The 1,153,433-nt window shown below is 35.9% G+C and overlaps 1 protein-coding gene across 2 annotated transcripts; it reads right to left on the reverse strand.

Moving 5' to 3' along the window:
- Nucleotides 1-69,230: 69,230 nt before the first annotated feature.
- DPP10 (dipeptidyl peptidase like 10) lies at nt 69,231-757,025 on the reverse strand. Of its 2 annotated transcripts, none has more exons than XM_007964753.3 (26): nt 756,801-757,025; nt 607,714-607,828; nt 577,478-577,573; nt 426,450-426,544; nt 399,933-400,007; nt 219,162-219,214; nt 218,980-219,061; nt 181,265-181,385; nt 168,932-169,086; nt 162,307-162,404; nt 155,207-155,330; nt 145,917-145,955; nt 140,310-140,417; nt 131,083-131,174; nt 130,552-130,599; nt 127,381-127,502; nt 125,958-126,005; nt 117,394-117,492; nt 117,217-117,286; nt 100,417-100,611; nt 99,681-99,735; nt 78,818-78,917; nt 78,509-78,567; nt 78,328-78,400; nt 74,163-74,236; nt 69,231-72,777 (listed from the first exon to the last, which is right to left on the reverse strand). In XM_007964753.3, exons 1-26 carry the CDS (start codon nt 756,870-756,872, stop codon nt 72,643-72,645), a joined length of 2,403 nt encoding a protein of 800 aa, XP_007962944.3. In that variant the 5' UTR covers nt 756,873-757,025; the 3' UTR covers nt 69,231-72,642. The 2 variants fall into 2 exon arrangements, with proteins under 2 accessions (XP_007962944.3, XP_007962946.1); XM_007964755.3 differs by lacking the exon at nt 756,801-757,025 and adding an exon at nt 756,562-756,679.
- Between the last annotated feature and the right edge of the window lie 396,408 nt (nt 757,026-1,153,433).

A 1,153,433-nucleotide genomic window follows, 5' to 3' on the forward strand; every position in this document is an offset into this window, starting at 1 on the left:
ACAGGCATGAGACACTGCACCCGGCAATATAGGTACACGCCACCACGCCTGGCTAATTTTTTTTGTATTTTTAGTAGAGATGGGGTTTCACCATGTTGGCCAGGCTGGTCTCAAACTCCTGACCTCAGGTGATCCACCTACCTTGGCCTCCCAAATTGCTGGGATTACAGGCGTGAGTCACCACGCCTGGCCTCATCTATTTTTATATTGCAAGTTATTACCGCCCAATTACAGAAGTAGATGCCTTTGACTTTATGTTAACAAAGTATAATTAGTTAATTAATTAGTTAAAATTGATTAAAATAGCATAGAAATATTTTCAGGCTATAGCTATATTTTGAAAACCACCTTTAGCACAGCTGCCTGACAAACTTTCTCTGATAGAAAATTCTATACTATGCTGTTTATACTATGGCTATTGAGCCCTAAAATGTGCCTAGTGCAACTAAGGAACCAAGTTATTATTTTATTTAAGTTTAATTAATGTAATTCAAATAGCCATATGTAGCTATTGGTTTCTATCTAATGGATATCACAGACTTAGAGTAATTATCTCAACCAAAGAGTGGCTATATGTAGCACACACTTACAACTAATAGTATCAAGATTTAAGAGGAAAAAAAGAGTTAAAAAAATCAAGAAACCTTTTTAAAATCTCTTCACTTTTCTCAAACAAATTTCCAAAATTTTAATCATTGCAAAAGCAGCAGGGAGAAATCTATCGTTATCCACAAAACAGTGAGACATTGTTCATTTCCATGGTACACTGAGAACCCCAGAATTTTTCTCCTCTTACGTGATATTTTTGTGGCCATGCCTGTACGTAACATAAAACGTTTCTGCTTTGTCACACACTTCATTAGAAAAATTCTTGGCTGGGCACGGTGGCTCAAGCCTGTAATCCCAGCACTTTGAGAGGCTGAAGCAGGCAGATCAAGAGGTCAAGAGATCCTGGCCAATATGGTGAAACCCCATGTCTACTAAAAATACAAAAATTAGCTGGGCCCCTGCTACTTAGGAGGCTGAGGCAGGAGAATTGCTTGAACCCGGGAGGCGGAGGTTGCAGTGAGCTGAGATCACGCCACTGCACTTCAGCCTGGTGATACAGCAAGAATCCGTCTCAAAAAAAAAAGAAAAGAAAAGAAAAGAAAAGAAAATTCCGCATTTTGGTTGACTACTAAGGAATCTGATAAGCTCATCTGCTCAAGGGTAGTAATAGTTTCTGTAGTTTAAGAGAATGCTCCTCCAAACCTATTTACATAGCTTGGAACTTCCAGAAATCTTATCTTGTAAAAACAATGAATTTCAAATAGCCTTCTGCCAAGGAAAATGTCTTTACGAAGGGTCAGTCATTCACAATGCTATAATAAACCATATATCAAGAAAGGCTCCGAGGATTGGAAGAAAACAAAGAATACCAGAAGCAAAATTATATGTGCTTGCTAATATCCAACATTCAATGAGGCTTGCTACTCTCTGACTTCTGTTGAAAAAGAGGGATGTGGTGGAATAACCACAAGATTAAGCCTAGCATGGATATTGATGACCAAACAGTCACTCATCTCTGCTTCTCAAGTATGGTTTTCTAGTGTGTGTTTTGATTCTCCGTGATGTTTGCACCCCATTAAGCTCTCATTTTGGTCTTCTACTTAACAAGATTAATTTAATGGATCATATCTTACACTTAATAAAATCGTTTTTATTAAAATATGATTTACTATCTGACTTTTTGTCTGCCACTTGCTAGGATGGAAATGGAGCTTTAAGCTGTCCATCACACTTATGAGAAAAATACTTCAAAGAAATTGTGTGGGCTGTTGGAATTTGGCATTTTGGGCATGAACATAAAGAAACCTCTTAATCCAACCAGGCTTTCTTTGAAAGCTTGTGTAATATAATTTGATGAGATCATTAAATCTCCTTTTAGTTGTCCTCACCACATCTATCTACTTGTAGAATATTAACCTTTTATCTGAGGTGAGAGCAGATTTACCAAATACAGTCTACCAAACATAGCCTATCTCTACAGAGATACCAAATATAACCTAACTTCAGGAACAAAAGGACAAAGAAATCCAGAAGCTATTTCTATAAAGGTAGTTATTCATTTGTGCAAGTTAATTGAGAAATTAAAATGAGAAGCGACGATACTGTCAAGATTTTAACCCACTTTCACAACAGTGTTTCTATTTCTGCACATGGTACCGTTTTACGCCTGAGAGATTAGAGAAGACAGAGTATACTGTAATGCCCTTGAAATATTTTGACTACATCTTGAATTTCAGATATCTTTAATGACTTGATTGGATGATTCTTAAAAAGCACTGATTTTATTCCCTTCATAAATTAAAAGAAAATCACATTAAGTAGAGAGTGAGGCAAGAAGAGAAGGAAGTGGTTTGACTTTTTAAAAGCAGTTTGGAAAGAGAAATGGGTGTCTGCTGACATCGAAGCAGCAGCTAGGACTTCATTCACTACTTCTAATTATACTCCCTATGCCAAAATCAGACAAGCTCAGACATTATAATGAACCGAGATTTAAAACATTAGGGGGGAAAAAACTAGTTGAACTCATAATTAAAGCCAAGACTTGTTGTTTGAAACTGGAAATCTCCCACTATGAATTTTAAAATTTGCAATATAAGCAAACTGAGTTTTATTGATTATTGCAGCAATAGGAAACACTGCACAGATAATTCCGGAAAGGTTTCATTTGAGAGTAAATTAGCAGGTTTTTTATTTGTTTGTTTGCTGTCGATGGTTTGGGCTTCGAGTGCCTAGGGCAGAATTACAGAACTACAATGTGACTTTGAGTTGCTTCAATTATTAAGGTGAGAATCGGTAATAGAGAAGTTCTGAGTAAAGAAGAAAACATGATGCAATAGCATAACCACAAAACATTCTGCAATAGCAATCCCATAGTTGATGGATTTATGGTACCGGTTCTCAGTCTTTCCTAACTGATGAGAAGAGTTGTTCAGCCACTAAAGCAGCCATGTTCAGATGTATACCAGTGTTGTGATTTCTAGATAACATTATCATCTCAGAAAAAATAGTTTGGGATTGGACCATGGACTTATCTTCCTATTCCTTTTACAGAGTGATGAGTTCATTTCATTTGAGTTGAGCGATGGATCATTTGACACGAGAGCAGCTGCAGAACAGGACTGAGACTGTAGAGAATACATGCATGAGACTGGCAACACATAGTGACTAGTATAAAATGACATGGAGCCTTCTTAAAATACTTAGTGTCATAACCTGAATTACTAAACCCAGGTAAAGAAGAATCCATTTGCATCTGCCTTAGAGAGCCAGGTGACTGTCTCCTTAAGTCTAAAGATGGGTTGTTTTACATGGACACTGATAGTTACTCAAGTGTATTGTTCAGCTCAGACTTCCATAACAAAATGTCACAGATCGGGTGGCATAAGGAACAAAAATTTATTTCCTCACAGTTCTGGGGACTAGTTCAAGATCGATAATGCTAGCAGGGTTGATTTCTGGTGCAGCCTCTGTGATTTGTAGATGTCTCTCTTAGTGCTATGTCCTCATATGACTTTCCTCTGGGCATGGGTTGAGAGAAAAAAAAAATCCCTGATGTCTATTCCTCTTCCTATAAGGACACTAATCTCATCAGATTAGGGCCCCATCATTATGACTTTATTTAACCTTAATCACTTCCTTAAAGACTCTATCCCCATATATAGTCATATTGAGGTTCAGGTACTTGAGCTATTTCCTATGTAAATATAATTTTTTTTGTCTTTGACCAAGTGACCAACTCTAATGAGGGCAATCAAATCTACCATCTGGGCTATGTTAAGTTCCTTTAGTGAAGATCTTCTAAGGGTGAACTGAGATCTATTATAGTAGAACCAGTCTGATAATTTCCCAAATTTCTCTATGCCCACGTAGCTACTTCATAATATTGTCTATAAGTACTAAAAATTTATCTCTAAAATATCCAATTGGTACAGCATTTTTTGTCTGCAAGTCTAATTAATCTTTAGTTGGGAACTTAACATGTATAACCTTCCACAAATATTTTTCCATATCATGTGCTTTTTTTAAGTTTCTATTCTGTTAATGATACCTCAGGAATAGCTACATTATTTCAGGTATTTTAATTACTTTTTATTTTTTGCTGAACCAGACTTTAGAAATAGAAGGACCTCTCTACATGGTATTAATTGATATTGGTCAAATAAATTGAGATTATGCATTCCTAGGACTGTTGAAATTTATCAGTATATTTATGACTATCCCATAGAGATTCAGATAAATTTTAACAACTGCCTTTAACACAGACCAGGATAGTATCTTCTGCCTACTAGGGCTAATGTCTTTGTTCGACAGCCCAATTTTTAAGAAAATGTCAATTTGAGGCCCAGTATGTGCCTCTGTTGCTATAATACCAGCAGTGTGAGAGGCTGAGGCAGGTGGACTGCTAGAGCCTGGGAGTTTGAGACAAACCTGGGCAACACAGTGAGACTCTCATTTCTACAACAAAACAAAACAAAACAAAACAAAACTAAAATTAGCCATGTGTGGTAGTACACACCTGTGGTCCTAGCAACCCAGGAGGCTGAAGCAGGATGATCGCCTGAGCCCAGGAGGTCGACACCGCAGTGAGCTGTGATCCCTGCCACTGCATTAAAGCCTAGGTGACAGAGTGAGACCCAGAAAAGAAGAAGAGAAGAGAAGAGAAGAGAAGAGAAGAGAAGAGAAGAGAAGAGAAGAGAAAAAGGAAAAGGAAAAGAAAAAGGCAGGGAAAGGGGAAGGGGAAGGGAGGGGGAAGGGGAAGGGAGGGAGGGAGGAAGGAAGGAAAGAAGGAAGGAAGGAAGGAAGGAGAGAGAGAGAGAGAGAGAAAGAAAGAAAGAAAAAGAAAGAAAGAAAGAAAGAAAGAAAGAAAGAAAGAAAGAAAGAAAGAAAGAAAGAAAGAAAGAAAGAAACAAAGAAAGAAAGAAAAGAGAGAAAGAGAGAAAGAGAGAAAGAAAGAAAGAAAGAAAGAAAGAAAGAAAGAAAGAAAGAAAGAAAGAAAGGAAAGAAAGAAAGAAAGAAAGAAAGAAAGAAAGAAAGAAAGAAAGAAAGAAAGAAAGAAAGAAAGAAAAGAAAGAAAGAAAGAAAGAAAGAAGGAAAGAAAAGGAAAGAAAGAGGGAAAGAAGGAAAAGCAAGTGGTTATTTTCAGACATAATCAGAGGGAGAAGACAACTGATGGTTGGAAAAAGAAATTTGGGAGAAAAAGAGTAAAATTTTATAGTGTGGTAGCACAAAAAGCAAGAAAGTATACTGTGGGATAAAGAAAATGTTAAAAGAAAGAAGAATTTGGCAAATTAATAAATGAGACAGTCTTTAGAGTGTTATGTTTTTTTTTAATTAGCCATGGCCAAAGACTCCATTGTTATAGGTATTTTGGAATCAGAAGTCTATTTAGAATCTTCACATACCCTTTTAAAAATGCTTAGCACTTAATACGGATGTTTCTCCTCCAGTTACTTCTAAGATAAATATTTTTACCTATACTGAAAATTTTCAAAGGGGCCAGTATAATTGCAAATATTATTGATATAATTGTGACATATGGTAAGATATTTAAATAATTTCTGCTATATTAAGAATACATATCTGGAACAGGTATCTAGCCTGGTAGAGACATGACTTAGGCCAAAATTTTTTAAAGCCCCTAAAATTGTACAACTTTCTGTTGAATGTATTCCTTCTGCACTTTACTAGGCCTGACCCCTGGCTAGAGGGTTTGATACCTGTAGCCCACGTTCTAACTATCCATGAGTCTGAGAAGACAGATTTTTGGGCAATTTTGCTTCCCAAATCAACTCTTAGGAATGCAAAGGCAGGATACAATCAACAGAACTCACATAAGTTTTTTGGATAGTGACCTAGAGCAAAGTTTATCCACTAAAAGACATAAACGTGATAGAAACTCAAACTTGTTAGGACTTACAGATTATTCTAGTTGTAGATTTATTGAGAATCTCACTCGATTAATCATTCTAGAGGTTTTTTTGTTTTTTTCATTTTTAGGAAAACATTTTTGACAAAACAGAACAAGACAAACGTGAGATTAGGTGAAAAATGGAATGTCACCAAGAATTTTTAAACAGATAATTCTAATGAGAAAATGTATTCTGAAAGTTAAACTCTAGTTTTTCAGGGACAAAATAAAACTAATGGTTTAAGAATTTTAATGTATTTGAGACTCAGTCTCACCTTGGGTCAGGATCGTCAAGCACAAGAGATTAAATGGCCTCAAGAGATATTCTTAGAAGCTGTCTGTTTAAATGGTCCTAGCCTGTGTCATGAATATTCACTGCTGACTCTCCATGCTTCTCCACATTATAAAAATCCCCTTTCTCAAGTGAAGTATCCCATTATATTACAATCACACTGAATTTAACTTGATTTCTATAGCAATGAAAAGCACCACACAAGTAATTCTGAAATGGTATCATGTTAAGGGAAATGAGTATACAATTTTTCTTCCTTATGGGTTCCTCAAAATTTCTTCAAGTATTGCTTGATTTCTTAAGATGAGATTGTTTCCAAGTAAGGAAAGGTTCCAAGAGAAGGTTTCAGGGAAGCCACAGGAATTCTGTGGTTGTAATTGCAGAGCTAATGATCACACTTGTTCAGTCTTGCACCACTGGTGAGGATGTCTGCTTTGGAACCCAACACAAACATACTAAATAAATAAGGTATACTGAGAGCTGGCCAAATTAAAAACAGTTACCAAAACTTAAAAGGAGAGAAGTAAATTAATGAAGGGATGAAATTGGAGAGAAAGAAGGAGAAAATATAAGAGAAGAGGAAAGAAGGAGAAAAGAAAAATAATGGAAAGAAATTTTTTAAATCCTACTGAAATGATAATCAACATAAAAACAGTAGCAGAGTACTATTTAAAACATAAGATAAAAACACCAGAAGTTCAGAAACACTGAGGAATTCAAGCTGCAAAGAAATCTAGAGGAGAGACTATTAACTTCTAAACATACATGGCTTTTCTCAACATTCATTGCTTTGAAGAATTCTGCATGCACTCTGACTGCCACCCTTAACTTTTTTTCTTACTAAATCCATAATCAATAGAAAAGTAAAGAAAATTGGAAGAAGGTGGAAAAATTAAAGAAGTATATGTAAAAAATAAAATGAAACTATCCTTAGGGAAAAAAAATATGCCTTGGAGAAAAGGAAGAGGAGGATTAGAATATCTTGGAAAGGGTGGGAGTAGGCTGGTGGCTGTTGTTAGAATTTAAAGGTTTTGTTTGTTTTTTTATTTATAAATGAACATATTATCAGATTTTTTGCATTTTTCCTAAAATGAGTTTATTTGCTTTGTAATTAACTTTTTTGAAAATGAAAGTAATCAAACAGAAGTACTTTAAAATCTCTAGGATTATTGGGCTAGGAAAAAAAATAAAAGACAGGAGAGAGATGACACCTGCTTTGGCCAAAATGTACTGGGTACTTTGCTTAACTATATATATATATATACACACACACACACACACACACACACACACACACTATTTAATTTTTATAAGACTACTAAGTATTTACACATTTTTGTGTACATTACATGCAGAAAAGTGCGTCTTTTTTTTTTCTTTTCTTTTTTATTATACTTTAAGTTCTGGGGTACGTGTGCACAACGTGCAGGTTTGTTACATATGTATACTTGTGCCAATGTTGGTGTGCTGCACCCATCAACTCATCAGCACCCATCAACTCGTCATTTACATCAGGTATAACTCCCAATGCAATCCCTCCCCCCTCCCCCGTCCCCATGATAGGCCCCGGTGTGTGATGTTCCCCTACCAGAGTCCAAGTGATCTCATTGTTCAATTCCCACCTATGAGTGAGAACATGCGATATTTGGTTTTAAGTGTTCACAAAGTGATCATATCTATTTGACTATCACCTGGCTCAAAGAACAAAATATAATCAGCATCCTAGGCCTCATTTCAATTTTCTATCTTTGACTTATAACAATAAACACATATTAGTTGATTTCACGATGAGGAATCTGAGATTTAAAGATAATATGGCCAGGCGTGGTGGCTCAAGCCTGTAATCACAGCACTTTGGGAGGCCAAGGTGGGTGGATCACGAGGTCAGTAGTTCAAGACCACCCTGGCCAACATGGTGAAACCCCGTCTCTCCAAAATAAAATAAAATAAAATAAAATAAAATAAAATAAAATAAAATATACAAACAATTAGCCAGGCACTGTGACAAGCATCTGTAATCCCAGCTACTTGGGAGGCTGAGGCAGGAGAATCGCTTGAACCTGGGAGATGGAGGTTGCAGTAAGCCAAGATTGCACCACTGCCCTCCAGCCTGGGTGACAGAGTAAGACTCATTCTCAGAAAAAAAAAAGAAAGAAAAAAAAAAAGATAATACAAGACCACATCATTATTATGCAAGATATTAAAATAATGATATTCAGATCATATTTTATATTCTTCTATGATCTGGCCAATGACTACCTTCTGTCCAATTTTATTTGCTCAAAAATCCTTACTGTTTTACAACAAACGTAGGCAAGCTCTTGCCTAGAGTCTTTCTAATTGAGTTTATTTCTACCCAGATTATATTGAGATATTTGTGTGGCTTACTTTTCTCACACAGGTCTTTGAGCAATTGCTGTCTCCTCAGAGACCACTGTTTATAAAACTGTTGCTCTTGGCCTATCTTGTAAAACTGATTTTTCTTTCTTTACATTACTCATCACTTCCTATATTATATTATATACTTTCATGTTCATCTGCTTATTATCTGCTGCCTCACTAGAATGTAAAGTGTAGGTAGTTCATCAGTCTTGTTATTGGTCTAGCAATACATAGAATATTGTCTGATGCAGAGCAGGTGGCTCAGTAAGTATTGGTTAATTGAATTATTAAGAAGAACAGTGGCAGTCACAAATCAAATCAAAGTCAAGGCAAGTAAGAGAAAATAATGAGAAATTGCTTATAAAATTTTGTCTCTCTCTAATCAATTAGCTGAATTCAAGAATGGGTCCTAATAGTCACTTTCTTTTTTTTTTTTTCTTGAGACAGAGTTTTGCGTTCCACTCTTGTTGCCGAGGCTGGAGTGCAATGGCATGATCTCGGCTCACCACAACCTCTGCCTCCTGGGTCCAAGTGATTCTCCTCCCTCAGCCTCCTGAGTAGCTGGGATAACAGGCATGCACCACCACACCCAGCTAATTTTGTATTTTTAGTAGAGACAGAGTTTCTCCATGTTGGTCAGGCTGGTCTCGAACTCCCAACCTCAGGTGATCTGCCCACCTCGGCCTCCCAAAGTGTTGGGATTACAGGCATAAGTCACCATGCCCAGCGATAGTCATTTTAAAAATTTCAACTTAATATGATATCAAAGCTAAAATGGCAACAAAAAAGTATGCATAAGCTACCTCAGAAGAAAGCAAACATAATAGCATTCTTTGTTTGAAAGAATATAAGTACCCACAAAGTTGTTCTTACCTTACATTAATATAAAAATGGCAGAAATCAAGAGAAGTGTAAAGGAAGTCTTCTAGAAATAACAAAGTAAAACAAGGAAACTTGTAAGCCTGGAAAGATATAACTTCGGTTAATATTATATGTCACAATGCTTTGTCCTGTTGGAAAGCAATCATCACATGAAGGGGAAAATTATGAAGATATACACAACTGCATATATGCTATTGGAAAATCTAATTTAAACTTTCACTTCAGTGAGGTAGATTGAGTTCAGAGTCAGCAAAAAATCTCCGCCCTCATTGGCCTCTCAAGGCACTGCACCCTGACATCTATCTAGTTCAGATATCCTCATTGTGGAAGGTTATGACCAGCAGTGGTAATATCACACACAGATGGCAATGGTGAAGGAGGTCAGTGCCTTCAGAAAATCAATGTATTGAGAGCAGACAAGAAAAGGTGGAGAAGTGAGGAAAGAGACTAACGTTGACTTTTGTATTTCTCTCCTTCTTTAGGTTCTTTTATTTACGTTTGCCCTCAGGGTACATTTTTAGCTCCATTTTGGGGAAAAGTTTACTTGAGGGGTATCACCTGACTTTCCAAGAATGACCAGTAATTGAGAAGAAAAGAAAAATTTCCAGTGCCAGTGTCAGATATTATCTTGCACCTTTCCCTGAAGCAACGTCTTTAACCTGGAATTCCAAAAACAAATGCCTCAATTTGTTTCTGTGTTAGTATTATTAGCAGACTATTTTTTTTCAAGTTTCAGATTAGCAGAGAAATTGTGCAGAACTGCAGATTTTCACTGTGCCCCTCATACATTATTTTTCCTATTATTAAAATCGGACACTTGAGTGGTACATTTGTAAATAATAACAGACTGATATTTACACATTACAATTAATTAAAATATATAGTTCATTCAGATTTTCTTAGCTTTTACCTAATTTCCTTTTTCTGTTCCAGGATCCCATCCAGGATATCACATTGCACTTGGTAATCATGTCGCCTTAGGCTCCTCAGCACTGTGACAGCTTCTCATAGTTTGTTATTGATGGCTCTCACAGTTTTGAAGAATACTTGCAAGGTATACTGTAGATGTCCTGCTAATACAGTTTGTGTGACATATTTCTCAGGATTACACTGGAGTGATGTGTTTTAGAAGGGAGGCTACAGAGATAAAGTGTTATTTACATCCTATAATATCAAGGGTACATACTATCAATATGGATTATGAGTACTGATGTTGACCTGGATCATATGGCTGAAGTAGTACTTGCCAGATTTCTCCACTGTAAAGTTACTCTTTTATTTCTTTTCTATGCTGTATTCTGAAATGCACAGGCCACACCTAACAGATGAGGAGGTATGCTTCCTTTCTTCTAGGCTACAGTATGTATATAATTAATTTAAAATATTTCTGCATCAGAGATTTGTTCCTTCACCATTTATAATTCGGTGATTGACACCATAATCCTTTGTCTATATTCAGTAACAATTACTGCATACTTTTTTTTTTATACTTTAAGTTCTAGGGCACATGTGCACAACGTGCAGGTTTGTTACATATGTATACATGTGCCATGTAGGTGTGCTGTACCCATTAACTCGTCATTTACATTAGGTAAATCTCCTAATGCTATCCCTCCCCACTCCCCCCTCCCCACAATAGGACCGGGTGTGTGATGCTCCCCTTCCTGTGTCCAAGTGATCTCATTGTTCAATTCCCACCTATGAGTGAGAACATGCGGTATTTGGTTTTCTGTTCTTGCGATAGTTTGCTGAGAATGATGGTTTCCAGCTGCATCCATGTCCCTACAAAGGATACAAACTCATCATTTTTTATGGTTGCATAGTATTCCATGGTGTGTATGTGCCACATTTTCTTCATCCAGTCTGTCACAGATGGACATTTGGGTTGATTTCAAGTCTTTGCTATTGTGAATAGTGCCACAATAAACATACGTGTGCATGTGTCTTTATAGCAGCATGATTTATAATCCTTTGGGTATATCCCCAGTAATGGAATGGCTAGGTTGAATGGTATTTCTAGTTCTAGATCCTTGAGGAATCACTACACTGTTTTCCACAATGGTTGAATTACTTTAAAGTCCCACCAACAGCGTGCAGAAGCTCTTTAGTTTAATTAGATCCCATTTGTCAATTTTGGCTTTTGTTGCCATTGCTTTTGGTGTTTTAGACATGAAGTCCTTGCCCATGCCTATGTCCTGAATGGTAATCCCTAGGTTTTCTTCTAGGGTTTTTATGGTTTTAGGTCTAATGTTTAAGTCTCTAATCCATCTTGAATTAATTTTCGTATAAGGAGTAAGGAAAGGATCCAGTTTCAGCTTTCTACTTATGGCTAGCCAATTTTCCCAGCACCATTTATTAAATAGGGAATCCTTTCCCCATTTCTTGTTTCTCTCAGGTTTGTCAAAGATCAGATGGCTGTAGATGTGTGGTGTTATTTCTGAGGGCTCTGTTCTGTTCCATTGGTCTATATCTCTGTTTTGGTACCAGTATCATGCTGTTTTAGTTACTGTAGCCTTGTAGTAGAGTTTGAAGTCAGGTAGCATGATGCCTCCAGCTTTGTTCTTTTGACTTAGGATTGTCTTGGCAATGTGGGCTCTTTTTTGGTTCCATATGAACTTTAAAGAAGTTTTTTCCAATTCTGTGAAGAAACTCATTGGTAGCTTTATGGGGATGGCATTGAATCTATAAATTACCTTGGTCAGTATGGCCATTTTCACGATATTGATTCTTCCTATCCATGAGCATGGTATATTCTTCCATTTGTTTGTATCCTCTTTTATTTCGCTGAGCAGTGGTTTGTAGTTCTCCTTGAAGAGATACTTTACATCCCTTGTAAGTTGGATTCCTAGGTATTTTATTCTGTTTGAAGCTATTGTAAATGGGAGTTCATTCATGATTTGGCTCTCTGTTTGTCTGTTACTGCTGTAGAAGAATGTTTGTGAGTTTTGCACATTAATTTTGTATCCTGAGACTTTGCTGAAGTTGCTTATCAGCTTAAGGAGATTTTGGGCTGAGACAATAGTGTTTTCTAAATATAAAATCATGTCATCTGCAAACAGGGACAATTTGACTTCTTCTTTTCCTAACTGAATACCTTTTATTTCTTTCTCTTGCCTGACTGTCCTAGCCAGAACTTCCAACACTATGTTGAATAGGAGTGGTGAGAGAGGGTATCCCTGTCTTGTGCCAGTTTTCAAAGGGAATGCTTCCAGTTTTTGCCCATTCAGTATGATATTGGATGTGGGTTTGTCATAAATAGCTCTTATTATTTTGAGATACGTTCCATCAATACGGAATTTATTGAGAGATTTTAGCATGAAGGGCTGTTACTGTATACTTTTAAATTGATTGAAGTTTAACAAGAATAAATAAATATATAGCTGAACTCAAAAAATAAATAAATAAATGAAAGAGAGAGAGAGAGAAAGCCCAGTTTCCAGAACTAAAAAGATGAAAGAAAAAAATGTCCTTTAACATATAAAGGAAGTTCCCTTCCATTTCTAGTTTTCTGGGTGTTTTTATCATGGAGAGGTGTTGAATTTTGGCAGCTGTCTCTTGTTAATTGAGATGATTGTATTTTGTTCATTTATGTTTTTTCCCCTCCTTCATTCTATTAATGTAGAGTATTACATTGATGTTCTTATATTGACTAATCCTTGAATCTTGGAATAAATCCCACTAGGTCACTGTGTATAATCCTTTTACTATACTGTCGGATCCAGGTTGACAGTATTTCATTCAGGGTTTTTGTATCTACATTCATAAAGAATATTGTCCAGTAATTTTCTTGTGATGTCTTATCTGGCTTTAATATCAGGCTACTGTTAGGCTAATAGTAGTGAGTTGGAAAGTTTTCCTTCCTTTTCTGTAATTTTAAGCTTTTCAGAAGGATTGCTGTTCCTTTTTTATTAAATGTTCGGAATGATTGATAAAATGTACCAGTGAAGCTATCTGAAATATTTTTCTGTTGAGAGGCTTTTAATTACTAATTCAACCTATTTGCTTATCATAGATCTGTTGTGATTTTCTAATTCCTCTTGGGTGAAGTTAAGTAATTTATATGTCTAGAAATGTGCCCATTTCATTTAGGTTATATAATTTGTTAGCATACAATTTTTATAGTAGTGTCATAATTTTTATAACTTTAAGGTCAATAATATTTCCACTTTCTTTCTTTCTTTTTTTTTTTTTTTTTTTTTTTTTTTGAGACAGAGCTCGGTCGCCCAGGCTGGAGTGCGGTGGCGCGATCTCGGCTCACTGCAAGCTCCGCCTCCCGGGTTTACGCCATTCTCCTGCCTCAGCCTCCCGAGTAGCTGGGACTACAGGCGCCCACCACTTCGCCTGGCTAATTTTCTTGTGTTTTTTTCTTTTTTAGTAGAGATGGGGTTTCACCGTGTTAGCCAGGATGGTCTCGATCTCCTGACCTCGTGATCTCCACTTTCATTTGATTTATTTGTGTCTTCTTTTTTCTTTTTAACCCTAGCTAAAAGTTTATTAATTTTATTAATCTTTTAAAATGATCAAATTTTGGTTTTGTTGATTCTCCCTGCTATTTTTCTATATTCTATTTAATTTATCTTTGTTGTATTGTTTATTATTTCCTTTCTTCTGCTACCTTTTGGCTTGTTTATGCCTCCTTCTCTAATTCTTCAGAATGTAGAGCTAGGCTATGGCTTTTAGATCTGATTTCTTTTTCAATACAGGCATTTATAGCTATAAATTTTTTTTCTGTGCACTTTCTTAGCTGCATTCCTTAAATTGTGGTATGTTGTTATCATTTTTATTCATTTTGAAAAATTGGCTTATTTAATATGTGATTACCTCTTTGACCTTTTTTTGTTTTTCTGTTTAAGAGTTTGTTGTTTAATTAACATGTGTTTGTGAATTTTCTGGTTTTCTTTCCGATATTGATTTGCAGTTTCACTTCCATGTGCTCATAAAAGATACTTTGTGAGGATTCCTGGGCAAGATGGCTGAATAGAAACAGCTCCAGTCTACAGCTCCTAGCAAGATCAATGCAGAAGGTGGGTGATTTCTGCATTTCCAACTGAGGTACCCTGCTCATCTCATTGGGACCGGTTAGACAGTGGGTGCAGCCCACGGAGGGTGAGTCAGAGCAGGGTGGGGTGTCACCTCACCCTGGAAGTGCAAGGGGTTGGGGAACTCCCTCCCCTAGCCAAGGGAAGCTGTGAGGGACCGTGCCATTCCAGCCCAGATATGACACTTTTGCCATGGTCTTCACAACCCGCAGACCAGGAGATTCCCTTGGGTGTCTATACCACCAGGGCCCTGGTTTTAAGCACAAAAATGGGCAGCTGTTTGGGCAGACACTGAGCTAGCTGCAGGAGTTTTTTTTAATATCCCAGTGGTACCTGGAACACCAGTGAGACAGAACCTTTTATTGCCTTGGAAAGGGGTCTGAAACCAGGGAGCCAAGTGGTCTATCTCAGCAGATTCCACCCCCACGGAGCCATTCAAGCTAAGATCCATTGGCTTGAAATTCTTGCTGTCAGCACATCAGTATGAAGTTGACCTGCAATGCTCAAGCTTAGTGGAGGGAGGGGGGGTCCACCATTACTGAGGTTTGAGTAGGTGGTTTTCCCCTCACAGTGCAAACAAAGCTGCCAGAGGTTCAAACTGGGTGGAGCCCACCACTGTAGCCTGGCAAAGGCACTGTAGCCAGACCGCCTCTGTAGAGGGAATCTCTGTGCAGGGAATCTCTGACAGAAAGGCAGTGGACTCAGTCAGGGGCTTACAGATCAAACTTCCATCTCCCTGGGACAAAGCACTTGGGGGAAGGGATGGCAGTGGGTGCAGCTTCAGCAGACTTAAACATGCCTGCCTGCCTGCTCTGAAGAGAGCAGCAGATCTCCCAGCACAGTGCTCAAACTCTGCTAACGGACAGACTGCCTCCTCAAGTGGGTCCCTGACCCCAGTGCCTCTTGACTAGGAGACACCTCCCAGCAGGGGTAGACAGACACCTCATACAGGAGAGCTCCAACTGGCATCTGGCAGGCACCCCTCTGGGATGAGGCTTCCAGAGGAATGAACAAGCAGTAATATTTCCTGTTCTGCAGCCTCCACTGGTGATACACAGACAAACACTGCCTGGAGTGGACCTCTAGCAAACTCCAGCATACCTGCAGAGAGGCCTGTTAGAACAAAAACTAACAAACAGAAAGGAATAGCATCAACATCAACAAAAAGGACATCCACACATAAACCACATCCAAAAGTCACCAACATCAAAGAACAAAGGTAGATAAATCCACGAAGATGAGGAAACACCAGTGCAAAAAGGCTGAAAATGCCAAAAGCCAGAACACCTCTTCTTCTCCAAAGGATCACAACTCCTCACCAGCAAGGAAACAAAACTGGATGGAGAATGAGTTTGACAAATTGACAGAAGTAGGCTTCAGAAGGTTGGTAATAATAAACTCCTCCAAGCTAAGGGAGCATGTTCTAACCCAATGAAAGGAAGTTAAGAATCATGAAAAAATTGCTAACTAGAATAACCAGTTTAGAGAAGAACATAAATGACCTGATGGAGCTGGAAAACACAGCACGAGAATTTTGTGAAGCATACACAAGTAACAATAGCTGAATCGATCCAGTGGAAGAAAGGATATCAGAGATTGAAAATCAACTTGATGAAATAAAGCATGAAGACAAGATTAGAGAAAAAAGAATGAAAAGGAACCAACAAAGCCTCCAAGAAATTTGGGGCTACGTGAAAAGACCAAACCTACATTTGATTGGTATACCTGAAAGTGATGGGAAGAATGGAACCAAGTTGGAAAACACTCTTCAGGATATTATCCAGAACTTCTCCAACCTAACAAGACAGGACAACATTCAAATTCAGGAAATACAGAGAATACCAGAAAGATACTCCTTGAGAAGAGCAACCCCAAGAAACATAATCATCAGATTCACGAAGGTTGAAATGAAGGAACAAACGTTAAGGGGATCCAGAGAAAAAGGTTGGGTTACCCACAAAGGGAAGCCAATCAGACTAACAAAAGATCTCTTTGCAGAAACCTTACAAGACAGAAGAGAGTGGAGCCCAATGTTCGACATTCTTAAAAAAAAAGAATTTTCAAACCAGAATTTCATACCCAGCCAAATTGAGCTTTATTAGCAAGGGAGAAATAAAATCCTTTACAGACAAGCAAATACTGAGAGATTTTGTCACCATCAGACCTGCGTTATAAGGGCTGTCGAAGGAAGCACTAAATATGGAAAGGAAAAACTGGTACCAGCCATTGCAAAAACATACCAAATTGTAAAGATCATTGACAGTATGAAGAAACTGCCTCAGCTAATGGCCAAAATACCAGCTAGCATCATAATGACAGGATCAAATTCACACATAACAATATTAACCTTAAATGTAATGGACTAAATGCCCCAATTAAAAGACATAGACTGGCAAATTAGAGAGAGACTCAAGACCCATTGGTGTGCTGTATTCAGGAGATCCATCTGATATGCATAGACATACATAGGCTCAAAATAAAGGGATGGAGGAATATTTACCAAGCAAATGGAAAGCAAAAAGCAAAAAAAAAAAAAAAAAAAAAAAAAAAAAAAGCAGAGGTTGTAATCCTAGTCTCTGATAAAACAGACTTTAAACCAACAAAGATCAAAAAAGACAAAGAAAGGCATTACATAATGGTAAACAGGTCAACATGACAAGAAGCGTTAACTATCCTAAATATATATGCACCCAATACAGGAGCACCCAAATTCATAAAGCAAGTTCTTAGAGACCTACAAAGAGACTTAGACTTCCACACAATAATAGTGGAAAACTTTAACACCCCACTGTCAATATTAGATCAACAAGACAGAAAATTAACAAGGATATTCAGGACTTGAACTCAGCTCAGGACCACGCAGACCTAACAGACATCTATGTAACTCTCCACCCCAAATCGACAGAATATACATTCTTCTCAGCCACACGTCGCACTTATTCTAAAATTAACCACATAATTGGAAGTAAAACACACCTCAGCAAATGCCAAAGAATGGAAATAATAACAAACAGTCTCTCAGACCACAGTGCAATCAAATTAGAACTCAGGATTCAGAAACTCACCAGAACCAGAACCATACAAGTATATGAAAACTGAACAACCTGCTCCTGAATGACTACTGGGAAAATAGCAAAATGAAGGCAGAGATAAAGATGTTATTTGAAACCAATGAGAACAAAGACACAACATACCAGAATCTCTGGAACACAGCTAAAACAGTGTTTAGAGGGAAATTTATGGCACTAAAATCCCCACGGGAGAAAGTGCAAAAGACCTAACATCAACACCCGAACATCACAATTTAAAAAATTACAGAAGCTAGAGCAAACATTCAAAAACTAGCAGAAGAAAAGAAATAACTAAGATCAGAGCACAACTGAAAGAGATAGAGACACAAAAAAACCTTCAAAAATTAATGAATCCAGGAGCTGGTTTTTGAAAAGATTAATAAAATAGATAAACCGCTAGCCAGACTAGTAAAGAAGAGAGAAGAATCAAATAGACACAATAAAAAATGATAAAGGGAATATCACCACTGACTCACAGAAATACAAACTACCATCAGAGAATGCTATAAACACCTCTACGCAAATAAACTAGAAAATCTAGAAGACATGGATAAATTCCTGGACACATACACCCTCCCAAGACTAAACCAGAAAGAAGTGGAATCCCTGAATAGATCAATAACAAGTTCTGAAATTGAGATAACGATTAATAGCCTACCAACAAAAAAAGCCCAGGACCAGAGGGATTCACAGCCGAATTCTACCAGAGGTACAAAAAGGAGCTAGTACCATTCCTTCTGAAACTATTCCAAAGAATAGAAAAAGAGAGAATCCTCCCTAACTCATTTTATGAGGATAGCATCATCCTGATACCAAAACCTGGCAGTGACATAACAAAAAAAGAAAATTTTAGGCCAATATCCCTGATGAGCATCAATGTGAAAATCCTCACTAAAATACTGGCAACCTGAATCCTGTAGTGCACAAAACCTTATCCACCATGATCAAGTCAGTTTCATCCCTGGGATGCAAGGCTGGTTCAACATATGCAAATCAATAAATGTAATTCATTACATAAACAGAACCAATGATAAAAAACACATGATTATCTCAATAGAGGCAGAAAAGGCCTCCCAAAAATCCAACACCCCTTCATGCTAAATTCTATCAGTAAACTCAGTATTGAGGAAACATATCTCAAAATAATAAGAGCTATTTATGACAAACCCACAGCCAATATCATACTGAATGGGCAAAAGCTGGAAGCATTCCCTTTGACAAACGGCACAAGACAAGAATACCCTCACTCACCTCTCCTATTTAACATATAGTATTGGAAGTTCTGGCCAGGGCAATCAGGCAAGAGAAAGTAATAAAGGTATACACATAGGAAGAGAGGAAGTCAAATTGTCTCTGCTTGCAGATAACATAATTATATATTTAGAAAATACCATCATCTCAGTCCAAAATCTCCTTAAGTTGAGAAGCAACTTCAGCAAAGTCTCAGGATACAAAACCAATGTGCAAAAATCACAAACATTCCTATACACCAATAATAGAAAAACAGAGAGTCAATTCATAAGTGAACTCCCATTCACAATTGCTAAAAAGAGAACAAAATACCTAGGAATACAACTTACAAGGGATGTGAAGGATCTCTTCAAGGAGACCTACAAATCACTGCTCAAGGAAATAAGAGGGCACAAACAAATGGAAAAACATTCCATGCTTGTGGATAGGAAGAATAAATATTGTGAAAATGGCCATATGGCCCAAAGTAATTTATAGATTCAATGCTATCCCCATCAAGCTACCACTGACTTTCTTCACAGAGTTAGAAAAACTACTTTAAATTTCATATGAAACAAAAAAAGAGGCCATATAACAACAAAAAAAAAAATCCCTAAGCAAAAAAAAAAATAAAAATAAAAGGCTGGAGGCATCATGCTTTCTGACTTCAAACTATACCACAAGGTTACAGCAACCAAAACAGCATGGTACTGGTGCCAAAAAGATAAATAGACCAACGGAACAGAACAGAGGTCTCAGAAAAAAACACAACACATCTGCAACCATCTGATCTTTGACAAACCTGACAAAAGCAATGGAGAAAAGATTCCCTACTTAATAAACGGGTTGGGAAAACCAGCTAGCCAATGCAGAAAACTGAAATTCCTTATACCTTATAGGAAAATTAACTCAAAATGGATTCAATACTTAAATGTAAGACCTAAAACCCTAGAAGAAAACCTAGGTAATACCATTCAGGACACAGGCACAGACAAAGATTTCATGACTAAAACACCAAAAGCAATGGCAACAAAAGCCAAAACAGACAAATGGGATCTAATTAAACTAAAGAGCTTCTGTACAGCAAAAGAAACTATCATCAGTGTGAAAAGGCAACCTACAGAATGGGAGAAATTTTTTGCAATCTACCTGTCTGTCAAAGGGCTAATATCCAGAATCTACAAGGAACGTACACAAATTTACATGAAAAAAAAAAAACAAACAAACAACCTCATCAAAAAGTGGGCAAAGGATATGAACAGACACTTCTCAAAAAAAAGACATTTATGCAGCCAACAAACATATGAAAAAAAGCTCATAATCACTGGTAATTAGAGAAATGCAAATCAAAACCACAATGAGATACCGTCTCACACCAGTTAGAATAGCAATCATTAAAAAGTCAGGAAACAGCAGATGCTGGAGAAGATGTGGAGAAATAGGAATACTTTTACACTGTTGGTGGGGGTGTAAATTAGTTCAACCATTGTGGAAGACAGTATGGCAATTCCTCAAGGATCTAGAATCAGAAATACCATTTGATCCAGCAATCCCATTACTGGGTATATACCCAAAGGATTACAAATCATGCTACTATAAAAACACATGCACATGTATGTTTATTGCAGCACTATTTACAATAGCAAAGACTTGGAATCAACCTAAATGCTCATCAATAATAGACTGGATGAAGAAAATGTGGCACATATACACCATGGAATACTATGCAGCCAAAAAAAAGGATGAGTTCATGTCCTTTGCAGGGACATGGATGAAGCTGGAAATCATCATTCTCAGCAAACTAACAAAGGAACATAAAACCCAACACTGCATGTTCTCACTCATAAGTGGGAGTTGAACTATGAGAACACATGGACACAGGGACGGGAACATCACATACCGGGCTTGTCAGGGGGTCGGGGGCGGGGAGTGATAGCATTAGGAAAAATAACTAATGTAGATGATGTGTTGATGGGTGCAGACAACCACCATGGCACGTGCTTACTCATGTAACAAACCTGCACAGTGTGCACATGTATCCCAGAACTTAAAATATAATTTAAAAAATTTAAAAAAATAAGCAAAAAATATACTTTGTATGATTTTAATATTTTTAAATGTATTCAGAATTGTTTTGTGGTCTAAGATATCATCTATAATGAAGAGTGTTCATATGCACTTGAGAAGAGTGCATATTCTGCTGTTGGAAAAGATTTTAAGTTGAAGATTAATGTTTGATACAATTTTGATAAGGAGGGAAAGTGAGGTGGGAAAGGAGTTTTTGCTGCCCATATAATAAATAGGAGAGATAATATGAACAAAGATGTGGACACAAGAAATAGGAACATAGATAATGGGACATAAGTAAACTGCTTTGACTAGAAATTGAGACAACAAATAGGTGAGCAAGAGAAAATATACCTGTAAATGAAGGGTAAAGCAGTTTGAGAATTGACTGGAATTGTCATATAGAAATTTAGATAATTTTCTGCACTCAGTACTGAATTGTGAGCAGTAGCAAAAGCAGTATTTTAAGAAAATTACTCTGAACAGTAATTTTCAAAAAATTTTACATGAAGGCAAATACACAAGTAAAGGCGATTGCAATATTCCTGAAATGAGAGTATTTCACTCCAACAAAATTGTGGTATTTTTGATATCTTATTGCAGAGTTAATGAAAAATATTAAGAAAAAAATATTGAGAATTTATTTCCAAGCAAGGAAAAACAAGTCTTATGGACTGAGCCCTAGCAGGGTGAGAGGAAAGGAGAAGGCAAATACAAACTCTAGTTCACTACATTATAACAGCTGGAGATTAGTAGCTTTGGAAACAAAACAATTCAACTTAATTCATGTGATGTATAAAGTGAATGTGGTAAGGCCAGTTCTGCTTTCTAGTTCCAGGCCACTTCCACGAGAATGTAGACACAGAATAAATCTGAGTCTCTCGAATTTTAAGTACACTGAACTATTCAGAAATTAGCTAAGTTAGTTGGAATTAAATCTCTCAGGTATGCTGCTTAAAACACATCAAAAAACCATTCTCATTAAAAGATAAATATTCTATGCTATGCTCCAATTAGAAATTAATTATAAATAAATTAGTACTTGAGTGTTTCTTTTCTTCTGGATGATTGGCTTATTATAAAATGCATTGCCAAATATTCAAAGAATGCTACTCTTCCCTGATGAGTAACCTGAGTCATTTCTGCCTTCTCTATCCCAGATGATCTTGGATAGAGTCTTTCCTTAGAGAGTTTCATGAGCATGGCATTTAACCCTGTGATTAAAACCATTAAAAATAATTTGAGCTTTCTTGCTTAATTAATTTTATTACATATTATTATTGTAAATGTCACTACCTTCACTTTAAATAAGTTAAGAATTTAGAGGAAATTATGGATTATATCTTAGACTACAAAATATTTAAAACAAAGCCAGTAAATGAGAGAGGGAGGAAGGGAATAAAGGAAAGAAGCAAGGGAGGGAGAGAGGGAGACAGGGAGGGAAAGAAAAAAGGAAGGAAGGAAGGAAGGAAGGAAGGAAGGAAGGAAGGAAGGAAGGAAGGAAGGAAGGAAGGAAGGAAACAAGCAAGGAAGGATCAGGAGGGAGGGAGGGAAAGAAGGAGGGGAAAAAAAAGAAGGAAGGAAGAAAGAGAAGTAGAAATAATTTTTAACTCTCTTTTGACATAGGGTTGTCTCTTTCCTATTTTTATTAGAATGGGTTCTTACTTTAAAAAATGACAATTTTTTTGTAAGGATAGAATCCAATGTGGAACCTGAGTATAGGCCAAAATCTATTTCTATTGACATGGAAGTGGTTTTCTTCAGTTTAAAGTTGATTAGAGTTTAAGTAAACAATTTATTTAGGTATCCAGAAAAAACAAACCAACCCCCCCTCAAAAAAAAAGAAAAAAAAAAAAAGAAAAACTTTACTAAGCCAAGAAGAGCAGTAGGTACAAGTAAAGAATTATTAGAGAAAAATACATAATTAATCAGAATGGTTGGGGAAAGAAAGCCAGTTGTCCCGAGGTATTAAACCTCTTTACTTGAATGTTTAAATATTTCTTAGGTAGTTTGAACTGAAATGTCTCTATAATCTATTATTTAAGAATGGTGTGTGTGTGTGTGTGTGTAGTGTAATTTTAGAAAAATAGGACTTCGCCTTATTCAATTTCTATTTTTTTCTTTTGAAGATAACAGGGCTAGAACAAAGAACTGCCTATTGTTATATGTCCTTTAGAGCAAAAAGATGTTATGCTGCACCCAGATGTCCTATTTCTCTAGTCTTTTAAAATCTGTAATCTTTTTTCCGTCTTTCTCTTTTTCTTGATTTCCAGGAAATAATTTCTCACATTTTCAAAAATTATAGACCAATAATTTTCTAGAATGTTCTTTAGTGTGAATTTGTCCAATATCATAGGCTTCATTCTATCTTTCCTCCTTTCCGTATTTGCACCTCACTTCTCCAGCAAATGAGAAACCTGGCTCCATTATCCATTGTTAATCAGATATGTTTAATCTGGCTCGATCTCCTTCACTGCAGTCAATCTTTGGAATGTATTCTTACTCTGCTTTGAAGTCCGCCTTGGGTGGGTCCCAGCTGCCACAGCTACCTCGTTCTGACATTCTTCTTGCTTGGGCTTTGGCCACCATCAGGTGCCCTATTTGAGCTACCTAATGTCTTTTTTAAACCTTTTGTAATAAACATTCTTTTTTTTTATTTAAAATAGATTGAAATTTACAACAAATTTTGCATATAGTAGACACAGTCTTCATATACCCCATACCAAGTTTCCTCTATTACTATTACCATACATTAGTATAGAATATTTATAATAATTAATGAACCAGTATTGATACACGATTATGATCTAAAGTTCAGACATTATTTAGATTCCCATGGTCTTCAGTTAATGTCCTTTTTTGTTGTTTTTGTTCTAGAACCCTACCTTGGACACCATCTTTAAAATATTTAGTCATCAATCGTGTCTTCATAGGTTCCTCTTGGTTATGATGGTTTCCCAGACGTCTCTTCTTCATAATGTAATGTACAGTTTTAAGGAATATTGATCTGATCAGAGATTGGGTTGACTGTTCCTCAATTGGGATATATCTGATGTATTTTTCCTGATTATACAGGAGTTACCGCTTTTGAGAAGGAAGGCCAGAGAAACAAAGTACCATTATCATCGTATCATATCAAAGGGTACACACTCAACCTACCTTACCACTGTGGATGTGAACTTTGATCACCCATCAGGAATAGAGCTTTCCAGGTTGCTCCACTGTAAAATTCCTTTCTTTCCCCTATCCATATTATAGTCTTTGGAAATAATTTATTATGTGCATTCCACACTTAAAGAGTAGGGGTTATAATACATCTCCTTGCAGGTAGAATATTTACCTAAATTACCTAATGGTTTTTTGACTGAAAAGGAAAGAAGGAACAAAGAAATCAGGAAGGAAAAGCTTTTCTTTAACTATTAACAACTGACAAACGTGCGACCTAGAAACAACATCATTCAGTCTAGTAAAATGCTATATAGAGATGCCTTTATAGTGAAAATCACACTAATTAACATATGAAATGTCCTTGCAATAATTTCTCAACTACTAAAGGAAATAAGGTACATACTCAGATGTCTAAAATATAAGGTATGGGCCGGGTGCGGTGGCTCACACCTGTAATCCCAGTACTTTGGGAGGCCAAGGTGGGCGTATCACCTGAAGTCAGGAGTTTGAGACCAGTCTGGCCAACATGGTAAAATGCCATCTCTACTAAAAATACAAAAATTAGCCGGGAGTGCTTGTGTGTGCCTGTAAACCCAGCTACTCGGGAGGCTGAGGCAGGAGAATCACTTGAACTCGGAAGGCGGAGATTGTAGTGAGTTTCAATGAGCCAAGATTGTGTCACTGCACTCTAGCCTGGGCGGCAGAGTAAGACTTCATCTCAAAAATAAAATAAAATATACAGTAAGACTTGTTAAATAATATAAAAGTGATTCGGATCCAATATTCTGTATGTTAACAAGTTTATTTCCCTGGCAAATATGAAAGTTTGTAAGTCATTGCCTAGTGCTACATTATTAAGGAAAAATGATATTAAATTTAGATCTGATATTACCCCTAACCTGTAATCTTTATGCAGTTGGAAAAAAATTCATAGAAAGGGGATCACTGACCTGGCCAAATACTGATGTTTATTACCAAAAGGAGAGGGTTTTGTTGTTGGTGGTGGTGTTTTTTGTTTGTTTATTTGTTTGTTTTTGAGATAGAGTCTTACTCTGTTGCCCAGGCTGGAGTACAATGGTGCAATCTTGGCTCACTGAAACCTCCAACTCCCTGGTTCAAGCGATTCTCCTGCCTCAACCTCTCAAGTAGCTGGGATTACGGGCACCTGCCACCGCACCTAGCTAATTTTTTGTATTTAGTAGAGATGGGGTTTCATCATCTTGGTCAGGCTGGTCTTGAACTCCTGACTTCAGGTGATCTGCCCACCTCAGCCTCCCAAAGTGCTGGGATTACAGGCGTGAGAACTTTGTTGTTGATCCACAATGATGGCAAAGAGATCTATACGTGGAACCGAGATGCACATAGGGGCTCATTATACATCTCTGAGCAGTATTTCTGATGGAAAAAACAGTGGCTTCTCAATAAAAACAATACTTATCAAGAACCTGAATCATTAGGTACAGAGTGTATTGTTAAAACTTTGGATTTTTGCTGCTTTAGCAGTTGAGAAACATTAAATATTTAGAGTTCCATTCTAGTATAATGGTAGAGTGGAAACCGGATTTCAAAATATTTAGAGAGAATAGATATCAAAACATTTTGAAAGTGAGTTTAAAGAGTACATTCTAAATATATAATAGGAATGGGATAAAAGAGTTGAAGGTTTAAACATTTGGCCTCAAGAAGCTGGGTCATGGGAATTAGCAGGCATGGGACTTCAATTCACATTCCTCCTGACACCTAATTCAGCTATTCACCTCTTCCGTATTTCCCCAAAGAAAATACTGGCAGAGTTTTTCTCCCTCATAGGCTGAACAAATAATTTGAGAATACTACTAGAGCTCCAAAGGTCAAAGTAACTGCATACCTCCCACCCCAAAGAATATGCTGGCTTTCTCTGACAAACAAAAGGCAAATTTTAAAAAGAAAAACAGGCAAAAATCAGGAAGTCTTCCGTGTTTTGAGGTGGAACAAGATGGCAAAAATAATAAACTCATGAAAAAATTAATATCCATTAGTTCATACTAATATAAGTAAACAACTGAATAGATGGATGGATGGGTGAGTGGATGGATGGATGGATGGATGGATGAATGGATGGATAGATAGATAGATAGATAGATAGATAGATAGATAGATAGATAGATAGATAGACAGACAGACACAAATCTGTGCAGATAAATTCCAAATAATTCTGATAGATGCTTTGCCTTTAAGTAGGTGGAACATACCTTCCCATTCATTAAGTGTGGATTGTGCATAGTAACTTGCTTACAAAGAGTACAATATTGTATGTAAAGGGGAAGGGAAGAGTAACTTTACAATGGAGAAACCTGACAAATACCACCTCAGTCAGGTTATCAAGGTTAACATCAATAGCAAGTCATACTGATGTACTCTTGATGTAAAGACAGTGACACTTTTTTACCTCTGATCTTCCTCCCCAAACCCATAAACCCAGTCTAGTCATGGGCAAAAGCATCAGACAGACACAAATTGAGAAGCATTTTCCAAAACAGCCTGGGGGCACTTTAAAAAATTGTCAAGGTTATCAGACACAAGAAAAGTTTGAGATATTGTAACAATCAAGAGGGGCCTACAGAGACTTAACAACTAGATGGAATGTGATATACTACTGGGTGGAATCAAGGAACAGGAAAGGAACATTAGGTAAAGTCTAAGGGAACCTAAATACAATATGAATTTTAGTTAATTATATATAAATACTGTTTCATTTACTGTTTCAGTTGTAACATACTAATGTGAGATGTTGATTATACTCTCTATACTTCAGAACTTTTCTGGCCACTTAAAAATATTCTAAAATTTCAGTTTTTTAAAAAAGTATCAGAGAAGCAGCAGCAGATGATATTGAGGAAAAGACAAGTTAGTAAGTTACATTAGTCAGAAAACTGAAAGTACACAAGAAAGAGTGTCTTCAAACTGCACGGTTTGCATGAGGTTCAAAGTGTATATGACATGGAAGAATAAAATAAATGGCAAAGGGCATCAATGTCATAGCAATAGAGTAACTGGACACTGAAAGGATAGCACACAGATAGTGTAGATCTCTGCAACGTTCATATAAATATGGACAAATAACAGAAAGGAACAGAGGAAAAATGTAGAAGTGAGACAATGACCTAGCCATTCCTGATGAGCATAAGACCTGTTATCCTTAATGAAAAAGAAATGCTGCTCAAAATTCCACTCACACTGCCTTCTAGTTCCGGTAATAAGTTGTTGATATTTAATAATAGACCTTCATAAGAGCGCTCATCAGACCAGTAGAACATAAGTTCTTCAAGGACTGATACTGTATTCTTTGAAATATAGCATCTAGCATCTATTATTATGTGAGTGTTTATTATTAAATGAATGAATGAATCCTTACACATTTATTACACCTACTTTCTTCTCTTTCTGTACCAATCTTGCCCCAGTGTGTGTAGGTGCTAGATCACTTCATCATTTAGGTATCATTCAAGTATCTTCTTAGAGAGGTGTTTTCTGATCTCTGCATAAAACACATTGTCTATTATCTACAGCTGTCTCTGTCTCTATCCCTTTAACCTTCTGTATTTTCTCTTTAACACACATCGTATCTGACATTTTTCATTTGTATATTTCTTTGTTTATTGCCTACTAAGATGCAAGCTCCTTGAGGGCACAGACTGTACGTCTAGTTCACTGCTAAATTCTTAGCATTTAGAAGACCAGTGAGCATACACAAGTCACTCAATAAAAATGTGTTAGATAATTAATGAATCCACAACACTTTAGTAATATTTCCAATTACTTATCAGGATAGTGTATGTAGTATTAAATTTGACTTCAGGCAGACTCTGTTACCAAATTAACACTGGACAAAAGCCTGGTCAGAGGAAGGTTGTCCAGATTGTCTCTCCACCCTCACTTCTTCATACATGAATAAGAGGACATGGGGATATACGATTATTGTCCTGAATAGAAGCAGTTACAGTGCTACCATAATTGCAAATTATTTTGTATAATTTGTTATATATAATGACAGACATTTTATTTCAACACCTACTGAAATTAAGTCTTGACCAATGTAGGGTCTTCTCTTCCAATTAATTGTAATCAGATCAAAATAACCTCCTATCAGCTCTGTCCATTCCTTTATTCATGAACTCTCTCTTCTTTTACATCTGAATCTATTCATTTAACAATGATATTCATGTCCCTATTATGAACAAGTAATCTTCTTTCTGGATTTGTAATGATGCAGAAAGGTACTATTCTGCTTCAAAGAATTCGAATATGGAAACATTTGATTTGTTTTGTTTCACAGAATAACATTCAGAAATATCAACAATAGACTTGATAATCGAGAATGATAATGTTTGAAAGAGTGAAAAATAACATTTTTCAGAAAGTTAAGGAAGTAAGTAAATTTAAAGATATAAAAATTCTCCATATTGTAAAAGAGAGACATACTACAATCAACTTAAGTTTTTATGCAGTAAAGAAAGACTTACTGTAAGTAAGGAAGTAAACGTCCAGTGTTATTCTATAAATTTGTTTGGATACAACAAGATATAATCAACAAGTGCTAAAATAAAATATTTGACAATAGCTTCATAAAAGTTGCTGCATCTAACCAGAATCTCTAACTATCCCTTGAATTTTTTTCTCTTACTTATCTACACACCCTTCCTTTGTGGGTATCATCTGTGTCACGGCTTTAAATATCTTTTATTTACTGACACCATTCAAATGATTGTGTCTCATTCCCTCAATTCCAGACTCAAATCTTGAACTACTCATCTGACATCTCCACACAGATACAGAATATTCAATCTTCAATATATTGAATATTTCAAACTTAACATGGTCAGAAAGAAACTGCTAATTCCTCTTGCATCCAGCATATGTGTAGCTTCTCACTTAGCCCGTCTCAGCGAATGACAACCCCTCCTTACATTTGTCCAGACCAAAAACCTTGGAATAACCCTTAATAACCCTCTTTTTGTCACACTTTGTATTCAGTAAGTCAGCACATGCTAGTGGCTCTGTCTACAAAATGTATCCAGAATCAAGCAACTTCCCAATACCTCCACTAGGATGCTTCTGATCCAAGGTGCCATCATCTCACTCCTTTGTCACTTTAGTTGTTTCCTAACTGGTCTTCCTGTCTGTTATCTTGGCATCTTTTAGTCTGTTCTTCTCAATGCAGCAGCCAGAGTTGTCTTGTTAAAATATGTCAGATCATGTCATAGCTTTGCTCAATATTCTTCAGTGACTTCTACCTCTCTGATGTCAAAAGACAAATCCTTCAATTAACCAGGACCCAGCTGATCACCTTTCTGATCCCCACTCCCATCACCTTCCTCTAGCCATGCTGACTTTGTTACTTCTTAAACCCATCAACATGTTTTCTTTTCACATCTGTGAATTTGCTGTTCCTTCTGCCTGGAATGATCTTCCCCTCAGATACATGGTTGACTATCTCATATCTCGTCCAGATTTTCTACTCAAATGTTATCTTCAGTTAAATTATAATTCCTCCCACCCAAATCTCCTTTCCAACATGGCAGCACATATCACTATGTAGCATATCAAATATTTAGCATATCTATATTTATTACCTGGCTTCTTTTACCAACCTTTGTGAAGGTATAAATTTGTGTCTATTTTGTTCACTAATTGCTCCTCAGCATCTAGAACTCTGACATACGATAAATGCTCAAAATATGTTTTATAAATTGAATTATTAAAATGATTAAAAGTTTATTAAAAACAGTTCTAGACAAAACTTTCAAAAAATAAGAGTAAACAAAAAACTTGCAAGTATTGCAACTATCAGGGGCCATTTGTTTCATATAATTGCCTCAATTTTCCACACCAGCTTCCATGAAGATTAGTAAAATATTGATAATTTATTTTTTCTTACTGTTACTGATTTGTAAAGCCCACAGATTATCTTTGTTGATCTTCAAACCATTAAACTACAAAAACTTGCCAAGGCAAAAAGGAATAAAGTAATACTTCTGTTATGGAACTGAAAACGTTTGAATAAGAGGCTCCTAGACAAAAGAAAAACAATTAGCAGTAGGAATAGTGTGTTCATACCAAGGCGCCTCAGTAAAGAATACATGCTGTATTACTCTTCTCAGGCTGCCATATCAAGATACCATCAACTGCCTGACCTAAACACAAATTTATTTTCTTAAATTTCTGGAGGCTGAATGTCCTAGACCAAGGTGCCGTCAGCATTTATTTCTAGTGAGGTCTCTCTTTCTGGTTTGTACACAGCCACCTTCTTGCTGTGTCCTCTCATGCCCTTTCCTTTGTGTGCATAGAGAAAGAAAAACATCTAGTCTAGGTCGGGTGCAGTAACTTACGCCTGTAACCCCAGCATTTTGGGAGGCTGAGGTGGGTGGATCATTTGAGGCCAGGAGTTCGAGACCAGCCTGGCCATCATAGTGAAACCCCGTCTCTACTAAAAATTCAAAAATTAGTTGGGCATGGTGGTATGTGCCTGTAATTCTAGCTACTTGGGAGGCTGAGGAACAGGAATCACTTGAGCCCAGGAAGTGGAGGTTGCAGTGAGCTGAGATTGCGTTGTTGCAGTGAGCTGAGATCATGCCATTGTACTCCAGCCTACATGACAAAGGGAAACTCTGTCTCAAAAAGAAAGAAAGAAAAGAAAAATACCTAGTATAGTGTCCTCTACGTATAAGGGCACCAGTTGTATAGGATTAGGAACCCACCTGTAGGACCTCATTTAACCTAACTGGTTTCCTAAAAAGCCCTATCTCCAAATAGCCACGTTAGGGGTGAGACTTTAATATCTGACTTTTGGGGGATAATTTGCACATATCCACTTTTTGTATGAGTCAGGATGTTTCAAGCTGCAAGACACTTTACCTCAGTAAATGGAGATTTATCGTAAGATATATTTCAGGACGTAGGGTTCCACTATTGCTTCTCTATTTTCTGATAATGGCCTCTCTCTGTGTCTCATATTCAAAAGTCAGGAGCAGGGCTAAGATTGGCTTCATTAGTCACAACAGAGATGTGCCCTGTTACCGCGGGCCTGTTGTGCAGAGCTATTTTACAAGACCATTTTTTCGTATGAATTATTCACCTCTAAATGTTCACCTTTCTGCCTTGAACTGTTCTCTGGACAAAGGGCTACGATAATTTTATGGGGATTATGCACTAAAATATTATCCCAAATGAGAAGATTTCCTTTCTTGATTATCCTTCCAAACAATTTCTATAGCAAGCAAATTCTAGCTGATTCCTTTCTAGGTCACTATGAATATAATTTATCTACTATAGTTATATCTAGTTATTAAAAGGGATCAAAAGTCTCTTAGTCACACGACAATGATCACATACCTTCTAACACTTAACAGGCACCACTGAGTCCACTGTGAGACTGCAATGCTTACCACATACTCTATTTGCACCTCTAAATTTTCAACCACCCTATACAGCAATGACATTTGGCCCTAGGGCTGTGCTGGAAAGTAAATGTAAGCACATTTACTTACATATTTTTACTGACTCAAGTCAGTAAAAATAATCCTATAGGCAAACAAGCATTGTCCTCTAGTCTCTCCTTCTCTTTTATGACGACCAAATAGACCAATTGTTTTGTAAAATGGTGGAGGCACAAGGTGATAGAACATAGCATAAGCAAGAAAAAGTTTCCCTTGCCAGTCATCAGTGCCATGCACAGACTTGTTTATAAAACCTCTGATATACTGGTATTGTTTGTAATTACAGCATAGCCTTTCTGTCTGGATTAATTATTAATAAGAAGCAGAAGGAAAAAGGAGGAGGAGGAGGAGAAGCAGAAGAGGAGGTGAAGAAGAGAAGGAAGAAGGAGAAGGAAGACAAAGGAGGACAAACTACAGAAACAAACAAAAGAAAAAAGCTTAAAATGTATGCCCTTAGCTTAATTGTTAGGCTTAGTAATTGAGAATAATGGTGAAAAAACTAATACAAAACCCTGAAAAGGCAGTGATCCAAGGAATAAACTGACAAAATATTAGGTAATACTGTCGCCTGTGGAAAATTGGAAGGCAAGTCATAGATTAATGAACCTTTAGCTATGGACAAATAGCTTTGCAAAGAACATTAGTAGTGGGCTTTATTTGTTTTCAGCTGCACCAGGGAGGCACTGCAGGAAAGAGCTGAACTCACAGAAGGATTGTCAATTTTCTGACCAGAAATGAAGTGGACTAGAGAAATCTCAGAAATTAGTGAAGTTGCACTATCAGAAATGCCACCTGTTTTTTAAATTTTACTTTAAGTTCTGGGATACATGTGCAGAACATGTAGGTTTGTTACATAGGCATACATGTGCCATGGTGCTTTGCTGCACCCATCAACTCGTCATCTATGTTTTAAGCCCTGCATGCATTAGGTATTTGTCCCAATGGTAACTTTCAACGGCAAAGAGGTAGAAACTAGAATGAGAATGACTTTGAGTAACAAATATTTAGCAAAATCTTCCAATTTATTAAATTGCCTCAAAGCAAAGTTCATACTAAGGAGTGACACCCAGTCAATTTTTTCAGTTTAAAAAATTATTAGAGGAAAAGTTTATGATAGCGATGCAGCTCTTTTAACTCTTCTGGTTATATAACCTCAAGGTGCCTACCATTAATTCCACTAAGTGAGTGAAAAAGGCGAGGGGAGGGAGAAGAAGGAGAAAGTGGAAAATAAAGAGCCAAACATTATATTCATCATGAGAAATATAACTGTAATGAAATAGTAGGTTGGCCAGGTGCAGTGGCTCATGCCTGTAATCCCAGCCCTTTGGAAGGCCAAGGTGGGCAGATCGCTTGAATTCAGGAGTTCAAGACGAGCCTGGGCAACATGTGAAACTCCAGCTCTACAAAATATACAAACATTAGCTGGGTACGGTGGCACACACCTGTAGTCCCAACTACTCGGGAGCCTGAGGCTGGGGGGTGGCTTGAGCCCGGAAAGTTGAGGCTTCAGTGAGCCATGATCCAGCCTGGGTGACAGAGGGAGACCCTATCTAAAACAGGAACAACAACAATAACAAAACCTGTAGGCGTAGTTACTGGTACATGATACAGATACAACAGAATACAAACAAATCACAGTAACCAGGTTTTAGAGTCTGGATTAAAAGAGACTGTAACTAAACAAACATTGAGGCCCCAGGCTTTTTTGGCAGAGAGAAAGCTACACAACATGTAAGAAGAGTTTATTTCCCAAACTCAATGTCAGTTACGATAAAGAGAGAAAATAGAGAAAGAAGAATTTCAGAAAGGAAAAAACTGTAGACAGTGAAGTCACTCTCAGGGTGAGGGTCTGATGAGCCGTTTCTCTCTCCAGGGTCGGGGCAGACATGACATCTGCCCAGTGTACTTTCAGAATCTGTATGTACTTTTTTTCTCTCTAGTTAGATATATTCATTGTAGCTACCTCAATCCTATTACTGTTACACATTAGATTTGGTGCGATAACTTCCTTTTTTTTTTTTTTTTTAAAGGTTAATTCACCTTGAGACCAAGAGAAAACAACGGTAATGACAATGTAGGGATTCTCCATACCTCACCTATGTATTCCAAACTTAGAGCAAGATAAGCAGAAACATCTGGGCTATATCCCTTGGGGAAGGGTTGAATGTGTTCTATGAAAAGACAGTCAGGGGAGAGTTGGTGGACAGAATGGCAATAAAACAGAAAACAGAAACAATGATGTTCCCCTTTTATTTCATTTGGCATTTTTCTGCCGCCTTGCAATTTGGCAAAGCCATGTGATAGTTATACCCAACAGACTGTCAAGAAACATGACTTGAGCTAGCTACTAATTGAATTAATAAAAGTCCCTACATGGTTTTTATTTCTTAGTACAGCCTGAGTGAACAATACACCATTGCTATATTTAAGGCCTTTGGGATTTTGTGGTTAATCTTTTGTAGTTTTTCTCTCTTATTAGCATTTATTGGCTTAGACAGGACTATCAGAAAAGTGGTATTTTTTTGAGACAAAGTCTTGCCAGACTGGAGTGTAGTGGCACAATCTTGGCTCACTACAACCTCTGCCTCCCTGGTTCAAGCGATTCTCCTACTTCAGCCTCCAAAGTAGCTGGGACTACAGTTAAGCACCACCACGCCCAGCTAATTTTTGTATTTTTAGTAGAGACAAGGTTTCACCATGTTGGCCAGGATAGCCTCGATCTCCTGACCTCGTGATCCGCTTGCCTCAGCCTCTCAAAGTGCTGGGATTACAGGCATGAGCCACCGCGCCTGGTCCGATATTTTAACTTCTAACAGCTTCTCCTAAATGCATGGCAGTGCACATTTTGTTTTGTATTGTTTTTGCATCCTGCCTGGGACTTTAAGGCAGGTGTGAATCAACCAGATGCATGTGATAGGTACAATTCCACTCTTTCCTCCCATAGCTGGTAGTCTATTAATTCTCCAGTGTTGAGAAGTGTGGGTCACCACTGGGACTAATTTGCATTAGTTAACCCAAGAAGATATTAAAGCTATAGAGAGCTGTTCACATTAACACGTTGAACAGTCTGTCATTTCCCCATGCATTTCCACCAAGCAAGCAACCAATCATCTCAATGTAATATTTACCTATTTGCTAAGCTTTTACATCAGGAATCGTTAATTCCTTTTTTTCTCTTTTTTTTTTTTTTTTTTTTTTTTTTTTTTTTTTTTGAGACAGAGTCTCGCTCTGCTGCCCAGGCTGGAGTGCAGTGGCCGGATCTCAGCTCACTGCAAGCTCCGCCTCCCGGGTTTACGCCATTCTCCTGCCTCAGCCTCCCAAGTAGCTGGGACTACAGGCGTCCGCCGCGTCGCCCGGCTAGTTTTTTGTATTTTTTTTTTTTTTTTTTTTTTAAGTAGAGACGGGGTTTCACCCTGTTAGCCAGGATGATCTCGATCTCCTGACCTCGTGATCCGCCCGTCTCAGCCTCCCAAAGTGCTGGGATTACAGGCTTGAGCCACCGCGCCCAGCCCGGAATCGTTAATTCCTAATCGTTATATTTACCTAATTGTTTAATGGCTTGCTTTAAAAGTTTATATAAAATTCTTGCTAAATTTTTTTGTTAATCTGATTTATTGACATTGTTCCCAGACTCATAGGGCATTCTGATTTGCTCTAGTTGTAGTGATATATTAAGAGCTGATGGGATTCTCCGACTTCTCATACACTTTCAAGTCTTCCTGAGTAATCTCATTCAAATTTCTAAGTGCCTGACCCTCACTATTAGAGACCTTGACCATGATCTTGACCAGGAAATTTTATCACCTTTAGATTTCAGTGTTTTTCGTTGTTTTAATTGTGCTGTGCATGTCTTAAGTGTTAGTTTAAAGCTAGCTTAGAGCACCAGTTACAAGAAGAAAATATAAAATAATTTTATATAACACAAGTATTTTTCTTCCTTTTTTTGTATTTTTCCTTATGTAGTAATTTAGAGGTGTGAGAAGCAAACTTTTATTTCTACTGTGCCTACATTACTTAACACATTGAAAGAACTCCAAAACTGTAGTCAAAACTTTGCTTTGTCAGGGACATCTTTTATGTAAGAGATCATCAGCTTCCCAGACAAATCGTGGGCTACCACTTGCTCTCCCCTCCACATTTGCACGATTGCTATTTCCACAACCTCCAAGCTTTTCTAAAGATCTGTTACTCGAAAACCACCTGAAATAGCTACTTTTGATGATTTTTTTTCAAGCTACAAAGAACACGGACGTGTTTTCGTTGCCTCAGTTAAAGATGGTTTAAGAAACACAGAAGACAAAGGGCAAACACTTTCAAAAGTTGTGTAACAAAGGTTCTTAAATTAGAGACTCTCAGTTTACAAGACTATCCTAGCAGTTCTCTTTCCCAAGGATGCAATGGCTAAACTATGTTTCTGTCTCTCTTTTAATGTCACACATACTGATATAATACATGCACACCACATACACACACATATACACACAAGCATACACACATCATTCTCCCACTCAATATTCTTATTTCATTGCCTCTCCAGTGGACTTGCTTGGATTCTGTTGTCAATATTCCTGACTCCCTTTCACAGTAAAACTCCCTAAGCAGTCCTAATTGTTTTAGTGTAATGTGTCATTATCAAATATAGAGTACTTTTACCGAGCAGAACCTTTGTTTAAGAAATCTCTTGGTCAGGCGCGGTGACTCAGTCCTGTAATGCCAGCAGTTTGGGAGGCTGAGGTGGATGGATCACAAGGTCATGAGATGGAGACCAGCCTTGGCAACATGGTGATGATGGCCAACCATCTCTACTAAAAATAGAAAAAGTAGCCAGGCGTGGTGGTGTGCACCTATAGTCCCAACTTGAGAGGCTGAGGCAGGATAATCTCTTGAACCTGGGGAGGTGGAGGTTGAAGTGAGCCAAGTTTGTACCACTGCACTCCAGCCTGGGCAGCTGAATGACGCTCTTGTCTCACCAAAAAAAAAAAAAAAAAAAAAAAAAAATCTTATTCCTGGCCCAACTGTCAAAATAGCTGATTTGGAAATAGTAACACATGCTGTAAAACATACGACAATGCAAAATGAACCACCTGAACCTGCTTTTCTTAGATGTAGCCTACCAGAAGGGTAAATGTGGAAGAAGGAAGGCTTTCCTAGAGTGGTTTAAAGTGAAGGTGGTGAAAAGATATTATGGTGTAGATATATTTTGAGATCTTGCTAATGAATAAGATATATAAGGTGAAGAGAAATAATTACTGATGAATGACAGATTTTTGACCTGAGCAACTGGTGATTTTCAGTTCAATTTATTACAAGGGAGATGATGGGAGTAGAAAAAAGATTAGAGGAACAGCATCAAATTTTGCTTTGAACACGTTGAGTATGAAAGTCCCCCATCAGATATTTCAGTGGACATGTTAAGTCAGTAGTTGACTATATGCATTTAAGTATAATGAGAGAGTTTGGGAATGAAGAGATAGATTTAGGGGTTACCAGCATCCATTTAGAGACTGTGAAACGGAATTTATGACTGTTAAGATTGGAGGAAACAGGTTTATGTTACCATATATAGAAATATATGGTAAAATTGTAGATGATAAAATAATAGCAAGAGCAATAAAGTGCTACCTTGCCTTTATAAAACACTTTATAATTTTTCAATGGCTGGTCATAGCAATATTTCATTCTTATAAGAACCATGTTATAAAAAGGTGAGTTATTACTATCTGTTAATATGAAGAGACTGAAATACTGACTGTTAGAGTTTCTTGTAGTAGTTACACATGTAGACCTTAGCAGATCTGGGACTAGTGTTTGGATTGTCCTCACAAGCCTATACTTCCTTCCTCTGTATCTTATACTTAACAGTAAACAAAGATGTCAATAAAGAAGAGAAATAAATCTTCAACTCTTACCAAGATGTTATATTCTATAAACTTACAAAAAATTGTTTCTCAGAGCTTCTGGATAGCTGGACAATTGGAGGTTTCTGGAGGATGGTGCACCCATGGAAAGCATGGAAGCTCTGTGCTCATTCCCCTAAAAATAAAAATTAAAAAAAAAAAAGACACTTTTCCTAACAGTTTTCTACTATGCGTAATGAAGATACCATGGGAAATTTTCTCACACTTCTTAACCTGGAAGAGGGTTTCTACTGTGGAAGAGATATCTGTTTATGATGTTCTTCAGAAAGTGTGATATTTGCTGAGGCATTAAGGTAACATGCTGAGGTTATATTCTGTTTGTCTCTAGAATTGATATTCCACCAGCACACAATACCAGGTTTTCTTCCCTGTGCAAACGGCCATTCCAATTCCTATAATATTTACACTGATGATATAAAGCTGCAAAGGCCAAATGCTGGGAAAGGTGAAAACATGTTTATTGAAATTATGTGTGTGTCTTTTCAAAGGCAGTGCAAAGGACAGGGTACAATCTTGGCCACAGAGATATGAATTGAGAACATCGTGTAAGCAGGAATTTGAACTTTAATTTTTTTCTTTTCTATTTTTTCCTTTTCCTTCCTCATCTGTAAACAATACAATTTATTGATTGGTAAAGAAAAGGTGAAGATACTAAAATAGGAGTTTTACCAACAATGGTGAACATAGTTGCCTATTGTCCATTACCATTTCTTTTGTTTTTTTTTTGTTATGTGCACCTCAGTTTTCTTTTTTTTTTCCTTTTTTTTTTTTTTTTTTTTTTTTTTTTTTTTTTTGAGACCGAGTTTTGCTCTCATTGCCCAGGCTAGAATGCAATGGCACGATCTTGACCCACCGCAACCACCACCTCCTGGGTTCAAGCAATTCTCATGCCTCAGCCTCCCAAGTCGCTGGGATTATAGGCCTGCACCACCACACTTTGCTAATTTTTGTATTTTTAGTAGAGACCGGGTTTCACCACATTGATCAGGCTAGTCTTGAACTCCTGACCTCAGGTGATCCACCCACCTTGGCCTCCAAAGTGCTGGGATTACAGGTGTGAGCTACCACCCCTGGCCTGCACCTCAGTTTTCTAATGTGGAATGCCTTCTTTCTCTTCACTCAGTTCATGTGGTTTGTGTATAGCTAATTTCAACTATACACGATTTAAGGAGAATCAAGCCTACTCATTCAGGGCATATTATTCCTTTGAACACAACAATTGACCTATGAACCATGGATGGTCTTGTAACTCAAAAAGGCCAATAGCACTCGGTTTCAGGCCTTTGCTGGAGCTATTAGGAAAGATCATTTCTATCCTCACCAGGGTTGCTAAACTAGTTGGCAGAAGCCTTGGGATGAGTCTCATAATGTTGAGATATGCTATTGGAGAAGAAAGTCAAGATAGAATATAAAAATTCCAATCCATAAAGAGACGGACTATATCCCAGAGACTTTGCTTGGATCTCTGCACATTATTAGCCAGCCTTTATTTTCCCCTGAAGTCTGTTTAAATCATTTATTTTTTTGTTTTGTTTTGGTTTTTTTGTTTGTTTGTTTGTTTTGAGATGGAGTCTTGCTCTGTCGTCCAGGCTGGAGTGCAGTGGCATGATCTCAGCTCACTGTAAGCTCCACCTCCTGGGTTCACACCATTCTCCTGCCTCAGCTTCCCGAGTAGCAGGGACTATAGGCGCCCGCACTACGCCAGGCTAATTTTTTTGTATTTTTTAGTAGAGACGGAGTTTCACCGTGTTAGCCAGGATGCTCTTGATCTCCTGACCTCATGATCCACCCGCCTCAGCATCCCAGACTACTGGGATTACAGGCACGAGCCACGGCACCCACCCAGCCTTAAATCGTTTTCATGTTGTTTGCAACTGAAATAGTCTTATCTAATAAGTTGATACCCAACAATTAGTTGTCAGTAACAACACGTAGTTGGTTACTATGATAGTATGGCCTACCAGTTGTACCAATACTAACATTCAAATAAAATAGTGGAAATTTTTAAAAATAGATTTTAGTGAAGGATTTCACTTTAGAGAAAAGGATGAAGACAGTAGTAGGGATTTGGTTCATGGAAAAGTTAGTCAATAGAATGGCCTTAGTTTCTTGCCAAGTCTCTTGAAATGGTTTCAAATTCTTATAAACTGAGGGTTAGCGATCTAAGATAAAGAAATTGTTTCCATTGATAAAACCCTGATCGTGTGTGTTTGTGTGTGTGTGTGTATGTGTGTGCGTGTGTGTAAGCAGGAGTAACTATTAAGGATTAAATGATAAAATGTGACCAGGTACCTTACACTTATTTGTGGAACTGTTTTGGCAACTTTTAGGTAATAGAGAGGAAGCACACTTGGTCATAATCCTCTGGAAAGCACCAATGGCAGTGAGAACAGTGAGGCATCCTCCAGTGACTCTCTGAGTCAAGAGTATCAACAAGAAGGAAACCAGAACTAAAAAGAAAAAAAGAAAAAATAATAATAAGGAACTTTTTGTGTTCTGCACCTGATTGATATTTGTTAAAATAACCTTAAGGATTTCAAGCAATATTAAATTGAGAGATTACAAAGTTTAGATTCTATTCTAGAAGCTTGTGGAAAGATCATGAAATTCAGATTGTTAGTACTAATTTGAGTTTGTATCCACCAAGTGTTTGGTTGGGGACATCAGGATGACGTTTATTTGAGTTTTCTTTTCTTCAACCTCACAGTTTAATTCTTTGCTCTTAGCAAAATATTTGTCTGGGCTGTGCTGATCTTTAAACATAGCCTATTTATAAAATTCTAGAACACCAGAATTTAAGATTTGGGGAAGATCTCAAAAATATCCCTAGAGTTCTATATCTTTTATCCTTATTTTGAAAGGTTAATAAGATATTTTTACAGATTCAACAAGCCTCAAAAATTACTCCCATAGTCGTAACTTCTGCTTTATTTGAAATGGTTTGATATGTTTTGTGGCTTTTACCTCTTTAGACATTACCTTTACAGTACTTACAGGTTTTTATTAAGAATGTTAAGTAATGAATTATGGCAAAACAAATGTTCAGTTAATTGTTACTAGATACTTGTACCACCCAAATGTAAAGATTTGTTTACTGATATACTCCAGGAGCCCTCTGTATGCTTGCCTTTAAAGAAAAGACACTATAAATTAATAATCTCTGTTGGAACCCCCAGCCCCTCTCAGTGCCAAAAGTCTTCCGGCTTCAATTTCCTCACCTGTGACTTCTTATCATTATGGGCTTCTTCCTGCCATACTTGACCCAACAATGAGGTTAATTCCTTGTTTTATTAATCTCAACTCTAATCTACACCAACAAAACCTTAGATACCAAATCTAAAAAGTCAAGTTTAATAAACATGCATTAGCAGTACAAACTGAGCATATGACACTAGGAATACTCAGCGTATTACATTAATAAATACATGAAGGATTAAAATGTATTATGATCCTGCAGAAATTAACTTAAGAAAACAAATACAAAATCTATCGTATTTATGAATATGCCTAATCAATATAAATTATTGACTTTTCATATTTACCTAGTACCTGTGTTACACATCACAGATATTCAATAGAGGCAGCAAAATTCATGATAATCAAAATAACAGGCTTTGGTTGGAGAGATCAAAAATAACTTTAAAGTAATAATTTTTTCACCACTTCATAATAAATGACTTACTGGATCACCTATATAGAAATAAAAATCTATGCTTCAGGCACTATGTTAAGTCCTTTCGTATATCATATCTTATCTCTTTTAGTATAATTGAAGTTTATATTTTCAAATCACTACAATGTTATACTGGACATTCATAGTGATTATGAATGTCATTGCTTCAGTTCATTTATTTAACAAATATATTGAGTATCATAACGTATAAAATTCATTGTTCAACACCAAAAACCTGTTAACAAGATAATGGATAAAAAGGAACTATTAAAACCCCTAGGAAAAATTGTTATGACAAAGGAAATGGCTCTTATACGGGTAAAATATTTACAAAATACCTTTAAGTATCAAAAAAGGAATAGAAGAAAATGAACGAGTTCATTGATATTCTAAACTCGTCAGAGAGGAAGCTTCAAAGTTGAAGGGAAGGCATTTAGAAGACAGGTAAGGAACAAAAGAATAGCCAAGGGTTCTATAGCACGAGGGCATTCCTTGTTTGCCCAAGCAACTAGACACACACTGATATTCTCCATCCCTAGTAAACTAGTACTAGATAATCCAAGATTTGTCTTATCCCTTCTGCTTTTCAAAGAACTTTGTTTCTTCTTGCTCTCATTATTATCATCTTCCTCCACTCTATTTCCTAATTATATCAATGATTTCATGTTAATGTAAACGTGTATCCTTTATAATGTTTTTTTTCTTTTTTTATTTCTATTGAGGCCTTCTAGAGACAGTGACTTAACCTAAAGAAACAGTTTCAATGGTAGGATTCTTTATTATTATTATTATTATGCTTTAAGTTCTGGGGTACATGTGCAAAATGTGCAGGTTTGTTACATACATATTCGTGTGCCATGGTGGTTTGTTGCACCCATCAACCAGTCACCTACATTAACTATTTCTCCTGGTGCTGTCCCTCCCCCTGCTCCCCACCCCCGACAGGCCCTAGTGTGTGATGTCTCCCTCCCTGTGTCCATGCGTTCTCATTGTTCAACTCCCACTTATGAGTGAGAACATCTGTTTTTTTTAAGATCAGAGGAGAGAGACATTTTAATCATGTGGACGTTATAATACTCCCCAAACCACATTGGAAAATCATTTACTTATTCTTTTTCAGTTGAGGGTGGACTTCCTTTTTAGAGCTCTTCACTCTCACTTAGCATTTGGATTATGGGTTGACATAGCCTGGAAATGTCACACAGTTGCTTTGAAGAGAAACCAAGTTTTTATGATGCCAAACACCCTTGTCCAAGTACCCCAAAAGGTTTCTGCAAACTCATGATTCTCCTTAGCCATGCTGGTCCAAAATTTGCATTGCTATATGGTAATAATTTACCTTTGTATTACTGATAAGGGAAAGAGCTAGTTTTGTCTTTGGGTTATCTTTCCAAAAGCACTATAGAAAATAAGAGTTTAAATTAAGTTACAATGAAATATTTAACCTTATTAAAATAAACTTACCCAAAATTATAATCTCTTCAATAAAGCTGGTGGCCTCAGAATCTATTGGAAATAATTTGCAAATATAGTTAAATATAATCACTATTTATGTTTGAAAGTGATACATTTCAATTTGTTAAAAAAAAAAATCTGAGATGGTTGAAATGGTTTCTGTGTTAAGGAGTGAAAATGAAAGAAAACAACTTTTTGTTCCCAGATAACCCTCTGCAGAGATAGGATAAGAGGAGATCAAGGGATAGTGTCAACCATAGATTTGGCCTTCATTTTTTCTTTTATTCATTTTTAGTGTTGGTTTGGACAATCTCTGAGACATCTATTATGGCAGTCTCACTTATGGCTTCTTTTTGCTGAATTTCCTTCAACCTCCATCTTTCCTCTTTTATAAACCTATGAACTTCCTCCCATATGAAACCTTTTTAATTTTGTTTTCACTTCATTTGGCTGAAGTCTTCTTCACAGCATGCTATTTTACTTAAGCCTTTCTTTTTTTCTTCTTTCTTTTCTTATCTTTCTTTCTGGTCCTTTCACATTTTATACATTTTTTATTCCATGTTTTTCCACTTGCTTAAAAATTCAGATATGTGGATATACATATAAAACATAAATTAAATAAGATACAGCTTCAGCTTGAAGTTACCCATGATAATCATGTTTTTTACTTTGACATTTTAGACTCAGTATGATGAATTTTTATTTTAAAAAAGACAGGACCTAAAGGATTGCATTTGACAGCTTATCTGTTTATGTAAATTATGTGCTTTTACTAATCTATTTTTCAAAAAAAATGTTGCTTACATTTAAAATATTTTACTTTTCAGACTAATCTTCCATCTGGAATCTGATTAAGTGGGGAGTCTACCATTTTCACACACAAATCAATCAATGAGCTCAATTGTATTTCCAATTACATTTCTAAGATGCAGCATACAACTTTCCTGTTACAAATCACAATTTTTGCTCTATTTGTAAGTGTTTCAACTGCACATGAATTTATACATCATATCTTCAGCATATGCGTTTCAATGTAGTTTTCACTAATTCAAGTAGGTCTCTTACTAAATCAAAACACCTTTAAAGAGTGCTTTCTGAATGTCAATCTTAACTAAATCTCAGGTGGAAAAAGATGTATACAGATGATGTCTTTACTCAAGGATATCACAGATTGTATTTGCATATTTGAGTTTTATTTTGAGCTCTTGTGTGAAAACGTCAGCTCCCAAAACTTGAGTTATGCTGCAAATTGAGTAGTTTTTTCATTATATCTGATTGAATAATGCTATTTTTTCAAAGAAATGATTTCTACTTTCATATGAAAATTTGATGAAGTGGCAAAATTCTGGTATAATTTAATTTCATTAACAGTGGAGAAAAATACCCACTTTTAGATAGCAAAAAGTCAGTCCACATTTAATCTGTTTATCCTTTCTTTTGAAGCATTCTTCTGGAAGCTAAACTTATCTAAATAAAAATAATAATCATCATATAAAGTCAATTGCTTCCATGAATAGTATTTAAAATATGTAATAACAGGTAAGTCATGTTCACCAACTACTCAAAACTTACTCCTAGAGGATTAGGAAAAATAACTATTGGGTACTAGGATTATTACCGGGGTGACTAAAAAATCTGTACAACAAACACGCATGACACAAGTTTACCGATATAACAAACCTCCACATGTACCCCTGAACTTAAAATAAAAGTTAACAAAAAAAAGGAAAAAAAAAAAAATCTCTTGACCAAAAGGACAGATATAATTTAAAACTAGCAGTAATTTCCAGTGGAATATTGGCAGTGGTTTTAGTAAATGAAGACTGGGCAAGCCAGACATATTCGCTATTTTCTCTAATAGATACTGCTTTGGGAAGAAGAATTTTGGAAAGATGTGGCAGGAGCATGGTTTTAAAATCTCTCTGAACATTTGTATAAAAATAAACATATCTATCAGGAAAATAAAAGAATAAACGTGGATAACATCTAGAAAAATATTAAGTGACAAAGCATGCTCATAATCTCCAAAATACAAGTAGAATAAATACCTCAATTTAAATTAACTGTGTAGTATTAGCGGTGGTATAAAAGAAAACAGAAGAAAGATGATACAGTTTGGCTCTGTGTCTCCATTCAGGTCTCATCTTGAATTGTAAATCCCACAATGTAAAGGGAGATACCTCGTGGGAGGTGATTGGATTATGGGGGGCAGTTCCTCCATGCTGTTCTCGTGATAGTGAGTTCTCACGAGATCTGATGATGTTATAAGTGGCAGCTTCTCCCGGCAGTTTCTCCTGCTGTTTCTCTCTCTCTTGCCACCTTGTTAAGAAGGTACTTGCTTCCCCTTTGCCTTCCGCCATGATTTTAAGTTTCTCGGGGCCTCCCCAGCTATGCAGAACTGTGAATCAATTAATCCTCTTTCCTTCGTAAATTATCCATTTCTCATATATTCTTTATAGGAGTATGAAAATTTACTAATACAGAAAATAAAGGAAATTCATAAGTTACTGAAAGCTAAAAATCCTAAATCATCAACAGAAACTCATTCTAGTGTGCAGCGGAAAAATACGAGAACAATGTTCTCAATGGAGACAATGGGTCGAGGGTTCCACGTTCTAATGAATGGGTGAATTGAGGATTCTGAGGAAAAGTGAAATTGTGCTGAGGTATTTAGGGATCTCTGAACTCTCCAAATGACACAACAAACGTTTTCTTTCAGAGTAAGGCCCCTAAATTAGGAGATACTGTTGGGATTCACTTACAATGAATCATTAACCTATGCATGATTTTCTAATATCATAAATTGATCATTTGGAAAACATTGGCTCCCTTAGTTCTGCAGATTTTCCAGATATTGACACCTTTTGCCATATAATATTTTTTAATCACATTTTTAATATATCACTAATCTCATTCTAAAATTCTTAAATGTTAGGAAACTGTCAAGATTTTGGTGACAGATATCAAGTTTTTCTAATTTTAATGCTCACTTGAAAGTACACATTTTTATGAGTAGCAAAAATAATCAGTTGTTTTTCTTGAAATTACAGGCTAACTTCCTTAATTTTCAAAAATATTTCTATCAAATACCCAAGTATGAATGACCATAATTTCCTGTCATGGTTTTTGCAAGTGAAAATGGTGATCCATTAAAAAAGTAATTAGTTAAGCTTGCAACTTACACAAAGTCAAAAGTGCTTCTCCTCAGGAACACCATTGTACTTTGATATGTAAAAGTGTCTCATGTATATTACTCATTTAATCACATAGAATATTAGAAAAGTATGTATTAACTGGTTGACATTTAATAATATTCATATTTGTTATTGCTTCATCAAAGACTTAAATGGAATTTTGGCTGGGCACGGCAGCTCATGCCTGTAATCCCTGCACTTTGGGAGGCCAAGGCAGGTGGATAATGAGGTCAGGAGTTCGAGACCAACCTGGCCAACATGGTGAAACCCCATCTCTACTAAAAATACAAAAAATTAGCTGGACATAGTGGCCGGCATCTGTAATCCCGGCTACTCAGGAGGCTGAGGCGGGAGAATCGCTTGATCCCGGGAGGGGGAGGTTGCCATGAGCTGAGATTGCACCACTGCACTCCAAAGAATGAAAAAGAAAAGAAATGGAATTTTATTTATTTTTTTTATTTTAGTAAAGTATGACAGTGAAGAATACACTGGCTACTAGTTCTGTTTGTGTCACTGCCTTGATTCTTGCTGAAATGCCAGCATTAACATCCCCCAACCCCACTGTTTTGCACTATCAGTACAAATGTTAACAGTTATTCTTGGATAAATTATGAGATGATTTATGATATATCATGATTTATCATGAGATTATATATGCATATATGTAAAGTAAAATAGCAACAAAGCAGATTAAGGTTGGAATATAATATTTTAAAATAAGCTTAAAAAGTGACAGAAAGATTGAAGCAATAACATACATTAAAATTAAATAAACATAGTGAAGCAATTGCAGAAAAAATTAACATGACAGTACTGAAAGAATTTAAGAAATCTTTAAATTTTAAAAGAAAATATTTCAGAAATGAGGATTAGAGAAAACACAAAAGTGAGTAAACAACAGGAATGAAATTGTTTAAAATAAAAAGACATAAATGTGAGTTATATAACATAAACAGAAAAGATTCAATTAATATTTAATAATAATTCCTAAAGGGGGAAAAAACTGAAGCAAAGGGAATTTACTAAATTTATACTACAATTTATCATTTAAAATCTACTATTAACAGACACTGAATTTGGGAAAAATCATCCCAAATGGCCAAAATAGACACAAATTCTGACAAAATTATACAGCTTAAAGAAACAGGAAAGAAAAATATATTGCCCTGGAATTGAGACCCTTAGTTACCATGCAACAATTTTATAAAGCAGAAATTACAGAAAACATGAGAGAAAACAGATTAACAATCTGAGACACAAATTAACAATCTGAGACTTTAACACATTCCTTTCAATCTAAGACAGATATGAACAAACTATTAAGAACATAAAGTATTTAACAACATAATAATAATGTAGTTGTTACAGATATAAATAGATATATCTAGATAGACACATTTATATAAATAGACTTTTGTATATAATTCATAATATATATTCAGCCAATGAAAACAAACTAGGCAAAGCAATTAGAGGTACAAGAATTAAAGGGAAAGAGCTCAAACTATATTTGTTGTTATTATATATCTAAACACATTCCAAAAGAATCAAGAAAAAAACTGTCATTAAAACTAGGTCAATTTAGTAAAGTAGCTGGTTAAGAAAACAACAAAAATACATATATTTTTATATACAAAGAAAAAAACAGCTAAAAGAAAGAAAATAATCTATTTACTAAAAATAAATAGAATAAAAATATATAAGTGAAAACAAGACATATGGGAAATCCATATGAGCTAAACTATTAAACACTTCTGAATGAAATATAGATTGAAAATTCCTGTGTTCTTGCACAGGGAATATCAGCAGTATAAAAACATCACTTCTCTTGAAGTTAATTTATATATGTAATAGAATCCATTAAAATAGGGGATAGTATTATTGCTACATTGTTTTCATAATTTAGTAATATGCAACAGTAAAAAGCATGAGGAACCTATCTTTATAATCCTATGAAGTTATCTTCAGGATCTATTTTTGAATGAAAAATCAAGTTGGAGAAAACAATCTTAATATTGCAGTGTTCATTTAAGTAGCTGGAGGTGAGTACTAATCTATACATCCTTTGTCAATCCATACTATTTAAAAATAAAATACATAAACCTTATTTTGTAAGTGCCATATATGGGGGAGGAATGAGTAGAAGGAAGTAGAATAGCATCTGTTTTATATTCCTTTTTTTATAGACTTAATTTTTAAATCATGCAAATATTTTATTTTATACAACAAAATTGAGTATAGAGCTTAAATATTTAAAAATATAAAACCAATAATTTTAATTTTATATGGAGTATAAAATATCATCATATTGAAGGAATTTTTTTCCCAAATAATTTTAAGATATGGTAATTTGGCTCTGTACTCTAAGGATTAGGAAAAAGTCTGAAGCTAACTTACTAATTATATTATCAGTGATAAAGTTGTTATGATTTTTATTAGATTATAATGTTGAATTGTGGTTTGAAACCAATGAATAACTTGTCATGAACTGCACTTAGTACCAAACATATAGCATATTTAAATTATTTATAAATTATTATTGAGCACTCTTATTGCTTAACTTATCATGTAATTTTATAATATAATTTTGCATTATAAAGAACCATAGATCCAAGTCTGTGGCAAGGAATACAAAGAAAGCACAGCCTATTTTGTCATATAACAAATGAAGTTTTAAGAGACCACCTAGATTATCTCAAAAGGATACAAAAGTATTCTCTGAAAAATATTAGCCAATTGAATTAAATAAGGATAAAAGAAATTATACACCCCAACCATTAGCATTTATCACAAGTATGCAAGCCTGGACCAATGTTTGAAAATCAATTAATATAATTTGCCACATAAATAGCAAAAAAAAGTAAAATCACACCATCATATCAATAGGTACAGAAAAAGCATGTGAAAAAAAAACACAAAAAACGCATTTATGATAAAAACTCTTAGTAAACCAGGAATAGGGGAATCTTCTTTAACTCAGTAAAGAATATCTACAAAATCCTATAGGTAACAACATGCCTGACTGTCGGAAACTAGAAGCTTTCCCACTGAGGTTAGGAGCAAGGCATGGATATGTCCTCTGTCCATTCCTTTCAACACCATACTGGAAGTCCTAGATAATGCAATAAGACAAAGAAGCCAGAAAGAGAAGACCCTTTCATACTCAACTGTGTAGGCTAGATCCGAAAATGATGATGCACCAGCCAATAAGAACAGTAAGGCTGTGTCTTTTGATCTGTCAGCCATATTTAAAATAGGTCAACACTTCTTTTTCAAAACAATCTCCTCTTGGCTTCAGTGACACATGCTCTTTCTTTGTCTAAAATATTGGCCTCTTTGTTGCTCTCCTTTACTAGCTCCTGTGGTTCTCTGTTTGTCTTCTGAATATTGAAAAGACCCAGGGCATGCTCACTAGCACCCTGCCCTTCAATCTGTATTGTTGTCCTAGCAAATATGATGTAGCCTCAAGGTAAAATACAATCGAAATGCTGATAGTAACCAGATTGAAAGATATAACCATAACCTCTAAAAGGAACCAAACCTATCCACCTGACTGTCTATGTATGACTACACTTCAGAAGTAAAAAGTCATTTAAAACTTAAATTGGTCAAAAGTGTTGATATTTTCATCTGTTCCTTGCCATCTGCTTTTCTCCTTACTTTTTTTCTATTCCAATAAGTGGCAGCTGTATTCATCCAATTGCTCAAATCAAAATTCTACACAAGATCTTCAAGCCTAGTCTTCCTCTTATCCTGAGCATCCTATGTGTCAGGAAGTACTGTTGGCTCTACATCTGAAATAAATCCTAAAGGTGCCTACTTCTTTCCATCTCCACCACCAGTATTTTATTTAAAGCCACTATTATCTCTTCTCTCAATAATTACATCGTTTTAAATTGTTTTTCTACTTCCATTCTTTCACCGTTTCAATTTATTCTCCTCACAGCAGCTGACCTGTTGTTATTATTAAATATAAATCAAATCATATCATAGCCTTGCTTAATATCTTTCAATAAGTTCTTATGGACTTGAATAAGAACTAAATCCCTACCTTGTTTATGAAGACATGCATGAACCTCTTTCTGGCTACCTGTCTACTCCATTTTATAACATCTTCCCTTTATGCACATGACCCAGCTCCTGAACTTTCTCAGATCCTTAAATATTCTAAATTCTAGCTGTGAAATCCATGAATTAGGTCTCCAAGTTCACGTGAAGCATTTTATAGGATATATTATATGTCAGGCCATTAAACAATAAATATTACAGTGACTATGAGCAAAATATACAGTAGATAAGCAATAGATAAAATCAACAAAATGAAAAGTTGGTTTTAAACATAAACCAAGTATACAAGCCTTAGCTAGGCTGAACAATAAAAAAAGAGAAAATTGAAAATGAAGAAGACATTACTGTTGACTTTATAGAGATAAATAAAAAGGATTATAAGAAAAAAAACATAAAAAATTGTATACTAACATGTTAGGTAACCTATATCAAAGACATAAATACCTGAAAAGACACAAACTACCAAAACATTTCAAGAAGAAATAGAAAATCTGATCAGACTGATACAGAGAAATACACTAAATCATTAATTTAAAAAATTACCATAAAGAGAATTCTAGACCAGAGGTGTATCCACTGGTAAATTATATATATGTTTTAAATATTTAAAATAATTAACATTTGATTTTAAACAATATTTTAAAGTGTTGTATAAGCTGTTACAAAGGTTAAGAGGAACAAAACTTTCTCTCTTATTCTATGTGGCCAGTATTACCCTGCTACCGAAATGAGACAAAAACATCTTGTGAAAAGCCAACTTCTCACGAATGCAAATCCAAAAATCATCAAAAAATAGTAGTAAACTGAATTCAGAAGATTAAACACTTTGTCTGATTGGTTATAGCAATGTACATTTGGTTCACCATGTGAAAAATCCCCTACTATATCATGTTAATACAGTAAGAATTTAAAAACATGAGATGAGGACTACAAACAACTGAATCATTTCAATATATGAAGAACAAGCATTTGACAATAATTTATTGTCTTTGTATGATACAAACACTTGACAAAATGATTAAGAAAAAGAAAACTTCCCCAACCTAATAATGGGCATGTATGAAAAACCCAGTTAAAATCACAGTTAATAATGAAAGACTGAAATATTTGCCTCTAAAATCAGGAATAAAACAAGATTATCTCCTCTTATTACTTTTATGCAGTATTTTACTAGAAGCTCTAACTAGACTCTAAACAAAGTACTTAGGCAAGAAAAAGAAATAAAATGTGTCTATGTTGGATAGAAAGAAGTAAGTTTGTCTGTTCACAGAGGGCATAATTTTATATGTAGAAAATCCTAAGAAAGCAGTAAGAAAAACACTAAAGCTAATAAATAAGTTCAATAAAATTGCAGCATATGAGATTAACATACAGAAGTCAATTACATGTCTATACAGTAGCAACAAATCCTCTAAAATGAAAACAATTTATATTATCATTAAAAAGAATAACATAATTAGAAATAAATTTAACAAAATAATTTCAAGAATTATATAGTGAAAACTACAAATTTTTATTGAAAAAATAAAGAAAAAATACATTAATTAAAAGATATTCTGTGTTTGTGGATTGGAAGACATCGTTAAGATATCAATTAGTCTATTTCATCTACGAATTCAAAATATATTTGTCAAAGTTCCATCTGCCTTTGTGCAGAAACTGACAATCTAATCTTAAGTTCCATATGAAAAATTCAGAGGATCCAGTCAGAATAGCCAAAACAATCATGAAAAAGAAACAGATTTGGAGAACTCAGACTTTCCAATTTCAAAACTTATTAAAACTGTGATAATTAAGAATGTGTAACATTGGCATAAGTATAGACATATTGATCAATAGAATATAATTGAGGCTCTGGAAATATATTATTACATTTGTGGTTAATTGATTTGCAATTAGAAGACCAAGATAATTCAGAGAAAACAACAATCTCTTTTTAACAAAGAGTTCTGGGACAACTGTTTATTAACATATGAAAGAATAAATTTAGATGTCCATGTCACATCATATAAAAATAACTCAAAATGGATTAAAGTCCTAATTGTAAAAGCTAAAAATATGAATGTCTTCAAAGTAAACAGGAATACATTGTTATGCCCTTGGAATTAGGCAATGCTTTCCTGGATGTAATATTAAAAGCAGAGGCTATGAGAAAAACAGATAAAGTAAACTTGATCAAAATTAAAAGTTTGTGCTTCAAAAGACTGTCAAGCAAATGAGAAGACCCATAAAATGTGAGAAAATATTTGCAAATTATATATCTGATAAGAAATTTGTGTTCAGAATATTACAAAGACTCTTAAAAAGATTTTAACAAATTAAAAATGGACAGAAATTTTTATGGGCACCCATGCACAGCATTCAGAAGCCTGATGATGGGTCTGCCCTGCCTGCAACTGTCATTGTGTGTGCTATCTAGGGGTCCAGGTTCCAGCTCACCCAACCATCTGCCATATGGTTCAACCATGCAAAAGCCCAAAGAGTGACCCTCTGCCACTGCTGCCACTGCCAACATAATGCACACCTCCAGGGGGACTAAGAACCTCACAATCAGCTTCTCCCTGCCACCATCAGCACACAAGCATGCTACCTAGAGGTCTGAACCAGCCACCTGAAACCATCGCTGCTGGCACCCACGTATACACCAGGGTCATGAGGACTGACCTTCCTGGCCTGACACTATGACCACTGGTGCCCTAGAACAAGCCTACATGGCATCCTTATCCTCAGCAAAGATTCAGCACATTCTCCATTAAGCCTAAGCCACAAAGGAACTCACAGACGTTAGTGATGTTGATTACAGCTGAATAAATCATATGAAGCTTACACTACTGCAGATTACACGCATCCAGAATCAAAGTTAAAGCACCCTACCAAACCAGTATTATAGATACATCTAAATAAAAAAGTCTTTATTCACAAAAGTCAATCCATAAAAGTGGCAGAAGAGGCTGTCATACCAGATGTGGACATATTAACCTAAGAACACAAGAAACATAAAAAAGCATGAAAACATTACACCTCAAAGGAGTATAATAATTCTCCATTAACAGATCCCAATGAAAAGAAACTATAAACTACCTAAGAAATAATTTGAAATAATACTTTTTAAACTCAGGGAGATACAAGAAAACACAGATAAACAATACAAATAAATCAGAAACAATTTTTTTATTTCAATAAGAAATTCAACAAAAACAGATATCACCAAAAAGAACAAAAAAGAAATTTGATAAGTGAATAATTCAAACCATAAAATAAAAAAATACAGTTGAAAGCTTCCACAATCATCTAAATCAAGCAGAAGAAAACAATTCTAAACATGGAGACATGTCTTCTAAAATAAACCAGTCAGACGAAAATAAAAAAAATGAAGAAAGCCTACATGACATGTGGAACATTATAAAGCACCCAAATACTGTATTTTGGGGAGTTCCTGAAGGAGAGATAGGCAAAAGCATAGAAAACCCATTTAATGAAATAATAGTTGATAGTCTCCAAGTCTTGCAAGAGATAGAGACATTCAGATATGGGAAGCTCAAGGAAGCCCCAAAAAGGTTGAACTCAAAAAGGTTTTCTAGAAGGCACATAGTCAAAAAACAAAGACAGAATTCTAAAAATAGTAATAGGGTTAAGTCACATATAAGGTACTAACAGTGAATTTCTCAGCAGAACCGTATAGGCCAGGAGAGCACAGGATATATTCAAAGTGCTGAAAGCATAAAAGCTGCCAGCCAAGAATACGATACCTACCAAAGCCAACCTTCAGAAATGAAGGAGAAATAAAAGTCTTTCCAAGAAAAGCAAAATCTGAGGGAAATCATAACCACTAGAATGACTTTAAAAGAAATGCTTAAAGAAGTTCTATATGTGGAATAAAAGGATGATGCCTAATATTTAAAAAAAAGAAAAGAAAAACTTACTGGTAAAACAGATTATCAATTGAGAAAGAGAAAGGAATCAAACACTATCAGTACAAAAAAAATATAAAGGTAGAAGTGGTGAGAGGGGGCATCCCTGTCTTTTGCCAGTTTTCAAGGGGAAATGCTTCCAGGTTTGCCGATTCAGTATGATATTGGCTGTGGGTTCTTCATAAATAGCTCTTATTATTTTGAGATATGTTCCATCAATACCGAATTTATTCAGAATTTTTAGCAAGAAGGGCTGTTGAATTTTGTCAAAGGCCTTTTCTGCATCTGTTGTGATAATCATGTGGTTTTTGTCTTTGGTTCTGTATATATGCTGGATTACATTTATCAATTTGTGTATGTTGAACCAGCCTTGCATCCCAGAGATGAAGCCTACTTGATCATGGTGGATAAGCTTTTTGATGTGCTGCTGGATTCGGTTTGCCAGTATTTTATTGAGGATTTTTGCATCGATGTTCATCAGGGATGTTGGTATAAAATTCTCTTTTATTGTTGTGTCTCTGCCAGGCTTTGGTATCAGGATGATGTTGGTCTCATAAAATGAGTTAGGGAGGATTCCCTCTTTTTCTAATGATTGGAATAATTTCAGAAGGAATGGTACCAGCTCCTCCTTGTACCTCTGGTAGTATTCGGCTGTGAATCCGTCTGGTCCTGGACTTTTTTGGTGGGTAAGCTATTAATTATTGTCTCAATTTCAGAGCCTGTTATTAGTCTATTCAGTGATTCAACTTCTTCCTGGTTTAGTCTTGAGAGTGTACGTGTCCAGGAATTTACCCATTTCTTCTCGGTTTTCTAGTTTATTTGCATAGAGGTGTTTATAGTATTCTCTGATGGTAGTTTGTATTTCTGTGGGGTTGGTGGTGATATCCCCTTTATCATTTTTTATTGTGTCTATTTGATTCTTCTCTCTTTTCTTCTTTATTAGTCTACTTAGAAAACCCTATTGTCTCAGCCCCAAATCTCCTTAAGCTGATAAGCAACTTCAGCAAAGTCTCAGGATACAAAATTAATGTGCAAAAGTCACTAGCATTCTTATATACCAATAACAGACAAACAGAGAGCCAAATCATGAGTGAACTCCCATTCACAATTGCAACAAAGAGAATTAAATACCTAGGAATCCAACTTACAAGGGATGTGGAGGACCTCTTCAAGAAGAACTACAACCCACTGCTCAATGAAATAAAAGAGGACACAAACAAATGGAAGAACATTCCATGCTCATGGATAGGAAGAATCAATATTGTGAAAATGGTCATACTGTCCAAGGTAATTTATACATTCAATGCCATCCCCATTAAGCTACCAATGACTTTCTACACAGAATTGGAAAAAAAAGTACTTTAAAGTTCATATGGAACCAAAAAAGAGCCCACATTGCCAAGACAGTCCTAAGCCAAAAGAACAAAGCTGCAGGCATCATGCCACCTGACTTCAAACTGTACTACAAGCCTACAGTAACCAAAATAGCATGTTACTAGTACCAAACCAGAGATATAGACCAATGGAACAGAACAGAGCCCTCAGAAATAATACCACACATCTACAACCATCTGATCTTTGACAAACCTGACAAAAACAAGAAATGGGGAAAGGATTCCCTATTTAATAAATGATGCTGGGAAAACTGGCTAGCCATAACTAGAAAGCTGAAACTGGATCCCTTTCTTACACCTTAAACAAAAATTAATTCAAGATGGATTAGAGACTTAAATGTTACACCTAAAACCATAAAAACCCTAGAAGAAAACCTAGGCAATACTGTTCAGGACATAGGCATGGGCAAGGACTTCATGTCTAAAACACCAAAATCAATGGCAACAAAAGCCAAAATTGACAAATGAGATCTAATTAAACTAAAAAGATTCTGCACAGCAAAGGAAACTACCATCAAAGTGAACAGACCACCTACAGAACGGGAGAAAATTTTTGCAATCTACTCATCTGACAAAGGGCTGATATCCAGAATCTACAAAGAACTCAAACAAATTTACAAGGAAAAATCAGACAACCCCATCAAAAAGTGGACAAAGGATATGAACAGACACTTCTCACAAGAAGACATTTATGCAGCCAACAGACACATGAAAAAATGCTCATCATCACTCGCCATCAGAGAAATGCAGATCAAAACCACAATGAGATCCCATCTTACACCAGTTAGAATGGTGATCATTAAAAAGTCAGGAAACAACAGGTGCTGGAGAGGATATGGAGAAATAGGAACACTTTTACACTGTTGGTGGGATTGTAAACTAGTTCAACCATTGTGGAAAACAGTGCGGAGATTCCTCAAGGATCTAGAACTAGAAATACCATTTGATCCAGCCATCCCATTACTGGGGATATACCCAAAGGATTATAAATCATGCTGCTATAAAGACACATGCACATGTATGTTTATTGTGGCACTATTCACAATAGCAAAGACTTGGAACTAACCCAAATGTCCATCAATGACAGACTGGATTAAGAAAATGTGGCACATATACACCATGGAATACTATGCAGCCATAAAAAAGGATGAGTTTGTGTCCTTTGTAGGGACATGGATGCAGCTGGAAACCATCATTCTCAGCAAACAATTGCCAGAACAGAAAACCAAACCGCACATGTTCTCACTCATAGGTGGGAACTGAACAATGGAAACACTTGGACACAGGGTGGGGAACATCACACACCGGGGCCTGTTTTGGGGTGGAGGGGTTGAGGGGTAGCATTAGGAGATATACCTAATGTAAATGATGAGTTTGTGGGTACAGCTCACCAACATAGCACATGTATACATATGTAACAAATCTGAACTTTGCACACATGTACCCTAGAACTTAAAGTATAATAAAAAATAAAAATTAAAAACATTAAAAAATACATAAAGGTAAGTAATAGAAGAGGAAATAAGGGTATGCAACCAATTGGGCAACAATTTAAAAGGTGACAGGAGTAAGTCTTCCCCTATCAATAACAGTGTTGAATGTAAGTGGTTTAAGTTCCCCAGTTAAAATATACAGACAAATTGAATGTATTAAATATATAAATCCAATTATATGCTGCCTACAGCAAACTTACTTCACTGATAAAGACACATCCACACTATAAGGATGGAAAAAAGATTTCATGTAAAAAGAAATCAAAAGTCTACAGGAGTACTTGTTTTTATATCAGAGAAAAAAAATAAGATATTAAGTCAAAAATAATAAAAAGAGAAAATCATTATATGATGATGAAGGGACCAATACACTAAGAAGATGTAACAATTATAAATATCTATGCAACCAATAACAGAGTACTGAGTTACATATAGCTAATATTAGCAGAGCTAAATAGAAAAATAGACCCTAACGTAATAACACCTGGGAAATTCAATACTCGACTTTCAGCATTAGACAGAGGATCTATACAGAAAATCAACAAAGAAACATAGGACTAAATCTGCACGATAGACCAAAGGGACTAAACAAACATTAAGAGAACATTTTATGCAACAGCTGAAGAATATTCATTCTTCTCATCAGCACATGGAACATTCTCCTGGATGTTTCAGACCAAAAGTTAGTCCACAATACAATTCTCAACACATTTTTTAAAATAGATTTAAGTATTTTCTTAGATCACAATGAAATAAAACTAGAAATAAATTACAATAAAAAATTGGATACTATAAAAATAAATTAAAAAGTGCTCCTGAATAACCATCAAATTAATGAAAAAATAAGAAAATAAAAAAAATCCTTAAAACAAATAAAAATGAAAACGCAGCATACCAAAATTTATGGGATACAGCAAAAGTAGTGCTAATAGAAAAACTATTATAGCAATGAACAACTACATCTGAAAAGTAGAAAGATTTTAAATAACCTATTCATGCTCCATAAGGAACTAGAAAAGCAAGAGCAAACCAAACCCAAAATTAATAGAAGAAAATAAATAATAAAGATGAGAGCAGAACTAAAGAAATTAGAAACAAAAATACAGAGAATCAACAAAATGAAAAGTTGGCTTTTGGGGCATTAGGAAAAAGAGCTAATGCATGCAGGTCTTAATACCTAGGTGATAGGTTGATAGGTACAGCAAACCACCATGGCATATATTTACCTATGTAACACATTTGTACATCCTGTACATGTACCCCAAAACTTAAAAAATAAAAGAAAATAAAAATGAAAAACTAAAAACATCGATAAATCATTAGCTAGACTAGTGAAGAGAAAGAGAGAAGATTCAAAATCAGAGAAGAAAAAGATGACATTGCAACTTAACCCACAGAAATACAAAGGACTATCAGAGACTATAATAAACAAGTATAAGCTAACAAATTTTTAAAAATTAAAGGAAAGGGATAAATTCCTGGACACATACAATCCACCAAGATTGAACAAAGAAGAAACAGAAAATTTGAACAGACTAATAATGAGAAATAAGATTAGATCAGTAATAAAGTCTCCCTAAAAAGCAAAACCCAGGACCAAATGGCTTTACTGATGAATCTACTAAACTTCTAAAGGAGACTTAATACCAAATCTCAAACTATTCCAAAAAATTAATGATAGTGGAAATTTTCCTAAATCGTTCAGCAGGGTTAACATTATTCTGTTAGACATAAAAGGAACATACCTCAAAATAATAAAAGCCATATATGAAACCCACAGCTAACATCATACTGAATGTGGAAGTGCAAAAAGCTTTTCCTGAATTGGAACAAAACAAGGATGTTCACTTTCACTACATTTATTTAATATTGGAGCAAAAGTCCTAGCCAGACCAAAATGGCAAGAGAAAGAAATAGAAGGCATCCAAATTGCGAAAAAGGAAGTCAAATTGTCCATCTTCGCCAAAGACATTATTTTATAGTTAGAGAAAGCTAAAGTCTCCACCAAAAAAATATATAAAACTGATAAATTCAGTAAAGTTATATGATACAAAATCAACCTTTAAAATGAATAGCATTCCTATACATCAATTTTAAAAAAAAAAAAACTAGCTAAAAAAGAAATCAAGAAATCTATGTTATTCACAAAAGCTGCAAACAAAAAAAGTAAAATACCTATTAATACATTTAATCAAAAGGGTAAAATACATCTATAATGAAAAGTATAAGGCTAGGTGCCGTGGCTCATGCCTATAATCCCAGTACTTTGGGAGGCCAAGGTGGGCAGACTCCTTAAAGTCAGGAGTTTGAGACCAGCCTGGCCAACATGGTGAAGCCCCATCTCTACTAAAAATATACAAATTAGCTGGGCATAGTGGCACATGCCAGTAGTCCCAGCTACTCGGGAGCCTGAGGCAGGAGAATAAACCCAGGAGGCGAAGGCTGCAGTGAGGTGAGATCAACCACTGCATTCTAGCCTGGATGACAGCGCAAGCCTCCATCTTGAAACAAACAAACAAACCAAAACTATAAAACAGTGGGGAAATAAATTGAAGAAAACAATAAACAAATGGAAAGATGACTCCTGCACATGGACTGGAATAACTAATATTGTTAAAATAGCCATACTACCCAAAGAAACATATAGATTCAATGCAATCTCTATAAAATACCAATGACATTCTTCATATAAATAGGAAAAAAAATTGTAAAGTTAGTATGAAAACACAAAACAGCCCAAATAGCCAAAGCAATACTAAGCAAAAAGAACAAAGCTGAAGGCATCACACTATCTGACTTTAAAACATACTACCATAGTAAGCAAAACAGCATAGTATTGGCATAAAAACAGATATATAGACTAATAGAGCAAAATAGAAAATCCAGAAACAAATCCATGTATTTTAGTCATATATTCAGTCAACTAATATTTGACAAAGGCACCAAGAACACATGTTGAGAAAATAACATTTTCTGAAATAAGTGGTTCTGAGAAAATGGAATATTCATATGCAGAAGAGTGACACTAGAACCCAATCTTTCACCATATATAAAAATCAACTCAAAATTCATTAGAAGCTTAAATGTAAGACCTGAAACTATAAAACTATTGCAAAAAAAAAAAAAAAAAAAAAAAAAACAAGAAGTGCTTCAGAAAATTAGTCTAGGCATAGAGTTTAAAGCTAAGTCTTCAAAAGCACAGGCAACAAAAAACATAGACCAATAAAATTACATTAAACTAAAAAGCTTCTGCACAGCAAAGGAAGTCAATCAGCAGAATGAAGAGACAACTTACAGAATGGGAGAAAGTATTTACAAACTATTCATTCAACTAGGTACTCATATCCAGAATATACAAGGAACTCAAAACAACTCAATAGAAAAGAAAAAAAAGAACCAAATAATCTAATTTCAAAAATGGACAAATGAGCTACATAGGCTTTTTTCAGAAGAAGAAATACAAAATATGAACAGGTATATGAAAAATACTCAGCATCATAATCATCAGAGAACTGGAAATCAAAACCACAATGGGATAGTATCTCGCCCCAGTTAGAAAGGCTGTTATTAAAAAGGAACGCTATTCGTAGAAATTTTTTAAAGAGTGTGGAAATTTTGCAGAAAACTAAAAATAACACGGCTATATAATCTAGCAATCCCATTACGGGGTATTTATTCAAAGGAAAGGCAATCAGTACACCAAAGGGATACCTGGTCCACCATGTTTATAACTACAACACTACTCATAATAGCCAAGATATAAAATCAACTGAGGCCGGGCGCGGTGTAATCCCAGCACTTTGGGAGGCCGAGGCGGGCGGATCACAAGGTCAGGAGATTGATACCATCTTGGCTAACATGGTGAAACCCCGTCTCTACTAAAAATACAAAAAACTAGCCGGGCGCGGTGGCGGGCGCCTGTAGTCCCAGCTACTCAAGAGGCTGAGGCAGAATGGCGGGAACCCAGGAGGCGGAGCTTGCAGTGAGCTGAGATCCCGCCACTGCCCTCCAGCCTGGGCAACAGAGCGAGACTCTGTCTCAAAAAAAAAAAAAAAAACTGAAATGTCTATCAATAGATCAACAGATACAGAAAATGTGACATATATACACAATGGGATACTATTCAGACATTAAAGAGGAATATAATCCTGTGATTTGCAGCAACATGAGTGGAACTAGAGGTTTTTATGTTAAAGTTAAATAGGCCAGGCACAGAAAGAAAAATATCACATGTTCTTGATCATATGTGGGGGGTAAACAAGTTATTGCATGGAGGCAGAGAGTAGAATGATGGTTACTAAAGACTGGGAATTGTGGGGGAGGGATAAAGAAAGGTTGATTAATGATAGAAATATAGAGTTAGCTAGAAGGAATGAATTCTACTATTTGATAGCACACTAAGGTGACTATAGTTAATAATTTATTTTATTTTTCAAAATAGCTAGAAGATTTGACCTGTTCTCAAAGCAATTATAAATGTTTGAGCTGATTGATATCCTAAGTACCCTGATTTGATCATTATACATTGTATGCATGTGTCAAAATATCACATGTACTCCATATGCATGTAAAATTTAGTATCAATAGAAAAGCAAGGTGCCAAGCAAAAAAATAAAATAAAATAAAAATGAGCAAAGACTTTCATTAGACATTTCTCTAAAGATATATAAATGACCAGTAATCATATACAAAGATGCTTAATATATTTAGTCACTAGGGAAATGTAAATTAAAACCACAATAAGATACTTAACACCCACTAACTAGGATAGCTACAATAAAAGAAACACGGAAAATAACAAATGTTGACCAGATATGGAGAGATTGTAACCCTCATACATTGCTACTGGTAATGTAAATTAGGGCAGTCACTCTGGAAAACAGTTTTGAAGTTCCTAAAAAGTTAAACATAGAGTTGCCCTGTGACCAAGTAGCTCCCCACTTAGGTACATAGCCAGGACATTTGTAAACATATACACACAAAAACCACAAACAAATGTTCATTGAAGCACTATTCATAATAATAAGAGACAGAAACCCAAATATCTACCAACTGATGTATGAAATTTAAAAATGGGATATATACATACACTGTATATATATACATACATGTCTACTTTCTTAGTCATAAGAAGAATGTTAGTATTGAAGTCTTGATGTATACTCAAGCATGGATCAATCTTCAAAGCATTAAGCTAAATGAAAGAGGCCAACTATTATATGATTCCATTTATATTAAATATACAGAACAGACAAATTAATAGAAAAAGATACACGAGTGATTGTCAGGAGCTGGGGAAAGGAGACGTGGAAAGTGACAATAATAGGACATAGGGTTTTTTTTGGAGGCTGTGAAAATCGTGGAAGTTTTTGTACAACTTTGTGAAAATACTAAAAATCACTGAAATGTACACCTTAAAAAGGTGAATTGTATGGTATGTGAATTGTATCTCATTAGAAAATCAATTTAAGAAAATGTTAAATAAAGAGTCTATGTATCTGGGTCTCTTCAGGGTTCAGAAAGTCACAGTTATTAATTATAAATAGAAAGTAACAGGATTAAATAAACTTCAGACCACACAGGACTAGTCAAATTATTTCTTTGAGTAAGAGATCAATGTAAAGACCAGATTAATTGTGTGAACTTTCCTTTTTATGTTGCAGTCTTAAATTAGCTGACAATTTAGTGAGGGATAAGGAATGAACCACTCATATCCTATCCCTCAAAAGATAGTGCAGATTCTTAAGTAATGAGTGCTATGGTTTCAATATTTGTGTCCTCTGAAGCTCATGTTGAAACTTATTTCCCAATGTAACTGTAGGAAGAAGTGGGGCCTTTAAGAATTGATTGGGACATGAGGGCTGTTTCCTTGTGAATGAAGTAATTCGTTCATAGATTAATTGGTTAGTGGATTAATGGGTTATCATGGGAATGGGTTAGCTATCATGAGAGTAAATTTGTTGTAAGTGCCAGTTTGGCTCTCAGTGCACCTGTCTCAATCTGTGATGCCTTTCATCATGTGAGGGAACGCAAGGCAAACACCAGAAGCTGACCAGATGCCAAGTCCTAGATATTAGACTTTATAGCCTGCATAAACATAATAAATAAATTTCTTTTATTTATAAGTTACTCAATCTCAGGTGGTTGAGTCATAGCAACAGAAAATGGAGTAAGACAATGATCTAAAAGAAATTTGAATGTAATGAGTAGTTTTAGACCAGTTTGAAAGTTAAATAAATAAGAAACTTACTAATTTCCCAGCACTAAATACATGCAAAATTGAATTTCACTGCTTAAGTCTTAAGAAAATAGTTGGACTCCTGTATTAGTCTATTTTGCCTTACTATAAAGGAATACCTGAGACTGAGCAATTTATGAAAAAAAAAGAGGTTTATTTTGGCTCACAGTTCTGCAGGCTATACCAGCGTGGCACCAGTATCTGCATGGCTTCTGGTGAGGGCTTCAGGAAGCATACAACCATGGCAGAAGGCAAAGGGGGAGCTGGAACATCACATGGTGAGTGACAGCAAGAGAGATGGGGAGATATACTAGATTCTTTTAAACAACCAGCTCTTGTACAAACTACAAGAGGGAGAAATAACTCATTACCATGGGATGAAAGCAAGCTATTCATACAGGATCCATTCCCATGACCCAAACCCCATGACCCAAACACGCCAACTAGGCACATCTCCAACATTGGGGGTTACACTTCAACATGAGGTTTAGAGGGGACAAACATTCAAACTATATCAGCTGCCATCTGTTTTTAAGTAAGAGGTGTGCTAGGGAAACTGTGTTGCTTCCTAAGGCAGACTTACTTATTCTTTTCCTTTCCAAATAGAATGATTTATTTTGGTTATTTCATCCCCATCCTACTGTTATTAGGAGAATGAAGAACAGAAAACAGATTATGTTAAAGTTCAAAGTTTTTCAGACAAAAAGGAGTTGTATATAAATTAAATGTAAGGTGTACTTAACATCACCCAGAAATCCTGGGCTTTGAGCTGGAACGGTTTGGAGTTATGTTTCTTGGGGTGGAGTTGATTGTGTTTAATGTGTAGAGAAATTGAAGGAACAAGTAAAATTTTTGATATCCAGATGGTGGACTGTGACAGTGACAGCTAGTGCTCACTAAATTCTCCATTTGTTCCCATGCATTTTCCAACCCTTGTGCTGTTAGACTGCGACTCAGAGCTGTCCTCAATAATAGACTACAAACAGATGTGATGTGTGTCACTTCAGAGAGATGACAATTGAAAGCTGGTTTTGTGTATCTCCTTCAACCTTCTCTGCCCTTGAAGTTACAGCACGGAGGCCACATGCTCCAGATGGCATACGGAATAATAGCTTTTACCTGCCCATATGTGACTTCATGGGAGTGAGAAATAAAGCTTTATTTTCTTAACATACTGAAATTTTTTTTCTTTTCCCTTTGTTGCCCTAACTAGTATGTCTTACTTTGACTAATCCACTGACCTTTAATAACTTATTTAAATTTTCTAAGCTTACAGTTTTCTCATGTAAAAGTTGGGATAGTGATCCTACATAACTAGTTACTGTTTTAAGGTTAAAAATAAGTGTGTTAACGAGCATATCTTAGGACTTGGTACAAATCAAGCAACTAGTTAATGTTAGCTCTCATCATTATTAATATATTTTATCATAGCAATTTGTAAACTGAGTAGGGCATAATATAAATTCTACACATTAAAAAGAGCATATATGAATGACAAATTATATTCAGTGAAATAGAATAAGGTAGGGGGTTCAGGAATTGAAGATAATTGGAAATTATTAAGAAATATATATTAGAATTTGATAGAAAAGTGGTAACAGTTAAAAAAAATGTTTAAATATGGAGTATAGAGTCCAGATGAAGTTAAAAGGATAATTCCACATATCAAACCTCTTTACTCCTTTTACTATTATCTGTCAACCTAAGAACAAAAGAAAAGCTTCCAAATTATATGATTTCCTAGTTTTGGAGAATGAGAAAAGCACTGAAAGAAGGTCAATAAAGCACAAAGGAAAAGGTTGGTTCTGGGTCCAAGCTAGGTACAGACACAACTGAGATTGAAAGGCAGTGGGTGGGTGAGGGCAAGTAGCCATTTGACTTTTGGAAAATTTTTCACTCTCTGGAAATATTTCTTTTTCTATGAGATGTAAATTCTTTTCTTCTACCCTTGACAAATTTACTTAAAATAATGCCCACACACCACAAAATAACAAAACAAAACTAAACTTTTTTTTTTTTTTGTCAATGCCCTTATGCCAGAGGCAATTTGGACTAAGAAATCATTATCAAAAAATGGCAGGGCTTTACTACAAATGTCCTTGAAATTGAGACTGGAATGGGCAACCACATATAGACCAACCACATTCGGTATAAAAGTGGGCTATGGAGCCCTTTTCACTTAAATTTTTAAAAGTAGATTCATTATGAAATATTTTTTCAAGGTGGGGTGGGCACGAGAGAATAGTGCACTCAACTAGGAGAGCATTAAAAATGACTCAATGGGCTAGGCGCAGTGGTTCATGCCTATAATCCCAGAACTTTGGGAGGCCAAGGCAGGCAGATCACACGAAGGTCAGGAGTTCAAGACCAGCCTCATTAACAAGGAGAAACCCCATCTCTACTAAAAATACAAAAATTAACTGGGTGCGGTGGTGTGTGCTTGTAATCCTAGCTACTCGGGAGGTTGAGGCAGGAGAATCACTTGAACCCAGGAGGCGGTGGTTGCAGTGAGCCCAGATCTTGTCACTGCACTCCAGCCTAGGTGACAAGAGTGAAACTCTTTGTCTCAAAAAAAAAAAAAAGAAAGAAAGAAAAAAATAAAAATGACTCAATGAAAAAAAAATTGACTATGCCGATATTTTTTAGTAACTGATGACTCATTTAGCTGTAAAATTTGTACTGAAATATCCATTCATATGTATAGACTTACTAATTAGATTAAGTGTTAAAACAAGAATCCTAATGCTGTGCCATCCAGCAGAGTACCAGGTACATAGTAGGCATAAATTATCTTTGTGTTATTTCATGATTTAAGCCAACCTTGATGTTAAAATTTTTCCTTTATCTGAGCAAGGGAATTTAAAATTTGTTCTTCCCAAGGGCTTGAAATCCAATTACACTATACAGATCATTAAAAGTCACACATGATGTCCTAAGGCATAGAGTTGGAGTGCAATGAGAATTACACCCATTAAAAGTGCATATGAATTGGGAGGCTGTGTTACCTGTGTTTCCTTGTCAGGCCTTTTCTTTTCTCATTGGTATATGCCTTACACACTCCATCAATCAGGAGAATTAATGGTGTGCCTAGCAATTTAGGCCATACGGAGATAATCAAGGCATCATAAATTGTGTTAGAGCAAATAAAGCCTACCAATTGGGACTGCTAGCACAGCAATCACATTTCAAAACTGCCTGCCTGCACCGGAAAATGCTTCAATGGTGAAGCACGCAGGTGAAAACAGAAAATGCCAACCGGGGAAGAGTGTACTCACTCTCAGGAACAGAGAGTGGAGTCGATGTTTGGGGTCTTCTGGGAGGAAAAGTGAGTCTGTGTTACTGGCAGTGAATCCGTATGGACCTGCAGCAACCTCAGTTCTTGCCTCCTCCATAGGAAGAATTCCACTGAGGAGGCAGAAGGCAGAAGGAAGGACCAACGCAAGTTTTTAGAGCAGCAGTGAAACTTTAGTAAAAGGCTTTTGAGAAGAAAGGAAAGAAAGTAAAGTACCCTTGGAAGAGGGCCAAGTGGACAACTTGAGAGCTCAAGTGCACTGTTTGACCTTTTGACTTTGGGTTTTATATGTTGGTGTACTCACCGGGTCTTGCGTTACGTCTCCCGAGTCTTCACTTGGGGTGGGCTGTCTGCACGCGCAGTGGCCTGCCAAAGTTTCGGAGGGGCTGCACGTGCAGTGTTTACTGGAGTTGTATGCATGCTTCCTTGAGGCGTTCTTCCCTTGACAGCCAAATGTCCCTCGAAGATCATATACCAGCTAACCACCGCCATTTTGCCTCTCAGTGCGCATGCTTGAGCCCACTAACCCAGCTCCTGACATACTAATATGATGGGAAGCTGCTGACAACCAGTTTCAGGTGTTTCTGTTTAGTGGGAGGCTGCCTTTCCCTGGCGCTTGTTAGGATCAATTATTATTTTAAAGAGGCAGTGAAACACCTGCCTCACAGTCACCTGATGATGGTCACCCGACATTCCTGGAGGGCAGGAGCCCTCTCCTCCTCTGCTCATGTCTGACTAGCTACCTAGTGTAATATGTATAAAACACAGTTCTTAATGTTGAACATTTTGAGGTGTACCTCCAGATGAGATGCCAGCAACGAGAACCTTATCGCCATGGGTAGGGTATATCTTTCCCTTCTGTGCCTTGATCTTGTTTATGTTCATTCTCCTATCCTTCTTCCTTGTGGCAACCTCACCAAAGAGATTGCAGTTTCAGATGTGTTGCTTCCCAGCTTTCCTTATATCTAGGAGAAGGACTTGCAATCAAAGCCTGAACAGTACAAAGGGGCCTGAAAAAATTCTTCTTAAGACTTCCAGAGAAAATGATCTTTCCTGATAAAAGATAGGCAAGAGGAGAGTCATTCTTTGACCTTCTATTCTTGGACATTGCTCTGAAAAGAGATGTTGCCTGGGGCAGCTGCGGTTATCTGAAGACAAGGCGGGGAACAAAAAGCAGACCATAGCAGAAGTGTCAACTTGGGAGGAGACTGGGATCTGAGTCTATCATTGATCTGTTAACTGACCTGGAAGCACCCAACTTTAGCGCTCCTGTAATGTGAATCAGTAATAGTTCCTATCATTTAAACCAGTGTTTCTCAAACATTCACATTGTTGTGCACATTAAAGTTTGAGAAACATTGGTTTAAATGATGATCTTGGTGATCTTGTTAACAACATTCAGGTTCTGATTCAAGAAGGTCATGGTAGTTCCTTAGAGTGTACATATCTAACAATCTCCCAGGTGATGTCCAAGCTGTGCATATATTGAATCACAAGTATTTAAGCCATTTAAAATGTTGTATTTAGTTTCCTGCAGCCAGAAGCATGCAAAATGACATCTTCGAACAGCGAGGGTTTTGAAAACTGAATCCGAAGACATGATGATGAACTTTAGGAACTAGCTTAAAAAATGCTTAGATAAAACCATCACATGTGAGGGCTTTGAGATTATCAGGGTCTGACTTCAAATATTGGTTCCATTATTTACGTACTATGAGGCTTTGTTGGAAAATTGTTTAATCTCTCTAAATCTTGATTTCTTTATCAGAGAACAATAGTATTTATCTCATATGGCTGGACTGAGGATTAGCTGAGTTTATGTAACAAAAAGCATAGGTGTAGGATAAATGTGAGTTCTTTTTCTCTGATGCTATTGGCCAGATAGAAATCTGCATTCTCAAGCTTCACACACATCAAAGATAACTTCATTACAATGGGGGTAGGTATGATAGAAATAGACAGGTTGTGAGAATTGGCACAGAAATTTTCTTACTATCCCAACTGTTGTTATTAGAAGTCTGCGATGCTTGTATCAGTCGACCATAAACTTAATTGGATGTCTAAAAGAAAAATAATAAAAATTGTACTTTGATGTGACTTATTTTCTTTTTAAAACCTGTCTGCCTTAATTATGATGAGAAAGGGATTTTTTCAAATTCACAGATTCTCTCCTCAACAATTGCTGGAATATTGCTAAAGGAAATAAAAGTGTTGTTAGCGGATCTGATCAGTAGTAAACCAAAACTATTTCTACACTAGAAGAAAAGTGGGAGGTAATGCAACTTTTCTGCGGCAGATTGCAAATAGGATTGTGGGTGTCTGCCATGACTTGAAATGTTGTGACATGCTTTGTGTATGTTGTAGGGTTTGAGAACTACGTGAGGTTTTCATGTTTATAAGCCTGGGTATTTTGAACAGTATAATGGTTCTGCAGTATATGGATGCCTCTCCGAATGATTTTGCAGTGTTTTTGGTATAATGCTCAAGCAAGGAGATTTACTAATGACTTCCAAGCACATAGTCATGGTCTTCTGAGCAAGGGTTTCCATGCACAGGAATAACTCTTACATATATTCAATGGAAAAAGAAAACATGTTTTAATGTTACGTATGTCCTCTTGACATTAGGGAATTCATGTATCTTCAAACATTCCACAATGGTAAATCGGTTTTCCCATTACTTTTCAGTATTATTGCTATCAAATTAGTCTCAAAAATATTTGGAACTGTGTGTTTAAACATTCAGAATATTTTCTTATGTGCTGTCAACATGGGTTAACTCTCCTTATTTTAGGAGTGCTGGAGAGCAGAATCACTAAGAACATGAACTTCTAAGTTGGCTGGTGATGGGTTTTAGTCTTTTTACTTACTACTTACGTAAATGTGGGCAAGTTACATACTTCTCCAAAGTCAATTTCCTTATCTGTAAAATGGGAATCATAATATCTCCTTAGGGCATTTTGAGAAGATTCAATTTGATAGTGTACATACAGCATTTATCTTAGGTTTAGCACTTAGTAAGAGTCCAGTACATTTTCATTAGAAAGAGTTTATTCGAACCTGAAAATAAACCACTTATGTATTCTTCTTTTATTTCTCCTCCTGTAATATTCACAGTGATAAGTTTTTGTGGAGGGGAAAAATAGTTTCCAGGAAGCAGAGTCTAAGACAACAGTTAGCACACCTGCAGTTTATTTTGGAAAGTGATCCTAGGGAATAGGAGTAAGGAGCTTAAAAGAGTGAAATGGGGAAGAGGAAAATAGAAGGGTATGCAGCTCTGGGCTTCTAGGGCCCACAGAGTTTTCCATGGACCATGTAGAATATCTGAGATTAGTCACCTGCTACAGTCTTTCATTAACTGTGTTTTAGCAGGTTATTAACACCCTCACATAGGTTTGCAGTATGTAAGTAATTTGTCTCTTGGTTCTAGCAAGTAGCCAAAATTAGTATCAGAGAATCCACAGAACAGAAAGTGAGCATAGCTGAGAAGCCAGATTGTATTCATACAATTTTGGTTGCCGCAGGATGTGAAGGTGGTCAGAGAACTTGAGGAGGGACACAAGAGGTATTTCATATATAATTCCTCATAGAAGCCATGTGCTGTCTGTAATTCCAGAGACTTGAGAGCAATTCAGTGTCAGGTACTTCTTTCTCAAAGCCCAACATTTGAAGGACAATAGCTTAAGTAATTCTCTAATACGGTAAAGCCCAATGTCTAAGTCATTGTAATAGACCTACAACAGACAGCTGTAAGATCCCCAATAGTGATTTTTATGCTAAACACCCAATTAAAAAAGGCACATTTTCAGAGTGAACTGAGATCCATTTTTTGAAGAGTGACTCCTTCCCTTAATTCTGTCAGGAAACTCAAATAGATGAGAATAGCCTCCTTAGTCTGAGTATTTGGAGATCTTAATGAAGGCAATGAAAGTGAACGAACACTTTTCTCTTTCAAAAGAGTTTCAAGAGGTTGTTTATCTCTATGGATGATTTAATACTGCTTACCTATTTTATTATAGAATTCAATATATTGATTTTTTTTCTTTAACATTAAGGGAATAATAACACTTGGAAAGCATGCTATTGGAGTCCTAGGAAACTCTAGCAATGCATAAATATGTATGAAATAGTGGGATTATGACCAAGGGTAAATGTATGAAGGGGAAAATGCAATCACATGATTCCTTTAATAATTGGTGACTATGTGTTGGTGAGCATTTCCTTTACTGAAAATGACCCTGTCATTAAAACTCAAAGAATCACAACAATTAAAATTTTCTACTTTCCTACTAAGCAATATGCTTTCGTTTGACGTCTCTTTAGCCTCTGAGGGGAAAATGGGTTTCAGACAAACGCCTTTCACATTAGAAACTGTATTAACTTAATTGAAAAATAGATAAACATTGATTATAATAATAAAACAAGAGAAATGATGACAGTAAAAGGCAAATACTTTTTAAATGATACTCAAATAGACATTCAATAAAACCACATCTTTCAGATAACATAATCATTTGCATCATAAAAAACTCTAGTGGTTCAAATTTAAAATACTGATTAAAAAGCTTCAGTTGGATTTCAAATTAGCCTAAAAAGAAATTTCCATCTTAATAAAATAGGCAAAACTTTCCTTTTAAAATTACAACTTATTTTTGTTAAAAAATGTGTTCAGTGTTCTCGAAAAAGACCTAAAATGGGTCTTTCAGAAGAGAAAGCGTTTCCTATTTTAAATTGAACCCAGTGGAGCATGGAAGACACAATTCCAAAGCATCCAGGGAAAAAACTGAATTCCCAATCCATGATTCACATGTACTCAGATACCCAGAATTTGGGGTTGATCCTTCAACAAGACAGGAGGGTGACTGATGATTCCTTGATATTTTAATGTTTCCTCCTGATGCCATAAGTTATGATAACTCAGTCTGTCCTAAGGACTTTTTTAAAACCACAAAAATGCAGTATCCTGCCTAGATTTATTTGAACTTCTAAGCTTATTACAGACTTTTAGATATCTTCTGGAAGATCCCTTAAGTGAAATGAGAAGATACTCGGACTTTAGTCAACAAAGTGAATGTTCTCATCACTTAAATTGACTTCATACAGTCAGGTTTATTTTATGCTCTCAGTTACTTACTACTGCAAGTCAACACAGCACAGGAATTGATGCATTTTGTGCCTTCAATTCAAAGGAAATAGCAAGCACTGCTGTTTGTGAACTTTTTGGCCAATAAATAAAAAATATTTCATTTCTAATTCTCACTAGAAGGATTGAAATTAAACAGTAACAGATGAATTGGGCAGGCATGGAATACTAAATAGAAACTGGCAAATGAAATAATCCAGCTATTTGCTTTTACAATGAAAATGAGAATTGATTCTGCACTGAGAAATAGAAGTAAAAGGACCAAGAGTTTTGAAAAAAGCCTTCTCCACCAAAAGAGCAAAATAGCACTCAGTGGCATTGCATTGTTAACAAAATTTCTTTATCAGAAACTATAATTTAATATTTAAGTATCTAATTTACATGTGACAAGGTATCATATTCAAAAAATTAAATGCAACTAGAAAACTATTAACCACTAAAAACAATACCAAACACAACCCAAACATTTATAGGAAAGCAATAGCTAGAATTTGAATTGGAAAAAATGTTTCATCATATTTGGCTCATTAAACAAAGCATCCATTATAGCTTGGAAAAGAGCATGTCTTCTAATTCATCAAAAGTTTACCCTTTACAGCATGAATAACATTTAAAGATAGTTTCATTAACTGTATATGCACACGTGTGTATATATATTGTGAGACATACACTCGTGTGTTCATTTAAAGATATTGTATCTACCGATAACTGGCTGAACTTTGGAAGGTGCTGAAATCCACATTTCTACATGTCCTTTGACCCATTTAATAATGTCTTTTTAAAAACAAATTACATAAAATACTCTGTTTTTTATTAACTGAATATTTTCTTAAGCATAATAATAGACAATGAAAGAATTGCACTTATTATAAAGGTACAGTAAAGTGTTAGATTGCAGCTCAGCCATGAAAGATCAGGGACTGTAGGACAGATGATAAATTGTGCATTATATGCAAAGATAATGGTGGCCAGTGAAATTAAAATGAGAGCAACTAGTTACAGAACAAACAGGGGATAACAGAAGAAAACATGCACTACTCCTACTTTAATGCAAAACTAATTTCTCCCAGTAAACCAACCCTTTGACTTCTCTTATACAAAGAAATGGGTTCTGCACCCCTGGCAACACAGTAGACTTGGACTTCTGTATTCAAATGCTAGTTCACTGTCTCTGAGCGTGCTGCTCCAGTGTCATCTCCATAAGCTGCCCTTGACATTCTGGAGCAACTACAATATTACAGTCTCTTTGTCAGGTTTCATTGAGCCTCAATATTCCCTTCAGTTCTGTATAAATATCGTCCATTATTCATCTTCTTCTGGTTCCTGTGGTAACACAGATATTTCTTCCTTCAAGCAATCACTGAAGAATTTGAGGATTGTGCTGTAGAGATGATACTTGCTTTTCTCAGATACATTATGACCTTCATCTGGGTAGACCTAAGATATTGAGGAGAAAGAAGATTTCAAATTATCCAAGAAACTATTGCCACTCGCATTCATTTTCTGAGCCCCAGTGGCATGGAAACTTTGAATAATAATATCTGACCAAAATCACACCTAATTCAACTCTTAAGTTCTTCATGCTAAATTTTTAAAACAATTGTAATCATGTCAATTAATATTTGGTATTTAAATTAGAATGTGTTGGCCATAAAAGGTAGACTTTTTCAAGTTTATGTTGACTAAGATGAACTAACCTTTCCCCTAGCTTGACTAAACTGGACAGTTTCTTTTTGACTATAGGCCCTTCGGCCCTCCTCCCCCTTTTAGGAGGATTTAGTTTAGAAAACTTTCCAGCTCTTTATTTAAAGGGCATTGAGGTCAGTCTCTGTCTTCTTTGCAGTAGTTTTTCGTAAGGTCTTCCTTGCATGTTTAACATTGTCTGGTGCAATTATTACTTTGACAATGCCCTTTCCAATGTAAACAAAATTTTACTGTTTCTAAAATACAAATACAAAATAAAATTGTTATCCCATTAATCCCTGAGTACAAAGGTTTAAATGGCGCCTCATTGCCCTTTGAATAAAACTCCATATTCCTCAATAATGCTTATGGAATGACCTGACATATGTTTATCTGTCTATCTTCATCTTTCATTATCCTAAACCTGGTAGTTTGTGTTTTAGACAGGTTGAACAACTTTTGGTTCTTCTGAAAGGTAAGAAATTTAAATGACTTTATTTTTTCCTTTTATGATTCCTATATCAGACTGGAACCTCCTTGAGAGTGTAAAGTATGTCTTGTTACCCATAGAGCAGAGTGACCACTGTAATGTCCTTGATAAATATGTATTAAATATATGAATGCACAGGTGTCAATGGTAGTGCAAATGGCCTTTTATCCTCTCTTCTTTACCTATATTTCCCCAAATATTTTTTATCCACTATTTATTATGAGAATTATAATAAATTCTCATAGTTAATAATAAATTGATAATAAATTCTCATATTTAATAATAAAGACAAAGGAAAAAGACAAAAAGAACAAGAAAAGGAAGAAAGGAACAACAAAAAGGAAGAAAAGACAAAAGGAACAAGAAGGGAAGTAGAAACTTGCGACTTTTAAAAGAATTCAATATCTGGGATATGAATAAGTCTGAGAGGAAAATGACAATTTAGAAAGGATTTACACAATTCACTTGTGAAGCATGAGCTCATTTACATTCCCGGTCTAATTAGGAACAGAGAACACAATCTTTGGTACCTAAAAAACATATTAAAAAATAATAGTATGGAGAACGGAATAATAGAGAAGCTGTGTTGTGTATCTCACAAGTGAAAAAACACAGCAGGAAAACACATTCTTCTAAGAAAGTAGCTTACCTGCATAGTATAATTCACTCCAGCTTTTATTAGGTGCTTGATTAATTCTGCTGAGTGTTGGAAATGAACTTTTGCTGCAAGAAATCAAATTATGATATTTGAAGAAACACATTACTTGTATCAGAACTTTTTCATATTACTTTTCAAAGAGATTCAGTATTTTATTTTACATACGTTGCATATTTAAAATACTTATATCTGGTTGGGCACAGTGGCTCACGCCTGTAATCCCAGCACTTTGGGAGGCCAAGGTGGGTGGATCACAAGGTCAGGACAAGACCATCCTGGCTAACACGGTGAAACCCCGTCTCCACTAAAAAATATAAAAAATTAGCCGGGCGTGCTGGCAGGTGCCTGTAGTCCCAGCTACTCAGGAGGCTGAGACAGGAGAATGGCGTGAACCCGGCAGGTGGAGCTTGCAGTGAGCCGAGATCCCGCCACTGCACTCCAGCCTGGGGGACAGAGTGAGACTCTGTTTCCGAAAAAAAACAAAAACAAAAACAAACAAAAAAAATTATATCTGGTTTTAGGTAGAAAGCTGGTAAATATAATGGTAAAACTTTGAGCTTCACTCTGTTAAAAGAAAAAAAAAGCAAAACAGTAGCTACAACTAACTCCTACTTACTCTACAGAATGGTGTTTAGATTTACTTTACTGGATATTATTTATTATTCCTAATGGCACACATATTTTTATAAATTTTATAAAATTTATAACAATTTTAACATGGCAAATGTCTTTTCTGGATATTTATACAGGAAACCAGCTATCTATTTCATTTCGAACATTACTAGGGCACAGTCTCAGTTGGATACTGGCATTCTGCTTTATTATCCAAATTAGAAAAGAATATCCCATACTGAGAAAACAGAATACACATCTCATTATACAAGGGCTATTTAATATAGAGCATCCTGGTTACTTTTGCTTTCTTTTATCTTCCTTCTGCTTGAATCTAAGATCCAAAATTCTGAAGTAAGCAGCCCAATAGCCCTGGGTTTGGTAGCGATGAAGATTTGGTGCACTCAAGTTGCTTTCTGCAGCAGTTTGCTCACATTCTGTCTGGGGTGTTCCTTCCTGTAGTTTGTGTATCTTCAAATTTCTGTAACTAATGTTTAAGCTGACTTTTTTTTTTTTCTTTTTGAGACAGAGTCTCGTTCTGTCGCCCAGGCTGGAGTGCGGTGCTGCAATCTCGGCTCACTGCAACCTCTGCCTCCTGAGTTCAAATGATTCTCCTGCCTCAGTCTCCTGAGTTGCTGGGATTACAGGTGTGCATCACCATGCTCAGCTAATTTTTGTATTTCCAGTAGAGACGGGGTTTCACCACGTTGGTCAGGCTGGTCTAAAACTCCTGACCTCGTGAGCTGCCTGCCTCTGTCTCCCAAAGTGCTGGGACTACAGGCGTGAGCCACCGCGCCCAGCCTAAGCTAACATTTTTAATTGTCGTTGCAAAGCTAGGGCAGCCTTATCAATAGTTTAAGCTTCTTTAATGCCTTAACTCTAGAATGTTGAATAATCAGACCACATAGCAGAGAATGTAAAATGGCAAACAATCATTTAAACCTATTTAAAAACTAGATAGTCAAGATCTTTTTCAACATCTTCCTATGGCACTTAATGGGAAAATGACCTTGTCATTGCTACATAAGTACAAACTGCTCTATAAATGTAAGCTTCTAGAAATGCTAATTAAAAAGGTCAATGACAGAGGTAATGTGATCCCTTATTTCTCTGTATAGGTACAGCTGAAAATAAATGTGCAAATGGATTTTTCCAGTTGGATTTTTTTTTCTGCTTAGTTTCTAGTGCAAAGTTCATTGATATTTGTTGCTATTTGTCTGTTTGCTGTAGCTAAAAGGGAACATTACAGGTTTGACTGGTTGAATTCTTTTGCTGGTCATTTTTGAAGATAATATTAATAGTAGTGGCATAACAGTGTCATGACTGAGCACCCATAATTAACCAAGCCCATATAGGTTGTATGGTGTATGTGTGCGCCTGTGTATGTGTGTGCCTGTGTGTGTGTGACTGTGTGTGTGTGCGCCTGTGTGTGTGTGTGCCTGTGCGTGTGTGCACCTGTGTGCCTGTGTGTGTGTGTGCCTGTGTGTGTGTGCTCATACACATTCACAGGTGCATATTCTCTGAAGTGACTGGGGCTGAACCTCTGCTTGTATTTCATTAGATGGGTGAAGCGCCAGACTTGTGACTGAGTGAGTCAGATAGAACATTGTGATTTACCTTTATAGCTACAAAATATTGACAGAGAAATTTGAAATAGCACTAATGTATTAGTCCAGCATGATAGGTAGATGTAAAATAATTTAACCTTGAATGTAATTTATTCACATGAATAAGGCTTCAGGGCACAGTGAATAAAAGGCTCAATACATGGATTCAAATCTCCTTCCTACTAATCAATTGTGTCTACACTTTTAGGGAAGTTATGTCATTTCCTAATATTTATTTTCCCTATCTGTTAAATAAAAGTAATAATATCTACCATTCCTTGTTTTCAAGAAGAACAAATAAGATAATATTAAATACTTTTAGCATATTTTCTGACATACAATGAGTACTTAATTGCTATTTATTTTTATTACTGTTGATATATATGTTAGATCTTAATACCTCAGAACAACATCCAAATGTCCTTCAAAATTTTTATGCTCTCCTTCATCCAACCCTGTTACTGTATCATCTACATCTTTCTTTAATAGACTATTAATGCTATTTTTGTTTTAAATTTTCAGAACAGTTGCAAAGATAGTGCAGAGTTCCTGGATACCAGTTCTCCAGTTTCCCCCATTGTTAACATCTTACATTATTATATATTTTGTCGCAAATAGAAACTAAGACTCATATACTACCATTAACTAAACCCACTTTATTTGGGGTCCACTAGTTTTTCTTGTTGGTGTTCTTGTTGTTGTTTTCTTGTGTTACCTTTCTGTTTCAGGGTTCCATTCACAATCCCACATTATATTTAGACATCATGTCTTTTTAACCTCCTCTGGTCTATGAGAGTTTCTCAGACATTTTTTTTTTCCTTTTTTCTTTTTTTTTTTTATTACCCCAACAGTTCTGAGGGGTAGTGGCTGGATATGTGATAGAATTTTCCTCATTTGGATCTGCCTGATGTTTTTCTCATGGTTAGACTGGTGTTATATATGCGCCTGGAGTACTAAACCATGGAGGTAAAGTGCTGTCCCCACTGCATCACATCAAGGGCATTTAATAATAGTAATAACATGACTTGTCACTGCTGATGTGATGTTTGTCAAATTTCTCCACTGTAAAATTCCTCTTTCTCTCCCTCTCCATATAGTATCCTTGAAGCTAATCATTCAGTGGAACCCACTCTAAAGAGGAAGGAGTTAAGTTCAAGATTTAGGAAATATTGATTCAAGACTTTGATTTTCTTGGCTCACTTGCCAGATGGCCTTGGATAAATCTGTTTCCTTTTGGAAATTGACTTTTCTCATCCATGAATGGAGCTATAAATATTCAGCCGTCTGTTGTAAAATATCACAGAGGATAATAAAATATAGATTCTTTGGTCCCTAAGAGTGTCATGTAAATATAAAGTGATATTATTTATTACTACTAACATCAATCACATCCACCTCCAAGGTTTAAAGTGATGAAAAAATGAGAGATGGTATAAAAGTGCCTTTTTAAAGTTTTTGTTTTAAGTTCATTTAAGCGGGTGACCTCATTAGAATTTCATTTCAGTGCATGCATGTTTTTGGTTTCTGTTTTCCAGGTTGGTTTCCATTGTAGATGTGCTGAATAACACTGTAACCATAGTCGCTAGACACAAGTGCCTTTTCAAATTAAAATTAAATAAAATCAATTCAGTTCCTCAGTCACACTAAACACAGTATGGCCACAAGTGGCCGGTGACTACTCTTTGAGCAGCGTTGATAAAGTATTTCCATCATTACAGGGAATTTGATTGGACAATGCTGATATTTGAGGCACAGCCTCTTCTCCTCTTATCTCTGAATTCTTTTTTCCTACCTCCTATCATGTATCTGATTCTTTGTGTGACTCTCTGCTCCCTTCTTCAGAAGATTTACAGGACTTCCTCTAAGCAAGTCCTTAGATGTATCCCTTTGTAAAAGGTCATACCCTATCAAACAACAGCAGCAAGTATAATACTTACTGTCAGCGGTGCCATGAATTATTAATATATTTTCTTCTTTCAAGCCATGAATATTATGTAGCACACTGGCTGCCTATAAAGGAAAATACAAATATCTGTACCTATAGATGTAAATAAGCAATTTAACTGAATTTTTAGAACAAAAATACTCCTCTTTCTTTGTTATTTTCAAATTAGTTACCTGGTAAGTGCTTTCTTCCTTAGATGGCATCCCAAGGTATCTTTCAGAGAAAGCTGAGGCTGTGACCCAAGAAAACAGACATTCAAGAACAAACTAAAAACTATTTGCCTAGCATATTTCATTAATTTCTTCATTTTACATTTAATTGTCATGCTTTAGTAAAATCAACTGAATCAAGGAGGAGATAAACAGCTCAAAACAGGCTCTAATAACATATGATAAATGAGCTCAATTGAACTATTCTAAATTAGGCTTTTGTTTTCCACAAATCAATACATTATATTAGGTCAGTCTGTAGAAAGTACTCACCATACAATTTCAAGTCTGTGATAGGTGCAACCACTGATCCACATTTAAAGAGCTTTTCATCTGATTTTAAGATCATTGATGCAATATAGCCACCATAACCCTAGGGGAGAAATATATATATATATATATATATATATATATAAAAAAATAACACACACACACATATTTATATATAACAACTATGCCTGGAGATATTTTTAGCTTTTGATCAGTGTTTGGTACTGTACATCATATCAGAATGTCTCCGATTTGGAAAAAAAAAAAGCTAAAATCATTTTGTGCAATTAAAATGTTTGAACATTTGTTTCAATTGTTATATAACAGCTATTTTAATAAATCTTAAAATATGAAATTAATTACATCACCAAATGACAAATATTTGCTCCATGATTTCATAGTACACATCTGGAAATTGCCCCAAATGATTTGAGGTTAGGGAAATAAAGTACTTGTTAAATCACATATATTTTTCCCCTAATTTTATATATATATATATATATATATATATATATATTTAAATAAAATATTGAAATAATGGTGATTATGTAGAATTAAAAAATACGAATGAAATTTTGAAAATATATCACCAAAAATATAGATTGTTTTAATTTCTTATAGGATTCAGAACCTGTCACCCCAAAATAGGGCTGCCATCAGACTATTTCACCAGAAATGTGCCTCTCTGGCTTAGGATTACTTTGCGCTAGATATTTTGAGAAACTGCAGACACAGAGAGTACTGAAAACAAGGCTGGACATTGCCCTTTTGTAAGATAAATTTACGTCTATAAAGGAAATTTATAGACGTTTTCAAGGCTTTCTCTTTCTCTCTCTTTCTCTTCCTCTCCTTCTGCACCAGGAAGAGAAGAATAACTACATCACTGAAGACTCAATAAAAGGAGAAGGAATTGACGTAAGTATACATAACAAACTTTGCTTGTGTTTTGCTTTTCCTGGTCATCTCTCTTAACAAAGCCTTTCTCCACATCCTTATTCCTTTGTTTCAGAGAATGATAGTGTTTGCATCTGAGGTCTAAGACGGTTCTTTGAGATCTGCTCTAGAGATCTGCCCATTTTTCTTGGTTCTGTCCCATCAAGGAGGTATTTATGTTATTAAGCTTCTGTTTTTCTGTTGTTTGGTTGTGTGTTTATTTATTTATTTATTTTTTTGAGACGGAGTCTCGCTCTGTCGCCCAGGCTGGAGCGCAGTGGTGAGATCTCGGCTCACTGCAAGCTCCCCCCCACTCTGTTCACGCCATTCTCCTGCCTCAGCCTCCAGAGTAGCTGGGACTGCAGGCGCCTGTCACCACGCCCGGCTGATTTTTTTTGTATATTTAGTAGAGATGGGGTTTCGCCGTGTTAGCCAGGATGGTCTGGATCTCCTGACCTCGTGATCCGCCCGCCTCGGCCTCCCAAAGTGCTGGGATTACAGGCGTGAGCCACCGTGCCCGGCTTGTTTTTCTCTTGTTAATCTGCTGTTTGTTACAATGAATCTTGGCAAAAAACTCATGAAGAGTAAAGGAGAAAATTGTCTTCTCCTCTATATTTCACATAACTAAGTGTTGGAAAGCAATGGGATATAATGAATAATGTTCCCAGATAGATGAGTTAAATTATTGTTTGAGTTTAATTTTGAATACCCTCTTGAAATATTTTTTAATAAATCAAGATGTCCAGTTTTCTTTTGTAGCCCATGATCTGACTAGAAAAGTTCCAGAGGAGATTTTAATAATTACAGTGATGCTGAAAAAAGGAAATGACCTACTGTGTTATCTGTTTTAGAAATTAATTTTCAGCCCTACTCTCAGTAATGTACTTTATGCTATTGGAAATCAGAACATCTTGGGAGGTATTAAAAAATATTAATATTCAGGCCTCAATCTCAGAAATTCTGATGCAGTTTGTTCATGATGAAGTTACTTTTGAAAGATTTTCAGATGTCTCAAGTGTGGTCCAGGTTACAGTGTTATTGTCATTGTCACTAAACTCTTGAAATAAGAAATAATTTCATTTATGTATATTTGGAGCATCATTTAAAAATTGGTACATAAAAGTTCAAAATGCAGTCATTATTACTGAATGGACCGAGATAACATATATTGTTCTGGTACTGGAATATTTAGGTAGTACTCAGAAGTTTGAGTAAAACTCTAACAATTAGTAACTAAAGGAAAGAAAATTATCCTTTATAGATATAAGCCACCTCGAAGTGCCCTTGCTCATTCTCATTGAGAGAGACAGCCTTAGGCCAGCAACATTTGGAAGTAGCACATTTTAAATGTTACCTTAGGTAGATAAATGTATTAACCTACCTAAGAAAGAAGAATAAAAGGGCGGGGAAGCTATGCAAAGCAAGAAAATAAATAACTAAAGGCTGAATATCCCTTATCTGAAATGCTTAGAGTCAGAAGTTTCAGATTTTGAATTCTTTTAAAATTTAGGGATATTTACTGATACATAATGTGTTATCTTAGGGATGAAAACTTAAGTCTAAACATGAAATTAATATACGCTTTAATATACCTTATACACACAGCCTGATGGTAATTGTATACAATATTTTTAGTAATTTTGTGCATGAAACAGCTTTGATGGCATTTTTGACTATGACCCATCACATAGGGTCAGGTGTAGAATTTTCCATGTGTGGCATTATGTCAGTGCTCAAAACATTTTGGATTTGGAGCATTTCAAATTTCAGATCTTCAGATTAGGTACATTGAACCTGTATCATAAAGCAAAAGTGGAAACAGCTCTTGAAAATCTTGGCCCTAGAGGGAGCATTTCCAGTATATTGTTCCTAGTTCTCTGTCATAAGGATGGGCGAAGCCTGTTGCAGCCAAGAGATTTCAAGTATTTCCCGTAGGCAAGACTCTTCCCATAGTGAGGAATGCATCACACAGCTTAGTTGATGCATGCAACTTTTCTGGTTCTATTAACAATACCATGATGGCCAAGCAAACTTTCAGCTGATTATGATCTGTTTGTTTATATAACCTGAAAACATTGACAGAATCGTTGTATATCTGAATAATGAATATTCCAGTCCATAAAAGCATATGGTACATTTAACTGATACATGTAAGTTGACATTATATGCTTTTGTTGTTTTATTTTATTTATCTCAGTTTCACATGTCTCTCATAGCCTGATTATCTCTAGGAATCAAGAATACTGCCTTCCAAAGGAGGGGTAGATCTCAAAACAATGCTTCTTAACTTGTAAGTTAATTCAAATCACTGGAGAGTGTTGTGAGCATACAGATTCAAATTCAGTAGACCTGGGGTGGGACCTAAGATTTTACATTTTTAATAAACTTCAGGGGATCGCTATGCTGCTGATCTATATTACATACAGCAAGTTTTTACTGCATAATTGTATCATAAAGATGCCTACCGGAAACATCTTCTTAGTTCCAGCCAACATTCCCTAGATGAGTGAAGCTTTAAAAAACAAAAAAGTGCCAGTGCTCCCCCCACCCACATTCAGTCACAATCTGTGGAGAATGGGCACCTGATGGATCTCCCCATATGATTCTTCAGTGAAACCAGGATTGTAAATTATTGCTAGCTATACAAGAAGTTATATTTTACTATTTTTGTAAATATGAAAATTTGGCATTTAATGAAGTCAAATATTTTCTTTTTTTTTTTTTTTTTTTTTTTTTTTTTTTTTGAGACGGAGTCTCGCTCTGTCGCCCAGGCTGGAGTGCAGTGGCTGGATCTCAGCTCACTGCAAGCTCCGCCTCCCGGGTCTACGCCATTCTCCTGCCTCAGCCTCCCGAGTAGCTGGGACTACAGGCGCCCGCCACCTCGCCCGGCTAGTTTTTTGTATTTTTTAGTAGAGACGGGGTTTCACCGTGTTAGCCAGGCTGGTCTCGATCTCCTGACCTCGTGATCCGCCCGTCTCGGCCTCCCAAAGTGCTGGGATTACAGGCTTGAGCCACCGCGCCCGGCTGAAGTCAAATATTTTCTAAGCCTTAATGATAAATGATAATAAAATCTGTTGAATAAAATTATATTTATAGCATTTAAAATTGAACCACAAATGCTTCTTTAATTGATTTTTAAACAAAAATCAACACTGGCAGAAATTAGAATAATTTTTTTTTTTTTTTTTTTTTGACATGGTCTCACTCTGTCATCCAAGCTGAAATACATGGCACAATCTCTGCTCATTGCAACCTCTGCCTCCCGAGCTCAAGCAATCCTCCCCCCACTTCAGTCTCCTGAGTAGCTGGGATCACAGCTGTGTGCCACCATGGCCAGCTAATTTGTGTATTTATTTGTACAGATAGGTTTTGCCATGGTTGCCCAGGCTGGTCTTCAACTCCTGGGCTCAAGTGATCCACTCGCCTCGGCCTCCCAAAGAACTGGGATTACAGGTGTGACTCACCAGCCCCAGCTGAAAATAAATTAAATTTTAATGGTTCGCCTTCCTCTCACCCGTTTTATACGTATTCACAGAATGCAAGAGTATATCACAAAAGAGTTTTTGGAAAATTTACTTCAGAAGAGGGCAAAAATAAGATATAATTTCTAGGTAGATATAAGATCATGCTTTCAACTTTCAAAACAATGTGTATCATCAGGTAGATTAAAAAACGGGAATCACCATAATGTCTGTAGTAAATTAGAGGCTATTTTTGATTTAATAAAGATCAAAACCTTCCATCATCAGTGGAGGCTGCTCTGTTTACATTGTGTATTTTATTGGTCTCCCAGTGATCAGATTTTGCTATTCATTAAATTGTTTTGTCATTCCCATTTGCCAAGCATTTTAGCATTACTGACAAAATTTTAACAAGTTTATGTTATTTTAAAATTTAATTTAGTAAACCTAAAATATAGGAATGTTTCCTTAGAATTTTCCTTCTTAAAAGAAGTATACCCATGATGTAGGAAACTACATTCAATAGATAGAAGGACTTGGAGAAGCAGAGGTGGGGTCTGCAATGCCATTTACTCAAAATTTATGTTTGCAGTGGCCCCAGGTTTTCAAATCATCTTTAAATGACTTTATGAATATAGTAAAAGGGATACACTGACAGACTGGGATTTAAAAAGAGGTTATTTGGGCTGGGCATGGTGGCTTAACCCTGTAATCCCAGCACTTTGGGAGGCTGAGGCCGGCGGATCACGAGGTAAAGAGTTGGAGACCAGCCTGGCTAGCATGGTGAAACCCCGTTTCTACTAAAATTACAAAAATTAGCCAGGTGTGGTGGCGTAATCCTAGCTACTCAGGATACTGAGAGAGAATTGCTTGAACTTGGGAGGCAGAGGCTGCAGTGAGCTGAAATCGCGCAACTGAACTCCAGCCTGGGCAACTGAGCAAGACTCCCTCTCAAAAAATAAAAATAAAAATAATAAATAAATAAATACAAAAAGAGGTGATTTGTGCGAACTTGTGTAATTCTTTCTGAACGACTTCACTTGTGATATACCATGAATTAATTTGAAATAACGGATTTTATAAATACAAGATAAATTTTATTGCACTATATTATTTTGCATTAAAACTATTAATTTGCTTAACATACTCATTCACATTTTATCACAATACTAATAATCCTGCCTTGAAGCAGAATCTCAATCCTTCCTCAAGGAGGCAGGATCTTAATTCTATGGATAATGTATACTGAAGTTTTAAACCTTAGAAGTGACTGGAGCTGGTCTCAAACACTGAGATGCCCTCTCTCAATTGAAAAGATACAAAACTTTAAATAACAAATAATTATCTCCCTAAGTAAAGTTTTAAGCTTTCATATTCATTTACATTTTTAAATTTCTTTTGTTTTCCCTAGATATCCATAGTTCTTATCGCCTTACATTGCCTTCTCTTAGTTCAAACATGATCTCCTAGTGATACCTTTCCTTACTTTCAATCTAAATTTGCCACATTAGCTCTAATCCTGGCCTCCTTATTTATCTCTGTTCTTCATTTTTTTGGAATCAAACTCTCACCACCTGACATTTTATGTATTTCACCAATTATGTTTAGTTTACATGTTTTCCATATAGCTCTCCTCACTGAACTAAATTCAATAAAGAAAGACTTTTCTTCTGTTCTTTGACCACTATATTTCCAACACCTCAAAAAAAGTGCGGGGCACACAGTGCACATTCAGTAATGTTTGTTGGATGAATTAATTTTTGGTAATTACACTTATGTCAGTTCTAAAAAAGTGTTTATAAGACAAACTTAATTTCAGTTCTTGTGATAATTTTTTTTTGAGACAGAGTTTCGCTCTTGTTGCCCAGGCTGGAGTGCAGTAGCGTGAATTGGACTCACTGCAACCTCCGCTTACTGGGTTCAAGTGATTCTCCTGTCTCAACCTCCTGAGTAGCTGGGATTACAGGCACTCGCCATCACACCCAGCCAATTTTTGTTCTTTTTTTAGTAGAGATAGGGTTTCACCATGTTGGCCAGGCTGGTCTCGAACTCCTGACCTCAGGTGATCCACCCCCTCCACCCCCCTCGGCCTCCCAAAGTGATGGGATTACAGGCATGAGTCACTGCTCCCAGCTGTAATTACTGTTTTCAAGGAAGCTATGTCAATAACATTTTGCTTCTAGGAGTTTTGTTTTATATTTAGCACTTACACAGAATTCTTAAAAGAAAAAAAATAAAATTATTATATATTAAATGAGGTTAGGTCCTGAGGATAATTATTCAAACTAAAGTGGCTTAATGTCTTCAATCAAGTCATACTCATAATTACTAAGTAATAAACACATGGCCAGTTAAAAGCTACATATGCTATTATCATAACCTTTCCATTATCCCAACAAGCTAGTTAGAAAATAACACTGAGAAAATGTCACCATTTACAATAAAAATTAAAACACACAAATAATAAACAATACTTAGAAATAAAAACAGCAGGAAAGAGATTTGGCATATTTTAAGAAAGCTATAAAATTCTACTAGGATATATAAAAAAAGAAATAAAAGAAATGTACTGTGCATATTGTCTGACTCAGATGAAAGCTACACCTTGTGACTATTTTAATTCTTAAATTATTATAACTGTTGAAACAAATTTTAATTAAAAAAATTCCAGTTGAATATTTGGGGGAATTTGAAAAAAAAAAACAAAGACAATAGGACAGGTGAGCCAAGAATATTTTCAAAGAGAGAAGAGTGAAAATGCCTTTTAAAAATATTAAAATGAGTTATAATGAAGCATGTTATAATTGAAAGACTGTAAGATTAGCATGAGAACAGAAAGACAGAATTCAACAGAAATAAACCCTGAAATGAATGAGAACTTAATACTTAGTGAGTATCACTGTTAATGATTTTGATTGAATCAACCAATGGAGCTAGGAAACTGGCTAGCTCTTTGAAACTATATAAGTAAATTCTCACCATCCATCACAAGTGCTATGCATCTCTCTCATCTCTATTAAACTCAGATAAATAAAGAGAAAACATAATAAACACTCATTTAGCCTTTTGATAGATACAGGACATCTAAATAATAAAATCACTGGAAGAAATTACCCAAGAAAGCATTTGAGAAGAGTTTGCCAAGTTTTAGAATTTCAGTTTTTTGATTCATCTTATGCAAATTTTAACAAAATTCAAGAAGCTGAAGAAATATTTCAAACAAGTGTGAACAGAGACTGCTATCTTTAAAATAGCAAAATCTTAGTATGTCAACAAGGAAACAAATATATATGTTCATATATACCAGAAGTCAACACAAACTAAGCATGTATAATGGATAAATGGACAATCCAAAAAGAGACATATAAAATGGTTAATAAATATACAATTTATTTTATTTAAAAGTGTATAATTCTAATGTGATGAAGCAATAGAAATGAGATTTATCCTCCCACATTAAATAACTAAAAATATAGACAAAATATATAAAATAGAAGTTTTTAGGACATTGGACATTGAGCGATGAAGGACATTGATCCCTGAAAGATGGGAAACAAACACATCAATCCTAGGATTGTTACAGCTTGCTACCTTGAAGAATGAAGTTGAGGCATAGCAGAACTATCTGAAATGGAACATACAAAGAAATATGTGCTTTTTTAAAAAAAATTTAAAAGCATATTAGTAAGCTTGGGGCAACTTCAAGTAGCCCAATCTACATATATTTATAATCCCTGAAAAAGTGGACAACAAAAAATATTTGGGGTAATAATAACTAAAAATATTCCAAATTTGTTAAAAACACTTAACCTAGTTAGTTAAGAAATTCAATAAACCGAAGCATAAGACATGTGAAGAAAACTATACCAAGGCATATCACATGGAATTCATTAAAATTAATCATAAAGAGAAATTATTAAAAGCATCTAGACAGAAAAGATGCATTGTACACAGAGGAACAAAGTTAAGAATGATGGCATATTCTTGTTGAAAAAAATGCAAACCAGCAGGTAATAAACAACTTCACAGTGTAGGATAAGAAATGTCAACCTTAAATTTTTGGACCAGAAAATAATAAAATATTTAAAAGATTAAAGTGAAATAAAGACACATTAGAGGTGGAAGAATATATTACTTGCACACCTGGAGTAAAAGGTAATTTAAAGGATGTTCTTCAAGCAGAAGAAAAAGTGAGACTAGGTGGAAATCTGTATCTACACAAAGAAATAATGAACACTGAAATTGGTAGTTACATGGGTAAATATATAAACATTTAAACACTGTATTTAAATTTGTTTTAAAATAACTCACTTTTAGGCCAGGTACAGTGGCTCATGACTGTAATCCCAGCACTTTGGGAGGCCGACGCTGGTGGATCACCTGAGGTCAGGAGTTTGAGACCAGCCTGGCCAACACGGTGAAACCCCCGTCTCTACTAATAATACAAAAATTAGCTAGGCGTGGTGGCCCACGCCTGTAATCCCAGCTACTGGGGACACTGAGGCAGAAGAATTTCTTGAACTCGGGAGGTGGAGATTGTAATGAACCGAGATCACACCATTGCACTCCAGCCTGGGCAACAGAGCGAAACTCCGTCTCAAAAAAATAAAATAAAAATAAAAATAACTGACTTTTAAATGCAAAAATTATAACAATGTATTCTGGGATTTAAAACATGTAGTATAAAATGTATGATAACTATGGCATAAAGGTTGGAAATAGAGAAACAGAAATATACTACTGTAGAGCTCATACACACACACACACACACACACAGTTGCCCTCCTCTGATATATCCCATTTCGTATATATGTACATATATAAATATACATATATATGTATATATACACGTACATGGATATATATAATATGTATGTGTATATATGTACACATACATATATAAATACATACATAAATACTGGCCTGTTTACAGCTCACTACCTTGAAGAGTGAAGTAAAATAATAATATCACAGGAGGACAACTTTAAATACTTAAAAATATACATTATAAGCCACAAAGGAAACATCAAAATAATGCAAAAACGAGTTATAATTAACAAATAACAAAGCAAATTTAATTATAAAAAATGCTCTTTTAATATAAAGCACACTAGACAAAATTTTAAAGAGACTAAAAGCAGAAGAAATGGAAAGTGTATGGCAAGATGATAGACCTTAATGCAACAATAACAATGATATTAAAAGTGAAAGAGCTAAATATATTATTTAAAATCTAGAGATTTAACATGCAGAGTCTGTCAGATTGAATAAAAAAGCAGGACCCAATTCTTTGCAGCCTATAAGAAACACACTTTAAATATAAATACATAATACATAAATATAAATACATAAAAAGAAAAATAATGGAGTAAGATTTATAACATGTTTACAATAATCAAAAGAAAGATGGAGTGGCTGTACTAATATCTGACAAAAAATATTTCAAAGGAAATAATATAACCAAAAATAAAATTGCCCAGGTTGGAGTGCAGTGGCACGATCTCTGCTCACTGTAACCTCCGCCTCCTGGGTTCAAGCAAATCTCCTGCCTCAGCCTCCCAAGTAGCTGGGATTACAGGTGCCTACCACCATACCCAGATAATTTTTGTATTTTTAGTAGAGATAGGGTTTCGCCATGTTGGCCAGATTGGTCTTGAACTCCTGACCTCAAGTAATCTGGCCACCTAGGCCTCCCAAAACCCTGGGATTACAGGCGTGAGCGACCATGCCCGGCCAAGAAGGTCATTTCTTAACAAAAAAGAAGTCAACTAGTCAAGAGAAAATAGTGACCCTAAGCATGTATGTATCTATACAATAAAAGAGTATGGAAATACATGAAGCCAAAACTGATAGAACTGAAAGTAGGAAAAGGTAAACAGACAATTACAGCCTTTAAATAAAAATGACAGGAAGTCGTTGTTTTGAACTAAGCTACTACACTAGGCTCAACAGACCAGACTAAAAATCAAAATGGAGCCACTCATGCTGACTTTCCATGTCATCAAACCCAAACTGACTTGTTACTTGACCTTCCCAGAAAGCAGTAGTGAGAGGTTAGCAGCGTAATTTCCCAAACAGGCCAGTTTCAATCAGCACAATAATGAAGTTTCTTCCTCTGCTTTAATTCTAACAACAAAGTGTAACCTCAAGTGAACTGATGTTAACCAGTTATTTTTCTACTGTTCCTGCTTTATAAGGAAAGTAACTTTGAAATGACCAATCTGCTTTTTATTTTTTGTTACTTCTTTCTTTAATTCTTTTCTATCTATAAAACCAGCCTCTTCTGCCCGGCTCATTGGGATACTTTTTCTATTTTATGGAATGAAGTGTTGCCCATTCTAGAACTGCAAATAAAGCAATTAAGATTTTTAGACTAAACTGTTGTAATTTTGCCTTATGGCATAGCCAAAGATTTCAACACCCTCTTTCATTAGCTGATAGAAAAAGTAGACAGAAAATCAGTAAAGAAACAAAAAGCTTGAATAATATATTCAATCAACTTGACTTCATTGATATTTATAGAACATTCTATGTGGTGAAACTGAGGTAAAGACTTTAAGAATAGGAAAGGTTTGAATTGGAGTTTGAAAAAAGGATAAAGTCTGGATATTTAGAGGGAGAGGGAATTCCAAATTAAAGAAAGATTATGAAATAAGTTCAATTCAAATGTCTCTGCAACAAAAAATCAAATAAAACTGAACTACCTTGACAAAGCATACAGTCTGACTTAGAAATGAAAGCAGAAAACAAATGAATGTAGTACGTTACATACTGGTATAATAATTTCAAGAAGCTACTAAAAAGTGTTCTATGAGTACACAGGAGGGAATAGTATTTGCTAGTGGGAGAGATTGAATGGATGGTTAATGTCAGGCCTCTGAGCCCAAGCCAAGCCATCGCATCCCCTGTGACTTGCAGGTACATGCCCAGATGGCCTGAAGTAACTGAAGAATCACAAAAGAAGTGAAAATGCCCTGCCCGGCCTTAACCGATGACATTCCACCACAAAAGAAGTGAAAATGGCCGGTCCTTGCCTTAAGTGATGACATTACCTTGTGAAAGTCCTTTTCCTTTCTCATCCTGGCTCAAAAAGCTCCCCCACTGAGCACCCTGTGACTCCCACTCCTGCCCGCCAGAGAACAACCCCCGTTTGACTGTAATTTTTCTTTACCTACCCAAATCCTATAAAATGGCCCCACACTTATCTCCCTTCGCTGACTCTATTTTCGGATTCAGCCTGCCTGCACCCAGGTGATTAAAAAGCTTTATTGCTCACACAAAGCCTGTTTGGTGGTCTCTTCACACGGACGCGCATAACAGTTAATGGAGGAAGGGACACCTGCATAGGGCTTAATAAGAGAATTCTAAAGCAATATGTCAGCTAGAGGCTGTTAGAAAAAAAGTAAAAAGGCATGAACAAAGATACTGAGGTAGAAAGGTAGAAGGCATGCTTATAATCAAAGAGATTTCAGTTAAACTATATCGCAAAAAATGCAGTTGGAAAGAAAATAACAGTAAATACAATTGAAATATCATTAGGACCCATTTTACGTAATAGTTTCAACTTTTAGAATTTAGTGACTACTTGTGAAATATTGAAATAAAATTGCATGTAAAAAGACAAAAGTTGACATCTATGCTTTTATACTGACTGAAGTTTGTCTCTTCTCTTTTCCTCTAGTATCTATGTAATAGGTTTAAAAGGTAATTAATTTAATCAATGCTTTCCTGGTGTTTATAGGACTAACATTTTAATACATAGAAAATAGGTAGTAGTATTGTCTAAAAAATATATATTGTTTGACCAAAGCATATTCTTAGAGATACTATCACTCTATTCTTTAATCACTTTACATCATTAGAGAACACTGATTAGAATGGATTAGAAAGATTTGGAACCAACCCAAATGCCCATCAATGATAGACTGGATAACGAAAATGTGGCATATACACACCATGGAATACTATGCCTCCATAAAAAAGAATGAGATCATGTTCTTGGCAGGGACATTGATGAAGCTGGAAGCCATCATTCTCAGCAAACAAACACAGGAACAGAAAACCAAACACTACAAGTTCTCATTCATAAGCAGGAGTTGAACAATGAGATCACCTGGACACAGGGAGGGGAAAATCACACACTGGGGCCTGTCATGGGGTGGGGAACAAGGGAAGGGAGAGTATTAGGACAAATACCTAACGCATGTGGGGCTTAAAACCTAGAAGATGGGTTAATAAGTGCAGCAAACCACCATGGCACATGTATACCTATGTAACAAACCTGCATATTCTGCACCTGTATCATGGTACTCAAAGTAAAATTTTAAAAAATTAAAAAATGAAAAGAATGTGCCTCACAGGCATCCCCAAATCCCAACTTCTTATTAAACATTTCCATACTCAAAAACAAAAATTAAACTAAACAAATTATACACACAACAAAAACATTGAGCATTTTTTAAAATTTCATAATTTCAGCTTTATGGAGATGTATATATATCAGTATGATATATCTCAGAATATAAGTTTAGTTATTGCTGGCAAAGTCCATAATAATGAATGAAATTATTTAGCTAGCTATCTAGATATAGATATATATCACCATAAAAACATGGTAAATCTTAGACCAAAAGGAGAAAAAGCAGAACCTGGAAATTCATTCAAATATTAGTGAGTGTGAAGAAAAGAAGTTGCTAGAAATTGCAAATTCCTAGAACTAGAGCTGCCAATCATTTTTCCTTTCCTTGAGGGAATATTTCAAATGAATCACATCACTTTTTACATTGAGATTTAACCTAGCCTAGAATCTTACAAGGTAGACTTGTTTTAGCCTCATTGATGAGAACAACATATTTATGGCAGTTTCTTTTCCAGCATTAGGTGAAAGAGATACTCCGCTTGGTCCCTCAACTAAAGATGACCAAAGTAAAACCAACCAACCAATCAAACAAATAAAACACAAATATAAATTGGTGGCTTTAAAAAAAGGCACAACCCCAAACACTAAAAATCAAGCTCACAAATCCACAAAAGCCAAATATAAACTGAAAGCTGGAAATTTGAAAAGTAAAGAAAGTATAAAACCAATGTTTTATTCACACGCTAAAGACTTTTACGTTTTGTTCTAATGGCTTCATTGGTGGATGGGGTAAACAAAATCCACAATGGGTCTAAAGGAGACCCTAAATAAATCTAGATCCCAAAAGCATTGTCTAAATGTGATAAAAAATAAACATGCTGCATAAAACAGATGGGTGAAATGTTTTGTTTTTTATTCCTGTTACGAGCTTGTACTGAGCTAATAATAAATAATTAATCTTGACTAAAAATTTGAGCCGTAAGTCTACACTTGGGTTTGTGGTCCCAATTCAGGATACACAATTAAATATAAAACATAATACATAAATACAAAAGGAACAAAAGCATCAAAGAATTCCCATAGATAAAATTCCAAGAAAGTTAAGCTCATCTACGAGTAAATAAATAGTACATAAGGAAAAATATCACCATGACTGAGAGCCAGCAGAAAATAGAGACAAGAGAAACTGATGCTCAAAAATAAGAGATATTTGTTTAATAAGATGTAAAATATCAGATAATGATGTTAAATATATCTTACAAAATACACATCAGCAAAGCAAGAGTTAAAATATAGCTAAACATTTTGATAGAAAGCTCAGTGAAACTTCTAGTTACAATTTTTTCTTAATTTAAGCAATGAATATAGAAAACCATTAGTCACACATGAAGAGAGAATTATTGGACTATAGAAGCAAGTATGACACAGAATTAAATACCAAAAGGCACCAGGAAAAGTTTATAAAATAACCATGTTAAAGTGAGATTTTAACACATTTTTAATAAGAATTTAAGGAGGATGAGAATTTATGACAATATTCTAATAGAAAATTAATAATTTTCTACAATTGACAAAGCACCAAAACATAGATTCAGAAAATCCAATACAACCTAAACATGATCAAAGAAAATTATCTTTTAAAAATATGAAAGCTTCAATATTGCTTAGATGTCAGTTATCTCTAAGCCAGGTGATTTATAGATTCAATACAATTCACATAAGAAATCCCTATGGCATATTTTTCCTTAGAAGTGATACAAAGTGATTCTAAAATTTATAAAGAATGTAATACATCCAGATGAGCCAAAAGAACTTTGAAAAAGAAGAAGACGGAAGAACTACCACTATTTGATTTTAAGATACTACTATCTGATGTTAAGATACGATGTAAGGATGAACTTTATGGTATGTCAATCATATCTCAATTAAAAATGATGAAAAGGGGAAGGAAGGAATAGGTTTGCAGTTGTAACATGCTTTCTGTGATGTAGTAAATTTTAATACGAAAGTGAAAGTTGCACAGTCTGAATGGTCAACAAATCAGTTATGTTAAAATATACCTACATGAAACAATAAACACATGAAAAGGTGTACAGTATTATTAGTTATAAGTAAACTACAAATGAAAATAAAATAAATCCCTCTATTCATCAATTGTGACTGATTTAAAGAGACTGATGATATTAAGTGTTCGCATAAATGTAGAACAAATGAAACTCTTCTACATGGTTCCTATAAAATAAAATACAAAGCATGAGTACTGTCAAAAAAGTATAGAAATTCCTTATACAGATAAACATGGAATTACTATGTGACTTAACAATTCTACTCTTATGTAATTACAAATAAATATGAAAATATATGTTTACACAAAACAAGCATACAAATGTTTATAATAACTATATACAAAACTAAAAACAACACATATGTTTATCCATAGGTGAATGAGTAAACATATTATTTTATAAGTCATACAAGACAATACTTCTCAGAAATATAATTGAACAAACAAAATTATATTTAGAAAAAAGAATGAAAGAGAAAAAATAATTCAAATAAATGGAAGACAGAAGAAAAATAATACGACAGATAATGGGCACATATAATGAAAACAGTAACATTTAAATTTGTCAGTAACTAGAAGAAATTTAAACAAATGTAATCTTTGACCAAAACATAGAAATTGGCAAAAAGATAAAAACATATTTCTCTCTCTCTCTTTTTATTTAAAAGGCATACTTCAATCATTAGGACAAGGACTGAAAATAATAAGATGGAAAGGCTGATAATAAGCATGTATCAATGAAAAAAGGCTGTCATAGTAATTTTAATATAAAAACCATCTTTAATGCAAAAAATTAATAGAGAGAAACTTGGCCAATAGAAACAACAAAAGATTACATTTATCCAGAAGATATAATGATTTGGTAGTTGCAGGACTTGAATAATAATAGCCTTAATATACACTTAGAAAAATTAACTTAATAAGGAGAAATTTATGAGTTCACATTATAAAGGGGTATTTTAATGCATCTTTCTCAGGACATAGTGAAAATAAAAAGTTTATTATTTGAACATAAAAATGGATATGTTTGATTAAATGGACATACATGTAACACTAACACTTTTAGGCACACATGGAAGTTTTAAAAATGTAAACTGGTACAACCACTATGGAAAACGGTGTGGCGATTTCTTAAAGAACTAAAAGTAGAAGTACCATTTGATCTAGCAATCCCACTATTGGGTATCTACCCAGAGGAAAAGAAGTCATTATATGAAAAAGATAATTGCATATACATGTTTATAGCAGTAAAATTCATAATTGCAAAAAATTTGGAACCAGCCCACATTCCCATCAATCAACAAGTGGATAAACAAATTGTGACACACACACACACACACACCCCCACACACACACACACCATGGAATACTGTTCAGCCATAAAAAGGAACGAAACAATGGCATTCACATCAACCTGGATGGAATTGGAGACCATTATTCTAAGTGAAGTAAGTCAGGAATGGAAAACTAAACATAGTATATTCTCACTCATAAGTGAAAGCTAAGCTATGAGGATGCAAAAGCATAAGAATGGTTCAATGGACTTTGGGGACTTGGGGGAAAGGGTGGGAGGTGAGTAAAGGATGAAAGACTATGCATTGGGTACAATATACACTGCTTGGCTGATGGGTGCACCTAAATCTCAGAAACCACCACTAAATAACTTACTCACATAACTAAACATCACCTAGTCCCCAAAACTCTGTTGAAATTTAAAAAAATTAAAGAAAAATAAATCAATTCACTAAACAAAAATTCCAGAACTCCAATAAGAAACTGATAGGCTCATAAAATGGCTAATCAGGATCGAGCAAAACAAAAAAATTAATTACACAAAATTAAACGATTGATAAAGATAAAAAATTATTCCCTTCATAACTCATAAATCAATTGATATTTCAAAGTAGTTTTACTATCCTGATCAATTTTTTGGCTACAGTTCAATTACAGTCAGTAAGTTATAGAAAAGTACCAAAAAATTATTTCATTCAATTTGAAATAAAAATAAGAACAGTTCAGAAGACATAGACTTATCCTGACAAAGAGATATTTGCACTAAATGTTAATAAAAGTACTCTATATCTGTACTAGTGAAAAATACCCAAGACAGCATCTCGAAGGGATTTTTAATTTAAATGTTTATATTTGAAAGGAAGAATGAAAAATTAATAAGCTGGACATTCAACTGAATCATTGATGAATAAAATAGATATAAAAAGTAGATGAAAAATAATGATGACAAGAATGTAAACTAGTAAAGTAAAAAACAAAGATAGAGAACAACCAAGTCAAAAAGTACAGTTCACTGAAAAAAAAGAGAGGGATGGAGGGGAGACAAAAAGGGAGAGCAAGAACAATAAAGGAAGAATGTGAGCACAAATAAGAGCAAGACTGTGCCCTCGCAAAACCAAGAAGGCACTAGTAAGTCATAATAGAAATCAAAATACGATATTACTGCCACAAGTGAAATGATTAAACATATAAGAGGATATTATATATTACTGTTTGTGTATATTCTTGAAAAGTTATATAAGTGAAAAAATATTCTTTTCAAAGTACTAAAAGTGACTCCAGAAGAAATGAAACAAAATCTTGAGTCTTTTATTGGTTACATAAATTTAAAAACTAAATAATTTTTTTAATTCCACAAAGAAAGCAATGGCTCCAAATGTCTTTATAATCTAGTTCCAATTTTAAACAAATTTTTCCACGCAATCAGTATAGCAAGAACATTGTTTTCCAACCCATTTTATGAGTTTAGCATAACCTAATTTGAATCTGAAATCAGTATATTTCAAGAAAAAAAATCACAAGGTCTACTGAATCTTAAGATAAACAGTTTTTTTTTTTTTTTTATGCTGAGAAAGTCAACTTTTAATTTATATTTCAGTCACTGATATGCATATTTGTTGATTGACCTGGTTTTTTTTTTCTATTTAAGATGAAGTCATTCATATTTTCACTTGTTTGTGTCCTATGTCACTGTTTTAGTTTTCCAGAGTCATTTGTTCTGAGGCACATCAAGTACACAATGATGACTTGGGGAAAAAGATTTTGAATTTATAAATATGAAGTCTAGAATGTTATTTTTCCATGGTTTCTAGGCTCAGCTTCTAATTTCTCAGTGGCTGTGGAAGATCTTCTATCATCTCTGCCCAGTCTTCCTCTCATTCTTATTGCCTATTCTTCTTCTAATAAAAGTCAACTACTTCATTTCATGTTCTCCACACATACTCCTCTTACTGACACTGCGCATTTGCATGAGACTTTTCCTTCTCCTCTACCTGCTGATCACAACCCAGCTCATGTTGCCGTTTTCCATGAGGCATTTTACAACCCTTTGAATCTTCTCTAAATTTCCGTGCATGTTTGTAAAAGCTTATTTGGTCCTTTGTGCTTATTTATGTGTACAGTAAGTAGAGCATTGAAATACATAAGCCCTAAACCATTTATATCAGGACTATTAAGGAGTAAAATGTTCCCTACTGCATGTACTTTTTTGCTTGTGTTAAAAACATATAACATAAAATTAACTCTATTAACCACTTTTAAACACACAGTTTTGTAGTGTCAGGTATATATTTGTTTCTGTGAAACAGATTTCCAGAACTTTTTCATCTTGCAAGTATGAAACTCGACAAAAATTCCAAGAACTCTAATAAGAAATTGATGAGCTCATAAAATGGCTAATTACTAACTGAGAGCACCTTGCTGTCCTTTGCACTCAAATTCTTCCTTTATTGCTCTTGCTCTCCCTTTTTGTCTCCCTTCCATCCCTCTCATTCTTTTTTTTTTTTTTTTTTTTTTTTTTTTCTTCTTCAGTGAATTGTATTTTCTGGCTTGGTTGTTCTCTATTTATCTTTGTTTTTTACTTTATTAGTTTACATTCTTGCCATTATTATACATCCATCATATATCCATTAAAAAACAACTTCCCTTTTTCCTCTCCCCTCAAACCCTAGCAACCACCATTTCACTCTTCGTTTTCATGAACTCAACCACTCTAGATATCTCGTTTAATAAGTAGAATTTTACAGTATTTGTCTTTCTGTGACTGGCTATCTTCACCTTGCACAATGTCCCTAAGGCTTAACAGTGCTGCAGTCTGAGACAGGATTTCGTTTTACTTTTGAATATGTCTAGGGTTTCCATTTCTTTGGAATGATCACTTTCTTAGATGTTCTCCTTTAAAAAAAAAAAACATGAAAAACAAATCTTTACTACTAGGGATGCACTTTCAGTTATTTACTTGTTTGTGTTATGTTGGAGGAGCAATGCTCACAAAATATTTTTACTTATCTGTTGAATATTGCTGACAACAAGCGTAGAATACTGCAAAGGCATGATACACTGCAGATGTCTGAAGTGGAGAGGGGATGGTCGTGATTTGCACTGATTTGTATTTTACTCATTTGTTAAGTGAATTTTTTGCACCCACCTGTCAGTGTGTACCACCAAAATTTAAGCCCCAATTAAAGTTACCAGTTATTTTATGTCATGGGTCTCTAGGTTACTTATGAACAGTAGAAAATATCATACGTTTAAATACATGAACACCAAGAATTTGCTTTATTTCTAAACTAAAATAGTTCAAGGTCTTCCTTTTCCTTTCATCATTTTACCTTTACAATACATTGTCCACTGATCTGCTAAACTCAATAGGCTGGGCACAGTGGCTCACACCTGCAATCCCAGCACTTTGGGAGGCCGAGGTGGGCAGATCATGAGGTCAAGAAATCGAGACCATCTGGCCAACATGGTGAAACCCTGTCTCTACTAAGAATACAAAAATTAGCTGGGCATGGTGGTGCGTGCTTGTAGTCCCAGCTACTCAGTTGACTGAGGTGGGAGAATCACTTGAACCCGGGAGGCGGAGGTTGCAGTGAGCCCTGTTTGTGCCACTGCACTCCAGCCTGGCAACAGAGCGAGACTCCATCTCAAAAAAACAAAACAAAAAACGAAAATAAAAAACAAGCTCAATAAATATCTACATGAGATTTTTTTTTTCCACTGTCAAAATAATGTTGAACCTGCCACAACAGTTACTGCAATAAGTAAATATCGTGCAGAGAGCCCAGATGACGTAATTATGCAAACTGGTCATTTCTCATTTCTCAGCCTGTGTCTGTTTTCCTAAGATTGCGATACTTGCTAGTTTTTTGTTTTTTGTTTTTTTTTTTTCCCTATGGAGAATATTCTGCTTCAAGAGATTTATTTGACCAGCTTCCATTTGTTATTTAGGTATAGGTTTAAATATAACCTCATCAGAGAGGCCTAAATTGACCACTCAATCTAATGACACTGGCCTTTTCTATAGTTACCTTTCATGTATCAGTTTTTCTTTATTTTCCTTATGAGGCTTATTACTATATGAAACTGTTTTTCATTTACCTCTTTACTGTTTCCCCTCTCTGGAACACAAGCTTCATGAAAACAAAGCCCCCTTTTGTCCTGTTGTTGTTCTACTTCTAACACCAGGTGCCAACTAACTGCCCAATAAATAGTCATTGAATTAATAAATGACTGACTGTATATAATATTAATTATGCTATTACATTTTTAAAGGATAATACAGAGGAATCATCATATAATGAAGCATGCAATTATATATGCATACATACAAACAATGCATACATGTAATTACATATGTATACATACAAACAATACATATATGAAAGATTTGTTTTTCGTGGTTTTTTTTAAAAGGAAAACATCTAAGAAAGTGATCGTTCCAAATAATGATAATAATAATATAATTCGTAATATAATGAAGCATGTAATTACATACATACATACAAACAATACATATATGTGTACATATACATGCTTCATTATATTATGTATTTCATATATATGATATTCAGACTCTGGAATCCACTTCCTCTGCCATCAAATCTTGCTACAGTGAGGTTTTCCATGTTAACAAGTATGGAATCCCAGTCAATATGGAACTTATCTGTAACCAACTGGCCTCCTATGAATGTGTAATAGGATAGATAGATACACAGATATACTTAGAAAGGTAGATTCAGCATTTCTACTATTTACCTTTCCAAAAATGCTTAATCTTTTGGAGTCAATATAAGGCAGTTTCAGCAAAAATCTGCAATGAAAAAGAAAAACAGTAGTTGTATCTTTGTAAGTTAAATGTGTATACAAATGTATACTTGGCATGCATACATCCAAAACAATAGCTAATGACTAGAAATGTTTCACTAACTGTAGCTCTATTCATGTATAAGGGTCATATACTCCCAAATCTTGCTACTCAAAGTGATGGTCTAGTAGTTTGGTATCACCCGAAAGCTTGTTATAAATGCAGAAGCCTGGGCCCCATTCCATTCCTACTGAATCAACGTCTACATCTGAACCATATCATATCTGGTTTCTGTGTGCTATTATAAAGAACTCACTAACTTTCTTAGGTCACACATTCATGCCAGTGTGGTAATGGTATCTGTGAAACTTCAAGAATTGTGATTAACTGAGGATATAACAGACATTGTGGATTACTGTAAACAAATAATATAGTAGTATAATTAAAATGTATCCTACTTTCATAAATCCAAAGTAAATTTTAATTCCAGAGGGGAAATATGAGAATTATTTTATTATACCACTAAGGGTGACAGATACTTGAAAAAAATGAAATAGGCTTTATGATTACCTTACAACATTGCTCAATCACCAAAATAGAAGCCTTGAGTCAGGGTTAGTAATATTGTATGTATATACCTAGACTCTGTCATTATAGAAAACAGAAGAAAAATGTGCACCCACTTACTTCACAGCTGTTATTTGGTCCTTTACTTCTACTGAACCTAATCTTCGATGAATCTCCTGCAAAATTTTCAGACCCTGGAATCCACTTCCTCTGCCATCAAATCTTGCTACAATGACGTTATCCATGTCAATGAGTACGGAATCCCAGTCAATATGGAACTTATCTGTAACCAACTGGCCTCCTGGTTCTTCATCCCTGCAAATACCAACATATTGGACCAAAACAAGAACAATTGAAAATCTGGTAGAAATTTTAGCTTTCATATTCACTAGTTAAGTAATGGGAAAGAACTGTGCTGGCTATTAACATTTCTGTTAATTCTTGATGATAAACCTGAAGGTAAAAATACAATTTTACAAAGGAAAATCCTTTGTAATTGTATTTTCCTCTGTAAAATTGTATTTTCCTCTGTAAAACTGTAATTGAAAAGTTCCCTGAATAAAATGAAAGTATGACTTAACACTGTAGTAGAAATTAGTTTAGCTCATTTCTCAATGGGGAAAAATGAAGAAAAATGGATGGTACTTTCCCAAAGGCATTTCTAAAGAATGACTGTCAGGTTGGTAGACAGGCCTATCTTTATTGGATTTCTTCCAGAGTGTTTTAGAAATGTCTTGCAAATGGCTTCCAAGGGCTGAAGGGCCTGATAGCAGAACCAATTATGAAATAATTGATAATAATTTAACAGAAAATATACAACCATAAATAATGTTAAACTAAAAAGAAAACTACATTAGTATTTCCTGAATTGTTTTGTGTGTTTGTTTTTGTGGTGGAATTCTCACTGAGGAAAATTTAAACAAGCAGTGAGAAAAATTCTTTTTTTATCACTAAAGTTGACAGCAAGAAGCAGAGACATATATGTTTGAAAAATTTGAAAGCTAGAAGGAAAAAAAAGACACACAAATAATAAAGCATGAATGTTCTTTCCAGAGGGAAAAGAAGGTACAATTTTAAAATCTCAGCTTAAAATTTTTTGTTAGTTTATTTTCTAGAATACAGTAAAAGTAAAAAAAAAAATCAAACTCTGATACAATCACAGACAGTGTCAAAGTTCATACCTAGGTATAGTTCCAACAGGCAGTTGTGCGTGTGTAGATATGAAGAGCATTCAAACATCCAACTCTAAAAGGATCTCCACTGTTAGTTGGGTAACCTGTGAGAAATTCCCACCCTACTCACTCTTCAAGGTAAAAACACCAAACTCTCCTGCCTTCCTCTTTTAAGAGCATGTAAATGTTTACCATTTACAGGTAAATTTATAAACATGTAAATATTTATCTAGAAGCCCCAATACACAAACCATATCCAATAACAAGATTTTAGGTTATTAGATTCACTACAGCAAATAAACCTCTCAGCAACAAATGAAACCAAGCAGATACAGGGGTTGTGTGGGATCAGTAAGTTACGTAAAGAAGTGAGGAGAGAATCAGACAAAACACAGAGCAACTAAAAATTATTAAAGGCTATTGGGAGCTGAATTGTGTTTCCTAAAATTTATATGTTGAATTCCTAATTCCCAGTTGCTTAGATTGTGACTATATTTGGAGATACATCCTTTCAAAAGGTAACTAAGTTATAATGAAACCATAAGGGTGGGCCCCAATCCAATCTGACTGGTGCCCATTAAAGAAGAGGACATTTAGACAACATGAGACCCCAGAGGTGCACAGTGGGACTACCATATGAAGAGGTGCAAAGAGGGTGGTTGTCTGCAACTCAAGGAGAGCCCTCAGAAGTAACCAATTCTGCTGGCATATTGATCTTTGATTTCTAGCTTTCAGAGCTGTGAGAAAATTAATTTCCATTGTTTGAGATACCCAGTCAGTGATATTTGATATTTAGTTATAGTGGTCCTAGTAAACTAATATAAATGTGGTTTAAGCATTTAAGATCCATTATTTCATGCACTCTATATTTCCAAAATTTAATAAACCTTTTGGGAGTAAGTTTTCTGTTATGTGGATTATGAGATGTATTATAAAGAAACACCATAAATAAACTGTGCCATAGAAATTAACGAATCACAACTCTCCTCCGTTCTTTTCTAAGTCACTCGTTTAATGGTGATCTTCAGTGATTAAATAGAAATACGCCTTGCCTTTCCATAGTGTTTGCAACCTAGATATTTTTTTTATTTTCTCTTATATTTTCTTTTAAAATGTATTTAGTTTATGCAACCTTGGCTCTGGATCAGATAATTTGAAATTTGTTACTACCCATGTCCCCACGCTCTAACCTAGAAGTCTAATGTCTTTATTCAGAAGCAAACCTGGAATTGCTGTTTTTTTTTTTTTTTTTTTTTTTTTTTTTTTTTCCAGTTGTCCAGTTGATCCTGATAGAGCTTGTGTAACATTTGAGAACTAGCAGGAATCATTATGCCTAGCGCAATTTCTAGTATGTGTAGGACACGGCCAATGCTTGTTGAAGTAGACCTTTTTAGGGAAAACACTCAGATGAAGTTTAAAATTGAAAGTTCTTAAAAAGTCTTGAGCTTACATAAAGACACTGTATTTTGAAGCTTGTGGATTTATTGCAAATATTTTGACTTACAAAGAACAGGTACCAAAGATTAACTTCACCTTTGAATACTAAGCTGAGTAAAAATATCAAGGTTGAATCCCAACTTCACTATGAACATAGGCAAAAATACCTGAAACACTGGGACTCAGTCTGTGTCTATAATAATGGAAAATACTATCCTGTTTCCCTCAAAGACATTCTGTAAGCATTAATGGCATAAGGTATTTGAAAATACTTTATGACGTATAATGAACAAAACCATGATTAGATTTATAGGACAACAAAAACTGTTTTTTACTATTTTATCTGAAGTTAATTTTGCTTATGTTGAGCATATTTCTTTAGAGTTGCAGTTAAAAATGGAGAACTACATAAAGAATTTTGGCTAGTTGTACAATAATTAAATGCACAATATCTATGGATGAAGCATAATTGCTGTGTAATATAAGCTATTATGCCAGAGGTACTCCCATTTTCTATTTGGACCAATGAAATTTAAAGCCTTACAAGGATACTAAAAAAATGCAATCAACAGACCCTTGGAGATCAGCAGAGTGTCACTAACTTTTAAGGCAGGATTGTTCACCTTTAAACTCTGGCAGAGGCACTAAAGCAATGTAAAATGTTTTGTTTATTTAAAAGACATAACTTTCCAATTTATATATGACACATTGCCTTGTTCACAGCGATTTTAGAAATTCACAACTAAGTTATGTTTAGTTAAAATGTAACTAAGTCAGACATTTTATGGTAGGCAAATAAATTATTATAAGATACAGTTTAAAATAAGGTATAGTTTACAGACTCACAATTAGTAAGTGGCTACAAATTTTTTAAAACAAACCCTTCAATCCTTTACTCATTATTGTGACACCCATGGAAGAAAACTACAATTGCGCTCTTTTGCTCTCTTCTCTAAATTGCCATTTTAAACTTTAACCTAATCTTTCCAAGGTTTAAATGTTAGACCACGAAGTGGTATCAATTCATTATGAACCAAAGATTTTGAACCCATTTCTGTGATCTAATTGGGTGTTGTTTCTTTTTCTTTGGTGCACAGTATAGGCGTATCTATTTCAACATACATTTAAAAGAACTTGGATTATCATGCTAATCATTGACATTATAAAGAACAAACCAGCATGTGCAGGAAAATGAAGGGCATTACTTGTTTACAAAGTGTTAAGCAGAAAATACTAGACTTACAAATAAAACTAAGCAAAGAGTACTTATTCAGTAAGGTAGGAATAGCAAAACATTTGGTGCTAGGGATGACCACAGAGGATGGATGTACTACAGACAAATCATCTATCTTATAATAAATGGGTACCATGACTCATGTGCGTATTGGCTGTGCAAGATTGCTGAGCTCCAATTGATTTAGCTATTTTTGTTTCTTTCTGAGTGTCTCCCTCATTTTCCTTCTACACAATTTTGCTTTTTTATCTGTCTCAAAAATCTCTGGGGATTCATAGTAGGAAGGGTGTTTCAAGGTTGAGAGTAGGGACATACAACTTTGTTGAAATTTGTGGTGAAAAGAACAATTCCATCTGTTTTAAGCAGTGAAAAGGTCATAGCAATATGAAACTTGTCTATTTCTTAACACAAGCAGCAGAATCAAATTAAGACTGCAAACTTTTCTTAGAAGTTAAGGTCTTTGAGGGCAGAATCCTCATCTATTTCAATACCTTCAACACTGAATGTGTCTGTTTGGATGAGTTCACAATATAATAAAATATAGAAAAAAGGGAATAAAAAAAACAATACTCAATAGATTTTTAAAAAGACAGAACAAGCCACCTCTTCATGACATAACAAAATAATATACCAAAACTGGATTAAAGTGTAGAGATTTGTTCAAACTACATGTTTGATCAGGTTCACAAGGTGTTTCAATTAAACTCTAAAAAGAGGATTGAATTTATATTCGGAAGACTAAGGTTTTAGTCCTTGATTTCATTACCAATGTGCTGAGGAACCTTGAGCAATTAATTGCTCTTTTTATTTCTATTTATTGTTTTCCTTGTTAAGTAATATTTGGTGGTAAATAGTTAAGATCACAAATTATCAGGGCAGCACATTTTTAAAAGCACTTATCCTTTTCAGTAAAGCTTTGGTTAAAATAAAAAGAAGGAAGAATAATATTCAATGAGAGGACTTCCCATGACCAGTCAAAAGCATGGCAGAATTTGTCAGCTGCTTATCCATGTCGAATGGGACAGTGGAAAGAAGGGACATAGAGAGAAATGCTTTCTAGTCATCTCAGTTCATCACTCTTTCTAGGCCTACAACAGGTTCACTCAGTTGCACGAGTACCTGTTTGAGAACTAGAATCCTTGAGAACCAAGGGTTGCAATTCTATTGTAGGTGTTATGAATTTAAAAAGAATGTGAAAGGAGGGGTAAAGAACAGAATAAAAATCAAGGTAAGGAAAAGGAAACAATATGCAAAGAACAATATTACCTTATATTCTGAAGCATAATCAATTATCATTGCTTCAATTTTATTCTTCATGACAATTCATTTCAGGTAGAATATTAGATTAACATAGGATAGTAGCTTTAAACAGTATTTGCCTTGGTTTAATTAAAAATTTACTTTATAGAGACTTATAATCCGTGATGATTTAGTTGCAGCATATCTAAAGTATCATGAAGTTTGCCCTCTTTCAAGCAGTATGTACACATAGATCCACATATTGGCTAAGGGCCTCTTGGGCCAATTACTTCTATTTATCTCTTCATTATTTTTAAATTTCTTCTCATAGATGGATTTTCCTACATGAAGAATGGCTGAATGAATTTTCTCATACACTGTATTTACTTCATCATGTAAGGAATTACATTATTTTTTTCTTGCCAGAGAACTGTTTGTTGTCCACATTTCCATCTTCTTCTATTAGGGATATTGTTAATATCATCTTCAAATACCTCACCCTGGTTTATTTACAGTGTAACTTTTGGTTGAATTATTTTTTTTATGAGTCATAACCAGGAAAGCATTTGATATGATCAAGGTTGTTCATACCACTACCAAGACCCTATCTTCACCTGATAATGTATAGAAAATTCTGTTCATAAATTAAACTCTCAAATTGTATTTATCTCCAAATCACTTGCACTCATCTGTTTTCATTCTCAGACTTTTGCCCATTGTCAAACCTTTGGAAAAATTACCTGCATTAATGACCTAGACCTTATGAAGAAGTAAGCATGTCACTGTGAAAAGGTACAGGTGATATGGGGATCAAATCAAACTGAGTTGAGCCCAAATCCAGTGGCTTTAGACACCTACGCCTAAGTTTGCTTTTAATTTGGTATAGAGGGTGATAATAGCATCTAGCCAGTAGAGTTATGGCAGGGATTAAAGGAGATTCTATATGTAGCTTTGTAACGTGCCTGGTCCTTGGTGTAGGTGTTCAATATTATTAACCTAGTTCTGGATAACACTTTGGGACTCGATCTTTCACCTTCCATTCCTCTTTTAGAAGCTGAGCCACCCAAATCTGTCTCTATTTCTATGCAACTCTGCATCAATAATTCCTGTGCTCTTATTCAAGAACATAGTTTCTCAGGGAAGGTGGTTTTATATCATCAAAGTGTTCCTGACCTCTAGTCTATTTGCACAAATACACATAATTTTAAAATCTCCTTATTATTCTGATAGTTTTTACGTCACATAACCAAATCTTTGCTGACTTGAATTATAGTTATATAACCATACAAATGGAAAAGAAATATTGTGCCTTCCACACATGTATATGATGCTCAGCATGTATCTCTTGAACGAGTGTCTGTCGCTTTTGCAATTTTATTAGCCATATGTTAAAGGTATCTACGACCTTCATCATAATTAGATTAGTAACACTGATTGCTTTTAAATTGCTAAAATCCAGAGGGCCTCTGAACTCAGTTGTAGTTTGATTTTAAATAAAAAATTCTTAAGTATTTTCACTTTTTCATATGTGGGTCTGTTCAGTACATTTTAGCGTCATTAATATTGTTGTCTGTGACTTCAGATAAACCTGAAAGTTGATGTTTTTCCTCAATCAGAATTTTTTGTGCTTTTAAAGGATTTTTTAAAACATATATTTGATGTTTTAATTTTTTTTTTCCTTGATCTCCATGTTTGTGTGTTTTGCATTAATAAAATGAAATCGTTTTTCTGGATCTCTTCCCTTGCCTTCCTCCTACTTCTCCCTTTTTTCTCTCTTCTATTTTTAATGAAATAGTTTTCCTCATGTCATGATCAACTATTACTGGCCAAAGGCACTCTTCCGTGTCTTGAATGGAATTTGATACTATCTTGCTCTTTATCTTGAATGAAAGTCAGAGATTTTCTCCTTAGCCTGATGCAAAAGCTGCATAATGACCATCATGAGAGTAATGAAGAAAAAGCAGAGTCCAGTTGTTTAAATGAAGTTATTTGTACTATAGTACAAATCCAAAAAAATGAAAGGTTTATTGTTATACAAGTGGAAACAGTGAACAGCATGGATATTAATGAGCCAGCTCTAAAACTCAAAAATGAACTGTTAGCATTATCCATGCAAAATTAACTTCAGGATAAACATCTTAGACAGCACATGAAAATATTAGAATAGAACCAATAGAAAAGGACCTCAGGGACATCTCCCAGCCAGAAATTGTTCAATATAATGGAAGGAATTGTCTAATCTCCTAATCATCTTTGCTGTCAAAGTCTTACTACGTTAATTCCTATCCTTTGGCCAATTTCCATTTGAGATAATTTCTAACAGTGTGTGTGAGTAAGTAGAAAGGGAAGAGGCTTTGATGATCTTTTCTTTCAGTTGCTGGGAATAGTTATATCATCACAGAGCTAGGATAGCATTTGATCTATTCTCTTGCATTTAGAAAGGGTCATACCTAAATTATTCATGGTTAAAAGAAAGCTTAGCACATTTTATAAATACACCAAAGGAAGAAGAATTTATCTCATTTTTCATGTGCACATAACTGCAATGTGACTCTCCTATGCAGTAAGTCTGCTTTGGATATGATCATGGAAAATATTCTACATTCTGGCTTCAGGAACGGGGGTGGGGGGGGCAATTTAGATAAAAAATAGAACAAAGTGTGTATCTTTAAACAAGAAGCAGGTGACAATCTGCACAACAAACTTAGATTTCTCTATTTTTTCAAGGAGAGGGCAATTCAGCATGGGAATGTAGTGAGTATGGTACTGAGGCTGACAATACCTGGACTATATATCGAGGAATACATACCCGTGCAATGGATTGATAATACAGGAATGGATGCTAATTATTAACTTTCAACCTGTATTTCATCCTTGGTAGGGCATCATGACACTTTCAGTAATGTATAGTGGTGATACAATACTGGTTTTCTAACTGTATAATCCTTTACCTACATTCTAAAAATCCATTTATCAACTGGAAAGTGTGGTTATATAAACATAGGGAATTTTACATCTTCGCTCAGTTTTTGCATCAGTTAAATAGGAATAATAATGATTATAGTACTAAGTATGAGAAGGCATTAGCAGAACCATTTTACAACTTAATAAACTGACACGTAGAGGTAAATTATAAGCCATAGATAGATAAATAATGCCAGTTTTTTTGAGAGAACACAATTATAAAAGTTGACTTCAACAAAATATTCACTTATTACCTTTGGCATATAAGCAATTATATCCTCAATGCAAAAGGAAATTGGAATTCTTAGCCAGAAAAAGATTATAAATTTAAGGTGTTAAAAAATCTCTTTTATTTATTAAGTTCTAATTATGGGCCTTTTTCTGATTTTACACCACATATTTTAAATTCCTTTATCCTTAGAATTTTTTTTTTGGGGGGGGGAAGTAATAAAAGCTTGTATTGCATATTGTTGCTGAGTTTTCACTTCTTAGTAGATGTTCAACATGAGGCATATTGCTCATCAATTCTGTCCCTCAAGTGTCCTCACCTGTAAAATGGGGATTAGAATATCTGCCCTGTTGTAATCATAATGCTCTGAGAATACAAGCTTTTATAAAAGCATAGGAAGGGCCAGGTATGGTGGCTCACTCCTGTAATCCCAGCACTTTGGGAGGCCAAGGCAGGCAGATCACCTGAGGTCAGGAGTTCGAGACCAACCTGGCCAACATGGTGAAACCTCATCTCTACTAAAAGTAAAAAAATTAGCTGGGTGCGGTGATGGGCGCCTGTAATCCTAGCTACTCGGGAGGCTGAGGTAGGAGAATAGCTTGAACCCAGGAGGCAGAGGTTGCTGTGAGTCAAGATCGTGCCACTGCACTGCAGCCTGGGAGACAAAAGTGAGACTGTATCTCAAAAAAAAAAAAAAAAAAAAAAAAAAAAGCATAGGAAGTTTGTAAACTAGTTATATAGATGGACATTTTTCGTGTGCTCTTATAAATTAAAATATATATAAGCTATACATTAACCTATATGTATAAATATAATTTTCATCACTTTTAATTCCCAAAGATGCAGAATGTTTTATGCAACACAGATTTATTTTGTATGACATACTTTTTATGTAATGAAAAAGAGGGAGATTATGTCAGTATAATGCACTGTCACAGTGGTGCAGGCACAGCCTTTCCCAAGGTATTAATGTTTAGAAGTAATCAGAGCCACATTTTCTTATAAGTAAGGAAAAAGTGTTTGCAATATATTGGAACCTTATTTAAAAAAAGCTAAAAATCAACAACAGCACTTTTTTAGGGTGAGTTGTGGCTGATCTAGCAACTTCCAGTTGATTATGCTTCCCCCGTGTTACTGAGGGACAGGTGACAACTGAGAGCTCTAATCATAGAGGCTACAAAGACGTGGACTCAATCAGTGGATTAATGAAGAAGGCTACAGCTAGATCAGATTTATAATTTTGATAAAAATGGCATTATAAACATGAGAAAAAATGGCTATAAGAGAATGCCCTGAAAGGGGAAGAACAAGTGCTGAAGTTCAAGGCTGAAAATGACTGAATGATTCCAAATCAAAATGCTGATTAAAACTTTACTATGTTAATAGCAATTGTATTATCTGGGTTGTGGTTTTGTTTTAAAAATACAATAATTATTGTTTTCTTCCCAAGTTTTGTATCTCCTAGAAGCTCTGTAATTTTTAGTAACTGACTTTGCACACTACTTGTTGCTCAGAAATATATGTGTGTTGGACTAGAAAAGCCTAGAGCTCTGGCCTAGTCTGCCATCATGATAGACAACCTTTAACTTACATGCTACACAGCCTTACATGATTCATAATATACTGTTTTTATATATAAGTCAAAAGGGAAGAATATATTATTTTAAAACTCCTGGAATAACATATGTCGTTGATGTACTCCTCTGACATGGCGCTGTGTGGGATTACCAAGAAAGAAAACACTGTATCTTAGTATTTTTAACTTCACCTTTCAAAGTCATGTTAAACAAATAATATAGTTAATATTATATTCTAATATGTTTTTTCTTAGAAACAAATAACTAATTAAAAGAGAAAAAGACACTGATTTAAATATGAATTACCCTTACATTAATGACTACATTTATATGACCATCTAAAACTAAGAACTTTGTAAATTAAGTTCAATATTTCTTATAAAAAGTATTCAATAGTATATCTGTAAACATATCATATACATGTAAGTTTTAAATAGGAACTATTAATAAGCCCATATCATTCATGTGAAACCACACTATATCATTCATATAATTCTGTGAATCCATGCATATCTAAAATCTATGTTAACAGAAGACCTAAAATGGCATTTCTGTGTATGCATTTAAATATATATATATTCCAGTTAAAATAATCACCAGAAGAATATTATAGCTTATGCATTATCTACAAATTTATCTAAATTTGGATTTTTCCCCCATGTCACCTTCTTAATACAGCAACTTTGAGTCTGTACAACTTTAAATAGTGGTAAGAAATTAATGCTGACATTTAAGATGCATTATCTACAAATTGTGAAAGAACAAGGTTAAATACGTTCAAGAAAAAAATAGAAACAAATGATCACCTTCTCCCCTTCTATTAACAAGATTAAATGCCACTGCCTTTTTTCCTCTTAATCATTTTCTATGTATTAGCAAATATGTAGGTACATTCTTCATCCATCTAAATGATGAAGATACAAAAAATGATAAGCCTAAAATTTAAGCTTTGAACCTCCTTCTATGGCAAAGCAATAATAATCACTGTTGAGACAAATACCAATATCAATAAGCTATCTCTTTCATCCACATCAGACAGTATATGTACTATTTTTGCAAGAAACTGAGGGTAAAAGTAGATATGTACGTGGCATGAACAAATAGAAGATCAAATGGTGTTAGAGTTTATTGGAATATACATGTCTTCACCCTTGGGAAACAAAATGAACTTACATCTGACAATCCGATCCACTAAAACCCTAGGAATTCATGAAATAAATACACAGTAGAAAAGACTTCCCACAAAGTGAACATTTTGATGAGAATTCAGAAGTTTATTAAATAATCTGAGCTGAGAATTTGATCTCTTTTGTGGAATATTCATGAACTCAGTCATGATTTCTAAAATCAATACTTTATACCAAAGCATTAACGTAGTACATGTGGAAAATGTTATATTCCAGAAATATCATTAACTGTTCAGTGGAAAGAAGAAAAGGTCATAAGAATTTGGTAGTAGAGAAGACTCTTTTGATTCAAGTCATCATTCTTTGATAATATGCCAATAAATACCATAATATGGTGGACAATGTAGGTAGGCAGCGTTGGGTAATACAGCAGAGGTTTTAGTACAGAAAATAGATATATAAAACTTGGGTCCAAACCCTAACTTTTCCTGCTTATGATCTTGGGGGAACATATATACATGACCTATTTTAGTTATAGTTTCCTTGTGTTAAAATGAGGACAGTACTATTTACCTTGGATGATTTCTATAAGGATTAAAGATGGTGTCTACATATTCTCAGCATGACACTCTTTGCATGATAAAAATAAATGGTAGCTAATATCAATTCTTATTATCTTAAGCTCAATAAAAAAATTGTAAAAAGGAACAGTGAAGAGGCAGCATGAAAATCAATCAGTATTCAGTCCTATCCAGAAAAACTATAAAAGAAATTAGAATCTCGCGTCTCATTCTACTGAGTGGGAAACTAAACTGCAGAGAAATGGACCCATACAGAAGTCAATTATAAACTCACAAATCATTTATTTTTCCATTTCCCCATCTCAACTTAATTCATTCTTGAGGAACAAACTCAGGGTTAATTCATTTGTTTACTTATTCATTGATGTATTCATATATTCATTCATTTATTCTATCAAATAATGCTCCAGGTAGTGCATTATGGCAAAACAATTCAAAAGGAATTGGCAGTTTAACAGAAGAGAAAGCAAAGTAAATATTGTAATCTGGTATGGTTATATGTTTATAATAGTGGTGTGCATAAAGTTATCTGGAAGTGTGTCTGGAAGTCTTAACAGAACTTCTCCAGGTGGGCAGGCAAACTCAGGGCACTGGGGAAACTATGTGAAAACACAAGTGATGACTGAAGTGGTGGTGATCCCCAGAATAAAGCAGTCTATCTAAAGGATGGGATTTCTCTTTTGGGGTGGCTGGTGTGATATAAAAATGAAGAGAAAAATAGAAAATATATCATGAAGACTGTTACGTAATGTGAGGGAAAATGCAGATATTTAATCAATGATGAATGAATAATGAGAGGATTTTAGATAGGAGGGCTACACTCTCAGCAACAGAGTGGTAAAGCAACTAAAAGAGAGAGAGCAAAAAGCAATAAATTAAAGAAAAGCAAGTGTAAGTAGAGAATAGTATAGCAGGATAGAGTTCAATCATCCAGATAGGATGTCTGACTGATCTGAAGCTTGATGCTAATTACAATATTGAACAATATTTCAAGTTGTTTGAGGAAAGGAAATGTGTGTATAACAGACCAGCAATGATGTTATCTTGACTGTTGGATATGAATAACTGAATATATTCCCTCACTATGAATGGATCAATTACTTATATCACGCTGTTCAAAAAATAGTTATATAGAAAACAGATCACTTCTACCAAGATGACCAAATTATAGGATTCTAATACACAGAACATTCAGTGATGAGACTCTAGATAAAAATGAATAATGTTCTCGAGTTACAATGACCTGATCCATAGGCTGACAGAGGAGGAGAATGGAAGAAAGCTCTAGGAAGATAAGATTTGATGGATGACCATGAATTTCTTGGGATTTCAAGGAAGCTGAATTCAGAGAAAGGAAAGAAAGTCGTGGAAGCATGATAGCATATGTTGCATTCTGAAAGTTAATATAACTTGCTGAACATTTACTGCCTCCCTTATTAGACCTTTAATGAGTGTGGCAAGATAACTTGAGCAAGAAAAAGTAGAAAATGGGAAGAGATGATGGGCCCTTGGTACTGAACTAAACTCCTGAGTTGATGCTGCTCCTCTTCAGAGGGACAGAAAATAAAAACAAAAACAAAAATCCCTTGTTTTTTAATAACAATACAACTTTCGAGATTGCTTTTATGAGCATCTAAGCATATTAGATTCATATTTATTTATTTACCAAATGAACGTCTACAACTGCAGGGCATTTTCCACAACACCTTCAGTCTTGGCACTATTTGGTAATTACAGGATAGTCAGTTAGTTCTGTGTATTAGGCATTACGGAGGTAGACTGAACACACCCAAATAACTATTACAGACTTTAAGATGCTTGCAATCTTGTTATCTCCCCATAGCCATTAACATGGCTTCTCATATGTAAAGCAACGTGGTAGTTGTGTATGGTATTAAATTACATACACACGAGTAGGAAATAAGAATAATATTTTAAAAGAACAATATGAGGTTATAAGAGCTGGAATGAATATAGATGTGTATAGACAAAGTTTAAAAATGAATAAGGACTCCGGGTCCTTAAGGGCTCCCTATAATGTTAAACAGAAAGGCAGGAGTAAAACAAGTAGGCACTTGAAGGGAGAATTGGAGGAGTTGTTCAGAAAAAGGGGATCATGACTCCATAGAGACCGCAGCAAACTCAGGTCACTGAGATCCAACTGTGGTGCCAATGCTTCTTAGATTTTCCATTACAGTAGAAACACTATACAGGAAAAATATTTATGCGGTATGTACTCCATCCCAAATACTCCTTTTAATGTGACATTGACATCGATCTTTGATTCACTCACATTTTAAATGTTACGAGATTAAGTATGAGTTTCAAAACCCAAGCAAGGGAAGTCAGAGGACCATTTTTTTTCCAGATCCATAATGAAGATTGAGCAGAACTGGGTTTCCAAATTGCCTGAGGACACATTCTTCCAGGGCAATCTTTCTTTCAGCCCCTCAGGTGCTTGCTGCAACTTAACTCTAACTCATGTATTCATTATATAATTCCCTGGATGTAAACCCATCTCTACAGATCAAGAAATGGCTCATACTCTTTTGGCTATCAGATATATGGCACAAAAATAGCAATAAAGTACTGACACCAAAATCACTGAATGACTCTTAGACTCATTTAAATAATAGTCACTCTATTATTCATCACTGTCCAATTGTTCATTTATGAAAAAATTATTAATATTACTTTTAGAATGGGACAGTCAATATGTCACTGAAAACAGTTTTTAAGCTTGCAAAAAAATATGGCTTTAAATTATGGGCAGTTTCCTAAATTCTTAAAAAACACTTTCTGCTTTTGCTATTCTGACCCTTATATGTTTCCAAGATAGTATTTTAGAAATAATCATGCAATTTAAAAGAATAGATCATATCGTAAGTATAAATTTTTAAAGAAGAAATCCTCATTTTGGATTTTGTAAGTCACATTCTGCAAAGCTTTCGATAATTTTCCTCTAAAATCCAAAAGTGTGGATAATGTCAATTAATATTTAGTATAAAAAAAATACTGAAATAACTAGAAATGATTTAATATTCATTTTCATTCTTCCTGTATCAACCAAAAAAGTAGCAAAGTAAATTCTATGGGTCTGATTGCACTATTTTATCTGTTTTAGTAGTGTCTGTCTATTGAACAACTTTATGGGCATTAAATTACACATTAAATATTTATATTAATCAAATTAAATACTGTAAAATACTATTTCCATATTAGTTTGGCACAGAAGCAATTGCAGTTTTGGCCATTTATAAGTAATGCAACTACTTATACTTTTGCCATTTATAATAACTGCAATTACTTTTGTACCATCCTAATAATAATTACGATTCTGCTTATGATTTATTAAAGGCTATTTGCAAGTGTTTATGCTCTACCAAACACTATGGTAATATATTTAAATATAAATATTATCCCATGTTATTTTCTCCAGTTTATTTGTAAGGTAAGAGAAGATTAGAAAAATTCAGCAATGTATTGTTAAATCTCAGCGCTCCAATTTGAACCCAGTCCTACCTGACTCCAAAACCAGCATTTTGCTCCAAAATCCTACTTCTCAAAAAAGACCCAAGTAGGCCTTGACAATAAGACAAGTCTTCAAATTGGTTTCTTGTGTAGGTCCTTATGTTCCTCTTATAAAATAAAAATCAACCAGAACAAAACACAAGTCTGATGCCAAGATGAGCCAGTTAGCTTATCTGTTTCAGAAAACAAAGAGATTCTGTTAACTCTTATTTGGTTTTCTTCCTACGTGTGACACTGCCCTAGAGCAAGTGGATACCAAGTCAGCATAATTACCTACACATTTGTCTGCATAAATGTCATGCTTCAAGGGCAGTCAGTTCTTTTATCTTCCAATTTGAAGGTCATCACATACTGAGGGATACCTAGGATGTGCCTGAGGAATGTCCCTTTTCTTGAGAAAATTTTTCAGTGAATCAAAAGAGCATTTCCTTTTACCAAAGGGAGACGTGACTAAGATAGAAGATGGGGTTGATTTTTGTTTTCTTTTTGTCTCGTTTTAGTGCCTTAAACATTTTTCCTCAATAAATCATACATACAGTTAAAATGGAGTAGGAAAAAACAGGTAAAAAAGATGAGAAAAAAATACAATTAAGAAACATCAAATAAGAACTTCCTTAGAGAGACATTAAGAACTTTCAGAACTTTCTGGCTCTTACGGAGAAAGGAGAAAAGTTTGGATATGAGAAACTATGCAAAATTCAATAATTAGAATTAGAAATGAACACTGCAGTCAGAGAGAAAATTATATATTATATTATTTCTGTATTATGTGGTTTGTTAAAATAAAGGGACAAATTGCTCGTATATATTCAAATACCTAAATAAAATAAATGCCATCTATACAAAAAAGAATGATAACCCCAATAATTATACGAATCATATGTGTTAGGCACTGTTTAAGGGACTTTATATGTAGTATTTCGCCCCATCTGCAAGGCAGTCTTAGAACACAGGTTGTATCGTAATGCCTGTTTTATGGTTAGATAAACTTAGCCTTGTAAGAGGTTAAGGAACTTGCCCAAGGACACACAGCTAAGAAATGGCAAAACTAGAATTTGAACCCAGGAAATCCGATTCCACAGACTGAATACTTACCCACTGTATTCAGTGATCATAATAAGCAATATTATTTTCATATTTACTATTTCTAAATATTATATCTAAAGATATAATTTTAGACAATTTTAAGCACTATTATACCAATATGCTACCTGAGCATATTAATAAGGGAAATAACTTATAACTCTCAGGAATACAATGCTAAATCAATATCAAGTTAGTTATGTATTAGATATTAGGGGCCTCAGTGCATAATACTATACAGTAGCCTTACAACATGTATAAAGATATTTAATTTCAAAGTCAATTTCAAGATTAAAAAAAAAAAAAACTTGAGTCAAGATTTCTGAGCATGGGAGCAGCTTACTGCAGGCCATGTATCCAGGAGGAAAAACTGACAGGAGTGATACAAACATAACCCATTGTCTTAGCAGTGGAATTACATGTTCCTCAATGTTGCATAAACAACTGATAAAGAGCCCAGGACTTGAGTAATTGCTAAGCAGACACCCAGAAATCAAACTATTCTGTGTCACTATTCCCGGCAGTAGCACCAAACTCCATGTGGGATGCAAGAAGTTCAAAAATATTACACATTCTTACACATGATTTAGTGATGGACTTCTAGAGGAATTTAGACAATAGACAGCTGCCCTGGTTAACTACACACATTGGACTTCTCTTGTTTATTGAATCAAATGTTGTCTTGTGAGACATAAAAATAGAAAATCTTTATATTCCTTTATTTCAAAAACAAATAAAATACTTACATTATTAACAGAAGAGCATACTGGTTTCGGTCCATAAAATCTTTGGGAAGGGACAACTGTAAAGGAAGTTCTTTTAAAGAAAGAGCAAAATATTAAAGATGGAGAGTCATTTACAGGTAAAACTATAAGACGCAGAGAAAGTTGTTCTTGAATAACATAGCATGCACAAAACTTTACCATAGTCGTCAATATGAAGGATTTTAACTTCCGGCTTTACTATTTTCTTCTTCAGGATAGCTTCCTTCAGCATAGAATTGCTTTCCAATATAAAATACTCTGTAAACCAAAAAGGGTAGTGTAAATAGCTAACTCCTATGCATTAAACAAGAATCAGTGTGATACAACAAAAAATTATCCAGTTGTTACCATTTGGCAGGCACTGTGCTGATTAACTCATCATTTCTCTTCTGAGTTACTACAACAGTTTCCTAAGTGAGCTTCGTTATGCCAGTAAATTTTTTTCATTTGCTTCTTTATTAAATTTATCATTTACATTTTCAAAATGCAAATCTGATCATATTGTTAACCTGCTTAAGACTATTTTAGCAAAATATAAGATTATCTAACACCAAATGAGTTGAGATTCACAATATCTAGCTACCTATACCAATTAAAAGGCATACAGAAACACAGGATGAGGACACCTGGACTGCAGTTCAAGTGTTTAATAAGGTAGAAAAAGCATGAGCATATTATATATTTCTACAAATAAAAACTGCAGAATCTGAAATACATGAAAATTATATGACCTAAGATGAAAAATATACTGGGTGAGATTAATAAAATATTAGGCACTGCAGAAGAAAAGAGTAATGATCTTGAAAATACAGTAATAGAGAAATATCAAAAATGAAACATCAAAAAATTTGATAAAACATGAAGTGGACATCAATACTTGCTGGAATTTTGATGTACATGCATTGTATTAAATTTGTAGCTCTATTTGGAGAGACTTTATATCATAAAAATAGTGAGCTTTCTAATCGATAAATATATATATACTCACATATATGTTTGCATATGTTAACATATTATATACATATATATCGATGTGTACATACTGTGTGTATATGTGTGAGTGTGTGTGTATATATACACATATATGTCTGTGTCTGTGGGAATTTGAGTCTTTAATTTCTCCCAGCAGTATTATATAGATTTATAGAGGAGGTATTTATTTTTATTAGATTTATTTGTAGATACTCTATGGATTTTTTGACGTTACTTTAAACAGCATTTTAAAAATACTCAAATCTTGCATTTTCGTTGATGAAACAGTTGAATTTTGCATATTGGCCTACAGCTGTTACCATGATAAATTCACTTGTTTTCAATAGTTTACAGGTGTGTATATTCCACAATTTTTTTGTTTCCTTATTTTTTGTTTTGTACAAAGTATGTCTTCTGCAAATAAATACAGTTTTACCGCATATAATTCTTTGTCTTACCCATTCTACTGGCTAAGTCCTCTACTACCATGTTGCACAGAAGGAGTGAGAACAAACATTCTTGACTTTCCCAGGTCTCAGGGAGAAGCATCATTCTTTCACCATTAGGCATGATGTCAGCTGTAGTATTTTTACGGATACCATTCATGAAGTTCAGGAATTTCTTTCTATCTTATCTTGATTAGGAATTACTATTAATTGATTATTATTATTGTTTGTCAAAATTTTCAGTTTTTTTCTAAATCCTTTGACGTGTCAGTGTAATATGGTGAATTATATTGTTCGTTGAAGGTTACAGCAAACCTAGAATCTTTGGGTAAATCCAATATGGCCATAATAAATTATCATACTTTCTACAATTGCTAGGTTTGACTTGCTATTATTTAGTTAAGGTGTTTTGCCTCTAAATTCACGAGAAAATTTGATTTCTTTTTTTTTTTGAGACGGAGTCTTGCTCTGTCGCCTGGGCTGCAGTGCAGTGGCCCGATCTCAGCTCACTGCAAGCTCCGCCTCCCGGGTTCACGCCATTCTCCTGCCTCTCCCGAGTAGCTGGGACTACAGGCGCCCGCCACCTCGCCCGGCTAGTTTTTTGTATTTTTTTTTTTTTTTAGTAGAGACGGGGTTTCACCCTGTTAGCCAGGATGGTCTCGATCTCCTGACCTCGTGATCCGCCCGTCTCGGCCTCCCAAAGTGCTGGGATTACAGGCTTGAGCCACGGCGCCCGGCCTGATTTTTTTTTTTTTGTCCTCCTAATATATATGTCTGGATTTGGAATCCGGTCAATACTTGCCTTATATTTTTAAAAAGAGTTTGTGTAAGCTTGGTGTTAATTTATTCAATGTTGCATAGAATGCACCAGTAAAGCTAGCTGAAACTGGAGTTTTCTTTGTGAGGAGAATGTTAATTGCATATTTATATATTGTATTTCTTCTCGTGTGAATGTTTAGCAATTTGTGTCTTTTAAGGAATTTTTCCATTTATTCTAAGATGTCAAACTTACTGGCATAAAATTACTTATAATGTTCCATTATTGTCATTCTAATATCTATAGCATTTCTATAGACATCATCTCTTTTATTAATGGCATTACATTTTTCTCTTTTTCTTCATGTCTCTGGCTAGAATTTTGCCAATTTTATTGATCTTGTCAGGGAAGCACCTTTTGGTTTTATACATTTTCTCTATTGCTAGTCTATTTTCAATATCATTTATTTCCTTCTTACCCATTTTTATCTCCTTCTTTCAACTTTGTTTAATTTGCTCATGTTTTTCAAGTTTCTAAAGGTGAAAGAGATTATTGATTTTAAACCCTTCCTTTTTATGCAATAAGTTAGAATCATAAATTTCTTTCTAATCACAACTGTAGTAACCCCTAAATTGGGATCTGAGGTGTTTTTATCTTTATACAATAAGTTAGAGTCATACATTTCTTTCTAATCACAGCTGTAGTTACCCCTAAATTGGGATCTGATGTCTTTTTATTTTTCTTTGGCTCAAAATAGTTTCTAATTATTTATTTTTTTATTGATCAATGTATTATTTAGAAGTGCAAGTTTGATGACAGAACATTGTCACTTCTTTTATTCTTGAAACTTTCTTTTTGTCTTCATTTTTAAGTGAGAAATATCTTCTAGGTTTGTTTTTCTATTAAGGATTTTTGTTCAGTTCAGTTTTGTTTTCCATAAGCATTTACAGTATTTTGGTCTATTGTCTTTTGATTTGCTTTTTTCTGATGAGATGTCTGTAGTCATTCGTTTTTACTATGTGTGTAATATGTGGATGTAATGTGTCTTTTAATTTCTGATGATTAAAAATGTTTTTCTTTATCATTGGTTGTGTATAATTTGCTCATGATGTGCACTAGTGTGGTTTTATTGACATTTATCTTGTTTTCTTTATGGTGAACTTTTTTGAACTCTTTCATCAGATTTAGAAAATTATTGGCCATTATTGCATCAAATATTTTTTGCAAGTCTCCTTGCCCCATTCTGACTCTAATTACAAATATGAGAGATGTAGATATTGGCCTACGGTTAATTTATGTTCTTCCTTTGTCTTTCTTTTCCTTTTTGTGTTAAGAAATTTTCTACTGATATTGTTTCAAGTACACTGATCTTTTCCTCTGTGGCCTCTAATCTGTTTTTAGTATTTTCCAGTGAAGTTTATATTTCAAATATTTTATTTTAAATTCACAAAGTTCTTTTATAAAAATATATTCTCTTTGTTTTCTCTCTACATTAATTCTTTTCTTGATAGCTTTATTTATTTGTAACAGCTAATTTACTGTATTTGTCAGTGATTTCCATCATCTCTGTCATTTCTGAGTCTGTTTCTATTCACTAATCTTTCTCCTATTTATGAGTCATATTTTCCACTTTCTTCACAAAGCTAGTAATTTTTTATTAGATAATGACCATTGTGGCATTTACATTTTGAAAGCCTGGGTTTTGTTGTAATCTTTTAACAATTGTTGGACTTTGTTCTGGCATATGTTGTAGGCAGGTTGACCATTTGAAGACTTTTAAAGAAATCTTTTTAGTGTGTATTTGAATGGCCTTTGCTCTATGGCTAGTTTAGCACTACAAAAGGCAGGACACTTCTGGGATCTCTTGTAAATGTTCCACTACTCTGCTGATTAAAAGGTGAGCATATCCCACCACTCTGTAAGCTCTGGCATTGCCCACAGTCATGAAGCATCTTCCTATGCATACTCAGCTAGGTATTTTCAGCAGCTGATTCACGGTGATCCCGCTTCCGATTCAGGGTGATCCCTCTTCCAGCCCTATGCAGATGTCTTTCTCCATGTGGCTTCTTCATTTCCAGTTCCATCATTCCATAAGCCTCAATTCCATAAATTTCCATACCATTCCTCAACATTCCATAAGCCTCAATCTATCTGAATATCATTTTCTGTCTCCTCAACTCAGGAATATCATTGTATTATGATTAGTTTATTCCTTATTGCATTGGAGTTCAGAAATTGTTGTTAACAAGAAAGCTAGAGAACTTACAACACTAATTTTACTTGTTTCCTTCTTTCAGGGATCTGAGACCCATATTGGCTATTGTCAAATGTCTGATAACAGTTGATTTGTATATTTTGTCCAGTTTTCTATATTATTTCTTTTTTTTTTTTTTCTTAAGGGAAACAAGGGGATCAAGTCTATTTCTAGTTTCTCCATGGCCAGAATTTAAAAAAAAAAAAAATTAAAATGTCAAAGGTTTATCATTGAACCAATATGATTGAATCCAAACTACTTAGAAAAAAATAAGAGTTACAATCCAATTCCAGTCTGTCCCTCTGGCCTCATATATTTTTGCTTTTTTAGTAAATGTTTTGTTCCAGCTGTGATGAACAACGTTTATCTTGCAAATGTGAACATTTTTATGCGTCCTTATGTTTGTATATACACATTTGTTTTTCTGAAAATGTCTTCGCATTGACTTTCTCTTGCCTTGAACTGTGTACACTTTTACTACAGAAATAATCACAGACTGTTATAGCCATGTAATTTTATGTTTCTCCCATTGGACAATGCTGTGTGTGTGTAATCTCAGGAACATCAAACTACCTCTTTTGTAAGTAAATATCTTCCCCTATAATATATATCTGGAAGACTAGATGTTCTAAGAGGTTTTTTACATGTTTAAAATGTAAAGAAACTCTGATTATGTAAACATTAGTATATTCTCAAAGAAGCTATCCTAAGCATTGAATTTTAAATGCTTAAAAAATGGTGAATATTCACACAGAGAAACTAGAAAAACAAGAGCAAACCAATTCCAAATCCAAAGCTACAGGAGGAAAAAAAAATCAGAGCTGAAATGAATGAAATGAATATGTGAAAAAGCATACAAAAGATCAACAAAATCAAAAGTTGATTCTTCAAAAGTATAAATACAATTAATAGACTGCTAGACTGCCTAATAAAAAAGAGAGAAAATTCAAATAAACACAGTCAGAAATGACAAATGGGACATTAACACTGACCCCATGGAAATACAAAAAACCTTCAGAGACTATTATGAGTGCCTCTACGCCCACAGACTAAAAAACCTACAAGAAGTTGATAAATTCCTGGACCTACACACCCTCTCAAGAATGGACCAGGGAGAAATTGGAACCCTGAACAGACCAATAATGAGTTATGAAATTAAATCAGTAATAAAAAGCCTAGCAACTAGAAAAAAGCTGGAACTAGATGGATTCATATTTAAATTCTATAAAATGTATAAAGAAGAGCTGCAACTAATCCTACTGAAGCTAATCTAAAAAATCAGGGAGAAGGGATTCCTCCCCAACTCATTCTTTTGGTGTGATTTTTAATTCCAACTCAATCATTTGGTGTGATTCCGATACCAAATCCCAGCAGAAACACAGTGAAAAAAGAAAACTTCAAGAACACAGTGGCTGGGCCTGAAGGTCAAGGGTGAAGATTCCCTTCAGCCAAAGGTCGCAGCCAACCTGTGGTGACTCCACAGGAACAGGGCTGGTGGAATAAACAACCCAGAGCAGTTTTCTCCCTCTTTCCAGTTGCCTACAGGATTTCCTTTGGTGGAATCCAGTTGGAAGTCATGGGGCAACAGAACCTAAGTCATCTGTAGAAAGTACTTCCAGGCCAGAGAACATTGAAGAGAATTGAGAATTAAAAGTGGTTCTGGAAAAACAAAAGGAAGATGCTCAGGGCACTGCGTCATATTCCATTAAAATTTATTTACAAACTCCCATTATTTGTTATTTATAATGTCTTTTTCTATTTTCAATAGCTTTGTCATAATATTCTCCATTTAGAATTATTTTCTCAGTATAAACTACAAAAATGAAAAAAGATATAAAAGAATTAAGTTTTTGCTAGGCATGGTGGCTCATGGCTATACTCTCAGCACTTTGGGAGACTGAGGCTGGCAGATCACCTGAGGCTGCGAGTTCGAGATCAGCCTGACCAACATAGAGAAATCCAGTCTCTACTAAAAACAAAAATTAGCTGGGTGTGGTGGTACATGCCTGCAACCCCAGCTACTCAGGGGGCTGAGGCAGGAAAATTGCTTGAACCCGGAAGGTGGAAGTTGCAGTGAGCTGAGATCGCACCATTGTACTCCAGCCTGGGCAACAAGAGCAAAACTCTGTCTCAAAAAAAAAAAAAAAAAAAAAGAAAAAAAAAGAATTAAGTCTTGACTATTATTTTTAATATGTTATAATTAACACTTCTACCACATTCTATCTTTATTAGTAATACAAATGTTTAATGTTATTAATTTGTTAGGAAAAATTACATGGCAATAGTTTCTTCTGCATTTCTTTGATAACCAGTGGGTTTAAAGATTTTCCATGCTGTTAAATATGTTTCTTTTTCTTTTTTAAAAATTTCTCCCTATGCACTATTCTACTTCATGTAGCCCAAAAATGAGTTACAACTTATTTTTGGTATATTTGCTTTCATTAACCCAAAGATTTACTTGCCACTGACTATAAATTTTATCTCCCTAAGTAATTATCCTTTGAAAAGAAAATTAAGCACTTGACCACTATTCATAGCCTTTTTTTTTGTTTTTGTTGACCTTGAGACAATCATGATTGGCTTCTGAACAGGAAAATAACGTGGTTTCCCTAAGACAGAAATGTTTTGTAATTTGAAGCAGAAGTTATTAGAAAAGACATTGCCTTGTAACAATAGGATAAAATCAAATTAAAATCAGATTGGAAAAATTTTTAATCATCCTTTGTTAAAGGCAGAATATACAGTGTAACACAAATAGTTATTGATTAAGTGTGTCCTATATATCATGAATATTACTCATTTCCACTGCAAACACATTTGTTTATTTGCCTTGGAGGACACTGATTTTATGAGATGTTAATACACCGTCTTGGATCCCACAAAAAGCATGTGATAGACTTATTTTATACATTGATTGTTCTATCTATGAGATTCAACCTTCTTTTCATTTTATCAACCATACTGTCTATGATCATTATTGTTGCTGTTAGAGTTAATATTGAATAGATTTGATTTGCTTAACATAACCTCTTTAAGATTTACACTGAAGATGGAAATAATGAAATAAATAGAAACTAAAATGTGTGCTAAACCATCTTCCAGCCACACAAAAACCCAACACAAATTTAGAAATTTCTTGTTGCCTAGTGCTTGCCCTAAGTGTCCATGTGACATTATTTGAAGAATAAAATTGGTCTTGATCTGTTTTCTCAAAATGATATTTGTCATTCAACCTTATACTTTTTTACTTGTATATCTTCTAAGTCAAGGCACCTACCTAACTGACTCCTACTTAAATAAGAGTATGCAATGCAAGAGGAAAAAGCACAATAGAAAAAGTAGCTATTATATTGTACTGAATTACAAACCCTATTCTCGAGTCAGACTGTCTCATTTGATTCGTGGTTCTGCCATTTATTAGTATGACTCTGGCCAAGTTATTAATCCTTAACGTCTTTGAGACTAATTTTTCTAACCTGTAAAAAGGGGTAATCAAATTAACTATCTCAGAGGTGTTCTGAAGTTTAAATGAGTCAATAAATATGAGCCATTATTAGATTATAGTAGCTTATGTGAAATAATCACAGAATAGAAGCATTGATTAAATAAAACTTAAAAAATGAAAGAAGGATACAAATATGGAAGAAAGGAAAGAGAAAGGAAGAAAGGATGAAGTCTGGTTATTCATTTTTAAGATAAGCCCAACCATGCATTTATTTATCTACTTTACTGTAAGTTCTTGAACACAAGACCCTTTCAATGGACCCTCAGACTCTGTCACATTGCTTGACAAAAGTAGGTGATCACTTAACAAATATACAAATGAATAAATGCATAATTGAAAAAGTGCATATATAAAACTAGAAGAACCTGGATATCTGGAACAAACAGGATAGAAAATATATAAAATATTTTTCATAATTTTCCAAAATGTCTTCAAAAGATTATTCTGGAGGAACAACTTAGGTGAGGCCCAGGCAAGAATGAACCAGAACATTAAGAGGCCAGTAAGCTAAAATGTACCTGTTTCATCAATAACTCTATTTGATTTAGGTAGTAGATATCCTATTTTGGGCACATAAGATTCACCTCCCGCCTGTAACATGGCTCACATTGCTTGCTTTACTGCCTTTCTTACATACATAAGGTCAAGTTGATGGTATACACACAGCTTTCCTCATGCTGGGGATTTTTTGAGGAAGGATTTATAGAGTATATGACTCAGAATAGATAATACAATGTCTAAGACTAATGCCAACCGTAACTATTCTTAATTGTCTTCTTGTGTACTCACTTGCTGGGTTGCCCGTACTATGTAGGCTGACCACTGGGACCCTTGGACCTGGAATTTAAAAATATGTATATAAATATTTTTAAAGACGTCTAAGTAATAATCATTAGAAAGTTTACATAATAGTTTTTTTTTCCCCCAAATGGAAGCACTTCGTGGTTAAAACATAGCAAAACAGAAACCAGATAACTAGTTTTCGTTCCTATTTACAAGCATTATATTCAGAAAGGTAAGAATATATAAGAAGGAAAGTATTTGCAGAGATTGTGTTAAGATTCTCTCTTCCCCCAAATGATCTATATTTCTATGTTTTTAGCCAATTCTACATGCTTTCTCTTTATCTCTAGTCTTTTATAGACTAGCCACTGATGTTCAGAAAGCTAATCCACGACCCTTTCACCCCTCATCCACTGATCCAAGATCAAATTCTATTTGCCACTCAGCCAAAAAAGAAAGAATGTATGCATATTTGAAATAGTTCATCCACAAGAAAAGTTTAAAAATTGGGTAGTAATTTTACATTAATTTAAAAATATGTTAATCTCCATAAGTATCCAAATACTTAAAATACACTAGCTAATTTGTTACTGTAAAAAGTTATCTTGAAACTTCACTTCTCTAAGGAATCCCATCTAAAACTAATGTGTTTTTTTTTTTTTTTCCTGATGTCATTAAACAAGAACTTCTTTTTTGATTACTTCATTTTCTATATCAAGAGAAAAACAATGTTAAAAAGTAAGTCTTGGTATATCTTTCATTGTGTCTTAAAAAAGGACAGCTTAATGTATCAGCTGCAGTAGTAGCACTCAACTCCTCATATGATAAGAGGACACATGAGTTCCATTTAATCTCTGGAAAATACAGTATCATATTAAAAGGAAAATGATTTCTATGAATATATTGTAGAAATACTGTATAAACATGTAAGACTATGCATATTGTTACAGGATAGAAAGGGTGATAATGGTGAATATAATTGCTCAGAATTGAAGAACGCTGAAGCAGGGGAATTCAATTTCAATAGGTCCTAAATTTCCATAGATCCTAAATCTCTTAACAACCAAGGCATTGTTTTAACAAGAAGACTAGACTATTATTTTTCCTAAAGACTAGGTAAATTAGTTTATGATTGTGGCATGGCTTTGCTGATATAAATATATTTATTCACCTTTGAGAGCTGCTCATATTCAAATAGCACTTATTAATTATGTGTGCATGTTTATTGACTTAGTCTCAGTTTTTATTTCTATATGAAATATGTAAAAAATTGTATCTCAGTAAATGTATATATAATGAATATCCTATTTACAAAATTTTACAAATTAAGATTATGAAATCATCTAGAGTAATAATTGCCGATACCAACAGATATTGATCAAATACAATGAATAAAATATATTATATCAGAATTCATGTATTATCTTACCTTCACAGAATAATAAGAAATGTTGATTCATGGGACTAAAACTGGCATCAAAATATGTACATTGTTCTTTCATGAAATTACATGAAATGCATTGGCGATTCAATAATCCTTCAGTAGAAGCACTGGAGAAAGAAAAAGGAAGTTATTATAGAAATGCTACTATTCTAGGCACTTGAATGTGTGGTGTTCATTTTTAAATATAATATAAACAGGGGAGTTACATTGGTATTTGCATAGAGGTTCATTGTAAATTATGAATCACCATATACATAAAATGTCAACTTCTATTAGTAATGTTAAAACATACACATTTTTCTTAATCTATTAAAATTAAAAGTATGTCTATTTTTACGTATGTAATATGTATGCTTGTATGTATGGCTATAAACAAAGAATTGATTTCAATGGAACTCTAACTTACTGTTTTTTGCATTTTAAATAGATATTTCTGCGTAAAATCTTAAAGGGAATTTCCCACAGATATTATTCAATATTTAATACACACTCATTGAAAGAAGGAATAAACATTTCCACAAGTCAAACAAAACATCAAGCTCATGATTTTCTAAATTATACATTCTAAACATTAGAATTTGGTATCAGTGCCAAATTCTCCCCATCATTTACTTGCAGAAAAATTACTGATTTTAAAAAAAGTTGTATTTGTATTATAACATATATAACACTAACAACAATACACACTTTGAGATAATGAGGTGGTAAAAAGAAGAGTCATCACTATCTTTATTTTACAATAATGGTGCTTAAGGTTATAGGAGTTGAAAAATTAATACAAGATTAAATTTCATTTATCGAATTGTTTATTTAATAAATAAGTCTGAACGCAAAATTTGGTAGGTCATTGGATGAAAACACTGTTGAGAATATCTTTAAAAAACTTGATCAGACAAAAGGCCTTGATTTCATTTTGGAATGAAAACATGATTTTTGGCTACATATTTACAAATGAATAATATTCACGTTGGTTTTGATGTGCAATACGCTGTAGGTATGGGGATTGGAACGGGGTGTTAAGGCAGATACAAGAAACAGTTCACAAAATCACAATTCCATATTTGAAACACTGTGAGATGATTATAATCCAAAATTTTCTTATAATAGTCAAAACAATTAACATATACTAAGCACAAATCATATTAGTTTCACTCATGATAACTTATAAAATATTTGTAGTCAATTTTTTTCTTTTATAAAATTTGGGTTAAACCTGTATAACATAAAATTTGCCATTTTAAGCATTTCCAAGTGCACAGTTCAGTTTCATTAATTACATTCACAATATTGTACAATTTTCACCACAGAAAAGCTTAGAAATTACCCCAGTTGTACACAGCTATTCAGTGACACACTAAGATTTAAAACCTTTTTCTCTCTACTCTTCCATAAAGCTTTTAGATCCAAGTTCCCTGGAGATTTATGTGGTATTTTCTCATTATTTAGATTATGAGATTGCTGAAATAAAGAGATGCAAATTTTGAGACAAAGAAAGTAACAATGACTACGGTAGCAGTCCTACTCCTGCAGGGGTGCCTAGTGCCATATATTAAGTCAACCAATGATCATTTTTATGGCCTGGGCAAGACATTGATTGCAATTTCTGGGTCAAACACTAACATTATCTTACAGTCAAGCCAACTGGCATTTGATGAGCTATTTAAGGGAAAATTTATTGGTACTACATTTTCTTTATAACGCAGTCGACTACACTAGTACACGTCAGAGATATATTGACTGTTCTGCCTCAGTCACTAGAGAGATAAGACAAGCACACAAATCTAAGAAGCCATTATGATTCAAATCACATTTTAGACTAATAATGGGAAGAAAGATTGAGGCAGTTCCATTTGCTAAACTTAACCAAGTCTAATCTTCTGATGCTGTCATTTTTTTTTTTTTGAGTTTTAAAAAATAGGAATTTTATAAGATATAAAGTATTTCCACCTCTCTAAGTTATAATTTATGGCTACCGATATAAATCATAATGTATGTTTCAAGAAAGATAAGCTTCAGGTCACCAAAAGAAGAAGTGACTAGTACTTTGATCAAGATCCCTAATCCAAAATTCAAATCACTATCTCTATATAAATAGCTTTGCTTCCTGGAAGTCAGAATTAAGAACATGGGTTCCAGGAGGTCCAAGAGAATAAACTAAGAATATAAACATGATATATTAAGAAAGACGATTAAAAGGACGAGGTTGCTTCTGATGAAAGCTAATTGTATACAAATAAGAGTGTGGGGGGTGATGTAGAGGAAGTCGGGGGACTTTAAACATGCATTTTTACTCTCAAAGGAAAGTCTATGCGACTTGGTAAGAATTAGTGGTGACACTTCTTCAAACATGATGAATTTCCCCTGAGAATATGTCATGGCAGTTTTGACACTTTAAAAATGGATCTGTGAAATGGAAATTAGAACATGTATATAAAGTCTAGAATTAATAGGCTGCTTGCCAGTCAAAAATAAAAGTCATTCTTGTGAGATCCTGGTAAAAGCTTTCTGAGTGAGGAGACATTTTCATACTAAATAGGTGTGAGCTTAAGCCTCTTTCTGAGTATAGTTTTGCATTTGGGAACATTGAACAGACATAATTATTTTCCCATGTATTGCTTTATTTTAGCAAGCAATGAGCGTTCCTTATTTAAATAAGGATGCCTCCTCCTGAAACAATCTCACTGGGTTTTATGAACGACAAGACGAAGGGGGAAAGCTTCCTGCTTGATACAGTAGACTAACTGTTCACAACAACATTATACTGTACAAGAATAAATTTCACCTGTGCCACATTAATGTACTGAAAATTTAAAATGAGACTTAGCAGGAGATGAAGGCACAAGGGAAAATATGTAAATGTCTCCGATGTGGAGAGTTGAGAGAAACAAGTCACAAAAAAAGATACTAAGAAACTGCAAAAGCAGGTGAAGAAAACAGTAAGGAGAGAGCAGAGGAGGAAAGGAGAAAGCAGGCTGCATTGTCTCCAGTCCTGCCAAGGGACAGACTGGTGCAAGAGTGTGAAGCTTTGCCATGCAAAGTTGACTCTCCCTAGCCACGTTGCAAAACACATTTTGAATTTTTCCTTCCCTTCGTTATGCTACATAGATAGCCATTGAGAAGCCAGTCTGTGTAAGGAGATCCTTGCACACTGCTTACCTGTACAGCTGCCTTCCTCTGGGAGAAGATTCAGTGCTCAGAAAGTAACTGTCCAGGAAAGAAAACAACACGAGCGTTAGACACAGATCTATTTTTTGTGATCTGTGAATTTTGTCACATTGTCACATTCACATTGTCACATTGAATTCACATGGAATCTTCACCAGAATTTTCACATTAAATCTTCACTTGAATTTTTAAAACTGTCCAAATACAGAAAGGAGTTGTTTTGCTATTCAAACACAGGGCTTTGATCAATCTGGGAAACATATTTTTTCCCCTGAGAAAATCATCCTTTTTCATAATCTTTCCCAATCACTGTGTGTGTGTGCGTGCACGCACACACGCGTACATGCCTCCGTGTAAGATGTCTCTGTGTGAAGTGTGGAAGAGGTCTTTAAAGAAAGGTTATTCTTTCCATGGCTGGCTTGTTTTGACTAGGACTATGGTAAGCAAAACATAATTCTAGTAGAAAAGATGGCATTTGACAACCCTGACTTGCAGCCTGACTAGGGAACTGAAAACACTCACATTTTTTGAGTAGTTTCATCGTATGCCAAGATCTTGATCACTTCCCAGTTTCCTGATGTCAGATGCCGCACGGTAATTTGCTCACTTTTACTCTGCAAAGAAATAGAAAATATTGATTTTCCTTTTATTTAAACAGCATCTCTCTGCTAAACACGAATGTACCAACTGCTCGTGACACTTTGAATTCTTTAATTCTCAGTTAACATTCAGTTTTCTGTTCCGTAGCTCAAGAATGAACGTGCGTTCCTGTAAACACAGACCAAGGTAGGTAGCTTACAGCTTTTATTTGAACTACAGAAAAGTCATTCAGAAAACTCCTCCGGGTAAGGATGAATCAAGTATACCATGTTGATGGCAGCATTTGATACCAAGGTAGGACTTTAATCACTCTTATCTAGATGACTGGCAGCTCTACAGTTAGCTTTTTTTAAAAAAAACTACTTTACAACAAAATTTACTCCAATAAAGACTCAGGTTTGTATTCATTTTAACCTTTGCAGTATGGGCATTGTTATAAGATTTGCCATTTAATGCAATAATTTTTTTCCAAGATGAATTCATGTTGATGAAGGTAATTAGTTTAATCAATGCTTCCAACGTGTTTATAGGATTAACATTTTAATATGTAGAAAACAGGTAGTAGTATTGTCTAAAAAATATATATTGCTTGACCCAAAAAGTATTCTTAGAAATACTATCATTCTATTCCTTAATCATTTTACATAGTTAGAGAACACTGATCAGAATGGATTAGAAAGATTTGGAACCAACCCAAACGCCCATCAATGATAGACTGGAGAAAGAAAATGTGGCACATATACACCATGGAATACTATACAGGTGTAAAAAAGGATGAATTCATGTCCTTTGCAGTGACACGGATAAAGCTGGAAACCATCTTTGTCAGCGAACTAACACAAGAACAGAAAACCAAACACTGTATATTCTCACTTATGAGTGGGAGCTGAACAATGAGAACACATGGACACAGGGAGGGGACTATCACACACCGGGGCCTGTCAGGGGATGGTGGGCAAGGGGAGTGATAGCATTAGGAGAAATACCTAATGTAGATGATGGGTTGATGGGTGCAGCAAACCACCATGGCCTGTGTATACCTATGCAATAAACCTGCACCTTCTGCACGTGTATCCCAGAACTTAAAGTATAAACAAACCACAAAACTGTTATCTCTGGTTTTGTGTATACTCAAGTTCCTTCATTCTGATTCCTTATCTCAGTGCTGATTTTAAAGGGACTATTACTACTGTTCCATTATCAATTATGCTACATGAATGAACCTTTTGACAAGTGCCTTTCTCATCTAAAAGAAGTTCCCTTTATTCCCAAATTTCTAAGGTTTTTGAATACTGATTTTGTTGAATTTTGAATTTTTGAATACTGAATTTGTTGATTTTGTTGGATCCTATGTCCGCATCTATTAAGGTGATTATAATTTTCTCATGAAGATTGAAATGCAGTTATCTTATATATTTTTGAAATTTTAAGTAAATTTTGTATTCCTGTGTGAAAAATGAGTTAATTTTTTAAAATGCATTAAATAAGTCAACTTGTCAATAATTGGTTCAGTGTTTTTAAACTCTCTTATACTGTCCTTTCCCATATTGTCTTAATTTGGTTTTGGTTACAAGATGATACCCATGTCGTAAATTGTACTAAAGATATGCCATCTTTTTTCATTTTCAAAATAACATAAAATTGGAAGTGTGTATTCTTAGAATACCTGGTTAGATTCACTTTTAAAAACAGCCTTTCCCTGATGTGAAAAATTTTACATCACTGATTCCATTTTCTTAGCACTATGGGGGATTTTGATTGTTTCTTAAATCTGATTTTTGACTTTTTTTCTGGATTGCATCCATTTCTCCTAAATTTCACGTTTATCAACGTAAAGTTATTCATAGTATTCTTTTAATATTTTTAAAATCTGTAATTTTTGTCCTTTTCCATTATTTATACTTTGGAGCTGTCCAAGTTATTATTACCCTTAATAGCTATTATAGATTTAATTACTTTTTCCAAAGAACTTATTTGTTTTATCACACTGCTTTATTTCATGTTTGCTTACTAGCTTAATAAGTGCTACTCTTTCATTTTTTTGTTGTTTGTTGGTTTGAGATTGAGTTTCACTCTTGTTGCCCAGCTTGGAGTGCAATGGCGTGATCTTGGCACACTGCCACCTCCGCCTCCCAGCTTCAAGCCATTCTCCTGCCTCAGCCTCCCTAGTAGCTGGGATTACAGGCATGTACCGCCATGCCCGGCTAATTTTGTATTTTTAGTAGAGACGGGGTTTCTCCATTTTTGTCAGGCTAGTCTCTAACTCCGGACCTCAGGTGATCTGCCCGCCTCGGCCTCCTAAAGTGCTGGGATTACAGGCATGAGCCACTGCGCCCAGCCTACTCTTTCATTTCTAATTTCCTTTCTTTTACATTTGAATTTATTCTCTTCTTTTTCTAAATTCTGACATTGGATATATACATAACTTCATATATGTATATAAAATTATTGCATATATTAAAAATTATTGTTTATATGTACTGTGTATTTTGGTATATATAGTATTTTCATTTAGTTCTAAGTATTTGCTGATTTCTTCTTGAAACTACGAATATAAATTATATTTTGTTTGTAAATGTCTGACATTTTAAATGTTATAATTTGTGCAATTCAATTGCATTGTCTTCAGAGAGTGTAATCTGTCAGCTGAGTAACACTTTCAATGCATTTTTGGTAAAAATAAATTCAGAATTAGGTTCATATGGGACAGTTTTATTATAACATCTATTTTCCCAAACAACTGAAAGTGTAAACTAAAAAGGCATTCTATAGCTTACTACACATGGGTACTAACAGAATCTTCCTTTGAAAAATTTTCTTATTGGTGTGTATTTGCATTTCAATATCTGCCTAAGTAGTCTATTTTATGTTCTTAGTGGAAGTTCTCTAGATGTCTAGCTGTTTTAGGTCAACAGCAAGTCTGTGACTTCTTTGTATCACCTTCTTTGTATACTCTCTGATGTACTACTGTGATTTACAAGTATTTGTTGACTAACGATGTAAGTGCAAAGACACCCAATTTGTGAGATATGAGACCTGCACAACCCAAAGGCTGGCACAGAGTCCTAAAGTCATACATTTTATTGCCAAGTTCCCACAGAAAAATAACGCAGTGGATAGCTCCTCTTTCTTACTCATTTCCAGGCCCTGCTTTGAATGAGCCAAGGACGGGATACTAAAATTTCAAGGTTTTAGTGCATCTTTGATGCCAATTTCAAGATAAAAAAAATCTCAAAACATTAAAAAAGGGAAGAAACTTTGCTCAATATTTGAAAACATCTGGAGAAACTTTTGGCCCACAGATTTCTAGTTTAATTATTTTCTGTTTTTCAAGATATTTTGGTGTGTGTGTGGGGGGTGTGTGTGTGTGGTGTATGTGTGTTTTAATCACAATTGCCATGAGTAAAAACCCAATGCTTTGAAAAATGTTTGAACACAACATAAAAAAAAAGACTGTACACTATTTACTTCAATGATACTTTTAGTTCAAAATATTACACTTTCAAGTGTAGGATCACAAGATCCCTTGTCGGAAGCCATAATAACAACCCTACAACCTTTTGATTTATTTTAAACAGCTGTAATTGCCTTGCTTGCTTTTTACCTATCAGGGCAAATATGGTATGAGGAATAGGTTGAATCCCCATTTTGCATATAATAGCAAATATTTACTTTCTAATAACCTATATATAAGAATGTCACAGCAGGGGACACATTAATTTTGATCTGGTTAATAGTCTTAATACCAATCAGAATATGGTAGATGACTGAGCGACAGTTAAAAAATAAATATCAAAGGATTTGAGCAGATTTCACAAAGCGATGTTTGTACTTCAGTTAGGTTTTCAAGCACCTTCAGCAGAAATACAATCACAGGAAACGTCACTTAACAAAGCAGGAAAGAACAGCAGTTTTTACTCTACAGTAACATTTCTTTCTTTCTGTGCATCCATAATCTCTGCAATATTAACTTGACAGACTAGAAATACTGCATATAAATATAAAACTGTAGTGAACGTTTGATAAAGGCAATATGATAATGTATTTTAAATTGAACTAATATTTCAAGTTTAATTTCAGACTAAAAAGCAACAAACCTTGTGAGTTCACTCATTCTTAAAAGAGGGCTGGAAATTTGGAATAGAGTTTTTATTTGGAACATTAGACATCAGACAAGTGCCCTTGAATTCACAGAGATTTTATCCTGCTCAGGGAAGTTAAATATTAGTTTTATAGTTCTATTTACAAATTGGAAACACATTGGGTATCAATACAAGTTTAATGGTGCATGTGCTTTTTACCTAATTACACATTATTCATTTGAATTTATTATATTAAATTTTAACTTTTATGGCTTCTAAATAAGGGAAATGTTGTAGCGCTTAAAAATAGCATGCTTTAATTTGCCATCTATTCACCACATGAGATGAGCTAATTGTTTTCAGACAATGTCCTAATCAGATACAGCAATGAAAGTTGATGCAAAAATTTTACTGGGTTGATTAGGTGATAAAATTGTGGATTGGGGGCATACTATTTTCCACAGTATTTGCAGTGAATAATGCACTTAAAGTTGTTCCAAGTGAAATCATAAGGTCTCATGGGTAAAACTTCGTGTTGCTGAATAGAGAAAGTGAAAGGATTCACCAACATATAATTTTTCACTTAACACAATTTTAGAAGATGATAGGACTGTTCCTTATGCCTATGTATCTGAACGACTGAACACAGTGAAAACTCTGCTTACTCCATATTTGAGAGAAAAAGGTGCTATATCTTTGATAAAAACCTATCTCTTTGCTGCAGCCTGAATGGCAGGATGTTACAGTTCCTGAGATGAGAATTCAGAAGTTTGAAGTCAACATAACAAATATTTTTCAGGGAGTGAAGGGGCGAATATCTGAAGTCATCAAAAGTTTAATGGTCTGGGGTAAAAAGTTTTGTATCAATGTATAACTCAGGAAGTACATAAACTGATATTAAAATGCATACTAAACACTCTATCCAGAAGAACAATTTCTTTAGCTATATAGATTTCAGAAAAGTCATAGTTTTTAAAAAAATTATCTTTAATAGAATATATGAAAGTGGAGAAAACATTCACAAGTTTTGCTTTCATATATTCATACTGAAAGTGATCTGGAAATACATATAGTAGGGCTTAGAAATCTTCTACTTTTGATCCAGCAATTCTGGTTCTGTTAATCAATACTAAAGAAATAATCCACAATATAAATAAGCTTTATATACAGTGACATCTATCATTACAACAAATTGTCAGTAAATTAAACACAGAACAACAAATAATGGTGATTGATGCACATCCAGTCAACGCAATATTAATCTTCTAAAGAATTTTTTTTTTCAAAATTATTTAGCATTGTGGGAAAAGTATGCATTTAAAATTTAAATTTGAGATGTCAGGATACAATACTGTAGTTTCTATAAAATTACAATAATGTTTAAATGAAGACTGGAGGAAAACACATGCATTCTTTGCTTCTTTTATTTGTATCCTTTGGAATCACTTTAACAAGGACCGCTCTTGTAAACGAGAACAAAACAAAACAAAACAAAACAAACAAAAAAACCACTAAAATATATGTAATGACAGTCATCACTCTCCATAATGAAAATAGCTTGAAAGCAATAATTTTCCAGCTTGGTCTCTAATTAATGATTTTTATGGACTTACTGATAATATGAGAGAGCAAATGTTTGCAAAAACTTAGTAATTTCATGGAGTAAGGTACTTCAAACAAATAAATATATTCTGAGTGAACCAGTAAGCTCTCAACATAGGTCAGCGCCAAGTACTGCAAAGGTGATCTGGCTGACTGCTGGTGGCCAAGGCCCCACTCCTGTCATTTCTCACTTTTCAGGCATAACAATTTTAAGTAGAATTATGTAACATGGCAAGTGAAGAAAAGGGGCTAAAAAGTCATCAATGCTGGCATGCATTACTGTAAATTACTGTACTATTTTTTGGAGAGCCAATGTGGCATTACACATCAAAACCTAAACAAATACATACATATGGATATACTCTGCCTGCGTATCTTTTAACATCTAGAAATATAATTTTGTGGCAAGAATGAGAAATAAAGTGTTTATGGGGGCTTTTAACTCTAAATCATTTCTAACATCAAAATACAGAAATAACTTTAATGATGAATAAACTTGGATCGTTTAAATACAGTACAGGCCGGGCACAGCGGCTCATGCCTGTAATCCCAGCACTTTGGGAGGCTGAAGCAGGCAGATCACCTGATGTCAGAAGTTTGAGACCAGCCTGGACAACACAGTGAAACCCACCTCTACTAAAAATACAAAAATTAGCCGGGCATGATGGTGGGTGCCTGTAATCCCAGCTACTTGGGAGGCTAAGGCAGGAGAATCGCTGGAACCCAGGAAGCAGGGTTGCAGTGAGCCGAGATCGTGTCACTGCATTCCAGCCTGGGTAATGAAGTGAGACTCTGTCTCAATAAATAAATAAATAAATAAATAAATACAGTACGGTATATCTGCTTGATGTAATGCTGAGCAGCTATTAAAATCACATTTAAGAAAATTATAAAATGTTAAATATTAGGAATACAATGAAATGTTTTAAGAAAATGCTCATTGGTTATTATTTTAATGTTATAAATCTATATTATGCTATAATTGCAATCTTTAGGGGAAAATTATATATTTCTCATGTAAAAAAGAATTTAACATATACACAATAATGGATTAAAAGTGTGAGAATGTGAGGTAATGCTACTGTGGGTGATTTTATATACTCCTTTATCAGTTTATTCAGTTTGAAGTTTTCAGAATTTTATAGTTCATAATGCCAATTAAGCAGTCATAAACAAATCATAAATAGCTTTTTTGTTAGCTATTTTTAAATTGAGGCAAGGTAGTTCAAACTATTTCCTAAAATAATGTATATGATTGTGTTTGTGTGTGTTAAAAGTTAGGTATAAATTGTATTTACCTAGCACTGACTTCTGACTCATTAGCAAAGTAGACTAATTTTAATCAATTGCCAAAATATTCATAAATAATCATGCAGTCATGTTCATTTCTCAATGAGGCAAACTACAAATTACTTGAACAGCAACCAGAATAGAAGAAAAATGTTTTCTACTTCAATGAAGGCTTTGTTATAGCCTCCATATAGAAGAGGAACAAAGTAAACACAATGTAAGAACTATAAAGTTTTTCTTCTGAACATTTCAGAAATACAGGAATTAGCCTACATGTTAGGCTGGTTTGACTGTAAAATAGAAGGTATTTCTTCCCTAGGCTTATAAAAAAACTCTTGGTTTGGGTGTGCATAAATATTTTAATTCCTACATGTCAACATCACAACCCTACCCAATGCCATACTTTTTAAAAGACACTATTTCTATTATTTATTTGTTGAATAATGGATCCAAAAATACAGTTAGATAGAATGAGTAAGATTTAGTATTTGATAGCATAACAGGGTACCTGCAGTCAAGGACAGATTGTCTTCTTTGGAGAATTACATATACAAAGATGTACTGTGCAAGTTTTCCTATCCTTCACTATCTCTTGTAAGTATCTATAATTTGTATGTAATCTTCTTTACCCCTTACATTTTTCACAGAGCTTCTTGAATATAAAATACCAAAATTTAAAAATTCAATGAAATGTTTTAATCAGTTATAAGATTTGGAAAGTGTGTTATTTTGGGGGCCAAAATAGTTCTCTAATATTTGTGATAACCAAGTTGACTCTTAATTAGCAAAAGTTTATAAAGTAAGGTAATTTGCTAGTCTAGTTCCCTTCAGTTTCATAAAAAAGTTCCCTTAATTATATCTGACTTATAGATATAATTAACTGACTTATAGAATCAGATATAAAAATATCCAAAATTTTATCCATCTATAAATGCATACATTTATTTAGAGCATAAATAGGATCACATTATGCATTAGTTTATAACCTGTTTTTCCACCTTAATAATATACTGTGAAAATCAGTCTACATCTGTACTGCGGAAATTGTATGTATTCCAAATTATTTGTTTCAGTCTTGATTAAAATTAAAGTTAAAATAATGACAATTATTTTAATTGTACAGACGTTGAACAAGTTTCAAATTTTAAACTATTGACGTAAGATTTTGAGACTCTAAAGCGTGAAGCTGTCCAATACAAATGTATACAGATAATGGTAATCATTTGAGAATGTGCACAAGTCTTAAAGGTTCTAAAAACATAAGATTACTAAGGTCAGTTAGGTATCCTTGCCATATTTATATTTATTCTATATTTTGTAAGTACAAAATTATTCTTAGCTAGTTTGTAAAACTCTCATAAAGATCCCATTTTAGCCACAGTGACTTTTCATTAGAAAGTCTTTAACCTGTGTGTGAGACTAGAGTATTTATGTATATGATTTTGAAGGATGCTTTATTTTTTCATTAATGCTTGCTCTTGAAAATTAAATTGAGATCGACTCATTAGCCTTGTCATATTTAAACTAACTACCTGAATTTACTAATTTTTTAAATAATAAAACTGTATAAACCCTTCATATTCTTTGATTAGATTAAAAAGTAACCTTTCCCCTCTTTTTATCAGAAAGTCCATAAAAATATAACATAGATTATAACATGAAATCTATTTTATTTAACATAAAACATCTGTTTTATCCTGTTTTTAAAAATCTGCACTCTATTTGCTTGGGGAGATGTGCCATAATTTATTCAATCATCAATTTTTGGTGGATATTTAGGTTGTTTTGAGTATTTAAAACTTTTATAGCACCTGGAAAATATTACTTGTACAAAATAGGTCATATGTATTCATTGAATAAAAAATCTTTTCTAGATTGCCTCAGGTCCTCAAAAGTTGGGAGGTTTTTATTTATTAAATTCTATATCCCAAAGCCCTCAGTTCGCAGGACACACATCTAACTCATTAAATTGTACTGAGTGTTGAGACTGTTTTTTGGGAAGGTAAAGCTTGAATGTATGGCTATGGATGGAGGTCCTCTTCCTAAGCTGTCTGTGAGTTGTATATATGGCTGGGTTTCACGGCCATGAATTAGAGGTTTAGAATGCCACAAGAACTGGGCCTTCAGTGACATGAGGACAATGAAATCAAAACATGGAAAAAAGCCAGCACTTACCTGAATGAGGAACATAGCTATGTGGTGAAATTCTCCACGTCCCCCTTGCTTAACAGGAACTGTCATAAAGAATTTGCTGCCATCTCTAGAAAACACGGGCTCCTCATTCTAAAATATAGAAGAGCAGAGAACAATCTCAAAAAGACGCGTGCAACCTGTGCTGCCTACTGTTAATTCCTTCATGGGTTATACCAAATACTGATTTAAAATTAGTTAGGAAAATGGTCACACTAATTTAAAAAAATGAATGTATGCTATTTTTTAGTTTTTTAAAAGTAAATCTGACAAATTATATGCATATGTGGTTGAGTCGTGGGAAGGATAAGAACATTTTGTGCATGGTGGATATGAATGATTTACTATTAGACTAAAGACACTTTTAAATTGGTTCAAACAAGAACTGTCATATCTTCACATAAGAGTGTGTTTAGTGATATATCCTTCAAAGATAAGGAACATGCAAACATCTGCACCAGTTACCAAAATAAATCTTTTAATTATAAAATTCTATAACATATTTTTTGAAATCCTTTCTTCCGCAACTGTAGGTACTTGAAGGTTCATTTCTGATAATGTATTCATAAATTTACTGAAAATACAAAAGACAACAGGCCACAAAATTGAAAGGATTCTATAGAAAGTTACTTAATTCAAATTTACCATCTTTGTTGCTCATCTCTCCACAAACACAGAAACACAAATGCCCACCTACAACTGTGACCCCATTTGATAATTTTTAAACTCTGGTGACACATTAAATCAATAGAATTATTTTTGAAAATTAAATGATGAAAGTCATATATACATATATACACACACATTTTATATACACACACATATATATACATATATATACATAAACATTAAGAAAATATATTAATCTGACAAAACATTGAGTTTTTTCTGCTGGATTCATGAGAGTGATTACATATATGGTATAAAGCAAGGCTTTGATATGGGTCCTGAGTAGCTCTGCACAATCACCTTCAAGCCCTTTTAGATGACTTGGCCCTCTACTGTCTTTCTGATCTCATCTTTTTCATTTTCTTGCTTCTTCACTGGGTTCCTGCATGATCCTGTTCCAGGGCTTTTGTACTTTGTATTCCCTTGGTCTGGCTCTTCCTCTTATCTCTTTCAGGTCTCTGGTCTGAAATCTTATCAACAAGGTGTTTCCTTATTACTCTATATAAAGTGAGACTAGGAAAGTCAGACCATCCAACTCTATCTGACATCCATCATCTCCTTTTATTTTCTTTCTAGTTTTCCATAGCACCTGATACAGTTTGGATCTGTGTCCCAACCAAATATCATGTCACATTGAAATCCCCAGTGTTGGAGGTGGGGCCTGGTGGGAGGTGACTGGATCATGGGGATGAATCCTTCATGAATGGTTTAGCAGCATCCCCTGGGTGCTGTCTCATGACAGTGAGTGAATGAGTTATTACAAGGTCTGGCTGTTTAAATGTGTATAACGCCTCCCCCATCCCTCTCTTTCACCTTCTCAGGCCACGTGAAGTGTTGCTCCATGTTTGCCTTCTGCCATGATTGGAAGCTTTTTGAGGTCTCTCTGGAAGAAGAAGCTACTATGCTTCTGTACAGCCTGCAGTACTTAGAGCCAATTAGACTTCTTTTCTTTATGCATTAACTGGTCTATTACAGCTGTGCAAGAATGGACTAATACAGCAACTAACACCATTCAATGTATGATTTGTGTATGTATGTGTTTGTATATGAATATATGTATGTATGCATGAGATTGGTACAAAAATAATTGTGGTTTTTGCTATTACTTTTGATGGCAAAATATGTATATGAATGTATGTACATATGTACATAACGTATATGAATATATGTATGTATGAGATTGGTGTAGAAGTAATTGAGGTTCTTGCCAGGAAAAGTAATGCCATTAAAAGCCATTCTCCCTTTGGACTTCTCTCAAAAGATGATAGCTTTTTTCTCATATACGGATATATGAGCATTCTCTCATTTACATTGCCTTCTTCCCATTAAAAGTAATGGCAAGAACTTCAATTACTTCTGCACCAGTCTCATATTTACATATGTATGTATGTATGTATGTATGTATGTATTTCTCTGTAAATGTACGCCCCATAGGCAGGAAACTTGTATTTTTCACTATTGCATCTGCAGCACCTGAACAGTGAATATCATGTAAATTGAGCTCAATAATTATTTACTGAATGAATCAGTCAATTAATAAATATTTTAATATACTAAACAGTCTGATTTTAAATTCATTTATAATACATCTCTTGACAGTAAAATAAGGATATTTTCCTTATCTGCCTTATGAACATTCATGAAAATATAAGTAACATATATAATAAATTTAAATTTCTAAAGTAATATACCATTCAAGGTTGGAAAAATTGTATAACTGAGCATATAATGGATACTGACAAAATACTTGACTGAGTGAATCTCTTCTTTCAACTATAACAAAGTCAATAATTCTATTTGTTCCATCTCCTGCTCCTGTGGGATATTTCTCTCTTGGAGTTTCTTTTGTCTGGAACAACCTTTTCGTCTTCCTTTTTCTGCTAAATCTTATTCATTTTTTACTTATTCTCATGAAACAAAAGAATTTCAAAGATTTCTCTAGTTAGGAAATCTCTCCTCAGATATTCTAAAAAGTATCTTGGATTCATCTTTATCATGGCTTCCAATGCAGTCTATTATATTGATCTGTTAATTTGTTGGCTTCCTTCACTAGGCAATTAATAATTGAACTAAATTTTAAATTTTATCTGTTTAGATCTATTGCCTAGGACACGGTAGGTCCCAACTCATAATTGGTGAATAGATGAATGTATGGATACAATGAACAAAAATATTAGTTATATATATCATTCTATCCACCAGATTTACCCCCACATAGCAACTCCTCCCTTACCATTCTCCCTTTGTACTTCTCTCAAAAGATTAATAGCTTTTTTCACATATACGGATATATGAGCATTCTCTCATTTACATTGCCTGCTTCCCAGTTCTAGTACCTTAGAAGTAGTTCAGAAAAGGAATAGATGAGGGCTACAATCTCAAACGCCTTGCTGGACTAAAAAATCTGCCCCCCATACTTGACAATGTCTGGTGATAAACATTCAGTTCCATACAGGTGGTGCCAATCTCACTGCTCAGTTTCATGACATTATACAAGTCAGTGTTTTTGACACACAAGATGGTGAACTGGGGATATTGGACTCTATCCCTTGACCAAATCTATCATACAGTGGTCATCCCAACTGCATGTCCCTTGAAAGCTAGGCTAAGCATGACTACTTCTCTTTGCCTTATTTACTATGCAAAAAGAGTAGATGATGATTCTATTAAATGTATAATTATCTTAGAAATTTGCTGCTTCTTATTACTGCTACCATGCTCATCCATTAAATTTCATATAACTCTAAGTATTTCATAAAATTCTCTTAGAGCTTCTGAAGAAAAAAATCAACTGTGAAAAATGACCAACAGCATTTACTAACTGAATAATAACTGGATGCTTTGTTTTTTAAAAAAGTTTCTATTAAACATTCATAAATTTGGGATTTAAAAATTAGATAGCATAATCTCTAAAGAACATGCATTATGTTAACATATGTTAAACTATTATGAATGTCACTGGCAATAAAAGTAACAGCAAAAGATGTCTAATAATGGAGGGAAATTCAGAATGCATCAGTATTATGTGTTATATATTTTTCATTGTTCTTATTTTCTGTATCTAATTGAAATTTGTGAGTCTATTATTGGCTGTAAAATCAGGGTTTTTTTTTCTATTTTATTTTGTACATTGACTAAGGTAAAAGTATTTATATTAATAGATAATAAGGTATAAAGACACATATACTCATAATATATATATAAACATGAATCTGTGTCTATCCATCTACTTACTCTTCAGACAAACAATTATTTATAATCCTTTTTACTTTTGTTCTGAATCATTCAGTAACTATCTATTGAGCTCTTCTTACATATCAAATTCTATACTAGACATTTGATTTACAATTAGGAGCAAAAAATAAACATCCTCACGCCCTTGTATGTTAGCTAAAAAAAAAAAAATCATAGCAATAATCATGTAAGTGTTACACAAAGATTACACTCGACTTTAATATAACTTTTACTGGGAGATGTGATTTGGTTAGGCTAGTTAGAGGAAGTGACTTCTTATGTAGGCGATTTAAGTCAAGGTTTGAAAAATAAATAGGCTTCAAATAAGGAAGTTTGAGGGAATTTTGTTCAGAAGGAAGGCCACTCATGAAGTCCCTGTGCGTATGAGGGTCCATGTAGCTAGAATGGAGAAAACAGGTAAAATGATTCTATGACACAGAGCTGAAAAAGTTTTCACTTTCACTTGTAAACCTTTTAAGGATGTTGGTCTTTATCTGAAGGACAGAAAGAAGAGAGAAAAGTTCTTTGAGTTGTGGAAGTGCAGGTATGAGGGGAATGTTAGTAGCAACAATTAAATGCATATTTTAAAAAGGTCACTCAGTCAGCCTGCAGTGTGAACAGATTGGCAGGTGCCTGAGGGGTTGAGATGTGCTGGATCTGTAGTTTAAGCATGGACAGTGTTTGTGAATTAGAGGAAAGTAAATTGACTTGAGAGATGTTTGAAAGTAAAATCCGTACGTATTAATTGTATATAGATAAAAATGAGAGAAGATTCAAGGATGACTATTAGATAAATAGTTTTAAGATCTGCATGGATAATTATGTCATTGACTCCTATGATAAAAAATAAATAAGACTGACTAGAAAAGGAATGAGTTCAGTTTAGACCTGGGAAGTATGAAGCTGCTTTTACAGATTTAGGAGGAGATGGCGAGCATAAATTTGGATATTTCAGAGCTCACTGAAGTGTCTGGATAAATGTGAAGGTCTCAAAATATGGGTGGGTGGTCATTAACACCGCAGACAGAATATAAAATAAAAGAGGGCTTTAAAGAACAAAAAGAAAACCAAACCAAACCATACCACACATATTATTTCCCTTTGTAAAAATTCAGTAATGGAGTTAAGAGTAAAATGAATTCGGCTATATTTAAATAAGCTCTTCGTGTTTCCTTCTGAATTGTCTAGGATGAGACCATGTAACGGTGACTAGGTTTTTAGTCCGTCATATTCATCTTGATTCCAGCCTCATTTATGTCACAAACTAGAATTGTGAGCTAGAATACAACTAAGAAGAGAAGTATTTATTTGAATAATCTCCATGATCAATTTATGTAAAGGTCGGGTCAATTTTTCAGACAATTTGAACAATGCTAATGATTTCCAGTTTGGCTAGGTCCTGAGTTTTTCTCCTTCATCTACACAAAAGTGTACTTACACAAAATATTTTACAAAGTGATCCTGGCAGTTATTCTGCAATTTATGTCTCATAAAAAAATGGAAGTAACCTTTTCACAAATGATGCCATATAAAGCCCAAGTGATAAGTGATCCTTTTAATGAAAAAGGATCACTCTGTCAAACCTAGCACAGCCTTAAACTCATACTTTTCACAGAAAGTTATCACATAAGAAATGGGTAAACAGGATGGTCACAATGGCCAAGATGTGACAGACCACCTATACTGTACCTGCTTAGAGAGCCACGTATCTGATGTCATCTCATATTTCTGAAACAAAACAAGTAACTCCATGAAGCATCTAAAGACCAAAATGAGCATATATAAATTCAACTTTTTAAAAACACAGTTATCATCAGGTTTTTTTTTTTTTTTTTTTTTTTTTTTTTTACCTCTCTTCAACTGGTGAAATACCATGAGAGATTTCATTGTCATTGTTGATTTAATCTGAATGAGTATGTAGAGAATAGGGACTAAATGATAATTTAATTATAAAGTCTTTTCTTTGGTGAACTCTTTCAGAATTCCCAGCAGTACCTCACCAGGGATAGAAGATCATTTTCCAGCTCTGTTTGATTACCTCATTCAAACTGTTTTGAACCACCAGACACTGTCTCTTTTCACCTCTAGGCATCATTGGGAGACAAAATTATTAAGTCCTTCAAAGCAACTGGGCAAACAGCCAGGCATAAAATTAAAAAGTAGACATTCTTTCAATATTCAATTCACTCATAATCATGGCCTTCTTTTTTTCTTATCAGTAGTAACTCAGTCTTTGGGAAAAATATGAAACATTTGAAATGACAAAATTATGTGGTCCTTCAAAACAGTCTTGGAATAGATGAGAGCCAAAATCATACTACAAAAAGCAAAATTAGACTAATTTAACCTCAAGTTAAATATGTGTAGCAAAAACAAGCTTTAGAAATACCGTTTACATGTAATGACATGAAATATCTTGTAGTTTCCTGAAAGAAATGATTCTATAATAAAACTATCCGAATTAAGAAAGATAAGTAACAATATATTAGGGATTTTCCTATATGCAGAGGTACCCATCTCAAATTGTTAATAATAAATTATTTATAGGTTTTAAAATATAATTTCTTTTTCTAAATTCATATTATGATTACATTATAATTGATCACTTTCTATTTTCAGGGCATTTTTTTCAATAGATCTTCATTACATGAAGATATCAAAAAAAATCTAACTGAATCATTTCTTTATTTTCCATTTACACCCTAGCAATAACCATTATTGATATCTATAAAGCCCAGAAATAAAATAGACACTAATGCCACTGCTTGTTAGTACCACCAAGTTTTGGTAGAACCTATGAGAGCCCAAAACTTCATGTGTTATTGTTTGTCTCATTATTTCAATTCACAGAATGCAAAGTTTTTTAAACTCCGTACATAGAATAAAATATATTACAATATCAATAAGGCGTCAAATCAATAGTATGATAGGATTACTGTATCTATTTTCTATTGAAGCATTTTAATTTATCTTTGCAGTTATCTGTATGCAATGAAAATATTTACAACATCTTTATCTAGAAGGGCTTTCTCTAATTAACTACAATATATGTAGGCTGATTTTTAAATTTTTACTTTAATTTTTTATGTAAAAATCAAGATGGTGTCTCATTATGTTGCCCAGGTAGGTCTCGAACCCTTAGCCTCAAGCCATTCTCCCCACTTGGCCTCCGAAAGTGTTGGAATAACAGGTGTGAGCTACCCATGCCTGGCCTGTGCCTTTTTTTTTTTTTTTTTTTTTTTTTTTAAAGACAAAGTCTTTCTTTGTTGCCCAGGCTGGAGTGCAGTGGCCCTATCTCGGCTCACTGCAACCTCTACTTCCCAAATTCAAGCAATTCTCCTGCCTCAGTCTCCTGAGTAGCTGGTATTACAGGTGTGCACCACCATGCCCGGCGAATTTTTGCAGTTTTAGTAGAGACAGGGTTTCACCATGTTGGCCAGGCTGGTCTCAAACTCCTGGCCTCAGGTGATCTGCCCACGTTGGCCTCCCAAAGTGTGGGGATTACAGGCATGAGTCACCACAGCTGGCCTGTAGGCCAGTTTTTAAATGACTTACTAATCAGCCAAATAAGAAACCAGCCAGAACACTTTAACAAATACATGGAGAAATCCCAGTCAATCTATAATATATTCAAAAGAAAGAGACGAATTTTCTAATAATACAAGCCTAATGAGAAGAGCATCAAATGGTTGATTTAACTATGTCATTTCCACGACTATGCTGATCATTCTACTCAAAGAGAAGTCGGCCTCTGGAGGTCTCTCCTTCATAGACCATTTAAATAATATGTTTTAAAGTTTTCACCTATAGTGAATTGCACAGATTGGAAGTATATAATGTGATGAGTTTGACAAATTGATCCCATCAAGTTATAGGATCTTTATTTCTCCCCAAAACATTATCTCATGCTCCTCCCTGGAGGTTCTCAAAAGGCAATCACTTCTGATCTTTTTCCCCAGAGACAGCATATGCCTGTGTTAGAAATTCGATAATCGAAATCATGCATCAAATACATATTATGTACTCTGTAGTGTGAGGTTTCTTTCACACCACATGTTTTTGAGATTCACTCATGTTGTTGAGTATATCAGTATTTTGTCTCTACTGCCAAGTAGAATTCCATTGTGTAGCTATGCCTTACGTTAAAGTCTATTCCCTGTTAGTGGACAATTAAATAGTCTCCACTTTTTAGCTATTGTAAATAAAGCTTCTCTACAGACTATTTTTCACAAATCCTTTGGTGGACACATGTTTTCATTTTGTGCGCAAATACTTCATAATGGAATTATAATGTATGGGTTTTGTTTGTTTGTTTGTTTTTTGTATTTTTTTGTGACAGATTCACTGTTGTTGCCCATACTGGAGTGCAATGGCATGATCTCGGCTCACAGCAACCTCCACTTCCCAGGTTCAAGCAATTCTGCTGCCTCAGCCTACCAAGTAGCTGGGATTACAGGCATGCACCAACATGCTGGGTTAATTTTGTATTTTTAGTAGGGCCAGGGTTTCTCTATGTTAGTTAGGCTGGTCTCGAACTCCCGACCTCAGGTGATCTGCATGCCTCCACCTCCCAAAGTGCTGGGATTACAGGCATGAGCCACCATACCCGGCCTATAATGTATGTTTATATATATATGTGTGTGTGTGTGTGTGTGTGTGTGTGTGTGTGTGTTTGTCTCATTCATATATACACAAAAAATTGTATTTACATATATGTTTAACTTCATTGGGAACTAAAATATTATTTTAATGTAATAGTATCATTTTACATCCCCACCTGCAAAGAATGAGAATTGTTGTTCTTCACGTCCTCTTTAACTGTTAATGTGGTCAGTTTTTTTGTGATTTTAGTGTAGTCATTCTAATGATGTGTAGTATTATATTGTTATAATTTTAATCTATATTTTGCTAATGTCTAATGAAGTTGTGTACTTTTATTTCTTATTTTTAAATTTTGTACATAGTAATGGGACCTCGTTTTGTTGTCCAGGCTCGTCTTGAACTCTTGACCTCAAAAGATCCTCTCACGTCAGCTTCCCAAATTACTAAAATTACAAGGATGAGCCACTATACCTCGCCAAATGTTGAGTACTTTTTCATGTGTTCATTCTCTTCTTTATAAGTAATTGTTCACACGTTTTGATGTTTTTATGAGACTGTATTTTTGTTATTGAGTTATAGAATTTCTTTATATGTGTTTTTGTCTGATACACATTTTGCAAAATATTTTCTTCCAGACTGTGGTTTGCAGATCCATTTCCTTAATGGTGTCTTTCATGAGAAGTTTCTAATTTTATTGATGTCCAATTTATTATTTCATAATTAATGATTTTTTGGCTTATTCAGTATAGTAAGGTTTTATTTCATATTTTCCCCTAGAACATTGACAGTATTAGATCTTAAATTTAGGACTATGATTTATCCCAAATTGATTTTAGAATATTATATGAGATGTCAAATATCATTTTTGTTTTAATCCAATAGGGATGCCAATTATTTCAACACGATTTTTCTCCATCGAACTGCTTTAGCACCTGTGTAGAAAATCAATCAATCATACAAATGTGGGTCTGTTCTCTGGAAACCATTCAATTTAGTTGACCTATTTGTGGTCCTTATGCCTCCACTAGCATCTCCAGGTTTTTGCAGCTTTTCATTTATTCTTGAAATCAGGTAGGGCTAACTCCTTCAATTTTATTCTTTTACAGGATTGCTTTGACTTGTTCAGGTACTTTTTGTTTCCATACTAATTTTAAAAACAGCTTGTCTGTTCTGACAAAAAAATGAGAAGGGACTTTAATTGGTTTTATATTAAAATTATGGTTAAATTCGGGTAGAATTAATATCTTAATAATATTAATCTTTTCTATTTAAAAACATGGAATAGCTTCCATTTATTTAGGTCTTTCAAATGCCTTTTAGCAACATTGTAGTATTCAGTATTGGGGTATTTCACAATATTTGTTAAGTTTATAATTGTGTATTTAAAGTTTTAAGGGTTTTAATGGTATTTTAACTGATTTTTTTACTTAATATCACTAACATATAGAAATTATGTTTTGTTGTTTCTTCATTCTTTATTTTGAAACAAGTACAAACTTATAGACAAGTTAGAATACTGGTTTGAGAAATCTGAATACCCTTCGGACTTACCTGCCACTTGTTTATATTTTACCCCATTTGCTTCCTTACACATTGTGATTTTGTATTCTAGGGTTTTTTGTAGGCTTTTCACAATTTTGTTATCTATAAATACAGATTTATTTCTTCCTTTCCTAACACTATCCTGATTGCTTGCTAAGTGGGGCCTCTGGTAAAGTTTGCATCATAGTACTTAGAATGGATACCCTTACTTCACTGCTAATTTTAACATGAATAAGGTTAGTGTTTGCATATTCAGTAAGGGGGTACTTTATGAGTATCTTTTAACAGATTGGGGATGTTTCTTCTTATTCATTTATGTTTAAATTTATCATGAATTGGTTTTGAATATTATCAGTTGCTTTTTCTTCATCTACCAAGATATGTAATTCTTCTTTTTTTCTTAATATAATTATTTTGATTGGTTTTCAATACTAAACCAACCTTAAATTCCTGGATTAACCTCCTTTGATCATAATGCACTATCCTCTATTTATATTGCTGGAGTTGAGTATTGATATGTTTAAGGATTTTCTCATATTTGTGTTGATATGATTTGACCATGTCCCACCCAAATCACATCTTGAATTGTAACTCTCACAATTCCCATGTGTTGTGGGAAAAACCTGGCGGGAGGTGATTGAATTATGGGGGCGAGTCTTTCCTTTGCTGTTCTCGTGATAGCGAATGAGTCTCACGAGATCTGATGATTTTGCAGTGAGAGTTTCCCTGTACAAGCTCCGTCTTTGCCTCCTGCCATCCACGTAAGATGTGGCTTGTTCCTCCTTGCCTTCTGTGCCATGACTGTGAGGCCTCCCCAGACATGCAGAACTGTAAGTCCAATAAACTTTATTATTTATTTATTTTTTTTTGAACTTGCTCAGTCTCGGCTATGTCTTTATTAGCAGCATGAAAACAGACTACTACATGTGTTAATGAGAGAGATCAGTCTAAAATGTCATCTCTTGTATTTTTCTTGTCTAGTTGTGGTATCAGTATTATTCTACTCTTATAATATTAGTTGATATGTTATCTTTCTTCTTCACTTTCTAAGGAGTATAGGGATGCTATCATATACTCCTTAGTAAGAATGTTATAGTGTTTGACTATTTGCTCGCCACTTCCGAATCATGTTAAAATTTAATTGTGAATGTGTGATTGCAACAGTATTAAGAGGTAGAATCTTAAGGGGTATTTAGGCCATGACGGTTCTGCCATCATTAATGGATTAATGCCTTTATTATGGGAGTAGGTTTGTTATCACAGGAGTGGGCTCCTTATAAAAGGACAAGTTCAGCCTCTTTTTGTTTCTCTCTCTCTCACCCTCTCTTTGCCCTTCTGTCATGGGATGATGCAGCAAGAAGTCCCTCACCAGATGCCAACCTCTCGAACTTGAATTTCCCAGCCTCCAAAACTGCAAGTCAATAAATTTCTGTTCATTATAAACTACCCAGCCTGTGGTAGGTTGTGATGGCAGCACAAAACAAACGAAGACAAGGAATTATAGGATTTATTCCTTAATAATTCATAGAATCCATCAGTGAATCCACCCGCTTTTAGAGTTTTCTTTGTGGCAAGGTTTCTAATTATGAATTAAATTTATTTAATTTACTAAATAAATTTATCTTTAATTCATTCTTTATTTTTTATCTTAATTGATGTAAAATTATTCAAATATTCTTCCTTTTCATACATTCACTTTGGTGATGTATTTTCCTTTATTTTTAGTTGACATGTAATTATTGTATATGTTTATAAATACAGAGTGCTATTCTGATATGTGTAAAATATGTGTAATGACAAAGTCAGGATAACTAACATATCCATTACCTCAAACATTTATCATTTTTTATGTGTTCTAAATATTCAACGTTCTCTTTTCTAGCTATTTGAAAATATACACTAAATCATTATTAACCACATTCAACCTTCAGTGCTTCAGAACACTAGAACTTAATCCTCTTATATGACTGTAATGTTGTATCTGTTAACTAACTACTCTCTATCCTTTCTGCCCAAGCTTTTCAGACTCTAATAAACACAATTCTACCCTCTACTTCTATAAGCTCAATTTCTTTTAGCTCCCAGATAGACGTAAGAACATGTAATATTTATGTTTGTGTTGACTCGCTTGTCTCAGTTAACATAATGTCCTCCAGACTTATCCATTGTATATGTACAATGGAATGTTTTATGTATATATACATATATATATACACACACACACTTTTTAAAAAAGCATACGTATATACTTTTTAAAAACTATATTCATTCATTGATGAACATTTAGGTTGATTCTACATCCTATTATGAGCACAGCTGCAGTAAACATCAGATGCAGGTATGTATTTGATATACTAATTTCCTTTGTTTCGGATAAATGCCCAGTAGTAGAATTGCTACTAACGTATGTTAATTATATTTTTAGTTTTTTGAGAAACCTCCATACTGTTTTCCATAAGAGCTGTACCAAAATACATTTCTTTTTGTTATCTGTGCTTTTGAAGTCTTAGCCATAAAATCTTTGCCTAGACCAATGTCCATAAGCATTTTCTCTTTTTCTTCTCGTAGTTTTATAGTTTTGGAAATTATGGTTTAGTTTTTATTTTTAGTTGAATTTTGTATATGGTGAGACATACAAATCTAGTTTCATTTTTCCGCACATTGACATCCAGTTTCCCAGCATTATTTACTAAAGAGGCTGTCCTTTCCCTGATACATGTTCTGATGCATTTGTTGGAAATCAGTTCACTATAAACACATGTATTTATTTCTGAATTGTCTATTCAATGTTTTCATTTCAAATATCGTATTTTTCAGTTCCTGAAATTTTATTTTCATTTTAAAGTTTGTATTTCTCTACTAAAATTTCTCATCTGTTTATTTATTGGAGCTATTCTCTTTTGTAAGTTGTTAGATTTATTTCTAATAACTTTGTTAGTGTATAAGTGAATTTATATGAAATTTAAAAACATGCAAAACCAATTTATAATAGACATAAGAATATTAGTTGCCTCTGGGAACTGATATTAATTGGAAAAGAAGACAAAGAAGCTTTCTGGGATAATAGGGATGTTTTACATCAGGATGAGGTGTGAATTATGGGATATATCCATTTGCCAAAACTCATTTAACTGCACACGTGAGACTTCTTCTCTTCATAGTACTTTACTTATACCTTGATTTTTAATTTTTTATTAATACATAACAATCATACATATTTTGGAGTACATGTGATATTTTGATACGTGTATACAAGGTGCAATAATCAAATCAGTGTATTTAAGATATCCATCACTTCAAACATTTATCATTTCTAATAACTTTTAAAACATTATGTGTCTGCTAATTCCAATATTACTATCCTTTGTAGGTCAGCTTTTACTGGATATTTTTGAGGAAGGGGAGTAGGTTATATTTTTCACTTTTCTACATATATAGTATTGATCATATGATTGACATTATAAATGCTACATTGTTGATAGTCTTTATTAATTGTAATTTTGTCTTTAAAAATGTAAACTTTGTCCTAGTAGACAGTTAATTTACAGACAGATGAACTTGATACCTTACAGTATAATTGAAAGGTGATTAGAAGGTGTCTAGAATAGCCCTACTTCTAATGCTCTTTCTTTCTGGGTTCTCAGTTGAATACCCAGGGTTTTCAGGGAGATCTCTTCACTATTGTTGTTCAGAACTCTAACGTCCCTAAGTACTTTGCAACTTGCAGATTCTTCATTTGCTTCAAAAATTTTTAGTGGTTGCTTTCTTTAAGACAACATGGAAGCATATATGTATGCACAGCTAAGCATTGAGCCTAATACTTAAGGGGTACTCTTCACAGATTGCTGGAGTCCTTTTCTATATAGCTCCAACTTCTCTGGTCCCTGTCCTATAAATGCTAGTCACCAAAAAAGCCTCAAACTCTGATTCTCCCTGTCTACTTAGATCATAAAAATCTTTTTGCTCTGCTTGGGCTCCATCTCCTTGCCATTTGGTCTCAAAAGTGTTGTGAATAGAAAGTCATAGCAAGGTTGATTTTGAGCATTTACTTGATTTCAGCATGTATGGTCATGATCCTCCTAATGTCCCATATCTGAAAACAGCTGTTTTGCATATTTTGTACAATTTTACAGTTGTTTACAACAGAAAAACTAGTCACGTAACATTTACTACATCTTTTGCAGAACAGAAGTTTGAAAATTCAGTTGTTAATCTAAAAATCCTTTACCCAAATACCATACACATAACCATTTAAACTTATTGCAATATTTTCTCTACCAGGAATCTTAAAAATGACACACTGAATTTACCACAGAGTTTATAAAAACTGATATTAGGAATTGAAATGTAACATGATTTCAAAACAGAGTGGTTCGTGAACCGATATCTTTACTTGTTTTACTTAATTTTGGGACAGAAACACTGTTATTTTATCAGATCTATCCGAACTGCAGAAAAAATTAAAAAGAATATGTTTAAAGAAGCTAGGAAAGTAACTTCTTATATTCTCAAAATAATCAAAGACAAAATATGGAGAAAAATTCCATATCTGAGAAAGAAGCTAACGTGGCTTGGATTATACTTCATGCTGTATAAAAATTAATTTGGTTTTTAAAAGCTCAGTTTGTTCTCTTCTGCTTATCATCAATATTGTTCACTTCAAAGTTTGGAAGCTTTATAAATTAAAGTATATATTCTCAATAGAGTAATTCTTTTCCTACTAGTTTTAAAAGTTAAACACTGAATTTTTTGTACAAAGCATTTTCTGATTCCCCTTTGTAAAGCTGCATAAGCTACTTCATTTTAGGCATAAAAGAAAAGTAAATTATACTCACTTTACTACAAGCACCAGTAGTGGTCTCACAGACTGTGAGGATGGAGATATTCTGAGGTCGGTTTAACCATCTTACCACAGTCTTGGTATTGCTTACCCATTTAACCATAGTGATATAGTATTCTCTAGTTTGGAAACAAAATTAAAACATATGTTTAGAGCCGGGGTATTGATATAGTACCAACAATATACATTTGCCATTTTATACATAAGAATAACTGAACTACTCTAAGGATGTTGCTTCATATTAATTTATGTATAGATAGATAAATAGAAATCTACTCTTTTCAAGATTTACATATATACAAATATATGTGTATGTATGTATTCACATGGACGTATACATATGTATACAAATATACAGATAATTTGAGAAAAAATTTGAGAGTGAATTATTTCCCAGAAAAGTATTTCTTGGAAAAATCAAAATAATCACATGCTAGACATTTATGAAAATTTTCTATTGATTAGTACTCCTTTACGTGCAAAATAAGTATACATTTATAAAGTTATGTTATTTTTTTCTTTAAAATCACAATCAGTGAATCATCAAGAATAATCTTTTCCAATTAAAAGGCAAAGATTATTCCTGGCTTAATAATTATCTTTTGCATAACCTCTGTGTTATTTCACTGTATACATGGGGACTTTGGCTACTAAGGTATTAATGGTTTGTTTTGGTCTTTGCCAGTTGTAGACCAAGGACCAGTCCCAATTTTTAATACATAATATTTTTTCCATATTGTTAATTATCTTATTTTTTTGAAACATTTTTAAACAAGGAATGAATCAAATTAAAGAACATGAGAGTCTATTAAATTCTTGGTATAATAAGGATATAATTCATGGGGCCAATTATGTCCTCATGGTAATTGGTAATTGGAAACAGTTTATATTTCCTTTGCAACACATACATTTGGACATGTATATAATATGTCACAAAGCTTCCAACTCACACTCAACAAAATGCAATCATCAATACTCATCCATTTATGAGAAAAATTACAAAAAACCTTTCTAAAAACTTGCCCAGTTTCAGAACAGATCAGTTGCTTTAGAAATAGCCATCCAGTCTACAGCCATACCACCCTGAACATGCCCGATATCATCTGATCTCGGAAGAAATAGTCATCCATGTGTCACGGAAAGTGTCATCAATGCACTGTATTAAAACTAATTAATCTAGTCTTGGCTAGGCACGGTGGCTTATGCCTGTAATCCCAGCACTTTGGGAGGCTGAGGCGGGAGGATCATGAGGTCAGCAGGTCGAGACCATGCTGACTAACATGGTGAAACCCCGTCTCTATTAAAAATACAAAAAATTAGCCAGGTGTTGTGGCACACCCCTGTAATCCCAGCTACTCGGGAGGCTGAAGCAGGAGAATCACTTGAACCCGGGAGGCGGAGGTTGCAGTGAGCCGAGATCGTGCCACTGCCCTACAGCCTGAGCAACAGAACAAGACTCTGTCTCAAAAACAAACAAACAAACAAACAAAAGAAAAAACCGCCCACAGTTAATTAGCCTAGTTTTATATGACTTAAAAAAATATCAACTACAGAAAAATAACCTCTTGATACAAATCGCCTGTCTTTAGAGGTATCTGAGACAGACATCCAACTACATGAATGCTACATATCTAACATTACTGAGTAGCTACTGCTTCCTCTAGAAAACCTGTTAGCCTATCAAAGTGAAGATGTCAGTAGAAGGGCAAGCATAACTTGACATACAGGGAAGGCTGCCGTATTTTTTTCAACAATCTCTTCAAGACATCTGGCAGCTTTCACAACTCGCTGAGCTCTGCTTGAAAACTGCCTTTAAACTCAGTACAATCAAAACATGAAGTGCCCTAAGTAGAGTTAATAAGGCAACATTGAATCAAATATGCAGCTGGCTTAGGTATAATCTTTGTCCATATCAATAGGCCTTGTGATCCTGCAAAGAACAGTGTCCTGTTCACTTTCACTGTGTTTCCTTTAAGCCGATTATTTTGCATACACCATTATATTTAGCAATGTGAATATTAAAAAGTAGAAAATGAAGTATTAACCTTTAATAGATTTTTCTAGAGAATTTAGCTTATAGAAAAATGATAGTAAGTACTATAAATAATCAGAAAATAAGTGCTGAAATGCTCAATAATTGATATACATGTTGTAGAAATTTGAAGTAAAAAATTAATTTGAATATTGTAAATAACTAACCAAAGACTGCAAAATCAAGAAGGTCATATTTTCTGGTAAAAATTTAGATTGAACTGATATACAGTTGATTTTCTAATCTAATCAGAAATTTGTCTCAATTACCTGCCATAATATTATATTTTGTGCAACGTGAGGTAACAAACAGGAATAATTTTAAAAATAAATACCAACAACAACAAAACAATTTATTCATCTTGAGAGCTTTCCTTTTCAAAGTTGGCCTCAAATGAAATGTTACAAGAACATCTTTGCAACACCTCACAGGCATGACAGAATATATTGATTAACTAAGATGCCAAATTTTGACTTAAAAAAACAAAACTTAATCTTTGGAAAAGAATGAAAAAGTCAACCAGTACAAATGTGGAGAATAACTGATTTTTAAGGGAACACTAACTTAGTTGTAAATTGTTAATTTGAAAATCATTAATTTACAGCAATACACTTATATTTCTTTTTGATTAAATATTGTGATTATTGTGTTTGTTTTTACATAATGTGCCTTATGGTCATAAGCAAAGCATAATCTGATGTGAGATACCTCATTATAAACCTTGCTTATACCCAAGAATGACCTTGCACATGGTAAACACAATCTGAAGAATGAAGGCTTTCCACAAATTTTAATTTGTAAAGTCAAACAAACGGCCATTTCAAACCACTGATATTTCTATGTTAAGGTGTTGGAGATAGCCAAAATGGAAGCTCAAGTAGAGCTTGACACATAGGCAGGGAGGAAAGATGTATCTATTCACTAAATCACTTCCTAAATCCTTTCTTTCCTTGCCCCAGGAGCCTAGGTGTACATCACCCTGTGATTCATATTGACTGATCATGCTTACTCATAAGTATTCAGGCTGTGTCTGAATGAGGGAGTAGGGAAGCACCCTTACCTGGAAATGCCACACTCCTTGGCCTGCCTGCTGCAGATGTAGCTGTCCTCCTGGAACTCCATCTCATGAACACATTAGATCTGGTGTTCCACGACCAGTGGCCAGCAGAAGTGTCCCTTTCTTATAACTGGGTTTCCTGCTTGTTCCTAGTCTCCATGGCTCTGGATTACCCAGGAAGTCCTCGAGGATCTGGTCCTCTTGAGCCACAGAGACAGAGACAAGCTAGTTAGAGGGATTGCACTCAAGTCAACGGAGACTTTCTATCAGCTGGGTGGTCTGGCACAGAAGATCTAATTGTCCACAAGGTTATGTGGAATGGAGGCCCCAGCATCACCTGCAGACAGGTATGTTAGCAGTTACTCCGTGTTTTCACGGCCTTCCTGTCCAATCATTGCTCTGTGTTTACACCAAAATATTAGTGCAATGTAGTTACTTTGAGCTCATTCTCTTCTCGATAATCAGTGATGTCTTCCCATAAGTATATTGTGATGGTATTTGTGACCAAATTATAGCTAGTGTTCTCCAAAGACCTCTGTTAATAACTATGCATTACTTGTAAGAAGGGTTATTCAGGACACTTCCATGAACATGGGTTAATTTATTAATTAGATTTTCTTGGAAGGCACAGATATTCCTTGGAAGACTGAGAGATGTAGGCTAGATATACTTAAAGAAATAGGGAGAGAAAGCATGACAGTGTCAAGCCCAGAGTGACAGGGGCAGAATGACCATATTAAATCAGTGATGCAGGTTGAGAACAATGGGTCACAAAAGATAGGTGACTACAGAAAGGTTTCTAAGAAGTAAAATAACGCTAAAGACATAGAGTAAGAAGAAACCAAAGACGAATCATTACTTTTACTTTTCAGACTAGAGAGGTCTACACAAATGACCATGTATCACTTCTCCAAATTAATGTGACTTATCCAATCTGTGGAAAATTTTCATGATTCATTATCATAAGATAAAATTTCCCTGGAAAGTAAATATATATTTTAAAATTCACACTTAAATTTTCTAATAAAGGTACTGAGTGATTGCAATACCTAAGTGAACAGTACAACAATTTGGCAAAATGTTTCTTCCTTCCAAGATCAGATAACCCATCTAACTCCCACTGGTTCTGGGGATATTCAAGAAGGGGCATTATCTTAGTTTCTACCATGTTACATTCTTTTCAGAATCAATACAGACTGTGATTCAGATAAAGATAAACTGAATGGTGATGAGATGAGTCTGAACTGAATTACTATTGAAGAAAAATTGCACTCATTGTCTACACTGGTGAAATGACTTCAGCTGAATCAGATATAAATAAACAAATAAATAAAACAATTGAAGAGAATATGAGGAAAATAATTAGGGGAAGAAATTATGCATTACTATAGATTACCTTACCCTTTTAATTTCTTTTTAAATCATATAAATTAATTAAAATGTATTTTACAGTCTTTGATGAGTATAAGTATTGGGTTGAAGGGACAATGATAATGATACTAGCTTGGGGAACTTTTTCTATTATAGGGATAAACACTAGTTATTATAAATAAGTAAACCAATCATCCAAATAAACAATCAAACAGACCAAAAAAAGAACCTAAGATCTTCAATTCAAACAACAAAAAATGTTGTTCTCCAGTGTGGCGGTCAGAGAATCCAGTTTACAAGGTAGTGCAAATCATGAAAAAAACTTTCTGTATTGATCTTACTATTATTCCTCCTTATATTATTATTGTAGTCATTGTGGTGATTTTATTAAGAGATGAAAGCTAAGAGATGATTGTATTTGCGGTTTAGGTGGTGGGAAAAAAAGTACCGAAAAGGAAACTGAAAAGGAAAAAATGATAGTTTGTAACTGTACTGAGAAACGGAATATGATTCACTTATTGACTGCCAACTAACTTATGGATAACCTAAAGATTATAAAAATATACCAGATGCTTAAGTAACATACAAAAAACCCATAAACATGCAAATTATTATAAAAATAATTAATTATTTAAATATTCTGCTATTGAGAGTTTAGGCAATATTTCAAATTATACAGGTAGCTATGCTATGAACACAACACAAACATCAAAAAGAAGAGAGGACATTTGATGAACTTAATAGGATATAAAGAAAGTATGTTATTAATAATTTAATTTATATATATTTATATTTATACAAATAGGTTAAAAAAAAAAAAGGTCAGGAATCAAGAGCTCCTTTCAAGAAACATGGATATTGTAAAATGGATTCCCATTGCAAAAATTTTTTTGAAAAGAAAAAAATTAGAAATTATTATTTCAAGACAAGTGGGGCCAGTCACGGTGGCTCACGCCTGTAATCCCAGCATTTTGGGAGGCCGAGGCGGGCGCATCACGAGTTCAAGAGATCGAGACCATCCTGGCTAACACGTAGAAACCCGATCTCTACTAAAAATTCAAAACATTAGCCAGGAGTGTTGGCACACACCTGTAGTCTCAGCTACTTGGGAAGCTGAGGCAGTAAAATAGCTTGAACCTGGGAGGCAGAGATTGCAGTGCGCTGAATTGTGCCACTGCACTTCAGCCTGGGTGACAGAGCGAGACTCCATCTCCCAAAAAAAAAAAAAAGACAAGAGGATTCAGCCCTGAGAGAAGTATAGTGATTTATCCAATGAGATAAATGAAATGGTGACTCAAACACTCCTAGTCTATTTCCCTTTCTTGTTATTCCGTAGCATTAAACAAACCAGAGAAAAAGATAAGAGTTAAGGACCAGATAAAATGTCAATAGTATCCATCATTGCTTCATTTGTAAGGTAACCATTCAAGGCTACTAGATCAAGCTCAGAAATAAATGTTACTATTTGATTTGGTCAGGTTTATTACATTATATGTCAATTCAGGCCTATCTTTAAGGTCTTCCATCCAATGTGGATGAAATGCTCTGCAACTTGATGAAAGAGGCCTTACTTCATTTTCTACTTTTCTTATCAATCGGCCCTGAGCCTCTATCTCAATCATTTACTCTCACTGGGATTTATCTTTTCCATCAGTAGAAGGAGACATTCGTATTAGGTAGTTAATGAAGGTCTTCCAGAGTAAGCATTCCATAAACCTTTATTACCTTTTCAAGTAGGTAAAATTTCCACACACATCAGGCTGCACTCTCTGTGAAAATGACCAACTGGGATGAAATTTTTTCTAAATAATGTCAATGAAACAACAATTGAATGAAATTTCTGTTGGAACCAGTCACCCTAACTGATTATCGATATCATCAAATAAACTTTGAACTTAGCCCTACATCATTCAATATAATGTGAAAACATTTTTCTAAATCAGCTGCCTATCCCATCTCTAGGGTTGTAAAAATTTCCAAAGGACTCTAGTATTTGAAAGAATCACTTTTGAGGTCTGAAACCATGCTGGATTTCAAAATACACATGATTATTTAATTAGTTGTTCACTACTGAACATTTTGCTAATATTAAAATTACGCCTCTGACCCAATAAAATGTGTTTATTCTCTCCCTGATCAAGTTTCTTAAATATAAATACTTCATACATAGGATATTTTGAAAAAAATTTATTACATATCTCTGTCTGGAGAAGAAAGCTTGAAAATCTTTGGAAAACTCTGGGGAGAAAGTTGGAAAAACTCACAAATTCCAGAGGGATTATACACTTTTAATGAACACCTTCAAAAAAGCATGTGGAGCAACTATGTTCTTGAAGAAAATACAGTGGAAAATGATCCTTTCTTCCCATCTCTGTCACATCTCCAGCAAAAGGCCTAATTCTCAGTATCAGGCTCTTCAGTCATTGTGTGGTGCTGATAATCACCTTGGAGCTAAATGCTTCTTGGGAACAGCCGCACACCGAGAATGACTTTATTCCTCACTAATGTAGGCAACTTCAGCTCTATTTTCAAGTGGATTTGTTGAGCTGATCACATCTCTCTCTAAATTGCAGCAAAATGATAATTGGAGTGAAAATATCTATTTCCCCATAAAAGTGAAATTGAAATTGCATACCTTGATTTAAAGCTGTCAGGTGGCATGAGTTCCAAAGTGTGAGTTGGTCCATACAGGTTTACAACATATAATTTTATTGTTGGGTTCACTTGACCTGCCTTTGAGAAAATGAAAGTTGTATTGCAAGTATATTAAGCATTAGAATATATTGAGCAAAAAAGAAGAGGATTCTTGATTCATTTACTGTTTTGTGTTAGAAGAGAAAAAAAGTTTAATTTCTCTGAAGTAGAAATGATTTTAAATTCGACAACACGATTGCTTTGAATTGTTTTTGAAGATTGCTGCTTCTCAAGCATTTTTGTCAGACAATTAAAGGTGATAGGAAATTGTGATGACTTCACTCATTAGGCAGTGCTACTGTGTTCTTTCCCTAAAATGGCACCAGAAGGGCTGGCTGTACAAAAACAAACAAAAAAAAAAACACAACAGCAACAACAAAAAAAAACCTAGTAGATCAAATAGCTACTCACATTAGAAGATATGCACTGCGATGGGAAGAAGCTTTGACTAATCAAAAACAAAAAAAAAAAAAAAAAAAAAAAAAGGAGAAATGAAGACAAAAAGAAAGGAAAGAAAGAAGGAAGCCTATCAAACCAGGTGCCCCATGCTTAAAATTCCAAAAGCCTAATGTAGGTTATCACATTAATCTCCTGGGCTTTTCTTTTAAACATTACTAACTACTACAAGGGGTGACTCATTTGCATAATTGACGACCCTTGGAAGGTGGGCCATGGGCAGACTGCCCTCACTGAGTACCTGGCATGAGGGGCAGAAAGGCAAGGATAGCAAGGATAACGTAATTTGAGTTTAGTGAATCAACACTTTATTAAATAAATAATAACTAGCAGGCATAGTAGTTGGTATGTTTCTGCCACATAGTAGACACTAAAGGCATTGCACAAATTATTAAATTAAATGTCCCTACTACAGTCATAAGCTATAAACATTTTCTTGGTCACAATGGAGAATCTAAGCAAACTGTGCAAGGTCAAATACCTAAAACTAAGAAAGTTAGTATTTAAACCCAGGATGTTCTTAACTACAATGCAAACATTGTGCTTTCTGTTCATTCCAACACAATGGCCTTCAAAGTTTTGCCAAATACACTGTGCGTCAGGGGCAGGAATGAGAACTTTCATCGACAGATCTCAAGCAGTTTGAATGAATGAATGAATAATCACATCAATGATGTACCAACTTGCTTGATTACTTGTGGCTCAATATGTTTCTAAACAATATGCCATTATCTTTATGATGTGGCTGATGCTTAAAGAAGTCTACATGAAATATATAGAAAAGAGCCGGGCGCGGTGGCTCAAGCCTGTAATCCCAGCACTTTGGGAGGCCGAGACGGGTGGATCACGAGGTCGGGAGATCGAGACCATCCTGGCTAACACGGAGAAACCCCGTCTCTACTTTAAAAATACAAAAAACTAGCCGGGCGAGGTGGTGGGCGCCTGTAGTCCCAGCTACTCGGGAGGCTGAGGCAGGAGAATGGCGTGAACCCGGGAGGCGGAGCTTGCAGTGAGCTGAGATCCGGCCACTGCACTCCAGCCTGGGAGACTGAGCGAGACTCCATCTCAAAAAAAAAAAAAAAAAAAAAAAAAAAAAAAAGAAATATATAGAGAAGAAAAAGGAAATTAAATGTGAGTTTAATTTAAAAATCTGCTAAAAACTTAAAGGGAATGATAAAACAGATTTAAACATGTCGAAGATCCATGTTTAAGGAATTGGCATTGACAAAACCCATAGTTAAATCAGGACCAGAATCAACGTAATACATTCCAACAATAGCCAGCAAGAGTTCCTCAATAACTGTTGTTTTATTAGGATATCAAAAGAGACTAGCACATCTGTGGAAGTGCATCATTCACAGGTCAGAAGTTTTGAGCCAAAGAAGGAAGTCAGGAAAGGGTTCCACTACGGGAATGCGGTAACTATTAAGAGAGATTATGAAACTGGTTCATAGAGTAAAGGGCTTCCTGGAAGATAAGCTATGAGCCTGCCACCCATCAAAGGCTCTGGTATCAGAATTTGCAAATCTTTTCATTGTTCCCAAGCCCGACAGTGCCTGGACACATTTTTTTGGGCAGTTTAGCCTTCCGTGACTCTTAGGAGCTCCCTTTCACATCATTCTTGTTTTAAATTAGTTGTCATGTTTCTCCCTGAAAATAATGGCCTTATCTATTTAATTTTTAGCCTGCCATTTATCTAGCTGGATCAGGTATGTTACACTTTAGAGCCTGACACAGTATAGCAGTGCCATTCAAAGTGTTGTTCTTGGACTGTAGCATCCATCCGTATCTCCTGGAAGCTTAGCAATGCATTCAGGGACCCCACCTGAAACCTATATTCAGACATGGAATTAGAATCTCTCAGTGTGGGCCTATAAATTTGTTTTAACAAAATTGCCAGATAATCAGTGTGCAAATTTTAATAAAATACTTATCTTTATCTGTATCCTTATCTATTTATCTATCTATGTAACAGCTCTGTGGTGGTCAAAAGTTAGCCAGCGTCACAATCATTCAGAGGTCCTGAGGGGCTTGTTAAGATACTGATTGCTGAAGCCAGTCCACCTCCAGCATGAAGCTGATACCCTATGATGCTGGTGCAAGGACCCCATTTTGAGAATGGGCTTAGCTTAATATGTAAGTCAGTGAAACCTGAGTCCAAGTGTTGACCCTTTGATTTAGTTGGCACGGGTATGAGCACATGCTAAAGATTCTCAAGTACCATTTTATTTGTCTCATTTTGTCCCAAGTGAGACAAACTGTTCTTTGAGAATATGTCACAAATCAGAAACTTTGAGTTGAAGCTTTCCTGTCTGTCGATAAGAATATCTTATAGACTAATAAAAAGATTTATATAAAGTGCCTAAAATAGGATATGGTACTGAATTAAAATGATAATTATTGTTAAGACACTAAATCTTCTAGTTAGTGAAAAGCTGTGCTTCTATTTTTTATCATTCGATACACTGATTAAAGCAAATGGGAAATTAAATTAAATTAGATCTTTCTGTGAATTCTTACCAATGATGCAGTTTTATGGCGCACTTTGTTAAAGACGTATCAGTTATCATCTTTAAGGCAGTTTTCTTTATGTCAGCAGCACTATAAAGCTTATCGCAAAGTAGAAGTTGTGCACACATGTGGCCAGTTTTCAGACAAAATGTGAACATCTCAACTAAGCGTTAGGCTGCCTCCAAAATTCAAGAGTCCAGCATTCTATAATCTCAGATTTGTATCTTTCCATGGAGTTTTGAAATGAAGCACACATCACAAGTTCATTTGTACATTTTAATATTTGAATCATTTCAAGAGTTTGCAGATTAGAGGGTTTTCATCTATTTGCTTTTTACAGTTACATTTGCCATGAAGACTGCAAATCCACAAATTTCTTTCCTCTGTTATTCTGAAACACAAGCCTCAATAACGATTAACCTTATTTTACTGGCAACTAAATTGTCATTAAACAAGATAATGTTTTAATTAAAAAGATTAACCTGAGGTTACTGGGATAGAACCGTGCATCTCTTTTGTGCTGAATTGCTAATGATAGGGTATTTTATGAGTTCTGAATGATGCCGAATTAAGTAAAATACTAATATATGTGTTTACTGTGTTTCATTAGTAAATCTGACCACATTAAGTATTTGCTATACTCATTTCAATCTAGTTTAATTTAAAGCATAATTTAGTATAAACTCTGTGTTGTTTCAATTTTCAAAGTAGTATTTTTGGAAAGTTTTTATTGCATCAGAGTGAATTGAAACAATACATTTGTTACAGCAAAAACTAACACAAAATTTTTGAAACCAGAGTAGATAATAAAAATTCTGAAAATTGAAGTAACATACCCAAAATGATACTAAAATTTGTTTTAAGAACAAGAACCAAAACAGATTATTTTCTTAGAGTCCTATTGTCTTAAGTACCTGGGTAGGTGAGCAGGTCTTCCTACTAAAAATCACCTGAGAACTAGAAATGCTTTCTTATTTCTAATAAATATTAATGGTAGTCATCATAGGTAGTTATATATATTATTTGCATATATATAAAATGACAGGTGTGGAGCCAAGAATGGCACCCATATGTAGCTAAGTCATTAGGAGTAAATGGAGCAAATAGAGCTCCATATATATGTGTTAACTTGACAAGGAGATGCTTGGATTCCAGCTGTGTTTTTCGAAATACAAATTGTTGACCTGTGGTAGTTTTATAGAGAGGGATGAAATCAATAGATTTGAGTTTTTTCTTTGTTCTTAAACAACTGTGACTTGTATAAAAGCACTAAGCCTTTTAGAATCTATTTGCTCATTTGTGAAATAGAGACAATTGTGATAAAGACCAAATGAGAAAAAAACAAACAAGTGGAAAGTCTCTCTGAAAACATAAAGTTTATCACTAGCGCATGTGATTTCTACAATTAATAAACAAACATTATCATGTTATGCCTATCTTTACTATTAACCAATATTAACTTATTAGAAGAAATTATCAAATAATAAAGTATCTAGGTTCATATCCAGTATCTTCTGAATTATTGCTGACATAATTTAACTTCCTCAAATGCTTCCATTGGTTCATGTGTTTCTCTCAATCTAGTCAAAATTATGAGGCCTAGGTATGGTCAAGTTCAAGCACCATGAGTTTAGAACTAAGAAGGCAATTTGAGCATACAGCTAATGCATATGTTTTTTCTATGTGAATAATAATAATAAAAAAAAATCCCATTTCTTTTGGGAAATCAGTTACAAACAGTTGTCCCTTCCACAGAACTGCCTGAATTTTCTTTGTGCAGTGCATCGAGCAGTCAGATGTGACTGTGTTCCTTTTGTGCAGTGCACTGAGGAGCTGGATATTATTTTATTCCTTTGTGCCGTGCACTGAACAGTTGAATGTGTGTTTCACAGTATGTCACTGGTTCACCATTTCACATTTAAATTGCCAGGTGAACATTTATTATCATAAATTAAACAATGTGAGAATTAATACATTTGGGGCAACTTTTCAGGTTTTCTCTGGGGGAAAAAAATAGTGCTGGTATGCTATATAGGCCCAAACTGTCATGCCAAAAAAAAAAAAAAAAAAAAAAGCTAAATCAATAACTGGAGAAAGCAGAAGTTCTTTTCTTTGAGTATAATAAAAATCTCTTAGCGAGTATTATTTTTTTGTGAAGTTAAATCGTTATGTTATCCTAAAAAGCACTGACTATATCTGCCTTTAAATCTCTGTCCAGAGAAGACCCTAAAAATAACATTTTAAAATCATGGATTCGTATTCTTCATAATCTTGCATTTAATACTACAACCTGTGGAAGGCAGATGGATGAGAAAGAATGGCAGTAAAATCTCACTGAGGAAAATGCTCATCTTATTTCTGATCCTCCATATTCAAGCCTCCTTTTTTTGCCCTTGGATAAAATGAATGTGGTGGATGGTGCAAACAGAAGGAAAGTGTGAATTACCTCACCCCCACCCTGACAGGGCTAGAGTAATGAGGGTGATGGGAGTCTGCCCTGTAGTTTGTCCAACTAATGTAGTGTATGAATTAAAAGGTAGAAAACCTATTGTCCTTGAAAAAACAAAGTACAACTCACTAAAGGAATGGTGTAAAAATGACTTCTAAATGAGATCAACATCCTCTCTTAACTAGGAGCTAAAACGAGAAGTGAAATTTTACAAGTTTCCTGTAAGACATCTTTACACAATTAATGTATTGGGAGCCTTCCTCATGAGCTTTCTTCTTCGTTATATAAACATTTGGAAAAATATAGGTTTAAAAGAGATCTCAAGTAATTAAAGATGGCATACAGAGGAAAAAACAGTACAATCCAGATGTTTTTACAACCCTCTTTTAGAGGCCTTGCCCAACACTGGAAAATACTTTCGTTGTCTGGAACATATTGCCATATTTGCTTCATCTGATAAAAAATTCTATCTATCTTATCTACTCAGGGTTATGACTCCAACCAGCATTTTATATAGTGTGTTCTAGAGTATGCTTTGCCAAGGTAATGCTGATATTAATACTAATACTAATAAATGCTTTATGCTTAGTCTATTCTTTATGGGTGATTTTTCATGCTTGGTCTTTTCTTTATTGAGATTCTTTATGCTTAATCTATTTCATACTGGAGATTCTTTATGTGTAGTCTATTTTTTATAGAAGATTTATAATATACATTAACATATAGTACATTAAGTGCTCTAAGAAATCATCTGAAAGAGGCTAGATTTTTTTTTAAAGATATTCCAATGTATTTGACCATGACACTTTCCTCTCCCTTGTAACAACTATTATGGGGTACGCCTTGGAGAAAACATTGCCCTGGCATCAGTACACCCCCAATCACTTTTCTCCCCACTTTCAACTGCAAGGTATGAACAAATAAAAGTAAGCATCAACAGGAAAGAAATGCAGCAAAAGTGAAAGTCCACACACTTTCAAATCATCTCTACCTCTTTCACTGTGTATCAACTACTGGGAGCTCGAAAGTGATGAGTCTGACAAGTATGGAAAACTTCTGTTTTCCTCCAAAGACAACTTGTTCAAGAACCATCTGTCAAGTCACTAGTGCAGAGAGAGAAGGAACAAAATAGCACTTTCACGTTACTTACCTTAGGATACGGATACTGCTTTCCTTTGGGATACAATGCTCCAGTAAACCGAGGGATAACCATGGTGGGTACCAAGGAGTCATTTATCATCAGGAAGGCAAGTCTTTCTCCATCTGGTGACCACCAGTGGGCGATGTGAGAATGCAGGAGTTCCTCTAGAATAAATGAGTGTTATTTGAGACCAACTGTAGAGATGTGGGCTCAGTGACCCACAAACATCTGTCCTTGAAATCTCCATTATACACCTACATTTTCTAGACTATGTATTGAATTTTATTAATTTCTCTGAGAATTCTCCAATTCTGAGTGACCCTTTTAATTCCAGGAATAGCAGCTGTAGAGGAAGGAAACAATTAAGCAACGAAGTCAGGATTTCATGGATTTTCAGTAATGTAGACAGAACAGATGAAAGCACTACTGCAGTAATCAGAATGAGAATAGTGATTGAAGAGTGAGATGTGGCCTAAAACCATATCCATGTCATGAATCATTCATATTTGCATGCAATCATATTTGCATTCTATCATCATCAACCAAATTGAGGGCCCACTAGATGGATCAAACTATTTTAAGCTCTAGGAAAACGGAATAAGAAGTATACTAGGTATCTTTCATTTAATTCAAGATCCACTATCCAATTTTTTGATTCCCACTTTCTGGTCCAGAGAGCTAACCTATATGAACGACATCAAAAGGGCCCCCATGTCCTCTGGCTTCCCTTTAGCAGGAGATTAGAAAGAGGAGAGTAAAGTCAGGTTATTTATTCTCTTGGCTCTATCCTGCAATGTTACCTCAGGCTGGCTGTGAACTTTAAATGATGTCACCACTTGTGTCACTGCAGTCACGTCTACACAAATTTCTCCTTCTGTGGCTGGTAATGGCTTATCTTCATGGTCATAGGAGTGGTAACAATTTGGCTGCTACTAGCTTAGTTTACATCACTTTCCTTTGTGGTTTTCCTACCCCTTAACCTTAGCAAATGCTCTCCTTGTAAATAAAAAGATAATAAAATGTTCGCTTTGTAAATAAATTATCTTTAAAGTATCTTGTTGAATGTGCCAACACTTGGGACTCTGACAGATACAGAAGTTAATACCAGCAGCAGACTCAGAAGAGACCCTCAAAATTAGATTTTGAGACTACGTTTGTCATCTCTCCATCTATATGTATAAATGGAATTTATCACTTTCTCAGGTGGGAATTGGAGCATAGACAATCCATAGCAAGAGATGGAATTGTGAGTAATCAATCATCAGTGGTGGTGACACGGAATAAAATACAGGTAGAGGGAAATGGCATTGGGAGAACAAGTGCTTGTTGAAATAGATAATGTTTTTCAATACAAGTGACAATGGTCTTTTTTCAAATCTTGTAATGCCTGTCCTGTGATTGTCATATGGAGAGTGGCAAAGGCTTCACACAGCATCTCTAGTTATAGCAAGTAAGTGTTCTAGCACTTACTTGCTACAACAATGGTGATTGTAAAGATTAGGAAATAAGTTCCCATGGTTCTTCTGACACCCCAGAGATAGTACACAGGAAAAAAGAGAACTTGAAACCATGATTGTGAAATTAGGAATGCCCATGCAGAACAAAAGGTCATGATGGTATCTTTGGAAGAGTCCGTCTCTTCTGTCGTTGCAGGAAAACTATGGCTACAGTCCAAGATAACATAGGAACGGTTGCAGGGCTGCAATACATATGAGAGGCTCAACTCCATTTGTTCTTTTAAGGTAAGCCAAAGATATTCATAAAGATGGATTGGGACGCCAACACACAGGATAAGAATGTTTGGACAAAAGTATACAGTATAGTTATGATTTCTGGGACAATCTTATAAATAACACATTATGGTTGAGTGCTGCTGTATGTGGTTAATTTTATGGCTGAAGACACTGAACATCAAAATTCTGACAAATCTTGCTGACAGAGGCAACCTCTATCCTAGGGAACAAGACCTCCTCTGCATAGAGGTAGAGAATGGGAGACAAATTTATTTAAAATGTAAAAGTGTGCAACACTGGGGATGTTTCTAGAAATCTGGTAGTTTGGGATACACTGGGATATCTCTTCTAAAGTGAGAGAAAAATTGTTGATTGTACTTATGCAAAAGTAAACAGGAATTGAATTCTTTGGACTTTGAAAACAACATAAGCTGCATTGACTTATGCTCTCTGTTCTGTATCCCAGACAAGCTGTAAAGCTGCTCGTTCTGAGTAGAATCCGTGTACCAGGGGGCCCTGCAACTGATCTACGCCATGTTGCAACCTTCTCTATGTCCAGAACTTTGTGACTCCAGCAGATCCGATGGCAATGTCAGTGCCCATGGCAAATAGAGATGCTTTGTGGAGCCTCTGGGACGCTCCATATGACAATCATAGGACAGGTACTACAAGATTTGAAAAAGACCATTGTCGCTTGTATTGAAAAATATGACCTATTTCAAGAGCAGCTCTTTCCAGGGCTCCAGTAGAAACATTTAGCCTCACCATAGGATACCAACTGAGTATGCAACCAAAACTGCCCATCATGAAATGTTATCTGATCCACTGACCATAGACTAGAACACACACACACCATTCCACTAAAAAAATAACAGTGAAATTGAGCCAGAAAACAAATGTGACTGCCCATTGCATTGTGTTCTCTGCTTCATCCCCTCTTCTCATCTCACATCTGTGCCACAAGGCATGTTTTCTAACACGAGTTGGCAAGGGAGAAATAAACGCAGTCCTGGTTTATGGCAGGTCTGCATGATGTACAACAACAAGCTGGAATTGGGTAGGCTCTGTATTAGAATCTGACTCAGGAGTGGCACTGAAAGACAATAATAAACAGAAATCTTCCCAGTTGGTAAGATTTTGAAGGGAATACTTAGTTGTCCACTTTTCGTGGAAGGAGACTTAGTTTCAGGCATGGAAACGTCCTGACTCAGGCACAATAACTAATAAGGGTCCACCCCATCAGGGATGTGGCAAAAAGTAAAATTAGAAAACTAGTGACAAGGAGGTTTAGGAAAAACAAGTGAATCGACTTACTACAAAGGGGAAAAATTCAGGAGAAGATGACTGCCAAGTACATGTCCGTCAGCCTCCGGCTCCCACTATTACCTGCCAATGGTAGTGGCCATCACTGAGACTCTGACATAGTATCACTTCTCAGGGGAAGAGCTGATGGCACGTGAATTTTCTGCCACAAAATATTTCTTTTTTTGACATAATGTAATGAGGAAGGCACATGAGTTATACGAAAACCTTTCCATCAAGACAGTATAGCATTTTGTCATCACAGAGATACACATATATTCTGGGTGTGGATTTGCTTTTGCTGCCAACGGATCTGTTCAGCACTACTCTTTACAGAAACATTTATCTGTTACCATAATAATCTACATTACATTAACTCAAAAAGGAAATATTTTGTGGCAAAAAAGCACCATGGGCTCAGTGGTGGTATTTACTAATTTCATCATGTTCCCCACTAGCTATATGTACCTGGGTTGATAGAGGAGTAAAATAGTCCGCTCTACCTCAGTTTCGGCACTATTTGGTTAGCAAAAACCTTGAAGCCAGGATGTCATCCTTTAACACGCAGTGTGTCCCACCTGTATAGCCATGAAGTACAGATCTAGGCACTAAGGGGTAGAAGTAGTAGTGTTATCTTTTATTACCACACCAGTAACCCACAGAACACAATTTGCTTCTCATTCTCATAATATTGAAGTTGGTGAATTTAGAAGTCCATCGCCTAAAGGAAGAAGGTATCCACCAGGAATATAGTCATAATTCTGTTCCTCTGAAATGGAAACTGAAATTTTCTCCCCATCATTGTGGGCTCGTTATGCAACCCCCTCCTCCGCAAAAAAAGACAAAACACAGTTACTAAGCTGGGTCTGATGATGGACCTCAGCTGCCAGAAATAAAAATACGTTTGCTATGCAAACGAGGGCAAAGAGAAATACATTTGGAACTCAGGAGAGTCACAGACACATTTTTGCCCAATAGTATTGGTTGATGGAAAACCAAAATTGTAACAACATAATTAACAAAAGGATGGGGCCAGGTGCAGTGGCTCATGCCTATAATCACAGCACTTTGGGAGGCCAAGGTGGGTGGATCACCTGAAGTCAGGAGTTTGAGACCAGCCTGGCCAACATAATGAAACTGCATCTCTACTAAAAAATAAAATTAAAAAAAAACACACAAAAATTACCCAGGCATGGTGGGTGCCTGTAATCCCAGTTACTCAGGAGGCTGAGGCAGGAGAATCCCTTGAACCTGAGAGCTGGAGGTTGCAGTGAGCTGAGATGGTGCCACCGCACTCCACTTGAGCAACAGAGCAAGACTCTGTCAAAAATAAAAAATAAAAAAAAAAAAAGAAAGAAAGAGAAAAAGAAAAGGATGGAAAGGAGTAAGACTTGGCAGGAATGAAGTTTTGGCCTGATTAAATAACCTCTCTAGCATGCTGACAGAAAGTAAAAGAAATAAACATTTGAAAAAGGCAACTGTAATTACCAATTAAGATTACATAATAAGCTTTTTAAAAAATTATTATTAATGGGGGCGTTTCTCCACAACCTTCTATGAAAAATACTAGTAGTGGCTCTATTTACAAATTCTAGATATATAACAGGACTAATACCATCCTGCAATGATGCAATAGCAGATAAGATGTTATGTGCTTCTTTTCCTGGGACACAAACTTTTAATTTGAATAACAAGAATATTCTTATGTTCTTTGACTTTTTCTTGGGTATGACTACTATGAAACCCCAGCAAATCAAATGAAGGGAGGAAGTGAGTGCATGGAATTTATTTTCTTATCTCCCATGCATCTAAATTATGTGAGTTTGGCTTTGCCCAACCCAAAGCCACTGCTTCTATTTCTGCAAAACATTTACAACATTCTCTCCTAGTTTCAGGTGAGTGCTGTGTCCCCTTCCCCCTTCGGCTGCTAATGGCTAAACCATTACAAGCCATGCTTTGTGGCATTTACCTTGTTCATGATAAGGGGCCCCTTCATAGCTGAAACCTCCTTGAATTACTCCCTTTTAAATGTGCCACCTTTCTTCAGTTGTGATATTGACACTGATTTATACAACTAACTTACAATTTTGTTAAGGAGACATGAGTTATACACATGACACATTGAGGAAAAAATATACATATATGTTTGTGTGTATATACATGCATGCTAAGGGCCAAATTGAGAAAATTGAGTGTAAACTCCAAGTTCTTTTTTTTTTTTTTTTTAAAGATAGAGTCTCATTGTGTTACCCACGTTAGAGTGCAGTGGCATGATATTGGCTCACTGCAACTCTGCCTCCAGGGTTCAAGTGATTTTCCTGCCTCAGCCTCTCAAGTAGCTGGGACTACAGGTGCTCACCACCACTCCCAGCTAATTTTTGTATTTTTATTAGAGACGGGGTTTTACCACGTTGGCAAGGCTGATCTCGAACTCCTGACTTCAGTTGATCCGCCCACCTCGGCCTCCCAAAGTGCTGTGATTACAGGCGTCAGCCACCATGCCCGGCCCCACTGTAAACTCTAAGTTCTATGAGATTTGAAGGTACAAAGATACCCTGTTGGCTAAAGTCAATACTCTAGATTTCTAAGAAACAGGTTCTGTCATAGGTGCTGAAGTATGTGTGTCCAGTACTTCCCAAGAGTAAGCCTGACCCAAATTTGAGTATGCTTTTCAAGAGAAAAGAGGCATCACATACTCTCATTTATTTTAGAGTGATATATGATTAATGTTCTTCCCCATAAAAATGCTAATGTAGCAAAACAATCATATAGAGAGTCTTGCGACTTTCTTCAGGTGGAAATATAAAGCTACCTGGAATGGGAAGGAGGTAAACAAAAGAATCTTTAATATGCATTTGCTCAACAGTCATCCTGGATAAGGCACAAGCTTCTTTAATTGCAACTAATGGGCACATTTGCTCATGGATTGAAACTTCCTATGTTAATTATATCATATTAATTACAAAGAATTTATTTTTACAAATGGTGTTTCATTCCAATTTAGTGTAGGTTTGGCTCTTCATCGTTTTTATTGCTCTGATTTAGAAAATCTCACTGCAGAGCAGATGGAGTTTTCAGCACATGTGGTTTTATATCACAGACACTTAAAAACATAGCCACAACACGAAGCACTTCCACAATACTGAGATACAACCATTGTGTTTAGATTAATGTGCTATTGTAAAAAGCAAGTTGATTTTTTTCCATTTTTAGTTTATCAGTTTAGACCAGTAGGATTTCCTGAGGATGCTACTTGCAGCTCTGCAGGCCTGTGTTTGATTTTTTTTTTTAATTTTCTGCATTTCACTGTCAAATTCCTTGAAAGAATAGTCTGTATTCATAACCTTCTCACTCCCCATTTACACCTCCATCCACTGCAGTCTTGGATTTGGCCCCACCAATTAAATGATTTTACTCCTGTCAAGGCCATCAATGATCTATGAGCAAATCCAACAAAAACTTGGGAATCCTTTCCTTGTTTGGCCTTTGGAGACTCAGCACTTCTGATAACCCTACCTTCCTGTGATTCCCATGCTGCAGCCCCATAGATGGCACTGAGTAAGTGCTCAATAAATATCTGTTGAATCAATGATGAAATGAATGCAACTTCATGTCGCCAAAAGATATTAATGTGAAACAAACATGAATGTGAAAATAGGCATTTTGCCCTGTTTTATTTCAACACAAAAGTGTAACAATCAGAATCTTCTGGTAAGAATGTTACTTATCTTGTGAATTTTTCCTCACCTTTTAATTCTTGTCATTCTTGAAGACCAACACAAGGACCGTGTCTTCTATGAAGCACCTGACATTCCTCCATCCAATCAGACTTAGTTCTACTTATAATCCTATTTAGTATGTGAAATAAATAATATTTATATGTATATTTACTATGCTCCAAATGGTTCCCAATACAATAGTTGTTTATCACTGCACTAAGTTGGAAATACCCGAGACATGGAAACCCTTATTTCTCATTGTATTGCTCTTAGACAATGCCTGGCAGATATATTTGCTCCACAGTTGTTGGATTAATTTTAAGGAATAATCCCTTAAATATTCAAGGTTCTAAAATATATTTGTAAATCACTTAAGCATATTAATTCTATGATTCTATATGCTTAAATAATTGAAAGTAAGAGTTATTTTTTTCCTATTTAATAGATGAAATGCTTTATGGAAATTTTCAAAGCGAAGTTGGTAACTGTAAACTTTCTTTTTAGTAACATTTAAAAATTTTTTAAAGTAAAACTTTGACCTGATATCTTATTTAATTACATTGCTATGTTAAATACAGCAATTTATGTGAATAACATTATATGTGTTTTGTGCGAATTATATTTTAAATAATATTTTTAGTATTTTTAGTAGAGACAGGATTTTGCCACATTGCCCAGGCTGGTCTTGAACTCCTGGGCTCAAGTGATGCACCCACTTTGGCCTCTCAAAGTGCTAGGATTGCTGGCATGAGCCACAGCACTGGGTACGTCTTGGTTTCTGAGTAAATGATTAGATACACAAACATTGTGATGATTAAATCACATACACGTGCAGCATTTCCTAGTTATCTGCAACATAGGAGCCCAAAGTATGGCAAAAACCATAATTTTTCCTTTCCTCTTTGGAATGTGTCAGACCCACAGCATCATTACAAAAGTTTGTATTACCTGTTTGTTCTGCTCTCCACAACCCTTCCTGTTTTGAGCATTTTCTTATTTTTCTGACTTCACTGTTTAAAATGCATTATATCTTATATTGCTTTACTTTCTTTAGGAACTAAACAATACTAGAAATAGAGACAAAGATTCTCAAAACTGACACTTTTAAGGACACTATTTAGTGACTAGTTGGGAGCAGCAGCTACTCTTACAGATTGGCCTGGTCTTAAAAGATGAAGACATGCCCTTAAAGCTTACTGTAAAAACAATTTGTTGTCTTTTATGTGACTCTCTCATCTTTTTCAAATGACATTCACAAAAGGTAAATTTCAATTTTAAAAAAGTTGAAATGTTACATGTTACTTTCTGTGTCTCCCACACATGCTAACGTAGATTGTAATTGACTCCTGCAAAGTAATAAGAAGGAAATCTCCACAACAGAGTATCACACATATAATGTTCAAATTACATGCATTCCCCAGACAATATCACTGTGTTTCAGTGAGTGCATTAAAGGGGAAAAAACGGTCTGGAGCCTGGGAGCTCCTGGCACGTTCCACAAGCAAAGTGATAGTGGGAGGGTAAGGTGCACGTAGAACTCTTGAAGCAGAGGCTGGAGATAGCAGTCAAAATAGTGAGGGAAAATCAATAATATCTGAATAGCTTACATCCCTCTGCCAAACCTTAACATTGATGTCATGGGTAGGGTTCCTTCTCCTGGAAATGCAGTGAGGATTGGGGTAAGTCCATGGACAGTCGGATGAGTCTTTGGCTGAGGAAACAGATACTGAAATCTGACAATTTAGGTCCCAAAATGTGTGCTGTGTCTTGGGGAACAGGGAAGGACATCCTCCTATAACAAATAGAGTAGACTAGTGACTAAGCCCTGGCTTTAGAAACAAAAGACACATTCAAATGGTGGCTCTCCCACTCATTAGCTCTGAGGCCATGTCTAAATCACTGATCCTCTCTGAGTCTTGGTTTCTTTTTTAAATTTTTTCTTTGGAGACATGGTCTCACTTCTGCTACCCAGGCTGGAGTGCAGTGGCATGATCTTGACTCACTGCAGCCTCAACTTCCTGGCTTAGGTAATCCTCCCACCTTAGCTTCCAGAGTAGGGGGAGCCACAGGCATGCGCCACCCCACCACTCCAGGCAGTTAATTTTGTTTTTGTTTTTGTTTTTGTTTTTTTTGAGACAGAGTCTCACTCTGTCGCCAGGCTGGAGTGCAGTGACACGATCTCGGCTCTGTAACCTCCGACTCCCTGGTTCAAGTGATTTTCCTGCCTCAGCCTCCCAAGTAGCTGGGATTACAGGCGCCCGCCACCACGCCCAGCTGATTTTTGTATTTTTAGTAGAGACAGGGTTTCACTATGTTGGCCAAGATGGTCTCAATCTCCTAACCTCATGATCTGCCCGCCTTGGACTCCCAAAGTGCTGAGGTTACAGGCATGAGCCACCATGCCCGGCCTTTTTTTTTTGTATTTTTAGTGGAGACAGGATTTTGCCATATTGCCCAGGCTGGTCTTGAACTCCTGCCTCATTTGATCCACCCGCCTCAGCCCCTCAAAGTGCTAGGATTGCTGGCACGAGCCACAGCACTGGGTACGTCTTGGTTTTTCAGTAAATGATTAAATACACAAACATTGTGATGATTAAATCACATACACGTACAGCATTTCCTAGTTATCTGCATCATAGGAGCCCAAAGTATGGCAAAAACTATAATTTTTCCTTTCCCCTTTGGAACGTGTCAGGTCTACAGCATCATCACGAAAGTTTGTATTACCCGTTTGTTCTGCTCTCCACAACCCCTACAAACAGTTTACTCTCAGACCAAATACATAGATTTTTATTCTTTAGTTAGGAAAATTACCATATTTGTCAGAAAATGGTCTCTAATTTCTCTCCTTAAAATTTCCTTAAAAATGTAATGCCCATAAACCTGTATGAAGCCTTTTCAATAGGACAGAGACCCAAGTCATCGTAATTCGGGTTGGAGCAGCACAATAAGCATGATCTACATTGAGTATACCCTCAGTTGACTGAAAAGTTCATCGATATTACAGACCACCTTTTGTCAAGGTTGCATGTCAGTACGTGGTTCAGTGCCCACATTGATGCTAAACTAGTCTTCTCTTCCCTGAAACCCAATGCTCCTCATTAATGTTTGCTCACTATGTCTGCCACCACTACTTACTAGTGACCCGAACCAGAAGACACAGAATCATCCTTGACTTCTTATCATTCACCCCATCTGCTTAGCCACTAAGACCTATATATTTCATTGTCTCATCAGTTTTAGAATCTTTCCTCCTTTTCACTGCTTTAACCCTAGTTCCATTGCTCATTATCTCTTGATAGAACATAGAAGAAGCCTTACAGACGCTCACTGTCTCTTTCCACCATTAGACCCCAGGTTCCCACTGTGGCAAAAACAATCTATTCATATGGAAGATCCAACCTTGTCACTCCCTTACTTGAAAAGTCCTATTAGTTTTCCTAATAAATGGTAGAAAAATAATTGAAATTCCAAATCATGGATAGAGGTCACTATCCCTTGGTTCTTGCTATCTTCCTTTATCTCAAATTTTATGGCCCAATTATATCACGGAGAATTTTCCCTAGGGACACACTTGTGAGTTTCTGCAAATTGTTACATCTGCTTAGATTTTTCCTTCCTTATTTCTTCTCATGCGTAACACTTGTTAATTGTTCAGGCTTGACTCAGATGCTCTCTCTCTCTTCTCTCTCTTTCTCTCTCTGTCTCTCTCTCTTGTTTTAAGAGGTAAGGATCTCACTCTGTTGCCTAAGCTGGAGTGCAGGGGCCTGGATCATAGCTCACTGCAGCTTTCAACTCCCGAGCTCAAGCAATCCTCTCTTATTAGCAATCCTCTCTCTTCAGCTGGGAACACAGGTGCATGCCACCACATCTGGCTAAGTTTTTAAATTATTTAGTAGAAATGAGAAACTTGCTTTGTTGCCTAGGCTGGTATGGAACTCCTGGCTTTGAATAATTCTCCCACCTTGGCCTCCCAAAGCGCTGAGTGTACAGGCTTGAGCTACTGTGGTTGGCCAGGGTTTCTCCTTTAGAAAAATGCTTGCAAATCCCTAGAATGGTATCATTCCTTTGTTCTGCCATAGAATTATGTGTTGACTAAGATTCAACTACTTACCACACTGCATTAACACCTTTTCTTCATCTGTCAGGGTGTCACACAGTAACAATAATATTTTGAAGAAAAAGGACACGTCGTAGTCTTCGCACTTCAATTAACTCCTGCTGCCTAGATTGCCAGAACTAACCAGATTTTAAATGTGTTCTCCACCTGTTTATTAAATTCTGGGGGCCATCCCAGTCCCCTCCAGTAATGTATCTCTTTGAAATAGAAAAGCCAAATTTAGATTCTGTCACTCTCAACCAATAAACCCTCCTTACCTGTGTATTTCGTTTTTCTAATATACACTTTCACAGCATACTTATTGTTGATATTTTCGTGAAGCTCTCACTGCTCTTCACAATAAATTGTAGCCTCTAAAAATCTTATTTTATGCTGGCATGTACACAGAAATCTATTATAGGTATAAATATACATGTACACATATACATATAAATCTCAAGGGTCACTACATCTCTTCCTTAATAAATTAGCTCCACCTAACAAAATATTTCACATAAATATATAGTCTATCAGAGCAGTACTTTTTGCTCCACCTTTTATCTCAGCACCTAGACACCTATCTGGAATACAGTAGGCTTTCAATGATATTATTTGAGCGACAGAATGAATGAATGAATAATTGGTCTAAATTATTCACTTTTCTTATAGAATTAAAAATACCAATTCTGAAGTACAGAGATTATGTTTGCAAATACTGCCCATGAAATAAAATTCACTTTTTGAATGAGTCATAGCTTTATAATTTATAATAAAGTAGACTTACTTTCAATCTTGACATATTTTGCCAAAATCAGCCGAAGCGTCTGAAACATAGGTAATAAACTCAAACTTTGTGTCTTCCCCAGGCAATCTGTATCTAGAACTCAGCTGATAATTGGTATGTGATAAAAACTGGATAACTTTTCATCACCTGATTTATTTTTATATTCTCAGCTATTACTAAAACTTGATTCAATAGATATTGAAAATAATCTTTTATGTGGGTTTTATTTTGCTCCTTCTGTAATAGCTTATAAAGTGTGACAGAATGTCCCTAATAGAAATAACTAAAATCAGGTGGCCTTTCTTTTTTTTTTTTTTTTTTTTTTTTTTTTTTTTTTTTTTTTTTTTTTTTAGAAATAAAGGTTTCTGTTTCTTCTTTTCCAGAGAGTCAGAAAAAAATTCAGCAACTAATTCCAAAGTGATGTGAGGTAACCATTTACTTTCATTAGTTGTCCTCACAAATAATATCTATCTAACCTATATGTACATGTATATACCAAATGTGGAATCATATAAGTAGATGTAAATCACAACCACACAAAATATAAGCTCATGCAAAGATATGAAAGCGTGAGGGCAATTTTGAGAGGAAATGAGAAGAAATTGTTCTATAAGTATTGCTCCGGAATGAACAGATTTTTTTTTGGTAGATTTTGTATAAAAAGATGTCATTTGTTTCTTTTGAAACTAAATCTGATCAACTCACCTTCATATAACCAGTCAGCAATCCCATTAAAAATTATTTCTTCTTTTCCAGAAGATGTCAGTCGCAATGAACTGCTCTTTATATCAGGTTGATAGTAGATATTATTTTCAAAAATATAAATCTGGATCAGGAAACATGTGAAACACAAAAAACCCAACACGTTAGGATGCCGTTTGAAACTTTAGTATTACAGAATGATCACTGAATAGCCATGCTGTATTATTTACCGCTTCAAGTTGTTTTTATTTAAGGCATATGTTTTTATTGCTTTCAGTTATTAATGCCGTTTTCTGTTTTATTGTATCAATATCAAGTTGTCATTTGGAAATTCTATGGCACTTGGTATTGATGTTTTTAAATCCATATTTTTAGCAACAATATTTCAACTACTTAATAATTTCTCTGCATACCACAAAATTGGTTTGGCTTTGAGATAACATTTTGCATACTCAAGAGACTGATAACTGTAACTATAAGCCATTTTAGTAATGCCAGCTGACTGTTTGAAGAGCTTCAATTTGGGGTCTTTACTTTTACAAAAATGCATTTGGTGATCAATAAAATAATCTCTAGATAATCTCTCTGATTCTATCCAGCTCAGCTCACAGATTCACTAATGGTAGAAACGATAATAAAATTCCTTTGAACTGATAAGTAGAACACAGCTTCCATTGCACTAGTCTTGGCAACTCTTTGGTAAATAGCACAGCAATAATAACCTTGTAACTGAGAGTTCCAGAAAGAGTTTTAATTTGAACATATCACAGAGTCTGCCAAAATAATGTCACCAATAGCCCCAACAACAGGAACAAACTAAATAAGTCAGGATGTGCCTATGATATAGATAATTTAGGATAAAATTTTTTATAATTCACTTTGCAATGTCTTTAATGCCCAATATTTGAAACTGCTGACCCATGTGGTATTATAACCTTCCACAGAACCATGTTTCTGTGGTTAGGGGAAGTAGAACATTGTCCAGGGCAAGCCAAATTGCTGTTTAGACCAAATATTCTACTAAGAAGGTGAAAGATGGCATAGGGCCCGTATATCTTAGCATGCTATAGAATCAATACACAATAGCGAATAGAGAAAACACAAGAACTTCCAAAACAATTGTCTGAATAATTACGAGGCCCTAGGTTTTAAATCTTGGTGTGCACAGTGACAAAAGCAATTTTAATATCTAGAACATTTCATGGATATTCTATTTTAATTCTGGTGATTTAACAAGCATTTACAGGTGGGTGTATTTAATTATTAATTCCACCACTACAACAGGATCTTTTTTATATCACAGGTGAGAATCTCAGTGTCAGAGTAAGAATACAAAAATAAATAAAAGCAATGAAAGGAGGGTACTGCAGGGTGCTTAAAAGCATGGGCTTTATAGCCAGGCAGCCCAAATTTAAAATCCTAATGACCGTGATAGCATTCTTAACCTTTCTAAATCTCAGTCCTCTACTTTATAAAATGGGAATAATACTCACACATACCTTACAGATCTGTGGTGAAGCATAAATGAGATGATGAATACAGAATAAAGAACACATTGGGCTATTACTAAAAGCAGGGTGGCCTGTATACAAGATAACCTGGTTCAGAATGTTAAGAGTTTTGGAGGCAACAAACCCTAAGTCAAAATGAAAACTCTACAGCTTTAGCTGATATGTAAATCATCCCAATGTTTGGCTAGTAGAGTACACATTATATTAGTTAAATATGTATTAGGAGTAGCAGCAGAATAGTAGCAGCAATAGTGGTAGTATTAATAGTAGGAAGGCAGGGGACATGGAGGAGGAGAGAGATATTAACAAATGAGATTTATTGCTTTCACCTCAGTTAGAAAGTTCTCAGGTGAGACAGTGAAACAGGAAATAAGCTTATTATTGAAATTACGTGGATCACACTTAGGCAAAAGTTTGAGAATTACCTCTCAGGTTCCTTAACACTGGATAGAAGTTGGATTTAATGATTTTCACGATCCCTGACAACTGAGAAAAAATATGAACTTTGTTCTAGCCAACTGAAGCATAAGCTTTACACCTTTCTGATACTACATCCTCTTGCTTTTCACAAACAGTATACAACACAGGTGCACAACGTTTTCCTTACTTGAAGGAAATGCCTTTCCTGTGTCTGAACTTTCTAGTAGGACTGGTGAGTCATAACAACACAGAAGATGCACACATGGTCTGCTCAGCACCTGTTGCTCTTATTAGGAGGGGAGGTGACCTCACCCAAAGTAATATGGTTCAAAATTCTCAGCTTTCTGAAGGAAATACAATGTAAGTCAAAATAATTAATAAAACCTCCACGACTTCAACAGATGTAAAAATTATCCAAAACTATTGACCAGTAATTACATTTATATTTGACAGATTGGATGATATTCAGAATCCATATGAAACTGACATCTGCTTCAATGTAGAAAAACAAGCAATATGGAATCAGAATTTTAATGCCATGCCACGGAAAGCTGTAATACGAGAGAATGTCCACAAGATGTTTTCTTCAGTGGATGAAAAATAAGTAGCTGTCTTCATGAAAATGTGCATTTTTAATATCCTAATCCCTTTTCAATTATCAAGGTTTATCCTTTAGTTGTAGTTGTTTCAAACAATAATTGAAAACTCTAACTACTACCTTAACAATTTGAGAGCTGCAAGTATTCCCAGGTATTGTCTGAGCATTCTGATGAAATTAGACTGGATCCAAATGACAATCATCAAGGGCTGAATTTAGATTTAAATCACACTGAAAATATGACACACACTAATGCTATTTATCCTAATGTTATTGATTAAACTGCCACAACATTTTATACTATTATTTTCTTCAGTGAGTCAGCTGATATGGTTTAGATCTATGTCCCTGCCAAATCTCATTTTGAGATGTAATCCCTAGTGTTGGAGATGAGGCCTGGTGGGAGGTGTTTAGGTCATGAGCATGCATCCCTCACAGCTGGGTGCTGTCCTCACAATATTGAATGGGTTTGTGTGAGATCTGGCTGTTTGAAAGTGTTTGGCGTTCCACCACCCAACTCTGTCTTACTTCTTCTCTAGCCATGTGATATGCCTGCTCCTGCTTCACCTTCTGATATGAGTAAACACCCATGAGGCCTCCCCAGACGCCGAGCAGATGTGTATGCCATGCTTGCACAACCTGCAGAACCTTGAACCACTTAAACCTCTTTTCTTTATAAATTACCTAGTCTCAGGTGTTTATAGCAGTGCAAGAACAAACACCACCTAAGCAGCATAGCAAATAAAAAGGGAAAGCTATTTGATGACTTAACTCTTCAATTTGCAGAGTCAGCCAACTTCCCAGTCTTTCAAAGTCAATGGTCTTACTCTACCCATAAAATAACTCAAAATGGGTAAAGTCACCACACACACACACACACACACACAAAAGAAAAAAAAAAAAAGAAAAGAAAAGAAAATAGAAGAACAATTGAAATACTACGTACTGCATTATGCCAAGTTAGGAAATATGTAATAAACGTTTCAAGGGATATTCGAATCCATGTGTTAGTCAATGTTGCTCATTAACAAATGATTAGACCCAATATACATCACTGCTGGGCAGAAGTCTTTAAGAGCCAACTTTTACTTTGCCACCTTCTCTTCTGCCACAACTACTACCAAATGTACCAGATGCTGGATTTCTGGATGAACAGCCATTAAGCAGATTCTCTCCACACCCACAAGCAACTTGTGATGAGCATGTAGCAAGAAATGAACATTTGATATTAAAGCTTATTAAGATCTTGAGGTTGAGCTCAATCACGGTGTAAATTAGCTTACTGTGAGTGATTCAACCTGTCACAATGGCTGATGCAAACAAAATTTTAGCCATCTTAAAAGAAAATAAAAACACAAAATAAAAGAAACATAATTAAACATTAGACCTGTTTTGGCTGAAATATTACCGAAAAGCTATTCTGCATTCAATGATTTGAGTACCTTTCATGACAACTTTAAATGAGAAAATGGTGAATCACGGAAAAATCTCCACACATGATAATGGTTTGCAAAGATCTGTACAGTTACAGTGGAGTTGAGATAGCATTTGCATTCATTCTACCATGGCTTGCTTTCTGGGAAATAAAATTGTAATTAAGAAAGTATCCCAGATAATGCCTATTGGTGGCAGGGATGCAGTGAAAACTGCCCTTTTCTAATTTAGTTGTAAAATTATAATGTGTTATGGCCATGTGGGAATATAATATGGCAATTGCAAACTTAACATATTCCATCTCACCAGCAATCCTAAACCTGGGACCTTGCTGTGTAGAAAAACAAAACAAAACAACAACAACAAAATACACCAACCTGTAGAGAAAAATGAGCAGTGATGTTCATTTCAGCCAAAAGAGTCACAGTGAAAACTCATCATAATTGAATTGAATGCCTGGACAGATTACTATTCATCCACACCATATAAGAACATTCATGATTTGAAGAGAATAAATTTGTGCTTGGAAAAAAAAAAAAAAGTTGACTTGGAAAATTTTCATTGAGATATCGTCAAGTAACAAAAGCAAGAAAGAAAACCAAAGGAAAACAAAAACAACAAAGAATTCAGTGTGAGCCCATTTTCATACACCAGACAATGACAATACTAACTTAAATTTATACTATCAGTAATCTTACTGACACATACACATTGGATGTTGTCTGTTGGTACTCAGCCGCACTCCTGACCCTCTATGTTTTTTATTACTGGGGGTGGTTAGAAGCCTGAAATGTACATTTCTAAGACTTTCTTGCAAAATAGTCTTCTTAGCTTCTTTGCTAGTTGGCTTCTAGCTACTTTCTGCAGAAAAGGAGAGAGCTACCAGTCACAGACTGGAAGCATCTGGAAGTGGCTCTGGCACACCAGCTTCAGCAATAGCACCTCAGTGGCAATGGAGATGGCAGTGTAAGCTCCTGGGTCCTGCCTTGATAATAGCAACATGTGTTTATCGGTTCTGCATACCACCACTTTGGCCCCACCAGCCTTTACAACATTGTGACAATTATCTGTATTAAATCTCTTCTATGTGAATCACTAGAGTAATAACTGTTTTCCTGTTTGGAAACCCTTACTGAAACTGTACAAAAATGTATGAATATAGTTGCTTGGACAGTATAGTCATGCACTGCATTACAATGTTTTGGTCAGTAACAGACCATGCACGTGAGGGTGGTCCATGAAACTATAATACTCTATTTTTGCTAGATCTTTTCTACGTGTCTGTATGTGTGACACAAACATACATACCATTGTGTTGCAGTTGCTCACAATATTCAGTACAGTAACGTGCTTTGCAGGTTTCATAGCTTAGGACCAATAAGCTGTACCATATAGTCTATTCATAGTAGGCTATACAAAATACGTGTGTATAGGTATACCCTATGATGTTCACACAAGGACAAAATTGCCTAACAACACATTTCTCTGAACCTATCCCCATCATTATGTGATACATGACTGTATTTTACAAATACATGAAAGCATGGGGAGACTATAGAAGGACCTGTGTTTGCCTTTTAATATGGATGGATGTACAGTGGGGCACAGAAGTGGAAAGCAGACAGTCAAACAGAAAAGACTAAGAAGCTAGTGTAAAAACTTTAAAAAATCGTCTGTGTGGTAAGAACACAACATGAAATCTACCCTCTTAAATTTGTAAGCGTACAATGCATTATCGTTGACTGCAGGTATAATGTTGTCCAGTTGATCTCTAGAGTTTACTAATCTCACTTGACTGAAATTCTGTGCATGTTGATTAGTAACTTCCCATTTTTTCTTCTCCCTCAGGCCCTTGCAACCACCATTTCACTCTTAAATTCAATGTATTTGACTATTTTTGATTCCTCATAAAAGGGGAATCATGCAGTATTTGTCTTTCTGTGCCTGGCTTATTTCACTTAGCAAAATGTCTTCAAGGTCCATCTATGTTGTTGCATATTGCACAATTTCCTTCTTAAAGGCTGCATAGTATTCCATTGCATATATATATAGCACATTACCCATTTATCTGTTGATGGACATTGAGACTATTTCTACTTCCTGGCTATTGTGAATAGTGCTGCAATGACCATAGGAGTGCTGATAACTCTTTGAGATTCCAATTTCAATTATTTTGAATAAATACCCAGAAATAGCACTGCTAGATCATAAGGTAGTTTTATTTTTAATTTGTTGAGGAACTTTCACGCTGTTTTCATGTAGTACCTGGATTATTTTGTATACTGAACAGTGTACGGGAGTTCCAATTTCTCCATATTTTTACCAACACTTTTTCTTTTTATAATAGCTGTCTTGACAGGTGTGAAGTGATATCTCATTGTGGTTTTGATTTGCATTTCCCTGATGATTAGTCACTGCACTTATTGCTGTACATGACTTCTACAAGTTTATGTATGTAAATTATACATGTTTATGAATAAAGTACCAACGTTAATTTTAGTGATGATATACATATGATGATGTAGTTGCGCTAAAGGTTCAGTTTGCACAAAATCATAGGGCAGCTTGAATGCTAGATCACATAGTTAGAACCTACTTTTTTCAGTTATTGACAAATTTAAATTTGTTATGAGCCATGAGTGTTTAATCAGCTTTAGGAAAGTACTGGGGAACATAATTGGTGATAGTTACGGAATAGGTGATGGATATGGGGGACTGCTGGCAGAAGAATGATTCAGATATTCTGCCTAATAGGAATTATAATTGGCAAAATGGAGTCATGATTCCTAACCTATGTCTTACATGTATATGCGTAAAATGTTTGTGAATTCCAATGTCAATGTTTTAGTATCTCCCACTTAAATCCTTCTAAGGTTCATCCTCCAGAGTCAACCACTGCAGTTCTTTTTAGCACTGGTTTCATATCCTTCAAAACATATGAAGTTCTCACCTTTTTCCATGCCTAATAGAACTTGAACATTCCAGCAACCATATCCTCAGCTCCTTTTGGCTCCTGGCCCACCACCCATATTCCAGCCTTACCATAGCCCCTGACAAAACATGTGCTTCAAAATTTATCTGGAACCTTAGGCCTTTTGTTTTACGAGGTAAAAATTGGATTTCATTATTTTTTTTAGTCATGCAGTTTATAAATGTCTTTAAGAACACATTTTAGAATAAACTAAATATTTGTCTTTAAATTTGGTGTAATATTGTCTTGGAAATAAATGAGACACATGGAAATTCTTCAGTGAAATAGAATCACTATTAGGTTTCTATTTCACATAGAAACCTCCCACATGCTATATTTTATTTCAATAAATAAAAAAGTATTATCATATAGACTTTATTAAAACATATAAGTACATTTATAGTTATCTTTTATCAGAGAAAGGTATTATAAGAATAAGACACCTTGAATTCCATCACATACATAGGATGTTGCAAAATCTTTAAATCTGTTTAATAAATATAAATTTTTGAAATATTTAAGACATAATTTTAAATGGATCATTGAATATTGAAAAAAATATTTCCTCCTCTAAGCAGTATGCTACATTTTATTCTGGAAACCATTTGGAGGAATTACTCTTTAAAATCTTGATGTATAAACTGATAAATGAAAAGTGCTTATTTTGATTTATATCATTTAGATTCTTTTGGTAGCATGAATGAATATAAGCAAACACACACAAAATATTTTGGTATTATAATTAGAATGGCTAAAATGAAAAAGAGAGCCACTCATAAGTGTTGTCAAGGATGTGAAGCAATTGGAACTCTCATGAACTGCTGGTGGAAGAATAAATCGGTACGATCAAATTGTAAATCCTTTTAACAGTTCTTACCAAAGCAGAGCATAGGACTGACTCAGCAACTCCACTGTAAGGTATACACCTAACAGAAACAGATATAGGTAGATAGATAGATTTCTGTATCTGTGCTTTCTGTATCAAAAGACACATGCGAAAATGTTCTTAGTAATGCTATTTGTGATAGTCAATAATGATTACCCTTGCGGGTAGATAGTAACTGGTCGATGTCAGAATAGAGGTTTTTCAATTGTGTGAACAATGTTCTGTTCCTGCTCTGGGCACCATGCACATGGAAGCATTCACAAGGATCAGTCCTGTACATTTTGTTGCATGCATGCTAATATAAACTTAAAACAAAAGGAAAAATGTTATATAGAATATATATTAGCATTTATATTTCATTAAGACTATTACCATAAAGACTTATCAAAATTTACTGAAAGCCACAATGCAGCATTCAACTTTACTTTTTATAAAATTCTGTTTCCGTAATTTGTCAGTATACAATAAATTGTGTGTGTCCATTTATATAATGCAAAGCAAAGCTAGGACTACAAGTTAAACAGTTTGATTACCTCTGACATTTTGGCCTTAAATAAATCTCTCTGTTGGTTATAAAGTGCTGCTTTCATATCTCTACAGAACCATCTCTGAGACAGAACAACTCATTCAAATCACTCATGTCACCTTTGCATCAGTACCTGACATTCTAGAAATAGAATCACTATCAGGAAACTATTATCCCTTGACATTTGCAATTATTCATATCAGGAAGCCCTTCCAAAGAGTTCTTATTTCTTAAAACCTTTGCAGCACTTTATGCATTTTCAAAGAAATGAAATATGTCCCTTTGTCTTAAATTCATAATTATGTAAGTCACTTATCAGTCCTAAAGCCATATCTTTTAATCCATGCTTTTTAGGAGAAAAATGGATACCAGACAAAAGTTAGCAAAAAGACCAACTCCAATAAATGGAATATAAGGAATATAATAACAGACTTTTTCTTGGCTATGTCAGTTCATAAAACTTATTTAGCAGAAGAGGAGACCTTGTGATGAATAAATCATTTTGGTAATTGCAAACATTAAGAAAAATATTTACAGGCCCCAAGAAATAAACTGGAATCCACAGGAGACAAACGGTCATCAATATTATAACTGTTATTTAAAAATCCCTTATATGTTGATTCATGTGGGTCAAAGTGCTAGAAGATGGTTTTATCTAGTCATTGCATATCCATTTTCTTCTCTACCCAACTTTCTGCTTTTTCACTTTTCCTTTACCACCCCATTGTCATGCTTTATTTTCCTTCTTCAAGCCCATTATCATGTAGCAAATATGTATCAGGCACCTCCTATGTGCTAGACCCTGTGCTGAGCCTTAAGGTTATAAAGATTAAAAAAATAGAAGATCTTATATTCTAATGTGACTTTTCATTACAAATATACACAAATTAATATAGATATGGAAAATAAGGAAAAATAAAACCAATGGATGAGGGCATTAATTTAGCAGAAAATGTTACTGCCTAATATGAGTGATTGCAGTAGAACTCAAAATGGAAAATAAAAATAAAAGCAAGATTTTTAGTAAAGAAAAAAGTACAGAAAAAAAGAGATCTAAGAAATGTAGAAATAGTCAGTAGCGAACTAAATGACAACTATATTATCTGAAAGATAACTTTTTTCATGGTTCTGTAGAAAAATGAAATGTCTATCAGGAGACATGAGATCTCATCCTGACAATGTCAATTGCTCTTTGTAATATTTGGGCAATCATGTTACTTCATCTCTCTGAGTCTGTTTTCTCATTTGTAAAAATGCGATATTAATACTTCTCATGGTTGTCCACAGGTTTAAATAAACTAAAATCAGGTCATGGACATTGGTCAGTGTACCCATACATAGATGTTTGATTTTTTTTTTTTAATTGCTGGAAGCTAGTGGTAAGTAATTTGCCACAAAATATAAAATACATAATTATAATTTAGAAAGAATCAAACATTTTTATCCAGTTACCCTGAAAATACGTATATGCTTTAAAAGATGGTAAATTAATGACCACACACCCATTTTCTCTATACTAGCTACCTACTATACATTTTTTTCCTCTTATTTGGCTACTCTACGTCTGACTTCCCTTTCTATTTTGGAGGATCCTTGTATTATGTGAGTATGCATGGGAAGTGTAACTCAATCTTTAATCATAAGACAAAATCCAGATAAAATATCCTTAGGTCGTGCCCCTACCCTGGACCCTGAATTTTGAGAAAATAAAACTGTAATTGAAAAGTTATTCACAAAAGCAACAGCAGACCCTCAGTATCCAGCAAGGGTGGTGTGGTTCATGCCCATTAATGTGGCTTCCAGTTGCAGCATCCTAATCAGATTTTCCTGAACACATTCCTATGTTCAAAAATGTGTGGGCCCTCCTAACTCCTGTTCATCTTCCAGTTCTGAAATTCCAACTTTCTCTTTGATTCCGAGAGCTTATAGATATATTTTTAATGAGTTCATTTTCTCTTGAAGTAAGCCTGAGTCTATTTCTGTTGCTTACTCCCAGGCATCCTAATTAGAAGGTGGCATGCAACAGTTTAACTTCCAAAGCCTCAATGTTAAGAAAGTCCTTCACTGTCATTTCTGTTGGTAGTGAGCTGAATTAACTACTCTTTTTCCTAGGTGGGTGTCCCTCCCTCTCATTCATCCAAAGATTAACAACAGGGATCTTGCATATGCATTTCAGCCTCTGACATTAAAATAATTTGTTTTTACATTTGTATTGTAACTCTTTGTATTTCAAATGGGGATTCCAAAATTCTTGTAAAAAATTCCATAAAGAATGAGGGACACTAGAAGAAATTCTCATATGCTTATCAATAGGTTTGTGCCTAATGCTTTTCCAGTTTATGGGCATGCTGATAAGAAAACAAATTGAAAAATGCAGAAGGTGGAACCAGACTTGGTTATCTCCCATGCACATTTTTCCCACAGCTCTTGACTTTTTATACTACTTCATGAAATTTCAAGGCATCTTTGGCCACAAATGAATAAATATTGTTTTTTTTTTTTCAATACAGAAACATCCAAACATTTTTTACTATATTCTTCAAACACAATGTATACCAATAAAACAATCATAGAAAAGCGAACTTGGTTCCAAAATGCCCATGTCCAGAATTAACGTATTCCTTTTAGTATTCTTATGAACTTAAATTTAATTGAACCAATGATGACTGAGGATGAGAATCACTTAAATTCAAGCATAACATAGGATCCAGAATAAAAAGCAGTTAGAATACTTCCCTGAGTCTTTTTCTCCTTATAAGATTCTATAGAATTGGCTATCGCTTGTACTTCAGTTAATCTGTCTGTTACAATGGGATCCAACTACATACTACCTACGATGTATACATGACTACATCACAATATACCCTAATCACTTTTAATTTGGGGGTGAAAAGTATGTCAAAAAGTATTCAACAGAGTAATTTCTAATTATCAGTAATTCATGTTGGGTTGTTTGCAATAAATTATTCCCTGTTGTTCCTCCCTTCAGTTCTAACTGCATTTTCCAATATAACAAAAGAGAAACTGTCTGCTAGTGTTTTCATTGATATTGTCCAATTCAATGACACCAACAATATTGTATTACTACACGTTCCACAAAGAAGAAAAACCAAACTCTTGAGGCTGAAATTACCAGCAAAGTATATGGTTTAGAATGGATCTCTTAATCCATCTATAAGGCAGCTTCTGGCTTAGCGAACCGCATTCACTTGCCATTGCCTAAATATGAATCAATGTCTGTATTTGTATTATTTTCTTGTTCATTGGAGAAGACATTGATACACAAAACAAAAAAGCTACCTTGGTCAGAACAGCTAGGTAGACTTCCTGGAAAAAGAACATTTTTGTCAAATGTTAATGCCAAATGATATTGTAAGTTTCATATCATTTAAAGAAACGTGTAAATATATATTTGCTATTTGGAAGAAATACTTTTACAATGAATTAATAAAGAAAATGTAAAGATAAAAGAAAAAAGAGAAGTGTGCATGTATACAATTGTGCGGGTATGCACGGAGACATGAGGATTATACAGTTCACTCATTCCTATACAGTTTCACTGCAGTCCTAATGTGCCTGTGAAACAACAGCAACCAAGTCACAGCCCCTGTTGCTGAACAATTCATAGTTTAACATGAGAAAGACAAGGAAGAGCTAACAAATTTACCAAATATGGTATGGTATGTTTATAATATAGTGAAGCATAAAGTGTTATTGGAATCTGAGGGAAGGTCATGAAACAATCTGAATCTGGTTGAGAGACAGGAGGGTCAAAAAAAGGCTTCAGATGAACCATGGTATTTTAGCTGGGCCAACAAGTTCCAGTAGATTTTTCTTTTTATTTTCTTTTTATTTATTTATTTATTTATTTATTTATTTATTTATTTATTGAGATGGAGTTCTGCTCTTGTTGCCCAGGCTGGAGTGCATTGGTGCAATCTTGGCTTACTGCAACCTCCGCCTCCTGGGTTCAAGTGATTCTATTGCCTCAGCCTCCTAAGCAGCTGGGATTACAGGCATGCGCCACCATGCCTGGGTAATTTTGTGTTTTTAGTAGAGATGGGGTTTCTCCATGTTGGTCAGACTGGTCTCGAACTCCTGACCTCAGGTGATCCACCTGCCTCGACTTCCCAAAGTGCTGGGATGACAAGCATGAGCCACTGAGCCTGGCTTTTTATAAATTTTATTTTTTATTTTTATTTTTTTTTTGAGACAAAGTCTTGCTCTGTCTCCCAGGCTAGAATGCGATGGCACGATCTCGGCTCACTCCTACCTTTCCCTCTCAGGCCAAGAGATTCTCATGCCTCAGCCGCCCAAGTAGCTGGGACTACAGGTGCCCGTTGCCATGACTGGCTAATTTTTGTATATTTTTAGTAGAAACGGGGTTTCACCATCTTGACCAGGCTGGTCTTGAACTCCTGACCTCGTGATCCACATGCCTCGGCCTCCCAAAGTGTTGGGATTATAGGCTTGAACCACCGTGCCCATCCAGTAGATTTTTCTAAGCAGAGAAAGGGCTATTCCAAGTAGAGAAACTAGTGTGAGGAAAGGCAGATCAAGATGACACATGTTGAAACTACTGTGTGTAGAAAGAACCCAAAGGAAAGAAAGGCAAATGTTAAGGCAAAGACATGTATGCTAGAGAAAGAGTGGGGTCAAGATACAAATGTAAAAGAAGTATTAGAGAACAAGAGAGATGCAGGGAAAATGCACAGAGATAAGAAGGAGACACTTTCTTTAAAATTGTTCACTGTTTTCTTTGATTATTCTGAAGAGCTCCACCTAAAAACTGGCTAGAAAAATACTGGTCCAATTTTGGAGATATAATGATGGATAAAGAGTCAAGACATTTAAAAATCATGATCCTAAGATCTTTCGTTTTATTTTTAATTAATCTGGAAATTATTTTCTTTGCATTCTGCTCTAGTGGAAAAACAGTAAGTGAATAGGATAGCAATAATCTCAACAATACTGTAATATAACAATTAAGGTAAAAGGATATCTCAAATGAACCTCCAAACACCTTTCCCATATGAATCTCCTACAGGTATTAATACAGTAAACAAACAACACGTGCTCAGTTACAATGGACTGTTTTTCACATCAGCCTTTGCTGGAAGGTGGGTGTGGTTCTGTGTGATACTTTAATGTTAGAATAGACTAACCTGAAATGAATAGAAGCAGAAAAGCAGATGTTGAGACAGCTAGACTTTACAGGAAAGTCCAAATTCAGTCTTCAGTGATGACTTGGAATCATAAGTCTTGAAAAGATTTAACGAGATTGGGGAGAAAATGAGCAGTGGGCTTCCGGGGCAGATGTCACCAGTGCATAAACATTCTGGCTTTATAAATGGACGATGGGATAAGAAGAGATTAAAAGAGATGATGGTTTGACATGAACTAACTTTCGTAAAAGTCTCTCTGAAGAGACTTTTGAAATTTCTGATAATGCAAAAGTAACTCAAAGAGGGGGGAAAAGGAAGAAGAAGATAAAAAGGAGAAAAATGAGAATTGAGGAAGTATACCCAGATAATAAGTTATTTGCTCAGTCTCTCAGGCTGCAGTGCAAGTCTCCTGTCCAGAATCCTTCATCACATACTTCAAGAAATATGATGCTTTGCAATAGCATTTATTCTAGAACAAGCAGCTTCAATGAATCCCATTATCACAGCAACTAAGTCCCCCAGACACTAGGTTTAGTGACCCCCTTCCTCACACAGACTATATCACTTAAATCTTTCATGCCACATATTCCTGTCCACATCAGTCATCCCCAGATTGTAAGCCCTGTTGGCACTAAAAATTGATCCTCCATCAATTTATCATTCCCATAATAATGTTCAATAATCCCTGGCTTTTTATCCATTCACTATTCCAAAACCTTTACCTCTATGTTCTACAACTGTCACTCCATAAACAGCCAACTTACCTCTACCCTCAATTCAATCTCTCCCAAGTGTTCCTTCTCCTTCTTTGCCATTACTGATGTCTAGGTCTTCCTTGATGACTCAGTTTCCCAACTGCCCTCTCTCATGACTGCTGCTTGTCAACTCACACCTCAAGACTCTCATTGCTACCTATTGCTTTTTTTTTTTTTAACATCAAAACGTTTCTACTTCTTTATTAAAAAAAAAAAAAAATTCTCATATGAGGTTCATTCCAATCAGATTCATTACTTTTTGACTCCTCATTGTAGAAGAGTGGTTTTCTTAAACACCAATTCTAATAGGCATCATATAAAAAAAATGTGTTTTCATGGTCTAGAGCGGTGTTCCACACACTAGGGTACATAGGCAAAATCTAGTCTGTTCCTCTTTTTGTATAGCATGCAAACTAAAAATGGTTTTTGCAGACCAACATTTGCAATGGACCTGATGATAGAGAATACTTAACATGCAACCCGCAAAAAACATATTTCATTTTTTTCATTTGTAGACTTGTATTATGTAACATTGTACTTATTATTTTATTTTGAATAACTACAATAAAATTTTGCAGCAGTTTGATTTCTATCTTATTGTATAATCGCCTATATAACTTTGGTTTTGTCTCTTTTCTTACAAAGCGAAATATATTTACTATATGGTTCTTTACGGAAAAAAAATGCTGATCCCTAGTGTAGGGTAAAACAACTATAAAACGTTGTGTTAAATAAAATTAGACAGTTTCTTTATATATATATATTTTTAATTCAGGATTCTTCAAAGCTATTTCTAATTTCATTGTGAATGAGAACTAGGACACTATATTGTATTTTCTAAATTAGGGGTCACCAACCCCCAGGCCATGGACCATTCTGTGGCCTGTTAGGAACTGGGCTGCACAGCAGGAGGCTTCATCTGTGCTTATAGCCGCTCCCATCGCTCACATTCCTGCTTGAGCTCCGCCTCCTGTCAGATCAGTCGTGGCACTGGAGTCTCATAGGAGTGCCAAGATTCTCATAGGAGTGCCAACCCTATTGTGAACCATGCATGTAGCTCTCTAGGTGGCATGCTTTTTATGAAATCTAATTCCTGATGATCTGTCACTGTCTCCCATTACCCCCAGATGGGACTATCCAGATGTAGGAACAAGCTCAGGGATCCTACTGATTCTACATTATGATGAGTTGTATAATTATTTCATTACATATTACATGTTATAATCATAGTAATAAAGTGCACAATAAATGTAATGCTCTTAAAATCTCCCAAAGCTATCCCTCCCCTGCCCCAGTCCATGGAAAAAAAATTGTTTTCTACAAAACCAGTGCCTGGTGCCAAAAAGGTTGAGAACTGGTGTTCTAAATGCATTAGATAATGATTCAAAAAAAAAAAAAAAAAAAAAAAAAGACCATTTTATAGGTCCAAATATTCTAGGAAAACTCTTAAAAATGCATTTTAAAGTATATCTTCTTAAGTAAAAAATGAACTAATATATGGATCACTATATGTAACCTTAAGAACCAATTATTTTTAGTTTTCAAATTGCATAACACTTTAAGATATGTATCAACTCAATGTCAGCAAAGTCTAGCAATAAAAACAAACTCATCTTTAAGAAGTTATTTCTGATGCCTTTATCTTCTGGGCCTCCTCACATTACCTTGTTTCAATCAAAATCCATAGAAATCATTCTTATCCATATTATTTACCACCTATGCATCTTTTTCATTTCTACACCTATATAGGATTAGTACTTCAAATCTCCATTCAAAGGACAGTCATTTCAGTGGACTCCATCCCATACAATCACCCTCCTCTTGAATAAATCCATCCTGAATACAACTGCTAGAGTAATCTTGAACTCCATTTTATGTTGTATAAGAATCCAGAGTGACTCTCAATTTATAATCTCTGCAAATATATAGCCACTGTAGCATTCCAGGTCAACCAAGCCAACCCCACTCTTTATGTGTATCCCTCTTTTTTCTCATCTTTAATTTCTCTAACAGTACTTACCAAATTGTCCCTAATAGTCTTTGCAAGTAACTTTTTTCTTTTGTAAAGTCTCTATTTCTTTTCTGCAAATTGTTGTATATAACTTTCAAACTTGAAATTAAGAAACTGTGGTTCTAAGACAGCAAATCCACTATTCATTCCCCTCATGCCATTAAAGAAAAACACGTACTCACCTAGCTTTGTCTGCATGTTATTGTGCTATACGAATTTCAGTTTTGCACAAAGTATTTCTTGACTTATCACCTCATGCTTCTAGATTTTAAATATCTCAGCAGTTCAGTTCTTTCGTTTTTTTCCAACTGAATTCTCCAGAGTGACTAACACATTACAGATTCTAAAAGCAAACTTCTTATTCTTTAAAAACTCAAGTCCTGTTGTTTCTTTGTGGAAATATTTTCCACATTTTATTAACTAAATTATGACCTTTGGGAGTAATACAGGCTACCAACAAAACAGGATTAGTTAATAAATATTTTATTAACTGCATGATTAAAACTAGATTAGCTACCAAAAGAATACATCTTAGGTTTTAGGAATAAGAATAAAATAACCCCAAATTTTAAAAGCTCATTATGTTCTAGAAAAAAGTTGGAACAATTTTAAGTCATTAATCATTTTGAAGCCTTTTTAAAATGACTCGTTTCAACTTTTCAAATGCATTTGGAATCAAAATATTAGAAAAAAATATGAACATTGTTTATGAATCCATGATTATCTATTATTGTTTGATGAAAATAAACTACCTCATTTACCATATATCCTTAAATTCTAAAACTATTTACCAGGCAATTTGATTTTTATCACTGACTAACAACTCAAAGTGCCTTGTGAAAATTGTTATTAAGGAAGATAATAAACTCATGTAAAATACAGAAATGTTACAAATATATAATTTCCTTACTCCCTTACCATTTTTATCATTATAATTGTCACACAACATACATACATACATACCCCCATACTGTCATTTTTGCTTTTAACAGTGATATGTTTTATACAGAAATTAAGAGGAAACTTAGTGGTTTATGTTTACTCATATACTTAACATTTCCAACATTCTTCTTTCATTCCTGAAGATCCAAGTTCCCCTAAGATATTATTCTTTTTCACTGAAGAGCATTTTTTTGTAGTGCAGGTTCCTTATTTTTCTTTAATCAGAAACTGTCTTTATTTCACTTAGATTCTCCATGGTTCTTAATGAGATGTCTGTAAGCATTCTAATGTTGGTCCTTGTTATATGTTGTGTTGTGTCTCTGTTCACTTCCACATTTTCTCTTTAGTTTTCAACAGTTTCACTAACATGTACTTTTGAGGGATTATCCTTGAATATATTGTGTTTGGAGTTCACTGAGCACCTTGAATATGTAAATTTGTGTTTTTTATTGCATTTTGGAATTTGTATCATTTTTGGCAGATATTTTTCCTGCACTATTCTCTCCTTTTCTTCTGAGATTCCAAGCACCATCTCTTAGTGATTTGCAGTTTTCCTACAGGTCCCTAGGGGTCTGCTTTTCTTTTTCTTTTTTCTTTTTCCTCTTTTGTAAATTTCTCAATTTTTTCAGATTAAATATTGTGTGTTGATCTGTGTGCCACAGACTCTGTTCTCTCTCATCTTCATTCTGCTGTTTAGCTCATCCAATTTCTTTTTTATTTCAAATATTGTTTTGAAATTCTAAAAGTGTCCATTTTCTTCTTTTTAATATTCTTTGTGTATCTGTCTATGAACGATAGGATATATAAGATATATAAATATATCAATAGATAGATTTAAGATAGGTATATTTGTATGCTGATATGTTTTTATGTTTTTATGTTTCTATGTTTTTATGCCTTATGCATTTATTTTCATGAAGATCAGGAAATACAGTTTGAATAGCAGCTTTAGAGACTTCACCTGAAAATTCTGTCATTTATAGTTGAAGTTCAGTCAAACATTTGGCTGAGTTCCTGCATACAGCTAGTTATTCCTCCTCTGACTCTCTCAAGGATCCTTCTAATTCTCTGGCAGTTATAGCCACCCAAAGGCTCTTTCTCTTGCTCCTGCCTATACAACAGCAGGGTTTCCTATTGGAGATTCCGCTCCCTTTATACCCACACTCTGCCTCCACTACAGTTGCCCTTAGGCCAAGTCTCTAAACAAAACTAACAAAATGGAGGAATCCTATTTTGCGAGTTATTTTTCTATAAATTTCACTCCCTTCGAAAATCTGCCTGGTTTTGTTCAGGCTCGAGTCCTTGGGTAGCTATTTTTTGTGTTGGTTTATTTGAAGGTTTTGTCAGAGTTTATAGCTGAATTTGTCTGAAGATTAATGTGTGAGCAATTGTCCTTCCATATCAGGGTTGTAAAACCATTTATTCAACTTTAGTCAAAGTTCTTTTCATTGTGATTGCTCTGAAGTAAAAGGTTATTTTCCAGTACATTCTTCATCATATCTAGGTGTAGTATTTTTATTTTTCCTTTTCAAGAAGAATTTATTAATGTCAAGTAAATGATATAATTTTAAAAGGTGAAGTGGTTTATTTCTAGTTTTGATTCTAATTCCAAGAATAAGTATAAAGATCTGAATTATTAGTATGTATACAAATTTCATTGTGCTTTCAGGGACAGGTTTTTATGTTAGAGATATAAAATTGGTTAGAACATGGTGAAAATTTTCCCCCCAAAAAAGCTCTTTTGGAAGATACTAATTTGAATAACAAAAGGGAAATCAAAAAAGTTAGTGGACATGCTTTGTTTTTCTTAAATGAACAGCCAACTTGACAATCTTCACCCCCATATCCCAGTTTAGTTCTAGGATGTTAGAAACAGTTATTAGGATAATTTTGAAAGAATTAAGAGTTGAGTACCAATTTGTAGTGTAATGATCTTCGTATTCTACTTCCATTCCAGAGCCCATCAGAAACAAATAAGATACTTACCAGAGTCTTTTAATGACCAACTTCAATATTATTAGCAAGTCTTTTCTACTAAGTAGAATTAAGGTCCAAGTCACAGTTGCTTTTTAAATTCAGCTTTAAATGTCTAGTCCTTTATGTCCCTTGCTCCTCAAATTCTAGTTCCTCTTGTAACACTTAAAACAATATGTAAAACAATAACATTAATGTTAAAGACCATATTACCTATTATCCTACTGCTATAAAACAATAATTATTTTTACTTTAAAATATTGCTTTCCCTATTTTGTCCCTGATTATGTTTGACACATGTAACACACGTGTCATCTGCATCTATATCTATATCTGCATCTATATATCTATATCTGCATCTATATCTATATTCATATATATAAAAATTTGCCACCTTTTTCTTTACTTTGGAAGTTCCTGATGTGCTTTACTTTTCATATGCTATGTTACAAGTAATCAATTTTGTATATTAGGTTTCTTTGCTATTCATAATTCTGGAAATATTTAAATAATATATAGACATTTTTGTTTTGGGGGAATGTTTTACCTACTGTAATAATAAGAACATACTAAGTAATAATATGAACCTTTCTTTCATCACTGGATAGCACTGTTTTCCTGCACATATAGAAAAATCATTAATTTTAATGGCTTCTTAAGAAGTCACTATTTTATTATTTTATGTACCATAGTTTATTTTACTACTCCCATAACAATAATTTAGTTGTGTTCAGTCTTCTATTTTGTTTTTTAAATTACAAATAATGTTGCAATGAATTTTCTTAATATATGTCTTGAGACGCATGTGTAATGTATATTTACAGGATAAAATCTACATTTGGAATCCCTAGACATATAATACTATATTACTCATTACATATATTCTTATTCCAATAAAAAATATGGCACGCGTGCATGAGAGAGAGAGAGAGAGTGTGTGTGTGTGTGTGTGTCTGTAAAATTTATTTCTTATTTAATTCATTTATGGTCATAAAATATAATTTGGTATGAATTCAATTCTCTTATATTTATTGATACTTGTTTTATGGCCTAGTGTGTGCACTTAAACATGTCAAGTATTCTGTAATTGTCATGTATAGTGTTCTATTAAAGTCAGTTATGTCAATTTCGTTGATAGTGTTAATCAAACCTTTTATACCCTACTGATCTCCTATCTACATTTTTCATGTTGTACTGTAAGAGAAATGCTGAAATTACCAGCTAAAATTGTCAGTTTGTCTATTTCTCTATGTTTCTCAAAGTCTATTAAAGTGTATATTTGCTTTCAATCCTTTTCTGGCTCTGGATATTTTTTTAAAATCTATGTTCCTTAGAGATTATAGATTAGGCTGTAGCTGATTAATGGTATCATAAAAGTTGTACTGTCTTTTCTCATTTTCATTTCTTCAGTTGTTCTTAAGGAGGAGAGTAAGTGGAGAGCAAAAGACGTCTGAAGTTATTTCTGACGTGAAGAGTCTCGACATTAATGCAGACCACAGTTCCCTTTGGGGAGGTCTCTGCATGCCATTTAATAAAACACAGTAAATCACTAAAGTACTGAACTCTGCCTAATTGGGATCTCTTAACCTCAGGGGTTATGTAAGATGGTTCACATCTTGTGGTAGACACTATTATAATCTTATAATTTTTCTTAAATTTTTGTTTAGACTGCTGATCAAATGAAACTTCGCATATCACTCTAAGTTAACCCTGTCTGATCAAATGTAAGAATAATAGATATAGTGTAAGAACTTAGTTGCAATGAAACAGAAAGAGTCTAATATTCAGGAACTTTCACTGATTGTCATCGACATTGCTCTTTCATTCAAATAGTTTCCTTAGCAGGAATTGTCTAAAGTATACATTGTGTATATTAGATGATGAAACACCCAGGCGAACAGTTAGAAAATCTACAATCCCAGGATTTTGATGGTTCTTATTCCACAATTTAATATTTAATATTATGTTATGAGCAGGATGAAACAAGATGTGCCACAGAAATTGTGATTTACTTTGGAAAGTGAGAAAAAAGATAAAGTCATTACAAATACCTTAGTATTTCTAAATGACTAAAATATTGCCTAAATATGAATTAAGGAGGTTTGTGGGGATTGCTCACCTGATGTGTAGGTGATTTTTCCACAGAAATGCAAATTAATTTTCCTTTAAATTATATACCATGATTGCATATTTGTCCCACATATCTGCACAATGTTAAGGCATTTTATTTATGTGACACTGTATTTCCTGTCACATTTACATATATATTTATGTAAATATATACCTAAATACATTGCAAATTTATAAGTCAAGATAGTTAAGATAATTTAAAGGTGAGGTTTTGTTTTCTGTTGTTATTTTTTTCCCATTAAACCCAAACAGACTTATCCCTTTGTAGTTTATTACTATTTCTGGCCTAAATATTGAGTACATAAATGATATGAGCTGCTTGGTATTGATTTTCCTGATCTCAAATTTGATTTGAGACCCATTAGACCTTAGGTATGGGGCAATACTAGAATGTGGTAAGGGAGATTGTTTTTATACCCTGCAACTAAAAACAGGAACATTCGATTTTGTTTCAAGTAAAATGAAAAGGTAACCTGATTTCAATTATCTTCACTAATGAAGATGAATGAGGTAAACAAAAAAATGTGGTCCAAATTTATTTATATTGGAAACACTCATCATGTCAAACACTTGATATTAATAGTGTAAATTGTTTGGCTTCACTCCCTAGTGGTTTTCTGTATCACCCTCCAACTAGAAATGAGCATCATACAAACTACAGTTAAATAACTAACTTGAAATAGAATTTGTCAATTGCTGGCCTTGTTTCCTTATCTACTTCTATTAAATCTCTGGTATGATAGGACTCTAAGGCCAAGACTTTCAGCCCAGAATGTGGTTGGTACCAGCAGTAATGTGTGTGAATGTGTATGTGTGTGCATACAGACATACAAATATATTTGTGTATGTTTATTATACATTTCTCAAACATATCCTAAGGAAATTTAAAATAATTACTTTTGTATTAAAAAGCATAGATATTTAATGGAATATGAGGCAAAATCTAATTGACTTTTAGTAGGATATGTGAGATTTCAAAGATATGTTTGAAAAGTGCTACCTTAAATACTACCTGGGAAAAATTGATAAAATAGTTCACAATTGTTATTAGTAATAAAGTAAGACATTATATCACAAATTTAAAGTCTCCCAAAGACACTAAACCATTGCTCATAATTTGAGGTTTTAAAAAAAGTTTAAGATAAATTCCTAGTAATAGCAAAAACATAGGTGACACAGATATTTTGATCATTTTTGTTTGTATTTGAAGAATTACCTAAACATTACATTTTTCAACAATATAAAAAATAAAACCAACATTAGCAATTTCAGAGAAGGAGTCTCAAAGAGGACATGTTTGTAAAAAGAAAAAGAAACATTTAGAAATATATTTCTTTAATATTTGCCTCATTTCATTTACATTACCTAGGTTTATAAGATAATTTTTATCTTTGAATAGCAATCAAATTGTAGATCTCAGTATAAAAGCTTCTTATATTGATAAATGGTTGATTATCATTGCAGTTCTAGATTATAATAACGGCCTCTACGCCTAGCTCCCTGCTTTCAGATTCAATAGCTTACGGTATATCATGGCCTCCTCTACAAGATCTCTCTTCTCACACATGATTTTTTCCATATTATACCAGCCTCAAAACCTTCTTTGGTTTCCTATTTTATGCAGAAATAACAGTAAGTCTTTCATTAATTTTTCAATGCAACCAGAAATTTATTAAACTTACATTTTGCCTTGAGCTACAGTAAATTTTATGAAAAAGGAGGAGGAAGAAGTGGAGGAGGATAAAAATAAATGAGAGAGAAAAAATGTTTAGCTGATCCTGTATTCTAGCTGTTCCCTTAAGTCAGTGGTAGAAGATGACAATGTAAATATACAGTATTAAAAATTATTTGAGAGACAGGAATGCCAGAGTCCCAAAAAGCAAACTATTCACTTAGCATGGAGTAAGGATTAGGAAGAAATGATCAGAGAAGACAAGAGAAAGTATTCAACGAAGACTTTTGAAGGAATTTTTTCTTTTTTTTTTTTAAATGACTAGGTCTACCATGGGGAATGACTTAGAGACACAGAGGAGTCAGGTGTCAATCATCCAGAAATTACAAAGAGTTTGGTTCAGGTAGAGAAAAATATGTGCTCTGTGCTAGAGTGGCAGAAGCTCAGATGATGAACCAGTTGTCACATTAGTTACATCAATGACATCGAGTGTCACTTCAAAGACATTATATAACCTTGTGGGAATCTGTTAAGTATGTTCAATTTTAACATATATCTCTGTGGATGGTGGCTGAATTAGAGTGACTGGAGACGTGAGAACGAATTTTAGAAAATAAGCTACTAAAATATCTAGGTGAAAGATGATGAGATTCTAATTAAGTGAATTATTTGCAAGAAAGAACAGGTAGGAACAAAATAATAGATATTATTTATTGAGCGCTGACTGTGTTAAGTGTCATACTCACTGTGATGGTTAATTTTATGTGTTAACTTGGTTAGGCTATAGTGGCCAGTTGTTTGGTAAAACACAAGTCTAGATGTTGCTGTGGAGGTATTGAGTTGATGTGATTAGCATTTACAATCAATTTATTTTAAGTAGAAGAGTATTCTCAATAATATGGATGGTCCTTAGCCAATCAGCTGAAGGCCTTAAGGATACAAGATGAGGTTTCCCCCCAAAAATGAATTCTGCTTCAAAAAATTGTTTCTAAATTTCCCAACTGCCAACCTGCCTGACAGATTTAGGACTCAAGACTGAAACATCAACCCATTAATACTTGTCCAGCCTGCTGGCCTGCTCTATAGACTTCAAACTTGTCAGCCCTCACAGTTGCATGAGTTAATTCTTTATTCTCCCTCTCCATATATATATATATATATACACACACACACATATGGAGATATATATCCTATTGGTTCTGTTTTTCTGGAGAATTTTAACTGATACACTTGACATACCTCAGTTAAAACTTAAAACTGGAACTAGTTATGACCATCTTTCATTTTTAATGTGAGTAAATTTAAGAGTACAGCCTTCAGCTCTCCCTAAATCACAAAGTGAAAAAAAAAAAAAAAGAAAAATAGAATAAAGAAAAAGAATGGAAAAGAATCTGGACTTGAGCTTCTTGATTCTAATTCACTCTAATCGTATTTTTCCTTTTAAACCTGAAATTCCTTCACTTGATTTTCAAAATTCTTCCATTCTTCGTGATATAATTACAGATAAGTATACTTTCCATTTTTATTAATTACATCAATTTCAAAATGTTCTACAATAACTAATTTTGACCTTTATAAGGCTATGTTACATTTAAAAAGAAAAATGACCACCTTCTTGCATCACGTACCTTTTCAACTGAATGCCTAAAATATTCTTCCTGTTGTAAGACTTAACAGTTCTTTCTTTAAAAAAACATCTATTCTTCGCATATCAACCAAGTCACCCATTAAAAATTAGATTTATAGTTTGTATTGTATTCTCAGTTGTGCACAGTTATTATCATGGTTAATTTTATAAAATTTGCATTATCTCAAAAAGAAGTCCTGTATACTTTAGCTATCACTCCCTGATCCCTCAATCCTTCCAACTGTAAGTAACCACTAATCTCCTTTCTGTCCTGCAGACTTCCTCATTCTGGACTTTCACGTAAATGAAATCATGTATGACTTCTGAAAGAAGACCGGCTCCTTTCACTTAGCATGTTTTTAAGGTTCACCCAAGCTGTAGCACGTATCAGTGCTTCATTTCTTCTTATGGCTGAATAATTCCATTGCATGAATAATAATTTCATTGTTTGAATATACCCTATTTTGTTTATCCATTCATTTGTTGGTAGGCATTTGTCTTCTTCCTCATCTTTTGGTTACTATGAATAATTCTGCTGTGGACATTTGTGTACAAAGTTTGTGTGGACTCTTAGGCATATACCTAGGAATGGAATTGCTGGATCATATAACTTTATGTTTAATTGTTTCAGGAGATACCAGACTGTTTTCCAAAGTACCATTTTACATGCCCACCAGCACTTTATGAGGGTTAGAGATGGACTTCTTTAACTTGACTAAGTTCTGCAAACCTGACCTTGAAGAACAAGGAAATTGACCTTGTTCTTCAAGGTCATTGTGTCACTAGTCATCCTTTGGCAGGATATGCATGTCCCTATTGTGTACTAGTAAATGGTATTCTCACTAGTAAATGGTATTATCAGACTTAAACTTTTGATGATCGTATAGATATGAAACGGTAGCTCACTTTAACTTAAATTTTGCTACTTACTGCAATGGAATGATATTAAAGCATCTACATTCAATTGTGTTTACCTACTGAAAATGGTAAATTCCTAAGGCTCAACTTCATATTAAGATCAAACTTCTTTCCATAGGAATTGGTATTTTGATGAACTTATTGGCCATTTACATATTTTCTTTGATACCTAAGTTCATTGCCTATTTTGTAATCAGGTTACTTTCTTTTTATTAAATTTTAGAATCCCTCTATATTAGAACTCCTGTATACTTTATTTCTGTAATATAAAATTCCTCTATATTAACCTCTTCTTAGATAAGTGATTTGCAAATATTTTCTCCCATTCCACAGGTTGCCTTTTTACTCCATTGATAGTGTTATTGATGCACAAAAGTTTTAAATTTTGATAAAATCGAATTTGTCCATTTTTAAATATCTTGTGTCTTTTGCGTCATATCCAAGAAAGCATTGCAAAACGATTCAGTTCATTTATTCCTTCCAATATCTTCAAACTTCTGCCTTATATTTTCTTTTAAAAGTTTTATAGTTTTAGATCTTATGCTGAGATATTTGATCCAACCTTAGTTAAGTTTTGAGTGTAGTATTAGGTAAGAGTTTATTTTTTATGTATGTGGATATCCAGTTTTTCTAGTATCTGTTGTTTAAAAAAGATAATCTTTTCCTGATTCAATGATTTGGCACCTTCATTTGATCATAAATGTGAAAGTTTAGTTTTGGACTTTCTCTTCTTTTCCATTGGCCTATATCACCGTCTTTGTACCAGCACAGATAATTTATGTCACACTATTTTGAATTCTATACATTGTAGTAAGTTTTAAAATCAGTAGTGTGACTACTCCAACTTTCTTCTTTTTTAGGAATGTTTTGGATACTCGAAGTCCTATGAAATTTCATATTAATTTTAGGATAGGCTTTTCTATATTTGCACAAAAGACATTATTTGGATTTGGTAGGGATTGAACTGAATCTGTAGATTGTGTTGGGCATATTGACATCATAACAAGATTACATCTTCCAATTCATAAACATGGTATGTCTTTACACTTATGTGTCATTTAATTTTTTTCAGACATATTTTATAGTTTTCATTGTATGAATCTTTCATCAATTTGACTGAGTTAATTTCTTAGTATTGTATCCTTCTTCGTGCTATTGTAAATAATATTATTTTCTTAATTCCTTTCAGATTGCCCACAGTTATCGTACAGACTTACACATTTATATGATTTATTTGTTGACTTTTTATCCTAGTACTTTGCTGAATGTGTTTATTAGTTCTAAAAGACTGAGTGTGTGTGTGGACCCTAGGCTTTTAAAGAAATAAAATTATATAATCTGTAAATAGAAATAATTTTATTTTTTCTGTTTGAATTCATTTTATTTTTTTGTTTGCTTAATTGCTTTTGCTAGGACTTCCAGTACTGTTGTGAATACAAGTGTCAAAACCAAGGATCCTTACCTTGTTTCTTATCTCAAAGAAAATACTTTCAGTCTTTGATCATGAAGTATAATGATCACTGTTCATTTTGCATATAAGATGACACTCATTCTGTTGAGGTACTTTTCTCCTATTTCTAGTTTGTTGAGTGCCTTTTTTAAAAATCATATAAGGGTGTTAAATTTTTTCAAATGCTTATTCAGTATCAGTTGGGATGATTATGTGATTTTTTCTTTAATTTCATTAATGTAGTATATTATTGACCTGATTTGAATCTATGTCCTCACTCAAATCTCATGTTAAATGTATTCCCCAAAGTTGGAGGAGGGGCCCGCTGGGAGGTGATTAAATCATGGCAGTGGGTTTCTCATGAATGGTTAGTACCATCACTTTTGTGCTATTCTCAGGATAATGAGTGAGTTCTCACAAGATGTGTTTGTTTAAAACACCTGCTGTAGACACATGAAGATGCCTGTTCCAGCTTTCCTTTCTGCCGTGAGCAAAAGTTTCCTGAGGCCTTCCCAGCCATGTTTTCTGTACAACCTGCAGAACTGTGAGCCAATTAAAACTCTTTTCTTTATAAATTACCCATCCTCAGATATTTCTTTATAGTGATGTGAGAATGGACAAATACAATTACATTGATCAGGTTTTTATATATTGAACGATCCTTACATTTCAAGAATGAATCCTAGTTAGCTATGTTGTATAATCTTTTAAACAGTTGAATTTATTGTATTAATATTTTGTTGAGAATTTTTACACAAATGTTCATAAGAAAAATTGATCTATAAGTTTTTTGTAGCATGTATAGATTTTTGTATCAGGGTAATGCTGGCATATAATGGGTTAAGAAGTGTTCTCTCCTCTTTGACTTTTTGGAAAAGTTTGAGAAATATTGGTTTGTTTGTTTTTCTTTATTAGACAAAGTCTCACTCAGTCACCCAGGCAGGACTGCAGTGGCACAATCTCGACTCACTGCAACCTCTGCCTTCCAGCTTCAAGCGATTCTCTTGCCTCAGCCTCCTGAGTAGCTAGAATTACAGGCGTCCAACAACACACCCAGCTAATCTTTGTATTTTTAGTAGAGACAGCGTTTCACCATGTTGACCAGGCTGGCCTCAAACTCCTGACCTCAGGTGATCCACCTGCCTCGGCCTTGGTATTAGGTTTTCTTAAAAATGTTTAGTAGAATTCACCCATGAAGCCATCAGTTCCAGAACATTTTTGGCCAGGGGGTTTTTGATTACTGATTTAATATCCATATTAAGTTTAAGCCTATTCAGAAATAGAAAATTCAGATTTTCTATTTCTTCATGATTCTATTATGAAGTTTTGCATTTTTGGGACTATCTTCATTTCATGTAGGTTATCCAGTATAAACTGGTGTACAATTGTGCATAGTACTACTATAATCCTTTTCATTTCTGTAGAAACGGTCATAATATCCCCACTTTCAATCTGATTTTAGGAATCTGAGTCTTCTCTCTTTTTTTTTTTTTTTTTTTTTTTTTTTTTTAGTCAAGCTAACCAAAGGTTTGTCCATTTCGCTGATTTTTCGGAAGAATCAACTTTTGATTTTAGTGATTTTCTCTGTTTTTCAATTCCCTACTTTGTTTATATCTACTATCTTTAGGTTTAGTTTGTTTTTCTAATTCGAGTACCTTTAGTTGTAAAATTAGGTTGTTGATTTGAGATCTCTTTTGCTTTCTAATGTAAGTATCTTAATCCTCTCAGGCTTCCATAACAAAATAGCAAAGACAGTGCAGCCTGTAACAGAAATATATTTATTTACAGTGCTGGAGGCGAAAGAATCCAAGATTAGGGTTCCAACATGTTTCAGTTTTTGGTGAGAGCCCTCTGATTGGCTCGCAGATGGCAGCTTTGCCCTCACATGACTTTTCCTTTGAGTATGTACAGAGAGACAAAGAGCAAGAGTGAGAGTGAGAGTGACAGCAAGAGCAAGAGAAAAAGTGAGACAGAGATCTTCCTCTCCTTATTAACCCACCAGTCCTGTTGGATTAAAGCATCACTCATGATCTTGTACAACCTTAATTACCTCCTAAAACATTTATCTCCAACAAACCAACAAAGTCTCATTAGAGGTTAGGGCTTCAACATATAAATTTTGTGGGAACACCATTAATTCCACAGTAGTAAGTATATATAGCTACTTGCCACTTACACTGTTTATGCTGCATCTCATACATTTTGATATGTTGTGCTTTCATGTTACTTCATCTCTAAGTATTTTCTAATTTTCCTGTAATGTTTTATTTAACTCATTCATTGTTTGAAAGTATGTTTTCTAATTTCCACAAATGTATAAATTTTTCAGTTTTCCTTTTGTTACTGATTTCTAACGTTATCCCATTGTGGTCAGAGAAGATTTTTGTGTGATAATTTTTTTAAAGTTATTGAGACTTAATAGGTTGCAAAATGTATGATCCATCCTGAAGAATTTCTCATATGCCCTTGAAAGAACGTGTATGCTGTTGCTGTGTTGAGTGTTCTGTATACAGCTGTTAAGTTTAGTTGGCTTATTGTGTTTTTTAAATCCTCAATTTTCTTGATTATCTTCTGTCTGTTTTTTCTAGCCATTATTGAGAATACGGTGTTGAAATCACCAACTATTATGGTAGAAATATATATATATATTCCCTTCAATTATATTCATTTTTAGTTTTATATATTTTGGTTAGGTATATAAATGTTTGAATTGTTATATCTTCTTACTGTATTGATTTATTTGTCTCTCAAAACTGTTTATGATTTAATGTCTATTTTTATGTCAGTATAGCAACCCCTATTTTATTTTGGTTACTGTTGGCATGAAATATCTTTTTCCATTCTTTTATTTTCAGCTTATTTGTGTCTTTGTATCTAAAGTGAGTTTCTTATAGAGAGTATATAGTTGAATCATGTTATATTTTAAAATTTATCTTCTCAGTTTCCATCTTTTAACTGGAGAATTTAATCAATTTATATTTAAAGTAATTACCAATAAGGAATAACTTGCTTTTGTGATTTTTCTATTTCTTTTCTATATCCCTTATCTTTTGTGACCCTCATTTTCCACATTACTATCTTATTTGAGTTTAGTTAATTTTTTGTAGTAGAATGTTTTAATTCCGTTCTCATTTCCTTCCTTTTGTGTATATTTATTATTTTCTTTGTTGTTTCCATGGCAGTTACATGTAACATACTAAAGTTATAGTGCTAGTTTGAATTTATACAAGCTTAACTTTAGTAACATTCAAAAGCGTTGCTCATGTATAGTTTCATCCTCATCTCCCTCAGTTACTGAAGTCACAAAATTATGTATTTGTATATTGCACATCCAAAGGTATTAACTAATGGACATTTAAGGCATTAGTCTCTTAAATTATGTCTAAAACAAAATGTGAAATACAAATTAAAGTTAAAATAATATTAGCTTTTAGACTAAAAATTTTAAATGTGTTAGCATTTTAAAATAAGTAGAAAACAAAAAGTGCAGTTACAAATCATTGTCACAATAACATACATTTCTATAATTGCCCATGTATTTATATTTACTGGCATCTTTATTTCTTTATAAGACTTCAAGTTACTACCTATTGTACTTGCATTTCAACCCACTGGACTCCCACTAGTCATTCTTGCAAGGCAGGTCTAGTGGTAACTCTTGTCAATTTTTCTTTATCTGAGAATGTCTTAATTTCTCCCTTGCTTTGGAAGGACAGTTTTGCCAGATACGAAATTTTTGGTTAACAGATTTTGATTTGTTTTTCTTTTAGAATTTTGAACACATCAGCCCACTGCCTTGTGGCTTCTTATGTTTCTGATGAGAAATCTGCTGATAAGGATACATTGTATGTGACAAGCAGCCTCTCTCAGGTTGCTTTCAAAATTCTCTTTGTCTTTGTCTTTCAACAGTTTGATTATAACTTGTCTTGGTTTGGGTCTCTGAGTTCATCCTATTTGGATTTCTTTTTGAGCTCTTGGTTATTTACACCAACGACTTTCATCAAATTTAGGGCTATTAATTTTTTAGAATATTTTTTCTACCCCTTTATCTCCGTCTTCTACTTCTAACATTCCCACAATCCATATGTTGCCCCATTTGATGGTACTCCACAGGTCCCTTAGGTTCTGTTTATTTTTCTTCAGTCTTTTATTTTTTTATGTTCCTAATACTCAATCATTTCACCTGTCTTATCTTCAGTTTCATGGCCTCTTTCTTCTGCCTGCTCAAGTATATCTTGACTCTCTAGTAAAACTGTTATTTCAGTTATTGTAAACTTTTGTTCTAGCATTTTTTATTTGGAGTCTTTTAGGTTCTCTCTCTCTCTCTCTCTCTCTCTCTCTCTCTCTCTCCCTCTCTCTCCATTGGCACTTCCATTTTGTTCATACATCATGTTCTTCATATTTTCCGTGACTTCCATTACTTCTTGATGTTGGGTCTTTTATCCCTTTGAATTGGCCATACTTCCTTACTGCTTTGTATCCTTTGTAATTTTTTTATTGTTGAAAATCAGACATTTTAATCTAATAATTTTGGTATCTTGGGAAATCAGAATCTCCCCAGATATAATTGAGCTCTGTGTCCCGACTGAAATTGCACCTTAAATTTTGATAATTCCCACATGTCATGGTAGCGACCTGGTGGGAGGGAATTGAATAATGGGGGCAGGTTTTTCTCAAGCTGTTCTCATGATAGTGAATAAGTCTCATGAGATCTGATGGTTTATAAAGGGGAGTTGCACATGCCCTCCTGCCCACTGCCATGTAAGACGTGACTTTGCTCTTCCTTTGCCTCCTACCATGATTTTGAGGCTTTCCCAGCTATGTGGAACTGTGAGTCCATTAAACTTGTTTCCTTTATAAATTACCCAGTCTCAAGCTTGTCTTTATTAGCTGCATGAGAATGGATTAATACATTCCCATTTCCCATGGTTTGCTATTTTATGTTTTTGCTTTTGTTTTGTTATGTTGGTTCTTTTGTAATTGTTGTAGGCTGTCTTTATGCTGAGGATCAGTCTTAGGTGAAAACAAGTCTTCTCAGGACTTTTGTAAGCCTGCATCTTTCCCTGTGCATGTACGGTGACTTGCTAATTTGTCCCAAATATTCAGTTGCCTTTGAATATCTTAATCTTTAACGGCTGACATCCCTCTAAAAAGAGGAAAATGAAGAGTAGGAAAAGGCACTGGCCTTTTAACCACCTTAGAATTCACTTCAGCTGGAGGGAGAGGAGCTTGTTATAAGGGTGTAAGGATGTGAAGCAATAGCTACCTTCCTACATATCTTCAATTTCATAATGAGATGAGGCAATAAGCAATAAGAATACTAACCCTCACTTACTAGCATCACAGGGCCCTTATTGTCCATCCTGGTTCCGGTAACATGCATGCATGCTCTAGGAACATAAGAACAGCTGCCTGCCATGGGGCTGGGGGTCAAAGATAGGTAGCTGCCTCTGAGCTAAGTGTTCAAGTCAACTAAAATTAACTACAAACTTTCCTTCAAGGCTTCTGACAAAATTTACACACTTTCAATAGACTAGAGTTCTCAATAGTTACCCGTCTACTGTAGCAATTGTTATCTGGATGGAAAAACAGATTCCTGGTGCTTCTCCTTCCATCATAATTCCCAGATTCCTCTTCCCAAACCATTTCTTTTCAATAAAACATTTATTACGGCTAAAGTGGTCTACTCACCAACTTCTCCAAATCATACACTCTTTATTGCTTCAGGTTCATTTTTCCACATATTTTGACACATCTAAATTGCCTTTACTCATACTTAGTGCTACTGAAAGTTCTCCTCAATATTCTGAGTTCTAACTTACATCCTCTTCATCAGTAAATTATATCAATCCCTTGCCTCTCTTCTATAAAACCAGGAATTTCTTTTACAGCAAATAAGATTAGAAGCTGAAAATGAAGGATAATTATCTTTAGTTACTAAACACTACAAGGTTCTTTAATTTATTTAATGCAAAACTAATTAAAGTATTGTAATGACTCATCTCTAATAAAATCACGTTGCTGAGTTTGCTAATGGCTTCAAATATTGACAAAGCATGCCATACTCATATGAAACGAACCATTGGTCATTTGTAGAAGTATATCCTTTACTTTTTTAAATTTATGTTTGCATGCACTCAAAAGATAAACTTGATAAATATGAAATTTCTCTAAGAATTCCCCAAAGGAGTTTGAAAAATGATATTACAGAAAACTTAAGATTAATTCTCCACAAAACTAGTAACCCTAAAATTCCCTGAGGTGTTTAAATTCATATGAAAACAGATTTTTTAATAATAGTAAAAGTGAACACCTACAAAACACTTGTTATAGGCCAGATACTATTCAAAGTGCTTTAGAGCTGTATTCATACATTAAACATTAGGATAGCACTATTGATAAAGCACTAAAATTTTAAAGGTGAAAATATTAAGGCATATCAAGATTAAATAATGTTCTCAAGATCAACAGCAGTAGAACCAGGACATAATCACGTGCAATATGGCTTCAAACAGGGAAGCTATAATTTTTATACATTTTTAGTATTTTCATAATTTTCTTAAATATATTAAAAATAAGGAATCAATAACAAATAAAGAAAATGCATACAATTAATACTATTTCCTTGAGTGTATCAAAGTGCTATTATTTTGTCATACGTGTTGGTTTCCCTCAAGTATGAAGAATAAGAGGGTCATTTAAAACCAACCAAAGTGTAAAACATTTTCCAAAATACTGTCCACTTTTTCTAAAATACTGGACAGTATTTTTTACAAAAGGTGAAGTTGTCTTGGATTTCTGTGTTCTGAAATTCTGTTTGTTCCAAAGTTGCTCTGGCCCAACGGACCAACTCTATTGTTCACAACATCAGAGTGAAACAGGAAGGATGAGAGGGCCTGCCACTTATTGGTGTCCACTCACCACTGTCCATGAATGTTTCATTGATTACATGCCTTATCTATACCAAACCTGGCACATTCATATTACCATATTCTATGCAAATTTGGCTGCCACTTTTCAGAAATATCATAGTGGGATGGATTTACAGAGAGTTCTATGACGGTAGATTAAATGCATTGTTTGCTAATGTATCTAAATATCTACAAGATAAAAGCAAACATAATGTCCATAATCTATGGTATCTGGACAATTGCATACATTTTGCATTTTAAATCACGAACCTATTTTCATCATCATGATTTACTCAATTATTCAACAATTTATTGTGGAAAGGATAGTGAATGCAGGGTTGTTGATAGGATTTCTTTGAATATTTGAGGGTCCAGATTATTTTCCGATGAAAGGAAACCTTATTTAGCAAGAGTGTATTATTCTGTAGCCTTCTCGTGATAAGAAATATCTATTATAATTAACCTATTTCACTAATAAGCTTAAGAAATATGCATTCAGATTTCTAAAATAGGATATAAATAATAGTAATGTGCACCTTATTATGAAAAATAGTCACATTTTCCAAAATAATTATCACAATGATATGATAGTGTACATATTTCTATTTATAGATGAGGAAATTGAGGCTTGCAGGAAGTTAAAAACTTAGCCCAACCAGCTGTTGTTAAAACAGCAATTCAAATTTTTTTTAAAAACTAGAGGATTCTAAACTACATTAAAAAGCTAGTTAAAGGTTAGAATGAGGGTTGGCCAATTAGAATTATTAAAGGTAAATAAGGTAAATATATTGATTAAGGTATAAAAAATTTGAATTCAATAGAAAGATGTATTTATCCTTTTATAACTTCCTCACTCTTTGCAACATAGTTCAAATTATATAATGCAAAATTGACAGACAACTAAAGAAAAACAATCACATATCCACTGTCATTAGTAAGAACATATAACTCTTAGAAACATAATTATTAAGATTGATCCAGTAGGCACATATAGAACATTGTACCTGTCACATAGAAAATATATAAAATTATCTATCACATAAAAAGCGTTTTGAAAAAATCCTAAGCCATTAAGCATGTCTCATCAATTGCAGTCACTAACTAAAACTAACTTAAAAAAAAATTGTAAAATTTAATCCAGTAACCATAATAGAATCAATTTTTTAGTATCACAGCAAAAACAAAAAACCCTACAATAACTAGTTACATTCATAGGTTAACTAGTGCAGAAGGATTTTAACAACATAAAAATTATAAAAATTGAAATGGAAAAGAAAAATGTCATTATTAACAAAAAGCATAATAGTCTACACAGAATTATTTGGAATTTATAATTGTGTGTAGCAATGTTGATATATATATAAAATAAATAAATAAATACTTTGAGCACCTTTCTATTTGCCAGTAGCAAATATTTTTTAAATAAGAAATACAAGCACTTAAAAGAGTGACCAAAATGATAAATTGCAAATTTTTAGATATGAAATTGTAAAATTTGACTGAGCTATTGTCTTAAATAACTAAATACATATATTAAATGTTTGTAGATACGAAGATTCAGTATCACTAAGATGTTAATTTCACAAAATAGACATATAGATTCAAAATAATGTATTCAAAATTCTGAAAATGGGCATGTAACATGAAAGACAATTGTGACATTAATATGAAAGGCTAAAAAGTCAAGAAGAGTCAAAGTCAGCACAAGAAACTGCCTTGTCAGAGAGTAAAGCTTATTTTAATTAAGGCACTGTCGTCTTAGCACATTAATAGACAAACCACCTGGAAAAAAAGAGCCAGAAGAAGACTCATGCAGATGTGGAGCATAACACTGTAACACTGCAGAGGAGTAGTTACAGAATGAAGTGGTCAATAAAAGGTTTCAGGACAATTGTTGGCCATATAAAACATATAGAAAAACGGACAGAGAAGGCCGGGCGTGGTGGCTCACGCCTGTAATCCCAGCACTTTGGGAGGCCAAGGCGAGCGGATCACGAGGTCAGGAGATCCAGACCATCTTGGCTAACACGGTGAAACCCCACCTCTACTAAAAATACAAAAAAAAAAAATTAGCCGGGCGTGGCGGCGGGCGCCTGTAGTCCCAGCTACTCCAGAGGCTGAGGCAGGAGAATGGCGTGAACCCGGGAGGCGGAGCTTGCAGTGAGCCGAGATCGCGCCACTGTACTCCAGCCTGGGTGACAGAGCCAGACTCCGTCTCAAAAAAAAAAAAAATTAAAAATTAAAAAATTTAAAAATGGACAGAGATTTAATACCATACCAAAAAAAGCAATTTCAGATGGATGGATCAAGAACCTATGCATGGAAGGCCCACTTGAAAAATTCTAGAGAAGTATTATTTCATTATAAAGATTTCATAAATAACAAAAAGTAGAAATCATGTATTTGATAAATCAGACTACATTTATTAAAAAAATCTGTTTGTGGAAATGAATCCATTAAGAGAGCGAGAAGTAAATCCAAAAACTGGATGAAGATAGACCCAATAATGTATTAATATCCAGAACATATAAGTGGTTCCTTTTAATTAAAAAGAAATAAAAAATGTGAATGGATAAATATATGAATAGATATTTCACATATGAGAAAATACAAATTGCCAGTAACGGTATGAAAAGTTGCTCTAGCTTATTAGAATTCAAGGAAATACTAAATATTAATAAAACTGTAATGAAATACCATTTTGTATAATCATTTGGGTAGTTACTTAGAAGTCTGAGAAAATAGGAGTTGGCAAGGATATGGCACAAAGGGAACTCTCTCATTGCTGCTGGTAGGTGTAAACACCCTTAACAAATAACCTAGAAATCAGTTTGGTAATGCTCAATACATCTGAGCATGCACATGATAGTAAGCAATACTACTCCCTGAGTAGTATTCCCTTGAGAAAGGCTTTACATGGTCACCATGAGATATGTACAAGAATATAATATTGCAGGCCGGGCTCACTGACTCATATATGTAATGCCATCACTTTGGGAGGCCTAGGGGGGTGGATCGCTAGAGGTCAGGAGTTTGAAATCAGCCTGGCCAACATGGTGAAACCCTGTCTCTACTAAAAATACAAAACTTAACCAGGTGCGGTAGCGTGTGCCTGTAATCCCAGGTACTCGGGAGGCTGAGGCACAAGAATTGCTTGAACCTGGGAAGCAGAGGTTACCGTAAGCCGAGATCTCACTCCAGCCTGGATGACAGAGCAAGACTTTGCCTAAAACTATATATGTGTATTTGCCTAAAAAAATATATATATATATGTATACACACACACACACACATACACACACACATATATATATAAAATTGCTCAAACTGCTTTATACATCAATAATTATCTTTTTGAGTTTGTAATTATTTCAAAATAAAAATAAAAGTAAAAATCCTCTCTTAAGAGAATATTAAATAATTCCATCTAAATTTTTATCCTGAACAATGCTTTAAGAAAAAATAATCTTTATTTTGAATTTTTCATGAAAACTGACAATACTGTGTAATGGAAATTACTCAGTACAAGGTCCTAGTAACCTTGGATCTCTTCTGGGTTTCACTACAAACCAGCAGTTTAATCATATATTACTTAACAAACTTTTGTCTTTATTAACTGATAAAATAATACTAGTATCATTTAATGTATTCTTAAGTTGGAATATTAGATAAAAGATATAAAGGACTTTGGAAAAACCATAGGAAAACTTGCCCTACAAAACTTTATGTTTTCCTAAGTCCTTTCCTAAGTTTCAGTAAACATCTTCGGTAAGACCATCATTGGTAGTGTTCAGTGCATAGCAATGTCTGCACTTACCAGCTGCTGCCCTTGGACACCCCAGGCTGCGTACTGCAAGACGGAGTCCTCTACTTCTGGAGGATTTAACTCCCAAACTTCCCTTGAAAAAATGTGAACATTTTTACATGAACAAACTGAAATCTACACCAACAATTTAGTAACACAACTGCTCATGAAAACCAGAAAATCAAAGAACTTACCTAGTGTGTATGTTGTAAATCACATATGAAGCAGTATATGAATAATGAAAAATCTGAAATTAAAAAAGAAACATTATTGATCATAGCTTTATCTTAACGTAAATATATATATATATGTGTGTGTGTGTGTGTGTGTGTGTGTGTGTGTGTATATACACACTCTTAGTAAAATCCAGGAAATCCAAGAATTGGTGTTAAGCAGAAATGAAAATATAAAATATTCTAGCTCAGGAGGTTATTACTCTCTCTGTGCCTTATGCCTAATTTGTATTTCTATTATCAATTCCATTCCTTATTTAATCCACTCTATCCTGAGTATAATTGTGATTATATTCCTTTCTTGTTCAAAATTTTCAGCGATGTCCTATTGCCTGTAAAATAAAATTCAAACTGCCTTATCTGATGTTAAATAATTTTGTTATTTTGGCTTCTCCATGTTTTTCTAAACTTATCACCTACTGCCTCCCTTCATATAGTCTACACTTCAAATTAGATAGATTCTCCCTGTGTGTCCTGAACCATTTTTGCTTTTCCCCTAAGGACATTCTACCTTAACTGAGGTGAAAATTCTACTCCCTTATAATAAAACCCCTGTATGGAGCTCATATTGATTTCTTCTATTGAAATTCATCTCAGTTTCTTTCCTGCATGACTTTTAGGACACATCTCACTCTGTAGTGAAACTATATAAACATTTTGTGTAAATCTTTTCCTACTAGAATGTTGTCAGATACAGGTGTCTATTACCTTTGCATCCTCCACATTACCTAGCACAGTGCCATGTTTGTATGCATTCAACTGGTATTTCTTGAGTGATGGTTCTTATGGGAAAAAACTAATGCATGTTGAAATGTTTGTTGGTGAAGTCAAAGTGAGATAACACTTTCCACACCTTTATAGTAATGGTAGAAAATGACGTATTAAGCAGATGGCTTCAAGTATATAATAGCTAAACACCCCCCCCCCTTTTTTTTTTAAACACTATCTTCCCAAGGACTGCAGAACTCATGACTCATTAAATTTCAAACAAAAGACTGTAGTGCAAAATGCAAAAATGCCTCTGTTTTGCTTCTTAATAATGAGATGATGAAATAGTGGAATACAGAGGAAATGAGGAAAATTGCAAAAGATGGGTTAGGGAAAGAGATGATGAGTATATTTCTGTGAAAATTATTTTTCTCTAAGCTATGTGAATCTAGTGAAGAAAATTGTTCTTTAGCTAGCTATATTGTGATATTATTATTTCCAGGATTTACAGAACTTTTATTGATACTTTCATTTTTCAGTATGCAATTGTAAAAGCTTCTTTTATTCTTGTAGTGGATATACATTGCACAAATATTACAATACTGTCAATTAAAACTCCCTAGAAGTCAAATTGTTATTTCTTCTCACTGGAATAATAGCTTCAATTAAATATGATTGGCCACATATTTGGCAAAGAAGTACTATGTTCTCTCTTTGCAATGAAATTGCAAGCCTTCCAACATTTGTTAGAGTATTGTGTTTTACAATGAAGCTTTATGCTCCCATCCCTTTTGGAATAACTATTAAATCTGAGATTGCCTTTGTGATAGGGCTGTAGAAGCAAAAATAATTTTTCCTGGTGTCTATTTTGACATTTACATTGTGTTCTATAAAGTTCCATACTTTACTACAAATTTAAATCTTGAATTTACTACCAGAGCTGACAAAATGATGAGAAATGTGACCACTGTCAACACTTTCTCTCTCTCTCTCTCTCAGAAAGCTCTGCTGCCAAAGCAAACTGCCAAGCAAGTGGTTGGTCTTCAAAGAAGATAAATATATCATGATGTCCTGGGGGGAGAGAGAGTATTCATCCTATCTTTGAATCACCTACCACACTGTACCTGGCTTTTAGGCACACATCTATCTTGAGAGAAAAAGTTGCTAGCCATTATCATTTTAGGCAAAGCAGGCACTGAGACCTAACTGGGTATAATTATTGAATCTTGGTCTCTTTCTGTACTATTTGTTATAGAGGTTTCTGCTCATTCTCTAATTGTAAATCCAAAGGACTTAGATGTCTTCCAAATGGTGTGATTGGAGAAGGGGCTATATAAATCCATCTTCTGTTCTGTAGCTCTTAGCCTGATAATAATATTGCCTCTTGCAGTGTGTTGAGGGGAAGACTGCAATAAAGAAGTTAAACTAGACTTGTCTGCAAACCCACAGCAAAATGAAGTAGCATATCATAGGTTTGGGCCTCATCCATTATCTATCTATCTATCTATCTATCTATCTATCTATCTATCATCTATCAATCAATCATCTATCTATACATCCATCCTACAAAGCCAGCAATTTGCCATCTTCAGATAATTAGAACCTAGCCCTTTACTCTGAGTTTAGAACTCTTTCCCCCAAATTCATTATCTTTTTATGCATGTGTGTGTGTTTCCAGCAGGTTTCAAATATTTGTTGTTTTTTAACTTTCAGTAAGAAAAATCACGTTTCATGCCCACAACAGAATAAAGAGTATGGGGGAGGGGAAAATCTCGAACAAGGTTGGAAGAAGAAGTTTCTCTCTCTCTCTCTCTCTCTCTCTCTCTCTCTTTCTTAACATAGTGTTGGAGATATTTTAAAGGGAGGGGAGGATTTTCAATGATAATTAGATTTAGCTTTACTGAACATCTGTATTAAGGCATTCTGGTCTACATTCACCCTGCGTTAATCTGCATCTCTTTCTCTCTCTTTCCTTGGATAGCATTTCTACTCTTTTTTTAACATTCCTTATTTTCCTTTATCTTAAACTCCCCTCTGTATAACTAAGTAGGTCTTATTTCATGATGAGAGGCTAAAATCAAAGTTACTTAAGATTAGGAAGAGTAACAGTTTTTCCTGCAATGATTGGCTGCTGCATAGTGAAAGCCAAACTGAGCATCTGATGGGGCCTCTGGGGACAAGCACATTTCACAGCCCAACATTACCGATTCATCCCATCTCTGCAAATGATGTTCCACTGCTGGTTAGAGTGTGAATAGTTATGGAAAAGGCAGTGGGGGTGGATAGAATTCAGATATACCATATCAAAACTTGATCAAAGCTTATTTCTGGAAGCTGGCCTAAAGATATCCAATCATTCAATTCCATCAAGAAAAGTATTAGGAGGATCAGAAAACATCAAAAGATCATGTAATCCAATCTGGTACCCATCATCTCTATATTATACTGTGAACCCTAAGAAGAAGTTGATTACTAAGAGTTGACTACTACAAGTGGTATAGATAATTTTCATTATGTGCAGTTGTTTTTACCTGTACTGTCACCATAAACACTGAATTAGCAATTACTGAATCATTGGTCCTAGGAGAAATACAGGATCAGGTTCCTGTGAGCCTCTGGTCACAACATTTTCATGAACCCTTTAATATATAACCTATTTCATATGTATTCTGTTTAAAGACACCTTATTTTAAACACCTTATTTTAAAGACACCTTATTTCATTAACATTGAACTCACGGCCAACAACACTATAACTCATGCTTGAATGAGGCTTATCTAACACATGTACTTGCTCCATAAGGCACACCACAACATTCTCGCACTAAGGAAAACAGGATAACTCTTCATCACTATGCTTGGGGGCAGGAGTGAGTGGTGGGGAGTGATTTTAAACAGGAACATGCCCAACAGAAAGCACAACAATGTGAAAAACATGTCACTAAGTAGACCCTCAAAATGATAATTGTTTACAGTAAAAGAGCTGAAACAGGAAGGCACAGTGTCACCTTGTTCAACCTTAGCTGGGAAAGTAGACAACAAGCAATTCAATTGTTCTGCTATTCTGCATATGTCTATGAATGACAGTGAAAGACCTAAGAGTAGATTTGGGGGGGCACAAGTTAACTTTAGCATGTAGCTGAATTTGCATATATGGAATTTATGGATAATAATCTACTGTATTAATTATATAAAGATGTCATGAGATATTATTGGAAGAAAGAAAAAACAGACATATTTTAGTCCTGCCAAAATTTGAACAAAAGGAAAGTACAGAAGTTATCCAAATTCTGACATTCATGCTCTGTAAATGAAAATTAGCTACATTCACTTATTTAACACATTTCTGTTAAGCAACATCTTTGATACAGGCACTACAATAAGTATTATTTTTTAAATTATCATAATAAAGTTTTTTTAAAAATAAGATAAATAAGAGTGTCAGTTGATAATTTGTATTTACTTTAAATGTTGTTTGTTGGTTTATAAATGACTATTGAATACTAATTATGTAACTATTGGATACTAATTATGTGCAAGCTCATAAATGAGTAACTTGCAAAATGCAAAGACCAAGATAAATGTAATCTCTGTCCCCAAGGAGCTTATGTTCCATTCAGTGCAACAAGGCCAAGAAACATTACATTGGTATGGAATACTCTGTTGTAGGTCATGGTTCAATTAGGACTGCATATTACAAGTCCATTAGCTTTCCAATAAATGATTAATCTTTTCAGTTTTAAGAGCACATCATAGAAAATATAATAGTTGACTTAGATGAAGTAATTTATATAGTTTAGAAAAATACAGCTAGTGTGTCAAACTTAAGATAGCACTGCATATAATAATAATTTGAATTCAGCTTTCACTACATATGAGATTCTGCATAACTCTTTACATATATTATATAATTTAATATTTACATCAACCTCAAGAAGTAAATGTTATTTGTAATTCATAAAATAAGCTCTGCCAAATTCAAGCTTAAAACTGAAAGTTTAGGTAGGAAAGAGTCACAATCTGAACCGAGATCTGTCTGATTACAATCCACTTTGTGATTGAATCTCTCTGCACAATACCTTTCAGGGAGCTAGTACATGAAGCATGACTCCAGTTTTGCAAAAGACTCATTTCCAAATTGATAGAAATATGCATGAATTAATTGATTACCAGAGTTAAGAGAGATTTCATTTTGGAAACATGATCTGATATATCAGATTAAAAATGTAAATTGTCTTTTCTTTAACTGTTTTTCACAATTTGTTTTTTCTTGGAATATCAGTTATTTCCTAAGACATCTATGGGGATTCATGTCAAGGAGAGTTACACTTAAAAGAACAAAGAGCAGTGTACCCTAGTAATTTATGCTTGAACCAGAGGCTTGCATCTCTGGATACAAAAGCTTTTTCTGCACTGCAGTTCAACAGCCGAATTGATATAAATAGCATTCATTTTCATGGCCTGGAGAATATTTAAAATAGGATTATGGATTTGCCATGGAATCAAACAGTTAGGAAAACTGAACTGTGAGAAAGCAAGCTACTGTGTCAACAGCATTTATAAAAGAATGCCAGTAAGAGGAAAGACAATACAGGCAAAATGGGATTTGTTTCTCTTGGAAGTCAGTAATACAATGATGCCAAGTTTGTTCTAGGATAATGAGATACCTTTTAAGATGAGTGAGTTGTGACTGTGTTGTTTGAAAAGATTTATCTTCTTTACACAGTTAAGAACTAACTATCTCCTAGCTATGAGCTAGAAGACTCTAATGTTGTAATACGATTCACACAATGATAAACTACAGCTGTACAGAAATATTTTCAAAACATTGCCCTTTTAACAAAAGCTTTGTGAACATTGAACAACAAGTATTGATTGAAAGGGAAAATATATATGAGTATTAAAAGTATACTTAATATTTATCAGTATTTTAAACTACTTCAAAATATTTCTTACTTAATGTTCACTGTAACCTTAAAAGGATATTATCTATTCAAGATATACAGCTAGTATAACTAGAGTTGGAACTAAGATCTTATAGATTCTAAAATCCATATTTTTTCTACTACAATAAGAAAGAAAAAATGCAAATATGACTTTACTATGATACATCATAGAGGAATCACATAGCATTCTTCAATTGCATCTCCATTTTGGTAAGTGGCAAACAGTAAAATACTTAAGGTGGTGAGTCTGAAAGTATGATGATTAAGAAGATAAAATTTAAGAGTTTTATTTTTATTTTATGTTTTAAAAATAGACTATATTTAGAGCATTTTTGGGTTCACAGTGAAATAGAGGGGAAGTTAGAGAGAGTATTCATACAACTCTGTTGCCACACATGCACAGCCTCTCCACTCTCAATATTCCCTACCAGAGTGGTACGCATGTTACAATCAGTAAACCTATATCAACATGCCATTGTCACCCAAAGTCCATACTTTCCACTAGGGTTTACTCTTGATGTTGTATATTCCATGAGTTTTTATGAGTATATAATGACTTGTCTTCGTGATTACAGTATCACACGGAATAGTTTCATTGCCCCCAAAATTCTGTGTGTTCCACCAGTTTATCCCTTCTTCTATCCTAATCCCTAGCAAACACTACATTTTTTACTGTCTCCACAATTTTGCATTTCTCAGAATGCCATATAGTTGGAATCATCCAGTATGCAGACTTTTCAGATTGGCTTTTTTCACTTAGTAATAGGCACATGCATTTCATCCATGTGTTTTCATGCCTTGATAGTTCATCTCTTTTTCAATAAATAATATTGCATAGTCTAGATATGTCACAGTTCACAGGTGTTGTTTTAATTAGGCTATATTTATGACAAAATCTATAAAACATAAAAATAAACGTGCTATTTAAAAAGCGAAACAAAACTGACTGTCACAAAACCAATTTGGTCATTCTGTTATAGGCAGCATGATGCCGTGCCCACACAGGATGTATAATAAAGTAATATTTATACTTTTCCTTGGTTTGTTTGGGTCTAGTAGGTGTCACAGTGTAAAAGAATTGGATACTGTGTCAGCAGTTTTATAAATTATAGTATCTTCCCTCTAAACTAAAATATAATACTTTCAGAAATACTGACTGTAAATGCTGATAATCTAATGAGATGAATGAAGTACATGTTTTTATTTGATATATTTATTTTACTTTAGACAATGGATGGCTGATGACTCAAATATTAAAAGTATACCAAAATTACCTGGACAACATTTTTCAGCTGCATGTAGGACTATTCTGCCTAGGATATAATTCAGCTGGCCTATGTATTAATAGCAGCTAACACCAGAAAATTATACTTTATTATCCCAAATGAGATGTTTGAGTGAGCAGAATAAATCATTTCCTGATATATTCCCTGTTACATAAATAAGCTTATTATATTATAGGAAAACCTTCTTTAAATTGCTCTTAGAATTGCTCTTAGAGTTCCTGAGATGTTTTCTATAGTGCAAAATTCCTTTTCAAAGATCCTCTATTTTTCAATAATCGATATTTAACATGTAACTTTCACCATACCACACTCTTGAGTAAACTAACAGCCACATTGACAATGCCACTGTTTGTAATTTTCATGGGCCAGACCTCTCCTCTTTAATTACTGCAAATAAGCAACTTCCACATTAGCTGACATTAAACTGTTTTCTACTTATCATCATTTGAAAACATCTGGTTTGATAACCTGAATGGCATTTAAAATCAATTACTGACAGTAGTACAAGTGATTTTTTATTTATACTGAAATAAGTTTAAACATTGTCTCACTAGCTATAAACAAGTTTTCTCTCTAGCATATCTATGCAGAAATACATATATTGCAATAGGACAGAAAGCCAAACTCCCAAATCTTGTTCCCTTTAGTGCTGAACTAGAAAGGTAAGGAAGAAAATTATTGTTTCAACATATGGGAAATTACAAGCCCTTGTTAACTGAACAAAACACGACTTAGAAAAGTGGTCATTTCATTTCCCAGCAGCTTTGGAGAAAATATTTTCTTCATTTCAATAGCATCAAATCTTAGCATGTGTTTTTCTTAGCAAGTTACAAGAAAGAAGAAAAAGAAACAAAGAAAGAAAAAGAAGGGAACGGAAGGGAAGGCAAGGGAAAGGAGAAGGGGGCAAAAGGGGGAAGGGGGAAGGGGGAAGCTGGAAGGGGAACGGGGAAGGGGGAAGGGGGAAGGGAGAAGGGAGGGAGGGAGGGAGGCAAGGAAGGAAGGAAGGAAGGAAGGAAGGAAGGAAGGAAGGAAGGAAGGAAGGAAGGAAGGAAGGAAGGAAGAGAAAGGAAAGGAAGGGAAAAAAACCACAATTTACTTATCAAGGAAATAGAGAAAATAATATATATCCAAATGTTTTGTTATGAGAATTAAAGCACAAAAATATACGGAAATTTTTTAGTTATTACCTGAGGCTAAGGTCAAGAGAATACAACCAGAAAAGCTCAAATCTATTTCAATTGCAACTTGTTAACTTATTCCTTAAAAGTTTTACTACCAGGCAGAGATAGAAAATCCTTAAAATGAGTTGTATGGATTTTGTATTTGTAACTTTGCATAACACTATACCCTCATACATAATTAACATACCTGTGTTAAATGATTTTTTAAATATTAGAAAAATGGTAATAAATATAAATTTCAAGAAAGTATGATAATATATATATTTATCTATTAATAGCTAGATTGTTCATATTTTCCATATACCATAGACAACTCTAAAATTATTTTTATTACTTAGCTTGCATATGCTTAGGATATATTCTCAAAAGTTAAATGTGTAAATCAGAAGATATGCACATTTTACATTTTTATTCCTATTATCAGTCATGTTTTACTAAAGTTAAAAACGATTTATAGTCCTACATGCTATACAGGCATCTCTGTCTTTGCTCAATGTCACAATACAATCATGTTAGACAACAACAGCAACAACAACAACAAATCATTTAGATTTGTAGTTTGATTATGATTGGGCTTGAATATCCCGTCATAAGCTGTAATCACTTGTATTTCTACATTCATAACTTGTATGTCAATGTCTTTTTCCTGTTTGTTCTTGTTGATCTCTAAAAGCTCTTTTTATATGACAGATTATAACTTTGTTTTTATGTATGCAGTAAACATTTTACCCTATTTAGCATCTGTGTTTCATTTTGTGTGTTTTCCATAGATCATTTTTAAATCTTTATATGTTGGCCGGGCGCGGTGGCTCAAGCCTGTAATCCCAGCACTTTGGGAGGCCGAGACGGGCGGATCATGAGGTCAGGAGATCGAGACCATCCTGGCTAACACAGTGAAACCCTGTCTCTACTAAAAAATACAAAAAACTAGCCGGGCGAGGTGGCGGGCGCCTGTAGTCCCAGCTACTTGGGAGGCTGAGGCAGGAGAATGGAGTAAATCTGGGAGGCGGAGCTTGCAGTGAGCCGAGATCTGGCCACTGCACTCCAGCCTGGGCGACAGAGCGAGACTCTGCCTCAAAAAAAAAAAAAAAAAAAAAAAAAAAAAACTTTATATGTTTATTCTATAAGTTATTTCCTTTATGGTCGCATAATTAAGTAGCATGCCAAGAGTAGCTTCACTAGCTTAACATTGTAAGTTCTCACACATGTTTTTCTTCTAGTACTTTTAAAATCCATGATCTCTTAAATAAAGCAATAATTATTTTTTATTTATGGGGTAAGGTATACATCCAGTTTTGTTTTTTATTCCCCAAATAACCAGAAAGTTGCTTAATGCAATTTGTTCTGTAATTTGCCGTTTTTCTTTATTTGAATGTTATACTTAAATTCTATACATAATTTGTCTTTTACTGGTCTATTGTGGACATATTTATTTGTTTGCCTTTTCCTTACAAGAATTATATTGCATCTTTAAAACACATTTAATCACAAAGAATATTAATACATTTTCATATTTTTATTAATACATTTTCATATACACACTCTAAATATCGACTGCTTAAATACATCTTATTCTTATTAAGTTCTAGTTAAACTGAGAAACATATTAAATATTGTTGAATAAAAATTTTATTTAAAAATTTTTTAAAACTTTTTACTTACAAATCTTTAAAATGTTCTTGTCATTTACAAAATTTTAAAAATTTTGATTGACATATAAAATTTTACATATTTTTGGAATACAATGTGATATTTTTATATATGTATATAATATATAATGAATAAATCTGTATAATTAGCATACTCATCACCTAAAACATTTATTATTTCTTTGTGTTGTGAACATTCAAAATCCTCTCTTTAGGATTTTTGAAAATACATATTAAATTATTTTTAACTATAGTTGCCCAAAGTGGTATAGAATTCTAGGATTCCTTTTTTCTAGCTATAGTTTTATGTCCTTTACTCAACCTCTTACTATCTTCTCTTACTCCTACCCTTTCAAGCCTCTAATAACCACAGTTCTTCTCTTTACTTCTGTGAGCTAAATGTTTTTGTTCCCACATACAAGTGATACACATCTTTTTGTGCCTAACTTATTTCACTTAATATAATGTCTTCCAGGTTTATCCATGTTGATACAAATAACAGAATTTTATTATTTTTTAATAGCTGAATATTATTCCCTTGTGTATTTATACCACAATTTTTTAATTCATTCAGCTGGTGATGGACATTTACATTGATTCCATACTGTTCATTTTCACACTGCTATGAAGAAATATCCGAGACTTGGTAATTTACAAAGAAAAGAGGTTTAATTGACTCACAGTTCCAAATGGCTGGGAAGGCCTCAGGAAACTTACCATCATGGTGGATGGGGAAGCAAACATGTCCTTCACAAGTCAGAAAGAGAGAAGAGTGCCAAGCAAAGAGTGAAAAGTCCCTTATAAAACCATCAAATCTCCTAAGAACTCACTAACTATCATGAGAACAACATGAAGGTAATTGCTCCTATGATTCAATTACCTCCCATCAGGTCCCTCCCATGACATGTAGGGATTATGGGAACTACAATTCAATACAAGATTTTTGTGGGGGACACAGCTAAATGATATAATTCCACCCATGCCTCCCCCAAATCTCATGTCCTCATATTTTAAAACACAATTATACCCTTCCAACAGTCCTCTTACTTGATATGATTTTGAGTTTTCAAAAATAATTTGAGACTTGTTTTTGGTCCAAAGTATAATTAATGCTAGATAATATTTTATGTGATAATGAGAAGAATGTGTTTTCTGCAGCTAAAAGATAAAATGACTTACAAATGTCTTTTAGGTCTATTTGGTGTAAAGTGCAGTTTAAGACCTATGTTTCGCCATTCTCTGTCTAGATGATATGTTTCACGCTGACAGTCAGGTGTTAAAGTCCCCATCTTTTATTGTACTAGAGATTCTCTCTCACCTTAGTTCTAACAATATTGCCTTAGTAAATCTGGATGCTATGGTATTGGGTACATATATATTTAACATTGTTATATCCTCTTGCTTAATTGATCTTATTATTACACAATAACCTTCTTTGTTTCTTTTTTTGTTACTTTTTTTTTTTTTTTTTTTTTTTTTTGAGGCGGAGTGTAGCTCTGTCGCCCAGGCTGGAGTGCAGTGGCCGGATCTCAGCTCACTGCAAGCTCCGCCTCCCGGGTTCACGCCATTCTCCGGCCTCAGCCTCCCGAGTAGCTGGGACTACAGGTGCCCGCCACCTCGTCCGGCTAGTTTTTTGTATTTTTTAGTAGAGACGGGGTTTCACCGTGTTAACCAGGATGGTCTCGATCTCTTGACCTCGTGATCCGCCCGTCTCGGCCTCCCAAAGTGCTGGGATTACAGGCTTGAGCCACCGCGCCCGGCCTTTTTTTGTTACTTAAAGTTTATTTTATCTGATATAAATATAGCTTTCCTGCTCACTTTTTATTTCCATTTGTATGAAATATCTTTTTCCACTTCTTCACTTTCTGTCTACATGTGTCTTTACAAATGAAGTGAGTCTCTTGTGGGCAGCATATAGTTGAGTCTTGTTTTTTAGTCGATTCAGCCAATCTGTATCTTTTTATTGGGGAATTTAAATCATTTACATGCTAGTCAGTTACTGACTGGGAAACACTTACTCCTATCATTTTTTACGTTGTTTTCTGGTGTTTTGCAAATTCTTTGTTTCTTTCTTCCTCTCTTATTGTTTATCTTTTCAGTTTGGTGATTTTCTATATTGATTCAATTTGATTCTGTTTTATTTCTCATTGATTTATCTGTTCTACCAGTGAGGTTCGTATTTTTATATGTTTTTATAATGGTAGAGATTGCCCATGTGCTTTCAAATGTAAGACTTTCTTAAGCATTCTTGTAGGACCAGTCTAATGGTGATGAATTCCCTCAGTTTTTGCTTGCCTGGGAAACACTTTATTTCTCCTTAATTTCTAAAGGGTAGCTTTGTCTGAGTATTATATTTCTGGCTGGAGAGTTGTTTATTTGTCTGCTTTTCCCTGAACTTTGACTATATTATCCTATTATCTCCTGATCTGTATAGTTTCCATTGACAAATTTACCGTTTCTCTGATTGGGATTTCCTTATGTGTGTCTTGATGCTTTCCTCTTGTTGTTTTTAAAAGTCTCTCCTTATCTTGTGGCAGTTATTTATTGTATCTCAGAGAGGAAATTCTTGGGTTAAATCTACATGGAAATGTTTGAGTTTCTTGTTATTTGCATGCCATACATCTTCCAAGAGTTGATAGTTTTCAGCTATTACATCATTAAACAGGGTTTCTATGCTTTTCTTCTTATCTGCTTAATCTGCTTCATGTGGAACTCCCACGACTCCAGTATTTGTTTTTTTAATTTCCTCTTATATGTCCTGTAGTCCTGCTTCATTCATTTTTATTATTTTTCCTCTTTCGGCTAACTCATTTATCTCAAAAGACCTGTCTTCAAGTTCAGAAATTCTTTCTTCCACTTAATTTAATCTATTGATGAAGCACTTATTTTTATTGTATTTATTTAATTTTTCAATTTTAATATTTCTGTTTGGTTCCTTTTTGTTATAGCTCTCTTTTTATTGACTTTCTAAATCATAGTTTTTTTTTATTATTATTATACTTTAAGTTCTAGGGTACATGTGCATAATGTGCAAGTTTGTTACTTATGTATACTTGTGCCATGTTGGTGTGCTGCACCCATCAACTCGTCAGCACCCATCAACTCGTCATTTACATCAGGTATAAATCCCAATGCAATCCCTCCCCCCTCCTCACCCCATGATAGGCCCCGGTGTATGATATTCCCCTTCCCGAGTCCAAGTGATCTCATTGTTCAGTTCCCACCTATGAGTGAGAACATGCGGTGTTTGGTTTTCTGTTCTTGCAAGAGTTTGCTGAGAACGATGGTTTCCAGCTGCATCCATGTCCCTACAAAGGACACAAACTCATCCTTTTTTATGGCTTCATAGTATTCCATTGTGTATATGTGCCACATTTTCTTAATCCAGTCTGTCACTGATGGACATTTGGGTTGATTCCAAGTCTTCGCTATTGTGAATAGTGCCACAATAAACATACGTGTGCATGTGTCTTTATAGCAGCATGATTTATAATCCTTTGGGTGTATACCCAGTAATGGGATGGCTGGGTCGTATGGTACTTCTAGTTCTAGATCCTTGAGGAATCACCATACTGTTTTCCATAATGGTTGAACTAGTTTACAATCCCACCAACAGTGTAAAAGTGTTCCTATTTCTCCACATCCTCTCCAGCACCTGTTGTTTCCTGACGTTTTAATGATTGCCATTCTAACTGGTGTGAGATGGTATCTCATTGTGGTTTTGATTTGCATTTCTCTGATGGCCAGTGATGATGAGCATTTTTTCATGTGTCTGTTGGCTGTATGAATGTCTTCTTTTGAGAAATGTCTGTTCATATAATTGCTTCAAAGAGAATAAAATACCTAGGAATCCAACTTACAAGGGATGTAAAGGACCTCTTTAAGGAGAACTACAAACCACTGCTCAGTGAAATAAAAGAGGACACAAACAAATGGAAGAACATACCATGCTCATGGATAGGAAGAATCAATATCGTGAAAATGGCCATACTGCCCAAGGTAATTTATACATTCAATGCCATCCCCATCAAGCTACCAATGAATTTCTTCACAGAATTGGAAAAACTACTTTAAAGTTCATATGGAACAAAAAAAGCGCCCGCATTGCCAAGACAATCCTAAGGCAAAAGAACAAAGCTGGAGGCATCACGTTACCTGACTTCAAACTATACTACAAGGCTACAGTAACCAAAACAGCATGGTACTGGTACCAAAACAGAGATATAGACCAATGGAACAGAACAGAGTCTTCAGAAATAATACCACACATCTACAGCCATCTGATCTTTGACAAACCTGAGAGAAACAAGAAATGGGGAAAGGATTCCCTATTTAATAAATGGTGCTGGGAAAATTGGCTAGCCATAAGTAGAAAGCTGAAACTGGATCTTTTCCTTACTCCTTATACAAAAATTAATTCAAGATGGATTAGAGACTTAAATGTTAGACCTAATACCATAAAAACCATAGATGAAAACCTAGGCAATACCATTCAGGACATAGGCATGGGCAAGGACTTCCTGTCTAAAACACCAAAAGCAACAGTAACAAAAGCCAAAATTGACAAATGGGATCTAATTAAACTAAAGAGCTTCTGCACAGCAAAAGAAACTACCATCAGAGTGAATAGGCAACCTACAGAATAGGAGAAAATTTTTGCAATCTACTCATCTGACAAAGGGCTAATATCCAGAATCTACAAAGAACTCGAACAAATTTACAAGAAAAAAACAAACAACCCCATTAAAAAGTGGGCAAAGGATATGAACAGACATTTCTCTAAATCATAGTTTTTTTTTGGTATTCCTGTGTTAATATCTGTGCATCTGGTGGGACAATCTCTTCTTCCAGTTTTATGAAGTAGTTTTTATAGGGAAAGATCTTTTTTTGTATGTGTGTCCTACAGTTTTACTTGGATAAAATACTTTGGCTTTGGTTCTGAGTGGTCACAGTAATATGGTCTCTATAAAAATTATTTGGTAATCAACGTCTCCAAGTGTCCTGGTGGCCATTCTGTGATTATTTGCCATGGCACAAGTTTGCTCAGAGGTGAGGATAGCAGGCAGACCAGCCTTCAGGCCCTTCAAGAACATGCACAAGTACATGGCATCTCTGCTGCTGGAGTAAATGTAATTGCTGGCTGTGGTGGTATGCCTTGAACTGGTGGCTTTAAGGCTCTAGGGAACATGCATGTCAGCTTTCTCTGTCCTGGAGAAAACTTCCTCACTGTGCTAGACTGTTTATACTCTAGGATGGAGGGTCCTGCGTGTGCTTCAGTACAACAGTCATGGCTGAACTATTGGGTCCAGCTGGTGGTGCAATACTGCAACCCTCTGAATGGATGTGGGATGGATGTCAGTGAGGCCCCAGGGATGTGGAGATGCAGGGGCTACTGTTTCTCAGGGAAGGATGTACTCTGATGGTGACCATGCTCTCAAGATGGCATTGCGCTGCAGTAACCTGGGTGCCAACAAGTGAAGGTGATCTAGCGTTAATTTTTTCTCTGGGATAATAAAATCCTATGAACTCCAGGCAACTCCCTCTCATCGACTTAGGCCCTGTGAGGACTGAGGGGCTCTACTATAGCTAGAATTTCAAGATTCTGTGGTTGAAATGTGGGCTTTGGGGCATTCTCCACTTACCTATTCTCAGATATGGGGAGTACCTCTTGGTTCTGAGCCAATCTTGGCCAGATTCTTTGCTTCCCTCTCTATGCCACCAGCTCGAGCTTCCATGCCTCAGAGAGTCTTCATCACTTCCTTGCTGAATTTCATTGTTCTCCCTTAAACATCCTATTTAATGTGTGGTTTGCTGTTACGGTTCTTCTTCGTGGAGGAGGTGAGCCCTAGAGGCTTCTAGTAAGCCATCTTGATGACATCTGTCTGGGTCATTTTTTTTTTAAAGCATCCATTTATATTGGTTGTGAACATTATTTACTAGTTCACATTTTAAATGAATAGGTTGCATCATCATGTTAGTAGAAGTCTGCATTATAACTTTAATAGTGAGTTTATGGATTAAAATATATGTGTGGATTGTGTGTCTGGTTCAGCATTTACACTGAAAACTTGAACACATGATTTAACTTTGTTTGCCTCAGTTTCCAGGTAATGATAACATCTTCAAGGGAAAATCAATGCTTTTATTTTGAAAGATGCGAGTTTTTTGGAGAAGTTAATAAAGAACTCTTGGCAAAGGAAAAGACTGTGGGTTGACAATATTTGACAATAACTAACCTTGAGATAAAAATATAGGCAGACATCTATAAAGATTAATGTGTTCTTTATGTGCTGCTTATGAAAAATGACCTGAATACTAAGGTGATGATAAAGATTTGTTGTTCAAGAGAGAATGGAACTCTAGAGACAGAGTTTCACAGAGCAATTACTCTAATGCTGACATTAATATCTGAAGAAAGTTGTTTTCTCCCATAGCAAAGGTAACACTCTACTGATTTTCGACATAAAAATCCCTCTGACCTCTATTTGTAAGGTTTCTCATGGCATGAAACTCAAATATGTAAGGAATTGACTTTCAATTTCAATCACTTCATGCATATTCAGCTGGACTGGCATGTGGCCCACATTAACCTGGTTATTACTAAAAGCAGAATGTTCTTCTTTAAGGGACCAAGTTTTCAGTCCTGAAGCTCATCAAAACCAACTGAGCCTTCAAAATGCCAAACACATCACCCATAAACTATAAAACAGAGCAGGCATCAGAATCTGAGGTTTAATAATAAACATTTGTTCCTTCTTAGGAAGGCTACATGTCACAAGCATGTAACTGCTGGCAAGGGGGAGAGAGTACATATGATTTACAGCAAAAATAGAAAACATACGAAAAAATGTTTAAGAAAAAAACCACTGTGAAGTATGTAGGCATGTTTTCTTTACTTCTATGCCCACTTGTGCTTGATTCCAAAAGTCATGTTGACGCTAGAAAACTGATCAGTGTTTTATGACTCCAAATTTTCCTTTCCTCCTTTTTTTTTTTTTTTTTTGTGAGATGGTGTTTTGTTCTTGTTGCCCAGGCTGGAGTGCAGTGGCATGATCTTGGCTCACTGCAGCCTCTGTCTCTCAGGTTCAAGCGATTTTCCTGCCTCAGCCTCCCGAGTAGCTGGGATTACAGGCATGTGCCACCACACCAAGCTAATTTTGTTTTGTTTTGTTTTTTGTTTCTGTTTATTTCTCTTTTTGCTTTCTTTCTTTTTTTTTTTTTTTGTAGAAACAGGGTTTCTCCATGTTGGTCAGGCTGGTCTCAAACTCCTGACCACAGGTGATCCACCCACCTTGGCCTCCCAAAATGCTGGGATTATAGGCATGAGCCACTGCGCCCAGCCACTTTTCTCCATTTTTAAAGTATACTCTGTCATTTCTCAAATTTTCTGAATCATAAAAATCATTAGAAACAATTTATAAATATATGAACTCTTTAAGTTATCTGAAGAGAGACAGTTTTAGTTCAGACTACAGATAAGGCAGTGACTCTCAACAGCTCTTTAACAATCTCCTCCCAATGCTGTATCATGGTCAGAACCCAAAATATGAGTAAAAAGCACAGGTTTGAAATATCACACCTCGTACACACAAAAAGAAAGTTTAGAGTCCAGGTAATAAATACATACTGAACAGTTTAGGAAAGAGAGTGAGGAACTAAGAAATGTATCAGGAGATATTTAACAACTAGTGGCTGACACACGACTGGACAGAAGAAATACAATTATCTTAATGACTTGGTTAAGGCACCTAACGTTATGAGGATTATCTAGGTCAATTATCTATGTATTCTTAGGCATGTGTTGATTCCTTAAACTTTTAATTAGCAATTGCATTCAATATTATGATACCTGAAGTGAAACAGGCAGATAGAGAATATTCCTTATAATATTCTATTTTAGCCTATGTTATTGCTTTCTGGATATATTCTTCATGACATTAACTCATTGAAATGTGGTAACTATTAGAAAGAAAGTGATTGACTCACTCTGACATTGAATAAACGATAGCCAGCTGAATAATAAAATCACATTTGGTTGCATTGGAAATACAGTATAACAAAGGATATCAATTAAATCCCAAACTATATCATTAATGATTGTTCTGTTTTGGGAGAGAGTAGAGGAAAAAAAAATTCCAGATACTCATATTAAGCTATGTAGGTGAGAGTTTTAACTGTTATATATAACTGCATAACTACTTTTTAAAATATAAGCCATGATAATTGGGTGTAGTGACTCAGACCTGTAATCCCAGCATTTTGGGAGGCCAAGGTCAGGAGTTTGAGACCACCCTGGCAAACATGGTGAAACCCAGTCCCTACTAAAAATACAAAAAAATTAGCCAGGTGTGGTGGCACACGCATGTAGTTCCAGGTACTCAGGAGGCTGAGGCATGAGAATCACTTGAACCCAGGTGGCAGAGGTTGCAGTGAGCTGAGATCGGGCCACTGCACTCCAGCCTGGGTGACAGAGTGAGACTTTGTCAAAAAAAGAAAAAAGAAAGAAAAGAAAAGAGAAAGAAAGAAAAAATATATATATATATATACACACACACAGAGAGAGAGAGAGAGAGAGAGAGAGAGAGAGAGAGAGAGAGAGATGCCATGATAACAATCAATCGAGGAAGGAAATGAAAGCATCAGGGACAAGATAAAAATTTTTAAATGTTGCACTTAGTCTCTTTTAACTGTCCATCATTTTCTTAGGATATCTGTAGGAAAATAACAATTGTTCTAATTCCTAAAGAGCTCATTTTTTCCTTGCCCTGTCCTTCATTTTGAATAATTTTTACAATTATGTTCTAACTATATAGAAATGATTTTCATGAAGTGGGTATTATGACTCTTGATGCACAAGCAATACGACCTGATTAGGTCATAGGAAAAAAAAATAGAATATTTTGTACAAGTGTGCCTGCTAATGAAATACGGCACTGAGATACCAAATTAATTAACCATCCAACAAAACAAAGACTTCATTACTTCAAGAGCACCTCAAAAGCACACCAAGGTCTATAGTGGAATTACTAAAATATTTTCAAATACAGGGCATAATTCCTCAATGAGTACTATTTTTTTCAACATTCAACTAGTTATGCTCAAGAAAACGCACATATTTCTACGACTGAAAACTGTTCTCAGCTGTCAATATTGAGTATATGATGGCAGACAATCTCAGCTACTAGTTCTTTTGCCTTATAAGTGGTTTTGAATACACTATGAATAACAGAATATACACATAATAAAATACATTGTTTTACATATCAGTTGTCACACTATTCCATTTGTATAAATACAGATGGGGCACAAGTGGTGAGATTCAGTGACTTCAGCATTCTCTAGAAACGCTGAATAAAAATTCTCACAAAGCTGCTGGTTAGCTAAGAGAAAGAAATGATTTTAAATATTGGTGTTTATAGGCACCAGTTTAGAAGATTTAAAATCTAAAGGGCTTTCTAAATTTCTAGATCTGGAGCTTGATCTAGTCAGTGCTATCTAATAGAATAAAATGCAAGCCATAAGTATAGTTTTAAATTTTCTAGCAGTCACAGTAAAACTGAAAATAAACAGCTGTAATTTATTTTAATAATATATTTTATTTAATGTAACATATTTAAAATATTATTATTTCAACATGTAGCACTAGCCATGCTACCAGTGCTCAATAGCTATTTGAGGCTAAAAGCTACCTAATTAACTAGCAGAAAACTAGACTTTGAATGAAAACTTTGAATGAATTTAATTTTTTATTTAAGTCCTAGTTCAAACTAGAATATTTACTTATGATTTATTCTGAACTGCAAATCTATTTAGTAAGTCAATGCAAACCAAAAAATATATTTTTTAAAAAATTAAATTAAAAAATCATCTTGGTTTATAAAACTGCTATAGTTAAGACCAGAACTCAAATATTAAATGTATATATTTTTCTTACTCATATACCCAGTTAAAAACCTATATGAATTTAAAAACAAAAACTGGATAAAACAGAACATTTAGAATTAAAATATTTTGAAAATCATAATTTTATGAACAGTGAAAACACGAATCAAAATTAATTATACCCACCATGAACAGAGTTATACTCCCAGTGTTTTTTGGACATTCCCTGAATGTCATCACTAGTTTAAAATAATCAACTGAGATTTGTATAATATTAGAAACCAGGAATACTCTTTATTTCCCAATCATGACTTAACAACTTTTTCCCAATAGTTTCTCTAAAACATGAAAACTCATGTGAATCAATTTTTTGCCCGTTTATCCACATATCATATTACATTAAAATTAGCAAAAATTTTGAAGTCAGAGGGAGACACATCTTAATCTAACATTTATTTGGCCTATCACTGGGATCAGAGCAATGCCAGTACCAAGTAGACAATATCATCTCCCCCATGAATTGACTAAAAAGGATTACGTGATACAATATATTTTAAATGACAAATGAATAAATAGTCCTTATTTGAGAATGACAGTGTTAACGTAGACTTTGATTGAGATATTTTAAGTGGTAGGTATATATCTCAGCATAAACAGCTTAAAAGTAAAGTCAGTTGCAAAAGAAGATTCTAGACATAGTCACATTTCTGCTTTTTCACAACTCAGCCTCTCAAAATTACAACTTAGAATAAAAGACAATGCTTTTTACTCTTAGACTGGACATAAGATAAAAAGCTTATAAAAATTGAGGTAACTTGGCATGGTGGACACAGTTTAGTATTAGACCAATGTCTTTGAATTCTAGAGAAACATGAATACTAGAGAAGGATGAGAATATGAGTTTGTGAAATATCAAGTAAATGAAAACTATCAATGATATCTTTGAATACAATAGTCATTTTTGGTTTTTTGGCCACTTCTGTGGAATAAATGTTGTGTCCTCTCCATCTAAATTTTTATGTTAAAAACCTAATCCCCAATGTCATGATATTTAGATATGGGGCCTTTGAGAGATGATTAGATCATAAAGTTGGAAGCCCTTGATGGGATTAGTGCCCTTATCAGAGAAACAAGAAAGTATGGTTATTCTCTGATCTCTGTTATGTGAAGATCCAATGAGAAGACCGCATCTGAAAACCTAAAGGCAGACCTCTCCAGATACCAGATCTTCCAGAACCTTGACCTCAGATTTCCCAGCTTGCAGAACTATGAGAAATAAATGTCTGGTATTTAAGCCACCCATCTGTGGTAATTTGTTACAGCACCCCAGTTGACTAAAACAGCCAACTGGCATCAGTTAATTCTATTTCTCCTAAAAATGTCTAATATTTTATTGGGAATATAGTCTTCTTTCACTCTTTGTCAATGTGTTTAGAAGGAATCTGGCTCTTCTCAGATGCCAGGGATACCATGTAAGAGGCTTGAGTATGCTATGGTGGCAATGACTGATACAATGGCTGTGTAACTATTCAGAGCTAATAATCATCATGCAGTGTTTGATAACAAATCTGGAACAGAAGAAAACATTATTTCTGGCTGCAGTTTAGTCTGGAAAGAGGTGGGACATTATAGAGCAATTTTGTCACCACAGAGAATATCTGTCTTAAATGTAACCAAAATGATGGAAAAAGAAACCAAGAAAAATAAATAAAGATTATGTATTATTAAGTCATATTTGAAACTAGAACTACTTGGGAACTTTCTGACTATATGAACCATTTAAGTCTGTTTTCCTTAAGACATTTTGGGAAGTATGTAAGTCACTTGCAAACAGAACAATTTAACACAGGAAGACTAAGAATTGACTTTAATTTTTCCCATTTGCATGCTTATCCTTTCTATTAACTACAGTATAGAACTAATCTGTCTAGTTCATGCTCTTCAATAGTGAGTTTTAGTTTTATCTCTGAAGATCAAGCTATTGACCTTAGACACTTTAACACAATAAAGCATCATGCTTTTATTTACTTATTTGCTATAGATTAGCTCTCAACTGATAACCAAAACCAAATGTACATCTTTTGCTAATAGCATTCCCACCAGCAATAGATTATGTTTGTTACAATGTCCTACTCAATAACAGTAACAATAACACATATTCCCCCAGTCTAAGAAACCAGATCCATTTCTGTATCTACTATAGAACAAAAGCTTTATACCACTTGCAAAATAGTAGCAAATACTTCTGCCCTCAGGAGAAAGAGAAGAAAAAAAAAATCCTAAGGGAAGACCTGAAATACATTCTGGGCACAGATTATTAAAAAGTTCATACTAATGAAAGAACAGTAGGATTTTCATATTGGGTTCTACCCTCGAAACTCATGACATACTTCCCTACCTAAGGCTGATAGTAAAACAGAAAAAATGGAAAATGTCATCCTCCCTTTCTGCCAACACTAGGCTAGAAAGTGTTGAGTAATACACAACAGTCTACAGCTGGGGTAATTATAAGAGTGTGGAAAGAATGACCTTCTCCGAGACAGAAGTGCACATAGGAGACCTGGATTTGAGAATGGATGAGACATCGAGAGAAACTACCTGACAGACCAGCCCACACTTAATCATAAGGTAAGTCAGAGTATCTGGAAGCCTGTGGTGAACTGAGAGTGACCAGAAGCAGAAAACCAGAAACTCAGTGTCTTAATTTATTTTCTGCTGCTATAATAGGATAGCACAGCCCGGATAATTTATAACAAATAGGAGTTTATTTGGCTCATGCTTCTGGGGTCTGGGAAATTCAAGAACATGACACCAGCATCTGGTGGGGTTTGTTCCATCGTGGAAGGCATCACATGGTGAATGAGCATGTAAGACAGAGAGAAGAGTGAAGCTAAATTCATCCTTTTATCAGGAGCACACTTTCTCAATAATGGTATTATTTCACTTTTAAAAGTGGATCCCTTGTGACCTAATCAACTCTTAAAGGGCCCGCTTCTCAACACTGTTAAAATGGCAATTAAATTTCAACATCAATGTTGGTGGGAACATTCAAATCATAGCACTCAGCACCTGAATATTGGCACAACTCCCTATAATAAAGTCCTTACCAAAAAAAAAAAAAAAAAAAAAAAAAGAGGCAATTTCTGGATAAAATATATAAATAATTTAGTAAGTTTCTACTGGTGTACTCAAGATATATAGCTTTTAAGTAAAATTATAAGATACACAGATGCAAGTAAATAAATAACACACTGTCAAAAGATAAAACAATAAAACTGTTTATATATGACACATATGTTTAACATATTAATCATTTATATATTAAAATTCCCATCTGTGAAATTTAATATATAGATGATTACTATATTAAAGAATCTAGTGGAAAGAATAGGACATATGCATGATTAGATGGGAAATGGCAGCAGAATGAAATAAAATAACATAATATAATACAAGAAAGAAGGAAATAAAAATGCTAGAAATAAAAGCAAAAAGAACAAACTTGCAGGCATCATGTTATCCAACTTTAAACTACACTGCAAAGCTGCAGTAACCAAAATGGCATGGGACTGGTACAGAAACAGACACATAGACCAATGGAACACGTTAAAGAAAGCAAAAATAAAGCTGCAAAACTATAATCTTGTGACAAAGTCAACAAAAACAATCAATGGGGAAAAGACTACCTATTTATTAAATGGTGCTGGGATAAGTGGCAAGCCATCTGCAGAAGATTGAAGCTGGACCCTTTCTTTACCACATACAAAAACCAACTCAAGATCAATTAAAGAGTTAAATGAAAACCCTAAAACTATACAAATCCTGGAAAATAACCTAAGAAAAACATTCTGGACATAGAAACTGGAAAAGATTGTATGGAAATGCCAAAAGCAATTGCAACAAAAATGAAAATTGACAAGTGGGATTTAATCAAATTGAAGAGCTTCTGCACAACGAAACTATTCGCACACAAACAACCTACAGACTGGAGAAAGTATTTACAATGTATGCATCTGACAAAGTTCTAATATCCAGAATCTATAAGGAACTTAAAGAAATCAACAAGCAATAAACAAATAACCCTATTAAAAATAAGCAAAGAACATGAACACTTTTTTAAAGAAAAAATACAAATGGCTAACCAACATATGAAAGTATGCTCAACATCACTAATCATTAGAGAAATGCAAATAAAACAATGAGATGGTAAAGAGGTTTAATTGATTCACAGTTCTGCATGGTTGGAGAGGTCTCAGGAAACATACAATCATGGTGGAAGGCAAAAGGGAAGCAGGCACCTTCCTCCAGTCTTCTCATATCAGTCAGAATGGCTATTACTAAGAAGTCAAAAAATAACCGGTGCTGGTGAGTTTGCAGAGAAAAGTGAACGCTTATACACTGCTGGTAAGAATGTAAATTAGTTCAGCCACTGTGGGAGGCAATTTAGTGATGTTTCAAAGAACTTAAGACAGAACTACCATTTGATCCAGCAATCCCATTATTCATTATATACCCAAAAGACTATAAATCATTCAACCATAAAGACATAGAAACGTGTCTGTTCATCACAACACTATTCCCAATAGCAAAGTCATGGAATCAACCTAAATGCCCATCAAAAGCGGACTAAACAAAGAAAAGGTGGTACATATATACCATGGACTACTAAACAGTCATAAAATAGAATTAGATTATGTCCTTTGCAGCAACATGGATGCAGCTGGAGGCCATAACCTTTGATATGCTTTGGCTTTGTGTTGCCACCCACCTCTCATCTTGAATTGTAATTCCCTAGGTGTTGACGGAGGGTCCTGGTGGGAGATTATTGGGTCATGGGGGTGGTTTTCTTCCATGATGCGCTCATGATAGTGAGCGAGTTCTCATGAGATCTGATGGTTTTATACGTTAGGTTTTCCCCTGCTCGTTCTCTCTTTCTTGCAACCCTGCGAGGAAGGTGCCTGCTTCCCTTTTGCCTTCCACATGGTTGTAAGTTTCCTGAGACCTCTCCAGCCATGCAGAACTGTGAATCAATTAAACTCCTTTCCATTATAAGTTACCCAGTCTCAGATATGCTTCATAGCAGCATGAAAATGGACTAATGTAATCCTAAGCGAACTAATGTAGAAACAGAAAACCAAATACTGGATGTTCTCACTTACAAGAGAAACTGAACATTGAGTACACATGCACACAAAAAAGGGAACAGCAGACACCAAGGTCTACTTGAGGGTGGAGAATGGGAGGACGGAGAGGACTAAAAAACTACCTATTGGGTACTATGCTTATTACCCGGGTGATGAAATAATCTATATGCCAAACCCCTGAGACACACAATATACCCATAAAACAAACCTGTACATGTACTGAAACCTAAAATAAACAATTTGTAAAAAGGAAATTAAAAAAAGAAATGCTGGAAATGGAAAAAATATAAAACAGAAATATAAATTGGTGGGTGGTAGATTCTATATCACCGATAAAAAAAATGGTAAGTAAAATTACTCAAATTAAAATACAAAGAGAAGAAGTGTTAGGAAAAAAGTTTGGAGCAATATAAAATGTTCTAACATCTGTGTAACTGAACACCCAAAAGCAAGAGAGTTAGAGTGGGACAAAATAGAGCTAGATACATAAAATAAATAAAGGAATAGAGAAGTATTTTAAGAAGCCTCTCAATCCATTAAAACACTAACAAGTAAGGTTTTCTATATTTAAGTTGCCTCATTTTCTGTGTGTTGCAACAAGATTCAATTTTGGAAATGAGTAAAAGTTTGGCTTCTTATTTTAAATTTCAATAAACCTAAGGTGCACACTTTTTTTACATTTTAACATCTCCAGAATTGGGCAGACTCTAGACCAAATGGAATGTCATTAATTTAACTGCTCATGAAAATACAAAATAATGGTATATCTTTCAACTGATGGTATCTGAGATTGGATGCAATATGTTAATTACTCTACTTTGACAAACAAGTTGTGATAAAAGGACATGTGCCTTTGTCAAAGGTTTATAGGCTAAAACACTATAACACTGTGACTGCTGTGCTCTGCTGCCTGTCATCCCAGGAGACACTACTAATTACCTAGTGCCAACTACTAAATGGAAAGAACACAATCAGCATGGGAATGAGACCTTTACTATGTCATCAGAATATTTCAAGCAAGATGCCAGGGAACTGTTAACTTAAAAATGCAAATTAGCATTTAAGTAAGTGCTTAGGTCAGGACTCTTAATAGAACTTCCTTCAATGATGGAAATGTTCAATGTGTGCTGCCCAATATCGTAGCCATAGCCATAGGCAACTAGAGTACTTGAGACATGACTAGTACAACTGACAGACTGAATACATAATTGTATTTAATCTGAATGTAAATGTGAATGCACACATGTGACTAGTGGTGATGTGTTGAACAGCAAAGCTTAGACATGGGGTTTGAGCATTTTTAAGATTAGGATGGAAAGATCAGGCATTTTGCTGCCCTAATGCACTGCTCTGAAAATACTAGTGCTACTTTGACATCCTTGGTCCTGCATCATGAACCCAGTTGTGGTCAGAGAGAAACAATTAAGAATGTAATAAGCACAGGAGGTGGTGAACTCAGCAGCTAAATACTAACTGTCTTTCCTTTCTCACATGCTAGTGACAAGCTTCCAGATTTTTCTTGAGAAAAGTATTTCCTTGCTAGACAGAGAAATCCCCAATACTTGCCCCCATTTTATTATTATTATTATTTTTCTCAATGTAGTACCAGGAACAATAAAAAAAGTGGGAGATATACATTAAGCATTATTGTTAATTATACTTTCTAAATATTATAACAACCAATAGTGAGAATAATAATAAAATTCAGGACCTTAACCCATATCCATACTTAGATTTTCCAGAGGATAAAAATCTTCCCTGCTGATGAACCAAAAATTTGTCAAAATTTGTAATCAGTATTTGATAGTATTTTATATAATTGGTAATTATTTGTAATTCTTAAGTATACTTTTTTTGTACCTTATGTATTATATTCTTTAGTATACAATTTGGGCAAATTGAAAATGTTTTTCAGTATAAAGTTATTAGTGAATGCCAATCATTTCCAAAGTCTCTTAACATATTTAATTGTAAGAAGTAGGTAGTAATTTAAATTCCAGTAAAATGTAATGTCTTACCAAATTTAATTTAAATGTCTAATTTTCATATCATCACTGATATAAAGTGAGAATGTAAATAAATACATACATGTATTATTATTATTATTATTGAGATGGAGTCTCGCTCTGTCGCCCAGGCTGGAGTGCAGTGGCATGATCTCGGTTCACTGCAACCTCTGCCTCCCGGTTTAAGCAATTCTCCTGCCTCAGCCTCCCGAGTAGCTGGGATTGCAGGTGCACGCCACCACACCCAGCTAATTTTTGTGTTTTTAATAGAGACGGGGTTTCATCATATTGGTCAGGATGGTCTCGAACTCCTAACCTCATGATCCGCCTGCCTCAGCCTCCCAAAGTGCTGGGATTACAGGCGTGAGCCACCGCGCCCGGTCTGTATGTATTATATGTAGATATAAGAGGTTTCCTTTCATATGATTGTGTGATTTGTTCTCTACATAAAACAACTCAGCTTAGAGAATAAGAGATGGCTGAATGCCAGTCTACACTCTGGCTATATTATTACACAGGGCTGTATTCTACCAGAAAAAGAAAACACCATTTTCATCACACAAGCCATTGAGCCTCTGCTAAACAGTTCGCCTACGGACATAAGTGCCCAGAAGGAACAACTTTTTATAAAGTGTCTATGTACCTTTTCAAGATGTCTTCCTTGACAGAAAAACATCAAGACTAGGGCAATGAAAAGTTGTGCAAGGAAAACAGACCTGAACACCATGAAACAATGGAGTGCACGTGCATTAGGCACACAACAGTAGTGACATTTAAGTTTTGGTTTTCATTTGATCTTATCATACATTACTAAAGAATATAGACCTCAAGAATAAGAAGTCATCTTTTAAAATATGAAATATATATCCTTGGCTCAAGAATTTTAAAAAATGCCGAGAAGGACAAAACTAAATTTAAAACATTACATTTTTTTATTATTATTTTAAAATAAATAATGTAATTGGATTGTTTGTAACTCAAAGGATAAATGCTTGAGAGGATGGATACTCCATTTTCCATGATGTGCTTTTTTCACATTACATGCTTGTATCAAACATCTCATATACCCCCCGAATATATTTATATATATGTAGTATGTATCCACAAAAATTGTAAAAAATGATAAAATAAAAAGTAAAAATTTCTCTTCTCAAAACAATTCTACATGCAAGAAAAGTGAAGTGCCAACATTTAATTGATTTGTCCAAATATAGTAAGAACACATTGGAACCAGGACCTAAGCTAGAATTTCTTGACTTCTAGATACATTTCATACATCATTCTATGCTCACATATCTTCGAGAGTCCCTTAATTGAATAACAGCTTGAGGAAGGTCATATCACGATTCTTGACTGCAAGTAACAATATTGGATTTTATCTAATTAAACCTAAAAGGAATGTATTAAAAAGGATACTGGGTGTACCAATTTACATTTCTACCAACAGTGTACAAGAGTTTCCTTTTCTCCACATCCCTGCCAACACTTATCTTTTTTCTTTGTCAAGAATGACCAAGCTAACAGGTATGAGGTGGTATTTAAGTGTGATTTTGATTTGCATTTTCCTGATGATTAGTACATTTTAGCTCCTTTTCATATACCTGTTTGCTATTTGTATGTTTCTTTTGAGAACTGGTATGGCCATTATAGAAAACAATATGGAAGTTGCTAAAAAATAATAAAAATAAAAATAGAGCTATCTTATGATACAACAACCTCAATTCTTAGTACATTTTCAAAGGATATAAAATCAGGGTCCTTAAGAGATCTATGCACTACTGGGTTCATTTCAGCATTATTCACTAAGTAGCCACAATATGGAAACAACTGAAATGTCTCTTGGTGGATGAATGGATGAAGAAGTTATGGTTTATAAATACAACAAAACGTTAATTTTTAAAAAAGAAGAACACAATTTGCAACAAAATGGATAAACCTGAAGGTCATTATGCTAAGTAAAATAAACCAAACACATAAAAAATTACTGTAGGATCTTACTTATATGTGGAGACCAAAATCGTCAAACACATAGAAGCAGAAAGTAGAATGGAGGTTGCCAAGGAGCTGAGGGGAGGGGGAAAGGCAAAGCTCTCAGTCAGAGGGCATAAAGTTTTAATTACGTGAGATGAACAAGTCCTGGAGACCTAATGTACAACACTATGACTATAGTTGACATGGTTTTATATATACATGAAATTTGCTAAGAGGATAGATCTTAACTATTCTTACCACGGAAAAATAGATGATAGTAATGATAGGAGGTGATAGAAGTTAATAAGCTTAACTGTGGTAATTAAGTGCTCCATAATGTATATCAAATCATTAACTTGCCATCTTAAATATATGAAATTTTAATTTCAATTATAGCACAATAAAACTGAAGGCAAAATATGAAGGGTGTGGGCAGCTGATAAACTTGTTGGGTGAACTCAAAAACCCAGATCAGGGCTAAGCTTCCAAGAATGTTGGCTGAAACCACACCATGAAACTGGTTGTTGAAACAATAACTTCTACTCCATAGAGCCTTTATAGAAAATGTCTACCTGCTTCAGGACTACAAAAGCCACTTCTATGCTAGGAACTTGACTCACCACAACTGATGCCAGCGAAAACCAAATATTCTGTAACCATCCACCTAACAAAACTTAGAAGCACTGCAGGGAGCCTGCTTTTTCTTACTGACCAATTCCAAATCAAGTGCAGATGATTGGCAGTATAGGTGACAGGTTTGTATCCTAACTTTAGCTGATTTCCATGTTGAGAACTTAGAAATATAGAAACTATAGAAAGGCTAGTCAAAGATGATGGGAAACCAATTTAATGACGTGCAAAACCAAATTTAAATATATTTCAGGTCGGGCGCGGTGGCTCACACCTGTAATCCCAGCACTTTGGGAGGCCACAGCAGGTGGGTCACGAGGTCAGGAGTTCAAGATCAGCCTGGCCAAGATGGTGAAACCCAGTCTCTACTAAAAATACAAAAAACTAGCTGGGCATGGTGGTGGGCACCTGTAATCCCAGCTACTTGGGAGACCGAGGCAGTGAATTGCTTGAACCCAGGAGGCAGAGGTTGCAGTGAGCCGAGATCACGCCACTGCACTCCAGCCTGGGTAACAGAGAAATAAAATTAGGGCCTATAATATATGAATTTTTTAACTGGTTGCACATTTATTTCTGATAATGATTATTCTTGATTTTCTTATGACACAGTAAGTTTTTAAGAATTATCCCAGAACTCATGTTGATCCAATAATTAATCAAGAAATTGATCTATAAATGTGGCATAAAAAAGATATTTGTATTTTTAAGTTACACTTTGTTGTTTCCAAATATAAAGACTTTCATGATTAGAACAAAGCAAAACAGAATAAACAAAATATACACATCCATGCAACGCAATTAAGAAAATAAAAATTAGGAAAAAAAATAACCAGACAGAGAAAATGAAAGGAAAGAATGAGACAAGAATTATAGTGGGGTCTAAGATAAGATGATAATTTTAATGGGCTATTGGATTTTAAGTAGATTAAAGAGTTGTTTTATAAGGAATTTGTATTATATGAAATGAGCAATCTGAATTTCTACGTTCCAAGTGCTCTATTTTCAGGGGAGAAATCTCCATCCCCTGGAGATATTTACATAACTAAGTTTTGGACCCCAAAACAACTTTGTAGCTTATTTAGCCTAAACTCTTCATTTTATGTCCAAATACTTGATTTATTACTGCATTTTACAATGACTGTAGGAATGGTCATAGTAATGTGAAAAATGAAGCAAGTCTCTCTAAAAAAGTTCACCTTGTTTATGCTAAACACTGAGCAGGTGAAAGAGAGTGAGGGAAGAAAGGAGTAACAATTACCATAGTTGGAGTTTATGTCAAGAGATCTGTAATGTGGCCATAAACGTAATAAACAGACATCTCATTCTGTAAAGGAAGGGATTTTAACTAAACAATCCTAAGTCGTCGCCAGTTACAAATTGAAAATAACACATGAAAAATGCTGAGCATGTTGACTGTGACACAGTAGCCCTTCAACAAATTTAAACTATCATAAAATCCTAGTACAAACTATTTTTTAAATTTACCCCTATGCCATGGATTTGTTTCCTTAGATGACATAATGATTAATCCATTTGTGGCTTGTTTGTGAGTACAAAGTAGTAAAACTAGAAGTGATGGCATACAAAGAAAGATAAATTTTAAAAATGACTCATTGCTTTCAGCACTTAGGATATGGTTAATTAATAAAAAGTCAAAACAGAAAGAAACTTGCCTGGGGCTTATAGAACTGAAAAATGAAAACATCATTTTTTCCTTGCAATAGTTACTGACTAAACTCCTTATGCTAAGCAAAGATGAAAAAGTCTTTGGAAATTTCTTAGTATATTAGACATATAAAAAACTACCTTATTATTATAAGCAGTAAGGCCATCATTTTACACCTATGTACATCCTATAAAAGCACTGGCTCAATATCAAATTCATAGTCATTTGGAAAAGAGTAGCTAAATTAAATCACTGTTTTTTGGCTAAATCAAAACAACAAATACATTTTATTTCTTTTCATATTTGAATGTAGCCTTAGAGATTCTGTTGAATTGTAGCTTTTTACAGATAAATCTTAAGGTGAACTCTATTTGCATCTTGATACCGACTGGAAATAGTTTCAATTCTAAACTATGTTTTCTTTTGTCACTTTTAGCATAAATAAAAGAAAATGCACTTTGTGGGAGGTGAGATGAGAGGTTGGTAGGAAAATAAGGTTCTGCTAAAGGCTCACTATGTGTCTTAGTTCATTTGTGCTGCTCTACCAGAATATCTGAGACTAGGTAATTAATAAAGAACAGAAATGTATTGGCTTATGGTTATGGAGGCTGGGAATTATGAGAGCATGGTGTCAGCATCTGATGCAGGCCTTCTTACTAAGTCATCTCCTGACGTTAGGTGGAAGGGCAAGAGAGGACAAGAGTAAGAGAGGGAAGGAGGTTGAATTTATCGTTTTATCAGGAATCTGCTCTCATAGTAACTAACCCACTTCATAATAATGGCATTAATCCTTCCATTCATGAGGGCTCTGCCTCTGAAAGTTCCCACTTCTCAACACTGGTGCTTTGGGGATTCAGTTTCCAACACATAAACTTTGGGGGACACATTCAAACCAGAGAACTATACAACTTGAAAAAAATTTACTCTATGTAGTCCTTGAATTGATATAGTTTATTCTGAAAGGGGAGGCTGGACAAGCTTTCTTTCAGAATTAATATTCCCAGGACCCTTCATTTAGTCTCACATAGGGAGATCAGTAGTGATTTTGTTGTTGTTCAGAGCTTTAGACTATCACGTATTTTAAAGAAAGGAACATTCAAATTAAAAAGTATTGTTATTTGTTTAAGTTAATAGAAAGCTGCCTTCTTCAGCTATCTTTAAGATTCAGTTCTCATAGATCTAATAGATTTTTGTACCTGAATGGAATGAAAAGGTCATAGTTTCACAAACACCACATTTATTTGATTCAATCAGCATCAATTATTCCCTGGTGATTGGTAACAACCAGTGCCTACCATTAGTAATAATTTATGAATGATGTTAACACTTTGATGAGTAAAATACAGCAAGCAAGAACTCATGTTTGCTGCCAAACTAAAATAAATATAAAAAGAGAGAGATATTTTAAGACATCTAATTCATTCTGGGGAAAAAAAAAAAAAAAAAGAGGTTATCAAGTTGACTTAAACAAATAAGGGAGATTGGGGCAGAGAAAGAACAAGGAAATGGGCCAAACCTGAAAACATTATTCAAGATAAATAAAAAGATACTGCTGGGGTAGAAAGAAGTCTCTATTACGTGCATATCAATTAGTAATCAATTATGCTCATTTTATGCAACTGCAGTTTCCTTTTTCCAATTGCTTGTTGCACTTACTAGACTTTAGGAATAGAGATAAATTACTGATATTTGGATATGTACTTCCAAATAGAGCGTAGCAATCCAGGACAGGTAAATTCTTTCCAAAAATAATAGTTTATACAAGATGTCTTGAAATAACAATACATTATTGTCACATTAAATATCACTAATTTTACTGTCTTGGAATACTACAACAATTTAAATATGACCTATAACACCTTAAATATTGAAAAAAGGGCAACATGTACCTATGCTCCATGGAAAGTTCTTCTACAGAACTGTGGAAGAAGGTTCTCTTCAGACACATAAATAAATATTTATTTTTAAAAAGTTGTTTCTTATGTTTAAAGGCTTCAAGAGACTTTTTAATGTTTTTTTTTTAATTTTTAGTAGCCATTAACATGGGAAGAACATAAGCAGATAGCATGTAATACAAATTAAAATATATTGATCTATCATTTTTATTTTTAAAATTGTGTGATGATGCATCTTCCATGCATTTCGGTTGCTCAAAAACATTAAAATAAAAACTTCTACAAGTAATAATCAATAGACACTCCCATTATTAATTTAAATTATGAAGAAGCCCTTTTGGAATGGTGGTTGAACATCAGAAGAAGAACATAACAGGATAAAGCAGGGCAAGTGGACTAGCTGGGAGAAAAGACAAGAGTAATGAAGATTTTAAAAGGAAGAAATCAATAAAACAAAGATACAGAATAAATGTCTTAAGAGAAGAAATAGAGAAAATAACCATATGTTCTGTTTCATAAACTAAAAGAAATGTATTTTTGCTGATTGCAGAGTCACATACTGAAATACATATTGAACTTGATGTTTGACAGCGTAAGTTTCAAATGACTGATTTTAAAGTCTTGGGGAGTTTGTTTCACCACTGTTACCACCAGCTGTTAATTAGGTTCTCATGTAATTTTCTGAGAAAATTTATGGCTGCTATCCTTCTCACTTTATTTACTTTTAACTTTGTACAAACATTCAAATTTTTTAAAATAAGCAAATAAAAGAGGTTTACCTTAAATTTATTCCTTATACATAATTATGATTTCATGCCAATGGAAGCAAAAACTCTGCATTTCTTAGGACAGAAAAACATATAATCTAAGATAAATCATGATAGACATGGTTATAATAGAAAACTGGTCATGATAAATTGTATGAAAGAAGCGCTTTTCAAATTTTATATAGAATGATTATTTCTATAAGATAAATAAGCAAGCCTTCCAACATCGTGGTTGTGTTTATATAGATAGATAGATAGATAGATAGATAGATAGATAGATAGATATAGATATAGATATAGATATAGATATAGATATAGATATATGTATTTTATTCAGGCATACATGTCAAATATAATGGTGACTTTCTCCTGCTGGTGAAAGAGCATGGTGCTAGCATCTGATGCAGGTCTTCTTACTAAGTCATCTCCTGACGTTAGGTGGAAGGGCAAGAGAGGACAAGAGTGAGAGAGGGAAGGAGGTTGAATTTATCATTTTATCAGGAATCTGCTCTCATAGTAACTAACCCACTTCATAATAATGGCATTAATCCTTCCATTCATGAGGGCTCTGCCTCTGAAAGTTCCCACTTCTCAACACTGGTGCTTTGGGGATTCAGTTTCCAACACATAAACTTTGGGGGACACATTCAAACCAGAGAACTATACAACTTGAAAAAATTTACTCTATGTAGTCCTTGAATTGATATAGTTTATTCTGAAAGGGGAGGCTGGACAAGCTTTCTTTCAGAATTAATATTCCCAGGACCCTTCATTTAGTCTCACATAGGGAGATCAGTAGTGATTCTGTTGTTGTTCAGAGTTTTAACTGATTTTGAAACTTATTTCAGTTAATTTCAAACTTCTTCATAACATTCTACATTATCTGAATTTTTAATATGAACATCTCTAATCATAGACAAGAGCTTTTTGCAATATTGAAACAAAAATTTATTCATGAGTAAATCTCTAGACAGAACTTACAATTACAATTTTCCTTTCTCATACCCACAGATTGATCTTTCTCCTTTTTTATATAAAGTTAAAAAAGTGGGAGAAGAGAGGTTTTTACAAATCTTCGGAACTACATGTAAAACATTAGTAATATTCTGAAACCTCCAGTTTTTTATCCCTCGGAATTTAAAAAAAAAAAATATTAAGCGCCAATTTGAGCCTAAGAAAAAGTAACTCAAAATATGAACAATATTTTGCCATCCATCTTTGTCTTACTGACTTTTCCATTGTATTGTTTAGTTTTATTGATATAAAATGGGTACACAAAAACTGCACATATTAAATGTATGCAATTTGATTAGTTTAAAAGTATGCATATGCCCGTTATATCATCACCAAAATCAACGTAATAAATATATCTATCAGTGCCAAAAATTTCCGTGTGTGTGTGTGGGTGTGTGTGTGTGTGTTTGGTAAGAACACAACATGCAATGTATCCTCCTCTCATATTTTAAAGTGCACAATACTGTCTTTTTAATATAGATGATTACTATGTTACACATCAGATATTTATAACTTATTTATTATGCATATCAGAAACTTTATACCCATTGAAAAATAGTTTTCCATTTTCTCCTCACGCAGTCCCTGGCAACCATCATTCATTCTATTCTTAGTTACTATGAGTTTGACTATTTCCCATGGTATTTAACACCCTATTGCCAAAGCTCCTTCTCATTCAGTCTTCCCCCTCAGGCTTCCCCTAAGAAATGATTTGTATTATTCAAGAGCTAATTCTTTATTCAATATTATATGATAATTCTTCAAAAATTAAAATCAATTCAGTGGGAATGTGTTGAGTGATTATGTGATTAATATCTTAATTTTTATATTTATATTTATTAATTCTCCATCATTATTAGTTTAAAGAAGTAATAAGAATCATAAATTTAAAGGAAACTTATGAAAGTAGGAAAAGGACAAGGATGTGTATAATTTGATAACACACCCCCATATATCCAAACCAATCAATTAATAGAGCTAATATCTAGTAGGAAACAGAAGATGGAGTTGATTAGATGTAAATAAATACAATTGTGAGCAAAGCATAATTTGTACATTTTACAGATTCTAAATTTATATAAAATGATTTCATTTTTACACCATTTGATGCAAAAAGTTTTCTAAAGAACTTGTTATACTCTAAAAAACAATTTTATTCTAACACGTGCGCACTATGTATTCATGAGTGTTTTTAGACATACAGCATCCACGGAATACATATTATTAGAATACTATGATTTTTTCCTCAAACTTTGTGTCTTAGACTCTTAATTGAAACTTTCGGCTATGCTTACTTGGCCAAATATCTATAATAAAAAAAAGTCTAAAAAGTTATGTATTTGGGACATTATAAAAATTACCTAAAAACAATATACACTTTGGTACAAAGTAATCTTGAATTCCAAATTTCAACCCACCTTTTTCTCCAGTTGAATGCATATATAACAGTCAAAGGGTGAAGTTGCAAAGAAACATTAATTTTTTACAAGTATCCATTTAGAGGGATGAATTTTAAAAACATCCAAAAGGAGACAAGAGAAAATAGAAAATAAATGTAGAATTTTGGAAATTAGAAAAAACAGGCTGAATTTTATGAAGAAATCCAACCCAAAGATCAAAGTTGTGGGAACTGATATCGAGAGGCAGCTTTCTCTATCCCTGATCGTTACTCCAATGAGCCTATCAGTTATTTCATCCGGTACATGCTAAAATTTATTGCACCTTCTTTGCCCTCTGCTGTCTTAATGGTGACAGAGAGGTTACATGTTGAGACTGAGAGATATTGATTGGTTTATAAACAATAAAGACCACTGTTGGGTCTCTTCATGAGCAATCATATAAGAAATTCATTTTAAAAATAGATTTAGGAAGAAGCGTGATGTGTTCCCTTATGACAAGGTTTCTTAATGCATATTATTTAATTTCCATGTGTTTTGTGACTGATGCTAGAGCTACCCCAACCCCTAAATAATAATTCATAGACTGTTCTGTTTGCTTTGGCAATCACACTGCCAATTTGGCATGCTTCTTGATCTTTCTGATTTTGTATATTTTGCACTTATCTTTTCAAAGACATTACCTGAATAATAATTAGGAAAAATCATTAAATTTTGTGTTCAGTTTTCTTCAATACCTATATCTATTGACATTCCAGTATTTTAATAAGGGAATTAATAATAGGAAATGTTACTAATGAGAATTTTAATAAAGTTTAATTCCTCCAAATTTTTTAAATGGCAAAGGCAATTTACTTTGATTTCTTGTTTATACTATTGAGTGTGCTGCCTTCACTTGTATATACTTAGAATTCATTTTTTATACGTGTTTCTGTTAAATAAAAGGTTATAAACTGCTTATGATGAACTGCAGGGGATGGGGGAAGCAGGTTAGATGAAACTCATTCCTAGATTCAGGAAAATCAAAATCAAATTGAGTAGACTGATGTGTAAATATTTCTGATATAATTAATACAATATAAAAAGAAAGTTATAGGGCTTTATGAATTTTAAAAATTTTATTCTTAATAAAAGAGTTCTTAGGAAAGTAAATTTGGTATTTGAACTGAGTAAAATAGTCTTATTAACTGGGTGACCGTGGATAAGCCATTTAATCTCTTTAAGTTATAACATTCATAACAATAAAACATGGATAACAAAAAGTAGGTTTGCTGTAAGAATTAAATAAAATATGCAGTTAAGATATCCTCTACAAGGATTGGCCAAAATAACTAACAAAAGAGAGCTATAACCCCCAATACTCTCCTCTTCTTTCCCAAGACATTATCATTCCTTTTATCGTCACATCAACATCAACTTGCCTTCTAGGGAATAGGACCCACTGGATGGAAAATGGGGAATGGAATCATCTAGAAAAGACAATAAATATAAGTAAAGAACATACACATTGTGTTTCTGGAAAATTATGAGAAGTTAATTGTGGACAGAATTTAGTGTATATTGGGAAAATTGTAGCCGGAAATGAGGCTGCAAATGAATACTAAGAAAAACTTTTAGGAGCATGTAATAAAATGCAAAGGAATTAGGATTTTATTTAGACAGCGGAGATTCTCTAAGACATTTTTAATGTAGATGGCAGATTTGTTATTTTAAAAGTGAACTATTGGTACCACTAAGGATGGACTGAAATTGGGCAAAATATAAAATGCTAGAGTTAGATATGTCTTCTGTGCAGTCATCATTTATTACTCTAAGAATAAGTTTTATTCTTTTTTAACTTGTATTAGACAAATTTTAATTTATGGTTTGTCTATTTGTCTGATTTTACATTCTTTGTCCTCATATCCCCTGCTTTACTTTTCCTAAATTGTCATCTCATTTTACTGCCTTTCACACTTTGTCTTTTCAATTACTTGTCACAATATTTTAAATTTTGTATATCCACCTCTAATTAACTGATTACCTCAATTATTCATTGAATGATTGTTTTCTGTGTGTGAAGTATAAACCATACTCTATCATCATTTGTGCTTTCCCCCTGTGTCTCTTGTAAAATATAATTAGAACATTTATTTTGAGAATTCATTTGTAAACAGTTTTGCCAATGTTTTCCTTCTTTGAAATTGCCATAGTGAATTGTGATGGTTAGTTTTACGTGTCAAAGTAAAACTGGCCACAAGGTGTCCAGTCCCGTGGTTAAGCATTATGTCTGAGTGCATCCTTCAGGGTGTATCTGAATGAGACTAGCATTTCAATCAACAGAATGAGTAACGCAGACAGCCCTCCCCAGTGTGAGTGGGCCTCATCCAACCCATGGAGGCTTGAATCAAACAAAATGCGGAATAAAAGAGGATTCGCTCTCTTTGCCCAACTATTCTCAAAATGGTACATCAGTCTTCTCCTGCTGTCATACTTGAACTCAATCTACAACCTTAAATCATTGTTTTTCCTGGTTCTCAGGACTTTAGACTCACACCAGAACTGTACCATTGGCTCTCCTGAGTCTCCAGCTTGTCAATTTCAGATCCTGAAACTTCTCTGCCTCTATAACTCCCTATGCTAATTACTATATCTATCTATCTACATTATATATATATAATATATAAAGGAATTAGAGAATATATATTTTAAAGGAATATATATATATATATATATATATATATATATATATATATATATCCTATTGGTTTTGTTTCTCTGGAGAATCCAGACTAACACATGAAGAAAAAAGCAGTATCTTTTTCCAGCTAGTGACTGCCTACTATATACAATACACTATACTATACACGTCATTTACCAAATAATTCATAATTTCCTAGTTCTCACTTCTCTCATCTGTAAAATGAGTGCAATCATTGTACTTAAACCATAAACTTATCGGTATAATTAAATGAATTGATTTCTATAAAGTACTTGAAAGAGCATCTGGCATATACCATGTATCTAATTATTCTAGCTATTTTTAAATTTTTGTTATTCATCTCTATATTAAATCTGAGAAAAACAGTCCTGAAAGATAAAATTTAATTTGTCCAACAACACAGATAAGGTCGATTATGGAGTCTGCATTTGAATTCTTATATATCTGAATCATAGGGCATCCTCTTAACCTACAGATGTCATTGAACTGATGTGTTTCAGAGAAACTTTGAAAAATGAATCATTAGATTTTATAGTTAACAGAACACTAACATTCAATTCAGTTTGAGTGTGATAACTTGAAGAATTAAACATGTCACTGTTGGTAAAAATAATAAAAATTTGCAAAACTTACAAAGGCTGTCCAACCATGGAAACTATCTGCTTATTCTCTTTACAATAACTTTTCAGTATAAATGGAAGCTAGAGAATACGTGTAAAAAGGCACCATCTTTTTCTTTTCCAGTCTCCATATGGTATGATCAAAGCTGACAGGGCAGACATTCCTGTCTGTACGCTGACTGACAGTATTGTATTATTCCATGGATCATCCTCCTCCTGCTCATTCTTTTTATCTTGGTATATGTGGGAAACCATTCGGTGTCTAAGCAATTTCTAACGATTAGTCATCTCCTCTCTTTCTTTCCCATTCTTTTACTTGAAAATGAAAATTGCTTTCCTCCTTCTAATTACTTAATAAAAATTAATTAACTTTCTACTTGGGCAAAACATTTTAGAAGATAATTCAGGACCGGGAAAGGAGGATAGCAGAAGGAAAAAAGGTTCAAGTTGTTTTCTTAGAAAGCTTATAATGTGACACCTACTTTTCATTTTCAGGTTTATTAATTTTCCTCCAATTTACCAACTAGAAGGACTAATTTAGAAGTCTATTCATATTATACAAACAGGATTGAATAAATCTATTTTGTTTTGTTTGTCTGTTCTCTCGTTTTTAATTAATTTGCAGATTTCATTTGTTCCTTCTTTCAAAAAAATAGTCTTTGACTAGTTACTACTAGGTGATGGGAGACACAGAAACAGCAAGACTCAGACCCTTCTCTGAAGTTTCTGATCAACCATAATGGAGAAAAAGATAAGCGTGCTTTGTTACACCATGTAAATTTGCTATAGGATGACACAGCATAAGGTATAGTGGCATGGGGCTCTCTGTCATGGGATTTAGGGAAGGCTTGAAGAGGAGAGATCACTTGAGGTGAGTCTTGAGAAATGTGGAGAAATTCTCTCTCTCACTCTCTTTCTTCCTTTCTTTCTCTTCCCTTCGCTGGACATTTCTTTCCTCTCATTTTTTCTCTGTGCCTCCTCTTTTCATCCCTCCCCACTCCTTTTCTGCTCCTCCTCCTCCTCCTCTTTCTCCTTCAATGCTACTGGAAGAGAAAGACCATGGGTAAAAATGGATGGCACCTCGGGGAGCAGGGAGTGTGTTGACTATGGCTACACTAGGAAATACTCATGGAGGCTGGATGAGTCTGGGAGACCAAGGAGAGACCACACGTGAAAGGACCTGTGTGTCATCCTAAGAAGAGAAATAATTTGTAAACCATAACACTTTTAGCAGGTGGATTATACGACAAAACACATGACAATTACTCTGGCAGTAATATGTGTAACTGATTAAAGGGAGAAGAAACTAGAGTCATAATAAGGCTTGAAAGTTAATTTATTTATCAAAAATTGTAAAAATACGATTATCTTTACCAGTTGTCAAGTGGATTATTCCCCCTCTTTCCCCATGCCAGCATGTGCCTTTATTTTGATACTAATTTTTCAGGATCAAGAAGATAAGAAGTTGTCATGTCAAAAAAAAGTTACTCAGTGAAAATTTTTAGATGTTCCTGGAATAATCACATTAGCTAGGAAATCTTTTTTGCAACACATGGATTCAAGCTGAAGTGATTAAAAGTCACTTTCAAATATCTAATTACTTCTGCAGATATACCTTGATGATTGAAATTCTGTGTGCCTAAGATCTGTTTATTTAAAATCTGTTCTTAAAGTGAGGCCATCAAAGAGAGAATTTAGTGTTATTTATAATACAGGAATTCCTGTGCCAACAAATTACCACTGGCCAGAAGAAAAATGCTGTTCCTTATTTTTCAGTCTCTTTTTTTTTTGCCAACAAATCCAAAAACTCATTGAATTGACATATTTGACACACTGTAAACAAAACACATATGTCTTAGTTTTTCCACACTGGAGAAAACATGATACTTGCCAGATGACCTGAATAGCAGCCAGCCCTCTTTTTAGGTAGTAAAGGTGGAGAGAATATCTGGTGGCTAGTTGGGAGATAAACATAAGGAAAGAAAGTAGTAGGAAGAATGGACGTATATTTATTTTCTCACTATTTGAAACAATGTGAAAGACGAGGGGGGTATATACTTTGAAAACATGGAGCACATTTTCATTCTGACTACATAATATTGGGCATAAAACAGCATATGGTACTTAAAAATCTACTTGGTGAGAGAATGCAATATTTGATTGAATTCCTTCATTTTTCCTAATTTGAAAACAGAATATTAACCCCAAATATTATTTTTAAATTAGTCTGAAAGCAACTAAATCTTATTGTAAAAGATGATATAAAGGAATGAAATATTACCAGGACATTGATCAATGGGTTCTTAAAAATAATTATGTACAAATCATATAAGGAGCATTCTGAAGGAGGAATGAAGACTGACGTATAAACACGAAATCATAGCAAAATGTAATCTGTAGTTTCTATAATGTATTTCATGAATTTAATGTTAATCTTTGAATATAATATTCTCCATAATAAACTCTTGTCTTACTTTGAATGTTGATTGTCACTTAATCCTGTCAAAGTCCATTATAATCCATTTGGTTGTTAATGAGCTCAGAGAGAGTAAGAGAAGAGCAGCTCCTCTCACATCGAACATTTGGCCCAGGAATTTGAGCCATTATTAATGCTTATAAGCATTAATTCACTAATCCCTTTAGGATTATATTACTTCCTGTCATTAATACTCTCATTCTTGCTATTGCACTATCTACTTCTTGTCCTTTTCCCTAGAACCATGAATTTTCTCTGGTTTTGTTTTTTTCTTCCCAGAAATGCTGGAAAGACACATTTTAAAGAGGATAATGAAAGTAATATGGACTCACTCAGTTTGTTTCCAGGACTCACCTGTGCCAGTTCTGCCACCTGGTCTTTATTACTGCTTTGCTTTCCAACTGGACTGGTGTCCCTACTCCATTAATCTATTAAGTCTTCACTCCTTCTACCCCTGCTAGGTGTTAAGGGAACAAAGGTGAATGCTGAGGATCCTCCATATGACTCTTATTACTGCTTTGCTTTCCAACTGGGTTGGACTCTCCACTCCACTAATCTGAACTCTCGCTTCACTCCACCTTTGCTTTAGGAGGTTCACACTACCCATCCTTCCTCCCTTGAGATAATCTATGTAAATTACCTAGAATACCCTAGGCTAAGTTTTATTACATTTTCTCAATTGACAAAAATTGTCTATTTTTTAATTTTTTATTAATTTTTTATTTTTTTTAAGTTCCGGGGTACATGTGCAGGATTTGCATGTCTGTTACACAGGTAAACGCGTGCCATGGTGGTTTGCTGCACCCAAGAACTCATCACCTGGGTAAGATATGATTATTTGAAATAAGTATACATTTTGGAAGGGCCAAATTGAGCTAATTAATATACGTGTTATATCACGTATATTTTTGTTTTGAGAACACTTAAAATCTGCTCTCTTAGGGATTTTCATGAATATCATAAATTGATATGAACTATCATCACCATGTTGTACAATAGATCACTTGAACTTACTCCTCCTATTTAACTATAATATTGTATCCTTTGACCAACATCACACTAATGCCCCCACTCTGACCCTTGACAGACCCTGGTAACTACCACTCTACTCTGCTTCTATGAGTTCAGTTTTTAAAAATATTTATTTCCCATATAGAGGATTAATTCTAAATTAAGGAATTGTTAAGTTCTCACTATTTTTTTTTTTTCCTCTGGTGAAGAATTCTTCTGGTACCTTAAGTGAACAAATCTTAGTAAGCTAGATGTGAGGGATTACTTGCCCTCTCTCAGACACGCAAACTAAAGTAACAACATAAAATAAGTTCTTCCTTCTTTGCATAGAATGAAAGTGACATGAATCTTTACTGGGTTAGTCACATCCTTCTATGGTTTGAATGTGTTTGCTCCCTCCAAAATTCATGATGAAACTTAATCGCCTCCAAAATTCATGTGTTTTCAAGGTGATAGCATTAAGCCATGAAGCCTTTAAGAAGCGCTTAAGGGATGAGACTCTTGCCTCATTAATGGAATTAAGGCCCTTTTAAAGGGGGCTTCATGCAGTGTTAGGGAAGCTTGCTCTAGTTGCCCTTTGACTTCCTACCATGTGAGGACTCAGCAAAAAAGGCCCACATAAGATCATATGTCAGTGCCTTGATCTTGGACTTCCCAGCCTCTAGAACTGTGAAAAATTAATTTGTTTTATATGAATTACCCAGTCTCAGGTATTTTGCTGTAGTAGTACAAACTGACGAAGATGTACCTTCAATCATGTTACTACAGTCCTTTGTTTGTTAATTTTTTTTTTTTACCATGTACTATTTCTAATACAGCATCTATCTTGTTATTGTTGAAATATTTGCACTTTTCATAGTAAAGATCTTGCCTTATGCAATGCCATATTTGAAGGCCTAGCAGAGTGTTTAGTACATACCAGCTGCTAAATCATTGTTTGTTGAAAAAGGCTAATGAATGAGTATAATCATCGTAGAGCAACATGGAGAGGTTTAAAAAGCTTCCTAAGTGCTGCTGCCACATCTTCAACTGCCTACTGCAATGCCTGAAATTCTAGAATTCAGAATGCATTTCTCTGGGTAATGTATAGAGCGGCACTTGTTAAAGTGGTTAAACCCAAACAGTGTCAGTCTTCTTCCTTTGACTGTGTCACACTAAGGAAAGGATAGGCCCTCATGTGTCTTTAACCTTCCATGTCTCCATCTTCCTTCTTTCTGTCCATGCATCTGGAGCCCATAGGTATTACAAATAACCAAATAAATCTCTTGTCTCCAGAGTGAGGTGACATGACTTTTGTTTCATTCCAATGTGATGAAAACTATTTTTATGGTTACCATAGAATGACTATCTTACTTCCTATTTATAGCCTACAGTTTTGGTGACGTCAAATGAAATTATTTCACTCATCTGTTGAGATTAATATAAGAGCTAGCAGTGTGCACACAGGGGCAAAGAAGAAAAAAATAAAGTGCATTAGAGAGTGACGTTACGGACTTCTAAACTTGGTAGATCTAGAAGGAACTTAATAGTGGTAAAATTCAAAATAATCAAAATCACCAATTTAAAGAGAAAGAAATTGAGGCTCAGGGTTGCCAACTTTTTCAGAATTTGTATGAAAACAGTTTAACCTGCCCAAACTAAATGATCTGAAAACATAATTCATTCAAAAGGCCTAAGAATGTTTTTAAACAATGTCAAAATCTTTCCGTATAGCCATCTACATAAGAATCCCTTGCTTATTAGCTCAGCTGGATTAAGGAAATACCTAAATGTTTAGTAAACACATAAACACTTACCCTATATTTTAGTGATATTACATGTCACAGCCAATGTGCAGGACATGGTGTTTCAGCACAGATAATGCAGGTAGGACTTAGAGTATTAGATCTTTGTTGCCTTCTCTCTCAATTTTATTAAAGTAATTATAGAATCTCCAATATATAATGTCTTCAATTTCTTTTTTTTACCCAGAGTCAGGCTGTGTTCCCATTCACAGTGCTAATAGATCCACTGTAATGATCTTTAAAGCTCTAGGTAGGACATGCTATTTTTAGTTTCTATGAGCCTACTAAGTTTAGAAGCAATATGTGACAGTCTGATCTCTGTCACTGCCAGGTAGAAGCAGGGCCAGTGCAGTGATATGGTGACATGGAGTAAGCACTAGTCACTCTCTGTTGAATAAAATAATAAATAGGAAGAGGCAAAGAGGGCAAAGAAGTGTGCGCGTATGTGTGTGTGTGTGCACGTGCATGTGTGTGCGTGTGTATGTGCATATTTGTGTGTGTGTGTGTGTGATGGGAAGTGAAATATATATGTTTAACAGTCAGGATTATATCAGTTAGGATCATAATTGACAAAAAACAAAACATAATACATTATCATATTTAGACTCTTCTATCTTTCCGGACTATGATATTTATGTTGTGCTTTGTCCTAATAATTGTTACCGCATCCGCATGATATAAATGCTTCAGCTTCACCTTAATGTTTTATATAGGAAGACAAAGAAGGAAATAGAGTTGGAATAAAAAGAGGAAGTAGAGCAAACATTTCCCAAAAATCCCCAACTGATTTCTGCTATTTAATATTGGAACATAGTGTGTTACATAATAAGTCATTTTTGCAAAGGTGCCTAAGAACTTAATGGTTTTGTTTATTTTCTGTATTTTGACTTAGACATACATCCACCCTGAACAGCATAATTTTTTTTATAATAAGGAAGAAGGGGACATGACATGATGGCTTAGTAAGGGTGAATTTCACTTTCCTCAATTTCAGGCAAATAACTATTTCTATTCATAACTCAAATTATTACATGGGAAAAATGAAGGATTCAGACTAAAGGACTGAAAAGTCATTTGATACAGTGTCCAGGCGGGTGATGTAAAAAATAAAGTGGCTGGTGGGGATTGGGATGCCCTGAATATCACAGGACTCATCTGAAAGAGGGTGTTGCTTCTCAGCTCCAGCTTATCATGGTCATGCAGGGATGTGCAGCACATTTTCTAATCTTCTAAATAAATTGAAAATTACTATCTTTGTATCGAAACTCTCAATGTTCAATGTTGGTAACTGATACAAAGTTTTCATACTCAGTGGAACAGAGTAAAGCACATTTGGGACTTGGGGTTGACCTATAATATAAGGAAAGTGTTTAGGAATTCAAAACAATCTCAATTCTCAGGACCCTTTACGCTAAAAGAGTCTGTGTCTTGGCTCCCTATCTGATCCCATTTGAGAATACTTTTCACAGTATCATGAAGGTGAACGCTTAAAATAATAGGAGACAGTACTGTAAGACCAAAGGGCAAGTTCCTGTGCAGTTCGCCTTTGAAATCTGACTTTGCTACTCTATAGGTTTTCCTCTGACTTACTCATATGGCAAATATAGAATGCAATTATGTTGTTAGACATGTTGATATTTCAATATAAATAATTACATCTTTGGTGGTATAATTTATATAAACCACATTAAAATATGGAGATTAGTGGTACTGACTGTTAAACTCCACCCACACCGAACTCCTATTCAATTAATAACTTTAAAAATTTTTATTTTTAGAGACAAGGTCTCACTCTGTCACCTTTCCTGGAGTGTAGTAGCTCAATCATAGCTCACTGCAGCCCCAAACTCCTGGGCTCAAGGGATCCTCCTGCTTCAGCCTCCCAAGTATCTAGGACTACAGGTGCATGCCACCATGCCCAGCTATTTTTTTTTTTTTTTTTCCAAATACCTTATAGAGAGAGAGTGTCTCTATGTTGCCCAGGCTGGTGTGGAAATCCTGGAACTTTTGGCCTCAAGTAATCCTCCCTCCTTGGCCTTCCAAAGTGTTGGGTTTATAGGTGTGAGCCACTGCATCCAGTCTTTCAGTGAATAATTAAACTAAGAAACTATTATTTTCCTGTAGGTTTTTTTTTTTTTTTTAATGGGGAACCACAGTTGGTGTGCAGTATGAGACTGGATTTAGAAATGTTAAGTGGCTCAGATGAACAAAATCAACTGACCTAGTTGGCCAGTCAGGTGCTAATGGTACCAGTGACTATGGCAATGACAGGAAAATACCAACAAAGATAAAGACAAGAACCACATTAAACATTTTTATGTGGATCTCTATTTTTTTCACAATATTCCAAACTGAACTGTTTAGACAATAGTTTGATTTGTCCTCAACAGTGACAGCATAAAAAATAACTGACTAAGCTCATCAGCATCTGGTACAGAGAAGAAACTCATGAGTTTTTGCTAAATGAAGGGCTACTTTCACAAGAGCTGGGGATGGCATTTCATGGGAACAGACCAAAACCTTGTATTCAGCTTTTTAAAAGTATGATGAATCTAGCTACATTTGCAAGCAAAAACTAATGCCAGTAAAAGTACAAGTAATTCTTGTAATTTAAAAAGGGCCTTGGAGTATAACTCTATTTTTATAATGTCATATGTGCCCCATCCTCCCAGAGCCACCCAGTGTTCTGTTAGACACCTTATCTTTTGTTTTAATCCATTATATTGTGGGTTTCTCTTTAATCGCCATTTCTAATCTTTGCACAGTATATGGATTTCACAGTCTGTACAGGTAGACCCTTGAGCATTCAGCTTTACTGCCTCTCTACAATTTTTTCATGCTACTACTATTCTTTATTAGCAATCCTGTTAACGGTAAAATACAATGACTTGATTCTTTAATCTCTCTATTGCAGCCAAAGTAGCCAATGTCAGAGTGGAGTGTCTTGAGCAATTAAGAAGAGAAATTGTGTTGAACATAACTTTGAACTACAGTGACAAGTTGTGCGTACCGTAACAGCTTATATAAAACTAACCCACTAAGGTCATCAATTTCACTGAATACTAATGCTGTCACAGTTGCTTTTCTTACTCATTTTTTTTTTATTTCTAGAGTCAAGACTGACTTTAATTAGTAAACCTGAAGAAATGAGCTACACTGAATTTCTCTTTTAATGCATGTTAAATGATTTAAATGACTTCATAATGCATGAGGTATTACTTGCTATCTTCTGATTCATAGAAGTAATCTACCAGAAATGATACATGAGGTCAATCTGTTTAACTGAATTAATAACCAAATAAATATTTGGACAGGTTATGTAAATTTTTTCAATAGTATATTTGAACTATAATATAGTATATTTTTAATCTCTCTATATATCTATATATTTGAACTACAATATAGTATATGTTAAATCTATAATCAGATATGTGTCCATATCAGAATGCTCCAGAGAAACAGGACAAGATATGTGTGTGTGTGTATATAAAATGCATATGCATATATGTAAACACACACATATATGTATGCATATGTGTGTATGAGATATTGAGAGGGAGAGAGAGATTGAGACAGAGATAGGGAAAGGAGAGAGGGAGATTAAGAGAGAGATTGAAAGGGAGAAGGAATTTAAGAGAGAGATAAAAAGAGAGGGAGAGAGGAAGATTGGGAAATTTATTTTAAGGATTGTGCCATGATATTGTCAAAGACAGAAGAGTCCAAAATCTAACGGCACAGATTAGTAGGCTGGAGACTCAGAAAAGAATTGCAGTTCAAGTACAAAGGTAGTTGGCTGGCAGAATTCCTTCTTGCTCAGGGAAGGTCAATCTTTTTTCTGATAAGGCCTTAAACGAATGGATGAGCCCACCCACCTTGTGGGAGGGTAATCTTCTTATTCAAAGTCCACTGATTTGAATGTTAATGTCATCCAAAAAAGCACTGTCACAGAAACATCCAGAGGAATGTTTGACCAAATATCTGGCACTGTAGCTAGCAAAACTGACACACAGAATTGACCATCTCAGTGTTTTAACTTAAATATCACTATATTGTATGCATGAGGCATTGTCTCATTTATATTTAAATTGCTACCCATTTTGAATATAAAAACCATATTTGGATTGTTAGAGTTACAGAAATGTATAACATGCAAATAATATATTATAATTCTCTTATCTAATTACTGAAAATCCTATGACTTGAAAACCAATACCCTAACTTTCTGTGGGTGTCGAAGAGGATTTTTTCCCCTTAATAATCATTTTAAATTCTGCATGAGCTTTCTCCTTAAGGCAGAAGTTGGTTCCAAGTCCAACTACTGTGTACCATTTCATTATTTCAGGCTGAGTGGCTGACAAGGTTGATACTTGGTAACACTATCGTATATGAAATGACATAAGAAAAGGTTTTCTTTTGAGGCACCAGTATTCCATAATTTCACTGAATCTGGCTGTCTAACAAACTATCACATATAATTGAACCCCTCCCATTTATCCATTCATTTATTCCACATGCACATTGAACCCAGTATATGACAGGCATTCTTCTAGAAACTGGGGATACAAGAAAAAGACGTTACCCTTATTGAGCTTGCACTTCAGTATAATAGCAGAAAACCAATAATACACATATCAACTTGTAAGTAGATAACTTCAGACAGTGATAAGTACCGTAATAAAAAGACTAAACAGGATACTAGGATAGAGGGAGGGAGTGGAGTTGATTTAGGCTGGTTTAAAGAGGTCTCTCTGAAGAGGTAGTATTGGAAATGAATGGGAAGAGTAGAGACAAAGATGGAAATGAGGTGGGCACATTTGGGGACTAGAAAGCAAGTCTGTGATGCTGAAATGCAGACAACCAGGGAAGACTGTGGGGAAATGACACTGGAAAAACAGGTGAGGATAAATCATTCAGGGCCTTGATGCCATGGCAAAACTTGTCCTGTTTCTCCTCTTACGGCAAGGAAATGACAGGATCTGAACAACTCTGAGTAGACGATGGACTCTTATGGAAGAAGGTAGAACACAGGCAGATCATTTAAGAGACTATGGTAGTAAACCGTTAGAAATGATGGCTTGGGCTGGGAGAGAGGGTGAAGAGCAGCTGCTGGGTTTGGGATACTGGAATCAGTAGAATTGTTGCTGATGCAGGAGGGCTTTCCTGTATCTACATCATACAATACACATTATTCTATTTTCAAAGCTATTTTCCAATTTCTATCTTGTTAGTCCTAGCAGGAATTCCACAAGATATGGAAAGAATGATAGCTATTTGGTGAATAGATAGCTAACAGAAAAAAATAAATAAATAAACACTGTGAAATTGAAACTTTATAAATTAATTATTTATACCATCTGTGTATAAAGACCAGCCCCTGCAGAAACATCTTTCACATAGAAGAATTTCCAAATTCCCAAGGCAACCCAAACCATCTGGGCCAGCTCTAATTGTTAGAAAGGTATCAATAATCTAAGAAAGCTTCCCAGCAGAACCTAAATTAGAATGCAAGGACTAGGGGTCACATTGCGCTGCCATGGTTCGGCTGATCTTTACAGCTGCAATCTGATTCTGCACTTTCTCAAATCACACTCATCTATTCCTTCATAAATACAATTAAAAATACAATTAAATAACTTTGCCAATGTGAGTTCACCATATTGCTCCCAAAAAAGTAGACAAAAAATATTAGGTTTTGCTTATTAACTGTAAAATCAATTCCACATAAATGAGGTCAAGATATTCCCTCCCTCCCTCCCTCCTTCCCTCCTTCCTTTCCTTCCTTCCTTCCTTCCTTCCTTCCTTCCTTCCTTCCTTCCTTCCTTCCTTCCTTCCTTCCCTCCTCCCTCCCTCCCTCCCTCCCTCCTTCCCTCCCTCCCTTCCTTCCTTCTTCAGAGAAGAAAGGGGAATACTTGGCATCATAGTAGTTGTTGTAAGTTCTCGGTCCACCCGAGAGGCAGGAGGAGAGGGGCAGAAAACAAAGCAAGTGTGACGTTCTCATTTTTCTTGGGAGTGATTTTTTCAGGACCTGCCTTCCTCCATTAGTAGTTCTTTTATTTGGGGGAATGTTGGCCTCCAGGACTTTTCTTAGAAATCCACCCAGACTTAGCTTAATAGAAGACCAGTATTACTTTTCCTTCCCTGAGGGGTCTCACTGATGAATGTTTAGCAAGTATGTCAGTAATTCTGGAAGCCTGAAGCCTTTTACTCCATTCAACACTCAAAGGGTACACTTTGGAGTCAAGTAGATCTAAATTAGAGTACGGGCCCAGTCACTTACTAGGTACGTGACATGAATAATTTATTTGCCATCTCCAGCCTGAATTTTCTCTTCTCTTACAAAAAAAAAAAAAAATCTAATGTATGAGTCAGTTAAAAAAAAAATCACTTCCATATCTGTTCCTCTAATTCAGTCTCTGTTCTCAGTGCTGAAGCAGTTCAGTAAGTACCTGACAAGGGGTTAGCATGAATCTGTCACTCTGCAGGTCATACGTTCCCCAACTAGACTGCACAGAAGAACCATCTGAGGATTGTGTTCAAAATGCAGATTCCTGAATCGAAACCCTAGAGATTCTGTTTCCCAGGTCTGCAAAGAGGTTTCAGAAATCTACATTTTTTAACAAACACCTCAAAAGTTGCTGAAATTTATCTCCTGCTCTTTATATTTGGATAACAAAGAAAAAATAACTGTAATGCATTTGAGTTTCATGTACCTGTGACCTTCTGTCATTTCAGAGGTAAATCCTGCTTCACTTTGGCTCTTTGCATAAACCTTCTGACCCTCAGCCTGCCATATACTGGCACAACCTATAATACCAGGACAGATGTTTGTCTACCACACCTGACTTTGTTTCCTGTTACTCCTATTTGCCACTGTCTTCGTAGTTTGCAGACTGCTTTAGACTCTAATTTCTACTTCCTAATTGTCCTATATTACAAGGAAATTACCAGCTTCTAACTAGAGAATCTTGCTTATGTCAGACTAATATGGAGTATTACTTTTCTGAATACCCTTTCCTGATATTTCCACATTACAGTTGGCCAGAAGAGAGACTTTCAGTGAGATATGGAAGGAAGAAGAGAAACAGAAGCTACTACTTTCAGAAGGTTTTCATAAGATAGATGCCTAAGATACGTAGAGGGGTACCAAGCAAATCTCAGTGTATCCTTATTCTCCTCTTCTCTGAATCTAGTCCACCTTTTCAGTAGCTGGCCCTGCGGACCAATGGGGGCCCCAAACCTACCACTGGGCATTTGGCTGTGGGCTCACAGTGGTAGTGGCCACCAAGGACAACATCTTCTTATAGATCTTGCTGAAGTGCCCCCTTCAGAGTCCTACTTTGGCAGCAGAGCGTGCTTGGCTTCTTGTCTACCTGAGTCAGCACTTTAGGAAAACTGGCCAGTGATTCTTTCTCTGATCATCCCAGTCTCCCTTAAACACGTTCTCTTCACTTAGTGCTTCCATGTTTGTGTAAGGTCTGATTCCTATAATAAACCCCTATCCAACAAGGCTTTAAGTAGTCCTGTTTTGTTGACCAAAATCCAGTGGATACGCACAGTAAATCAACTCCACTCTTAGTCTGGACTCTACATATTTATTGGTCCAGATAATAGCAAGGATTTCAAGGGAGGATTCAATCATACAATGGAGAAAAAATCCATTTTGTTTCTTGATAACCCACCAGGATATTTCAGTGACTTACAGGGAAAATATACAGAATCCCCCAGGTATTTCTATTTTATTCCTAGAAATCAATATAGATATTTTGGTCACAAAATTTTCACATGACATTTTGACCTAGAATCCACGATGTGAGAGAGGACAAACACAGCTGCTCTTTCCTGAAGGCTTCTGGCTTACAGACACTTGGATCCGGCCTTAGAGATAATGCCAAGCTTGACTGAAATGTGTAGATGAAAGAGAGATTACAATTGCAAATTGTGTTAACCTTCTTACTGCATGGTTGACCATCACCAAAAGAGTTCAGCCTTCCAGATTGCAATCATATGTAATACTAGAGAATTAAATCACCCATTACCAACCCTTCAAGCACAGTTTTAGTAAATGCACACTTGGAATTCTAAGTAAATTTTGACTGAACAAGAAATGCGCAATCAACTGATGGATTTCAAAGTCCCATGATATTTTCTTCCCACAGAATCACAAAGCAGTACCCATTAAAATTAGGCAGAACCACATGTATATGCAAGTGCATAACTCTAGAGCTTTCACAAATCCTATTCAGAGGAAAAGTGATCTTTGCGTTCCAAAGAATTTATTGATCCTCTGAGGCAATAGTCTAGAGTGAAACCTAATATGGAATCAGATCTCTGGCTCTTTTTCTACAGGTTATACTCTTACTTTCATGAGTCAGTGCTTTCACTCTGAACTTATATTTGAGTTATACCAGTAGAATGTGATACATGTACAAGGGTGGTACTAGAAGTCACAGACTGGTGATGTCTAGGCTTAACTGGTCTTCACACAAGTTTAGTTTGACTGGGAAGGCCACCATTCTTGTCCATCAGTGAGAGCTGTGTGTAGGCTTCCCCCGAGGTCACAGGGACCTCCCTCCTAGAGAAAAGAGTAATTTAATCAAGTCTTATGCCTATGAAACATGTTCTATTTGGGGGCTCACACATAAATTCAATGAGAGTTTTAGTATTAATTGTCATAAAATAACTTTTATTTCTAACTGAGAGCTACTAAGTTTCTTGGTGCTCTTGGAAATCCTCTGCCAACTATATACTGCATTGGTTTATCTACCCCCCAATCTTTATTTTGTCACTGTTGCCCAATCTTACTCTATCAACTCGACTGTATTTTTCATATTCTTGGAGTCTCAACTCTCTGCTTCCTATTTTCTTATTCTATTTTTCTCCTCTATTTTTAGAAATGTGTACTTTGCATCTATTTTTTTTTGAGATTATACTAATTTAAAAAACAATTAACTTGCCCCTTTTCAAACTGCTCAAAAGCCATAGTATAAAGTTACTTTACTCCCCTTCCTATTGTGTATATAATTTTGTAACCAGTTTTTTGAAAGATATTTTTCCTCTTCACAAAATTTCAAATTATTTTGGCTTTCTATAGTCATAATTTGCTTAGATTTAGCCACAATTTTACCAATATAATTGCTCATAATTTCTTTTTGTATCATTACCTTTACATCTGGATTTCTTTTCTGTTTACATTATATCTTTAACATTTATTTTACCGAGTATTTGTTTTTTTTTTATCCCAGATTATCTGTTCAAAAATATACTTTACCCTCATGAAAAGTGTATTCGCTAGGTAGAGAATTTTAAGCTATCTCAGTTCATTGAAGTTATATTCCATCGTATTTAGGTTTCTCTTGGCTGTTGCTGAGAGGCCTGTTAAAATTGTTTGTCTTCTGTAGACTGCCTTTCCTCTAAAATCTTTTAAGATTCCACTTTCTCTTAGATTCTGCAATTTTATTATGATAAGGGATGTGAGCAGAAGTCTGACTCCTTCTTTATGTTATTTATCCACCATAATTGGTATGTTTTCACCTTCAGCTATGTTGTACTCTTTTTTTTTTACTTTTAAAAACTTCAAACATGAAGAAAAGTTGAAAGAACAGTACAATAAAGACCTGCATAATCCTCATTTAGAATCACTAATTCTCAACATGTTTCTATACATGCTTCATTTCTCTCACTGTTTCTCCTCCTCTCCTACTCTCTCTCTCTTTTTCTCTCTTTCTCTCCCTTTCTCTCTCTCTTTTAACATAAACATACACACAACTGTTTTGTTGAATGATCCAAAGGAGATTGCATAATTATATTTAAGTATGGGCCTCCCAAGAATATATGATCACAACACCATTATCACAACTGAGTAAAATAAACAGTTTAATAAAATTATACAACATGCAACCTATATTACATTTCATCAATAGTCATATAAATGTTCTTTATATCTTTCCAATCTATGACGCAGCTTCATGCATTGCATTTCACTGTTACGTTGCTTTAGTCTTACCTAATATAAAATAGTTGATGTTTTCCCCTATTATTCATTATTACATATTTTCATTTAATATTCAAATATTAAGTATTTGAGAAGTCCAGGCAAGCTGTCTGGCAAAGCATACCATCAAAGATTTGTCTGTTTTTGTGTGTGTGTGATTAGATTCAGGTCATTTTTGGTAAGAATACTGCATAGCTGGTGTAGTGTATCTCCCATTGCATGTCACCTGAAGAAACAAAAAGTTAAGCTTTAGACCACCAGTAATGCCAAACTTCGCCTCTTGGTTAAGATTGTTGGTACATGATCTTTATATTTTAAAGGGACATGTTCCACCTTTTGAGTAATATGTGCAATGATGCTTTGAAAACATGAATAGTCTATTCTTAAATACGTTTTACCCAATGATTTTAGAATATATTGATAATACTTTCATTCATAAATTAGAATATTAGGACAGAAACATCAAGACTTTTACCAGTCTATTATTCCAGCCACATTTATTATATGATATAAAGCCTAAAAACTATGTCTACAATTATGTGCTGACTTGATATCTGGTGAAATCACAGGGCCTCCAATAACTTAACCATAAGCTTCCCTCCCCATTTGGCTTCTAGAGCTAAGATCCTCTCCAAATAACCTTTCTTATCAAAGGGAACAGGTGCAGCTACTGCTTATCATTAATTGGTGAGTTTCAGTTCCCTGCAAACTTGAAGAATTATTTAAACAAACTGAACTGAGGTATCCAGGTCCTCTCACCGGGACTGAGTAGGCGGTTAGTGTGACCTATGGAGAGTAAGGGAAAGAAGGGTGGTACCACAGCCCATCTACGAGCCACAGAGGGCAAGGGGAGCTACCACCTTCAGCCAAGGGAGGCGGTGACTGATGGTGCTACCCTGCCTGGGAAACCACACTTTTTCCACAGATCTGTGCGACCCACAGATCAGGAGATCCCCCTTGTCAGTCCAAGCCACCAGAGCCTTGGGTCCGAACCGCAGAGTTGTGCAGATTCTCAGCGGCTGGAAACTGCCCAAGACTACTGAGATCCCAGAGGGAGGAGTGGCCATCATTACTGTGCTTGCATGTTGCCTAAGATGGCTGAGCTTCCATCACTGTGGCTGCCTGCTGCCTAAGATGACTGAGCTCTGAGGGGTGGCCACCATCACTGCAGCTCCAGTTTGCCATCTTTCCCCTGCAATGCCAGGAAAAATGGATGATTTGGACGCTGGAGGAATTCCCCACAGTGCAGGACAGTGGTTGTGGCAGAGTGTGACCAGATTGCCTCTTTAGGCTGCATCCCGACCCACACCATTTCGCTAGGCAAGGCCACCCTGCAGGAATTTCAGAAACTCCAGCCAGGGTTTTAGCAACAGAACTCTAATCTCTCTGGACTGAGCCCCTAGAAGGAGGGGTGGCCACAGGCTTCGCAAATCAGTAGACTTAGTCTTTGCCTCTGCTGGCTTTGAGGAATCTAGGCAGTCTAGACAAGTGGGATTCCTCCCAGCACAGTGCACAGGAGGAGTGCATCTCCTCCACCAAGGAGCAGCAAAAGTGCCTCATTAAGTGAGTCCCACATCCTGTGCCTCCTGACTGGAGGGGAACCCTCAATTAGGGTTGCCAGACACCTTATACAGGAGTGTTTCTGTTAGCATCAGGTCAGTGCCCCTCCAGTACAGAGATCCCAGAGGAAAGAGAAGGCAGCCATCTTTACTGTTCTGTAGGCTCCACTGGTGACACTTTCAGGTGTGGAAAGGAACTACGTGAACAGGATCTGGAGTGAAACCCAAGCAAACTGCAGCACCCCTTTGAAAGAAGAGCCGGACTCTTAAAAGAAAAATATACAAATGGAAAGCAACAATAACAATAACATCAACAAAAAGTCCCCACAAAAAAGCCATCCAAAGGTCAGCAGCCTCAGTAATCACAACTAGATAAGCTCATGAAGATGAGAAAGAATCAATGAAAAAATGTTGAAAACTCAAAAAGCCAGAGTGCCTCTTCTCCTCTAAATGATTGCAACACCTCTCCAGCAAGAACACAGAAGTAGGAAGAGGCTGAGATGGATAAACTGACAGAAGTAGGCTTCAGAAGGAGCTGTTAAAAAGAATAACCAGTTTAGAGAGGAACATAAATGACCTGATGGAGCTAAAAAACACAACACAAAACTTCACAATGCAAACACAAGTATCAATAACTGAAGAGATCAAGCAGAGGAAAGAATTTCAGAGCTTGAAGACTATCTTGCTGAAATAAAGCAAGAAGAGAAGATTAGAGAAAAAATAATGAAAAGGAATGAAAACCTCCAAGAATTATGGGATTATGTAAAAATATTGAACCTATGACTGATAGGAGTACCAGAAAGAGACAGGGAGAATGGAACCAACTTGTAAAACATACTTCAGGATATAATCCAGGAGAACTGCTTCAACCTACCAAGACAGGTGAACATTCAAATTCAGGAAATCCAGAGAAGCCCAGTAAGATACTCCATGAGAAGATCAACTCCAAGACACATAATCATTAGATTCTCTAAGGTTGAAATGAAGGAAAAAATGTTAAGGGTAGCCAGAGAGAAAGGCCAGGTCACCTACAAAGGGATGCCCGTCAGACTAACAGAGGACCTCTCAGCAGAACCCTACATGCCAGAAGAGATTGAGGGCCAATATTCAACATTCTTTTTTTTATATACCTTAAGTTCTAGGGTACATGTGCACAACATGCAGGTTTGTTACATATGTATACATGTGCCATGTAGGTGTGCTGTACTCATTAATTCATCATTTACATTAGGTATATCTCCTAATGCCATCCCTCCCCACTCCCCCCACCCCATGACAGACCCTAGTGTGTGATGTTCCCCACCCTGTGCCCAAGTGTTCTCATTGTTCAATTCCCACCTATGAGTGAGAACATGCGGTGTTTAGTATTCTGTCCTTGTGATAGTTTGCTCAGAATGATGGTTTCCAGCTGCATCCATGTCCCTACAAAGGACACAAACTCATCCTTTTTTATGGCTGCATAGTATTCCACGTGTATATGTGCCACATTTTCTTAATCCAGTATGTCATTGATGGACATTTGGGTTGGTTCCAAGTTTTTGCTATTGTGAATAGTGCCGCAATAAACATACGTGTGCATGTGTCTTTATAGTAGCATGATTTATAATCCTTTGGGTATATACCCAGTAATGGGATGGCTGAGTCAAATGGTATTTCTAGTTCTAGATCCTTGAGGAATCGCCACACTGTCTTCCACAATGGCTGAACTAGTTTACAGTCCCATCAACAGTGTAAAAGTGTTCCTACTTCTCCACATCCTCTCCAGCACCTGTTATTTTCTGACTTTTTAATGATCGCTATTTGAACTGGTGTGAGATGGTATCTCATTGTGATTTTGATTTGCATTTCTCTGATGGCCAGTGATGATGAGCATTTTTTCATGTGTCTGTTGGCTGCATAAATGTCTTCTTTTGAGAAGTGTCTGTTCATATCCTTTGCCCACTTTTTGATGGGGTTGTCTGATTTTTTCTTGTAAATTTGTTTAAGTTGTTTGTAGATTCTGGATATTAGCCCTTTGTCAGGTGGGTAGATTGTTTTTCTCCCATTCTTAAAGAAAATAATTTCCAACCCAGAATTTCACATCTGGCCAAATTAAGCTTCATAAGCAAAGGAGAAATAACATGTTTTTCAGAAAAGTAAATGCTGAGGGAATTCATCACCACCAGACCTGACTTGCAAGAGCTCTTGAAGGAAGCACTAAATATGGAAGGGAAAAATTGTTAATGACTACTACAAAAACACACTGAAGTACAAAGACCAATGACATACAAATTCACACATGACAATATTAACCTTAAATGTAAACGTGCTAAATGCCTCAATTAAAAGACAGAGAATGGCAAGCTGGATAGAGTCAAGACCCATCAGTGTGCTGCATTGAAGAAACACATCTCACGTGCAAAGACACAAAAGAAAGAGATGGGGGAAAATTTAACAAGCAAATGGAAAACAGAATATAGCAAGGGTTGCAATCCTAGTTTTCTGACAAAACAGACTTTAAACCAAAAAAGATCAAAAAAGACAAAGAAGAACATTGCATAATGCTAAAGGGATCAATTCAAAAAGAAAAGCTAGCTATCACAAATATATATGTATCCAATACAGGAGCACCTAGATTCATAAAACAAGTTCTTAGAGACCTACAAAGAGAATTAGACTCCCACATAGTAACAGTGCAAGACTTTAACACCCCACTGTCAATATAAGACAGCTCATCACAATTGAAAATTAACAGGGATATACGGGACTTGAACTCAGTTCTGCATCAAGTGGACCTGATAGATACCTACAAAATTCTCCACCCCAAAACAACAGAATATAAATTCTTCTTGGTGCTACAAGGCACTTACTCTGAAATTGATCACATAATTGCAAGTAAAATACTCCTCAGTAAATGCAAAAGAACTGAAATCATAGCAGTCTCTCAGACCACAGTGCCATCAAATTAGAACTCAAGATCAAGAAACTCACTGAAAGGCACACAACTACATGAAAGTTGAACAATCTACTCCTGAATGACTCCTGGGTAAATAATGAAATTAAAGCAGAAATCAAGAAGTTCTTTGAAACCAATGAGAACAAAGAGACAACATATCAAAATCACTGGGATGCAGCTAAAATAGTGTTAAGAGGATAATTTATAGCACTAAAATGCCCACATCTTAAAGCTAGAAAGAGCTCAAATCAACACCCTAAAATCACAACCAAAAGAATTACAGAACCAAGAGTAAACAAACCCCAAAACTGGCAGAAGACAAGAAATAACCAAGATCACAGCAGAACTGAAGGAGATCGGGACACGAAAAACCCTTCAAAAAATCCATGAATCCAGGAGCTGTTTTTTTGAAAAAATTAATAAAATAGACCACTAGCTAGACTAATAAAGAAGAAAAAAGAATCATATAGACACAATAAAACGTGATAAAGGGGATATCACCGCTGACCCTAAAGAAATACAATCATCAGAGAATACTATAAACACCCCTATGCAAATAAACTAGAAAATATGTAAGAAATGGATAAATACCTGGACACACACACCCTCCCAAGACTGAACTAGGAAGAAGTTAAATCATTGAGTAGACCAATAACAAGTTCTGAAATTGAGACAGTAATAAATAGCCTACCCACCAAAAAAAAAAAAAAAAAAAAAAAAAAAACAGCCTGGGAACAGATGTATTTACAGGTGAAATCTACCAGAAGTACAAAGAGGAGCTGGTACCACTTCTTCTGAAACTACTCCAAACAATTCAAAAAGAGGGACTTCTCCCTAATTCATCTTATGTGGCCAGCATCATCCTGATACCAAAACCTGGCAGAGATACAACAAAGAAAATTTCAGGCCAATATCCCTGACGAACATCAATGCGAAAATCCTCAACAAAATACTGGCAAACTGGATCCAGCAGCACATCAAAAAGTTTATCCACTATGATCAAGTCATTTCATCCCTGGGATACAAGGCTGGTTCAATGTATGTAAATCAGTAAATGTAATTCATCACATAAACAGAACTAAATACAAAAACCACATGATTCTCAACAGATGCAGAAAAGGCCTTTGGTAAAATTCAACATCCCTTCATGTTAAAAATTCTTAATAAACTAGTTATCGAAGGAACATACCTCAAAACAATAAGAGCCATTTATTACAAACCCACAGCCAATATCATATTGAATAGGCAAAAGTTGGAAACATTTCTCTTGAAAACCATCACAAGACAAGGATGGCCTGTCTCACAACCACTATTTAACTAACATAGTATTTGAAGTTCTGGCCATGGAAATCAGGCAAGAGAAAAAATATAGAGTATTCAGATAGGTAGAGAGGAAGTCAAACTGTCTCTGTTTGCAGATGACATTATCCTATATCTAGAAAACCCCAATTGTCTCAGCCTAAAAACTTCTTAAGCTCATAAGCAACTTCAGCAAAGTCTCAGGATACAAAATCAATGTGCAAAAATCATAAGCTTTCCTATACACTAACAACAGACAAGCTGAGAGCAAAATCGTAAATGAACTCCCATTCACAATTGCTACAAAAAGAGTAAAATACCTAGAAATACAGCTAACAAGGGAAGTGAAGGACATCTTCAAGGAGAACTACAAACCATGGCTAAAGCAAATAACAGAGGACACAGATAAATGGAAAAACATTCCATGTTCAATGATAGGTATAATCAATATTATGAAAATGGCCACACAGCCCAAAGTAATTTATACATTCAATGTTATTCCCATGAAACTACCATTGACATTCTTCACAGAATTAGAAGAAAACTACTCTAAACTTCACATGGAACCAGAAAAGAGCCCACATAGCCAAGACAATCCTGGGCAAGAAGAACAAAGCTGGAGACATCATACTACCCGACTTCAAATTATACTACAAGGTAACCAAAACAGCATGGTACTGGTACCAAAACAGATATATAGACCAATGGAACAGAGCAGAGGTCTCAGAAATAACACCACACATCTACAACCATTTGATCTTCAACAAACCTGACAAAAACAAGCAATGAGGAAAGGATTCCCTATTTAATAAATGGTGCTGGGAGAACTGGCTAACCATACGCAGAAAATTGAAACTGAACCCCTCCTTACACCTTATACAAAAATTAACTCAAAGATTTAAATGTACAGCCCAAAACTATAAAAAAACTTAGAACAATATGCAGGCAATGCCATTCAGAATATAGGCATGGGTAAAATTTCATGATGAAAGCAGCAAAAACAACTACAACAAAAGAAAAAATTGGCAAATGGGATGTAATTAAACTAAAGAGCTTCTGCACAGCAAAAGAAACTATCATCAGTTGAACAGACAACCTACAGAATGGGAGAAAATTTTTGCAATTTATACATCTGACAAGGATCTAATATCCAAAATTTACAAGGAACTTAAATGAATTTACAAGAAACAAAACAAACAACACCATTAAAAAGTGGGCAAAGGACATGAACAGACACTTCTCAAAAGAAGACATTTATGTGGCCAAGAAGCATGAAAAAAAGCTAAACATCACCGATCATTTGAGAAATGCAAATCAAAACCACAATGAGATAGCATCTCACGCCAGTTGGAATGATGATTATTAAAAATGTAAGAAAGAACAGATGCCCATGAAGCTGTGGAGAGATAGGAGTGCTTTTACACTGTTGATGAGAATGTAAATCAGTTCAACCACTGTGGAAGACGATGTGGCGATTTCTCAAAGACCTAGAACCAGAAATGCCATCTGACTAGCAATCCCCTTACTGGGATACGTGTGTATATGTTTATTGCAATCAATAATAGACTGGATAAAGAAAATGTGGTATATATACATCATGGAATGCTATACAGCCATAAAAAGGAAGGAGATCATATCTTTGCAGAGACATGGATGGAGCTGGGAGCCATTATCCTCAGCAAACTAACTCAGGAACAGAAAACAAAACACTGCCTCTTCTCACTTCTAAGTGGGAGCTGAAAAATGAGAACACACTGACACAGGGAGGGGAACAAAACACACTGGGGCCCGTCGAGGGGGCGAGGGGACAGAGAGCATTAGGACAAACAGCTAATGCTTGCAGGACTTAATACCTATGTGATGGGTTGATAGGTGCAGCAAACCACCAAAGCACACGTTTACCTATATAACAAACCTGCACATCCTGCACATGTATCCCAGAACTTAACATTAAATTATATTAAATTTTAAAATTAAAAAAAATAAACAAACCAATCACATCCTCCCATAAGTACCAGGGACCTTTCCCTGGTACTTGCTATAATCTTGCTGTCCACAATCCCCGGTTATTCACTTTGTTCCCAAGTGCAACCTGTGTGGGCCTCTGTGGCACGGGGTGCTCTCCTCTCCTAGGCTGAGAGTATATATATGCATGCCATATGTGAGTATGTATGTGCATGAACTGCAGTTGATCTCATCTTCCCAGTGTCAGGTGTTATATTCTGTCATCCACGTAATTCTCGAGTAGGAATCCCTTTATCACCAACAGGGTGAAGTAGGGCTAATAAAATCACATAATTCTTTTTTAAAAGAACTGCCATTTTCGTCTTTCTTCTTTATCTCTTGTATTACTATGTACTCTTGGATTTTTTTTTAATTCAACATGTTATTCTATATTTTTCTTACTGATGCTTACATATCCCAAATGTGGTCAATAAATTCCCTATACAGAGCGTCTGTGCCTTCTCAGCCGTATTCTGTTAACTACTGAGCATACCATTGCTTTCTGGCATAACCTAATTTGTTCTTTCTTGTTTCAGACTTGAGATCAGCCATTTAAGTTTCCCAGTTTTCAATGTGTGTTTAGTGAGTGGTATTTAGAAATCAATATCTGTCCATTATATGCACAAACCGGCATAATGATATCCTTTAATCAAGAGGAAATGGTAATATTGAAACATATAAGAGTCAGATAAATTTAAGATGGATTAAAATGTGCTTGAAGTTTGTATTAAATATGTGTATGTGTCTACCTGTAATAGGGTTATATTGATACTTCTAAAGAAAACCCAGCACTAAAACATTCTTCCACACATACCCATTCCATATTTGTGTCTCCTTTCTTCCAACCATGCTAATGCATCTACTCACTAGTTCTTTCATACAATATATACAGAAAACAAACAATGTGAGAATGACCACACCAATACAACTATATAAAAAAAAAAAAGAGCTAATGATATTTTTGCAGTTGTATTGGACTTTAGAATTTATCTTTCTAGGCATATATAAATCAAGGGGAAATGGTAATATTGAGATATAGAATAGTCAGATGAATTTAAGATGGATGAAAATGTGCTTGTGTTACCTGAATTTATAATCTTAATTTGTTAATTGGTATGTTAATTGACAAATTAATTAATCAAGTAAATGTTACTTAAGTTATTATTTTCTCAGTATAGTAGTAAATAATTTGTTATTCAGTTAAGATCATGTATGTCTGCTTGATTCAACTGATTTTTTCATCCTTTAAATTTAATTTTGTTTTTTTGAATATATAGGATATTTTCATAATTCAAACATCAACTACATAAAGAGTTTACTACATAAAGCAAGTTCCTTGGTTTCAAGGAACTCACATTCTGATTCTTATTCCCTGTACCCCATTTTCATCTACTCTACATAGGTAACTATTTTTTAGTTTCTGTTTATACTTCTGTTTTTTTTGTTTGTTTTTGTTTTTAGTTTTTTTTTTCTTTTTGGCCAGGAAAGTATACCCAAGCAGACAGACAGATTCAGACAAATAGACAAACAGATATAGAGATATCTCGAGAGAGAGAGAGAAAAAAATCATACATTCTTATTTTTCCTTATTTGTAAAACAAAAGTTAAAATACTGTAATTATACATTACAACATATATCTTCTTAATCACTTCATATCAGCTCAGAGGAAACTTTCTGCATTCTTTTTTATGGCCAAATACTATTCTACTCAGTGGTTATACATAAATTCTTCAATGAACACCTTAGGTAGTTTTCAGTATTATACAACTATGCTGGAATTTAAAACCCTAGGCATTTCTTTTATGTGAGGAGAGATTCCTTCATGTTAAATTCCTAAACATGGAGTTGTAGGAACAAAAATATCAAAGGTAGTTTTTGAAAGATATTCCCAGATATAATTTTTTGTAGTTGATTTTCTAAACTACATGGCTATTCTTAATGTCTTAATCCTTTTATCAACAACTGCCAACAAACTATTTAACTCTTCTTGAATACCTTCACATTTATCTTTGTCCCTCAGAATGGAGTAGCTCCACTGAATCTAACACAGTAATAATGAAGTCTAAAATGGAATAGGTCAATAATCTCCACTGTTGCAGATATTTCATATCAATTTGGTCTGGCTATGATATTGGACTATTTTTGTCAGAAGTATCTCCTTAGCACACTATAACTCTTATTTTGCAATTACAGTAATTTTAAATACTTGTCTTTTCCACAGTTACATTTTCCATTTCAGAGATTTGTGAAGATAACATTGTGAATCCAAAAAAGTTCTTTTTCACATTTCTTTTAAAAAACAATTAGCTCATAAATCACACCATCTGTCCATATGGTATGGCCATCATTCTGTTATTCAACGTATTATCGATCCCTTCCAACTTTAGGTCAGACACTTTTTTTTTTATTAAATTGCCTTTATATATTTATCCAAAGATGTAAATTATAACATTATTTATATATTTATAGAGGGAAGATAGAGAGCACTAACCTTTAATAAACCCAGGGGAACTTCATTCTAAATGTTAGACATCTCGTTCAAGTATAGATTTACCAGTTATAACCCCATCTAACTCATCCACTTTTTTTTCTTATGCTCATAATGATATCATGATGCCTATATTCATTAAGTGTTTTGTATTTCGCTGATTTTTCCATCTGGTAACTGTGACATACTAAGAAAGATAAATCTTTCTTCAGGGCACTATTAGTATTTTCATTTAGAAAGCTGTCTTTCTAACAGATGTTTCTTCTTTCCTTAGACCAATGTTATGGGTTGGTAACTATATTTATTGCATGCCAACCATCTACTTGGTGCTTCACAATAACTGAAATAAGTATTATTAACTCCATTGATTATACAGCTGAGGAATCTGAGTTACAGAGTGGGGCAGTTATTTATGCAAAGTATGCAGGAACTGAATAGCAAAGTGGGTAATTGAGCTTGAGTTTCTAACAGTCTAGAATTGTGATGGGCAGCACGTAGCAGCAGATAGATGATCTCATAGGTTGCTCACTCTCTGCACTTCCAATTTATCTCATGCTGCCAAACTAAACATTTTAAATAGTGCTTGTTTTTGCCTTTTGGGGGGCTTGACAAATATAATTGGCCAAAGAATTATGATAACATTTTGATACTGTTATTCAGCCACGAATTTGTCAAGGAAGGAAAATATGAGAGAGTAGAAAAAGAAGATAAAAGTATACTCCTAGCCTTTGAGAACCAAAACACTTCACTTTGAAAAATTTACAGACATCAAGTTAACAAAAAGATAAGGAACAATCCTTTTAAAAGTGTTGGAGCCCAAGGAAGAATAATCTATTATATCATCTTTCCTTAAACTTTCTTCTCCATGATCTTAAAGTGCTTTAGAAAGACAAATATGAAAGACAGGAATCCAATAAAGGACAAACTAAACTTCAAAGACCCTTTGAATGAGACATTACAATAACTAATTTGCAGACCTAACATCTACACAAGAAAAAGTTTCAAGATCTAAAAGGTGACGTAGCACTAGAAAAATAAAGTGTTTGAGTAAATGATCTCGTTTTGTTTCTAGGGGTTTTTAATGAATCTTTTCATCTGACACTCAATTCTTGACCAACAATGTTCTACGTCATTTTTTTTCAGAAAATGTTTCATGCAGCACTAAATACTTCATCAAATGAAGAGATCTGGTGCTCAGGTATCTTGGAAATCTTACTAGAGATATGCAATGCATATGTCGTATGTAAAAGGCTCTGAGAAATTATACAAAAAGGAGAGTCTGCTCCTCAGAACTACAGATCTTGTACCAGTGATTTGTTCTTACAGTTCTTTCCACTAACTCTTATTCACCATTCCCCAGCTTCCCTCAGGCCCTCAGCTCCACTGTAGACTGGACGCCTCCCACCTTCCTCAGAGTAAGAGGCAGTCTTTCCACAAACTGTAAGCTCTGTTAAGGCAGGGGTCGTCTTGATCCTCACTGCATTGTCCTTAAAGTCTAACACAGTCACTGGCATATAGTAAGACTTTCACAACTATACCAAATAAATGTATATGTAATAAACTCGTTAAATAAATATCAGCAAATTGATAAATTGAAATTTAACACCAATCATAAATTCAGAAGACTATCTGTATAAAATCATTTCAATCATTCCCTCCAAATACAATGAAATACACTTGTATCGCTCACTAAACATCCTGACATATGCAAATCGCTTGTAAATAAAACATGATTGAGGATGTAAATTTCTGATTTGCTAAAGCAGAGGCTGGTGAACTTTTTCTGTAAAGGGTCAAATAGTAAATATTTTAGGATTTGTGAGCCATGCCGTCTCTGTTGTTCAACTCTGCCATCCTACCGCAAAAATACCCATAGACAACAAGAATAAATGAATGGGGCAGGGCGCGGTGGCTCATGCCTGTAATCCCAGCACTTTGGGAGGCCGAGGTGGACAGATCACGAGGTCAGGAGATCGGGACCATCCTGGCTAACACAGTGAAACTCCATCTCTACTAAAAATACAAAAAAAAAAAAAAAAATTTACTCGGATGTGTCGGGGGGCAGCTGTAGTCCTAGCTACTCGGGAGGCTGAGGCAGGAGAATGGCATGGACCTGGGAGGGAGAGCTTGCAGTGAGCAGAGGTCGCGCCACTGCACTCCAGCCTGGGCGGCAGAGTGAGACTCCGTCTCAAAAAAAAAAAAAAAAAAAAAAAAATCAGAAGTGCCTATTATCACTAGTGATCCACTGAAATGCCTATATTTAAAAAGATGTAGAAGTATTGGGATGTATGTAGAAAAATTGGGATCCTCAGATATTGCTGATGGTAATGTGAGATGGTGCAGCACATTTTGAGAAGAGTTTGGTAATGTTTCTAAAGGTTAAACAGAGAGTTATCATATGACTCAGCAACTTTACTCCGAGGCGGAATTCTACCCAAGAGAAAAGAAAACATATGTTAAAAAGAAAAAAAAAAAAAAAGACAATGAAACAAAACACTGCAAAAACTTTTGCGTGGATGGCAGCATTAAGAGTCAAAAATGGAAACAACCCAAAGATCCCATTGAAGAATGAATAAATAAAATGTAGTATATCCAAGAAATGGAATACCACTAGACAGTGAAAGAAATGAAGTGCTGATAAATGCCACAACACCTATGAATCTCAAAAATATACTAAATGAAGGCAGCCAGATATAAAAGGCAATATATTGTATAATATCATTTTTTGAAATGTTCCAAAGAGGCAAATACATAGAGACAGAGAGTTGATGAGTGCTTATCTATGGCTGGGGGCTGTATGAGGGGTGGACAGCAGAGGGAATGGGGAGAGATTGCTAATGTGATCAAGGTTTTTTGGGGAGAAGATGGTTAAAATGTACTGTAACTAGTTTAGGATGATGATGCACAACTCTGTAAATGGACTAAAAACTATTAAATTTTACACTTTAAATTAGAAACTTTACACTTTAAATTAGTAACTTTATAGCATGTAAATTATATCTCAATAAAGCTGTTAAAAACACAGAATTTGTGGCTGGGTGTGGTGGCTCACACCTGTAATCCCAGCACTTTAGGAGGCTGAGACGGGCTAACCACCTGAGGTCAGGAGTTCGAGACCAGCCTGGCCAACATGGAGAAACCTTGTCTCTACCAAAAATACAAAAATTAGCTGGGGGTGGTGGCAGGTACCTGTAATCCCAGCTGCTCGGGGATCTGAGGCAGGAGAATTGCTTGAACCTGGGAGTTGGAAGTTTCAGTGAGCCGAGATCGCACCATTGCACTCCAGCCTGGGCACCAAGAGCGAAAATCCATCCCAAACAAACAAACCAAAAACACACATAATTTTTTTAATAACAGGTAGAATGTTTTCTACACCTCTGTTAAAAAAAAAAATGTGTGGATTGAAAATACACCTCAGAGTTATGCTTTCCATTCTAAAATTTACTTTACAGAATTCCGTTAAAAAATATCCCTTAAATGTTTACAGAAAGTGAAAAGCCTGTATAGAAACAAAGTCAGTTTAAAAAACAATCCATAAAATTAATGGGACTCGTGTTCTCATTTTTTATTTAGATTTGTCTTGTGTCAACTGTGTATCACAAAGTATTGCCTATTTATTATCAAACATAAGTAAAACATCATGCATTTAAAGATTTGTAGCTAGAAAGAATTGCTGTAATTAAAAATGTAATATTTTATAATAGAAGGATAATTACAGTATTTATCCTTCTTTCCACTTCTAAAAGCTAGCACTTAAGTTAAAAAGATATCCAAAATAAAAAGCATTGGCAATGGTATCCAAAAATGATTTAAAAGTTAATTGTTATGCTCTAATTCAAGAAGAGATGCTTAAGCACTACAATGCTCTGCATGTTTTTCTGCATTTGGAGTTTGGACCTGACAACCTCAGGTAAGTACAGAGAGAATTTCATGGCACACATCAGTGTTGTCATGATCTTTCTATCCCCAGGTGATAACCATGTTATTCTGAAATATGAACAGCAAATTGTTTCCAGAATGGGTTCAAAGTCTTTGGAGGTAAGATTTCAGTTATTTGGAAATATTTTCTCCTAAAAGTCAAGTCTCCTATATACTATGTTGACCATGTATTTCAATATATGCCTGTCATCCTGGTGTAACTATGAATACTGCCTTCTTCACTCTCAAAAAGTTATCTGCTGGGCGCGGTAGCTCAAGCCTGTAATCCCAGCACTTTGGGAGGCCGAGACGGGTGGATCACGAGATCAGGAGATCGAGACCATCTTGGCTAACATGGTGAAACCCCGTCTCTACAAAAAATACAAAAAACTAGCCGGGCGAGGTAGTGGGCACCTGTAGTCCCAGCTACTCGGGAGGCTGAGGCAGGAGAATGGCGTGAACTCGGGAGGCGGAGCTTGCAGTGAGCTGAGATCGGGCCACTGCACTCCAACCTGGGCGACAGAGCGAGACACCGTCTCAAAAAAAAAAAAAAAAAAAAAGTTATCTAACTTTGATAACAAATTATATAGTCATTCTGCCTCAGGACTGTGCAGGGATCTGATTAGAATAGGCAAATGTCCATGATCATAGAGAAAGTATCTGGTAAAAGGAGATATTACTAATCTTGTACCCAATATGGAGAAATGAGCATACTAAAAAGTCAAGCTTTTAAGTTAATGGACAGAAGATTGTGACTCTCTAGACAGTCCAAAGCATCAACACAACCAGAACTGTTAGTGTAGATATGTAAGAATTATGGTTTCTCCATAAAATATGACAAACTTTCCATTGTTGGTGCTTTGCAGGCTTGATTTCTAGCCATAACATTTGACCTTTGTTTTGCCCTGTTCTCCCAGATGACCATGTAAGATTTTCTAATCTGAGAAGAATGATGAACTAATGTACAAATCTTACTCCACACTTGCAGTGAGGAAACTAGAAGATGACAGCTACAAGTTTCTGAATCTGGATAATCTTATCTCTTGAAACTAACACATTCACTATACTCTCAAACTGCATTCTTCTTTTTGGCATAAATAATATGTGGGTGTGTGTGCAAAAAGTGTAGAAAGATCACGTGGAAAGGCAGACCAGTGTTCAGCTCACAGTGAGTGATTAGATGACAGATTTTTGCCTGGCCCAGTGCTCTGTTCGGGAAGAAAGACTTGGCTTTCAAGGTGTACCACTCATTCTGCTGAAAAATAGCTGGTGTACGTTGCAACGAACAGCAGTGAGCAATGCCAATCAGTATAGCAGTCATGGCAAAACATTCCAACATACTGCATATGAAATGAGATTCTACATTACTTTGAGGGCAAAACGAAATTCATAGAATTAATCTTTTGTCTCAGTTTGTGTTTATTAAGAATATGATTACCACGATTGGGTTCATCTCAATATCCTTCCCAAATTTTTTAAATCACTCATTCATCTACTCAAATAATCAACTCTCAGGTGCCATCTGTCTCCACCGTTCAGAAACAAAGTCCCATCCTCCATGAGTTTACAAAAGAAGACAGAAAAACAAATGACTAAACTAAAATGATAATAGGTGTTGTGATAGAAGAAGTCCACACGGAGTAAAGCAGAGACACTGAGAAGTGCAGTTCTACTCCTGGGTCAGAAAATGCCTTACAGTGTATGTGACACTTGATTGAGCCTTTGGAGATGGGCAGGTGACTGTAGAATTCCAGAGGGTTACGCAGAGCTATGCTAGGAACCACTTGGCCTAGTCAGGAAACTGTAAGTGTATACTTGAGAATGGAACTCTCACAAAAAAGATGCGAGAATTGTAAGGAGATTTAAAATACAGGCAATATCATGCTAAGGATAGTAGACTTTTTACTATAGAAATGGGAAGATATGAGGTATTTTAAGCAAGGTATAGTATATCCAGACTTGAATTTTAGAACTACAAACAGGGCCGGGCATGGAGGCTCATGTCTGTAATCCCAGCACTTTGGGAGGCCGAGGCAGGCAGATCATGAGGTCAGGAGATCAAGACTATCCTGGCTAACACGGTGAAATCCCATCTCTATCAAAACACAAAATTAACCGGGCGTGGTGGCACGCACCTGTAGTCCCAGCTACTTGAGAGGCTGAGGCAGTGAGCCGAGATCACACTACTGCACTCCAGCCTGGGGGACAGAGCGAGACTCTGTCTTAAAAAAAAAAAAAAAAAAAAAAAAAAAAAAAAAAAAAAAAACTACAAATGATATGGAAAATCGAGGGACAAATATCTCTCAATTTGGCAGTGTTGTGCTACAGGTATTTAATCAAGACTTGGCAAGTCTGCTCCACATAGGTTGTATCTGAGCTGAAGTTCAAAGAATGAACAGGTGTTAACCAGAAAAGGAAGTCATTACAGGGAGGAGGAAGGGAATTAGGGTAACAGAACCAGAAACTACCACAATGTAGCATAAATAGAGTGGCAGAAAATTATCAGAAATAAGACTCCAGCAAAGGGTGTATCCTAGATCAAGAGGAAAATAATTGTCAAAGGATTCCTACTTCCTCCCACTGTCGATGATGGCACAGAATTCAGGGCCAGCGTGTCACATAACTCCATGGAGTACTGTCTACATCCCCGTCTAAGTGAATGATTTAGTGTTTTGCAGTGCACAGTTGTACATGTAAATCTAGAAAGGCATAAGCACTGAAATCATATAAACAGATTTGTATGTGTAGATAAACCGGAAACTTGGACTGCTTAGTGAATACTGGATTTAGAAAAAGCCCAGAGCCTACAGTACCTAGTAAGACAAGTGACAGCAAAGAGAAAAAGATTTTCGGAAGCAAGTCTTACAGTTAAATGAAACCATGGGAAGTGCCAAATTGTTCACTCCTCAGAACCTTTAAACTTGCTTTCCCTCTTATTTGTCTCTTTCACCCACTCTTCATTAATTCCAGCATTTCATCGTTCCTCACTGTGACCAAAGTCACCTTCTCACAGAAGGCTTTCATGACTCCTAAAAGCCTTAATGACCTTTGCAATAAAGATAGTTCACTCAACTGATGCATTGCACTCAATGTATATTTTAGATAAAATGCTATGTCCTTTCACTCTTTATTTACTCATCTGTTTTATGCTTTTTCAAAACACTTGTCCCTAGCAGAAAGCATATTATTTGTTTCTTTACAGATTTGTTTTCTCAACCCTAACTCTTCAATGAGAACACAATAGTCCTTCCTTATCCCTGGTTTTACTTTCTGCAGTTTCAGTTACCTAAGGTCAACAGCAGCTTAATATGAAATGGAAAAGTCCAGAAATAATTTATGTTTTAAATGCTATGTCACAATGCCTAAAGCATTCACCTCACTTCATCTTATCACATAGGTGTCTTATAATTTCACGCCATCTGAAGAAGGGTGAGTAAAGTACAATAAAATATGTTGAGAGAGAGAGACCACATTGGCATGGCTTATATTACAGTATATTGTTACAATCGTTCCATTTTCTTATTAGTGATTGTGATTAATTTCTTACTGTGATTTATATTTTAAATTTTATCATAGGTATAGACATATAGGAAAAACCAGCGCAGTCATGCATTACTTAATGATGGGGGTACATTCTGAGAAGTTAGTTTTCAGGCAATTTTGTTTTGCAAACATTATAGAGTGTACTTACACAAACCTAGGTGGTCTAGCCTACTACACACCTAGGCTATGTAGTATACCCCATTGCTCCTAGGCTCCTAGGACAGTATGTTAATGTCCTAAAAGCTGTAGTCAATTTTAACAAAATGGTAAGTATTTTTGTAATTAAATATATCTAAACATAGAAAAGATATAGTAAAAATATCTTATTATAATCTTATAGGGCTACTATCTTTATGCAGTCTATTGTGTACCAAATATTGTTATGGATATATATGTATTTAATATGAAAGTAATGTTTTTATATTTTATTTATATTTTAAATGCATTGCTCCATTCTTGTTATGCATTCTTCATTCATGTTATGCATAAATATACATGTTTTCATAGCATATATATGTGTACATGTATTCATAGCATGTACATATATGCTGGGATTACAGGTGCCCGCCACCAGGCCCGGCTAATTTTTGTATTTTGGTAGAGACAAGGTTTCTCCATGTTGGCCAGGCTGATCTCAAACTCTTAACCTCAGGTGGTCCGCCCATCTCAGCCTCCTAAAGTGCTAGGATTACATGCATGAGCCACCATGCCCACCCACAAATTCTGTGTTTTTAACTGTTTTATTTAGATATAACATATATCTATTATATATAAGATATATTTAGATATAATATAAATATATACATATATACACACACACACAGGGTTTGGTACTATCCATGGTTTTAAGCATTTACTGGGGGTCTTGGAATGTATCCTCTATGGGTAAGGGGGTAAACTACTGTAACTACTGTACAAAGCTCATGAAAATAATACTTAATGATGCCTATAACTGTATCCCCAGCACCTGAAAAAAATTCTAAAATATAAAATTATAAATTATAAAAGATTAATCAATGAATCAAGACTGAATAATGAAATTTAACATGGGGACATGTAAAAAAGAGGGAGGAGTAAAGAGGACTTCTAGTGAGGGTAAGTCGGTATGAGAGAAGGTTTGAGAAAATATAAGTTTAAGTTACGCACCTCAAGCTTTCAACGGTGGTTTCCAGTAGACGATTGAATATAGAGCAGTCTACACTGGAGTCAGTAGCATGAGATGGTGCTTGAACATGAGCAATTTCCCAAGGGGAATATGTATCATAAAAATAACACACTAAAAACCATCAGTATTTATTAGAAATGTAAAAGAGATGCCTCTAAAGGAATCAGAGAAGTAACTATCAAAAGAATAACAGGTCAACAAGAAGAGTATCGTTCTGAAATACAAGGCGCAGTAGGGTACAGAGAGAGGTTATGGCCAAATTCGTCAAGAGCTACCAAGATAATCAATAAGAAAAAGACTGAAAATTAATTTTTGCTAATATTACAAACTGGGACTAATAGCTTTTGGAGATGAATAACAACCTGCTGGCAAAATTAGAAATGTGCTCTGAGAGGTTTTTTTTTTGTTTGAAATGTATTGGTATTGATCTGCATGTCTAGATTCTGACTTAGATTAGAGTAGGGATACTGGAGGATTAAAGCAAACTCGTTACATACTGGCAGCATAACCATGGTTGCAAGGCTTAATTCTCTGTGACCTAGTTACCTCATTTGGAAAATGGAAAACTATGCTGGTACCTATCACATAGATTTTATGAGAATTGAATGAGGTAATATACATATAAATTCATTAGCATACAATTATCATTCAGTGAATATTTATTTACTGACAAAGTTGTATTTTATTATTATTATCCATCCCCATTCTCTATAATAGTACACACTGTTGTACAGAATACGAGCTTCAAAGATACCTTGGCATAGCTGAAATAAAATGGAGCTAATGTCCCACGTTGGGGACACTAAAGTTAACTTACACAGTTTAAACAAACTTAGTAACTTTCTTAATTCATCTAAATCATAGTCATTGAATTTAAGCAAATCTGAATAATTTAGAATTGCTAATAATTTCACAAATCTGTATTAGTGATAAAATACTTCTAATTTTTTAAATGGTCAGTTTAATAACTCAAACTAATTCCATATATCCCTCACCTCTATTTAATTGATACTTATAATATTACTTCTTCGTAAATTAACTGTCAAACTTAATTCTCTAATATAATCTCCATTTGGATTCCCGCTGGAAAGAAAAAGAAATAGAATTCCAGGATGAAATGTCTAGTTTCATGTTCATTAATTGAGTCTTCCATTTTTCCAAAATATTAGATTTGACATTAAATTTCTTAATCCCCATAAATAATTGCAATGATATTAAACAGATACGACTTACCAATTTGAAACAGTGCTCTCTAGTTTTGCATTTAATATGAAAGCAATTGTTTTTATATTTTATTTATATTATAAATGCTTTGCTATGCTTTTTTTCCTAATAAAAATGATCCTGCTTGTGTCTACATTTTAACAGAATACTGCAGCTACTTGAGCATACACTTATTTTGTAATGCTGTAATCTTAAGAGCAGAATTTGTGTTTGTGTAGCATGTGTGATGCCGTTCATAACACCCTACCATTCTAGAATTTCTAGAAAATCCATCGAATGAGACAAATAATATCCATTTAGGGGGGACTCAAAATCCGTGCTTCTATTTTAGATAAAAAACAGTCTGAAATTTAAAAATATGTGTACGTATATGCAAACAATTGATTTCCTTTCCCAATAGATACCATCTATCTAAGAATTCATGGACACAAAGGTTACCCACTTATCCAGCTGTAAAGAACTAAGCAGTAGGAGGTTAAAAAGCTGATGCTACTCAGGTAATCAAGCTTTTTTTTTCCCTTTGTAATGACATTCTGGAATTAAAGCAGGAATGATGTAAACTTAAAATAACAAGGCAGTTCTCCCCAAAATATATGTTTTTACTCGCAAATATTTTGCTGGCTTGTAATCATTTTAAACGGATTCTTTTTTTTCTCTGCCTCTGCAAGTGGACATATGTAATAATAATTTATATTATTTAAAAGCAGAAAAAAAATGCACAGATAGGGAATTGAGGGCAATTTGTTTAGCCCCTGTAATAATTTAATACTTATTTCACTCAAATATTATTTTATATTTCTGTGTATCCAGGATTCATTGCTACCCAGGTACGAAATATCTCAGAGATGATCTCCCTCAAAAAGACAATTTCTGTTTTCTCTATATAATAATTCTGGAGACTCGGACGCTGGCTGCCAATTGCCTTTTAGCAAGTCACTTAGCCTCGCCAAGTTAGAATTCCTTCCCCTAGCCAGGCACGGTTGCTTATGCCTGGCCAAGGTGGGAGGATCACCCAAGGTCAGGAGTTTGAGACTAGCCTGGCCAACATAATGAAAACTCGTTTCTACTAAAAATACAAAAATTAGCTGGCATGGTGGCACACGCCTGTAATACCAGGTACTTGGGAGGCTGAAGCAGGAGAATTGTTTGAACCCAGGAGGCGGAAGTTGCAGTAAGCTGAGAGGGTGCCATTGCACTCTAGCCTGGGCAAGAGAGTGAGACTCGATCTCAAAAAACAAAAACAAAAAAATCCCTTCCCCTATAAAATTGTGGTGTTCAGAGAAAATTTTGAACAACAGAAGGGTACTTGAAAATATGAATGGTTATTTGTGCAGTCAAAATTAATGGGTGTCTGACTGGTGCTTAATGGTAGATCCTGCAATGTGTAGAGCTAACTCTGCCCAATAAAGAATGATCCCACCTACAATGTTATCAATAACGTTGTTGTGACTCATAAACTGAGAGCTGGTCTCTAAAGTAATTTCCAATTCTATAGTTGCATAAAGCATGTTTTAAAGGTGATTATGGTAGACACTTTGGTTATCTGCTCCTATCCCATTGTCTCTTACCATTTCAGGGTATACCCTGAATTCCATCTGAACAGCTGTGTTGCTCTGCCCCAATGCTTTTTTGGATCTCGCCATCAGCAGTCTATAGAATTATTGGTAATTAATGTCTCTGGGATCAGCTTTAAATCAGGGACTGAGTGTACTGTTTTCCCCCCTGTGGCTCAGCTGAGCATTCTCCGGTGCTCCCCAAAGGATTCAATCCCAGTTGCCCACAGTGTTGGCAGGCTCCCCAATGGACCCTTTATTGTGCCTTTTCTTCCCTATTCCACTTTCTCATTGGTATTTCTTAAGATCACCTCCCAGATAATCTACTTGTACTGAAATCCATACCTTAGAGTCTGCGTTTTGCTGGAACATGAACTGAGACAGTAACATATTTACTCTAAGTGAAAAAGGGTCTCGGAGAATAAATATATCTTAGCAGTATTTGTTCAAACCTGTCAGCAACAGACTTGCTGAAGATGGAGGCTGGTGGGAATTGAAATGAAAAAGAACGAGAAAAACATTGGAAGAATGACTGTGCTATAGGCAGGGGATCTCTTTGAATCATAGTGCAGATTTTATATCATGGAGAGGCAGTAGTGATGTCAGACAAAAAGGCTGGAGGAAGGAGCCCTAAAGAACTCAAGGGCCTTAAGGCCAAGAACTGATCTCATGAGAGAATAATGCAAGAATCTGTATAAACCAAGGGCCAAAAGATATTCTATGCACATATAAAAATCAGGAAGCACTAATACTTTATGCCAGTGTTAACCTTCAAATATATCCTGGGCATTTAGTAGAGACTTGGCTAAGCCCTGGAATTTTCTGAACTTCATGAATAAGAGACTTTATCTGGTCAAGCACCAAATCACACAATACCATGCCAAGAACATCCAATAAATGAAGGGATTCCCTTTCAATCTATTTAAAAATAGCATCCAAACATCTGGCTTTCCTAGAAATCACTTTCACAGCAAGTCACAGAAACACACCACTGCATGTTATATAATAGAACGCAACTCCTTGGGCTTTTGTCTGAATATGTATTCTCTCAGCAGTAAAGTATGAAGGTCATGTAGTAGCTGTGGCTACATGCATTAAAAAGAGAAACATAGGCTTGGATGTATGTATCATTTTATACAATTGATATATCAACTCTGCCTAGTGGTAAGATTATTCTGAAAGTTGCCAGTTGTCATGATTTTATTGTAATTGAATGAAAGCTGGCAAAAAAAAAAAAAAAAAGATGCAGATGTTTAGCATTTTAATACATCTAACTGAGCTAAATATACCACTATCTCTATTTCATAATTTTATGTAATTTCACATACGTAGTTAGAATACATATCAATACAGCTTTATGAGAATGGTATTATTAGTCTCATTTCACTGAGGAAGGAAGTGAGGCTCAGAGACATTAAATATCTTGCCCAGGAGCATAATAGCTAAGAAGTGCAGAAATGAGGTTCCAAATACCCAGTGTGCCTGCCTGCAAAGCATATGCTTTCTCATTTATTACATTTTGGCAGAATATGTCACTATATTAGAGGTTTTTGGTAAGAACTAGGGAGATACATTCTACTTCACTATACATGTGGAAGAAATATGTAAATGAAATAACGATAATGTTGCATTTTCTAATAGATTTCACATGCCAAAAATAAGGCTTGAGGTTAGTCAAACCATATTTGTAAAACCATACTGCAAATAGTTGATTAGAAACTTACAAGGATAATGATCACATTAAACTAAAGCACTGCTGTATTCTAATAAAACACTCTTGCTTTCCAGAATGGCTTTCCATCTTTTGTCCAGGAGGAATATTTCTGGCAAATAGCCACCAAATGCTTATAGATTCTTTTTGGAATATTTCATGCTTCCTCAAGATGTTAATTTGGTGACATTAAGAATAGATCAAGTCAAGTGCATAGTTAGAAGCTGATGAGCATATAAAAATATGAATTTGGTTAGACATATGTCCTATTATTTCAGAATAGTTCCCTCATGAGGGCCATAGGGAAGAGCCACAATTTGGTATAATTTTCCTTCCATATTGTAATATATCTCATATACCTAGAAATGTATTTGGAGTAATTATATTTTCTCACTAATCATCATGAATCTAATATTTGTGAATATACCAAACTGGGAGTCAGGAAATGTGTATTCTTCATTTGTTTCTCATCTTACCTCTCTATTCAACCTTGAGTAACGTTGGAAGTTACAATAATCTTAAAAGCCATTGAGTTCGTTGATTCCATTTTACAGATTTTTGAGAGAGAGAGGAAGAGAGATAGAGAGAGATATTTCGGCAAATGAAGTGACTTCATCAAGGCAACCCTACTAATAAGTAGGCAGGCTAACACAGAGCTTCTGACTCCAACACTAGTGCTTTAAAAATATTTCTGGAGTGCACCCCCATCATGATATGGCTTCACTAACATGTTTCAAAGTTCAATTCTAAAATGAAATAATTTTATAACGGTCTCATCTGTAAGCTACAGCAGATGAAGCATGGAGGAAATTCAGAACCATACATATTTTTGGAGGAAGTTAGAAAGTCATATAGTCATAAAAAAAAAAAGTTTCACTTAAAGAAGTAAAAAATAAAATAGGTCAACTTGTATTTGAAGATTGGGGTAAACACCAAATTCTGACATAAACAAGGCTGTGTGGGGTAAGAAAAACATGCTTCAGAATCAGGCTTTGCACAGAAATGTTGGCAAAGCCATAATTACTGTGGTCCTAGAGTGTGCTTCTCTAATATGGTATTTCATTCCCTTGAAGATATTTATTTACTTTTTGGTATGTTCTTTGCATAGATTAAGATACAGTTTTGAAATGTGTTTCCAAATTATGTATTCAGGAGGAAAATACGCTCTTCTTTAAAAGTGCAGAATACAAATTTGAAAATAATCTATTTTCTATAATCATTTTACATTTCACTCTTCTGAAAAGTTAGGATCTGGATTTTTTTTCTCTTTCATTTCCTGCATGAAGATTTCTTTTAAATGCCCTACAGTTCCAGAGTATTAGTTGCACAATCCAGCTTTTATTAAAATTCTATTTCCTTTAAACTGGGAGAATGCAAGCTACATCAATCTGATATAATGTAGATATGTTGGGAAAAAGAACTGAGTCTTAAGATACCAATTTTCAACCATTATCAAGTGGGTGGATTAATTTCCTGAAATGCCGAGGAATATCAATGGTCTACTAAGAAGGTTATTTCTAAAGATATCCATTTTGGCCACTATTGTTTACTGATTTTCTTTTTCTCTCTTTTCAAAATAAGAATACAAAAAGCCAATTCCAAGTACTCACTTCTACCTGTGCCAAGGTAGTGGTGCTGGAGAGCAGATAATAGAATTTAAAGGGCACATATAGCTTTCTGTCAGGTTATTCAAGATCTCTTACAATAATAACAAAGTAAACAAACTAAGCTGCCCAATATTTAATATTATATTATAATATAATATTATATATTATATTATATATGTTATATATTATATAATTAATATATTATATATGTTATATAATATATATGTTGATATACTATATATGTTATATATGTTAATATTATATATGTTAATATATAATATATTAAAATATAATTATATTATATTTAATATAAACTAATGACGTAGTTTCATTCACATGGATAATTATAAAACAGTTCTTTTAAAAGTACTGGGGTCTCTGCCCATGTAGCTCTTTTATATCTGTAATGGGAATGGTTTTAAAATTCACTTCCTGCTGAAAACACACACTCACACACACACACTCACACTTGTATACTGCTTGTGGCACCTAGCCTTCAAGCTGGTCCACATCATCCTCTGTTCCCCATGGTAAGTTACCCATGTCAAGTTCTCTCCCATGATGAACAGGGCTGATCTCAGTAACTAATAGTATACTGTGAATTTAACAACTTGTAGCCTCTGAGACTAGTCATAGAAGACATTTCCCTATTGCAGGCCCTTTCTTGAATCATTTACTCTGGGGAAATGCAGCTGCCATATGTTGAGTCTTAAGCAGGTGAGGTCCATGGTGGGGGTAGGGGGGAACTGAGGCCTCCTGCCAACAATAGTATCTGCTTGCCATCCATGTGACAGTCACTTTGAAAACAGATCCTTGAGTACCAGTCAAGCTTTACTGACTGCAGGTTTGGCTGGCATCCTAAACTTAACCTCATGAGAGACTCAATTCACACATTTAAGCCATTATTCTATTTTTGACCACAGAAACTATGTAAGGTAATAAATATTTAACATTTTAAGCTACAAAACGTTTGAATACTTAATTCTGCAATCGATAACTGTGATACATCATTTCTTGATTTTATAATTTCAGATATTCTGTATTAATTTATCATTAATGGAAATGAGGGTATAGCTCTTAACTATTCATTCTAACCATTCAATATGGTATATTTCAGTTTTTAAAATTAATCAGTTTTCAGCAGTTTCACTATTAATGACCTTATAAATATGATTCACAGCTGACCCATTAATTACATTGTTTTACTTGATACAATATTGGTTTCACTAACGTTAATGACTCATTCTTCCTGAAATTTTTTCTTACTATTCTCTGTAGTGACAACTAATTTATCCCCAAACTCTGTAAGTGAAATGGAAATGTCACAGTAGAGTCTGGTATATTAGCAGGTTTTTGTTGTTGCCATTGTTGTTGTTGTTGTTGTTTGGTGGGTGAGAAGGGAGGTATTTATTTATTTATTTATACTTACTTTTAGCTTGAACACTTTGCTGTGAGAGCTTATGATTCTCTCCACTTTATCTGGGTTAGTTACTCTCTGGGACTGCTAAAAGTTGGAATCCTGGAATATCCCTTCACTATATTCCTGATGATATTATTTTGACCTCTCCTGTGATGGATCCTCTGATTCCTAGACATCAATCTTATATCTACTTTCTTTGTGATTTTCATCCTTTTATTTCTGCAACATATTGTCTAGTAGTTTCCTGAGAAAGTTATTGTTTGAGATCTTGTGTGTCTGAAGATGTCTTCATTCTAATAAGCTCTACTGGCCAGATATGGATCACTAGCTTGCTAATTACTTTGCCTCAGTATTTTGAAGATGCTTATTTAATGTCTTCTAATGTCTAATATTGCCATTATGAAGACCCTTTCTGAGATTCCATCCTCTGTTTTCAAATCTATTGTTTCTTCTTTGGAATAGTTTATTGTCTACATTTGGGAATTTCATAATGATGTACCCTAGCAAAAATCATTTTCTTTTTCTCCATTCATTGTTCATGGATTGTTTCTTTCCCATTTTTTTCTGTTCTTTCTTCCTGGAATTCTTGTTGATCTTTATGAATTGATCTTCTATTTTTTATTTCTCTTTTTATATTATATGCCTAAGTCTTTTTGTTCTTTTTCAATGTCTTCAACTTTGTCTAATACAATTTATATGGATTATATGTTCCTTTTGATATCATCTCATCATTAACAAAAGAATTTCTAAAATTTCATTTTGGATATTAATCTTTTTCTTCTTTTACTCCCCACTTTCACATTCTATTTCTTTAGTTTTCTCACTATTATTCCTTTCATGTTAGAAGCTCTGCTCACATATATGATCATCACTGAATATCCATTAATATTTAAGAAAGAGATGCTAAAGGCTTATTGGAACTTCTTACCACATAGTTTGAGGAATGATGATCCTTGCTGTAGAGTGACCAGATAGTCCTATTAGTTGTTCCAAATAACTGTCTCCATGTTATTTGGAACAATCATGTGGCAATGTCACATCTTTTCTCTTGGTTTGTCCCATTTTCGGATAAAAGCCTTCCAATTATTTTCATGACAGAGTATGGTTAGCAGGCAGGGTGTTTTTTTTGTTTGTTTTTTATTGTGATTGTTATTCTTGTTGTTGTTGTTGTTTGAGATGGTGTCTTGCTCTGTTGCCCAGGCTGGAGTATAGCAACGCTGTCTTGGCTCACTGCAGCTTCTGCTTCCCAGACACAAGCAGTTCTCGTGCCTCAGCCTCCTGAATAGCTGGAATTATAGGCCTGCACCACCATACCCGGTTAATATTTTTGTATTTTTAGTAGAGACGGGGTTTCACCATGTTGGTCAGACTGGTCTTAAACTCCTGACCTCAAGTGATCTCCCCTCCTTGGCCTTCCAAAGTGCTCGGATTACAGGCATGCGCCATTGCGCCCAGCCAGAATAAGGATGTAATCATCATTTTCTCCCTATTTTGTTAGTGCTTGTGCCCTCAGCTGACTTGGTGTCTCTTAGGCCATAGAAAAAAAAGTATTATTATTCCACCATGTTTAAACAGAAGTCTAGTGTACTCCATTTTGGACTACTTATGAACTTTAGAATACTTACAACATATTATATTCTAAGTATTCTAAAATTAATCTTTAAGACTTTAAGGTAATCATTCTATGGTTTCTACATATTGATTCTGGGCCTGTTTCCTGGGATATAATGTATGTTATTTCTACCCTGGCCTCTACTTCCTTTACCCCACCAAATTTTCCTCATATACTATATATAAGACACTAAGGACATACATCTTGGACCATGTACTGTAGTAGGCATAGGTTGAACAAGGATTAGTGAATAAAACATGTGTGATATGAAGCATACAATCTAATGGAACAGATTCACATTAAATAAATAAAAAAAGAATTAATAATACTGAGTTGTAATAAATGCTAAAGGATATAAGAAAGAATGCAATAGAACAATTTTCTTGTTTTACTTTAGCACAGTTTCTAAAAGTGCTAACTAAAATTACAGGAGAAAGCTTTCAGTAGACACCTAATTGTTTTTGACTCGTATTGTGCTAAAAGTAACGAAAATGCTCATGTATTTTTTGTACATAAATAGTTATTAAGTAGCATCTCTCCCTATTTACCTGCGTAAATATGTGTGGTTTCATATGTTCACTTTCACTAAGTGTGGGCTTTTATATCTATGTTAAATTTATCTTGTGAGAAAACATCTAATTTCTTACATTATTATTAAATATTTGAATTAAATTTGCATTATTTTTTCAAACATATTAACTTTATCTCCCATAGTCATGCCTTTGCCAAAAATGATAAGCATATTTTCTTTGACATCAGTATCCAAGTTATGAAGACAGCATAAGGGATTCATACAAAGCCATAAGGGCATTTCATGTAAGCTGACATAATTTCATTAATCAACTCTTAGTCTTTAGTTTTCAATTGTCTGTATTTGACTTTTCTTCCTAGAACGCTTGCCTTCCCTACCTTTTGATAGTTTGGAGTTGCAGACTAATTGAGAGATATCCCAACCTCGCATGGCCAAAGGCATTTGGTTGCATTTGACTGCTTCTCATCAAGGCAGGAGAGGAAAAATGAAAGCTCGCATTCTTTTCTTTCCTTTCGTCTGATACCGTCACCACTTTTTATCTCCTATATCAACAAAGGACACAGATTGTTATGGGCTAAGAAAATAGAAACAAAGCTTCCTGCTTTTGTTGTAGGAGTGCTTATATTAGCCTTTGACCACGAAAGAGGACAGCTACTTGATAATCAACCCAGGAAATTAGTACTGGTATTCATACCCTGTGTTTTTAACGTTGACTTCTGTGATAGCAGGAACTAGTCTAAGGAATAGATGAACGCTCTTTCCTTACTGCCTAAAAGGTGTCCCTTCAGAATTCCTAGGTTCACTTGACTCAAAGTCTTGCAGAGAGTTTGAGAGTCCTTCAGCCAAGTGTTTATAAGTAGCTGTGATCTGCTGCTAGATTCAACACTCCAGCTCTCAAGAGGAAAGTGAAAGAAACAATTTAAAAGAAATTAATCGGTGCTCAGTGACAAGTTACACAGGATGAAGTGGACAAGAAAATATAGCATATTTTCATCTACTTATATTTTTAATGTAGTGTTATTTTGTGTAGCTTGGTTTTATCTTCTAGACTTTTAGTTTAAATTTTTATCTATTCTTTATTTGGCAATTTCATTAAAAAAAAAGCGAAAGAAGACATTGAGAAATAAAGGTCTAATGCTTGAGTTTGCCCTGTAGGATTTTAAGAACAGGTTTTTCTCTCAAGAACTAAGACTGCACCTCAAATTATTATCAAGGCTTAAAAACAAACATTACTGAGCAATTTATTTTTAGACAATAAATTTTAATTTTGTGAACAAATATCAATAGGAATGTTTTCGTTATTAAAAATGCTTAATAAAATGTTGCATTAGAAATTAGCACATTTTTATTAACTCGTAGGTCAATTTAAATTTGAATAGAGAGCTTCATTTTACCAACAATTCTACATTAGGAATTTGAAAGACACAATATCATCTAGTGATACATAAAATAGAAAAGGCATAGAAGTTTGGAGTCATGAGAACTTGGAGTTTGGATTTCTTTGTGAATTTGGATCAGATACGTAACTTGTTAAAGTTTATTTGACAAATCTGCATAATACTTTGCATTCATAATATTGTTGGGAAGATGATTGAGAAAATGATCCTCTCACATAGTAGGTGCTCCAGAAATGTTTGATTTTGAGCTTAAAAGGCAAGTCAGAGGTTTCTGTTTTTCCAAAAAAAAGAGTAAATTTTACTTTTGTTGATAAGAAGATAGGAACATTCTCGGCTGGAATATGTCATGATCTGACAATTAATAGAAATTTGCCCATGTTGGCTTTCTCTCCTTTTTCTTTCTTTCCACTCTTCTTATCTGCAGTTCATTCTACACTGAAAAACTGCAAAATTAAGATCAAATGTCAAGTACTTCCCTTACATTCTGGAGAAAAATGCACTTCTCCTTTGCTTAGAATGGAAAGAATCAGAATATTTTAAAAAACTGCAAATCGTGCAAACCTGGGGAAATATATACCAAAAGAAGGTAATAAATTAAGAAGAACATTTACAGAGATAGCCTGGGATGATAAGAGTTTAAAATTTTGATCTTTTTGTTCATCTTAGAAAAATTATCATATATGTATTCTCTCTAGCTCATAGTCTTCTCATTTCCAAAATGAGAGAAACAGTGAAACTATTACGTTTCTTATCAGCATTAAATTATATAACACTTGTAGCATCCCCAAAATTGACTCCATTAAAAAAAAATGCATGTTAATCATTATTTGCCAAAAAAGAAAATCTCCAAATTTCTTTATTTTGTAAAAGTATTCCATGACTTAATCCTATAGATGAGGTGAATATGGAGATTATTTGCTCTGTAACTTTACTATCATCTCCCTATCCTCGTATTTTGTTGTGAGATCATGGAAACCTCTATCAAACTCTCTTTATGCAATAAGTTATAACAAATTAGCAATGGCTTATAAAGATATATCAAGTTAGAGTAAAATGCAACTGAAAATATCATAAATCATTGGGTAATTAATGTTTTCTTAATTTATTGTGGTAAGTATGAGAGAAGAAATTGGAGATGTACAGATTTTAAATGACCTTAACAGTCTTACACAGGAGTGTTTGCAGTATGGTAAGAAGGAAGTGGGTACTTAATGTTTTCAAAAAGCAAATGACCTCATGAAAAGTATACAAGGCTACGTTGTCGATATTAGAAAATTGGAAGACAGTCAGAGAATAATTAAAAGACCCTTGAAGATGTAAGTTTGTGAAATGAAAAAGGCTGAGATTTAGGTTATGATCTAAAGACTTGGATTTAGGTGAAGAAGGTAGGGTAAATCTGAGTGACAGTTTCTTGAAGAAAAGAGACACTAGTTGTGAATCATGATAGCAATTACCCTGACAGAATAGAACTGTGGTGGCTAACCAGCTCAGGCTCAGAGACTGCTGTTATGTTCTATTGAATGAGCTGAAATAGTCCAGGTTGAGAGCATTCCTCTGAGATCTTAGAAGAAATAACAGATATGAGAACTATAGTTAGGCAGCTTGATTTTAAATCAGAAGCTGGATAGTTTTTTAAGATAACAAAGCTTAAGATCTATTGTTATAAGACTGAGAACTCAGAGACGAAATATCTGTGGCATATACAAAGACTAGAGAATAGAAACACTCTGAAAATAGAGTTGGGGCTACTTCTCAGGAGGACAACCCTAAAAATCCACTGTTATCACCCAACTTAACAAAACATGCAATCAGGTCACAGATATTCATTTGTTTGAAAGGGAATCTGAATATCCTGAAAGATAGCACTGTCTCAAAAGCTACCATCTTAAAAAAAACCAACCAAACAAACAAAACAACAACAACAGCAACAACAACAACAACACAACCCAAACAGCTAGAAGGGAGGTTTATTCAGCTTGCAGCATGTCCCTATCTTGCTTTTTTTTCTTTCCTTTAGCCTAAGGTATGTTTACCACTCTACTTTTATAAACCACATCTTTATAATACATGTTCTCTTGGCTGAAATGTATGTCTTAAGATGTAAACACCTAGGTTTCCCTTAGTTTAAGTTTGCATAGATAACTCTGCAGCAAGCATAGAGTCTGTAAAGATTGCTACATAGTAAGTGTCTTCTGATAAAAATCATCTCGTAAATATTTTACCTTAGACAATAAAGAAACTCTTGTGTTTGTCTCACGTCTTGTCAGCGGACTGGATTTGTTCTCTGATCCAAATTCCAATGAAGAAACAGCACTGCTCTAACATGGTTAAGAATTATTTTGAACAAAGGGCTGCTTTTAAAAAAAGGCCAGCATTGTACATGGCAGGGTTGACACTTACCTCCTTTTCTCTGCTATTAGGTTTACATGGTTAGAGCTGTCAAGAAATACAAAAAACAAATAACAATAACAACAAAAACACACAGAGATGGAAAGGCCAAGTTCCAGCCCAGTTCTGTTATGCCCAAATGTTACACCAGGGCATGAGCTTACACCCTTGCTTACCTCTCTCTCTAGATGCTGGGGAGTACAGAGAAAGCTAAGAAAATAGATCTGTTCTATTTTCCTGGTCACTGCTACTGTCATGAAGACTAGAGTTGGGTTGTGTGTGTGTGTGTGTGTGTGTGTGTGCGCGCGCACGCATGCGTGTATGTGCGTGCTCCTATTCCAAGTCACGATTCACAGATCCTTGTCACCAACTGAAGAAAATATGAGACCACAAGCTGTGTCTTGATGATGGAATTTTTGACTCAAACATAGACCTTTAGTTCTCCAAAGAACATGTTCAACTTGCAGATGACTACACACACACACACACACACACACACACACACACACACACACAGGCTTATTTATTTTTTAAATGATAACATTCAGCATGTTGAAGAGGATAAAGGGAACTATGACCCTTAAACATGTCAGGAAGAATGTCAGGTAGAGTGGCAAATGCACCAACTTTCTGAAGGTAACATGCCAATAAGCATCAAGAATCAAGAACCTTAATAATTTTCAGTTCTCTTAAATTAACTTTTAACTTATTTAAAAATAATTATACTTTTTGGAAATTATTTCAAGGAATTAAGAGAGGGATATACTTTACATGTATTTCTTTCAAAATAATTTTTAAAGTAATCAGTAACTATCTGGCATTTTCCAGAGCACTAAGTGAATTCCCAGCAAATACAATGAATGCAATTGGCAAAGCTCTGAGTTCCCCACAGATGTCGGCCTGTGGTCTGTGTATCCCCAGGCGGTGCTATGAGTGACCACTCAAAGAAATGTCACCTTGCAAACAGGTGTATTTTTTCCTCACATAGAACATTTGTCTGAGAGGAAGGTCTGTTTCTTTTATGAAATCTCAGTATTATAAAATCAGCAACTTTACACGAAAGAGAAGGATGAAAAAATAAAGCAAGAAATTTATATGACTCCAAAGAGCAAATAGAAATATTAAAAAATATTTTTTAAAAAGATGTTTTTGAATGTTGAATGATATCATTTCCCTTATAGGACACAGAAGTAAAGATAAATAGAAGCTATGGGGTTCAAATTGACTATTTAATGTGATATAAATTTGACTGTAAGGTCTTTAAATGATTCTGTGCTAAAAATGCGCATTTACTTTGGAAATGTGTTCTAGCATTTTAAACCACTCATTATCTTTTTAAATGTATAACTCTGCCATTGTATACAGATAATCAGCTTCTTCAGGACACAGACTGTCTGATAGTTCTTTGATCTCTGGAAACATATCAGGTGAAGGTGATCATGAGAAACATAATTGCCTGGAGTACTCAGAACTATTGACAAACAGACTTTTACTTAGAGACTGTTAAGTTTCTGCTTACAATGTGGGGTTTTATTCATGAAAATGTCCATTTGTAGAGATAAAAGAGAAGACGCAGGTGATTTCATTTAAAAATCTAGTTTTACAGTTAAAGAAACAGAAATTTTAGAGGTCAAATGAGTTGTTGAAAGTTACACAGTTGGCTGGGTGCAGTGGCTCACACCTGTAATCCCAACACTTTGGGAGGCCGAGGCAGGCGGATCACGACGTCAGGAGATCGAGACCATCCTGGCCAATATGGCGAAATCCCATCTCTAGTAAAGTACAAAACAAATTAGCCAGGCGTGGTGGTGTGTGCCTGTAATCCCAGCTACTCAGGAGGCTGAGGGAGGGGAATCACTTGAACCTGGGAGGCGGAGCTTGCAGTGAGATGAGGTTGCCTGGCAACAAAGCAAGACTCCTCTCAAAAAATAAATAAATAAATAAAATAAAGTTATACAATTATTGTGATTCACCTAGTTGGGAATTAGACCTTCTAAATCTACATCCAAGCTCATTAACCCAAGTAATATTTTTTTTTTTCCTTTTCCCGCTAAAGATTACTCTTTAATAGGGTAGAATTTTTGTCAAGTGGTTAAATTTTATCACTGTGGTCAATTTTAATAACAATGCATTTAAGGTATTTATCTACATTACAGAATCAGGTAATACATCCCAGACTTGGCAGTATTTGATGTGAAAAAGGCATAGCTTTTAATTATGTTTTTATACTTGGGTAATTGGTGTTTGTGTTGTGCTCTTACAAGAGGGATAGGGTTGCTACAGTAACAAAACACATAAAGAAATGAACCCCTTAAAAAACAAAGAAATCTAATTTAATCTTAGGAAACTTTAATAACACTTTAAAGTCCAGATAATGAGAAAAGTTCAATTCATCACACTTACTTAAATAAATTCTCTTTTCAATTCTAGCCACCACTTTAAGGTGGTCTTTGGGAAACTAGAACAATGAATATCAGCTATAGTTTAAAGAATCTGAATGACATTTCTCTTTTAAGAAGTAGGTAACTGGGCAAAACTGAATAATGATTCTACTCTCATAGGACCTAGAAAAGACTTGAAAATGATAAGCAGATGAATAGGCATAAATAGGGTGAAGTAAAGCTTTTTATTATTTTTCTGTTTTCAAGGCATTCATTCTAAAAAGCCCAATTCAAAACCAAGTAACTGCAATCATTGGCTATACAAAGAGAAGGAGGGAAAGAAATGCGAACTGGTGTCCCTGTTAAACAGCAGCAATTTTTCAACACCAGTTATGCTTTTGTGCAAATTTAAATTAGATGGTATCTGCTTATAGATTATTAATCAAACAGAAATATTCAACTGAAGTTTCCCCTTGTGATTATTTTATTTTGCATAATTTTCCATTTGCACTTCATCTGCAGCTGCAATCTCACTGATATAAAAGAAATGTCAACTTCAAAGTTACCATCTCTTACAAATTATAAATTCAGCTTTGTGGATTAATGTTACAAGTGGCCTATTCTTAAGATAATTAAATGTGAATGAGCCACGCTTTAGAGGAAATCAAACAGAAATCTTTTTCCCAAAGATGTGCAAAAATAGATTACCTGAAGAATTTAGTTCTCTGATTTTCCATATATCCATGGAAATCAGCTAACATATTTAATTAAATGGACACGTAAATAAAAATGTTAAGAAAAAATTTTATTGTTCTTTTCCAAAATATGTATTTTAATGGATTTTAGAAAATCCCTTAAAATACTTGTTCATTTGAGAGAAAGTTATTACGTTTTCATCTTAATTTTTCAAAAATTATTGATCAGGAAATTTGAGTGTTTGAAGAGTAACCTCTTAAAAAAACAATCCTTACACAAATAACTAAATGCTGGATAAAACACAAAAATACAACTAGCTGAGGTCTTTGGAGGATGAACTAAGCAGGGAGTTTCCAAAGGGGAATCAAAACTTGGGGCAGCATAGAGTAAAATCCCTATTTTATGGGGGATTTATCCTTAAGATAGCTGTTGCTGCAGTGGAGATAGGTTAAAAATGACTTGTCGTAAACAAACAAACAAACAAAAAACACAGGTGAGGGCGCTGTGGTGTAACAATGGCTCCCAAAGAGTCAAAGACAGAAAGGAGAGACCAGGAAAAAGGAACCCTCAATTCAGCGCATAATCTCAAGGTAAGTTCCTGGTTGACCCCTGGGACTATTCATGGGATGAATGGGGGATGGTGGGCAAAATTAAAACAACTTATAACTAAAATTACAAAAACGTGAGATGTGAGCCACAAGGAACTACATGTGTGACAGTCTACAATTTGAGTTTAAACAAGTAAATTGCCTGCTAAAATAAAAACCACCAACAATCTGTTGGAGGTAAAGTAGAACAGAATACAGAATATATTCAGTATAACATTCACAATATCCAGGATGCAATTCAAAATTACTCAATATAGAAAGACTGAGAATGTGAGCCACTACCAAGGTATTAATAATGAACAGATGCCAATCAGGATGGTGCAGAGGTTAGAATTATCATATGAGGTTCGTAAAGCACCTCTTACAACTATGTTCTTCAAGGTAAATAAAAATGCATTTGTAATGCATGAAAGTATAAAATTTCTGCAAAGATACAGTGTAAAAAAGACAGTGAAGTGTTAGAACTAAAATAAATAAACATCTGAAATAAATTCACTGGGTAAGCTTAATAAGAGAATGGAGATGAAAGAGAAAATGGCCAGTGAACTTGAAAATCTGTCAACAGATTTCACTAAATCAAAAGATGAGAGAGATTTTAAAAATTCTAACCAACCCAACAGAGCCTGAGAAATCTATGGAACAATGTCAAAAGTTTTAACATATAGGTAATTGAGTCCCACAAGGGAAGATAAAGAAAATGGGGCAGAAGAGCTGCTTGAAGAAATAATGACTATAACTACCATTTTTGGTAAATGAACAAGATGTTAAATTTAGTAGTTGAGCAAATTCCAAATAAGACAAATTCAGAATATATTTTCTAGATAATCATACTCAAAATTTTCAAAGTCTAAAGCATGAGAAAATTTTAAAGTACTAGTGAAAATAACATTTATTTTAGAGGTGTAATAATTTGAATAAAAACAGACTTCTCATCAGAAGCCCATGAAGACCAAAAGAGAGCAGGAAAGAAAAAGAAATCTTTACAGAGGTAAAAAAATTAAAAATAGGTAAAGTTGTCATCTCATAATTTAAAATGTAGTGAGATATGTTTCAAAAATTAATGTCAAATAAATACATATTTAAATGAAAAACTAAGAAAATTTATTTCTATCAAACCGACACTCCAAAAAACATGTTATTAATTAAATAAAAAGTCTTCAGGCTGAAGGGAAACTAAGAAATTATATCAGATGAAAAGCTTGGATCTTTAGTCATAAACAAATGGCATTAAAATGTTAAATTATGAGTAAATTTAAAAAACTATTTTTTAAATTTCTTCAAAATATAATTTACTTTTTAAAGCAAATATTATAAAATTATTTATGGATTTTTAATCTGTGTGTATATTAATTCAGATGACAATTGTAATTAAAGGATAGTGGGAATAAATTGACCTGTTATATGATTGCAAGATTTCTATATTTTACACAAAATGCTACAAAACATTGAAGTATACTGTTATATATTGTTCATTATTAAGGATATAAATCATAAGCCATAGAACTGCCACTTAACAATGGTACAAAGAGGTACAAGTAAAAAGCTAATAAAGAAATAACTGAATTCTAAAAATATATTCAAGTACTTAAGAAGAAGGCAGGGAAGGGAAATCAGAGACCAAAAAATGAAAGATGGCCGTCATAAGGACCAGAAAATAAAAGATGATCATCATAAAAACCAGTAATAAAATAGTAGAACTAAATCTGAATGTATCTTATAGTAAATGTTAATGGGCTAAGCACTCAAGTTAAAAGGCAAAGATTATGTTCACATATTTTTTACAAAACCCATAAGACTCCAATATATGCTATCCAAAAGGGATACATTTAAATACAAAGACACAGAGAAACTGAGAGTAAAAGGATGGAAAAAGATTGACAACTAAGTGTCAGAAGGCTGAAGTAGCAATAATAATATTAGATAAAATAGACTTCAAAATAATTAGTATTACCAAACATAGAGACATATTTTATAATGATAAAAGGGATAGGAAGTCACAACAATCATACATGTTTACATATCTAATTACTGAAATTTAAAATTTTCAAAAAACTGAAAGATTTAAAGGGAGAAATAGACAACTTTACAATCATAGTTTGAGAGTAACACCCTCTCAATGATTGCCAGAATAGTTGGTCTGATGAGGGAATCACTTAGTCACTTTTGATTTGATATTTTTAGATCTTATGAGGACTGCTTTAGACCTTTGGTAAAGGAGTTCAAAAGCCAAAACACATAAGCTATTTATCCCAGTTGAAATCCAGTAATAAGATTTTGAAAGTTTTTTTTTTTTTTTTGAGGAGTGAACACTACAATTAGAAATCTACTTAATTAAAAGCTGATATCCAAGCTACACACACACACACAAACACATTTTATTTATATATGTAAATGAAATATATATAATACATATAAAATATTTATTAATATATAAAGAATGTATATAAAGGTATATATGTATGTATATATGGCCTTTATGATTTTCTCTTTTTGGATCCTGTTTTGGGGAATATTTTTAGTTGGCTAAAACTTTTTTCTAAATTATGTACATGGTACTTACGTTTGCTTCCTTTCTTAAAAATTGTTCTCTTATTTATTTTTAATCCACCTTATTCTTCCTTTCTCTTGTCATATTCAATTTCTTTTGCATTGCCTTACCTGATCTCTTTGGCTTTGAAGGACACGAGAAATTACTTTGTACTGTGAAAAAATGTGACCTTGGTGTGTTTAATGGCTAGGGAATGGGCCGATTATAGAGTGGACTGATTAGTGTTGGGTTGCCTACCAGCCTCCAGGTAATGTCCTCACAGTGAAGTATACTGTGGAAACATTGCACTGTCTCCTCCTGTTGTGTTTCTCTCTTTCGGGGGACCCAGGATACAATGCACAAATGGGATCCTTGATTCTGAGGGATACGCATTTTACTTCCAGCTGTGCCTGCTTCTCATGTAGTTAAATAGTAATCCCTAAAAACTGTATGGTTATTGTTCACAATAGCAAAGACTTGGAATCAACCCAAATGTCCATCAGTGACAGACTGGATTAAGAAAATGTGGCACATATACACCATGGAATACTATGCAGCCATAAAAAAGGATGAGTTTGTGTCCTTTGTAGGGACATGGATGCAACTGGAAACCATCATTCTTAGCAAACTATCACAAGAACAGAAAACCAAACACCGCATGTTCTCACTCATAGGTGGGAACTGAACAATGAGATCACTTGGACTCGGGAAGGGAAACATCACACACCGGGGCCTATCATGGGGAGGGGGGAGGCGGGAGGGACTGCATTGGGAGTTATACCTGATGTAAATGACGAGTTGATGGGTGCTGACGAGTTGATGGGTGCAGCACAGCAACATGGCACAAGTATACATATGTAACAAACCTGCACGTTATGCACATGTACCCTAGAACGTAAAGTATAATAATAATAATTAAAAAAAAAAACTGTATGGTTTTCTTCCCATATTCACTACAGGGCTCCACTCTAAAGCTAGTAATCTAATTAGGAAACAAGTTAAGTAAAAAAGCCAAAATACAACTTTCTAGCACGTAGCTAGCTATCTTGAAACCCTTTTGTAAAAGAAATTTACATATTTAAGGAAGTCTCCATTTGTAAGGGTGTCTACCTGTGTACATTAAAAGTGTTTACCAATGTTTTAAATTTCCAAGTCATCCCTTTGTTTAAGGTGCTTTCTCTGATCATCTTAACTGATTTGTACTTACAAAATTTTTTTCTGTGGTTTGAGCAGATGATGATACAATATTTAGGCCAAACGTTTTACTTTTGTACTCTGAGATATAAATTTTCTACTTTGTTTTACAAGAGCTGTCCCTTTAGAATTGCAAATTTGGGGTTGCCTAGGTAATAATTGCTTGGAGAAAACAGGTAATCAAGAGACTGATAGTCTAAAATACTGGAGAGAAACTTTGAAATACGACAAGTGAAGATTTGTTTCTCTGTCTGTATGTCTATGTGTTTATACACATTTATAAGCACATATGATGTTTCACTACTAAAATATGTAAAAGAGCTCTAAATACTTGTCTTAAAGAAAAAAAAAAAAAAACGCTTAAATCAAATATTTTAACAGAAAAATAAAAATTTTACCTCACATAGTTTCCTAGTTCATGTGACTTCAGTAATCTTTGGTAAATTAAGAGTGTTTTAAAGTTACTGGTAAAATAAAATAGAAACATCGTCAGAATTTAATTTAGAAATTCAGTCTGAATTACACAGGCAAGTCAGATACTGCCTTTGCTAGGTGTTTTAAGGTCATAAATTGTGATATTTATGTGTGATTTTTTTTTTTTTTTTTTTTTTTTTTTTTTATTGAGACGGAGTCTGGCTCTGTCGCCCAGGCTAGAGTGCAGTGGCGGGATCTCCGCTCACCACAGTCTCCGCCCCTGGGTTCACGCCATTCTCCTGCCTCAGTCTCCCCAGTAGTTGGGACTACAGGCGCCTGCCACCATGACCAGCTAATTTTTTGTATTTTTAGTAGAGACGGGTTAGTCTCTACTAAAATCATGACTTGTTAGTCATGATGGTCTCAATCTCCAACCTCGTGATTGGCCCACCTCGGCCTCCCCAAGTGCTGGGATTATAGGTGTGAGCCACCGTGCCTGGCCTATGTGTGCTATTTTTGATAAATATTTGACTTGCCTGTTTTACAACTATTAGATTCCAGGCTCTAAACAAATGGACATGAGTTGTTCTTGGCCTAGCTATGCCTCCTGGCAATGCAGGAAAGGGTAAGGCATTAACTAAAGCTCTGCTCTTTGTTCTGGGCTCTGCATCTAACACATAGTTAAAATTGCTTACCTCCTAGGTTTTCCACTAAAAACAAGAGTGAGTTAGAGTCAACACTGTAATAAATAAAATTAAAACTACTAGATGTAAAAGAATTCTATATACAAAGCATATAATAAAGTAGGATGTGTTTTTACTAAAACGGTTATAAAAAAGCATGGAAATGTGGTTTTTGTTAAGGAAAAAGTAATTTTGTCTCATTTAAAGGTTTATAAGAATTGTTTTAAATTAAAGAAAAATGATGGATAAAACTAAACGGATATAGAAAATTGGGAAGGAAAAGAAATATTTGTCCTAAAATAAAATATTAGAAAAAAACTGAAGGTTAAACTAAGTTACATAAGGTTTATGGCAGATTAATCTTATAAAAGGAATTTTGTTTGTGATCAAGTTAGCTAAAATTTAAAGGGATTATTTCATTTTTTCTATAAATTAAACATTAATATCAAAAGCACACTGATACAGGGCCTGCATCAGGGCCCTTGTGCTGGAATAATGGTTTTCTTGGAGCATTGATCTGCTCCTTAATAGAAAATATTTAAAATTTATAAAAGCATCTACAGAAATCTTAATTCATGGTCAAACTGTTTGAGGTTGGATAAATTTGTTCATAAGATTTTATTAAAACAAGCTTTAGCATTAATAATATGCTATTGAAAGGTAAAATTTTGTTTTCTCTTTTGGACAAAGTTTTCAGTTAATAGTAAGAGATAGTAAAAGATTTTTTTTTTTAAACCTGTTGAGTAAACTGCAAAAAAAGAGAAGAGAAAGGCAGATTCAGTTGTCTTCATGGTATCTTTATTATGTCCTATTGTTTAAGAAACTGAGTCTCCTCTCAAAGCATAAATGTTTTTGCTTTCTAAAATATTGGCCTAATTTTTGATATCAGATGTTTAAAATCTTAGATTTCACAAACTTTCCAAAATCCAATTTCAAATTCTGTCTTTTTGACCTCATTAACTTTTTAGATATTAGGTCCCCTGAAGTACAAGAAAGACATATTCAGCTCATTCGGTACGTTAAAATCATATAGAAAGCATTGTGAAATATAACATAATGTTTAACTTTATTTGGGTTATATTTGTATAAATGTGTTATTAGTATGTGTTCCAAAATAGTATGGGATTTCTATAATTCTGATATGTCTCAGTATGTGTTATCAGTAATAATTATAATTATTATGATAAACTTTTGTATGCCACAGAGGTAACCAAATTTCCTTGTCAATTGTGTCTTTCACCATGGCTGTGCTAAGATTTTTGTCATCCACAGTTGTTTTGCTTTGATACTCCTCAAAAAGTGGTTTATCATCAGCTAGAGTAGAAAACTTGCTTCTTTAGGGGAGTTCATAGAAAGGACCTGGATAGGCATGCTTGAAAGCAGGTTTCTGATAATTTTGGAGATTGTGCCATTGCACTAGAGAAAAAACCTCCAGAACTTTCATTGGAGAGCTAAAGTATTCATGAGGATTGTTGTCTAACATCAGGAAGAACAGGAGTTAATTGCATGCCTCTGGAATATTAGATACTGAAATAATTTTTTATGACTTTTTGTTTGAAACATTGCTAATTCTTTATGTTTTGCTTATCAGAGTCAAGAAAACTTTTCTCTTTTGAGCTATTTATAGCTTTTAACAATTGATTAAAGAATACTATAAACAAAATTTGAAGCCTATTTCTTTCTGTCTGATTTCTCCAGAATTTGGAAACTATTTGTAAGTATTCTTAATTCATGGCAATATAGTTATATGTATAAGTTGAGTAAGAATCTGTTTCATTTTTAACAGGACACAAATAGACACACTGGTTATTTTATCATGGCTTCAGCTGGAAGGGCATAGCTTCAGATATGACCAGAATGCTTTGAGGAATTAAGATTGATTTTATAGAGCCAATAACAGACCCGTGGAAAAACTGATCACTTGTCTACATGGTTACTTTGTAGGGTTCCTGACCTACGGTAAGTAAAGAATGCCACTTTCTGACAGGTCTAAGCATCTCAAGTTTTTTGGGACTTCAAGAAGAAAGGAATTTACCCACTTCATAATAGGTATCTGCAGGCACAGGTAAGTTATTGGCTGGGCTTGAAAGATTTTTAAAAGTTCAAACTGAGATTCCTTACAAAAAAAGTTCCAGCAAAACCAATGTTTAAAAGCCTGTATGAACAATAATTCCTGTTGCACTTTAGGCAATTAATCAAGCCAAGTATAATAAGACTAAAACTTGTGTTATAAATAAATTGGTCCTACTATGATTTGCTTTGGTAAAAAATGGGGGAATAGAGAGAGAAAAATTATATTTCAAAAGAGACAGTAGTATGCTATTATTAGATTCTAGCCTTGTCCATTAGTTTTGAGTTTTCATTTTTTCTATACATTTTGGTCTGAATCCTGAATTTTTTATTTGCTACCAGTCTCCAAATGAACATTTTTCATTTTCATTTTTTTTCTTCCATTTTTCTGACTTGGAATTACTAGAAATTAAAACTGTGCTTTTCTTAAAGCCCTGCAAACTGAAGCTAGACAACTTAAACATTAGTAAAAATAAATAACAGCAACTTATACATGAACAACGTTCACGCCTCCCTGCTGATGTGTGGACTTCTCAGAAAGTTCACTTGCACTCCTGGTCCAAATTACAATCCAGAAGAATCTGTCAGGTTACCATTGCAATCTGAGAATGACTTAGAGACTCTAGAAAAGTTAGTCCACAGATGGGCTGCTCCAGACATTAACTTTTGTTTTCCTTCTGTTTCCACAGAAATGCCTTATTAGAGAGCTGACTGCCTGCATCACATGTAAAGGCAAAGCTCATCTGCAATGCCACCTCTTGGAATGAGACACAGTTGTTTAACTGAACTGATACACTTTCATGACTAAGAGACTACTAAAGAAGATTTAAACAGTATGTTTAAATTTATTCTTTTCCATATATACCAATTTGTCTTTCTATTTTTTTGTCTATATCTAATAATCTTTAACACAAATTCTACCAAAGTAATCAGCTTGACTTTTAATGTATAAAACTTGTTTTAAGTTTCAAAGTAGGTACCAAAAGAAATAAAAATATTTTATCCCAAAATATATTTATTTCACATATTATAAAATGCCTGTTGCAGTGCCAGCAAACAGAAGTGGCCTTGCAAAGGTGTCTTTTGTCAGGAAAAATTTTGCATCTGTAGAGAATTCCCATTAACATACCCAGGACTTTTCTTTCTTTTCTTCTCTTTTCTTTTTTTTTTAGACCGAGTGTCACTCTGTCACCAGGCTGGAGTTCAGTGGTGCAATCTTGGCTGACTGCAAATTCCACCTCCCAGGTTTAAGCAACTCCCCTGCCTCAGCCTCCCAAGTAGCTGGGACTATAGGCACACACCACCACACCCAGCTAATTTTTGTAATTGTTTTTTTAGTAGAGACGGGGTTTCACCATGTTGACCAGGATGGTCTCAAATCTCTTGACCTCGCGATCTACCCGCCTTAGCCTCCCAAAGTGCTGGGATTACAGGTGTGAACCACTGCGCCCAGCCTACTCAGGCCTTTTCTGTGCCTTTCCTAGACCTAGGAGAGATTGAGAGGTTGGCACCTTTAAAAGTCTGAAAGGAAACATTTACCATCTATTTTCTCTGAGGGAAGCTTCATCTACCTAACAAGACCACCGTTGCCAGTCAAGCCTCTTCCTTTCTCTCTCATAATCTGCCTTGAAACTAAAACTTGTTTTGGGGCATGCTCTGAGTCCACATTCTTTGTATTATCTAAGATGATATTAATATAAAAGCCTCTGTATCTTAATATTAGCTTGGGTCTTTATTCTGAGGACTCTCATGTATACACATGAAATAAATCTGTACATCTTTTCTTTCCACTAATCAATCTGCCTATGTCAGCGATTTCTCAGTGCCTTAGGAAGACAACCCCCTTTAGTAGGTAGTGGGAGAAGATCAGGGGAGCTGCATTGTTCAGGGTGGTCACCTTGCCTGTCAGGAATGAAAAGGAAGGCAGGTTCACTTTAATCTCAGACTGCAATACTCTGCTGCTCCTGTGGTTAACCAACGTAAGTCAGAATGAGAGAGAAACAAAAAGCAGGGAGATTAAAAGAGTTAATGTGCTTCAGAGTGTTCGAGGGTTAGAGAATGAAAAGAACAATGTAGGGCCTTATACTTTACACTACCTGGTTTGCTGAAAAAATGTGTATCTGAAAGTATAGATATCGATATGCATGACTGTGTATTAAATGAGTTATTTGACAGAAACTATCCATTGTAATACTGGAAAATATCTACACAGTTATGAATGCCAGTCTTAGGATATTACTTATACTTTAAATTTTAGTATCAATGCAAGTTAAAGTTTTGTTTAACCACTTGTTTCTGAGCTTTAATATTCCATGACTTCTTGCACAATTACCTTTATAATTACGTTTTTAAAACATGGAATGCCAACCGGTTAGATTTCAGTTGATCTCATTTTGCTCGCTTTGATGTGTCATTTCAGTCTTTTGATTCTGAGCATTGATTCTAGAATTCACCGTAACTGCTTGCTCTTCCAGATTTAAATTGTTCATAAGTTATATTTGTAAAAAATCCTCTCTACATCAATTGAAGTTTTTGACAGAAAGTAGGAAGGCACTTGAGCAGAGTTCTGTGAGTGATCTCATGTTCTTTCCCTCCAAGTTGACCTAAAATTTTAATCAGCATTTAGACTGTGATTGTCCACCTGGGTAAACATTAACTTAACTGTTTTAAAGCCATCACTTCTCTTTTTTATTCCCCAAATATTTCAGACAACATTAAAGCATGTATTGATAAAATAAAAATGCATTCTCTATTAATATTTGCATTTTGGTGAATGGATTAATACAACAATCTGTCAACGAAAAAGTTGGGTTTGGTTTGACATTTCATGGTTTTAGGGACTTCAAGCAGGAGCTTTGTGGTTACTGAATGCTTTATCTTAAGTGTACAAACACTGTTCACTTAGATAATTCATCATAGATTTTTGCTAGCTACGTAGTAGGCATAAAGTGAACATTGGTCAAGTGAATGAATGCCTATGTCATTTTTAATAGTTTTAATATTTTATATTCAACTGATAAGGCTCTTTTCCAATTTTTCATTTTTACAAATAATAATGTATTTTATTCAATAATCAGATTCATACATTTTTCCAGTCCAATCCAGTCTGAGACATTATTACGGTCTAGGCATACCTGAATATATTTTTGTAATGTTATTCACCCTAACTATAATTATATAGAAGAATATTGTCCAAACTTGAGCATGGAAATTCCTGTCTTTAGTTCATGGAGTTTATTCTTTAGTTCATTCATTTGTTCAACAAATATATATGGAGTTCCTGAAATTCAGTCCCCACCCCAAACAAAAAGAATTGTATTTGGGAGAAAAACCTCAATTACAAATCAAATTCTGCTACTAAAAGCATTTGCCTTTGCATCTTTTCATGTGGGGCTGACATTTAAAAACACCTTTTCATGTGGGGCTGACATTGTTTCCTGTGTGTGCAACACATGAATCCATGTGGCATGCCCCAAGTATGTAGCTATTTGGGACTCTTGCAGTATTTGAGTTTCACCTGCTTTGTAAGATCATTGTCTGTTTCTTAGGAGGGTTCCACAGGTATCGTCTTCATGATGGTAGGGTAAGCCAACTCCATCATATATTGAAGCCATTACAAAGCCTCTGTATTACAAATTTTATTAAATGAATATTGGTTAATTTTGGAATAAGTGCGATGTGGTACTGAGAAGAATGTATATTCTGTTGATTTGGGGTGGAGAGTTCTGTAGACGTCTACTAGGTCTGCTTGGTGCAGTTGGGTTCAATTCCTGGATATCCTTGTTAACTTTCTGTCTCATTGATCTGTCTAATGTTGACAGTGGGGTGTTAAAGTCTCCCATTATTATTGTATGGGAGTCTAAGTCTCTTTGTAAGTCTCTAAGGACTTGCTTTATGAATCTGGGCACTGCTGTATTGGGTGCATATATATTTAGGATAGTTAGATCTTCATGTTGAATTGATCCCTTTACCATTATGTAATGGCCTTCTTTGTCTCTTTTGATCTTTGATGGGCTAAAGTCTGTTTTATCAGAGACTAGGATTGCAACTCCTGCCTTTTTTTGTTTTCCATTTGCTTGGTATATCTTTCTCCATCCCTTTATTTTCAGCCTATGTGTGTCTCTGCACGTGAGATGGGCCTCCTGAATACAGCAAACTGATGGGTCTTGACTCTTTATCCAACTCACCAGTCTGTGTCTTTTAATTGGACCATTTAACCCATTTACATTTAAGGTTAATATTGTTATGTATGAACTTGATCCTGTCATTATGATGTTAGCTGTTTACTTTGCTCGTTAGTTGATGCAGTTTCTTACTAGCATCGATGGACTTTATATTTTGGCATAGTTTTGCAGTGGCTGGTACCAGTTGTACCTTTTCATGTTTACTGCTTCCTTCAGGAGCTCTTGTAGGGCAGGCCTGGTGGTGACAAAATCTCTCAGCATTTGCTTGTCTGTAAGAGATTTTATTTCTCGTTCACTTATGAAACTTAGTTTGGCTGGATATGAAATTCTGGGTTGAAAATTCTTTTCTTTAAGAATGTTGAATATTGGCCCCTACTCTCTTCTGGTTTCTAGAGTTTCTGTCAAGACATCTGCTGTTAGTCTGATGGGCTTTCCTTTTTGGGTAACCTGACCTTTCTCTCTGGCCACCCTTAACGTTTTTTCCTGCATTTCAACTTTGGTGAATCTGACAATTATGTGTCTTGGAGTTGCTCTTCTCGAGGAGTATCTTTGTGGCATTATCTGTATTTCCTGAATTTGAATGTTGGCCTGCCTTGCTACGTTGGTGAAGTTCTCCTGGATAATATCCTGCAAAGTGTTTTCCAACTTGGTTCCATTCTCCCTGTCACTTTCAGGTACACCAATCAGACACAGACGTGGTCTTTTCACATAGTCCCATATTTCTTGGATTCTTTGTTCATTTCTTTTTACTCTTTTTTCTCCAAATTTCTCTTGTCACTTCATTTCATTCATTTGGTCTTCAATCACTGATATCCTTTCTTCCAGTTGATTGAGTTGGTTACTGAAGCTTGTGCATTTGTATGTAGTTCTCGTGTCATGTTTTCACCTCTATCAGATTATTTAAGGACTTCTCTACATTGGTTATTCTAGTTAGCCATTTGTCAAATCTTTTTTCAAGATTTTTAGCTTCTTGGTGATGGGTTTGAACTTGCTCCTTTAGCTCGGAGAAGTTCAATCATCTGAAGCCTTCTTCTCTAAACTAATCAAAGTGATTCTCCGTCCAGCTTTGCTCTGTTGCTGGCAAGGAGTGGCAGAGGCACTCTGATTTTTAGAGTTTTCGACTTTTCTGCACTGCTTTTTCCCCATCGTTGTGGTTTTGTCTACCTTTGATCTTTGATGATGGTGAGGTACAGATGGGGTTTTGGTGTGGATGTCCTTTCTGTTTGTTAGTTTTCCTTCTAACAGTCATGACTCTCAGCTCCAGGTCTGTTGGAGTTTGCTTGAGGTCCATTCCAGACCCTGTTTGTCTGGCTATGAGCAGCGGAGGCTGCAGAAGAATGAATATTGCTGAACAGCAAGTGTTGCTGCCTGATTGTTACTGGAAGCTTCATCTCAGAATGGTACCCGGCTGTGTGAGGTGTGAGGTGTGAGGTGTCAGTCTGCCCCTAGTGGGGGTTGTCTCCCAGTTAGGCTACTTGGGGGTCAGGGACCCACTTGAGCAGACACTCCTGTCCATTCTCAGATCTCAACCTCCATGCTGGGAGAACCACTACTCTCTTCAAAACTGTCAGACAGGGACATTTACATCTGCAGAGGTTTCTGCTGCCTTTTGTTTGGCTACTCCCTGTCCCCAGAGGTGGAGTCTACAGAGGCAGGCAGACCTCCTTGAGATGCGGTGGGCTCCACACTGTTTGATCTTCCCGGCAGCTTTGTTTACCTACTCAAGCTTCAGCAATGGTGGGTGCCCCTCCCCCAGCCTCATTGACACCTTGCAGTTAGATCTCAGATTGCTGTGCTAGCAATGAGGGAGGTTCTGTGGGCGTGGGACCCTCTGGGCCAGGCATGGGATATAATCTCCTGGTGTGTCATTTGCTAAGACCCTTGGTAAAGCGCAGTATTAGAGTGGGAGTGACCCAATATTCCAGGTGTTCTGTGTCATGGTTTCCCTTGGCTAGGAATGGGAATTCCCTTCCCTCTTGCGCTTCCCGGGTGTGGCGATACCTTGCCCTGTTTCAGCTCTCACTCAGCGGGCTGCACCCACAGTCTTGCAACCACTGTCCGACACGCCCCAGTGAAATGAACCCAGTATCTCACTTGGAAATGCAGAAATCACCCGTCTTCTGTGTTGCTCACGCTGGGAGCTGGAGGCTGGAGTTGTTACTATTCAGCCATCTTGGAACATAGTTGGAAGTAAAGCACTCCTCAGCAAATGTAAAAGAACACAAATTATAACAAACTGTCTCTCAGAGCACAGTGCAATCAAACTAGAACTCAAGATTAAGAAATTCAGTCAAACCCGCTCAACTACATGGAAACTGAAAAACCTGCTCCTGAATGACTACTGGGTACATAACGAAATGAAGGCAGAAATAAAGATGTTCTTTGAAACTAATGAGAACAAAGATACAACATACCAGAATCTCTGGGACACATTTAAAGCAGTGTATAGAGGGAAATTTGTAGCACTAAATGCCCACAAGAGAAAGCCGGAAAGATCTAAAATTGACACCCTAACATCACAATTAAAGGAACTAGAGAAGCAAGAGGAAACACATTCATACACTAGCAGCAGGCAAGAAATAACTAAAATTAAAGCAGAACTGAAGGAGATACAGACACAAAAAACCCTTCAAAAAAATCAATGAATCCAAGAGTCAGTTTATTGAAAAGATCAACTAAATTGATAGACCACTAGCAAAACTAATAAAGAAGAAAAGAGAGAAGAATCAAACAAATGCAATAAAAATGATAAAGGGGATATCACCACCGACCCCACAGAAATACGAACTACCATCAGAGAATATTATAAATACCTCTATGCAAATAAACTAGAAAACCTAGGAGAAATAGATAAATTCCTGGACACTTACACTCTCCCAAGACTACACCAGGAAGGAGTTGAATCCCTCAATAAACCAATAACAAGCTCTGAAATTGAGGCAATAATTAATAGCCTACCAACCAAAAAAAGTCCAGGACCAGACAGATTCATAGTCTAATTCTACCAAAGGTACAAGGAGGAGCTGGTACCATTCCTTCTGAAACTATTCCAATCAACAGAAAAAGAGGGAATCCTCCCTAACTCATTTTATGAGGCCAACATCATCCTGATACCAAAGTCTGGCAAAGACACAACAACAAAAAAAGAGAATTTTAGACCAATATCCCTGATGAACATCGATGCAGAAATTCTCAATAAAATACTGGCAAACCGAATCCAGCAGCACATCAAAAAGCTTATCCACCATGATCAAGTGGGCTTCATCCCTGGGATGCAAGACTGGTTCAATATATGCAAAATAATAAATGTAATCCAGCATATAAACAGAATCAAAGACAAAAACCACATGATTACCTCAATAGATGCAGAAAAGTCCTTCCACAAAATTCAACAGCCCTTCATGCAAAAAACTCAACAAATTCAGTATTGATAGAATATATCTCAAAATAATAAGAGCTATTTATGACAAACTCACAGTCAATATCATACTGAATGGGCAAAAACTGGAAGCATTCCTCTTGAAAACTGGCACAAGACAAGGATGACCTCTCTCACCACTCCTATTCAGCATAGTGTTGGAAGTTCTGGCCAGGGCAATCAAGCAAGAGAAAGAAATAAAGGGTATTCAATTAGGAAAAGAAGAAGTCAAATTGTCCCTGTTTGCAGATGACATGATTGTATATTTAGAAATCCCCATTGTCTCAGCCCAAAATCTCCTTAAGCTGTTAAGCAACTTCTACAAGTCTCAGGATACAAAATCAATGTGCACAAATCACAAGAATTCTTATACACCAATAACAGACAAACAGAGAGCCAAATCATGAGAGAACTCCCATGCACAATTGCTTCAAATAGAATAAAATACCTAGGAATCCAACTTACAAGGGATGTGAAGGACCTCTTCAAGGAGAACTACAAACCACTGCTCAGTGAAATAAAAGAGGATACAAACAAATGGAAGAACATTCCATGCTCATGGATAGGAAGAATCAATATCATGAAAATAGCCATACTGCCCAAGGTAATTTATAGATTCAATGCCATCCCCATTAAGTTACCAATGACTTTCTTCACAGAATTTGAAAAAAAATACTTTAAAGTTCATATGGAACCAAAAAAGAGCCTGAATTGCCAAGACAATCCTAAGCCAAAAGAACAAAGCTGGAGGCATCACGCTACCTGACTTCAGACTCTACTACAAGGATACAGTAACCAAAACAGCATGGGATTGGTACCAAACAGAGATATAGACCAATGGAACAGAACAGAGTCCTCAGAAATAATAGCACACATCTACAGCCATCTGATCTTTGACAAACCTGACAAAAACAAGAAATGGGAAAGGATTTCCTATTTAATAAACGGTGCTGGGAAAACTGGCTAGCCATAAGTAGAAAGCTGAACCTGGATCCCTTCCTTACACCTTATACGAAAATTAATTCAAGATGGATTAGAGACTAAAATGTTAGACCTAAAACCATAAAAACCATAGATGAAAACCTAGGCAATACCATTCAGGACATAGGCATGGGCAAGGACTTCATGTCTAAAACACCAAAAGCAGTGGCAACAGAAGCCAGAATTGACAAATGGGATCTAATTGAATTAAAGAGCTTCTGCACAGCAAAAGAAACTACCATCAGAGTGAACAGGCAACCTACAGAATGGGGGAAAATTTTTGCAATCTACTCATCTGACAAAGGGCTAATATCCAGAACCTACAAAGAACTCAAACAAATTTACAAGAAAAAAACAAACAACCCCATCAAAAAGTAGACAAAGGATATAAACAGACACTTCTCAAAAAAAGACATTTATGCAACCAACAGGCACATGAAAAAATGCTCAACATCACTCTCCATCAGAGAAATGCAAATCAAAACCATAATGAGATACCATCTCACACCAGTTAGAATGGCGATCATTAAAAAGTCAGGAAACAACAGGTGCTCGAGAGGATGTGGAGAAATAGGAACACTTTTACACTGTTGGTGGGACTGTAAACTAATTCTACCATTGTGGAAGACAGTTTGGTGATTCCTCAGGGACCTAGAACTGGAAATACCATTTGACCCAGCCATCCCATTACTGTGTATATACCCAAAATATTATAAATCATGCTGCATAAAGATACAAACACACGTATGTTTATTGCAGCACTATTCACAATAGCAAAGACTTAGAACCAACACAAATGTCCATTAATGATAGACTGGATTAAGAAAATGTGGCACATATATACCATGGAATACTATGCAGCCATAAAAAAGGATGAGTTATTGTCTTTTGTAGGGAAATGGATGCAACTGGAAACCGTCATCTTCAGCAAACTATCATAAGAGCAGAAAACCAAACACCACATGTTCTCAATCAATGAGGAACACTTGGATACAGGAAGGGGAACATCACACACCGTGGCCTGTTGTAGGGTAGAGGGAGGGGGGAGGGATAACATTACGAGATATACGTAATGTAAATGACAAGTTAACGGGTGTAACACACCAACATGGCACATGTATACATATGTAACAAACCTGCACATTGCACACATGTACCCTAGAACATAATTTAAAAAATGAATATTGGTTAATGAATAGACAGAATGATTTTTGAAACTGAGAGAAACACTAAAAGGAAAGATACACTACATGAATAAATGAAAAATGTGCTTTTCCAACTCATTAATGAAAAGATTAACTTTTAAATACATGGCATATGAGGAACTGGATCACCAAACATAAAAGTCTTAAAAAGCCTAGAAATATTTCTTACACACACATACCACAATAAATACCCAATGGGTCAGAGATACAAATAAGCAAAAATTATTCAAGTAATAAGGAAAACAGTTTATTTTCTTTATATACCTACCTAGAGATGATATATTCCTTTTCCAAAAGTTTTATGGAAAAGGTCAATAGATTTTTTACATAAGTTTTTAAAAAGTATAATAATTTACATGCCAAAATGCCTAAGCAAAATATTACCAACTACAATAAATATTTATATTTTGGATCTTAGAGTAATAATTGTAATAATTGTTACTTGGAACTTAAAGTAAGTGTAACTTACATCTCAGATACTGTAACCTCTATCACTGACAAAAACTTAATATATCTAATACTTACAGCTTCACAGAATGGAGAAGAATAAAACTAGCAAGCTGAAAGAAGAATGATCACAATATGTGGTCAAACAGTTTACAGAAAGACATTAAAATGTCTTCAAATATGTCATAAGTGGCAAGATTTCATTCTTTTTTACAGCTGAATAATTTTCCATTGTATATACATAGACTACATTTTATTTAGCTATTCATCCATCAGTGGACACTAATCTTGTTTCTTTATCTTGGCTATTATTAACAACGCTGCAATAAATATGAGATTGCAAAGAACGTGAGGGTGCATGAAGTACATCTTCAACATACCAATTTTATTTTGACAACATCGATAAACTGGATGATATTATGTTAAATGAGATAAACCTGACACAAAAAAAACAAAACTGTATAATCTCACTTATATGTGGAATCTTAAAAGGTCAAATTCCTAGAAGCAGAGTAAAATGGTGTTTACCAGAGGCTAAGGAGTAGAAAAAAGGACAACGTTCACTTTGGGAGTCCAAGGTGGGAGGATCACGAGGTCAGAAGATCGAGACCATCCTGGCTAACACGGTGAAAAACCGTTTCCAGTAAAAATACAAAAAAGTATCCAGGTGTGGTGGCGGGCACCTGTAGTCCCAGCTACTCAGGAGGCTGAGGCAGGAGAATGGCATGACTCCGAGAGTCGGAACTTGCAGTCAGCTGAGATCATGCCACTGCACTCCAGCCTGGGCAACAGAGCAACACTCTGTCTCAAAAAGAAAAGAAAAAAAAGGACAATGTTGGTCAAAGGTTATAAACTTTCAGTTATAAAATAAACAAGTCCTGGAGGTCTAATGTGCGGCACGGGTGTGCTAGTAAATGTATGAATTTGATTGTGATAATCACTGTACATTACATATGTATATCAAATCATCACATATATACTTAGAATATATGCAGTTTTAACTTGTCAATCAAAAATTTTAAAATAAAAAATGGATAAAAAAGTTTTAAACATTTGAAAAGATACTCAAGTTCCTTATAATGAATGAGACCAGTGCAATGAAAACTTAAGTAAGAATGTCATGTTACTATGATTAGGGGGAATACAAACTTAAAACCAGTTGTGTAGTTTCTGCGTAAACAATAGCATTGAACAACAAGTAAAATGGAAACAAAACCAAACAAAAAGCATCACACAAGAAAACAGCCAAAATCCTGTCTTGGGAGACATGGTGAGCCTGTGGGAAGACAGGCATTTTCTGCCATTATTGTTGGGAGTGAAATATGGAAGAAGCATCATAGAGTGTAATTAGGCATTTTTTTTTTTTCAACAAAACTGTACATACATTTGCCTTTCAACCTGGTAATCCTACATCTCAGAATCTTTTCAAAAGTATGCAGCCAAATATGAGAGAATGTATGACAATGGCATTTTGTCATATATTCTAAGTTTTTCTAAGAATATTTGCTGACATATTTTCTAAGATTTTGATATTATCGTTAATATTATTGAGATGGAGTCTCGCTCTGTTGCCCAGGCTGGAGTGCAGTGGCACGATCTCAGCTCATTACAACCTCCACCTCCTGGGTTCAAGCAATTCTCCTGCCTCAGCCCCTCCTAGTAGTTGGGATTACAGGCGTGTGACACCACACTCAGCTACTTTTTGTATTTTTTTTAGTAGAGACGGGGATTTGCCATGTTTACCAGGCTGGTCTTGAACTCCTGACCTCAGGTGATCCACCTGCCTCGTCCTCCCAAAGTGCTGGGATTACAGGTGTGAGCCACCACATCTGGCCTTTGATATTATTTTTCAGAGCAAATGACTAGAAACACCTCCAAATACATATCAAAAAGGACCAGTTATATAAACTATATTATATCCTCACATTGGATTATTATGTGATTGTAAGAAAGCTTAAACGCATCTTCCTACATTGCTATGGCAATTCCCAGGATATATGTTAAACAGAAAATAAGCAAAAAAATCAGTGCAGAACAATGTATAGGGTGCTGCCTTTTGTGTGAGGAAGTGGCGACATGGATAGTTAGATTTCCACACACGTCTTTGCTTATGTTAAAAAAAATCACTAAACTAGAAATATAAACTAAAAATGAATTAAAGGGCTTACTGATTGAGGAGAAGATGGAAATGGTAGGGAAGATACCAATGGATTCTAGAAAAGCTCACATAACTGCGGACAAGCTACTTTACTGTATGGTATCTTTGTTTCTTTGAAGAAAAAGGAAAGAAGAAAGGAAGGAAGGGAAAGAGGGAGGAAGAAAACTTGCTAAAACGTATTTACCTTGTTTATTCAATGTGAGGCTAAGTGACATCACATGTAAGAAACTGCAGTGTTTTGTACATGAAAAGTACTGCAATTAGCAACAATAAATAGTAATCTTGATAAATTGACTAAATAAAACCTACTTTTATATATTTATTTATTTTTTAGCACTGCATGGGTTTTATTCTATTATATATCTTCAACTTGGCATTATCTGGATTACCCATGCCTGCAACTGAAATTATGTCTGAGTTAATCATTGTAATTTATTAATATTAAGACCTTTGGAATTTTGGTTAATAGAAATCCTAAACTGATTAATTTACTTCTTAGCTCACATCTACTTTTGGGACTCAGAAAATATCCCTGAATGAATTTGACAAGCAATATTTTGCCCTCATAGCCTGCAAATGAGTATTATTTCTTAACTACCAATTTCTATCACATACAGGCCCACGTGATAGTTACCCAATAATAAGGCTATTGCTACTATAACTTCACCAGCATATGTATTTTTGGTATAATTATGGCCAATGGGACACAATAAAAATTAATGGGTATGTGTTTTTAAGGCTGACAACTGTTCATCAGATCCCATAGTGTAAACTGCAAAACATCTTATTTCCTTAAACAAAGCATCTTTCAACCGGCAGACAAAGGCATGAGAGGACAGAGATTGTGAAGGATTGTGCAACCAGCATTGAACCACATGGCACCCAAAATGACACCCATCACTTTTGTTTCTCTACCATTAGTAAGAACCATTCTCATGGCTCCACTAGATGCTGGGGCTCAGAATTATAATCCCTCGCCTGGACAGCTGCTGCTCAGCAACAACTCTATACCATCGAAAGGAGGTTTTGTTTGTCACCATGCAGCATCAAATGTAGCTTTCTAAGCAGGCAGCAAACACAAGCACATAATACTGCTTTGGAAAGACAAGTAAGAAGAAAAGCATTGCTCTAGAGAAAGGATCATCAAACTTCTGTGAAGGGACAGACAGTAAATATTTTAGCTTTTGCAGGCTATGTATGCTTTTTGCTACATTCTTCTTTCTTTCTTCCTCCATTTTTCCCTTCCTCCATACTTCCTTTCCTCCTCTTTCCTTTCTCTCTTTTTTTTTTCTCTTCTTCTTGTCCCTAATCCCTCCATCCCTTCTTTCTTTCTTTCTTTGCTTGCAGGTTGTTCAAAAACAAGCCAAAGGCTGGATCTGGCCAATGACAAATACAGTTTGCTCACCTCTGCTGTAGATAAATGCTTTCTAATAGAACTTGAGAAAATTGAAGGGTTTTATTCTGTATATTACAGTAGCCATAATTACTTGTAGCTACTGAGAACATGAAACATGATTCATTTAAAGGTGGCACTGAATTTTTATATTTACTTAGATTTTAACATATTTAAATTTAAATAGCCACCTGAGGCTAGTAGCTATTGTATGGGACAACACAGGAAACCCAACATTTTCCAAAACAATGTCCCTATCTTATTTTTTGACACTACATGCAGCCTGCAGCTTACACTTTCATCTAGCTACTTCCTCCTAACTAAATTAGACCTCCAAATATTATATAATTATACAGTTGATTCTTGAACAACATGGGGATTGGGGTTGCCAACCTCCCATGCAGTCAAAAATTCACATATCACTTTGACTCTCCAAACTCTTAACTGCTAATAACCTACTGTTAACTGGAAGACTTAACCAATAACATACAGAGTCAATTAATACATGTTTTCAATGTGATATGTTTTATATACTGTATTCTTATAATAAGGTAAGCTAGAAAAAATGTTATGAAGAAAATCGTAAGATAAAATATGTTTACATTACTATACTGTATACATCAATAACCCAAGTTGACATTGTCCATTCACAAGATAAATTATTTAAAATGGCAGCAGCTGCAGACCTCAATCTATGTCTATATCAAGCAATTTAAGTTTATCTTTTAATGACATGGCTTTGCCTCTTTGGGAGCACTTTGAGCATCACAAGTAGAACTTTGCATTCCAGGTTAACGTATTGCATTAAACACAATAATACATGAGAACTGGGACAGATCACTTCTTCCTGTAATATGCAATTTACAAGGAAGATGAACCGCTCACACAGAGATGATCAGCATCATGCAGCGTTTCAAGTAGATACTCTCAACACTTAAGCTCACCAAATAGCAACAGGAGGTAGCTACAAAATTATTACAGTAGTACAGTACTTACTACAGTGAATTTTACGCAATTATGATTGAATATTGCATCTTATTTTTGTTTACATTTCTCTCAACTGTGAAGTGCACCATGTACGATCTGTAAAGTTTTGTGTAGATAAGTTTCGGTAAGTGTCAACTTTTTATAATACATGTATATGTATATACATTGTATTTTAAGGTAGTCAATTATAAAATAGAGTAGTATCTACACCTTTTTTTTTTTTTTTTTTTTTTTTTGAGACGCAGTTTTGCTCTTTTGCCCAGGCTGGAGTGAAGTGGTGTGATCTCAGCTCACTGCAACCTCTGCCCCGTGGGGTTCAAGCAATTCTTCTGCCTTAGCCTCCTGAGTAGCTGGGATTACAGGTGTGCACCACCATGCCCGGCTAATTTTTATATTTTTAGTAGAGACAGGATTTTGCCACTTTGGCCAGGCTGGTCTCGAACTCCTGACCTCAGGTAATCCACCCACCTCGGCCTCCCAAAGTGCTGGGATTATAGGTGTGAGTCACCAAATCTGGCCTAGTATCTACACACATTTTATGCATTCATGACATACTTAATTTTTTAGGTTCATCTGCAAGTTTTTTCAAATTGTTACAAATCTCCAAAATGTTTTTCCAAAATATTTATTGAAAAAAATCCATATACAAGTGGAACCACAGAGTTCAAACTTGTGTTGCTCAGGGGTCATCTGTAAAATATTCAGTATGTTTTCATCTTAATATATGTATTCTTGATGCAACCATTGTGGTTATATGGCCATCTGGGTAATACTGAGCTTGCCTACTACATTGTATGATCTTTAAGGAACAGGTCTGCATGTGCTTTGCTTACTGATCTAATCCACAGGTCCAGCAGAGGACTTGGAACAAAGTAGGTGTGTAATAAATATTTGTTAAATGGAATTTGGAAGGTCTATGATCAAAGTGATCTATGATCAGTCTGGGAAATTGAGTAAAACTGATTTACTCAAATTCTTTTACATACTCACATGAACTCAAAGTGAATTGTATTTTATAGCATTCCCTAAAATATTAGAAGTCTTCTACTTTGGATGTTTGTTTCCAGAATACTTAGTAACACCTCACTAAACACCAATTCTTCATGAAGTACATCTTGAGAAATGCTGTTCTAGGTCTTCTCATAGAGAAACAAAAGTAGTTTGTTCAGCTTATATATGATCTAACTCAGTTCCAAGCTTGAAGTCAAAGCTATATAAATGCAAATACTGTGTATTTTTCTGTAACATCTCTTGTGCTATATGCTTTCTAAGAAAAGTCTCTCATTTGGGGAGATAAAACATGGCCATAATTATTTGTTGCTATCGCCATTACCAGGTGAAATCTATTTCTCCACTCATTGAATCTGGGCTGGTGTGGTGACTTCTTTTCACCAATGGAATGTGATGGGAGTAATGTTGTATGTTTTGGCCTAAGTTTTTGCCCACTTTGATTGCTATCACTATGTGAGCAAGGCTGGACTAGCACCCTTCAGGATGAAAGGCCACATGGTGAAAAATGTCCAGCCATCTCAAGGGATCAACTCTTTCATGGTTCAGCCATGCTGTCTGAGCTTAGTCAACTTTGTATGATGAGCCCAGATAACATGGCATGGAGCGGAAACGAGCTGTCTCAGCTGAGCCATGACAGAACTACTAGCCCACATACTGGTTAGCAACTGAACGATGATTATTTTATACTGCTAATATTTGAGGTAGTTTCTACATAACACAATCTAGCCAATACATTCCTGAAATACCTGATACTATTCCTGACGTATGAGGTTATCTTATCTGATATTCAGGCAGAACAATGCATAACCTCAATTTGCATGCTAAATAAGTTATTCCTTTTCCAATTATTTTTTCAAGTCTTTTTAAATCAAGAGAAATGTCGTCATTTGGTGATAGCATGTCTTCAATACCTAATTCTTCCTATTCTTCACTTTAAACAAAAAGATTGCATGTCTTTGCTAGAACTGAATAACACTATATGGTTCTCATTTTTATTTTCAAAAGTATCTCTACTTATGACAAGTGATAGTGGCTTTCCATTTATAATAGTGATGAAAATTTTATCTTAAAACTTAAATAAAATGGAGTCAACTAAGTTAGAAAAAGAAGTTAAAAAATACTTCAAGAAGGACCCTGATATGGTAAAAATAGTCAACATGATACAGAATTGCAGAATTTGGAAACATTGTCTTAGGAAACTTAGTAGATGTGGCAATGGCAGGCATTGGTTGCTAGAGCAGAATTCAGTCATTCAATATGTTTGCCAGAACCTTCACCTCAAGATTAATAGCAAATACAACAGCAAAGATCAACTTTACTTACTTTCCACTTTTTGCCTAAGGAAATCCTCCTCAGAGCCAAAAAGCATCTTTTAATGCTCATCACTCCACATTTCACCACCCCCATCCTTTGTTGTACAGTTCAGACTGTGACCCGGTCAGATGCCAGCATGCTTATCCTCATAGAGTAGAACTACATGAAATGTGAATATTAAAGACGGCCACAAATTTGGTGACTTTTTCTCCCTGAGAAGTTATGTCTATACCGCTTTTCTTCTTTCCTCTGAATCTGAACAACCATGTGACTATTTGATCGACAGAATACAGTGGAAGTGGTGTTACTAATTTTGCTCCACTACCAGTTTCCTGTCTCTTGGAAAACCCTCTGTGGGAGCCCTGAGATACCATGTAAGAAATCCAACCACTTTGAAACCATCATATCGCAAAGGCCACATGTGTCATTTGGTCAGCAGTCCCGGGTGAACCCAGCCTCCTAGCCATCCCATCCAGGTACCATCTACTCTAGGGTCCTATCCTTTCCAAGGCACCAAGAGGCCTTCTTGGACCTTCCAGACCAGCACATTTGCAACTGAACACTAGCAAGTAATCTCTGTTAATATCCAGTGGAAGACAATAATCTCCTTATTCAAATTTCTAACCTAAGAAATCTATGATATATAATGCAATCCTGTGGTTTTATGCTACTAACCTTAAACATAGATTTGTTTTGCAACAGTAAATAACTGGAACAGAACCAAATAATTCTGAGTGCAAATAATTCTAAAAGAGCCATCAAGGAACTTGTTTCCTAGTAGACCTGACAACTGTGAAGTCTAACAGAAAGGCAACTTTGAAATGTGACCTGGAACATACAAAACCTAATGCAAATATTCAGTGCACTGTTTTCTCTTTGTTTGTTGGATTTAAAGTCCACTTCTTGAGATCAATTACAAAAGCTTTCTTATTCATCAAAATGAAGATTAAAATACCCAATCATCTCACAAAGTTGCAAGATGGTAAGATAATTTCATTATAGGGAAGAGAGAATTAGAAAGAGAAAGCTGATGTCAGCTGAGTTCCTAGAACATGCCAGGTATTTCTCCTTCCGCCCTGCAGTGTGGTAACAAAAGGACAGACTTGCATTCAGGAGAATAAGTGATATTAACTGTGAAATATTAGATAAGTCATTAACAACCCTGAGAAATTTTTTTGGAATGTGATAATTAAGGAGATTATTACTTATACTAACATCACTGGGTGTCTGATTGTTTGTTTGCTGTTTGTTTTTTCAGACGGACTCTCATTCTGTTGCCTTGATTACAGTGGAGTGATCTCGGCTCACTGCAACCACTGCATCCCAGGTTCAAGATATTCTCTCGCATCAGCCTCCAGAGTAGCTGAGATTACAGGCGCCCACCACTACGCCTGACTAATTATTTTCTATTTTTAGTAGAGACGGGGTTTCACCATGTTGGCCAGGCTGGTCTCGAACTCCTGACCTTGTGATTTGCCTGCCTCAGCCTCCCAAAGTGCTGGGATTACAGGCGTGAGCCACCATGCCCACCTACCACTGGGTTATTTATAATAAAACTTACACACGTCTGTTGCTCTTAAAAGATGTGATGAACTTAAAAACTGCTTGGAAATATAACTGATGGCTACTGAAAATGACAACAAATCTATTATTTTACTGAACTGAATACCTCTCTTAGGGTGGGTATCTAGGCAGACATGCGCAGGGCAAGAGAGCATCACGCCCAGAAATGTCGTCAGGTGACCATTAGCAGATGGTCACGCAGACGTCAAACTTGCTCTGAAATCATAATTGGTTGCAGCTGGTGCCGGGGAAGGCCGTCTCCCAATAGATGGGAAATACCTGAAGCTGGTGATGAGCAGCTTCCTAATGAGATCACAGGAGTTGGGCAAGTGGGGCTCAAGCACGTGCACTAACAGGCAAAATGGCAGAGTCTAACTGGTATATGACCTTCTTCCTGCAACACTTGACCGGTAAGGGAAAAACGCCTCAAGTGAGCACGTGCACAGCTTCAATAAATGTGCTGAACATGCAGCCCTTCCCACGTGCTGGCAGGCTACTGTGCATGCCGATAGCCTGCCGCAAGGAAGAATCAGGGGAGAAGAAACCCAAACCTTGGAACCGTACCAATGTATTAGTGTAAAACCCCAAGTCAAGGGTCAGATGGGGCACTTGGATCTCTCAAGGCACCCGCTTGGCCCTCTTCCAAGTGTACTTTACTTCCTTTTGTTCTTTCTCTAAAACTTTTTAATAAACTTACACTCCTGCTGTAAAACTTGCCTCATCTCTCACTCTGCCTTCTGACCCTCAGCCAAATTCTTTCCTCAAAGAAGGAAAGAATAGAGTTGCTACAGACCCAGAGCCATATGGAGTCACCACTGGTAATGTCTCTAGATGCACATTTCATATATAAGTATTTGTAATTTGTGGTGAACACAATGATGGGACTTACAGGCAAGATGATTGTTCCTTAAATTCCATCTCTGCTTGGTCACTCAGGAAGCCAGGTTTGGGGACTATAAGATTCAGGCTCAAATTATTGTTAAATGCCTGTCCCCAGATGACCAGAGGGTCTTCTTGCTCAACTTCCTAAAACCCTTTGGTACTGCTGAGTAAAATTAACCAAGTAATACAGGAATTTGCAGATACCATTGAGACTACTGTTGTTACCATACCTACAATTTTATAGGGCCAGCATTTGTTTATTTGTTTAGAAGAGTTATTTTGTATAGTAGAGTATAGTAGCATGAGTGGTTGAGCAAGAAAATTGTTAGTGAAAAGTCAGGTCAGAGACTGGGAACCTTGGCCGTACTTCTGATACAACCACATTTTTGCTGTATGACCTCGAGAAAATCACTAACCCAAAAGGACTTCCGATTCCTCATCCACACAAAGGTGATAATGAACCCTGATTTACTGTCCCATTATGAAGTAAAATGAAATAATGTATGTAATAATACATAATAAAGTACTAGGAAAATAGCAAATATATTTGCAAATGGGCAGTGTGTCTCTAGTACTACTACTAAAAGCACTTATTCTAATGAAGTCAAATTCTTTTCCGTAGTTAAGCTGGGCACAGGTGACAACAAAAATCAGAGCCATTAAGTGTGGCATCAGCTTCTCCACCAAGAGCACAGAAGCTCTAGAATGTAAAACTCTAAAAGATGAAACTCAATTATGCTCCTCATGTTTCTCCCAGCTGGTTAGATGTATGGAGAATTTAGGCTCTACAAACAAGTTCCTGATACCATATTTGCTCTGACACTTTCCTGAAACTTGTCTCTGGCTAAGTGATCTAACCTCTCTAGGTCTCATTTTCTGTACCTTAACAACGGGTGTTTATTCAACAAATATTTAAAGGAGGCCTCAGTATGGCTGACACACTTCTCTGGGTTGGTAAACAGGAATACACCCAATAAAAAAATATCCTGGCATCTTGAAACTAATGTATAAGGGAGAAAAAATGTAATTGACATACATAAAATGGGATTGAGGCAACAATGAAGGGGGAAAGAAAATATTAGGGAAGTGTTGAAATTTTAAATGATATGGAAAAGGAAGGATTCACTAAAGTGTTGATATTTGAGTGAATCATTGAAGAAAATGAGAGAATTCATTTATGAATATCATGATTAATAATATTCCAGGAGATAGAACAGCAGGTACAAAGGCTATGAGACTGAAATGTGCCTGGAATGTTCATAGATCCACAAGGAAGCCAGCATGCCTGCAGGAGCCTATGTGAAGAGGAGGATAGGAAGAATTACAGTTACAGAGACAGAGAGGATTATCATAATATTATAATGTTGAGTGAATTAATAAGGTAAAGCAAAAAGTTTTTTGCCCACAAGAAGTGCTCAATAAAAACAATTATGATAATAATGTTGATTATAATGATCAATTGAAAATTAAATGATATGATGAAATAACTGATTCCAGATAAATAATTCCAGTAATAGCATTTCTAAAGCTGCTAAAATGATTGTGGCAAGTAGATATATTACACTCTAACCAACTTTTTCATTTATTATTTTTATTTTCTGGGACAAAGTACCAATACTTCCCCCATAAGAAAATGCTAATGGCATGAATGGTTAAAAAATTACGTACATACTATGGAATACTATGCAACCATAAAAAGGAACAAGATTATATCCTTTTCAGGGACATGCATAGAGCTTTGCAGGGACATGGATAGAGTTAGCAAACTAACCTAGGAACAGAAAACCAAACACCACATGGTCTCATAAGTGGGAGCTGAACAATGAGAACACATGGATACAGGGAGGGGAACAACACACACTTGGGCCTGACAGGCGGTGGAGTGGGGGAAGAAGAGCGTTAGGAAAAATAGTTAATGCACACTCAGCTTAATACCTAGGTGATGAGTTCATAGGTGGAGCAAACCACTATGGCACACATTTACCTATGTAATGAACCTGCACATCCTGTACGCACATACCCTGAAGCTTAAAACAAAAATCAAAATTAATTTTTTAAAAATGTGTACACGTTATGTGGACAGAGAGAAACTGAGAGAGAGAGATTGTACAAATGTTGGACCTAATGAGGTAAAATGTTAATAGTCAGTAATTCTGAATGAAATGTATACGAAGGTCTTTTATACAATTCTTAGTCTTTAAATATATCTGTAAATTTGAAATTGTTTCCAAATAAACACTGGTTTAAAAGAAAAAGTAAAAATCATAGGGGCAAATTCATCAGTTCTGCAGTGGATGGAGCCCAGGGTGTATTCAGCAGAAATTTGAGCATTCGGAAGCACAGAAGCATTGCTTTCCTTCTGCTACATCATTTGGTTCCACCATTAGGCCATAGAGAGACCCAACTGGGTTAATCAAGACTCATTTAGGACTTTTTTCACACTTATTTTGTAATGCTTTAAAAAACTTGTCTGTCTACCACAGTCCTTGGCATAAAGTAGGTTTTCAATAAATGAGACAGGTATCCATAATTGACAGGAATCATTTGCTTTATAGGGGCAGTTTTCACATCTGTGTGAGTACTCCTTACTGTGGTGTTTCTCAAAGAGTGCTCGTGGAGAATATGCATCAAAATAAGGTGGCCAAGAGCATGGACTCTGGAACAAAACTGCCTGGATTCAAACCCCAACTCTGCCACTTGCTAGACTGTCCTTGGATAAACAACTCTGTGTCCATTGCTCTCCCGTAAAAAATGGATAACAAAACGTAAAATTTTCGTGACTTGAAATAAGTTAACATTTATAAAATGCTTATAACAGTGTCTGACATATAATAAACACTATATGAGTGTTGGTTAGAAAAATTAAAATCACCTGAGGTGAGGAAGAGGCCTTGATATTGTGTAGGTTTCCAGATCCCACTCAGGACTGAACGAGTTAGAATTTCTTGAGCCTGTGGCATTTTAACAAGCTCTCCAGACAATTCTTAAAGCCATTAAAGTTTGAAAGCCACTGCTTTAGTTATTAGCAGCCTTGATGAACTGATTCCATAGGGAAAAGTAATATAGTAAAATCCAACTTTACTCTGTATGTTAGTGCCTTAGGTCTGCAAAATCCCCAAATCCTTTAGAGAGATTTCTCTCCAAATCAAATTAAATGGACCAATAAAACATGCTTCTGTAATGACTAGCATCTCAAATCATGGTTCTAAGTATGCAAATTTCCTTGACTTGTTTTATCCAGGTGGCTTCTCTTTCTTGATCAGTTTCCCCAGGATAAACGTTACTCACTGTCCATGTCTTGGCTTGTCTGAGGATTAAATGCAAATGGGGCTACTGGAAGTGTGGAACACAGCCCTTTTCCCTAAACATTCAGTACAGTTTCTGTGCCTGGTAGGAGAGAAGCCAAAATAGAAGAAAGCAGCTTAAATGGTTTTATGGAAAATATCAATTAGGCATGAAAATTTTAGCAGTTGGAGGGATGGGGGATTGTGTGTGTGGATGTGTACACATGTATGTTCGTGTGTTTTCCCAGAAGAAAATTTAGGGTTACTGCAGAAAGTTGCTATTTTTCATATTTATTTTGTCATTGGACTCAACTTCTACAGCTCAAGTGGATTCCCTTACGATGCACAAAAAACGACTTCAGACTATGAAGAGAGTATTTTGTGTTAAAGGCGACAGAGGCCACAGAGGCCAAGGCACTGGTTTCAGTGGCCATTTGAGCAAAGAAGAGACAGCGGAACCAGGCTGACAGCTTGCTTTTGTTTCTGAGAAGTGGGGACTTTGTGATTGGAAAGCCTCAAAGGAATGTGAAATAGGTATTCAGTTTTTTAATAGATAAAGTTATGACTGTCATAATGCAAAAATATTATTTTAACCACTGAACTGGAATTAATGATAATAATAATGTTATGAGCTGAATTGTGTCCCCCTAGAATTACATATGCTGAAGTCCTAACCGCCAGTATTTCAGAATGTGACTGCATTTAGATAAAGTGTCTTTAAAGAGAAAAGTAAGTTAAAATCAAATCATTAGGGTGAACTCTAAACCAATGTGACTGGTGTTCTCATATGAGAAATCTTGGACACATATCTGAAAAAAGGGAACACCATATGAGGATATAAGGAGAATATGGCCATCTAAAGCCCAAGAGAAATGGCTCAAAAGACACCAATCCTGTGGGCACCTTGACCTTAAACTTCCAGCCTCCGGAACCACCGGAAATAAGTTTTTGCTATTTAAGCCACTCAATCGACAGTACTTTGTTATAGAAGTACTAGAAAATTAATACAATAATAACTACAAGAATACTAACATTTGGGAGCAAGATGGCCGAATAGGAACAGCTCCAGTCTCCAACTCCCAGCGCGAGCGACACAGAAGACCCGTGATTTCTGCATTTTCAACTGAGGTACTGGGTTCATCTCACTAGGGAGTGCCGGACAATCGGTGCTGGTCGGCTGCTGCAGCCCGACAAGCGAGAGCTGAGCCAGGGCGAGGCATCGCCTCACCTGGGAAGCGCAAGGGGGAAGGGAATCCGTTTTCCTAGCCAGGGGAACTGAGACACACAACACCTGGAAGATCGGGTAACTCCCACCCCAATACTGCGCTTTAAGGAAAGGGGCACACCAGGAGATTGTATCCCACACCTGGCCAGGAGGGTCCCAAGCCCACGGAGCCTCCCTCATTGCTAGCACAGCAGTCTGTGATTTACTGGCAAGGCAGCAGCGAGGCTGGGGGAGGGGCGCCCGCCATTGCTGAGGCTTAAGTAGGTAAACAAAGCCGCTGGGAAGCTCGAACTGGGTGGAGCTCACAGCAGCTCAAGGAAACCTGCCTGTCTCTGTAGACTCCACCTCTGGGGACAGGGCACAGTAAACAATAACAAACGCAGCAGAAACCTCTGCAGACGCAAACGACTCTGTCTGACAGCTTTGAAGACAATAGTGGATCTCCCAACACAGAGGTTGAGATCTGAGAAGGGACAGACTGCCTGCTCAAGTGGGTCCCTGACCCCTGAGTAGCCTAACTGGGAGTCATCTCCCACTAGGGGCAGTCTGACACCCCACACCTCACAGGGTGGAGTACTCCCCTGAGAGGAAGCTTCCAAAGCAAGAATCAGACAGTTACACTAGCTGTTCAGCAATATTCTATCTTCTGCAGCCTCTGCCGCTGATACCCAGGCAAACAGGGTCTGGAGTGGACCTCAAGCAATCTCCAACAGACTTACAGCTGAGGGTCCTGACTGTTAGAAGGAAAACTATCAAACAGGAAGGACACCTACACCAAAACCCCATCAGTACGTCACCATCATCAAAGAGCAGAGGCAGATAAAACCACAAAGATGGGGAAAAAGCAGGGCAGAAAAGCTGGAAATTCAAAAAATAAGAGCACATCTCCCCCGGCAAAGGAGCGCAGCTCATCGCCAGCAACGGATCAAAGCTGGACGGAGAATGACTTTGACGAGATGAGAGAAGAAGGCTTCAGTCCATCAAACTTCTCAGAGCTAAAGGAGGAATTACGTACCCAGTGCAAAGAAACTAAAAATCTTGAAAAAAAACTGGAAGAATTGATGGCTAGAGTAATTAATGCAGAGAAGGTCATAAACGAAATGAAAGAGATGAAAACCATGACACGAGAAATACGTGACAAATGCACAAGCTTCAGTAACCGACTCGATCAACTAGAAGAAAGAGTATCAGTGATTGAAGATCAAATGAATGAAATGAAGCGAGAAGAGAAACCAAAAGAAAAAAGAAGAAAAAGAAATGAACAAAGCCTGCAAGAAGTATGGGATTATGTAAAAAGACCAAATCTACGTCTGATTGGGGTGCCTGAAAGTGAGGGGGAAAATGGAATCAAGTTGGAAAACACTCTTCAGGATATCATCCAGGAGAACTTCCCCAACCTAGTAGGGCAGGCCAACATTCAAATCCAGGAAATACAGAGAACGCCACAAAGATACTCCTCGAGAAGAGCAACTCCAAGACATATAATTGCCAGATTCACCAAAGTTGAAATGAAGGAAAAAATCTTAAGGGCAATCACAGAGAAAGGTCGGGTTACCCACAAAGGGAAGCCCATCAGACTAACAGCAGATCTCTCGGCAGAAACTCTACAAACCAGAAGAGAGTGGGGGCCAATATTCAACATTCTTAAAGAAAAGAATTTTAAACCCAGAATTTCATATCCAGCCAAACTAAGTTTCATAAGTGAAGGAGAAATAAAATCCTTTACAGATAAGCAAATGCTTAGAGATTTTGTCACCACCAGGCCTGCCTTACAAGAGACCCTGAAGGAAGCACTAAACATGGAAAGGAACAACCGGTACCAGCCATTGCAAAAACATGCCAAAATGTAAAGACCATCGAGGCTAGGAATAAACTGCATCAACTAACGAGCAAAATAACCACTTAATATCATAATGGCAGGATCAAGTTCACACATAACAATCTTAACCTTAAATGTAAATGGACTAAATGCTCCAATTAAAAGACACAGACTGGCAAACTGGATAAAGAGTCAAGACCCATCAGTCTGCTGTATTCAGGAGACCCATCTCACACGCAGAGACATACATAGGCTCAAAATAAAGGGATGGAGGAAGATTTACCAAGCAAATGGAGAACAAAAAAAAGCGGGGGTTGCAATACTAGTCTCTGATAAAACAGACTTTAAACCATCAAGGATCAAAAGAGACAAAGAAGGCCATTACATAATGGTAAAGGGATCAATTCAACAGGAAGAGCTAACTATCCTAAATATATATGCACCCAATACAGGAGCACCCAGATTCATAAAGCAAGTCCTCAGAGACTTACAAAGAGACTTAGACTCCCATACAATAATAATGGGAGACTTCAACACTCCACTGTCAACATTAGACAGATCAACGAGACAGAAAGTTAACAAGGATATCCAGGAATTGAACTCATCTCTGCAGCAAGCAGACCTAATAGACATCTATAGAACTCTCCACCCCAAATCAAGAGAATATACATTCTTCTCAGCACCACATTGCACTTACTCCAAAATTGACCACATAATTGGAAGTAAAGCACTCCTCAGCAAATGTACAAGAACAGAAATTATAACAAACTGTCTCTCAGACCACAGTGCAATCAAACTAGACTCAGGACTAAGAAACTCAATCAAAACCGCTCAACTACATGGAAACTGAACAACCTGCTCCTGAATGACTACTGGGTACATAACGAAATGAAGGCAGAAATAAAGATGTTCTTTGAAACCAATGAGAACAAAGATACAACATACCAGAATCTCTGGGACACATTTAAAGCAGTGTGTAGAGGGAAATTTATAGCACTAAATGCCCACAAGAGAAAGCAGGAAAGATCTAAAATTGACACTCTAACATCACAGTTAAAAGAACTAGAGAAGCAAGAGCAAACACATTCGAAAGCTAGCAGAAGGCAAGAAATAACTAAGATCAGAGCAGAACTGAAGGAGATAGAAACACAAAAAACCCTCCAAAAAATCAATGAATCCAGGAGTTGGTTTTTTGAAAAGATCAACAAAATTGACAGACCGCTAGCAAGACTAATAAAGAAGAAAAGAGAGAAGAATCAAATTGACGCAATAAAAAATAATAAGGGGATATCACCAACGACTCCACAGAAGTACAAACCACCATCAGAGAATACTATAAACACCTCTATGCAAATAAACTGGAAAATCTAGAAGAAATGGATAATTTCCTGGACACTTACACTCTTCCAAGACTAAACCAGGAAGAAGTTGAATCCCTGAATAGACCAATAGCAGGCTCTGAAATTGAGGCAATAATTAATAGCCTACCAACCAAAAAAAGTCCAGGACCAGATGGATTCACAGCTGAATTCTACCAGAGGTACAAGGAGGAGCTGGTACCATTCCTTCTGAAACTATTCCAAACAATAGAAAAAGAGGGAATCCTCCCTAACTCATTTTATGAGGCCAACATCATCCTGATACCAAAGCCTGGCAGAGGCACAACAAAAAAAGAGAATTTTAGACCAATATCCCTGATGAACATTGATGCAAAAATCCTCAATAAAATACTGGCAAACCGGATTCAGCAACACATCAAAAAGCTTATCCACCATGATCAAGTGGGCTTCATCCCTGGGATGCAAGGCTGGTTCAACATCTGCAAATCAATAAACATAATCCAGCATATAAACAGAACCAAAGACAAGAACCACATGATTATCTCAATAGATGCAGAAAAGGCCTTTGACAAAATTCAACAGCCCTTCATGCTAAAAACGCTCAATAAATTCGGTATTGACGGAACGTACCTCAAAATAATAAGAGCTATTTATGACAAACCCACAGTCAATATCATACTGAATGGGCAAAAACTGGAAAAATTCCCTTTGAAATCTGGCACAAGACAGGGATGCCCTCTCTCACCACTCCTATTCAACATAGTGTTGGAAGTTCTGGCTAGGGCAATCAGGCAAGAGAAAGAAATCAAGGGTATTCAGTTAGGAAAAGAAGAAGTCAAATTGTCCCTGTTTGCAGATGACATGATTGTATATTTAGAAAACCCCATTGTCTCAACCCAAAATCTCCTTAAGCTGATCAGCAACTTCAGCAAAGTCTCAGGATACAAAATTAATGTGCAAAAATCACAACATTCTTATACACCAGTAACAGACAAACAGAGAGCCAAATCATGAACGAACTTCCATTCACAATTGCTTCAAAGAGAATAAAATACCTAGGAATTCAACTTACAAGGGATGTAAAGGACCTCTTCAAGGAGAACTACAAACCACTGCTCAGTGAAATCAAAGAGGACACAAACAAATGGAAGAACATACCATGCTCATGGATAGGGAGAATCAATATAGTGAAAATGGCCATTCTGCCCAAGGTAATTTATAGATTCAATGCCATCCCCATCAAGCTACCAATGAGTTTCTTCACAGATTTGGAAAAAACTGCTTTAAAGTTCATAGGGAACCAAAAAAGACCCCGCATCTCCAAGACAATCCTAAGTCAAAAGAACAAAGCTGGAGGCATCACACTACCAGATTCAAACTATACTACAAGGCTACAGTAACCAAAACAGCATGGTACTGGTACCAAAACAGAGATATAGACCAATGGAACAGAATAGAGTCCTCAGAAATAATACCACACATCTACAGCCATCTGATCTTTGACAAACCTGAGAGAAACAAGAAATGGGGAAAGGATTCCCTATTTAATAAATGGTGCTGGGAAAATTGGCTAGCCATAAGTAGAAAGCTGAAACTGGATCCTTTCCTTACTCCTTATATGAAAATTAATTCAAGATGGATTAGAGACTTAAATGTTAGGCCTAATACCATAAATATCCTAGAGGAAAACCTAGGTAGTACCATTCAGGACATAGGCATGGGCAAAGACTTCATGTCTAAAACACCAAAAGCAACGGCAGCAAAAGCCAAAATTGACAAATGGGATCTCATTAAACTAAAGAGCTTCTGCACAGCAAAAGAAACTACCATCAGAGTGAACAGGCAACCTACAGAATGGGAGAAAATTTTTGCAATCTACTCATCTGACAAAGGGCTAATATCCAGAACCTACAAAGAACTCAAACAAATTTACAAAAAAAAACAAACAACCCCATCAAAAAGTGGGCAAAGGATATGAACAGACATTTCTCACAAGAAGACATTCATACAGCCAACAGACACATGAAAAAATGCTCATCATCACTGGCCATCAGAGAAATGCAAATCAAAACCACAATGAGATACCATCTCACACCAGTTAGAATGGCGATCATTCAAAAGTCAGGAAACAACAGGTGCTGGAGAGGATGTGGAGAAATAGGAACACTTTTACACTGTTGGTGGGATTGTAAACTAGTTCAACCATTATGGAAAACAGTATGGCGATTCCTCAAGGATCTAGAACCAGATGTACCATATGACCCAGCCATCCCATTACTGGGTATATACCCAAAGGATTATAAATCATGCTACTATAAAGACACATGCACACGTATGTTTATTGTGGCACTATTCACAATAGCAAAGACTTGGAATCAACCCAAATGTCCATCAGTGACAGATTGGATTAAGAAAATGTGACACATATACACCATGGAATACTATGCAGCTATACAAATGGATGAGTTTGTGTCCTTTGTAGGGACATGGATGCAGCTGGAAACCATCATTCTTAGCAAACCATCACAAGAACAGAAAACCAAACACCGCATGTTCTCACTCATAGGTGGGAACTGAACAATGAGATCACTTGGACTCGGGAAGGGGAACATCACACACCGGGGCCTATCATGGGGAGGGGTGAGGGGGGAGGGACTGCATTGGGAGTTATACCTGATGTAAATGACGAGTTGATGGGTGCTGACGAGTTGATGGGTGCAGCACAGCAACATGGCACAAGTATACATATGTAACAAACCTGCACGTTATGCACATGTACCCTAGAACTTAAAGTATAATAATAATAATTAAAAAAAGAAAAAAAAAGAATACTAACATTTTATAATACTTCAAATTTTACTGAAGATTTATCTGATCTCATTAAAAATGTTGTAAAAATCCATAAACGCTTACTCTCAGAAAGACATCATTAATATCATCAGTGCCATTGACAAATGAAAAAACTAAAGCCCAGAGAGGTTAGGAAATTGGCATGAAGTCCCCTTATGAGCGAACACGGAAGGCAGAAATTCTACCCATGACTTCTTGCTAAGAAGATCACACTCATTTTAATGCCATATATGGCTTTCCACAGGAACTGGACTCTACGGAACCCCAGGCAGGAAGAGATATTAAATGCAGCATCTTCCTCTAGACTGACTATCCTTAGGCCTGGGAGTCAGTGGGCAGCTGGGGCACTTTCAGGGACAATTTCTCAAAAGTAGAACCCTCCTCAGCCTTGGCCATTTCCATTTAGGAACAGAGATAGCATTAGGGGCTGTTCTAAAAGCATATTTTTGTCTGTCATCATCTTGTTCCTTCAATACTCCCGCATTTGGCTGGAAAAGAGAGATTAACTGAGTATTTCTCTTGCCTTTCAATGGCCTTCATTTTGTCCCAGATTGAGAAGAGTTAGAAACCAAAATAATAGTGAATCCTTTCCCTAAATTTATTACAACTCAGGCTGGTCTCTGTTATATCAAAGAAAGATGCATGAGAGATTACTCTGTATTGTCTCATTTTCAGAAATTATGTACTGACCACTGTTGAGGTGAGGAAGTTATGTTTGTGAGTGAGTGTGGGCCTGGAGTTGGAGGATGGACTTCAATTCTGTGGGTGGCTTTCCGCACATGTGCATTGACCTTGATGTCTCAGGAGGTAATGTAGACATTGTCAACTCTGAAGTGCTCATCAATTTGTTCTCTTCTGGAAAGCCTCTCCATCTCATCCTTTTTCAAATCCTCCAACCTGTACATTTAAGTTGGTTTTCATGCAATCTCTTTCTTCCCATTTTCCTGAGAAATTCAACTGGAGTCTCTACATTTCAGTGTCATGAAATATTCAACGTAATGGTATGCCATTTTCTCTTAAAGAAAGCAATGTTCATAAGACTTTCTAGCAACTCTGTGATTAGTGTCCAAAATATACTTGAGATTAGAAACCTAAGACTCATTTACTCATTTCTAACTCTTCATTAAGACTTTGCTCAAAACTTAGCAGAATTCCTTTGCTAATTTATCATGCACTGTTATATACCATTTAACCAATTATTGTCTCAAAATATTGTCTTGTTCCTTTATCACTGTTGAAATTTCCATTTATGTTTATCTTTTCTTGGCAATCAGATTGTGATATTCTTTAAGGCATTCTTGGCCCTATCAGGGATAAAGCGATCAACATTTTTTATAGATCATTGTATTGCTTTTCCATGTTGCAGTAATAAATCACTACAAAGTTAGTAGCTTCAAACTATACAAATTTCTTATCTTACAGTTTGGTAGGTCACAAGTCCAACATGAGTTGGAATTAATAAAATTAATAAAATTAAGGTGACAGTGCGGAAGCCTTCTAGAGGCTCTAGGGAAAAATCCATCTCCTTGCTTATTCATATGATGGGTAAAATTCAGTTCTTTGCAGGTAGTTGTAGGACTGAGGTCTATGTTTCATTGCTGACTGGGACCGAAAGTATTTCCCAGCTTCTAGAGGCTGCTCACAGTCTTGAGCTCATGCGTCCCTTCCTCTAGCTTTATCACATCTCTTAGAATGGCTTTTCTTCCTTCCTCGTATGCCTTTAAGGGGCCATATGATTACATTAGGCCCACCTGGATAATTCAGTATGCTCTCTCAGCTGACTTCCACCCTCGATTTCTCTTTGCCATAAAAGGTGGCAGACTCACAAGTTCTGGTGGTTGTGGACATTTGGGGGGATCATTATTCTGCCTGCCACAGTCTTTCAACATGGATAATTGCAAGGGTGAGATCCTGAGCTGGTGAAGTATGAAATTCTGCTTCGGGCAGTTCTAACACAAATTGAATTCAGCCACAGGGCTAGCACCTCCTGAGAAAGTGGCAAGCTCCTAGCTTCTGTACGTACAAGGAAAAACTACGTTTGATCTTTTAGGAACAAAGACGATAAATGTAAAGGGCCTCCCCACCAGGCTGCTCCACTTGACACTAATGATAGTGCCTGTGAAATGTCTCGGGAAGAGACTGACTCCTCACACTTGAAACCCTTTTCAAATTCAAACTCTAAAACGGTACCCAACACTCGGTTTCTTTTGATGATATTTAAAGATATATTTTATCCAATAAATCACAACTAAACACAGTAAAGTATGAGCAAGTTTATGTATTGGTTTCCTCTAAATCTCACTATGAACAGTTTGATGCCTGAGGTGACTCTTATTTCTCTGCACTCGGTACAGCTGTTCAGCCCTTCCTGTTGGTATCAAACAATCTTTCTAAAATATCTGATTTTGTTCTTAAAGCAGGGCAAAGACAAAAAGCAGCAACTGAAGGGTTCTTCTAAATGTGTGGTCAATCGCAGGAAGGAAAGGTTGAAGGTGCTGTACAATAAAACTGAAGGGCAAAAGAGATCTTAGTAAAACCAGTTCTCAGGGAAACCATGTAGGAGTCCCACTTACTCTACAGAGCCTTCTTTCTAGGCATCTCTGAGCTGTATCTATGAATTCTCATGGTCGCAGTGCTGGCCACAAACTGGGTCTGGCACAGCAGGTAAACAAACCGCCATGGACAATGCTGCTGCAGAGAACCGTGGATCAACTGCACAATGTGGGAGGGCCCTGGAGGTCATGTACATCTAAGGGATTGCAATGCCCAAAGTAAATTCATTCCACAAATGTTCATCCGTCACTGGCATGTTCCAGGTGTTGTTCCAGGTTTTGAATGTAGTATAAAAAAGTCCTCACCATTAATAACCTGAAAGTTTAGTGGAAGACCAATGGATATTGACTCAGCAGACAATGAGATGTGCTCAATTAGAGGTAGCACCGATTTGGACGCACAGAGGAGGGTCCAGATAGAGTGTTTAAGAAAGGTGGCCAGGCGCGGTGGCTCACGCTTATAATCCCAGCACTTTTGGAGGCTGAGGCGGGCGGATCATGAGGTCAGGGGTTCAAGACCAGCCCAGCCAACATGGTGAAACCCTGTCTCTACTAAAGATACAAAAAATTAGCCAGGCATGGTGGTGCGGCCCTGTAATCCCAGCTACTCGGGAGTCTGAGGCAGGAAAGTCGCTTGAACCTGGGATGTAGAGGTTGCAGCGAGCCGAAATTGTGCCATTGCACTCCAGCCTGGGCAACAGGGTGAGACTCCATCTCAAAAAAAAAAAAAAAAAAAAAAAAAAAAGAGTCTTGTTGCAAAAAGAAATGATCATTTATTCAAGTGTTGAAGGGTAAGAGGGAGGTGCACAAGAATATAAATATGGGGAAAGCAGATGAATCAGAGGCAACAGAGCAGGAAGTGTTGCAGGAGCTAAAGCTGAAGTAGAACCAAGTCATGGAGAACTTACTATAAGATGGTGAGGAACTTGTGATAGAACTTTAATCAGAATAACAAATAGTCCTATTATGTCTCACATTAATTATTCATAATAAAATGTGGGGAATGAAAGAAACAAGACTGGTAGGAGAAAAACAGCTTCCAAGATTTCATGGCAGTTCAGGGAAGAGATATTACTATACTGAGAGGGTACAGTTAAGGAGGAAGAGGGCTAATTAATCCTGAAAATGAGGTGGAAGGACAGGGTCTAGGGTGGAGATGGGAAAGCGGGGAAGTCAGTGAGGTGGAGGGAAGAATGAATGAAGTCACACCTTGATTCCTGCATTACAAGGATGAATGGATGGCAGATGACTGAATTAATTTACGACAACCCAAGAAAATTATGGGAACTCACAAGACTGTGGTTAGATAGGTCATGGTTTTAGTTAAGCTTCAGTGGTTCAAAATGTAGAGAACCAAGCCAGCTCAAGTAAAGGGAGGTGTTACCAAAAGATGCCTACAGAGCAGATGAGAATAATACTAGAAACCAGGAGTATAAAATTACCTGGCGAGGCGTGATGACTCACATCTGTCATTCCAGCACTTTGAGAGGTCGAGGTGGGCAGATCACTTGAGGTCAGGAGTTCAAGACCAGCCTGGCCAACATGGTCAAACCCCATCTCTACTAAAAGTACAAAAATTAGCTGGGTGTGGTGGCACACTCCTGTAATTGCTTAAACGCAGGAGGTGGAGGTTTCAGTGAGCCAAGATTGTGCTACTGCACTCCAGCCTGGGTGACAGAGAGTGAGACTCTGTCTCCCCCGCCCCCGCCCCCCAAAAAAAAAATCCCAGGAAGCCTAGGCTTCAGGCAGGTGGTATGTCCTGCAGGGCTAGCACCTCAGTAGTAAGAATTTATAGTTCTCCCCTTCACATCTCTGTTCATTAACATGACTATACTATGCTCTGATTGTTCTATTTCCTAGTTGATATTAACAGGTTTTTTCAGGCTGTACCTACATATTATTTCATCATGCTAATGTTTTTGCTGCTTCTTTTGAATCCAGCTGATAAATTCTGCTTAAAGAACCATGAGTTTGGAGTTTGCTCCTTTTCAAGACTATATCTCAACGTTTAGAAACAGCTGAAGCAATAAGTGGTGTATCTTCTGCATGCTGCTATGACAGATGCGAACCTAGGCTCAACTCCAGCTGCACTCTCTTTTCTGCCACTGCCAACATGAAATTCTGTAGTCATGGCTTACAAAAGTCAGGTATTTCTCATAAGAGTTACCCCAAAGGTTTTTAAACTTTGGGTTTAAAAAAAATAATAATAATGTTAAACGTTGCTTTTACTAATAAAGTAATGAATTTTTTAGAGACGCTTGTCAAATCAACACCCTGACATTAAAGTTAAAGTCCCTAGAGCAATATCCTCCCCAAACTCTCAGGTAATTTCAGAGCTATGAATATGTATGATGACTCTTATCTAGATCAGATGACCTTGATTCTGTCCTATGTAGATTTTAAGAATCTTCATGCTATTGCTCTGTTTGTAAGTACATACATAGCATATAAACAGATATAAAAAACACATTTGTATGCATATAACATGTCTGTGTTTACATATGTGCATATATACATGTACGTACATGTACCTATGTGCAATGTGTGTATACACATTATTTTTCTCTATACTTCACACTATCAGGCCATATTTCAAGAGTTTGAAAACCATAACTTTTTCACTGACAATTCTAAACTAGAAAATAAGTGAGTGGAAAGGATGTATAAGAAGAAAAAAAGACATAAGTTTAGAAAAATGAAGCTATGTAAAAGGCACAAAGTATCTTGCACCTGTATTTTTCCCAGAATACTGATGCAAAAAAAAAAAAAAAAAAAAAATGTTTGTGGGTGTTTAAGTTATGGTAAGTCTTTAGCATACCTACAAAAATGCATTTATTGTTGAAGTTTTTTTAACCTTGATAAAATTTAGACATCTCTATAGCAACCCAGGTGTGGTGTTACATGTTTTTGATCTGTAAATATATCAAGCTTTTAAAAGAGTACCATATACAATACTGTAATTAGACAGCTTTGATTTCTTCAGACAATAGGTGGGTAAAATTCTTTGTATTTAAATTGAGCGATACAATTGTTCAATAGAAAAATGGTCCATAACAATTTAGTTTGGAAAAGTGAAATGGTTTGCTTTATATTCCCTTCAGGAGTGCACAATTTTACTTTATAAAAAAAAACACACACAAGATATTGGAGGAAAGTATAATAAAAATGCTTCAGGGGATAGATTTGGGGTTTTGAGACTATGGTGACTTTTGCTCTTTTAATATTTTTCTCCATTTTTATGTTTTCCATAATGAACACATATTTTTTTCTAAAATCAGGAAAAAAACAACAACAAGGAACAACTCTACAAGTTGTTTTGGAAAAAACAGATCTAAACTCTCTTAGATAGGGTCCCCGTGATTAAGATAGAACAAAATGACACAGCATCAATGTCCATTTTCAATACGCTTCTATTACTAATGTATTTCTACACATTGCCTATCTGATTAAAGATGTTGGCAACAATTATCCTAAGTGAATTAACGCAGGATCAGAAAACCAAATACTACATGTTCTCACTTATAAGAGGAAGCTAAACACTGGATTCTCAGGGATATAAAAAATGGCAACAATAGAAACTGGTGATTACCATATGGGGGAGGGAGGGAGGTAAGGTTTGAAAAACTAACGACTGGGTACTATGTTCAGTACCTGGGTGACAGGATCATTCTTAGCCCAAACCTCAGCATCATGTAATATACCCAGGTAACAAACCTACACAGGTACTCCCTGAATCCAAAATAAAAGTTGGAGAAAAAATATGTTGACAACAATCAAAGACATAGAGTGACTGGCTACTTTGATAGTTTTTGCATTGTGTTGACTCACACTTTGTATCTCCATAGATCTAATTATTTCGCTTCCTTAGCGAGTCTAGTAAGAAAAACTAGGCTGAGAATGTTCAACAAAGGAACTCGTCCTGGCTTCTTCAGACATGAGGTGTGTGAGTGCCAGAGCAAGTGACTGCCTCTGCATCTCTACAATCTGATTGACACTGTGGTTAATGCCCACTGACTCCCCTCTTTGTCCTGTGGTGGTGGCAGTCAGTGTGCTAACAAATGCCAGGAGAAATAGGTTAATCACTGAAAATAACCCTACAAGACAGTACGTAAAATACGACTATACTGAATAACAATTTTGCGTCATTATTATTATATTTATATTTACATTATTTGTTCATTCAAATTGCCTAATCTTCCATTATGCAAACACTTAATTTCTGTGTTTTGGTCCGTAACTATATTTAAGAGAGAAGCATTCCTACATATGTTCTTGTAACAAAATAACTTTATTTTCAACACTTTTTCCCTTTAATTGGCACTTTCCTGTCGGGACGTCAGAATAACAACACCACACAGCATTAACTCAGAACCAATATTTGGCATTCCCCTGAAGTTGACAGAGCAAGATGGCAGGTGGAGGAGTGATTTCTTTCAAAGGAAAACCCTACTGATTCCAAATTTCACACAAAACGTGTGAGCACAGAATGAGATTCTGGGAGATCTGAAGCATGGACTATGTGAAAGACCCAACCATGTATTTTACCCTTAATGAAGAGTATAGAAGGTGTTGAGCCCCAGTAAAAAATTACTTTCTTACAAGTGTGCCATTAAAACTGTTAGGGTGGTTAAGGTAAACGGGGATTGGGGATTTTCCTGGCTTATTTTATCCTGAATGTACTGAGTTCATGAGATTATTTTAAGGCTTTCTGCTTATTTAGGCTCTGCAGATGTAGTGTCAAAGCTTCACGCATTGCTCAGTTTCCATCAACTAAGCCATGTCACTTGTGTAAAATAAGCAAACAGCAGGCATAAGAGACAAGGGTTTCCCAGTTGTGTTGATTTCTCTGCAGGAATAAAGACTCCTCAGAAAGCGACATTTCAATGTCAGAAAAACTATGTTTCCTAGAATTTTCTCCTTTGACGATCAACCTTAGTCTCTGTGTCACACACATAACTGTAAGGTAATTTCAATCACAGTAAACTTGATTTAAATAACACTTGATGATATAAACATTTGTTTTCAGATTATTTTATTTTTAAGTTATCTACTTTTAATAATTAGTACTGGCATGTGTTTTATTTCATTAGTGTTTTATTTCAAATTCGTTTTAGTTCACATTTGTGATAAAATTAATTCTTAATAACGATAAAGGATCATGACCATGAGACAATGTCAACTGAGCCCCTGGTTTACTCCAATGACTCACGGTGTCCTCAGTCTGGCCGATGTCACGCAGTTTGCACATGGGTGTGGCTGTGAATGCATACTTACACTTATAGTTCATGCCTGATATAATTACTTCAGTTAAATAAAAGTTATCAGGTGAAAGTGTACTTCCCTAGTGATCATTTCAGCTCAGCTTGGATCATATAATTCTTGCCCCAAATTTACCAAAAATATCCCTTGATTGTTTAGATATAATCTAAGTACAGTTTAAAATAAACTGGCACATTCTTTGATTAATGACTTCTGTATGAATTCTTGTCCTTCTACTAAGTATAATCAGTAACTGATATAACAAATTAAGTATAAATTAATTTTCGAGACCAATGGCACCGCAGATTATAATTACTTAATATATGAACTGCGGCCTACTTTTGCCCTTTTTAATTAAAATCAGATAACTTCTTTACCTAATACATTAGCCAACAAACTGTTGTCTTCTCAAAGCTTAGGATCCAGTATTATATGTCTTCAAGTTTTCGAAATCAATGAAATACATTTATCTGATGCAGCATATATATTGCTAGTTTTGACTTCAAGCTCTGAAAGCAGGTTGCCTGGTCTGAAAATTTAGTTAAATCAATTACTTGCTGTATGAATTCAGTTATTTATCTCTTTGTAACTTGGTTTTTCTTTTTTATCTGTGAACTAAGGGGTGGTGAAAGTACATATGACATGCAATTGTTGCAAAGTATAGATGTAAGATATTACTTGTACACATCTCACATTTAGCAAAGGAAGGACCTTCGTTATGGCATAGACAGCAGAAGACACTAAGGAAGACTATCACACAACAGTATAAGAATGTTGATACCAAGGAAAGAGAAACACAGAATAAGAAAGGATTAAAATGCCACGAAAATAGAAATGAGACTTCTCACTAATTGGCCCAGTGTGGCCAATTTATTCTGTTAATGCTGGCTGAACATTATCAAAAACTTACAAGTGTATTTTAGGTGACAAGAAAACAAGGCTAGCAGAAGGGTAGCAGAATGAGCTGCACTGACTGACAGCTCAGCCTGGGCGAAGCTTAAGTAGAGAATGTACCCAGATTAACTCCATGGGAATAAGCAGAAACACGAAAGAAAAACGGGCAACATGGAATCCCACAAAAAATCAGGTGTAGAGTTTTAAGTTTGAAGATGAATTGTGATACCACTGAACACTTCTGAGTAGGCAAGTGGCATTACTCAAACAAGTCCCCTGAAGCTTACTCTGGTAAGAATGAATGGGGAAGAGGCAAGAAATTCTAGATAGGGATATCAGTGAAAAATACTAATCTAAGCAGTTTGCACACTCTTTTTTTCTAAGACTTAAAGGAAAAATTAATTAAATCGCGCTAAAAGTATGTATATGTGAGTATGTGTGTATTTTTAGGACTTTCAGTAGGTTAGAAAACTAAGATAGCCCACATATTCTCTCAAACCAATATATAACAAGAGGAACAAATAAAACTGTAAAAAAAAAAAAACCCAACTTGAGCATGATTAAAAGAAAATAAGCCTAAAATGAAAACTTTAAATGACCTCTCTGGAAAAAAAAAAAAAAATTGAGAGTGATGGGATTTAGAATAATGACCAAGTACGTGATAGAAAAATGAGCAAATGACAAAATCACCCCCAAAAATAGACCAAAAAAAGACCTTTAAAAATAGAAAAAAAAGGATCAACCTCATTGCAATTATAAAAATACAACTTAAAATATACTGAAATATTATTTCTTTCTTTCTTTTTTTTAGATGGAGTCTTGCTCTGTCACCAGGCTGGAGTGCAGTGGGGCAATCTCAGCTCACTGCAACCTCCGCCTCCTGGGTTCAAGAGATTCTCCTGCCTCAGCCTCCCGAGTAGCTAGGACTACAGGTGCATGCCAAAACACCTGGCTAATTTTTGTATTTTTACTAGATGTGGGGTTTCACCATGCTGGCCAGGGTGGTCTCAATCTCTTGACCTTGTGATCTGCCCGCCTCAGTCTCCCAAAGTCCTGGGTTTACAGGTGTGAGCCACTGCTCCTGGCCTTTTCTTTTTCTTTTCTCTTCTCTTTTTCTTTTTTTTTTTTTTTTTTGAGACGGAGTCTTGTCACTCATGCTGGAGTGCTGTGGCACGATCTCAGCTCACTGCAACCTCCGCCTCCAGAATTCAAGTGATTCTCCTGCCTCAGCCTCCCAAGTAGCTGGGATTACAGGCATGCACCACCATGCCCACCTAATTTTTTTCTATTTTTAGTAGAGACTGGGTTTCACCATGTTGGCCAGGCTGGTCTGGAACTCCTGATCTCAGGTGATCCTCCAACCTCGGCCTCCCAAAGTGCTGGGATTACAGGTGTGAACCACTGAAAAATTTCTTATCTTTCATGTTAACAAAAATTTAAAAGTACGACAACACATTTTCAAGGCAAAGTTCAAGGGAAACTGGCACTCTCAAACACTGCTATTGTGAATGTAAATTGGTCCAACATTTATAAGGGAGAATTTGACAATATAAATAAAACTATGTATGCATTTACTTTTGACTCGGAAATGAATTATCTAGGAATTTTCCTTAATGATTCAACTTCAAAAACATAAACAAGGTTATCCATGAAGTCATTGTCTGTAATTGCTAAAACTTGAAAGCAATTCAAATGCTTATCCATTAGAGAGGTTGAATACACTTGCATATTTCCATAAAATGGAGCCCTATGCACTTGTAAAAAAAAAAAAAAAAAAAGGTGAGAAAATCTTTAAGAGGTAATTTGGAGTGATATCCAGACTACAATATTAACTGAAAAATGCAAAGTGCGAAAGGAATCAAAGGCATGCGAAGGTTTCTGTCACAGAGAAGGAAATATAATATACATGTATTTACAGATATGTGAGTAAAAGAAACACTGGAAAGATAAACCAGAAACTAAGGAGATTGGTTATCTGTAAGGAGAGGGTGAGAATTGGAAAGCACAATAAGAGTTTAAAAATTGATTGAAAAGGTGAGGAGTGGTGACAATTCCTTTATTATATATTTTTGTATAGTTTTAACTTTTAGTATTATATATTGATATTTCACATATAAAAACAAATCCCTGGAATCTACAAGCATGGGGAAAAAACCGTGTTTCAAATTAATAGTCAAGATGTGCTGAAAGGAAAAAAAAAGACACCAAATAGTACTTGAAATCTGTATTTTGACATATACTCTCCGATTAAAGTAAATTTTTAATTGAAATGTATTGAGTTGGTTTGCTTTTCACAATGGCACAATTTAGCCATTTCAAACTACTTATGTCTATTATAAGGCTGAGGAAATAGTAAACACATTATGGGTAATTGAATCCAGGTTTCTCAATGTTAAAGTAGGAATATAAAAACATAGAAAGGATGATGGCAAAATTAAACCCTGTAATATTAAATTAGAATGTGAATATCATATGAATTAATGGATTATAATAGAGAGCTAGAGACAGATACTGGAAAGTGTCTTAAATTTATTTTGAAAATGTATGTATATGTCATTACAGTAGCAATGAGCATCCCTAAGACCAGCTCTTGGTGCCTTAATATAATTCTTTAGTAAAAGCAAATACATTAGATAAATACTTAATTCTTGAATTGGAGCAGAATATGTTCAAAGTGAGCCTGGAACAACTTACAGTAACAAAAAGTAAGATAATGTTCCTAGAATGGTGACTTTTTTTGAAAGACACAGGAGCCAGCTTGAAATGGATCCCACTGGCCAAATCTAGAAAATTGGATCATCAAAATGAATCTTAATAGTAATGTGTCATAACACATAGAATAAAATAAGAACCCACGAGTCTATAGTAACATAAATAAATAAATAAACCCATGAATGAATAAATGGGAAAGAATGGAAAATGCTTTGTGACAGTAATTAATTAGTATAGAAAAAAATAAAGAGAAAAACCACCATTTAGAAAAAGATCGTACACTTTTTCAGTCAAGAAACCTCAATGGATGCCAAACATTAGGAAAAATGTATATCAAATACATTTATATAATGCCAGAGTATTTCCCTACAGAAAATTATAAATAGTTTTAAATGACAAACTCACACCATCCTAATTAAATGATCTAAGTAACTACTATCATTAATGGAACCTCTAGACATTATGAGGCTCTTGATTTGTTGCACATTGAAAAGCACAATATCACTTCGATAGTATTATTGTCAAAAATACATAACCTTGACCGGGCACAGTGGCTCATGCTTGTAATTACTGCACTTTGGGAGGCCGAGGCGGGCCGATCACCTGAGGTCAGGAATTCAAGACCAGCCTGGCCAACATGGTGAAACCCTGTCTCTACCGAAAATACAAGACTTAGCCAGGCTTGGTGGCACATGCCTGTAATCCCAGCTACACAGGAGGCTGAGGCAGGAGAATCACTTGAACCCAGGAGGTGGAGGTTGCAATGAGCCAAGATCGCGCTGCTGCACTTCAGCCTGGGCGACAGAGCAAGACTCCGTCTATAAATAAATAAATAAATAAATAAATAAATAAATAAAACCCATAATCTCTACCTAATCACAAGATAATATCAGAGAAACCTAAATGGAGCAGCATCTACAAAATAATTGTCCCATACTCCTTAAAAATATCAAGCCCACAAAGAAAAATTATGGAAATATTCCAGACATAAAAAGACAAAACAGACATGCCAAATAAAAGTACTGTGTGAATCTAGATTAGACTAAGGACTAGGATTTTTTTTTTTTTATTCTAAAGGACATTAGTAGAACAATTGGCAAAACATGAATATGATCTACAGTCTTGGTGATAACATTTTATGAACAATAATTTTCTTTTTTATCATTGTATTATGATTTATAAGTGACTGTCATTGTATAAATAAATGTACTTGGAGCTAAAAGGGCATAATGTGGGCAACTTATTCTCAATTGGTTCAGAAAAAATAGTTATATATTAATGTATATAAGTGTGTACGTACATAAAATGTAGTGAAATAATCTGGGTGAAGGGTTTACAGTATTTCATTAAATAATTCTGTGATTTTCTTATAAACTAAAATTGTTTCAAATTCAACAGTTTCAAAACATGTAAAACAAAAATGTAAATTATCTTCAGGGATACCTACATACGTATACACACACATACTTGCACACAAAGCCCAGTGTTTGCTAACTTCTGCTTTTTGGAGGTAGGAGAGAATTCTCTGTTTTCTGCTTCTGGTATATAGCATTTTCATGATTTTGCTCTCCGTATCACAGGAAAAAGAAGGCCAACTGGTGTCAGAATATAGAAACTCTGGTAATCACTCACCCTCTCCCAGTGAAAACAGAGGAAATGCCTTTAGCATTTGAACATCAAGCGCCAAAGGCCACGTCTAAGCCCAGGACCTGCCTTCAGACCTCCAGCTCTTCCCACTCTAACCCAATCGACTAATACTATTGATTCTTCTATCAATAAAAGACAAATGAATACAGAAATGTTATTTAAATTGGCAGTTAAATTTGGAAAAGAGAAAAATGTCAATATTTTTAATGTGGGAAACACTGCTTCAAGTTGACATTTTACCATATGATGTATTTTTTCAAGCCTTTCTCTTTTGAGTAAAACAATTGAAAACACTAGGCTGTGTGTGAAAAATGTTCAGAAAGTTGTTATGACTAAAAATTCATTTCATTTTGAATCATCTCAAAAAGTTTCAAGAATATTAGCTAAATAAATATGGTACATTTATATCCTGGAATACTACAAGGTCTTTGAAAATGAATGACGTAGTTAGATATAAGTGTACTGAAATAGAACTTTCTATCATATTTCAGTAAGCAGAAAATTCTGGGTACAAATTAACATAAACAACATGGCTCTATTTCTGTGAAAATGGACTTCCATATGGAAAATATTCTAGAAGTTTCCTTAAGTTAACATCTGTTAATAGTTTAAACAAATTTTAGTGTCTTATTTTTCTGCCTAAGCAAGTAGGATCCAGACAGTCAGGATAAAATAAAATAAAAATAAAACACTTAAAAACTAAGACCAAAAAAAAAAAAAAAAGACTGATGATCAAATTTGAGTGAAAAAATAATTAGACCTCATTTTATTAAATATATTCCATCTCACATTTTTCCACAGTTGGAATATGTTTATATAAGTATTGAGGACTGGCATATTTTAACAAATAAAATTTCCACTATGAAAAAAAAGTAATTAAAAGAGGCTTCCAGAAGGGGGCACAGAGAGATAGATGCAAAAAGAGACTATGGTTGAGAGTGAAATGAATGAATGTAAATCTATTTTTAAATGTTGTCAAGGTCCTACAAATGGTTAAGAGCAAATAGGTATTGCATGTCAATCTTAGGCATTTAGATCAAAATATGAATATAGATGACTAGCTTTATATTATCATTCTATAATTTCTTGGCTGAATCATTTATGGAGAAAATCTGTCTTCTTCCAGCTCTTGGGCACATCCCCCTTAACCTATATAATTCTTTGATATTTTGTTGTTTTTCACATATTTGCTATTTTCTGTCAAAATGGCTTAAACATCTTGCTACTTTGATTCTGAACTTTATTCTATCTCAGAAATATTTCCTTACAAGAAGTAGGAGTATAAAAAGGGATAACACCTATCAAGTGCCCACTGTGTTTCAGATTCCGTGTCTTAATTATCTTAGAGAGATTTAGTGTTGTTTTTACAATGTTACACAGGCACTAAGTGGTAGAGACAGGATGTGAATACCTATACGACCTAAAAGCCAGTATGTTTTCCACATCACTGTTCATAGCTGTAGGGAATCACATCCTCTTTATTTGCCTTTCCATTTTCTCATTTGATTGTACCAGCTATCTTGAGTATAGGGGCTTTTGCTCTTTTCCTATCAGAAAATATATATGAAATATCATTTCCTTAAGAGATACACAAAAATAATAAAAAAGGCTTTAACAGATTTATGTTCTGGGAACTCTGATACTTATAAGATCTAACAGGAAAATAAAACACACATTTCAAATAAATACATATTGAGGAGTACTACCATGAGTCAGGGTTAGGAAAAACATTCAGGATAAAATGATGAATAGCAAATGCTCCCTGCTCTGAAATAATCATAACGTCGTAGTGTACTTGGCTATGGTAACTGATTGACATGTTTAAGAGGTGATTTTTCTGTTTTCATCTTTTGCCCATGATGTTCACAAAAGGAGACATACATTGTTACTGATACATACTCACAAATTATATTCCAGGAAAGGTAGTTGAAAATTTCACACCTTTGTGCATGAATAACTTACACATACAAAGAAAGATAGCCAACTGGTTTCAAACATTCCTGACTGGGAAGATATTATTAGCTTATCTGTGATCACTGAGATTTCCGGTGATCAACCAGTACCAATGAGTTGAAATCAATAGCGATGGAACATCCTTGGCTATGGAGATCAGAACAGCTTTTGACAAAGCCAACTTAAACTTATGTAGACAATAGAAGATGTAAAATAATCATGCAGAGTAGGAAATTGAATTAGTGTTTTTCAGTAATATAAGTGTACCTTTGGGGAGATTATATTTTAGATAAAAATAAGCAAATGACTGAATAAAACCCAGATTTGACAGATAATTAAAATTCAAAAAGACAAAGGTAAAATAGCTAAGATTGTTTGCAAGAAAGTGGTTATAATTTTGGACTGGGAATCTATGTTTATTATAACAGAGGAGATGGTAGAGGTAAAAAGAGATAAAAACAATTGACAAATGTGAGGTTATTTTAACCATTGATCAGGGGAGAGAAGAAATGAGTGTGGAACTTTTGGAATAATGATTGATGTTAGTGGGGGCGCTAATAACGGTGGTGAAAAAGTGTATGGTCTCAGTCTTTAGATGATCAGCTGAGTTAGGGTGAAGGAAAATATATTGGAGACAAGTAAGACAAGGGATTGAAAGCCTTTGGTTTTAAGGCCATGTGGATTTAGAAGCTGACTAGAATAGAGGCAGAAGTAGAGATGAGGAGAAAGAGCGAGCCAGAATCTACAGCCCCTTAAATGAATGGCAGAGAATGACAAATGTCAGTGGGTTATAACAATGAAAAGGCAGAAGGATTTGTATAGCTGGATGACTTCGAGCTTCGAGCTTCAAACATTCTGGGTTTTTGAAGGAGAAAAGGTGAGATATGACTTTGAAGTAGCAATGAGGAACAAGTAAAGCACCTACTTTACTTTATAATGGCTCTATAACATGTGGGAAATAGAATAAAACATTGCCATTACCTATAAACGGTTACCAGGATTGTGTTTTTGACAGACTGTCAGATTTCACAGAAAGGAAGGAGATGAGGCATATATTCAGAAAAGTCTTTAAAGATATAGGACAGTTTGGGAGATGAAAGGAGAGGAGTTCCAAGAGACACATGTAAGTGTTCGTTTTGCTTTGGGGTAAGTTGAGAAGCAGCAAAGCGATTCAGAACATTTATTTAAACACCCAAATATAAGCAAATCTACATATAAACTTGTATTTCTCCAATTTATTTAAAAAAGATTAAAAAGATTGAGAAGAAAATCAATAATATGCCTTTGTCTATTTTCCTTCCATAAGAAAAATGAATAGCCATTGCAACACTGGTTTAGATAATTATTCTATATTGCTTGAAATACTTTCATGAATTTATAAGAAAAATCATTTATTTTCTGAGAGTTATTTACAATATTTATCCCTTCATTTAAATACTTCTCATATATACTATGCACCAGGCCTTTTGTGTTAAAGTACATTTTGAAAATGAGTTGAAAAATACATTTAATTTTGTATATTTTCCAAATAACTTTCTCATAAAATTTCCCTAATTCTCTCAAAGCAATGAGTGAACATGCCTACTTTTTTTTGACGTGATAACATGGCAATGGGTCAGTCTTTCAAAACTTGAGATTCCCTTCCTTCCTTTCTTCTTTCCTTCCTTCCTTCCTTCCTCCCTCCCTGCCTCCCTCCCTCCCTTCCTTCCCTCCCTCCCTCCCTCCTTTCTTTCATTCATTCTTTCTCTTTTTTTGATGGAGTCTTGCTCTGTCACCCAGGCTGGAGTGCAGTGGCATGATCTCGGCTCACTGAAACCTCCACCTCCTAGGTTCAAGCAATTTTCCTGTCTTAGCCTCCCAAGTAGCTGGGATTAAAAGTGCCTGACACCAAGTCTGGCTTTTGTTTTGTTTTGTTTTGTTTTTGGATTTCAGTAGAGATGGGGTTTCACTGTGTTGTTGCCCAGGCTGGTCTTGAACTCCTGAGATCAGGCAATCCACCCGCCTTTGCCTCCCAAAGTGCTAGGATTAGATGTGTGAGTCACCGTGCCTGGCCAATCCTTGAGATTTCAATAGGCAAATTCTATCATCTCAATTTAGGTAATAGGCTAATTTCCGTATGGCTCCTGACTGAAAAAAATAACAGAATACTGAAATTTGATGACCTGCTCTTTCACTTTCACTAGGAATTGAGTGGTGAAGACAGATGTCTAAATGAATAGAGACACCTGTATTATGAGACATCAAGACAAGACCACTGACTCAAAGAGTCCCTGATGGTTCATTTCAAAATATTTTAGTATGGAAGAGTTAATGGTCATAATGACCACAGTAAGATGAGTTTAATATTAAAACACCCACTGCTAATTTGTTCTTTCTTTTGAATGTTAACGTATCACTTAGCTAGCTTGAGCCCTAGAGGTTGTGGCTGTTGTGAGCCAGGATAGTGCCACTGCACTCCAGCCTGGTCAAGAGAAGGAGACCCTGTCTCAAAATAAAATAAAATTTTCTGATTTCAGCAGCAACTACCAAACTACCTAGGCCGGGGGAGTAGATCACTGTGAGCTTTTCTTTTTAGGTATTCATTACCAACGCGATAATTTTTGAAGATTGTAAATATACTTCCCCCGTCTCCTCCTCGCCCTCAAGTCAGTAGCTTGTCGAATCCTAAAAAAGTAATGAAGACACTGCGGGCTCTTTTACAGCAGTTAGTTATTTGAACAGCAACCTCAAGCCCTAGAGGGAGAATTTAAAGTAGTCAGTCCCTACTAGTTCACACAGGAGAAAGGACTTTTCTCTGTAGATTCCTACGTAAGTACTCGCAGTTAGATTAAAGTCAAGGTTCTAAAAACACAAACAATGCACCCTTGGTAGACAATGTCTAACAGAATATCTAACATAACCTTATGTTAGAACATTAGAAATTATTTGGTATAAGATTTTTCACAAAAACAAAGTTTTAACAAATTATATCTGTCAAATGGCCTATACATCCTCCTTATTTGACCTTGTTATTTGTAAAATATACTTCAGAATGCCATCTGGGTACTTTAGCTCTAAAGGTAAAAGAGGTCCTCAATCAGCTTGCACATAAATTGGAAAATAAATATATGATTCACACAGTTATGAAAACAAAAATACAAACTGCAAACTAATAATTTTGATTATTAATAGAAACAAAACTGAAGTCTAATGTTCTATTCTATTATTTAAACATTATTTATATTATCCTATATTAACTTAAGCACCAAGAAAGCAGTCTCCCATTCAAGTTTGTAAAATAGAAATCAAATGGCAAAACAATTAAGAATGACTTTAATTAGGCATTCAAATATATCAAACTAAGATAACTATTGTTGTTAAATTATAATTCTGTCATAATTACTATTTTCAAGATACTGAAAATTACAGGGATATAGACATTAAAAGACACTTTAAAAGTGTTTTACTAACTTTAAATTAGTACCTTTTGGAGGATTTCACAATATTTCTGATAAAGCAATTTGCATTTATACTGAACCTGCCTTTCATATGGCTTTCATAATTTCACTGGAGAACTCATCCCATTTGGGTAACATTTTTGTGAGCCTAAACAACACAAAAATGATAGTGTTCAGTAATGTAGTGAATATTTCAAGAAATAGTGTATATAGTCAGTCTGAATAGTATTTGGGGAACAAATTAAATATGAAAATACTATTTGAAATTCAGATAGAATGATATTGTCTAATGATTTCCTCTTTATCTCCCAAGAGATTTATTTATCTTATCTGGGAAATGCCCTACTTGACCTGGAAAGCCAACTAAACTAGCTCACTGTGGGCAATTTATTTGCGTAAGTAAGTACCTGTCATTCACAAATACAATTCCCCCAGTGATTCATTACGATTAAAGTAGATAATGGCATCTACTGTAACAGAGAGATACCAACTTGACAAGGGAAAATGAAGCCCTCCAAATGCCTACAAGTCCCTACTGCCTTTCTGAACTTTCATCAAAATTACTTATTTGTTGATACTTCAGTTGTATAATATCATACACTATATATGATTTGCTGAATAAATGAAAATAACTCTTAATTTCCTAGAGTAGATTTTTAGTGTGAAAACCTAACATACATAATCCATTTAAATAGAATATACTATAATGAGTGCAGTTTTGTATGTTCTACATCGCTTAGGAAGGTCAGTATTTTTCGGACTGTGGTATACAGACCACCCAGTTCAGGATCCCCCTGATTGCTTGTTAAAATTAATCCTCATTACTTATTCATTAAATCCTAACTCCTGAGATTGGCAATAGCATTTTAGCAAACCCTTAAATGTACTCTTGGGCACCCTGAAGTTTTAAAGTCTCTGACCAGTGGTTTTCATTAATAACTGCTCCTGCCGTTGTTCAATGATGGCATTGAATGAGATCTTCAGAAGTCCTTGCAATGTACAGAGTTACCTTCTCTCATAGTTCTAAATTAGGTGTGGATCTTCTATTTCATACACTATGGCACATGGAAAAGCATTACTTAGATCTCATTCAAGAGATCCTCTTATGGAGAGCAGTTGACCAATAGTTGCATGGTGGATCCAGCTGCCCCTCTGGATCCACTGCCAGGTTCATGCTGAGGCCATGTGTCTCTTGGGGGTTGTTTTCAGGGCAAAATAGGACAAATACCATTTTGGTTCTGCTTCTCAGAGGACACACATACACACACACAAATGTATATGTAATGTATACAATATATCGTCTTATAAAATATATACATTGTTACCTGACTTGACCAAGTTCCCATAGATGATAAGAATAACACCTTTAACGTGGAAGTCCATGTGTTTTTTACTAGATAATGTTGATTATCCATTTTGAGCATTAATCTTGCATTTAAAATGGTACTTCAAAATAAATAAAACTTTCACAATAAAAAAATCCCAAGAGTCCTCTCGGCACCTGAAAAATGTATTCCTAAGTAGGAGCCTCTGCATTTCACAGGAGGTGACAAATAGGAGTAGGCCATTCTTTTTTTTCTCTCTAAACTTGATCCATCTTTCTTTACCAAAAGCCTTGTAATCCATGATGGAGCTGTGACCTCTAGAACACATGGAACATCTGGAAAAATGTGCTGGGTATGTCTGAGTATTTCTACAATATGCCCACAAATCTTAAAGTCAGCTCAAAAGTTTACATAAAATTATACTCTAAGAAAGGGACTTTCATGTGGAATTCAGAGCTCTTTCTGTTTCTGATTTCTCTCAATTACCTTCTGTTATAAAAAATTAGCACATACCACAGTTCCAAATGTAAGAGGGTAGAGGAAAGTTGTTCCTCCTCTACACGTGTTCTGAGTTTCTAGGAAAGAGCATATAAAATAGAAAATAATAATCACAAGAAGACAGGGTTAAGGCAACAGAAAAGACTCTGAACAAGGCAGTGCTTTAGTTTGCAAGCTCTTTACAGATGGAGGGCAGGGTTCTTGATGAAGAAACTCTCAATGATGCATAATTTTAAGGCCATCTTACGTGGTGTCAAAATGACAGATTGTTTGGTAATCTGTTTTGAAAGGCACTTCAAACCTCCTTCTTGCTTCTGTCCAGTAGGCTTTCATCAATTTTCTCATCACATTTTTTGAAAGTTTTAAAATTTGTTAACCATTAGTCTTAGAAGTAGCATACTGTCATGTTGCAAAAAGAAAAAAATAATGCAGTACCACAGTAACTCTTTTTGACTGCATTTTATTACACCTAGCAATTCATTACGGAGAGAGAGAGAGACAGAGAGAGAGAAACCCACAGCCCACAGACATATTTCATGGGGTTATATTTTAATTTCTAATAAAATACAAATTATTTTAGTGGAATACATAGGGTACCTCTAAGTCACAATGCAAAACTATTGTATTTCATTGTTGATTTAGCAAGCAGAAATGGAATGGTTCTTGTAGTCAGAAAACTTATTGTTCAAATCTTGAGTTTTGTACTGCTCTGTGACTTTGGACAAATGACACAATATCTTATTATCCTCACCTAATTTGGCATAAGATGCTTATGTCACAAAGCTGTGCAAGCTTTGCATCTTAGAACTTTACTATCATGTATAAAGTTGTAAACAGAAAGCTCTTCTATCAGTTTTTGGACGTTTTCAGATAGTGAAAATGCTCTGAAATGCTGATGTTACCTTGGAGGAGAAAATATTAGATGTCGCCATTTTAAATTATTGGACACAGTAATTTCACTAGAATATCCTTATAGAAATGATTATTGGTTAAAAGAGTATGAGAGGGTGTAATGCATAGAATGGGTGCTTGAAAGTTAATATACTAACTAAATCCTTTGCTAAGCACAGAGAAATTCTAATAGCACTGTTTCTTCTGGCACACAATTAGGATTCTGATGTTGCTGTCAATTTTCAGTACAGCCCATTCATAAATGTAATGGGATCTCTTTTCTCACAATCTAAGCCAGGGATGTCCAATATTTTCACTTTCCTTGGCCACATTGGAAGAAGAATTGCCTTGGGCCACACATAAAATACACTAACGATAGCTGATGAGAAAACAAACAAACAAACAAAACTGCCAAGAAAAAAAAAAATCTCATAATGTTTTAAGAAAGTTTATGAATTTGTGTTGGGCTGCATTCAAAGTGATTCTGGGCCACATATGGCCCAGAGGCCGTGGATTGAACAAGCTTGGTCTAGGGGGTTTTCCTTTCATTTTTTCAGCATTTGTATTAGGAGTATAAAAAATATCTGGCTATTAAAAAAACGGTTGCTCATCTTTACCACTCAGTAAAAAGCATAAGAAAGAAAAAACCTACAAGTTAACTTTAGGTTATGCTTTTAAAACCAGAAAAATACTAATATCCCAAAATTTTCCTATTTCAAAAATTATAGACTGTGGAAACTCTCAAATGGTTATTTCAAAGGTAGTCCATGCCAATGATAATGACTTGAAAACACACACAGAAAGAAATCTATTTGCTTGCCAATAAAGTTAAAGAAGCTAGAAGTTAGAGAGAAATATCCTCTATGCACCTCCTCCACCACACATATATGACAAAAAGAAACATATACATTTCATCAGTAATAAGCTTCACAATTTATTATTTTTGGGATTTCCTCAAGTGCTAATACAAGAAGGCAAAAAAGGTCAAGGATGTACTTAGGGGATATAGTCTTTAGATAGAAAAAAGGAACATAATCATATGAGGGGATCAAAATATGTCACACTAAAATATGCCACTTTTGAAAATGATTTTTTATAACTGAAGATAATTGAGAGAAATTAGAAACAGGAAGACTTCTCTGCCCACTCACTTTCTGACTAAAAGCATCACATTAATTTTCCTTGTGGAAATGTTCCCTTCTCCCATCTCAAGAAGACAACAACCCTTGTTACACGAGACAAAGAGTACTGAGAGATGAGTCTACACAAACAAACCTTACTAAATAACTCTTCTCATCACAGTTTTTCCCATGTATTTCCTAGTCACTTTCCTAAATATATAATCCTTTGTTAAAGCAGTATATAAACCCCTGAGTCTAATAATTCCTTTAGGTTTTTCACTTCTTTTCTGTGTGGTTCCAGTGCATGTAAAGTTAAAAACATTAACTTTAATACAATTTGTATGCTTTAATTCACATACCACAGCTCCAAATGTAAGAGGGTAGAGGAAAGTTTTTCCTCCTCTACATGTGTTCTAAGTTTCTAGGAAAGAGCATATAAAATAGGAAATGACATATTCCAGAAGATGAATTTTTGCTCCTGATTCTTAAATTGGAAATAAATTTCCATATCAATATCCATTTGGACCATCAGATACCAAAGTAAGAGAAGAAAAGTAATGAGATCCTGACATCGGGCCATAGTCATGTCCTTTCTACTTTCGAGGTGTGAAAACCTAGGTATTAGTGCAGAAGTTAGATATTTTCTCCCAGTACTCAACAGGAGCTTAAGAGTTAGAGTTTCCCTTGTATTAGAAGGGAATGTTTCTGGGAAAGGACATCAGCAGATAACTCAATCCAATGTGTCAGGAGTGATTTGTTCAGTAAAAGAGGCAGAGGTTGCACAAAGGGAAGAGACTATAATATAAACCAAGGAAATATATATTTTTAGTGACTTGATGAAAAAGAAGAGCCCTGTACTTGTGTTTTGTCATGAAAGATATCACATGAAAATTATTAAGACTGCCTGCAGAACAGAACAGAGGATACAGACCTTTTGTATAAAAGACTTATGTGTGTTGGTGTATATGTGCTTAAGAAGAAAGATGTTTTTGGAAGCACTCCTGAGCAACCATTAACAATAGTTACCTTTGGGGTATGAGATTATGTAAAGCTCCTGAAATATCAGCATGCATCTGTGAACACAGCATAGACTGGGGCTACTATAATCAATATATTCATTGATTTGAGTATAGGTAATGAATACATTTGATTTATTAAGTGCACCTACTCCAGATCAATAGGTGATCAAAGTGATGTTGCCCAAGGACAAATTCTTTGTCTTCAGATATACTTGTAAACCCAGGAATAACATTGCTGCTGGTGTCCGAAAAATGATAAATGGCTGTCTTGGTGGGGGAGAATGACAACAGAACTAAAACTTGATTCTCTTGTCACTGTGTGCTGTCCCTATAGTAAACAGGTATAAGGACACATCTGTGATTTTCATCCCATTTTTTCACATGTGACATAATTTCAGCAATTAGGACCAATTTTAACTCCCTGAAACTTGTAAAATGTAGGGTCAAAATTCTAGGTATATCACAAAGTAGTTTTGGGAGTAGACACTTCAGTAATCACTGGCATTAAAGCAAGATAGGGTTTTTCAGTGAAAATGCTTATGGGCCTGGAGAAAGGTGTTAATGTGTTCTCTGTGTGTGTGTGTGTGTGTGTGTGAGAGAGAGAGAGAGAGAGAGAGACAGAGAGACAGAGAGACAGAGAGACAGAGAGAAAGTAAGTGTCGGAGCTCAGAAGCTAACCTGAATCTGGCCTTTTCCACTATTCGCTCCACCTGAAACATTGAATAATTCAGTTTAAATAATTCAGTGACTTATTTCGAAAGTTGTTTGAATAGTATAACAAGAATTATCTAAGGAAATCAATTAAGAAAACAAAAACCCTCAGCATAATTTTGGGTGCCAAAAGAACATGTATATAAGCCTCTTCCCAGTACAGCCATGAATCCAAATCACGGTTGTGGGTGGTCTATATAAAACAATAGATTATTCTGCCACAAAGATCATAGCGCAGATAAAGTATAATATGCCATTTGTTCAGTAAATATTAGCTTCATTTTACTCACTAATGCATTTAATCAATGTCCTGATCTAATTAGGATCCTTTTTTCTTCTTGTAGGAAGACCATGAAAATGTATTATCCTCAATAATCAGAATATTTTATGCTAACTTAATATATCATTATATTTATTCATTCAAGGTTCAAATAAAAAAGTTTCACATTTTTTGAGAAAAATTATAATGTGTGAAATGACAGATTTGAAAACAGCTTTTAATATATGTTGATATACTTCTTAATCCTGAAAACAGTGATAATTTTCATTTACAAATCTAATTTACATTGGCTTCATATTATTTAGATGAGCAAGAAGAATAGCTATGGAGAAAGACACAATCTGCATTTGAATATAAAGATTTATGATAATGTTATGGTGTAATTCCATAATTTATACCAAGTATATCAGGCCTAGGATATCTACAGGATATACTTTGAAAGTCAAATGACTGTAGACTTGCATATAAAATAATAATATCTAGATAGTACATGAATAATGCAAGAGTGTACATTGAAATGGTCACATTAAATTAATCTGAATTGCTTTCAGCATAGTAAATTCCTTTTAAATCCATTCATTTCTCAGGCTAGGCAATGACAACTACATGGAGGTTTTCGTCTGAGTCCTTCACTCTCTTATCTTCTTTTGAGTCACCACAGCTGGATAAACCTAGTTTCAAATTTAAGACCTCAAAATCTAGGAATTTAAAGTGTAACTTTTGCATAAATTATATAATCTTTTCTTGTCTAAAATCAAAGAATGAAGAATAACTTAAAGAAATGGAAGAGATTATTGAGAAATTTGGTCTTCCCTGCCTTATCTCTCTGGTTAATACATGTTTAATGCTACCCCAGCCTAAATCATGATCTTGAGTTTTCTGAATAAAGTTTTTCATCAATAAATATTTAATTTAGTGATGAATATTGATGAATATGTATTGATAATACATACTGTATTGTGCTCTTTATGTCAACAAAGACACACTTAAAAATTATTTAAAATTTGCCCCTGTTTTATCACATCCTGAAACAATTTTGTCTGAGAAACATCTTCCACCTCCTTCAAAATGCCTATCACATGCCAAGGTAAACTGTAATCCAAGATAAAAGGGGAAATGAATAAGACCTACAGAATGAGCAGCTCAGCAGCCTCATCTATCAGAAATATTGATTGGTTTGATAATCATTCCATAAGTGTGAGGCAATAATTATTCTAGAAGGAGCTTCCATGAAGGACAAGACAAAATTTATAGTGAAATTGCTTGAAAGTGAAATGGGAGCACAGACGCTTGCGTCACAGACTTTGTCCTTTGCCTACACAAATGTCTTCACTTCCTTCCCAGAATCTATGCTAAGAAAACTCTGGGAGATAACTTAATCTCAGAGAGGACAAATACTATGTTATTTCAAGGGGATAAATTATGATTGTTTTAAATGAATCATTATAATCTCATTCCTCTTGGCCAGAGATTTATTTTCATTAAGGTCACCTAGGTAGTACTTCATGTAAATACTTTGTTTCATTGCTGAAAAGGGTACAAACCAAACTAATGCAATCCTTTGCCATTTGATTCAGTCTACTCTTTTGCTTGGAATAGGCGTGGCACACCTGGAACTATGGTAGCCATCTTACAACAACAAGGTCACAGGCATCAGTGAAAGATTAAGGGCAACTAGAAATGCAGCGGCTGCTATTGTAGAGCCACAGAACAAATGAAATTAGCTGCCTACTTAATAGATACAATTTGAAATTAATAACTCGCTTTTTTAACCTACTGTGTTTGAGTTTTCTTGTACTTGTAGCTGAAAAGATTTCTAGTTGTTGTAGGTTGTAACTTGAGTGATTTGTTGTTTTTTAAAAATAAATTTAAATACATTTCATTAGGAACTATGATAAATAAAATATATATACAAATAGAGACATTGGATTGCCATAGTTTGACAGTACATAAGCAAATGCTTAAATGTTGATTGTGCCAAAATATTGGAAACTGCCCAAGAGGCAGAAGATCAACTAGAATGTCATGTTATCTTTCACTGTCCATAAGGAATAAAGAGAAATGTAAGAAAAATCAACATGAGCTTCTTGAAATTTATCACGGAATACTAGGGAGAGGCATGAAAACTTTGAAAGTCAAACATTAACAGCAAAATGATCAATACCTTTGAGAATTCGGTGGCCATTAGAGAGAGAATCTATAGCCAAAGCTGTATCCACAGTCATAGTTTGGCCCATGGTCACTGCCACACCCAGAGCCTTAACTACAGCCCAGTCTTGGGAAGTTCTTGCTACCCATATCATAGCCATAGCCAAGCCCACAAGAGCAATTTGTTCTTAATTTTAAAATTATATTGCACAATGTACTCCTTATACTATTCATTTTGGCCAAACCTTTTGTTTTAGAGGATCACATTGTGACAAGTAATTATTACAATCTGAAATGTCTACCAAAGTTTGACAGGTACTACAAGCAAGTGAAGTCTGAAAGAATAAAATATTTAAAATTGTGAGTACCGAGGTTACCTGAAGACAGAATGCCCCATCTGTGACAGTGAACCAATTGTTACCATGTCTCCATATGCCAGTATTGCCAGATCTTCCAATTTTTCAAGAGAAAAAAAAGGAATATGGTTTTGAATATAAAATTCTCCAATTTTTAAATATCGACAATAAATTCGATTTTGAATGTTTTAGTCATTATTTGTGTTAACATTGTGAGGGTCAACCTAAAAACATATATGGATGGGCCAGATTACCACTACAGAGTTCAGTTCTTTGAACAAGAAGACAAAGACAATATCTCTTTTGGCAAAATGATGTAACACACAGTTTTCTTTGGTTGTTTCTCCAACTTCACAACAATTACATAAATAGATCTTAAATTATACCAGGCCATGAGAATTTCAATAGAGAGTCTGAACCAGCTGCAACCCCATATTTAGCTTATTCACATTCCTTTAAATAAGCATTATGGCTGATTCTCTTTAACAGAAAAGTTGAGAAAGAAAATAGGTCATAGCCTAAGCAGATGGCTACTGTAAATTTCATGCAAAAACTAAGAATGAGGGTCAGTTTCTGCATGAAAAAATAGTTAGAAAGTGAAGGGGATATTTCTGGGTTGTGAAGTGCACTGGAGACTCTTCATCTGTTTCAATAATGTGCTATGCATATTCCCATGAACATGGTTTTGAGCACATTTTGTAAGTATCATATGTTTCATTATAACTGTCAATTCTGAAAAATGCTTCAGGGATGCAATGACAATAGCAATGTTACAGGGATTGGTATTATGAGAATGAAAACTTCTAACCTGCCCAAAAAACAATCGGCTACATTAGCAATTGGATGGATATACATGCAAAGTACAAGGATGAGTTTTCTTCGTTTTTCATGCATATTTCACTATCTAATTCATGATACTTCACAGGCATAGAAAAAGTTCTATAACTATGTATTTTTATAAGAGCCATTACTGACTGTAGTGGATTTTCACTCTTGGCTGGATAGCATTTATTCTTTCATTTGCTCGTAGCATTTGGACTTCCCTTTAGTAAGCTGTCTCTCCCCGTTTTTTGTATGACTCAAATGATTTGATTGGAATTAATTCTGCCTGACCTGCATAGATGGACTCGATTTGTATATCCTGAGCAGCAGAATCTCATCATCACAGTGACTTGGCTCAGGGATGTGTATGATGTGGGAAGAAAGGCATTGCAGTTGGGAGAATGGTATGTGTGAAGGTTGGGTAAGAAAGCATAAGATACTCTCAAAAATACATTACATCAAATGTTCCTGGAGCATGGACAGTGGACAAGACAAAACTAGAGAGGCAGAGAAGCCAGAGCTTGCATATCATTGTAGAGCTTTAAAGGACTGAGACTTTATTCTAAATGTGGTGTCGCTGATTGATTTTAAGCCAGTGACTGGTTTGTGTTTTTAAACAAATTATTCTGGTTTCTATGCAGAGAATGGACTAGAGAGGAGGTAAGGTACATTGGCTACAGAGATCAAATAGGAGTTTATTGTAGCAATCCAGGTGAATAAACATAGAGATTCTAACTAGTGTGGTGGTGTAGAGATGGAATAAACAGATGATATTTATAATAAACCAAAGGAGTGGTAGAAGATTGCAGTGACAGAAATGGTCATTTTGAAATGAGAGAATAGGGAGAGAATGCATGAATGATAAGATCTTTGGACTAAACACTGAAGGACAGAAAAAGTTGGATAGAAAGAGATGGAGATCAAGGAAGGAACATCCGTGAGTGAGAGCAGTTAACCACACAAGAAAGGACAAAGGGCGTTGGACTGGGAGAAGACTGATCACACACAATTGGAGTAGAAAGGAAATACAGCACAGATAAAGAAAATAATGTCAGAAAGGCAGCTCCAGGCCTACTATATAGACCTCGATATCAGGGTAAGTAGTTTGTACATTATTTAACAGAAGGCACTGGACCATTTAAGACTTTCAGGAAACTGATGTATCCAAACAACAAAGCCATTATTTCATAGTATGTACCTGGCAGTCATAGAGACATGGCTTCTGGAGTCATAGCAAAGGAGGGAACTAACAGGCCTGATTAAGTATTTGCAGTGGAAGCAATAACTGGGTTCTTTGATATCAAAATACAATTGGGTAAGTGATGGTGATGGTGCTACAAAGATAACTGGGGCTTCAAGCTTTGTTAGATAGGTAGTAGTACATTTAAGAAAAATAGAAGAATCAACAGAACATTACATTTTGGTGAGAGAAGAGGATAATTACACAGATATTTAAACTTTGTCACGTGATGCCATTGACACATTTCCACAGAATCAAACAACACTATTTGTAATTCAGATGGAGGTGAATGTTATTTTCAAATGAATATGCAGCTGTCTCAAATTTCACATGTGTTTACATCATGGACACATCAAACATCATTATGATGTTTATCAACGGCTGTTTTATGTGTCTAATTACCGAACTCCTTCCTCATCCATCATTTGATGGTAAATTCATGGAGGCAAGGAAATGTATCTTCTTCTGAGTCTTTATTGTTTGAAGTAATAATGGGTCTTGAAATCTGTTGATACTACAGCTAAAGCCTATTATACAAGCTCCTCATGGCATCACTGACTTTCTACACTGATATTTGAAGAATACTCCTGTGTGTGCCATGGACTTCTCTGTACTTCTGTGTCCTCAACTGTCTGCCTGGGAAACTCGTCTTTGAGACTGTCACCTCCTCCATGCATGCTTTTTTAGCATAATGCCAGGAAAATTAGAGGTTCTGCTGGACTCAAGTTACTTGAATAATCATCAGAAACTTTTCTTTCAGTCTTTGTTGATGTTACTGTCATAATTTTATTCCACTTTTCTGGTTGGTAAGAAGGATCTAATGTATAGAGAAAAAAAAAAAACTCACTTAAATGATCCCAGAAGATTTAAACATCTAAACTGTGATTACGTAACCATAAAAAAACAAAGGAATCAGATTAGATGTTTGCTTATAACCTTCAGCACACAATTTCTTCCACATTTTCTATTACAGCTTTCTAAATTCTAGATTCTTTTGAGTTTGCCTTGTAATTTTGTTCCTTCTGGTTAATTGATATTTCTTGTTAGTTTTCTTCCATCTAATCAAGGTTTTATTGTGCAAAAGTTAAAATCACATATTTTATTCTAGTACTATTTTCATGTCTAATTGGGTTATTAAGTAAAACGCATTTGAATATCTAAACATAAATGAAATAGATTTTGGTCTAACTTAAGGAAAGATGCCAACTCTACTTAAGACTGTTGGATAAGTGCTCTTCTTACATGTAAAGGAATAGAAAATATGCAAGCAAGCTCTTCTGTCATTTGCCTTAATGAAATTATGTATAAGTTGTTTTTTTTTTTTTTTTTTTTTTTTTGGAGATAGGATCTCACTCTGTCACCTAGGCCGGAAGTTCAGTGGCGCAATCACAGCTTATTGTAGCCTGGACCTCCAGGCTCACGTGATCCACCCACTTCAGCCACCCCAGTAGCTGGGACTACAGGAACATACCACAATGCCCGGCTAATTTTTTTGGAGAGGCGGGGTTTCACCATGTTGCCCAGGCAGGTCTTGAACACCTAAGCTCAAGAGATCACCTTCCTTGTTGTCCCAAAGTGCTGGGATTATAGGCATGAGTCACTGTGCCTGGTCTATAAGCCATTTTAAGAAAAGTGTTTCTGATATGGAGTTATGAAACAAACTTTAAAATTGCAAAATCAGATGAAGCATTTTGTTTTCTTTTTAAGATAGGCTGCCATCGTATCACGGAAGTCTTAAATACTCTCATTTACAAAGCAACTTTTGCACGAATCTTGAAGTTTTCATAAAAAAGATTTTAGTGCTGTAACTGCAAAAGCATCACTCTAAAACTACTTTATATGCTATTGCCAGATAGCTTTTAAAATACTGTTCCACAATTATTTAACAAAGTGAAAGATGAAGAATGACCTAGCTGGGAATTTTATTATAAGTTATCATTCATGTCTTGCTTAGAGCTCAGAGTTTTCTGTAGGGCAATACTGGGATGGAAATGGATACTAGGTGACATTTCATGTCAGGGATAAAGAGGAATATGCACAACTAAAAGTAAGTCAAGGAAAAAATATCAGTTATAAACTTTTCAAAGTCCGGGCTCATAGCTTCTAAGGATTTCATATCATTTCTTGTCAGGATCAGCAGATGTTAATTCTATTAGTAGGTACCCAATAATTAGCATTTGAATTAAATTGCATTTTTATATGTGATGCAGCTGCAATTCTGCATCGAGAATGGGAGGAGTTGGAAAGGCCTATCTCACAATAATGAAACAGGGAAAATGTCTGTTTTCCCGGGGTACCTGACATTTTCATGCTGTCCACTATATCATCTAACTTAGATGAGTCTTCCCGGAATTTACACCTTTAGTTCCTCAAATAACACTCCCTAAGCTCTTGACTATCTGCAAAGAAAGAAGCTGAGTGCACGTGATATTGCTGGTCTTTGATAAGTTTAATTATCAATGTCTTCCTTTTCATCCTACCCTGACACCTATATTTTATCAGGACTATGATGATCTAACTCGTTCCAAAGACAGAAGAAAATCATCTTAGTTATCATTAACAGCATGAAAATAAATAAGGAATAAAATTGTTGAGAAATATTGGTAGATATAATACAGCGAACCCTAAATGAATGGAAAAGAAAGAAAATACATTTCTATCCCATTGTAAAGGAACCCATTGTTTAGCTATAGGTTTTGATTTCTCCAGATTGAGGATTTCTCCACATTGAGGAGAAATATATATATATATATACACACACACACACACACATATATATATAGAGAGAGATACATATATAGATATAGATTTAGACATGTATACACTTACATACACATACTTAACATTGGGTTAGAACACAGCTTGATAATGAATTCAGTTATCTCAGCGTCAACCAAAGAAATGTTCATCTGGCTGGAAGCTGATCAAGTAGGGAGTGGCTGTTCTACCTTTGATAGACATTTCAGTGGCCAGTTGGAAAGGGAGAGAATGGAACTCATCAGTGACATTGTCCTGTAGATGTGGAGAACCAAAAAGATGTTTCCAAACCCTAATGCAGCTGTAGACCTTAAGTCTAAGAGAGTCAGTCATTCCTAAATCTAGGGGTTGCTCAGAGCTTCCTCTTGCCTTTTTTGTCCACTCCCAAATAGAAAGGGAACTAGCAAGGTCAAGAATGAGTTGGAAAAGCCCTGAGCATCAAGGATGAAAACATTAAAAAGAGGGGGGACCATGACATCTACTTTTACTGCAGGTCCCAGGTCAGAGGGTACACAAGAGACTCTGTAGCTTCCTGTGGTCTTGTGAAACTCATTAGGACTGGAGATACCATATAAAAATAGCATTTTCAACTAACAAATAGGCAGCTCTTTCCTGATGTAAAAATCCCATATAGTCTTTGTGAGCCAGTAAGGATTTGAGGATTTGTGAGCCCTTTGAGGATTTGGGGATTTGTGATTTAATGTCATCACAGTTAACTTCAGGGATTGAAAATAATTAGCAAATACTTGAATTAAACTTCTGATTTCCAGACTTCATTTTCCAACTCTCCTACCACACGAAGTCTCTCAGTATTGTGCACACACACTAGGACCTTTCACGGCTCTGCTCTGGACTTGCCTGAAGGCATCCTCCCACTCAAAAAGAAAAAAAAGTATTGGAAAACTCAGACCCAATCTTCCTAAGAGTTCTGATGCCTTCTTCTTGGAATTTTGAGCTTTTCTTTGCTCCTTGCTCTAATGTTCTATAATTCTTCTATTTATACAAATTTCCCCACTACATTGTGAACTCTTCAAATGAAAGGCAGGAATTACATGTAACTATTTTTATGTCTAGTACCTACCACATTTCCTCATATTTAATAATTTAAAAATGAATGAGTAGATATATGAAAGAAATGCAAGGTAATTAGTATTTGAAAAAGATCAAGATGTGTGTGTGTCTTTTACCAACTTTTTTGTAGAGAATAAAATTTTTCCTTTGGCCATTAACATGGAGTATTTTAAAGAACAGTGTGATGGAAAAGTCTTTTACTGAGCATTTGGAAACATATTATCTAGGTCAGACTCTGCCACTGCCTAGCTTTTCTTGTCACTTGACTTTTTTGGGCCTCAGTTCCTCAGCAATACATCGAGGTGTTCTACCATCCCCTGTGACATAAAAACCACTGTCATTTCTTGGTAACTATCCCAGAAAACCTTCTTTAACCCAGAAGAAAGAAAACAACTTAAGCAGCAGTCAAGACAAACTTTCTGAGGATAAACAGCCTCTTTTCTGTATTCATCAAACAGAAAATACAAACCAAAATAAAGCAAAAGGAAACATCCTCAAACTATAAGCAGCCCTACTTTTTAAATGCAATTCACCACCACTAGCAGCAGTGAGGAACATTTTACACCCCTCTCTATGTAAAGTTCAGTCTTTTCAGGAGGATATGCTTGAATGCCATGTGTTATGTTGCCCTGAAGAACAGCAAATGTGAGTGATACCAGTCTAAATTCAAGTGGCCTAATTTAGCTTTGACCCTTAAAATAAGCCAGACTTAAAGCCTATAACCAGGGTTTTACTCTTGATGGGAGGAAAGTCTTGACTAAGTAGTTGTAGGATGTGCAGTTAGATTTTGTGCCAGAATGAACTCAGGGACAAATAAAAAATAATCCTTGATGACAGGTTTAAAACCTTGACCAGGTTGCCCATATTTCCCATGGCCTCAATTGAGATTATGCTCTCTCACTTAATTTTATAAGATGTGGTACTCAGGAATTAATATGAACTAAATGGGAAAATTGATCTCAGCATGAAAAGACTTGCAGAAATACCAACTGTGTACTGTCAATCGTAGACACATAAGTTGAAGGTAGCCCAGGAGGTTTAAACGTAAAAACAATAAATTAAAACTACAACAACAGCATACACTTGTAATTCCAGAAAGCTGATAATACTGACACTTTCTCAAGGATTATTGAATATTCTACAGATATCATAAGAAATTTTCATTTTTATTATGGTTTTTGTGACAAAATTGTATAGTGTTAGAAGCAAATTTTAATTTATTCCTAGTTTTTACTATCTCACATTTTCAGGAAGAGAATAAGCATGTGAGAGTCAGTGTTTCTTCAGGATTTTGTTTTTTCTTTAATTATTTTCCTAACCTGTACAGTGGAAGGAAAGACTTTTGAATTTGTTAAGGTAATTAATTTTTGCCACCTTTGAAGTTACAATTGTTAAATAAAAATCCATTTAATATTAATGCAATTTACACAGTGGCATTGAAATTAACACAATGACTACTTTCCCCTACTGATTTCTGGCAGTTAGATTTCATCTCATAGTTCTTTGTCATAAGCAGAAGGAATAACAATCAGATGTTAACACTCATTGAATGTGTCTGAATTTATTTACAGCAACAGCGACATTCCCATGTAACCAAAAGCATGACTTGTGTGTTTTGATGTCAGATAAATGAATTTTTTTCACAGCGAGTGACTGAAGACATACTGATTCTATATTCTGGGCATGTGAGGGAGAGAAAAAAAAAATAGCATGTGTCTGTCTTTAAAGAGTTCATATGTGATGGTAGAAATACACGTAAAACACCAAAATGTAAGTTTCCAATTACATAGTACAGAATGAAAGAAATCAAATATCTAGTATTTAGCAAAAATGAATGCACTCATATTTATTTGGCTGCATGTTTACCTGCAAGTTTATTGATACTGGCATGTTTGTGAAAATCAGATTAGGACTGCCAGTCCCCCAAGCACCAATTCAATTCAGTTTTTCATTAACATCAGCAACTTTGATGTCCTGAGCTTTGTTCATTTACTAAGATGCTTTAGAGACCTGTCAAAATGACTTATACCCTTTTTATTCTTTGACAGAGTGAAAGACTGAGACTTAACTTAGATCATATAACTGCCCAAATGGAACGGAATTTTCTGGCAGGTCCCTTTAGTGTTTGCTGTGATATTCTCTGCTGGGCTGAGGACCCCAACTGTGATGCAATGTCCTCTGAGTCATACGAGGTGCCATCTCTGTTCTTCCAGTAAATTCTATGCCTTTTGCACACCCCCCAACTGAGGTTTTCACAAAGTAAAAATCACGAATGATGAAAAGTAATAGAATATATGCTTCCCGTCCAATGCCAAAGTTACTTAAAGGTTTGACAACACTGACACAATATTTCATAAATGGAATAAAAAGTTCATTAAATCTTCTTAAAAGATAAAATTCCAATTAAAATATGCTTCTATTATGAAGTGTTCATTTTGCTACACTCCCAGGGAAGGGATAATTCTTTCCGTCTCTTCAGAGTTTAGAAGTAACTTCATGGGAAATTTGAGTCACTAATGTGATACAATCACCATCGTTACACAGTTACTGCAGTTACCACTAACTGTAGAGTCTACAGGGCCTTAAAGGGGGCCTCAATATCATCTCTTAATGCTTGTGCTCTCTCTCACTGCTCAGGCCAAAAGGGCTTCCTGGCTGCTCCAAACTTTTACTCAAGATATTCCCTTTACCTAGGACACTCTTCCCCCAAATATTCACAAGAATCTTTCTTCACTTCCTTAGGTCTATACAGGTGTCATTTCCAACGCAATGCCCTTGCTCACTACTCCATTGAAAACTGCACCCTTTTTATTGGCATCTTCCCTTTTGCTTTACTGTCACTGTCTACTACTCAGCAATGGAAAGGAACAAAATCTTGGCACACACAACAACGTGGATGGAACTTAAGAGCGTTATATTGGACAATAAAAAATAAGCCAATCTCAAAAAATTATATACTTCATGATTCCATTTATATACCATTCCTAACATGACAAAATTATAGAAATGGAAAACAGAGGTTGCCAGAAATTAGGTAAGTAGACAGAGGGTGTGACTATAAAGGGGAAGCAGAAGAGATTCTCTTTGTGGTGACAGAGCAGTTCTCTATCTCAATTGCGATGGTAGAGGTGGTTACGTGTAACAAAAAATGTCATAGAATCACACACAAAGGCATGTCAAAAAATGAGCATATGCAAAAACAGGTTTAAGACCTGTAATCATATTAATTATATTATACTAGTCAATTGTCTGGTTTTGATAATGCACTATTTTTATGCAAGATGTCACCACTGGGGGGATTTTGCTGATGGGTAAGAAATACAAAGGTCTCTATACTCATTTGCAAATTTGTGTGAGTCTGTCCTTAAAAGTAAGTAGAAGTGAAATAAAATGTAAAATAAATTTCTCCTTAACACTTACCACCATGTAACATGCTATGTAATTTCCTTATTTATTTTCTTTCACCTTTATCTCTCCCCACTGTTATGCATTATAATTTGTTTTGTTCTGTGCTATATCCATGGCATGTAGTGCAGGAGAAAGCTTACATAGTAAGCTTTCCATGGATAGCTATTGAATGAATTTATGATTAATTACCCTAGTATTTTACATATAAATACCATCTTAACATTATGGCTAATATCATGAGCCTCTGATTCTGATCCCAGCTCTGCTATCATCCAGCAGATCTTTAGCAAATTACCTGAACTTTTTTTTTTTTTTGAGACAGAGTCTTGCTCTGTCGCCCAGGCTGGCAGGCTAGAGTGCAGTGACGCTATCTCTGCTCACTGCAAGCTCCGCCTCCCGGGTTCACGCCATTCTCCTACCTCAGCCTCCGAGTAGCTGATACTACAGGCGCCCGCCACCGCGCCCGGCTAATTTTTTATATTTTTAGTAGAGACGGGGTTTCACCGTGTTAGCCAGGATGGTCTTGATCTCCCGACCTCGTGATCGGCCCGCCTCAGCCTCCCAAAGTGCTGGGATTACAGGCGTGAGCCACCGCACCCAGCAATTACCTGAACTTTCTATGCAATTCCCTCATCCATAAAACTAATAATGCTTAAAAGGTTACATTTAAAAAATCTCTCCCTTTCTCTGTCTCTCTGTCTCACACACATACACGTAAACACACACACACACACACACCCCAACACACACAAACACAAAGCTAGAGGAAGTGCTGTTTGAAAATTCTTGGAAAGAAGTGCAGTAATATGCCTCAATATCCTCTGCAAAATTAATATCACTTGATACAGTGATTTATCAGAAATGTGGCCACAGTTTTAAGGGCAAGGATGATCATCACAACATTGTTTATAATAGTGAGAAATTTTAAATTAACCTAACTGTCCAATAACAGGAAACAGGATACATTTTGGTATATGGGATATGACCCCATAATTTGGAACATTTTTCGGAAAATAAATACCATAATTCATTTTATAAATGAATGACTAATAAGTACAGGTATAATCCATAATAACCTGATTATAGGTTTTAAATTTCTCTTCTATATTAGCATCATAACTATTAACAACTTTCATTATTTAGAAAATTTCCCTTTTCATAGTACCTTTTACAAGATGACTGTATTTTACATTACATCAATAAACATGAAAATACTTCTGCTTAGAAATTATAAGGGAGAGTAAATGAACATCTATGCCATTAATTGTTCTCATGGCATAATTCAATCTGCAAACAAAGAAAATGTAAATTATTAATAAAATGTTCTCCCTCAGAATGTGTTATTATACAGGCATACATATTAAATGAAATTCAATTGCCAAAAGTGCTCTTCAATTCTTTATATAGAGAAAAGTAATGACAACAAAGTGATATCTTCAGATTGAAAATTGCTAATGCTTTTGTATTTGAAATATTATGGATAGAATTTTTTTTTTATCCAGAAAGAAAAAAATGATGAAAATCATTGTCTGACAGTATTCATAACTTTAAGTGCAAAATTATAGGTGCAAAACTAGTTTAAGTTAGAAAATTATGCACAAATAACTTCGATTATTTGTTTCTTTATGAAGATCAAAATTCACACAAATACTACTAGCTTTTCATCAGCCTATAAGGTATCTCTTATTTTGAAACAAGTCTCTTGAAAAGGAATTAGGAAGATGCGGAAAATGCATATTTTCTCCCTGGATAGACAAGCTTCCCCCACTTATTCAATTATTAAAGAAACAAACAAATGACTATAATGTGCACATACACTGTACTTGGTGCTGGGTTTGCCACACAGATTAAGTTCCAGTTTTAGCCTTAAATGATTCCAAGAGAAAAAGGGAAGAAAAATGTGTATAAATTTTAATTAAACATAATGAAGTTTAAGTAGAATTAAGCATCATAATGCAATACTTCATTCTATTTCAGGTACGGTAGATTATATTTTATGTCTTAACACAAATTTGCTCTTAAAAATAAAGTATAATTTTTTTGACCATATGCCTTGGTTATTTTCTGGCCAAGGGCTTTTAAAACTGTGTTGATCGCATGGCTAATTATATTCTCTATTTCTTCTTTCCTCAGAAACAGTAGGGTCCTTTCTAGTTAGAGACCCCCACACTACTCATTTTCTCTGAGCTGGTTAATTTACTAACACACAAGCTTTAACTGTTTTCCTTTTTAAAATAGGTAGCATAAAAACAATTGAAAATTAATTAGTATAAACCCCGACTAGGAATCATAACATTGCTGCCTTGGTATAATCAGAAAATATTAGAAAATATTACTTCTGAATTTCTTCTCTCTGTGTATATCCAGTTTTTTTTTTCTTTTTTAACTTAAAGTTTTCTGTTTCTACTAAGAATTATTACTGTTATGGTTCTCTGAAAAGTTATTTCATATTTGATACTTTTTAAAATAGATACGATTACACGAAACAAAGTCTACTGCTTTTGATTGAAATTTGTAGCAAGAAAAATCAAGGTACATATAAGCTGCAACATTTCAAACTTGACATATTATTTGGAAAGTCACATCCCTTTTTTCCTGTGTTTATGGTATGATGTATTTCAGAGGCAAAACTGTTATCCTTCTTGAATTAACGGCAAATAGTGAAATTGAACTATTTCAACATAACTCACCCATGGTAGATTTCCTTGCACAATGCCTATGATGGACAATTATCTACCCACCTTTTGAATATCTTTAGAGAAAACAGACTCACTGACTTCAACACTAGGCCTTGTATTAGTGAAAAAACAAGTGTTGAGAGAGGCCTTCATTATGTGGAGCCAAAATCTGCCTTCCTGGCGCCATTTCATATCAAGGGCCCTAGTTTTATGCTTAGAAATACATCAATTTCTCTTCTTTGTGACAGCCCTCCAATACTGAAGATATCTATTAAACTTCCTATATTTTGTGGAAAAGGAAAACTCTGGAGATGAAGATTTAGCTTCATCTCCAAGCTAAATCTTGGAGAATTATGACTGTCTCCTATACAGCCTCTAATTGGTTAGAGTATCCCAGGTGTTTTCCAATCAGCCCTTAGAACACTGACACATCCACCTCCTGTATCCACTGAGCAGCACTGAGTAACAGAAATGTCACCCAAACCCAGCATATGTAAGCTTATTTTTAGTTGCTATGTTCATAGAAAATAAAGAGTAACTGGTTAAATCAATTTACTAATATATTTTATTTAACCTAGTGTATCCCAAATATTATTTAAACATATGATGAACATGATAGATAATATTATATGATTTTCTGTTTTCTATTAAGTCTTCAAAATCTGGGAAGTACAATTTTTACCGCAGTTTGGAGTAGCCACATTTCAAGCTCTCAATAGACACATATGGCTGGTGACTACAGTATTGGCACATGGTTCCGGGTAGTTTCATTTTATCAACTAACCTAAAAATGTATCAGTGTTTTTAAAGTTAATGTGACAGCCTGAATTTATACTGAGCTGTGGCCAATAACGTCACTTAAGTTAGTGTATCCATTACTGTCCTTCGTGCTCCATTTTGGGAGCCAGATTTTTATAAAATGCGTGCTTAAATTCACTCGAAACACTGTTAAGTTTAATCATTTGAACTCCAGTCAGCATTGCCACCCCTAGGTTATCTGTAATCTTGATTATATAGATTATCTCTAAACCAACCCTCTATTCTACCTTGCTCATTCAAAACTGTTACAAGTATACTTTTATTTATTTATTTTAAACTCTTCAAAGTGTATAGAACAAGAAACAGACATGAAAATATTAATAATACATAATAGTACAGGTTTCTGATCTATTCATGGAGGCCTTCACATATAATATCAATTAATCACAATTCTCTGGATATGGTTATTCAGCCAGCTTCAAAGCCATCTAATCTCACGAGATCTAACTGGTATTCAGAACTCTACGGTGATTGCCTGATGCATTTTCCAAACTTTCATGCCGTTCACTTCCTTTGTTTCAGGATCCGTGTCAAGGGAGACAGCCATCAGTCATTCTCATCTCTTGAATTTTATGGCCTCATGTGCTTCCTTCCTACCTGTAATCACAGCTGTGACTGTGTGACAAACACTAGAGTGCTAGTGATGGTTTATGTGTTTCAAGGCTACAGTTTTGCACACTCTACCTGGCTCCCTTGAATTACTGAGACTGAGGGTAGCCTTAAGCCTTCCCATGAGGACATGGAAGGGGTCCTGCGGACACGTACACATGGAAAAAACGGAGGTTCTCAGTCAACAACCGGCATCAACTTGCCAGCCACATGAATGAGTCACTTTGACAGTATAGCTCCCAGCTGAGTCAAGCCTTCAGAGGACTGCAGCCTCCACATCTGGCCTCAATCACATAAGGCCTCAAGTGGGAAAGGTACACCCACGCCCTTCTAGAATCCCTGATCTGCAGAGTCTATGATCACAATAAATGACTGCTTGATGACCTGAAGTTTGGCAGATGTGCATCATTATTAGGTGACCAGAATAAGATCTTTTTACTTAGTATCATAATATTTTCCTAATATACTACTGGCCAAAGTCTGTTTTTTGGTTCTAGACCATACATAGATCCATGAGAATAAACAAACAAAACAAAACAAAACAGTGATGTGTCTCAAATAACCTCAGGGTGCAATAAATATGTTTTCTTCCATATGATAAATTATAATACACTAACTTATTAAAATCTCTCTAAATCCTTATAATAGAGAAAACTGCTTAACACATTCAGCCTAATATTTGCCAAATGTATAGGAACTCACTCTACTTTTTCTCCATGCTAAGCCCATTTCTACTTTGTGGCCTCCCCATGTGCAAGGGGATTCTTTGCCAGTCAACACACCATCAGGAAACGGGTTATTTTATTGTTGTAGATACTTATCTCATGATAGTAAAAGTAAGTAACAGGCACATGCAGGAACCCATTGAACTAAAGAAGAGTCCATTATGTTAATACAATTACATATATAGGTACCTATTCTAAAAACATGTTTCAAATCTACCTGTATGTTGTAAATGTATATGAAGCTAAAGAAGTAGGTTGGAATCTGTACCTTGCAGTTTAAAATGAGAACATGATATTATTTCTGTAGAAACAAACTACCTGTGATAGATACAAATGATGACTCCATTATGTTTTACAATTAAGGACTGTCTTGTGTAGTAACAATTTTAAAATATGTCTCACTAAATAACTCCTATGAGGAGAAACTTACTTTTACTGCATCACTTGCCAATTCTACTCATCTATTATTCCTAGTGTAATTTTACCACAGTAATGAAGGCAATCATTTGATATTGAAGGTGTTTGTTTTATTTTTTTAAAAAATAGGCTTGCTTTCTCAATGACTTGATCTTAGATATTTGCACTTAGAGAGTGAATATGAACCACAGAGCTTTCAGTGGTAAGAAGGAATCAGAATCTGCTAACATATCACAGATTCTCCTATTCATAAATTATTTTGTTGTTTATTTTTGTTCATTTACCTTAGAAAAACCGTTAGTGCCCTATAAAATAGTACCATAAACAAAAAAAGAAACTTAAATTCTTTCTCTTTACTGGGGAAGCATACATTTACATTGCTTGCTAGTGGGTAGTTTAGCAATATGCATCAAGAACATTAAATAATGTAGAAAATATATAATCCAATTTCAGTCTCATTAATTTAACTGAGAATAAGCAAAGATAGATATTTATTAGTGTTCATTGCAGGATTTTTTTTTGTGATAATGACAGCATGCTAATCTGTCAACTATAAGTATTAAAGAAATGGAGTTGAATAAATTATGATATAACCACATGAAAAGATTGTAGAGCCATTAAAAATAATGTTTTTTTGAAAAATATTTAAGACAAGGAACAAGTTCATAGCGTAATGTTCATGATAGTAAACTGTGTTATACGATTTTTACAATCTTGTCTATAAGTAGAAAAAATATACATACTAATGACAATAAATAAGACTTAGATGAGATAAACCAGTACATTAACAGTGGTTTTCTCTAAAAAACAGAGGTGGATAGAGGCGTTATATTTATTTTCTTTATTTTGTATTTTCAGATTCTCTATAATAGAGTCATATTATTTCAAAATAAAAAGATGCTATTTAAAAGTGTGATGTTTAATTAGTGATAAATTGATAAATACATTAGTAACTTTCACCAAAAAATGTTGTAAATACTGGCTTCCAAAAATATTTCTTGTGTTTACTTCTTTCCTTCCCTTTTGTCACCTCCTAGGGACTTTTGAATTTTTGCCTTAACCCAAAAGAAATATTCCAAAATTGATACTAACTTATTTGTAATCCCTTATTATCTCTGTGTGGTAAGGAGAAGGTTAAATAGGAAGGTGGTTCAGCAGCAGCAGCTACAAAAAAGGAAAGGTGAGTATCCTATGGGCACTAGAAGGCAGGAGGATTTCAGGATGAACTCAGAGTCCTACATGTTTGAACACAGTAACTTTCCCAGACTGTGCTTTCTTGGAGTTTGTATTTTTTGAAATATTAGTGAACCCCAAATGTATGAATCTTAACAGCCTAGACAGTCCTCTAACCAGATTATATACTCCCACAGACTTCTTGAATATGTATCTGTAATTGTAAAGCACTGAAGTATTAAGGTCCAGAATTTAATTAGATAATTCACCAGAGAAGAGTTACTTCTTAAAGCAGTAGTGCATGCAGGATGCATTTTACAGGATTACTTCTCAGTTAAAATAGACACTTATCAGAAAAATAATTTTGTACACAGAGCTATAAAATAGTAGAGACCTAAACTGAAATGAATGCATCTAACTGTGGAGAATAACAATGCTGATTTCTTTTGCAGAGCATTGAATTTAGAGGACAGATACTAACACAGCAGATGTAGCCCAGGTAACAATTGATTTGTTCCCTCTATTAGACACGATTTAAAGGATTCATTCAACTACTACTCTTGCATTCGGAAAAAGCTAATTCTTATGCAGAGTTATATCCCATTATGCATAGAGAGCAGTTCTAATTCTGCTGAATCAACAGTAAATTTAATTAAAGTTTCTGATTACAAACATAAGATGTATTAAGAGGCTGGCAGTGTAAAATGGTTAACTAGTCTACTTGACGTGGTGTATTTTAAACCCAAACAAAAAAACTATAAAACTATAAATTTGTTTAAAAAGGTTAAAAAATTAATGATTTCTCCTTACTTCATGTTTGTCCTTAAAAAAAAATGTGGTAAAGGACTCTTGACTTTTTAAGAACGGCTTAAAAATGCAATTGTTAAATAATTCCAATGGACCAATAATTCCAAATATATAGGGATAATATATAACATTAAATAGATTTATTGATTAAATTAAAACTATTTAGATACATGACTCAGAATACTGAAAAATAATTTAGTCTGATATGGTGAATATCAAAATACTAGATGACAAATATTAACCACAAATATTCTGATCCTCAAGGTTTTAGCATATCATGATTTGTCATATTTTGGAATGCTTTCATCTTCCTTAAAAGCATATTTTTAATTTTATGGCATTAAAAGGCATTCCAGAATGATTATTTCATTGACTATTTTGAGAAACAGTTGTAAAGATGCAAATACAAAAATAACATGTCTAACCATTACATCTGCAGAAGTATATTAAGTACTGAATATTGAAAATCATATATTGTTTGATTAATAAACAATAAAATATTGTAATATGTTTCACTTGCTTTCCAATTAATTAGGAATTAGTTGATACGATTTTAAATAAATAGGAAAATAATTCTATCAGAGTACACAGTTAATCTGTAAAGATAGATAAAAACTTTTTGAAAATGACAAAGTAATCGAAAAGCTAGGGACTTTGGAGCTAGAAAAAAACAATTCAGTCCCAGCTCTGCAACTGTGAACTGGGGCCCTTGAGGAAGTTAGTTAACATCTCTAAGTCTTTCTCCTCTGTAACATATCATGTAAATAGCCAAGAAGCGGGACTTCGGGAAGTTTACATTGATAAACACACTTCCATGGCAGATGCACTATCTAAGTACCCAAAAAATGTTTGTGCTCTCTTAAATAATCTTTTTTTGAAATAGGTATCAAAGAAGAAGTAGAGTAATAGATGGAAAAGAGAGAGTGATCAGACAAATAATCTATATAATAATACATTGTTCATGTGCATCTGTATTACAATCTAATCAACAAGAGGGTGGATAAATTGTGGTATGCGTAATGGAATGGTATATCATAGTGGGAATGCACAATCTGTTATACAACACTTGAAAACTATGGATATATTTTACAAACTAATTTTTGAGTAAAGTAAGAGATACACAAAACAGTACATAGTGTTTGACTTTACCTAAAGTGCAAAAATGGGTAGAATTAATCTTTACAAATGTAGACAGTGTTCTCCCTTCTGTTACGTAGTAACAGGGAGAACAGCGATGTTGTGCTGCTTTATCTGGGTGATGGCACCATAGAGGTGCTTAGTTTATAGAAATTCATCAGGCTATCTTCATAGTATATGTAATCTCCTGTAGGTATGTTATATTTCAATACAAATTTTAACAGGGATAATTTGAATTTAAGCACATATTTTGTTCCAAATTCCATGCACACCCCACTATGCCACCTATAATGAAAACAGATCAGACATTAACCTTGAAGGGTAAATTGGTAACTAGAGCAACATCCAAGGTCAGAAAGGAACAGTTGGACATTAAATTCCGGAAGAAATCATTGTAAAAAACGAAAGAAAAAAAGGGTAGATCATCTTTCTTAAATGATATTTTCTATGAATCTTTGTCCTGCATATGATGAGATTCTGGCTGCTTAGCTCTCTTCTTAGGTAGAGCTCTTGCAGTTTAAAGAATCAGGTCCCTAAACACTGGTTTTCAGTCTTGAATGCATCAGAATCACTTAGGCTTGTCAAACCACAGATTGCTGGGCAAACTCCTACAGTTTCTGTTTCAATGAGACAAGATAATTTGGATTTTTAATAACTTCCCAGGCTATGCTGATACTGCTATGCTGAGCATATACATTGAAACCCATTGTTTCAGGAAAAAAAAATAATAACTTTCAATCCTGAATCACATTAGGTAACTTAGTCTCTGCATTTTCAAATAAAGGAAGAATTACATTAACTACTGCTGTGTGTTATGAATGAAAGATGCAAGGATTAAGCATGTACAAGTAAAGACTTTGGCAGAAAATATGTGCAGTTTAAATAATTAGCTGGTTTTATTTTGATTTCTAGTGTTTCCCTTTTCTGAAATCTGGAAAGTTTTCAATAGGTGGAAGAGACCAGTTCACTTAAAATTAATGGTCTTCAACCCTAGCTGCACATTATCTCCTGGGGAGTTTGTAAAACTCCAAAGCTGGGACTATACCTCAGGCCAATTAAATCAGAGTTTCTGCAGGGGAGGGCCTCAGCATTAATAATTTGTAAAACTCTCCAGATGATTTTAATGGTACAGCCAAGAGTGAGAATGACTGTTTCATTTAATTTTTTTTTTTTTTTTTTTTTTGAGACAGAGTCTTGCTCTGTCACTCAGGCTGGAGTGCAGTAACTGATCTCAGTTCACTAAAAACTTCACCTCCTGGGTTCAAGCGATTCTCCTGCCTCAGCCTCTTGAGTAGTTGGGACCACAGGTGCATGCCACCACACCCAGCTAATTTTTTTGTATTTTTAGTAGGGATGGGGTTTCACCATGTTGGCCAGGCTGGTCTCAAACACCTGACCTCAGGTGATCTACCCGCCTAAGCCTCCCAGTGTGCTGGGATTACAGGCGTGAGCCACCACACCCAGACTACTACTTTAGATCCACAAAAAACAACTTCTCCAGTAACACACAGAGCTCACAGAAGTCAGTTGTTGATTGAAAAAAAAAAAAATTGTCTAAATTTGTCCTAAACTAAATAATTGACATTTATTTGACTTGAGTTGAGAACATCGCTAGGAAGGTAAAAACTAAACTAGCTTTCTCAATCTACCCTGATCCTACAAGAAAAATAGTGCTAGATCTTTTCATAGTTGCTCTCTCACCTAATCACAGAAGCCTCGAAGCAGGTTGGTTATCATATGTTTTTCTCTTTACACAAGGCAATGATTCAAGATAGTGAGTTTGAGAAGTGCTCATATTTTCTTCTTCTTCATTATAGCTAAGGGAAAACAGGGCTGAGGATATGTGTGATGCCCATGATTCAGGCAACATCTCTGTTAATTGTGTTATGTGGCTTCCTGATAATTCATCAAAAATGTTCTTTTGAAGTCGACCCACATTACTGGCTATGATTATATTTATTCATACAGAATATTTTTTCCATTATTTGATCTTTTAGGAAGACTGGTTTTAATCATTTGGCACCATAAACAATTGAAAATAAAATGGAAAATCTATGATAAAAACATACAAAAGTAGAAAAATAATACAATTATATATTAATCATATTGATGGAGTTTAGTAAGCCTAGAGAAAAAGGAAACATAGCAAAGAAAAAATAAATTTTATCCCCAAATTCAAATTTTAATTAAAAAAAAATGTAAAGCCTCAGCAGGGCACGGTGGCTCATGCCTGTAATCCTAGCACTTTGGGAGGCTGAGGAGGGTGGATGGACAACCTGACGTCAGGAGTTTGAGACCAGCCTGGCCAACATGGCAAAAAGCCATCTCAACTAAAAATACAAAAATTAGCTGGGTGTGGTGGCAGATGCCTGTAATTCCAGCTATTCGGGAGGCTAAGGCAGGAGAATCGCTTGAACCTGGGGGGCGGCAGGGGTTGCAGTGAACTGAGATCATGCCACTTCACTCCAGCCTGGACGACATAGTGAGATTCCATCTCAAAAAACAAAACAAAACAAAGCAAATACTGAAAACCTCAATTGGTGATATATTTAAAGAAAGAAAAATAAAATGTAAAATGAATAAATGAATTCAACAAGTGAATGTTTTTTAACAAAATATCAAGACTACAAAAGATAAAATAGTGTATAAATACAATATTCCCAACAAAACTAATAAAACTGAGAACATATACTGAAAAGTTAGCTTAAATGGATTAAAACACATATTAAAAGAAATATCTATACCTCTATATACCAACAATATATGTATATATTTATATTTATACAATTATAAGAATATGAATGCATACTGATAAATGAAATTTTATTTATGAATACACAAGTATACACAAGGTGCTATAGACAAGGAACCGTGCCTGAGGAGTCTCTGTGGGACCCTCACTTGATGTGCCTGATGAACTGCTAGACCGTAATGGATGAAAATATGAGGGGCCTTGGAGGGAGTGAGAGCATTTTGCACGTAGGAGGGAAAGCAAACAGTTGGGCACTATGTTGGCCAGCCTTCATGATGGTTCCCAAAGATCCCCAGCCCCTACCAGTCTTCTCCAACAATGAAACAGAGCTGAATTGTGTGACCAAGAGGTCCTGTGAAAATGACAGGTGACGTTCAAGGACAGGCCGCCCTAGGCACTGATCCTCTGAATTACCCACGCTGGGGAAGTCCAGGCATTACATTAAGAGGACACTTCCACAGCCCCATAAAGAAGCCAATGTGGAGAAACTGGAGGCTTCATGTCAATAGCCAGCACCAATTTGCCATACATGGGTGTGATCCCATCTGGATGTGTGTGCCCCGGCCTCAGGCAAGCTATCATGTTACCATAGCCTCAGCTGAAACCTGGGCTCAACCTCATGAGAGATCTTGAGCCAGAATCACTCAGCCAAGATGATTCCAAACTCCGGATCCACAGGAACTGTGACAGACAGTAAATTCCTTCTTAAAAGTCACTAGTTTGGGGCAATTTATTAAGAAGCAATATACAATTAATACTGATTTTGTGATGTGTGTGTGTTTGATTAGTAGGTAGGCTATATATAATCTAACCATTTAACAATTAGTTTTTTTTAAAAAAATCCAGACGTGTGTTAATGAAAATGGAAACATAATAGGTCATACACTGCCTACCAGCTTTTCAATATCTAAAAACAAAAAAAGCAGAAAGAATTTTTTCGGTATATAGCATGAGACTTAAAGTATCTTGACTCTACCTCACACAATATACAAAAATAAACTCAAAATGGATCAACAAACTAAAGAAAAGAACTGAAACTATAAAACTTTTTTTGACTTTGGCAATGGATTTTAGATATGATACAAAAATCGTATGCAATATAGAAAAGATAAGATCAGAATTCACCAAAATTTTGAAAAACTGTGAATCAAAGGATATCATCAAGAAAGTGAAAAGAAAACTCACTGAGTGGGAGGAAATATTTCCAAAATATATATCTGATACAAATCTACCTTTTAGAATATATGAAAAACTCTTCTTTTTTGTTTTGTTTTTGAGACGGAGTCTCGCTCTGTTGCCCAGGCTGGAGTGCAATGGTGCTGTCTCGACTCACTGCAACCTCTGCCTCTTGGGTTCAAGCGATTCTCCTGCCTCAGTCTCCTGAATAGCTGGGACAACAGGTGCCCGCCACCACGCCCGGCTAATTTTTGTATTTTTAGTAGAGGCAGGGTTTCGCCATGTTGGCCAGGCTGGTCTGGAATTCCTGACCGTGTGATTCACCCACTCGGCATCCCAAAGTGCTGGGATTACAGGTGCAAGCCACCATGCCTGGTCAAAGAACTCTTAAAATCAACAAGTGACATAAATTAAAATGCTTTTACAGTATAAACTGTATATAATAGAATGTTCTATAATTTTAGCTGAATTTGATTTACAGGTTTTTTTTTTTTTCTTTCTTTCTTTCTTTCTGAATTGTCAAGCAATTGGCTAGCGAGTCTGAATTGACTGCTATCCCTCAAAGATTTAAAGCTGCCTCCTTAAGGTTTTATGTTTTCTGCCCACCTGGAATGTTTTTCGATTCATTTTTACCTGTCTGCTCTTTAAAGTCTAGCATATGGTTCTTCTCTAACATGATTACCCTGAGTAAAAGTTTTCCTTTATTCTTTGATATGACTATATGTATGATACATAACATGATGTTGTATGTTGTGGATATAAATGTTTGTGTCATATCACCTCTTCCTGGTTATAAATTTCTTGAAGGAGATAATTCAATTTATGTGAACACACCTATGAATACGCCCTGTATAATGTAAAGTCCAGCAATTGCACCTGGGACGTAATAAACAAATAAAATGAACAAATGAAATGATATAAAATAGTGAAATAAAGTTTCTAAAATTGATTTAAATGCTAGTATTCTTTCGCTTCCAGTTACTTTGTCATGAAGTATCTTTATTTTTCCTTGATAAGAAAAAAAGACCAGAAGAATATGAAGATTGGTCCATAAGTATGTTTATATTATTAATTATATTTTTATAAGCTTGTGCTCTATTTTGTCCAAATACTCAAAGTTAACCTGGTTTTATGCTCCTTATTCCACATTTTAAAAACATAAACCTAAATTACAAAAAGTTACTATTTAAAAATAAGGTGAAAAAGCAATTTTTATTAGTGATGTTATCAGGGATGATCTGGCATAACCTAATACAATTTTACTTTTCATAGACAGTTAATCAACTTCCTTTAAAGCAAATAGTAAAAATTGTTCTTCTAGATAGAAATCGACCGAATTGCACAAGAATACAAAAGTTCTCAAACTAATTTCACTAGTTTATTTAATACTTGATCATTTTTTACTACTTTTAACTATTTTCATTCACTAATCTTTAAAAACTGTATCAGATTTGCATAAAACTATAAATGTGGAAATGCATACTTAAATCTTTTTACCTCTTTCCAGTAACTTGTTTGGGGCAAAAGATTTCAATGATCTTGCATAATCCATACACTAAATAAAATACATTGAAACTGAATTTAAAAAGAAAACAAAAAAATACTTTTGCCGTCAGGCATGGTGGCTCACACGCTTGCAAGGCCGAAATGGGTGGGTCACCTGAGGTCAGGAGTTCAAGACCAGCCTGACCAACATGGTGAAACTTCACCTCTACTGAAAATACAAAATTAACTGGGCGTGGTGGTGCATGCCTGTAATCCCAGCTACTCAGGAGGCTGAGGCAGGAGAATTGCTTGAACCTGGGAGGTGGAGGTTGCAATGAGCCGAGATCATGCATTGTACTACAGCCTGGGCAAGAAGAGTGAAACTCTGTCCCCCCCATGACCAAAACAAACAAACAAACAAACAACAACAACAAAAAAACCTTTTGCCTATTTTAGGATGTTTTTAAAATTACAGCTTTTTTAAGTTAAAATCTTTTATTTTGACATAATTATTTTCACATGGCATTGTAATAAATAATACTGAGAGATCACATGTATTTTTCACCCAGTTTGCCCCACTGATACTATCTTATAAAACTACAAGAAATCCTGGTCAAGAAAACAACCAGGTCAAGAAAACAACCAGGATACTAACATTTATATAATCAAGATACAGAACATTTCTATCTCCACAAAGATCCCTCTTGTTGTCCCACAAAATTAAAAAAGCTGCTCCCTTTTCCCTCCTTTTCTCCTGGAAACTACTAATCTCTTCTTCATTTCTTTAATTTTGTCACTTTGAGAATGTTAGATAGATGAAATCATACAAACAATCATATTTGGGACAGTTTTTTTTTCCTTCACTTGGCATAACTCCGAAGATTTATCCACATTGCTGTCTATATTGAAAGTTTGTTCCTCTGTATTGCTGAATATTTATTCCATGGGATGAATGGACCACAGTTCATCTCGCCATTCACCCTTTGAAGAACATCTGGGCTGTCTCAGTTTTTGGCTATTATAAATAAGGCTGCTGCAAATATTTGCAGACAGGTTTTTGTGTGAACATTATTTTTTATTTACCTGGGATAAATGCCTTGGAGCAACTGTCTAGTGAAATTTAATTGCTAGGTCGGATAGTAGTATATACTTAGTTTTTAAAGAAACTTTCAAAATATCTTCTAAAGCAGCAGCACCACTATACATTCCAACAGCAATGTATGAATGATCCAGTTTCTCTGCATGTTTGCCATCATTTGGTGCTGTCACTTTAAAAACAAAAATTAACCATTCTGATAGATTTGTAGTGATACTCTATTGTAGTTTCAATTTGCATTTACCTATTGGCTACTAATGTTAAAATATTTTCATGTACTTATTTACCATCTGTAAATCTTCAGTGAAATGTCTCTTCATGTCTGGTCCCACTTTCTGATTGAATAGTTGTGTTTTTGTTATAGTTGTTATTTTTAACTGTTTAGTTTGAAGAATTCTTTATATATGAATGTTGGTCCTTTGTCAAATATGTGAATTTCAAATATTTTCTTCTAGACTGTAATTTGTATTTTTAGCCTGAAAACAGGGTCTATTATGGAGCAACAGTGTATCCTGCTATGGACTGTGCTTTTGGTATACAGTTTAAGAAATCTTTCCCTAGCCTTAAATCCCAAAGATTTTTTTCTAAAAGTTGTATAGATTTATGCTTTACATTTAAAAGCATGATCCATTCTGAGTTTGTATAAGGTGTGTGGCTTAAGCCAATATGATGCTTTTGTTTCTTGTGGGTTTTTGGTTTTATTTTTTGCCTACGGATATCTGATCGTTCTGGCACTAGTTGTTGAAAAGACTGTCCTCCATTAAATTGCTTGTGCACGTTTGCCAAGAATCTATTAGGCATAGTTTTGAAGGCCTATTTCTGGGTTCTCTCTTCTCTTTCATTGATCTATGTGTTTGTCCTACTGCCAGTCCCAGTCTGCATTACAATAGCTCCCGAAACCTACTTTTTCTAAAGTTCATGATCAGTTTAATACAGCAGACTTTTCAAGCTTAAATTATTTAGATAATGTTATGTTAGAAATTTTTAGTATAACATTTTAGTTTATAAAAGTCAAATATTTTTCTTACTATAACATATGATTTACAAAATCCCAATGAATAAAGGTAACTCAAAGCAAAAGATAAGAAAATAGGCCAACATCTACACTAGGAAAAGAGGCCTTTGACTAAAATCCCTCTGTCTTTTACAGCATAAATTACTTGTCAAAAAATATAACCTAAAAAATATAGCACATGTATATTCCAAAAGACTAAAGCCATCAAATAGCAGAAATTCCATGTGTTCAAAAAGCTTTCAAAGCATTATATGAGGCTTCATGCCTTAAGTCCATAAATTTTTATTGTTCATCTTAAAGCTTGTAAACTTCCTTGAATGATTTCCAATCATTTATTCTTTACAGATACTAATCTGCTGAATTGGCTTTCCAACATTTACTTTGCTTTTTAACTGTGCAAATGATACCTAAGTACAAAACACTCAACAATCATACATATTGCTCTAATTGTGCTTCAGGGCTCACATGGAATAAGGAAACACTAATTTCAATTAGAACATTTTATTTGTTCAGAATTAATTTCTTGGCTTGCCCCATTTGCAAAATTTTCTACAACCCCAAGCTGACATTCAAATACCACTAAAGAATCCCTAGACCATGATCTGAGTCAATGTTTTCAGCAGGTGCCTTGCCAATATACACATCTGAAGCTCAAGGCATAGCCACTAGAAAAGTCTCTACTCTGTACACACATGAAACACTCAAGCATATGGTAAGGCTTATCTTGAAACTTTCACAAGCCCACATTTGTTGGATTTGCTAAACTCTACCACATTATCGTCTGCCAAGAGATGGACTTGGATCACCACAGGCACTTGGCAAATTGTCCCAATTATTTGCTATATAGATATGAAAGATCTTTGGACATTACCTTCAAACACCTTTTATGCAAAGTAGTCATTACTGTCCTCCTGTAGTTACTAGATATGCCAGATTTTGCGTAGGTGAGTTATAGCTGAGTAAAATTATGAATTGTCACCCCAATGCATCACAAAGAAAAGTATTCTCAAAGAAGATCACTCCTTTACCTGTTTGACATCATATGCCAGAAGGACATATTTTAAATCTGGTGAAACTGAATGTCTTGATGCTTTGAAGGTTACCTAGCAAAAGAAAATAAAAAGTTATATTTAAAAGCTTTTTAACATGAACTTGGATGCATAAATATATTTTAAAAACTCAATTATCAAAGCACTATAAAATGTTATTCTGATTTCTTTTATATTATATATATTTGCACGTATGTGCGTATGATTATTCAGATGAATATAAAAAACTTAAAGAGGACATATTAGACATTTCAGCAAGAAAAAGTTTGCTAATATATCTTTGTATATGTTATCTCTTAAAGAATATGTTGTTGTTGTTGTTATTATTATTATTATTATTTATTTTGAGACAGATTCTCGCTCTGTCGTCCAGGCTGGAGTGCAGTGGTGTGATCATGGCTCACTGAAAGCTCCGCCTCGCAGGTTCACACCATTCTCCTGCCTCAGCCTCCGCAGTAGCTGGGACTATAGCGGCCCACCACCACACCTGGCTAATTTTTTGTATTTTTTTTTTTTTTTTTTTAGTAGAGACAGGGTTTCACCGTGTTAGCCAGGATGGTCTTGATCTCCTGACCTCGTGATCCGCCCACCTCGGCTTCCCAAAGTGCTGGGATTACAGGCGTGAGCCACCACCTCCTGCCAATATTTTTATTATTTTAAAAATTCAAAGGCCTATTGAAATTCCCTAGTAACCAAAATGCTTCTATATTTGCATGCTAGATTAATCAAAAGGAAAAGACTATTGAAATTCTGCTTGTCATAATTTTCTGTCTCTGGGTTTTTGTATTCTTACTGGTTGAATGTTTATATTTAAAGAGGACACTAACATTAAAGGCAGACTCTTTAAAGGAAATCCCAAGGGTGAAACAGAAATACATAACATTGCATTTGATGTCAAACAAAAACTACTACACTGTACTTGACTAATTTTGAGCCTATAATAATTGAACAAATTTGAGGACAGAAGGAATTTAAACTACACAAAGAAACAAATACATTCAAGGTAGAGAAAAGATTTCCCTTGAATTAGAGCTACTTGTCTAATTCATATCTCAGAGAGGGCAAGCACATTGAGTTGATGAATCAAAAACCTCCAAAATATAAACAATAAAACACATTTGTATAAAATTTTAAGCACAATAGATACTTTGCATGGTATTTGTAGAGAAATATGTACATAAACAATTGTGCACACCTTATAGTTTCCATAAGACTGCTCTCTGTAGAGTCCAGAAAAGTGTAAAGCCAGAGTTTCTTTATTTTGTTTTTGTTTGTGTTTATTTGACACAGGGACCCCAAAACACAATGGATAGGATAAGAAATTCAGACTAATCCCTATTTGGCAAGTTTGGGTGGTATAATAAAATATATTTTTGGTCTTTTCTCTGGTTCTTGGCACAGAGCTCCAAAAACCCTTGAAATTTCCTGAGTGATAGAAATGTCTTTTGTTATTCATAGCAAACTTCTTTCCACTTTATTGGATTTCATGCTAAAGCGACTGCAACATCAGAGGATTCTTTGTGAGGGGAGGGGTTAGCTTATAGTTTCAGGATTAACTGATCATCAGGTCACATCAATCATGCGATTAAAAATTTAGAAATTTCGGCCCCATTCTAAGATCTGGTAGGAGAGAAGAGCTGGAGATTCGAGTTCAGCAGCTGGCTAGTGATTCACTAAATCATGCCTAAGTAATTAAACCTTGCTTAGAAACTCTGAATGATAAGGGTTGAGGGAACCATCTGGTTGGTAAACATATAGATGCACTGGGAGGGTGATGTACCCCAGTCCAAAGACAAACAGCCTCCTGTTCTGGGGACCCCTTCAGGCATCACCCCATATATCTCTTCATCTAGCTGTTCATTTGTACCCTTTACAATAAACTGTTACTCATAAGAATGGCTCTTGTCTGAGCTCTCTGAGTTACTCTAAGACATTCTCCAGCCTGAAAAGGGATAATAAGAACCCTCATTGTAGCCAGGTTGGACATAATTCAGGACCGTTGGGACCAGGGACTGGCAGCTGGCATCTGAGGTGAGGACAGACCAGGGGAATTGAGCTCCTTAACTGTGGGGTCTATGCTGATTCCTGGTAATTAGTCTCAGTATTGAGTTGAATTGTGGAGCACTCAATTGGTATCAGAGAATCATTTTTGGAATGACATAGCTTGTTAATTCCTGAGCCCGATATGCAAGAGAATGGAATGCTCAGGGAGACCTCACCATGTGACAATGCTAAGGTATTGGGAGTTTACGCCTATCTTATACAATCTACATATAAGACATTTTAGAAGAAGATGACAGTGTTCACTGGCAATAATTCACGTCAAGAATTTTGGTTTTTTTTTAATTTATTTTTTAAAAGATTCATTTAAATAACCATGAAAATAACATTAGCAGCTACCATTGATTGGTCATCTATCATGTGATCTGCAAGTTGGTAGGACCTTTGCAATTATCAATGATCTTAAATAGTCTTCAGGGCAATACTACGATACAACCTCATTCTCTCTCTCATTACTTTATTGTATATTGAAATTTGATAGAAATTAACCTATGGGGAATTTGGGGTGACACTAAATACACAAAGTATCCAACATTATAGTATCAGGAGGTGTATTGCTTTTAAGGAAATGTTTAAGGGGACAGTATCAAATGGCATGCTGTTATGTAAAGACTGGTGGGGCAATATCATCATGCTTGTCCTACAATATTGCAGTTGTTAAACCTTTCCCAAGGTCAGAGAGAAGCATGCATAACAAGACAATCCAGGAGGGCCTCTTTTCATAAGCCTTGCCTTATCTCACTAGCAGTAGGTTTTATTTATTTATTTATTTATTTTTTGAGCACTTCTCTGTCTAAAGTCTGAATTAATTTAAAGGAAATCTCACCTCCCTCGTCCTCATCCACCCTCATGTGATGTTCCTCACACAAATTAACTTCACGCTTTCACAGGTGCGTCTGTGCCTCTGGTGACAACATTTTAGTATCTTTTACAGTTCCTACAATTATCCAGTCTGGTACTTTATTAATTATCACTCTACTGCCTCAAGCTTATGCAGCACACAAACTGGGAAACCTTCCAAATATCTTTTCAGGGGCCCAAGCTGCTGAACTTTCTCTGAAATGAAAGAGTTGTGGGCAGGTCACTGATGCTGCAGAGAAACTTACTGATGACACACAAATAAGAAACGCATCTTGGCAGTTTAGGCAACAGGACAGAAGATGTCGGAAATCTTAGGTCAATCCCTCTTAGTTTATGACCTTAATGTTATCATCTATTGCATTTGGGGGATTAATTCTTTCTAGCAGCCACAAGACACATCTTGGTCAACACCGATTCTAATTGTAGACATTAAGTAGTTTTGGTTTAATTTCAACTTAGTATGACTTCAATTTGTGGTTTGGGGAAGTTGATTATTGCCAGTAATGCTATTACAGTATTTTCATATTTAGCAACTTAATTACCATTGAAATGAAAGGATGCAAAAGTAATTTCCACATGTGTTCATTGCCGTTACTCAGCAATGATGCCTGCCTGTGCAGTTTTTGACATCCAACATTAGTAGGTACAAAGGGCAAAAAAAATGCATGAATCCTGCCATCTATGTACATTCTGTTGAAGGCAAGCAAGGTATGATAAACAGAGTAAAGTGAATATGCAGGTGATTAACTAGATGAATTAAGCAAGAAAGACAAGGTATTTGATCAAGTAGAGAAACAAATGTATGCTTTCAGGCAGCTTGGAAACATTTTGTAGTACCTCTTTATGTATCATTCCATTCAAGTGAATCTTATGTATTGAACATTCACGGTACAACAAGACCCCAGGGAGACACTGAAGGTGCCACAAAGTTGGGAAACCAAACCCAGTAGGATGTTTTCCATTCCATATTGTTCAGGATAAGACAAGTGTCATGAACCTCTTTAGTCAGTGGTAGAGCCAGGGTACAAAACATGGATGCTTTAAACCACTGGGTATGCAGAGTAAGAATGAAGCTATCTGCGTAAGAATCAAACAGAGATGGAGTAGTCAGACCGCCTATTTAAAAGAGCCCAGTAGCTCCTCAGCTCCAGATACAACGTCCTATAGAAAAATACACACAGTGTTGCTAGTTTTCCACTTTTTTCAAAAAAAGTTAGAAAGCAAAATTTAATTTATAATCTTATAATTTTAAAATTACGATTCAATCCTAAATATACCTGGGGTCCAGATTCTGCCTGGAGCCTACAAGCTTGCCAATTTTTGGTAAAGTAATAATTGCCATAAGGATGGGTGAGGAGAAAGAAGATAATGCTATGAGGTTTAAAAAGCAGAATTATATCCTTTTCATCTAGTTGGTGGTAATATAAGAGAAAACTTTATCTTCTAGTGTTTTTGAGTTAAATGCAGTTACAACCTACAATATGAGAGTAACTTTCAAAAAATGCACAAGTAGCTTAAAAACAATTCCTGGGAAGATGAGGGATGATTCCATAGATTACTGCTATTATGTATGAAGTATGCATTATTGCCAACATGAATATGCCAGTGCTTATTACTGTTTTCATAAGTGGTAAAACTGAAAGCCAAGAAAGAAGCAAAATCAGGTTTGAATTTAGAACTATTACCTTGGCAACTGGGTGAAAAACTAGTTAGATTTGATGACATCTTGAGTTCATGACAGCTGGTAAGAGGCTCATGACAATCCAAGAAAGCAATGTTAAGAAGTTAAGGAAGAAGTAGAGGCAAAGAGTGAAAGGGACACGTACAGGGGAGGTTGTGAATAAAGGACAAAAAATACATAAATAAATAAATAAGGATTAGATTTGAAGATAGAGAAAGAAGAAAGTATACAGAATAACTCCAGGTTTTCAAGTTTTTATCATTGGGTGAATGTTGCTTTTATAACATTCTCACTGGGGAAAATAAAGAAAAACAGGTATATTTTGAGGAAAGTTTTAGTCATTCAAATTTTATATACATTACTGTTACAGCTCCTGAAGGATAGCCAATAGGAAATGTGCAGGATTTGTGGATAAAAAGCCTGCAGTTTAAGAGAGATGCCAGAAAGTCTCATCTTTAATCATTTATACAGAGTACTAGACGAAAGATTATGTTCAATGTAAATCCATCCCCTCTAAAGAAAAGGAACAAGTTCCCCAAATGACGTGGTCTACCTGGGTGGGCCAGTAATCATGCAGTTAAGAGCACTGTGTACCATTGCTTGTATTCTTTAAATGTGCATGTTTTCTTTTTCTTGTACCTTTGTTCAACTTCCTCTACTTGCTATGTCACCTTCACCTTTCCCTTTTCCTTATTCAAATTGTGCTTCTCTGAAGCATCATTCTATTTCTCCTCCTTTAAGCCTTTCCTGTCCTTCTTAGCTCAAGTGATTCATCCGACCTCACATGTATATAATTACATGTGCAGTTCATCTAACAATTGATCACTGTTTCGTGATTGCACTTCTAGGTTGTTTGGAACTGCAATTTACATCTTTTATTGCCACAGTAATGTCCCTATTAAGAGGCTCCATTACAATGATTCACTTTTGTCAGAAACATTATAACTAGAGGTAGAAATGAGATAATGATGGTATTCCAAGATGTCAGATATTAAAGATCATAGCAAGAAATCATTAAACACAAACTTAAATGTCAGAAAGTGCCAGAAAATATAAAATATTCATTTGTATGACTTGAGGCTGAGAAAGGACTAAGCAAAGGGAGAATGAGAGATGCAGTTAAAATTAACACAAGTTGGTATGAAGGACTTGGTTGCCTTAACATTGAGAAATGGCAGAACATTAGGAACTGCACAGTAGGGATGTGTATTGTTCCAGATCTTGGAATAAGCTGGTAATAAAAACATCTAAAGACATCTCTATTTACAAAATAATTTAAAAAATCATGCTCCAGGAGCTTTGGCTGAAAAATTCTGAAATTGCAGATGGGTACATTTTTAACAGATAGTGAATGATGGAGACAAAAATGTAAGTCTTCTTGGATCGTATGATATTTTCCCTGCTCTCTCAACCTCCAGCCCATCAAACACTCTGAACATACACACACATATCCTTTATGTTTTGTTTGTTTTGTTTTGTCTTTTGACGTAGCACTATAAAATGTCTCGCATTGTCACCTGGACTAGAGTGCAATGGCGCTATCTCGGCTCACTGCAACTTCCACCTCCCGGGTTCATGCAATTCTCCTGCCTCAGCCTCCCGAATAGCTGGGACTACAGGCGCCCGCCACCACGCCCTGCTAATTTTTTGTATTTTTAGTAGAGATGGGGTTTCACTATGTTGGCCAGACTGGTCTCAAACTCCTGACCTCGTGATCTGCCTGCCTTGGCCTCCCAAAGTGCTGGGATTATAGGCATGAGCCACCATGCCCGGCCATCCTTTATGTTTAATTTATTTAGGGTATAACTTCCCTCACTACTCAATCTCATTATTAGTTTATTGATACCTGACAAAAATATTTAGAAAAGCCATCTATCATTTCAGAAAAATATTAATTTTGAAACATGTAGATTAAGTATATATTATGAAAATGCTTCCTTCATAGTGCATCTATAAATGACCAAATTCCCCGGTGTGAGCATGAGGAAGGATTTCAGAAAGCCAGGGGACCATAAGTGGAGGAGAAGAGGGAAAAAGGTTACTATCTGGTTGAAAAGAAGAAAAGGGAAATCAAGAGAAGCTGGAAAAGGAGGCGGCAGTCCCTAGAATAATGCAAAAGACAGATTCTCTTTCACTGTCTGGCTTCAAGAACAGAGAAGAAGCAAATAGGTTTTTATCATTTAGCTGTAAAGAAAGTCTTGGTTGTTCACTGTAGCTATAATTAGGTACATATGCAGGAAATTTTAAAATCAATTTTTTTTAATTGTGTATTTCTTCATATTCTCTTTTCTAAGCCGACCAATTAATTATGATCGTGCTTAAATTGTATATCTTTCCTGACATCGGCAATATCTATATTTTGTAAACATAATAGATGCTCTCTCTATATATATTTTTTCTTGTTAACATGCATTTTGTTAATACTGGAGTATTTAATAAAACAACCCAAAGCAGAAAATGCCATGATATAACCAGGTAATTTTTATAACTATTGAATCAATACCTACTAATCCATATAGACTGATGCACATATATTTTTATTGCTCAATAAATGTAAACAGCCAAAATAATATTCTATTCATTTATATCATGGGCCACACACTAAAACATTTAAAAAGCAATTTTTATTTTCCACAGAAAGTGGAAATTAATGCTTACTGAAATCGATTAATAACTTAAAACAATAGGGCAGAAAAGGTGACTCTGAGAGTAATGTTGATATTTCTCCACCCAACACTTCAATAAATTGGAAAAGCTATGGGCTGATGAAAGAAAAAAAGGAATATTGTAATTTACATATTTATGCAAATTATTTATGTGAAGTTCAGTTTGTGCTGGTGTAATGATTCTTCCAATTGTCTTAGTGCTTTATAATCATCATATATCAAGTATATTTTTTTCTTAAATGGTGCTGTTACCTTCAAGCACAGCTGCATTAAAGAATACAACATATAAAAGCTACGGAAGTCCTAAAAAGTTTGACATTAGAATTGCGGGATGAGTTTTCCTCACTGTGGCCTTATACAATGTGTGTAATATAATACTTACAAAATAAGATGGGCAGACTGGAGATGTCCAATACAGTTACTTAAATTCATTCTTCTTATGATATCCCATCAGGTACATTTTACAGAGTATAATTTTATGTACAAAAATAATATAGTTGTTATTTTAAAACATAATGCGCACATTGTATTTCAATTAGTGGTATGATTTTATTTCTAGTGTAAGAAAAAAATGGTTACCAAAAGCTTTGTAATTCCCATATTTATAAAAAAAGGAAACTATAATGTCCAACATTAAGTAAAAAACCTTTTTTTTTTTTTTTTTTTTTTTTTTTACCATGGCTGAATTACTTCTTTTTATGAGATAGAAACAGAAAAATAATAGTGATTCAAAGACTAAATCATCCTGACAGCTGATGGTTCAAAGGCTCATTTAAGGTTTATATAACATCCTTAATTTAGCATTATAATTAATAATTCCAAAAAATAGAAGAAAACATAGGCTAGCAAATAAAAAAGATATTTAATTGTGCCAGATTTGATATACTCTTACACATTCTCAATGATACCATATTTGACATTGCTACAGATTCCATGTTTGACTCCTTCAAACCTCATATTGAAATTTGATCCCCAGTGTTGGAGGTGGGGGTCTAATGATGGGTGTTTAGGTTATGGGAGAAGCTTCCTCATGAATGGCTTGGTGCCATTTTTATCATTGTGAGTTCTTATTCTATCAGTTCTCATGAGAGCTGGTTGTTCAAAAGAGCCTGGCACCTTCTCTCCCTTTTCCTTGCTTCCTTTCTCACCATGTTATCTCTGCACATGCAGGCTACTCTTCACTTTCCACCATGAATAAAGCAACTAGAAGCCCTCATGAGAAGCAGGTGCTAGGGCCACGCTTTTTGCACAGTCTGCAGAACCATGAGCCAAATAAACATCTTTTATGTAAATTACCCAGCCTCAGATATTCCTTTACAGCAATACAAAATGAACTAGTAGATAAGACAGATATCTATTTAGTAGATAAGACAAATATGAATTAATAGATAAGACAGATATCTACTTTATCCTTATCATTTTCTCTCTTGAATTGGATTAATCACAGCTTTTGTCTCTTCACATATTGTCATTCATGATAGATTGAGCAATTAAAAATTTAATTCCCAATTAAATTTAAATATAAGATAAACAATAGATATATAGTAATATATGTAGAGAATGGCATATCATATAACCATGATAATGACATAAAAATAGAGTATCTTATAAAAATAACTGAACTACAAGTTAAATGCAAATATGCATGAATCAGTAACAAAATGCTGAGTGATAAAGGGAAGTATAAGAAGATCATGGACTGCCCGATGCCTCTTTCAAAAGTTCAAGACCAACTAAGATGAAATTATGCATCATATAGGCAAACATACCTACATATCAAAGCAAACTGAGTTAGACATTAACCAGAAATCCAAGGGTATAAAAATAATTTACATAGTGAATTAATTTAAAAGTTGAGTGTTCATTTACTTGCACTTTAATCTCCAAGGTTGGAAGTCATGCTTTATACACATCATTTTGTCAGAAATATCCATTAACAGCTCCTAAGCACAGTTGAGGAGACCAGTGGTTGTTTGCAACTGTGACTGAATAAACCTCCCTGTTCTTATTTCCTGATATACACGTGCAATTGCTTCCTTATGGTATATACCAGGAAGGAATTTTTAGGTTGCAGGGCATGTGAATGTTACAGTTTACACAATAATGACAAAATTTTACCCAAAGTAAAAACACAAATGACATTCCCACTATCAATGAGTAAGAGGCTCTGTTATTCCACAGTCTTTCCAATACATGGTAACATCAGGGTTAAGCTTTGCCAATAGGATATGTGAAAAATACTATCTTCTTGTTGATAGATACTCCTGTTTGTGAATTATGTTAGGCAGTTTTTACTTTTTTATCAACAAATTTTGGATAAAAAGTCCATTTATATTTTTTGCTCCTTTTCAATTGATTTGAAAGAGTTTTTACATATTAATTACATTAACATTTTCTAGGTTAACTAATAGTTTCCATTATGTCTTTATAATTTAGAACTTAGCATATTGATATGCTAAAATATCTCGGTCCTCTAATTTTAACATGAAATTATAATAGACATAGGATGCAAGCAACAAAAAATATAAGGATATGACAATTAAGAAGACTCTCAATGTGCAATTCACTTGGAAAAAAAAAAGAATAACAAGGCTCAGGTTTTCAGTTTAGAATATCAATATTTCTTGAATATATTAACGGGTGTAACATTACATCTCATGTTCAGGACTCCTAATCATAGATTGATTTGCTGTTTCCTGCTCATTTCTCAGTATCCTTTTGATAAGCAGACATACCATAAATGACCCTTCCGTGCCAAAGCAAATAACAATAATAAAGGAAAAGAATAATTTTAGATTTACATCCTGGTGGTGCTTTCTGCTTAGTTGGGGAAAGAAAGAAGGCCTATAAAATCAAGCCAAATTTAGTGACAATGACAATAAGAAACAATCAAGAGCTGCCTCCAGATTCAACGTCTTCAGCCAAATCTCAAGCTCTGAAGAACAGGGTTCTCTTTTATTGTGTCCCAAGTACAGCTGCAAACACTGCTGAGCTCCTCAACTGTGCTTAGGAGCTGAGGCAGACATTCACTAGTTGAGTTGTCATGTACTAAACTTGTGTTTTTACGGCCCAAATCCAAAAGCCTTTTCTGGTCCACTTTCTCAGAAATGTTCACTAATAGCTTCAATTTTTTTTTTTTTTGTGAAGTGTGTAGAATGCTAAGATAAATCAGTTTTCTGCATGTTTTTAGATGTCCAAATAGAGGCTGAATTAAGCCTAAGGCTGGAAGAAGGTGTTCAGTGTGTGTGTTTATTTTTTTCATTTTATTTATTAATTTTATTTCATTTTAAAAACTGAAGGAAAATTCAGGGGTAAGATTTCCCACTCTTATGGCATAGATGATCCCTCCAATTTTTATTAAACAGGTGTTTATAACTGAATGAGTTAATTATAGACATTTACTCACAACCCCTCCCATTGTTCTCTCTTCCTTTACATTCATTCATTTCTTCTTTCGGGCCAGTTGAAAACAGATAAAGGTTTATTAAGAGATGTGAAACACAGAACATCCTTTCAATGGACTTTACAGGTATTAATGAAAGAATAATTCCAGTCAGATGTACCATATGACCCAGCCATCCCATTACTGGGTATATACCCAAAGGATTATAAATCATGCTGCTATAAAGACACATGCACACGTATGTTTACTGCGGCACTATTCACAATAGCAAAGACTTGGAATCAACCCAAATGTCCATCAGTGACAGACTGGATTAAGAAAATGTGGCACATATACACCATGGAATACTATGCAGCCATAAAAAAGGATGAGTTTGTGTCCTTTGTAGGGACATGCATGCAGCTGGAAACCATCATTCTTAGCAAACTATCGCAAGAACAGAAAACCAAACACCGCATGTTCTCACTCATAGGTGGGAACTGAACAATGAGATCACTTGGACTCGGGAAGGGGAACATCACGCACCGGGACCTATCATGGGGCGGGGGGAGGGGGGAGGGATTGCATTGGGGTTTATACCTGATGTAAATGACGAGTTGATGGGTGCTGACGAGTTGATGGGTGCAGCACACCAACATGGCACAAGTATACATATGTAACAAACCTGCATGTTATGCACATGTACCCTAGAACTTAAAGTATAATAATAAATAAATAAATAAATAAATAAATAAATAAATAAATAAAACTAAGTACAATTTTGTTTTAATGTTCCTGCTATGAGTTCCATTTGCAAAGTCCCAATATGAAAAGCTTATGCACAGGAATTCAAACGCCAGAAAACAACAATGGCCAGTGCACCTATAAAAAGATGATTCTCAACCTCTCTCATAATTAAATAATTGCGAATCAACATAAGGATTAAATTCTATCTTTCATCAGCCAAATCGAAAATAATTAAAAGCTTCCACAATACCCAACAACAGGAAGAGTGGATTAACAGACAGTATCATATACTATTGGTGCGTTTGATTAATGAAATTTGAAACTATCTCATAAATTGCAATATAGACTTTCTTTGACTCATCAATACACTGGGATATATCTAGCCTACATATATATTTGAAATATGCCTGCTTTGCTGTTTGTTTGTTTGTTTTGGAGCAGTAATGTAATAGGAAAATATTTAAACAAGTGGTAATACATCATACAAGAACATTTTATGGAGCTATTACTTTTTTTGTTTTAAAAAAGTTCATATAAAAAGCTCTTCAAGATACATTATTAAGTGGATAAAAAGTGTAGACCATATGTACTGTTGAAATTAAATATACTGTAGACATATACACTTACATATATACATATAAATGTATATATTCTAGAATACTATATTATGTATAGATCCATGAAGATATAGATAAACATATTTCTGTAGAAGATTTTTGACAGATACAAATATTTACATGACTGCATTCAAAAATGGGTACTGAGTGATGAAGGGGGAATATTTTATTATATATACATCTGTGACAGTTCTATCTAACAGAAATTTTTGTGATGGTGAAAATGTTTTATCTCTATGCTGTCCGATGTAGTAGCTGTTGGTTTCATTTAGCTATTGAAAACTTGTAATGTGGCTAGTGTGACTGAAAGATGGAATTTTAAATTTTATATGATTTTAATTAATTAAAAAATAAATTTAAGTAGCCACGTTATCTAATGACTCTCATATCAGATAGTGTAAATATTTATATTTTACAATATGTATTTTCATTATCTACTTTTTAAAAACATCACTGGAAGACACTGAGAGTAATACTTAGATTATTAGACCATATTTTATTAAAATTACAATTTAAAGTTACTATTTTAGGAGACACACATAAATAATGCATAGAGTGAGACATATCCAATATTTAAAAAGAAGGAAAACCATAAAGACTACAGAGGAGAAAAGGAGAAATAAGTAGAAACAAATTTTAAAAAATAATGACTCTAAACATCTCAATTTGATAAAACATAATATATATACTCAAGAAGTTCAAAAAATTCCAAGTTTCTACTCAAAAAAATTCTACTCAAAAAGATCCTCACATAGATACATCATAGTCAAGTTGATAAAACTTAGACAAAGAGAAATTAATGAAAACAGCACTAAAATTATAACATCACATACAAGGAACCCTCAATTATGATAACAGCTGATTTCTCCCAAGAAACCACAGAAGCCAGAAGAGATTTAGGTTGACATCTTCAAAGTATTAAAAGAAAAAGCTTGTCAACAAAGAATTCTATATTTAGCTAAAATTTCTCTCATAAAGGAAGGAGAAATTGTCATTTCTAAATAAACAAAACCTGAGAGAATTTGTTTGTTACTATTAGCCCTGCTCTAAGAAAACACTAAAGGAAGAAGTCCTTCAGGCTGAAATGAAATGACAATAAATAGTAACTTGAAACCACACGAAGAAATAAAATGACCTAGTAAAAGTATCCACACAGTTATTATGAAAGACAGCATAAACATATTTGCTTGTAACTCCTTTCTTATCGTACTTGTTTTAGAACATACCTGCATAAAAACAATAATTATAAAAGTGCATTGATTGGGTTATAACACATAAAGATAGAACTTGTATGACAATTATAGTACGAAGGGGTGAAAAACATGAAATGAAGTTGGAGTAATTTTTGTATACCATTGAAATTAAATTAGTATTTTATCTGAACAACATTATTCTAAATTAAGATGCTAGTTTTAAATTACAAGGCAATGGCTAAATAACAAAAAAATACAGTAAAAAGGAAGAATAACAAACACAAAAGGTACAGCAGAAAATATCTAACAAAAAAGGAGTGAGAAATCCAAGAATAGAGAAATAAAAATGACATATCTGTAGAAAACAAATATTATTAAATAAGTGGCTAATATCAGTTCTACCTTATTAATAATTGCATTTAATGAAAATAAACACATGAATCAAAATGTAGAGGTTAACAGGATAATTTTTTAAAATAATCTAATTATATGCTGTATACAAAGGATATATTCTAAATTCAAGACACTGGTAAGTTTAAAATGAAAAGGTGAGAGAGGTATACCATGAAAGTGGTAAACAAAAGAAGGATAGAATGGTTTCGCTAACATCAAACAAAATACACTATAAGGCAAAAACTCTTACTAGAGACAAAGATATAAATTATGTAATAATAAAAGGGCCATTCTATCAGGAAAACAAAACAATTGTAAATATATATGCAAATAACAGAGCTCACAAATATATGAAACAAAAATTTATTTTTATAAAAAAAGAATTGAAAGGGAAAATAAACAATTTAATAATAAATAGTTGGAGACTTAAACAGCTTGATTTCAGCAAAGGATAGAACCAGTAGGCAGAACATCAATAATAAAATAGAAGACAAACAACATTATAAAGCAAAAAGATCTTACAGACAGAAAATGCTAGCAGACAATACATACAAACTTATGAGGTCCTCATGAAATATTTTCTAGGTGAGATCATATGTTAGGCCATAAAGCAAGTTTCAATGAATAGAAAAGTACTGAAATTATAAAAGTATGTTATTTGACCAAAATGAAATTATATTAAAAATCAATAATGGAAGGCAATTTGGGAAATTCACAAATAAATAGATACCAAACAACAGTTACCTAAATAACCAATGAATCAAGAAATAAGTAACAAAGGAAATAATAAAATGATTTGAGAAGAATGAAAAATACCAAAATTTATGATATATAGCTAAAGAAGAGCTTACAGGGAAATTACTCGCTATAAAAATCTATATTAGGAACAAAAGAGAGAGAAAGAAAGTAAAGAGGAAAAAAATAAAGAAGAAAAGAAATGAAAGAATGAAAAAAAAAGACAAGGGCAGAGTGTGGTAGCTCATATCTGTAATCCTAGGCCATGTATGGTGGCTCATGTCTGTAATCCTCCCTTTGGGAGGCCTAGGTGGGAGGATTGCTTGGGGTGAGTCATTTACAACCAGTCTGGGCAACATAGTGAGACACCATCTAACAAAAAATTAAACATGTAGTCAGATGTGGTGGCTCATGCCTGTAGTGTCAGCTTCTCAGGAGGCTGAGGTGAGAGGATTGCTTAAGCCTGGGAGATTGGGACTACAGTGAGCTGTGATCACACCACTGCACTCCAGCCTGGGCAACAGAGTAAGACTTTGTCAAAAGAAAGAAAAAAAAGGAGAAGAGAAGAAAAGAAAGGCAGGCAGGAAGGAAAGAAGGAAAGAGGGAAGAAGGGAGGGAGGAAGTCTTATGTGGTGACTCACATCTGTAATCCTAACAGTTTGGGAGGCAAAGACTGAGGATCACTTGAGCCCAGAAGGTCAAGATCAGCCTAGGAAACAGTGAGACCACAGTCTGACAAATTTTTTTTAAAAAAATAGCTGGGCATGGTGGCACATATCTATAGTCCCAGATACTCAGGAGGCTGAGATGGGAGGATCACTTGAGCCTGGGATGTTGAGGCTGCAGTAGGTATGATTGTGCCACTGCACTCCAGACTGGGTGACAGAGTGAGACCCTGAAAAAAATAATAATAAAAGAAGAATAAGAAGGAGAAGAGAAGAAGAAGAAAGAAGAAAAAAGGGGAAGAAGAAAATAAATATCTCAAATTAGTAGCTTACATTTCTACCTAAAGAAGTTAGGAAAAAAACAAGAAAACTAAACACAAGCAAGCAGAAGGAAGGAAATAGTAAAGCTTAGGTGGAAATAAGTTACATCTGGGCTAAAAAAAAAAAAAAAAAAAAAAAAAAAAAAAATGGAGAAAATGAATAAGGCTAAGAGTTTGTTCCTGGAAAAGAAAAATAACATTGGCAAGCCTCTAGATAGATGGATAACAAAAAATAAAAAGATTCAAATTACTAAAATCAGGCATGAAAGAAGAGGCATCAGTACCAACCTTACAGAAGTGAACATATAACAGAATATTATAAAATTGTTTATCAACAAATTCAGTTATTTAGATCAAAACAAGATAGTTTTAGAAACACATACATTTCAGAAGAAATATATATTTGGAATAGGCTTATAACATGTAAAAGGATTGATGAAATAAATTTAAAACTTCCTGTGAAAAAGAAGCCTAGGCCATAATGGTATCATTGGTGAGTTCCATGAAACATTAAAAAAAAAAAATCGTTCACAAACTTTTCCAAAAAATAAAAGGAGGAAACAATTTGCTACTTATTCTATAAGACTAATATTATCTTGATATCAAAACCAGACAAAGACATAATTAGAAAAAAGGAAAAAGCTACAGACTGATAACCCCTTACGAGTATAAACAGCCTGGACTATTAAACGAATTCAGCAACGTGGCAGAATAAGCGATCAACACACAAAAATCATTACATTTCTATACACCAGCTGCAAACAATGTAAAGATGAAATGGAGGAAGCAATTCCATTTGTAATGGCCACAAAAGCAATAAAATACCTAGGAACAAATTTAACAATAAAAGTATAAGATTTTTAGATGGAAGAATATAACACATCATTTTAAGCAATTTTTAAAAATCTAAATAAATTAAAAGACATTGTACATCTATAGATCAGAACCTTGTTAGGATAGCAATATTTTCCAAATTGATCTACATAAGCAATATAATCACCATCAAAAGTCTTAGCTTCCTTTGACTTTGTTTGCACATTTTACAAGTTAATCTTAAAATTTATATGGAAATGAAAGGGATACAGAAATCCAATTTTGAAAAAGAAGACAAAAGTACAAGCGCTCACACATCTTGGTTACAAGTCTCACCACATAGCTACAGTAGTCAGGACTGAACTACTGACCTACGGATAAACATATAGAATAATAGAATAGAGAGTCCTGAGACAAAACCATATATTTGCGGTCAACTGACATTTGAGAAGGGTGCCAAAATTATTCAACAGAAAAAAAAAAATCTTTTCCAAAATGTTACATGGATAACCGTATGTCCACATGTAAAAGAATAAATGTGGACCTCCTTCTTCACATCATATGAAAAAATCCGCTCAAAATGTATAATGGAACTAAACATAGGAATTAAAATCTATTATGTTCTCAAACACACAAAAAGAAGTTAGTCTAAATTAACAATGTATAGAAAACTAAAGAAAAAATAGATTTGACTTTATCAACATTTAAATCTGGTGCATCAAAAGACACCAGCCAGAAAGTGAAAGACAACATACCTGGAAGAAAACATTTCAAACGTATGTATCTGACAAGGAACTTGATTTTTAATATATGAAAACAATCTTACAATTGAGCAATTGAAAAGAAAAGAGTGCAATAAAAAGTGGGCAAACAATTTGAACAGAGATTTCTCTAACAGAGATATAGAAATGATCAAGAAGCACATGAAAAGATCCTCAATATCATCAACAAATTAAGGGAATACAAATAAATGCCATGGCGAGATATTACTTCACACCCACTAACATGGTTAAAATCAAATAGGTAAGAATATGGTTTGCAGAGATGTGAAGAAATCAGGCCCCTCTTATACCATTGCTGGGAAGGCAAATCCATGCAACCACCTTAGAAGTTCTTCAAACTGCTAATACGAATTACCATCTGATCCACAACTCTGCTCCTTCTTTTTAAGAAGTGGAAACTTTTTTTTTTGAGACGGATTCTTGCTCTGTTGGCCAGGCTGGAGTGCAGTGGCACAATCTCAGCTCACTACAACCTCCACCTTCCAGGTTGAAGCAATTCTCCTGCTTCAGCTTCCTGAGTAGCTGCGACTACAGGCATATGCCACCATGCCCAGCTAATTTTGTATTTTTAGTAGAGATAGGGTTTCACCATGTTGGCCAGGATGGCCTCGATCTCTTTACCTTATGATCTGCCCACCTCAGCCTCCCAAAGTGCTGGGATTACAGGTATGAACCATTGAGCCCGGCTCATCTTCATTTCTTTAGGGAAGCTTTCTGTGACTTCTTTAAAACAGATATGGCCAATGCATTATAAATTCTGACATGGATATTAAGCAATAAAAGTAAAAGCAATATTTAACTTTCATTCTTATATTCCTAAACATCACAGGTATTCTATATCATAAATTGTAAATATTTAGATATCTAATTATTTGATTAGTGCATATATCCCTTAATACATAATGAGATCCTTATGGCAGGAGCTCTCCTATTTTCTTTCTATTGTATCTTTAGCTGTAGTTGTGGTTGGGACAGAAAGAGCATATAAAATATAATGGAGTAATTCAATCAAATAATCATAGGCAATATAATATATTTTAAGCCCCGAGAGATAATGGATTGCATGTCTATGTTCTATGTATTATAAATTTGTTAATTTTATTTCAAGAATTTTTTTCAACCAGGCTTCTAAAAATTCCTCTGTTACACTGTTATACACAGAAAACATGCATAAACATGTACATATAAGAACTAACCACGAAATAGATTCTATTGTCAAAAATTGTGGCAAAATATTCAAAATAGAATTACCCATTTAATGACATTTAAAACCTAGGAGATGATGCTGATTCCTCTATTTCCAACAGGTTGAAGGTAATTAACCAACAAAGCCCTACCCATTTTATCTCCAAGCAAATCCTCCAGCCACCTACCTTTTACCTTCCCCATTAGCATCCCTGTACATAGTTCGAGCCCTGTATCTTGTCTTATTTGTATCGCTGCAATAGCCTTCAGAATGGTCTCTCCGTTTCTACTTTAGTATCCCTAGAAAATGCTCTCCATATAATCGACAGAGTGTACTTTTAAAATATGACTCAGATATAGCCACCTTCTTTCTTCAAAGTGTACCTATTGCTCACAAAATAAAACCTTGACCTACAAAACTCAATATAAATCTTTCCCCTAGTTATCTTATTGAGTTCATCTTGTACCATTCTCCACCCATGTCCACCATTTATATATTTTCTGTTCTTGGAATAGATCTATATAGTTTGAATCCTATGTTCTTTGTAATTACTGGCCTTGGAACCTACACAACTCTTCGACTTGACCTTGAGATGTTACCTCCATGGTGAGTCTTTCCTAAGCACCTAATCATTCTCTAGACCTCACCCTACGTTATTTTTCAACAAGGACTTAAGTTTACTAGCTGACATTTTCTTGTATTTTCAATGAATTACTTGTTTATTGTCAGTCTGACAAACTTGCCTTGCCATTGTATCCCCAGAATCTGGAATATTATCTGACACACAACAGGGGTCCAAACAACAGTTGGCAAATAAATTAATAAAGTAATAAGACAGAATGAGTCATTTCAACAATGAAGCAGAAATATTATAAAGATGGAGAGGCAGAAAAATCTCTACAAGTTTCTAAGAGACTGAAGAAATTCAAATATAAACTAGATTATTTCAGCCAGATATATCAGGAGAAAGAAGAGAAGTAGAGTAGTAGCAAGTAGCAACAGTAGGTGCTGCTTGTTTGGTGGCTGTGTGTGTGTGTGTGTGTGTGTGTGTGTGTGTGTGTAATGCAGCCAAGGTTGTTATCCTTTGTTCACGAGGCAGTATTTCAACAAGAATTGAAAACATATGGATGGAAACAATGATGACACAAGTTATAGTCATCACAATATTTAAAACATGTTAAAAACAAATATGACTTCAGACAAGTTAAGGCAAACAAAGTCATGTAAACCACACTTACAGTTTTCCTCTTTTCCACTCACTATATGATGTTTCCTTCCTGATTATCTGGTAGTAAAATGGATAGACTGTTTGATTGATTGATTGATAGATACAGATAGATGAATATTTGCATATATACATAGATCTATATGTAGGTATCTATCATCTATCTGTATTATGTGAACATATGAATACATATAAACATATATATATTTAATTTAAGCATCTTTCCTAAAAGGTTTAAGTAAAAATTCCGCAAATAAACAGATTATTTTTATATATAAAAAACTAAAGGATTGTTATTTATTCTTAAATGTATTCAAAAGGTATTTTGAATGGAATTCTCAGCTAGTAATATTAAAAACAACACTGGGTTAGGAGTCAAGAAATGTTTGCCCTAGTCTCAAGACTACACTAGATATATTGAGCAAGTCTCTTTATTTCTCTAGGTCTCCATTGTTTTTTATTTTATTTTATTTTTTTAAATTTAAACTGAAGTAGGAGACAGGGAAAATGCTTTCTGGCTCTATAATGAGCTGTCATTGTCATTTGATGTTTACCAAAAATTGAACTTCCTTGAATGCTCATGCATGTTTCACAAGCAAACTAAAATACTAATTTAATATATTTCCAACATACTATTAAAATATCTGTATTATATAATGTAGAGTGTGGATGGGCTGCAGTTTTGGCAATGCGTAGTTCTACATCATCAAAGCTGTGTAAACTGAAGTATTCTGAAAGATCGAAAGAGGGAAAAAAATATTTTTTTATCATCAACTCCAAAAGCTTGAAAAGTTTCTTGAAAATGTATTTTGTTTGCTTAAGTTCCATCATAAATTAATAAAACACTGAGTGTTTTATTATTTTATAAAATTTCTTATTAATAATTTTAATTTATAAATTATAATTGTATATATTTATGAGGTAAAATGTGATGTTTTGCTATATATGGATGAATATACAATGTGAAATGATTAAATCAAGCTAATTAACACATTCATCACCTCACATACCCATCTTTTCATAGTAAGACATTTGAAATTTACTCTCAGTAATTTTGAAATATACAATACATTATTATTAACTCTGGTCACCCTGCTGTGTTTCTCAAAAGCTTATTATTCCTTCTGTCTGACACTTTGTATCTTTTGACTAATATTTTTTTAAAATTTCTAATTGGCTTTCCATGAGTGGGAGACAGCAATATATAAAATTATTCAGAAAGAAAATGAAGGGCAGAAATATCCATCAAATGTTTAAGCGAGAGCCTTGACTTCCTCAAAATGGACTGACTGGTCCTGGATACAAGTCAGAGAGCTGACCTCTCAGGAAGCCAAATTCCAAAATGATTGCAAACAGTTGTTACAAATCTAGCTGCCTGTTGGTTTCCAGCATCCTGTCTGACACCTCCAGCTCCAAAGAGACTAAATAAGAATCTTCTAGAAAATCAACACTGGAATTGGAATCTTTTCATTGCATATATCTAAGAGGGTCTATCAGACAAGATTGAACCAAGTTCTAGTTCATATAATTAAACGAGTGTCATCTAATTTATTCTTGTCATAATTTTATTCCTATCTGAAGAAAACAATTTAGTTATATTATTTTTATATTACTTAGATAATTTTGTTTATATATTACTTAGTTTTGTTTATAAGGATGACTCACTCATTCAACAATATACATAATAATTAAATGGCTATGAATGTGGATTTATTAATAACACTATCACTATTGACAATAAAATGGTCATACCATCTGAGATACTTTGTCCTCATGAATAAATTAGTAGAATCTAATTTCTAGATCCTTCATAATGGTACTTTAAGGTAAAAAATAATAATGAAGTAGTCAATTTCAGCTCTTTAATCCTATGGAGAACTGTATGAATAACTGTTTGAAACTGCAGGGTAATCCTGTCATACTTGCAAACACATAGAGGCAACAAGACTATTTCTTCTCACACTTTTAATTAAAATGGTGCATGAGTAGACTTCCAGGGTAAGGATCAGAAATCTTTCTAATTTTCCTGTTTTAATGACCACCACTTTTAAAGCTACGCTGGAATTCACTTTCACATATATCTAACTTACAGAAATTTTTGAAAAGCCTAAATATCTATGATAGATTCAATGTTTTCTTCCCTAAATATAGAAACTGTCCAATCTTTGCTGAAACATGTATTATTCCATTCATTTCCCTGAATGTACGTCAATGTTACATCCTATTTTGATGACTGAATTGGAAATTACCTAAATAATGTAAATAAACATAATAATCATTGTTAAATAAATACTGTGGATATAATAAGTATCTAAATATTTCCATAGTGGATGATAAAAATAAGATAAATATGAAGGTATCTAGCAACAGGAAATGGTAACTGCTATAGCGAGGGGAAGGACATGCCCAAGCAAAAGACGATGAGATTCAGTTATTCATAAGCACAATGCACCAATGAAAGCAATTATGCTGACTGGAGTCTCCAGTAGCCATCAGTTTTTATCCTCTATCTTAAAAAGGAACAATTGCTTCCTAGTAAAAACAAAGTTGGCAATGGTCAAATAAGTGATACTAACTTATCTGAACAAAAAAGTCTCAATCAGAAGTATCATCCAAAAAGTGTAAGAAAACTGGGTCACACTTTTATTTTATATTCAGCAATACACAGGAGAGGAAGCCAAGGTCAAATGATCCTACTCATGCATGCTGATCTTCTTTGCAGGGTTCTTCTTAAAAAGAAGAAAAGTACATGAAACTAATGACGCTGAAAGCCACAGCTTAGTATCTCCCTTAAAATTACCCATTTAAAAGTCATTACTTTGATCCCACCTCAAAAAATTGCCATCTAATTATCACATGGTTTTTCTGGTATCTCTGTCTAGAACAGGGTTTCTCGAACTCTACACTCCTGACATTTCTGGTTGTGTTAAGTGTAGGATGCACATTTCTGACCTCTACTCAGTAGATTCCCACAGCAAACCCCTCACATCCATTCAGGACAATCAAAAACGTCTGCTGGGAGTAAAATCACCCCCAATGGAGAAACACTGGTCTAGAGAAAGAAAGAAACAATACTGTCAAAACACAACACTGATATGTACAGTTCCGGTGGCTTCACTGATTAATCAGTATTAGTTACACTACTGATGTCTATCACTACTGGGATTCCAACAGATACTGAGTAGACCAAATCTTACTAATAATTAACAAATTCTCCATTACTATTGGCCATTATGTGAGGCCACATGGCCAATCAAATTTTCTGATAATATTTCCTCATCTCAAATTTTATGAGGTAAAATTTTTGATGCCTTTGTTAAGCAATTCTTTCTCTGTGCTACTGTGTTTGTTTTTTTTGTTATTGTTTTAATAAGGCACCTATTTTCTCAAACACAAATCGAATAATAAATTCCTTGATTTCACAGTGGTACACAGTTGCATCTATCACCTCCATACACCCAGCAGCACAACAAATAAAACAACCAAGAAACAAAATCAAAAACATTAGGATGACATCCAAGCCAGCTGATGCTGTCTGTATGCATTATAAATCAATGAATCTTCCTTGGTTCTTCCCAAACCTACTGTTTTGTAATGGCCTAGATATAAGTAAACGGTTAGACCAATGAATATGTAACTAACATTTTGCTTGGAATCATTCTGCTTCCATATATGAATTTCCTTCCTGTGTTATGGCTATTTTTAGTAGAATGTATTTAAATAGACTTACAGAGTTTCAAAGATTTCAGATGAGACTCTTACCTCTCAATTATTGCTTTTCATATTAATGCATAAGATATATATTTTAGGGGGCCACGCTCTGTGACCCACGCTTATAAACCCAGTGCTTTGTGAGGCCATCAGAGGAGGATCACTTGAGGATAGTAGTTCAAGATGAACCTGGGCAACATAGTGAGACCCTATCTCAAAAAAAAAAAAAAAAAATTAAAAAATTAGCCGAGCCTGGTGGCACACACCTGTGGTCCGAGCTACTCAGGAGGCTGAGGCAGGAGGTTCACCTGAGCCCAGGAGTTTAAAGGCTGCAGTAAGTTATGATTGCACCACTGCATTCCAGCCTGGGCAAGAGAGCAAGAGTTTGTGTCTTAAAAAAACAAAAAGTATACATATTTTTAAAATCTTAACTATACTTAAGTACATGGGACTTCGACTTATGTTTACAACCCCCTTATAATTTCAAAAAGTGATTTGATAAAACAATTTATGGCTGCCGGTATGTTCAGCCATGACCATGGTGATATTCAAATTATTGACTGTGGAAACAGTACAGCTAACAGTTAGGAAACATTTTCCTCATTTTGTTATTGTGGATGAGCTTTTGTTTGAAATAGTTCTGGCTTTAAGAGATAACATTTCCAAACACAAATTATAAAGAGCAGTTTTGAGGCTAAATCACTTACTTCCCATCCTCTAACTCAAAAGTTATATGCCCCTTAATTTCCTCCTTTCATTAGAAATCCACCTACCTTCAAACCAAAAGAATGCCTTAACACAATTATTTCATTTTTTAAAAAGTATTTTTTGTTTTGGCAACCATGTCCAATATTTATTTTAATCATAGAGTCTGCTACCCAAAAGTACACAGTAATCATATTTAAAATGTGTTTAAGCTGAAAAGTGACAATATGATGCTAAATTTACTTAATTTTAAAAATATATTTGTAGTCATATTTTAGCATAATATGTCTTACTATAGAACAGGCCATTCTCTTAGGACATTTTTATCAATAGTATATTTATTTTCTCAAATGACCTGTCATGCTTTCATTTCAAAGATTTTAATACTGATCTGATCCAATTAATTATTATTATAATTAAAATATTGATAATTGCTCACAGAAAAACCAGCAATACTTGTTTCAATAAAATATATTTTTCAACAGAGTTTCCTGGAAGAGAAATTAAATCCAGGTTTTAGCCTAATGTTAGTCTTAAAAACATACGTGTATTAAATAATGCCATCTTGAAGTTAGGAGAAAATGATTAAACAAGTTCCTTTGAAATCATCTGGAATTATGGGAATTCCTATTTCGGTTCTCAGTTTTGGGTAACTGGTTGCAAACTGATGCCACCTTCCACTCCCCTAACTCCTCCCCCCACATTAAATTTAGATACCGCTAGGACTTATAAATTGCTTAATTATCTGTTCTGTGACATAAACGTCCTTAGGGAGCCTAAGAATCTTAGAAGATAAGTAAATTAGAATATTTACTAAATATGACCCTGTGGTAATTAAGAGTCATGGCAAACACAGAGGAGAATAGAAAGAGACCTCAAAAAGATTTAAAAAGATATAACACAAAAGCACAAAGATAAAACAGCATTAATTAGCACATGGAGAAAACCACGATGATATGAGATGGTGATGGTGTGTAGTACCAACAAAAGAATTGAGATAATGGAATAAGAATCTAAAAGTTTTGTTTGTTTTGGTTTCTTTTTTGATGTATCATGGAAAATAAAAAAGTAATGAATAAATAATGGAAAACAAAAACGTAATTAGTGATGGGGGAAAACCTCACTGACTTGCATGAATGAGTATTTAATAAGGCACAGTCACATAATAGAATAATTCATATACTGAGTATATCTAACCTGAATGCTTGGCTACTGAGGGCCTAGAATCTCCATAACATTATGTTACTTTATGAAAAAAAAAAAAAAGCAAAAATAAAACTGCATTCCATTTTTGTTCCCTAAACTAATTTTATTAAAAATCCATTCATTCTGACTTTAATCTGTATATTATTATCATACCTTCTCATCATTATCGATTCTGGAATTCTGTCTCCTTTCCTATCTTCTTACTAATGGCTAATTTTCCACTATTGACAGTATTTCTCAATGATTCTCTAGGTTTTTTCTAGTATCCCTCAGGACCGTCCACTGAACAAATAGTAAATACTGCTCTATACTGTTTATTAAAATTTTCCATAAAGGTTAGTATTATCTCCCAAAGGAAATCCACATTCTTGGACAGTAGGCAATCTGCTGTACATATCCTTGACATCCCATGAGTACCATAAAGAGTTGCACACCAAGTAGCTATTCTTTGATTCCCTGTAAATTCGTTTAAAAACAAAAATGTCATTATTTTTCTTCTGACTGATGACCTCATTATTAATGTACATTAGTTGGCTGGTTAAATTTAGCCCAATGATATATAATCACTTAATGATTGTAATGACCTTTTCTCCTTAAAATGTAAAAATACTAAACAGAATATTTTTAGTCCATTTCTTCCATAGGGCCATTCCATAATAAAAATGGAGATTAAATGTTTATTTTAAGTGTACAAGTATGAATACACTTTTAAAAGTAGCCAACGATTTTGCTTATCTTTTTATTTTGTGGAGGTTTACTGAGAGCTTGTAATATATTTTGTCTGTATTTTATGAATTCATCTAATTGGCAATCTGTTGAAACTTTAATTACAATAAAATAGTAAGTAAATAACTGTGTACTATTTTTCATTGGTGTTGAGTAGCTAGATTTTCAACATTTGCAATAGTAATTCATTATCACTTACCAAACAGGTAATTATAGCTAAGTCTCCTAACCTTAGGGTACTAGATTTTTCAGAAAGACAAAGTGTGTATTAAGACCAATATAGATACACACAGTAATTTAAACCATGTTGGCGAAACAGTGATACAAAATAAGTGAAATGGTACTGACAGAATCCTAAATTCTAAAAGTAAAACACATCAACCTCAGCTGAAGACCAGCTTTGGAAAGCCTTTCCATCTGATCCAGAAAACAACAGAACTAGAAAGAAGTCAGAAAGAATGAAAAGTAAAGAAGAAAGGAAAGTTAACAATAAATAAGGCTAGACTAGCCATTTCTTAACCTTGGCATTTGTATGACTAATGTTATATATAAAATATTGGGAAAATTATCCTTTCTAAGCAATTACTATTCATGGAAATATTTCTCCAATTACTAACAAAAGTAAACGGGGAGAAAATGAAGCAGACAGTCACGGGATATTTTTGATCAATAGATTTACTGATTCTCACGCTATTCCAGCCCCAATTTTCACCTGAAATGCTTTACAAATGCTGGAGCTGAAGAATAGAGACTTATGTACATCTAGAGAGCTTTCCAAACAGTACTGAAACACATAAAGTAATTAATTATTCATTACTTACAAAAGTTGTGTTTTCCAATAATAATGTGGTAGCATTTGTTTCTATATTCAGTTTAATGACATGTCCATTCTCGCTTTTATACACCACATCTGTATCTGCAACAACAAAGACATTCACAATTGACAAATACATTGACTAGGTAATATAGTAACTGTAGGGGAGAAAACGTGCAAAATAAACAGACACATTAGAATAATCATTTTTAGCCTTCAATAACACAAGCAGATTTCTGTACTTGGGATTCATTCTTTTGAAAGATCAGGAAGCCCGCCTAACACATGGTCTATTGTACAATGAACAAGGGGTTAGTATGAGGTTCACTCAGGTTCATAGTTTAACAAATGAAAATTAATTAAAATATGGGCAATTTGCCGCACATTCTACAGTGAGAAAAAAAATGGGCCATTACTGATGATGATCCAGTATGTTAACTTAAAAGTGCTGCCAGTTGACTGTAACTCTCTACAGTTCTAAGTCACCTCAGATTGAATCATTCTCATGCAGACCTATTTATGGATCTGGTTCTTCTACCACCACTGAATTCCTATCCAGTCTCTTGAATTCTCTTTTGGGTTGTGAATTTGTTCTGTGGTATTTTATCTGGCTTTCACAATTGCAGCTCAAAATCTCTGAGGCCACTACTATATCAATGAATCAACTTTTTCAATTCTAGAAGAATTATGTCTTCATTTTAAATAACTGCATTTCTTTCAGATAAGTTTTTTTACATATTTTTGAGGTAAGTTTAGCCATGTTTGTTAGAAAATTAAAACATCTTAACAATATCTCTGTCTGAAATTACGAACTTGAGGGAAAACTGACAGGATATAAGGATACTCTGGAGATAAATACATATATGTAATTATATATAATTACATATATATATAAAATTAGGTAAAAGAAGATAGCCACATTAAAGTATTTTTGAGTATGTTCTCTTTTTAAATGATAATCTTTGTACCCAGTTTTACCCAATTCTAGCCTTTCATGGTGTTGCATACACATCCCTAATCTCCTGCTCATTCTTGGAAGAAAGGTGATATTAATGGAGATTAGATTCATGACTCACAGTAAATGAATGTGTATAAATTACAATATCTCAGAAATTGAATGTCTTCACTTGCAAACTTATAAAACAAGTACTAAATGATGAGTTACAAAGATTCTCAGCAAAAACACACAAAAAAGTGTCTGACATTTTGGCTGAATGAGATTTTCTGAGTCCTTCTCTCATTATTTAAATATTATTAATAGTTACATCTACAATTTATATGACAAGAAGCAAGCAATACTAGCAAAACTGAAGTTTGTTTTCTTCAGTGTCTAATTCAAAAGACATAGTCCAATATGACTCTCCTATTAGAGCTAAGAATAACACAGAGGGCCAGTAGTTCTTAACCTTAATCACATGGGAACAGTGACATGTTGGAACTGTGGCCTGGGAAACAGAGAAAGACAAATGGCCTTTTTAGGAAGGAGGAAAGTAAGGAGATAAAGAATGGATTTCCCAGTTACTCCCTGAGGCTGGCTGTACGGACTGATAGTTCTATATGATCTTTAAATTAAGGCCTTTATCACCTTCTGAACTTCTGTTATCAGTTAAAAAGGAGTTGAGTTCTTTTTTTTAATCCTTAACTTTACCTGTTTTCCTTTCTATTGATGCAGAACAAATAACAGATTTACATAAACTATAAATATTTATTTTGATTTATATTATTTTCCTGTCTTCCCTTTCCTTCTCATCCATATTTATGATCATGTCTCAACAGCAACACCAATCATCTGTAATGCTCATTTGGTCTTGCCAGTTGATTTGATTTCCTGTCCTCCTGCTCACAATTAATGCTTGTCAAATCAATAGTCCAACCTCAACTTTGAGTTCTAACATCTATTCCCTCTTTGAATTTTTAAAAATATTCTCATCTCTGGCCCACTTCTTGATTGTGATGAACATATCATCGTGGATTAGCAGAAGCCAAATAGCATGCCCTAACAAAATTATCCTTACAATATTTTCTCAACAAATTAAGAGAAAAATTTCCATTTTCCATTGCATCATGGAGATAAATACAGCAAAACAAAACAAAACACTCGACAAGTAGTTTTTCTCCCAAGAGGCAGGCAAAAACATCTTTGCAAAGATTGTGATAATGAAAGAAATCTAACATGGCTGACTCCATCTTGCTTTTAGGCTCATAGGCTGGCTGTCTTCACTCATTCTTGGGCATTGACCAAGCTAACTATGGATGAAATTTAGTTTATAGTTTAACCTTGAAACAAGAATCATAATAGTCACTCCCTAAACCTCATCCCCTCCTTGTTCAGGGATTGAAACCACCCTTGTAATGCTAATGAAAGGAAACAAAACTGAAATTATGAAAGAGGTCTGAATTCTGCTAAAATGTAGCTGTAGTTTTTGTAATCCCTTACTGCTCAAAAGTTATGTGGCCAGAGTTTACAAGATTTGTGACTCCCTCATATATAGATAATATAGATAATATTACTGTTGTAGAACCTCAGGTTGGTCTTTTGAGATGATTTTCAGACTGGCCTCACCTGGACTCATGACTCAACAGTCCTGGGACCTCCCATCCAGAGGTAGACTCCGTGCACAGTTTTCCACACTTTTATAATTGCATCTCCCTCAACCAATCAGCAGCATCCATTCCCTAGTCCCATGCCCACCAAACTTTCCTTTGAAAACCCCTAACCTCCAAGACTTCAGGGAAACTCATTGAGTAATAACTCCAGTTCTCCCACATGGCAAATCTCATGTTACTGAAACTCTTCTTTACTGAAATAACAAGGTCTCAGTGAACTGGTTTTTGCAGTGGACAGGAACAAATCACTGGGTGATTACACAAGCACACTGGAGAATTTTAAACTGAGATGAGGTCTGTGGCATCAGAGAGAAAGAAAAGTCACAGAGCATTTTTAATATGAATAGTGATTCCTGGTCAAGAGAAGAGAAGAAGAAATATGTGACCCCACAGTTCCTCATAGTGAAAGAAAATCTTTAATGAGTGATAGTTTGTTATTAGGGGTGGTCGAAATAAAATTAATCATTATTTCCCTTAGAATGAAAGTAGAAGTGAAGCTTTTTTGAAAAGATAAAGACTACACTTAATATCAATTTATTTAAAGTCAATTTTCTTGGATAATTGTTTGGCCTTGAGAAAAATCTACAGAGAATTAAGATTTGTAAATACCTTTAGATGTACATTCCTGCAAATTTTACTGTTAGGCCTGCAATGCTGCATTAATAGAAAATTTTAAAAATTCACATGTAATTCTCTAGCTTAATAACTAATAAGGATTTTTGCATGAATTATTTTAAAAGCAACTAATATCTGGCCTTATTAATTTTATTGGGATTTTTTTTGTTCTTTATAATCTGGTCTTCTGGATTTCATATTTATTCTACTTTACAGTTTGATTTATAATCACTAGTGAAACCCCCAGTTTTGAAACTCCTGTTACTAAGATTAATAGTTATCTACTAGATTAATAGTGATCCTTCATTCTGAAACTACATTTCTAAACGATGTACTATATATTTTGTTTAACATTAAGTAATAAAATATGAATGAATCAGATCAATGACTTAAGTGCATTAACATGGGAAGATTAAGGTAGGTGTACTTGAAGTATTCTTAAAACATGACATTATGCATATCTACAAGGTACTTTGATTAAATAATATTTTCTCCTTTTTAGCTCTTTGACAGTTAAGAGCCAATTATTCTCAACACCATTCAACTCAGTCAGTTTTTTTTTTTTTTTTAATGAAAATGTATGGCAGAATAGAATCACTATCTGGCCTATGTACCCTGAGATCCAAGAACATATTTTCAGTCTGCAGTATCCCTAACTATCATACTGTCCTTTCTATTCAATTCTTTCTTCCACAATTTGGCATACAAAAAGAAAAATATAATATCCTAATTTAAAATCTTTCAGGTAAATGGAACGTTATATTTTATACCCCTTCCACACAAAGCAGATAATATAGCATTTGCCATTGTTAATTTAGTTCTCAATGTGGTATTGAAATTAAGAACTAAGACTTCTGCATCCACCTTGTCTATCAGGACCAAGAACAAAGGCAGCCTACATTCACATCATTTTACTATTTGTTCCAGGAAGTTCTTGTTCATGAACTTAACGGTGTAAATCAGAACAAAAAAAATTTTTTTTTTTTCAGAAAATAGCTGAAAATTAGTTTCTAGAAACATTAAACTCCTAAAACTGGGTAAATTGCTCAATTACCAAAGAACTCACTTCAAGATTCCTGCCTTTCTGTGTCTACCAATCCTAAACTATTACATCTTGAAGTGCGCCAGCCAAACCAGATCCTTACATTGAAAGCTCAGTCTTATCTACTCAAAACCAGATTTCCAGCCCTATTCATATCTCTCCCTAAACTTCTTCTGGACACTCCGACTCATTTAAGATGTTGTCTTTTCTGACTATTATAGGTAATAAACTCAGCTTTGCTTAACAGGTTACGCTGTGGGTCTTCTGAGAAGTTGAAAACTGACAAAATTCATTTTCCATGTGTATCAGTATAAAATCCCCATATTGGTAGTTGGTCTTGCTAACGGCTGATGTATGTATGCTTTTAATTTTGATGTGATAACCTACTTTCAGTATTTCACAATTAAATCAATCAATAAACATATCATCTATCTCTACATAGGGAAAGAGTTTTCAAAAAGTAGAAAAAACCTTGGCAAATCAGTTCTCTGAGAAATTTTAATCCAAACATAATTGTCATGGAAAACTGTTTTGATATATCCACAATTAAAATTCTGTAGCAGTCCATGTTTTAAAAGAAACTATACTCAGTAAAAAAGCTGAGCAATTAAAAATATAACGTGGAAAAAAATGAAATGACTATCACAGGAAATGTTCAAATAAATCTAGAAAGGGTTTGTTAACTAACAAGTTAAGATTTTATTCTTTAATTAACTGTATCAATAGTAAATCTAGAATATTTAGATATTCATAATTAAAACACAGTAGGCTCCTCATTCAACTCTCCTAAAACACTGCTCTCAACAATGTTAAACTTTCCTCACATTTTGAAGAGCCCTAGGATCCATATATTTAGCTGAGAAAACTGAGGTCATTAGAAATAGCTTCAATATCCTTTATTTCTACTTTGAGATCTCATTCCATGTACACTCTTTGTTTCCCAAGACTTTTGGGAAGAGATGAACTTTCTCCTTCACAAAGAGAAGCTCTGTTTTATAAACAAGTCAATGCACTCTAAAGTTCTTAAATATCTTTGATTTCTGCTTTAAAAAAAAAAAAAAAAAAAAAAAAAAGTATGACCAGGCACGATGGCTCATGCCTGTAATCCCAGCATTTTGGGAGGTCGAGGGAGATGGATCACAAGGTCAGCAGAACGAGATAAGCCTGGCCCACAAGGTGAAACCCCGTCTCTACTAAAAATACAAAAATTAGCCGTGGTGGCATGCAGCTGTAATCCCAGCTACTCAGGAGGCTGAGGCAGGAGAATCGCTTGAACCTGGGAGGCAGAGGTTGCAGTGAGCCAAGATTGCACCACTGTACCTCACTCTGGCAACAGAGTGAGACTCTGTCTCCAAAAAAAAGAAAAGAAAAGAAAAGAAAAGAAAAAAAGTACATTAAGTCTAGTATTTTTCTCTGTTCCTAGTTTTTTTCCCTTTCACACTAGGCCTCACTAAACCTTTTGCCTGAGGGGTTTCCGTAACAGCCACATTCTCCATATTCTCTGTAACAGCCATACATGCTATTCTGCTATTCTCTATATCTTCTGCAGTGCAGCTGCAGTTCTTGCTCTCCTGAAATTTCAGACTTCCAACATCATCACTGACCTGCAATAACCAAGTCCAATATGCTCTTCCCCTACGCTTAATCTCCACCTAACTCAACTTCATAGTGTGTAACAATGATGATGAACAGTAGGATTTTGTAATGCTCTTCTCTTGACTTTGAACCACTACCTTGCCCTGGTATTTGTTCTTCAAATTTTCCTTTCAATTGCTACCTTAACAAAGGCATCCTTCCAAACTCAGCTGTAGGCCTTTTTTTTTTTTTCCCCAACAGCTCTTCAGTGACTATTTTACTACTTACACTTTCCTATATTGATTCTTAAACATTCAACTAAAGTCCTCATCTTTCTCATATGCCAGTTCTACATTTCCAACTCTATACTAGATCACGTATCTTGTAGACATATAAGACTCAGTACTAAAATTAAACTTTTTATAGTTTTGGCTCTACTAGCCCTCCAAATTCTATTTACATACATACCATCCTGTTAGTTATACCTTTCCTGTATCTTTATCTCCTATATTAATATTATTCTTTATGACCACTCACCCAGACTATTATTAGTTTTCTAAGAGTTTTCTATGCCTCTAGGTATTACCATTACACAGCCCAATCAATTAGACACAATACTTCCCATTACCTCAAACACTCTACAAAGACCTGTGGCTTCCTAATCATAAAATATAAAATTTAACATATATTTATATATTTATTATCTACCAACAGTCTATAAAATAGACTAGATGATCTGTTGCTTACAGTTCTCCGCATATGTAAAACTTCACTCCCACTCAGATTTTCTTACAATGCCCACAATAAATACACCAGATCTTGTTCAAACTTTTAATTTTTTTCAAAGCATTGTTAAATTCCCAACACCTTTAAAGTATTCACCTAATATCTCTCTCTTCGGAACTCCTAAGCCATTTAATATTTAATCATATAATTCCTTTCGATCTTTTTTACTGAGTTTTTAAAATTCCATTTTGATGTGTTTGTTTTGGGTTTTCAATTACTTTATAAACTCAAGAAGGGACCTATTTCTTGTTCCTTTGAGTATTGAAACCATCTACATCAACATATCTTACTGTTTACATTAACACAATTTGCTATTCAACTGTCTGCATTGATATGACTTTAATATTTCAGGAAATTCTTGCCAGGAAGCTGAAGTTGCAAATAACCATCTTTTTCCAAGAACTTTCCAAAAATCCATTTACTTGAAAAATAGACTGCCCCATCTAAGGCTCACTAAATATATCTTTCTCAGAACAACATGCAGCACAAACAAATGACTGCTTCCTATTTAAGAGCTTCTCCAAAGCACTCACATCCCTCAATTCAACTATCCTAAACTCTTAATCACAAATTATGCCCAACTCTAATCAAGACCACATATTGAAACACCTGTCAAACTACATACCCCCAAAACTTTATAAGCATCTCTTCTTTGCTTTTCTCTTTCCATATGCTGCTCACTTTCTGTGACAATAGTGATCTTTTTTACCAAACTAAACAATTAAGTCAGTCATGCTTTATCTTTAATAGGTTATTTCGGTGGAATTTTTGGTGAGCCACCATTCAGTCGTTTGCAGCTTTTACAATATTTACTATAGCCCCATCCAGTAGAATGATCACAGCAAATATTTTTGTTTCCTCTAAGTTTTTGACTACATTTATCAAATATATATATGCACTTATTTACTTATTTATTGCTGTTGTGACGTTATTTAGAAATACATTTAGCACTCCTGACGAAGATATCTGCCTTGACTAAAATTTATTCAACCTCCTCCATCCACTTCACAACCAGTCCTTGACCTTGGCCGGCCTTTAACAAGAATCCTGCTGGGTCAGTTTAGTGAGAATCCTCCTGCCCTTGACACTTGATCAAATTCCTCTACCCCCACCCTTGAAATTTAAGTCTACGGCTTGCCTTTAGCAAAAATTGTGTTAATCCAGTTGACAGAGCAGGAGCACTGCCATCTTGGACATGCCCTTCATTCTAAAGTTCAACTTAATAAAAGCTGCCTAAATCCAAAGGGCATCAGCCTAATGGCTAAGGTCAGCATGACCATAAACCACCAATAACATCTTCAACCAGAAACATTCCAAACTCCTCCCCGACCACAGACATGCTAGTCCCTAGATAACCCCCACCTGCTGGGAAGATGCCAGCCCCGAGATAACCCCTCTCCAGGCTGAAAAGATGTCTGCCCTAAGATAACCTCCTCTCCTCCCAGAGACATTCCAATCTGCCATCAAATTATCCACACACATAAACATTTCAAGCTTCTGATAAGCCCCTCACCGTAAAACCAATATATACTCATAGTCTGTAAGAGAAAGGGCTCCTGACCAGTTTGGCCAGGAGTGTCTCTCAGGTTTTAACTAAAGAAAACCTCTTTAACTGTCAGCTGTGTTTCGCATTTCTTTCCTCTTTCTTTAACTCTTATACCAGTTTAACAGGACTCCCCCTGCCCTGGATACCTCCTGTTAGTAGTTTTCCATGTATTGACTGCTTTATTCTGCTCATTGGCTCTAAGTACCTCTAGCAGTATTTGCTGTGGTTGCAGTTAAGTCTCTTTTCTACATTGAAATAGCTCTTTTGTTTGGTTTGGTATGGGGTTTTTTGGGTTTTTTTTGTTTTTTTTTTGTTTTTTTTTTCCTTGACACAGAGTTTCACTCTGTTGCCCAGGCTGTAGGCTGGAGTGCAGTGGTGGGATCTCGGCTCACTGCAACCGCGACCTCCCAGGTTCAAGCGACCCTGTTGCCTCAGCCTCTGGAATAGCTGAGACTACAGGTGTGAGTCACCACACGTAGCTAGTTTTTGTATTTCTAGTAGAGATGGGGTTTCACCATGTTGGCCAGGCTGGTCTCAAACTCCTGACATCAAATGATCCACCATCTTGGCCTCCCAAACTGCTGGGAATACAAGCCTGAGCCACCACGCCCAGCCCTATTGCAATCGCTTTGAATAAGGTCTTCCTTAGCGTTTTAGTAAGTGTCAGAATATTTTTTAATACTATCTTGCAAATCTCAACTTTCATAACCTACTTTCATAATATTACAGCATATTTAAATAATTTTAATACATTTACATATATATAAATTTAAATTTAGCATTGTTAACGGAAGAAATAAACTTTGAGAAACATTTTAAAGAGGTTTATTCTGAGCCAATATGAGTGACCATGGTCCAGGGAACATTCTCAAGAAGTACTGAGAAATATGCTCAAGGGAGTTGGGTTACAATTTGGTTTTATTCATTTTAGGGAGATAAGAATTGTAGGTAAAACCATTAATATGGTTTAGCTGTGTCCCCACCCAAATCTCATCTTGAACTGTAATTTCCATAATTCCCATGTGTCATGGGAGGGACCCTGTAGGAGGTAATTGAATCATGGAGGTAGTTTCCCCCATGCTGTTCTCCTGATAAGGAGTGAGTTCTCACAAGGTCTGATGGTTTTACAAACACCTGGCATTTCTCCTGCTGGCACTCATTCTCTCTCCTGCTGCCCTTTGAAGAACTACCTTCCGCCATGATTGTAAGTTTCCTGAGGCCTCCTTAGCCATGCAGAACTGTGAGTCAATTAAACCCCCTTCCTTTATAAATTACCCAATCTCAGGTATTTCTTCATAGCACCATGAGAACAGGCCAATAAAACCATAAATAAATACAGGGAAGGTTTACATGGGTTCAGTCTAAAGAGGTGGGATATCTTGAAGTGGGGAAGATTTATATGTCATCAATGGAGTCAAAGATTTTCTGATTGGTAATTGGTTGCAAGAGTTAAACTTTGTCTAAATATTTGAAGTCAGAAGAAACAAATGCTTGAATCAAGATTAAAGGGGGTTGTGAAGGTCAAGGCTTTGTTATGCAGATGAAGCCTCATAGCTAGCAGTCTTCAGAGAGAATAGATGGTAAATGTCTCTTTTCAGACATTAAAGTTGTCAGATTATCAGTTCATCTCCCCTAGATCTGGGAAAGGCTTGGGAAGGGAAGGTCTGGCTGCATTAATGGAGATTGTCTGCAGATCCAAATTTTCCCTACAAAAGATGGCTTTGTGGGGCCATTTCAAAATATATCAAAAAATATATTTGGGGGTAAAATATTTTTGTTTCCTTCAGGTTCTGCTATCTGTCCTGTGACACTATGCCAGAGTTAGGTTAGAAATTAAGCCAAATTGTACCAGGTTAATTAAAAAAAAAAAAAAAAAAGCACCAGTTTTACAAAATTTTGTGGTTTGTAGGATGTGACTTAACCTTTGCCTTGCATGACCTTTTGTCTTGTTTTTATTTAGCCACAAAGAGACTGTTTTGTTAGTCTCATGATCTCTATTTTAACCTGAATGCTGGTCAGTTGGCTTAAATTCCAAAAGGAAGGAGATATAATGAAAAGTGTTCAACATCCCTTCCCATCATGGCCAGGAATTCAGGTTTTCAGGTTTCTCTGGGGTCCCCTTGGTCAAGAGGGAGTCTGTTTGGTCTGTTGGGGGACTTAGGGTTTTATTTTTGGTTTACAGTATACTAGATCAGGGGTCCATAAACTACAGCATTGGGTCAGTCTGGCTTTTCAAGGCCTGTTTCTGTAAAGAACACAGCTACATCTATTTATTGTTCATGGCTGCTTATGCACTGCAACGGCAGAGTTGAGTAGTTGCAACAGAGAAAATACGGTCCACAAAGCCTAAAATATTTACCCTCTGGTTCTTTAAATAAAAAGTTTGCTGGAATCTATGTTAACCTATTAATTGTTTGCCTCATTCAAAGAACATATTTTTTACTTACTGTATTTATAAATGTTAATCACTGATCATTGCAATGTAACTAAAAGACAGTTCTTCTGGATTTCCAAAAGAGCTATATACTCTAAAAGGTATTTTTTGTTGTTGTTGTTGTTTGTTTGTTTTACAACATGGCATGAGAAATACATATTTTTAAAAACATGAATCAAATCCCTGGTAAATAAGATAAAGTTAGATATCCAAAATAAAAGCATTTACCTAAAAAGTAACCAGAATAAATGTCATTTTTATTTAAAAGTCATCATAATTGCAAGTAACCATTATTAATACATGTGGAAGTGCCAATCCTATGAATGCTACTTCCTGTGATAAAGAGCCTTTTTCAGGCTAGATAATGGAGCAGTTGATAGCCACTCAACTAAATGATGTTTTTCTGATTTGTAGCTAAAATGTGAATAGCAGCAATTTTCACACGATCATTTCATTCTTTGGATTATTTGCAAAAAGATCGCATAAGAGGAAAATAAAATCTCTCTCTAGAATTTTAAATATCTTTTCCCACCAGAAGGGTTGTTTGCATAATAGTAGCATAACCACCAGCTTTAACTGATTCTTAACTTTCTTCAGTTAAAACTCTTACCAAAAGTTTCTTGACTTCATACTCATACACTCAACAATCTTGTTGAATGGTCCCGTCTATTTAAATCATCAGGCAAAGGAAAGATGTAAGCAGATTCATGCTTCTCTTCCACTTGAGCAGCTCATATAAAGTAAATATAAGATTGGTGTGTTTATATGATCCCAAAGATCTAGAAGTCTACACTGCAGTGATACATGCAGAAAACAGAGCTTATTTTAAAGTAACATCTAAACTGCAAAACAAGGAGGAAAAAAGAGGCTAGGCAAATATTTCAGTCACTTCCATCTCCTTCTATTTAGTTTGTGTCAGCTACTATATTGTCACCATTTTTCTCCTCATTCTGAAAAGATTAAACCGAGCTGATTTTAGTCTTTCATTGTGCTTTAGGAGAAAGGGAGGTCACCAGCAATCCTATGCAAGATGATAATTTTTGTATTTTGGGGTTCCACTTCAGTAATACACTTCACTATAACACCTCATTGCCCTGTAATGGTTTGACTGCTGCTATGAATAATAAACTCTTTTTGTCTCTGACCCAAATGCCTCATTTTTATATAGTCGCACATACTTTGGCAGGCTAACTTGTTAATTTGCAAGTAGGGTGAAGTCTTAGACCCTTCACAGTTATTCACTTAAAAGATATCCTCCCTCCACTCCAAACATCTCCCTGCTTTCTCTTAAGATTTTAATTTTAATTTCCATGCCACTAGTAAAATGACCTCAAATTGCATAGTTATGTTTCATTAACTTAGTCATAAATCAAATAATCCTTCATCAGACTTGTAAATTAGAAACTCAAAATGAACTCTACTTACCTAATTTGTGCTTCGATCCTGCAACATTGACTGTCATTCAAAACTCTGAAGTCCTATATTTAAATATCTATCAGCATAGCCTAACTATCCATCACTTAGCTATTTTATTATCTTGCTCAAATCTTTCACGGTCAGTCCAGGAACTTTAGTTAATTTCCATTGACTATTGATATTGTCCAATTGACAAACATGTTTACTCTCCAACATCTTTGATAAAGCTGTGTCTTTCTTTACAAGATTCAATGTCTTCCCATTAGTATTTCAGTTGAATGGATAGATGGATATGTTACTAGTGCCAGTAAAACTTAAGCAAGTTTTTTCACCCTTATGAAAATATTTCCCTAGTCATGGTTAATATCAGCATAGAAAAGATGATAGAAGAAAAAGACATATGGGTCAAAGACAATAATTTTTTTACATTTTCTTATTTTAAAGTAATGTATATTCACTGTGGAAAATTTGTGTAATGCAAACATGTCAAGGGAAACTGACAATTTTAATGTGTTCTCTTATGAAACACAGTTGCAATCATTTATATATCAACATTTAGATCAGACTTTATTCCTTAAAATTATAGATTAGACAATATACTCTGTCACTAAAATTTCACCACCGGCTATTTCAAAAGCTTAACACTCTCAATTGACATTATAGAAAGAAAAATAAATTGAAATATCATAACTGAAATATATAATACATGCTACAGTTCTGAACATAATTGCATAGAGTAGTATTGAAGAATTTTGTTGTCTGGAAAACTAATTCATACATCTAAACAACAGATGCTGTGACTCTTCAAATGCATAATGGCATACCTTTATCAATTTCTGCATATTTCAATTAAATCTCTAGAGAGAAGAATTGATCACTGTAATCCAAGTATATAATTAAACCATAAAGTAAGACTTAATTAAATAGAAAATTGATTTAGTTGAATAAATTGGTAGTATTGCATTCATTTAAACAGAAACAACACTGAAAGAAGTGACAGAAGGAATAATTAAAATTCACATGCTTAACAACATGAATGAAGGGCAGGAATATAAAATATATGAAAATACTTACAAATAAATAGTTATAGGATGGTTACTAATATCAAATCACTAGCTAGTTCTAAGACAATAGCAAGTGGAAATGAGGCAAAAACTTTGGCCAATAGGTTGTCGTTTTTCTTTGGATAAAATAACTTCTCAAGCATATGTAGGCTTTAAGATTTTTTTTTTTTTTTGAACAGTGTTAAAGTTCATGAGAAAAATTCAGATGATTAAGAAAAAATGCTGATGAGCCTAAAATTGTACAATGGACTTAATCATACTTGTTCTTATGCCTAGGATGTAACTTACCTAACTGTAAACAGCTATTATACAAGTTAGTATCTGTTTGTTTGTTTGTTTGTTTGTTTGTTTTTGAGATGGAGTCTTGCTCTGTTGCCCAGGCTGGAGTACAGTGGTGCAATATCAGCTCACTGCAACTTCTGCCTCCTGGGTTCAAGCGATTCTCCTGCCTCAGCCTCCCCAGTAGCTGGGACTACAGGAACATGCCACGATATACAAGTTAATGTTTTCAGAAGAAGGATGATCACCTAAGAATTGATAGATAAGTCATTGTTACCATTTTCTACTTTAGGGAGGAGGTGGGAGAAAAGTAAAGACTATTTACTTCTTTTGGAAGTATCAGAAACTCCCGCCTGAATGAGATTACCTCCCAAACTGGTTGACTGCATGTAGGGCTTCATGCAGACATGCACGACTTGATACAGATACTTCAGTGTTGTCATCAGGGGCATGAATAATATCTTACCATAGTTTTCTTTCAGATGGCTCCATTCCGACAAGCTTTCTCTTCATGGTCAAAAAATGACTATAGCATATGGAATCCCTACAGCCTCTCACTTTAAAGACAACATAAAAAAGCAAGACAATATTTTCCAGCGTTCTCAGTAGGAGGTCCCTTGCTTTCATTGGTCGTAGACCGCCCAGGTACTCATTCTTGTGCTGTACGTTAGTGGTATGCAACGTGCTAACTAGGCACAGACCTAAATCACATGCCCATTACTGCCAAGCATTGATTGGGTGTTGGTTTTTAAGAAAGAATTTATTTTCTGGATGACAGAAAATGATCAAAGTTAGCTAAGTGACACAGAAAACAGATCTATTACACAATGAGTGTGCATTGATAATTATTATGTTTACTTATGGAGGGTATTATTTGTTAAAAAAAAAAAAAAAAAAGGAAAGGGCTCTCCAAACTCACCATAAGTTTGCATTTCATAAAGCAGGTAAGTACAGGAAAATTGATTATATATGTGCACATGTGTGCACATGTCTGTTTGTGTGTGTGTGTGTGAGGGGGCTACCGGTGGCAAAAAAAAAAAGTGGGTCTGTGATAGGAAATACATTTTTAGTAATTGTTAAAATTCTGAGTGGGGTTTGCTGTTTGTCTGGGGTCCTGTCATCTACACAAGTCATGTTTTCCCTGGAGAAAAATGATTTTGCCTGAAATCTCAAGATATTTGATGCCCATTGAGGAAGTTTGCCAGGAGAAATGTGTGCTTTTGCCAGGATGTGTAGTCAGAGATTTATTCTATTGAGAGGGGGAGAAACATGTTGGCAGCAAATCAGTCTGACACTGCTGAGAAGATATAGATATATGTCCTGGGAGAATCACAAATCTCCATTAAAGTTTCAAGTCTCCTTTTGAGTTGTTAAGAGTAATCAGATTGGCCAAGGAGCAGTCTGAATTTACAAGTAAGTCTGCCAGTAAGGATAAACTCTAAACCTACAATTTAACATCAATCAGTGTTAGAACATGAATGTGGAGAGTACATTTTTTAATTGCTGTGGTTTTCTTCAAACTAGTGACCCTACCTCACTTCTCATCATGATTAACCAAATTTTTCTTATCTAACGTCATGGGCAATTTGAAAGTCCACCGCTTCCATGAATTATGAATTCCTCCCAAACAATATTAGTTTTACACACACAGACACAAATGCACACACATACACACACAAATAGATAGATAGAGAGAGAGAGAGAGAGAGAGATATCAGGGAGTAAAAGAAGGAAGAAGGAGTATGTTTTAGAAATTTAGGGTGAAATTCTGACTCTTCTACATAACAGTATTTAATTTTGTAGCTGGTTACATTAGCTATCTGTAATTTACTTTTGTCATCTGAAATAATTTTTTAAAAACCTAAATGTCCAAAATAAGTTGTTTTAGTATCAAATACTATAATACATGTTAAAAATGAAGTATCTTGCACAGAGTATGTATCCAATAAAGTGATCTTGAGTATGATGATGATGGAGGTAATGTAACTGACTACAATGATTTAGTAGGCATTTTTTAATTCTCCACCCTACTTACCTTTCATCCTCTTATCAGATACTACCATTAACCATTAAAATGGCTGTGTACTCTTAGAAGAAAATATACAAATTTCCTTATTTACCTAATTACTAAGAATAAGACTGAGTATATATTTGGTATTTACGTATCTCATTGAATTAGTGTCTAAGTATTCCCATTTTGAGAATTTTGGAAATCACATATACACTTGATGAGACAACAAACCAAGAATAGAGTAAAATCCAAGAGGTTAATCATGCACACAATAATAAAAAGAAAAAATAAGAAGATATTAAGGTAGTAAGGCTATGACGAAAGGAAGCCATCCCAGTATCATGAAATGATGAATTGATGAAATGTGGTATATCCATATAATAATATTGATATTTACATATCAATAAGGATGAATGAAGGAATGATACATAGTACAAGAGGAATAAACCTTAAAAATATGAATGTAACTGAAAGAGGATATTAATAAAGAACTGCACATGGCATAATTCAATCTATAGGAAATGTTCAAATAGGAAAATCCATAGAAATAGATAGTAGATTAGCAATTGCTGAAGACTGGTGGGGAGGAGAATCAGAAATGATTGTGTACTAGATTTCCCTCTGGAGATGATGAACTCGTTTTGGAAATGAACAGCAGTGATGGTCAGACAATTCTATGAATATACTAAAAACCAATGAATTGTACACTTTAAAAGGGTGAATTTCATAGCAGTTTTTATCACAGGGAGGAAAAAATGGGTAACTATGTGAGATGGTGAATATGCTAATTTGTTCCCCCATAGTTACTGTTTTACTATGTATGCAGATATATATATATATATATATATAATCTTACAACATTATGATGTATACATTAAATAGACACAATAAAAATTATTTTTAAACAATAAGAGTGAATTTTACGGTATACAATTTTATATCAATAAACTTATTTTTTTAAAGGTACATGAAAAAATAGCGATGACCAAAAAGGAAACAACTGAGACGACAAAAGTTTAAAATACAAAACTTTAGATATATTTTGGCTGTAAAATCAAAACTACTGGTGGAATATAAAACAAAACAATGTGCCATTTTCCTGGTATTCATTTCAACTACTCAAAGTAAAATTTAACTTCTCACCAACTTTGAAACAAAAATGGTTTGTTCTTGTGTTATAGTTGCTACGTGTAATCCTTCTCCTTTAATTTGAATCTTCTCCTCCTTACCTCTAATACAGGGCTCTACAAGTAGTATATATATTCTGAATAAGTTGACAATATTAAATACATTAATCATATAAAGGTGATATGTTCACATAATAAAGTATTAAAAGGAATGAAATAATGATATATAGTACAAGATAGATGAACCTTGAAAATATTAATCTAACTGAAGGAAAACAGTCAAAAAGAGTTAATTATTTTGTCAGTTAATTTTATACACTGTTTCTACAAAGGACCCCTGAGAAAAAAGTTGACAAAGTAATTGGCTCCAAAATGTTTTGGAGAGCTGGACGGAACCAAGGAGGTCATCTTGTCCATTGACTTCATTTCATCCATGATGAAAAAGTCATCAAAAAAGCCTCACTGAACGCAGTGAAGAATCAGCAACGAAAACTCCTGAATTAGGATTCCAAGTCCAGCCTAGTTACTGCAATACTGGTTATCTCTTCATGAATGAATGATGCTTATACTGCTTCCTTAAGCTTACCCTCCCACCTGTGTGTTCTTGGCCTTTCTACTTAGCTTCAAGCTGTGAAGAATGTACTTTATGAAGCCAAGAGATTCATTGTTAAATCATAATTAATTCATAGTTGAGCAACTCTTTATTCATGACATAAAGGATCTTCCCTAATACTGTTCTATGATAGGTCCAGTTGACCCACAGTAGTATGTTGAAAGAGGCATATGAGTAATTGTGTTTCATCTCTTCTTGAATTACCAGAAGCAAATGTCAAATATGCAGGTGTTTAGATCCATATATTTTCATACTTTATCTTCTTAGACACAGTTTATGGCTCACATTTCTCATCTTACTAAAAATACCCTGGGTTTTCTTAATTTTGTCACTTCCTGCCATGCCTATAAATATAATTGTTCTAATACTTAGCATCATATTTAATCCAAGCCACCTGTTTGCACAGATGGCAGCTTGCTCACTTTTATGCAAGAGCTAAAGATCTGGACCTAAAGAAACACAAGAATTAAACTGTCGCTTTTCTTTGCTTCTCCAAGTTTAAAGTGGGTTAAAGAATCAGAGAGAACAGATGTCTCTCCTTAAGCATTTTATTTTGCCATTTTTTTTCTCACACAATTTTTTAGAAAACATGATAAAAGATTCCTTCTACTGAACATTATGTTTCTGCTTCAAAAAGATGGGCCTTCCTGTTCTTCCTAATATGACACTTATTGTACACATCATTAAGCAGATAAGAGCCACAATCTGCAGATCCTACCTCGCTTCACCTGCATTTTAACTCCATAACATTTGCTCTTGGGCACAGCTGGAAGCACAAATATGACAAAAGGATAGATAACTGTCTTCAAAGATACAGATATGATATGATATAGAAAATCACCATTTTTGTTCCTATCAAAGTGTTCTGATAGAACAAACAAGCAACAATATAATGAACACACTCTTCAATCTCAATAAACTACTTGTTACGTGTTTACCATGCCCCTAGGAAGTAGGAAGAAGGAGGGGAAAAGGCACCCATAACCTTATCAGTAAGAAAAAAATACAGTTATGCAGTACATTAAAAGAAACAGCCATTTGTTAACACCTACAATGGGAAGGACATTTTGTTAGACATTTATACTTGTCTCATTTAATTCTTGTATTTACATAAAGAAAATTCTTATATTTACATAAAGAAAATTGAACTCCAGGGAACTTAATTAACTGGACTAACATCATACAATTAAGAGAAAGGGGTAGCCAGAATTCCAATGGGAGACAGATTTTAAATACAATTTGGAAGGGAAATTTTAATAACTACCCCAAGGGATGGTGCTGCTTGGTCTCCACCCTCTTCTAGCACGTACCCTACCTGGTTATGGCCTGCAGCACCCAGAGGCTGTAGTTGAAGGGATAGATCCCAACATTCCTTGTAGTATCAAAATTAGGGGAAATAACTGAGGTCTGAACATGGCAAATTCAGGTATGTATGCATTCATGTCTCCCCTGCAGGGTGCATGCTACTGCTTGTTTCAGCCTTGTCAGTGTCAGATAACAAATGTGAGAAACCATGGTAGCAGCACAACAGCATGTGGCTAAAAGTGGAGCGAGTCTTCACTAGACTGTTGCAGACCCACCTTTGAACCTCAGCAAATATAGAGTGATGACTTCCTTTTTTTTTTTTTTTTTTTTTTTTTTTTGAGACGGAGTCTCGCTCTGTCGCCCAGGCTGGAGTGCAGTGGCGCAATCTTGGCTCACTGCAAGCTCCGCCTCCCGGGTTCACGCCATTCTCCTACCTCAGCCTCCCCAGTAGCTGGGACTACAGGCGCCCGCCACTGCGCCCGGCTAATTTTTTTATATTTTTTTAGTAGAGACGGGGTTTCACCATGGTCTCGATCTCCTGACCTTGTGATCCGCCCGCCTCGGCCTCCCAAAGTGCTGGGATTACAGGCGTGAGCCACCGCACCCGGCCTGAGTGATGACTTTCAAAGGGGCTAAAGAAGGTCATAAAGCTGGAGCAAATTTGATTAAGTCCTCCTGGTCTTAAGTGAGAGCACATATTATCATATCAAAAATGTGCGTATATATATGTATATATGTGTTTTTATTTAAACTGTGTTTTTTCCTCATTTTTTATTTCTAGTAAATTGCACACAATATAAAATTTATCATTTACCATCCTAACCATTTTAAGTTTTCAACTAAGCAGTGTTAAGTATATCCATACTGTTGGATAACCATTGTCACCACCTATCTTCAGAACCGCTTTCATCTTGCAAAACTGAAAATCTGTACACATTAAACAACAACCCTTCATTCCTTACTGCACTTCTTGGAAACCATTATTTTACTTTTTGTGTCTATGATTTTGACTACTCGAAGTACCTCATATAAATAAAGTCACACACAGTATTTGTCTGCTTGCAACTGGCTTAGTTCACTTAGCATGGATGAACCTTAGAAGGCTGTAGCATATGTCAGAATTTCCTTCCTTTCTAAGGATGAATAACATCCCATTGTATGTACATACCACATTTTGCTTATCTGACTCATCCATCAATGGACACCTAGGTTGCCTCCACCGTTTAGCTTTTATGAATAATACTGCTAGGAATAGGGGTACATAAAAATCTCTTTAAGACCCTGCCTTCAATTCATTTGGGTATTTATTCAGAAGAATAATTTCTAGATCATACAGAAATTCTGCATTTAATTTTGTGAAGAAGCATCATACTGTTTTCCACAGCAGCTACAATATTTCACATTCCCATCAACAGTGCACAAGACTTTCTCCACATCATCACCAAATATTATTTTCCATTTACTTTCTTTTTGATAGTATGAATCATAGTGAATGTGATGTGGTCTCAAATTGTGGTTTTAACTTGCATTTTCCTAATGATTAGTGACATTGAGCATCTTTTTCCATGATTATTGGATATTTGCATATCTTTTTGGAAAAATATTCATGTAACTCCTTTGTCTATTAATTATGCTGTTGTTTTGTTATTCTTGTTGAGTTGTAGGCATTTTCTATATGTTCTGGATATTAATCCCTTATCCATAGATATGATTTGCAAATATTTTTCCCAATCTATAGATTACCATATGGCTCTGTGGATGATGTCTTTTGATGTCATATCCAAGAAATGTTACTGCCAAAAACACTTAGGCTTTTGTCCTGCTGTCTTCTAAATGTTTTGTAGTTTAACATTTAACACTTATGCGATAGATTCACTTAGAACTAGTTTTTAAACATCATTTTAGGTAACAATCCCATTCCATTCTACTGCATGTAGATAAACAATTTTCCCAACAACATTTGTTGAAAATACTGTCTTTTCCCCATTGATGCTTCAACACCCTTGTTGAAAATAATTTAAACACATATTTGAGAATTTATTTCTGGGATCTCTGTTCTATTCCATTGGTCTATATGTCTGTTGTTACACCAATAGATGTGGTTTGGCTGTTTGTCCCCTCCCAATCTCATTGAAATGCAATCCCCAGTGTTGGAGGTGGGGTGTTGTGGAAGCTGACTGGATCGCAGGGCTGGATCCCTCATGAATGTCTTGGTAATGAGTGAGTTCTCACTCTGAGTACACATGAGATCTGGTTGTTTAAAAGAGTGTGGCACCTGCCCCTATTCTTGTGCTCCTGCTCACAATGTGAGATGTCAGCTACCCTATTGCCTTCTGCCATGATTGACAGCTTCCTGAGGCCTCACCAGAAGCCAAGCAGATGCCAGCACCATGCTTCCTGTCCAGCCCATTTTCCTTATAAATTACCCAGCCTCAGGGCTGCCTTTATATGTATAATAACAACACAAAAAAAGAGCTAATACACCAGTACCACATTGTTTTGATTACTGTGGCTTTGCAGTAAAATTTGAAATCAGGAAGTATGAGCTCAACACTTTGTTATTCTATATTGAGGATTGTACTGACTATTAGGATACCTTAAGATTCCATATAAATTTTAGAATGGGTTTGTCTATTTATGCAGAAAATCACTGGGATTTTTATAAGGACTGCATTTATCTGTGTATATTGTTTTGGATATTATTGGCATCTTAACAATATTGTTTCTCAATCCATGTACATGGAATAGCTTTTCATTAATTTATATCTTTGTTTTTTTCAGGAATGCTTTGTAGTTTTTTGTATGCAAGACTTTTATCTCTTTAGGTAACTAAATTCTTAAAATTTTAATCCTTTTGGTGCTACCACAAATAGAACTGTTTTCTTAATTTCCTTTTTTGGGTTGTTTGTTAGTGCATCAAAATGCAACTGATTTTTGTGTATTGACTTTGTATCCTGACACTTTGCTTATTGTTTTCAATTAGTTCTTACAAACTTTTTGGAAATCTTTAAAACTTTCTAAGTATAAGACCATATAATATATAAACAGAAGTAATTTTACCTCTTTCTTTCCAGTTTCCAAGGCTTTTATTTATTTTTCTTGGCTAATATCCTTGATCAGAAATTCCAATACTATGTTGAATAGAAGTGGCAAAAGTGAGCATCTTATCATTTTTCTGATCTTCAAGGACAATTTTTCAGCAATTTCAACACTGAGAAGAATGTGTGCTATGGGTTTATCATGGGTGACTTAGATTATATTGAAACAGTTTCCTTTTATTTCTAGTTTGTGGAGAGTTTTCATCACGAAAGGGTATTAATTTTTATTAATTTTTTTGTATCAATTGTGATGATCTTGTAAATTTTATCTTTCATTCTGTTAATGCTGTGTATTACATGATTGATTTTTATATGTTGAACCATTTCAGTACAGGAATAATCCCAGTGGGTCATGGTGTATAATCTCTTAAACACGTTGCTAAATTCAGTTTGTTAGTATTTTGTTGAGGATTTATGTATCAGTGTTAATACAGTTTGGATGTTATCTTTCTAAATTTCATACTGAGTATCAATCCCCCGTGTTGGAAGTGGAGCCTGGTAGGAAGTGATTGGATTATGGGGGAAGGTTTCTCATGAATTGTTTAGTGCCATACCCTTGGCGCTGTTCTCATGACAGTGAGTTCTTACAAGATCTGGCTGTTTAAATATGTGTGGCATCTTACCCCTAACTTTCTTGCTTCTACTCTGGCCATGTGAAGCATTGGCTCTCTGTATTTGTTTGTTCTTGCACTGCTATAAAGAAGTACCTGAGACTGGGTGATTTATAAAGAAAAGAGGTTTAATTGTCTCATAGCTCTATAGGCTGTACAGGAAGTATAGTGGTTTCTACTTTTGGAGAGGCCTCAGGAAGCTTACAATTATGGTGGAAGGCAAAGGGAAAGCAGGCATGTCTTACACAGCTGCAGAAGGAGGGAAGGTGGCGAGGTACTACACACTTTTAAAATATCAGATCTCACGAGAACTCACTCACTATCACAAAACAGCATCAAAAGGAAAATCTGCACTCTTGATCCAATCACCTCAAACCAGGCTTCAGGTCCAGCATTGGGGATTACAATTCCACATGAGATTTGGGCGGGGACACAAATCCAAGCCATGTTATTCAACTCCTGGCATCTTCCAAATCTCATAGCTCTCTTACATTTCAAAATACAATCATATCTTCTCAAGAGTCCCCCCGAGTCTTAACTCACTCCAGTATTAACTCAGTCTTATCTGAGACAAAGCAAGTTCCTTTTGAATATGAGCTTGTAAAATCAAAAACAAGTTAGTTACTTCCAAGATACAATGTGGGCATAGGCACTGGGTAAATATTCCCTTTCCAAAATGGAGAAATTGGTCAAAAGAAAGAGGCTATAGGCTCTGTGCAAGTCTGAAACCCAGAAAAGCAGTCATTAAATCTTAAAGCTCCAAAATAATCTTCTTTAATTCCATGTCTCAATCCAGGTCACACTGATGCAAAAGAAGGGCTCCCAAAGCTTTGGGCAGCTCCACTCTTGTGGCTTTCTAGGGTTTAGCCCCCACAACTGTTCTCGTGGGCTGGTGTTGAGTGCCTGTGGCTCTTCCACGCTGAGGGTGAAAGCTACTGGTGGATCTACCATTCTGGGGTCTAAAGGATAGTGGCCCTCTTCTCACAGCTCCACTAGACAGTGCTCCAGTGGGGATTCTGTGTGGGGACTCCAACCCCCATTTTCCCTCCACACTGCACTCCTGGAGGTTCACCATGAGGGCTTTGCCGCTGCAGCAGGCTTCTGCCTGGACATCTAGGCTTTTCCATACATTCTCTGAAATCTAGGCAGGGGCTCTCAAGGCTCAGCTTTGGCATTCTATGCACCCACAGGCTTAACACCCCTTGGAAGCCACCAAGACTTACAGTCTGCATCCTCTGAAGTGGTGGCCTGAGCTGTACCTGGGCCTTGTTGAACCATAGCTAGTGGCGAAGTGACTGGGATGCAGGGAGTAGTGTCCCAAGGCTGCACAGGTCCATGGGGCCCTGAGCTTGGCCTTCAAAACCATTCAGACCTCCTAAGCCTCTGGGCCTGTGAGGAGAATTACTGCCATGGAGGTCTCTGAAATGCCTTCAAGGTCTCCCCATTGTCTTGGCTATTGGCAACTGGTTCCTCATTGCTTATGCAGATTTCTGCAGCCTGTTTGAATTCCTCTCCTGCAAATGGTTTTTCTTTTCTACCAAATGACTAGCCTGCAAATTTTCTGGCTAGAGCTGGAGCAGAGTGAGATGTGGGGAGCAGTGTCCCAAGGCTGCACAGGGCACTGGGGCCCTGGGCTTGACCCATGAAACCATTCAGTCCTCTTAGGCCTCTGAGTCTATGATGGGAGTGGATGCCACAAATGTCTCTGAAATGCCTTGGAGGCTCTTTCTCCAACTGTCTTGGCTATTAGTAATTGACTACTCTTTACTTACGCAAATGTCTGTAGCCTGCTTGAATTCCTCCCTGTCAAATGGGCTTTTTTTTTTCTATCACATGGTCAGGGTACAAATTTTCCAATTTTTGACACTCTGTTTTTCCTTTAAATATAAGTTCCCATTGCAGGTCATTTTTTGCTCACACATATGAATATAGGCTTTTAGAAGCAGCCTGGCCACATCTTGAATCACTTGCCCCTTAGAAATTTATTCTACCAGATACCCTAATCCATCACTCTTAAATTCAAAGTTCCACAGATCCATAAGGCAGGGGCATAATGCCTCCAAGTTCTTTGCTAATGCATAACAAAAGTGACTTTTTGTATTAGTCTGTTCTCATGCTTCAGAAACTCTGTGGCTGAATTTCTAAGAAGTCCAAATTGATATGGTCTATGATATCTTCTAATTCCTACCTCTGTGGGCTGAACCCATTAGAACCTGGCTAAGAGGCCAGAGGACTCATGTCTTCCCACTTTCTTCTCTTCTCATATGAATGCGTTCTTTGTTTTAGTTTTCAAACTTCTCAAAATAGAAAAGTTTTCTCTTAACCCTTGAGAAAAATCTTGGCGTCCTATTGCAATTTAAGAAACAATTTCCCTTTTGTGATTATGAACATTCAGTGAATAATATAGTGTGTGTTCATAATTATCATTGCCATTGCATAACAATTTACCTGAGATCACAATGTATAGGGATTGCTAGATATTGACAGGATTTAGTCATTCCTGAGTTAAAGGACATTATGTCATCTCATAACACCATAAATTTCCACTCTACTTCCCCAAACCTCCCATCCTAATACACACACACTAACCCAAAGGGAGTTCAAAGGATGTTCCAGGATTTTGCTGACCCTATATCCCATCAATAAGACACTTTCTCTCTTTCTTCCACAATAACTATGAGGGAGTCAACAATAGACCCGACTCCAGTCATTGTTAAGTAATGTACTCACACACCTTGGAGGTCTGTATCACAGGAATAAAAATAATGTTCTCTATGTCACAAAAAAGTAACCTAAGCCAATACTAAATAGTTAATTTAGATGGATAAAATCTTAAAACTCTAAGTAGTCATAAAGTTAGCTGATTTCTAGAGTGTTACATAAAACAGCAGCCTTTATGCTCCTACATATTCTCCATGGCAGCCAGCCAGACAGAGCCTTTGGAAGACAGAAAACTCATCCTGGAGCCATTGAAGTTTATTCCTGCCCATTCTGAAAAATTGGCTGATATTGATAATTGTTATAAAAAGTTTACCCCATGAGTCTCACAGGCTGCCAAGAATGTAATTGGGCTGAAATGGAAGGCTAGTATAAAGCTTACATCTGGTTCTGAGTCAAGGAGCCCTCACTCATTGACTAGCATCGAGGGAATCTTCTTTCATTTAGGGAAAACAGATGGAACAATTTGACTATAATAGAGTTCATTTTAAGGAACTGTCCCAGCTTGTCCCAATGATGGCAAGTTGAATAGGTTCTCAAATAAATAACAGAAACCAGTAGGAGTTGAACTTACTAACCCTGGCTCAAATAAATCAAATCAAATTAATATTTATTAGGAGTCTACTATGTACGAGTCATGATCCCATTCATGATTTTACCAAAATAATAATACAATGCTAATTCTGATCCCATTTTTCTACTAATGATAACAAAATACAATATGTTATAATAATTAGGAAATGTGTCAGAACACCTTTAGAACACATTTTCAGTTATTATATTGCTATGTGGTTTTAGTGAAAGTCATAGCATTTACACTCATTCTTAAAGAGGAAACTTGGCATATTCTACCGTCTGTAGGGGCCACAACTAACTTCCAGGATAGCTTCCCAATCTTCTTGTATGACCAGCTCAGAAGTCTAAAAGGCAAATACATGCCTTTTAGAAATTTGGTCAAGCATTTTGAATCTTTTAGATGTTCAGTTCTACAATGATGGCTAAAAAAGAGTATCCAAAAATTGCTGTACTCTGAAGCTACTGCAATACTCCAGCAACAAAATTTTATAAGCATTTATTGTTTCTATATCTTAGGCATTAACCAGTCTATATACTTGAAATAAAGAAATGAAAAGTATATTCTTCACCCAGTAAAGATGCACACAGTAGAATGGGGCAGGCAAATAAAACTATTTCAATACAAAGAGGGTGCTGTAATTAAGAGTAAAGACTTGTGCTGTTGAATAAAGGTAGCAGTTAGGTACATGCACTCTAGAATGCCAGTCTGAATCAAAATCTGTTTTAGGTTTAAAATATACACTGGATATGAAAACTCAGTGTGAAGAAATAAAAAAAAATCTCATTTTTATATGGGTCATATGTTGAAATGATATTTGGAATAAAATAACAGTACAATTAATTTTACCTGTTTCTTTCTGCTTTTGTAATATATCTACTTGAGAATTTTAAAAAATTACATTGCATTTTTAGTTCATATTAGATTTTTTTAATGGATCTTAACCATTTTTATTTTTTCTCTTTTTAAATTTTTTTTTATTATACTTTAAGTTCTAGGGTACATGTGCACAACGTGCAGGTTTGTTACATATGTATACATGTGCCATATTGGTGTGCTGCACCCATTAACTCATCATTTACATTAAGTATATCATACTAGATTTCTAATGGACAGCCCTGCTACAGACCTCTTCAAAATTTGTTCTATCATTAGCTGTGAGAATTAGGTAAGTAACTTAATTTTCTTTGCCTTATTTTCTACAGTCATAAAATAGGACTGATGATAACTAGAGTTGTTTACTGAATAGGTTTGTCAGATGAGTAAATGATTTAAAACACATAAATAATAATTATTATTAAAGAAGTAAGCAAAGAGCATGCAGGCACCTAGAAAGATTATATAACACAGCCAGGAGAATTAATCTCAAGGAATGCTTTTCTATTTTTTTAATTTTACGGTTTAACAAAGCCTTGAAAAAAATGTTAGGAAGCTGTCCCAGTGTAATCAGATGGGGAGAGTATTCCAAGAATAAGGAACGACATAAGTAATGTCACCAAAACTTGAAAGAATTCTGGTCTGGCTGGGTGGAGTGGCTCACACCTAGCATTTTGGGAGGTTGAGGCAGTTGATCACTTGAGCTCAGGAGACCGAGACCAGCCTCGGTAACAGCGTGAGACCTTGATTCTAATAAACAACAACAACAAAAACAACAAAAACCCAAACAAAAACGGAAAAAACAACAACAAAAAAGACTAGTCTGGCATGGTGGTGCATGCCTGTGGTCCCAGCTACTCAGGAGGCTGAGGTGAGAGGATCGCTTGAGCCAGGGAGGTAGAGGTTGCAGTGAGCGATGATCATGCCACTGCACTCCAGCCTATGTGACAGTGTGAGACCTTTTCAGAAAAAAAAAAAAAAAAAAAAGAGAGAGAGAGAGAGAGAAAGAAAAGAAAAGGAAGAATCCTGGTCCATTTCAGGAATTGAAAGTAGTTTTCAAGATGTAAGACTGCGAACCACTCGGAAGCCGGTGGTGGAAGGAGCGACCAGAGAGCAGGGTAAGGGCCAATCACTGCACAACCTTATACTATTCTAAAGAATTTGTGGAATTAGGTATTCCTATAAGATTAACTCTATTGTTCCAGGAGAGGCAAAGGCAATATTCAAAGTGAAGAAATGAAATGGGAATAAGTAGTCACGTAGATTACTGAAACACTGATACAAAGGCTGTCTGAAGAGAAAAGCATATTTTTCCTTTCCCCACTTGGTTGACTCTCAAGGTAGGATGCTTTTGAGTAGGTAGTCAATTATCCTTTTCTATGGATTGAGTCTATTAAGCCAATAAGCCTCCAAATCTTGTATATGCTTAACAAATTTACTGTAATATTGGTTACGAAAATAAATTTTGGATTTTAGAAATTGTGCATGGTCCACCAAAATAAATATTAATGCTCAGATTCTATTATCATATGGATAGACAAAAAAACTCATAAAACATTTATTACTTAGAAGGACAAAATAGATATAGAGAGACATACTCCCAGTCAAAAGAGAAAAAGTTGAAAGCTCTTCTGTAAAGGTTTCCTTTGTCTTAGAACTGTAGATAGTTACAATATTATGTCATGAGTGCAGTAAAATAATAAGAAAGATGACTGTTCTGGAAGAAATATGGTGAAGTACATTTGTAAATGTAAGAGATACAACTGTTAGAAGTGAAATAGACAATACATTCGATAGATCATACATTAAAATGCAAATCTAACTGAGACTGGGGGAGAAGAGGATAGAAAACCAAATTTTGAAAAGAACAAGCAATACAGAGAAAAATTTTATGCAGAAATGGCTTTGATGTTGGGACAGCAGATTGGAAAATGCTCACACAAACAGTGATGGAATGTGACAGAAGCTGTCAAAACCCAGATCCACACAAACATTCCAATTGTTTCTCATCTGGATGCAGTTTTTTTTCTCCTCGTCTGAACTGCAATTACAAATAATGGGCTTCAAACTCTCTCAACCAGCGCCCAATGAGAGAGGCATGTTTATGCTTTCAAACATTTGGGCCATCTACTTGTTCATATGCTATGATTTGATGGCCAGGTTTTTTTCTGTGCCATGAAACCCTGGTCCAGGATGAAACTGGAAAAAGATGGTGCAGTGACAGGATGATAAAGGAAGTTCACCACATTAAAAGGTTGGGTTGTCCTCTAAAAATTTTGCAACAGAAACAGTTTTACCAACATGTCTGCCCTGAAACACATTCTTCTTTAATGTTTCAAAGTCAAATAACCAATATCCACAATCTATAAGAGGACTAACAGGGAAATCTCTTCTTGCTTCACCATTAGATGTCTGAGTTGAACATTCTTGCTTTAGAACAGGACAATTCATAGGCAAGGATTTTGATCGGTTGTTGTAATTAATGAAATTCATACTTTGAAAATTCCCAATTAAAAAGGCCATTTTAGGGTACAGAGATTCTATTTAGTGAGGGTTCTTCATCTTAAAACAAGATTTTCCACATTTCATTTAAAAATGGAATTAATCCATTAATCCAGCACATTCAAAATACAAATACTATACAAATACTATACAAAGATTTGAACTGATATCTATATTTTAAAGAAACTGTTTTTTTTTTTTTTTTTTTTTTTTGACAGAGACTCACTGTGCCACCCAGGCTGGAGTGCAGTGGCACGATCTTGGCTCACTGGCTCACTGCAAGCTCCGCCCCTGGGGTTCATGCCATTCTCCTGCCTCAGCCTCCTGAGTAGCCGGGACTACAGGCTCCCGCCACCATGCCCAGCTAATTTTTTTGTATTTTTAGTAGAGACAGGGTTTCACCATGTTAGCCAGGATGGTTTGGATCTCCTGACCTCCTTATCTGCCCGCCTTGGCTTCCCAAAGTGCTGGGATTACAGGCGTGAGCCACCGCGCCCAGACTAAACTTTTTTTTTTTTCTTTTTCTGTTTTTTTTTTTTTTTTTTTTTTTTTTTTTTTTTTTTCTGAGACGGAGTTTTGCTCTTGTTGCCCCAGCTGGAGTGCAATGGCACGATCTCAGCTCACTATAACCTCCACCTCCCGGGTTCAACTGATTCTCCTTCCTCAGTCTCCCAAGTAGCTGGGATTATAGGCATGCGCCACCACGCCCGGATAATTTTGTATTTTTAGTAGAGACGGGGTTTCTCCATGTTGGTCAGGCTGGTCTCGAACTCCCGACCTCAGGTGATCCACCCACCTCGGCCTCCCAAAGTGCTCGTATAGGTGTGACCCACCATGCTCAGCCTCGGAAACTAGTCTTCAGAGAACCTGGGGACGCTAACTTTTTACAAAGTAATTTCAATCTGTGATCGTAGAACCTCTGAAGGGATATTGATTCTTTAAACAGACATAAATAAAGTTAAAGTCAAAAAGGTCTTAGTCGTAGAGAGGCAGCACCCTCTAAATATCAGACCTTTAAAATTGATTACAGGCTAAAATCACAAAGTAGAAAATGACAACTGTTAAATTTGTCATGTGGTTTCACTCTCCCATATAGCTTTGTACAGTGTCATCTAAAATTTAATCAGCAATGGGAAACTAGATTAAATTTAATTCGAAATTTTATTTTAGAATAATTTCAATTTGAATACTTCTTTGGTCTTTCTTCATGCCCTTCTAAATAGTATTAAATTCATAACTTTGTATTTCACTTGCCTATTTTCTTTACACACTAATGGTTATTTTCCATCAACCTTACTGCCACGTTGCTTAAGAACCTCAAGACCAGCCTGGCCAACATAGTGAAACTCCATCTCTACTAAAGACACAAAAAATTAGCCGGGCATGGTGGTGCGCACCTGTAATCCCAGCTACTCAGGAGGTGGAGGTTGTAGTGAGCTGAGATTGTGCCACTGCACTCCAGCCTGGGTGACAGGGTGAGACTCCGTCTCAGAAAAAAAAAAAAAAAAAAAAAAACCTAGGCAAGAACAGCTTAAGACCACTCAGCGGTTGTTCCTACCCATTCAGTGGCCAGAGAAGTGGGAACTGAAGACCAGTCCTCTGTGGTAGTCTGAGTGCTCCAGTTTTCAGCAGAGCCCTACTGAATAAGCACAGAGAGCACCTGCACACCTTGAGACCAGTCTGCAACCTCAGGCTGAGTAGCAGCAAACTCAGGAGCTAGAGTAGGCCATTCATCTTGAAATTCTTCTTCCTTGATCAGAGCTTTTTCAGTAGCAGCCTGCTCTTCCTTTTTAATCTCTTTAGGATCTCTGTAGAAGTAGAGATCAGGCATGACCTCCCGCCGATGTTCATGGGAGAAGGTGCCACACATGTGCAGAACTCCCCGGGCCACCATCTACCACCTCAGCCCCACTGAGTGAGCTCCTTTGTTGCATGGGATGGCAATGTCCACACAGCACAGAGGAGAATCTGTGTAACACAGCGCAATAGCAGGCAGGTTAACAAAAGATGTCCCTGTGAGAGGATGGTGGTCAGCCCTGGGATTATTAACCACTAGAAGCTGTGGCTCCTGAAAGGCTGCCAGGATCTGGTTAGTGAACACCATAAGAATGAAGCAACCAGCAATTGGAGTTGCTCCAGTGGCAGCAGCAAACTGCGGCACAGCCCTCTGGCCAGTATTCCTGGAGGACATGACACTGACATCAGTTTTCAATGGCAACAATGACACGAGCGACCAGCAGAAGCTTTTCCCAGGTCCTCTTCAGATTTAGGATATAGATGCCATCACTTTTCCTTTTATAGATGTACTGATCCATTTAGAAGTCAAGGTTGGTGCCACCTAAGTGGGTTCCTGCTGCAAGAAACTCGAGGACATCCGCTACCTTCATTTTCAGGAAATCACAGGTTCCAGCCCCTGTAAAAGCTTCCCTTTAAGTTACAACAGGAATCCAGTGCCATTTGGGCCCTTCTCTGGGTAGCACAGAAAACTCAGTTTTCCTTAGGAGAATCCTTACGATAATCTGCATGATTCTCTTTATTCTTTCAGATTCCTTTAACATATATTGAGCAAAACTATAGCATAGTACTCTAATAAACCCCTGATTCTACTATCTTAGTTGTTTGCAATCACTCCTGAACGCAAAGCTATAAATTTTGCTTCACAAGGTCCTGCCTGTATGCAGAATGTTCTACATAATAAATATTCCATAGAAGTCAAAAGTCAACACTTTAAGTGTCATTATTCTAATAATAATTTTTCAAAATTAATTCCAGATGTCTTGTACTCTTAAGTTCATCATATTAAATTGCAGTCCAGGTAGCAGTTAAATCAACCTCACAGGAGTAGTGAGCATCACAGTTAATTTTCTCTTTTTTTCAGTGTCTCTTTTTTTTTTTTTTTCTTTGAGGCAGAGTCTCGTTTTGGCACCCAGTCTATAGTGCAATGGTGTGATCTCGGCTCACTGCAGCCTCTGCCTCCTGGGATAAAGCAATTCTCCTGCCTCAGTCTCCCAGGTAGCTGGGATTACAAGTGTCCACCACCACACCCAGCTAATTTTTGTATTTTTAGTAGAGACGGGCTTTCACCATATTGGCCAGGCTTGTCTCTTGACCAGGCTGGCCTCGGACTCCTGACCTCATGATCTGTCCGCCTCAACCTCCCAAAGTGCTAGGATTACAGATGTGAGCCACTGTGCCTGGCCAGTGTCTCTTGTTTTATCTGTGGATGTGTTTGTGGTTGTTGGGCATGTGTGCACATGTGCATATGTGTGTACAAACATGCATGAGTGTACATGCATGTAGTTACCATTTATTTTTATTGTCACCCATGTTCAGATTTCTGCTTTTCTTCTTTATTGCTCCCTTAAATTCTCCCCACGCCTTCCAAATTTCTGAAGGGAAAATTTAACCTTTTATAACAAAGTTAAACAGAGTGCTACATTTTTTCCTCCAAGAATCTGAGTTTTGTCTTTTTGTTGAGGGTTAAGGACCTTCACTGTTACCAAGAAGTACTTCCTCAAAAACAAATAGATTTCAAAGAAAATGAATGGTAGAAGAGTCATTAATGCTTCTATCAGGTGCTAGGAGGTTTACATATAAAGGTCATCCCTTTAATATCACAACTCTTCTAGGAAGATATTGTTAACCACCATTTTACCTGTGAGTGAACAAACCTAAAGAGATCCAGTAACCTGCCCCAGTTATACTGACGATAAAAGAAGAACCCAATATAGAGCTAGATTTCTGACAAGAACATCCACATTTTAAGGGTTACATCATAGTACATCAAACCTCTAGAAAGTTAAATTCTAGACAATTAATATTTTACTTTGTAACCCTTTCTATTTTTCACAAAAGTAATAAGATTGATATTATTCTGTTATCTTAGATGTTACTGTTACTGTACATATGACCAGCATTATATGTGGACTAAATTTAATTTATTGTAGAATACTCTTAGGAAAGAAGTTTTGGCAATAATCTTCAAAAATTAAAGTAATCTAAACTACTTTATTATTAATACATCAAATCAGACTAGGTTTTAGTATGATTTAGTATAATAATATTTGTAGGAATTTCCTATTTGCAGAAAATGACTCTATTAGAACATTTCTCAAATGGTGTTCTGAGGAATAGTAGCTCTACAAAATGTTACCTGATGCTCCAAATTATGAAATCCGTGATATTAAAAGTTAAAGAACACCACACTATAATTCCCGTATTAGACGTTTTGAAGTGAATACTACAGGTTCTGAAAAGTCCCAGGTGGGAGAGAGGGATACAAGATTTCTCTGGAGTGGTATTTCCACATAAGTTTCTAAAGCAAAGGTCTATCAGTTTATAGATATAGAATACAGTTCAGTTAGAGATTTATAGACAAACATGTTGGTGATGTTGATAAATTTTTTTTTACATTTTCACTTTCAAATCAATAGATACATAAATAGAAAAAGTGAGTTCTTTAAAAACATAGTTAACTATAATTACCATTGTGGAATGTGTAATTATCATGTTGGATTAAGAAAATGTGGCACATATACACCATGGAATACTATGCAGCTATAAAAAAGGATGCGTTTGTGCCCTTTGTAGGGATATGGATGCAGCTGGAAACCATCATTCTTAGCAAACTATCACAAGAACAGAAAACCAAACACCGCATGTTCTCACTCATAGGTGGGAACTGAACAATGAGATCACTTGGACTCGGGAAGGGGAACATCACACACCGGGGCCTATCATGGGGAGGGGGGAGGGGGGAGGGATGGCATTGGGAGTTATACCTGATGTAAATGACGAGTTGATGGGTGCTGACGAGTTGATGGGTGCAGCACACCAACATGGCACAAGTATACATATGTAACAAACTTGCATGTTATGCACATGTACCCTAGAACTTAAAGTATAATAATAATAAAAAATAAAAAAAAAACAAATAGCCACACCAAATAAAATAATATGAGCTATATTTTTCCATTAAAAAAATGGCAAATTATTATGAAAGTTAATTCACTTGGGAAACCACAGTGTTTGACTCATGGCAAACTCTAAACTATAGATTTGTGAACTAAATGACAAAATGTTCTGCTTATTATTTTCCATTTATTTTATTTTTTTTATTTTTTGAGATGAAGTATCACTCTGTCACTCAGGCCAGAGTGCAGTACCACGATCTTGGCTCACTGCAACCTTCACCTCACGGGTTCAAACAATTCTCCTGCCTCAGCCTCGCAAGTAGCTGGGACTACAGATATGCACCACCACCCCCGGCTAATTTTGTATTTTTAGTAGAGCCGAGGTTTCATCATGTTGGCCACGCTGTTCATGAACTCCTGACCTCAGGTGATTGCACACCTGCCTTGGCCTCCCAAAGTACTGGGATTACAGGCATGAGCCACTACTCCTGGCCTACATTTTCCATTTTAATGCATTTAGCCTTTCTCAAATCTTAATCCTTAATTTTCCACAGTTGGGCAAGGATATTCAATATTGTCATTAATTCTTATATTCTGTATGTAGTACTTTGACACAGTTACATTTTCCATTTTAACACATTTAGCATTTCCTAAAATCTGATGACTTAATTTTCCATAGTTGGGCAAGGATATTCAATATTGCCATTCGCATACTCTGTGCATAGTACTTTGACACAGTACACTTTATTTCAGTAGTTCTCTCCACTCAGTGTGAAAAATACAGATCTTTTAAAGTATAGTACATCCTAAGCCTATACAATGTTTTGATTTTTAGTCATATTTTAATATATATTTTATTCCAAGGTTCACATGCATAATAGGATAACCATGTGTTTTAAAAGAAATAACAGCATTATGTGCAGAGCTAGAGGAGCTCACTGCTGAATTTACGAGTGTGTATTACCACAGCCTACAAAGTGTCCATGGCAAAACTTGTATAAGTAATAGGAAAAATATATTGTAAGTATTAAGCAATACTTAGGAAACAAAAAAAAATTAATTTCCTCTTTATATTGTTTCTTTTAAAAAATCTTTTCTGCTCTAAGATGCTACCAAAAAGTGTATTGTTCCCAGGCAGATTGTGTTAGTGACTCATTCTCTTTAAGAAGATAAAAGAATATAAAATGAGAACTAGGCCATGGTATAAGTAAACAGAAGACCTTAAGTAAGGACAGCGGCAGATAGGAGCCTTTTAGACTTGAGATGATGGAAATCTAACTGTGAACTGAGTAAGTATGAACCTTAGATCAAGGACACCCAGTCCCTGCCTGTTGGAGGGTTCTCCCTCCCTCCTCTAGCTCGCTCGTTATTCCATAAGGCCAAGGGGAGTCTAAATTACCTATTGATATTATACCTATCTGGAATCAGTACCCACCCAGGACTCTAGACATTCCTCTCCGAGCCCTCTGCCCTGGTCTGTGGGAGTTCATTCCTTGGGTTTTTCTTCTTTGCAACGAATTTTGCCACCTATATGGGTATCTCTGGGCCTGAGGCATAGCACGTTTAAACAGTTTCAACATACGGGCTGGGGTATTCACACATGTTTGTTTGAACCTCTCAAGATGCTAACAGCCTCAGGGGTGAACAAAGTCTGGTGTTAGACACAGGGCCGGTGTCAGGTGCTAGTTCGCCTGTACCACTCTTTTTTTTTTTTGTTTTGTTTTGTTGTTTTTTTTGGCTGCAAAACTTTAAGGAGTCAGATGATTCTCAATTCAAATCTGGCTTTCCGGACCATTAAGAAGTATTTTTGTCAAGGTAGAAGGATAGCATATATTTTTAACAGCCTGTCAGACGGATTCATGAGTTAAATATTTAATGTAAAACTAAGAATCTCCATTTATGTTCTTGTTCTAGCTCCAAAGACATGAGGACTGTGACTGCTCTATCACATCACCCTTCACTAATGGAAACAGACACATGGTATGATTTGAATCATTTCGGGGTCATCTGGAGTAGAGTTGGACTGGCAAGGTGGCCTGGAGGTTGAACAGTGAGGACCCTATAACAATTGAAGCCATGATTCAGGGAGCCTATGGTGCCATCCTGAGCCATGAAGAGCTTGGGTAGGCCTGTCGTGGAGTGGGGGGACAGGGTGCAGCATACCGACATGGCACATGTATGCATATGTAACAAACCTGCCCATTGTGCACATGTACCCTAGAACTTAAAGTATAATAATAAAGTATATATATAAAGTATATAATAAAGTATAATAATAATAATAATAATATTATTATTATTATAAAAGAGCATGGGTAGGCAAGAGAGGACCACCAGTCTCTACTGGACACACAAGACAGATGCCACTCTGGACTCAAACAGTTTAGGAGCTCAGTCATTATGACCAACAGAGAGAATAGCAACTACAGGAATATAGGAGAAAAAAAAAAAGGAGTTGACATTTGTCACAGGGCATCACAATGCAGGGATCTTATCTCAGCACTAAGAGCTTAGGAAATCAACCCTTCCCTCAGATGCCACTTTAGGGTGAGTTGGCAGAGAGGTACTGGTTGAGAGGATTTTTAACCAAGAGAGTCAGCACTGCCTAAAGGGATACTCGAATCTACAGCATTATAGACCAATGTAAGATTAGATGTAAATGAACCAAAATAAAGTGTGATATCCCAATACTCACCACATAAGGAAGACCAAATCCGTTAAAGGAAAAATAAATTACACTTTGTGTATTTGAGGTGAAGGATAGACAATTTTATGACACCACTACTTAGGGACAGATATGTGTTTATGTAACACTGTACATTTAAAAAGCTGCTGAAAGTTTTATGATCTTTTACCTATACTTCCTTCAATTCCTAAAAACCTCAGAAACTTTTTCTCCAACTGTCTCTTCTGGATTTCATTGATGTTAAAAACTATACACATTTAAATTTTGAAAGCATCATAATTAGTTCAGCCCAAATAAATCACATACAATGTAAATAGTAGTCAGTAACTTGTCAAGGATTTGGTGTTTACCATGTGTCAGATGCCAGGTGTGGTATAGGAATCTCAGAGCTGAATCAGTCATGGAAATGCTCTGCAAAGGATTTACAAGGGAATGCATGTATAGAAATCGGACGCTGTGGTGGCATAAGGAAGAGTTGGTCATTTATCCCTCAGAGAAATATGAGTAATTTCCAAATGCAGTTGACACTGTCGCAGAGTAGCTATTTCACTAGGTGACCCTGTTTGGGTAAGGCTATTCCAGATAGGGGAAATAAATTAATAAAAATTATAGGCTGGGCACAGCAGCTAACACCTATAACCAGAACACTTTGGGAGGCTGAGATGGGTGGATCGCCTGAGCTCAGAAGTTTGAAACCAGCCTGGGCAACACGACAAAACCCCAGTTCTACCAAAAATATTAAAAAATTAGCCAGGCGTGGTGGCGTGTGCCTGTAGTCACAGCTACCGGGGAGGCTGAGGTGGAAGGGTTACTTGAGCCTGGGAGGCAGAGGCTGCAGTGAACTGAGATCATGCCTCTGTGCTCCAGACTGGGCGACAGAGGGAAACTGTCTCAGACAAAACTAAAAAACATCAGAGCAAAGGGAAAATAATCCAAAACTGCATAAATATACATTAGCAAATATTCTTTATAATACTTTTACTTTACATATGTGTGAGACAACCTATTATGGTTTAAGATTCTGTATTAAATATGAAATAAACATATTAAATATGGTCGGGTTCTATATTTCTATTGAAGACATGCATAGGCTTCATATCATGGAGGACCTTGTATGTCATACCAAGGAATTTGGATTCTAACATTGTAGGCACTGGGAAATTAGTAAAAGATTAAACTTTAGGAGTTCACATAACCAATTCGATATTGTAGTGATCACCTGGCCACTGCAGAAGTATTAATTGTAGAAAAGCAGCAGGCCAGTTAAAAGATGAATGGAGCCTGAATTAAGTTGGAAGCACAATAGTAACTCCAGGGGAATGGATCCAGGAAGTGTCAAGGAGGTGGACTGATGGAACTGGAATACGGTTCATAGGTAAAGGACCAGGAAAAGGGAGGCATGGAGGAATTCTAGACCTCTGTCTTGAGTGACTGGTAAGTGACGGTATCATTCACGGAAGTTTGGAGAGCAGAAGATACAAGTTAGTGAGGAACAATAGGGAGTTCAACTTTGAACATGTTAAGCTTGAGGCACCTGTGGATTGTTGAAATCCCAATTCTTTAGTAGAAAATAGTAAATTAAAGCAAGGTGTTAAAGGCTTAAAATACCATTCAATTTCTCTAAATTTTAATGGAATAAAAGACATTCCAAAGGTCCACACGAAAGGGTGTTTATTAATTATGCCTTTAGTTTATGTGAGTGAAAGAGAGAGAAAGAAACAGAGAGAAAGAGCAAGCCTGGAATTAACTCTATACTCAGTAATTATTCCACAATCAGAACATCAGAGCAAAGGGAAAATAATCTCTAACTGCATTAATATGTATTAGCAAATATTCTTTATAATACTTTTACCAGCAGTACTGGTACACATGATTGTCTATTATATAATGAGAGAGAAAATAAACCATTTTTATTTATTTTTTCCATCCTTATTGAGATATAATTGGAAAAAAATGTATATATTTATGGTGTACAATATGTTTTGATGTGCCTGTATATTGTGAAATGATTACTACAATCAAACTGATTAACACACCGATTACTTCACATAGTTACCAGTTTTTCTTTGTAAGTGTGGTGAGAACATTTAAAATTTACTCTTTTTAGCAAATTTTGTATAAAATACGATATTGGTTAACTATCGTCACCATGCTGTATGAAAGATCTCCAGAACTTATTCATCCTGCATAATTGAAACTGCACCTTTTGACCAATATCAACTTACTTTGAGTAAAATTTTCATAGAACAAAATCTACTCATTTTAACAGTATTTAATGGAAAACACAGAACATCTCTGACACTCCAAGGAATGCCCTTTTAGTCACTAGGTTGTAAATTTAACTAAAATAAAAGCATCAAATCAAATCATTTAAGACTATGTTGAGCAGTTAAGATGACAAGATATTAGTGTAAACTTGTTTTATTCACCTTTTTATTCTCGTAACATAGAAGCCACAGAGGAGCTAATAAATACAAACTGGTTAAAGAACAAATTTTTGAATTCATGTACACATCTCCACTGCATTTAATTTATTCTTATCTTTGAGGCATATCTGCAGAATACACACTATAGTCATCCCCTATAACTCTGAAATTTAACGAGAAATTGTCACTTCCCTGACTCATTATGAGAGACAGGTTCCTGCTCTCATGTGGAATAATCAATCTCATATACAAAATAGACTTTGAGTGGGCCAGGCAATATGTTGTCATCAGATTCATTTGATAGTACGCTAATTGCTCAACATACACAGCAACTCTTCCCTCTTCTCATTCTCAAGACCTGGCAGTAGCCAGATCAGTTTAAGCTCACTGCACCCTCCAGTGATCTTCCTATGCCATTTCACGGTATTCTGATAGGGCAGCGTGAGAGACACCCAGAATAGAACAGTAGGAACAACATCCTGTAACTACTACCTTGTCAAAGCAGCACATTTTCTAAGAAAATCTACAGGCAACTGGCCAGGAAGAATAGCCAATCAGAGAACTTGAGAAACTTGAATATATTTGTAAAGAGTAATAATTAACTTTAGATTGTTAAGCGTTTTCAAATTCCTACAAGAAAAGCACCATTTAAATCTAGATCTAAATAAGTGTTTTAAAACACAAAAATGAAGACGACTGCTTTTTTAACCATGGGAATGTCACCTTGGGAGATATTACTTGAGTTCAAATAGATAAAACTCCTGGTATTTCATTATGTCTCTTCTACTTATGTGCCAAGAGAGAATAACTAATAGGGAGAGAAAGAAAGGTTTTATATTTGCAGGTCGTTATGAAAAATGTAAGCCATTCATACAACAGAATATGTGATTACTTATGTGGACACCAGGTAGAGTTAATGGGCCTCTGAAACCTATTATATCAGTCACTAGAAAGTACCTATAAAGCTAAAAATTGAAACTCACATTACCACTGAATATTCAAATGAATACTATGGTTACTAATTCTACAAAGGAAAATGTACTACATTTATTACAATGTTCTGAGAAGAAATGAAACAATTAAACGTACTTTTACATCCTTGAGGACAAATTTCATATTCTATTCTGTTTTATAGCCACAATATCTAGTATAATAATACAAAGGTATTATATATATATATTTTATATATATAACATATATATATTTATATATATATAAAAACATATATATATGTTTTATTATGTAAGCCTTAAAAATAATTTTACCTATGGGTGGTCTTATAACATGGTAGTCCTTTCCAGCTTGTTCTTTAGTCATAGAACCAATATAAAATCTCAGAAATTAGAAATAATTCCAGCCATTCAACTGTTGGAAGTTGGACAGATTTTTTGTGAATATATATACACAATTTGAATTCATATTATATTTAGTTTTTGTTTCTCGCAATTTCTATGTTTGCAATATCTTTACACGGCCCCAACTTCCTCAAATTGCTTTTTTATCCCTAGAGAGTAGTCAGTTAAGGAGAGAGCTGGTGGGCACTCTCAAAACATTAAATTGAGTATTTATTTTACATATCACAATGCTAATATTGCCTGCATGAGAAACATTGAAGATCAATTATAGCCATGGTAATAAAACAACAGAAACTCTTTCATGTAGTTAGAAAACTTTATATTAAAATCAAACTCACGGCCTGGCGTGGTAGCTCATGCCTGTAATCCTAGCACTTTGGGAGGCTGAGGTGGCTGGATCACCTGAGGTCAGGAGTTCGAGACCACCCTGGCCAATGTGGTGAAACCACAGCTCTATTAAAAATACAAAAATTAGCCAGACGTGGTGGCACGTCCCTGTAATTCCAGTTACTTGGGAGGCTGAGGCAGGTGAATCACTTGAACCAGAAAGGCGGCAGTTGCAGTGAGCCCACGTTGTGCCATTGCACTCCAGCCTGGGCAACAGAGCAAGACCCAGCTTTAAAAAAAAAAAAAAATCAAACTCACAAGATAAAAACTGACTTATCCCAAATTTTGACAACTGTTATGTCCACCCAAATCACCAACAGTATGTATAAGTTTAATACAGTTGCTAATCAATGCTAACTGTTTGCAGTGGCAATTGTTGATTGTAAGCATCTATCATAAATACAACATGTCACTGGAATGTCCCTCTGTCTTTCCTGTTAGAAGATGGCAAAAAGAAAAGGTTATGCCTTAATTAGATGAATATTCCTTGTGATTCTATGAGAACTTAGCAAAATATAAATAAAACATGTAATCTTAGTGTATATATTTTACATGTTTAATGTTAAATATGTATATAAGTAATGTGCATAAGTATCACATGTAAATATGTGACACATATACTGTACATTCCAAGTACAAATGCACCTGTTTTATTTTGAAAAAGTCATTTTTCCAATGTGATGTAAATGACGAGTTGATGGGTGATGATGAGTTGATGGGTGCAGCACACCAACATGGCACAAGTATACATATGTAACAAACCTGCACGTTACACACATGTACCCTAGAACTTAAAGTATAATAATTTTAAAAAAGTCATTTTTCTTTCTTTCTAGTCTTCTATATCAGAGTTTATTTCACTATATCTGATCATTCCAAATGTCTTAATATTCGAGCAATGCTGAAAACTGGTATGTAACTTGAGTGAATCATGCAGAGCTTAATTGTGTACACAATGTACACACACATTGAAGCTGTGGATATTGCATCAATGCAGTTTCAACGTAGTTTGTCTCTCTGAGGACATCTCACTTTCCATTCTTCATTACAAAAGAAAAGAAGCCTAAATAAATCATGGAGTTGAGGCCTTAAATGACAATTACATATGTTCTTTTGAAATATAGATGTTGAAATTCACGGGAGAGAAGTCAAATCCTCAACAACAATATCAAGACAGAAATGTAATCTTAGTGTTGAAGTGAACACAGACACTGCGAGAAAATCCACAGCAAGCTGACAACGCAGAAAACATGTGGGCCTCTCAGTGAGGAGCTCCCAGCTCACCAATTTTAAATGCATTATTTCACCCTTAATCACCAAAGTAACCAAAATTTCTAGCTTAACTGGGAAGAAAGGTGGGGTGACATTAGATACTGGTTTAGCTTGATGATTAACTCATAATCTATTCCAAGCATATTAGTTAAGTACTTCCCTAAAATAAATATTAGACTGCATTTTTAGTGAGTAAAGGCTGGCAAACATCAATATAGTATTTCCCATTACTTCAAAACTTCCATGTCAAATACTTTGCCCATTATATAGAATTGCATATATATATATATGTATACACAAACATACATATACATATATATGTGTGCATATATATATATATATCTCCATACACACATAAAATTGGCTTTCATTGAACCTAAAACATATCAGGTAAAAAAAAAAATGTAGTTGAATAAAAGCTCTTCACCCATTCTGTTTGTCTTTTCATTTTCTTTCTTTTCAAGAGCCGGAATAGGAATGCAGAAAGCAGTGGAAGGTTTTGTTTAACTAAAGGTAACTTTCTACATGTCTTTTTTCTTTTCAGCCTAAATAGTCAGCCTATACACATTATTTCAATCAAAAGTAGCGTCTAAACAATTGTCTATAAATTTAATACATATATGAAATGAAGGCTTATCTCTATTTTTTTTCTATTCTTTATAATTACCTTGTTCCCATCACAATTAAAATAATCATATTCTTGAGACTTTCCTGCAATTTGGATCATCCCTATGGTTAAGAGGCTGAGATTACATCTGGAAATGGCTCTGATTACTCCTTCCATGCCTCTCATTTTGGGGGTGTAATGTTCATATCTTGAAAATTTAGCCATTGTATAGGAAAAATTCAATCACCAGACAGTCTGCTCTTTGTCTCCAGAAAATTTGTCTTTTCTGGACTTTTCATATGAATGGAATCATACAATATGCAGTGCATATGCTTCTTTTACTCAACACAATGTTTTCAGGACTTATCCATCTTATAAAGTAGCCACCAGGAGTTTCTTCTTTTTACTGTTAATTATTAGTAATCCACTGTATAAATACACATTCTGTATCCTTTTACTAGTTAATAGAATTCTGTATTGTTTGCAGTGTTTGAGTATATAAAGAATGTTGTCATAAACATTCCTGTACAAGATTTTGCATAGCTGTATGTCTCGTTTTGCATTGGCATATAACTAACAGTGGAATTATTGAGTTATCTAATAAGTATACATTTTACTTTTTAGGAAACTGTCAGATTGTCTCCCCAAGTGTTGTGCTATTTTGTATTTCCACCAGGAATGCATAAAGGTTCTAGCTTCTCCACACCTTGCCAGCATTTGGTAATACCCTTTTGATTATAGGTATTCTTGTAGATATACAGAGGTATCTCATTATGTTTTTAATTTGCATTTCCCTAAAGATAATGGTGATGAGAACCTTTCCATATATGTATTACCTAATCACATGAATTCTTTCGTAAAATATTTGTTAAAATCTCTTGCCTAATTTGTTTTGAGTTTTTAAAATACATTTTAGACATAAGATCTTCATAAAATACAAAGTTTGCAAATATGTTCTCCCTGACTTTTCATTCTCTTAACAATGATGTCAAGTTTATCAATTTTCACTTGTATGAATGATGCTCTTGATATCACATTTAAGAATATTTGTCTAAATCAAGGTAAAAGATTCCATGGTAGTCTTTTTCTAAAAAGTTTTATAGTGTTAGTGCTAACATTAAAGTCTTATATGTTCTGAATTTTTTTTTCTATTGTGATATCAGGGTCTAAATTCATTTATTTTCAAATGGATATATAATCTGCTTATCACCATTTGTTGAAAATACTATTCTTTCCTTCAATAAATTGCCTTGAAATTTTAAAAAATTAATTGACCATAAAACGAAGGGCTTATTTCTTGACTTTCAATTCTATTTCACTGATTTATATGTTTGTCATTATAATTGTACTACATTTTCTTGGCTACTGTAACTTTATAGTAAGTTTTGAAATCAGGTAGGGTAATTCCTCCAATTTCTTATATATATATATATATTTTATTATACTTTAAGTTCTGGGGTTCATGTGCAGAACATGCAGGGTTTTTTAGGTATACATGTGCCATGGTGGTTTGCTGCACCCATCAACCCCATCATTTACATTAGGTATTACTCCTATACTCCTAATGCTATTCCTCCCCTAGCCCCCCATCCCCTGACAGGTCCCCTTACTGTGACCATGTGTTCTTTGTTCAACTCCCACTTATCAGTGAGAACATGTGATGTTTGGTTTTCTGTTCTTGTATTAGTTTGCTGATAATGATGATTTCCAGCTTCGTCCATGTCCCTCCAAAGGACATGAGCTCATCCTTTTTTATGGCTGCATAGTATTCCGTGGTGTATATGTGCCACATTTTCTTTATCCAGCCTATCATTGATGGGCATTTGGGCTGGTTCCAAGACTTTGCTATTGTGAATAGTGCCACAATAAATGTACACGTGCATGTGTCTTTATAGTAGAATGATTTATAATCCTTTGGGTGTATACCCAATAATGGTATTGCTTGGTTAAATGGTATTTCTAGTTCTAGATACTTGAGGAATCGCCACACTGTCTTCCACACGGTTAAACTGATTTACACTCCCACTAACAGCATAAAAGCCTTTCTGTTTCTCCACATCCTCTCCGGCATCTGTTGTTTACTGACTTTTTAATGACCACCATTCTAACTGGCATGAGATGATATCTCATTGTGGTTTTGATTTATATTTCTTTAATGACCAGTGATGATGAGCTTTTTTTTTCATATGTTTCATGGCTACATAAATGTCTTCTTTTGAGAAGTGTCTGTTCATATCCTTTGCCCACTTTTTGATGGGGTTGTTTGTTTGTTTTGTTGTTGTTGTTGTTTGTTTGTTTGTAAATGTGTTTAAGTTCTTTGTGGATTTTGGATATTAGCCCTTTGTCAGATGGATAGATTGAAAAATTTTTTCTCCCATTCTGTAGGTTGCCTGTTTACTCTGATGATAGTTTCTTTTGCTGTGCAGAAGCTCTTTAGTTTAACTAGATCCCATTTGTCTATTTTGGCTTTTGTTGCCATAGCTTTTAGTATTTTAGTCATTAAGTCTTTGCTCATGCCTATGTCCTGAATGGTATTGCCTAGGTTTTCTTCTAGGCTTTTTATGGTTTTAGGCCTTACATTTAAGTCTTTAATGCATCTTGAGTTAATTATTGTATAAGGTGAAAGGAAGGGATCCCGTTTCAGCTTTCTACATATGGCTAGCCAGTTTTCCCAACACCATTTATTAAATAGGGAATTCTTTTCCTATTGCTTGTTTTTGTCAGGTCGGTCAAAGATCAGATGGCTGTAGATGTGTGGTGTTGTTTCTGAGGCCTCTGTTTTGTTCCATTGGTCTATATATCTGTTTTGGTATCAGTATCATGCTGTTTTGGTTACTGTAGCCTTGTAGTATAGTTTGAAGTCCAGTAGCGTGATGCCTCCAGTTTTATTCTTTTTGCTTAGGATTGTCTTGGCTATGTGGGCTCTTTTTTGGTTTCATATGAAATTTAAAATAGTTTTTTTCTCATTCTGTGAAGAAAGTCAATGATAGCTTGATGGGGATAGCATTGTATCTCTAAATCACTTTGGGCAGTATGGCCATTTTCTTATTTTTAAATATTGCCATGACTGTTTTAGGTCCTTAACATTTTCATATACATTTTTCAAACCAGCTCATCAATTTCTGTCTCCAAAAAAAGCCTACTTAGAATTTTGATAGAAATTACATTAAATGTATAGAACAATTTTGGGAGAATTGCTACCTTAACAGTATGGAGTCTTACAATTCATGAACATGGAATGTCTCTCCATTTTTGTAGCTCTTCTTCAATTTGTTTTAGCAATATTTTGTAGTTTTTAACACAATTTTTTTACTTTTTTTTATTTGTATTCCTGGTTTGTGATGTTATTTTATATATTTATTTTTATTTTTATTATAATTATGCCATATTATATTGATATTATATATATTATACTTACATTTATAATATATTCTTAATTTTTCTGTGTATCTTATTTTTGATGTCATGGATAGAATTTTTTTTCTTTTTTTTTTCTTTATAATTTCATTTTTAGATTGCTCCTTGCAAATATACAGAAATACAATTGTATTAATCTTGTATCCTGTGACATTGGTAAATTTGTTTATTAGTTCGAGTTGCTTTATTATGGATCTCTTTGTATTTTCTGCATAAATGATCATGTCATCTGAGAAATAAAATAATTGTACATTTCTCTTTCAATTTGAGTGCTGTTAATTGTTTTTTTTTTCCTTTTTAATGCACTGGCTAGATCCTTCAGTACTATGTTAAATAGAAGTGATGAGAACAGACATTCTTGCCTCATTCCAGATTATAATGGAAATATTAACATTATTAATGGAAAATTAACATTTAACATCCTCTACCAGTAAGTATTATATCAGCTGTGAACTAAATACTGTTTGTCATTTTAAAGATGTTCCCTTTTATTACTAATTTTTTAAGAGTTTTTATCATGACTACTAGAATTTTTCAATTTTTTTCTGTATATTGAGATAACTGCATTGCTTTTTACTTCATTCTGTTAATATAATGTATTACCTTATTTGACTTTTAGATGACAAACCAACCTGACTGTCTGGAATATATCCTACATGGTCACAGTGTACAATGTTTTTTATATGTTCTTGAATTTAATTTGTTAATATTTTGTTAAAGACTTCTGCCTCTATGTTCATGAAAAATATTAGTCTGTAGTTTCTGTTGCTTATTTATCTGTTTGCTTATGTTTCCTTGTGATGCATTTGCCTGGTATGAGAATTAGGATTATACTAGCCTATTAATAAGATAAGTTTTGATGATTCCCAACTACTATGATTTCTTCTTTAAATATTTCACAGAATTTATGAGTGAGGCCATGAGACAGAGGGCTTTTATTTTATGGAAGATATTAAATTGCTAATTCAATTTTATAGTTGTATTCATACTCTCAAATTCTCATTGACTCCACTTTGGTAATTTGGGTCTTTCCATGACTTTTGCTAGTTATCTAAATTATGACAATAAGATTTTTATAATACTCTTTTATAATATATTAAAATTTCTGTAGGATCCTAATGATGTCATCTCTTTCATTGTCAGTCTTGGTAATTTGTGTTTTCTCTCACATTTGTAGTAAATTTAGGTAAGATTTTGTCAATTTTGTTGGTCTTTTTAAATAATTAACTTTGGGGCATATTTCCATCTTAATCTTTGTGATTTTCTTCTTTCTGCTTGCTTTGAATAACTTTGCTTTTCTGTTTTCAAGTTTCTTAAGATTAAGCTAGGGATGTTAATTTGAGAATATTATTATTTCCTAAAATAGACATTTAAAACTATACATTACCCCAAAACTACTGCTTTAGTTGCATTCTATAAACGTTGAGATGTTGGATTTTAGTCTTTATTCAGTTCAAAACATTTTACAATTTCTTGTGACCTATTTTAGAAGTATATTCATAAATTTCCAAATACTTGAGGGTTTCTCAAATTTACTTGTGTAGCTGATTTCTAATTTAATTCTATTTTTGCCAGAGAATATATTCTCATTCATAACAAACAATCATATTCACTTTTATTCAGTGACATAGAATTTGCAAAATCTCAGAACACTGTGATTTTCTTTGTTTATTCTAAGAAAAAATTTCTAATTTATAGAATAATAAAAAATAAAGCAAGAAGAGAATAAGAAAAAGAGTATGCCAATTTAAAGTATGAATTCTTTCTAGGAATAATCAATATTTTAAAATGTAAACACTTAAGAAGAATTTGAGTTAAAATGTAAGTAGTTCATGATCTCCTTATTATAAACAACTACTCAAGAATATCTTTTCTTAAGTGAGGAGTAACTGAAAAAAATGTACCCTTGTTATTTTAAGAATTAAGACAGGTACATTTAAAATCAAACATAAGGTAAGGTTTTATTTCAACAGATATCCCTAATAAATTTTGTATAAACCATACTGAGTAATTGGAAATGCCTAATCATGGATTTTAAAATAAGTAATCTAAGCTCACGCTTATGTAGTGAAAGGTAAGAAAAAAAGCAAAAATTCTTACTATTGTCATGTCTACAAGGGGAAAGTAAGTGAAGCATTTCCATAAATTCTACTATATGCTCATCACTGTAATGATATGGATAATCTGACCTACTAAACAAGTATGTCTGATTGATCTGATTTATCTTTTATATTAGTATTAATAATTATTATTAATATCTTATTTATTATTATCTTTTATATTATTAAAGATCATTGCCTGAATTACGTTGATCAGTATTTAAAAGCTTTCTTTAGTCATAGAGAAAGATGGATAAGAACAAACCACAGTTACAGGGGTCACTCCTACATGACATGCAAAAGTTAAGGAAAGGAGGAAGACAAATGTTTATGGAAATGATGAAGATCTATGGGAAAGCCAGAAAAACTGGGAAATGCTCGGAAAGAATAGAAATAGGCACAGATGCTTTGCAAGTAGAATCACACACAACTTACTTTCATGACTGAGAATACAGGAGAATACAGTTACCATATGTGTCATCAGTATCTTGAGCATTTACACCCAGAAGGCAGTCACAAGGACACTCCTAAGTCAATCAGCCTTGACTTAGACTGGGATGGGAGAGAGAAGCTTTAGGAATTAGAGAGTGTGGGAGCCACAGTCCCTATTTAACCAATTTGTTTAAACTTAAGGCCTAGATATTGGGGCATGCTACAACATTTTTGTAGGTCACAAATTAATGTCACACCTAAATAAATTTCCCTGCCTTTCTCAATTCAGACATCCTCATATAATAGCCCTCTTAGGATTAAGCAAAGCAGGCCACCAGAAGTCTCATAGGCATGTCAGTTCACAAATGCACTGTAAATTAACATAAATAACAAATAAAACTAAATAAGGAGAAGAATAATGAGAAAAGATAACCGAGAATGAGAAAATCTGTTCTAGTTCTGCTCTGCTACTAACATACTATGTGGATCTTAAGATATTGATTTAAAGACTCCTGGATCCAATTTGTTGAGAAGTAAGGTGGTCTAGGTAGACCAAATACACTATAAGGTCACATCCAGTTCCATGTTGGGGGAATTTAATAAATTTCCATCACCTCTATAAACACAGACACACACACACACACACATGCACACACACACACATTCTCTCTCTCCTATACAGTTGGTATTTTGTTCCTTCAAAAAAATTACATGTATTCTAAACTCATCTGTATAAAAACATGAGTATTTCCACTGTTTTATGCATGTTTATAATTTTTATTTAATAAAAATTATACATTCATAAATTTGAAAGATATATTTGAAATTAACCAGCATACATTGTTGAATGAGAATAAAATACTTCTTAAAAGATATAATTGTCATGGTAACAACCTAGACAGCTGTCTGTGCTTTCTTAATTTTCAGCTGGCTTCCCTTGACAACATTTTTATTAAGTAATTTCTACCAAATATAGTATTATGAAAATAGTGAAATGGAAATTATGATTTTATAATAAATCTACAAACATTTTATCACATAAAGGAGCTAGAGACAAGTGGCAAGATGCTTTCAAAGAGTTATATTCTTGTCTGCAAAACTTGGCAGACTGATGAAATCTTTGAGGATGCTAATTTAATAACATTCACTGAGATTTTGGAAGGTATAGTCATATTTAAAAAGAATCTTCTTATTAGAAGATTCTTAAAGAATAAATTATATGTATTTAAACTCTATCCTTTTCACCTTTCACATCTAGTTCTAGTTATTCATCCTTGATAACTGAATACTTTTATTATACTGTCAACTTTTTAGCAAATGGTTTCTAAGTGATAAGTCAATGTAAACAGATGGCAAGATTTTTTAAACAATAATAATAATGCATGTAAGTAGATGCTATAAGCAATAGAGTAAGAAAAAACAAACAAACAAACAAACAAGAAAACACTGGCTTTGGAGTCAGAAATCCCTATCTTGTGCTTTTCCATTTAGAAGGTTTGTAATTTGTGTCAAATTACATTCTATGAGCCTCAGATTCCTCATCAGTAAGACAACTATAAGAATACTGGTCATATTGTTCAGAATTTAATATTAACTGAAAACATTTTATAAACTAAAGAGCGGCATGTTAATACTTTTATTATCGTCTATTTTGAGAATCACAACAAATAAAATCTAACATGGTGCACATATGTATGGCTGGGTTAAGAGAGATATAGGCAGATAACTTAAAAATTATTGCACCTTCAGAGTTCAACATAGTTCACTGAACATTCAGAGTCAATAAATGGTTTAGCAGCCTCTTCAAGCTGCTAAAAACACCTTTTAAACAAAAAGCAAATACTCATGGCTCTGAAGGAAAACAAGTATATGACATATTTTATCTTCATTGTGCCTGCCTTGGTCATCCTAAAGTCATGATGAAAGAGTAAGGTTGACTATATCCTGGTCTTGGAGTCTTATTGTCAAAGGCTGCTTTTCTTATATTCAAAGTATTGGCTTGTATCTTTGTATCTTATATTTTGATATTTATTCATTGTGTTTCAAATCAAAGTTTTGCATTAAAAAATCTCAATTGAGGACTTTATTCAGTTAGAATCCAGATGATTCTCTGCAGGTAAGTGTCACATACAGATAGCCTTCAACTTATGATGGTTCAAGTTAGTAATTTTTCCACTGTGCAATGATACAAAACCATCACAATTTCCATGTACTGTGAATTTTGAATTTTTATCTTTTTCCAGGCTAGTGATATGCAGTCATGAGATATTCAACACCTTATTATAAAATAGGCTTTGTGTTAGGTGATTTTGCCCAACTACAGTCTAATGTAAGTGTTTCGAGCACACTGAAGACAGGCTAGACCAAGCTATGATGTTTGGTAGGTTGGGAATATTTAATGCATTTTTGACTTATGATATTCTCAACTTGTGATGGGCTAATTGGGACATAAACTCACCATAAATCAAAGAGTGCCTGTATTAAAGAGTACAAAAGGATTGAGATTCAAGAAGCCTCAATTTAGGCCTTCGTGCTGTTGATGAATAATTCTTGGGTTTTGTGGGGAAAATCACTCCTCTGGGTTTTACTGTATTTGTCTCTGAATAATAAAAGGACAATTCAAGTTTAAAATGCCCTGAATTTAATCACATTTTTACTATACATATTTGTAACTATAGTACGGACGAATTTTCATGTAACTTCTGTACTACCTCACTATTTACGGCACAAACTCAATTACATATATGCTGAGGATCTGACAAGGAGTCTATGGCTTCACCTTTACAGCAATGTAGGAATAATTCTCTAATTTATGTTAGCTTTATATGGAGCATAAGCCCAAATGGCAATCAAAGTCTCTGTCAAGCCTCCAAAGGATGCAGTCTCTCCACTCTGACTTCAACATTTAGCTAGAAGAGAGACAGTGATGTGTTCATTATAGGATCCTAAATCTGATGCTCATTGCAGTAAAGTCACTAATGCGTTACTAGGTTACACATACGTGTGTCAAACTATGTAAGGATATAGTTAAGGACCACATTATATTGGTCCTTAACTCTCTTGTTAATAGACCACATTGTATTGGTCCCCTACTCTCTTGTTAATAATAGACCACATTGTATTGGTCCCCTACTCTCTTGTTAATAGAATTATCACAGTGACTAAGATCAAGTAGACTCTATGCTCCTCATTTTTGTTTACCCCTTAACACAGGTTTCTCTGATATTTTTTCCTAAGGGAAAGCAACATCAACAATCTTACTGTTTTACTAACATTCCCAATAGTAAAATGGTCGACTGGCCAGATCTCATGGCTCTCTCCCAGTATATCTTGCATCAAATGTTTTCCAAAATGTATTAATTAACTTATTTAGAATATATATTTCTCATGTTACAATTATAGTTTTAAAAGGTACAATTTTTGTGTAAATCAAACTTAAAGTGGAAGAATTAGTTTTATCTCAAATACATGGGTTACTTTGCTGAAAAGTTCACCATTTCTTTTTTTTTTAATGTGAAAATCCCTTCAAAATATTTAACAAAGATTTATTTATTCATTTATCCATTCAGCAAATATTTATTGAGTGTCTTCTATTTGGCCAGAACTATTCTAGGTATGACAGACAACAAGATAAAACAAATGAACTCACTGACCAAATGGTGCTTATACTCTAGTGAAGGACAGAAAAATAGTAAAACCTCAAATGATATCTGCTATGAAGTAAATGATAGGTAAAAACTTTTTCAAACAATTCAGTCTGCAAAGGGATCTCTGTGGTATTTCAGTTCAGCAGAATCCTGAATGAAATGGAGTAACATTTTATAATTTACCTATGCATTTTCATGAGCACTTCTCAATTCATAGGAAAACGAGAAATTCATTCAATAAATATTTATTATCTTTTCATTACACAGAATATTTTAATAAATTTTGGGATCCTTTTTAATGATCAGCATTTCATATCTTGAATTTTTCTTGTCGAGCACTAGTAAGCAATATTTTTCTTTATATAGTAAGTTTTACAAACATTGGATTCTATTTCCTTTATGATCAGGATCATATGTCTTGAATTATTTTTCTCCCACACTAGCAGATGATACTCAAGGGAGGAGGGGGCTCACTGGCTTTATCTTTAGTTCAAGGGTACATGCTTTTCCTCTTGCTACATTAAAGTACAATTGTGCAGTTTATTTAATGCAGGTAGACTTTTGTTATCATGTTATGGTGGTGGTTGTCCTTAGCCTGTTTTTAATTGATTATCTTCTTATTGATTGGTGATTTTTTATTCTAATAGAAACCTACTCTTTTTAGCTGCTTCTTTCCCTATCCCATGTCTCTAAGGGAGATCTCCATTTTCCAGTGTGTGCACATTTCCCCTGGAATAGAATCTTTCAAGTATGCCACATCTCATTCTGTGTATTTTCCAAAACTTCACCCTTCCCATAAATCAACAATCTGATTCACCATACCTCAGATTGTTCTCACTGTTCCCCACACAGGGTGAATATTCCCCTTCTGTCGAACTTAGACAATGTTATGTCTATCCAATACCAGTCAGGTCAAACTGACTTCTGTACTCTTTGAAACATATCCTTCTAAAATTTGTTATACTTACATACTATTTATTTATAATTACATATTATTTATTATCATCATCATCATATCCATCACCTCGTAGTATCAAACTGCATTACTGCCATCCTGACCAAGAATCTGCTGTTGGTTGAGATAAAACATGCTTGACCCTCACTGACTGTAATAGTCCATTTTCACACTGCTATAAAGAAATACCTGATACTGGGTAATATACAAAGGAATGAGGTTTAATTGACTCCGAGTTCTGTATGGCTAAGGAGACCTCAAGAAACTTACAATCATGGCATAAGATGAGGAAAAGCAAGTCCCTTTGGTTCAAAAGGCAGCAGGAAAGACCAAGAGAGCAGGGAAAATCACAACTTATAAAACCATCAGATCCTGTGAGAACTCTCTCACTATCACAAGATCAGCATGGGAAGAACCATACCCATGATCCAATCACCTACCACCATGTCCCTCCTTTGACACATGCAGATTATATTTGAGATGAGATTTGGGTGGGGACACAAGGACAAACCATATCATTCCACCCAGCCCCTTCCAAATCTCGTGCCCTTTTCACATTTTAATCATGCCTTTCCAACAGTCCCCCAAAGTCTTAACTCATTCCAGCATTAACCCAAAAGTCTAAAATCCAAAATCTCATCTGAGACAAAGGAAATCCCTTCCACCTATGAGCATGTAAAATCATAAACAGTTAGTTACTTCCAAGGTACAATGGGGGTACAGGCATTGGGTAAATGTCCCCATTTCAAATGGGACAAATTGGTCAAAATAAAGAGGATACAGATGCCCATCCTAGTCCAAAATCCAGTGGGAGAGTCATTAAATCTTAAAGCTCCTTTGACTCCATGTCTCACATCCAGGGCACCCGAATGCAAATGGTGTATTCACATGGCCTTGGACAGATCCACCACTGTGGCTTTGCAGTATTCCACCCCCATATCTGTTCTCATGGGTTGGTGATGAGTGCCTGTAGCTTTTCCAGGTGCACATTAGAAGCTGTTCATGGTGACAGAGCAAAAGAACTGTCATCTTGGACAAACACCACTGTTTTAAGTTCCAGCTCCCTTTCTAACCTCATGCATTTCAAGGAAATCACTTCTCTTTTAACAACAAGCAGCCAGAAAGAGCAGACAGTAAAACACAGATAAGGCAGCTCAGGCACAGAAGGAAGGGGGAAAGTCTCTTGGGTAATCACCAAACTTCATATTCATACAATGGGGCCCAGTAAAATAGTGGACCTAATAAGCACATCCATTTCTCTTTAGGTGTACTAAGATAGGAAAGGTAAAAGCAGACTCAGATGTATGGAAACAGACACAAAATGTCTCCTGTTGCAGGAAGTCAAGGACCCCGAATGGAGGGACTAGCTGAAGCCATGGCAGAAGAACATAAATTGTGAAGAATTTATGGACGTTTGTTAGTTCCCCAAATTAATACTTTTATAATTTATTACGCCTGTCTTTACTGCAGTCTCTGAACACAAATTGTGAAGATTTCATGGACATTTATCACTTCCCCAATCAATACTCTTATAATTTCCTATGCCTGTCATTACTTTAATCTCTTAATCCCATCATCTTCATAACCTGAAGATGTATGTCACCTCAGGACCCTGTGATGATTGCGTTATCTGCACAGATTATTTGTAAAGCATGTGTGTTTCAACAATATGAAATCTGGGCACTTTGAAAAGAACAGGATAAGAGCAATTTTCAGGGAACAAGGGAGATAACCATAAAATCTGACTGCCTGCAGGGCCAGGCAGAACAGAGGCACATTTCTGTTCTTTCAGAAAGCGAATAGGAGAAATATCACTGAATTCTTTTCTCAGCAAGGAACAACCCTGGGAAAACGAAAGCATTCCCAAGGTGAGGTCTCTAAAATGGCTGCTCTGGGAGTGTCTGTCTTATGCAGTTGTAGAATAGGGATGAAATACGCCCTGGTCTCCTGCGGTACCCCTAGGCTTGTTAGGATTCGGGAATTCCAGTCTGGCAAAATTCTAGTCAGACTGGTTGTCTGCTCTCAAACCCTGTTTCCTCTTAAGATGTTTATCAGTGAAAATGTGTGCCCAGCAGGACATGGACCTTCATCAGTAATTCTAGTTTCACCCTGGCCTTGTGATCTCACTCTTCCCCCATTTGCCTTGTGATATTTTATTGCCTTTGAAGCATGTGATCTCTGTGAGCCACACCCTGTTCATACACTCCCTCCCCTTTGAAAATCGCTAATAAAAACATGCTGGTTTTGTGGCTCGGGGGCATCACAGAACCTGCCAACATGTGATGTCACCTCTGGAGACCCAGCTGTAAAATTTATCTCTTTTATACTCTTTCTCTTTATTTCTCAGACCAGCCAACACTTAGGGAAAATAGAAAAGAACCTATGTTGAAATATTGGGGGCTGGTTTCCCTGATAGTCTCCCTCCCACATAAGCAAGACAAAGAGACATAGAAACATTCTGAGCCTGTGATAAGCTCTCCTACCCTGAATCCTTAAGTACTCTTAGTCTGTAAGAGAGAGTGCCCCTGAATGAAATCAACCAGAAGCCCCCTCACTTTTATACTAAAAAATAAATGTGTCTTTGACTACTGAGCTGCTTTTCATGTTTCCTTCCTCTTTCTTTAACTCTTAGCCATGGATCTGCCATTCCGGGGTCTGGAGGATGGTTGCCCTCTTCTCCCAGCTCTATTGGGAAGTGGCCCAGTGGGGACTGTGGGTGGGCTCCAAATCCACATTTCCCTTCCACACTTCCCTAGCAAAGGCATTCCGTGAGGGTTCTGCCTCTGCAGCAAACTTCTACCTAGACTTCCAGGTATTTTCATATATACTCTGAAATCTTGGCAAAGGTTGCCAAACCTCAACTCTTGTCTTCGGCACACTGGCAGGCTCAACATCACATGGAAGCCACCAAGGCTTGGCATTGGCATCCTCTGAAGCAACAATCTGAGTTGTACCTTAGCCCTTATCATCCATGGCTGGAGCTGGAGCAGCTGGGCCACAGGACACCAAGTCCCAACACTGCACAGAGCAATGGGGCCCTGGGCCCATCTTACAAAACCATTTTTCCCTCCTAGACCTCCAGGCCTGTGATGAGAGGAGCTGCTATGAAGGTCTGACATGCCCTGAAGACATTTTCCTCATTGTCTTGGCTATTAACATTCAGCTCCTCATTACTTACGCAAATTTCTGCAGTTAGCTTGAATTTCTCCTCATAAAGTGGGTTTTTCTTTTCTACCACATGGTCAGGCTGCAAATTTTCCAAACTTTTATGCTCTATCATCTCTTGAATGCTTTGACGATTAGAAATTTCTTCCACCAGATACCCTAAATCATGTCTTTCAAGTTAAAGGTTCCACAGATCTCTAGAGCAGGGGCAAAATGCTACCAGTATCTTTGCTAAAGCATAGCAAGAGTGACCTCTGCCCCAGTTCTCAATAGGTTCCTCAACTCTGAGGAACTCAAAACTACTCAACAATTCTCTAGAAAGTTCCAAAGTTTCCCATATCTTTCTGTCTTCCTCTGAGCCCTCCCAACTGTTCCAACCTCTGCACGTCCCCAGTTCCAAAGTTGCTTCCACATTTTCATGTTATCTTTATAGCAGTACCCCACTTCTGGTACCAATTTCCTGTATTAGTCTGTTTTCACACTGCTATAAAGACATATCAAAGACTATGTAATTCATAAAGGAAAGAGATCTAATTGACTCACAGTTCTGCATGGCTGAGGAGGCCTCAGGAAACTTACGATCATGGCAGAAGGTGAAGGAGATGCAAGTACCTTCTTCAAAAGGTGACAAGAAAGACAGAGAAAGCATGGGTAACCACTACTTATAAAACCATCAGATCTCATGAGAACTCACTATCATAAGAACAGCATGGGGGAACATCCCCCATGATCCAATCACCTCCCACTATGTCCCTCCCTTGACACATGGGGATTACACTTTGAGATAAAATTTGGGTGGGGACACAGAGCCAAACCACATCACTGACTCTTATGATTTAGTTAATGTGAGCCAAATATTAATGATAATTGAATCTTGTTATAGGCCTACCAGCAAAACTAACCTGTGAAAAAATGCCATAGGTACACAGCTATCTAGACATTGTAGAAAGTGTACATATGTTTACAAACCTATCAAAATGCATTACTGTTATACTTGCAGTAACATGCATTTTAATTGCAACTACTCTTATCTACTTGGGTCCTAGCAATCTCAAACAGGACCACCTATAATCTAAAACTCAGAAAACTAAAACACTTTGGAACTAGGTTAACAGACAGATAAGAAACTGGATCTTCCTACTTCATAACCATCGATTCAGAAACACTTTTGAAATATAATAGATGAGTAACTACAGAAAAAGACTTGCGCTTCTTGGAAAGAAACAAATTCCTAAGAGAATATGTCATTGATAGAGACCTATTATAACATAATTCATCCATGAGAATATTTTGATTTACTATTAAAATTATGCCCTTCATTTTCTTAATTATGTTCAAAGATCTTTGGAAAAAGCAGGTGCCTGAGTCTAAACCTCACGATAATTACATGAGATTCATCAAATCATTAAATTTAGAATATAAACAGAATGTGTTACTATTTGAGGATAAAACAGGATTAATATATAAGAGCATTTATTGAAGGGAGAAGAAAAATAGGTTGAAGACAAGGCAAAAAAATGAAAGACTAAAATGACCAGAACTTGGATCACCTCTGGACTTGGGATCAAATTCACTTCTCTTATAATGAATAAACATGGTGGAATTCCTTTATCCTGTTTCAGAGCACCTTACCACACACCATAAGATAAGATAAAAGGCAGGGTAAGTCATTTGTATTGCCTGGGGTGATGTGGGGGAGGGGAAGTAGGGAACTGCTAATAAGAATTTGCTTTCTGGAGATATTTGGCAATTTCTGGTGTCATGCTTGGCTGTCACTACTGGGGCATGCTACTGGCATATAATGGTTAGAGGCCAGAGATGCTGCTAAATAAACTGCAATGCAAGAAACAGACTCCTGTAACAAAGAATTTTCTGGCCCAAATATCAACAGTGCTCAAGTTGAGAAACTCTGACCTAGAAGAACTATTTTCAACGTTGAGCCATGAGCATCACCTAGAAAACATTAAATCACAGATTGTTGAGTTCTATCCTCAGTACTTCTGACACAGTATGTCTTGGGTGGAGCCTAGAATTTGCACTTCTAAGAAGCTTCCTGATGATGTTAATGCTACTTGTCTGAGAACTACATTTTGTAAATCATAATCTTGACCTAAATTACTTTGATATAAACATTCAGAAAATGTAATACTTCTCCTTACCTACAATATATCCTATCTATAATCATAAATGTAATGTCTGTCTTCTCTTCCAGATTCTTAATTCCATTAGAGTAAAATCTGTACAATTCAGCACTGCATATTCACATAACAGGCACTCAAATATCAAATTAATAAAAAACTTCCAAATCTAAATGTTTGGAATTCTGCTACAATGTTTCAAAGTCTATGAGTTGTTTATCTCTGAAGCATTTCCCTTGCCAAATGACAATATACTTGTTAATTATAGGCTTTTAACATTACAAGAAAAAAGTCTGGAGACGGTATTTGCTACTTTTGAATATCTTCTGCCTTGAAAGTTGAAAGCATCAGTCAACAAAACTTTGCTCAAATCGCTATAAGCTTTTAAGAATTCATGCTAAAATATTTGTACACATGATTGATATTAATGAAAATTATGTGGCTGCCTCATAACTTAGCCTTTCCAAATCAAAACAAGGACTTTTATAAGAATATAATGTAAATTTTTAAAAAGCCTTTCTATTAGCATCAATATAAAATAAAAAAAGACAAACTTTAAAAGTACAAATGTGCAAAATGTACAAAATAGACCAATAGGCTCAATCTTTGTTACAGACCTTCCTTTTTATCCAGCCCATGCTATCCCTAGGTTTCTAACCCAGTATCCTAAGACCAATCTAAAGCCACATGAGATACAGGACTGTTCAAGACAACTCATCTTAGAAAGATAAGGGACAAAATATTAATTATTCTGGCAAGTGTTAAGTCCCCTTACATTTCTCTCAATAATGTAATCCTCTTGGAATTACATAAAAATAATGTAAATCCACGAGAAGAAAAGGTCTGTGATAGTTTTTAATATCGTTGCAAGGGAGAGTAACTGTACATAGATTTGAAAAGGAAAAAATACATTTAGTAAATTTGTCTTTAGATTTGTGTTCAGTTTAAAACAAGTTACCTCTCATTAATCATCAAAGCCATTAAACAAAAGGCATCTTGTTCTACTGTCTTTCCTTTGTAATATGCTTATAGGCAAACAACCAGAAAAATCTTCAGAAAGCACTATTTTGATCTTCTTCCTCTCTTACAAATCCCAAGCAACATTCCACTGAACGCTGAATACTGTTAATAAAATCTTCTTGATCCCCCAAATCAGGAATTAGGCTAACTCAGAAACAATCCTAAAATAACATCTAGAGATTTCTAATGAAACCACACCCACACCCACACACACACACACACAACACACACACAGATAATATATTGCAAGAGTCGTGGTGGCAAGGGGTAGGAGTGGAGGAGCACTGGACCTGGATATCTGATCGAGGAATTGGATTTTGATCCTCTTACAGAGCTGATGAACTTTGGGCCTACCAAAACTAATTGGTTAAAACTGAGACTTGGGCATTAAATCTAGGACCTTAACAGAGTACAAGCACAGTGAAGACAAAAAAACTCTGTCTCAAAAAAAGAAAAAACAAAAAAGAAACTTGTCTTGACATAGGTCTGACAAAAATAAATTAAAGTTTATATTCATCATGAGAATGATGAATCAAATAACTAGGTTTTTCCCTCCACATGTAGGGAGTCTAAATTTGTACCACCCATGTGATTTGAATAACTGAGAGCCGCAAATAATTATATTTCAAGTGTTCAATAGTCAAATGTAGCTCGTGCCTACCATATTAAACATTGCTGAGACAGGTAAGTAATATTCAAACATAACCACAGGGTATCTCAGATAAACACAGTAATCATTAACCCTAAATATGAATAGGCGGAAATAGGAAAGATTCCCAGAAGAGATAATAGTTCATCTGACTTCAAATGACAAATAGGTGATTCTAGGTCACATAAAAAGCCCTTTCCAACTTCACATAACAAAATTTACCTATTACAAAACCCATATCAAATAGCTAAATCTAGGTCATGGACATCACAGTTTTCTGAAGAACTCCAGCTGGAAGTCTAGGTTAATCCCAATTCGGGATTTGTACAGCACTATATTAAACTCACCTTTGGCTCTCAACATTATATTTATCTATTTCCCCCTTTTCTCCTGTGACCAATTTTATAATTTTATTTTATTAGATTTGGTTTAATTATTTACTTCAAAATCCTCTGGCGTTAAGATGAGAAACTGCATAGTAAAATAATAAGATATGCATAACACTAAATCAGCAAGAAGAAAAACACAGACAAAAAAGGAATATCTAGAAAAAAGTGAGGAAGATAATACAGTAGACAAATGCAGCTCTGTATGGCTTATACAGCTGAATATGCCGTTGAACTTTCTGAAAACCAATGTAAGAACAAAATAATGCCAGTATAATATTTACTTAATGAAAAACAAATGTATTTTTTCCTTAGCAAAAAAAACTTACCTTGTTTTTCAACTTCACTTTTCATGTAATATATGGAAATTGTTATATGCGCGCACACGCGCGCGCACACACACACACACACACACACACACACACATTATTTTTCTTGATTACGAATTCCTCCAAGGCAGGTAGTTTTTCTCATAGGCATCATACTAAGAAAAAAATGCTGTTCAAAAGAACTAATTAATTTACAAAATGAAGATTAAGAAATAGTAGCATCTAAAATAAATATTTTTGCAAGTTTGCAATTACAACTGTAAAATTCAAAACCAACCACTCTTCAATTCTACAATGGTAATCCAGTGTAATCTAGAATTTAGAAAGGCAGTCTAAAATTTTTAATATGGTCTAAAATGTTTATCCAGTTTTAAATCAGTTTTTCTTTTCAAATGTTTGACCTATAGAGTTTATATGTTTAAATTTAACATATCCTACGTCTTTAATAAAAGCTCTATTTTGCACTCCAACTCAGAACAGCTATCTGAATAAACACGTGTGTGATAATTTCTATTTCCTTTAAGGATAAGAGATAAGAATTTTATTTGTTTCTAATCACTGCCACATAGGAGATCAGAATTTGGGGAAGCTTCATGGTAATTCTTCAACTCCAAATAACCTACTATCCATCTTCTTGGTAGAAATAAAACAGAATGGGCTGGGCGTGGTGATTCATGCCTGTAATCCAAGAACTTTGGGAGGCAGAGGCGGGTGGATCACGAGGTCAGATCGAGACTATCCTGGCTAACACGGTGAAACCCTATCTCTACTAAAAATACAAAAAAAAAATTAACCGGGCGTGGTGGCGGGCACCTGTAGTCCCAGCTACTCAGGATGCTGAGGCAGGAGAATGGAGTGAACCCGGGAGGCGGAGCTTGCAGTGAGCTGAGATGGCACCACTGCACTCCAGCCTGGGCGATGGAGCGAGACTCCGCCTCAAAAACAAAAGAAAACAAAACAAACAACAACAACAACATATATATGTATATATAAAAAAATGTATTCCAATTTAGCAAAAATTTCTAAAATCCTATTTTGTAAGTTGTTTTCTGTAGTTATATTTGTCAAGATTAAAATATTCTATTTTTGTTGTGATAAAATATATGTAACATAAAATGATCATTTTAACCATTTTTAAGTGTACGGTTCAGTGGCGTTAAGGGCTTTCCCATCGCACAGTGCAACCATCACCACTATTCATGTCCCGACATTTTTCATCATTTCAAACTGAAACTATGTACCTCTTAAACAATAACTTCTCATTATTCCCTTTCTGCAGCCCCTCTTAGCCACTATTCTACATTGTGCTTCCATGGATTGACTGTTTTAGGTACACAGTATTAGTGGAGTCGTACTACTTGTCCATTTGTATCTGCTTTATTTCACTTAGCATAAGGTGTTTTGGATTCATCCATAGGGTAGCATATGTCAGAATGTCCTTCCTTTTTAAGGCTAAATAATATTTTATTGCATGTACACACCACATTTTGTTTTTCTGTTCATCCATCAATACACATCTGAGTTGTTTCTACTTTTGTCGGGGGGGGGGCAACTGAGAATAATGTTGGTATAATAATTGGCATACACATACATGTTCAAGTCTTTGCTTTCCATGCTTTTGAGTGTATACCTAGCATACATAGCAGTGGCATTTTTTTTTTATGTATTCTATGCTTTTTTAGTTATTCTATGCTTAATATTTTGAGGAGCCACCTTTCCTTCCACAGCACAAAGGTTCCAATTAATTTCTCCACATCCTTGCCAACACTTGTTATTTTTGTTGTTGTTGCAATACTTTTTTCATGACAGTCATCCTAATGGAGGTGAAGTGGTATCTCATTGTGGTTTGATTTGCATTTTCCTAATGATTAGTGATGTTTAACATCTTTTCATGTGCTTACTCTCACCATTTTTTAATCATGATTTTTGTTTAATTTGAGATTTCATCCACATTAATAGGCCCATCTCTCATTTTTTTCAGCTTGAATCCCTAGTCATATAAGGAAACTTATGATTATTTTTAATATACAAAGCAGATACAACTTTTGCTCCTGAAGTGTTTGAATGTGAGCTGTTTGGCACTATGTGGCACATAAAATGCATTTAACAAAATGAGATACATGTTACAAAAGAAATTATATTGTGTTTGAATAAAAATTTAGACACAACAAAATACTGTATCATTTTTGTTCATTTTTGGTGACAGCTCTTACAATACCACTAAGGCAGTCGTTTATCACTTTCAAAATTCACACCTATTTTCTACTAGATGAACATTGATGTTTAGTCATAGTCTTCATATAATTCACACACTGTACTGCAAGCTGTTGTTTACTACATGATTAAGGTAAAGGGACATTGGATTATGAATATTTCAGTTGCCACCTGTTTTCCTATCCAGTATCATTTTTCAATTTTCAACGCACCACATAGATGTTTATCTGTGGAATCATAAATAACTTAGATGATACTAAAGTTGTGCTTATCAACATTGAGTAACACACTTAACTTAAACCACTTCTAAGCAAGTTCCTCTTTTAATCATTTTCACTCCACTTCGGCTTCGTAGACTCCTTTTCTGAATCTATGTCATGATTTGAATGATTTGAATGGCATGAGATGAGATGGAGCACTGGGTCAATTTCGATCCTCTCTATAAAGTGTAGAAATAGGCAAATATATTTCTTCTCTAATGCTGAAAACTTGCATAAGAGGTTATAATCAAGGGTTGATTTATATGTATAAAAAAGGTTGCTGCTTGAGCTATCCACTAGAAGAGGGTTAATTCAGTAGAAATCTCTTTGCTGATATTAGGGAATATCTTCACCCTATTATCCATTATTTTGAATTAATTCAAACATCTTTTCCATGAAATCAGGTAAGAGTCCAGATTAGATGATTTGGAAGTCTCTTCTGACTCTAAAATGCTGCATTTCCTTGGCATGTAATTATCAATAAATGACACTCTGATTTAACATCATGCAGTCAAGTGATTACTTACCGATGAGACTATATGCTTCTTTTTGAGAAATACTGTAACTTATACTTTGTGAAATTGCAGTATCTTACATACTATTAGACCACAATTTTGAATTTACTATTGGTAGGCTGGAATATTAATTATTATTGGGGTAGAATAAATTGTTAATTAAACTAAAGATGGTTCAGTTTAAAATGCTTCATATATATATCCCAATTTCTACCTCAAAATGCAGTTGTACACATAAACTGAATGATCTTAAAGAACCAGAAAAAGAAAACTTCAAATTAGACCAGTAGCTTTCCATATTTTTAAAACTCCCAAGTGTTTGTTCCTGTATTATTTTTCATTATTGTTGTTTTTCAATACCCACCCTATTCTCTGTAACATCCAGCATCACACCTTGCCGAGATTCTAAATGGGCCTCAATAAATAATGTTTAAAAGTGGTTGATTGATTATGTCTAATATTTGAGTTCTAATGAGTGCGCTTAAGAATCCAATGATAAAAAATCAGGTATTTTCTAAGTGAGACCTATACCCTAACACTTACCCTCAATATTTTAATCTTTAAATTATGTCATTTAAGCATTTTAATATAACACTTCTCAGTTGTCTTTAATACCTCAAAATTTAAAAAATAAAATAATCTATTTGCAATTTACTTGTCTCTAGATTGAAAAGAGTTAATGACATCCAAAATCCTAAACTCTTACAACTAAATTTGTAGGGAGAAATTAAACCAAATTTTATCTAATGCACTTAGTTTATATGAGATGCCAAACACAGAGGAAAGAACACGGTATATGTTCAACATGTTACTATTTGTAGAATGATCACTTCTTAACTAAGATTACAAAGATTTTTATCACTATTCCATACCCAATACATTATTTTGCATTGCGATAGACTTTTACTGATATCTCTGCAAAATATTTTTCACCCTTTTGATCTAACGTTTCCACTATGAACAGAGTTGTTTTGTAAATAAGAATATTACCACTCCCAATAACATCTGTCCAAACGCTTTTACTTAGAGAAAAATTAAAAAATTTTCCACTAGACAGGTGCCAGGAACATGTATTGGGGAAAGGACAGGCTCCTTAATAAATGATGCTGGGAGAAATGGGATATACATATGCAGAAGAATGAAATTTCACCCCTATCTCTCACTATATACAAAATCAACTGAATATGGATTGTAGACTTAAATGTAAGACATGAACATAAGAAACTACTAGAAGAAAACATTGGGGAAATTCTTCAGGACATTAATCTGGGCAAACATTTTTTGTGTTAAGATAGGCAACGAAAGCAAAGCAACAATAGACAAGTAGGATTACATCAAATTAAAAAGCTTCTGCAGAGCAAAGGAAACAAATCAACAAAGTAAAGAGCCAGCCAACAGAATTTGATTATGTTTACAAATTATCCAAACAACAAGGCATTAATAATCAGAATATATAAGGAACTAAAACAACTCAGTAGCAAAAAAAACAAATCAACAATAATCCAATTAAAAATTGGCAAAAGACCCTAATAGACATTTCTCAAAAGAAGACATAAAGATGGTCAACAGGCATATGAAAAGATGTTGAACATCACTAATCATCAGAGAAATTAGAATCAAACCATCTCATCACAGTTAAGAGCTGTTATCAAATAGACTAAAATTATGAATGCTAATGAGGATGTGGAGAAAGGGTAACTCTCACACACTGTTGTACACTGTTAGTGGGAAGGTACATTAGTACAGTCACTATGAAAAATAAACAATATAGTGTTCCTTCCCCAGAAAACTAAAAATAAAACTACCATATTATTCAATCAAACTGCTGGGTACATAGCCCAAGAAAGGAAATCAGCATATCAAAGAGATATCTACACTCTTAGGTTTATTACAGCACTATACACAATAGCCAAGATATGGAATAACAGATGAATTAATAAAGAAATGTGATACGTGTGTGTGTGTGTGTGTGTGTGTGTGTGTAGAAATATTATTCAGCAATAAAAAAGAATAAAATCTTGTCATTTGCAGAAACATGGATGGAACTAGAAGTCATTATGTTAAGTGAAATAAACTAATCACAGAAGTACAAATATTGCATTTGCTCACTCATGTGGAAGCTAAAAAAGTGGATCTCATGGAGATAGAGGGTAGAATGGTGGTTATCAGAGGCTGGGAAAGCTACTGCGGAGGGAGGGATGAAGAGAAGTTGGTTAATGGTGACAAAAATGCCATTAGAAGGAATAAATTCTAGTGATTGATAGTATAGTAGGTGGGTGATAATTAACATTTTAAAATATATTTCAAAGAAGCAAGAAGAGAACTGAAATGCTCCAAACACCAAGAAAAGATACAAGTTTGAAGTGATAAATATCCCAATTTCTCTAATTGGATCACTAAATCTTGTATACATGTATCAAACTATCACATGTACCTTCAAAATATGTACAATATTATGTATCAGTAAAAAAATGAAAATTATTTTTTTAAAATAAGAAGAGTTTGTTAGTACTTCCATTTGCTCCAATCTGTGCTGTGTATGTGTCTATTATTACAGCTCTTACCCTATGTTGCCTGCACTGGCAGCTTCTCAAGGATGTGGAAACAATTTGATTCATCCAAGTATTGCCAGGACCCCATTCAATGTCTGATAAGTAAATGTTCAGTCAACTGCATTTAATAAAAAAGGACACAATTTACCTGGCCATGATATCAGCCAATGTTTCAGATGGTTGGTGATGGAGATTGAACTAATTTATCAAATTCTCAATTATAAATTAACAACATAATATCAAACTAAAATTATCCAGAAAATTTCATACTACAGCATCTTTTTTCCCCTATTTAATTTAGTTTTGTTGCTTTTGCTGTGCTGTCTAATGTGTATATTATACTATCATCATTACTCATATATGTATAGTAATTGATATTTTTCAGAAGCCCTTAATATTTACTACCTGAGCCTATCTCTGGGGCAAATTGAGCAGGAAGCTATGACCAATGTATCCACAGTGTACAGAAGTTATTTATTTAAAGATAAATAGATAATGACTGTTAGAGTCAGACCGGAATTCAAGTCTCCAGAAGTGTAGAAAACCTCATAAAACAAAAATTTGAATTTGTATTTGAGCATGGAAATCATGATACCTGAGTGACACAAGAAGAATGAATCTTATTAAATAAATTTATATAAGAAGTTCATTTAGCTAACTTCATTATAGAAAACATCAGCCCTGTTGTTTCAAAAGCTTAAGAAAATAAACGGAGTTCTTAAAGAAACAGGAGAAAAATACTGAGTGTATTCAATTTGTGCACGCCTGAGGGTAGTTCTAGTGTAGAGAGTAGCCATATGTGAGCCTGATGTTCTATTTATAAAGTGAAATCAAGAGAGTATTAAACATTTAGTGAATGTGAATTCTAACTAGAAAAAAAAAAAAAAAACTACGTCACAGAGAATGGTATCTTGCTTATGGGATTAATTACATGATGAGAACAGAATATTTTGTTTAGATACAGATATGCCTTTGACTTTATATGTATATGCACACACATGTGTATATGTATTTATACATTTACACACACACGGAAACACACATACACACAAATAGCTAAAGTAGCCCTGCCTGAACAGAGAATTATTAAGATAACAGAAATTAATGAAATCAGTGAAAATCTCTTCAGTGGTTTTTAATTGGCTGTAAATATATAGAACACCCACCTAAATCACAATCCATAATATTGATTGTATTTATACATTGCTAATGCAGTGGCATGAAAATGAAAAACGCCCTTCTTTCATAGCCCATGAAACATTTAGAAAAATTGTTACATAAGGACAAAGGGAAAATAACACTAATAAAATAAATACACAGACTGAATTCTCCAGCTATGACTGTTAACGCAATAACGATGTGGCCTCTCAAGCACGAGAGCAAATAGGGTCTCCAATCCTTACTGTCTGACAGAAAACAGAATCGCTTTGCTCATGGCAGGGAGAGTGGGAGATTCTGCTCTGTTTGGTTTAGATGACAAGGCACTTGGATCACTATATCATGAAGGATGCGGTAGGCCATCAATTTGGACAACAACTAGTTGCACGACTTCTCAATCTTAGCACTACTGACATTTTGGACCAACTAATTATTTGTTAAGGGAGGGCTTTCCTGTGCATAAAAGATGTTCAGCAGAAGATGTTCAGCAGAATTTGTAGTCTCTACCCACTAAATGCCAGTAGCTCTCCCATATCTGTGACAATCAATTGTTTCATGTCTGCTGAAAGGCAACATTGCCTTATTGATAACTACTGAGCTAAAAGACACACACACACACACACACACAATTGCCTATGGATTTTAAACAAGAATTTCTCAGAAGTAATTCAGGTTAACAAAATTGAACTTGAATTGACCAATTATTTTGTGTATCAATAGCAATCTATAGTATATCAGAAGGAAATGGTCCCTTTATATGATCATGTCTAATTCTTTAATGTCACAGATGAAAAAAACTAAACTCACCTTAGTATGAATGGCTTTCCTCAAGTCCCTCATACAGCTAGACAGTAGCCAAACAAGCAGAACCAACGAGAGCAAAACCAATTCTTTCTTTTAATGAATATCTCCCACATTTGAAATCTTTAATTTTAAGAAGTATTTCCTAAAATAAATTGTATCATCTTTCTTTCAGATTTTAGCCAAACTCATAATAGCTTACATAAAGTATGAGTCAACTGTCGAGGTCTGTCGTGAATAGCATTCCTGCTAACATAATTAAGTGTACTTATCCATAAACTTGATGATTTCTAAGGAAGGCAACTAATAGATAACAAAAGTCCCAGGGTAGAAAAATTGAGAACAAATGTTGACTATATAATTTGAAATCCCTTTTTTGGGGTAATTGTGTTTGGTTTGCTTTTCTATCTGGAGTATAGGTAATTTATAGAGCTTTGCTTACTATGTTTAATGGCATGATTTTTATTAAAATAAAGTATACAGATTTCCTGTTTCCCTTGGAAAGCAGCTTATTTGACTTACTATCAATAATTCTGATGTTATTCTAATCGAATTCCAAATGCCACTTTAAAGATATTTTGCGGAAATGAAGATTCAGAACACTAGTGTTCAAAATGTAGTTCACATGAAAATTTAGGCAGATGCAAGTGCCTGCTTGTTCTACTTTTAAATTCAGATCTATGGGGAGTGAATGGACAATATTGGGCCTAGAATGGAAGGGTGATATCCAAAGTGTGTGCATTTGGGGCAAGCTGGTCCACAAACACAAGAAAAGTGACCTGGTTAGACCCTTATATGTGTTAGAGACCAGCACTGAATATGATTAGCACAATGGAGAGCCCAGGAGGGCTTGCAGAGATGTGAGAAATTCTTTCAGATTCTCATTCCTAAAGCTCTAAAGAGACATGTGCTTTTTTGTCAATTCCCACTCAGAGATCATTGGCTTTAGGCAGAATGCTGTAGGTAGTGCTATCTCTATACCAATGCAATATCAGAATTCATGCTTGCAGTCCATGTTTATTTTTTTCCTCATCTACATCCTGACCTAGTAACATGTAGAAATTTCTGTTGGGATTCCTGATTGCATTATGTGGTTATCTTATGCCACTGTGGGCACCAACATTTCATCCTTCGGTCCTTTCACTTCGTTGTCTACTCCTTGATACTCAAACGGATGCTCAGTTAACAGTACTGCTTGTTTCTTACAGTCATGGACTTGTCCTCCAGACTCTTGAAAGCCTCTCACGACTGTTTTCAATCCTTAGATCTCTGGTCAAGACAAGTTGGCTCATATTTATCACAGAATTCCTGGATTCCTTCACTTTTGTGAGACGGATCAGTTCATGAAGAATCACAGTGCATTGTCATGAATAATAACTCTGGGTCTCTACGTTGATATCATCTGATTTTTATTCTCTTAAGAAGCTAGGATCATATCTGTTCAACCAACCTAATATAACGTGTCTAGCAGAGTACTGCATGCAGATTGTATCTTAATAAATGAGGAGGGAAATGTATGCCGCCTTACTCCAATATGTTTCATTTAAGATTATAGAGTAACTGCCCTCTCAAAAAAAAAAAAAAAAAAAAAAAAAAAAGAAGTGTTCCCATTTAAGGCCTACTTGTCAAATACTATGAATGTAGGAGTCGAGTGAGCAGTAAAACACAGAGCAATTTGCTCATCTACCATTTTATGGATGCTGGCAATGTGCTGTCTTTATTAAAGTCAAATATGAAAAGAACACCATTCTTGAAAAAGTACTGCCCGAGGCTTTTGGGTAGAAAGTTCAATACAATGCAAAAACCTGAGATTATCAATTTAGCTGTTTCTTCATATGTGATGTGAAAGGAGTAACATTTTCTAATTTTTTCTCCTGAAATATATTAAATCATTTGTTTGTATTACCTGATCTACTTTATTTCTGGTACATAGCTGAATTCCACAAATACTTGAATAATTTGATGGACAAAGACTTTAAAAATCTATCGAGATGTAAAGGAGCGTCAATATTAATATTATCCAATGTTTTAAATGTTAAATCTCATTTTCCTCTATAATCCATTCACAGATAAAATAAGCCTGTTTTTATGTTTCTGTGCTTCATAATGTTACATTATGAAGATTAATTTCATATTCATTAATTATTGAATAAGAATTAAAGAAAGTCCAACTGTGGATCTGGCAGCATTGTAGCAATCTTAGAATTGTCTAGTCCAGGAGCATTTCCAATATTTGAGCATTGACCTTGTATTCATTCAGTTAAAGCTAAATATTAATAGCAAACATCAATTTGTGTGACAATTAATTTCATCAATGGACAGATCTGCCCATTAAAAAATCTTCAATCAGTTCCAAATCGACTTCCATCTAACCTCAAACTACAGTTCCTAGTTTATTAATTCATTTATTTTATTTCCCAACTAGTGGTTTCAGATATTTGCAAAAGAATACCACACAGACCGTGTGTCCCTGCTCTTTTTTGAAGGCTTCCAAAATGAAATGCTTTCTTTTAGCCCTTGTCATAAAAAATGTCTTTGCACTTCCAGTTACACTCCTCTAAACATGCTCCAGGTTGTTCATATACATTTTTAGATAATGAAAACAAGAACTGCACATGCTACTATAGACATTACTTTTTTGACAGAGTGTGATGACCCCAAGTGTCATTCAAGATTCTGTATGACTGTTAATAAATATTTGTTCCATATCTACCTTACACTGTCAACATTTCCAACTTAATTCTTAATTGTTGCCTTTTTTGAGAAGAAGGTTATGTTTCCATGTGTTTTACTGACAAAGTGAACCAAACAAAGGTTCTAGACAAGATTAAATGCTGAGGAAGGGACAGATACGCCATTCACTTAATGTTTATTTTCATTGTAAAATTTATCCGTGAGATTTTTAAAGTCCTGAGGACACTCTGGGTATTGTCTCTAGAATACATCAATTAGCTTTTATTACTAAGCACATAAAATAAATCCTTCTTCTTTTGAGCTCTTCTTATATGCCAGACATAATGGAATCCCATTTTTGGACATTATGTTATATATTTTTAAACCTCATTACCACTCTGTTTTAAGATCACATATTGCCTTGTCATTTATTTTTCTAAAACATTTTATTTATGCTAGCTTGTTGAATTTTACATAGCTCTGTGAGCCTCCTTTCTCACATGAGTATATTAATAAATAAAATGCAGTTTAAACATTACAGTAGCCTCCAAATAAGAAAAGCAGATGAATATATACAATTTTTTTTTCTTTTTATTTAATATACTTTAAGAGTAGTAAGAAAAGTTTAGGAAAAAAAAAATCCTTACATGTATAAAGCAAAAAACTCTACAAAATGCCCTCCTTTATTTACTAAAATTTTATTCACTAAAATAATTACAGTTAATCATTTCTATTTCTTTTTTATGTGTTTCTTTTTTTCTTCCTTCTGTACATTTCTTCAATCCTTTTTGTTTTTCCCTTTATTTTTCTTATGTAGCTACCTGATATAACCTGAATATTTGTTGCTACCCAAATCTCATGTAGAAATGTAATCACAGTAAAAAGTAAAGTAGAGGTTTCTCTTCAAAGATACTTTCCTCCCCATTTAAATATAAGGTCCCATTCCAGCCTATAAAAACTGGACACAGCAGTAGAGGGGACACATCAGGTTATAAATAACCCTATCTCCTTTGTTCAATATACTCTCGTGGCAAAACTGTTGGCAAGTGTACCCTTTCCGCAGAAAGTAAAAATGGCCTTGCTGAGGAAATTATATGTATGTTCAAGTGCTATTTCTTTATGGCACTGGGAAACAAGAATTTCTAAAATCACCAATGTTGGAAGTGGGGCCTGGTAGGAGGGGTTTTGGTCATCTGAATGGATTCCTCATGGCTTGGTGCTGTCCTTGCAAGATCTAGTCGTTTAAAGTGTTTGGCACCTCCCCTACCTCTCTCTTGCTCCTGTTCACACCATGTGTGGTGCAAGCTCCTGCTTTGCCTTCTGCCATGAATAAAAGCTGCCTGAGGCCTCCCTAGAAGCCAAGCAAATGCGAGCACTATGCCTGTACAACCTGTAGAACCATGAACCAATGAAACCTCTTTTCTTTATAAATTACCCAGCCTCAGGTATTTCTGAGAGCAAAGCAAGAACAGCCCAATACAGAAAATTGGTACCAAGGCATAGTGCATTGTTATAAAAATACCTGAAAATGTGGAAGCAGCTTTGGAACTGGTTAATGGGCTGAGGCTGGAACAGTGTGGAGGGTTCAGAATAAGATGGGAAGATAAGGGAAAGTTTAGAAGTTCATAGAGACTGTTTAAATAGAGGTGATCAAAATTCTGACAGCGATTGTTAGGCAGGAATCTAGACCAAACATGGCAGTATCACCCGGCATGGCAGGCCCTTTATTAGGACTTCCGCCCTTCACTTCCTGCTAAGACTCTCAGCAAGTCCGCGGCCTCCAAAGAACCCCCACTCTGCGCAAGCTCCTGAACACGTCATTCCCCAGAAATCAAAACCTAACTCAGGAAAACTGAAACCTACAAACCCTGCCTACCTCGCCCCATAAAAGGCCCCCCGATACCGGCCCCAAGCGCTACTTCCTCAGCCCTCCCCACAGAGGACTGGTGAACCTCACCCATGAGCCCAATAAAGGATACCTTTGTTCTCATCTGCCTCGTGTCTTCTTGCTTGGCTCCCCATTTACATTGCATTAGTGCCGAAACTCGGGAGGAGACCCCTCCCCGGACCCCTGACAGTTCAGGCAGGCTCTCCTCTCCTGGAGCCAGGACCTCCTCTCCGAGCCGGGAGCCGTTTCACCAAATCAGAGACTCAATTCGATCACTGCTGGGTAAGTTTTCCCCCATCCTGCAGGCTCCAGGAATCCCTGCCTGAAATGCATGGCCACCTCAGGGCTTCCCCCGTCTGTCACTTGTGACCCCGGCACCGAAGACTAGGAGACGTCCGACCTCCCCGGAAGCCACCGTACCCCACACTCCACGTGGCAGTGGGAGGATGCTCCCATTGCCTCCAGAGAGCCTGCCTCAGGACCATGGGGCTTCCCAGTCCAAACCAGACCCAAAATCCCCTCTGGGGTGCCTCTTGGCTAATTTCCAGACTTTAGGTCTCAGCCAAGACCAAAAACGCAAGTGGTTTATTTTCTTCTGCACAGTGGCATGGCCGCAGTATAAATTAGATAATCAGTCTCAGTGGACTGCAGAGGGCACTCTAGACTTTAACATTCTCACAGATCTGACCAACTTCTGCAAGAGACTAGGCAAACAGTCTGAGGTACCCTATGTTCAGGCCTTTTAGGACTTGCATTCCCACCGGACATCTGTGCCCGATGTTCATTGGCCCAGGTCTTGCTCATGAAATCTCCTCCCTCAAGCAAGGAGAGGGATGATTCTCCCTCTTTCTCTGAGCCTCCTGATACTCTTTCCCTGCACCCCATTTGGTCCCCTGCTGAAACTCCCACCTATCAATCTCTTCCCACACAAGGCAAATAGTTCTTAGACCAAGGAAATTATCTCCTTCCAGCCTCACAGGCCCATTCTATTCTGTCATCATTTAGTAACCTCTTCCATGTAAGTTACAAGCCGTTAGCCCATCTCTTAGAACCTCTCATTTCCTTTCCATCATGGAAATCTATCCTAAAGGAGATCACTTCTCAGTGTGCCATCTGCTATTCTACTGCCCCTCAGGGATTGTTCAGGCCCCCTCCCTTTCCTACACATCAAGCTCGAGGATTTGCCCCCGCCCAGGACTGGCAAATTGACTTTACTCACATGCCCCAAGTCAGAAAACTAAAATATCTCTTAATCTGGGTAGATACTTTCACTGGATGGGCAGAGGCCTTTCCCACAAGGTCTGAGAAGGCCACTGTGGTCATTCCTTCCCTTCTGTCAGACATAATTCCTCAGTTTGGCCTTCCTACCTCTATACAGTTTGATAACGGACTAGCCTTTAATAGTCAAATCACCCAAGCAGTTTCTCAGGCTCTTAGTATTCAGCAAAACCTTTATATTCTTTACCGTCCTCAATCTTCAGGAAAGGTAGAATGGACTAACGCTCTTTTAAAAACACACCTCACCAAGATCAATCACCAACTTAAAAAGGACTAGACAACACTTTAACCACTTTCCTTTCTCAGAATTCAGGCCTGTCCTCAGAATGCTACACGTTACAGCCCATTTGAGCTCCTGTGTGACCAACTTAGACTGCACCCCAAAAAAACTTTCATCCCTACTGTCTTCTGTCTACTCATACTCCTATTCACCATTCTCAACTACTCATAAATACTCTGCTCATGTTTACACTGCTAGTTTATGCTGTTTCTCCAAGCCATCACAGCTGATATCTCCCAGTGCTATCCCAAACCACCACTCTAAATTCCCTCTTAAAGTAAATAAATAATCTTTGCCAGCAAGGCTATGCTGAGCCTCCTTAAGCACTCTAATTAGATATCCTAGGTCCTCCCAGTTCTTAGTCCTTTAATACCTGTTTTCTCTCCTTTTCTTATTCAGACCTTGTGTCTTCTGTTTAGTTTTTTAATTCATACAAAACCGCATCCAGGCCATCACCAATCATTCAATACGACAAATGTTTATTCTAAGGGCCCCACACTTATCTCCCTTCGCTGACTCTCTTTTCAGACTCAGCCCGCCTGCACCCAGGTGAAATAAACAGCCATGTTGCTCACACAAAGCCTGTTTGGTGGTCTCTTCACACGGACGCACATGAAATTTTGGTGCCATGACTCCAAATAGCCAGAAAACGGCACTTTCGATATTTTCCATCCTACAAGAGCTAAATAATTCTTGTCATAAAGTGGGCAAACAGTCTGAGGTGCTTGATATCCAGGCATTCTTTTACACATCAGTCCCTCCCTAGTCTCTGTTCCCAATGCAACTCGTCCCAAATCTTCCTTCTTTCCCTCCCACCTGTCCCCTCAGTCCCAACCCCAAGCATCGCTGAGTCTTTCTAATCTTCCTTTTCCACAGACCCATCTGACCTCTTCCCTCCTCGCCAGGCCGAGCTAGGTCCCAATTTTTCCTCAGTCTCTGCTCCCCTACCCTGTAATCCTTTTATCACCTCCCCTCCTCACACCCGGTCTGGCTTACAGTTTCATTCCACGACTAGCCCTCCCCCACCTGCCCAGCAATTTCCTCTTAAAAAAGTGGCTAGAGATAAAGGCATAGTCAAGGTTAATGTTCCTTTTTCTTTATCTGATCTCTCCCACATCAGTTGGTGTTTAGGCTCTTTTTCATCAAACATGAAAAACTTAGCCCAGTTCATGGCCCGTTTAGCAGCAACCCTGAGACACTTTTCAGCCCTAGACCCTGAAAGGTCAGAAAGCCGAATTATTCTCAATATGCATTTTATTTTATTACCCAATATGCTCCCAACATTAAATAAAGCTCCAAACATTAAATTTCGGCCCTCAAACCCCACAACAGGACTTAATGAACCTTGCCTTCAAGGTGTACAATAATAGAGTAGAGGCAGCCAAGTAGCAACTTATTTGTGAGTTGGAATTCCTTGCCTCCACTGTGAGACAAACCCCAGCCACATCTCCAGCACACAACCCCAAACGCCTGAACCACAGCTGCCAGGGGTTCCTCCAGAACCTACTCCCCAAGGAGCTTGCTACAAGTGCCGGAAATCTGGCCACTGGACCAAGGAATGCCCGCAGCGCAGGATTCCTCCTAAGCCGTGTCCCATCTGTGCGGGACCCCACTGGAAATCGGACTGTCCAACTCGCCCGGCAGCCACTCCCAGAGCCCCTGGAGCTCTGGCCCAAGGCTCTCTGACTGACTCCTTCCCAGATCTTCTCAGCATAGCGGATAAAGACTGACGCTGCCCCATCGCCTCGGAAGTCTCCTGGATCATCACAGATGCTTTGGGTAACTCTCACAGTGGAGGGTAAGTCTGTCCCTTTCTTAATCAATACGGAGGCTATTCACTCCACATTACCTTCTTTTCAAGGGCCTGTTTCCCTTGCCTCCATAAATGTTGTGGGTGTTGACGGCCAGGCTTCTAAACCTCTTAAAACTACCCAACTCTGGTGCCAACTTGGACAACATTCTTTTATGCATTCTTTTTTACTTATCCCCACCTGCCCAGTTCCCTTATCAGACTAAGACATTTTAACTAAATTATCTGCTTCCCTGTCTATTCCTAGGCTACAGCCATACCTCATTGCTACCTTTTCCCCCAGTTCAAAGCCTTCTTCATATCCTCCCCTCGTACCCCCCAACCTTAACCCACAAGTATAGGACACATCTACTCCCTCCTTGGTGACTGATCATGCACCCCTCACCATCTCATTAAAACCTAATCACCCTTACCCCACTCAATGCCAATATCCCATCCTGCAGCACGCTTTAAAAGGATTAAAGCCTGTTATCACTTGCCTGCTACAGCATGGGCTTTTAAAACCTATAAACTCCCCTTACAATTCCCCCATTTTACCTGTCCTAAAACCAGACAAGGCTTACAGGTTAGTTCAAGATCTGCACCTTACCAACCAAATTGTTTTGCCTATCCACCCCATGGTGCCAAACCCATATACTCTCCTATCCTCAATACCTCCCTCCACAACCCATTATTCTGTTCTAGATCTCAAACATATTTTCTTTACTATTCCTTTACTCCCTTCATCCCAGCTTATCTTTTCCTTTCACTTAGACTGACCCTGACACACATCAGGCTCAGCAAATTACCTAGACTCTGCTGCTGCAAGGCCTCACGGACAGCCCCCATTACTTCAGTCAAGCCCAAATTTCTTCCTCATCTGTTACCTATCTCGGCATAATTCTCATAAATACACACTTACTCTCCCTGCTGATCATGTTTGGCTAATCTCCCAAACCCCAATCCCTTCTACAAAACAACTCCTTTCCTTCCTAGGCATGGTTAGTGCGGACAGAATTCTTACACAAAAGCTAGGACCGCATCCTATAGCCTTTCTGTCCAAACGACCTTACTGTTTTAGCCTAGCCCTCATGTCTGCGTGCAGTGGCTGCCACTGCTTTAATACTGTTAGAGGCCCTAAAAATCACAAACTATGCTCAACTCTCTACAGTTCTCATAACTTCCAAAATCTATTTTCTTCCCCCAACCTTTGCTCAAGACAACGCTTATGCTGATAAGGTAGCTAAAAAAGCAGCCATCAAAAGGCATTAGATCCCATCGCTCAGGACAATGCTTATGCTGATAAGTTAGCTAAAAAAATCAGCTAGCTTCCAACTTCTATCCCTCATGGCAGTTTTCCTCCTTCACATCGGCCACACTCACCTGCTCCCCAGCAAGAGGAACTGTCTTAGCTACGTACTTTATTTCTCAGTCGGCTCCAGACATCTGAAAAAAATTAAAAATGGTGGAGGATGGCCCTCAAACTCCCATCCAGGATTTAGTCAAACTGGCCTTCAAGGTCTACAACTCCAGGGAGGAAGCCGCTGAGGCTCAGTGACAGACGAGGCTAAAACAGAAGGTAGACCTCCAAACCCAGGCCTTGGGAGCAGCCCTGAGGCCGGCCGGCTCCAGGAGCTCTCCGAGAGGAGGTACTCCCTAAGTGCCACCTGGTGCCTGCTTCAAGTGGGGCAACAAAGGCCACTGGACCAGGCAGTGCCCCAACCCTAAGGAGCCAACTTGCCCCTGTCCAAGCTGTTGGCAGATGGGCCACTGGAAGTCGGACTGCCCCAACCTGAGGACGGTCGCTACACCTCCACATGATGACCCTCCTCCAAGTACCAGAGGGGCCTGAGAGCTCCTCGACACCGATGAAAATTAAAAGGCCCAGGCTGGAAAATCCCTCCTACTGTGGAGGCCTAGGCTGGAAAGTCTCTCCTACTCTCACCGAGACCAGGGTTATGCTCCAGGCAGCGGGTAAGTCCATATTCTTCCTTATGGACACAGGAGGCTACCTACTTTGTTTTGCCTTCCTCCAGTGGCCCCAGCCATCCCTCCGCTGTCACAGTCATAGGAATTGATGGCACTCCCTCCACCTACCGCCAGACTCCTCCTCTGTCTTGCCACCTGGATGGCTCCCTCTTCTCACGCTCATTTCTTATCATTCCTTCGGGCCCAGTCCCCTTGTTAGGACAAGACCTCCTCTCCAAGCTAAACTGGACCTCCTCTCCAGTTCACCTCCGGCCCAACCCCTCCTCACACCTTGCGCTCCTCTTTCCTCTCCTCTCACCTAATAAACCCTGCAAGGCTGATACTTCACTCCTGGTTTTCGGTCCCCAAGACTCCACCAGAGAAACCTCGGATCAGGGCCCTCACTTAGGTGGTGGCAGTCGTCTATGGCCGGTTAGGTCCTACCCTTTCTAAGCCCCTTACTAATCATTGGCTTCTTGCTACTCATAGCTCCCTGTGTCCTCCACTTCATCCAGGACCGCATGAAAGAAGTATCCCAGGTCACTCAATCAGATGCTACTCCATCCCTATATCCAAGTTCCGACCTCTGAAGGACCCCACAACGACCTATACCAGCAGGAAGCAGCCAGATGAACACGTCGCCCCTTTTTCTTATTAGAAAGAGGTTAGAATGTTAGGCAGGAATCTAGACCCAACATGGTGGTATCACCCGGCATGGCAGGCCCTTTGTTAGGACTTCCCACCCTTCACTTCCTGCTAAGACTCTCAGCACGCGAAAAAAGCCCACGCCCGCCAAAGAACCCCTGCTCTGTGCAAGCTCCTGGACACGTCATTCCCCAGAAATCAAAACCTCACTCAGGAAAACTAAAACCTGCAAACCCTGCCTACCTTGCCCTATAAAAGGCCCCTGTTACCCGCCCCGAGCACAACTTCCTCGGCCCTCCCCCTAAAGGACCAGTGAACCTCGCCCGCAAGCCCAATAAAGGAGACCTTTGCTCTCATCTGCCTCATGTCTTCTTGCTCAGCTCCCCATTTACATTACAGTGATATAGACAGTGAAGTCCAGGCTGCTGAGGTTTCAGATGGAAATGAGGAACTTATTGGGAACTGAAGCAAATGTCATGTGTGTTATGCCTTAGCAAATATCTTGGCTGGATTGTGTTCATGCCCTAAGGATCTGTGGAAGTTTGAACTTCAGAGAGATGATTTAGGGTATCTGGCAGAAGAAATTTCCAAGCAGCATAGCATTCAAGAAGTTGTCTGGCTGCTTCTAACAGCCAGCTTCAAATGCAGGAGCAAAGAAATGACTTAAATTTGGAAGTTATATTTAAAAGGGAAGCAGGGCATAAAAATTTGGAAAATGTGCAGCCTGCCTGTGGGGTAGAAACAAAAAGCCCATTTTTAGGAGAAGAATTCAAGCAGGCTGTGCAGCAATCACTTACTAAAGAAATTTGCATAACTAAAAGGGAGTCAAGTGCCAATACCCAAGACAATGAGAAAAAGGCCTCCAAGGCATTCAGAGATCTTCTAGGCAGCCCCTCCCACCAGAAGCCCAGGGGGATTGAATGGTTTTGGTGGTGTGGGAATTGGCCCAGAGTGCTACTGCCCAGTGTTACCCCAGGAGGCTCCTCCTAACATAATGGCTGTTGTGGTTCCAGTCACCACTCAGTGGCCTCACAATATAGCTTGGGCCACTCCAGAGAGCACAAGCCACCATAAGCCTTTGTGACTTCCACGTAGTATTAAGCCTGCAGGCATGCACAGTTCAAGAGTGAAGGTTTGGCAACCTCACCCTGGATTTCAGACAAAGTATGAGAGAGGCTGGGTAACCAGGCAGAAGCCTGCTGTAGGGGCAGAGCCCTCACAGAGAAACTCTACCAGGGTAGTGCTGTGGGGAAATGTGGGGTTGAGACTCCCTCACAGAGTCCCAGCTTGGACACTGCCTAGTGGAGCTGTGGGAAGGCAGCCACCATCCTCCAGACTCCAGACAGGTGGTGGCAACAGCAGCTTGAAACTTCAGTGTGGAAAAGACGCAGGAGCAATGCTTCCCAAAGCCCTGGGTGCCCACCCCTTGCAGCTGTGTGCCCTGTATGTGCGACATTTCATCAAAGAAGAGTATTTGGAAGCTTTAAGATGTAACAACTACCCTGATGAGTTTTACACTTGCACGGGGCCTGTAGCCCCTTTCTTTTGGCTGATTTCTCCATTTGGGAATGGGAATGTTTACCAAATTCCTATAACCTCATTGTATCTTGTAAGTAAATAAGTTAATTTTTATTCTACAGGTTTATAGGTAGAAAAGATTTGCCTTGTCTCAGATGAGATTTTAAACTTTGGACTTCTGAATTAACTCTGGAGTGAGTTAAGACTTTGGGGGACTATTCGGAAGGCATGATTGTATTTAACAATGTGAGAAGCGTAAGAGATGTATGGAGGTCAGGGGCAGAAAGATATAGTTCGGATGTTTGACCCCACTCAAATGTCATGTTGAAATGTAATCTCCAGTGTTAGAGGTGGTACCTGGTGGGAGGTGTTTGGGTCATGGAGATGCATCCCTCGTTAGTTTAGTGCTGCCCTCATGGTAGTAAGCCAGTTCTCATGAGAACATGTGGTACCTCCCCCATTCTCCTTTGCTTTCGCTTTTCCCATGTGACATGCCTCCTCCCCCTTCACCTTCTACCATGAGTAAAAGCTCCCTGAGGCCTCCTCAGAAGCTCAGCAGATGCCAGTGTTATGCTTGTACAGCCTGCAGATCCATGAGCCAATTAAACATTTTTTATTTATAAATTACCCAGTCTCAGGTATTTATTTATAGCAATGCAAAAAATGGCCAAATACACTATCAATTAATGAATCAATCACTTATCTATCTTTTTAAAGGAAGATGAAAACTGGTTAATTTTCAACATATACTACATGTGCCTCATTTAAGTGGAATAGTGTTCTATTATAAAGAGATACCTATTCTTTAGCCACTCCCTTATTTGCTGAACTTTGTTTCAATTTGTGCTCATTGTAAATAATTCCATAAGAAATACTGTTATGAATATACCTCTGAGTATGAGGAATTTTGAAGGCTAGGTTACTAGAAATGTCATTGCTAGTGAAAAGGTAAGTACCTTAGAATTATATTAGAAACTATATTATTAGTTCCTCCCCTCCCCTCATGAAACAGCAGCAACAAAAACAACATAAAAATTATACTTTCACAGAATACACAATAGTACTTACTTGGAAATAAGAATTTGCAATCAAGTTCAAAATCATTTTTAATACCTAGAGAAGTTTCTAGAATTGTCTAGAATCCACCTATCCAACTACCCCTTGTCATCTCATTCAGTTTGACAAACCCATAACTCCTCTATGGAAAACAGTCAGTTAGATTATTAAATAAACCCTTTAAGGGGCCAGCACCTCCTGTCCAATTGCAGTTTTTGCTAGAGACCCTCATTCATCTGTGTCTTTTTCTCTTTTATGAACTTGTTCATTGATTAATTCCCCAGAAAGCTATCTGCATTTCAGAGACACTATCTTCATTCTCCACTCATTCCCCAACTATTCTACTTCTCTTTTCCATTCAAATGAATATGCCCGTGTTTTACCTTTCACAGATGTCAGGCAAGGTAGAGTACCCATTAGTGCAGATGCAACACAATCCCTTTCTACAGACAATTAATCATATTCTGTTAGTCAGAATCTCAAATCACTTAAATTGATTTTAGGAATAAATAACATGCCTTTTATCTTAGTGACAGGTACCAATGAAGTAAAGGTGAGATCTTAAGTATTAGATGTATCAGCTTCCTATGTTCTGTCATGTAAACTCATTTTTAATCACCCTATTGTATAAGTGACTGTGCATATGCATTTTACGCTTCTGAATTTTCATTTATATTTATCCTTATCTATATGTATTTTAAAAGTACATCCTCCTAGACAAAAGAAATATAAAACTGAGGCAAACAAGAAGTAACAAAGTGGCTACAAAGCAATAATTGGATGCAACAGACTTCTAGGAGCCATGTCAATAGTTTCTCTTCGTTTTTTAAAAAAATTTGTCTTTTTTTTTCCCCTACTTGCTGAGAACTTATCTTGACAGTACACCAAGGCAGAATAATCTGTGGCAAAAATAATAACATTTTAGAAAATAATAAAATTAAATGTTTGAAAGTCATTAGGTTATATATTCTAATCCAATCATTATTTTATAATAAAAAAGTTCTGTACATTAGTAAGTATTTTCAGGAAACATAGTGAGTTCTGGCTTAATGCAAAAACTATTGCCATACAAAGCTTAAATTTTACATATAATAATAATACTTTTAAAAAAACAATATTGAATAGTAAAAACATTTGGTTACACTTGGAATTGTTTTTAACAATACTGGACGCTGACTCTTTTGGTTGTCTTTGTAAGGGGGTATTTCTTTTCTTGTCATAATGTCTTATTATTTTATTAGCTATGTTTCTGGCCAGGTTGGAGGAAAGTAACAGAGAGCCCAACAGAGACTGTGGCTCCATAGATTGCTACGATTCTGGTAAAATGCTGAATGATTAGATCCTGAAGATGAGCTGCCTTGGAAAGTGCTGGTATTTGATAGTTGTACCTGAAGAGTTTGGCATAACAATGAATGCAATTTACAGATTTTCTTTTTCTGTCTTTCTTTCTTTCTTTCTTTCTTTCTAATTATTATTATTATTATTATTATTATTATTATTATTTTGGGACGGAGTCTCGCTCTGTCACCCAGGCTGGAGTGCAGTGGCACAATCTCAGTTCACTGCAAGCTCCGCCATTCTCCTGCCTCAGCCTCCAGAGTAGCTGGGACTACAGGCGCCCGGCACCACGCCCAGTTAATTTTTTGTATTTTTAGTAGAAGTGGGATTCTTCTTATAAAATCAGCTTTTGCCAAATATAAGCCCATACAAGTTAAGAATAGAAGAAAAAAATAGCAAATATAACAGACACTGTCTAAGGTATTCTTGCTGATGAAGACAGTCATACTGAAATTAAACAATTATACCTCTCAAATACTGTGTTTCAGTTAGTATCAGACAGCAGTCCCACAAGATACCATTGACATACTATACATTGAGATATTATAATATTTTTCTCATTAAATGTTTCTTTTATAATCTATGATGCCCAAGATCTAAGTACAAATTTTCTTAACTCATTTGAGGTCATCCTTTTTCTTAGTTTTCTCTGCTACTGTCCCAGGCAAAGCCCTTCTTTTCCTCATTTCTCAGTTCTTTCCTCAGGAGAAATATTCCACAGAAAGAAACAGCTGTCTCTATATACAAAGAAAACACTCATTTAAAAGATCTGACTTTGTTTTATTTACACATATGATACAAAACATGACTTTGTCATTAGAATTTTAAATTAGCATTTAAAATATCTTATTTCTTATGCTATTTCCTTAAATAATAGTTATCTAATAAGAAAATGTACCAGAGAGCTTCTCTGTTCAATAGTCTATCTAGCCATGTTTGGCTCTGAGTACTTCATATGTGGCTAGTGTAAACTGAAATATCTGTAAATAAAAATTACAAATCTCTTTTAAAGAAGACAAAATAATTCATGAGTAATTCTTATGTTGGTTACATGATAAAAAGTTAACATTTACATTTGGTTAGATTATTTTATTAAAATTAATTATACTTGTTTTATATTAAAGATATTAAATATGTTAATATTTAATTTTGATATATTACAATTATTTTCCTGTTTTATTTTTTCAGTGTTGCCATTAGACTATTTAAATGTCATGTTCACATTTGTGGTTCACAGTATATTCCAGTTGGATAGTGATGCTTTACAGAAAATGCAGCTAAGATAATTAAAGACTATGGCTAGACCTTGTATGGAAGTTGCATTTGAAAGGATTTCATTTCATTGAGGGATAAAATGAAATCCCTTCAAATGAGACTCCCTTATGAAGTTATTAAAATATTTTCCATATGTGTAAATGAATCTGAGCAAAACCTCAAAACACTGAGAAACTCATGGGGACATAGACAAATTTATATAGTTTTATTTCATTCTTAACTCACAAAATCTGAACTGACACTATTGGATATGATATTTTTTCTCTTTGTTATCAATTCAACTGTATTTAAAGGATTAAAAACATATTTTAATAATGTAAATTATAAATATAAAATGTGATTATGTGATGGAATATATCAAGTTATTCTTTTCTTTGCAAGGAGAGAATGAAAATCATGGACAAACAAAATCTATGAGTAGAACTTTCATCATTTGCAATTTCAGCCTTCCAATAATCTTTGCTTATCTTGAGAAAATAATTTTGTCTTTTGCTTAGCCAAAGAATGATGCATATTCTTGTCACAAATAGATATGTTACTGGCATAGCCACACAGACTTCTTACCTAAACTGTCAAGCTAAGAAAAAGCCCAAATAGAAATAACTTCTCAAACTTCCCAGGATGAAACAAATAGCCAATACTAAAAATGTATTCTTAGAGAGAAAAAAACTAATTCAAACCCCAGAGTTCTATGTTGCCTTTGCTATAAATATCGGTATAACAATTTATGACATTAGGAAGTTTCCATTCTGCCTCTTACAGTGAATGATCCTTGGGAGGATTGATTTCACTTCACAGTAACAGAACTCATTAAACAGCTTTACATCAACAATTTTCTTTCTTGAATCCATTTGAGTTTGTTAAAGAATCTCCCATAGTGGCTTGCCTCAGAGCAGTAACTTTTCATCTTCTACAGGAATAAAACCGAGTGAGTTGTAGGCCCTATTTATACTACATTGTCTATTAAGGGCATTTGAGAGGTAGAGGTGCAGCTTTTAAACTTGTTTAGAGACAGAAGGAAAGTTTCAAATAGAAAATAGTCCCTAAATTTGACCTCCTAGCACTTTTTTTTTTTTTTTTTTTTTTGAGACAGAGTCTCGCTCTTTTGCCAGGCTGGAGTGCAATGGAGCGATCTCGGCTCACTGCAACCTCTGCCTCCTGGGTTCAAGCAATTCTCCTGCCTTAGTCTCCTGAGTAGCTGAGACTAAAGGCTCATGCTACCACGGCCAGCTAATTTCTGTACTTTTAGTAGACACGGGGTTTCACCATGTTGGACAGGATGGTCTCGATCTCTTGACTTCGTGATCCTCCTGTCTCGGCTTCCCAAAGTGCTGGGATTACAGGCATGAGCCATTGCACCTGGCCACATTTTTATAGGTATGAAAAATATTATGAATTTATATTTCATTTAGTCCCTCATGGAATTCCTTCCTGTATTTTATACTATTTTCCTAAGTCTAATTGACTCAAATTAATATAAATAAATTGATGTTGCAGAAGATCATTTTCAGGTTTGACACTCCAGAAATACATGCAGGGAGAAAGTTCTTAATAGTAAGAACATGGTAAGAATTGTTTTTTAAATTGCTGAGCATACATTTATTTGTTTCCACCCATGTTCTATTCATAGTTCCATAGGATATTTACAACCACTGAATATGGCAGCTGAGGAAGATTTTATAATATTAAACAATTCACATTAGTCATATATTTGTATATTTCTGGACCTAGACATACCATGTGTGAAGGGTAATACCAATTATTTACCTTTGCATATAGACTGACACTGAACACATGGTACAGATTTAACATATAATTGGTGAATTAAAAGCAATTGAGAAAGATGGGGAAAAAGAGGAGTAAAAAATAAAAATAGAGCCGCAACACTACAGGGTAGAAAGGTTGCCTTCTGGAACAGAGGCTGCAGCAGCCCTGGGTTTGCATCGCTTCCAATCTCAGGGAGAAAGATTACGAATTATATTTTACTAACAATAAAATTATGTATTTCAAGATTCCATTCCCACCTACTCTAGTGAAATCCTGGTGTCTTCTGAGTCATTTCTTAGTCATTGGATATTTTTTTGAGGATCTGATATTTTTCTCTGTGTTCTTAGGTATTTGATATTTCCCCCCGTCTTCTACCCTGGTCCTTCTACTGTTGACTTCCCAGGAAGTTCCTGCTGCCACAGAGTTGTTTGTTGATGTGTCAAAAACCATGGCTGCCAGGGATCCCCAGAAAGGATCCAGGGCTGCTCTTCTTTTGATCACAGGTGAGACTGATGTCTCAAGGGAGATCTCAATCATTACCAGTCTTTGTTTTCAGAAGCTGCTGGTTACCTCATTCTTGATTAACAGAAGCTATAACCACATTATAATTTTAGGATCACTCATTGTGTCCAAGCGACGTGATGTCTTATGCCAAAGGAGAGAATAATATTTCATTTTTACTAAACTGTTTGACACAATCCAGCAGCATAGTTTTTGACCCGTAAGTCTTAAGCTATCTATAGTCAAAACAGCTGTTTCTCTCTGTTCTACATAGACTCTAATCCATAATGGATAAATTGATTTTGTTTTAGCCATCTCTTTCTCCTTCCTACAAGCATGCTTGTTTACAGCAGTAGCAAGACACACATTGAGGGGAAAATAAATTAAAATGTTCTCATCAGGCCTGTGTCTAGTCCAGTTGTACCAACTCATTCTTTGTCCAAAGGTCTGTATTATACCATAAGAAATTAAATAGCAATTATCAAAGTGATACTCTGATACTCAGATGTAGAGCCTCTCAGGAACTCCAGAGGGAGAATGCATGATTAGCAGGGCAGGATTTGGGTTAACCAAGTTCCGGACCAAAATATTTCATAAAAATATCAAAGCCTCATCTTTATCTCTAATAATTTACTTTTGGCATTTTATATAAAGTGTATTAACCCAAATCAAAAATACTTCCATAACATATTTTTATCCCTCAGTTAAGGATAATGTAAGTCATCTATGGATATATACAACTTCAAGGGGAAAGTTCCAGAACCTCAAGAGGTGAAGATTCAACCAATTCCTACATTATTAATATACTACTTAAATAAGTAGTGCCCTATTTCTAATTTTAAATATCACCAGGAGACATTTTAATGGTTTTAGATATTTTTAAAATATATTTTAGTTCCTTCTTTTCTGTAGCATTCAAGCAGCATATACAGTTTTGGGGTAAAATTGATTCATCTTATTTAAGTCATAAGGAACAGAAAGACATGGCCTATTTTTAAGTAAGTGTTTGAAAATTTACTTTAATAAATTGGTCACTGTGCTAAATTGGATAAAGCATTTGATATAGGTTGGATATTTTGTCCCCTCCAAGTCTCATGTTGAAATGTGATCCCCAGTGTTAGAAGTGGGCTTTCTGGGAGGTGTCTGGGTCATGAATGGCTTGGTGCCTTCCCTGCAAGAGTGAGTCCTCCCCTCTACTAGCTCATTAGAAATCAGATTATAAACTAATCTCGGCCCTCGCCCCCTCTCTCCCTTGCTCTCTCTCTTGTTTTATGACATGCCTGCTCCCCTTTTCCTTCTGCCATGATTGAAAACTTTCTGAGACCTCACCAGATGCAGATGCTGACACCATGCTTCTTGTACAGTCTGCAGAACCAGGAGCCAAGGCTTCGCTGACATCTGTGTTCTGATGAATCCAAGAATGTACGTCTCTGGCTTGAATTCCTCTCTTGATATTTAGATGTGTGTATTTAACAGGTTATTTGAAATTTTCTCCTAGATGTCTAGTAGGCATCTAAAACTTAATATGTTGTGATGGTCAATTTATGTGCCAACTTAGCTAGGTTATGGCATCCAGTTGTTTGGTTAAACACTTGATGTTGCTGTGAAGGTACATTTTAGAGGTTATTAACATTTCAATCAGTAGACTTCGGTAAAAACAAATTACTGTTGTTTGTTGACCTCATCCAATCATTAGAAGGCCTTAATACAAAAGACTGAGGTTTGCTGAAGAGGAATGAATACTGCCCCCAGACTGCCTTCAGACTATAAAATGAACTCTTATCAGAATTTCCAGCCTACTGGTCTGCTTTGCAAATTTTATTTTAATTCTTTATTTTTTAACTGTTTATACTTTTTAGTTTTTACAATTAATTAATTAATTTTTATGTGTGTGTGTGAGACAGGATCTCACTCTGTCACCCAGGCTAGAATGCAGTGGTGTGATCAGAGCTTACTGCAGCCTCAATCTCCTGGGTTCAAGTGAACCTCCTTCCTTAGACTCCCAAGTAGCTGCTATCACAGACACACACCACCATGCCCAGCTAATTAAAAAAAAAAAATTTTAGATGAGGTCTTGTGGTGTTGTGCAGCCTGGTCTTGAACTCCCAGACTCAATCAATCCTCCTGCCTCACTTCCCAAAGTGCTAGAATTACAGGCATGAGCCCATGTACCTGGCTTGCTCTGCAAGTTTTAGATTTGTCCATCCTAACAAACCCTTGAGCCATTTTTTAAAACAGTCTCTCTCTCTCTCTCTCTCTCTCTCTCTCACTCACTCTTCGCTCTCTTTCTCCACCTTTCACTACCTCTCTCTCTGCATATATACCCTATTGTTTCTACTTACATCAAGTAATTAATTTATTACTTGATTAATAAATTATTACATTAAGATTAATACATATATCAAGAAATAAATTCTTGATCTTTCTTCAAAACTTGCTCCTCCCAGGCCCTCCACATCTTAGTAGGTAATACATTCTTCTTTTTAGTTGACCAGACCAAAAACAATGACAACCAAAAAATGAGTCATCCTTGAATTGTCTATTTCTCTTGCACACAACACATCCAATCTCTCAAGAAATGCTCTCAACTCTACCTTTGAAATGATTTACATTCTGACTACCTTTCACACTATTGACTTTCAGCTGGATTTCTGAAGTTGATTTCTTACATAAACCTTAACTCTGTAAAATATACTTAGCGTAACCTCAAAACCAACTCACACATATTGGGGAAAACAATTGAAGAATTCCCATTAGGGCAAGAATGCCCATTGCTACAACTATTATTCTAGAGTTAATGATCCATCCCTGTAGATAAAAGAAATAAATCAGACAGAGAAAAGTTCAAATGTAGTGGTATAAAAATAGACTAATGACATGATTGCACACCTGGAAAAGACAAATGTTTTAACTGAAACATTAACATAAACTACCATGAGCACAGCATAGGAGAAGAAGTGAGGTATCATAAATTCATAGGCAGCATACAGTTGAAGAGACTAAGACTAAGACTAAGGCACCTGGAACAAGGCTATCTAGATTGACCTAGACTTTGAAACGTATTAGCTGTGATTTTGGAAAAACTTGATCTCCTTTTGCCTCTTTTTTTCTTATATCTAACGTGGGGTGACATACAGAGCTACGTCATAGCACTGTAATAAGAATCAAAAGAGTTAATACGTGCTAAGTTCTGGGACTATTACTTTGGTATAAAATAGTTTACTATGATAACTATGTTGTTATTATAACATTTGTTGTTAATATTGAATTATTACCAACATTTATATAAGATAACCCCTTTCTAAACTGCAAACTATTTTCTCATTTCCTCCAAATTGAGTTTTTTCCTTATCCCTACAGTAACCATATCCTTTAGAAAGAAGTCGACTTCATTTTCTAAGAGATAAAAGAGGTGATTTTTTTACATCATTTGGGGGGTTTGCATTCAGTGATTTTGTGTGTTTTCTCATGGTACCTTGGCAACTTGTAATACACAACATACAGTAATTAATATTGGAAGAACTTCTTCTATGTTGGGGAGTTCCGGCACATCTATAACAAGGGCCAGTTAAATTCAAAAATATGTACCTGAATCTAACATCCATTCTTCATGAAAAGTTTGACAGTAAGATTATATCAATCTTATATGCCAGGCATGAATAGAAATAACAGAATTTGACTCCCTACATATGAGTTACAGAACACATCTTGAAATATTATAAAATAAAAAGACCCATAGGCTATCACCAGGCAGCGATAACACAGCAAGGGGTATGCTCGCCTCTGGCACCATCCCTTGACTTGAACAGTCTTTTCAGGTCTGAATTCTATTAATTTTCTCAGAAATTTCAATCTCTTTATATAAACTGCTATTCCTGAAACTGGAACGCAGCCTCATGACTGGTCTGATACCCACAAAAGCTTTTGAGTTCTCAGTGTGCAGAAATGGTTTCTTATGCTTATCTCTTATGAGATCAGAACTAGCAAAATGCTTCTCACATGAAAAGTGCACAAATAAATTGTGATTTAATTTATTGTTTAATTGATTAATGGAATATTGAGTATCTGAATATCTAAGGACGATTTTCCTAGCTCTTGTCTTCAGTATAAGCTTAAGTTGGTAGTTAAGTACTTGACACCAGCCATAGAAAAGACAGAGAAATCCTACAGAATAGATGGCCTAGGGTTTTCCAGAAGGTACTAACAATTTTTCATGCACCTGCTTTGGCTAGACTTAGTCATGCTTTCAATATTGCTTATCCACCTGCATTAACTACCCACAGAGGAAGCTACCAATTTATAGCTGAGTCATTTCTACTTGAAAGAGGAATCAAACCTATATTAGCAACTGATCAGAATACAGGAAGGAATACTTTAACTAACCCTTCTGTGAAATCCCAAAGTATACGCAATGTCACACCAGGAAATCAATAAGTGTGGATTTGCTTTTGTGTTTTATCAATCTTGAATCTACCTTATTACTTATCTGTGTGACTTGGCTAAGAAAAATGTCTGTTTGACAGCCATTGGGGTGGGCATTCCATGGCAACATATTCTGCAGTGCATCTTAATTGCAGACAACAAAATATAATTTCAAGTATTGAAGGATACCCTGTAGTCTAATTACCTTGGTATTCTGAGAAGATAGAGTAACCAAAAATGACTTCAAGTTTACTGTTTTGCTTTCAAATTTGTGTACTGATTATTTTTGAAGCTCTACAAAAGAAACAGTGCAATTCCAGAATTAGAAGACTACTACATAAAAAATTACATGTAAATATTCTCAAATATTTTGCCCATTAAAATATGAATGTGTGTGTGTATGTATATACATATATATACGTGTGTGTGTGTGTGTGTGTGTGTATGCAAATCGGGTATAAAGACAGACCCATTTACATAATCTGATTTATTTTTCCACTGACATGAAGCCAAGAATTGTACTTCTACATACACATATGTAAATATTCCACTTATGGCAGGAATGCATATATGTCATCCAAATGGCAAGTATGAACACAGGCAAAACCCTCATTTTATACATTAGCACAAAATTAAAGGAAGGTCATATATTTGGGAACTGCAGTTGATAGAAATCTTGCTAAAGAAAAGTGCAATTAAGTTTCTAACCCTGTGCACTTGGCAAGCTTTCCCATATCCAACTTTTGGCATTGAGCCCTTAACAGGTCTTTTAATTAACAGAGACCTTGTTACTTCCCATTTCACTTTACCTGCGATCATATACAAAAGGATGGACCTTAGAGGCTATCTCTCTAGAAAGAACTATTTATATAGGATTGATATACATGGGCAGGAATGCATGCTTGTGATATATACAGAAGCAGCTGTGAGTGGAAATGTCTGGTCTATAATGAGGCCAGAAATTTTCCAGCAGGGCTAGGACTCGAACTGATCCTATAGGCAGGCACCAAAACCAAATAATCATAAACAATGAAACTGGCCAAAGTGCAGCCAGATAAACAGGTGCTGAGACAGAATGATAATAAGCAGAAAGAAAGATTCAGACCAGTTAGGAAGGCAAGAGGAGAAATTTGAGCAGAATGAAATACTTCTCTTAACAGGAAAACCAGCTAGTAAGGGTAAAACCACAATAGGATCACAGTTTACAGCACAAGAGTTAGCTAAAGAATAGAATAAGGCACAAGCAATGCTAAGATCTGAGATAATGACGAAGCCTTCTGATGGCTCAAATTTAATCTCGGCCATAGTACTTCAGAGAGATCTCTCTGAATCTTAACAAATAGGACTTCTCTGCGGAAATCTAGATATTGGGGTCAATAGTAGTGCTTGCCTTCCAAGCCTTTTCTTGGAGATAGGATACCATCTTGAGACTTGACTTGGCAAAGTGTGGCTCTGCAGTTGGCTTTTGATGCATGAATTGTCCATAGTATTCCAGAGATCAGCATTTTCCCTTCGGATTTTTCTTTTCTTGTTTGGACTTTGTTTGAAGTATTAAATATTCACAAAGGCAAAGCTAATTTCATATTATTTTCATTGGACAAGCCTTGCCAGGGTGCCAGCTACAACTTCAGCTGTATTACTGAATTCGATTTGATGGTAAATATGTATCACTCTCAAAGTGTCTCAAAAATGAATGCCATTTGATGGTGCACAGTCTAAAAATATACTTATCAGTCTCATAAAAACATATATTGTAGATATGAAAGCTTGTCTGAAAACACATAATAGATTTCTCTGATATATTTTACAGCACATATTTGTAGTCATTTAAATAATATTAACTGATTTCCTACAATGTATCAAAAACAATATTTAGTGTTGGGACAAAAGATGATGGAAAATGTGCCTCCCCCAGAGCATGGTGGAAACCGGCCATGAAACTAGTATCTGGCTGGAAACTAGAAGATAAACATCTAGATTTGGCTCTGTCCCGGACATTTTTTGGTAATCTTGGCAAGTCACTTTACTTGTCTTGAAAATACATTTATTCATCTCTATAATACTAGAGTGAGATAAAATTATTTCTAAAGCCTGTTTAAGTTTCAAATAAGATGCTGAAATCTAATCCTAAATAGGTACAATTTGGGGGATAAAAATTACATGTTTTTATTAACGATCCCGGTAGCCCCTAGATAAACCTGGCGTGAATCAGGTTTGTATTAAGAGAAAGGAGAAGCTAAAGGCTCTTCCTCAGAATTAAAGGCTTATCTTTAACACCTTCAACCACTGAATCAGACACATATATCAAATTTCTTAGGCTCTAGTCCGAATGTCAATGATATCAGTTATGTCAGAGGAAACTAAGCAGAAAAAAAAATCACTGAGAGAAGATGTAGAATTGCCTTCCTTAGATAAAGTCAAATGGTTAAAAACACAGGCAGCTGAAATCAGACTTGACCACTAGTATCTCAAACTCTCCATTATCCATAACTGGCCCTGAGTTGAGACACGGGGTAGAAATTTATATCTGGCTTTGACTCAGAAACTAGGCTTTCAACAGTTGCGAAAATGTGAGGTCTGGAAAACTGTATTTTTGCTTGCCTAATCAGCACTTCATTCATAAAGCAACAGATGCCGCAGCTTTTGCAGAGTCATGATGATAAACAAAGGAAAATCTAGTTAAATCAAGCTAGTGATTTTTTAAAATTTTAGGTACTTTTAAAAAATTTGAACATATTGTCCTGATCACAAAAGTAACATTTTTTTTTTAGTTGCAGAGCATTAAAATGTAGAGAAAATATAAAGAAATCTAATTTACACAAACCTCACCACTTGGAGATAACCTACCCTCATGCTCCACTACTGTGGGGCGGCTGCCACTATTTTCTGACTTTGATTTTCACTTCTCTTAATTTCGTGGATTTTACTGATTCATGGTCTCTGCTTCCATTTTGCTGTTTCTATGTGCATGTTTTCCACATGCTTTACGTTTCAACACCTTAGGAAAAAGTAACTAAACAACTGGCTTTCACCATTTACTAGAGAAACCTGTGGGGCACAGCTTTTGGGCCAGGCTACTTGCTAACTCCTGGTCAGACTACAAAAGACAACAGCTTCCTCTTCCTCTGATGGACTTCTTCAGTCCCATTAGCTGTGTTCAGGATGGGAGGTCTCTGGGGCATGGTGCTGCGGGGTCCTTAGACCAAGAATCCCAAATCCCACAGAAAATGGGATTTGGCCTTGATACTCAATGTTAGACAGCTCAGAATAGGGAAACCACATGTGGTCAATACTTGATAATATTAGTATTTAAAGGGGAATTACTTATATATAAACACAAATAAATAAATAAATCATCAGGAGTACTCAATTGTGCCCTGGTAGATGAGAGGCCCTCTACTGAATGCCCCTAATAACACAATGGAAGCACCCATCTATTATGTGTACACTCAGTGAGCAGCCAAATCCCAGGGTTAGAAAATGTGTCTTCCCTCTCAGTAAGAGTTAAAGGTCTTGTTTCTCTCAAATAACATCTATAAAACAATGTGTGAAGAAAAATATATTAAGTAAACAAGGATGAATAACCCTAAATACGTACAATCCATTGAGTTGATCAGAAATAACGTAGTCCTGTGCCAAGGTGAATTCCTAAGTCACTCATAGTTATTTTAAAGGAAACAAAGATTATCATAGGCAACTGTATTCCAACCCTGGAATAATAACATTGCAAGAATTCAGATGAAAATGAAAAGTCTCATTGTGAAGAATTCACAACAAATTTAAATTTTGATGAACCTTCGAGTAGACACCTGTATTTACAGAGTGGTTTTTTTGTTCTTCAATATCTGCTCTTTTTAGTAAAATTGCCTAAAATTGATATATTCTCCATTAATCTAGAATTTATATCTTAATAAATGGGTGGTAAAAAGTTATATAAATATTATATCATGATCCAATTTAATTTTTTCCTATGTAAGAGTAAAATATGTATAGATAGTCATTTGACCAGTGCAGGTAGCAGCCATCTATAGACAGTTAATTACACATGAACAGAGTTGCCACACAGGTGCTTCTCTCCTCTCCCTCATCAATCCCTCATCAACCTCTTTTAGCAGCAATTATGTGTGCTTAGCAATGAAATTTGGAAGTTAGAGTAAGGTTTTTCTTTTTTTTGGAGGAAAATATCATTTCCCCTTAAATCATTTTAATCTTTAAAACCTAGTACTATGCATGGTTCACAGTAGTTGTTCAGGTAAATGCGTGGCAAGCATTAGTAGATGTCTGAAAACCAATAGCTATCCCTGCAATTGCTTTCTTAAAAAGTAAACATCAGATGGAAAATGAATAAAGTAGAAAAAATTATACAGTTAAGGAGCAGGGAGAATCAGGGTGGAATATGAGAACCAGAACCATCCACCCCCACACAGCGTATTGTCCACATTTTCAGGATTTAACAATTCCACTGCATGTGTGTCAACATGATTTTATAATTCCAGGAAACTTGCCCAAGAAGATAATAGTTGCAAATAACTTTTCATTCCAGGAACTTTCTGAAAATCTTATTTCAATAAAGATCAAATTGTTCAGCTCTTCAATAGAAGGCATAAGATGACAGCTTACTCCCCAAGTCTTTCTAAGGTTTCTCAAAATGTTCACCTTGTCACCTCAACCTAATCTAAATCATTAAAATCCTTGCTTCTCCCTAATCCAACTCTCTCATAAAAGACCCTCTTTAAATCATATTTCAAAGTTTCAAAAAATCCCAATTTTCCCTCCCCCTTTCAAGACTTTACTAAGACTTTATCAAGGTAATATTGTCCTTGACAATATAATATATATATGATATATACATTATATATCATATATATAATGGAGTCCTCAGAGTCCATTATATCCTTCCTTTTTTTCTTTTTCCTTCAACTTTTATTTTAAGTTCCAGGTGCATGTGCAGGATGTGAAGGTTACGGATGTGCCATGGTGGTTTGCTGCAAAGATCAACTCATCACGTAGGTATTGAGTCCAACATCCATTAGGTATTATTCCTCATGCTCTCCCCTTCACACCTGCGACAGGTCCCAGTGTGTGTTGTTCCCCTCCCTGTGTCCATGTGTTCTTATCATTCAGCTCCTACTTATAAGTGAGAGCATGTGGTGTTTGGTTTTGGTTCCTGCGTTAGTCTGCTGAGGATAATGGCTTCCAGCTCCATCCATGTCCCTGCAAAGGGCATGATCTCATTCCTTATTATAGCTGCATAGTATTCTATGATGTATATGTATTACATTTTCTTTATCCAGTCTATCATTGATGGACATTTGAGTTGATTTCATATCTTTGCTATCGTGAATAGTGCTGCAGTGAACGTATGCATGCATGCATCTCTATAAGAGAATAATTTATATTCCTTTGGATATGTACCCAGATTCCCTATTTAATAAACGGGATTGGGAGATCTGGCTGGCTATATGAAAAAATTGAAACTGGATTCCTTCCTTACATCTTATACAAAAATTAACTCAAGATGAATTGAAGACTTAAATGTAAAACCCAAAACATATATCATTCTTATGCCTTTGCATCCTCATAGATTAGCTCCTGCTTATATGTGAGAACACACAACGTTTAGTTTTCCATTCCTGAGTTACTTCACTTAGAATAATGGTCTCCATTTCCATCCACGTTGCTGTAGATATTATTATCTTGTTTCTTTTTATGGCTTAGTAGCATTCCATGGTATATATATGTTTCTTTATCCACTTGCTGGTTAAAGGACATTTAGGGTGGTTCCACGTTTTTGCAATTGCAAATGGTGCTGCTATAAACATGCACATGCATGTGTTTTTTTCATACAATGACTGCTTTTCCTCTTGGTAGATATGTAGTAGTGGGATTGCTGGATCAAACAGTAGATTTATTTTTAGTTCTTTAAAGAATCTCTATACTGTTTTCCATAGTGGTTATACTAGTCTACATTCCCACCAGCAGTGTAAAAGTGTTCTCGATTCACAACATCTATGCCAACATCTGTTATTTTTTGATTTTTAAATTATAGCCATTCTTGTAGAAGTAAGTTGATATTGCATGTGGTTTTGATTTGCATTTCCCTAATCATTAGTGATGTTGAGCAGTTTTTTTACATTTGTTGATCATTTGTATATGCTGTTTATATGTGATCTTCAGTAAATTGACTTCAAAAATTTTGTCAGCTTTACACTTTTGTCTCATAATAATTCATTTTTTTGATATAGATCTCAATATTTTCTGTTTTTGTTGAGTTTGTTTTGGTAATTTGTGGCTTTCACAAATTTATCCATTTCATCTAGGTTTTTCACAGTTGTTGGAATAAAGTAGTTCATAATATTCCCTTTATAGTCCTACATTATAGTCCTACATTATAAATTTCTATAGTTTCTATAGTGAGGATCCTTTTTCATTCCCAATTTGATAATTTGTTTCTTCTCTGATTATTTCTTAGTCAATCTACTTAAAAGTCTATCCTTTTTTTTCCCTTCATCTTTAAAAATGGACAAGTTTTAGTTACCAGTTTTCTCCTTTTCTACTCTCTTTTTCATTATTTTCACTCAGATATTTACTATTTATTTACTTCTAATTATTTTGGATTTGATCTGTGTGTCTTTAGTTTTTTGGAGAGAATCTTACATTCTTAACATTAAATTTTTTATGTTTCTTTAAAATTAAGGCTGAAAGCTATACTTCTCATTAAGCACTAGTTTACCTACATTCCATCAGTTTTTTGATTCTGTGTTTCCATTTTCAATCATAGGATTTTTTAAAATATCTCTTAAAATGTTGTCCTAGACCAAGGGGCTTATAACTTTATGATTAATTTTCAAATTTTGAAGATTTTCCAACTATTCATTTTGTTGTTGATTCCTAATAGAATTCTACTGGGATCAGAGAACATACTTCACATGATTTCAGCCCCTTTACGTGTATTGAGACATTTGTTAATGCTCAGCATATGTTCCCTTTGAGAGTGTTCCACGTATGCCTGAAAGTAATGTATAGTTTACAATCATGTAAAATATTTTACAGATGTCAACCAGATCCAGTTTGTTGTTAGTGATAGAGACAGAAGGCAGCCAAGGGTACGCCAGCAAAAGTCCACCTTCAAGACTAAAACAGCCTGAAGGCTGAAAAACTGGACTGCCCATCCCAGAAGAAACCTATCCCTTTCCCAGCTGATTATTTTTGAATGTCCACTTGCACACTGGGAGATTGGGAAGAAAATAATCAGCTGATTATTTTCATTATTTGTCAAACTGCCTACGAGTTCAGGCAGAAATCTGTCACAGTGGCAGAGTCGGCACACAGAGTCTCCTCTAGAATGCCCAGTGGAACCATAGGAGCAGGGCCACCTCCCTCTGGACTCCAGACCCACAGAAGTCATCAGCAACATGCAATACCAGCCTAGGAAGTCTGCAGGCAGGAAGTTTGCACCATTTGCAAGGCGGAGGAGGCTGGCCTCTCCTGTTCCTGGGCAAGTTCCTCTTTCTGTCAAAGTTACTGACAGCAGGGGAGGCAGGGTATATGTGGGTAAGAGCAGATACTCCTATCACCTGAATCCCCCTGTTAACATGGGTGAAAGCCACTTTAACACCCACGGATGGCACCCTGTCGTGGTCACCGAGACTACGAGATACAAGAATGGAGGAAAGAAAGAGGAATGCTTCACTATCTCTTCCTCACATACCCCATGTATTTGCTAGAAAGAGAAAGGAACAGGGACGCTTGCTCCCCTCATTCTAGATGAGTAGCCATTCATCTTCAGTCTGTACCCCTCTGAATGCATCCTAAATCTCTAGGACTCCTTTGAAAACAAATGCCTATTTTTTTTTTTTTTTTTCTTTTTCCTTCTTTGTCCTCTCTTCACTGTTAGGAAATTGTGTGTCCATACTATGGGACCTTCCCATCATGTGCATCCTCCAAACTGGGAAGAGTTAATTTCACAAAACTTAAACTAGTTGGCTTAGGACTGGGCTCAGGGGAAGGGAACCCAGAAGCCTAACATGATGGCAAAAAGGTAAAAGTTTTTTTTTTTTTTTTTTTTTCTTTTAAACCAGTCAGGCTTTTGGCCTCCCTCTCCCTGTACAAACTGATAAAAGACCTCAGGTTTTTAAGTTGTCCTCACCCACCCTTTGTTTCATTTTGATACATATTTTCTAATAACCTGGTTTGTCTCTTCTCTCCTTCAGGCCATCAAACTCCAAACGATCATGCAACGGGAGCCTTGGACAATGACCCCTTTTGCCAGGAACCCTTAGACTGGCCTCTGGGGGAGATCTGACTGCCATTTTTCCAAAACAGCGGCCCCTGTCATCAGGAAGCAGTTAAGGTTGGTCTTCGTCCTTATCCTTATCCTTATTCTAACGGCAGTCAGATGTACTTCTTTAGAGGGGGTATCATAGAGACAGGAGGCAGCCAAGGATTCCCTGGCAAAACCCCACCTGAGGCTGAAGTCTGAAACAGTCTGAAGGCTGAAAAATAGGACTGCCTGTCCCAGATGAAGCCTTCCCTTTTCCTGACTGATTCGTTCTGAATAATGCCCACCTGCGCAATGCGGGAACTGGATGGAGACTCAAGAAGTTTGCACTGTTTGCAGGGGAAAGGAGCCTGGCCTCTCGCTGTGCTGAGAGGCTTTTTTAAAATTTCATCCAATAAATCCGTTCTCCCTCACTCTTCAAAGTGTCTGCGTGCCTAGTATTTTCTGGTCGTGTGACAAGAACCCGGTTTTTTCTACAACAATAGTATTTTTCATGTTTGTTACATCTTTACTTAGTCTGTTCTTGCTCTATCAATTAAGAAAAGGGTGTTGAAATAGCAATTACATTTGTTGAAATATCCATTTCTATTTTTTTTGATTTGGTCAGATTTTACCTCATATATTGTAAAGCTCTAGTGTTAAGTACATTTGTAATTGTTATCTTTTCCTTTCGTATTGACATTTTGTTAATTAAAAGATCCTTCTTTATAACTAGTAATATACCTTAGTTTAAAATATTCTTTTGTCTGATTTTAATATAACTGTGCTCTCTTATGGTTATGATTGTATGGTATAGATTTTTAAATCAAGTTACTTATAACTTATTTCTATATTTCAGTCTAAAGTTAGTCTCATCTCTTATAGATAGCACATGGTCATATCTTTCTCTTTTAACCAAGTTAGTTACCATATCCATCATCTCCCTTACCCATCATTTAAGTAGAATAATATTCTATTATAAATAGTATTTCTGTATGTGGACCATTAAGAGTAATATAAAGAGGGCTCAAAAGAAGACCAAAAAAAAAGACTAAAAAATGTTTAAAACTTCTTCAAGATTGGTTAAGTTGCCATGACCAGAATGCTGACAGAAAAATAAACAGTAAAAGCCATTCAGATGACACCTCAGATGGAATGAGGAATATCTTACTGGGAACTGGTGTAAAGGCCATCTTTGTTAGACATTAGCAGAGAACTTGATCATACTGTGTTCCTGTCCTAGGACTCTGTGGAAATTTCTAAGCAGCAAATGTGCAGGCTGCTGCAAGGTTACTTCTAACTGCTTACAGTGAACTGCCAGAAAGAAGGGAAGTAGAGTGGAAAGATCTGGAAAATTTATTGCTTGACCATGTGGTAAAGAATAAAACTGTTTTCAGAAGAAAAACCAAGGGTTTGGAGCGGCAACCTTTCGCTACATAGATTAGTGTGAGGAGAGCAAAGCCAGAGGCCATTTATCAGGACAATGGGAAAAAGACCCCAAAGGCATTTCAAAGATCTTCCCGGCTGTTTCTCCTATCTTAGGCCCAGAGGTCTCTAAGGGTGGAATCATTTTTGGAGGATAGGCCTCTCAAGCACACTCCTCGGGATTCTCTGCTCCATGCATCCCAGCTGCTCTGGCTGCTCCAGCCATGGTTTAAGCGATCCCAGGTACAGCTCATGCCACAACTTCAAAAGGCAAAAGTAGTAAGCCTTGGCAATATCCACAACCATATGGTGCTAATTCTGCGTGCAGGCAGAATGCAAGAGTGGAGGAGGTACAGCAGCCTCCACCTAGATTTCAAAGTCTTTGTCAAACTGCCTACGAGTTCAGGCAGAAATCTGTCACAGTGGCAAAGTCGGCACACAGAGTCTCCTCTAGAATGCCCAGTGGAACCATGGGAGCAGGGCCACCTCCCTCTGGACTCCAGACCCACAGAAGTCATCAGCAACATGCAATACCAGCCTAGGAAGTCTGCAGGCACCAGCATGCAACCGCAATCCATGACAGTAGCCACATGGGCTACACCCAGCAAAGTCTTGGAGATGGGCCTGTCCAAGGTCTTGAAGCTCCTCCCCTATCCCAGTGTGTCCAGGAAAAGGTACATGAAGTAAAAGAGTATTCTGAGCTTTAAGATTTAATGTCTTCCCTGCTGGGCTTCAGGCTTACTTTGGGCTGATTTTTCTTTTTGCTTCTCCCTACCTTTTGGAATGAGAATACTTATCTTATGCCTGTTCCACCACTGTATTTAGAAACTAAGAATTTTTTTTTATTTTACAGGCTTATAGCTGGAAGGAGTTTGCCTGGAGTACCAATGCACTCCAGCCTGGGGAACAAAGTGAGACTCTGAAAAAAAAAAAAAAAAAAAGAAGGAAGGAAGGAAGGGAGGGAGGAAGGGAGGGAGGAAGGAAGGAAGGGAGAAAGAGAGAGAAAGAAAGAGAAAGAAAGAGAGAGAGAGAAAGAAAGAAAAAGAAAGAAAGGAAAGAAAGAAAGAAAGAAAGAAAGAAAGAAAGAAAGAAAGAAAGAAAGAAAGAAAGAAAGAAAGAAAGAAAGAAAGAAAGAAAGAAAGAGAAAGAGAGAAAGAAAGACAGACAGGAGTGGTGAGAGTGAGCATCCTTGTCTTATCCCTGATCTTAGAGGAAATGCTTTCAACTAGTCACTGTTAAGAATAATACTAGCTATGGGTTTGTCATATATTATGTTGGAGTACATTTTTTCCATGTATTTAATCTTTGAGAATTTATATAAGGAAAGGGTGATGAGTTTTATTAAATGCTTCTTCTGCATCTTCTCATTTTGTTAAAGTGCTGCATCACATTTATTGATCTGCATATTTTGAACCATCTTTGCATCCTAAGAATAACTCTCACTTGATTGTGAAAAATGATTCTTTTAATGTGTTCTTGAATTGGGTTTGCTAATATTTTTGTTGAGACTTTAAAAATGTATCTTTATCAATGATATTGGCATATATATATGTGTGTGTATATACATATACACACACATACTTTTTTTTTCTTGTAGTGTCTTTGTCTGCCTTTGGTGTTGTGGTAATGAGTTCAGGATATAAAATGAGTTTGGAAATATTGTGTAGTTTATACTTCAGTTTTTTGGAATGGTTTGAGAATTGGTATTATCTCTTCTTTAAATGTTTAGTAGAATTTCGCAGTGAAGCTGTACAGTCCTGGGCTTTTCTTTAGTGGGAGATTTTTTTTTTTTTTTTTAACTGGTTCAATCTCTGTGCTCATTATTGCTCTGTTTAGTTTTCTATTTTTTCATGTTTGAGTTTCCAAAGTTTTCATGTGTCTAGGAATTTATCCATTTCTTGTAAGTTATCCAATGTACTGGTGTGTAATTTTCATAGTAGTTTCTTAGATTCTTCATATTTTAGTGGTGTAAATTGCAATGCCTCGCCTTTCATTTCTGATTTTGTTTACTGAATAACCTCTCTTTTGTAACTAGGAAGTCTAGTTAAGGGTTTGTCTATTCGTTTTTAAAGCTGCCCCTAAATGCTCTTTCTTTCCAGCTGACTCCAAGTGGCCCACCCCTGCTTGTGCTCCCAGTGTTCCCTGTGGGGCAAAATAGGAATGAGCCCTCTGTGAAGAATGTCTGAATGATAGGAAAACTGAGGATTTGCTTCCAACTCACATTCCCAATGGTAGAAACTGTGGGTCCGGAGAATTCTCTGTGTTTGGTACTGTGTTGGCCTAGAGAAAGGGCAATGAAGTGAAATATCCGAGGCCTTAATATTTGATTTCCATTTTTCTTTGTTCTGAAGGCCAAGGGTCCAAGGGAAGTCTTAGCCTCACTCCTGAGTGTGGGGACATTTAGGATGGTGTACTTCCTGTGTATAGTTGCTGTTGGATTTCTACAGGGGGAGCGAAGCCCAAGGATCCTACTCCACCATTTTGCTGATGTCACTCTTTCAATATTTTGAAAATATTTAGAGTAAATATTTTGAATTATTTTTTCCTGCTAAATCCAATATCTGGCCCCATGTAGTGTCAACATCTATTGACTCAATGCTCTTTTGAGTATTGGTCACATTTTCATGTTTCTTTGGATATCACATAATTTGTGGCTAAAATTTTACTATATTAGAAAATATGCCAGCTCTGGAATATATTTTAAATTTGTGTGTATGTGTGTTAAAATTAGCTTTGATGTGTAGCCCAGCCACTGATACTGTGCTTAATTTTATTTTACCATTACTATTATACTTTTATGCCTTGTTTTCTAGGAATACCTTCCTGTGTCTATTTATCCATTCATTTATTTTTAGAGGCAGGGTGTCACAGTGTCGCCCAGGCTAGAGTGTGGTGGCTTGATGATAGCTCACTGTAATTTCAAATTCCTGAGCTCAAATGACCTTCCCACTTCAACCTCCCAAGTAATTAGGACGACAGGCACACACTACCAGCACAGATACATTTTTTTAAAAAAAATGATTTTGCAGAGAAAAGCCTTCTCTGTGTTGCCCAGGCTGGTCTCAAACTCCTGGTCTCAAATGATCCTCCCGGTTTGGCCTCCCAAATCTCAGGGATTATAGGAATGAGCCTGGACTTCCAGTATGTCTTCATAGTTTAGCGATCGCCCAACTATTTGGATAGAGGATGTAGGCTTTGTTTCCATAAAGTGTCTACCCACTTCACATTTATTAGTGAGTGGTTTGGAAAACACACTTAAAGTTGAAGTGAGTCCTCAAGTCTTCCTCAGTTTCTATTTCTCAAATTCCCCTCAGGTCTGCCTAACAGCCAGTGATATGCGAGACCTTATCTCAGACCTTCTATGGCTCGCTCATTTTCAGAATCTCTTGGCTAACTTTCTTGCTGGTCCATTGTTCACCCAACCAGGACCTCCGTGTGCTAATAAAAAATGTTTTTCTCAGTTGTTCCCACCTAAGTACTCACTTTTAACCGGCAAAGCCATAGGTTTTCACTTGCTACTCCAAACTGAGGAAGTTCCCCATGCATAGCCTCAAAACTGTTGGTTTTCAATGCCAGCTGTTACAAATACTATTCTTGGCCGGGCGCGGTGGCTCAAGCCTGTAATCCCAGCACTTAGGGAGGCCGAGACGGGTGGATCACGAGGTCAGGAGATCGAGACCATCCTGGCTAACACGGTGAAACCCCGTCTCTACTAAAAATACAAAAAACTAGCCGGGCGAGGTGGCGGGCGCCTGTAGTCCCAGCTACTCCGGAGGCTGAGGCAGGAGAATGGCGTGAACCCGGGAGGCGGAGCTTGCAGTGAGCTGAGATCCGGCCACTGCACTCCAGTCCGGGCTACAGAGCAAGACTCCGTCTCAAAAAAAAAAAAAAAAAAACAAATACTATTCTTGCTGACTCTATTGATGTGGGAGTGAAGATGGCAGCCACCTGGAAAGAAGGCTACAGATACTGCTCTAACTTGCATCTCTTGCATTTATTTTAAAAGTCAATTTTATTAACTTGTTTTCTGCTTTTTGTTGACATATGTGCCTTGAAATGTTGTTTCTATTTTTTTTCCAATATTATACAGATGGTCCCTGAGTTACTAGGGTTCAGCATACACATTTTCACTCTACAATGGGTTTAGCTAAATGTAATCCTATCATAAATCCGGAAGTATCTGGACTTACAATCTCTCAACCTACAACTTTTGACTTTATGGTGAGTATAAGGGTATTAAACATGTTTTAACTTAAGAAAGTTTTTGTTGTTGTTGTTTGTTTGTTTTTTAACTTATGGTGAGATATCATGATTGTAAGTCTAGAAGCATCTGTACTTGCTTTTTGGAGAGAATCTGACAACATTTTCATGCTGCCAAAACTAGAAGCTCATTATAAATTAATTTTTTAAACAGGGGAATTCACTTCTAGTCCCCTAACAAAATTTAATCTGAAATACGTTTACTTGCTAGCATTCATTCACTTCTTTCCATTCACAGTTAATTTGGCAAATTCAGCCATAATATGGTTTGGATCTGTGTTCCTGCCCAAATCTCATGTCAAATTGTATTCGCAGTGCTGGAGGTGGGGCCTGGTGGGAGGTGATTTGATCACGGGAGTGGTCCTTCATGAATGACTTAGCATCATCTTCTTGGTGCTGTTCTCATGATAATGAGTGAGTGAATGAGTTACCATGAGATCTCATTTCAGAGTGTGTAGCACCTCTCCCTCAACTCTCACTCCTGCTCTGGCCATATGAGATGTCCCACTCCCTTTTTACCTTCTACCATGATTGGAGACTTCATGAAACCTCCCCAGGAGCAGAAGCTGCTATGCTTCCTTACAGCCTGCAGAACCATGAGCCAATTAAACCTTTTTTTCTTTATAAATTACCCCATCTCAGATATTTCTTTATAGCAAAGCAAGTACAAGCTAATACAAGCCAGTAAAGAGAACCATTAGAATTTTTATAGAACATCTGAAAGAAGTTCAGTAAAGAGAACCATCAGAATTATTATAACACACTTGGAAGAACTTGTGATGAAATAAAAATTTTCTTTCTTCTCTTTAAGTTACATTTAAATCAAAAGTAAATCCATATCTAAATGGAATTTTAAACATACAAATTCCTATATTACAAAGTCCATCAATAAAAGATAAGGAAATGCATAAAACTAAAATGCAATGCGTAGTGTGGGGGTTGATTCTAAGGCCAAATTAAAGGAATTTTTAAATAATTCAGGCTACAAATGTTCCTTGACATATTACAATTTTGAGATTATTTGGGACGCAAATCAAGTAGCCTAAAATGCAGAGAATATTTTCAAATTATTCAAATAGTTTAGATAAATAATAAATGAAAACATTAAACAATGTTGTCCGATCACATTATAAAAAACCTATCAAGAGTTTTGATCATAGTTTATAGTATGATGTGTTGTTGAATTGCGTACATGGATTGCAAAAACAAACAAAAATAATTATCCACCCAATAATTTTCCTTTGTGTGTGCTATTTAAAATCACTAGGTCTCAGTTTCTCATCTGCAACATAGTTAAAATAAAGTACTTCTCTTCATGTTAGTAACAGTGTGAGCACTCAGTAAATTGTAGTAATTATCAAAGATGATGGTACTAACAGTAGTAATAATGAAATAAGAGGTGGTACCAAAAGCAACAAAAAGTCACCGACAATGCCCCAGAATATTTAGCCAAATTATTTAATACATAAGCAATGATACAAATCTATACATGAATAAGTGCTAAAGGGATGGAAAGCTCTAACTTAAATATGTTCTCTGTGACAGCAGCCATAGGAAAATTATACTGGGTTATTGAGGCAGGCTTGTTCCTTTGATTTGGTGTATCAAAATATAATATAAATAAAAAACATCCCTATTTCAGATGACATGGAAACAAACTTCTTTTTAAATAGCACTTTGATTTTGAACATGTCCGGCTGAAAATGGAAAAGTCAAAATTTAAGATCTTCATTCTGCAACTAAATGCTTGAGGCTGAAGTCTGATATGCAGAATCAAATCTCATATAAAGTTGCTATTGAATATGTTCCTTTAAATCTCAAAACAGAAACATAGTTATATACAATGTAGACAATATGTTCTAGGACACCATAGATTATTGAGAACTTTTAATGATGCGAAAAAGAATTTTATTATATAGCCACAAAGAAAAGACTGTGACTATTTGCATTCAAAAACAAACCACAATCTTATGTGAGAAACACATTCTGCTATTTATGCTATATATATCTAAGTCTTAAATAAGAACAATAATTACAAAAACTCATAAAAGAGATTCATTTCAAGCAATTTTCTTAAACACATATTTATCAGATGAATGAACTCCTCTAAGGCACTCTCAGTGTGTTAAGGACATGTCATGAATTTTTTAACTACTTAATAATGCATTTGCTTCAGGCGTGACTCAATTTAATAAATCATATAAGTTGCAATACATTTTATCACATATTTATGGAAAGAGATATTCCAATTTCTTAAGCACTGCTTTTCTAAGTATTAAGAAGCAGCTTAATATAACCAAGGGACAAAAGAAGAAAAAAAAAGGTCATATACAATGAAAAACTCCAAGGAAATGCATTAAAAACCCCTCTAAACCATGAGTTTTAAAGTTCATATGCATGATATATGTCTTTAAATTATATGCAGCTGTTTGTGTGATGAACATCTTAATGGTGAAAGCATCCATAAATTTCATCACATTATCAAATTAGAAATTGGTCGTGAACATTTTTTCTATGTTGCTGTATCAGCTCTCACACTAAACCCAGCAACTTGCCAAGGGTACATATTTGGGATTCATCAGAGGTTATGTGGACACAGACAAGGAGCATTGATCAAGAATATAATTACAGGCATGGGGAAATACTTGTGGTGGGAGTCTTCCCAAACTCTGTAAACACAAAGTCAGAACAATACAAACACTTAACCTGACGATTGTAGCTCAAAGAAGGCAGACAAGAAATTTCAATAATTGGAAAATCACAGCCAAAAGCACGGGAAGAAAATGCCAGACCAGAATTAGTCAGAAACTAAAGTGGAAGCTGAAGACGAGTAGCAGTGATCACATCATGCCTCTTTCTGAGGGATGAAGCAAGGAGGGGTACAACTTGTATTTAGTAAGACTACTTGTATGCAGTTTTCTTAATCATGCTTGGATGACCACTTTCAAACCCTTGTTTTGTAATTCATATATGTTTAACCAAATTATAACAATTTTACTGAATGTCAGAAGACTTAGAATGTAACTCTAGTCACTTATAATAATATGACTATGGCACACTATCTTTTTTTGAAATTATCTAAGAAATGCAAATATATTATCAATGAGTGCCTGAATTAAAATGAAATAAAGTGTGGTTCAACTGAAGTCTAGTTAGACAGTAAGATGCAAATAAATATAACAATGCCTAGGTTTCTAATTTATTTGTTCACAATGAATTTATTAACTTGTTCTTATTAGTCCAGTCTAATTTGTTTCAAGGTTTGTTTGTTTCAAGGTTACATCACCCAACTCAAACATGACTAACTTAAATTTTTCTTTGACTTCTTGACTTTATACATGAATCAGGCAACATTCTGCTGAAATAATCCTATTAGATTCTTAACTATGGCCTAAGAATAAGTGATCAAGTCACTAAGACAAAAATGACTTCATCTTAAAAAACTAAGTACTTCTGTCAATGTTCATATCATGTTTTTCAAATAAAAACACTTGAAAATCAATCCATTATAAGTCAATAGATGGGATAATACTTCCATTTACAGTGTTGGCCTTATAATTTTATTGTTTGCTCAGTGCGTCAGTAGTATCTTTCCTCAAATAGGGAGATGGGAGTTGTTTCACACTGCGAGTTCACTTTTGAGTCCCAGTAGTTTCCTTGATTCATTTTTCCTTTAATGATAAATGAGCGCAATGGCTAGCGCAGATTGCGCAATGAGGATGGAAAAAACCTGATATGGCTCTGACCTCTATGGATGATTGACTGCAGCAACGAAAGCTAATGACTGTGGAAGCAGCAACCTTTTAGTGCTTTTGAAACTTTAGGACATGTTAGGACAGTAAAAAGCCAACACAGTGGGAGCTACTAAGAGTGAATGCTGTTTTTCTTTCTTTGAGTATGCAACAAGAAAGAATAAACAAGAAAGAAACAATTACTACCAAAGGCCCTTTTCTCATTTTGATATTTTGTATATTACTCCAAGGTGAGGAAGTTAGATTACAGAATTTCCATTTTTAAAACAGAGCACATGGGAGAAATGGCTTGAGTTATTGGATACTTAGTTCACGTAGCAATTCATTTCCAAACATTGTTTACAAACAAATGTTCTATAAACAAACATTGATAATCTGTGGAGAGCAACATGAATCTTTCACCTAACACAGTAACACAGTCAGACAGTATTTATGGATTTCAAGATGATCACAAATGAGCACAGATGCTTGTATAACCTTGATTTCTAAAAAAGTTCTGTATTGGGTAAAATACTCTTCTTGAAAAGGCACAGAGGGACCACTGAGGTATGATAGGGACACCTAGAGATAATCATCCACATCAGTAATAATCAAGCTAGACAATCTGTGAGGTAATAGACGTGTAGCCATCCTCATGCCTGGAATGTGATCTAAAGCATCCAATGGTCTGGGTCAGGAAGACCAGGCCCAGTCAACTTGAGCAGTCTAGAGGGTTATAAAGTATGTATGGTGAAGGAAAGTTCATGCTGAAAATTCACAAAGCCAATTAAAGTAACATTGGAAACCAGCAGAATCAAGTATCTGGGTATTTCACTATCAGAAATGGAATCAAATGGAATCATTTGAGAATATAATATATACACAGCACTCTATCCTTGTATATGGTATGTACAGCAACACATATGAAGATACAAAATAAATATAAGGTGTCATTCCCATTCTCATCAACTGCAAACGAGATGGGAAGACAATCGAAATGTATGGATCAATTAGAATCCAATATAAAATAATGTAAATTTAAGTGGAAAATTGGGTATTGACTTGCTATGAGTTTCATTTATTGAAAACATTTTACTGATAAAGTAACCTGGGAATATTGCGAGCTGAGTTGTAAACCAAGGCAAGGTAGGATTTAGAGAAGAAGGTGGGAAAACTGTAGGTCTTCACTGGAGAAAGAAACTCAGCTACAAGCAGCAGCTTACATTAATCAGTCAAGTAAAGCAAACAGGGAAGGCCTGGTAAGAAAGAGATGTTTTTGAGTGGGTAATAAGCCCATGGAGGCTGTTCAGCATTGACGTCTTTGGAGGTTATTATGGGATGAATTGTGTCCTTGTGAAACTCATATGTCAAAGCTCTAAACTTACTGCCTCAAAATGTAACTGTATTTGAAGACAGAATCTTTAAAGAGAAATTAAGTAAAAATTAGGTCATTAGTGTGGAAATTAATCCAGCCTGACTGGCATCCTCATAACAAGTGGAAATTTATACACGTAAAAGGAGATACTGGGGTGCACGTGCACAGAGGCAGGACCATGGGGAGAGGTAGCAGAAGAGTGGGCATCTGCAAGCCAAGAAGAGAGGCTCAGAGGGCACCAATGCTGCCGGCACCCTGATCATGAACTTCCAGGAACCAGATCAGTGAGATCATTCATTTAAACCACCCAGTGTGGAATTTTGTTACAGCAGCTCTAGCAAACTAACATAGAGGTGATGAATGTATTATGTGAAAACAGTTTTGAAAATATAAACTTTTTTTCTACAATGATAGGAGGCATGCATTAGGAGAATTCATTTATTTTTCCATCATCAAATTATCATCTTATTCTTGAACTCTCTTGTGCCACCCTCAACCCCAGATAGCATTGATTATCAAGAATTATTCTTAGTGAGGAATTCTAACACAGTAACTATGTATAGATTTCCCATATTCAAGAAAGATAACTGTACTGTTAAAAAAACACCTTGGCCAGGCGCGGTGGCTCACGTCTGTAATCCCAGCACTTTAGGAGGCCAAGGTGGGTGGATCACGAGGTCAGCAGATCGAGACCATCCTGGCTAATATGGTGAAACCTCGACTCTACTAAAAATACAAAAGATTAGTTGGGCGTGGTGGCGGGCGCCTGTAGTCCCAGCTACTCAGGAGGCTGAGGCAGAAGAATGGCGGGAACCCGGGAGGCGGAGCTTGCAGTGAGCTGAGATCCGGCCACTGCACTCCAGCCTGGGCGACAGAGCGAGACTCCGTCTCAAAAAACAAACAACCAACCAAACAAACAAACAAACACCTCGCTATAAACAGAAATATATGGCCCTCTGACGTGTAGAGTAATAAAATCTGTGCCACCATCAGCAAATGATAGACACTTTTAAAAGTCCCTTTGGTTAGACTCCTACCTATCTGTAATAGTCTTGTTATTCAGGGTAAGGATTCCATCTGATACGGGCTATTTTGATAGTTGCTTTAATTCTATACCTTGCTCTCATAATAGAAAATTGTATCATGCTAGGATAAATACTTATTTAAAATGTTATCCATCAATTTCACTAATGTTTGGGACAGGTAGCATTTAGTCATGCTTTCCCTTTCTCTCTTTCTCTCTCTCTCTCTTTTTTTTTTTTTTTTTTTTGGTGAGGTTGATTACACATAGCAGCCTGTAATAGAGTGTGATTTTCTAAGTAAAAACAGAATTTTAACATCTCCCACATTCTCAACAGAGTACCTCCAAGAACAGAAACTTGGGCTTTATCAATCTTTTTACTGACATTTTTAGGAGGAATGTGATCTAAGTCATTTCAATTCTTTGGGGATCTGTATTCTTATTTAAAATGTCTGTGAATAAACTGTTGTCCTTCATTGTTAAGAGGATCTAAGATACTAAGGCTCTAATAGTTTCAAATCCAAGTTTTAAAAAATGAAAATCTGATTACATCACTCTCACTTAAAACAGTTTGTTGTATACTCCTAGTTTTTAGAATCAATTCCAAATTTCTTTATATATTTGATGAAACTGCATAATTCAATCTCTGCATAATTTTCCAATTTCTGATGAAACTGCATAATTGAATCTCTGCATAATTTTTATCTCACTTCATGGCACCAATCTTCATTTCCCATATATAACGACCTCAAAGTATACATTCAACTAACTACACAGTTTTTTCAGGTCCTAGATTACACTTCACTGTTTCATCTATGGACCTCCATATATGCTATTTCATCTGTCCAAGTACCCTAATGTATCACCATCCCTTACTTGGCCTAGCCAACTCCAATTCATGCTTACTATATCAGCTTATAATTGCTGCTGCTCCTAGAAACCACCTCAGACAGATCAAGTCTGGAAATTTGATCTACCTCTTTAATGAGTTCTGTAATTATGTGAAAACAAATAAATTTCTGCATTCTATGAGCCGTGTACTAGAGAAAGTAACAAGTTCCAATGCTCGCTCTCTTCTTCCCTGAGAATACACAATGGTTTCCAGAGCCAGAAAACTGTATTGGCTCTTAATGAATTTAGTACAATCCTTTCTCCTCATACCCCAACTTATCCTGATAAGGAACTTCTAAGAGCTACTGGAATTCAAAGGCTAAAAGACCATGGGTTTTATCCCAGTTTGTCGTGGTTCTGCAGAAGTGGAAGGTGGCTTCAGTTTCTAGCCTACCATCAAAACATTCAATGGTCATTCAGACTTTGATAAGTTGTTCAATTGTTACCAGTTTCATTTATTAGCACTAGAGATATTTTATTTAATCTTATCTATTCACATACATGGTGTTTTTTTGTGGTTTTTTTTTTTTTTTTTTTTTTTTTTTTTGAGACAGAGTCTTGCTCTGTCACCCATGCTTGAGTGCATTGGCACAATCTCCGCTAATTGCAACCTCCACCTCTTGGGTTCAAGCGATTGTCATACCTCAGCCTCCCAAGCAACTGGGATCACAAGCATGCACCACCATGCCCAGCTAATTATTATAATCTGAGTAGAGATGAAGTTTCACCATGTTGGCCAGGCTGGTCTCAAACTCCTGGCCTCAAGCGAACTGCCCACCTCAGCCTCCCAATGTGCTGGGATTACAGGTATGGGCCACCACGCCCAGCCTATTCACATATACTTTTTAAAGAAATAGAAATAATATAAACAACAAAGGAAAATTCAAAATAAGTATGTAAATCATAACAATAACTTTAGTTTCTCATACTGGCAAAGAAAAAATAATATGACTATTTTGAAGGTAATAGATTCTTTCAAATATAATTGAAGGAAATCTTTACACAAAGATCTTCATAGAAAAAAATGTTTTCACTATATTGAAAAACTCATTTAATTATGACTATGAATATAAAGAATTAATCTCTCTAAAACAATGCATTTATATGCAATTTTAAAAAATTCATTTTAATTTAAATCACAGACACTGAAATTAAACTACAAAGTATACAGTCCAATCTATAAACTATATAATATCTTGCTCATCTATACATTCCAATCTATAAACTATATAATATCTTGCTCATCTAATCTATACAGTCCAATCTATAAACTATATAATATCTTGCTCATCTAATCTATACAGTCCAATCTATAAACTATATAATAGCTTGCTATCTAATATGTTGCTCATCTAAAATAATGAATTCAATATTATTGTGAAGACAATATCCTATATAAATTATATTCACTTGGTTTAGCATGTTTTCCACTTATGCTCTTAAAAAATATTAGTTATATATATATGATATTTTAAGAGGATGAGTGTAGTTATGTATACATATATGTTTTAATGGAAGCATACATCTTTATTTGTGAAATATAAGAATTAAAAATGAAAAAGTAAGAACTCTAAAATGCAGTTCAACAATTTATGTTCTTAAGGCTGATATTTTAGAGGGTTTTCTATTAATATGATATCAAAGTGAACATATCTACTTAAATTAAACTAGTTATAGACAATAAAACCCAGCACAGCTTATAAAACTAAAGGTCACCAAAGACTAGAACCTCAGTAGGTTTTACTAATTCCACAGCTGTGCCAGTAATTTCAGGCTTCGGGGGGGGAAAGAAAAGAAAATAATCAAAAAAAGCATAAAAATACAAGACTTGGAATTGATTTCCCATCGACAACAGAGGATAAATAAATTGAAGATGATGTTATTATATCAGCAAATAGTCGTGCCTAAAAGGGACCTTAATGACCATAAAACCAACTCTTTGTTACACAAATAAGATGATAACTTATTTGTCCTGGAAAATACAAGTGGTTACTGAAAGAACACAGACCCCAGTCTTCTAGGTCAATATTATATCTCCTTAGAATGCTAAGGTTCTGGTAACAAACAAATCATCGTATCAGCTGACTCTTTAATTTCCTGAGATATACTTATATTGAGCAAGGCAAACGAAGAAGTGAACTGAAAATACTGTAAAGACGCTGTGTTTTCCTCATCTATCCACCCCAACCACTCATCTTGTACTTTTCTCCCATTGATTTGGAGAAATGGGATAAATATTTTTAATATGTTATTTCTGTTCTCGGTTTAATGAAATGAATATTGGACAAATTATTTTGATATTTATAATTATAATAAATACTTATTATTTGTATGTGCTAAAATAACACAAGTGTTATATACATCATATTTATGGTATGGTTATATACATCATAAATATGGCATGGATATTGGTACCTCAGATGTATAAATTTGGAAACTGTACTTTAAAGAACTTAGCTGATGAAGATTATAGAGTTATTCAGATGAGGACCCAGGTCTCAAATCTAGATTTGTCTGACACCAACTCATGTGCTGTGAGCCATTTCACATACTACTTCAAAATCCCTTTCCTTCTACATCTGGTATTTACTCAGTGTATTCTCATAGATCCTTGAATGTGCACTGTTTTACCTGCCATAAAATAGAATGATCTCAGATTGTGATCACTCTCTATGAGTGCTATACTGCTTACACGATCAGTGTCCAGTAGTAAGGACTTCATATTTATTGGAGTCATAAGAAAGCATAGATATAAGTCCTATTGTTAATCATTATTCTACCATTGTATATCCAAGCCTTGGAAGACTTTGGATTAGTAAAATATGTTCAAGTAGTGCATACTATCCAAAAATGATTATGTTGATAAGTCATGCATTAGGTCTATGTTGATTTCCACTGTGCTCCAAAAGTAATACCTTTATGTGGTTCTTAAAACCTATATGCATTAGCCTTCTTGAACAGCTCTGCATTTTTCCATATTCCTCTCCTCTCTTGCTTTTAATGCCAAGATTTTTATCTAATGGTCTCTATACACCAATACTAGGATCTCTAGCTATGATAAGGAAAAAGTGCAATATTCTTATGTGTGGGTTACCAATGAAGGAAAAGTTAATTAGTGCAAGATGATGTTGAGGATGGAGTCCATAATGCTGAAACCTTGCCCTGGACCTCAGAGAGAGTGATGTTATCTCTCTTAATTCAAACTTCTTCACTAAAATGAGGCACCCAGATCCCAATTTTTAGTGAGGTCTAGATAGTTTTGGCATTCAATTTAATATGTTTCTATAAGCTTTCTACATGTTGTGAAACTTTTTCCTATGAGTAATGGTATTTAGCCTTTCAACAAATGATCTCATTAACTAAATGTAAACAGAGGTTTTGAGGGGGGCAAAATTCATTTCTCTCTCAACGTTAAACTTGAGTATTGAAGGGAAAATTGGTATGCTGAGAAAAATAGTAGAAAAATAAAAATCATTTAAGAAATGGCCAGTATCCCCGTTTATATCAAGTGGAGCAAAAAGACAGAGCAATAAAAAAAGAGCAAGATGGTCTGATAGTTAATTCCTATTGCAGAGAGACTTAGAGAAAGCCTGTTGAGTCATGAAGATGCAGCTGTAGAAAGAACACATGCAACGTGTCATCAACAGAAATGCCATCTCCCATTTGGCAGAAAATACCAGTTGGTTAACACATAATTATTATTGACTAAAAATAGCCCAGTGGTAATTAACTCAGCTTAGCTTTATTTCATCAGATGATTATATTCCAGCATGGTGTTTGTGTGTAGTCAACAAGCATTTCTGGGGACGTAAACACAAACTGTGAAGAGTTGCCTTTTTCCTATTTCCAACTCAAGTGCTGTTTCTTCATTCAAGTTACAACAAATAGTACTTGAGTATCTCTCTACAAGGTGATAGTCACTGTAATAAAAGCTGAAGAGGCAAAAAATCATACAATGTAATGTAGGGCTGGGTTCAGCAAATAACCTTGTTGTATATAGAAGTACTTTGTCCATCACTAACAAAGAAATACCCAAGTTCTTCCTAATGCCCTCAAGACCCTACCTATAAGGAATAAGATATCAATGAACCTTAATGTCATAACTTAGTTTCAGGGAAAAGTAGAGTGTTTAACAACAAATGACAAGGATACATAATGAATGAATAATTATAGAGAAGCCAGGTTGAATACTTCTATAAAATTGATATATTTACCAAATAAGTAATCACAAAGAGACTCTAAGATAAATAATCATATACTGAATACTACTCTTTTGTGAGTATGTTCTCAAGAGTTTCCCAAATGCCTCTTGCATTAGGTTGAACCACTCTAGAGTGTAAGTGGTGTTTTATTGCTAGTGGGTGTTATAATTAATGGGCATTACTCTAACGGGACTCTTCTCACCATCCCACCCACTTAAAATTCTTTGAGTGACAACCACACTTGACCTCACAGCATTAGGTTCAATAAGGTTATTATTTAGGTCTTTACATCAGTTACTTATTCATTAAAAAATGGAAATCCTAGTATCAGACACATGTGAGAGGTAGCAGAAAATCTAACAAAATAGGAATGATTCCTTCTCAGAGTGTTTAGGGGCAAACAAAATTAAACAAATTAATACACAAGTAATAATTAACTTGTATAAAAACCAACAAGTTATGTTGTTTGCCATCAACTGAGATGTAGTAAGCCACATGTAGTTCAAATTGAAATGAAGTAGAATGAGTGTAAGTGTGTGTGTGTGTGTGTGTGTGTGTGTGTGTGTGTAGTAAAAGCACCTATCTGCAGGCAGAGGGAATGTTGCAGCTGTGTGCACTTCGTTTGTTCTGTCAAGATTTTAAAAGCTGATGTCATTAAGTTTATAGGAGTCAAGGAATCATAGAATACATTATTTACCAAGATAATGGGAGTGGCTTTGATTGCAAAAGCAGCAAAGGGGAAAAGAATAGTTCAATATCAGTCATGTGATTTGGTAAAGGGAAGTTTGAGAAGTCATATGTGTATTCCTTCAAGAGGCTAAAAACTTGTGTGTTTTGTTACTTTTGCTGTGACTCCAGGTAGCTCTTGAACCAAGTTTAACCTTCAAAGGTCAAAAGAATAGCATTTAAAGTTTCTATAATAGCCAGATTACATATCATGTGTATTTTTGGACTATTGTTGCAATCCTTTTAATTAACAGGATTGTAGAAGTAATATTCATTGGAAATTATTTGTGTAATGTAAACTAAAATCTCATTAAATTACTTCCTCTCCAGAACGCACTGAGCACTGAATATGAGCAAGATGCTGTGAAATGCACACTATTTCTGTCATCAAAGGGTTTATAGTCTAGTAGGAGGAAAAAAAAGCACATAATCAGGAAAGTTAATATAGCATTTTAGATGTTGTGATACAAGTTCACTCACAATTCTATTGAAAATACAAAGAAAAAACCAAGCAGAGCTGGTTGAATCACTCTAGAGGGCCAGGAAGTATTTGTCCAAGCAGCATTCCAAATTCATCCTCTTCTTTCTATCTCCACTGCTACAACTCTGGTGGGAACCACCTACATCTCTCACCTTACCTGCTATAAACATGCCCTGCTAACCAGCCCAAGGCTGCTACCCTTGATCTCTGACAATCTTCTGCAGCCAGGTGGCTCTCCTGTAACATGAATCCGTTTAATCGAATTCTACATTAAAGCTTCTCAGCACACATAGAATAAAATCCAAATTCTACCTTATGTCATAAACGCCTTTAAATAATGTGGCACCTATCTACCTCTTTGACTTTATTTCAAAATACCCTTCTAGTTTACTCAAGATACCCTACAAATCAAAATCTTATATTCAGTTTTTTACATTTGCGGAGTAGACTACATGCATTTCCACCTCATGGGGTTTACATCTTCAATCGCTTCTTCTTAGGACAAAAAAGTGATATGATCTATAATTTGGCTTTCATAGAAATTTTACATCATGTATTTTTTTTTTAACCTTTGAAGGTTAAGCATAATATTTGCACATGTGTAGATGCTTTCCATAAGTTAGCTGTCAGGGCAATGTCACTTGGTCACTTCCCCAGAGATGTTGTCCCTGACCGCCCCATGCACATTTACCATTGTCACATCTACCACTTTTTTTTTCTTTGTTTACAGCACTTATCAACATCTTGTTGATTTAATTGTGTATTGCCTGTTTATCACCATCAATTATAATGTGAGCTCCAGAAAACCTTCACTAGCTCATCATATTTACCTTTAGCCACTGACCCAGAGCTTGTATAATACCTGTGACCTACAAAACCACAATAACCAAGTGAAATGTGGATATGACTCCTAAATTTAGTGAATAAAAACATTACATACCCAATTAAATTTGAATTTCAGATAAACAATAACATATTATTTTAATATACGAATGTCCCAATTGCATAAAATATACTTCGATGTGACTGGGATCTTTACTTTCTTTAGACTGGGATTCAAATAAATCAATTTAAAAGAAAATCTTAGGACAGTAAGGAATTTTAAAAAACTAAAACAGAGTTCAGTGGAAATCCTGCTACTTTGCTTTGATGTGATAATAATAGTTTGGTTTTTCCAGGTGCCTACTGAGGAATCTATAGGTAAATGTCCATAATTTACTTTCGATTGTTAAAGGGAAAACTAAAAATAAAAATAAGTTATGGAAGCAACTAAGGCCAGATGTTAACATGTTGTTTGAAGCTGAAACGTGTGAAAGAGAGGGAGAAACGCCCTAAGGATTCTCTTGCCCCCTTACCCCATCTCCATTGGAGCTTTCTATTGCTAGAACCAAGTGTGGGGGTGGTGCTGAAAACCGCAGGTGAAGGGGTCAGCCTCCCCCTCCTCGGAGCACAGAAGGGCCAGGCAAAGGAGGAAAATGTTCATAAGCACCACAGGCCCAGGACCTGCAATCTCATCTCACTCCTCTCTACTTCATCATATGTTGAAATTTTTCATTCAAAATAGAAAAGAAAGATACATACAGACATATCTTAACATATATATGTTTAGCTCCATTAGCTGACTTTAGGACTCTTCAAAGGGAACCATTTTCCCTTCATATTTTAATATTCTGACACAGTTGTTTTACTGAGTACTTAACATGTAATCAATAAATATGTGCTGATTATTACAAACATATTGCAGCATGAATTCATTAAAGGGTAACAAAATATGTCACCCCCGAAATATGCCACTTTGGCATAAGGATTATTGTGAGAGGAACACAACTGAGAAGCAGCATATTTGAGAAAAACCTGTCCTCCCTGTTTGCCCAAGGAGAGACAGATGTGTAACAGCACCCCCCTCCTCTCTCTACCAGGAAGGATTGAAGCTAATCCGTAGAGACAACTTTAGACCCTTATCCACTTGAGATAGCAGCAAAGGAATCAACAAAATAAATGTTATTAACCGACCATTATCTACCATTAGTTTCCTTACATATTTGCCTTCCCACACATGCTGCCCCTAGAAGCTCAATATCCTTTTCTTTTGACTTGTCATTTCACTACACAACGATTGTTTTGCTAAGATACTTTATAAGCTTAGGTTCTAACCATCATCACTCTTTACTGAGTGCTTTCATGGGTAAGGGCGATGCATGTGTTAATAAAGTTCTGTTTATTTTTCTCTTGTTAATCTGCCTTTTCGCTGCCTAGAGCCCCACCGGATGAACCTAATATGGATACAAGATAAAGAAAAATTTCCCTCCTCTGTACTTTTTTTGTAACACAGATTTTTTTGTTTGTTTGTTTTAACTTTGACTTGGGGCAGAGAAAATAAAGAAGTTTGCTTATCTTGTTCACGTGATCCTTTTCATTAATAGTATTTTAATTACTCTTTCCTCCTTTATGAAGTTTGTCTAACACAATTAACTTTCTACGAGATTTTTAAGTGATTAATATAAGGTATATAAATTGCCTAACCACCAATTATTCCACAGAATTAAAACACTTAAAAATAAATTTAATAAATCCTAATATTCAGCCTTACCTATATGGCCAACTTTACTCCCAAGTAGTATAGTCATAGAATATCATTAGAGTCCATTTGTTTGTCTTTTGGCAATTTTGTTTACTAAAGAGGAAAATGTATATCATACCTTCTGTAGGAGTGGAAAGATGTGAAACCTTTCCTCACCCATCATAAGGATCACAGTCATACTCTTAAAACAAAAGACAGATTAAGAAGGTAAAAGCTTACCAAATTTTTCAAATCAAAGTTTTATGTGATAGGGAAGCTGTCAGAAATAAAAACTCAGAGACTCAGGAAAAATTGCATTTATGTTTTGGTTTAGTGAAGAATGGACAGCTCTGTAGAAATCTGATTAAACAGGCTGGGCGCAGTCGCTCATGCTTGTAATCCCAGCACTTTGGGAAGCTGAGGCGGGAGGATTACCTGAGGTCAGGAGTTTAAGACCAGCCTGGCCAAAATGGTGAAACCCCAAATCTATTAACAACGCAAAAAATTAGCTGGGAGTGGTGGTGGGCGCCTGTAATCTCAGCTACTCAGGAGGCTGAGGCAAGAGAATCGTTTGAACCTGGAAGGGAGAGGTTGCAGTGAGGCAAGATCACGCTGCTGCGCTCCAGCCTGGTTGACAAGAGCAAAACTCTGTCTTGATATTAAAAAAAAAAAAAAAAGAAAAGAAAAAGAAAAGAAAAGAAAAAGAAAAGAGATATGTTTGAACAAAAGGGAATGGTCTAATGGTGAGATACTCAAGAAGGATTTAGTGAGGCCTCTCTTCAGATTCGTCTTGGCCTCTCGGTATAGCACTCCTTCCTCAAAGGTATGGAACAGGACCCCTCTGGAATGAGGGTCCTCAAGGGAGACAAGAAAATGGAGAAAGTAATTATATTAGTCTGTTTTCATGTTGTTTATAAAGACATGACTGAGAATGGGGAGATAAGAGGTTTAATTGGACTTACAAGTCCACACAGCTGGGGAGGTCTCAGAATCATGGCAGGAGGTGAAAGGCACTTCTTACATGGTGGCAGCAAGAGAAATGAGAAAGATGCAAAAGCAGAAATCCCTGATAAACCTATCAGATCTTGTTGGACTTATTCACTACCATGAGAACAGTATGGGGGAAACTACCACCAGGATTCAAATAATCTCCCACTGGGTCCCTCCCACAATATGTGGGAATGATGGGAGTAAAATTCAAGATGAGATTTGGGTGGGGACAAGAGCCAAACCATATCAGTGACCTTTCTAGGTTTTACCACTTGCTTTGGGGAAGAAGGGTTGTAGGTTCTTCTTCTTATTATTATTATCATTATTATTATTATTATTATCATTATTATTATTATTTTCTGAGACAGGATCTTGTTCTGTTATCTAGGCTGGAATGCAGTCATGTGATCATAGCTCACTCCAGCCTTGCACTCCTAGTCTCCAGTGATATTCCCATCTTGATCTCCCCAAGTTCTGGGATTATAGGTGTAAGTCAACATGCCTGACCTGGGTTCTAGTTTTTATGACTCACCTTGGATAAGAGGAAATCTGGTTTCTATGACTTTCTTTGAGGGAGAAAGAGGAGCAGAAGACAGGAGAGCAGGAGTTGGGAGAGAGATTTTATGTCTGAGGTGACTTCTGAGGTCTTCAGTCTCCTTTAGTTTAAACTGCTCAGCATGCCAAAGCAACATACTTTGGGGTATTGTTTTCTGAGCCCCAACACTTACATAAGCATGTAGGCAGAATTCTAATTAGGTTTGTCTATTGGTTAGACAGATGCTTTATATTTGGTTATTTCTTTTTTTTTTTTTTTAATTTATTTATTATTATTAAACTTCAAGTTGTAGGGTACATGTGCACCACGTGCAGGTTTGCTACATATGTATACTTGTGCCATGTTGGTGTGCTGCACCCATCAACTCGTCATTTACATCAGGTATAACTCCCAGTGCAATCCCTCCCCCCTCCCCCCTCCCCATGATAGGCCCCGGTGTGTGATGTTCCCCTTCCCGAGTCCAAGTGATCTCATTGTTCAGTTCCCACCTACGAGTGAGAACATGCAGTGTTTGGTTTTCTGTTCTTGTGATAGTTTGCTAAGAATGATGGTTTCCAGCTGCATCCATGTCCCTACAAAGGACACAAACTCATCCTTTTTTATGGCTGCATAGTATTCCATGGTGTATATGTGCCACATTTTCTTAATCTAATCTGTCACTGATGGACATTTGGGTTGATTCCAAGTCTTTGCTATTGTGAATAGTGCTGCAATAAACATACGTGTGCATGTGTCCTTATAGCAGCATAATTTATAATCCTTTGGGTATATACCCAGTAATGGGATGGCTGGGTCATATGGTACATCTAGTTCTAGATCCTTGAGGAATCGCCATACTGTTTTCCATAATGGTTGAACTAGTTTACAATCCCACCAACAGTGTAAAAGTGTTCCTATTTCTCCACATCCTCTCCAGCACCTGTTGTTTCCTGACTTTTGAATGATCGCCATTCTAACTGGTGTGAGATGGTATCTCATTGTGGTTTTGATTTGCATTTCTCTGATGGCCAGTGATGATGAGCATTTTTTCACGTGTCTGTTGGCTGTATGAATGTCTTCTTTTGAGAAATGTCTGTTCATATCCTTTGCCCACTTTTGGATGGGGTTGTTTTTTTCTTGTAAATTTGTTTGAGTTCTTTGTAGGTTCTGGATATTAGCCCTTTGTCAGATGAGTAGATTGCAAAAATTTTCTCCCATTCTGTAGGTTGCCTGCTCACTCTGATGGTAGTTTCTTTTGCTGTGCAGAAGCTCTTTAGTTTGATGAGATCCCATTTGTCAATTTTGGCTTTTGCTGCCATTGCTTTTGGTGTTTTAGACATGAAGTCTTTGCCCATGCCTATGTCCTGAATGGTACTACCTAGGTTTTCCTCTAGGATTTTTATGGTATTAGGTCTAACATTTAAGTCTCTAATCCATCTTGAATTAATTTTCGTATAAGGAGTAAGGAAAGGATCCAGTTTCAGCTTTCTACTTATGGCTAGCCAGTTTTCCCAGCACCATTTATTAAATAGGGAATCCTTTCCCCATTTCTTGTTTCTCTCAGGTTTGTCAAAGATCAGATGGCTGTAGATTCTTATGCTCTATTTGTTTCTTTGGATTAAGTTTTTAAAAAGGTACAGCAGTCTTTCAGGAAAGTAGCTCTACACTGCTGAGAAATAATCTCAACTAACTTTTTGTAGCTAATGCAAGAAGCAAATGCTGGAACAAGAAAGAAAGAGTAATCTATTTTAATATGCTCAAAAACACTATTATATAAGAAATACACATTAAAAATCAAATTATTAAATATATTTAAATGCATATGAATTGACCATGGTGTGGCAAAACAGAGGTATCCACACACAATTGGTGAGTAAAAATTAGGACATTTCTCAGGAAGACTAGTTTAGCAAAGTCTGAAATGGCAGAAAACCAGATAAAACTGGTTTATGCAAAAGAGGATTTCCACGTCACATACTGAATTTTTTAAAATACCACTTGTATTAGTCCATTTTCATGCTGCTGATAAAGTCATACCCAAGACTGGGTATTTTACAAAAGAAAGAGGTTTAATGCACTCACAGTTCCACATGACTGGGGAAGACTCACAATCATGGCAGAAAGTGAAAGGCATGTCTCACATGGTGGCAGACAAGAGAAGAGAGTTTGTGCAGGGAAATGGCCCTGTATAAAACCATCATATCTTGTGAGACTTATTCACTATCATGAGAACAGCATGGAAAAGACCTGCCCCACAATTTAATTACTTCACACCAGGTCCCTCCCATAACACATGGGGATTCAAGATGATATTTGGGTGGGGACACAGCCAAACCATATCATAACTCAGTATTCAGTGTGATTCTTTAATCTGAAAACTCAGGCTATTTATCCATTGCAGAAAATCGTAACCCATGATCATTGATAGTGTCCCCTCTCCCATCCTTTGCTCTAGATTCTTTTCTGAAACACTTCTCAATGATAATGAGAAATTGATAAGGAGTTGTCTAAGTATGGCACCCCCTGTGCAGAAATTACTGAGTGCTGCTTCAAAAATGCTGTGGCAGAGTAGGAGAAACAGATCCCAGTGCTCTCTGGCTTCCCTCCTGCCCCACAATTGGTTGCTATTACATATTTTCCCAAATATCCACTCTCAACATTTTGTGTCTATTATCTTCAGTTTTTCCATCACTTCCTCTAGCTTTTTTAAAACGAATAATTGAATGGGTGGGAACACATGTAAATGGAAAGTGGCAATAAGGGAAAAACTATTCCAGCTTTTTGTATACATCCAACTCAAGCTTTGCTTGGCAGCAAAATGTCCCTACTTTTACCTCATACCTCTCCTTCATTAAAAGCAATTTTCTAGGAAGAGACCTATTTTATTGGCTAGACACAGATATAGCACTGGAAAGAGACTATTAGAATCAACAAGTGTCCACTGGTGAAATTCAAATTCTGAATGCCAGCTTGGAAGAGCAGTACTAAAAGAAAGGAAAAAAAAGATTATCCCTCTACTTGGTAATACAATACTACAAAGCCAGTCTTTTTGATCTTTGAGGGGAATATTGTGAAATTACACCTTTTCCTAATAATAAGGGCAAAACTCAAAATTATTCTGAGTGTTCATATATAACATTCAATCATTATATTTATAATTTTAAATTCATATTCTAGGCTGTATACCACCATTCCCATTAGATCTCACAAAATTTAAAACAAAATGGTTTAACAATAGTAAGAGAAGCAATTCCTTAAAAAGTCTCTAGTCTTCAAAGAAACAAGCAGACAAATGAATATTTGTTTTATATCTTGCTGCCTCCATCTATAGCTCCACCAATACAATTTTAGCAAGAGTGGGCTAAATTTACTGCATCAGCTCCTGCTTTCAACATTCATCCACTAATGACTCATTTCTGGGCTTTCACCCTCAACAGTCTAATGAATATTCTTATACCAAGTACTACTAGTGACATGGTTCAGTTCCATGTCCCCACTTTAATCTCATATCAAATTGTAATCTCCCCATGTTGAGGAATGGGTCTGATGGGAGGTGACTGGATCATGGGTGTGGATTTTCTTGTCGTTTTCATGATAGGGAGTTCTCATGAGTTCCGATGGTTTAAAACTGTTTGGCACTTCCCCACTTGCTCTCTCTCTTGCACTCCACTGTGGTTAGACATGTGTGCTTCTCCTTCACCTTCTGCTATGACTGCAAGTTTCCTGACATCTTCTAGTCATGATTTGTGTTAAGCTTGTGGAACTGTGATTCAGTTAAACCTCTTTTCTTCATAAATTATGCAGTCTCAGGTAGATCTTTATAGCAGTGTGAGAACAAACTAATACAGAAAATTGGTACCAGCAAAGTGGGAGACTGCTATAAAGATACCTGAAAATGTGGAAATGACTTTGGAACTGGGTAACAGGCAGAGGCTGGAACAATTTGAAGGGCTCAGAAGAAGAAAGGAAGATGTAGTAAAGTCTGGAACTTCCCAGAGACTTGTTGAATTGTTTACATCAAAATGGTGATAGTGATACAGATAATGAATTCCAGGCTGAGGTCATCTCAGATGGAGATGAGGAACTTATTGGCTACTGGAGCAAAGGTCACTCTTGCTATGTTTTAGCAAAGAGAATGGCAGCATTGTGCTATGCTCTAGGGATCTCTGAAACTTTGAACTTGAGAGAGATGATTTAGGGTATCTGTTGGAAGAAACTTCTAAGCAGCAAAGTGTTCAAGATGTGACGTGGCTGCTCCTAACAGTATACAGTCATATGTATTCTTGAGAGATGATCTGAAATTATAACATGTTTAAAAGGGAAACAGAGCATAAAAGTTTGGAAAATTTGCAACCTGACCATATAGTAGGAAAGGAAAAACCCATTTTCTGGGAAGAAATTCAAGCTAGCTGCAGAAATTTGCACAAGTGAAGAGAAGCCAAATGTTAATAGCCAAGACAATGGAGAAAATGTCTTTAGGGCATGTCAGAGACCTTCACAGTAGTCCTTCCCATCACAGGCCCAGAGGCCTAGCAGGCAAAAATTTGTTTCCTGGGTCAGGCCCAAGGGTCAGCTGCTCTGTGCATCCTTGGAACATGGCACCCTACATCCCCGCCACTCCAGTTTTATCCATAGCTAAAAGAGGCCAAGGTACAGCTCAGGTCATTGGTTCAGAGGGTGCAAGCACCAAGTCTTGGTGGCTTCCACATGGTGTTGGGCCTGCAGGTGTGCAGAAGACAAGAGTGGAAGTTTGGGAACTTCTGTCTGGATTTCAGACGATGTATGGAAATGCCTGGATGTCCAGGCAGACGTATACTGCATGGGTGGAGCCCTCATGGAAAACCTCTACTAAGGCAGTGCAGAGGGCAAATGTGAGGTTGGAACACCCACATGGTCTCCACTGGGGCACTACCTGGTAGAGATGTGAGAAAATGACCACTGTGCTCTAGACCCCAGAATGCTAGGTCACCAACAGCATGCACCATGCACCTGGAAAAGCCACAGGCACTCATTGCCAGCCTATGAAAGCAGCCAATGGGCTGTATCCTGCAGAGTCACAAGGGAAGAGCTGCACAAGGCATTGGGAGCCCACTTCTTGTATCAGTGTGGCCTGGATGTGAGATATGGAATCAAAGGAGATCATTTTGGAACTTTAAGATTGAATGACTGCCTTGCTGAGTTTTGGACTTGCATGGGGCCTGTAGCTCCTTTGCTTTGGCCAATTTCTCCCACTAGGAATGGGAGTATTTGCACAATGCCTGTACCTCCATTGTATCTTGGAAGTAACTCCTAGGTGGAAGGGATTTGCCTTGGACTTGGACTTTTGAGTTATTCCCAGAATAAGTTAAGACACTTAGGGACTGTTTGGAAGGCATGATTGGTTTTGAAATGTGAGAAGGACATGAGATTTAAGAAGAGCCAGCGGCAGAAAGATATGGTTTGGCTCTGTGTCCCCACCCAAATCTCATGTTGAGTTGTAATCTCCATGTGTTGCAGGACAGGCCTGGTGGGAGGTGACTGAGACATGGGGGCAGATATCCCCTCTGCTTTTCTCATAATATTGAGTAAGTTCTCACAAGATCTGATGGTTTAAAAATGTTTGGCTCCCACTTCGCTCTCTATCTCTCTCCTGTGGGGCTATGGTGAGACATGCTTGCTTCCCCTTCATTTTCTGCCCAAGTTGTAAGTTTCCTGAAGCCTCACAGTCATGATTCCTTAAGCCTGTGAAATTGTGAGTCAATTAAACCTCTTTTCTTCATGAATTTCCCAGTCTCAGGTGGCTATCTGTAGCAACATGAGAATGGACTAATACAACTAGTAAATTGCAAAATGATAAATCCATCAGAATTTTATTACCTTTTTATTTTAACTTATGGACTATCTGCTCCTATTGACTATGCTCTTTTGAAAACATTCCTTTTTTGAGTTTTTCCACTTTTTTTTAGCTCTTTTTTCATATTCTTACTTCCTATAGGAAGGGAATCCCTCTGGTATAATGCTCAAATTTCTTTCCCCCTCATCCTATGATCAGTTAGCATTCTCATTCATTTACTAAGCTTCAATATAATCTTAATATAAAAGACTTTCAAATCTACTATTCTAACATTCTGTAGAGCACTACACATGGTTAGATAAGTGTTAACTTTGACTCCCCACTGAGCTTCAATGCACTGTACAAGCAACGATCTTATAAGACCTCCCTAAACATCTATTTTCTCATCTGAAGGAAGATGCATAATAAGATTTCCTATCACATTGGAATTGTCCCACTAATTCATTTATATTGTTATTATCTGAGTGTTTGACATGTAAGAGACAAGCACTGAATACATATTTACTAAAGAGCTATTGCTCCTACTTTTCCTGCTATTTTCAGCTAAGATGTCCCATCCTCCAGGAAACTTTCCCTGATCTCTTTCATTAGGCAACCTCCTGTGGCTTCCAAGGGCAGACTATACTACTCTTATCATAGCTCTATAAACCTTTATTGTAATTGTGCATAATATTTATCACAATATCAATAACTTGACAGCATCAACAACTGACTATGTTTTCCATAAATTCCTTGAGGGAAGGTAGATAGTATGTCTTGATTGTGTTTCTATTTCCAGTGCCAAGAGTAAGTTAAATAATTGGCATAAAGTCAAATTAAAGATCTAGGCTAAGATTCCAGTACAAACCTGCCAGGAATAACTGCACTCATTCTCCCTACACCATACTGCTGTCAGGTGCAATGCTTATATTACTCTAACTTCAATGATGGTTATGTGTTTACTTCATATGTTGGATTATTAACTCCAGGGACTGGTCAGCAATCTGGTCTGTGATCCAGGTTCATTAACAATCTTTTTCTCTCAATCAGTTGCTGAATCAGTAGCCAGTTACCACAAGTAATGGTGCCTGGGTGTGTGATAGTCCCACTGCAAGGATGTGAGCCAATTCAGAGTGTTTCATACTTGCTAAAATTTTCATCTAGCTGAGCTCCCAGCAGAATCAATCTTGGCTCTACATTCAATGAGAGACCCTACAAAATTACAACACATTTTAATGCTTATTGAAATCAAATAGATTCTGTGAAACCTGCAGAGATTTTTTTTTTTTACCTCTAAAGGGTAATGATTACCTTTACATTCATTCTCTTAAGAGATTCTCAGAAGCTAAAGAAATTAGCCAAACAGAATTGCAATTAAAAAGAAAAACTCACCAGAAATCACTTGTTCATATTTTTAAACCCAAAAGATGTTTCATATACTCTTTTTCTTACTTCATTATGAAGTATTTTTAAAGTTGTACTCCTTCCATAATTCATCTTGAGAATAATATTTCTTTGACTTATATCCCTTTGGTTTAAACTATGATCAACAAAATTGTATCTATTAATGAAAAACATCTCTAAAATAAAAGACTACAAGGAATTTTATACTCCTAAATACATGAATATTTAAGGAAACTTTAAGACTTGTTACACTACATAGAAAACCATCATTAGGAAGAAAAATTAGCCTATAAAGTCCCTGTTAGAACTGTAAGGGGATCAGAAGAGCTCTCAGATGAAAACTCACTCTATTCTGGAACCTCTTGAAAAATAGTTCTTATAAGTATTAATCACACCATAATTTGGAGATATTTATGAAAGTATCAGCAAATTATTTAATTGATTTTCTGCTCTGTTTTTTTAGATGTTCTTTCTTATTAGGACAAAATATGTTCCCCTATAACATTCCTCTATTAATAGTAGACTAAACCAAAATATATACTGTTTTTCAAATGTTATTTATAAAAATATTTGGATATCAGAATTATTCTGCATTTAGTACTATCCTCTTCTGAAATTAATATCAGAGCATTCTTTATAAGTTTGGGTCTGTGCTAAAGAAAAAATAATACTTGGAATGATAAATTAAGTAACTCAGAGTATGGTTTTGCATCAAGAAAAACAAAATGACATTGAAAAGGGTAGAACAATCTATATATAGCATTGGAAATCTTTAAAGAAAGGAAAAGGGTATTCAATAAAGTAAAATTAGTTTGTTTCAAAGTCAATGATCTTTAAGAGGTGTTTCATAAAGAGCTCAAGTTCACATATTTTATTGATAAAGCCTACATTTGTTGTTTCTTAAAAAAGGTGAGTTTGCAAATATCTTTATGAGCTATGAGCTACGAGCTACATTTTGTGAGAAATTACTTCTCTCATCTGGCTGCATTATATTCAAATTATAGAAAAAGGGGCAATTTGAGAGGCATAAGCAGTTCAACTTGAAAGTTCATGTTGAAAATCAAAATGTGAAATTTAAAATTCACATGATGGGCATGTGAAAGCAAAAGTTGTAAACTAAGGTAAACTTAAGAGTTGAAGAAACATAGCTCAAATTTTATGGGAAATACCAATAGGCAGATGTTGTTTGATCCCCCAAAATTGTTAAAATAAATGTAGCCAGTACTGTAATATTCATTTAGGCAAAATGTTTAAACCTTTAATTTTTTAACAATTCATTTAATGTGTTCAATAATAAAGGCCTTCACAACTCCTCAGGCAGAAAAATGGGAGTTGTTTTTATTTGAAGAAGACACTCAATTTCAGGAATTTACTTATATGGTTTGTTTATCTCAATGATTCTCTGAGTTAGTCCTGGGACTGGCGGCATCACCTGGCACTTATGAGAGTTGACAGTACTTATGCTTACCCCAAACCTACTGAATCAGAAATTCCAGGGACAAGGCCTACCAGTTCATGTTTTAACAAGCCCATCAGGTGATTCTGATACATGCTAAAACTGGATTTATCTTATATTTTCTGGACATAATGCTCCAGAACTAGATTAAATAGATAGTAAGGCAGATGAAGAATCCGAGTGCCCTGGAATCCTTGTTTGTTTAAATTTACCTTCTTGCTAAAAACCATGCTTCCATTTTAAAAACCATGTAATCCAGGAATTAAACCTTAACTTTCCATTGATTATTTTGTTTACAAGGAGTAGAACTGGGACCAGTGTACCAGTCCTTGACTCTGTACAAGTTCTGCTCTATGTTTACTCTGCTTTCTACAGGTCTTTAATTATTTTCCACTTCTCTACAAATCCTCATATACAAATCCTCATACATACACTACAGCTTTCAAGATCAAGCTGTCAATTCTTCATGGATTCACTCCATTCTAATATGATCAATTACTGTGCCTGTTTCCCTGACATTTTCTAAAATCATCGGGGGGGGGGGGGCAAAAATGACTGACCTTCAAGTAAGAAAATATGGATTTCAAACATAAGTGTTCCCAAGTCTACAAAGAAGCTCTCAATTTTTCTGTCACCTAGAATAGATTAAACAAGAAAAGCGACCACAAGGCTCTCTTTGATAGGAGATTTCAGTTAAACATATTTTCTTTTTGCAATTCAATGTTTTTGTTTTTCCCAAATGAGAAATCTCAATATTAAAATCAATTTAAAGTGAGATTGTTCTGGTTGAAGCAGGGAATCAGGACAGCCTTCGTGGAGCTTTTCCTTCCACAGCTCCACAGACATGCCTTTAGAATCCAAGTTTTTGCACAGTCAAATCTGAAAACTGATCTAACACATTTTCTTCCATGGGCACCTCTCTGTTCATTAGAGATGGATTTACAAGGATTAATATAAACAGAAGTTATACATATTTTTTGGCTTGGGCAGAATAATCAGCCAATAAATTGAATCATAGAAGACAAAAACAGGACATTTCTCAAATACTGAGCAGAAAGCACTCTGGCCACATCTGTACTGTAAAGATGCTATTGTTGCCTCAATCTGGAATGCTCTCTGGCCAATCCTTTGTCACTTCACAATTTCTATTTGTTCTTGAAAACCCTAATAAAGCTCTACTTCTTTGTAAAGGCTCCACCATAGAAAGTTCCATCTTTCTACTGTTCTACTTTTTGTCTTAAACAGGTTTCCAGTATTACATAACACCCAAACATTTTACTGGAAATATTTGCCCACAGCTTTATCTCACCCTGAAGTTCAGTTATAATCCCTCATTCATCCTTCTATTTCTAACACCGAATATAGGTGTGGCACAGGACAGGCATTTAATAAATTGATATTTAAGTAATTAAAACTACAAAGGAAAAATAAGGCAATTATTTGCATAAAAGTTTTTACAGAATCATAGAAGAACTAATTATACATAAAGCAGATGTCTTTTTTATTATAATAATCTAAACTTCTATTTTCTACTTTATTGTGAATGTATAGACTTGTTTATGAAATAATCTTGTTTTTTCATGTAATTGTGAGAACATTTCCTTATCACCATTGTGTGTTACTGATTCATTCACACTTTCAGCCTAACATGGCTATAGATGAATCACACTGTTTAGGTAGCAGTCTGATCATTTGCTGTTAGATACACTGAAATGTGAATTTTCAGATCTTGTAGGAAAGTTTATCATCAGGCATGCAATCAGTTCTTAGGAAACTATTTCAATGAAAGCTGGAACTCAAACAACTCTGTTAATATATGCAGAGCCTATCCTTTAGTTAAAGTAACTTATATTATTAGTGAAAATGGTCAATTTTCTTGAGCAAATAAATGAAAGCACATATAGCAATCACAGAAATAATGAGATATAAACTTACCATACAGTAATATTACCATAGAAAATAACTTTTTTAATATCATATAATTTTCCATGATGATGTCAAATTTTATTTAAAGAAAATATTTTGGAATTACTTCAAATTTAAAAAGGAGCCACCTATCACACACTTCCAAAAATTCATAATAACATGAAGCCTTTTGGTGAAATCATATTATACCACATAGTCACTTGATCGTGAAAAAACTGGAATTGCCACACTTTAGTAATAAGTATATTTCTACAAACTAATAGATTCCTCTCATTTTTCAATTTGAATTAGTGATTTAATTTAAATACTGCAAACCTGAAGACAATTAAGGATAAGTATGATATGATATGGTGCTTCAAATATGTAGAATAAATAATACATTGGGAAACGATGATAACTGCTTTAAAATACATTAAATTGATAGAAAGTAAAATAATACTGAATCTCATATTTGTAAAGTTTGCATATTACTAGTTCACATACATTATATCCTTTAATCTCACAATAACCTCCCCATGACATGGTTTCTGTCCTGTGCTACTGGACTCCCTGGAGGTTTCACAATGGCCCCCAGGGACTACCAGAAAGAAAAGAGAGAAATATGGCACACTCCAGACCTCCTGTCTCCAGGCTTATGCTTTATTCAGAGAAGCTATCCTATATTTATCTTTCTGTCATAATTTCTCCTACTTTTCTTCTGCATGATTTTGTTAGTACAAACTCAGGACAAGAAGAAATTGAAAACTAATATTGTAAGGAGTTCAGGTAAACCTTCGATAATGGTGACAGACCTTAATTTACAGCAAAGACTAAAATAAGGGTGTGCTGAACTCATTGATGACTTTTAGCTATCTAATGTCCCTTAGATTAAGGGACATTAATCTAAACACACACCAGAGGAAGGCAGAACTAGGACAAGGTTTCTTTAATTCCTAAATTGTTTTCAATTAGAAATCTTCAGATTCCAATCCAAAACTTAGAATTATGAGTTTTTTTTCCACTTGCATTTCCATCAAATATCAACTTCAGTTTGCATAAATACTAAAACTAGTTTTATTAGATACAGTACAGAATTTTAATTTTACCATAACCTCAAATAAATAAATATCAATCATATACATAACAAAAAGATGTGCAAAGTTGTATTAGTGCTTGTTATTCATTAATAATTGTAATCATTTTCTGAAGCAAAAGACTGCCTTGATATTGTAACTCCTTAAAGTTTCAGGGATTTATTAATTCTAGGGTCTTTAAAAATTATACAACATATTTTAATAATTTGAAACATTTTGAAAAGTGTAAAGAAAGTAGAAAAATTCACTTTAAAACTTAAAAAACTAAAAAGTCATATGATCGTTAATATTAAAATTGTGCCTGGTTAGCTGTATTTGTTACATGTTCTCCCAGATCTCATCAGATTACTAATAAAGACAAATATAGTTGTATATAGTAGATATCATGTTACACCGAAAACTAGAACTGTCAACCTTTAAGACACTGGGAAGAACTTCCATGACCTATATTTTTGTAGAATTAAACTAAAAATCACAATATTTGGATCACCAGGCTATGCTGCCAAAAAGCAGTTTAAAAACAGCAACAACAACACACACACACACACACACACAAACACACACACAAACATAATCAAAAACAAAATAATAAAAGACTCTATGCCATGATACTATTGTCTGACTGTCCGTCCATTACATCTAAAATTCAAATGGCTGCATCTATCAGATAATTAGGGGCTATCTGTCTGCTGCTTAGGTACTACTTAAAGTATGTGACCTTTACTTTCCAACTCTGTCCTCCCTATAGTGTCACTCTTACAATATCTATTAGAGACATCAAATTGTAGAAAATATCTTAGTATATAGGATGTGTTAAAAAGAGAGTGATGGATTCCACATATTGTGGGATAAAAGGTCCATACAACTAAGGAGTTTTGTCTTGGGCATGACCAACACCGATTTTCCTGTAAAGATACTGCTGGGGGCATCATGTGATTTTTCATGTACACTGTCTGTTTTCAGTGCTGAAGGGGTAAGAATTGGAGCTACAAGGAAAGACACAATATCAATGATTACAGGAATGCAACAGCTGGAATCTGATTAGCCACTGAGAAGAGAGCTGGAAGCTAGGCAACTCCACTCGTTGTGGATATGTGGACCTTGGAAGACCCAGCAGAGTCAAGAGAAATAAACACTGAGTCTAGATAGACAGACCTGCCTTCAATGACAAACAGGAACAAATAAATCAATGATTATGAAAACAAATACAACATCATCCTAAGGACTCAGTAAACAAGCCAATCAACTGATATTGATCTACTTGTGGAAGACCAGATATTTTTCTAAAACAAAATAGTTAAAAATCTGTTTACTAACTTAAAGACATACATAGCAATGCACATTGCATATAAGCAAAGCATTAAACTCCAAAGAATAAACCAGGATAAAAAGGCTATATAATAAAGTAAAGAAGAAGAAATATAATTGAGATATTCAAAGAACCAAAGTTTCAATAGCAGCAGTGGTGGTATTAATGAGTGGAATTGTTCCTATACACAAGAAAATGATATAAATAATGTAAGGTAAATCTGGGATGCTGTCACAATACATAGAATAGTGAAAAGAGATGAAAGTATTAAGGAATGAGGTGCTAGATATAAAAGGCTGAGAGTAGGGAGTCATCCAGAGCATTATAGGTATCCTTTGGGAAGAAAACAGGAAAAATATATTATTTCAATAATACATTATTATATCATTTCAATAATACTTCAGTATCAGCTCTTAAGAAAATCCCTGGCTCTGACTGCCAACTACTGATGGTGTCCTTTTTCTTTAAATTTGAATACCTTTTAGCATAACAAAATAAATCTATAATCAGCAATTTTCATTATAGAAGGTCAAAAAGTTCAGTAATATATATTAACACTCATTAATAACAAAAATAAGAAGCAATCTGTTCATGTTAAATCTAGCTGTGTCACAGCTTTTGACCTTGAGACAAACCATAGTCATCCTAGGATTCACTTATTTTAACTCCCAAACAGGTTTGAAATGATGATTGTGGATGGCGGTGAGTAGTAGATATGAATCCAATTTAGCTCAAATAAAATTAATTGAACGTTAAAATATTTTAAGCACTGGGTTGGGCATTGTAAGATCTATGAAAAACTAAAACAGACTTCCATCTTAAATATCTCATGTCAAAGTAAGGAAGACCTATCTAAAACCCTTTCCAGTTTTGACTTTCCAGAATTAATTGCCATTGTATTAAGATGTTTAAAAAACCAACGAGGAAAAAAAAATACTTTCATATAAAGAATCTTAGTCTTAGAAAAAAAAAGTAGAAAAAATAAATTCTTACACATGGAAATGCTAAGAGTCCTTATGAAGAAATGGCATGTTTTGAGTAATTCATGTATTTTCTGCTTGACAACTTGGACCATCTCTGCCTGATGTCTGCAGTTACTTTTAGTTCTTGGAATCCAGGATGGCTCTAAGAAGCTCACCTACACCATAACTTGAAAATGTTCCTCTGTGAGAGTCCAAATTATTGCTATTTTAAAAGTCTCCATGTTTGCATTTTTCTTTTATGGGAGATTTGTAGTTGGGCGACAGTGGACTTCAGCAAATCCATCTGCCCTGCTGTCATGCAGGGTACCTCCATCAGCCTACTGGTTTCTGTCACTGTCTGTCTAGTTCCAGGAATTTGGTTTGCTTCAATACAGTCTCATGATTAGTGACTATTTCAGGAATCTAAACATAAATATTTTTACTTCTAAGAACTTGCCTTAGTGATTGTGGACGAACAGTATTAGTCTTTATATATAGCCGTAACTTGCTACAGAAGTTTGATCATTAGCAATCACACCATACTCTGTGACAGCATTAGGCTTAACACTTTGGTTCTTTTTTGTTAAACGAAAATTAAAATGAATGATTTTCTTCTCTTTAATTTTTGGAAGGAGAAATAATATGCTGTACTACATCTAAAATGTCAAGAAAACTTTTTAGTATACTTTCACAATTGCATCTATCTTCAAATTAAAATTAGGGTCTGTTGTACCAAAGTACTAATTCACTTGCTGAAACAACAGCATAACTACGTTCTAGATACTGTGTTTGATGCTGAAAATGCAGAAAGCAAAAACCAGCATCCCTGCTCTGAGAAAATTTAGTTCAGGAGCATGGAATCCAAACATTGCTGAGTATAAAAGTTATGCTGGGAACTTAAAGAAAAAAAAAAAAAGGATGTCTGGGAAAGCCAAGGTTGGGTATACAGAAGAACTGATTGATGTTTCATAAGGAAAAGCATGAATTTGCTTTTTGTATGGAAAAATAAGAATATTCCACACAAAATTAGTATCATGTGAAAAGGTTTGGGGATACAAACCCATGTACTAGGGAACAAGCAACAACAGCTCCTCTTTATGTGATTTGGGCACTGCCACTTGGTATGGCAAGTCTTGGAGGGTAAAAAGTGATAGTGTGGTAAGATAATATGCTGGCATGAAAACAAAACCAGAGCTGTTTAATCTATTTAGTGAGTTACAGGATCTTTACACAATAAGAACTTAAGCACAGTAGGGAAGGTAACTCTAAACAACCCCACCTACCCCGCCAAAGTGAAGGTAGCAATTAGAATTTCAAAATATATAAGAAAGAAAGGAGAGGAAATATAGGCTGGTGAAAAAAGTTGGCCAAAACAAAAAGAAAAAAAGAAAGCAGATCTTTTATTCTCCACATTTTACTTTCTTTGAACCTAGATGCTACCTAGGACAACTCCTTGAATTATTTTAATCCCCCCTTATTTAATGACCTAAAGTATCTACCTCTATGTTTGCAACTAGCTATGTGAGCCTAGGGAAGTTATCAGACTCTCTCGGCTCAGTTTCCTGAGCCATCAAGTGAAGACAATGAAAATAATTCATGAGGAATAAATACAGTTAACCAAACCTTACTGGCCCAATGGTGGACACATACGCAACCCCAAATAAATAACTGTGGTTATCACTCAGGTGCTTTGACAAAACTAATGCCCAGAAATACTGGTTGACTTGCCCAAAGCCATAGAGCCTAGAGAAATGAAAAATAAATTTTATTCAATAAGAGAAGGAGTGAAGAATGTTTTAAGTGGTTTCTAATGTTTAGAAAGCATAGGCCTGTGATGCTCACAATGCCTTTAGAAGAAAGACATAAGAGGAATTATTCTCTCAGTCCTATAGGTGAAGAAGACGTGGCCACTGACAGAAGTCAAATAGCTTGCACACCATGTCTCCTACACAGAACTAACCTTCCCATTTCAGGTACTGTACACTGATTCATAGATATGCTCCTTCTCTACCTTGGTGGTTGGTTGGGCCTTAGAGAACAACACAGTTGAATGGTTCAGAGCATTGATGCTACTTAACCATGAGCCTGAGGACAGCATGCAATCCTTATGGTCTATAAGGCCTTAGTCACTTCTCTACTTAAGAGATTTCACATTTTTAAATCTTTTAAATATAATAGGATCTTGGGGAAATTAAAAGCTAAGGAGTACAATGTGCAAACAAACTATTTTATCACAGATGTGGGTGACAGACACAAATTAAACAATTGGCAATACTGGTAATGGTAAAAAGCCCAGATAACATTCAAACTCAAAGGAGAAGGGAAAAATATATACACACATAACTGGGTAATGCGTAATTTTTTCACTCACAAATTGAATAACACCAGAGACCAGACAAGTTTAAGCTTCTTGCTTTCAGATGCTGTTGATGAGCATATGGCAGTGATGGGCTAATGGCTTGGGTCATGAGCCCAGTAATGAATGTTCAAGCTCATGAAAACTGGCATGGGTTACGACTGCACAAAACAGGATACCAAAGTGTTATCAACTGAAAGTCTAAATGAGATTAGCTTTTAAATTTTTTAACAACTCCATATGGCCAGTCAAATCAAAGAGAAAAGAGCTATGTATTAAACACTAGAGTTTTATTGACTGGAAATGAAAAGCAGAGAACTTTCTGTGAAAGCTGACACCATTCCCTAGGAAAGGTCTAGAACAATATATCCACTGGTTTCCTAAAACAAGGAAAAATTAAAACAGTAGCTTCAACTGTACCTTTATGACGACGTGGAGAAAAACTGATAAAATAATAGAATTGAAGTTTAACTTAGAGGTTACTTTTTAATAATTTCATATCCACTACATGAATCTCACTAATATATCTTTATCACATGATCACCCAACCTCTCTATAACATTAGCAGAAATGGGGAACTCACTGTTACCCAGCTTAACCAGAAGTTGGAAAACATCAAATGCCAGCTATATAAAGCTTTTTATTATGGATTTTTTCTATTATACATATAAGTAAAAAAAAGTATAGATTCAATTTATCTCTGTGTTCTTGAACAAGTCACCTATTTGCTTTAAACTCAGTTCATCATTTATAAAATAAGCATATATCTACCTAAGTTAGAAAACTATAAACATTAGATATAATAAACTAAAAATGCATAGCATAGTGTCTGGCTTTAGTTGCCCCACTTACAAAACATAACTTACCATATAGAATCTTAGCCATTTAATGATAAGGAATGTTATCTCTAGAAATTTTTCTAGCTAAAGACATTTTGGAATGCACCTACATGTTTAATACTTGTTTATTCAATAGAAATCAGTGATTGTTATCCAAAGGTCTCAATGGCTCATTCAAATTGACTATATAACCAAGCTGATTAAGTAAATTTAGCCATTCATAACAAAATGCACAAACACACACACAAAAACATGACAAGCAAAGCAAGTTGAATTAAAAGGTTAATATGAAAATGTGGAGCTTGGGGGCCAAGATAGCTGACCAGATGCAGCCAAGAAGCAACTCTCCTACCAAGAGAAACCAAAATATCTAGTAAACCATCATACCTCAAGCAGATTTTCTGGGAGAAAACTGAAAGTCCACAGAGAGGCAACACAGACACTGAGGATGAAGAGGGAGGAAGTTGCACAAAGTTGCTGAGCACCAGAACTGGCTCTCAGCCCTTAATAGGTCCTGAGGAAGAAGTGAATAAAGGAAATAATAGAGGACACAAACAAACGGAAAAACATTCCATGCTCATGGATAGGAAGAACGAATATCATGAAAATGGCCATACTGCCCAAAGTAATTTATAGATTCAATGCTATCCCCATCAAACTAGCATTGACTTTTTCACAGAAGAAAAAAAAAAAACTACTTTAAATTTCATATAGAATCAAAAAGACCCCATATACCCAAGACAATCCTAAACAAAAAGAATAAAAGCTGGAAGCATCACACTACCTGACTTCAAACTACACTACAAGGCTATAGCCACCAAAACAGTATGATACTGGTACCAAAATAGACATATAGACCAATGGAGTGAACAGAAACTTCAGAAATAACACCACACATTTACAGCCATCTGATCTTTGACAAACCTGACAAAAACAAGCAATGGGGAAAGGATCTCCTATTCAACAAATGGTGCTGTGAAAACTGACTAGTCATACGCAGAAAGCTGAAACTGGACACCTTCCTCACACCTTAAACAAAAAGTAACTCAAGATGGATTAAAGACTTAAATATAAAACCCAACACATTAAAAACCCTTAACAAAAACATAGTTAATATCATTCAGGACATAGGCATGCACAAAGACTTCATAACGAAAATGCCAAAAGCAATTGCAACAAAAGCCAAAATTGACAAATGGGATCTAATTGAACTAAGAAGCATCTGCACAGCAAAAGAAACTATCAGAGTGAACAGGCAACCTTCACTAGAATGGGAGAAAATTTCTGCAGTCTCTCCATCTGACAAAAGTCTAATATCCAGAATCTACAAGGAACTTAAACAAATTTATAAGAAAAAAACAACCCCATCATAAATAGGTGAAGGATAAGAAAAACACTTATCCAAAGAAGCCATGTAAAAGGCCAACAAACATATGAAAAAAGCTCAACATCACTGATCATTAGAGAAATGCAAATCAAAACCACAATGCCATGCCAGTCAGAATAAATAACAATTATTAAAAAGTTAAGAAACAATAGATGCTGCTGAGGTTGTGGAGAAATAGGAATACTTTTACACTGCTGGTGGGAATGTAAATTAGTTCAACCGTTGTGGAAGACAGTACAGTGATTCCTCAAGAATCTAGAACCAGAAATACCATTTGACCCAGCAATCCCATTACTGGATATATACCCAAAAGATTACAAATCATTCTATTATAAAGACACATGCAAACGTATGTTTATTGCAGCACTACTTAACAAGAGCAAAGTTATGGAACCAACCCAAATGCCCATCAATGATAGACTGGATAATGAAAATGTGGTACATATACACCATGCAATGCTATGTAGCCATAAAAAGGAATGAGATCATGTCCTTTGCAGGGACATGGATGAAGCTGGAAGCCATCATCCTCAGCAAACTAACACAGTAACAGAAAACCAAACACCACATGTTTTCACTCATAAGTGGGAGTTGAACAATGAGAACATATGGGCACAGGAAGGGGAACAACACACACCAGGGCCTATTATTGGGTGGTAGGCAAGAGGAGGGAACTTAGAGGACAAATCAATAGGTGCAGCAAACCACCATGGCACATGTATACCAATGTAACAAACCTGAACGTTCTGCACATGTAACCCGGAACTTAAAGGAAAAAAAAAAAAGAAAGAAAGAAAACGTGGTACATACATACCATGGAATACTATGCAGCCATAAAAAGAGCCAAATTATGCCATTTTACAACAACATAGATACAGTTCGAGACATTATCCTATGCTAATTAATGCAGAAACAAAAAATAAAAAACCTAAAACTAAAAACCAAAACAAAAAATCAACACCACAAGTAAAGTGGGAACTAAACTTTGGTTACCCGCAGAGATGAAGATGGGATCATTAGACACTGGTGGAAAAAAGAGAGGGTAGAGAGAGAAGGAGGGAGACAAGGTCTGGAAAACTATCTATTGGGTACTATGCTCACTAACCGGGTGACATATTTAATCATACTGCAAAACTCAGTATCATACAATACACCCAAGTAACAACCTGGTATACCCAGGTAACAACATGTACTCCTGAATCTAAAATAGAAGTTGTAAAAAAAGAATACATTTTTTTAAAAATGAAAATATGCCCTAAGTTTCAGTTTCTTATTATGACTATCTGCAATGACCTCTCTTTTTACATGTAAAATCAATGATATAAGAATAATTACATTTTCTCAAAATATCTAAACATTCCAATAAAATTGAAACATTCATATACAATTACAAAGAAAATCTTTCCTTATTCTTATCTGTCTTTCCCTTAATACTGTTTTCCTTAAGTCTATGTGTTTTAAAAATTAATTTATAAACATTGTTTAATGTCAGTTTCATGATAATACAAAAATTCACTTGAAGCATTTTCTCTACTCTAGTTTCTACCAAACATCAAACATGAAAGATGTGGCTTCTAGCCAGAACTCATTACTGAGTGAATCTGAGAGAAGTGGAAAAAACCTGTTTCTCAAGTTACTCATGTATAAAAGAAAAATAATGCCTATCCTGCCTCCCTAAGAAGGGTTTTCAAAAAAATGCAAATAAATAGCATATGTAGAAGTGCCCTAGAAAAGTAGAAACATATGTAAATTTTGACTTACTGCACATATATTAGGTAAATTCCTATTACTAATATCTCCCACTTCAATTCCTGTTACTAATATCTCCCATTTTAACAAAATAGCTGACAACTATCAGAGCAACTTTAAATTTTTGTGTTTCAAATTAAAAGTTAATACAGGGTTAATCTGCTAAATGAGATCAAAGTATAACAATTACAGTAAAATAATAAAATATACATATTCTAATTACATGCCAATACTGAGTCATTCAACTTTATTTTCCATTACTTTTATACATATAGAGGCCCCCCACACATATACACAGCATTTTCCTTACAGTTAAACTTACACACTACGCTAATTTCTGTGATTTTGTCATAACACATCCTTGTTCTCCAAACAATGCCCTCTTTCATCCCCTGGGCTCATCTGTCCTATAGACTGAGACTGAATTTTATCTTTTCCATAAAGACAACTCCAACTATTCTTAACTCAAACTGATCTCTCATAGTTGCAACATCTGTTTTTAAAAAAATAATTACCCAGAAATGGATCACCTAATTATTGTTCACCTAATTGTTTTAGGCCTATTATTTTCATCTAGTTTCTATAGTCTCTGGGTACCATAATTATATTTGATTTCTTTTGAACATGCCAGTGGTACATGTATATATTAGTCATGATCATTACCGTATGTGAGTGAAGACTATATCAAATAAAAAGAGAGGCAGGGCATATACAGGAGCTCAAAAAAATAAAATGTGCCACGCGTACCCGGCATCATAGTAAAGAGAGAGATGTGGGATGTGAAGATGTGTTTTGGATTTTGGAGGTTAATAAAAGTTCATCATAATTGGATTGAATATTTCTTGCAACTCTTCAGTTACGTCTACTTTCTTTCCCATTCACAGCCTTTTGATTACAATTTTACTTCTAAGCCCAAGACAACTGGAAAGATACTGTGTTCAATGAGGAAAAAACCCTTTATATTCATAATGTCCTTGATCAAGGGAACTGTGTTTATTCTTCTTTATAACTTTGTATATAGATGAAAAGATAGATGTCAGTGTCAATGTATCTATTAATCTATATTTGTGTTGACAAACAGATTTCCTGGGCCATCAAGGCCAAGACCAACAATTGTATAGAATACCAAAGGAGTATGAGGACACCAGATATTTTATTGCAAACTTTTCAAATGCATACAGATTCCATCTGGAATACATGAAGTTCTACGCAGGGCACATATTTGAAGCTCAATAAATGCTTGTTGATGAACTCCAAACAACTTTCATCCCATTTCCCCAAGCTTTTTTTTTTTTATTTTAAAAATCAAAACATAGTTTTATATTTCAAGAAATAAGTGGTAACATAAATATTTAGCTTCTTTATTCTAAAGTTTAGTTTGTATTTCAAATAATCTTTAAGTACTTTGATCATTGCATATCTAGGTCACAGAAATATATTTTTTCTTACATAGTTTTTGTTCCTAAATGTTAACACTGAATTTTATCATAAATCCCTTTTCTCTCTCGGTGTTTAAGTATTGTCATTTTAAGACAAACTGAAACCTTAAAAATATTTTCTTGAAGAAAACTATTTAGATTTAATTTCCAAACAAAAGTTTGAATATCATAGTTAGTATATAAGCTTGCCACAGTATGATTTTTTATATTAGATATTTCCATTTTATTGATTTCAAACAATTTTAATACAGATGAAATTTAATCTAAACTTTGGTAAAAGCACAATTTTACAAACAACATAGCAATAAATGCAACTTTTTTGTCATTTGGAGAGAAGTAAATATGCTTCATGGTACGCTTTTTAAGCATTTCTTTAGTTTTAGTAGGAAATTATCTACTCTTGATAGGAAGATATTTTGTCATACATAACTCTGAAAAGAAAAGTCAGCCTTGATAACAATGATTTATATTCCGAATCTCATTTACAAGTCTCTGGTCTGTGGATCAGGAACGAAGTATGTCATAATTTCAATAGCCTCCTATGTGTTTTTACTTTTTATTTGATTTTTAAAGTTTTAATTTTTATTGTAGATTTGGGAGTATACATGTGGATTTGTTACAAGGTATAGTGTATGATACTGAGATTTGGACTTCTATTGATCCCAGTTACCTAAATAGTGAACATAATAACCAAAAGGAAGTTTTTCATGCCTTGTTCCCCTTCTCTGCTCCCCACCTTTGGAGTCACTAATATTGGTTGTTCTTGTCTTTATGTCTGCCTGTACTCAAGATTTAGCTCCCACTTATAAGTGAGAATATGTGATATTTAGGTTTCTGTTTCTTCGTTAATTCATTAGGATAGTGGCTTCCTACTGCATCCATGTTGCTGCAAAATACATGCTTTGGTTCATTTTTATGGCTGCACAGTATTCCATTGCGTATATGTACCACATTTTCTTTATCCACTCCACCATTTTGGGGTACCTAGGTTGATTTCATGTCTTTGCTATTATGAATAGTGCTGCAAAGAACATGCAAATATATGAGTCCTTTTGGTAGAACAATTTATTTTCCTTTGGGTATATACCCATTAATAAGATTGCTAGTCCAACGCTAGTTCTGTTGTAAGTTCTTTGAGGAATCTTCAAATTGCCTTCCATAGTGGCTGAACTAATTTACATTTTCACCAACACCATATAGGCATTCACTTTTCTCCACAGCCTCACCAACATTTGTTATTTTTGACTTTTTTTTTTTTTAAACCCTTTGGGGTTTAGGGTACTATGCAGGGTTGTTATATAGATAAATTGCATGTTGCAGAGGTTTGGATTAGTGGAAGAAAAAGAACATAATAAACTACAGGAAATATTATGGCTCAATCTATTGGGAAAGAAGGAAGTGAAACTGCTGTTATAAGGGTCCATGCCTCTTAAGTCTGATAGTCATTGCTGTGCTAAGAACATTCTCATTCTCCCAGGTTCAGTAACCTCACACTCCTCTCTGTACCTCCTTCTACAGATCTTTGAGAAAATAGGCACATGCAGAATAATACAATTAATATCTGTCCAGCTTAATGTATCTACATTTTAATGAGAATTTTAGTAACCATTTACTTGTTAGATTTGAATTTCAAACTAAAGTTTGAATATCCATAGTTAGTATATAAAATTGCCATAGTATGAAACAGCTGAATGTTTGTTGAAAATTTAGAAAATATAGACAGAAAGGAAAAAAATAAAAACAATTCAATCACTCTAACAGAAAATTATGTAACATTTTGGCATATTGAATTCCTGTATTATTTTCTTTGCATATACAGGTGTGTATATGTATGTAATGCAATTGTGAATACACTATATATATAATTTCATATTGTGCTATTTTTAATTAATGTATTATCTGCACATTTCAATGTCATTAATTTTTTAAATATTAATTTTTATGACTGCTTAGTATTCCATTAAATAGAGGCAAATTGATGTATTTGACCATATACCTCATTGTGTGCATCTAGAATCTATGCAATTTTTTGTCTTTATAAATTATGTTGCAAGAAAAATACACGTTATCTTCAAGAGCCTCATGAATATAAATTCAACTCTATTGTATTAAACTATCAATTTGGTTGATGATTATAAAAAAATAACATTTTGGTCAAGAAGATACAAAATAAGATAAAAATAAGATCATTTTGACTGGGGGCTGAATATAGGCCACAGGGCAGGTAATAATGTCTTTGGAGTTAGAAATAGCTCCTTGTGCACTGACAAACCCAACAACTTCTGTGGTTCAACCAAGTTAAGTTGATGGACAATAATTCCAGTATGATAAATTCGTGTCAGACAAACAAGCAAGAAACAATATAGATGTATTTTTTAGTTTTCCTATTTATGGTTCCCCTAATTATTGTAAATATTATTGCTATTATTTATAATATTATTATTGCAAATAATTGTAAAATATTGATATTATTTACAAAATTATTGTAAATGTTATTGATATTATTTACAATAATGTCTCTTGTTTTTCATACAGGCTACAACAGTGACTTTTCATTGCCTCTTCAATATCCTGCATATATTATGAGAATGAGACTTCCCAGCACATTTAATAAGAAATGTCAGGTGTTCAGAGCATCTCTAAAATCAGTTCTATGAACCTCTACCATTTGAAGATCCACAAGGCTACAGACCTTGACTTTTCATTTATAATTTTTCTTTCTTTTCTTTTTTGACATTTTACTTTTTATCTTCACTTTTTACATATTTTTACTCACTTACTTTGTATTATGCTTCTAGCTATGGCACTAATATCCTCACTCTGAATGAAGAAACCAAGCCTTCAGAGGCTTAGATAACTTGCTGAAAGGTCATGATTTACCTTGATTTAATGAGTCTCCCATTTCCACATATTATACTGTCACACATTACAAAGACAGCAGGTTAAAATATCTGTGTTGGAATCTCATGTAACAAGTGAGTTTATTTTTTTCCAACGTAAGCCCAATAAGATCAAAATAAAACCCAAAGCCTCACATATCATCACTTATCACAGCATGTCATTTTTCAAAAGAAATGTGAAACAACTTCCATCCCATTATATATACAACTGTTCTCATTATGATAATGAAACTATTTATGGAGCACTCGTTGAATACTGATAGTTATTCCTCATGGTTTATTGTCTCCTAGGGAAGGACTGTGCTAAGAGTGTTGTTGTTTGACTACAGTCAGTTGGTGAAGGGTTGGCCACTGGTCCAGAACAGGTAAGTTTAAATGTGGGTACACTTTATAAACTTTAATAGCAATTTGATATCGCTGCAGGTTCATAACAAATGGTAAGTGGACTAATATCACTGAGCAGGTGTTGTCAAACTCATGGGGTGAGCAAATGACACACTAGCTGCACAGTAAAATCTCACTATATGATGGTATGTTTGTCTCCTGAAACCCAGATGTATTTAAAATTCACAACACATTTTTTGATCAAATGATAACTTTAATGGCTTACATTCTACCAGATAAATTTTGGAACTGTCTATTGACACAGAGTAGAAGAAAAGATTTAAAAATAAAATATGCTTGATTCATTTTATATAATAGCTCAAAATGAATATCCTGATATTGCTAAAGTTGCAATATACCCATGTAACAAACCTGAACATGCACCCCCAATCTAAAATAAAAAGTTAAAATAATAAAAAAAACTATGTAAACACACACATTTATTGAAAAAAAAATTGAGAAAAACAAGTAAAAAGAAAAGGATAATCTGGAGAAAATCACTGTTACACAATAGACAATGTGATATCGCATACTATGAATGCTGTTTTGAAGTCACTTTGTTCATTTTTCTAGATCATGATCAAGTCAATAAACGTGTGTATAAACTCTAGTTTTAGTGACTGTATAAGTTACCACTATATGAACACACCTGGGGTAATAAACATATTATTGTAGTATTCAACATGAACAAATTAATAGTGTTGGGACTCAGAAAATGATACCTCGAAGTATGGCATGGTGGTATGCTGAGTATGCTGAACTGACTAAGATATTGGAAGGCCTCTGAGCAGTCTCAGAAGCAAAGTCTATATCTAACCTTCTTCTGCCATCCTGTCTCCTACCTCTCTGCCATTCCTGAAGCAAGAAATGGAAAACAGATTCCTCTACCCCAGGAAAGGTTATAAAAACTAGCAATCCCATTACTAGGTATATACCCCCAAAAATTATAAATCATTTTACTATAAAGACACATGCACACATATGTTTATTGCAGCACTATTCACAATAGCAAAGATTTGGAACCAACCCAAATGCCCATCAACGGTAGACTGGATAAAGAAAATGTGGCACATATACGCCATGGAATACTATGCAGCCACAAAAAAGGGTGAGTTCTTATCCTTTGCAGGGACATGGATGACGCTGGAAATCATCATTCTCAGCAAATTAACACAAGGACAGAAAACTAAACAATGCATGTTCTCACTCATAAGTGGGAGTTGCACAATGAGAACACATGGACATAGGGAGGGAAACATTACACACCGGAGCCTGTCAGGGGGCGGGGGACTAGGGGAGAGATAGCATTAGGGGAAATACCTAATGTAGATGATGGGTCGATGGGTGCAGCAAACCACCATGGCACGTGTATACCTATGTAACAAACCTGCATGTTCTGCACTTGTACCCTAGAACTTAAAGTGTAATAATAATAAAAAAAGAAACTAGCATCCCTCTTTCCAAGCAAACCATAAAATCTAAAAATATTTTAACCTTCCTCTGCTTTTCTGTGTAGGAGCTGTCACAAGGAAATGCACTGACCTACCTTTCAGATAATAGATCATAAGACCGTCTTTCCAGGGGAGTTCTGCCTTATATCTGGGAGGATGAAATGCTACACAGGGAGGCCAAGAAAGACCTGAACAGGTAAGACTTGCTGGGTTTCTCCCTCATTTTATTATCATTAGAGGATAACCTTTTTGTCCAGTCACACTTCAATACACTGTCCATGCTTTATTTAACCTAAGCATACAAATGGACAGTTTTCCCTAGGCCTTTGATTCTTCATTTCTAAAGTCTTCCAAGTGACATAAAACTTTGATTAAATAAGTTTGTTATGCTTTTCTCTTCTTAACTGGTCTTTCATTACAGCAGTGTTGGCTGTGACCTTTATGATGGGTGAGGAAGGCTATTATACCTTTCCACCCTACAACAGCAATGAGGTCTGTTAAAATGAGACTGTCAGGGAGGCCGTTGATAAATATGTTAGATATGAGGAAGACACATCAGAGCGAAACAATGAAAGAGGTCAAGTTTTATACTTTAGCATAATGATTAAAGCAGCCTCTGCCTTTTATTAGGGGTGTGTTTGGATAAGTTTCTGAGTTAAGTCTCAGTTTTCTGGGGTTAACTTTAATGTCATATGCAGTCCTATGAAATATGTACACAAAGCATCGATCACAGAGCCTCAATAGAAGGCATTCAATGTTAGATCTTTCTTTGGTGATCAACTGATTATCAAATGTGTGTGGACAGATGAATAATTTCAAATATGATGGATTTTCAAATTTCAAGGTGACCTCGCTAGAATGAAGATGCTATAAAAATGTAGATTTCAAAGATATGAGCAGACTTGGGGTAAGGCCATTGTTAAGCTAACCATGAACAGGGGCACCCATCCAAGGCTTCAGTGATGTTCTCAGATACATATTTTTGAGACCAGCATAACGAATGGCAATGCCTCACTATAACCTACACTTGTCAGGGCCGTCTAGACTCCCTCCTTCCCCTTGACCAATAATGCATTAAACATTTCCGTGATGACCTCCAAGAATTAAAATGCTTCCAAATAAGCTTAGCTTGAACTCTTTCAAGTGACTTATGTACTAAGAAAACCAGTTGAGACATCACTTGAGAATAAAGAAAAAGCTCACATGTTACATTTAGATATAATTGTTGATAACGAGGCCAAGGTTACATATCCTACTCATATATTTCCCATTGAATTTCCAGGCTATGTGAAGAATATGTAAATAGGCCAAGTATCTAGTACTTGCCAGAAAGATCTGGGTTGGATAAAAGCACAAATCCACTCCTGTACTTAAAAAGTAACTCAGTGCACACAATCTACAGACACTGAGAAGTTCCTTCGATGGTGTTTATAAAGACTGCATGCTTTCAGAGCTCATGTTCTGTTTATTGCAATTTAAAGAGATGTGTTTTTGGTAAACTCTTTATAAAAATTATATATTTAGGTATTACTTAGAACATTATAATAACACTGCAGCTTTGTTCCAGGATGCCTTCTCAGGATCAAATTTAATCAACGATTAATAAAGAAATTACTTTAAAAACGATAAACTCCAAATATATTATTTTGGTAACCTATGAAGTATAAGAGTAGAATCTGTGTCCTAGATATTGAAATACGGCTTAATTTAGCATGCAGTTCACTACTTAAATATCTGTCCTGTCCTTTGGAGTTTCAATATCACAGTGTCAGCTATACACAGGAGTAAATGCCTCTAAATAGTCCAAGCTAACCTGAGAAGGGAGATGAGATCCGTAATTTTTCATGCTTTCCAAAGTCAAAGACCACAAAATTTCTATAATTTGTCCAAAAACATGGTGAATAAAACAAGATTATTCAGCATTTCAAATCTAACAACTCATAATACTATTGTTAAAAAAATTCTAGCAACTTCCATTTTGTCATTTCTCTCAATAGAAAATATTTGCTACAGAATAAACAGGTGATTGGCATAATTATAATCACACATTAGAAGAATTATTTATGAGAGATTTGCATATTTGGACAATGTTTGGTGATAACGCATCTTTTTTATTACCCTTCTTTAGCCACAGCATTCATTATAATGTACATGTGAAATAATCATAGTGCAAAGCAAAAATATGTCTAGCCTCAAATTTATAAACAATTCAAAATAAAATATACAGATTTGTTAAGAAAAATGCTACCTTGTGTTCTTCACACGCAATATTACCACAATACACATTTATCTTCCAACTGATTTCAATTAAAATTTCAGTTCATGCGAAAATGAGACTGCACATCAATTAAAATCGTTCATTCATTTATTCAAAACACAGATCTCGAGTGTCTACAGATCTCCAAGAGACGTATCAGTGTCAAGTAAACACATGCGATTTGGCCTTTGCCCTCATGGGTTAAATTACATTCTTTTTATAGCTCCCATAAATTAAGGCTTAATTCACCAGCATAAATACACTTAATTAGAGTAAGAGAGAAGAAGGAATGGACTGTAAATATGACGATCTTTATTAGATACAAGGGCAAGTCTCCTTTCATCTGTTATACAAATATTACACTCTATGCCTTGCAAATAAGCAAAGATATTATGCCCAAATAAAGTGAAAGGGAAAGATTAACAGCGATCCAACCATAATGATTAGTATGGTTGGGCAAATTAGAATAGTCAAAGGATTAAAAACAGATTTTCTTTTCACCAATACATTATACCCTTATTATCTTCCATAAAGACAAAGCGAAGCCCATGAAGCCACTCAGTGGTTTTATTTTCTTATTTTTATGTCAGAGAGTGACTTAAGAGAACCTAAGGAGTCCCATTTGCCAGGCCAGAAAAGAAACAAAGTACCATATATTTCCAAGTCATTTCAACTTTGCATAGAGTCTCACTAGTTCGTAACACTTAAGCTTAAAAAGAAAAGCCACAGAGAAAAACAAAAACCGATCATAGTGTCAAATCTGAAGCACTTAACATTTCTATGTACTAGCTCCCAAAATGTACATTGCCAAACTAAGAAAAATTATCTAGGGATGTATTAGAGATGTAATATATCCTTAAAGTCATATAACTAATGATCATGAGAGCAGCAGACACAAAACTGTCAACCCAACCCAATGTTTGTCCAATAATTTATTGATGCCCTATCTTCGGAATTGATTTTCTCTCACAAGAACCAAGGTTTTAATTTAAATAATACCCATGTAATTTTTGCAGTATATTTTCAATTAAAATATTAACTACATATATCTTTTTTTTTTTTTTTTTTTTTTAGATGGAGTCTCACTCTGTCACCCAGGCTGGAGTGCAGTGGTGCGATCTCGGCTCACTGCAACATCTGCCTCCCAGGTTCAAGCGATTCTCCTGCCTTGGCCTCCCAAAGTGCTGGGATTACAGACAAGAGCCACTGTGCTCAGCTTACAAATATCATTTTTAAAAATTTTAATTATACAGAACTCAAAATGAATACAATGTTTGAAAGGATAGACACTTACCATTGATCCATCGAGCCTCTGGATCGTGAAGCACAAAGTCTTTCCTAAAGAGATCTTCTAAAGACAATCTGGTTTCTGACGAATTTGTGAGTTCATCTAAAATAAAGGAAATTCTAAATTAGATACCTATCTTATGCTTGTTTTTTAAAAGGAACAAATTACAAAATTTGGAATATTTGCTCTAAAAAATATATTAACTAGATAACAATATAAAGTGACCATTTTGACAGGTTTTTTGGCATTGGAACTTTGTTTAATGACTTTTTAAATAAATGAAACTGTTTTTACTATTAAAATTGTCTTGATCTGGTACAAATTTAATACAGCAATCCCATGTTCTGTATTAGTAATATAATATGAAAGCAGTTAAGAATTCCTGTTGTACATTGTACCCCAAAAGGCAGATTTTCTACTATTTAACTATAATTCAGCCGCTTATTTTCCAAACTCATGTTGACATATTGTTTCATTGGAAATGTACAGTTTTGTTGTAAAAACCAAAGACGGTAGACTTGAGGGACTTAAACATGTATGACTAAACTCCGAAATCAGAAAGAAGTTCACCAAGGAAAGAGAATAATTACCTACTTCCACCAAAAAATTAGTACCCAACAAATACAAAGTAGATTTGACTTAAATGTAAAGTTCAAATAATAAAATACTAGAATATTAATGATAACACACACATTTTATACTACTCTTTAATAGATAAGTTAGGTGTATTCCTCTTTCTACATTACAAAATATAAGAAATGAAAAGATAACAGGGCTTGAACACTAAAATCAGGCATCACAAACACCCTTTTACATGCAAGAGGCTATAGACAGGAATATTGCATTTTCTTTGCACAATAATAGCATTGTTTATTTGCTGTATAAATTCATCTCTGTGACTTTTCACTGTGACCTTCACTTCGGTTGAAAATAAAATGTCAAGGATATATACTAACCTCATTAGATTTTATTTTTAAAAGGTTCAGCACTTATTACAGCAAGAGCTTTGCTTTTTTCCAGCTGAAAAGCTGGGGCAAAGAGTCAATAACTTCAAATGCAATTCCTTTTCCCATAAATCAATCATGTATTTAACCCATAAAATAACTGCCAAGAAAAATTTGAAAAAACATAGTAACAATAGTGAGTATTGTTTGATTATAATCTTAGCATAAGACATTGTGATTGTATCAAGATTTGCAAAATGAAATGCGGTTAGGTGATGATAAATACTTGATCATTTGCCTGGCAGTCCGAAACACCAGAATTTCTTAATTCATTCACAAATTTTCTAGTTTCATTCAAAAAATTTCAAGGCAACAGTGAAGTATTGTAAAGGAAAGGAGACATATTTATGTCCTGTCCTGAGGGGTTTGCACATGCTTAACAAAAAATATAACAGACGTCAGGCTGGGCGCAGTGGGTCATGCCTGTGATCCCAGCACTTTGGGAGTCCAAGGCGGGTAGATCACTTGAGGTCAGGAGTTCGAGACCAGCCTAGCTAACATGGTGAAACTCCATCTCAACCAAATTATATAAAACAAAAAATTAGCCTGGCATGGTGGTGCACATCTGAGGTCCAGCTACTTGGGAGGCTGAGGTGGGAGAATTGCTTGAACCCAGGAGGCAGAGGTTGCAGTGAGTTGAGATCATACCACTGCACCACTATACTCCAGCCTGAGAGACAGGTTGAGACTTTGCCTCAAAAAGCAAATTTATATATATATATACACACACACACACACAGACACACACACACACACAATAGATGTCAGTATAAAGATAGAGAGTGCTAAATGAGTTTGGAAAAAGGAAATGTCTCACGAAAAAATCAGAGAAGGCCTCACTTAAATATAAAATGACCAACTCTCACTAATTTCTGGGTAAGAATGCAAAATGGTACAGTCACTTTGGAAAATAATCTGGCATTTTCTTATAAAACTAAACAAATTATTTTCATACCATCCAGTAATCATGCTCCTTGGTATTTACCCAAAAGGAGTTAAAAACGTATTAACACAGAAAAATCTACACACAGACGTTTATAGCAGCTTTTTAAATCATCGCCAAAATTTGAAAGCAACCAAGATGTCCTTCATTAGGTGAATGGCTAAATAAACTAGATAAATTGGCTATTATTCTGTGCTAAAAAAAATGAGCTATCAAGCCATGAAAAGATATGGAGGAAACTTAAACACATATTATGAAGTGAAAGAAGCCAACAAGAAAAGGCTACTCAGTGTATCATTTCAACTACATGACATTTTGAAAAAGCAAAAATATAGAGATAGTAAAAATATCAGTGGTTGCTAGGAATTGCGAGGTAAGGAATGAGCAGGTGAACATAGAGAATTTTTAGGGTGGTGAAGTTATTCCACATGATTCTACAATAGTGGATAAATGTCCTTATTTACTTGTCCAAACCCATAGAACACAATCCACTGGAGAGTGAATCCAAACCGACTTTGGGCGATAATGATGTGGCAATATAGGTTCATCAGTGATAGCAAATGTGCCATTCTGGGGGCGGGGGATGTTGATAATGGGGGAAGCTATGCATATATCAGGCACAGGGGGCTCGGGGGAAGAGAATATGGGAAATTCCTTTCCTGTACCTTTCACTCAATTTTGCTGTGAATATAAAATTTCTCTGAAAAATAATCTATTAGCAAAAAAATAAATAAATAAATAAACAAAAAACCCTGGGTACTACAGGTTTCAAAAGGCAGAGGAAGGGAATACTAGGGGTAGGAGAAGGAGGAAGAACATTTGAGATAAAATCCGGAATTCAGCTTCCATCATAAAAGTATGGGATTTTAATCAGATGAGCTAATTTTATTAGGGTTTCAGATGAGCTAATTTTATTAGGGTTTCAGAAATATATTTACTCTATGAAGTATCTCGATAAAACCAAGGTTTGACATAAATTTCCAAATTTTTAAATTTCCCTATCACATCAATTTACCATTATTTGTCTAATCAGATCCCTTCAATTTTTAGAGAATTATATTTTTTACCATCTAAATTTGATAAACATTGACTTATTTGATACAATAAATTTACATAGGTAAAGGTGGGAGGTAGGCATGTGCTTATTTCAGTGAGAGACTATGCTAACACAAACTATTAAATAAATGATCCTTATCTATTAAATTTAAAATATTAACTGCATTGTATGTAAATATCTTTTATATGTACGCATCTGTTTGTCTTCTAAAAATGTTTAGTTTCTTCCTAACGAGTTCCACATATTTCATTTACATTTTTAGGAAGATGTTAATTTAAGAAAAGGCTGTAAGTCCACCACATCAAATAATCTTATTTTCAAATACATTTTAAAATAATATTTTGGTAATTTTCAAACATGGTATCTTTCATGTGAGCTTTAAAATTATATTACAACTCATTCAAATAGAAATTTTATTAAAATAACACTATATATTTTATTTTATTTTATTTTATTTTTTTTTTGAGACAGAGTCTTGCTGTGTCGCCCAGGCTGGGGTGCGGTGGCCGGATCTCAGCTCACTGCAAGCTCCTCCTCCCGGGTTCCCACCATTCTCCTGCCTCAGCCTCCCAAGTAGCTGGGACTACAGGCGCCCGCCACCTGGCCCGGCTAGTTTTTTGTATTTTTTAGTAGAAACGGGGTTTCACCGTGTTAACCAGGATGGTCTCGATCTCCTGACCTCGTGATCCACCCGTCTCGGCCTCCCAAAGTGCTGGGATTACAGGCTTGAGCCACCGCGCCCGGCCAAAATAACACTATATATATATTATATACATACACACAACAGTGTAAATGGGAAAATTTTGAACATTTCACAATAAGGCTTTTCATTCAGAAATATTCCATCCTCATTTTATGTACCTTAATACTATTTTATCTTTGATTTTTCATATAAGTCCTTTACCCTTCCAATTGAATTTAGTGCAAAGTATATGTAGTTTGTTACTGTGAATAGAATATTTCCTATTCTCATTCTAAATTATTTTTATACCCATAAGGTTAATGATTACACCTTATCACATTTTCTTAAATATTTCAAGTATAAATTTTTATTTTCTACATATTAAATTATAGCATCTGTAAAAATATTATTTTTTTATTTCTTTTCCAAAGTTTAAGCAACTAATTATACTATGTATGCATTTGCTTCCCAGGTAATTGAAGATTCATATGAAGTTGCAAGAAATATTACAGAGAAATTCTGTGTACCCTTCATTCAGTTTCTCTCAATGACAAGTAACATCCTGCATAATAATATCATGAAAAAAACTGATATTGATATACTCCATCAACCTTACTCAATTTCCCCAGTTTTACATGTATTTATTTATTCACGTGCATTCTTGTGTGTTTAGTTCTATGCAACTGCATCACATGTGACCAGCACCAAAGTCAAGAACAGTTCCATCACTAGGATTTCTTGTGCTACCCTTTTATTAATAGTGCCCCCCACCCAATCCCTTGGCAATCAACCACTACTCTGTTCTCCATCTTTAAAATTCTGTAATTTTAAGAATGCTATATAATCAGAATCATACCATACCTAAGCTTTTGGATTGATTTTTATCTCTCAGAATAATTCCCTTGAGATCCATTCAAGTCGTTGAGTGTATCAATAATCTATTCCTTTTGATGGCTGAGTAATATTCCAGGGTATTGATACACCATTCTTTAACTCTTCACTCATTGAAGAACATTTGAGTTATTGTTATTTCTCATTTGGGGATATTATAAATAAAGTTACTAAAAACATTTGTTTATAGATTTTTGTACAAACATAAATTTTCTTTTGTCCAAGACAAATGCCCAAATATGAAGTTGCTGAGTCAAATGTAAACACATTACAGTTTTATTTAAAAATTCCATATGCTTTTTTACCATAGTTGTATCATTTTACATTCTCACTAGCAATGTATAAATGATCTAGTTTCTCTGCATCCTTGGCAGCATTTGATGTCATTTAAAAAAATGATTATTCTTATATACATGTAGTGATATCCCCTTGTGGTTTAATTTGCATTTCTCTAATAGCTAATGAGGTTGAACATCATTTAATGTGTTTGTTTATGATCCCCATACAGTCTTCAGTGAAATACCTGTTCATGTCATTCGTCCATTTTCTAACTGAATTATTTTGTTGGTGTGTTTGTTTAACTGCTGCATTTGAAGAGTTCTTCATCTATTCTAAATACAAATCCTTTGTCAGATGCGTGAATTTCAAATATTTCCCTCCAGTCTGTAACTTGTCTTTTCACCCTCTTTAGAAAATGTTTTGTGGAGAAAAAGGTATTAATATTTGTGAGGTCCAGGTAATCAATTTTTCCTTTTATGAAACATGCTTTTGTTGTCAAGTCTAACAATGTTTCGCCTATTTTCTGGTCTTGAAACTTTTTCCTATGGCTTTTTCCTAAGAAATGTTATAGTTTTATATTTCACATACTAGTCCCTGTTCTATTTTGAGTTGCTTTTTGTATATGTTTGCACATGGCATGAGGCTTAATATGAAGTTTTGTTTGTTTGCTGGTTTATTTTGTTTTGTGTCTATGGATGACTAATTGTTCCAACTTTGTTTTTGAAAAGCATTTGTTTAATTCTAGTGAATTATTTCATTAGCTTGAATGTGAAAAATGGTATTGAGCTGGGCACGGTGGCTCATGTCTATAATCCCAGCTGCTTGGGAGCCTGAGGCAGGAGGATCAGTTGAGTTTAGGAGTTAGTTCAAGGTTAAAGTGAGCTATGACTGTGCCACTGCGCCACTGCACTCCAGCCTGGGCAAGAGAGTGAGACCTAATCCCTAAAACTAAAAAAATTTAATTAAAAAAAACACAAAACAATGTTGAATGATCATAGTGTCAGTGACATTCCTGTCTTTTTTTCCATTATGAAATAATCATTATTTCTTTCCAGACTCTTATACAAACATATTTTTTCCTTTAATACTGGATATAAAAATTACATAAATAAAATCTCCTGTTTACAAGCACCCTATATGTCTGTAACAAAATGCAACCATGTTGAATTCTTATTTTTATACTGTTACATTCATATTTAAATTTTTATTTAAATGTTTACATCTGTTAATAAATAAAATTACACAGTCCTTTGTTTTCTATTCTGTATTATATTGATCACTTAGCACATTAACACATTTATCAAATATTTTTGAAGTTGTATTTATTTTCTGTGTTATGGAATAGTTTAATAATTTTAATAATATTTTTAAACTCCAATTGCCCCGGAACTTATTCTAAAATCAGCCCTTCAAAGTAGTTCAAACACTCGTAAATAAATCTTCTGTTTAAACAATAATGAGGAGAGATTATGTAATTTAAGAATTAATTCATTTGACTTTATTGAACACTGAGAATACTATATACTTTATTCATTTCTTTGTTTTTTTCTTCTTCTGTGTTGCTTTCTTTGTTCCTTTCCTTAAATTTTCCTTAGCTGCCTACCCTGAGGTCTCTTGAATTTTTCATTCCTAGAATAAAGACTCCTTCCTCATACATATAATGAATAATTAAGCTTCTCTTTTAATAGCCTCCGAGGCTAACTTCTATCCCTTATCTTTTTTTTTTTTTTTTTTTTTTATGAGCAGGCTTCCTCCCATCTCATCATAATCATTTGGGTTGCTCATCCTTTGCAACCAATCCTCTCTCTTCTGAATGTCCCCTAAACCCTACTGGGTATTAGTATCCTCATTTCACAGAGAAACAGGCTCAGCAGTGTCGACAAAGACCACATAACTAGTAAGTGGCAGAGCTGAAACTTGAACCTGTATCTCTCTGACTTTAGGTTTTCTTTGTTAAACTATACTGTCTCCCAAAAATAAGTTTTCTTTGCTTTTCTCTTTAATAATGTATTAATAGCATCTTTTCACAAGACAATATACAACCTTATAAAAATATTTTAAGAATATTCTTATTGCCTTTTAGTCACAAGAACCCTTCTTCCAGCTGAAATCCAACTCCTTAGTGTAAGCCCCTCTGGACCTTATTAGCGTCCCATTCTGCCTCAACTTGCCCAGGAAGGTAATATTAGCATAATCTCTTTTCTCAAAGAGACAAATGTCACAGCATTCATAAAAATGTAGGATTTTTTTTTTTTTTTTGCATTCTTCAAGACAATTGTCTGCAATATGACTTAAATTCCAAGCTTACCCTCTGTGCGTTGTTACAGGCAATTTATAGTTGCAACAGGACTCAGTCATCAGCAAACATTTATTACTCACATTGCAACCTAATTTAGCAGGAACTTAATTTATGTTAGAATCAGACCCAGGGAGAATCACCTAGAGAAATCTTGCTATTTGATACATTTAAATAATTTTCTCTTTATTTTTACCTAAAAAACAGAGAAATCTGGATGTCAATCATTCATCTCAGTCGCTCACTGAGCAATGAGAAGGCGGTTCAGAAGAAAAGTATTAGACTGTAAATCATTTTAAGAGACGTTCTTTCATATAAAGCTCCTTTCTTATTCATCTTTAGAGAAAGAAATTCTAAAATCAATACTTAGTCCCTAATGTAAAGAAAATATTGCTAAAATTTAATATTCACCTCTTATAGGCTGTTCTCTTTACTAGCAAGGTATTTGAGAACATATCTCATCTCTACTGATTCTATAACAAAACCTAAGGCACAATTTTATATATATATATATATATATGTATGTAGAGAGAGAGAGAGAGAGAATATACAGGTATGAAAGTCTGAAAACCTAATATATGTTAATAGTTGCTATTAAAAGTGCAAATATTTGTTAACCCTATCAGATACTATAATTATGAATAGCAACACAAAAATCCAAATAAATGCATGGTTTAACAATTCGCAAGTATTTAGAGACCTGGAAGCAGAATCCTTAATGGTTAAATAGTTACAAGGTAATATAGAATCTTAAGTAAAAAGTTCAGCTTTGACAATACGAATGTGGCAACAGAACTGAAATTGAATAATTCACGCCATGTTCTTTTCTCTGCTCTATTTGGTCATTTAGGATCATAGACTGCTATGGGTATTTCTGTTCTTTCTTCCAAAAATCCAATCTTCCTTTTAAATGGCCTTTTGAAATGAGTTGGCTGCATAATCTTAGAAGAAAAAAAAGAAAGTTCTTCAGCATTCAACTGAAGAAAAGCTAATTTATGACTTTAAGTTCTTGGTTCCTCTTTGCTGAAAATAATTGTGTTAGTTTTTATCTAGTTTATTCTTGATATCAGAGGTTCAGAAATATTTCTTTAATTTAAATCCGATTCAAAATAATTTCCTATTAAAACAGAAATAGAAAGAAAAATCTAATCAAGTAGTTATTTAAAATTTCCCACAAGAAGAACAAGCCATTTTCCTTTCTACTCACATGAATCTCCCTTAGCTGGGTTTTCCCAGTACCACCACCTCCATTCCCAGAGCTGTAGTTTAAATATTTATTCTTAATCATTTTCTTCATTTTCCCTGGTTGGTGTCATACGGGATAGTCTTCTAGTACATTTCCATTTTAAACATTATTGAATAGCTCATTGAAAAAACATCACTTTACCCCTCCCTGCACATCCAGATGAAACTATAGAACGTAAATCACAATAGTCAATATTAAATTCTAGATTTTTGAAAATATCTGCTGTTGATTTGTATATTCTCTAACTTGTCAGCAGATCCTAAGATTTTGTTTTAGTACTTAACATCTGAAATATAAATTCTATTCTTATCTTCTTTTTAAAATATCGCTTCTTTTCTTTCCCTATGATGCTGAAATTTTAGGCAGCAGATGAAATATTGTCTAAATTTATGTCATTTGAGATCAGGATAAGATCACAAACTTGGTTTTTAATGTTTCCTAATTTATCACCTAGAAAATGAACGACGGTTTCTTCTTTTCTACTTAAGAAATTTATAATTTTTAAGGTAAATTTTAAAAATAAATTTCAATAGTTAATTTGTATAGTAGTTAATATGGTTTGGCTATGTCCCTACCCAAATCTCATTTTGAATTGTAACTCCCACAATTCCCATGTGTCAATCATCATGGGAGATGATTGAAATATGGGGGTGGGTCTTTCCTGCACTGTTCTCATGATACTGAATGAGTCTCATGAGATCTGATGGTTTTAAAAATGGGAGTTTCCCTGCACAAGCTTTCTTTTTGCCTCCTGCCATCCCCGTAAGATGTGACTTTCTCTTCCTTGTCTTCCACCATGATTGTGAGGCCTCCCCAGCCATGTAGAACTGTAAGTCCAATAAACCTCTTTCTTTTGTAAATTCCCCAGTATCAGGTATATCTTTATCAGCAGCGTGAAAAAGAACTAATACAGTAGTGGAACAGAAAAAAATAAAAATATATATCTTGGTATATTTTGCATAGATTTTTTGGGTTATGTTTTGTTTTGTGTTTTACATAAAAGAAGACATATAGAAATCACTAAGAAAATTACTTAGCTCATTTAATTTCAGCCATTGTCATTAAAATGCAAAATGTATAGGACCACATAAAACACCTTCACATTGTTCAATTTCAGACACACAAAAAATGTTTTTCATTCTCTTGAAATATGTGTCTTTCATAGTTGTTCTCTTCAGCCAAAATGTTTCTACGTATATTCTCAGATTTACCTTTAGAAACACAATATGAAGTTGCTTCTTTATAGTTACAGGAAAAATATAGTAAAATGTAAAATTCACCCAGAAGTCTCTTTTCAGAAGTGTATTTAACTATGCTGACTTTATAAGTTTCAAAATATGAATTGGAAAAATAATAATCTATAATTTAAGCTCTTTAATGAAGAAAACCAAATAGCTCTCACTTAGTATTGTGAAACGTAATTCATCCATTCAAGCAAAAGTCAAAAAGGAAAAGTCAGTCACACTACATCTGTTTTACGGTTCCAGGAAATGATCTTTGTTCTTCCTGGCATATGAGGGATTTCCTTCTATATCTCTTTCTTTTGCCTTTTCTTACTCTTTTGACTCTCTTGATGTAGCAATAGATAGGTTTCTTGAAAAAAAAAAAAAAGAATCTGGTCAATTCCTGATCAATTCTACTAATTAGAACTACTTTTGACTCAGATTATCTCTGTATCTTACAAAGCCTAATAATACATACTCCTTAACTTAATTTCTTTCCTGGGTCAGATAATCATCCAATGAATGTTCTTTCCTATCTGAGTATATTTCCAAAATGGGACTTTTGTACAGAAAACCATATTTTAATTATAAATACATTTTTAAAATTCAACATGGGGTAAGAAATTAAGACCAAACTGTGCCTATATTAAATAGAATGAGGAGGACAGCTGACAAATAAAAGATTATTTATTATCTGCTTCTTTCTTTTTTCTCACCAAATTCTGCTCTTTTCTCAACAAATACAGAAATAATATTTAGGAAATTCATACTGAATACTTAAAACAAAAGCATAAACTGCAAGAAGTTTACCTCCTACAATGCCTTCGCCTTCCCTGCAGTGCCCAGCACACTGTAATAAATCTAACCTCTGCTTCTGTATTCTCAAAAGGGGATAAGCAATGATGCTTCAAAAACAGTGATCAGAGTTAGAATGTCATATTTTAGTCCTAATTCAACCCTTCACTAGCAGGTATCTATCTACTTGGTTAGATCATTCCATTTATTTATGCATCATTTTTTGCATTTGCAAAGACAAAGGGTTGGACTAAACCACACTATACCCAACAGGGTTCTAAGGACTCTAATGAACTCTTTCAGGACAGAGAAGAGATAAGGGAAGGACAGAGGTTATGTGATTAGACCTCTTCAACCAGAACGGTGCTGCTTTGGCATGTTTGGTTCTTTGTATAGAATTTTATTTGAAGCACTACACATACATACTTGCACACACACAAAACACATACAAACACACATGATGAGCTGCACACTAGCTTGCATCTCTTAGGATTCTCGAATTTCTGGTATATTTTATACTAGCTCTTTCATTTTCAGCAGCGACTCAAAGTGCTCATCAAATAAGAAATGTACTTTTCAGTTCTGAAGGACTATTATTAAATTTTACCTCAAACTTATCATCCCTTGAGTACATAAGTCAAGAGCTTTAGGATTTACTCGTAGTTTTAATTAGCCAAATTAGTCAATCATTCAAAATGCTAATCATCCTCAACCCTTTTTCTGAGACCGTTTTCAAATTAAGATCTCCTGAATATGAGTAAAGCATCTAAATATGAGAAATGTATGAAGGTTTTCCACATTAGAAGAAGAACACTTACACACTGTGATACATACACATGTGTGCACACATACACCCTGAAATGATGTCATCCTTTTACCCTAAAGTGGTATGGCGGCTCTATAAAGCCATAACTTTAAGTTCCTCTTTCACACATGCTGCTTGCTTCTATCACATTACCATGACCAAATTTTTATTCCATGTCTTTATTACCGTACACCAGACGTTTCCAGTGTATGGTTGTGGATTTCAGGAAGACAGGTGTCACAGAAGTCAAAACTGTATTCATAATAACCCAAAGACATTATTGTCCTTATCAACGGGTTGAAATTTTCACTTGTGATGCAAAAGCAATGGTTGATAAAACTCCAGTCACCCTTTCATGAGTCAACATTGTGACATCAAACAATCGTCATTATATTCTTTATGGCCATATAGCCTCAATTTAAAAATAAACCCAGTTTCAGTTCAGAAGTAGTGAAAAATATTAATTGTACTAAATCTTGACTCTCAACATCTTTTTAAATATTTGTGTGGTGCAGTATGTCAAAAAAAATAACACCAGCACATATGAAATATGATGGTTATCTCATAGAAAAGCATATGGGCAGTTGCTTGAGTTATGAGCTAAACTCACCACGACGTTTTTCATAGAACATTATTTTTAATGGAAGGAATGAGTAACAAATTATAATTATTCAGATTTAAGTGTTTGACAGATGTTTTTCTTCAAAATGAAGTAAACTTTTTCTTCACAAAACCCACAATTGGCTGTATTTGTTACAAACAATAAAATTCAAGCTTTCAAGCAAGAAAATGAATTTTAGAAAACTGATATTCTCCATGTTGAGTTTGAACATTTCTCAATAATTCTCTAGTGAGCTTTTTCTAGTGAAATCATCAGTGAAATTAATCACGATTTTTAGCAACTGTACAATCACGTGTCACTAAATGACAGGGGTATGTTCTGAGGAATGTGTCATTAGGCAACTTCATGGTTGTGCAAACACTGTAGAATGTACTTACACAAGCCCAGATACTAAAGCCTACTGCGTATCCATGCTGTAAGATACAGCCTATTACTCCTAGACTACAAACCTGTACTGCTTGTTAATGCACTGAATACCATAGGCAATTATAACAAAATGGTAACTGTTTGTATATCTAAACATAGAAAATGTATAGTAAAAATACAGTATAAATGATAAAAAGAATGGTACACCTGGATAGGGCACTTCAAGAACGGAGCTTGTAGGATTGGAAGTTACTCAGAGTGAGTCAGCGAGTGATGGGTGAATGTGAATGTCTAAGATATTATTGTACACTATTATAGACTTTATAAGCATTGCACAGTCTACATTAAATGTATAATTTTTTTCTTTCTTTAATAGTAGATTAACCTTAGCTTCCTGTAACTGTACTTTATCAATGTTTTTCATCTTTGACACTTTAGTGATAATATTTAGCTTAAAAACACAAACACATTTCATAAATGAACACAAATATTTTCCTTCTTTATGTCCTTATTGCATAACCTTTGCCTATTTTAATTTTGTTTTACTTTTAAGAAATGAAGACATAAACACACATGCACATTAGCCTAGGCCTACACAGGGTGAGTATCATCAATATCAGTCTTCCACCTTCATATCCTATTCCACTGAAAGGTCTTCAGGGTAAATAACATGCATGGAGCTGACATCTCCTATGATAATCATGCCTTCTTCTGGAATACCTCCTGAAGAACCTTTCTGAGGCTGTTATACTGTTAACTTATGTTTAATAAGTAGAAGGAATGCACAGTAAAATAATAAAAGTGTAGTATATTAAATACATAATCCAGTAATACAGTAGTCTATTATCATTATTAAGTATTATGTGTCATATGTAATTCTATGTGATATAATTTTACAGGACAGGCAACACAGTAGGTTTATTTATGCCAGCATCACCACAAACACCCGAGAAATGCATCACACTACTATGACCTTACTACGGCTATGTCACTAGGTGATAAGAACTTTACAGCTGAATTATAAGCAAACGGGACCACCAAAATATATGAAGTCTGTCACTGATCTAAAAGACATTATAATGTGCATGACTGTATAATAAGCTCCACTGACATTTGGAAGACCTGCATAACTCAGTGAACTAATATTTTACAAATGACCAATTCATATTACAGAAGCAGATGTGGGTAAGAGTCTTTCAACGTGTAAGATGAACCAATGGACTTTAATGTAGCAGATTATTAAAATATTATTCAGATTTTACACTGTGATTAACCTTCAAGCATCTATCACTTATCTAGTTATCAAGAAGTAACAGCAAAAATCCTCCACAATATCTGAAATAGCTATTAACATACATATTCTAACTATGTGTGTTTATGAGGTCAGAATTTCTACGTATACCTCAACCAAAACAACACATTGCAAAAGAATTAACAGAGGAGCAGATATGAGAATTCTGCCATCTTCCTCTGAGTTAGACATTAAATACATTTGTAAAAATGTAAAACAACACCATTTATTTTGCTTTGTTTTGAAAAACATAACTGTTTTCATTTTATGTTATTTGTATTTATATATAATTGTTTTATTATTGTCATCTTAAATAAATTAATACATATTTTATTTGGAATCTCAGAATTTATTTGCAACATCTAATTTTACAAATGGTGATATATGCAATTCAAATACCCCAAAGCATTTTTGGGTCCTCAGTACTTTGTTAGAGTACACTACACTAAGTTCTATTGCATGTACTTTATTGTGTATTTTACAAGTTTATGTTTTTCCACATTTCAAACCGCCAGGGTTATAATAAATATTATTCAAGTCTCAAAAGATGTTGACTTTCTTTTCTATTCGGTAATATCGTCAGCTTTAATAACCTTACTCTATTGTACTATTATTTAGTACTTCATTATCAAGAACTTTCACTAAAACAATTCTCTGGCATTTTTATTGCAAGAGTGGATAACTGGATAAATTTGTCACTGGTCAATACATGCATACTCATTTTATTGTGCTTTGCTCAATTATACTTTGCAGACACTGTTTTTTACAACTTGAAGGGTTGTGATAGCCTATTGTCAAGCAAGACTATTGACACCATTTTTCTGATAGCATGCAGTCACGTCATGTCTCTGTGTCAAACTTTGGTAATTCTCACAATCTTTCAAACTTCATTATTATTATATCTGTTATGGTGGTCTATGATCAGAGATCTCTGATACCACTATTGTAGAGGAACCATGAACCATGCTCATATAAGAGCATAATGTTGTGTGTGTTCTAATTGTGACATCAACCAACTGATTCCCCGTCTCTCTCTCTCTCTCTCTCTCTCTCTCTCTCTCTCTCTCTCTCTCTCTCTCTCTCTCTTCAGGCCCCGCTATTCCCTGAGACACAACGATATTGAAATTAGGGCAACAGTAGCCTCTAAGTATTCCAGTGAAAGGAAGAGTCAAATATCTCTCACTTTAAATCCAAAACTAAAATCAATTAAGCTTAGTGAATGAAGGCACATCAAAAGCTTAGGTAGGCTGAAAGCTAAGCCTCTCGCTCCAAACAGTTAGCCATGGAAAGTTCTTAAGGGAAATTAAAAGTGCTAATCTGGTGAACACACAAATGATAGCAAAGCAAAACGGTCTTATTGTTGATATGAAGAAAGTTTTTGTGGTCTAGATAGAAGATCAAACTAGCCACACTTTTCCCTTAAACCAAAGCCTAATCTAGAGTAAGGTCCTAACTCTCTTCAATTCTGTGAAGGCTGAGAGAGATGAGAAGGCTGCAGAAGAAAACTCTGAAGCAAAGACAGATTGGTTCATAAGGTTTAAGGAAAGACCCTATTTGTATAACATCAAAGTGCAAGGTGATGCAGCAAGTGCTGATGTAGAAACTGCAGCCCGTTATCAAGAAGTTGTAGCTAGGATCATTGATGAAGGTGGCTACACTCAACAAGAGATTTTCAATGTAGACAAGACAAAACAGCCTGCTATTGTAAGAAGATATTATCTAGAATTTTTTTTTTTTTTTTTTTTTTTTTTTTTTTTTTTTTTTTTTTTTTTTTTTTTTTGAGACAGAGTCTCACACTACCACCCAGGCTGGAGTGCAATGGTGCGATCTCGGCTCATTGCAACCTTCACCTCCCAGGTTCAAGTAATTATCCTGCCTCAGCCTCCCAAGTAGCTGGGACCATAGGTACGTGCCACCCTGCTTGGCTAATTTTTGTATTTTTAGTAGAGATGGGTTTTCATCAGGTTAGCCAGGATGGTCTTGATCTATCTAGGACTTTCATAGCTAGAGAGGAAAAGTCAATGTCTGGTTTCAAAACTTCTAAGGAGAGGCTGACTCTCCTGTTAGAGGTTAATGTAGTTGGTGGCCTTCAGTGGAAGTCAAGCTCATTTACTATCCTCAAAACCCTAGGGCCCTTAAGAATTATGCTAAAGTTACTCAGCTTGTGCTTTATAAATGAAACAAGAAAGCCTGGTTGACAAAACTTGGATACAGCATGGTTTACTAAATATTTTAAATCCACTATTGAGACTTACTGCTCATAAAAATATTCCTTTTAAAATATCACTGCTCACTGACAATACACCTGGTTATCCAAGAGCCCTGATGAAGAGGTACATCAATATTAATGGTTGTTTTCAAGCCTGCTAACACAACATCCATTCTGCAGCCTACAAATCAAGAAGTAATTTTGATTTTCCAATGTTGGTAATTAAGAATTGCATTTGGTAAGGCTGTCATAGATACTGATTCTTCCGAAGGATCTGGGCAAAGTGAATTAAAAATCTTCTGGAAAGAATTCACATTTCTAGATGCCATTAAGAACATTTGTAATTTATGTGAAAAGGTCAAAATATCAACATTAACAGGAGTTTGGAAGAAATTGATTCCAATCAGCACTGATAACTTCAAGAGGTTCAAGGCTTCAGGGCAGGAAATAACTGCAGATGTGGTAGAAGCAGCAAGAGAATTTGAATTAAAAGTGGAACATGAAGATGAAACTGAACTGTCGCAATCTCAAAATAAATCTTAAATGAACGAGGAGTTTTTTCTTACGGATGAAGAGAAAGGAGTAGTTTCTTGACATGGAATCTACTCCTAGCTAACATGCTGTAAACACTGTTGACATGACAACAAAGGATTTAGAATATTAAATAAACTTAGTTGATAAAAAAGTAGGATTTGAGAGGGAGGAGCAACTCCCATTTTGAAAGAAGGTCTACTGTGGAGAAAATGTTCTCAAACAGCACTGCATGCTATGGAGAAAATTTTGTGAAAGGAAGTGCTAGTCAACGTGGCAAACTTTATTTCTGTCTTATTTTAAGAAATTGTCACAGTCATGCCCACCTTCAGCAACACCACCTTGTTCAGTTATCAGTCATCAGCATCAACGCAAGACCCTCTACCAAAAAAACGTCATGATTTGTGGAAGGCTCAGATCATCAAACAGAATTTTTTAACAGCAAAGCAATTTTTATTTAAGTTCTGTTCAATTTTATAACACATAACGCAATCGCACACTTAATAAGCCACAAACACTAAAAATATAACTTTTACAAGCCGTGGGAAACCAAAAAAAAATGTATGATTTTCTTTATTGGAATAGTTGTTTAATAGCAGCGTTCTGAAACTAAGCCTGCAATATTACAATGTGTGCCTGGATTTATTGAGAACTTAGTTGTAATAGAAACTATTATGAATAATATAATAAAGTAGAAAGCAGTGTAGGTGGTAAAGATATAAACCTTATGCTGGGCTTCAAATATAATAAGGAATCCAGGTTTATTGCAATAAAAGAGGCAGGAAGTAAAGATTAAGGTACAGTTGTAAATGGGTTGGCTGAGTGTTTAAGTGTGAAACACAGAGCTAATCTGAAAAGGTATTTAACTCTCTCTGTTTTTTATTTCTCCCACCCTCCACACCCCACCATAGCCACATTTGCCTCCTAATATTCGAGAAAATATTTGTAAACCAAAAAATCAAGCGAAACAGAATAATCAAATAGAAAACCCTAGCCAAACACAACCTAAAGAACAGACTTCAGAGAACACACATGGTGAATAACAGTGATTTTTCAAAAATAGTTTAAAAGATTCTACCAAAGAAAACACAAATAGCTACAGTCTACAGCAAGAAACAAAAGTCAACCTAGAAAAGGAAGAAAAATCTGATTATAAGAGTTCCACATTGTAATATTCAAAATGTACACTTTTCAATTGGAAATTGTAAAGCATCCAAAGAAATAAGAAAGTATAGTCCATTCACAGATGTTAACAGAAACTGCTGCTGGGGAGGCACAGACATTTTACTCAATAGAGAATGGCTTTAAATCAATTGTCTTAAATATGCTCAGAGAGCTAAAGGAAATCATGAATAAAGAGCTAAAGGAAACCAGAATAACAATATATGAAAAATGTAGAAAATATCCATAAAGAGATAAAAAATATAAAACACACACATGCACAGAAATTCTGGGGCTTAAAAGTATAAGAACTTATATACAAACTCAGTAGAAGAATAAAACAGCAGATTTGAGCAGGCAGAAGAAAGAACCAGTGGAAAAAAAAAATGATAGATCAATTAAAATCACTGGTATAGAGAGCAGAAAGAAAAAAGAATGAAGGAAAATGAGCAAAGCCTAAGACACATTTATAACACCATCACACATAGCAACATAAAATAATGGAAATCACAAGAGGAGAGAGAGGAAAAGGGCAGAAAGAGTATTTAAAGAAATGATGGCCAACAATTTGCCAAATTTGGCAAAAGACATGGGACTATATATTCAAGAAGTTCAACAAACAAAACAAAACAAAACAAAAACTAAAAAATACATTCTGAGACACATTATAATCAAATATTCAGAAGATAAGAACAAAGACATGATCTTGCAAGCAGCAAAAGAAAACTCTCTTAATACATATAAGGGATTCACGATAAGTTTAACATGAGATTTCTCAGCAATAAACAGAGACAAGAAGAAGGTAGAACAACATTTTTAAAGAAAAGAGCTTCCTTCCTTTCTTTCTTATCATTATTATTACTATTATTATTATTACTATTATTATTATTATTATTATTATTATTATTATTATTATTTTGAGATGGGGTTTTACTCTTGTTGCCCAGGCTGGAGTGCAATGGCACAATCTCAGCTCACTGCAGCCTCCGCCTCCTGGGTTCAAGTGATTCTCCTGCCTCAGTCTCCCAAGGAGCTGGGATTACAGGCTCCCACCACCAAACCCAGCTAATTTTTTGCATTTTTAGTAGAGACAGGGCTTTGCTATGTTGGCCAGGCTGATCTCAAACTCCTGGCCTCAGGTGATCCTCCCGCCTCAGCCTCTCAAAGTGCTGGGATTACAGGTGTGAGCCACTGCTCCCAGCCAAGAAGAGCTTTCAAACAAAAATTCTATATCTAGCAAAATCATCACTCAAATGAAGGAGAAACCAAGATATTCTCTGATAAACAAAAGCTGAGGAAAGCTGAGGGAGTTTGCAATAAGTAGAACCACCCTCCAAAAATGTTAAAGGGAGTACTTCAGCATGACATGGAAAAATATTAGACAATAATTTGAAGCCATATGAAGAAACAAAAAACTCTAGTAATGATAACTCCCTAGGTAGATAGAAAAGGCCGTCTTATTGTATATTTGGCTTGTGACTCATCTTTATACTTCTTATATTAATATGATTTAAAAGAAAAGTGTATAATAATAATTATAAATCTAGATTAATGGTCACACAATATATAGAGAGATGTAATTTATGACAAAAACAATATGGTAAGGGTGAAGCTGTATGAAAACAGAGTTTGTGTCTGTGATTGAAATAAGTTAAAATTAATTCGAACTAAATTGTTATAAATTTAAACCATGAATTACAATAACCAACATAACCATAAGAAAAAAAATTGAAAGAGAAAATGAGAAGAGATCAAAGAAGGACACTATAAAAATAAATTAAACACAAAATAAGGCAGCATTGAAGTACTTAAAGAAAACAATAAGTTAAAGGACAAATAGAAAATAAATGGAACAATGAAACAACTACTTCATTTTAAGAATTAAATGTAAATAAATGTAATTTTCCATTCAAAAGGCTGCAAATGGCAAAATGGACTTTTAAAATTCACTTACTTTCTTTCTAAAGATGCAATGCATTGCGGGTGAATGATAGAAAATATATTCTTTGCAAACTGTCACCAAGAAAGAGCAGAATTTGTTATCCTCATATCAGAAAAATTAGACTTTAAGTCAAAAATTGTTATAATAAATGATACTATATATTGAAAAATGGTCATTAAACAGATAAAATAATAATCATACATGTATGAAATAATAGAGGTGCAAATTATATGCTATGGTCTGAGTGACTGTCTTCCCCTTCCAAATTCATATTGAAATGTAATCCCCAAAGCAATAGTATTGAGAAGTGTGAACTTTGAGAGGTAATTATTAGGGCCCTACCATTGTGAATGGAAATAATAGCTTTATAAAACAGCTTGGGATTGAAGGGAAGGCTATCTTTTTCTTCTGTTCCTTCTGCTATACGAGAATGCAGTGTTCCTTCCCTCTGGAGAGGGCAGCAAAAAAGTGTCATCTTGAAAGTAGAGAGCAGCCCCCTCCAGACACCAGTCCTGCCAGGACCTTGATCTTAGACTTTCCAGCTTGCAGAACTGAGAAATAAATCACTATTGTTTATATCACCCAGTCGGTGGTATTTTGTTATAGCAGCACAAATGAACTAGACATTATATGATGTAAACAAGTTTCTAGAAAAATACAAACTACCAAACTTATTCAAGAAGAAGTTAAAAAACCTGAACCGACCAATAATGAGTAAGTTACAAAATCATGAATCAAAAACCTTCCTAACAATAAAAAGGCTAGAACTAGATGACTTCACTTGTGAATTCTAACATTTAGAATAATTAACACTCATCCCTCTCAAACTCTTCCCAAAATTGTACAAGAAAAGATTACTTACTATCTCATTCTGTGAGGTTAAAATTATTTTGATATGAAAGCTAGACAAAGATAGCCAAGAAAAGAAACCAACAGATCGATATCTCTTATAAATACAGATGCAAAAATCCTTAAAGTATATTCGAAAACTGAATTCTTCAGCATATGAAGAGGCTTATACACCCTGAACAAGTGGGTTTTATTTCAGGAGTATAAGAGTGGCTCAACGAAAGAAAGTCAATGTAATACAACATAAAATAGAAAAGGGAGGAAAACAAATGATCATTTCAATTTATTGATAAAATGTATTTGACAATATCCAACACTCCTTATAAAAATAGTTTAAGAGCTAGAAATAAAAAGAATCTTCCTCAATAATGTAAAGAATCTTTATCTAAATAAACTAAGACTACTCAATGAAGAAAGACTGAAAACTTTCCACCTATGATGGAATAAGATGAGAATAATCACTTTTACCATTGTTATCTAACATTGCACTGCAAATTCTAGCCAGAGTAACTAGACAAGAAAAAGAACTAACAGATAGTCAATTTGGACATGAAGAAGTACAGCTATCTCTGATCACAAATGGTATGATCCTCTATACATAGAAAATCTCAAAGAATCTACAATAAGCTACTAAACCTAATAGATGATTTCAGCAAAGTTGAAGAATATAAGATTAACACTCAAAAATCAGTTGTGTTTCTGTACACCAACAATGATTAATCAGAAAAGAATATTAAGATTCTATTTACAGTATCATACAGAAAAACAAAATAATTAGAAATGAACTTAACCAAGTGTAAAAGACTTTTACACTATAAACTACAAAATGTTGATTTTTGTTTTATTTAAATTATTTCAAGAATGTAAAGACATTCTATATTTATGAGTTGGAACACTAATATTTCTAAGATGGTAATATTACCTAAAGCAAATACAGACTCAATGCAATTACTATTAAAATTCCAACTGGCTTTCTTGCAGAAATAAAAAAGATAATTCTCAAATGTATATGGAACTGTGATGGGCTCTTCATAGCAAAGCAATATACGTATTTTTAAAGTGTAACAGTCACACTGCCAGATTTCAAACACTTCCACAAAGCTGCAGTAATCAAAACAATGCAGTACCAGCATCAGGATAGATATAGAGATGAATGAAGTAAAATTGTAAGCCCAGAAATAACTCATATATCTATAATCAAGAACAATCAACAAGGGTCACACTATCATAATTGGAAAAGAACAGTCTCTTCAATAAATAGTGCTTGGTGAAATGATTGTTCACATGCAAAAATTAAAGTTAGACTCCCTAACTCACACCATATAACAAATTAACTCAAAATGGATCAATAAGCAATGTAGATAAATTAAAACCATAAACTTATTTTAAAAACTGAAAAGATAGATCTTTGTGACCTTGGATTCAGCAATGTATTCTTAGATATGATATCAAAAGCATAAGCAATGAAAAAATAGGTAAATGAAGAACTTTGTGCACCAAATGAAACTATTATGAAAATAAAGAGATAACCTACATTATAGAAAAAAGTATATGAAAATATGTTTCTGACAAAAGATTAATATCTAGAATAAAGAACTCCTACAACTCACTATCAGTAAAACCAGCAAGTCCCTTAAAATGGGCAACAGGCTTAAATAGACATATCTTTAAAGAAGATATATAAATGGCCAATAAACACATGAGAAGATGCTTAGTTATTATTGTTAATTATTAGGGAAATGCAAATTAAAACCAAAAGAGATACTACTTCATATCTCTTGAATGCCCATAAATGAAAAAAAAAAAAGAAAAGAGCAAGTGTTTGTAAGCATTTGGAGAAACTGGAGCACATGAATATTTCTGTTGGGAATGTAAGGTGGTTCAGCTGCTACGGCAAATAGTTCTTCAGACATTTAAACACAGAATTACCATATGACCTAGCAAGTCCATTCCTAGGTATACAACCTCAAAAAACTAAAAACCTGGACTCAAACAAATACACACAGGTTCACAGTAGCACGATCTGTGGAACATGCATACAATGGATTGCTATGAGCCATAAAAAGGAATGAAACACTGTTATAAGTGACTTGGTGGATGCACTTCTAAAACATGAAAAGTGAAAGACGTTAGACACTAAAGGTCACATATTATTTGATTCCATTTATGTGAAATACCTAGAAAAAGTAAATCTTCAGAGAATGGAAGTAGATTGGTGATTGCCAGGGGATGAGGGAGTTGGGATATGAGGAGCAACTGCTTAATCCCAAAAGGTAGAGTTTCCTTTTGGGATGATGAAAATGTTTTGGAACTAGATAAGAGACTCTTTTTGACAGAGTCATGCTCTCTTGCCCAGGCTGGAGTGCAGTGGCATGATCATGGCTCACTACAGCCTCAACTTCTCAGTCTCAAGCAATCCTCCTGCCTCCTGAGCAGCATGTCCCAACATACCCGGCTAACTGTTTTAAAACACTTAGTTGAGATGGGGTCTCACTATGTGGCCCAGGATGGTTTTGAAGTCCTAGGCTCAAGTGATCCTCCTACCTTGGCCTCCCCAAGTGCTGGAATTACAGGCATGAGCCACCAAACCCCATCATAACTCTCTCTTTTACGGAAACCTGACTTCTCAGAGACCAGGCTATCTAATCATACATTAGAGGCCAGAATATCACATTTCTAAATCAAATTTCTATTAGGAAGAAGCATATAAAATATATGATAAAATATTAAAGTTGCACAATGACATAATTTCATACAATGTGGTTTAGGATAGAAAATGTGAATTTATATTTTATCGTGGGTTTTTGAGGTTCTGAAAAATTATGAAACCAGAAATAAAAATACATACAGAATTTACACTTATGATTTTCAACTTCCCACTTCTGTCACTTCCTCCCTTTCTGCCCCTTGTCTAAATTTTTACACCTCCATCCTTAGTTGAATTCTTTCTCTGCTATGCTTTCCCTTTTAGAAATACACAGAATTACTTTACTAATTACAAAACTCATGGGAAAGAATAAAGGGAAATTTATTTTTCTAAAATATTTTGGCCCCTATCTTCCATGTGTGCAAGAATATGTCTTAACTTATATTACAAGGATTATGACACATGCCAAAGCCAAAAGTGCCTGAGATAGTGATCCAGCATCTCTGACTTCTAGTTGTGTGAAATTAGTCAATTTACTTCAACTTGTAAGACTCAAATGAATACTCTAGAATGTAAATAGATGCAATATCAGTGATGTGAGAAAAAATAAAATAGTACATGGAAAGCACTTAGTACAACATCTGGCAAAAGAAGGTATACATAAATGTTAATAAGTTCTCTTCTGACTCTTGTAAAACTAAACACATTATAATGTAAACCAAATTCATCAGTTATCTCATTGGACACTCTAACATTATGAGGGTAACTAAGGGAATCAAATATGGCTTAAATATATAAATGAAACTTTGAAGGAAAGACAAAAAAGTAACTATTTTTATTCCATTAATACCAGAGAAAATTATTTTTTATTCAACATCAGAGATAAATCTATTTTAAAAGGCTACAACAATCCATATTATCCAGGGGGAAACTGTTAGAATCTGTCATTGTTTTCTCTGCAGCCTGACTATGCCTGGGTAATGCTACACTGAAATCCGTGTTCAATCTGTGCTGTTCTCGAAAAAAACAAGCAGAGACACATTAGATTATGTCTATCAATACAACACATCTCCTGTCTTAATTCAACAAAATAAACAATTTGCATCTTGGTTGATGCCAACGTTTACAAGTAGTGCAAATCTAAAAATGTGTAAAACATTATTTTCCCCTCATAAAGCATAATGGGGATAGTTTAATCATTGCTTTGACATTTTAAAACACAGGTCAGGTGCTTAAATGACACCTATTAAATTATAGATGCCAAGATATTGTTTGCAATATAGTACAACATAACATTTTAACTAACTATACCAAGAGCTGTCATTTTGTTAGAGCAAAATAGTAACTAGAGTGAATTCACTTTGAGTTTTTGCATAACAATAACAGATCAGCTGTCATCAGTTCAATAAGGTCCTTAATTTTGTCAAATGCTTTCTAGGAAATGAGTTTTACGTGTGTGTGTGTGTGTGTGTGTGTGTGTATGTGTGCGCGCGCGCAGGCATATGAATCTTTTTAAAGCCCTCTTTCAAAGGGTCAAGTCTTTTTTTTTAATCTGGCGTCTTAACAATAGGAACAGAGAGAATTCTTTACCTCAACATCATATTTGTGGGCACATAACAAGGCTAGGAGATGAATCCAAGTCAGTCTAATACCAAGGTCAATTTAATCACTCTATCTACTATACTTTCTCCACAAACTAGCTGCTGAAGTCATCCAAAGCTGTTGACCTTAGCTGTGTTATGTAGAAAATTGCTCTACTTCCTTTAAACTGGTGTGTTATAAGGGTTAAATGAGATGACTGTGTGTACTGTACATTTAAGTTGATGTAAGAAAGGCATAATTCCTTAAATGCTGTCTTGTAGTCTTTGGTTTCTTTTGTTGATTTTTCTGAATAGGACTGCCTATGTTTCTCTAATTTCCTTCACTTCCTTAATTCTATGTTCTGACTCAAATGAACTAATTGAGCATAGTTTCATGGATGTAATCCATATCTGATATTAAAGACTTATCTAACCATCAACATCACTGTGGCAGTAACAACCTGTGTAAGTTATTACCCAACATGGAGTATGAAACTAGTTTAAAATTCTTAATCTTAGAGATACTTCTAGAAGTGAAAATAAAGACGTCTCTATTGCAGAACCGAAAAATTACTATTAAATTCTTGTTTAACTGAGATCAAGCCGAGCTCTCATGCTTCCTACATCAATGCTTGGTTTCTTTCATACTCTGATAAACCTGCAAAGACCATCCACCGTGCACACCTAAAAAGTGTACTAAAGGAATGAATCCCACTATTGTAACAGAGGGTAACTGGGAAGTTTCCAAAAGAAACAAGAGCTAGAGCTAACAATGAAGACCACATTTTGGTGCTTTCCCATTTTATCCTTAGTCAGCCATGACAGATAATCAGTGTGATGACTCTGTCTTGATATTGACTGATTACAGACACAGTCAAATGGCAACAGGTCATTGTTGCTGAAGAACTGTGGAGTACACACAGTTCTCAGGTGGCTATTTCAATATGGTGGATGGATTAGAGAGCCTGATGACTATCCTATATCAAATGCATTTTGACTCATAAAATATGCACCTTTGTTCTTAAAACAGGCCAAAATTTGTAATTGTATTCTGCACAAAATCTTCTCCCAAGTATAATCCTTCTCATTCTACACATTAAACGTAAAAATAAGATTGCAAAGTAGATGCATAGCTTTACTAGACTGATTTCCACAACTTTAAGCATGAATGTACTCTCATATATTTGTAGAGTATCATTATTGATCTTCTAGTTAACATATTCTCAAAATAAATGTGGATAAATTATTTTTCTTTAAACAAACTCAACAGAAAAAATAATGTAGGCTTCATCAATGCATCTGAATAAGTCCACCCTGTAATTAAAAAAATGGAATGAATAATTTGTTCCTTTCAGAAATACTTATAAAATGAAATACTTGAATAGTCTATTCTTCAAAAATAGTTAGGACTTCTCTTCACAAGGCAACGAAGAGTCTGATAATTTTAGAAATTAAGGCACATGTGTCCAATTACTTCTGTAATAAATTTGCAATCAAACCAAAATTACAATGAACATGTGTTTCTCTGGTTATAGGAGTGCATTCCTTAGTACTTACCTGCAAATTGTTAAGCTATTTTGAGTAAAACAGTTTCTAAAACATTTCTTTGACTAAATAACTTTTTGTATGCTTTCATCTTTGAAAATAACCCACTAAATATATTTTCATGGTAGAAAAATCTTAGTGAAATAGCCCACCATGTTTCATCTGTTGCTATATTTGTCACTAGACAAGGCATTATTATTGTTGGTAGTTGTTATTAATATATTAGACAATAGACATTAGAGTTACAACACACTTCAAGAGATCACTTCACATTCTAGCAAACCAATGATGTCCTTGTCTTCAATGAAACACTGAAGCCATAGAAGTAAGTGACTAGTCCAGGGTTATATAATTATAAAAGCTATATGAATTTATGACTGCCACTCTTTTTCATTTTTTGAGACGGAGTCTCACTCTGTCGCCAGGCTGGAATGCAGTGGTGCAATCTGGGCTCACTGCAACCTCTGCCTCCCAGGTTCAAGCAATTCTCCTGCCTCAGCCTCCCGAGTAGCTGGGACTACAGGCGCATGCCACCATGCCTGGCTCATTTTTTTGTATTTTTAGTAGAGACGGGGTTTCACCATGTTGGCCAGGATGGTCTCGAACTTCAGACCTCGTGATCCACCCACCTCAGCCTCCCAAAGTGCTGGCATTACAGGCGTCAGCCACCGCGTCCAGCTTGACTGCCACTCTTATTAGAAGAGTTGTTCTAGAGGCAGGCCTTGTCCTAAAAGTCCCAGTGTCTTGCTGAAATTCCACAATCAGAAGCTTCCCCTCCTGACATAGACTTCTCTACTTGGTTGAAAGTTTCCACCTGCTTGACTGGTTTTACTTAGAAAGCTAGGCCTTGAGAACATATTGGTGGACAGAGGGAAGATCAGAAGGATGATGCTGTATTTTGAATTTCCAGCTGGAGGTTTTCTTTGTGGCTCTGTCAGCACAGCTGAGAGAACTCAAGCCTGAGGGTTAGAAGAGAAAGGCTTGGTGCAATTGGAGCACTGCAGCCTGACCACAGACATACACAGCCGCAGACACATGCAAAATCAAGAGGGAACATGGCCTTGATGCATGTTCTTGTTCTCATCCCAAAAGTTAAACAAACTCAGATATTTTTCCTGTCCGATGAGAGAGGCAAGACTAGATAATTTCTAAAAATGCTTCCAGGCTGAAGACTGAAGTATTGAGCTGCAAACCATTAGTCTTCTGGCCTTATATATTACTCTGACATGTTTGGGTTGAGCCCACCATAAAGGCCATGTGACTGCACTGCCGTTTCGCTGGGTCACAACTCAAATTTCTAACCACTATTGTTACACTTGCCCACTTCATCAATTTATATAATCTTCTAGGCACTTGATGGCATTGAGTTTACAGAAGGCATAGAACACTCTCTGTATAAAGTAAGGTGTCTGCTTCCTATAGCAGTACCTTTTCCACCCCAGCATAATTATTTACTTTTTTATTTTATAATGACCCTACCAATAATAATAGTGAAATCTGAAGACACTTGAACACGTGGTATGTGAAATGCACTTGGTAAACTGTAAATCGAAATAATAATTGTGGCCTGGGGGTGGTGGCTCATGATTGTAATCCCTGCACTTTGGGAGGCCTAGGCAAGAGAATTGTTTGAGACCAGGAGTTTGAGACCAACCTGACAACACAGAGAGACCCTATCTCTACAAAAATAAAAACAAAAAATAACCAGGCATGGTGGTCCCAGCTACTCAGGAGGCTGAGGTGGGAGGATCACTTGAGCTCAGAAGTTCAAGACTGCAGTGAGCCATGATTGTACCACTGCAATCCAGCCTGAGCAACAGAGTGAGACCCCATCTCAAAACAAAACATAATAAATAAATAAATGCCACTTCTATTTGTATGATTAATATCTTATGAAATTAAGTCTGGGTTGGGGGGCTGTGGGTGTTCTAAATATGTATATTTTCTAAATGTTTGCATTTTGTAACTGGGGATTGGAGGTGAAAGACATAAAATAGCAAAAGTGCAGGGCCAACTACCGCAGCACCTAGAAGGTGGTAAGAACTCCATAATTACCTATGGGATGAATGAATGCATGAATAATTTCACCCTAGAAGACTAACTCCAGGTTAAATATTTTCCATTCGTCATAACTTTCCATTTGTCATAACTGAAATTGAAGTCACAAACATGTATATTCCTGAGAGGTTTTATACCTTTTCTGGGAAATATTCTTTCTATACCACTACTTGTCATGGTTTCTGGTGGTGAATAAGTACTGAATAATAGCAATAGTCAAAGGAAAAGCAGCAGCAGTTCTAGGCACTGTGCTAAATAAACTCTTGGACTACATTATTTCATTTAACCTCCATAATAATACTGCAATGTTGGCACTAAATATTATACTTAAAATGCAGATGAGTAAAGTGAGAGACAAGGTTAAATAACTGGTCAAATTGTACAAAACTAGTATATTACAGAGGCAGAACTCAAACTGAGGTGTGTCATGCTTGCTCTTGCTTTAGTAAATGAATAAGTGCAGGACAAAATGAACTCAATTATGGTTCATCACTGTGGTTCATACTGGGAAAAATTTGAAAGGGTTGAGCAGAGGAGGCTTAATTTAGTGAGTGGCTAACTCTACATGGCCTTTCTTGTATCGACTCTCAAGGATGCCAAAGTATCACTATGGCCTCAGTGAGGAACAAGAAAACCTGAGAAAGTGAACCACTGGGCCAAGGATGCTAGAATCAGGATGAAAGAAAAGAGTTCAAGAGAAATACACAGGAATTGTGACAGGAATACCTCCATGTGGCTAAGAGCCATCAATAGAAGGCCTCAATATCAACTCATTCATTTTTTTTATAATTACTTTAAACTTCATATGTTTAAGTGAAACACCATGCTGAAACTCATCTTCCTGTAACAAAGATTCTTGGCATTGTGCAGCAACTTAGAGCCATTATATTGCTCAATTACACTGTATTGCAGATGTACGAATGAGGCAGTTAAGAAAAGGTTTCTGGGGAGAATGCTGGATAAGCCAACTTTTACCAGGGAATTTTTTCTTTCTTCTTTTCCAATTACCTTTCTCTCCTCCTTCCTCCCTACTATCTCCCTTAATTTCTTTCTCAACCTCTCCACATGTTAACTAATATCTAAAAACTGTATTTTTAGCAGTCTACACATTTCAAAGTCAATATTTTTACAAAGATGGTATATTTCACAAAGTGTCTCACTGGAACAATTGATACTGCCATTTGTATAATTAGTCACCAAAATTACTTGACTAAATGACTCTGAAAAACAGTTAGCGTTAATCGTATTTTGTACATCAGGAAATAAGTTCAGTGTGCTTAAGGGGCTCATAAAACAACGAAACTAAGACAAACCTGAAGTGGAAATAAATAACATTCAACAACAGGCTATAATTTTAAAATATCAGTTGATTTTTTGATTCATTCAATCCTATCCCAGAAACGACTATTTTTCATAACACTGTATCATATGTGGGTGTTCAGTCTTTGAGAAAAACAGTTGGGTGGGTGGGTCGCAGCAACATGCCAAATGTATCTGGAAGACAATTGGGGGAGTTTACAAGTGATCCCCTTATCTCTGCCTTCCTTATTAGTACCTACTAAAGACTAATAAATCTCGTGGGTATTGAAATAGTCCCCAGAAAGAAGCACAATGATCATTTCCATATTAGTATTAAACTCTTTAATCTGAAGAACACAGTCCAAAAATCATTGCAAGCGCAACTTGCAAAGGTTCTTTAGATAGGGTAGAAACTTAGAATGTGAAAACTTTAAGGAAAGGAAGGAAAAGAAGGCATAAGAAAGAGGTGTCCAAATATAGAGGCTTAGATCACTCTCTTTCGATCTGATCTTCTTTTTCCAACAATTCCTCTCTTCCATTTCCATACAGTTGGGTTATCAACTATATATAGAAACTTCCAGATGCCACTCCCTCATCTTCAACCCACAATAAAAGTCAAATGTCTTCTGCATTTATCAAACTAACACATAGTAAGTCTGTAAGTGGCAATAGAGACCAAAAATCTCCTTGGCATTCTCAACTTACATATTTTACATTTTCAGCTTCCCCAAAATATCCTGCATGATATTTGAACTGCAGAATTATTGTGCCATTTGCAAAATGTCTGATTATGCTTTTTTCCAAAATTCCAACCCATGCTAATGTGCCCTAAGATACCACATATTGCTACCCTCTTAAGGCATTTGAATGTGAAATCATCATCCACAATACCATCATAAGAGAGGAATAAAGACAGATTACCTGGGGTTAAGAGGATGACTGACATAGTGATGAGTGAGCATACAACTAAAATCACCAGCAGAGCAATAGCAATTCCCTTCCAGTTTCTCTGTGGAGGGCTGTTACTTCCCAGTTCCTACCGAGATAGAAAAAAAAGTTTTGTAATTATACATGCTCCAAGAGAAATGTATTCATAAAGGAATGATTCAGTGCATGGCACAATCACAGTTTGAAAGCTGATTAGAATCCATTTCCTCTTCGGTAGTTCATTTAATTATTCAAAAGTGCACGTATTATAAATGGCTATCTTTTGGGGGGCAATCTGATCTCTCTGTGAGCTAAACCAGCAGAGTTTTATGCTTGCTGTCCAAAATGTAGATGGTGTAAAAATGCATTGACTATAAACACCAGGATGATAGCCAAAATACTCTGAAAAATAATTATGGAAATAGAGTGAGTCCATTTACATTTATTCTTGCTACAATGGGACCTATAATAAAGATGTAAATACAAATGTTCTTGAAGCACTATGGACTACTTTCTAACTGGATGGGGAAAAGATCAGAAATGAGAAAATCAGGCCAGGCGCACTGGCTCACGCCTGTAATCCCAGCACTTTGGGGGGCCAAGACGGGTGGATCATGAGGTCAGGAGATCGAGACCATCCTGGCTAACACGGTGAAACCCCGTCTCTACTAAAAATACAAAAAAAATTAGCCGGGTGTGGTGGCGGGCACCTGTATTCCCAGCTACTCGGGAGGCTGAGGCAGGAGAACGGTGTGAACCCAGGAGGCGGAGTTTGCAGTGAGCTGAGATCCGGCCACTGCACTCCAGCCTGGGCGACAGAGCGAGACTCCGTCTCAAAAAAAAAAAAAAAAAAAAAAAAAAAAAAGAAATGGGAAAATCATTCAAAATGTCCCTCACCGCAGAGCAGCACACATTTGTTAACCGAACGGGTCTCTTTTAAATAGTTCTTCCACTACTCATAAAAACCAACAGGATGTAGTAACTAAACTAAATGAGTCCTTCTGTATCAGTGGTTAATGACACTTGCTGGGCAACATGGATGATATTGGCAAAAGGTATGGTTGATGAGGAAAATAAACTTGTACATCTCTCACAATGCACGTGGTAAAGCTATTCATTCCTCCAATGTTCTGTGCTCTACTGGGTTTACTAGATATGTGTGGGCATAACTCACCAAAGCAAAGCACAGATCACATTGATTTGAAATGAATGTCAGCTTTTCTGTGCAATAGAGTTTATAAAACACTGAGCTTCTTGTTGTTTTTTTTTCTTCCTCCTCCATTTTCCACCTGCTTTTCATCCTTTCTCAATACAGCCCTCTTTATTCAGAAATGGCTAACCGATTTGGTGATAAAGGACACAAAATTTAAAGGTATCCAGCTTACAACAAGTGCACAAATCACCCAAGAAGCCATACAGACAGTAGCATTGTTTTAAACAAACATAAACAGAATAGCAAACATTTAATAAATTGTACATGAGTTCCAGTGACTCACAGATGAAAACATTGATGCCAATATTCATATAGTTATTTTGGTGTTGAATTGTGCCATAAACCCATCAGATTTAAAGAACTAGATTCTAAATAAATACAAGAAGAAACCATGCATAGGAGGCATTTTGTTGTTTGCTGTTTCCCTTCTCAGATAAATCACTCTAAGTTAGTCTTTCATTCTGATAAACCAAATCCAGGAGAGATCAATTCCACTTTTGCTTAAATGACTTGCTCCACACCTCTTTTTCAAATAATGCTTATTATCCAACACTTCTATTCCTCTTGCACTTTAGGATTTTCATCCATATTTTCCACGTAAATCAAGACAGTGGGTCCCCCAAATTATCAGCTTTAGAGAAGTGATATAAAGACGATCAATAGTTGTCTTGTGAACATAAACCCTTATCTGGAATGCAACATTCTTGCAGGTTTCTAGGTGAGTTTCTTTGTCAGAATGTGTGTGCTGTGATGATTGGTGATTCTCTATAATAATGCCCTAATTCGAGGCTACCCAGAAGGTAGAGTGACAGAACGAGAGAGGTTGCTGCTGTAAATCAAAGTCTACAGTGGTCTGAAAGTTGGGAAATACTCATGTCAAGAACTGAGACAGTGAAAACAGGGGCAGTAACCAACAGCAAATGAGTATCTGGGCCAAGAACCATAAGTATTTCCCTATTTATTAACTCTAAGGGAAGCAAGCATGTATTATTGTTTCACAATGTAAGAAAAGGGAAAAAGAATAGAAATGTAGCAATTATAACTGACTTTTCAATTCAGTAAGAGAATCAAGAAAAAATTATAAACTGAAATTGACTGATTATGATTTTGATAGGTTGTCACTCCAACTCATAATAAACTATTTGAGAAATGACTTTTGACTGTACTCTTCAGTTTGTGACTATAATAAAACCATGTAATGTCTACCAGACATAGTCTAACAAAGAGTAATAATAGCTTATATATATTATTATGTATCTGGTATTGAAATATTTTAGATTTACAATCTCACATAATCCTTAAAATAATCATGTAAGATAAGTGTCATCTTCACAAATTTGCAGATAAGAAAATGGGATTTGAAGAGATCAGTAACTTATCCATTTATTGCCAATAAGTGAGAGAGCTGGAGTTCTAGTTCATAAAATTTGATTATAAAGATCTCACTTAACCACTATAATGCCATTTGTAAAGATAAATATTTCTAGAACAAGTACATTAAAGAATCAATAAATCAGTAAGTTATTTGGACCCATACATAACTGTACATCAATACCTTTTATTTGGGAAAATGCACAGTAATATTTGGAATTCAGTAATGCTATCCTGAATTCATTAATTTTTGCAAATAAATGTGTATTTTCCCAGTCACAACTGACTATGGAAGTCCACCATTTAAAGAGCGGTAAAACAAATTTGAGTGAGACATATTTTTATGTTCATAAAGTAATGCACATAAGAATGTGTGGTTCCTCTGAAATGACTCATCAATGCTCAAGGCATATACAAGTCCCTGTTTGAGAACTGCTGACCTAATGGATGTAATATAATTCTCCCATTTCCATCCACCTTATATTCTATTACCATTACATTTCTAAAGCATGATGTTACTTACGTTACTTTTTTCTCCAAAGTTCTTTAACATCCCTACGCTAGCTAAAGAATCAAACACAAATGTGTGAGTCTAGAAAAAATAATTATCTGTATCCATGCTCCTGTTTCCCCAGCCAGCACAATCTAATTCTGAGAAAGAATCTTGTATTTCATGCTGCTCTGATTACCATTTCCTTACATTTGCCTCAGGTGCTTCAACCTTCACATCACCATTCCATTCCTATTTCTGTTCCATCCAATCCCTTTCATATGCATCCAGTTTTAGACACTGTCAGTCATTCAACACCCTGCTCAAATGTCTCTTCTCTTGGGAGTTTCTCCTAATTATGCAAGCCACATATGACTTTCCTTTCTCTGGGGGAAAAAAAAAAAAATGCCTAAAATACATTGTACCAGTAAGTTTGAATCCAACTCTGCTACTTGAGAGCTAGTAGATTGCAAACACACTTCTAAATTATCCTGAGCCTCAATATTTTTACCTGAACAACTGGAATAACAATGATAATTATTTTTAAGTGTTGGAAGGATTAAAATAAAATAATTCATAAAAAAACTCCTACCTAAGTATACAATAAGAAAGTTTACACTAAGTGAACTGTTTGGAATGTTCTCCCTCAATACACTTGCACTCTTTCTCATCATTCATAATATTATGAGTGAACGACATCATCACCATCATAATGTTGATGGTGAATGATAGTGACGGTGTTGCTTAAAACCATGTGTAAAGATCCATCACAACCCTGTTGGGTTTAAAGTTATTAACTCCTTAATGTAAGAATCACATCTTAGAAATTGTTATTTTTTTTTAATTAAAAAAATGTTTTTAGAGAGAAGATCTTGCTCTGTCACCCAGGCTGGAGTCCTGTAGCACAATCATTGCTCACTGAAATCTCAAACTCCTGGGCTCAAGTGATCTTCCTTCCTATGTCTTCTGAGTAGCTAGGACTACAGGCATAGTGCCATTACCACTCAGTTTTGTTTTGTTTTTATTATTATTTTTTGCAAAGACAAGGTCTTCTATGTTGCCAAGGCTGGTCTCACACTCCTGGCCTCAAGCAATCCTCCCGTGTCAGCCTCCCAAAGTTCTGGGATTAAAACCATAAACCACTACACCCAATCTTAGACAATTTTAGATTCCTTACATCAGTTAACAATCTCCCGTTCTCTTAATAGGTGCTTGGAAAGTAATTGACCAGTTAATTAAGTGGTGGTGAAAGTGATCCTAATTGACTTTGTTTTTGATGACTTTCTACCATCCAACATCGGAAAGTAATCAATTCCACATGCCAGACCAACAGAACAGGTATGATCCTGGGCAGCAGCCTTAGACAAGGAACGTGTTAGGAACTTGCAACATGGTCATCTGATGCTTTGGCCACACAACAAAGTGCATGTTAGATTATGACATCACAAGGAGGGGGTCTAGAAACTTAGGGACAAACATTAAATGATCCATATATGGTGCTACTTTTGTAAATGAGCCCTCCAGTGGATGGATGCATCAGTTGAAATGCTTGTGTTCAATGTCAGATCATATTAAATATTGTGATTGCCTGGAGACACATTAGTGCTATAGTCAAAACTAAATTGCGTCTGTAACCTAACTATTTACATTATATCTACCACCAACAAATTACTCATCACTCTTCAGAGAACAGTTTAGTTTACAAGACAAGGCTTACCATTATAAAGATAGTTTATCTAAGTTCAAATTCATTTTTATTTGTTTAGGTGAAAGGAGAAAAATGCTGGGGATAATAAGTAGGAAAAATGCAAGGGTTATACACCATTTTATTTGGCAAAATAAAGAAAAAGTCTTAACTATCTGATTTGCTTTTCTTCATAAGGAAGGAAAGGGTACCAAAATTTGTTTTTTTAAAAAATGGTATTCCACTTGCACTTTCCTTTGGAAAACATCAATGTATTTATCTGCCATATGTACTCTGAAGAGAAATATAATCCATTCATATTGAAATAGTCTAAAAAACATGATATTTAGAGAAAATACAGGAAAAATCATTGCGATATTGAAATTATGTATCTAGATTCAATGTATGTTTTAACAAAAATAGATTTCCTCCAACCACCTGTCTACTTTCTAAGAAGCACAAGGAAGTTTCTTCAAAATGTCTGTATTTCTGCTTGAAAAGATGTACTTAGGCTTTTTAACCCTAGAGTATTAACATTTTTTACATTGATGCTTAGTGTCTTAACACAATCATACCAACCACTCAAAAACTTACTCACTTTTCTTTTACCCCCTCCCTGTATTTACTAGTTTCAGTATGTCTTCACATAGAATCTTAATGTTTTCTCAAAGAAGTTCAATAAAGTGCCTCAAAACTTAAAAAAATTGGGGTGTCCTCTTCCATCAGTTCACATTCTGTTAAATAGCTCAAAAGTTTGAATGTTTTTTTACTTATTTTATTTTACTGATGGTGTTTATATTTTCAACTGTAAATAATATCAAATATGTAAAGGTTTGAAATAGTCCGAAGACATTTATACTGAATAATCTGAAAATATCCTAAAGAAAGTTAAAATATTTTAAAAGTTTCTATATTGTCTCATGATATTAGAGAAACAGCATTTAAGAGTTAAAACTTTAAAACATACCCAGAATAAACTCCATCTTAAAGAAACAAGCTCTTGCAATACACCTAACAAACGTTAAGCAAGCTCTGGCTTGAAAAGCATTGAGATACAGAAATTCAATTTAAATTTCCTTTAAATAATACCATTTATCATTTAACAAAATGTACTGGAGTGTGTTAAGGCTTGGAATACCACACAAGATGAAGCTTGGAATACAAATTAAAATAAGGCCTGTTCCCAGTGAGCATAAAGTCTGAGGAAGAATTTTCTAGGCAACAATATAATACAAGGTTAAACAAATAAAGGTAAAAGAATAAGTCATAAAATTTTGCTATGGGAAATAAAGAAGAAAAATATTAATTTTCTTATACTGATGTAAAACATTCACTTTGCACATTCAATCAACATCCTATAAAAAAGGTGCTGGATATGCTGGGATTACATAACTATAAAAAATCTGGAGTGGAAAAGGAATCAGAGGAGTTTTTTAAAAAGTAAGTAGGAAATGTGTATAAAAATACACATGTAGGTATTTGGAAATTTCCACAAAGGGTTCATTTTTTTTCCTTCTGGAAAAAATAATTGACAACATTTATAAGCTATAATAGATTAATAAGCATAAAAGGAACTGAGATAATTTTCAAGGCATTTCCAAAAGAAGCAGGCAAAATCTGATTTTGCCTCCAAGAAACAAATAACTTTTGCACTATTTAAAATATTTTATAACATATTGAAGGCAGAAAAAAATTCTAAATTTTTATTAAGATCATGTTGTCTGAATAGTATGTCTGAAAAAATACCACAAAAAGAAAATTTAAATTCAATTACAAGAAATAAATGCAATTATACTAAATAAAACTTTAGTCAATTGAATGTAAGAGTTTAGTATAAATAACAAATACTATGGACTACTGTCTAGTATTAGGAGAAACAGTCATGGTTTCCTACAAGACATTAGTTAAGAATACCAATAAAGAAAATATAATCATGGAGATCATTTCTCATATTTAATTTGCACTTAATACTTATTCTGCCTACTGCTTCTTAAAATTGCTCATTGTTCCGATGCCATTCAGTTTCCTCATTTATCCTTCTTCTATGATTAGAGAACTCTATGCTAAGTAAAGTAATTTTTTATAACTTATTACAAGTTACACATTTTTCAAAATTATGCTCTTTATAGGTTTATGCTGTTGACCTACATAAGGCTAAATATGCCAATTCATATTGAAATCTGAGTTATGGACCAAATGCATCAACATCAGCTGGAAGCTTATTAGAAGTGCCAAGCAAGTGTCTTTTGTTGCCCTTCTTTCTGTTTGTTTGTTTTATCTTACTTTGGGATTGTTTGTTTTTCTTGTTTTTGTTTTTGAGACAGGTTCATGCTCTGGCACTCAGGCTGGACGGCAGTGGCACAATCATGGCTCACTGTAGTCTCAACCTCCTGGGCTCATGCAATCCTCCCACTTCAGCCTCCCAAGTAGCTGGGACCACAGAAATGTACCACTGTACCTGGCTACCTTTTTTCTATATATTTTGTGTAGAGATGGGAGCTTGCATTGTTGTCTAAGCTTGGGTTTGTTTGTTTATAATTAATTTGTTTATGAAGGAACTGGCAATTATATGAGTTGCAATTTGCATTTATCACTCCCTAATAATTATGATTATTGGTGACACACTTGGATATGGTTTGGATTTATGGCCCTACCCAAATAACATGTTGGAGAAGGGGCCTAGTGGGATCAATTGGAGAAGGAATCTAGTGGATGATGGGGGCAGATTTTCCTCTTGCTCTTCTCATGAAAGTGAGTGAGTTCTCACAAGATTTGATGGTTTAAAAGTGTGTGGCACTTCCCCCTTCGCTCACTCTCTCTCTTGCTCTGCCATGGTAACAGGTATTTGCTTCTCCTTTGCCTTCCACCGTGATGGTAAGTTTCCTGAGGCCGTCATGCTTCCTGTTAAGCCTGTGGAACTGTGAGTCAATTACACTCTTTTCTTCATAAATTACCTAGTGTTAGATAGTTATTTACAGTAATGTGAAAACGAAATAATACACACTCCTAGACGAATTAATAGTAAACTAGAAACAAAATAAGTGTGACAGTTATCCTTAATACATTGTGTGTTGTTAGTTTTAGACTTTTAGCATCATGATTTAGAGTTCTAAGATAGGACTAAGCAACTGTGATTCTGGACACATTTAGGATTAAAACCTACAACTAACGCTATTAAAAAAGACAAAATACAAACAAACAGATTTGATGTCAGAAAGATGGCAAATTAGAAAGCTCCAGGTCCTCATTCCCCCACAGGATCATCAAGTAAACTACTAGCGACTCACTAAAACAGCTTTTCGGGAGCTCTGGTAACCAGTCAAATTCACTCCTTTCCAACCACGTGACTGCCCCAGCAAGAAAAAGCCACAGTGCAATTGTGCTTCCCCACCTTGGAACAGTGAGTGCAGTAAAACAGAAGTAGCCCACTTTCCAGTATTTTTCTCTCAGGAAGGAAGGAGGGCAGTGGAACTTATTTTGCACAGTTCTGACCTGTCTGTGGGCTGCCTGTGGGCTGCCGGTGGGACTGGTTTCTGTCTTGCCTCAATTGGAGCTTTCAGATGAAACCGAATATATAGTTTGAATCTCAGTTTGGAAGCCACGGAAAACTGTGATGGGTAACATAGTTTGTGAAAACTGCAAGAGTATGCTGACATGCAGAAACTGTGGGCAATACATTATGGAAAGAGTAGTACAGAGGAACAGCCAAAATTGCAGGAAGAAGCAGGGGTGAAACTCTTAGGGATGGATAATAAAACATAGCAAAGCAGCCTTCACAATAAATAAATAAATAAATAAATAAATAAATAAATAAATAAAAGCATCCCTGTCTATGGGGCAATCAGGAGAGAATACCACACACACAGGCCCTGGGAAGACATGCCTAGAAAAGGCCTGAGAAAAGCTTAAACTTTCATGCTGGGCTATTTAGAGAACGTCTCACTCCACACTGTCTACAATGACTGGAAGAAGTGTCTGATTTTTCAAGCACCCAATTTTCAACGAAAGATCACAAGGCATATAAAGAAATAGGGAAATCTAGTCCTTTCAAAAGATCAAAATAAATCTCCGGAAACCAACCTTAAAGAATCAAGGCTTCAGATTTACTAGAGAAAGATTTTTAAACAACTGCCTTAAACACACTCTGAGAGCTAAAGAAAAGTAATGACAAACTAAAGAAAATCAGGAAAATGGTACATAAGAAAACTGAGAGTATTTAAAACGACATCGAAATTGTAGCTGGAAATTCATATTGTGATATATCTAACAGAACAGTAAAACAGGATTATCATTAATAATCCATAGTAATTCCACTTCTGGTTATATACCCAAAACAAGTGAAAGCAGTGATACAAACAGATATTTGTACACCTCTGTTCAAAGACGCATTATTCACAATAGCAAAATGTGGAAACAACCCAGATGACCATTGATAAATGAACAGAATAACAAAATGTGGTGTGTGTGCCTGTGTGTGTGTGTATGAGTATTATTCAGCTTTGAAAATGAAGGAAATCCTGACAATTGCTACAATAGAGATGAACTTTAAAAACACTGTGTTAAGGGGAATAAAGTCAGCCACAAACAGACAAATACTGTATCATTCCACTTAAAAGAAGTCCCTTAAGTAGTCAAATACTTAGAGACAGAAGGCAGAATGGTAGCTGTTAGGGGCTGAAGAGAGGAAAAAATGGGAAGTTACCTTTTTAATGGTTATGCAGTTTCAGTTTGATAAGATGAAAAAAGTTCTAGAGCTGGTTGGTGGTGATGGTTGCACAACAACGTGAATGTACTTAATGTCAATGAACTGTACAGTTAAAAATAATACAGTTAAAAACTGTACTGTTGAAAATAACAAAAATTTATAATAAAATATATAAAATAATAACATTTATAATAGCAAAACAATATATTAAATGTGTTTAGAAAGTATTATTGTTCAAAGAGAGAAAACCACAAAATGTTATTAGAGAATTTATAGGACCACTTGAAGGATGTAGAGAATCTTCAAATTCCTGTTAAGGAAAATTCAATGTGATAAAGGTGTCCATTCTTCCTAGATTAATCTACAAATTTAAAGTAATTCCAGTGAAAATCCAAATAAAACCCTTTTTTTCTTAACTGATAAAGTGATTTTAAAATTTAGATGGAAAAATAATCATATAAAATAATAATTTTGAGATAATATCTGATGGACATCAGTTATCAAAATGTAATATAAATCTGTGCTAATGTGTAATGTGTGGTATGAATAAGAACAGAAAAATATAGAAGCAAAACTATATTTCAGGGAAAAATGTTGCAGGCACACAAACACATTAGTTATATTTTATAGATGGAATTTATATATGTCTTATATATGTCTGTATAATTTATAGACAGAATTAGTTATATTTTAATCTCTATTTTCCCACAAGACTTTCATTCTGCAAAGAAGGACAATTAGGGTTGTGCAAAACATTCCAATGAGAAATACTGTGATCTCCATGGAGCCCAGTCAGACAGTCAATTTTTCCATCATCTTACAATATTTCTTATCAGCATTCCAATCCTTTCATTGCTGAAGCCTCCCAGGAGAACCTTTTCTTGGCTCCTGTGACACCATACTTTCCTGTTTGTTGTTTGCTAGGAACTTTTCCAATTTCTCAAAATTGTGCATTTGCCCAGACCTTGGTGCTGGCCCACATCTTTTCTTTACATGAACATTATTTCTAGTGATATCATTCAATAGCACTTTTTATATTACCCATATTTTCTATCAACCTTATATGTTAATGTTAGGAACAGAATACATGGACAAGATATTTTTAGAAAGAGGGATAGAAACTGAAATTGACCTCTAAATGGATAGAAAGCAGTCTACTTAGAGGTATTACAGTTACATTATTCAGACAGACAATCTTCTCCCTATATATGTAACACATCCCTCATACATATCCAAGTCAGTTGCTATTTAGAGTGCCTATTGCTTCTTAAAATTGCCCATGAGATTCATGCCATTTAGTTTCCTACTTTTACTTTTTCCCATTTCTCTGATGAAAGGACTCTGTGCTAAGGAGAGTACATATTTTGATCAAGCCTTCATATTTTTCAAAATTTGGTTTCTTAGTAGGTTGCTTCTGTCTACCTATTTAGACAATGCCTTAGCTCAGTGCAATGCATGGACCAGTAGGGTCAGCATCGTCTGAAAGCTTGTTGAAAATAAAAATTATTCAGCCCCATCACAGACCTTCTGAATCTCCACGGCCATGGAAGTCCTAACAGCCACTTTTAACAGGCTCTCCAGGTGACTCTACTGTGTGCTGAAGCCTAGGAAACATTCCCAAAAGTCAGTGCTACTCAAAATATGGTCAGCTTCACCCCTGAGCTTATAAATGCAAATCATTCATCCCCAACTCAGACCTAGTGAGTTCCCAGGGAGGGAAGGACTGAGCAATCTTTGTTGTAACAAGCTCTCCAGATGATTCCTGTGCACACTCAAATTGGAGAATCCCTACCATGGAGATTAAGTCCTTGAGTGATACAGTTCTGAAACTGCTAAAATGAACAATCTTACACTCAGAGGAATTTGGTAAACGCATTATGAGTTAGTGGTTTCGGAACCAGTACACCTGCATTTTAATATCTAATTATCTATTTACTAGCTCTGTTACATACACGATTGACCTAATCTATTTAAGCATAATTATAAGCCTAACTAGTTTTGCCTAACACACATGATCAGGCTTATGAATCTTCCTCCATACATGTTATTTTCCAAATTATGTTCAAGTCTAAACTGAGTTCCACCTGGTCAGAGACTATTTCACACTCATTTTTGTATCCATAACACCTGGTAAAGCACATACTAAGTACTGACAAAATATTTGGACTGAAGCACTAAGCTCAGCCTTATTCCTTAAAGTTAGGAATAGGGTCTTTAATCTTGAGGGATGCATTTCAGCATTGTGAGGACTGGGGGATAACTAGCTATCTGCATCTCAAACATAGAAAAGACATCCCAGGAGTACAGTTGTTGACCCATCCTGGGAACTATAAACTGTGGTTGAAAGAGCACTAAAAGAATGTCAGTGATCTACAAACTGGAACAATAGCCCCATATTTCTGGGGCTGATAAGCCTCTATGGATGAATAGGAAGCCAGACAATCATCTTTAAGCTTCATTTCAGGAGATGAGCAGGCTGCATATATAATCTTCTGCTACATTCTGCCTAAAGTTCTAGGCAAAACATAGCAGAAAGATCATATTTGCAGCCCAATCATCTAGAAGTAGTTTCTAGTTAACAGACTAGACTCTTGTCCACAAGGAGAGTAGAGAATATAGTTACTTCTCATTGCATTTGCAATGCCAAGCGAAGTTCTTGGTGCACCACGCATCCACTTATATTTATGAAACAGATGAATGTAACAAACCCGAAACTATTTTTTGGCTTAGTATAGTATTTTTTCTTTATCATCTTGATGTTACTTTTAGAATGTCAAATATTGATTCTCAGTAGCCTTTTACACTTAATTTTATATCAAAGTGTGATATAAAACTCTCTTGACAACAGATAATCCATATCTAATGTGGAATATTCATTGAAGAACGATAGAAAATAGTAAACTTGGCAGCCTGGTCTGCCCACCTGGGCTGCCCATTAATAATTACTTGTATGATTTAAGATAAGGCTTTCATCTTCCTAGGCATAAAACGGGAACAGCAGTGTGTGTCCAGCTTATGCCATGCGGCATTATCTGATGCAGCCAGCATGTCACAAAACCCAGCCCCACTCATCTACTTCCTAGATATAACACAGGCTCACGCTGCTCACATAGAAAATAGAAGTGATACTTGCATACAGTTTTTATGAGCTTTCCGAGAAATAATAAATAATACAAGTGAAAACTATTTATAAACTGTTTCATCTATATTAATTTAAGTCTTATAACCACATCTCACAAATTTGAAGAATTAATAAAACTATACATAATCGTTCTTGAAGATTAACTGTTATTGAATCAAGGAAAGTAGTTCCTCTGAAAGAGTTAGTTTTAGAACATCCGTAAACTCTTAAAGAACACGCCCCATGCACATTTTTGAAGTCTAAGTATGGTGTCAGCCTATTGCTAATGGAGGAAGAAGGAATGCATGAAAGAAGAAAGGAAGAAAAGTAGGTAAGGAAGGAAGGACTCTAGATGAACTTACTGTCCCCAAAATAAATGACAATCTATTTGGGAACACAAATAATTTATTAAACGTTAGAAGAACAAAAGAGAAAACTATATTTAAAAAATACTCAGCACTGTGGCGCAAGATGCTAAATGTAATAGGATTCAGGGAACAGAAATCCCTGATGATGTATGTTACAAATGCTAACGATCAAATCTATCCTGGCCGTTTCCCAGTTAAATAAGATCCGGGTCAAAAAGAGCTTAGATCTGAAAGGCAGAAGAAAGTTATCCCAGGCTGAGGAAACCCCCATTCGCCTGCTCTCTCTTCAAGATGAACAAGGTGTGTTTAATGTACTTCCTTTTCTAGTGGTTAGTTAAAGGTTGTAATTGACCAGGAGTCAGGTAAGATGCCAAACATAGGTTAAGAAAATAGTAAAGCCATTGGCAAAATACGACTGCATGAAAAGAACAAGTGGCACTGTAGCTTCAAGCTAAGTTCAAAGCCAGCATTACTAATTTGCTCTTCATAACACCACTGACCTTTAGATGCCGCTGAGCGTCTAGGGGACAATTTGGCAATTCACCTCATCTCCTTATCTTAACTAACTGTACTTCCTTCACCACCACAACTACCTCCCAAGCCGGAAACTTGGGTCTGATCTGGAGTTTCCTCCCTGCCTCCAGAGCAAGTGCCATTTTTCCTAAGGTTCGCCAGGGGAAAAGATAGGGGCTACAAAGATGTATGCTCGTTCAGTAGATAAATATTTCACTTTCTTAGGCATCAAAACCCATACTGAAGTAGAAACAAACACATTTGATTTAGCTCAAAATTTTATTTTTCCACATATTTATTTATTATCACTTATTAACTCTGATAAAATCAAATGTAATAAGCTTCTTTGAAAAACAATTCTGTTCATTGCAAAAAAGTTTTATTCTGCTTGAAAATAGAAGGTATAGTCACTTTTTATTTCAAGTTTAAAGATTCCATGTGTGTAGGAGAAAATGTTTCTAATACCTTCTTTACATACAGAAATCTAATGTTATAAAGAGGCAGCTACAGCTAAGACATCAATTTTACAACTCTTTCTCCAAAAGAAAAAAAGCAGAAATTAATGAAATGAGGCAGAACAGGAACTAAATGTGCTTTTAATTATTTTTATTGCTTTTGCCATTAAAAATGTTAATAAGTACCATATAGGCATTTAAAAAGGAAAGAAATAACACATTACATTTCCACTGTAGTAATCAATATTCCTATGCTGCTTTTAATTAGAAATGTTAAGAATATGTGTGTGTTTTAACTTCTCTACTACTCTGTGATGGTTATTAGCCATTTCTAACACATGTATACTATATATAGCCACTATGCAATTAAGGAAAAAAGAAATTAAGCAACATTTGGATCTTTTATCTCTATCTGCAGAAAAGTAGTATTCTGGCAATTTTTCAGAAATCCCATGGACCAAGAATAATTAAATAAACTCAAGGTAAGTTACACTTTATCTGTGCAAGTATGCATTGAACTTCATTTGTGCTCTGCTTAAAGGAGGACTTTTCTGGCTGAAATTTTTGTATGGGTGAGGAAGGCAATTACTCGCCTCAAAGCCAGTCAGTGTTTCCATTCATCTACTGAAGAGAGCCTTTTTCCCCCCGCTAGTCTTTGTGAATAGAGTAGCCAGTATCTGCAGCAGTCCCCAGAATGTCCTGTCAGTACCATTAGTTAAAAATAAGCCATCCTTCATACATTTTCAAAAGACATTTGCTCTAAAAGTTCATTTTGCGTGACTCATTCAATTACAGGTAATTTAAATATAAATTAAGAGTTTTCTTTTGTTTTGCTTTTTAAAAATATTTTCATTCTCCAAGAGAAGTGGAAAAAATCCTTCCAACCTGTGTCTGTGTTGGGAGGAGGGGTTGGGGAGGGACAGCCCATCTGCCGGGAACAGATAACCAACCTCATGCCTCTCCCTCCTGTAAAATCATTGCCACTTTGGCTGCATGAGAAACTTTGATTCATTTTGTGGTGATACTTATTAGCATCACAAAAGCATTCTGATAATTTGGTCAGATTTAATAGTTGTCTCAAACCAACTGTAGGCTTCACCTTCATACACGACATAGGTGTAAGGATTCCATATGGATAGTCACAATTGATAAGGTTAACAATGCAGTCCTAGTCATTTTTCATTTTGTTCTAGTTTTCAGAAGAGATTTTCGAAGATAAATTTAAGAACTGTTTTTCAAAGAAGAAAAGTCATAAATACCATTTTGGAAGTCCCCTTCCCCCCAAAAAGCAAAAAACAAACAGAAAGAGAGAGTACAAAACCGTAACAGTCCTTCTAGATGTAAATTTACAAAAGCTAATCCAAAAAAGAAAAAAAAAAAAAAATTTACCTACTTGTGTATGTGAGCTGAATCTCATTTCTTTTGCTCAGTGTATCCATACTGTTAATGAACCCTGATGTGTATTAGAATTTCAATACACATTTGATAAATATATTCATTCATCTCTAAAAGCAGAAGCATATTTCCCTCCTAGGTCAACCTACTAGTTAAACACATGCCCACCCACCCATGACAGCCTTTTGAACTTCTTCAGAATGATTCAATGAGGCTCCCAAGGTGTTGCAGGAAGTCAGGGACCCCGAACGGAGGGACCAGCTGAAGCCATGGCAGAAGAACATAAATTGTGAAGATTTCATGGATATTTATTAGTTCTCCAAATTAATACTTTTATAATTTCTTATGCCTGTATTTACTGCAATCTCTGAACATAAATTGTGAAGATTTCATGGACACTTATCACTTCCCCAATCAATACCCTTGTGATTTCCTATGTCTGTCTTTACTTTAATCTCTTAATCCCATCATCTTCGTAAACTGAGGAGGATGTATGTTGCCTCAGGACCCTGTAATGATTGTGTTAACTGCACAAATTGTTTGTAGAGTATGTGTGTTTGAACAATATGAAATCTGGGCACTTTGAAAACCGAACAGGATAACAGTAATGTTCAGGGAACAAGGGAGATAACATTAAACTCTGACCGCCGGTGAGCCGGACGGAACAGAGCCATATTTTTCTTCTTTCAAAAGCAAACAAGAGAAACGTTGCTGAATTCTTTTTCTCAGCAAGGAACATCCCTGAGAAAGAGAATGCGCCCCTGAGGGTAGGCCTCTAAAATGGCCGCTTTAGGGGCAGCTGTCTTTTATGGTCAAAGACAAAGGGATGAAATAAGCCCCGGTCTCCTGAAGCACTCTCAGGCTTATTAGGAAGAGGAAATTCCCGCCTAATAAACTTTGGTCAGACCGGTCATCTGCTCTCAAACCCTGTCTCCCAATAAGATGTTATCAATGACAATGCGTGCCTGAAACTTCATTAGCAATTTTAATTTCATCCCATCCTGTGGTCCTGTGATCTTGCCCTGTCTCCATTTACTTTGTGATATTTTATTACCTTGTGAAGCATGTGATCTCTGTGACCCACACCCTATTTGCACACTCCCTCCCCTTTTGAAAATCACTAACAAAAACTTGCTGGTTTTACAGCTCAGGGAGCATCACGGAACCTGCTGACATGTGATGTCTCCCCCGGACACCCAGCTTTAAAATTCCTCTCTTTTATATTCTTTCCCTTTATTTCTCAGACCAGTTGATGCTTAGGGAAATAGAAAAGAATCCATGTTGAATACCGGGGGTGGGATTTCCTCCGATACCAAGGCATCCCTCCCTAGTCTGCTTATGGCATTTGGCTTATCCCTATGGTAGCACTTATCAAATTAAATCTGTTTGTCCAGTTTGAAGTGTCTTTCACAAGACTAGATCTTCAGTCCATTGAATTGGGTAGGAATGACTGGCAAAGTATATACCACTAACAGACTGAGTGGGTTCCTTTATAAGAAAGATATTTCTTGTGTTGTTTTTCATGTTAGAAAATCGCTCATTGTGTATCTCTTTCTTTTGACTTGGCTGTCAGGGAAGACAATGAGTATGAAAAACAAAGTGCTTCTTTATAGTCTTAGTTTGTTCCTTCAGCAAGAGCAGAGATTTACTGACATCCATGTTGATTCAGGTTGCAGTGATCAAATATGAACTTTTACAGGATCACCCAGGGTTTATGACTCTAACATAACTTTCCTTTGTCTCTTTCTCCATCATTCTCTCCCATTTTAAAAAAATATATATCATTTTGTAATACCCATGCTGCCTGTCCTTCCACTTACAGGATACATTACTGTAATGAAGCTCTATGTTACTAAATCACACAGTTTCTGAACAACTAAACGTAATTTCTTTTCTTTATTCTTTCCTTACCAGAAGCTCACCTACACCACATGATGGTGTAATAGTGAATAAAAGAAAGCACCGCCTTCTCAGAGTTGAATCACAGAAAAAGAACTGTTCCCAGACAACAGAGAAAGGCACTGCCTATGTCACGATTAATTAAATACACCTGTAGAAGCTGTGCAACAACTGGAAGAAGGTGTAAACACCACCATTGCCCTCCCAACTCTTGCCCCCTCTGATTCCCATGACACGTGAGTCTCTATGAGGAAATGAATGGACAAGGAAACATTAGGTTAATACTACTAAATACCTTAATCATATAACTGATTTTTTTCTTTCCTGATTTCACGTTCACTCAGCAACTTCTGGATGCTCATTTAGCTTTTCTGAAATACCTGCCAACAGGGACAAAAGGGCCTGACCACACTGACCCACATCCTGCCAGCTGCAAGGCCATTTTTCTTTTCTTTATCAATTTATCCTTTGGCACTGTGGCTTACTTGCTAGTCTTTGTGCCCTTGGTTAATGTGAATCTGTACCCTAGAGATGGAACCATTTAATGTGCTTATAAACATCAAAGTTTCTGTGCCCCAAACCTGAGTGCCAGGGCTCGTACCTTGGTGAATCCATCAAAATAAATGAAATGTTATGAGAAATGTAGGCACCCAGCCAGTTGGCTTCACTGAGTGATAGCCTGACCTTGGCTTTCACCTGTCTTTCAAATTGCCACAACAGACACATTCCAAAGATTCAGTCACCATCTTCAGTAGGGTCTTCAGCAATAACACATCCTAATACACCACACGACAATGCTCAGATCCTCAGTAAAAGTTAAGTGTTTCAATTGGATAGCCATGTGCTAAGTATTACAGGAAATTATTTTTGGTAAACCAATAGCATCATCAATAACAACAACAATAATAATAAGCTATATTTGTGATGTACTGAGAGTATGCTCCCAGATTTAAACACATACCACGTTGGAGGAAACAGCAGCATGGCAAGGATTTCATAAGCGGCAGAATAAATTCCAAGTCTATTCACAGATAATCTATTTTACCTGAACATTTGATGTGTGGAAGTGTTCTATCTAATGCATAAGTTAAAATATGGTGTTTTAAGGTAAGCATGGATTCAGTATGGAGAAATGAGAAAAGGGTATGCGGCATGTTTTAAAGACAAAAATTTAGATCCCAAGAATATTTCAAAAGCAGTTTTTCTTGAGTTTCTAGGCTTCTCTGGTACTATTCAGCAGGAAAGTTTAAACAATGCTGTTCTAAAATAAAATCAGAAGAGTTTAGACAATGCATTATAAATAAAAATGACAAGGAGAAAACATAATTGGTTTTATATGCAGTTATGTAGCTTTATAAATATATGAAGTCTACTATAAGGATGTTACTGAAGGGATTCATTCCTATAGAGATGAATTTAGCTGGATACAGGCTTAAACAGCACTAATGAAAATTAGACTAGTAACCACTGCACATAATGAAGGACTGGATACATATATGGCATTATCTAAATGGAATAATTTTTTACCAGAAATATTTTAGAACAAGACCTGCTATTACCTGTACTGGATATTTTAAGAAAGTTATATTAGAACACAAATGTTGGACCTGAACGACTGCTTAAAATACTTTCCATTTCTGAGTTTCTCTGATTATGTAAACTTATAGGAAAGGCAATCAATTTTCCTAGGTTTAAGCTTGGGAGAACATAGTCTAAACTATGTAATAGATTTTTAGGGAGCACATGGTAGCACAGTGCTATAGATCTGTGACATCCAGTAGCCACCTGAGCCTTGGTATTGATGAATGTGTTGAAAAGTAATGAGTCTACAATGAGGATCTGGTCAGTGACCACTCCATGCCATAAAAGACCAGTTCTGAAATGCTCATGGATATATAATTCCCAAAAGTTTCCCAGTGGCAGTTATTCCATTCTTAGTGATAAACGGGCTTAGGCATCAAGACATCCATCATTCAAATAAAGGTAGCGGTGAAAAAACTGTGTTAATAAATTAAATGTTGATACACTGGGCATATAAATTGTCTTTGAAGACAAGTAATGTGATATCAGTATCTAGCAGAACTGTGCTTCATTCAATATTTAAAGATGAAAAACAAAACACACCATTAATTTACCAGCTATTGGAAATTTGTGGTGGGGAAAATTCAATATGTTATGTTGGTTAGTAAAGCTTAAAGTTAGAATTTTTATGTCTTCAAATTTAATAACATTCTATTAATGACCTTGAGTATTTAGTCTGGGACACAGGGAAGAAGTAGTATGTAAGAATGAAGCAGAGGTGGGATGCCATGGCTCATGCCAGTAATCTGAGCACTTTGGGAGGTCAAGACAGGAGAATTGCTTGAGCACAGGAGCTCAAGATCAGCCTGGGAAACATAGGGAGACCTCTGTCTCTCCAAAAAATAAGAAATTAACCAGGCATGGCAGCACATACCTGTAATCCCAGCTACCCTGGAGGCTTGGATGAATCTCTTGAGTCTAGTAGGTCGAGTCTGCAGTGAGCTTTAATCGCACCATTGCACTCCAGACTGGGCAACAGAGCAAGACTCCGCCTCAGAAAAATAATAAACATGGGGACAAAGCCTGATTCCTGTGGTCCCATGACAAATTCTAGCCCATTCTTTGTATACAAGATGTAGAAAGATGAGTAGATTAGCAGGGATTACCATGCCTCAGAGACTGTCAAAATGATTTACCTTATCTCTGTTTTAAGATAAGACAGAAATATTCTTTGTTGGCCAAAAAAAAGAATGCCCTTCACAAGCAATGCTAGAGTGTTAGAGAATTCAGAGAAAATCTTGTTACAAGTGCATGATTATTGAGGCACCATGATTTATAGAGAAAATGAAGTGTTTTGCCCCCAAATTATATAGTGTGCCACCTTAGAAAGATGTTAACTAATATTGACGTCTGTGTCAGCAATATTTTGGGATTAAGACAATCATCTCCACTTAAAGTTTATTTTCAATTTGGTTCTCATCCCTGTCTTAGTTCCCATCCTCAATACATACTTCAATCTGTAGTCTCAAATGATTCAGCAATATTGTAGCTGATCCTTACCTTAAGGCATGGTATGCCCAGAAGCAGGGAGTCTAAATATGAAATATTGCTACTGCTTACCTGACTTGCAGTAGATCAGTGTCATGTGACTCAAGGACATTTTCTGCCAAGGATTTTCATACTATAATTCCTTTTGTATCAAAAGTGTATCAAAACTGAATACTTTTGTAAAATAAATGGTTTATCTAATCCAGGATTATGACAAGGTCAGAGGAGTATTAGCAACTTTAAAGGGGTGACATTGTTTCTATAATTCATGAATTTAACAAAACGCTTTTTTACAATAATTTCATTTTCAGCTAGTATTACCTGAATAGCAGTGAGCTGAGATTGTGCCACTGCACTCCCGCCTGGACGACAGAGCAAGACTCTGTCTCAAAAAAAAAAAAAAAAAAAAGAAAAAAAAGAAAAAAGAATTTTCTCACCTTGTCTCGGGTAGCTTTCCCTTTTTAAAGAACATTTCATTATGAAAATGTTCAAATATAAAGAAAAGTTGAGAGACGAGCGCAGTGAACAGCCATGTTCCTAGTGTTAGATTCTAGAATTAATATTTTGTTATATTTACTTAATCACATATCTACCTGCCTATTTATCCACATATGTATACCTCTATCATCCATTGATCCACCTTTAATCTACCCATCAATTAATCCATCTTAATTTTGGACACATTTCAAGGTAACTTGAACATTTCAAGCTAACTTATAATTTCAGATGCATTTCAAGACTTCAGTATACTTCACTCCTAAACACCAAGAGATACAACATTTACTAGATTTCACTCTTTGTTATAATTTTAAAAATATAATTTACATTTCACTTGCCTGCTTTTTAATAAAATAATTTGCTTTATTTTCCTGTTTATTTGTTAAAATTCCTTATAGATTCTAGACATTAGACCTTTGTTGGATGTATAGTTTGCAAACGTTTTCTCCCATTCTGTGGGTTGTGTGTTTACTCTTTTGATTATTTCTTTGACTGTGCAGAAGTTTTTTAGTTAATTAGGTCCCATTGACTTATTTTTATTTTTGTCGAATTTGCTTTTGGGGCCTTAGTCATAAATTCTTTGCCTAGGTCAATATCCAGAAGAGTTTCTCCTAGGTTTTATTCTAGAATTTGTAAGGTTTCATGTCGTAGATTTAAGCATTTAATCCATCTTGGGTTAATGTTAATACGGTGAGAGATAGGGATCTAGTTTTGTTCTTCTACCTGTGACTATCTAATTTTTCCAGAACCACGTATTGAATAGGGTGTCCTTTCCCCAGTGGATATTTTTGTCTGCTTTGCTGAAAATCAACCATTTATAAGTATTTGGCTTTATGTCTGGATGCTCTATTCAGCTTCATTGGTTTGCATGTCTACTTTTATACCAGTACTATGCTGTTTTGGTTACTATAGCCTGGTAGTACAATTGGAAATTGGGTAATGTGATGCCGCCAGCTTTGCTCTGTTTGCTTGGAACTGCTTTGGCTGTTTAGGCTCTTTTTTTCTTTTTGTTTTATTTATTTTTGTTTCTTATGAATTTTAGGCTTAATTTTTCTAATTCTGTGAAAAATGGCATTGGCATTTTGGTAATAATCACACTGAATCTGCAGATTGCTTTGGACAGTATGGCCATTTTCACAATATTGATTCTTCCAGTGCATGAGCATGGAATGCTTTTCCCGTTGTTTGTGTCGTCTATGTTTGTCCATTTGTTTATGTCATTTTCATCAGTGTTTTGTAGTTTTCCTCATAGAGATCATTCACCTCCTTAGTTAAGTATATTCATAGGTATTTAAAAACTTTTTTCTAGTTATTATAAAAGGGGTTGAGTTCTTGATTTTATTATCAGTTTGGTCATTGTTTCATAGCAGCGCTACTGATTTCTTCACATAGATATTGTAACCTGAGCCTTTACTGAATTCATTTATCAAATCTGGGAGTGTTTCGGGGGAATCTTTAGAGTTTTTTGGATATAAAACCATATCACTGGCAAACAGAGATAGTTTAACTTCCTCTTTTCCAGTATGGATGTCCTTTATTCCTTTCTCTTGCATGATTGCTCTGGCTAGGACTTCCAGTACTGGGTTGAATAGAAGTAGGGAAAGAGAGCATCCTTGTCTTAGTCCAGTTCTTAGGAGGAATGCTTTCAACTTTTCCCCATTCAGTATTATATTGGCTGGGCCTTTGTCATATACGGTTTTTATTACTTTGAGGTATGTTTCCTCTACACCTAGTTGGTTGAGGATTGTTTTTTCTTTTCTTTCCTTTTTTTTCTTTTTGTTTTGAGGCAGAGTCTTGCTTTGTCACTCAGGCTGGAGTGCAGTGGCATGATCTCAGCTCACCGCAACCTTGTTTCCTGGGTCCAAGCAATTCTACTACCTCAGCCTCCTGAGTAGCTGGGATTACAGGCGCCCCCCAACTGGCCTGGCTAATTTTTGTATTTTTTAAATAGAGATGGGGTTTCACCATGTTGGCCAGGCTAGTCTCAAACTCCTGATCTCAAGTGATCCACCCACTTTAGCCTCCCAAAGTGCTGGGATTACAGGTGTGAGCCACCATGCCCAACCAGGTTGAGGGTTTTTATCATAAAGAGATGTTGGATTTTACTGAACACTTTTTCTGAGTCTACTGAGATAATCATATGAACAGACATTTCTCAAAAGAAGTTATACAAATGGCCAAGAAACATAGAAAAAAAATGCTCAACATCACTAATCATCAGGGAAATGCAAATTAAAACCACAACAAGATACCACCTTACTCCACCCACAATGGTCATTATGAAACAAAACAAAACAAAAACAGTAAATATTGGTGTAGATGTGGTAAAAAGAGAACACTTACCTACTGCTGGTGGAAATATAAGTTAGTGAAACGTCTATAGAAAACGGTATGGATATTTCTCAAAGAACTAAAAGTAGACCTACCATTTGATCCAGCAATCTCACTACCGGGTATCTACCCAAAGGAAAAATAGTCATTATACCAAAAAGACACTTGCATGTGTATGTTTATCATAGCCTAATTCACAGTTGCAAAGATGTGGAACCAATTCAAGTGCCTATCAATATATAAGTGGATAAATACAATGGAAATACTATTTCCTTAGCATTCCATGGAAAGGAATAATCTATGATTTCTTTCATCAGTGTTTTGTAGTTCTTCTTGTAGAGATCCCTCACCTCCTTGGTCAAGTATGTTCCTAGGTATTTTAGTTTATCTTTGTAGCTATTGTACAAGGGATTGAGTTCTTTATTTTATTCTCAGCTGGGTCATTGTTGGTGTACAGCAGTGCTACTGATTTGTGTACTGACAAATGAGTCCATGGAAACATTATGGAAAACTACTCAGCCACAAAAATGAGTGAAATAATGTCTTTTGCAGCAACTTGAGTAGAACTGGAGGCCATTATCCTAAGTAACTCAAAAATAGAAAACCAAATACTGCACATTCTCACTTATAAATGGGAGCTAAGCTATGGGTACACAAAGGCATACATAGTAGTAAAATGAACATTGGAAACTCAGAGGAAGGAAGCTCAGGAGGGAGGTGAGGGATGAAAAATTACCTGTTGAATACAATTTCACTATTTTGGTGATAGGCACACTAAAAGCCAAAACTTGACCACATACAATCATCCACGTAACCCAACACCATTTGTACCCCTCAAGCTATTGAAATTTTAAAAAATTAATTAAAATAAAACTGACAGAGTAAAATGCACATATCTCAAATGACTTGACTATTACTTTTCACTTGCCTCAATATTTGTCTCTTTCAAATTTCAGCAAAAGCCTCCACTGCTTCTCTAACTTTTAGTACACTGGAAGTGATTCTCCGTTGTTCTCTTTATCATTTCCTTAATAATCTCATGAATGTTAACTCTACAGTCACACAATTTCTGCCTTTCCCTAGTGAAGCAATCCAATTATTAAACTCTTATCAATTATTCTAGATCATAGATGTACACCTTTTGAATGCTTCAGTACATTCTTAAATATCTGGCCAGCTTTCAAAGAGAGGTCTTTGTACCTAGAATCAGGAAACTTAAATATTGTAAGCTGCCATGGCACACCTGTTTTGTAGTGTATCAGTGCCATGTGACAAGGAAATTCATTTTCAAGCATTTGTCTATTATAATTATTTTGCTCTCAAAATCACATCAAAATTAGACACCTTCTCAGAGATCATGTTCTTTTTTAATGGGGAGTCAAGACAAGAGTGAAGGATTCAAACGAATGAGCAGTTTCAATAAGGAAAGCTATAACAATAAAATTTTCTTCCTTCTCTATCATCTCACCTCCACAACTCCTAATCCACACCCTTACCTCCCTCCTTGACACACGTCCCATATTCTCATTCTCAAACACTATCCCAGTTGCCATTGGTAAGAATGCTTCAATACTGGTTTGATTCTCAGCCTTCTACATATATATATACACATACATATATATGTGTGTGTATATCTATAAAACATATACATAACATATATATATATATATATAACTTTAAACCCTGGAGTCTACCTGACAAGGGAAGATAAATCATATTTTAAAATTCCAAAGTAAAAAAAAGATGTGACTCTACATGTATATCTTAAAAAGAAGTTTAGTTAAATGCTTTTAAATCTTCATTTACAAATAACATCAGCTTTTCCCAGCATTCTAGCAAGGATTAAATCCAGTTCTTCTTATCTTGAAGCCAAAATATTAGCACAAAAACTGCATCAGCCAAAATATCTCCAAATGTTATTAAAAACCATTGCTGTGTAAACTTTAATGATGTTTGCATACCAGTATTAGGATGCATAATAACTCTTTCTCAGAGTATTTTATTATAAAAATAAAACACTGAGTCTGTTTCCTCCTGCAGTAATGAAAAAGAGTAAATACAAATAAATAAAGTAGAGCAAAGACCATGATTTAAAACTGAACGCTTTATTTATTAGAGCTAATGCAAAAGTTTCACTACATAATATATAGAAACCTAACTATGGCATGCATAAAAATTAACATAAATATGTTATTCTGTGGGGGGAAAGAGGCATTGAAGAAACAACAGATAGAGAAAATGCTTCATTAACTACAATCTATCATTACTTTATTCCCACTAATACCTTAATCACAAATTGCAAATGTGACTATAGGGCAAAAGAAGCAGCTCTAATATAATTAAACTTGGAAACCACAACCCAATTGTTCTTGGGTTTTATTTGCAGCAATTATAGCCCTAGGTACAAGAATCTGAGACAACAGAGAGCAAGGTCTTCTCTTTTTCCATTCCTAGCAAAAAGAGAAAGCCAGAAGGGAGGACTGAACAATTTAACAATGTTCTTTGCTTGCTGAGATCAATCGATCTTTAATCCACCAAGTGTGGTACTGCTTACATGCTTGAAATGAAAAGCATTTCATCTAACAATGGGATGTCTTTTCTCTCATTGGAGTTCTATGCAGAAAGGTCACCGGTGTAACTTGCACACATTCCAAGGTGTTAATATACACTGAAAAGAATTTTTAAAATAAATCAACATGTAGAGATAATGATCCATTCCAGTATACTCTGTCTTTTCTTCTCTATTGTATGTTCATTATTACTGGCCTTTGGATATGTGGTGAGCTGCATATCAGCTTCCAATACTATAGGCAATGCATCTTTAAGCTTATGAAATAGCAAGTGTTAATTCTCTATTTTAAAGATAACAAAGGGTAATAAAAGCTGCCTAGGTAATGTAAGAGAGAGAGTAGCGGTTCAGGGCATGTATGTCACTGTAGAAAGACATAGGTCCTGGGCCTGCTCTTTACCTAAATTTATCACTAAATTCCTGAAGTCTTAGTTTTCTCATTCACAGAATTCTTAAGAATACCAACTTCAGAGTGCTGTGGGGTCTAAAAGCGATAATGAGCTTTAAGCCCTTAACACAGAGGTGGACATTATATGAACATGCAGTGAATGCTAGTTAGCTATTAGGACAATTAGCTACACATCCATATCTCAGATGTAAAAACACAGTGGGTAAGAAACATCACTAAGAAGCTGATAATTTGATATGATTACATATCAATCTTCGAAATAATTGCAATTTTGAAGAATGATAAGTTCTAAGGGAAAGAAGAATAAAGGCCAATAATCCAGAGGGATAAAATAGAAATTCATCTGACAAGGATTGAAAACACATCCCTTTATCACATTGATTAACCATCAGTCCTAATTCCATCCACTTCTGCATGGTATCTTAGATACACAGGTGTATAAATCACATGTTTTAACTCCCATGTTTCCCCCTCCCTGCACCCAATTCAGTAGCATCTCTCTTCCATAGCAACATTCCAACATAGCTACCTTCTAACAACAGCAACAAGAATATATTTACGTTTTTCTTCCCCACCGAGCCAAAAGCTAGTTTTGTCCTGTTTTAACATAACTTAACATATCTATTCACTACAGATATTTTGTGCTGTTAACAAAAAGTGAAGGAAAAATTGCTTGATGCCTACAAGTTTGACAGGTTAGAATATGAAGTCATGTTTTGACTTACTGAAGCTACCCAGAGATTATAAGCACAAAATTAATGGGGCTTTTGAAAGATAATGCATTATTTATAGGTAGATGAGTCCTTTCTGTTGAACTAGGTTAATAGAAATATGACGAGGTTAAACAAATCAGAATGTTATGGAGAACAGTAATATTCTAAAAGTAATTTGCATTTTGTCAACAAAAGTGAATAGGGTATATCACTAACAGGCAAGATTTCATAAAACTATGCTGTGTTTTTTTCAGTAAACTAATGTGAATTCTCCTTTCTGCCAATTATTTACTTAGAAGCACATAAGAGTTTGATATTATGGAGAAAATTGATAGTTAATTTGTTTGTAATTGGGAAATGATCACAACCCAGTATCATATGTATAGTTACATATTGCTGATTGACAAGGATATATTCTGAGAAGTCCATCCTTAGGCTATTTTGTCATTGTGCAAACATCATAGAGTATACTTACACAAATCTAGATGGTATAGCCTGTTATACACCTGGGCCATGTGGTCTAGCCTATTGCTCCTAGACTACAAATCTGTAAATTTTACTGAACTAAATACTATAGGCAATTGTAACATATGGTAAGTACTTTTGTATCTAAATGTAAAAAAGGTACAGTAAAAGTATGGTAATAAAATCTTATTTAACCACTGTCATATATGTAGTCCATCACTGACTGAAACATTGTTATGTGGTACATGACTGCACACATACTCAGGGAACCACATTTGTAAAGATTGCCAGAATGACTGGAAAATAATGTGAGTTATTTGACCTCTCCCCTACCTGGTAATAATACCTTTTAGACTGAGTTAAAAACTGAACTAACAGTAAAATCCTAGTTAAAATAACCTCCAATAACCAAAACCAGTAATAAAATGTTATTATATACTTCACATCTGAGATAAGCAATAGTTATCAAGAATGGCTGCTTATTTGAGTGTTCAAATGAACCATCAACCAATTTAAAACAATAAATAATCAACATAGTAAAAATAATTAGTATGAGAATCAGCCAACGTAAATCTTCAGTAGACATCATTTCCTAAGTGCTAGAATTTCAACAAAGTTGTGCACAGAAAAACACAATGCTCTATATCACAGTTTTCCATTGATTAATTCTAGCCTGATTACAAATTCAATTTTAAGTTGTTAAGGTAGTAATGTTTTTATTATATACTACAAAAATATTATTTATAATACTGTAATTGAGTGATTTGCATGAGCTCTGGGCAGCTGTAAGACATAGGAAGCCCCACTGTCTTTGCACTTGGGAAATAGGCCAGGATGAGAAATAAGGTTTGAATAAAAAAGAGTGAGCTAAGATTTGAACAGAAAAGAGTGAGCTAGGTCTGAAAGAAAAAAACATGGCCAGATTAGAAAATTTAATCCAAGAATGGCACATAAATGGAGTTCAGTATAAATTAGGAAATATTCAAGGCTAGATTCTAAATACACATAGAAGTTTGATCTTGAAACTAATTTGGACTTGTTTTTTTAAAAAGCAAACAGTCAGTCAAAGGGACAAAAATGGTGCTTATATTTAAAGACTGAGTTAAGGTGTTGCTCTTCACACCAGAAATTCAGGCACAAAATGGGAAGGGTATTTTGTCAGTGAGACTGAAATGAAACAAAATAAAAATCTTAAAATCTGAGGATGTTATTGGTTAGAAACAGTAACTTCAAAGTACATGTTGTCTTCTATTCCCAAACAAAGGCTAGCAGGCCTCTTCTTTGATATTTAACTAGGCTCTGGCACATTTTAAGAAAAGTCTGATGGTGTGAGAAACTATAGTTACAGATGAGGGTTAGTTCTTGGGTAAGATCCTCTGAGTAGCAAAACTTCTTGGCTGCAAACATCAAATGAAATAATTCGTACTATGAAAGGCCCTATTCTATCAGTTTCTATAGGTAAGACATTATAAGTATAAAATGTAAGAAGTATAGCTCTATTGGAAGTGAGATTAAGGGGGATAAAAGATTTGATGAGTTTTTAATTCTACTGTCAGAAAACCAAGGGCAAATACCACACATTTTCCAAAACCAATCAAATTTTATATGTAAAATAGGTGAATTTTATTGTATGTAAATTATACCCCAATGCAGATAACCAAAATCATGAAAATTAGTTTGGAAGTTAAAAATTGTAATATTCAGTTAATTATAAAATTCATATATGTAGAAAGATAAAAATACTAAAAGTGAGACATAACTATTACGTAATACTATCTAATATTATTTATTTTCTTAAACTCTGTTATTTAAAGAATAAGTTACAAGCTGTTGGGATGTGTATCACTTTTTAAAATAAATACTAAAGTTATTCAGTTCATTGCTTATTTCTACAAACTTCTTAGCATGAGAAAAAGTACAAAACTGGATGTCATTTTTCTGAAGTAAACCACTTCCCCATTCTTACCTTAAAGTAACGAATATACTCCAATTGCATTTTACAAATGTAATAATAATAATAGCAATTTTTAAGTACATACATAAAAATTAATACTAAACCTAAAGATTATTCTTGGGTCACTATTTTAGAATTTCTAAAATTTCTTGGTATTGTTAAATATTTTATTATAAATACACCTTACTTTTAAAATCATGAAGCAGAACAATAGTTTCCCACCCTTAACTTTATAATGTTTTAAGATATCCAGTGATTTCTGCAGTGGAATATTGATCACATATATTTATATCCTATGGCTTTCACTGTGTGGATTAAAATATTCATTCATTCAACTAGTGTTTGTTGTATATCTTTTCTTGCTAGGCACTGATAGGGATGAATATCATTAAAACAATATCAATAGCAATGAGAACAACAAAAGTTGTGGGAAGTTATGCATTTTTCAAAAATGAGAAGTTATGTTTACTCCTATGGGCATATTCTAATTCTGGTGAGCTCATGCGATTTCACCGAGCGATATAGCTATCACTGGGTCCTCCATTTCAAGCCAGCATCAGTCATGCACCTGGCATCTATTACCAAATGAGCCCCACTGAGGAAGAAGCAACCTTTTCTGAGAAGCATTCATGTCTGTGGTGTCTGAAATACAATTACTCTATGGGAATTCTCCTTCACTTCTAGCTAGTAGAAATACTGGGTACACAGGGAAAATAAGTCTTCGGAACACAGATCAGCAAGCACAGAGGCTTACTTGTGTTTTTGAAATGAAAAGCTGAAGTTTTACCAAGTTCTGAAATAGAATCAAGAGTTGCCTCATTAAGGTACCTATTTCCAGCTTCTATTGAAATAAAGTAAGAACTCCACTTTATCCTAGAGTGAACAGTGGGAGAGAAACTCAAATTTGGAGATATAATAGAAATCTGTTTAGAAGCAATCAGACAAAAAGTAAAATAAAATATCTTGTGTATGGTCTAGCTGACCAAAAAGGCGACATAAAAATGGCTAAGACTGTATTGTGTATGAGGATCGGATTCCAGTTTCATCTCCATACCATTAACCTTTTCACTTTTTAAGTGGAAAGCACAGCTACTTCAATTATAGCTTTTGTGGAAGATAGGAGAGAATTCTCATGTTTAAATGACTATGAAAGAAATCAGATATGAACAAAGATATGAAGTCAGCCATAGAAATGAATTTCGGATAATCAAAACATTCCCTCATATGACCCTTCTTAGGTAACCAAGAATAAAATAACTAGCAATACTCTCAAAAATTCAGGAAGCAGAATATCTTGTAATTGATCACACTGAGTGGGAAAAATTAAGTTTTTCTAACTTTTCAGCAAAGGCTAACGCCCCAAGGTTAACTCAAGAAACCTTCAAGAGAGATAATTTCTCAACATGTGTGAAAATATAACAACAAATATGACATCTTGCTTTTTAGCAAACTATTTTCTCAGTGCAAACTACTGGATGACTATGAGTATCTATCTGCTTAGCATGATATTGCTTATGTGTGAGAAGTCATCAGTGGTGAACACTGAACTATAGGACTGATATTTACTTATTGTTTATAGACTATGTCTCAGGACTTATAATTCCAGAGTGCAGCTTTGGTCCTCAAGAAGTCACAGTTCTCCTGGGAAAAGCTTGTATTACTCAGCCTCACATTCAAAGCTTCCAGTGTATTCATTTTTAAAATAGATAAAATGGCTTTCTGCATTGTTACTGATATTTTTACCTACATGCCTAAAAGTAGAAGACATAGATCTTAAGATGTTGTCCATATCTTTGCAAAACAGGAATAAAATATCCATCACTCCCTAGTATGCCTAAGATTATAAATGTCTACCTCTATATAAGCCTGTTGATACAAAAGACATGTCTTTCAACCTTATTTGTTGGCTCAAAAATCACAAGTCCAAATTCAGAATCTTGTTAACTACTCACCCTTCTACAGTTTATTTAATCAGCATTTACTGAGAACTATTAGGAAAAGCAATCTTCTCCTACTGGGTATAACAGTATAGGAAAGAAAAGAGGGAGTATCATAAAAAAGCTTAAGATGTCAATATTCCAGAAAAATCTACCCAATTTGGGAGGCCAAAATGGGTGGATCACCTGAGATCAGGAGTTCAAGACCAGCCTGACCAACATGGTGAAACCCTGTCACTACTAAAAATAGAAAAATTAGCTGAGTGTGGTGCCATGCGTCTATAATCCCAGCTACTCGGGAGGCTGAGACATGAGAATCACTTAAACCAAGGAGGCGGAAGTTGCGGTGAGCCAAGATTGCACTGCTGCACTCCAGCCTGGGCAACAGAGAGAGATCCTGTCTCAAAAAAAAAAAAAAAAAAAAAAAAAAAAAAAAAAAAAAAAAAGAAAGAAAGAAAGAAAGAAAAAAGATAAAAGAAAAAAAGAAAAATGCTACCCAAATTCTAGTGTCTGATAACAAGATTCTATTAAATGCAAATCAACAGGGTGATTTTTTTTTTTTAATTGAGAAAATATTTCTTCCAACAGAAAATGTCAACTGAGCTGCATTCTGGAGCCAGCTCCTTATTGGGTAGAGACCAATAACAAGCAGTTCATGGACCTGCCCCAATTCACGCTAGGCATTTTGAGTGGTAACGTTTGAAGCCAAACTCTCTTCCTTTCCTCCTCCTCCTCTTTCTTGTTTTTATCTTTCATGCTCTCCCTCTCCATGCCACACAATAAAATGTTGTTTTCTAAAATTCAAAAATATTAAGGTCCACAGAGATTCTCTTCATGATGTTTCCTTGTGTCTAGTTCATGAGAGACTGCATCAGCCTACCATGGTTTTCATGTCCATTTCTGGTCGAACCAATTATGTTCATAAGCCAGTCACATAAGAATGGCTTCTGAGTTTACATGTTTCCTAAAGGCATATCGGCTTTTAATTTTGGTGAAGTCCAATTTATATATTTTCTCTTTTATTGCTTGTGCTTTTGGTGTCAAATCTAATAAATCATAATCTAATCAAAGATAACACAAGTTTACACCTGTGTTCTCTTTTGAAGGTCTCATAGTGTCATTATGGTGATGGTAGTACAACTCTAAATGAGCTAAAAGACATTTACTTTTATGCTATTGTGTGGATGTTTGTCTCCTCCAACCTCAAGTTGAAATTTGATCGCCATATTGGAGGTAGGGCCTAGTGGGAGGTGTTTTGGTCATGGAGACAGATTCCTTATGAATAGGTTAATGCCCTTCCTTGGGGTAACTGAATTCTCACCCTACTAGCTCCCTGGGAGGTATCTGTTAAAAATAGCCTGGCACATCACCCACCCGCTCCCATGTGTTTCCTCTCTCCCCATGTGATCTCTGCACAGTCAGCTCCCCTTTGCCTTCCACCATGAGTAGAAGCAGCCTGAGGCCCTCACCAGAAGCACCATGCTTCTTGTACAGTCTGAAGGACCATGAGCACCAAAACCTTTCTTTATAAATTACTCAGCCTCATGTATGCCTTTACAGCAACACAAAATGGACTAAGCTTCTGAGCAGTCAGATTCAAAAAGGCATCTGTAACAACTTTAAATGGCAAATTATTGGTGAAATCAGTAACTCTTCGAGAAATGAAGGAAGAGCTCAACCTTTAGAAAAAGCACACAAGGATGGTGAGACAGCTTTACATCAAATATAGCGAGTAGACTGTAAGTTTGTGTAGCATTGTCCAAAGGAACCATTCATGATATTGAGATACATAGAATACTTACTATGCGTATGCATGATTACACTGAACCCTCACAACCACCTTTCTACAAAGGAAACATTATTTCCTCATTGACAGACAGGGAAATGAGCCTTGGAAAGAAAAACTGACATGCCCAAATAATGCAAGTTTTTTCTAAATGCCTGAGCCAGGACTGGAAACCATGCCTATCTGTCTCCCAAACTATGGTCTTAACTACCTTATCAAACTGCACTGCAATTAAACACACATTTGTAAGTGTGAATCGGGGATACTAATTGAGGCCTTTCCACATTTTATGACTGCAAATCAACATCATCCTGCACGTCTGGCAATTCTAACTTTTCTTTCAGATGTTAACAGTGGAAGTTAGATAACAAATTTAAAATGTTACTTAGATACAATTTATTAAAGTTTAAAAGTCTATGTTTCAAAATGATCACACACATTATACTTAATATTTTATACATGTGATATATTTCAAGGTATAATAAAATATTGAATTTGTCTAGAAAGAAATACTATCATAAACAGCTCTCTACTTATGCTATATTTTCATTGTTTCTACTTCTGAAGAGAAAAACATGAAGAAACCAATAAAGTATAGATGTGTAACTAGAATGTCCTTTACTACAAAGCTAATTATTCTTTCATATGTAGTCAAGGAGACATAACAACTGAAGCACTCAAATGACATTGTTATAAAACATTTTATTCAATAACATAATGTCATGTAAGGAGTACAATAGTGCTATTGACTACAGTAAAAAAAAAAAAATTAAAAAAAGCCCTGGCAGGACTTAAGTATAATTATCATTCTCTAAAATCCCTAGAGTAATCTCCAAAAGTACATTGTACTAAAAGATAGTGTAGTCTTCCAAACTGACAGTCTTAAAGTCTGGAAATTTTATAAGGTTATTCATTGCCACTGCACTTGACTGCCTGCCTAGTTTGTAGCATTCTCTGGACTTTCTGAAATGGTAATACAGGCACACCAGTATTTTCTATTGGGAGGGAACTGAGAATGCATTGTTTATTTCAGTTTACAGTGCTTGTTTATCCCACTTCTGAGAAAGAAAAACAATGGAAATGTTATTTCTTTAACAATGTATGTCTTGACTTTTCTTAATATCTAAGTTATAAGTATTATAAAAGCTATTCATATTTATAAGATTCAGACTGTTAATGAACCTGAAATTGCAAAAATTTCATTTTAGAACCTCTTTTGGACAAATAAAACAGAAATACCGACGTTTGTAATTTGAAACTAAACTTTTGTTGGCATTTACTTTTATGCTGAAGTATCTTCTGGATCAACCTAGACACAAAGGGGCATAGGTCAATAGCAGGAGTTATTAGCCAAAAGCTTTATGAAAATTATCCTATTAGTGCAATCCTGGGAGTAGAGAGCAGTGAATCAGAAATAGTATTAGTACCTACTTAATAAAGAGGGAAAAAAGGAAAATGATACATGTGTCTCTAAAAAAAGATGATCTTGCCAAAATCTCTCATACTTGCCTTTACAGTGCCACCAATAAAGGGGATTGTATCTCATTGGATATCTTACAAAATTCTCAGAGTAATCCATCTAAATGGGGGCTGTACTTCAGAGCACCAAGAAATAAATGGCATCATTAAGATCCTCGGAGTAATGTCACCTTTCTCACTAATGTGTCAGCTCCTGTCGCAGTCTTCTCTTGGACACTCAACCTAGCCCTGTTCTTGCTCAAGGATGAGTGGTTTTAGGTTTTTCAAAGTAGCTCACATTTAGGGGGAAAAAAAAAAAGCATTTGCTTGCAGAATTAGAAAGCCATCTCCTTTTTTAAAGATAAAAATGCACGGAAATTAGCCCATATAATGTGTTTTCTGCTTGTCAGAAAAGAGAGTATATTCTGGCCTATGATTCTCTACAAGCTGTTTACAAATTGTCCTCTTGACTGACACAAGTGACAGGATTCATTAGCAACCTTAGTGAGCTCTCCTTTTCTTTAAAGGTGATTGTCCCAAATTTGAATTGCCCAGGTTCTGTGTATCTTATTACCCCCCTCTCTAATTGGCAACCTGCCATTCGAGTGTTTTCTAATTATTAACAACTATACCTACAGCTGAGAGCAAAGTAGAACTATAATTGTTCTCTCCACATACTCATTAGGAAAAAGAAAGGGTGGTCATATAATTCACTTCTGGGTAAAATTTAAGAAAGATGTTTCTGCCACTAAGAGTTGAAATATACTAGAATAGGCCACCCACACCTGTAATCCCAGCACTTTGGGAGGACGAGGAGGGCAGATCATGAGGTCAGGACATCAAGACCACCCTGGTAAACACAGTGAAACCCTGTCTCTACTAAAAAATACAGAAAATTAGCCGGGCGTGGTGGCAGGTGCTGTAATCCCAGCTACTCAGGAGGCTGAGGCAGGAGAATGGCATAAACCCAGAAGGCGGAGCTTGCAGTGAGCAGAGATCGCACCACTGCACTCCAGCCTGGGTGACAAATGAAAACTGAAGAATTGTTCTCATGGCTTAGGTTTAAAAGGAAACTTTTCTATATAATTTTTATACAATGTCCAAAAAAAGAAGAAAGGCTTGCCTTTGCTGCTAACGTGATTTATACAGTAACTTTTTCTTAGTATGTGAACTTGGAAAAATCCCTTAAACTCTTTGAACCTCAGTTTTGTCATCTATAAAATATTACTAATGATACTTTCCCTCAAATATTTTTGCAATGTGTATATGAGATTATGTACCCTAATCATGTGCTGAATGCATAGTAATTACTTATTAATATACATCGATAAATCCGTTATGTAAATATTTGAGTATGTGTGTGCGTTATATATGTAGATGGATGGCTAGCTAGAGAGCGATAAAGAGATAGAGAGAGACTATTATTTAATCAGGGTACTCAATATAGACAATGGCATGATTCATTCAAGAGTACTTCTCAAAGACACAAAGCAATTTCACATCTTCAGTACAGGTCAACCTGCAGTTTTAAAATGTCCATTTTGTGAAGCGCCCTGCATGAAATGCTTTCAATTATGGGCGGCTGTTAAAATTCATTCCAGAAAGCTAAGAAAGAACTTCTATACATGCTTTTCCTAAAGCTGGTTTAAATCATTGACCTTTCCTCTCTGGTTCATAATACCTTGTCAAGATGCCGTGGACTCTTTCTAATATAAAAGAAAGCAAAATAGGATTCTGTTGTCAATAGAACCCTGTCCGAGGTGCTGAACACAAGTGATCTCATAGAAGAATGTTAAACTTAGAAACCACACTACACTAGTTCTACACATAATATTATGCTTAACGAGAGGAGAGAAAGACAAGAAAGAAAGATGCTACAACTGTTAATTAGCAGCCAATTATGTGCTTATTAAGTAATAAATTGGATAAAGATTATGCAACTCCTCTCAATATTTTGCATAGTGTCTTTCTATGTGCATGGGTTAAATTCAAATTCAATCTGAGTTTCTGACTTTCTCATTTAAAAAGTCAGTAATGGGCAATTCTTCTTTCTATTTTCCACAGCTCATGTTGCCATAAACTTCTAATTCCCTGATGGATAGTTGTCAATGAATAATTCATTTAATCAAAGCCTCCGCTGTGCAAATTTTTTATTAGATCTTTTGGCAGGGGACACGCTATACAATTCTTCCCATCAGAGCTCTGGGGGATCTTGGAATTTCTCTGTAGACTAAACAAAAATGAAAATATTTAAAAAATAGGCACACCGCTAGAGCAATAGCAAACCAGATCTCAAAATGCATCTAAATATTCACCAGGGAAAAAGAGAGGATGGCAATGTAATAGTTTTAATGTCAGAGAGTGGCTAATTCTGCAGGTTCTAGTGTTAAAGAACTTCAATATGAAATGACAGGGTTCATCAGAGTAAAAGTTTCCAATTCACCTTTAATGATAAAATGGATAGATAAAACAATCAGGCTGTATTTTCAAGTGTAGCTATCATTTATATAATAAGATTATCATTCCTATCACAAGAATGATTTAGACAATACCTGTTAACTGAGGGGTATCCAAAGTGGTACACACACACACACACACAAACACACACACACATATTAAACAAAAAACAAACAACAATTCTTCATGATGCGCTCTACAGAGGGAAGCAGGAGTAACCTGCTCATTCCAATCAGTAGACATATATGATACCACTCTCAAGAGAGGTGGATGCATGATGCATGCCAGCACGGTAAACGCTCTGTGCGGTCCACCAGACAGCTACAAGTGGGTTAACTCTGTAATCCCCAAATTTATTTGACTATGAAATACTAGTAAAAGCACATGGCATTATCATTAGTGTTCTACCCAAAACAGTTTGGGGAAACACTAAATTGGCCTCATGTTCCAAATTCAATCTTTAGAATAAATGTTTGCTACTGAGCTCCAGAAACACATCAATAAGCTTAATAATTTTAAGACTATTATTGCAAATTTCTAGTAGCATATTCTGAAATATCATATTTTAGATCAAAAGGCAGTCACACATGCTACCTGTTTGTGAGAGCTCATTAAAAGCAAGTGATCTCAGGCCAGGAACGGTGGCTCACGCCTGTAATCCCAGCACTTTGGGAGGCCAAGGCGGGCGGATCACGAGGTCAGGAGATGGAGACCATCCTGGCTAACACGGTGAAACTCCGTCTCTACTAAAAATACCAAAAATTAGCCGGGCGTGGTGGCGGGCGCCTGTAGTCCCAGCTACCTGGGAGGGCTGAGGCAGGAGAATGGCGTGAACCTGGGAGACGGAGCTTGTAGTGAGCAGAGATCGTGCCACTGCACTCCAGCCTGGGCAACAGAGGGAGACCCGTCATAAAAAAAAAAAAAAAAAAAAAAAAAAAAAAAGCAAAGGAAAGCAAGTGATCTCAAGAAACTCTGAGAAAACGGTATAAACTGGCCATGAACGAGAGTAGTAAGAGTACCTTCAAGTGCATGTTTTGAGTGATAAATCAATGAATAAAACTGAAAAATATCTTGTCTTTTAGAAAAGAAATGTACTCCACACTTGAACATCCAAGCAACTCACATTGAAGGGGGAAATATAAACATTTATACTCAAGGGAAGAGCCAAAATTCATGTAGATTATTTGTCCCTCTGTCTCTCCTCTATCTACTGCCAAAAGGACAACTCACATAAAATTTTTAAAAAAAGGTTTTTCATAAAAGTTGTGGTTGTTCACTTTTATCAAATAAACCTAAGCAATAACAGCACGTTACAGCACAGCAAACCCACTCTTCATATCTGATTGAAGTAATGTTTGTATTATGAAGCGTTTTTCATCGATAGATAGGTTTCAACTGTTTCTGAGGAAAAGAAATGGAACATGGAATTGAGCATTACAGACCCCTGAATAGCCTCAGCTTTTCTGCTCAGCACAGCCCGCAGAAAAAGCACCAATGTGAGCCAGCGCAGGTGCCTGGGCAGGAGAGGGGCTGGAGGTGGGAGTGGGAGGCAGAAAGATCCAACATTTATATCAGCAACTACAATGGTGCATAAATGAAAAGGAAACTGGATATTTTAACCATTGATATTTTGTTAGAAGGAGTCTTGGAATAATTACTTGAACTATTTCTACAAACTAACTTCTACTGAAGAACCTTATGTGATTTAGTTACTGGAGAAGTTGGATAAGGTTTTTCACCCCAAAATTGAAAATTAACAAGTAATCTTGATTCTATGTTCTCTTCCTTTTTGGTGGCTCGAGGTAAAGACTATTTCAAACTCAGAATACGTTTGATATATTTATTATTTGAAGAATTCATATATCCTAGCTCAAATGCAGTTTTTCTGTCCATTTGTAAATTTCTACAAGCTCTACAAATAATATTTTTCTAAGCAATTACTGGAATGGCCTATTTTAGGCACTATGAGTGCAGGCTAATATTTGTGCCAGTCTAACAATATTTATTACTGTGCTGAGGCAGATAGTCATTTCTCCATCTGATAGTCTACATATTCCAAATGCTGAGGTTGATCAGTTTCAAATAAAACACTCACAATATAATAAAGTTATATGAATGATGGTTTATAACAATACCAGCTAAACAGCAGCAACAACAATTTATCTGAGAAGCTAATTTGAGTTTTATTAAGTGTTTATAAAACACATTAAATTAATAACAGATTATTTCTGGAAGAGAAAGTGAATATAACTAATGGCTGAATATGTATGCTCATATTGAGCATTCTTTATTAAAACTCTAGAAGAATTTTTAAGATAACATTTTGCAAATATATTTGATTAAATAAGAAATATTTTAACACAAATGGAACTCATGAAAAAATTTTTAAATGGTGCCAATTTCATCTTTCTCAATTAAAATGCCTAATTTTCACTTTTACATGTTTTAGAATATTTGTCAAGTTTTAATAAAAAATATGTACACTATGAATTACTCTGTGGGAGCCATCAAGTTATCATTTAAAGCTGCTGCCATTTTTTTCATATTTTCCTACTTAAAAGTTTTTTTAACCTATGTTTTATTCAAAATCTGCTTTTGTTTTCCAACATATATTTTAGCTTTCTAACAGATTTTGAAATTCCAGTTCAGCTGAATATATATTTTCAAAAGACATCTGGGCTATTCAGTGATACCTAGTATCTCTACTACTTATTCTTTCTGTGTGAGTTTGAAGCTTGTCACATTTCTGCAAGCAGTAAGAAAAAAAGGCATGAACAAAAGAGTGTTCAATAGTAAAGAAAAAAAAGCAACAACCTGCCAAGCAAAGACTCTAGAAGTCAGTTTTCAGCACGATCCCTTGTGTGACTTTAAAATCTACTCTTAAGAAAGTGCAGAGTTTTCACAGTTTGAAATGATAAATAATACACTATTCAAAACTTCTGTCAAGATTTTCTTATTCCAAGACCTTACCAACAAGTAAAATGGCCAGGTGTCTTAAAACTATCAGTAATGATTCATAAATACAGAATAAGGTTAACGTTTATTTTAAGGTTGTCCACATCAACCTAATCAAATTAAATTTAATTTCCTCCAAAAAGAAAAACATTAAATGTGCCTGTAACACCAATTTGTTGATATTGTACAAACACTTAAATGCAAATTCCCTTTAAGCTGCAAAAACATGATATTGAAAGTGCTACTATATGGAGGAAAGAGCTTGAGCATTTTTCAATAGGTTGAACTAGTTTGTACTGGTCACAAATATATCAATGATTAATTTTGATATTTCTTAGTGTTGTTGCTTTCTCCAAAGTGGGATAAAAAAATATAAATATATAATTTGCAGCTTCTTAATGAAGATAAACTTTTTTTGGAAAAAAAACAATAGAAAGAAAAATAGATTTCAACTGGAGTTCCAATCTTAAATAATTGGCAGTCAGTAGCTTCCTGGAACACTACCTTGAGAATGTTTTGTAGTCCCAAATCTTATCCCATTTTGAAATAATGCTATGATCAATTACTAGTATCTGCAATGAGCATGTGTGTCATAAATGTGTTTCATATGGTTGCTGCCTCAGCATCTACTTTAGGACTGACATAAGTCCCTGACCTAAGTCATGTTGTATCACCCGTGGCCCACTTAAATCTTCCTCTCCCCACATGGTCATTTGTAAGGTAATCTGCTTGATCCTCATCTTACTGATCTACAGCCCAGCACACCCACAGCTACTGACCACAAAACCTAATGTTAATACCAGAGTCATGGGAATAAGCTCCCCTCCTCATGTGTGTTTTCTTTAAACTAGCCAATCAGTAATCTCTATGGGAAAGCCTAAGGGGTAACAACCATAGCTCAATAAAGGCATGGCCCCACAGGTCCTCTTTCTGTCTGCTCCTGACCTGCTGGTTCAGCACATTGCCCCTGCAACCTTGCCCCCTGCTTCCTATGTAGTAACCCTCTTCTCTTGTGGACTCATGAGTAATAAACTGCTTCTCATACTTCATATGTTTTGCTGTGCTGCCTTCTCTACGTCTCCTGACCAATACATCCAGACCTAATTTTTCTTCTGGTCATAGCTCTTCCAGAGAGTGACTATCGTGGCAGATCAGACAAGAGCTGCAAAGGTGACTATCAGTCTTCCAGCATAAATAAGTGTGTGTGTGTGTGTGTGTGTGTGTGTGAAGTATACCTAGTAACAAGTTAGGTACAGGCATTAGGCCATCCACTAGGATAAAGAAGTATCCAGTGAAAAGCACATCATAAATACCCACAGCCAAATAGATCCCCTGGAACTCCATCAGGGCAGGGCTAAGGTTTATAGCCACTTTACAATCTCAAAATCAAATTAAAGAGAAATGCAATGATAAGTAGACAGAACGGCAGGGTAAGTACCTTGATAGGCAGCTTCTAAGGGAGTTCCCCAGAATTCTCTTTCTGGTATTTATGCCCTTCTATAATCCTCTTGCCTTGAATGTGGGCTAGCCTTCTGACTTGCTACAAACCAATAGAACGTGGCAGAAGTGATGGAATGTCCCTTCCGATTTAGATTATAAAAACACCGTGGCTTCTATCTTGGACAGATTCTCAGACGCTCACCATGGGGAAACCAGTTGCCATGTCATGAGAAAGTCTCATAAGGCTACCTGCATGGCAAGCAACTGAAAGAGAGCTCTGGCCCCAGAGAGCAAAAATCTGAGACCCCATGAGTAAGCTTGGAAGCAGATCCTCCACTAGTAAAGCCTCCTGATAAGACCACAGACCCTGACAATCGCTTAACTGGAACCTCAATATTAGAGACTTTAAGTTAGAGATGCTGAATTCCTATTCAAAGAAACTTTGAGATAAAGAGTAGTTTCAAGCCATAAAATCTGGAATTATTTGTTATGGAGCAATAGGTAACAAATACAGCTACCCTGTATTCTCACTCCTGGTGTCCTGAAATGTCTTAAGAAAAATTCAGTAGATGGTAGCTTCTGTTATTCCTTAATGCCCAATCCCAAATCAGTTAATCCTTTATCCCAAGTCACACTTATTGAGCTTCTGTTTCTTTTTTTTTTTCTTTGAGATGGAGTCTCACTCTGTCACCCAGACTGGAGTGCAATGGCTTGGTCTCCACTCACTGCAAATTCTGCTGCCCAGGTTCAAGCAATTCTCCCATCTCAGCCTCCCAAGGAGCTGGGACTACAGGCACCCGCCACCACACCCAGCTAATTTTTGTATTTTTAGTAGAGACAGGTATTCACTATGTTGGCCAAGCTGGTCTTGAACTCCTGACCTCATGATCCGCCTGCCTCAGCCTCCTAAAGTGCTGGGATTACAGGCATGAGCCACTGCACACGGCCTGAGCTTCCTAAGAGACAATGGATAAAAGGCACTGGATAAAAAAGACTTCTTAAAATACACTGGATAAAAATCTAGCATTTATAAAGGTAAAGAAAGTGTCTTGCTCTTTTATCTAAAGAAGTTACAAGAAGATAGAAATTGAAGATTAAGGAGAAAATAAAATTTTAAATATCCACAGCATGGAAATCATAAAGAATCACCAAAGTACATAATCAATACACCCTCTCTTCCACTCCATTTTTCTACTAATATCTTTGTTTCTCATTGATTCCTGAACACAGTACTAAGATCTTTCTTTCCAGAGTCTACAGCCCTACAGTTAATAAAAACCGGGATAATGATTCACAGAACTAAGCATAGTGCACTTACTCAGATAATTTGTTGAAAGAAATAATGCATCATATTTGGGGAAGTCACATGATGGTTTCTTTCTCCTGCTGGTTATGTCATAACTCTGAAGCCACATGTGTTCATTCACTAGATTGTTCAAGGTTTGCGGAAAGTGGTGAAGCTTTCCAATCAGAATTTTCTGAGTTTTTATCTTGATTTTGTCACTTATTGCCTCTTAAAACCTTGAAAAGTAAATTAGCCTCTGATGCATAATTTGTTTCCCCTATAAACTGTGGATATTACTGCCCACCTATTCTGGTGGGTTATTCTGAGGACTCAATGAGATGAGCCATATAAAGTACAAAGTGCTAGTAGGAGTCTGTCACATAATTGGAACTCAGTAAATGTTAGTTACAAATAGGGATACAACAATGAGTGAGGTATCCTCCACAGCATCAAAGCATATGAAGTTTTTGAGAGAGTCTTGTAATAACAACATCAATAAAGTATGGTTAAAAGCCACCTATGGATTTTAATATGATTCATAAAATAATCAGTGTAAATATCTATTGGGTGTCTGCTATGTGCAAATCTCTGCAATGATGAGTAAGATGTTTGTGAGCCAGACATAGCCCTTAACCTACAATAGAGCATTATGAAATGAGTGGACACACATAAATTGCGATTAAATAAGACAGAGAAAGATAACTACAATTTTTTTTTTTTTTTTTTTTTTGAGACGGAGTCTCCCTCTGTCGCCCAGACTGGAGTGCAGTGGCCGGATCTCAGCTCACTGCAAGCTCCGCCTCCTGGGTTTACGCCATTCTCCTGCCTCAGCCTCCCAAGTAGCTGGGACTACAGGCGCCCGCCACCTCGCCCGGCTAATTTTTTGTAATTTTTTTTTTTTGTAGAGACGGGGTTTCACTGTGTTAACCAGGATGGTCTCAATCTCCTGACCTCGTGATCTGCCCATCTCGGCCTTCCAAAGTGCTGGGATTACAGGCTTGAGCCACCGCGCCCGGCCATAACTACAATTTTTAAAAGCACAATCCATGGCAAATATGGGGACATCAAATTAAATCTGATGGAAGTTTTGGGAACCATCTTGAAGGCTCTGTGATTGGAGATGGATTTTGAAAAATTGGAATTGTATTTACCTATAGGAGGAGAAGAAGCATGTAGGGCTACAGAAACTGCATAAACAAATGCCTTGAGGAAGGAAAGTGCAGGAAAAGCAAAGCGACAAGATTAGAAGGCAGAGAGTGAAATAAAGGTGAGAGAGGTAGACAAGGAGAGAAGGAGAGGGGATACAGAGAGCAATGCAGTGCTGAAATGCAGTTACGTGATAACAAAGTCACGGGCGTGGTGGCGGGCGCCTGTAGTCCCAGCTACTTGGGAGGCTGAGACGGGAGAATTGCTTGAACCCAGGCGGCAGAGTTTGCAGTGAGCGGAGACCAAGCCATTGCACTCCAGCCTGGGTAACAGAGTGAGACTCCATCTTATCTTCAAGAACTTTACTCTTTAAATGCCTGAAAAATATCACTTTAAAATGTAATGGTACTTGCTAATCTATAGCAGATTTCTGTCCTAAAGACCAGTCCCTGCTACTCTAAAATATTTTTGATTGTGAAATTAGAAATTTCTTCAATAATTCCCTTTTAAACCACAGGGACATACTTTGCAGCACTTACTATTTGATATATATTGCATGTATGTTTGAAATTAGTAAGCTAAATTCTCCCCACAGAATCAGACCCATGATACAACAGCATTATAATCCGTCTCTGATAGAGGCACTTATGGACATCTCACAGAAAGCATGATTAGCTTCTAAAATATTAATCTAGAAGCCACAAGAACAATTCCTCCAAATATCACTTAATTCCTTCTAGCATATAATCATTATCATCTTTCTAGACTCTAGAGCAAAGCTGTATGGAAACTAACGTGTTTTTAGATGGTGAATTCCTATAGGACTGGAGGTGAGAACAGGACAATTCAGCAGTCCTCTGGCATTGATCATGACTAGCACTATAAACAGTAAGTAAGTTTTGCTTACAATAAGACAAAAACCAGTACTTTAAAAACATAACATAATTTAGCCAATTCTCCCCCCAAGATGAATAAAAATCACAACAAGGGCTTTTGCTTATACCATCTGCAAAATACCGTATGAGGATAGGAAAATCTCTCATTATTTTTCACTATATAGCAACTATAAATATTTCATGCTATTTAGTTTTTTGAAATACTTCAATTAATTAATTAATTAATTTTTCAGTACATAAACAGTGACCAAATTATTATCATTCTCGAATCTGAAGCTATTTGCATTGTCCTCAAAAAGGACAAAGATAAAACCTCTGTGGACAGTTAGCATTCTGGATAAAACCGTACAGGATAAATTCAACATACATTGGATACTTGGAATAAGGCTTTGAAAAACATGAAAAATTATCAGGCTAGAAGCTACAATGTGTAAAATGAACACATCATATCCCCATGGACACCTATCTCAAGAGTGTACCCAGTTATAAGGCAGGGTAGAATATTTATTGAAAAATCTAAGAGAAACATAAAAAATACAATAGCATGTAGGTGACCATGGTGCATATCAAATTCACCTTCCTAAATATTTCTTACATCATTCTAGCTTCCACACCAGAAACTCAAAGAAAATCTCCATTGCATGAAAGATAAATGTTGAGATAATTGGCCTGGAATTCATGTTCAGACATAATACGTAATCAATCCTTCATTTCATGTTTATCTCACGATAATTCTCAAAATGAATTCCTATACCTAATCCCTCGAAACTATTACAGAGCTTCTAAAATATGTATTGCTGATAACCATTCCCAAATAATTAAATTACCTTTTCATGTTAATATATTTTGAAACACTAATATGAAATTCAAGTCCTACCTCTTCATCTTTGATAACTTCTAGTATTAACCATTTTACATTTTAGCCAAAATAAGCTTCTTCATTTTCTAAACTTTTTTTTTATTTGTTTTGTTTTTTGAGATGGAGTCTCGCTCTATCGCTCAGGCTGGATTGCAGTGGCACGATCTGAGCTCACTGCAGCCTCGACCTCTCGGGTTCAAGCAATTCTCCTGCCTCAGCCTCCCAGTAGCTGGGACTACAGGCATGAGCCACCGCACCTGGCCCCTTTTTCTAAACACTTCAGCACTTATTATCTGCACCATTTATTTGGCATTTAATAATACTGGAGATATTTGTAGCTGCCCCTTTCTCTGACCCTTATGCCTGGCCACCATTAAACCTAAAATATTAAAGTGTTACTATACACTGAATTCAGAAACACTAGGGACTGACATTCATTTCGTGGTGGCTACCAACACTCATACCCAATGAAATAAAATAAATCATAATGTATACCCGTAGTAAGGTTACTATTATTTATGAAACTTTTGCTTTATGTATGCATGTATATGTATGTATTTAGTGGATTGCAATTAAAATATATTTCTTATAATCTGTCAAGATTTTTAAAAAATTGTTTGAATACCACCATCCTAGGGAGCCATGTCCGCTGCTTATTTAAATTCAGAGTGCCCAATAATAACCTTTTGTTAAACAGATGCTCAAAATGGGTAAGACAGGATAGTGAGTGAAATTAAAGGAGAATCATATATGTGTGTGTGTGTGTGTGTGTGTGTGTGTGTGTGTGTATGGAAAATCCAAAACCAAAAGACAAAATAAAGACATTGGGCGCATCAATGTGTATATGTGTATGTATTGAACGGGAGAAATGGGAAATGTGAAATTGATGAGGTCAAATTTTATTCATGGTGCTGCCTGAAGCTGGCTCTGAATTGAGACCTCAACCCAAGGTTATGTGGTACAATGGCTGTTATGCTTCAATGAGTAAATCTTTATGGATCTTCACCAAACTCAAGTGCAATGCACAGAAGTTTATAATAACAGCAAGTGATACCACATAGCAGTATGAAAAAAAGGGGCTTATATTTCTCTAATGTATAAGCTGAAACATTTGACACCCTTAATAAAATCTATCAATGCAATAGTGTTTTTCTAAATTCATGATTTTCTTATTACTATTTCCTTTCATGTACTATTACGTAGCCCAAAATTTGGTACCCACTTTTCACAATCAGCATGTAGATAAAGCTTTATGTTTTAAAACAAAGATGACATACTGATAAATATTTATAGCTTACAGAACTGAAATAGCATCATCTTTCTTAAACATCATCATTCCAAAATATGTGACATCTTTGTCTATTATCTTTCTCAAGCTATATTTTGAACTTGTTATGTGAAATATCCAAAATAATGCAAATTACCAAGCATATTTCATGTGACAGATAGTATTGTGTTCACAATTCTTCCTTCCTTCCCCACATTGAAATGGCTTATTGTGGTTTAGTCACAATGCATCTATAATGCTCCTCTTCGCTGACTTCGAGCTTGACCTTGTGACTTGCTTTGACTAATCGAATGTGAGTTAATATAATAAGCTGTAGCCAACCAGGCTGTAGATGTAGATGTGCATGTGTGGTTTGACTTGTTTATGCAATCCTGCCCTCTCCTGTACAAATATTATTCCCCAGCAAAGGATAGGCTCCAGATTAAAAGACACATAGATACCTGAACCCAACAAACAGCCCAAAGCAGAGACACATTAACAACATACAGGAATTTCAGCGAGGGATAAATTTTGTCGGTGGTTAGTCAATTGACATTTTGCATCATTTATTGTACAGCATTATTTTTTAAAAAACTAATTGATGTTTTAATAATTGATTTATAACTCAGATTATAAGAATATTTCCACCAAATTAAAGTACTAAAAATATGTCACAGATACCCTTTAACACTCTTGAAAAGCCTCAACAGTTTAAGTTTTCAACATAATTTCCTTGGTATAAGTACTCTTCTTGGAGAATAATTTTATTGAATATTTACTATGGAAATCACTTTTAACTACTTTCCATTTTTTCTTTCTGAATTAAGACCCACTCTCCTAGACATTTCAGATATAACTTATAACTCATAATTTCTTGAATTCAAACATACAAAATCTATTTAATAATGAACATGTGTGTGTGTTTTGAATCCCTTTGTGAATTTGGCACTAATATTTTATAAAGAAAAAATAAAGTTTCAAATCCAGTCTCAGAGTACAAAGCTATCTAACATGGATATGAGAAAGGCATTTGAAAATAAATACTAATCCGATGAAGCAACTCTTGACTTAATAATGAACAAATGTAGTGAAATAGTATATTTTGAAATGATTTTTATACAAGAGTGGGATGTTTATGGATTTGCAGTTGTTGAGGATAAAGCCTTTAAAACAGCTTACCCAGCTATCATGTTTAAATATGTCAAATGTGTCCCTGGTAATGGCTTTAAAAGACAGAAGAGCACATATTCTATATAGGACCATAATTAACTAAGAGGATGAAGCTTGACTAGGCAAGCTCTGAGAGAAACATCAAGGCAAAGATAGCCTTAAGCATTTATTGGATAAAGAATCATAGATATCATGGCTAAATATACCATTAATGGTCATTCTAGGCCAGGGGCCAAAGTCAGAGTTTTAAGTAAAACGGCAATCAGACATTAAGCCACAACACCGACTTAGTTTAAGTGACTGGTAGCAAAGGGGAATGGTAAGGCTTCTGGAGGACCAGAGATGCATGCTTTTACCAAGGGCAGTCTTCTAACTATTATGTGTTGCAAGATATTAATATCAAATCTCCCAATTTTTGAAGTACCATCAACTGATTCAAATTTAAAGCACTTTAATACACAAACACGTTTGTGATCCTAATTTGACCCAGAAGATATGGCTTCTGTTGTAGGTAATCTCTTTCTAGTATTTTGTAGAATAAAAAACTACATCTAGGAAAAGGAAATGACTTGCTTGTGGACACAGCGATTACTTCCACACTCAGGGTAAGAATTGCTAAGATTTTATAGTCCCATTAAATCATTACTGTGCAGGCTGCCAGCTACACTATGTTTTTATGGGGAAAAAGGTATAAATGTAGGATGCTTATGTTTCTTCCACTGCAAGTACCATGATTTTGGCTTATGTTTTTTCCTTCTGTAGAATTACATGGAATTTGGGGATTAATATACAATCTATTATGAATGAGTTTTACTTCTTTGTAGGGACTTTGGGAAGAAATAATTCATGAAAGCAGTCAATATGTAGATGCTAGTATAGTAAAAGGTAGAATACATTACAGATGAGGAGAAAACCTTTATTTTATTAAGGTGAAATTTCTGAGCATGCAATTTATCCAAGAGTCAGAACTGCCTGAATATAAAGGTTACCTTATTTAATTTTACATAAGCAAAATTTTGTGGAAAAACTGAATTTTTATTTGTATCCATTATTGACCAAGACTCATGTTTGAAACAGAAACAATACATTTATAAAAATGTTATGTTAATATGTAGATGTACCTATCACAATATTTGCTTTAGATTTCTATATATGTAGTCAAAATGAATAAATATTTACCTATATTCACTGACATTTTAGTTTCTGAGAAAATATTTTTAAACTAAAAATAAAATAGTAAGTATATGAAAATGAGAACATATTTTAAAATAAAAATAATAGTAGTAAACATATTAAGATAATGATAGCAAATAATTGTGATATTTACTGAATATAGAGATAGAAGAAGACTTCAAAAAAATGGGAGATACTGATGACAAAAGACTTGATGTTACATCAAATGTCTCAGATATATAATGATCAGTAAGTTAAAAAAAAAAAAGTCCTGGATTTTGTGTTCTTGCAAATAAATACATTGAATTAATATGTGCCTTCTTCCTTAGACATAGAGATGTGAGATACATTATTTATCAGATTTTTTTTCAAATTACTTAACTGTGTTAAAAACAAGGAAAGGAATTTGTACGTGGTAGAAATGAAAATGGAACCTCAAAAATGAGAATGGTAAACTCAGGGGTCAAGGATTCTCTCTTTGCAGGGAGATGGCATGTGGCACTAGTTCTGTGGGTACTTGCTGGCTCCTCTTTATCCCTCATCAACTGTCTGCAGCTGAAAACCCAAACTGATAAGACATCCTGAGATCCTGTTTAATTTAAGGTTGTTAGTACCTGTCTAGTAAAACCTGATTGTGAGGCCGGGCGCGGTGGCTCAAGCCTGTAATCCCAGCACTTTGGGAGGTCGAGACGGGCGGATCACGAGGTCAGGAGATCGAGACCATCCTGGCTAACTCGGTGAAACCCCGTCTCTACTAAAAAATACAAAAAAACTAGCCGGGCGAGGTGGCAGGCGCCTGTAGTCCCAGCTACTCGGGAGGCTGAGGCAGGAGAATGGCGTAAACCCGGGAGGAGGAGCTTGCAGTGAGCTGAGATCCGGCCACTGCACTCCAGCCTGGGCCACAGAGCCAGACTCAGACTCCCTCTCAAAAAAAAAAAAAAAAAAAAAAAAAAACCTGATTGTGATATATTTTAGGAAGCCTGTGTCTTTTGAGAACAGTTGCAATAATATAACTAAACCTTGCAAAAGTCATGTTAATATGGAGATAAATAAGATACTCTGCCACACAGCAGGATTTAAGAAAGGATACAAAAGAGAGATGAGAAAAACTTCATAGTAACCACTGGATGTAGCACAAGGGAATAACATACCTTTCAAACTGTTCATCACCTTTCATCACTGGCTTCTGATTTTATAACATACACCAAAAAATAAATTCCCTTCCCTTGCCTCTCCAACACATATATTGAAGAAGTGTGGAAATTTTATTTCCCTTTAACTCAAAAAGCAAGTGATAAATTGGATTATAAAAAGCATTGGGAAAGAAAAGCCAACATAGACAAAAATGCTCAAGGCCAAATGGGAATTTCTCATGATGCCAAGGCCAATTTTCTAAGTTTCCAGATTCACTAAACCGTATTTCTTCACCACGCATTCCGTATAACATTCACTGATTGTGCACTAGGAATCCTCAAACTTGAAACGATCCACCAAAGTAGTTGTATGGTTCAGTGCCCTTTAGACTTACTAAAATTATGTCTTCCAGCTGACTTACAAAAAAAGAAATCTACCACTTTCAACTGGTTGCAATGAAATCCAAAATGGCATAGATTCAGTGGATTCCATGATGCAAGTTAGATTGTAGAGCAAGATGTTCTCTATGTTTTTGTTGTTGTTGTTGTTGTTGTTGCTGTTCTTGTTTTTTCTTCAGCCACAGAGACTATAGCTCCTCCTCATAATTATATTCCACTAAGGTAGGTTGGGATTTATTGGCTGTGAAATGCAGTTTCCAGATAATGCCTCTATGCACTATTTTCCACTGTTCCACTTCTATTAACAAGGACAATTCAAGGGCAAATACTAATTATGGTTTTGACACAGTTTTAACTCCATGTTTAGCTTTGAGAGTAATTCTGTAGCATGCCCCAATTCCCTTGTCAGTTTCCTCTACTTTTAATTTCCAAATTGAATGAACTTATGAACTCAAGGATAGACTCTGACTTTAAAAGTATATTGCCCCACTCAAAGTTTCAGTTCCATTTTTCAAAACAACACTTCCAATTAAAACCTGTTTATTAAGAACAAACCAGAAAAAATTAAAACACTAGAAAATAGCACTAAAACGAGCTTAAAAATCATACATCCTTTACTTTTGCCTATTTAATCACAGACTACTATAGTTAGGATAGACTTTTGTGATCCACTTTTCTAAAATTTAAACATATTCATTAATAAGAGTAACTTACACTCAAGGAAACAATGGTACTTCTCACTGAGATTTTTTAAAACTTGTAAATCTACTTTGTTTGTTGGCTGGTAAGTGCATTGTGTTTATGGAATCATTTCACAGCAGAGTGATTTATCTTGTGCCAAGCCTTTGTTGAGTTGAACATCTGACCTCCAATTGAACAGCAAATACATTCACATCATCTTAACATTTCTTGGTTTAGGAATGGTAAAAAGTAGCACACAAAAGCTTTCATACCATGAAAGAAAAGTAAGTTCAAATTATTTCCAACAGAAAGATTTGAACCCATTTCTAGCTTCCTAATTGCTATATAAAACATTCTGATATTAACAAAAGACCTGAAAATAATACCATGATTTTATATACATAATACCACAAAGTTAATGTATAGTCATGATACAATTATATATATCATAATTAATGTATATATAATTAATATAATATATAATAATGTATAATATATATAATTTTTATGTATAGTTTATGGAAAGCAGTGACTCATTAATGCCAGAAGTGTTGTTTTATGAAAAAGCAGTGAATGAATTATGTAAATTTTCAAATTTATTAGTTTTTAAACATATTATTTTTAAAAGTATAACTATATAAGTTAAAATATATTTTAAATTATAAATAAAAAGAAACATACAGCCGACTGGCATATAACCACTAGTAGATATACTAAATCAAGTATGATCAAATTAAACATTTGTAAGTAAAGAAATACACACATAGATAATAAGATTATGCTATATATCATATATCATATATAGTTTGTGTGAATATATTTATGCATATGTGTATTTTTAATATCATCATTCATTCAACACAAATATGACATGAGAGAGGCCTTTAAATGGTCACCTAATATTTAGGGCAGCAATATGTCTAGGTACAGACTATAAATATTTCCTATACTTTCCTGCAACGAAGTGTGGCCATGTGATTACGTTCTTGGCCAATGAATGTAAGTAAAAGGTTTTCTAGGGTGATTCTGGATAAGGTACTATTACTAATATGGGTACAAATAGATGAATTGTGCTTCTTTTGCTATTCTTTTTTGTTTTCTTGTGTTTTTTTTTGAGATGAAGTTTCACTCTTGTTGCCCAGGCTGGAGTTCAATGGTGCGATCTCGGCTCACTGCAACCTCCGCCTCCCGGGTTCAAGCAATTCTCATGCCTCAGTTTCCCAAGTCGCTGGGATGACAGGCATGCACCACCAGGACCTTCTAATATTTTGCATTTTGGTAGAGATTGGGCTTCTCCATGTTGGTCAGGGTGGTCTCAAACTCCCAATCTCAGGTGATCCATCCTCCTAGGCCTCCCAAAGTGCTGGGATTACAGGTGTAAGCCACCACACCCAGCCGTTCTTTTGCTATTCTTTCCTCCCTTTGGGCACTGGGAATGCAGGCAGGATGAGTGGAATTCCAGCAGTAATTCTAGATCACAGAATGATCCTCGGTTGGAAGATAAATGTTAGAAAGGTGCAAGAAATAGATGACCACTACTCTATCTGTCCTGGATTACTACCTCTGCATTCTTCTATATAAAAGAGAAATGACTTAACTTTGCGTAAGCCATTGCAATTTTTGGTGTTCTGTCACAGGTAACTGAACTTAATCTTCATTGGTAAGATACATCTGTAAGCACAATTATTTATTTTTTATTTACTTTTTGAGATAGGGCCTCACTCTGTTGCTCAGGCTGGAGTGCAGTGGTGCTATCATAGCTCACTGCAGCCTCAGGCTCAAGTGATCCTCCCACTTCAGCCTCCCCAGTATCTGGGACTACGGGAGCATGCCAGTGTGCCCTAAGTAGCAGAGATGTTCTCATGTCACTATGTTATCCAGGCTGGTCTCAAGATCCTGGCCTCAAGTGATCCTCCCATCTCAGCCTCCCAATGTGTGTAACGGCATAAAGTAAAATAGAGTCATTATACCTGAAGTGCGCAATCTGCTTTTTCTCATTTAACATGTTGAATGCATGTTTATTTATCATTACAAATTATTCTATATTCAATTTAGGGTGATTTTCAATTTAACTATAACTTATTTATTTAACAACATTTTAAATATTTTTTTTGCCAACTTGAATACTACAGTTTGTAAGCTAGAACAATTTTATTTCTGGATTAGTGTCTTTGTTATCCTACTTTTCAATCAGTTGTTTAAACTCTCTGAATAATTTTATCGTCTATTAAATAGGAATGGTACCTATTTCAGCAAGTTACCATGAAAATTAAGAGAAAAAAATTCATATAGCTGACACACATTAAATGTTCAATTTAATACCAGTTACTGGCAGCATCTTCACTGTTGACCTGCTTAAATCTTTCACTCTAATCCTTTTGCATAGCATACTAATTTCAAGCATATAAAGTATAACAAAATCTATTTCAGTGTACCATGACAATAACAAATCTAACTTGAAAGTGTTTCCTTGATGCTTTTGGCATCAATACACAATATTTTCTTTTAAACAGAAATATTTTCAAGTTTTAATGACAGCTGTTTCCATTTAAAGAATAGACATAATCACAAGAGTAGAGGAAAAGAGAAAATAGTGGTATATATATTTTAATTGCAAGTGGAATTCTACATATATTCTATCTCTTTTCCACAGTTTGAATCCTTCTCTTAAGAAAAACCTCTTCTAGGACTCTTTATAACTTTGAATTCAATTCTGTTGACATTACTGACTTGAAATCCATTCTATTAAATGATTTTAAACCAGAAGACAAAACAGGTTATATCATCAAGGCATATATCTATGTTATATGAACGGACTAATGTAGATCATAATGTTATATAACTTAGGAAAAAAATACTCAGCATCTGAAATTAACGGGGCTTCTACTTAGTTTTGCATTCTATCCAGATGAAATGCCATACTGAGTGACGTAGTTTGGATATATGGCCTCTCCAAATATCATGCTCAGATATCATCCTCAGTATTGAAGATGGGGCCTGGTGGGAGGTTTCTGGGACATAAGAAAGAATCTTTCGTGGCTTGATGCTGTCCTCTCACAAAATCTAGTCGTTTAAAGTGTGCAGCACCTCCCTCACTCCCTCTTTTACTCCAGTTCTCATCATGTGACATGCCAGCTTACCCCTTGCCTTCTGCCATGATTGTAAGCTCCCTGAGGCTTTCCCCAGATGCCAGGACCATGCATCTTGTACAAACTTCAGAACTGTGAGCCAATTAAACCTCTTGTCTTTATAAATTGCCCCATCTCAGGTATTTCTTTACAGCAACACAAGAATGGCCTGATACAGAAAATTTGTACTGAGGAGTGGGATATTGCTAAAAATTACCTGAAAATGTGGAAGCACCTTTGGAACTGGGTAACAGGAAAGGGTTGGAAGAGTTTGAAGGGCTCAGAAGAAAACAGGAAGATAAGGAAATGTTTAGAACTTCTTAGAGACTGGTTAAATGATTGAGGTCAAAATGCTGATAGTGATATGGACAGTGAAATTCTCGCTTACAAGGTCTCAGATGGAAGTAAGGAAATCACTGGGAACTGGAGCAAAGATCATACATGTTACGCTTTAGCAAATAACTTGGCTGCATTCTGTTTATGCCCTAAGGATTTGTGGAAGCTGGAACTTCAGAGTCATAATTTAGAGTATCTGTGAGAAGAAATTTCTAACCAGCAACGTATACAAGATGTGACCTGGCTGCTTCTAACAAGCAGCCTAATTCAGATGCAGGAGCAAATAAAAGACATTAAAGTTGGAACATCTATTTAAGAAGGAAGAAGAGTGTAAAGGTTTAAAAAATTTGCAGCCTGGCCATGTGTTAGAAAATTTCCAGGGGAAGAATCCAAGTGAGCTGTGAAGCAACCATTTAATACATTTGCATGACTCAAAAAATCCAGGTGCTGTTACACAAGACAATGGGGAAAAGGCCTTGAAGGCATTTCAGCAGTCTTCCAGGTATCCAATCACATCAAAGGCCCTTTGGCCTAGGAATAAAATTGTTTTCCTGGACCAAACCCAGAGCATCAGAGTCCTACACTACCTCAGAAAACTACTCCCTGAATCCTGGCTGCTCCAACTTCAGCCATAGGCTCAGAGGGTCCCAGATACTGCTCAGTCTGCTGCTTCAGAGAAGGCATGCCATAAGCCCTGGTGGCTGACAAGGCTTGGTGCTCTCTCCACTCAAATCTCATCATGAATATAGTTCCCACAATCCCCATATGCTGTGGGAGGGACTCAGTGGGAGGTAATTGAATCATGGGAGTGGTTACCTCCAGGCTGTTCTTGTGATAGTGAGTGATTTCTCATGAAATCTGATTATTTTATAAGTGGCTTTTCCCCCTTTTGCTTGGCACTTCTCCTTGTTGCAGCTATATGAAGAATGGCATGTTTGCTTCCCCTTCCGCCATGATTGTAAGTTTCCTGAGGCCTCCCCAGCCATGCTGAACTGTGAGTCAATTAAACTTCTTTCCTTTAAAAATTACCCGGTCTCATGTACGTCTTTATTAACAGCATGCGAACAAACTAATACAGTAAATTGGTACCACAGAAAGTTGAGTGTTGTTGTAAAGAGACCTGAAAATGTAGAAGCAAATTTTGAACTGGGTAACACGCAGAGGTCGAAACAGTTTGGAGGGCTCAGAAGAAGACAGGAAAATGTGGGAAAGTTTGGAACTTTCTAGAGACTTGGGGGGCCTAGAAGACAGGAAGACGTGGGAAGGTTTGGAACTTCCCAGAGACTTGTTGAATGGCTTTGACCAAAATCTGATAGTGACATGGACAATGAAGTCCAGGCCATGGTGGTCTCAGATGGAAATAAAGAACTTGTTGGGAACTGGAGCAAAGGTGATACTTGTTATACTTAAGCAAAGAGACTGATAGCATTTTGCCCCTGCCCTAAATATCTGTGGAAATTTGAACCTGAGAGAGATGATCTAGGATATCTGGTAGAAAACAATTCTAAGCAGCAAAGCATTCAAGAGGAAGCAGAGCATAAAAGTTTGGAAAATTTGCAGCCTGACAATATGATAGAAAAGAAAATCCCATTTTCTGGGGAGAAATTCAAGCTGACTACAAAAATTTGCATAAGTAACAAGCAGCAGAATGTTAATTGCCAAGACAATGGGGAAAATGTCTTCAGGGCATGTCAGAGGCCTATGTGGCAGCCCCTCCTATCACAGGCCAAGAGGAACAGGAGGGATAAATGGTTTTGTGGGTCTGGGCCAAGGCCCCCTGCAGTGTGCAGAATAGGGACTTGGCGCTCTGTTTCCTAGCCACTCCAGTCATGGCTAAAAGGGACCAAGGTACAGCTCAGGCCATGGCTACAGAGGCTGCAAGCCCCAAGCCTCGGCAGCTTCCACATGGTGTTGAGCCTGCGGGTGCACAGAAGTCAAAAGTTGAGATTTGGGAACCTCCGCCTAGATTTCAAATAATTCAAGGAAATGCCTGGATATCCAGGCAGAAGTGTGCTGAACAGACTGAGCCTTCTTGGCAAACATCTTCTAAGGCAGTTTGGAAGGCAAATGTGGGATTGGAGCCCCCACACAGAGTCCCCATTGTATCACTACCCAGTGGAGCTGTGAGAAGAGGACCACTGTCCTCCAGACCCCAGAAAGGTAGATCCACCAACAGCTTGAACTGCGCACCTGGAAAAGCCACAGACACTTGATGTCAGCCCATGAAAGCAGCCAGAAGAGCATGTGTACCCTGCAAAACCACAGGGATGGAGCTGCCAAAGGCTGGGGGAGCCCACCTCTTGCATTAAGGGTGACCTGGATCTAAGACATGGAGTCAAAGGAGAACATTTTGGAACTTTAAAGTTTAACGACGGCCCTGTTGAATTTCAGACTTGCATGGGGCCTATAGCCCCTCTGTTTTGGCCAATCTCTCCCATCTGGAATGGGTGGATTTACCCAATGTTTGCACTCTCATTGTATCTGTGAAGTAACTAACAAGCTTTTGATTTTACAGGCTCATAGGCAGAAGAGATACTGGACTTGGATTTCTTTTCTCAGATGAGATATTGGACTTGGATTTCCAGGTTAGCGCTAGAATGAGTTAAGACTTTGGGGGACTGTTGGAAGGGCATGAGTGTGTTTTAAATTGCAAGCACATGAGATTTAGGAGGCTCCAGGGGTGGAATAATATGGTTTGGCTGTGTCCCCACCCAAATCTCATCTTGAATTGTAGTTCCCATAATCCTTATGTGTCATGGGAGGGAGCAGGTAGAGATAACTGAATCATGGGGGTCACTCCCCTCATCCTGTTTTCATGATAGTGAGTTTTCATGAGATCTGATGGTTTTATAAGGGGTTTTCCCCTTTTGTTTGGCACTCTCTTTGTTGCCTCCATGTGAAGAACATGTTTGCCTCCCCTTCCACTATGATTGTAGGTTTCCTGAGGCCACCCCAGCAATTCTGAACTGAACAATTAAACCTCTTTTCTTATAAATTACCCAGTCTCAGGTATGTCTTTATTAGAAGCATGAGAATGGATCAACACAGTGGCTTTCACCTGGTGTTAAACCTGCAGGTATGCAGAGTGCAAGAGTTAAGAAGGCTTGTGGGCTTCCACTTATATTTCTGCGGTGTATAGAAAAGCCTGGGCACCCAGGGAGAAGCCTGCTTCAGGGGCAGAGCCCTTAAAGAGAAGCTCTACCAGGGAAGTGCAGAAGGGAAATATGTGGTTGGAGGACCCACACAGAGTTCCCACTGTGGCATTGACTAGTGAAGCTGGGGGAAGGAGGACACTGCCCTACAGACCTCAGAATGGTAGATCCACCAGCAATTTGCATCCTGCACTTGGAAAAGCACCCAACAGCCTGATAGAGCAGTGGCCAAAGAGGTGGAGTTGTCCAAGCCCTTGGGAGCCAACCCCTTGCAGCAGTGTGCCTTGGATATGGGACATGTAGTCCAAAAAATTATTTTAAAGTTTTGAGGTTTAATGACTGTCCTGCCAGGTTTCAAACGTTCATGGGGTCTAGAGCCCTTTTCTTTTAGCCAGTTTCTCTTTTTTGGAGCAGAAATGTTTACCTACTGCCTGCACCCTCTTGCATCTTGGAGGTAAATAAATTGCTTTGAATTTGCAGGCGCATAGGTGGAAGGGACTCACCTTGTCTCAGATGGAACTTTGGACTTAGGACTTTTGAGTTAATGCTGGGATGAAATAAGACATTGGGGGACTATTGGGAAAAGATTTTTGTATTTTGTAATGTGAGAAGGAAATGAGATTGTGGGTTAGGGGTGGAATGATATAGTTTGGATATATGTTCCCTCCAAATCTCATGTGCAGATATAATCCCCAGTGTTGAAGGCGGAGACTAGTGGAAATTGGGTCATGGGGAAGGCTCCCTCATGGCTTGGTGCTGTCCTCTCATGACATCCGGTTGTTTAAAGTGTTTGGCACCTCCCCAACTCCCTCTCTTGCTCCTGTTCTCACCATATGATATGCCTGCTCCTGCTTTACCTTCTTCCATGATTGTAAGCTCCCTGAGACCTCCCCAGAAGCCAAGCAGATGTTGGCACCATGCTTCCTGTACACCTTACAGAACTGTGAGCCAATTAAACCTCTTTTCTTCATAAATTACCCAGTCTCTGATACTGCTTTATAGCAACACAAGAATAGCTTAATACACTGAGATACTGTACATTCATATTAACTGTCAAAATGAAAAGAAAGCTGGAACTATGGGTCAAAATAAAAATCTTGGTTAACGACTTTGCCTCCAGCAAACTCCTTATAGCTAGAGGGTTAGAAGAGAGATTTTTCATTTAAAGGCACACAATTGGGAAAAGGAAGCACTACATCAGAGAAATCAATTAGTTTAGACCAGAGATTTGAGGAATTTAAGAAAATTGTATTCAAGTACATAAAGAAATATCTGGCAGTCCTTACCCTATGGCTAAGTTAAAAAGAAACCTTTAGTTATTTCAAATGAACAACTCCAGTGAGCATCAAACCCATTAGATTTCCCCTCCTATAGACTCTGTGGACTGAAGTAAACACAGAGGGAAAAGGTTGTTCTCAATAAATCATAATTAATCATAATTGAAGAATCAGAATAGAGTTAACAAACATAATGAGGCATTTGGTATATCTGAGTTAAACTAGAGTTAAACTAAACAATAAACTTGGCAATTATTTCAGATATAATCAAATATTCAGGGTTTCTAGGTTAACAGTCCATTGCAGTCAGGTTTGCACAGGTAGAATTATTAAGTAAAAGTACTCACTGGAATTATTTAGATAATTAAGAAGAGTGGCTCCCACAGCAAGGTTGCGGGGACAGGGATGAGTTCTCTGCATTTATTATCCAGTGTGCCCAAATTTTATGTAATTTAATCAACAATTTATTGAACAAATTAGAATTAGTCATGACATTCATCATAGTATCTACTAAATAAGGTTCTAAGTATATTTTCAGAAAAAGCGTTCCTGAATAAAAGAGAAAGTTGGCATATTTAAAACAAATTAATCCTATAATTTATGAGGTGATGTGTTCTGATTGAGGAGGTCCTCTTGGAATATGCTTAAGGGCACCATACTGATATGTGATAAAATGCAAAATTGATAGGCATGAAACTTTTTTAGACATGGTCAACAAGAGAGATTGTCTGGTAGCAATTTTCAACACAGGTTTTTTTGACTGATACTGGAAGGTGGGGCTGCCCAAAGAAAATCTATTTAGAACCACATTTTCACAGCCTATGCTTTTGTCACATTCTCAATTCTATTTTGAAATAGCTTAGAATATTTTATAAATATATACTTTTCTATCACATTGTACCACTTTGAAGGTAAGGACATTTTCTATCATATTTATGACTCCTCACTGTCTAGTACAGAATTGTGCATGGGGTTCAGATTCAATAAATCATTAATGTTGGAGAAAAATAAACTTGACCTGGAGAAGTATGTGAACCTTGACATTGCAAATCATTATTTTTCACATTCTCTTACTTTTCCTAATAAATAATTCTTTTATTTTTGCCCCTCTCCTCATTTTGTCTGCTTTTACTTATTTTACACTTTTGCCCTTTAAGTAGGTCCTATAGATAGGGGTTGAAGAGACTTAGAGCTAAGATCCTGGGGATTTTTTGTTGAAGTAAAAGCTTTCTAATAAGAGGATTATATTAAGCTTATTCTTCCTCCATGACTGAATTTACAGATCAGCAGAGAAACTGGACGGCTGAAAAAATGGCAGAGAGTGAGAAATGTATATGTTTGAGAAATGAGGCCTGACGAAGAGAGGTGCTGTGTTTGGCAGTGACAGCCTGAATCTCAATATGCTTTAAAGCCATCATTAATACAATTAGGCTAATCAAACCTACCTCTCAAAGCTTTTCTGAAAGAAAGCTGTGAAGCTTTTCTTAGAGAAGCTGTTGTAAATTGGAGAAAGTGTTTAAAATAGTCGTAGATTCCCATCAAGATAAAGGTAGCAAATTCAAGTATTTCAGTTCTCAAAGTCCACAGATCTGTCCCTGGCAACTACCACTGTTACTATTATTTCTAACTGCACTTCCCACAATAACAGAAGTGACATATTCCTCCAAAGACACTGGGGATGAAAGCTATGAAATGCTTTTCCAAAAAATCTGACTCTCACTTTCATTCTTCCGTCCACTACTGCTGGCAGGAAACCTCCGCTTTTCCAGTGGCATAAAAGATTATCATGGTGTGGACATATATGATGTTCTCATTTTACTGGAGTTCAGTACACATTTCCCCGTAAAGATCATGTCTGTAATAGCAAGTTACTACTGTTCATTAATATAATTCTAGAAGTAAGTTATCAAAAAAGACTTTGCTAAGGCAATGTGGGGATCTCAATACCATTCCAGCACTCTTTCCAAAGTAAAGGCTTTCTAAGTTGCCAGTAATAACCTAGAAAATACAGTGTTGAAACATAAGCTGTTATTTAGGTTGGTATACTTGGCAACATTATTTTTTTCTGGAAAACTAACAAGAGGAAATCATGTAAATGTACTTTGAGCTGAGGTTGCCATCGCCATATCCCATGGCCTCACAGTGTCTCCCATTGCTCAGACATTCCCTTTGAGTCCCTATTCCCTACATGTACCACCCACACATTTCTCTTCCAATCTTCTCTTTTTTCTCCAGACCTTTCTGTTCACACATCTTCACACATGGTTCGGCATGTCCCCCAGTGACATTCCCTTTTCAACGCTAACTTTTAAGGTTTTAACCTCTGCCACTAAAGGCAGCAACTGTATTTCAGTTCAGAGCTATGGTAGAGAAGCGTCCTCATTGATTGCGTGCAGTGGGTTCACTGAGCTTAGGTGATGAGTCTGTCTTACTGCAGCCTCTCAGTAAATATCTATTTTACAAAATCATTAAACAATTAAACAATGTACGACACTTGTAGAATCAGTGTCTGCCAGGAAGGTATATGTGAAAAAGATCTGATCATGTGATATACTCTCAAATAAGTAACCGTCCCATCCAAGGACAATGAGCAGATAATGAGCAAGAAGAAAAAGAGAAAAAGAAAAGAGCTGAATGTATTTGGAGACTGCTTAAGCAGTGAACCGAACAGCCAAGAGCATTCCAATTCTGTAATCCTTTCAGTGTTTGCTCAGCTTACTGCATAGATTTCTCACTGTCTAGTAACTCGACCATTGCAATAATTCAATAAATACAAAGCAATTATAGTAATACAAAATTGTCCTAATCAACATCATTTAGGACTATTTGATCATTTTATTACATTATTCATTCACCACAACAGCCTTCCTGACCCCAGAGATTTACTCTTCCTTTCCTGGAGTAACGTTAACCTTTCTTACTTATAGTAGGCATTGTTTTGAGGAAGAAAATCAAAGTTCCCTTAACTTTGATAGTCTGTGGATTTTAATTTTCCTTATGGAGAAGTTGTTTAATGGGGAAAAAAAGTAGAACTCAAAAGGCTTGCAGAGTTTCAGCTCAGATCATTTAACAACTTGTTTTAAAGTTATCCAATGAAATTATTTCAGATAAAACCCAAACTCCTTATTATGGTATGAAATGACTTGCCTCAAACTGCATTTTCAACCTCATTTATCTTAACTTCTTTCATAAGACCACTCAACCCAATAAAAAGAAACCATGCATTCTATGTTCATTGCTTGTGTCTTCTACCATGTGGTTCCCTCTGTTTGGCAGGCACCACATTTTCTCTTGCCATTCTAAGTGCTATCTATTATAAAGGTCCAGCTAAAATGTCATAATTTTTACAAGGCTTTTCGTAATCACTACATATGAACATAATCTGTTTGAATGTCTTCAATAATTTACCTCTTATAATGCTTAATGTTTTCTAAAGTGCATTTTATATCAGGACATCAATTAAATAGAACAGACACTGTGTCAGATTCATCTGTGTGTCACCACAGTGCAATTTATCATACATATTAAATGCTGAAAAGTTATCTATTTTCTGAAAAAAAAAATGAGTTTAGAAATAACAACTTGGTATTTGTAATCTTCAGCATAATGAAGGTCTCAAACATCATTGCTCAATTCTCAGTAAAATATACAAGCAAAACTTCAATATGATTTGGAAAAATTTCCATTTTCAAACTGTCTGTTTTTCTGTGACATTCATGAAAGATATAGCAGCATTTTCCTTAGCCACTTACTTTAAAAGTATCCTCAATACTACCATGATTTTTCTCCTGGTCTTTGGGTGTAATCACATGTCTTGGATTTCTTCATCTTCTCAGTTACATGGTGCATTAACACAAGCATGATTGGTACATCATCCATGCATGGCAGTATTAAGAATTATCATATTGCTTACACTTTTGATTTTAGCATGAAGACAGTTATGTCGGCTATTGCTCTTTAGATATTAATGAAATTAGCACCACTCTTCCTTTCCATTATCAGTTTGCTACCCTATACCCCCATCTCCCTCCTTTATTCAGTGAAAAGCAAGAGAACAGCAATTTGAACTTTACCTCCTTCATCATTCTCTCTGTAATAACTAATGTAGCAGCAGGTTACTCCAATTAGTAGCCTAATCTGAGTGCTTGTGATGGACAAGCAGGATTGACTCACAAAGAAAAAGAAGTCTGTAAACAGAGTTGGAGAGGCCCCTCAAAAAAAAGTAAAAAGAACGAAAGAAATCTCTTCTACAGGAAAAAGAGGCCAGAGTATATAAGCACAGTTTAAAACCATGAGCCAGGTCTGAACGAAAGAATGATGCAATACAGTTCATGGTCTAACACTTAATGCCTCTGCCAGCCCTTCTCCTGTGGGACCCATACCTGAGTCCTAGAGAGAGAGAGAATTGCATTAAAGCATAAAAGTGCATATAAAAACTAAGAGTTGCCTTACAGCAGCATCTATCAGACACTGAAAACACAGGACAAGTCTTCGTGGTGTCTTTAGTGAGATTATACAGAAATTCTTCCTAATGGAGATGACATCAGTACCTTTGAAGGAGGCATATTTCCACCTTTGGGATCTTTGCTGCAGCCAATGATGTAAAATATCACTGCAATCCCCTGAACTGGAAAGAAGAAAACTAGCAAAGGAGACATGATATTCCAAGGGTTTACCATTTTATGCTCTCCCTGGAGATAGACAACCTAAACTAAACACCGAGGCATATAAGAAAGCTATACAGCCACCATTAGCTAGTTGGAATAGGACCAAGGGAAAAAACAAAACAGTATATTGGTTTGTTGTATTGTCTTTGCATGCTAATCTTTCATGGGGTGTTTTATTGTTAAACACATTTCTTTCCTTCATCATCAATCTTCTTGAAAGTGTAAACTGCATTTCTTTTTCTTTATTTTTACCTACATGCATTCTTTAATTTCCTACAATTGTATTTCATCTCCAGCCACTCTACTGAAAAGTACTCAATGCAGGACACCACTGACTCTCTTGGGGCAAGAGTAACAACACCTTTCTCAGGTCTTATCCTATTCATCACTTGTGTGATGTTCACATCATAATACATTCCTCTATCTCTTTTTACTCTTCCTTCTAGGGCTCCTTTCATGGGCAGTCATCCTTTTTTGACTCATTTCAGGCTCTCCGGATTCTCTGAGATAAACATCACTCAAGAATTTACATCATATGTTTGCTTTCTGCATTCAGTATTCATGAATCAACTTTCTAACACATGACTTAATATACAAATTCCTGGGCATCACATCCCCCACCCCCACCAGTGTAACTGCCATCTGTATACGGATGACCTAGTTTTTATACTTTGGTTGACTTCAAAACCAAAAATTGTAGCTCAATGATGAGGACATGCAGGCACTTCACAAACTGTAAAACAATATTAGATCCTACTGGAAGTCTCTCCCCAGCTTCTCCTCATTTTTCTCCTCCATTCTTTATCCTGTTCTTAGCATTACCATCTATCAACAATTCAAATATAAAAAGTCTTCCTCTCTGTTTCCTAATTCTAGTCACTCATCCCTAATACAAATGACAAATGTATGCACTTCTCCTCATTTTATCATTTTTGAATGTAAATGTTAGCTGCATTACTAATAAAGCTGTTTGGGAAAACTGACATAGGTCTTTGGTGATAGTAGGTTTTCTAGTGCACTTCTCTCTCTCATTCATTCATCTGCATGTCTAGGCAAATACACCCCCACTCACTGAGCAGAGCCTATCTGGTTCGGAGGAAGGACTTTGAAGCCATGGCGTTTGATTTTTTTCAACCCTCTTCAAGATGTGAGCATGGTATATGTGGTTATACTCATTTTACTATCAGAATATGTAGCATTGTATAATAATAGGTAAAATAAGTATATATATATAGTAAAATAAGAGTTCAAATCCAGTTCCCAAGTTTTATCTACTGCCCCAACAATATCTGTGTGTGTCCCATACATTGAATCCTCACAATTGCAGTTTCCCTCCATTCTGTCACCTCTCCTCCCTACTTGACACACTGCTCATCTGTTTCTCTTCACACTTCGCCCAGATGCTGTAATAAGCACCCAACTGGTAGATCTTTCTCCTGTCTCTGTGAGCCCACTTATGGCTCATCCATTTGTTCACGCTGGTCATTCAGTTTACAGTGTTCTCAGAGAGACCTCTACTTGAAAAAATCCACCAACTCTTTCAAGGCTTAACCAAAGATGACCTCTTCTGGAAAACGCTAGTGTTTTCCCAGGCAGAATAAAGTTTGTCTTCATGCTACCACAGCACGTAGGTAATTCCACTGGTGGAAAGCTCAGCAAATTATCTGTGGCCCTAATGATATTTTCAATGAGCTTCATTATTGTTGTCTAGCCAGTATGTAGCACAGCGCTGTAATGTAGTGAAGATCTGATAACTATGTAATGGATTTAAATGAATCTTGTCAGTTCTGTAGATAACTGGGCATGTGAAGTGCACATTTTTTTTTTACCCCAAAAATGCATACAGTGAGAGATGGGCTTCGAAGATAGTAAAATTAAAAATTAGATCACTCTATTTCAGAAGTAGTCTTCTTCAGGTTTCCATCTTTCATTTCAATTTTCTTTATTCAGTATCCAGATATTTCTGACATCACATATAAGCATAACTTTTGGAGTTCATTGAATATGTTTTTCTAATAAAACCAAACATCAGCTCAAAAGTCAATTTTAAAAAATGTATAAGCTATATCTGGAATAATACATTTTTCGGGCCAGAATTTAGTTAATGCCAAACTTTAATATTGGTCTCATTAAGATATATATAAGGAGGTCATAAGAATAATTAATTAATCATTAATTTTATTGCTGACTTAATGACAGAAACCTTTCATGTAAAACTCAGCAACAAAAGTAACATATTCCAATTGCATCACAGAATTCTTAAAAGTCTGCAAAGTAAAATCTCAAAGCAATGGTATAAACATGCATTTGCAAGGGTCTTTTTTTCTTATAATGACTTCTTTTCTTCTGGGTAGATATCCAATATTGGGATTGCTGGGTCAAATGGTAATTCTACTTTTAGTTTTTTAGTGAAGCTCCATACTGTTTTCCATAGTGGCTGTACTAATTTACATTTTGACTAGCAGCGTAAAAGTGTTCCCTTTTCACCACATCCATGCCAATATCTATTATTTTTTGATTTTTAAATTGTGGCCATTTTTGCACAGGTAAGGTGGTATCTCATTGTAGTTTTAATTTGCATTTCTCTGATAATTAGTGATGCTGAGCATTTTTTTCATATGTTTGTTGGCCATTTGTTTATCTTCTTTTGAGAATTGTCTATTCATATCCTTTGCCCACTTTTTGATGAGGTTATTTGTTTTTGCAATTGCAGAAATATGAAACCAGACTAAATGTCCATCCACCAATGAACAGATAAAGACGGTGGGGTATATATACACCATGGAATATTACTCAGCCATAAAAAGGAACAAAATAATGGCATTTGTAGTAACCCGAATGGAGTTGGAGATTATTATTCTAAGTGAAGTAACTCAGGCATGGAAAATCAAATATCACATTTCCTCAGTTATTAGTGGGAGCTAAGCTATGAGAACACAAAGGCTTAGGAATTATACAATGGACTTTGGGGACTCGTGGGAAGGGGCTGAGGGGGCTGAGGGATAAAAGACTATACATTGGTAACAGTGAACACTTCTTGGGTGACAGGTACACCAACATCTCAGAAATTACCACAAAAGAACTTATCCATGTAACAAAAAACAACCATTCCTCCCAAACTAATGAAATAATAAATAAATAAATAAACAGCAATGGCAAACACAGAAGTACTCTTGGAATGTGGATGGGAAAAATAGTATATACAGATTCTATTCTGATGCTTTAATTTTAATTTATTTTATTCTCATTAAAATGCATTGTCAGGATGAAAATGTAAGGTACACAACTAAGCAAGATTTTCTATTTATCTCTTCAGCTGCTAATTACAACACATTCTCTCTCACACTATAATTTTATGAAGTGTTCACAACTATTACTTTCAAGAATTAAGAAACATTTCATATTTCCAGGCCAAAAAATTTACCACAGACAGAGCTCTGTTTTAATTATGCAAGCTATTTGTTTTGGCTTTAAGTTCCAACTTCTTCACTGCAATTTTTATAATGACAGAAACATTTTTATATTCCTTTCATCTTGGTGAAATATTTTGCTATGATTATGGCTTAACCAATAGCAATTGTAGAAGTAATTCAAAAAGGCCAATGTATCATAGTACACATCCATGTATATACATATACACACACACGCGCACACACATACATACATACATACAGAGAGAGAGAGAGAGATACTGCCAGGGCTTTATTTTCAGTTCTGGTGCTAATATGCACAAAAATAAACGTCACCAAAAATTGTTTTAATGTCAAATGAATTTTCAATCTACCTATTGTCCTGAGCATTTATTTTCTTATTTTAAGGTATTACTTTTTCTAAGTCAGTTAATAGCAAACACATGAAAAGGTTTAAACCTAAAAAGTAAGACTACATATATAAACAACTTTGGGTTTCAAAATAACAAGAAAAATTTTATAAGTAATCTACCAAATATTATTTTATACTGTGGAGCATCCATTTTAGTCAATATATTTAACTATTCTTTGTACAAATCTCTATTCAGTCAAACATAAACAATATTTGAAAACACTGTGTGATATTTATGTTAACTTCCCATAAGCATTCCCTGGTGGCTACATGAAAAAAAAAAAAAAATTGGTTTAAAAAAAAAAAAAAAACACCAAGAAGACAAAGAAGAAAAGTCAACATCTTGAGCTAATGGACATCATGATACAGATTTGGATGAGTCAAATACTTGCTGGTTGCTTGGGCTACGGCTTTTTAATTTATATAAATTGTTTTCTGTAAGTACCATCAAGTAAGTCAAAGATCATGGTGAGATTTTCTACTCAGTCAATTTGTTTTGATCAAAAAACTCTTTAGCAAGTAACTGGTTTTACAGTTTGTACGGTTATATTTATAAAATAATGTAAAATTAAATGAAAATGTGAGAAAATAAAAATAGAGAAAAATAATTAGATCTTTTACTGACCCTTATTTTATTTTTTTAAAGCTAAGCATAATTTTATTTTAGAACTGTTGCCTTGCAGCCAATCAACAGTCATTTAGACATATAGCATGAGCAAGAAATGTGTCTTTTCTGTGTTGAATCACTGAGATGTTCTGTCAGTGGGGTTAATGTGCCCATCAAAATCTCCCTAATACCTAAACAAGTACCAAGAGTGGGATCCTGCTACAATTAAAACAAAAATGGTTGTCACTGCCTTAGCATTCAGGCAGCTGGTGTCAAAGAACTAGTATTGGAGGCTGGCAAGGCAATATGCCATGTTATGCAATGGTAAAATATTTGATCAACCTTACTTGCAATAAATTGGGAGGCAAATTATATGCCTAGTACTTAGTAAAGCACAACAAATGTTGGGTGCACACATATGTGTATGTGTTATAAAACCATTATTATAATTTATTTGAGAAGAGAATTTAACATGAGTGATAGAAATATCACCAACTACCAATAAAGGTTTACATAAGCACTATTCATATAAATGTTTATATTAAATATTTTCAAGCTAGTTGTTAAAATATGAGATGATATGGCTTAGCTTATGTTTTTAAACTATTTAATAATTAAAAGAAAATATACAAATGGCCCCCAGTTATAAGTGGGAGCTAAGCTGTTTTTTCAAATGTGAAAAAATGTTCAACATCACTAATGATCAGGCAAGCACAAATCAAAACCAAAATGCAATACCACCTTACTCTGGCAATAATGGCCATAACCAAAAAAAAAAAAAAAAAAAAAAAAAAAAACAGATGTTGGCATGGATGTGGTGAAATGGGAACACCTCTGCATTGCTGGTCATAATGTAAACTAGTACAACCACTATGGTAAACAGTGTGGGGAATCCCTTAGAGAACTCAAAGTAGAATTACCATTTGATCCAGCAATCACACTATTGGGTATCTACCCAGAGGAAAAGAAGCCATTATACAAAAAAAGATATTTGCACACGCATATTTATAGGAGCACAATTTGCAAATGCAAAAATATGGAATCAGCCCAAATGCCCATCAATCAACGAGCTGATAAAGAAATTGTGGTATATATACATGATGGGATACTACTCGGCCATAAAAAGAAAAAAAAAAAAATGAATTAATGGCATTTGCAGCAACCTGGATGGGATTGGAGATTATTATTCTAAGTGAAATAATTCAGCGATGGGAAACCAAACATTGTATGTTCTCACTCATAAGTGGGAACGAAGCTATGAGGATGCAAAGACACAAGAATGATACAATGGACTTTGAGGACTCAGAAGGAAAGGGTGGGAAGAGCGTGAGGGACAAAAGGCTACAAATTGGGCTCAGTGTATACTGCTTGGGTCATGGGTGCACCAAAATCTCACAAATCACCACTAAAGAACTTACTCATGTAATCAAATACCACTTGCCCCCAAAAACCTATAGAATTAAAAAAAAAAAAAAACTGTACCACCAAACAATTGTTTAAAAATGATGCATGTTGTCCACTTCCAGGTAGTTCTAGTGATAACAATAGCGGTCGATGCACACTCAATTTCAAAGGAATTCCTTACTAGTATATTAAAACCTTTATGAGAACCCTGTGATTTAGGTTTATCCTCATTTTCCAAATACATTTCTGAGGTATAGAAGGATTTTCAGATTTGACCAAAGTAAAACAATGAGAAAGATGAAGACTAAAGTTATACAGTTCCATCTAAAAGAAAGATGTGTTTCTGTATTACATAAAGCCAAAATCCATCTAACGAAAAGCCATGAAGAAATAGAAATGGTTTGATTAACATCAGAAAGAAAGCATGTGTATCTCTCTCATGATGATGCCATGGTTTATAGAATTCCCAGAACAATTATCACCAAGGCCAGTCGGGGGAGGGGAGAGAGCAATGTGCTTTTACTGATTTATTGTGAATCACAAAACCTACAATTATGTATTATTTTGTGAATAAGTACATACTGTTTGATATTGTTCATTTGTACAAGATTAGATTCTGAGAATGTCAGCAATGAGATGGATTATGCTTTTGCAGAGAAAGAGTAAAGAAAGAAGACGCAGGAAACTAGCAACTACCAACGATACTGAACATATCAGTCTAGCAAAACGTTTAAGTATGCAGTTTTAAAGACAGTCTTAGAGATATTAGAAACACTATTTATTTATTTATTTATTTATTTATTCATTCATTTATTTTGAGATGGAGTCTCGCTCTGTCCCCCTGGTTGGAGTGTAGTGGCACAATCTAGGCTCACTGGAACCTCCGCCTTCTGGGTTCAAGCGATTCTCCTGCCTCAGCCTCCCAAGTAGCTGAAATTACAGATGCGTGTCACTGCGCCCAGATAATTTTTGTATTATTAGTAGGGGCGGAGTTTCACCATGTGGGTCAGACTGGTCTCAAACTCCTGACCTCGTGATCCATCCACCTTGGACTCCCAAAGTGCTGGGATTACAGGCTTAAACAACTGCACCCGGTCAGCACTACTTATTTTTATAGATTTGCCACGAAAAGTCTCTGGTATCATTTAGTACTATGTCACATTACAACTTCAGAGGAAAAGGCAGACTTGGTATTCAGTTCAGAAGTGTAGCTGTGTTGGTGATAAGCAAGTTACTGGGGCCTGAGCTCTAAATATTTTGTTTTGACTTATAAGGAATAAAATTATCTTACAAGATTGTTGTGAAAATTGAACATATAAGGAGTGAATGTTTGGTATAGGCATACTTTGAAGACATTGTAGATTCAACTCCATATCACCCCAATACAGCAAATATTGCAATGATGCAAGTCACATATATTTTTGGTTACCTAGTGCATTTAAAAGTCATGTTTACACTAAAGAGCTTCTGCACAGCAAAAGAAACTATGTGCAGAGTGAACAGACAACCTACAGAATGTTAAAAATTTTTTTCAATCTCTCCATCAGACAAAGGGCTAATATCCACAATCATCAGACTAAGGGCTAATATCCAGAATCTACAAAGAACTTAAACAAATTTACAACAAAAAAACAACCCCATCAAAAAGTGGTTAAAGGATATGAATAGGCACTTCTCAAAAGAAGACATTTATGTGGTCAAGAAAAATATGAAAAAATGCTTATCATCACTGGTCATTAGAGAAATGCAAATCAAAACCACAATGAGATACCATCTCACACCAGTTAGAATGATGATCATTAAAAAGTCAGGAAACAACAGATACTGGAGAGGATGTGGAGAAATAGGAATGCTTTTACACTGTTGGTGGCAGTGTAAATTAGTTCAACAATTGTGGAAGACAGTGTGGCGATTCCTCAGGGATCTAGGGCCAGAAATATCATTTGACCCAGCAATCCCATTACTGGGTATATACCCAAAGGATTATAAATCATTCTGCTATAAAGACACATGCACACGTATGTTTATTGCAGCATTATTCACAATAGCAAAGACTTGGAACCAACCTGAATGTCCATCAGTGATAGACTGGATAAAGAAAATGTGGCACATATTCACCATGGAATACTATGCAGCCATAAAAAAGAATGAGTTCATGTCCTTTGCAGGGACACGGATGAAGCTGGAAACCATGATTCTCAGCAAACTAACACAGGAACAGAAAACCAAACACCGCATGTTCTCACTCATAAGTGGGAGTTGCACAATGAGAACACATGGACACAGGGAGGGGAACATTACACATTGGGGCCTGTCAGGGGGTGGGGGGTTAGGGGAGGGATAGCATTAGGAGAAATACCTAATGTAGATGATGGGTTGATGGGTGCAGCAAACCACCATGGCATATGTATACCTATGTAACAAACCTGCACGTTCTGCACATGTATCCCAGAACTTAAAGCATAATAAAAAAAAGTTATGTTTACACTATACTGTGGTCTACTAGTGTGCAACAGCATTACATCTAAAAAAGTGAACATATCCTAATCAGAAAACACTTTATTGCTAAAAAATGCTAACAATCATCTGAGCCTTTAGTGAGTCCTAAATGTTTTGCTGGTGGAGGAACTTACCTTGGTATTATTGGCTGTTGACTGATCAGGGTGGTGGTTGCTGAATGTTGGGGTGGCTATGAAAATTTCAGAAATTAAGACAATAATGAATTTTGCCACATTGATTGACTTTTCCTTTACAAAATATTTACCTGTAGCATGTGACGCTGTTTGATAGCATTTTTCCCACAGTTGAACTTCTTTCAAGATTAGAGTCTATGCTTTCAAACTCTATGTGATGGTTAATATTGAATGTCGACTTAATTTGATCAAAGGATGCAAACTATTGATCCTGGATGTGTCTGTGAGCGTGTTGCCAAAGGAGATTAGCATTTGAGTCACTGGGCTGGGAAAGGTAAACCCACCCTTAATCTGGAGGGGGGGGGGGCACCAACTAATCAGCTGCCAGTGCAACCGGAATATAAAGCAGGCAGAAAACCATAAAAAGGCTAGATTAGCTTAGCCTCCCAGCCTCCAGCCTCCTCTTGTGCTGGATGCTTCCTGCCCTTGAACATCAGACTCCAAGTTCTTCAGCTTTGGGACTTGGACTGGCTTCCTTGCTCCTCAGCTTGCAGATGGCCTGTTATGGGACCTTGTGATCATGTGAGTTAACGCCACTTAATAAACTCGCTTTTATATATACATATATATCTCCTATTAGTTCTGTCCCTCTAGACTGACAAATACAATCTATCACTGCTTTATCAACCAAATTTATATAATATTCTAAATCATTTGCTGTCATTTCATCATATTTACTGGGAGTAAATTCCATCTTTGCTCATCCATAAGAAGTAAATCCTTATCCATTTAGGTTTTATCATGAGAGTACAGCAATTCAGAAACTTCTGGAGACTCCACTTCTAATTTTATTTATCTTGCTATTTCCACCACCTCTGCAGTAAATTCCTACACTAAAGTCTGGAGCCAAAGTCATTCATGAGGGTTGGAATCAACTTTTGAAAAAATAAGATTTGAAATAGAAAATTATCCTGAACTCAAGGGTTGTACAATCAATGTTGTGTTGGCAGGCCTGAAAACAACATTATTCGCCTTGTACCTCTCCATCAGAGCTCTTGGCTAACCAGGTGCATTGTTAATAAGCAGGTATGTTTTGATAGAAAATTTCGTTTCTTTAAGCAGTAGGTTTCAGTAGTGGGCTTAAAATTATTGAGTAAATTGTGCTGTAAGCAGAGGTACTATCATCCAGGGTTTGTCGTTCCATTTATAGAGCACAGTCAGCCTAACTCTTTAGGGTCCTTAGGGTTTTCAGAAAGATATATGAGCACTGACTTCAATTTAAAGCCATCAGCTGCATTGACCTATAACAAGAGAGTCAGCCCATCCTTTGAAGCTTTGAAGCAAGGCATCGACTTCTCTCTGGTTCTGAAATTCCTAGATGCCATCTTCTTCCAATAGAAGGTTGTTTTGGCTACACTGAAAATTTGTTGTCTAGCGTGGTCCATTTCAGCAATGATCTCAGATACATCTTCTGGATAACCAGTTTGCTGTGATTTCTACATCAGCACTTGCTGCTTCAGCTTGCACTTTGATGTTACGGAGACAGCGTCTTTCCTTAAACCTCATGAACCAATCTCTGCTCACTTCAAAGTTTTCCTTTGCAATTTCCTCATCTCTCTCAGCCTTTATAGAACTGAAAGGAGTTAGGGCCTTGCTCTGGAATTAGGCTTTGGCTCAAGGGAATGTCGTGGCTGCTTTGATCTATACAGACCATTAAAACTTTCTTCATATCAGCAATAAGGCTGTTTTGCTTTCTTATCATTTGTGTGTTCACTGGAGTAGCACTTTTAATTTCTTTCAAGAACTTTTCCTTTGCATTCACAACTTGGATAACTGGACCAAGAGGCCTAGCTTTTGGCCTGTCTTGGCTATTGACATGCCTTCCTCACTAAGCTTAATCATTTCTTGCTTTTGATTTATATTGAAAGATGTGTGACTCTTTCTTTAACTTGAGTACTTAGAGGTGACTATAGGATTACTAATTGCCATAATTTCAAAGTTGCTGTGTATCAGCGACTAGGGAGGCCTAGGGAAAGGCTGAGAGATGCGGCAACAGCTAGTCGATGGAGCAGTCAGAACACACACCACATTTATTGATTAACTTTGCTGTTTTATATTGACATGGTTCATGACACTCCAAAAGAATTACGATAGTAACATCAAAGATCACTGCTCACAGATCACAATAACAGATACAATAATAATAAATTAATTTGAAATATTGTGAGAATTCCCAAAATGTGACCCAAACACATGAATTAGGCATATACTGTTGCAAAAATGATGCCAAAAATTTGTCATTTGGAAAAAAAATGCATTGTCTGCAAAGCACAATAACACAAAGTGCAATAGAATAAGCTTTGCCTGTACAGAGCTTAACTTCACAGTAGGAACCTGGAAAAGTTATATTATTATTGTGATGGCTGTTGCCGCTGCTATACATTAAGGAGCTGCCAGAAAATCACTGATTTTCAACATTCTAATCTTCGAGCTCAAATTGTTCATGTACAATTTCAGAACCTAGGCTGTAAATGTAACGCCCCATTCCCTAAAATTCTTAATTCACTGTGAAATGCAGACATTATCGCTATTTTTCCTTAACAGGGAAAGCCAACTTACTCAGACTCCATGAGAGAGGATATAAAAGAGTTAACCAGCTTATTTTGCTTAACACCTAATAAATACCTCTTGCAAATCAACACGTCTCTTAAGATTTCAGTGAAAATTTCAAATTTGTCTTTCTAATCCTCAGAGTAAGAGAGTCATAGGATAGAAGAAGGCAGAAATGGTACATTGGTTTTCATTTTGATACCTTCAACAATTGATTGGTGGTGTCTGGCTAGAGAGCCCTCTGTGGAAGCTTCCGCTGCCCAGCCTTTCCAGTGAAAGGATGCCGTGATCAGTTAATAATGTTTGCCACAGAAAAAGAAAGCTAGTAAGAATCCTCGGTGTTTGTTTAAGGAGTTCATTACTAATGTTGAAATGTTGCTTGGAAATAAGACAACCAAAGAAAATGACTTCCCATCTTAATCTTCATTATTAATAAGCAAGATAACTATTGGTTTCCTACCAGACAACTAAAAGAGCACCTACCATTAAACAATGAAAGGCATCTCTACACTAACATGCTTGCCTGACAACTATGTCCACGGTATATTCTGAAAGATAGGTTAAAATGTTCACCACTGTGATGTTAGATCAATTTAAACCTTTTTTAAAAAATTTTATCTGTAACTTAGTAAAAATACCTCTAAGTTTTCTTTGGGGATTTAGTGACAATGTATAGCATAGTGTCAGACACACAAAAAGAACTCCTTATATGGCTATAATTATTATAATGAATATTAGAATCTTGGTGTGTGTGGTGGGGGGAGTGTGTATAGGTTTTGTTTTGGTTGCTTGTCTGTTCCTTGCACTCCTTAGTTAAAAGTAAATCTTTTAGTTGTGAACTAAGGAATTAGAGTTGAGACTTAGGGAGCAATTCAAATGTTTCACCAAAAAATCGTCTATGAGGCAGACTTAAGCCATAAGGCCATCCTCCATAGTGTACTTATTTGAGGCAACAGCCATAAGAAACGCCAACTTGGTTGCGCGGTGGCTCACGTCTGTAATCCCAGCACTTTGGGAGGCCGAGGTGGGTGGATCATCAGAAGTCAGGAGCTTGAGATCAGCCTGGCTAACATGGTGAAACCCCGTCTCTACTAAATATACAAAATTCGCTGGGTGTGTTGTCAAGCACCTGTAACCCCAGCTACTCAGGAGTCTGAGGCAGGACAATCACTTGAATCAGGGAGGCGGAGGTTGCAGTGACCTGGGATTGCACCACTGCACCACTCCAGCCTGGTCCACAGAGTAAGACTCAATCTCAAAAAAAAAAAAAAAAAAAGTCAACTTTAAGATAAATTGGAGAATTTCCAGAAATGCCATCACAATCTTAGCTTTGAAATGAGTAAGGCAACTTGATTTTAAAACAGAATTATATTGTTTTAAATGCATGTGTACCACAAATAATTGCTTATCTTTAGTTCTTTTATTTTTTGTAAAGTGAAAGAAAGAGATCTGTACTCAGTAACTCAGATGGCAAATATGTGAAAAAGATCAATAAATGAGGCAAAGTCCTCATTATTATTTTTACTATGCATATCATTACGTCTATTGTCCCAATCTCTTGGTATATGCAGATTTTTTTGTGTCCCAGTAAAGCATATCCAGCTCATATTATTCTTACAAAGATAAGTCTAATTCTCTGAACTTCCTTGCACAGAGGTTTTCTAAAGCAATTTTCCTTTCCCTGTGGATATTTAAGAGGTCACACTGAGAATGAAATTAGCAAGTGCACAATAAAAGCTAAAAAAAAATGGTTAAAAAGAAAAACCTAAGCATTTTCATGTTAAATGAGAAAGAAGTTGGAGAAAAGTTAATAGAGTCTAAAGATCATGTTCGTATCCCAGAGGGATAATAAATTTACCCTTCAAGGCAGTAAGGAGGTCCCAGTTTAGACTTTGAAGCAAGAGTCGACTTTCATGTCAAGGTCACCCTCTCTCCAATGATCAACTTTTAGAATAAACAAGACCGTGATAGAAATGAAAAGACTACTAAAGTATAAGCATATGTGGGTGTACACATGTACACATGTATTATGTAGGGCTTAAAAAAGACCTGAAATAGTAATGACTCTGCAGGAATGAGAAAGAATAGGTATTTTTTTAATTTATATATTTCAGAATAGTTTTATTAAACAACAAGCATGTATTATCTTTATGTTCAGGAAAAACAATAAAACTGGTTTAGGAAATGTAAGTGCATGCATACACAGCTACCTGCAAATCCAAGTGTGCATGGTGAGAAGGTGGCACGCCATATTAACTGCTATTCTTTTTGCCTTCAAATGTTCCCCAGTAGCTCATGGATTACAGTACAGAAAACTGCTATTGAGAATTAAAATTATAAAATTTTCAGGGCCAGTTTAGCAAAGCCTAGCTATTGACCTGAGAATCCTTTGTACAAGGGAAGAAAGGTCAACCAACATGTTTATTAGTCTTTACCTTCTATAGCAGTGCTTTATAAATTGTGAAACTTAACCTATGCCAAGATTAAGGTTATCTAATCAGTTTTGTGGGTTATGAAACAAGCATGTTAAACACCGATAGTACTGGATAGAAGAAGAAAAGGAAACACAGTGCAGGGTATACAAAATAGGTGAGTGTTGAGCTTATAATAATAATAATAATAATAATAATAATATGTGTGTGATGTGTGAGAAAAGGAGAAAGAGAGAGGGAGAGTCAACTCAACTGTAATGCAAAAATTATTTCTTAGTGTGGGCTGCAGAAAAAATATGATAAACACTGGTCCATAAAACTTGGGAATAAGTGACTTTGAGAGAATATAACCACTTCATCATCACCATTCTATCACTTATTAGAATCTCCCCTTCTTCAAGATAAAGAGGTACCTTGGAAAGCATTTCCCTCACTACCTCCATTTAACTCCCTACTGTTTTGAGGGCTGATTTATCTCTCTAGTCTAGAGCTTTCTAAGTTTTAAATCCACCTGATACTACCGGGTAGAAGAAGGGCTAAAGGAGAGACAGGTGAGCAGAAATGGGATGTGTGTGTGGAGGATGAGGAAAAGCCTGCATTCCACATTTGGTGTGGCAAAGGTAAGTGAGTTTTCCATGAGTCAAAAGGATGCTGTGGAAATTTTATGGAGTATCATCCTGTCCTCACCCACAAGAGGGTTACAAACTTGGGTAGAAATTATTACTGTGGCAAATTCTATTGTCAGTTTTTCTTGGCAGAGACTAAGTCCTAATTCCAGGAAACTCTAGGGAAGATCCAGAGTCTCTGAGAAAAACTATCAAATGGATCCCAGAGTGAACTCCCATTTGAAAGTCCTCTATAAAGTACAACCACCAGGGGGAAAGCAAGGAGCACTTGAAGGGGATGGGAAAAGAACAGGTCTTCTCCAGTCCCACATGATGCCTATGGAGTCAAGTATTTTCTGAACCAGGGAAAGACTGGAAGGGAGAAAGAGGTCTTATAATCACACATGGGACTGCATTCTTAGACTATATTCTAGAACCAAGTCTTAAAAAACTAGATAAGACTTTAAAAATAACCCAAAGTGCCTGAAATGACATGAAATCAGACTGGTTTCTTTCGGGAAGCACAGTGGGAACAGTTATTGGATAAGATATTATCAAGTACCTAGTCTCACTTGAACTGCATGTAATAAACGCTCACACACACACATACACACACACACTCAATATACCTACACAATCGCAAAACTTCTCTAATTTAGATGAAAGATCATTCTGTTTTACATAACAGAATAAATTATTTCATTGTAAGCCTTTAAAATATGACATGGTGGTCACTAATTTGCTGTCACTTGAAGTCCATTTAAGAACAGTCAATCTACAGTCAAGATTAAGATGACGATAGACACTATTGATAAAGCTGCTAGGAGTTTATATTTAGTTCTCAACTCTGCTCCTTACTAGCTATTGCAAGTGATGAAGGTATTTAACTTTACAGGGCTTCAAACTGCCCCATACATGAAATGGAATTAAAATACTGCGCGTCAGGGTAGTTATTCTAAGGACATAATAACAACACGCACAAAACAGCACCAAGGCTGGCCCATGTTAACTACTGAATAAACAGCAGCTGTTGTTATGATTACCAGAAAATATTAATGTTTATAAAGACTAAGAGTTCAAAATAAGTGTATTCATTCACTTCATTCAATATGTATTTTGGGAACTTGTCACGTGCAGTGATTACAAAAGGAAATGAAATCAGCTCCCTTGCCTTGTGTGAGGATAATGCACAAAGCATACTAGCACTCATATATGGAAGAATTTTTTTTTTTTTTAACCAGTGGCTGTATGACAATTCTATACATGTTCAGAAGAATAAGCAAGCACACAACACAGGAAATCAGAAGGCACCAGGAAGTAGTGAAATCAAAACTGAACATTGAAGCATGTATAAGTTCAACACCTATGGTCAATTGAAACATTGTAAGCAAAATAATTAAAGAGGAAGGTGACCAGCGTATCACATTATCATCCCCAAGTTTGCTAAGTGCCTTCTTCCCCATACTCAGCTTTTATGTATCTTATTCAAAGCACCTAAAAACCTGTCTTTTTTTTTTTTTTTTTTTTTTTTTTTTCAGAAAAAAGGTGAAGCTCAGAACATTTCTATTAGTAGTAACTATAAGCTTAACTCAAGTCTCTGAGAACAGAAACCACACTTTTAATGCTTCTTCTCAAAGCACCGGAGTTCAGTCATGCTGGAGTGAAGAGACCCAGGCTAGAATGTTACGGGGGAGCCTTCCGATGCCAAGGTGGAAAGTGTGACTCAATTCAGTGCATGCCATTAACTTGTGTGTAACAACACAATGGAGTAGGCAGTTAGAAGACTTGTGCCAGCCAAAGTACATCCTCTTGATTCGAGAAGAATGAGGCAGGCTGGAGAGGAAGGGGCTCATGTGGAAGCACATGCAGGAGTTTACACCAGTGGTTTCTTTAGGGGACATAAAACTCACCCACAAAATTTGGTGCAAATCTACGGGCCCAGGCCCTATTCTACTTTGTGCTCATTACTGATTCTCCAGATGATTCTCATATCCTCAAAGGTGTGAGAAGTACTGGCCTGACAAGAGATGAGGTGGAGCTGATCCCAAATACTGTGGTGGGAGCATAGAGGGAGGGAAATGCTGAGAGTCACAGAAAAGAGTGAACCACAAGACTGGATTTCTTTCATATAGCGCTACTTCTTGATTTAAAGGTTTGGGGGCTAACACTTGTTACAAACAGACATATAGAAAATTATTTTTGGCGAGATTCATTGCATCACAGTGATGTTACAGGCAAAATTCTTTTGTATTGAAACTAGGGAACCTTGTATCTATTTAAACTTTTCTATTCACTGACCATTTAAGAGACGAATTTCTTCTCCAGAAAAATAAGGTACTTGAACTAAGATGACTTCTAAGACCCATTCTAATTTTTAATGTAGGTACAACTTATACAAAAAAGACTGTAACTATTAATATGAATCAAACTGTAAAGTATGTGCTTCAAATTCTTTGTAGCAAAATGTAAGGAAAGCAACTTGTAAATGTTGATTAGCATATGTACCTTAAAATAAACATACACTTTTATAAATAGAATGCATGTCATATATGATATACTGTCATATATCATAGAATAAAAGTAAAAGTATATGGACATTCGTGTTTTAAACAAATGAGCTGGAATTTCTTAGACTTCATAACCTTAGATTAATAATTATATTTAATTCATTTTTTAATCTATAATATCAGACTATTTTTTTCTACTACAGAATTTGAAATATCTTAGTTTTAACCCTACTTAAAACACCATTACACAGGATAACAAAAGTAGGGGACTCCAAGGAAGAATGTAATCTAGTTCAAATAATGAAATATATGTTTCTTTCCTCTTTTTTTTTCTTTTTGATGTCTTGAACATTGAAGCATGTTTTCTTATCTACACTCCATAGGCTCAACTTGCTTCCCCTCAGTTAACTAAATTAGCTAATTTTGGCTTTACTATTAAAATTTCCAACTATGGTCTGCCAGTGTTCTCAATCTTTGAGACTGATATTGCAGATATTAGAGATTGAAAACAATTGTAATTATTTTCCAGAAAACTATGAGCCATGTTAGAATACTATGGATCTTTCTTCCTTATATTTTTTATATGTGTCTGTGGTTTCTGATTTTTCATAATTAGTGTTTTCACCAGAAAAAGCACCCCAAAAAATACAACAAATAAATCATTAACATATCTCTAGAATTTTAATAGAATCTTTTCAAAAGCAATTCACTTTTAATTAAATGCAATACTGATTACAATTGAAATGTTCACAAATAATTTAATAAATAAAAAAGCTCTTCATTTAGAAAGTCTAAAATCATAACAACTCATTGGAAAAGTTCTAAAATAAAATAAAATAAATACAACAACAACTAGTTAAAATGTTAATATAATCCTAGTGTTCATGGCAGAAATACTACCTACAAAATGGAAAGAAAGTAGAAAGTCCTAGCTAAATCAATTAGACAACAGAAAGAACTGAAGGGCATCCAACTTAGAAAGAAAAGAGTCAAATTATCTTTGCAGATGATTTAATCTTATATTTGGACAAACCTAAATACTCCACCAAAGACTACCCAAACTAATAAATTCAGTAAAGTTGCAAAACACAAAATCAACATTAAAATAGCCATTTCTATATGGCAAGAATAAACAATCTGGAAAAGAAATCAAGAAAGTAATCCCATTTACAATATCCAGAAATAAAATAAAATAGGAATTAACAACAACAACAACAACAACAAAAACAATTTCTACAGTGAAAACTATAAAACACTGATGAAAGAAACGGAAGAAGACCCAAGAAAAATCAAAACATATTCCATGTTCATGGACTGTAAGAATCAATATTGTTAAAATGTCCACATTACTCAAAGGAATCTGAAAATTCAATGCAATGCCTATCAAAATACCAATGCCATTCTTCAGAGAAATAGGAAATACAATCCTAAAATTTATGTGGAATCACAAAAGACCCAGAATAGCCAAAGCTATCTAAGATAAAAAAAAAAAAAAAAAGAAAAGAAAAGAAAAAATAGAGAAATTACATTACCAGATTTCAAATTATACTACAGAGCTATAGTGACCAAACAGCATGCTACTGGCATAAAAAGAAACATAGACCAATAGAATAGAATAGAATAGAGAACCCAGAAACAAATTTATATATCTACAGTGAATTTATTTTCAACAAAGGTCCTAAGAACAATCTCTTCAATAAATGGTGCTGGAAAAACTGAATATCCACATGCAGAATAAGACTAGAACTGTATATAAACATCAAATAAACATGGATTAAAGACTAAAATCTAAGACCTCAAACCATGAAACTACTGTACAAAAGCAAAAAAACAAAACCACTGGGGAAACTCTTCAGGACATTGTAGTGGGCAAAGATTTCTTGGGTAATATTAAACAAGCATGGGCAATGAAAGCAAAAACGGACAAATGGGATGACATCAAGTTAAAAACTTCTGCACAGCAAAGGAAACAATCAACAAAGTGAAGAGACAACCCACAGAATGGGGGAACAGATCTTCAAACTATCCATCTGACAAGAGATTAATAACCAGATTATAAAAGGAGCTCAAACAACTATAAAGGGAAAAAGTCCCAATTAAAAATGGGCAAAGATCTAAATAGATACTTCTTAAAAGAAGACTACAAATGGCAAACAGGTATACGAACAGATGCTCAACATCACTGATCATCAGAGATATGCAAATCAAAGCTACAATGAGCTATCATCACATCCCAGTTAAAATGGGTTTTATTCAAAAGACAGGCAATAACAAGTGCTGGCAAGGATATTTAGAAAAGGGGACCCTTGTACACTGTTGGTGGGAATGTAAATTAATACAACCACTATGGCAAATAGCTTGGAGGTTCCTTACAAGACTAAAAATAGAGCTACTATAAGATCCAGCAATCCTACTGCCAAGTGTATAACCAAAAGAAAGGAAATCAGTGTATCACAGAGATATCTGCACTTCCATGTTTATTGCAGCACTATTCAAAATAGCCAATATTTGGAAGCAACCTAAGTGTCCATCAACAGATGAGTGGATGAAGAAATTGTTGTACTTATAAACAATGGAATACTATTCTGCCATATAAAAGAATGTGATCTTGTCATTTGCAACAACATGGATGGAACAGGGGGTCATTATGTTAAGCGGAATAATTGTGGTGCAGAAAGACAAACTTCACATGTTCTCACTTATTTGTGGAAACTAATTTTTTTTTTAATTGAGCTTACAGAGATAGAGAGTAGAATAATGGTTACCAGAGGCTGGGAAGGGTAGTGTGGTAGTGGTTGGAGGGGGGATTGAAGTGGGTTTCATTAGTGGGTACAAAAATATAGTTAGATAGGGTGAATAAGATCTAGTATTTGATAGCAAAACAGAGTAACTACAGTAACAATAATCTATTCTATATTTTAAAATAACTAAAAGAGTATAATTTGATAGTCTGTAACACAAAGAAAGGATAAATACTTAAGGTGCTGGACACCTCATTTACCCTGATATGATTGGTATGCATTGTATGCCTGTATCAAACATCTCCTGTATCTCATACTGTACTCCATGCATAGGGCCAGGCACAGTGGCTCACACCTGTAATCCTAGTACTTTGGGAAGCCAAGACACACAGACCACTTGAGCCCAGTAGTTCAACACCAGTCTGTCAATACCGCAAGACCCCATTTCAACAACAGCAACAACAACAACAAACATATATGTATGTATGTAAGAAATCAGCGAGGCATAATGGTGCACACCTGTAGTCCCAACTACTCAGGAGGCCATAGCAGGAGAATTGATTGAGTCCAGGGTGTCAAGGCTGCAGAGAGCCATGATAACACGACTGCACTCTAGCCTGGGTGACAGAATGCCATCCTTCTCAAAAAAAAAAAAAAAAAATGGATGCATCTCATAAATATATACAACTACTATGTACCCACAAAATTAGTATAAATAAATTATTAATTTTGAAAACACAAAATAAAATGAAAGCATAAAATGGCTGAACAAACTATGGTATATTCATAAAATAATTAATTTTGGAAAATACAAAATAAAAAGAAAGCATAAAATGGCTGAACAAACTATGGTATATTCATATAATGGGATACTATTCTGCAGTAAAAGAAAACAGAGACTGATACACACACCACAGCATGCATGAATCTCAAATGCATTAGATGAACTTTGGAAACCAAACCCAAAAGGCTACATATTGTCTGACTTTATTTATAAAACAATCTGCAAAAGCAAAACTATCTGAACAAAATAACATATTGGTGCCTACCAAGGAGTGAGAGTCAAGGAAAGGTGACTAAAGTTGGGGCATGAGGGAGTTTGGGCTAATTGTTCTGTATCCTAATACTGGCAGCAGATATACAGTTGCCAAAACTCAGAACTATTCACTAAGAAGGATGAACTTCACTGTTAGGCAAATTACGTTTCAATAAAGTTGACAACAGAAAAAAAGAAAAAGAGAGTAAAAGAAAGTATAAATTTCAGCTTGAAGAATCAGTCTCTTTACTGAAAGATGAAGACTACTTATACATGATTTAATGTATTCTGAAAATAGACTTCACTATGAGAAAAAAAAAATACTGCTAAAATTAGTAGAGTCTGTAAGTCCCTAGAATCTCACATATTCACATAATTGTCTTTTCAGAACATTTCATTTTATGTACCTTGAAAGGGAAGGATACGTGTAATTTGAATAAGACTAAGCAACAATTTAAAATCAAATCTTGAGATTGATCCCACCCAAATATCTTGATGTTAATGTTGATGAAAGATGCAATATTCATCTTTATTTTTAGCCTAAGAGAACAACCTACGAACACAGCCATTTACATGGAATTTTTAGATTTTAATACAAAAATGAAATTTGTGTTGATGTCTGTACTCTATAAATGTGATTTGGTTCGCTGATTTCTACATTTTATTTTGTTTTACTTGAAATCTGTAGTTCTTCAGACATGAACACAACCATATGCCTCATGGAAATCTTAATTTATTACAATTGGTTATACAAATGTAACTCCATTAACAACAAGCAAAATCTGAGATCCAAATAAGTAATCTGAAATAAGAAACTTTGCTCTGAAATCAATTATCTCCATCCACATATTTAATTAAATTGTGCTTCCTCTGATTACCGTTGGAAATACCAAATTGATATAACTATAACAAGTAGTCAAAACAAACATTTTACTAAACCCTGTTATACGTAGAAGTGCTCAGTAAAGTGTCATTTTTAAAGTGTTAAGTATTTCATAGCTGAATCAGATTACCTGACACAATATGACATTACAGTTCAAAGATTTTGTTCACAGCTATTAAGTCTTACTTGACTATGTGGATAACTGACAGTGTACTTACAAATATTAAATTCAAAAATACGGGTTTGCTATGTCTCAAACGAATTTCATGGAAATATGGAATAAAGCCACATTATGACTAAGTAGCAACTTTTCTGACCAAGAATGGAACCAGATCTTATTGCTTCTTTTTCTCAAAGTATCTTTGTAGAAATCTATCAGTAACCAAAAATGAGTTTGGAATACATTTACTCACACGTACAACTCATTAGCACATAATATCTAGAACTATAAGTAATTAAGCTTCTTAATAAAGAATGCACCAAACAGAGCATGATAAACCGAACAGTAATAAAAGATAATCCTTAGACAGTCAAGCTCATCCACTATGAGAATGTTGCCAGATATATCATCATGACAACAAAATCTGCAATCCAGGTTAGTGAGAACAGCATTGTAAGTGACAAATGGTTAGCATGTGCAGCCTGTATGCTAAACTTTAAGTAAAATAGAATCTAAGCTTTGTTGACAACTTCTGATAACAGCTAACGTTACTGTCCACAAATGTTTAAAAATTAGAATTTTGATGGAAATGATACTGCCAGTGAGTAATAAAAGGAATTGGCAAACTGAGTGGGGTAAACAGTGCAAAATAAGAGGAGAAAAGCCTTTTTATCCAGACACAAATCCCTGGGTCCTTCTTGGTTATCTTTCTCCTCTACCCTTTGCCATATACAATAATATCTATTGTACATTACAAGTTTAAACCTTTTCTTCTAAATTGAAAAAAAAAACTTTTTCAATTTTTCCCACAAAAATCAATATGTGCTGACTAAAGTAAAACAAAAATACAAATAAAGAAAAATAGCACAAAGAAAACCTAAAATTATAACAGAGAAATAATTACAGTTAATACTTGATTTATTATGTTCATCTCTATTCATTCATGTATGTCTCAAGGAAATTTCATTGATACCCACAGTTCTAATTCCTAACTGACCATAGATGATTCACAAATCTATGCCCAGCTCAGTAACCTTCCCTGAGTTCCAGATATACATGCACACACACACACACACACACACACACACACTCATGACATTCATGTGGTTTGGCTTCAATATATAAATGTTTCAAAGCACTCAATAAAAAAAAAAAAAAAAAAAAAAAAAAAACACTCATAGTCGTCGGGCCCTTTGTTCAGTGCTGCCTATCTCAAGGCAGGTTGTCATCCTCCATACAAGCCTGAGATAGGACTCTCACATTGCACTCCAACAGGTCTGTCAAGGAGTACCATGCAATTTCACCTGTTCAACGTCTCTGCAATCTGTCTTCTTCCCTCCACTTCTAATCTTTCCTCTTAAAGCGAGCTATCATGACCTCTCTTCTGCATTATTTAATAGCTTTCTCGCCGGCCTCCTTTACTTTCCCTATTGCTCCACTTGAATATCCCTCCCCACAAATGCCTTAAGAATTTATAAAAATATGACAACTTGCCAAAGCTTTTTATCTTATTTTAGAATAAAAATCAAAATCCAGAACATTTAAAATAGACCTGTGGACTATCTCCTACCCAGAAGATGACTGTAACGCAGTGATTACTATTCAGTCTGGATTCAAACCCTCGCTCTGGCAGAACTGTGTGACATGGGTTTAGTTTCATCTTAGTGTACTTATCTGGAGAAATGCAAATGATACTCATACCTGTCTCAAAAGCTATTCAGAGTGCTTAATGTGATCATTCTTAATGCTCAATATGTGGTAAGCATTCAATATTTGTCACCTAGCAATTTTATTTTTTAAAAACACAAGAATTGAATACATTTGTGGTGTGTAACATGATTTTAAAAAATAAATATACCTTGTAGAATGCTAAATTTAACAAATTACAATTATATTATCTCACAGGATTATTGTGTGTGTGTATGTGATAAGAACACTTAAAATTTACTATGTTAGTGATTTTCAAATATATTATACATTGTTATTAACTACAATCACCATGTTGTACAATTAATCTCTTGACTTTATTCCTCTAACTGAAATTTTGTATCCTTTGACAATCATCTCCCCAATCTCCCCACCTTCCCTCCAGCCCCTGGTATCCACCATTCTACTCCCTGCTTCTGGGAATAATATCTCGACTATATGAGGAAACTTAAAGAGAGAAACTCACCTAGCAAATTTTTAATATTCCTTTTTCTGACTCGACTTATCCTACATTCACAGATTACTCTCTAACCTCTAGTCACACAAATCTTATTTCAATTTCTAAGGGGCAAAAATCGATATGGTCATATGACCTTTTTTCTCCTCCTCCCTTATATTTTTACCCCCTAACTTTCACATACTTAACCCTTAATTCTTTCATCCTTCAGATTTCAGGAAAGCCCATTCAAACCCCCAGTTAGATCCGGATCCCATTTTGCAAACTTCCTTAAGATGAGGCTTTTAAGAATGTTTTCAGAGTTGTAACTTTGCATTCAGTAATTTGCATATGTACTTGATGACTGTCTGTCTTCTATTTAATAGACAATAAACTCAAAGCAGGACTACTTCGAGTTCATCATTGAACCTCTAGTACACATAATAGTGTCTAATGCCTAGAAGTGGCTAAATAAATTTTTGTTGTATAATTTAAATGTGATTTTGCAGCTTTGATATGAATAGATATAATTGAGCAACAACATTTTAATGGCTACATAATGTTCCAAAGTATTGATATATCATGGTTTATTAAAACAAGACATGTTGGTGAAAGAAAAGTTTGCTTCCAAATTCTATGACTCGTACTGATGTGATAAACATTCCAGGATATCTTTGTGCATGCTATTAATCATTTTCTTAGAAAAGATTCCCACTTTCCCCTTCAGTACTTTTTCCCTTAGTCTGGTCCCAACAGCTTTCCATTTTTCAGGGTTTCCTCCAATTTTCTAGCATATTGTTGCTGCTGGACTCTATTTTCGTTTACTGGCTCCTTTTTGTTGTTGTTTATTTCATATTTTTGTTTAATCATTTTCTTTAGTTTCAGCTGAACATATCTTATGCTTACATTACCTTGAACACAGTTTCTTAAAACTATTCACTCCTTACAGTTTGTCAAACCAAATATGCCTTATCTAAATTTTAGTTTTCTGTATATATTTTACAGTATGTACCTAGAACTACCAGTTAATCCATTCTTAGGAAATTTGTTAGATTCAGAATTTAAATTACTTGCCAAAGCCTCCCTAAAGAGCAACTGACACAGACATAATTAAACCTATGGATCCTAGCTCTTTCATTGGCAGAAAAATAGTAAATTAGTCATTAAGTGTTTTAGTAAATAACCTGGTGGCACAGTGGCCTCAAAAACAAAATAAACATCCTTAAAAATACTGTTTTTAAGCAAATGTTAAAACTTACTTGAGGGCAAAGTTGAAGTAGCTAAACCCTCTTATTGCCATCTTTACTCTTATTAATACTTTCACATTGGTCTATTCTGAGTCCAAAAATAATGCACTGGCTTTCTTACTCAGCTGAGTCCTCAACAAGGAAGCCCCAACCCCTAAGACACTAAAACACCATTCACAGATATATGTTATGAAACAATATTGCTACAAGATCTATTTGTATTAGTCAAAATGCATTTACAAATAGTCTTATAAATATTCATTGCATTGAGTATCCAATCCCAAGACCTTTGTTCGTTGGGTATGCTACTCAAAAGCAATCGGCGACTGATTTTTTTAAGAATGTTCTTTAGAAAATAAGTCAGTGGAATTTCATACGGTGTAATAAAAAGAGCCCCAAATTTGCAAAAGTGTATTTAGATACTAATGCTGACTCTTCAGGACAAATTTGGGCAAATTAATTAAATTTTATGACCATTTTATTTGCTTTTTTTAATGCTGTTCATGAGATGAAGATGCACTAAAGTGCTTTTGAATGTCTTCTACTATAATAGTCAGAGATCACTGTATTAGTCCATTTTCATGCTGCTACTAAGGACATATCTCAGACTGGGCAATTTTCAAAAGAAAGAGGTTTGCTGGACTTACAGTTTCATGTGGCTGGGGAGGCCTCACAATCATGGTGGAAGGTGAAAGGCATGTCTCACATGGCAGCAGAGAAGAGAAGAGGGCTTGTGCAGGGAAATTCCCCTTTTAAAAACCAATGGATCTCATGAGACTTATGTACTATCAGGAAAGCAGCATGAGAAGACCTGCCCCATGATTCAATTAACTCCCAATATGTGAGAATTCAAGATGAGATGTAGGAGGGGACACAGCCAAATCATATCAATTATGATTCAAACCAAATTACCAACTGGAAGTCATGCTGAACTGACTGAGCTGGAGACATCTCTGGTTGGGTGAGCACAATGCTACTTGCTATATTTCTCCCTATTTTAGTACCTTTGCGTGAGGCATGCATTATCAGGTACATCTCCAGGCCCTCTTTATTCATTTACTTTAAACATATTAGAGTTCTTCCCCCGTAAGTGGTACCACGCTTCGTAATCAGCATGCCTGTGTTACTAAACCTGCTCTCCGCTGCATTCCTAAGTTCCTACTAACAATAAATCTATCAGTGTATCCTTCCAATCAGCTAAATCAGATTCCTCTGGTGAAAAATCTCTCCAAATCCTAGATTTTAAATAACACTGCTTACTTAGACTTAGTATTTTCACTAATCAGCTTCAAACAAATAGCTCCAAATGAACAGTTCAGGCGATCCTTTGATGCCCAATCTGGCTTTAGAAGCAGGAGTAACAGAAAAATCAGCTGTCCATGTGGGGTTGTTAGTTTTGCTTCTAGAAATATCTTATCGACCATGGTTTTCTCTTAGTTCATAGGAAGAAAAAAAAAAAAAAAACACAGAAACAAGCACATCAAAGGCTCTAATTTTGCCCAAGATGGCCAGGCTAATGGCGATGAAAAATCTCTTCTAACATTCATGATTGTATTGAATAATGCTACCAATCTTTTTCAAAGAGTTAGAGGCAGTGTGGAATAAACAAGTCCCACAAAATACTCTACAGAAGAGGTCAGTCATCTATATAGGGCCAGATAGTAAATATTTTAGACTTTGTGGACCATATATAGTTACTGTCACATTCCCTTTTATTATTAGCTCTCTTTTCTTTTACCCTGTAATAGTGCAGAAACCATCCTTAACTTATATTCAAAAATAGGCTGTTCCACATGAGCCATGGTTTGCTGAACCCTGCTTTAGTGCACTTGGGTATAATGCAAAAGCAACAAACCTAAATTCCTACAGGGAACACATGCTAATACAAATGAATGAAGTAAGCCAGGTAGGGACTACAGTACACTAAAGAGAACATTCTCATTTAAAGTACACCTGGATTTAGTCAATACAACTATGCATGAATATGAGTCTAGAACAGCCAGACTGCTAATATTTCAAGAGAAAAAAAATCTTAATTTCTTTGTGAAATATTTTAATTCAAAAATACTATGGACAAACTCTAACAACTGCAACATCTATAAAATACACACTTTGGGCAAAAAAAAGTTGGAAATATAAATGCATTAAATATTGCATTTGTACTGAATTGAATAGTTTGTAATTTCTGATATAGTTAATATTTTTAATGTTTTATAATCAAAATACACTGATTACCATTTTGACTTTGACACTGATTATATATTTTAGCTACATATAAATAATGTATGTGAATACAAAAATATTATATATGAAATATAACATATGGATACATATGAAATAGAGAGCAAAAGGTATACGATAATTAAAAGTAAATTCTGTGAACTATGTAGTGCAGTGCATGGCATAGCAGTAGTAAACTATTGTTGTATTTCCCTTTTGAACTTCTCAAGAATCATTAAAGGTATAGTGGTGATTTGTTTTGTTTTTAGCAATACCAACTAAATGAACTACAAGTTTAGGTAGGTGTAACAATTTCCAAAGTGTAGGGGACATGTCTATCAAGGATTGGTTATACCTAAACAATACATAATTGTCTGCAAACAAATGACTTTGTGGTGCAATTTTTTTGAATTTATTTTCCTTTTTTAAATTTTTATTTTTATAGAGATGGGGGTCTCACTCTGTTGACCAGGCTGGTCTCAAACTCCCGGCCTCAAGTAATTCTCCCACCTCAGCCTCCCAAACCACTGGGATTACAGGTATGAGACACCACGCTGACCCTGAATTTATTTTTCTTAGGATAGTATTAAACTCAAGATACCTTTCATAAAGTCACATGGAAAGTCTGCACAGAGGTAACTAATTGGAGATACACTATTTTGGATCACTGTTTCACATTGACTCATAAAGACAGACTTCAGTCATGGCAATACTGACAATTTTGATAGCTACCAACAATGAGTATATAAAATGAAGGAGGCGATATAGAATAATGATTAAGAGTATAGACTTTAGTGTAGATAATCTGGTTTGGAACAGTAACCCTCCTCCAATACCAAGGAAAACAGGCAACTAAATCTCCCCACGTAAAAGGTTTTGTAACTCCAAAATGAGAGTTTTAATTTTTATGAGGTTGAAGTGAAGATTAAATTAGCTGACCCTTATAAAGGTCACAGTAAGTGTTCAAAAAATGGTAGTTGTTTTGTTACAATCACTGCCATCATCCCGCCATAGCATGTAGTTAGGTGAATAACTGGCTCACACATTTGTAGTTGTTGATGATAGGTGATAAATTTGAATGAAATATTTAGCCATTCACATTTTTCCATGACAAATTTTCTCTAGGATAACATAAAAGCCAGGTAAGATAGTATTATTAGAGGACATGATAATTAGTCAGCATATTTATTCAGCTGCAGTCAATTCAAAGCTCTCTGTGAGATGCTGGCTAGTCTTTTAACCTTTGGTTTCTCAAAGTGTGATGAACAATATTTAAGATTAGCTTATTCTCCTAATTATTAAGTTTTTTTGATCTTTATGTAGATAATCTAGGGTAATATACCAAGAAATACAAATATCTCTATGTTATGCACAATATATGATTAACATCAATCATTTGATGGTTGATGAGTACAGCACCTTTTTACTGTTATAATTTCTGTCATTATTCTTTATGGAACAGCTTCCTGCTTTCATCACCATGGACAAAGAAAGACAAAGAACGAATAGTAGTAAGAATGGAGGTGTATATATATGTATATGTGTATATCTGTGTGTGTGTGTGTACTTATGGAACAGAAGTAGGATGATTCTGGAAAAGTATTTAAAGTCAGAGCTGGAAATCTTGAACCATGCTCATGATTCACATACAAAAATTAAGTGTGTTCCTATTATGTAATGAATAGCAGGGAAATAAATGCAATATAATTTTGCTCATTTTCAAGAAGTGTGGTCTAGAAATAAAAGTTGCTCAACCTCAGCCTCCAGGTACAGAGAGGTCAATGTAGATCTGTTATGAGAATGTGTTTATCATCTTGGGATGAAAAATTAAAACCTATTTTCACTCTTTAAACATGTTATTTCATTCAAATGTAACTGAACTTTCCATGCCTCTGTTTATTGTTTATAAAAAAGGATAATAATAGTTACTTTAGACACTTTGATAAATAAGATAATACATGCTATCTCTAAACAAAGGTTGTAGGGTATAATAAGTACTCAGTGTGATTTGGTGAGTAACGTCACGGGTATGAGGATGGGTATTTATGCATCTAACACTAATAAGGATAATTGAGTCTAATTCCAAAGGGAACATATGATATTGATCCCTCTTAGTAAAAATGTATCATGAAAACTACATTGACTTTTCTTCAATTAAAAACAATTTAATTCAGTAGTATTTTCTGTTCAAATTATGGTCAGAAAACCAATTACCACAAGGCTGATTAGTAGAGCTCATAAACATCAGAGAACCAAATGTTAGACATGGGAAATCAGTAGTATATCTTATTATAAGTGTTTCCAGTATATACTACTCTGTAGAGGATTTTCCTGATATGGAAAAAAAGCCATACATTTTACTCACAGCATTCTCAAAGAAGAAATTTTAAATGAAAGCTATAGCCTGATGCAATGAATTGGAAGGGAACAGGATCTTGTTGAAGTACAAAATTCGACATGGAACCTCTCCTTTGAATCTATGCCAGTACTATATTGGAAACCTTATAGCTTAAAAGAAATACATTTTTCCTAAGGCATAAATTTTATTCAAACGTCATGTTTTAAGGAAACCAAGTAGAAGTAGGAGTAAGGAAATAAAGGTTTTCTAGAAAATACAAGGATCCAGCAAAATTTTTGGCAATACGCTCATTAAAAGTTCAATTTTTACAGCAAAGTTACAAGGGCATTTAAGTAGCATTTTATGTAGGCCCTTGCAAAAATAAAAATTGTCCTTTTGAATGCAAGTCAAGAAACTGTACTGAGAATGTACAATCTATATGCAATATTCAGTTCAGCTTAACACATGTTTACTGAATCCTAGTAAGGAACTAAGAACTCACTCTCTGGCAAAACATTCACAATTGAGACACTGAAGCTGTGCTCGTCCTTGAAAAGAATACAATCTCATGAGTAAGAGACAAAATCAGTTAATGACAGGAAAGGTCACATAACATATGACAAGTAGGTGAAGCAGAGCATGACATGGGAGCATCTAAACCTAGACCGGGGTCTGAGATAAGGCAATACTGGAGTTGAGTTTTAAAAGAGTAAGTGAGTCAGACAAGTAAGTAAGGCAAGGGCAATTCTAGACAGAAGTAATCAATAATTACATGAGCCAAAGAAAAAAAAAGATGTGAATCAGCAGTGTATTGTGGAGGACAAAATAATTTGGGCAAAGCAATCAGTACCAACCACAATAGTGTGATTTTCCAAAAAGCTTAATTTTCATGTATGGGAGATCAGATGCTTTAGAACAAGTGATGATGAAATTGAAGTAAAATTAGATCATATGTGTATATGGCAAGTTCCACTGGTGGCATTTTGTAAAGAAGTGGCATACTTCATTTATTCACCCTAAATTAATTAAACATCTACTATGTTTCTGACATGTGCTAGCTTCTGAGGAAAGATCAATGCATAGCCAATTATTGCTATCTGTAAAAGAAGCAAAGCTATGAAGCAAATGATGAAAACAAAAATGCCAAGTCTTGAGTCAACAGTGATAATAACTATCATCCATTAAAACAGAATTCATATTGAATGAGCCTTATGTGGCAAGCACACTTTATGTGTTTACCATGTACGATGTCTTTTAGCACTCACAAAAACGGGTCATATAGTATTATTAGATAGCTATTATTTAATCCTTTTACAGATGAAGAAATTAAGATTTAAAGCCATTAGATAATTATCCTAAGTTCAAACAGCTGGTAATTAGCAGACATAGGCTTCAAAACTAAATTGCTCAAAACCTATTCCTTACTCCTAATTATGAAGCATCTTGGTAAAACTCTGGTGAAAACAATTCACCTGTGAGAAGATGAGAAATTAATATGTGAATTAGGTCTTCTGGATGAATAGCCACTTATCAGACAGATAAAAGGATAAGTCTAAAACACACGACACATATCTATTTGACGGGTGTGCTGTAATTACTGTTTTAAAATTGTAGTGTGTAATTTTGATTATGTTAAGTTAGACAAATATATATAGACATATATATGTGTATATGTATAAATAAATGTGTGTATATATGTTTATGTGTACATAAACATATGTTTGTGAATAAACATATATATGTGTATATATGTATGTCCAAAAACACATATATTTGTACATATATGTGTGTGTGTATACATATATATAGCTTAGCTTTTGATTTTTTTTTTTTTTTTTTTTTTTTTTTTGAGACAGAGTCTCACTCCATTGCCCAAGATAGAATGCCATGGTGCAATCTGGGCTCCCTGCAACCTCCACCTCCCGAGTTCAAGTGATTTTCCTGCTTCAGCCTCCTGAGTAGCTTCTACAGGTGCCTACCACTACACCTGGCTGATTTTTGTATCTTTAGTAGAGATGAGGTTTCACCATGTTGGCCAGGCTGCTCTCGAACTCCTGGCCTCAGGTGATCTGGCTGCCTTGGCCTCCCAAAGTGCTGGGATTACAGGCATGAGCTACAGCCTTGACTTAGTTTTTGATTATGCTAAGTTAGACATATATATACACACACTTATGTACATATGCATTTATAAAATCAGTCACTGAAATTTTTGAAGTTCCATTATCTCTCCAGAGACCTTGGGAGATTCACATTTTTCCATGTAAACATCAGCTGAAACAACATGTGGTCTACTGTTTTAATTAATGTTTTCTCATTGTTACAGATTCAGGGAGTGCAAGTGGAGTTTTGTTACAGGGTTATATCGTGTAATGGGGAAGCCTGGACTTTTAGTGTAACCATCACCTGAATTGTGTACACTGCTCCCATTAGGTAATTTTTTCTCCCTCTTTGCTGCCATGCTCCCACCTTTCTGAGTGTCCCATGTCTGTCACTCCTCTTTCTCTGTCCATGTGTACACATTATTTAGCGCCCACATATGAGTGAGAACATGTGATATTTGACTTTCTGTTTCTGAGTTATTTCACTTAAGATAATGGCCTCCAGTTCCCTCCATGGTGCTGCAGAAGACACAATTTCATTCTCTTTTGGCTGAATAGTATTCTATGGTATGTATATACACCACATTTTCTTTATCCAATCATCCTTTGATGAATATTTAGCATGATTCCATATATTTACTATTGAGAATAGTAATGCAATAAACATAGGAATGGAGGTATTTTTGACACAATGATTTAGTTTTGTGGGGATAGATACCCAGTAATGGGATTGCTGGATCAAATGGTAATTCTAATTTTGGTTATTTGAAAAAATCTCGATACTGTTTTCAATAGGGGTTGTATTAATATATATTCCCACCAATAATGTATGTGTTCCCTTTTCTCCACATCTTTGCCCACTTCTGTAATTTTTTGACTTAAATAATAATAAACATGTGAACTATTTTTAATACTAGAGATGTGGCCTATTTAAAAACTTCAAAACTTACAGTATTTCCATAAAATTCACAAACGCTCAAAATTCTATGGTCTATTTTATAATACCTTTTCTTTTTTTGTGTTAAAATCAGAATTTAATATGCTAATCATATTGGTCAAATGAATTTTAAAAATTCATTATTGAAATAAGTTATAAGTTCCTACTAGGTAAAAACAAAGATGTTTCTTCATTTGGACAAATACCCTTTGAAACCGCATAAATGGAAGCACAACATATTTACCAGCCTAGAGAAAAATGTCACCACTTTTGTTCTAAGGCAACTCTGGAAAATCAGCATTGAAGATATCCACCAAACAGTCATTACCATACAGGTATGTCACAACACAAATTACCTTGTATGAAATAAAAATACAGATTAAAAAAAACAACAACAACCTATTGGGCAATGGAGCAGGTTAAAATTTTTCTCCCTGTGTTTCCCAATTTGTGTCCTATCAATGACATAGACAGCAGTCTAGCTGCCAACCAGACAGCAAGCTCAGGAAAAGCAAGATGGGCTAGGATAAAAAAATGAGAGCCAAAGGCATTGTCAGTTTGAGTGGGTTGGGAAACCTGGGGGTCAAAGGAGAGCAAGGGGCTCACAATTCTGTCAAGCAAGCAAGAACTCAGTTGGAAGAGAGGTATGGGAATGCCACTGCCTGTGATGAGTTGACACAGAAAATCAGGCTGTTACATTCCTTAGAGACAGAAGTCAATCTCAGATTAAGAATGATATAGGACCATTGAGTGTTTAATAAGTCAGAAAAAAAGGACAGATTCTGACAATTTCATATGGCTTTGAGACAAACACATGTGCAGTGACACAAGTAATTATTTCATATATAAAATGCATACCCCATGGCAATATTGATCAATTTTTCCCTATCAGCTCCCTCTCAACATCAGCTGAAGTAGAATTAATCGAAAATGATCTCAGTGTATCTTAACATCACCTCGGTTGATAAGGAAAATTTCAAAAGGACATTCAAAATCCAGAGTTTAACAATTTCATACCATGTTCAGAACCTGATGCTTAGACTTGGAAATGAAGTAATACTCTTGGGTAAGCTTAACCCCCAGAAAGGATTCCTGTAACTGCAGCAGAATTAGAATAATAAAGCTTTTCATCAACTTGCTGAAAGCCAGAGTTGTCACTAAACTATCTTCATGGGATGTAGCTTTCATTCCTTACATTGATTTGGCACCCGGACCAAACCCCTATTCATTCCACATCCACAACTGGTCTCAGTTCTCAATTTGCATGGCACTCTCCAGGCCACTGGCCACATTTGCCAGGATATTATGTTTCCTCTCCAGGACTGCTTCCCAACTCTGTCCCACGAAAGGCTTGTTTGTCAAATACAGAATTTATCCACAAAACCAAAGTCTAAATACTAAAGATTATTTACGAAAATTATTTTACTCTAATTTGACGGGTTAAAAAAAGTTTCTGATTCTTTTCTATTCATAAATCCTGCCTTTATTTCCATAAAATAAACAGTGATTTAGGAACCTCCATCAGTTTATAAAGCTCTTAAATGTGCCTCAAAAATCTACTGATTGTAGTAAGTACTGAAATAACAGTAGTCTAAGTACTATAGGCTTAACCTTCTCATTATAGTACTTAGGAAACAGATACCTGCCAGTCATCTTGACATATTCTACACTGTAATGAATCATATTAGTATTCATTTGGGATTAAGCATATGCATATTAGTAAACATAAATATTAAGTGCAGTAATACAACTAAAAACAAAATCAAAGAATGATCAGAAGAGATTATAGATAATAATGTAGACCTATTCTCCCCTACTGGAAAGCCTCAAACAAAATTGCATAGAAAAATAGTGTCAGAGTAACAAATAAACAGAAACGAAAAAGACTTTAATCTAAAAAGAGCGAAGGTAAGCAGTATATGATCAGTCAGGATGGAGATAAATAAAGTAAACATACATTGTTCCATGGACACCTGATATAAGATAAAACCTGAAGGCTTAAGGATAAGTATGGATCACCATGGATGGGTGACATGGGGCAAAAATACGGGGCATTTCTTACAAGCAAGAGATTTGCAGAATGGCTAATACATTTGAATTTACAATCCCAGATTTTTTCTAAATTAGTGCTATTCAAGAACACTGTTGCACCCTACTCTAAGGTATGTCTGTTACTCATTCTGAGACAAAATATGTGAAGTAAAAATGCATGACATCCTGCTAGGGAAAGGGGAGATATACACCCCAGCTATCTCCGGTGAGTCCTCAGTGAAGACTTTCCTGTAATTCTCTCAGAATTTTCTACTATCACAATTTATAATTATTTCAAACGCGTATTCTATAGCCCAACAAGCATTATATTTAAGAACTCATGTAAAGAATAACAGAGTGATGAAAATTCAATATTAATGAGCAGGGCTAATCATGGAGTGGATCTCCATTTTGTGATTATATAAATGAACTATTTGTATGATCCTGAAAGAGAAGTAAAATAGACTCTTTCAACTCCATATGTGATAAACCAATGTGAATAACTCATGTATTTCTCATAGTTAAATAATGACATATTAAACTCATCTGAGACAGAGCATGTATAACCAGGCTACTTTAAGAATTTATGAACAAATATACCCCCCCCAATATGTATATGTATATATATACTGATACAAGTTATGCTATAATAAAATATGTCAAGGTAATATTTAATCTATTTGTGTGTGTAAATACACAAAAACAACTATTTCATTTTAACATATTTGTGTGTGTTTCCAGTAGGTTAAATACTTCTTTCTTTTAAGTTAAAGAAAATTGGTTCTGTAATCTCATTCCAGAGATGACCATCCTAAACACAAAAATATCATCCAACATCTATTACTCTGTCTCATATGCTAAAAGAGTAACCCTCTGAGTGCCAGCATGGACTTTTCAGATGTATGCACAAAAGTTTATACTGAATTAAAGAAAATACAGATCAAAGTGGAGTGTTTTGACTATAGTGACTTAAGACCATCTCCAATGTGAATGACTAGTGTGTTCCCTTTGGCAAAGAGAAACACTGGTGCATGTCGTGTACATTGGGTTGATTCTTTCCATAACGCAGACTGCTCTGATAATCTTTGCTTAATGTAAAACTGCCTCACATCTTCAAAAGAGTCTGTAATAAAGGGTCATGACATAACAGATTCGGGCAGGGAGGTTCACTCCAGCACGTTCTCTAAAGCACTAAGGTGCTTTAGGGAAAATAAGTGTTTAGTTTAAAGGTAACATAGATGAAGATTAACCCCACAACTTGAAAATTAGCTAACTTGTGAATAAAGTACAAGTACTTGACAAAGGCATCAGAGCTTCACTGAGAAGTAATTGCAGGTTAAGGTCAGAGCTAACCCTGCATCCTGGGTCATTGCTTTGCATAATGCTGAATGCACAGTCAACTCAACAAATCCAATGGTGTTGACCTGTCTTTTGTATAAAGAACTAAACAGTCGCAGCATCAAATAGCTTTAACTAGCACTTACTTGTTTATTCAAAATATAATGAATAGGAAAACATTTCTAACACTCAAAGTATTGGCAACACATACACATGCACACACCTCTAACTTAGTTTATCTACCATTGTATTTAACTCAAATATGGACATCATTTGTTTCTTAAAGAGATTTGAAACAATATATGGACAAAACAGGTCAAATAATGATGCACTGAAGTTGTATTAATTGTTGTTGCTTCTGTCAATAAAAAAGTCTGACCATTAGCATCTTACTGCCAAATTAAATGAAAGAAAATTGGGTAAGTGTCCTCCCAGAGCCAATATTTTAAGGAGAAAAGAAAAAAAAAACAAAAACATTATTAGGAGGGGTTTTGATATCAACAATAATAAAATTCAGCAGGCAAAAGAGCCAATGTTATTAAATCCAATATATGACTTCATTGATTATGAAAGATAGATGACTACTCTCATGAGCAGAAACAGTAGAACTTGTAGGAATGGTAAGAAGTAACTAATGGCAATTTATTCAGGCCTTCCTAGGTGTTACCTATGCTAAATGACTTTTATGCTTTGTCTCATTGACTTCTTTTGTTTTATTTTGGTTTAAGCCGTATGGTTTCCTATGAGAAATGATAACTTATCATCTGGGCCACACACAGTCTCAATTTGCTAACATCTTTAAAAATATTTGACCAAAAAAAAAAAAAATCAATAAGACCACAAAAGCAACTAAGTAATCAACTCATCTTTCTGAAAAAAAAATTTGCATTTTGCAAAATAATAAATTTTGTAAAATAATAATTAAATATTTTAGCAAAACTTCATAAGGAGTAGCACAATTCAAGTTGTATTTTAATCAATAAAATATAGTATAAAAATTGTAGCAGATTTATATGATTGACCAAATGATTATGTATTGCTTTTGGCAAAATAAACAAATTACCTTAAAACATAAATGTCTTGAATATTTCTTAATTGTATTGCTTTGACTTATTTGATCTTCCTCTCTGTATCATTAGAATCTCTAATGAAGTTCGGTTTTTTGTTTGTTTGTTTGTTTTTTTAATAGAGAAGAGGTCTCACGTTGCCCAGGCTAGTGTTGAACTCCTAGCTTCAAACAATCCTCCACCTCAAAGTACATGGTATTACAGGCGTGAGCCACTGAACCTGGCCTACTTAAGATATTACAGAAATGAAGTGTTTTACATCTTTGTTACTATCATTGTGACCGAAATCTAGGAAGTATAAACTTAAGAGATGTGTGTAATTCTTCCTTGTCTCTGCCAGAGCTGATTTTTCTTGCATCTGCTTTGGCAATAATTCCTCTCCCAGGAAACATGGTTGCAGTTATTGGGTTAAATATTTTTTTTCTTTGCTGTTCTGAGCGGCAAGACCACATAGCCCAGAGGCAGACAACAAGAAAGTTAGAGTAAACAAAGAAAAGTAATAAGAAAGAAATAATAGAAATGCAAAAGAATAAAGTCTACTTTAGCAAAAGGTAACTGAATGAAATTGTTAGTTTCACATGCTGAGACTTCCCATGTTTCACTTAGCTATAGACTATTTCATAGTGTGTATGTGTACATGTGTTTTTGCATATATTCGTTTGTGTGGGTATATATATTTAAAATGTCCATATCTTAAATATGACCAATAAAAACAACTAAGGAATGAGAGACTAAAAAAAGTAAGATTGATAAAGAGCTTCATTTTCTGCCAAGGTGTTCATGTTCCCTTCAGAGATATATTTGGCCTTTTGGATAGAATGTAGGTTTTAGAAAGTAGTAATAGCTTCCTGAAACTGAGAATGTTTAACTTTTTTTAACTTGATTACAGCTTAAACCTGAGGAAAGGTGTTCAACTCAAAGGATATCTTTTTGAGATTAAGATAGTGTCATCTAAAATAAAAAATAAATGCCTCAGAGCTGAGTGCCCTTGTCATCACTACTTAATAGTTAGGGCTAGCCGAAATCCAACATCATGCCAGTTTACTTACTTTCTGATCTGAGAACTGATCTGTTGTCTACACGCAAAGCCAACTCCAGAAGAGTTTCAGAGTAAGCATGTCAGAGCCAAGCACAAGGGTCAAGTATTAGGTGTAAAAAAGAATTATGAACATTTTTATAGTTTTGTACATTTGCTCCTAAGTGTACACTTCCAGATAATTTGAAACGATGATGTTGGCACTGCTCTTAATCAAGTTTCAAGTTCAGGAAGCGATTTTCAACTCCCCAGAAAGACAGGATGTCCTGCCACTGTGGTTGCAGAGCAGCCTGCACTTCATCTCACCTGCCACCTTATCTATTTCTCCAACACCATAACAGCCTCAAGGATAGAGCTTTCCACATAGTATTCGCCCAACACCTGCTGCAGTCCCTGCAACGTAAGTGGAGATCAATACTTGCACACTGAATAATACAGACAAGGAAGACTGGTAAATAATAAAAAGCAGATTTTGAGTCTAAAGGAATGCATTGCTCAAAGTCAAGTAGCAAGAGATAAAGGAAGCTGCCATTAAACATTTCTCTTCTGCTATGAGACCTGATTTTAGCAATTACTCTTTTAATGTATGCAGTTAAGTCTCAATGATAAAGTTAATAAAATACAAAATAAAAATGGAAACATAAATTAGCCGGGAGCAGTGGCAGATGCCTGTAATCCCAGCTACTTGGGAGGCTGAGGCAAGAGAATCACTTGAACCTGGGAGGCAGAGGTTACTATGGGCCAAGATCGCGCCACTGCACTACAGCCTGGGTGACAAAGAGACCCTGTCTAAAAACAAAAACAAAACAAAACAAAAAAAAACACACACACACACAAGGAGAGATAATGTAAAGTATCCTTAGAGATGTGGATTGTGATTCTAGCTTTGATACTATTTAGCTTTAAAGCTTTTATCAAGATTATTCAATTGGCCCAAGACTTCGTTTTCATACCTTAGACAATGGGCTTAGATTAGTAGATCTTTCAGCTCCAAAATGCTATCATCCTCTATCTAATATCTGTACATCGACTAATAGATTCATTTAAGAAAACTAACTAGGACTCACTGTCTCTACTATGCACTTTTTGCCAATCTATTGTTTTATAACTAGGCAATAGTATGCTTACTGGTTTCCCTGCACCCAATTTCATTGCCTATAAGTTCATTCTCTCTACTACACTGAGTGATCTTTAACCAGGAACACAAATCTGATCTTGGCATACCCCTGAAAAAAAAAAAAAATTCCTCCAAAGGATTTCCATGAATTCCAAATTCAACTGCATTCCAAACTCTTTAGCATAGCTTTCTGCAATCTACTTCTTGCATGCCTACCATAACATACTCTGATTTTGTACTCTGCTGTAGTCTCACTGAGATTCCCTCTGTGGCATCACAGGGATATGCTCTCTTGCCTTTGAAAAGTGGTGTTCTTTAGAACAACCTTCCCATCTACTTGTGATGCAACTAACTTCTACTGTGTATTGCTCAGTGGACGCAAAACACTTAGCAGAGTGCCTTAAACACAATAGGCACTCCAATATTTGACTAAACGATTTTAAAATCACTCAAGCCAGGAGAAAGCTTTTTTTTTTTTTTTTTGGTGCAGTAAGCACCTTTTAAAAACCTGCAAGACATTACCTTGGTTTATAAATGGTTCACAATACAGGTTGCCTATTGCACTGAAGTAAAACTGAAGCTCGGAAAGCACTAATTGCCAAGACTGTTGGAGGAAAACAAATACTCTTCTGTAACTGTACACAAGTTACTCTGCAAAAAGCAAAGGCAGGCTAACTGAAGAGACAGCTGCAAAACACACAATGATATAATGTGTTTGCCGATCTGCAAAATCATTTGAAAGTTGCTGCTTCAACAGCTGGTATCTGGGAAGTGTAAGCATCGTTTGGTCTAGTTAAAATTACACAAAGCAGGAATGTTTATTATGCACACAAAAAGGAGATTCGGATGTTGAAGTTACAGCACTTTTAAAAGTCTGGAACAGTCAACGAAAGACTTGTTGACAGTTGGAAAAATCTCCAATACAGTCATATTGGTTTATTCATGTTCTGTTTCTAGTTCTATTAAGTCTTATGATAACATCTCTGAAGAATATTAAAGCCGATAGAACCCTCAGCCTGGCTGAAGTCACATCATACTCTGAGCCTAGCCTGTATCTAGATTGGACAAACAGTAGGCACATGCTTAATCTTAGCATTATTATTTAACATGGCTTAGCATTTACAGAACACTAAATAATTATACACTTACAGTACCAGACATCAATAAATAGAGGAGTAAACTGAGCTAAATGGCATAATGAAATGGTTGCCCACAACCCATCTCCTGCCAAAAATGATTCTCTAATCCCACTATGATGCCCAAATTTTCCACATTACCCATTCATTTGGTTTAATAAAAATCTTCTCAGTTGTCTTCTGTAGAACAGATATGTCAATAGCTTGACTTTGGAAGAGAAAAAAGCAAATAGACATGGTTTTATTGTCAAATAAGTATGGGGAAAATTGCTTTAAGCAAAATCAAATGTTTTTTCTACTGCAGTACTTCTTAGAGCTTTGAGGAAGGAACCTAGTCGGCAGTTTCTCACATGTACCTGGACTCTGTGAACTGAACTCTTTTCATGAAACTCTTTTTCAGAGAAAGGTAATTAATATTTGAAAGTCATATTAGAAAATGCTAATTCATGGTGCTACTGATTGTTTTAAAAACTGGTTTCCTGAGGCATCTAGTACATTATCTCACACTAACATATTTACCAAACTAATAAATCCAGGTAGCAGCCCAGTCACCTGATGAGGGAAGCACCACTTTCTTGTCCTCGTAGTCCATAAAGAAATAGGTATATGTGTATAAAACAGATTCACATACACGTATTCACATGTATATGTGTATGTAAAACATACTCCCATAAGAAATCTTCCCTGAAGTGAGAAGTTGCTCCTCCTCTTTTCAGATTCTTCTTACTCATTTTTGGTTTCAACTTTTAATTTAGATTCCAGGGATACATATGCAGGTAGTTACAAGGATAGATTGTGTGATGGTGAAGTTGGGATACAGTTGAACCCATCACCCAGGTGGTGAGCACAGGACCCAAAGTGTAGTTTTTCAATCTTTGCACCACTCCCTGCTTCCCCCTCTTCTAGTTCCCAGTGTCTACTATTCCCATCTTTATGACTCTGTGTATGCAATATTTATCTCCCTCTTAAAAGTGAGAACATGTGGTATTTGATTTTCCATTTCCGTGTTCAATTGCTTAGAATAACGGCCTCCAACTGCATCCATGTTACTGCAAAGGACATGATTTCATTCTTTTTTATGGCTGCATAATATTCTATGGTATGTATGTGCCACATTTTCTTTATCCAGTCCATCACTGATGGGCACCAATGTTGATTCCATATCTTCAGAATTATGAATAATGCTGTGATGAACATATACATGCATGTGTCTTTCTGGTAAACAAATTATTTTCCTTTGGACATATACAAAGTAATGGCATTGCTGGGTCAAATGCTAGTTCTATTTTTAGTTCTCTGAGGAATCTCCAAACTGCTTTCCACTGTGGCTGAACTAATTTACATTCCCACCAACTGAAGCTGCACTGCACACCTAAAACCATCTGATCTTCGACAAAGTCTACAGAAATAAGTAATAAAGAAAAAAAATCCCTTCTCAATAAATGGTCCTGAAATAACTGGCTAACCATACGCAGAAGAAAAAAATTAAATTATTACCTATTACCATATACAAAAGTTAACTCAAGATGAATTAAAGACTTAAATGTAAGACCTAAAACTATAAAAATTATAGAAGAAAATCTGGGAAATACCCTTTTGGACATTGGCCTTGGCAAAGAATCTATGACTAAGTCCTCAAAATCAATTGCAACAAGAATAAAAATTGGCAAGTAGGACCTAACTAAACTAAACAGCCTCTGCACAGCAAAAGAAACTATATACAAAGTAAACAGACAAGTTACAGAACAGGAGAATACACTCACTAGTCATGTATCCAACAAAAGTCTAATATCTGGAATTTATAAGAAACTTTAATCAAAAAGCAAAATGCAACCCCATTAAAAATGGGCAAAGGACATGAACAGACATTTCTCAACAGAATACATTAAAGTGGTCAACAAACAGGAAAAAATACTTAACATCACTAATCAGTGAAATGCAAATCAAAACCAAAATGAATGCCATTTCACACCAGTCAGAATGGCTGCTATTAAAGTCTTCTCACTCATGTATCACTGCTCCCCAGGGGAGGAGCTGTCACTATCTGACAGAACAGGCAGACAGACGAAACTGAGTCGCTTCCTTACTTTTATGACCTGTTTAGCCAGTTTGGGTTTTTGTTACTACTGCCAGGAACAAACCTAAAGTTTTCATCCACAGAGGCCATTTCCCTGAGCCTCAGAATCCCCATTTCTAAAATGAGGGTGGTAACATCTGCTTTAGTGGTTGTTTTGCTATTAGAGTTGGGACTAAAATGTTTTGTTAAGTGCTGGCCTTGTCAAAAGGCTCCGTAATTTTTTTTTCTGTTACTATCATAGAATTCATCACAACTGCATGCAAGGTCTGTATAATCCATGTAGTATCTATTGCTCTTGTCAGCAGCAAGAGGCTAGAGGCTTCGTCTTTTTCGTTCTTCCTGTGAATACTAAAGACGAAGTCTGACACATGGCCTGTTCTTTGTGCATATTTAGAGAATAAATTCTCTAGACAAAGGTAAATTACTTTCTTTGCTACTTGTGTTTTTATATCTCGTCTAAACTAGAAGCAGTCACTTAGCCTTTTAAAGCGGCTCCAGTTTTTGCAGAGCTGCATAGCAGAAATAGACAGAAAAAGTTTAATAGATTTTTAACTGTAGAAGACAATTTCACTGATTAGTAAAATTTGTATTTCTTCATAAGTAGCCTAAAATCAGGTCAAATCATGATAACTGAAGAAAATTCATAGAATGCGAAGCGGAGTCTCTTCTGCTTAAACTCGTCCATCGCCACAGAAATTTGTCATTTAGGTATTCATTTGATAATAAAGTTTCCCTAAGATCTTTATTCTTAACTTAGAGAATTTCCTCACAACTGAGTATGAGTTACTTTAACATAAAAATTAGGTAGACCTCTATTATTAGGTAAACCTCTCCATGTAGGGAAAGAATTTTGATTGAATAGATAGGAGAACAGGAAATTTAACCAGAAAAACCATGATGAAATATATTGGACGGTGTAAAATATTTTGTGTTTGGACAGGGAAAATGAGGCAGATCATAGAGAGGGTCAAAAAGAGACCTGAGAGGTCAAAGCTGAAATTCCAGCTTAATAGGTTTGTGTGCATGTGTCTATGTGTGTGTCTGGGTGTGTGGGTGTATATGTGGATCTTTTAATTTGTCTGAGGTAGAAATTTTTCTAGAATTTTTCTAGAAAAATTCTACCTCACTAGATGGATGAAGCTGTAAGTAGGATATGGCAGTAGCATATCACCCTTAGTTCTGATCAATTTAGCTCAGTTTAATATGACACACTCAGCATCTCCCTCTCCAATCTGTTCATACTGACATAAGGAATGGAGGCAAATTGTAGAAAAGATAAAAGAGAAGCATGTATGCCATTACCTAACATCTTCCCATCTCAGTAGCACTTTCACTTGCATAAAGCTCATCTCCAGTGGAGATGTGAGAAGTGCTAAGCATATTGAAATTATACACTGTCAACAAGTTGGGAAAAAATAAGGATGGAGAGGGAAAAACATAGTCAACATAGCCAACACTCTTCCTTGTACTTAAAACCCACACATTCTTGTAGAAAACATGATCTTGGGCACTGCAGTTGAATTCTTGTCACTTTTCAGTTGTCTTTATGCTGGTAAGCAGGTCCTACTCCCCACCTTCTACACCTTCTTTATTCATCTCTTCCTTGGTTAGTTACCATAGAGAGCTGACTGCTTTCTAAATTTGAGTTGGCCATATGTTGAAATTTCCTTTATGATTTTATTTCTATGCAAAATAAGCATTAACTCCAAAAGACATGTTTGTTGTTGTTGTTGTTGTTGTTTTGTTTTTTTCTCAACGTTTGTAAAAGGAATTTTTCCCATTAGGCAGTCAAACAAGAGAAAGACATTTTCTTCTTCCTCTGTCCTTGATGAAAACGATATTTCTAAAACCATGCCAATATGGAAGCCATGTGTGGCTATTTCAACTTAATTTAGTTAAAAATTGATGAAATCCAAAATTCAGTAATTCAGTCACACTAGCCATACTTCCAGTGCTCATTAGCCACATGTCCATATTAAACATAAATAAAATACTTACTCATCACAGAAAGTGCTATTGGACAGTGCTCTTCTAGAATTCAAAAATATCCCCATTACGTAGAGAAATATGAAAAGCAAATAAAGCTATGCAGAATCCAATTTTGGATTCTCAAAATAATGAAACACATTAAAATAATACAACTGTCTCTGATATAGACTTTCCTGGAAAAGTAGAGGCAAGTAGGTCCACTGGAAGTATTTAGACCAAAGCTATGCAATTAAAAGAGAAAATACTCAATAAGAAGTTGAATTAGATGACTTTAAAATTCCCAGGGAGTTTAATCAGTAAATTGAAAATATGTTCAATTCCCTAAAGCCATGATTTTCCAATTCTTAATTTGCAGATATTTTTCATTTTGTGACAAACTAGAGAAGATTTTATTTTATGTTTCTAGGTCATAGAACATTGCTTAACTTAAAATTCAGCAGCCTTTGTGGCTTAAAAGTTTTAATTAACTAAATAATGTAGGCTAGGTATGGGTGCTCATGTCTGTAATTCTAGCACTTTGTGAGGCTGAGGCAGGAGGATCCCTTGAGGCCAGGATTTCAAGACCAGCATGGAAAATATAGCAAGACTCCGTCTCTAAAAAAATAAATAAATAATGAAAATGCATTATGAATCTGTGGTTGAGTTCTCACACAATGTAAAATCATCTTGATAAATAGCATCTTAAGAATGCACAGATATTGATTTAACACAAAATGTAGAACCCTGCATCACGTAGTACCCTCATCCTAAGACATAAAAACACTACTTTTCAAAGAAAGACACTATATATGTGACAGGAAATGAGAGACGTCCTCATTCTATAATGCCCTAATGTTTTCCTTCTTCAAATGAGGATTTTTTTTAACTTCAACTTTTCCTGAGGAAGTAGCAATTCTGAATTTGCAAAATCATTGCTCTTGAGGACACATAAAGCCTTCACTCTCTTAGTGCTCCACTGGGGAAGGAGGGGCTGGGAACACGTGCAGAGCGGGAGGTGGAGTCATTTTTTTGAGAAAGGATTTCCACATAACTTGAGGATAACATGAGCTCTTGAAAAGAAATAGTCTACTTGACAAGAATCATTTTTGTTTCCTCTTGTTGGACTCATTTCCTCTTCCATTTATGTCTAGACACAATTAGTAGGTCCTAGTTTAAGGCTTCACCGACTGAGAAGTGATGTGAAAAATCTGACCTGTCTCTAAAGGAATCATCAAATGGTTCCATGTCATTTTATTTTATTTTATTTTATTTTATTTTATTTTATTTTAGTGTAGTGTAGTGTAATGTAGTGTAGTGTATTTTATTTTGAGACAGAGTCTCACTCTGTAGACCAGGCTTGAGTATAGTGGTATGATCTCAGCTCACTGCAACCTCTGCCACCCAGATTCCAGTGATTCTTTTGCTTCAGCCTCCCAGGTAGCTGGGATAACAGGCATGCACCACCACATTCGGCTAATTTTTGTATTTTTAGTATAGATGGGGTTTCACCATGTTGGCCAGGCTGGTCTCAAACTTCTGACCTCAGGTGATCGGCCCGCCTCAACCTCCCAAAGTGCTCGGATTACAGGTGTGAGCCACTGCACCCAGCCGGTTCTAAGTTTTTAAATCTGTGAGTTGTGTTTGACTGCGTAGACCAAAGATAGGCTTCCAGAGAAGTTTGTTTTTCTAAAAACCTTTCAGATTTTGCAATGCCTGGAGTCTCATTTATTTTCTTAATAGGATTAGGAGGATGATCCAAAGTAGGACTGGATAATTGCTATGAACTGAGGAACATGGAAGTCTCTCTTTTTTCCAAATATCCATTTCCTGTTTTCTTCCTCTCCCAAGAAATAATTAGCATGTCTGCTTCCTCTCTATGAGCATTATTTCTTTGGGATAAAATTCGGAAGTCTTCAGGAACTGCAAATATGTTAATCAAGACACTCAGTAGCACCTCAGTTTAAATTAGTATTAAAAATAAGCTCCCACTGTGTGGAATGACTCAAGTAGACAAGAATAAACAGTAATAAAATTGTGATTTATGAGAATAGATTCAGAAAGTGTCCAGAGCCTGACCTATAGTCAGCAGGGTGGTCCTAGGTAGAACACTCTGTGTCAAAATGGCAAAATGCATTGACAAGAGAAATCGACAGAGAGTTAGGTTAGCAGAGTAAACAGGTATTCTGTAACCTTCTCAAGCACTGTGCCTGCTTAGGGAAATAATAGTCTTATAAAGTCTTATTCTTCTGCATAATAAATAGTCCTTTCCACCAAAGACACCAAAGAGTAGACCAGAGTTTTCCTGAACGGAGCTTCCTTTGTTGGTACTTAATCAACCTTCATTTTTAATCTGCATATATAAAAGATTAAATGCTAGCTACTTAATGGCTTTGGTGGAAAAAAAAAAAAAACATATTAGCTGAATGTTTAATCTCACCACAGAGTTCCTTGTACATATATCTCAAAATCCAAGAATTACAGCAGAGATTGGCAGTAGTCATGGTTATTTGAAACTCTGCTTTCTACAACAAATGATGTCTCTCAATGTTTCATTCTTCAAATACAGCACTGCTCTGGATGGAAAGAATGCCCGACCGAACCATCTGTCAGAGAAGATAGAGTTCAGCTGGAAAAGACAGTTTGTTTTGCTGCACTCTTAAATTTTCTTGCTTCAAACTAGATGAAGTGTGGGGGAACAAATGCAACATCAGTTGCAACAACTGATGCACAGAAATAGTGATGGAGCCCAGGGCTGGTGTCATTTCTGTCTAAGCTAAGTTTGGAATACAGTCATTCTACTCTGCAGATATTTTATATACTTCCTGTTGGTTAAAGGTCCGAAATCCAGGAGGCTGTCCTCTGGCCTATTTTAAAACACTGTGGGTGTTATGACAATGTTTCATCTCAAAAGTTTCAAGCTTTTGATATACTATTCGACATGTGCTCCAACTCAGACCTGCAACCTGTCAATGACATCTTATGAAATCCAGATATTTTTAATCATCCTATCAAAACAGTAAAGAAAAAGCAAATCATAATACAATGACTATCTTTTTAAAAATCATCATCTCTTCAGTCTTGATACATGCTATAAACAAAAAGATAATGAATAAAAGAAAAACTAACCTAACATGTTAGTCTAATCCTAAATGAATCAAGATTTCTTCTCCAACTCTTTTGGTAAGTAGGTATGTTCTTTTAAAAAAGATAGAGCTACATTGTTCTCTGCGGACAAAAACGGGACTCCCAGGAATTTGTTACATTCAAACGAAGAACTAGTAGTTCAAATAAGGTAATGAAAAGTCCCTTAGTGTAGAAGGTTGTGGCTCAAGCCTGTAATCCCAGCACTTTGGGAGGCCGAGACGGGCGGATCACGAGGTCAGGAGATCGAGACCATCCTGGCTAACACGGTGAAACCCCGTCTCTACTAAAAACACAAAAAACTAGCCGGGCGAAGTGGCGGGCGCCTGTAGTCCCAGCTACTCGGGAGGCTGAGGCAGGAGAATGGCGTAAACCCGGGAGGCGGAGCTTGCAGTGAGCTGAGATCCGGCCACTGCACTCCAGCCCGGGCGACAGAGCAAGACTCCGTCTCAAAAAAAAAAAAAAAAAAAAGAAAAAGTCAGATGACAACTTAATAGTTATTTGAAATATATTTCATGCCCGGTGCTTAAAAGCCAATAGGCACTAAAAGAAATAACAGAATTCAGCTGACAATGGTAGTCGCTGCACTATACATAGTAGAACCTCTATACAAATATACAACAGATCCCAAGCAGAAAAAATGCATACAGAGATATGCACACAAATAAATAAAGTTACTGTAAGTGTGGCTATTTGTTATCATATTCAAAATGGGCAAACAAGATTATCAACTCAGTCGCTTATCAAGAATTTTGTTTGTTAAAAATTGAATTAAAGCTTTTCATGAAATAATTTCATAACATTTGTTAATAAAAATTATATCTGAAATTTAATAGGTCATCAATAAATGTTAGCTATTATTATTACTACTACTATTATTATCTACATTATCATGATTAGCCTCTAACACGTTTTTTATAAGGACTGCAAATGTGTGGAGATGTAAAGAGAAATAAATCTAGAAGTTAGGTTCCATTTAATGCTTCAAGGATGGCAAAGGCTTCTGATTAGAAGAAAAGGTAAGGAGAGTTTCCCATCCTTTTTCATATTAAGATCTACCTCTTGAGAGGCAATAAGGATGGTAAGCACTCATTTAGAAGAGGCTTTCCTTCATTCTATATACATTTATTAACCCCATGCCGGAGGTTGACATAGGCACTGGAAATTTAGTAATGTAAAGGAATAAGAAAAAACATCTTCTTCACTGAACTTAAGTCTGGGTGGGGTTGGTGGGCTGAGCAGAGAGAGGACACAAACAACGAAGAGCATAAATAAGTAAAAATTGACGCAATTTTAAGTAAATCCCTCTAGGGAAAGATTCACTGGAAGTAATTTGATCAAAGTGTTTAAGAAGCTGAAGGAGTAACCCATGAAGATATCTGAGAGAAGATAATTTCAGACCAGTGAAACAGCAAAGGCAAAGGCACGTCTGAACTGGAAGAGTCTGGAGGTGTATATACAGAGTGACAGAAAGTTATATTAAAGGGTAAATGTTTTTCACATGTGTGAGTACACGAGTAAACACATACATGCCAAATTCAGACAACAAACATTTTCATTGATGCCTTCACCACAACCAAAAGTGGTGCCATAAAGCTGAGTGGTATAAGTAAGAGGGTGTTTGAGATGAATCCAGGAAAGTATCAGAGTGTTACAACCTATTATAAAAGCTTTGGCTTTTACGCTGAGTGAACTGGGGAATCACTGGAGAATTTCAATCTGAGAGTTGCTCATTTAAGTCTTAGCCTAATCATTTAGGACAGGCGTATCTATTTTAATTAGTCTTCATGCAAATATATGAATCATTTCCAAGAAAGCAAGATTAAGATGATTACTAAGTTGTGATGAGAAAGTACAGTGAATGAGAGACAGGAAGAGTTTGAGAGGCAATGCTCTAAGTCAATTAGAAAATCTCAGTAAATCTTTCACAGTGGAAAGCACTGCTATTACAAATCAGAGTGATATAATAGCATTTATCATGGCCATAGGTACACTACAAATTACTGAAATTGCTCTTTGGGGAGTACTACAAAAGTTGGTAATAAGATTCTGAAAATACAGAGAAATGCTAGGTAGTTTGTCTAATTAAATTCTGAATCATACCAATTATAAATGTCATAGCATATTTATTTTCATAAGCATACTTCAAGACCCTAATATCCTGTTGCTTCATCCAAAGTGGATGCAAATTGAGCCCAATTTTACAGCCAAGATTCACAGGTATCTCAAATTCTAGCTACCCAGATAAAGTCATCTGTTAGGGTTTGTAGTAGGCTCTAAATGTGGTACAGAAAATCTGATATCAATGCTTAAAGAACTTGAAGATACACCCAATAAGATATCTTACCCTAAAACTTGAATTTGGAACCAAATTACAGTGACTAAAAATGGCTGGAGTTAATTGGCTTTTTTGATTAGACCACTTCTGATGTGAAACTCTCCTAGTAACTCCTAAAGGTAAGTTTATGAGTCCATATTCCCAACTCCACTTATTCCATTCTCCTCTTTGCCTACTCCTTTGTTTCCTCAGCCCGGACTCCTTTCCTCAATATCCCATTATTAACTTCAGCCCATGTAATGTTTACCCACTACTGGACTAAACCTTATTCATCCATTTTCAAGATGCAATTTAAGTTCCAATGTTACCAATCTCTGATAGGAAGCTCTTTTCTGATCTCCATATTTTATTCTAGTGTATGGCTATATTCAAACTTATGCTTGGTGTTATGATGCTTTTTCCTCCAAACATTTCTCCGATAAGCTTCTTCAGGACAGTCAGCTTGCATACCACACCCACACATCCGTATGCTCTGACAAAGTGAGAAGTGCAGGCTGACAGCTCCAAAAGATTCATGAATGCCTTAACAACCTCCAAGAGAACATGGTCAGAGGCCTTGCCTCATTGCACTCACAGTGGTAATAAATGTAAAAGTCCAATTTTTTTTAAAAAAAGTAGTCTCTTTCATGGTGATAGCTACCCATTAACATGAAGGGAAATGAAATTATTTTTGTTTGTTTGTTTGTTTGTTTTGAGACAGAGTCTTGCTCTGTTGCCCAGGCTGGAGTGCAGTGGCCGGATCTCAGCTCACTGCAAGCTCCGCCTCCCGGGTTTATGCCATTCTCCTGCCTCAGCCTCCCGAGTAGCTGGGACTACAGGCGCTTGCCACCTCGCCCGGCTAGTTTTTTCTATTTTTTTTTTTAGTAGAGATGGGGTTTCACCGTGTTAGCCAGGATGGTCTCGATCTCCTGACCTCGTGATCCGCCCGTCTCGGCCTCCCAAACTGCTGGGATTATAGGCTTGAGCCACTGCGCCCGGCCGGGAAATGAAATTTTTTAAATGTAGGTTCAATCTTAGGTATTATGGGTCAATGCAATTAGAACAAAATCACAAATACATTCTGAAGCAGGAAGCTTTGCAATACTAATTATTTGGAGAGTATCTAAAATAAATATAGTCTTATAGTAATAATTGTAAAATGTGCTTTCAAATTTTGAAATACAAAATATGAAATATTTCATAAAATAGAGGAGAAGAATAAGTAATCCAGTAGGTCATTGTCAACATTCTTCACCCAGTTAGGAGAAGCAGGCAGATGCAAGATTCAAACGAAGCATAGGTTACTCTGTCCTTTTAAACATTTCATGTCTGAGGGAGGAATATGCTCCAGTGATCACATACATGTAAGTTGAACTCTAATTCTTCTGCAGCAGCTGCAATTCTTCTTTTCCTAAATTTCAAATAAATTAGAAAACCACAGGGGGAAATCTGGAAAAATATTGCTTGGCTTGATGGATTGTCCACAATTGATAAATAAAATGAACATCTGGTCCCTGGGAAAAAAAGGACACTTCAATGAGATGTATTTTTCCCTCAACAACACTGAAAACACTTCAAATGGACATGAAATATTGATCCTGTGTATTCCTTTCAAGATGTGTTCTTTATCTCTGCTTCTGTTCCACTAAATACTTGGTTGTCATGACAAATCCAGTTTTTCACCAAAGTGAAAGTCATAAAATAAAAGATATACTGTGTATGGGTGCACCAGTGTTTCCAGAAGAGAAGTAAGAGAAAAATTCTAATATCCACTGAAGAGTTGCCCTGTTGCTTTGTGGAGGGAAGAGGGTCCCAAAATACAATGCCACGGCCATTCAGGGAAGGAAGCGCATAAAGCAAAACCAAGGCAGAAGCAGCTGTTAAGAATTCTGTCAAGTCACCGAACAACCTTTACCACTTCCAAATGAACAAAAAAGGTCCACAAGTTTGGTTCATTTTCTAAATTATGTTACAAAAAAAATGTAATAATAATTTCTGGCTACATATAGCCAAAAGCATCATGTTCATCGTGTTAGAACAATCACATAAACACATTAACAGAAGCAGGCTTGAGAGTGTGAATCTGCCTGCAGAAGTAAATAGCTGGACAGATTTTTGAAGCACAAGCTCAAGGTAGTACTATCAAGACAAACAGTCACACTTTTAAAAAACAAAAGAGCAAAACTGCTTATTTGTTTACCTTCCACAGTTGCAATCCCTATCGTGTATTCATCTCAATGGGTGTTGGGGTGGCAGTGAGGTATGGTTATTTTATCATGCTTAAGCAACATTTACTCCTAACACCTTTAAAAATAGACAACACTAAACTGTGAGAAGGGCAAAGATCACATGATCTTAAAAGAACTATCTTGAAAGCCACCCACATTGAATCAAAATTGGAATCCCTTTCAATGTCTCAGGAGTAGAAAATAGATTTCAAATTACAGAGCACCTCTCATCTTCTAATAACAATACTGATTCATCAATATAAGTTTGTCCAGTCAGTGATCATCACGAACGCACACTGAATGTCCAAAATAAATCCCCAGATCTGCAAAAGACACTGTCCCAACTTAAATTTCTCTGACAGGCAAAACCCAACACTAGGAAATTGACCACCACGACTTCTCTCCTATGCATAATGCATCGAAGGCTTTTCATCAAATGCTGTTTTCCCAAGGGGACCCGAGATTCTATGTCTGCTGAGATCAGTGTCTAAGAATATGAAACACAGAGTAATCTCCTGCTGGGTCCAACACACGGCATTATTATATTAAACATCGCACATAAATGTCCATTCTAGTCCTCCGCTGTGTAGATTCCACAAATGTTCACAGAACACTGTGAACTTAAAAAATTTTAGAATTAGTCAGGTACAGTTGTCTATAGATAGACTCTTAAGCCCTAAAAACAAAACCTTTGTACAAAACGCTCACGCAAGACTGGCCAAGCCCCCTCATTTGGCAATTACCAGAAATCCAACAGGTAGAAAGGTTAAAACATCTATTAGTAACTGCCCCGTCCTAGCTTTACCCTCCTTAAGCAGCCATGTCATCTTTTTGTCAGTGTAAACAAGGGCATAGCCTTAGAAATACTTACCCAAAAGCGCGGAGGCCACTGGCAACCCGTAGCCTTACTATCAAAAATCCTTAACACGGAGAAACCCCGTCTCTGCTGGAAATGCAAAATTAGCCAGGCATGGTGGCGCATGCCTGTAATCCCAGCTACTCAGGAGGCTGAGGCAGGAGAATCGCTTGAACCTGGGAGGCGGAGGTTGCAGTGAGCCGAGATCACACCGTTGCACTCCAGCCTGGGCAACAAGGGCAAACCTCCGTCTCAAAAAAAAAAAAAAAAAAAAAAAAAAAAAAAAATTCCTTAACCTAGTAACTGGCAGATGGCCCAAATGCGTTCAATCTGTAAGGGCAATGGCTTTGCTAACAGAAGAAAGTAGAAAAATAAGTTTTGGAGTAAACTTCATCGGGAGCAGATGAACAGAGCACCTGAATGAATGAGCACCTGGACAGAGCTATCCTAACTCAGAAAGCAAAAAAGTAGCATATTGACTCAAAATTCTTAAAGTATGAGGCTATTTTGTTAGAAAGAGATGATTTAACATTAACCACTGATAATTTGCTTAACCCAGCAGGTTTCCTAACAGGTGATCCAAATCTAAAGAGGCAGCACACGTGTTTAGATTTAATTAATTACCACACAAAGGTCCAACCGGACCTAGGAGAAACTCCCTTCGGGACTGGACCACACTTATTTATAGACGGTTCCTCCCAAGTGATTGAGGGAAAAAGACACGATGGCTATTCAAGAATTGATAGAGAAACTCTATCAATTAGAGTAGAAATAGAGTTAGGAAATTTGCCTAATAATTGGTCTACTCAAACGTGTGAGCTGTTTGCACTCAGCAAGCCTTAAAGTACTTACAGAACCAGGAAGGAACCATCTTACCGATTCTAAGTAAGCCTTTTGAGTGGTTCATACATTTGGAAAAATTTGCACTGAACGAGGACTTATTAATAGCAAAGACCAAGACCTGGTCCACAAGGAATTAATCATCCACGTATAAATAACCTTCATTTGCCCAAAGGAACAGCTATTGTCCATGGCCCTGGACACCAGAAAAGGCTTTCTTTAATTAAATCCCAAACTTACAGGTTTTCAACAAAAGTAAAATGTGCTAAAAGTTAACACTGTAATATGTATTATCTTAACTTCTAATCTTGTGGTCTTAGGCAGTCTAGTTCACAGACATAAAGAAAGTTTGCTTTGGAAAAGAATGGTTACCATCTTTGACATTTAAAAGGAGAATTTATGTAAAAAAGAATCTTACGTTGTAAATTCTTGTCCTAAAGTAAATTAACTGGTTATTTTTAAAAAGAGATGTTTACAACAAGTCAAAAAGTTAAGGCATGTCAAAGATTGTCTGTGAAAGTCATGAAACATGTTATAAAAGGGAATTTATGCAAGAAATGTTGTATAATTTAAAAGTAATTAGGCCTCCTGAACGTAAAACTATTGAAGAAACAGTTTATGTGCAAGGTGTGTAAGGAAAGTAAAATATATTTTTGGTAAAAGGATTATAAGGAGGCATAAGAATGTGGATTTTTACCTACATTAAAAGGTTAAATTTTGTTTTGTTTTGTTTTAAAGATTTAAGCAAGTTTTGAAACGTTAATTGTAAAGGAAATTCTGTGTGTAAATATATTGGCTAAAGTTAAACGGGTATCATCCAGATTTTCTGTGAACTGGACATTAAAATAAAAGCAAAATGAGTTTTTCTTAAAGCACTAACCTGCTCTGTAACAAAAATTATAAAGGGTTAAAAAGAGTCTATAAAAATCTTACATTATGGTCAGACATTAAAATTGGATAAATATGTCTATAAGGTTTTATAAAAATTGAGTTTAACATTAATAGCACACTAATATAAAGGTGAAATTTAGCTTGTCTGGAATAAAAATCATACAGGAAGCATTGTCAAATATAAAATGCTGTTTGATTTTCTATGGTCTAAAAACTAATAAAAATAGGGGCAAATATAATTCAGAAGGAAACTGGATATTGCTGGACCAGAGAGAAATGTTATCCAAATCCCTTATGAGGGAATCTTGTTCCAACTGCAGCAAGGGACCCACTGGGGGCCCCAAGCCATGTGTGACACAGTCCTCAGAGTTTATGGGTGCATAGAAACTTATACCCTGGCCAACAGGTTACAGACAATTGCTTAGTAAAAGATTGCCCCTTGAGGGGAGGAGTCCAGACTTAAAGCCATTGCAAAATATCTAGATTGATTACACAGAGATGCCTCCAATTAGTCGTCTAAAGCATTTATTAGTGATAGTAGACCACCATACTCATTGGGTAAAAGATATTTCCTTTTCAAGTACAACTGCTAACGATGTAGTCAAGGCATTAGCTGAAAATATTATACCCAAGTTTAGATTAATAGAAAACATTGCTTCAGATAATAGGACTCATTTCACTGCACATGCCATTAAAAAATTAGCCCAGGTCACAGTGGCTCACGCTTGTAATCCCAGCACTTTGGGAGGCCGAGGTGGGCAGATCACGAAGTCAGGAGATCAAGACCATGGTGAAACCCCATCTCTACTAAAAATACAAAAAAATCAGCCAGGTGTGGTGGCAGGCGCCTGTAGTCCCCACTACTGGGGAGGCTGAGGCAGGAAAATGGCAGGAACCTGGGAGGCAGAGTTTGCAGTGAGCCGAGATCGAGCCACTGCCCTCCAGCCTGGGCAACAGAGGGAGACTCCATCAAAAAAGAAAGAAAGAAAAGAAAGAAAGAAAAGAGAGAAAGAAAAGAAAAAGGAAGGAAGGAAGGAAGGAAGGAAGGAAGGAAGGAAGGAAGGAAGGAAGGAAGGAAGGAAGGAAGGGAGGGAGGGAGGGAGGGAGGGAGGGAGGGAGGGAAAGAAATTAGCCCAGGTACTGGATATAACATGGGAACATCACACTCCCCGGCACCCACCTTCATCAGAGAAAGTAGAAAAGCCTATTACCCTGTTGAGAGTCTGAACTGTTCCCCCAAAAAGACATAGGCCTATCCCCTTATGAGATGCTTTATGTACTGCCTTATCTACATTCTACTACTGATCTCCCAATATTTGAAACAAAAGATCAGTTTCTCAGAAATTATAAACTAGGTTTATCTTCCACTTTCTCTTCCCTCAGAACTAAAGGTCTTTTAGCACAGGTGCCACCCCTAGAGTTTCCAGTACATCAACATCAGCCTAGGGACCACGTCCTTGTCAAAAGCTGGAGAGAAGAAAAAGCTGGAGAGCTCGCCAAAAGCTGGAGAGCTCGAACTGCCCTGGGAAGGACCTTACCTAGTGCTCCTAACTACCGAAACCACAGTCCGGACAGCAGAAAAAGGATGGACCCACAGTACCCAAGTCAAGAAAGCGCCACCCCCTCCCAAGTCATGGGCCATAGTCCCAGGGGAAAACCCCTACCAAACTAAAGCTAAGAAACATTTAACTCTCTTTCATCTATTCTATTACTCCTTCTTCTTTCCCCACTCTATTGCTGATCACCTACTTCTTAAGGTAACCAAGTCAATTGTGCCTCAAACTATTACATTTGTTGCTTGCCTTGTTATACCCTGTGGAGACTAACCAAGTGAGAGGCAACTCTCCACTTCAGAAGAGTACTATCCTTCCTAGCTCTTCTCAGACTAAAATCCTGTGAACTGGGATAAGTTAGTTTGAGAAGAGTTTGATGAAGATTCCAGTATAAACTGGAAATCTTGTCCTCCTAGAGCAGAGCTCCTCTGCCGAAGTTGGTCTAATGCTCTGTAAAATACTAAAGAGCAAGGATGGACTGCCCCAACTAGTACTTGCAGTTTCTTAAAACCATATGTTCATTTTACTAAAGGAGTTAGCCCTCCCCATGGTCAGATAAATCAATGCAATCCAGTACAGATTACCATCTCTGCACCCCAGAGTTCTTCCCCTTCATTAAGCCGTTTCTATGGTATAGGAGCAGAAGTCTTAGGGAAGGACCCCACAGGATCCTTTGAAATGTGCTTCATTGCCTCCTCACCTCCTGCACCTCCTTCTCCCTCTCCTAAGTTCTCCGCTAACCAAACCTTCTCTCATTATGTACCCAAAGATAAAACCAAAGTAGTTGCTATAGAGGTTAAAAATTAAAAAACAAAAAAACAAAAAACAAAAAACAAACACTATAGCAACTGAAAGAGGATATCAGGACACAAGTGCTTGGCTGGAATGGATTAAATATTCTGTTCACACACTAAACAAAAGTGACTGTTATGTGCGACCGGCAGGCCAGAGACCCAGATTGTCCCGTTTCCACTTGGGTGGTCCTCTCACGGACTGGGCATGAGCTGTATAGTAGCTCTCTTCCAGAACCCCACAGCCTTGGGCGATGAGTCATGCAAGACTTTTTCACTGCTGTTCCCTGAGGTTAAAAGCCCTGCGGGTCAGTCCCCGAGGGCCATCCAGCCTCCAGTCCCTGATGTTAACTTCACCTGGTGCCTTTCATGGCAGGGGGAAAAGTAAGTATTCCTTGTAGACTTAACAAGGTGCAGTGAAACCAAGCCTTTTCAAGAGCTTACCCATCAGTCTGCCCTGTTTCATCCCCAAGCAGATGTGTGGTGATATTGCAGGGGACTATTGCGGGGTACTCTGCCAAGTAATTAGAGCAGCACTTGTGCTCTAGTTCAACTGATCATGCCTTTCACCCTAGGATTCTGTCAACATGACTAAAAAAAATTGTAAAAGAAGAAGTGCCTCACATGGGTCCTTTGACCCTCATGTTTACATAAATGCTATTGGAGTTCCATGAGGAGTACCAGATAAATATAAAACCCAAGATCAAATAGCTGCAGGATTTAAGTCAGTATTTTGGTGGGTGACAATTAATAAGAACATAGTTTGAATAAACGACATTTGTTACAACCAACAGTGGCTTATTAACTACACTAGAGATGCTGTTAAAGGAATAGCTGAACAATCGGGCTACTAGCCGGATGGCTTGGGAAAATAGAATAACCTTAGACATGATATTAGCAGAAAGCAGAGGAGTTTACGTCATGATTAAAACTCAATGTTGTACCTTCATCCCAAACAATACTGCCCCTGATGGAATTATAACAAAGACATTGCAAGGTCTAACTGTTCTGTCCAATGAGTTAGCCAAAAACTCAGGAGTAAATGACCCCTTCACCGAGTGGCTAGAAAAATGTTTTGGTAAATGGAAAGGAATCATAGCCTCGATTCTTACTTCTCTCGCAGCCATAGAAGGTGTACTCGTTCTCGTCAGGTGTTGTGTCATAGCATGCATCCGTGGGCTGGTGTGCAGACTCATAGAGGGAGCACTTACTAAAACCTCCCTTAATTCTCCTCCAACTTATTCAGAGAAGTTTTTTCTTTTAGTGAATCAAGCAGGAACAACTAAGCCAAGACATGTTAAGGAAATCTGAAGAGAAAGAACTGTAGAAATTCAAGATGGGGGATTGTTAATTATAGTGAACCCCAAGTTCCTCTTCAAAGAATCAGTATGTCAGTATGTTCAGCTCTCTCATTCTTTGATGCTCCATTTTAAAGTTTAACTTCCGGGTTCTCTTCGCCCCCTTGGTTCTAGTTTCAGTAAACAACTTTCCCGCCAGTTCTAATTAGTAGTTCACATCTGTTTCCCCTGGTCACCTGCTTTGACCTGAGTCATCCCTGGTCACAGGCTCTGTCCTGGCTCATTCTGAGTCACCTGTTCTGTAACCACCCTTCCCGCCAAACTACTCACCCCACCACTCCGGCTCATACCCCTGCTCTCTTTAAAATAGCCCATCGGTTTCAGCTTAGACTGTGCAGCCCAACCCTAGCCAACAGGGGAATGGCACAGCAGTAGGGGCTACCTGTGTTAGGCATAAGAACCCCTTCCCCTCCCTTGTTCAGGGGTGCTCTCGCCATTGTTCCATCTGCAACTCACATCCTTCTATAGAAGTAAAACTGCCTTGCTGAGAAAAATTTATGTTCGAGTGCTATTTATTTATAACAATTCCATCGTAAATCAAGGAGCATCTGTATATTTGTACATATGTGTGTGTATACATATATAATGATGAAAATATAGTATAGTTACCTTTCTGAATCATTTTTATAGCTGTGAAGTATTACATTTGTATAGATGTGCAACAATATTATTAAAGAAAATTTGAACTGTTTCCAGTCTTTCACTATTACAAATAGACGTACAGTGAACAGCCTTATGTGTGCTTTTTTTTTCATATTTTTACCAATAGGTTTGTGAAATAGGTGTCTAAAAATGTGATTGCTGGGTCAAGAGGTAAAAGTATATATAATTTTACTAGACACTGCCAAATTCCTCTCCATAAAGAGTTGTAGCATTTTGCATTTCCAACAGCAATTCCCATGACAGTATTCACTACTTTAGGATTTTGCCAATCTCAAGGTGATAAATGGTATTGCAGTGTAGTATAAATTACTATATCTCTTTTTATAAGCAAGTACAAGGATCTTTATGTGTGGTTAGAAAACGTTTGGTTTATTGTATTTTATGACCTGGTCTGTGAATTTTCTTGAGACCCTAAAATACTGCCTGATTTCTTAAAACATCTCTATAGGCTTAAAATTACTCTGGAAATGATCCCTCTGAGTTAATTTCCATGAAAATTTACCATAATGTACTTCTAGATATTAACCCAAACTTTTCTTTATACAGAAAGATCCAGTTACCTGACATTCACCCAGGACCCTGCTTCTTTAATTATCCCGTTTTCGCCCATATTTCCAATCTTAGTCTCAACTAGCTCTTGGCCTGTAGCCCATACACACCTTTCAATTATTTTTATCCTAAAAAATAAGAAGGAAAAGCATGCAAATAATATAAAACAAAATTTTTCAAAAGGTAGTCTGCTGAATTTCATGTTTCCTCCATTCCTAGTCTTCCTCCTTCCTTCATCAGCAAAATTCTTGAAACTTACTTCTCTACTGAGATTTATCTTTTCTCCTGAGCGCTCTCTCTCTCTCTCTCTCTCTCTCTCTCTCTCTCTCTCTCTCTCTCTCTCTCTCTCTCTCTCTCTCTGGTTTTTTAAATAGTCTCACTCTGTTGCCCAAGTTGCAGTGCAGTGGCACTATCTCAGCTCACTGCAGCCTTGACCTCTCAGGGCTCAGGAGATACTCCCACCTCTGCAGTTCCCCTGTTGGCTATGGTTGGACCTCCCAAGTAGCTGGGACTACAGGCATGCGCCATCACACCCTGCTAATTTGTTCGTTTGTTTGTTTGTTTTTTCTTATTTTGTGTAGAGATGGGGTTTCACCATGTTGCCCAGACTGATTCCCAACTCCTGGTTCAAGCGATCTGCCCGCCTCAGCCTCCCAAAGTGGTGGGATGACAGGCGAGAGCCATCGCACCAGGCCTATCTGAGCTTTTTCATGCTCCCACCCACTACATTATTTTTCACCCCAGCTTCTCAGGGGCTTTAAAATTTACTGATTCCAATTCCAGCTCTCTCTGGAAGTTCTTCCCTTGTTATTGACCTCCCAAACTTCCTAGGTCTCCTGGACCATCACTTTCCCATGATATTAATATAAACCAAGCCTAAAATCTCCATCTACTTTCACAATTTTCACAACCATGTATATGGTGGTAACTCACAAATGTATGTCTTTGTCTCTCTCTGCTTCAAGATTTAGTATGTATGAAAAATGTCCATAAATATCTCTAACTTTCTATACTAAAAACTGAGTTCTTCTCCATAGCTGGATTTGTTTCTCTTTATGAATTGTAAGAATCTTTGCACCACCTTCTGAATTCAGTACGGCTAGAACCTGGCAGAATTGTGGACCATGATTTGAGTTCAAGTCCTTTGTTGACAGCCTCTGGCTAGAGGCTGTACCCTAGCATATTAATATTCCAAGTCCTTCCTGTGTCCTGCTGCCAAAATGAAGCATGTAAAGTCAGCCATGGCAGTTACCTAGTTAAAACTCTCCAACCGTCTCCTCATCTTCTAGGGTAAAGCCCAAACTGCTGTGAATATCTTACAAGGACAACAATTTCCATGATATGGCTCCTCCAACCTCATCACATACCACCTTCTGGGACTGTACATGATAGTCACATAAATTTTTTATAATTTTTCCATAAATACCATGCAGTTGAAGGCTATACAACTTGAGTATGCTGCTTCCTACTTCTTGAAATGACCACCTTCCATCCTTCCCCCTTCTTCATCCTATCTCCTGTTCATATTTTAGGTCATGGGTCACGTCATCCAGGAAGACTTCTTTGACTCCCCTCCACTACTACCACCAAGGAAAAACTAAGCAAGCTCTTACAAGAGCATTGACTGTATGCTCTGTTACCTCAGAAAATCACTGTGCTGCTCTGTTTGTATTCCACCATAGGCTCTGAGAGGACTGCCATGTCTTCTCCAGCAATGTAAATCCAGCAATTAGCACAGTTCCTGGCATATAATGTTCAGTCTATAAATGTTTATTGTCCCAAGCATAAAGAATATACTCCTGCTCTCTCTGCATAGAAAAACTTCCACATAGAAATGGGTTTACATGTAAAACAGAACAAATCAAAGAGAACTAAGACCAGGGATTAATAAGATAATAAAAACAATGGAGCTACTCAGTGAAGAGAGTGAGGGAATTGGGAAAGAAATATAAGAAATTATTTCCACTCACTTATAAAAGGGTTAGACACGAAGTCAATATAACAGACTGTTGAAATGTTCAACTAATCAATAAATTTTGTGAAACTCACATCTAACACAATAATGTGGGGTGTATTTATTATGAAGTAGAGGTGGTAGTGAGTTGCTTTGTTATGCTGTAATCAGCTTTATCTTTGAAGGTATTTTTAATATTTTTCAGGAGAGAAGTGAAAGTAATTCCTGGAGAACTCTAGTACAACACACTTGCATTACAACCTTTACTAACAGGTTTTAAATTATAGTGATTATCTCTAAATACTGTAACCTGCATGTTTAATATTGTCCAGATTACATTCTTTTGTTAAAATTAGCTTTCTGGAGTTCCTGACACACTGAATTAGAGCCATATCCATCTATGCCCAAATGGATATCATTAGATAGCTATATTTATGTTATTTTATCTTGGATTATTTTAATCATTATCCTAAAATATCCATACACTCTTAATGCAATTTTCTTCAGAAATTAACAAACCTGCAGTTTTAACATAGATTGACATAAAATATTTCTTAATAATAATAACTTAAATTTTATGTACTTTTTTTACTTTTGTAAGTACTCATCATTTTTTAGGACATTTGGTAAAATGGTTCATTAAAATTCCATGAGTTATTTTTTAGTTCTGACTCTTCTGTAATACTTTAAAACTTTTGTCACTAAATGTATTTCTTTGTTGAAATGCCCTAAATATACATTAATGGGTTTCATAAATTTAAATTCTTGACATGAAGTTCTCCCTCGTGAATATGATGCAGTTCACCTTCCAACATTTTTAGAGCAAGTCACAGGCACCTGTAATGCATTGTAGGCATATAGTCTAAAAGTTTTTTAAAAAAAAAGAAACAAAAAAACCTTCTCTAACTATAAAAGCAAACCCCTGAAATAAAGGAGTTAACTTGCTATGCGTTTTAAGCATGGAATATTTAACAACGTCATTGTAGTGTTTATAAGAGTTGAGCACTCATGAGGTATAATCTCACTGTGATCCATCTCATGGTACAGAGCCAATCTAATTCCAAAAATAATTTTATAACACAGCAATGCTATTTTCCCACTATCACTTGTTTTATAATTTGATTAACATAACAACAAAAGACAGCTATATAAAATTTAGTTGTCCTCAAGCAATGATGATTATATCCTTTGTCTTCAATATTCTTCTAGACTCTCATATTATGCATTACTAAATGGTATTATTCATTTTTCATAACTATGTTTCTCAGAAAAATATTACTTATGATGACAATAGCTTCTACTAGATTATTCTGTCTCATTGCAATTACTTAAGGCAACCTGCTGTCAACAGTCACAGTTCAGAGATCTCAACAATATGTGAGGCTGCAAATGTTTACATTAGGATATCTATCTCCTGTACAAATGTTTGAAGGTATATTGGGTGAGAAGATAAATAGCTGCTTTTCTTATCTAACATTTATTAATATCCAAGAACGTCGAAGACCAGTATTAGTCTGGGTCATTAATTACAGCCAGCATGGCTTTGCCTGCTATAGCTCTCCTAGCGATGACTTCTGTACAATTGTGAAAAATGGGGCCATTCCTCAAGGGCAGCCTCCAAAGCAAAAGTGACTCTTGTTGAATCCCCAGCTGCTGCTGCCATCATCTTGTAAAAGTCCAATGAAGAGAAGAAATAAGAATTCACACATGTCTTCTACAGATATTCATGCAACTTTACTTTCCCCTTCTATTTGAAATGACCTCTTCTTCCTCCCTATCCAATACAGGGTCAGTTCAAGTCCACAAATCATCTTCATTAGGTGGCAAAAGAATTGCTCTTGATAAATTACATTATAGTGAAGAAATAATAACAGTAGCCAAAGCTTAATCATTCAGATGACTGAACACACATTTAAAGTACTAACTGTTTTTATTTTGACCCATAATCTCCCTCAGGATCAGGCCCTACCTAGTGGGGTCATTATTGGTCTCGCTGGGTTTTACAGACTTTCTTGCAATTGTTTACTCAAGAAGTCATTGAGTTCCCTGTTCCCTCTCCCTGTCTAGGCTGCAAGTCTAAAGAAACTGGCTGTATTTAAAGTTAAAACTAATGTTGCAAACACTCTGGCCTGTTAGTTTGGCTTGTTCAACTCACCTTCTGGTTCCCCAGGAACTCTCCAATTAGCTTATTTCCATGGACACTTTTAGAGGCTCACATGAAATACTGCCCTCTGACATCCTACTATCCTCTGGATTCCGCTTCTCCCTGCTTGCTCTTCCTAATTTTTAAAAAGTTCTTTCGATCTAGCTTTTAGAGCTCTTTTCCTTCTACTGTGCATCAACTCACTCTAGACTTTCTCTGTGAGAGTTATATACCAAAAGTCGAATTATTTATTCCACCTGTCAATCTGAGAAAACTCAGACTTTATCAGCTTTGCTAGCCTAGCATATCCTTCAGCTGATCCACAGACTGGAAGATACTATAAATACCAATCAACTTAATTGCCATGGAACCCTGTCCTAAATGTCAAACTCTCTTTTCTTCAAAGCATTTCTAGTACAAATGCAAATTGACAAATATTTTTTGAAACTCTTCGCCGGTGATCCAAAATGAAGAAAGTCCAGTCCCTGACCTCAAGAAATGTGTAGGTATTTGGAGAGACACCAGTAAACGGGTAATTTCAAAGCATGAGGGAGGCAAGAAAAAGGTTCTATTGGATGACCGCTGGGGGGCATTTAACCCAAAGCGCCAAAGTAGGCATGCTTAAAATGCACACATGGCTTTATTCCCAAATTCCACAGGTCAGAATCAGTTTGGAAGAGTGACTTTTTTTTCCACAAAATTTATAGTGCTACTAAAAAACTTATCTCTAAAAAATGAATGAACATTCTCATGTGGCATTTTGGAGTACAAAACCATCACATTACAGCAGCAGATAATTTTCCTCTATGTTCTTTTCTGCTTTGAATAAGAGAGAGTGAGTTAAAATCTAGCCACAATTAGTTCTACAAGACTTATGATTCCAAGGGAAGTGTTCAAGTAAAATGTTTCCCTTAATGTGTGTGCCTCTGTGTGCATGTGCGTGTGAGTGTGTGTGTGTGTAAATATTTTATGCTTCCAAAAAGGACTCCCAGCAGCCTGTTGTCCATGAGTGGGTGTATGCTACATCACCCTTCTCAGGTAGTGGAGCTAAGTTTACCACTCAGGATATCTTGGTTCCTACATTCCAATATCCCATGACAACAAAAGAAGAAAAAGGGAGGAAGTCATATTTTAAGGAAAACAGGCAACGTGGAGGAGTGGGAAGCAAAGGAAAGGTAACCCCCATCACTCAGGCTAGGGAGGTATCTTCCTTTTGAAATAGCCTCCCTACCTTCCCCTCTGAGTTAAATCACCTTCACTTATTCCAAGGATTAAATAAAGGAGAAATTTGTCATAACTAGGGTGATATTCCATAGAAAGGAGTATCTACACTTCGCGTTCAAGTTCTTTGCGTTGGAGTACCTTTAAAAGGATTAGATTTTAAAAGGTGAGAAGAGAATACTTTCATGCACAAAGAGGGGCTGGAATAATTTGAAAAAGATATTTCGTAGAGAATTATATTATATTCCTGATAACCCCAAAGACTTTCGCTGATAATTCCCCCGCCCATCTGAAAAAGCTTTCTTCTGTGAAAACTTTGGAATTCCACCAGTCCCAGATCAATTGCTTCTTCCAGCCTGAAATGTGACAACATCAAGGGTTTCACAGTGGCAGAATTCATTAATGTAATGATATCTCAGAATTAAAGTATCTTTGTGGCCATAACCCACTTCTATGTACCTGTCCCTTCTTAAAATACACATCTTCTGAGAAGTCTAGCTATATATTTTAATTTTTGACACAAAATTACTCTAGATGGTCATAATTTCCCCGAAGCTGAAAGATTATTTAGAACATACCATCTTTTTCAACCAAGCGGTACATTAGATTTATTCTCAAATAAATATATTTCATAACTACATCTATATAAAGGTGATTGCTTTACATTTATTTCTATTTTACGGTGAAAATGTAAATTCTTATCTTTTTAAGCATCGCTGCACATGAAGGACTGTTTTCTATAAATTATAACTTGTCTGCATGTGTTGATAGATTATGGCTAATGGTATGTGTTGACAAATTATGACTGCATACAGCACTGACATCATGACATCGCTTTTATCCTTATAATATTTTCAAAATTCAAACATTCTTAAATCATCCACATGCCCCTATTATAGTGAATGTATCCAGATACAGTTCTGTTGTTTTGGCCAATGATAGTCTGTGGTGGATCCGAGATGATTACACAGTCCTTCCCATTTATCTTATGGAAACAAGAAATTCATTTTTCCTCCTTTTGTATTTGGACTGCTCCTGTGTCTTGCTTTGACCAAGGAAATGTGGCAGAAAAGAGGCTCCAGAACTCCCAAGGTTGATTCTTAAGAGACCTGCAGGGTTTTTTTTTTCCCTTCGGTACTTGGAATAACACCTTTTAGAAGGCAACTTCCAGGTCAGAAATGCTAAGACCCATGCTATGAAGAAGTTCAGACTATCCATGTGGAGAAAGAAAGAGAGGTCATATGAAAAAGCAATCATATACAAGGCATATGAGTGAAGTGTTCCTGACCTTCCAGCTACCAGATGAATGCAGTCAAGACACACAATACACTTGGATCAGAAGCACTGCCCACCAAGCCACCTGGATTCATGACCAACAGAATCATGAGAAATAAAACGGTTGTTTTAAGCCATCGAATAATGGAGCGATATGATACGAAGTAATAGATAAAACAGAATCTACCTAAAATACTTTCTGAATGTCTTCAGGTTAGCACAGACATTCATCAGTGATTTCTTAAAGGACAATGAAAGTTGTTCATTTTAAGTGTTTTCACACCCAAACTGTTTGTCTGTAAATTAGTTTTCAATGTTCAGGATAAAAAGAACAGATGCACCTTGAATGGTCTTAGTGTTAAGGTGTTTCATATTAGAGGATGGCTTTTAAGTTGTCCTTATTCACAAATCAAAATAGGGGTGAGATACATCACTTTACTAAGTAATGTATATTTCCAGGAAGAAGAGGCAACTTTTATTCACTTCTTCATTTCCTGTTGCTTTTTTGCTTAAAAAAGGAAGGAAGGAAGGGAGGGAGGGAGGCAGGCAGAGAGGGAGAGAGGGAGGGTCATTACAATCAAGAGTTCTTGGGGCTACCCTCAGTCCTTCCATTGTAAATAGTTACCTCCATGGACATTGAGACAAATAAGCAGAAGGGACTTTTACTCATGCCCACTCCCACCCCTTCAATCTAGAAACATTTCCTTGGAGCATCAGTCTGGGTGTCTATATACATATGCACATTTCTAGTGACAGGATGTTGAGGTTAGATGTATACAGGGGGCATAACTTATAATTCATCCATTGGGTATGTCATAAGACACTGCAGTAGCTGGTGAAACAGAGAGCTTGGTGCTCCACCAAACACTGAAATCTCAGAGGCCAAGGGAATCCTGACTTCCTATTAAACTGCCCTATATCACCATAATTAGAAGATCTGACAGGATTTCCAGGTTAATTCACAAAAGCAAGAGGTTTGACCTAAAGATCCTAGATTATAACACACAAGAGGCTTGATTCTTTATGATAGAATCAAATGGTACCACTACCCAAATTTTAGGTATGAATATGTAATTAGTAACTGATTAAATTTATTTTAAGTCATACCTAATTAAGTATTTATAATACGAAATCAGGAATCTGCCTGGTAACATTTCAGATACCTTTTCTGTCTGGGTTACTTAATAAGAATCTTGAAAAAAATTATCAAAGTCCTAGCTGATTTCTATCAATCTACCCTCAACCACGCCCGCACGTCTTCTCCTAATATTCCCAGCAGGACATCAAAGATTAAGGCCTAATCTGAACTCTGAAAACCACTTTCCATTCAGTAGCTTGACTTCCTAGAAGCATTAACAACTACATGTTTTTTTCTTTGTGTTAAAAGATTAGCAGCTACCACATATGGCCTGCAATAATTCAGCAGGTGTATTGTAAAAAATTGATTTTTCTTTAAAATTTTTCAGAGAAAAGAGGTTATTTGATTTTAAATAGCTCTATAATCTTTACAGAATCTTAAAAGAAATAAAAAACTTATTTTTCCTATTGTTAAGAATAGTTTAACTAAAAATCCCTTCTGTGAAATGGTTTAGAGTCTTGGTAGAACTGGTCATTCTTAAGGATCAATAAAACATTTCAATGCTGCGATTTTTCTTCCTGGTGTGTTTGTTAAATTCCATTACTACTTGATGGAATAGAAGGGAATATTTTGACCAAATAAATTTGCTGAGTGTAGAATAATTCTTAGCTTCCTCAATATATGAGGAGTTAAGGACACAAAAATCCATAAGCTTATAATTTGTCGAGGTAATTTTTCTTTGCAAACATAAAAGAATACTGCAAAGGCTAAGGTCTTGTATTCCTACCTCAACTATTATTATTCTCCTACTTATTCACTTAGAGAGTAATTTGCTTTGACTGACAGCAACAGATAGCCTTTTTAGGGTAAGACAGGTGAATGAAGCACAGTCTATTTTTTAAAGAAATGCCTCTCATTTCTCAAATTATGCTTATTTCATAGTATATAAGAAAACATAAGCACATCATGTATTCATTATAATGTATTAAGAGTCTCTAGATTTTTTAATAATAATACAGAAACAACATTTTCATAACACTGGATTCTGTCCATTACTAGTCTTTAGACTTCACATTCATATCATTCATACATCCAGGAATACAATATCTTTCTTATTATAAAAGAAAACAGAGAGAACTTGTTCAATTGTACATCAAAAATTTCTAAATATTATTTTATTGTTTCCTTAACATGAATATCTTATAAGGTATAGAATTGTGTTTCAGAATATTTCAATAATAGCCCTTTTCTTTTACCCATCTACTAGGAAAGGCTCATTAATTATTTTCAACTTCTTAAAATATGCAAAAGCTGGGATACATACTTGAGTCTAATGCTGGGGATAAGGAGGAAGCTTTTCTACTTTTAATTTGTTAAGATCCCCATTAACATATGTAGACATGTAGACCAATGCTATCTAGATGGTCCCTGGATTATAATGGTTTGGCTTTACCATGGTGTGAAAGCCATACACATCCAGTAGAAACCACAATCCCATAATAGGTAGAGGAACTTATGATAGTTTCAATTTATGATGCATGTTTGACCCGATGATATTTTTGATTTACAATGGTTATGTCAAGACCTAACCCCATCCTAAGTTGGAAAGCTTGTATACAGATAAATGTATATATACATAGATACATATTCATACACACACACAGACACACATAGATATAGCATTGAAATAGATGCCAACATATCGAATACTTTTATTCCAGTTTTGCTAATGAGGAGCTGAGGTTCAGAGAGGTTAAGGGATACCCAAAACAGAACAGCTAATAAATGCAGAAGTTATCTTTAAGTTACATGCAATCATACATATCATAATAACCATCAATTTATTTTCTTTATTAAATTGAGGCCAATGATATGCTGATTGTGGTTGACCAGTAAAGTAGCCACTCTCTTCCACAGGTGACAGTAGTGGTATTCATAATAGTCGTTGTAGTAATCATGCTGATTAGAACTCTGTGTGCAAGTTAGTTTGTTGTTCTCATTTTAAAGATAAGGAAACTGAGGTTCAGAGAGGGAAAGTAATTTGACTAGGACCACATGACTTCTAGGTGGCAGAACTGGGTTTTGAAGCTGGATTGTCTGCCCCTCGAGTCCATGCCCTTGTCTACTCCAGTAGACAGTGTCTCAGGTGTTTAATGAGCACCTACTCTTTGTCAGGCAATGTGCAGAGAGCATGGCTCTTCCCTTCTGTATGCAGGCAAGGGCATGGTAAATACACCTGCACCAAGACTGGCTATCACTTATTAGTTTATGAGACACAAAGTATCTAATTCATCATGAAAAAAGGAGGAACATTTTTTAAAGAAGCCAACTTTTAGAGGGTCTATTTTGATAATATCAAGATTTTTATCAAAAAAAGCAATGTCACTTTGGGAGGCCGAGGCAGGTGGATCACGAGGTCAGCAGATTGAGACCATCCTGGCTAACAAGGTGAAACCCCGTCTCTACTAAAAATACAAAAAATTAGCCGGGTGTGGTGGCGGACGTCTGTAGTCCCAGCTAGTCGGGAGGCTGAGGCATGAGAATGGTGTGAACCCGGGAGGCGGGGCTTGCAGTGAGCCGAGACTGGGTCACTATACTCCAGCCTGGGCGACACAGCAAGACTCTGTCACACACACAATAAAAGCAATGTAATGCACTTTAAAATAAACATGTCTCCTAACATTTTTATAAAAGCAGAGGTAAAGAATGAGTCTAGACTAGCTTGAAACTACGAACATCTCCCTGGAAGAAAGAAAAGAAAACAATGAAAATAATATTAGTGATTACCTATCAAAAGGGTGATAGAATGAGAAACTGTACAGTTGGGGAACAACTCTGGTAAGGAGACATTCCATTGTATATATATGTGTAATATTCTATGTTTGACCTACATGCATATGTCATTCAGAAATTAAAGAAGATTGTGCGTTTTATTTAAAAGTGGAAGTGAAAAAACAGACTCTGTTAGCATTGACTGCTGACCTAAACAAGATGACAAAGACCTCGGAAAAATAAGGCCTAAATCAGATGCTTAGTTTACTGAAAAACCGGGAGCAAAGCATTCACCTTCTCATTCATAAAATGATGAAGCCAATTTGCTGCTCAAGCTCATGATGGGACACAAGGAAGACAATTTTAAGTTTTTCTAAATTGTAAAGTTTACATTAAAATATACACATATACACACACATACACGTACACATATTGCAGTGCTCACCAGTTCTTCACTAATAAAAAAGTGGAGGTATGCTACTAAAACTAAATATGCACAATTAAAAAGTCAGCTTCATAGATGACAAACTAAAAGTTGGCATCAAAGATGATACAAACAAAATTATACATTTGGACAATAAAGAGTGACTTTTTTGTCTTAAAATATTTTTGATAGACATAAAATTATACATGATTAAAATTTTCAAAGTAAATTCCATTTTCAATTGAATATACAGAAAACAGGAGCCATGCTCACAGCACATTACCTAACAGAATAGGTGCTCACTGAACACATGAGAAACTGTCTGCTGGAATAGACAAGGGCATGGACTCCAGAGGCAGAGAATCCAGGTTCAAAACCTGGTTCTACCACCTACAAGTTATGTGGTCGTAATCAAATTACGTATTCAAAGAGGTTCCCTCTCTGAACCTCAGTTTCCTCATCTTTAACGTGAGGATGACAGTACTAACTTGTAGACAGAGTTCTAGTGAGCACTACTACTACAACTACTAGTATGGCTCTTACTATTAACATTTGTAGAAAAGAATCAAATAGGATTTATTGATCAGCCGCAAGTGGGAAATCATTGGCCTCCACTTAATAAGAGCAAAGAAGTTGATGTTTATTATAATATATATGACTGTATGTGATCAAAAGACAACTTCTGCATTTACTACCTGTGCAATCTAAGGAGTCTCTTAATAAACCTCAGATCCTCATTTGCAAAACTGGAATAAAAGTGGAATCTATTACATAAGGTTATGGGGAGGATTAAATAAAATTTAAGCAATTGATGATTGCATTACATAATATAAATATATATAAAATGTTGTATAAAATATACAAATATATAAAATATAAATATGCAACATATTATTGAATAGTATAGACTCAAAAGTTTAGCTACTGTCAATAATAAAAATACCAATAATTTTGTCACTGAAATTCTTTTCTTTTCATAATTTGAAAGTCGTATTTTGTAATTTTGCTGCAGCTCATCTGACTCATCTTCTAGGACAAGTGTCAGCCTGGCTAAAGACATAAATTAGGATTAGAGAATCCTTGCTTTTGAGAAAGAAAGCCGTACTCCTCAGAGTGTGGGCCACAGACTAGGCATCATCTGGGCACCTGCTATAAATGTAGAATCATGGACCCCACCTAACATTCACTGGACTAGAATCTGCTTTTCAGCAATATCCCCAAGTGATTCATATGCACATTAAAGTTTGGAAAGTAGTGTTCTAAAACTGATTCTCTAACATAGTAGCCCTAGCCACATACAGCTATTTAAGCTTAAATTAATTAAAATTAAGTAAAATTAAAAATACAATTCTTCAGTGCCACTAGTCACAATTCAAGTGTTTAACATGATAGCCACGTGTAGCTGGTGGTTATTGTATTGGAAAGCACCAACACAGAACATTTTCATCTTTCCAGTATGTACTATTGAACAGTGCTGGTCTTTTCTGTAAGAAAGTAAAAGATATTTTAGGAAACCAAGGTTCAATAATTCAATAAGTTGTTTAAACTCCAAATTATTCATTGAACCCCTTTTTATACTGCACAGAAGTACTCATGTAAATTTACGTTTTTGTTTTTAACACTGGTAGGAAAGGGCCAGGGAAGGGAAATAGCTTGCCCCATGTGCAAGTGGTGATTCTCGCTTGAGGTTCCCAATCCCATTCATATGTTTATTTCTTCCTGTTCCCCCACCCTTCTTAAATTAATAAAGCCCTCACTTTCTCTGGCCCCCAAATATGGGTTCTGAAGACAGAGCATACCAAGCAGTCATGGAGCAGGAAATGAATACAAATTAGACATAAATTGTTAATATCCCCTGCCCAGCCAGAAGTTAAAGGAACAAAGGAAGTCATGGTGGAATCCGAGCTATGCAGATGAATGAGAAGAGCTATTTTTCAGAACACTGACAGTTAGAGATGCCAGTCACAAGGGAATGAACATTTATGATATGCCTTAAATCACACCATGTTGGTAGTTAATCTCTCTTCTCCCTAAGGGCAGTTTCTAAAAGTAGCCATCTCCAGAACAACTGCCACCATGCAGCTTGATCTGAACCTCATTTTGCTAAATCCTCCAAGAATGGTTTTTCACTTCCTTGTGTGCAATTATCCTATCTCATCTTCTCCAAAGAAAAGCTATTTGAGACTACCAAATTGTTCTCCTCTAGCCTTCATAGACACCTGCATCAATTTCTTGGGACAAACCTGACAAGCAATGTTGGCTGACTGGCTGCATTCCAGGACCTCACTGCTGGTGAATCAAATCTGACACTGGAAGCTCCATAGGGTTTACAGAAAACTTTAATAAAATGGCTTAAGAAGTTGGCTGTGACATCAAGTGCAGGCCCAAATTGCACGATTTTTCTGAGCTTGGGAATGTTAAGAAAACAATTTAAGAACTGCAAATAAAACAAATATAACTATATATTCATCTTTTCAATGTCAAACTGGGGCACTATCTAATCAACCGACACATGCTTATATAATTTTAGGAGAACGTACCCTACTTTCTCTTACTATTTGCTATTACACAGGCCCAGAGTCTATAAAGATAGATGTTAATTACAGAAAATAAATGAGTACCAAAAAATTTCTGTCTGCTATCAAAGACAAACACAAAAGTTATGGCCTGAATATTAACCAGTTTTGTATTTAATTTTGCAAACTTTGTAAGCCATTCCTTTTCAGACTATATAAATCTCTCTTCCCCAAATATTGTTTGAAACAACTTTACCATCTTGATGTTTCCTTTAATAAGCTAAATTCTTGACAGATATTCACTATATATTTATATGAGAACCACGTGTTTTTATTTGGAAACATGTACATTGAAAGGGATCAATACTGTCTTATAGATCTTCATGTCTGATCTGGAACAGCTCTTCCTACTCTCTTCTGCTTCATCAGGAAAATGAGATACTGCAGAAAATCTAGACTTCACACAAACCATGACAGTTAACCTTATTGCTTCCAGATAGAATCTATATAATACATCTTCTTACTAAACCTGCTACCAACAACAGAAATAAAATCCTAAACCAGCTGGAACCTTTCCACTTACATTCTCATCAATTTTTTTCTCTATCGACATCATTACAGACAATCCAAAGTGATTTCTATGATTCTGATCATTGAGTGCGACTCCTTCTACCAACTCTTAACGTAGGTGGGAGGAACTCTTCTTTCTACTGTACCAAATTGATCAGCTGTATGATTTTGAGCAAGTCAGCCTTTACCGTTCTCAACTGCCTTATCAGTAAACCAGGTAACCTAATCACATAGTCAGTTGTAAAATTCATTCAAAATATATGTACATCTTAAAGGAGGGTAACGGAAAGAAAACGGGATTCTATTATTTAAGACTCTCAGAGTCAGAACTATGAACCCACAGTGCATGTTACTAATAATTACCATCGGCACATTTTACACTTGCAATTGGACTGTTGCATCTCATGCTCAGGTCATTTCATATGTGCCTACCTAAAGCATACCCATAAGAATGGATATTTTTCTCCTTAAAAATTGGCTGTAAATGGAAGTCAGCAGATGGTACTGTACAACAGGAACCTGTTATGGTATCTGCTTAATTTTTTATCCCTACATAACCTCTTGGTGCTTTGTGATCTCTCTAAAATACTTTTTTCTTGTTACAGAATGACTCATTTTGAGGTTTACATAACAATTATGGGCTTGTTATGCTGCACATCTCCAAACCAGCAATTTTATATCACGATGGCTTTGTCCTGGGCTTTCCTTAACTAAAATTGCCTTGTGTGACCAATAAGCAATGTGAAGCTGACATTTCTGAGTCCAAGCAGCTAATCCTAGATTGTATTTACCTATTTTCAAATATTTGCACCATCTGTGGTTCCATATTAGTTTCTTTGGATTCGCTGTTACAGCTCAAGAACTGTAGCTCTGAGAAGGAATGAAGCTGCACTCCAAATGCAGAATACATTATAAGCATGAGATGGAATTTAACCATGGGGATGGGGAAAGAAAAAAAAAAAACAAATTCAGAAAAGTAAATGCATATTCAGTGTTCCATTTTCAAAATATAAACTTTGTCAACTTCTCTGCGTGATAAGAAATATAAAAATGGATGCCATATATTTTCTTAACCAACTCCCAATCCATGTTTGTTTTGAAGTCAGGAGGACTCTATATAATCTGCATAGCAACAAAAACAGGAGTTCAATACTAAAGACGCCCTTAAGCTTCCAATGTCAAGCAATGACAAAAGGTGCTTTAAAGCTGTGTTTCCAACTTCTGGGAACTTCAACATCCAACATAGTTTAATTTTCCGTCACTCTGTCTTTGTCTGGTACAGCAAGCCAACAACATATTAATAACCAAATAATAAGCACCACCATTTTTCAGCATCTCTTGGATCATAAACCTATATCATTGCTGATCCTCACAACAATTCTGCAAAACAAACATCATTTCATTTCCAGATGAAGTATCAGCTTCAGAGAGGCTGGGTAAGTTGTTCAAACTAGTATGTCAAGGTTCTAGCGTTTAAAGTCAGGTTAAATGAATAGAAATCCCTAGGTCTATCCACTAAAAATAATTATATGTGTCTCAAAAATTATTCTCATGGACTTATTTATTTAGCATTTAATCATTTCTCTGGTCTGTATTGGAACTTGGTGCTCTGACAACTCTGTCTGGGAATATAAATAATCAGTTTCTGGAAATTTGTTTTTTCTTTTTCTGTTTTATTTATTTTTTTTTTTTTTTTTGAGACAGAGTCTCACTCTGTCGCCCAGACTGAAGTGCAGTGGCGCGATCTCCGCTCACTGGAAGCTCCACCTCCCGGGTTCACTCTATTCTCCTGTCTCAGCCTCCGGAGTAGCTGGGACTACAGGAGCCCGCCCCCACGCCCGGTGGAAAAGCTTTTCTTACCAAGAATCCCAGTGTATCAGAAGTCTGTTGTTTCCATTAATGTCCCAAGAAAGCTCTAAAATTTACCTGCAAGCATTCCCCAGTTTTTAAGTGCATCTCTCCTTTAGGAGGGATTCACCCAACTGCTACTCCATTGCTAGGATTTCAAATGCTGTGTGTAGATATCAACAGTTGCTTATTCATGCTAAGAGTAAGAGGGGAAGCTTGAGAAAGTCAACTTCTGTTTGTGTAGTAGTGGCACTGCCATTTCATTGGAGTAGTGAATTTCACAGTTTACGTTCAGAAAGGCATTATGGCTTTGGGTGTCACCTCTTGCCATGGCAAAGTACAGAAGATACATATGCACTTCTGTGATGGCTTGTGGCCAGGTGCCAGAAGTCTAAGGACCACTGACCTAGAAGTAGCACATCACAAACAAGAAATCAAGAAATGTCAAATGAGCTTTGCCTATGGACACAAAGCATTTTAAAACATGTTTTGTTTTGTTTTGTTAAAAGGTTATACTTATGTCCAGTGACAAGGAAGGCAGATGTGCCACCATGACACCACCAAAGGCTTTGTATCAGCAGCTGAATCTGGGAATGGCTACATGGAAAGAGACCCAGCATCAAGTATTGCTTCTAATTCTGAACAACAATGTGACCTTAGACAAGTCACTTCACCTCTCCATTGTCTGTTTCGTGATTTGAATACAAAGGTGTAACATTCAGGAAACAACAGTTTCTCTGAATGTTACCATCATTTATCATGTCATGGCTATTTGAAGGAAGGAAAGAATTTAGAAGGGCAATGCTGCTACCAATATCCAACTATTCTTTTTCTTTTCTTTTTTTTTTTTTTTTTTTTTTTTGATGGAGTCTCATTCTGCCACCCAGAATGGAGTTCAGTGACACAATCTCGGCTCCCAGTTGCCCCCTGGGTTCAAGCAATTCTCCAGCCTCAGCCTCCTGAGTAGCTAGGATTATAGGCGTGTGGCACCACACCTGGATAATTTTTGTATTTTTAGTAGAGACAAGGCTTCACCATGTTGGCCAGGTTGGTCTCAAACTCCTGACCTCAGGTGATCCACCTGCCTCAGCCTTCCAAAGTGCTGAGATTACAGGCATGAGCCAATGTACCCAGCCAATGTCAAAGTATTCTTTGTCAGCAAGTCAATCAACTCTTAGACAGACGATGGCTCTAGGAAATGTAGAGAGGCGGAGGGAACCGGATTTGGGTTTGGAGATGGCATTCATGCAAAGAGAAATGAAGGAACCAAAGTACCATCCTGGAATACAGAAATACTGACTCTGAGCAAATAGAAATGTGTAATAATGAGCCACTCATCATGCCACAATGGCCTAAAGTTGAGTAAATCTCATTTTGGAGCAATTATAAACAACCTTAATAAATGTGAAGGAGGGGGAGTCTCTTTCATTTCAACTTCTGGTTCAATTCACACATGCCTATCACTCTCAATATGGTTGTCAAGAAGTAGGGTACTCAAAATTCCTAATATCAGAAAAAAAGAAATAACCCTAATGAAGACATTGGGTATGGCTTCAAAATATGTTCACTTTATTTCTTGGACCACTTATGTTTTATAGTACTCTAAAAAGGTACATACAAGTGAAATGTGTCATCTTTTCCCTTGAAGTCCCTAAAAGCTAATGAGGTAGATAGAATATCTATTCATAATTTCATAGATCCCAGAAAATTTAAATTATAGACTAAAATTTTGCTAAAAAACTGACCTATTCTAAATTTGAGAAATCCTTCATGGATTTCAGTTCTTTTTCTCTCAAAAAGATATATTTTACCTCTATTCAAACATTGCCTTATTTCCTCATCTTCGATTCTGCGTCTAAGAGACAAGAATTATTAATGCAAATTTGTGACACAGCGATTTAAAGGATTGCTTTACTAAAGACTTCTAGTACTTGTTTTAAAACATGTGAAATTAAAAAAAAGAGCCATGTTTTGCATTCATTAACTTATATTAAAACCATATCTGGAGGTGAGATTTGATTAATGTAAGTATGAATATCAGAGTTTTCACTTACTCAATTCTTGCCAAAAGTAAACCCATGTTCCAATAACAAGAAAGGCCGATTTCTCCCTGTACAAGCATCACTAATGCAACTTCAAGTGGTCTCTCTGGTCCATTATTTGAAAATAAATCACAGGACAGCCTGCCACTCAAGTTCTTGATTATGTAATACAGATTCGTCACATTTCCGTTTTCAGAGCAGAGTTTCTCAGATGGAATAAGAAACTGAATCTTCATTTAGATATCAAAAAGAGAGTGGGGATAAAGATAATAAAAATAGCCTTTTTCCTCACTTTTCTTCATTTGCTATCTTTTATAATCTGATACATAGTTATTTTGTCCTGACCTGAGAAAACTGGTAAGTATGACAAATTACAATAATATTAAAGTCAGATAATATATAGCTTGCCTGGAGAACATTCCCAAATGTAAAGTTGGTTTTGATTATGCACTCAACTAACTTTTCTTAAATTTCAACTCAGTAATATCACCAGTTCCTATATGCAAAGAATTTCTAAGTGAATCATTTCTGGGAACCAAACTTCTGGAAAGAGAATATTAAACCATGAACATATCAAACAAGATTCTAAGTCTTTTGTGAAAATAGACTGTCATCTAAAAATAGTAGAAATCAGTCAAGTTGTCACAAATTCATTTTCATCTAATGCCCTATAACAATCTACCTATAAAATACAGCATTTATATCATAAATATATATATGTGTGTGTGTGTATAGTGTGTATATATTTGATGATGGTGTACACACACATATTCAGCATTTTCATTAACATACATGCAAATTTACTTTTGTAAAAGAATAAAATACCCTTCTCAGATGATCTAGAAGCATGACAGCATTAAGAATGAAAATGCTTATTAAGTTTCAAGCTTGAGCCAGATGCAATAAAAACTCATTCACATAGATTCTCTAATTATTGCAACATTCTCATCATCCTCTCTCTTTTCAAGATGAAAGAATGGTTTTAGTGGGGTTATAAATTGCCTAGTAAATGGTAGAGGAAGGAATCAATCTGAAATCTGTTTGACTTTGTTCTCAGTCTTACATCAGGTTGCCTCTCCCCAAAGTGTAATTAAATTTGAAAATCATTTGGCAATTCCAAAAATGTTGTAGAACATTTTAATAACTTCTAAATAAACTATGGCATGATAAACTTAGAAAAATTTTTTTTAATTTTGTGGAAAACATTGAAAGAATACTGTTCACATCAATTACGGAACAGAACAATTCAAAATATTTATTTTTATCAGTTTTGGATAAAAGTGAATTTTCTGTATTTAGCCTGGCAGTGGGTGACACATTTACCATTACAAATGGATATGCCTGAAATTCTAAGAATTCAGGAAAGCTCAACAAACATAAAGCTACAATAAAAGAGTTTTCTTTTCAGTGCCCCAGTCTCCCCACTGAACCTACTTCCCAGCCTTCTCTACTATACTGAAAATGACAACCATTCCTTGAGTTAATATGTAGTCGATGATAAGAATGTCTACCATGTAGAAAGAAGGTAGGTGCTAATTTTAAACGCCTTAGAGAACAGGTGCTATTAGATAGGGACAAATAAACAGAGATTGGTTATTGCCAGACACTTGTGGATCAGGGCAATAAAAACTTTAAAACAAGATTATGCTGGGAATAATCAATACTAAGCCCCACGACTTCTCAAGGCAGGGCAGCGTTCACTAGAGCAAGAATAATTGTCACTATCCATAAGGATATAAGTTTATGAAGAAGATTACATTCCCTTTATCATTTATCTGGCCTCCTTTTGGACCTTGTACAGGGCTTCAGATGGAAAATCCTCCAACCTTTATTGGGTTGATGTATGTCTTAGTATATGGCCCGCATTCTAATGTTAGTAGTACATGAACTTGGTTAAGACGCACAAGTCACTTAGCAAGTATGAAAATACATGGAAATTATTTTAATAAGTGGAGCATACATGTATGTTTAAAAGTTAAACAGAAAAAGCTGTAGAAAAAATTTATGAAGAAGTCTTTTGACTTACGTTTAATCCAATTCCATGCCCCTCCCCATAACAATAGGGGCATGCACCCTGGTTTCTTGGTGGCTCCACTGCCAAGCACATTCTCCTGCCACACTGACTGAAATCTCACCCCCTGAGTCATTTCTGTAAATCCCATCTGTCTTTCCTTTAAATATCCTCTTTCTCATGCTAATTACCTTGGGAAGTACATTGCATTGAAAACAACATGCAACATAGTCAGCAGCTAACTCAACTCTTGGTGAGAATTAGCCAAAGTTTACTTTTAGCCTGACTTCTTACAGAGTAGAACAGTAAAGAATTTTACTGTTCAATTTTGATTGAATGAAAGTCAGGATGTAACAGAATATTTTGAAATCTGGATGCCTGCTAAAATAGTTTTGATGTCCAAATCCATTAATATAATATTTACATGCACCAAAAAACTCATGTGTAATCATATTAATACGTGTACTGCAAAATGTGGTTGTCCGTAAAGTTAAAATAATGGATCAGCTACACATGGCTTAATAATCCTCTAAGACTTTTTTTTGAGACAGGGTCTCACTCTGTTGCCCAAGCTAGAGTGCAGTGGCGCAATCTCGACTCACTGTGGTCTTGACCTCCCAGGCTCAAGCAATCCTCAGTCCTCCCACCCCAGCCTCCCAAGTAGCTGGGACCACAGGAGAGTGCCACTAAACCCTACTAATTTTTTTTTTTTTTTGAGACAAGGTCACACTATGTTGCCCACGCCGGTCTAGAACTCGTAGGCTCAATCCATCTACCTCAACCTCCCAAAGTGCTGGGATTACAGGTGCGAGCCACTGCACCAGGCCCAGATTTTTTTTTTTTTCAATTTTGTCTAGGCTCTTATTCCCAGACTATACATTTAATAAGAAGACTTGGTATGAGTCAAGCCTTATTCAAAAACTCTTACATATTATTTCATTTAACCCTTAGAACAAACATCTAAGGGGAACTGCAGTCACCTCCATTCACAGACGAAATGGGGAAATTCAGTTATCCTGCCCAAGAAAACACAGTGGTCTTTCGTGGACCTGGGATATGAACTTGACTCTGTGATTTCCAGTGCATAACTCATAGACAGTGACGAATAAATATTTGTGGTTGATAGCACAAAAAATCTCACAATCTTAGCCACAGCATTCTGTCACTGTGTCTGCTACATGTCACACTAAGTAAATTTTAAATGTGCCTATAAGTAGTAAAGCTGGAGACATTCTGTAATCATAATTCAAGAAACCAAAATTTTGAAATTGCTTTATTTTTACTCAGACTGGGAGAAATATGGTTAAGTGTTTTGTTTCCAATGTAATATGCTTCACAAGTTAATGCGGCATTAACATTTAATAATACAATTTTCTTTAAGTTGTTTTTATATAATTTAATCTTTTTAAAATATACCATTTGCTCAGATCCTGAAATAATCAAATAGATATACAGCTATATGAGAAGCTTCTAAGCAAGAGATATTTTGTGGTATGTTCTTAACTCAATAAATAAAATGCCTTATATATAATATTTATATTATAAACTTATATATTATATTTATATATAAAAAATAAGACATTGAAGGAGAATAGGAAATGCATATTTTCTCTCAAATCATAGATTTCCATATAACATTTTTATTTAATGTATATTTTTATAACCAAATTATATAGAACTCTATCCCCAATTAAATATGACATTTTATATGTTTAATAATTAGAATAAATGTTTTATTCATTAAAATTGTTCAATATGATTTATGAAAGCTCTTTTCAAGCTTCTGTTTTAAAAACAATAGTTTATTGATCAAATTATGACATGTATATATTAGCAAAGGACACCTAGAAGAATAACTCTTTTGCAATTTTTCATTAAGCATATATTTGAATATTTTAATCTGGTTTGCTAGACCAAAGGTGAAATAAAAATACTGAATACCAATTTCTGTATTAAAACATTTTAAGTTAATATTACCTAAATGTCTAAAGCACATCGATATTCACAGAAGGCATTTTACACGTTACACATTTGATCTCAATTCTGGTCATGAATTATTTCATCAAGTGACAGCCACATGTTCAATTGTAAGAGATTGGTTTTCTACCAAAATGCATTTTTTTTTTAAAGAAAATGCATAACAAGTGCTGTCTTTGTAGTCAAATAGTTGCTTTTAAAAATATGCTTTTTAGTCATACACTAAAAAGTGGGATGGTTTTGTTTTTGTTGTTTTGGTTTTTGTGTGATTATTTTTGTTTTGTTTCTGGAGCTGAGAGAACAGCCATGCTTTTTAGGCAATATTTTTACCCACTGGAGTCAGCAGAAGGGTGCCACCTGGTGGAAATGTGAACAAATTCTAAACCTTGTCTGATTGACCATTAACAAAAATATATACTCATTTAACAAACCTGGAGAGTCTCGTCATCACGGACAAGTGGCGCAAAGATTAAAAAAAAAAGCTCCTATAAATGTATGAAGATCTATTTTGTTCTTTTTATATTATTTAGATCAGTAGCGTGATATTATTAACTTTAAAATTTCCAGAGCTGTGATTTACATGTATAGCTGAAGCTTTAAACAAATAATTCATTCGTCTTATATTCAAGGTAAATTTGTGCACACGCACACACAGATGATTTGCAATTATTTTCATCCTTACAATAGAAATATGTTGTATTATGATTGTATAGAAGTTAAAAGGTAAGGCTTCAGACCTCCATGAGTTCCTGGCTAAGTCTTACCTCCACCGTAACTTCCTTAATCCTCTGTATTCTCATCTCTAAAATAGGAATAAAAACAAGACCCACCTCAAAAAATTACTTTGAGAATCAAATAGAAAAATACATTCAATAAATGTTACTGTATGAACCCTGAGAATAGTACTTTGCCTGTGGCAAGCATTCAAGAAGGGATTTTAAAAAATAATAATAAATTACAATTAGTCACTCAAGTTCTTAGATCTTTCAATGTTAATTGAGATATTGATCATGTTAAGAAATGATTGTGTCTACTCATGTCAAGGCATTTGTTTTTAGACATTTTGTAAATGTGGAGTGTTATGAAAGCAACAGAAATAACTGTTGTAAATATTTTTTGATCAAAGAATCTTTAAAAGGAAGATTATTAAGATGATAAAAAATATTTCCAATGATTCAGAATATTCATAAAACACACGATCCCTACACAGTCCCTCCTATTCTTGTTGTCACCATTCTCTAGGAAGGGACAGCATGTCCTCTTGTCATGGCACCCTGTGCCAGAGGACAGTAACACATCAAATAAAACAGGAAGGTTGAGCCCTCTACAGGACTATAACCATAACCAAATTATATGGTCCAGAAGCATTTTCAGTTAGAGGAAGGATTATGGTCTTCCACTGTACTATAAGCGGAAATAGGTGTCTGATGGCCTCAGGACAAGGCATCTTCGAGGTTTCATAAAAATCTTTACCATAGAAACTAGAAGACATTTTTGGCAACATGCAATAGCTTAAATTGTTCAAAATCAATGCATAGTGATTGATTTGCTGGACCATATGCCCTATTTAACCACTAGGTATAATTTCATAAAGGTACATTTTAATTTAAATTTGTGAATCTTTTTTTTGAAAGATTACAGAAGCCAGCACACCTAATCACATCTTTATGAAGCTGTTATATCTAGTATTGCATGAGAGTTGTGTGGCAATTGCAGAATTAAACCATAATGACTAATATGGCTAATAAAAGCTTAGTAGTCTTACGGAAAGTAGTTTAAGCTTTCACTAACATAATTCACATTATTTGTCCATCATTTCATATGTCAAGCTTTGAACAAAAATATGCTAGATATGAGTATTTCCTGGGAGTGCTTGAAAAACCCTCACTGCGATGCTGCCATGTATATATTTCAGTTGACTTTCTTTGTAAAATCAATCTATTTTAACACATGCATAAGATGCATAAAACTGACATTTAAAAATCATGTCAATACTCAGAAAGGCACTTAAAATACTCTATCAAAGCAAGAGCTCTGCAAAGTAGCCACTCCCTGAATATTTGAAGTGGCTATTAAAAAATGCACACTAACAAGAAAAATGGATTGGAGCTTGAACCTATCTCTTCACATGAATTTTAAGTACCAGATTAATCCTGACAAAGGGGTTTGTTGTGCATAGACAGCGTGTCCACTATTTATACACACATTTTCAGCTTCTGCGTGCTCTGCTCTGCTGCTGCCTCCCACTTCCACCGTCCCTGAACTGTTTGCAGCGCCTCAAGTAACCAGCTGGTGTCACAGGTTAGTGAGCAAAGATTTCATGTGAGGACTCTCACCTGACTAATCATTCTTATTGGTAGCATCATTCCAAGAGCAGTAGAGAAGCTCAGCGGCTTGTTAATGAAATTTAAGGGCTGTCAGCCTGAAAGAGGATGTTAAATCCATGTTCCTGTCCTGAAATTATTTTTATATATCTGCTAACCAGTTTTCACATTCTGATGTGTGCTGGGGATTAGGAGGAAGGGGTATAAAAGGAAGGGACATATGATCTTTTAATATTTTCATACTTAGAGTATGGATCAAAGAGGATAGTTTAAGAAAACAAATGCTTTGTAAAAACTGCCAACATTCAACCCCCTCCCACTAATAAATGAGAAGGGAGCTTTAAGTCATTGAGTAATCCCCACCACCTGTATGAAACATATGTGAGGGCAAACAGAAGGGGAGGGGAGAGGAGAAAAGAGACTACAAGCCAGGAGAGATGACCAAGTCTGCAATATTAATAACAGCCTCGCTGGCATCACCTCCTCTGTCTCGCCACCACTACTGGGCGATTTGGACAGCTCCCCTTAATAGGCTCTTTAGTGCTTAGAATACGCGAAAAGCCTAGTTGCTGCTGGAGCCTAGCTGCGTGCACTCCCTTCATCCCATGCTAGCAATAAGCTGGGAGGGTTTCTGCCGGGAACGCCTTCAGCAGCCTTCGCCGTGCACTCCGAGCAAAGATCCCCAATCCTCCTACCCCAGTGCTTGGGTCCTCGGGGTCCACAGTTAATCCCTGACCTAAGGGCAGCTCTCTCTGCCCAGAGTCTCTAATTGATGTAAACGTGACGGCACCTCCACCAGGCTCAGCACAGCCTTCCTCCCCCTTCTCCTTGCCAGGGTATCTTGGCGCTCCCGACCCTCCAACTTTGGAAAAAGAGCGACACCGAACTCCCAAATCACCCCATATCGGGGACAGAGACGAGATGGGGATCCACGACGGTATGGTTATGCTACAGATTTCTAAAGACCAAAACAAAAAGGGGTTGGCGGGTGTAGAAGGACGGGAAAGAGACAGTAATAACCCTCAGCCCACGCAGGGCACCTCATCTCTGCAGACACAACACATCCAAACCCAACAAATCACTAAAGCCAGCACCTTCCTAGCTCCCCTTAATAATTAATGCCTTGCTGCTCCCCAAGCTCCGTTTCACTCAGCAGACTACAGATGTCTGGGACCCTCTTCCCCATCGACCCCCGCGACCACCCCACCTCACACACACCCGTCTCCTCAAAAGAAACAAGAAAGGAAAAGAAAAACTCAGTCCGCCTAAAGGTCATTTGCCTACTCGGGTCGCTTTGGCCAGCGAGCGTCCCGGCTATAGGAAGACCGGGCTTGAACCCGATAAGTGGACATCAGGAGCGCAGCAGATTTTTTCAGCGTGTGTTAACAGGGAGCCAAGAGGCCCCATTCCTTGGCCCTGGCCACCTCTCCCTCCCTTGGTAGCCCGCCCGCCGGGGCTCCCCGGGGCACCTTCAGCCTTTACCTCTCTCCCCCCTTCCCCGCGGCTCTCCACCTTGCGCATCCTCTCGCCCGGCTCCGGAGCGCACTCAGAGGCTCTAACTTCCCGCAGAGTCCATGGATAAGCAGGAGAGCCTGGAACTGGGGCGGGGGGGAGGGTGGGAAGAGGGAGGCGTGGGAGCCGAGCCTGGGAGGAGAGGCGGGGGGAGCGCCGACTGGAGCCACCCCTCCCGGGAGTGCCCGGCCGCAGCTGCCAACTCTCACCTGGTCCGCCGGCTGCGCCTGGCTCGCCCTGGCCGCCGGGGTGGGCTGCTGCTCCTGTTTCATGGCTGTCATCGCCGGCGGCCCGCGTTGGCGCTCACTTCCTCGCGGGCACTTCAGACTCGGGGACCGTCACTTGGCAGCGTTCGCATGTCACAGGCGCCCGTCGCTCTCGGAATTGGCGAAAGGGAAAGCGGCAGCGACGGGGTGGGGGGAGGGGAGCGACGGGGAGGGGAAGAAGAGCGGCACCAGGCAGGCTCCCCCTCGCAGGATCCCTCCTTCGGCTACCGCAGACCCTCTAACTCCCCACTCTCCCCGCCCCCCACCAGCCGAAAGCGTAGCGAGCCTCTGAGACCAGACACGACCAAGTGGCAAGTTAGTGGAGCGGCGAGCGGCGGGCCCCCGGCACCTGACCGAGCTGGAGAGACGTCTCGCAGCGCTGGAGGAGCCGGGCTCGCATTCTACCGCAGTCCGCGCCCCCCGCCGCCCGCCCCCGGGGGCTCCCAGCGCTGTGCTCAGCGCGCCAGGTGGAGCAGCCGGGTGCCGCGCTCCAGCATCTCCTCAGCAACCGCAACGGGGGAGACAGCCCTGCGCGGCGCAAGAGCTCCCCACTCGCGCGCCCAAGGCTGCCGGGTGCCGCGGTTACCCCCCCAACACGCAACCCCCCCCGCCCCCCGCGGGCCTCTGCTAAAACCCGGAGAAGCGGAGTGCGCCCGTGCAAAGCCCTCGGTGACTCCAGCCCTGCCACTGGGCATGCTCCAGCGCCCCAGAAGGCAAGGGACAGTCGGGGACTCGGGGTCCGGAGCCCTATGGGAGGCGGGCAACACCTGTCGGGACCCTAGGGGTTGTCTCAGATTGTGACCTGGGGCTCTGCGCCTTCTGATTTGGGGCAATGGACATCCTTTAGCCTCCAGCCCAGATTCTCCTACCAGCTGCCTGGGTAATGTCAGTGGAATTCCTAAAGGTTGGTTAAAAACAATAATAACTGTAATGATGATAAGAATCTGATACTCACTTTTTTTTTCCTTTTCTTTCTTCCTGGACACATGTAGGAAAATCTTCAAATCTTAAGTCCTCCCAGCCTTTCCTTTCTTCAACACAACCCTGGCCCATTCAAAGTAGGTTTACCGAGCACCTACTATGTGCCAAATACACTGTGAGGCTCAGAGAGAGGGTTGCAGGGGAGAGAGACTAAACAAGTCAAACCTACCAAATTCCCTGGCTTCAGGGAACTTATGTTGTGTGGGAATTGGGACCCCGGAGCCTGGATACAAATCAATGAGTCAATGTAGCTCTTGGGAAGTTGAATTCTCGTGGATAGACAAAGTCTGCAGTTCATCCAGATGCACTAGTGCACGTGGCTTTCCCCCGGGCCCTTAAAGCCCATGGACCACAAACAGTCTCCAAGTCTCAAGCACAGGTTGTAGGAGATTGCTCAGCAGAGAAATGGCAGGAGTGAGTTGAATATTTAGGTGTTCATGGATTCAGCACAAGAGAGTTCCAGCAGAGAGAACAGAGAATATGGGACAGTGGGGTAGCACTGAGTAGGGCTTTATTGGCTAAGGACTGGCTCCCTGCTTTGAGCCACTCAGTCCATTAATTAATCACTTCTTAACAGAAAGGCCTTTGTAAAATGGTGGGAGCTGTCCTCCTGCCTTAGGAGTTTCTAAAACATGAATTAAAATGTTGTCCTAAATTTTAACTGTAACAATAGTTCCTATAAAATACGTATTTTAAAATAAATATATCAGCAATCGCCAGCAGAAAGATAGAATTAGAGGTGAGTGGAGATCTTGTTTTTCAAAAATATACTCCAGTGCATATTGTGAATGACCTATTTACTCTGTTTCAGGAGAAATAACTTTTTGCTAGGAATAACTTTGCAAGTTGCGAATGTATAAAGCAATTTTTTTAAATGAAACACCAGTATAATAGCTATTGGGCAGTTTATCCACTAATTGTGACAATCTAGATATTCCCTCACATGTAATACTTTTTGGAAGGAGGGTGTCTGCATTATTCAGAAAATGTTCCCATTTTTATATTTTGCTCTTCTGTTGATTATTTGAGTATATTCATCTTTTCAATGTGTTTCCATTTTGGACAGTCTGCTTGAGTTGAAGGAATTTACTTTATTACAGAGATATCTGTCACACAGGATAAGTATATGCTAGAGGGAGTTATCCTTTTATATAAGATTACTTACTTGATTGAGTTCAACTGTTGAACTTGAATCTACGTTCTGAGTTCAGTATAAAACCCACTTCATTGCAAATAAAGACATACATTATTACATGTTTCATGTATTGTGGGGGTCTGTGTGTGTATGTGTGTGTGAATTTTTTTTATTAAAAATGCTTCTTTGATTTAAGTATTTGTCTTTGGGAATGGGTTGTTATTTTGTCAAGCTAAGAACATTTTTAGCTTTTGAGATCTAGGTTAAGGGCACTGATTAAAACTTAATCACATGTAAACGGATTTTCCCAACTTAAATACTGTTTTTATTTTTTCAATGTACTGCACTTGAATTACAGTATAAGATGTTCTACTTCATTTTCAACTTAATTTCTTACTGAAGATAAAATCCTAACGTCCAAACAAGAAATGATGGAATACCTTACACCTTAGAAGGGAGTATTTGTGGTTCTGTTTTGTATAGTTTCTAATGATGTTAGTTTTAAAGAAAAAATACAAAACGTCCATTCACAATCAAATGTTTACAAAATTTTAAAAGCACTAAAGTAGATATAACCCTAATGCAGTGTAGATACAAGGGTTCTGTACCTGACTAGATGTCAATTGGTTGATTTTCTTGGTCCATCAGAGCATAAAGGCATAGAACACAGTGAAGTCACTTATCTCTTGCTTCTACCTTTTTACCTGGTAAAATTAAAATGTTTAGACCAGGTGACCATTAAGATATTCTCATTCTCTAAATTTTTATGATGATATGTTGATGTTATATATCAAATGCCTATCCTCCGAATGAAAAATTATTTGTATATGTTTAAATTTTAGTGGAAGAGTCAATTAAGTACTTAGACTTTTTAAAAAAAAAATCAATAGATAAGTTAAATAATTACCTCACAAAAGGCCCTTACCATTCACCACATTTTCCAGTACTCTCTAGTTTTACAGACACATATAGTCACAATTTTGTCTTGATAATGTTTAGAATTCAGAAATCTAGAATTTAAAATGCATTTACAAAGTATCATTTCTGAATACAAAAATCTATTAAAGAGAGATTTAAAAAAAAAGATTTACAGAGTATTTTGAATATTTTTTTATGTATTATCTTTGATCAGCTAATTCATAGACAAGTATACATTTTATAACATTCATATAACAGTAAAGGAAGTTTGTGTACCCTTTTCATGGAAAGAAATCAGACTCTCATAACCGAAAAAGAACTGGAGAGATCACCTAGCAAAATTCCTTCTATTTTGGGTTATAAATATCTGAACCTTACAACACATGGCCATTTTATTCAGGAAGATTTCCTAGGATTTAAACTCCATCACTTCCTTCTGAAAATGGATTGCCTCAAATCCTAATTTCAGGTTCACATGTAGACAGAACTCACAATGCTGCTTTCTCAATATATTCATTTGAGTTTCTGAAGTCATTCAAAAACTTCCTCACATACAACATTGTGAATATCTACAATGTGTTTCTTTCTCTTGCTGGCTTACCCTTTAAAAACAGGGTGTCAATGCAGTACATCTCTCTTTACTTAGAAATATTAAGGTGGATAATTGAGGACAGGTTATAAAATTTAGATAATAATTGAATTAATTTAAGATTATCATTATAGTGTTTTGGTATCTGTGGCAAAATTACAGAGGTCATCTATGCAGTATTCAATCTTCCACCTCAAATAGCAGACACAGGACCAAAGAACCAAAATTTACTCTAAAAACAACCAAGTAAGAAATAAGGCCTAGCTAACAGCTGATATGTCAGAAAGACAAATGTCCCTTGAGATTTTGTGAAGTAGGATATCCTTTAGAGACAAACTCTTCAGTTTCAGATAAATTAGACAAGGCAAATAGTACCCCACAAGCAGCTAGGTGCTTGAATCCCTCACTACATTTTCCTTCTCTTTGCTCTCCTTCCTGAGGTAAATCTGCAGTGTCATGTAAAGGCCACCTTGATGGGGATTTCCCTAGCATTAGCCAGTCCTCTATTGAGTGTCTATAATGAGCACAGCATCAAGAAGACAGAGTTCACGAGCTGTGTCTTCAGAGACTTGGCCTGAAATGTGTCCAATTAGCTCTTTGCAGATGAAGAAATAGCTTTCGTTCACATCTTCTGCTATCATTTGGTTTCGATTTACAAATGACCTCTACTCACCTCAATTGGCTTTTGAATTCCCCAAAATGCATATCATGTCCCTGGGCAGAAAACCAGTATGCTGAGCAATCCTCATAAACAAGCTACATTGTAGAACCTCTAACCAGTAAACTATAACAGGAATTTACTTTTAAAGAAAAAAAGAAGAAAGAAGTAAAGGCACTATATATTTAAGTGACACCCATGTATATTACTCATTCTGTTCTGAGATTCTTTCAGTATCAGTAAACTAAACTTTTTGTCAGTCTCTGTCTTTGACAGGAAGACTTTCCTGTTATAAAAATTCATAGCCCAATTATGATCTCTGGTGGAAGCAGACAGAGTTGCAATATCCTGAGAGTCATTCTTGCTCTCTGGAGACCTGAAGATATTGACAAATTGCTCATGCCTACTGAGGTCTAGTGTTGTCAAATCTCTTTTTGTGCTGTATTTAAAACCTCACATCTTCCTGTCACCCCATAGCCCTTCGGTGTCATATATACAGGAATTAAGACAGTAAAACAATGCAGATTATTTTCCCGTGTATGCTTTTCTCTATATACATATAGCTGAATTGTAACACCAAAACAACTGAAGAACATGAGACATTTACCTGCTGTTGTTATGTTTACCTACTAGATGCCCAACAAGGGACATGTGTTTATTTATTTTGCTCTTTTTTTTTTTTAAAGAGTCATCATTTAATGAATTGGTTATGTCGGCACAGTAAAAAAGAAAAAAAAAACCCTTCCATCTCTTTGAGCTGATATTAATGGTATCTTTTCCAGATTTTCACAACTTTTTAGAAATAAAATAAAGTTTTCTGAATCAGATCTTGTCTACAAATGACAGAGGGTTGCTATGTATGGAGGAGTATTTAGAAACATTGGCATGACATTTGTCTTTTTGAGATAATGTCTGCCTGTGATGAATAAATTTCTTTGAATCTGGTATTTCTTGTTTCCATAACCAAGACAAGATTCTCTAATGATTCAAAATAATCTTCCTTTATTCCTTGAAAAGTACAAGATTACTGAGCCTTCTATTAGAGGTAGACTTCATAGTGGTTACCCACCTTCTTTCCTTATAAAATTCCCAGAAGAGCACAAAGCACATTTCCCATTCTGGAAAATCTTTTACAAATTGAAAGAGAAAATTCTACTGTAAGATCTTGACTAATGTTTGGAAGGAAACATTTTCATCTTTTTTAACACTTCCACAATGTTCAATTTGTTTTTAAGGATTTAGTACTAGATTCTAATTATCCCATGAATTTTCCTCTAGAAAACAAGAGATAGTCGAGGACTCAGGTACAATAGCCCTAGAGCATCCACTGACATTAAAGAGTCCCTGGCATTGTCTCTACCAATTGACTTTCTACCACTGAGGATTTTTCTTCCACCATTGCCAAAGGAAACTTGAGACAAAGTCCTTGGATTCCTTTCACCACACAGAGTCATGTGATTATACAAATAATAGTTTCAAGATACCAGGGGAGGCAAAGTACATTGAAATAAGACACATTAAAACACATCTTTCAATACTAAACATTGTTTAATTCTGTTTAATCTATTAGACACAATGAGTTGCTTGCTAGTATAGATCCCTTGTTATGTTCATCTGTCTGTCAATCTATCACACATCTGTATCTTTTTGGGAGAATAAAGAAATGTTTAAGTCACTCAGTTTCTCTCCTGCATATCTAAATATTTACTCAAGTCACAGATCTTTATCCAAATCAAAGAAGAAAGAGAAAGAAGAGGAAGAGAAAAGGGAGAGTAGGAGGAGAAAAAGAGAGGGAAGGGAAAAGCCAAGAGAATACATTCTGAAGTTGTTAGGGACGTTAGAGTGTAGTAAGTCTCATTGGTTTATTAACACCTTCATAAGAACCATGAAATGAAATACCATAAATCCCACTGGTTATGCCTAAATATTGCTCCTGCCATTGGTTTTCTATATATTTATATAATTTTAGAATGCAGTCAAAAGTGTAACTTCCTCATTCCTATGTCGGTAATATTAGTAATATTGATATTACTAATTAATTTCAAGCTTACCTTGCCTTGTAATATTTTATCATTTGTTACACTTACCAATTAGACAGTAAGCATCAGTGGAGGAGGAGGAGAGAATCTATAACACAAATGATAGTTCTTACAAATCAATGACTAGAAAATCACCCTTTAGTTAGCAACTTGATTTACTGAGCAACACTTACAAGAGTGTTTAATCTTAGTTAATAGGACTTCAAAAGCCTCACAGGACAAAGGGGCAGTCCTCTTCTCTTCAGGGGTCCCCTGACCTTCCACACGGAGAAGGCATCCACTCACATTTTCACCTTCTCGAATATAACTGATCTATTAGGACTCAACACCTTTCACAACCTTCCCATCGCAAGTTCACAGGGACTTTCTTCTTTCACTCTTTGTAGTGTCTGATCTCCTTGCACAATTGCATGCGTTTAGTTTATAATATCAGGTTGGTGCAAAGGTAATTGCATGTTTTGCAATTAAATATAATAGCACCAGCACTTTGGGAGGCCAAGGCGGGCAGATCATTTGAGGTCAGGAGTTCAAGACCAACCTAGCCAAATGGTGAAACCCCATCTCCACTAAAAATACAAAAAAGTCTGGTGTGGTGGTACATGCCTATAAACCCAGCTACTAGGGAGGTTGAGGCAGGAGAATCACTTGAACCCAGGGGGCGGAGGTTGCAGTAAGCCAAGATGGCGCTACTGCACTTCAGTCTGGGTGGCAGAGTGAGACTCTGTCTCAAAAAAAAAAAGAAAAAAAAAAGTAATGGCAAAGTCACAATTACTTTTGCACCAACCTAATAACTTGCTCAGCATACTAATTGTCACATGTGCCATCTTATCTTTTCTACTAATATCAATGCTTAGAAGAGAGGAATTCTATTGGGGACAGAGTTAATTGTGTGTGTGGGGGGGTGTGGTAGGTCGGGGTCTACATCAGTCTCCTTGCCTAAGTAGGGGGAATCTCAGAGGAAATGTTCTCTGGGGAAAAAAAAAAAAAAAACTTTATTCACCCTCTCAACATTAAGCTCTGTTAGCATCTCCTATAAGCTTGTATTTTTTATTTTATGGAATAGGATCATCCAGGGAAAATATATTTTCTCTTTCTGTTGTCCTAGAATATTTTATTTTTCTTTACTTGACATGTAGGAATTATATAATCTTGATATTCCTCTGAACTACTGATGCTGGATATCAGTAAGAACCCATCAGATATTGCTTGGTTCTAAAACATCAAGTAAAAGCCAGATACGCTTGAAATTTTCTACTGCTTAGGAGCAGGTACTATGCGTTATAAAGTACCAAGTTTCCAGTGTGGAGAGCTCATAGAAGAATTTGGAGAGAATTATGTTTGCACTATCACTCCCAATTTATTTTATTTCTTACTTAATACATAAACACTATACTAAATTTTGAGGAGGAGGTGCTATAATGGGCAAACCGCTGAGGAAATATTGAAATTGAATAAAATAATTGTTGTTGTAAATATAGCTTAAATTCCTCTAGACTGTTTATATACTGCCAAAAGGACCACAAAGTCAACAGAAATTTCTAAGATTATGCTCAATCTCAGAAGATAGTTATTTTTGCTTTACATCCTCTGCACACATATTAAATAAGCTTGTTTATCCTGTTTGCTAGTTTTAGGCAACATATTTGGAAAGAGGGTAAGAGGAATTGCTGATAGATGGAGTACACAAATATAGCAAGAAAATAAGACACAGAATGTTATAGAAAGTAAAGAAAGAAAACATTGGCCCCCCCACTTAAAATAATACCAACCTACTACCACTTAGTGTGGGGGAAGGGGAGGAGACGCAAGTATTTTTATGCAATTTAGGAAGATATTGGAAATAAGTATTTTATGGAAAAATAAAGTTTATTCTCAAAATGAGGACTTTAAAAAAAGTAAAATCAAGCTTGGCATACTTTTTTTGAAAGGGTTATTTTGGGAAGATAGGCTGCTGTGATGACAGCATGGTTTTAGGCTAGATAGAGAATTAGATACCAGAACCAAAAGTACAACATTTACAACAATTCTAAATAACTAGATACCTTTACAAATCCCTGAATACCAAAAGCCACACAGTGTGGGTGCCTTTGGTATCTATGTGGGCGAATGCAGAAGAAAACAGTAGGGCAAAGTACAGATCTGATAATTCCAAAATATTTAAGAAAGGAACCCCCAAATAGTCAATGGATATTCATTAGAAACTACAGTGGGCCAATATAAGAACACTCAATAGAACTAGGAGGGATTTCGTGCATTCCAACACTGAGTAAAAGGGGCCCTGTGGGTAGCCTATTTCCCAGCAGGAAATTGGTCTTTCATATTTCTGTATTTCTTATCAGAAGGAAATGTCCTTTGTTTCATAATATATTTAAAGAATATTTGTGCAGCAATCAACCTGGAAAGAAGGACTAATACCTTCCTCTTGAGTAAAGGACAAGCATTATTACTCTTCAGTATAAAAAAGATAATGTCTTCCTCTGGAACCAAAAAACAAGCATGCTTACTCCCCATTATAAAAGATTTGTGTTCCTTAAGCTCAGGGTTCCACTTGTATACTACAACCTACAGTGTGGGTAAGCATCTATCTGACTCGACCACCCCTCCCATGGGACTTGAGGGGAAGAAGAACGCACACAAATACGCTCCTGTGCATCCCACTCATTGTACTATGAGTAATAAAACTCTTTGCCTCTGACCCCAGAGTCTCATGTCTTTTGCCAACGTCCATAAAACTGGTGGGTTAACTCATTAACTTGTAAGCAGTATAAAATCTCAGATGTTTCATTGTGCTTAGCAGGCCTATGTCAAGGTCTTCAGTGGCTGGTGCAGTCTAGATCCTGTGAACTCTTGAAACAAACCTTTCAGGCATCCTTCCAACAGTATATTTACTGTTACATAATAAGAGAAGAAGGATCTCCTTTAGGTTGAAAAGTCTGTCTTAATTTTTACCTATCTAAAAGTTCAAAAAAACTACATTTGTACAAAAATGAGCAATAGAAACCTATCAAGGTCAAATGCCATGTATGTAAAGTTTAGCCCCAAAAAGAAAGTTGCTACAAGAAAACATAGAATGACATTCCTAGGGACCAGAGACTGGCAAATTGTAGCCCAGAGGCCAACTCCAGTCTACTTTCTGTTTGTTAGAAATAAAGGTTTATTGGTACATAGCCACTCTTATTCGTTTACATATTGCTTATGACTATCTTCATGGTATGGTGGCAATGTTAAGTATTTGTGACAGGCCATATGGCCTATATAGTGTAAAATATGTACTGACTTGAACCTTACAGGAAATTTGCCAACTTCTGCTATTGACAAAATAAGCCTGCCAAAAAAATGTCATGCTCAAAATATTTTCAGAAGTGTAACATATTACTTTAAAATGAGCTAAAGGACATTAAGAAAATCATGCAACACATGAAAAAAAAAATAATCAGAACTAGAAAAAGAGATCAAACTCAAGAAAAAAATGGAAATAAAAGAAACAGCAGAGTAGGAATAAAGACTAATCTAGAAAGAAAATAAGAGAATATAAGTACAAAAATAACACTTTAAAGGAAATCAAGTTGAAAAGGAGAAAAAAATATTTAATACTAAAAAGAAATTAAGAAATAAAGAAAAAGGTTTCAAGAAAATGTGACATATGTTATAGATGGCAAAAAAGATCCATGAATGTCATGGGAGTTCCTCAGTAAGAGAACAAAGCAAGGAAAAAAAAAAAAACCTCAAAACCATCTGGGTGCGGTGGCTCACGCCTGTAATCCCAGCACTTTGGGAAGCCGAGGCAGGTGGTTCACAAGGTCAGGAGTTCCAGACCAGCCTGGCCAACATAGTGAAACATCGTCTCTACTAAAACTACAAAAAAGTACCCTGGTGTGGTGGTGGGCACCTGTAGTCCCTGCTACACGGGAGGCTGAGGCAGGAGAATCGCTTGAACCTGGGAGGCGGAGCTTGCAGTGAGCTGAGATCACACCACTGCACTCCAGCCTGGGCGACAGTGCAAGACTCTGTCTCAAAAAAAAAAAAAAGAAAAGAAAAAGAAAAAGAAAAAAACCTCAATACTAAAATATGTAAGAAAGTGATCCTGAAATGTTAAAAATCAATTTAAACTTACTGAAAAATCACATAGTGTAACTGTTAATATTAATATAATACAATCAACACCAAGTAAAATTAAGAAAGAGGAAAAAAAAGAATTACTTGGGCATCTAGAACAAAAGAATACTTGACTTAAAAAGGAACTAAGATTATGATTATTAAACTTTCCTACAGTAACACTTTATCTTAGAGAGAAAAAATGAAGTAACATATTTAAGATATTCAAGGAAAAAAATATGGACCAGAGGTTTTATATTCAGTAAAACTGAATATCAATTGTAACGGTCATATAAAGACTGTTACTAACATGCAATCACTCAAGGAATATTGTTCTCATGGGACTTTTTTTGAGGAATCTTCTAGAAATGAGTTTCAGAAAATGAAATTAACAGGAACATTGCAATTAAACAAAAAAATAAAAATTATATATGTAATTTTAAATTTTTTAGTAGCTACCTGAAAAAAAAGTAAAAAGAAACAGAAGAATTTAAATCAATGGTATATTTTATTTATCCCAGCACACTAAACATTTTATCATCTTGATATATAATCTGTATGAAAATTATCTGAGATTTTACATTGTTAGTACATTTCCAATATCCATAAAAAATATTTTATTCTTACAAACATACCAATTTAGACTAGACATGTTTCAATTGTCCAATACCACATGTTACTAAGAGCCATTGCGAACATTCCAGAACTGGAGAGATAGAAGCATAAGAATTATGGTGGATTACATACTTAGTTATCGTAGAATAAGACAAATTGAGTGTTAAGTGGGAAAGAGTACATAACAGCTATATTATCTACTAATGTAGATTTAGTACAACCAAATGGAGAGAATGAGATGGCATATGCAAGAAAACATATTTTCAATATTTATAATGGGTGGTGGTTACTGTTGTGTGTATAATATTAGAAAAGTAAATGAGTAATTATGAGATGTTCTAACTCTCTAATCTCCAAGACTTTAAGAACTATAATTTTCACTATAGATAAGAGGCAAATAGAAGAAGTTCCCTTAGAAAATAGCCCCGAAATTGAATTGGAAATTTTGATTTGGAGATATCATTATTATCTCATTCCTAATGCACAACAGCATTAGCAGTGAGGCTATGCTTCCAACAGCTCATGCTAGGCAAATGACTGAGTGCAGGTGGTAGAGATACTGAAGCAGTCCCCTTAGGGCTTGTGGGAATCCTCTGTTGGACAGCTTTGGTTTGAGAACCCTCCTAAATATTTCTTAGACCTGAACTACAGTTTGAGACTCTTTCTATCTATTCTCCTTTCTTCCCGTTGACCTTCACAGCAGTAAAGCCTCACAGTCTAAAGGATACTCCTGCTTTTTCTATTCATTCTCTTATTCCCTCACAGACATTTTCTCCAATAACTCTCTTGCACATCTAGTTGCACCTGCTTCTCAGAGGACCTAGATTAACTCAGTCTAAAAATAATGACCGACCTAGCGTAAATTAATTGTCAAATAAAATGCAGGGTGCTCAATTAAATTTGAGTTTCAGATACACAACAAATAATTTTGTAGTATAAGTATGTCCCAAGTAGGTGACTACGTGGCTTGTATTTTTATGTGCTAACATTGGCAACCCTAATAGCAATGACTATCACTTGCAGCCAGATTGTGGTGTTAACAAAAAAAACAAAACAAAAACAGAATTTCTTAGAAAAGTGGCTGAATACAGATATAAGAAAAGAAGCATACCAGATAAATCTGAAACATTTTGTTATGAACTAACATGGGAAGTATCAAAGACTACTAGTTCAAGAGGAATCAAAAGTTAACCTTGAAAAGACTCTACCTGGCTGAAGAAGGAAAAAATAGCACTTCAATAAGGACAAAAATTACAGTGCATTGGGATCCATCAGATAAATTTAAATCCTAATTGATCTTCTGAGGATGATAGGGAACCAGCTTACTATCACAAAAACTATCATAAAAACCTCAGTTCTGTCTTTTTTGGAGTTATACCACTGGGTAACCAAATTGTAGATGAAAGGAAGAATTACCTTACATATGAAATTATTTGAGCTAATGTGTAAAAATAATGGGTAGAATTAGAGTATTACCATTTTATAATTACCAAGAAAATAACCAGCCAGCTGTTAACCATCAGTTTGCCTCCTGATGACTCAGTGCTACCTATAATGTTGCAAACAATATAAAAGCTGAGTTTGATCAAGGGTCCTGCTGCCACTTGCTGGAAATGCAGAGAAGAGAAGAACATGTAGATTGGTACCATGAGTACATCAATATACTCACCAAATCCACGCTGGGGCAAAATCCGCAAGCGGCTCGTATTTGTCAACAGATTCATTCTAAGGGAAAGGAGTTTGTGGGAAGAAGGGAGATGACATGTTGATGATATTGGAGCTAAAAGACATATCAATTTGAAAATTGATGACTACATTATAATGCCTCAGGATGTTCACTTAAACATTTATTGTTTATTGTAAACAATAAAAATGTTAAAAAATTGATATAAAATTCAAGATGGTGGTTATTTTGGGGGAGAGAGAGGACAGAGAATGTGTAGAGATTTCTGGACAGCTAGCAAGGTTTCATTCTTTGGCATATGTAGTGGTTAAGATGATATTTGCCTTATGATAATTTTGTGTGGTTTGCTGTATCTGTGTTTCATTTTAAAATAAAAGTTTAAACAGTGCCTAATAGAGTTTGTGGCTTTTAGTAAACACTCAATAAGAGGTAGCTATTAAAAATATATAAAATAAAAGACAGAGACTACACTGAGAGCAGTTCCTTCTCAACCGTTATTTTTTAAAGTGATGATAAACCTCTAGCTCTCCAGGGTCATGCTCTCTCTCCAGTGTATGTACAGCTATAAAATTGCTCCTGCCTCTCCAAAATGTGTTTATGGCATTGAAAGCAGAATGCAGACACTGTTTATTCTTTTAGACCTCCTCAGAGTTAGCAAACACCAAGACAAACTCAAGAAGTTGTAAAGAGAATGGGGATTTATGTCACTGAGATCCTCATCGCAAGGCCATTAACTCATTTCCATGCTGGCAAATACCATATCAACTTAGCCTGCATTCTGCCTTATGGAGAAAATTGTAGATTGTGGTCTATTTGTTGAATTCCAAATTTACTTGAAAAAAGCAGTGGGTCCTGGTATGAGCCCACTCTTTCTTATTGATTGCAGAACCAAACAGTCTATGTGATATAAAGAACAATTAATGCTCTTCTTAGCAGGATTTGTGGCTTCAGGTGACAATGCCTCTTGCCTTTGTGAACTCAGTGTGACAGGCTTGTTTAAAAGACTGTAGTACTCAGTCTGCAATTTTCTAGCTGCAAATGGGGTTCTAGCTTGCTGTTTGAGTTGAGCTTCAATTAGTGTGGAAAGGATGCCTTCTCCTCATGTGTCTGAGATTCCTTTCTTATACAGCACCTACCTTGGCACCATCTCTCCTCAAATTGCCAAGTCTTGACACAGTGGGCTGCATCTGAGGGTCCAAATGGGGTTTCCCTATCTGCCAAAAAGTGCTAAAGTCTCTAAATTTGTACATCCCTGAGGACACCCACTCCAAATACACATTCTTTTCACCTAAAAACATTTTCAAGTTTATTCAGATTCCTCAAAGAAGCCATGCATCCCTGCCCACTCCCATGAAAAGTGATTTCTTCAGTTTTTCATGCTCAGAGTATTCAATTTCTACACTATGGGCTTGTCACATATCATTTTTATCCTTATATTTTTGGGTCTCACACTACCATTCTGCCACGCTTTCCACTCTACCACTCTGTTAGTCAATTCACGTTTTTATTTTTAGTTTTGAGAATAATAATAGTGAAAATAATAATAGTTCACATTTATTGAACGTTTAATGTGGATCAGGCACTGTCTAATTATTTAAATTCAATAATTCTAGAGCATAGAGTCTTTCCTTATCTCCATTTAGAATCTTGTACACCAAGATCTAAAAGGTGTTACGGAAGCTTGCCCAAAGTTCCACAATGATTTAGAAGCATAGCAGAGGTTTGAACGCAGGCAATTCTATTGTTAATATCCTTAATAATGTCTTGTCTTGGATCAAAAGCCACAACAAATAGCTGTCTATTTTAATTAACAAGTTTTCATAGAGTGCCTGCAATAATGACTTTTTCCTTGGCCTGAAATTACTGGTAAATATACTATATCTATATATCTATATATATATATATATTTATATATAGAGAGAGTATATTATGGTATACTATGGTATAGTAGATATACGATACTATATATATACACACACTATATATGCATATGTATAGTATATATCGTATAGTAATATATGCAAATATATTCAGTTTTTCTGTCCAGTAAAGACATTGTTATAGTTAGGTAAATCTGTCATAACGCTAGAAGTAATTTGTATGAACTTTGTTCAATTTATCTAGCACAAAGTATATCTTAGTCCCTATGCACTGTTATAACAAAAATGTCATAAACTGGGTGGCTTATGAACAACAGAAAATGATTTCTCACAGTTCTACAGACGGTGAAGTCTAAGATCAAGGCTCTGGCACATTAGAGTCTGGCAAGGGTCCACTTTCCAGTGTATAGGTGGCACCTGCTGTGGCCTCATACGTGAGCAGGAGCAAGCTACCTGTCTAAAGCGTTTTTATAAGAACAGTAATTCCACTCATGAGGGCTCCACCTGTGACCTAATCACCCCTCAAAGGCCCTATCTCCTCATATCATCACCTTGGTGATTTCAAAATATGAATTTTGTGAGGACACAAACATTCAGACGATACCAGAATGATACATAGTAGATATTTGACAGACAGGTTTTTGTTTTTTTCCCCCCGTTGTCAAATTTATCTCTAGGGTAGAAGTGTGTGAGGAAAAGACTTTATAGCATCCTTAACTAGGGAACATAGAAAACTATGTATTCATCTACATTTAAGATATGCTCTCAATGTTTTTATTATAATTTATTTTATATAAATAACAAGGCTTTTGTAAATATACTTCAAAGAGAAATACATGATACAAGATAGAAACAAAACATCAAAACTGCTCTTTGGACTTGGAGTAATCCTAGAATGGTAGTATAATGGCTCTTAATCTTGAGTGTGTTTCAGACTCTCCCACTCCAGATCCACTCTCAGCAGGAAGATTCTGATGCGATATTGTACAATTCAGAATTTTGAATTTTTTTCACCTTCCTACTTGGTTTGAAGTAGGAGATTCGGGATCACACTTTGAGGAAAAAGTATGTAGTGGTTAAAATATGAGAGTTGGAGTCAGAAAGACCCCAGGGTCATAGATTCAACATTTACTAGCAGTATACTTAACTCTTCTAAACTTCAGGGTGGTTTTTTTTTTTTTTCCTGAAAATGCATAATAAAGGTGTATGTGACTCATAGGGTTATGAAAAAACATATGGAGAGTACTCTGCATATTGCCTAGTACATAGAAAGTTTTAATTAGGTGTGTGCAAGTAATGGCAGCTGTGGTAGTACACCATGCTGTAAAACTGTGGGTATTCTCAATAGTATATGTAATTAGGGAATTGAGAATTAAAACAACAATGAGATACAACTACATATCTAGTAGAATGCTAAAACTGAAAATACTGATAACACTAAATTCTGACAAGAATGTGGAGCAACTGAGACTCTCATTCGTTGCTGGTGGGAACGCAAAATGGTACAGCCGCTGTACCATTTGGTTTGGCAGTTCTTACAAAACTAAATATACTCTTATCACGTGATCCAGCAATTGCACTTCTTGGTGTTTATCCAAATAAATTAACAATTTATGTCCACATGAAAACCTGCACAGAGATGTTTACAGCACTGTATTTATAATTGCCAAAACTTGGAAGCAACCAAGATGCCCTTCAGTAGATGAATGGATGAATAAATGTGGTATATCCATACAACGAAATATTATTCAATACTAAAAGAAAATGAGCTATGCAGCTATTAAAATGCATTGATAAATCTTAAGTGCATGTTACTAATTAAAGGAAGTCAGTCTGAAAAGGCTACATACTTCACACTTCCAAATATGTGACATTCTGGAAAAGCAAAACTATGGCGACAGTTAAAGGATAAGTGGTTGTCATGAATTTGAAAGGAGGGAGGAAGTGATGAATAGGCAGAGAATGGGAAATGTTTAGGAACAGGAAACTATTCTGCCTGATACTGTAATTGTGGATATGTCATTATACATTAATCAAAAGCCTTATTTTATCTCTTTCTTCCATTCATCTTCTTGCCTTTCTTGCCTTTCTGTTATTTCTCCTTTCTTTTTCTGATATACATATTAGAAAAGAATGAAAGCCAAGAAAGTGTATGTATATAATAATTGCAAACCTTTTGCTCGCAAGGCAAAGGGTTAACAGTGCAAATTTTTCTTCCTGTTTCCTCAGGAACGCCTCTAAAATGTGTGAATAAGCTTCAATCAGACTGCCCTTCCCAAAAAAATAACTATAAATGCTGGAAAAACTACAAAACAACTACCTGAAGGCACTGGAGAGTGACAAAAGCAGACAAATTCTGGAATTTGGAAGAAGGGAGCCACACTGGGTGAGTTCTTTCTTTTTAAAGCATCCAGCAAGAGGAAAGGTTTTAGCCTGCACCTTGCAGAGCAGTTAAAACATCATTCAAAGCCCAGCCTAATTTTCTGATTCACCCATGAACTACAAACATGGGTCAGATTCCAAGCAGAAGTTTCTTATACTTAAATATATCAAAGTTACAATTTCCTGAATAATTGTGTACTCTTAACGATTCTACATAACAAGAGTTAAGTGACTTCTTGTTCTGAATCTTAACAGGTGCATGGGGAGGGATCAGTGTCTCTACATGAGAATGGCCAAAGAACAAGATACATTTCCCAGTAGAGAGCAATCCCAGAGAGAGGGAAGTATGGGTCAGAATAAGGTATACTGGTCCCAGGGTAATCGCATTTATTTTTGTTGCATTGGTGTTTCTAAAAAATATGCTTCAGTTCCAAGTTTCAGGAATTGGTTGGTGGAGCATGGGGATCAAGCAGTGATTCAGGAGCTTCCCTGCAAGTAACTGAGTGAGCCAATCAAATAATTTACGTTTAAATCTTTCACTGTGTTAAATGTTGAAAAATAAAACAGTGAATTCTATCCTATGGTGTAAACAGCCCTTATGATTATCTGATATAGGGCAACATAATAGGTCTCAGCCTGAAAGAACTCTGCATTTTCTCAGCCACTTTGCTTAATACAGTGTGAATTGGATCCAGGATAGGGACACACACACACACGCGCACACACACACACACACAAACTGTAAAAAAAACAAATACCATTCTTCTGAGATGACATAAAGATCTGGGAGAAGGAATCTCGCGATTGGCAGAGGCTGCATCTGAGATTGCTCTGTCCTCTACTGGTAGTGGGATATGAACAGAATGAAATTCCTAGGGGATCCTTGGGTATCCAGGGAGATTTCTCCAATGTGTTACTTAGCTCTTTCCATGATGCCATGTACCTTTATCCTATCAGATAATACAAATGACCTAAGATCTAGGAGACTAAACTCTGTTGAGGCATGGCCATCCTCAGCAAGATCAACCCCACTGGACTCTACAGTGCATTTGGCATATTGAGATCCCAGTGCATTGTATACTTTTGTGCTTTCTATGGCATTAACTGCATATTTTAGAATATAGCCTTGTGGAAATTATGCTACATCCTGGATAGTAAGTCATCCACTAATCAGATCCATTTATTCCCTGACATTTATTTTGCCTCATATTTTATCTACTCAGGCATTCTACCATGTCTTAAAGATATCCTTAGCTTGCATGTTGCCATTGTTGTTTTAATAATCATAATGAACCATTACTTCCAGTGGCCTAAATATTTTCTCTAGTTTTATAATGAATAATTTAACTTCCATCCTCTGAAAGGGGCTCTCGTTTTTCTATCCAGTCATGGGCTACCAATGGACTTTACCAGCAGGCATAAATGGTGTACCCTTCTTGCCTATTGCTTCTGGCCTTTATCAAGGGCCACTTCAGCCAGCCTCACAGCACCATGCTCATCCACTGCGATCATGATATGACCTACTGTCCCTCCCAGAATCGGGTACTATCCCAAGACATGTGAATCTAGCTGGGAGAAGAATTAGGCTTAGTATCTACAGAATGAAAAGGTCAATGAAAGGGAGCCCAATGCTGGATTTTTTCTAGGAACAAGAGTTTACCGAAGAAATTTCAGTCAAGAGCCTTGCCCCTTAATAAAAGTTCAAGTTCAACTCCAATCCAAGATCTAGCCCCCAAACTCAGACAACTAGACAAATCTAGGACACCCCCACCACCAGCAGCAGCAGCAGCAAGGGTAATAGGCCTCTCTTAGAGGGAGGAAAAACTACTCAGAGTGAGGCAGCTTTGAAAGAGGAGGTGAAGTAGACCAGGGATCCTCAAGGGCTACTGGAGCTGGGGACTTAGGGCACTGGAGCTGTCTCTTCCTCCTGGTGCAGCAGTTAAGTATTCCCAGGGAACAACCCAACTTCCCTGGGTCCTGATAGAGAAAGATATACAGCATCTTCAGAAGGCTCTAAAGCCTAAGAAGCCACACAGATGCTGCCCAGTTAGCGCTTCCCTCTCTTTCTTTGGGAGCTTGTGGGCCCTGCCACACTCACCCCTGATTTTCAGTTCATATTTTTCAAAGCTGCAGTAAATCTCTTTGAAACAGTTGAACTTCTGTGCTTCAGTTTCTAAACTTGGTCTGCCTCTATTTAGACCAGCAATATTGGCTTCCATCTGATCTCCATCCCTGGGGCTGATCTCCTGGGTCCATGCTATCTATGTGCACACATTGCTTTCTTCCCAGCCTTTGACTTTGTCTGAATTTAGAACCTTGGGCTCTGGCTAGCAGAGGCTTTTCCTGTATTCCAGAAGCCAGCGTTCTGCTATCCTTGCTTGAGTCCCTTTGTGGCTCTGCTTGATTAACTGATCACTGCAAAAAAGCAGTGAATGATTTTTTGCAAAGCCCCAGATTATAGGCAGTTGATGAATATTAAACAGGCAAGAGGAGTGCAGCCTTTAAAGTAGAAACAATGTGCTATTATCTGGCTGTCTATATATCTATTTATATATAAAATAGGAAATCCTCAAGAACAAGAACTGTATCTTATTTAACTATGGAGCATGTAACTCCTAGCCTAGCTCCACGTAGTGGCTCATGCCTGTAATCCCATCACTTTGAGAGGCTGAGGCGGGTGGATCACTTGAGGACAGGAGTTTGAGATCAGCCTGGCCAACCTGGCAAAAGCCTGTCTCTACTAAAAATACAAAAATTAGCCAGGCGTAGTGGCCTGCACCTGTAGTCCCACCTACACAGGAGGCTGAGGCACAAGAATCGCTTGAACAAGGGAGGTGGATGTTGCAGTAAGCTGACACTGAGTCACTGCACTCCAGCCTGGGTGACAGAGTGAGACTCTGTCTCAAACAACCAAACACAAATAAACAAAAAACCTCCTTTCCTATTGTAAGCACCAAATGAATATTAGGTGAGTGAATGAATAGAATGCACCTGTATACAAGACAGCATGGACTAAATCCTCATAAAGCTTACACTCCTAAAATTATTTCTTTTCCAAATTTAATATATTCTTGTCTAGACATAATGCAGTTGAACAAGTTATTAACAAGTATTTATGTACCCCATCTCATACCAAAATATTTGGAGGCAGCTTTTCAACTTCTTCAGATGGAAATGATGGCAGGTAAGGCAAATTCCATGCTCTATCCCTGCCTAACTAAAGTAGATGAATCTTTAACCTTACTTTCTTCACCCCTAAAATGAAAATAAGAGTTTCCATCTCAAAAATGTGTCGAGAAGATCAGTTAAGATAATATGTGTGAAGCAGCATGCACGGTGTCTGGAACATAGCAGGTAATCAGTGAATATTCCTTTCCTCCCTTCCTAAATTGCCAATTTCTGGGTGTTAGTTTGAGAATGCTCCTGATACAACCTGAAAGAGATGTTCTCTCTGCATTTATATGAACTACATGTTGAGTAGAAGAAATGAGAATTAACTAAGGAACTTTTCCAAGCCACACAGTTGGCCATAACATCCCCACCCCTATAACGTATAGAAGATAAAATATTTCTAAGTAATTTTTCCAAACCTTAACCACTTCGCCAAACATCCCTACCTTCTTGCTCTAACTCAATTGTTCTCATTTCTGGTGGAGTTTTTAATACACTGGAGGAAATTCACAAACTCTGGTGATTCTTAAGCCTATCTGGTAATCTTACCATATTCCTCTAGTTCATTCACTCTTTAGTTTTTTTTTTTTTTTTCAAGAGAAACATGTCACATCTTTTGATCTGTCCTTCAGTAGCTAAGAAGTATCTCAAAATAATTATGCCCCCCAAATGGACTTCAGATTTACTTGCTTCCCATTATCAACTCCATTTCAGTAAATGGTAGCTCCATCCTTTTAATTATGTGGATCAGAAAACTTGGCATCATGGATTACATCTTTTCACTTCTTTCTCCTATCAGACACTACACCCAGTCTGTCGGCAAATCCCATTGACTCTCACATCAGAATAGGTGCTGATTTCTCACTACCATTGCTATAAATGTGGTCCAAACTCTTAACACCCTTTGTCTGAATTGTTGCAAAAGCTTGTTGTTGTCTTCCTTCTTTTCAGTTTCCTCAGAGTAGCCAAAATAAGCTATGTAAAAGAGAAGCCAGATCACATGACTCTACTAAAAAATGTCCAGTGGCCTCTTGCTTCAGTGAAAGGAAAAGCCAAGTTTCTCAGAGTGGTCAAAAGGTTCTGACTGATCTCGCCTCTTTGCTATCACCAGCTCTGAGCCATCATCTTCCATCATCCTCCTTCTGCCCATAGCCCTGCAGCCTCACTTGCTGCCTGTCTTGCTGGTCCTTAAACAGAAACTCTCTGCACTGTTCCTGCTGTTTCCTTTGCCAGGAGTGCACTTCCCTAGAACATCCACATAGCTCATTGTTTACTTCCTCTATATCTCTGTCAAATGTCACTGTGCCTGGAAGATCTTTCCTGATCACCTTCTCTAAAATAGCATCCCTGCTATATAGTGAATACTATCCACCTTACCCTGGTTTGTTATTTTTGTAAAATTTATCACCATATGGAACATGTTGATTTGTTTATATGTTTATCTTCTCTCTTCTCTTCTTGTAATATATACTCCACACCTCAAGACCTTTTTCTATTTTGTTCACATTCATGCCCTAAATACCCAGAATGGTGTTTGCCCCTTATGGGGCATAGAATGAGCATGTGTGTGTCATGATACATGAATGCTACGCCCTCTCCCATAGGAGTCAGCTTCTAAAGCTTAGACTTTCTGCCTTATAACTTTGGGGCAAAGAAGCACACATTAGAGTCAGTTCATTGACCAAGTTCCCTGTACTGATGGGAGGAAGCTGATTCATGTATCATGAACATAGAATCATCAAGTTATTTTAAAACAAAGTAGCATCTTAATTTTTTTTTTTTTTTTTTTTTTTTTTTTTTTTTTACTTCTTAGATCTACCTTCCAATTGCAGGCTATTCAATTTCAGCATCCCTAGATGTTTCACAAAACCTGCTTTTCACCTATGACTCACTTGGAAATTCAGTTCCCTCCCTTCCCTGGTAAAACTTAATTTACTTAACCATTGATACTCAGCCCAGAATGTCCATTTTATAACTAATCTTCTGGATGATTATGGTTAAATTTACAACCAGGTGCTTACTATATATTTCTCTGTCTCAGTAGTATTTACCTGGCCTTTTACAATGTAAAGTTTTTAATATGTGTGTGCAGTGGGGGTGGGAGGGATTATGTCTTCCTAGAGTCCATTGATGATTTACATGAAATACCTTAAAAATTAAAACCAAAATCTATAGACTTTCCTATGATTTTTATGTCTGACACCATCTTACAAGACCAATTCTACAATGGCAACATATTTTTCATTTAGGAGAGTGAAACTTTTAAACATCATGTCACCTGAGTTCCTTTTCAAAGATAATATGATATACCATAAATAAGATTATTATTTTGCACATGTCCAAGTTCCCCATTATAATTACTGGAAAAGTTACTAGTTCAATTACTATATAAATGTCTTTGCAAACACTTTCTTGGAAAATAGAAATTTCTAGAAAGACTATAAATTTCAATCATATTTGGAGGAGGAATGAAGACTTATTTAGTTAATAAATCTGTGTGCATCACATGTAGCAGTTTGTTTTCCTTTACCATCAATACGCAATTCATTTTTTTTATTGCCTGGAAGTTATTGATAATTTTAAAGACATTTTGCCCAGATCTAAGCAATCAGAATTTACTACAGACTGTGAATCAAGGAAATACACATAAATTAAACATAATGCAACTAAGTCATGGAGCTTAAATCTTAATAAACAGATATTGATCAAGTATTCTGATAGCATCTACAAGTGCAATTCTAGATGTAAATATTAATAATATATAATGTTTCAAAATGCCTTTCAAAATTATCAGTTATAAAATTGAATTACCTTGGTACATTTCCTGAGGTATTGCCTGTGCACTAATTAATAAAAAAAAACATTGTGTTTTATTTTCCCAAATGAAATACATAGTAATCATTCTCACTCATAAGAGTTATTTTCTTTATGAGTAATTATATCCATGTTAGTCTTGTCTTTTAAAACAATGTTGAATAAAACATTGAGTTAATATAAATAAATGCAAACTGTAAATGTGTTATAAAAGAAAGAAGAACTATTCTCATCAAATGCCTGTGCAACTATTTCACCACAAATGCAAATCAGCCCTAATTTTATTTTCAAAATGCCACTCTTTAAACCAATATAATGCACAATCAATTTTAAACACCAGGAAGGATGCTTTATAATGCAGCTCTAGGGAAGACACACAATTTCTCATTTCTTCATCAGCACAGTTAAGTTGTATCACCAAATAATCTATGAACCCCTGATTAACCAGATGCCATTTTCCACCATCTGTCCCAGATTAAAATGCAGTGATGTGTTCAATAGGGCACTAAAAAAAAAAAAAAAAAAAAAGATAAGCTTTTTTCTTTTCCTCCAGATAGCCACCCAGACCCCCATGTAGAGAGGAAATGAAGCAGTGCAAGTATTTGTGCATATAACTTTTGGAAATGCAAATTAGAATTTAAAAACTCTTTGTTTCAGCTTTGTAATATTCATCTTAATACAGTGTTACGCATCCCAGTGCCTCTTTCATTCCTCATGTGATATCATCTGCTTTTCCTCCTTAAGCCCTGAACATCTCTATCTTTACGCTGATGACCTTCATTTCTCTGTGTAAAGTTGTCTGAGCCAAATGTGACCTGGTGGGAGTACTGGCAGCCTAAGTCTCAAAGCTGAATAGAACTTTGAATCGGGTTATGTTCTAATAGTCTGACAGCACAGGTGTACCTAGAAGGTAGTTGGCTGTGTAACTTCTAAATCACAACATTCTCTATGCCCTGCATTCTGTCCCTTGATAGACCTTCTTAGTTGGAGTTCACTCAACCTCTTAACAGTTTATCCCATTGGGGAACGATTTCTGCTTTCTGTAGCCCCCTGGGCTATGAATGGACAGCTCTCTCCAAACCATAATTTATCTCTTTTTAACTAGAGCTAGCCTCCTTTCCTGTCTGCTCCACCTGCTATTAGACATTCCTAGGTATCCAGCCTAAGCACCTTTCATACCTGGCTGGCCAAACACTCTGGACAAAGTGATGTGTACCACTCATTTCTCTCCCTGTGTTGCTATCCTCTGTGGGGTGGATAGTTGTTCACCCTCAGTCTGCCACATCCTGCACTTTTCCCACCAGTCTGTTTGTCAAGGGGCCAGCCCGCCTCAAGGTTATACCCATTGCTGTTCTGATTAACACTAGTTCACTGCCAGATGGCTCAGTCAGATAGATGTGCTAGAGCAAATCAAATCACTGGCCAGGGCTGGGATTCTTTTGTGGCACTGCCTAAAGCTCTATTTATTTATTATATTCGTTGTAATTCTATCGCTCCCTATCAGAAAATGAAAACCCCAAATAGATGCCCTTCCCATACAAAGGTGATGCTGGATATGCCCTTTGAGTTTATTTTCCATTAGCACAGATGACCTCCTCTTCCCACCAACTCCTCTCTCCCTCCCACACACACCCTCACGCGTGGCTTGCATGTTAACTACTCTGGAACTGTCTTGTTAAGAGTGAAGTCATCTGGACTATTCAAGGGAATAGCCACTAACTCTACCTAGTACAAAAGAGACTGAGCTAACTGAACTTCAGATCTAAATGGAAGAAGAACTAATGTAGTCTACATCATTGGTAAAAGGAATGTCCTCTTTAAGTGAAAATTCTTTAAAATATATTTTGAAAATATACATATATATATATAGGATGGGTGATTTTCTAAAATTATATTGCTCTGTGCCTCCTTATACTAGGGATTTTAAAAATTATGACTTGAGTCAACCTCTGAGACATCAATTTTTGTGCTATTCCTCCAAAGATTATTTGTATACGTGTAATTATTGGCTCCTCAAATAGATATCTTCAGACTTCTTGGCTCTGTAAATCATTATGTCTGCCTTATGTTTGTTTGTTTTTTTATTCCATCTCTTTGCAGTTTTTGCCTTTGCTGATTGTTAGAAACATTTCCCCTTTAAAACTGTTTTTTTTTAAATGGTTTATTATTTATTTATTTATTTATAGGATATATAGTTCCACACTTTGATTTATTTATTTTTTTATTATTATACTTTAAGTTCTAGGGTACATGTGCATAACGTGCAGGTTTGTTACATATGTATACTTGTGCCATGTTGGCGTGGGCAATGAGATAACCATGTTTGGGAGAATAAGTCATTACAAAGAAATAAACACTGGTTCTAACTGCCTGAGGGTGTCTCTTGAGAATATATACACATGAGCTTTCAAGGAGAATAATTTTTGAAGTATTATGACCTTACTTTGTAGCCACATCTGCCCAGTTGATGTGACCTGTAAATACTATGAGAATAACATCAAGACTAGAAAAACATTGCCATTTGCTACTAATATTTTAATAGCACATCCACATCATCACAGAAACACTGAGACAGGACACACACAGGTGCGCTCTTCCATTCATAGACCTAAACACATTTTCTGTAATGGAGAGTCCAAGACACTTAGGGGTGCTTAGAAAGATTGGGTATGCAGAAGAACCTCCTCAGGGCTACTGCTGCACAATAATTGATATTTACATGTTTTTATTTTATTTTTTCAACATAAACCAGGTAGCTGCTGTTTTGTGCCCTAAATGTCCATCCATGGCATACTCCTCAGAAAAACAGGGCATCTCTTTTTTCTTCCCTGTTCCTTCCACTTCTTAAATATAAATAATTAAAACAAATTATCTACCTCTCACTTCTTTAAAAAAGAAAAAACTCTCCTGGCAGAAGATTCTAAATGACAGTAGGAGGTCAAATTAGTCAGCCTGACTGCCCAAGTTGAAGGCAGATGTGAAAGGATCTTTGCTACTGCTTATGACCTTCCTGCACATTTGCTCTTGGCATAAGAATCACAAACCATGAGGAAACTTGCTTTTGATCCTTAAGATGGAAGCCAAGAAACCTTCTTCAAAATGGTCTGGAATTTTGTGTAAAACATGTAAGACTGAACAGCCAGCCCCAACGACTCACAAGAAATTATCTCCTGGGCCAAGTTAGTGATTTGACATCACCATTTATATTCACTGCAAGAACCAAAAAGGCCCAATTTTCCATGTTCAGGTCAACCTCTCCAGGAGGTAAGAGAACAGAATTTCATTGTACTGGAGACCAGAAACGATTTCACTGAGCTTTAAAATGTTCCATTTTAAATTATGAACAGTGTTTTAACAGATGGGCCATTCTACCTACTATCTCATGGGGTAGCACTCATAACGCTGAGACCTTCTCTGTTTTTTGCTGGACGTTGAAAATGGAATGTAAAACTGGGTTTCTGAATAAAACAGATGGGTTGGGTGCTATTATAAGGAAAGTAATAACTAATATATTCTCTATATTGGGCCAGTATGCAAGAAGGTAGACAGAGAATTCATGCAGGATGCACATTTTAGGAAGGAAGAAAGGTTAAAAAGCAATGTAGAAGGAAGTAGAAAAGCTATTATGTTCTATTTGTTCATATATGTATATATATACATTTATATATAAATAATGTATAATATACAAATTACACATAATATATATGGTTTATTATATAATATACAATATATAAATATATAATATACATATTTATATATAAATATGTTATACATACAATTAAATATATTATACATTATATATAATTATGTATTATTTATATATTTATAAATTTTATATATGTATATATATATTTGCTCATATATATATATACACACACATATATATATCAAGTACCCTTCTTCAGAGGATCCATAAAGAAGTACAACCCTAAAGTATGCTCCTACAACATGCTGTTTTTACTTACATGACGGTGTTCAACTATCTCCAACATCTAGCATGCTGCCTGCTGGATCAGTTTAGTTCCTACCTGCCTATTTGAGCTAACAGGTGGAAGCCTTCTTCAGTATTCTCCAGCCATGACTACTCTTCCTAACCTGGGTTTGAAATTAAAAGTGTAGTTTCACAAATTAGTGCCATATGCCATTGCTTGTGTTCTGTTAGAGCAGTAGTGTGGAACGTTCCCTCCCTCTGTCCAGGCTACACAATGGCCTCTTGCTGATTCTCTCCCAGAAATCTTCTTTAATCTGATGTAAAGCCTTGTCCTAAAATGCACTTACCTTGCTTTTTTATGAGTTAAAAATTTTCCATTACTAAAATAGCAAAATGTAATATAATACAACATAACCACTGTTTGCATTGTGGTGGTTCCTTCCAGTCATTTTTTTTTTTCTAAAAATGCACTTACCCTTGACCCTGTTGATATTGTAAATATTTTATTATCCATTATGCTATTACTCTGATCTTTTTAGATGAAAGTCCTATTTGCATCACTGTGCCTTCTTTATACTTTGAGCTATTGGAGGTAGCATAGGAGAAGCAGTGTGGACAAGGATTTTGGAATCAGACATACAGATTTAAATTCTGGCCTTAACATGTACTAGACATGTAAGCCAGGAAACATACCTGACTTCCTCCTCACTCAGTTTCCCCATCTAAATGTGATTATCATAACATATATTTCATATGATTGTTTTGAATATCAACATTAGGCAGTCTACATGCATCATCTAGTCAGCCACTTCATACATAATAACTATCACCTCTATTCCTCAACTCCAAAGAATAGGGTCCAAATGGTTACTCTTATTTGAGGTAATGCTACTGACATGTAACATATAGATGAAACTGCCTACCAGGAAATATTTAATGTGTACTTAAACTTAAGAGTAAATCAATTGTTTCTTCAGAAGGATTTCTGTGAATTTGTACTTAAATATATATATCAAAGAATTATTGTTCTTTATCATGTCTCATAAAGGATCTTTTTCCTAATGTTATTTTCAATCTTCCAGCTATTTATTTAACTGTATTGAGATCAATATTCTCAAAAACAAATCAAATAATAATAACATCCTCATTTTTATTAGATGTGTTTTTGGAGAAGGATAATTTTATTTTCCTTTAAAAGTTCATCATAACCAGTTGTCTATTAACATGGGAACAAAGCAATTCCTGTAGTGTGATGAGTGTTCCTTAATAGCACACCAAGGCCCATCCATCAATTTAGCAAACATTTATTGATTGTCACGTATGGTAGAACACAGTGCTAGGCATCGTGGGGTGAATACAAAATAGCTGGAAGATAACTTTGCAGACAGACCTGATTAAAACACAAATAGATAAGCAGTTTAGCTCATTTGTGTCCAAAATGGTCTCTACCTATCTTGAAGATTGTAGATGGTTATAATGAAAACAGCTTGGGCTTTGCAGTAAAGTAGGCAAAGCTTTATTTTCTCCCTTTAGCAATTAAGAGCCACGTTTCCGTGAGCAGCTTACTCATCTTCTCAGAGCAGCATCCCTCATCTGCAAAATGAGCTTTATATAATAGATACCTTACAATGCCTGATAAAGTTTTTGGCATTAAGTACTCAATTGTTGTTATTTTCATTTATTTTTCCTCATTTTTCTCTATTGATAACATGTCCTTATCAATAGAGTTGTTATAAACATTAAATGAGAAAACTTATCTAAATTACCGGTCTCAGATTCTGGTAAGTACCCAATGTTAGTTCAGTTCCTTGGTCTTAAATTTCCTAAACAGAAATGTTCCTGGCCAATTTGTTGTTGTTGTTGTTATTTGTTTGGTTTTTGTTTTTTGTTTTAGACGGAGTTTCACTCTTGCCACCCAGGCTGTAATGCAATGGCAAATCTGAGATTTTGCCACTGCACTCCAGCCTAAGCAACAGAGTGGGACTCTGTCTCAAGGAAAAAAAAAAAAAAAAAAAGTGTGTATATATATATATATATAGAGAGAGAGAGAGAGATTTTGCTCTGTTAAGATTTTAGGGTTCTTCACAAACTCCTGGAATAATTCTCTTTTCCAAACCCCAGCCCATGAATCCAAACTATATGATAGCTTCCAAAGCTCTCCTTCAGAAAGAGGTAGTTTTGGAAAAAGGAAATTTCTAACACTACTTGGAGGCATGGAGAATACTGGAATGACAGAAATCATACCTGCACTGAGTTTTTCAGTATCAATCAAAGATGTAAAGGAAAAGGGAGTTTTTCATATATGAATGAACCATCTCAAAATAAGATGGGCAAATGGGGTTTATTTCTAAAGTCTGTAAACCATAAATAAAATTTTCAGCTCCCACAACTGGCTGAACCGATCACCTTCTGGCCAACGGGACCCCAGAAAGACCTGAAAACCTGAATTTCCAGCCATAACTGGAAGGGAGGTTGGACACACCTCATTATATCACCTCCCTTTTGGAGCTTAGGCACAAGTGACCAGCATTAAGGTTAAAACAGAGATCATAAGACTGACAAAAGAGAATCCTTGTGGCAATAAAATGCTAAATTCCAACCTGACTCTGGTATAGCATCACATGACAGAAATGACAGAAAGCACATCCCGAAGGAAATAAAATATTTTACCACAAAATATATTTCTTTGACATATTTTGAAATGATCCTGCAAAGCTGTCTTTTGTGGGGGAAATTTGCATAGGTAGAGAATCTCCATTCATGCAGCCAGGCCTTCCCTTTTCAGACCCTTCTCATATCTGGAAAAGATTAAGTAAGAGTCTGACAACTTTCAAGGTCCCAAAAGACACGTTTACCATCTATTCTCTCTGAGAACTGCAATTTCTGAGGCCTCATCTACATAACAGAAACCTTGGTCATCACAACACCCCCAATCTTAACTTGAGCATTTCTGTCTACTAATTTCAAGTCTTTAGACAAAGACTTCCAGTCTAAAGACAAAGCTTAACTGTTAAATTCCAAATCAGAATTTTTCTTTCTTTTTTTTTTTTTTTTTTTTTGAGATGGTTTCTCACTCTGTCACTCAGACTGGAGTGCAGTGGCACGATATTGGCTCACTGCAACCTCTGCCTCCCGGGTTTAAGCAACTCTCCTGCCTCAGCCTCCCGAGTAGCTGGGATTGTGCCACCATGCCTGGCTAATTTTTGTATTTCTTTTTTTCAGTAGAGACAGGGTTTCACCATGTTGGCCAGGCTGGTCTCGAACTCCTGACCTCAGGTGATCTGCCCACCTTGGCTTCTCAAAGTGCTGGGATTATAGGTGTAAGTCACTATGCCCAGCCAAGAAAATCTCTGAATTCACCTCAGGATACCTGTAGGCCTCAGGATCTCTTGAGACTGTTCCCCAGGCCATGGTCACTCATATTAGCTCAGAATAAACCTCTTTAAATATTTCACAGCATTTTTTTTTTTTTTTTTTGATAATAGATCACTAGCTAAGGTAGGAAATCTTCAGATGGATTTGCAAGCATGTTTTTTATTCAGAATCAATTTGAACTTTTATTTTTATTGAGTGCTTTCTTTTCTTTTCTTTTTTTTCTGCCGTATTTTTACTGTTTATTTGCTACTCTTCTTTTTGTTGTTATTTTTTGAGACAGAGTTTTGCTTTATGGCCCAGGCAGGTGTACAGAGGCACAAAAAGGGCTCACTGCAGTTTTGACTTCCTGGACTCAAGCAATCCTCCTACCTTAGCCTCCCAAATAGCTGGGACCACAGACAGATATCAATATGCCTAGCTAATTTTTAATTTTGTAGAGACAGGATCTCACCATTTTGCCCAGGCTGGTCTTGAACTCCTGGAATCAAGTAATGCTCCTGCCTTGGTCTCCCAAAGTTCTGGGATTACAGCTATGAGCCACTGTGCCAAGACTATTTGCTATTATTTTAATTTTGCTTTATGTTCATCTATTTTCATAGATGTTGGAAGGGAGCGTTGTCTGAGAAACCACATCTTATCTGAATTACTCACCTTTCTGTTCTTTCATATTGGTATAACCTCAGGAGCCCCTCCTTTTGCTTTTGGTGGACCTGCATGAACAAACCCATTGAGATGGCTACAGTATGAGAAGGGAAGCTTTTCCACTGTGTAAAAAGTAAGAAATGTTGATTAGGAAGAACTCTGCAGGTAAGAAGTACGAAAACCTACTAGGAGACCATTATTGCAGTGAAGGTAAGAAATAATGAAGAAAATCTGAACTAAGTTGGTAACTATGTGATAGGAAGACAAGATAGACTTGAGAGTTGTTAAGCCAGTGGAATCGACAGAACCCAGGGGATAATTGGATGTGCACAGAAAAGGAAGTAGGAGTTGAGAAAGACTTTTCAATTCTACCAGCCCAGCTAAGGAATATGGAATGGAAGAGGTTGGGAGAAAATAAGTTTAGTGTGGGTTGTATTGACAAGGAGAGATATCTCACATGCAGAGAGGCATGTGGGAGAAAAGTCTTGGTCACTGATGAAAGGAATCAGTAGCTCTGAATCTGGTTGTTGAAGTCTTGAAAGTCAGAAGCATCATTTATAGAAAATGTATAGAGAGATTTTAAAAAGCAAGCTGAAGATGGATGGATGGATGGATGGATGGATGGATGGATGGATGGATGAATGGACGGATGGATGGATATATGCATGCATGGATGGAAGGACAATACCTATTGGATGGGAACACAGAGGTGGGGAAATGAGAAAGAACCATCTGAGTCTTTGTGGAATCGGAAGAGGATTATTTCTCAGAAGCTGAGGAAAAAGGGAATTTTAAGGAAGAATGCATCAACAACAATGTCAAAGGTGAAAGAGAGACCAGACAATTGAAATTCAAAAAAATGCTCAATATGTTCAACAATTTTAGGTAATTGTGACTTAAAAAGTTTCAGGAAAATTATGGAACAAAAATGCAAACAATGGGCTGAAAAAATGCCTACTAAGTTCAATAGCCTACAACTTCCTTCTGAGCTAGTTAACTATAGGGGAGGCAGCCTCAATGAAACTTTTCTTTTTGAAGAGATAGTAGAGATATATGGATAGGAGGGTTTGATTATGTGGAAAATTAATTGTGAAAACGGTTTAGTGAGTCCTAAGCAGGTGCACTTGCTGAAAGGAAAAAGAAAGAGAAATATTGAAGACAATGCCCAGGAGAACAGAAGAAGTTGAGAGAAAGAGAGATGTCTATATGTCATGTGCCTCACCCCACAGTGAAAAATCCCGGCAAGACTTAGAGCAGAGCTTCTCCAACTTTAATAAGCATAAGAATTGCCAAGGACTTTTGTTTAAATGCGTATTCTGAATCACTATGTCTGGAGTTGGAGCTGCAATTTTGCATTCTATCACACTCTCAGGGGATGCCTATGCTGCTGGTTTCCTGACAACACGGTGAGAAGTAAGGACACAGAGAACAGTAGGATGACTCAGCAAAATGCGCTATCAGGTGTAATCAGTGTAAGTGCGAAGTAAGAATATACTTTGACAAATGGCAGAAATTGTGATGGTTTGGCATGGCAAGAATATCAAGGAGGAACAATAATGCATTCTACAATTAAATGGTATATTCATTAAGCATATGTTAAATTCTTATTTAACCTGCATATGCCTCTCCTTTACAGAGCATAGAATAAGGCTCTCTGGAAATTTAAGGGAATCATAATATGCCTGAAAAAATATAAACAAAAATTATCTTAATGAATATATAGACAAATAAGTGCTTCAGAAATAAGCAAAGGCCAAAATCTGTTAGAGATGGTAGGTAGACAGCTCTCATATTTCCTTGGATTGCATCCTCATGAAGGATCTTCAACTTGTCTTTCATTTTGAAATTGAATAAATATTGAAGTGCATTATCATCCACCCTTCCTACATTCATCTATAAAAGGAGACAAGACCGATATAAAGTTCCTATCAATATGTGAACAACAGAGGGAAAAATGAGGCTGCACCCTGAATTGAAGTGATCCTATCTCTTTAAGCCTCTTTCACAGTAGAGAGCTACAGGAAGCATGAGTTTGAAATCATTTGGTCCAGACAAAAGAGGAGAAGCAAGGACCAAGTGTCATGAAGAGGGAAACATTGTCAGACTTTCAGGGATTACCTAATGTCCTTTGATGGGTTTCCTCCTGTTGCCCTGAATCTGGGATGACTGTCCCCTTGTTACTGCTCCAGTATCTTAGCCAATGGACAATGTATTGTTACTCCCCTTCTCGTGGTTTTTGCACACATACCATGAACTCATAACTGAGAAGGATTTCGACGTGTAAAAGTATTTGTAAGAACAAGTTCAGTGACTTTAGAAATTTGCTAGCTGGTTTGGAATAAAGAGATACACATAAAACTATATTGTGAACTAGAATCGCCCAAATTACCTTCTGCAGGACATTATTCTACTAGAAAATATGGACAAAATAATATGGACAATTTTCAGTTTGATGTTGACAAAATTTTGTAAAATTCCTTATATGAAAACCACTCTTCACTATTAGCAGGAGAGCACACACGTTTTAATGGTTCCGACAAATACTGCAGTAAATAATCTGGTTAATTTTGTTTAAACCAAATGTTTCTGAACATTTTTGCATTATTTTTAAGCCATGGAAATTTTTATATCATAAAAGCTATTAATATCTCAGGGTCTTAGTGCTCCTCAGAGGAAATATGAGGAAATATTTAATAAAGATTGAGCTGTTCGCTGAAGTTAGTTTAAGTTCAATTGCAATTAGGGAGAACCGCAATCATTTCCGGCATCTAAGGGAAGCATTAATAAGGAGTTTAAACAGGCCTTGAATGATGTGAGTATTTTGATGCATCGACAAAATAAGATATTCTGGGTTGAGATGGAAGTCAAGAGGGTTAATAGAATAAATACAAACATGAAGGAGGAAATGGTTCAGAGTTCAGGTGTGTTTAAGGGACAAGGAAAAAATCAATATGTCTGGAGAGGAGGTTTTTGATTGAGTAAAAATCAATTTGGGAAGGCTGATTATAAAGACCCTTGCATTTTTGGGTTAGGTTCGATGAAGATTGAAGTATGCATTAATTGCATCCAGAGGGGAACAGAAAGGGAATATGTGTTGAGCATTCTGAACAAATCATTTTCTTTCTTTTTTTGTTTTATTGTGTTTCCGTTTTTAAATATAACACAAGCCCATGGTCAAAAACTCATAACATGAAAAAGATAAACAAAAGAAAGTTAAAATAACTGATAAACCCATGAACTAGGTACAATGAGTTGACATAGGGAGTATATCCTTTGCCACTTTTTCCTAAGTTTACACATGGTCACACCCCCATTTAAAAAAATGTCAACTTACACCATGGCTGACACATGACAGTCACAGTGGCTGTAGACTAAGCTACTAAGGGGCAAGTAAATGAATATAAATGTGTATAGTAAAGTAAAATGCACAGATGACAAAGATGTAGTCTTTCACACAGACAATATTACAAATTAAATATATGGAATGTCCCTTGTTTCCACAAAGAAATATTCTTTCTTCTTGGACTACACCTCTTTTATTTGAAATATACAGCCATTCGGGTCCATTTTTAATCTTAACTCTCCTGATAGAAACACAGATATTTACAAAATATATTTTCAACTCTAATATTAGGGAAAAAATGATATATGCCATCTGACTCTAGGTTTCAGTGTATGGGAGGCAAAGGCAGAGGTAAGGTTAAGGCTGAACTGGAAAGCCATCTCCCTCCGTGAGACTAAGCACCATACTGCAGCAGTAGCTGCTAGATGAGATTGGGCCCAGAGTTGGCAGATCTTCACGATTTTCAAGAGAATACAGGAATCCAGAACTTATATAATATCCTCTATTTTATAACAAATAAGAATTATTCATTTTAACACCAAGAGAATCAGTATTCCACAGGTGAAACAAAACACACACAGGACTCTACAGTTTTTGTCTAGTTCTTACAGATGCCCACAAAATAAAACAAAACACAACAGCAACAAACTTCCGCGTTCTTAACAGTTAGGGTACATTACTGTGTATCCTCTCTGGTAGAAAATCTTACAGCCACAGAGTAACGGGCATTTTGACTTTACTAGACTTTTCCATCCTTTAGATGTGGCCTGGTACAGTATTTACATTTGTATTAGCATATTATGAATATTTTATTCTAAACAAAGTTGTTTGGAAAGTCTATAGAATTTCAAAAAAATATGCTACTGAATGTATATTTTGTGGTTTTTGAGTAGATATTTTACCCATTGGAGGAATATCTATTCCAAAATGCCACTTAGGTTATTTTCAAGAACTCCCTGTTGAATATTGATGCAGCTCTGTGCTTTTGTAGAAGTGGGAACAAAGCCGTCTGTGTTGAACTGTGGAATCACAGTAATTACTACAATGTCTGTAATCAGGGAAAGGTTAGGTTGAGAAAAGAGGAATATAAAAGAGCGTCTGTGACACTCAAAAAGAAACAAGAGAGAGAGCATTGGAACAACAAGAATAAAAAGAACAGTTGAACTTCACTGTAAAAAATAACTCCGAATATATATATATATTTTTTTTTTCATGTAAAATCTGCATTTCAAATGTAAACTTTTCTCTTATTTCAAAATTCTTATCCAGGTGACACCCTTCTTTTACCTATTTGTATCGTTAATATCACTTTTAAATAAATATTTTTCAACTACTCCAGGTGGACAGAAAGAGAGCGTTCATGTTCAGTCAAGACTGTTCAAGAATAGAAAATACAAAATCTTTTGAAATGTGGCCAGGTGCAGTGGCTCACACTTGTAATGTCAGCTCTTTGAGAGGCTGAGGCAGGTGGATTGCTTGAGCCTAGGAGTTCAAGACCAGGCTGGGCAACGTGGTGAAATCCTGTCTATTTTAAAAAAAAAAAAAAAAAAAAGCAAAAAATTAGCCAGTAGTCCCAGCTACTTGGAAGGCTGAGGAAAGAGGATAGCTTAAGCCCCGGAGGCAGAGGTTGCAGTGAGCCAAGATCATACATACCATTGCACTCCAGCCTGGGCAACATTGGGAGGCCCTGTCTCGAAACGAAACAAGACAAAATAAACTTGAGTACAATAAAGTACTATGTACTTTTTGCCAGTAGCAATGATGGTGTAGACTAGAACAAAATTATATAAGATAAAGATGTTCAAAAAATGGGTTACTTTCAACAAAAGTATGTATTTTGCCATTTTGGAAATATATATATAATCTCAATTATGAAAGAGGTATCTTTTTACTTAGCCTGATAATATGGCTTGGTAAAAATCTAATTTAAATACATTTTTTAAAAGGCATTATGGGCTGGGCACGGTGCCTCTCGCCTTTAATCCCAGCACTTTGGGAGGCCGAGGAGGGCGGATCACGAGGTCAAGAGATCAAGACCATCCTGGCTAACACGGTGAAACCCCATCTCTATTAAAACTACAAAAATACAAAAAAAAAAAAAAAAAAAAAAAAATTAGCTGGGCATGGTGGAGGGCACCTGTAATCCCAGCTACTCAGGAGGCTGAGGCAGGAGAATAGTGTGAACCGGGGAGAAGGAGCTTGCAGTAAACCAAGATCATGCCACTGCACTCCAGCCCGGGCGACAGAATGAGACTCCATCTCAAAACAAAATAACAAAACAAAACAAAAAGGTATTATGATCTATTGTGCTTAGGTGGCTCACTATTTGAGGAAGCAAAGAAAATACTTCAAAAATGTTATAATTGCCTTCTAATTTTTCTGATTTCAAAGCTTATGTATGTTTGGATTTCTTGAAATTGGAAATACCATTTCCCTCACAGGGAAAGAACAAAAATAAATAACTTCCTCAGGTTTTACAGCACCAACCAAGATCCAAGTTTCTTTCCTTTTTAGGAAAGGTCTTTTCCTGTTTAGAGTTCATTTGAGAAATCTTTAAAAATATACCTCACGTTATATTTTATATTCAGAGATGATTTTAACAAGATGAGATAGAAGAAATACTTTCTTGTGGTCTCAAGCCTATTTTATCCTTGTATTTTACTGATCTCATTACTACTGAAATTTGAATTCTAGACTTTTGGATTACCCCTTTTAACAATGCATAACTTTATGAATCGGACAACTAATCACCACTAATGCCTGAGTTAAAGTATGGAATTCCTTTCACAGTTACAATAGATAGAGAAACAAAAGAACTTATGACTGGAGGAAGGTTGAGAAAGGCTCTTTTTTATAGCTGCATGGACTCTGGTTTTATTTGTAAAAGGAGTGGTTAGGATGAATTATCTCTAAGGTGTCCCTGGCTGTCCTCTTGCTAAGTAGATCCAGCATTAACCCCTAGAAAGTCAAAGTACAGAATCAGAGTAACTCCACAGTTATTTTTTTAGTTCATTTATTTACAGTGAGTTTATTCAATAACTGTAACTATTTATTATACATTAACTAGATGTCAGGTACTGTTTTAGACACTAGTGATACCTTGGTTAACAAACAGACATTTCCCATTTCATTATTAACTTAATGTAATAAAATTTACATGATAGAAAGAAACAAAGACATATAATTACATAAGTAATTAATAAGCTATAATTCTAGCTATTATGAAATTGCATAAAAAGGGGATTTGATCTTGTCTTGAGTGGTCACATAATAATGTCACATAGGAAATGGCCCTGAGAAAATACTCTTTAAGTTGGGTCCTGAAGCAACATCAGGAGTGAAGGGAATATAACCGGAATTCTAGTCTAAGGAAGGTATAAGAGAGTTGCCTTTCAGGGGCTTAATCAGGCCAAATGAATCTTGTGTGCCTAAGAAATTTAAATTAAGCCAGTGCTGCTAAAGATCAGATAATGAGGGAGACAGTGAATAGCAAAGATATGGCTGGTGAGGTATGCAGAGGTGAATCAGGGATGCTCATGTGGAGCTATGTCAATAATTTTGGAATTTATTCCAAAAATAATAGGAATTCATTGAATGGTCTTAAGCTTGAAAAGGGCATAGTCAGGCTGAGCATGGTGGCTTATGCCTGTAATCCCAGCAGGAGGATTACTTGAGTCTAGGAGTTCATGAGCAGCCTGGGCAAGACTGCAAGAGCCCCATTTTTACAAAAGAATAAGAAAATTAGCCAGGTGTGGGGGTGTGCTTGTAGTCCCAACTACTCAGGAGGCTGCAGTTGGACGATTGTGCCTGGGAGGTTGAGGATTCAATGAGCCATGATTAGGCCACTGCACTCCAGCCTGAGTGACACAGTGAGACTTTGTCTCAAAAAAAAAGCATACACAGATAGGCATTTTATGTATAACTGATATAACTGAGCCTGTTGGGTGTGATAATAAAATAATGGCTAATATTTGCTGACTATCTTCCTGTACAACAGGCTTCTTTTGGGGCAAACATCTAACACATTAATATTTAAAACAACCCAATGAGGTTGTTAGAGTAGGTAATTAGGCAGACACAAGCAGGGCAGGAGAGGGCTCCCCCAGGAATGTTAGGCAACCAACAGGTGATGGTCAGGTGGTTGTTAAACTGTCTCTCTAAAATAATAATTGGTCTCAGCTGACACCAGGAAGACATTCTCACAGTAGATAGAAAACAGCTGAATCAGTCATCAGCCGCTTCTTGATAAACTCTCAGGAACTGAGTGACCAGGCTCAAAGATGTACAACAAGAGGAAAAATGGTGGAGTTTAACCAGTAAATGACCTTCCTTTAGGAACACTTGATTGGTAAGGGAAAAATGCCTCAAATGAGCATTTGCACTACTTTAGTAAATGCACTGCAAATGCAGCCCCTCCCAAGTGCTAGCGGGCCACTGAGCATGTGAACAGCCCACCCCAAGGGAAGAATAAAGGGAGAAGAAACACAAACCCCAGAACCATGCCAGTATTTAAAACCTCAAATCAAGGGATAGACAGGGAACTTGGATCTCTCAAGTCACCTACTTGGCCCTCTTCAAAGGGTACTTGACTTCCTTTCATTCCTGCTATGAAACTTTTTAATAAACTTTTGCTCCTGCTCTACAACTTGTCTTGGTCTCTCCCTCTGCCTTCAGCCTACTTCTGCCCCTTGGCTAAATTCTTTCCTCCAAGGAGGCAAGGATTGATTTGCCGCAGATCCTTATGGATTTGCAGTTGGTAATATACATTGGTGCTGTGGCTCAGGTAAGCACATTCCCTAGTGGTAAGACACCTTTATGCCTTGCTTTCTTTGGCCAACAGCATACAACTCCCTGTACAGGGATTCTTTCTCCCCTTTCACTCTCCTGCTTACTAACCAATGCCCAGAATGATTCCTCTTAGTCACAGTGGCTCTGTTCTTCTCAGCTGATCTCTCAGTTCCCCGTGATGAGTGGCTCGTGAGAGTGGGAAGGACCTTGGAGTCTGCACAGAGTAGACCTGAAGCACTAATGGCCCTCTTGGACAGGAGGCTTCTGAGAGTAGTAGGGCTAAAGCCTAAGGCTGTTTAATGTTCAAGGTTTCCTCTGCTTCTTTCCCATAAATGCACACTGCCTATTTTCCTGTTTTGTCTGTCTGTATTCTGAAATGGTCTTGTGCTCCTTCTGGACCACATTCCCAGTTTGTTATTTGTATGTCCACAGCTTTTGCTGCATTGTGTAGGCAGCAAAGAAATGGGCTTCCTTGTAGGTAAGTCTCGGCTCACTGCCAGGGCACACACTAATTGGACCTCTGGCTCTGCCAGCTCCTTATAACTTCTAGAATTCTCTGAACAAGAGTCACTGTAAGGTCTTGGCAACAAGGATATAGGCTGGCCCAAGGCCACAGGTGTAAGAGACCAAAGTACCTGTAGGACAGAAATGAAGGCTGATCCCAGAAATTGGATGGGACCGAGGTTAGGGGTATCCAGTAAGCACTAGTTCATTCCAGAGCCCCTTGGATGAATGGGGAAAACCCTGTTCACTCTGATCTTCCACAGGCAAAGGATTCAGGGAAAAAAGGGGGTGGGAGGGTGCCCTCCTCTTCTCTTCTCTCATGTGTTGTATCTTTACAAATGGGTAATTGCTCTTCCATAAAAAAGATGGGACCAAGGTTATGGGTACTCAGTAAGCACTGGTTCATTCTGGAACCCCTAGGATGAATGGGGGACACCCTGTTCACTCCAGTCTGCCAAAAGTGCAGGAAAAATGTGTTAGAAAAACTAGAAAGAATGTCTTCATTTTCTTCTCTCCTTTGTTCTTTCTTTGCATATAGGTAATTGTGTCTCCACAACACAGGGCATGCCCCTTTGATGCATACTCAAACCTGGGAAAATTTTGATCCCTTAAAACAAATATCTAGTTTTCCTTTATAGTACTGTTTAGCATAAAAATGATCTGAGAGAAAATTACAAAAGTCGCCTCAGGACCCAGTGCCCCTATACAAGAAATCCTCAAATTAGCCTCCTCAGTCTTTCATAATCTAGAGCAGAAAAAGGAAGACAGGTCTAAGGAGAAGGAGAAATGCACAAACAGGAGGCAGTCTTAACTACTGGCTGCTCTGCAAGCCCACCAGCCCCCTCCAGGTTGCCCTAAGGACACTCCTCTAGATAACTACCATTGGTGCAGAATACCAGACCACTGGAAAAAAAATTTCCCAAATGGGTCAAATGGGAGAAATCCCCACATAGCCTGCCCTCTCTGCCACAAGCTCAGCCACTGGAAAAAGGACTGTCCCAAGAGCCAAAAATGCCCCTAGGCCAGGTTCTAATCCAATAAAGGCCTTAAACTGAAGGGATCCGCAGCTCCAACTAGCTCCCAGATCAGACACTGCTGGCCATTGACAGGACAAAGCCAAGGGCAACTCTGGAGGCAGGAAGTAGTTATAAATTTCTCTTTTGGGTTCAAGAGCTGCCTAGTCTGCGTTAATCTCCTTCTCTAAGCAATTCTCCTCCAAATCCTGTTGGGTAATGGGGGCAAATGGCACCACCTCCCTCCAAAAGAAAAGATTCACACTCTTTTATATTACTTAACGGACCAATTACTACTCTTCCATAAGTGCCAAGTAATGTCTAAAAGCCCCACACCCCTTTGGGATGGGTGCCTGCTTAATATTTACCAAAACTCTGAATTAATCTTTCCCTCTAATAACCCTATTTCTCCTGGGAAAGTTACCTAAATCTTTAACTTCAACCTGGATAGTCCTACTTCAGGGGTTTAGAAATAGTTGATGTTGCTCAGAGAAGCCCTAGTAAGAAATCTAACTGAGCAATCCCTTGAGGGGGAATAACTTCTACAGTATGCAGATAATCTCATCTTCTCCCCCTTCGTAGTACTTGCACAGCAACATAACTTTTTAACAGAAGGAAAATTACTTCAATCTAATTCAAAGATTATAAAAGTAAAGAGATTTTTTGGTAAGGAAGGTTATAAAGAAAATAGATTTTATATGAGAAGTGATCTTGTATGGTAAATTCTTGCCCTAAAGTAAAATGACTAGTTGTTTACAAAGAGGGATGTTTAATGTTTAGGACAAGTCAAGTCATCCAAGTATGTTGTAGATGGTCTATGTAAGTCATAAAAAACATTGCGAAAGGCAATTTATAAAAGGAATGTAAAATTGTAAAGGTTATTACGTCTACTAAATGCCTTAGTAGTATAAAATTCTACTGTGACTCTTAATAATTGCACTACTTGCCTGCTTCAAATCCATTAAATTCTAGGCAAGGCATGGGAACATACAGAGTTAGCCATGCCCACTAGCTGTGCTAGAAAGGGTCATACTTTATTTTGTTTTGACATCTCTACTATCTCCACAAACATAGAAGGCTCGTTGTCTTTAAGTTCAAGGTACCTTGTATATTTGTGTCCAATCCATTCCCCAATGTCTTCTGACTAACTAGACTGGAACTTGTACCATAGGCTATATATCCCTGACATCTTCAAACCCCCAGCAGTCTCTCTCTCCCATCAACAATCCACAGGCATTCCATCCTTCTTAGGATGAGTAGGTCTATCCAATTAACCCCCCATCTCATAGGACTTGGCATTATAGCTGGTATGGGTACTGGAATTGCTGGAATCACAAAAGTCTGCTTGGCCTATAGCCAACTCTCAAAGGAAATATCCAGTAACATTGATGACATGGATAAAACTTTAACAACTATGCAAGAACAAATTGACTCTTTAGCAGTCATAATCCTCCAAAGTTGTCAAGAGCTAGGTATGTTCATGGAAGCACAGGGAGAAATCTGTTTAGACTCAGATGAAAAATGTTGCTTTGGGGTAAATCAATTGGGAAAAGTACAAGACCACATCAGACAGCTTTTAAATTGAACATCCAGTTTATAAGAACAAGACACTCAGAACTGGCTAAATTGGGAAGAAACCGGGACATGGTTCTCCCGGGTTCTTCCCTTTTTAGGCCCACTTGTTAGTCTCCTACTTTTGCTCCTTTTTGGTACATGTCTTCTAAGCACAATAACCCAATTTGTCTCCTCTTGCCTTCAGGCCATCAAACTCCAAATAATCCTCAGTGAGGGATACTTTCCTCTCAATATTCAAGAGGCACCCTTTTAGAGGACCCTAGAATTCCCATTAGAGAAACACAACAGAGTTGAATTCCTGCCCCTGTCTCCCTTGGTCCCAGCTAGATACCACTTTCATTGACCCATGGAGCCACTTTTCCCTGACAGCTAGCAGGAGACCAAGACTCACAGAACAAACTACCACAAAAGACTGACTTTAATCCATTATACCAAATAATTGAGTCTTGTACTCTTGAGGGCAGAAATGTTAGAGTACATAGGTAGGAGTACTTGAGTAGGACAGGAGAGGGCCCCCCATCAGGAATGTCAGGCAACCATCAGGTGATGATCAAGTGGTTGTTAATCTGTCTCACTAAAATAATAATTGGCCACAGCCAACACCAGTCTCCCAATAGATAGAAAACACTGGAAGCTGGTGATTAACACTTTCCTGATAAGATCTCAGGACTTGAGCAAGCAGGTTCAGGCATGCACACTAAAAGACAAAATGATGCAGTTTAACTGGTATATGGCCTTCCTCTGGAACACTCTACTGGTAAGGGAAAAATGCTTCAAATGAGCACCTGCATGACTTCAGTGAATACACTGACCATGCAGCCCCTCCAAAGTGCTAGCAGGCCACTGTGCATGTGGACAGCCTGCTCCAAGGGAAGAATCAAGGGAGAAGAAATGCAAACCCTAGAAGCATGCCAATGTATGAAACCTCAAGTCAAGGCCCAGATGGGGAACTTGGATCTCCTAAGTTGCCTGCTTGACCCTCTTCCAAGTATACTTGACTTCCTTTCATTCCTGCTCTAAAACTTTTTAATGAACTTTCACTCCTGCTCTTAAACTTGCTTTAGGCTGGACATGGTGGCTCACGCCTGTAACTCCAGCACTTTGAGAAGCCAAGGCAGATGGATCACTTAAGGTCAGGAGTTTGTGACCAGCCTGGCCAACATGGTGAAACCCCATCTCTACTAAACACACAAACACACACACACACAATTAGCTGTACGTGGTGGCATGTGCTCGTAGTACCAGCTACTTGGGAGGCTGAGGTAGGAGAATTGCTTGAACTCAGGAGACAGAGATTGTAGTGAGCTGAGAGATTGCACCACCGCACTCCAGCCTGGGTGATAGAGTGAGACTCCGTCTCCAAAACAAAAAACAAAAAACAAAACAAAAAAACAAACTTGCCTTTATCTCTCCCTCTGCCTTCAACCTACTTCTGTTCCTCAGCCAAATTTTTTCCACCAGTTAGGAAAGTATTGAGTGCTGCAGACCCATACAAATTTGCTGCTGGTAACAAGGTAAATATTATTATCTTCATCTTACAAAAAGCTTTCAAAATTACCTAATATTGCTTAGCTAACGAGTGAGCAGTCTGACTTGAAAGCTGGCACTGTTAACTTCTACACTTATTTGATGGTTGATAGTGATAGAAATTAGTTTGGAGTAATTAAATGGTCTAGGTAAAAGATAATATTGGTTCAGATTACAGTGATAGTAACAGATTTGAGAGAAGTGGAAAGACGCAAGAGACATTTGGGAGTAGACTCAGCAGAAATTGGTGATTGATTGGCTATAGGAGGTAAGGGAGAGAAAGAGATCAACATCTAGGTTTGGGTCTTGAGTAAACAGATGAATCAACATGTAGGTTTGGGTCTTGAGTAAACATGCGAATAGTGGTGCCATTTATCTAGATTGGAACATCTCAGAGAAGAGATAGGTTTTGGTGGAAAAGATTTTTCTTAAAACAAAAGTTATTGCCAGGCAAATATCATCCCTGAAAAGCTACATTAAGTGGTTATTGCATTTGAAAACCTAGTTTTACTTAATATTCTGATATTTTCTCACTCTTAGGTGTTCATCCACGCTCCCCACAACGTGATTACTCTGAAGGTGTTCAAGGCAATATATACACTTAGAAGAGGACCAGAAGGGAGAGAGGTCATCCAAGTTTTTTCCCCCCTCCCTTAAGCTTCCTTGTCTAGTTGTATCTTTTTTTTAATAGCTTCGTAATTATTTTCAAGAAGATAAGGCTGGTTCTCATCATCTTCTTTTTGTCTTATGTTCAACTTACAAAGCGTTTTCAGAAATCTATGTATAAGTCAGTACTCCAAAAGTGTGATGAAATATGGGAAATACAGACAGTTTGATTTTTCTTTTTAGAGACAGGCTCTCTCACTGTCACCCAGGCTGGAGTGCAGTAGTGCTGTCTGAGCTCATTGCAACCTTGAACTCCTGGACTCAAGTGCTCCTTCCACCTCATCCTCTCGAGTGGCTGGGACTATAGGCGAACACCACCACACTCAACTAGACACATTTTGAAATATAAATACTAGCAGTTATTTTTATACAATTTATGTTAAAATACTAAGCTCCTTGGTGTAGAAGGACATCACAGGAAAAGCTGACTGGTAAAATTGCTGTTTTCACTTTCCACCATCATGGTAGCAGGCAGAACGCTGAATTTTCAATCTCCTTAATTCTCTTTTCTCTTTTTAATGATAAAAACACATATTATTTAACTTGCTATACCTTGTAAACAAAATAAGCTAAATAATCTACTCTTTGTCCTGGTCAAACATTAAGCAAGCAATCACCAAATACTGATTGAGTGCTTACCATGGCAAAGGCAATACAGTAGGAACAGTGTAGAAACAGGAAGTGTATGAGTTTTTCTCACAGAACTTTGTCATCTAGCTCATGGGACAAGATATAAACATGTTTAAGAAATGATGAGTGATTATGAGGTGGAATAAATAAAAAGATACAGCAAATGGAAAAGATTAATTGAATTATATATATGTTCTATTAGTTTCAAGAAAAGATAAATTCCTTGTGCATAAGAAATTTGGTAACAATTTATGGAAGATGAAGGTTTTGAGCTTAATGTTACATTATGTATTGATTTTAACTAGAAAGAGAGAAAATAAAAGAGGAAAAAATTGCATGATATTCTAATTGTGAGCAGCTCAAGAGGAAAGCATAATGTTATGGAAAATATACCAATAAGATCAATAGTTAGGAAATGTGTGCTTTACCTCAAGTTTACAACAATTATGTATATGTAAAGAAGCACCTTCTCTGAGTTTCAGTCTTCTCATATTTAAAATAAGTAATTTGGACCCGGTGTTCTCTATGGAATATTTGAAACTTAACATCTTTATTATAAAGAAAGAATAAGTCCTTCCTACTTGCCCAGCATGAGAGGAAACTAAAAAAAGATAAGAGTCTTGGAAATATGCACATCACAGTGTGAATCTGATAAATTAAGATTAGGATCATGGCAGACCTATTTATTAACTAGGAAGCTTGGGAAAAATACATAACCGTGATGACTCTCAATTTTCTCACCTATAAATAAAGATGATAGATGATAGAGGTTATAGATGAAAACATAGATATAAAGATAGATAAATAATTAGCATTTTCAATAGACTTCTGAAAATGGTATGTAATGGCACTGTGTATAGTAACTTGTTGTGTAGAAGGCACTGAAAAAAACTTCGTTTCATTCAATACATCCGTTAATGAAATAGCTCTGGGTTGCTGTCAGGAGATCTGTGTTCAAATCTCTGCTGTCCCATAGACTAAGTGTCTCTGGGAAAAAAATGAGATTTGAACTTAATCATTGTGCTATTTAAGTACCCCTCAAATATTTTAGAGGAAAACAAACGGTTAAAGTATATACGGGACAATATGAATGCAGCAGTTGAGAATATTAAATGGCTAGAGAATGATTCAGTTACCCCAAATTTCACATTGTTTTTGTCTTTTAACTAGGCTAATCTATCCCTCACACCACTTTCCTTCTGATGCTTTGGATAATATACAACCTCTTTTCAAAGTACTTTGTGATCCCTGGATACTGTGTAGGTTGTGCACCATTTTCACAACACTGTGCTAATTAACATCACCATGAATAATTATCTGCAGCTTCACAATTATCTTTAGCATTTTCTTTTTATATTATTAATTTTATGGATTATGAGAAGAACACCATAAAACACACCACCAGTTTTTATGCCAAGAATATTTCATCTAACTTAGAAATGCCATGCAGTATATTTCAGAGATAAATGCCACTTATAAACACAGTATTGTAATGCGTACTGAAGTTGCATGTACTAAAGATTGGAGTAGCTATTGGTAGTCAATGAATAATGGATGGGAATGATTAATGACTTTGTGAGATAAGGGATAATTAGATTTGGCATGTGCATCCACCATTTAAGTAAATTGGTATGTGGAATGCATGGCTGAAAGAGATACAGACAAGTGACATTAAGCTTTGATGATTCAAATGGGTCTCCTGAGAATAGATGATCCAAATTCTCTTCTAATTTTTCCCCAACAACTCAACACAACCATAAAGGTAACCATGGATCTTATTGTTATGCTAACAACGGTTATCACAGCAGCAGAGTAACATACACTGAAGCCCAGGCAAGCCTATTTACACCTTTCTGCCTTAGGTCATTTACCAGTTTCCCAGAGCTCAGTCATTTAGTCAAATAATGCTCCACTATGAACCGACACAGTTCGGAGAACCAGAGCTCTTGGCAAAATGATGAAGAAACAATGGTTTTCTGTAACATCTCCTGTAAACCTCCCCAAAGGTCTCCAACGTGAGCACACATATCATCATACACATAGACAAGCCGACCTGTACCGTCGTAGGCACTGAACCAGCATAGTGCCCTATGACTGCTCACCTCACCTGTTCACTTTGTGAATAGGTACAGTACCTGTTCATTTTGCAGGCAGTGTAATGTTTTAGATTCTCTGTATTCTTATCAAACTACTTATTTCCCACTTCCCTTGTTGGCAGTATTCTAGTTAAACTAGGGAATTAATTCCTTTGTGTTAATGCTACACTTCCAAAACTCAAAGTAGAAACACTAGTAAGTCACAATCAGAATAGAGGCATACCAAAAGTGATTTGTTATGAATTCTAGTATTTGTTACTAGTGTTACATAAAATTACGTGAAAGAAATTTTATATTTTGAATTGGGCATTTTTCAATGTTATCAGTACCAAAAAATATTCACTTGCCTTAGAATGTGTGTTTATTTTCTCTTAGAGAGGAAAAGATAAGTGGAGTTAGAACTCGAATACAGGCTCCTGAGCAGAATGAGGAGCGGTAAAAGTGGGGCGTTTAGTGTCACATGAAGAGAATCTAGATTGTGAATATAACCCTTTGAGAATAAATATTGGTGGGTGCTAATTGATAGATGATATTTTTCTTCATTAATATTTACAGTTTTAAATGGATCCATGTAGACATAGTAGAATGTTTAAATGGGCATGACTAAGAATTAGGAATTAGGAGTCAGGCTTTTATTAAATCAAATGCATGCTCATCATACTTTCTTTTTTTCTGTGTCTTTTCAAAGTCAAAATAAAAATGTAAAGACAAATCTCCGAATTTAACATTTCATCTGTGAAGAAAGAATTGTAGTTTGAGGCATGTACATGGACTGGGGGTATTCTGTAGGTCCAAAGAACAAAGAGAAGGCTAGAGGTTTTATTAAAAAAAGAGATATATTATGTACTGCTCTTCGACAAAGTTCACTGACACTAGTAAGTGTTTGGGGAGCTGGCAAGTTCTTACTGGTGAGCAATGGTGGTGGGCAGAATTAGTCCTAGCATTGCAGCAAGTCATCTCAGAAGCTATAGATAAAACTGGTTCCTGGTTACAACAAGCAATTTCAGTAGTCAGACTTGCAGAGAATTATATTCTTGGAGCAATGTTTTATACGCTGAGTGCTTTTCCCCCCAGCTTCTAGACTCTGTTTCAGTTTGGATATGACAAGAATGACTCAATATGTATGATCAATTATAACAGTTTTCAATAGGGCAATACACAAAAAGAATAACAGCTAAATAAGAACCAAAACATAATATTAAGGGCTGCACAAATGCTTGATATCTTCATACACTGCTCGAGTAAAGTTCAGTTTTGAGCAGCCTATGTGGAACGTTATATGTTGCCCCAAAATATGTATCTCAAGGCTTTATTATTCTTGGATTGTTCACATAGATGAAGGAAGTGGAGAGGAGATGAAGCATAATATGACAAATACTGGCAACCAAGTCCTCTTCAACCTTCATGTAAGTACCAAGGAGACGGAGAAAACGGACATGTATTATTTAATGCACACTCAACTTACATGCTAGTGACTATGAATTCACTATTGTTTGATATCACGCTAATCCTATTAGAAGTGTTTTCCTTGGGCCAAGGAGTGGAATTGGGGAGGAGGATTGTTATGAGCAAAAAAGAGAAAAAAATCTAAGATATACTTCATGAAAATATTAAAAACAATGAGAATTTAAGGCTAACAGAAGACACATTCAGGGGCAAAAAACCATTTGGAACATTTAGACTTTAAAAAGCACATATAGACACATTTAAACATACACACATATATATAGCATATATACAACATATGAAATGTAACATATGGTATATATAACAAGTAAAACATACAAAACAAACATTATATAAAACATAGCATATATTTGTATGTGTTATATATTTTATATATGTTAACATATAATATTACATGTTATAATTACATAAAATTTAGTCCAGACTGATACAGCATACACAAACACACCACACACACATCTATAACTTAAGTCACTTTGGGAACCAGATCTACGTATCTGCAGACTAAACCTATGAAAACAACTATATCATTTAAACTAGTTGTGTTTTTATTCATGAAATAATGACTCATAGACCACCAAACATATGAGCCAAATGTGAACGAAAATACCAGAATGGAGAAGCATACGGCTGACTAAAGCAGAGGTAGAAATTAGCTATAGCACGTATTTGGTGGATTCAGAGAAAAGCAAGCACTTGTATTCATAAAAGAACAGAATGCTGTCAAAATAAGAGAGAATTATTAACTATAGTCACCAAGTTATACAGTGGATCTCTTGAACATATTTCCCCTAACTGAAATTTTGTGTCCTTTGGCCAACATCTCCCCACCACCCCACCACCCTCAGTCTCTGGTAATCACCGTTTTACTCTTTACTTTTATGAGTTCAACTTTTTTCTTGATTTCACATATAAGTGAGATCATGCAGTATGTATTAATAACAATGTATTATATTAATAACAATGTATTATATTTTTGAAAACTGCTAAGAGGATGGATTTTAAATATTCTTATCAGAAAAAAATGGTAAGTATGAGAGGTAATGCATATGTTAATTAGCAGGAGTTAGCCATTCCACAATGTATACATACAGTATTTCAAAGCACCTTGTTGTACATGATAAATATATATGAATTTTGTCCATTCAAATAATAATAAATGTTTATAAAGAAGTCATATGAAAAGAAGTAAAAGAAAAATATGTAAAATAAAAATTTTTTAATGTTACTTTATGGAACGGAAAGGAAAAGAAATACACCTAAGGATCTAACTGATGATCTGGATGATAAAACTTGAGAAAATTTCCCAGGAAACAAAAAGAACAGAAGACAAAGGGAAGAATAATAAAAGAAAAGATTATTTTAATGGAAAAAAGATACGATATTCTGGATTTTATCTAACAAGAGTTCAGGGTGAAAAGAACTGTGATAGTGAATGGAAGAAACAAGTAAATAAATTAGAAAAAGATTGTCTTCAGAGAAGGGAAGGCACATCTTCTTATTAAAAACATAGAAATGCTGATTAGAATTTTAAAAAGATCCAAATCCTGTTAAGTTTCAGAACTTCCAGGATAGGGAACTTTCCTCAACCTTCCATGGAGAGAAAAAGTAAAACATGTACACCACACAGCAGACATCTGATTGGCTGCTTGACTTCCATCAGGTACTGAGTACTAAAAAGACAATGAAGAAACACCTTGAGGAACATTATTTCTACTTTTCATTTGTGAAGCATAATGAAAAACTAAAACCAGTTTTCCAAATGTTCAGGATCTCATGAGAAATCTACATCTTGAGGATTGCTCTGGATGGATCTTCTCATTGCATGTGGCCTGAATTTTTCCCTGATCTGTCACATATTTCAGGTCTGAAGCTTGCCTTCCCCCAGATGCTGGGAGTATTGATGACTGAAAGTTTGCAGCTGAATTCCTCCTCACCCACCATCCCAATATTGTTCTGGTTGGTGAGAGTCACCTTGCCCAAGACCATACCCCGTCCTGGGTGTAACCTACACCCCATGTCTACTCCCTTGCGGCAGCTGGAAAAACATAAAAGGGGCATCTCCACCCAAGAGATTCCCTGTGAAATCAGTTGAGGCCTTTGTTGTGAGGGTTCCACAGGCCAGCTTTTTATTTTACTCAATCTTGCTCCCCTTTTTAATCTCCCCTTGTCTCCCCTTATCCCCCACCAGGTTGATCCTTAGGCACAAAATCCAATCAATGTCCTATCAATTTCCTGAACACAAATCTTTGTTTCAGAATCTGCTTACTGGGAAACCAATGTGCATTAAAAATCTATACAACCTAATTAAAAAACAAAAAGAAGGAAAAACATATTCAAGAAAGAGAGAGGATGGTTATGAATATGAGTCAGTGGTCACCGAAGATGTATGGAGAAGACATAAGCACGTAAGAAAGGAAAAGCTACTACTTGTGTAAGTTTGGGACATTATCTTTTGAGCATTAGAACTTTAGTGCATTGGATTGCATTTCCTTCTCCACAGTTTCAATTTCAGTATTTGGTTTGCATATTCGCATAATTTTAAAACCATAAATGTAATATTTATTGTGCTTATATTTTAAAAATCAACCTATAGTAAAGCTAGAGTACAACTTTAGCTACGTATCAAATGTGAAATTTATAAACTTTACAAATTTAAAATACCAATATAAACAAGCTCTAGGAAAGGAAAGAGAACATACGGTTGGCTAAGTCACTATGTGATTACACTTTTCAAAAGTACAATAAAATGATACTATCTAAAGCTAGTAAATCAGGGGAAAAAATCAAAATATTTATTTAAACTGTATAAAGAAAACTACCTGAAGAAACAAAACTGAGAAACTATGAAAAGAAAGACTATTCAGAGATGAAATGTATATTGGTATGTGAGAAATTTTATAGTATTAATCTGAGACTCATCTATGTATTTTTTAATGTTATAGATAGTTCTCTAATTTAAAATATAACTTAAAAAATAAATAGCACACTTATCAAAAAAACTATTTAAATACATTATGTTCAAATAATGTAACTTACAGTAAAATAACTTAAATCCTTTAATTTAGATAATGTCCATAACTTTTGAAAGTGCTTTCATACACTGCTAAAGTAAAAGTCATTTATCGATCACTTCTGGGAAAATTGCTCCTTTTCCTAGTAACTCATATATTTTCATCTCCAAGACAGGTAAAGGAAAATGTCTTTTTGTCCTTTTGACAGATAAGAAAACTAAAATACAGAGAGTAAGTTGGTTTGCCTAAGGTCATAAAAACTGATCCTGATGGTACAAAAGCTCCGTTTTTTCTTACTTCCAAAGCCAGAAGTTTTAGACTCTCCTTGTCATCACTATGAAATTGTTGATTACCAAAAAAGTTAGTCTGGAGAAACTGAAGTGAGAAATAGATGGAAAGGAGAGTGGGAAATGGAGAGGTAATCGTTATTTTCTTCCTGACTTATTTGCCAGGCACTGTGGTAGGTGTTTACACAGAGTTTACTTCACTAATCCTCACAACAAGTCCTGTGAAATAAATATTTTATTTTGCCCAACTACCATATTAGAAAACTGAGGCTCGTACTTACTAAGTTACTTACGGGAGTCCACGTAGCTTGAAGATGGCAGAGAATTATCAAATTCTCAAACTTGTGTTTTTGTCCCTATAGCAGAGTCTCTGAAGTTCAGCATTATTGAAAGTTTAGGGTGACTGATTCTTTATTGTGGGGGGCTCTCTTAATTGTAGGATGTTTAGTATAAATTCCGGCCTCTGTCCAATTGATGCCAGTCACATTCCCACATTCATTTGTGACAACCAAAGATGCTTCCAGGTGTCCCCAAGGATTCAGGGTGAAGGAATCACCTCCAGTTGAAAGCCACTGTATCCCAGGAATGGATAATATTTCCTTGAGCTGTGTTACAAAATATCTCCCTAATAGAACTTGCAGTTCTTTAAACTGAAATTCTCTCTAGCCTTTTCTTTGTACCTCACCATCAAATTTTCATTGACAATGTCGAATTTTTTTTTTTTTTTTTTTTTGAGATGGAGTCTCATTCTGTCACTAGGCTGGAGTGCAGTGGTACAGTATCAACTCACTGCAACCTCCACCTCCTAGGTTCAAGCGATTCTCCTGCCTCAGCCTCCCAAGTAGCAGGGACTACCGGCACACAACACCACGCTCAGCTATTTTAGTAGAGACGGGGTTTCACCATGTTGGCCAGGATGGTCTCCATCTCCTGACATCGTGATCTGCCCGCCTCAGCCTCCCAAAGTGCTGGGATTACAGGCGTGAGCCACCGTGCCTGGCCAACAATGTTGAGTTTTAACTGAACCCTGAGATTCTGGAAAGCAATAGGGTTAAGAAATCCCCAAACCTCTTTGTTTCCCAGAGAAGTCTTACTACAAGGAGATATCCTTCTCCAGATGACTTGAGAAAGATTATGAATGTTCTCCTTGTTTACTTCTGACAAGGCCAGACACGCATACACCAAATCCCTATTATTTACTTTATAAATGATCAGTTACTGTGTTAACATCAAACATCTTTAATGACATAAATTCAGGATTTTTCTACATAGCTATGGATGCTCAAACGGGTGAGGAGGTGCCACATCTGATACAGGAGGGGCACTGTCATAGTTCCGCCATACCTCCATTCAACCAGTCTCCTATATCTCTCATCCCTATTTCTCAACCATGCACCAACTTCTCTTTCACTGATTGTGCCACAATAATATTGTCAGTGAGATTTTTGAACCAACATTAATTACAATCTCAAGGGCATTCAGGGCCTGCAAGCAGGTAAATAATTAAAATTAACAGAAATGAAATAATAAGTAATGGTAGAAAAAGTGGCTATGTTGGATGATGCTAAAATTCAATTTAAAATTTTTTTCAGACTTTACTTATAGAAAATCTGTAATTCCTACACTAGATCCACACATAAGTTTTAAATTGGCTTACTGGTAGGTCAAATGTCTCCAAGAGATTTGTTTTGTATGATTTGTACATTGTTTAATACAGTAATTCAAATTCTTACCTACATTTAACTGAGACTTGCTTGACATAAAGAATTGGATTTCTGATTTCTCCTATGTTGGAAAGATAGATTTTACATTTCTGCAAGGAAATAATTTGCTTGAGCTTTGTAGATAATGTGCTGTCTTTTTGAGTGGGGCATAGGCTTTCAAATTCACCCCAATATATTGGGTTATATCTGGCTGTTCAAATCTTGTATATTACCTACCAAACCTCTGCTGGTATCTGAATTTGCAAACTTTGGTCTATCTGTGCAGTGACTTTTTTTCATTCTACTCCAGATTTACAAATCCACAATCTCCTTTCCCTGCATATTTCATCTATGTAAGTTGAGATACATACATATTAGGAATAAGTAGATTCTTTTCCAGGGGTAAACATCCACGGAGGGTCCATATATCACCCTGAGAAGTAGGCTGGTGAAAGAGAATACCAGTACCAAGAAAAAGGGTGAGTAAATCACTGGTATCCTGGGTGATCAAATTAACAGCAATAATGCTGAAAACGTTAATTTTATGTGAAGTAATCTCAAAAACTTATGCTGATCAAATATATATAAATGCATTAATTTGGAAAAAAATAAAGGTTATTTGATTTATTTTTCCCTTCAAACAAAGATGAGATTATATGAATATATTATTTTATAAAAGAGAATGTTTTGTTTTAAATTTTGTACATTCAGGTTTTCTTAAAAAGACTGACTAAAAATGTTCCGTAAGTCTTTTGACATTGTAATAGTAATATACTAAAATGGAACAAATCACAAGTACTATAAAATTGCCTTAGTCATTATCTTTCTCAAAATTAGCATTTTAAAGTACATTTTGCATTTATAATAAGATGGTAATGCATAAGACACTCGTGATATAAATTGAAAAAGATTTTGTTATACCTATCTCTGCCTATCTATCAATCAATCAATTAGTCATCTATCTATCTATGTATCTTCTATTTATCTACCTACCTACCTATCTAGCTAGCTAATCTGAGCTGTTGTTTAAAAAGTATCTGTCGAAATTTTGACTCCTGGATTTTAAAATATAGGCTTTAATTTTCTAGTTATCTGACATATGATAAATCTTATGGCTAGCACACACACACAAAAACTATAACCAATCCCACAAACTTTTTATTGTTCCTTCTTTATTGTCTTTCCCATCAGCTTTCTTGTTTCTCCTTTCTCTTACTAAACAATTTATTTTTAATCCTTGAGTTTCAGTATTTTAAGGAAATTCAGTTTTGTATACACTTAATTAGACCGAACAATAGACTGTCAAATCAGTGAACCCTATTCCCTTCATGTTATAATACACAAATTAAGTAATGTAAAAGTTATCAGGGGAAAAGTCTTTTAAATATCTCTTTTTAAAATACTGTTGTTGAAGTTATGATAATCATCATTAATTAATGATTATAGAAAATCATTGGTTTAAGAACTTTTTAAGAGAGAACACATCAGGCTGGGTGCAGTGACTCGCACCTGTAATCCCAGAACTTTGAAGCTGGGGTGGAAGGATTGCTTGAGTTCAGGACTAGATCAGCCCTGGGCAATATGGCAAGACTCTTGTCTCAAGAAAAAAATGTAAAATTAGCTGGGTATGGTGGCGTGCGCTGTAGTCCCAGCTACTCGGGTCGGCTGAGGTAGGAGGATCGCTTGAGTCTGGGAAATTGAGGCTGCACTTCAGTTTGGATGACAGAGCATGACCCCTATCTCAAAAACAAACAAACAAACAACAGAGACAGAGAGAACACATCTTCTGATGCAGTTCTAGTTTAAGAAACTTTATTCCCTCGTTTATAATTGGTGCAAAAACTTTCTCATGGGACGAGAGTGCTTGCATTGGATGCCAAGAAAGCCATCTTGTAAAAAATCAGTCCTGTAAGACACTGACACAAAATGGAAAAATATTCCGTTACTACCTCACTACAAGATACTGTCTGTGGAAATTATTAGCAATTCTAAGCATTCACACAATCACTGTTCAAAGTGACATTATTGGAGACGTGGCATTGACAAGAAGAATTGCAAAGCAGCAAGGATGATAAAGCAATTTGTAAAAGTACAGTAGGCCATCATAATGATGCCAAAACAGTTTTAGGTGACGGAAATTATATGTATGTTCATGTCTTTAGTACTAGGAAACAAAGTCTGCATAGCTGGGTTACGTCAGGAGTTAATCTGACCTGTGACTTAAAGCCTCTAAGTTACAATAAAAATAAAAATAAGAAGGTTTGTGTTGCCGTTAAGATGTAACATTTCTTCCAATAACTTTCATTTGTTTATTTGGAGTCTTTTGCCTGCATAATATTCAATATAATCACTGAAAATTTGTGTAATTAAAAAGAAACAACAAACAGAAGAGTGATTGATTCATCTGATGTGCCTGCTTAGCTTCAATACATATTTTGTTAGAAAATATAAATAATTTATTTGCCTAGGATTTATATTAACTTAATAGACTTGGAGCCTAGTTAATTATCTCTAACTATGCTAACCCATTTCATGGGCAGAATCATATTAATATAGTTTGGTATCTGTTCCCTCCAAATTTCATGTTGAAATGTGATCCCCAGTGTTGGATATGGGGGCCACGTGGGAGATGTCTGGGTCATGGGGGCGGACTCCTCATGAATGGCTTGGTGCTGTCATCATAGTGTTGAGTGAGTTCTTGATCTGTTAGTTACCATGAAATCTGATTGCTCAAAAAAGCCTGTCCTGCTTCTCTCTCTCTCTCACCATGTGACACATCTGCTCCCCTTTTGCCCTTCCTATGATTGTAAGCTCCTTGAAGCCTTCACCAGAAGCAGATGCTAGCACCATGCTTCTTGCACAGTTTGCAGAACCGTGAGCCAAATAAGCCTCTTTCCTTTATCCCTTCATAGCAACGCAAAACAGACTAATATACATGTGGATGTGTAAAATCATGACATAGTCATCTAAGAGAAAAAAAATTTAAGGAAGTATAATCAATAGAGAGGTAGACCTAGATGTGAGTATGTGCTAAAGACAAATGGTAAAATATAAACTCTATAAGTCATCTTTGGCAAACTAGGTTATTTCCTTGTACCCATGGGGGAATTCAATCAATTCAAGCAAACATTAATTTTATAGAAGAGATTTTTTTTTTTTTTTTTTTTTTGAGACAGAGACTTGCTCTGTCACCCAGGATGGAGTGCAGTGGCACCATCTTGGCTCACTGCAAATTCTGGCTCCCGTGTTCTAGCAATTCTCCTGCCTCAGCCTCCCAAGTAGCTGGGACTACAGGTACATGCCTCCACACCTAGCTAATTTTTGTACTTTTAGTAGAGACGGGATTTCACTATGTTGACCAGGAAGGTCTCAATCTCTTGACCTCATGATCCACCCACCTCGGCCTCCCAAAGTGCTGGGATTATAGGCATGAGCCACCGTGCCCGGCCAAAACAGATTTTTTTCCTGCATAACCTAAGAGAAGATCAAGTAAATTTTTGACTTAGTTGATCAAATACTTTTGATGTTATATTGGAGGGCAGTGGTCTCTCACTGAGTTATTGGAAAAGGAAAAAAAAAACGGACTACCTCTTACGTAAAACACTGATGAGACCTTACTCAGTGTGAAGGAACAAGGAAGACTATATAATTATCACTAAGGAGGCTGTAGACAGATGGGTACTGCCTATATATAAATGAAATTATGAATCAATCAATAGCAAACAGCACCATTTGAGCTGTTTCTCTAGAACTCAGAATTTTCATGGATATAAGTAATATCTTACTCTACGGTCATGTAAAACATTTGCAAGACATATGGTTGGGTCTATAGCCAGGTGTGGTGGTGGGCTTCTGTAGATCCAGCCACTCAGGAGGCAGAGGCAGGAGGATAGCTTGAGCTCAGGAGGTCAAGGCTGCAGTGAGCTATGATGATGCCACAGCACTCCAGCCTGGGCAACAGAGCAAGACCCTGCCTCTTACAAAAAAAAAAAAAGACATATGTATTTGACATGCTCCAAGATCCAAAATTCTTAAAGCACAAACCTGACACCACAAATGGAAAATTCCATGTATAAATACTTAATACAAACTTTGCTTCACATACAAAATTATTTAAAATATTGTATAAAATATTGTATAAAATCACCTTCAGGCTGTGTGTTAAGGCATATATGAAACATAAACAAATTTCAGACTTGGGTCCTATTCCAAAGATATCTCATTAGGTACAGTATATGCAAATATTCCAAAATCCGAAAAAATATGAAATCCAAAACACTTCTGGTCCTAAGCATTTTGGATAAGTAATTATCAACCAGTATCTGCTTCCCTTGGTTGGGAAGCGGAGCAAAGCAAACTAATTTATTCACATATTAAATGATTATGTATTGAGGTTTTGCTATCACTGAGGCACTATTCTAGGTACAGGGAATAAAGTCATTCCCCTTTCTGATTCTTCATGTAAAAACCATTTTGAATTCTCTTTTGCAGTTAAGAGCAACCATATGACCTGGTTTTAGGCTTTCTCCATTAAAAACTTCCCATGTATAATCATCCATATTCTTTTCTCATTTCCTAAAATTAGAAATTCAGGTAACATCCAAGCTCACTCTGGAAGCCAAGTTTTGGAGATGGTGGAGCCAAAATCTGAAAGAAGACTTGGTTCCAGAATCATTGTCTGAGGCCCAGCGCAAGGGCTGACGCCTGTAATCCCAGCACTTTGGGAGGCCAAGGCGGGTGGATCACGAGGTCAGGAGATCGAGACCATCCTGGCTAACACGGTGAAACCCCGTCTCTACTAAAAATACAAAAAATTAGCCGGGCGTGGTGGCGGGCGCCTGTAGTCCCAGCTACTCCAGAGGCTGAGGCAGGAGAATGGCGAGAACCCAGGAGGTGGGGCTTGCAGTGAGCCGAGATTGCACCACTGCACTCCAGCCTGGGTGACAGAGCGAGACCCTGTCTCAAAACAAACAAACAAACAAACAAACCCCTCCCCCATGTTATTAACTGAATGTTAATGTTCCCCAAATTCATATTTTGAAATTGTAACCCTAAAAATGATGATATCTGGGGGCAAGGCCTTTGAGAGGTAATTAGGTTTATATAAGGTCATAAGGGTTGGAGCCCCCCTGAGGGAAAGAAGAGAAAGAGGGACCAGAGCTCTCTGTCTCTCTCTCTGCCCTGTCAGGACACAGTGAGAAGGCAGCTGTCTGCAAGCCAGGAAGGAAGCCCTCACCAGGAACCAACATCTTGATCGTGGACTCTCCACCCTCTGGAACTGTGAGAAAATAAATGTCTGTTATTTAAGCCACTCAGCTTATAATATTTTGTTATAGCAACCCTAGCAGACTAATACTTCCCAGTATACATTTACTTTTTTATGTAACTCTGTGTTAACTTCCTCATTTCTCCTATTCATAATTAGTCAGAAGAAATCTGGACCATGTAACTAATTTGCAGAATTGGTTCAGGTACCCAAATATTTTGCAAATTGGTCCACTGCATTGATAACCTCATGTTAACTGGACTAGAGTAGCAAGACATTGCAAGTGCATTAGTGACCTTGGAAAAACACGTGTGCCCTAGAAATCGTAACATAAACCCCATGAAGATTTAAAGATCAACCACAGCAGTGATGTTTTTAGGAGTCCAGTGATCTTTGGCATGTTGAAACAATCCAATAAAATTAAAAGACAAAATGCAGCACTACTTTGGATTCTAAAGACAGCATGTTTCATATGTGAGAATACTCCTTCTACCCATTAGTGTGTGACAGCAAAGGCTGCCTGTTTTTGGTGAAAACTAGAGAGGAAAAATGCTTTGTAGGACGTGTAGGAGAAAGTGGCTTCCCTACTTGGGCCATATGACCCTAAAGATAACATATTATTACATATGTCAGTGGTGGGAAAGAACGCAGAGTTTATAGCAAACTCTGATAGGATAATCACAATATCCACCCGTAGAGTTCTGGTGCAAGATCATGCCACTGCAGTGGAGAATTATACTATATTCCAAAAGCAGTTATTAGGAGATATGTGTCAGCCAACCATGAGATGTCAAGTGATTTTGCAGCCAGATATTTCCATCATGGATTTCGGAGAGACTCATCCAGCCATAAGGTGGGGTGGGTGCAAAAGAAATCCATCAAAAGATGGAATTACACACCTGGGACTGAGAAAGAGCAGAAATAGAGGGCACAAGTATGATGCATAATCAGGTAGCCCAGACTCCATGTCATCCGTCACTATTACATCCAAGTCCTTTCCTCAGCACACACCTATGGCTGCATGATGAGGACACATATGACTGGGGGGCAGAGGAGGAAAGTGACTGAGCTTGGTTCACAGGGGAGTTGGCTCAGTATGTGGGTAAAACCTAAAAGTGACCCTAAAAAACAGCTATAACAGGAAGTCCTCCAAGTGGTGAGAGCTGCAAGTGGTGCAGTTTTCCATTTGGTGTAGAAGGAAAAGTGGCCCAAGATAAGGATGTTTACAGACTCATGGACTGTGGTGAATGGACGAATTGTTCAGGGGCCTGGAGGGATAAAGATTATGACTAAGAAAGAGGAGATACGGAAATTAGATATGTGGATGGATCTATGGGAGTGATCATAATTTGTGAACATCTTTGTGTCACAGGTTAACACTCAGCCAAGAGCAACTTAAAAGAGTCAGTGATCATCCAAGTTAAGTCAGCCAGTTCATGTCAATCAGCATATCTCATATGCCATCTTAGTTACTGCCATTTTGGATACCTAACCTGACAATAACAGAGACCAATTGACACACACACATATATATATACACACACACACATATATATACACACACACATATATATACATTCACACACACACATACACATACATATATACAAATATATGCACGTATATATATAATTCCTATATATTCCTTTATATATATATTTCATATTATATATATGTGTGTGTGTGTATATATATATTTTTAAATTGAGACATGGTCACGTTCTGTCACCCAGTAGCTGAAGTCCTGTGGCAAGATTATATCTCATTGCAGCCTCAAACTCCTGGGTTCAAGCAATCCTCCCACCTCAGCCTCCCAAGTAGCTAAGACTACAGGCATGTACCACCATGTCTGGACAATTTCTTTAAAAGTTTTTATAGAGACAGGATCTTTATTTCCCTGTTACCCAGGCTGGCCTCGAACTCATGTCAAGTGATCCTCTTGCCTTGGCCTCCCAAAGTGCTTGGATTACAGGTATGAACCACTGCATGCAGCCAACAGAGACAAGTTCTATACCTCCCATATGGCATCATCTTTTCAGAAGACCAACCAGCCACTTGGTGACACATTGATTGTATTAGATACCTTACGCTCTGGAAAGAGCAGAAATTCATCTTGACTAGCATCATCCATATAACCAAGAATAGATTTGCCTTTTCTATTCACAGGGTCTCTGTCAGAACCATTGTACAATGGACTAAAGACTGCTTGCTACATCAACATTTATGTCATATGTTACATCATACTGAAACAAGTAATTCACACTTCAGCAAAGGAGATGCGGCAGATATCCATGGGATCCACTGACACTGTCACACCCCACAACACTCAGAAGCTGCCAGCCTTAGAGAGGAACAGAGGATCCTTATAAAGGCACAATGGAGACACCATCTTGGAAATAACACACTGAGAGGACTCATCCTCCAGGAGACAGCATGCACTCTACATGAAGGACCACTGTGTATGTGTACCTCAACAGGTATAATACATGAATATGCGAACTAAGTAATGGCTCCATTTATCATTACTTCCAGTGACTCATAGCTCACTGCCTTCAGCTCCTAGGAATCTGTGTTTTCTGTCCTCACAGTTCTTGGTTCTAGAGGTTTAAAGGTCCTGAACCTTGAGGGGCGACAAAAGCCCCGTTAGATTTAAGCTGTAGCTGCTACCATGTCACTTGGACCTTCTCATACCAATTCTCCAGGAGACAAATAAAGTGATAGTCATCCCGGAGAGGCAGTTCACCTTGATCATCAGGAGAAAGTATGGCTGCTGTTTCACAATGGGGACAGGGAAGAATTGGCATGGCCCCCACATAATAAACCTGGTGATTCTTTTTTTGTGTGTTTTTGTTGAGACAGAGTCTCCTTCTGTTGCCCAGGCTGGAGTGAAGTGGTGCGACCTCGGCCCGCTGCAACCTCCGCTTCCCGGGTTCAAGCGATTCTCCTGCCTCAGCCTCCTGAGTAGCTGGGATTACAGGCACCTGCCACTACACCCGGCTAATTTTTTCATATTTTTAGTAGAGACGGGGTTTCACCATGTTGGCCAGACTGGTTTTAAACTCCTGACCTCAAGTGATACGCCCGCCTCAGCCTCCCAAAGTGCTAGAATTACAGTTGTGAGCCACTGCACCCGGCCTAAACCTGATGATTCTTGAGGCATCTCTTTGTTCTCTGCTGCTAAATTTTTGTGGTAACTGGACAAGAGAAACAGGTAAGGCTGGAGAAGCTTATGATGACTAAGAGCCCAGACCCTGCAGATGTGATATTCTGCATTTGGCAGCTACCTCGAGCTGCAGAAACACTAGATAAATGTGAATCTAGAAATGATAATAGAAGAGGAAAACAATGAATATCATTTATGACTTCTGACTAGATGTAGTATGTGGGCTGTAGTTTGTCTCACTTGCTGTCCTTTTGTGTTTTTCCAGGGATTCTAGAGGAGTTAATTCCAGAACTTAATACACTCATGCACCGCATAATAATGTTTTGATAAATGACGGGACACAATATACAATGGCGGTCCCGTAAGGTCATAGTACTGAATTTTTACTGTACCTTTTTTTATGTTTAGATATACAAATACCATTGTGTGACAGTTGACTATAGTATTCAATACAATAACATGTTGTACAGGTTTGTAGCCCAGGAGCAGTAGACTATACCATATAACCTAGGTGAGTAGTAAGCTATACCATCTAGGTTTGTGTAAGGATGCTCTATGATGTTTGTACAATGATGAAATCATCTAAGGACCCATTTCTCAGAATGGATCCCTTTTGGTAAGGGATGCGTGACTGTATATGAATCAAAAGAACCTGAATAGTGCAGGAAGTAAGTAGAATGTTGTAGATGCCATTTTAAACCACCTAGTTCTCTCATTAGGACTGAGGCTCTTACTCCGCCAACTTCTGGGCGTGTTTTTGGCTGAAAGCTCTCAGAGCCTTGCCCTGGAAATTGTCCTCAGCCAAGGAGAGGTAAGACACCCATGGGTGTGCACCCATCCCGCATCCAATGACTGACTGATATGGAGATACGAATGCCTACTCCTTTGGGGAAAGTTGGAATAATTCTATAGATGCGTTCCAGCACCTGAGCTCCTGGTGAAAAAGATGAATCTGCTGTGGCCTTCATTTTGACTACATTTATCTGCCAGTCCAGGTTCCTTCACCCCACTACAGGTGTTAATTAGAAGGCAATTTCCAGCAAACTCCCTACATACCCATTTCTGTCCCAAAGTCTCATTTCTAAACACCCCTTCCTAAAACAGTGATCAAAAAAATGATCTCTGTATTTGAACTGAGACCTGGGTGACAAGATTCAGCCTTAACAAGGACTATTCAAAAAACTGTTCTAGGTGGCAGAATAAGCTTTATTTTCTATATACAATCTCTCTCTCACTTAAGGTTACCTAATCGTACCTCTATATTCTATCCTGGGAAGTGTCAAACATGACTTTTAAGAAGTATTGAAGCCCTACATTCCTTGAAAAATTATGCCGGTATGAATTTTAAGCAGGAACTGAACATTTCATTAATGGCGTATTTCTATCAATTACAGGCAGAAAACAAAGAGATACTTTTAGAATGTAGGGATTTCAGGTCATGTTATTGAGGGATTAACGTATTACATGTTCATTTTATAGTTTGTTAACTAGCCAATAGGTGTCATTATATAAAGAAATTCTTCATTAGTGAGATTTTGGTGATCTAAAAGTACTTAAATGATAATCAATATTTCTAATCTCCTTTGAAGCATTCCAGCAAAGATCTTCACATTAGAATTCAATACAGAATCCGATTTGAAGTCTCCATATTTTTAAAATTTGGTCTTTAACTGTGATCAGAGACACAATCTTTAATATGAGGTTAGGAGAGCATTTATTACGTGGAAATAATTTTGGGGGAATTCTGCTGGCTTGATTACAGCAGCTTTATTATTATTACTATTATCACTTTTATTTATATTAAAAATTGTTACAATATCTTGGGTCTTGATAACATGGCCAACTGAATGTCTGCCAGACAGGTGCACAGCAGTCTCAGTTTAATCTCTACCAGACTGGCTATCTTTGTATTATCAAAGCGGTTATTTTCACAAGAGTGTAATGTCTACGTTAGGCAGTCATTCTGCTTAAGCAAAACCTTTTATTACTGTTTTTAAGAGATAGTACCAAGGAAATGAGTTTAAACTTCATTACTATCAGGTGTGAAATGGATGTTTATTGATTTATTTATTCTTAAACCTTTTTACAAGTTACATAATAATACACATTGTGTATCTATCACATCTGAGACAAACCATTACCACAAATAAATAACAAATTTGTCATCAATATTTCATAAACAGAATATATAAATACATACATGTATAGATAGACCATTTTCCATCCAACCTAGGAGAGTTCAACATATATTTGTCAACTTTAAAATTGTGCAAAATGTATGCATTTAGTACACTTCTTGATTTATGATGGGGTTCTGTGCTGATAAGCCCATTGTATGTTCAAATTATGATGGGTTTATTGGAATAAAACCCTATTGTAAAATTGAGGAGTATCTGTATGTAAATGTATGTGTAAATGTATATGAATGCATTAAGCTCTTTTCCCTGATTAGTGGCTTTTATTCCTTTTGACTCAGGCTATCACTAATGTACCTACTGTCTTCCTTCTCCCCATTCTTCACTTATGTATTTATGTGTTTATTATTTTATTCATCAATTAGGAAACTTCATATATTTGTACATTTCTTGAAAGCATATCAACACATATATTTAATGTGCATATATAAATATATGTGTATATACTGTATACCAGAGTTTAGTGAAGTACAGCTTGGGTGTTGGCCACTGTTTTTGAAAATAAAGCTTTGTCAAAACACAGCCATGCTCATGTGTTTGCATATTATTTATGTCTGCTTTAGGGCTACAGAGTTGAGTTGTCCTGTAAGAAACTGTATGACCCATAAGCCTAAAAGTTCCCTAGGGCAGTTTGATGCATAGTTTGGGAACTATGGGTCTAGGTGTTGAATGAGTATATATGTGTGTACCTTGGGTCGTTTGGTGAGTAATTTTATGCTTTAGATATTTAACATTAAATTTTATGACTTCTTGGAATTGTAAAGATAGATGAGACATTGGCAAACATTAAATAACACATCTTCACCCTACCCATGAAGAAGCTAAAATTCAGAAACATCAAGAGGCTTGCTCATCTTGATTTTTTTGTTTATCTTTTCAATTTTACTATTACACCACTTGATACTACTACATATAAAATGTTTTACAGTCCTGAAAATGGCTTTTGGCTCCTATGATAAGGCAATACTAATGTTCCATAAACTACTCTTACTTAAGATACAGAAATTAATTGATTAAAGTTAATTTAATTCCATTGCTCATGCGTATTTAGTTGCATATTTTGTTCAGTTAGAAGTGCAGAATTTCTGCTTGAACCCAGGAGGCAGAGGTTGCAGTGAGCCAAGATTGTGCCATTGCATTCCAGCCTGGGTGACAGAGTGAGACTCCATATCAAAAAAAAAAAAAAAAAAAGAATTGCAGAATTCCTTTTGGGAACAAGTAATAGCAGTTTCCTGAATAATCTTAACTTGTGTCTAATGTTTCCCAGAGCTAACTGCACTTACATCAGGCCTTGAGGACCACAATGTTCTGCCAAGTTGGTAGAGTGAGCTCCACTGCCCTCACCTGCTCCAACTAACTCACCCTCACACTCCTCCCAAAGCCGATTTGCATATGACCTTCCTCCTATCACCAGGGATGAGATCTTCTCTCTATCTAAATCTATCCTTTTCTAAGGCACACTTTGAACTCCACTAACTTTTTTTTTCCAAAGATGCCATTCTCTGTAGGGGCTCCAGACGTGCTTAAATCCTTTTATCCATATTTCCCACTTGGCTCCCAGAATTTGCTAACTTATATGCAGATACAGAGGCATAATGAAACAATTCGTTTCAATTGTTTAATTCACAAGAAATTGATTTCAATCCATCATCTGTCTAATTATCTTGTCTATGTAAATTTGCACCATGGAGGCCCAAATCTGCAGAATTATTTAGGTCAACTACGTGAACAAAATCTTTGAATTTATTCCACAAAAATCTATTTCAGGGAAGGGCAAACTATAGCCCACTAGCCAAAGTGCCGGTTGTGTTTTTGTATGGCTTGTGAGTTACAATAGTTATTTTTTTTTTATTTTTAGATGGTTACATTTTAAGTTGTTATGTACGAACTTACATAATATCCTTAATTTTATTTTTAAACCTTCCTAAGTTAAAATACTTATTATCCGGCTGTTTATAGAAAATGCTTGCAGAACTCTGGCATGCTTATTTCTTTGCCCATTTTAATGTTATGCTTGCCACTATTAGCTAAGTAAAACTACTCAAACTAAATTCATTGTGTGTGTAATTCAATTACTACATTTAAATTCAGATAATGAAATTCTGTTGACCTCATAAATACTCATGGAGCTACTGTTTCAAAACAGGTATTATTTTAGGTCCATGGAAGGTAAAAATTAATCAGACAAAATGCTCATAACCCAACAGAACCTTCTCATTGTATTTGCAGAATATCACCTGTACCTTTCATTTCAGGGATTGCAGAGGAAGTAGTTTACCATGTGTTGTAAGTTAGAGGATTGAAGATTGCCCTTTGACTCTTGTGATCAATAAGAAAGTTTGCTGAAGGTAAGAAAGTAATTTTTCTATCTCCTAAAATATATACCTCAGTCCAGATATTTGACTTCTTTTATCACCTTCAGACAATTTACACTAGAAATTGAATAACATCCACAGAGCTTTTGTTGCAGTAAAACATAACAATAAAGGTCAGCTGCTGTCATATTTCTACCTCTGAATAACTCTTAAGCCCACATAAATGACATGTTCTCGATTTTAATTTGCACATCAAAGTGTGAAGTAACAGTGATTAAACCTACTATATGAATGTTTTTCTCCTCATGTTTAATATGAACTTGAACTCTGTCACTCACATTTCATTACTTAATAACTCAAAGTTACTTGATGCCCCTGAAAAACGGTAGGCTTGCCTGAAATGCCTCTTATTAAGTTTTAAAAGGAATCACACAGCAATATACATGACATTAATTCCTATAGTATCCATTCAATTTCATAAAATAATTTTGAAACTGTATGTTTCACAGACACAAAAAATAGTTTTTCTAATGTTTGAAAACTAAAAAGAAGAGGATTATAGAAAGTGGTTCACAAATGTGCCTACACAGAGACACAAGATGGAATCATTACACTGTCATGAATGACAACAAATTCATTTAGCAGAACAATAAAATACTAGTTGACATTTTACCTGTTTTCCTAAAATTTTATTTTCTTAAAGTTTATGTGTGTGTGTGCATATATGTATATAATTAATGGCCCACCAGTTATGAGTCAAAAGAATCATTGTTATAGCCTTGTCTTTTACCTACAAAGACTTTTTAACTTATGTCAGTGGCTGTCATTCATTTATTAACTCAACAAATATTTATTAGATATGTACTATTTCCTAGGCATTATGTGATACCAAATTATTGTTATGTCTCCAGATTTGGTTCCCCTCCAAAGAAAAATAGATAAACTTTACATTACTATCATTCATTTTATTACCTAGATTAAAAATAGAAAATTTCTTCTTAAATTTTAGTTATCATTTATATTGGGCAATTATCTTTCTTAATTATACAAAGTAATAATACAGTGTAGTTTCTCACTAAGTATATTTTTGATATTGGTCAAATCCATTTATAACTCATTGCTATTTATAATAATGTTTTATGATGTACACTATTATGAATATATGACTAAATTCATGTTGGCTGATTCAACAGGAGCACTCCTATTATAGATCTTTTATCTTTATATGGATAACCTTATTCCTCTGTGTGGTTAGTCACTGTAGCAGTTCACACAAGTCTTCTACCACATCTCCAAGTGAGGGATCTTTGCTTATTTTGGTTTGCTTCACTGAGTTCAAGCTAGACTTTCACCTTATCTCTATTATTTCCTAGTTCATATCTTCTAGCTTTTTATCCTAATGAGTGGCAAAAAGCCAGAGGAAATGTAGAGCTAGGTAACTTCTGCTGAAGGAAAGACAGTTGTTAACAACTTCTACAACAGAGTTTTAGGTTCACAGTTTCAGCTTTAATTTCTTTTACTGCTCACTCTAGACCCTGCCTAAAAGTCACTTAAAAAGTCATCCATCAACTATTTTTTATTAGCAATGACAAAATACGGTAACATAGCACATTATGAGTTATAATACTTCATCACTTATTATTGTATGTGTTTTTCTCTTAAAATCTCAAAGGTAAAACAAGTAGTTTTATTATGAAGATAATTTTTACAGATGACAATATTGAGGTTCAGTGATCCCTGTTGCATTTTCTAATATAACACACCTAGTAAATCCTAGAATTGGACTTAGATATTACTATATCAAATAATACTTTTTTTATTGTATTCTGTCTCCTCTTTTCATATACACATTGAAATCAAGTTCTGAAAACCAAAACAAAAAGCTATCCTGTATCAGACACAGTAGGAGATGGGACTGGTACAACTCTGAGACCGAAAGGTGATAGATATCCTTCTAACATTAATTGATATATTAAAAATAAGTGTTAAAACAGAGATGCTTAAGGGGAACAGAGGCAGAAACACTACTTTATGCTGGATAGTTAGGGGAAGGATAAGATACAAGATGAGATATAAGCTGGCTCTTTAAGAATGGATGGGATGTTTTATGATAAAAGGAGTGGCAAGAGCATTCTGGAAATGAGCAATAAAATGAACAAATTAATGAGGTGATAATGGACATGAAATGTTGCAAAGTGAGTTATTTGGTATTCATTTGGATAGTGTTCAAGAATATAGTCACTGGAGTCAAACAGAGAGAGTCTACCACTTATTAGTATGATGAACTAGCACAAATTATCGAAGCTTTCTGAGGTTCAGTTTCTTTATTTTAAAAATTTTCTTTATTTTAAGAATTCTTTATTAAAAAAAAAAAAAAACAGTCCTAGGCTGGTGAAAAGATTAAAATGCAGTGAAGCCCTTAGCAGACTACCTGGCATGGTGTGTGCACTCATAGGCTGCAATGGTTATTAGTAGTAGTAGTATCCTTGGCTTACTGGAGTCAGGATGACTACTTAGCACTTTTGACAAGAAAATTGATTCTAGAGTTCCATTGTGACTCTAGTGGCATACATGAATGACAGCCACTGACATAAGTTAAAGAGTCTTTGTAGGTAAAAGACAAGGCTATAACAATGATTCTTTTGACTCATAACTGGTGGGCCATTAATTATATACATATATAATTTTCAGCTTACATTTCTAATAGGATGTAATCCTCACTACTCAATAACAAATAGGCTATAAAGCCCAATGCAGAGGCAGGTGGGCTAAACATGGACACTCAGAGGAGAGAAATGGAACTGGACTGTAGGTCATAGGACACCAAAATGAGGGCCTTCCATGAGCAAAGCATAACTAGCAAGGGACTTTTTGCTGTAGTTCATCTTTTCTCTTCAGTACATCATTCTTCAAACAAATTTCAAAGTAAATTGGTAGGATGGACGGCCAATGAAAAATAGCAGCAATAGGCCATTTTTCTTCTACTTTTTTCCCTTTAGTGTCACTAAACATATAGACACATGTTGTGGTTGGGGATGGGGTGGGGAAGGTGAGGAAAGTATAACTTTTCCTATGTGATGGAAAACAAAAAACCAAAAAAAGAAAAACAACCTCAAACCTAAAATTCAAATGATCTCCATCACATACTAAAATTTGGATCAAAATCATGGAGGATGATTAAAGCTGATATTTATGTCCTCAGATTTCAGACAACTACAGACTTATCTAAAAGAGAGTGAATGAATCTGAAAAGACAATGTGATGATTCTTTGTGGAAAAGGTTGACAAAGTTTAGAAGTATGAATGCGGTCTGAGGGAGGAAGGGAGCCTGACAAGGTTTACATGCAAATCCACAAGGCAGAATAGGAGAGGAAGTTGTACAGTGGAACCTTGCTGGAGGGCCACTGGTGTTGTCTTGATCTGGCTCCTTAGCACAGGGAGATGGTTGGATATAAGAGAATGAGGAGGGTGAGAAAGCAATGGCCATCTTATTATATCACAGACCTTTGTTGTGAGTCACAATCCCACCCTGAAAACTGACAGAGCAGGAGAGCATCACCATCTTGGATGAGCACTGCCATTTTAAAGTTCACCTTGATCAAAAACCACCTAAATCTAAAGGGCACCAGCCTAATGGCTAAGGTCGGCATGACCATAAACCACTAATGATATCTCCGACCAGAAACATTCCAAATGCCTCCCCAACCAGAGACATGCCAGCCCTGAGATAACCCTGCCATCTGGCCAGAGAGATGTCAGCCCCAAGATAACCTCCCCTCTAACCAGAGATATTCCAATCCCACCATAAACTTCTCTCCAACACAGAAACATTTCAAGTTCTCTCACCAATAAATACTTTTAGACTGTAAGAAAGAGTGCTCCTCACCAACATTGGCCAGAAACCCCTCTCAGGTTTTCTCCAAAATAAATCTGTCTTTGACTGTTGAACCACTTTTTGTGTTTCTTTCCTCTTCTTTTAACTTTTACAAAAAACGAACTCTAAACAGAGCAATGCTCTTAAGTTGGAGAACGTAACAGATTTTGTGAGAGTGTATTTGAGACGACAAACCTAAACTGGAATTTTAGACTGTTCCGAGGCAAGTGCAAGTCCCCTCAACCCCCTCCCCAAATCCCTGACAAAACCCTCACCACTTGGGGATAATATTTGAAGTATCATCTTCAAATAGCTCCTCTAGGTAGAATTTTATCTACTCCTTCCTACCCCATTAAGAGAGGTAATAACAGAAAGAAACCAGAAGAATACCCAGGGACTGCAAATTTTAAATAGCTGGATAGGGAAGGGTGAAGAAAGTTGAAGAGAAAAAAAAATTGGTAGCTATTATTATTATTTTATTTGTACAGTATGGGAGGAAAGATCTTTTTCCAAAGTGTGATAGAGACGGTGGTGAGAAAGGGACTTCAGTGACGACAATCTGAAATAAAAATTGTGGAAAATGGCAGAGTGCTCATTAGGGATATGTCCAATTACTGCTCATCTAGTCTTGGAGACTAGACATTTTGAAGTTGGAAATTCAAATGGTGGTCTAACCATTAATTTTCCTAGCAATGATTGTTAATGTGGAAGTCAAAGAGAAAAGAATGATTAGATTGGGTTATTTTGACTTTGTGTAAGAATAATGACAAGAAAGTCAGGACTTTTCTAATATTAGAAAGAAACGATCAAATGATTGACCATAAAGTTTAGGTATGTTCAGAAAAACAATGAAAGCAGAAGAGAATGAACTGAGAAATGGAGAAAAAAGGAAAAAAATGAAAAGGAGGAAATCAGGCTGAAGATGTCAAGAAGCTTGTGGTCAGAAGGTGGCACATAAAAATTTAGGACAGAAGATGTGAGGCAAGCTTGGATGATGACAGCTCTCCAGGATGTTACTCTGAGGATGAGGGTCCAACCTGGGATGGCAATAAAGGTTGTGGAAGTCAAGGGGTGGTCAGTCAGCTACAGCCAGGAATTCAGGACAAAATTAAGAAGTTTTTTTCATAGTTAAATTTGGCTAAAAGTTCACTAAACATTTTCCTAATTGCTCAGTGGAAAAGAAACACAAAATTAATATAAATCCATTACATTTTTTAAAAAGTTGCATAGTTTTAAGTTTTTTGGATTTTTTCCCATCACTTTGGGAAGCCAAGGTAGGAGGGTTGCTTGATGTCAGGAATTTGAGACCAGCCTGGGCAACACAGTGAGACTGTGTCTCTACAGATAATTTTTAAAAAATCAATCAGGCATGGCAATGCCCATGTGTATTCCCAGCTGAGGCTGAGGTGGGAGGATCCCTTGATCCCAGGAGGTCAAGGCTGCTCTGAGCCATGATCAGGCCACTGTATTCTAGTCTGGGTGACCCAGTAAGACCCCGTCTCTCAAAGGAAAAAGAGAAAATAAAAGAAAAAGGAAAAGTTGTTTCTGATTTTTTCTGTGGGAGTTAGCTAGGTAGCACCATTTTTGTTTTTCTCAGATAATACCATGGTAACCCTTATGAAATCCAGACTGAAAAGCACTATAGGCATTGCTCCAGAAGAACAGCTATCAAAGTGTGTTCCCTCCTGCTGCTATGGCCTGAAAGTTTGTGTCCCCTAACAATTTATATATTGAAATTCTAACACCTAAGGTGATGGTGTTAGGAGGCAAGGCCTCTAGCAGGTGATTAGGTCATGAGAGTGGAGCCATCACGAATGGGATTAGTGCCCTTATAAAAGAGGCTGGAGAAAGCTAGGTCTCTCCTTCTACCATGTGAGGACACAGCTAAAAAGCACCATCCATAAACCAAGAAGAGGGCTCTCCCCAGACACTGAACTTTCTGGAGTCTTAATCTTAAGCTTCCCAAGCTTCCTAGCCTCTAGAACTGTGAAAAATAAAGGTCTGTGTTATAAGCCACCAAGTCTATGGTATTTTGTTATAGCAGCTCAAGTCAACCAAGACACCACCTCATAGCATCTGCATAACTTGAGAACTTGTTAGAAAGGCATACTCAGCTGGGCATGGTGGCTCACGCCTGTAATCCCAGCACTTTGGGAGGCTGAGGCAGGCAGATCACCTGAGGTCATGAGTTCTAGACCAGCCTGACCAACATGGAGAAACTCCATCTCTACTAAAAATTCAAGATTAGCTGGGCGTGGTGGCGCATGCCTATAATCCCAGCTACTTCAGAGGCTGAGACAGGAGAACCGCTTGAACCCGGGAGGCAGAGGTTGCGGTGAGCTGAGATCAGGCCATTGCACTCCAGCCTGGGCAACTCCAGCCTGGGCAACAAGAGTGAAACTCTGTCAAAAAAAAAAAAAAAAAAAAAAAAGGCATAGTCTCAGGCTACAACCTTGACAACTTCCTGAATGGAAATTCTAAAGGTGGGGCCAAAAATCTGTGGTTTAAGTCACCTGCCATGTGATTCTGATGCATGCTAGAGTTTAAGGACCACTGCTCTGGAAGTTATTTGTACTAATTGATTTAGTCATTTTTTTTATGCTGAAGAAAACATTAAAGGACTTTAACCAATACCTAAAATCTATCCCTTCCTTCAACCACTTCCTCAAAGGCATCTACAGTCATTCTAACACTACTCTTTTAACTCACAGTCTACTCAGCTAGGTGTTTTAGTTTGGAAAATTCAGCTTTTAAAAATACCGTTATGGATCAAAACTGCTTTACCATAAGATGAGATAAATGGTAACATGAGAGAGTGAAGCAAAATAAAAACACATTATAGAATACGCTTGACTTGGAATACACAGTGCCTGTTGGCCGAGAGTGCTTGTTTTGCGACCAGCTAGTACTCATGGAATTAGAAAATATCACACACTCTGCATTCTTTCCTCTCGTGAATTCAGACCCCATTTTGGAAGATATTATAGTATATGTTGACAAAAAGAGTCAAACCTTGTAAAATATTTGAAGAGATTTATTCTGAACCAAATATGAGTGACCACGACCTGCGACACAGCTCTCAGGAGGTCCTGAGAACATGTGCCCACGTTGGTCAGGGTACAATTTGGTTTTATATATGTTAGGAAGGCATGAGACATCAATTAAATACATTTAAGAAATACATTTAAGAAATACATTAGGTTCAGAAAGGCAGGACAACTCTCTAAGCAGGGAGGGGTTGTGGGTGGCTTCGGGCTATGGGTAAATTTAAACATTTTCTGCTTGACAGTCGATTGAGTTTGTCTAAAGACCTGAGATGGATAGAAAAGAAATGTTTGGGTTAAGATAAAAGATTGTGGAGAGCAAACTTCTTTTGAAGTCTTACAGTGGCTGCCCTTAGAGACAATAAATGACAAATGTATCCTATTCAGATCTTTAAAAGGTTCTAGACTTTCAGTTAATCTCTTCAGGATTGGGAGAGCCTGAAAGGAAAAGATCTAGGTGTGTTAACAGAGATTCTTTACAGATGCACATCTTCCCCCACAAAGGACAGCTTTGTAGGGCCATTTCAAGACATGGCAGAAAAACATGTTTTGGGGTGAAATATTTCGATTTTCTTCCTTGTCTCCTAATGTTATGCCAGAGTCAGATTGGAAAGTAAGTCATGATATATAGGGTTAAATAAAACCCACCTGATGAGAATTTCTGGTTTGTAGGGCATGACTCCCCACACCTCTTAGATAGGAATTTGGCCAAGATAAAATCACAGAGCTTTAGTCCTCATATATGAGTTGGTGATGGTACATATGTATGTGATGTGTGTACAATATATTTATGTAGTGGAAGATAATATTACATATTTTAGCATAAATATATTTTATGAAATAGTTTGGAACAAACAGCATTATAATAGGCCTGGGCTAAAAAGGCTGAGTTAAATGAGACATGTATATATTTTTTTTGAGGAACACTGTTTTTTAAAGGGTGAGGGGAAACTTTGAGATTTGCTAACATATCCTAGTGACACTGGCCAAATATTCGGATTGTACCTACTTCTGAATTTCCAGTTTGAAATTTGGCTTTTTGAAAAGTGTTATTTTATTAAAATGTTTCCTTTTAACTATGCATTTTCTAAATGTCATATCTATGAACTCATTTATTCAGATTAATTTATTGAAATTTGGGAACAACTGTGTTGAAATTACCACTTTTATTATTTATAGGAATGGGTTTTCAAAACATATTAATATTTAAGAGGCAATATTTAACCTGCTCCAGCAAAGGTGGGTTTCCAATTATTATAACAGAATGGATGTGAGTACACACACACACACACACACACATGCTCACACATATACATACACACTTTGGTAGAGGTGGGACAGAAAGAAGAAAAAGAGATGGGAAGGGAAGGGAAACGATCTATAAGGTAAAAGTATGTTTTATTCTCTGGGCAAACTATTTGTTGGTTCAAATTCAGTCTAGTATAATGAAATAATAAATCACAGAGTAAAATTCAGACAGAACTGCAGAATGCTATTCATTTCAGGTGGTCTAAGCCCCGCTACAAATTCTTCTACAAGAGATAATCCAGGGGGCACTTGGCATTTTCTCTATTACCATCTCTTGCCACCTTTGGTGCTCCGTGCTCTTCCCAGACTGAAATGTTGCACCAAACTGATCTGAACAAGCCAACTTGCAACTCTGTGACCAAGAAGAATAAAAATAAGCCCTTTCCTTAGAAATGCTAATGCATTTTTCTGAGGCTGTGCTTCCTAACAGGTGCTTTTAGGTATACTTGAAACTGTGAGCCCTCTGGAGGAATATCAGCCTGACACAACTTAACGCAATCGTTATTAGAAGTGAAGCAGCACTCTGGATTTAGCATATGGACCACAAACTGGTGGTGAGCCTGAGCTCTCAGAGGAAGGATGCCAGTGTCCCTCCGTTGTTTTCTTAGCTGCTGGGAGAGATTTCAGCTCTTCAGCAGTTTCTCTTCCTGACCAGCTTTTCTCAAGATAAATCTGAGCTAGCACCATATGTTTCAAGAACACAAAAACAGCTTCTGAATCATTACAGCATGGTGCACACTTGCCCAGGAAATTCAAGCTACTTAGGCACTGCAATCATAGTACCAGGCAGAGGTGGAAAGAAGAGTGAACTTGGCAACCTTTTGTCAGATAACACACGTCCACGAAAGTAGGACACCTTGGACATTTCCCTGAGACAATAGAATGAGTTGTCTATAGTCCTTAGTTATTTTGAAATCATAATTCTGGCTAAATGAACAATTTTCAGATAATATTGAGTCCACAAGCACTATTCGAGTTGTAGGAAGTCAGTGCATTATTATGTTTCTCTGCTGTTAAATTTTAAAACCACCGAGTGACTTATTTTTCACGTATTGTGCTAAATGATGGGGATATAAAGATAGTTAAGATACAGTACTTGACTTCACAGAGTCCAAGCAAAATAAATAGAAAAATCATCAGAAAACCTCAAAATTGTGAGTTGGCATATTGATGGGGATTCATACAGGTTTCATATTCATATTGATAGGATGTCATATAGGTTTGACAGAATCACAAAGGTATAGCACCTAACCCACTCTAGATGTTTTATACAAAACACCTGAAAGACAACTAACCTGGATATTAGAAGAGGTGTTTGTGATAGAACTAGATCCTCTGCCTTATTGCAGTAGTATATTACTGATTAAACTATGTCCTTGCCATGTTAACTATTGTCTAGCTTTGTTAATCTTTGACAATCCTAAGGCAAACAGATTTCGGGTTTAAAGCTATCTCCTATGCAATAGCAATGGCTGGCTGTGTAAAGTTGGATGCTACCATGAAAATCTTGCAGAAATCACTTAGTGATGACTTTCAGAGGCAGAGACGAAAATCGTGGTAGCAACTGTGTTTATTATTTGCCAAATTCACTGCAGCAAATGCTCTGAAAGTTGTTGTTTAACAACTTTTTTTGACAGCTAAGTCTAGAATAGATATTAGAGAAACAAACTACAGCTAAGGGATACTAGTCAAGAAACGATTATAGTGTTTCAAAAGAGAGAGAAGGAAGGCCTAAACTAGAGCAGTGCGAGAGAAACAGAGTGGACACAAATATAATGAGGAGGGAGGCATGTGTTATGCCAGGTTTCTCTAGCAGGTTGCTGGGTGACTAGTTGTGATACTGTGTGAAATAGAGGAATAGCCAGCCAGCCAGCAGATGGCAGAGAAGAATGCAGTTATGTACTTTGGGATATGTTGAAGCGCAGGGCCTCGGGACATATATCTGACTATTACCTAACTGTCAGATTATATATTCAGGACTGTAGCGCAGGAAGAGGCTTTGCATAAAGACATAATTTATATCTTTATACAAACTGGTTATTGAAAGAGCAAAAAAAAAGTGGAGGAGATCCAACAGGGAGAGTTTGTGGATGGAAAAGTAAGAAAAAGATGGAAACCTAACAAATCCTAATGCTTATAAGGAAAACAAGAAGAAATAAAATCCACAAGGGAAATGAAGAATGAATAGTACAGAAATTCTAGCGGAAGCAAGAAGATCCAGTGTCATAGACCCTAAAAGAGTATAGATTGTTTAAGAATAATCAATACCGTCAGATACTGTAAAAACAGTCTCATTAGATGAAGACTGAAAAATGCTCATTGATTTGATAACAGAGAGATTTAATTTTAAGAAGAACAATTTAAATAAAGTAATATAGCTCTAGGTGTTGAATTTTCCTGCAAACCGAACCTCTTCCACATTTAGTAGCTGAAAACAATAACCAGTTATTTAGCTCACGAATTCCTAGGTTGGCAATCTGGTGTGAATTTTGCTGAGTGATTCTTCTAGTCTGGGTCACACTGGTTCCTCTCAATTTATCTAAAGCGAGATTGCTCATGCATCTGTAGTTAGCTGGTAGGTTCACTGGCTGGAATGGGTAGGGCATCTTTCCATATGACCTCAAATCCTTCAGTAATTTATTAGATGTGAAGTTCTCAGCGTTCCAAAAGTAAGAGTGGATATACCTCAAAATTCTTGAGACTGCTCAGATTACATACAACATCCTTTCTGTAGCATTGTATTAACCAAGTAATATACAAAGCGGTCCAGATTCAAAGGGTGAAGAAATAGACTCCACGTCATTTTTCAAAAAGCTGCCAAGTTGCCATTTTTGCAAGATACCTTGTTACCAGCAAAGAGTTTTTAGCATTCTGGTTACTTGCCGTAACCATAGTTCCATGTAGACAAAAATGGCCTCAACTGACTATTTTAGCACAGACTTTGTACCAGGTTGGAGCAAAAAGAGCATGAAGCCTGGCTGCCTTCCTTTAGGCCCACAGGAGCTTTAAAGAGTGAGAAACCTCCCCTTGGCTCACAAAGGCAGCAGAGGAAGCAATGACCTTAGCAGGAAAGTTTTTATTTAAGACCTTACTTAACCTAATATTCTTACTGTTAAAATGCATGTTCAGAAGGCGTACTGTTTATAGTAATGGGAGGGTCAGCTTACAGGGACATTCCGGCCTGTTGAAAACAACTAAAAAAGCGATTAAAATATTACAAAATAATTTCTTAAAAGCATCGCACAGACCACAAGACAATAAGACATTTTCAGGCCTAAAAAGAAGGAATAATGAAAACTTGGAAATTTATCCTGGTACAAAAACGGATTTTTCCCTGAAGGTATTTGATTTCCTAGCAGAAGCCTTCTGGGAATGGAATAAAAATCTAATGCAGAATTCACCTAAAATGGGAAGTCTAATAAGACTCCTTCTTGATAAACTGAGACCCTAAAGAGTTTACCCTCAGGCTAAGGGTGAATGGAAGTGGCAGAGTCTTGGTAGAATTAGTCATGTGTTGTCTGTACCACGTATTGAACTTGATACAGCAATGAACATTCTCTTTGAAAAATGTTTGTCAATTAATTCTAAATTTGTTTTTCAAAAAGAATGTTCATCATGTCAAAAATGACAACAAGGTGCTAGACTATGAGAACAAGTAGAAAAGGACAGAAATGGAAACCAGAACCACAGCAAAAGGTAAAGACAAAATATATTTATTAATAAGCAATTAGATACTGATTATAAAACAACTATGCTGAAAGGTTTAAGTAAATGAAGGATCAACTAAAAGAGATCTGCAGAGGACAGGGAACCATATAAAGGGACATAGAAGGTTTAAAAAATATTCTGGAAAAATATATAACAGAAACTAAAATCTCCGTGAGCAGACTTAACAACAAACTGAAGACAGTTAAAGACAGGGTTTGTATCTGTGAAGATTGGTCGCACACAATTATTTTGAGTTTAATTTTAAAAGACCCAGGGTGGACTATACATGAGAGAGATTAATAACCATGAATGACACCAAAACAAGATTTAGGAAATGTAATCCGAGTCCCAGATGGAGAGGAGAGACTGTAGGACAGCTGAGATATCTGAAAAGATTGTGATTGACAATTTTCTAGATCTGAAAGACAGTAATCTGCAGATTCAAGAAGCTCACAAATCCCATGCAAGATAATTAAAAAGAAATCTGCAACTGAATATGTTACATTGAAACTGCTGTGGGAAAAAAAGACTGAGAAAAAAAATCTTAAGAAAGGCCACAGGTGAACAGCAACAGAGTATCACCTTCAAAGGATCAAGAATTTGACTGATAGCTAACTTCTCAACAGCAACAAAGTCAGACAGTAAATAGTGGAATCTCTTTAATGCACTAAACGAGAGTGAGTATAATCTAGAGAACATTTCAGGAATGTTGATAAAAACGGACTTTTTCAGGCCAACACTGTTGAGGGGAGTCTTTAGGACAACTTTCACTGAAGGCATTCTAAAAGATGCACTTTAGACAGAGAGAAAATGATCCCAGGTGCATCTAAGGTGTAAGAAAGAATAAAGAGCAAAAAAGATGGAAATAAGTGGGAAAAAATACATGTTCCGCCCTGAGTGATCTCTTAAATGAAGGGTTGGCGAGCTTTATCCATATGGAGCTAGATTGTATTTTCTTCTTTGCAAACCTTATGGTATCTTTTGTGATTTTCTGCTGCTGTACAAAATCAACCAGAGACAATTCATAAAAGAATAAGCTTTGGTTTTAACGTGGCTGGGTTGGTTCCAACAAAACTCTATTTACAGAATAAGATAGTGGGTTAGGTGTAGTCCAGGGGCCATCATTTGCAGACCTCTAACTTGAGTTAACTTCATGAGCTGTATTTGGGAGCCATTTTAGTTTGTGCCCAAGCTTACTAGGAAGAAATAACAAACAAACAAAAGAAAACTTACAGCCTTCACTTTATTGTTGTAGTTTAAGATATACAGGGCAGCCGGGCATGATGAATCATGCCTGTAATCTCAGGACTTTGGGAGGCTGAGGTGGGCTCATCACTTAAGGTCAGGAGTTCAAGATCAGCCTGGCCAATGTAGTGAAACCCGGTCTCTACTAAAAACACAGAAATTAGCCAGACTTGGTGGTGGGTGCCTGTAATCCCAACTACTTGGGAGGCTGAGCCAGGAGAATCACTTGAATCTGGGAGGTGGAAGTTGCAGTGAGCCAAGATTGAGCCATTGCACTCCAGGCTTGGCTACAAGAGCAAGACTCCATCTTAAAAAAAAAAAAAAAAAAAAAAAAAAAAATATATATATATATATATATATATATATATATACACACACACAGGATGGTTTACTATAAATATAGCATAGGCTCTGACCCTTCCTTCTATGGTCAGTCCCAGGTAAAGACCTGGGCCATCATCAGAAAGCATTTCCTTATGTGCACTTAATGCTTCCAATTGTAGGAAATATTCAACATCAATGAGGCAACTAGTAGGAGCTTTCTGGAAAATCAATCTGATGATGCCATTTCTCTGTTGACATTTTTTTGCAGACTTCCCTATCTGTTCGTCAAGCTGCAGTCACTCACCATTATGTGAGGCCTTTGTAATTTAGTACTGACCCTTCCTCTCTAACTACTTCTGGCTCACTTCATCAAGCTCATCTCATGACTGACCTTGGGTAGTGTGGTCTCCAGAGTGCAGTGCACCAGCTGCTGTTGCTTTTCCTGTGGTCCCATGGGCTGCTTTTCCAGCCCCAGTATGCACCAATTTATCTACCTGGCAAGTACTAGTCTCTCAAGACTCAATCCACACAACACCCCCCCCCCGAGAAAGCCGAGAAAGTGATGCCACCCCAAATTCAATATACGCTGCTCCTCTGGGCCTCCCAGAGTGTTCTGCTAATGTCCCCATGAATAGCAGGCAACACTGTGTCCTAGTTTGTCTGTCATCTACATTAATCTCTGATTTTCTTGAGGATTTCTTTTTTCTTTTTTTTTTTTTTTTTTGAGAGGGAGTCTCACTCTGTCGCCCAGGCTGGAGTGCAGTGGCCGGATCTCAGCTCACTGCAAGCTCCGCCCCCCGGGTTCACGCCATTCTCCTGCCTCAGCCTCCCGAGTAGCTGGGACTACAGGCGCCGGCCACCTCGCCTGGCTAATTTTTTGTATTTTTAGTAGAGACGGGTTTTTACTGCGTTAGCCAGAATGGTCTCAATCTCCTGACCTCGTGATCCACCCGCCTCGGCCTCCCAAAGTGCTGGGATTACAGGCGTGAGCCACCGCACCCCACCAAGAATTTCTTATATCTGTGTCCCGGCATGCTGTACAGTGGGCACTCAAGTGTGTACTGAAGTGTATGTGTCTATGTGTGAATGTTAAATTATTGGTTGAAGGAAAAATAATACTTGGTAACCTTAAGTTTATCATAGAATTAATCTAAATCAAAATTGCCCATTAATCAAAAACCTATAAATATCTCTTCAGCATGACTATAAAGAAGTCAAAATAATGAAAATATTATTGTATAGTAATTATGGTGTTACTCTTTGAGCAATTTAACTGATAACTTGAGTAATTTATCTGTGATACTTAAATATGTCTTTAATTTGAAAGAATGTGTGGAAATAATAGAAATGAACATGGAGACCAAAGAAACTTTTTAAAATCAAGTCTGCACTTTGAAACAACTTGCATATTGATATCAGGTGACCAATCCCGTGTGTATATTGCAAACTCAGAATTGATTACGTTAGAAATTTCTTCAGTTTATTCTTTCAACTTTTAATTTTGAAATGTAATTGTAAAAGTTATCCTTTATAGACGCTACATGTTGTTTAGATTTTAGCATACTACTTAAATAATCTTTACTAAGCACTGCATTATATGAACAGCCATTTGTTTATGCCTACCTACATTTTAGTGGGTTTCATCAGTTGATTAATTTAAAACACATAATGGATCCACTGATGTGATGATATTTTCTCCTAATTCTTTTTAAAAATAATTGACTTTAAAACAGTTTTACAATATTTGCCTTAATCTTTTTTTGAATAACAAATTTCCAACCATGATGTGTTTGTGAGGTTACAGTATAATTTTCTTTTATTGCTTATTTCAGTCATATTTAACATTTTCATGTAATATGGAGTTAATTTAATATTGACTAGTGTGAAATGAAATCATTTGGTGTGCATTTGAATGTCACATATATTTTCTTAAATGTTTCATTTTAATTTAACAATATTTAATAGGCATTAAAAACAAACTGTTACCTTCATATTTGCCTTAGTTTCATTAGTGTGCCACGCTTATGTCTGAATATAAGTGGTGAGTGTGATTGTCTCAGGCCTTTATGAGGTGGAGGATGGTAGAGAAGTTTTCTTTAGTGTACCTTAGCAAATTAAAATAGAAAAGACTGAAGTGATTTTTGTTTTTCTGCCTACATTTGAGAAGATTAGGTTGATAGTTATAGAGTAATATTTTGAGAGGCTTCAGTAGAAAGTGGCTGAAAAATTTCCCTCTTGGGCAATATTGTTGAGAATGGATGGAACATTAAACCTCTGCCAGTGCTGTGTTCATTAGTTTATCAGATTGGTTAGCAAGGAGGAAAGTCCTGAAATACTACAGAAAAAGGAGGTGAGATGTTTGAGTAAACAAGTGGGTCAGGGAAATCTTGATTGCTTGGGCTGTTCTTGAGGGCAACAGGCCCACGTGTTTTGGCAGAACACTGCCCTGCAGGGTCCTAGGCTGCCAAAAATCAGGTAAAAGAAGTTAAAGGTGAAAGGCTCTTGTTATTATGTGACTTTATCAAGGCATTTCACCTCTCTAGGATTCATAATTTGAGAATATTCTCCTAAATTTTAAATAAGAAACTCAGGCAAGGTTGTTACTGTATTCCTTTTAATTTTACAATTACGTGAAATTAGGGAATGTCAAAGAGGGGATGGAAGAAGCTAAATAATTATTTGCTATGTTGTCTAATTTTCCAGTTTACTGGTGAGGTTAGATGTCATATATTTGATCCACACAAGGGCAGAATTTTATGTATCCCTCTTTGAAGTTCATGGTGAATCTGGTGTGTTTTCATAAAAAATTATATAATTCTTTTATCCTTTTAATTATTAAATCAGAATTATGATTATTCTTTGTGCCAACATTTAAATAACATATAATGAATGAATAAGATAAAGATTTTACTCATGTTATTTTGATAATATACAGTTATATATTAGATGACAGCTGCCATGATTACAAATAGTATTTGGCCCATTCCATTGTACCTATGTACAATGCTTACATGAAAAGAATCAGGGAGATGGTGACATTTGTGGAGACGTTGGTAGTGACAGTGGTGGTGTTCCCAAAGATTTAGCTGTGAAAGTCTGAGATAAATTCAAGCACGCATACAGAAAAGGAAAAACTAGATGTCTGCAAAAATACGGAAAAATAAGACTCTCAGACACTGCTATTGGGAGTATAAATTTCTACAACCACTTTAGAAAACAATATAGCAGTGTGATAGCAAAAGTGAACAATTTTAATCTACAGCAAGAAAGAAATATGCTGTGTATAAAACTCTCACATATGAACACAAGGCATGTTCAAGAGCAATAACGCTCATTACTTCATTATTTATAATGAACAATTCAACATTATAAACAATCTAACATCCATCAGCAGGAATATGGAAGACTATATCATGGTACATTTGTAAATGGAATGATATGATGTAGCACCTTTAACATATTATTCCATTTACAAATGTACCATATCTAATCATATTAGTAACCTTTACCAACATAGACAAAACTCAAAAAAATATTGAGTAAAAGCAAGAGGTACAATGTTACATGTAGTGTAGTGTACATGTAGTACTATTTGGATAAAGGTAACACATAATGCAAAGAAAATTACATATACTTATCAACACATAATTATGTAATAAAAAAGAATACATTTATAGAAATTATTATCCTTTTGACATGTACAGGGCCAGCACCTATAGATTTAGCACACTCTCTGATCCCTTTCTCTGTAGTCACAGATAAGGATCTAGGAGACCTTCAGTCTAAAAAGAAATCCTTTTATGTGCACTGAATTCCTAATTGTATGTCTAGTGGAGGAGGAGGGAAGGAAATAATATAGGAGAAAGGTAGAAAAAGGATCTCAGTTGTATTTATAGCATGTAATTCCTTAAAAAATAAACTGAAGTAATTATTTCCTAATGTCAGCTGAATGAAAGCTGTTGTTTATTATAATATTTTTATATTTTATTCTTACCTGAATGTCTGACATATATTTCACCATCAACTTTAAAACTTCAACAACAACAGAGACAACAAAACGTACCAAATCTTTATAAGTTAGATATGGAGACTGAGAGGTTAAGATATGTCTCTGCTTCCACCAAGCTCAGCTCATAAACATGTCCTGTGTGTAGGATAGGGTGAATGAAAACCATCGTCTTTTAATTCTGACTGTGATGCATGATTCACGATAGCACCCTCCCTTAATTGCTTCCTGCATTCTGTTTGGAACCCAAATTACCAAAGCACTTTTGAACCTGAAGGGTACAATTAAATTTAAGAAGTTTTACTTGTTATGAGTTTTAAATTGACTCACTGCCCCTGAATAGTTAGGATTCAACTACTTGAAGAAAGGTATACAGAAATAGAATTTTAATTAAAAAGCAAGTGTTTTCTCATTATGGAATAAAAGGAGTTGCCTAACATTTAAAAAAAAAAAAAAAAAGGAAGTTCACCATTGCTGTCTCACTCTTCCCTGCAGTAAAATGGGCTCAACAAATAAGCCTCAAATGTCTTGAAAACTGCTATCAGAGATTCAAGAGATATTTAAAATCTCAAATTAAATTTTAGATTACACACTGCAGCTGACAAACATGAAAATTATTTTTTCAAGGAGACTGTTTTGATAGAATCTTAATGAGTAACTATTTCTATAGGGCATAAAAATCTCAGGATTCACACTGGGTTTGAAACTGAAATGGCCAGACAACCTCCAACATATTTCATCTGGGACTTCCTCTTGATCATTCTAAACATTCTAAACACCTATACCTAGATATCTATGCCTATCTATACCTATCTTTACACACTGACTGTATCTTTACACACTGATTGTATCTTTTGGCTTCTCTTCTAGGATGGCTGAGTATATGCAAGAGACATTTATTGAAGAGCAGCTTTGCTTTCACTACTAAACAATTTCTAAGAAAGAGAATTTGTGGATTAGATCATGCTATTTTATGCAAACACCAATGTGATCAGCAGTCAATGCTATCATAGGAAGTCCTTAATAAAAACTTGTGTAAAGGCATTCTTCTCACTCTGAGCTTTCTCTGAATATGACCTCCCACACTCATGGCTTCACTGGCCATCATATGATTTGTACCAAGACCCATGTATATCTGCTTCTCACTGTCTTGTCTGTGGGACCAAGGCATCTCTCCTACTGCTTATCCAACATTTCATCTTGGATGGTCCAAAGGCATCTCAAACTCAATGTATTCAAAATGTGATCTCCCACCTCAAATGAGAGATTTATTTAGTCCTCCCAATTTTATTGACTAGCAGCATGGTTCATCTGGTTGCTCAGGTCAGAAATATCACATATAAGCTCCTCTTTCAAGTCCTACTGATTTTACCGCTAAAATAATACAGGCAGAAATCCCCACTATATTCAAATCCTGCTGACTCTCCCTTCCAAATGATTTACCTAAGTTGACTCCAGCACCCCACCCTAGTCCCAGGTGTCATCATCTCTCTCCCTGGACAAACCTCATTACCTTGGAAATGGTTTAGCATATTCTGCATTTGCTCCCCTCCCATCCTTAGTTATTTTACATGTCCTAGTTTTCTGTAGGAGTACTTGATCAACATCTGTCTTCCTCTAAAAGGTAAATTCTATAGAGTCAGGAAACTTGCTTGTTTGTCCCAGGTTTGTATCCCTAGGACGTTGCAATTGCATTATATTTCCATCCTGTTTCACGTATCCTAAATTCTGGAAGACAATTTCATATGCTTGGCTATGAATTGTTTTTTTCAGTGCAGCATCTTTGGAAAAACCTCTTAGCTCTCAAAGGTAACTATTTTAAGTTGGGCATTACCTGTTAAGACAAGAACATTCTGCTATGTGTGTTTTAAAAAATCATTTCCCTGCCATTTGTGGCAGTTACACCTGCAGTCCCAGCACTTTGGGAGGTTGAGACAGGAGGATTGCTCGAGGTCAGGAGTTTGAGACCAACCTGGGCAGATTCCTTAATTCTGCCAAAAAATTATTTAAAAAGTTATCTGGGTGTGGTACTGTGTGCCTGTAGTCCCAGCCACTAGGGAAGCTAAGGCAGGAGGAGCTTTTGAATCCAGGAGTTCAAGATTATACTGAGCTATGATTGCACCACTGCACTCCAGCCTGGACAATAGAGCAAGACTCTGTCCAAACAAAATCAAAAAATCATTTTCCTGTCTTAAAAATTAAAAGAGCCAATCTTCTCTCTCTTTACAGAGATACTGCCAAATAGAGAACAGGCTCACATGATTTTAATCACTTTCCCTTGACTTTGCCTATTTTATAAGGAGCACAAATGAGTATAAAAAGGCTACCATTCAGTACAAGAGAAAGAAATTAACGCACACTGAACACTTCCTGTGTGTTACATCCTACACAGATTATCTTTCATTGAACTTGAACAACCTTGGAACTGTTGAGTATATTTTTAATCACTCTACTTTACAGAGTGAGGAAACAGATGTTACAAGGGATTCAATAATTTACGTATGTATCTCAGTAGTAAATGGCCAGAGCCAAGACTTCAGTTCAAATCTCTGGTTACAAAATCCCTGCTCTTCTAGACAGGCTGTTTTCTTAAAGCAAAGGTGACCCAGATAACTTCAAGGTCAGGGTTATGCAGTAACAGAATCGTAAACTGAATAGTTGATTTCATATTTAAAGTTTAGAAGGAACTGCCCTCTCACAGCCCATCTTATAGCTAGGTAAGTTCGGAAGTGATTTCCACCACACACCCACCTCCACTCTGCCCTGCCGCTACCCACTGCGCCCAGTGACAGGCAGGCCCTAGGACAGGGATCCTCCACTTTGGCTATGCATGCAATTGACCAGTGGGGATTTTAAAATCATAACTTCTCAAGGTGGCATTCAGGTTTTAGAACTTCTTAAGCTCTACAGCTTTCCAATGTAAAGATATGACTTGAAAATACAAGTTAAAGTTTTCTTGGGAATGTATCCTTATGTCTTTAAACTCCATGTATACATGAACATTAAATTTTAGACAGACAACAAATGTTCTTTAATATGGGAGACAAAATCAGGAAGATCAGGAAGATGATGCTTACTATTTCTATCTTAAAGAAAATATAATCTGGCTGGGAGTGGTGGCTCAAGCCTGTAATCCCAGCAGGTTGGGAAGCTGAAGCAGGGGGATCCCCTGAGGTTAGGAGTTTGAGACCAGCCTGGCCAACATGGTAAAACCCCATCTCTACTAAAAATGCAAAACTTAGCTGGGTATGGTGGTGGGCACCTGTAAACCCAGCTATTCGGGAGACTGAGGTAGGAGAATTGCCTGAACCCAGGAGATGGAGGTTGCAGTGAGCTGAGATCGCGCCACTGCACTCCAGCCTGGGTGACAGAGTGAGACTCCATCTCAAAAAAAAAAAAAAAAAAAAAAAAAAGAAAATACATTTTCTATTTAATATGCATAATTTAATTCAATATTAATAAATCCCTGCAACCTTCTCTCTTAACAGGATAAGTAGAAAAATTTAGACACTTCAAAAGCTTTTCATAAAAAGCATTCCTTTTTGCTACTCTTATTTGCACATTTTCTCTGAGGTTGTATACAGGCACACATGTGGGTGTCTGTGAATTAACACACTTAAGCAAAGTGTTAATTCAGTAATAGCACTAGAGTACAACTTTCTGAAGACAGATTCATAATTGGCTCACAAAGAAGGCAGAATAGCAGCAGTCAGTGCAACAATGTTGAATGTACTACAGGATGCTGTTTCAAGGGCACAGGTGAATTTAAAGCTGCTATACTCACAAATACACATAGCCAAAATCACTCAAGGCAAAAGAATAAAGAGTAGCTTTTATGAATAAAATATAAGCCAAGATTGTTTCTTTTAAGAAAAAAGACATATCTATGCTAAATTGTAAAACCTGTTTCTAGGACTGTTCCCTATAGCTATTTTACTTGTCTGCTTGGCTTAGTCTGATTGTCAGCCTCTTCAGTCGGGCTCTCGTTCAGATAACCATCAGGTGATATATGTGCTTTTTAAAAAAACAGTGGGGAAGGAAGGTATCAGTGTGCATTTATTCCATTTCCAATCTGTGACTCGTTTCTGTCTTTTCTTCAACCTATTGCTGAATTCTACAGTGTCTCTCTTCTTTACAGTCTCCTCTATCGTCCCTGTCTTTTCCAGATCTGCTATCATTATTTCAACTGTGGGCTGAAATTCTCTCATTTGCACAACTGGACAATTCTTCTTTGCTGTTCTCATTCTTTCAAGCCATTCATTTCTGGCCTTGCCTCAGTGTCATTGCCAATGACATGGAACAATTTGGTCAAGCAATTATCTGTGTATTTGAAAACAAATAATGGAAACTTTTCTGAGGTATCTAGATTATTGATCAGGAAATTTCCTCTCAGTTTCTAAATGTTTTAAACTAAGGTGATCAGGCTTTGTGAACATCGTTTCCCTGCCAGGCCTCAGCCATACCCTCACCTACTGCTGAAACAAGCCCAAAAGCTCCGTAGAACTCATATTTACATTTTTTAAAGAAATAAATATAGAAATTGCCCCTTCTGGTCTTAAAACTTGAAACTTACTTCTGAGTTCCTTCCTAGGGAAATTGACCCTCAGGCAAGGAAGGAACTGAAACTCACCTGATCACTGAATCCAGACAGATGCTAGAACCCTCGTTTGTCATGATTGCTTTCTGTGCATAGCTAAATTCCTTCCCTGATACACAAACCCCCAATGTTGCTTGGTTGAGAAGGACAGATTTGAGGTTTGGCTCCCATCTCTCTTTCCAGGCAACACTCATTGTCTCAGTGATTGGCTTTCTGTGCAGTGAGCAATGGAACCTAGAACAAACCCCTGGAGTTTTAGTAACACAGTCTCTACATGCACTGCTTCGTATCAGTTAACAACAGACACTGCATGGGAGGTGGAGGAGGATGAAGAGCAAAGAAAAAGGAGTATAGAACAAAGAGAATGACAAGAAATAGTTAGGCAGGGAGAATAAGAAAAAAGGAGGTAGAAGAAAGGTTATAAAAAAGAGAAAAAAGAAAGAATTCTCTATTGCTGACTCTTTGAAGAGAAAGAAATTTATGAATTCCTAAGATAAGTGTTTAATTGGCAAGCAGTCAGTTGCATAAGCATTGATTCATTGATTTCTATTTATGAAGAGAAAATAGACATTTAATTGCAACGTTAGAAAAGTAGCCTTTTGTCCTTCATAAATATTAATATTCAAAATACTTAGAAGATTATTGGCATTGATTTGGCAGATTTGTTTTTGACTATCTGGGAAATTTCACGCCTGAAGCCAAATAAACATTTTTATTAGCTGAAGGCTAAGTGCAATGATAAATTAATTTGAGAAAATTCTAAGTTAGTTAATATATTTTCTTATTTAAAACTCAGGGAGTCAAGGAGAACCAGAGTGTCAACTGTTGTGAATTAAAATGATATTTATTTAATTAACAAATTAGCATTCTACATTTATATTTATAATTGGTATTCCTAGAATAAATGAACCCATATGCTATATCTTTTCTATAATCATATACTATATAATACATCATATACTATAATCATATGCCTGTTTGATAGTCAATACTATGGTAATTGTTAGGTTAGCATGCTAATAAATGTGTCTGATCAATGACAGTTAACACTATTTTACACCCATTATTAGAATTCAGGGACAAAACATCAGCATGCATTTTCATTGTAATTTATCATTTTTGAATTAGCTTATGTGATTCGACATGGTACTAAATAATCCATTGCCCTCTGGAAAGAGCGTGCTCGAGGTACTGTTTAATAATTCTCTGCCATATATTTGTTCTGAACATTGATCAAAGATGGTTATGTGATCTAGTTCTTTTTAATTTTATTTAAAAATTACAATACAATAATGTACTAAATGAGTGAAATATAGAACATTCTTCTTGGTGCTATTAAAGGACCAGAGTGTGTTAAGAAATAATGACTAGCATTTGCATAGCTGACAAGCATAGTCCTAAACACAAAGAGATGTGTAATGTCACATTTGCATGAAGTATTAGCTCTTATCACCACATAATGTATTTCTCATTTTACTTTCATGAGCCCGAGGGGTTGCATTGTGTTTATTTGTTTTAGAGCACCCACATTTTAACCTAATAAATTGTGATGATATAAATCTAGCATTCCAGGTTATTAAGTTTAAATCTATTTTATTTAAATGCAGTCACTATATAAACATACACACAATGTGTTAATACACACCAAAATAAACACAGGTAAAGAGATTAAAATCAATTGAATGCTTTTATGCTTAATGTTTTGTACATACATATAAATATTATATACATATACAGATATTATATAGAGAGATAGATAGATCCAAAAAATAGCCTATTCAATTATTGTGACTATTACACTCACTTACCAAATTAAAAAAAAAAAAGAAAGAAAGAAAGAAAAGATACTCGGAGAGGTTAAGTAACATGCCTAAATTCATCAGCATGTGATTTGAGGAAGGAGAATTGGAATTTGGATCTGTCTGATGCCAAAACCTGTACACCTTACCACTATACTAAACTGAGTAAAAGCTGAGTTAATGTATTTCCAACAAAATCAAAGACATACTGATCCTTTTATTTGTCTTTGTAATTGTATTGAGATTATTGAGGGTAAAACTGTGATTTCTGTAAGGAAAAGACTGAACAGTCTGGAAGATATCCATTATGATCTTGACTGAAAAAGTTAAATTGTCTCTTTGCAGATGGCATGACTGTATATATGGAAAAACTTTAAAGGCTCTATTGAAAAAGTGTTAGAACTAATAAACAACTTCAGTGTATAGTTGCAGAATACAAAACCAACATATAAAAATCTGTGGCATTTCTACACACTAACAATGAAACGTCCAAAAAAGAAAATAAGGAAGCAATCCCATTCACAGTATCATTTAAAACAAATTTAGGAATAGAATGAGCAAAGGAGATAAAAGATCTGTACAGTTAAACTTTAAAATATTGATGAAAGAAATTGAAGAAGACACAAATAAAGGAAAACTATCTATGTTTATGCATTGGAAGAATTGATATTGTTAAAAATTCAGAACAAACACAGAATCAATACAATCCCCATAAAAATTGAGTGGTATTACTTACAAAAATACAAAATAAATCCTAAAGTTCTTTTGAAAGTTTCTATGAAATTTTCTATGTGGTTTCCATGAAACCACAAAAGTTTTCTATGAAACCACAAAAGTTCCAAACAGTCAAAAGTAATCCTGAGCAGGAACAATGATGAAGGCATCATACTACCAGATTTTGAAATATACTACAAAGCTATAGTAATAAAAACAACATGATACTGTTATAAAAATAGACATATAGACCAATGGAATTGTATAGAAAGCCCAGAAATAAATCCACACATTTATCGTCAACAGATCTTCAACAAAGATGACAAGAACATGCAATGGGGAAAGTCTTTTCAATAAAGGTTGGGAAAACTGGTTAAGTACAGAAGAATGAAATTGGACCCTTATCTCACACTGTCTACAAAAACCAACCCAAAATGGATTAAAGACTTCAATGTAAGATCTGAAACTATAAAATTATTGAAAGACAACATAGGAAAAAACCCTCTTGACATTGGTCTGGGCAAATAATTTTTGGATATGATCCCCAAAGCAAAGGCAACAAAATCAAAAATAGACAAATGGGAATGCATCAACTAAAAAGCTTCTGTACAGCAAAGGAAATAATTAGCATAATGAAGAGGCAACCTACATGGGAGAAATTGTTTGCAAGCCATATATACAATGAGAGATTAATATCCAAAACATATAAGGAATTCATAGATCTCAACAGCAAAAACAAATAACCTAATTAAAAAATGGGCGAAGGATCTGAAGAGACAGCTCTCAAAAAAAGACATATAAGTGGCCAATAGGTACACACACACACACACACACACAAAAGCTGAACATTACTAATCATCAGGGAAATGCAAATTAAAACCACAATAACCTCACACTTGTTAGAATGGCTATTATCAAAAAGACAAAAGATAATGAGTGTTGGTGAGGGAGTGAAAAAATGGAAACCCTTGTACCTTCTTGGTGGGAGTGTAAATTGTTAGCTATTATAAAAACAGTATGGGGGTTCTTAAAACAATAAAAATAATTATCCTATAATCCAGCAATCCCAATATTGTGTATACATTCAAAGGAAGAAAATCAGTATGTTGAAGAGATATCTGCATTCCTATGTTCACTGCAGCATTACTCACAATGGCCAAGATACGGAATCAACCTGTTTTCATAGACAGATGAATGGACAGAGAAAATACACAAACACAAACACACACCCACACACACACCACACAGGAATATTTTTCATCTTTATTTACTTATTTTTATTTTATTTTATTTTATTTTTTTGAGACAGAGTCTCACTCTGTCGCCCAGGCTGGAGTTCAGTTGCAGGATCTGGGCTCACTGCAATCTCCGCCTCCCGGGTTCACGCCATTCTCCTGCCTCAGCCTCCCGAGTAGCTAGGACTACAGGTGCCCGCCACCACGCCCGGCTAATTTTTTGTATTTTTAGTACAGACGGGGTTTCACTGTGTTAGCCAAGATGGTCTCGATCTGCTGACCTCGTGATCTGCCCACCTCAGCCTCCCAAAATGTTGGGATTATAGGCGTGAGCCACTGCACCCGGCCATTTTTCTTCTTTTAATAAGAGGAAATTTTGGCCGGGCGCAGTGGCTCACGCCTGTAATCCCAGCACTTTGGAAAGCCGAGGTGGGTGGATCACGAGGTCAGGAGATCGAGACCATCCTGGCTAACACGATGAAACCCCGTCTCTATTAAAAAATACAAAAAATTAGCTGGGCGTGGTGGCGGGCACCTGTAGTCGCAGCTATTCTGGAGGCTGAGGCAGGAGAATGGTCTGAACCCGGGAGGCGGAGCTTGCAGTGAGCTGAGATCACGCCACTGCACTCCAGCCTGGGTGACAGAGTTAGACTATGTCTCAAAAAGAAAAAAAAAAAAAAGAGGAAATTCTGTCAATTGCAACAGCATGTATGAATATAGAAAACATTATGTTAAAGGAAATAAGCTAGGGACAGAAAGACAAAATACAGCATACTCTCACATATACAATCTTAAGAAGTCAAACTCATAGAAACAGATAGAAAAGTGATGATTGCCAGTGTCTGGAGAGTAAGGGAAAAGAGAAGACATTAGTAAAATGACATAAAGTTTCAGTTATGCAGAATGAATTAGTTTTGGAAATCCAACAGACCACACCTATCGTTAATTATACTGTACTGTATACTTAACATTTACTCAGAGAATATTCTTAAATGTTCTCACCGCATACAAAAAAAGTAAACCTGTGAGGTAATGGATATGTTAATAAGCACAACTGTGGTAATCAATGAAGATGTATATTAAAATATCACATTGTATGCTGAAAATATATACATTTTTATTTTTTAATTATACTTTGACAAAGTTAGGGAAAAACTCTGAAAAGGAGAGAATCATTCTAAGTTGTTATTTTGTTCTCTTAGTCATCTTCATCCTTTTAATGCCTAATACAGTACTGAGCATCAGGTTCCCAATAATTATCTGTGGAGGAAATCATAGATATTAGGGACAGGTGGCCATTTAGAATCAAATTGGTTAGTGCCATATGTTATTCTAACAGTTTGTTGTTACTGTTGCTTTACATTGAAGGCAAATTTTAATTTTAAAAATTTGAGAGACATTTTCATTTTAAACCAATTGTGCCATCTAATGGACCTCTAAGACTCTCATTAGATCCTGGAAGCATGCTCTAATTTTATATTTAGTTTGCGTAAATAACTGAATTAAGCATATTTATATTTTTATTTTTGTTTCTCTCATTTTTTGCATAATCTTGAATGTAACTTCTAGTCATAATACAATGTATAAATAAATCTAAATGTGTGCATATGCATAAAGTATCTACACATGCGGGCACGTGTGTGACAAAAAATTATAACTGTTATTTAATCCTAACAGGCATATAATTATAATTGGCAAAGAATAATATACATATATATGACATGAAAAATATACATATATAAAATGAATAAGTTAATAAATCCTTATTTGTAATGTCTTTTCTAGATAAGACTAAGATAAGCAACTTCTGCCTTATAAAGTTTACATATTTAATGTTTATCTTAGGCAATAACATGGATCTTGTCAAGTCATGCAATTTAGAATAATGGTAGATGCAAATAGTTTGTTGTTGATTAATGTATCATTTTAATTAAGGATTGCTCTGATTTAGAAACTGGGTTCACTACAGGATAGCAGACAATAGCTCTGCAAATGCTGAGATTAACATAATTTAAGATTTAAAAGATTATCTACCAAGCAAACTCAGATATACTAGTCCAATTATTCTTGGGTGAATTTTTTTTCTTTTGGCATGCATGTTTCAATGAAAATTAACAATGATAAAAATGTAAAATTAATTAGTGCACTGGAGATTGTATCAAAGGGTATAGACTGACTATATAATTTTACTATTCTACTTTCCAAAATCCCTTGAAATGAAAAAAAATCAAAAGAACAAAGTAGGATAGAGGAGAGAATGGGGAGCGGGGTGTGCACTACTGGTAAGAGTGGCTACACACACACACTACGCACGTATACACACACACACACACACCACTTCCAAATGAACATCAGAAAGATGAAGAGTGCCATCAAGCAACCAGAAATTTTGAGGAATCCCTGAAACACAAAGAGAAAATTAAAAGAACTACAAAGAAAAAAAATGGACATAAGAAACTGGTGCCCTAAACTTTTGTGTCCTCAGATCTTCTACTAAGGTTGGTTGTAGCAGTCCTGCAGTTTCATAGTCAATGATCGTAAGCAAGGGAGAGGCTACCTGGTCATCCATCGGGGTGATTACTGGAACAGATGGGCCATGACTCTTTTATCCCTTCCCAGTTTATATTAAGCAGTAGTCATTTTAAAAGAGTTTGATTTAAACATTCAATTTTTAATTGAAAAAGGTAATTAAAAATTCTATGGGTGGGTTGAATTGAGAAATGGATAGAATTATAAAGGAAACTAGTGAGCTCAAAAATGAATTTCTCCAGAATTTAAAAAATAAATGTTACAGAGTTATGTGTAATGATCCAGGAATATTTCAAATATATTTTCAATATTTTCAATATGAAACCCAGAGCATATAAAGGGTGGCTAGTGGAGGTGAAGAAGGCAGAGCACAAGAAATGTGAAAGTATGTTATGGTCATTTTCTAAATGGATAATAATTCAAATTATCCTTCAAAAATTATAATATAAACATACATATTAAATATATGTGGGCAACTATTAGGCATATGATGGATAATGCTTAAAACAAAAAAGAAAAATAGGAAAAGACAATTCAGTAGAAGAAAATAAAATAAATGAAACCCAATCAGAAACCCTGCTAGAAAGAAGACGAAACAAACCTAGGTAGCATCCACTTACCTTTTCAGAACCATCTACTGGTCCCTCAGCCAAGTCTCTGATGACCATTGCTAAGTGGACTATAACCAACTTCTACAAATGCAAGCTCACCCTCACAGAATCTTACTTCAATGTCAGTTCCTTGCATGTCACTCACTCATGCTTCCAGTTCTCAACACTTTGCTTTTCACACATAAGTGCAGGAAGCAAAGAATCTATGTTCAGTGCCCACCTATGTCCAACCAAAATGTGTGTGTGTAGGGGTGGGTGGTGGGGCAGAATTAACCCCCTATCAGCCAGAGTTTTAAGCTATGGGCAACAGATGTGTATAGATAAATTCTCCCCTCTGTCTCCTTTGGGCACACTGTTCTGAGCCACAGTCATACAGTTTCTGGGGGAAGTGATCCTGAAGGTCAAACATCTATTTTACCTTGTAATGCTCAGCCCCATGGCACATTTTCTGCTGGCTCTCCCTTCTTCCCTGCTTTCTGCACTTGATCTCACTACTTCTCCCTGGGATCACACTCGAATGGAGCAGAAGAACACCAGCCTTAGGCACAGGCTCTGCTTGCTGGGGATCTCAACCTAAGAAATACTAAGTGTGTTTGTAGGCATAATAAACATAAGTTATATTTCCTTATAAATCAGAGGCTCTAGCATTAGGGAGAGAAAAGAAGGAAAAAAAAAAGAAAGAAGAGAAAACAAATGAACAACAATCCCAAATCTAACTGTATGTTGTGTGAAAGTGAGCAATTTAAATATTCGATAATATAAAGTATGGTAATAAAATGATGGTAAAAGTAAATTGGGCAAATTTTAACAAAAGGCAAGCATTGAACCAGCACTGTGAAACCTATTATAATACCAGAAGAAAAAGATGAATGAGACAAGCTAATAATATTTTACAATGGTAAAAGTAAAGTCATAAAACCCTATATACATAAGAAAACACAGCATCAACAGGAAATTTTTGCCCTTGCCTATGTTCTGACTGTTATTGCCTAGATTTTCTTCTAGAGTTTTTATAGTTTTGGATTTTACATTTAAGTCTTTAATCCATCTTGAGTTAATTTTTGTACAAGGTGTAAGGAAGAGGTCCAGTTTCAATTTTCTGCATATGGCTAGCCAGTTCTCCCAGCACCATTTATTAAATAGGGAATCCTTTCCCCATTACTTGTTTTTGTCAGATTTGTGGAAGATCAGATGGTTATAGACACACAATCTTATTTCTGAGTGCTCTATTCTGTTTCATTGGTCTGTGTGTCTGTTTTTGTACCAGTACTATGCTGTTTTGGTTACTGTTGCCTTGTAGTATAGTTTGAAGTCAGGTAGTGTGATGCCCCCAGCTTTGTTCTTTTTGCTTAGGATTGTCTTGGCTATATGGGCTCTTTTTTGGTAACAACTGAAACAAAGGCAAAATTGACAAATGAGCTCTAATTAAACAAAAGAGCTTCTCCACAGCTAAAGAAACTATCATCAGTGTGAACAGACAACCTACAGAATGGGAGAAAATTTTTGCAATCTCTTCATCTGACAAAGGCCTAATATCCGGAATCTACAAGGAACTTAAATTTACAAGGAAAAAACAACCCCATTAAAAAGTGGGCAAAGGACATGAACAGACACTTCTCAAAAGGAGACATTTACATGGCCAACAAACATGAACAAAAGCTCAACATCATTGATCATTAGAGAAATGCAAATCAAAACCACAATGAGATACCATCTCACACCAGTCAAAATAGTGATTATTAAAAAGTCAAGAAACAACAGATGCTGGGGAGGCTGTGGACAAATAGGAACGCTTTTACACCATTGGTGGGAATGTAAATTAGTTTAACCGTTGTGGAAGACAGTGTGGTGTTTCCTCAAAGACCTAGAACCAGAAATACCATTTGGCCCAGCAATCCCATTACTGGGTATATACCCAATGAAATATAAAATGTGCTATTATAAAGATACATGCATGCATGTATTCATTGCAGCACTATTCACAGTAGCAAAGACCTGGAATCAACCCAAATGCCCCTCAATGATAGACTGGATAAAGAAAATGTGGTACATATATATGATGGAATACTATGCAGCCATAAAAAGGATTGAGATCATGTCCTTTGCAGGGACATGGATAAAGCTGGAAGCCATTATCTTCAGCAAACTAGCACAGGAACAGAAAATCAAACACTGCATGTTCTCAGTTATAAGTGAGAGCTGAACAATGTGAACACATAGACACAGGGAGGAGAGCAACACAGACTGGGGCCAGTTGATGGGGTGGTGGCAGTGTGCAGAGGGAGGGAGAGCATCAGGAAAAATAGTTAATGTATGCTGGACTTAATACCTAGGTGATGGGGTGGTAGGTGCAGCAAACCACCATGGGACATGTTTACTTATGTAACAAAACTGCACATTCTGCACATGTATCCTGGAACTTAAAATACAATAAAAAACAAAACTTGAGTGTAATTTTTTTAAAATGCAGCATCAAAATATACAAAATTAAGCTGACAGAAATACAAAGACAAATTTACTGATCCTTAAATGTTAGAGCTTTAAAGATACTTCATACAAAATTTATTTGACATTAGACTCAAAGAGGAATAGCGAAATTCAAACCACTAAAAATTTGATTTGGTAACCATGGACACACACACACACACACACACAAACACACACAGAACTGTAATCTTAAAACAATAATATAGTTTTTCAAACATTCATGAAAGAATATTTTAAATTTTTGTATATTAATTCAAAATTAAAATAAAAACAAATTATATGAAACTGAAAATCAAGTCCACATTATGTAAACAAAATACGTAAAAAAAAAACAACAAAAGAATAGCCACAAAAAACAATTTTAACTGAAAATTTTAATATTTTAAATAATCTCGTACTAGAAAGGAAATCAAAATCGATATAAAATATTGTTATGTAAAAGGCATATTATGTACTCTGTCTTTTGGCTTCTTCAACATGATGTGCTCATTCTCACCTCAGACCCTTGGCACTTGCTGTGCCTACTGCCTACTCTGTAGAATATTTTTCCCAGCTGAGTACCTGCCTCAAATGATCTTTGGAAGGATTAAATGGATCAATTTACATAAAGCACTTATTAGAGGGCTTGGCATACTTTTAAACCTATGTAAGTTCTATCTATAATCATTACCATCATCATTATTGCCATTATTTTTCCCAATTATAAACACTGTGCATTTTATTTAACTAGCATGCATTTTTAAATTTCTTTATTTTGAACATAATGTAAGTTCACAAATTGCAAATGGCTTAGCTTTTGCATGAGGGATGATAAATATTTGTGTGTAGATTATTGCTTAAATTTTATTATGGATGTCACTATCATGCCTCCTCCTTCATAAATTGATAGCCCTTTTTCCTTGCAAAGAATAACTGGAAACCGTCGGCTGCAAAAGCCATTTGGCTAATTTTGGCCAGACTGAGAAAAAAGTAAATGAGTCACTTTCATCTCTATCTATGAATTTTTAATAACGAATAGTCGAAATATCAAAGTTTTCCCAGAAGATCCCACAGAGGTCAGACACTTCTTAAACAAGTGCATAAATAGGAAGGGAATCTCTATCTTTGCTCTTTGATTATTTTCCATGAGGTCAAATGATGATTTTTGACATTTCTCAATTTTGTTTACTGTGGTAATTCATAGCTTTTAGCTGCAGTGTGGGCAGGGGAGAAGACAAACAATTTTAAGAGTCTTAAAATAGTCTCCAAGGGAACCAAAGAGACTCTGGTTAATTGTTTAAAGGGAAGTTCGGCATTACAAGGATTTTTAAATCCATTGTGAAGTGCAGCAATAAACACTGGCCCTCAGAGAGACAATGAAATGTATGACAGTGAATATACTAAGCCTGCTCTTGCAAGAGAGGTGAGCACCTTGTCCATAGGTTTCCCAGAAAATTTTATAAGGTTAAAAATTTGAGGAGCATCTCTCTGAGCTCAGCGTCTTAGCATAAAATGAACATTCTTTAGATAGAAACACTGATAATCCAGGATAAAGGGAGAAGGGGAAAAATCATTCAGGAGAACACGTGATCAGATGAAACCTGCCAGAGTAATAAAAGATGTTGTGAATGAGTTCCCAAAACATATGCTATTAAAGGCTTAAGATGTATAGACCATAGGGAAGTTGACATAATGTTCATTTAATTATTTCTATTCTTCTATCTATCCATTTGAGACAGAGTCTCACTGTGTTGCCCAGGTTGGAATGCAGTGGCACAGTCTCCACTCACTGCAGCCTCGAAGTTCCAGGCTCAAGGGATCCTTCCACCTCATCATCCCGAGTGCTGGGACTACAGGCATATGCCACCACACCCAGCTAATTTTTGTATATTTTGTAGAAACGGGGTTCGTCAAGTTGCCCATGCTGGTCTCAAACTCCTGGACTAAAGTGATTCACCTGCCTCAGCCGCCCATTGCTAGAATTACAGGCATGAGTCACAGCCCACAGGCTTTACATCTATTGATAAATTTACCTATCTTTTCTTTCCTTCTATAATATATCTTTATACACACACACACACACACACACACATATATATATATAAAATCTACCTCTATCTATCTACCTAGACATTTATGGTGTGTTAACTAAGTGCCCGGCATTGCACTAAACTGCAAGGATCAATAAAATAAGTGATGCTTTCTGCCTTCATGTAGCTTACAATAGTGAGAGAGGGAGCTTTGAATAATTATTAGTAAATTACATTAAAGATAAGAATTGGAAAAATTGAGAGTGCTAAAGATGTGCACACATCATCGTCATGTTTTAAATTGGAAATAATTTGGAAAGAAGTGAAATTTGATGTCTATTTTGGGAAAATAAATATTAGTTATGCTTCTTTCTGTTGCAAATAAAAGAAAGTCAACTGAAAGACGCTTAAACAAAAAAGATCAGTAAGGGAAAAGGTCTCTAATAAAACTGACTTCAGCTTGCTTTCTGTATTTCCACGTATCAGGAAGCTGTTTTTGTCTCCTGAGATCAGCTTATTTTTCTTCCACATTTGTTTGTTTGTTTGTTTGTTTGTTTTGGCTTCAAGTTGAGGTCACTAATGTTCCCAAGATTTCCTCCAAATCTTGTTGAAATAGAGTCTATTCTGGTTTTCTCAATAAAAATTCTGAGGTTATTCTGATTGGCTCTGAATAGGTCAGATGTCCATCTCCGAACCTGTTGTCATGGATGGAGAAATAAAGTGATCTGATTGGTCAGAACAGCATACCATGTGTCTACAAAGCTAGCATTGGATGCAGTTCTGCCAAACCACTTCTACAAGTGACGGAGCCTGGATCCATTAGGAAATCAGGATATTACTAATAGAGAAAAAAGAGAGTGCATATTATACAGGCAAAAAAAAAGAAAGAAAAGAAAAGAAATATCTACTGCAATATTTATCAAATAGTTTGTGAGACCTTACAAGATAAAAGAGGGGGACTCTTTAACATTTGCATGATTTATTAAGAAGATATGCTAAAGTTAATGCATTCTTCTTCTTTTTTTAATCTTTCCTTTTGTTCCTCCCTCTTCTTTCTTTTTATCTTTTTCTTTCTTCCTTATAGTTCTATATTTGTTCTTTTTTCTCGTTTGTTTTCTTTCTTTCTCCTTCCTCCCTTCCTTCATTTGTGATCACCGTTAGGTGGAGCCCTAAGTGGAATGACTGACTGTATAGGTTTACCAAAATAGAAGTGAATGGATTCCTCGTTGAAATGTGTTATTCTGGGAGAAGGATTGAGATTCAACTGGGGTCAGCTAAGAGATCTGCGTTTTATAATGGCAGTGACACATTGGAGAATGTTCTGGTGAAGGCACACAACAGAATAGGAAGTTATATCATGGGGGAAGATGTATCGGGATTTGGGGACTAGAAAAACAAAAAATAAAGATTAAGACCAAGGCTGTGAATGGTTGTGAAATAGAGATAATTCATTTAAGTATTTGAAGGGCTGGCGTGCAAAAAAAAAAAAAAAAAAAAAAAAAAAAAAGAAGAAGAAGAAGAAAAGAAAAGAAAAAGATTGTTGACTTTTTCTTTGTTTCAGACTGCAAAAATAAGACACAGAGGCTGGGCACAGTAGCTCACATCTCTAACCCCAGCACTTTGAGAGGTTGAGGCAGGGCGGACCACTTGAGGTCAGGAGTTCAAGACCAGACTGACTAACATGGCGAAACCCCGTCTCTACTAAAAATACAAAAATTAGCTGGGCGTGGTGGCGGGTGCCTGTAATCTCAGCTACTCAGGAGGCTGAGGCAGGAGAATCGCTTGAATCCGTGAGGCAGCGGTTGTGGTGAGTCAAGATCAGGCCACTGCACTCTAGCCTGGGCAACAGAGTGAAAAATAAGATGAAATAAAATAAAACAAAACAAAATAAAATAAAATAAAATAAAATAAAATAAAATAAAATAAAATAAGACAAAGAGTTGGAAATGTAAATGATGTTTTCTGGTCTCCGTGAAACAAAGGGACTTCTAACAGAGCAGTAGAAGCTGGGGGTTAACTAGGAGCGTGTTTTTTTGTCACTGTATGATTAAAAGCTAGCCTTGATTTCAATATAAAGCTGTAGAAGAAAGGTTGACAAATTAGGGTTTCCTATAGTGAGAAAGAAAGCTCTATGATATCAACTACCTGTTGTGGGGGAATGTTCTCACAGAGTCTGGGTTAGTTCTTGTGGCAGGTTGTGGACGATTCTGACCATACTGGGCAATATGGGAAATCTCCTAAGCCCTCCAGAGCAATCGCAGGTACAAGAGTGCCCCAGTGCAAACACAGCAGAAATTTTAATCCTCAAAGCATTCTTAGTTCTTTGGTAATCTTTGCACTTCTTATTTACTACTTTGTGAATAAACCAAAGAAAAAGCAGGCTTGTACCCAGTCCAAGTCAAACTTCTCACACAGACTCAAACTCAGACTAGACTGGAAGTTCTGGCCTAGTCCATCTTTTCCAAGCGATATTGGACCAACATAACTCCTTATGAGGGGTTGTCCTGAATAACCTTCAAAGCCTTGCCCAACTCCTAAATTCTATTACTCTTATTTACACCCAGTATCTATTGATCTATGAGGCTGCCATTCATAAAAGAGAAGCTCTTTGAAGTCATAAAGTGAATAATTTACCACATCCTTGGTTTCTTGCTGCTTTGTTTTTTTGCTAGCACATGCACATTTACTAAAAACAAAGCAAAATACCAAAACAAACTCTCCTTCTGTCTGTTCCATAAAAAGATAATTTCACCTAGTAAAAAAGCAATTCACCGTCTTAGCAATTCACTGAGCCTCTGGTTGCCTTATCATGTAAATGGGTTTAGTACATCTACCTTACCTGCTTTCATAGGACTGCTAGAATAGTCAAATTGAAATATTAAATTTTCACAAAACAAGAAACATAAATCTTTAGTCAAATATAAGACCAAAAAAAATCCCTCCATCTCACCATTTAACTCCAAAATAATTTTGTCGTCTACAATAAATGCAAGAAGAAAGCATTTTGCTGCCAAAACTCTACTATTTCTACGTCCGGCAGCAGAACAAGTGGGTTGGCACATAGAGTGGGTAAGGCATGTAGAGAATATGCTGCTTGGGTAAGGTGGTATCTGGGCATATTTTCTTTTAGCTCATCTCTAAGAGAGCTAAGAAAGAGCTGAGCAGGAAATAGCAGATGCAGCTGTAAAATATTTTCAGGTATCAGCTTTGGTAGAAAAAAATTAAAGATACAGAATTTTTTCTTTTATTTTGTTTTTCATGGGGATGAGGGAGTGGGGCAAATAGTTCTCCTCTTTTAGACTTAATTGAGGAAATGAACCTTGAAAGTGAAGGGAAGTATATTCCCAATCTGCCTTCATTTGTGAACACGTACTAGTTAATGCCATAGTGATAAAACAAAACTAATCTATTTTTGATAAGTTGTTTTAGACTATTTTATTGCAGGCAAAAGAACAGAGTTGTTGTAAATGTACACATGGCTCTAAGCCAGTATCTCCATGTTTGTTTCTTTTGTTTCTCCTCCTCCTCTAATTCACTCACATCTTCTGTCTTGGGAGTCCGACTCCTTTGCCTCCATTTTGGGCCATTTGGAGAGAGAGGATGTGTAGCATTGGACTTGCATTGTCATTGCTGTAAGATATTTAGGACCTGTCAACCAGGTCCAGTGGCTCATGCCTCTGACCCCACCACTTTTGGGGGTTAAAATTAGAGGATTGCTTGAGGCCAGGAGTTCAAGAGAGACCTGGACAACACAGAAGACCCAATCTCTAGAAAAAACAAAACAATAGCAAGACGTGGGGGTGTGCACCTGTAATCCTAGCTACTTAGGGAGCTGAGGTAGGAGGATCACTTGAATCGAGGCTATGATTGTGCCACTGCACTCCAGCCTGAGTGACAGAGCAAGACCTTGTCTCTTGAAAGAAGAAGAAAAAGAACAAAAAAGGTGTTCGTAACCTATAATCAGGATGTGCCTTCAGTGACCCATGTTTACCAGACCCTACACATAATAGTACCTCAGTGATTCTGGGTCTATTCTTCTGCTCATGCTGTCCTCCACACAATATTATCCTTGACTCATACAAAATTTTCTGCAAATTATAGACTATATGCCCCGCCTCACCCTCCAACACCCGGATGTTGTTTAAGGATCCATATGTATGCAATAAACCTGCAGGGAAATTTAAGAGAGTCGTGTGCAGATACAAGTTTACTCCAGGGGATGATGCTCAGGAAGAAAGAAACAACAAATATTTGACCTTTTACAATATATTATTTATTAAGCTAGGTAGTAGATATGCCTATTTATTGCATTCTTTCTAATTTCTATTTTTTTGTTTTGTTTTCATTTTTACATCCTTTATAATTTATGTATGTTTTAAATGCTGCATGATTAATTAATTTTTAAGAGTGTAATATGACACATTTTTTGTATCATATCTTCAAAACTCTACATTTTTTATATGACAGGAAACTCCAAACAATAGCAAATATTTATGAGAGTAAAAATTTTAATGAATTCAATTACAAAATTATGAGCAAATCCTTCCTTACAGTGTCTTGGGTGCAAAAAATGCAGTCAGCAACTCATTCTAGAATTGGGTGGCAGACAGATGATGCCTGTTCTACCAGTGTTGCAATGAGTCATCTTCAAACTACCCTTGGACAACTAGCAATAAATGAACATGTTCAGATAGTTTGCTCATGAGATATTAATTTTAGTTTTGAGGTTTACTATGAAAACAAAATATTTTATATTTCAATTATAAAAATTATGAACTTGAGAGAATAGAATTTCAAGTATAAAGAACTCCTTCAAAGTGACCTGTTTAAGTGGTTCTTCGCCTGTTGTTTTCTTCTACCAAACACTTTCTCAAATTAAGTGAAACACTTTCTCAAATAAACTAGAAATGAAAGCCACCTTTTCCAAGAATGACATGGTAAGTTTCAAAACAACAAAACATTTCCAGCAGTAGTCTTTAGAGTTTTATTTGTATTGCTTCTTGTGTTGAGTTGCATAGCTCTATAGCTTATGAAAAATAGATTAAAACCAGGACAAGCTTTATGTAAGTTCAAGAGAATGATGGAAAACGCAGTGTTTCAGGGGTCTAAAGTAGTCAAGACATTACAAGTTGGTGTCATCTTTCTTTAATAAGAGCTAGCCTCTTTGAAAGAAAACAGGTTGGATGAGAAATAAGAAATGGCAGCCAAGGTAGACCAATAGCACAGTTTATTTCAGGCACCATAAAATAAACAACAGTACTATTGTTAAAGCAGAGTGGGCAATTCAAAAAGAATGCTGAAATAAAATAATAATATTTGAGGAAAGAAATATAATAAAAGGTAAAATCCAAACCTATTATATTTTGAAAAGAAATTGTACATAGCAGGTATGATATGTATTTCCTTTGTTTTTTGAGTAGGAGTCCTACTCTGTCGCCCAGGCTGGAGTGCAGTGGCATGATCTCAGCTCACTGCAACCTCCATCTCCCAGGTTCAAGCAATTCTCCTGCCTCAGCCTCCCTAGTAGCTGGGATTACAGGCATGTGCCACCACGCCTGGCTAATTTTTGTATTTTTAGTAGAGACTGGGTTTCAGCATATTCGCCAGGCTGCTCTTGGACTCCTGACCTCATGACCCACCTGCCTCAGCCTCCCATGGTGATGGGATTCTAAGTGTGAGCCGCTGTCCTGGGCTTATAATATGTATTTCTAAAGTAAAGGTCAGACATGAGAATATCATAGACCGAAGGTTAAATTAAGCAGGTGACAGTTAACTTTAGTTGTTTAGTTTAACTAAGGTTGCTACGAGAAACTGCAAAAAATGAACCCAACAGTGCACTTTTTTCTAATAATATTATTGAAGGGACAGTCTATATTGTAATTTGGTGAGTTTTGCAATGGGCTTATGTATGGAAATAATGAAGGAGCTAGATTAACAGACATATGCTTAAAAATTGCTGTTAGGAAGAGATAAATATGAAGTTCACTAATGTCAACCATCTGACAGCTAAAAATTCTCCCTTATATGAAAGTAGACCTCCTCTCTACCTTCTTTTACATTGTTCTAGGACTCTAAGGAGCCACAAAGCACTTAATATTGAAATCAAAGATAATAATAATAATCATACTACATAAGGTAGAGCCTTCATGGGTTTCTGAAGATTAAGTTGATTCAAGTCTTAGTATAATATTATATTTATCAATTGAGTGATCTCTATGAACCTAACATATTAGCTGCTCTATTCTACTTGTAACTATGACAATAAATCATGTTTTTTATATTCAAATCTGAAGTCAAGAATTCGGCAAAGCACTGCCAATGATAATATGTTAGCTTCCTTCCCCTAAGCCAGGAAATTAATGCATTCATTAAACAACTACTTATTGGTATGTTCATTATTTGTAAGTCAATAAGCTAGTTGCAAACAGTTAACTAAACAAGAAATATTTGTATCCTCAAAATGCTTATGTTCTAGGTAAAAAGATAATGTACTGTACTAGACTCTACAAATGGATATTGGGAAAACCTGATTTAACATGATGTGAGTTTCAGATAAAAAGTTGAAAAGAAAGGAATTTTCGTCAAACAAACCTCACTTAGAATGCACAACAGGCCATTAAATATATTCTCATTGTTTTCTATATTAGTATGTATATTAAAAAAATTTGTATTGGAATTTTCTTATAAATGTTTAAAAGCAGGGATAAAATTTACCATTTTAACGATTTAAAAATGTAAAATTCAGTGGTCTTTAGTAAAATCACAGTGGTGTCTAATTATCACAATAATCTAATTGTAGAACATTTTCATCACCCTTGGAAGAAAATCCATTAATCAGTCACTACCAATTCCTCTTAGCTCCTGCCACTTGCAACCAATAATCTGCTTTATGTCTCCATGAATTTGTCTATTTATTCCGGACATTTCACATGAATGGAACCTTACAATATGGGACCTTTGTGTCTGGCATCTTTCAGTTAGCATAATGTTTTCAGAGTTCATGGATATTGTAGCATGTGACAGTACTGTGCTGCTTTTTATGGCTGAATAATATTCCATTCCATAAACATACCACATATTGTTTACCCATGCATCAGCTGATGGTTATTTGGATTATTTCCACTTTTGGCTACTGTGAGTAATGCTGCTCTAAACATGAGCTTTCTTGTGAATATCTATTTTCAATTGCCTGAACTTTATCTGGGAGTGGTATTACTGTGTAATATAATAACTTTATGTTTACATTTTGGAACTGCCTGATTGTTTTCCACAGTGGCTGCACCATTTTATACTCCCAATAATGATGGATTAGGGGTGCAGTTCTCTCACATGCCCACCAACACTTATTATTTTCCATTCTTTTTTTTTTTTTTTTTGAGATGGAGTCCCCCTCTGTCACCCAGACTAGCAGACTAGAGTGCAGAGGTGAGATCTCAGCTCACTGCAACCTCCGCCTCCCAGGTTCAAGTGATTCTCCTGCCTCAGCCTCCTGAGTAGCTGGAATTACAGGTGCCTTCCACTATGTCCAGCTAATTTTTGTATTTCGAATAGAGATGGGGTTTCGCCATATTGGCCAGACTGGTCTCGAACTCCTGACCTCAGGTGATCCGCCTGCCTCAGTATCCCAAAGTGCTAAGATTACAGGTGTGTGCCACTGCACCCAGCCTATTTTCCATTTTTATTAGCCATTCTAGTGGGTATGAAGTGGTATCTCATTGTGGTTTGGATTTGCATTTCTCTAATGACTAACGATGCTGAGCATCTTTTCAAGTGCTTGTTGTTCATTTGTATATCTTCTTTGGAGAAATGTTTATCCAGATTACTTGCTGACTTTTCAATTGTGTTGTTTATCTTATCAGTGTTGAGTTTTATGGTCTTCACATATTCTGGATATTAAACCCTTATGAGATATATTATTTGCAAACATTATTTCTCATTTCATGGGTCATTTTTTTACTTCCTTGACAATATATTTCAATATATAAAAAGTTTAATTTTGATTAAGTTTAGTTTACCATTTTTTTCTTTTGTTGCTTGTGCTTTTGGAGTCATACTTAAGAAACCACTGCCTAATTCAAATGTAGGAAATTTGCACCTATGTTTTCTTTTCAGAGTTTTGTAGTTTTAGGTCTTACATTTAGGTGTTTGATCCACTATTAGTTAGTTTTTCTAAGTGATGACAGATAGGGGCCCAAATTCATCATTTTTCTTGTTGATATTAAATTGTCTCAGCACTGTTTTTTAAAAAGACTATTCTTTCCTTATTGAGTGGCCTCAGCACTTTGGTTGAAATCAGTTGAACGTAAGTACTAGGATTTATTTCTGAACTTGAATTCTTTATTTAATTTTATTTTCTCAGCTTTTGAAAGTATAACTGACAAAAATTGTATATATACGTATATACGGTGTAGAACATGATATTCTGACATACGTACATATTGTAAGACAGTTAAATCAAGCTAACATCTTCATTACCTCACATGCTTATCATCTTTTTTGGTGATGAGAACATTTAAGATCTACTCTCTTAGCAATTTTCAAGTATACAATACATAATTCCTAACTATAGTCACTGTGCTGTATGCTAGAGCTCTAGAGCTTATTCGTCCTAACTGAAACTTTATGTTATTGCTATAAATTGTCTTTATATATTGTGTGTCCATTAACATAGATTTATAATTATTGTTCTTGCTATTGTCTTTTAAATCAGATAGCAAAATGGAGGAGTTAAAACAATAAATGCACTTATAATGACTTTTATATAATACTTTTATAATGCCTATTTATTTACTATTACCCATGTTCTTAATTTCTTTGTGTGGATTCAAGTAGCTGTCTAGTGTCCATTAGTTTCAGTCGGAAGTACCCCCTTTAGCATTTCTTTTAGGACAAGTCTATTTAGTGAAAACTGTTTTTATTTATTATGGAATGCCTTATTTTCTTGGTTGATAGTTGTTATTTTTTTCAGTACCTTGAATGTGTACTTTTCAGCTTCAGAATTTCTACTTCATTCATTTGTAAATTTTCTTTCTCTTTATTGATACTCTCAATTTGGGGATACATTGTTCTCAATATTTTCTTTAGTTCCTTGGGCAAGATTTTCTTTAGTTCATTTAACACACTTAAAACAGCTGATCTAAAGGATTTGTCTGCTAAGCCCAATGTCTCGGTTTAATCAGCGGCAGTTTATATGAATGGCTTCTTTTTCTGTGCATGGAATATACCTTCTTGTTTGTTTGCATGGCTAATACCTGTTGTGTTTGTTGTTGAAAACTGGACATTTTGAGAATTATAAGGCAGCAAGTATGAATTCAGGTTCTTTCCCTTCTCCAGAGTTTCATGTTCTGCTTGTTATGGTAATTGTTTGTTTTGTGACTTTTCTAAACTATTATCATAAAGTCTGTATTCTTTGTCATGTGTGGTCAGTAACATCTCTTTTCTGTGAGGTTGGTAGTCAGCTAGTAATTGGACAGAGATTTCTATACATGCCTGGAACCAAAAACATCTCCCAGAATTTGGAGATGGGCTTGTTGTGTGTGTTAAACACTAGTGAGGCAGTGTACATTAGCATTCATTTCTTGCTGGCACAGAGACTGAAGGTTAGTCAGTGGAGAGAGATTAATGCATTTTTAGTTTTTTCCTGAGGATTTGCACTGCCCTGTACCTATGTGTGGCCCTCTGGATTACCAGAATATGTGAGAAATTTTCAAAGCCTTTATTCCCCCAAAACATTGCAGTCTCCAGCCTTTCATCCTAAGCTTTTAATTAATCTTTTCTTTTCCCACCAAATTTTATTCATTCCCCTAGGAAACAGTGACTATTATATTAGCCTGTGAACATTTTTGACAAACACCCTTTGGGTAGCCACCCTAGCACTGAGAGAGTTCCAAGTTATGAGACATTAAGGTAAGCACTTTTAGCTTGACTTTAAGCAGGTCTTTCAGGGAGCTACCAGGTGGGCTAAAACAATTATTTGTGAGTGAGATCTATTTTGCTCCCTCCAGCACTGATTACCTGTACTAGAAATACAGTACATTTTCATCACTGCCATTTCTAAGATGAAGAGTATGGGATGGAACCAGGGTAAGTGTAAACAACACAAAACTCATTGTTCTTACCAAGATTCAGTTGGTATTTCTTCAATAAATGGTCTGCCAATTTCTCCAGCATTTTAGTTAGTTTTCAGAATTCTAGAAAAGTCAAATTAGACAAGTTTTTTTGTTGTTGTTTGGCTAGTTTTTGTATTGTTTTTATGAGGAGATGAATTTTCAAGTTCCTTACTCTGCCTTTTTTGCTCTGGTGGAAATTTCTTTTGAAATAATTCTTCCTATGGACTTATGGAATCCTAATGTGGTGGTTAAGAAAATTAGTATAACCTGATAGCTGAGGTAATCTTCATTTATTTTCAGTTATCTTATAACTGGCATTTTATTTTCACTATTTCTGGCTCATTTTCTCCCTAGCCTATTCCAAAAACGATTTGAGGTAACTTACATATGTTCAAATGTCACTTTAAAAAACTCAATAAAGATGTTAGAAAATGGAACTATGAGAACTAAATTGTCAGTTAAAACTAGGAAGAAGAGTGCAGAAATGCACAATGTAATGTTTTCTTCACACATGCCATCATGACTATTTGGAATATAGTGAGTGTATCAGATCGGCTGGAATGAAAGATTCAGATACAGAGTACTTTTGATATGAATGAGGGTAACATTACTTTCTGATATGGAAGAAACATAAATTACAATTTAGAAAAGGAATGGCTTATATCAAATTTCTATAGTCTGAGTTTAAAACAATTTTCAACATCTTGCCTCACTTCTCAAACCTATATTGTTATAAAGGCACCAAATATTGTCTCCATTGCATAGATAAAGACAAGAAATGAAAGGCTACAAAGTAGATCATTTTGGTGGTAAAGTAGAAACTGGAGCTGGCTCACTATAGTCTGATTGACTGTCTTTTCTCAAGCTTGGTAAGAAAATAAGCAATTAAGAGTGGCGTATATAATAGTAATATAAATGGGCATAGCACACTAGCATACATTAAGTGCTCAATAATGTAACTCCTTATTACCTTTGCTGCCCAACTCCATCATTATTATTATTTATATCATAACAAAATTAATGAGTTATTAAATGAATTTTAAATATATTTTAAAGGAAAATTATACATTATTGTATCAGTGCTCTATAAATTTCATTTCTCATTCATACAATTCATATTTATTATGTATTAAAAAAATTGTTATTTTAACCATCCATCTACCAAACCACCCATCACTTGTTTAAAAATATTTTAAAAACATATTTTTACTAAGTATTTGGGATTAAACTATGGGAAAACATAGCCCTCTGCATGTAATTTACTTAACAGATGACTGGGCAAACAGAAGAATACTTATAACATCAGTAAATGACAACTGTTAAAATAGGGATAAACATAATGAATTATACATGTAAATTTAAAGAAATTATGCAAGTAAATTTGGAGAACACAAAATATTTCTTTCGAGAGTGGAGGAGAAATCATCTAAGTCTTTTGTAAAAAGATCTAAGATCAAAATATGCTGGTAAAGTGAAGTAAGGAGAACACGTATATGAAGAAGAGGAGATACATGTAGAAAGTCCACTGTTACATAAAATGGAAAGGTATTTGATGTAATTTGGTAGAACAAGACATTGAGAGTGATTTGGCATGAGGTGGCAAAGTGGGCAGACCCCAGATCATAATGGTTCTTTTATGCTACCCTGCTTAGCTTGGACTTTATCATGAGCCAAATAAAAAACAACTGGTGATTTTAAGCAGGAAATTAGCTTATGTCTACATTTTAGAAATATCACTCTGGCTACTGAATAAGCAAGTGTTTTGAAAGAAGCAATTTTGAACAGTTACACCAATTAGAAGGCCAGTGCAAGGTAAGTTATAGATTAACAATGACTTGACCTAGGATAGTGTCAATGGGAGATAGTGATAAATTCAAGATATATTGAGAAGGAATACTAGATAAGACTTACTGATTTGTTAGATTGGGAAAAATACTGATAATTTGATTTGACCACTGGTAGGCATGCTGGAGCTACTCAGTTGAGAAACATTGAAATAAGGGAAAAGAAGCTGATGATGGCAATAGGGTTACATATGTTGGGAGCATACAAATGTACATATACAATACACTGTTCACCGTGGCACTGTACCCAACATTAGGGACAATGCAAAAGCATAAAACATGCTTCCAGTCCTCAATGACTTTACAATGTGGTCAAGGAAATAAAACATTTAATGTAAAAGTAATCACAAAATATGAGAAATCACTGGAGAGTAAGACTAAGTTATGAACACAGAAGCTATTATGATTTTCAGGGCATAGAGTGACCTGTGGGAACAGTAGGTGAGAGCACAATTCATGACAAATGGAGGACTGAGGGATAGAGAGATATAAGTCACATTTAGATAAGCAGGTGAAAAGTAGTTTCAAAAGAAAGTTTTGAGCTGGTGTAGGTGAGAATCAGCAAGAAGTAATCTAGCCACTGTTTTTGTTAATAATATCTATGTTATGTATCACTTTCAGGTTTTTTAATTTTAGAAACTGTCCTCATTAAGAATAGCATTTATTATTAAATTCTTACCTTGAGAGTACAACTGAGCATTTCTTTTCATATCAAGGTGCATTTTATTTTACATTTTAAAATGCTTGTGTAATTCACATTGGGCTGTTTTTATTCTACGGCATTTAGACTCATAAAACAAGAAGGGAGTAAACATGTTAAAATTTTACTGTTTAAAACAATGAAAAGGCAATGGTTAAAATATAATTGGAAATAATTCTCACTCATGAAAATATGACCAGAGAAAAATATTTTCTGAGATTCAGACACATTAAAATTAGATTAAATACATTGTTGTTCTTTTTAATCACAATATAATAGTGATTGAAATATTCAAAATTTAATTAACATTTAGTATTGCCGGCAAAGAGCAATGACATTATAAATGGACTTAAAAGGATAAAGTGTAAAATACATTTGTAGAAATTAGATAATTGATTGGAAGAATACAGAGTATGATGAAACATTTACTTGATTTATTTGACATTTATTCTCAGCCTGAGTTGTCTATTTATTCAGTGTATTTCTAATTTATAAAGTTTCCAATGTATTCTGTGGATCAAGTATTATCTTAATTGTTTAATGGAACTGTATACAAATGTTACTTCTGTTAAAATCATTAATTCTCAATTGCTTTCAATAATAAATGATAAAAATATAGGAGTGACATTGCTTCAATTCTGGTACCTGAACATGAACTGAATTGAATGAGAGTAAGGTTCATGGTTAATATGTACCAGATGAAGCTTATAAAACAAAAAATCAAACTACAAAATATAGTCACACGTTTAAATCTGCAATTATGTTAAGGAAATGGCAATTCTAATTTAAATAATCACAGACGACAACAGAAAATATAAAACTAAAATAATTAAAATTGATATACAGTAACTTCCTTCAAAGAATGAAAAGAAATCAAAAATAATAATATTAATAAATTCTTTAACAAATATAATGTCACTGTACATTTAAATTAATTATATTTGGTTGTGTTCTTCACTCCATAATATTTTTGGACAATTGAATGTTTTGGTTTCATCCTTTACAAGGTATTTTCCAGATGTCCTGTATATTAAAGTAAGCTGCTACTGCCAAGCATTACCTATTCAAAGTACAAACTAAGGTGAATTCTCTGGTTGGAAATTACAAACAGTTACCACCCACTCTTATTTGGGACAACTTCACAGAGTCAAGATCGGACTAATTGGATGTATTATGCCTAGGGACCCTCTTGAGAAAAATTTCTATTTTATTTCCTTTCCCAAGCAGAGAATCGCACTACGCTTCTTATTAAAAATACCCAGGGGTTGTGAAGGCTAATAATCTATTTAAGCTTCAAAGTCTGCAAGAATTCAAATGGTGTGGTTTTCAGTGGAGATCTTTGTTTCACTAAACAAGAATTATTTCTTTTGTAATCAGAATTAAATTTGTCCTTGTCATTGCTATATTGTCATTGTCATTGCTGACATGGTCATTGCTCTAAAACAATATAATTTGTTGAAATGATAGTTTTACAGATGGAAATAATTTTAAGTTGCTTACATTAATTAATTGCTAGAATCTTAAGTTACCTCCTTATCTCACCAAAAGGTTTATTATCATTGCTTTTACATGAAAACAGCTGGTCAATTCAAAATTACCAATAGTTTGAATCTATTTGAATCTATTTGACGTTAAGCAACACACACACACACTGCCTTTCAGCACACTCAAAATGGCTCTCTTATGCAAACAGAAGTTTGAGAAAATTATTCATCAGATTAGTAAAAGGAATTAAACAAAGCCCCTATAAACTAATAAAACTGATAAGTCAAAATTACTGTAGAGCAAGATGGCCAAATAGAACCCTCCAGTGATCGATTCCACAACAGGAACACCAAACTGAACCACTATCCACACAAGAAAGCACCTTCATAAGAACCAAAAATTGGATGAGTGATTGCAATATCCGGTTTTAACATAATATCAAGAAAAGAAGCACTGAAGAGGGTAGGAAAGACAGTCTTGAATTACTGATACCATCCCCTGGTCTTGACCGCATGGCACAGAAAGAAAATCTGTGCACTTGAGAGAGGGTGAGTGCAGTGATTGTGGGACTTTGCCTTGGAACTCAGTGCATCCTGATCCCAGTGGAAAGTAACACAGGGCAGAAGTCGGCTGGGTAGGAGTAGAAACTTTATTCAAAGAGATAATAACATAGAACTTTCCAAAGTTAGAGAAAGACATCAATATTCAAGTACAAGAAAGTTGTAGAACGCTAAGGAGATTTAACCCAAATAAGATTACCTCAAGATATTTAATAAGTAAACTCTCAGAGGTCCAAAATAAAGAAAGAATCTTAGAAGTAGCAGGAGAAAAATTAACATACAAAGGCATTCCAATATATCTGGCAGCAGACTATATACAATATAACAATATATTAGTCCAGGAGAGAATGGCATGCCATATTTAAAGTGCTGAAAGAAAATAAAAATCCTTTTATCCTAGAATGTTCCTCAGGAAGCTGAAAATAGAACTACCATATAATCCAGCAATCCCATTGCTTGGTATGTACCCAAAAGAAAAGACATCAGTATATTGAAGAGATACCTGCACTCTATATTTATTGCAGCACTATTCACAATAGCCAAGATTTGGGATCTACCAAAGTATCCATCAACAGATGAATGAATAAAGAAAATCTGGTACCGTACACAATGGAGTACTATTCATCCATAAAAAAGAATGAGATCCTGTCATTTGCAACAACATAGATGGAACTGGAGGACATTGGGTTGAGTGAAATAAGCCAGGAATAGAAAGGCAAACTGCATGCTGTCACTTATTTTGGGATCTAAAAATTAAAACAATTGAACCTAAGGAGATAGAGAATCGAATGATGGTTATCAGACTTTGGGAAGGGTAGTGGTAGTGAGGGGTGCAGGCGAAATTGAGAATGGTTAATGAGTACATAAATATAATTAGAATGAATAAGATCTAATATTTGATAAGATCAACCTGATAACAGGTTGATATGGTTCGGATCTGTGTTCTCCCCAAAATCTCATGTTGAAATGTAATCCCCAATGCTGGAGGTGGGGCATGAGGTGGGAGGTGATTGAATCATGGGGGGCAGTTTCTAATGGTTTAGCACCATCCTTCTAGTGCTGTTCTCATGATAGAGCTCTTGTAAGATCTGGTCTTTTAAAAGTGTGTGGCACCTCTGCCTTCTCTATCTGTTTCTCCTTCTCTGGCCATGTGAGACATCTTACTTCCCCTTCACCTTTTACAATGATTGTAAGTTTCCTGAGACCTCCCCAGAAGATGCTATGCTTCCTGTACAGCCTGTGGAACCATGAGTCAATTAAAGCTCTTTTCTTTATACATTACCCAGTCTCAGGTATTTGTTTACAGCCTTGTGAGAATGGCCTAATACACAGAGTGATTACAGTCAACGAAAATGTAGTATACATTTAAAAATAACTAAAAGAGTATAATTCAATGTCTATAACACAAAGAAAGGATAAACGCTTGAGGCAATGATTACCTCATTTACCCTGATGTGATGATTACACATTGTATACCTGTATCGGAATATCTCATGTACCCTAGAAATATATACACTTACTATATCTCTATAAAAATTAAAAATTAGAAAAAAATTTTAAAAATTATTGCCTTTGCTCTTCACCTGCTAAAATATATAATTGACCGCAAGACAGTGCCTCGTATAAATAGTGAAGAGAAGGATCTTTGATATATTATGTGTAGAGAGACGCAAAGTTTCAAATGAAAGCCAATTTTTAAATGTTTTCTGCATAATTTTTAAAATCAAGAAGTTGCTAATCAAAAGATAATTTCAATCGGATATTCTTTAGTATTTTTCCTTCATTATGTGTGACTTGCTAGTGAGTACTGATGTAATCAGAAGACCTGCAATGAGGAGAGATAATTTAAAAATCTAGAATGCAGTTAATTTACCAACTGACTGGTCAATTCCTGAATAATGAAGAGTTTACTATGTAATCTGTGGCCGTTATGTACGGTAGGCATTAGTCACTGAAAGTTATGAAACTTTGTGTGTTTCCATTGAAGAAGGCTTTTTAAATTCATAACTACACAAACTGTTGACATTTGTATGCCTACATTTTGTGATAAGGGTACTTAGAAATAACAACTCAGCAAAACCATGAGGTCTCGCTCTAATTTTGAGATCTTAGGATGTACACTTAAGGCCAATCAACTTATTTTTCAAGCAAGTCTGACCTTTTCAAGATTGATTTTGATGAATTAGGTGATAATGCATCATTTCTAATATTCAAGATTGGCTATATCAGTCATGGCACATTACATTATACTTTAAAGAGGAAAACATTGACACCATAAATTTTTCTCTATTAGCACATGAAGTATCAGTTAGAGACTCTAAAAAAATAGTTTGGCTCTTGCAATTCCTTAAACGAATTGTTTTAGTTGGCTATAAAGGCTTATATATATTCCAGCACCATTGGGCCAGGTTAAATGTACTATGTCTCTGGGCTACAGATTTTGACCTTGGTCAGATAATACTCTTCAGCCAGCTGATTTTGCATATGACATTGCTGAGATACACTATTAAAATTGTGAAAGTAATTAACATTCAAAATATCATGAAGTCCAAGGGTTTCACATGACACATTAGACAGAGTCCTTGATTATTAGCTGCAACTTCAAAATGATTTACAAGTATACACTATGAGGTAGGAAGAGGAATACTGCTACCAGTAAGGAAATATTAACATAGAACAGATACTATACAATAGATTGTAGCATGAATTGAAACTGATGGATCAAGATGGTTTGAGGAGAGCGCTAGTTCTATTTGTGACCCTCTGCTCTTTGATTACCTCATTTGTCTTCTCTATCTCTTACCTTCCTGATCTACAGCAGAAGAGACTGAAATTAAGAACTATTCCAGCTCTAACACTAACATTCATCAACAGCCAAGAGTAAAATGTGTTCAAAATTTTAGGCCAAGTGCGGTGGCTCACGCCTGTAATCCCAGCATTTTGAGAGGCTGAGGTGGGTGGAGCACTTGAGGCCAGAAGTTTTGAGATCAGCCTCACCAACATGGCAAAACGCTGTCTTTACTCAAAATACAAAAAATAGCCAGCAGTGGTGGTGGGTGCCTGAAATCCCAGCTACTAGGGAGGCTGTGGCATGAAAATCACTTGAACCCGTGAGGCAGAGGTTGCAGTGAGCCAAGATCACACCACTGCACTCCAGCCTGGGCGACACAGCGAGACCCTGTGAAAAAAAAAAAAGAAAAAACTTACATTGGCAATTACACTAGATATTTATGAGGACCAACTTTATGGCAGATAAAATGGTAGCATTTTACTTGTATTGCATAATTTAAGATGTATAGCAATCTTTTGAAATTGGCTTCGTTTTATCCATTTTACAGATTGGGAATCTGAGAATCACTTAGCAGGTAGGTGCCGAAGTTTGAATTCAAACCTAAATTTTATTGATTTCCTATGTTCTTTCCAATAAAACACAGGCTACTGATTGCAAAAAATAATAATAAGAAGAAGAAAAAGATAAGATAGAAAAAATTTGAGAAAAGGAAGCGGAAGCATCTTAATGACATCTCTATGGCTGGAAAACCAACAACCAACAGAATGGCCTATTGACAGAGGACCAGTGGGCTCATGGCATTCTTGTTGTGTTACAAAGGGCACCACCTATTTCTATAATATGCTTTCTTAAAACACACCGTTACTCAAAGTCATACCAAATTCTCATGCGAAAATGATGAAGGATCAGGTCAGCAAGAGATTTCCAGGTATCTGGACACTGTAGATTTATAACTCTTATTAAAATTCTTGAGACAGCAAGGGTGTGACCTAGAAAGATATACTGTGTGGAACAAACAGAGTGAATGGGCTCCACTGTGATACAAAAGGGAGGAATAAAGAAACACCACAAAAAGTGCTGTTACTATGAAAAATGTACATAGAATACAGATTGTCAATGCATAAGAGCTGAGATGCTTAAGTTGGTATCCTGATTTGGGTCATAAAAAAATCACTACGCTGGAGATCTCTGCTTTATCCTACCTCATAAGCAATATCTCATAGTTAGGAAGAATGACAAAGAACCCTCCTTTCCTGGGGTAATGCCAGGCTAACCACAAAGTAAGAAGCCAATGATTATTTGTTTCATATGCTACAAGTAGTAGATACAGGAAATCATATCAGTGTGAGCAGGATTCGTAACCCTTGAAATTTAGTTAATGAAAAAATATTGCATCATCGTATAACTTAATTCCATTTGCCAGATATATTAGTTCATTCTGGCACTGCTATAAAGACATACCTGAGACTGGGTAATTTATAAAGAAAAGATGTTTGATTGGCTCATGGTTCCGCAGGATGTGCAGGAAACATGGCTGAGGAGAGCTCAGGATTTTTTTTTTTTTTAGCTAGGCTCTATCACCCAGGGCAGTGGCCCAATCTCGGCTCACTGCAACCTCTCTTTCCCAGGTTCAAGCAATTCTCCTGCCTCAGCCTCCTGAGTAGCTGAGATTACAGGCACCCACCACAATGCCTGGCTAATTTTTGTATTTTTAGTAGAGACGGTGCTTCATCATGTTGGCCAGGCTGGTCTCGAACTTGTGACCTCAAGTCATCGGCCTGCCTCAGCCTCCCAATGTGCTGGGATTACAGGTGTGAACCACTGCACCCAGCAGTCTCAGGAAACTTTCAATCATGGCAGAAGGTGACAGGAGAGCAAGCTCATCTTACATGGCCCATACAGGAGGAAGAGAGCGAGGTGGAGGGGTGCCACACACTTTTAAACAACCAAATCTCACAGCACACACTCACTGTTATGAGAGCAACACTGAGGGGCACATCCACCCCCAAGATCCAGTTACCTCCCACCAGGCCCCACCTCCAATGCTGGGGATTACAATTTGACATGAGATTCGGGCAGGAACACAGGCCCAAACCATATTACCAGGTGATCACAGAAAACCAAAAAAGAGTAGGACTATTTACTGTAGCCGTGGTCATCTGTGGGTAAAGTCCTTCTTCTTTTCCCTTGGTTTGTGCTCCAAATTGTGACTAAGTTTATTTTTTTAAATTAGTCAACTATAATTTAGCTCACTTAGAAATAAAATTGGCATTCAAACTTTTGGAAATATTTCTTTTTTTCTAGAAAAAAGATACATATGAGTGTGTGACTAACCCTGTTAACTCTGAGGAGGGTTAAATAAATAGGATATAAAGAAGGACTTTACCCACAGATGACCATGTCTACATTAAGTATTCCTACTCTTTTTTGGTTTTCTGTGATCACCTGGTGATATGGTTTGGCCCTGTGTCCCTGCCCAAACCTCATGTCAAATCGTAATCCCCCAGACATCATCTATGTCTATATTTACACAGTCTTTGAACGGTTAATTGGATGGCTTAATCAGGTAAAGGTTTATAAGCATCATGTTGTTGAGAACCTGGAGTTGGTGTTGTTACTAAAGCATTACTTCCAAAATGGCCCAGTGGAGTCTTGCTGATGGGTGTATACATTTCTTTGTGGGTAGAGTGTGGCACAATTAATTATTGTGCCCAAAAATGTGCAGTCTTTAGAACCCCACACTACCAAATAATCTAGAAAGAAATTTTTTTTTAAATGATGGCTTAAAAATCACTCGTGCTTCTAAATGATTAACACAAAATAATTTTTTGAATGCACCTGACCTACAAGAACAACACCACTGACTAAGGAAAAAAAATGTGCACATATAATTTTTCAGGTCAAAAACAAACCACTGGGAAGGTCTTGCCCTCTGGTATAAGAAATCATGTCATGCTCACCCTTTCCTTGGGGTCAGAATGTCTACAAATTCTCTCAGAAACACAGCTATTTCTTTTCTATGTTCCCTCAGAAGACTAAAATTTTCAGTAACAAACCATTTGGATTTATTGTTATTCAAAAGATTACACTAATGCTTGAAAATTAATTTATCTGAAGCAAAATATAATAGTTTATCAGTTCAAAATTATTCAATAGACTTGTATCACCTATAAGAGAAATGTAAGATACTCAGCAGGACAAATTCTTTTCAATATCTGGTCCTTTACTTTCTGTTCATCATTTCCCATTTCTCCCCTGTCCCAAAACTCACCCTCCAGCAAAACCAAGAAATGTCGAGTTTCCTACACTCAGTGTTTCTCTCATGCTTTGTGCTGCGGTGCGTTCTGCTCCATAAGGCTAGAATACCACTGTCCTTCTCCATCCATGTGCCCTGGAAGCATCTTCTGGCCTTCTGTTGTCTCCTCGTGAATTCTTGCTTCCTTCCATACTTCCACTGACCCTCCTGTTTGCCTCAAATGTAACATTTTCACCATACATTTTTCATGGGTTTGTTTGATTAAGGACTTCAGTGATCTAAGTCCTAGAAATCTGAGCATTAGGATAGCATAGAGGTTAAAAGGAACGGCTCTGATGAAAGAGATATGGATTCAAGTTCCCAATAAAATCCTTTCTAGCTGGGAGACTCTGAGCAAGTTATTCTACCTCTTTGGGCTTCAGCTTCCTTACTTGTAAAGCAAGAGTAACCACTGTCCCTCCATTACAGGGTTGTGACCGTTAAATGCAGTAACTTATGTGACAATTAAGGAGACTCATCAATACATAGTAAAAGTGGTTAGTAAATATTTGGTTTTATTAATATTTTAAATACTATCTAAATCCCTGGCACACAGAAGAAGCTTAATAAGTATTTGCTGAGGCCGGGCGCGGTAACTCATGCTTGTAATTCCAGCACTTTGGGAGGCCGAGACAGGCGGATCACGAGGTCAGGAGATCAAGACCATCCTGGCTAACACGGTGAAACCCCGTCTCTACTAAAAACACACACACACAAACATTAGCCGGGCGTGGTGGCGGGTGCCTGCAGTCCCAGCTACTCGGGAGACTGAGGCAGGAGAATGGCGTGAACCCGGGAGGCGGAGCTTGCAGTGAGCCAAGATTGAGTCACTGCGCTCCACTCCAGCCTGGGCAACAGAGAGAGACTCCATCTCAAAATAAATAAATAAATAAATAAATAAATAAATAAATAAATAAATAAAAATATTTGCTGATTAAAATAAAGAAGTGGATGAATGAAGATATGTTGTGCTAACTCTGACTTGTGGTGTATCCCTTATTTGTGTCAATTTCATAGTCATTGTCCATGTGCCCCTCCACCAGGCAAATATCCAAACAATAACCCAACTCAAACTACATATCACTACCCTTTAAATTTTCAGTGCCATAAAAATAAACAAACAAAAATAAGAAACCCAAGTAAAATATAGTAGTTGAAACAGATTCACCCAAGGAATGTTAAAAATAGAATAACAATGTGTGATGGTGGGATTCAACTTCCGGAGAACTTTTTAGGTGTGTCTCCCACAACACGTGCCAATCATTCCACAAAGCATCATTATATGGTTGGCTCCAGAAATCATATAGACTAGCTCATTACTTTTTAGACTTTGAAGTGCATGTAAACCACTGGATGACAAGTTAAAATGTAGATGAGTTCTGGTCTGTGTTTGGTAGACAAATAGCTCCTGTGGCAGCTCAATCCATTTAAAAGGTGAGAGGAATGGCCGGGTGCGGTGGCTCACGCCTGTAATCCCAGCACTTTGGGAGGCCGAGGCGGGTGAATCACGAGGTCAGGAGATTGAGACCATCCTGGCTAACATGGTGAAACTCTGTCTCTACTAAAAATACAAAACATTAGCCGGGCCCGGTGGTGGGCGCCTGCAGTCGCAGCTAGTCTGGAGGCTGAGGCTGGAGAATGGCGCGAGCCCGGGAGGCGGAGCTTGCTGTGAGCCTAGGTCAGGCCACTGCACTCCAGCCTGGGCGACAGAGCGACACTCCGTCTCAAAAAAAAAAAAAGGCGGGGGGGGGGGGGGGAGACAATGGCTCCCATTACTTCTCTCCCTCAGAAAAAAAGAGTCACTTGGTCTTCCTCTGCCACTAGTTTGATCCTGAGGCCTGAAAAAGTGAGGGATGAGCGATGATTCATATTTTGCAGACTTGGCGGAACTCACAGATAAATTTCTTTTCTATATTTTAATTTGATTCTATTGCTGAAATTTGGGAGTTTCTGTCATTATCCCACAAGAAACTTAAAAGTAAACTTTTTGTTCTAATATTTAATTGAAATATCCATATAGAAAACAGGTTAATGAGCATACAGTACTTTGATATAAACAGTGCAGTAAAACAAACAAACAAATACAAACCAATAGGGCTCACATGCAGCATTAACTGAGGAGCACTTACAAAGTAGAAAGTAGATCAAGACCATCCTGGTGAACACGGTGAAACCCCGTCTCTACTAAAAATACAAAAAAATTAGCCGGGTGAGGCGGCGGGCGCCTCTAGTCCCAGCTACTCTGGAGGCTGAGGCAGGAGAAAGGCGCGAACCCGGGAGGCGGAGCTTGCTGTGAGCCGAGATCGCGCCACTGCACTCCAGCCTGGGCGACAGAGCAAGGCTCGGTCTCACAAAAAAAAAAAAAAAAAGAAAAGAAAAAAAGCAGAAAGTAGTTTATCTGTTTAGGTGCCAGGGTGAAAATAAGAGCAAGCATCTCGCTCCTTATCCTCAAGTTTCCTTTGGTAACCCTTTACAATTGTGTGATAATCAAAAATCACTTATATTAAGTTTTTTAAGTGTTTAAAAGGAGACTGTAATAATTTGACTGAAAATTCTTGCTCTTATAATAACAAAATAATAACATAAGAATAATTCTTACTACGCTAAGAACAAATCTCATCATTTCTAACCAAAGAGCATTTTAGGGCTTAATTATTGACATGGTTTGGTTGTGACCCCACCCAAAATCTCATCTCGAATTATAATTCCCATAATCCCCACATGTCAAGGACAGGACAAGATGGAGGTAATTGGATCATGGGGTCGTTTTGTCCATGCTGTTCTCGTGATAGTGAGTGAGTCTCACGAGATCTGATCATTTTATAAGCGTCTGGCATTTCCCGTTTGCACTTAGTCCGTCCTGCCGCCCTATGAGGCAAGTGTGTGCTTCTCCTTTGACTTGTGCCATGATTGTAAGTTTCCAGAGGCCTTCGAGCCATGGAGAACTGTGAGTCAATTAAACTCTCTCCTTTATAAATTACCCAGTCTCGGGTATTTCTTTATAGCAGTGTGAGAATGGACTAATATAATTATATATGTCTTTTATAAAGGGACTCACTGATCTCTCCCTTTTATGTGGGAAAACTAAGAAAACATTATCATCCATACATAGGAAGCATTGCACACAAATGTATCAGAGGAAAAAAGAACATTTGAATAAATAAGTAATCATAGTAATAGTTAATTTTATTAGATGCTAATCAGATACCTGTTATATTCTAATCATTTTTTTGTATATAAATGATATAAATCCATGACAACCTTATAAAGTAGTTTCAGCATTTTGCAGGTGAGGAAAATGAGATACTGAGTGGTTTAGAGAATTCCTACCAATTTATATTTCAGGTATACATGTAAAGGATGTGAGGAATGAAGTGGGTTATAAAAGCAGTATCTACCATAATTATAATCAAATAGTAGGTTGGCTGAGAAAGTGAAATGTAAGAATTGTTTTATTTCATTCACTTTACAAGCAGTTTTTAGGAATTTGTTGTGTGTCAAATGTAAGAATGGTTCTGAATATACAAAAATACACAAACTTGGAGTTCCTCCTTCAAGATACATTGGAGTTATGATTAGCTATTACATAATTAGTGGACAATAAACATAATGTTGTAAAAATATGATATTGTGGAAACAATTATTTAAGATTTTGTGTTATAAAAATGGGCTTCTACAAATTTGCCTAGATACCCTGAGACAGCCCCCTGTTCTGCCCGATGAGGGTAGGGATGGAAATGGATGGGGAGCTAGGAAGGGAAAGAGTAATGTTTAAAATCAAGATTAAAAGTTAAGTAGGAGTTTTCCAGGCAGAAAGAGAAGGCATAGAGTATAGGTATAAAAAGAGTATAATATGTCAGGGCATGGTCAGTCTTAGGGTTGAGAAGCGCTTCTAACTGTAGCACGGCATGGAAGGTGTTATCGCTAAGTGCCAACTGGCATGACTGGCAGGGTAGCTTGTGTTTAGATTGGGAAAGGCTTTATGTGGTATGATTACATGAACTTATCACAGAGAGTGCCTGACCCCACTTAAGTTTTAGCAAGATAACTCTGTAGGCAGTGAGAAAATGTAATGGGAATGGTTAGAATCTAAAGTCAGGGAGACCAGCTCTGGTGTTTGAAAATGGACAGCCTGAAAGAATTAAAGCAGTGGCAGTGAAAAAGGAAGGGGAAATCAAAAGTCCGGAGACTTAGTAGGGATTGAATTGTCATGACGGGAGTTCAGCTGGATATAGTAAGTGAGGAAAAGTGAGAAGTCAAAGGCAAATAGTACTATTAACTAGCAAAGGCAATTTTACTATTCACTAAAAATTATTGAGGGTTTATAATGTGCAGGATCTTTTCTAAGCACTTTAAATATTTTAACTAATTGAGAAGGGTCTTGATTTTTATGCTTGGATAACTTAATGGTCATTCTCATATACATAGAAAACGAAGAAATTTTTGAGGGCAGTGGGAGATCATGTGTTTAGTTTTGGAAATATTTGAGAAGCCCACATAGCATTTAGGTGCTGATGTCCACTGTACTGTTTGTAATATGAATCCCATGCTGAGGTGAGAGTCAGGGTTAGAGATAGAAATTTAGGACTCTTCTTGTTTGTGGATTAATGATGCTTTATAGAGCAAGAAGAGAAGAGAGAAAAAAGGTCAGAAATCTTGAAACATAAACACTTAAGGGGAGAGAGAGGACAAAAAGTAAAAATAAATGAACTGACATAGAAGGAAAATCAGGAGTAAAAAGGAAAGGAAGAAGAGACTTTAAAGAAAGATATTGGCCAGGCCAGGCGCAGTGGCTCACACCTGTAATCCCAGCACTTTGGGAGGCTGAGGCGGGCAGATCACAAGGTCAAGAGATCAAGATCATCCTGGCCAACATGGTGAAACCCCGTCTCTGCTAAAAATACAAAAATTAGCTGGGCTTGTTAGCGCATGCCTGTAGTCTCAGCTACTCTGGAGGCTGAGGCAGGAGAATCGCTTGAACCCGGGAGACGGAGGTTGCAGTGAGCCAAGATTGCACCACTGTACTACAGTCTGGCGACAGAGCAAGACTCCGTCTGAAAAAAAAAAGAAAAAGAAAAAGATATTGGCCAGGCACAGTGGCTCACGCATGTAGTCTCAGCACTTTGGAAGGTTGAGGTGGGAGGATCCCTTCAGCCCAGGAGTTTGAGGCTGCAGAGAGCTATGATGGAGTCACTTCTCTCCAGTCTGGGCAATGGAACAACACCCTATTTCTAAAAATAAAAAACAAAAAAAAAAAAAGAAGGGAAGATATTGTGGTAAAATTTGCCAAATTTTGTATACAATTAGAGTAGAATGTGAACTGAAAATAAATAAAACTAGATATTAGAAAGTTATTACTCTATTTTAAGTGTACATTTTCAGTTTCATGGTGGGTGAGATAAAATAAATGAGAAGGCCAGAAATGGAGACCAAGTGACCATTGCTCTGAGGACCTTGGCACAGAGGAAGGAGTTGGAGCTGGAGGGTAAGAACGATGGTACTACTGCAGTTTTGAAAAACATAAAAACTTTAATAGATGGCTGAGCAAAAGGAGTCACTGAAGATGGAGAAAGCAAAGGGACAGATAGTGACAGAAGGTCAGGAGAGTGGAGATAATGATTACAGATGGGGTAGGGTCTGAGAAAGGTCACAGAGTGAGAGGCTGGGTTTATATAACAAAGCATTATCTCCTCGTGTTTATAACCACAGGGTTTGTGGGTTTAATCCTCACTCTCCCACTACTCAACTGCATAAGCCAAGTCGTTACTTAGCCTCTGTTGGCCTTAGTGTCAAGTCTGCCAAATGGGAAGATAATAGTACTATCAATACTTCAGTGTTATTGGGAGGTTCAAATGAAATAAAACTTGTGAAGAACAGATCACCTGACTGCTGGGTAAGTGCCCTGCAAGGATTAACTGTTATATTCAAGAAAGAAGTGAAAGGAGTCACTGTGGCAAGGAGTAGGATCACTAACTCTTATGATTAAAACAGAGAAAATGGATCAAAAATGTTTATAAAGTCTACCTAACAATGAACCTATAATGGACCTATATTCTTCTTCTTCTTCTTCTTTTTTTTTTTTTTTTTTTTTTTTTTGACAGAGTCTTGCTCTGTCTCCCAGGCTGGAGTGCAGTGGTGCAATCTCGGCTCATTGCAACCTCTGCCTCCCGGGTTCAAGTGATTCTCCTGCCTCAGCCTCCCGAGTAGCTGGGATTACAGGCACCTGCCACTGCACTCACCTAATTTTTGCTTTTTTTTTTTTTTTCCTGATAGATACAGGGTTTTGCTATGTTGGCCAGGCTGGTCTCGAACTCCTGACCTCAGGTGATCCACCCACCTTCACCTCCTAAAGTGCTGGGATTACAGGTGTAAGTCACCATGCCTGGCCAATGAACCTATATTCTAAGTATGATGGAACTTGCTTTTATTATTTTAAAAATATTTTATGAAGGAATTTTAAAGGTTCTGCCTCTCCAAAGACTATTAACACTCAGTTGATTATTGCTAAAGGAAATAAGTATCTTTCTTTGTATTCTGAATCACACTGTTCACAAATATTTGTTTTCAAAGACTTTTAAATCTCTCTGTATAATAGTTCAAGGTATAGCCTTAAGATAATTACAATTAACTCTTTCTCATAACTATATAGAGATGGGTAATACTAAAATTTCAGGTTTTTTACTTCTTCAACTCTCTTTTCAAAATGCAGCTGCTGTGACATTCTCTGAAAATGGCTTCTGTGCTTTGCATGCTTTCTGCTCTGCTGTATACTCTTGGCATTTTGGTAAGAAAAAAAAAATACTTCCAGAGTTACCCTCTGTTGCTAAGAAAAAAAAAAATGGATTCCAGGATATTTTCTTCTATTGTGAGCAAATACTACTTGTTTTATCTTTTAGCCATTTTATCCTCACTGTCATACAGACTATGTTGAAGTCAAAGTGTATTTTTTTTTTTTTTTTTGAGATGGAGTCTCGCTGTGTCGCCCAGGCTGGAGTGCAGTAGTGTGATCTCCACTCACTGCAAGCTCCGCCTCTCGGGTTCACGCTATTCTCCTTCCTCAGCCTCCCCTGTAGCTGGGACTACGGGCACCCACCCCCCTGCCCGGTTAACTTTTTGTATTTTTAGTAGAGACAGGGTTTCAATGTGTTAGCCACAAAGTGTAATTTTTTTCTCCTATATTGATTCTTCTTTTTAGAGTATTTTATAAAAATAATTATATGTAATAGACTCAAGCTTTGTGTTCAACCATCATAGTAAACATTGAAAATAGAATAATTCAGCAACAACACCTATTATTGTGGTAGTATATTTTATATATGATGGGTGGTCTGTGTTTCACAGTGATTTTTATAAATGCTATCTTATGCAGTCTATACAAGAGCAGAACACATTAGAGCTATATTTCTTGTTTGAAACCTGAGATGAAGAAAACAAAGTGATTTTCCATTAAGTCAGATTGCAAGATTAGAAATGCTAAATAACTAAAAGCTGCATCATTCACATTATTAAAAAAAAAAAATTAAGGTGTTTTTTGAGAGGTATTGTAAAGATTTACCTATCTATGAAATTATTAGAGAAAAGGATAAACAGAACAATTCCTTACCTCTGCTCTTGGTTTATTTCATGACACCCTAAATAAACACCTGTGAAGCAGTTTATTTTTTAATATTCAATCTGCATGCAGAAGAATGACTATGTAGTGGTGAAAGCAGTGATTCAATGGTCTAGGAATTTCCTTCTGTTTATTCCCTTGAAGGTCAACAGAGGTGAGAAAAAAATTAATTAGATTGCAAATCCATCCTGATTGGACAAAATAAACTAAGCCAACTCTAATAATCTATGATAAGCCAAGTAGACATCCAGTAAAACTCATTAGCTCTCAATAAAGATCGAATAGTCAGTGCCATGTTGCCACATAAATGTTGCCTAGAGTTTGTATCTTCTCAAGTTATATCACACTCTTTTTTTCTTTTCAATATACATTGAATTGACAGAGGAAATCATTCTCGTGAATGACTCTTCTAAGATTGACACCTTGAAAAATATTTTTCCAGAGGAAAAAAAATTATGAGGCATATTGTGACTTTTGAGTATATGATAAGCCTCTTGCATGGTGCTTAGACAGCTCCCAAGAAAAACATGTCTGAGAATGGTGTCAAATTCTTTGTGCCAAAGGAACTTCCAGTTTAGCGACTACATGTCAGAAGGTTTTCAATAAAAATGAAATTCCCAGAATTGTGTGGCTACATCCTAGAGTAATAATCAGATTAATCATTAGAAAATCATTCCTTACGTTCTATGGGTATATACCCAGTAGTGGGTGAAGTGGTATTTCTGCCTCTAGGTCTTCGCTTTGAGGAATTGCCACACTGTTTTCCACAATTTTTGAACTAATTTACACTCCCACCAACAGCGTCAAAGCATTCTTTTTTCTCCACAACCTCACCAGCATGCAAACTGGCACAGGAACAGAAAACCAAATACCGCATGTTCTCATTTATCACTGGGAACTGAATGATGAGAACACATGGACACATGGTGGGGAACAACACACACTGGGCCATGTTTGAGGGTGGGGAGTGGGAGGAGAGAAAGAATCAGGAAGAATAGCTAATGAATGCTGGGCTTAGCACCTAGGTGATGGGATGATCTATGCAGCAAATCACCATGGCACACATTTAACTAACAAACTTACACATTCTGCACATGTACCCTAAACTTAAAATAAATGTTGGGAAAAAAGAAAATAATTCCTTACATGACAAATCGAATCTCATAATTGAAAAATGAATAGCCATAAGTAAACTCTGCTCTAGGAGACAAAATGTAGTTTAAGATTGATATACAATTTCAATGATTTTTCAAGCATCCATTTCAGGACAAGATTAATAGAGACCAGGCTTACCATTATGCCTAAAACAACTAAAATAAAAAGCAAAATGAAAACCAAAGTAAGAAACCAAATAAAATGTATCAAACAACAATTCTTAAGACATTGAATATCAGCCAATGAAGGATACTGATCTGAGAAATTAAAAAAAAAAAAAATTGCTGAGCCTTAAGTTTGCCTGATCTTACTGACTAGAGATTCCCTAGGATATGGTGAAGAGAAAATATATTAGGTAGAATCCTGAGGTATCTCTGAGTTGAAGAAATTAGTTGTTGAAAGTCATGAAAAGTGAAAGTGGCATGAGTTTATAGGGCAGAGTACTGGAAACAGAAAGATTGCATAGGCAGAGCACTCCAGAGATCTGAAGAGGATACCTTTGAGTCTTTACCCAACAAAACTACCTGAGTTAAGGAAAGAACCATGCCTCATAATTCACAGGACATTGAATGGAATCCTCATAACATTTTGTGTCTGTATTGGGGCAAAATTAGACTGAAACTAAGCACTTCTGTGATCTGCTAAACAAAGCTTAAAAGCAAGATGCAAAGGTATCAAAGTGGTTTGCAAATAATTTTAATTGTATCTCAGAACTAAAATAATATTCATATTAATACTGAAATATCCAGAATCTCAAGATCATAAAAATTCAAAAATTCGAAAATTACAAATAATCTCTAAGCAAGCATATCCTATAAGAACCAACATAAGTCAGCTAGAGAAGACTGGAATAAGTAACTAACCTTTCAATGCAAAGACATAGATGTACATCCAGAAGAAACAACTGCAAACAGGAAAGCATGACCTGAAATGGACAAAGCAAGGAACCAGTAACTGACCCTAACAAGACTGTGACATGTGAGCTCTCTTGCCAAGAATTCAACATAGCAGTTATAAGGAAACTCAGTGGTCTCCAATATAAGACAGAAAATCCATTCAGAAATTTAGCAAAGAGATTGATATAATTACAAAATCAAACATAAATCTTGGAACTAAGAAACACATTTGCTGAGCTGAAAAACTTAAAAATACATAGTCAAGGGAGGAAAAACAAAAAAAGAATGAAAACTAACAAAGATAACCTACAAGATATAGAAAATTACCTCAAAATACCAAAGATAAATACTATTGCTCTTCAAGAGGAATTTGAGCCGGAGAAAAGAGTAGAAAGCTTATTCAAAGAAATAATAACAGAAAAAATTCCAAAACTTGAGGAAGATATAAACATCCAGGTACAGGAAGGAGAGAGAACACCAAACAGATTTTATCCCAATAAGACTACCCCAAACCATGTAATAATCAAACTCTCAAATGTCAAAGACCAGGAAAGGATCACAAAAGCAGCAAGAGAAATGAAGAAAATGATATATTTAAAAAGTTGTAATTTATCTGGCAACAGACTTCTCAGTGAAAACCCAGAGGAAGTGAACTACATTTTCAAAGCACTATAAGAAAAAAAATGTCATCTAGGAATACTGCATCCAGCAAAGCCATTTTTCAAATATGAGTGAGAAATAGTTTTTCCTAGATGACAAAAGCTGAGAAAATATACCACTACTAGACCTGTCTTAAAAGAAATGCTAAAGGGAGTTCTTCAGACTGAAAGAAAAAACAAAAGCTAATGTGCAAAAAGAAAAAAAAATAAAGGTAGAAATCCATTGGTAAAATTAAGTTCACAGACAAACCTAGAATACTCTATTGTAATTGGGATGTGCAATCCACTTGTAACTCTACTATGAAGATGAAAAAACTAATCTATCAAAAACAGTAATAGCTACAGCAGCCATTAAGAGATAGGCAATATAAAATATGTAAACTGAGAAAACAAAAAGTCAAAGCATGGGGTAATGGAATTAAAATGTAGAGAAGTTTTAAAGTTTTTTTTGTTGTTTCTCTCCTTTTTTGTGATCTAAGATAAGTTGTCATTTCTTTAAAATAACTTGTTAAATCTATGTTTTCTGTGAGCCCTATGGTAATTGCAATGTAAAAACCTATAATAGATACGCTAAAAATAAAAAGCAACAAATTAAAACATACTACCAGAGAAAAACACTTAACCACAAAGGAAGACAGTAAAAAAGGAAGAAAAGAAAAAATTAGTTATAAAACAGCCAGAAAATAAGCAACAAAATAACAATAATAAGCCTTTATTTATCAATGATAACACTGAATATAAGTAGACATAATTCTCTAATAAAAACACATAGAGTGATTAACTGGACATAAAACAGACAAGTATATACTATCTAGAAGAAACCTACCTTACTATAAACACACACACAGACTGAAAATGAAGAGATAGTAGAAGTCATTCTGTGAAAGTGGAAACCAAAAAGAGCAGAAATATCTATACTTACAACTGATAAAATAGACTACAAGTACTGTAAAAAGATACAAAGAAGGTCAGAATATAAAGATAAAGGGATCAATTCAGACAGAGGATATACTGACATAGACATCTATGCACCCCACACAGAAGCATCCATGTGTGCAAAGTAAACATTAATAAGTCTAATGTTAAGCAGAGACAGGCTTCAGTATAGTAAGTGTAGGGGACATCAACACCCTACTTCCAGTAGTGGACAAAAAAATCAACAAAGAATCATCTGAGTTGAACTACACACTAGACCCATAATATTTCACCCAACTGTATCAGAATATACATTATTTTCATAAGCACATGGAACATTCTCCAGGATAGACCATATATCAGGCCACAAAACAAGTCTCAAGAAATTTAAAAGAGTAGAAATTATATCAAGTGTCTTTTCTGAACACAAATTAAAACTAGAAATCAATAACAAGAGGAACTTCAGAAACTGTAAAAACACATAAAAAGTAAACAATATGCTCCTAAATGATCAATGGGTCACAAAGAAATAAAAAAGATATTTTAAAAATTCTTGAAACACATGGAAATGGAGATGCAACATACCAAAATCTATGGGATACGACAAATGATAGAAGTTTATGGCAATAAATGACTACATCAAAGAAGTGTGAAGACTTCAGATAAACAAGCTAATGACGGCCCTTAAGGAACTGGAAAAGCAGTAATAAACAAAAACCAAAACTAGTACAAGGAAAGAGATAATAAAAATTGGAGTAGAAAAAAAGTGAAATTGAGACAAAAAATAAACACGTCGACAAAAAAAAACTTGGTTTTTGGAAAAGATAAACAAAATCAACAAACCTATAACTACTTTATAAAAGTAGAGCCAATTAAGTAAAATTAGAAATGAAAAAGCAGACATAACAACTAACTACAAAAATACAAAGAATCATTAGAGACATATGAACAACTATTCACCAATAAACTGGAAAACCTAGAAGAAATTAATAAATTTATTGACACATCCAACCTTCCAAGATTGAACCATGAAGGTATAGAAAACCTCAATAAACCAATAATGAGTAACAAGATTGAAGTCATAATAAAAAGTCTCTCATCAAAGAAGAGCCCAGGATCTGATGGCTTAATTGCTAAAGTCTACTAAACATTAAAGAACAAATTCTACTCAAAGTCTTTAAACAAATTGAAGATGAAGGAATACTTCTAAATTTATTTTATGAGTCCAGAATTACTCTGATACCAAAACCAGACAAACACACCACACAAAAAAGAAAGCTACAGGTCAATATTACTGATGAAAATACATGCAAAAATCCTCAACAAAAAAATAGCAAACTGAATTCAATAGCATGTTGAAAAGATAATTCACCATGATCAAGTTAGATTCATCATCCCAGGAATGCAAAATTGTCTAATATATACAAGTCAATAAATGAGATACATCATATTATCAAAACGTTGATCACTTTTATTCACTTTCACCACTTTTACTCAACACAATGCTGAAAGTCCTGGCAAGATCAGTTAGGCAAGAGAAAGAGATAAAGGATATCCAAATTAGAACAAAAGAAGTCAAATTGCCTTTATGCACAGATAGCTTAATCTTACATTTGGAAAACATAAATACAAAATAATTGTTGGAACCAATAAACAAATTCAGTAAAGTCACAGGATATAAAAACCAACATACAAATGTACCATTTCTATATGCCAACAATAAGCAATCTGAAGAAGAAATCAAGAAAGCAATCCCATTTACACTAGCTAGAGAGAATATAAAATACCTCAGAACCAGTTTAGCCAAAGAAATAGTAAAAGATCTATACAAGGAAAAGTTTAAAACATTGATAAAAGAAATTGAAGAGGACATTAAAAAATTTAAAAAATATTCCATGCTCATGGATTGGAAGACTGAATATTGCTAAAATTACAATACTACTCAAAGCAATTTACAAATTTAATGTAATCCCTATCAAAATACCAAGGACGTTATTCACAGGAATAGAAAAAACAGGCTGGGCACAGTGACTCACACCTGTAATCCCATACAGGTGTGAGGTTGAGGTTGGCAGGTTGCATGGGGCCAGGAGTTTGAGACCAGCCTGGCCAACATGGTGAAACCCTGTCTCTACTAAAATTAAAAAAATTAGCCAGGCATGGTGGTGCATGCCTGTAATCCCAGCTACATTGGGAGGCGGAGGCATGAGAATTGCTTGAACCCAGGAGGCGGAGATTACAAGGAGCCGAGATGGTACCACTGCACTCCAGCCTGGGTGACAGAGTGAGACTCTGTCTCAAAAAGAAAACAAATAAAAGAAATAGAAAAAAAAAAATTATATGGAACCACAAAAGACCCAGAACAGTCAAAGCAATCCTGAACAAAAAGAACAAAGCTGCAGGCATCATATTACCTAACTTTAAAATATAAAAGCTATAGTTAATCTGTATGGTACTGGCATAAAAACAGATGCATAGACTAAGGGAACAGAATCGGGAAACTGGATATAAATCCACACATTTATAGCCAACTCAATGGTACCAAGAACATACAATAAGGAAAAGACAGTCTCTTCAAAAAATGGTGCTGCAAAAGCTGAATAACCATAAGCAGAAAAATGGGATTAGATCCCTATCTCTCACCACACAAAAAATCAAAATGTATTAAAAATTACATCCAAATTTTAAATCTAAACCTGAAACTATGAAACTACTAAAAGAAAACGTTAGAGATATGTTCTAGTATATTGTTCTGGACAAAGATATTTTGTATAAAACCCCAAAAGCACAGGCAATAAAAGCAAAAATAAACAAATGTAATTACATCAAGCTAAAAATCAAAGGAAAAAATCAACAAAGTGAAGAACCAACCCACAGAATGGGAGAAGATATTTGCAGAGTAACCATCTGACAAGGGATGAATAACCGGAATACACAAGGAGCTCAGGAAACTCAATAGCAAACAAACAAACACCCAAAAAGACCCCACAAAATATCTCATTAAAAATGGGTAAAAAATCTAAAACATTTCTCAAAGACATAGAAATGACCAAGAGGTATATATAAAAAATACTCAACATCACTGATCATAAAAAATGCAAATCAAAACCACAATGATGTATTATCTCATCCCAGTTAAAATGACTTTCATGAAAAAGACTGGAAGTAACAGATGCTGACAAGGATGTCAAGAAAGGGGAACCCTGGTACTCTGTTGGTGGGAATGTAAATTATTAGCACAGCCACCATGGGAAACAGTATGGAATTTCTTCAGAAACTTAAAAATAGAACTACCATACGATCTAGCAATTCCACTAGTAGGTATATATTTAAAAGAAAAGAAAGGAAATCAATCTATCAAAGAGATATCTGTAGTCTTGTATTTTGAAGCACTATTCATAATAGCCAAAAAGGGAATCAACTGAAGTGTCCATCAATGGATGAATGGATAAAGAAAATATGCTATATACACACAATGGAATATTATTGAACTATAAAAGAGAATAAAATCCTGTCATTTGAAGTAACATGAATGAAACTGGGAGTTGTTACACTGGGTGAAATAAGTCGAGCACAGAAAGACAAATATTGCACGTTCTTACATATATGTGTGAGCTAAAGTAATAGATCTCATGAAGAGAGAGAGTAGATTGGTGGTTACCAGAGGCTAGGAAAGGGAAGGTGAGGAGGGTTGATTAAAAAGATAAACATACAGTTAGATAAAGGATATAAGACCTGACGTTCAATAGTTCAGTAAGGTAACTATAGTTAACAGTAATCTACTGTACATTCAAAGTATCTAGAAAAGAATGATTCAAGTGTTCTTAGCATTAAAATATATATGTTAAAGATTAAATTGTAAATATTTATAATTAGATTTATAAATTAATATAAATTTTAAAGATTGTAAAATATATTTAAATATTATAAAGATGAAATTGGGGTAACTGGAATATATATAAATAACCTTAAATTATATATATACACACACATATTTGTAAATATAGCCTTAAATATATATGTATATACAGACAACTTTAAAAAATACATATATTTTATTTAAAAAATATATATTTTATTTGAAAATATATATTTTATTTAAAAAATATATATTTTTTATTTTTAAAAATAATTTGATCTTTATACATTATATGAATGTATCAAATTATCACATGTATGCTGAAAACGTGTGCATCTGTTATGTACAAATAAAAATAAGAAAAATATGTAGGTATATTATAAATCCTAAGCAATCACTAAATAAATTAATACTAAAAAGGTTATAGTTTATAAGCAAAAATTGAGATAAATTGGAATCGTTAAACAAAATTAATTCAAGAGCAGGCAAAAAGAGGAAACCAGGAACAAAGAAAAAATGGGACAAATGAAAAACAAACAGCAACCATATCAATATTCACATTACATAGAAATGGCCTAAAAATTTCAAATGAAAATAGGAGACTATTAAGATTAAAAATCAAGACTCAACTATATACTGTCTATAAGAAACCCACCTGAAATATAAATATCCAAATTTTTTTATTCTAAAAAATTTTTAAAGGTTTTTGGGGAACAGGTGATTTGGTTACATGAATAAGTTCCTTAGTGGTGATTTCTGAGATTTTGGTGCACCCATCACCCAAGCAGTGTACACTGTACCCAATGTGTAGTCTTTTATCCCTTACCACCCACCACCCTTTCCCGAGTCCTCAAAATCCAATGTATTGTTCTTATCTCTTTGAGACCTCATAGCTTAGCTCCTACATATGAGTGACAACATATGATGCTTGGTTTTCTATTGCTGAGTTTCTTTACTTAATATAATAGTCTCCATTTCCATCCAGGTTTCTGGGAATGCCATTATTTTGCTCCTTTTTATGGCTGAGTGGTATCCCATGGGATATATGTATACCACAATACCACATTTTTCTTTATCTACTCGTTGATTGATGGGCATTTGGGCTGATTTAATATTGTTTTTACAATTGCAAATTGTGCTACTATAAACATGTGTGTGCAAGTATATTTTCCATATAAAACTTTTTTTCCTCTGTGTAGATACCTAGAAGTGGGATTGCTGGATCAAACAGCAGATCTACTTTTAGTTCTTTAAGGAATCTCCACACTGTTTTCCATAGAGGTTGTACTAGTTTACATTCCCACCAACAGTGTAAAAGGGTTCCCTTTTCACTACATCCACATCAACATCTATTATTTTTTTTTTTTGTTTTTTTCATTATGGCCATTCTTGCAGGAGTTAGCTGGTATTGCATTGTGGTTTTGATATGCATTTCTCTCATAATTAGAGATGTTGACCGTTTTTCCCTATGCTTCTTGGCCATTTGTGTATCTTTTTTAGAGAACTGTCTATTCCTGTCCTTAGCCCACTCTTAGATGGGATTGTTTGTTTCTTTTCTTGATTATTTGTTTGAGTTTTTTGTAGATTCTGGGTATTAGTCTTTGTTGGATGTATAGATTATGAAGATTTTCTCCCACTCTGTGGGTTGTCGGTTTACTCTGACAGTTATTTCTTTTGCTGTGCGGAAGCTTTTTAGTCAAATTAAGTCCCATCTGTTTATCTTTGTTTTTGTTGTATTTGCTTTTGAGTTCCTGTCATGAAGTCTTTGTCTAAACCAATGTCTACAAGGGTTTTTCCAATGTTATCTTCTAGAGTCTTTACGGTTTCAGACCTTGGATTTAAGTCTTTGATCCATCTTGAGTTGATTTTTGTATAAAATGAGAGGTGAGGATCCAGTTTCATTCTTCTGCATGTGGCTTGCCAGTTATCTTAGCACCATTTGTTGAATAGAGTGTCCTTTCCTCATTATATGTTTCTGTTTGCTTTGTTGAAGATTAATTGGCTGTATTTAGCTTTATTTCTGGGTTATCTATTCTGTTCCATTAGTCTGTGTCCCTTTTGTATACAAGTACCATGCTGTTTTGGTGACTATGGCCTTATAGTATAGTTTGAAGTCAGGTAACGTGATCTCTCCAGATTTGTTCTTTTTGCTTAGTCCTGCCTTGGGTATGTGGGCTCTTTTTTGGTTCCATATGAATTTTAGGGTTGTTTTTTCTAGTTCTGTGGAGAATGATGGTGGTATTTTGATGGAAATTGCATTCAATCTATAGATTGCTTTTGGCAGTATAGTCATTTTCACAATATTGATTCTTATCCATGAGCATGGGATGTGTTTCAATTTGTGTGTGTCATCTCTGTTTCTTTCAGCGGTGTTTTGTTGTTTTCCTTGTAGACATCTTTCGCGTCCTTGGTTAGATATATTCCTACATATTTTGACTTTGTTGCAGCTATTGTGAAAGGGATTGAGTTCTTGATTTGATTCCTAGCTTGGTTGCTGTTGGTGTGTAGAAGAGTTACTGATTTGTGTATATTAATTTTGTATCCTGAAATTTGCTGAGTTCATTTACCCTTTCTAGGAGCTTTTAGTATGAGTCTTTAAGGTTTTCTAGGTATACAGGCATATCATCAGCTAACAGCAAAGTTTCACTTCCTCTTTACCAATTTGGATACCGTTTATTTCTTTCTTGTCTGATTGCTGTGGCTAGGACTGCCAGTACTATGTTGAATAGAAGTGGTTAAAGTTGGCATCCTTATCTTGTTTCAGTTCTTAGGGGGAATGCTTTCAACTTTTCCCCATTCATTATAATGTTGGCTGTGGGTTTGTCATAGGTGGCTTTTATTACCTTAAGATATGTCCTATTTTTCTATGGCCAGTTTTGCTGAGGGTTTTAATCATAAGTGGATGCTGGATTTTGTCAAATGCTTTTTTGTTACTATTGAGATGATCTTGTGATTTTTGGTTTTAATTCAGTTTATGTAGCATATCACATTTGTTGACTTGCAGATGTTAATCCACTCCTGCATCCCTGGTATGAAACCCACTTGATCATGGTGGAGTATCTTTTTGATATTAATTGCTGTCATAATTTTTTGAGGATTTTTGCATTGATTTTGCATTGATCAGGGATATTTTTCTGAAGTTTTCTTTTTTTGTTATATCCTTCCTTTGTTTAGGTATTAGGGTAATACTGGCTTCACAGAACAATTTAGGGAGGAGCTTTTGGAATAGTGTCAATAGCATTGATACCAATCCGTCTTTGAAGTCTGATACAATTCAGCTGTGAATCTGTCTGGTTCTGTACGTTTTTTGGGAAGTTTTAAATTTACCATTTCAATCTCACTGCTTTTTTTATTGGTACATTCAGAGATTCTATATCTTCCTGGTTTAATCTAGGAGGGTTGTATATTTCCAGGAATTTATTCATCTTCTCTAGGTTTTCCAGTTTAGGTGTTTAAAGGCTCATAGTAGCCTTGAATAATCTTTTGTATTTCTGTGGTATCAGTTGTAATACCTCCCGTTTCATTTTTAATTGCGTTTATGTGAATCTTCTCTCTTTTCTTGGTTAATCTCACTAATAATCTATCAATTTTATTTATCTTGTCAAAGAATGAGCATTTTGTTTCATTTATCTTTTTTGTTGTTGTAGTTTGTTTGTTTAAATTTCATAGTTCTGCTCTGATCTTCGTTATTTCTTTTCTACTGTTGGGTTTGGGTTTGTGTTGTTTTTGTTTCTCTAGTTCTGTGACATGTGACCTTAGATTGTCTACTTATGCTCTTTCAGACTTTTTGATGTAGGCATCGACTGCTGTGAACTTTCCTTTTAGCATCACTTTTGCTGTATTCCAGAGGTTTTGATAGGTTGTGCCACTGTTATCATTCAGTTCAAAAATTTTTTAATTTTCAGCTTGATTTTATTGTTGACCCAAGAATCATTCAGGAGCAGGTTATTTAATTTCCATTTATTTGCATGATTCTGAGGGTTTCTTTTGGAGTTGATTTCCAATTTTGTTCAACTGTGGTCTGAGAGAGTGCTTAATATGATTTTAATTTTCTTAAATTTACTATGACTTGTTTTATGGTCTATCATATGGTCTGTCTTAGAGAATGTTCCATGTGCTGGTGAATAGAATGTGTTCTCTGCAGTTGTTGGGTAGAATGTTCTGTAAATTTCTGTTAAGGCCATTTGTTGTAGGGTATAGTTTAAGTCCATTGTTCATGTGTTGACTTTCTGTCTTGATGACCTGTCTAGTGCTGTCAGTGGAGTATTAAAGTCCCCCAATATTATTGTGTTGCCATGTATCTCATTTTCTAGGTCTAGTATTAATTGCTTCATAAATTTGGGAGCTCCAGTGTTAGGTGCATATATATTTAAAATTGTGATATTTTCCTGTTGGATTGTTCCTTATGTCATTATATAATGTCCCTCTTTGTCTTTTTAAACTGCTTTTGCTTTAAAGTTCATTTTGTCTGATATAAGAATAGCTACTCCTGCTCACTTTTGGTGTTCATTTTTGTGGAACATCTTTTTCCACCACTTTACCTAAAGTTTATATGAGTCCCTGTGTGTTAGCTGAGTCTCCTTAAGACAACAGAAATTTGGTTGGTGAATTCTTATCCATTCTGCCATTCTGTTTCTTAAGTGGAATATTTAGGACATTTACAGTCAACATTAGTATTGAGATGTGTGGTACTATTCTATTCATTGTGCTATTTGTTGTCTGAATACCTTGGGTTTTTTATTTTTTATTTTTTTACTGTGTTATCATTATATAAGTCTTGTGAGATTTATGCTTTAAAGAGGTTCTATTTTGAGGATTTGTTTTAAGATTTTGTGCTCCTTTTAGCAGTTCTCATAGTGCCGGCTAGGTGGTGGCAAATTCTCTCAGCATTTGTTTACCGGGAAAAAGACTGTTATCGTTCCTTCATTTACGAAGCTTAGTTTCACTGGATATGAAATTCTTGGCTAATTATTGTTTTGTTTAAGGAGGCTAAAGATAGGGCCCAGGTCCCTTATAGCTCATAGAGTTTCTGCTGAGAAATCTGCTGTTAATCTGATAGGTTTTCCTTTATAGGTTACCTAATGCTTTTGCCTCATAGCTCTTAAGATTCTTCCTTTGTCTTGACTTTAGATAACCTGATGACTACGTGCCTAGGCGATGATCTTTTTGCAACGCATTTCCCAGGTGTTCTTTGAGCTTCTTGTATTTGGATGTCTAGATCTCTAGCAAGGCTGGGAAAGTTTTCCTCAATTATTCCCTCAAAGATGTTTTCCAAACTTTTATATTTCTCTTCTAGGTAAACGAATTATTCTTAGATTTGGATGTTTAACATAGTTCCAAACCTCTTGAAGGCCGTGTTTTTTTTTGTTTTTTTTTTTTTTTTTTGAGACAAGTCTCGCTCTGCCTCCCAGGCTAGAGTGCAGTGGCACACTCTGGGCTCACTATAAGATCCTTCTCCCGGGTTCATGCCATTCTCCTGCCTCAGCCTCCCCAGTATCTGTGACTACAGGTGCCTGCCACCACGCCCGGCAAATTCTTTGTATTTTTTAATAGAGACGGAGTTTCACCATGTTAGCCAGGGTGGTCTCGATCTCCCGACCTCGTGATCCACCCACCTCGGCCTCCCAAAGGGCTGGGATTACAGGCCTGACAGTTTCTTAAATTCATTTTTTCCTTGTCTTTGTTGGAGTGGGTTAATTCAAAACGCTTGTCTTCAAGCTCTGAAGTCCTTTCTTCTGCTTGTTTGATTCTCTTGCTGAGACTTTCAAGTGAATTTTGCATTTCTCTAACTGTATCTTTGATTTCCAGAAGTTGTGATTTTTTTTTGTTTATGCTATCTATTTCACTGAAGAATTTTCCTTTCTTTTTTTCCATTCTATTTATTTATTTATTTGACAATTTCTAAAGACCTTTATTAACAGGTGCTTGCAGTTTGTTGTGTTTTTTGAAAAAATCACCAAGTTGTAAGCTTTTACTACAAATTAAAAATGAAGTTCTTAAAAATCTCACCACTCCCTGCTGGGCTTGGTGTTGGTAATGCTGAGTGGGGGGACAGAGGGGCAGGGGTCGGCTGTGGGAATGGTGTGGGAGGGGTGGCGGGTGGGTGCTGGATCTCGCTGCTCGTTGTTGCCGTGATGGTGACTGGGGCCGGCTGCAGCAGCTGTGGTTCCTCCCTGGGTGTGATGGTAACTAGACCAGCGGCAGCAGTGGGGCTGCTCAGGGCTCTCTGAGGTCCAATCTACACTCCTACTACCGACCAAACTCTATTTATTTAATTATTTTTATCATACTTTAAGTTCTGGGATACATGTTCAGAACGTGCAGGTTTGTTACATAGGTATACACGTGCCATGGTGGTTTGCTGCACCCATCAATCCATCATCTACATTAGGTATTTCTCCTAATGCTATCCTTCCCCTAGCCCTCTCCACTCGCAACAGGTTCTAGTGTGTGATGTTTCTCTCCCTGTGTCCATGTATTCTTGTTGTTCAGCTCCCACTTATGAGTGAGAACATGCAGTGTTTGGTTTTCTGTTCCTGTCTTAGTTTGCAGAGAATAATGGTTTCCAGCTTCATCTATGTCTCTGCAAAGGACATAAACTCATCCTTTTTATAGCTGCATAGTATTCCATGATGTATATGTGTAACATTTTCTTTATCCAGTCTATCATTGATGGACGTTTGGGTTGTTTCCAAGTCTGCTATTGTGAATAGTGCTGCAATAAACATACATGTGCATGTGTATAATCATACATTATAGTAGAATGATTTATAATCCTTTGGGTATATACCCAATAATGGGATTGCTGGGTCAAATGGTATTTCTGGTTCTAGATCCTGGAGGAATCGCCACACTGTCTTCCACAATGGTCAAACAAATTTATGCTCCCACCAGCAGTGTAAAAGCGTTCCTATTTCCCTACATCCTCTTCAGCATCTGTTGTTTCCTGGCTTTTTAATGATTGCCATTCTAACTGGAGTAAGATGGTATCTTATTGTGGTTTTCATTTGCAATTCTGTAATGACCAGTGATGATGAGCTTTTTTTCATATATTTGTTGGCTGCATAAATGTCTTCTTTTGAGAAGTGTCTGTTCATATCCTTCACCCACTTTTTGATAGGGTTTTTTTTTCTTATATATTTAAGTTATTTGTAGATTCTGAATATTAGCCCTTTGTCAGATGGATAGTTTGCAAAAGTTTTCTCCCCTTCTGTAGGTTACCTGTTCACTCTAATGATAGTTTCTTTTGCTGTGCAGAAGCTCTTTAGTTTAGTTAGATACCATTTGTCAATTTTGGGTTTTGTTGCCATTGCTTTGGGTGTTTTAGTCATGAAGTCTTTGCCCATGCCTATGTCCTGAATGGTATTGCCTAGGTTTTCTTCTAGAGTTTTTATGGTTTTAGGTCTCATGTTTTAGTCTTTATTCCATTTTGAGTTAACTTTTGTATGAGGTATAAGGAATGGTTCCAGTTTCAGTCTTCTGCATATGGCTAGCCAGTTTTCCAAAAACCATTTATTAAATAGGGAATTATTTCCTCATTGCTTGTTTTTGTCAGGTTGGTCAAAGATCAGATGGTTGTAGATATGTGGCATTATTTCTGAGGCCTCTGTTCTGTTTCATTAGTCTATATATCTGTTTTGGTACCAATACCATGCTGTTTTGGTTACTTTAGCCTTGTAGTATAGTTTGACGTCAGGAAGTGTGATGCCTCCAGCTTTGTTCTTTTGGCTTAGGATTGTCTTGGCTATACAGGCTGTTTTTGGTTCCATATGAAATTTTAAGCAGTTTTTTTCTAATTCTGTGAAGAAAGTCAATGGTATCTTGATGGGAATAGCATTGAATCTATAAATTACTTTGGGCAGTATGGCCTTTTTCACAATATTGATTCTTCCTATCTATGAGCATGAAATGTTGTTCCATTTGTTTGTATCCTCTCATATTTCCTTGAGCAATGGTTTGTAGTTCTGTTTGAAGAGGTCCTTCACATCCCTTGTAAGTTGTATTCCTAGGTATTTTATTCTCTTTGTAGCCATTGTGAATGGGAGTTCACTCATGATTTGGCTCTCTGTATGCCTATTATTGGTATATAGGAATGCTTGTACACGTTGATTTTGTATTTTGAGACTTTGCTGAAGTTGCTTATCAGCCTAAGGAGATTTTGGGCTGAGATGATGGGGTTTTCTAAATATACAATCATGTCATCTGCAGAGAAAATTTGACTGCCTCTCTTCCTGTTTGAATACCCTTTATTTCCTTCTCTTGCCTGATTGTGCTGGCCAAAACTTCCAGTACTATGTTGAATAGGAATCGTGAGAAAAGGCATCCTTGTCTTGTGCTGGTTTTCAAAGAGAATGCTTCCAGCTTTTGCCAACTCAGTATGATATAGGCCGTGGGTTTGTCATAAATAGCTCTTATTATTTTGAGATATGTCCCATCAATACCTAGTTTATTGAGAGTTTTAAGCATGAAGGGCTGTTGAATTTTATCAAAGGCCTTTTCTGCCTCTATTGAGATAATTATGTGGTTTTTGTCATTGGTTCCATTTATGTGATGGATTACATTTATTGATTTGCATATGTTGAACCAGTCTTGCATCCCAGGGATGAAGCCGACTTGATTGTGGTGGATAAGCTTTTAGATGTGCTGCTAGATTTGGTTTGCCAGTAATTTATTAAGGATTTTCACATTGATGTTCATCAGGGATATTGGCCTGAAATTTTCTTTTTTTGTTGTTTCTCTGCCAGGTTTTAGTATCAGGATGATGCTGGCCTCATAAAATGAGTTAGGGAGGATTCCCTCTTTTTCTATTGATTGGAATAGTTTCAGAAAGAATAGTAACAGCTCCTCTTTGTATCTCTGGTAGAATTTGGCCGTGAATCCATCTGGTCCTGGGCTTTTTTATTTTATTTTATTTTTTTGGTTGTTAGGCTACTAATTATTGCCTCAATTTCAGAACTTCTTATTGGTCTATTCAGGGATTCGACTTCTTCCTGGTTTAGTCTTGGGAGGATGTATGTATCCAGGAATTTATCCATTTCTTCTAGATTTTCTAGTTTATTTGCATAGAGATGTTTATAGTATTCTCTGATGGTAGTTTGTATTTTCTTTGGGATCAGTGGTGATGAGTTCAGCCTTTCCTTGGACAGGGCTTGCTTCCTGTCATGTGGGGCATGAGGTGTGGTTCCCAGTCCAATGGAGTTATATTTCCAGGGGGATTATGACTGCCTCTGCTTATTCATACAGATTGCCAGGGAAGTGGGGGAAAGCCAGCAGTCACAGACCTCACCCTGCTCCCAGCAGCCTGCAGTCCTAAAGGCTGGTCTCACTCCCACTGTGACCCCACAGCAGCACTGAGTTTATTTCCAGGCAACCAGTGCCCAGAGCTGAGAATCGACCCCAGACCAGGAACCTCCCAGTTGAAAAAGCAAGCAGACACAGTTTTTCAATGTCTCAGGGAGCCTGCAGTGATGATCCAATTCCTTCAAAAGGTGTGTGGATTCTCTCAGCTTTCCTGGTACATTCTTGCAGTAGTTCTTGGAGCAAAAATTGAGGATGTGAGCCTCCACATGCTGCTCTGTCCTTCCAAGTGGGAGCTGCAAGTCTAGTGCTGCCTCCTATCTGCCATCTTAATCTGCTATCCCCAAATATGTTAAAATCAAAGAAATAATAAAAAAAAAAAAATACAAACCATGCCAGCATTAAGCAACAACAACAAGAAGAAGATGTGTGAGCTATGTTAATATTAGACAAAGTCGATTTCAGAGCAAAGAGTATTACCATGGGTTAAAAGGGTCAATTTATCAGAAGGACATGACAATCCTAAATGTTTATGTGCCTAAAAATTAAGAAAATACATAGGTCAAAAAATGATAGAATTGTAATGAGAAACAGACAAATCCATAATTATGGTTGGAGATTTCAAGATTCAGTCTCAATGACTGACAGGACAGAGAGAAAATCAGTAAGGATATAAAAGAGGTGAACAACAATATAATCTGCTTGCCCTAATTGACATTTATGGAACACCCCACTGTACAACAGCAGATTACACATTATTTTTAAGGGCACCCAAAGCATTTACCAAGATAGACCATATTCTAAGCCACAAAGTAAGTCTCAACGAATCTAAAAATCTTTAAAATTATGCAACGTATGTTCTTTGACCACAATACGATTAAATTCCAAATGAGTAACCATATATGTGGAAAATCCCCAAATATTTGAAACTAAATAAGATATGCCTAAATAACCCGTGGATCAAACAAAATCAAAAGAGAAGTTTTAAAGCATGTTAAACTAATTGAAAAGATAAATTTGGGCCAATATTTGCCTCCAGAGACATGACCGTAATTATTTGCTTTGGAATGACCATGTTTACATTTGCCTTTCCATTTATTTAGTTGTTCTGCATCAGTCTTTCAGGTGTTGCATCCTCTGTCTGGCCACACTACTAATACTGCTGGCAACAGTAGAAGGTTTGTGGAGTACTGAGGGACTGTGAAAAATAAAAAGGATTCAGCCATGACATGAGTCATGAACTCATTAAACATGTATTAATAGACATTTTGTTCATAAAATGATGGATTTTTGCAGCTTCTGTTTAAAAAATCTCTCAATGCCATTTCCTGACATGATATGTATCTCATTTTAAATTCTTATCACAGCAGTTGAGCTGTTTAGACTTATTTTAATTATGGAGTATGATTTGTATTGGTGATTATGTTCTACAGATTTTATATATATATATACACACACACACAGAGACACACACACATATATATATAAAAATTTGATCTTTTAATTTTCTATTCATTCCCATTAGATACTAAAGAATGATAATATTTTGTGACTGACACCTGGGCATTGTCACATTTGTTTTTATTCTCAGCAATAAAAATACATCATTTATATGCAAACTACACCGATATTTTTTCAAATTTTCTCTGTGATTTACATGATTAACTTATTTAATGAGGTAGAAAGAAGGTCTCTTGAATGGTGCTTAGTCGCAAACAACGTGTGACTGGATAAACAGCAACTGTGCATCCATCTCCCTGACTTCCTGTTACTATCTACCAGCAGGAATAAATTAAAAACTTAATTTCATTGTTACAATAATGTGTACACATTTTTACACTGCGTCACCACCTGTAACAAACTTGATGCTTAGGTGTCTGGATTACCTTTACTTAATTGGCTATAATAATATTTAAATAAGATTTATTAAAAATCATAAAGTTGCATACTTGTAAAAATCATAAATTACAATATCATTAAGATAAACACAAAAATACGCAATTATGTTTCTTTTTAACAAAATGAAGAAGCAGATGCCAAACTGAAAAGGAACTAGTAAGTTTTGGAAGACCATCCACTGTTATGGTACTTATCATACCATATTTTAAATATCTATTTTATTTTCTTTAAAAAAATTTTTATTAATGAGCAGTGGATGTACATCATGATAATTTAATACAGTCATATAATGTATAAAGGTCATATTAGTATAACTTGGGATATCCAATTAAAGTATAATTTTAAAAATTATACTTTAAGTTGTAGGATACATGTGCAGAACGTGCAAGTTTGTTACATAGGCATACACATGCCATGGTGGTTTGCTGCACCCATCAACCCGTCATGTACATTAGGTATTTCTCCTAAAGCTGTCCCTCCCTTAGCCCAAGGGATATCCATCACTTTAAATATTTGTCCTTTCTCTGTGCTAATAACATTTAAATTATTTTATTCTAGCTATTTTGAAATGTATTATAAAACATTGTAAACTATAGTCACCCCACTAACATATCAAACACTAGGTCTTATTTCTTTTATCAAACTGTATATTTGGACCATTAACCACCTTCTCTTCATGCTACCCTTTCCAGCCTCTAGTAGTCACCAATCTTCATGAGATCCACTCTCTTAGCTCCCATATATGAGTGAGAGCTCTGGCAGAAACTGACCTGGCTAAGTTATATACCTTCAATACAAAGTTCAGTTTCAGATGTTGAGTAAGTTGTAAGCAAATACATATTTGATGAATTTGATGAATATCTGAATTGATGAATAAAGTAATAACTACATATGTATAGTTATATATGCTTACATGATAAACTAATACTGTATGCATTATGTAATAAACTAATACTATATACATAATATTTACATGTACTGTTATAAATATAACATATAGTTTTATATACTGTTATAGTACTGGAATAAATCAAGTCAATAGGTTTGGAAATGCCAATACATTGCTTTTACAATTTGAGTGTATTCATTAATCTCTTTTTCTATAAAAATTTTGGTCAATAACTACATGGATAGAAAATGTTTATTTTTTCAATAATTTGTGGTTCTTTTGAGAATTATGTAAGCTTTCAAATTTATGTTTACATTGTTCATGTTGTATAAATGACATAATTACTCTATAACTGTTTATTTCTTTATGTTTTTAGCATATTTAACTTATAAACTAAAGACTTCACAAAATTTATTTCTTTTTTGTTTGTTTTTTTGTTTTGTTTTTGGACTTTTAGATTTAGGGGTTCATGTGCAAATTTGTTCTAAAGGTAAACTGCATGTCACTGGAGTTTGCTGTATATATTATTTCATCATCCAGGTAACAAGCATAGTACCCAATAGGTAGTTTTTCTAATCCTCTCCCTCCTCCTACCCTTCACCCTCAAAGAGGTCCCAGCATCTGTTGTTCCTGTCTTTGTGTCCATGTGTTCTCATTTATTAGTTCCCATAAGTGAGAACATGCATTATTTGGTTTTTCGTTCCTTTGTTAGTTTGCCTGGGATAATGACCCCCAGCTTCATCCATGTTGCTGCAAAGGACATGATTTCGTTTTTTCTTTGTTTGTTTGTTTGTTTGTTTTTTTAATAGCTACATAGTATTCCATGGTGTATATGTACTACATTTTCTTTATCTAGTCTACTGTTGATGGGCATCTAGGTTGAGTTCATGTCTTTGCTATTGTGAATAATGCTGCAATGAACATACAGATGCATGTTCCTTTAGGATAGAACAATATATAGTCCTTTGAGTATATACCCAGTAATAAGATTACTGGGTCATATGATAATTTCATTTTAAGTTCTTTGAGGAATCACCACACTGCTTTCCACAATGGCTGAACTAATTTATATTCTCATCAGTGGTATAAGCATTCCCTTTTCTCTGCAATCTTGCCAGCATCTGTTAATTTTTGACTTTTTAATAGTCATCATTATGACCAGCATGAGATGGTATCTCATTGTGGTATTGATTTGCATTTCTCTAGTGATTAATAATGTTGACTATTCTTTAATGTTCTTTCTGGCCACATGAATGTCTTCTTTTGATAAGTGTCTGTTCATGTTCTTTGCCCACTTCTTAGTGGGGTTGTATTTTTCTTGTACATTTGTTTACATTTCTTAGGAATTCTAGATACTAGACCTTTGTTGGATGCATAGTTTATAAATATTTTCTCCCATTCTGTAGGTTGTCTGTTTATTGATAGTTTGTTTTGCTGTGCAGAAACTCTTTAGTTGAATTAGATGCCATTTATCAATTTTTGTTTTTGTTGCAATTGCTTTTGGACTCTTTGTCATAAAATCTTTGCCAGTCCCTATGTCCAGAATAGTATTTCCTATGTTATCTTTCAGGAGTTTTATAGTTTTAGGTTTTACACATTTAAGTTTAATTCATCTTGAATCGATTTTTATATATGGTATAAGGAAGGGGTCAGTTTCAATCCTTTCCCCATTGCTTATTTTTATCCCAGCACTATTTATTGAATAGGGTGTCCTTTCCCCATTGCTTATTTTTGTCAGCTTTTTCTAAGATCTAATGGTTGTAGGTGATCTGTTTTGTTGCATTGGTCTACGTGTCTGTTTTTGTTTGTTTGTTTTTACCAGTACCATGCTGTTTTGGTTACTATACCATTGTAATATAGTTTGAAGTCGGGTGACATGATGCCTCCAGCTCTGTTCCTTTTGCTTAGGAATGCCTTGGATATTTGGCTCTTCTTGGTTCCATATGAATTTTAAAATAGTTTTGTCTAATTCTGTGAAGAATGTCATTGGTAGTTTGGTAGGAATCGCATTGAATCCATAAATTGCTTTGGGCAGTGCGGCCATTTTAATTATATTGATTTTTCTTATCCATGAGCATATAATGTTTTTCCATTTGTTTATGTCATCTCTGATTTCTTTGAGCAGTGTTTGGATGTTGCGAGTGTTTAGAATTGCACATGATTTTTGTATATTAAAAAAATTTTTTTGAAGTTGTTTATCAGAGCAAAGAGCTTGGGGGTAGAGACTATGAGGTTTCCTAGCTATAGAATCATGTCTGCAAACAGGAATACACTGAATTCCTCTCTTCCTATTTGGATACCTTTTACTTCTTTCTCTTGCCTGATTGCTTTGTCGGGGACTTGCAGTGCTATGTTGAATAGTATTGATGAGAGAGGTTATCGTTGTCTTGTTGTGGTTCTCAAGCAGAATGCTTCCAGCTTTTGCCCATTCAGAATGATATTGACTGTGGGTTTGTCATACATGGCTTTTAGTATTTTGAAGTATGTTCCTTCAATTTCTAGTTTATTGCGGGCTCTTAACATGAAGAGATGTTGAATTTTATCAAGTCTTATCTGCACATATTGAGATAATCATGTGTTTTTATTTATTCTTTTTATGTAAAATTCACATCTCAATGGCATATTAACTTTTCTTTAAAATAAATCAAAGTGTCAAAATCTAACAGTTGTTTATTAAGTGATAATGGTTAGCACTAAAAATTCAAAAAGTTGATTTTAACTATAAAATAGTAGTAACATTTTTATTGAAATAACAATACAAAGAATGTTAATTTAGCTCTATAGAAAATGTTACAGGTAGAGTAGAACAAGTTAATGGTTCTCAAAGTTTATTTGATAGGTTCTACTTTTTCTTGCTCACAAATGTTGTAGATAATTTTAGATGTCACAAAACCAAGATTTGATATACATATTAATGTTTTTAGCTCTGAAATAGTAGATAGTAGAGAAAGCTGCCATACCTTAATTAATTTTTTCTTGTGTAATCACAATGATTGCACTCATTTGGAATTACTAATAAGCCTGAACTAAGTTTGGCAGAAATTTAGATATTTTCAAGCGTATGGATTTTAGGGATTTTTTTTTTAATGCCTTAAGGAATGTTCAACATATGGGAAGGAAATTAAATTATTTTGTCTCAGCATTAAAATTGTTCAAATACCCACCAAAGATACTGTTTTATAGTGCTATTGTATGTTTAAGAACTATTATAGTAGTATATTTTATAACCATGATAGCAACAAACAGAAATGAAGAGCTACTTATAGAGCAAGTGATAAACACAGATCAAATGGGTTTTATGAGCAACAGAGTGGGTTATTACCATCCAAGGCTATTTACGGTAATGACAAAAGGAACCAATGTAAAAGATGCAAATTTATTCCTAAATACAGGTACTGAAAAATCTTCTGAATGAATTAACTAGATTTATTTTTCATTTCCACATTACAGAACACAGTTCTTTTGGAAGTATTTATTTGCTGGAGTTATTGACTCCTGGAAAAGAAAAAATATCAATGGTAAGAATTTTCTTTTCTAGAAACTATGTCCCCCAATTTTTTATGTGTGTTTGTTTCTTTTTATGGCAATCCTAGGTGTTCAAAAAGCACTCACTGAAAGTTTAATGAATTAGATTTTAAAATTGTATGCCTTTATTTTTCTACAAATTGTTTTAGGCGATTTACAAAAAAGCACATATATACAAATTATTAAAAACAAGATAAAAATCTAATTAAAATGAGGACCCAATACTAGATTGGTTCTTGTGTAGAAAAGATGGAGGAAAAAAAAACCATAAATGTAGAGACCATGAGATATACCAGATTAAATATAATTGATCTGGAAATTTCATTCTGAGTTTAGGGATGGTCATGAGGAAAAAGGAGACTGATTAAAAAAAAACCTAGTTGGTTGAATTAAAAAAACAATGGGTGTATACACATGCATGTATACATAGCATTTCCTCGGAAAATTGAAATGAATTAGCAGGAAGTATAATATATTGTTCTGAAGGGTGATCCTTTTGATGATTCTTTTTTTCTGCCACTAATACAATTTTGTTTTATTTTGTTTTGCTTTTCCCCACATCAAGTGGACAGGAGACAGAGCCAAAAAACAAGATGCAGCATCTTCTGGGGTGGTAGAAAACTATACAGAGGAGGTTCTAGGAGCAAACTTGGAGTTTAAGTGTCAAGGAAAGCTTTGTGGAGGGTGGAGCACCTGTGTTGAGTATTAAGAACAAACAAAGATGCCAGACAAGGGTGTCTCAAGATGGCAGGGCATACAAAGGGGAGGAATTAGCACCAACAAAGGCCTCAAGATAAGAAGGGACAGGAGGTGAGCAAGGAAAGAGAACATTTTTAATGCAACTGCAGAGCACAATGTGAGGAAAAAGGTAGTCAGGGCCAATCTTCAAGGGTGTTGTAAGAACTTGATTTTATATAACAGGAAAAGGAAACCCCAGTTGGAATTTAACCAAGGAAGTGAATAATTCTATTAGGCAAAAGAAATCCCATTTTAGTCTTAAAATGAGGAATGGATTTGAAATTAATGCAATTCAGAAAAACTCAGAGGGACACTTAGAAGTAATCTGGGAGAGAGATAATGGCAGGGGCTGTATCGATGAAGCTTCTCTCTTTGCCTATATGTTACTTCTCAAAACTACAGATTTATCTCTTGGCATTGCTCTCTCCACTCATTCACTCAATCATTCATTCAACTAATATTTACTTTTCTCCTTTTATGTGCCAAATACTATTCTAAATCCTGAAGATACAGCAAAACAAAGGATAAGGAAAACAAAGTCTGCTCTCATGGGGGTTAAATTCTTACACTACAACTTCCCCACACCTTATAAAAACGTGCTTCAAGCATTCGTTATTCCAGGACAATCTGCACAGAACCCAAAGGGATATATGATATTGAGATGGGCAGATTATCTTGGGTTATCTAAGTGTGGTCAATCAAATCACATGAACCCTGAAAAGTGGAGAACTTTTCCCAGCTGTGGTCAGAAAAAGATATGAGACAATGGAAGAAAGATCAAAAACATGGCAGCTTAAGGAGTATTCCTGCTGCTAGTTCTGAGACAGAGGGGCGGCGCTAACCTGCTAGTGTCCTCCCCATGCAGTTTTCCCCTGTGAGTTTTCTGTTCTGCTCCTTCTCCTCCAGACTGAGATGTGGAAATGACTTCCCGGTCTTCCTTGTGCCAGGGAGCTGTGCTGTACCTTGTCTGTATAAGATGTCTCCTTATTCTGCCCAGATTACTCAGTTAGAGTAAGCTGTTTATTTGTGATCAAGATACTGATTAATCAAATGAATTCAGGTAAGAAACACAAGGACAGAGAGAAGACTTCTGTCCAATCCTCTCTCTCATGTCATTCCAGAGGCCTAAGTATATTGCTGCCCACTATGACTGTATCCTTATAATAAATACTCCCTTTCGATCAGCTCCTTTAAAAAAGTATTACTTGCAACTAAACGCATACTGCCTAATATAGCAATAATTCTTTTAAATCTAGGGATTGATATGTCATTGATGTAAGAGTTTGAAGCAATGTGTCAAAAAGTCCTATGAAGAATCAGGAAATGGAATTGGTAGGCTTCAGAGAAATAAAACATCAATAATGCCCACAGATTGATTTTGGAAGTCTGAGGTCCTTTAACATAATTATTCCTTTTTCTGATCTAACAACACAAACGTAAGGATAGCAGTTATATGACTAATAGGTATTTATTAGAAAATAATCTGAAAATACCATATCAATTTTTTTTTGCTGTTAAGTACTTATGTGTGAATAAGTGTAAGAAGATGATTGCTTATCAATAGTGTATAAATTCAGAGTCAGGAATCATGGTGATGTCAATCAACCACAGACAGTCCACATGGTTTGTGGAGATAGTGGAACCTTTGCTTTCTGAAATCTTGTTTCATGCACAAAATTATTTAAAATATTGCATAAATTTACCCTCAAACTATGTGTATTAAGTGTATAGGAAACATAAGTGAATTTCATGTTTAGATGACAGTCCTATTCCTAAGATATCTCATTAGGTACATACAAATATTCTTTTTTTGTTTGCTTATACTTTAAGTTCTAGGGTACATGTGCACAATGTGCAGATACATACAAATATTCTAAGATCTGAAAAATTTTAAATCCTAAACACTTCTGGTCCCAAGAGTTTTGCATAAAGGACACTCAGCCAGTATATCACTTTCCCTTATCTCTTCAGACTTCCTTCTTCGTATAAACAGAAACCTTCTCTTCAAAAACACTCATCCCTATTTCCAGATTTTATCATTTATACAGCTAAACCTGTTTTCACAATGACTTGATTTACCATTTCAGCAAATCTTGTTTTTTTTGGTAAAATTTTATCAATTTGGCTATTTTGATTATTATAATATTACAATTTTTTGAAGGTAATGTTTCCTAGAAAGGCATTCCATCTATGACTTTTCTTTTTTCTTTTCTTTTCTTTTTTTTTTTTTTGGACAGAGGGAGTCTCGCTCTGTACTCAGGCTGGAGTGCTGTGGCTCTATCTCGGCTCACTGCAACCTCTGCCACCCGGGTTCAAGCGATTCTCCTGCCTCAGCCTCCCAAGTAGCTGGGACTACAGGCGTATGCCACCACGCCCAGCTAATTTTTGTATTTTTTTTTTTTTTTTTTTTTTTTTTTTAGGAGAGACGGGGTTTCACCATGTTGGCCAGGATGGTCTTGATCTTTTGACCTTGTGATCCATCCACCTCGGCCTCCCAAAGTGCTGGAAATTACAGGTGTGCATCTATGACTTTCATTCAGGAGAGTTGATATCTTATTGTAATATTTAAGTTTCTTATAAGTGATTGAATAATTAGATTGGGGGAAGAAAAGAGGACCTTTTTATATTGGAATAGCACAAATTAATGTTTTATATATCACTTTTCCTAACATAATATAGTGAGGCATAGCATACCCAGTGATGCCCTCAGAAAACTTGTTAACTAAGACGCATGACTAGAAATCTTTTTTTTTTTTTTTTTGAGACAGAATCTTGCTCTGTAGCCAGACTGGAGTGCAGTAGGACTATCTCGGCTCATTGCAACCTCCGTCTCCCGGGTTCAAGCGATTCTCCTGCCTCATTCGCCCGAGTAGCTGGGACTACAGGCGCCTGCCACCACGCCCAGCTAATTTTTTGTATTTTTAGTAGAGACGGGGTTTCACTGTGTTAGCCAGGATGGTCTCTATCTCCTGACCTTGTGATCTGCCTGCCTCGGCCTCCCAAAGTGCTGGGATTACAGGCGTGAGCCACCGTGCCCGACAAATCAAAGTATTTTTAAAGTAATGTGAACCTGGAAAGTTTCAGCTTTTCTATGGATCCACCCAATGGATAATGTATATTTAAAACTGTGTATTCAAAATGCTAAAATTACAGATGTAAGGTATTAATATTGCCTAAACTATAAAGCCAGTAAAAAAGAAATGCCTGATGTGTTTTAAATGTAAAAAATTAAAACTTGTCTTCAGTATGTGTTTCATGTAATTTCTATATTCTAGTAACAAGTCAAAAAAGAAGAACAACATTAAAAAGTAAATGTCTGGGTTAGTATTTGCATGTGTGTGTTTTTCAATCATCTGTTAAATAGACATACTCTCCATCCTCTTGGTAATTTGTAATGTCATTATTATATCTATATGCTACAGAATATGACAGAGAAAGTGGAATGTGATTTACAGGTAGAGAGATCAAAGAATATTTCAGAAGTGGGGTGATATGATTTAACTGAAGAGTGACAGATGATTACACCTCGCCTCAAGCCACCTGTGATATTAAAAATAAATTAAATCCCTCAGAAGAAAAGCAAAGCCATTCAGTTTCCACACCCGTCCGTAAGCTTGATGTTTATTACTTTTGGACTAGCAGCTTAGAGAAATATCCTTACATAGATTGATTCTTTCAAAGTTTGAATGAAAAGTCCTTCATGAGGGGGGCCAGTGCAATCTTTTCAAATATGCTGAATCCTAGAATTCCTAGTCTTTCCACAATCCCTATCTTGGGTGTATGACTTTCATTATTTATACAAAAGTGAAAACTGTCTTTATTTGGTTATACCTGCCAGTCTTGCAAATTTATAGGTAATTTTTATTCTAAAAATGTATATGAGAAACAGTACTTTATCAAGTACATGAAAAGGAGAGATTACTTAATGTATCCATGCAGTTTATGTAGAACTTGCATATACATTAGACTTTGTCCAGACCTAATGTGTTTACCAAAAGAGGGGTAAGACAAGAACACTGATGATGTTTCCAAACTTGCTGGTTCCCCCCACCTTGAAATCAGGCACAATTTCCACAACCAATTTTAGAAAAGTGCAGAACATTACATGAAGACTATTGAGAAAAAATGTGTAATTTTGTATAGTTTTGCCAAGTTTAAGACTCACTATAGAGGTAGATAAATTGGTCATTTGCATATGTTGATTACTCTAAAGAGGTTATGCAGTTCTCAATATTTTTTGTAGAGTTCCTTTAAGCAGAGGATCAAACTGCTTAGAAACCTATTAGAAATAAGATGCAGCACTCATTTTTTTTTTTTCTGGGAAAGGAACAATAAAGGCATTCAACAGGTTCAATTCAACCAAAACGTAATAGATCAACTACTGTTCTAGGAATGGGGGAAAGAGACTTAATCAAGACATAGATGTCTCACTCACAAAGAGGTCACAGAATAGAGGCAAAGCAACCATACTGGTTATGCATTGCCACACAAGGATGGTAACGAACACACTGCAGGTGAGCATTTGGTCAAGGATGGCCATTGCTGAGATGACAAGGGCAACATGGCTCTGTTCCATGTGTCCTTCATCCTCTAGCAGGCTCCTCTGGGCAGGTTCTCCAGGCAATGGCAAAAGGCAAGAGCAAAGAAGCCTCAATTTAGAAGCTCATTTCAAGCCTCTGCTTACTTCACATTTGCTAACATCCCATTGGCTAAAGTTAGTCACATGGTCAAGCTCAGTGTCAAAATGGCCAGACACCATGAGGGAATATCGTAGGATACAGGGAGGGCTTGAGAATTGGGGTCATTTTTTCCTTTGGTCTCGCACAAAAATTGTATGCAGAAATAATTGCAGTATGGTAAGTGCAATATTAGAATTGATAAGGCAGAAAATAGAGGTAATTTCATCTAAACAACCACTGTGTTGTTAGAAGAGTCTTTCTGGAGCAGGTCATCTCAGAAGAACTGAGATTTCAAGATAAAGCTGCATTTTTCAGGCTCCCAGGGGAGATAAGAATATTTCACATAGTGTGACTCTGTGAAAAGAGAATCCCTGGAAAGAATATAATGAGTAAGTAGAACTCTAGGACAGCACATGACAGTATGTCAAGTACAGGTGTCAGGGACAAGGTCTAGAGAATGGCAGTTGAGGTTCTGAGGGACAGGAAACTGGGAACCACACCCTGGAGAGCCTGTAGTTGTGGTGGGCAATTCCCATTAGGGTATGTGGGAGGAGGAGGAAGAGTGAGAGGTCCAGAGGGGAATGCTTGCATAAAGGGAAGAATGGATATACACAGGCAACCAAAGAAGTACCCAATATAAGTTCTACAGCTTCACAGTTATTTTTGAGATTCACTCCTGATCACGGTCATTTTGAATAAAATTTATCTATCTACCTACCTACCTGTTGTCTATGTATCTGATCTAATTATAGGTAAATTTCTCATGTAATTTGAGATTTACTATGCTACTCTACATAGTAATTGCACTTACTCCATGTCTTCTGCCCAGAGTTTTAATGCACATGGAAAGTACATTAAATATAAAAGCTTTCTTCTATTTTATACATATATGCTAACCACTAGATTGTGCAGAGCCAAGACAAAAACTTAATATGGTGAATTAACATCAGCAAAACCAAACCCAGAATACATACAGAATTGGGTTTTCTAGCTTGGTTTAATAAAAATGAAGTCACTGCTTGAAAATAAAGTCCATGTCAGTTCCATGAAGAATAAATTTAATGGAAAGAAGGAGATGAGGGAATGAAGGTACAGTGTAGGAATATGGAGCAATACTCAAGAAAATGGAGATTATTGAAAGGCTAGTCAAGGAGGAAATAGTGAGATTGGTGATTCAGCACTCATTGACATAGTTGCAGTCAATTTGGATTTCACTTGTAATAGTGCATTATAATTGCTTCTCAAAATCTATTCAAACATGTAGACTCATGTGCACACATCTGTGTGTATAAAAATACACACACACACGTACATGGGTACATAGACATACAATCTATGAGTGAAATAAAGGGCACAGAAAATGAATTATTTGCAAGCATATGCATGCTCTGTAAATTTTATGCATAGGATAAAATTGGGCTTTATGTAAAAAGGATTGGATGCTTCTGTTAAAACATAAATTCTATTATATATAGACACACATAATAACAACCTATCCATTATCTACATTGAATTTACAACCTAAATATTAAAGGATATTTTTTCAGTTTATTAATTTTATCTAAACTTGCTTCTATAAGGTTTTGTAAATAGGTGTGTACGTGTCAGATTTTGAGGTGGAAAAATCTTAAGGCTAGATCACTAATTTATTCATTCATTCATGTAAAAAAAAAAAAAAAAGTATTACCCTGTGCCAAGTACAAGACATGCAATGACAAGTAAGTCACAGCCCCACTTTTAGGAATTCACAGTGGATTAAAGACAATAAATGCAACTAAATAACGAACTGCATTTTGAGAAACAGAATACTAGGAGTAGGTTCTGGGAACTGTAGAAAGAAAGTAGTGAGTGAGTGATCATTTTTGTAGTTGTTCTTGTTATTGACTCTGAGATTTCACAGAGTGACAGCTGATTCTAAGAAGTGAAAGACAAACAAGGGAGAAAAGGTCACTGCAAGGAGGGAGAAATAACTTGGGCACAAATACATATGCATTAAAGGGTATGACATATTAAGACAACTGCCAATAGCGGAGTGCGGTTGGAATAGTGGCCATGAGGAAAATCAATACAGGAGAGGGAAAGGAGTCACATGCCCCTTCCATTTGTGGAATAGTTGAGAAAGAACAGCAGGTTTATGGAAACATATGCATGTGTGAATACCACTGACTGTCCACAAGTCATTCACAGCCTAACTCCCTGTAATTCTTGATTGTATCACATTCTCCTGATGACATCAGTTTTAAAACTCCTTAGTTATGTTTGTTTTTTCTCTTTTTGACTGTTTTCTCCACTAAAGGAATTTAGTAATTGAACCCTGTTTATCCTCCTTTAAATGACTTGTGATTCAACTCTCTAGACCAGGATCTTAAACCTGCTATTTATTTTCAGAGGTTTCTTAGTCAACTTGAGCGCAAAAATCTCAGCTGTTTGGGGGGTGGAGAGGGCAGTCTTAATTATGGTTCTTTGGTTGCAAACAACAGAAGCTAATTTCAGTTAACATAGTCCCAAAAAGGATTGATTGGAAGTAATAAACCAGACTAAGTGTTAAACACCAGACTGGCATAAAGCAGGACCTGGATTGGATCCTGAAGCTGCAGCAGCAGCAATCTGTGAAAGCTCTCTGTTGGAGACTGATATTCATGAATTTTAGGCTCAGCAGCTTCCCACTAGGGAGCTCTGAATAGGGAGCTGGGGTGAGTAACCTGTGAACTAGAGAGTTGTCTAACATTTTATTAACTGTAAGTAAGAAATACCAGCCGAAAGTGTAACTAGGTATGTAGACGAATGCATTTTCATTTTGGGCACCCTATTAGTTCAGTTAGGATCCAGAAGATCTTTCCTTTGTGACATCTCTTTACTTCTTCAACCTATGAGTAAAATAAAGGGCACAGAAAATGAATTATTTGCAACCATATGCATGCTCTGTAAATTTTTTACATAAGGTAAAATTGGGCTTTATGTAAAAAGGAATGGATGCTTCCATAATAGCTCTATGAGGCATGAGTTAGTTTTCTGGACAATGAAGTTGAATTCATGTCTGTGGTCCTTGGCCAGGTTTTCACTTCACACAGGTGTTGGGTGGTCTGTTCTTGTAAACCTCACAGCCCATTCCTTATTTCTGCTCCAGCTAAGTCTCTTCCCATCTGTGGACTTGCCTGAACATAAGCATATGTGGATATCAGCATTTAGTGTTTGTAATAGTCACCATTCACAACCTCCATACAATCCCTCTCTGTTACTTTTTCTGTTTTCTTTCCACACTCATCTCCAAAAAGCTCTCAAAATGGTTCTGTCCTCTAAGTGATGTATCCTTTTTATTTTACCTTGTATTTGCATTATTTATTCTAGTCCCAAATACTTTGTTTATATTTATCAAGCTTTGAATGCCTCATCCATAACTAATTATCTCTCTTTCTTCTTCTACTAATAACTTAACATCTTCCAAAGTTTGTAGCCATGGAGTAAAGGAGAATTAATATGCCGTTGGCAGTAAAATAGAAATTCACTGTATCATGTCGTGGGAGAAATTTCTAGTCTATCCATATCTGATTCTTCACTTCTGTAACTATTTAAGAGAATTATCCTTTTGTGTCTTTGTGTCTCCCCCTCACTGCCCCCACCACTTAGGTGAAAGCCTGTGAATAATTCTGGTTAAGGGTTTTTCAGAGAAAGTAACTTTGTTCCTTTTTAGGCCAATGCCTTACATTACTGGTGTGGATCCTCCTGAACACTCTACATTTCTCTTGATGATCACGGAGTCTGAACTAGTGAGCCAAAACTTGAGAAGACAGCTGGCCTGGACAGTTGGCTAGGACTGTGATGAACTTGGTGACGGAAGTAAACTTTTGTTACTTTAAGACACTGGTGTTTCTGTGTTGATATGTTCCTCCAGCATAACCAAGCCTACATGCACTGATAAAAATATAAAACATTTTCTAAAAATTTTCCAAATAATATTAATTTATATAATTATGGTTTGGTCTTATTATCTGTTATTTAGTTATACAGACATTATTTAGTTTTTTTCTTTAAGAAATATATTCTTCAGTGTACAAAAAGCTTATTTAGTAGCACATGCAACAGAAGTGTCATTTGTTGTTTGCTATTTATAAATGTTAAGTGCCAGTAAAAGCCTATTAAAATCTTGTGAGAAAAGCTGAGAGTTTGTCCCTGACCCTGAGCAAGAGAGACAGCAATGAAATATCAGCAGAAGGACTATCAGCGACAGCAAGTTCAGTGCATTATTGAAGTCTGGGCTGGGGTCAAAGAAAATAAAGAAGGAGTAGAAACTATCTTCAGGAGAAAACAAGATGTTAACTTCAAAGGGTGTCTGTGCTATGACCATAAAGATACCATGATAGAGAGCTGTCAAGCTTCCTTCATAGAGAAATGTCAGGGAGGAAAGAGAAAAATGTTTACTCCTTTAAATACTTGAATGGAGAAAGGGATATTAATAGAAAAAGGTTATCACATTAACTGTTGGAGCATAAAAATAATTAAATGTAGAATAATAAAGAAATCATACAAAATCCAAGACCAAAATCAAAACTCTTAATAAATACAACATATGGATACAAAGGAATTTGGAGAATCACAAATTGTGGGTAATGAAGGCAGTAAAATAAGTAGATGGCTGAAAAAGATAGATAGATACATAATAGATAGATAGACGATAGGCATATATATTTATATAACTTTTTTCTCACATTTCAATTTGGATTTTAATAGAAAGCCATCACAGAAGACTCAGCATCTCCTTGTTTCTAATATCTTTATATGATTGTATTGGAAACTCACATTGTTAATATGTTCAAATTATGACCATATGTTTATATGTGTGTTAGTTTTCTAAAGAAAGAAGCTGTTTCTTTATATAAGACTGTAGTTTATTTAAATTGTGCAAAACCACTAATTAGTTTTGGCATAAGAAGTATTAATAATTAATGCAAGATTATCCATCTATTCACCTTGATAGCAACTAATTCAAAGAAAGACAGAAAAGTACAGTTTACGAGGAAACAAATATCAGGAAAACACATCCCTAATGTAATAAAAGATATATGGCAAGTTAAGGAAACTGAATCTTTCATTCTACCACTGGATCCATTATAGTTTAGTACTAGGAATGAATAGACTAATCAACTCTGCTCTTATATTTCCCAAGGAAACCAAACTCCAATGTTTACAGGGATAACAAGAGCACTCTGAAAAGCATTTTAACACCAGGCCTGTAGGATCAGTATGGAAGAAAAGATTAATTGCAAATAGACATCTTATTTTAAACTTCTGTATCAATAGGAAATATTACCTTAAATCTTAATTGTGATTATGATTTAGATGACGAACCACCCTCAAAGTAATCTCCCCAGTCCAGTTTCTTGTATGTTCTGTCTCAGTTATCTTTGCTCTGACCCAGTTTCTAAAATAGATTCTCTATACTTCTGTTAGAATGATCTTACATGAACCAGATCCAGTAACCCATTTGCTCAAAATTCGTCATGGTGTTGCAATTGTATTAACACAAGATATCAAGGACTTTACAACTTGGCTGCAACAATCTTTCCAGACATATATGCTGCCACTAACCCCAGACTTAAGCAACGATCAATTCTCGGTACCTATGTTCCCCTTTTCCCTCTTTCTGGACCACCCTTCACTTCCTCTGTGGAATCCTATTCATCCACCCAGGTTCAGTTCTTATGTGATCTTCTGTTTAAAATTTTCTCCAGTGGAGAATGAAGTTATGGGAAGTAAATAAATTCATAAAATATGAGAGAACCTTGCATAGACCTGTTATGACAATGTCCCATAAACTGAGAAGTGTTATTAACCACTCAAATAACAATAGCTCAAAGAAGAAAAATAAAAGCAGGGAAAAAAATAAGGAAAAAAAAAATTTAAAGCAACCCTGACCCCACCCCTCAATCCTTCCAGTTAGAATAACCCTTCTGTTTAATATACACTTGATTTCCATCATCACAGTCTGTTTCATAACATAATGTAGTTCATGGTACATGGTTGTTTATACCACTATATAGTAATTTTAGATAAAAATACTGTTCAGCATATTTGTTGTATTTCCCCCATACCTTTCTTTTTGAATTGCAGATGGTTAATAAATATCTTTGCATTTGAATTCACCATCAGTGCAGAATGAGGTTTACTTGCCATTGAAAATGAGCAAGGCTGAAATAGCTACAGTGATTTCACCCATATCTCAATTATTACAAATTCTATAGATTTACTAAGTGCAAACAAAATATAAGAAACAATGTATAAACTCTGTAAGTTAACTATTAAGAGGTCATATATGCTTGTTTCACAAGAAGTGTCATAATAGTGGTATAGGAAAAAGCTAGATTGAAGCTGATGGAAATGAAAGCAGAGATCATATTGATGATAAATTGTTGACGAACAAAAGATGAGAAAAAGAACTATAAAAAGAGAAAAATGACTATATCCTGGGGAAAGGATCTGAGGAGAGATTGTTTTTAAAAGCAGGGTTTGGAGTATGATTATTTGCTTAGAAGATGGATCAATTAGCAGCAGATGAGAACAAATGAGAATCTATGTGGTAAAGTCCTGAAGAGTCTGAGAGTGAGGAAGCAGAAGGAACAATCTTGGCTTTTTGCCATCTCCCCCTTCTCACATACATGGTCAGCTTACTTATCCTTTTAGTAAAGGGAGAGAGACCATATTATTTACAAAACGATCATTTGATACCACATAGGTGTGGACCTCATTAGCTGTGGAACTGACTAAGAGGTAGGTAGGATTCTATGTTGGCATTTGGAATGATTGCTTCAATGAACATCTGCAATAATAAAAACAACAAACTTCTCTGGAACTGTTAGGTACATAAAATTTGGTGAATATTGCTTTTTGAGTACTGTGCCAGACATTCAAATATGGGAGATGCACATGAAGATGAATAAGACTCAGTCTCCAGCGACCGGGCGCGGTGGCTCATGCCTGTAATCCCAGCACTTTGGGAGGCCAAGACGGGTGAATCACGAGGTCAGGAGATCGAGACCATCCTGGCTAGCATGGTGAAACCCTGTCTCTACTAAAAATACAAAAAATTAGCCGGACATGGTGGCGGGTGCCTGTGGTCCCAGCTACTCGAGTGGCTGAGGCAGGAGAATGGCGTGAACCCGGGAGGTGGAGCTTGCAGTGAGCTGAGATTGTGCCACTGCCCTCCAGCCTTGGTGACAGAGATTCCATCTCAAAAAAAGCAAAAAACAAACAAACAAACAAAAATGACTGTCTCCACACCCAAGGAGTATAGTCTTGTGCTAGTAGTGAGAAATAAAACCTTAGTAAGATCCAAGATATTTCTGACACTTTTCACTTGAGCAAAATGAATAGCAATTCCTACGAATTTTAGCTTTAAGAAAGTTCCTAATAACTCCAATTTCCATTTGAAAGTAAGAGCAGCCTCAGAGAAGTGCCAGTCCTTCACAGCTTATATGCATTAGGATGGGTGACATTCTAAGTAAATGAATTGACTATACAGCCAGAAATAAAAGTAATAAAAGAAGCAAGGAAGGAAAGAGAAGAAATGAGATGACATGAGAGGAGACAAGAGAATATAGAAAAATCAAGGGGTGAAATTATATGAAGTTATAGTTTAGAAAAAATCCCTCAAAAGTGGAAAAGTTATGTCAAGCATAAGGTCCAAGAAGAGAGTTACTTATTCAAAAATGTGATGAAATGTAGGTTCAGCAGAAGGTTGGATAATGCAATACGTGGTGGATACAGGAGAAAGTGCCATGGCGTAGACTGACTAAAGTTGAAGATACAGAGTAGAGGTATGTTTGGAAAAAAGCTCTTGTATGTAACTTTTCTAGCAACTTTACTGAGGTGCAATTTATATGCCTTAAAAATCATTGAGATAAGTGTATAGTTCAATGAGTTTTTCAATAGATTTCTTTTTGAAACTCTAATGTAATGGCAATTAGAAAACCTATCCTAGGCCAGGCGCAGTGGTTCACCCTGTAATCCCAGCACTTTGGGAGGCCGAGGTGGGAGGATCACTTGAGGTCAGGAGTTCAAGCATGGCCAACATAGTGACACAGCATCTTTACTAAAAATACACACACACACAAAAAAATTATCCAGGCATGGTGGTACGTGCTGGTAATCTCAGCTACTTGGGAGGCTGAGTCAAGAGAATCGCTTGAACCTGGGAGGTGGAGGTTGCAGTGAGCCAAGATTGCGCCACTGCACTGCAGCCTGGGTGACAAAGTGAGACTCCATCTTGATAAAACAAAGAAACAAACAAAAAACCTATCCTACAACAATTAATTTGTAAAAGTCATTGTTAGCCTTTTGCAGATACTCAAAATGCCTAGCCTCTCATTACCTTTTGCTATTCAATTATGCTATTTATTTGTGTTGTTTCCCTTTTTGTGATTAACTGATGAGTTTGGCAATTTCCTTTTTTAAATGAATTCATGTTCATTAAATAAGTGGACCTTCAGATTGGATTGGTTGTGGCAGTTAAAATCATGATCACCCTCTTGAAGCAATTTGTAAAGATTCTTATACTCCCTACATGGTTATATCCAGAAGGGGCACATGGAATAAACACCTCAGAGAAGCGGGTGTAAATGATATTGCTGAGAATTGTGGAAAGAACATCAAAGCTATGACCTCCTCCTTCAAAGTTTGCTAAGCTTTCAGTAAGTTTTGTGGTAATTACGATATGCTCAAAACCCAGTCCTAGTTAAAAAGAAAACCTGCACTTAGAAATAATGACCATTTCAGTTTCAGTTTTTCTCACATCTCTGTGCTTTTAGAATTTTGTGGAATAAGTTTACTGGTCTCTAAATAAAATGAAAGAAAAAAAAAATATGGCAATTATTAGAAGTAATAGTTTACCATTTGATTATTTTAACTTCCAAAAAGATATGTTCACTTCTAATCAAAATTATTTCCTTTGCTTTTGTAGTTTCATTATCTCATTGTTACACGTAATGTGCAAGTGTTTCAATGATACACTGTTTAACCATATAAACTGACTGCTGCATCAAAAAGTATATCTTTAGTTAATCTGAGATTGAGAAACAAGATGTTCCCCTTAATTTTCATTCTGAAAACTCATAACTGTTTGCATTTATTTTTAAAATGAAATGTAAACATCTGTATTGTAATTATGCTCTTATTATGATTAAATTTGAAAATTACCAAATACAACATGCATTTTATGAAAAAATAAAGCTCTAGACATTACACACATACAAAAGGTAAATAGATAAATGACTGATTGATAGATGGACAGGGAAGGGTCATTCTTTTACCATGTTTCATCATTTTGTTTGTGCGAGGACTCAACCCCAATGTGACTGCGTCCCGCCTTTCTCTTCTCACAAACAGTGCAAAGAACTTGTTCATTGCCCGTGGTCTCAGCCCTGAGCCGTTTTCCTTGGCTCATTTGTGAACACTGCTTCACCATCAGTTTTATTCATGCAATAGACATTTACCACTTACTGCATGCCAGGCATTTTGCTCAACATAGGGTACACACTTCAAATGAGGTAGAATAGGTTGCTGCTCTGGTAAAGCTTACAGTCTACTGGAGCAGACAATACACATGTAATCAAATAGGTAAGCAAGATAATTTAGACTGTAGCAACTGCTGTGAAAAAAATAAATAGGGTGATGTGATAGAAAATAAATAAGGAGCCCTGTTTTAAATAGCTAATCAGCAAGGTTTCTCTAAAGGTTGACAGTGAGCCCAGACCTGAGTGAAACTGAGCCAGGCATTTGAAGAGCTGGGGAAGAGCATTCAAGACAGAAGGAGAAAAAAGTACAAAGTTAAGAAACAATGTGGCTATTTGCAGAATTGAAGGGGAAACAGTATAACTGGAAATAAGTAAGCATGATAGGAGGAGGTGGGAGAAGAGATGAGATGGAGTGAGAGAAAGGCAAAATTATTTAGAATCTTTGGGCCTTGACAAGGAGTTTGAATTTTATTCTAACATATATGGGAATATATCAATCTTTCTTATTTTCACTGAAATGAGTTTTAGGCAGGAGAATGATACGATCTCATTTCTAATTTAAAAACCTCTGCTGTGTGTCATGGACACAACCTAGGAGAGGGCACGTGTAAAAGTCATGGAAATGGACACATAGCCAAAGCTAAGCTCTCAGAAAGAGAGGACCACAAATTGGAATAGAGGGCAGGAGTCACAGAAATGCCAAACATGGGCATGTCTCACTTTGTTTTAGAAATGAATCTCAAGGCTTCCTAAAGGCTCTGATATCACAGTAGAGAAGTGAGGGAAATAAGCAACTGGGGAAATGCTGAAGTTTTGACTAGAACAATGGTGCCTGATGAGTTACTTCACTAGTAATTTTCCTATTTAAATCCTGTTTTATTTATTTATTTATTTAGACAGGTTTTTGCTATGTTGCCCAGGCTGGATTTGAACTCCTAGCCTAAAGCCATCCTTCTGTGTCACCTTCCTAATTAGCTGGGACCACAAATGCATGCCACTGCACCCAGCTGTTTTCATTCTTAACATGCCTGCAGGATTGCCATACTCCAGTGACTTGCAGCTCTGATCATTTTTTTTTTCCTTTTTTATTCTTTTTGCTCATGTTTTACAAACTGAAGTTACCTTGATTAATATTCCTCCTGAGTCAACCTGGTCTTTGGAACCCAAGGTGACAGTCACAAATGTGCCCCAGACTCACCCCATTCTGCAAACCAGGGTTCGTATTTCCAATGAAAAATGCATTGGTACATTTGATGAGAAAAATATATGATTTTCTATATTAATTATCTGGCAAGATATTATAAGCAAATAACTATATCTCTTTAGAGTTTAACACTTGTGGCAGCAAGATGGAATCATGTCAAATATATTGGTATAGACTATGAAAGAAACAAGTACAGGGCCAGAAAGTCCAAGTTCTGGCCAATTGTTTAGTGTTAGCAAATTAAAATGATAAAATCTTAGGTCTGTCTTTGTCTGCAGCTTTATATGTCACTTGATTCTAAGCGCCCATACCATTTCAGTCATCCAAAACCAATTTGCATAGAAGGACAGTGTAGCTTAGTAGTTAAGTCAAAGCATGGCCTATGGAGCCAGAATATCTGGGGTCAAACTTAGCTTGATTCCTTACTGCCTGTATGACAACAGGTAAATTGCTTAACCTCTCTGGGCCTCAGTTTCTTCAATATGGGGATGATAACGGGATCAACCTCCAAGATCATTATGAGAATTAGATGAATTAATATGGTTGAGACAATTTAAAATGTGCTTGACTTGTAGTGAGCTCTATATAAATGTTATCTATTTTTATCATTATTTTGCTTTTTCTCCTCTTTTTCAGTTGTTCAGTCTACTTGGCAGTCTGCTACTCAATAGTAAATTCATTGACAGCACTGAATTTTATATAACTGATGAAAGCCTTTAACCATGTGTAAAGGCTAAAATGACCTTAGGGGAATGCAATTTATATTATAATAGCTTAATGGAACCAATTATATTATATCAGCATAAAAATTTTTAAATGGAAAAATGTATTCAACAGTAAAAATGTCCTATATTTCAATAAGAATGTCCATATGCCAACTGTTTATTAGTTGAGATTCAAGAAGTATTCAACAGTGAGGATGAAGTTTTATGATTTTAATTCAATATCCATTAATAAGTTAATGTAGAAGCAAAAAGAGCTTTCGTAATATGGCATTTAATTATAAAATAGTCTTAAATATAAAGCATCGAGAATGTGTCAAACTTTTCAACAAATGTAACTAATTAAACCTTTCTATGGAGAAACTGGATTGTCTGATAACCCTGATTTAAAATTGTGGAAAGCAAATCTCCACAGCAATGAGGACCATGGGCATTCTCTTCATATCCACTCTTCCTATTCACTTAAAAAGCAAAATTAATAACCAAGTGTATAATGCATCATTAGTTATAATGCATCTTAGCTCTGAATAGTGTTGTTAATATGATGTAAAAGAAAATGGGTTTTGATTTCAAACCTAAAGTCACCAAAGGATAATTAATATATAGAAGTAATATTTTAGTAGGACAACAATGCTTAAGTAAGACAAATAATCTTTTATAACTGAAAGTTCAGTTTGAAAAATTGGCTGGGTGCAGTGGCTCACAGCTGTAATCATAGCACTTTGGGAGGCTGAGGTGGGCAGATCGCTTGAGCCCAGCAGTTCAAGACCAGCCTGGGCAACATGATGAAATTCTATCTCTACAAAAAAGAAATGCAAAAATTAGCCAGGCATAGTGGCATAATACTATAGTCCCAGCTATTCAGGAGGCTGGGGTGGGAGGATGGATTGAGTCTGAGAAGTAGAGGCTGCAGGGAGCCATGACAGCACCACTGCACTCTACCCTGGGTGACAGAGTGACACCCTGTGTCAATAAAAATAAAGAGAAAAAAAGAAAAAAAATGTATATTTGAAGTAAAACATAATTTTGATTTTTTTCATATTTTGTTATTTTGCTGAAGCTCCATTGATTTTAAAGAAAACTTGTACTTCCTGCAATTAGTCATTGTTCAAGACGGACACCTCTGTCACTACAATCATAAAATGTGTGGCATTAGTATAACATTAAAGTCGTAATTTACTGGCTCTGTCTTTTTATCTTAATAGATCATTATAAAATATTTGTTGAAAAAGAATAGTTGAAGAATCTCTAAAATAAATTAGCATAACCGGTTGAAATAGTGGGATATAAAATGTTAATGGTCTATAATGATAGGAATTAAAATCTATTTTGGTAGTAATGCTTAAAGAAAAGTTAATAGTTTAAATTTACGTATTATCTCCCCTCCCAAACAAAAGCTTGCTGCATATTATTGAAAGTTTTGTTTTTTTTTTTTGGCAGGGCAGTACAGCTATGTTCTTTTAGACAAAAATAAAATGACATATTTGGATAAAACTACATTTATTTAATTTAAATATTTTTTCTTTAAATATAAAAGAATAGATATACTATATTTTTCTATACTATGGAGTATAAAATGTTATTGACATTAAGTTAAACTAAAAATTACAAATATAACATACTTATTGTAAAAAACAAAATCAGGCAAATGAAATTGATAGTTAAAAAGAAAAAGTGGAGGCGGGGTGCAGTGATTCATGCTTATAACTGCAGCACTCTGGGAGGCCTAGAAGAGTAGATCACTGGAGGTCAGGCGTTTGACACCAGCCTGGCCAAAATGGTGAAACCCTATCTCTACCAAAAAAGACAAAAATTAGCTGGGTGTGGTGGTATGTGCCTTTAGTCCCAGCTACTCAGGAGGCTGAGGTGGGAGGATCACTTGAACCCGGGAGGTGGAGGTTGTAGTGAGCTGAGATCCAGGCCACTGCACTGGAGCCTGGGAGACAGAGTGAGACCCTGTCTCAAAAATAAAAAGAAAGATGGAACACAATGGCTCACCACTGTAATCCCAGTGACTCAGGAGAAGACTCATTTAAGGCCAGGAGTTTGACACCAGCTTGGAGAAATAGTGAGAGACACCCCATCTCCAAAAAAAAAGAAAAAGAAAAAGAAAAAACCTAGCTGGGCATGATGGCATGAGCTTATAGTCCCAACTACTCAGGAAACTGAGGCAAGAGGATTGCTTAAGCCCAGCAGTTTCAGGCTGCAGTGAGCTATGATTGTGCCACAGGATTCCAGTCTGGGTAACAGAGAGAGACCCTGTTTCGAAAGAGAGAGAGAAAGACAAGGAGAAAGGGGTCTTACTTAGCCACTCAGTCCCGATTCCCAGTAGTAGACTATTCAGAGTATACCATTTTAGACCTTCTTCTTATGCTTATAAAACATATGGGCTCATGCATTTATACATGCACATATGTATTCACTTATGTGTATACCTTTTATGTAAAAAAGTATTGTAACTAGATTTTGTTTTTTCAAATTGCTTTTTTCTTCAGTAAAAGATACATTTTTCACATACATCTTCTTATTTTTATTAGCTACAAGTAATCCATTCTATTGATTCAACAAAATTATTTTATCTGACTTGGATACAGAGGTATTTTCCAATATTTTACTGTTACATAAAAATGTTGTAGAATGTCGTAGGGGCCCTTTGCACAGACATAGCCCCAGCTGAAAGTCTTTTCAGGACTTACTCTTAGAAATAGAGTTAATCAGTTATTGGATTTGAGTATTTAGAGTTTTGAGAAATACAGTCAAATTGCCCTCTGAAATGATGGGGCCAATTTACTCTCCTATCGATAGTATATGATAACACCTGTCTCCATACACTCCTTGAAACACTAGATATTATTAATCTTTACATTTTGTCAATCTCATTAGTTAACAATTGCTGCATCATTATTGTTAAGACTTGGATTTGTTAATTGAACCTGGGATTGTGTTTTGGCCATTTGGATTTCTAGTTCAGGGAATTACTGAATTATATTCTTTTTTTTTTTCCCCATAGATTCTTTTTGTTACTTCTAAGTTCTAGAAACTGTATAAAGTGTGACTTTTTCTTTTTTATACATCATATAGGTAACAGATAATTTTTCCAAATGCATCACTTGTCCTTTAAATTTATTTATAAAATCTTGGTAATTCAGCAGAGAAATGCCTCTTAACCATATTCTTGAGTGCCAATGTAATTTTACAGGGATATTAAAAATGTGTCAGTAGGCATTTATAGATAGTGTTAGAGGACAGAAGATTTGTAACTATATTATTATTAAAAGATAAATAAGATCAGATCCATAGTTATTCATATAAAGTTGTTCTTTCCACTTAACTTCCTTATCTATTTTCTCAGCAGGGATAAAGAAGTAAAACACACACAGTCACACATTACATTCACATCACTGTCCTCACATATGGGCTGTGCGATTGAGGAATCAAGAAAAATAATAGACATTTCACAATGTATATACATATCAAAACATTATGTTGTACATCCTGCTTGTAAACAAGTTTTATTTGTCAGTTATACATTGATAAAGCTAAAACAAAGAGAAATGATGGAAGGTAGGGAAATAAAATGACTTGTTCAAAATAATGTAAGAGAGATTATCCTCATTATACTTGATTAACAGAGACTTAACACCCAAAACAAAACAAAACAAGCCTTAGAATATACATAATTGTTTTTTTTTCTTTTTCTGCTTAGAATTGGGTTTCTAGGGAAGAAAAGCCCCTGCATTAAAAACAGCCCATTTAAAAAAAAAAAAATCAAAGTTCTGATGAATTCCGAGAAAAAAGCAACCCCAAAGTGGTAAAAGATTACAAATATCTACTTTACAATTTGTCTTCTCACCAAGATAATTTTATACAAGTTTACAATCTTCATCTTCTTATGCTCTTCAAAAGGCCTTGAGAATTTTCCTTTCTGATTAAGAAAAAATAGCACTGCAATATTTTTAAAGTCAATTTTACACTGTACACATTAGATACAAATGGTTTGATATATCAGATTTTTTATCCTATACATTGCAAAAGTCAACCCCCCCTTCAATTGGTGGTACAGAGAAGAAAATTATCCATTTACAAGTTATTTCTCTGCTTTCACATTCCCACCACACAACTTTTTTTTTTTAATATAATGTTTTAAACTTTAGATTATTTCAAGAAAAATACTTTTACAAAATCATATCAATTATTACATTTTTCCTTTTTTGTTAATAACCAGGACATGGAAGTCTCTTGGAAGAACTTTTAAAATTTGCATGATTCTCTCCACAGATGACAAGAGCTCAAAGGCCTGGTCACAGTGGCTCCCGGGAGGCCAGTACACACACCCACTGCCCTCAGACAGAAACACACAACACAAGGGTTAGAAATAGGGTTTCAAAGACAACCCTCTGGGCCAGGAATGAGGAGAAAAAACATAAAAAATAAAAAACCCCTACAAAAAACTTAAAAAAAAATGGCAGCAAAGGGTAGTTTTCATCTGGTGTCTTTTATTTAAGTTTTTTAAGTTAAGAAAAGCTGGTGACATATTTATACATTTTTGTGCAAAAATAAATGAATGGCAATAGATTTTTTAAAATCTTATTATGTACTTCTGTGTGAAAAAGTCTGTATAATATTTCCCTTAAATATGCATTATTTTACTTGTGAGTTTTTTACTGAATTAATCTGAAATGTACAAGCCCTGGATTTGCTACAGAGTGAGAAGTTATTTTATTTTTTTTTTATTTTTAATTTTGGAAATTCTGCAGAAATCAGAACTCTTACCATGGTTTGAACAAAAAAAGGGCAAGTGGGGAGGGGAGAAGGGTGGGATTGTCCAGCATGCTTGTATGTATATTTCAGAACCTTTTTTAAATGTAAAAGCTGTACATTTCTGGGAAGTTCTGAATTGCTTTTGTTTCCTTTTTTCCTTCAAGCATTTTGCAGTGAGCTTCTTTTATATATAGCAAACAATTTGAAAGAATACAAAAATATGTGAAGTTCATTTAAAAAAATAACTACAGTATAGCGCTAGTACAGTACACTAAAAGACTTTGATAAAAAGAAACAATAATAAAAGGCCTCCATTTTAAATGTCATTCATATATACCTTGTGAATGAGAGCTATATACTTTTACACACTTTTTTAGAGGAATAAATTATTGAATTACTGAAAAAAAAAAGAATATACATAATTGCAAAAGACTATGGAAACTGACAACATTTTCTTAGGCAGAAAATTCATATGTTTGATTGCAGCCCAGGGATATTATTTAAAAAATATCTAAACATGGATTCTACATAATTAAAATTGTATTGTATAAGTTTTAAGTGAATATTTTTTAATAATTTACTGGTATATTTGCTAATGTAGCAAATTAATTTTTATTGCTCATAATTTAATCTTCAAAGTAGTTCATCCACGCATGCTACAAAAATGTAAAATGACCCTGAATAAATCTCACTTGGTGATTTTGTTTCAAGATTAAAGTGTAGCTTTTGCAATAACAACTTTTCAAGATATAAAATTATATATACATCATATTTACACATTGTCAAGCATGACAGATTATTTAGTAATTACCACTAATTATCAAATATTTTAACTATTGACAGAAATTTAAGATAACTAAGGACAAATCTATAGCAAGAATAGAGAAAGCCTACCAAACAATAGACTCAAACAATAATAATAAACATCATGATTTTTATTACATGTTTGTTAAAACAGTAACAAAATGATAGGAAATGTCAAAAGTGATGAAAACAACTGATAGGATCTGTCATATAATTTTAAAAATTTCTAATATTTTGAAAGAATTTCAAGAGTTTTTAAATTATTTTTTTAAATAAATAGAACAGCTGTTCTGATTATTTTGATTCTCTTTCCCCAATGAGCCTGGTAAACATTTTTAATAAAGTCAGATAACAATATGTACCATTTTAAATATCCAAGCTAGAGAAAATCTCTATGTAAAACCCTACTGAAAATGGTACCAAAATTCAAGTGATTTAGAAAATATGGTAAGCTGTTAGATCAATGAAACTATATGGTGAGATTATTCAGTGGAAGAAAATGCTGACAATTTTTCTTCTCTAGGAAATGCTAGACTATGTCTTTCTCTGTATTTGAACATGACGAAATGTCCTAATTTGTGTGAGATGAGCCATGCTGAATTATATGGTCCAGCATGGAAAATGTCAACAGTGTGTTAGGAATTACAGAAGGAAAGAACTACAATTCCTACATTGTTGATGGTGAGAAGCACGTATGACATAAAACATTCCTCATTCTTAAAATATTTACCTTTAGTAAGTTATAAAATTATCTAGCGATGTCATGAAGAAATCATTTGGATATATATCTATATTAAAATATTAGTGTCATTTTTTTATTTGGAAATGAACCCAACTCCTATTTAAAGAGTCTTCTACAGTTGAAACCAGAACTTGGAAGTTTGTGATTCTGTTATTATCACAAGACACCACGCAACAATTGAAAGGAACGAGAAAGAGACAAGGTGGTTATTTTCTATGAGGAAAGAACAAAGAGTAGTGTCTTGTCTCTTACTGGAGATTATGTCCTGAGATTCTTGAGAATCCGTATGTTGTTATAGACAAGTATTTTGCACCAACTAGCACTTTTCCTGTGATTGCACAATTTTATCAACAGCACAATTTTAATCTGTACAGAAATGTTGATTATATAGAGAAGAGCTTTTCAAAATGTGGTACCCTGGATAGGAAGTATCAGGTCATTGGTCATTTCCCCGACCTACTGAATGAGACCTCCTGAATTATTTTATTTTAATTCAAATTACTTAAAATATAATAGAACATACCAGTTCTTCACTCACAGCAGTCACACTTCAAGTGCTCAATAGCCATATTTGGCTAGTGGTCACCATATTGGACAGGAAATATATAGAACATTTCCATCATTGTAGAAACTTTACTGATTGCCAATGTCAGGACAGTGATCCAAACTGCTGAATTCATCATGCTACCTTTAATTATTGAAAAACTGCTAATATCCTCACTCGCTTGTACTTCTTTTCTTTTACTTCCTTTTTGTCATGACCAGCAGAATTTTAGAGATCAGATGATCTTGCATTAAGATGTCAGCGGAAGGCAGTATTGGAAAATCTCCCTCCCAAATTCGCCAAAAACAAAAACAAAAAAACACAAAACCGGTTAAAAAATTGATAAGATTCACCATTGGCAAATAAACATAAACATCAAAAAGTGGCAATCAAAAAAATAAAAGAAAATTCTGGAATTGGGTACAACAGTATCAAGGAAAGAAGAGAAGTTAGCTAAGTACTGATAACTTTTATGATATTTCTCCAGTTTGGATACAAATATATTAAGAATACCAGAAGTAAACCAGGGACAGTTTTTAGAATGAAAATAGCTCTTGAGATTGGAGGATTTTACACAGCAATGTAGTACTTTGGCAGAGGTAGAATAAACCCAGAGTGATTGCTTTCTTGAAGTGGGGGATAGGGGTGGGAGGTTGCTGTCTTGCAGAACCCCTACCTGTCTAGGGGAGTTGGCTCTAGTACAAAACATTCAATTTCAAAGAAGAGAATGGAGCTATGTGCTCCAACAAGGAATGGTCTCAGCTTTATCCAAGATAAAGCTATCTTCGTGACTTCAGGTATAAAAAAGTAGATTATTTTTAGTATCCACCATTCAAATAATAATTTCAAAGGAAAAACAAAGGTACTAGATAAGATGGTAAAAGTGTGAAGAATTCATTCACTTACGTTATATCAAAGTAAATAGAAGGTGTGAACAGAGCTGCCCAAATTAATGATGAATGAGATTTTAAAAAATGGCATATAACTTTGCAAGCGTGTTTGGTCAAGGGTAGGGTGTGTGTTGAGAGGATCATAACACACAAAATATAAAACAACAGAGACAATTGCACAAGATGTAAACAAATTTAATATAAACATGAATTCAACAAAAGAGAAAAATGTTAATAAGCAGCAGAATAAAAATTATCAAAGCAAACTGAATATCAAAACAACTTTGCTACAGATATTAATATAATAAATGGATGAAAGCCAAAATAAACAAAGTAGGATTCTTGACTATCAAGCTACTGGCATAGAGGGAATTAATCAGAGTGAATGTGAAGAAAAAGACCGAGAGAACAAAGTAATTAGAAGATGATAGATATGGAAGATGGACAAAGAAGATTGAATGTAAAGATAATTGATGTTCTCCAAGTAGAAAATCCAACAAATGGAATGGAAAATAGTAATGAGGAAAGTATTATAGGAAAAAACTCCTGAAATGAGAGATCATTGAACCTGCAAACTAAATAGGCACAATAAATAAAATACTAGGAGAATTTATCACTGAACCACCAGCATGCATATCCATCCTGGTTCATCTTTGATTGAACTTCAAGGATGAAGAAATAATTTTTTGCAGAAAAGTTACTGACAGAGGGGAAGAGTATGCTGTTTTCAAACTTCTCCACTGAAATATTCTACACTAGAAAACAATGTAAAACTATCCACACGGTTTAAAAAGGAAAGTATGATTCAGCAATTCTGTGTTATTTCCAGTTACATGATCATTTGAGGAAAAAGGCAACAGGCAAACATTTTCAAATGTGAGCAAGAAAAGCCTTCATGGAATATTGCACTCACATTTCTCTTGGGAAAAAATTACCTGCACAATGATAAATTCAGCCAAGAAATATGTTAAAATAACTAAGAAATAAAGATACCGTGGTAGAAGTTGCAGTAGGGATTGAATCTATTTAAATATAACAGACAAAACAATAGAAAATTATAGATGTAGAATAGTATATAAATGCTGAATAAAGCAACAAAATCAGAGGGAAGGTAGGAGAAAAAAATACGGAGGGGAAAAAGTTCTAATCATGTATTTCACAGCAAAGAATCAACTAAAGCTATAAAAATGAATTATGTACTTTAAATGGATTATAACATTTTAATGATTTTTTAATTTCTAAACATTGTTGAGCATTTAAAAAATTCGTATAGTAAACATTTATGCAAAGTTCAGAAGTTTTACTTCTTCAAATTATTTTACTTTCATTAAATCAAGTAAAATTTACTTGGTTTCTTTTAAATTTATTTGAAACTTCTCATTTAAAATTAAATGTCCTTTTATTTAAAGCAATTGATTGGCTGGGTGCGGTGGCTCACACCTATAATCCCAGTATTTTGGGAGGCTAAGGCAGGTGGACCACTCGAGGTCAGGAGTTTGAGACCAGCTTGGCCAACATGGTGAAACCCCATCTCTACTAAAAATAAAAAAATTAGCTGGACTAGTGTTGTACGCCTGTAATCCCAGCTACACAGGAGGCTGAGACAGGAGAATTGCTTGAACCCAGGAGGTCGAAGTTGCAGTGAGTTGCGATTGTGTCACTGCACTCCAGCTTGGGTGACAGAGTGAGACTCCATCATAAATACATAAATAAATAAATAATAAAGCAATTGAACACTGATTTTTAAAATGCTAAGTTAAGATAGAAATAATAAACATATCTTTACATTTTTGTATTAGCACAAACATATTTTTACTAGACACCATTCACTAGTTATTTGATGTAGGATAAATGTTTCTTCTTTGAGTGCATGGCCCTGAGTTGAAATTCAAATTATTCCTTTCAGAATAATCATACCACAGTATCTTTCCTATGGTCTCTAATTTCATTTTTTTAAAAAAGAAGAGTAAAACATTAAAACATTTAAAATGTTTGCAAAATAATGTGATTGCAAATCCTTCGGCCGGGCATGGTTGCTCACGCCTGTAATCCCAGCACTTTGGGAGGCCAAGGTGAGCAGATCACAAGGTCAAGAGATCGAGACCATCCTGGCCAACATGATGAAACCCCATCTCTACTGAAAATACAAAAAATAGCTGGACGTGGTGGCGGGCACCTGTTGTCCCAGCTACTCGGGAGGCTGAGGCAGGAGAATCCCTTGAACCCGGGAGGTGGAGATGGAGGCTGCAGCGAACTGAGATCGTGCCATTGCACTCCTGCCAGGGCAACAAGAGCGAAACTCTATCTCAAAAAACAAACACACAAGCAAATCCTTCTAGATATTTTCCTATCTCACCCGTCAGTCTTATATTTTTTTTCTTTAACATTAACTCTACAAGAATTTTTAACCACTTAATTGTGTCAAGCCTCTCAAAATATTCCATTTACTTTTTATAGATGCAACAGATTTTTATATATTATTATGTATATATATATTTCTTACTATCACTTTACAGTTATGCATCACTTAATGAGGAGAACACATTCTGAGAAATACCTTGTTAGGTGATTTTTGTTTTTGTGCAAACATCATAGGGCCTACGTACACGAACGTAGAAGGTGCATTGCCCACTACCTTCTATATAGGATTTAGCTTATATCCCGGCTGGGTGCAGTGGCTCACACCTGTAATCCCAGCACATTGGAGGCTAAGGGGGTGGATCACTTGAGGGCAGGAGTTCAAAACCAGCCTGGCCAACATAGGGAAAACCCATCTCTACTAAAAATACAAAATTTAGCTGAGCATGGTGGTTAATCCCAGCTACTCAGGAGGCTGAGGCAGGAAAATCGCTTGAACCCAGGAAGGGGAGGTTGCAGTGCACAGAAATCTTGCCACTGCACTCCAGCCTGAGGAACAGAGCGAGACGGTTTCAAGAACAAAAAAGGATGAAATATATTCCAAGGCTGTATGGAACAGCCTGCTGCTCCTAGGCTACAAACCTGAACAGCATGCTGCTCTACTGAATACTGTCGGCAATTGTAACACAACGGTATTTGTGTATCTAAACATACCTAAACGTAGAAAAAGTACACTAGAAGTACTGTAAAAGGTAAAACATGGTGCACTTATCATGAATGGAGCTTGAAGGACGTAGTAAGTTGTGAGTAAAGGAGAGGACCTAGGACATTACTTTTCACTACTGTAAGCTTTATAAACACTGCACACCTAGGCTTTGTTAAATTTATTTTTAAAAAATTCAATAGTAAATTTACTTTAGCTTACTGCTAGCAATTTTTTACTTTATAAACTAATTTTTTTACCTTTCTGATTCTTTTGTAATAACACTTAATTTAAAATACATGGTACAGCTGTGCAAAATATCTTGTCATCATATCCTTATTCTCTAAGCTTTTTTCTATGTTTAAGTTTATTTGTTTTCATTTTTTTCTTTTTAAAGTTTTTGTTAAAAATTAAGACACAAACACACACATTAGCCTAGGCCTCCACAGGGTCAGGATTATCAACATCACTATCTTCTGCTGCCACATCTTGTCCCACTAGAAGGTCTTCAGGAGCAGTAACATGCATGGAGTTGTCAACTCCTATGATAACAATACCTTCTGAAATATCTCCTAAAAGACCTGCCTCATGCTGTTTTACAGTTAACTTTTTTTTTTTTTTTTTTTTTGAGACAGCTCTGTCACCTAGGCTGGAGTGCAGTGGTGTGATCTTGGCTCACTGCAAGCTCCGTCTCCCGGGTTCACGCCATTCTCCTGCCTCAGCCTCCCCAGTAGCGGGGAGTACAGGCGCCTGCCACCATGCCCAGCTGTTTTTTTGTATTTTTAGTAGAGATTCACTTTAGTTTCACTGTGTTAGCCAGGATGGTCTCAATCTCCTGACCTCGTGATCCACCCGCGTAGGCCTCCTAAAGTGCTGGGATTACAGGCGTGAGCCACCATGCCCAGCTTACAGTTAACTTTTTTTTAATAAGTAGGAGTACACACTAACATAGCCAGAAGAAGTCTAGTATGGTAAATATATAAACGAGTAACATTATTATCAAGTATTATGTTCTATATATAATTGTATGTGGTATACTTTTATATGACTGGCAGCACAGTCGGATTGTTTACACCATCATCATCACACACACACACACGAGAAATTCATTGTGCTTTGACATTAAGACAGCTATGGTATCACTAGGCAATAGAAATTCTTCAGTTCCGTTATAATCTTATGTAACCACTGTCATATGTGAAATTCGTTGTTGACCAAAACATCATTATGTGGTATATGACTATATTACTATTCATTAACTGCAAAAATAAAAATAAACAAAATTACAAAATGCAATGCAACAATGAAATGAAGAACAAAGCCTGACTGTTTTCTGGATGCTGGACAGAGGCTATCGTTGATATTTTTGGTCGTGTGATTAGCAAATATTGACCCCTTCCTCCTTCCAAAAGAACCGTAATGCCTCTGTTCTTCTGTTATGGAGCTCATGTGCATTAGTGAAATATAATCAGCACATTATATTCCCCTAGTCACAGTCACTATTAACTGTGGACATGTGACTTAGACAATCCAATCAAGCTAAATCATAGAACACTTTCTTGATTAGAATACTGAAAAGAAACCTTCTTTCTCAGCTTTTAGATATCTACAAAGAAACATGTAGGTCCAATTGCTGATAGTAACCATTCTTCACCCTGAGGACAGTTAATACAGGATGAAACCGGCACTGTGGGGAAATATATGTTGCAGTCTTCAATGGCATGGAGTCAGTGGATCCATCGCCCTGAGATCCACCCTATTTCTAGATTCCAGCTAGGTAAGTAAGTCATTTTGTGTATAAGGCTGGGTTCAGTAGGATACCTAAAGCATCTTCACTGACATATTCATTTATGAGTCAAGGGTTTCAGTCTTTCATATCATATAAATGACAAATAATAAATATACAATAATCAATTGTGTGCTAGAGTGTAATTATAAACCCCTGAGGCCATGGATCTTCAATCTCCATCAGTTTTCAAAACTGAATGTAACATCTGTTGAATTTAGAGGTCTGCCCTAATCAGTTGTTTCCCTAACTTCAAATGAATTCAGTCAAATTGGTCCTGAGTTTGGACTCAACCATTTCTATGTAAACTAGCACTTGTTAGGAAAATCAATGAGAACAAGTTCACAGCTGCTGACCCTCTAGGACAATAACAAAAAGTGAAGCCCAAAGAGTGACTGGCAACTAGAATAGTTGTGATCACCATTCAATCAATCTCATTCTAAATGGGGTTTTAACAACACAGAAAATCATCTGTGGAGAAACAACTTATTCATAACAGTCTAACTTGTTTCTAAATTGTGCTACTAAAAAGGATGACACAGAGAATCCAAGTTTTCAGGCTTGGTTTTCATCATCATCCATGATAATTCCAGAGGGTGCCCTTGGTGATTGTATTAGTGCAAGGTGTTCATCACAGAAGTGAATGAACAAACCATGAATATCTCACTATAAAAAACAGATACAAAGATAATATGGAAAAAATTCTTTAGTAATGAAAAATTAAACATCTGAAGAGGTTGTGCCTTAGACAAAGTGGGAAGTAGTCTCATATTCTGGTTAAATATCCCTTGCTCCCTTTTTCCTGTGTTTCTTGTAAAATCTTATGGCATCTTTCTCTCCATTTTGTTAATGTCTACTTTCTCTCTTTTACTTTTTAGTCACGATATAGAAAAAGTATAATGTTGTTTATGTCACAGCAAACTAAATGAAGATTGGCACTCATTTACATCTCTGTGTGAAACAATTTTAATGTGCCAGTTCTTCCGAAGGTGTTTTTACATATAAAGCTAGAGCACTAATAATAGAAAGAAAGTTTTACTTTTTCTAAAACAGATTCAAAATATAAGTGAGCAAGTGGTGGTGATTTTGAGAGGATAAAAAAAAAAAAAAACTTTTCTGGGAACCTATAATGGTACCATGTAATTATAATTCAGTTTACCTATTTGCCAAGACAAGAGGTAAATCGATTTAAAAAAATAGAAAGTTAAATTATGGCAGTAAAAAAAGTCACTTTCTGAAAGTGACTAGCAAGCCATAAATCATAATATCCAAATGTGACCTCAACATTTGAATTAGTTTTCTTATCTCTCAAATTGCTTGTCAATTTTGCAAGACCACCTTAAGCTCTAAATGTGATAACACTAGTAAAACATGAGGCATCACATCTGACGCACAAGAGGTGATCACATTTTACTCTTTTATTTCAATTGGTTATGTATTGAGCTTAGTAATGTTTATAAAACACATGTCACAAAATGTATCTCCCTGAATTACCTACTTGAGTTGTCTGTTCTTTAATAACGACCCTCTAAACAGAGCCTTCTTGTTGCTGCTCCTCAAGTTCCTAGTCTGCAAGTTAGTTAGATGGAACTAACTTAATTAAACTAGTTAGATGCACATTCCATGTGCTCTCTACCTTGTGTTTAACTCAGTCATCCATCATATGCCTGTCTATTCTACTAAGTGTTGAATCACTTGAGCGTTGGGGATTCAGTTCCTGGAGATCAGTAATCTTGGGGTTGGACAAAACAACAAATTATACAAATGTACTGTTAAATCCTAATTTATTTGGTATAAAGTAAACAAAGATGCTTTAAATATATCATTACTTTGAATCACATATTAATATACAAATTTAAATGAAAAAACTGAAAATCCATGATTTGTTCTGCTTAGCTAGCATGGTTGTAGGTAAAATTCAGATAAACTTGATCCCTTGTCCAGAGACAATCTGATTATTATTAGGAGATTAGCCACTATCTGTCCTGCATATGATGGGTCCCTGTTGCTCCTCACTGTGGCAAAGTGACGTATCGTTTTCATCACATGCATATTGGAAGAGTTCAATAAATAAAAATACTAACAATATAGAAAATAGTTTTCACTCTTATAAGGTGTGGCTTTTAAAATATGAATCAGTTACATAGAGTCAGAGCTGCTAAAATATTGCTTTGACCTGTAAATCTATGTGGATAAAACTTCTGGAACAGGTTCGCATCATTGTCACAGACTTCACCTTTACTTAAGTCATATCTAGATTTTTGTCTTAATTTATTTCCCCATTTTAGCTCTCCACTTATTTCATCCTAAGGCCACAACTAAGCTTGCCAGCAATTATGTTGAAAACTTGTGCATGCTCCAGGCTAAGCTTGGCCATCCTCTGCCTTGATCGTTGTCCAAGTTTCCAGTTTTTCTCTTTTATTGTCTGAATCATCTCTGCCAAGCAGAACCTAGACATTCAACCATACCCAAGGTAGAATAAAGGGTGAGATAAGACTGACTTTTGGCTATTGAGAGTAGATTCCAGTGATGTTAATTAAGGCAAATAATAATAGCATCTATAAAATATGAACCCTAAAATTCGAGTGGTTTAAAACAATGCAAGTATCTTGATTACATTGTAATTTAATGAAAGTTAGTGGGAACTGGAGTTGGGGGACTTTCTTCACTACTGAACCAGTTTGGAGCCAGGTGCCTCCTTTAGATCCTTGGACTCTTGTTCATTCAGCCCAATGACAGGAAAAGTAGGCTAGTGTTGTTGTTGTTGTTTTGGTTCTTGCCTAGAAGAACCACATAGCATTTCCATTCACGATGCATTGACCAGAACTCAGTCACATCATCACACAGAGCTGTAGGAATGCTGGAAAAGGCAGTCTAGCATGTGCCAAGGAAGAGACAAGACAGATGTCAAGAATTTCCAAAAGTCAAGCAGATAATCCTTGGAAATATCAATCCAAGGGGTTTATAATTTTGTAAAATAATTATTGACTCGTTCCTTTAATTTAGTGTGTATGAGTGTGTGTGAATACACACAATACACAAACACATATATATCTATGTCCTGCTATAATCTCTGTATAATTTAGAAAACCAAAATTTAAACAATGACCGTATATTGTCAAAATACTAAAGGAAGCTATGTAAATTCCTTTGTAAATTTAGTAATGCTCTTCCAAAACAAATAGTCTTCCCCAAAATTTCATATGCCTTTAATATTTTAGAGTATTATATAGTTCTGTTTTTATACCATGTCATACATTTGCTGTAATAATTCAAGAGTAATGTGAGTCTGCATTATTGTGTGAAAAGTATATGACATCAGCCAGAAGTGTTGAAACTACCTCCAAATTTTTGGTGGTTTACCTATCGGATGATTCCATTAATCTACCAGCAATAAATAAAAAGACTTCATTTAAGCTATTCCAGTGGATATTGATATAACCAAATTAATCGTTTTGTCATTTGTCATTTTATATCTTCATTGTCCAATAAGAGTTTGCTGTTTGTTTAAATGTGTCAGTTGACCCAGCTGTCAAATATTAACATGAAAGTGTTTGCCTAGTATGGCCCCATGAAATGAGGTGCATAACAAATCTGAATGGAATTGGTTGGCTCAGTCCAGAATGTGAAATTGATGAGGTCATTATCATCACTTCAATCATTGTTCAAATTGGAAAACTTGTTGCAAAACCACAGAAACATTCACATTGCCTTGACAAAGTAATAGGCAAATATTGTCAGGTACTGCAAGGGTACTCTGGGGAAAGAAACTGAATGGTTGGAAAAATCCTTTATAGTTCAAGAAAAATAATTCACTTAAATTACAAAGTCTTGCTGAAAAATTAGTAAATGTTTACCATATGAAAAATGAAAGTATTATAAGTATTTTGTTATTTAATATATTTATAAACGACCCAGTGTAAGGAAATAGATTTTATAAACAGATTGTTCATTATTTCTGGCTGTGTACAATGTATAATAAATTATTGTAAGTCAGATTCAGACATGGCAGAGCGTCTAAATGCAGAGACCACTTTACTTTGGAATACCTTATTCAGTTACTCATCTTCTAAGAACATACAGTGAATGCCTAATAACTGATTGAGATGCTGGACATCAAAGATAAAAGAAAAATATTCTTACCATCAAGGAGATTTCTGTTTAGTGGAGGGCAATACATGGAAAAATTAATAATATGATAGGCCTATTAAAATGGAAGTCTATATAAAGTTTGGTGAAAGCACAGGGTAAAAACATCTGAGCGACCAAGAGGAATGAGAACAGGTCTCAGCTTAAATGTGAAAACTGAATAAATTTTTTTTCTGCCTGTATAGCAAGATAAGGAATATCTTTCAGAGCCAGCAACAGCAGAGGCTAAGACATGAAGATATGATCAACAAGACGAGAGCACAGGTGTAAATATGGGAATGAGCTAAGCACACATTTTTAGATGTTATGCTTTAGGTAAAGCAGGCTCAAATTTTTTTGAGAAAGAGTAGAATATAATGAGGTTGGCTTATGTGGAATATCCCTTGGATGACTGTATGGACAGAGATTTTTGTATGTTATATGCAGTAAGGGCAGATATTTTTGCATTTTATATGCAGAACAATCACCTGAGCCCCAGTTCTAGAGATTCTTATTCAATAAGTCTAATTCGATGCCGATTAGAAATTTGCATTTCTAATAAGCTCCCAAGTGGTGTTCATGCTGCTGTTCTGTGATATTTTGGTTAGCACTCCAGAAGAGGCGAAGAAAATGCTCTGGGAATAATAATAATGATAATGATGATGTGAAATAAGGCAGAGGTGATAAGGATACAGAGAAACTCAAGATTTTTTAGCAGATGGAATGACCAAGACTTTTGGGCTGTAAGACCTCCCTGGGATGTATAAACCTTCCAGCCTTTCACTGTTTTTCACTTTTACCCCACACCCTTCATTTCTCATTTTGCTTTTTACTTTGCTTACATGATCATTCATAATGGCTTTCTCACATATACTTTCCCTGCCTTTTTCCCCATTCCCCAATTGTGTGCACTTATCTTGATATACGACTCCTGGTTAAGCCAGGCCCTCTGTGCCAGTGTTCCTCTTAGCTTCAAATTTCACTGAGAACCCAGACCACTCAGAAGAAAGCCTCTGCAGGCTCTCCACACCACGTTCACCCAGAAATCCATCTGTGTCCACACACTCTGCTGGCCTTCCTGCTTCCACAGAGCAGAGTTTCCAAACATATCTCAGGACAACTCACTTTGGACACCAGATCTATGCCTTCTCACTTGCTCAAGAACACTGTTCCAATGATTATCAATTGGTTTCCTCTGTTCTGAATGTTTCCTAATAGAATACTTTTTATTCAAATGAGAATCTTTGCTCAACTTTACATTCCCTTATAATTATTATTATTAATTTTGCTTCTCTTGGTACCAAAACTCCTTGAAAATATTACTGACACCTGCCATTTCCACTTTCTCTCTTTTTTTTTTTTTTTCTGAGTACGTGGGATTACAGGCATACACCACCACGCCTGGCTAATTTTTGCATTTTTAGTAGAGGTGGGGTTTCACCATGTTGGTCAGGCTGGTCTCAAACTCCTGACCTCAAGTGATCCACCTACCTTCGCCTCCCAAAGTGCTGGGATTACAGGCATGAGCCACCATGCCCAGCCTTCTCTTGTATTCTTTTTCTTTTTTTTTTTTCCTTTTTCTTTTTTTTTTTTTTTTTTTCTTTTTTTTTTTTTTTTTTGAGACAGAGTCTCACTCTGTCGCCCAGACTGGAGTGCAGTGGCGCGATCTCGGCCCACTGCAAGCTCCGCCTCCCGGGTTCACGCCATTCTCCTGCCTCAGCCTCCTGAGTAGCTGGGACTACAGGCGCCCGCCACCGCTCTCGGCTAATTTTTTGTATTTTTTTTAGTAGAGACCGGGTATCACCGTGGTCTGGATCTCCTGACCTTGTGAGTTGTCCGCCTCGGCCTCCCGAAGTGCTGGGATTACAGGGGTGAGCCACCGCGCCCGGCCTTCTCTTGTGTTCTCAAACTAACTTTATCATGGCTTTGCCTCCACCTTTGAGGTGAAATTTCTCTGGTTGAGATCATAAACGGCCTCCACATTGTTGTGTGTGCTGCTGTCTTAGTCTATGCATGTTGCTGTAACAGAATACCTGAGACTTTTTTATAGTTTATAGTTTGTACATTTATATATAGTTTATAAAGAAAAGATGCTTATTTGACTCATGAATCTAGTGGATGGCAAGTTCAAGATTAGCCAGTTGCATCTGGTGAGGGCCTCCAGATGCTTCAACATATCACAGAAAGAGGAAGGGGAGCAGGTGTGTGCAGAGATTACATGGTGAGAGAGGAACCAACAGGGAGAAACTGAGGAAACCAGAGTCTTTGAAACAAGCTACTCTCAGGAACTAACCCCTTCCCTGGAGTGCAAAAAATTAACCCTGCAGGAGGGCATTACCCTGTCCTTATGAAGGATCTGCACCCTTGACTGAAACACCTCCCACTAGGCCCCACCTCCCAAGACTGCCACATTTGGGATCATATTTTCACATGAGTTCGGGCAAGAATGATCCAAATCATGGCAGGTGGTAGATGTTCATCCTCATCTCACTGAATTAGAAGCATTTGATAGTGCGCCACTCCCTGTTCCCGGGATATCTTCTTTATTTGGTTTTCACATTACCATCCTGTCCTAATTACTGTCCCATGTTGGTTTTCTTTGCTTGTTCCTTTTATCTTTCTGACCTGGAAACATGGGTATGCCTCTCAGGTAATTTGTAGATCTCTACTCTGTCTGTATTTACTCCCTTGAAGGTTTTAATCAGTCTCCTAGATTTACAGACCACCTCACCTCTACTTTAACAATGCCTACATTTATAGATTCAACCAAATCTACTCTCCTAAACTTCAGATTTATATCCAAAGACTCCTTGATATCTCCACTTGGATGTTTGATATGCCTCTACTAAGTTAAAATGTCCCAAACTGGCCAGGCACGGTGGATCACGCTTGTAATCCCAAAACTTTGGGAGGCTGAGATGGGTGGATCACCTGAGGTCAGGAGTTTGAGACCAGTCTGGCCAACATGGTGAAACCCTGTCTCTACTAATAATACAAAAATTAGCTAGGCATGGTGGTGCATGCCTGTACTTCCAGCTACTCAGGAGGCTGAGGCAGGGAAATCACTTGAACCAGGGAGGCAGAGGTTGCAGTGAGCCGAGATCATGCATTGTACTATAGTCTAGGCAACAAGAGCAAAACTCTGTCTCAAAAAAAAGTCTGAACTCCTACCACTTCCTCCTCCCCAGATTCTCTTCTCTCCAGTTTTCCCATCTCAGTTAATGTCAACTCCAGCCTCCTATTTGCTCAGACTACTTAGCCTTTTTGTTAACAACCTTCACCCAAGTCTTCAGTTAACCTGTTGAGTCTACCTTAACCTTATATTCAGAAATCTTAACATTTGTCAACACTTCCACTGCTACCACTCTTTTCTACATCAAATCATTTCACAATTGAATTCTTTCAGTATATTTTTAAAGAGGAGCCCAGGTTTTTTTTTTTTTTTTTTTTTTGAGGCGGAGTTTCGCTCTGTCGCCCAGGCTGGAGTGCAGTGGCCGGAGGAGCCCAGTTTTAACAATTGGTTCTCTTCTGTCTATTCTCAACGTAACAAACGGAGCTGCCTAACTATGTCCTCTTTATCCTACTTACTTCCCTCTATCCAGTCCAACCATGTAGCTCCCCGTGGAGATTCTGAGATATGTTAACATTCTTCCACCTCGTGGCCTTTGCGATCGCTCTTCCCTCTGCTTGGATAGTCTTCTCCTGGAAATCTGCATGGTTCATTCTTGCATGTCTCCTAGTCTTTCATAAAATGTCACATTCTCAGGGAAGACTTCCATGGATACTCTATCAAAATTTCAATACTCCCACACTTCTTATCCAGTTCTTTTTTGCTTATTTACTGTCCTCTGTAGCACTAGTTCCATCTACTGCAGCATTTAGTTTGTTTTACGTTTCTCCACTTTGAATGTGAGCTCCATAGGGGAAGAAGATTTGACTGTTCAGATAGGGCATTGAATGTCTGGTACACACTAAATGCCCATGAGATATTTGTTGAATGTAAGAAAAGAAGAAAGAAAGGAAAATAAAACAAAATTAACAGAATAATAATTCCCCATTTGTAAATACATTTTAATCTTGCAGAGTGCCTTTATGTCCATAGTCACTTTTAATCTTCACAGGTGTTCTCTAAAGAAGACAAGTTAGCTATCACATTTACAAATAAGGAAATCAAATATATTACTTGAAGGCAATGGAAATCGAGTAAGTTAGTGAAAGGTCTATGGGTGGGTTCTTAGTATTATTAGTCCTGTCTCCTGCTTACTTCTTCAACTATAAAGAACTCCTTCTATCCCCGTGGAAGGAGCCAAAAATGCTTTTATAAAATCTTTCATCTTTTCTGTGTCTTTGCTTCAAAGAATATTTGCAGAGTTTTACCTTGGCAAACCCCGGTTCTAGTTCTGCTTTGCTAGGGGTGCTTCAAACACTTCACTCCTTACCTAGCTTTCGGGCTTTCCTGGTCGCCAGGATTTGATCTTTAGCAAATCCCTTGCGACAAGACCCTCTGTGTGAAGTCGTCCTCTCACTGGTTTCTTCAAGTCTTGGGTCAGTCCTGTAGACTCTCAGGCTTAGCTCAGCCCCTGCTGAGACCACCATGGTGACAGCCTAAGGCAGTATTTTCTCTGAATCTCTTTGCTTTCTGCTGCACTAGAAACTGTAATAATTGGGCCTATTTACATTGGCACAGAGCATCAACCTGGGTTATGTGGAAAAGGAAATCTGTAACATGATGTCTTGGTACCCCATATAAATTTTACATCTCTAATATATGTGCATTAATACACATTTTTCCTTCCTTCTTGTATATTCAATCTAACTACTGAATCAATGTTATTTTGTCCTTTTCCTTGGCATTCTTCTCACAGCAATTTATCCTTTTTTTCCTTTGACATATGACTTTCCCTGCTATGAATAAAAAAGTGAATTGTGTTTTCTTTGACAGATACTGAAATTTGTGTCCTCTCTTTTCAAGTTTATCAGATGACCAATGGCATGATTTTACATTTGCTGTTTTAAACTTTAATGTCCTTGTGGCTCTGGTGAAACGATAGCTTTCACATACAGCAATATGGCCCATACTTAAAATGAACCTGAAAGCTGGTTGTAACTAATGTTTTCAAGAAAACCATACTGTCCTTGTGTATAAGTATATGCAAAGATAATCCATGAATTTTGTTTAAAAATACTACGCTTAAGAATATTTTTAAATGCTGTGGTTGTTATCCTCAGAAATATATCTTGTGACATTTTAATTCTTTCTGTTATACAAATTTGCAACAGCATTGGTTGAGGAACTTAACAAGACCCAAAGTAATTATTCTCATCCATCTTACTGAAGATAGTATAAATCTTACATTAAAGATTTTACAAGTTATAGGAATATATTCTTCCTATAAAGTACACTTAATGTCAGAAGGATTCAGATGAGGCTTTGGAATAATAATGGAGAAAACCAAGTGATTTAAATTAGGGCTCAACAATAGTACCCAGCAAAACATTTTGCAACCCTTTCGCTCCACATTTATGTCTCTTCCATAAGTAGATTATGCTAACAGGGGCCAAGAGATTCATATCTCCAGCAAGCTGAGATAGGCTGTGGTTACTTTAAATTCTCTTTCTCTCAAAGGGCAGACATCATAACCCAAAGCATTGTCATTATAATTCACTTATCAAAGATGATGTGCGGCAGGTAGACTGCCTATCAATAATATGTATTGAGTATTCATTTTGAACAAGCTTTGAAACGTGGGTTTGTGGCAGAAAGGCAAATAAAACAAGACAAAAACACACTTTTTCCTCCTAGATGGTTGAACGAAAGACATCACACGTACAACCCCATGTCCCTTTCCCTCGCCCCATGCTGATGAGGGATTGACTGAATTTCCACGTGTCTGATCCCATCCACGATGACCTATTTGGAAACATATGTTGGATCCTAGTTTCTTTTACTGCCACATTTCCTGAGGAAATTATATATACAAAACACACAAGCAAACAAATGTACTAAAACAAAGCAGACCAAAATACTCACCTTGTTAAAAGAATTTTAACCTCTCTCCAGCTTTATTTTTGTGTGTGACTCAACGTTTTTCATTGACAAAGCAATATAAGAGTACCACATACTTATGAGGATTTAGTGAGAAAAAGTAAAAAGAGTATAGCACATAATGAGCGCTCAATAAATAATAGTAAGCAATAGTAGAGATAGTATTTGTAGCAGCAGCAGTAGCAGCCAATCTAACAGCAGCAGCTGTAGTAATTAATTCATGAATTGGAACTGAGTACCTTTTATTTTTTCTTATATATATAATTTTTATATATTTATATATTTTATATATAATTTATATATATTTATATTTATTTATATATAAATATATTATATTATATGTATATATTTATATATAAATATATGCATAATATATATTATATTATATTTATATTATATTTATTTTTTGAGACGGAGTATCTCTCTGTTGCCCAGGCTGGAGTTCAGTGGCGTGATCTTGGCTAACTGCAACCTTTGCCCCCTGGGTTCCAACAAATTATCCTGCCTCACCCTCTGTAGTAACTGGGATCACAGGCGCTCTCCATCACGCCTGGCTAATTTTTGTATTTTTAGTAGAGACAGGGTTTCATCATGTTGACCAGACTGGTCTTGAACTCCTGACCTCAGGTGATCCGCCTACCTCGGCCTCCTGAGTACCTTTTATATGTCAGACATTGTACTAGGTACTGGCAAAATGAAGATAAACCATACATTCCATACCTTTAATTATTTCTCAGATTTCTCTGAAATGCACACATACACACACACTCTCAAACACAAACCAACACAAAGGTACAATTACAATGTGATAAGAGTTCCAACTACATTTCCTAAGATACCTTTAATTATTTCCATACCCTTTATTAGTTCTCTGAAATGCACACACACACACACATATTCAAACACAAACACACACAAAGGTACAATTACAATGCGATGAATGGTGTTCCAATTACATCTCATAAGACAATATTATAAAAGCACATAGAGGGCCGGGCATGGTGGCTTCTGCCTGTAATCCTAGCACTTTGAGAGGCTGAGGTGGGCAGATCACCTGAGGTCGGGAGTTCGAGACCAGCCTGACCAACATGGAGAAACCCCATCTCTACTAAAAGTACAAAATTAGCTGGGTGTGGTGATGCATGCCTGTAATCCCAGCTACTTGGGAGGCTGAGGCAAAAGAATTGCTGCTTGAACCCGGGAGGTGGAGATTGTGGTGAGCCAAGATCACGCCATTGTACTCCAGCAAAAGCAAAAGTCTGTCAAAAAAAAAAAAAAAAAAAAAAGGCGCATAGAGATGTAGAGAATTATTACTTCGCAGATGTCACATATTTTCTGGAGTTTTTACATTATCTGTTTAAATTTAAACAATAACCATTAGATTTTTTTCTTATCTATTTTTCATAGAATATCAACCATTGTTATATTTAAGCTATATAGCCACCAAAACACATTGGTCAGTCACAATGTATAGAATCTTTCTCAAAGTCACCCATACTTGAACTTACGTCCACTTGACAGAAGATTACGATTCATATTGCTTATACAAATGACATCTCATTACAATGAACGTCCAGCGAGTGAATAGCATAGAGTATTTTCTTAAAATGGAATTTCACTGGAGCAGAAACTATATGGATATAACCTATCACCACTGTGCAGAGTGTTATTATGATTACAACTGGATTTTCATTTCAGTGGTCTTGAGGTTAGATAGCAAGGTTCTACCTGAGTAAGCGAAAAATGTAAAATTATATTTTAGTTTTTTCATGTTCCAGGCACCGGAAATGAATGCATGATAAAATTATTTATACTGTCTTAAATAAGTAAAATTAATGGTGCAAAAATATTAACTTTGCATATAATATCCCAATTTTTTGGTTTTCCAGCAGTTATTTCTACAGATCAGTGGTCATATTCCATCCAACAAAAGTTGTTGTGTACAACCAGAGACATAGGAGATATTTTCTAAATGCATATTCCCTATCATTTTCTTTTGAAAATAGACTTTGGTAATGAGAGCCATAGTAACATCTCTTTGTTTTCAAGGTCCTTCTTCAAAATGAAAGTTCATAGGAAAATAATTGTCATGCCTTTAGAAAGGCACTAAAATATCAGCTAGCAAATGGGTTTAGTAGGAGACGAAATTATATATTTTTGAATCTTCAAATAGTAATATCAGTAAGTTGTATTATCTGACTGGGTATTCACATATAAGATGAACATTGCTTAGCTACAGAAACCTGGTTATTTTTTTTTTCTAATTAAAAATGGAGTTATGTATGTTACACAAGAATGATGACCACATGTTTAAACTAGTTTGTACAATCCTCAAACACTGCTGGTGTCTTACAACTTGATAATAAGAAAATAAATAGCCCAATTAAAAAATAGGCAAAGGATCTGAATGGATGTTTCTACAAAAAAGATATACAAATGGCCAATAAGCATATGAAAAGCTATTTGACATCACTAGTAATTAGAAAAATGCAAACCCAAACCGTAATTGCATGCCACTGCATATCCCACAGAACAGTCATATTAAAAAAGAGAGAGACTAGCAAGTGCTGGTGAAGATGTGGAGAATATGGAATCCTCATCCATTGTTGTTGGCAGTGTAGCATTCCAGTTTGGAAAACAGTTTGGTATGTAAACAATAGAGTTACTATTAAACCCAGTGATTCCACTCCTAGGTATATATTTAAAAGAAATGAAATCCTATGTTCAAATACAATTTATATATAAATGTTTACAGTGTTATTATTCATAATAGCCAAAAAGAGGAAACAACTCAAAATGTTCAACTGATGAATGAGTAAACAAAATGTGTTATATTCTTACAGTGAAATATTATTTGAAAACAAAAAGACCAAAGTATTGATACATGCTACATGGATGAACCTGGAAATACACGGTAACTGAAAGAAGCCAGACACAAAAGGCCACATATTGTAAGATTCTGTTAGGAGGAAATGTCCAGAAGAGGCAAATCTATGGACTCAGACAGATTAGTGATTGTGAATATACTTAAAACCAGTGAACTTTAAATTGATGATTACATAAAATGTAAATTTATCACAATAAAACTGTGTTTTAAAGGCAGGAGAATTGCTTGAACCCAGGAGGTGGAGGTTGCAGTGAGCCGAGATCGGGCCACTGCACTCCAGCCTGGGTGACAGAGCAAGACTCCATCTCAGACCAAGAAAAAACCCAAAAAAACAAAACAACAACAACAAAAACCCCAAAAACAAACAATCAACCCCAACCAATCAAAACAACTAGTTTGTAGAAGTCTGAGAGAATCTCCTTTTCCATCTGAAAATCATTTGCTGTACCTCTAACAAGCTTGGGAGAAATAATAGGGTAATCTACATCAGTGATTTATACCCTTTTTTTAACACTGGAAAAATTTAAAAGCCTAGCTTATATATAACACAAATTTGTAAAACAGAAAATCATGTATAACTACAAATTCATCTCATAATATCAAATCTATCATACTGACTTATTATAAAACATTCAATTAAACAATGAGGCTATTCTAATATACCAATATTTAAAGTTAAAAGTAATGTATGACAGCATCAATAATATACCATCAGAACAATTTTTTTTAAATTTACAAATAATTATAAATATTTTGGGGGTACAATGTGATGTTTCGATATATGTTTACATTATGGAATGATTAAATCAAGCTCATTAACATATCTATCATCTCACATGCTTACCAATTTTTTTGTGAAAACGTTGAAAATCTAATCTTTATGCAGTTTTAAAATATGCAATGCATTAATTCTATTCACCATTCTGTGCAGTAGATCACTAAAAATTAGTCCTCCTGCCCAGCTGAAACTTTGTACCTGTTATAGTGAACGAATATGGCCTGAGAAAGACTTCGTACGTCTATATTTGAGTCCTTGTGGCTGAACCATGACCTAACTTACTAGGTAGACAATACTGAAAACCTAACTCAAGAGTATGTTCCTGTAACAATACTGTGTCTTGGCCAATCCCATCAGCCATACTTCAACCACCCATACACTGCTGAGTGTTCAAACTGTGTTCAAATAAGGCAAACACTAATCTACAACCAATCCAGCTGTTTCTGTGCCTCACTTCTGATTCTGTATGTCACATCTCTTTCTTTTGTCTATAAATTTGTTCTGACCATGAGGCATCCCTGGAGTCTCTCTGAATCTGCTGTGATTCTGAGGGCTGCCCAACTTGCAAACTGTTCTTTGCTCAATTAAACTCCATTAAATTTAACTCAGCTGAAGTATTTCTTTTAGCATACTTGTTGATCAATGTCTCCCCTTTCCCAATCCTTCCCTAGTCTTTGGTAACCACCATTCTCTCTACCTCTATGAGTTTGACATTTTAGATTGCACATGTAAGAGACGTTATATGATATTTGTCTTTCTGTGCCAGGCTTATTTCACAAAATATAATCTTCTCCAAGTTCATCTACATTGATGCAAATAGCATAATTTCCTTCTCTTTTAAGGATATATGTACACTACATTTTGTAATTGATATATGCACACTACATTTTCTTTATCTATTCATTCATTGATGTACACTTAGGTCTGTTACACATCTTAACTATTGTGAATAAGGCACCAATGAACATTTAATTCTAGGCATTTCTTCAACATACTGATTTCCATTCCTTTGGAAATATACCTGGAGGTGAAATGGCTTGTCATATGGTGACTTTATTTTTAGTTTATTGAGGAACTTCCATAGAGTGTTAAATAATGATTGTGTTAATTTACATTTCCACCAACAACAAAGGTTCCCCTTTTTCCATTTCCTCTTCCACACTTGTTATCTTTTGTCACTTTGTCACTTTTGTCACATTCTAACAGATGTGAAGTGATATCTCATTGTGGTTTTGATTTGCATTTCCCTGCTAATTAGAGATATTAAGAATTTTTAAATATATCTGGTGACTATTTATATGTCCTCTCTTGGAAAATTTCTGTTCAGATCCTTTGCCCATTTTTTATGCGTCATTTATTTTATTGTTATTGAGTTGTTTGAGCTTCTTAAATATTTAGGATATTAGCCCCTTAGCAGATGTGTGGCTTGCAAATATTTTCTCCCAATCCCTGGGTTTTCACTCTATTGTTTCCTTTGCCATGCAGAGATTTTTATTTTCACGTATTCTTATTTGTTTATTTTGTTGCCTGTGTTTTTTTGCTAATATCCAAGAAACCTTTCTCAGACCAATATCATAGAGTTTTCTCTTATTTTTTTCAAATAGTTTTAGAGTTATAGGTCTTACACGTAAGTCTTTAATTCATTTTGAGTTGATATTTTTTATATGATGTGAGAAAACTTCATTTTCGTCTCCAGCTTTCCAAACACCAGATACTGAACAGACTGTCCTTTCTCCAATACATGTTGTCATCTTTGTCAGAAATCAATTGACCTTAAATGCACAGCTTAATTTCTGGGCTCTCCATACTGTTCCATTTGTCAATGTGTCTGTTTTTACACCAGTATCATGCTATTTCAATTACTATAAATTTGCAATAGGTATTAAAGTCAGATAGTGTGATAACTCCAGGATTGTTCTTTTTGCTCAAGATGGCTTTTGCTATTTGTGGTCTTTGATGGTTTCAAATAAATTTTAGGACACTTTTTTGTTTCCATGAAAAATGACATTTTGATTTTGATAGATTGCATTGAATGTGTAGATCACTTTGGGTAGAATGGATATTTAAAATATATAAACTTTTTCAATCCATGAACATGGGACATCTTTCAATTTATTTGTCTCTTCTTCAATGTTTTTCATCAATGTTTTAAAAGTTTCAATATACATATTTTTTTTACTTCAGTTAAATTTACTCCTACATTTTTAAAAATGTATTCTTTATTCTACTGTGAATGGGATAGATTTTTTAATTTGTTTTCAGGTTGTTTGTTGTTAGTATAAAGAAATGTTGCTGATTTTTACATGTTGCTTTGGTATCCTGCAACTTTACTAAATTTACTAGTTCTGATGGTTTTGTGGTGGTTTCTTTAGGGTTTTTTATGTATAGGAATATGCCATCAGTAAATTGAGACAATATTACCCTTTCTTTTCCTTTTTGAATGTTCTTTTTTTTTTTCTTTTTCTTGTCTTATTACTCTAGCTAAGACATCCAGTACTATGCTGAATAAAACTGGTGAGAGTGGACATCCTTCTTTTTCCTGATCTTAGAGGGATGTGTTCAATGTTTTACCATTTAGTTTGATGATGTTAGCTGTGGGCTTATCATATATGGATGGCTTTCATTATGTTGAGATACATTCTTTTCGTACTTAATTTTTTGAGAGTTTTTTAATATGATAAAATAATATTAAATTTTGTCAAATGCTTTTTCTGTGTCTATTGAAATGATCATATAGCTTAGTCCTTCATTCTACTAATACAGTGTATCAAATTCATAGATTTTTGTGTGTTCAGCCATCTTTCAGTCCCAAGCATAAATCTCACTTGATCATGGTGAATAAATCTTTTAATGTGCTATTAAACTTGGTTTGCTAGTATTTTGTTGAGGATGTTTGCACCTACGTTTATCAGGATTATTGGCCTGAAATATTATTTTCTCGTAGAGTCCTCGTTTAGCTTTGATAGCAGGCTAATGCTAGCCTTGTAAAATTAGTTTGAAAATGGTCACTCTTCTTCAATATTCTGGAAGAGTTTGAGGAAGATTAGTATTAGTTTCTTTTTAAATGTTTGATAGAATTCTACTGTGAAGCTGTCAGAGGCCTGTGAACCAGAGCAGCTCTTTTTTAAAAAGAATTGGGTAAAATGAGGCTGAAACCTACTGGGCGGCATTACCAGACGATTAAGGCATTCTCAGTCACAGGATGAGATAGGAGGTCAGCCCAAAATACAGGCCATAAAGACCACACTGATAAAAGAGGTTGCAAGTAAAGGAGCCAGCCAAAACCCACCAAAACCAAAATGGTGACGAGAGTGACCTCTAGTGGTCCGCACTGCTACACTCCCGCCAGCACCATGACAGTTTACAAATGCCATGGCAACATCACAAAGTTACCCTATATGGTCTAAAAAGGGGAGGCATAATAATCCACCCTTTGTTTAGCATACATCAAGAAATAACCATACAAATGGGCAACCAGCAGCCCTCAGAGCTGCTCTGTCTATGGATTAGACATTCTGTTATTCCTTTACTTTCTTAATAAACTTGCTTTCACTTTGCCCTGTGGACTCACCCTGAATTCTTTCTTATGCAAGGTCCAAGAATCCTCTCTTGGGGTCTGGATTGGAACCCTATTCCTGTAACAAAGTCATTTGTTTCTGGGCTTTTCTTTGATTGACATTTGATTATTATTTATTCAACCTCCTTGTTATCAGTCTGTTCAGATTTTCTATTTCTTTGTGATTTAATTTTTGTAGTTCATACATTTTCAGAAATATATATCTTTCTTCTAGGTAATCCAATTTGTTGGCATATATTTCTTCACAGTAGTCTCTCATAGCTCTTTGTATTTCTGTGGTTTCAGTTGTAGTATCTCCTTTCTCACTTATAATTTTATGTATTTAAGTCCTCTATTTTTTGTTTTTTTTCTTAGTCTGGCTAAAGGTATGTCAGCTTGGTTTATCTTTTCAAACAAGAAACACCTAGTTTCATTGTTCTTTTCCATTGTCTTCCTAGTCTCCATTTCATTTATTACTGCTCTTGTCTTTATTATTTTATTCCTTCTACTGACTGGGTTTGGTTTATTCTTTTTTTTTTTCCCAGTTCCTAGAGGTGTAATGTTAGATTGCTTATTTGGAATCTTTCTTCTTTTTTGATTTACTTACTTATAAACTTCCCTATTAGAATTGCTTTTGCTCCATGCCGTAAGTTTTTGTCTGTGTTGTTTCCATTTTCATTTGTCTTAAGCTATTTTGAAAATGTCTTTCTTGGTCAGGCGCGGTGGCTCACGCCTGTAATCCCAGCACTTTGGGAGGCTGAGGTGGGCGGATCACGAGGTCAGGAGATCAAGACCATCCTGGCTAACACGTTGAAACCCCGTCTCTACTAAAACACAAAAAATTAGCCGGGCATGGTGGCGGGTGCCTGTGGTCCCAGCTACTTGGGAGGCTGAGGCAGTAGAATGGCGTGAACCCCGGAGGCGGAGCTTGCAGTGAGCCGAAATCGCACCACTGAACTCCAGCCTGGGCGACAGAGCGAGACTCCATCTCGAAAAATAAAAAATAATAATAATAAAAAAGTCCTCCTTAATCTCATCTTTAACTCATTGGTTTTTCTGGGGCAGAATTATTTTATTTCTACATTTTGTTTTGGTTGAACAATTCCAAGAAGTCTTGACCCGTGCAAATAAGTAGCTGTGAATAATTTAAGCAATTTTATATGTAGCATAACTTTTCAGCAAAATGATTCTCAAAATTTGAAGAAATTTTTGCTTCAAAATTTCAAAAACTAATCACAGTATTTATTATAAACTCAAAATTTGAATCAAAGTATAACAAATAACAGACAAAACATTAAAGAATCAGTAGTTTTAAAAATTAGAACATTCATAATACAGTATCATTAAGAAAATATTTTTTATTTTCTTGTTGTTGAACAATCTATTATTGAACATAATTATAGCACATAGCAAGAAATATGTATCCTAACTTTAGATAAAATTCAATTAAGTATGGCATGCACATGCTCTAACAGGATACTCATCTTTATAAGTAAATGGGAATAGGCATGTAGAGACCTTCATTCAGAATAACAACAATACTGAGTTACAACCTTAATAAATAATCATTATACACAAGACATACATGTTCATGTGCACACACACACACGCACACACACATGCACATGTGAGGACAAGAAAAACTATTTTATAGTCCTCAGACTCAGAAAATAAAAAGTCGGATTTGAAGCAGAAGTTATATTAATGGTATCCAGTATATTAATACTTTGGTTTATAGGACATTTGAAGTTGTTCCCTTTTAAAACTACAACTTCAAAAATAATACAAAAGATAGACTTTATTAATGTAATTTTAACTAAGTGCCTTATGGGATTGCTAAACTGAGCCTAATGGTTCTATAGCAGACATTGAAAGCTACTGGGCTAGATTTATGAAGATGCTGCTTCAGTTCTCTGATTCTATTATTTGATTATGTAAAATAAAATTAGAGTTTTTAAACTTTTGAAGGATTTTAAAGCATATTTAATATTTTAATGGTATTTACGAAAGATTTTTGGATTACTGGGTACTGATACATTCTCTCCTAATGATTTACAGAGACATAGGACAAATTAACAACATCCAAGAAACAACAAAAGCCTCAAAAGAATAGCAAGCTCTGTTTGACCTCACACACGCAGTTTTTGTTTCATTTGCCAGAAAGGCTCTATCCAATGGACAGAATTGACTCTTCTATCCTTTAATTCTCTGTTTTAACGACAACTCCTCCTCACATGGCTATGGCTGACTAGCAAATTTAAAGAACTCTAGGCATGTCTTAACTGTTTGCTCATCAACTACTGTGTACCTAGACCTACGCCAGTCAAATTTTACTTCCTCCTGGACAGAGTATATCTCGTGTTCATTTTTTCGATCTCACCATTCCCCAACCCATGTTGTATTCACACACATGTCTATACACAGACAGACACCATGAGCTCTTAATACTGCTAACAATATGGTAGCCTTAGAACTATATTAAGGGCCAGATTTTTCTATTTGTCATAGATATTTTAGAGATCGAAGTTTCATATACTCATTTTACAAGGCAGCTTAGCAAAGACCAGAGAAGTTAGGCTATTTCCTAAATGACGAGTGGTGGCTCTTGATGTTGCTGAGTCTAGAACCCAACTATCAATCCATGTGGCTACTGTACATTCTGACACATCATACTGTATCTAACATGTTAATGTTTTATCAGAGAAACAGTATAGGAATGTTTACAGGTGTTTTTACATTTGTTTGCATGGGAAAGCACTGTTGAATATAAGGAGGTTTGTTTTGTGTGCATACACTTTATGTAAATGTATTTCCAGAATGTATTTGTATATATATATCATTAATAATATAATTTATATATAAGCACTTTTATTTGTAAACTTATGCATGGAAACTTTATCATACACAATACACATTTATTAATTACTTAGATTATTTTATAACCCTAAAAATATCTTCTGAGATTTTAATATGAGATTTTAATATGCTACTTTGGTAACTAATAAAATTATATACCTAATTCTAGCACCTAAATTACTTTATATACCTAAACTACTTATATTAGTTACTATTTATAAAATATAGTTCCTATGTAGTAATTATTGCTAAATCAAAACATTTGTTTGATGTTTTATGAATTCCTATATTTGACATCAGATAATTAATTCACAAAATATATTAAACTTGTAAATGACTGTAAGTGAATTAGGGAAAAGAGAAGGAAGTATTTTCATTAACCAGATATGCTTTTAGTTGTCAGTTGGTAGAATAGGTAGAGGAAGTGGATAAGAGCAAAACTGTAATACGAGGTGAATTGAGAGTGCTAATACATTTAAAAACAAAGTAATAAAATCCAGGGAAGTGATATTCATTCAGATTAGAAAGGCCAGATAAGATTTGATAAAAGAAGCAGATCTTTCGGCTAGAGTAGTATAAATGTGAAAATGAAATTCTAATTTTACTGCTTAAAAATATCTGTTCTTATTAAAATACCTTCTTTTTCACTCTAGCTTTAGGGTGTTTTACAATATTTAGATTTATATCTAATAACTTGGAATAATTACTTATGGAAGCAACATGGGAAATAAATGCAAAATTGGTTATAATCACTTTTTAAATATACACAATTAAAAGTCAAAAAAATACACTTTATTTACCAAGCATAGAGGAAACTCAATAGAAATCTGCAAGGATCATTTTTTTATTGCTCAGTTCTAATCATATTCATATTATAAATTCCTTGTACAAGAACCAAATATAATAAACATGACAATAGCATGGAGCAAATTATAAATATAAAATACTGACCTAAATATGATTGAAGATTGAGCTTTCTTGAGCTGAGCCTTGTAAAAGACATGATTGCCCCTTCCTGTCAGTGTTGTGTACTAAATCTTGCCTTGATTTATGATGTTGGAAACTTACGAAGGCATGCTTTCTAATACATACTCTCAGTCACAGCTGAATAGCTCACTAATGTACTATATTCCCTCATGAACCAATCAATTTAATAACTTTACCAATGCCAGCTTTTGAACAATGCGTCCCCTCATTGACATTCCCGTGCAATAGTGAATAACAATTAGATTTCAAGGTAGCATGGTATCTTGCTATCGTCATCCCCACAAGAGATGCTTTCCTTATAGTCCAAAGAATTGACATAAATGTAAATTTTAGGCCAACCCAGCAAATAAGTGGTCCAGGGGCCCTCATTACCAGAAATGAACACATATCTGCCTCCTTGTCATATATTGTTTTTCCATATCATTTATTTTCTAGTGTTTGAAAATAATCGGATATTTTTCAGTGTTTGAAACCCTGTTCTGGAATTGACAAAATCATTCATGCTCCGGAGACACATATCTTTCTTCTGTTAATATAGTTCCTTTAAAACCTAAATAATGAGGTGGAGTCTTATACATACATTGTGAGGATAGAAAACCCAAAGATATTCTAAGTTATACAGCTATTAGAATCTAAAAGCTATTCAAGATGTTGTATTTAAAAAAATATATATATATCTTGAGAGGCTGAAGCAGGCAGATCACGAGGTCAGGAGATTGAGATCACCCTGGCTAACACGGTGAAACCCTGTCTCTACTAAAAATACAAAAAAAAAAAAAAATTGCCGTGCATGGTGGCAGGCACCTGTCGTCCCAGCTACTCGGGAGGCTGAGGCAGGAGAATGGTGTGAACACAGGAGGCAGAGCTTGCAGTGAGCCAAGATTGCACTGCCTGGGTGACAGAGCGAGACTCTGTCTCAAAAATAAAAAATAAAAAAATAAAAATGTAGTTTCATTATTCTTTTACCCACATAGGGTAGTTGTCTTGGCAATTTCACATTAATGACAAAAAAGCTTCTAAAGATGTTAAAGGAAAACGTGTCACTGAAATATATTGTTTGCGTTTAGACGAGATAGGCTTGCATTTACATTATTATATCTATAGATAGTTAGGAAAGATAATCTTAAATACAAGAATTTATCAAAGTATTTGGCATATAGCGATATGAAAATCATATTATTCAGCAGTTTAGAAAAAAAATTTTTTAAGTCACATTAGACTTCACATTTCTGAAAAGATGATGAACTGACACAGGTTGGTGGCTTTCTACTCTGGAATCTATCTTAAAGGGGATGCCACAGAGAAACAAGGAATTCGATGGGTTCTAGTTACTAACATTAAAACTGTGAAAACCCTTGGGAAGATTATAGGATGCCAGCATGGCAGAAAGAGCTCTAGCAGCCAAGAGTTGAGACTGGGGAAGAATTCTCACATTGTTTCCTCCCTCATTGTACTGAGTGAAGTGATGCCTCTTTCAATCATTAGCACTGAGAGAGCAAACAGAAGCAACAACAGCAGGGCTAACCCAACCCAAGACAGAGAACCTGGGGTGATAAATGTGAACATTCTCAGTGTGGTTCCAGACTCAGACCCAGCATTGCAACATCTGGGTCCATGTCAAGTACAAACTCTTGGGACCCTCCACTCAGGCCCTAATCAATCAAAATCTCTGAGGATGAAGCCAAATAATCTATGTTTTAATAAGCTAGCCAAGTACTTCTGAAAAACACTCAAGTTTGAGAAGCCCTACAGACTAGCTAATAATAGCTGGGGTAGAAAGTGGTTAACAATAGGTACTAGTGGCTTCCGGCAATACTCTCTGATATGGTTTGGCTCTGTGTCCCCATCCAAATCTTGTCTCAAATTGTAATCCCCGTGTGTCAGGGGAGGGACCCGCTGGGAGGTGACTGGATTATGGAGGTGGTTCCCCTGTGCTGTTCTCCTGATAATAAGTGAGTTCTCAGGAGACCTGATGGTTTAAAAGTGTCTTACTGGGCCAGGCGTAGTTGCTCATGCCTGTAATACCAGCACTTTGGGAGGCTGAGTCGGGTGCATCACGAGGTCAAGAGATGGAGACCATTCTGGCCAACATGGTGAAACCCCGACCCTACTAAAAGTACAAAAATTAGCTGGGTGTTGTGGTGGGCCCCTGTAGTCCCAGCTACTCAGGAGGCTGAGGCAGGAGAATCACTTGAACCTGGGAGGCGGAGGTTGCAGTGAGCCGAGATCACGACACTATACTCCAGCCTGGGCGACAGAGCAAGACTCCATCTCATTAAAAAAAAAAAAAAAAAAAGTGTCTTACTTCCACCTTCGTTGGTTCTCTCTCTTCTGCTGCCTTGTGAAGGAGGTGCTTGCTTCTCCTTCGCTTTCAACCACGAATGTAAGTTTCCTGACGCCTCCCGGGCCACACAGAACTGCCAGTCAGTCAAACCTCTTTTCTTTCTAAATTACCCAGTCTCAGGTATTTCTTTATAGCAATGTGAAAACGGAATAATATACTCTCTCCTTCCTCAGAAAAATGGTAGTACTTGATAAGATAGTAACAAAACACAAGTAAGATCCCTGAGGAATAAGGATGGTCAGTGGTATGAGGTAGACAAACAGAAGTGGTTCAGTCTACATTTTGATATTTTCGATTTTTGTTTTGAAATGTTTAACTACTGAAAATTATAAAAAGGGGAAAAAATAAGGTCCAAGTTTTCACATTTTCCCAGATTGAGAGGATTATAAGTGGTTGTGACCCACCAGAAACAATGAACCATAATACAACAGTTCAAGACAACTGATGAGCGGGACATTTAAGACGAACAATATAAAGTTGAAATAAAATGCAGGAAAATAGAAAATTTTAAAGAGGAATAATTGTTATCTCTGTAGAGATAAGAAATAATATTGGAAATGTCAAGTAAAAATGAGAATTTCTAAAGAAAAAACAAACAGAAATATTGAGTATAAAGCAATTAAAAATTAAATTAAGTAATTAATTGAAGGATTGAATTGTCAAATGAATTCAACTAAAGAACAAACAAACAAGTGAGTAGAACAATTAAGTCCAGGCACTCTCCCACAACGCAACTGGAAGGCATAAGGAAATAAAAAGAACAGAAGAAACACAAGGTAAGAGATGTAGAGAATATATATAGAAATGTCAGTACTGAATTAATAATAGTCCAGGAGGGAAAAATATATAAAGAGAAGAATATTTGAAGAATTAATGACCAATGATTTTTTAAAACTAAAGAAAGCTGTAAGAGCTTAGATTAAAATGATTCAGAATGTACAGAAACAAAAAGATATGATGGGGAGGGGAGACTTATGAACATACCAAATTACATTCAATAACATAAAAAGCCAAAGGAAAATTCAAAATCTTCCTGAGGAAAAGAACTTTACAGCCACAAACAAGAAGTACATGTCCAGGAAAGAAAAGAAGACTTTGAACTTAAAATATGTATCTATCAAAATTATTTTAAAAACATAAGTATGTTTTTAGAGTTAACTCAGACTCAGAAATGTCATCTGACTAAAGCCCTCTTTGAAAGGCCTTTTTTTTCAGAAATCACTACAGTTAAAGAAAGCAAAGAAATATGGGGAATATAAAAAATTATTAACTTTTGAAATTGTAATGTTAACCAAAACAATGACAAGGGATTTTCAATAAATCTTGTTTTGGAATGAGGATGGGGAATAGTCAGTGACAAATCTGAAGGAACTTATTTTATTTGAGGGAAATAAACAAACTAATAGTAATAAGTATGACTATGCAATTATGACAGCCTGAAACTCAAATTCACATAAAAAATTGACTCTCAATAATTTCATAAATGAAATTAAAAAAATTACACCAAGAGAGTCATCGATGGAAAAAATTGTGTATTAGGCTAATATGGAAAATAATGTTAGATTATTGTTCTTACCAGAAAAAAATTAAAATTTGTGATATCAAAGTGGACATTATATTTTGATAAATAAAGCTAACATAAAGGAACAACAATAACCAATCCAGGTCACATATGCAGGTTGCTGATTATCCTCAAAATATATGAAGGAACAAATGATCAACTAAAAAGAACACAGAATTTAAAAAAATTCAATATTTTGACAACAGCTCTCTAGGTTTAAGTGATTAAACAAACATATAAAAACCATGCAATACATTTGAATGTTTAGATGAAATGTTTGTATGTCTTGAAAGTATGGCTTAACCAAACTGGCCTAAGGAGAAATGGAAAATGTAAATATTTCTAGATATGTTTATGAAATTTAATGCACATTTAACAGTCTTCCCAGAAATAAAACTGCAAACTCATGTCTTCATTGGAAAAATAATCCAAGTATTTAAAGAAAGAAATAATGTCAATTCTATATAACCCTTACAGCAGAAAAGAAAGAAAGGAACACATCCCAATACATTTTATGAGGCTAGAATAACGCTGATACAAATCTTTGACAAGAACCTTCCAAGAAATAAGAAGAAAAATCCCAATGTCTCATTACTTTAGGTACAAAAACTCCTAAATGAAATATAAACAAGAAAAATCTATCAATGTATAAAAAGGATAATAAAACATGAATTTATGCTAGGATTCAAGATTGGTTTTACACTAAAAAATCAGAAAATGTAATTCACTGCATTAACAGTATAAAAGAGAAACATACATGAACAGGGGACATTTTTATTTACTTGTTTTTTTTAGAGACTTTTAAAATATTTTATTTTCAGTTTTAATTGTAGAAGAAAACAGAAAATGTACCATCTTAACTATTTGTTCAGTGTATAAATTAGTAGTGTTTTATATATTCACTTTGTAAAAGAGAGGTCTACAACTTTTCATCCTACAAAACTAAAACTCCATATCCATTAGAACTGCCTTAAAAAAAGCTTTTTAAAGAACAGTGCTAAATTTAAAGAAAAATTGTGACGATACTATAGAGAATTCCCATATACCCCACACCCAGTTTCCCCAATCATTAGCATCTAACATTAATATGGTATATTTGCTACAATTAATAATATCAACATGCTATTGTTTAGTAAAGTCCATACTTTACTCTGATTTTCTTAGTTTTATACCTAAGTTCTTTCTTCTGTGCCAAGTTCCATTCAGGGTTCAACATTACATTTAGTTGACATGCCTTTTCAGGTTCTTCTTGGCTGACAGTGTTTCAGATGCCTTGATTTTGATGGCCTTTACCATTTTCAGAAGTACTGGTCAGGTGTTTTGTAGAATGTCATCATCTTGGGATTCACCTGATATTTTCTCATGTTTGGACTTGAGTTAGAATACATGTTATCAATATGGCATTATTATTGATGATGACCTTGTTTACCTGGCTAAGTTAGTGTTTATCATGTTTCTCCATTGTGAAGCTACAAATGGTTTTTTCTTTGTTGTTGGTGTTTTGTTTTGTTTTGTTTCTTGTTTGTTTGTTTGTTTTGAGACAGAGTTTCCCTCTTGTTGCCCAGGCTGAAGTGCAATGGTGGGATCTCGGCTCACTGTAATCTCCACCTCCTGGGTTCAAGCGATTCTCCTACCTAATCCTCCCGAGTAGCTGGGATTACAGGCGTACGCCACCATGCCCAGCTAATTTTTTTGTATTTTCAGTAGAGATGGGGTTTTGCCATGTTGGCCGGACTGGTCTCGAACTCCTTACCTCAGGTGATCCACCTACCTCAGCCTCCCAAAGTGCTGGGATTACAGGCGTGAGCCATGGCACCTGGCCAAAGCTACAAATGTTTTAATTTGCAATTTCCTAATAAAATGATGGTGAGAGTCTTCATTTGCTTACCTGCCTTCTATATACTTTCATTGGTGAGATGTCTGTTCAGATCTTTTGCCCCTTTTTAAAAATTGATTGCTTGTTTCCTTATTGTTGAACTGTAGGATTTCTTTGTATATTTTGCATAGAATCCCTTATCAGACACATACTTTACATATATTTTCTTCCAGTCTGTAGCTTGTCTATTCATTCTCTTAACATTATCTTATAGAGAGAAGAAGCTTTTACTTTTAATAAAATGCAACACATCAATCTGTTACAGATTATGCTTTTAGTATTGTATCTAAAATATCACCACCAAACACAAATTTACATAGATTTTCTGCTTCACACTTTTCTAGGAATTTTTTTGGTTTTGCATTTTACATGTATCCTGTAGGTATACAATTTATTTTGAATTGCTGTCTAGGTGTTTTGTATTATGTTTTTGTTTCGGTTTTTGCATATGGACATTCAAGTTCTCCAACACCATTTGTTGAAGAGACTATCCTTTTCTCCAATGCAATATCCTTGCTCCTTTTTCAAAGAGCAGTTGATTATATTTGTGTGGATCTTATTTCTGAGCTGTTTTGTTCCAGCAACTTATGTCTATTCTTGGGGACATTTTAAAATTCACCTAAGTAACTGAAAAAACTCCTGGTTATGAAACTGGATAAGAATGTTAAAAAAAAAAATCAAGTCTAACCAAAAAAAATCCTGTAGCTGTTAAACTTCCTTCAACCTCAATATTTATTTTGTAGTGCTGTTTTGAGGACTTAAAAAGATAGTGTATGTAAAATGCCTAATGTAAAAACCCTAGTGCTCATTTAGTGATAGTCATTATTATGTTATGTGGTTCCTAAAGAAAATCTTTAACACTGCCCTAAGGCTCAAGAAAGCTTCCTTTAATAAAACAAATGATGCCTGGTTAAAAGTATGATGACCGTATATTTTCAATGTTTGGATAAGAAAAAATATCATTTACAAAACTTATTAAGGAAAGGAATGCCTAAAATGTAGAGGATGGACAACAAATAATTGATTTAAAGAAATGAAAGGTGGATGTTTAACAAACAACTGCATGAATCAAATTCACCAGTATCAGAGAAAAGACACACTTATGAAATGAAAGTACCATTTTTCTCCTGTAAAATTAGACAAGTTTTCCAAAGTGGGTAAAGGTTGAAATGGATTTGGAATCTATATACACTACTGTTGTAATAATGAATCATATTATTAATAGTGTAGGGTCGATAAATGTGAAATGTGTCTATAAATTACAGTATTTGCAACATCAAGGTAATACTTTCTTTAAATGTACATACCCAAGGAAAGAAAATTGTCAATCTTGGTTCCGTAATATGTTTAATGCACAGATTCAAAGTATTCTACTCTTGAAAAACTATTACACATAAAGAAATTGAAATTTAAAAACTTATCCTAAGATATTTAACATAGAATTATATTATGATAGCAAAAAAGATAAAAAACTGTGCTAACTAAATTACCACATACTAACACAATGAGATACTGTGCAGCCATAACATCTTATGTTGAAAATGGGGTAATAACCACCAAGAAAACGCTTTTGCTATAAACCTTTATGTAACTGCTGTCAGGAAGTTGTACATATATCATAGTCTCAACAATTTTTAAAAACAATGAAAAGAAATATGTTAGCATCTTAATGATGGTTTTCTTTAGAGTGATGGCTGATTTTAAAAATAATTTTATAACTTCCGTATTTTCTATAACATTTGTGACCTAAATTATAATCAGAAATACAGTATAGCCAAAGGATTATACATCACTTTATTATAAAGACACAATGCACATGTATGTTTATTGCGGCATTACTCACAATACCAAAGACTTGGCACCAACCCAAATGACCATCAATGATAGACTAGATAAAGACAATGTGGCACATGACCAGGCGTGGTGGCTTATGCCTGTAATCCCAGCACTTTGGGAGGCCAAGGTGGGTGGACCATGAGGTCAGGAGTTCAAGACCAGCCTGGCCAATATGGTGAAACCCCATCTCTACTAAAAATATAAAAATTAGCTGGGTGTGTTGGCACATCCCTGTAATCCCAACTACTCAGGGGGCTGAGGCAGGAGAATCGCTTGAACCTGGGAGACAGAAGGTTATAGTGAGCTGAGATAGTGCCATTGCACTCCAGCCTGGGTGACAGAGTGAGATTGCATCTCAAAAAAAAAAAAAAAAAAAAAAAAAAAAAAAAAAAAAAAAAAAAGGCACACGGAATACTATGCAGACACAAAAATGGATGAGTTCATGTCCTTTGCAGGGACATGGTTGAAGCTGGAAACCATCATTCTCAGCAAAGTAACACAAGAACAGAAAACCAAACACTGCATGTTCTTACCCATAAGTGGGAGCTGAACAATGAGAACACATGGACACATGGAGGGGAACATCACACACCATGGCCTGTTAGGGTGTGGAGGGCTAGAGGAGGGATAGCATTAGGAGAAATATCTAATGTAGGTGACGGGTTGATGGGTGCAGCAAACCACCATGGCACGTGTATACTTATGTAAGAAACCTGCACGTTCTGCACATCTACTCCACAACTTAAAGTATAATAAAAAAAAAAGAAAAACAGTTCATTTTTACAAAGAGTGAAAGACAATAATTATTTCACCCTAACTCAGTTATTTTCCTACTTTTTAGAAAACATGACTTACTACGGTGTTTCTAAGTAACTGCTCATAAAAACTTTGTTCTTTAGCATATATAATTTGTGTTACACTGAGCAAGGTTTAATAGTCACTAATATATTTATAGTAAAAGGCAATCATAAGAGCAGTGGATGTTGAAGTTGCCTGAGGGGCAAGTCAATTAATGTATGAACATTTGCAGATAATAATGCATATAGGAACAGATATTAGAGTAGCTGCACCACGGATACTGACTACTGAAACAACAATTTTGAAAACAAATTGGCTAATCTATGTAATCAAAAGACAGATTTGAATTATTCTTCCTGGCCATAATGTTTCAACCATCCTCCCCATGTGGAATGAACCAACTGAATTGGTCAAAATATTTAATGATGAGCTAGACATACTATATATACATATACATATATATAATTTTATTTTAATATATATCATTTTATTTTAATATGTATATAATTTTATTTTATTATTATTTTTTTGAGACAGAGTCTCACCCTTTCACCCAGGCTAGAGCGCAGTGGCGAGATCTCAGCTCCCTGCAAGCTCTGCCTCCCGGGTTCATGCCATTCCTCTGCCTCAGCCTCCCGAGTAGCTGGGACTACAGGTGCCCGCCACCATGCCTGGCTAATTTTTTGTATTTTTAGTAGAGATGGTCAGGGTTTCACAATGTTAGCCAGGATGGTCTCGATCTCCTGACCTTGTGATCTGCCTGCCTTGGCCTCCCAAAGTGCTGGGATTACAGGTGTGAGACACCGCGCCCAGCCAAGATATCATAATTTTTGATCTGACAAAATGTTCAGAACAGAGGTCATATTAGCTACATTTATCACAGTCTCCATATTGATTTCCTGGTTTTCCCAAAGCCTGTCTGAATACATATTTCTGAAATTTTACCACATCCTTATGTTTCTCAGCACCCCTATAGAGATCATCACAGGTGTGACAGAATGAATACAAACCTCATAACAGCAACTAAGAATGTGCCTTTTCGATTGCTTGTCAACACTGAGTCTATTACCTGGTATAGATGGGAAGTGAACGGCAGCTAATTGTTTTCTGCTAAGAGTATATTTTCATGACATTGAATTAATCTCAACAATTTAACATCTGTTGCAATACAGCAACTTTCAGGATCACTGAACTATATTATTCCTACATAAAAAATTTAAAATGAACTGGAGATCATTAAATCCTCCAGATACTTTAAATAATATTATTATGCTTATTAGCAATGGATCCCCGATAGTGTAATATCTAGAAAATAATCTTTCACTTAACTTGTAATATCCAAGGAATAACTAATTTCCTGGGAACATCTGCCTCATTTATGGAATAAAGAGTGATTGTTCATGGAGAAGCTCCTCTGGGTAGCTGTTTGATCTTTAGATTTTAGAACTGAATGGTATCTAATTGAGAAGAAGAAAACAGGAATGGAGTCCCTAAATGAAATCCAAGCCTTTCAGCAAATACCCTGGGGGTGAACATTTTACAACAAGATTGGTACCTAAGACACATGTCACCCAGAGATTTGAATAGTGTCTATGTATTATTTTGATGCCATGGACATCACAGGCATCATTACATGTTTAAACCAAACAATTTGAAATTTACTTAAGAAAAAAGAACAAATTATTTGGATTCTCATTTAGCACTTTTACAATTAAACCTTTCTCAAGTGGTCGATAAACAAGTTCTAAGAAAGAAGTATTCAGTAATGTGATTTAGTGTTGAGAGTGTGTGGCCTTGCCTGGGTATTACAGCTAGATTGTTGAGCCGACAATAGTCCCATTGTAAAATACAAGCAATGGTCACGTGAATAAGGATATAAGAGTCTAGGGAATGTAATTAGTGACTTAGGAGATATATTTAAGAAAAAATTACAGCTTTTAATCTTTTTAAGAGGCCAGAGACTAGAATACACAGGCAGGATAAAATGTGTGCAGCACAGGAGTAAACACAAGTCATAGTAATGCGCAATTCTGTTAACATAATGGCTTTGCTGTCTCGGCAGTTCAGTTTATCATTTAATGCTATATTATCAAAGCCTGACGTTTTAATTTCTTTTCTACCTAATTGATATTCTCTCAACACAAGGTAAAGACAAAGTTTCATATCTTGATCTGGGGTTTGCTATGCTGTGTGTTGGCTGAACCAATGCAAACCTGCAAGAATCTTATTAAAACACCATTTTTTTTTTTTTTTTCTGAGTGGTCTCTGATGTAGATTCTGTTATTTAGATGTAAACTGATTGTCACAACGCTAACTACTCTAGCTCCAGAAATTTTTATTTCAGGCCAGTCTGTTTTTAGAAGTCTGCTGCTGTCAAATCTTGTGTCTTTCTCTCTCTCTCTGACCCCTAAAGCAGATGCACTCTGTTTGCTTTAATAATAAAACATTTGTCTGGCCTCTAACTGATTACTGTAGCAATTGGAACATAACAAGACAGTCAGACCATCCAAAGGGTTGTGTGTCAAAGAGCAGTGTAAGCTTCCTGGTGTAACAGAGCACTTTCTGAGAGTTTCACAGTGTTACAGTTATAGGCTTGATCCAGAAAGGAAAAAATTCGATTGTGCATTAACTTTTGATTATGAATTCTTTTGAAAGGAGGGCAGTTCAGAAATAATTGTTACACACACGTTATGAATGTTTACCCAACTGCTAGGGCTTAAAATGCAAACTTAAAGAAGTTGGCAGACTACATAAACAAGGTAGATAAGCACACACTACAAGAGACCGTGAAAGAGTCTTTTACTATGGATAGCAATTGGATTATTGTAAGCCTGTATTTCATGATCCACTGTAGACTAATATGGTTCGACGTGTGCAATAAATGTGTTCTAGAAAATTGTGGTATGGGTGATATTTTCTGCATAAGATATACAAGCTAAAATCAAATATTTCTTTCAATAAAACATTTGATATGAGCCACAGTTATAAATAAAAATATTTTGTAAAACCACAGCCACCCTCTAAGCAGACAGGGTAAGAAATGAATGAAATCACAGAAATTATCCAAAGACATGTGAACACTAGTTCGATGGTGTTTATATAACATGAATGGACAAAAGTGAAGTAAGTTTTCTTAAAATTAAGAGGAGAACTTGAGTTAGATTAAATATTGGTGATATCAATTAAAATTGATAGATTTTAACTATATCTTGGGTTTTTCTTTCATTATCTTTAAGTCATATCTTAAGTTTGACTCAATATTGCTTAAATTGATTATAAAAGTGAAAGTAGGTAGGTTTTGCGCATCCTGATAGTCATATCTATTAAGGTAGTTACAATAATTTAAACAATGTGAAACAGGTGTCAGGATAGACAGGTCAATAAAGCAAGATACATAATGGAGGAAAAAGTAATTTTAAAAATTTAGTATGTCAAAAAGGCAGTACGCAACTTAGTAAAATAATTGAAATTATTTTGTAAATACCACTGAGAGAAATGAATATTTCTAGAAATGAACAAAAGGATGCCTAACTCCCGCCCCTTTCAACACCTGCTCTTCCTCCTCCTCCTCAGCCCACTCAACTTGAAGATGATGGGGATGAAGATCTTTATGATGTTCCACTTCCACTTAATAAGTAGTAAGAATATTTTCTCCTTCTTATAATTTTCTTGATAATATTTTCTCTTCTCTAGCTTTTTTGTAAGAATGTAGTATATAAAGTAGATGTTTATCCATTGCAATACATTCTAGAATAATTAAAAGCACACACATATGCACTTCTGTATACACACTCACATGTATGGAAAAATATACGTATGAAGTGACAGGAAAGTTAGAAAGTAAATGAATTAGTAAATATCTGAATGCGGATTAGGAAAAGTAAATATAATATCAAAAGTTAGAACTCTCTCCCCAAGGACTAATAACTTTGATTGAAGTTTAAAAAGTAACAAAAGATGTAAAAGTGGGAGGATGATGATCAGAGCAAAAAAGGGATAAGAAACTTATCATTACTTACCATGTAAGGATTTCCTACAAATTAATGAGGCAAAAAGGCTCCTCTGACCAGAAAAAAAAGGGGGGGGGACAAAGTATAAATGGGCAATTTGCAAAAGGAAGAATTAGACTAATGCCTAAGAAAAAATGTCCCTTCTTAGTTATACAAATTAAATAAATTAAGTACAACTCCTTCACTTGGAAAATTAGCCAAATAAAACATATTTGTAATAAATTGTGTTCATTACAGCAATGAAAAAAGATCTCTCCATGAATTTTTGCTAAGCTACCACTATATTTCTGAAGAGAAAATAAAAATTGTTTGATCATCTATTAACTCAGTAATCCTCTTCTGGTTACCTGAGAAAGAATCATATGTTTTATTACATTTATCTTCAGTGATGCTGGAAAATGACCAGTGGCATATACAAAACACTATGTACAAATATTTATGGTGGCATTAATTATAATGGAAAAACCTACAGAAATAGGTTTTAGCTAAAAAATTTCTTATACCCATTTAATAATGGACATTCCTTAACATCATATTTTAGAAAAAAAACATGTAAAATACATATTCTATATTAATAGAAAGAGGTATGTTAAAATAGTACATAAATATAAAACCAATTTTGTTACAAACAGACAGGAGATGTATGTATAATCTGTGGATAAAATGGTTATAATGAAATAGATCACAGTGCTCATGGGGAATGCTGACTTACTGAGTAACTTTATTTACTTTCCTATACTTTTCAGTGTTTTCCAATTTCTCTAAAATGTATATATGTTACTTATAAGAAATGTATTGGCAGTTGGTGAGTATTCTTTTAATTTAAAGGTTCTCCTACGTCTTCTATGGAGGAAATATACATGAACAGACTTTGTACTAAACTCCCTGTTTTCACTGACTGTTCAACAATCTTGCTCTGAAGTTACACTATGCAGTGGTTCTTAACTTAGTTGCCCATTCGGAATATAGGGGGCTTTTAGAAAATATGCCAGAGGACTCCCGTCCAAGTACTAGCCAGGCTCGACCTTGCTTAGCTTCCAAGATGAGAGGAGATTGGGCACATTCAGGGTGGTGTGGCCATAAAAGGTGAACCAGCCCAGATCTTCCTGGAGTCAGGTTGCTTGGGAATGCAGCCCAAAGCTGGTGGTAAACTCCAATTAAGGCTAAAGACAGGCATAAGACCAATAGTCAACCAGTACCACAAGGGAAAGTTAGAAAGAATTTTGAAAGGAGAGTTCAAGAAGGCATGAAACCTTAAGGGTAAACAGGTGGGGTCTGTGCAGTCCATCCAGAGGATTGAACTGGGCAGCCAGTCTGGCCCTGATGGCAGTCCTGCAGATCTTTCCCACTCCTCCACATCCCCCACTTTCTGAACCCAGAAATAAAGCTGAATACTTATAGCCAACTGATTTTCAACAAAGCAAACAAAACAAAGTGTGGAAAGAACACCATATTCAATCAATGGTGCTGAGATCATTGGCAAGCCACAGGTAGGAGAATGAACCTGGATCCTCATATCTCACCTTACACAAAAGTCAAGTCAAGATGGATCAGACTTAAATCTAAGACCTGAAACCATAAAGATCTGAGAAGATAACATCAGAACACCCTTCTAGACAGTGGCTTAGGCAGACTTCATGACCAGGAACCCAAAGAAAATGCAACAAAACTAAAGATAAATAAATGGAACTTAATTAAACTAAAAAGCTTCTTCACAGCAAAATAAATAATCAGTAGAGTTAACAGACAACCCATACAGTGGGAAAAAATTCTTCACAATCTATACATCCAACAAAGGACTAATATCCAGAATCTACAAAGAACTCAAACAAGTCAGCAAGAAGAAAACCAAACAATCTCATCAAAGAGTGGGCTAAGGACATGAATAGACAATTCTTTAAAGAAGATATACAAATGGTCAAGAAGCATATGTAAAAATGCTCAGTATCACCAATGATCAGGAAAATGCAAATCAAAACCACAATGCGGTAACACCTCACTCCCGCAAGAATGGCCATAATCAAAAAATCAAAAAATAATAGATGTTGGCATCGATGCAGTAAAAAGTGAATACGTTTACACTGTTGATGGGAATGTAAATAGTACAACCACTGTGAAAAACGGTGTGGAAATTCCTTAAAGAAATAAAAGTAGATCCACAGTTGGATCCAGCAACCCCATGTCTAAGTTTCTACCCAGAGGAAGGAGGTTGTTATATTTAAAAGATACTTGCGCGTGCATGTTTATAGCAACACAATTTGCAATTGTAAAAATGTGGAACCAGCCCAAATGCCCATCAGTCAACAAGTAGATAAAAAAAAGTGTGTGTGTGTGTGTGTGTGTGTGTGTGTGTGTGCATATGTATATGTAGGTAGATACCTACATATACATACATGTATGTATACACATACATATACATACATATATGTATACATATACATACATATATATACACACATACATACTATGGAACACTACTTAGCCATAAAAAGGAACAAAATAATGGCATTCACAGCAACCTGGATGGAATTGGAGACTATTATTTTAAGTGAAGTAACTCAGGAATGGAAAACCAAACATTGTACATTCTCACTCTTAAAGTGGAAGCTAAGCTATGAGGATGCAAAGGCGTAAAAATGATACAATGGACTTTGGGGACTTGGGGAAAGGGTGGGAAGCAGGTGAGGTATAAAAGACTACATGTTGGGTACAGAATACACGGCTCGGGTGATGGGTGCACCAGAATTTCACAAATCACCACTAAAGAATTTATTCATGTAACCAAACACCACCTGTTCCCCAAAAACCTATTGAAATAAAAAATAAATTAAAACAAATAAATAAATAAATAAATGCCATGGAAAGATGTGAAAAAAAAAGAAAACAATATGCCAGGAGAACCATACCTTTAGAGATTTTGAGTTAATTATCCTAGGATATTGATTTTTTAAAAAAACACCTTCAGTTTTTTAGTTTAACATGCAGCCAGAAGGTTCCCAAACTTGCTTCTTCATAAGATTCTCTGGAGGCACTTGTTTAAAAGATAGATCCCCAGGCCATGATATCTCAAAATTCTGAGGTTACCTGGAAATTCTGAGATAGTTGGTCTAGGGTTGGGACTGAACACACACACACACTTAAGCAAATAACTGAAGGGATTATTTCTGATCAAGACTGCATTTGGGAATGACTGAATTAGCCTATTTTTTTTAAAAGCCAGCCACCAAATGGCACTCATAGTGCCTAGGAGAAAATGATTCAACTTTATTTATTTATTTATTTTTTTCTTTCTTTCTTTTTTTTTTTTAAATTTATTTATTATTATTAAACTTCAAGTTGTAGGGTACATGTGCACAACGTGCAGGTTTGCTACATATGTATACTTGTGCCATGTTGGTGTGCTGCACCCATCAACTCGTCATTTACATCAGGTATAACTCCCAATGCAATCCCTCCCCCCTCCCCCCTCCCCATGATAGGCCCCGGTGTGTGATGTTCCCCTTCCCGAGTCCAAGTGATCTCATTGTTCAGTTCCCGCCTATGAGTGAGAACATGCGGTGTTTGGTTTTCTGTTCTTGTGATAGTTTGCTGAGAATGATGGTTTCCAGCTGCATCCATGTCCCTACAAAGGACACAAACTCATCCTTTTTTATGGCTGCATAGTATTCCATGGTGTATATGTGCCACATTTTCTTAATCCAATCTGTCACTGATGGACATTTGGGTTGATTCCAAGTCTTTGCTATTGTGAATAGTGCTGCAATAAACATACGTGTGCATGTGTCTTTATAGCAGCATAATTTATAATCCTTTGGGTATATACCTAGTAATGGGATGGCTGGGTCATATGGTACATCTAGTTCTAGATCCTTGAGGAATCGCCATACTGTTTTCCATAATGGTTGAACTAGTTTACAATCCCACCAACAGTGTAAAAGTGTTCCTATTTCTCCACATCCTCTCCAGCACCTGTTGTTTCCTGACTTTTGAATGATCGCCATTCTAACTGGTGTGAGATGGTATCTCATTGTGGTTTTGATTTGCATTTCTCTGATGGCCAGTGATGATGAGTATTTTTTCATGTGTCTGTTGGCTGTATGAATGTCTTCTTTTGAGAAATGTCTGTTCATATCCTTTGCCCACTTTTTGATGGGGTTGTTTGTTTTTTTCTTGTAAATTTGTTTGAGTTCTTTGTAGGTTCTGGATATTAGCCCTTTGTCAGATGAGTAGATTGCAAAAATTTTCTCCCATTCTGTAGGTTGCCTGTTCACTCTGATGGTAGTTTCTCTTGCTGTGCAGAAGCTCTTTAGTTTAATGAGATCCCATTTGTCAATTTTGGCTTTTGCTGCCGTTGCTTTTGGTGTTTTAGACATGAAGTCTTTGCCCATGCCTATGTCCTGAATGGTACTACCTAGGTTTTCCTCTAGGATTTTTATGGTATTAGGTCTAACATTTAAGTCTCTAATCCATCTTGAATTAATTTTCATATAAGGAGTAAGGAAAGGATCCAGTTTCAGCTTTCTACTTATGGCTAGCCAATTTTCCCAGCACCATTTATTAAATAGGGAATCCTTTCCCCATTTCTTGTTTCTCTCAGGTTTGTCAAAGATCAGATGGCTGTAGATGTGTGGTATTATTTCTGAGGACTCTGTTCTGTTCCATTGGTCTATATCTCTGTTTTGGTACCAGTACCATGCTGTTTTGGTTACTGTAGCCTTGTAGTATAGTTTGAAGTCAGGTAGCGTGATGCCTCCAGCTTTGTTCTTTTGACTTAGGATTGTCTTGGAGATGCGGGCTCTTTTTTGGTTCCATATGAACTTTAAAGCAGTTTTTTCCAATTCTGTGAAGAAGCTCATTGGTAGCTTGATGGGGATGGCATTGAAAATGATTCAACTTTAAATGACACTACCATGGAAACAAAATTTTACGAAGGGACAGCAAATCTTATCCATATTTCTGATAGATTAAAATTGAAAAGGGACAGTACTACTTACACATAACATGGTTCAATACAGATTCAATACTGAATGTGTACATTGAAATGCCTAATGGGCACATTAGGTCCTACAGAAAATTAGAAAGAAAGACTGCTGACTTTGGATTAAAGTGGAGGTAAGAGGCTTCAGTAAAAATGAGGGTTGAAATGATCCTTATAGAATGGATAAGGGTGAATGGGGCTTACAGGCATTTTGTTTTTAACAGAAGGGAAAGGATGATGAAGGGGCAAGTATCTCATAGATCGAGATCGCAGGGAGAGGTTAGAGTAGAAGACCGGGTTGTAATTAAATGTAGAGGAATGAAAAAGGGAAGCAGTGGGGTTGTCCTGATAGGGGAATGAATGGCATGGTTACATTAGTATAATTTAAAATCTCTGTCAGTTAAGTACCTGGAGTAGATTTACCTCATTCATGAGTGAATCTCTAAAACACAGTGATTGGCATTCATTGAAGGTTCAGTAAATATCCTTTCCACGAATGAGAAAATGTGATTATCATGATGATGTAATAATTTGCCAATTATTTAGGACTAATTAAAAAGACATTTAAATATTATTTTATAAGGACTTGGAGAAAAGATATTTGCAATACAAAAATGAATGCCATGATACTACTTTGTATTCTAGCCTAGCCCCATTATTTCACTTACCACCTCCCCTCAACCCTGTGGTTCCTAGCCTCTGATACTGAAGGTCCTCCATGATCACCTCCTATATGCCATCTAGTATATGTGGCATAATCCAGCATCAGTCTTGGTTCCTGGAGAGCGGGTTGCCCTTTGTAGTCTAAACCGAATTAATACACACACACACACACACACACACACACACACACACACACAGAGTTGACCTGTGAATGATACAGATTTCAACTACAGGGGTCCACTTATTTATAGATTTTACTCTGCCTCTGTCATCCCTGAGACAGCAAGGCCAACCCTTCCTCTCCTCCTCCTCCTCAGCCCACTCAACATGAAGATGATGAGGATGAAGACCTTTATGATGTTTCACTTCCACTTAATGTGTAGTAAGAATATTTTCTATTTCTTATAATTTTCTTAGTAATATTTTCTTTTCTCTTCTCTCTAGCTTACTTTTTTTGTAAGCATATGGTATACAATAAGTGTAACTCACAATATACGTGCCAATCAACTATTTATGCTATTGGTAAGGCTTCCAGTCAACAGTAGGCTATTAGTGGTTAAGTTTTTGGAGAGTCAAAAGTTATACTTGGATTTTTACCACAGACATGGGCCCGAACTTCACATTCTTAACCCTTTCTTCGTTCAAGGGTCACCTGAAGAATAAATAAGAAAAGAGTCACTGACTTATTTCTTTGTAGTGGACTCAAGGAAGACCCAGTATAGTACAAGAGGTTTCACAGCTATTACCACATCCCTACATCTTAATGGTGAATTTGAAAAAATAATAGCATTAGTAGGCAGAATGTCTCAGTTTTCTGTTTCAGAATAATAGCAGCTTGTTCAAAATAGAAGGAAAGTGAGAGCAGTTCAGTGTTACATTTCCTTCCTTCCTCTAGGTCAGCAATTCTCAATGTGTGTTCAGGGACTAACGACACCAGCATGACCTGAGAATTATTGAGGTGAAAATTCTTAGGACCCTCTCTGGATCTGCTGAATCAGAAATTCTGTGGGTAGGGCCCAACAACCTTCCTAAACAGTCCCCAAGGCAATTCTGATGGATGACCAAGCATGAGAACTTCTCTTCCAAATGTTTGGCTATTCTTCTGGCTATTTTTATCATATAGCTCTCACCCTTTGATACTTTTTATTGTTGCTGATGCTTTTCTGCTTTCACATTTCTCTTTCTTCTACTCTTGCAAATTTAGCCAATCCACTGCAATAATTGGTTACATATCATGCACTTTCAGAGGACCAGTGGTGAGTGTTAAGCCCTGTTTGACTTTCTTTTGCCTACTGAAATATTTTGAATTTTACATTCAGCTTCTCATGCAGTTTAGAATCTCAGTCTCTTCCACTAAACACTGGCTAGGACAGTTCTACTCTTTACCCTGTTTATGAACTGGTGATGGCCCATGTAGCTGCTGAGGTGTTGAAGAGGGTGAGAAAGGATGTTTCAGATTGTGTCATGTATATCTTGGCTGATGCTGCCTGGTTGCAAAAGAGGTACCCAGGCAGCACCAGTGCCTTAAGAAAAGTATGAAGACAAGTGGTCAAAATCCTACTGGATCTATCATTATTCCAATTAATTATTTATGTAATCTCTTTTAATGTCTTTCTTCTTTCAATATAAGCTCCCTAAGAGCAAGACCATTTCATTTAATCACTGAATCTCACATGGCTAACCCAGTGCTTTGTTCATAGTATAAGCTTTTTTTTTTTATTTTTTTTTAAAGAGGATGATTAAATGAGAATATGTCTATTACATAGAACTTCAAGACGTAGGTGTGTTAAAGTCAATAAGATAGTTCATAACTATTCTGCTATTTCTCCCTCTGTGAAGGATGCACTGCTTTTCCCACTTAAAGATAGATAAGGCCACATGAATGATTGGTCTGGGTTAGGTGATGGAAGCTTAAAGAGCCTTATAGTAGGAGTGAGGCCTACTTTTTTATTCTTTTAGGCACTGAGATTTGCTTCATTAGTTATTTTTTCTTTTCTCTTTTAGAGGTATAATATATATAAGGTGTATTAATCTTAAATGAACACATATATAAATGTATACATCTAAATACACCTGTATAACCATAACCAGGTGAAGATATACAACATTTTCAGCACCTCAGAAGATTCTTCATTTCTCTTTCCAGTCAATAGAGCCATCCACCCCAACCATAGTTACACTATTCTGATTTCTATTAAAATAGATTAGATTCACCTGATGTGGGAACTGCATGTAAATAAAATCACATAGAACATACATGTCACATACATTTTGTGTCATGTGTTTTACTCAAAATATTGTCTGTAAATTTTCACCCAGATTGTTTCACATATAAGAAATTTGTTCTTTTTAGGGTTGTGCCGTGTTCTAAGTACCAAAATTTATTTATTCTCCTTTGATGTATATTTGGGTTGTTTCAGCTGTGAGCCATGACATATATAAAGCTGTTATGAAAACTCCATTCATATATTTTAGTGAATAACACACTCATTTCTCTTGGTATATACTTAGTCATGAAATTGTTGGGTTACAGGACAGAAAAATGTTTAGCTTTTGGATGTTCTGCAAATGTGTGCAGTAGTTTTAAAACTTTAGTCTATCAGAGTCACCTGGGGGGCTTGTTAAAACAAATTGCCTGGCTCTATACCCAGAGTTTCTAATTCAGTAGGTCTAAAATTGCATTTCCAATGTTTCTAGGCCATGCAGATGCTGCTTTTCTGGGGACGACACTTAGAGAACCACAAATTGTTCAATAGAATTTGCCAGCGAGATTCTAGAACTAAATATTACTTTGCCTTAAACTAGCCTATCTTGATGAACTCTAAGGTTGTCAGATTGAGCGAAGAGAAAGGCAATGTCCCTGTTAAATTTGGATTTCAAAAGACAATAAATAAATTTTAGTATAATTATGTTCCATGCAACAATTGGAGTGCACTTAGGTGAAAACATTATTTGTTCTTTCTTTGAACTTTAAATTTAACTGGACCTCCAGTATTTTACTGGGCAACCCCAAGTGATGCAGCTGTTCCTCCTTTTTACACAGAAGATCCTGACATGCAGCTTGGTTAACTTACTGTCAAAGGATAGGCAGTTAGTAAATGGCAGCAGATTTCTAACATTGGTCTATACACCTACGTCCCCTGATTATTCTACTCCAGTCATACACACTTTCTGCCACCCAGTGACCCAGTGCTATAGTTTGGATGTTTGTCTCCCTAAATCTCATGTTGAAATTTGATCCTGATGTTGGAGGTGGGGCCAAATGGGAGGTGTTTCGGTCATGGGGGAGGACCCCCCATGAATGGCTTGGCCTGGCTTGGTGCGGTCCTCATGGTAATGAGTTCTCTCTCTATTAGTGCCCATGAGAACTGTTTGTTAAAAAGAGCAAGGCATGGCCTCACTGTGTCTCTTACCTTCTCTCTCAGCGTGTGATCTCTGCACATATTAACTCCCCTTCACTTTCTGCCAAGGGTGGAAGCAGCCTGAGGCCCTCCCCAGATGCAAATACTAGTGCTGTGCTTCTTGTACAATCAGTGGAACAGTGTGCCATATTAACCTCCTTTCCTTATAAATTTCCCAGCTTCAGGTATTCCTTTGTAACAACACAAGCAAGCAAAGACAGAAAATTGGTACCAAGGAATGAGATGTTGCTATAAAGATACCTAAAAATGTGGAAGTGGTTTTGGAACTGGTTAATGGGCAGAGGCTGTAGGATTTTGGAGGACTCAGAAAACACAAAAAGGCAAGAGAAAGTTGGAAACTTCTTAGAGATTCGTTAAGTGGTTGGTATAGTTTGGAGGTTTCACCTCTTCAAACCTCATGTTGACATTTGGTCCCCATTGTTGGAGGTGGAGCATATTGGCAAGTGTTTGAAATGGGGTAAATCCTTTATGAATGGCTTGGTGCCATTCTTGCGGTAGTTAATATGTTCTCACTCTATTAGTTCCCATGAGGGTCAATTGTGGAAAAGAGCCTGGTATCTCCATGCTTTTATTCTTCCTCTCTCACCATGTGATCTCTGCACACAACAGCTCCACTTCATCTTCCGCCATGATTGAAGGCAGCCTTAGGCCCTCATCAGAAGCAAATTCCACTGCCATGCTTTTTGTACAGCCTACAGAACTATAAGCTAAAGAAACTTTTAAACATTTATTACCCAGCCTCAAGTATTCCTTTATAGAAACACAAATGAACTAAGACAATGGTTGTGACTAAAATTCTGATAGAAATATAGACAGTAAAAGTTATGCTGATGGCACCTCAGATGGAAATGATGAACTTATTGGAAAGTAAAGCAAAGGTCATCCTTATTAGCCTTAGCAAGGAACTGTCCTGCATTGCATTTATGCCCTTGGGATTAGTGAAAGGACAAATTTAAGAATGCTGTCCTAAAGTATCTGAGAGTATAAATTTCTAAGGTGCAAAGTCTTCAAGAAGTGACAGGACTGCTTTCAATTGCTTACAGCCTGATATGGTAGCAAGGAAATGGTTTAAAGGTGGAATTTATAATTAAAAAGGAAGCAGAGAGTAAATATTTAGAAAATTTTCAGTCTGGCTATGTGGTAGAGAAGAACATTTTAAGGAGGGAAGTCCAAGAGTACTGCAGTAAAACCATTTGCTAAGAGATGAACGTGACTACAGGGAGTCAGGTGCTAATAGTCAAAACAATAGAAAAAAAGACCGAAAAGGCTCTTGAGAAATCTTTGAGGCTGCCCCCACATCACAAGCCCAGAGGCTTAGGAGGACAGAATAGATTCTGGGGACATGTTTGGGGTGCTAATTTCCTGTGCCTCCCTGGGATACTGCTCTGTGTTCCCTGTGTCCCTGCTGCTCCAGCTCCAGATGTAGCTCAAAGAGCCCCAGGTATGGCTCAGGCTGCCACTCTGGGGTGTGTAAGCAGGAAGCCTTGGAGGCATACACCTGGTGCTATGTCTGTAGATGTCCAGAATGCAAGAGTGGTGAAAGCTTGGAGGCTTCCACATAGATTTCAGAAGATGGATAGGAACGTGTGGGTGCCCCAGCAAAAGCCTGCTGCAGAAGCAGAGCCATCACAGAGAGTCTGTGCTAGGACCATGTCTAGAGTAGCTGCAGGAACAGAACTTTCACCTTCCAGACCCCAGAATAGTAGAGCTACTGGCACCATGTACCCTCAGGCTGGAAAAGTCACAGGCATTCTACTCCAACCCATGACAGCAGCCAGCCGGGGGGATTGTACCCAGCAAAGCCATGGGGCGGGGACGGCAGGGCTGCCCTAAGCCTTGGGAGCCCACCTCTTCTTCTGGTGTGTCAAGATGTGTGACATGTAGTCAAAGTAGACTATTCTGGAGATTCAAGATTTAATGTCTGCCCTGCTGATTTTCAGACTTGTGTGAGGCCTGTTAACCCTTTCTTTTGGCTCATCTCTCCCTCTTGGAAGGAGAATCTTTACCTAATACCTGTACAATCATTGTATTTTGAAAGCAAATAACTTATTTTTGATTTTACAGCTCACAGCTCTAAGCAACTTGTCTTGAGTCTGAGGTGAGACTTTGGAATGTGAGCTTTTGAGTTGAAGCTGGAACAAGTTAAGACTTGGGAGGCCTATTGAAGAGGGATGATTTTATCTTGCAATGTGAGAAGGACATGTGTTTTGGAAGCCCAGGGGCAAAATGCTGTAGTTTGGATGTTTGTCTCCCCAAACCTCATAAGTTGGAGGTTGGAGGTGGGGCCTAATGGGAGGTGTTTGGGTCATGGAGGTGGATCCTATGTGAATACATTAATGCCTTCCCTGGCGGGAACAGTTAGTGAAATCTCACTTTTACTAGTTCCCACAAGAGTTGGTTGATAAAAAGAGCCTAGAACCTCCTCCTACTCTCTTTTGCTTCCTCTTGCCTTGTGACCTCTGCACATACTGGCTCCCCTTTGCCTTCTGCCATGAGTAGAAGCAGCTTGAAGCCCTCACCAGCAGCTGAGCAGATGGATACTGGTGTCAAGCTTCTTGTAGAGTCTGCAAAACCATTAGCCAAATAAACCTCTTTTCTTTCAAATTACCCAACTTCAGGTACTCCTTTATAGCAACTCAAAATGGACTAAGATACTGTGAAAGGAAAATATCTTGGGCTCTTTCAAGCTGGGAACTGCTCAGGGCAAATCTGCCTTCCATTCTCTTCAAAGTCATCCCAGCTGCCCACAGAGATGGATGCATATTCTGATTGCCCCCTTTGGAAAGACTTATCAGAAACTCAGAAGAATGCAACCATTTGTGTCTCATCTACCTGTGACATAGAAGTCCCTCAGGGTGGGGAGGTGGCTTGCCTTGAGTTGTCCTCGCCTTTCTGGATGAGTTAATGTACTTCTTACATATATTGATTGATGTCTTATGTCTCCCTAAAATGTGAAAAACCAAGCTGTCCCCTGGCAACCTCAGGCCGATGTCATCGGGACCTCCTGAGGCTGTGTCACCCACACGTCCTCAACCTTGGCAAAAAAAAAAAAAAAAAAAAAAAAAAAAAACTTTCTAAAATAACTGAGACCTGCCTCAGATTATCTAGGTTTACAATACGTAGTCTTGATTAAGAGACAGCTCTGGTTTCCAGGGCTGCTAATCCAGCATGAGATAGAGTGCTGCATCCATGTACTCTCACATTAGCCTGGAATGCTGATTAAAAATATCTTCCCCTCAGCTCAAAAGGGAAATCATTTTATGACTTTGTGCCACTTTAAGCTGTCACCTGCCTCTGCAGCTAGATTCAGTTGCCTTTTAGATTTGACCTGACTGTTCAAGGGTTCGCCTGTCTCCTCCAGGGCTGTGATTCCCTATTAAGTTGCTTGCTAGAGGATCCATGCAGGAGAACACATGGACCTTTCTCTCCCAGAGCGGGAAAGTACCTGTCACTTCTACAGATCACTCTTTTACAGTCTGGCAACACAGCAGGGAGTTAGCATTTTCCTAAGGCTGTCTCCACTATGGAAATTCAGGGCCAGGTCAGCTAAATGAGCTCAGTCCTGGAGGAGGCCTCTTGCTCCAGGGAAGGGCTTTTGTGATCTGATCCAGCTTCTGACAAATGTCAGGAGATTGGGACATAGGCACTCTAGCCCCCAAATGATCTGTCTTCCCAGTAGGTGAAACTCTATTACTGTCAATTCATTCTTAGATTTTAAGAATAGCTTGCAGTGGTGAATACCTTTGGAAATTCAGGCCTATTATCTGGACCAAGTATCTTATGCCACTATCAATAACACCGGGTGAAGGAGTTTCCTTAAATTCCCTCTTTGAAGAAGAGTTCCTTAAACGGTATAAAGGCACTTGGGAGGAAAAAAAAAAAAAAAAAGGGCAACAAGTTCAAGCATCACATCTGAGAAGTTATTCCGGAGCTTTCTGCCTCCAGAGTCTGAATTGGACCTCTCTTCAGTCTGTGTATATCTCTATTATACCACACACATTGCAGTGTTGCAATTATCTATTTCAATGCCAGCCTTCCCATCAAGCCATGTGGTTTAGAGATCAGAGACTTGTTAATATCTGTACCTGGGGCATGAACACTGTGCTTAGTACGTACTAGACACTCAGGAAAGCTTGTCAGACTGTCGGCTTGAGTAGTTGCCAAGGATAGGCTTCTTCCTTTTACAGTTTGGCGTAAGACTAGCCTGTGGATGCTTTTAGTGGCACATTTCAGGACAGCCTTCTTCCAAAGAGATACTGAGTATCTGTAGCAGGGTCTATAGTCCATATCCCTACACACACACATTCACACACAGCTACAGGGCTCTCAGGGAGAGAGTCTCTGGGCTCTCATTCCATCAGCCTGGACCAGGGATGCAATTCCAAGTTGACTGTGTAAGCCTGCCATTTCATAGTTGGTTTAAAACGTTGCATGTTGGATGCTACTAGAACTGTTTTTCTCCGAGATATTGTGAAACTTTTTGGTTCACTTAGGTAATCAAACCCCATACAGAAAGTGCCAGATAAGCAATTCCCACGCAGCTGCTGAGAAGAAAACAGATCTGACCTTTAAGTCTGAATACATGCAAAAAAGGTCAGTCATCTTGATAAACACAGCCTGATTGAAAAGTGAATGTTTCTCCCCTTCTGAAGGAGGGAATGAACTCTTTGCTCCCTTCTGCCTTCTACAACTTTGATATTTAAAGTTTAAAGTTTGGTTCCTGACCAACAGTGTCATCATTACCTGTAGCTTGTTAAAAATGTAGGCTTTTGACGCCCCCATTCCACACCTGCTTAATCACTACCTGACTTTTTTTTTTTTTTCTTTTGAGACAGAGTCTCGCTCTGTCACCTAGGCTGGAGTTCAGTGGTGTGATGTCGGCTCACTGCAACCTCCGCCTCCTGGGTTGAAGTGAGTCTCCTGCCTCAGCCTGCCTAGTAGCTGGGATTACAGGCATCCGCCACTATGCCCAGATAATTTTTTGTATTTTTAGTAGAGATGGGGTTTCACCATGTTGGCCAGGCTGGTCTCGAACTCCTGACCTCGTGATTAGCCCCCCCCCGCTTGGCCTCCCAAAGTGTTGGGATGACAGGCGTGAGCCACCGCGCCCAGCCAACCTATGTCTTCAGCAGGTAATCTGTATACATATAAAAGTACGAAAAGCACTGCTTTTTTGAATCATATGATTACAATTAGTTTTACTCCTGTAAATACTATGAGGGTTTTTTTTTTTTTTTTTTTTTTTTTTTTTTTTTTTTTTTTTTTTTTTTGCTATGATTTGTGTTGTTGCCATGAAGGGCTGGAATATCATTTGGGAAATCTATCCCAAGGATAGTAAGAAAGAGACCATGCTGGTGTGTCTTCCAACAAACCAGTTTTATTTCCTTTTCCAAAACACACTATACTCCCTATTTTCCCTCAATTTCATCTCAAAAGATGTATTCTTTGCTTGCTAAGACTTTTAGTATTTATGTTCCCCTAAGGCCTTTTTTTTCCTTCTTTCTATTTTTTGAGACAGATTCTCACTTTGTCGCCCAGGCTGGCGTGCAGTGGTGCAATCTCAGCTCACTGCAAACTCCGCCCCCTGGGTTCAAGCGATTCTCATGCCTCAGCTTCCCGGAGTAGCTGGGATTAACGGCACGCACCACCACGACTGGCTAAATTTTGCATTTTTTGGAGAGATGGGGTTTCACCACTTTGCTCAGCCTGGTCTCAAATCCTCAGCTCAGGCAATCCACCTGCATTTCGCATCCCAAAGTGCTAGGATTACAGGCGTGAGCAAGACCATTTTACAAAATAAAAATGCCCGCAGATCTCAACTGAATAGTAGGAAATGGATTTATGGTGAGCCCAGCTCTATTATGAACTGGTTTTAGGGAAAACACATGGCAGTTCCAGCTAAATGTCTAGAGAAGTTGGTAAAATTTGCATTGTAAGTGAGGACAGCCACAAAAAGCAAGTTAATCAGCATGGCAATGCTTATATATATTTTCAACGTTAATTATTAAAAATCAAGCTGGGCCCAGTGGCTCACACCTGTAACCCCAGCTTTGAGAGCCTAAGGCAAGAGGATCGCTTGAGCCAAGGATTTCAAGACCAGTCAGGGCAATATAATAAGACTCTGCCTTTATAAAAATTAAAAAAAAAAAGTATTCTTACATATGACACCAAAATGAGTGATAACTGAAAAAACAGGTAAACTGTATTGCATTCAAATTGTCTAAAATTTTGCTATAGAGTACACCATGAAGAAAATGAAAAAAGGCCAAGCGCAGTGGCTCATGTCTGTAATCCCAGCACTTTGGGAGGCTGAGGTGGGCAGATCATTTGAGGCCAGGAGATCGAGACCAGCCTGGCCAACATGGTGAAACCCCACCTCTACTAAAAATACAAATGAGCTGGGCATGTTGGTGCACACCTGTAATCCCAGCTACTGGGGAGGCTGAGGCACGAGAATCACTTGAACCTGGGAGGTGGAGTTTGCAGTGAGCTGAGATTGCACCACTGCACTCCAACTTGGGTGACAAAGTGAGACTCTGTCTCAAAAAAAAAAAAAAGAAAGAAAGAAAAGAAAAAAAAAGAGTGAAAAAAAAAACACAGAATGGGAAAAAAAATTATAATTCATATATCTGATGACAGAGTTATATCCAAATATACAAAGAACTCTTATAATTTAACAATAAAAAGACAGTCCAATTTGGGGGGCAAAGGATTTGAATTGACATTTCCCCAAAAAAGGTGTATAAATGGCCATAAAGTCCATAAATATATACTCATTAGCGATGCCAATTTGGAAAAGAGTTTGTGGTTCCTCATATTGTTAAACATAGAGTTACCATGTAAACCAATAATTCAGCTCCTAGATAAACACCTAAGAAAAATAGAAACATATGTCCTTCTAAAACTTGTACATAAATGCTCAGAGCAACACTAGCCATAGTAGCCAAAACGTAGAAGCAACCCAAATGCCCATCAACTGACGAATGTATAAACAAAATGTGATAAATCCATACAATGTAATATTGTTCATCAATGTTAAAAAAAGAATTGTCGACTCATGGTACAACATGAAAAAATATTGAAAGCATTATGCTAAGTGAAAGATCCAGTCACAAAAGATCAGATACTGTAAACTACCACTTATATAAAATGTCTAGGCCGAGCACAGTGGCTCACACCTGTAATCCCAACACTTTAGGAGGCTGAGGCAGGTGGATCACTCGAGGTCAAGAGTTCTAGATCAGTCTGGCCAACATGGTCAAACCCCGTCTCTAATAAAAATGCAAAAATTAACAAGCGTGGCAGCGCATGCCTGTAATATTAGCTACTCAGGAGGCTGAGGCAGGAGAATCGTTTGAACCCAGGAAGCGGAGGTTGCAGTGAGCTGAGTTCATGCCATTGGACTCCAGCCTGAGTGGCAGAGTGAAACTGTCTCAAAAATAAATAAATAAAATAAGATGTCTAGAATAGACAAAACTATAAAACAGAGATTAGTGGTTGCCTAAACTGAGAGGGAAGTGATTGCTGCTGTGAGGTTTCTTTTTCAGGTAATGAAAGCATTCTAAAATTAGATAGGAAAGAGCATTGAACAATTCTGAGAGTATTCGATAAACCACTGAATTTTACATTAAATTTTACACTGAAAATTAAAAGGGCTAACTTTGTGGTATGTAAATTATATCTCAATATAACTGTTCTTTAAAAAGTCAAATAGCCAAATAGCAGGTAACATATACACTCTTCAGCTGTTATGATTATAGCACTTTGCAAAATAGATGACATAATATTACAATAAAGGCATTCAACCTCAAAAAGTAGTAGAGTAGGTGGCTCAGAAAATAATAAAAGTTTAAACAAGGAAACAGGCTGCTGTGTTTTATATACCTGCTGCTTTGCTCATGCACTCACTCTTTCATTCATGTTTATATTCAATTCACTAACTGAATGTCTAGGAATGTGAGACTTTGTGGTAGACATCTTGGATATAGCCATAATAGACAGATATTATCTTGGCAATAATGTGACCTGCAGTCGAAAGGTGAAGTCAAACTAATAACAAATAATTCAATAAAGCAGGATCAATAGAGCAATAAGAAATAGAGCATGAGTAGCAACTCGTTTAGTTTATATAACCCTTAAGAGAATTTTGATAAAATCACATATTCCCTACACATTTTAATTTGACATCTAAATATTTTCATTATGAGTTTAAATTAATATATCTTATTTATAATACCCAGAAATTATTGTAAGATGAAATAATATAAATGTATCTAACTGTGATGAACATTTTATTATGTAATTTGAAAAACGATTTCACCTGTGTATTGAGTTAAACACACAATATTTGAATTACATTATGTAAAATTTTTAAGCTATGTGAGTTTACAACACCCACAAATAGGCCAAAATACCTCTCTAACAGCAAGCTTTGTCCCTCACCAAAATACATATCAAGTCAGGAAATCCTGTATATTTATGTTTCTGAAATTAAATATTAAAATGTTCCTTAAGCCAACATTTCCATTTCTTCTTTATCTGATGCCCTGGTGGATTTTATAACATCACCGTAAGACTTAGCATGGGTGAAGAGCTTTATTTATTTGTTAGTTTATCATTTATTTATTTTTGGCAAATTGAAAGAATTCATTAATGCTGATTCATTCTTAAGCAGATACATTCAACAAACAGCATATATGGATGTTAAGGATCTGGAAACAGATTCCCTTAAAACTCTTGGTGCAAGTACTCTGATGCGAAGTTTTTCTGTGTCACCATGTTTACCTGTATCACCATCAGTTCCTGTATTACCATGTGTACCCAAACCATACTTTGAGGACCACTGTTCTCGAGTAGACTGGGGAGATTCTGTGCTCTAGAATTCTCAAAAATATACAAGTGGAAAAACCATGATTAGCCACAAGTGAGGTCAGAATTGCAAATATGGTAGGGTTTTCATTTCCTCTAAAATATATATGAGGCATATCAGTAAGTTTTCATTTATGCAACTGGATGTGCACATCTCTGGCTAGAAAAAACATCACAATGTGTTATAGTCTTAAGGGAATTTGAAATCACACTTTCACTCTTTTATCTCACCAAAGGCTATAGTTATTCACAAGATAGTATGCTTCTTGAAAGATAGAATTCAGTGACCACTCCACTAGTTTAATTGACTGAAGAGGTCTGAAAGATTAGAATTCCAGAACTAGCTCACAAATCAGTCTTTTGACATTGAAGGTGCTAGCACATATGGAGATGGGAGAGGACATGACCAAAGTAGGGTATTGTCAGGTGTGCCAGCCTTGGAGTGCTTTTGAGAAGTATAAGTCACAGCTGGATGAGAGAATCAGCCTTACACATTCTTCCTTAGAACATTTGTTGTGGCTATCAGCCCACTATTTATTACATCTGACCAGCACCCCTGACTGGAGGTTGAGATATGAAAAAAATATTGTTTTTCATTCAAATCAGTTGATGATCAGAGGGATCTGGTAGATTGTTTCAAAGATAACCACTGTTAGTCCTTTCCACCCCTCTTGAAGCTAGACATTCTGCTACTCAGAGATGGAGTTTATTTCTGAAAACTCCCTGAATGTGGAGTGGCCAACGACTGTTAAACCAGTAAAATATTGTAAAATTAATGCCGTGTGACTTACATGATTAGATAAGAGGAGGCATTGCAACTTCTCCCTTCTATGAAGGAACATCTGGAGATCTGGAGATCCCTAGGCTGCTAGCAAGTCCATGCTACCTATATGAAAAGGCCAGGTGGAAAAAGAGATGACCAACTAGCAACTATCTCTTCTAATCATTCCGTCCCAGGCACTGAAAATGTGATTGGGGATATCTTCAGATGCCTTCAGCTCAAAACATCATCAGACTGCAACTACACAATAAGTCAAATGAGACCTACTCAGTTATGCCAGTCAAATATGAGAATAATAGTTGATTGAATAGTTATTGAAGGCCAATGAAATATTGAGGTATTTTCTTTGAAGCAATCTTTTAACCAGATCCGTTGATATCTGCAAATTTTGGCTGATTATTTCTTCTTAAAAAGAAAGTCCACTAGGTTGAGTTTAGCTTTATAGGAACAATTTGGATACAGTTGCAACTTGCGTTCTAATACCAACATGGATTCATTAATGAAAAATTTAAAAAACATTAAAATCACAGAATTAGAGTTGATTAAGATATTCACTATTTTCCAGTCTAACACCTTCAATGTCAAAAGACTAGTTTGTTAGCTAGTTCTGGAATTCTTATTTTCTTTCAGGCCTCTTCAGTCAATTAAACTAGTGGAGTAGTCACTGAACTCTACCTTTTAGGAAGCATACCATACTTGTGAATAACTATAGCCTTCAGTGAGACAAAAGAGTGAACGTGTGACTTCAAATTCCCTTAAGACCACAATACATTGTGATTTTTTTTTCTAACCAGAGATATGTACATTCAATTGCATAATTAAAAAGTTACTGTTATACCTCGTATATATTTTACAGTTAAGTTGACCAAAACAGAATTTTATTGTTTCACCCACAACCTCCTCTTCCCTCAGTCTTTCCTCATCTCGATAAACCTTGGAATAATCACTGACTCCTTTCTTTGGTCCCCCAACCCTCACTTAATCCATCAGAATTTTTTTTTAATCTCTTTACAAATATGTTTCCATTTTGTCTACTTTTTGTCATCTCCAATGACAGTGTTTTTTTTGTTTTTGTTTTTTCTGTCATCTCCAATGACAGTGTTTATCTTTTTTTTTTTCTCTTCCAACTCTTTCTTTTTTTTAGGTTAGGGGGTATGTGTGCACGTTTGCTACAAAGGTAAGTTGTGTGTCAGGAAGCTTTGGTGTACAAATGATTTCATCACCCAGGTAGTGACCATAGTACTTTATAGGTAATTTTTCGGTCCTCACCCTCCTCCCACCCTCCACCCTTAAGTAATTCCGAGAGACTATTGTTCCCCTCTTTGTGTACATGCGTACTCAGTGCTTAGCATCCACATATAAATGAGAACATGCAGTATTTCGTTTTCTATTCCTGCATTAATTTGCTTAAGATAATGACCTCCAGAAACATCCATGTTGCTGCAGAGGACATGACTTCATTCATTTGATGGCTCTGTAGTATTCCATGGTGTATGTATGCTGCATTTTCTTTATGCTGTCTAACAGTGATGGGTATCAAGGTTGATTCCATGTCCCTGCTACTGTGAAAAGTAGTGCAATGGATGTATGCATGCAAGGGTCTTTAATGCAGAACAGTGTATATTCCTTTGGGAAAGTAACCAGTAATGGGATAGCTGGGTCGAATGGTAGATTGTTTTCATTTCTATGAGAATCTCCAAACTGCTTTCCATGGTAGTTAAAGTAACTTACATCCCCACCAGCAATGTATAAGCATTTCCTTTTCTCTGCACCCTCACAATTGTTATTTTTTGACTTTTCAATAATACTCATTCTGACTGATGTGAGATGGTATTTCATTGTGCTGTTTTGATTTGCATTTCTCTAATCAGCAGTGATGTTGAACATTTTTCATCTGCTTCTTGGCCACATGCATGTCGTCTTTTGGGAAGTGTCAATTCATGTCCTTTGCCCTTATTTAATGAGATTGTTTGGTTTTTGCTTGTTGATTTGTTTAAGTTCTCTATAGACTCTTGTTGATATTAGACCTTTTTGGATGCATAGTTTGATAATGTTTTCTCCCATTCTGTAGATTGTTTAGTCTGTTAATAGTTTATTTTGCTTGCAGAAGCTCTTTAGTTTAATTAGATCCCATTTGTCGATTTTTTGTTTTTGTTGCAATTGCTTTGGGGTCTTTGTCATGAAATCTTTACCAAGGTCTATATCTGGAATAGTATTTCCTAGGTTTTCTCCTAGGGCTTTTTGTACTTTTAGGTTTTATGTTTAAGTCATTAATACATCTTGAGTTGATTTTTGTATGTGGGGAAAGGAAGAGGTCCACTTTCAGTCTTCTCCTTGTGGCTAGCCAGTTATGCCAGCACCATTTATTTAATAGGGAGTCCTTTCCCCATTGCTTGTTTTTGTCAGCTTTGTGAAAGATCTGATGGTTGTAGGTGCGTGGATTTATTTTGGGTTCTCTGAACTGTTCTATTGGTCTATGCGTCTGTTTATACACAAATACCATGCTGTTTTGCTTACTGTAGCCTTGTAGTATAGTTTGAAGTCAGGTGATGCCTCCAGCTTTGTGTGTGTGTGTGTGTGTGTGTGTGCGCGCGCGCGCTGAGGATTGCTTTGGCTATTCAGGCTCCTTTTTTGGTTTCAGTTTTATAATAGCTTTTTTCTAATTCTGTCAAAAATGACATTGGTAGTTTGATAGGAATAGCATTGAATCTGTAAATTGCTGTTTGAAGTATGACAATTTTAACTATATTGACTCCTATCCAAGAGCATGGAATGATTTTCCATTTGTTTATGTCATCACTGATTTCTTTCAGGACTGTTTTGTAATTCTTCTTGAAGAGATTTTTGGCTTCCTTGGTTAGCTGTGTTCCTACATATCATATTCTTTTGGTGAGTACTGTGAATGGGATTGTGTTCTTAATCTGGCTGTCAGCTTGGACATTATTGGTGTATAGAAATGTTACTGATTTGCATGCATTGATTTTGTATTGTGAAACTTTGCTGAAGTTGTTTATCAGTTCTAGGAACATTTAGGCAGAGACTATGGAGATTAGTAAGTATAGAATCATATTGTCTGCAAAGACAGGTGGTTTGACTTTGTCTTTTCCTATTTGGATGACTTTTACTTCTTTCTCTTGCCTGATTGTCCTGGCTGGGACTTCCAGTACTATGTATAATAGAAATGGTCAGTGTGGGCATTCTTGTCTTGCTCTGGTTCTCCAGGGGAATGCTTCCAACTTTTTCCCACTCAGTATGATTTTAGCTGTGGGTGTCATAGATGGCTTTTATTATTTTGATGTGTATTCTTTCAACACCTAGTTTGTTGAAGGTTTTTATCATGAAGGGATGTGGAAAGTTATCAAAAGCCTTTTCTGAATTTATTGAGATAATCATGTGGTTTTTGTTTTAGGTTTTCTTATTTTTTTATTATTATTATTATTATACTTTAAGTTCTAGGGTACATGTGCACAATGTGCAGGTTTGTTACATATGTATAAATGTGCCATGTTGGTGTGCTGCACCCATTAACTCGTCATTTACATTAGGTATATCTCCTAATGCTATCCCTTTCCCCTCCCCCCTCCCCACAATATGACCCAGTGTGTGATGTTCCCCTTCCTGTGTCCAAGTGATCACATTGTTCAATTTCCACCTATGAGTGAGAACATGCGGTGTTTGGTTTTCTGTTCTTGTGATAGTTTGCTGAGAATGATGGTTTCCAGCTGCATCCATGTCCCTACAAAGGACACAAACTCATCCCTTTTTATGGCTGCATAGTATTCCATGGTGTATATGTGCCACATTTTCTTAATCCAGTCTGTCACTGATGGACATTTGTGTTGGTTCCAAGTCTTTGCTATTGTGAATAGTGCCACAATAAACATACGTGTGCATGTGTCTTTATAGCAGCATGATTTATAATTCTTTGGGTATATACCCAGTAATGGGATGGCTGGGTCAAATGGTATTTCTAGTTCTAGATCCTTGAGGAATCACCACACTGTTTTCCACAATGGTTGAACTAGTTTACAGTCCCACCAACAGTGTAAAAGTATTCCTATTTCTCCACATCCTCTCCAGCACCTGTTGTTTCCTGATGTTTTAATGATTGCCATTCTAACTGGTGTGAGATGGTATCTCATTGTGGTTTTGATTTGCATTTCTCTGATGGCGAGTGATGATGAGCATTTTTTCATGTGTCTGTTGGCTGTATGAATGTCTTCTTCTGAGAAGTGTCTGTTCATATCCTTTGTCCACTTTTTGATGGGGTTGTTTGTTTTTTTCCTTGTAAATTTGTTAGAGTTCTTTGTAGGTTCTGGATATTAGCCCTTTGTCAGACGAGTAGATTGCAAAAATTTTCTCCCATTCTGTAGGTGGTCTGTTCACTCTGATGGTAGTTTCTTTTGCTGTGCAGAAGCTCTTTAGTTTAATTAGAACCCATTTGTCAATTTTGACTTTTGTTGCCATTGCTTTTGGTGTTTTAGACATGAAGTCCTTGCCCATGTCTATGTCCTGAATGGTATTGCCTAGGCTTTCTTCTAGGGTTTTTTTATGGTTTTAGGTCTAACATTTAAGTCTCTAATCCATCTTGAATTAATTTTCCTATAAGGAGTAAGGAAAGGATCCAGTTTCATCCTTCTACTTATGGCTAGCCAGTTTTCCCAGCACCATTTATTAAATAGGGAATCCTTTCCCCATTTCTTGTTTTTGTCAGGTTTGTCAAAGATCAGATGGCTGTAGATGTGTGGTATTATTTCTGAGGGCTCTGTTCTGTTCCATTGGTCTATATCTCTGTTTTGGTACCAGTACCATGCTGTTTTGGTTACTGTAGCCTTGTAATATAGTTTGAAGTCAGGTAGTGTGATGCCTCCAGCTTTGTTCTTTTGGCTTAGGACTGTCTTGGCAATGTGGGCTCTTTTTGGTTCCATATGAACTTTAAAGCAGTTTTTTCCAATTCTGTGAAGAAAGTCATTGGTAGGTTAATGGGGATGGCATTGAATCTATTAAATTACCTTGAATAGTATGGTTATTTTCACAGTATTGATTCTTCCTATCCATGGACATGGTATGTGATGAATCACGTTTATTTATTCATATATGTTGAACAAATCCTGTATCCCAGGAATAAATCCTACTTGATTGTGGTGGAGTAGCTTTTTGATATGCTGCTGGAATTGATTTTCTTGTATTTTGTTGAGGATTTTTGCTTCTATATGCATTAGGAATATTGGCCTGAAGATTTTGCTTTTGTTGTTTTATCTGTGTCAGGTTTTGGTATCAAAACAACGCTAGCCTCATAGAATGAGTTAGAGAACAGTACCTTATCTTCAATTTTTTGAATAGTTTCCATATATTTGGTACCAGATCTTCTGTATACATCTGGGAGAATTTGACTGTGAATCCATCTGATCCAGGGCTTTTTCTGGTTAGATTTTTTATTAGTGATTCCATTTTGGAGCTCATTCTTGGTCTGTTCAGGTATTCAATTTCTTCTTGGTTCAATCCTAGCATGTTACATGTTTTCAGGAATTTATCCATTTCTTCTAGGTGTTGTAGTTTGTGTGAATAGTGGTGTTCATAAAAGCCTCTGAGAATTTTCTGTGTTTCTGTGGGGTTAGTGGTAATGTCACCTTTGTCATTTCTGATTGCATTTATTTGAATTTTCTCTCTTTTTTTTTATTAGCCTAGCTAGTGGTCTTTCTTATTTATGCTTTCACAAAACCAACATTTTAAAAAATCTTTTTTATGGATTCATGTGTGAGTTTCATTCAGTTAAGCTCTGATTTTGGTTATTTCCTCTGCTAGGCTTGGGGTTGGTTTGCTCTTATTTATCTAGGTCCTCTAGATGTGATGTTAGATTGTGAATTTGAGATATTTCTGACTTTTTGATGTAAGCATTTAATGCTATAAACTTTCCTCTTAACACCGCTTTAACCATGTCCCAGAAATTCTGATATGCTATATCTTTGTTTTCATTAGTTTCAAATAATTTCTGAATTCCTGTCTTATTTTCATTCTTTCCCCAAAGTCATTCAGGGTCAGATTGTTTAATTTCCATGTAATTATATGGTTTTGAGAGATCTTCTTGCTATTGATTTCTATTTTTATTGCACTATCCAATAGTATGCTTAGTATGATTTCCACTTTTTGAATTTTTAGATAAATTCATAAATTTATAGCCAAGCATATGATTTATAGCCAAGCATATGATTGATTTTAGATTATGTACCATGTACAGATGAGAATGCATATTGTGTTACTGTTGGATGGATTGTTCTGTAGACGTCTGTTACTTCCATGTTGTGAAGTGTTGCATTGAGGTCTCAAATATCTTTATTCATTTTCTGCTTGATGATGAGTGTTGAAGTTTCCTACTGTTACAGTGTAGTTAACTAAGACTTTAAGAGCTTGTTTTATAAATCTGGCCAGAGTTGGGTACCCAAATATTTACAATAGCTAAAACTTCTTGTCAAATTAAACCCTTTAGCATTATGTCATGCTCTTCTTTGTCCTTTTTGATCATTTTTGGTTTAAAGTCTGTTTTGTCTGAAATAAGAATAGCAACCTCTTCTCTTTTTGTTTTCTATTTTCTCGATAGATCTTTCTCCATTTATTTGGAGCCAATGGGTGTCACTGCATGAGAGGTAGGTCTCTTGAAGATGGCATACAGTTGGGTCTTGTTTTATTATCCTGTTTGCCACTCTGTGCCTGTTAAGTGGAGCAGTTAGCCTATTTGTGTTTAAGGTTAATGTTGATATGTGAGGATTTGATTCTGTCTTTCTGTTGTTAGCTGGTTGTTATGTAGACTTTATTGTATAGTTGCTTTATAGTTTAGTGGGCTATATACTTCTTTTCGTGGTGGCAAGTAATGGTCTTTCATTTCCATGTATAGCATTCACTTAAGGACTTCTCATAAGGCAGGTGGTGGCAATAAATTCCCTAAATATTTGCTTATCCAAGAAGGATTTTATTTCTCTTTTGATTATGAAGCTTAGTTTGGCTGAATAAAAAATTCTCAGTTGGGATTTCTTTTCTTTAGGGATGCTGAATATAGGCATTACTCTTCTAGCTTCTAAAGTTTCTGCTGTAATATCTGCTGTTTGACTGATAGGGTTGCTTTTGTACATGATCTGCCCCTTCTCTTTAGCTGCCTTTTATATACGTACGTGTGTGTGTGTGTGTGTGTGTGTGTGTGTGTGTGTATCACTGATCTTGGAGAATCTGATGACTGTGTCTTGGGGATGGTCATATTGTATGGCATCTCATTTAATTTCCCTGAATTTCCTGGATTTGCATGTCAATCTCTGTAGTGATGTTGGGAAAATTTTTGTGGACAATATCCTCAGATATGTTTTCCAAATTGCTTGCTCTCTCTCTCCTTCTGGGATGCCAATGAGTCATAGATTTGGTCTCTTTACATAATTCCATATTTTCCAGAGGTTTTGTTCATTTTAAAATTATTTTTAATTTTTTTGTGCCTAACTGAGTTGATTTGAAGAAGTGGTCTTTGAGCTCTGAGATGCTTTCCGCAGCTTGGTCTATTCTGTTAATACTTCCAGTTGCATAGTACAGTTACTGTAGTTAGTTTTCAGCTCTAGAAGATCAGTTCATTTCTTTCTTAAAATGGTTATTTTGTTGTTCAGCTCTTGTGTTGCTTGTGTTATTTCACTGGATTCCCTAGATTCCTAGGATTGGGTTTCATTTCTCTCCTGAATCTCATTAATCTACATTGTCATCAGGATTCTGAATCCTATGTCGATCATTTCAGCCATTTCAGTCTATGTAAGAACCATTGCTGGGGAGCTAGTGTGGTTGTTTGGAGGTTCTCTGGTTTTTAGATATTCCAGAATTCTTGTGTTGGTTCTTCCTTATCTATTTGGGCTGAAATTTCCTTAATCTTTAAAATTGTCATCTTTTGGATAGGGCTTTTTGCTTTTGGCTGTGGTATAAGTTGAATTTAGATGACTGACTTTATTTCTGGATGATTTCAGGGGGTCAAGACTCAGCTCAGAAATCCTAGGATTTGCACTCTATCCCTGAAGGACTGGGACCAGGCTCATGCCTTTTTTTCTCTGGCCTCTCAAGGTTAAGCACTTGCTGCACTGGAGGACCCAAGGTGTTCCCAGTCCACTGGAAACAATACTCTGATGGGGTATGCTGGCAAATGTGCTTCAGTGTGGGGGTGGTGGGTGGTGGCAGGACCCATGTGCATGTATGCATTTGAAAAGCAGGAGGGGGAGGCTGCAGACGAGTGCATGCCAATGGAAGAAGGCTGTGCATGGGTACTAACTGGTGAAGACCCACTTACAGAAGCTATCCAACTGTTAGGAGAGGTCTGCCATGAAAAGAGCTATGGTGGTGGCTGCCGGTAAGCATCTTGGTTTGGCAGCTGAGGCTGTGCTGCAGTCAGATGCACCCAGTCAGAGACCCTATGATAGGTCTGAAGACAGAGGGGTGCTCAAATCATATTGGCCACATCCCATGGACAAGATAGCACTGCTCTGTCCAGGTTTAGCAGCCTCTTTAGGCTAAAGCCACCTAGAGGAGCATGGCAAGCCTTGGAGGATGGGAGCCTAAGGCTATGTTCCACTGCAGCCTTTCCCATGTAAAATCCTTTGGGTTGTGTGCAGGCTATAATTCTGTCTCTTGTCAACTCTCTGGGCAGTTCACCCTGCCAGCTCAAATATCCCTGGAGATCATGTAGTCTGCTGCAGCTAAGATACTGGAGGTCTGTGATGAGAGGGGACCACTCTATGCCTATTTGTATTTTTTTTATTATTATTATACTTTAAGGTCTAGGGTACATGTGCACAATGTGCAGGTTTGTTACATATGAATACATGTGCCATGTTGGTGTGCTGCACCCATTAACTCGTCATTTACATTAGGTATATCTTCTAATGCTATCATTCCCCCCTCCCCCCACCCCACAACAGGCCCCAGTGTGTGATGCTCCCCTTCCTGTGTCCAAGTGATCTCATTGTTCAATTCCCACTTATGAGTGAGAACATGCGGTGTTTGGTTTTCTGTTCTTTCGACCGTTTGCTGAGAATGATGGTTTCCAGCTACATCCATGTCCCTATAAAGGACATGAACTCATCGTTTTTTATGGCTGCATAGTATTCCATGGTGTATATGTGTCACATTTTCTTAATCCAGTCTGGCACTGATGGACATTTGTGTTGGTTCCAAGTCTTTGCTATTGTGAATAGTGCCACAATAAACATACGTGTGCATGTGTCTTTATAGCAGCACGATTTATAATCCTTTGGGTATATACCCAGTAATGGAATGGCTGAGTCAAATGGCATTTCTAATTTTAGATCCTTGAGGAATTGTTCCACACTGTCTTCCACAATGGTTGAACTAGTTGACAGTCCCACCAACAGTGTAAAAGTGTTCCTATTTCTCCACATCCTCTCCAGCACCTGTTGTTTCCTGATATTTTAATGATCACCATTCTAACTGCTGTAAGATGGTATCTCATTGTGGTTTTGATTTTCATTTCTCTGATGGCTAGTGATGATGAGCATTTTTTCGTGAATCTGTTGGCTGCATAAATGTCTTCTTTTGGGAAGTGTCTGTTCATATCCTTTGCCCACCTTTTGATGGGGTTGTTTTTTTCTTGTAAATTTGTTAGAGTTCTTTGTAGGTTCTGGATATTAGCCCTTTGTCAGATGAGTAGATTGCAAAAATTATCTCCCATTCTGTAGGTGGCCTATTCACTCTGATGGTAGTTTCTTTTGCTGTGCAGAAGCCCTTTAGCTTAATCAGATTCCATTTGTCAATTTTGGTTTTTGTTGCCATTGCTTTTGGTGTTTTAGACATGAAGTCCTTGCCCATGCCTATGTCCTGAATGGTGTTGCCTAGGTTTTCTTCTAGGATTTTTATGGTTTTAGGTCTAATATTTAAGTCTCTAATTCATCTTGAATTAATTTTTGTATAAGGTGTAAGAAAGGGATCCAGTTTCAGCTTTCTACTTATGGCTAGCCAGTTTTCCCAGCACCATTTATTAAATAGGGAATCCTTTGCCCATTTCTTGTTTTTGTCAGGTTTGTCAAAGATCAGACGGTTTTAGATGTGTGGTATTATTTCTGAGGGCGCTGTTCTGTTCCATTGGTCTATATCTCTGTTTTGGTACCAGTACCACGCTGTTTTGGTTATTGTAGCCTTGTAGTAGAGTTTGAAGTCAGGTAATGTGATGCCTCCAGCTTTGTTCTTTTGACTTAGGATTGTCTTGGCAATGCTGGCTCTTTTTTGATTCCATATGAACTTTAAAGTAGTTTTTTCCAATTCTGTGAAGAAAGTCATTGGTAGGTTAATAGCGATGGCATTGAATCTATAAATTACCTTGAGCAGTATGGCCATTTTCACGATATTGATTCTTCCTATCCATGAGCATGGAATGTTCTTCCATTTGTTTGTGTCCTCTTTTGTTTCATTGAGAAGTGGTTTGTAGTTCTCCTTGAAGAGGTCCTTTACATCCCTTGTAAGTTGGATTCCTAGGTATTTTATTCTCTTTGAAGCAATTGTGAATGGGAGTTCACTCATGATTTGGCTCTCTGTTTGTCTGTTATTGGTGTATAAGAATGCTAGTGACTTTGCACATTGATTTTGTATCCTGAGACTTTGCTAAAGTTGTTTATCAGCTTAAGGAGATTTTGAGCTGAGACGATGGGGTTTTCTAAATATACAATCATGTCATCTGCAAACAGGGACAATTTGACTTCCTCTTTTCCTAATTGAATACCCTTTATTTCTTTCTCCTGCCTGATTGCCCTGGTCAGAACTTCCAACTGACCAGTTGAATAGGAGTGGTGAGAGAGGGCATCCCGGACTTGTGCTAGTTTTCAAGGAGAATGCTTCCAGTTTTTGCCCATTAAGTATGATATTGGCTGTAGGTTTGTCATAAATAGCTCTTATTATTTTGTGAATGTTCCATCAATACCAAATTTATTTAGAGTTTTTATCATGAAGGGCTGTTGAATTTTGTCAAATGCCTTTTCTGCATCTAATAAGATAATCATGTGGTTTTTGTCTTTGGTTCTGTTCATATGCGGGATTATGTTTATTGATTTGCGTATGTTGAACCAGCCTTGCATCCCAGGGATGAAGCCTACTTGATCATGTTGGATAAGCTTTTTGATGTGCTGCTGGATTTGGTTTGCCAGTATTTTATTGAGGATTTTTGCATCGATGTTCACCAGGGACATTGGTCTAAAATTCTCTTTTTCTGTTGTGTCTCTGGCAGTCTTTGGTATCAGGATGATGTTGGCCTCATAAAATAAGTTAGGGAGGATTCCCTCTTTTTCTATTGATTGGAATAATTTCAGAAGGAATGGTACCAGCTCCCCCTTGTACCTTTGGTAGAATTTGGCTGTGAATCCATCTGGTCCTGGAATTTTTTTTTTGTTTGGTAGGCTATGAATTATTGCCTCAATTTCAGAGCCCATTATTGGTTTATTACGGGATTCAACTTATTCCTGGTTTAGTCTTGGGAGAGTGTATGTGTCCAGGAATTTATCAATTTCTTCTAGATTTTCTAGTTTATTTGCATAGAGCTGTTTATAGTATTCTCTGATGGTAGATTTGTATTTCATTGGGGTTGGTGGTGGTATCCCCTTTATCATGTTTTATTGCATCTATTTGATTCTTCTTTCTTTTCTTCTTTATTAGTCTGGCTAGCAGTCTATCAATTTTGTTGATCTTTTCAAAAAGCTATTCAAATTCACCTTTTCCCTGGGAGCTGCTTGGGGCCAGAATGAGTCCTAGTGCTCAACAACCCATTGCAGGGTTTTCAGCTTCCTCCCGCTTTAGCCTCACGTCTGTATCCTCTTTCTATCCACTCTCAGTGCCTTCTTTTCAAAGATCTGTTTGGAATATTCTATTCTACTTGATGGTCTTGTCTCTCTTGGTGGGAAAAGGTCTTCTTGCCTGAGCCTAATTTGCCACCTTGGCTCCCTTCTCTCAGTGTTAAGTTTTTAACCTCTATACTTAGTAATATTATTATGAATGTAAACATGATGTTTCCTGGGGCACATAGAGGTTAGTTATCACTTATTGACAGTAAACTGCACTGAATATTCTTTGCTCTGATTCTTGGAGAGCTAGATGTCATCCTGCAAGGCAGGATCTGTATAGTAGATGTCGAATCGTGAAAATATGAATCACAGTTGTTGTATAGTAGAGGGAAAGTTGTGCTCACTCCTCCTCTGGAAATAGAGAGAAAATGTTCACTCCTTTAATAAACAAATTCAACTTTTGAAGTCTCCTTGGTTCTTACTCTTTGAAATGTAAATGTATGCGCGTGTGTGTATGTGTGTGTGTGTGAGTGCAAATGTATGTATCTAAGATGAGGATAAAATGTGCAGTGGAGGAATATCTCGCTGAATGGCATATCATTATTCAATCCATTGTAATTTAACTTCCAAATCTTGCTCTTTAAGGCCATGTCCGAACTTACAGTAAAATTTACTCAAAAAGCCCTGAATGTGCAGAAACATAAAAATATTTTTCCTTGAGCCTCGTCAAAGCCTTCACAATCTCTAACTGAGGCTGCTCTCCCAGCCTCCTAAGTTCTCTCCCTCTCTACCTCTCCTACTCATTCTCTACAGAGCAGCAAGTGTAATTGATGTAAACATTAATCTCACTCACTCATCTACTTAACAAAACCTCAGTCTTCTCACTGTAATAGTCTACTTCCTATGTCCCCAAAGCTCATTATGATTTATCTTTCTCTCAGTTCCTTGGCCACTAAACTTACTTCCCACATAGTGCTTTGGCATAATTGTCCCCTCTGCTGGGATTGCTTTCTGCTGAGCTCTGTCTTGACTGGTTTCTTCTCTTCCTTTGTGCCAGATTAATGTCACCGCCCAAGAGAGCCCCCTTCTGAAAATTCTATCCAAAGTAGATACCTCTATTCTCCTATTCTCCATGATGATACTCAGCTTATGAACCTTGCAATGATGAATCAATCATTCTATTTGTTACCCATTTATTGTTCATCTATGATCTGGGAGGACAGAGATCTTCTTTGTCTTTTTAAAATTTTTTATGCTTAGTGTAAAGCACCATGGCTGACAAAGAATGGATCCTTAATAAATTTCTATGGAAGAATAGAATCGATGAGTAAATGGATTCATTAGGGCTGTACAAACAAAGCCATACAAAAGTAGATTGCGTCCTTTCTTGAATGTTAGTACTTGTCAACTTGACACTGTAACAATACTCAAGACACTTAAAAAAGACAAATTGAAGTGAAAAAAAAAATAAGAGAACATTAAAAATCAAAAAATAAAATCAAAGTGAGGATTTTCTATAAACAAGAAGCATTGTGAAGTGTATTGATTTCACATATACCATGTGGCAAGACCATATTACTCACTTGAAGGAATAAAGAGACCACATTAGGTATCTTGCTTCATTTAAGAGCACTTACTATCTACTTAATGAGGTGTACATACAAAAATAAAAAGTGTTTGGCTATAGTTGGGATAAGAGCCACATTTGAATGTTAAAGAACAAGAATAAGCCATATGCTTCTTCAAAGTCTTACTTCCCTCTATAGTGGGAAGAAGTCAAAGAAAATGATTCTTTAGATCATTTTAGAAAATAAAGCTCAAAACAAAATTGAAAAATTGTATTAAAATTTAAACCCTATATTCCAAATAGTGTTGGATTGTTTTGAGCATGAACTATTTGATTTTAAGGGATAGATTTGTGGAGTCCATATTTAAAGATCATTGCTCCAGATTTCTTATGCACAAAACTTTTGGGAATTTTCAAATCACAGGAATTATATGTGTGAATAGCTTTTCTGTTTTACACCCTCATCCCACATAACACAGTTCTAGGTACAAAATAAGGCCAATGACCACAAACTGCTTAGTAAACGGAAATCAGAATGTAGTAAAAATATTATTAGAAATGACAAAACGTGTTTTAAAATCTCTGTTTATTATAATAATTCATTCTTCAGCTGTGTTGAATTTGTTATTCAGCTACTATTAAAATTATAATTTTTATAGTTCAATCTTTTAAAATCTAAACATTCTCTTTGGTTACTTTCTAAACCTGGCTGTCGATACAGTCTTGTTGCTTCCTCCAAGGGCCAAATTATCCATAAGGTACAATGCCTAGGGCTCCTGGCACATTTCCTTAAAATGTTTAAATTATTATAAAGCTAGAAGAAATAAAATAACCTTTGGATTGAAGAAAATGTTTTGATATGCAATATTAATATATTTGTGTTCATACCAGCACAGTCATAAAATATAAATTATATGTGTGTATACATTTGTTTATCTTATTTATTTATTTATGCAAGAAGGCAAAAGTGCCTAAAGCCTACCAAAATTATAATATAGTAGTTTTCTATTCTTCATAAAGTTTTAATTCTATCTATATCTATGTATAAATATATAAATATACACATGTTTATATATAGATATAGAGACATAGATACGTAATTCAGTATTGGATGATTCCAGGACCTGGTATATGCAGAACCTACAGACTGAGTCTGTAGTTCATTATGTCTGCTGACTTTTGCTTATAGTGGCTTACTTTTTTAGATGTTTCCTGATGTGTGCATATATTTATGTCCTTTTAAACTTCCTCTGTAAACTCATTCAGGTCAGACTGAAAGTGCTTCCTACAAAGAAGATTTGTGTTTGTTCTTTCCAGATGCCTGGGTACACTGCCAACTCAGAACAACTTTAAACAGACATTGACTTCAGTTGTTGTTTTTTTTTTTTTTTTCATAAGGCACAAAAATCTTGTGAATTCTAGTCCCAACTCATTGACTGCTGACTTGTAATTAAGACTTTTTGGAGAACACTAGTTTTTTTCTACTTTACTCAGGATCTAGACTAAGAATGCTATACATCTCCATACACTCCTACTGAATGGCAAGATTCTTCCTAAGATTCTATTGAGAATATTGCATTTTGGGGAATCTGGATTTTTGTGGAGTCTTATCCTACGTGGCTTTAGGCTTTGTAAGCCTAATTTGTAAGCTACTGGAGATTCACAGATGCCTCAAGGCCAAAGTTAGCTCTGTATTGATGTTTTATACTGTTTGAGGATTTTTCTGCTTTCTCTTCCAGCTAAAGAATTATTTATACATTTTATCTGGAATTTTAAATAATTTGTACATAGGAGTAGTCCATATAGAAAATTTGCTCTCAGAAATGCAATAGGTACTATTAATTATCCATATGTTAATCATTAGAAAACTGAAGATCAGAGAAGTCAACTGAATTTTCTAATTTCTCATAGCTGATAGGTGGGTGAAACCAGATTCATACTCATGTCTGCCTAACTAGATAATAGATTTTATTAAGAATTAAAACTAACTTAGACTAGATAATAGATTTTATTGAGAAGAAATTTCAAATTTTAAAATTTTGAAATTCATACTTGAAAATTTAGATGGAATGAACATATTCCTAGAAATATATAAATACTGAAACAAGTTCAAGATGGAATAGTAAACTATTAACAACCATTAAATACATTATCTAACTTTTTTTTCCAAAGAAAATTTCAAGCTAAAAATACAACAGCAGTGATTTCTTTCAAACTTAAGAAAAAATCTTTCAGAAATTATAAAAAATAAACTTTAATTTGGCAATGTAGTAAACTCAGTATTAATATATGACGAGAATCAACTAGTCAAACTCACAAATGTAGATAAAAATTTCTGAGTAAAATATTAATTGACTAATGCCAACAATATTTAAAAATAACAGTATTATCAGGATCAATATATATTTATTCCAGAAATGCAAAGTTGATTTAGAAAAAATAATCAAGTAAGGTAATTCATCACATTAACTAAATAAAGAATAAGTTATATAATTATTTCAATAAATGTAGATAAAGCATTTGGTAAAATGTAATATTCACTCTAGATTTTTAAAAAATAGCAATTTATTGATATGTTTGTCAATCTCTCCCCCTAGAAAAGACTAAGAGAAAACATCATAATTGATGATAAAACATTCAATAGTAGCACAAAAAGAAGAAAGAAGGAATAGAGCTTTACAAGATTAAAATTTATCTAGCTCACTGGAATTAAGATAGTATAAGTCTGATGTTAATTCTCATAAGGTAAGGTATAGATTATAAGCCCTAGGGCATCCACTAAACAAGTAACTAAAAAATATAGTTAAAATTAATACCAGGAAATGTTTATTAAATAAAAAAAGTAGTATGGGGCAACAGAGAAACAAAAAGAGACATGAAACATACAAAACCAAAAGAAAACTAGCAGATGCAAATCCAACAATATCAATAATAACATTAAATGTGAATGGATTGAATAATCTAATCAAGATTGTAAGATCCTTAGACTAGATAAAAAACCATCAAAACAATTATACACTTTGGAAAGGAAATATGCTTTAGATTCAAAGATACAACTAGCTTGAGTAAAAATATCTAAATACACTAATATCAGAAGCCAAAATTACATTTTAAAAAAACTGACAAAAAAGAGAGACAGTTCAACAATGGTAGTTGGAGACTTCAATACTCAATTTCCAATAATGGGTAGAACAAGTAGACAGAAGATCAGCAAGGAAATATAAGCTTTGAACGACACTATAAGCCAACTAGACATAGCAGATATGTACAAAACACTTAATCCATTAAAGCAAAAGGCACATTCCTCTCAAGTGCACATGGAACATTCATCAGAATAGACCATATGTGGCATCAAAAAACAAGCCTGAAAAAAATTCTTATAAAATTGAGATCATACATGTTTTTGAACCATAATAAAACTAACTTGGAAATCAATAAGAAGTAAATTTTGGATATTTAAAAATATGAGGGAATATTTAAAAATTATAATGAACACTTCTAAGTAACCAATGCTCAAAGATGGGAAGTTAGAAAATAGTTTAAGATAAATGCAAATAAAGACACAACGTACCAAATCCTATGAGATGCAGCAAAAGCAGTGTTTTAACATAAATATATAGTTGTAAATTCTATATTTAAAAAAGGGAAAGATCCCAACTAAATAGAGTTATTTTTCTCGCTAAGAGACAGGAAAAAGAGAAACAATCTAACACAAAATAAGCGTAAGGAGGGGAACAATAAAAGTTAGAACAGAAAGTAATAGAATAGAAAAACAGTAGAGAAAGTCAAGAAAATCTAATTTGGTTCTTTGAAAAGATGAATAAATTAAAAACACTATCTACACTGACCAAGAAAAAGATAAAGAAGACTTAAATTGCTAAAATTACTACTGACCTTACAGAAATATTTTTTTAAAAATATGAAAATGAATACTATAAAAAACTGTAAGTCAAAATTTAGATAACTTATATGAAATTGAATAATTTCTAGAAACATGCAAACTACCAAGACTGACTCAAGAAAAATTAAAATATCTGAATGGATTGAAACAAATTATAGGAAATAAATTAAAAATCTTAAAACTTTCCACAAATGAAATTCCATGCCCAAATGGCTTCATTAGTAAATTCTACCCAAAATTTGAAGCATAATACCTATCTCTCACAAACGTTCAAAACATAGAAAATGAGGAAATACTTCCAGCCTCCTTCTATGAGGCCTTGATACCAAACAACACAAAAAACACCATAAGAAAGCTACAGATAATTATCTCTTATGCATACAAATAGAAAATCTAACAAAATACTAGGACAACAAAGCCAGCAACACATAAATAGGATTACGTAATATGACCAAGTGGGAATTTATCCTGAGGTTGCAAGGTTGGTTCAGCAGCTAAAAATCAATTAATGCAACGTGTTATATTAATAGGTTAAAGAACAAAAACCTCATGGTCATCTCAACAGATAAAGAAAAGCTATTAGGAAAATACAAACTTATTTTTATGACAGTTAATACTCAATGAACACGGAAAACTAGAGAACTTACTCAAACTAATAAAATGTATCTGTGAAAAATGTAAACTAACATCACACTAAAAATGGTGAAGGACTATATATTTTCGTGATAAGATGAGGAACAATACAAGAATGTATGTCCATGTTCACTACTTTTCTTTTCTTTCTTTCTTTTTTCTTTTTCTTTTTTTTTTCTTTTTTTTGAGACAGAATCTCACTCTGTCCTCCAGGCTGGAGTGCAGTGGTACGATCTCTGCTCACTGCAACCTCCACCTCCCAGGTTTGAGTGATTCTCAAACCTCACCCTCCCTGGTAGCTGGGACTACAGGTGCACACCACCACACTGGGCTAATTTTTTTGTACATATTTTCAGTAGAGATGGAGTTCCACCATTTTGGCCAGGCTGGTCTCGAACTCCTGGTCTCAAGTAATTTGCTTGCATTAGCTTCCCAAAGTGCTGGGATTACAGGCATGAGCTACCGTGCCTCGCCCATGTTCACTACTTCTATTCAACTTTGTACTAAACAATCTAACCAGGACAATTAGGCAAGAAAATAAAATGAAAGACAGTCAGATAGGTAAGAAAGAAGTAAATTATCTTATGTGCAGATAACATGATCTTATATATACAGAATATCCTAAGAAATACAATGAAAGCTATTGTAACTGAAGAAAAAAAAAAAAGCTCAACAATGTTGCAGGATGTAAATATCAATATACAAAAATCAATCATATATCTATATACAGGCTGGGGGTGGTGGCTCAAGCCTATAATCCCAAGGCTTTGGGAGATTGAGGCCAGCAGGTCACTTGAGGTCAGGAGTTCAAGATCAGCCTGGGCAATAGAGTGAGATCCTGTCTCTACAAAAAATAAAAAATAGAATGATTTATATTCCTTTGGATACCTACCCAGTAATGGAATTGCTAGGTTAAATGATACTTGTTTTTGGAGGGTGGAGGGTGGGAGAAGGGAGAGGATCAGGAAAAATAACTAATGGGTACTAGGCTAAAAACCTGGGTGATGAAATAATCTGTATAACAAACCCCCATGACACAAGTTGACCTAGATAACAAACCTGCACATGTACTCCGAATTTAAAATAAAAGTTAAAAATTAAAAATACAATTAAATAATCCAAAAATGTAAATAATTCAATTTAAGAGAGCATCAAAAGAATAAAATACTTAGGAATACACTAATCCAAAGAAGTGAAGATGTCTCACCATAAATGGAAAACATTATTTAAAGAAATTAAAGATCTAAATAAATAGAAAAGCATCTTATATGAACAGATCAAGGTATTCATTATTGTTAAAAATGTAATTACCACCCCTCCCCCAAATTGTCTACCCAATGCAATCCTACAAAATCTCAGGTAGTTTTTTGCAGAAATTGGCAAGATAATACTAAAGTGTATATTAAAATGCAGTGATAAAATATAAAGAAATTATTAGAATTAATAAGAGTTTTGACAAGGTTGCTGGCAAAAGTCAGCAAACACAATTTATATCTAATTCCAGCAATAAACAGAAAATAAAACGTTACCATGTAAATATCATATGTGATAAGACTGAAATATAAAATATCTAGGAATAGAAACCCTTGGCTTTGACGTCTCTGATAAAATCTGCCAGTTGATCCTATTCCTAGGGTCTCATCCCTAAGCTCCTGCCTCTAAAACCTCATCCCTAAGAACCTGGTGCCAAGGCTCTGCTAGCAAGTTCTGCCCCAAATTATCTAGTTTGTTGCAACCAAGGTAGTGGCTCTGATGATCTCTAAATTAACTTGGGGCCATTTCTCTCTCTTTTTAAAGAATAGAATACATTTGCAGCCAAATTGTTCTAGCCACTCATCCTGTGAAATTTAATGAGTCTGATGGCCTTCATTCATTTCATCTTATCTTTGTTGCCTTCAGTTCATACTTGCTGTATTTCGTTAGTATAATTTTATATACACTTTATCAAGTGATAGTCCAGTCACACCATTGGTGTTGTCCTCAGCACATACTTTATAATCAACATTTGCAATATGAATTGGCTGAGAATTTCCAAATCTTCAAGTTCCAGTTACTTTTTGTTTAATAATGTCTTCCTCAATTCATCTCCCTCTTCTTTTCTATAAGCAGTCAGGAAAAACAAAGCTGCTCTTTTGACACTTTGCCGAGAAATTTCCTAAGCTAAGTATCTGATTTCAATCCTTGCAAGTCCTACCTTCTACAAAACACTAGAACACAAACATAATACAGCCAAGTTCTTTGCCGTTTTATAACAAGTCTCATGTCATTTCCAATACTATGTTTCTCATTTTCGTTTGACATCTCGCAAGAATGGCCTTTAACATTCATATTTTTTATCAAATTATTTTCATGGCTATATATTCTGTAAAAAGATGGAAGACTTCTCTCCAGCTCTCCTCTTTTCTTTCTAATGTCTAACTGAAACCACTCATAATGTCCATATTTTTGACATACATCTCAAAACTTCTTCAGTCTCTAAGTCACTCCCATTTCCTAAGTCACTCCCACCTTTTTAGGTATTTGTTGTAGCAGTATTTCACTTCTGGTATCAAAATCTGTATTTGTCATTTCAGACTACGATAACAAAATATTATAGACTGGGTCACTTAAACAACATAAATTTATTCTTCCTGCTCTTAAAGGTGGAAAATTCAAAATCAAGATGCCTGTAAGGCAGGTTTCATTCTGAGACTTCTTCCTTTGGCCTACAGACAGCCACTTTCTTGCTGTGTTCTAACATAGCTGTTCCTTGATGTATGTGCATGGAGAGGTACAGTCTTTCTCCTCTTATAAGGCTATAAATCCTATCCGGTTATGGTACCACCTTTATGATCGCATTTTGTTTTAATAACTTTCCAAAGACACCATCTCCAAATACAGTCATAATGAGGGTTAGGGCTTCAACATATAATTTTGTGGAGAACACAATTCAGTCCAGAGCACATGATAATTGATTAGATAGTTCAGTATTACAAAGGTCACAGTTCTCCCCAAATTCATCTTGAGATATAATGCAGTCTAATTTAAAATACCAAAAGACACCTCATCAAAGAAGAGATATTGATGGCAAAGAATCTCTTCTCCCCATCATATCTCATCAGGAAAACTCAAATTAAAACAATGATATACCCCTACACATCTATTAGAATGACCAAAATTCAAAGCACTGACAACATCAAATGCTGACAAGGATTTAGAGCAACACAAGCTCTCTCATTCATTGCTGGTGGGAAGGCAAATTAGTAGAACTTTGGAAGACAGTTTGGTAATTTTTTACAAGGCTTACACATACATTTACCATGTTATTCATTGCATGCCTTGGTATTAACTCACAGGTTTGTTCACACAAAAACCTGCACAGAAATGTTTATAGCAGTTTAAACTGCACAGAAATGTATATAGCAGAATAAACAATTATGTTTATTCATAATTGCCAAAACTTGGAAGCAACCAAGATGGCCTTCAGTAGGTAAATGGATAAATCAACTGTGGTACATCAGACAAGAGAATATTATTCTATTGTAAAAAGAAATGAGCTCACAAGCCATAAAAAGGCATGAAGAAAATGTAAATGCATATTATTATGTGAAAGAAGCCAATAAAAAGTCTACATATTGTATGACTCCAAATATGTAACATTCTTGCAAAGGCAAAACTATAGAGATAGTAAAAAGATAAATGGTTTCTGGGAATGATGGGGGAGGGAGGGATAACTTGTGGAACACAGATGATTTTTAGGCCAGTGAAAATATTCTGTTTAAAACTATAATGATGGATGCATATCATTATACATTTGTCTAAATCCATAAAGTGTACAACCACCAAGAGTGAACCTTCATTAAGCAATATATTTGAAGTAGTAATGGTATATCAATGTAAGTTTACCAGATGTAACAAATGTGCCACTCTACTGGGGAGTGTTTATAATGGGGAGGGTTATATATGTGTGGGAGCAAGTAGTATCAAGGAAGTCTCTGTACTTTCTGCTCAATTTTCTGTAAACCCAAAATTGCACTAAAAAATAAGGTCTATTTGTAAAATACCAGTTTGTTTTTTATTGGGGGATGTAGTAGAACTCAACGAGCTGGTTCTAAAATGCACATAAAAATAACAGGTCAATAATAGCCAAGATTCCTTTGAAAAAAGAACATGAGAGGCGTTTCTTAACTTGACATCAAGGCTTATTTTAAAGCAATAGCAATCAAGAAAATGTGATATTAGTACAAGATTGGAAAACAGACAACTGAACGATCAGAGAGTCCAGAAATAGACTGTTGCATTTTTAAATGCTTGATTTATGACAACAGTAGCATTGAAGCGCAGTAGTAAAGAGACAGTTCTTCAATAAATGATGTGGGAAGAATTAGACATCCATTTGAAAAAAACGAAATTTCATACTGATCACATTACATAAATAAATCAACTTCAATAGCATAGGAAACAAAAAAGAATCAGGAAGAGCCAAATGTAGACCATAAGGTGGATGATAAATGATTTTCCATCAAAAAGTCTCAGAAAATGACCCTTGTTTGATGAGAGGAATGAACAGAAACATTTCATGGTGCAGAAGGACTCGCTGGTGAAGCTTTCGTGGGCACTTTTCTGATTAAGTTTTGACTGACTTTCTCAAAGAACTCTCATCATAAGCAGATGTTGTCATTCTTTGGCTCTTCAGAAAGTCAACAAGCAAAATGTCTTGAGCATCCCAAAAAACTGTTGCCATAATCTTTGCCCTTGACTGGTCTGCTTGTGCTTTGACTGGACCACACCACTTATTGGTAGCCATTGCTTTGATTGTGCTTTGTCTTCAGGACAGTACTGGTAAAGCCATGTTTATCTATCATTATTATTATTTGAAGAAGGTGCTTAAGAATCTTGATCCCACTTCTTTAAAATTTTCACTGAAAGCTCTGCCCTGGTCTGTGGCTGATCTGGGCACAAACGTTTTGCACACTCAATTTTAATTCTTTAGTCAGGATTGTGTAAGCTAAGCCAATTGAGATGTCTGTGATGTTAGCTATTGTTTCTGCTGTTAGTCTTCAGTCCTCTTCGATTAGGGCATGAACAAAATAAAGTTTATCCTCACGAATTGATGTGAATGATCTGGAACTATGAGCTTCATCTTCAACACCATCTCATCCCTTCTTAAAATGAGTTATCCATTTGTGAACTGCTGACTTATTTGGGACATTTTTCCCATAGACATTTTGTAAACCATCAATGATTTCACCATTCGTTCACCATTCATTATAAATTTGATATTTGTTCTTGTTTCAATGTTAGCACAACTCATGTTGTTCTGATAGGGGCTCTTTTAAAACTTTTATCTTACTCTTTTTAGCGCCTCAAACTAGATCCTGTTCAGACATGTTTTCAAAAGTTAGTCTGAATTTATTTTGGTGCAAAAATTTGAAATACATGAATAGTTTTTTTCATAATATGCATTTTTCCATGAACTTTTTGAAAATACCTCATACACCTAAGTTTTAAAGCTATTTAACTGCAAAGTTTAAAGAAGATTACATAGATAATCTTTTAGATACCTTTTAACCTTCACATTTGAAAAATATGTCTTAAACAGGTCTCAAAAAGTAATAGCCATAATAGAAAAAGTTGGAAAATTATATTAAAATTTGGGACTTCTGTTCATAAAATGAAAATGAAACATGAAGAGGATGAAGAAATAAACTAAAGAATGAAAGAAAAAATATTTGCAACATGTAAATGAACAAAACACTGTATGCAGAATGTACATAGCAATTGTACAAGACAAATAACCTAGTCAAAAAAGAGCAAAGACTTGAATAGCTGCTTTGCAAGTGAGAAAATTCAAATTTCTGATAAACATAAATGTGTATTCAATTTCCTTAGCAATCAGTCAAATGACAGTTAAAACTACAATAGGATAATATACTCACCAGAATGCTCATGCATTGCTAAGGAAGGGGAACCATTGGTTTACTCATAATCTGTTGGTAGCAATATAAATTGTATACTTCTGAGCCAACAATTCTACTTCTAGGCAACATCCAATAGCAGGTGTGCACCTGACCACTAAGACCACCAGGAGACATGTACAAGAATTGTTATTTTGTTTTATTATTTTATCTTGTTTTATTTTGGTAAGAACTCAACATGAAGTCCTACCCTCCTGATAAAAATTTAAGTGTACATTGTTATTGACTATCACAAGACTGTTAATGGCACCATAATTGTAGTAGTCCCAAATGTCCATCAACCGTAAAACAGATATAAAAATTGTGGCATCATCAAGCAGTTGTTATACAGCATTGAAAATGTGCAAACTACAGCTACATAAATTAACATGAATAAATCTTATAAAGTATTTTTAAGTTAAAGGAAAAAATAGAAAAGAATAAAACTGATGATTTCATTACGTAAGCTTCAAAAACCCATGAAACTTAAGCTATGGTATTTAAGGATGCATAGTTAGGTGGTCAAAGTATAATGAAAGCAAGAAATTCATTACCACAAAAGTGAAAAGAGTGGTTTCATCAGGTAGACGGAGGAATTTTAATTGGGAAGGGGCACACGGAGGTCTTCTGAGGTGCTGGCACTGTTGTTAAGTTTCTTGTTATACGTGATAGTTCTACAACAGTTTATTTAGTATCCGACTGTTAATTTTTACATCAATGTTTAATGCACTTTTTTCCTGGTTGTATATTTTATTTCCCAATAAAAAGTTAAAAAAACCCCAAAGCTGAATCTTGTTCTTCACTACTGTCTAGCTACCTCTAGAAAATAGATGACAACTAGCTGTAAAATACATGCATGCTTAATAGTATATTCATATATATAGTCATATATAAAATTTCTATATTGATTAAGCTAGTGTGACAACCTTCCTTAGGTAGCTAGCTGTTCATGATCATTTTGAAAAGAAAATAGATACTTGGGAAGAAAAAAAAAATGTATTCATCTACATAGTTAATATGCATTTTTCCTGTGTCATACCCCTCTCCATGTAATAAATTAGATGAGATTCCCAACTACTAAAACTGTATTAAGATTCTAGTCTACATCCAGAGTATTGATTTAGGAAAGACTTAGAGAATTAATGATCTGCAGTTGTTGTGCATATGAAATACAAGCTACTCTATTAGAAAAGAAATTGGGAAAATTGGTGAACAGACATCAGGAAGAAAATAAAACCCTATTCTTTTCTTTAATATATTGATACCACGTATCTGGAGAAAATGGTTAAAAGCAACATGGTATTTCTGAGAACTGCATTCTTGTGAAATCAACTATTGAAAAGTAAAATATTCAGCCAACTAAATAGTTGTTATTATTGTTAAAATATGATTTTACCAATTGTTCTTCCCAATATAGACATTTCAGTACTATGTAATTATTGCTAAGTTACTGTTAAATTTAGATTTAACTGCCCTTTACAGGATTTACACTCTATTCCAAGCCCTGCAACTATACTATTTATTTCCCACAACCTTTATAATAGGAGTTTTACAGCAAAGAAAAGAAAATCCAGAGATTGAATAAATCCCTGGGGTTACATATTTAGTAAACGTGAGAAGTGCAATTTGGACACAAGTGTCCCAATTCCTGTTTGAATAATTTTTCATCACTCTTTCCGTTATAGTAGGCTAATTCCTGTGACAAATAAGTTCAACACTTAAGTGGCTTAAAACAAAAAATGTTCATGACATAATCAAAACGTGGGATGGCAGGTTGGGAAGTGGAGGCTGTTCACTGCACAATCATTAGAACACCCAGGTTCTCTCTGTGTCTGGGATCTTCCAATGTCAGTGAAATCTCCTTTGGCATCTGCCCGGATACCAGGAGTGAGAACACACCAAGGATGCTGTGGGAGATTTTGACATTTTACATGTGGAAGTGACCCACATATTTCTTGTTCATGTTCCAGTGGCCATCACCCAGTCACGTGGACTCACCTAGTTGCAATATAAGACTGAGAAATTAAATCCTACTGTGTGCACAAGGAAAAGGAAGGGGTTTGATGAGTTTCTAATGATCACCATAGTACTTCAATTCTTAGGACCATTGTCATCCATATTTGTGTAATTCTTCATAGATTGTGATTTTGCAAACATTTAATACTTTTGTATCCACACGTCGCTCTTTCAAGCAAAATGCAAAATACTCATAGTCGTCATTTTCAGTCCCTTTAGTAACAATAGTAGTCAATACTTAAATGGCTCATACTACATCCTAAACACTTCTACCCTTGACAATTATGAACTACTTATAACTTCTCAACAACTATATAGGAAGTAGGAACTATTCATATCTCTTTTTGTAGATGAGAAAACTAAAACACAGAGTTTAAGTAGTTTGTCTAACTGTCATATTTCTGGTAAGAAAAACAATGAATAACTGAATTTTTACTCAACTTAATTGGTATCACACTATTTCCTTTACTATATTTAATTTTTTCTTGTCATAAGCTATATCCTTTCCCGTCTTTTACATATTATTCCTTAATCGATTATTTTGTACTTTTACAGTTTTACAGAGGCTAATTCAAGTTTTTAAGAATACTTTGAAATATAATAATGTAGTTATTTTTAAGTTTTCTTCTGGTAAATTATAGGTAGATTTTAGACTTTGTTCATTTATTAAGTAGATTTGCTTACCTTATAAAATCAGGTTATTTAAAAATCTATGAAATCGTTCTTTAAAAAAATTAACTATGCTTAGTATTACTCTGAAAAGTAACTATTACAGTTCCCTTTCTGCTACTTTGATACAGTATACTTCCCAAATATCCTTTAGACAAAGATAAATAAACAAACATTTTATATTCCAATGAATATTGTTAACTTGTGGACTGAGGTTTAGGGAATTCTTAAATTGTTAAGCAGAGTGGCCTATTGAATGAAGGGAATAGGCAACCATTAGATAATCTTTTGTTTTTTCTTGGGCCACATTTTCATCCTCAAAGTCCTTTAAACTTTGTTGTTGTTGTTTTACTTAGATTACGTAGGAAGGTAAGCAACCTTGTCTCTAGAGGCCCAGAAATAAATTGTTACCAGAGTTAAGAATGCACCTTGTAGTCTGACAGGCACAAATAGGAACTTCTGGTTTGTATTGTGCAAATTACTATTACTTCTTACCTTCATCTCTTGCACAGTGGAATTATTAATGTGCATTTCTCAAAAATAAATGTATGCAAGAAAAACTTGCCACATAGCAGCACTCATTACATAAATACCAGCTATTGTCAAATAAAGTGCACCAGTTGGACATTCTTCTCTCTTGGGAACTTGTTAAATATGTAGAATAATTGAAAAATGGAGAGATGCATAGATGATAGCAGAGAGAGGTGAGGAAAAATGAAAAGTATCCGTGAGGAAGAAAAATGAGGGTAGCAAAGATTCTTAGGTGGCAGGAAGTCTAATTAGTATGTACTCAGAAAATAGGACCACAGTTAATTCTAGCAGAGTTGCACAGAGCAGAAATAAAAGGTAGTGACAAAAAATATCTTTTTTCTGTCTCACAGTTTTAACTGGAGAGTTAACTCTACATTACTCATGAATGCAATATGAAAATATGTTCATCATGAATATGTTAATTGGATGATATGAAAGTCAAGCTTTAGAAGTGTGATTATTTTGCTTTTTAACCTGGAGCAGGTAATGGTTATTTCTATGAAGTAAAGATCAAACTTCATTTTGAAATCACTGCTCTCCATATTTGGCCCCAATCAGCCTCTTCTGCCTCGTTATATCTGTTAATCTATTTGGGTTTCCTATTCTACAGCCAAGAAAAGCTACTTTATCTTCTTCATGCTAGTTCTCTTCCCCATGGTACACCTGCTCTGCTATTTTCTCATCACAGTAGAACTTTCCCCCATCCACCTCCCAATATTCAAAAGCTGCCTGATTTTCAAGACCATACCTAAACGCCATGTTCCTGAAACCACCACCTATATGCCTTAGCTGGGAATGAGGTTTCTTTCCTTTGAACCTCTGCGACATTTTATATGCATCTCTGGTAAGGTTAACACTGCTTTCTAGTTTTTTCTTTTAGATTCATATTTAACTCATAATAGATACACAATATATTTCATGGTAAATAAAAGCTATTGAAGACTGTTTTCTATGGAACATTAGTGGACTATAAGATTGATGTTTCCTGACAAAGAATTCTGTGATCATTTAAATTTGAGAAATTGTAATTTTCCCCTACTATATGTTTCTTGGAGTCTTGAGGTATTTATGGAAGGATTTAGAATATAAAACATTTGAGAGCTTGCTTAACTATGGAATTATGAATTTTTAATAATAAAGACACTTTCACTTTACAGTATATTGGTGTTCCATGGAATATGCTTAAGAAAATATTTGTGTCAAATGAGCATTGGTTTTAGCACTGCCTCAACTAGTAGAAGATTTTCAGTTGCATCTGCTAAATCCCATCTTTTGGTTGTGGGACTTTTCCCTTCCCATCACTGCCATTTTTGGGGGGGTCCAGGACTCCATCCTGTGTCCTGGGTTTTTGGAAGGCTTGTCCACATAAAAAGGATATGGTGATGGGAGTTGGGAATTTAAAGTGATTAAAAAGCCTTATCAAATGACAAAGAGAAGGAAAGCTGATAGAATTTCTTTTCACAGGCAATGTGCAGGGCTTATCTGCCTGAAGACCTGAGGTTCCGTATGAGAACAGTTCCACTGACTCCCTGGGGCTGGAGACTGACGTGCCTGTGGAGTGGTGCTCAGAGGTCTGTCCTTATCGAGTCCATTTTAGTTAATGTGGACCTCTGCTTCATTCTTTCCCCTGCTCTGTAGATCCTTTGTGTAGTTTCATTTGGAGATAACAAGCTGGATCATAGACCATTTATTTATTTATTTGGATCAAGATCTCCGTGGATTCCATCGTTAGAACTTAAGAACAAAGCATTTTATTTTATTGTTTCTCGGTTCTCCATGGAGTGCTTCTCCAAGGAAATTGGCATATGAAATCTAACTGGGTACACAGAGTGGGTGTGGGGACTTAGGAGGAGGGGTAGCAGAGGCAGATGGTTAATACAGAATATCTTACCACACTGATGCACATGGTTTATCTCCCTTAGTAGCTGATAAATTCCTGAAGGTTTATCCTTGTGTGGTGTGTGGTCTATAGTACTTAACAAAGAGAGTTAGTATCTAATGAATGCTTGTTCAAGAGAATTAAGTTTATAGGACATTATTTATAGCAAGAGTCTTCCAACAACTCTGGCCACAATTTTGGTAGGACTATTAGTTTTCAGCCCAGAGAGATAGTGGGGTTAAGGGTAAGTTTTCTAGTTGTAAAGGAGGTTAAGGATCCCACTTCATGGAGAACCAGTACTAAGTCCAGACAAAAAGGCATGTGCTATTGAATCAGGCAAACAGGCACACAGACAGACAGACAGACATCCTCAGCATGAGGCACATCCTGCCAAGGAGGACTGGAGTATAAATCATCATTTCAAGTATCATGTGCTATTAGAACATAAGTGCAGATTTCCTTGTCTTGTCTAAATTGTAATTTTGACTTAGTGTCCTTCAATCACTCAAGGGAAAAGGACATTAACTGCCTATTTAATCGTCCATCAGGAGAACAACACATTTAAAGATGTGGCAAAATGGCTCCTCAGATAGGTCACATGATATTTGCAGTGATTAGAAATTGTTTTGCTTCTGACTGATTATACCCTCTTTTGATGAAAGTACTGCTGGTGGCAATGGCTTTATGCATGGGCACAATTATGAGGAATGTTTTATTCTTGGTTCGTTCCCCATAGATCATTCCACATCTTTAAAGACCACACTTCTGCAAGTCTGCCTACTTGCGGCATTTCTCAATGCCGTGAAACTTAATTTTCAATCATAAGCCTTTCCATTTACCTGGTGTTTAACATTGTTAACGTACTTTAACACCTGTATGCCACATCAAACTCGTAAGGGCCTCGAGAGCTAAAGAGAGCCAGAATTCTCTTTCCAATTAGATATTAAGTCCACGTGGCAAACAGCATTTCTCACCGAATTTGTGAATAGACTTATTCTGTGACCCCACGGTGCCTTCTTCCCTTGAATTTCTACTTGTCCCTGGAATATCTCCCACTTGTGACGCTGCTCTCTTTCTCTGCTCAGCTTGCAATTACACAGTTATGTGGATATTTGGCTGCCAACCACATTCTAGATATTCTTCCCACAGAAATGGTTGGGATGGGCATTCTTTCATGCTTTGGAATTTGTCTAAAACTTGTTTTTCTCTCAGTCTCTTTTACCAAAAAAACACACAAAAAATCAGTTTTCATTTTAAATAGTAGCATCTCTCATTAGGATGCAATTTTCCAGAACTGCAGGCAGCTGAAAACCAGTACCACATAAAACTTGGTGTGTTTTCCTGTGTAGAGTGACAGCATTTGGCTATATTGTACCCTGCTACAGTGCTCTAAACATAGACTATTCTCAATAAATAGGATAAATGAAGATATTGTCATTTCTAAGTTATTAGAGCCTCACTTGGCTCTAAGCTTGATTTTATTTGTCGTTGGATTGTGTGGAACATAGTAGGCACTCAATACATGCTTCAGGAATGAATGATGCTAATAACTATCCAAATGTTGGCTGCAACAACAAAAAAGCGATGATTTAAATTGGCCTAATTCTAGTCTATTTTTATAAAAATTTGAGAAGTTGGCTTGAGGATATTGGGGGTTGTTCTGCATTTGTGGACCCAATGCAAGTATGTTTTACCTATTGTGTGTGTTCTAGTTCAAGCATTTCTCTTTTCAAAGCCCCTGATCTTGACCTTCGTTTATTTATTTTTTGGGGGAAAGGAGATTAGTGGGTGGTAGTTTTATGCTTTATTTCTTATCTCTATCTTCCTTTCAGAATTGCTTCTCATACCTTTCATGTATAAATTGCCTTTTCCCCAACTATCTCCTATTTCTTGAGCAATATGTTTTCTCTTTGCCTTGTAGCACACAAAAACATTTAGAAAATGTGCTCCTGCCTCAAATTCATTTTACTCTGTGCTAAGGTATCAGTCAACCTGAGATCACTTATTTTCACTTGGTGATCAACACTGGGATATATACAGGTGTCTCTCATAGCACACACTGTGCTAAATAACATTAAACGTGTTTGCCTCTCCATCAGACTAGAAAATCTGTGATGAAGGGAGACATGACTTATTCATCTGCATATCCATACCTAAAACCGGAGCAACTGTTACAAATTTTGACACAGTAATAAGCATTTGTGGAATTGTATCTAGTCTTCTCAGGTGGGCTGTGGGGAACTTGGCCTTTGCAAATCGATGCTGACTTTAAGAACATCTGAACAGATGCCTAAAGAGGTATACAGCATGTATTTCTGTTTTGTCAGATGCCTCTCAATTAAAATATTGCTTTAGACTGCAAAGCATGAATAAAAAGGGGTTGAATCGTGACAATCATCTGTCAAACTTCTAGATGTCTTAAAGCACTATTGTGAAAATTTTATCCATCATTTTTAATATGCCATTTTAGAGTTAGGGACGCAATTAGAAAACCATTTTTTTCTAATACAGCGATTTTGGGGGGCTTCCCATTAAAAACTCAAATATTTTATAGGAGGATAAAAAATAGCCTTATGAAACTACCCCACAAAATTAACTGCTTGCAATATTACATAGAATGTTAAAAGCGTTGTTTGTACATTCAGTCCTAAAAGTTACATTATTAGTAAGAAAAATGACAATGGTAGGCCCAAGTCATAGTTTTGCTAGGTTCAAGTAATAGTTTTACTATTAGCAATATACATATATATGTATATATACATGTATGTATATATTTTATACATATATAAGTATAAAATTTCAGTATGTATAAGACTTCAAAATTTGTTGAGAGTCACACAAATCTGGATCTGAAGATTACCTTTCAGATATTGAGCAAATTTTGGAATAAGATAATAAAAGACATTTTCCTGAATCCAGTGCTAGAGACATTGTGAACAAGAATGTATTATTTTGCTAAGGCTGTCATAACAAATGCCATGACTGCATGTCTCGAACGATAAGTCCTCGACCAGGTTGTTTTCGGGGATATGGTTCTTCTGCAGCCTTTCTCCTTGGCTCGTAGATGACCATCCTTCTCTGGTGTTTTCACATGATCTCCCCTCTGTGTCTGTGTCCTAATGTCTTCTTATAAAGACACCAGTCATACTGGATTAGAGCCCACCCTAATGTCTTCATTTTGTCTCTTTAAAGACCAGATTTTCAAATACAGCCACATTCTGAAGTATTGATGGTTAAGATTTCAACATATGAATTTGGGAGGGGCACAATTCAGTCCATTACAAGATGTATGAGATACCCCCAGGCTGTGCATTCTATGTGTAAATGAAGAGTTCTCAGCCAAGTTATCTGTGCTATCTCATAGTGGAATGCCCATTGTAAGGAGGAACTGAGAAGAGAAACATGGGGTTCCTGTACGATTTTCAACCCAAACTGGGTGAATTTCTGTCTCTCAGTATGTCATCACAGAATAAAACACTTTAATATAAAAAAAGGAAACAGTAACTTTTTAAGTGGGCAGATTGCTGTTCTTTGAGTTCCATCTTTAACCCAAACCTCAATCACTCTCAAAATGAAATTCAAGTTCTATCTATGAACTAATCACAACTTTAAATTCTTTGTGCTAACTGGAAGTGTTTTGATCATAATTTTTTGCCACTAAATATAATTACCAAACTTAGCTTTCAAAGTAAAATTTTCTTTAATCTTGATCATTATACAGATTCGTGAACATTTTTTGAGAACTGTCATTTTGTGTCAATATCACTATTAATTGTACATTCTTCTTCTTTTATCTACTATAGTCTTATGACCTACTTAGTTTGTGTTCCTTAATGATACATTCAAAGTTATACGAATCAATCAGTCAACACTCGGTGCGTTCTACTCCGTGCTGGAAAACTATGCACAAAAAGAGAATGTGGATGCCACTGATCTGCTGAGCACGGGCATTGATGTCTTCTAATACAATGCTATTATGATACTCATTTTCTCTTTCTTTCTTTCTTTTTCTTTTTTTTAGACGGAGTCTCACTCTGTCGCCCAGGCTGGAGCGCAGCAGCGCGACCTTGGGTTCCGTCATTCTCCTGCCTCAGCCTCCAGAGTAGCTGGGACTACAGGCGCCCACCACCACGCCCGGCTAATATTTTGTATTTTTAGTAGAAACGGGGTTTCTCTGTGTCAGCCAGGATGGTCTTGATCTCCTGACCGCATGATCTGCCCACCTCGGCCTCCCAAAGTGCTGGAATTACAGGCGTGAGCCACCGAGCCCAGCCCATGAAACTCATTTTCTAGGTGAGAGCCCAGGGTCATATGGTATAAGTGACAAATGTAAGATCAGGCCATTAGTATGTCCCATGAGCTGATATTCAAACCTAGCTTTCACTAACACCAACACCTCTCCTTTCTTATGTACTATGGAATATTTTTCTCCAAATGCTAGTAGTATTTATGGTAGTCCCTGATCTTGCTGCTGTGATCCCTAGATACTAAGACTCTGAAGTACACATCATTACCACTGTTTTATAGATGAAAGATTTCCACTTTTGGAAGGTGAGCAACCTGCTCCCTAAGGGAATAAATCTTGAAATACAGAAGACGAAATCCCAAGACTTTGGGGATGTTTCTCAGTGAGTGTAGGACACTAACCTCATGTTTTGTTTTGTTTTGTTTTAATTGAGACAACGTCTGCTCTGTTGCCCAGGCTGGAGTGGAGTGGCGCGATCTCGGCTCACCCCTCAGCCTCCTGAGTAGCTGGGACTACAGGCACCCACCACCACGCCCAGCCAATTTTTTGTATTTTTAGTAGAGGCAGGGTTTCACCATGTTAGCCAGGATGGTCTTGATCTCCTGACCTCGTGATCCACCCGCCTCGGCCTCCCAAAGTGCTGGGATTACAGGTGTGAGTCATGGCGCCCGGCCACTAACCTCACTTTTAAGGAGTTGTAAATTAACTGAATAGTTGTAAAACTATAAAACTAGAATTATCTATATTTGCAGCCAAAGGGTGTTTTGGGAATAATGAACATATTCAAAGAGGACATAATCCTTGGGCAAAATTTTATGAATAGTTTTGTAATTTTTTGTCTTGAGCTTATCTTAAGTAATCTTTAATTTTAGTCTTCTCTAAATCACTAATCCAGTCACTTTGAACTAAATCATTTCTTTGTAATTCATACCATGAATCCTCTTTAACCTAAAATCCCAATACCCAAAGTGTTCAGAGGCATCAGTCATTATTGAGATTTAAAAATTAAAGGAAACATACTAAATGTTCTAGCAAAATAAGGGAGAGCCTAGGGAATGTGTGCCTTGGGAGAGATTTGAGAAAAGAATAGAAATAATGAAGGCGGAATGGATGAAATTAAGATAGAGAGAGTTTAAAAAGACTAGAGTTGATGGCAATTAAAGCAAAATATAACAAATAATTCACACTAATGGAGAGAACATGAGACAGAATTAATGCAACCTGAGAATGTCAGACTAGGGGATCGACTGGGAAGGCAGGTGGCAGGAGGAGAAAAGAAAGCTAATGAGAAAGCATTTATTGACACAACTCAGTACTACATGCAACTGAATGACCTTTCCATGTAGCCACTATGAGTACAGCCAGAGCAAGGCCTTGACTACATGACTGCGGAATAGGCATTGCCCAAGAAAAAAGAGAAAAGTATTGTAAGACTCTTCAGGGAGGAGAGTTGACACACAGAGGCAAATATATCCATAACAGACTTTTGATAATTTATGTAAACAAAATATTTTAAAAATTAATGAAACAGCATATGCTAACACAGATTAATAAATCTCTATAGTTTTAATAGACAAATTATTTTATAATTACTGCCAGTCAAAGGTATTTCAACCTTTCAGCCCCCAAATACTGTAGATCACGGTACTTTTCAGAATATTAACTACAGCATAGATAAATTCTATTAAAAGTGAATTTATCTTGTAGGCACTATTATAGGGTTTTAAAATATCATCATATTAATAAAACTATGAGATGTTCAATGGCAACATGAGATTCAAATATTTGTATGATAGAGTATCTAACAGAGCTTAGTAATAGGGGTTGCTGCTGCCAGTGTTGTGTTTGACATAAAGGATGCATTGGATGACCTGTTTTCTACTTGAAATATAAGAGTTAAAACTGAAGGTTGAAGAGGAGTTCATACTTCAAAAGAGCATCAGAGACATATTTATCTAGTTATCCAGAATTATGTTTTCTGCATATTTTCATAAAAATGCAGTTCTAAAAATAAAAGTGTACATTCTTCTAGCAATGTCCTTTCATCTCTCCTCAGTGTTGTTTTAAATTTGTCCAAAAGTAGGATCAGTTGATTAAACTCATAGATCTAAAGACCTGTAAGTTTATAATGGAAATGACATTCTCATAAACAACATTAATGATAACAGCTCTACCTCATTGAATGCTGAGTTTACATTAAGAACTCTTTGCACATTATATTTTAAAATTCTTACATCAATATTTGGAGGTTGAAATTATCATCCCTATTATTCAAATTAGAAATGTGATACTTAAGAATGTTAAGATAATTTGCTTGTGGTGACACAAATAGCAAGTGGAGGAACTTGGATTGCAACTAGGAAGTCAATTCTATATTCCATGTGCTAAATCACAATATTCTACAGTCTTCATTGAGTAGCATGAATGTATTTCCTGAATATGTTTTTATACCTCCTCCACCTTTTAAAAATAAAGAATTTTTTTAAATAGAGAATTTTTAAAAATAAAGAATTTAGGTGCCTAGAATCATCTAGGATATTAGTAATGAACATTCTCAGTTTATGAGCAATGAAAAAAGAACAATGACAGCAAACTTAAGTTCAAAGGTCATGTTACACTGAGTGTATGTAATAAATCTCTCATATTTTAGTAAAGATAAACATTTTCTAATAGAAAATAAGTTTCTTCCCATTCTCATTAAGTGTTACACAGTTAGAAAATGTGAGACTGAAGGGTGATATAGTTTGCATATTTGTCCCCGCCCAAATCTCATGTTAAATTGTAATCCCAGTATTGAAGGTGGAACCTGGTGGGAGGTGATTTGATCATGGGAGTGGATTTCTCATAAATGGTTTAGCACCATCCCCTTGGTGCTGTCTTCATGATAATGAGTGAGTTCTTGCGGGCTCTGGTCATTTAAAAGTTGGTGACATCTGTGCCTCCACTCTCTCTCTCCCCCACATTCTCACCATGTGACATGATTGCTCCCCCTTTGGCTTTTGCCAGGATTGTAAGGTTTCTGAGGCCTCCCCAGAAACCTAGTAGATGCCAGCAGCATGCTTGCTCTACAGCCTGTGTGTCCGTGAGCCAATTAAACCTCTTTTCTTTATAAATTACCCGGTCTCAAGTATTTCTTTAGAGCAGTGTGAGAACAGCTAAATACCAAGGGGCAACCACTTGTGGGGAATATAAGTTTTGTTGATTCTGGCCTTAATCCCAACACTAGCAGTAGCTCTGGTTTGACAAAGGCTTATCAACCTTGTTACTTCATCCTTTCTATGAGCAATGGTCACCCAGATCTAAAGAGAAACAGTTTGCAGCAGTAGTTTTTCTTTGATAAAAAATCTCTCCAACTTATATTGGAGACCATTATTCTAAGTGAAGTAACTCAGGAATGGAAAACCCATCACTGTATGTTCTCACTCATAAGTGGGAGCTAAGCTATGAGGATGCAAAGGCATAAGAATGATACAATAGACTTTGGGAATTTGGGGTAGGGGGAAGGGTGGGAGGAGGGTGAAGGATAAAAGACTACACATTGGGTACAGTGTACAGTGCTAGGGTGACAGATGCATCAAAATCTCAGAAATCACCACTAAAGAACATATTCATGTAACCAAACACCACCTGTTCCTCAAAAACTTATTGAAATAAAAATACATAAATGTGGAAGAGGGAGACAGAAGAGTAAGAGTCAGATTGGTGTGATGGAGAAAAACTTGGCTGGTTACTGTTGGCTTTGAAGATGGAGGAAGTGGCCAGGAGGAACTGATGGGCTTCTCGAAGCTGGAAAAGCAAGAAAAGGAATTCTCCCCTGGAGTCCCTAGAAGAGAATGCAGACCTGCCAATACGCTGATTTTTAGCTCAGTGAGACCTATGTTAGACTTCTAACACTCAGAACTGTAAGATAATAAGTGTGTACTCCTAAAAAAAAAACAAAAACAAAAACACAAGAAACAAAAAATATTGACAGAAATCTCATGATTGATCAAGGACACCATGATGTATGATAAACTAATGAAAACAGTAGAGGCCCTTTTTCCTTCTTGCTATCAAGAAGGAATGTCTAGTGCTAGATATCGTAGCGCCTGTATCTAGTGCTAGATATAATAGCACCTTGTTACATTCTTATTCATTTGATTTATAAGGTATCTTTAATATATTAACAGGAGAAAGAGCCAAGTTAATTTCATAACTCATTTGTATTTTACAAGGCAATTAGAAAAAAAGTGAAGTTAAGCTAGTGTTCTAGAAGGCTGCAAAAAGACAAAAATGGCTCCAGTAATTCTCATTTCTCCCATTGGCAATCATTCTGTACACAGAAATTTGAAAATTCTTGGTTTTGTTTTATTTTTTGCTCCTTATACTCCTGATGTTTTTGAAATCCAAATGCCATGTGAGGAACCCTAAACTAACTGCTAGATGTTGGTGAAATGGGGGTTCCAATTGTTTCCATCAGCCCACCTAAATGCCAGGCCTGTGAGCGACACCATCTCAGACCCCAGCCTGAGCCCAGGTGAGATCAGGTTGGCTTTTGCCGCATCTTAAGGTACCATTCAGTGCTCAGTTGCTTTTTTAATAGTAGGATTAGTAATGTAGATACACATCTATTTTTTATTTTCCATCAACACGTAACTCTCAGGAATATGCTATCATCAGTCAAATGAGTAAGTCAGGATTTTGCTAATACATTGAAAGAGGCCAGGAAACGTGAGCCAGAGTCACGGCCAAATGAACTGAAATGAGCATGTTTCAATGGTTAACAATATGTTTATTCATATGTATTCCTAGCTCAGTGAGAATAAAAGTCTAGCTGCTTACTGGAAGGATGATATTCTTTCACGGTGTTCTACCCTGTTAATTTGTACTGGAAATCATGAATGCTGTAGGAGGCAAACTGTATTTAATTAATCAACAAACACTTGTTGGATCCCGAGTGTTCTCTGTGTGCCATGTGGGATCTTGTGACTACAGACTATAAGAAACACAAGCACAGAGCTCTTGTGTTATTGTCCATTACTGTATCACTTGCCCTCTGGGAAGCAAAACCTGTCTCCTCTAACCCCAGACAATGTGTGGTAGCTACTGGCCTAGCTAACCTGGGACATTAGGAAACGTCCACTTGTCCAGTAACTGATATGCTTGGTCTTAATCCCAAATCTTTCAGTAAGCAATTGTGTGATTCTGTATTTGGTATCTGATTTTTTTATGCCTGCATTTCTTTCACTTACAGTTTCGGAAGTAAGAACTTGCCTTTCTTTTCTCAGAGTGGATGTCAGAATGAAATTTGACATTTTAGAACTGAATAGCCCAATAGAGCTGGTTTTTCTCTTTTAGCTTTACACATCAGGAAAGTAAACTACAGAAATTGTGAGTGCTTGGAATCCTTGACGTAAGATTTATTTTTTTCTCTTTTCTTTTGGTTAGCATTTTATTTCATTCATATTTTTCCTAGTCTTGGCTTCATTATATTTTAGGCATTCTCTCATTTTTTAGACAAAATAAATTTATTTATTTATTGATATTTAGCCAGTAGTCTTGGCATTAGATTATGAGGTAGATATCTCTGCCTGCATTCATTTTTTTTTATTTAATTGTTTTTGGAGTACAGGGGTTTTCTGTTTACATGGATAAGTTCTTTAGTGGTGATTTCGGAGATTTAGGTTCACCTTTCCCCTGAGCAGTGTACACTGCCCCAGTTATACCCGATATTTAGTCATTTAGCCCTCCCCTCCCCCCCCACCCTTCTCCTTCTTCCATAGTCCCCAAAGTCCATTAAATTATTCTTGTGTCTTTACATCCCCATAGCTCAGCTCCCACTTATAAATAAGAATATACACTACTTGGTTTTCTATTCCTGAGTTACTTCACTTAGAATAATGGCCTCCAGCTCCATCCAAGTTGCTGCAAAGGCCATTCTTTCATTCTGTTTTATGGCTGAGTAGTGTTTCATGGTTTATATATACCATGTTTTCTTTATCCACATGTTGGTTGATGGGCATTTAGTTTGGTTCCATATTTTTGCAATTGCTAATTGTGCTTCTATAAATATACGTGTGTATGTGTCTTTTTCATATAATGACTTATTTTCCTTTGGATAGATACCTAGTAGTGGGATTACTAGATCAAATAGCATTCATTTTATTATTTATTTATTTATTTATTTATTTATTTTTACTTCATTATATGCATTACTTATAAATGACTCTAAGTCTTTTATTTAAAAAGATTCACTTTTTAAAACAAATGTGCATATAAACACACATACTTACATACTTGTTGCAGGAGATAAAATGGGTTACATGCCTATTATAGCTTTAGAAAAACTTGAGCAATCTGGTCAATGTTTGGATTTTGATGATCATTATGTATATTACTGACTCAGTTTATTTGCTCTCAGCATATGCGCTATGGACTGTTACGATCTCTGGTGCCTCTCTGAATTCACCTGAGGAAAGAACATTTCCAACACCAACTGTGGCATTAGAAAAATTGTGAGAAACAGTCATATCCAATGATGCAAACAATTTGTTTCATGATCTCTACAATTTAATGTGACCCTAGCCTAGGTCACATAATTATTCCTCATGTCTTATTAATTCATCTCACTAACTAAATCTCTTAGTTTATAGATAGCATAGATAGATAGAGAGATAGATAGATAGATAGATAGATAGATAGAGAGAGATAGATAGATAGATAGATAGATAGATAGATAGAATAGATAGATGATAGACAGACAGATAAAGATAGGTGATAGATAGATAAATGTTAGATAAAGTGTTCAAATGGCTCAGAGTGGATTCAATATAATCAGTTGCAACTAATGTTCTAAAGGACCACGATTTTTTGGCATCTGAATGTTATGTGAGGAAACCTAAGGTGTCTACCAGATGTTGGTCACATGGGACCCCAATAACTCCCATTGCCCCAGCCAACAGCCAGACCTATGAGTGAGGCACGTCACGTATTATCAAGAGCACAGTGGACCACTGCTTCTCCTCTACATTGGCACTTCTGGTTTAATTTGAAAGCCAGAATAAATTATTTCCTGGATCTTCATGTTTATGTGTATAGATGAATGCATCGTCCAAAAAATATACAGGTAAGATTGGCTTCATTTCAAACATATGGGATTGAGTACACAAACCTAGGTAACCTGGGTCAGACTTGCAGTCACACTGGCATCAGAAAGATAAACAAGTACTGACCTTCAGACAGCTGCTAGCTCATGTCCTTGCTCCAGTCTAGCCCTTTGCTTCAATCTTCTTTGAGACACCAGTTTCTGATTTGCTCACTTTCATACCCTTTTCAATATGAATGCATACAATTCCACAACATCCACATCGCACTTGATGTTGAAACTGATTTCTCTCATTGTTTCATTCATATTACTGCATCTTTTACTTTTGTAAGTAAATGCTTTCATGTACTTGATAATTTTTTGAATACATTTGAAAAACTTGGCACATTTTTTATATTTCCTTGCCATTTTATATAATTGTATTCAGCAAAAATTCAGCCTTTGTAAAGTTTCTTAAATGATGTTGCTCATTAACGATTGACCACACCACTTAAAATCCAAACGACAAATTATGCTGCAGGATTTTTCCCCTTTCATTGAGAAACTAATTTATTTTTAAGAGAACATTTTCATTAATCTTATCTGGCATGTTTCTTTGTGTGTGTATATTTCCTGTGGTTATAGCTAAACTCTGCCTTCCTAGATAATGCTCACAAAATTATATATGACTGTGCTGATGCAGCTACTGGTTGGCATGCTGCAACCTGCTTTGTTAATGATTATTTTTTAAGCTGCTTTGAAGTCTCAAATATGAAAATAGAATAAAAATGTGATTACTGTCACTATAGCGCTGCCAAATTTGTTAATGAGGCAATATTCTTTATTTTGTCTTGGGCCAAATTTGGTGGTGGTTTTGCAAACAGCACAAAGCAATGATTAACACGTAAGCTAAGCTTCTCAACTTTATGTTGTGAAGGTCTTTTATGCAGATTTATTCAACATTTTCCCCATAGTGTTTGAAAAGAATCAAATTTCACAGCCTCAACTGTTCCACTTATTCAGTACAGATTCTAAGAGTAGGTAAAATGGAGGTGAAAAAGCTCCACAGGGAATAAGTATAATCTCTTATAATTTATGTTGTCATAAAGTGCTTTATGTGGTAGCATTTATCATCTAAACCAGGATTGCTAAAATCCTACAATCCCATTATATACAATCATCTTAGTCTTTATTAGTGCTAAATTCTCTAAATTACTGAGCACGTTCTCCTGCCTAATTCCCAAGTTCCCAGAGTCTGTTTAATCCAGCCTTGAGTGAAGCTCATTGATAGCCCAGGGAAGTGCCTGTCAGTGAGAGGAAGTGGTCACTGGCTTCCACAGCATTTTATGTAAAATAACTTAAAAGTCCTGTTGAGTTTATCACCCTCTTAAATCAATTCTCAGTCACATTTTCTGTTTTTTTTTTTTTTTCTTTCAATTTTCTGTTAAGTATTTCAATTACCACAAAGACACCCATGCCCCCACCACGATGAAGGCTTAGTTTACAATATTTGAATCATGTTTGATTTCTTTCTCCTCATTACAATTGCAGCTTTCCCATGTGCACTTTGAAATCATTTGAAAATTGTGCGCTGTTTGCTTTTGCAGTGAAAGAAAAGGTACACTGCAAATTTAGAGATACTAATTTTCATTATTCTCAAGTCCTGAAATTCCTTGGAGACTACTAAATGCAAGTTTTAAAAGAGTTGAGATAAATTGGTCCAATAGGTTTGTAATATAGTGCTAAAGGGAAATTAAGATATTTATGAAATGATAATAGGAGTGATGATAGTGACAGATGATTGAGCAGAAAACTAGTGAAATAACAAAAACATGAATCATAGCTAGATAGTAAATTCCTTGAGGGTAGGGACTATATCTTATAAAATATTTTTCACTCATGCCCTGCCTGACTGTAGTAAGTGTTTAATAAATATATGCTAATTTCAGAGAAGTAGGGAGGGGGCAAATGTAGAAAAAAATGAAGAAAAAAAAAAGAATTTACCTATGAAGTCATCTACTATTTGAATCTTCTTTCAAATCCAAAGGATATAAATAAGTCAGTACTCTACATGAAAAACTTACTTGCCAAACTGTCACTCCTACAAAAGATAATCACACACCTTTCTCTTAAATCCCATTCCCTTCACATGAAAATTTCAGGTATATATATTACAAATGAAGGGGGCCAAGTACATTTTGTCTTATAAATGAACATATAATCTGCATTCCCACGTTTATTGTAGCACTACTTACAATAGCCAAGATACGGAATCAGCCTCAGTGTTCATCGACAGATGAATGGATAATGGAAATGTGGCTTATATACACAATGGAATATCATTCAGCCACAAAGAAAGAATGAAATCCTTTCATTTGCAGAAACATGGATGGAACTGGAGGTCATTATGTCAAGTGAAGTAAGCCAGGCACATAAAGATGGATAGTTCATGTTCTCACTCATATATGACAACTAAAAAAACTGGATCTCAGGCAGGTAGAGAGTAGAATGTTAGACACTGGAGTCTAGAAAGTGTGGGAAGGGCTGAGGATGATGAAGAGGTGGTTAATAGGCATAAACATGCAATTGTTAGATTGAAGAAATAAGTTCTAGCTTTCTATAGCACAGTAGAGAGACTATTATTAGGAATAACTGAATGAATATTTCAAAATAGTTAGAAGAGACTATTTGAAATTTCCCAACACAAAGAAATGATAAATGTTTGAGGTGATAGATACCCTAACTACTTGATTTGATAATTACAGTTTGTATGCATGTATCAAAATATATGTGCCCTATAAATATGTACAGTTATTATGTATCAATAAAATATCAATGAATCTATTAAAAAACATGAGTATATAATGGATCTTTAGATTGTGTCTCAGAGGAGATGAGTTCAACTGTCTTAAATAAATTCAGCCAATCAATCAGTTTGAGTGACTTTTTTCACACTTGGCAAATGTCTGACTATATAATTTTAAAATCATCTGGATGTTTCCTATTCTGAAGTCTTTTTTGATTAATTTCTTTAGGGCTTTTATTTCTTCTTTGCTTGTTATTAAAGCGTTTTTAGTAATGTCATTTCCGTTTTAATTTATCATCTGGACATAAGTAGAGAGTGGGGCACTCCAATCCCAGCAGCCTTCTTTCTCCAGATCTTTGACTATTTCAGTATTAAAAATGGCCAAAGAGACATTGCAGTCATAACATTTCTCTCCTTAAATGTTTACCTTTGGTCAGAAATACACATGAGCAGATGGAAGTAGGGTGATATTTGGACAAAAATACTTACAAAAAAGGAGAAGAAACAGGCTGGTCACTAAATAGGCATTAAAATAAGAATGAGTATGATGCTGCTAAACTTACTGCAGATACTTAAACTAGAATAACTCTTAAATACGTGTAAAGTAAAATACAAGGATCAGAGACTGGAGTTTATGAAAATTTTACAACTAATCGGCTGATAATAGGGACAATAGTAATGATGATATCTGATGATGATAAGAGTAATGATTTTCTGGGTCAGGCAAGAATAATTGTACAAGCCTTAAACTAATTGATTTAATGGAAATGTTTAAAAAAAAACCCTCCCATTAAATTGATAAACTTATATCCTGATTTTACAGATAAAAAAGGTGAGGCTCAGAGTGGTTAAAGGATGCATCTAAGAACACATGGCTGGAGAAACAAGGATTGCAGCTCAGTACAACCTCAGGTCTTTACAAGGGCTCCTAAATGGAGGGGCAGAGATTTCTTGTTTTGTTTTTCTCTGCTCTGCAAACTTGAAGTGCAAGTGAAATCACTGGCGCTCTATTTACCACCTTGGATCCTGAGATAACCTTGAGAATGGGAGCAGGGATGATGGAACCACAGGTAGAAGGAGCCTAGTTCCCTGACCCTGAGTCTCACTATTCCTAAACAAGCAATCTCTGGTTATTTCCTTAATGATTAAGTAATCTTATTCACAGTTATTTTTGTTACTTGTAGCTCAACCCAATTATAAATCTATAATCACTGTACTGAGCATGGCCTGAATAATTTAACTTGTTTTTTTCTTATACTCTCCGGTCTCTTACCTTGTCAAGCTGGGACTGAGGAAGGCTACAGTCATAGTCTAGTGATGTCTTGGGCTGAGCTGGACCATAGGTATCAGGAGAGGTCTAATCTCTGGGTTTAGTGTCCCATGTGAATGCCAGATAGGATCCAATGCAAACAGTCTGAAACTAGGATTTCCATTTATACAGGCTACTTAAAGAAATGAATCAAAGATTTGGGGTCAAAGAGGTTTGGGCAGTGAGAGATGTCAGTTCATTAAAAGGCTTAGAACAAGCAGAAAGAAAGCTAAATGTGGAGTAATTTCATGAGTCTGAATGCAGATACTTGCAATGCTTTGCATATATGGCAATACCATGAGAAGAGTTTCTGAACGATAATAAAACGAATCCCACATAACAAAATGGGGCATTGATGCTATTTACTTTATCTACTCAAATGCTTGTTGTTTGAGTCAGAGGGAAGGATATGTGAAAGCAGTTTTTACACATCAATTCATGGTATACACATATTCAGCTTTTTTTCTTAGAATTATTCAAACAAAATTATTATGGGTCCTTAAAACTAAAGTTCTGTGTTTTTAAAAGAATTATTCTGAAATTTGCCCATACTTTAAACAAGGAAATTGCTGGTCCCTTTCTCCTCCACAGTGCTTTTGACTATCTTGTAAATATTCAGTATAAGATACATATTTTTGATTGGGTCAGGCAAGGATAATTCTATAAGCCTTAAACTAATTGATTCAAGTCATTTAAACTAACTGTGACTGAGTCATTTATTCTTCTAACATTTATAAAAGCCACTTTTTCCTCTTTCCTCTTTCATTCTCAATGACAAAGACATTTATTCAACATAGCAAAATTTTAAAACTGCCCTGTCTAGGATGAAATGTCTAGCCAGAATTCTTTACCATATTCACAGTGCCCTGTTCCCCAAACGATCTTAAATCATTATTAAAATGCACTCAAACATTTTAAATTCTATATGGCCTTAATTTCTTTCATATACCATGACCTTTATGAATTGCTTTATTATCAGGTTAACTTATTTTTATTGCCTCTTAAGAGTCTTCATACAAACACACAAAAAGAAAACACAAGTGGGCCTCTTAAAACCTCATTTGTTTATGTGGTTTCCTACCAACTTTCTTCATCCAATAGCTTTAAACTCTGAGCCCATGAGAAGTGGTTGAAAATTATATATTTAACGCAGAAATGACAAAAATTTGGTTCCGATTTATAAACTTGAATTCTTTGAGATGATATGAAGCATCAACAAGTAGGTAGGGTGGGAAGTACAGAAGAATGGTTTAAAATAATGGCAACTTCAGCAGCCCATTTCCCCGTCTAAATGTGGAAGTCAGTCCTCACTTCTTACAGTTTTCTTGCCTTATAGGACTATATGACCCACATATGTAGAGTATCCCATGTTTCAATAGAAAGTAAAAATCCAGATTACCCTGTGCCATGTTAATAGTTAAAAGGACACAACATGGCATCATGACTAGGGCCAGTTAGCCTGGATTTGAATCCCAGCACCTCTACTAACTTATTTGTGCCTTAGTTTTAGTTTGTGCCATTATTAAGAAGTGGACAATAATAGAATAATAGAACTCTATTTATTAGGGTTATTATAAATCATATATGAGTTACTGTTTATAGAATGTTTTAAAAATTACTGACACATAAGTACTATAGAATGATGACTAAATACAAATAAGTCAATCCAATGTTAAAAAACAGAGTAGGGGCATCATTGTATACAAATAAAGCAAAATTATGAGTTTCATTTATACTACATGACACTAGTTTTGAACCTGTGTTTTAGAGGAACATGATATCTGACATGATGCTCTAGGAAAAAAGAAGCAATCACGTTCTGTGTTGCATCAGATAGGATAGAACTGAGATCAGTGAATGGAAGTTAGAGGTAAGTGTAGTTTGAGTCAAGATAAGAACTTACCTTCTACCAATTAGAAATGTTTAACAGTAGAATGAACTGCCTCAAAATCTAACGATTTATCTGCCACTAAATGCTGTTCAAGCAGAAACTGTAAGACAGATTATCTTTTGGGGATGTAATAGTGAGGATTTCTGCACTGGGTAAGGCTTTGGAAAAATGAACTCCAAAAAGCCGTCCATGAATCTAACGTGACAAATATCAGAGAGCCTTGGCAAATAGAAAACACAGCAACTGGAGGGCACTTCTGGCCCTCATCGATAACCCACAAGCAGTCATCAGTTACATCAGTGATCAAGGAGGAATACAAGAGGGAGAAAGCGAGGGATAGTAGTGGTATTTGTGAGGCATCAACAAAGGTCTATTAAGGGGTTTTTGTATTCAGAGTTCCAGGAGGGTGCTGATATAAGAACCAGGTACACAATCAGGTGAAGGAAGAGCAGAGAGAGACGACCAGAATGGCAATCCCTGCCAAACAATGTCAGCCACCTCCTCTGTCCTTTTCTTTAACCCCTACTTGAATGATACCTATGGCCCTGCAGCACCACCTCAAAGAGGCTGCTTCTGTCAATCATAAATCTTGTCCTGCAAGTGGGAATTGATGGTCAGCAAATGGAAGGTAGATTGGGGTGACAGAGGATTGACAGAACGTCACCAGGATGAATAGTGAACCACAATTTTGCCAAGGGCAAGCACTACATCTTGCCTTTGTTAAGGACTGGAAGAATCCATTTGTAAATATACTCCCCTTCCCCTTCAAACACAGAGCAATTGGAGGACTGTATTGGAGGGAAGATTTTATTTGTCTAATTTTCAGAGTTTACTTTAGCAAGAACAGTCTTTCCAAATAGCTTTTCCCAATAATATGGTCATTAAAAAGGAGATGATTTTGAAATTTGATCAATTTGCTTTTACTCTGACATATCTGACATATTTTAATTAATGTTTTAGTTTGGGGTACATGTTTCTTGAAAGAGTTTTCTAAAGGTTTAATTTTTAAAGAAGATTATAAACCACTACAACTCTAGTGGACTTTATTAAAAAACCAAACATATTGCTAGAGAATATTTCTTATTATTCTCCTACCACAGCACCTTTCTGATAATTTTATAAATTTTTTATCCTAAAACAATGCTTGTAAATTTTCTATATGATACAGAATTGTAGAACTTAGAGAATTTTAGAGACTTAGCTCCTATTCAAAGATAAAAGTTTCCCTAGGAACTCTTTCTGAAAAAATGAAGATAAAGATAAGAAGCTTGTTCAAAATGTAATGGCTACTGATAGCAAACCCAAGCATTTGACCCTAAATTTCCTGATTCTCAGTCTAGTGTCCTTTGTTTATGACAATAACAACAATATATCTTTGATGACATAAATATTAGCTAAGTTACCAATAGTACATGCAACGTTGAATTTAGTGTTTAGGGAAACAGTAGAGTAGAATAGCTTTCTGAGTTTTTAGCACAAGCTAAAAGGTGAAACAAGATAGCTTTCAAAGTAATCAATAAAACGTATCAATAGCAGCCATCATAGTCTGTGGGATAGAAAAGAATTCCGGGATGAGCTGAGTTCAAATCTCAAACTGATGGGCCTAAAACAATTATGTAATGGGAGAAGAGAGAAAGGAGATATAACCTTCTAACTTTTCATATATTTAACAGCTGGTATGTAACAGGCATTTTACTTCTACTTTACAGACATTCAACAACTCTTTCTTCAGCATTTCCTCTGTACCTGACACTGTTCAATGCACTGGGATTGTGGAGAAAGCAGCAAATACATAAGGTCTTTGCTCTTACTGAATTTTATTTTAGTGAGGAAAGAAAAGGGAAAATTGACAGATAATTAAGCAAGAAAAACTAACAGAGTAAGAGTTGTACTGAAAATACAAACATAATGATTGAGAGTGACTGACTAGCTACATTATTTTGAGGGTCAAAAAAACCTCACTTGAAGAAAGTCGTTTTTAAATTCTGAAACATAAGGAGCCAGCCAGGAAGCCATCAACAGAGAACATTCTGGCCTAGGAAACTCCTAAGACACAGGTCCTGATGTATGCGCTAGCTTGGTTTGTTGAGTAACGTGAAAAAAGCTAGTGAGCTGAGGCAGGATGCAGGAGGCAAGCAGAGGCATTTAACGGACAGGTAGTCAAGGAAATACGTTCAAAGGAGGGCTTTTTGAGCCAGGGACATGGGGATAGCTATGTGCGCATGTATGAGGAAGCTGAAGTCGTGGGCACTGAGTGTTTAAGCAGAAGAAATTTCAAGATGACAATAGCAACACGATACATCTAGTGTGGCGTCTTTTGAGTATGGGTGGGACCCTGTGGAGTTGCACGGGTGGCAAACCCATGAAGTTGTCACCGTTAACATGGGAAAATTCTTTTTGTGGGGGGCTCTTCTGCACACTGTATGTGTGCAGTTCCTTTTTAAAGGAACACGGTTGTATGTAGTGACTGACATGTGAGATTAAAGTCCTGAAAGCCAGGGAGGCTGGTTAGGTGCCTAAGCTGTGGACCAAACAAGAGACCAGTATGATTTGGTCTGAAACAGTGATTCTCACCTGGGGGCATTTTTCTCCCAGGGGACATTTGGCAATGTCTGGAGTCATTTTTGATTGTTATTACTGGCAGGTATCAGGTGGGGAGCTGCTACTAGCATCTAGTGGGTAGAGGCCAGGAATGTTTCTAAACATCATACAGTGTGCAGAAGAGCCCCCCACAAAAAGAATTTTCCCATGTTAACGGTGACAACTTCATGGGTTTGCCACCCGTGCAACTCCACAGGGTCCCACCCATACTCAAAAGACACCACACTAGATGTATCGTGTTGCTATTGTCATCTTGAAATTTCATAAAAATCATTATCATTGAACTTATGATTTGTAAGTGAAATCCTTTGGGACAATAAAGCATGCCTGTATGCCATGGAGACAGGGCATTGCGTGTGTCTGCCATTCACTGTTTGCCATAAACAATGAGCACAGAATTCCAGTGGATCTACGGTCTGTGGGATTTCAACAAGACTCACTGTGATTTCAATGTAACTATGTCACATCTGTGATTGAGGAAGCAGCTCCTGAGGCCTCAAGTATCTATGTTTCCTGCTTGAAATGGCTTCCAATGGAGAAAGCAGGCCAAGGCTTTCGAAGAAACACACATACTTAGGAACCTTATGTATCCTTTCTTGTTGTTACTCCTCTGTGTTAGCCAACTACTGATTATGAAAATAAGAACATGGAAGGAAAGTGGAAGAAAGAAAGGAGAACCCTTCCTTCCTTTTTCTTTTTCTCCTTTCTTAATCAGAATGAATTTAGAATATGCACATATCAGGAAGTTAACTGAAAGCAGTTGAATTAGTTTTGCTACTGTTCCAGTAAGAACAAAACACATGTACATGCATAAGCTATGAAATACTAATTGTGTAATTTTGGTGATTCTGCATACAAGTTAAATGCTCATATATTTGCATTTAAAGCTGGCATTGTAAAATATAAGGATGAATGATAACATTCATGCTAGTAATTTAATATTTTTTAAAACTTAGAATGACATTTGAATAGCAAATTAACCTGATGACAGGTCAAGGGAGAGACTGCAGAAGAAAGAAAAGTCGTTATACTTTAGTACCTTTAGGGTCATATTTTTCCTTCATTTTGAACAAGATACCCTACACTTTCATTTCACAATGGGTCTTGTGAATTATGTAACTGATCATGGCTCCAAATGTCAATAGTTCCAAGATTAAGAATTCCTGGTATAGAAGGTATCAGGGAAGATGGAGAAAAATGAGCAGGTACAAGATTTGTCTTGGAAGCAGAGTTAGTTGGACTTGCCTGTGGATTACATGAGGACATTAAGCAAAGACGAGAAATTGGAGACAGCTGGTTTAGGGCTTGAGTAGCTGGTAAAGTAGGGAGAAAAATCTTGTCATGGCATATGTCATCAAATTTAATCCTTACAACAATGATAGGAATTATGCATATGTCATTTTTCTCATTTTGTAAAAGATGGATGAAACCGATTGTCCAAAATCCCCAAGCTAGTAAAAGGCAGGGCCAGAGTTCAGATCCAAAGCTTTTGGAATTCACAGAGAGCTCATCCAATTTGCTACTCTGCCTCCCGTGATTAGAGGGAAGCTGCAGGCTGAATGAGGTCCACCTACAAATTATGGAAAAAATTGTGAATGGAAGCCCACCGAATAGAACAAAGAACTTTATTCCCCATCTACTCTGCTCTGTGGCTTTTCCTGCTCTGTTGGTGATGCCATTATAAATATCGTTTTCACGATGTCTTGTCAATTCATCTGTCTCCCAATATTGCATAATATCTTAGAGGATAGTTATAGAGATTGAGAAATATGAGTGTATAAAACAGAAAGTATTTGCTGTGCCTTTTCATTATACTATATTCTGTATTTTATATCATTCATATTTTTCTTTATAAACTGCTTGTCAAATATTTGAACAGTCATTTACTTTATCTGTAGTTTGCAAGAATACTGAATGTACTATCAAAACTCTAAAAAATGACCAAGGCATTCCACTCTATAAAAATCCAAAGTATAGAAATATATTGGAATGTCTGAAAGCTCATTCTAAAGTGTCATATTCCACTAAACATACAGTGCTGCTGAAATTTAGGACTCTAAAAATGCCCTTGTCTATTTGTTATTATTTATATATATTTGGAAATAATTGATATTCTAATTAAAGTATCTCTCTAAATTATACATGACTGTTTTCCATTAGCAACAATAAAATAGCATATGACATAGTAGTGTGTTTATGCCAAGGATTTTAGTAATTCAATTGTGAAATAATGAATGTTTCATTATTTAACTTATGCTAATTTCTTAACTGTCTCCACCTGCTTGTTTAGATAACCAAAGCCTGAATTTTTCTCTGAATATTTGGATCAAGTTCTAGTAAGCTGAACTGCCTTACTTCTTTTCTTCTTCTCAAAATTTGTTATTTTTCATCAAGCACACTGCTGAGAATTTGGGCCGAACTTATTAGTTTCTCAACAGAGCTTTCACTGTCCCAGGAGGCAAAGTAAGATTTATTCCAAGTCAGAGCCAAAATGAAGATATTGGTTTTAGTTCTGCAATAAGTTGAAGTAAGAAAAAGAAATATCTAGCAGCTTGCATTATGGCACACACTATGCTAGGTTGTAATTTATTCATTTGCGGTCTACTGTCCCAAATGGCTATGAGGGCTTTGTAAGTAGAAACTACATCAAATATTTCTCCCTATGCCCACCCACCTTTATAATGCCCTTCCCATTATGGGATTCAATACATATCTGATGAATGAATGTACATTGAAGAAAAGCATTATAGCATTGGCACAGATAACTCTCAAACCTTTGATAGTTACTTCTTCTGACTCAGGGTCATTGGGTTTACATGTAAAGGCAAACTACAAAATTCCTACTTATATCACAAAGCTACCCTTTTAGCATAGAAGAATACAACAACATCCAAATAACAGAATAATTGTGGCATAAAGTTTTTGTTTTGGTTGCCATTGTTGTTTCGTAAAGAGGTTACGTTGGGAACTGTTGAACCTGGTGTATACCTGAACAGCAAAGAAACCACTTGCCTTCTCTCTAGTAGTATAAGGGAGATGTTAGGAATAGGTGGCTAAACACAAAAAGTCCAAGTTCAAAAGCCCGCTCCTCTATTCACAAGCTTTAGACACAAGTTACAATAATAAGCTTCAATTTCCTTGTCTGTAAAATCCAAGCAGTAATATAATCTATATCAACAATCCCCAACCTTTTTGGCAACAGGGACTGGTTTCATGGAAGACAATTTTTTCCATGGACCAGGGGTTGGGGGGATGGTTTCTGGATGATTCTAGTACATAATATTTATTGTGTACTTTATTCTATTATTATTACAGTGTAATATATAATGAAATAAATATACAACTCACCATGATGTAGAGCCAGTGGGAGCCCTGAGTTTGTTTTCCTGCAACTAGATGGGCCCATCTATGGGTGATGGTAGACAGTGACACCCGAAGTGTGTTGCTTATGTCCAGTCTACTCTGTAATCTCATTTTGGTTGCTGTCACTGCAGAAAACCCTGCTTCACCAAGATAGGATGTTGGAAATGGAAGTGGGCTTTTAGGTGCTTTTTTCACACCTACCTGACCTTGATGATTAGGATTTGAAATTGTCTCAAACATACTTTTAAGGCCACCATCATTTGTGATCTCAAGCAGTAGATCCTCTTCTAGCACAGACAAAGTTGATTCACCTGGCTTATTCAGAAATGGATCACGGATCCATTCCTTCCCAGTTTGGGGTGTTCTGTGGTTAGGAAGCAATAATCAAATTCTGTTGTAAGCTGAATTAGGTGGGAGCTGGGAGAATGAAGGCCCTGGTTCCATCTCTTTCACAATCTCTGCTAATGTTTCAAACATGTCAGAAATCTCTGTGTTCACTTGTTGCCCCCATAATTTCAGTTTGTCTTTGAATGCAGCCACTTTATCTGCCAACTTGAACACAGTGGTCATTCTCCACTGAAGTGACAGATTGAGTTCATTGAGCAGGTTGAATATGTCACATAAGTAAGCAAGTTTTTGCATCCCATTGTGTATCATTGAAATGTGCTATTTCTGAAGTGGCTCTCATAATTCAAAATCTCTGGCCAGGGATCTACCTATAGAAAGCTATCTCACTTCTGTGTATAAGAGAAGCTTTGTTTGCTCTGTGTCCATCTCCTCAGATCTGCATGAACAGACATGAGTTAAGGGCATGTACTTTAACGTGGTTGTTAATTTTAATCACATCCTGCAAAATGTTGTAAAGTTCAGGTGACATTTTTTGGCTAGCCAGCATTTCTCTATGAATGACACAGTGCCTAGACTCATATTCAGAAGCAAACTCTTTGACCCAAGCAGTGAAACCAGAAAACCATGCAGCCATCACAGCTGCTCCATCCATGCATGCACCGACACAATATGACCAATTCAGTTTTCCTGATACATAATTATTCAAAGACTTGAATAGTTCTGCAGCTGTAGTGTTGGTTGGCAAAAAAAAAAAAAAAAAAAAAAAAAAAAAAAAAAAAAAAAAAAAAAAAAAAAAATGCACATAACTTACGCACATCCTCCTGAAAAACATATTGCACAAACACAAGCATTGTTACCTTATTGTCAACATGGGTAGACTCATCAACCTGGATTGAATACTACAGTGGCTCATTAATTCTCTTTAACAATTGTGCCTTAATATCTTCTCCTGTTTCATCAATTCATCTAGTTATGGTGCTAGCCAAAAGAGGAACATGTGCCACCTTTTGAACGGCAGCCTCTCCTAAAATTTAACAACAAGTATTCTCACCAGAAGGCAGGATCAACTCTTCACCAATAGTAAAGGACTTCCTTACTTCAGCAATGTGGTTAGCCATTAAGAATGATGCTCTCAGTGCAGACACATTTGATGAAATAGTGGCCTTCAAAAATTGCTTCTGTTCTCTGTGTTCATGTTTATTTCTCTTGGAAAACTCCAAAGGCTTGTGATTTAATACAGGGTGCTTGGTCTCCATGTGGTGAAGCAGTTTTGAAGAGCTTTGTTGGATAGCTAGTCCCCACATATTATACAAAGGGCGCTTGGAGAATGTGAATCACCTATTGTAATGAACCTGTAATTTAAGTAGGACCGTTGGTATTTTCTTTTAAATGCAGCTTTCTTTTTGTTGGCAGTCTTAGAGTCTTCTGCTCTCTCATCATTTGGTCTTTTCCCCTTTGCAAGGAAGATCTCCAGTGATGCTTGTTCTATACCCATTTTGGCTAGGGTTACCTTGTGGGCTTACCAAAACTGTGACTGAGACGAGTGCACAGTGGAAAAAAGAGACGTGGATGAAAGTGCTGAGTAAAACAATGGGTGGGCTATGTGCAGACTAAAATAAATGTCAGATTCTGACTTTAAGCCTGCCATGAGATGCAGCTATAAAATTGAAGTACCTCGACTCACTTGCCACTATAAAGTCTGCCACCAGGTGCAGCTTAATTGTTACCTGCCACCTACTGATAGGGTTTTGATATGAGTCTGTGATATGATCTGACTCTGTATTTCCAACCACATCTCATCGTGAATTGTAATCCAAATTGTAAATACCCACGTGTTGGGGGAGGGACCTTGTGGGAGGTGATTTAGATCATGGGGGTGGTTCCCCTATGCTGTTCTCATGATAGTGAGTGAGTTCTTTTGGGATCTGATGGTTTTATAAGGGTTTTTCTCCCCCTCCACTGAGCACTTCTCTCTCTTGTTGCCATGGGAAGAAGGACATGTTTGCTTCCCCCTCCCATCATGATTGTAAGTTTCCTGAGGCCTCCATAGCCATGTGAAACTGTGAGTCAATTAAACCTCTTTCCTTTACACATTACCGAGTCTTGGTATTTCTTCATAGCAGCATGAAAATGAACTAGAATAGTCTGCAAGCAATTGATTTATTATGGTCTTTGTGCAGTCAAACCTCTCTGCTAATGTTAATCTGTATTTGCAGCCACTCCCCTGCGCAAGCATCACTGCCTCAGCTATACCTCAGATCATCAGGCATTAGATTCTCATAAGGAGCTCACAACCTAGATCCTTCACATGCACAGTTCATAGTAGGGTCCACACTTGTATGAGAATCTAATGCTGCTGCTGATCTGACAGGAAGTGGAGCTGAGGGGGTAATGCAAGTGATGGGGAGTGACTGTAAATACAGATGAAAGTTCGCTCGCTTGCTTGCCTCTCACCTCTTACTGTGTGACCCAGATCCCAACAGGCCAGAGACCAGTTCTGGTCCATGGCCTGGGGGTTGGAGACCCCTCATCCATATCAAAGGGGCATTGCAGCTTTCCAAACCTGCACACATACCCCCGCGAATCTAAAATACAAATTGAACTTATTTTAAAAAAATAAAAATAAGTACTTAGTACAATCCAGACACAACCTAACATCTTAAGAACTCAAAGTAAAATGGGTTAGCATTTTTTAATCTTTCAAAGTAGAAGCTAAGTTTTGCTTCCTTTATTAGATCTTCTTTAAGACTTTTATTAGGTTGGTGCACAAGTAATTATGGTTTTTGTAAAGGCAAATTACTTATATCATTACATTTAATGGCAAAAACTGCAATTACTTGTGCACCAACCTAATAGATCCACTTTAATTTTTCCTTTTCCTGATGTGTATAGTACATTTGATTAGAAAGCATTTAAATTTTTAAAAAAATTCTTGAATCTCTTTGTAAGTTTTTCATGGGACTAAGTCTTGTTTCTCCAATGTTTTTTCCCCTTAATAATAGAAAAAGATGGATTTTTTTTCAAAGGGGCTCATGGTGACAACCTCTCCAAAAAGAACAAGAGCTAGGTGGGGCAAGGTCATTATGTGACATAGACCAAATCTAGAAAGCTAGAGGGTAAATATCAGCCTTCTCTGAAGGAGCACCAAAGACCACAACTGGAGAAGCCGTATCTTTACCATCTTTCATAGGACAATTAATAAAGACAAAGAAAAGCAGAGGGGTGCTGCTTAAATTAAGTAACAAGATAATGAAAAGACAAAGAGGATGGATGTCACTGACACCTCGGACCATGCGGAGACGCTACCTCAACCCTTTTAGGATTCACAGTCATTTAATCAACAAGTTCTACAACAGGCCCAACTAAGCTTGCCAAGCCATATGTTCATGAAAAGATCCTGATGGATGTTCTCTGTTAAGAGGAAATCTATGTAAAATAGGCACTTTATCTGCAATAAAAATGAACTTTGCATTAGTCCCATGGGTTAATAAAGATATTCCATTATTTGCAAATCTTATTTTACCTGACCGTTGCTGTCATTTTTTTAGTAAAAATAAACACTCATCTTCTTTTGTGATAATTATCAAAAATTTTTTTTTTGAGATTCTGTAACACTAACTTCTAGGGTGACATCTTCACCTTTTAATGTCTCTGTATCCTTTTGTATGTGTCCTCCAGCCAAGAGTTCCCCCTTTCTACCTGACTACTTTCTGTAGCTTCTATTGCCCTTAAAATATACCTGGTTTTTTTTCCCAGATAAAATAATTTATTACTAAATGGAGGATTTTTTTTGCACTACACATTCTCCATCCATACTCAACACTGTTTAGAATCACTGTTGTATGTTCTGTACTAAAATAAAAAATAGAATTCATTGAATATTTCCTCCAGGTCAAATATGTATTCAATGTTTTATATGCATTACACTATTTACCTCTCACAAAAACTCTATGAAAGGGCCATTATTATTATAACCATTTTACTAAAAAGAAAACCAAGGTTTTGAGAAGTTTGTCCAAGGTCACAAACTCAATAAGGCATATCTGGAAAATGAATTGAAGTCAGCTATTATGCTATATCTTATTATAAAGAACAAAATCATGGGCCCAGGGAGGCAGTATTTTTTGTTGAGATCCATGCCCAAGTTTAGAGAGAGAACCAGAAAACTATAAAATAGAGATAAGATTAATTTAGATTAGTAGAGAATTTAATTCTGAATGTTCTTATATAAGTGTGACTCTTTTCCTACCTGGTGATCATTATACATGGTTCAAATCTAGAAAGGTGGAGGGTAAAAATACAGGCCTTTTCTATGTACAAACAGACTGCATAAGTTGCCCAAGTCCATAGAGTCAGCAAGGAAAGAAGACAGCACTGAAAAGCATACATTCAGGTTCTGGAAGCTGTCCCTTAAACTGCTTCATCTCTGTGGCATATGTGTTTGTTGCAACTAGGTAGTTCTCTGTGTGACCTTGGACCTGCTCTGTTCTTCCCCCTTTCTCACTTGTAGTTCTCAAGAGTAATTGTAGAATGTGTTGGGAATGCAATGCCCTGAGATAAGGAGGAACTAACTGGGGCAGCCTGGGCTCAATTCCAGTCCCCCCACCTAAAAAGAGGATGTCCACAATGCTTTCGCCCAGTGATTCCTGTGACCCCAAGTTATATAACCTAGGGCGGGCTGCCTTTCAGGATCCCTCTTCAGCAGTACAAATGGTGCAAGTGGGCTTGAGGCTCCATCTCTCCTGGCAGTTTTCTGAACCTGGGGGAACTGTTTCACCATGAATCCTTGATATCTGCTGTCCCTTGCTTCCTATCTATAAGAAATGAATCCACTTCATATAACTTGTTGCATATGAGTGTCTTTTCTCTCACCAGACTCAGCCAAGCTGGGAGTCAGTGCACAATAAACAATAAACAGTGCACAATAAACCTGCTTCACAATTAGTTAAGGAGCATCTCACAATTAAGTATGGTACACACACATAAACATAATACATACACACACAGACATAATATATATACATATCTATAGTGTATATATGTACACAATATTTCATAGTTCATAATGGCTGAAACTAATTCCCAATTGCCTATTTTTATTTTGTAAATGAAGTACAGTGTTGCTCTGAAGCCATCAATTGATAATCCTTCTTAAATAAAATAAAAGCAACCCTCTAATCCAATAAGTAGCAACTTTCACTTACTGAATGCTCTCTGTGGTGCAGATACTGAAGTCAATCTTTTCGTGAACTGCCTTCTTTAACCCTCCTACCCTTGTGAGGTAGGCATTCTTATTTCCCCAGTCTTGCAGATGAGGAAAAACAGGCTCGGGTTATTGAAGTTAATCAAATTTGCACAGTTAAAATGTGGCAGAGCCAGCTCTGGTTGACCCTAAAACTCATGATCATAAGCATCATGCTCTGATGCCTTAAGATTCACTTAACAATTCTTTTTCAGTTCACGTCCATTTTAAAGTTTAACTTGAGTCCTAGAACAAGTGCCCCTGAAATTCCTGCCAGTCCCAGTAGATGCTTGTATTCTTTCCTAGAAGTTTCATTTCTGAGATCTACCTTGGATCTTGGGAATTATCGCAAGTTAATTGAATACAAAGTGAGACACCCTGTCATTTGTCTGATCGTACCAAGCGTGTGTCCTTGTATATGTATTCCTTGTCTCCTGGAGTTGGCCTCATGACTCCTGTTGTGATAAACGCTTTCCAGTGCACCATCGTGCACTGAATTGGAGGTGAACGTGATGAAATGGGGAAATAAAATTACTCTCAAGAGGAATAACTACAAATCAACACCTTAAGGATGAGGTCAGAGTCACTTTAAGATACAATAGTCCTTTTAACACCCCACTTAAAATATAATGGTTCCAAAACACTCTACTTTTTAAATCAATTGTTGATCAGAAAAATTGATTGATTAGTGCTACTAGAACATGCGACTTACCGGCAATGTCTGTTCAAGCAGTGCCCTGGGAGAAGGAGGCCTAATCAAGGATTCAACCTACATGGTCTTAGTAACAAGCAGATTTTAGATAAATGCATCAGGTTATGCTATCTTGAGGGTCTTAAATATTCAAATCATAATGATGCACCTGTTATAATGCTAAGCAACTTTTGACCAGGATTTGGCTTTCATGTACTGTGCTACAAGAAGCGAATATCTACCAGAAGATGTGAGTGTCTGATTCCTCTGGCAGTTATCTACCTCACTGCAAATTAAGTCTGTGTCATTCTTGTTATGAAAATCATTTCATGAGAAGTGTAATGTAACTCCATATTCGGATCTAATCAAATCTGGGCTACCTCTGTCAAGACTGAGCTTCTGAGCCTGAGGAGCTGAGTGTCCGATGTGAAGACTCAGGGAAGCCAGCCCAATGACCTTTTCTGGTGACACCATCACCTCATTTTCCTTTAAATGCCTTCAGCAACATCTTGCTGTGCTCTTGACTGCTTTAGAAGGAAAAAAAAGAAATCTGCCAGGAGATCCTCACTTCCTTCCAGGACATCGTGGAGGCATGAAAATGGTTTCAGTTGTAGCAAGCTTCACCTTGGTGCATAATGAGGCATACAGCTATAAATAAGTATTTTCAACGTTAGTGCAAGATCATATTAAGACAGATGCCAAGACTTGTAATTGCAATACACTGCATATTACTGAAACTTTTCATAAAATCTAATGAGATTTTAACTTATAAGGAAAGAGACATAAAGAAACTTGTAGCGACATAATTGGATGACACCTTCTGCCTAGAGGGCAAAAGAAGCTTAAAAACATAACTAGTATTTGTGTTACTAAAAAGAAGGGGCTTAGGAAGTTATTTAAAATAAAACAAGTCCAGTTTTGATTGCATAATCTTCTGAAAACTAAAATGAAGATTTCGAACAAAGGGTTCCAGAAAGGGTAATTAAAAAGTTCCCATAATTCAAATTGGATTGAATAAGATATTCAAAACGTGAGGATCTTCTGTGATGAAAAGGAGAGACAGGGGTGAGCTTAAAATTCTGTACAACCCAGACTGCCAACTGAGCTTCCCAAAGAATCTCCCTATTTTAGAGGGGGCACCAAGACCCAGGAAAACAGTTCACTTTGATTTAAGCCAGAAGTAAATGAAGATCTTGAAGAAAACCAAGAAATCTAATGAGTACTCTGTTTCATTTTCTGTACCTTGTTCATTAATACAGAACAGAAATTCATCCTGGAAATGAACGATGGCTACATGTCAGGTCAAGGCAAGAACCAGTGACAACCTCTCCTAACCTGGAGGGCTGCTCAAACTGAATCTTAACAAGGCAGCAAAAGACACAGCCTGAATTATGTGCATATGATCCTGTTTGAGCTATTAACGAGCCTTAGATACACTTCAGGCAGTTCTCCAGGCTTCACCTAACAACGAAAGAGGTCTTGGAAAAGTCCTGGACTTTAAGCACAGCATATTCTCACTTTTTAAGGTTACAGGTTAGTAAATCTGGCATAGTAAATTTACTGAAGAAACTACTTATGCCATTTTCTGCATATACAAGAGCACAAGCATTAAATTTTATTTTATTTTTTTCACCTCTAACATTTACTAGTTGTGTGACCTTGGGCAAATTACTTAACATCTCTAAACCTCAGCTGCCTTGACTATTAAATAGGAATAAAAATATTTACCTCATAGAGCCATCATGAGAATTAAATAAGATTAACTTTCTAAAGCTTTCAACACATTATCATTAATATTTCATAAAGCTTAATATTCAGCAATAACAATCTAATCTTTCAACAGGCAACCAAACTATTGTAAGTTACATAATGTTTTTCTTATATTTCACTATATGTATTCCAGTTTGCAGAGAGTGTATTAGAAGAGAGGATTTTTTTTCATATGTGTGTTAACTTATAACAATACAAAAAAAAAAAAAAAGCGACCAAAGTCCTAGCTCAAGATCTCAATAAATTGTAGTTTTTCTTTTCTTTTCTTATTAGCTACCATATGCCTCCAAAGATGAGAGAAAATGTAGGATGAAATAAATGATCATTCTTTCTTATCATGATTTGTAAATATGACTGTTTTGAATAAACAAGCATATAAGTTTTTTTCTTTTTTTTTCTTTTTTTTTTTTTTTTGAGACAGAGTCTCACTCTGTTGCTAGGCTAGAGTGCAGTGGCGCAATCTCAGCTCATTGCAACCTCCACCCCCCGAGGTTCAAGTGATTCTCCTGCCTCAGCCTCCCGAATAGCTGAGTTTACAGGCATGCACCACCACACCCAGCCAATTTTGTATTTTTAGTAGACATGGGATTTCTCCATGTTGGTCAGGCTGGTCTTGAAATCCTGATCTCAGGTGATCCACCCACCTTGACCTGTCAAAGTGCTGAGATTACAGGTGTGAACCACCGTGCCCGTGCCTGGCCAACATATAAGCTTTAAATTAAAGAGGTTTTATTTATTAAATTGGTCAGGCATCAAGATTGGCTTTACTCTGGTTAAGTATTCCTAATGGTTCATAAAAGACTTTCAGGATAATGAAACAGAAATAAGTGTAGCAGAAAGTTAATCTTCTTTTCTGTTCCCTCCCCATCATGCCTAAGACAACGCCCAGCCAAATGGAATCCCTGTTTGGAATAGAACGTGTCCCAGCATCTTTACTCTCACTTGAATATTAATATGAAATGATTAATGAACCTGTTGCTCCACATGTTAAATTAAATAACAATGAAGAGATTAAGAATGCCTTTCCCATTATGGAGTGCTGCATTTTAACTCCTAATGTGTAAAGTAAGCCATTCGTTTTCAGTCAGGCTTTGTAATAGATTTATTTATGAATTTATCTCCCCTTTCCTGCAAGCAAGTCATGCAGCAAATACTCATTTCTTTATTCTAGTTAAAGAATTGAAAGCTTGTTTCGCCAGTAAATAATGCAGATCTCTGACCCTGAGATTTTTACATGACTGTCATTTTCAGACCAATTAGTATATTGAGACCAATTAAAATATTCAGGGCTTAATGCCTCACCCAACTTCTGAGACTTCTGCAGTGAACTGAACTCTACCAGCATATGTAAATACCTAGAGGTCTTCAATAGGAAAATACAATTTATAATCACAGCACAACTTTAATAGCATCTGTCACTGTTTCCATAGTATCAGATGTCCAGCAACTTTTGCTTAAATTAGAATAAATGTAAAAAGAGCCCATCCCCGCTTTTCAAATCTAGGTGAATTACTGTTCTTTGTATATTTTCCCCAGATTTTACTATTTACTAGAATGACCTCTCCTATTAGACAGAAACCACCTTTTTTTTCATAAAGAGATCTTTTACGTTATTATTAGGATTACCGTTGTCTCCTAAGAGGAAACTGCGAAAATGGCTTTGTGAAGATCTTGGCAAAGTTCTACCCATAGAAAAGCCCCATTTGTCTAGGTAGTACCGAAGCCAAATTTCCATAGTTAACATAGGGGACTTTCATAGTCACCTAGTGGATGGGTCCATTGTGCGGTTGAACATCATAATATATCCCCCTGAATTTAACTCCAGTGAATCTCTTTGTAGGTTCAAGCCCTGGATACTTTTCTAGCAAATTGTTTCACAGGCCAAACATCTCCCCAATTACCTGGTTGCTGGCTTTATGCTTCTTGACTCTTTCCAAGTTTCCTGTCAATAAGTAAAGAAGCACAGAGATGGGTTCCCTTTCTAGGATCACAATCATGGAATGTCTCATGGTGATGTCATCAAGCACACTTCTCAGTGGACTGGTAAGAGTTTGTGGGACTAGGTGCATTCTCTTCATTTTCTTCCCTATTTCCTTTCATAACACTTGTTTTATGTCTGCACTGTGAGCTGTTAATATTGTTGTCTCCATTCACCATCTTCAGGGTTATAGGACTGATAGGGAGAAGATGTGGCCGTCTTGGTCAACATCAGATTCCCAGCTGGAGCAGTGCCTGGATACGTACTCAAGAGTTGTTTATCCATCCTTGTAGTCACAGCAGATTTCACATTGACAAAGTAATCTACACCACCAAGGAGTGAGAAATGCAGATTTTACTGGTTTTCATGGAAAAAAGAAAGAGAGTTTATATCTGATAGAATACTGCAAACAACTTAATAAAATCTGCATTCGACATTTCTGTTCCTCCATTATGTTTCTCTAATACTATTGTCTCTTCCTTATTGTCACTGCATTTCTTCGAAAACGTTATTTTCAATATCCTCTATTGTCTTAGCATTTTAATGGTTTCCAAATACAATGTCCCCTAAACAAAATGAAAGTCCTTCAATTAGTTGAACCTCCATTCTCCGGAAGGCAGGTTAGCAGCCAGTTGCATGATACAGACTCGACTGGGAGGCTTTCAGGCCCTGCCCCAAGCAGTTTATCAAATTATTCATTCATATCTTTCCCTTAGTGTGCAAGAGGCAGACACAGGGTAAAGGTGAGCATTGGAAAGGGGATTGCACTGCTAATAAAAATATTATTTTTTCCTTTTAATTGTAAACAAACAGATGGAAATGCGGATGTGCTATCCTCAACAATAGTCACAGCCTTCCAGTATTTAAAGAAGTAGTTGCCCTTTCATTCCATTTCACTCTGTGTCAAATCACACATTAAGAAGTCCATGAAAGGTTTTGGGGCTTTGCGGCTTCTTCCTCTATGAGTTTGCAGCCATGTGTCTGGTGTTGGATCTGAGATCAATCATTACTGATCAGGATGGCAATTGGGAAGGAGATCTGGTAGTGGAGAATGGAAGAGTGAAGACATGGGAACCCACCAAAACCTCTGTGCAAGTCTCCCACCACCACTAACTAATGGGACTTTCAGAATACGACATCTGATACTTCACTTCATCTCCCCAATCTCACCCAACTTTACTTTTGATCAACTCTAACCCTAGAAATAAAGAAAATCATTTAGGAAAGGGATGACTAGAAATGTGGCTCCCAGAATAATTAAGTCCACAGTACAATAACTCAGCATTCTCTCCCATGAGGAATCAGATTCTGGCTAACTTCTCCTTGCCATTTATCCATGAAGTTGGTCAATTATCTTGAGAGATGTTAGCCATCAAGGCATAGAATACCTGTTTCAAGGGGACACATAGAGCACTGAGAACTCCTAGTTAACCTAGAAAATCAAGAAAAACATCTTGATTTTGAGATGTTCTTTACATGCCTACACACGTGCGCACGTGCATACACACACACACACACACACACTCTTTTTCCCTGGAAAACACAAACACACTGTGAATTCTACCACAAAGTCAATGGCATATACAAAGTGTTTAATTCATGATTATTGAATATCTGAGAGAAGCACACGATAAATCTATAAAACAAAAGAAGAGGAGTTTCTTTTGGTCCTAAAATGAAAACTTCAACACACACTACCAAACAACTGGGCTTAAAACAGCTAGTAAAATGAGATATTTCTGCATTCTAGAGTAAATAAATGTCACGTACTTTAGCCTGACTTTTGCCACATATCACTGCTTCTTCTACATTGCTTCTGTTTAAATAACCTTCAGCCTACATTTCTTTTTCTCCCTTTCCATCTGAATGTCTGTTGTACAGCTTTCACATTTATTTCTGATATATATTTCTCACCTGTCTTTATCTCTCTTTCCTTTTTGCTCTGTTTTAGGTTTAACTGTTCTGTCTGCTCCTCATGTAGCTTTTTTCTTTTATCATTGCCCAAAAATCAGAGAAACATTTTAATTGGAATGTTTGGTTTCACAGGAGAGAAAATCACAGTCCATCTGCCAAAAATGTTGTCAGCATCAGCTTCCCGAGCATGAGATTGGAGGGCTTTTTCCCACTCTGCTAGCATACATGCCACCAATACTGGATCACACTGTTCTAACGTTGGGAGGAAATAGCAAAATGCAATTTCAGAATCTTAGAGTAGAAAAAGAATTTTCTTTTATCTTATATGAGTAGGGAGTGCTTAGTCCTTTTTTATGTTTTTTTTTTTTTTTTTTTTTTTTTTTTTCCACTTGGACAGTTGTATGTGACGGCTTTCCAGATGGAGCTATATCTGCAGAGTTTTAAAAGTCCATTTTCTTTTGCCTTTGTTTTTCTGGACTGACTTTGCAATCTCTGTCTACTGCTTCTCTCTATAATAATGTTATATTGAGAAGTGGAATTTTGAAATGAGTAATAAAATTCTGGGTTTGACTGTGAATTTATAGGTATTTTTAATAAAAGATTTGAAGGTCATTGGGCCAATGATGAAAATGCTGATTAAACCCTTGGATTCGTACAATATGTGCCACTTTAATTGACTGATTTAAAAAAAAAATTATTCACTCATTGTTTTTTTTTTTTTGGTGGCGACAAAATCTCTCTTTTCTCAGGGTTTCTTACTTCCTTATATGGGAAATCCATAGTTCAAGCACCTTTTATTACATATGCTAAAAAGAATGACCACAGAAAGTTGGCCATTAAGAAACTGGTCCAATGTTACTTTGCTATTTTGTGGAAGAGTTTACATCAGAAAAAAATAAAAGATATACAAATCAGATCCTGCTTAGTGAAGTATATCATACTTGCAAACCTATGGGATGAACAAAGCCACCAGCAACTGGCCCCAGAAGCTGGAAAAATAAATCTGTTGGCTTGTTAATTCAACCTTATCTGGCACTGTTTTCCTGTGTTTTTGAGTTAAAATTCAACATAAGTGTAGTTCAAAATTTAACTTGTTTAAACTCATGCACTGAGTAGCTTTGAAACTTGAGTGAAAAAATAAATACCACTATAATAATATTTTACATATTGGTAAATCAAATGCATTTGTTGGTGGTTTAGAAAATGTATGGTACTTTTCATTCAGTTGAAAATGATTTTCTTAACTTTTGTGAGAAAAGGACCTCAAAGTCTTTGCCATAGTCTTTGTGGTGTAGACTGCTGAACCATAGTAGTCAAGGTTTGGTGTGGTTGTCATGTGGGAGTTGGGCAGAATCACTTTCTTGAGTTGTGCAGCCTCCACTGTTGCGACTCTGTGCCCACCTGCTTGTGGGCAGTGTGCTAAGAAGGGAGGAGTACAGTCTGCCTACTCTCTGCTCTTACAGGGCCTTGCATCCCATCAACCCAGGATTGAAGGAAGGAGTGGAGTTCATGTCCAGGCACTCTTTGGACCTAAATACTTTTGTTTTGTAATAAACAAATAAAATCTATCCACAAATTGTGTGTTCATAAGAAAGAGGGTTTGTGTTGTAAAGATTGAAAGCATGGACTTTTGATTAAAAGAGACCTGGGTTTAACTGCTAGCTCCTCATGTAAAAATATAGAATCACATGAACAGGTAAAAAAAAAAAAAAGAAAAAATATTTGCTTATATAAGCATAAGGTATTTCAGGATGAAATGAATTTAAAGTCAAATATTGGTTGCCTCTGGAGAAGAGCACCTCGTGGCTCAGGGACAGGACTGAGAGGGATTCTTTTTATTAAACACTCTTTAAATGAGCTTTGAATTTTGAATCCGGAGAATGCCTTGTCATCCAAAAAGTAAAAACAATATGGAAAAATAAAGATGTGAGCTAAAGCAAAAAGAAGATAATAATATTCACTAATTTTGTCACTAAATAACACAGGCTATCTTCTCTGTCTCATTATGCAGGCAAAGTTAAAGTTTGACAAATTTTATTTTTAATGCTGAATTTTCAGCTTTCTAAATGAAAAAGTGGTGGCCAAGATGTTAACATATAAATACGTGACATTAAGATCAAATATATATGCTTATACAAAAATGTCTTTACAAGCTAGACAATAAATCATATAAAATATAATTTTAAATGGAAAATTGCAAATCATTAAAATAAAATTTTGGCTCTAGCACCAACCACCCTGTGGTCTTGGAAAAGGTGTTTATTCTGTAATCCTCAATATTCCTATTTTAAAATGATGCCATGGAGTTTATGTTACATAAAGATGAAAAAGAAATAACAGGCATAGCTTCTGGTGCAATGTGTGGCATATGGTAGATACTCAGTAACTTAGTGTAACTAGTAGTGGTGTTATATTTAATATGACAATTCCATGTTAGAGCAGGGAAAGTGACTAAGATAGATATAGCCCACATTTAATCTTAATGAAATGAAAACTTAAGAGAATTTGTGATTTAATCAGCTTATGTGGTTAATTCCTGTAGGTTGGGATAAAAAGCCAGGTTTCTCAGTAATCAAATCGAAGTTCTTTAGAATGAATTGGTCTATTACTTAATGTGGTGTGTGTACACCCTTGCTTCTCAAAGTGTGGTCTAAGGACCAGCAGCAAAGGTATCACATAAAACTGTATTAGAAATGCATAAGCTTGAGCCCCATCCTATGTCTGCTGAGTAAGAACCTACATTTTAATAGGATCCCCAGATGATTCATATGTATAATTAATGCTTCAGAAGCCCTGGTCTAGTCTAGCCCTGAAATTGTGGTAATTGATGGGAAAACAAGAGGTGAGTTTCAGGAATTCAGCTAAATATCTATTAGGTTATGTCAAAACAATTGGCTGAGAAGAGAAAAATGCCCACAATCACTAGGGAGGAAACATCCCAGATAGGTGGATTGGTAAAGGAACAGAGAAACACAAGATTCAGAGAGAGCCACTGTGAGACATATGTAGATGCATATCTGTATACTGAGGGAGAAAAGTTTGGCGCTGATTTTAGAAGATGTGAGTCCCATTTCAAATCAAATGTATTACTGCTATTCTTAAATCAAATAACTAGTTTGATTATTCTCATGAATAATCTGTTGAATCAAATTGCTTTGTCAGAATATAAATATAAAACCACTTTCAATTTAAATAAAATATGACATCTGTCAAAATTATGATACGGTCACATGTACACTTAATAACCTAGTGATTAACTAATAATTTATTTTTCCTTTCTTTTCTTTTCTTTTCTTTTCTTTTCTTTCTTTTGAGATGGAGTTTTGCTCTTGTTGCCCAGGCTGGAGTGCAATGGCACGATCTTCTCTTGCTGTTAGCTTCGCCTCCCGGGTTCAAACGATTCTCCTGCCTCCACCTCCTAAGTTACTGGGATTACAGGCATGTGCCACCATGCCTGGCTAATTTTGTGGGTTTTTTTTTTTGTTTTGTTTTGTTTTTTTTTTTTTTTTTTTTTTTTTTTTTAGTAGAGACAGAGTTTCACCATCTTGGCCAGACTGGTTTTGAACTCCTGACCTCAAGTGATCCACCCACCTTAGCCTCCCAAAGTGCTGAGATTACAGGCATAAGCCACCGCATCTAGCCAATAATTTATTTCTCATCCAGTTATCATGACATTGCATACACACAGGTAAGTCTTCAGATGCTACTCCTATTGAGATTTGAAACAAAGGATGGGATATGTGGATAGACTTCACATGGGGAAAGTCCCACAAACTCAATATAAATCCCATTCTGTCTCTCACTAGCTGCTCAATTTCCTTAAATTCTCTTGTGCAGGTTCCCAAATTACTCTCCTTTTATAAAATGTAAATATTCAAAAGCAACTCCTAGGATTGTTTTGAGAAATAAATAAGAATACCCCCAAAGTGCATGAATGGTAGGTATGATAGTAATACTAATATTATTCTATATCTTATAAAACCTAACTGGAACTCAACTCACAACTATAACACCCACAGAATAAGCTGATCATTTTCAGAGTTTCAATGGATCATGAAACTGTTTCAATTACTGCTGTGAGTAAAGGATAAAGAATACTGCCATTTTTACAAAGCTCTTTTTAAAAGAAAATGCTCAGCCTCAGATACAATTGAGGTACACTTCACTAGAAATCTATTGGCTAGGAGAAAGTGCAATCAACCTCTTTTGATCATGTTGAATTGACTCATGAAAACATAAAATACTCTGAAGCATGTTTACATGCTTTATCTCATTAAATTGTTACAGAGATAAGAATTAGACATTAAATTGTTACCGAGGCAAAAATTAGATATCCTTACCCTCACTTTATATCTGAGGAAACTGAGGTTTAAAACGCCAAGTGGCGGCTGGGCGCAGTGTCTCACGCCTGTAATCCCAGCACTTTGGGAGGCCCAGGTGGCAGATTGCCTGAGCTAAGGGGTTCAAGACCAGCCTGGGCAACACAGTGAAACCCCGCCTCTACTAAAATACAAAAAATTAGCCGATTAGCCAGGTGTGGCAGCGTGCATCTGTAGTCCCAGCTATTCGGGAGGCTGAGGCAGGAGAATTACTTAAACCCAGGAGACGGAGGTTACAGTGAGCCAAGATAGCGCCACTGCACTCCAGTGTGGGCGACAAAGCAAAACTCCATCTGAAGCAAAACAAAACAAAACAAAAAACAAACAAACAAAATGCCAAGTAGCTTTCTCAAGGTCACATGGGCAATAAGTGGGTAGAATTTTTCACTGCATCTTAAGTGCCTCACAAAAGCTCAGAAACGTGCTATCAACCTAGGGTGGAATTTTAACCCGGTGAATGCTGATTAAAGTAAGGACAGCTGCTTCTTAGAGAGAGTCCATCACTCTTACCTCCAAGTTCCTTTATGGACTCATTTCAGTCAGGTACCCTACCTTTAATAACCAATTTCTTCCTGTAAGTTTTCGTATTACATTGGTGCCAAAGTAATTGTGGTTTTTGCCATTAAAAGTAACCACAAATACTAGTAGTAGCATATGAGTACCATTACTAGTTCTAGTCCAAAATCCTCTCCCAGAAAAGTCCAAGGAAGATTTTTCAGAGCCTGGGATGGTTGTAAGGAAGCAAGGGAACTGAACTACAGAGCATGGAGCCAACATCCACAAAGGGAGACATGAATCGGGAGAAAACCTGAGCCCAGAAGACAACCTGACTAAGCATTAATCCAATGGGTCTGAGCCAATATCTTTTATGGTTTAACACCTCTAGAAGATGCAGATCCCTGCTGATTAGCAGGTCAGGTAGGGTCAGCCATCTGATGAGAAGGCAGGAGGGCTCTGTAAAGAATGCTGCCATGCAAACACATTCTCTTTGAGGTGGAATAACTTCCCTCAAAAAACACCCAGGTGCATTTTGTTTTCCTATACTACGTAAAGAATGTTATAGTTTTATATAGTATATAGGTTGATCTTTTATCAATTTAGAAGCTCTGTTGGATGCACTAAAAACTAAATTCATGTCTATTAACAATCACGCAGGGAAGTAAAAATGATAGGATTTGAACTCAGGTAAACCTATGATAGTCTGGTCCTGCCAATTTTCAGCTCTGAGAGATTTGAACTGTTACCTCTGATTCTCAGTTACATCTTTTTTTCTTACTCTCAATATCTTTAATTACAAAAGGGAGTAATAATACATTTCTAGCAAAATCATGGTAAAAATTTACTAATTCATTGTGTTTATTGTAATGGAGAGGCATGAAACATTCAAAAATAGTAGTTACTCTCACTGTAATTATTGTCATTGTCCATTGAGTTTTGACCTTTGAAGTATAGAATAGTGCACAGATTATAAGCACATAGCTAGGTGAGTTATAACAAAGCAGATATACCCATATGGCCACTGATAAGATAAAAAACAGAAGCAACTCTCCTGCTCCCTCTCCTTCCAACTCAGAGGTAGTCACTTTTCTGGTTTTTCATACCAGAGATTAGTTTTACATGTTTTGGAATTTCTACAAATGTGGAAATTTATGCAACTATGTCCTATTTTGTATTTAGTTTATTTCATAAAATATTATACTTGTGAAATCTATAGCACAAGCAGTAGTTTCTGCTTTTTCATAGCTATGTAATATTTTATTTTAAATGGATATTTATAATGTTAATGAACATTTGGAATATTTCTAATTTTTAGTTACTTGCAATTTGTTTTGTTCCAAAAATTCTCATGCTTATCACAGATGACATACTGACACATTGAAATATTGACATATTGTCTCTACTTAAACTTAGAAATGAAATCACTGGTCACAGATACATACGTATTTAGTTCTAGAAGACACTGAAAGACAATTTCAAGAGGATTTTTTTTTTCCATTTACATTTCTACTAATATCTTATGAGAATTCCTATTTCTCTGCATCTTCACTAATACTTGGTATTTTCAATTGTTGTAAGAAGTCAGCCATTGTAGTTTGCATATTATGATATCTCACGGGATTTGAATCTTTATCTCACTGCTAACCAATAAAGCCAAACCCCTTTTAATATATTTATTTCCAATTTTAATACTTTCTTCCATGCAATGCCTGTTCCAGTGTTCAGATGTCTCTTTATATTTCTTCTTTTTTTGTTATAGCCTTTTTCTTGCTGATCTATTAAATTAAAAAAAAAAAATCTGTATGCAAACTATTTGACAATTGAAGAAAAATGTTAACAGTTTGTTCTGTGGGGTTTTTTTTAGCCCAAAGGATGCCTGAAGATGGGCTCTTTGGTCAAATGCTCCTCACAACACAAATACTCAAGAAATTGACTAGAGTGTATTTATGTCGGATCCAAGATAACAAGGCATCCCACCCAGGACTATGTTTGAAGATAAACCATTAAGCAACTAGAAATGACGCCCCGACACTCAAAGTCGTACATTGCTTAGCTTTATGGGATTTTAAAATGGTCTCTTGTAAATTATTTCTATAGTCTAAGTTGCTGATCTTTTGGTAGGAGATCAGCTGGTGGTAGGGTCTCTACTTGTCTCTACTCAGCTTTGTTCATCGAATGTGAACCAGATGATAGGATCACCTTGGGCTGTATGTGAAGAACACACACATACATTTAATGTTGTCATACAGAGAAGGAAGTTGTGTTCATATGTAGGCTATAAATAGTTAATCTCCTTTTAAACCATCTGAAATTTTGAAGTCTTAAAAAGTGGAACGATAATTTGAACTGTCACAGGGGTTGTTTAGAAAATACCATAAAATATAAAATAAAATTGGAGTATAAGAATATATCTTAAGTGAATTTGCTATTAAGGTGTATTTGTCATCTTTATCGTTTATTTCTGTGTTTTAAGAATAAAGTCTCTGGGAATTTTAAAAAGCACATTTTAATTTGGATAGCTTATATTAGATGAAAGAGATTTCTAAAAGGTATGTCTGCCTTATGTCAAATGAGCTTGGTATTCTCAATAAGGTTCTACAATTGAGATATGTATTACTACCATTTGCTCTAATGTGTCTTTTCTTTGTATTCCCTTCCAACATCTCTCTCTCTCTTTTCCTTCTTTCTTTTTCCTCTCTTTTCCTTCCCTTCTCTTTTTCTCCCCACCATTCCCTCTTTTGAACCCAAATCCAAATCAAATCTACCTGGAAGGAAAGAAGAGTGTGTTGTATATCAAAAGACACTTTTTCATCTTTTTCTCTCTTTGTGAAGTTACTGAAGGCCTGAGGAGTAGAAGTAGACCAGCAATTTCACACAGATTGTGATCTTTCTGAATTCAGTTGTTTGTAGGTTCAGACAAGGTTTCTATAAATGCACATACACACAAATGTGTACATACTCACACACTGTAAAACAATTAAATATCCACTCCTAAACTTCTGCCTTCCCAAATTAAATAAGAATAGAATTATTTTCAATGACAAAATAAAGAATATAAGAGAAATGAAAGTGTCACTGATGCCCCCGGGTTAGCCAATACCTAATTCTATTCTTTTACTACTTATTCAATAGCAATATCCTAGAGCCCAATCCTTCAACTCCCTACAATTTCCATAACAAAGAAAAGGACAAGCCCTTCTTTTTTGAGAGCTTCTTCAAACCTTGTTTCTGTACCTCCCAAGGTCATATCTGCCCTCTGACTATGATACCCATTTTCATTCCTCTGAGATGGTAAACTCTTCCTGAAGCTTTTGAGCATCAGCAGAGAGCGTAATGCCAACCTCTCTGCCAGAGGTGCTTTGTGTTTTCAATCAGCTCTCCAATAAAGTGAATAGTTTCAGGCTTTTGAACACTGGATGGAAGATCTCTTTATTCATCTTTTCATGCAACATACTTAATGACAAGACTAGAGATGAAGATATAAACTCTAACATTTATTTCATATTGGGTTGTAATTAGTAGAGGTCAATTGTGAAGGATAAATAATAAATTTAAATCTAACATTATTGACAACTCACTATGTATTAAAACTTTCCTAATGCTTTACAAATATATCTCTTCTAAAAATTAAAATAGTTTTAGGTGTGAGGTATAGGAGAGGAATCTGAATTCTAATCTCAATTACGACTTTATGTGTGATCCCACCCAAGTGACTTAACCTCTCTAGATCTTAATTTTCCAATATGTATTAAACATCTACTGACATATAACAAATTATCCCATAACTTAATAGGTGAAAACAAGAAACATTTATTATCTTACATAGTTTCAAGAGTCAAAAACCCAGGGCTGATTTAGTTCAGTGGCTCTGGCTCAGGCTCTCTGGTAAGATTACAGTAGAGATACTGACTAGGGCTGCAGATAGCTGAAGACAGCATCTGGGCTGGGAAATCTGCTCGCAAGCTCAGTCACATGGTTTAACAACCCCATGGTCTGAGGAAGACTGCTTTGTTTCTTTACAACTGGCTGCTGAAGGACTCAGTACCTCACCATGGGGCCCTCTCCATTAGGGGTCTTCATGACAGGGCAGCTGACTTTCTCCACTACCAGTGATCCAAGAGAGAGTGAATGAGACACAGTCCTCGGTAGCTCACAAGCTAGTCTCCCAAGTTGCACTTCAACATTTCTCACTAGCTTTTATCTATTAAATTTTAAAAAGCAAGTCACTAAGTGCAGCCCCCACTTAAGTAGAGGTAAATTAGATCTTATCCTCAAGAGATGGCCTTTCAAAGAACTGGATATAAGAATGTTTTTTAAACCATCACACCATCTATAAATATTAATAGTGCATGGACCATGGGTGAACTTCAGTGGGTCTTCAGTGGCCTCAAATTTTACAAAAACAGATTTCAAGCCTTTTAAAAGCCCAGTAGCTCCTTTCTCATTGTAGAGCTCAATCAAGATGATGGTCTTGCTGATGTATATCATACTGAAAGTCTCAGAGCCAGCTTTACTTATACAAAAAAATATTACTAGTAGTTATAGTTCTAATAGTATTTCATTAGTAGCTCAAGGAAGGTTTACATATGTTTTCATCGATTTATCCATTTAACAGTCACCCCAATTAAGTTATAAAACATTTTCAATATCCAAGAAAGCTCACTCAAGCCCCTTACCAGAGATCATTGTCCCCCAGAGGTAACCACTATGCTGACCTCTTATCACCATAGATTAGTTTTGCCTGTTTTCAAACTTTATTTAAACAAACCATACCATGAAAGTCTGTTTCTCTGGTTTCTTTAGCTCAAAATACCTCACTTTTAAGTGTGTGAACAGTTATCCTGAGTCCAGACAGCACAGGGTTATCTGATCAAATACAGCCCACACAGGCGTTCGGAATTTTTATCACAAAACATTATCTCTCTGAGAGACCAGGCATTACTTCTTGGAAGTAGTATGAAGAGTTGCATATTTGGGAGGAAAAGTAAAACTTCGATGTTGCTTTCCAGATAAAGAATATTTTGCCTATATCAATTCATTAAGTACATATGTCTGTGTTTTTTCTATGTGCTGAGTGTTAGAATACATAATTGAAATGCAAATATCAGTAGGCATAGTCTCTGATCAAAAGCAGCTCTGGCTCACTGGTTCAGGAATGATTACAAGATAATATTACGAGTACAGTTGTTCCTTGATATCCATAGGGGATTGGTTTCGGACCCCTCTGGAGATACCGAAATCCACAGATGCCCAAGTCTCTGATATGACATGGTATAGTATTTGCCTATAATCTACACACATTCCTCTGTGTATTTTAAATCATCTCGACATTACTTATAATACATAATAAAATGTGGAGGGCGGAGCAAGATGGCCGAATAGGAACAGCTCCAGTCTCCAACTCCCAGCGCGAGCAACACAGAAGACCAGTGATTTCTGCATTTTCAACTGAGGTACTGGGTTCATCTCACTGGGGAGTGCCAGACGATCGGTGCTGGTCAGCTGCTGCAGCCCGACCAGCGACCAGTGAGAGCTGAAGCAGAGCAAGGCATTGCCTCACCTGGGAAGCGCAAGGGGGAAGGGAATCCCTTTTCCTAGCCAGGGGAACTGAGACACACAACACCTGGAAAATCGGGTAACTCCCACCCCAATACTGCGCTTTAAGCAAACAGGCACACCAGGAGATCATATCCCACACCTGCCCGGGAGGGTCCCACACCCACGGAGCCTCCCTCATTGCTAGCACAGCAGTCTGTGATCTACCGGCAAGGCAGCAGCGAGGCTGGGGGAGGGGCGCCCGCCATTGCTGAGGCTTAAGTAGGTAAACAAAGCTGCTGGGAAGCTCGAACTGGGTGGAGCTCACAGCAGCTGAAGGAAACCTGCCTGTCTCTGTAGACTCCACCTCTGGGGACAGGGCACAGTAAACAATAACAAACGCAGCAGAAGGCTCTGCAGACGCAAACGACTCTGTCTGACAGCTTTGAAGAGAGCAGTGGATCTCCCAACACAGAGGTTGAGATCTGAGAAGGGACAGACTCCCTGCTCAAGTGGGTCCCTGACCCCTGAGTAGCCTAACTGGGAGACATCCCCCACTAGGGGCAGTCTGACACCCCACACCTCACAGGGTGGAGTACACCCCTGAGAGGAAGCTTCCAAAGCAAGAATCAGACAGGTACACTCGCTGTTCAGAAATATTCTATCTTCTGCAGCCTCTGCTGCTGATACCCAGGCAAACAGGGTCTGGAGTGGACCTCAAGCAATCTCCAACAGACCTACAGCTGAGGGTCCTGACTGTTAGAAGGAAAACTATCAAACAGGAAGGACACCTACACCAAAACCCCATCAGTACATCACCATCATCAAAGACCAGAGGCGGATAAAACCACAAAGATGGGGAAAAAGCAGGGCAGAAAAGCTGGAAATTCAAAAAATAAGAGCGCATCTCCCCCGGCAAAGGAGCGCAGCTCATCGCCAGCAACGGATCAAAGCTGGACGGAGAATGACTTCGACGAGATGAGAGAAGAAGGCTTCAGTCCATCAAATTTCTCAGAGCTAAAGGAGGAATTACGTACCCAGCGCAAAGAAACTAAAAATCTTGAAAAAAAAGTGGAAGAATTGATGGCTAGAGTAATTAATGCAGAGAAGCTCACAAACGAAATGAAAGAGACGAAAACCATGGCACGAGAAATACGTGACAAATGCACAAGCTTCAGTAACCGTCTCGATCAACTGGAAGAAAGAATGTCAGCGATGGAGGATCAAATGAATGAAATGAAGCGAGAAGAGAAACCAAAAGAAAAAAGAAGAAAAAGAAATGAACAAAGCCTGCAAGAAGTATGGGATTATGTAAAAAGACCAAATCTACGTCTGATTGGGGTGCCTGAAAGTGACGGGGAAAATGGAACCAAGTTGGAAAACACTCTTCAGGATATCATCCAGGAGAACTTCCCCAACCTAGTAGGGCAGGCCAACATTCAAATCCAGGAAATACAGAGAACGCCACAAAGATACTCCTCGAGAAGAGCAACTCCAAGACACATAATTGCCAGATTCACCAAAGTTGAAATGAAGGAAAAAATCTTAAGGGCAGCCAGAGAGAAAGGTCGGGTTACCCACAAAGGGAAGCCCATCAGACTAACAGCAGATCTCTCGGCAGAAACTCTTCAAGCCAGAAGAGAGTGGGGGCCAATATTCAACATTCTTAAAGAAAAGAATTTTAAACCCAGAATTTTATATCCAGCCAAACTAAGTTTCATAAGTGAAGGAGAAATAAAATCCTTTACAGATAAGCAAATGCTTAGAGATTTTGTCACCACTGGGCCTGCCTTACAAGAGACCCTGAAGGAAGCACTAAACATGGAAAGGAACAACCGGTACCAGCCATTGCAAAAACATGCCAAAATGTAAAGACCAACAAGGCTTGGAAGAAACTGCATCAACTAATGAGCAAAATAACCAGTTAATATCATAATGGCAGGATCAAGTTCACACATAACAATCTTAACCTTAAATGTAAATGGACTAAATGCTCCAATTAAAAGACACAGACTGGCAAACTGGATAAAGGGTCAAGACCCATCAGTCTGCTGTATTCAGGAGACCCATCTCACACGCAGAGACATACATAGGCTCAAAATAAAGGGATGGAGGAAGATTTACCAAGCAAATGGAGAACAAAAAAAAGCAGGGGTTGCAATCCTAGTCTCTGATAAAACAGACTTTAAACCATCAAAGATCAAAAGAGACAAAGAAGGCCATTACATAATGGTAAAGGGATCAATTCAACAGGAAGAGCTAACTATCCTAAATATATATGCACCCAATACAGGAGCACCCAGACTCATAAAGCAAGTCCTTAGAGACTTACAAAGAGACTTAGACTCCCATACAATAATAATGGGAGACTTCAACACTCCACTGTCAACATTAGACAGATCAACGAGACAGAAAGTTAACAAGGATATCCAGGAATTGAACTCATCTCTGCAGCAAGCAGACCTAATAGACATCTATAGAACTCTCCACCCCAAATCAACAGAATATACATTCTTCTCAGCACCACATCGTACTTACTCCAAAATTGACCACATAATTGGAAGTAAAGCACTCCTCAGCAAATGTACAAGAACAGAAATTATAACAAACTGTCTTTCAGACCACAGTGCAATCAAACTAGAACTCAGGACTAAGAAACTCAATCAAAACCGCTCAACTACATGGAAACTGAACAACCTGCTCCTGAATGACTACTGGGTACATAACGAAATGAAGGCAGAAATAAAGATGTTCTTTGAAACCAACGAGAACAAAGATACAACATACCAGAATCTCTGGGACACATTTAAAGCAGAGTGTAGAGGGAAATTTATAGCACTAAATGCCCACAAGAGAAAGCAGGAAAGATCTAAAATTGACACTCTAACATCGCAATTAAAAGAACTAGAGAAGCAAGAGCAAACACATTCGAAAGCTAGCAGAAGGCAAGAAATAACTAAGATCAGAGCAGAACTGAAGGAGATAGAGACACAAAAAACCCTCCAAAAAATCAATGAATCCAGGAGTTGGTTTTTTGAAAAGATCAACAAAATTGACAGACCACTAGCAAGACTAATAAAGAAGAAAAGAGAGAAGAATCAAATCGACGCAATTAAAAATGATAAAGGGGATATCACCACCGACCCCACAGAAATACAAACTACCATCAGAGAATACTATAAACACCTCTACGCAAATAAACTGGAAAATCTAGAAGAAATGGATAATTTCCTGGACACTTACACTCTTCCAAGACTAAACCAGGAAGAAGTTGAATCCCTGAATAGACCAATAGCAGGCTCTGAAATTGAGGCAATAATTAATAGCCTACCAACCAAAAAAAGTCCAGGACCAGATGGATTCACAGCTGAATTCTACCAGAGGTACAAGGAGGAGTTGGTACCATTCCTTCTGAAACTATTCCAATCAATAGAAAAAGAGGGAATCCTCCCTAACTCATTTTATGAGGCCAACATCATCCTGATACCAAAGCCTGGCAGAGACACAACAAAAAAAGAGAATTTTAGACCAATATCCCTGATGAACATCGATGCAAAAATCCTCAATAAAATACTGGCAAACCAGATTCAGCAACACATCAAAAAGCTTATCCACCATGATCAAGTGGGATTCATCCCTGGGATGCAAGGCTGGTTCAACATTCGCAAATCAATAAACATAATCCAGCATATAAACAGAACCAAAGACAAGAACCACATCATTATCTCAATAGATGCAGAAAAGGCTTTTGACAAAATTCAACAGCCCTTCATGCTAAAAACGCTCAATAAATTCAGTATTGATGGAACGTACCTCAAAATCATAAGAGCTATTTATGACAAACCCACAGCCAATATCATACTGAATGGGCAAAAACTGGAACAATTCCCTTTGAAAACTGGCACAAGACAGGGATGCCCTCTCTCACCACTCCTATTCAACATAGTGTTGGAAGTTCTGGCTAGGGCAATCAGGCAAGAGAAAGAAATCAAGGGGATTCAGTTAGGAAAAGAAGAAGTCAAATTGTCCCTGTTTGCAGATGACATGATTGTTTATTTAGAAAACCCCATTGTCTCAGCCCAAAATCTCCTTAAGCTGATAAGCAACTTCAGCAAAGTCTCAGGATACAAAATTAATGTGCAAAAATCACAAGCATTCTTATACACCAGTAACAGACAAACAGAGAGCTAAATCAGGAATGAACTTCCATTCACAATTGCTTCAAAGAGAATAAAATACCTAGGAATCCAACTTACAAGGGATGTAAAGGACCTCTTCAAGGAGAACTACAAACCACTGCTCAGTGAAATCAAAGAGGACACAAACAAATGGAAGAACATACCATGCTCATGGATAGGAAGAATCAATATCGTGAAAATGGCCATACTGCCCAAGGTCATTTATAGATTCAATGCCATCCCCATCAAGCTACCAATGACTTTCTTCACAGAATTGGAAAAAACTGCTTTAAAGTTCATATGGAACCAAAAAAGAGCCCGCATCTCCAAGACAATCCTAAGTCAAAAGAACAAAGCTGGAGGCATCACGCTACCTGACTTCAAACTATACTACAAGGCTACAGTAACCAAAACAGCATGGTACTGGTACCAAAACAGAGATATAGACCAATGGAACAGAACAGAGTCCTCAGAAATAATACCACACATCTACAGCCATCTGATCTTTGACAAACCTGAGAGAAACAAGAAATGGGGAAAGGATTCCCTATTTAATAAATGGTGCTGGGAAAATTGGCTAGCCATAAGTAGAAAGCTGAAACTGGATCCTTTCCTTACTCCTTATACAAAAATTAATTCAAGATGGATTAGAGACTTAAATGTTAGACCTAATACCATAAAAATCCTAGAGGAAAACCTAGGTAGTACCATTCAGGACATAGGCATGGGCAAAGACTTCATGTCTAAAACACCAAAAGCAACAGCAGCAAAAGCCAACATTGACAAATGGGATCTCATTAAACTAAAGAGCTTCTGCACAGCAAAAGAAACTACCATCAGAGTGAACAGGCAACCTACAGAATGGGAGAAAATTTTTGCAATCTACTCATCTGACAAAGGGCTAATATCTAGAACCTACAAAGAACTCAAACAAATTTACAAGAAAAAAACAAACAACCCCATCAAAAAGTGGGCAAAGGATATGAACAGACATTTCTCAAAAGAAGACATTCATACAGCCAACAGACACGTGAAAAAATGCTCATCATCACTGGCCATCAGAGAAATGCAAATCAAAACCACAATGAGATACCATCTCACACCAGTTAGAATGGCGATCATTCAAAAGTCAGGAAACAACAGGTGCTGGAGAGGATGTGGAGAAATAGGAACACTTTTACACTGCTGGTGGGACTGTAAACTAGTTCAACCATTATGGAAAACAGTATGGCGATTCCTCAGGGATCTAGAACTAGATGTACCATATGACCCAGCCATCCCATTACTGGGTATATACCCAAAGGATTATAAATTATGCTGCTATAAAGACACATGCACACGTATGTTTATGGCAGCACTATTCACAATAGCAAAGACTTGGAATCAACCCAAATGTCCATCAGTGACAGATTGGATTAAGAAAATGTGGCACATATACACCATGGAATACTATGCAGCCATAAAAAAGGATGAGTTTGTGTCCTTTGTAGGGACATGGATGCAGCTGGAAACCATCATTCTTAGCAAACTATCGCAAGAACAGAAAACCAAACACCGCATGTTCTCACTCGTAGGTGGGAACTGAACAATGAGATCACTTGGACTCGGGAAGGGGAACATCACACACCGGGGCCTATCATGGGGAGGGGGGAGGGGGGAGGGATTGCACTGGGAGTTATACCTGATGTAAATGATGAGTTGATGGGTGCAGCACACCAACATGGCACAAGTATACATATGTAACAAACCTGCACGTTATGCACATGTACCCTACAAATTAAAGTATAATAATAATAAATAAATTTAAAAAAATACATAATAAAATGTAAATACTATGTAAATCGCTATTATACTGTATTATTTAGAGAATAATGACAAGAAAAAAGTATATGTTTAGTACAGATGCAACTATCCATTTTTTTTTAAAAAGAAAATTTTCCCTCCCTCTTTGGTTGGTTGAATCCACGGATACAGAACCCATGGATATGGAGGACTGAGTGTACTATAATGAAAGTGAGCCAACCAGGAACAGGGAACATTAACTTTCTAGAAAGGCCAAAGAAGTGATCTTTGAACTATTCCCTGAGGGCTCAGTAGGAGTAAATAGGAGTTCAATATAGGGACTAGGGTTGTAGACAAGGCATTATATGAAACCAAAAGGATGCAGTCGTTATAAAAATTTCCAAAAAAAATAATAGGCATAGCAAATTTGGGAGATGGCATAAGTGGAAGGATGGGAACAGAGGATGAGGCTACAAAGGTGAGTTGTATTCAGATCATAAATCCCTCTATATGCTATGGTTGTGAGCTTATATTTTTACCCTGTAGGCCTCAAGAGCCTTTGCAGTGTTTATGAAAGGAAGTGGCATGATCAGATATTCATGAAAAAAACTCCAGGAGAAATAAAGATAATGAATTAGAAATGGGAGAAAATGTGAGCAGAATTGTGCAGATGACACTCTAGGGGTCCTCAAGTCTCCTGGCAATGGGTGTGCAACTGTGCTAGTTACAGACAGGCATGTGTATTATGGAGATAGGGATGTGCTTTTTTTCTGAGCTGAGGTACGTTACCTACATGATTGAAAACCATTGCATGTAAGGATCATTAATGTAGGTTGAAGAAATAGATAAAACAATATAAATTACTGTGTTACTAAGCCCAATAGTTGTTTACAAAGGAATTTAGTTATATTATAATGCTTAAATTGTATTTTGTTTCTATGCCAATAAACTGAGACTCTTAAGTATAAGAATTTTACTTGTTTTTATTTAAACTTCTAAAGTCTAGCACTGGGGTATATTTTGTGGTCAACATCTTGTTGAGTAAATTAAACTAGCAATCCAAAATGCAAATAGCTCCTATAAAATGGAATGACAATACTTGTTTCTTAGTGTTACAGTGAGGGTTAAGTCAAACGAAAGATTTAATGTACTTGATGTTTCATAATACAGAATATTCAGTATATCTTAGTGGTTAATTGTATTAGGGTTGCCTTTAGTAACACACATAAACTCCCATATAACAGTATCTATAAGGAAATCATTAAACTCTAAATGAGAAACAGGGTATTAATTTGCTAAACATTGATTTTCAAAAAGTTACAAATGATATGAAGCTAAATTGCTGTCAGAAATAAATGTAAAGAAAGAAAATGTCTTGATTACTTTTAATTAGCTTTTGATCTTTCTTTCACTGGCCTTTTACCCTCTCTATAATAAAAAACATGAGGAAAAAATGAGTCAAGGTACTAAATTAAAATGAGGCAGTTATGTAAAATTCTCTCTAGAGAATTCATTCACATCACATAAACATTTCTTGTTCTAACTATTATAAATGGTGTAAATTCCTTTCCTACAAAACATTCTAAACAAAACAGCATCTAGAAGGTTTCCAAAGAAACTAAAAAACGTATGAAAGAAAATATATACTAACATTACCTTGCTAGGTATCATGCAGGAAAAAAAAAATAATACTCTAAAGACTAAATGAAGTAAACAGTAATATAAAGTGTCTAGGGTATTAGTCTTCTGGAATTTGTATTCTAGTGAAAGGAGATCCCTTCGGCACAGTGCCTTGTTCCTTTTTGAACTGGTGATGGTGTCTATATAGAGAAGTGGACTCTCCATTCTCAAGTCTGGAAGCAGAAACTGGGGAGGAGCAACTTGAGTGTTCTCCACAAAGTTCATACCAACCTTCAACTTCTCATGGCTAATCTCTGGGATCTGTATTGAGACCCTCAGCAGATTAAAAAAAAAAAAAAGAATTATGATTGGGAATAATAAAATGCCTTCTTCATGATATATGATAATAATGATTTTACAAATGATTTGTGTCAAGCAATTCACATTAAAAAAAAAAAACTGGAAGTAGTTTAATTCTATTTATAATTCACATTCAAGAGATTTTTTTCCATAAAAAGAAAGGATGTTAATAACCTCTCAATTTATCTCTTATTTTTAGAAAATTTTGAGTAATTTCCTTTAAAAATGTCAGAGGTGGGTGTGGTGGCACACACCTGTAGTTTCAGCTATGCAGGAAGCTGAGGTGGGAGGATCGCCTGAACTCAGGAGTTTGAGACCAGACTGAACAACGTGGTGGAACTCCATCTCTTTAATAAATACAAAAAAACTAGCCAGGCATGGTGGTGTGCACCTGTAGTCCCAGCTACTTGGGAGGCTGAGGTGGGAGGATCGCTTGAGCCCAGAAGTTCAAGTCCAGCCTGGGCAACATAGAGAAATTGTTTCTCTTAAAGAAGAAAAAGAAAGAGAAGGGAAGGGAAGGGAAGGGGAGGGGAGGGAGAGGAAGGGAGGGGAGGAGAGGGAGAAGAAAGGAAAGGAAAGGAAAGGAAAGGAAAGGAAAGGAAAGGAAAGGAAAGGAAAGGAAAGGAAAGGAAAGGAAAGGAAACAAAAGGAAAGGAAACAAAAGGAAAGGAAATGAAAGGAGACAAAAGAAAAGCAAAGAAGAAAAGAGAAGAAAAGAAAAGAAAAGAAGAAAAGAGAAGAAAAGAAAAGAAAAGAAAAAATTGCGATAAAGCAGCTGACTCCCTAAATATGAAAGGTGCCTGAGATCAGAGTCATGTATGGTAAGGTAAAAATTGTCAGATTATCTAGACTACTTTGGTCATGTTGTGATTACACATAATGATGTTCCTGAACACCTCTTGGCTATTGCTGTTAGGAAATATTATTTACTTGTGTTTTGATATCCACTTTTCTATGAAACATGGATTTTCTTTAGAAATAACTTTAAGCAAAAGATGTTTATAAATCTTCCTATCGCTTGGTCATTCACAGTGGCTCACTCCTGTAATCCCAGCACTTTGGGAGGCCGAAGTGGGAGGATCACTTGAGTCTTGCCCAGGCTAGTCAGGAGTTCAAGAGCAGTCTGGGCAACATGGTGAAACCTTATCTCTACAAAAAAAAATATATATATATATATACAAATATTAGCCAGGTATGGTGGTGTGAGTTACCCAGGGGGCTGACACAGGAGGATCATTTGACCCAAGGAGGTTGAGGCCACAGTGAGCCATGATTGTGCCACTGTATTCCAGCCTGAGTGACAGAGTGAGACCTTGTTTCAAAAAATAAAATAAAATTTAAAAATATATATACAGCCTCCTATCTTACCCTACAGACATAAACTGGTAGAAGACAGCAAAGCAAAGGGAATATAGACCTAGAACAATTATTTTAGAGAGGCCGAGGGCCAGGGCACCACTCAGTCACATGGAAATCAATCAATAAAAACTTGGTAGTCTGAGTAAATGTGTATGTGAAGAGTCAACTTGAAGCCAGATCCAGTCAGTCCAGGGCTGAGGAGGCAGTAGTAAATATGGTAAATATGGGCACTAAGAAGTCTCATTTGGTCCAATATCATGCAGCTACTATTGTAAAATGTCTCTGAGGTTGCGACTGCAGAGCCCTCATGAATGGGATTTGTGCCCCTATAAAAGAGGCCCCAGATAGCCCCTCCCATCCTGTGAGGACACAGTAAGAACATGCTGTGAACCAGGAAGTCATCTTGTATCAGGCACTGAACTTGCCAGACCTTTGATCTTAGATTTCCCAGCCTCCAGAACTGTGAGAAATAAATTCCATTTTTTATAAGCCACCCAGTGTAAGCTATTTTGTTAGAGCAACCTAAACAGACTCCCACAGAGGTCATTCATAAGTAGACACTTTTGCTGCAAAAACTTTCTGACCTATTCCTTTGAAACACATACCTTCTCAATTTCCCTTGAATCAAACAAACCTCTGATAAGCCAAGCCTTGTGAAATCACTGGGGCATGATATTTATCACAGTAACTTCATCTTCAACTTCACAGCAAGTTTTTCTTCAATGAAAGTCCTAGTGGCATCTATGTGATTCAATGTAGTTCAATCTCAAAAATGTGAAATATCAAAGTTTTATTGTTTATAGTCCTTGGGGCATCATTTTTCTCATCTTCTGCATCTGCTGACTCTCTCTTATTGTGACTTATTTCCTCGAGGGGAATGTAATTTTTGTTAGAAGTCATTTGTGGTTGGAGTTGGTTTGTTTATTCTTTGAGTGCCATGTGCCCTGCATTGTGTAAGTGTCCCTGTAGAGTACTTTTAAGTTGCTTTTGCTAGAGTCCAGGGTTTTGTGAATCTTGGACTCATTTCTATATTATATTCTTAGCTTTGGCTGGCATAGAGCAAATCCAGATCTCACTTCCATGCACAACCGGAGACAGGGAGTTAAAGTCTCTCACGAGAAATTTCTTCTTCACAAACAGTAAGGTAGATGACAAGCTTCTTTGTCATCTTCTACTTGTTGGCCAAGTTCATCTAGGTTCTGTTTTATAAACTCAGGCTATCCTTAAAAAGCCCCAAATCAGTTTCAGTCTCCTGCCTACCCTGGGTGTAAGGCCATGTACCTTGGCCCCTTAGGGCTTTAGAATTCCAGATGCATAAAACCATTTCTAAAATCTGATACTTTTGGCAGTGTAAGTGAACTTAACTACTTTGATGTTGACCTAAATACAACAACTGTCGACTTTCCTGTCACTGTCTTTAAAGTCTTCTAGATGTCATTATTCTTCTTATTATTACATTACTGGTGGGTACACGCAAGGTCTGTTTGCCCTGTTGCCTGAACCATTATTCAGTACTTTTCCCAATGAATAGCACGTCTTATCATTTATTTTGTGCATTTTAATGATTGAAACCAATGCCTTTACAAAAAGGAAAGATTATTGAAACAAAATATAAGAAGATAACTTTTATACAGATAAACTGTTATCCAGACTATTAAAATCATACCATGTAAGCAAAGGAGACAGTTCCTTATTTCACTTATGCAAAAGGCTATCTCTAGGTATACTCACATAATCTCTGTTTTCTATAGATGAACCGCTTCTTTGCTCATTCCTTCATTAGAACAGTGTTTATAGAAATATTTATTCATCACCTCTAATGTGCTAGGCACTGTTGTAGGAGTTGGAAGTAAGGAGATGGATAAGGTGATTAAGAATGTGCCCCTATTTTCAAGAAATTTACAAATTAAGTGCCTCAATGATCACTGGTCAAAAACAGCAGTTAGGGCACAAGGAAGAAGGGATATCTTTACCTGGAGATAAAAGGTGCTCAAGAAAGTCAAGCATGATTGCTGAACTGGAAGTTTAGGAACACAGACAGGAGAGTATCAGGGTGACCAGTATTTAGGGCTGAGGAACAGGGAGGAAGACACAGCAGGTGTGAAATTGCGAAGGAGCCTGTAGAAATTGGTGTGCCAGGAGCAGAGTTTCAGGCAAAGCTCAGCAAGAATTGAGATACTGAGCTAGGCAATGTGACTCACTCCTGTAATCCCAGCTATTTGGTTGGCTGAGACAGGAGGATCCCTTGAGCCCAGGAGGTCCAGGTTTCAATGAGATATGATAGCACCACTGCCTTAGAAGAATCTAGATTTAGATATTGCAACTAATTAGAGACCGTACCATAATACGGTTTGGGAAGCAAACAGGGGTGATGATGTTAATGAAAGAATTTTAGCAGGGAATTGCACAAACAGATTTTGTGTTTTAGAGGAAATCCTTCGCTCCTGTGACTATGACACCCAAATAGCTGATTGTGTACTTGATTTCCTCTTCCAGACCCCCAGGAAGCACAATTTGGAGATAGCCTAATTGGAAGTAGCCAGGATGATCAGTAGGGTTTTTGTTTAATTTCCTTCACATTTCTATGAACAACTCATAAATTGCAGCCTACTGACAGAGGATGTGATGGTGGATGAAATCAGGTAGCATTCATGTAGTCAGCTACAGTCAGATTCTTGCTGGTGCAGGAAGGGTCAGCTCTAGTTAGATTCTTGCTGGTGCAGGAAGGAATCTAGAAGATTAACACTTTGGCCAACTTAACAAATCCTCATCTGAAAACAGAATCTGAGTACGGAATTTGCATTTAGGAGACAGCAAAACTGCACATTACCTATTTGGGTCTATGTTGTGGAAGAGAGGGAAGAGATGGAGGCACAATTAAGTTTTCTGCAAATTATTCTGCCATAGACTTTCAGATTGATTTTTGCAATTGAGGGGTGATTTTTGTTTCTTAAAGATCCATATTTCTGACACTTTATAATCAAACAGAACCCCATTGTCTTCCTCTGGAATATTTTTTAATTGATCAGCATATTTAAATTCATGAAAATTACTTGAATGTCATGGCTTGGTATTTGGATTTTTCAATATAATGTGTCATTGGAAAGAGACAGCATTTGTGAAACTGGGTTCTTAGCTTCCATGCAAGGTACACATAAACTATAAGAGTTTTTTTCCTTCAGCATAAGGACTAATTTTATTGATATACAATCAGAGATACATTATGCTTATGATAAACTATGCTAAACCTATTAGTTGAACACTGAATTGAAATATCCCCTAGCTTGATTATATTAGCACAGCCTGTTTCTTGTTTGTCCTCAGTGAGATCCAACATAGGAAAATATATTGGCATGAGAAAAAAAAAAAATCTGCAGTAAGTCAAAAAGAGAACATCAGGAAGAAAACAAAACAAAATAGCATGTATCTCCCCAAGCTCCTTATGGTCTATTCTTCAAAGTCTCAGTTAGGGAAATAAACCGGTTTAGGTGGAGTTTGCCTCTTGCAACACTTTAAACTACTATACATTAGCCCAGCCACAAGAGAGAGTGAGAAACAAGAAAGGAAACATGTTTCCTGAGAAAGTATCTATTTAGAAGTGATTGACAATATTCTGATTGCTGTATTTTTCACACTTCTTGAAAATCCACTGATATTTCTTCACACTTCCTGCAGAAGTCAACCTGCAAAGCTGCTGTGCTTCATTTTGTGGTTCACATGCCATCCAGCTGAGTGAGACAACACTTAGGGGAGCCTGCTGACACTGAAGTTGCTGAGAAACAAAGTCCTCTTAAAAATTGCTTAGATCACAGGCTGTATGTGGTGGCCCCATCTGCCTTAAAATGATGTTCTATGTGCATTGGATTGTATTACTGATTGGCAAGAGGGTGCTTATTTTGGGAGTTGTAAGAATTCCAAGAAACACTCAACTCAGACTAATTTTTTTTTTAACTAACTCTATTTTTTAGAGCAATTTTAGATTCACACCAAAACTGAGCAGAAAGTTGAGAGTTCTTACATATTCCCTGTCCCCACATATGCGTATTATGAAGTAATCATGCACTGTTTGTTAATCATTTCATATCTGCTATCCTTGTTTTCCTAATGAGATGGTAAGTTTCTTGATTAGAGAGATTGAGTCTCCTCCTTTAGCATCCCATATGTGAGTTGAGTCCAATGCATGTGGGTTGACTGATCAGGATCCCAGGCCTGCCCAGCTCCTTGAGACCACATTATATGTGGAGATGCCTATCACATGACACAGCCTGATGCAGTGGAAAGGGCACTAACTTTGGAATCATACATACTTGGGTTTGAATCCTGCCTTTGAAATTTATTAACAGCTACATTTTATCTTCAGAGTCTCTTTATGCTTCTTGTAAAATAAGCAAAATATGACTTACTTTGCATGACTGTTAGAAGGGAATGTGTCTACTGGAAATGGGTATGTGATATACCTAGTACAGACTTTGGCCAGTAACTTAGTGAGCATTATCCTTCTGCTATTATTCTCTCCCACCCGTAACTCTATGTAAGATTAGTTTTGTATTAGTTCTCTACCAGAATTGAAGTCCTTTCATCTTGCTTGAATATTCAATTTAAATATATAAATATATACGTTGATAGTATATATCTATGAAGCTAGGAGAATAAAAATAATATTGCTAAAGAGAGATCATAGGGAAAGTAGAAATAAAAAATAGAAAGTAGAAATTCAGGAGTCATATGATGAGGATGTTCCTAGATGCCCTAAAAGGAAGTTCTTAGAAGAATCATGTAGATCTCAGTAGTTTTACTATATTTCAACTTGTGTACTTGAATACTGGACATTTGAAATCATTATGCAAATATATACAAATAGCACACAAATACAGTTCTTGTATTCACAAAAAGGAAATTTCTCAACTTTAGCAAGAACCTGGTAATACCTCCATACTAGGTTAAGTTGTCAAAAAGATCTCTAGATTTAATGTTGTTGGTTTAGTGAAAAAGTAGGCATCAGAAGACCTGGGCTCTTATTCTGACCTCTGTCATCTTATCTTAGCTTGAGCAAGGCATTTAGCATTTGAGGAAACTATTATCTGGGCATTAGAAGAAAACACCGAGTTTTTCCATGCATCAAGTGTAAAGAATACAACCACTGCACAAAGATTATTGTGCACAGAATACCAGGGGTAGTTACCAATAGCTTGCTTTATATTACAGGAATGTGCACACTCTAAGGAGTAAAGAAAGGACAAAATAGGGAAGAAATAGAGGACAAAAGGAGACTAAAAGGGATCAAAGCAGTGCTCACTATAATAAGAATTCTGAGAGGAATGATTTTAGAGAAGGCACAGTGTAAACCAACTCCAATTAGATCACAGCAGCTGAAGAGTGTTGTTTATACCAAAGACATTTTTTACCCCGGTTTTTGATGAAAAGGGGATTGGGTAGTTTCATTGTGAAATTAGGTTTGCTTTTAAGAACAATAAATTTATGAAATAGGCTACAAACATGTCTTGGGAAGCCAGACATTGTAATGGTAGCTGATTAAATACACTCAGTGACTTACCATTTGAGACAATTTCCCTCGGTAGGGAAAGGAATAATGTCACAGGAAAGACATTGAAGAGGCAGAAGGGATTGACGGGACCAGAATGATAAATGGGAAAGGAGGTTATATTAGTTCTGAGAGCTAGAAAAACTGAGATTACAACAATTGAAGAAAAGACATTGAAGAGCAGAGATATGATTGCAGCTTTTAAGATGTTAAAAAGGATAGTAAAGGTCAATATAGATAAGCTCTGTGTACGATAATGACAAACACTGAAATTTAAGGACACATTCTAAAAATAAGCCATCGATAGAAGGATATTACTTTTTCTGTTGTTCAGTAAGCCCCTGCATACTCTGTCCACTTCTAAATTATCTTTATTTTGTTGAGCAATCATAGCACAGGAAGGCGTGGAGCCAAAGCCATTATGCATCATTGCAAAGAAGATAGGGACTCAAACCAGAATTAAAATTGCAATTCATAAAATGTTCCTGAGGCTACACATTGATGTATTCAGGGGACCACTGCTAGAAACATGAGTACTACGGGGATTTGTTTAAAAGTCCTATGAACTTTGTTCCTCCAGGGAGGTTTTGTGCTTGCTTTGGTCAAGAATCACATGAGTAGTACCATCCTGGGATTACTTTTTGGTTCATTTCTCAACTTGGGGGATTCAGGATCATGCAAGGGATTGGTACAAATTAAGAATGCAAATGCCATGAGGGCATATTCATGGCAAGAGTCTCAAACACATTTTAGTTTGTTTCCGACCCCAGTCCAGACATCTTTATTATCTTTTTGGCAATGAACAAATTTTTGAAGTCAACCCTTTTACTGAGCATGTCACTTTTTATGGGCTCTGATGTTATAGCAGTGCCTCATTCCCAGCTCTCTCCTGTCTCTTGCTCAAAGCCTAGTCTGATGTTGGATGTTGCTGTGTGCCTCAGGTTTTCAACTCTCTCTCTCTCTCTCTCTTTTTATTTTTTGTCTCTCGGGAGATCCCTTACTTTCTAGCAGTTTAAAGTCTCATTTGAAGAATGTTTGTGATATTTTATTCAGCATTTTTGGACTTATTAAGCAGTCTTCCATAATGCCTGGAAACACAAACTATTGAATCTCTGTGATTCTTTCAGTGAATAAAATACATGATAACATTGGTACATTTTCTCAACTATGTAGATTGGCAATGGTGGAGAATCTACAAATGTCATTTCCCCAAAACATATATTCTTAAGACTGGAAACAAACACATTCTTGTAGTCACTTTAGGGATTTTCCTGGGGAAGCGAAGTCCTCTAATCGCCTGTAACCTGATCTACATGCATTAGTTTTCCATGATTCTAATCATGGGGAGTTGCTGTGCACCTTGATGTGTCTCTTTCTTCTTGTCCTACAGACTATCTCCTGAATATCTAATTCATGACTGACAAAGAAATCCTAAAGGATATGCCCGTGAAGAATTTCATTCCAGCATATTCCTCCTGTGGGTCCACTACAGTCCTCCAGAAAATCACTGGCAGAGTGTCTTTATCTTTTTCCCACCTAACCTAGCCATTAGTGCCTTCTGGTAAGAAATACCAAACAGTGTTCACATGTAGATAAGACATAATTGTTGTCAAAACTAACCCAATCTCTCCTACTTCTATCACTTCCAGTCCTTTCAGAAAGATCCCTGAAACTCAGCCCCCATTACCTTCTATAGACTATGCTCTAGGTGACAATATGTCTCACTCTGACTAGAAAAATCCAAGCTTTTGACTAGGATCCAGACATGATTATTAAGGTGATTTCTTCCATATTTAAAAGAGAACTGGTATGGAAAACAGATAAGATGGTTACTCTAGCTCTAGTCTAGTTCATGTGCAAAGCCTGACTAAGGAAGTTGTATAACTATTTCTTTACCATTGAGTCAGACTTGGAATGAAGCCATGGTCCTTTTAACTTAGTGTGACCCAGCATGTGTGCCAGGTGCCTCCAGTTCTCTCCACCTAACCAATTCTTCTTTGCCTTGGAAACCTCAATCCGAGGGATCACAGCAATTCCCAGATTTCTGTGTATCTCCCAATCATGGCTTTCCATGTCCACATCCTGTGCTGGGTAATTTCACAGAATTGAGTTTTCGCTTTGATTCTTAACTTTGTGGTAGATCTGTCTACCATAAAACTTGCCTAGTATTTCAAGTTTCTTTCAGTCCTAGAAGTTGATTCTCAACCCCAACTAGTGCCTTTCTTCCTGGGAAATACTCTAATCCATAACTTGGCTGGAAATGAAAAATATAAACTCAGTCTCTTCTACATCCCTCACATTCACATTGAACCTCCATTTGAAATCACTCAGTTTCCTTTGCTGAATCTAGTCTACCAGAGGCATTCATTGCTTGGATCATGCCCAGGTTGATTTTTCCCAATGGATTTCTCCTCAAACCATAGTCTTACCCCAGATGTGCACTGCTGAGATTTCTTAGCCTATCATTTTGTTTGCTATCAACTATTTTATTTTTGGCTGCCAACCCTATGCAGTCAATGACTCACCTTACCAAACGTAAGCTTGCCTGAATCTCAATAGTATTTAATCTGAGCATACATCTACTAACCAACATGAAGGGGAACTATATTAGGACTTTAATTTAGTCACACAACAGTTTTGAAAATATTACTTTTTCCCATTTTGGTGTGAAACTATCTGTAGTTAATAGCTATTGCATAATAACAAATTACTTAAATTCAATGTGGTTTAAAAAATATAATATATATCCAAAATTCTCTGTTGAATCTCTACTGTGTGGTCCTATGTTAGGCTTAGGGAGGGATATAGGAATAAGCATGGCACATACCCTGTTCCCTGCAGGGTCCAGTCTGGTAGGGAAGCTTGCTAGTTTAGTGTGTTTTACATATGTAAGGATGATCTTGTGTGTCTGTGGAACAGAGGCAGGGATGGATAAGAAAAAAATCCATCTGTCCAAGATTCTAACCATAATGAAAGGAAACACATATAAGGTTCAGGGAAAATCACAGTAAAACCACAAACTTACCAAGGACGTTGTTTAATAGAGTGACAATATGTATCTGTCTTACGTGGATTAGTGGGGGAAAGAAGAAACACAAAGCATAAATACTCTGTGACTTCTGGTATCAAATACAGTTAGAAGAGGCAGTACAACAGTCAACTTCTAACTTAATAGAATGACAGCTCTTCTTGAATAAATCTATAAATTTAACTGAAGGCTTTGAATGTTCAGATTTTAAAGGAGGCTTTCTTTTCATTGTTTTCCTATTTTAAATGACTGAAAGGAGAATACGCTTTCTTAAGTTTTGGGGGTTTTGATTTTATTTTAAAATTCGAGGTCTTTTTAGTTGGCAGGAGAAGAGCACAGTGAAAAGAGAATGGGTCACAGAGCCTGAAATTTTGGGAGTTTATTCCCAGTTCCGTGACTTGAACTTCACAAACTATCCAAAAGAAGAGGCCAAATGGAATGCCCCTCACCCTCCATATGCTTAGCTCTTCGACGAGTTTTGGGTTTCCCTATCTTCCCATTCTGTTGACCTTACTCCTTCTTCCTTTCAAACATTGTTCTCACTGGTTTTCAAAAACATAAAACAAAATGAAAAGTCTTCTCTCCACCAATTCAATCCCTAATCACTTTTCAAGGGTCAGCTCACAAAGTATGTCTTATAAGTATTTTTAAAGGATTTCATTAAAATTGATACTGCATACTGACCTACTTAGGAAAACAATTGTTTGCTGTTTTACAGGCTTTGTGAAGGGCCAGTGGGGATGTTTGTGCAGGGGAGAAATATTACCCCAATTCAGTTTTACACGAACCTGGAAAAAACCATCCCACCTCCTGAAATGCTATATAGACCATTAGTTTACTCTTGCTTTTTTCATGCATAAAATTGCCAGATACTTTTTTCAGTTGTAAGCCCTGAGTGTGCAATGCTACCCAATACTTTATTAAAGATAGTTCTTTAAATCTTATATATTCTCTGAGTCTTCTTAGATTAATGAGAATTTTACATTTTTTCTTTGAAATATCTACTATAAACAAGGACTTCACATCTTTCAAATTTGTCCTTTCTTACCTCACAGGCCTGAAATTGACTTTATTTTAATCTAAGTACAAAGAGAAAAGAATTAAAATGAGTAAGAAGAAAAGGGGCAACTTTGGAAATAAAATTACAGAATGACAGCTGAATAGAGCAGTTTTAGAAAAAAGAATATGTATAACACTTGATAAGTGAAAGAATTTCCTTGGAAGACACAAAGTAGAAATGTTTGGTTACTTAACAAAAATCACTAAGTTGGCAGAGTTTATTTTCTTCATGGTTCTATTTTTTTCTCCCAATAGGCAGTAATTATTCTTCAAATGGCTTTATTATTTTTATGTTAATAAATTTTGTTGATGATCATTAATAGAATGTAATGTACATAGTAGCTCCTGGAGGAAGTCTCTTTTATTACATGTGTTTAGCTGAATGAAGTCTCTAAAATTGATACTACCTTCTTTGGCATCTGTTGTAGACTTATCTGATGATCAATCCAGAAACTTGCTAAGGTCACAGGGAAGTTATTTCCCAACTTAAATCTGTCTCTTTCACACCATGTTTTAATAGGATGTATTTAATTGCCATTTACGTAGATATTCCCATGTGGTCACACGGATTATCCAGTTCTGCCATCCAATAAGTAATTGCTAAGATAAAGCAAGCAATGATTAAATTGCAGCAAAATAAAGTAATATATCTGTTAATTATGAGGCTGATTTTCAGTAGTGTACTTGTCAAAATTCTGTAATTAGAAGAGAGATCGTGTTAAGAGGCATTATAATATGTATTGTAACGTTAAAAAACAGAGGATATGATACATAAAATAGAGTACAGAGGATATGTAAAATATAGTTTACATTAACAAAAACATATTCTTAGAGCTATTAAAACACAAAACTACATCTCCATGAAGACAGTTGAGGAGAGGTTAAAAATGAGATAAAGAATAGTCAATTCGATCTAGAGAGGTAAACGGTATGGAAAAGGGTGGGTCAGTCTACACTGATGAGATATGACAGAGTTAAGGAGAAATCTGCAGTTATCAGATGCAAGAATGTCCCCATGGTAACCCCTGAAATATGCCTTCAGCATCTTCTGAACTAACACAGGGCATATGCCTAGGGAAAAATTGGAGGTTATACCTTTCAGTATTTTAAAAATCAGACTTAGGGCTGGGCACAGTGGCTCATGCCCGTAATCCCAACACTTTGGGAGGCCAAGGTCAAGAGTTCAAGACCAACTTTACCAACATGGTGAAATCCCGTCTCTACTAAAAAACCAAAAAAATTAGCTGGGCATGGTGGTGCATGCCTGTAATCCTGAGTACTCCAAGGCTGATGTGGGAGGGTCGGTTGAATCTGGAAGGCGGCGGTTGCAGTGAGTTGAGTGACACTGTGCTCTAGCTTGGGTGACAGAGCAAGACTCCATCTCAAAAAATAAATAAATAATAAAGTAAATAAAAATAAGACTTAGGAGTAGGTAAACTTCTAATGTCACTGTAGAATCTGTGGCATTTGCTATTAGTTCTCACCAGGTATCCATTCGTGTGCTTCTCCAGCTTTCCTTGAGGTTAGGATGCATGTGACTGGATTGAGGGCAATGGATTTAGTGGAGGTGATGGGGCCACAGAACAGTCTGGCCCTTTATTCACATGGTCTTTCAGGTCTTTCCTTCCATGTGTGGTGATCTTAAGGTCACATTCTTCAGATGGCACAGCCACAAGATGGAGAAAAGCCACCTAGCACACTCACATTGGACTTGCATGATTGAGAAATTAACCTTTAATTTGTTATGCTGGTGAAATTTTAGTATCTATTTTCTTCCACAGCATTGCTTATTCTACTCTGACTGACACATAAACTGACACCGTAAGTGGGCTGTGGTTGTATCCACAACCTACAATAGATGGAGATTGCTTCAGGGGCTGAGCAGAGGCGGGTGAGAAAACTGATATAAAAGACAGAGAAACTAATGAATGCTTTATGAAGAGTCAAAACATTAGTAACATTATTTCCTGCAATGACTTGAGAGGCAGATCACATTAGAAATAAGTATCAATTGCCATTGAGGTTTAGGGGCTTATTTGTTACTATAGCATAGATGAGCCTAATCTGACTAGTTCATAGCCACTTAGCTGCTCCCGAGTTTCTCCACATGTTTTTCAAGATCTTCAGTTTTTTTTGACAGACGACAGAGGTTTCCATTATACAAGCACAGTTAAAGCACCGAACCTTCCACACTGAAGTACCCAAATAATTAAAATTCACTTAATATTTTTTACAAAATACTTGCTATCTCTATGACTCTGCTAACTGTTGTGAGGAAAAGATAAAGAGTCTGCCCTCAAGAAGGACATCTGAATAGCTATACAACCCCTAATATTATGAAATAACTAAAACAGAATACACATGGGTCACAAATGGAGTACACATAAAGTGCTACGAAAGGCAGAGGAAGAAGAAATTATTGTTAGATGGGAATTCAGGAAAATTTTTATTGAGGAAGGGGTATTTTAGGTGGCCTTGCGTGGAATTGCCAGAGAGTTAAGGAGAAAGTTAGGGGTGGGGTGAAAAGAGAGCACTGCAGATAAGAGCAAAGAATGGTATCCAATACTGTCCAATAACATTCACAAGTGACTGGTTTCATCTCTCTTCCTACTTTGAACATGGGAAGAGGACAAAGGACAAAAGAAGATAAGGCTGTTATTACTCACTCAATCCAAAAGTTTTCTCTCAATTATCTGATTTCATAGTGAAATAATTTCTACTTATATGCTGAATCATACAACTGGGCACTAATTATATATAGTCTTTTTTCCGTTTCTTAGAAGATTAGAAACCCAATAATAAGGATCATATTTTATTCTCCTAAAGTTCAATAACTTACTGGGCACATGACAGGTATTAGACTTGTCTGACTGACAGTATTTTACAAGTGGCTCTTAGTGACCAGGAAACAAGATCTTGACCTCCACTGAGAACATGCCTCAATCCTGCCAAGACTGATTGGATTAAATGGATTTATGGAGAAAGTGATCAGCCTTCCACTAGAAAAGCCAGAGAGTGCTGGCAGGAACTAAACCAAGGAATAATAAAACAAACACTTATTTATTTTGTCATTAATATTACTTGATTAAAAACTAATGTGATAGAAAATCAGTGTGTATATATGTCATATAACATAGGTGTGTATATATGTCTTACATATGCAGAAGTACGTATATATATGTCTTGTATATACAGAGGTATGTGTATATATATGTCTTATGTATACAGAGGTGTGTATATACATGTTTATATATGTATACATGTACACATATACATATATATCTCTTAGCAACAGTCCTACAAAACTCGATCATTATACTTTGGCAGATTGGTTTTAAGTCACTAGTAAGAGGAGAAGCACCACCATGTGTCATCAAAATTCTTGCCTGTGACTTCCCCAGGACAAAAAGAGGGTTTATGATTTTGACCATATCAATTCTTATCTTTCTGTTGTCCTGACTATAGGTATAGTTTATTGTATTCTTAACATGTGCCAGACTTTGGGCTAAACGTGTTCTATGCAGCATCTTTATGTCATCTTCACAGCAGCACAATGAGATACGTAACACTGGCCACATTTGCTGATGTGAAAACGGAGGCTTAGAGGCATCAACTGGCAGTATTAAGAGGCAAACTTGGAGGTGCCTGACTCTGAAAAACACACTGTAATCAAAATTCAGTGCCCAAAATTATGATGTCACAGAATATTCCTTGTTAGCACATACTTTCCACCTGTATGTTTGCAATACAAAGAACTATGCTCACTGCTTCTGAGCTGTTCCTATTTATTTATTTATTTATTTATTTTTGGTCTGATTGCTAAATCAAGATTTTTTTTGGTATTCAAGAGAAATGATTTAATGAGATAAAATGTTATTTCCCAAGAAAAAGGTATCAGCTGAAACCTGGGAAACATCTAGATAACTTAATTGAAAATGATTGATATTTTCAAACAAATGAGTTTTTTTTTGGCTTGATCAATTTAGTTTTTTTTTTTTTAAAGAATTAACTCATATTGACTATACAATCACAAACCTTACATCATAAATTATTTCTTCCACAGAACTTAAATCTAAAGTTTCTTTCAAGGGACTTCATATTATGTAGCCAACGTGATATTATTACAAAATATATGAAAATCATGCCAAATGAAAATGCCATAGAGAAATACAGTTAAATGAGAATGCCAATATTTTAATCCACGAGTCTAAGAAAAAATTCTTTTTTAGTTTTGCAACTTTTAATTTGTGAATTTTAGCTATTTTAGTCAGAAACAGAATGTTGTATTTCTCAAAATTATAAATCATTGTGTGTCTCTGTATACACACAGACTCATGCATACATATTTAGTTACAGTTTTTTCAAATGGCAATTATTCTTATTCAAAGTATAAGCATTTAAAGTACTTAAATTTTTTTTCTTTTAGAAAATAGAAACACGCTTAGGTAGACTTTACTCATGTCCCCATTTTTGGCATGAGGTCTATAGACACAGCATTTCAGAACTCCTCTACATTACTATCTGTTTATCCATTCATCTATTCATAAATGCATTCAAATATAACTTGGATTTCAAATATTTGTTAGGGCTGCTAGATATTTCTGCAAATAGGAAAAAATAGCATTTGCCCATTTACTCTTAAGTTATATTTGAAGGCTCTTTCTATTTTTATGGAATATTTTACAGCAATCCAAAATGGTCATACTAAGTTAAAGGTAATTTATTTATTTATTCATTTATTTATTTATTTATTTATTTTGAGACAGAGTCTCGCTCTGTCGCCAGGCTGGAGTGGAGTGGTACGATCTCGGCTCACTGCAACCTCGAACTGTTGGATTCAAGCAATTCTCCTGCTTCAGCATCCTGAGTAGCTGGGATTACAGGCGCCTGCCACCATACCCGGCTAATTTTTTGTGTTTTTAGTAGAGATGGGGTTTCACCATGTTGCCCAGACTAGTTTTGAACTCCTGAGCTCAGGCAATCTGCCTGCCTCCGCCTCCCAGAGTGCTGAAAGGTAATATATTGTTAGGACTGAAAACAAAGTCACTCCTTAGGCAGAATCAGAGATCAAAGGGAAAAATGCTGTTAAATATTGTTAGATAAGGTTTCTATTATAATTAATAAGCTGTAACTTTAAGTAGTATGAGGTAGAACACCTTGAAATACCTTTTCTAGCCTCTTTTTGTCAAAAAAAAAAAAAAAAAAAAGGCTCTTTTACTATGGCAATGATAGGGTGATGCAGATCACACTTTTTTTCCCCTTTTCTTTTCTTTTCTTTCTTTTTCTTTTTTTGAAACGGAGTCTCGCTCTGTCGTCCAGGCTGGAGTGCGGTGGAGCAGTCTCGGCTCACTGCAAGCTCCGCCTCCCGGGTTCCCGCCTTTCTCCTGCCTCAGCCTCCAGAGTAGCTGGGACTACAGGCGCCCGCCGCCACGCCCGGCTAGTTTTTTGTATTTTTAGTAGAAATGGGGTTTCACCGTGTTAGCCAGGATGGTCTCGATCTGCTGACCTTGTGATCTGCCTGCCTCATCCTCCGAAAGTGCTGAGATTACAGGCGTGAGCCACCACGCCCGGCCAGATCACACTTGTTTTTAATCTGAACAAGATCTAAGAAAACTACAGTCTATTTAAGAACATACTCTTGGGTGATTTAATTTTAATTTTGAAATAAAAAGTTATTTAAAGATATTTTATGAACAGCATTGAGTATTTCATAACTTAGGACTAACCTAGCTTTGGAAGGTGAAAACATATGAAAAATAATTCATCAAAAACAAATTAAAGCCAAGATGCCACTCATTTAAATGTGTGCAAACATGGTTCTTAAATAATTAAAATATTGGGAAGTTAGGAATATATGAAGCATATGTTTAAAAAAAAAAAAAGAGGGAGAAGAGAGGTTTGTACAGAGAGCATCAACCTCTTATTTTTTGCCTTGGTCATATATATGTTTAATTAAAGAGAGAGAAAGAGAAGAGCAAACTTTATCTAGATACAGTCTTTTTTAGTCTTTCTTTTGATAAACCGTTTGAAGTATGAATGTAGTACTGTATTTCGGTTAAATTGTACTCTGCAACTTCATCTCCAATTGCATTAAATAGAATTTTGATCTCTTCTTTTGATGAGGTTAAGATTTTGCAAACTATGTGCAGAATATCTGTTTATATGTTATGTCTTTATTGCTCATGCTTTCTGCAAACCCAGTTTTCCCAAATGATCTTCCATACTGAAACACCTCCGACTGAGTTTTGGCTAGGGACACTCAATGCCTGTAATTAAAACTTGGATAACTCTTCTTTGCCATAAAAGACAAACATGTTTCCTGAAAATTGGATCACAGTTATCTACTTTCCAAAGCCTACATTTCTGAATTGGTTCTAAGTTATGAAACACCCAAGGCTAATTTTCAATTTGGTGGTTCTGTTCATAAATGTGAAATACTGGACAGCTAGATATTTGACCCGTTTCTCATTCCAAAAATATATTACAAATATCCCTTATGGTGAAATATGGGACACAAACGCATGAACCTAGTATAAAGAAAACTATCTTTAAAGTTATGGTCTATTGAAAGATTTTTGGTATAAAAATTCGAGAAAACAGAAACATTGGAATGTTATAATTACATTAATACATTTTATTTCCCCATATCCTTCTACTACCAAATAAAAAAGCCTTTATTACCCCGTCATCTGTTTTTTAATTCAACATTTCTGATGTTCTTTGAAAATGTAGCAAAAAAAAAAAAAAAAAAATTTTTGCATGAATGTCTAAATCTTCCACTGCAGGTTTAAAAACAACGTTTTATTAAAATCTATGCAGCATGCCAAACACAGAGCAGGTGGCTTTAGCAATGTTTGTTTTTAACTTTTTAGTGATAAACAAATGATAAATTTTAAAGTGACTAACCAATTTGGTTGATGCAATATAAAGAGCTAATTCTCAAATCAATTGCCTAATTTGACAAGTTGAGTAAGTTACTATTTAATACAATAAAAGTTATTCTGTTAGGCCTCATAAACTATGTATAAACTTTTCTATATATATGGCAGATACATAGAAAAATATTCATTAGACTGAAGAAATCGACAAAATACAAAAGTGGTTTTAAAAAATAAGAGGTTGCTACATCTACTTCGATTTGAAAATTTCATCCAATAGTTCTTATGAACCTACTGTGTGCTAGGCAGTATGTGTGCTGGGTGTAATAGGGAGAAGAGAAGACACATTCACATACATGTAAGTGGTGTATAAATAGAAAGGCGAAGTTAAGAGAGAATAAGTTTTTACAATAAGTGAGTAAACAGAACGTGACATTTTATTAGGTCCTAAAATGTGAATAGAGCTTTTCTGACTAAAAGAAAGAAAGGAGGATACTCCACGCAAGGAAAAAACGTGAATGAACAGCACAGAACTGAGGATGGGAAACATGCATAATATTTGAATATTTGGGAAAAGCAAAGCAGGTTGACTCAGTGCAGATGGGATAAACGAATGGGAAATAGCATAAGAGGGGTACTCGATGGCCCCATTTTGAGAGCTATCAGTACCATATTAGTCAGTTTGGGATTTTCTGGGCAGTAACAGGGGAACTTATGTAGTCATACCTGCCTTTATAAAGAAAATTCTGATGGGACTGTGAAAATTAAATGGAAAGTAGGAGAGACCTATCTACCTAGGGTAAGGAGACCGTAAAGGAGGCATTTTCGGTAATTAGCCCAGGAGAGGATGACAGTAACGACAGTGAGAGGACAGGAGCCAGTAGGCTGAGGGCAGCAGAGAACAGAGGAAAATGGGTGGATTCAAGACAGACCTCAGTGGCAGCTTGAAAACTCAGCTTGATCACATAGACATGGAAGTGGAAAAGGAAGAAAAAGAGATGACATGGATTCTGAAATGGATGTTCTTTTAAGGAAATGCATAGACACAATTTCAATATTTTTAATAGTTTTTTTATTAAACATTGTGTAAAATGACAACTATTTTAGGAAACTTGAAAAAATAGTAATAATTGTAGAGGAAGTAAAATGTATTTCCTTTTTTAAGAAGATACATATCTTGACTTCTGTCCTTCTCTTGAAAAAACGTCCTGCCGGGCGCGGTGGCTCACACCTATAATCCCAGCACTTTGGGAGGCCGAGGCAGGCAGATCACCTGAGGTCAGGAATTCGAGACCAGCCTGGCCAACATGGCGAAACTTCATCACTACTAAAAATCCAAAAAAAAAAAAAAAAAAAAAAAAAAAATAGCTGAGTCTAGTGGTGGGCACCTGTAATCCAGCTACTGGGGAGGCTTAGGCAGGAGAATCGCTTGAATGTGGGAGACGGAGGTTGCAGTGAGCTGAGATCTTGCCACTGCACTCCAGCCTGGGTGACAAGAGTGAGACTCCATCTCAAAACAAACAAACAAACAAAACAACAACAACAAAAAAGTCCTATGTGGCCCTTTGTAAATAGCTATACTCATTAGTAACTAGCCTTTTTTTTTTTTTGAGATGGAGTCTCACTCTGTCGCCCAGGCTAGAGTGCAGTGGCGCAATCTCGGCTCACTGCAACCTCTGCTGCCCTGGGTTCAAGCAGTTCTCCTGCCTCAGCCTCCCGAGTAGCGGGGATTACAGGTGCCTGCTATGGTGCCTGGCTAATTTTTGTACATTTTTAGTAGAGACAAGGTTTCACCATCTTGGCCAGGTGGGTCTTGAACTCCTGACCTCGTGATCCACCCCCTCCTCGGTCTCCCAAAATGCTGGGATTACAGGCCTGAGCCACTGCACCTGGCCTAGTAACTAGCCTATTGTTGTAGAAGACCTTAGATTATTATTTTCCTTTTAATTTACCTTATTTTCCCCCATTGCATAAACTTTCCTATGCCCCTGGATTGTTTATTCATTTTGAATATCTCTCTCCAAAAAAGAAAAGAAAAGAAAATCAGATAAACTGCTTTCTTCTCTCCCTATCTGCTGAGCCTGCCTCCTCCAACCTGCATAGCTGTATCCCAGTGCATGTGCACCTGCCTGCTGGACACTTCAATGACTAACTTCTCTGTGAATACATCAATAGTTTCATTGTCTTCAGGCTTTTTCTGTGTCTTTTAACTCTTGAACCTTCTGGTATGTTTTAGCCTACCAGACAGCGCATGCTGCTTTGTACTTGTGTTGTTTCATGTATTCATTTATTGCACAAATTTTCCTTGAGTGCCTTGTTCATGGAAGGTGCTATTCCAGGAATTTTATGTGTAGTTTAAGTTACCTCCATCTAAACTATAAGATCTTCATATAATTCAGCTTTGTAGTTCTACCACAAGCATAGTAGTAGACTCTGAATAAACATTAACTCCATATTTGTGTGCATGTCTAAATACGTTGTGTGTTTACGTATATGTTAATGCATCTATGTTTCTATATCTAACAATGATGGAAAAAAGTGCTAATAAAATAATGATTAATGTTATTTTGAATTATATAATTGTATTTTAAAATTATGTTCTCTTCTTCTTAAAGTTTTTCACATACTTAGCTTTGAAAACATCTAACCACTACCAGAGGATGAAACTGGCATTGTTCTCCATGTTTTCTTTCCTTTGTCTCTGAAAGACCTGTTCATAGAATATGCCACTCTTTTCAAAAATAGCACATACGCGGTGAAATGTCAAAGTAAATGGAAGAAGAAATTTTCATTTTGACTTTGACAACAACAAAATGAATAAATAAATAAATGCAGTCTTTTTCTACAAAGCAAGAAAAACAAAGCCACTGTAAGTGTACTGTGAATAAAAATTTGCTTTCTATTATAGTAAAAAAAGAAAATGGTGAAACTCAAGGTAAAATATTTTGTTCATATCTGAAAACACTGTTGCTGGAGGGGGAAGAGACGTGAGTGTATTGACCTTTCCAAGGCAGAAAGGCTCACCAGGAAGTAAAAATGTTGAGCCTTTGAATCCTCACAAAATTCTCAGTTGTGCTTGATCTACCTCCCCCAGCTTCCTCCACTACACAAGCTAAATAGGTAGGCATCTTTTTACAAGAAAAACCTTTTTATATGTTAAGAGACTTTAATGGATTAAACACTTGTACATGCACACACACATGCATGCACACACACACAAACACACACACACACAGAGCAAGTAACAATTAATACACCAAAAAAGTGGTTCAAAGAGAATACTAGGAGTCCAGCCATATACCATAAACATATGTGCCACATTTACCAGATATAGACAATTATTAGGTAGTTGGTAGCTTATGGTCATAATTGGATACTAAGCGGCAGTTGTGGTCTTGTTCCCATGAGTCATGGTCAACAAATTAGTACCCCAGTTTTTTTCAATGGATCTGTAGACAAACCAGTATCTACAGTTGTTTTTCCTACATAGAGCTTCAATAATTGGAACATGACTGAATCCTTTGCCATAAAACATCTACTATTACCTGACTGGCAATGATTATGGTTAGGATGGTCTGAATCTAGAAGAGTAATTATTGCACACCTCTCGAGATTACCACATACTGATCACTTTCAATTTGAGGACCATGGCTTAGTTGTAAAGTCTCTATATTCAGAGTCAAAACAGTATCTGTAAACTTCCATAAAAGAACTTAATATCCTTTTCTCCCCCAAGCAGGTCACAGGAACCAGAAATCCCCCACCCCCATCCACAAACAAACCATAAAACCTAGAAAAATCACTCTCCGATGTTCACCACCTCCCAGATCCTCATGTGACAGATGTGCTTCCTGACACCCAGGGGCAATGAATGGCTTACGGAAACAGAGAAGAATCTGGTCTTGCGAAGTCATCTTCAGTTCATTACCATTAGATCACACTCCTGTTATCCAATCGTGTTTCTCTACAACTAGCCATTTCTTTCATCAGACTTAGCAATAAAAATAGTTTTCGTGGTCGGGCACGGTGGCTCACGCCTATAAGCCCAGCACTTTGGGAGGCCGAGGCAGGCAATCACAAGGTCAGGAGTTTGGGTCGAGCCTGGCCAATATGGTGAACCCCATCTCTACTAAAAATACAAAAATTAGCCGGGTGTCGGGGTGCACACCTGTAATCCCAGCTAGTTGGGAGGCTGAGGCCGAAGAATCACTTGAACCCCGGAGGCAGAGGTTGCAGTGAGCCAAGATCGTGACTCACAGGGCACTGTAGCCTGGGTGACAGAGGAGACTCCATCTCAAAAATAAAAAGTTTTCTCTGGCCCTTTGTAACTTTATTTCCAAAAGCTTCCATGCCACACGAAATTTTGATAAATAAACTTTTTATGATTTTTATTTTGCCAGTGTATCTTTTCGTTTAGAGGTGTCAGGCATAACCTTTTCTATGGGTCCTTGGGTGAGGAAAAGATAATACTATTTCTCTTCCACCATACTTTTACATATTTAGAGACAGAAATAATTTTAACATTTCACATGCCGATTAAAAGCTCTGAAACATCATATTTCAATGAAATAACTAAATAAATGTTTCGCATTATACATAATTATGAAAACAACATTACTTTATTATTTAGGTTCTCCTAATTCACTTTTATTCTATTCTTAGCTACCCAGAGCATATAGTTTACTGTATACATTACATATGTTGTAAAATGCTAGAAACCAGATATTTTTCCATTGGAAAGGTTGTTTTTCTATTTTTCAAGACAAAATTTTGTTCTGCCCATTTCCAGATTCTTTGTTATCTGCCTTTGAGTTTGTCAGAATTATTGCAGCAATTGGAATGTGGTTTATACCCTACTCTTTCAGGCAAAAAGTGTAACTTCTAATTTGAAGCTGAAAACAGCTTTGAAGAAAATAGAAACACCATGATAATTTCTTCGTCACACCATTAATCATCTCTCTCCCTCACCAGGAGAAGCTGATCACAACTTTACTGATTTTACTTTATTATACCCTGTGTTATTCAGTCTATAACGTGTCGCATGCAAACTGTTCATACTAGCCACTCCATACTTCAAGGTCACCGAGTTGAATATCTATTCCATCAGACTCATCACGCATTAAATAATATTAAATTACATACATCTCTTTAATCTCAAATTCTGAGTCTGTGTTTGGAGTGGCGGGAACATACAATTCATAGAATGCTTCAATGAATCATTATTTTATACACATATAATTGAGCATCCTTTTGGTTTATGCCTAAACTGATAAGAAAGTAATTCTTCAGGAGAGAAGCAAGAGAGATAGCTTCTTTATGTTTAGAAACTATTCTATAACCCAAGAAAATCCTGGGATGACTGTATGCATGATTGAAATTATACCTGGTCGGGTGGACACCCTGGGTCCCAGTTGCCCAGTGAGTCAGCCAGCCAGCACATGAAGGTAAAAGAAATAGAACTCACAGGCATACAATTCCTCTCAAAGCAAAGCAGACTAAATATGTCTCTTTCAACTTTTATATTATCACTTTCTAGTTTCCAATGCTTTCCTCTTTCATGACATTTTCCTCCTGTGAGGAAGTCCCAGATATTAAATGTTAAACTAATTATCTTCTTGGATAAAACACTTTGAAGGGAGAAATACAGAGTCAGTCTCGGAGCCTACTGGGAAGATCCCTGATTGATTATACACTGACAGATGAGGTTACCAAAGCTCTCAGCAAAAAGTGCCTTTTCTGAAGTTCTTGATAACAGCATTCCTTTTCATTTGTCTGTAGTTGATATTATGATAACTTTTATACCTTCCACAGCATTGAGTTAACTGCACAGAGAAGATTCTCAATGAGTACTTGTTGAGTGAATCAAACCAAAACCTACTCTCAGGCCTGTTTGCTAGAGGATGCCACTCCAGGTTTATCAGGATTTCATCTATTATTGGAGCATGTATCTTCTTTAACTACAACAGTATCTCTGTTGGAGAGGATCTAGAGCTTATAAGGGTATTTTTTCTAGTCTTCTGAAACTTTATTAAATAAGCTTTTTAGATATTCCTCTAGAATGTAGGTTTCTAATTGTTAAAAGACAAGGTTTCTAACATAATAATTCACTTTTTAACCAATTAAGGCTATTTTTAGATTCTTCCTAGCAATAACAAAATTTCCTAATATTCTTTCCTCTGTCTAATACTCTAAGTACATTTATTTCTAATAATTAATTCTTAAAATAAAAAACTAACAAGGAACTGTGATGTACCAAATATCTGAAATGAACAAAACTTGCTGAATCCATTGATTTTGAAAGCTATCCGACAATGGCACAGGACCACCTTTTGTCTAAATGTCACTCAGGGGAATCATGTATTTATTTCTTTTCCTTTTATAGAACTGAATCAAGATGGTTGCCAATAACGAACCCTCATTACCGTTGTCATTTTGAAATCTCATCTTCTAGTCTAATGGACTATCAATATCATGAGTTTTTCTCTCAATCTTTCAAAGGCACACAGCCCAGTGTTATCTAGGAATTCATCATCGGTCACATACTATTATCTCAGTAATTTGAAAAGGAGTGTAGAATTAGCATCTCTATACCAAAATGAGAAATGACAATATTTCTTTCATTTCACAGTATTAACACTTAGGTCATAAGCACAGACTGATTTGAGCTCATCCTGTTATCCTTGGTACCATTTATTTCCCTCTGCATGCCACACATAAGATTTCTCTGGTTAAAACTCCACAGAGACTTTTGGTGAGCAGAAGCGGGGAAAAAAATCAATTAAAAACTGCAGGTAGTTACTCTGTTTTGAAAGAAACGGAGACATGACTTTGTCTTCAAGCCACATTATTCTCTAGTTTTGGAAAGCCCTTCTGTTGATGATTTTACCCGCCTTCCTCCCAATCCCTTTCCATCCATCCTTGCCCTGCTCTGAGTCAAACCCTTAGAGCCTGGGATTTTGGGATGGTTGATATCTGGCTGGATTCAGCTAATGGGGGACACTATTAAGAGAACAGAGAGCAACAGAGAGAATGCGTTATTTCATTTCCCTCCTTTCCAGCCATAGCATACCATTTTTGGAAGTAGCTCCTACTGGGTAGTACTACATCCACTGTTCAAATCGCCACATGGCCCTGGTAACACTATTTCCTTCCATTGTTCCTTATGCTCTGAGCAGAAGTGTTACATACCAGTTCTCCAGAATCACTCATCTCTGGGTGCTTCACCATCTCTTTTGTGTTCCCGTAACCCTGAGTCAATATACTGCACAGCTATAATCTCCTTTGGGGTGGGATATTTTAGTCTTTTTCATCACTCTACCAGCTACAGAAGATTACAGGGCATCATAAGTACTAATAAATGCTTGAAAGCTCAATGTAGAATAAGATAAAATTTTAAGATGGGATATGGTTTGGCGGTGCCCCCACCCAAATCTCATGTTGAATTGCATTTCCCATAATTCCCACTTTTTGTTTGAGGACTTCATGGGGGGTGATTAGATTATGGGGGTGGTTCTGCCATGCTGTTCTCATGACAGAATTTTCATGAGATCTGATGATTTTCTAAAGGGCTTCCTGTTTTGTTCGGCACTCATTCTCTCTTCTGCCACCCTGAGAAGAGATCCCTTCCACCAGGATTATGTTTCCTGAGTCCTCCCCAGTCATACTGAACTGTGGGTCAATTAAACCTCTTTCCTTTATAAATTACCCAGTCTTGGGTATGTCTTTATTAGCAGTATGAGAACTAATACAGTAAATTGATACCAGTAGACTAGGGTGCTGCTGTAAAGATACCTGAAAACACGGAAGCGACTTTGGAACTGGATAACAGGCAGAGGTTGGAACAGTTTGGAAGGCTCAGAAGAAGACAGGAAAATGTGACAAAATTTGAAACTTCGTAGAGTCTTGTTGAGTGGCTTTGACCAAAATGCTGACAGATATGAACAATAAAGTCCAGGCTGAGGTGGTCTCAGATGGAGATGAGGAACTTGTTGGGAACTAGAGTAAATGTCGTTCTTGCTCTGCAAAGAGACGGGCAGCATTTTGCCCCTGCCCTAGAGATCTGTGGAACTTTGAACTTGAGAGAGATGATTTAGCGTATCTGGCAGAAGAAATTTCTAAGTGGCCGGTAAAGTATTCAAGAGGAAGCAGAGCATAACATGTCATATGTATACATATGTAACAAACCTGCATGTTGTGCACATGTACCCTAGAACTTAAAGTATAATTAAAAAAAAAAAAAAGAATTTGGAAAATTTGCAGCCTGGCAATGCAATAGAAAGGAAAAACCAATTTTCTGGGGAGAAATTTAACCCTGCTGTGGTAATTTGCATAAGTAACAAGGAGCCATATGTTAATCACCAAAACAATGGGGAAAATGTCTCCAGAGCATGTCACAGACCTTTGTGGTAGCCTCTCCCATCACAGACCCAGAGGCTAAGAGGAAAAAAACGGTTTCATGGGCCAGGCCCAGGTCCCTCTGCTCTATGCAGCCTAGGGACTTGGTGTCCTGTGACTCAGTTGCTCCATTTGTGGCTTAAAGGGACCAAGGTACAGCCTGGGCTGTGGCTTCAGAGGGTGCAAGCCTCAAGCTTTGTCACCTTCCAAGTGGTGTTGAGCCTGTGGGTGAACCAAAGTCATGAATTGAGGTTTGGGAAGCTCCGCCTAGATTTCAGAGGATGTATTAAAACATCTGGATGTTCAGGTGCAAAGTCTGCTGTAGGGGCAAAGTCCTCATGGAGAACCTCTGCTAAAACAGTGTGGAAGGAAAATGGGGGGTGGGAGCCCCCACACAGAGTCCCCACTGGGCACTGCCTGGTGGACCTGGTAGAGCTGTGAGAAGGGGCCCACCATCCTCCTGACCCCAGAATTGTAGATTCACTGACAGCTTGCACCACATATACCTGGAAAATTCACAAACACTCAATACCAGTCCATGAAAGCAGCTGAGAGGGGAGCTGTACTCTGCAAAGTCACAGGAGTGGAGCTGCCTAAGGCCTTGGGAGCCCACTTCTTACATCGGCATGACTCAGAAGTGAGACATGGAGTCAAAAGAGATCATTTTAGAACTTTAAGATTTAATGACTACCCTATTGGATTTTGGACTTGCATGGAGCTTGTAGCCCCTTTGTTTTGGCCAATTTCTCCCATTTGGAAAGGATGTATTTAACCAATGCCTTTACCCCATTGTATCTAGGAAGTAACTTATTTTACAGACTCATAGGTGGAAGGAACTTGCTTTGTCTCAGAAGAGATTTTGGACTTGAACTTTTGAGTCAATGCTGGAATGACTTAAGACTTTGTGGAACTGTTGGGAAAGCAGGATTGTGTTTTTGTGGTAGGAGTTATTAAGAAATTATTTTAGGCAGATACAGAGAAAAAGTTTTCATTTCTTTTAAAGCAGCTGCAAAAATGCTTCTTGTCTAGAAGGAAAGCCCCTGCTTTTAGAGCCTGGCAGGCAACCTTTGATATGCAAATGCAAGCCATTAGAAACTGAGTCCATCAAACAAGGCAATTCTCAAAACCATTGTCCTCCTGCCCTTGCCCCCACATGTGCCTAGCAGCAGTCACCCCCAGGTATCCCCACATGTGTAGTCTACTCATAAAACTGGCTGGTATCCTTGGCACTTGGGGTTCCCTCTTTCCACTTTGGAGCCCCCCTCCCTGTCACTGTACAGGGGAGCTGCTTCTTTCTTTCTCTCCCATTCCTTCTTACCTATTAAACTCTCTGCTCCTTAAAACCATTCCATGTGTGTCCATGTTGTTTTACCTGATTTGACACAAGATGAAGAACCTGGTGTTCCTTCACTCATCAGAGCCATATCATTTTGAAATGTGAGGACATGAGATTTGGGAGAGTTCAGGGGAAGAATGATATGTTTTGGCTATGCACCCACCCAAATCTCATCATAAATTGGAGTTCCCATAATCCCCATGTTTTGTCAGAGGGAACTCATGGGAGGTGATTAGATTATGAGGGCAGTTCCCCCATGCTGTTCTTGTGATAGTGAGTGAGTTCTCACAAGATCTGATGGTTTTATAAAGGGCTTCCCCTTTCCCTCAGCACTCATTCCACCTCCTGCCGCCCGGTGAACTGGTGCCTTCCAGCAGGATTGTAAGTTTCCTGAGGCCTCCCTAGACTTGCTGCACTGTGAGTCAATTAAACTTCTTTCCTTTATAAATTACCCAGTCTCAGGTATATCTTCATTAGCAGTGTGAGAATGGTCTAATACAGGATGTTTACAGGTATTTACTGCCCACCAGATACACTTACAACTTTCAAAAGTCAAAGACCTTGTTGACTAGGAAGTGTATAGAATTTGGTATCATATAGTACCAGGGTTATTATTGCCTCTCCCTTTTACTTTTGTGCAAGTGTATAGATGCTGATATCATATAGGACTGGGATTATAATTGCCTCTCCCTCTTACCTGTGAGGCATGCATTGGGTCCCAATGTCTTCATCTGTAAAATGGTGATAATAACGTTATCTCATGAGATGTTGTTAAGGTTACATCAGAGAAGGTCTGTTAGTCATCTTGCACTCTCTCTGGCACATTGTAACTAATTCCTCTATTCTTGCTTCGGAATAAATGTATTTTTAAAATTTGGCTAGACTTCCACTTTTCCACAGGATAATAGAGCTGTTAGAAAGAACAGGCTCAGAGCAGCCACTCAATCAAAATTACCAAATGTTGAAAAGGTCAAAGCAGTATAGCATACCTTTATAATTCATAGATTATTGAATACATTAACATTCCAATTCCTCATTCTTAAAGAAAAGATTATAATAAAGACCCAAAATGGCCGTACATTAATCCTTTCCTATGACAATAATTGTTCCTTTTCTGGGAAATGTACAAATGTAACCTCTGCTGACACTGAACTCCAATTTGGATGCCACACTGTGCTTCTGGTTTTGATAACGAATGGATACCCAGGAGAAGAGCAATGGGGAATTGAATGCTCACAAAAGAAAAAGGCTTTCAAATATGCTGTGGGTTAATTTGAACCAATCTGAGAGGTCTAGGAAATTATGCAATTGATATCCCTGCTTAAGAATATTTTGAGCTTTTCCAAGGTTGGGCTGGGGTTTTTTACACAGGCTTTAAACAAGCAATCAAACATCTGCTTTCAAAATTAAAGAGCCAAAAACTAATTGATGTGAGTTCATGATTACAATGTCAAATATTTCTTTGTAACTGTTGGACCATTTTCAACTCAATCAATTTTATTTTTTATTTTTCATGATATTTCCGGGGATAACATAGACTCGTAATTACAGCATGTAGCACTTTAGAGGGCTTTAGGGGCCACTTAGCCCATCCACCTCATTTTAGAGATGAGAAAACTGAGGAGCAGAGAGGGTAAGTGGCTTGTTTGGGGTCTCAAAGTTAGTTGGTAGCTAGGTCAGAATAGCACTGAAATCAACTTGAATTTTAAAGAGTGACCTATTGAAATTATTTTATGGAAGTTCCTTTTTCCTTGAAACTTCTATTTAAAAAAAAAGGTTAATAAGTTCCAATAAAGAAATCACAAAACAAGTTGCTTAGTTCACTGCAAGACAACTATGAAAACCATAAATGATAAATACTTTGGTATTAAAAGTTGTGTTCTTGTAATCGGCTAAGGAAATACCCTGCACTTCATTTCCTTCCTTCCTGCAGTCACTTGCTGGACCAAAAACTATGCAACAAAGTTAGGTAATGCATCACTAAGTCAATTAATAAAAGCAAGTAATAATTTGGGAGACTCAAACTCATCATTTGATAATAAGAGTTCAACATACAGTTGCTTGAAGAAATAACCTTCTGTTAGAGAGCATAGTCCTAAGATACCAGTTTCAAAGTTCTGTAATAGAGCCTGGAATAGGTCCTGGTTTTATAAATTTTTCTTTTGGCAGGCTAAAGAGAGATTTCATTTTTATTGATAAAGGTCAAAAAAAAAAAAAAAGGAAACTATTGCTTACAAGTGATTGACCTTCATTATCAGGAATATGTTAAATTTCTCTCTCTCTCTCTCTCTCTCTCTCTCTCTCTCTCTCTCTCTCTCTCTCTCTCCCCCTCCCTCCTCTCTCTCTCTCTTTTGTTTTGGGCAATAATGAGGATTCAATGTTATCTTGGTGATGAATTTTACTCTTTGGTTTCTTCTTCCCAGGCAAAAGATTATCCTTAGTTCTGAATGTTTCTTCCCCAGGCAATGGGCTAGAAAGGTATTTTCTAATCCTTCAAGACTCTGGTTGACTTCACATGAATTGGCTTGAGTTAGATAAACTCTACCAATAATCCCAGAACTCTTCTAGCCTACTTCCTTAAGTATAAAAAATACACATTTCTAAAAGCATTTTTAATCCTTTTTTTCTACTGCATTCACATATTGCAAAGTAAATAAAATCAACAGAGTAAATATAGATTTCCAAAATGCAATCTCTCTTGTCTCCTGGCTTACCCACTCTTACTACTGTGCCTGTTATGTTTCTTTTGTTCTCAATTCTCAATGTCACATGCATTTCTCAGTCTTACTTGGTGCTCTGAAAGCCTGACTCTCATAAATTGCATACAACAGTCCTCTTACCCTCTGACTTCCTGTTATGTCAGGCAGGGTGGAAGTATAGAAAGCTTGTCTTGATGAGATTCTAGCAAGAGCCACATTTCTCTATGGCCAGAGCTCCTATTGGTTGGCCCCTCCCTCAGGCATCAGTTCTCACTGGACTCTGGTAACATCATTTTTTCCCTAAGACTTCTGACCTAAAGGTTAGAGTGGTTTCCAACTATTGCTAGACCCAGGGTCCCTCATTTCTTGGATGGTTTCTTTAGCCTCATCCTCACCTCGGTACATAATAGTGGCATAGCTTCATTAACATCTCTGGTTAAATCCTTTTGTGTGAGGCTTTTTTTTTTTTTTTTTGGCCAGGACACTGGCTGATATCCCCCTATTACTGTACGTCTAATCTTTGTCTATATGGCATTACATAATTACTCTTGATGGATGAGAAGGCAAAGACTGCCTCATTTTGCTAGTATCTTCAGTATCTACCACAAAGGCATGCCATTGGCATTTGATTGAGAATACTGATTGATTGCATGGGGAATGAACTGGCTGGTCTTATTATAAAAGCTGCCTTTAAAATTCTCCCTCAAAACCATTTCTAAGCACACAGCCTGCTAATGGGCTAGTTATTTATACCTTTGATTTTTACTGTTATCAGTATGCTTGTTTCATAGCCAGAAAATGGTGAGATATTAACAGTCTATATCAATCCCAGACAACAAAAAATTACCTTGTTTCATATAGGTCAGCTTTTTAGAAGCTTCATTTGTGAAAGATTGCATGGAAGGCTCATAGTTGGCAGGAGTTTCTGATCTTCCTCTGCCTCTGACTACCCCCAAAAGTTCTTGCCTTCCTATCACTAAAATTCAGAATTTTCCTTCTGGAATTTCATTCTTTCAGTAATTATTTATTCACACGTGAAACAAATCATTTATTGAGCACCTACCCCCTACTTTCTTCCAGACTTTGCCCTCGAACTAGAATTATGGTGGTACAGAAAATGGATGTGTACAATAAATCAGTAAGTGAATGAATACATTAGGTAATTTAGGTTATAAATAATAAGAAGAAAAAAAACCGAGCAAAACAATCAAGAGACGGGGTGGGGAGACGTTCAAGAGAGTGGTCAAGGAAGGCCTTAGATCCTAATTGATCTGAGATTAAAATTATCAGAAAAAGCCATTATGAAAAGGTCTAGGGAGTGGTCAGCAAATTATGGTGGCCCATGGACCAAGTCTAGCCCATCACCTATTGTGTAAATAAAGTTTTGTTGAAACAGAGAAATAGAGGCATGCTCATGTGTTTATGTATTGCCTATGGTTGCTTTTCTTCTGTGACGGCAGAGTTGAGTAGTTGTGACAGAAACCTCATGGCCCCCAAGGTGAAACTATTTATTATCTGGCCTTTTAGAGTGAAAGTTTGTTGACCTTCGGCCTTGGGGAGGAACATTCCAAAGATAAAAAAGGGCTAACAAAGAGCTTTAAGGGAGGAACATGTTTAGAGGCCAATGTGACTGGGGTACAGTGTCAACCGGAAACAGTGCCCTTGGTGTGCATGGTCAAGACTGTAATAAGCAGACGGCATTTTATTCTACACGGGGAGTGAAGGCATTTTTTGGCCTTTGTTTCAAGAGTAACATGATCTATATTTGCTGTTGGGATGCCAAACACATTTGAGGAGATGTGTTTTCATAGATAGCTTTTTTATCTCATTTCTTTGCAACAGATAGGTAACTAGACAAATTATTAGTCTCATTTTAGAAGTTTAAAAAAAAAAAACTAAGAAAGTTTAAGTGACTGGCCAAAGATAAACGAAAAAAAAGGTGGCTGAACTGGGACCTGCTCAAACCACAGAGGCTGGCTACTACTTGAAAAATGAGAAATGTTTGACTCCCAATTGACAGTTTTCAGTGCTCCAGCCTACACAACTCCATTGCTCTCAGATAAAGCAATGAGGGAGTAGAAAGACAGTGTATTCCCTGAATGCATCTTGTATATATTTAGTGATGACGGAAATTCCACTATTAGGAGGTCAACCATTAGGCAGCTCTACCTAGGTTATGGAATAATTTCTCCTATTAACTTTGTCCATTTAGGTATTAACTTTTTTGAAAAACAACTTAAAAAGTATACAACATACAAGTAAAAACGAAGCAGACATGATTGTAACCCTTCTGCCCTGAATATACCCTCAATGCAGACAGATTTTTTTTGGAAAATTTCAGTTTGATGACGCCTCCAGAATTCCTAGCTAATGTGTGACAGGGACCCTTGAGAATGGGGACCACTTCCTACCTTTCCTAGTACATGAGTGCTTGACTCAATGCTGGGCATTCCTCAGATGCTGAGGTGATGGTTTTGAAGTAAATGAATGTCTTAGTTACAAATAATTCCAGATCAGGTACCAAAATAGAATACTTTTGACTCTGACCTGTATGCAAGTGTAAGTAAAAGTATGTGATGGAATTGAAAATACCCACACGACACTCTCTTCTCTTTACTCTTCGACCCTACCACCTGCCAGCACCATCCCAGGTGGGCAAAGTAGGATTTGGCAGATCCTATTACTCCAGCATTGAAGTGAGAGGGAGCAGAAGGGTGAAGGGAACCTTCTGTTCAGGTTTGCCCCCTTCTCCTGCCATTGCTTTCCTCTGTCTCGCTCATCTGTAATCCTAATTAAACTCCTGCCAGGCCCCTCTGGATGTCCCATCCTCAAAGCCGTAGACTACAAAAACCCATGGCAGCTCCTCCATGGTTGGTTCTACCTTAATCTTCAGCTGGACAGCAACAACAGCGACTGGAGGAATGAGGGAAGGACTGAGAACCATGACAGGATCCTAGCCAGGACCGCTGTGGACGAGTTGAAGAAGAAACAGTAAAGAAGGCTTTGACAGGAGAAATTCCCTGTTCTTGACACAATGCTGAACGCCCGTCAATGGAGTCAGCTTTTTTTTTTCTAAAATAAGAGACATGATGATGCTCAGGTCAGGTCCTGCAGCCACTGCAGAGGACCCTCGAGAGCCACCATATCTACTACAGTAGCCAGTAACCACATGCAGTTATCAGGTGCCTCAAACATGCCAGTGCAATATGCTTGACATGGTAATATTTGGGATATATCAAATTAAACAAAATATATCACTAAAATTAATTCCACCTGCGTATTGTTACTTTTTAAAATGTGAGGTTATTAGAATATCTGAAATTACCTATTACATTTGTACAGTACTAGTGTCAAGGAAAAAAAAATAAAGCCAAAGATCCAGAAAGATGAAGAGCTGAGATGTTAACAGAAGGGTAAGAATAAGTCTTCGCTCATGTTCTCAATTTGAACATAGCTAACACTCCACACATCAACCGTTTTCTTTTTCAGAGAGAATACTCTATTAACTAGCTGCCATCCTCTGAAAGCTCACGTCACTGAACGTTACTACCATTCCAAACCAAAACTTACTTTTAATTGTTATCAAATGGTTGTTTTGCTTTGTTAAATACTATAATGGCTTTCCAAGTGGAGACTATGCCTATTACTTTTTGTTATCCATCATAGTGTCTACCAAAATGATGATGAACATAAGCACTCAATAAATATTATCTGATTAACTAAACTAACATAAATAATAGACTTTTAAAACAGTTTGTGGTGTGTGTGTGTGTGTGTGTGTGTGTGTGTTCATGCATGCCACTGTAAGCCACAGTGAAGTGAAAAAAAAAACAAAAACTAAGAAAGTTTAAGTGACTGGCCAAAGATAAACAAAAAACAGGTAGCTGAACTGGGACCTGCTCAAACCCCAGAGGCTGGCTACTACTTGAAAAATGAGAAATGTTTGACTCCCAATTGACAGTTTTCAGTGCACCAGTCTACACAACTCCATTGCTCTCAGATAAAGCAATGAGGGAGTAGAAAGACAGTGTATTCCCTGAATGCATCTTGTATGTATTTAGTGATGACGGAAATTCCACTATTAGGAGGTCAACCATTAGGCAGCTCTACCTAGGTTATGGAATAATTGCTCCTATCAACAAAGTTAATAGGAGCAATTTGTTAATTAACTCTGTTAATAGGAGCAATTTGTCTCAAACTCCTGGGCTCAAGGAGCATTAAGTTACTACACATGATTTCCTCCTCCCAGCTATTGTTACTAGGGAAATATTTACTAATGTTACAGTCATATTCTTGATGAGGAATCCATATTCAGTTTCTTTTCCAAGCCAAGTAAACCTGTTCCCACTGAAAGTGGTTTCCTCTCCCTTCCCACTCCAAAACTGTATAGTGAAAAAAAAAAAAAGAAAAAATAAAAAGGTTAATTCCATAGACATAATGCTTGTGCCAAAGACAATGGTGACAAGTGCTTGGATTAAAGACTCAAAGTGTTATCAGACCATGTACCTGTGCCTCTCACAAAGAATCCAAACTAGAATAAGGCAGTAAGTCTTTGAAACAAAGAGCAAAGAACATAGATCATACAGTACAGCAGACACCAAACAGCAATACCTATTTCTTAGGCACAGGATTGTTGAGAAGGAACTAAAGACCAAGAGCACAAGCCAAAGTATGTAGAGACACTATTTACTGAGTGCAGGAGCCAAGCACTTTGCAAATATTATCTATAATTTTGGTATTTTATTCCTGTTTTACAAATCAAGAAAACAAAACTCAGATAACCCAACTCATCAAAGTTCTTATATATAATTTGTAGTCCTCTCAGGATTGAAAATCAAATATGTTTATAGCCAGTTTGTATAATTCCTTCCTTCTTATATATCTTTTTAGTATATGATTATTTACAGTAATTTGTATATCAATTTCAATTCAGAGTATTCATTATCAAAAATTAATTGTTTCAAGAAGTCTAAAATTAAAGATCCTTTCAGAAATTGTTATGTTTAGTATCCAGACCATTTGAATTGGTATTGTGATAAATGTAGTAGGGAAACACAGATGAGGAGCTTCCTGTATGGAATCAGTCTTCGTGGGCTTAATTTTGTATGGACTATACGTCGTATACGGCTGCACATGATGCATGTACGTGATTCAACACTGTTGCCCAGGAAAACCATAGCGTCTTAAAAAAAATGGAATCATGGGTGGTTTTCTATCCTTGGGCATTAGTCAAGCCTATTTTTCTTTGTTTTATAAACTGGATATCTGGCCTATGTAACCCCAAAACCATATATTTGTGAGACCAGAGCTGTGAACTTTTTCATTTCAGTTTTGTGACAGGCACTCAGTTTTTCATCTTGGAATGCTTATGACAGACAAAAACAAACAAGCAAACAAAAACAAACAAACAAATGAAAAACACATAAAGTGTGGAGGTGAAAGTCGGAGTGGGAGGAGGTTGTAGAGATACAAAGATGAGAACAAAGGCATTGATACTGCCTGTGTTTTTTTTATTATTATTATAATTGTGTGTGTGTGTGTGTGTTGTGTGTATGTGTGTGTGTGTGTGTGTGTGTGTGTGTGTGTGAGAGAGACAGTGTCTCACCCTGTTGCCCAGGCTGGAGTGCAGTGATGAAATCACAGCTCACTGCTGTCTCAAACTCCTGGGCTCAAGGGATCCTCCCATCTCAGCCTCCTGAGCAGCTGGAACGACAGGCACATTCCACCATGCCCAGCTAGTTTTTAAAAATTTTTTGTAGAGATGAGGTCTTGCCATGTGAACTCCTGGGTGAAAGCAATCCTTCCACCTTGGCCTCCCAAAGTTCTGGACTTACAGGCATGAGCCACCATGCCCAGCCTCATTATAATTCTTGAGTGAAACATTCACACCATAATTGTGAGAAAAACTGAAGCTTTTAAAATACAGCAAACCAAAGTCTTAAGACTTTCTAACATCTAATTTCCCTCTGCACAAATCATAGGTTCTTGCAAACAACGATTCTGCAGATTGTGTACATTTACATGTTTCTCTATAAAATACTTAAAAATTAGAAGTAGGTGCTGCCTCTAGGCAAGAGGCATCCTTTGATATTTCTAACTGACAGAGGCTTTCATTTTATTTTAAACAGATCTGACTTCAGGTTGGAAACTCGCATAGAGAAAAAGGCAACCCAGGGCAAAGCCGAGCAGTGCCCTGAACCGTTCCTGCTGGAGATGGAATTACAGAGCAGAGATACAAGGTCTCCGGACAGCCTCTCCTATTGAGAGCGTTTGTTCTTGAAAACCTGGCCCGAGGAAAATGGAAAATATGAATTACTCATGTGAGTCCCAAAAAGAAATTGTATCTTTTCTACTGTATTGTAGAGAGAGCACATGGATGATGTTTCATCGATTGTTTAAACTCTAGTGTTAATAAGCTCCCCTGCTCAGCAGAGAGAATGTGAAGGTGAGCAGGAGGAAGCTGGAAAGCTGGGGTTGGTGGGTAGTGGTGGTGGGGTGAGGGGTGATAATGGTGACATGAGGGGTGAGGGTGGTGGGGTGAGTGGTGGTATTGGTGAGGTGATGGTGATGGCAGTGGCAGGTTTGAAAGTCAGGATGAGAGTGGAATTGGAATTGGAAGTTACTGTCATGGTGGAAAGGATGGTGGTTGAGAGGGTGATGCTGATGGTGAGGTTGTGGCGGTGGAGATGGTGGAGGTGACAGTGGTGGTAAATGTGGTAGAAGCAACTACTTGGGCAGTAGTGCTGGTGGCAAAGAAGGTATGGAGCAAAAAATGTGTACAGAAATGGGGCAGTGAAGATGCTAAATAAACACATAGACTCTTCTCTAGTCTTTCATTCCCAGACATATCTCCTCCCTCATCATATTAATTTAAGCTTTCTAAAATGTTGTCATTCATTGACTAAGGTGCATCATTTGCAGAATTTCTGTCCCCCGCCCCTACTCCAGTCTATTGAAATCTCAGTATGAGTTACTGTTCCATTGTTGCTGTTTTTATTGGGAGGAGAAGCTGAGAATCTTACATCTTTTCCTAGTCTGTGAAAGTTTACTCCAGGCTGCAGAGCATTTGATTGTTTTCTTCCCTGCTGGTTCTGCCTTAGAAGAAATCTCTGGGAAAAAATGCATCTAAAGGAGAGACCCAAAGATGAGAAAGCCATAACAGGTGGTGACAATCATTTTGGCTGTAAAATATTATCTATTCTATTTTTAACATGGTGCCCTTTCTGTTGGGCCTCTATGTTATCAAAAGAGTCTTCTGGGAGAAACCACAGGGCTGGTTTCATTGATAAATAAAGATTAGATCAATTATGTGCATAAACTGCTCTGGCAAGCTTGAGGAATGCTAGCAGAGGAGCCTTAGAGGAAAACCCAAGGTGAGGACCCTTCTCTGTGTCACATCATTATCCAGGCACTTTGCATGCAGAGTCCCAAAGTGGGTATCAGCAGGGAATAAAGAAAATAACACCAATATAGTAATATAAAACTAACATCGATCTGCACACACATCAGGCACTGTTGGAAAAAGAAGACCTGGAAGTACTAATATTGCTGGAAAATGTGCCTTTTGATTTAGTCCCTTAAGTACAAAAGAAGGCTTAAATTATTCCAGACTTAACCAAGTGGCATTAAAATATCTTACTGTATGAGGATCTAAGTCAGTGGCTTGCAAATTTGGCCCAAGACTTATTTATTAAAAATGCTGATTCTTGGGCATCACTCTCACAATTTCTGATTCAAAATTATAAACCTATGATGGCACTTGGAAATCTTTGTTTTACATTTAAACTTCTCTAGGAGGTGCTTGTTCAGACTACCAAGACTTAGCAAGCTTTGATCTGTGCATCAGAATTCAGAAAGAGCTGATGTAGGCGTTTTGTCCACAATGATAAATGTATCTGTCATCAGTAGCTATTACTGTAGCTAGAAATCACTCTTCATATTTATGATAATAAAGTAAACTAAGATTTCAGATCGAGAAGTAAAACAGGTGGAAAAATATTTAAGTCTTGGTAACTCGAGAAACAAAGGCACATTATTTCTCAAAATATGGAAGAGGAAACGGCGCTGGATTTTAGGGCACCTTCCCAAGATCGTTGAGTCTGAACTGTCAAAATCTCATTTAGTTGGAAATGTCTAGTGATCATTGAGAGATATGGGAGTCACACTCCAAAAAGAAGCTGGGGCTGGATATACAATTGGATTTTTTAGTATAGGCCTTTGGGGTCTAAGGGGAAGTTCAAAAAGCACAAATTCAGATATTCAGGGAGAAAAGAACAGCTTGTCTTATAGCAGTGGTTCTCTGAGTGTGGCACTCAGAGCAGCAGCATCTGCATCACCTGGGGATTTCTTGGAAATGCAGATTCTCAGGCCCTACTCCAGATCCACTGAATAGACTCTGAGTGGGTTTTCACAAGCCTTATGCAGGTAGAGTCGCTGCATTCAACTGAGATGAGACCACCTCCAACTAAGAAGACTGGGTATCTCTGCCTCCAGGGTGATTCGATTTCTTCATTCACTGCTTCTCAATTGGCTTCCTCTCAGAAGTTCCAAATTTGCGTAATTAACTGACCCTTTCACACGATTGTCACACAGAAAGGGACAATAAAAATCACAATCTTTTTAAAGACTCCACTTACTGCTAAACAAAGAGCTGCCCACGGTGTCAAAGAGACAGTTTTCCAGCATTGACTACTTTTATCACAGCTTCAAAAATATGAGAGTTAAATTTCAGTGTCAGGCTAACCTGCAGAAGATGCCTGAGCATTATTGATCAAAGGGTGGGTGAACAGACAATAGAAAGAAACCAAATAAATAAAAAGGAGAAAATTGATAATGAGGACAGTCAGGTGGGTTATCTTCTAAATGGCCTTCTCACACTGAGGAGTGAACATAGTTCTTGCTAATCTCTCAGAGTCCAGAGTGATCAACTTGTCTTAAAACCTAGCCAATCTAGGACACAAAATTTCTTTCCACTTCAACATTAATGTGAGCCAAATTATTTCAATTATTAATATTATTGAACATCTACTAGTCCCAAGCACTGTGATCGACATAAATAAAAATTTAAGAAGAATAAAAAACGGAACTCCTATTATCACACATCTAGGTACGTTTACTCCATTATTTAATTAATCATAAACAAGGCATTAATTCAAAAAGCAATCTTTTACACACCTCAAGACACTGTAAATTATAGGGGTAATAGACACAATATAAATAAATAAGCATATAAAAAAGATAATTTTATGTAGTGCTTATGTGATCTGATGAAAACAGAATAGCATGAAAGGGAGAAACTAGGGGTGGGGAGTGGAAAGCATTTTATATTGGTGGTCACACAAGTCCTCCTTGAGGAGCAGATACTTGATTTAGGGGATGTGCGCTTTCCAGGAAGAGGGAAGAGCAAGTACAAGGGTCCCAGGTAGGGAATGAGTTTGTCTTGTTTTAGGACTGGAAAGGAGGCTCATGACGCTGCAGTCTTATGACAAGGTGATGATAAGTCCACAGAGAAGTGCAGAGACCAGGTCATCCAGGCCCTGTAGGCCATGGTAAAAGGTTTTATTTTTATGTCAAGTGCTATTGAAATCTCCAAGGGGCATTAAGAAAAAAAAACAATTGTTAGATTCTAAAAAGCTCAGTTTGTGTGAGCAAGTGTTCCCACTTTTATGTTCGGGGGCAGTGTAAATTAGTACAATCACTTAGATAAACACTTGGACGGTATCTCGTAAAACTGAACACTACATACTCTAAAACTCAGCAATTATATTCCTATGTATATTTCTTCCCAAAATGCATGCTGCCCTATACCAGAATACACACCAAAGACTGTTTACAGAAGTATTGTTCATAATAGTTCAAAATGGAAGCAACTCAAGTATCTATTAAGAACAGATGAATAATTAAATTACAGTATATTAACAGAATGGAATACTATTTCATTGTTTAAAATATGCTGGATCCATGGATCCACCACTTGAATACATTTGGGATTAAGGCAGCTCTAATCATCAAAGTTTGGTGAAAATGGTGTCATGTGTCCTCGTTCATAAAAGGACATGTATTCATAAAAGGGCATGTGTTTCTGTCCAGTGCTGCTGAAACATTTACTCTTGGAGTATTGAGCCACTTGTAAGAAATTTCACTCGCCTGACACCACCATGCTTTAAGGAAGCCCCAGTTATATTAGTAGACACTTGCAGGCACGCTGGTTTGTAGTGTTTGCTGCATCATCTTAGTCCAGCTGCTGGACATGTGAATGAGGAAGACTTCAGGTAATTCTAGTCCCCAGACATTTGAGCCTTTTCAGGTGATACCCCAGACATTATGAAGCAGAGACAAATCTCCAAGCTGTACTTTGAATTCCCAACACACAGAATCTATGAACATAATAAAACAGTTCCTTCTGTGTCAGTTAGGAGTAGTTTGTTACATAGCAACAGAGAACTGGAACAACTGCACCAACAAAACTGTGTGCAGAAACACACTGCGACATGGATACATATATCCTAAAGCAAGTTAAATATAAAAATAATAAACAATGATATAATTTTTAATAGAAAATTCAAAAAGAAGTTAGAAAATGTATATTATGTGTGAGTGCATATAAACCAAAATAAGGAAGTGATTACTGTAACAAAAATACACTTACATAGAAGAAGTAAGTTCTAGTGTTCAATAGCACAGCAGGGAAATTATAGTTAAAAAATATTTATTGTATATTTCAAATTAGCTGGAAGAGAAGAATCGTAATGTTCCCAACACAAAGACAAAATAAATGTTTGAGGTGATGGATATCCCAGTTATCCTGATTTGATCATTACACATTGCATACTGTTATGAAACTGTAAGACATATCCCCCAAATACATACAACTATTATGTATCAATAAAATATCAACACAATTACATGTACAAAAGAAAAAATGATTTTGGTCAGAAATACCTGTCCCTCTTGCTTCTAGGCAAAGATAATATTCTACTGATTGATCACTTTGATAATAACTACACGAGTGTTCACCTTACAACAATTAGTTAAGCAGTGTATTTATGCTTTATGCACTTTCTCATATGTGCATTATGTTATATAATTTAAACAATGTTTAAGAAAAGATCATTCTGTCTTCTGGGTAAAATATGTCTCCAGCAAGAATGTGAGGAAGTAGGAAAATTAGTTGCCCGACTGATTCTGTACTCAGTGGGAAGGGTGCTGTCGGTTTATACTAACTGTGCAGATGGTGAGAGGAGATTGGTTTAAAAATATTTTGGAAGAAGAGAGAATGGGATTTCCTGTTGGGTTAGATGGGGCTGGAGAGTTCAATAAACAAAAAGAAAGGAGAATCAAGAAAGATTATAATTTTTGACTCAAGCAATTGGTTGCATTGTGACACTATTGACTGACATTATTACTCATTTCAATATTACCGACTATCATATGGTTTTATTGTAATATGCCTAATTTTTCTGATATGTGCTTTTGGGGTTAGGAAATACGTAAAATTAAAAGTCTGGTGATAACTTGCTCAGATTATTAAAACAAGTTAATATCTTCCTGATAACTCATTAAGATTTAAGAAAAAGTTCTTCGACTCACACTTACACGTATCATTCCGAGGTATTACGACAAAAAGGCAATATAATGAAAAGAAATAAGCAAACTTCCCTACAGCTTCTGAGGTATAATTCAATTTATTCATTTTGTTGAGAATAAGTCAAAATGGTTTAGTAAGAAAAGAATAGTTAGGCTTGGATTCTAAAATTGTAAACCAAATTTTACCATTAACTAGCTTGGTAGTCTTAAGCAAGCCATTCAAACTTTCTGAGATGTAGCTTTATAATATCAAAAGGGGATAATAATACATGGCTAGCTTCAATCGCAAACATTTTTGTGAGAATCAAATCAGCCTTTAAAGTAGCTTGTAATGTTGACATCATTCAGAAATAAAAATATGTTATTGTAAGGAATCCTAGTTGAGTCCAAACTAGATGGCTAATGAATCTGAAAAGCAAAGAAACTCGGAAGGTATCCATTCGCATCAATTAATTCCCTGATATGGATAATTTTGTTTATTTCCAGAGGAGTGATCTGCATAGAAGTGCCTGGGCATAGGTGGGAGGGGACTGGAAATAGTGGAGAATAAAAAAGATGGGCTTTTAATGGTTCTCACTCAGCCTGGTCTTGAGCCCTTTCACAAAGAGATCGTCGTGTCTACCAAAAGTCTCCAGTTTCCCCTCCATGAGGGTACATGATAGAACTGTACTTCCTGGACCCCTAAGTGGGGTCATGTGATAATTGTGACCAACATGTTGTAAGTGAAAGTGCAATGTGTCACTTTCAGGTCAAGCATTTAATTGTCCTTGAAATAGTTCCCTTTCTCTCTGGCATAGGGAGCAGCAGAATTTGAGGTGAGAGCTAATCCACTCACTTTGGTCTCTGAGTGTCTCACGCAAGCAGAGCTCCTTTGTTAACACCTGAGAGGCATTTTGTGAGAGAAACAAAACAAAACAAAGCTTTTTGGTTTTAAGCCACTGAGATTTGTGGGTAGCATAATTTAGCCAGACTTAGTTGATATATGAGAGAAGGGCTAGTGTTAAGTACTGAAAGTGTTTGTTTATATTGGGTTTTCTGTGTGTCTGGGCCAAGCATCTGCTGCAGGGGACAGGTAACCAAAAACAATTTAGTTAAGAGGAGAAGTTGCCCAAACCTCCTCCATTGCCCCAAAGTTCATAGTACTGCTCTGGGAACTTTCAGCACAAGAGCGGCTTCCTGAAGAGCACTAGTGTGTCCAAAGGAGAAGGTAGTAGAATGCCCAGCACTTGAGAAACAATGCTCTTGAGTTTTCCTGAAGGGCAACTACTAAATGTACATATTCTTGGCGTATTAGTCTGTTTTAACACTGCCAATAAAGACATACCCGAGACTGGGAAGAAAACGAGATTTAATTGGACTTACAGGTCCACATGGCTGGGGAGGCCTCAGAATCATGTCAAGAGGCAAAAGGCACTTCTTACATGGTGGCAGCAAGATAAAATAAGGAAGAAGCAAAAGTAGAAACCCCTGATAAACCCATCAGATCTCGTGACACTTATTCACTATTATGAGATTAGTATGGGAAAGATCAGCCCCCATGATTCAATTACCTGCCCCTGGGTCTCTCCCACAACATGTGGGAATTCTGGGAGATACAATTTAAGTTGAAATTTGGGTGGGGCCATAACCAAACTATATCATTCCTCCCTGGCCCTTCCAAATCTCATGTCCTCACATTTCAAAACCAGTCATGCCTTCCCAACAGTCCCACAAAGTCCTAACTCCTTTCAGCATTAATCCAAAAGTCCAGAGTCCAAAGTTTCATCTGAGACAAGAGAAGTCCCTTCTGCCTATGAGCCTATAAAATCAAAAGCAAGCTAGTTACTTCCTAGTTACAATGGGGATATGTGTATTGGGTAAATGTAGCTGTTTCCATGGGAAACAGAATAAAGGGATTACATGGCCAGATGCAAGTCTGAAATCCAGCAGGGCAGTCAAATTTTAAAGCTCCATAATGATCTCCTTTGACTCCAGGTCTCACATCCAGGTCACACTGATGTAAGAAGTGGGATCCCATGGTCTTGGACAGCTCTGCCTCTGTGACTTTGCCTCCCACCTGGCTGCTTTCTCAGGCTGGCGTTGAGTGTCTGTGGCTTTTCAGGTGCACAGTGCAAGCTGCTGGTGGATCTACCATTCCGGGAGGATTGTGGCCCTCTCTCTTCTCACAGCTCCACTAGGCAGTGCCCCAGTAGGGACTCTGTGTGGGGGTTCCAATCCCACATTTCGCTTCCGCACTGCCCTAGCAGAGGTTCTCTATGAGGGTCCCACCCCTCCAGCAAACTTTTGTCTGACCATCCAGGCATTTCCATACATCATCTGAAATCTAAGTAGAGTTTCCCAGACTTCAATTCTTGACTTCTGTGCACCCACAGGCTCAACACCACATGGAAGCTGCCAAGGGTTGGGGCTTCCACCCTCTGAAGCTACAGCCCCCACAGCCCAAGCTGTACATTGGCCCCTTTCAGCAGTGGCTGAAGCAGGTGGAACATAAAGCACCAAGTCCCTAGGCTGCACAGAGAACAGGAACCCTGGACCCGCCCCATAAAACCACTTTATCCTCCAGGGCCTCTGGGCCTGTGATGGAAAAGGCTGCCATGAAGGTCTCTGACATGGCCTGGAGACATTTTTCCCATGGTCTTGGGGATTTACATTAGGCTCCTTGCTACTTATGCAAATTACTGCAACCAGCTTGAATTTCTCCCTAGAAAAATGGGTGTTTCTTTTCTATCCACATAATCAGACTGCAAAATTTCCAAATTTTTATGTTCTGCTTCCCTTATAAACTGAATTCCTTTAACAGTACCCAAGTAATCTCTTGAATGGTTTGCTGCTTAGAAATTTCTTCTGCCAGATGCCCTAAATCATCTTTCTCAAGTTCAAAATTCCACAAATCTCTAGGGCAGGGACAAAATGCCACCAGTCTCTTTGCTAAAACATAACAAGAGTCACTTTTGCTCCAGTTCCTAACAAATTCCTCATCTCCATCTGAGACCACCGCAGCCTGGACCTTATTGTCCATATCGCTATTAGCATTTTGGGCAAAGCCATTCAGTAAGTCTCTAGGAAGTTCCAAACTTTCCAACATTTTTCTCTCTTCTTCTGAGTCCTCCAATCTGGTCCAACCTCTGCCTGTTACCCAAGTTCCAAAGTTGCTTCCACTTTTTTTTTAAGCAATGCCCCACTCTACTGGTACCAGTTTACTGTATTAGTCCATATTCATGCTGCTGATAAAGACATACTCAAGACTGGGAAGAAATCGAGGACTAACTTTAATTGGACTTAAAATTCCACATGGCTGGGGAGGCCTCAGAATGATGGTGGGCGGTGAAAGGTACTTCTGACATAGCAGTGACAAGAGAAAATAAGGAAGAAGCAAAGGGTGGAAACTCCTGATAAATCCATCGAATCTCTGAGACTTATTCACTATCATGAGAATAGCATGGGAAAGACCGATCCCCATGATTCAATTACCTCCCCATGAGTCCTTTCTATAACATGTAGGAATTCGGGGAGATAGAATTCAAGTTGAGATCTGGGTGGGGACACAGTCAACCCATTTCATTCGGTGATTCTTGAAAAAAATCTAGGGGAAAAGTTAAGTTCCTCAATGGTTAAGAGTTATCATAATTTGAACACTTATGTTAATGTGACCATATTTGAACTCATGATAGATGATGCTTAGAAGAATTGAAGAATGGAATTATTATTATTTACCCTTGAAAAAATTATAAACTTACTTGGAAAAAAAGATCTTAAAAATCAGGTACTCATCCTTGTCTCCTTGGTGAGAGCATAATGATTTAATGTACAAAGAAAACTAAGAAGAATATACAAAAAGTGGCAATGAGGCAACTAGCAAATTCCTGACTCCCATGGTCTCTTCATTTCATTTATTTCCCTTGGGAGCTCACTGATCTAAAATCTAGGAGCAGTCAGTTTTCGTTATTGACCCACAGCACTCAATAACCCAGAAAACCAACCTTGGTTATTTCATTCTGGCCATTAGACTTCTAAATGTTCTGTGGATTATTCCAGATCATAAAAAGAGCAGGGAAGAGGATAGAATCCTACTAATGAAGTGATATTTATAGATTTTATTTTTAATACAAGAGGCTAATTATCCACAGAGAAGATACGTCTCTGATCTACCAGAATGCCAGGCTATATTTAGTTATACCAGATGACAGGGCAGAAAAAGTTATTTGGGGATGTAATCAAACTACATTTAAATATTTAAAAAGTATAAATACCTTCATCCCTTATTACCTATATTTATACTTGCCCTCTCATTTTAAATCATGCACAACTGTGAAACATCCTTCCTGAACCTCATGGCTGATTATATTCCCAGTTTATGTATTTAAGATATTGGCCACTAGATAATTTATATTTTTTTACTTCTTGTTGAATTTACATAAAATATTTATCTTTACCAGGCTGACACATTAAATGACAAGCAAGTAATCCGGACTGATTCTTAAGCATATTAACTCTTCTATTTCTAAAGATATATTAATAATTAGAATTAGAGAAATTGAGTGAACTGCAGACACCTAGAGACATTTCTACATGTTCTCTGTTCACACAGCAAGGTAGAAATTTGGGAACTGATAAGTTGAATCTACATGAAAAAGCAATTCCACTATTAATATTTCAGTCTTTGGTCCTTATGCAACAAGTAGTTTCATGTACATGAATCCAAGCATCTGGACAGAAAAAAAAGGAAAAGAATAGAAGTAATATCTATGTGCTTGATCCACCTGAGGCTGAATAATTGGCAAGATTCTAAAATTCTTTCTTATCATAGGCAAAGCAAATAACACCCATCCCTTGTGGGCCCTTGTCTTTATTCTATTGAAAAGAAACATTATGAAATGAGAAGGGAACTAACATCCGAGAGCTTAATGGATTCTAGGTACTATATTCAGTTCTTTATTTGTATCATCTAACTTAATATTCACAATAAACTTCAATGATGCAGTCATTATCTTTCCTACTTCATACATTAACAAACAGGAACACAAAGAGGTTGCAGGCAGTCACACAAATAGTTTTACAGAGCCAGACTCCAAACCCCAAGTAGGTTAATTCTCAAGTTTATTTTTCTCTTTACATCACAGAGGTGCTCTTGAAGGGGAATTGGGGTCCAGACATCACTGCCTGTAGCTTCCAATGCTTTTAGTATCAATTACACCCCCTAGAATCATTCATCATTTGTTTTCTTCTATCTTCTGTACCTTTTTTTTTCTTTTGACACCGAGTCTCACTCTGCCGCCCAGGCTGGAGTGCAGTGGCACAATCTTGGCTCACCGCAACCTCCACCTCCTGGGTTCATGCCATTCTCCTGCCTCAGCCTCCCTAGTAGCTGGTGACTACAGGCACCTGCCACCACGCCTGGCTAATTTTTTTGGATTTTTAGTAGAGATGGCGTTTCAGCATGTTAGCCAGGATGGTCTCGATCTTCTGACCTCGTGATCTGCCTGCCTCAGCCTCCCAAAGTGCTGGGATTACAGGCGTGAGCCACCACACCCGGCCCTTTTCTGTACCTTTCATAAAGATGTGATTTATTTTTTAATCCCCATTTTTTTCCTCATGCTCTTAAATACATCTAAAATTTCCCTGAGATGTTTTTCTAATACATATGATTTCCTTGGCAGTCACTAAGGAAAATGGAGATGGCTGCAAAATATTGCACAAGGGCAGTAACTTCAGGATCACATAAGACCTGGGTTCAAATTCTGATCGTTTCTATAACTACCTGAGCGTAAACTTACTTACCTTTTCAAGCTTCAATTATTTCATATATAAAACTGGAGAAGCAACATGTACCTTTCAGCATCATGAGGATAAAATCTGATCAGGCTGGCAAAATGCACATTCTCTCTAGAAGAACAGTAACAATCAGTCCCCTTCTCTAATATGTGAGATGATATAATACATCCAGTCTAGGACACTGTATGTATTTTCATGTGTCTGTCAGAATGTCTTCCTTGTAAGACTCTTTTGTGCTATTCTCTTTGTTCTGTGACTGATTTCTAGCCTAATTTTAGCATTCCTTGCATATGAAGTGTTTGTATTTTTGAGATGTTTGTATTCAGAATGCTGATTAAAATAAGTATACAAAATCAGTGTTCTAGAAAAATAAAACACATTATCTGAAATGTATAAAAAGTAATTTACATATTTCTGTGGTTAATTAAATTTTTCTTTCTTCCTATCATTCCTAGCTGATTAACCTCTACTAGTATGATAACTTTGTTATTAATGACTATCTTTTAATCCCAGCTTAATTTCAACATTATGGATGTTTCCCTTTTACTCGATCACAAGTTCAAGGTTTTCTTTTTGCCCCTTGTTTCAATAATTTCATTTAATCGTGTATAGCCACATACCATGTGGTTTGAATTTTGTACTTACATCATTTATGGATTGTGCTGACAAGAAATAAACAACTGAAGTACCTACACCTCATTTTCTTCTAAGCATAGTGAAGGGAAGTGTGTTAAATTGTGCTGTGCAAAATAACAGAGGTTTGTACATTCCTCATATTCAAGGTTTTGCTTTGCCTTCTCAAAATGCAAGATTATCATCTACCCCATTCAAATTATATTAAATGAAGAATGATTCAAATAGTACCAGCTGCCAATTTAAATTTCAAATGGAAACCTGCTCATTTGCTGACTCTTCATTCACTCCTCTTCCTTCCCCCACCTTTTTCCTACTTCGTTTTCCAATTTATTTTAAAGCTACTTCATAGGTATTTCTCAGGGGAGATGCAACTCGAAGTGAATAGGGCCTTTGAGTCAAAAACTGCTTCCATATTTTTCCCTGTGCAAAAACAAAATCTAGTTGCTTGCCACTGATCACAGACAAACCTCAGATAACACTAGATTGTGTTAAAAAATGAGCACCCCATTCCATAATTAAATTGCTCAGAAATAGGCAAATATCTTTTCTCTATTTTTTTCCCAGCCTAAAATTTAAACACAATTGAAACTTGAAAGAAAACATACATTGATTCATGAAAATAGAATTATCATGAAGCTTTTGGAACTGTATCTTTACAGTGTGTTTAGTCTAAATACTGTACACCTGGTGGTGATCACAATGAACTGTCAGTTTCTGAATAGTTAAGGTATGATCCTGTGAATGAGGAGGCAGCCCTACTAATTCTATTTTCTCTTAGGATTCAAAGAGCAGCTTGCACTGTGTGTGCTATAGATGACCTTGAAAAGAGGTTGGGGTTAGTTTTAATGCAGTCAGTTGAGACACAAATTAAACTTTAGGAAAGAGAGATAATGCAATCCGCAAATGAACTGCAACACTGTACTCTCCATTTATCTCTGATATTTATTCTTTAATATAAACTTTTTTTTTTTCTTTTGAGATGGAGTTTTGCTCCTGTTGCCCGGGCTGGAGTGCAATGGCACGATCTCGACTCACTGCAACCTCCGCCTCTCAGGCTCAAGCGATTCTCTTGACCCAGCTTCCTGAGTAGTTGGAATTACAGGCGTGCACCACCACGCCTGGCTATTTTTTTTGTATTTCCAGTAGAGACAGGGTTTCACCATGTTGACCAGGCTGGTCTCAAACTCCTGACCTGAGGTGATCCGCCCGCCTCGGCCTCCCAAAGTGCTGGGATTACAGGTGTGAGGCACTGCGCCCGGCCCCATAATATAAACTTTTTTTTTTTTTGTAAATTTAAGTATAATACAAAAATGGAAAAGTGAACAAATATTAATTTTCCAGTAAGATGAATTTTGACAAGGTGAGCACATCTGTGTAACCAGAACCCAGAGCAAGAAACAGGGCATGTCTATAACCTTCACATTCTTCTCCTCGTGCCCCTACCCCTGTCACTGTCATGCCCTTTAAGGGGGCCTACCCTCCTGACTTCCAGCACCACACTGTAGCTCTGCTTATTATTGACCTTTATGCAAATGCGATCCTGAGATGTGTAGCCTTCAGTGCCTGAGAGCCCTTATTCTCAGTTTGGGTAAGAAAAAGAAGAATAAACAAACTGATTTTTTTTTTTTCTGTCATTTACTGGGCAACAGACCCCTTAGTTACAAGTCCAATTCTCATTCTTCTTCTCTAATAAATTTTTAAATTTTATGATTCCTTTAGATTTACAGAAAAGTTGTAAAAATAGTACAGTGATTGCTAGTATATCACCTTCTGATTTTTCCTAATGTTAACATTTTACATTACCATGACACATTTATCAAAACTAAGAACTAACATTGACCCAGTACTTTAAACTTCAGGTGTTCCTCATATTTCACTAATTTTTCCATGAGTGATCCCCACACCACCCTTTTGCCCATCCTGGGACTCCATCCTGGATACCACCTGGCACTTCCTCATTGTGTTTACTTAGACTTGGCTGGCCTTCAGTGGTTTCAAGACCTTGACAGATTGAGGAATACTGGTTAGATATTTTGTGGACTGTCAATTTATGTTTGTCCGTTGTTTTCCTTGTGATTACACTGGAATTATAGGTTATGGAAGAATATCTCAAAGGGGAAGTTCACAGAATGACAAGGAGCCTATGATATCAATATAACATTCTGGTGATGTTAATCCTTATTGGTTTGGTTAAGGTAGTATTTACCTACTTTCTCCATGACAAAAATACCCTTTCTGCCCCTTTCATACTATATTCTTTGGCAGCGAGTCACTAAATACATGCCCCACTCAATGTTAAGACAGGAGCACAGGAATTATATTGCATCTCCTGGGTACCAGAGGGGACAGAATCTACCTACAAAATCTTCCTGTAAGGATGACTTGTCACTTTTCTTTCATTTATTTATTTATGAAGTCATTTCTTTACATCAGTATGGCCTCATGTATATTTATTTTATACCTCAGATTGTAATCTAGAACTATGTTATTTATTTTGTTGCTCCAGTTGTTCAAACTTTAGTCGTTAAGAAATTCTGGTGTCCCTTTGCCATACTATTATCCTTACTTATTTACTTATTTATTGAAGACTTCCTTACTTTTTGATACAGATCTTCTTGTTAATGCTCCAATGTTATCTGGTAATGCCGATTGTCATTTAAAAAGTAGAATTGAGGCTTATAGTAGGTCTGTAACTGGCCCAAGATCACCCAGGGAGTAAATGGTAGAACTCACTTTAAACCCAGAAGCTCTGATGATCAAATCTTTAAGTTCTTGTCAATACATGACCTGCCTCACAACACACTTAGGCATAACTAAGGTCCCGAACTCAAGCAAGGACAACCTCATCACTAAACGTCAGATAGTAAACTCTGAAACAACTTTCTGGTCTTGGTTCCTCTGGACATAGGATGGAGATTGTTGGCTACCTAGATTTACATTAATCTTGAAAGTTAAAATTAATTTAAAAATAGGGAAAGCCCTGGCTTCTTTTGCCAGTTTGGTATTCTTGTGGGCATGCTGAGGTCATTGAAAACTAATCGTGACTTGCTTTTTGTTTCTCATTCTCTTTTATCCTCTTAGGTATCTAGACTGTTGAGTTATATAGCTCTTCAAGTAGAGTTCTGTGATCAAACCACCTAAGCCTCTGGCTATTTCTGTCTCCATTACCATTTTCAGCCAAGAGAAGGGGTTAATTTTTAGAAGGTGACTTCACAGAGACTCTGGTCCATCGGTTACACATTTAAACAGGCATTGTTTTTAGCTGGCCAAAACACTGGACCTAAACTTAGGTTGGTTGAATTGCCATGTTAGAAATAGTCACAAGAGAATCTATCACCTGCACACAGGAAACAGCCATTTACAGTTATGAGTCAACACAATTTTCCTAAAAGGAACATGCAAAATGCTCACATTGGGGCATGTATACAAAATATGTACAGTAAGCATATAATGCTATACAGCTAAACAACATGGAAGTTAGGGGAACCAGCCCTTCCTGCACAGTCAAAAATCTTAGCATAACTTTTTACTTCCTAAAAACTTAACCTTTAATAACATACTGTTGACCAAAAGCCTTACCAGTAACATCAACAGTTGACTAACACATATTTTGAATATTATATGTATTATATACTATATTATTACCATAAAGTAAGCAAGGGAAAATAAAATGTTATTAAGAAAACCACAAAGAAGAAAAAATGGATTTATAGTACAGTACCGTATTTATTGATACTGTAAGTTGACATTGCTTACAAAATGAATTGTCTGTCTGAAATGGTGGCAACTCCAGCTGCAGACCTCAATCTGCAGTCCATACCAAGAAATTCAACTGTTTCTTGTGATGTCATGACTTTTCTCTGCTCCTGGGGAGCACTTCCAGCATGACCAGTGGCACTTTGTATGAGTCCCATGGTGTTATTCAAGCTTTACTGTATTGCACTAAACAGAGTGAAAATTAAGTGAGAATCGTGAGAGATCACATTTTACTGTACTAGGCAATTTACTGGAGAGACAAACTGCTCATGCGGAGGTGATTAGTATCACACAGAGTTTTAAGTGGACAGTAGGAACACTTGAACTCACCGTAATAGCAATTGGAGGTGGCTACAAAATTATTATAGTAGTACAGTTATGTACTAGTTAATTGAATGCAGTTATGATTTAGTATTATATCTTTCTGTTTGTTTACATTTCTCTATGCATGGTCTGTGTGTGTGCATGAGTTTTGATAATTTTTAACTTGTTATAATAGATTTGTGCATATTTTATGATAATTAGTAAATGACAAAATAGTATCTACATACATTTTATACATTAATGACATATCGAACTTTTTCCTATTTTTTGGTATTTCTAGGCTTTGTGGTTCATCAGTGAGTTTTTTCAAATTGTCAAAAATCTCTAAACATTTTAAAATATATTTGTTGAAAAAAAATCTGTGTATAGGTGGACCCACATAGTTCAAAACCCTGTTGTTCAAGGGTCAACTGTGCTTATGAATTGAGAATGATGCACTACACTTAGATTAAGTCAGACAAAAGACTCAGCACATTGAGAACACTAGTCTTTTTGTTTGTTTGTTTGTTTCCCAGAGATGGCATTTCATTCTTGTTGCCCAGGCTGGAGTGCAATGGCACGATCTCGGCTCACTGCAACCTCTGCCTTCGGGTTCAAGCGATTCTCCTGCCTCAGCCTCCTGAGTGGCTGGGATTACAGATGTCTGCCACTAGGCCCGGCTAATTTTTTTTTCCTTTTTTTTTTTCTTTTTTTTTTTTTTAGTAGAGTTGGGGTTTCACCATGTTGGCTAGACTTGTCTCAAACTCTTGACCTCAGGTGATCCGTCCACCTCAGCCTTCCAAAGTGCTGGGACTACAGGTGTGAGCCACCACACCTGGCCTGAGAGTGCTAGTCTTTATCATGCCATAGCAGTTCACTTAGATTTCTGGAAAAAAGGTCTCCTTATCCAACAGAGGAAAGCTCCACATTTTAACAGTTCCATCCAATTTCTACTGAATTTATAAATACCAGAATACACCGTAAAGAATAAGTTAAAAAAATTTCAAGTCATGACCCTGAAAGTAAAAGACCCATAGTTGAATGGTATACAAAATACTCTGACAGTATCACAGGATGAAAATAAAAGTATTAATGGCCACCATACAATTCCAGATCATTAACACTGGTATGTGCCTCATGCAATGTGTGCGAGCTTACACTATCATTCCTTGACATATTATCAATCCATTTCATCATTCTGAGGTTAAATGTTTAATGATGTGAATGAAAAAGTGATGTAAAACTGTATTTTTGACACAGAACTGAGAATGTGTTTATAAATATAACCCAGGAAAGCACTGATTGATCTGTGGGAGTGACTCTAAAATGGATTCATCTCATTTTTCAACCAATGGCATAGAATTGCTGGAACAAAAAGGCGGTACTGGAAATCATAATATTTGCTCGAGTATTGATTAGTAGAAAACAGATTATCCTATTATTGACGAAGACACACTTTGCCCATTAATTTGGGTACAGAACTTTTCCAAATCATTTTGATGAGCTTCTCAAAGTCTGAATTCCCTTGCCAGAACATTACCCCCAAAATATCTCTGCCACTCACTGATTTCCCTTGTCTTCTCAGGCTAAAATTCTTTTTGGATCAAGGGGAAATATAAATGAGCAAAAACAATAGAATGGAACACCCTCACTATCTCTGAACCTCTAAGTTCTGTGAAATCTGTGGGAGAGTGACTATGTCTATGAACTTTGGCTCCATTGTCATTTGAGACAAATGTCGGTGGTTCTCTTTCATGGCTGTGTGATTGAAACAATGAGGTCTCTAAGCATCATGCACTATTGAAGATGTATGGTTTGGTGGAGGCTCAGGGACTGGACCAAAAGTCACATCTAGACAAAAACTGTAATTACCAGTCATGGACAAGTTAGACAAAGCCCCAGGTGGAAATGCTATCCTCTAGTCATAGCTCTTTTGGGAAAATCCAAAAGTAAAATATAATATGAACTTATTGTGGCTATCAGGTAACAAAAAGTCAAGCTCAAAGACAGAAGTGCAGCAATAGTTTTAGAGTATTGGATACATTAAAAAATTATAAAATGTTTTGAGGCATACTTTGCCTGCAGGACACCAGGCTGAGCAATCTTAGGATGAAAATATCCAGAAAAGATGTGTTGTGTTTGCTGTCAACTTACTGGAAAGATGAAACATACCCTCTTGAAGCACTAAAGAGCGATTACAAAACAATCCATGCAAAATTACACAGTGTGGTCATGACAAATTGGCACCAAACGGAGGGAGAATGAGGGGGTCAGCATGGTATCAGAAATGGATAGAGGAAGTCTCCACATGCATCAAGTGTAATTTTGGGGGATATCTTGTTAATTTGCTAATATAATTCTAATTTGCAGATGGCCAGAGTAGGCACTTTGAACCTAAACAATGTTTAGAACATTATAGCATTCTATTAAGACTAATTATGACATCTTTTAGTTTTGGCAGAGGAATTTTCTCTTTTGAACACTGTTGTTTCCCCAGTAACCAGAACACTGTCGGATACATAGTAGGCAATTGATTAATATCTGTTCTTTAGGTGAACATTTTAAAAACAGTCATAAAAAAGGATGAGTTCACGTCCTTTACAGGGACATAGATGAAGCTGGAAATCATCATTATCAGCAAACTAACACAAGAACAGAAAACCAAACACCACATGTTCTCACTCATAAGTGGGAGTTGAACAATGAGAACACATGGACACAGGGAGGGGAACGTCACACACTGGGGCTTGTCGGGGGATGGGGGGCTAGGGGAGGGATAGCATTAGGAGAAATACTTAATGTAGATGACAGGTTGAGGGGTGCAGCAAACCACCAGGGCATGTGTATACCTACGTGACAAGCCTTCATATTCTGCACATGTATCCCAGAACTTAAAGTATAATTTTAAAAAATCAAATAACATCAAAAAAAATTAAGGGAATCTGTCAAAAGGATATGGGAACTGCCTTGGAGGTGCTTCTACTGATGAAAATGGGAAAATATGGGCATCAAATAAACAATGATATTAATAGAAATACACACACACTCACACACACACAATAATATAGTTGCCTTGGTGGTCCACAAGACCAAGCCCAAGTTTCATAGTCCTGTTCGTGGCTATGATTTATTACAGTGAAAGGATGAAAAGCAAAATCAGCAAGGGGAAAAGTCACACAGAGTGCAGTCCAAAGAAAATAGTTGCAAGCTTCTGAGAGTCCTCTCCTGGTGGGGTCACATATGACACACTTAATTTTTCCAGAAATATTTGTGACATGTATACAATATTGTCTACCAGGGAAGCTCATTAGAGCTGAGTGCTCAGGTGTTTTATTGGTGGCTGGTCACATAGGCACCCGTGCCATCCAACTTTGACTACCAAAATTCTAGATACCTAGAGGAAAGTAGGTAGTCAGTCTAAACAATATTGTTTGTGTACACAGTTTAGGTGCAATGAGGCATTCTTATCAGAGAAAAATGGGGACTATCTCAAAATACATGTTCCCAGATGGCAGCCAAGGGCCAACCTTGCAAGCAGGCTTGAAGATATCTGACTCAGGCCTGCTGTGTTAACTTTTTTTTTGTACAGTAGTTCTACTTATTTCCCTTTTGGGAATATCTGACTTCTTGTAAAGATGAAAATCCTAGAAAGATATTTGGAGGTTTCTTAGCTAATTTGATTGTGCGTATCTTTCCAAAGTGGGTATACTTCAGAGCATGCCTTATTTATAACATAAAATGAGTCATTTTACCACCTGCATTATCAGTCATTATAAGCCTTTGTGTTAGTTGCTAATATTCATCAAGTTCAAACGGTGCTCTGTGCATCATATGCCCATACCGATACATTATCTTAAAGATTTTATCTATGTTTATTTATTCATAATATTAATAATAATATATTTTATTTCAAAAGCTATGATAAAAAACATATAAGTCAAAGATAAATCTCAATTAACAGTAGAGGTTAAAATTCTCTAAAATTCCAGGGAAATAGGCTGTGTCAATTTAAAATTGTCAATTTCTTTTGCCAACACTTGTGTCTCATAAAGAAATGGAAACAGGTGTAACAACTTGAAGACATGGTTGGGTGCCATTAATGCTAGAAGAAAAGTGCAAATGCTGATTCAATGATACAACTATTTAGAATATATAGATATATAGCATTTTATCAGAGAAATTATTTCCTAACATTCTAAATCATAGTTATAATGCTAAGCACATTTGCGTTTTCCATTAAATATGTCCACCTCCTACATATATTGGAACGGAGTAGCAAGTTTCTGATGTTTTCTTCCACTTAAATACTCACTGTCTTTTTTGTTCCCTGTTAACTATGTTCATGAGTCATTAACACAATCCACAGTGTCCATTCAGCAATCTACAGTCATCTACCTCTCCCCAATAAAGGCGGATGTCCGTCATGTTTAAGAAGGTTGAAGACTTCTTACATAAGATTTTTTTTTCCAGAGAAAACTTATTTTCAAACAACTTTTACTTGAAAGTCCAAGCAAAAAGTGAAAAACAGAGCTTCAGAAGAGCGACAGATTGGGAAAACTCAACACTGCGCTTACATCCTCTCTTCATTTTCCACGGCCAGCAGCTCCTGAGTGACACAGGCAGATTTCTAGAAATTAATCAAAGCACTATTTCCTCTATGCATTCCAGCATTCATTTGTTTATTAATATGCAAATAAGTTAATTTGATCAAGTCTACAGTGCTAGTTCAGTGGGCGAAGCAGATGAAAGTTGACCTGACTCCAAAGCCTATGCCTGAAACAAAACATGGCATTATTGAACTTCTTCACTGTTTCTCAGGTGATTTATCTCTGATCCTGGCTTCTCTATTCAGAAATGGAGAAAAGAAGTCCCAGAAAGGGTAAGTCACATGTACAAGCCTTCTTTGCTGTTTGATATGACCTAACATTTGAATTTATTTCTTCACTCCCAGAATATGGAATTGGCTACTATATTATACCAGAACAGTGGTTTTATGTCTCTTAGTGTTACAGTTCATTCTTCTTAAATATATATCTATTTTCTCCTCCTTTTTGTTTCTTATATTCTACAGTCACACTTTTGTCTTTTGCCTGTAAATTTCAATCACCAACATCATTATGTGAGAATCAGCAAGTCCTTTGTGCAATATAAATTAATACTCATAATATGATATAAAGGGAAAAAGAGCCTCATCTTATCCTTACTCTTGTCTGATAAATATATGTTACAGTAAATTACCTAATTAAACAAGCATAACATGAAAATTAGATGTTTGTTTCTATACATCTTAGAAGAAGTAACCATTTTCCTTTTTGTGCTATTTATTATTCTTTCAATTTGCAAAAGCTGAGTAATCAGGAATTCCACACCATAGCTTTAATTGCAAGTATATCCACTAAGTGCTGATGCGGGATATTCTGTTGCTGAGCTTTTTAAAGTGACAACTTTTTCTCTTCCCTTTTTTTCAGTAATTAAGGTGGCCTTATATAATCATACCTCACACTTATCAGCACAATATTCTTCTCTAATATGTACTGTTTCCTTTAGTAGTCCAATTACTTGACAAAGGTCAAAGATGATGACAATAAGAATGGCCATAATACTAGCTAAAGTTGGTTGTCTGAATACCATGTGCTAAACATTACTGTAAGCAATTGAAACGTATTGTTTCATTTCATAATGTCAAGAACATTATTTTAACATTTCTGAATGGATCAAAGACAAACTAATCCAACTCACTGGAATTGATTCTTCTCTGGTGCTCTGCGTCACAAGGAATTGGGACTGCACACTCATGTGTTGTACATCACACTGCCTTGGGCCATTTTTTAACTTCCCATCTCCATCCCTTTGTGTACCAGTTATTATTAATCAATGTATTTATTTATCAGAAGGCTGAAACTTGGTGATTTCTTTTTCTATCATCTCTCTTTCCATACCGCATGTACTTCAGGCTCTGCAAATAGTATCTCCTAAATTAGGGCTTGTCACACTCTAAGATGCATATGAATCCCTAGGGATATTGTTAAAATGCAGATTCTGAATCAGCAGGCCTGGGGTGTATCTTGACACCATGCTACTGGCTCAGAAACCACACTTTGAGAAATGAAGTCCTCAAAAGTTCTAGAATCGATCATTTACTCTCCATTCCTCATCACTTTCTTGTTTATGAGAGAGGGACAGAGGACCCCATCTGTGAATGAGTTCATGGGACTAAACTCCAACATGCCAGTGTTTTCTCATATTGCTCAGGAAATAATTCTTGTTCTTTTTCTTTATCTTTCTTCCCTATTTAACCTTGTAAAGCTCCAGTCAGGCATAAAACATATTCCCCTGTTACTATAGTAAGACAGGATATATTTGTAAGCTTTTGATTTTGTATTGAAGATCATAAATGCTTTTGGGTTTTTCAGAAAAACTATCCCCCAGAACCTGTATATGATAGCTCTTAACCCAGATGTTTTAATGCCTTAACCCAGTAAAGAGTCAATTTCCAGAATGTCTCTGGAAATTTAGACAAGAGCCTGGTGAAGTTCATCCTGTGGGCTGGTTTTTAGCGAACCTCAAACTGCAAGCTAATTTTCCAAAGACATAATGGTGAAACTTTTTAACCCTTGGAGTTGATGTCATTTTCCCAGGGAACCTACTTCATCCACTTTCTTATCCTTAGGAAAGACCCCCACCTGAAAATATTTTGCTTTTGAAACAAAGTACTTGAATTAGTGGCAGCATGTGAGAGGATGCTGTTAAATAAGATTGAAGGGACAGGTGTGGTGGAAAAATATTATAAAAAATGCTCAAGTGCTTTAATTGGTAAGTCAAGGAAACGCACACGAAAGTAAACTTTTTTTGTCTAACTAAAAGATCGGCCAAAATGAAAACAATCACATCCAGTATTACTACTCATAATACTGTGTATAAACAAGTTTAAGAGAAATTTGGAAATATATGCATTAGAAATGTACATGTTCTTTTCCATGTGCAGTGATTCAACTACTGAGAATTTATTCTAAAGAAATTACTAGGCTAGGCTAGTGCGTAAGTATAGTTTATATACATATATTTAGATAAACACAGGATAAGTATAAATGGCATTTCTCAAGATATTAAAAATTAAAAACAAAATATTAAAATACAGGAAAATTGTTAATTAGATTGAACCATAAACAAGTATTTGATTATCTATGACCTAAAAAGTCATTTTTATGTAGTTCAATTTAATTATAGTACATGCAAATAATAGAATATCAGCACATCATTAAAATGTGCTCATCTATGTATATATGAACACAGAAGATACATACGGAAGGCTATCTTGAGGGTACTTCAAAGAATTTTCTTCTGATGATGACATGATAATATGTGTTATTAGAAAAGTCATTTCCAGTTATTGTATTGGAATTCGGTAATTACTTTTTCAATAAGAAAAGTGAAAACTATTAAAAGCAAAAATGTGAAATAAATTAGCTTTATATCCTGTACTCAATTAAACTATTATAGCAAGAAGGTAATGAATTTAGATAATTTGAGGATAGGAATAAGGCTTTACAAAGCAGAGATTTAATACTCTTCTAAAATCCATTAAAATACACTAAAAGAAGATCACAGCAAAGTGGGTAGCCCACAGACACTGCAGACAATTTGTGGTGTGCATGCTAAGTAGGTAGAAAGAGAGTTTTTGGTCTCAGAAGTCTTAGAGGCACATGCACAAATTGGCTGAAGCATGTAAAGGGTGGCGTGGTGACAGCGTGCTGAACAGCAAGGCTGAGTTTTCCACCAGCTTCACTGTTTCAGAGAGCAGCAGGACAGGTCTGTTCTTTAGCCATGTGTTCTCTCAAGGAATCCAAATAACATTCAAGCAGTTATTGATTTATAAGCCTTTAACTTATTATAAAAAGTATACTTAAAAATGATAAACTGTTCTTATCTCCCTGATCAAAACTCTCCAGGGCTTTCTAATGCATTTGGAAGTAACACGAGTTTCCCTACCAGGGATTAGAAAGCTCTATGGCTTCCACGTTTTGCCTGTCTCTCCAGGGTCACACTCCATGGTTCACACTGGCTTTCTCTCTGTTTCTAAAACAAGCTCTACTCATTCCTGTCCTCATGTTTTTGCACTTGATGTTCTCTCTGCTAGGAATACTCATTCTCTTGATATTCGCAAGACTGAAAACTTATCATTTAACCTGGGCTCGGATGTTAACCTCTTCAGAGTTCTCCAACCACCAGCCAAATAAAATAATGCCCTACCCTACCCCAGTCATTTTCTATGACATCACTGTTTCTTAAGTTTTCTTACCAATGCATATCAGCATCTGACACTCCTTTTTGTCTGTCTCCTGTGGTTCAAATGTGAACCCCATGAGAGAGAGTAGGATGTATCCCCAGTTCCTAGAACCGTGCCTGTCACAGAGATGCTCAATATGCTATGGAATAAGCACCATGGACAACAGGGGAGTGGTCAGGACTTTTCCAATTGTGTGATTAGAATGGTTGAGGGCAGCAGCTATGAAATGATGGAGAGTCCATGGATTCCCAGTCTTCCAGAGTCCCAGTCGGAGCTGGCCCAGGTGACTTTCTTGACCAAAACAACACACTGCTTTGGTTGTTTTGTTTATTTGCTTTACTTCACCTTGATATGAACTAAATTACCAGTAACCAGATCAGTGCTCAATAGTGGTTTATATTACTTTTAATACGATCAAAACACCTGGAGGTTCTGGAATGAGCTCCTAATGAGACATTTTTCTACCTGATAATTTCTGTATTTTTTACATATTCACTGTGACTTTATTTAAAGTACAATTTTACTTTAGAGAATCTGGATTGTAGAATTATGCATGTCTGTCTTTCATTTTCTAAACATGATGTTACACTTCAATATTGCTGTAATTCTTTTCAAAATACACCATGGCTTCATTTGAAAATGCCTCACTATCTGGGCAGATACCTTTCTCTGGCTTCTTGAAAATCACTGAAGCAGAGCAACATTTCTCTACCCATTATTCTCCTACCCTGGAGGGTGCAAAGATGTATTTTTAGGAGCCCTTGAGAATACGTGTCCTTCTAAAGAAACAAGTTGCACCAAACACAAATCATTAAGGTAAACAGTTAAAGGAAGACATATTTAAAATACTAATGTTACTAGGAGAACAAAAATTCTATCAGTCATTCACACTGTAGAATAATTTAGCTTCATCAGTTTATTTCTTCCCTAAAACACAGCTGAGAGACACTGTTCTGTGAGAATCTAAGTTTTGCTAGAAAGAAGAAGAAAACGATTACTTTTGTCTGATGAAGCTGCTGCTCTTGTTCTCCAAATAGGAGTATCTAGGCACAAGGTATTGGTATAAGAAGGCCACAGAGAGGTGAAAACGAAAATGGAGCTATGTGTGCTGAAATAAACCACTTTTAAACCTTACTTATTGGTCTGGAGTTCTGGAAAAGAAAATGAGATTACCTTCTTCCACATTTTCATTGCTGCCAGAATATAGAATTTAGATTACTCCTCTTAGTGGTTTATTTAACCTCCTTATAGTTTAAGGCATCTTTTACAGGTTAACATGGAATAACTAGACCCCAAACCTAATTAATAAAATAAAATAAATTCTGAATTGAAAATCCATTGTACAAAGTCTTCAGCTCCCCCTTAGACTGTCATTTCTCAAGGGTGGGGCTACATTATATTCACTGTTAAACTCCCAGGGCCCTATACACTGTCTCTACAGTAAATCTTCAGTGAAACTTCTGAGCATAAGAGGTGAGATTTGGGGACACAAATGCTTCTCATTTGAGGCCTGTGTTTTAGATTTCCTAATTTAACGAGCCGTTCACTGTTTGTGTCTTTGCACTTCACGTGGCTCAAAGATGGTATCTAACTTTTCCTTCTCAGGATACTATCTTCTTGCTTGCCTAAACAAGGTTCTTTCTGCTCCAGAAAACAAAGGGTCCAGTTAGGTGTCAGCCTCCCAGCAGGAGAGAGCAGAATGGTCACAGGCAGAGCCGCCAGATAGAGCTTATGTGACAGCAGGCACAGGGACACCTAAGACAGTAAGAGATAGAAACGGCCACTTCTCACCTTAGACTAGGCAGCAGTGTGAGAAGAAAAACGTAAGGAAAAAAAACCCAGCAAAGCATGCCCTCTTCTCATCGCCTCTGCCAAATCAACAGTGTGATCTCTATTTTTATTAACGTTACAAAACACACAGTTCTCAAAAATAGAACAGGAGGAGGGATGAGGTGTGGGTAAACAGTTCAGCCGTGCACATCCTTCAACCAGCCAGTGACCAGAAAGGACTCCAACCCCACTTTCCCTGGAGAGTCAACAAGTTCTTACAGCTGCAAGGTGACTGGACGCAAGGCAAAATAAATGGAGCAAAAATACAACACCCAGAATGAGGAAGACTTAAAAGACGTTTAGTTAAGAGAGAAAAAAAAAAATGTTGGCCTCTCAGTGTCTTATGCATGCTGTGAGGGTAGAGAAGAGTAATGTGAATATCTTCCTTTTACAGCTCAGTCTAATTTGGCATGCCATTATAATTTCTAGCTCAGTTAGCAAATGACCGGAAACACTGCTTTCTGCAATTTTCCCTAAAATATGACAGTTCTATAAGTTGTTCTATTGATGTACTTGAAACCAACCCAAGATGGGAGCACCTATATTCTTAATTTTTATTACCAGGGAACTGTGATAGGTGCCTGTGTGGAGTTCCCTGAGTGACAAACTGCATATTATGGTTATGGATAGTGTGGAGGGAAAGAGTTAACCAATTTCAGGAACGAAGAAACCTAGAATTCCAGCATTAGAGATTAGCCTGTTTCGATCAACCATGTGCTCTCTGGAATAATATTTTTATAGGAACATATTTGAGAAGGTTTTATGTAATAGGCAGTCGCCAGTGATATCTTCACATCAAAGGGGGCATGCATATCTTGAAGTCACTGAATGGGGAGAAAGAACAAAAGGTAGGGTTTTTAAACCTACCTCTTTTTAAAGAGGTAAAAGAAGAAAATATTTTTAAGTGTCTTCAGTTCTAAAGAAAGGCATCAAGGACAGATGCTGTTGTTTCTTATAAATAGGGTGACCTTGGGTAAATTATATAACTTGTTTGAACTCTGAACTTTATCTGTAAAGTGAGTGATAGTTGAGGGAGTCAAAAATGAAAGGGAAGAAAGCCAAAATAGTGTTATTTTATCAGGATAGTCGACACTACAGGAGGTTCTTGATCCCAGTGGCACTTCTGTGAACCCTCATATACTGTATTTCAGATTTTTCATGTCAGATCCCAACCCCCGTTGCTCAAGGATAGCCCCACAGACATTAACTCCCTTGTCATTCTGGCTTTGGTTGTACATGTGCAGGTCATCTGGCATCTCTTGCCACAGCCTTAGAGAAACCCCAAGACAGGAGGCAGAAATGGGTCATTGGAGGATTCACAGAGAATAAAAGGAGGTTCTGTCTAGGAAAAACCGATCACTACAGCAGTGACTAGAGCAAGAGGTAGGATGGGGAATATATACAGGGGGAGGGAGGAGAGATGGGGGGGTCTTATTCTGTCACCCAGACTGGAGTGCAGTGGTGCAAACAGCTCACTGCAGCCTAGGCCTCCTGGGTTCAAGAATCCTCCCACCTCAATCCTCCAAGTAGCTAGGACCACAGGTGTGCGCCACCACACCCGGCTAATTTTTGTATTTTTTTTTTTAGAGATGAGTTTTCATCATGTTGTCCAGGCTGGTCTCGAACTCCTGGGCTCAAATGACCTGCCGTTCTTGACCTGTCAAAATGCTGGGATTACAGACGTGCACCAGCATGACAGGCAGATGGGAAATATTTTAAGTTACACAAAAGAAGCATCAAATGCAAATATTTTATGTTTATATGTTTAGTGATTTAATAACTGTTTCCTGTCTCTATGAACTCCATGAAAGCAGGTAAATTGTTTTTACTCACTCTTGTTATACCTGTTCTGTCTTTGACCCTGTAGATGGTGAAAATGTGTGAAGAGATGGAAAGTACAGAACATAGTTACCTTCAAATTTCAACTATGATTTTTGTGTATTTTAATTCTGATGCATATTTATTGTCATTTTATTTATTTACCAATGATAAATTTCTTTAAGCACATTACATTTCTTTAAGCACCTTTCCTTTTTCTATTAACTATTTATACTATTTTTGCTTTGATGCAGTTTTATATTTCCAATAACTGAGTTACAGATCTTTTCAAAACTTGTTTACATTTAGATACTTTAATTTAGCTTTTATACTATATTGTTACATTTCTTTAAACCCTTGTTAAATTAGCTTTTAATTTTAATGATTGTGTTCAGAGATCCTTTTTGTTTCTAGTCTATATTTTAATTTTCCTTGTAAAGATAATGGTTTATGTTTTGGGATTTAGCATATTCTATCAATTCTTTCTCATTTTATTATTATACAGGCACTGAATGGTAGAAACTACAAGGAAGAACTACACTACCGCCCTCTTTTTGTAACACAAAGCTGAGGACTGTTTTTAAGCTGAGGTCTGGTGGTCCTTACTCTGTTCTTTTCACTGCACTCTGTGGGTTGCATCATGTGAAATTACTGAAACAAGCTAATTTGAAATCACTGAAATTATTCTCAAGAAAAGCTGGGATATGCTAATGTTTATTTTAAGGATGCACTTAACATAAAATGCAACCATAGTCACTATCCACTTACTTACTTTTGCATAATCTGTTTATCATGGCTGTGAATGCTATGAATTCCGAAATGTGACTATAAAATAAAAAGAAGAGTTAAACTGGTCTTGAAAACAACAACACTCAATTGACCCTTTAACTTTCATGTCTTCTCAGAAATAGGTCAATATTAGTCAATGTAACTCTCCCCTACTCAAATGGGTGCCTTCAGATGCTATAAACCCATTATAGCTTATGTAAATTAGAATTAGAATATTCTAATTCTATGGAATTTTCTCTTTCTCACTCTGTTTGACTTTTTGTAAAAGAGCCAAATATAAATCAAGTAAATTGCTGCAAAGTTAAGAGTGTGTGTGTGTGTGTGTGTGTGTGTGTGTGTGTGTGTATTCCACAGGTTTCACTGGAGGTAAGATTAAGTCGCTTCTTAACTGTATGTCTTTCATTCAGCAACTTGTTTATTCTGTCTTAATCTCCATCTCTCCTTATATGCAAAATTAAAAGAAAAATAGAAGACTATCCATTCTCATGATTAGTATTCATACTAATCTTCATACTAATGAAGGTTCCATTAAAAAATGTGCAACATACATGCACACACACACACACAACTGTAATTAAGTAGGTTGAGGCTCAACTTCAAAAGCTGACTTTGAAAACTCATGATTCTTTAATGTCTTCCATTGTTAGTCAGGATAATACCTAGGGTTGGCCACTTTTAGTTATTCTAACGCTAAAGTGCGATGATGCATTTGTGTAAGAGATTTAAAGAATTAAAAATTATCATACACAATTTCATTTACCTTGTAAAAGCAAAAAACACATTACATTTTTTCATTAAGAACATGATGATTATGGAAAATTTAGAAGATGCAGGTGAGGAGAGACAAATGTGGATGGTCCTGGACACTCCTTCCCGTCCTTTTCAATAAATGAGCAAGCAGCTGGCTCTGCAGACCTTGAACTCATTGGAAGAACAGGCAGATACCAGAGGCTGAGCTCATGAGGCTTGGCCCTTTCGAAAAGATTGTTGTCTTCTCAAGATACTCCCACTATTATATACTCACCTAGATATGCCCTGCTTCCCTTTTCCTATATATATAAGCTGTTAGGGTGAAGGGGTTCTCTACCAGGGGTCTTTTTACAGCATGTCAAGCTCTGCTGGTTTCAGCATAACTCTTGATGAAAAAACAATATGGACTTCTATATTATTTGCTGTCATATTGCTATCAACGAATCTTTTCAAATGCCTACACCATGTGTCACAAATAACGGATCTATCTGTGCCTTCTGCAAAGGAATAATAAATAAATGAACACATAAGCAAACGTTAAGTTATGAATCCCACCACCCATGGAAAATCACTTGCTGATACTTTAAACAGTGTTTGGCTTCATTCTGAAATATTCAAGTATTTGGAGATTCACAGCTAAAAGCAACTAGCCTCTATGAGCTTTTCCAACTTTTTTTTTTTTTTTTTTTTTTTTTTTTTTTTGAGACGGAGTCTTGCTTTGTCGCCCAGGCTGGAGTGCAGTGGCTGGATCTCAGCTCACTGCAAGCTCCGCCTCCCGGGTTTACGCCATTCTCCTGCCTCAGCCTCCCGAGTAGCTGGGACTACAGGCGCCCGCCACCTCGCCCGGCTAGTTTTTTGTATTTTTTGGTAGAGACGGGGTTTCACCGAGTTAGCCAGGATGGTCTCGATCTCCTGACCTCGTGATCCGCCCGTCTCGGCCTCCCAAAGTGCTGGGATTACAGGCTTGAGCCACCGCGCCCGGCCCTTTTTTTTTTTTTTAAGGCAGACTGACAACAGTGATGTCATCACAAGGATTTAGAAAACTAGAACATTTTGCCTTTGAACTATATGTGTGGAGAGATTTCATTGGATAAATGGAAGTTCCTAGGTACTATTACATCCTCTCTGCAAAATGTTATTTTGGATTTATTCATTCACATATTTATCTTATCCAACTATTTTTGCTAACTAAAAGCACATAGGACTTTGTGAGAATTAAGAGTTGTACAAAAAGAGAGGGAGATGTTAAATACGTTTCTCATCTTCTGAAACTTGAAACTTATATCCTAGTAGGAAAGATATGACAAGTACATGCAAATTAAATGTCTCATTCACCATTCTATTCACAGTAACTGACAAATGAACCTCAATAGAATAATCTTCCCAATCAGATTGTAATGCTCTTGACTTAAACACTGTCTCATATCCATTCTCAACATGGCAAAATTTTCATTCATGATACTAAAGATAAAAATTCATTCATTTAACTAGGTAGCCGACTAATTTAAAATATTCTACACATGTCAATAAATCAACCAATCAATTAAACATCTAAGATATCTTAAATGCAATTTAACAAAATTTCTTTCTGATAATCATAATAATGCCCTTTAAATACCAAACAACATTTTTGAGGAATGTCATAGCTATATAAACACAGTTGTAATTTAATAGTGTGTTATTATAGTAATAGTTATTGTAAAATTTAAATGGAACTTAGTCATAACAAATAAGTAAATCTTGTTTTAATATATAAACATGTTGTTCATAGCTATCTTGAACCTAAATTCCTTCCAGTACCCTAAGGAATTAAAATAATGATTCAAACTTCTGAAATTAGATTGGAACTTAGGTTGGTGCTTACTTTGACTAATTATAAGTCTTTTAGATTTTCCAAGAAATATGAGGATCACACATGAAGGATATTTCATGAGAAAAATAAGTATGATAATTTGTCACTTGTTTGTTTTCTTAAAACCAAGCTATCCTAATATTTGGAGTTAGATGAGTTAGATGACAAAAATACTCTAAAATACTCTATATCATCACAACAGTTTTGTCTGCCTTATCAAATTTAATCCTGTGAGTAAGGCAGGGAAAATCAATCGTCCCTCTTTTCCTTCCCTCCTCTCTTATGTTATCCTCAGGAGAAAATATTTTTGGAATTTTTGATAAACATGATCACAGAAGCATGAATAACTAAATCCCATCTGATAAAATAGCAGTACTGGCCGCATTTCTGGGTCTATCAGATTATTTTAGTGCAGGGTTGGGCATCCCTAACACCAGAATATCGTAAGGGAGGGTAATCACAGGTCAGGGCTGGTCATGAACAGACCATGCAATCAAATGAGATGAAAGGCGAAGTTATGCTGGGATATAAAAAAGTCCTAAGAGTAAACTGATATCAGTTTAGACCATATCAAAATCAGCAGCTTGTATATAAGAAGTCAATCATTACATTTTATAAGATATGAAGGGAATAGGTCTTCTGGAAAATCAGGAGTCCTCTGCTACCCTAGATATGGGATAACTTTGATCAGAGGTGGTTTAGGACCTTGGGTAGCTCTCAGGGAGCTGGCTCTTGTTCTGTTAATAAAGGCCATACTGAACAAACGTATACCTATGTTTATATTTATGTCTATATGCAGACAGAAACATCTCAGAAGAATCTGGCGGCCTGGTTTTGTTTTTTGTTTTTTCTCATAGTTAGCTTAGTCTTTATGAAACACAACCTTCTTCATTCAGATGAAGAGCATTTAGTCTCCACATCCACATCCAGGAGAGAGAGCCAGGTGATTTTATGTATTCTGTAAGTTTCACAGGGGTATACACTGATTAGAAGGTCTGATTGCAGCAGAGGAACTCTGTCTGCTGCAACACTGGATGATTCAGGCCCCAGAGGTACCAACTCCACTGGACTAAAAACAGAGCCCAGGCATGTAAAGTTTAAGACTATGAACTCTCAAGACAGCTGCTTTCTGGCATTGAATTAACTAGGGTGCTACTAAGTTTTACAGTAATAATAAAGGGGAGAATAGATTATACATTATTTTTTATAACTAACATGGGATTGTGACACCATTAAATTGTGCCTTGTCTTTCGATCAATTAAATTCATAATTTATTTTAATATGCTAGGACCCTATGGCAGAGGCTGGCAAGACTCATCAAATCCATTTTATCTTCCATCAGAGCATATAGGTGGACTATGTTTTCCAGCTTCCTTTGGAATTAGGTGCAATCATGTGACCGATTTTAAACCAGTAGGATTCTTCATGAAAGTGGTATATACCATTTGCAGGCCTGGTTCATGTACTCTCCTGTGCAAGTTTCCATGATTTCTTTTCTATTTTACATGCCAGTCAGATTAAGGGAGTCAGCGGAACACTCCAAGACTCTGGACTTTAACGAAGCCATTAGATGGATGAAGCCTGGAACCCTAAATAATTGCGTGAAGAAGAGACAACCTTCCACCCAAGCAAACTTAAGTTTACTGTGATATAAATGAGAAATAAACATCTACGTTGGTAAGTAACTAAAATGTGAAGCTGTTATAGAAATTAGCCACTGTGGCTAATGTTATATGACTGAATATTTATTTTTGAATATGATACATATGATCAAATCACATTTATATGAAAGCGTAGGTCTCAGCTATGAGCCATGACACTTGAGTTTTAATGGGCCAAATGTTTTGCATATATAATATACTTTAGGGACTTGCATTTTGAAATAACCTTCTTGACCCAGAGAGTAAGACTCAGTCTACTATTTGTAAGTGGCATCCCTTAATATTAATAAAAGCCATACTGAACAAACATATACCTATGTTTATATTTATGTGTATATGCAGACAGAAAATCTCAGAAGAGTCTGGTTGCCTGTTTGATTTTTTTTTTCCCTCATAGTTAGCTTAATCTTTATGAAACATAAACTTCTTCATTCAGATGAAGAGCATTTAGTCTCCACATCCACATCCAGGAGAGAAAATATTTTTAAGTGTCATCCCATAAAATAAGCTTAAAGATAATAATGATTAGGGTAATGAATGATAATGATGATGCTAATATCTGTAAGAACTTATTTAATGTATAGCCCTTATTAGTAATGTATTTATTTGTCTCACTCTTTCTTGGACATGTTTAAGATGATTGCTATTACTCCCATTTTAAAGGTCTTGAAGCTGAAATCCAGAATAATGTTAGCTAACTAATAAAAGACAGAGGACAAATTCAAATTTGGATCTTCAGATTATTGACCTTAAAGTCCATACTTTACCATTACCCTACAATTATTTAAGCAGAACCTGTCATAAAATTGCAGATGTGAGTCTAACTTAAAGAACAGTGAGCTCTTTGACTATGTAACTTCATAGAACTTACTATAAAGCATCTTGGTTCTGCGGCTCAAAGGATTTCTGTTTAATGATGTCATTACCATATAGCCAGGATATAACACTGCATTTAAGAGATGTAAAGTAGTCATTTAAATATTTACTACTTTGGGCTTCGTATCTATTACTAATAGAAGCTTTGAGATGAGGATTTAAATACTACTTTATATTTATCCCTTAAGCTCAGCCACAGAGCATTTCCACACAAGACATTCAGCAATTCTGAAAGGGCTACTTCTTCCCAGCCATTTGCATTTGGTCAAACTTCTTTCTTTTCTTGCTGTTTATGACTGTAACAAGTGGCATAATATGAAGGACTGAAATGGGGAGGTTGCCAAGTTTTCAAAACTTTTTCTAGAAGAAATATAATTTAGTAGGAATAATATATCCAAAAGTAATACTCAAAAAAGGGCCCTGAAAACCCTCTTCAGAAATATACGTGGGTAATACATTTCTAAGGATTATGATTTGTACAGTGCAAAATTCATGGGCGATTCAAAAAAGTTGGACCAGGAAAAAAGGAAGCCATTTCCAGCACAAGACAGTGTTTCCTAGGCTGCAGAATTATGAGGTCTGAATGTGACTTGTTGGTCTTCCTGTACTCTTTTCTTAGTCTAAGAAGAGTTTCAAAAATAAATGAGAATATGGTTATAAAAAACAATAAAATTTACCCATTCTCAGAGAGTATGCTTCATTTACTTCTGAATAAAAGTCTTAACATATGTAAAGTCTGTATTAATTGCTTTTAGTCCAATAATTGCAACTATACACTATATAATATATGTATATTATATAGTTATATACCATATGGTTTATAAAACATTTTCATACATTTTTTATTTTTGAAAAATTACATTTGGCAGAAATTATTATGTCTTCTTTTTTTAATTATGAGAACACTGATCTTTAGAAAGTCTTTTTAGCTACCATTAACTTCTCTGATAATTTGATTTCCTTTTCAGAACTCACCCTGCTCAGAGAGGTGTCTCCACTCATTTGCTTTTCCAATACTCATCATTCTTATAATCTGCACTAACTTTATTTAATTTAAATAATTACAACTTGAATATGTGACTTTAAAAATTACTCTAATTTAATTTATCCAACAATTTTTTGATCTTTTTTTAAATGTAATGTTTGTCAGCTCCCATCATAGATGACTTCAAGCTGCCAAAAATTTAACAAATGACTCAAAAAATTTTGTACATTTAACAATATTTCTTTTGAGCCTATAAAAGCCAAATTCATCACACCACTAGCAGTGTTCACTCAGATCTAGCGCCAGCTCCTAAGGAGCTTATGGCCTGGTAACGGAGATTGCATTCAATATAAAAAAGCTAGGAGTCTATTTTCTTTGACAAGGTCTTGGAAGCTCTGGAACCTTAAGTATGAATGTAACTGTTGTTTTCCTTCTACGCAAGCAACAAAGGTCATTCAAGCAGAGGAGAGAGTGTGTTCAAAGGCATGGATGCATGGAATGTCATGTCATCATCCTATATCCAAGGTGCAGTGGGAAGGGCTGTCAGAAAAGAGAGTTCAGCAGGCCTCAGATCATGGAGGATTGCTTGTGTTCTAATTGTTGTCCAATTGTTCACTTAATTGGATAAACTCCATGACAACTTAGATAAATCTGCAGCTAATTTTATCATAATACTTTGTCTCTTTTTATCTGGAAGTATATCTAAAATCAGTGTGTTTTCCCATCATGTCTTCAGAACTCATTTTGTTTTCCACCTTCTCTGGGAAGACATTCCTGACTGCTTCCATACTAACTCCTCTTCTCTCCTGCCATCTGCATCCAAGCACAGTGAACCTCCTCTGCTTCTGGGTCCTTCCCATGTTCCTCTGTGAATGTATTACCAACATTGTAAGTATATTTGTTTAGATGTCTCTCTCTGCCACCCAAAGTGATAGTTCCTTGAGACGTAGGAGTATCTTTTATTGTTTGTATTGCCAGAGCCTTGAACAGTACATGATTCATTGGAGATACTCAAGATATATTTATGCATTGCATTGAATTAATAAGACACTTCTTGACTGTAATTCAAAAGAATGAACAAAGAGTGGTGAGATTCTAATTGTGGGGAAAGTGAATGTTTCCTGACTCACCTTTCTGATTGCTGCTGCCATATACTCAGAAGTAATGAGTACAAAGAGTTCATACTAACATTGCTTAGAGAATACAAACTTTCTAGGCTTCCTCAGAAGCCTAGAAAGGCTAGAACTTTCCCTCCGGCTGAAATCTACCTAGTTTAAGTCCAGTTTATACAAGATTTTGAGGAAACTGATAAGAAGAAGAAAGGATTTTCAGAATGCCCAGAAGTGGGACAAAATTGCTGACCCTTGAGTTGATGTGCATGGCTTTAGTGTATTTCTGGACTTGGCAGCAATGTAAGTCTACCCCCACCAGCTACAGTAACCAGAATCTCCCTTTTAATATCAGTGAAATTCAGAACTAGAAAGGGCTTTTAGACACCTACATTGAAAGATATCAACTTGAGTAGTATAATGACTTGCACTTTAGAGGTAGATTCTCCTAGGATATTGTACTTACTGCTAAATCTTTCTTTGGACAATTTATGACCTTTAGCTATTAGTCTGCATCAAGTTGGGATAACAGTAGTGACTAAATTATTGTTAGAACTAATCAAGATTTTGCATATATAATGCTTACCTTCTAGTTGCATCTCTACCCATGATCTTGTTGTAACACTGTATCATACAGAGTCAAGGGTGGGGACCAGGACCCAGATGGGCTGAGGTCAAATTCCATCTCTGCCATTTACTGGTTGCGTTATCTTAGATAAGTCACTTGATCTGTCTGGATTTCAATTTTCTCACTGCTAAAATGTGAATAATAATAACTACCACAAAGAATTGCTTAGATAATTAAATTACATGGTATGAAGAGTTTAAACAGGGTTCATTCCATGATTAGTAAAGAGATAAAGCTGAAAGACTAGCATTACGTCAAAGACGTAACTGAATTTCATGCTTCACTTAACCTCTATAAGGTTCCTACTGTGTTATTCTTATTCTCGAGAAGAATAACAAAAGATTATTTAGCCAACTAATGTTATTCAAACATTGCTATTGCTCGTTCATTACCAATCCATTAAGACTGATCCCAATGTAACTACAGAGTATATATATCATTATTTACAATTATGGCAAATATGGTCATCTCTGTTTTGCAGTTAACTTCTGAACAGTGATGTGCTTACAACTTTGAAACTGTATTAAATATTTTATAAAAGTTTCTTACATTTTCTTCTGATTTTTTAAAGATAGTGTTAAGGTATAAATCTGTTTTCCTTAAAATAAAATTATTTGATTGTAACAGAGTCCCTCCAAATCTCCTACCTCATGATTCTATTTTATTCTCCAATAAGCAAGCCTGACTTAAGATTACTCTTTTTGTTTTTGTCATAGGTCCAAATATGCTGGTCTGTAACAAACGTGGTAACAAATACCAAGCCCCAAAGGCTCCACTTACTGCTGTGCATAGGTTGGTTATGGAATGTGGTACATGAAGAACATTTCCTTGCCTAAAAATTGTTCAGACTCACATTAGAGTGTCAATTTCATCATACATGTCTCTCAATCACTATAAAGTATGAGCTTCTTGAGGATAGAAATTCTATTTATTCATCCCTGCATCCTCATCTCCTGGCACAGAATACAACCCACAGTGCATGTGTTGAATGAATACATATAAATATGTGATCATTCTTAGCCATTGGGTTACTAGCGTTCACTTTCTATTTGATATATATACATATATATCAAACCCATATATATCAAATAAATATACATATATACATACAAATACATCAAATAGAATATATACTTTTATATTTGATAAAATGTAAAAGTTATACTTCAAAAGCTATATATACTTTTGATATCTATTTGATATATCTATCTGATATATCAAAAAGTATATATTTTTGTTCACTAGCAGATAACTATTTTAAAAAGAAGCAATACCTAATAGAGACTGTATCTGTATGAATCACTATGATTAATTGTATATGGATTTTAGTATATTTTAGACTTAGCCTTTTTGTCATTACTTTCAAGGGACCTTAGTAAGTTCAGATTCTTAAAATCACATCATGAGTCATCATTGCCTTCTTTATGGGAATGCAAAGGCCTTAGAAATGTGTTAAAAATGGAAAATGCTTGCTTTGGTTTTATATAATACCTTTCAATATAAAGGACATTAATTTAAGTACCTGTTGTGCTTGGCTCCTTTGGGAGAAGTTGTGAGCAGGGCTTGTTTATGGATTCTGCATTGTGTGTGAAACCCATTACATATGTTCATTTAAAAAGTCAGGTTTGTTGTGTTATAACTTATATAAAGTAAAAGTCCATGATAAGTTTTGACAACATAAATAGTTGTGTAACTACCATAAAAATTGAGATAGACAAAAAGTATATCACTCCCCAAATTTCCCTTGTGCCCTTTTTTAGTCAGTCTCCTGTTCCCACTACCAGTCACGGGCAAATACTGATCTAATTTGTTCCTTAGGTTTTGGCTTTTCAGGAATGTCATATCAAAGAAATAACACAGCATGTAGTCACTTTGTCTGGTTTCTTCCACCAGATGTTCTAATGTAATCATTACTAGACCTTATGAAGTAGGCTTTGTTATTTTCATTTTATAGATATGTAAATGAAGGCTTTGAGAATTTAAGTGACCTACTCTCTCTAAGCCAGGTTTTAATCCCCCAAATTTCATAAACTACAATATGCTAAAGAAGATAATACTTTGGGGAAGACGTTGCTCAAATCTCATTACTTAAGTATCTGCTGGAAACCAGCTAATGCTGGCATGCTGGAACATAAATGGAAGCTCATTGAGTCAGCTCCATCTGGTTTCAGAATCTTGGCATCCAACTCAACACGTGCTTAAAAAAGTTATGAAAGAAAACAATTGATGGTTAGCCACCATGAGATGGTCCTAAGGCTCTGTGGACTCTGCCTCTTAAACTGAGATTGAGTCAATACATTTATGCTCTAACTGAAAAAAAAAAAAAAAAAAAAAGTATGAGGTGGAAATCTTAAGAAACACACATGAGATATGGAAAATTAATCCTTAAAATACAATAGTTATGGAGAAAGTTCCTATACTGTAAATGAGGATGACATAATTATTTACCAGCCTAGGTATGTGCATCCTTCTCACTGTCTGATAAAGGCCTAAGTCAAATATGTTCTGTTTTGATTTTTAAAGAAAATAAAATAAGGTGGCTGGGCGCAGTGGCTCACACCTGTAATCCCAGCACTTTGGTAGCCAAGTGGGTGGATCACATGAGGTCAGGAGTTCGAGACCAGCCTGGTCAACATGGTGAGATCCCGTCTCTACTAAAAATGCAAAACTATTAGCCAGGCATGGTGGTGCATGTCTGTAGTCCCAGCTACTCAGTGGGCTGAGGCAGCTGAATAGCTTGAACCGGGGAGGCAGAGGTTGCAGTGAGCCGAGATCATGCACTTGACTCCAGCCCGGACAACAGAGCAAGACTCTGTCTCCAAAAATAATAACATTACTAATAACAATAATAAATAAAATAAGGACACAAAGATTTAGAACTCTATACTATGAAAAAATAATCTTATATGTCTCAGCTCTAAAAGATGATTTTACATCTTAGCAAAGAATATTAGGGTAATCCCATTACAATAAAATAACTGGGGAAAAAAGTTATCTCAGGAGAAATTATTTAGATTCTAGAATGAAGAATTTTCTTCAATAGTTAATTTTACTTGATACCTCTTATTGACCGTACCATACTGGCCTGAGAGTAAAGGGTGTTTCAAGATGTAATCTGCTTCCTTGGAAAAAAAATCTGAAGTATTTATTCAGTGTTTTACTATGTGCCCAGGCCATGGGACTCCTATACTTTTTATGAATTGGAAACTTTTAATATTTTATTAGCCTCAAATCGGACTGAGATTATACATGACTATGGAAACATGCTACTCTTGGAAGTGTTTTAAATATTGAAAATCACGTGCTCCCCTTTCCACTTCAACTTAGAAGTTCCAGTGATGTTAAACAAGTGAGTTTCCTCCTGGCTAAGATGGAAGCCCCTTCCCTCTATTCACATACGGGTGCTATCACTAGAGATAGAAAGAGATCCTTGGTATCCAAACAATTGCCTTCACAAAATCATTTGTGCTCTTTAAAGATGCAACCACACACTAACTTTGCTTAGTCAAGTTTCTTATTCTTACAAGGATGGACTCTCTCAGGTAACAGGGGATGCTGATTGTTGAATCAGGAAGCAGATGATGAATCTGACAGATAAAACAATGAGGGATGTTCAGGTGGCTTTGCTGTGACAGCAGTCCAGGTGAGGAAGGACATAATTCTGAGGTGTGACTGCTGTCTCCTGAGCACTGGCATGGTACGGCCACACTGAACAGCCCTGCAGTTGGGCTAATGGCTAATGTTCCATGCAACTCAAATTTCAACTGAGACAATTTCAGAATGTAGCAAGTTGTCAGCTTCTTCTCAGTTAACACATAAAATGCATACAGTCAAATCTCTGGCAAAAGCTCAAGAGTTCAATTTTCCTCAATTATTGATGCTCACAGGATTTTTTTCTTAACATATTCTAAATGAATTAGCTCTGAAGAATGACACTGGTCATAATCACAGCATAGTGGGTAAGTGTTTAGACTTTTATGCCAATTAAACATAACATTCATATCCAAAATGTTTTAGTGTATCTGACAATAAAACCTTTTCCACCGTTGCAGTCATATTTTCCCATTTGATTTTATAACCACATATTTCTTGCTGAAGGATATCAAGGAGATGTGGCCAAGACATAACATTCGTTTCAAAATTTTTGAGTATGTGAGTAGTTCCTGGAAATCCTGATTATTCCTAGTAGAGAAGTGACCTACAGATGAAAGAACAATAGCAAAAATTCTATAGTGGGACTCAGGCTATAAAAGAAATTCAGAGCTGAACAATGGCATTACTATTCAAGGCCAAAATTACTCTTGATGTATAAGATTGTTCTACATTTTGTAGTCCATGTGCTTCCTCCATCCCAGTTATATAAATGTGCAAGTATCATGTCTTCCTTTAGTGTTTATTTGCTATTTAAATATAAATTAAATTCCTATAAGTGAGATTGCTAAATTAAGGAGAAAGCACATTTTTAGTTTTACAGCACGGTGCTATTTTTATTTTCCAAAAGTTGGGATCAATTCACTTTCTTACCAACATTGTGTAAATGTCCCCATTTCTCACGTTCCCATCTAGTTGAAGTATTACTACTAGCATGCACATGGATTCCTATAGTAATATAAAAAGTAATGTCATTCCTAAAAATAAAATTAACAGTACCACAGTATTATTGTTATTGTTCTTCCCTTCAATCATACAAATCCTCCCTTTTCCCTATTATTAGGAGCCTTCTAGAGGTATAAGGTCCCCTTAGCTAGCACTGAACCATGGAATTAGAATCCTGATTCCTCTTCCTGGCTCACTTTTCCCCAGAGACGGAGGAATACTTCCCATACAACTGCTGCCTTTAGGGGAAGAAATCCTGCCTGGGCATTTTGGTATTATAGTTTTTCTCTTTGTCTTTTAGAATCAGCTTGCCAACAACAACAACAAAATGGTGTCTTTTAAAGCCAGCCTGCTGTGCACATGGGGTTAGGCTTTGCTCATGTTGGGGAGAACTGTGGTTTTCTAGCATTGCCTGAAATTGAGATCAGTTAGTTGTTTCAGTCTGTGTCAGGGGTGGAGTGAGCAAACACCTTTGGCCAAAGAGCTAAAACCTCATTTTCCAATGAGTTCAGGAAAATGACAGACATTCTAATCTTCATCTGTCTCCCTTTTCCAATGTCTTTGAGTATAAACTTGAAAGATAAAAAGACGTTTGTATGTCACCTTAACTCCTTGTGTATGTGTGTATGTGTGTGTTGTGTGCATGCCTGGATGTATATGTACATATCTGCATATGAGGAATATGTGTTCTTTCACACAGGTATTTACATTTCTATTTGTAATAATCCAAACGAGTCATACTCTAGCAATGAGAGCACATTTGACCTACTGAAAATTGTTAAACTTATAATTTGACTTAGGTTCTGTTTATGGGACCCTACTAGTAACAACACTTTGCAAAAGCATCAAAACAAATTTCAGCAACTTCTGACCACCTTGCTTCCTCATGCATACTACCTATTTTCATTTTGAACCCTAAAACAACCTTATGAAGTGGGCCTCACTGATACTAGCTTCCCTGTAGATGGAGGATTTGAGATATTTTTCTTTTTCAATATCACACAACCACTAGCTTGCTGAGGCTTCTGGCTCTGGGGGAAACATGGGAGAGCATTTGCAAATTTTCCGTAATGCAAATACGCCCCCTGTAGTTGATGACAAGTTGCCAACAGCTAACCACCAGCTCAGAGAATTCTTAAACAGTTATCAAGCAACATCCACTGCAAAATTGCCACTAATCCAACCCACGTGTTCTGATTCTGATTCCTGGGTTTTATTTACCATACCACTGTCCCTCTTCTGGTGATCGCTTCACTCATTTAATCTACTCTAAACCTTCAAACTGTATTTCTTAATTCCGTCCTCTAGATTTATGCTGTCAGTGCTCTAAGTGGTAAGCAGAGAGATGACCGTACTATTCAACTCTTAATTTAGTTTTCCTCTTGATACATAAAAATATGTAAGAGGTTCCCCATTGCCCTTAGGAATAAATGTCAACTTCTAAAGTGCCTTATAATGCCATTCAGGATCTGAAATGTGATTTCTGCTACCATCTCATAGCCCCTGCCCTACCAATAGTCTGATTCAGACAAAGTGAACTTTATCTGAATATCAAAATATGGAACATTCAATATTTTATCAAATATTGAATGTATAATGACCTTGCCCATTTTGGAGTCCTTCAAGACAGATCCTGAGAACACTTGCATTATCCTGTGTTCTGTAATTTGACCCTCTCTTTCTGCCAGGCGGCCCTGTAGTAGGCGGAATAATAGCTCCCAAAGATATCCACATCCAGATACCTGGAAAATGTGACATTGCAAAAGGGACTTTGCAGATGTGATTAAGGGTATGACACTTGAGATGGGGAAAGTATCCTGACTTATCCAGGAGGATCCAATCTAATAACATGAGCCCTTAAAATTAGAGAATCTTTCCTGGCACTGTCAGAGAAATGTGAATCGAAAATGACTCAAACCACTGGCTTTCCTGTTGGAAGAAGTTCAGGGGCCGGCTAATGCAACAGCCTCTAGAAGGTAGGAATGGATCTGACTTTACAGTCAATGGGGCATGAGTACTGCAACTACAATGAACTGAATTTCACCAATAACCCTAATGAATGGGAAATACATCCTCCCACAGAGCTTTTAGGAAAAAACTGCCCTGCTGATAGCTTGACTTCAGCCCAGTAAGACTCATACCAGGCTTCTGCCCTCTGGAACTGTAAGATAATACATGTGTGTTGCTTAAGCTGCCAATGTTGTGGTGATTTGTTATGGCAGTAACAGAAAACGAATACAGGTTCCTTCATCAGATGCCAATAACTGGTTCTGCGTAGCCCTCTGTAGTCTTCCCATCCCACTCAAATTCAGCCCATTCTTCAGGCCCCAGCCCCCAAGGCATCCTTTCCAAGACATTATCCCTGCTCTCTTTATCCCACAGTGGCATCACTGCTTTCTCAATTTGTCATTCCTCTCACTCATTTAAGCAATGTATTTAATTAATTGCTTATTAGACTATGTCTTCCCAAGACGGTTTATAAGATCCAGGAAACATTATGTGATTAATTTAAACTTTTCCTTTGGTTTGTGCTTTTTCGGTGTTTTGCATTTCCTGTTTTATCATAATTGAATCAATCATATGTTTGCTTTTTTTTTTTGAGACGGAGTTTCGCTCTGTCGCCCAGGCTGGAGTGCAGTGGCCTGATCTCAGCTCACTGCAAGCTCCGCCTCCTTAGCGGGTGTTACGGACTAAATGCTTGTGTTCCACCCAAATTCATATGTTAAAGGCCTAACCTCCAACAGGATGGTATTTTGAGATGGGGCCCTTGGGAAGTCATTAGGGTTGGGTAAAGTCATGAGGGTAGTGTCCAGGTCCCTTGGGATTAGTGTTTTTATACGAAGAGATACCAGAGAGTTTGCTCTCTCTTCACACATGCACAAAGCGATCAGGTGAGCACACAGCGAGAAGGTAGCTGTCTGCAAGTCAAGAGGAAGGTCCTTACCAGAAACCCACTATGCGGCTACCCTGATTTCAGACTTCCAGCCTCCAGAATTGTGGGAAAATAAATTTTTGTTGTTTAAGCCACCCAAACTGTGGTATTTTGTTGTAGCAGTCTGAGAAGACTGAGATAGGGGATAACCCTGAAGATTTAGCATGCAAACTTATTAATATCTAAAGTTAGTGAATATCTTAACTTCTCTGACTTCAGAGATGTAAAAGATCCAACTTCAAATCCAAATGATTTGAGTACTTCAAAGCACTGTAACACTGATCCACCCCTCTGACTTACACGAAATATTACTCAGCATATATTCATTTCTAAACCTCACACAGAGATTATTAT

The sequence above is a fragment of the Chlorocebus sabaeus genome, chromosome 10, assembly GCF_047675955.1.
Source record: "Chlorocebus sabaeus isolate Y175 chromosome 10, mChlSab1.0.hap1, whole genome shotgun sequence".
Lineage (NCBI taxonomy): Eukaryota > Metazoa > Chordata > Mammalia > Primates > Cercopithecidae > Chlorocebus > Chlorocebus sabaeus.

Bases quoted from the DNA above. Each gene is read 5' to 3' on its own strand.
- DPP10 (XM_007964753.3), bottom strand. From the start codon at position 756,872: ATGACAGCCATGAAACAGGAGCAGCAGCCCACCCCGGCGGCCAGGGCG. The intron at 78,568-78,817 runs GTGAGTACTTTC...CTTGGGTCACAG, and splicing joins CACAGACTTGAAATTGTATG to CCTCAGCTTTCTCTGAAAGA. The intron at 74,237-78,327 runs GTAAGTATTATA...GATTTCTTGCAG, and splicing joins AATTCATGGCACCGCTGACA to CAAAAGTTCATTTCCAACAC.